The sequence below is a fragment of the Pleurodeles waltl genome, chromosome 2_1 (assembly GCF_031143425.1).
Source record: "Pleurodeles waltl isolate 20211129_DDA chromosome 2_1, aPleWal1.hap1.20221129, whole genome shotgun sequence".
Lineage (NCBI taxonomy): Eukaryota > Metazoa > Chordata > Amphibia > Caudata > Salamandridae > Pleurodeles > Pleurodeles waltl.
Window position 1 is genome coordinate 752,603,866 of NC_090438.1, and position 1,153,433 is coordinate 753,757,298.

Consider the following 1,153,433-nt stretch of genomic DNA (forward strand, 5'->3'; position numbering starts at 1 on the left):
GCAAGACTATAGCCGGAGGGAGAGCCTTCTCATACCTCGCTGAAACTCTCTTCCTCTTCATCTCAGGCAATCTCCCTCACTGCTTCAATTCAGAAAGGACCTCAAGACACAGCTCTTTGACTGAACTGGTCAGCCAGCTCATCGACTGAACTCTAGATCCCCCTCCCAGCACCTTGAGACTCTAATGGGTGATTAGCCGCGCTCTATAAGAACTCTGACTGATTGATTCTGACGTGTAACTAAGGAGTTACTACCTGGCCTTCCTGCTTATGAAGAGGTAATTGCAGCCTGTCTGGAACCTTTGTGGAGTCTACACCTCTATGACTCCTGGTAGAGCACTAATCGTCATTGTTGTCAGGGCAAAAATGACGGCTGCAAACTGCACACCCATTTGCTGTGACCTGTCATTTTGCAATGTGACGTATATACTAAAATGTTACATAGCAAAATTTCCATTACCAGAGGGTTGCAATGACATGCCTAATAAATATTAATTAGCCTGTTGATTATTTGTGACACCCTGTGAGTGTTGTGGTGATAACCTGCAAGGAACAGGAGACTGTTGACACTACATTTCCATGTCTCAACATTTTTTTTAATTTTTATAAATAGCAGCCCATGTCCATTAAAGGACACGGGCTACTTAAAAATGTTTTCCATTTGGGAAACCACTGGGCAGCAGATAGCAATCCAATGGATCTCTGCCTGCTTCTACCCGCTTAGGTAACACAAATTCCAAGTAGGGACATCTTCCCCTTTCCAAATATATTTTTGTCTTGAAACTTGGGAGCCTAACTTTTCAATGGCAGTTGCAAACCATTGACAGATTTCATTAGGAGTCCAATTTAGGAGGGGATGTCCCTTTCGTGTCTCGCCCTGAGATTCAGGATGAGTCACAGAACCCCTTTTGAATCCCTATTGTAATTCGGAACCTTTTCAATTGGCAAATGGGGATTTGTACATGATAAAAAAAGTATTTTCCTGCAGCGAACCATTTGGTTTTGTACACCACATGGTTTTCTAAATGTTTTATATATATCAGACCCTACGTTCTTACCCACAACCAGCTTTTCTTATTTTAAGGCACTTGTGCATGGCCATATCCCAATTTCCCCTGCAATCTTCAGTACTCCAAGGCCAGGTGTTCCTAATCAAGGACTTACTGAGTGAGGCTGAACCTTGTCCAAGAGACGTGATTGACCAATTTAAGCAAAAATAAAAGGCTTTCCTCCAATCCCTTACTCCACCCATACGGTTGGCTCATCCCTTTACTCCCATCATGAAAGGGGCTTAGTTCTTAGTTGGGAAAAATGCAATCATTGGGACAAAAAAAGAGCTGTATTTGGAGTAAGAAATATAACCGGTTATAGGAGAGGGGATGGGGAAATCGACAAGATGGCCTGTCTTAAAAACCCAGAGGGATGGTCGGCTAAAGCAGCACAGGAAGCAGACACGTCAATGGAGCACCATTCTGATCATCTTCAGTGGGTGGTTGGGGGGATGAATCCTTGCTCCTGAGACATATAAAATGCCAACCTACACCCTTTCTACAAAGAGATGGAGTGTCACTGAAGCCCAGACTGGAATCAGATCATCCACATAGACAATAGCTGCTTGTTAAGGAGACAACCAACCATGTTAATTCAAAAGTAATAACAGAAGTGAAGAAGCCTCAGCCATAGCCTGTGATGCACGGGGGAAAATACCTAGAGTACAGGAAGGAAAAGTGATCAGGACCACCACTGCCCTACTGGCTGTCTACAATAATAAGTGGACAGTTCAGATCCTGAACTAGAAAATGAAATGCTTGTGTCAGTGAGTTAACAGTTGTATGTTTCCTGCAGCCTCGGGAGTAACGGGCAATGCTTGTTAGTACTTGTTACAAGGGTTCCCTGTTGCAGCTAATTTCAGAACTGGCCTGACTCCTAGTCACCTACCATAGTTTAGCACTAAATGAATTAAATATGGTGACCTGGTTCCTATGGGAGTTGGTATTAACATGGTAAATTAATAATAAGGGGAAATTTTAAATCTCCCAGCTGGATTTAGCTTTTGGCTATGATAAGAGGGCTTACAAGCGGAAGATGCAAAATGTAACTAAATTACATTTATTAGTTGCTATAAAGGATAGGTAAATAACAGCTGCATCCAAAATAACTATGTTCCCAATTACACCTATAACCCAAGACATTACAAGAACATCTTAATTATTTACTGCATTCAAAGCTAGGTGTACAAATACATTGAGGAGCTAGTTTTTAACTTTAGAGTAACAAAGTATAAGGAGGACATGGGATAACTATTGAGTTATACAAACTATTGACTGATGAGATATTGCCTGCCATATTATTCAATTTGATACAGAGGATGTATGTAGGAGGCCAGGCTGCTCGGGGTGCAAATTATTCTGCCACTGTGTAAGGACAGATCCCGGTCAGGTAAATACTGTTTCTCTAAGACAGCCTCATCAACACCCTAGTAGCACAGTATTGAGACAGAAGGCTACTTCTGAGAAAGGTTTAAGGGATAGCAGTACCAACACAACATCAAACCAATGAAGTAAAATTAAGTATATTCAATGATTAAAATAATACCTATGACACAAATTAGAGCAGTCTCTCCAAAGTTGTAGCGTTTCAAAGTAACAATTAGATTCTACACGGTTTTTCCGTTCTATATAGACAGTCAATGAAAGTGTCTTTGCAGTCCAACTCCAGAAACACAGCGTGGCTCATAGCCCTATGCTGCCTCTTGACTTCAGTCAGGCCAGAGGGGATGGGTGAGAGTCAGTCACCTTGTTCAGGCAGGCACAGTTTACATTTTACACACTTCAGAGAATTACTATTTGGGTGTCTCCATCTTGGTTCTCCAGGCTGGTCCATTTGAGTCTCCTAAGCCAACAGGTGGTTTCTGCTTATTCCCAGTTGCAAGTTTAGTTTGTGTTGCTGATATTAATGTCTTCACCTTCCAGTGGGGAGGGTTCTTGTTCCAGAATACCACCTCACAGCAAGTTGGCTCCACCCCTCACTTCTCAGCTCCAACAAGTAATTTTCACCATGCCTAGGAACAACCCAGTTCCAACTGGTCTGCTTCCCAAGAAGAGTCTTCTTGGTTCGCTGTTATGTTCTTTGAGGGGGGGGGGGGTTGGGAATACTAAGAGCTCAGCTAACCCCGATCCGTTTGCACAATATGAAACGCAGTTCTTGGTCAGGACATTCAGTCTCACCCAGAGTTTGGCAGTCTCTCAACTGCTTTCAAGTTCTACGGCACATACAGGCACCTTGCATTACTTCCCATCCCTTCCTTCAAATCAACACTTTGATCTGAAACATCTAATATCACCCAGCGGAAGTGGGGGTAATGTCCTCTGATCTTACCTCTTCACCCTTAACCCCTCCTCCACCACTCCCTAGTTTACTACAGGTTTCTCAGTTTACAAGTGGGATGGGGTGCTGGACCCATTGCTACCGAGAAGTTTCAAAAGACAGATGGGGGCCCAGATATAAATATGGTTCAGACCTGGGAAAAAGGTTTAGAAACTAAAGTAATCAAACCAGTTTGAACGAAACCAGACTTGGCTTTGCATGGGAGGGAATGAATGTAAATGGCTTGTGTGGGGCAGCCCATTTTTTGTTTTTACTACTGTAGTGGACATCTTGAAAGCTTTGAACTGACCACCTACATTACAAAATTCTCACCATAAGTGAGAAACCTGTAGTAAACTAGGGAGTGGCCTGGGTGGAAGATAAGGGTACAGTGCTATGTGTGACGGTGTTTCGCATCTAACCACCAAGATTTTAGAAAAGCACACTTTTGCTACCCGTTGGCTGAAAGACCAGCGCACCTTCCCTCAACCAGAAGGAATAGGCTGGAGAGTCGTGTTTGGTTAGTTAGCCACCAGAACTCGGGATAACGAGAGAATTATATAAACTATTAGCTTCTGAGATATGGCCTCATATGGTTTTATTATTCAGTTCAAGTACATGCTCCAGAAGACATAGCTAGACCGTTCTTGAACACACTTATAGTGAATTCTCTTCAAACCAGAAAATGGCAAGATGCATGCAGGTATTACTGCCATGTAATACCATTAGACACTAATTATAGAATAATTGCTATGATTGTAGCTAATTGAATGACAAAGTGTCTGGAACCACAAATATGTTACCTGCATTTCTATAGCGCCACACAGACACTAGTAGGGCATAGTAGCACTCAAGCTGCCAGGAGCAGTTAAGATGTGCACCTGCATGTTATGTTTAGTTTGGTTGTGGTATGTCATATATGGGAAAGATTCGGTGCCATCTGTGAGGTCCTGATATGCAGCCTGGTCAAATCACTGCAAACGTGTTGCTGTTCATGGGATTGACAGTAATTATAGGGTGTGTAAGAAGTGACAGAGTGTGCTTCATGCAGCATTTATTCAACATATTTGATCTCGAAGCCACTGTATGATGGGCATAATACACATTTCCTTCAAGAGGTGTTGAAGTTATTTGGCTGCTTGAGTGGATCAAGCTGTGGCTGTGTGGGATGCTTTGTTATCTGTTAAGTTTGTGCATCCTCAGTAGTTTACAAGTATTGTCGAATGGAGGGATTAAGGATCACTCAAGTGTCTGAAGCATAAAGAGTCATATTCTTATGGCCTTCAAGAAGGTGCTATGGTTTAGTAATTTACTTATCCAGATGGGAGGTAGCTGGTATTTGACTATAAAATAATTGCCTCAGAGATTTATTTTGAAGTGAGACATTTAAACGTAAAAAGCATGAGGTTCCTTTGTTCCAGGCTCAAATTTACTGGATTTTCTTATAAACTTCAGGTTTAGGTTGTGTATAGGATGCAACTTCAACCCACAATATTGTATTTATTGCTATAACCGTCACCTGCTTCAGGTGTGGAGTGAAGTGACAGAGGAGTGAGAAACCTTTGTCAATCCGTATTTCTCAAATGTCCGTACAATAAAACCCATTATGAGTTTAGCGAAATGCTTCACACTCCAAGCAGATCAGGGATTGAAAAAACAGGGATTGTTTTGTTAACTATGTGCAGCAGTTGGTATGATCATTAAAGTGGTGGAAATACTTTTTTTTTTAAACAGCAGAGGCTCAGGTGGCTCTATGAACAGAAGCCTTTGACTTGGTGATCTGTCCACCCAAGGACTGCAGGGTCACAGTGGTGATCAAGGTTTTATTCTAGCCAGGTCCTCCCTGCCCCGCATGGTGGGCCTGGGCATGGAAATCAAACAATGGCTCAGTATGCACTAGAAAACTCACAATGCATAAGAGCCATTGCTATGTTGCACTCCATCAGGACCCACACCTGCTTGGCCCTCAACGGCGGTGAGTTAGTGGCCCTGATGGATGCACTATCATCGCAGATCCCCACCCAGTTCTAGGTATGAAAGCTGGCAGCTGTGCACCAAACAAAAAATGAGACACTAGGGGCCGATTTAGAACTCGGTTGTCAGGTTATTCCGTCACAACAGTGACAAATGTCCTGTCCGCTGAAATCTAATCCCGTAGGATAGAATGGGATTTAGATCAGGCCCTCAGTCTACTTTATGAATGTCATTTTTCTTTTTTTTCCAAGGCTATGAATGAATAAATACATAAAAACATAATAACTGTTTGTTTCCTCTCATATCTCTTGTTGGTAGCATCTGCTGAAAATGGCCTTTCTCCAGGATCCAAACCAATAGCAACACACCTTTGTCAATACCAAGGACAACTTTCTTCAGAGTCCCCAACCTCAAGCAGCAGGTCTGAAACCTTTCTTGTGGATGGTGGTATAGGCTATGACAATATAAAGCTCCTCCTGCTTCACCATTCCATCCTCTCACCTAAACCTTTCGTGAACTGGCTTTACTACTATCAGATTCAGCATTGGATTCCACAAGGGGAAATCAGGGAACAAGCCAGGAGATGTTTAACCCAATGTGGATGTTGGTTACTGGCTAAGAAAGGGGTTTGAAACGGTTGCTGTCCCAGTTTTATCAATACCGAAAGCTGGAGAAATCCCTAAACAGAATGAAAGGACAGAAATTATGGCATGCAGAGCTGGGCGGAAATTAACCAACAGGGAGTGGAAAGAGATATTTGACAGAGTGGGAACCAGTACATTCAGCGCGGCAGTAAAACAAACTTGTTAAAATTGCTGGATATTGGTGTTATACCCCGGTCTGGATACAGTATGTGGGCATCCAGATTTCCTCCTCCACTTGTGGAATTGCCCAAAGTTGAAAAGCTACTTGGTAGAAGTACTGGGTGAAATAGACCTCATGTGTAGGATCACTAGGTGTAGGATAACTAGGTTAAAGGCTTATGTTATTGTAGGGGTTACAGATAGACCAACATATATAGCAGGGTTTCGGTGGGGGGGGGGGGGGGAGGAAACTGATAAACTTGTTGCTATGTGCCTTTAAGCAAGTGGTGCTAAGCATATGGTGTAAAGCCGAAATACCCAGCTATAGTGCATAGCTACATAGAATTTGGGAACTCAGGGAGATGAAGGCTATGTCACTGGAAGGGAAGCAGGAGTCATTTCTGAAAATGTGGAAGCCATGTTTGAACATCTTCCCGTCCATATTCAAAGTGATTTAAACCGATCACTTGTCCTAGATAGGTGCTGCGACTTTTCAAATCAGTGCATCCAGACTCAATTTATCAGTGGAACACTGTGAATAACCTGAAACTACATAGACATAGTGAAACAAGATCCATTGGCTCTGGATGTCATAAAGCAATCTTGCATAGAAGTGCAGAATGCGATGGGTTTGGGGAGGTAGGATAACAGAGGTGGTGTTACTATATAGTTGGGTTCATGTTTTACTCAAGACTAGATACTTTGCAGTCAAGAATTGATATAATCTTTGACTTAATTGTTATATGCTGCAAGCATGGCCATAAAATGTTAATAAGATTTGAACAACGAATTTTTTTAGGGCATACAGGGGAAAGGCATGTTCTGAGCCTAACTCCCCAAACGTTTTGGGCACCTTCCTCAACAGGGAAGTGTTCAGCACGTTTCAAGCACTCTCACATTTATTAGATTAGTGAAATAGCTCATATGAAACTAAAGATATTTACTTAGGGTCACAAGCTAGTGAAATGAGTCCGCTATAACCACCAGCTTGCACTACTAGAACACAACTTCACTCCAAGGTAAAGAGCCTGTATATTGTCCGCAAAAATAAAGTATGTGAAGGTTAGAACATTCTAGATAGGACTGGGGGTACTGTCTGAAATTAATCCCAACCCCAGTACGGTTTGTCTACTGGGATCAGAAAAACAGCCCTACCTGTGTAAAAAGGAAGACCAGTGTTCTCATTGGTACATATATCCAAGTAAGTTGCAGGCCAAGTGCTCGAGTGAAGAAGTGATTTCTTCATACAGGGCTGGCATTTGGAACTGAACAGTCCACTAGAACAAGCCACAACTTTACTCTTGACGATGAAGCAGACCTCATTTAATATGTTCCCTGAGAGAACATTGCTAAAGGGCCTCACAAATTGTCCAGACAGACACTATATGTGAGATCTATCAAGTGATCTCACATGGCTCAGCACAACAGAGGCAGATTTCATGGCAATGAAGGTGCTCAGGTGCATACCACCTCCAGGCAAACTTAGAGGTGTTCCTGACTGTTTACAACCTTTTTAACAGGGGACGAAGCCATTCACCATTTCAGCACTTTAGGGAGTTTCTTTGGACAATCATGAATGATTTTACATACCCATAGGTATACACTCTTCTTCCTGGTTGTCACCGCGCCAACAAACCCTTGGGTGTACATGAGCTCTATAAGTTTCCATAAGACAACAGCTAATGGCACTAAAAAAGGGATTATTGGTTTTGTGCTTATAAGCCTGGTACACAGTGCCACGGATGAGGGAGCAGATAGGCGGAGGTTGAATGGTCCCTTGACTATCAGTAGCTCCCATTAAGTCTATCCCTTAGGTTTGTAGTTTAAGATTAATCACGGTTTGTCATGTTCTGTGCCTATAAATTGCACTGTACAACTAGAAACTGAGGTATCTAACCAGAGCGTGCCGCGCAGCCTGTGCATGCTGTGATGATAGTGGGCATTCTTGAATAGTAAGGTGAATGGAGAAAACGGCAGTTGGAGGAAGTGAGAAGGAGGTAGGAACTACCTGCTCTTCAATAAAGCATCTTTACAACTTACCTTGGATTACGAATCTTCTTTCCACAAATTGGCAATGAGTTTATCCACCCTGCTAGCTTCAAAACTGTCTACCGGTGGCTACTGGAGAGCAGGTTACGACGATTAGCTGTCGAACATCAACACATGACTTGCTAATTGCGGTCAACTTCCTGGCGGGGTTCCAGATGTGCCAGATGCTTCATCTCGGTTCGCTGGAGGATCGGAGGTGCTGCAGAACTGAGAAAGCGTTGCTGCGTTTTTCTGGAAAAGGGATTGGCTCCTGGAGCGCGCTCACAATGGGCGTGTGCATGCAGTCCTGCTTGACGGACATAAGGAGCGTGCAGTCATTTTAGTCAGGCATTGGCACGTCACTCCGTATCTGCACCTAGGAGGTCACCATTTTAAGGTCAGGCAAGTGCCTATTCTCTAGGAATTTATCATTGGTGATGTGCACACCATGCATGTATCACGGTGCACACCCGAGAAAATAGTTTTAAGAGGTTACCTCAGTGATGCGCACACCTTTTACAACACTGTTCAGCTTTTGTGGTCTAGGGAATCGTCTCATTAAAAAATATTCCAAAAAAACGTGTGCGCAAGCATTTTCTCTTACACCTCCTGTACCGTTTCTTCCCAGAGTAGGTGAACTTGGAATGAAATAGACTGATTGGAAAGATTATTTCCTAAACTATATTGCTGCCATTGAAGATGAGAGTGGGGAAGAATTTTCGAGTGTCTGAAGAAAACGTATACTTTTGCATAGTTTGGGACCGGAAGTTCAAACAGTTTTTACACAAATGGAAAAGAAAACAAGATCTAGAGATGTTCCTTATGTGTTCAAACACGCCTTGGAAGATGTGGATGCTCATTACCAACCTATTGTTTGTGCAGCTGTGGATAGATTCAATTTCTTTCAACGCAAACAAGGCAAGGATGAAACAGTTGATGAGTAAGTGTCTTCTCTTAAAAAGTTGGCGATCACTTGCAAGTATGGACAACTACACAATGAACTTATTCGCGATCAAATTATAATGCAGTCTAATAATGCAGGGGTGCAAGAAAAGCTATGGGTATGTGGGGATGCTCTCACGGACTAAATTATTGCCATAATATAGAAAGCAGAATTATCGAAGCATTGTGCCAAAGCTGCGTTGAGTAATGGGAAGGAAGTCAAATCGGTATGTAAAGTTATGAATGAGGAGAAGAACTTTGTTAATACAAGGAGTGCTATGCAAAAACCTGGACCGAGGAAATATTTGCAGGAGAAGAGTGCAGTGTGTTACAGATGTGGGAACAAAGGACATTTTGCAAAAGACAAGAGTTGCCCTGCAATTAAATGTGCCTATTGTGGCATTATGGGGCATTTCGTGAAAGTTTATAGGAAAAAGGTTAATAATTCAATGGTTAACTGTGTTGGGATGGTTAAGAATGTCCTGTTGAGGGTTATGAATCAGAGGATGAGGTTTGTATCTTTTTTGTTTTTATTTAAAACACTGTGTTAGCAATCAACAAGATGAAAAAGAAACCCCTGTGTGATATGATCACCTTATACTCTCATATGTAAAGACGTCTGGGAGGAAAATTTACAAAATTACTAGGAAGTGAATTATCACCTTCCAGTGTTCACCCAGTTACATTTATGGGTGAGAAGATTCCTATGGTGGGATGTAACAGTTTAACATTTGAATTTAAAGACAGGGAGGTACCGTGTGGCATAAAAAGGACCATCTGTCATAGAGTGGATAGCTCAGGGAACATTAGGAGTCATACTAAATCCTAGTAACACAAGTATTATCTCTAGAGGAACCTGGTAAACTATTAGAAGATGAGTTATTAAAGAAATTTCCCCAGATATTTTCAGGTAATGTGGGCAAACTATCCACATTCAAACATAAAATTGTAGTTAAGGAAGGAGCTACCCCAGTTTGCAACAAAGTAATGAACATTCCCATGAAAGTGAAGGAAGCTGTAATGCATGAACTAGACAGATTAGAAAGTAGTGGCATAATAGAACCCATTGAAAGTGCTGAATGATTAGCACCCTTGGTAGTAGCCACTAAATCTAATGGACAAATTAGGTTCTGTGTTAATTTAAGAGAGCTGGACAATAACATAGTAGTGGATACATTTCCACTTGCCAAGATTGAGGAGTAATTGACAAAAGCTAAAGGTAGTCAGTAGTTTTCTACAACTGATCTGAAGTCTGCATACCATCAGATTCCTTTACACCATTCAAGTAGGAAATGAACATCCTTATAACACCTTTTGAGTGTTACAGACTTGTTCGCATGCCGTTTGGACTTGCTCCGCTGCTTCCATTTTCCAGCGGTTAATGCACAAAATATTGTGTGACACTGAAGGGGTTACTTATTTCCAAGATGATATACTCATTACGGGGAAAGACAAGGAGGAACATGATGCAAGATTAGTGCTAGAAATGGAAAGGCTTGCTTATAATGGGTTGACTGCTGAACTCAAAAAATGCAAATTTGCAAGGAAGTCTGTTACGAATTTGGGGCATGAAGTTGGTAGGCATAGCATCCTTCCAAAAGAAAGTATTTTGTTTGCTATCAGGGATGCTCCAGCTCTTGTATCTAAGGGTGAAGTGAGGTCCTTTTTAGGGCTAGTAGAGTTTTATGCAAAATTTGTAAAACACTTTTCCACTAAAACTTATGAATTAAGACAACTGCTTAAGGACACACAGGAGTTTAAGTGGAACGCAGAATTGAATGAAGAATTTGAACAGATTAAATAAGAAATTTGCACTCTTATTCCTTTACAAGTATTGCATTTGTTAGGTGATTAAAAGTATGTAATAGTCCTGTTGGATCTTTATTGAAAGTGGTCTGAATATAAAGTGTGTGAGAAAACTGACACGTCTGTGATAATTTCATTTGTGTCTGGAGTGTTTTTAAGGGAAGGCATTCCAAGATCAATTCTGAGTTACAATGGACCTCAATTTGAATCGGATAAGTGGAAGAACTTCTTGTTGCTGAATGGCATAAAAGAAAAACATACACCAGTATGCCATCCTGCAGGTGGTAATGGTACTGTGGAACATTCAAACCGAGTCATTATGGGATCCATACAGGCAGCCATTAGTGCAGGTGTTGATTGGGAAAAGGAGTTAGCTAGTGTGGTGTGGGCCTACAGAATAACCCCTACTCTTACTGGTTATAGTCCTTTCAAAACACTCAGAGGAAGAGAACCGTTCTCCAAAGATAATAGAGCTTGGATGAATTTAAGGATTCCGAGTAAGTGGTCCCCTGCAATTGTCAAAAGCAATATTTGAAAGGTGCGGAGATGGCAGCAGGGTAGGAGCGCTGTGGTGGAGCTCCGCCGTCACAATCAGGCCATGAGCAGATGGTGCCACCTAGAGCATCCACTGCTCCACCGGACCATCGTCCAGGGCTCCGGGAGTGAATGAGAGTCCCTCAGGGGAGCCTGTGGAGTGACGGAGCACCGTGCTGAGGGAAGAGGCCCCAACCAGGATGGCAGCCGCGTGAGGCGAGGAGCAACAGAGTGGATGAGCCGGCTCCGGCAGGGGGTGAGTGAGCCCCACTGCCCCCCACCCCATCCTGCCGATGCCTGGTGCCTTGGGGCACCCCTGACCCCCCCCCCCCCCAGTGCTCTTGGAGGGAGAAAGGATGGCTCGTGATGGTTCTGCGTGATGGCCAGTCTGGACATGCTGGTAGGCCTAGCCGCTCGCGGGAGAGGGAGAGGGAGAGGGAGAGGGGGAGGGGGAGGGAGAGGCTGAAAGCGCACCTCGTGGGCCACGTTCGGGGCCCAGGAGGCCTGTGGAGGAGGGCAGCGGGGGTGGGGGGCAGCTAAAGGACGGACTGTCACCGCATGACAGTTGGTGACTAGTGCCTCCCTACGAGTCTGAAGCAAGCGCAGGTCCCGGGGGGGTGCAGAACTCGTATTGAGGCTGGGAGGCATGTGCATCGGGACGTGTTGCACCCCTCCACTCCCCACCCCAGTACCAGAGGTGCTGAGCGCTGCAGTAGCACATAGAGAATGAGCAAAGACAGAGGACATAACATGTAACACCTGCTGTTTTACAGCACTCACACAGCAGCTCAGCAGTATGTTGAGCAAGGACCTGCCTGGGAGGAACCGACCTGGATGCCTGTGAGAGGGACCAGACCCTGATGAGAACCAGACAATAGCTATAGGGTCGGAGGAGAGCCCACCGGAGAGGGGACAGATAAGAAAGTGCATGGGCCCTCTTAAAGAGCACATACAAACCAGCAGAGCCACACAGTAAAAGGCAGCCACAACTCCTGAGGCACTGAGGAGACACTCCTGGCGCTGGGTGGAACAGACTGACGGGCCACCATTCCCCCTGCATATTGAAGCCCATGCCCCCGATGGGGGGCCATAGGGCAGGGGGCGTGAGCATCCTGCACATAATCGTAAGTGAAGGGGCAAGCCTGGAGTAGAACAAAGGTTGGAAGCTGCGCAGACCACCTGTAAGTGGCTTCACCGGTATTCAAGGAACTATGGCGACACAACGACAAAGTAAGAAGGAGGGCAACCTGAAGGACCTCTTCGCTAAGACCCCAGCAAAGAGGCAGGAGCATAAGAGGCCGGGGCATCAGAAGATAAATGACCCAATGATGGCGAACAGGTGGAGGAAGACACTACCCTGGTAACTAAGTCGTTTCTGGAGCATTTTTTCGGGAGACTTCGTGGAGATATTGCTAATCCTAGAAAGGAGATTGCCACCATATCCAAAGAACTCAAAGGGGAAGTAGCTGAACTGGAACAGAGAGTGGACACAGTGGAATGCTCCCATGACGCACAGGCAGAAGAACTGGCCCACCACAGACAGGAACTCCTCATACTTCAAGAGAGTAATTGTGAACTGCAATACCCACTGGAAGATCTCGAGAACATGTTGCTGTGCTCCAACATACGTATAAGGGGGGGTCCCCATGCAGGCAACACTGGGGCCACTGGAAGACTTTGTGACACGCTTATTTCTGCACATTGCGCCGGCACTCAAAGACCAAGAGATAATACTGGACCACACGCATAGAGTGGGGCGACCGGCCCAGGCCCCTGTTCAAGCACAGGACATTCTCACATCTCTTCATTATTACAAACAAAGAGAACAAATCCTTGCAGCGGTCCGTGATTTGAGTACAATCAACTTTGAGGGCCACAAAATATACTTATATCAAGATCTCTCACCAGTAACGCTGCAACGCCGATGAACACTGCGACCCATCACAAGCCTGCTCCAGGAGAAGGGAATTCGTTATAAATGGGGTCACCCCGTCTGATTGCAATTCGTCTGGCAAAATGAAACGCGCCTTATAAGGACACTGGAAGAGGCAGAATCTCTCCCGGGCATGACTGAGGCCCTGAGCTGCCCCCACCCGATGATCCAAATAAAGCACCACAAGAGGAAGCGGAGGGGCCGGGACGCAAGATCCGACAACATAAAAGTAGAGTCCATAAACCAACCGACAAGGAAAGCAAGAGGGAGAGAGCGAACCTACTGCGCAACCTACGCCGTCAGGAATGTACCTTGGACAATAAAGTAAAACAGTGATGCCAAATAGAGAGGACATATATGGAGTGGGTGCGATACGGATGAGAAGCCGCCCCGTCCAGCCTCTTCGCCGTCTCTCCCCTTCTGCTTGGGCCCCAAACAAGGGAAGAATGGGCTCCATGGACAGACACATATATTGACACTCAGGAACAATGCAGGTGGGCAGACGAGATGACGGCGGAGTCTCCACAAGGTGGAGAAAGAGGAAACAGAGAATGACCTGGTGCATGAAGGTGTACCACCCCTCCCCCAATGGACAAGGTGTAGCTCCCAGGCTGTGAGCTAAGTTAATGTTTGTTTTTTGGTTTGTATTGTTTTCTGTTATGTTACTTAACCAAATTGTATCTTTTTGTTGTATTCTGGAAAGAACACCACTGAACACCACCATTAAGCGCGGGCCAGACACCTTAGGCACCCCCACCCTAAATATCTCCGCACACAATCATGTCCTTTGAAGTCTCAATGTTCGAGGCCTCAATGCTCAAGTGAAGAAGCGAGCCCTCCTCTCATATTTCAGGTAATCTAAACGTGACATATGCTTACTACAGGAGACATATTTGCTGCGGGCAGACTGGAAGAGGCTAAAGTCTTGCTGGTTTGACCGCCAGGTCGACTCCTCAGGACCGGGGAAGCAAGGAGGAGGTCATGATATTATTGGCCACACACTTCCCCGGGAAAGTGTTAGGCACCCAGGCGGAGATAAGTGGTAGGCTTATCTCCTTACACATAGACATCCATGGGTACAACATAATTGTGGTATGTATATACGGGCCTAATGAGTGACAGGAGGGGTTTCTCCAGAAGGCCATCGGCCAGGTACTTACAACAAAGACACTGACATCCTTATAGGGGGCGACTTTAATGTGGTTCCGGATACCCTCATGGACAGGTCAGCACAACGTTATGGGCAGACGGGAGCATACTTGGTGGGCTTTCGACACTGGTTGCAGGAAGGGGGGGGCTTAACAGACGTATGGCGCACTAACAACCCACAGAAGTACACATTTTTCTCTGCTGCACACCGGACATATGCAAGACTTGACCTGTTCCTGGCCACCCCCAGCCTTCAACAAGCAATCACACACACCAAGATTGGAGTGGCGGCCCTTTCCGATCACGCCCCAATTACACTGCAATTCACAGTACCGGCCTGAGACGGGGCATTAACTTGTGGAGACTCAACACAAAGCTCCTTAATCAGGAAGAGGTGTGCTCCGAAATAGGAGACATGGTTAAGTCTTACATAGCTCTTTATGACATACCAGAGACTTCAGTGGTTGGGGTATTGGAAGCACTGAATGCAATGGTGGGGGGCAATTTATAGCCCTCGCAGCATGTGCTAACGCTCTTCAAAAGGAGAAGCGCCATCAGTTAGAGGTAAGGGTAAAAGAACTGGAAGAAAGGCACAGAGGGGCGGGCGCCGGGGAGGCAAGACGTCAGCTAGGAGTGGCGGGTAAAGAATTAAGGGCCTTAGATATGGACGCAGTGGAGCATGCCATGTTACGCACCAAGAGGATGTACTATGTGGGCGGTGGGGATGACTACTGGCCCATAGAATACATGCTCAGGCAGTGCAACGTTTGGTAACTGAGATCCGAACCAAAATGGGTGAGGCCATCACAGCAGATGGGTTAATTCTGCAGGAATTTGAGAAATGTTATACCTCCATTTACACACAAGAGGGAGGGATAGGGAGGGAGCAATCATAGGCTATTTGGATGAGATCCCCCTAGGCTATTTGGATGAGATCCCCCTGCCCCGGCTCTCAAAAGCGCAGCAGACGCACTAGACACAGATATTACCCCTACTGAAGTTCATCAAGCCATACGCCGCCTCCCTGTGGGGGAAGGCTCCAGGACAGGATGGGTCTGGATCAGAATTCTATAAACTATTTGGGGACCTCCTAGCACCCATACTGGCCTGACTTTTTAATCATTTCGCAATACCAGAGCACTCACCCCCTCGATGCAAGCAGGAACGATCGCAGTCATTCCAAAGACTGGGGGGGGGGGAGGGACCCAGCCCTCTGTTCTTCATATGGGTCTAACATGTTATTAAATGTGGACGCAAAACTCTTTTACCAGTGTCCTGGCGCGCAGATTCAATCCCTACATGCAGGAGCTGATAGACCCTGACCAGCTGGGTTTATCCCAGAGAGGACTTGTGTCGATAACACTAAACGGCTGTGCCACCTTTTGCATAAAGTGCAGCGAGCCCACATACAGTTTCTATTGCTATCACTTGATGCAGAGAAGGCCTTTGACTAGTTCACTGGGATTTTCTGTTTGCGGTCTTACCCTGCTAGGGTCTAGGACCGAGACTCTGCAAAGGGGGGAGGTGTAATTACACCTCCCCCCAGGCTAGAGTGAGCATAAACGAGGGACTATCCACCATCTTCCCCATAGCCAGACGGACCAGCCAGGGCTGCCTGCTATCACCCTTGCTGTTTGCCCTCCATGTGGAGCCTTTTCGGGAACGCATACGGCTTAAACAGACAATTCATGGCATCACAATGGGGGGCCGAATGCACAAAATTGCACTATATGCGGACGATGCCCTGCTCTACCTGTCACAACCTGAAATGTTCCTCTGAGTGGTCCTAGGAGAACTGAGCGCCTTTAGGAATATGGCCAGCTTTAAGGCCAACTTGTCTAAATGCTCTATCCTCAACTTAACAGTATAGGAAACAAAAGTAGGGGTGCTGAGGCCCGCCCTGCCTTTTACGTGGGCTAAGCAAGCAGTGAACTATTTGGGCTTCCAGATCTGCACTACCCCGACCGACACAGCACAACGTAACTACACCACCCTGCCTACAGCAAAAGACTTACTGCCAGTACCTAGCAATACGATACTTGGTATCCTCGCCAGAGATCAGGCCACAAGCGAGCAGACCGCTCTTCCGCTTTGAGAAAATGGCTTTGAACACGCACCAATGATAAGAAACTCATATCTGATATATATGGCTTCTTGACCACTCCGTCAAATTTGCTGCAGTCACCCTGTAGGCGCAGATGGGAAGCAGAATATGAGCGCTCCTTTCACAGATAGGGAATGGCGGGATGTGTTACACCGAGCTCGTGCGACAGCCCGCAACATGAACACTAAAGAATTATTTTTGAAAAATGCACATTATTGGTATTTCACACCAGCTCGGGTAGCTGAGAGGCGGAGGAGCAGCACAGACCTATGATGGCAGAACTGTGGGCAGCCAGGCACGTTGACGCATCTACTGTGGCACTGCCCCCGAATAGCCTCCTTCTGGGATACCATATTAAAGGCTGTTGATGAGATTTATGACACTACCCTTCGACGATTCCCTAGCTATGTGCTGTTGGGGCTTCCCAATCCACAGACTTCCTCTCTTAGAACTCTGGCCGGCGGGCTATCACATTACTGCTCAGAGCAGCAAAACAGCTACTTATAGCTCACTGGAGTACCGAGGTGATCCCCACTCACACGGATTAGCTACATAAACTGTGGGACATAATGGGGATGGAGAGGCTCACAGCAGCGGCTACAGTCACCTTGCCCACTTTTGATAAAACATGGGGCCCCTGTGTTGCCTACCTCACCGACGAATTCAGACATGTTATCTGCGCATCCTTCGCCTGACTGCACCAGGCACACGCCTGACTATAGCAAAAACAAGTACGTAGAATGCATGGGTTTACTGAGGGTGATAATTATTATCTGATAATGCGGTCACCAAAACTAGGGATGCAGCTATGTTTGTCTGTTTGTACCTTCTCTATTCTACTGTAATATTTACCGCCACCGGTCAGTGGTTGTAAGTGGTGCTGTTGTACACTGCTGAAACCTTAATGATACTAATAAAAACATTCAACACCTAAAGAGGAAAACATTTTATAAAGAACATTATGACCAAAGCCACAATGTGAGAGATGTTAAGCTGTTGCCTGGTGATTGGGTGAAGGTAAAGTTGAAAAAAAAAAAAAAAGAAAAAAAAAGAAAAAGAGAACAGCAAGTATTCCGATCCTTTTCAAGTTGAAAAAGCTTTTACTTGCTTGGCCTTGTTGAGTGATGGGAAAACGTGGCGCGTGGGTACATTGACGAAATGCAATAAAGTTTTAAAGCGGAAATCTGAGAGGGAAGTGCATGGAGAGTCGAAAACTAACTATGATTGGTTATGGATGGAGGTTGTGGGTAATGAAGGGGTACGTGATGAAGGTGAAAATAACCAAGTTGTGTTAGAAGAGGTGAGTCGCTTTAATAAACAATATGAACCTCTTCGGTGGCTACCCGCATTGGCAAACAAAATGAACTTCCATCGGTGGCTACCCGTAGCGGTAGACTTATTGCACAACCAAAGAAATATCAAGATTTAGTATTGAGTAATTAGAGTCTATTTTGTACCTTCCTAATCACTTGTGTAGGCATTATGTATATTTTCTTTGATAGAAGTATTAATGTTAAGTAACCTGTAAACATGTTTAAGAGTGGGTGTATTCTTTAGCCGTTATTGGTATGTTGTAGTTGTAATATTGTTAAAGGGGCGGGATGTGTGGTATTTAACTAGAGCAAGCTGCACAGCCAGTGCGTGCTGTGATGACAGCAGGCATTCTGGAATGGTAAGGTGACTGGAGAAAACGGCTGTTGGAGGAAGTGAGAAGGAGCTAGGAACTACCTGCTCTCCAATAAACCATTGTAGTGTAGAGCTTGAATACACTATAAGAAAGAAACTACTGCTCACACTCCTGTGTAAGTTTTAGTAGTATCTTTATTCAGGATCCACGACAGCCATCAGCACCCTAACAGGTCCAGAGCCAGCCTCCAACTGCCGCCCACCAGACTCTAGAACCCCCAGTGCACTGAGGTCAAATGGAACATAGAACTCTTTAGGATACAGAGATCTAAAAGGCTAAAAGCCATAACACGTCATCATATGTCACATATTACATCATCTTCCCCCTTTAAAATAACAAACAAATCAAAACAAAGTTAAAGAATAGCACAAAGTTAGTTCAAAACAAAATCATCATACTTGGAAGGCAGTTTAACTACTCTATTGCTTCGAGTAAACATCAAACCGGATGTGCTAATATCATCTGCGTTACTTGTATCATTACTGGGTACATTTATCTTATCACGAGTGAGAAATGTTTCTGACTCTTTCTCACATGTGATATCCGTTGCATCACCCCTTTGTGGTCCTTCCTCATCATTTCCAACACGGATTGATTTACTCTCATGTGTAAGCGACGGCGAAGAAACATCATGAAATAAGAGATTACTAGACAAATCTTCCTCCCTATCAGCATAAACTTCCTTGAAAATGTGTGCCTGTCTGACAGAAATAGGAATAACACTGTTCCTGTTCCACCATCCTTTAACTTCTAATAAGACGGAAGCTTTGGTTACTCTCATCACTTTTACAGGTAGTTTATATTTTGATTCCCCTTTAGAAACTCTCTGAGGTTTTTTTAATCAACACCCAATTATGAACATTTATATCTGTTTCTTTTGCCTTATTCCTTCTATCGTAATTTCTTTTTTGAATTAGTTGTTTCTCTGAAACTTGTTGTCTCAAATCGCTCAACACTACATCTTTTTCCTTAATTTGTCCATACAAGAATTAGCCAGCCAGTCCGGTACAAGTTTGGACCTTGACTCCCTCCCTCTGAGTAGAGTAAATGACTCCTGTGGTGGAATACGGTGTGTTCGAGTAGGCCCAAATTTTCTCCTTGAGAAAGTCACGGATATCATAAATACTAGCTAGAGCAGTTTGGATTCCTTCTTTCAAAATTTTATTAGCTCTCTCTACTAATCCATTTGAAGAAGGACTATATAAGGCAATCTGCAGATGTTGAATATTGATCTTCTCCAAGAAGCTTCCCATTTTCTTTGAAGTGAAATGTACTCCATTATCGATGACAATGACTGATGGCGCACCCTCCAAAGCAAAAAGATTAGACAGGAACTGTATTGCAGTGTCAGTATTGGCATCTTCCACAAATGAAAAATAAATCCACTTGGAGAAGTAGTCAAGTGCAACAATCAGGTACCTCATATCTCTAGACAACATATGGAAAGGTCCAGAAAAATCCATAGCAATTGTTTCCCAGTGTTTACTTGGCAAGGGAACAGTGTGTAGAGGTTTAATACTGCCTTTCCAATGTTTATCTGACAACACACGATGGACACATGTCAATAAAATCTGCAACTTGTTTATCAATATTGGGCCACCAATATTTACCTTTTAGCATTTTACAAGTGGCAGAAACGCCTAGGTGACCTTCATGTGCTATTTTAAATCAACCTTAGTCTCAAATCACTGGGTGATACACATACAGAACCTCTCATGCAGAATCAATTCTCGCAAGACAATTCCATAGCTATCTGTTTGTAGGTATTCATCTCACCACAATATTTCCTTTTGTTAGGCCAACCCTGTTTGATGTAATGCAAAACTTGTGATAGTAAAACATCCTTGGACATGGCTAACTCCCATTCTTCTTGTGTGAACAACCCATCTGATGCAGAAACTAGATCTAAGACCCGCACTACACATTATGTGTCTTGGTCATCATCGCTCACATCAGGAGACTGTAGTAATGGAAGGCGAGATAGGCAGTCTGCCCTAACATTCTTCCCACCAGTTACATACTTCATCTCAAGATTATATTCTTGTAATTTAGATAAAAGTCTTACGAGTCGGGCAGATGCCTTACCCAGACCATTACCACTCATTAAATACACTAAAGGTTTGTGATCTGTGTAAATCTCAAAATGAGTTCCTCATATGTATGTCCTAAACTTCTGGACCCCCCAGACGCAAGCTAGAGCTTCCCTTTCAATTGTGCTGTAATTGCATTCAGCACTAGAGAGAGTTCTAGATGCGAATGAACTGTATGGTCTTGACAATACATCCATTGCCCAAACACGGCTCCTAGCCCCTTAAGACTAGCATCCACTGTTATGAATGATTTAGTAGATGGAATGAATGATTTCAAAGTGGGTGCAGACAATACTGCTTTTTTGATGTTCTCAAACGCATCATCAACTTGTTTGTCCCAGACATATTTACTGCCCTTTCTAAGTAGTGACCTGAGCGGTGGTACCAATAATGCAAAACCACTAACGAACCTCGAATAATACTCGTAAAGTCCAAGAAAAGAACGTAGCTCATCTTTGTGGGAGGGAGGAGGGGCTTTCTTTATAGCTTCCAGATTACACATTTTGGGCTTAATGCCTTCAGCTGATATAGAACGACCAAGGTAGTCCACACTTCCAACCAAAAACTCATTTCTCGGTTTTGATGGTCAAGCCACAACTTTGAATGATACTAAACACTTTGTCTAGTGTCTCTTCATGCTCTTCCGTGGTTTCAGTGTGCTCTAAAATGTCATCTTGAAAGGCACAAACTTCCTTCAGTTGACCAAGTAAATATCCATCATTTTTTTAAATACGCTCGCTGCTGAGGCCAGACCAAAAGGCAATCTGAGAAACTTAAAAGCTCCATAAGGGGTAATGAAAGTAGTCAAATCTTGAGATTCTTTACTAAGAGGAATCTGGTGATATGCCGGATGTAAATCTATTGTTGAGAAAAATTTGGAGTTACCCAAGGTGGTTATTAGCTCTTGCACATGTGGCAACGGGTGGCAATCTACTAGAATATTTTTATTTAGTGATCTCAAATCTACACATAGTCTAAGATCCCCATTTTTCTTTTTGGTGACCACGATCGGAGAAACCCACTCTGAAGCATTTGTTGGAGTAATAATGTTGTCTGAAACTAACTTATTAAGTAACACTTTAAGTTGGTCTCTGATAGACAAAGGAACTGGTCTGACTTTTTGCGAGACAGGAATAGCTCTTTCTTTGAGCCTAATGGTGTGTTCGAAACCCTTGACAGTCCCAACTCTGTCAGCAAAAATCTCTGGAAATTTCAGTGTAAAGCGTTCTGGAACTGTGTTGTTGGCCATTACTTGTAAGACAGAATTTGTTTCATCATTGTGTGGTCTTTCACCTAAGATAATGGGATTTTCTTGACCTGGGCATAACACAATGCCCAAGCGTGCTAAATCTTTCCATCCTATGTTCCTCCCTCTCAAGGCCACGTAAATGTTCGTAACAACCGACCTTCCCAAAATCTCTAAAGTGGCATAAAAGAAACCCAACAGATCAATATCTTGATCCCCAAAAGCCTTGGGTGCAATGTCAGCATCTTCCAGTATTTTTGTTTCTTGCCACAGGTTTTGTCTGCTAAAATGGTAACAGGAGCACCAGAATCAGCCATAACAAATATCTTCTTAGAGTCTACAAGTGCTTCACACATTGGACCCTTGAAGCTTTCAACATTCCCTATCTTATCTCTTGGAAGATCTACTGTGAGAACTATATTTGATAGTCTGTTTGAACAATTGGCAATTTCACTTGTGTTGTGTTGTCGCGTGGGCTCTCATTATCCTAAATGAGACTACTGGATTTCTAGGCAGCAGGATCGATAACGGTGTGGGGGACTGAGTGTGACCCACTTGTAAAGAACTCTGTCACCCTAAATCCGTTTTTTGCTCCGGCTAACTAGCAGTGCCTCATTTCTCCCACGGGGAAGAAATGATTGGGCAGCCGAGCGCATGACATCTTTAGAAATTCTCAGGGAAGTCGTGGTCACTCAGATCCAAACCAACTCTCTCATTTACAATATGATCTCATATACAAATGACAAAGACAGTATAAGTTTTATATAATGTTTTAATAAAACGACTGTATTTTAGATAATAAGGCATGAGCCGCAATAACCAGAACAATACAACATAGTAGGATTGAAATAGTCACCAGGAGAGAAAAACATAAGAACAAAGCTATCATAGTGCCTAACAGTTTCTACTCTCCCTCTGCTTGTTCTATTTAGAGCACAGCATGTTAAGCTTCTAGCTTGCCTTTCCGAATCACTGGGGAGACATCAGCCCTCATACCTGAACAAAGGCCTGTGATCTGGTTCAGCATCTGCAACGAGGCAGTCAGCGTCTAGTTGTGGTTCCCTGGTCGGAATCTCCCTCTTCCGTGTATTGGGACAAGGAAGTGATTTTATAACTAACATGTCATCGTGATCACAAAATGTCCCTACGCAGGAATGCCAAATCTAAACTCCTACCACGTCTATCGGCAATGTACCAGACTGTATCCTTGACTGAAGCACAGAGTGAGAACTCCAGTGCTGAAGTAGGCAAAACAGTGTGATATGAATAAAAAACAACACCGTAGAACTGGCTATTTGAAAAATAACAGTACGAAGCCTAATAAAAAGCATTTAGAGCAAAGTGCACAGAGGCTCTAAGCTGCCAGCAAATGAATAAAATACATCCAGGGCAAAGTGCACAAAGGCCTAAAGCCTGAAGCTAATGCGCAAAGGATACGTAAAACTAACCACACTACACCCTCCCCTTGTCGGTAGCAAGTGGTTCCAATAATATAAAAGTATGCCCCAAATATAAACAATACATAAAACTATATATTTCGACAAGGTCAGAAGACAACAAAGTCATAAATTTAGGAAACATGTGACGATAAAGCCAAATTCAATATAGTGTCAGTTTTGCAGGAGAGAAAAAATCCAATTGTCAGACAGAAGCAATAGAACGTAGGAGCTCCTCCACTTCGATATATGTTAATATCGGAAGATCCACGCCACAAAGTACCATGGAGCAGGTGTGTTCCAAAGCCCCAAAACCATCCAGGGCAGCACCCCGTGCAGGGCCTAGGAAAGAGACAACACCATCTTCCTCCAGGAAGGGAATCTCATAAACCGCCTCACGAAGCAAACGCAACCGTAGTGCACAAGTCTGGGAATGAGCCCTAATCGGGAACATCAACAGATCAGTTTCGACCACTGGAGGGCGCTGCAGTGAGAGACAGAAAGCCAGTGCATGTTCAAACGAGCACCAAAAGCACCGAAACACGGGTTGCACACAATCCAAAACTGGTCGGAATGACAGAGACCAGTCACACTCCAAATGTCCCAGGAGTGTTGCTCCAAAATGCTGCATCATGCGTTCACGACACAGCTGCGCTGACGGGAGCAGCAATATAGGAACTCGTCGTGGCGGGACAGCCATTGCGAAAAAATAGCAACAATAGCAAAACTCCAGCCAACAAAGCCAAAGTAATCGGGAAACCCCCAAAAATGCTTCCGAAAATAGAGTGTATAGCCGAAGGTATCAAACCGAATATGGAAGAGAAGGTGTGAGTAAAACCAACACCAACGGCTTTGAAAAAATGTGCAATACCAGCAGTGCTGGATGCATTAAATATACGTCCCACAAGTTCACAGAAGGGACTCGGAAAGTTAGTATTCAAAAGGGACTGTATCACCGCCGATGACCTTGCCACCTGAAGTGCGTAGGTCTTGCTAGCAGATGTAAGGGCCACATGCTTTTGAAACAATAAAGCTTTTAGCCGACTCAACTTGTCGAAATTAACCTTGGAAGTAGCAATATGAGGCCAGATGTCCGCTACCTCCCTAATTTGAATGGGGGGAAACAACACATTCCCGCAGCACGTAACGGCCTTGTTGACAACGACAACGTAAACTATTCCGGCACGCATGCCACAGCAGCGTTCGCTGTTAAGAACAATGTAACTGCCGTTAGAAAGCACCTGGAAAGTGTTTTTAATAACCGGGACTGGAACTCCCTTCAGATAACAAGCTAAGTTAGCAATCGAAGCGTTACACGCTCCGTGCAAGGACAGCTGTTTACAAACCATGGAATGGCTGACAGAAGCTTCGCATTCGCTACCGCTAAGAAAAACCTCCCTCAAACCATTAATACATCTGTATTGAAAGGGAAGCTCCCACACCTCGTGTATGTAACGGTCTCCCAATAGTACATATCTACCCACCGGAATGTGCTTCAAACAAGAAGTAAATTGCAGAGTGGAGATAGGCAGATTAATAACCCCATGAATCAACCACTCAGCTGACGGAATCTCAGCAACCGTGAAAGGCAGTTTCTCCAATTTCTCAATATTCAACATGACATCCGTCGCATCCTTTTTAGCCATCAGCTGTTGTTGATGAGTCAAATTAAAGGAGATAAAGATCTCTCTGGCACGAATGTGCTGCCATGGAACGCGACCCGCCTTCAAGGTCTGAAGAGTCCAACCCAGCTGCATGATGGACCGCGTCTGACTCTGCCCATGATATAAAGAAGACATGTCCGATTTAATAATGTCAATAGCAGAGGAAACAATGCTGTCAATCGTGTAAACACGGTCAGAAAGGGTATGCATGCCATTATCAACAACAGACAAAGTCTGCAGCAGATTTTCCTGATCAATCTGCCTTAACCGGGCTGCAGCCTCCTGTTGTGAAAGCTTCCAAATCTCATTATAAACTTCGTATAAAAATCTTTTCTTCCGTGGTACCTTGGGACCTGACAAAAAATCTTGTAAATCAGTATCATTAGACAGTAACGTGAGATGTGACTTAACTGCATCCAGCGTGGATGACTTCAACCATTGCTGACAAAGCTTCCCCACGCTGTATGTAGTTATGATATCAGCATGTTCTGGTGAAATGTAACGAGGGTCTGCCCTACTAGTCCTGAACCCCCCTGAAGAGGTGACAAAACGTTGATGACACTTATTAGTGTCTAGAGGCCATAATAACCACCCGCCCGGATGTAACGATGAAGTGTTAAGCGTACCATTCTGGACCCAATGTGTAAATTCACTAAAAGTAGCATTCACATAGTGCTGCCAGTTGTTTAATTTGGAAGGGACAGGTATACTAGGCAAATTCAACTCTCTAATTGTCGCCAAGCCCAAACAGCTAGTCTGTTGTACTGTTTCATTGAGGAAAATCATCTGCACAGGGATAATACATGCTCTAAATAATGTATCCCTGCCTTGAATCTGCCAATTTTTCGTACCCCAAACACTTTTCAAGTCAACAGTCTTAAACCAGTATTCATACCCTTCGACCGAAAGTTTAGATAGAAACAAATTTGAATACAGTAATTTAGTATCGGTCAATAAAATTTGCTTATTAGAATGCGGTGCAACTTTAAAATAGTAAGACTTAGCATTTCGCTGATCATGCCCAGAAAAATATGCAAATTTATCATAATATGTTTTCGAACTCCCTTGTGGAGGAGTCGAGCAATGTTCCCATTGCACATAATCAAATATGGACTTAGGGCTACTAGCTTTATGAATAAAGTGGTGTCCATAATAGTTGTAGCAAAACATGTCACCATGATTATCTCTAAATTGGTAAGCATCTTCATCATCATAGACAGAATAATATTGCAAATCTGTTAGCATAGAATCTACTGTCTTCACATCCCAATCATCAGAAACAATGCCTGGTATAACAATATCATTCATTGATAACTTGAGGACATACGGTATTTGAATCAATTCAGTGGGACCATATATATCAAACATTACTTTATCCCACACAATCCCATCCGGAATCGGTATTGCAGAAATGTTTACATTGGACAAGTCTCTTCGAACCATATGAGACGAAAAATGTGGCTTTAACACAGTCTCCACGTGCTCAATGTCAGATCGATCAGGAAGAAAATGACCATGTATTACCACAAAAAAAAAAAAGAGTCATTACAGCCATTAAAAGCCACAAATAGTTCCAAGGAAAAACAAAATACGTGCGTTTAAGCCAACACAGCAGCTTACGTGGACCTCGGACAGAAGATATCGAGGACGAGGAGTTGGACACTGCATCATTAGTGTCGTTGAAGCAGCCAGAGGCAGTTCTTGCAAAAGGTGCAACTGTGAACAAAGAAGCAGATGGAGGCTCTCGCCTTGGCACACTATAAACCACATGTTCAGAAACCTCAGTAGAACGTACAGCAACTTGATCAAAAGATTCCAAATTAATCGTCGTCTGTTGAACAATCGCAAGATCATCATCCACCCTCCCCAAGCTCGGAGAGGAAACAGCGTCGGTGTAAATCACCTGCAGCGGGACTTCTTCCCCAGTAGCGAGAGGGATTCCGGAACTACTGGGTGTCCCTCTTGGTCTGCTGTGCAGAATCGGCCACATGTTATAACTTGACATTATCAATGGAAACAAAGCGATTTCCTTTGGCCCCTTGCAGTGGCGGTAAAATCACAGTTCTCGTGCCGCTTACCCCTAACACAGGGACAGGTGCTCGATAAGAAGGACCAAATTCTTTCTTTACTGCGACCTTTTCACGCACTAGATCCCCAATCCTGGGTATCCAACCAGTAGGTGTTACTGGCTCATCCTTAATTCCTGAGGAGGCAGCACTTGCAGAAGAGTTATCCTCACGGAATTGTTGTAAATCCTGCAAAACAGTGACACGATCATTTATGTCAAAGGGCGTAACTGCCGCCTCCACACCAGGACCATCTAGATCAGGAACATACATTCGTGTTCCAAACAGGCACTCATATGAAGTACGACCCCCCAGTGACCTTCTAGGCAAGTTATTAAGTGCTCTATGTACTCCATACAGGTGGGCTAGCCAACTACGACCCGTACCTATAACTCTGGCCGGTAAGGATTGCTTTAAATCACGATTTAAACGATCCACGACAGAATTTCCCTCGGGATGAAATGGAGACGAGAATTGGAGTTGGACCCCCAACGAAGCCATGGTGTCCCTGAATGCCTTAGTGCAAAAGCAGGGCCCTGGTCCGAATGAAAAGCCGCAACTGCAAATGTATCAACAAAGATGTGCAAATCTTTAATAACAGTTCGAGCGTCAGCCGAGCGTTGTGGCCATACCCACACAAATCTGGAGCACGAATCTACAGCAACCAATATATATTTGTATGCACTATCTGGTGTCAGCGGACCACAATGATCCAAGTACACACACTGTAAAGGTTTATTTGAAATCCGAAGGGGCGTCTGCTGCGGGCGTCTAGCCGACGAAGCTTTAATCTGTTAACAAACGTCACAACAAAGGACATATTGCTTTGTCTCTTTATAGAGACCAGGCCACCAGTAACGAGCCTGTAAAAGTGAAATCGTGGCAGCCACACCAGCATGTGCAGACGCCACCCCCTCATGTGCTGCAGAAATTAATCGAGGTCTCTCAATTTTATTGGGTAGTTCACGCATACCAATGCCTGGAATATTAACAACAGCATTCAGCGCACTACTCAAGCAGTAACTATATTTAGAAGGAAATCCTTTAGGAAATGGCGTGCCATCAGCCGTAGCCTTTATGGCAGCCGAAATCTCTGTGTCTGGTTTGGAACTCGAACGAGTCACTGCGGCCACAGTGGCGACAGCCACTGCCGACTTTGCGGCTTCATCAGCCAAAGTATTCCCAGCAACATGTATTCCAATGCACTGGTGTCCAAGTGTATGCACAACATGGACCTTAGGAAGCGTTTCTTTCAGATCCGCAACCTTACCCCACAACAATTTATGTTTAATGGTGTTGCCTTTAGAATCTATGTACCCATTCAACTTCCAATAGTGCAGATATTCATTGAAAGACTGAACACAATAGTAGGAGTCACAGACCAGCAAGGTCAAAGTCGCCGGATCCGCGTGTTCCAACGCTAACAATAGAGCTTTGAGCTCAGCCAGGTGTGCCGTGCAATCTCCCAAGGTTTTAGTATAAGTATGTCGGGGGCAGAACACTTCCCCCTCCATAGTGCCGCTCACTACCGCACATGCAGCAGAATACAGTTGTTTAGTCCCAACCGCTGGTTGCGCAGAGCCATCGGTATACATGACCACCTGATATTGGTCCATAGGCAATGTGCCAGCAGGGACTGGGTACTCCATTTCATATTGAAGAAATTCTTGAGTCTGCAGTTTAGGGTCAAATATGTAATCTACATCAGTGGCTGTCAAAGACGTAGCCCATTGTATCCATCGCGGGTGTAAAGCTTTTGAATTAGAAACACTTGCTTTTGTAACAGCCTCTAAGGCGGGAATCGGGGAAACGACAATGATGCGTTGACCCTGGGAAAGCGGTCTTTCTTTAATCACAGCCATCTATACTGCAGTGAGTATTTTCTCAGTCTGTGCAAATCGTTGTTCTGCAGCAGAATACAAGTGGGACTTGTAAGCAATCGGGACTGTCTCACCCTCATTAAAGGTGACATACGTAAACCCAACAGCCCCAGGTATCACCCTGATGACTAAATGTGTCTTATTGTCCCGTGTGTGTAAGTGTTTAACTGCTAAGAGATCAGTCTGTGACTCTCGCAGTATGTGTGTATGATCAATCGTCCAAAATCTACTCGAAAAATTCGGGCGAATCAATTCGTATAAGGGTTTTATACGCGTAGCATAATCAGGAATGTAAGTTCTGCCAAAATTCAGAAACCCCAACAATGACTGGAGCTTCCGAACCGTATTAGGAGGCTGCAATAAAGCACATTTCTCCAAAAAATGTGGCGCTAAGCTCTTGCCCTCACTCGACAACTCATATCCCAGGAAAATGACGCTGAGGAAGGCAATTTTTGATTTCTTAAAATTAAACTTATAGCCAATATCAGCAAACCCCACAACAATGCGCGATACACGCCTTAGATGTTGCAGAATCTCATCGTCTGTCAGATATATGTCATCAACATATGAGAACGCTTCAGGGTCCAACTCGTGCAGCATTTCAGTCACACGAGCCGAAAACAGTCCTGGGCTATTCTTATACCCCTGAGGCAAACGACAAAACTTTTTCTGAGAGCCAAACGCACTGAAACTGGTATAGTCCCGACTTTCGGGCGCTATATTTTGGCAGAAAAATCCATCCGAGATATCTAACGTTGTTTTGTATTTCTTACGTACTATATTATTCATAAGCGCTACCCTATGTGAATTCTGTATTGCATATGTGCGTGTATGACTATTCAAATGTCTGCAATCCACCACTATCCTATATGAATGGTCCGGTTTAGCAACCGGAAACAAGGGATTATTCACCGGCGAGACACAGGGCTCAATTACCCCCTGGTACTCCAATTGTGTAATTGTGTAAGAATTTTCCTAACCGATGCCCTTGCCTCAAATTTGATAGGATACTGCGGCTGCGGCTGAGGTTCGCCCTTTATTGGAATTACATGATAAGGTGATTGTCTATCCCACCCCACGTTATTTCTATATAGGGCGGGAGCCTGTGCTAGAGCCCATGTTTTACTATAGGACTCCGCTAGTTCTCTCGGAACAAGTGGTGAGAAGGAAGGTGCAATAACCTCCTCCCCAACCGGACAGTCGCGAACAAAGTCAGGTGGCCAATCCTGTTCGGCCAGCAAAACATCATATGATTTTACCACATGGTCCCAAAAGATGGCGAGTACAATGCAGTCAATGTCCCCTTCTAATCGCAGAGTCACTTGATATACTCTATCAGGATCAGAGTCTCGCATATCCGCCGTTTCGACTTGTATGAAGTCATCAGTTGCTTTCACCTCCAGATGCTCTAGAAGACCCCGGCGAACTATTGTGACCTCTGCCGCGCTGTCTAACAGTGCTAACGCCCATGTCTTGTTCATCAAGAGAACTCTCTTCTTGAGCGGCATGTCGAACTGAGACTGCTGCCACTTTCTTCTTTTTAAATTGCTGTTTTTGTTGCAGCGGTTTCTCTTCTTGTTTAACAGAAACCTCCGCCGAGCGTTGTGAATCCTGTCTTGGTTTCACGTACTCCGTCCTCCGCTCTGACCGCCCACCTCTCTCACTTCTCTTCGGAGTCCTGAAAGGAATGAGATTGGCGTGTATCAGGATATTGATATCTATCAGGCGTCTTTAAATTATCCCTATTCCCTAGATTATACCTATTCTGCGGGGTCTCCGGTTGCAGAGACTGTCCTCCATCTTTTTTAGGTGTTTGCTGTTTCTTTTCCCAGCGCTTTTTTGTACCCTCAGGTTGCTGTTGCTTAGCATTATCTTTATTATTTTTACCCTGCAACTGGGGTTTTTGCGGTCTAGCCCCTAGGCTATCGCGACCAATACTGGAATAGGTCTCTGCTATTATCCTCGGAAGTTCCCGCTCCTGATCAATCTGCGGAACATCCCGAAGACGCATTCGCACTGCTAGTGCTACTGCCTCTCCCTTGAGATTACTCAAAATAATAGAAGAAACCGCAGCAAAATTGCCCATTAACTGCATGCCCAAATCTAAGGCAGGGGCAGCCCCATATTCATCTTGAAAGCACTTCCGGTAAATTAGCTAATGTCGGTGTACCGTGTGCTGTAGTGTAGAGCGCGGCAAACACCGTGCCCCAGGTATTACAAAGGTCCACCGGAGGAACCATCCCATACGGCAAACACATCGTCAATATTCTATGTTTATCCTGAGGTCCCGTATGGGGAAATACTGCTTCCAGCGTATTAATTTTCTGCGCCAGCCAAAATGGAGTCTCCTCACGTTTAGCCGGTACCTTACCCATAACTGAGTGTACAGTGGCCGGATTGATACCCGGAACCACTGCTTGTGGGTGAGCCGGAGCAGCACGCGCTGCATTAGTATTTAATGCCTGCATTACAAACTGAACCAGTCTTCTGTATGTAGTTGCTAAGTCTATATATAAACGACGCACGTCAGCCACTGCCAAATTTGCAACCGCAGGATATGGTGTATAAGTAGCCAATAAAGGCCAGGTCGGACCATCATTACTCAGTGGACCTAACCTTACTTGTGCTACTGTGTGTGGGAGGGCGCCATCAAGCCAATTATGGTGTTCTTGATAAGATAAAGGTATCTCTAAGTATGCGTAAGCCCTGTATTGTCCAGGGGCATTCGCAACAGTGTATTCGTGAAAAGTATTTGTTCCCCCATCAACTGCTGGAAATACGACCCAAGAATAAAAAAAGTTGTGTCCTATAGGCTGCATGGGCGTCCACCACAAAAGTGACCGGACCCCCCTGGACCGTCAGTCCATGTGCTATCAGATGTCCTGTGAGCTGGTGACGCATATTTATTGCTATATTCACTACATTAGGATTCGCCATTTGTTTAAAAAAAAAAAAAAAAAAAAAAAAAAATAGCTCTAGGTCAGAGAAGGCACACCAATATCGGGGTTTTTCCTTTCAAAGTTCAAGCTTGAACAACCAACCACTAAGCAATAGGATGTACCTATCCCGTGGTGGCGGAAACCCTCAGCCCCACGGACGTCTCCGCGTACGGAACCGAGGAGTTAAAATATATATGAGACCGAGAGAGTCAGTCGGACCTAAATATTAGAGCCAGACCAAACGTTGGCGGCGCCATGTCGCGTGGGCTCTCATTATCCTAAATGAGACTACTGGATTTCTAGGCAGCAGGATCGATAACGGTGTGGGGGACTGAGTCTGACCCACTTGTAAAGAACTCTGTCACCCTAAATCCGTTTTTTGCTCCGGCTAACTAGCAGTGCCTCATTTCTCCTACGGGGAAGAAATGATTGGGCAGCCGAGCGCATGACATCTTTGGAAATTCTCAGGGAAGTCGTGGTCACTCAGATCCAAACCAACTCTCTCATTTACAATATGATCTCATATACAAATGACAAAGACAGTATAAGTTTTATATAATGTTTTAATAAAACGACTGTATTTTAGATAATAAGGCGTGAGCCGCAATAACCAGAACAATACAACATAGTAGGATTGAAATAGTCACCAAGAGAGTAAAACATAAGAACAAAGCTATCATAGTGCCTAACAGTTTCTACTCTCCCTCTTCTTGTTCTATTTAGAGCACAGCATGTTAAGCTTCTAGCTTGCCTTTCCGAATCACTGGGGAGACATCAGCCCTCATACCTGAGCAAAGGCCTGTGATCTGGTTCAGCATCTGCAACGAGGCAGTCAGCGTCTAGTTGTGGTTCCCTGGTCGGAATCTCCCTCTTCCGTGTATTGGGACAAGGAAGTGATTTTATAACTAACATGTCATTGTGATCACAAAATGTCCCTACGCAGGAATGCCAAATCTAAACTCCTACCACGTCTATCGGCAATGTACCAGACTGTATCCTTGACTGAAGCAGAGAGTGAGAACTCCAGTGCTGAAGTAGGCAAAACAGTGTGATATGAATAAAAAACAACACCGTAGAACTGGCTATTTGAAAAATAACAGTACGAAGCCTAATAAAAAGCATTTAGAGCAAAGTGCACAGAGGGTCTAAGCTGCCAGCAAATGAATAAAACACATCCAGGGCAAAGTGCACAAAGGCCTAAAGCCTGAAGCTAATGCGCAAAGGATACGTAAAACTAACCACACTACAGTGTGTGTACACATTACTGATTCTCACCTTGGTCCCAGAATTAGAACTATATACCGACTGCTTGGAAATGACAAATTTTTTGGCACTTCAAACACTTTTTCCCCATTGCAGGACAAGTAGGATTGTTCCCCAAGTGATTGTGAGAGCCGCAACGGTAACAAGTTTTTGCGGATTGAGATTGAGCCTTCTTTTGTTTAAATGACCTCTCTTTGATATAGCATACTCCTGATTCATCAATTATCTGATTAATATTTGTTTGTTCATTACCACACACTACAGCCTGTCCACACACTACTCTAGACGTGACAATGGACCTCTCAATGGCCTTCGCTAAGTTGATGACCTCATTCAGGGAAGGACTGCGACACGCCAAGATACGCTCTTGAATTTTCTTGGAATGGCAGTGGAAAACAAATTGGTCTCTTATGTACATGTCTACAATATTGCCAAAGCCACATTTAGCTGCAAGCACACGTAAATTAGCTAAATATTCATCAACAGATTCATCCGCACACTGCCTGCACATTGCAAAGTTAAACCTCTCAAGCAGAACATTTGAGTCATCTGAATATTGTTTTTTGATCCTCTCTTTTCCTTCAGTGTAGACATCCCAAACTGTGTCTTCACCCACTGGTGGTGGAATAGTTGGTAAATTGTCAAATATGCGCTGACCAGCAATCCCAAGATCGTTAAAAAGAAGGGCCAGTTTCCTAGCTGGTGAATAACCAATAGTGTCTATTGCAGATAGATAGTTTTCAAATATTCTTAGCCATGGTGATAACAGCGAATTTGTACTGGATTCCTGATGGAGAATTGTGGACGATTAATATAGAGCAGGTACCACTGTGAGTAAGTATAGTCTCAATGATACTTGTATTCCTCCCAGAGTCTAAGCACAAACAGGTGCCTGAACAACAGAAAACAAACAACTTCCTGTCAAGATATCCACAATTAACTTATATCAGCAGCAACGCGCAAGACGTGCGCCGATATAAATATTATCGTGCATTAGAAACATTCTAAGAGACGCGCGGCAGGCAAAACGATCTCCGTGTAGCTGAAGCGTCCTTAGAGACGCGCGGCTGCCGGCAGAACGACGATCTCCGTCAGCGGCTGCTGTCCGGCAACGAAAGCACCCCTGGAGACTCGCAACTGCACGTCAATGACGTGATGTTATTAAGAAATCCCAAGCGTCGTGATGACGACGAAGTCCCAAATGTCGTGATAACATGTCTTTGAAACACACAGCCGCGCGCTGACGCCAGTTGGTTGCTATGGAACCCAAGCATCAGGATGACATAGGTATGCTCGGGTTCATACACGCCAGTAATTTCTTTTGAAGAGCGCTCGAGCACAAAAATCGCGTACAGCTTAGTACTAGAAAGCTCACCTCGAGTGGGATGAAAGAGCAGGAACAAAAGGCTAGCAGCACACGCACAAGTAAGAACTTCGATGCCGTCTGTGTCGGGTAGAGGCCAGTGGATCGGATATTTACCCCACTCCTGGTACCAAATGTAGTGTAGAGGTTGAATACACTATAAGAAAGAAACTACCGCTCACACTCCTGTGTAAGTTTTAGTAGTATCTTTATTCAGGATCCACGACAGCCATCAGCACCCTAACAGGTCCAGAGTCAGCCTCCAACTGCCGCCCACCAGCCTCTAGAACGCCCAGTGCACTGATGTCAAATGGAACATAGAACTCTTTAGGATACAGAAATCTAAAAGGCTAAAAACCATAACACATGTCAACATATGTCACATATTACAACCATCTTTACAACTTACTTTGGATTACAAATCTTTCCACAAAAACAAAAACTATAATTTAATACCAACCTATTTTTTGTGGGCCATCAACAGACTCCTCACATTTCCAACAGGGCTTTAGAAGTAGGACTGTGCGTCGATTACGAATTGTGAAAACTAAAAAGTTGTGTTCTATGAAATGCCAAAATATTAGTTATGAAAGCATTGAGTTTTAATTCACAAAGATGTTTTAACTCCATTAACTTTGGACCATATCTTAGTGGAAGGGAAGTAAATAGTGAAAAATGGGTCCGCTTCCAGAAATACAAGTGTTCAATAAAAGCGCTGCACAGCGAGCCTGTTGTTAAGGAGACAGTCCGTCACAATGGACAATATTCTAGGACAATAGTATGACTCCAATGTGTTTATGAAGCCACTACCTTTGGGAATATGCATGTTCAAGAAAATCCCTATTGATACAGCTGGCTGTATTTACAGGCCAGCAAAATCCACAGATATTCCTACTTAAGAAATAAGTGGCACAATCAGTAAAGAGGTTTATCTGTTTTAATTGTATTACTATAAGAAAAAGACTAATTACACTATTTCAAAACTTTTCAGGGAACGTCTCCATTTCTTGCTTGATTCGGTTTTCTACGAGCAGTGCCAAGTTGCCATCTGTATTTGGAAGATTGTAGCTGACAAAAACTTGTTTTTTGGTCTTCTTGGCTGAAAGAGAAAAAAAGAAAACATTTTGACTCTAGATCCGACTGCAGTCCAACTAATTGTAACTGTCTGAAGAACAGAGCCTACTTTGTGAGCTTTCCTAAGAACAGTTCAACATTAATTATTGCTTTTAATTTAGGTCTTGGTGCCCGATCAGCTTACTGTACCGTAAATGTGCTAACACATTTTTCTTCGAATTTTAAAATGTTTGGCAAGATACTGGTTAAACTACTGCCAGTGTATGATATGTGCTACTTTTACTTTTGCATATTTACATATGGAGACATTGCACTGCGGTAAGTACGTCATGAGTTACTATATTGCAGGTATAGTTTCCTACCTTTACACAGGAAGTCTTTTACATAGAAGGTTAATACATTGATTAGTATTAATTTAACATTAAAATAGATGAAATGAATGTATTAAAGTTAATTTTGAAGCTAATTAATTTATTAATGTAATATTAAATATTTGCACTTGTGTAATTATGAGAGCTAAAGTATTTTTTCGATCTAAAAGAAATGAAACAAATTAAATATTTAATATCAATATGCGTGGGGTACTATTGTAAATGTTAATATACATGTATCTATATAGATCTATGAAGCATTAGTGTGTGTGTGTTTGTTTAGGCATTATAAAATACCTTGTATTTATTTATATACATATGTTAAAACTTGTGTTTCGTCCTTCCTCCCCCCCCCCATGCAAAGCCAGATACTCAAAGTGTTTGGCTTTGTTTGTGATTTTTATTGTATTTACACTGTCTGCCTGACTCGTGAGTTTCAGTCTAATCCAGCCTCAAAAGCCCACTCAAGTCATATTTATCAGACTTTTTTCGCAGATGTGCTTTCTATTGTGTTTGGGTGCCCCAGACCACTGCCGTAGGGTCGGTCAACTTTGGGGTTTCCCTCTCCCACCCATGCTTTTTGAAAAGGCTTTTTCACAGCACACAACTTGGAGCAGAATCATTTTCAGCCTTAAACCAGCTAATCACATTTTGTAAAAACATTCAAAACTTGATTAGCAGGATTTAGGAGTCATGACTTGCTAAAATTAGGAAATTACTTATTTTTCACACACACACCCTCACAAAACTTGCTGAGGAAGGAGGTGTCACATTTGGTAGAAATCCGTCCACTGGGTCAAAAGGTATAAGTAGATCAAAAAATACATTTTTCAATGGAAACACCATCAGACCAGAACCACAACTACACAGTGACAATGGCAACTACATAATATATCTAAAAGGGGGATTAGTAGGGTTTACTGCCTCCTAAAACAAGATATTTAAACATTATGGAAATAGGAACAAAAAAATAACTGAACTGAAAGAAGGTTAAATCTCTACATTTTGAAAGAGATTGAGAATTGCTGTAAAGTGGTTGAGATAAAATATATTGTATGGAATCAATGTTACAGAATTATTTTTAAATATTTTTTTACGAATGCTTTATTTTACACCAACCAGGGCACTGGCAGAAACTGGTAATTGCTTTGTCTTTTAACTGCTACTCTTTGAATATTCTATGCAGATGGAACACCCATTCAATGTAATTACATGTTTTAGTTGCACCAAAGGTAAACTTCTTGAAATATTCAGAAAAGCTCGGTCCGCGACTTGATGTATGGCAACACGCAATACCCCATTTAACTCCAATCTTCTTTATTCTCTTTTCAAACTGCTGGAAAAGAAAGTTATACATAAACTTGCCACAAAAATCAAAACCTCCAAAGTCCTAGTAAAACATTGCCCAGTTGTGCTTATGAAGAAAGTTCTCCAATCCCTTACAGCTGACATTGCAAGCATAATTAAACTCTCCTCTGCTAAATGGAAAAGAGCCTGAGTCTTATAAACATGCAACCAAGATTGCCCTCTACAGAACATTTCAAGCCTCCCAAACACAAGCAGAACCCTGGAAATAGAAGTCACCAAACAACTGCAGGAGTACTTTGAGATCATCATCACTTAAACTACCCAAGACACAGAATCGGAATTTGCAAATGCTAGAGAAGCGGTACCCTGGTCACCCCAGATGAGTCAACAAGTGGCTTTGATCCTCCTTGACTTCTTAGCTGTCTAGGACATGATCGACCACACCACCCTGTTGGACAGACTGACTACAACATACAGGCCTTGAACTGAAGAAAAAAATAGATATAGTATTGTCTCATTGGCCTGTCAAATGCAAAACAGATGCTAGCTAGGGTCCTGCCTCTCTGGTCTATACAATTACATCTACATGCTTCTAAAGAAAATTGCTGATTGCAAGACAGTGCAAGTACGTCCCACGATTTATATCGTAATTCCAACAGACTTAAACGAAGTACTTCGTTCCAAAGTGAATTCATGCAGAGTTGTTTAAAAATCGCATAATCAATCATCATTCATTGCTTTTTGCATTTTCACATGATTAGCAATAATCCACTGCACTGATGTAGAAACAAAAACTTCACAGTGAAATGTCAACAATATATGGTATCACTATTATCTAACGACAAACTTAACAGATCCCAAGCCATTTTGGGTCAAAGACCCTTCATCACTGCCATCTAGTACGCCACCAGTTTAAAAAAAAAAAAAAAACATGAAAATGCCTACGTGTTATATTGTATATAGATAGAAGCAAAATGTACACCCACCAAGCAGGTTAAATCTGTTGCCTCCTCCTGCTGGCACACTCCGCAAACTTCAGAAGATTTTCAGATGGATCCCAGCAGACTGTCGCAGCACAGTCACCCACGCCTTAGTCACTAGCAAGCTTGACTATGGCAGCGCCCTCTACACCGTCACCTCAACCAACAACATAAAAAAACCTACAACTCATCCAGAACGCCGCCGCCGCCAGACTCATTCTGGACCTCCCTCGCCGAGAACACATCTTCCAACACCGGAGGACCCTCCACTGGTTACCAGTCGAGAAGCGAATCACCTTCAAGCTTCTCACCCACACATACAAGGCCATATACAATGCAGGACCAGCCTACCTGAACCACTGTGTCTCCTTCCACACCCCTGCCAGATCCCTCCGCTCTGCCCAGATGGCCCTGGCCACCATCCCTCGCATCAGTAAAACCACCGCTGGAGGACGCTCCTTCACCTACACTGCAGCAAAGCCCGTCGCTCACCATCTTATCAGGTCTCAAGATGTGGCTCTTCGGATGAGGCCCCTCCGTTCCCCTCAGCACCTTGAGACACTCACGGGTGAGTAGCCGCGCTTTACAAATACTGACTGATTGAACCATAAAATGTGAATACACTGTAAAATCATGCATGCGTCACCCCTAAAATTGATCTTGTGTACAAAGTAAAAGAAAACATGTGCTCAGGTGCTCAAAAACTAAAGTAACCAAGGTAAATTGCCACATTCCAATGTACAACAGCAGCACGCTCATAGATAGCTTCATACAACATCAGACAGTCAATTCATCATTACAAAATGATTATGCCAGCATCCTGAGCAGCGTACATATCGCACAATCATACTATTACCACTGCCTTGTGTACAAAAACATGACACGTGCAACACAAAAACAGTGCTCTAGTGTTCAAAACACCAAACAATACCTTCAGACAAGGGTGGAGTGCTCATAGATTCAAACCGGACTATGCAAATGCCATCAGAGTGAAGAGAAGGGAAGAGTGTCTTGCAATCAGCAATTTTCTGAGTGTGCATTGCATGGAAAACACACCAGGACAGCATGTTGAATAATAATAATTTAGTTCAGTGGTTCCCAACCTTTTGACTTCCATGGACCCCAACTTTACCACTACTGGAGCCCGGGCACAGCCACTGAATCATAATGGCAATCCGGGGACCCCCCCTCCTCTGAGTCATTAATGGAAGCCGGGGACCCAGCCCTAAACAATGTCAATAATTTGAACCGCAAAACAATACACAAAAAATACAGAAACAAGCATTCCATCAAACACATACAAAAATGGTAACATATTATTTAGTTTGCACACAAATAAAATAAAAAAAATAAAAATGAATAGGAAGGTTGGAACTTTTCTAAAATTGAAGCAACACATTGTCGGCACTATATTCTGTTTGATGCACCTGCACTGCTCCAATGAATCAATCAAAGGATACTAATTTATTTTTTAACCTGCAATTTCAAATTCCTTGACATTTACAGTAGTACAGTTCAAAAGTTTCAGTTGTACATTTAGACACTTTATTTAAATGCACTTTATTAATCTGTTAAAATTAGTTCATTTTCTAAGCAGTCATGGACCCCCTGAGGAGGCCTCTTGGACCACCACAGGGCCCCGGATGACAGGTTTGGAACCACTGATTTAGTGATTATTAACAGTTAAATTACTTTCAAGTGCACTTTTTGGACTTGACAGCATTAACATCTACATACTTCCCTTTCATCAGGGCCATTATCGGTAAAGTTTCAAAAGTACGCAGCTGATGCCCAAGCACACATCCATCTCTGAAACAACAAAGACAGTTGTGCCAGCATTACTGAGTGCCTAGAACATATCTAGTGTCAGAAGAAGGAAAGTTCTCTTTGTGTGAATGGATCAAAGATTTATGTTCTAATCATAAAAGGTGCATGGATTAGAGTAATTTCCTTTCAACTGGCCTTCTAACCAGGACACCCCTTTCACCTCTTCTCAACAGACCAGAAATCTGGGAATCAAATTAGCCCTTAACTTTGCTCTGCAGATCAACTTAGTGGTCAAGGGAACTAACTTTCAAACATCTTCTCTTGAAAATCTTTCCACTCCTCCAAACTAACCAGACTATAAATTACACATGTAACAGTCTTCCTTGCTGTGAGACAAAAAATAAATCCTTGCCATGCTGGAATGTATTCAAGATCAGGCAGCCAGAAAATTGGCTGTATTTACAAAAATTGGACCACCTTAAGCTAGCCCCAACTCCCACCTGGTTGAATTCACAATAAAGTGATTCAAAACTCTATGCATTATGCACAGATGTTAATGGGTGAGGATTTGACTAGCTTCATAACTGGCATGCTACTATGCTACATCCAGAAACCTTCACCCTTCATAAGCCAATCTGATTAATAAATAATGCCCATTTAAAAGACTTAAGTATGAGGGAAGGTTAAGGATGAGGGAAGGCCACTGCAGGTCCCATGTCTAAAATTGTGGAACGGTCTTAGCCCCACTCTGGGGGCCTGGTTCGCAAAGTTAAACTCACACTTTGGTGTTAGTTTATTGTTTATTTGTTGTTTACATACTCAGAGTTAAAAGTAAGTTTACGACTACGGAGACTCCGCAGCCGGGGTGTATAGGCCTGTCCTATCTTTGTATGTGTGGAGTTCTCAACCCCGACTGTGGAATCTCCACCATTGTAAACTTACTATTAACTCAGAGTTCATCAATAACACAACAAAAAATATTAAACTCACACAAAAGTGTAAGTTAATCTTTGTGAATCAGGTCCACTGAATTGAAGATTTGTTCAGGAAACTCCTGAAAATCAAACTTTCATCTACATTCAAGGCTCCTTTGGGAGCAGCTCACGAATATCACTTCTAAGTTAATCCTAGGCACTCACCTAGACTTCAACTCTTATGTTCTCACAAATTGTTATTGCTTTTTGTTCTTTCTACTCCAGTGGTCTTGGTGGAGTTTAGCACTCTATAAAACCCCAGAATGAATAATACATACATACATACATACATACATAGACAAGCAGTAAGCACTGAGTAAAATTATTAATCACAACAAAAGGAGTCATTGGAAAGGTTGTAGTCAACTAGCTATTACATAGCTTACTCTCATGAGGTGAGAAACCAAGAGAACCATCTAAAATACTATGTAAGCGGTAAAACTTTCAACAAGCAAAACTTTCGAATTATACGAGTCTATTTTGACCACTGTGATATTCAATGAAATCCCTCTTGAGTTTTTAACACTGCTTGCGGACAATTAGAACAGAAAACATTTTCTTATTTCCATCATCTGTTACAACTAAAGTCTTGCTGTGTGTTGGAATCCTCCTCATGGGGAGGCCATCTTTTAACTGAGTGACTAAACCCAGCTGTATCTCACTTGCATAGTGGACAAAGATGCTTTCTCTTTGCCTCCAACTGACCACCATTTTTCTTATAGTTTATTTCATAATGTTTCTGATAGTGTTTATGTAGATTTGCTTTTGCATGCAACTTTTCTTTTCTGATCTTTCTTATTCTGCTTTGCAAGTTGATATGTCCACAATTCCGTTTTGTCTTCTCTTGGAATACATAAATCTATATTTCTGTGTTTGCTTTTTCTGTACTTATTCATGGAACTCCTAAGCAGAGTGGAACTATAGCGACCGTCTCTCTAGGCTGGTGTTCAGCGATCATATCACCTGTGGAACCTTCAAGCATCAAACGGGGTGCACAGGTACAGAACTCCTACGCAAAGCTTGTTTGAGCCTGTTTAGCCATGGAACAGCATTTACGTCCCCATGTCCACAACGTCTCCTGCCTTATTGATCTCAGCTCTCAAATACTGTCAAGTGACCCTACAAGTAAGCACCCTAGAGGTTTATTTATTAAGGTTCCAAAATGTATAGAGCTCTGACCATTAAATGTGACCGTGAGGAGTTGACAAACACTTCAGTGTAACTGAAGGGTGCACTGTCTTCAAGCTGATTTATGATATTGCCAGTGAAGCTTTTGCTCCTATTATAACCACTTGTAAAACAATCTCACAAATTAACTGTGCACTTATTAAAACTTACTGTTCAAGTCACATTGGAAACTTAGCTAGGAATGTGCATCCTTAGTATCTATTTTTAATTAAAATCTTAGCAACCAGTGTCTTTTTTTCATCTTTCATTACCCTCCTTTGATTACTATTTGTAATAGGACCACAACAACAGGAGGAGGCCGCCCAATTAATCAAATGTATTAACTGGAAAAACTCACCGACAATTACAAACATGGTGAATTCCTGTCTTAGACAATTTGGTATAATGAGGTAATGGTAATCAATTTTCTGAACTTTTTTTTTTTTTATGTAAAGTGTTTGTGGCCCCTTTTCGGGCCCAAGAATCTAAGGCTGTGCCTTATTGGTGTCCCTCACTACCTTCAGGTCGAGGACTTTAATGTTTGGTGGGTCTGTCTCCATCCTCCTCAGCTAGTAGCGTTTCTTTGCTAGCCAATGTGTTCAATTTGACAGAAGTATTCAGCGACTCATACAACTTAGATCCGATTTTCTTTAGGGAAGTAGATGTCCATATGATTCAGACTTTTCTAATTCTCTGGTCAGATCATCTTTTAGCATGCACATATAAAATGGAGGCAATTCAATCACAAAGCCATCTTTTCTCAATTTTCCAATGGAAGAAAAAGCTGGTTTACTTCTGTTTTAGGTCAGCCTTAAAGGCTTTGACTCATATCATTTCTTCTCAGAATACACTGAACAAGCAAATCAATGTATAATATTTTCGGATTAACTTTGTAATTAATTAGCAGCTAATTAGCATTGTCTGAGTAAGTGTAAAAATAATCCCTGGTGTCAAGATGGTATAACTGCTCTCATGAAAGGATGTCCCCATCTGGAAAGCAGATGAGGAGTATCTTAAAATGGAACTAGTCTATCTTCATAGAAAATGGGCTCCAACACTTAAAAAAAAAAAGGGATGTTTGAGCTAAAAATTCCTACCCAAAAATAAAATCTTAACTCTCATGTACAAACCATAGGAAATCTTTCAGACTTTTCAGTTTTCTTTTGTCCTCTGCACTAGAAACAGAGATTAAAGGTTCCCAAGAACCGGCGTAAGCAATAAACACCTTCTTTATCAAGATGGTCCAAGCCTTCAGAACTCTTTGAGTATTGTGTGACTCAACTACAAGCCAATACTCAATCACCGATTCAGTATTATTTGCTGAAGCTTATGTAAGTGATTTCTAACTCATGCTGAGATTTTTGCAACTTTCATGACCAAACTAATTAATCTTTTTCGGCCAATGTTATGAGCCCAACTTTTTTTTTTTAGAAAAGCAATCAATATAGTGCTGCAGAAAAATGCAGACTTTAGAATGGAATGTTCCATGCATACAATTACAGAATTTTCCAGGAATGTTGTGGAAGAATAAGATCCTGGAAAATGTAGTATGTGTTCGCTTGCAGACTGTTTGGATTTCTGCTTATCTGCTTTTCACCAAAAACTTGGGACCATGACATCTTTAAAGGATATCTAGCAAAAGCAACGACCCGCTGAAGATCAGGAGGGACTTTCATTGACAGTCTTGCAGAACCATTCAGCCGATTTTGACACAATTAACCGCTTTCTCCTACTTGAGCATTTCTGGAGCCTATGATTTAACATTTCTGGATTCATGCACTCAATGTGCTAAGCTTGAAACCTTGATTTCATAGCTGTGTAACAATAAATGGAATGTCTCTCAATGATTATTATTCCCTATATTATTCAATATAACTGTTTGTGGCCCCAGTTCATTACATCTGTGTGACTTTAGTTCAGCTTGGCAAAACAATTATATTGATCCAACACCTCCAGTTGGAATTGGGTGTCATATGTATATGAATTAAACTCAGTTCCTGCGGAGTGCCCCTCGGGTGTTCACGAAAGTGATGGCGGTGGTTGCAGCTTATCTGCGCAGGTTGGGGGTCTCAGTCTTCCCCTACCTAGACGACTGGCTGTTGAAGGCGCCTTCGCCCCTGACAGTTGTCTCCCACCTTCAGACTACGGTGAACCTCCTGCACCAGCTGGGGTTCACTATAAACGTGCCAAAGTCACACCTGACTCCCTCTCAGATGCTCCCTTTCATCAGGGCTGTTCTGGACACAGTGCAGTTTTGGGCTTATCCTCCCGAAAAGCGAGTCCCAGACATTCAGGCTATGATTCCGATCTTTAAGCCTTGGTCTTGGGTTTCAGTGAGACTGACTCTGAGGCTGCTGGGCCTCATGGCCTCCTGCATCCTGCTAGTAACACATGCCAGGTGGCATATGCGGGCTCTGCAGTGTGACCTGAAGTTCCAGTGGGCGCAGCATCAGGGAAATCTCTCCGACATGGTCCAGATCTCGGAGGGGACTGCGAAAGACCTGCAGTGGTGACTTTCGAATCCCAATTGGGTCAACGGCGATCCCTCTCCCGTCCCCAACCAGATCTCTCTATAGTGACAGATGCGTCACTTCTGGGGTGGGGCGGCCAGATGGGAGAGGCGGGGATCAGAGGCCTCTGGTCTCCGGCAGAGTCGGGACTCCACATAAATATGCTGGAGCTCCAGGCGATCAGGCTTGCAGTGAAAGCATTCCTTCCCTCTCTCAAAGGGAAAGTGGTGCAGGTGTTCACGGACAACACTACCCCCATGTGGTACTCCAACAAACAAGGCGGGGTAGGGTCCTGGACCCTTTGTCAGGAGGCACTACGCCTCTGGACATGGCTGGAACATCAGGGCATTACCCTGATGGTTCAACATCTGGCAGGCTCTCTCAACGCCAGAGCAGACGAACTCAGCCGCAGACGCACTGTCGATCACAAATGACATCTCCATCTGGAGGTGGTTCAAGGTCTCTTTCTCAAGTGGGGAGAGCCTTGGTTAGATCTGTTCACCTCCGCAGAGAACGTGCAGTGTCAGCTGTTTTGCGCGTTGGAGTTTCCAAGGCGGCACTCGCTCAGAGATGCTTTTCGTCTCGAGTGGAGCTCCGGCCTCCTTTAAGCTTTCCCACCTATCCCTCTTCTGCCCAGAGTTCTCAGGAAAATCAAGTACGACCGGGCCCAAGTTATCTTGGTGGCTCCGGACTGGGTTCGAAGAGTGTGGTATCCAGAGCTATTGAGCATGTCCATCGATCCTCCACTCAGACTGCCGCTTCGGTGGATCTTCTGTCGCAGCAGCATGGGACGGTCATCCACCCAAACCTGTCCAACCTCCGCCTTCATGCGTGGAGATTGAGCGGCAACAGTTGACAGCATTTGCCCTTCCACCCGAAGTCTGTAATGTTATCTTGGCAGCCAGGCATCCATCGACTAAAACTGTATACGCCTGTCGGAATAAATTTGTGGCATGGTGTACCAACAAATATGTTGACCCCCCTCTTTCAGAGGTTCTTCTGTTCATTCTTTCTTTAGCCCTGCAGGGGTCTGCATTGGGCACCCTTAAAGGGTATTTGTCTACCATTTCCGCCTTTCTTAGGCTTCCTGATCAGCCCTCACTCTTTAAATGTCCTATTGTGAGTAGGTTCTTAAAAGGGCTCACCCACTTATTTCCTCCCACTCCCTTCATCATGCCTCAGTGGAATCTTAATCTTGTACTTACTTGATGTATACCCCCTTTGAGCCAATGCATAACTGTCCCTTGCAGCTCCTCACATTCAAAACTGTCTTTCTCATCGCTATCACCTCTGCTCGCAGGGTGAGTGAGCTTCAGGCCCTTTCTTCAAAGCCTCCATACTTGTCTGTACACCCTGACAAAGTGGTGTTACACACTAGACCTTCCTTCCTTCCTAAGGTGGTTACACCATTTCATGTAGGCCAGTCCATCACTTTGCCTACCTTCTACGCACCCCCACATCCTTCCTATGAGGAGGAGAGACTCCACCGTCTGGACCCAAAAAGAGTGTTTGCGTTCTACCTCAATCGTACTAAAGATTTCGGGGTGGACAATCAACTCTTTGTTGGCTATGTGGGTGCGAAGAAAGGGAAGGCGATGCAAAAGCGTACCATCTCTCGATGGGCGCTTCTTTGCATCAAAATGTGCTATGGTTTGGCTAAAAAGCAACCTCCTGAAGGCTTGCGGGCTCATTCTACCAGAGCAACTGCTGCATCCACTGCGTTAGCACACGGAGTTCCTGTCTTGGATATCTGTCAGGCAGCTACGTGGGCATCCCTGCACATGCTTGCTAAGCATTACTGCCTGGATAGTCAGGTCCGTCGAGACGGCTACTTTGGTCGTTCGGTCCTGCAGGACTTTCTAGTATGATATAGTCTCGCAGCCCACCACCGAGGATGGTATTGCGTGGGTATCTATTCCAAGGTAAGGAATCTGCAACTAGAAGTCTCTATCAGATGTATAAGTTACTTACCTTTGGTAACGAAATATCTGGTAGAGACATATTCTAGTTGCAGATTCCTTACCCCCCCACCCACCCTCCCTGCTTGTGAACTGATTTCTAGGGACAGGGATTCCCTCTTTCAGGTCCTTAGCTCTGGCGCACCAATCTCCGTGTTCTTAGCGGCTCTGGCGTGGAAAGTCGTTAAAAGAAACTGACGTCACTGCTCGAGGGCGGCGTCTATGTACTACTCCTGACGTCATCACGGCGACCGCGACGCCTGCGGAGTTGACCAACACCACCTACCGATGCGCAAGGGTATTGCTCGAAGAAAAATCGCCGGATCCAGTCTGACGCCGGGGGGAAAATTCTATGGTAAGGAATCTGCAACTAGAATATGTTTCTTCCAGATATTTTGTTACCGAAGGTAAGTAACTTATACATTCAGAATACACAAACACTCATTATTAATTTTTATTAATACACCTGCGCTAGCAAGGGCTAATTGCACTTTTGCCGATACGTTTGACTGCGAGTGAACTACTTTTTAGGGGCAAGCACAAAGCGCTCTGTCCCTCTTCTAATCCCTTTAGGGGGATTTTAACCACACCCATGTTACATCAGTCACTTTCATTGGTTCGTGGGCTTGCCTTTTAAAATCCGCTTGTTTTCATTCGTGAAAGGCATGCATACGTCATTCCTTTTCCAGTGTTTAGCCCTACTCGAGGGCACCGGTAAACTACAGGAAACCTACGAGGCTTTATGTTTTCCATATGGTTTCTGGACTACTTTTTCTCTTTACTCCGCAGCGCGATCGTGGTGTGTTATACACAGCGCTATCACTCTTGTTTTTTGTGTTTTAATTTAATGTGGCAAGAAAAGTCCGATTAGGCGTTTATAACGCTAATAGCTCTAACTCGATGTAATGCGAGACCCATTGCATTGCAAATGCTTGTTTTATTTTGTGTGCTGCTTCACGCTGATGCTTTCAATCAGCTCGCTTATGTGAAACTGTATCACTTTTCTTTTTCAATTTATGTGGCAAGACAAGTCCGGTTAGAAGTTTACAACACTAATAGCTCTAACTTGAGCAAATGCGATAACCATTGCGTTGCAAATGTCTTGTTCTCTTCATCCGTCTTTCCCATATGTGTATTTTGCTTGCAGTAAATGCTTGAGGCAGAAAAATAAGTACCGGACCTAAAAAATAAGTGCCTGTGCTCCGCAATGGAAGCAACAAACCCAAATTAAGCACTACCTTGAACATACCTCCTACCCCAACAAAGCCTTATCGTCAGCAAGTTCCTTTCTCTATAGAGTATTGAACACGGGGGTAGAAAATAGTCATTCCCATCATTAAAAAATAGATTTTTCCCCTGGCTGCGTTGTGGCAGGCAGTCAGGTTATCCAACGGAAGTAATGTTTTGCCCAGAGTGTCATAGTAGTAGATATAGAATGTTTCATTTTTTTTTCAGACATCATTTAGCAGTAAAATACTGGTCGCTTTTCAGTGAGATAATCTATGTTCATTCAACAGTTCATATAGTTCATGATGTTTTACTTCCATTAAAGCTAGAGTAATCTATTTCTGTTCTGTGGCTGACTCTTGAAAACTGAAGAACAATTCAAATTTTGAAAGCCACAAACCTAGGCTGTGTTACCATTCAAAGCAGCGCTGACCTTTTCACAGGTTTAAACCTCCAGGAAAGCCTTATCTCATTGTGATATCTGCGGACATTGCCTTTAATTTCGTGGCAGCTTGTGGTTATCCGTGGCATGATGCCCAATGCCCACGCCCTGCTCAAATGCTGACCCTCGCAAAATGGTAGTATTTTTTGTCAATATATGGGTAACCATGGCATAATTTCTTTGGTACAAAGCTGATCTTTGCACAGTGGTGGCCTTTCTTGGCCAGTTGTGGGCATATTGTTGGCCCTGGCATGTTGCCTGTAATTCCTGGCCCATTATGGGCATTCATTGCATGCTCCTCTCTCTTTGGCATAATGCTGGTGCTGAACCCAAAACGTTATGGATATTGCAAGTTTTGACAGGAGGTTGTCCTTTCAAATAGAAGCCTTTTATTTGTAGGCATACGTTTCAGCAGAGCTGTTTTCTTTCGGTGCAGTTTGCCAGCCAGACAGAATTAAGGAAGACAGCGGTATCACAAGAGAGAGGTTCCTGTGAAAAGCTGATTGCAGAACCAAAGCTAGCAGACCCATAACCTCATACTGGCCCACTACCTGCAACCACAAATGAAGCACAAGGCTGACTATTGAAAGTCCTTAGGAACACCCCGGCATAAAGAAGCTTCAGGAGGGTGGGAAACAGTGAGGAACATAAAGGAGCGGGCAAGAAGGACACACCAAGGGAGCGCCCTAAAATCGAGGAAATAAGGGAAAGCATAGAAGCATCATAACCCCTGTCTTTCTTCTCCACTCCCTTAAGACCATTTCCAAGAGTCTGTCAACTTCGTAAGTATATGGGCCCTAATTCGGAATTGTCACAAGAAAAACCACTTTTGTCTGTCCGTGCAAGCAATTGGAGCAAATCATTTATCTACACTGTAAAGGATTCACAAACGGCACAGCAGCTTTCAAATTCAGTTGGTGGTCGATGTTTTTTTCACATTTGATATTTTGTAAATGTCCTCGTAGTTGAGCGGGAATTCCTCTTAATATATTTTGAAAACCGCAAATTGTAACAATGAAAACTTAATAACCGAATTTAGGAGTTTGAGACTTTTCCTTTGACAAAGAGAATACCAGTCCAATTTTTTTTTTATTTTACCAATTTTTTTGAAATTGGTAAATAAGGCACATACTGCACAGCCATGCCAAAGTATCCAGGGCTGCTGTAAGAGGCAACACGCTGTTAAAAATACAGTATCCATAGCCTAGTGGGGGCAGTCCTTATAAAAACATTTAGCAAACAAATCCCTTATAGTTTTAAAAAGGAATACGCCACCTTCACTTAGTCGAGACAGACTGGTAGTTATTCTTTACATATTGTGCGCACCCGTGGTATAATGCAGTCCTTGCAGAATGGTGTTGTTAGTACATCGTGGGCGTCCTCTGCAACAAGGTGCCAAAACCTGGCATAAAGTTGATGCAGGCACATTGTTTGCAATTATTGGCATACTGTGGCCATCCTTGGTTCTAGCACTGTGGTGTTAAATCTTGATATAATGTCGGCGTCCATGTTAGTCTGGCAGTTAGGCCTACCATATTAGTGCCCCTGAAGTAGGATTATAAATCATGGCCTTTTATGGGCATCCATAGCATGATGGTGCCGACCCTGACATAATGCTGACCCTGGCCTAATGATGGTCCCACCTGACATACTGTGTGTAGCCTTGGTATGATGGTTCCAAGGCAGAAATGTAAATTACATGTAATATGTACATTTACTTGCAGACTTAGCCAGCTTTGTCTAAAAAAATCCAGGACTTCTTTTGCCAATGCCCAGGTTTTGGAGTGAGGTAAAATCTGTTGCATTTGCAAATGCTGGTTCAGCTTGCTATTTATGTTTCCTGTTCCTTGAGATGACGTAGTTTGTTTAACATTTGTTATGGTTTAAATATCATTTAGCCTTCACACCTTCAATTGTCTGTACAACTGTATGATACTTACATTATTTATTCTGTGATTTCCATCCACCATCCCTGAACCAAGAGACAGAGGATCAACAGGTGTATGCATCCTGTAGTGCTGGGTATATCATCTGCACAATGAGTTAATGCTGGGGTCACTTTGTACATTTTGTGAGGATTCTCATAAAACATTGATCAAAGGCAGTTGGATGTTTTTGCAGCTCATTATAATATTTACTGAGGACGTTTTACATTCAGTTCTATATCCACATCCCTCGCCCAATTTGGGAAAAATGTGTAACCCCGAGTCCATTTATTTATTATATGCACTAAGCTGATCAAATTATATCCAGGTGTGGTTGAAGTGACCAGGCAAGGGCAGACGAGAATCCGTAGGTAGCAGAAATCCCAGCATTTAATTTTTTTTTCTAAAACCACGGGAGACTGAGTTTCAAGCTTTCAGTCCCTGGGACAGAGAATCCCTGGGTCTCTTCCATTTGGGTCTGGTAATGATCAATAAAGACAAGTCACTGTAAATGAGGAAGTGATTAAGACATTGCTGCAAGATGTTCTGAGTCAGCTTTCCAGGCTCAGCCTTGAACAAACATTTATGGAATAAGAGCTGAATTTTAAACTCCATTTTGACATTTATTGGATCTCAGTGTAAGTCTGGAATCAAATGGGAAACATTGTTTCTATCTCAGATTTAAGATGCACCATGACATTTTGCACATGTTGAAGCTAGGTTATCTACAAATTGGGAAGTCTATTAAAAAGGATATTTCCATAACTGTTTAGAATTTATTAGGGTCCACCGGTGTGTGCATGTCTTCTGAATGGAAGTGGAGGATTCTGTGGAGTTGGCGGTCTCTGAACCACGAGCCTCTACTATCTTCATTGATATAAGAACCAAAAGTCATCTCAGAATACCAAAGGATCCCCAAGGTTTTCACTGTATTAGAATTTCCAGTGGCGACTGCTCATGAAGTTGGTGTAGAGCAACAAGGAGGAGAAGAAAACTGAAAGGCCAAAAGGGAGCACGGTAAACTGAAAGTGCTCGTGACCTACCACGAATCGTAGGTAATGTCTGTGGGCAGGCAGGATGGGGATGTGGAAATAAGCATCCTGCAAGTCCAACGCTACCATCCAGTCTCCTGGGTCCAATGCAGACAGAACCTGAGCCAAGGTGAGCATTTGGAACTTCTCCTTCTTGAGGAAGTAGTTCAGGTCCCGAAGATCTAGGATAGGACGTAAGCCCTTGTCCTTCTTTGGTATCAGAAAGTAGTGGGAATAACAACCAAGACCTACTTCTGGCACAGGGACCCTTTCTATAGCTCCCTTGGCCAAGAGAGCCACGACTTCCTGATGGAGAAGCACCAAATGATCCTACGGAAGATGATGGAAGGATGGTGGCATGTGTGGTGGTGCAGATTCGAGAGGGAGTAGCCCTTCCGAATGATCTGCAAAACCCACCCGTCCGTGGTGATATGTTCCCAGTGGGGCAGGTGATGGCAGATACTGCCACCAACTGGGTGGGTGTGAGGGGACGGACTAGTTGGGTTTGGAGGCTGCAGCGGGGGCAGAGGCAGACTGGGCAGACCTCTGGTTCCCTGTCCCACGGCCATGTGGGATTCCACGTCCACGGCCAAGCATAGGCTGTCCAGCATGCATGGCATAGTGGCTGGGTTGAGGACGCAACAGGGCGCCCCTTTCGTGTCCACGAAAGAGATGTAAAGCAGACTGTGGTGGGCGTGTGGCGTGGGAAAGACCAAGGGACAGAGCCGTAGCCCAGGAATCCTTGAATCTCTCAAAGGCCGAGTCCGCTTTGTCTCCAAAGAGACGAGTGCCATCCAAGGGCATGTCCATGAGTGACTGCTGGACATCCCCCAAGAAGCCAGAAGTACGTAACCAGGCGTGGCGCCATAAGGCCACAGTCATCGCAACCGATCTGCCCCGAGAGTCGGTCGTATCCAGCCCACAATGGAGAGTGAACTTTGCCGCGTCTCTCCCATCTTTCATTGCTTGGGAGACGATAGCACGGGCCTCCTCCAGTATCTGCGGCAGGACTTGCGCAACCATATCCCACAGTGAGTGGGAATAACGTCCCAAAAGACATGCAGTGTTCACAGACCGCAGTGCTAGGCTGGAGGAAGAAAACAACTTCTTACCAAATTGTTCCAGCCTTTTGGATTCCCTATCCGGGGGTGCGGAAGGGAACACGCCAGAAGAAGAGGTAGCCTGGATTACAAGACTCTCAGACGCAGGATGTTGGGACAGGAACTTTGGGTCATTTGGCGCGGGCCGATGGCAGCGAGTGATAGTCCTGTTCACAGGAGCCCCTGTGTTGGGTTTGGAGCATGTACCCAAAAGGACATCAGTGAGGGCCTCATTGAATGGGAGAAGGGGTTCCGAAGTAGAAGCCCCAGGCTGAAGCACCTACGTCAGGATATTAGACCGGACTTCCACAGTAGGTAGCTCAAGGACCTCAGCCGCCCTACTAACCACCATACTGTAAGTAGCTCCCTCCACCGTAGCCACAGTAGGAGGAGACAGCGTGCCAGCGTCAGGAGAAGTATCCAGACCACTGGCTTTGCCAAAGTCCTGTGCCCAGTCCATAGTAAGGTCATCCTGGTATTCATAAGGGTCCAGGGACCCCTCCAATTCCTCCCCGTATTCGTACCCATAGGAAAATGGGTCTGAATCCGGCCTCGGGTGAATAGGGCCCACCGAAGCCGATGGCAGTGTCGGCCGACGCTGCTCTGACTCCGAGTTGTGAGGGACGAGAATTGGGTCGACATCGATAGTGGGCACTACAGATGTCGGGAGCGTCGATAATCGACCCAGCGCTGGGGAAGGTCTCGATGGTGCGACCGGCGTCGGAGTGGATCCGTGCATGGATCCGTAGGTGACCTCGGTGGCCGGGGCCGAAGCCGTCGGCACGGAACCCGAAGGCCCCTCAGCCGAACCCCTTAGGCCCGAAGGCACCGTATCGGGGTCAGCCCACCCAAAGATGAGGCGCATGGCCTCGTAAGACTCTAAGTTGGGCGGGGGGTCGCTCCGGGAAACTCGGGGAAGCGCGGAGTCGACCCAAACGTTGGCTCGGAGGATGGAGGCCTAGTGGTTGGACGCTCGTCCCGCGTCCCATCGGCCGAGCGACGGGGTGAAGTCAGAGAGCGATGGGACTTCTTCGTCTTCTTCTTACCTTGACCCGAGGACTTCGAAGAAGACGAGTGGTGATGACTCTGCGACCGATCTCAAGACCTTCCTCTCGAGTGAGACCGGGACCTATGCAGAGTCGAGTGCCGGGCCGCCATTAGCTTTAGGGACCGCTCCCTTGAAGCTTTCGGGTGCATGGCCCGACACTTGGAGCACGACTTTGGGTCGTGGTCGCGCTCGAGGCACCACAGACAAACGCGATGAGGATCCGTCACCGACATCGTCCGATGGCAGTCCTCACAAGGCTTGAACCCGGTCTTCGGGGATATTCGACGCACCAAAGTCGTACCTAAAAAGCTTGACAAAAAGGTTGAATTCGGCCAAAAAATAGCCTAAGGTAGCTCTCTCCGGATCAGAGTGTGGCGTGGAAAGAAAAGAACTGAGGTCACTGCGCGAGGGCGGCGTCTATGTATTACTCCCGGCGTCATCACGGTGACCACGACGCCTGCGGAGTCGACCGATGCCACCTACTGACGCGCAAGGGTATTGCTCGAAGAAAACTCTCCGGATCCAGTTTGACGCCTGGAGGAAAATTCTAAGGTAAGGAATCTGCAACTAAAAGTCTCTATCAGATAGTAAGTTTCTGTAGCAAAAAAAATAACATAGAAAAATAATGCACACATTTGAAAATGAGATCACAAAGAATGGCCACCAATGTTAGCGAAATGTACTAATCAATGATCTAATAATATGAAATGTTGAGCATCTGTTAGATTAATGTAGTAATATGCCATATCAAGGGTTATGCAGTAAGCTTTAGCTTTATTAATTGTAGGCCTTAACTTAGCAAGTGTCATGGCCTACTTGCCACGCTTCATGTCAAAGCTGTATTTCTTAACGTTTAATAAGATGGCTGTCCTAGAAAGTTAAACTGTGATTTCTATTGTATTGTTTAAATGTGCTCATAACGGAAGCTTTCTCAAGAGAACCAACTGCTAGAAGATGATGTTCCTGTGGATGTAACATTTTGTATGTAATGTGTGTGAGACTGACTTTCTCAGGAGAAGAACAATGGAGATACTGACTGAAGTGGAAGCTGCAACAATATTGTTACCCGACAAGCCAGATGATGAGGACATTGCAAGACAAACCAATCAACGACATGTGAATGGAGTAATAGTAGAATTCATAGATTTCGGGTTTTAGTTTTATTGGACAAAGTGTGAACATGCGATTAACTGACCAATAGGGATTTGGGAAGTAGTTTTAGCAGTTTTGACTTAACGGGACTGCACTGAGAAGAGACAAACATTGTGCCTGTGCGTTTTGTCTTAACCACATTGCATTTTGCCATAGATTCGTTGCCCATTTTCTTGCTGGCTGAAAGGTCAATATTTCTTATGCGTCTGGACAAGAGGTGTCCTTGACTTTAATGCTTAAGAGACTTAGCGCTTTCTGAACTTTGATGCTGAATCCTGATGCCTTGCTGATCGACTCAGGTCCTGAGGATGAAGAATGACTCTGCTTGATGATCCACACTGAGGATAGGTATTATGACCCGGACTGTTGATTATTATGCATTTGCTTTTTCTTTCTAGGTACCGACTGCACTGTTTTGATAGAGCCATAGTTAGATGTTTTCCACATTTGTGTTACTAAATTGTTTTGCATGAAGCCCAACATGCTGATGCTAATCTGGTGTTAGTTAAAGATCCTCACTAATGAAATCATGCTAATAGGGATTAATGTTTGATGAATTTCTCTGCTAAACTTAATGTAAGTAATTACATTGACGCAGTTGACTTTGTTATTGATTTGCACCATAACCTTAGAATGTGTTGTAGTTCAAGCTTTGATTAGATTACGTTTCTTCCATTGCTTTGGACAGCCAGTATTGTTTCTGTGTGTGTTTCATTTGATTTTGAGATTAATCTACATGACCTTAGCATTGTTAATATAGGCAAATAAATATTTTAACTTTTACTAAACGGTACAGTTATTCATGACTGAAAGGTCATGATGCGTGACAATTACTGACTCCATTGATTATTGGTTGATGTTGATTATTGTGTATTGATTATGTACTGGAGCTGTAGTAAGAACCTCTTAATTGCGAGTTAAAGGCTCATCGACCTATTTGCGTTCCCTTGTAAGTTTACTTATTAAGGTCAGACACGCTAACACCCTTTAACAGGGGCGATGTCCAAAGCAGTAACAAAACAGCTTCAAGGGGTGACAAACATAAAGCATTTATCAACAAAAATAAAAGATTTTTGAAGGGCAAGCCCATGAATGAGTGATAATGATAGACATGCAGTGGGCGTGCTTAAAAGCCCAGATACATACCAACAAGTCGGAAAAGCTGCCATGCCAAACCTAAAAAAGAAAAAGTGCCACAGAGGGGAAAAGCAGAAAACTGGAAGAGTGAACTGAAGGGGCAGGGAGGGGCTGTAAAAGGATTGAAGAGGCCCATGATGGTTTCAGGATTACGCTGTCTCAGTATTCCATGTTCGCACATTTACTTGCAGCAGCCGCATGTTTAAGAGGAGGGCTTTGGGCACAGGCATGTTTTTATTTACAAATTAAGCACTGGTTCAAGGGGATGAGGTACATGGCCTGGGAAATGAGCTAATAGTAGGTGTACCTCTAGGGTGGGCCCAACTGGTGTGTCTCGGGAGGTCAGAGTGGATGGATGTGCATCATCAGCAGCTATAGGCAGGCAGCTTTGCCTCTCCACATGCCAGGCGAGGGAACTGATGTGCTGGCATGCAAAGGGGGTTCCTCTTTTCTATTCCTCCTCCCCCCACCAATGCTACAAATGGTACCAGAAGGACTTTTTATTACCATTGCAATGCACAGGAACGTATTTTTCCACTGCGTGACAATGATACCTTATTCTGTCAGTAATGGAAGCATGACTGGCTCAATTATATGATCCACGCTTTTTTGGGAGAGTGACATACGGACCAAAAGACAATGAGCCGACTATTGTTTTACATAAAAAAACTTTTCTGTAAGTGCTTCAATGCCTCATCAGGGGTAGTAAGAGCCATATACATGCAATTTCAATTACATTTTGTATCCACTTCCACCCTCATAGGGTTAAGCAGATTAAGAATGTTTTATACTGTGCTTTCCTTCTGCTTCCGAGTATATGCAAGTACATGCAAATATTTTATATTGTTCCTTTTGTTGCATTAATTGTAATAAACACTGTATAAAAACATTAAAGAATAATAAAAAGCTATAGTTAACAGCATGGTGCAATAACTGAGGACGCGTAGTAAACTCACCTAATCTTTGTGCAAAAGAAGAAGCTGTGGTATCAGAGGTATCTCCTAGAATACACGTAGCCACTGGAATCGAGTCCTGACAACAAAGCAAATTTAAGGATCATTTCTCTGCTGCAGCAGTAGGGACAACTGAAAATTCGGTCTACGTCTGATGTGATTATTTTTTTCTACAACAGGAGCTATCATTCTGCATTAGAAAGTAGACAAACATTTTTTTTAAAATTCTGGAAGGAAGTTGGCATGTGAATTTAGCACATATTTTCAATGGATTGTTTTCATGTCCCAGTTAATACAATGCTTCTATTATAACACTCCTATTAATTTCTCCTCAGTGGAATTAGGGTAGGTCGGGTCTCCTTTCGGTTTTAGAAGAGTAACCTGAAAAATAGCACTCTGTACCAAATTGGTAAAAGCACGTGTCCTCTATTCCAGCTCAGCCATGGGCTTACCAACAACTTCTAGCCTCAGAACATCAGCTTGAATCCTGTTCCAGAATCCCATGTCGATATGAAGTCACACATAAGGGACCAGTAGACACTGAAAAGAAGACTAGCAGGTAAAAGACTCCACACATCTTTCTTTTTTACACAAATACCCACCAAGACCCAACCTGGGACACAAAATAACAGGGTACAAGACACAGGAAAAACAAATCTCTACACATAGGCCCTAATTCAGAATTCGGCGGACAGAAAAGGCTGTCAGCCGAAGTCCCACGGTCAGGATACCACCAGTGCAGCCCCCTTCCTGCGGCCCCGATTCCGAGTTTCCTGCTGGGTCAGCAGGCAGAAACAAAGTTACCGCCCGCTGGCCCAGACTGACACAGCCCACAACATTGACACCGGCTCATAATTGAGCCGACAGCAATGTTGCAATACGGAGGGTGCACCAGCACCCGTTGTGCTCTTCACTGTCTGCAAAGTTATGTGCTTGGGCAGTGCAGGGGCCCCCATGGGGCCCCCCTGCACCCTGTCTCCACCAGCCTTTACAAGGCAGTGCTACTGCCATGTAAAAGCTAGCGGAGAGGGGGGGGGTCGTAATCCCCACGGCAGCGCTGCCCAGGTGGATTAAGACCGTCAGCACCACCAGCAACTCCAGTGGAGAAGAAGTGGCAGTGCTGGCGGTCCAACTGTGGCGCAACCACCACAGCCGTAAATGTGGATATCCGACCGCCAGGGTCGTAATGAGGCCCATGATCTCCAATAACCAGGTTTCTAGCAACCCCATTTTTCTCTTATGTGAATGTGCTTTCCAATGTCAACAGAACTTTCAGCTGCCCCACCATGAGACTGCTGTTTGATCACGTCTGAGATTGCTTGCTCTTACCTGAAATGGCAGCTTCTTTTCACACTACCACTTTTCTGAGATTCCAAGTTCCGCCATCAGCCACTTTGATCACATCACTAAAGAATCTGATGACTTTTCTGAGCTCACTAATTTTTGACCGTGGCTTGGCTTTGACCCAATCACCGCCTCAAACTTGAATTACCTAGTAGCATGCCTGTCATCAAATTCTTTCTTCCTCCACATTGTTTTCCAGCTCACATCTCTTCCAATCATCCTTCACTGAAACACTCATCCAACCCCTGCTCCACTCCATCGATGCTCAAGCCAGTTTAGTTTTGGATTTCTGTCCTCTAAATCACATTAAGGGCAAGCGCATGAGACCTGAGAAGCAAGGCAACAGGCAACCAATCACCGATGAACCTCTTTCTTCTGATCAAGACCACTGGAATGTGCCACTTGGAAACTCTCTTTGATGGTTTGGTTAAACCGGTCTACCATTCCATTGGTCTTAGGATGATAGAAAGAGGATTTCTTATGAGCAAGACCACACAATAGCAAACCCTCTTTCAGTTCACACAAACAAAATAGAACACCATTGTCCGTCAAAATGTAAAGAAGAACTTCCTTGCATCTTAATATGCCTTCAAGAAACCTTATCACTGCCCCAGAAGATATGTCATTGACACATGTAGTCTCTGGCCATCTAGATAACATATCCCTAGCTACAAATAAGTATGGAGTAGTATTTTTACAATTCAGAAGATGCAATGTCCAAGGTGACTTCTTGCCAGGGCTCACTGGGCAATGATCTACACACCATGGGTGGTGGTGTTCTCAATTTTAAGAATTTTATAACTCTCCATACATTCCCTCACTCTCCTTACTATCTCTAAGTCAAGGCCAGGGCACCAAAAACCAAAGCAGATTCTCTAATGAGATTTCACCATCCCTAGATGGCCCTTAAGAGCGATGTCAAAGATCTTATTATGCAATCCACAGGGAGCTACTGATCGACTGCATCTGAATACTGACTGACTGACCCATCATGCTCTAAAAACTCATCTCTGACTACCCAATATCATCTACAAACATCACAGACTCATCTCTGGCCATGCCTCCTTAAGACAAGCAGGAATAATGCCCAGCCCTGTGCAACCTCACTCTTCAAGAATTAGCGCCTCCTGTCCACCGCACAGACACTTTCTCCAATACACACTTCTTTCTCTACAAAAGCAGTCTCACTAACCTCCTCCTTCACCAACCTGAACAGTCAGTCAGGTGCACTATTTCTGACTCCTGGAAACTATCCCCACACTAAACGTATATTCTTGCAACATAACAGCCTATTTCTTTATCCTGAAGGAGACCATGTCTACAACTTTCTTACAGAAAATCTCCAGCAATAGTTTGTGGTCAGTTCAAACTGAATCTACTGTATACTGCCCTGTCATAACTACCTGAATATCTTTATGGCCCCACAGGCCGCCCACAGCTCCTTTTTGATGACTGAATAATTTACTTCAGCATTTATCAGTGCCGTATAGGCACATGCAATTGACCTTTCCTCACATTGACCCACCTGAAGCAAAACAGCTCATAACCTTATACTACTTGCAACCCTGACCACTCTAGTCCTATACCAGGAACAAAAGGCCTGTACATAAGGAGCTCTTTTGAACTCTGATGTAACTCATTCAAATTATTCCATGAATTCTTTATTCCAACAGGAATCCACACATTTCCACCACAAGTGCTGCAACTCGTTAGCATTGTCAGATAAGTTACACAAGAAATGACTATATAACTCCACCATACTAAGAAAGGAAGCTACCTCTTCCCTTTTGCTTAAAGTATTCAATCTACAAATGGTGCCCATCAACTCCTGCTTGCGTTTCACACAGGTCTTTCACACAGTATGGCCTGGATACAATATCTGTTCCAACCCAAAAAGATATTTCTACACTTGCAATGTGATGCCTGCTTCCTTGCCCCACCAGCCTTTCTGGCAGCGACTGCAGAAGCCAACCATTTAGTAGACTTAACAGATGATATCACCCAGCCAACTTTCCAGCTCCAGGTGCACAGCATGCTGAATTCTCAGAGGCATTCTAAAACCATAGATACACAAGGACCGCCCCTGCTTTAAGTCTGATGCTGTGAATGTCATGTAATTATTCATGCACCCTAGGTCTTTGGAGAACCAACGTGCACATGCCTCCATCACTTGGCACACAGCCTTGCGGTTGGCAATCGGGATCCAAGAAGAAACCTAGATTTTGGTGGTGCAAGCTTAATAGGTTATCCCCTTGATGGCTACATACATTTTCCCTGGTATTAGTCTGGCTTTATACTCAATCATACCCATAACATAGCCCTGCATCTTGATTTCCTTCCCTCAATGCCCTCAAGGCCTAATGTCGATGTGGTGAAGTGCCGTCTTTGAAAGACAAAAAAATATATAAAAACAATTCTTGTGCACCTCCTCAGAGTCAAAGTTCAACTGTGCACCATCTACTGACACATCACAATGTTTTATTTTGTGGTGGGACGGGCTGCTATGACCCTGTCCCACCAGAAAATAAAACATTAAGAGAGCCAAATAGCTCTTATACACGCAAGAACTATTTGGCTTTGTCAATGTTTTTTCCATCAATGTTGCGCAGCGGCTGCTGCGCAACATAGCTGAAAGTAAAGAAAAAGAAAGCACTATGACATGGCCAGCGTTGACCGCATAATATCGTTTTTACTTTCAGCCATGAGGCACAACAGCCGCGCTACTGTACAGCGCTCCTAAAGATAGATCTCACATAGGTGAGACCTATTTGCTTTGCCAATGCTTGATTCAGCTGTCATATATCGAAACAAGCTCTTTCTGCAGTGCTAGCCAGAGATGGAAAACAGAGTATTTGATGGAAAATGAAGAGCCCCGGAAGTTGGGCATCTCGAGACACCTCATAGGGATGCAACCATTTCATAAGATGACCCCAAGACTACAAGCACAACCCATTCCAGGAAAAAACTATCTACCCATGTGACTGACAGGCTCTGAACAATAGCGAAATGGGTAATCGAAAGAGCCAACTCTGGGACCTTGCACCGAACCCCACAAAGAAGCCATAAACAGTTGCCCCCACTGAAACTGACCAGACAAACTAAGAAAATGTCGGACAAGATAAGCCAAGTCTGCAAGTGAAACGCCGGTCCGACAGGGCCGAGACAATCACATATGAAACAAGTCTAATATATGACTGACGTTTAGGTTCTGCGGCATGCCACTGCACCTCTAAAAGCACACAGAGTGGTGTTGTGAACGACCCAACTATACTCAATTCAACGATCTCTAAAGGACAAAAGGCTGGGCCACCCAGTTGAGATTAAAACTTGAGAACTGCAGACTTGCTAGATCTAAGCAGCAAGACCCTAAATTGCTGAGCTATATCACCATCTTCTTTATCATGAGCTGGTAGAATCAAGCTGTGCACAGTGATGCTCCCAATATTCAACATTCAAGAAGGTTAATCCTCGTGGCCTGAGGTATGGCTGGACTGCTGCCCTGTCCAACAGTGAAGAAAGCAGCCCCTCGAGTGAATGGAACTTCACACAGCCCGGGCTTTGAGCTCCTTGTGTAAAGACTAACACGCAGACATCCCTGATGGGGCCCGATGAGCTCCCGTCTTTCTCAAGGCCAGGGCACTTCCTTAAAAAGTAGCTTTGCACTGCAGCACTCCTGTACAGCCTTGAAAAAGCCTCAGGCCTGCGTGCCGTAAGGGGCTAAACACGTGTTTGCTGATATCACAAAGTCTTGTGACACAGGATCAGCCATGTTAGAAGAACATGGAGGATTACAATAATAAAATATTGAAATAGAAAAACAAAGTTACTCTGTTATTCACCTTCATAAAGTAACCTCAATATTACTTCGAAAATAACTCATACACACTTTTCTTGACTAACCTATACCATTACTCATTGTCCAGAAACTGACAATGGGCCAGGACATGGAGTGGGAGAGTACAGCTGCTTGCGAGGAATGGAGGAGGTGGGGGGGGGGGAGATTTAAGGGTGTAATCAAGAATGACAGGAGGTCAAGCAACAGCGGGAGAGCAGTTCAACCATGCCTGCGGCCTTGCAGAGGTGAAGGAGCGCCATGTGGCCGGAATGTTCTGGGGCCAGCAGTGCGGCGCTATGTGCAGATAGTTTCCAGGAGGCAGACGCCCAATGGTACTGCAACTGCGGGGCTACCTGTGCGCGGGACGGGACCATGGCCGTGCTGCAAAAGAGTAGCGGTGGGTGTGCCACCCCTCAGGAACAGGGGAGAGCTGCAGCCACGTGGTAAGTAGGCTCACTGGGAGCAGCTTGGAGACCGCTGAGAGACAGGTAGGGAAAAGAGGTCCCCACTGAGGCCCCCACTGGCTAGAGGCAAGCCCCGGGGGATAGCAGGGCCCAGTCATCTGTGGGAGGTTCACTGATGCGGGCCACACAGGGGTGAGCCTGATCCTTAGAAAGTACAGTCCTGAGTGGGGCCCTGGTGATCGCTATATTCACTGGTGGACAGTTATTACATACTCCGTGAACGGCTGCGGCTCCTGTGGTGGCGTTGTGTTTGTGTCCCCTACAACCTAATCTGGCGTGGGGGCTAGTTGGGACTTTGACACACCCACAACATACAGGCAGCCTTGTACCTCATTGTAGCAGGTGGTCCCATCCAGCTTACTGCTCTCTATGCTCTACCTTTCAAGTACCATTCACACACACAGAGTCTCCCTGGCAATGCCCTGTAGCAGAGTAACCGTTACGCCTCAATGGGCAAATCAGATGTCCGCCAGTCAATACTCCAATTTGATTCTTGTCAAGCTCCATGAGGGATCAATGCTGTGCCTGAGGCAGTTGAGGTGACTGGACCAGCTCAGGTGAAATATATAGGGACAGGGGACATGAGAGCCTTTCTGACTGCAATGCAACAGAGCCTGACCTGACTGAACCAAAAATGGTCTCCTTGGGTACCAGTATGGACATCACTCAAAAACTGGAGTAACATGAATGTCAACTACAGGAGGCTGACCAGCATATCTAAAGGGTAGAAGACACTGTGTCTTTCTGGGGAGACACCCTCCTCAACATGAAGAAAGTTCCTAAGGAGATAGTAGCCAAGAATTAGGATTTAGATGCGCATTCCAGTCGCAATATATCTGTATTATAGGACTGCCTGAATCTGCCAACCCGGGCAAGTTAGAGGACTATGTTGAGAAATTATTGGTGACCCTCTTTGGAGCAGATGCTTTCTCTCACCTACTCATCATGGAACGTGCAAATTGAACGTTGGCTGCTCGACCCCCACCAGGGGCATCGGCCCGCCCAATCGTTGCCTGTCTCTTACATTTTTTAGTTTGGGACCCTGCCCTTTCAATGGCTCCTGAGAAATGGACCCTGAACTTCGATGGCAATGACATTTCACTCTTCCCTGACTTCACAGCGTCAGTTCATGAGGCGCGTCTTAAGTTCAGCAGACTGCTATCCCTTACGTTATGCTTTATCCGGCTGCACTTCAGATTACCATAAGAGTCAAGCAATATTTCTTCACTACTCCCCAGCAGGCATCAGAATTCTTGCACAGGTTCCCGACGATTAACCCAGAGAGGCACACTTGGCTGTTACGTCTCTTGCGGCTTCCCCCTTGGCTGGACTGGACTGGGAAGAGCCTGCCTAGACTTGGGCAAGTCCTGACATTCTTGCAGCCCTTCTGTGCATCAACCCCGTGCCCTTGTGATTCACTCATGCACTATTGTCATGTTTTACTGATACCACCTTATATATCATCCATGCTAAGAGGGGAGCTGGTTATTTCCTCCTAATGCCCTTGGCACATCAAGGAGGACTTCCATTGTCTCGCTGGTTGTTACCAACAGGTTACCCCTCAGTTTTGGCTTATTTTTTTGCATGAGATACCAGATGTGTTGCTCTACTTCTGATTGTCTTGGGCTGTGTTGGGTGGGAGGGTTTGCATTTTTGAAGGGATTGGGCAGTCAGCGTTGGAGGAGGGAGATGTGTTTGTTAGTCGGGTTTATTGTTGTAGCACAGCATTTGTCCCCTTTGTACTGCTCCAGCCTTCACGCTCGGAGTCCTACAACTCGTCTGCCACCACGTACACTACACACAACTCCCTTTCTGCACCAACCTGACCAGTAAATCAAACATTACTCTGTACGATTCAGAGACACCATACAAATGTATCACCTACAATGTTCGGGGTCTCATTTTCCCTTGCAAACGCAGACACATATTATACCACCCGGAGAGGCATGGGATCAGTATGGCACTTATACAGAAAACACACGACTACACACAACTCCCCACCATTTGCTGCGAAATGGGAATCCTATAGCGTATTTTCCTCCCATATTTAATGTGCAAGAGGCAAAGCACTTCTTGTAAGGGGAGGGGTACCATTTACACCACAGGGGTCACTGCAGAAAGATCAGGGTAGGTATGTGATCATGTGGGTGAAACTCCTTTTGCATACAATCAGCATAGTTTCACTGCGAAGGGCCAAATTTGGATAATCCAGATTTCTTTTATTATTTGTGGGGCTAGATTACCTCCACAGGACCTTCAGTACTACTGTGAGGTGGAGATTTTAATTGTGTTCTCAGTGAAAGCCTTGACCCCTCACATGCCCGCCTAGTTACCAAAGCACAGCATCATGCCACCTACACGACAATTTAAGGGACGCAACCTTCTGGACATATGGAGTGATCTCCATCCTCTCGAAAGAGAAGGCACCTTTTATTCAGGGGTGCATGGGAGCTGGTCTCAGTTGGATTAATGCATAGTCTTCAGGGGTGTGGGAACCTGGGTATGTGAGATCAAACACCTCGAGCAAACCTTTTCAGACCACTCCCCCATCCTGCTTACACTGACTATCCCCACACAATCCTGGGTTCTAACTGGCACCTCTCTCCACTCATATTGCTAGACCACCAGTTTGCTGAGAAGACAACTCTGAGAAACAAAGGAACTGTGCCGCTGGTCGGGACAGTCTTGGAGGCTTTCAAGGTCACGATTAGGTAACTTTGCTTTGACAAAAGTGGGGGAGTATTACGCTCCCTTTGGGATCACTCATGTAGGCTGGAAGGGGACCTTGAACACTTAGAAGCCCAGCAATCCATTGCTGATAACCCTCTGATGGCAGAGTAGTTCAAATCCACGTTCAAGAAATATCATGAGGCGGCCACCAGGAAAACCATCTTCTGCAGCAAATACTCTGCTGCACAAGCCTATGGAGAGGGTAAGTGGCTGTAAAAAAAAAAAAAACTAGGCCTATAATAAGGCATCAATGGGCTGCTAATGATGTGCTGGGTCTCGGAAGGACCAGGATCTGATGCATATCAACACTCCAAGCATACTGCGTACCTTCACTGCCTGCTACAGCTCCTTTTACGCCTCCCAACGGAGGAAGCATATGTGAAATAAATTTACGAGTCTCTTCTTGTAAGAGGCTGAATTTCTACAAGATAGAATACAAGGATTCAGATTATGCTTCAAGATAGCATTTTATTCACTGCAACAGGTCACCTCCAAAAAGTGTCAAAAAGGACACACTCTGGCCAAAGCAACTGACCTTTCCTTCAGCCGTTGATGTCTTTTATTGCAAAAAACAAAACAAAAAAACACTTTACCACACTATACATGCGTCATAATTTCCAAACACGTTCAAGCAAACATTTCCTGTAACACCTTTGAACCACAAGAACAGGATGTTCAAACACAGAGATAACATTTCTAAGAACATGGGGCAGTTAGCCCATCTGCAAAGTTTCGAAAGCAACTCTAAGAAACCAGCACATTTGCAAGGAAGAAAATTGAGCAGGCCTGAGACATACAATTTTGCTCATAGCACAGAGCAAATGGAACTGAAATGTTAGACAAAATGGAGCCCTCACGCCAAGTTAAGAAATCAATTTTTTACACTTATGAAAGTAGGCTCCTATCTGGAGGATGTAGCTCTGGGCTGGTTGAGCAATGCTCACCGTATCTTTCTAGAACAAGATTTTACCAAAGACGCGATTTATGAGGTGATACGATACAACAATTGCAGGCCGGTAAAGCTCCAAGGCCCGATGGGCTCCTAGCCTAATTCTATAAAACATACACTGACATACTGGCCCCAATTTTACTTGCCATCTTTAAAGAAGCGAGGCAGGTGGGACAGCTTCCCATGTCTATGCGTGAGGTATTAGTCATAAAGATGCTAAACCTAGAAAGCCTCTTGATCGGTGCAAGTCCTAACAATTGCTCCCCCTCATCAACTGCAATGTCAAAAAATTAGCTAAATTACTTGGCAAAAGGCTGACCCTCATTGGAACATACCTGGTACACCCCGACCAGTCCAGATTCATACTCGGGCCCTCCACTTCATATAACTTAAGAACCATATTCACAGTCTTGCAGGACATTGACCTAGACCTGCAACTGTTGGGGTCTTTTTAGAGGCCACCTAAGTCTTTGACTCCCTTGAATGGGACTATCTGCAGGCTATTCTCTGCAGGATGGGATTTCCCTGTACATTTATGTCCTGGGTCACACTCCTCTAGTCCAACCCCGTGGCTAGGGTGTGCATTGACAAAGCAGTCTACCCCTCCCGCAACCCCACCATATTTGCGATAACGAGGGGTACCAGGCAGGGCTACCCACTATCGCCAAGACTTTTTTCCCTGGTGGTTGAGCCCCTGGCCGTCAAGTGGCAGCTGCATCGCAATTTCACATTGAGATACCCCGGCTGGCATGTTCTAATTTCTCTATACCGATCCTACAATGTATCTTCGGGACCCTCACTTGAGCCTGAATGGTATATTGCGAGAGTTTGTCAAATCTGAGGGTTGTCGCAAATTCAAATTAATTGGGAGAAATCAGAGCTTTTTCTTCTTACGAAGGCCATAACACCCTTTATTCCTGACTTCCCATTACAGTGGTGCGCGGCAGAGCTTAAGTACCTGGGCATAATGGTATCCCAAGATAGAAAGAAGATAATCTGCTCCAATTTTGGAACTGCACTCAAAACAAGCACTGATCAAATGACACAATAGATCTCTCTCCCATTGTCACCTGCAGGGCTCATTCCATTAATGAAGATGGTGCTTCTTCCTAAATTATTGTACCTCTTTCTGAACATCGCCATTCCATTATCCCAATTTGTAATTTTTTTTTTTTTTTTAACACTGAAGACTCAGTTTAGGCTTTCCTGGGAAGGGGAAACAGCCCCGCATTCAACAGGATACTCTCACAGTACCTTTCCAGGAAGGAGGATTTGAAGCACTGGACATGGAGCTTTAATATCTATGAGACAAGCTCACCATGTTATTGATTTGTACTATCCCACCCCTTTTCTTCCCCATTTGGCTATTGAACAACGGTGTATGGCACAAATTCCCCTCTGCTTCATTTAGAGGCACCCCTTTGGGTAATCCATCAGCCATTTTGTCCACGGTTGCTTGCACTACTAAAGCATGGCAGAGACTATGCCATGAAGTGGGAAAGCATGTTATTTACTCTCCTCTGCTCCCTCTAGAATATCAACCTCTACTGCCAGTCACGCATGAATCCCTGTGTAAACCTCAACTCAAAAGAAGAGGCCTTACCTTCTGGGGCGATCTGTATCGCGATGGTCTATTTCATTACGCGAGCAGAATATATAGGAAATGAACCAGCCTTCCCCCTGAATGTCCTTACATACACCCTCCTGAAATGGAACTCCAAAGCAGCCCTCATAGATTTCCCAGCTGAACCTCCTACCTTTATCCCACTAGACAACATGCTACAGGCCACAAGCACCAAACACCAGGTCTCCTCTCTCTACCCCTCTGCACAGACTGAATCTCCAGGCCACCAGGGTAAGGCTTGAAAACACTGGGAAACAGAACTAGATATTGCAAGGAACATTGCAGATATCCTCCAGGAGTAGCTCAGAATTATCCAATACAAGTTCCTCCACAAGGCATACTATACCCCTATAAAACTTCATAAGTTTGGTCTTAAACCAGACGATCGATGAGCCAGATATGGGATGACTGGCGGAGATTTCCTTCACTTGACATGGTCATGTGAGCCCGTGCACTCCTACTGGCTGGAGGTTCAGGCTAATCTCTCCATCTTGATAGAAGAGGAGATACTGCTGAATCCTCTCATGGTTATCCTTGGGCATGTTAAAGAACCATCTGCAACTTACAGGAGATATGTTGATCTGTCCTTACTGCTCACTGAAAGGCACGTTGCCTGTTGCTGGGGACTAGTAGAGCCACTAAATTCCAAGGACTGGATTACGGATTTAATATACTGCAATGAACAAAGTTATATAGCTAGCTCCTGTCCATCCATTCGAGACCCAGAGATATCCAGCTCACCTTACACACCTATCTCCTGATGCAGTCCCCAGATCCTGCTCGTAATGCGTGACTGGACTGTGTGTAGCCTCTTGGCGTTGTATAGCGTCACATTTACATGGAAGCAGCCTTTGCTATCATGGATTACTGCCAGCAACCTAGACCTTTGCCTCCTCGTGATAGTTAACTCTTGCTTTATCTGTTGTTACTGTATGTATGGTGCTGGTTGAGGGAGGGAACAGGATTATATGGGACAAACCGTTGTACATAGGGATGAAAGAAGGCTACATTATGCACACAAAATGTCTATGTTGCAACTGTTGTTGTTTTTAAATCAAATAAAATCCCAAAAACTAAACAAAAAAAACAAAAAACTGGCATGGACGCTAGCGGTAGGGTAGGCCTCATGAAGATGGTGGTCTGCCCCAGACTACTGTACCGGTTCAAAAACAGTCCATTATCCCTATCCCGAGCATTCTTCATGTACCTCACTACAAACATGATATGACTGGCATGGGCTGGCTGCCTGCCTAGAATAGCTTGGATCAAGCTGCAAATTACATATCAGAAGGGAAGGTTTACCACCCCCAACACTGAATTGGACTATTTGGTGTCACTGGCACAATTTGCTCATTATTGGGCATGCAACACATGTTAAACTCAGTACCATAACCTAGAGGTGGGCCTGGCAACCCTGATACCACTGCGCTCTGCCATACTGACACAAAACCCACACTCCTGTGTCATAATACATACACTACAGATCACTACCTGGGTTTGGGCTAGCCTTGCAGCACTGACAGGCCCTGGTGGTATGTAATCCCCACACATCCCGCTCATGAATAACCTGCGCCTGGTGCTAAACTCTGAACTGGGTACAATACTTAACTTACAGGCTAGAGGCCTCCACACTAAGGGATCGTTGTTCACAAATTCTAGATTTCTCACCTATGATGAGTTCAGAGGATCTGATCAGCCCAGCTCTATGCATGTTCTACTGTACAATAGACTCCACAACTCTCTTAGAGCCATATATATCACATTCGAAGCTGAGCACTCGGAATAGGTGCTTTGACAATGATAATAACTAACCCCAGCCCCTCATCAGCTGATAACTACAATGAGCAATAGCTCCATCCAGGCACCCACTGCACCTCACACCAGAGGCAAGGAAGGTTAGGAATCAGCACTGGGCCACAAAATACCGGACACACTGGACATGGTGTTTTATCCAGACCAAGAAAGTATCCTTTTATGGGCAACATCATCCCCTCCAACTAAAGTTCCTCCACAGAGCTTATTATACTCCGTAGTCAATAGCTAAATTTGGCTTGGTGGTGGAATTCAGCTGCTGGAGATGGGGGTCCCCAGACGAAGAGTTTCTGCTCATGGCATGGGGGCTCTAGGCAGATTAAAGCATATTGGTCTAAACTAAATTTAGAACATAACAAGATAATACCTGATCCACTGGAACTGTTAGCGCTAACTGCCCTTTTAAGCTATGTCAAGGAGGTCTCCAGTATTCACAGACAATGTGTAGCAATTGCCCTCCTGGTGGGGAAATAGAGTGGCTATCAGCTGAAGGAAGAATACTGCTCCCAGATATGCACACTGGCAGCAAAACCTGACCACTTGCTCCACTAATCACGAGATCCATGGCACACTGTTCCCACAAGCATCACAACATAGAGGTATCTGGGAACCTTTTTGCTACTACCTACTAAGTCTACAAGACCCGTTCTGACGACATGTAGACACCACAACCACCACTACCTGGTATAAAACAGAGGGAAAAGTATGAACGTTAATGTTAGAACACCATCTTATTTTGAATGTCAGTTGAGCCTGCAATGCATTAGTAATGGTTATAAGATTGTTGTCTCTGATGCTGTGTATGATGAAAACTGTAAGTACGCTGAATAACTTCAGTTAGAGTTGACAATGAAAATAAAAGTAAAAATAAAACGCTAGCAGAAAAAAATTAAAAAAGGTAACCAGAGCCCTGATTTTTTTACATAAATCTATTTCTAGGTATTTTTGCTTCAGGGGGTACATCAGTAAGGTGAAACCACAACAATGACATACAAACTCACCCCTTCACTGTTATTACATCTGTTCAATAGTGGATTATTTACTCCTTTAGGTTTACTTTCTCCTCAAACGATTCCCACCCGATGCAACATACACACGATTGATTCATTTATTGCTCTACCACAAAGCCCTTCTGAGATTTGGACAGATTTAATTAATGTCCCTTCACTGTTGAGTTTGCAGCCCAACTTTCCCCATGTCTTCCAATATTTCTTGGGGATGCAGCAATGTCTATACACCTTTTCCCTTTCATAATGCTAGGGGGAGTCAACATTCTCCAGTTCTGGGTGATGTCTTGTTTACCCAGCACTAAACTTAATCTCAACAAAAACTTTTCAAATAAGAATCCTTCATCCTCCAGAGTATTTAACGGGGCCATCTGGTGGTTGACTTTAGTACTTTTACACCAACACAAATTAGGGTTTGGACTACGTTACATGCATCAGAGCTTTTCGAGGGTTAAACCTATCCTGTGTAAGTATTTAAACTGTGTAGGGCAAAATCTGCTTGAGGTCACCACCTCCCTTGGAAGCATTAGTGTAAAGGTCCATTTGTCTGCTTCTCATATCATATTTCCAAGCTTCTGCAGAACCCTTATTATTGATATATCATTTACACTATTCGAATGATATTCAGTTTCATTATCAGATTTCAACCATATTCTCGAAACAAAGGCAAAAGTGATATGTGTAATATTTAGAAAATGCAGCATAGTTGAAAACATTTATGGAGGGCCATATCTGTGCCCCAAACATTTTTTCATTTCCCAATTGGCTTACTTTGTGGACAATTTTAAATAAAATTAACACATCCCTGGTAGCTGGATCTCTGAACCAGTTTCAGCCAAATAATAGAAGCAGCCCACCCACAGGCAATACTGAACATATGTCGACTTTTTCCCTAATGAACTAGAAATCTGTGTCTTTAGGATAACTCTATTCCTTGAACTGCTTAGCTGTTCCTGCATCCAAGCACAGGATAAGGAACTCCACATTTTAAATCTGAGTCATACAAAATGTACTGTAATAAAACTCACATGTAATACTTTTTAAACAAATTAAGTTTGTGTACCACTCTTGCTCATTTAAAAGAACACAAATGAATAGAAGCTTCAAGGCTCTAGCCAAATGTGACATTAACTCATTGAGGATCAGGTTCCAGTACTACATTAGTAATGTCTCGGGCCCTAAGGCTACAGATGTTTTGCATATATGGAATAATTATGCTAAAGTGGGATATTCAACTTCCATGCCATCACCCCCAAACATTTCATGGGTAGTGGGTTTGGACTGTCTCCCCTGATGAGTGCCTAAACACCTAGTCCTCAACTTTCAGTTTCATAGAAGGAATGGTTGTTCTAAGTCTGTTTCATCGTCAAAAGTAATGGTTTATGTTTGAAGAGCAGTTGCCGAATCCTGCAAAGCGTGATGGGACCTGTCCATTTCAGCTATGCAGTTAAACTGCCTGCAACAATCATTGGGTATTGTGTTAGATCTAAGAGATCTACCTATATTTCTTTTAAGACTGCGGTCTGATCTGTGTTGTGGCATATAGGTTTATGAGAGGTATGGCTGACTCTGGACTGGTCGTATCCATATTACTGTAGTTGCCTCTTGGCATAAGCTGAGTAACAAGTGTAATACAGCTGGCCCCTCTGCACCTATGCAAAGCCAAGCCCTGTGCATGTGTTAGGTGGGTCTCTAAAAGAAAGAGGATGTGAGCTTCTCTCATTTTGATGTATGCTAGGGTCTTAGATCATTTCATGGCCTTATTGACCCTCTCATATTCCACATAAGGATTTTCAATTTTAGATGTTTGCTATCCATTGTGTAATAAGAGGCATGGCCAACTCAGCCTCCAATGCTCACAAATGTTTTCCATTGTGAGCCTTTCCCATTAAGATGGACTGCATCACTTCCCTGCTTACAGTTTCTCACTCAAGATCACATTTTCACTGGTTACATAAGCCATCAACTGATCAGGGGGTCACTTAAGCCATTTTTGGTCTATCCCAAAACTTTGGGACTGTTATGAGTCAACGTGTTTCTTCTTCTGCCATCCTCCTATTGTCACACTAGAGTTGCTCATCCTAAATGGAAGTTTCCACTGCCCTTGCTGCACTGGTTGTTGCAAATTGTTGTTCAGGTGTCTTCTTCTATCCCTTATGACTCTCCTTCGTTCTCTTCACTACCTACCTATTCCAGGGTATGAATACACTGTGGTGTATGGGCCTCTATCAAATCCCAGACTTTTTGGGGGTTGGTGAAGAATCAGTATGTCACAACTTTTAACTTGGCTGGGAACTTGATTCCATACCTCATCCCCATATCTCAAAGTCTTCACTTAACCTCGATACAAGAGACTCTTTGTTACTGGACAGTGGCTGTTAAGTCTGAGAAGATCATAACTTTACTACTGTCAACAATAAGGTTCTGGAACAGACAGTCCAGGTCCTAATAATGCTTTAGCCCTGCCAACACCAGCTTAGGAGGAGCTCCAGGCAGGGGCAGCAACACTCTTTGTAGTGAATAAAAAGTACAGTTTTCAGTTTTAAGCACTTTTTTGGTCAAAGACCATAAAAAACAATCTATTTACAGTTTCATACCTGCACGCGAGTATAATGCTACAAATATTGAAATTATAACCATACAACATATCAAGAACACAAAACATTTTTGCATTGATGGGATAAAATTCACAATAAAACAAAAAGGTCTTTGAATAGGTACAATTATGCAAACAATGATAGGCCCACGATTAAACATTACTTAGTATGCAAGTACTCTAGAATGCTTCAGTTTTAAGATATTGATCTAGCATGTCAGTGCAAAATTTAAGTCTCAAAACAGCCTTGATACGGTGAATTATACATAGGTTCAAGTCTTTCAAGCACAAAACAACAAGTGCATATCATAAGTCAAGTACATTGTTTAGTGTAGGCGTTATATCTCTCTCTGGCAATAGTTCCCTCTTCTATTATTGTTACTTCTTCCAGCCAGGTTGTCTTGGCAGGGATAATAATCCTAGAACAGGCCTAACTTGTTTGGGCCAAGTAGAGCAAGCACTTAAGTCAACGTGGGCTCAATGGAAGCTAGAAGGGACAGAATCTTGAACCGAATGGGCTAGATAGACTCAATTGCTATTGAAAATACGATGTAGGGGATGGTATCTGATCTACAAATTCTCAGTGCAACCCGGAGTTGGCGGATTTACAGAGTGTGATATAGGGGTGCAATCTAGTGTCTATGCTGCCTGGAATACTTTGGGCAGAAGAACAAAAGGTGTTCTTCAGTTTCCTCTCATCTTGAATATAGGAATTATCTCTGCTCCTTTACAGGCAGCAGGGATTTGGGTACCAGCCATAATGGCACTGGCAACTCGACTTAGGTAAAAGGCCCAAATAATGAGCTTTGACTTTGAAAGATCCACAGGGATCGTGTCCAGGCCAGGAGCCTTACCCGCTTTTGGCAAGCAGATGGCACATTAAGTTTCTGCTAGAGAAAAGAAGGAACCTATCTCACTGGATAATTCCTGCAGAAATGGAACACTTATTGCTAAAGGGTCATTGCTAAGTTCTTCGGGTTCAAAAACAGTAGAGTTCGAAGAACAAGTAGTATTAACACTGTAAAAACTTGGGAAGTGGCTAATCCTGCGGCAGGATATTACTCTGGCTTCAGTATGTTCGTTTTTGAACCGTGACTAATCATGCGCCAATGGCTGCATGATTTCCAGATCTAACAGCGAGCAGAATATCTTCCCATACACCAGTATCCCAAGCTACACTAGCCTTTTTCTGGGATGCTTTACAATTGGCTCTAGCAGGTTGAATTTTGTATAAGGAGCCACTTTTAATAGCTTCGATTAAAAGACACTTGGCTGCCCTGCACAACTAATTAATTGTACCACGTCCAATTGGTAAATGGAGGCCTGCTCCTATTAGAGGGAGGTTTGGTGAAAAAGAAGATTTTCAGAGCCTCAAAACATCTGTCATGAAATTCCATAATAGTGTGAAGTGAGCACTCAGGATCTGCAGTTACACACAGAATGGAATCCATGCAGGGATACAACTGAGCATTAATGACCTAGTTGTTTGTGACGCATTCCCATCTTACATTCCTCCAATTATTAGTAACAGATAGGTCCCCCCGCCCCCCAAGCGGCCATGGCTGTGAACCTAAATTATTTAAATTACCCCAGAGGATATGAAGCAAGGGGAAGTGGTTGCTCTAAAACTGCTGAATAATTTCCATGTTGATAAGATTATTCCAAGAGTGTGGCTCCAAAAAATATATAATGAGTAAGACTCTGGTAAGTGTTCTTTTTAAAAGCGCCTATCTAAATCAGAGGTGGTTAGGCCGGTACAGGCTTTTAAGTGACAGCATAAACACAGAGAGATCTATCATTTGTGGAGCTACCTTGGCCAAAGGTAGTAAACATGAGCCTAGTGGTTGCGGAATGTTCCACGACTGATCTTCCTTGCCAGCGATATCCCTTAAGAGAACTGAGGGCTCAAAGCTTACATTAAAATCACCACCCACTATGACAGCAACTTTATTGGCAATCTTTACAGTAAGATCTCTTAGTACTTGTAATACTGGGGACAGATGACTTCGGGGTACTGCTATAGACATTTTACAAGAACAGTTTTGCCCTCTACAGAATGAGACTTCTAGCCCGAGTATGTCGTAGCTGTTTCACATGGCAACCCAAGAAGATGCTAGACCGTATGGCAAGTGTGGGAATCTAGCGCCTTTCTGACATAGTTACCCCCACTTTTTGCCTGGTGTCAGCGTGTTTAGACTGCAGTACATTAGGATCCTGCTAATCAGGACCTCAGTGTCAACGTTCTCTCCCCAAATTTAGTTGGTAGGTAATTTATACACCACACATTTTGCCTACTGGTGCACCCATGTAAGTCCCTAGTATATGGTACTTAGGTACCCAGGGCACTGGTATACCAAGGGTCCCTTAGGGATTGCAGCATGCAATCTGTGATACAGGCCTGCCACTGCAGCGTGTAAAATGGTGCATGCACCTGTCACCCCAGATATAAGCTTTGCCTTATATTATGGTCACTGCACTCTGACCCTATAGGTTACCCCTAACGGAGGCCCTACAGACCAAGGGCAGAGTGCTTGATTCTCAGTGTGCAGGCATCCCTGCATGAGCAGAGGTGTCCCTTCAAATACCAGACTCCATTTTCAGAGCTTTGTAAGTGCGGAGAAGCAATCTTAATGAAATGTAGAGGACATTGGTCTATACAACATGTCCAACTACATAATGGTTTCACCGAACCAAGGCATGTTTGGTATCACACATGTTGGAACCATGCAACAACACCGATTCCAGTCCTAGTGGCATTATACCATGTACTCTGAGGGTTCCCTAGGTGATCCCTCATGTCTGCCTGTACAGCCTTGCAGGGTTTGCATGCAAGCCAGTGCTGCAAGCTGTGAGCTTAACTGAAGCAGGGGAAGGCAGAACAAAGGATTTCCTGTAGAGGAGAGATGTGACCATGTCTCCTTTAGAAATAGGTGTCTCTGGGATGGGGTAGGGGTGCCTCAGATTGCCACCAGACTGCTTTGAAGGGCACATTTGGTGCCCTCCTTGCATAAACCAGTTTACCCCAGGAGCCCCCGGCTCTACTGTGAAACCACATAAAGGACAGGAGAGTGACCACCCCCCTATCCAGCTTCTACTCTAGGGAGGTACCCAGAGTGCTACCAGGTGGCCACTTCATTCTGCCATCTTAGAAATAAGATGAGCAGACGCCCATGGGAGCATCTGACTGGGCAGTCGAGCTCAGTGACGTCCCTGACCCCCCCCCGCCCGCCCCGATAGGTGGGTCCCTGCAGGAAGTGCCTAAACCACTTCCTGGGTTTCTTAAGGACTACCCTGAGGGTGGAACCCTAGATTTGTATGCAAGAATTTGAGATCCATCTGCAAGTCTCGTCTGCAACCTGGACACCGGAACCACTGCTGTTCTTTGCTGGGACTAACAGCAAAACTGTAACCAGTAGGAGGGCTCCTACTGTGACTTTGTTTCCAAATTGTGCAAGACTTCTGCAACCTCAGTGGCCGTGTATCCTTCAGAGTCACAAGGACTCTGCCTACACTTAGGAAAACAAGCAGAAAACTCCCTTGGAGTGAAGGAGTCACTCCCCTGCATCTGCAGGCACCTCAACATCGACAACTGGTTTATGGATCCTGCTGTCCCACGGACTCCTCAAGGCTCTACAAGACAAATGGTGGTTCTGTGGCTCTCTGACCTGTCTTCTATGCATTTGAGATGTCTGTGGTCCCTTGCTGGAGCTGCTGGGCTGGAACCCCTGTGCATCATGTCTGTTTGTCCTTGCCAAGGCTTCTTGGCTCTTCAGTCTGAAGACCTCCTAGCCCCAAAAAGCCCCGGCCTCTAGCACTCTCCAGCTCTAAGAACAATGTCCTCTCTGCAACTCCTGCGAAGTGGGAATCCCTCTTTGCTGTGCTGCAGAGGCCTCCCTGGGCCTGCTGCTACAGGGTCCTGCTGGGGGCTCCAGTGATCCCTGCTGGCTCTCCTGCTTGCAGAGGGCTGGCTCTGACCTACCTGCATAGGTTGGGTCACCTGGATCTTGTGGTCTCTACAAATGCTGCAATCTCTGCGGAACACTGCACTGCCTTTGCCAAGGATTGTTTTTGGCCCCACAGACCACTGACCCCTCTGCAACCTGCCCACTGGCGTGGGACAGCTCGCAGAGGACTCCAGGGGTCTTCCTGAATCACTGGGACGCCACAGCCACACCTCCTCGTCCACCGTCTAACAGGAAAGCATCTTCCAGAAGGGTGTGCACGGCCCTCCTGCACTGCCTAGGCACCTCCAGGTGGTCTGGACTCGATCCCTTCTTTCCTTAGGTCCACTTCTTCAGAAATCCACTGACCTGATCACGAGGTCACATGAGCAGCTGGACAACCGAGGTCCCCACTGACTTCAACTGAAGTGTCAGACACAACTTCACCCCTATGCACCTGGGCTCCCTGGTGTATGTTCTCCACTGTTCTGGGTATCCACAGGAGAGGGCACTATCCAAACTGCCTTCTCCCAGTGGGCATACTTGGGATCCTCTGAGAAGGGTCCTAAATCCACAAAACTCCAACAGTGACTTCTCCACGTTATCCTAGGGACACCTAACCCAGGGTTACACCTTTGCACACACGCGCCTGGGGAATCCTACTTACTTACCTTGGGTGTTCCTGTGCTTCCCCAGTCCTAAGGGTCCTTGGGTGGTAGTGATTCTTGCATTCTATTTACTTAGTATATGGTCCCCTCTCCACCAAATAGGGGCAAGTGTTATTATATGCCTGTACACACCTTTTTCTAAGTACATTTTGTATGTTCATATCTATCATTAGGAGATATACCAAAGTTAGTTCTAGTGTGTGTGTTACAATAAATATTTTTCTAACACTGGCATGGTTCTTTCCTGTGTGTACATCACTGACTGGCCTGTGTGGTATTTGCAACTGCTTTACACCCTCCTGGATAAGCCTTAGCTGCTCTCCACATCTACCCCTCGAAGAGCTCTGGTTATCTAGAACCTCCTACGCTATCACTAAGAGTTGCCTGGACTCAATACAGGGTGCCTCACCTATAGCTGTACACCATATACCGAGTCAGCCTCCTACACCAAGATCACCTCATGGTCTACCATCCAAGGACCTTGGAGTACAAAAAGCGTTTTTAAACCTTGCACATGAGATGGCTCAAGTTCCCAAGTGTCTTGGAGCATAAGAGTGCCCAGATTATCAGTGAAACCCCCTCCAGTCTTCTTGCATCTTTTTGCTCCTAAGGCCTGCAATATTTTAGGAGATTAGCGATAAGTTACTTGTTTTATTCAATGGTATGGCCGAAGGTCTCTGAGGTGATGTTACAAACTCCCTGGGTGATGTACATGATGGGGTTTGGATGGGAGGTATTCCTGCAAGAGGACAAAAGCTTTGGACCTGGCCAGGGTGTGCCGATAGCGGGAATGTAACAGTAGTGCTGGAGCCCCTAACGGAACCCTGTATAAACGGTTTAGGGCTTACAAATCCAAATGAAGCAGGATTTTTTGATGCCTCCAGTCAATCAAAGTAGAGGAAAGGGACTGAGGTCGTACAACTCTCTGCGAGGGAGGCACATGGGTTTTAAACTGAATCTTTGAGTTACCCGGAAGAAATGTTCGAGCTTCTGATGATAACAATCCATTTACAATGGATGGATGTACAAGTTGCAGCTTAATGCAATCTGAGTTGCTGTACACAGATGGAAATCATGTTGCCCTAATTATATCTGAATGGATAACACTGTAACACTTCCAGATATCTCTGATACAGTGTACAGCTTTATTGGGCAGAATGGCCTCATCTTCCTTGGCATGTGCCTGGAGTTTGGGAACACCTATCATAAAAATGGTTCTGGTGTGAGTGGAAGCATCAATATTTGGGACTACTTCTGGATTATTTTGCAGGCGTAAAATGGACACATTCGAAGAAATGGGAATATGATCCTTTGCTGTAGGAAACCTCAGATGAGAACAGGAATTTTCCATACTAGACAATAAGTTTGTGTCTTTTGGAATTTTCCTTTGTGTGATGGCCAAGTGAGCATAATGCTGATCCACTCTGGATAATAGGGGTTTCTGTCGACTGTGACCAGGAAGGTACACTGGAAGTTCCCTTCTGTGACTCCTAGCTAAATGTAGGGGGCTCAGAAGTACTCCTCTCTGAGTGCGGGGAGGCAAAATATTTAGCAAGGTATCAGATTGAGAAATGCCTCCCCCCTGTGTGAGGGCGACTACGTCCTACCTTGTGTTCTAGAGTTTTATAAAGGCAGGTAGAAGAGACTCCATTAGTAGATGAACCTTGAATCTTAGGAACGTAATTTGTTCCCCTATAGTAGTAGATGATTTCCCCAAGGTCTTTTATCTGTATTTTCTGGTGTCATCTGGACCTACCTGCTGTGCATTAAGGACAGACCTCAAGCTAGGCTCAATAATGGATTGATCACATGAGTCCAAGGGTAAAAAGCAATTTGAACAGAAAATAGTAGGTTCAAGTGGGACTTCAGGATTAGTCTGGCAACAATCTTAGGTAGTTAAGCCAGTGATATCATCTGGAAAGGGTACTTGAACAGATGAAAGAACTAAGGGTTCGCTAGAAATCGGAGATTTATTTTAAAGTCATTTTTTGTTGCATAAATAGGCTACTTTAGTTTTTGCACCTAATGTTTTCAGGGCGTTGGATGTAAAATGTGTTTAACTTCTTTAAAAAGGTCATCAATCTCTTAAAGGTTCAATTTTTTAAAGAAGAATCAGGGGCTTTCGGGGTGGAACCAAGATGGCGCCAAGGACGGGCGCTCCTTGAGGAGCTCTATAGCGGCCGCCGCCAAAATTTCCTTTAAAAACATCCTAACCCCTCTGGGACACACCGGAACAGAAGAGGAGAGCACACCCCTACAGTTTTTTGGGGAGTCGCCGACAAAAGAAAGGCTGTAGAGTGACTCGGGGCTCTTGTGCGGCTGCTGAGGTGGCACGGCCGACCCGGGCCTGGAGGCTTTCCCGATGCAGGAGATTAGAGGGGGCGGGGTGCCTCGGAGGTGAGGAGCGGCAGAGACACGGGCCTTCAGATCGGGGGATCTGCTGCGGGGGTGCCCCTGGAGCGCTCGTAGCTGGAGGTCGGGCTGGTCCCCGGTGGTGCGCTGGAGAGAGGCGAGACGGTGCGGCGCATAACCCCCTGCCATCCCCGCCCTCGATTTTCACTGTATGGGATGCCAGAACCAGGGCTGAGGGGTATCGGAGATCCGCTGCCCACATGAAGATGAGAAGGGGCATGAACGACCGGACGCCCACATATCCAACCGACAGTAGCCAGCAGGTGGTGATCAATGGGCCTGGAAAGCGGTGAGGAAAGCGAAACTCCAAGTTGCCCCAGAGCCCACCAGAAAAAGGCGAAGGATTGCTGAGAAGGGACTCATCCCCCTCCTTGTTGAGGAGGAAGAAGGAAGGCTTGGCTGCAGGACTGTGCAGGTGGGCACCCGGGGCGGACGCCTGTCCCCGGGGGTCAGGAGGGGACTGGGGGTTCCCCCCCACCAGGTCCCTTCCGGCGGCTGGGCGCAGCGGCACCTTGCCTGACAGATGACTAGTGGGGAGTAGATGGTACGGAGGAGCCTGTCGAAGTCTTCCAATGGCAAGAGATAAGGAGCCTAAACCGCCTCAACAGGGCAAAATGGATCGGTACACCAAGGTGTTATCCACCCTCCCCCCCCCCCCCCCCCCGACGCCGGTGACGGACCCTGTGGTGGCCCTCTGACAATATTGCACTTCTCTCGGCGATCCAGGGAGGCACTGGAGGGGCGAATGGGTGAGATACGTTCGGAGGTCTCCCTGCTGCGCCAGGACCTCCGAAAGGTGGCAGAACGAGTTACGTCTGCGGAGTCGCGCATCTCGGAAATGGAAGACACCGTTAGGGACCTGCGAAAAGAAGTGTCAGAGATCAAAGTCCTTAATAAGGATATTACGTGGCGGCCGGAGGATGATGAAAACCAAGCACGGCGCAACAATCTCCACTTTGTGGGTTTTGCAGAGGGACTTGAGGGGACTGATATGAACAGATTTTTGGATCAATGGCTCCGGAGAGTCCTCCCGCCATAAACGTTTTCTACCTGCTTTGTGATTGAACGCGCACACAGATCGAGGGGGGGAGGCCCCCGCCTGGGGCACCCCCCAGGCCGGTGATCGCCCGTTTTCTGAACTATCAAGACCGGGTCATGATCCTGATGGAAGTACGTAGAATGGGTGAGGTCCGGTATGAAAACTCTAAGATCCTGGTGTTCCCTGACTACACTAGAGAAGTTCAGAAACAATGCCGTACCTTTGACTCGGTTAAAGCCAAGCTTCGTGGTCTCCAGCTCCAGTACATGCTCCTCTTTCCTGCCAAACTGAAGGTCCTGTTCCAGGGGAGAGCTTTCTTTTTCCAGTCTCCGGAGGAGGCCTGGGGGTGGCTCTAGGAGCGCCCCCAGCTCTTCAAGAAGAGGAATGGAGGGACTGACTATGTGCCCCGAGAGAGGGAAGGTGTGAGGCCCAAAGAGTGGTCCCTCGACAGGGAGTTGGTAGAGATACACTGTGGCGGCTCCCCTGATGGGCAGAGAAGGGAGCGGACACAACATACTCGGAAGGGAATCGCAGCACAAGCATTTGGAAGCGAAATAGAAGTGCAGATATGGATTCTTTAACGCCAGAGAGTCACCTTGAACTGGGAAGGAAGTCCCCTCATCCTCTGCTAGAGGCCACTGACAATATGGGGACTGAGAAAGAGGCCCCGGAGGCCCAGAAGTCCGGAGGAGTAGTCCTATGAAGGGAGGCCGGAGGAGCGAGGATGGATACTATCGCTCCCCCCCCCAAAAATTGACTGAGGCTTTACATAAGTCTGAGGGGTTTTTGAACGGGGTCAAGAAAGCCCTTATCTATTGAGTACCAAATAGCTGGGTCCCCACTCTGAACTGTGGCATAACCCCCTTAATTACGTTCTATAAGTTTGTATTGTTGGGAGGGCAGGGAGGGGAAGAGGGGCTACAGACCTCTTGAATCCTGTGGAGCAGGGGTGTTGAGATGAACACTCACAGGGGCCATGGGGAGGTGGGGAGGGGGGTGGGCCGGGGTTCTACTTTAGGAAGCCTTGTTCTTCTTCGGTTGTCACATTACACAGTTAACCCACATACACAAATAGTTGAGCACCTTATTCTTAGGGAGGTCGGTTCTCGATCTCCTCAGTTACACTCCTGGAGGCCTGGGCAGCCGCAGGGATTAAATAAATATGATCGGTTGTATTAGATGGCCCACATGAGTAAAGTTAAGGAGACGCCCTCCGAGGGTGAGTAGGGTTTTACTGTCCTCTCCTGGAATGGGAATGGCCTGGGAGACAAGGTTAAACGCAGACTAGTGTCCCAATATATAAAAAGACAAAGACCGGATATAGTACTCCTTCAGGAGACACATCTCCGGGGTACAAAGTGTACTTTCCTGAGTAGGGGCCCCTATGTTGTGTTGGCGCATGTAGGGTATACGTCTTGCTCCAGGGGAGTGGCGATCTTGATTAGTCGGTCCCCCCCATTTCGTGTCACCTGGGAGGAGATTTTAATGATGTGATGGAGACGGGTATGGACAGATCCGGAAAGAGGAAATCCTTGGGTCCCACTACCCACTGTGCGATTTTGCTGCAGCTTTGGGATTGTCGGACCTGTTGAGAAGGGCTCATCCCACGGACAGAAAATATTCTTATTTCTCAGGGGCCCACAGGGTTTTCTCCCGACTGGATTATATCTTTGCCCCGGCGGGAGAGGTGGGCACTATACAACAAGCTGAGTACCTGGCAAGAGGGCTGTCGGATCATTCTACTCTGGTGGTGCGTCTGGACGGAGGGGTGAAGGGGCATAGAGGGTGGGGGTTGGGTGCCTGGGATCTACAAGACTGTGAAGTGCTGCGAGGGCTTTGGGTAGACATACTTTCAAGAAAATACAGGGTCAGTCGGTTCGGCAGTTGTGTTATGGGAGGCTTATAAAACGGTACTTCGAGACAGTGCACAAAATCTAGTAGCCCAGAAAAGATGGAGAGACAATGAACAGCTGAGTAAAATGGAACACAACCTCCTAGAAATAGAGGGAACAGTGGTACAGACGCCGACACTTTTGACACTTCGTCAACTAGAGTTGGTGAGAGCTGAATATCGAGAGACAGCAGAAAAGGAGGATAGGAGTTGTTTGCAGGTGGTCCAACATAGGTTGTATGAGACTGGGGACAAAGCTGGGACACTCCTGGCCTGGCTCAGGAGAAAGGAGAAGAAAGCTAGGTGGATACAAGAGGTGGAGAATCAGGAAGGGATTAGGGTGTCCGCTGGCAATGAACTCGCAGAGACTTTTGCCTGCTACTATAGGGATTTCTATAGGGCAAGATTACTAGAAAATGCTGACCGCATCACCGAGTACCTAGACAGTATTGACGTTCCTGCCTTGGAAGCGGAGGGGCGGGAAGAGCTGGAGGGAGATATCACTCTAGACAATATCACAGCCACCCTGACAAGGCTCAGACTGGGCAAATTCCCAGGACCAAATGGGTTTCCGGTGGAGCTCTGCAAGAGCTTTCGTGCTATCCTGGCTCCCCATCTCTTAAATATGTTTCTGGAGGCCCGAAAACAGGGAGTTCTCCCCCCCGGACTTAAGGAGGGTTGAGATAGCAGTGATACATAAAGAGGGGAGGCCCAAATCACGGTGTGCATTATATAGACCGATATCCCTGCTGAATGTGGAAGTGAAAGTCTTGGCCACAGTGCTGGCAACTCGTATGCTAGGAGTTATTTCTCCGTTAGTCCACATTGACCAGATCGGCTTCATGCCTGGACGCTGCACGAGACATAATCTGCAGCGGGCGCATGTGTGGTTGACCACCATAATGGGCCGCTTGGATCCTCACCTATTTTTAGCCTTGGATGCGGAGAAAGCTTTTGATGCAGTGCATTGGCCTTTTATGGAAGCTACACTAACACGATTCGGATTTGGTCCGAGATATAGGGAGTGGGTGCGCCTGCTCTACTGAAACCCAGTGGCGGCAGTGAGGGTAAACGGGATCCTCTCCTCTGACTTCCCCATTGTGCGGGACACAAGGTAGGGATGCCCATTATCCCCCCTATTGTTTGCCCTTACCCTGGAATCCCTAGCGTGTAAGATCTGCACCTGTCTGAGCCTTCATGGTTTCAGACAGAGAGGAGGAAGAGGGGTGGAGCGTATTTCTCTATATGTGGATGACATCCTCCCATACAAAGCACGCCCAGAGATATCCCTTCCGACGCTCTTTCATCTGCTTGTGGAATACGGGAGGCACTAAGGATATTGTATTAACTGGGATAAAACAATTCTATATACCTCGCGGGTAGATGTCTCATTCCCTCCTCTGCCGGTATGTCTGCAGTGCACTAGCGAGGGTTTCATATACCTTGGCATCTAAGTGACACATAAGGCCGACAGCTGCCATGCTCATAACCTGGGGAGGGTGCTGTGGGAGTGCAGGACTGACTTGGAAAGATGCCTCTCACGCTGATGGGACCAGTGGCAATGATTAAAATGATACCTTTACCAAAGCTCCTCTATGTATTACACAACACATACTATCAGATCCCCCCTAGATGGTTCAGGGTCATAGACCACGATATGCGGCTCTTCCTGTGGGAAGGGAATCATCCACGAATAGCTCTTAAGACGCTACAATGCAATCATTATGCAGGGGGATTGTCTCTGCCGGATATAGAGGCATATTATTGGGCGGAGCACCTGGTCAATGTCAATGACTGGCTATTCGCATCGGGAGACCATCCCACCTTCCGCCTAGCAGCTACAATGGGATGGGAAATCATGTAGGCAGTACCTATATGAGGGAAGAGAGACCAGACATCTTTTGCCAGCCACCCAGGTGGCCTTGAAGGCTTGGATAAGAGCTACTAAGATGATGGGGTGGCACCGACGTCCCACTAAAAAGACCCCATTTTGGGAGGGAGGCTGGCCTTGGGAAATTAGGAAATTGAAAGGTTTCGAGTGCGGGGACCGAATTGGTATCTCAAAAGTTGGAAAAGTGATGGAGGAGGGGGATATTATGTCCTTTGCATCCCTCCGAGCTGAGTATGCGCTGAGCAAAACACTGTTCAATCATTACACATGCTTGAGACATGCATGGAATGTAGAGGTTCTCCTGGGAGAGGGAATACCTGATTGCGCCCCTCCAGAAGGCAGACTATTAATGGGCGGCCTAGACGCTAAAGCAGCATCCCTAGCATATAAGACTATTAACAACAATATGCCAAATACACTGATAAACTTGCGTAGTAGGTGGGAAGCAGAGCTATGGGTTTTCGAAGACATAGGCTGGGAGGCGGCACTGATGTTCCCTAGACGGGGGCTATTAGGTCAATACTTAGGCTGATCCAATTTAAAATTTGACATAGGGTATACTATGATAGACAACGATTACATGTGATGAGAAGAGCGAAGCATCCGAACTGCATTAGATGCTGAGGTAATATCGGATCCTTCTTCCACGTATTATGGGAATGCCCCAAGATCAAGGAATTTTGGAATGAGGTGGTAAGAGAGATGGGAGTACTGTTGGTGCAGATTCCCTTGGACCCCAAGTATACTTTATTGGGAATACCTAATGATACTGACCTGCCCCGACGAAAGCTCATGTTGTGTGGATTGGGACCAGTGGTAGCCAAAAGGGACATAGCCTGCCTTTGGGGCTCAGAGACATGCCCCTCTGTGGATGCGTGGAGGAGAGGGATGGACGGGTTCATGATGGGGGAAAAAGTGACCTACATAAATAGAGGATGCCTGTGGAAGTTTAAAAAGATATGGGGAGATTGGATGACGTATTATTCCTTGGAGATACAGCCGCTTGTCGAGTGTTGACTCCTGGGGTAATGAGAGGGACAGATTATATTACATTGAAAGAAGAGAGGCCTCTGGGCTGGACGAGAAGGCGGGAAAAACTGAAATCAGGGATTGCTCAATGTGCTGATGGGTTCTGTGTCGGGGAGTGGGTGGAGATGGAGGGAGGAGAGTGTTTGACATATTGACATATGTTTTTAGTTTAGGTGCTTTGCAAAGTGATTGCTGTGTAATGTCTATTTGGCTATGCTATGCTTTGGGTGAAACTCAAATAAAAAAAATAAAAAAATTAAAAAAAATGAATCCGGGGCGTTTTTTGACAGTGGGTTCACCTGAATGTTTTTTGTTTCATTTTTTCCCCCCATTACTGGTTCTTAACTTAATGAAAGCCCAAAGTAATTTAAGAGTATGGCCAATACAGTTACAATTTAATTAGGTTGAAATAAAAATATATGTCAATAATGCCACGGACTGGTCCTTAATATACCTAATGAAGTTCAATATAATGCTGTGTATGCCAAAAGTCATAAGCCCAAGCAAAAAATTATAAGGTGGAACATATAATCTTAAAAAAGGAGAGAGAAAAAAATCTGATAATTTGTTAAAAAAAAAATATAATAATTGAATTTATCAGACAATGCCCCCGGGTAAGCCAATCATCCAGAGGATATTTTTTCTGAAATAGCCTTCAGAATCCTCAGCTCTATACTCAAGAAATCAAACCGTCTTAGTCAGTCCTCTTAGGTATTTCTGTGGCTTCTTAGTGGCTGGTTTCAAATCTGTTATGTCCTCTGCCTTACTGATTCACTCTGCATCCTCCTGTGATCATCCCATAGTAAGCCCAAAAAGGCAGACAGAGTTTTATGTTCTAAAGTATCTGTGGTATTTCTAATAATCTTTGGGATGGCATGAAGTTTGTTTGCTTTCTCAGTTTCTATTGGCGAGAGGCCACCTCACAACACTTGAGTATCCCATGCACTCCTGAATTTGTTTAACACCATTGTTTCCTTCATCTTGGAATTCCTCAACATTATGGAGCACTTTGTTGTAGTTCTCTTTGCTTTGTGGCACCTGCCAGAGATTTTAGGATATGTCATTTCTTTACATCATTTCTCAGTTCGCTGGCGGGATCCAGGGAGAGGGTAATCATCTATGGGAGAGCAAGGTGGCTGTGTTAATGCCAGCTGGGACTGATCTCAATGATCCAGGCACCACTATGCATATTCAACATAGCCAGTTCTTCTTGATGCTTTGAAGTACTTGTCAGACTCAGCTATGCTACTAGTAGCAGTGTCTTCTCGTCAATGCTCACATATTTCATCAGTGCACTTAAGGGGCAAGTAGTTTAGTTGCTCTGGAGCACGTCACCATGTTTCCTAAGGTCTTACTGTGGTCTTGTTCTGTACTTTGTTTCCAGCTGGGCAGGGATCTCTCGCCTTATGAGCCTTATTTTGGCTGCCTTGGAGGGCGGTGTGAAAGGGAGGGAGTGGGCTCCCAGAAAAGTAGTGCCATGCTGAGCACCTCACTCCTCTTCCCTGATGTCTCACTAAGGATGTTGTCACATTCCTCATTTGTAATTTGGGTCCAGTTCTCCCTATTTGTCCTTTGATCCTCCCAGGATATTTTGGAAAGTCACCGCCAGTGTCATCTTGCTAACCAGGTGTCTGCTGCTTGAGGTGCTGTTTATGTGTCAGGATGGTTATTTACTCTTTCTTAGTTATAGGATTAGAACCCTGTGATTGCTCCATCTCTCTCCATTTGTGACAGAGCAACATTGGGTATTCCAATTGCCGGATGCCCTAGGACTACTGTAGTCAGCCAAGAATTCAGGTTATGCACATCTGTTGCGGTGGTGTTTATAATGTATTAATAGAGACCTTCTCATGTGTTGATGTGTTGTTGCACATGCATGTTGTTAAAAGTGGGGTCTCTAGTTGGCAGAGGTATACACTCTTGTCCAAGCAGGGATCGCAATCCTAGTCAAGGTAAGTCACACACAATCCAAATTACCCTGTGCCCACCCTCTGGTAGCTTTAGACAAGGAAAGGGGTCTATCCAATTCACCCCACTATACCTGTGTAGAGTAAAGCACAAAATCGTAAGTGGTAAAATAGTGGGGAAAAATACAATTCTTAATATCAAAAAAAGAAACTATTAAATCAATCATTGACACTGCAATTTAGTTACATATTCTTAATTCATTATATTTTGCTCAAACGGAAGAATAGCCTAAAGACTCTGGTAGCTTGGCACTGAGCAGTCAGGCTTAACTTAGAAGGCAATGTGTAAAGTATTTGTGTAATAAATCAAACAATAACACAGTGAAAACACCACAAAAATACACCACACAGGTTTAGAAAAATATAAGATGCAGGAAGTTGGCTCTGTATGCACTATTTCAAAGTAAGGAATAGTATGCACAGAGTCCAAGGGTTCCCCTTAGAGGTAACAGTGGCAAAAAGAGATAATACTAATGCTCTATTTTGTGGTAGTGTGGTCGAGCAGTAGGCTTATCAAAGGAGTAGTGTTAAGCATTTGTTGTACATACACAAGCAATAAATGAGGAACACACACTCAGACAATTCCAGGCCAATAGGTTTTTGTATAGAAAAATATATTTTCTTAGTTTATTTTAAGAACCACAGGTTCAAATTTTACATGTAATACTTCAAATGAAAGGTATTGCAGGTAGGTACTTTAGGAACTTTGAATAATCAAAATAGCATACACAGTTTTCATATAAAATCACATATAGCTATTTTAAAACTAGACAGTGCAATTTTCACAGTTCCTGGGGGAGTAAGAGTTTGTTAGTTTTTGCAGGTAAGTAAACCACCTACGGGGTTCAAGTTTGGGTCCAAGGTAGCCCACCGTTGGGGGTTCAGAGCAACTCCAAAGTTACCACACCAGCAGCTCAGGGCCGGTCAGGTGCAGAGGTCAAAGTGGTGCCCAAAACGCATAGGCTTCAATGGAGAAGGGGGTGCCCCGGTTCCAGTCTGCCAGCAGGTAAGTACCCGCGTCTTCGGAGGGCAGACCAGGGGGGTTTTGTAGGGCACCGGGGGACACACAAGTTAGCACAGAAAGTACACCCTCAGCAGCACGGGGCGGCCGGGTGCAGTGTGCAAACACGCGTCGGGTTTCCAATGGAAATCAATGAGAGACCAAGGGGTCTCTTCAGCGATGCAGGCAGGCAAGGGGGGGGGGGGGGGGGGGGCTCCTCGGGGTAGCCACCACCTGGGCAAGGGAGAGGGCCTCCTGGGGGTCACTCCTGCACTGGAGTTCCGATCTTTCAGGTCCTGGGGGCTGCGGGTGCAGAGTCTTTACCAGGCGTGGGGATCTGGGACACAGGCAGTCGCGGTCAGGGGGAGCCTCGGGATTCCCTCTGCAGGCGTCGCTGTGGGGGTTCAGGGGGGGTAACTCTGGCTACTCACGGTCTCGCAGTCGCCGGGGAGTCCTCCCTGAAGTGTTTGTTCTCCACAAGTCGAGCCGGGGGCGTCGGGTGCAGAGTAGCAAGTCTCACACTTTCGGCGGGAAACGCAGTTGTTTTAAAGTTGCTCCTTTTGAAACAAAGTTGCAGTCTTGGGTGAACAGAGCCGCTGTCCTCGGGAGTTTCTTGGTCCTTCTAGAGCAGGGCAGTCCTCTGAGGATTCAGAGGTCGCTGGTCGCTGGTCCCTGGGGAAAGCGGCGCTGGAGCAGTGTCTTCAGAAGGGGGGGCGACAGGCCGGTAGAGCTGGGGCCAAAGCAGTTGGTGTCTCCGTCTTCTCTGCAGGGTTTTTCAGCTTAGCAGTCCTCTTCTTCTTAGGTTTCAGGAATCTATCTTGCTGTGTTCTGGGAGCCCCTAAATACTCGATTTAGGGGTGTGTTTAGGTCTGGGGGGGTTAGTAGCCAATGGCTACAAGCCCTGAGGGTGGCTACACCCTCTTTGTGCCTCCTCCCTGAGGGGAGGGAGGCACATCCCTATTCCTATTGGGGGAATCCTCCAAAATCAAGATGGAGGATTTCTAAAAGTCTGAGTTACCTCAGCTCAGGACACCTTAGGGGCTGTCCTGACTGGCCAGTGACTCCTCCTTGTTTTTCTCATCATCTCTCCTGGACTTGCCGCCAAAAGTGGGGGCTGTGTCCAGGGGGCGGGCATCTCCACTAGCTGGAGTGCCCTGGGGCATTGTAACACGAAGCCTGAGCCTTTGAGGCTCACTGATAGGTGTTACAGTTCCTGCAGGGGGCAGGTGTTAAGCACCTCCACCCAGAGCAGGCTTTTGTTTCTGTCCTCAGAGAGCACAAAGGCCCTCACCACATGGGGTCAGAAACTCGTCTCTCAGCAGCAGGCTGGCACAGACCAGTCAGTCCTGCACTGAACAATTGGGTAAAATACAGGGGGTATCTCTAAGATGCCCTCTGTGTGCATTTTTTAATAAATCCAACACTGGCATCAGTGTGGGTTTATTATTCTGAGAGGTTTGGTACCAAACTTCCCAGTATTCAGTGTAGCCATTATGGAGCTGTGGAGTTCATTTCTGACAGACTCCCAGACCATATTCTCTTATGGCTACCCTGCACTTACAATGTCTAAGGTTTTGCTTAGACACTGTAGGGGCATAGTGCTCATGCACCTATGCCCTCACCTGTGGTATAGTGCCCCCTGTCTTAGGGCTGTAAGGCCTGCTAGAGGGGTGACTTACCTATGCCACAGGCAGTGTGAGGTTGGCATGGCACCCTGAGGGGAGTGCCATGTTGACGTAGTCATTTTCTCCCCACCAGCACACACAAGCTGGCAAGCAGTGTGTCTGTGCTGAGTGAGGGGTCCCTAGGGTGGCATAAGACATGCTGCAGCCCTTAGAGACCTTCCCTGGCATCAGGGCCCTTGGTACCAGGGGTACCAGTTACAAGGAACTTACCTGGGTGCCAGGGTTGTGCCAATTGTGGAGACAACAGTACATTTTAGGTGAAAAAACACTTGTACTGGGGCCTGGTTAGCAGGGTCCCAGCACACTTCTCAGTCAAGTCAGCATCAGTATCAGGCAAAAAGTGGGGGGTAACTGCAACAGGGAGCCATTTCTTTAAGCAAGCCCCCCCCAGCCCACAGGCCAGGAGACTCAGCCAAAGCTGGGAGAGTCTTCCTAGTCTGTCAGGCGAGGAAGAGTAGAGGAAATAGGCTGGTTTGTTGCAGGGCCTACTCTGCCTTACATCCTCCTGTTCAGGTCATTCCCTCTGGGGAAACTGACCCACTTCCACAGTGATAGGACCTAGTCTGAATTGCCTCTTGTCTGTGTCTTTAATGTCTCCATCCATTCTCTCTATTTTGGGGTTAGAGGTATCCACCTCTGCTAATCTTATTTTAGCCAGGGTCACCCCTAGCTTACCCAAAGAGGTTACCCAGAGCTGGAGTAACCCCACCATGACCAACAGGGTCAGGGGGGCTAACTTGCTATTTGGCATGGGGTCAGACCACCATGCCAAGGATAGTGCAGCCATAAAGGCTAACACACAGCAGAGGCCACTGACAGCTGTCGGTGCCCAGAACCACACCTTTAGCTCTTCACCTACAAGGGAAGGGGCTAAGTTACAGGCTTCTTTGGGTTCAGGGTGCCTGTCTGCTGTATTAGAGTGGGGGGTTACCACATCTTGTAGTAAACACCCTTCTTCCACTCTTTCTTCTGTTAGCTGAGGAGCCACCCACTCAGGCTTAACAGTTGCCTGACTAGCCAGGACTTCTTGTGGGTCAGGTTGGACGTTACCAGTGCCACTTGTGGAGTTCTCCCCTACTGGAGCAGAATCTCCTTGGCTTGCTGGAACCTTGGCTAAAGGTTGTCACCCTTCCTACACTGTTTTCTTTTCTTTTTCTTCTGGGGCCTATTTGCAGTTACTGCAGAGGTAGCACCTCCAGAGTCCTTGGGAGAGGACTGGCACTGGACCAGTTCCTCTCTTGGGCTCTGACTAACCTCAGGGTAATCATTTCTAAGGAGACAATCAAGGGGGAGGTCTGTACTGACTATCACCCTTCTCCAGCTAAAAGTCCCACCCACTTCTATAGGCACAAAAGCCACAGGCCTATCAGTGACCTTGTCTGGGCTAACTCTTACTCTGGCAGTCTCACCTGGGATGTACTGGTTTGAGAACACCAGCCTGTCATGCACAATAGTGTGACTGGCACAAGTGTCTCTCAGGGCAGTGGCTGGGATTCCATTCGCCAGTAGGTGGTGGAAGAGTCTACTTCCCCCTGGAATCTCCAACTCACCTGTTGGGCCCTTTTTCCAGTTGAAGGCTAGGTAGACCTCCTCATCTGAGGAGTCATCCCCAATTGCTACACTGGTCACCCCTGGGATTTTGCTAGGGGCTTTGTTTTTGGGACAAGAAGTGTCCTTGGTGTGGTGCCCTGTCTGTTTACAGTTATGGCACCATGCCTTAGTGGCATCCCAGTTCTTACCCTGGTACCCACCTTTGTTTTGGGTTGTGTCTCGGGGCCCACCCACCTGGTCTGGTTTTTGGGGGCCTACAGAGGACTATTTTTCTGTATTTCTAGTGTCACCCACTTTCTCCTGGGGAGGCTTTGTAACCCCTTTCTTTTGGTCTCCGCCAGTGGACGTTTTGGTTACCCTAGTCTTGACCCAGTGGTCTGCCTTCTTTCCCAATTCTTGGGGAGAAATTGGACCTAGGTCTACCAGATACTGATGCAACTTTTCATTGAAGCAGTTACTTAAAATGTGTTCTTTCATAAACAAATTATAAACCCCAACATAGTCATGCACTTCATTTCCAGTTACCCAACCATCCAGTGTTTTCACTGAGTAGTCTACAAAATCAACCCAGGTCTGGCTCGAGGATTTTTGAGCCCCCCTGAACCTCAGCCTGTACTCCTCAGTGGAGAATCCAAAGCCCTCAATCAGGGTAGCCTTCATGAGGTCATAAGATTCTGCATCTTTACCAGAGTGTGTGAGGAGTCTATCCCTACACTTTCCAGTGAACATTTCCCAAAGGGGAGCACCCCAGTGAGATCTGTTTACTTTTCTGGTTGCACAAGCCCTCTCAAAAGCTGTGAACCATTTGGTAATGTCATCACCATCTTCATATTTAGTTACAATCCCTTTAGGGATTTTCAACATGTCAGGAGAATCTCTGAACCCATTTATGTTGCTGCCACCATGGATGGGACCAAAACCCATCTCTTGTCTTTCCCTTTCTATGGCTAGGAGCTGTCTCTCTAAAGCCAATCTTTTGGCCATCCTGGCTAACAGGAGGTCATCTTCACTGAGGCTCTCCTCAGTGATTACAGAGGTGCTGGACCCTCCTGTGAGGGAAGCAGCATCTCTGACTATTATAGTTGGAGACAGGGCTTGAGGGGCCCTGATCTCCCTAATTAGGACTGGAGGGGGGGGGGGGGGGGAAAAGTCTCCTCCAAGTCACTAACTTCATCCTCTGGGAGATCATCCTCAGAGGGGTTGGCTTTCTCAAACTCTGCCAGCAGCTCCTGGAGCTGTAGTTTGGAAGGTCTTAGGCCAACTGGTATTTTCTTTATTTTGCAGAGAGACCTTAGCTCCCTCATCTTAAGATGGAGGTAAGGGGTGATGTCGAGTTCCATCACATTCTCTTCTGCACTAGACATTATGGCCCTCATTCCGACCCTGGCGGTTTGAAACCGCCAGGGTGGAGGGCAACGGAAGCACCAACAGGCTGGCGGTGCTTCCAGGGCTATTCTGACCGTGGCGGTAAAGCAGCGGTCAGATAAGGGGAACCAGCGGTTTCCCGCCGGTTTTCCCCTGGCCCAGGGAATCCTCCATGGCGGCGCTGCTTGCAGCGCTGCCATGGGGATTCTGACCCCCTTCCCGCCAGCCTGTTCCTGGCGGTAAAACCCGCCAGGAACAGGATGGCGGGAACGGGTGTCGTGGGGCCCCTGCACTGCCCATGCCACTGGCATGGGCAGTGCAGGGGCCCCCTAACAGGGCCCCACCATGATTTTCACTGTCTGCTATGCAGACAGTGAAAATCGCGACGGGTGCTACTGCACCCGTCGCACCCCTGCAACTCCGCCGGCTCCATTCGGAGCCGGCTTCCTTGTTGCAGGGGCTTTCCCGCTGGGCCGGTGGGCGATCTTCTGGAGGTCGCCCGCCGGCCCAGCGGGAAAGTCAAAATGACCCCCGCGGTCATTTGACCGCGGTGCGGTCTTTGGGCGGTTTCCGCCCGGCGGGCGGTGCCCACCGGACTCGGAATGAGCCCATATGTTTCTAAAAGTTGGAATACTTTTTAAGAATCTGAAACTATTTCTAGAACTTAATTCAAACTTTCACAAAACTTTTAAACTCTAAAGGAATGCTAACAGGGGCTAACACAAGGCCCTAGCAGGACTTTTAAAAATTTAGAAAAATAGCACAAATTGCAAAAATCAGTTTCTAATGACAATTTTTGGAATTTAGTCGTGTGATCAGGTATTGGCTGAGTAGTCCAGCAAATGCAAAGTCTTGTACCCCACCGCTGATCCACCAATGTAGGAAGTTGGCTCTGTATGCACTATTTCAAAGTAAGGAATAGTATGCACAGAGTCCAAGGGTTCCCCTTAGAGGTAAGATAGTGGCAAAAAGAGATAATACGAATGCTCTATTTTGTGGTAGTGTGGTCGAGCAGTAGGCTTATCAAAGGAGTAGTGTTAAGCATTTGTTGTACATACACAAGCAATAAATGAGGAACACACACTCAGAGACAATTCAAGGCCAATAGGTTTTTGTATAGAAAAATATATCTTTTCTTAGTTTATTTTAAGAACCACCGGTTCAAATTTTACATGTAATACTTCAAATGAAAGGTATTGCAGGTAGGTACTTTAGGGTACTTTTGAATAATCAAAATAGCATACACAGTTTTCATATAAATCACATATAGCTATTTTAAAACTAGACACAGTGCAATTTTCACAGTTCCTGGGGGAGTAAGAGTTTGTTAGTTTTTGCAGGTAAGTAAACCACCTACGGGGTTCAAGTTTGGGTCCAAGGTAGCCCACCGTTGGGGGTTCAGAGCAACTCCAAAGTTACCACACCAGCAGCTCAGGGCCGGTCAGGTGCAGAGGTCAAAGTGGTGCCCAAAACGCATAGGCTTCAATGGAGAAGGGGGTGCCCCGGTTCCAGTCTGCCAGCAGGTAAGTACCCGCGTCTTCGGAGGGCAGATTGGGGGGGTTTTGTAGGGCACCGGGGGGGACACAAGTTAGCACAGAAAGTACACCCTCAGCAGCACGGGGCGGCCGGGTGCAGTGTGCAAACACGCGTCGGGTTTCCAATGGAAATCAATGGGAGACCAAAGGGTCTCTTCAGCGATGCAGGCAGGCAAGGGGGGCTCCTCGGGGTAGCCACCACCTGGGCAAGGGAGAGGGCCTCCTGGGGGTCACTCCTGCACTTGAGTTCCGATCTTTCAGGTCCTGGGGGCTGCGGGTGCAGAGTCTTTACCAGGCGTCGGGATCTGGGAGACAGGCAGTCGCGGTCAGGGGGAGCCTCGGGATTCCCTCTGCAGGCGTCGCTGTGGGGGCTCAGGGGGGGTAACTCTGGCTACTCACGGTCTCGCAGTCGCCGGGGAGTCCTCCCTGAAGTGTTTGTTCTCCACAAGTCGAGCCGGGGGCGTCAGGTGCAGAGTAGCAAGTCTCACGCTTTCGGTGGGAAACGCAGTTGTTTTAAAGTTGCTCCTTTTGAAACAAAGTTGCAGTCTTGGGTGAACAGAGCCGCTGTCCTCAGGTGTTTCTTGGTCCTTCTAGAGCAGAGCAGTCCTCTGAGGATTCAGAGGTCGCTGGTCCCTGGGGAAAGCGTCGCTGGAGCAGTGTCTTCAGAAGGGGGGGGGCGACAGGCCGGTAGAGCTGGGGCCAAAGCAGTTGGTGTCTCCGTCTTCTCTGCAGGGTTTTTCAGCTTAGCAGTCCTTTTCTTCTTAGGTTGCAGGAATCTATCTTGGTGTGTTCTGGGAGCCCCTAAATACTCGATTTAGGGGTGTGTTTAGGTCTGGGGGGTTAGTAGCCAATGGCTACTAGCCCTGAGGGTGGCTACACCCTCTTTGTGCCTCCTCCCTGAGGGGAGGGGGGCACATCCCTATTCCTATTGGGGGAATCCTCCAAAATCAAGATGGAGGATTTCTAAAAGTCAGAGTTACCTCAGCTCAGGACACCTTAGGGGCTGTCCTGACTGGCCAGTGACTCCTCCTTGTTTTTCTCATCATCTCTCCTGGACTTGCCGCCAAAAGTGGGGGCTGTGTCCAGGGGGCGGGCATCTCCACTAGCTGGAGTGCCCTGGGGCATTGTAACACGAAGCCTGAGCCTTTGAGGCTCACTGATAGGTGTTACAGTTCCTGCAGGGGGGGGGTGTTAAGCACCTCCACCCAGAGCAGGCTTTTGTTTCTGTCCTCAGAGAGCACAAAGGCCCTCACCACATGGGGTCAGAAACTCGTCTCTCAGCCGCAGGCTGGCACAGACCAGTCAGTCCTGCACTGAACAATTGGGTAAAATACAGGGGGTATCTCTAAGATGCCCTCTGTGTGCATTTTTTAATAAATCCAACACTGGCATCAGTGTGGGTTTATTATTCTGAGAAGTTTGGTACCAAACTTCCCAGTATTCAGTGTAGCCATTATGGAGCTCGTTTTTGACAGACTCCCAGACCATATTCTCTTATGGCTACCCTGCACTTACAATGTCTAAGGTTTTGCTTAGACACTGTAGGGGCATAGTGCTCATGCACCTATGCCCTCACCTGTGGTATAGTGCACCCTGCCTTAGGGCTGTAAGGCCTGCTAGAGGGGTGACTTACCTATGCCACAGGCAGTGTGAGGTTGGCATGGCACCCTGAGGGGAGTGCCATGTCGATGTAGTCATTTTCTCCCCACCAGCACACACAAGCTGGCAAGCAGTGTGTCTGTGCTGAGTGAGGGGTCCCTAGGGTGGCATAAGACATGCTGCAGCCCTTAGAGACCTTCCCTGGCATCAGGGCCCTTGGTACCAGGGGTACCAGTTACAAGGGACTTACCTGGGTGCCAGGGTTGTGACAACGGTACATTTTAGGTGAAAAAACACTTGTGCTGGGGCCTGGTTAGCAGGGTCCCAGCACACTTCTCAGTCAAGTCAGTATCAGGCAAAAAGTGGGGGGTAACTGCAACAGGGAGCCATTTCTTTACATAAGATATTTATCTGAGTGAATTACGGTCAAAACGATCAAGATTTGATAAGTACAAGATGAAATATCACTTTTGTAATGATAAGAAGAGTCTTAAGTCTTTAAAAAGCAACAAGTGTCTCTTGCAAGAACAAAGTACCTGGTATGCGTCAAAATGAGACGCATGGAGACCGCAGAGGAAGGTATGCGAGGAAAATGAAGGATGTATGTCAGATTTCCAGGTGCACACAGACGATGCGTCGATTATTTTCCTTGTGGCAAGGAACTTGCGTCAAATTCTGGCGTGCCGGCTTGAATTCTCTTTGCGATCCAGAGTCTTTTGACACCCAGGGACGACACGTGGAAATCCCGGGCATGCAGGACAAAGTCATGGGTGCTGCGTCGATCCGGTGGGCGATGCATCAGAGTTTCTGTCGCACTGCAGGTGCTGCGTCGATTCCTCCTGCAGGAAGTCGGGCTGTGTCGTTCCGGCTCGGCAATACGATGATTCAGTGGGCTGTGTGTCGAAGTTCCAGTTGCAACGCTAGCGCTGCGTCGATCTCCACTCGGTGAGCCGGGCTGTGTCGTTCCGGTTTGGCGATGTGGTGATTCTTTCACCACAAGGCAGGCTGTGCATCAATTTTCGCTGCACAAGAAGTTCCTTTGCAAAGATTAAGTCTCTTTGTCCCAGAGACTTCAGGAAACAGGATACAAGCTCAATCCAAGCCCTTGGAGAGCACTTCTCAGCAGAGCTAGAAGCCAGCAAGGCAGCAGTCCTTTACAGCAAAGCGGTCCAGGTGAGTCCTTTGGGCAGTCAAGCAGCTCCTCTTGGCAGGTTGCAGGTTCTGGTTCAGAGTGTCTGTCCCAGGAAGTGTCTGAGTTGGGAGGGGCAGGGACCCAGTTTATATACCCAAAAGTGCCTTTGAAGTGGAGGAAAACTTCAAAGGGTGGTTTTGAAGTGCACAAGGTCCCCTTTCAGTACAACCCTGTCTGCCAGGGTCCCAGTAGGGGGTTTGGCAGTCCACTGTATGGGCAGGCCACTGTCCTTTGAAATGTAAGTGTCAGGCCCTCCACCCTTCCAACCCAGGAAGACCCATTCAGTATGCAGATGTGTGCAGGTGTGACCGAGCATCCTGTGTTTGTGGTAGTCTGGGTGAAATGCACAAGGGAGCTGTCAAGTAGCCCAGACGTGGATTGGAGACAGGCTATAAGGCACAGAAGGATTTTAAGTGCAGAGAAATGTTCACTTTCTAAAAGTGTTATTTTTAAAATAGTCATATAAAATTCAACCTCACCAGTCAGCAGGATTTTGTATTACCATTCTGGTCATACTAAAGATGACCTGTCTACAATTCTGATCAGAACTTACCACTCAAACAGCATATGAGGGTAGCCCTAATGTTAGCCTATGGAAGGAGCAGGCCTCACAGCAGTAGTAAACTAATTTAGGTGTTTTCCACTACCAGGACATATAAAACCCACAGGTACATGTCCTGCCTTTTACCTACATAGCACCCTGCCCTGTGGGTTAACCAGGGCCTACCTTAGGGGTGACATATGTAGAAAAGGGGGTGTTTCAGGTTTGGCAAGTACTTTTAAATGCCAATTCGAAGTGTCAGTGAAACTGCACACCCAGGCCTTGCAATGGCAGGCCTGAGACATGGTTAAGGAGCTACTTGTGTTGGTGGCACAATCAGTGCTGCAGGTACAATAGTAGCATTTAATTGACAGGCCCTGGGCCTATGCAGTACACTTTACTAGGGACTTACAAGTAAATTAAATATGCCAATTGGATATGAGCCAATGTCCCCATGTTTTAAGGGAGGGGGCATAGGCATTTCAGCACTGGTTAGCAGTGGTAAAGTGTGCAGAATCCTAAAACCAGCAAAAACAGTGTCAAAAAGTGGAGGGAGGCTGGCAAAAAGTTGGGGGTGACCACCTTAAAGCTGTCAGGTCTAACACATGTTATGTCATTAATGCACACATTCTAATTTTCTGTGTGATCGAGGGGAGTATTTATCTAAGCCATGTGCAGTGGCTGCAGCAGTTGAAAAGATGACCCCTTGGTGGCTGTTCCTCTCCCCAATAGCATAAACGTCAACTCTATACTTTCTCAGTCTCTTGAATCTTTGTTCTGCATCATAACAACATTCTACCCCCATAAGCTCCTGGCCAGGCTGAAACAACTGGTACAGTACTTGATAAACCTATGCCACATTGTGTGGCGTGTAAATCCTGCCACATTACAGCAGATCCAATGATCAGGGACTTTTGACCAATGATACATTTTTGGCTGGCAATACTGACATAGGACAACACCACCATCCCAATGTAAGGCACTTCTTGATTCATCCCATCACAGATCTTTTGGACCTTATTTCACACCCAGATTTTCAGTATTAGCATAATCAGGACATATATTGTTCTTTCGTTCTAACAGCTTCCTAATTTCAGTGGACATTTGATAACATTCAACTTAGGGTTCAGGGAGGGATAGCTACATAAGCTCAGGAGAAAAATGTTGTTAGACGCTACTCTTTTGCTGCAATATTGCCTTTGAATCTTAGTATATGAAATCTTACTACTGTAATTGGACAGTCACCGTTAAATTCCTCAGCAACAGATAAAAATCATAACTGAGCAAATGAAGATGAACTATGCACGTGATTACAAAGTCAACTAGTTGTTTCGAGTGGTACTCTGCTACAGCAGTTCATTCTGGAAAGTACCTCTAGCTTTCACAGATGAATGTAAATGTGTATCATTGTCACAAATAACAACTGTTTCAGTACAGCATGTAGGACTCTCATTACATGTGCTCAATTTAATGTCAAGATACTGCCTTGAAAAAGGAAAATGGAGTGATCCGATACTCACTCTCCAGAAGCTCACTCTCCTCCAGAACAGATGGGATACATAATGAGCACAATTTCTCAGCAATGTCACCACTACCGTTGGCCTGGACTGCAATTCAGTTTCAAGATAATGGTGCTTTTTCCAGTAGTGGACTGCTTTCAATGGCACATCGACTGAATACAGTTCTCGATAAATGCTTAACTTTCGTAAGCATAGTGAGTACTAACATCCAGCTTAGTGTCTGTTGATATTGTGTTTTTGAAGTGATGTGATACTGCAGCCTCCACCCAAAATTCTGACACGCAGCTGATTTTGGAGGCCTCTACTCATTCACATGTAAGGGCTTGGTGACGAGATTAAGTTAACATGCTTAAATAAATCAGTCGGGCTTTGCCTAAGCTGGAGTACTGAGGAAGCTAAAATGCACCTCTGTGTCTGCACTGTTGCTATCATAGTGTGTCATTATTCAAGCAGAAACGTCTCTAAACATGTTTCCTGAATGTGTGAACGTGGAGAACAGGATTTGGGAAAAAGGGAGTAGTAACGCTTTGGGCGTGAGAACTACTGCTCAGAAGCGTTCTATGTTGTTTATAATGAATGAACTTGTATTTATAGCCAATGATTTGCTATGCCTTGATGTACAGTCACCATACATTTTTAGGATGAAGCCTACCAGACACTGCAGCTGCCTTGTTTGCTAGAGGCATCTCAGGACATTCAGAAAGCTTCCCTGGGAATACAGTTCGCCCATTGCTTATCACTGGCTCTGTGGTTTGTAGCTTACATTTACTTGCTTTGTTTTATGCTGTCCAGCTCGAGTTCATCCCTTCCGTGGACCATACCTTATTTATTTATCCTTCCGAGTGCTACCTTTCAGTAAACAGGTCTGGAAATCTTATTTTTATGTTGTCACCTTTGCTGTGCATTCTAAGACACTGGTCAAAAGTAAGGCTCTGCCTTCTGAAGGAGCTGGGTGTTCACTTTTAATTTTCTGAGTTCAAAGTGAGAGGATTTATGTGACATTTGTGCTGCCTAAATGGGGTGTGGCTTGAGGAAGTCTGTACAATGTTATTTTTTTCCTAGCACACAACAGAATATAAATGTCTGTAAATTAACTATGCAGATATTTCAGAATATATCAGAATTGCGAAAGCACAAATTAAGAACATTTCACATGTTTTGGAAATTCTGAAGTGTGGTATAAACAAGTAAACAAATAATATGATCAAAACAAATAAATGCACTAGGTAATGACGTTTCCACACATCATTTGTGCGCTGTATACGTTTATAAGTAAAACTGTATGTCTGTACCAACGTAATGGTTATTTCAATGGACAATATGCTTGTCTGTAATGGCAGTGGGCTACCACAACATCCAGGGATGTGGAATTCCTATCGCCAGACGCCCGGGACATCTTGTTTGGGGTCAAGGGCAACAAGTTTTTATGTTTACTTTGTCCTTGGGACAAGTAGGCCCAGGCAGCACAAACCCTTTGGCTGCCTGTTTACAGAGAGTTGAACTCTCTGCAGTTGAGGTAATGTGTTTCCAAAGGATAATGCTGTTCGAACTTGTATTTATGGTTCATTATTTGAAAGCCTTCATTATTAGGGTGCGTGCTGTAAATAAATGTTTTAAGGTCACACTTCACTACTGACGTTGGTTCCAGTACCAAAAAAAAAACGTGTACACTCATGTTTGAAAAGTTTAGGCTAAGAGGCTAAGTATAATGCTCCCAGAATGCGCTCTGATTATATGCAAATGAAGTGTCATTTAGTAAAATGTGTTGATGCATGCTAGTATTTCCCAAAAATATTTCTAATGGAAAATCAGTGTAACCATTTTCAACACGATTATGGGAAGCATGAAAATAAACAAACACTGGCAAAGCCAACTGATCTGACATATTTTTATAAGTCTTTTAGTTTCATCAATGCGTGTCTTGTTTTGACATGGCTTTTGTAACACTTTATTGTTGTGGGAGCTACCAGGCCCTCAACATTGTAACAAACATTGGCAAAACCCCCCCAAAAAGTTTTTGAACTCTTAAAGCACACGTTGCCACCAGCGGCATAACAAAGGCCCCGCAGCCGCCCTCCAGGGGGCCCCGTCAGCACAGCACCTGCCCTGAGTGAGTCTGGAGAGGGGGCTCCTCCATGTTCTTTGCAAAGGGGCACCCTCCAGTTTCGTTACGTCACTGATTGCCACTGTAGTTCCTGACACTGAACAAAACTACTTTGTGTGGCAATATGCTCCTTGTGGAAGAGCAGAATGCGATCACTCACAGTAAAGCCAGCCGAAAGAGAGAGAAATAGAAGTTTAATAAAAACAAAATGTCTTTGTTAACACCAGACCTAATTAGGGACCAAGACCCACATGTAGGTAGCTTTTTGCATGTCGCAAACAGCGACTTTCGCTGTTTGCGACGTGCAAAAAGCACATTGCGATGCACAAACCCAGTTTTGCGATTCAGTAACCTTGTTACCGAATCACAAAACGGGTTTGCGACTCGCAATTAGTAAGGGGTGTTCCCTTCCTAATTACAACTCGCAGTGCAATGTAGGATTGTTTTGTGACCGCGGGCGCAAACCAATCGCAGTTTGCACCCATTTCAAATGGGTGCTAACACTTTCGCAAAAGGGAAGGGATCCCCATGGGACCCCTTTCCCATTGTGAATGTCACTGTAAAAAAAAATTCAGAGCAAGCAGTGGTCCTGTGGACCACTGCCTGCTCTGAAAAAATGAAACGAAAACGTTTCATTTTTCGTTTTTGTTATGCATCTCTTTTTCCTTTAAGGAAAACGGGCTGCATTACAAAAAAAACTGCTTTATTGAAAAGCAGTCACAGACGTGGTGGTCTGCTGTCTCCAGCAGGCCACCATTCGTGAGGGGGTCGCAAATTGCGACCCACCTCATGATTATTCATGATGTGGGCATTTGCGAAGCCCTTGCGAATCACAGATGGTGTCAAGGACACCATCCTACATTCGGATTTGCGACTCGCAATTTGCAGGTCACAAATCTGAACCTACCTACTTGTGGCCCCAAATTCTTAAAGAAAGTCACAAAAGTGCAACCATGGTATATGTCGTACCCCTATAAAATATTTGTGAACTGTATTTTAGCGTGGGTAAATACGATGTGTAGATTTGCTCATGTGAAAATCTATTGAGCATTTGCAAGTTCATTTTCCCTCCAGCCACTTTCTTCCCAACCCTGGAAGAAGTTCTAATTCTGCCATTGTCAGAAGTAAATGTCCAACCTTTCTTATTATGGGAAAATATTAGAGAAAAGCTGGTAAAAATCTTTAAAACATGCAGGTTAGTAGGTTTGCAGACTCAAAGGCATTCCAGCTCTAGAACTATTGCTTACTGCTTCCTCCAGCCCCAGTATGCATATCTGCAGAAAGGTGGCAAAATAAGGAAATTTCTACAGTAGGGATTGAAACTCCAAGTATTCAAGCCCTACTATGGTAGTAGCCCTGGCATAATCAGAGAGGCTATTAATTGCTGCCATAATTTGTCGCCACACTACATGGCACCAAAGGGACAAGTAGATCTTTTTACAGGACAAGTAGATTTGAGAAGCAACCTGTCCCCTGGACAAGTAGATATTTTAATAAATTCCACACCCCTGAACATCCATACCACACTTTACGCTACTCCCTTGTACTCTGCACCGTTCCATGCCCCTGCTCTGTACTCTACCACTCCACTCTATGCCAATGCACTGTACCATGCACCAATACACTGTTCGCCACTGCGTTCTAAACCACTCCAGCCTACATCACCCCACTCTACTATGCACCACTCCACAACATTGCACTCTACTCTGTACCAGTCTATGCCAGTGCACTCTATGGCTACTCTGCACCACAACACTCTACACCACTGCACTCTACCCTGCACCACTTCAATCTGCAACATTGCACTCTCTTCGGCACTGCACTCTACACCAATTTCTTCTACCCCACACTACTGCACTATATGTCACTACATTCTACCACAGTCTATGCCACTGCACTCTAAACCAATTTCTTCTACCCCACACCACTGCACTGTATGTCACTACACTCTACACCAGTCTTTGCCACTGCACTCTACACCAATTCACTCTAATCCACTCTGCATCACTGCACTCTACGACACTTCACTCAGCTCTGAAACAATCTACTCCATGCCAATCTATTCCGATTAAGCCACTCCTCTCTATGGCACTGCAATCTACCCAGCACCACACCACTCTCACCTTCACCACTCTACGACCCTGCACTTTACTCAAAACTAAAACACACTATGCCACAGCATTTTACGCCACTATACTCTAGGACACTGAACTCAACTTTGCACACTCTATTCTACGCCACTACATTAATTTCTATGCCACTGCACTCTACACCTCTCTTCTCTACTTTACAGTACTTTAATCTATGCCACTGCACTCTACACCTCTCTTCTCTACTTTACAGTACTTTAATCTATGCCAATGCACTCTTCTCAACTATACACCACTGGACTCTTTGCCACTGCACTCTGCACCTCTCCTATCTAGGCCGCTCTATTCTAATCTACACCACTCCACCCCAGTGCACGCTCCTCTGAAACAATCTACTTTACTGCACTCAATACCACTCTACTCCACTCGGCGACACTCCAATCTATTCTATGCCACTCTACACCACTTTACTAAAAAACAATACACTCTTCGCCAACTACTCTACACCACTGCACTCTATGCCACTATACTCTTATCTGCAACATTCTACTTTATGCCACTGTGGTCTACTCTGCCACTGAGCTCTACGCCATTCTATACTATTGCACTCTACGTTACTGCATCATACGCCATTCTATACCACTGTACTGTGCACCACAGCTCTCTAAAGCACTCTACTCTGCAACACTCTACACCTGCACTCTATGCCAATGCACTCTACACTTCTGCACTCTATGCCACTGCACTCTACTTTGCAAGACTGCACTCTCCACCACTGAACTCTACACCACTGCAATGTACTCTGCACCACTCAACTCTACAACTTTTTACTGTACTCTAGGTTAATGCACTTTACATCAATACACTCTGCGCCCCTCCACACCACTGCACTCTACTCTGCCACTGCACTCAACACCTCTGAACTTTATCCTGCCCCACTCCACGCTACTCTGAAACAATCTATTCTACACGACTGCAATCTATGCCACTCCTCTCTACACCATTGCAGTCTGTGCCACTACAATCAGCACTGTGCCACTCCACATCACTACATTTCACACCAATGCACTCTACAGCACTTTACTCAAAACCGACACTATGCCAATCTACTATGCACCACTGTACTTTACGCCACTTCACTCTAGGCTATTGGTCACTCTACGACACTACACGATACTCCACTCTACGATGTTCTACTCCATTACGCTCTACTCCACCCTGTCACTCTGCTCCAGCCTACAACACTACTCCATTCAACAATGCTCTACGCAACTCCCTCTACACAACTTCATGCCATTTTACTCCACTCTATTATATAACACTCTACTTTATGACACTCTACAACACTCTATGACATTCCACTCTACTGCACTGCTCCACTCTATGCCACTCCACAACAATCTACTCCACTCTACAAAACTCTACTCCACTCTACCGTCTAGGCCACTCTACTCTTCTTTACACCACTCCATGACACTCAATGCCACTCCAGTCTGACACTCTGCTCCACTCAACGAAACTCTACTCTACTCTACACTCTCCCACACTTCACAACACGCTACTCGCTGCACCCCATGCCACTCCAGTTCACTCCTCTCAACTCTACACCATTTTACGACTCTCTATGTCACTCCATAATATTCCATGGCACTCTACACCACTCTCCTTTACGCCACTAACTTTTAGCAAAGCTGAACAACAGCTTCGCTGGGGTACAACATGGCTAAAACATATTGGCAAAGCCAATCGCTCTTGCATAGGCGAGACCTATCTACTTTGCCACTGCTTGTTAGGTTTGATCAACTACCGGCAAAGAAGAGTGGACCAGGGAATGGATCTGGAGGTCGGACACAATGCTTCTCCTCAGACGCTTTCTTTCTGGTTTATAACACGCTTCACTTTATATCCGATGAGTTGCCATCTATTACTAACCACCCACACCCCATGCGTTCTCCCTTCATCTACAGAGACATGCATCTAGCCACTCACACATTTAGCCACCTGACGTGACCAAATACACATCCACGGCTATCCTTGCATCCACTCCAGACACACAATTGTGTATGTAGTCAGCTTTGTGTGCATTTTTAGGTGCTGAGACCTGATGCATCGGTGACGCAAGGAGAAATCAACTCTGTAGCATAAACTCGTGTTTAAGGACAAAAAAAAATACACAAAAAAGTGCCGAATCTGAGTCTAGAACTGCCCGCCCCGCCCTCACTGTAGACGAGCAAGAGCCGAACACTCACGTATCTGCTGCACATGGCCACTGCTAGACTAGACAGAGATGCTGAAGAGCCAACCCAAAGGAAGAATCCGCCGAACAGACGCATGACATGAAAGTGCACTCGTAAGTCGCCCAGCTTGTCGCTGAAGTCGTGCAGGGTGATGCCTTGAGTCCCAGTGGTCTCCCCCTCATCCATGATTCAGACTCTCGCCTCTCCTCTGAGCCAGCGCTAGCAGGTTAACGCTCAAGTGTCAGTTTCACTTTCATTTTGAAGCATCCGGTTAGAGCGGCTAGCATGGCGTATTGTTGTTTTCTGTCTTTTATATCTGGGATTGCACAGCATTGTGTTTACAAAGAAAGTATGTTTGGAATTACACACTAAACGGTGCCAAAAGAGCTCGTTTTCGAACCGTGTCCTTTAGCCGATCTCCCAACCTTGCAAACGAGCGAGATATATTTTTAAGAGATATAAAAACAATTAATGAATTAAAACAGGAGCCAACGGTTCTATCTTGTATATGAAGTAACTCACTCACCCCTTTCAATCGCGAGAAAAATATACTTCTGTGTAATAAAACTCGCAGGAACTCACGTAACCAAAAAGTAAATAAAGCACTGCAGTGATGGCCGACTTAGAGTATCAATAACGGAACCCGGTTTCCCTAGTCCCTTTTCTGTGTCAGTGACTCTCCTCTGTGGATTGACTCTGTTGAAGGGATGGGGAATGGCATTGCCCCCAGGAATGCTCTTGTCTGTTTTTAACACTCTCCCGTCCAGGGAGATGAGTAAAGAGACCTGAGATATTGGTGGCGCCCGACCCTGCGCGCTTGGAAGTAAAGGGGGCTGAACCGGATGCTTCTTTCCTGTCACCGGGCCAACATAGAAGGCTAATTTACCGAGAGTCTGGTGAGGTGCGCGGCACTTGAATCTTGGGAAATCATGTTGTTTAGTGTAGCAGTTTAGTCACGCTGCCACGCATTGTAGTCCATGCTACACTGACGAGGTCAAGGTACTATGAGTGGCGAAGTGCATAAAGTATGAAAACTGTGATCCTGACTGGGGTGGGCGGGCAGATTGCGTGACTGAAAATAAAAATACGTGTTGTTAGTATTTCACTTTCAGGCACTGCGTAAATAATGACGCGGACATCTTACACGAAAAATAAAAAATAAACATATTAAATGAGTACTTCCCAAGCGATTTTGAACCACAACCCACTTTGTAGCATGGCATACTTTCGCGACTTATCTTACCTTTGATGGACATGAAGTAGGTAATTCTTTTGTCATTCACATACATCACATTTTCCATTTAAATGTTAACTAAATGTGCACACAGTTTTAACAATAAAACTATATAGCACACCAACGATAGGTTACTTCCCAAGCGTTTTGAAACCACAAACCACTTTTTAGTGTGGCATACTTTCGCGACTTATACCTTTGATGGACATGAAGTAGGTAATTCTTTTGTAATATACAGACTTCACATTTTACATTTAAATGTTCACTAAATGTACACACACGGTTTTACTGATAAAACTATACTGCACCCAAACGATAACGTTTGGAAATCGGGGTTCTGTGATTTATTTTTTTTAACATTTGTGATTTACCTACAAAAAGTGTCTTGATTTGTTTTGATCCTATTAAAGTCTGCTTCCGTCACACTTGAGAATTACAACAAAATGTTCTTCATTTTTGCTTTCCGAACCACTGAAAGTTTACAGTTCATTTAGAATTATTTCAGTCATACCACCTTTTCCTTTTGTTAACGCGTCCTTCAATGTTAATTTATTACACATTAGGACTCGTTTTAGGCCAATGAATCTTGTGACCCAGTGGAGAGACACCGTAGGACGAGATAACTGATTAATATGTCAAGCAATATATCAATAATGTCATCAATATTTACCACCACAATGACTTTACTTTGGATAAAGACATTAATCAAATTTTCGGCGCAACCATGACCTTTCAGCCATGAATAACCACACCTTTGATAGAATTTTATGAATTTTATTCCCTATTGATTACAATCTACGAGCAAAAGAGTTAATCTTAATACCAGGAAACCTAAGAGCATAGTCATGATATGGCAACTGTGATAAGATTTCATTAATGCAAGAATCACAAACATCAGAACATAGCACAGCGTGAACATAGATCAGAATACAGCAAATGTCATATACGTCTCAGTTCAGCAGAGCGTAACGTCAGTCATTTGCCTATTTGCGTCAATCGAAGTGAACTCCTGTCCTAACCACTAATTAGCATCAGCATGTTGGGCTTCATGCAAAAACAATTTAGAACACCAATTTAGAAAACATAAAAACTATGGTCTCTATCAAAATAAGCAGTTGGTACCTAGAAAGGAAAAGCAAACAGACAAATTACAAATTGCATTGTCATAATTACCCTCCAAGGATTAGGTCAGCACACAGGATCAGTCTTCGTCTTCAGGACATCAATCAAAACGCCATCAGTCTAAACTTAGTCTAAAGGACAGGGGACACTTCCCTCATAAGGAGGAGAAGTGTATAGGGGCGGTCTATGGGTGAAGATGGTTTTAATAAGTCTCAAAGTCACCAAACAGAGTGAGAGTTTCTGGATACAATCAACAGCATTCCCTACCTAGTTCTCTCGACCTTTCTGTGACATGGGTTTTTATCCTTTTTTCGTAATACCTTCCCCCAAAATTCTATTGGACATTTACTATACCCCACTATCTTTAACCTATCAAATTATACATTAGGTAATTCCAATTGTCACCCCACATTTATTCATAACACTTTGATTGGTCTTCATAATTGACGTCTTCGGAGGTGGCACATCCGGGGGTTACTTCACATCTTGGCACGTTTTCTCGGGTCAGCAGTTCCTTTGTCCATGGTTTAAACGTCCTTGTACATTACATTAATCTACATTTGTTTCAATCTTGTGTATAAAACCTAAACTAAGGTAGCAAGTATGCAGATGAGAACAGAATTGTAATGATATATTCATCTTCCAAGTTGAAGAAAAGAACATTTGCAGGGTCATGGGCCTTTGCGAGTCAGCACACTGGAAAACAGAAAAATGCTTTTAATATGAGAGCCAGGCAGCTAAAACCCACAGCTCACGCTAACTTAAGGCCTATGAGATTTTTCAATATAAATGCAATATCGTAATCGTTAATATAACTTGATTAATCATGGCATTAATGATTTTATTTATGAGTTATTAGTTCGTGTATACATTGGTGGCCACACACATTATAGTCATAATTCAAATGCACGTTTCAGCAAAATCACTATTATTGTCGTTCTTCTATGCAACATCGTTAAGCATTGATATAAGCATTTCATTTTAATATGTATTATTTAAACTACGCTCTCTCAGTCCCTCCTCTGATGACGCTCGTCATCACACAAACCTTTCCCTTTGACCTTTCATTTAACATTTTTCACTTTGTGCATAATGCGCATTTCAACATCTTGCCCTTTATGTGAACTTTCCCAAATCTCATTGAACATTTTCTCTCTTTCACTTTCTTCATTTCTTCTGGTTCTTTTAGACCAATTTCTCTTGATTTTATCATTGATGTTGCATGCCCCCCCATAATCCTAATAGACAAGCCAGAACAATTAACAGACCCATTAATATTTTCGCAAGTACCCCATTCCAAATATTGGTAAACCAGCTCCCTACTCTGGCAATTCCTTTTCCAAATTTTTCCCAGACACCGAGTTCCTTCAAATCTGTACTATCTGTAGTTAGGTTAGTAAGCATACCCCTAATCTTTTTACTATTGTCCGGAATGAACGAGCAACAATGGCGCTCGTTGAGCATTTTGCAGACCCCTCCACTCTTTGCTAAAAGAATGTCTAAAGCAAGCCGATTTTGAAGAGTCATAGCTCTTTCTGCAGCAAGTTCAGTATCCATCAGGAGTATAGCCCCTGTGAAGTTTGTCAGCATTTTATCCACGATAGTGGACAACTTTTGAATCCTCATAGAATTCAAGATAACCCCCACTGAAGGGAATATAGCTCCAAATATGTCACCAATGACAGCAGCCACTGATTCTTGTTTTTGTCTAGCATGTTGTAATTCAGACGTTTTAGGTATTTGTTTTAAGTCATCAATCTGGTAAATCTTTGGGAAAACTATTCCCAAATAACATGTCCCATACCATCCCTTAGGGAGACGGTAATAAGCATTTAGCCCACAGATGTAGTAGATCCCAGGGATCGCTGGATCCTGTCCATTCAACATAAATGTCCATTTACTCTGAAACAAAAACACGTCTGCATTCACTCGTTCCCACAAACAAATTGTCCTGCTCGGATTTTGGCCTATATGTACAAAGCCTACCTACATGTAATTCATCTATAGCTAGCTTGCCTTGTGTTTTAATTGCAGTGTAAGCATAATCATTTGCATATGTGCGTTTTTCTAATCCTTTTTCTAATCTTTCTTTCAATGCTTTGCGTCTATCGTCACTATGATCTAAAAAGCTTTTCCCCACAGGTGATAGCAAGCAAGTCAAATTATTGCGATGTGCATAAGCGGTTCCAAATGTAAGCGTCGGCTCAAAGAATCCTCTAACTATTTTTATATCATGTTCCTTAGCTAACTTGTTCAGGAATTAAATCACAGGCCCAAAAGAAAACATAACATCCAGATTCGAATAAAAGTATTGCACATGCTCTTGATTATAGAACCTTGTTAGTAGCAAACTACAGCTAATCCCGTAGGTTAGAGGAAGGCTGTGGTAGGTAACTCCTTCCTGCACAGATGAAGGAATCTTAGTGCACACATAACAGTCTTTCGCATCCATGGTCTCCACATACTCATTAAGCAAGCAATAGAAAACATTAGTAGAAAGTTCCCCTTTTGAATTAGTTCCCTCATGCAAGTGTCTTGCATCCTGCTCAAACCTTTCCCACGGGGTTAGTGTAGTTTCAGGTTTTGAAGTAGCGTTAATAGTCTCTTTCTCTATCCATGGCATTCCCACAATCACTCCCACAATTATTATTGCACACACAATACCTAATATAAGACCTAGCCAACCACACACCTTACTTCCCTTGTTACTACCTATATTATAAGACATAGCTGTATAGAATCAGATAGTAGACTAACAATCAACTTGAGAATGATTTAGAATTTTCTCTTGCTCTCTGCGTGTATTTACAGCGTCTTCACTCACTCCAGGGCCCCTTTTGTCAAATCAGGTTAGCAGCTTGTCATAATCGGGTTTCTCAAAGTCAATCCGGTTTAATGTCACATCCGGTGATTATAAAGTCTCTCTTTCAGTTTTCATAATTTTATTTTAACCAAGTCTTTCCTTCGGATTATTTCAGGTACCGTAGTACTGGCCTGGTACTTCTCGGTCAAAACAAAATGCTAGGAATTCTTGTTGCCACTCAGATGTTGTAGCATACGCCCATTCAGGACCTGTATATCTTCTGTTTGCGACTCTCTTTCTTTTCAGCCTTCGTTCACCTTGCTGTTCTCCTTCACTTAGGTCTTCCACCCGGGATGTATCGTTCTCCTCCTGTTATTGTTTCATTTGGTGTGTCTCTTATCCTTAAGAGTGGTTTCCCTGGCCAGTTATCACCCTTATGCGTCTTCTTTCGATGTGTCTTTTCAGGACGCTGGATAGCACCCTCCTCTTGTGATATGGTGTTTTCACTTGATGGACCTTTAGCTGGCTCAGGAGATTCTGGCACACTCCGATCTCTTTCTACTATTTCTCCTTCTTCTTCTTCTGGGTCTGTACCGGGTTCGAGTTCTAACCCGTATCTGTCTACTTCTGGGAGAACCTCTCCTTGATTTAGTTCTCCTGTTGCCTCTACTGAGACAGGCACTCTGTCATCTCTCTCGAACTCATTTACTGTTTGAGGGACGAGGCTGTTCTCAAGTGGGCCCTCCGGCATTCTCAGTTCCTTCTTGACTGTTTTCTGGCCCTGAGACTTCTCTTCCTGGAGCTGTTGTACCGGAAACTTCAAGTTCCTCTTCAACAGGACACGTTACCTTTTTTGTGTGACTGGCATGTATACAGTTTGGAACTCCTGCACACTTCACAGCAGTAGTAGTTGTCAAGATTACTTGATACGGCCCTTTCCAGCGGGGCTCCAGACACATTTTTCTCACGTGCTTCTTGACAACTACCCAGTCACCGGCTTGTAGGGTGTGGCCTGGATCTCCAATCGGTGGCAATGTGTTAGCTTCTACCTGGTGAGAGAAAGAGCGAATCACATCAGCCAAACCTTTGCAGTAGTCCAACACCATATCATCTGTGATATTCACAAGAGCATTTGCAGGTACTGCTGGCAACCTCATACCTCTACCCATGAGGATCTCATGGGGGGATAGTCCTGTTTTCTTGTCAGGGGTGTTTCTCATTGACATCAGCACTAAGGGCAATGCATCTGGCCATTTCATATTGGTAGCTGCGCACATCTTTGCCATTCTCGATTTCAAAGTACCATTCATTTGCTCTACTAGTCCTGATGCTTCAGGGCGGTAGTTACAATGCAGCTTTTGTTCGATGTCTAGTGCGGCACACAGGAGTTTAATCACCTCAATGTCGAAGTGTCTGCCCCTATCTGACTCTATAGAGACCGGAAACCCGAACCTTGGTATTAGTTCCCTAAGTAGCAGCTTTGCAACTGTAAGACTGTCATTTCTACTTGTGGGGTAGGCCGCAATCCAGTGACTGAAAACACACACAATCACCAACACGTACTTCAAGCCTCCACAAACAGGCATTTCAATGAAGTCCATTTGCATTTTGCTGAATGGACCGCCAGCTCTCCCAATGTGGCTCAAAGTTACCACTGTCCCCTTTCCAGCATTCATCTGTTGACAGATGATGCACCTGTGACAAATAACCTCAGCAGCATGTCTGAATTTTGGGTTGAACCAGTCGATTTTAAATGACCTGATCATTGCATCCCTCCCAAGGTGAGCCTGTCCAGGATATAGTCTGGCAAACTGAGACAGAAGACTGTTTGGCAGGGCTAATTTTCCTTCCTCGGAGACCCACAAATTATCAGCCCTCTGTACACATTGCATTCTTTGCCAGGAACGTTTTTCCTCTTTGCTTGCACGTCCTTGTATTGTTTTTAACTCATCTAGAGTATCAACCACCTGTAATGCAAGATTCAAACATGTGTCATTTTCAGTTTGCGGTAACAATTCCCACTGCTCCTTGAACGATATGCAGTTCAATGCGCAAAACCTTGCGACTTGATCTGCATAACCGTTTCCCATGGACACAAAGTCTTGCGACTTAACATGAGCATTGCATTTCACCACGGCAATTTCAAGAGGTAACTGAATTGTATGTAACAAGTCCTTTATTTGTTCACCATTTTTCACGGGAGAACCAGAAGAGGTCATGAAACCTCTCTGTGACCAGAGTTGGCCAAAATCATGTACAATTCCCAATCCATATCTGCTGTCAGTATAGATAGTGACTCTCAAGCTCACAGCTGCGTGGCATGCCTTGGTAAGGGCAATTAATTCTGCCACTTGTGCGGAGAACACTCTCTCGAGCCAGGAGGCTTCAATGATACAGCTATGGTACATACGGCATATCCAGCTCTCAGTTTTCCAACAGAATCTCTTAAACAGGACCCTCGACAAACATGATACAGTCATTTTCTTTTAGCTGTGTGTCCTGAATATCTGGTCGAGGTTTGGTACATAATTCTGTTACCTCAAGACAGTCATGTTCGAATTCTTCCTCATTGTTGATTTCAGCATTCTCAACAGGAAGTAAAGTTGCCGGGTTCAATACAGTACATCGTTTTAGTGAGACATTTGGTGACCCCAGTATGATTGTCTCGTACTTAGTGAGACGAGCATTTGATATGTGCTGAGTTTTAGTTTGAGTCAACAAAATTTCAACTGAATGCGGAACCATTACTGTTAGGGGGTATCCCATGACTATGCCTTCACACTGCGTAAGGCTCTGACCAGCTGCTGCAACTGTGCGCAAAAAACCCGGTAAGGCTGCTGCAACGGGGTCCAAGGTAGCTGAAAAACAAGCTACCGGGCGATTTGCACCTCCATGGACCTGTGTCAAAACAGACAAAGAACAAGCATCACGTTCATGACAAAACAGTAGAAAAGGCTTCGTATAATCAGGCATGCCTAACGCTGGTGCCCTGCACATGCATTCTCTCAATTCCATAAATGACTCAAGCTCTTCTTTGGACAAGGCTATGGTATATGGCTCATCTTTGATCTCTTTGCCTGTCAGTCTTATTAAAGGTTTCGAGATGATTGAGAAGTTGGGTATCCACTGGCGACAGTAGCCCACCATTCCCAGAAACATCCTGACATCTCTTTTTGTCGTTGGAGGGTTCATTTGCAAAATGGCTGTTATCCTTTCTTTTGATATTCTCCTGGACCCTTTTTCGATTAGATGCCCTAGGTATTTCACCTCTTTCTGACAGTATTGCAGCGTCTTAGGTGACACCTTGTGTCCGTTCTTTCCCAAATGATTCAGTAAAGCAATGGTATCGTATTTACAGTTGTCCCTAGTTTTAGATGCAATCAGCAAATCATCAATGTACTGCACTAGGGTCGAATTGAAAGGCAGCACCAAGGACTCCAAATCCTTTTTCAATATCTGATTGAAGATGGACGGTGATTCAAAAAACCCTTGAGGAATTCTGCACCAACTGTACACCTTATCCAGGAATTTGAAACTGAACAAAAATTGGCTGTCCTCATGAAGAGGTATTGAAAAGAAGGCTTGTGACAAGTCTATAACAGTGAACCATTCAGCATCGCAGGGAACCTGCAACATGATCACTGCTGGATTGGGCACTATAGGGCAACATTTTACCACAATCTTGTTTATTATTCTCAAATCCTGCACAATTCGAACCTTTCCACAAGGCTTCTTTAAACCCATTATGGGAGAGTTACACGGACTGCTCAAGACCTCTCTCAGGACACCCTGTCTCTGAAAATCTGCAATTATCTGTGACACTTCAATAAGAACATCTTGTGCCATATGATATTGTGGCACCTGGGGAAACACTGCATTCGGCTTTACCTGTACTCTAACTGGTTCCACGCCTTTTATTAGTCCCACTTCCTTTCATGTCAAATCCCACACCTCTGTCACAGTTCCCTGCAACTCGACAGGTAGATCAATCATTGTAAGGATTGGGAACAAGGTAATTAAAGGGTAATCCTCATTAACCGTCCCTGTGTCTTCCTCCGAGAACTGACCTTCATCTCCCTCATCATCACTATTTGTCTGTACTTCGATTCCGTCATTGGAACAGGTAATCGAACATTTTGTCTTGCACAGTAAGTCCCTTCCCAGTAGGGATACTGGACTTGAATCACAGACTACAAACCGATGAAGCCCCTGGAAGTTGCCAATCTCAACCTGTACTCGATCTGTAATCGGGCTTGTTAGATATTGGTTTGCTACTCCGACTACCCTTATGGTACGCCCTGAAAGTGGTAATTTTGGAACCTCTGCACTCCTGACTGTAGAGCGTGTAGCTCCGGTATCGACCAGAAATGAGACCTTGTAACCCATCACCTTTCCTTCCACATATTTACCCCTCTGATCCACCTCTAAGGATGCTGCAAGCCTACATTCTTCACTGTCTGAGCTATCATCTGACCACTCTCCATTCATGCCTTTTTCACCTCGTAATGGAAACTGTTGTACTGTATTATTTTGACTCATTACCTGGCCTGTGACCTGTTGAGGAAGCATCACCTGTTGCTGTCCCATCGGAGCCATTGGTAATTGCATTTGCTGTCTAGTTACCATGGGAATCTGCTGTTGTGCTGGTTGCATTTGCGCTGGCTGAGAACGCAGCATTTGCATCTGCTGCATGGGCTGTACCCCTTGCATTTGTACAGGAGTGTTCTGAAAATTCGGGTTTTGATGTCTTATTTTTGGGCCTCTTACATTTTGCAATGTACCAACATTAGCACTTTGCTGAACAACACCAACCTGCACCATATTCGGGCACTCCCGTTTCCAGTGCCCCACGCCCCCGCACGTTTGACATGGTGACATCCTTTTTGCCCCTTGTACGTCATTTTGAACCACAACAGTATTCAAGTCCGGACCGCGATTCACAAACCCTCGGCCTCGACCTCTCGGTTGTGTCTGAAACGCACCATTCATTTGCGGTTGTTGCTGTATCATTTGTTGAACTCCATTTCCCTGTATTCCTGCCTGTGCAGCCCTTATCTGTATCACCATCACTTTCTCTGTATGACTCCAATCTATTTACTCCCATCGTGCCTTCCACTAATTCAGCAGCTTCTGCCCCTAACCTTACAACGTTTAGGTACTCATCTTGCCTTTCCTTTTCTGGTTCGACTGTATTCACTGCGGCCTTTTGTGAAGTGTAAGTCCTTTCTAGCCATTCTTTTAGCTGTTGCACTGTGAAACCCTGCAGTGAGATGTTCCCTGCATGTATCATTGGTGACTGTGAAGTGTTTGTACTCATTGTCTGCGGGGATAAAACCCCTAGCCCTGCTTGACGCATCGCTTCTATGGGTGCTCCCACTGGACTAAGGTCTATTAAAGACCTCGGCTTTTCAACTGCTTGTTCTCCTGGGGCCATTATCTGGGGAGTTCCCATAGACCCTCCTCTTATCATACCTTGAGTCATTACTCCCTGGTCACATACGCCAGTTTTGCCTTGCGCATACAATGGCACTGGTGGACCCACAGTAATTGGTAATGATATGGCAGCAGGTGTCTGACCTGGTCCCAGACTCCGTGTAGCAGTAACTCCATAGGTCTGTTCCAAAGTACCCGGGACAGGCACTAATGGCGGACCAGCTACTGGGTTGTACCCTGGTATCAGTTGTGGCTGTGGCTGGGACAGCAATTTCGGAGTTGACTCAATCTGCACTAACTTTGATTTCGTATATATCGGGTCTGGCGGCACTATCAGATTTGTAGTAGTCTCAAGTACTGGGACGTCTGGGTAGATTCTCTGTATCTGCGGTGGAGGCTGCAATTGTATCGGTATGTCTGGTGCAGTGGGTACACTGACACCATTCTGTATCGAAGCCGTATCACTAGTCTGTACCATATCAGCAACTCCCTTTTCCTGCGTCTGGTTCCCAGGATCCATGCTAGTGCTTGGAGCATTGTCGCTCACCGCATAAGGTGGTGGGCGATCATGTAATAATCTGTCCATGAATTCCTCATCATCTGAATCATCTTCCTCTTCCCAAGGTCTTTTATTTTCTTTAGAATTGTTCGAGTCTTTATCTGTCTTACAGGAGGCTTTCTTTCCCTGTGTTTCTTCTCCCTGTGCTATTGCTGGGAACAATTTTAGTCCGTCAACAATTCCCCTTCTCCACATTTTACTCTCGTTATCCCATCTAGCCTCGGCATAGGATTTTTCTGCCCTTCTCAGTCTTCTCTGAAACTTTTCTTGCCTTTGTTTAAGAGCCATTAGATCCCAAACCGCTAAAGCTTCATACTGAGCTGGCCTCGGAGGTGGTTTCTGTACTCTTAACATCCACCTCAAATTCTCTAGCACCCTCGTATTGAACGTCCCATGTTCTGGGAATGGTAAACATCCCTCTTTCTCTGTTAATTTGCGCCACTGTTTCATCCATAAGTAAGGCGCAACACCTTTCTCTTCCATGACTATATAAGCTGGAGTACCCTCGGGTGGTGTAGGCTCCCCATCAGTTGCTACAATATTTGCGTCTCCTTACAGAGCGCTCTTAAATGCCTTGACAAAATTCATTTTGCAATTTTCTCTTATTTGTATTTTAATCAGAAGTTACTTAGTTCCCACACACTCTTCACCCAACTTTCTCAACCTATTGCCTCTCACGGACGGCAGCCAATCCGTGCACGTCCCCTCTCAACAACTGACCTATCTCAGCGCAGCACCACTGACGTCACACTCATACACACTGCAGCTGACAAAGTCTTGCAGCTCGTCCGCTCTTCACTGAATCCACACAAACTAATGCAAATTATTGCGAGCACCTTAAATGACAACACAAATCTGCCGGTTTACTACAGGAAGGGTATCTCATTCGCTTCAGAACTTTACAGAGATTTCACTTGAAGCCTCAGCCGCTACTTTCTCCTTATCAGCTCCCACATTCGCAAGTAGAAGTCGACCCGCAATTTCTACTCTCGACTTGTCAATGGCTCATCCTAGTGCACTTTAGAATTTGCCAAATCTCCATCGAAGGTTTCACACATACATTTCAACTCAAAGTCGACTTGTCAACCACACCCGATTGACCTATTAAATCGCACAGATTACAACATAAATCCAAGTGTCTCATACACTTGTCAATATACTCTGGAGTCTTAGACCACGACGGGTCCGTACATAAACAACCAACCACGTGGATAATTTTGAGCATCAAGCGGCACACTCATGTGAAGTACGCCGACTTCCCTACTCTCATACTGCGGAGTACGCCCACTCCTACTAAAACAACATTTACTTGGCCTAGATACACACAAATTTCACGATCACCTGCAAAAAGGCATAAGCTAAGCAAGCGCAAGAACCCTAAACCACACACATTATGGCGCCGAGAACATCCCCAACTCACTTAGGCAGGCTCCGAGATCTCGGGAAAGTCATGGTGAACTTAGAAACCCATCATACCTCCAATTTGCATTATCACAAAAAAACAAATTAAACAATGATTCTCCGTCCTAGGGCCCCAAGGGCCCAAACCGTCGCTCTGCTACCAGAACTGTTAACACGTCCTTCTATGTTAATTTATCACACATTAGGACTCGTTTTAGGCCAATGAATCTTGTGACCCAGTGGAGAGACACCGTAGGACGAGATTACTGATTAATATGTCAAGCAATATATCAATAATGTCATCAATATTTACCACCACAATGCACTTTACTTTGGATAAAGACATTAATCAAATTGTCGGCCCAACCATGACCTTTCAGCCATGAATAACCACACCTTTGATAGAATTTTATGAATTGTATTCCCTATTGATTACAATCTACGAGCAAAAGAGTTAATCTTAATACCAGGAAACATAAGAGCATAGTCACGATATTGCAACTGAGGTAAGATTTCATTAATGCAAGAATCACAAACATAAGAACATAGCACGGCGTGAACATAGATCAGAAAACAGCAAATGTCATATACGTCTCAGTTCAGCATAGCATAACGTCAATCATTTGTCTATTTGCATCAATCGAAGTGAACTCCTGTCCTAACCACTAATTAGCATCAGCATGTTGGGCTTCATGCAAAAACAATTTAGAACACCAATTTAGAAAACATCTAAACTATGGTCTCTATCAAAATAAGCAGTTGGTACCTAGAAAGGAAAAGCAAACAGACAAATTACAAATTGCATTGTCATAATTACCCTCCAAGGATTAGGTCAGCACACAGGATCAGTCTTAGTCTTCAGGACATTAATCAAAACGCCATCAGTCTAAACTTAGTCTAAAGGACAGGGCACACTTCCCTGATAAGGAGGAGAAGTGTATAGGGGCGGTCTATGGGTGAAGATGGTTTTAATAAGTCTCAAAGTCACCAAACGGAGTGACAGAGTTTCTGGATACAATCAACAGCATTCCCTACCGAGTTCTCTCGACCTTTCTGTGACATGGGTTTTTATCCCTTTTTCGTAATACCTTTCCCCAAAATTCTATTGGACATTTACTATACCCCATTATCTTTAACCTATCAAATTATACATTAGGTAATTCCCATTGTCACTCCACATTTATTCATAACACTTTGATTGGTCTTCATAATTGACGTCTTCGGAGGTGGCACATCCGGAGATTACTTCACATCTTGGCACGTTTTCTCGGGTCAGCAGTTGCTTTGTCCATGGTTTAAACGTCCTTGTACATTACATTAATCTACATTTGTTTCAATCTTGTGTATAAAACTTAAACTAAGGTAGCAAGTATGCGGATGAGAACATAATTGTAATGATACATTCATCTTCCAAGTTGAAGAAAAGAACATTTGCAGGGTCATGGCCCTTTGCGAGTCAGCACACTGGAAAACAGAAAAATGCTTTTAATATGAGAGCCAGGCAGCTAAAACCCACAGCTCACGCTAACTTAAGGCCTATGAGAGGCCTATGAGATTTTCAATATAAATGCAATATCGTAATCGTTAATATAACTTGATTAATCATGGCATTAATTATTTTATTTATGAGTTATTAGTTCGCGTATACATTGGTGGCCACACACATTATAGTCATAATTCAAATGCACGTTAAAGCAAAATGACTATTATTGTCGTTCTTCTATGCAACATTGTTAAGCATTGATATAAGCATTTCATTTTAATATGTATTATTTAAACTACGCTCTCTCACTTTCTCAAACTCTGTACCCCAGCAAGATTGTCACATAATTCACTTTACTTTTCTCTCTCTGACTGTGAAGTGGGAGGAGTTTGGAAACCCTGAACTCCATGTTGAAAAAAATGTAAGCAGAATCTAGTCAAAAGACATAGCCTGTCATTTGACCTTTGTCATTGAAGCACAACAAATAGGACCAGATAAATACAGAATTTAAAGGCATCTATATTTATTGCTAGGTCTTTCACGGCCCACGTTTTGGAAACACTGCCTTAAACCAATACTGGGGATACCCTGTTTCACGTTATGAAATCTGTTGGTTAATGCAGTCACTGCAGGTTTCTGTTCATGTAACTAACTAGAGGTCGACAGAATTGAATCCTAGTTGGTGCAGTGGATAATAATGACTTGCATTTTCAGTCATACAAGGTTCCAAACTTTGACGGAAAATACAGTCAATATGTAAACATTTATTTTAAAAATGCATTACACACAGTACGTTAGGCTGCTGCAAAATGTGCCGAAAGGTTTTGGTTTAAGCTAAAGTGCTTTTAAAATATAGATTTCAGTGGGGCAAATATTTTTGTGTTCACTAAAAGGAAACACTCTAGTACTGAACTGGTAACACCCTTACATTACCTCTTTAAAATAATAAGTCTTTGTTATCATTAAGCTCCAAGTGACTTCATCAATTAAAGCCAATGCTACCTCTTAAGCAGCCTTTATACATTTACTGACTAACCAGTTGCTCTCATTTACATTACTTTCAGGTAGCAGACACCCTGATGACAATGCTCATTTTTTCTTTTAGTCTCTGACCCTCTGAAATCAACATCACAGGAGGACTATTCCTTTTCCCCCAAAGCATCTCAGCGGTCCGGATTAACCATTCCATTGCTGTGTTATTTGAAAAAAAATAGAGGAACAGTTTTTTGTGAAATTAAAAAGCATGGAGGCATTGTTCTCTACAGATTCCTCCCCATTCAGCCTCTGGGTACTTTATATGTTCAGTGGCAGGCGGATGATGGTGTCCATCGAAAAGTTGACTAAGACAGATCACCCATGTCACCTAGTAAAGTTGGATTGCAACTTAGTATTTTATCAGAGTACTTGTGTCATGGCCGGCATTTTATTACATGTATTTGACAGTGATTTATTATTTTAAAATGTTTTATTCTAACTGCGCTACCCTAATATAAGTAATAGACCCTAAGCCCCCCACCATCATTTTTGGGTCTGGCTAGAGAGAGTTTTAGTCATGTTGTACGATTAAGAGGCTTTTGGTCACCCTTCTTTAAATAATGGTTTGTTGGACGGTCAGTGAGGTCAGTGAAGTGTATTTTAGCCAACAGGGAACCATGGCTATTAGAGTGAATGTGACAGCCATATTTAGCTATTCGTCTGGTTGAGAGTGCCTGGCTTATCTTGGGTCATAAAACATGACACACTCACTTATTTATTTATTTAATACAGTGTGTTTTATAACATAACCCTGAAAGCTGAATCTATTCTTTAACAGTATGACATATTAACATAATACATCCAAATGTATTAGTTATAAAAATCAGCAATTGAACTACCTTCCTGATACATCAATGTTAATATTTCTGAAATATGTGATATAAGATTATCCAATGATTCTTCCACACTTATTTTCTAGTTTGGATCTCATGTAAACAAATCTGTGCTCTTCCTTTAGTTGATACTAAATACATCAAACGAGACAGTTTCCTATTGAAATTGTCCTTTTCATTTATACCAGATATACACAGTAGGAAGTTGGCTCTCTATATAGTGCACTAAAGTGAGGTGCACTGTGCAGAAAGTCAAGTTGATCTCCAAAGGCATGCAGAGGCAAAAATAGATAGGTCTAGTGCTCTTCTTGTGGTAGTGTGGGCGGGCAGTTCGGCTTATCAAGGAGGTGTGTTCCTCTTCACGGAGTTAGTGGAGGATGGTGGAGTCCCGGGGAGACAATTCCTCATGTATCGGACATTGATGCATGCTGTAAGGGAGCTATGGCTCACGGTGAACGCAGAACCAGAGACACATACAATACTACAACTTTTACTGACAATAAGGGAAGACGCTCACTTGATCGCTAGGCTTTATAGAGCTCACAATGAGGTTACCCTGGAATCTTTACAGACCCTACTGACGAATACCTCAAAGAAAAATACCAATAAACAAAGTTTTAAAAAAAAATCAATGAGTCGTGTTAAGCATTTGTTGTACTCACAGAGGCAATAAATGAGAAGCACTCAAAGAATAAATCTGAGACCAATTTAGAAAAATAACAGTTGCGTTTATATATGCTTTGAACCAAATAACTTCGTCATAAGGTAATCAGTTTTTAAATTGAAAATACTTTGCTGTTTCAAAAATCAACAGTGCAATTTTAAAAGTCTTCAATGTTAACCTATAAGAGGATGCACTTTCACAGGTAAGTACACAACTTACAGTCCCAGTCTTTAGTACTTTAGGCTGGCACCGGGCAAGGTTCAGGTTCGTACCAAGAGTGCACCCACAATGACACGCGCTGGCTGGGTGTAGAGTTCAAAGTCTGAGTAGGTGCCCAGTGTTAGTCAATGGATAGAGGTGGTGTGTGGAGAGTGAAGACACGCTGCTTCCAGGTAAGTACCAGCATTGACAAAGGTTGGTCTCCGGGGGTTGAGCACGGGGGGGGCACAAGGCAGCACCAAATTTCCAATGGAGACAAGGGGTATCTTCTGCAGTGCTGCTTAAAAGTGAGTAAAGCGGAGTCAGGGGTCGATCCCCAGTAGTTGAGGTAAGTAGAAGGGGGGCTACAAGGCAGCACCAAACTTAAGCCCTCAGTAGCACATGGACGGCTGGGTGCAAAGTGCCAAAACAGCATTGGGCTCCCAATGTTATTCAGTGGCGGAGATAACTTTCAGAAACGGGCTGCGTGCTCTGGCCACGAAATTTCAACCCATAGCTGCCCAGGTAAGTTGAGATGCCAGGGGTCATAGGGACACCAACGGTTCAGCTCCCCAAGGCCCAGGGGCTCCGAGTGCAGGGGTGTCTTTAGGCCTCAGAATGAGCTGACCAGACAGGTCGCAGTCAGGGAGAGACCTCATATTTAGGGTACAGGCGTCACTGGGGAGTCCGGTAGGGGTCAGCCCACGGTGGACTCTTGGTCAGAAGCACCAGGGAACCTTCACTGGATAGGTGAGCCACTTGGACTCAGGTCAGTGGTGTCAAGTGCTGTGGTCACTTATGTTGTCAGGTTTTGTGGTTCCTCAGGCAGGCCTCCTCTTCTATAAACATGGTTTCTTCTGGACAGGTCCGATGTCCATGAGAGTTCCTAGTCTTTATCAAAGGCAGGTAGTCCTCCCAAGGCTTTGATGGGTCGCTGGGCTGCAGGATAGTCATCTTCTGTGTGCAGGTTTCTTTGAAGGCTGCAGACAGGCTGGTAGGGCTGGGACCAAGCCAGTTGGTGTCGTCAGCCTTCTGTGCTAGCGATGTGTCCAGCTCTTCTTAGGTTGCAGGAATCTGATTCTGGGGTCAGGGGTGCCCACTAAATACTGAATTTAGGGTCGCTATGGGGAGTGCCACGTGGTAGCCAATGGGCTACTCACCTTTATGGTGACTACACCCTTTCTATGACCTCTTCCTTTGAGAAGTGCATAGCCCTTACCCTATTGACTTAATTACTTCTATGAAAGACGGAGGAATATCAAAAGTAGTTTCCACTTCAGCTCGTCCACCATAGGGGTGGGACTGGCATGAAGTGGGTACTCCTCCTAATTTACTTAGTTTTCCTGCCAGTCCTGCTGCCAAAAGTGGGTTCATGAACTGGGGGTCAGCCTTTTCCACCATTTGGAGAGGCCTGGGTCGCATTTCAAAAGCGGCAAGGCCTTTGAAGCTCCCCACCATGGAGTGTCCATCCTGCCTGGGAGAGGAGATCACCCCTATGCCCAGAGTAGGCCTTTGTTCTGAGCTCTTGAGAACATTGGCTCTCACCTAAGGGGGGCCAGAACTCTGTCTAAGGTGGCTGTACTGGTTTTGACCAGTCAGTGCCTATGCTAGGAGTTGTTAGATTTTTCAGGGAGCACCTCTAGGGTGCCCTCTGAGTAGATATATTAATAAATCCATCACTGGATTCAGTGAGGGCTTATTAATAAGAGATGTTTGATATCAAATATCCAAATGGTCAGTGAAGCCATCATGTAGTGGGGTAACACGGAATGACCAGTGTCCAGCACATGTACTTAAAATCGCTTCACTGTTCCCTTACTATGACTGAGAATTAACAAAGACACAGCAGGGGCATATCTGCCCATGGATGGAGGTACGCCCTCATACGTATCATAATGTACCCTGTCTTTAGGGCTGGAAGACCTGCCTGAGGGGTGACTTACATATATTGCATGCAGTGTAAAGAGACAGGGCACACAGGCTGTGTGTCATGTTGTGTTTTCATTTTAGGTCTGCACCAAGACACGCAGCCTGCGAAAGCAGCACTGTGTGCACTTAGTGAGGGGGTCCCTGAGGGTGAACAATTCATGTTGCAGCCCTCAGGGACCTTCCTTTAGTACCCCATGCTTTAGGTACAAGGGGTACTATTTACTAGGGACTTATAGTCGTAGCTAAAGGTCTGCCAGTTGGGAAAAACAACTGTATAGTTTTAGGGAAAGCCATATGGCACTGGGGGCCTGTTTAGCAGGGACCCAGTGCATTTTTAGTCGCAATTGCACCAGAAACCAGGCAAAAAGTGGGAGGGGGGTTGACCATGTCAAAGGATGAACTTTCCTATGTTAACTACAGTAGTTTTATCCTTTCCACAAGTGATTTGGTTCAGGTAGATGTGAGCTGAATCAGTGTTTCCTATTGCTCTTTGCAAAGACTATATGAGATTTTGTTTGTTAAGGGCACATTCCACCAGTCAGTAACACCTTGCACGGAGAGCTGGCTAAGTCTCATCAGTGTATTCACTTATTTTCAATAGATGACTTGCCTTTAATATATTTCACTGTTAAACCTTTTAAAAAATATCTTTCCATTACTTCATTGTGTGTTTTAAAAAGGCCACTTTCATGGTTTTCTTTTAGTGCGAATGATCTTGGAATAAAAATAACCGTACCTGAAAGAAAGACAAAAACAGGAAAGCAGAGAAAGGATTGGGAATTGAAAGCATGGCAGAAAATAGAAAGCAGCAAAGAAACCGAAAGAAGAGAAAAGGGAGAGAAGGAAAGGGGGAAGGACACAAATAGTGAAACGAAGACAGCAAGAAATTAAAATGAAAGACTAGAAGAATAAAAAAAGCAACAAAAGAGAAGTTGAGAAAGAAATTGAGAATGAAGAAAGAAAATGTGAAAAGAGAAAATGGGGACAAAATAGAGAGAAATGGAGAAAAGAGTGAAAGGAAGAAGAAAAAGAAAAGAACTAACAAAACAGAAAAGGAGAAAAAGAAACAAAGAAATAGGGAAAGAAATAAAAGAAACAATTAAAGAATGTTTGAGAAGAGAGTGGACTACATCTTCCTCCATTTTCAGATTCTTCAGCCTCACAGAAAGGGTTGCATTGTATGTTAAAGTACTGCCGCTGCACTGGTGCCGCTGTACATTGTCAGACAAGCTGACAGTTAAATATCATGTGCAAGCTGATCAAAGGCAGCCTGAGAGCTACTGGCAGATCGCAATCGACCTGTTGTAGACCCCTGGTCTAATTTGTGCTGGTGTTTGTTCTTTATTAAACACCATTTGCATCTACACTGTGCTGTCATTTAAAGGTGGCCGGAGGGTGTTCGGGAACTAGCTCTATCTTTGAGGCAATGGATTAGTGAATATGCAATTGCATTGTAAATCCTGGTTTACTGTTTAATTCATTGCATTATGTGATTTAAAAAAAAGCTATCAAATCAAATGATTTAAAAATAACATAGATTTGTTTGTTCACTGCTTTATCTATTTTGGAGATATTGACATCTGTGAGATAGTTCTATTCACAAAGGTACTGCAGAACCTGAAACACATTGAGTTGATGGAAGGTCACATTTTTTTTGGTTATATGCATTGAGCAATACATTTAATCATAGCATTTTGAATTTAGAGCGGAATATAGCACGTTGAATTAAACCCTATAATGTATTTCAAAGAATTTATTCTTGAATTGCAAATTATAATTTAGGGAAACGACCTTGTTGTAATCAGCCTTGAAGATAAAGTTGTGGAGGTTATTTTACCTTGTCTATAGGAAAATAATATTTTCAGATTACATGGGGCAGGTACTAGCCAAGTTCCTCAAGGGGTGTGGACTAGAATTCCTAAAAATAGTCAGATATGCACTTGTAATTCGAGGAGCGTTCTTTGCACAGCAGAGCACTGGATTGCCTATCCAAACCTTTTCGCCACAGGATATATATTGGAGCTGATGTGCCATTAACAGGGCTCACAAAAGTACGTTCACTGTAGCTTGTATAAGCTAGTTTGGAGTGGGTGCATGATTTTTGTGTGCTCCTGTTCATTGACTGGCATCGGTCCCATTAAGGCCCCTGCTGCCATCCAGCTGATCAGGCTGCATGTGTAGTCACTACAAACCTGTCGCAGTTACCCCACAGCGACTGTGCAGGTGCTGGCACGCGCCCCAACCTCTGCAAAGCTAGCGAGCTTTCTCTTCATTACTTACTGTGGGTTGTAGCTCCTTCTGCATGGAGGGAGAAGGCTGAACTCCAAAGGTTTTACATAAGGAGGGCTGCAAACTAAGTTTTACTGTCACTCATAGGTTCTGGTGTTTGCAAGTGTTGTCTTTCCCCCCCCCCCCCCCCTTCTCCGTATCTGAGGGCAGCACTTCGGCTGGAGAGTACGACAGAAGAGCAGTCTATAAATCTCTCGCTCTTACTCCTTGCTTCATTCTGCTTCTGTGGCGGACGCTGCATCAAGCAAGTGACGACCCCTTCCGAGTGCATCGTAAAGCTGCTAATGTCGGTGCCAGAGCAGTGGGAGCCGAACTGGCAAGTAAGTTCTCAGTTGCAGGTAGATGGGCTGTGAGTGCAATTAGGCAGCTTCCAGGTACAAATGCAAAGCGCAGCCTGTGCACACGGTTTGATTTCAGCAGATACGAAGGATCTCTTGTATACTTTATGCACACTTCCAATGTGACTTTTTTGTTTAATGAAGGTTAACATTCAATATTTAATTTTCCCTGTCTCAATTGATTATGTTATGGATGTCGGGCAGATTCAGCCAACAGTTACATATAAATGTTTTCATGCTTTTATTTTCCTTCTGATTCCAGTGTTTTGAATTCAGGAATACGCCCCTGGGAGTTAAATATTCTCTGCTGAAAACTGTGTGATCTACAGATCTCAAGGCTGGATCCTGGTATTTCGTGGGTAAGAAATTACACCTGGTTATTTATAGAGCTGTCAGAATTGCAGCACGAAGTGTTTAAAAAAACAAGCTGTTGTTTGAATCAGCTTCAGTCCGAAGCAAAGCATTTTAAAGGTATCTTAGAGCTACTGGTTTGAATTTGGAGGGAGGTAGGGGGCCCCTGGTTACATTACATAGCAATTCAGTCATTGAATTGAAAAAAAGAGTTGCACATCACACTAAAACTGTGTTTAGTTTTGGGGCGCATATTTTCATGAACAGTAATGGCTGTATATATTTATACTAGAAATCAGTAACCTCCTTTTATATGATCTTGGAGGAAAATTAATAAATACACCCTTTTATTATTACTAAATTTCTAAACTTATAGGTTCTAACTGGCACTAATGTGATTTAGCACCTTTGTTCATCACTATACGGCAGCATCTGTCCGGTCCTATTGGGGGGCTGCGGGGGCGGTTGGGGGGGGGGAGGATAAGAAAGGCAGGGTTTGCAGAGTCCCCAGGCTTCTCATGGAGTAAGTGTAGGATGCTTAAGCTCAACACTTCTCAGTGAACCAAGAAACACCGTATGTTAATTGACCAGCCCATTTGTTGACTTTTCAGAAAAATAAAGTACTTTACTCACACAGCAGTGTTAAATGCTGCACAATCCAATTCGTTATGCAAGACTGTATCCATGTTTGTGATGCTCCTTCATGGCACTTCATTCCATGATTCCTCTTACGAGTCCCTCCTCGGTGGCCCTTTTTCTGGTTGGCCCGCTCTTTTTGTGCAAGTCTAAAGTTAAAGCGTGGTTTAAGTTCAGGAGGAGTTTTCTTAGGTCTCTCAGTCAAATGTGCCCTCAGTTCAAGTCTGCTCATTGAGTCTTAGCCCTTATGGTGGATTGATGTAGGTAGCGGTTTATGTATTGCTCCTCTTGGGCAGTTTAGCCAGCTCCTCCGTTTGCCTGCGGCTAAGCTGTAAGGAGTGGAAAGCTCACAAGAGCGCCAGGTAAGTCACACACAAGCCGCATCAAAATACACGAGCGCTCAAATCAGTTTCCAACTCTGTAGCTCTGTCACAGGTGCGGTACCAACAGCATTATTGTCCTCAAATGGCAGTGGTGTGACCCCCGACTAGGCCAATGGCATTTAAAGCCTGATCGGGCCAGCGTTATCAGGCTAACACTGACCAAAATCTACTATACTCTTTCTAATGTTCTCACACAGGTAGAATTCGCCACCTCAGTTACCAACCACCGGATCCTGTTAGAAAATGTTGTTCTCGTTAACCTCCAAGCAAGTCTGGGCCTTGATGTTCACCAAAAGATTCTTCCCCTCCTCACATCACGGCGACCCTTGTCCCAGCTCTCCTCCCTGTGATTACCAATCTGTATCACCACTCTCTCAGCCTGAAACTCTTCCTACGAGATGGAAAGCAGCTCCGGTCAGACCGTCCTAAAGAGTTATCTAACTACAGGCTGATATCGCTGCTCCCTTTTCTCAGTAAAATATTGGAGACCCTGTTAAACAAACAGCTTGCATCTTTTCTGGAAAGCCACTCCCTGTTGGACCCCTCCCAGTCCCAGCTCTCGTTCCTGTTTATGCGGCATAGCGCTGAGAGACCATTTTGGGGGTGATTAATTCTCCCTATATATAAATATATAAATAACATGGCGAAAGCCGCTTCAACTGGTCTAGAGCTCGCACCACCCGACGGGTCCTGCGATGAAAATAACAGTAGCAGCCGCGGATCCAGCTTACAGTGATCACGGCATTTGCAGTCCCTGAACGGGCCTACCATGGTCATGGCTTGTAGTGATTCCTGCCAGAAACTGGGATGAAAGACCAGGAAGACCTTCTGTCATGCTGATCACTCTTAGCTCTCTTGGGCAGTCAGCTGACTATAACTGTCCAGGGTCATGCTGGGCCTCTCTCATTCTTGTTGGTCTGTCGCCCTACAGGGTTAGGCAGACCCTTTCCCTTTCTCAGCAGGCAGAGAGACTTCTAGCTACCTCTGCCCGGTAAAAGGTACCACCACTCCAAGGAGTCAAGAACCTTTTCAAGGTCCAAGATCAGACAGCCAGCACAAAGCCAGTTTTGAGGGACATAAGTCATAACTCTAAAGAATCGGCGTAGATTCAGGGAGGAGTTGTGGGCAGGTGCAAACCTGTTTTGATCTGTATGGAACAAACACAGGGCAAAAGGTGACAGTCGATGCACAAGTATTTTTTTCCAGGACCTTAAAGTCTGTGTTGAGTAAGGCTAATGGGCTATAGGAGCTGATGAGTTCAGGGTCTTTGTTGGCTTTGGGCAGAGATAACCGTTGCATCTCTGGGAGGCAGAGAGACTGCAAATGGAGAGTTCCTCCTTGTACACTGCCAACAAGTGTGGGGCCAAGTGTGACACATAAGTCTTGTATAGTTCTGCTGGTAGACCATCAGGTTTTGGGGACCTGCCATAAGGCGACGCTTTAATTACATCTTTAATTTCTACCAGTGTAATAGGGCCATCTAGCTTAATTCGTTGGTCTATGGCAATGCAGAGCAGTGTCAGGTTGCAAAAGAAGGAATTGTAGGCATCTGAACTTGCATCTGTGGTTGATTGGTACACCTGGGTATAGTGTTGTGTGAGCTTTTTGTGAATAGCGTGCTGTGTATAAAGGATAGAACCCGTGCAGAACATAGTGCCACTATAGGTCGTTGAGGCTGATCCTGACAAATAAGCCACGCCAAGAGCTGCCCCGCTGTGTTGTGGCAGGTGTGCGATCTAAAAGTGCAGCATAATTTAGATATCGCAGTCTTCCTAACAGTGTAATATGTTTGTTCCATGCTTTTGTTATCCCCCTTACGATACAGGGATCACTAACAGCCTGAGTTTCCAAGTCTAGAAGTGCATTTTCTAATTTAGAAATGTCCCTTTTCATTTGTTGCCTCATGTTTCGTTGTATGCCCAGACAGTGTCCCCACAGTGTCACCTCAAAGGCATCCCATTCTTTCAATTTAGAGGAAGCTCTACCAGCATTTTTATCGAAGTAGTCTGTAAACACGGACCCAAGGGAGGCTCTGAATGGGGGAGATGGGGGAAACGGGGTTGGGGGGGGGGGCTACCAACAATGTAGGCTGTAAACGGCATAACAAAATGGGTGGGCGGGTCGATTGCCCATTGTAGTTGTAAGAGTAGGAGATTATGATCGGAGTAGTTATGTCCCATATACTCCACAGATGTAATGGAGGGGAGCAACGACGGCACACCCACCCACCAACCTATCAATACAGACATGCAATTTGTGAGGTATGGAATAGTAGGAGTATACCCTTGTATCCTGATTCAGAAACACCACAAATCAATCAACTACCACTGTGGAAATGAATAACCTGTTTCCACCCAAACACTTTAAAAAAACAAACTCCACAAAATGTAACCAGTCATGTAACTCATAGGGGAAAAGCTAGGCAGCCAGTGAGGGAGCGCTCCATACTATTAATATTTCCATCCCAACAATATTGAAACTTTTCTCACTGCGATTATAGCCACTTTTGGGAGTGTCTGCGAAGTGTGGTTGCAAATATTTGATTGAATTCCTGGGAATAAGCATGATTTGTTGACTAACATGCTTTCCTCTAAAACTCTCAAAATATGCTGCTAGGGTTGGGCAACTCATTGTTTTAAATGCAGTGTTTGGAACCGTTGAAGTTGATCAAACTCGGTAACTGGGCCTGCATCTCGCCATTTAAAAATAAAGTATACTGAATACTTCCTAAGTAAAATGCTGACCACTGCAGGATATGTATTTAGCATTAACACCACTCAGACAAATATGCAAAACAAGAAAACGAGCAATGGCAATGCCAATAGTACTAGTTCATAACTAAAGTGGTTTTTCAGATACTGGTGTGATTAGGCACTCAGTAAGTCATCATATATGCACTCGTAATTCATCAATTCCACCGTCCTCTGATTTATTCTTGCATTCGTTAATTTACCATCGACAGTAAGAAACACACAGACTTAGCAAGAATAATGAAGATAAACCAAAAAGAATAAAAAGAGAGAAAAAAGCTTGCAGCTGAAAAAAAGTGGCATATGCTTGCTAAAAATAAATAGAATTAAATATGGGAGAGGGCGACTGTCTTGCTATGGAATTGTACTTGATGTACTGTTGTTTAAACTTGGCTTCCACCATTAAAACAATGTGTTGGCCTTATTCGAACAATAAAACAATGATAAACTATGGATAGCATCATCCCATGATGGCCACCTTATTTAAAAGCAGTGACCTTACAGTATACAGTGAACTACAGATGAAGTGATTGGCAAGCAAACATCGTGGCACTGATGCACACTTCTTTTCAAGTGGCTGTGCCTGTGTGATCAGACACAATGCTGCCACTCACAAGGCAATAGAACAAGTGGCTGAGAGGGGCTGACTCATTCTCCCATGCCATCATGCATAGAAGCTAAGTGCAAATATATATATATGTTCGATGGCATGTGTAGCTGCAGATACACATGCTGTGCATTATCCTGCCATCTAGTGTTGGGCTCGGAGTGTTACAAGTTGTTTTTCTTCGAAGAAGTCTTTTCGAGTCACGAGACCGAGGGACTCCTCTCTTTCGGCTCCATTGCGCATGGGCGTCGACTCCATCTTAGATTGTTTTCTTTCCGCCATTGGGTTCGGACGTGTTCCTCTACGCTCCGTGTTTCGGTTCGGAAAAGATAGTTAAACATCGGAAAATTTGACAGTATTGTTTGCGCTCGGTACCGGGTTAGTGCTAGCACATCGACACCGAGGAAAGAGAAATTCCGGCAGCCCTTCGGGGTTTCCACGCCTCGGCGGGGCCTAGTCGGCCCGACCGCGTCCATCTTCAACGCTCATGGACCGGACCCCCTTCCGCTTCTGCCCCAACTGCCACGCAAAGTATCCTTATACAGACCAACACTTGGTCTGTAATCTGTGTTTGTCCCCCGAACACAAAGAGGATACTTGCGAGGCCTGTCGGACATTTCGATCCAAGAAGACACTGCGGGATCGAAGAGCTCGAAGACTCCAGATGGCGTCGACAACGGCCGGACACACCGACGTCGAGGAAGAGGATACATTCTCCATTCCAGATTCGGACTCGGACGAGTCAGAGAGTGTGCAGCCGAAGACTCAGCAAACCGTGAGTAAACCAGCCCCGGCGAAAGCCCACTCAAAAATATTGAAGGCCCAGGGGACGCCACCGCCAACAGGCCATGGCTTTACCCGAAAACACGGTGACCAAACATCGGCACTGAAAAAGGCCTCCCAGCAGCCGAAGACATCCGACTCCGGTCAAGATACCGGCTCCGAAAAAACTCAGCAACGAGATTCCGGTTCCGAAAGGACTCGGCACCGAGAGCTCGGTACACCGCAAGTCAAAAAGGTTTCCTCGGAGCCGAAAAAGACTGTCGAGAAAATTTCGGTACCGAAACATTCTTCGTCGGAGCCGAAACAAAGCTCCTATACAGAGGAACAAGGCCTTTCCACACAATTACAAGGCCACCGATTCGAACAAGAGCTGGGCATTGGAGAACAGGACCATACCCAAAGAAGGCTCCATATCCAAAAGGACACGGGGAAAATCAGAACTCTTCCTCCAATCAAAATGAAGCGGAAGCTCGCATGCCAAGAGGTGGAAATGCAGCCTAAGGCAAAAGTGGCAAAAGACAAAACTCCACCACAGGTTTCGCCACAACAATCACCAAGACATTCACCACATCTGTCTCTGGTAGCAACACCCCCAATGATGCAGTCACCAACGCACACAGGATGAGTCAAGATGACCCGGATGCATTGGATTTGTATGATGCACCGGTCTCTGACAATAGTCCCGAATGCTACCCGGCAAGACCTTCACCACCTGAAGACAGTACTGCTTACATGCAAGTAGTTTCCAGGGCAGCTACATTTCATAATGTAGCATTGCATGCAGAGCCCATAGAAGATGACTTCTTGTTCAACACCTTGTCATCTACGCACAGCCAATACCAAAGCTTGCCAATGCTGCCAGGCATGTTAAAACACGCTAAACAGGTGTTTCAAGACCCAGTCAAAGGCAGAGCCATCACGCCTAGGGTGGAGAAGAAATATAAACCACCCCCTACTGACCCTGTGTACATCACACAACAGTTAACTCCAGACTCAGTGGTGGTAGGAGCAGCCCGAAAGAGGGCGAACTCACAAACTTCTGGAGACGCACCACAGCCCGACAAAGAAAGTCGGAAATTCGATGCAGCAGGCAAAAGGGTGGCAGCAGAGGCAGCCAATCAATGGCGAATTGACAATTCACAGGCACTTCTAGCAAGATACGACAGGACACATTGGGATGAAATGCAACTTCTCATCCAACACCTTCCCAAAGAGTTCCAGAAACGTGCCCAACAGGTTGTCGAGGAGGGCCAAAGTATCTCTAACAACCAAATAAGGTCGGCCATGGACTCAGCTGACACAGCGGCCAGAATAATAAACACAGTGGTAACCATTCGGAGACACGCATGGCTACGAACCTCCGGATTCAAGCCCGAAATTCAGCAAGCAGTGCTAAATATGCCATTCAATGAACAACAACTATTTGGGCCGGAGGTGGATACAGCAATAGACAGACTGAAAAAGGACACTGACACGGCCAAAGCCATGGGCGCGCTCTACTCCCCACAGAGCAGAGGCACTTTTAGGAAGCCGCACTTTAGAGGGAGGTTTCGGACCCAGACCACAGAGCCTTCCACCTCACAAGTCAGACCCACTTTTCAGGGCCAATATCAGGGAGGAGGTTTTCGAGGACAATATAGGGGTGGACAGTTCCCTAAAACAAGAGGGAAATTCCAGAGCCCAAAAACCCCACAAACGAAACAGTGACTTCAATGTCACAAACCCCCACCACACAACACCAGTGGACGGGAGACTCACAGATTATTACCACAATTGGGAACACATAACTACGGACGCGTGGGTTCTAGCCATTATCCAACATGGTTATTGCATAGAATTCCTACATTTGCCACCAGATGTGCCACCAAGAGCACACAATATGTCCAAACAACACTTAGATCTGTTACAACTAGAAGTCCAAGCATTGTTACAAAAAGAAGCAATAGAACTAGTACCCAACCATCAAAAAGGAACAGGTGTTTACTCCCTGTATTTCCTAATTCCAAAAAAGGACAAAACACTGAGACCCATATTAGACCTCAGAACACCGCTGCCCTGGGGATTATGAGTCCCCGACCGCCGACCTGCTCTATTATGAGCCGGCTGCAATGTTGATGTGACATTTCCGCTGGGCCAGCGGAAATGTCATAGTAGGGAGACAGGAATACCGCCGGCAATGGCGGTATTCTTTCTCCCGCGGCCTCAGCGGTCTTTTCAAAAGACCGCCGAGGTCGTAATGACCCCCTAAATCTTTACATCAATTCAGATCACTTTCACATGGTGAAACTTCAAGACGTGATTCCCTTACTCAAACAACAGGACTACATGTCAACATTAGATCTCAAGGATGCTTATTTCCACATACCCATACATCCTTCCCACAGGAAATACTTGAGGTTTGTAATCCAAGGCGTGCATTACCAATTCAAAGTCTTACTGTTCGGCATAACAACAGCCCCAAGAGTATTCACAAAATGCCTTGCAGTAGTAGCTGCTCACATCAGGAGGCAGCACATGCACGTATTCCCTTACTTAGACGATTGGTTAATAAAAACCAGCACTCAGCAACAGTGTCTTCTACACACAAAATACGTTATAGAAACCCTTCACAAACTAGGGTTCTCTATAAACTACCAAAAATGACATCTACAACCGTGTCAAATACAACAGTACTTAGGAGCAACAATCAACACAGAAAAAGGGATTGCCACTCCAAGTCCACAAAGGGTACAAGCCTTCCAAAATGTAATACTAAACATGCACCCAAACCAACAATATCAAGTGAGGTTTGTGATGAAACTCCTAGGCATGATGTCTTCATGCATAGCCATTGTCCCAAACGCAAGACTACACATGCGTCCCTTACTACAATGTCTAGCAACACAATGGACACAAGCACAGGGTCAACTTCAAGATCTAGTGTTGATAGACCGCCAAACACACTCCTCGCTTCAATGGTGGAATCCTATAAATTTAAACCAAGGGTGGCCATTCCAAGGCCCAGTGCCTCAATACGTGATCATAACAGATGCTTCTATGATAGGGTGGGGAGCACACCTCAACCAGCACAGTATACAGGGACAATGGGACATTCAACAAAGGCAACTGCATATAAATCATCTAGAGCTTTTAGCGGTGTTTCTAGCATTGAAAGCATTTCAACCGCTAATAGCCCACAAACACATTCTTGTCAAAACAGACAACATGACAACAATGTATTACCTAAACAAACAGGGAGGGACACACTCATCACAACTGTGTCTCTTAGCACAAAAGATTTGGCATTGGGCGATTCACAATCAGATTCGCAATAGCACAGTACATCCCAGGGATTCAAAACCAGTTAGCTGACAATCTCAGTTGAGATCACCAACAAACACACAAATGGGAAATTCATCCCCAGATACTACAAACTTACTTTCTACACTGGGGAATACCAGAAATAGACCTATTCATAACAAAAGAAAACGCAAAATGCCAAAACTTCGCGTCCAGGTATCCACACCCTCAGTCCAAGGGCAATGCGTTATGGATGAGTTGGTCAGGGATATTTGCTTACACTTTTCCCCCTCTCCCACTCCTTCCTTATCCTGTAAACAAATTGAGTCAAAACAGACTCAAACTAATACTGATAGCACCAACCTGGGCCCGCCAACCATGGTACACAACACTACTAGACCTGTCAGTAGTACCTCATATCAAACTACCAAACAGACCAGATCTGTTAACTCAACACAAGCAACAGATCAGACACCCGAATCCAGCATCGCTCAATCTAGCAATCTGGTTCCTGAAGTCCTAGAGTTTGGACATTTAGACCTTACACAAGAATGTATGGAGGTCATTAAGCAAGCTAGGAAACCTACTACAAGACATTGTTACGCAAACAAATGGAAAAGATTCGTTTATTATTGCCATAATAATCAAATTCAACCACTACATGCTTCTGCAAAAAACATTGTAAGCTATTTATTACACTTACAAAAATCAAATCTAGCATTTTCTTCTATCAAAATACATCTCACAGCAATATCTGCCTATCTGCAGATTACACATTCAACATCACTCTTTAGAATCCCAGTCATCAAAGCATTTAGGGAGGGTTTAAAAAGAATCATACCCCCAAGAACACCACCAGTTCCCTTGTGGAACCTCAATATTGTATTAATACGACTCATGGGTCCACCATTTGAACCCATGCACTCTTGTGACATGCAATACTTAACCTGGAAAGTAGCCTTCCTAATAGCTATCACATCTCTTAGAAGAGTAAACGAAATACAAGCATTCCCTATACAAGAACCCTTTATACAAATACATAAACATAAAGTGGTTCTCCGTACAAATCCAAAGTTCTTACCAAAAGTTATATCACCGTTTCAGCTAAACCAAACAGTGGAACTCCCGTTTTTTTTTCCACAACCAGACTCAGTAGCCGAAAGAGACTTACATACATTAGACATCAAAAGAGCACTAATGTATTACATTGATAGAACAAAACTATTTCGCAAGACAAAACAATTGTTTGTAGCCTTCCAAAAACATCATGCAGGAAATCCAATATCCAAACAAGGCATTGCCAGATGGATAGTGAAATGTATTCAGACCTGCTATATTAAAGCAAAAAGAGATTTGCCTATTACGCCAAAGGCGCCACAATGGCCTTTCTAGGAAATATACCTATGACAGAAATCTGTAAGGCAGCCACATGGTCTACACCTCATACATTCACAAAACATTACTGTGTAGATATGTTAACAACACAACAAGCCACAGTAGGACAGGCAGTATTACGAACATTATTTCAAACAACTTCAACTCCTTCAGGCTAAGCCACCGCTTTTGGGGAGATAACTGCTTACTAGTCTATGCACAGCATGTGTATCGGCAGCTACACATGCCATCGAACGGAAAATGTCACTTACCCAGTGTACATCTGTTCGTGGCATGAGATGCTGCATATTCACATGCGCCCTCCCGCCTCCCCGGGAGCCTGTAGCCATTATAAGTTGATGAAACTTGTACATTTGTAAATTTGTAAATATATACTTTTTTTATACACATTATGTACATACATACTCACTCCATTGCATGGGCACTTTTACTATATACACAACTCCTACCTCACCCTCTGCGGGGAAAACAATCTAAGATGGAGTCGACGCCCATGCGCAATGGAGCCGAAAGGGAGGAGTCCCTCGGTCTCGTGACTCGAAAAGACTTCTTCGAAGAAAAACAACTTGTAACACTCCGAGCCCAACACTAGATGGCAGGATAATGCACAGCATGTGAATCTGCAGCGTCTCATGCCACGAACAGATGTACACTGGGTAAGTGACATTTTCCATATATATGATATATATATATATATATATATATATATCTATATATATAGATATTATACTTTCACTAAAAAACAACCAAGGCTACAGGGACATTATATTTAGATGATAATGTCAGTTAAAATACACCACTTTAAGTGAACAGAGCCATTGAAATTCACCACTAATAGCTCAAGTAACTATAACTTGTGTCCAAAAGTCAGTGCAGTGCAGTGTTATCATCAGTTATGTCATTTCAGAAGTTGGACTGATTTTATCAATGATATCATGAGTGATGTTATCAGTGATGTCATGAGTGATGTAAATTGTGAGGTAATTAGCAGTGCGTTGCAAGGGCGCCAGTTATAGTTACTTCAGGGCATGAGTTGTGGCTACTTGAGATAACTATAACTGGTCAGTTTTAGGGGTTTTGCTCCTATTACAATTCATAACTATAACTTCACTTTAAACTTTGTTTTTTCAGTGAATTTCTATTGTTTTGTGATGTAAAGTAAGATTCCTGTCGCCTGTGCACAGTATGAGGTTGGGTGCCGGACCTGCTGCTTTAAATAAAATGTTGGAGTCTTTTTTAAAACATTTTTACATGCCACAAAATGCCACCATAGAACGAACCACAAGGAGTCCCTGCACACCAGCTGAAGAGCCAAATATTGTAAGCACTCCTGGGATTATGGATTCAAAGTCCCAGGAGGCTTAATGTGTTTTTTTCATGTTGCTGTTGTGTAGCACTTACTGCAACCCACCACAACATTAAAAAACATTAGTGGTGCTCCTGCCACTTTTAGGGGCACCACCGGCATAAAAAAGCCTTTGCATGACATTTTGGTTCGCTCCCTTTCTGGAGCAGTGATTGTGAAATGGGCAGCTACTCCCTTCATTTAACAGTCACTGTTTTACCGTTCTTTTTTAATATGTGGTGGGGTCATGCAGCCCTTACTGAGCCTTCTGAAGGCCATGAGGACCCCATCCCTGGACGAGATTCATTTTTTTAATTGGGATCCATGAAAGGGCCCTGGGGACTCCATCCCTGGGGCTGACGTTTATTGTTTAGCATGCATCCCAACTCCCTGAGCCACATAAGGTCCTCAGGGACCCATATTGCCCGGAGACGATCATTATTTTGGGGGAGGAGCATCCCCCTCCTTGAACCATCTAAAGATCCTGAAGACCCCTTGGAGCTGATATTATTTTTCTGTGGAGGGTCGAATAGGCCCGAGGAATCCATCACCCAGGGCACAGTGGTAGCAGTGTCCCAGGGACCCCATCACGAGGACACTGCAGATCCCTGCCTGCAAGAGCTGGGCAGGGAGACCCTCATCTCCCTGCTTGTGCTCTTGCTGGTAGGGAACACAAGTTTGCTCCCGCCGGCGGGAGTAGAGAGACAAGCTGCTCCCCACGAGGCAGTAGTAAACAGAAATAGCTGGCTCCCACTGCAACCAGGATGTATATATGTGGGGGGCACGGAGTCCCTGGGGCTCCCCCAGCTGCCCTGTATTTGCTATGGGTTTTCTGGGTGGAACTGAGGCACCCACAGCAAACATCTGTTGCTTTGGCCCCAGGGAATGGGGTCTCCAGGGCTGTGCTAGGGCTCAGGGAGGGAGGACCGCATGCCCCCTCCCCATAGAAAATATAGTGGACTGACGTAAGGGTCCCTTGAACCTCAGAAGGACTTGGGGTTGGGAGCCTCAAGCACCACTCCCCTAAAAATAATATTTGCCCCCGGGGTGAGGTCCCTGGGGCCTTTTAAAGGCTGAAGGTGGGGGTGCTGCACACCCTCTCCCCTTCAATTTACCTAGCAGCACCGTGGGATGGAGTCCCTGGAGACTTCCTATATAAAACCCTACCCTGGGGTGCTTTTTTTATTTAAAAAAGGGCAGGAGTCTGTACCCCTTTTAACCACCAAATCCCATGCCATACACAGCCTTTGGCTGTGTGCGGTTGTAACCACACCAACCCTGCGCTATGCATGGCCTGCGGCTGTGCACGGCAGGGGTTGGACACACAGCCAGCCTTCACAGGGCCTGCGCCTGACCCCCTATAACCACCCAACCCGGGGGCCACAGGGCCTGTGGCCAACCCCCTATAACCACACCAACCATACGCCACACACAGCCTGGCCTGCAGCCGGACCCTGCGATCAACCTCCTTTAAGCTCCAAACCCCATTTGTGTGTAGCGGGGTTGCAGCCTCCCCCATATAAGCAACCAAATTACACGAAGCACCTCCGAATGGCATGCATTGCTGGGAGCTTAAAGGGGTAGCATTAAATATATAGGACGCATTAGCCCCCCCAGGAATACAGGGACCACCGCCTCTCCGGGGCTACATAATAAAGAAAGTTGGTGGGTGGTGCATGGAGACCCCCCCTCCACCCGGCTACATTCAATAAATATATATTGGGTGGGTCACGGCCCCTTTCCCCCTCCCGCCCCCCAGGCTCAAGGGACCATCACTTCCCCGGGCTGCATAGATCCCCCTCACCCGGGGACCACCACCTCCTTGGGGCTACATTTATTGAATATGAGAGGGGGTTGCGCGGACCCAGCCAGGGACCACCAAATCCCAGGGCAATATAATTTAAAATGGGAGGGGATCACGCATGCCCCCTTTTGGTTTTGTGGGGTCTCTGTCCCCCGGGGCCCAGCCACATCCTCCTCAGTGCCTGCTTCCCACCCAGGGCACGCAGTAATCATAGATTTGAACCGCGGGGGACAGAGGTGAAATGCTTCAGCAAGCACGGAGCTGCTGTCAAAGCAGCTCCATGCTTGCTGAAGCAACGGCACTGCAGTGGAAGCGTTAAGGCTTGCCCTGCAGTGTCAGGTAGCCCGTAAAGGGCACTTTATTAAAAAATCGAATAAAAAAAATAAAAAAAAGTAGGAAACACAGGGGAGCCCTTGAGGGCTCCCTAAGGTCCTAGATAGTCCATAAAGTGCTTGTTTTTCAATAATGAATTTAAAAAACAATAAAAATACATATAGGGACCGTGGGTATATAATATTAACCAGTGGCAGTCGCCACTGGGTGGTTATAGATAGGAGCATGTTTTTAGAGAAAATGCCTTTTTTGTGTTGCTAATACCTTTGATGCCATTTGGCGAATCTACACAAAACTTTCCAAAAAGTGCTACTTTTTCACTAGTTGCTGCATGGAAACTTTTGGGGTGATCAAGCGGGGCTGAGAAAAAGGGGGTGGTCCAAAAATGCATATTCCCCTTTATTTTTTCCATAGGCACTTTAGCCGCCGATACAGCCCAAAATGCTGTGCAGAGTTACCCCAAAGTTGGCAAAAACCTTGATCTTGGCCCTGAAAGAGTACTTTTGGTGATTTGGTGTAGTTGTTTTGTAGTTTTTGAGTAAGAAGTGCACAGAAACCTTGTGTATATAATGCTGCAGAGGATCGGCTGAACCAGCATATCTCATGCTGAGATCTGTTTGGTTGCTACACATCAAGAAGGATGTGGTGGCAGGCATCTAAGGACTCTGCCCAAGTTCTAAAAAAAATTTAAACAAAGACATATAGGTGCAGAGAAAGGATATCCTGAGCCCTTAGTCCTGGTGGCAGGCTCCCAGGGGGACCCTGCCTGCGGCCAAGAGCATTAAAAACAATTCTGCATGTTTAAAAAAAAATACAACATCCTCGAGGGCTGACTTCCAAATTGAAAGAGGATGTGACTGCATGACCCCCTCCCTATGCCTTAAAAAAACCCGGGGACCCCATCACCAGGGCTGAACACAACTTTAAAGGGAAGGTGGCCATGCAGCCCTCCACCACCTCCCTGAGCCTCTTAAGGCCCGGGGAGGACATTCCCAGGGCACAGTAGTTTACCTGCCTGCAACAGTGTGGGCAGGTAAACATATGTTTGCTCCCACCTGTCAAGAGCATCCGACGGGTGGGAGCAAACTTCCCTTCCCTGCCTGCAGGAGCATGGGCAGAGAAGGCATGTCATGTCTGCTCTACCTCAGCCGGAGAATTACAAATGCTCTCACCAGGTGGGAGCAGACTTGTGTTTCGCAGGCTGCACTTCTGCAGGCCGGGAAACACATATTGCTTCTGCCCAGTGGGAGCAAGCATAAATAAGCTCCTGCTCCCACTGGGCGGGAGCAGTGCCGACTCCCGAAGTATGTAGGAAGCCAGCTGGGGCTGCCGGGACCCTGGGCTACCCCGCAACCCCCTGATTGCTTCTTTGTGGATGACAAGTTATGCCCCGGAGAATGCGGTCCCCAAAGCCACATTAGGATTGTGGAGGGAAGCTACAGCCCCCCTTTTATAATGGCAGTTAGCCCTGGGGGATTTGGTCAGTGGGGGCCTATTAAGGCTCATGGAGGGGCAGGGAGCAGCATGGCCCCCCTCCCCTTTTTTATGGCATTCGGCCCGGGGCCTATTAAGGCATAAGAGGGGGTGGGAGGGTGGTCAGCCCCCTTCCCTTTTTTATGGCATTCGGCTCCAGGACATTGGCTCCCTGGAGCCTATTGAGGCTTATGGAGACAGGCTGCGTTGCCCACCTCGAATTTACAAAGGGATTCTGCCCTGGACGATGGGGTCCTTGGGGCCTATTAAGGCTCTGGAAGGGGGGGGATCACATGCCCCCTACCCTAAAACGTATTAATTGTCTCATGGGGGATGGAGCACTATTTGCTCAAAATGAGGGAACAAGCACCCCATCCCCCTGACGGCCTTGGGATTTGGGAGCCCCATGTGGCTCATGAGAGAGTAACACACTCCATTGTAGAAATATATTTTGGCCCCAGGGGATGAGGACACTTGGCCTTAAAGTAGCTTGAGGAGGGAGTTTGCACTAATGGGTTTGACGACTGCAGCCAGTGTCATGCCGCACCCGGCATTTGGCTGGGTGCTGCATGGGGTTGGCTGCCTGCAGAGAGTTAGACGCAACGCCTGTCCAATCCCGGCTGCACAGGCCAAAGGCCGTGCTCAGTGGGGTGTTTCCTTTGCGTATGGTAATAAAATATTACGTTAGGTTAAAATAAAAATCCTAGAAATTCACTGGAAAAAAAGGTTATAGTAACATTATAGTTAGGTGAGAATTTCAGTGACATTGTAACATTTTAAATTGATTGAAATTCAAACCCTGGTACTGGATCGTCAGGGCCTATTAATGCTCAGCAGCGGGGCAGCGTGTCTCCTCTCCTTCGCTGAAGAGTTTGACTCTGGAAGATGAGGTCCTCCGGGTCTATTACGGCTTAGGGAGGGGCCGTATGCCCCACTCCCCTTTAATATATACGTTTTGGACCCGGAGAATGGGGGTCCCCAGGGCCACTATTGACTCAGGGATAGGCAATCTCCACCCCTCTCCACTTAATTAACCCCTTCGCTGCCAGGCCTTTTCCCCCTCCTGTGCCAGGCCTTTTTTTGGCTATTTGGGGCAGTTCGCGCTTAGGCCCTTATAACGTTTTGTCCACATAAGCTAGCCAAGCAAAATTTGCATCCTTTTTTTCCAACATCCTAGGCATTCTAGAGGTACCCAGACTTTGTGGGTTCCCCTGAAGGAGGCCAAGAAATTAGCCAAAATACAGTGAAAATTTCGTTTATTTAAACAAAAATGGGAAAAAGTGGCTGCAGAAGAAGGCTTGTGGTTTTTCCCCTGAAAATGGCATCAACAAAGGGTTTGCGGTGCTAAAATCACCAGCTTCCCAGCTTTCAGGAACAGGCAGACTTGAATCAGAAAACCCAATTTGTCAACACAAATTTGGCATTTTACTGGGACATACCCCATTTTTACAGTTTTTTGTGCTTTCAGCCTCCTTCCAGTCAGTGACAGAAATGGGCGTGAAACCAATGCTGGATCCCAGAAACCTAAACATTTCTGAAAAGTAGGGAAAGACAAGGGGCAATAACACTTGTTTTGCTATTCTATGTTCCCCCAAGTCTCCCAATAAAAATGATACCTCACTTGTGTGGGTAGGCCTAGCGCCCGTGACAGGAAATGCCCCAAAACACAACGTGTACATATCCCATTTTTTGACAGAAAGCAAAGGTGTTTTTTGCAAAGTGCCTACCTGTAGATTTTGGCCTCTAGCTCAGCCGGCACCTAGGGAAACCTAACAAACCTGTGCATTTTTTAAAACTAGAGACCTAGGGGAATCCAAGATGGGGTGACTTGTGGGGCTCTGACCAGGTTCTGTTACCCAGAATCCTTTGCAAACCTCAAACTTTGGCTAAAAAAACACGTTTTCCTGACATTTCGGTGACAGAAAGTTGTGGAGTCTGAGAGGAGCCACAAATTTCCTTCCACCCAGCGTTCCCCCAAGTCTCCCGATAAAAATGGTACCTCACTTGTGTGGGTAGGCCTAGCGCCCACGAAAGGAAATGGCCCAAAACGCAACGTGGACACATCACATTTTTTCACAGAAAACAGAGGTGTTTTTTTTGCAAAATGCCTACCTGTGGATTTTGGCCTCTAGCTCAGCCAAAATCCCCGGTGCCTAGTGGTTTAAAATCGGCCAATCTGCCCCCAAGGGGGGCAGAAATGGTCTAAATACAATTTGCTCCCCATCTCTAAAAAAACAAACAAACAAAAAAACCACACAAAAAAATTTGCCCTGGCGCCTAGAGGTTTCTGCCCCCAGGGGGGGCAGAAATGGCCTAAAATAAATTTGCCCCCGCAACCCCGCCCCGGGAGCGACCCTTGCCTATGAGGTCGCTCCCCCTGCGTGACATTGGCGCCAAAAAAAAAATCCCTGGTGCCTAGTGGTTTCTTCCCCCCTTGGGGGCAGATTGGCGTAGCAAAAATCGGCCGATCTGCCCAGGGGCAGAAATGGCCTAAATACAATTTTCACCTCCAGGGGAGCGACCCTTGTCCAAGGGGTCGCTCCCCATCTGTAAAACAAAAAAAATAAAAAATCCCCGGTGCATAGTGGTTTTAGATTGGCCTAATCAGAGTAGGCCGATCTACCCACCAGGGGGGCAGAAATGGCCTAAAATAATTCCCCCCCCCCCAGGGGATCGACCCTTGCCTAAGGGGTCACTCCCCTTGCGTGAAATTCACGTAAAAAAAAGAAACTCCCTGGTGTCTAGTGGTTTCTGCCCCCCTTGTGGGCAGATTGGCCTCATGAAAATATGCCAATCTGCCCCCAAGGAGGGCAGAAATGGCCTAAATATAATTTGCCCCCTAGGGGAGCGACCCTTGCCTAAGGGGTCGCTCCCCACCTCAAAAAAAAAAAAAAAATAGATCCCTGGTGCCTAGAGGTTTCTGCCCCCATGGGGGGGCAGAAAAGGCCTTCCAAAAAAATGCCCCCCATTGGGAGCGACCCTTGCCCAAGGGGTCGCTCCCTTATGCCAGTTTCAACAACAAAAAAATAATACTTAGTGTGTAGTGGGCGTTTCAAAAGCCGGATTGCGCTCAGAGAGACTTCAAAGGGAAGGAAATACATTTCCTTCCCTTTGAAGCCTCTCTGGGCCTCCCCCACGTGATCGAAAGAGAAATGCAAATCATTTCTCTTTTGATCAGCTTCCAGCGTGATGGGGAGGCCCTGTGACAAACCCCGGGGGGGTCGGGGGTGGAAGGGGAAGGGCTTCCCCTTCCATCCCTGCCTTGGGGGGGTGGGTGGGGAGCACAGGGGTGGAGCGCTAGCGCTCCCCCCAGTTCCCAGGTGTAGGACGAGGTGACCTCGTCCAAGGCACCCGAAAGGTTAAAAAAAGGTCTCCAAGATCCAAAATGGCTCAGGAAGCTGGGGTGCACCCTCCCCTTTAAAAAAGCCTTTGTGGGATGGAGTTGTGCCCTTGCCATGGTCCCCTAATAAGGCTCGGTGAGGAGGGCATGCTCCGCTCCCCCTTATAGTAATCCATTTTACCCCGGGGATTAGGTACCTGAGGAGGGCCATCAGAGCTCAGGAAGAGGGGGCTTCAGGGCTCCCCTCCCCTTTTCTAAAGAGTTCGGTCTCAGGGAATGTGTAATTTGCTCGAATCAAATAGGTCACTATATTTTATCGACATATTGTTTGTGTCTGTGTTGTATTTAGTTTGGCTTTTTGCTCATCAGACTAGCACCGTCATACACAGCCTTTAGAGTTAACCAGTTATATGGCAACAGTTTATGTCCCCCTAAGCAGGTAAATAATTACTGTGTTTCTAACACCCTTGTGTTATGTGATTTGCTGTTCAAAAGATAGTTATATTTAGAAGTATTAAAGAGGTAGTTTGTTTATTGCATATTGTTGTAATGAAGATCTTTAAAAAAAAAATTGTCTATCAGAGAATTAGTTCAGGCACCGTATTGTTTTACACACCATTGTGTTTCCTGATTTATTATTTTAGGCTTTCTCTGTTGAGAAGACACACGAAAGTGGAAGCATGCCCATGAGCCGGGGCTGTATTGCACACCCATGGATTTTAAAGCTGGTGGAAAATTATGGGCAGTCGGAAACTATGCCAGTTGCCGTTGCTGCAAAAGTGGTGAAGGTAAGTGTTAAAGCCAATCTGGGTCTGATTATGGAACATTTACTAACTCAAGACTACTCACCATCGGAGGTAATCATCGTCTTTGAAACTGTAAACAACTACATCAAATCCTTTCTCACAGCTACAGTCAAATGCATGTGTACTACAGGCTCATGCTGCTTCAACAAGAAGTGTAGAGTCACTAATCGAAAACTCAATTCAAGGCCTAGAGATCAGAATATCATATCCAAAGCGAGATACCATTATAAGCTTACCATCAAGAAATGTAAGATGGATCTCAAAGATTAGCCTTGGATTGGACTCGTTAGTTCTTTTAAAGAAAAGGACTCCGAAAAATTCTGGGCTATTGTAAACGATAAATATCACAATAAACATCAGTTTACATATCATTGTGATGGTTTGGGTGAGAATATCAGTACCCAGACCTGGGCTGATCACTTTCAGTGCATATATTAATTTGAGGAACAGTCCCACCCATTTTTCAATTAACTATTAGGCTTGATGTACCAATTTCTAAAAGGTACTTGGACAGGAGCCTTGTTTTTACAGGCCATTTTCACTCCTGGACTTCATGGATAAGGTGGCAGGTCGGGTGAATTTGGATAGGATCAAGGAGTGGGTCAAGCAGAAAGGGATTTTAAGTAGGGCCCAGTAGGGATTTCAGGAAGGCCTGGGACCCAGGAACAATGTCTGAACCTCAGTCTAATAGTGGGATACACAATTGCCAAGAAAGGCCCGCTATACCTCACTTTTATGGACCTCAGCAGTGCGTTTAATAGAGTCACCCGATCCAAATTATGGACTATTCTTTAGCAGATTGGCATGCCGCAGGATCTGGTTGGCTTTTTACGTACACTGCAAGGCTTCAGCAAATGTGAGGTTTGTCATAGACTGGGAATTCACCTCCCTCTTTCCTCTGAAGTGAGGTGTCCGTCAAAGTTGTGTCTTAGCACCAATTCTATTTCTCCTGTATATCAACGATTTAAACTCCTTACTTAGTAACTGTAACAATCTACACCTGATAAACTGCAACTCTGTGCCAGCCTTATTGAATGCCGATGACGCAGTTTTGTCTCCTGCACTCCTAGTGGGTTATGGGCTCCTGTTGACAATTTTGTATCCTTGACCTAGATACTTACGTTGGCAAGTCACATTTTATGGTGTGTGGGCCGCAGCATAGTAAGTTCAGACCCATTTCCGTCACGGGTAGTAGTATAACAAGGGTGAGAGAATTCTCCTATTTGGACGTAGCCTTTGATACTAACAACAGCTTTTTGCCTTGTCTTTAAGACCTCTACTCATGGTTCAGCTGGGCAGTTGGTACTCTGTTTAATATATTGCAGTAGCCTCTAGAGGGTAGACAATTGCTTCTGAAGACAGCTGCTTGGACTTCGCCCAGGAAGCTAACAGTACTTTATACATGAAGAATTGGGTTTGACCCATGTGAACAACGCAGTGGGGCTTGCCCCACTTCTACTCTGGGCCTCATCTGGAGCAAACCCGAGGTCTCTTTTAATCGTGAAATCATTGAGGACTGCCTGTCTTTGATTCTGGCATAAGAATCCCTTGGTTGAATCATATACAGAAAACCGCAAAATCCATTGGAGTACCAGAGCTATTTTCTAAACCGCATTACATCTCAAAGAGGAACATTGGTCATGTTAAAGTCGTGTTTCTGAGTAGGGCAGCGTTCGACAAGGAAGGTAGGGAGGCCATGAAGTCCAGTGTGCGAGAACTGATTGGCTTATTAATGGCCAAAAGTGTTGAGCCATATCTCCAGTATAAGGGAAAGGGCGCTGTTAACACTCTGAGGCATAATTAGATGCTATGTAAGTTTCCCTGTTGATCAATTCGACCCTAAGTCGATTTTCCTCTGTCCTTAAGACAAATCATCCCCTCTAACCAATTTATAGTTTTTATGTCAATTTTATAAAGAAGCCAGAAATACGTTTTTGTTTTTAATTTTTATTTTAAAGAACTGGGTTTTAAACAATATAGGCCCACCCTCTATCATCTCTTAATGCTTCCTAAACACGATGTCTGTTATTCTGTGGGAGCCTTCCTGAAAAACACAATTTGGCGCACGTCCATAGCCTCCTAATTACAATGCATTGATATTTTGCTGCTCCTTTGTGAGTCTTATTAGCTGCTCTTTGCTTGCCTTTGATTGTCGTGTGACTCCAATGAGGAGGGAATGCTTTTGTTGGGGAGTAGTTCTGTTGTATGATTTTTAAATATTGTGTATTATCTTCCATTCTTTCCTTTTTAAACGTCTGATGACATTGGTATTGCAAGCATTTTAAGTCCTTTTTAAATTTGTCTACCTGAAAAACGCACCTTATTGGCAAGGGCCCATCGTCCTCTAATTACAATGTTCTGATATTTCCCTTCGCTTTTCGGTATTTTAAGAATACTATTTGCTTGCATTTGATTGTCACATGACACCAATGACAAGGGAATGCTTTTGTTGGTCAGTAGTGTTGTTGGACACTATGATTCTTAAATAGTGTGTATTATTTTCCATTTTCTCTTTCTTTTTTAATGTATTTTACATGAAATTGCTGATGACATTGCAGTTGCAAGTGTTTTTAAGTACTTTTTAAATTTTTCGGTTCTTTTATGATTATATATTTATAACACTGAATAAAGATACTGCAACCACTAGATTGTGAAACCATAAACTCTGGGATCAATCCTGGACCCCAACTTTACCAAATTGTGTGATCCTAAGCAAACCTTTTTTTCAGTGAGCCTCCTTTTTCATCAGTATCGCACGACAGCATCTTAAGATACATGAGCTCAGAATGTATGCTGTACAGACAGGTCTTACGTTTGATTTAATAGACTATGGTCCTCATTACAACTTTGGTGGGCGGCAACTGCCGCCCGCCAAGTTGTAACCACCGCGCGGCCGCACTTCTGTGGTGGCCATTACAACATCCCTGCTGGGCCGGCGGGCGTAAACTGAGTTTCCGCCTGCCGGCCCAACGGGGATGTCGGCCGCAACACGTGAGCCGGCTCCAAATGGAGCCGGCGGTGTTGCGACGGTGCGACGGGTGCAGTTGCACCCGTCGCACTTTTCACTGTCTGCTATGCAGACAGTGAAAAGCTCCATGGGGCTGTGCCAGGGGGCCCAGCGACTCCCCTTTCCGCCAGCCTTTTCATGGCGGTTCCTACCATCATGAAAAGGCTGGCGGGAGGGGGACTTGTAATCCCCTGGGCAGCGCTCCCCTGGAGGATTAAATCCGCCTGGACCACTGTGGCGGAAAACCACCGGTCCCGGCAGTGCGACTGCAGCGCTTCCGCCGCGGCCGTACTACCCAAGATTGCACCGCCAGCCTGTTGGTGGTGCAATTGTCAAAACAGCCCTGGCAGTCTTTGACCGCCGGGGTTGTAATGAGGGCCTATATGTTGTCTCCTTGTATAATAAAAATATAGGCCATATTCAGGGTACACATGACAACTGACATGCTTCTCAGTTCACTGAAGGCATTGTAAACAGGGAGGGGCAACAGGAATACTTCTCAGCTAAAGTATAAATACTGTCACTTTTAATAAATGCCTATAAATGCAGTGGTATAATCTGACGTACTAAGACGAAACACTTCCCCGTGTTGAAGGAATACACTTTTTTGAATTTCCAAGTGGCTTTATTTTATTTTTATATTATGTTTCCTGCATGCTTTATATGCCAAACATTTTCATGGTTTGGCTTGTGCATGCGCTCTTAGAGCCACGTAAGACCCTTTTTTGGCTTTGGCTAGGCTCTCCCTCCCAGAAGGGCTCTCATATTTTTCACAGGCAGTGCCAATATTCCCAGCAGAGTGTTCATGCTTTTAGTAGATAACTTCAACATTCCTCTGCACTGCATCAGTATAGGTATCGGACAGAGCAAGCACTTATCTGTAGAAATTATGTGGTATTACTGGAATGTACCTATTTCTGTAAATGATGGCTCATTGAACTAATACATCCAATGCCGGGATCTGATTTGACCTTATGTACATATATTGGAAGCAAATAAGATCCACTCATCCTTTCATCCTCTGAAGTTGAATACAATGATTACTATTGCATTGAATAACAGTAAACATCTTTCAAAAGTGCAAGAGACCCCTTGAGGCGATGTGCGCTTTGGGTAAGAGGAGGCTGTAAACACATGACAGGAGAATGAGAAATTTGCATGCTGTTTTATCATCTACAATCGAGTTTTGGTTCCCACAAGGTGAAGTCTTGCATTAGTAAAAGTGCGATATTTGACATTAATGTTGGCATTGAGGTCTTTTGTAGAATTGTTATTTAGCTGGAGCCATAGCTTTACTTGTGATGATGTTCATGTTCACTTTGTGGTCTTGTAATGTATGTGACTCATTCTTGTAGTGTGGTCTCCTTGTCCCTATGCAATGTCTCTGTGTTTGCATTCCAATATCATTGCATGCTGGTTTTGGATTACCAGTGTCTTTGTCCTCATGCCTCAGTTCAGCGTCTTGATATCAGTGCCCCAATGCAATTATCTGTCACTGTGTCTTTTTTATGCTTGGGTCTCTCTGTGCTACGAAGCCTGCGACATGGGATGTCAGTGTTCCAATGTCTTAGTCCATCTTTCAGTGTCACAGTGGCAATGGCCACAATGCTTTTTGTTCATGTTTCCCATTCACAAAACATAGTGTCTCATCAGCTACATCACTGTTCCAGTGTTTTTGTTCCTGTTACAGAGCAAGTGATGCCCATAAATATGCCATCCAATACGTGGCCCTGGGCCACGTTCACATGCCAATGTCCCATGACAATTCATGTATCAGTGCAGTGTTAGTGTGTGATATTGGGTTTGAAATTGAGAGGGATGAAACCTTACTCAAACAATAGCCCCAGTCTTGTCAGAGTAAACACAAAAACTCACTAAATAAACTATACTGAAACCTGTGGTAGATTGACACAAAAGCATTCAGGCTTAACTTAGAGGCAATGTGTAAGGTATTTATGCGGCACTTAAACAGTAATGAAGTGAAAACACAAGAGAAGACAAATTTCACACTCATTAACAAAATAGAGTTTTTTAAATAAATTATTTAACACCAAATTTTCAAAAATCCAATCAGTAGAACAGGAGTTCTGATTTTTTTTAACTTTTAAAGTGTAAAATAGCACCTAAAAGATTAAGGCACCAACGTTGGACATTTAGTCACACTAGACCGGAGCAAAGTCTAAAGTTATGGCCGACCGCAATGGAACGTGGGTTGGATACATGAAGTGGATTGGGCCACTTCTTTGCTTACCTTCGGACTTAGAAGAAATTTTAAAGAAAAATGTCTGAGAAGGTAACGTTCAGCAGGGCAAGATAGCTGTGTCAGAGGATGACGGGTAGCTGCTGGACATTGTCTTGGTGAAGATTTCTACACCCAGACATAGTTTCTTTTATGGAAGTCGAAAATCTCCCGCTGGCTGAAGCTGCAGTCTTTAGCCGATAAAGGCTACATGAGGCCAAAAGTCCTTCTGTGAGGAGCCGCTGGGCAGGCTTTGCTGCTGTGGAGAAGAATGTAGCAGGAGCTGCTTGAAGTCATGCCAACCGTAGATGCACCTTTGGCGGATTGACGATCAGATAGGTCTCGGTCTCCTCTACGATCTTTTTTCTTTTTTTTTAAATTGTTTTTATTGGCATTTATGCAATATGCACCAAAGTTCAACCAAACAAAACAGTGCAACATATAAGAGGTATATTAAAGCAGCCACAGTAACAGTTATCCACTTGGCAGTTATTAAATTTACTATGACCAGTGCAGATAGTAGCATGCGTGCTCTCACTCGTAGGTGAGATATGGAAATGTCAACAACTTTTCAGTGAGGAGATCCCAAATGTCCTTGGGTCATGGTTGGCATCATCATGTTAGATCGCTAAAGGTGGTATGTGGTCATGATGGCAGTACCAGTAATGTGCAAAATGAGTCTTTGCACATGAGTAATAAAATTGCGCACCAAATCCACCCTGCATATATGGTAGAATAAGTGTTTCCCACCGAATTCTGGGTTGCTCCCCCCACCCCATGCTAGCGTTGCTAAGTATGTCCTAAGCGTTTTAACCTCTTAAGTGCGGGCGTCGGCCACTGGCCGACGCCCACACACCCTCCCTGGTGCGGGTCACGACCAGTGGCCGACACCAGGAAGGGCATTAATAAATCCTCGGGTGCGTCGCACCCGAGGATTTATTTTTTATTTTTTTTTTCCCCCGGGAGACACGGAAGCTACCGTGTCTCCCCCCGCCCCCCACCCGCCCCTTTGTGACGTCAGCGCGCCGCGAGGCACGCTGACGTTGCAAAGGTGTTTTCCCCATGAAAGCAGGAAGCAGCCTTGCGGGCGCTTCCTGCTTTCATGGGGAAAACGGCCTTTTTCACGTTCGGGAAGGCCTCGTAAGAAAGGGGAGAGTCTCCCCTTTCTTACGAGGCCTTCCTGAAAGTGTTTCCTGGCCCCCGGTCGCAGCTGTGCTGCGATCGGGGGCCAGGAAACACTTTCAGGTTTCCTGGCTCCCCCGATCGCAGCACAGCTGCGATCGGGGGGGTCAGGAAACATTTTGAAAAGGCCTCTTAAGAAAGGGGAGACTCTCCCCTTTCTTACGAGGCCTTCTGAAACTGTTTCTGGCCCCCGATCGCAGCTGTGCTGCGATCGGGGGCCAGAAACAGTTTCAGAAGGCCTCGTAAGAAAGGGGAGAGTCTCCCCTTTCTTATGAGGCCTTCTGAAACGGTTTCCTGGCCCCCGATCGCAGCACAGCTGCGATCGGGGGCCAGGAAACCCCACTAGACACCAGGGATTTCACTTTTGGGGGGTGGCCCCCCCGGAAAACGGGCCACCCCCCGCCATAATTTTCTTAAAAAAAAAAAAAGGTAGGTGCCCCCTGGGGATTTTTTTTTTTTTCAAAAAAAAAAATACAAAAAAAAATATGAAATGACAGGGGGTCGCCCGTGGGCAGGGTGACCCCCTGTGGGGGCAATTTTTTTTTTAGATGTTGTAGGGTTTCCCTGGGGGCCATTTTGGCCCCCAAGGAAACCATACAACAACTAAAAAAAAATATATGTATATATCTATATATATATATCTATGTAGATAGATATATCTAGGTACATGGATATATCTATAGATATATCTATGTAGATATATATTTATATATATATATATATATAGGTAGATCTGTATCAAAGAGATTTATAAAGCGCGCTACTCACCTGTGAGGGTCTCAAGGCGCTGGGGGGGGACGGGGGGGAGGGAAAGGGGCTAGGAGATTCACTGTTCAAAAAGCCAGGTTTTGAGGCCCTTCCTGAAAAGAAGTAGGTTTTGGGTCTTGCGAATGTGGGTTGTGAGTGCGTTCCATGTTTTGGGTGCAATGTAGGAGAAGGATCTGCCCCCGGTGGTGGTGTGTTTGATGCGGGGGTCAGAGGCAAGAGAGAGGTCAGCTGAACGGACGTTTCGTGTGAGGGTGTGGAAGGTGACTCTCGTTGAGGTAGGCAGGGCCTGTGTTGTGGAGTGATTTGTGTGTGAGGATGAGGATCTTGAAGGTGATCCTTTTGTCAATGGGGAGCCAGTGGAGGGATTTGAGGTGGGGAGAGATGTGTTCGTGTCGGTGGAGGTCGAGGATGAGTCGTGCTGCTGAGTTCTGGATGCGTGTAGTTTGCACTTGAGTTTTAGAGTGGTGCCGGCGTAGAGGGCGTTTCTGTAATCAAGCCTGCTGCTGATGAGTGCGTGAGTGACAGTTTTTCTGGTCTCTGTGGGGATCCATTTGAATGTTTTTCAGTATACGGAGTTTGTTGAAGCATGAGGAGGTAAGAGCGTTGATTTGTTGGGTCATAGAGAGGGAGGAGTCTAGGATGATGCTGAGGTTGCGTGCGTAGTTGGCGGGGGTGGGTGCAGGGCCTAGCGTGGTGGGCCACCATGGGGGGTCCCAGGTTTTTTTGGTGAGGGCCAAAGAGGATTATTTCAGTTTTGCTTGAGTTGAGTTTCAGGTGGTTGGCTGTCATATATACATCACTTTTGTCAATATGTGTGTGGTTTCCCTGGGGGGAAAAGGGTCCGACTTGTCTAGTGGCAGTTTTAGTGCCATAAAGAAGCGCAGAAGGTTTATATGCCTACTGCAAAGAGCACATCTGTATTTTATGTAAATAGCTGAGTACATTAGTAAAGTCTATGGAGAGATGAAGGGCACTTTTGCTGGGTGGTAATGAGGGAATCCGAGGAGGAGGGAGTGGGAGCACCAATAATGATTGTTGGACTGGGCGCAGGAGGTGCTAAAGACTGTGACGAATGGTATGTGACAAGGTGTTTTTTGAGTGTCTTGAAAGTACGTGCTGATTGAGGGAAGAAGCGCAGGTAAGGTGGCCTCTACTGTTGCACGTATCTCACACACACCATCGATTTTGTGACTGTCTACGTAGGCTAGTGTTTTAGAGCAACAGTTTAGCCAATAGCAGAGATGGCATCTTGATGGATGACTGCTGCCTGCACTTGGGTTATAGAGGACCGCTCTGACATAGGATCAGAGACTGAGACATCAGATACTGAGACAGCATCTGAGGGATAGGACAATGGCGCAGACTCTGGGAGTGATTTTTCAGTCAGAGGAGTCCCATTCGAAAACTCCTCTTCCAGTACATTATGAGGGAGGTGATGAGGACAGTCCTGCTGTCCCTTCGCAAGCTGTTCGTGCAACTGGGTAATAGTGGGTTAGGCCAACCCAGAGAGCAGGTGAATGCGGCGGCAAGCAGAGAGAGAGTGCTCTCTTGGGAGCTCACCAATTTAGTTCAGCCCCAAATTCCACCACCCAAATCATATTGTGGAGACATCAAAATTGTCTATGGCAAAACAAACTGGTTTTGTAAGGCAGGCACCTGTGTTTTTGGTCCTGGATTCGGCGGCCATATAGAGAAACACACTAAACCCAAACATTTCTGGAAACTAGACATTCGGGGGAGTCCACAGAGGTGTGACTTGTGTGGATTCCCCAAAGTTTTCTTACCCAGAATACCCTGCAAAGCTGAAATGTTGAAAAAAAACTCTATTTTTCTCGCATTTCTGTCACACAAACTACAGGAATATGCTGGGATCCACAACATTCCTACCACCCAGGGACTCCTCACCTGTCCTGATAAAAACACTACCCCACTTGAGTGCCTACACCTAGTGCCTGTGTCAGGAATGGATCACCCCAGGGTCAACAGCTGCCTCACGTAAGGACCAACATTGACCGTTGTGTGATCTATTCCTGTCGCAGGCACCAGGCCTAACCACACAAGTGAGGTATCATATTTATCGGGAGACTTGGGGGAACGCTGGGTGGAAGGAAATTTGTGGCTCCCCTCAGATTCCAGAACTTTCTGTCACCGAAATGTGTGGAAAACGTGGTATTTTAGCCACATTTTGAGGTTTGCAAAGGATTCTGGGTAACAGAACCTGGTCCGAGCCCCACAAGTCACCTCATCTTGGATTCCCCTGGGTTTCTAGTTTTCAAAAATGTGCTGGTTTGCTAGGTTTCCCCAGGTGCCGGCTGAGCTAGAGGCCAAAATCCACAGGTAGGCACTGTTTTCTCTGAAAAAATTTGATGTGTCCAGGTTCTGTTTTGGGGCATTTCCTGTCGCGGGCGCTAGGCCTACCCACACAAGTGAGGTATCATTTTTATCGGGAGACTTAGGGGAACGCCGGGTGGAAGGAAATTTGTGGCTCCTCTCAGATTCCAGAACTTTCTGTCACCGAAATGTGAGGAAAACTTGTTTTTTTGGCCACTTTTTGAGGTTTGCAAAGGATTCTGGGTAACAGAACCTGGTCCGAGCCCCGCAAGTCACCCCTCCTTGGATTCCCCTAGGTCTCTAGTTTTCAGAAATGCACAGGTTTGGTAGGTTTCCCTATGTGCCGGCTGAGCTAGAGGCCAAAATCTACAGGTAGGCACTTCTCAAAAAACACCTCTGTTTTCTTCCCAAAATTTTGATGTGTCCACGTTGCGCTTTGGGGCGTTTCCTGTCGCGGGCGCTAGGCCTACCCACACAAGTGAGGTATCATTTTTATCGGGAGACTTGGGGGAACGCCGGGTGGAAGGAAATTTGTGGCTCCTCTCAGATTCCAGAACTTTCTGTCACCGAAATGTGAGGAAAATTTGTTTTTTTAGCCACTTTTTGAGGTTTGCAAAGGATTCTGGGTAACAGAACCTGGTCCGAGCCCCGCGAGTCACCCCTCCTTGGATTGCCCTAGGTCTCTAGTTTTCAGAAATGCACAGGTTTGGTAGGTTTCCCTAGGTGCCAGCTGAGCTAGAGGCCAAAATCTACAGGTAGGCACTTCTCAAAAAACACCTCTGTTTTCTTCCAAAAATTTTGATGTGTCCACGTTGCGCTTTGGGGCGTTTCCTGTCGCGGGCGCTAGGCCTACCCACACAAGTGAGGTATCATTTTTATCGGGAGACTTGGGGGAACGCCGGGTGGAAGGAAATTTGTGGCTCCTCTCAGATTCCAGAACTTTCTGTCACCGAAATGTGAGGAAAACTTGTTTTTTTAGCCACTTTTTGAGGTTTGTAAAGGATTCTGGGTAACAGAACCTGGTCCGAGCCCCACGAGTCACCCCTCCTTGGATTGCCCTAGGTTTCTAGTTTTCAGAAATGCACAGGTTTGGTAGGTTTCCCTAGGTGCCGGCTGAGCTAGAGGCCAAAATCTACAGGTAGGCACTTCTCAAAAAACACCTCTGTTTTCTTCCAAAAATTTGGATGTGTCCACGTTGCGCTTTGGGGCGTTTCCTGTCGCGGGCGCTAGGCCTACCCACACAAGTGAGGTATCATTTTTATCGGGAGACTTGGGGGAACGCTGGGTGGAAGAAAATTTGTGGCTCCTCTCAGATTCCAGAACTTTCTGTCACCGAAACGTGAGGAAAACTTGTTTTTTTAGCCACTTTTTGAGGTTTGCAAAGGATTCTGGGTAACAGAACCTGGTCCGAGCCCCGCGAGTCACCCCTCCTTGGATTGCCCTAGGTCTCTAGTTTTCAGAAATGCACAGGTTTGGTAGGTTTCCCTAGGTGCCGGCTGAGCTAGAGGCCAAAATCTACAGGTAGGCACTTCTCAAAAAACACCTCTGTTTTCTTCCAAAAATGTTGATGTGTCCACGTTGCGCTTTGGGGCGTTTCCTGTCGTGGGCGCTAGGCCTACCCACACAAGTGAGGTATCATTTTTATCGGGAGACTTGGGGGAACGCCGGGTGGAAGGAAATTTGTGGCTCCTCTCAGATTCCAGAACTTTCTGTCACCGAAATGTGAGGAAAACTTGTTTTTTTAGCCACTTTTTGAGGTTTGCAAAGGATTCTGGGTAACAGAACCTGGTCCGAGCCCCACGAGTCACCCCTCCTTGGATTGCCCTAGGTTTCTAGTTTTCAGAAATGCACAGGTTTGGTAGGTTTCCCTAGGTGCCGGCTGAGCTAGAGGCCAAAATCTACAGGTAGGCACTTCTCAAAAAACACCTCTGTTTTCTTCCAAAAATTTTGATGTGTCCACGTTGCGCTTTGGGGCGTTTCCTGTCGCGGGCGCTAGGCCTACCCACACAAGTGAGGTATCATTTTTATCTGGAGACTTGGGGGAACGCCGGGTGGAAGGAAATTTGTGGCTCCTCTCAGATTCCAGAACTTTCTGTCACCGAAATGTGAGGAAAACTTGTTTTTTTAGCCACTTTTTGAGGTTTGCAAAGGATTCTGGGTAACAGAACCTGGTCCGAGCCCCGCGAGTCACCCCTCCTTGGATTGCCCTAGGTCTCTAGTTTTCAGAAATGCACAGGTTTGGTAGGTTTCCCTAGGTGCCGGCTGAGCTAGAGGCCAAAATCTACAGGTAGGCACTTCTCAAAAAACACCTCTGTTTTCTTCCAAAAATTTTTATGTGTCCACATTGCGCTTTGGGGCGTTTCCTGTCGCGGGCGCTAGGCCTACCCACACAAGTGAGGTATCATTTTTATCGGGAGACTTGGGGGAACGCCGGGTGGAAGGAAATTTGTGGCTCCTCTCAGATTCCAGAACTTTCTGTCACCGAAATGTGAGGAAAACTTGTTTTTTTAGCCACTTTTTGAGGTTTGCAAAGGATTCTGGGTAACAGAACCTGGTCCGAGCCCCGCAAGTCACCCCTCCTTGGATTCCCCTAGGTCTCTAGTTTTCAGAAATGCACAGGTTTGGTAGGTTTCCCTATGTACCGGCTGAGCTAGAGGCCAAAATCTACAGGTAGGCACTTTGGAAAAAACAGCTGTGTTTTCTATAAAAAAAATAGGATGTGTCCATGTTGTGTTTTGGGGCATTTCCTGTCGCGGGCAATAGGCCTACCCACACAAGTGAGGTATCATTTTTATCGGGAGACTTGGGGGAACACAGAATAGCAAAACAAGTGTTATTGCCCCTTATCTTTCTCTACATTTTTTCCTTCCAAATATAAGAGAGTGTGTAAAAAAGACGTCTATTTGAGAAATGCCCTGCAATTCACATGCTAGTATGGGCACCTCGGAATTCAGCGATGTGCAAATAACCACTGCTCCTCAAAACCTTATCTTGATCCCATTTTGGAAATGCAAAGGTTTTCTTGATACCTCTTTTTCACTCTTCATATTTCAGCAAATGAATTGCTGTATACCCAGTATAGAATGAAAACCAACTGCAGGGTGCAGCTCATTTATTGGCTCTGGGTACCTAGGGTTCTTGATGAACCTACAAGCCCTTTATATCCCCGCAACCAGAAGAGTCCAGCAGACAAAACGGTATATTGCTTTCAGAAATCTGACATCGCAGGAAAAAGTTACAGAGTAAAACATAAAGAAAAATGGCTGTTGTTTTCAGCTCAATTTCAATAATTTTTATTTCAGCTGTTATTTTCTGTAGGAAAACCTTGTAGGATCTACACAAATGACCCCTTGCTGAATTCAGAATTTTGTCTAGTTTTCAGAAATGTTTAGCATTCCGGGATCCAGCATTGGTTTCACACCCATTCCTGTCACTAACTGGAAGGAGGCTGAAAGCACCAAATATAGTAGAAATGGGGTATGTCCCAGTAAAATGCCAAATTTGTGTTGAAAAATTTGGTTTTCTGATTCAAGTCTGCCCGTTCCTGAAAGGTGGGAAGATAGTGATTTCAGCACCAGAAACCCTTTGTTGATGGCATTTTCAGGGAAAAAACCACAAGCCTTCTTCGGCAGCCCTTTTTTCCCATTGTTTTGGAAAAAACTAAATTTTCACTGTATTTTGGCTATTTTCTTGGTCTCCTCCAGGGGAAACCACCAACTCTGGGTACCATTAGAATCCCTAGGATGTTGGAAAAAAAGGACGCAAATTTGGCATGGTTAGCTTATGTAGGCCCAGCAGCTAAGGGGTTAAAGAAGTGTCATGTCAGCTCTATTGGTATATTTATATACAGATAGAGAAACTTAGGCAAGATCACCATTTTCATAATGGCCACCATGTTCAACAAGGAGAGATTTAATCTGGACCACCTGTTGACCTGATCTTCAAGTCCCAACACTGCCCTGCTGTAGTTGTATTGGATCACCAGATCCGGGTCTTTATTTTTTTTTTTTTTAATATATTTTTATTAACATTTTGCTGTTATACAGTTACATACTTGTTCATTTCACATGCATTTTTGTTCCTGATTCTATGTTGTACTTTTCGTTTATCGTTTAATCTTTTTATTAACGTTAGTCTTGTTTTTCTTTATTCAACAAACTGTGTTCTTTTACTTGTTCAAGCGCATTTCCTTTCTTCATGTCACTATTCTGCATAATCAACAATCGAACAACAAACTTAAACCCCTTCTTCCTTGTAACTTGGGAGGATGGTGTAAAGGGTTAGGTGCTAGCTAATTGGGGGTAGGGAAAAGGAGGAAGGGGTGAAAAAAGAAAGAACAGACCCCAGGAGGCCAACTATACGGCTTTGTGCGAATGGCTTTTGTAGTTGTTGACTTGAGGGTACTATGACATATCCATTTTTGAGTGGGGGGAAATGTCAGCCAGGGCGCGCTGGCGCATCGTGGGGATGGCGGGTCGCTCACACTGCTTGCCATGTGTGTCGGTGGGTTGGGGGTCTGAGGTCCATCTGTCTTCAAACCTTTACTCTCAATGAAAGCTATGTGTGGGCTGGGTCTGTTTTGGGTGCCTGCCTATGTGCTTCTATCGCTTGGTTCCATTCTCGGCGTGGATTGGGATTCACTGGTTTCTCTTACTGGGCTTGCTAGTCTCTTAGTTATACTCTCCCAGCTCGTCATTAAATTCTCCCACCCCGGAGCTATAAGTACCTGGCGGATATTCCTGGCTTCTTCTACTTTTAGGACCTGTAGTTCAGCTCTAGACCATGTTGATATATCATTTTTCCAGTCGGTCAGCAGAGGGCGATCTGCGGCTTTCCAGCCCCTCGAGATTAGTCTCTTATAAAGGACCAGAGTGAGGTCCAGGAAGCGCCCCTTCACTTTTCCGCAGAGTGCAGCTGGTCTAAGACCCAGCAGGCACACCTCGGGGGTGGGTCTCAACTCAAACAATTCAGTTAGGGTGGGCAATATTTCCCTCCAGCCAGTCTGGATCACCGGGCAAGTCCAAACCATGTGGTCAAAATTCGCCCCTCCTCCTCCGCATCTCGGGCAAGTCCCTGGGGTTCCTCCGTATATACGGAATAGCCTGTGGGGTGTGAGGTACGTTCTGTGCAAATAATTATATTGAAGGTACCTTAACCGTGTATTGCGTGATACCTTCCGGGGGTAAGCCAGTATTCTCTTCCACTCTGAGTCTGTGAGTTCCCGCCCAACTGTGCCCTCCCAACGTCCTCTCAGCGACCGTAGGGGGTCTAAAGCTGCCTCAACTTGGGCCCGATATACTTTGGTGATTAGATGTGTTTCCTCTCCTAATGTCAACAGCGAGTGCAGAACCCCATGTGTGTCAGGTTCCGCGTTCACCGTATCCCAGTGAGCTTTAAGAGTGTGTACTAGCCTCCCGTACAGCAGGAACTGTCCCCCGGGAACACCCTCCTCTGTCAAATCAATAAATCCCCTCAACACTCCCTCCTTGAAGAGTCCTCCCACTGCTTCTATTCCAGCTGACAACCAGGGGCCAAGTCCAGTGTTTCCCGGCCCCCTCCCCCTAGTTTCTATGGCAAGCACCGCCAGTGGCAGAGCTGGGGAATATGGATGACCAACTCCCACTCTTTTCGTACATCTTTTCCAACATGCCATTGCCACTTTTATCATTATGTTGTTCCCGGGGGGGTTATCTTTCTGTTTGCCATGCATGCCGCAATCCACGCCGTATCAATTACTCCTTGGGCTGTATATAAATCCAGTTGGCCCCGGCCCGTAAGCCACCCGGGTATCCACTGTAATTGGGATGCCAAGTAATATGCCTCAAAGTCAGGGGCCCCCAAGCCTCCCGCGTGGGGAGGTCTGCAGATAGTTGTAAGTGTAGTTCGTCTTCGCCCACTGTCCCATATTAGTTCTCTGAGTAATGTGTTCAGACCACGGAACCATGCCCGGGGTATTAACAGTGGTAAGTTGGTGAAGTAATAGAGGAGTCGGGGGAGCATGATCATCTTGGAAAGCGCCACTCTGGCCATCACTGACAGTTTCAGAGAGCGCCAAAATACTACTGATGATCTCAGGGATCGGAGCGCTCTGCCAAGATTGCCCTCTCTTAAGTCTACCATGTCATGGTAGATCTGGATCCCCAGGTATCTAAATGTCCGTGGAGCCCATTTCAGGTCTGCTAGGCATGTTGCAGGACATTTATATCCAGGTGTCAGGGGGAACACATATGTTTTATTACGGTTAAGTCTTAATCCTGATACCTCTCCAAACTCCTCCAGTACGTTCAGGGCCCAGGGGCGACCACTCGCCCCATCTCTAAGATAAATCAAGATGTCGTCTGCATATAGCGAGATAATGTGATCCGTTGGTCCCCACCGAATCCCTCTGTCCGCTCCTTCTCCGCGTACCCACGCCGCCAGGGGCTACATCGCCAGGGCGAACAACAAAGGAGATAGGGGGCATCCCTGTCTAGTTCCACGGTGCACTGGGTAAGCAGCAGAGATTGTCCTACCTGTCTTGACCCTTGCCAGTGGGGACGAATATAATAGGTCCACCCAATCAACCCAGCCCTCACCCAGGCCCATTTTTAACATTGTCGCCCTCAGGTAGTCCCATCTGATTGAATCGAAGGCCTTTTCAAAGTCCACTGCTAGCATGGTCCCGGCTGGCGGCTTCGATTCACCGGGCATATGTATTATAGAGAGAATACGCCTAAGATTCAGGGAGGTGCTGCGACCAGGTATGAAACCGTTCTGGTCAGGATGTATCAGGGTTGGCATAAGAGGTAATAAACGGTTGGCCAGGATCTTACTCAGGATCTTAAAGTCGCTATTTAGCATTGATAGTGGGCGAAAGTCTGTTACCGATGCCTCCCTACTATTTGTTTTTGGAAGTGGCACTACCAATGCCTCACGTAGAGTGCGTGGGAGTACTCCGTTCTTTGCAGATTCCATATACATTTCTATCAGTCTGGGGGCTAATAAGGATTTATACTTTTTATAAAAATCCATCGGAAGACCATCTGTTCCAGGGGTCTTCCCAGGGGCCAGCTGCGTAATTGCCTCAGTTGTCTCCTCCGCAGTCACTGTACCCCCTAGGCCGATCCTGTCTTCTGGGCTCAATACCGGTAGGGGTATAAGAGTTAGGAAATTATCAAGAATCCCCGACTCCAAGTCTGTGGGCTTCCTGTATAAGTACGTATAGTAATCTCTGAATGCGTCATTAATGGATTCTGGACTGAGTCTGCGTGTCCCCCCCCCTGTCTAGTACACTTGCAGTAGGGTCACTATCTCCGTTCGAGCGCACTAGCCATGCCAAGAGTCTACCGGATCTCCCCTCCTCTGATTGTATGGATGCCAAGTGTCTTTGCATACTGTGGCATCTGAGTCGCTCTTCTGCTTGGGAGTGCTCTCTGCGCGCACGCTCGTACTCTTCATCCGCCTGCCTTGCGGGGCCCTGCCCCAGTTCCCCCTCGTGGATGACCTTCTCCAGTGCGTTTAATTCTCTCTCAAGTGTACGTTTTATCCCCACCGACTGTCCAAGACAGTGACCCCGCGTCCCCACTTTGAGTGTCTCCCACTCTATGCCTCTGGAGGAAGTGGATCCCTGGTTATCTTCTATATGTTCTGTTAGGTAGCATCGTTATTCCTCCCTGTATGCCTGGTCTTCTAACGCCGACGGAAGCATTTTCCATGCCGGTATGGGGGGTCTGTCCTGTGATACCCTCATTGTCATTAATAGAGGGTTGTGATCTGATATTGTGCGGGCAAGGTACTCCGCATGGGTCCTACTTCGGGCCAGTCCCGCCGTGCAGACTATCCTATCGATTCTAGTGTGTACCTGGTGGAGGCCCGAGTAAAAGGAATAATCCCTGGCCACTGGGTGTTGAAGCCGCCAAGCATCTACCAGCCCCCAGGCGTCTAGCCACTCTACTAGTTTTTTTTGCTGTTTTAGTTGATGTTGCTCCCTGTAGTGGGGGGTTAGATGTATCTAAGTCGATGTCGAGCACTGTGTTAAAGTCTCCTCCTATTAATACTTCACCCATGTGTTGACGAGTGAGGTGCCCAGACAGGCCTGTCATAAATGATGTTTGGTCCTGGTTGGGGGCGTATATACAACTCAGGATCAACTGGAGCCCCTGTAATTTCCCTTCTAAAATGACAAACCTTCCCTCCCTGTCTATGTTGGAGGAATCGATCATAAATGGGACCCCGCTCTAATCCAAATCAGAGTTCCTCTTGCGTAAGCTGAATATTCTGTGGCAAACACCTGACCCCTCCATCTCCGTCTTAGTTTCTCTCCCTCTCCGGGTGCGAGATGAGTCTCTTGTAACATAGCTATCTGCACTCCTCTTCTTTTTAAAAAGGAAATAATTCTATGTCTCTTAGCAGGAGTACCCATCCCCCTAACATTCCAGGGTATGATATTGTAGTCCTCCATCTTATTCTTAGAGCCTGTTGTGTATAGGGTCGGCATGCCCTTGGTCCCGATCGACCCCCCCCAAAAGCTTGTACCTTCATTATATTCAGTCCATTTCACACATATAGCCGATGTAACTAGTAACAGTAAACCCCAACTCCCCTTCCCCAGGGCACCTTTGAAATTGTAGGCTGCCCAGTAAGTTGTGCAACACTACAAATCATACAAACACATCAATGCAATACTCGCCGGTCAGGGCTGACAGGCGAGAGACAGGTCTGGGGGAGCGGCCAGGTCCGGAGGGGCCATTTCACTTCTTATCTTGTCTCGCCTTTCAGCGCCGGTGCGGGTTCGATCTACACAAGTTCATCAGCTGTCTGCGGGGTCACCTCCGGCGCGCAAGCCGAGTCCCCAGAACCAGTAGGCGAGGACACCACCGTGTCGTCCGATTGTTCTTCAGAGACTTCCGGGGGCGATGACTCTCTGCCCATCTTGGCCGCCGCTTCTAGGGCCTCTCTTTTGCCAGTCTCACTCTGTGCCCGCGTGGGCGCCAGTCGCCGGCGGTCCCCGGGACTTTTCCCCCTCGGGGCCCGCCGGGACCCGCCCGCCCCGCGGTTCTCTGGTGCAGGCCGCGCCGGCCTTGACCCTAATCTCTCGAGCCACTCCCATGCCTCCTCCGGAGTTTGGAAGAAAGTGGTTTTCCCCTCCGCAATCACTCGTAGTCTTGCTGGGTAGAGCAGTGAGTACTGTATGCCCTCTTCTCGCAAAGTTCTTTTAACGGCTAAGAAGGAGGCGCGCTTGTTTTGGACCTCCAAGGTGAAGTCAGGGAATAGTGTCGCTTCGCCATTGGCTACTTTAAACGGGCCCGTTTCCCTGGCTTTCTGTAAGAGGATGTCTCTGTCTCTGTAGTGCAGGAGTTTAGCAATTACAGCCCGGGGTGGCCTGCCAGGAGCGAGTGGTCTAGCCGGCACCCGATGTGCTCGTTCCAATGAGTAAAAGGGGGTCAGACATCCTGGTGCCACAACTGTGCATAGCCATTTCTCCAGGAACTCCACCATATTCGTCCCCTCAGCCCCTTCGGGGAGGCCCACCACGCGAATATTGTTCCTCCTGTTTCTACCTTCTGCGTCCTCAGCTCGTTGTTCGAGCTTCGCCACTCTGCTAGCCAAGGAGGTCACTTCCGGTGATACTTCTACTTGTTTTGGGACGACTTCCGCTAGCGTTGCTTCCGCTTCTTTTCCTCTGTCGGCCAACTTGTGGTGATCAGCTCTCAGAAGGCCCACCTCTATCGCCACCTGATTGATGTCACGCTGTAATGTGGATTTGGTGTCTTCAATGGCACCCAGTATCTTGTCTAGGGTGTCTTGTACTTTGATTTGTGACTGGCTTTGCATGGTCGGCTCATTGTCCCCCATTGATGTCGGTGTCAGAGGGTCCATGGCTTTGTTCTTATGCCTGCCCTTGGGGGGCATTGGTCAGGCAGAGAGGGGCGTCTCAGTGAGTCTGGCGCGCTGTGCAAGTGCCTATGCTACTTGCTGTTGGTTTGTCCACCAGTCCAGGGCTCTGTTGCCACGGTCTCAGGTTCCGGTCGCTTGAGGGGGAGTCACAGGCACCCCGCCAGCCACCCCCAGCACGACGGACGGCGGTAAGCGGGCGCGTCGAGAATCTCCGCCATTGTTGCGCAGTCCATCCTCGCCGAGGGTCCCCACCGGCGCCGCCGTCGGGTCCCAGCGGCCGTCCCTTGCTAGGGAGTCATCTGGTCCAGTGTGCTCATTCCCAGGTCCGCCGGCAGTCCACCGCGGACCAACCGATCCTACGTGTGCTGTGCTCAGCCCCCCGGTCGCGTCCCAGCTACTCCATAGCTGAGAAAAAATTGTCTTAGGTTAAACCGGGGCTGATGTTTTTCTTTAGAATTGCGTCGTTGTATATGGAAAGGGTAGGTGCGACAGGCCCTCAGCTCGGCGTTGGTCGCGGCAGTGAGAGGGGGCCCCGCTCCCGGCAACAGGGGCACACGGCCTCCAACCCTGACAGACGATGGCGACCGGCACAGGGCGATTCCGCGTTGCCACGCCCCGTAGTGGACAATCAATGGTTATCCTGAGCTGCCTCGGACACAGAGAGTTTCATCATTGGCGTCTGGGGGCTCCCGGGCAGCAATCACTGACGCTTCGGTTGTGTGTTCCCCGGGGGGTGCATAAGAGGCAGGTTCCTCATCGGGCAGCGTCGTGTGGCCCCTCTTCTCCTCGTCCCTTCAGTGTCTGTAGTCCCGCGGTCGGGAGGCACCAGGCCCCGCCCCCCGGGTGGGAGGCCGACTCTTCGCCGGCAGGCGCCCACACCCGGCGCTCCGGTTTGCCCCCCTCCCTTCAGGGTGGGCCCGTGACTGGTTTCGGTGCCGGGCGCTGCGCGCCGCCCGATTCGGGGCCGCGGCCGCAGTCCACCGACGACCTCCCGGGCCTCGGTCCACGCCGGGGCACCCGAGTCCGCTGGGGGCCGCCCCTGGGGCAACGGCCTCGCGCTAGCGGCCCCGCCCGCGACAGCCGCTCACCTACCCCGCTGCTCTGGCTCGGGGAGCCTCCCGGTCCAGCGCGATCCGGCCCCGCCCATCGACAGGGCCGCAGCCTCCCCGCAGCCCCGAGCAGCTCCAGCCGCCCGTGTGTCCGCTCCGGGGGCGAGACCGCAACTCCGTTGTCTCCCCCCGTCCACAGCGGTCGTGTCACTCTTCTCTGAGTGCAATACCGCCCGCCTCAGCGCGTCCAGGCACAAGTTTGTAGTCGGCCCCTCCGGAGCCGAACGGTTAAGCGTGCGCCATGCTCGGCTCCATGGCCACGCCCCCCCAGATCCGGGTCTTTATGAATTCAGATTCCCATATATTTCGCAGGGTCTGCACTCAACTGTAATGGGAATTCCAATGTATGGGTCTTAGTGCTGGGGGTCAGAGGAAAGACAATAGAGTTTGACCAATTAACACCCACGCCAGAATAGCATCCAAACCTTATATGTTCAGGTATTATGGGCTCTAGATGCATTGCTGGGTCACAAGCATAGATCACCATATCATCTTCATATAAAGAGATGCCCAGGTGTTGCAATGTGAATTTTAGTGCTGAGGCTGCATGTCCTTTGTGAAGGATAAATGCGAGTGGCTCCAGTAGCACAAATAGTAACGGGAAGAAGGTGCAGGCCTGCTGGGTGCCTCTGTGGATAGGCAGCTCATCTGATATTTTCCCATTGATTTGCATCCAGGCCACTGTGTCTGTCTATAGCAATTTAATCCATTTCAGGAAGCCTGCTAAGATCCCCATTCATCGTAAAATAGTATGCATACATTCTCAATCAATAGAATCTAAAGCCTTAGCGGCATCCAGGAAGATCGCCGCTGCTTGTAGTGAAATGTTTTATTGATGCAGCAGCGCAAAGATCGTGTGCAGGTTGTGCAGGGTGGAGCAGGCCACAATACATCCCAATTAATTGGGCACCACTAGAGTAGGAAGGAGTGACTGTAAGCGGGTCACTAATATTTTGGCCAGGATTTTAACATCAGTATTGATTAGAGGCAACAGTCAATATGACTCAAGCTGTTAGGTTTTAGTAGTGCAATGATCAGTGCTTACATAAGGGATGGGGATAGGATATGCATAGTATTCACATTCTGCCACAGGGCATGCAGGTGCGGTGCAAGGATAGAGGCAAATTCTTTATAAAATTCAGCAAGTTAAGCCATCCAGGCCTGGTGCCTATCATTAGGTAGCTTACGCTTAGCATTAGGATGGCTTCCCTTATCTCTTCGGCTGAAATAGGTTGGGGTAGGTATTTCGTCTGGCCTGCCAACAGCCACGCCATTGAAGTGTCTTCTGGGTAGTCTGCTGTGTCATCTGCCGAGGCGGTCCTGTGCGTGTCATGGAGATGCACCTAAAAACAAGTAAAGCTGGCCAAGATAGCAGAGCTATCATAGTGTTCAATGCCCTCTGGGGATATAATCTTAACAATATGTGCCTGAGCCCTGGGTGTCTGCAGATTAGCAGCCAACTTGCACCCCGGGTGCCACCCCAGTCCCCATACGTTCCTGCCACATGACGCTTTGACAAGTTGCGGATATCCTTATTGGCAGCAGCATTAAAGGTAGAGATGTGTTTGTGTATGGCAGCAAGAGTGCAGGAACTCAGATTGGATTCATAGTCTCGTAGGAGAGGTAGTGATTGTTCAATGTTTTTTAGTTGTATGCTTAGTGACTTCAATATGCCAGCTTCTGTACTGACTGATGCAAGTTCCCCTGATAGTGACCTTGAAAGCCTCCCAAAGCGTGCTTGTAGCTTCAACTGAGCCAACATTATCTGTAAAGTAGGCGTTGACAGAAGTGCGCAGTTCTCCTCTGAACACCTGGTCCAAAAGGGCCATTGCTTGAAATCGCCCCAATGAACTGTGTGGGTGGCAGTGTGAGTGGGGATCGTCAACCCGAGGCAGACTGGTGCATGGACCAATAAAGTCTCTAGCATATGTGAAATGTTAGGTACCCAGATACACACATCCATGGTTGCTAGCCAGTAGTCCATGCGGGACCACGAGGAAGTGAAAGTAATCTCTGTGTGGGATGGCAGATTGGCCATAGGTCTACAATCCCATACGCCTCCATATCCTTCCTTAGAAGTTTTGTGGAGTGTTTACCATGCCAGTCTGTTGAGGATGATCATTTAAGTCTTGGGTCAGGTCCCCTCTCCTTATGACGGTAGTTGTGAGTATCTTAAGTAATTGATTTCAGAGCGCCACATAGAAATCAGGGCCATTCACGTTTGGTCTGTAGGTGTTAAACAGGGTGATGGGCGCCTCAGACTTGTACAGTTATGTATCATCTATGGTCATCCATTGGAGTGTGGGTGAGGTGAAATGAAACCCCTTTTTAACTAAGATCATTACGCCCCTCGAATAGGAGGAATATGAGGAGACGATCCTGTGCACAGCCCAGCAGGCGCCAACAATATGTTCAATATGCTGTGTCAAATGCATTTTTTGCAGAGATGCAATTTGAATGCTGTGGCAATCATAAGCCAACACCTGCTACTTTTTCTGTGAGTTGTTGATGCCCCGCACGTTCCAGGTTAGGAGTGAAACATGACCTTGGGATTGGCCCGTCATGTTCTCTTAATTGGGGGTCACAGGAATGGCCATATCAGTTGTGATGTATGGTTTGGGAGTGTGGCACAGGAGCCATCAGTATTACAATTGCATAACAGATAACAATCTATAGGTTCAGTAGATAATCACAGCAGTACTGTGGCATAAAAGACATCCAGCCTCCACCACCCACATTTAGCATCTCAAGCATGCCAACGACATTCCGAAGAACATCAAACAACAACTGAGAAGAGTACAATATACCAGTTATCCAACCAATTGCAATTGCAAAAGTAACACACATCAATAATCTTCTGGGTCCAATCGTAGCAGGCCGCCAGAGTCCCAGCCATAGCCTCCAGATACACTGAGACGGGCAGAGTGAGGCAGTTGCAATCCTTCCCTGCCAATGGAGTATGCAACATGAAGCAAAAAGATATGGAGCATAGAAAGGCAAAAGGGGGAGCCCCAAAAGTTCTCCTTCATAACAGGTAAGGCAGTCTGACAGGTACGTTCTGGGGAGTGTCGCAGGAGACGTATCCATTATTGTTCCTTGTTGTCCGTCGAATCTGCTCATCATATCTGAAGGATTTTCAGGAATCCTAGTGCGTCTGTGGTAGTCGACCCAAATGTGCGTCAGATAGAGCATGGCGTAGGTTATCCCCGCTTTGTGAAGTTGGTGCCTGACAGGCAGGAATTCTCTTCTAGCTACCTGAACTGCCACTGTGAAGTTTAGGCAGAAAGCAACTTTGTTGCCCTGGTCAGTAAGATCTGTGCATTCTTGAGCCAATCTGAGTACTACATCTCGATCTCTATTTCAGGAGGTGTGTAGAAAAAGGGCGTGCGGGATTTCTGAGGGGGCGGCCATGCCACAAGGGACCGGTGTGAATGCCCTACCACTAGCAGGTTAGAAAGGGTGTCTGAGCCAAATAAGGAGGTCAGCATTGTTTCAAAATATTGCTGTACCCTGCCATTGTTTATAGATTCAGGGATTCCTTTAATCCGCAGATTGTTATGGCAAAACTGCACCTCTAAATCTTAATTTTTTGTTTGAATCACTGCCAGAACCTTCCTCGTGTTGAAGCACTTGTCTGGCACATGTTTTAGGTCATCTTCAGCATTGGAGATGCTCTGCTTCATCGCCATGATGTGCACAGTTTGCTTATCAGGTTTAGCTGCCATGTGATCCATGTGCAGATTCGAGGTGCCTGTCTTTCCATCGATGAGTGCTAGGCTTTGCTGCATGGCGTGGTGTGTCTCAGCGAGGACTGTTTCCCCTAGAAGTGTGGATTCAGGTTCCCAGTCTGCGAGGTAGCCATCTAGGGCATTTGCATTGCGCCACGCCTCAATTGTAAGGCGAGTCTGAGTACAGTCCATTTTACCCATGTCTGTCTGTTTAGTGGGCCCAAAGCCTGAGCAAGCACTCAGTCAGTAAGCAACCCCCTGAGGGTCCAATAACTTCACCCCATTGTATTAGAAGTAGGAATTTGTGTTTCACAACAGGCACTGGCAGAGAGTTGAAGGTCCAAAAGAGGGTTCAGTGGTCCCACGCTAATCAACAGGTCCACACAGTGCCGAAATAAGCCAGTCACAGCTAGTCAGTGCCTGAGGAGTTCCCACCAGAGGAGCCTGACCGGGTTCAGTAGGCAGTTAGTCAAAAAAAAGGGTTGGTCACAGTGCTTTCCCACCTCCACCATGCAGGCATGCCGCCCGGCCATTCCACTCGCAGCGCAGCTTCCAGAGGCAGCAATCAGGTGCTCTCTCAGTGTGTCCAACTCCAAGCAAATAAAAGTGTACTGGTCAGGGTCTTTTCCTGGAGCAGCTCCCATGGCTTTAGTTTCCTAGTGTTCTGTGTCCTTAGTCACTGCTCCTGTGTAAATAACCCCTTACCAGTGTCCCAGGATCAGTTTGTCAATATCCAAGTTCTCCCAGTCACTGTCCATGTAACAGTGTTGCTGTATCCGCATCCTCATGAAAAAATCACAAGGTGCCCACGTCAGTCTCCCCATGTCCTTACCACTGCTCTAGCATCCCCATGTCAGGGGCCGTGTTCTAGTATGATTGCTGGTGCCTGTGTTTCAGTGCCCCTTTGACATTATTGAAGGAAATGGTTGACATCAGTGTCCATGCCTAAGTGCCATTGTCCCGGTTCCATCGTTAGTGCCCTCCTCTCAGTGCCCCTTGATGGCCATGGTTCTCAGGTCTTATCCTACCAAACACATCTTGAAGAAACTGGTAGTATTCTGAAGTGCAATTAGTTTATGTGTAATGGATTGAAGGGCCCCTTAGAATAAAAGCTGGGAAGTAACAGTTTTGTTTAAAGACCTGTCCCCAAATGTATTAAGATTTTGAGATAGGGTTGGGTCACTCTTTTTTGACGCAGCCCTGATGCAAAATTTGTTTTGATATTTACATAACTACGGAAATCAGGCTTTGTACGGGTAACTTAGTACAGCGCATAGCTCTGCCTTGTGTTACCTTGTGTTGGTGTGGCATTAAATGGGTGGAGCATGGGCAATTCTGAGCATCCACCTATGTATTTTGACCGAGATTCATATTGACTAAATTCAGTAAACGTGGATTAGCACCAAAACGGTTTGTGTCTACCTGAAGCAGGTGTAACCAGGAGAAATATAGTTATTTCTCCTTGCTATTTCTTCTTTTCATGTGTGCTGCATTCCGCAACAAGCATACAAAGGGGAATAAGCCTCTAAGTACAGTTTTTGTGCAGAAAGTACCCCTTCCTGAAGAGAACGCAGACATCCTTATGTCATGGTGCAAAAGTGCCTGTGTTGGTGCTAGGCACCCAGATGAGCACCAGTGCTATGAGAAAACAGAATTACGCTGTATTTTTGTTAATTTGGGCATTTCCACTGTCTCCCTTTAATTCAACACAGTAAGTACAGCAAATTTCCTTGTTGCTCTGCATTGTGTGACAGTTTAGTCAATTTGGGCCCTTGTTTCCACAAGACAGAACATATGGGGAAAGGGAACAGCTAGAAAAGCCCTTCCATGGAGTTAAAGGAAGCCTACATTACACTTTCCAGCATTATTATTTGTTTATCATGTTCAGCTCCTGTCTCAGCTCTGCTAGTTGGAAAGGATGTTTGCGAGTTAGAACTGTTTGCCTTATAGTACAGAATTCAGCCGGTCTTGTACTTGAACTTTCATCCTTCAATTTTAATCATGTTTGAATGTGCAAATAAGAAATGAGTTCACTTGACTGTTCATCCATGCCTATTATGAAGAGAGTGAGGGTGGGGCAAAAGTCAATATAGGCTAGCCTGACTTGGCCTTCAGGACCCCCCTTATCCCAGCTGTGACCCTGGTTAAGCTTATGTTTAGAAATCGAGATATTATTGTTGGTAGGTGTTAATGGTTTCTACTTTCCTAGTGTTTGTCTTTTTAGATGCCTGGATTTAGTGCTAACACATTAACCCCAATACATCCACCGATGTTTATTCCATTCGATACCCACTCCGGCATACATTTTCCACAACTTTAACTTATTTAGTCTACTGTCAGCTGCCTACACCTCTGGGTCGGGCATCAGATTCAATATTTTCCCTAACTGAACATTGAACCCAAAAGTAAACAGACAAGACTAGGGGCAGTACCATATTCTTACATTTTAGATGCCTGCTGGTATGTTCCCAGGCCCTATACTTTTGACTCACGCTACAGCTTAGAATTTACTGTCTGCTATTGAGGTCCCCCAGAGTTCTGCAAGGATTTATGCATTTGTCGAAGAACCCCTCTGTTTAATTGCTTTTGTCCTCAACTGCTTGCAGCTTGAGGTCTGGCAATCAAAGTCCTCCATTCTTTCATTGCTGTGGCCTGACAGCTTTACAATCTGACCAGCCTGTTACAATTACATAAACGAGTAATACATAAATTAATGATACACTGTATGTAGAAGGGCTTTGGGTCTCCTCTGTTCTTTTTGCTTTTGTTGCCCAAAGTGGGAAGGGTATGCTCGGGTGTGGGTGCCGTGCTCTCTGTGTCACTGCATTCAAGCTAGTCTGGCTGATGAGGGGTGATACTCCAAAACCAGTCCAAGAAGAACCTGGCCTGGCAGTTCAGGCTGGAATGATCAAGAATTATTTGCATATGGCTAGGTCCAAACTGGGTGTGATGGTGAGCAAAAGATCGATGGATTTAACAATATATATTACTGAGAGTGAGTGTTACAAAAGTTTCAGCACTCGTCCATCATCTGTTTGTTTGTTGCTATGTTTGCCCTAAATATGCCCAGATGTGGGTCCCTTGTTCACTGTGCACTGGATTCAAGCTAGCCTGACTGATGACGGGTGATACCCTGAAACCAGTCCCAGGATGCATGTTTCCGGCCCAGGGAGGACCTGGCCTGGCAGTTTGGGCTGGATTGTTCCTATGGGAAGCAGGATCAAGACTGATTTTCATATGCAAATGGAGACTGATTTGCATATGGCTGGGTCCAAACTTGGCTGGCATGGTGAGCAAAAGCACAATGGATTTAACCCTGATCTGTGACAGGGGGTGAGTGTTTGAAAAGTTTCAGCACTCCATCCATCATCTGTTTGTTTGTTGTTATTCTCCTACCAGACAGCTTTACCTAATAGTTTCCTACATCATTTCCGGACTGACAGTGGGACACATTGTGAGGCCTCGAATGAAAGAATCTCAAGCATGTAGGGGACTGATTAGGTTTGGGTGAATATTTTGAGTGCATGAGAAAGAAAGAGGGGAGCGGATTGAGTGGGCTTCCAGTGCCTTGAATCCGGTCTCAGAACTTCACACCACAGTGTGTCCAGCATACATTTTTAACAGAGTCTTGCATATTGTATATATGTCCCTGTTTATAGAAAGTGTTTTTGCCATTTCCTGTGTTTGAATAGGTCATATAAGTGTGTTAATGTGTGTTATCTAGATGTATATATTTAAGGTGTATCTGTATTGCCGCACAACTCAATTGTTTGTGTGTAATTACAAAAGCACAAAAATGTTATATCTATAAAGTTAAGTATGTTTGCTAATGTGTTGGAAGAGCTTGAGTATACTAAAACATGTCTGTGTATGTACATTACATCTTTGAATATATATATATGCTTCTGTTGACGTACATCTAGTGTGTGACATATGCCTGCTTTGATGCATGTATATATCTGTGTTTACTGTGTGATATAAGAGTTTACTGGGCCTGTTTTAATTCTGTATGTACGAGTATGTATGTTCATGGCTATGGATGCACTTGATGCATGTTTGTTTGAAAAATAACTTATACCTGTGCTTGTTGCCATGCCTCTGTTTATTGCTGTATACCTATAGACGAAAATGTTTGCCCCTGGGAGAGATTGCTGCAATAATGTTTGTAAAGGTTGCTGATTTCCGCTGGAGTTTATTGTGTCAAATTTCAGAGATCATCAGCCTTTCCGATAATGAGAGCTACGCCTGATCCTGCAAGAGAAAGAAAACGAGAGAGACCGATAATGTTAGGGGGGGAAAAAGAGTAAGAGAGGAAAGAACGATAGGGAGGAAGGAAGGAATTACAGAATAAGGGGAAAAATGGAAAGAAAAATATGGAAGAGAGAAGCAGAAAAGGATAAAGGAGAGAAAGGACAAAATAAAAGAGTCAAATAATGGGTAAAACATTAAAAAAAGAAAGGAGATGAATGGAAGAAAGAAATCAGGAGGAAAATGAAAGAGGTAGAATCAAAGAGACAGTGAAAGGATTTAATGAAATGAGAGGAAGAAAGAGAATTACAAATAAAGAAGTAGAAATAAAAAAGGAAGAGCATGACAGATGGGAAAGAAGGTTAAAAAAAAAGAAAGGAAAAGGATGCAAAATAAAGGAAAAATGAGAGAAAGGAAAGGAATAGAAGTAAAAAGAAAATAAGAAACAGAAAGACACAGAAAAGGAAAACAGTGGAGAAAGAAAGGAGGAAAAAGTTCAATAAGTAAATAAAACAAGAAAAAGAAATACAGGGAAAGAATTACAGTGGAGGAAAGATGAAGACAAAGAAGATAAGACTGAAACAAAGCAGGGAAAGAAGAAGGGAAGCAGAGAAATTGGGAAAGATTTAAGAAAGGAAAAATGAACAGAGAAAAGAGAAAGACCCAAAGGAAGGGAAAAAACAAAGAACTAAGGCACTAAATAAAATTATTCAGCGAAATAAGGACAGAAAGAAAGGCGAAGAAACAGTAACAGATAACAAAAAGAAAGAACAGGAAAAATAACGAGAATGAAAGAGGAGAAGAAAGAAAAAGTAAGAAAGGCACAAAGAAGAACAAACTGGAGGTAGTGAAGAAAAGGAGAAGTAAAAATGAGAAAAAGTGAACATAGAAAGAGTAGTATACAGGCAAAGGAAACTGTAAAAAAATGCACAACAAAGAAAGAGGTAAAGGAAGAAAGAAGTAGAGAACAAACATTTGCAATACAGTGGGTCTCGCATTTGCTCGAGTTAGGGCTATTAATGTTGTAAATTCCTAACTGGACTTTTCTTGCCACATAAATTGAAAATTAAAAGTAAAACAGTTGACATAAGCAAATCAATACAAAGCACCAGGCCGCCATGACCGTGCTGCAGAGCCACTGAATCCTAGCTATTATCTATACTGTATAGTGGATTCTGCGCTAGAGGTCAATGGATCGAAGCGACATAGGTTTGAGGGGATTTCATCAATGTGAAATGTAAGCATCAACAACAATCCAAGAAGAATTATACAATTTATTTCCCTAGATTAACAACGCTAATGTTATGAAAATAACTCTCAAACACAAATGGTAAGCATATAGAATTAATAGTGGTTGATTAGAACGCCTTATATATCTAAGTTTAATCAAAACAACCAGACAAATAATCTCCAAAAGAATGACACTTATTAATAATACCGGAACTGGTAATAATGGCAAAGTATACATTAGTACAACACTCAAAAGATGTCAATGTAAACCATGAGCATTCCAAATGAATACTAACCACAAATTAGCATTAAAATGTTGGGCTTCATGTAAAAAGAATTTAGAAACACAAATTTAGGAAAAACTCTTTAACTCAGGTTATTATTAATATGCAGCAGTCAAATTATAAGTTGCAGTTGGTACCTGGAAAGCAAAAGAGACACATATAACATTACAGTGACATACATTACCAAATTGATAGCAACAAGCAGCCTACTTCAGCAAGGGGACACCATCAGATATGTCTTCAGAAGAAACGGGCCTAACAACAGCTAAACCCACACTGTTAATATGTCTCGAACCACCAGCAGGAACACTGGAATCTAACGACTTCAGTCCCTCCCGCTTAAATCTGAATCCTACTCAAGTTGTTATACTAATCTTCAAAAAGCTTATGATTGGCCAATTCATGGGGTAGTTACGTTTCAGCCAATAGAAATTTTAATTCACAACCTAAAATACGACAACATTACATTAACTGAAATATTTTCTCAACAGTAAACTTCTCTTCTCAGGAAGAAACTTTTTCACTTGTAACATTCACTTCCATCCTCGAGGAAGAAACCACATATTACTAACATTCTCAAACAATAGAACATTCAACTTATGCATTGCTCAGTTAAACATGGCCTTGAAAGACATAATGCAGCAACCCATTAGGGGTAGCTGTGGACACATCTATTAGAGAAGCAAATACACTTTTATGTAAGCATTGAATTATGGAAAATAGCCACAATATTTAGTTAGAATTTTGCTCAGTTAGGAACAGAAATGAACGGTGGCAATCCTTTTTTCAAAAGTCACCCGTTTTACACGTTAACTCATTATGCATTTAGTATACCAAAATCATTCATAAACATGTTTGAAAATTCACACTCTCACAAGCGTGACCGTGGCTCCCTGCATGAATCTCTAGAAAGGATTGCAGCTGGGATGAAAAGTAGTTTAAAAAGATAGGACAAAAGAGAAAGATGATGAAAGAAAGGAAAAACAAGAAAGAAGAGCTAAAATAAATTGAGAAAGGAAAGACAGACATGAAAGCAAAGAAAAAAAGAAGGAAAGAGAGGCAAGAAAGGTAGGAGAAAAATAACTAAAATGATTTTACAGAAGAGGGTAGGGTGCATCATCGTGCACTGTCTGCTTTCAAGTCGTTTTGAATAGCTGCATTATCAGGTGGGCAGCTGTATATTCTAAATCCCACTGACAGGCAGTTATCATGTGCAAGCTACTGGTAGATCGTGACTGACCTGTTGGAGACCCCTGGTGTAAATACAGTTGCTTTTCCTATGTACACATTGCATATTGAGCTGGATACCAGCGGGCTACTCCTCTCCTTCCTCCAGTGAGATAGACGTTACTAATCCCCTACTTGATTAAATGCATGCATTTGTTGAGTGAGGCTGGGGTTGCTGAGCACTCACAGGAGTTTTTTTTTTTTTTTCATGCATTCAGTTGGCATTGATGCTGGATGGATGCGTTTTATGCAGGTGCGTTTGAGACTGTGCTCTCCGTAGCCTCTCAACTATAGCATCATGTATTTACGGTTGTGCACTGCAGGTTTGCACTCAACTATTCAGCCATTTATCAGGCACTCGCACATCCATTCATTATCCAGGGAGTCGGTCAGTCATTCATTCACTCATTTACCCAGCTTTTGAAACATTCTCACATTCATCCATTGATCAATCGACACAACAACAAATACAAACTTTCCAATCAATTAAAGCATTTTCACTAATAAAAATAGCAATTCATATTGACTTTTCAAGTGTTTGTTCTCAACACCTTTCAGAGTTTAAAATAAATTTGCCCTGTGTGCTGAAGTCATACTGTTGAAAAATATCCTTTCTGGGGGTTGGACTTGTTACCCTAAGGTAGAGGTAGCATTGTTGTATGTAATCACTCCTTTTCTTAAATTTTGCTTTTACGTCAGTGGCTCACATCTGCCTTCCATTTTGTTCAGTTTGTGGTGGACACATGCAAACGCCTCCCTATCAAAGTGCACTTATTGCAAGGCATCAGGAAATGATGGGAATGTTCACTGTTGTCTTGGGCTTGAGAGGAATACACAAATGAGAAAAGAATATGAGCTTAGGAGGAGTGCTTCTTGAATAAATCAAGGCTACCAGTGTTGAGAATATCACTTCTAGGGTCAAGGACATAGATGAGAAACATGATTATTATTGAAAATTGTAGGCAAATAAGTTTTCATTTTTTTTCCAAACTTTAAGTTTTGACAGGTACATCTTGCAGGCTCGATAGATTATTTTCCAGATACAACAGAAAACAATACATTCAAACAACAGTTATGACCAAAATCGTATATACAGTGGCAATTCTTTATAGGTGACCTATAATATCCTACTCTTTAATCTGACTGTTCTTTGGTGCACAGTCTGGTCTCCATTTCAGGTAACCACCCTTGATACTTTAATTGTCTACTTCTGGATTAGAGTTTACTGAACTTTAAGATGAGCGCGGTCCACTTGTGCCTGATCTGTCCAGTAACACAGACATCCAGTCCAGAGTTGCCGCAAGTCTGCTCTGTCTCTTTATCAACATATAAAATGGTGGCTACATGTTTTCAAATGTATTTATCCTATCATGACTAACCATAGTCAACTTTTCCACAGCACATATTGTCCATAACTTTGCCCACCACATGTGTCATCAGTGCAGAGAAAAGTATTTTCCAAGTATGTGCAATTGTTAGCCTTGCCGCTAGCAGCATATGGGTATGCAATTTGCCCATTGTGGTAGTGAGTGTATATTCTGATTCTCCTCCCTTATTCTGAACGAGCAATGTGGGTGGACTGCATTTTAATTCAATGTACTACTTGTTTTAATGTGAAAGAGAATCTCTGTCTAAAATATTTACAGTTTGGCAGAAAACTAGATTATGTGGGCTATGGTACCTCTTTCACAGAGAAGCACCATATATGTGAGAAAAATAAACATTCTGTTTAATTGTGCTGGAGTTAGTTCCATCTCATCAACATTTCATATTCATTTTCTTTGTACTGACTGCATATGGAAGCCAAGGATTCTCTGGACCATGCTCCTAACTATATTTATTCCTCTGTTTCAAAATTTAATTGTTTCCCATTTAGTTATCTATGGTTGTTTTGAGGATGGCTGAAGGTCAAACAAACTTTGGTATAGTAAAGTTATACTTTTGTTTATTGTATGTTTATATATTAGAGATCCTATGGGCATTAGTCCCTGGTCCCCGCACTCTTCCGATCTGTGTCCTGTTCAGCAGATCATTTGATTATATCTATACACATTTTATTCCCTGTATTTTCCACTTCTGAATACATAAATGTCTCCCAAATTGGCCTTCCTGTAAGGAAACCAACACTGAAATCCCTTGCCTAGACAACCAGGGGGAATTCCAGTTTACTTATTATAGTTATCAGAGATGAGGGATATCCTGATATTTATTCTCCATGCACCACTAAATTACAGTTATGCAGTATGATTTTGGAGGAACTTAAGAGTTTGTTTTCTCTTTTCATTTGTATGTGTAGCCAGGGCAGTACATGTTGCAGCTTTAGTGAATTACTGTTTTCCTCAGGTACTCCCAAGTTTGTCAATGCCAGGCTTCATAAGCTTTGTTAGTGGCCCCAACTGTGTAGCTTGTATATATCTCTCAAATAAAAAAAAAGGCAGGTCACCTTTATATTCTTTTTTCTAGAGTGTTGTTTTAGAAAGTCTAGATACCTTTCCTCATCAAGAGAGGTCTATGAGATTGAATTGAATACCTTGAATAGTTCCTTTCGGGAACATTAGAAGCAAGGTTTGTGAATAGCATAATAACCTTTTAATGAAATTCATCATCATCAGAAACATTATGTTCAATCACTAGGATCATAAGACGTACATCACAGACACACATGGACCATTTAAGATGGATAACAAGAGATATTACATAGATAAAATCCTGGATAAAAAGTTGAGATATAGTATCAACACGGCATGTTAAAAATAATAAAATTTATAATGAAATTCATTGTGATAGTGGTTATGCAGCCAAACTAAGACATTTCAACTTTGGCCCATCAATTAAAATCTTTATAGAGGTTGTCTGATAAGGGAGGAATATTAGTTTCATTTAACTTAGCAATTGTCATTAAGAGCTGAGTACCTAAATAATATATAAAATCTGTTGGAAGAATTGGGTTATGCAACTGCGGTATGTAAGCCAGTTTCTTTGTATTATTGGAGGTGTCTCGTCCCATAGACTTTGAATAATTTATTTTAAATCCTGACTCCTCAGCAAATCTTTCAAGCTCTTGAGTTTGTGCTGCAAGTGACGTTTCAGAATTAGTGAGAAAACATAAAATATTGTCTGCAAATAGGGCGACTTTGTATGCTGATATGTGAGCTTGTACAAAGTGATAGCAGGATAGGCAGTTATTTTCTGGAGCAAGGGGTCCTTTTTCAAGGCAAAAAAGTCGCGGAGACAAAGGACAGCATTGCTTTGTTCCTCTAGTAAGCTATAATTATGCGTTTTAGTGTCATAGTAGTGTGGACATAATTTGCCTTATGCACTTTTATGTTTGAGCCTAAATTTTCCTTTTCCCATTTTTTTCCCCCCAGATTCTTCCAATCTTTTCTGCCAAGTGGCTTCTCTGTATCTTATGAGAGAAGGCGCATTTGAGATTTGCAGTTTGCCAAAACCTCAGATTCATGGCTAATCGGATGTTTTGTACTGCCTGTCATTCTTTATGAAACCACATTAGTATGAGCACAAATTCTGGGGCCAAATGTTAGTGACACATTGCAACAATACTTTTGGATAGATTTTTACATTGATATTCAATAGAGCTGTTGGTCTCTAATGGGATCGTTCCCAGGTTTCAGGATTAAAATAGTTTCTGACTCTGCCTTCTACAGATTCTTACAGAAGTCACGAAAATTCTAGGACTATATCTACAATAGAGATTTTTGTTGTTTTATCTTTTCCATGTCAGAATCCTGCGATCCTGCCATCGGCTGGAGCTACATAAGGACCGTCTACTCACCTGCTGCCATCATTTATACTAGTTTGGAACCTGTGCTGAACTTCACTATTCAAATCTCACATACACCAGATCTACTCCAGAGTTTACTTATCAACCACTAATGCATTATGCGACTTGTATGCCTTATCCGATCATGAGAGCTGAAGAGGAGGCTTTGAGTGAATCTGATTATGTTTGGATCTCTAGCTTACTAATTCCAGCATGCCCATGTGCTCCCTTGCATGAATCCCTGTCGTATTACACAAGATCTGATCTATGTTCCACTCTAGATTTTCATTATGCCCACTGGTTGTTTCCTGGAACCTCTGTGCACTCCTTCAGGCAGCGAGCTAGAGGAGGGTCTTTGACTGCTCTCTCCTGCACTGTGCTGCAGCCTGCTCACACTCGTTCTGAATTCCAGTCACCCTATGTGGCTGTGAGCTGAGAGGAGGGATTTAAGCTGGATGCTCCTGGTTTTTTCTCCAGTTGCTTGCACCCCTGAATCCTTGAAACCTTGAGAGGCATTCCTGATTCCTGCTACGGCTTTTTGCAGTGTCTTGTTTTTGTTTTCCTGTGGCTGCCCAGAGCAGTGATGTGTTTGTGGCTTCCTTGTTTCTCATTCTCACCTTCCTTTACAGCCTGATATCTCAGTTTTCGCTGTTGGGCTTCTGAACTCCTATTATCTGAGTTGCCAGCAATTCCCTTTATTCCCTTGTTCTGAATCTCTGTTCTATCCTTTTTTTCTGAATTTCTGGGTTCATCTCAATGATCAGCAGAGCATTTATTGTTCCAGTGCCTTTTGGGTACATCCTCGAGTTCCTTGCTCTGGATCTCAGTTCCAGTTTCCCTGTATCAGTGGGTCATTAATTGTTCCAGTGCCTGTTGGGTACAGCCTTAAGTTCCTTACTCTGAATCTTAGTTCCAGTTTTCCTTTACCAATGGGGCATTTCTTTTTCCAGTGCCTTTGGGGCACAAACTCGAGTTCCTTGCTCTGAATCCTACTTCCAGTTCCCTGTACCAGCGGGGCATTACTGGTTCAAGTTTCTGTTGGGCACAGCTGGCCCTTTATTCCTGTATTCCTGTTCTTTATTTCTAAAGCCCTGTTTGTAACACGTTGACCTGCCTTTCTCCTTTTATGGTTTGTGTCCTGTCTTTCTACATTCTGGTTATTCTTCCACTCTGGTTTTCTGTTCCATTCCAATTTCTGTCCACTCTCTGTTGCAGTCCCTAACGTTTACAGTCTGGCCTCTGGCTTGGTCTGTTCCAATCAGGTAAGGGAAAGACTTCTGTTGCTCCCAGGTCCTTTGTAGTCTTTCCTGTTTCAGTGTTGGTGTTGGTCTCAGTCCACCTTGCACTGAGTACAACAGTCTTTGTATAGCAGGCCCCACTATGACTTTGCTGTATGACTTTTGTTAAGAGTAATCTGCTGGGGTCAGTCCAAAGGGCTTTCTCTCAGCTACCAAGAGACTTCTTGTTCATGTATCAGCACACCCCTTACTTTGATCATACTTTGTTCTTGCCTATCTCCTGTCCTCTGTTGTGTAGTAGCCCCAATTATACTTTAGGTAGCCTGGTATTACCTTGCTGCGTCTCCTTGCTAAGTGTAACTTCTGGAATCACTTGCCCCTGCCTTCGTTCCATGACAGATATGGTTTATGTCATTATAATTTTAGATTAATTTTACAGTGAATACCAATAATCTGTCAGCCTTTTTTCTCCTTCTTATAATGCAGCTGTTTGGTTCTTAGCATCTTTCTCGCTGTATCTTAGTAGAACCTGCCTGAGTTGCCCTCTGTGATTTCTGTGTTTCTTTTTATGGTTTATGTGAACAAGTCTGTTTGTGTTCAGCTTTATAGTAATTTGCTGTTGTAACACAATCTTTCTAGTTCTATTTCGTCTTAAAAATATTTGTATTGTAAAAAAATCAGTTCTCCCATAATGACCACTTTTACAGCATGCCATCTCGTAGAGAGCATTGTTTATTCCTCATTGTTTTCTTGAAGGTATATATCTAAGGCCTCAGTAATTGCCTGTTCAACACCTGGATCTCGGAATGCTATAGCTGGATCTCGGAATGCTATTTATTTTGTGCGCCAGTTCCAATCTAAGATTGTTTTCTTTACTCTTAAATCATATTGTATCATTAATGAGAAGTAATCTGAAAGTAAGGGATGACATTTCTAGATGATGTTGGATTCTTAATGGGGAGTGATCTAAAAGTAATGACAAGCCTTGATTACTTCCTGTAATCAAGTGGAAGTAAATTCTAAATTGCATTGGAGAGGACGGTATAGTCCCTATCCCAAAAATCCACCTCCACTCCCCTGTGATGGTGTCTGCATGTACCTACAGGATTAAAATCTTGAATTCTGTTCTTCAGGGATGGGGGCAGTGGCATCCTGCCATGATTAGTGGTCTAAAACTGTGTTGAAATCCCACCCAGTAATATCAGCTAAGGCAAGAAATAAACCCCTGAAAAAGCACTTCCCCTTTTCTGTGGGGGCATGTATGCATGCTAATATGTGTGTGTTTTAGTAAGCTTTTCATCAGTACCAGTTGCACTTCCATTGTCTATAAGTAGATTTCCTTTTGATTTTCAAAACCGGCCACTTCCTTGGTCTTTTCGGTTTCTGGCGAGTGAACCTGGAGTATATAGATCAGAGAGTACAATCTATGGACCTCTGTCAGCAAGTGGGTCTCTTGTATAAATGCTACAGCCATATCTTTAGAGTTTTACCATTTCAGGTGGTTTCATTTATTTATTGTATTGTTACTTAAACGCGTTAGAAATAGCTCAAAAGCACATTCAGGATAAAAAGATTCAATAGTGTCACAGCTTAAAAATAAAACAAAGAGTAACAAAACATTAGTGCTTATTGCAAAAGAATAACAACAATACACTGACGAGAGTTAAAATCCAAGATTCTTACACTACATCATATACAGCTGTATCAGTAGTAATGAAACAAAAGATCTAGTTAAAATGCTCTTGTTTAAAAACCCAAGAGCCTAATGGATGTAGGAAAGAACAGGGGCATACGGTAGTGTAAGCTGGTTTGGATTTTAATGTGCAAATTGCAAGGTCTCCAGACATGCAGGGCTATTTGCTAAAGTGTAATGTGCAAAAAGTTCGTACCAACAATATAGGGCATATTTGTTGTTACTGTGTGCAAAAATGCAGGGTCTCTAAATATAAAAACCAACCATCAAAGTGCAGCGTGCATGATCATAACAAGCATCATTGAGTTTGTATGTCCGAATCCAACAAAAGCTGTCAAACCTGGCGGAGCCATGCCTGAAGGGGAACCCAAAGGGGCCAGCCATTTGATTGTTTTTAAACTTTTTTCGGGCTGGGCATTGTTGCCGGAGACAAATAGATATCTTGCAGGCTTCGTCCGTCAATGGCCATGAATTTACCAATGTGGGCCATATCTTTTACAACCTTAGATGTGTAGATGTATGTCATGGCCGCTTTGCATTACCTTATGCCCTTTTGACGAAAGATAGGCCTTGAAAAAACCTGCAACTGAGCAAGCAGGGCTGGACAACAACATGGGGAGCCTGTGCACAGCCGTTATTCCCATTGCCCATAAGAGTATTCTTCCAATGTGTCCTGTATTCATTTATGGGCAAGATTAGTAACCGTGTCATTAGTATGTTCCTAAAAGCTTGTCTCTCCAAAGCTGCTTTAATATATGGCTGACGGGGGACGGTTTCATATGGTTTTTCTAGGCCCTCTGCCCCGTGGATACTTTTAATTTCATTAATGTCCTGTTCCCTGGATATGCACTTGATTTGGCCTTTTAATGTCCTCTTAGTTATATGAGGGTTGTTTGTGTTTTCTGGGAGCAAATTCAATGTGACTCTGGCAGACTCTAAATAACATGACCAACTGCTCTTTTCATCATGAAAAATTGTGCACAAGGTGCCCCATATCAATTCCGGGTCTGCTATAGACACCAGATGATAATATTTAATTATATCTTTTTTTACAATAGATGTCCATTTTTGTAAGCCCAGATTCTAGGCGAATCAATGTGTGCTGCGTGGCTTTAGGGATGCCAAATATTTTATTGTATGCAGCTGTGTTGCAGCGTTCTAGTGTCTCAGTAAGTAAGCTAGGGAGAGCAAGATGGCCATATGTCATGGTAGGTAAGATTTTTGCCCGTATCACTCTTAGGATCCCCTCTGCCGAGAGACTTTGTAAGCTATGATAACAGTTTACAAAGTACATACGTTGTTTTTGTGGCTTTTACTGCCAGTGCTTTGGCGTGCAGAATGGACTTCCCAGAGTCGGACATCCAAACACCAAGATAATTGTATTTGCAGATCGTATTTACTCTAAGGGGTCCTAACTGCCATTCCAACTGTCTTTTCTTCACTCTTTGGCTGAATACCAGGACTTTGGATTTTTTTACATTTGCCCGCAGTGCATTCCTAGTGTTACATAGATGAAGTATTCCCAAAGCTCTCGTCATGCCAATGTGGGTGTGGTTCAGTAACAGCAGATCGTCCACGTATTGAATTAGGGGAAGTTTGAGGTGGCCAAGTTTTGGTGGAAATTTATGGCCCGTCAACAACTCCGCCCCCAGGTCGGCAGTGCATAAATTGAAGAGAGTTGGGGCGATAACACAGCCCTGCTTGAGTCCCTAGTTGGTATACATTTTCCCAGTAGCATGGCTGTTTGTGTTCCTAATCCACACCCACGTGTCAGTGTACAAAGCTGTAATTGCCACCAGGAGCTGTTTCGGGAATGCCCCACTCTGCAAGTTTAGACCAAAGATGTGCTGATCAGTTCCATCGAATGTGTCACTGTAGTCAGTGATTCAGGCATAAAGATGGAGCACACTCAGTTCAGCGGCTTTTGCCCTAATTATGATAGGGTGATCACGTTATCTATTGTTGAAGAATTTGGCCTGAATCCTGTCTGATAGTACAGGATGATGTTACTCTTGTTGATCCAGGCCTCGAGCTCACACAATAGCACCTTTGCAAAGGGGAGTCCATCCACGTCTAATAAGGAAAATAGCCTGGAATTTTCAGGAGTGCTGCCATCTCCCTTTTTGTGAATAGCATACAGGATATAGCCTTTCCATGATCCTGGAATGGTCGATAATAGAATACATTCATTGATCAGTTTGTGCATGTAGGGTGCCTAAAATGCCCGATCATCCTTAAAAATGCCCCCTAGCATGCTATTAGGGCCGGGCGCTCTGTCTGCGTGGATAGTCTTCAGGATACTTACAGTCTCTTTTTCAGAAATAATTATTGTGCTCTCCTCCAAGTCATCTAGTGCGTTGGCGAGTGAGGTCTTGACGCCGTCCTTCATTATCTCTGCGTCAACATATAGACTTGTTACATGAGTACACCACCTGTCAGCTGAGACAGAATTTTCCTTGACTATTGGTTTACTTACTAAAATGTATATTGCGAGTCCAAAATTCCCTGGACTTGCTGGGTGGTAACAGGGTATATATGTAGCCATTCCATCTCTAGTTGTTTTTGTTTCGTCTGCCATACCAGTATTTTGTGAGCTGTCCTTTCTGCTTTTACTTTACTTTCCGTATAGGGAGTCTTCCATCTGTTATGATGGGCCTCTGCAAGACGACATTTTCCTTTGTTCTCCTTGAACTCTTTGTTTTGGCGAAATGAGGACCTCTGGCTTCCTATGTGTATAGTGTATTGATTTTTATGTTTATTTGACGTTGGGGCATCATGTAGCTTGCATATTATTACCTCCCATTGTTTCACAACAGAGTTTGGTTTGTATGTTAAATCAGAGAGGGTGGAGGCTGATTTCCACCATGCATACCAAGAAGCTTGGCCCCATTTGATTCTTCTGGCCATTGGGCCAATATTTGATTGAAGCGGTTGGCCAACCAATTTTTCCTTCCTATGTGTCGTTGCCCACACATTAACCCACAATGGATAGCAGATGGTGATCAATTTCTGTTCTGTGCAGAACTTGATAAGCTACAAACCTTCTTTGCAAGGTCTTACTTAAAAAAAATATAGTTCAAGGTAGGTAAGTCCTTAAAGGTTGGAATTAAAGTACCGTTTTGTTCAGCTGAACTTAGACCAAACTCATTCAAGCAAGCCTCTAGTATGTGCCAGGGAGGGCCACTCTTTTCTGTGGCGGGTTGACACAGCTCTCTGATATTAAAATCACTAGCACCTGTTTACTCATGGCCAGGGTATTCATAAATGACGGATCTTATCAATTTGATGATGTGCTTGGTATTTGCAACTTTGGTGTTGCCCTGAGTGTTGATGTACAGGTTTAGTGCTATGATAGGGGTAGGTATTCCACCTATTTCCAGTTCCTTGATTTCCAGGGCCTGCACATCATCGGAGGGAAGACTGTATTCCTTTATTTTCACTTGAAAATTCAATTTTACGTAGACTAAAAAGCCGACCATCAGCCTCCCAAAGAGATTTTTCTTTTGCACTGGTATGTGGATAGCATGAAACCCTTGAATGTCAATGTGCATCGTCCACCACATTTCTTGCAGAAAAAGAATGCTGCCAGATTGAAAACATTCCAGGCCATTTATGCTGCATAGTAATGTGTGTAGGCCCGCCATGTTCCAATTTATTACCTTAATTTTATCTCTGTGTGGCATCTTATTCCCCTCTTATACTGGGTGGAAGACTACATATGTGCAGTGAACGCTGCCGGTAGCCAAGGCCAGTCAGGATAATCTGTACTTTGACTGATTGACTGACCTAGTGGGCCTCTCGGGGATAATTGTTTCCTGTATTCCATGTCAATTGGATTGTAATTCGTTTTTCCTAGTTCTGCGGCCTTGCTTACTTTGTTTCTCTGAAAATTGTAAGGTCTGTGTTGTCTTGCAGCAATACTTTTCATTTGTCTGGAGAATTATGTGGTTTCCTCGTGCCAGCGCTTGTTGTCTCTCTGCTAAGATGTGTGGATATTTTTCCTGGGCCAGCGTACTTACGTTGATTTTCAATTCCTGTAGTTTCTCAGCTTCTGCTGTGATGTTTATGGCATCTGCAGTGTCGGACCATTCAGTTAAGGTAGAGTCTTTGTGGTTGGTCAAGACACAGTTCTTGAATTGCACACATAGCAGATTTGCCAATGTGAGGTATGTAAGCAATGGAATGTTGTTCCAAAGTTATGAAATGTTAGACCTGTTTAATATGTCCCAAGACCCTTTTGTCCTAAATTCTGGGGTGAAAATCAAGACAGGAATGTTAGGTGCCAGCAGCTGCTCAGATTTTTCTCTTTGAGTGTCAGCACTGAGGTGTGGGGGTGACTGATTGCCTTTTCTCACTGTATCAATGTAGGTCAGATGATGATGCAGGCCCTGTGCATTATGTGATGCTACTGCTGGGATTGTTACATATGGCAGATGTCCATCTTTTCGGGTTCCTGATGCTGAACCCCTGCCCTCTTCCTCCTTGTTGATTTGTGTGTGGGGATCATGTCGTTTAAGGTCCCAGTTGGGATTGTTCCACTGTCTCTTAAATTTTCCACTGCTCCAATTGGAGTGCGTCACAGGAGTCCTAAGAGATTGTTTGCAGTCATGTGCGACTTCAGGGGACTGAGTGCTTAGTTGTAGATTAGTACATCTACTGTTAGTTTCCACAGCCTCTGCAGAGGTTTTCCTTAAAATGTTCAAGACTTGCGTGGCATAGTCTGAGTTTGATTTTCCTTTTTCTGTTTTGTGCCCGCATGCAGACTTGAGTTCTGCTTCTTGATGAAATGAATGTGACTGGTTAGATGTTTTTTGCAAGGGTGGTTTCAGCTGAAAAATTGGATAGTTCTCCAGGCCCTTCTTAATACAGTCGGTGCCGTTACCTTGCCTCTCTGTGCATTGTAGTGCAGCGGAACGTTCTTTCTGACCATTATGGGCGGGCCGATTTAGTCTACTGCTGTTTTTCATCGATTTTCTTAATTTTTACTTTTGACGCAGTGAAAGCTGTGCCTTGCCATTCATGTTTTCTAGGGCCATCCCACTTGCCTGTCTGTGGGGCATTAGTAGGTTTCCCGGCTGTGCTCACATTAGCATTTGACTGATCCTTTTGTGCCCCAAGTTTATCCCCCTCCATAGTCAATGCTGTTAAGTCAACCTGGGTAGTCTTCTTACTGGCCTTGTTCTGCCCAACAGTGTTACTGTTGACCATTCTTAGTGCACCAAGTGATCTTGGTCTGCCGTGGACGAGGTTTTTTGTTATGCCTTTGTCCAGGGTTTTTGCATTCACTTTTCCCTCTTGCAGAAAGTTTGTGGAGAATGTATCCTTTTGCCTGGAGTCCAAACTTATAATTTTACACAATAGCTTTGGCAGCATGGTTAGCTTATCAATAATGGCTTTGTTTGCTATAGTCATTACCATTGTGTGTTGCCCAAAGCTCGATCTTCATACTTAAGATGTCCAGCTTTTTGTCCAATGATAAGACGCTCTGAGCCAGAATGTGTACGAACTCCACCTGGACTTCTAGCTTATGTGACTGTCAAGAGAGGTCCTTGACTACAGCTAATAAAGAAGAATTAATAGTAGTGATGATAGTCAGTGGCACCTTCCTAGTTGAGTTAGAATTTAGGATCTAATCCCCTGTGGGTTTACTGCTCTTAAAGCCCCACTGTTCTGCCTCCCTCCATGCTGGGAGCATGCTCCCTGGTGTCGGTTAATAGTTGGGCAAGTTTGTGTTTTGCCTGATGTTCATGTTCAAACGTTGGCTGTACCAGTGAGTGTTGAAAGAGCACAAGAAAGGTTTGGCCACATCCCAAGGGGCACTCCCAAGACTGAACTGTTCCCTGCAGTACCATAAACATTAATCTCTGGCACATCAAATGATCTGTGCTCTTCACTCCCCTATGTTATGTACCTACCCTCGTGAGAAAGAACACAAAGAGTGAAAGCATGAGTGAAAAACATGTTGCATAAGTTGTGCGTGTAAAAATACTTGCACCACCAATGTGATGGTGTTTAGAGCTAAGTTAAGCACAAAATGAAGTCAATGGTCAAGATGGAGCAGTGGTTAAATACAGATATCATTTCAGGTACCTTGCTGTTTGTGCTGCATCTGCAGCATCTCGCTACATGCTTTTTTCCCTTTGCTATATTTTTATCGCCTTAGGGCCTGATCATGATTTTTGGAGCTGTGACTCTCACTGTGCTTGATGCTTGAGGTGCTCCTTGCGCCCTTCGTAGCCTGACCATTTCAGATGGGTTTTCCTCTTCATTGGCGAATTCAGGTCCTAAATGTCTAGTGACAATATCTTAGTCAGAGCCATTTCTTTGACATTGAAGGAATGCATCTCTGAGCGCCTCACGATAACCTCATTAGGCAGTATTACACATTTTGTATTTGTACGTTTCTCTGTGTGAAAAAAACTGTCAGGAATATAAACTTGTACCTGTTGCATAAGAAAACAAAACAATAGGAAAGAAAACATGAAACAGGAAAAGGAAAAGGAAGGATTTAGGGATAACAGTACACAACTATACCTGACCTGACCGTTGATGGTGTTGACAACAACACCATCAACGACCACACCAAGGATGTCTCCTGCTGACTTCAGTCCCATCTAAGATGACCCAGTCTTGAAGACCGCATTGATGGCAACCCTTCTTTCACCATCAATATAGAACCAAGCAATAATACCCATCACAAAACCTACACTGTTGACGTCGACCTCACTGACAACACCATCATCAACACTCTTTTCTACATTAGTCACTTTTTCACCTGTAAAGGTGGCAGCAAACCTTCCCCCAGACTCTGTTCTCTGAAATAGAAGTGGATTTCAGCAACCAGGGCACTTTTTATACAGCCTGTAGTCCTGAACATTTGGGTGTGGATTATGTCCCTGAGTTTTAGGGAGAACCCTTACCATGCCAGGATCAGCCACAACCCTCCTGAAACCTACTGACCGTGTTGTTGCCATAAAGACTCTTAGGTAATGCAGGTGTCTGTTGCATTTTTGTCAAACTTATAACAGGTGATGGATACCTTTCAAATACTGCTCCTCAGCATCCTGCTGGACAACATGTCCACCATCATCCACCACTACCTCCATTACCACCACCGCTTCCTAGAACTGTCACACCACCACTAGTCATGCCAACTTTTTTCCCTTTGCTATATTTTTATCGCCTTGGGCCTGACCATGATTTTTGGAGCTGTGACTCTCACTGTGCTTGATGCTTGAGGTTCCCCTTGCGCTCTTCGTTGCCTGACCATTTCAGATGGGTTTTCCTCTTCATTGGTGAATTCAGGTCCTAAATGTTTAGTGACAATATCTTAGTCAGAGCCATTTCTTTGACATTGAAGGAATACATCTCCGAGCGCCTCACGATAACCTCATTAGGCAGTATTACACATTTTGTATTTGTACGTTTCTCTGTGTGAAAAACAACTGTCAGGAATATAAACATGTACCTGTTGCATAAGAAAACAAAACAATAGGAAAGAAAACATGAAACAGAAAAAGGAAAAGGAAGGATTTAGGGAAAACAGTACACAACTATACCTGACCATGGCTAAAAACACTCACTACGGAATAAACTGCATCTCCAAGGTAACAATGCAGAAATCCGCAAAGTATATTCTGACGAACAAAGAAAGAGGAAACTCAAGCCAGATGTCCTGACTAAAATACATTTTTTTTTTTTTGCTGCAGCAAGGAAGAATGAGAAAATGGTCTTTGAGGGAGACAATATCACAGTTTTTTAAGATGTCATATCCTCAAGAGCCAAATGAAAGTCAAAGACAATACAACTTATTTGTAGAATCACAAAATTCATCATAGATAAGTCTTAACCTTCTATCTCTTGTTCTCCTTAAATAATAAGAGACATACAGTTCATAAGAAAGAAGAAGCATTGTTGATCCTGAAAGTAACTCCCTAGAATAGAAGTCAGGAGAAGTTGCAGAAGGAGGAGAAAGGAATGAACAAACCATGGCCCAAGAATGGCAATAGCAGCATAGTATGAAAAATAAATCGAAAAAACAAAGACCAACAGGAAGCCACATCAAAAGACTACTAAGCAAGACGTTGATTATATCCTTTGTTGATTCCCTTTGGTTACGTAAGTATTTTGTTTCTTTTGCTGGCTGGCTATCACAGGCCCATTAGAAAATCCCATTAGAAACGAACTAATAAAATGCTAGCTAGCAATGTAGAACATGTAATCTATTTTAAGTCCAAGTTAAGTGCAATATAAAATTAAGTATGTTTTTCCCTTGTGGGACCAGACAAGAAACCAGAACCTGTCACTAAGTTATATACAACTCACATTGTTTGTTGTACCTTTTCCTGTATAGCTTCACAATCAGACAGTGTCATGTTAATGGGTATATTCTGCTGTAAACGTTTCCACTTGGTCAACTCTATTATCCATTTTCCAAAAGTGATGATCTAAGTCAAAAAGAGATTTTCAATATCCTGGCACACCGTGGAAATTTATTTTCTGATTTTTTTGTATTTTTTTTTTGTGCAAAAGTCTTCCTTGGTTTCCTGAGATGACATATCTCCTTGACTAAGAAAGGTGCTTCAGGCTTCTACTACCAGTTCAGAATTGGCAATTGGTTTCACCAATATGTTATTGCTTGATACTGTTTTCCCTTTGGTTTAGGAGGCTGCTGGCGCCTCGCCAAGCACCTACACCCCGCACTCCAAAGGAACATGAGTAATCTACACCATGACCTACTCACCAGATGCTGACAAAGGTATCCATCGCAGGTTTTAGTGTCAGATTGAACTAACAAGGCCTCACAGAAATCTCTGACCATCCTACAGAGCCACCAGTTTATATACATAATAATCCATATTTATTTGGATCTCTCCCTCCCTATATGTATGTGTGCTCAGTTCTTGATGCGACCCTCAATGGAATAAGAAAAATCTCTGGTGCCCTCCCTACTTCTGAGAAAGGTCGCACCAGACTTCACCATGTCTATGTTCACCATCTGTCACTCACCCAAGATGGGGATCCCACCCAACTCCAATTTGGCTAGGGGCCACTCATTTTTGATTTACCAGGTTTATAGGGGATCTTTGCTCACCTCTCGAGGAGCCTCTCACTCCCAGTACCTTTCTTGGCCAACAAGTCCAGTGGCCAAGCCACTGGGAATATCCAGCCAGGCGACACCTCCACTGCTCTCTCTGCAGGCCACAGGTTGAAGCGTTTGTTCCTTTCCTCTACTCCTGTGACAGGAATGTACAGTGACTCCCAGCATGCCACAGAGGTGGAATCAGTCAATCCCTCCCTGGACCAGGCTTTGCGAATCCACACTGAAGTTGCTGCCTGGCCATGGAGTCAGCAATGACTTCCAAAGACAGTTCCCCACATGCTCACCTCTGCAGTTCGAGTGCTATTCTGATGCAGCGGCCATCTTGATCTCGTAGGCACCAGCAAGCCTTAGGCAGGGAGTTTCTTTTTAAAAATGACAGCCCAGCGTCACCGCTTCATATAGGGTCAGTCTATTCCCGGAACTAAGAAATGGCCTGTTTCCATGATTAGATGCCAGTGATCAGCTGGGACACTTCCATCTGGGACCCTGCCCTGGTCACATGCCCCTGCAGGCAAATGCCAAGCTGAAGAAAAATGCTAGCGAGTGGATGTGGAAGTATTGAGAGAATGTGAATGGATCACATACAAATTATCCAAGCAGTGATTTTGAGCAGGGCTAATCTCTGGGTAACCAGGAGCCTTCTAATTATTTTATTAATAGAGACTAAACGTGAATTGAGCAAGAAGCTGTACTGTGAAGTAGAGCGAAAACCTCAATATAGTTTGGATTGCTCATGTGATTTAGCAGATGCTGCCTTTAGATGATGTTCTGCAGTATGTAAGGTACATTTCCTGATTGAGGCAAGGCAATTGGTCACCATAAAGGTTCACCCTGCTCCAATATGTCCAGCTGATGTGTAGTCTGTGCATAGTAATAGTACTTTAGTGGGAAAGGACACCAAGAGAAATTTCAGCAAGTCGTTGGTACATGATAAATAGAAGTGCTAGCCTTTGCAACCAAGTTACAGCCTAACCAAATGGTGCAGCAGTAATCACTGCACTATAATAGAAGTATCCAGAGGCCTACACTGTGGTTGCTTCCTGCTTTTGTGAATGCAGCAAATTGCTATTACACATTGACTTTAAATTAGTGCATTAGAAAAATGTGAACACTAATAATATTATTGAAAACTTGGAATTTTATCACTATATTTGTACTGTTACAACTGCTTCAAATGGTCAGACAAAATGCTAACTTGAGCCTTTACAACCAATCCATGACTTCAAGTGATGCAAGAGGGGGAAGAAGCAGAGTAAAATAAAGGGAAATTAGCACTCCAAAACATGAAAGTATTTAAAACTGTAGCTAGCAAACATATGAAAATACCACTGTTAGTTTAAATAAAATCAACACAGAGCCATTTCTATTCCTACCTGCCTGAGGTTGGTGATAATTGAAAAGCCTCAATTTTGTACACATGTAGAAGACTCCACAAGCTGAAATTCCTGCACAATACTATCCTTATCCCTGAGTTTGGCCCTAACTCAAAGTACATGTTTTTGCCTCAGTCTGTAACCATCAGCTTTTCCAGTATTGGATCTTTCATGTATTTACATTCTTGAACCCTTCTCGTGCTGGGAATCCCCGATAACTTTAATCAGCAGTAAATAGTGTTAAAACCATGCACTGTATTTGTTTAGTACCGCATACACCTCATTTGAAACAACCCAGACGTCCGCCAGTGAGGTGGAAGTGCAAACTCTCAAACTACTCAACAGAAAACAGTGTAGCTCAGATTTGTACTGCTTTTTCTGTGTGAGGGAGTTCATCAGATGGGCTCTGCGCTAACCTTTCACTGACATTGTCCTGATACTTTCTGGTGCGCCCTGGAACTCAGCCGTATCTTCAGCTTTTAGGGTACTGTAAGTTGTTGTTTGGGTAATGTTCTAGAAAATATCAGTTTTCAGCTCACCAGAGACTTTACTTTCACCAGTTGTCAAAAATCTCTTTTCGAATCCTTATCTAGCTTTGGACAGAAAAAGATCTACATTGATGACCCACATGCATTCATTGTCACGATCCAGCACACAAGTTTTCACTCTGCAACATTTATGAAACCTTTCCTCCAAAGGTTCTGAGGATTCGGAGAGAAAGTTTATAGACTGTGAACTAGAAATGAAGAATTACAATGTGTGTAAGGGAGCCCTCTGATCTGGGGATCAGTGAAAAGTGCTCCATCAGATACTTCCTCATAGACAGTGCAAAAGCGTAAACATGTAGGGTTTCCAGAACTGGATTTACATCTCAAAGCGACTTCACCTACTCCCACATAGAGAAAGACGGGAGTTGCCTCAAAAAAACAATCTAGACAGGATGAGCACCAGCCTGCACAAAACCTGCACAGAACTCCAGTTCCCTTGACATCTTAACTAAACTCCGGTCTTTGCTGATGACTTCTATCTCCTCAGCATCAATGTCGAAGAAAAAAACAATATAGTCAACAACAATCCCATTGTAACCTATGGAACAGGCCTCATTGACCACTGTGTAGAGATCATCATCGACAATAATTCGTCGACAACCAGACCCTCGTCTAAAGTGACAGCAATTTTGACAGCAAGACCCTTGTTGACAACAACACCATCAACTACCACACCAAGGATGTCTCCTGCTGACTTCAGTCCCATCTAAGATGACCCAGTCTTGAAGACCGCATTGATGGCAACCCTTCTTTCACCATCAATATAGAACCAAGCAATAATACCCATCACAAAACCTACACTGTTGACGTCGACCTCACTGACAACACCATCATCAACACTCTTTGCTACATTAGTCACTTTTTCACCTGTAAAGGTGGCAGCAAACCTTCCCCCAGACTCTGTTCTCTGAAATGGAAGTGGATTTCAGCAACCAGGGCACTTTTTATACAGCCTGTAGTCCTGAACATTTGGGTGTGGATTATGTCCCTGAGTTTTATGGAGAACCCTTACCATGCCAGGATCAGCCACAACCCTCCTGAAACCTACTGACCGTGTTGTTGCCATAAAGACTCTTAGGTATTGCGGGTGTCTGTTGCATTTTTGTCAAACTTATAACAGGTGATGGATACCTTTCAAATACTTCTCCTCAGCAGCTTGCTGGACAACGTGTCCACCATCATCCACGACTACCTCCATTACCACCACCGCTTCCTAGAACTGTCACACCACCACTAGTCATGCCAACTTGTGAAATTATGGCAGAATAGGGGGCACACCGGTTTCAATTACTTTTGATTTGGATGAAGAAGGCAAATTACCATACTATGCAGATAATTAGAACTGGGATGATCATCATACCAAAAAAGTGGCAGCCAACCAAATTCCTCCTCAGATATCATATCCCATTTTAATGCTGTACTGTAGACAGCAGCTAGGAAGATTAATGACCAGTGATCTTGATGTTGCAGCTATGCTTCCTGAATGACTGGACTTTGTTTGGCCTAAAATTGCCAGCCACAATTTTGGCTGTGGTACCCCATTAGAGAAGTAGTACAGGGACCCAGACTCTGCCTGCCTTGCAGGTCATCCGAAACCAGACTCTTTTATTGTGTCTGTGGCCAATTGCAGATCAAAGAACCCTGTCACACCATTGTCTACATTCGCTTATATAGACGGCAGGCTTATAGGTAATATGGGCTGTAGCGTTTCTGATAGTTCCTTCTAACTACTGCTTCTTCACCTTGTGAGAAATTCCCAGGCATCAGACTGGATCTAGAAATCTCTAAAGCAGTATTCACGCATCCAGACATGACCAACAGATGCACATTTAAATGGCACCAATGCACACTGATGTCAGTTCCTATATTTCTGCGCCATTGGACGTGGTTCCAGAGCTCTATTTCTTTTATCTATGATGAGAAATTTATTAAACATTTTCTCTAAACTAAAAATGATTTCAGTGTGCAAGTGAAATGTCCCCCTGCTCCCCTCTCCCCGCATTTCCTCCCTCCCCCCCAACACACACACAGACAACAAATGTAAGGTTTAAACCTTATAGGGGTCTGTTCCTAACAGTTTCCCAAGAGCATAGCACCACCACACACACACACACATTGGACAAGAAGCGGAGAAGAAAGGCAGGCAGCTGAAAGCCACTCTTCCTTTGAACTTATAAGAACATTAGAGAATACTACAGTGAACAGTAATCGCTTTACATTCTCATTCACAAGTCTCGCATACTAGTGTTTTTATAATGACAGAAGCACTTTGAGAGAGTAAAATGTTGCATAGCCAAATCTAAAATGAAGTCCTAGTGTGTGACTTCCTCAGCAACTCATGTAGTCTACAACATTCGTTTGGGGCATTGGGTTGGGACTTCCATAACCAGTACATAAACAATAATGAAAAATTTAGAAATGTAACCGAGATTTGACAATGCCAACTGTGAACATTTATCCTAATGGCAAGATGTTTAAGACCTTCTCTTTGGGTGTCTGAATGTAGAGGACAAGTAATTAAAATATAGATACATTACAGGGCCGTCTCCATGCTGCAAGGAATTGGGGGGAGGTTTGGGTGGGGTGAATCTTCACACAAAATGTCATAGTTATAAATTGACTATTTTGTTTTATGAATTCTTCCATAGTTTGTGAAAATGCCACAAAATCAGTTCGACAACCTCACCGGTCCAGCTGCTGTTGTGCATATTTCTGACAGGGAATCCTACATACAAGCTGTTATTACCAATGGCGCCAAGAGGAAAATGGAAGAGTAAGTGGGGTTCTTGGAGATCATGACAAAAGGGCTGCCCAATTGATAATTTCAGAAATGTTGCTATGTTAGTTTTGTTCTTAGCGCTGTTTTTCAGTTTTGTGTTTGTTGTTGCCTTATAGCATGTATCACATTGTTATAATATTCTGAAGCTCTTCTACTACAGCCATTTGTGCTAGTTTTTTTTTCCCCAAAAGTTCCATATTATCTGTCTTTCGCTCCCATACAGCTTGTGCCCACTCCAACCCACCAGCTTTCACCCACTCCAAGCCATTGTTCTGCTTTGAAAGGCTCCAATAAGTACTTAATTTAAAAACTAGATCAGTGTTGGTTAGTGATTGATGACTTAAACATAAATCATAATTTCAGATTTTGTTGTTGTTGTTGTTTGCTCCATTTTCGTACACATTAGAAACTTACACATGGAAATATATTAGGAGTGGGCGCAACTCGTGGAGTTTCACTCTGCGGAATTCTGTGGTGTTACATGAAAACTCTGGAAAATTCTGCAGAGTTTCACGAACTCCCTGCCTTGCACTAATTTTTAGTGTCCGGAGCTCGTTCTGTGCTGAAAAATCAGTGCCAACGGCACCACAGAGTATGCAAGAGACCGCTACTTCTCGAGTTGCTTTTGCTGCCTTTAAAGTAGATTTTCTGTTCAAGTAGCAGCTTTCTCAATGCAAATGATCACAGCCACCTGGGTTGGGTTAATCTTGCTGGATGCCCTCCCAGTGCCTGAAAATCACGCTAGGGTACGCCAGATCTCATTCACACTTGCTAACTTACTGTTGGTGAACCACACACAAGAGAATCCTGCCACGCGGTTGAATTACACCAAATTTCTCAGAAACCTAGATCTTGGTCCAGAAAGACCCTTTTTAAGTCAACCCTAGATAACGCTTGCGATGTCGCTTAGCAGCTTGTTGTATATACTTTGTGGACTTACAGCCTGCCCACTGCCTTTTATTTGTAATGTCAGTGTCCTTTAAAAATCCTTGCTTGCAAGTAGTTAATGTTTGCTATTTGTCCCACCTGTTGGTCAAGTGTTTACTCCAATGGCCGCCCTGAAGTACTTCTACCCTTCCACTTGTCCCATTAGTATCTGTAATGGGACTACTTTTTTCTTTGGCCAAGAGCACTATACACGAGCGCTCGATCTTTCCAGTCACTCCAACCTCTGATTCAGTAAACAGCACCACACCCGCTTCACAGCCACTGTGCTTCATATTTCAGCATGGCGGCCACGTGCCTAACTTTTATCTATATGGGGTGCACTTACGCATAATTCACAGTCGGTATCTTTCATGTTTTTTTTGTTTTTTTTTGTTAGTACCCCTCACGGAGGAGAGAAACACACAACTGTGCGTCCGTCTTTGAGCATCTGCAAGGCTTCTGCCAGACATGTGACATTTTAACATCAGGCAAACGTCATGCTAGTAACGCCCTTCCTGGGTCTTCTTTATCCCAGTCTCCATTTAGCGTTCACCTGCATCGTCAGATAAGTACGCAGTTGCTTTGGTCCGTTGGCGTCCTCCTTTGTTCGGTGCTCTGCTGCTTCTGCCTGTTTTTGCTGACTCTGGAGAGGCTCGGCTCTATATCAAGAGGCAGTGTTGAGGAAGGTGCAGTAAATCTCTCATGGCTAAGGTTCCGTTTACTGGCTAGCTTCTCCTTGCATTTGAAATACTAAGCCTTAAGTTCTGAATTCGCTCTACTTCAACTGTCAAAAGAAGCTTACCACTGAAGTTTGAAGTATTTGGTTAGAGCTATCTAAGTACAATAAACTGTGGCAATATTGTAAAATACAAGAGCAAAGCAGCGAATATTTGTTCTATTAATCAGAACCGTGTCACTGTTAAGCCACTCGGTGTACATAAGGGGTTTGTTAATCACAGCACCGTGGCTACCAGAAAAGGTCGCCCCTATTTGGGCCAAGGCAGAACCTACAAGAACAAGAACCTCGCCACACTTCCCGTGGGCCACAGACACAGACTACGAGTAGGTCGTGACATTACGCCAGCACCAAACTGCTAGTGTCTGACTTGTATTGTATTTTACTGGTGGGCTGTTTGAATAATTCTTATGGAACAGGCTTCTGTTGTATTTTCACACTGTTCAGATGCTTGGCTGCACATGTTGCTTGAAATCCCCAAAATTGGGTCATTTTACACCACACAGCTCACAGTCTCTTTTAGACTGACATTATCTGTTGCTCCATAAAATATATCTCACACATGCCGATATATATATATATATGTTCGATGGCATGTGTAGCTGCAGATACACATGCTGTGCACATCCCGCCATCTGGTGTTGGGCTCGGAGTGTTACAAGTTGTTTTTCTTCGAAGAAGTCTTTTTTCGAGTCACGAGACCGAGGGACTCCTCCCATTTCGACTCCATTGCGTATGGGCGCCGACTCCATCTTAGATTGTTTTTTTTCCGCCATCGGGTTCGGACGTGTTCCTTTTCGCTCCGTGTTTCGGGTCGGAAAGTTAGTTAGAATCTCGGAAAAATCGTCGGTATTGTTTGCGTTCGGTATCGGGTTAGTTACAACAGATCGACACCGAATTAAGAAGAGCTCCGGTGGCCCTTCGGGGTTTTCTTCCATCCCCGTCGGGGCCTGGTCGGCCCGGCCACGTGTCTCTTCAAGGCTGATGGAACAGACCCCATTCCGCTTCTGTCCAAAATGCCATAACAAGTATCCATATACAGATCAACATCTGGTCTGTAACTTGTGTTTGTCACCAGAACACAAGGAGGATACTTGTGAGGCCTGTCGAGCATTTCGGTCCAGGAAGACACTCAGGGACCGAAGAGCAAGAAGACTGCAAATGGCGTCGGCGCCGACAGGACAAGAGCGTTTCGAGGAGGAGGAAGAAACATTCTCCACCCAGGAGTCGGACTCTGAGGAGATCGATCCCGAGGAAACGCCGAAAACCGTAAGACGTCGAAACCAAGAACTCACGAGAAAAGCGCTAAAGCCCAGGGGACGCCACCGCCAACAGGCCATGGCTTAACCCGAAAAGTAGGTGACCGTTCATCGGCACCGAAAAAGGGCGAGCTGGTGTCGAAGTCATCCGACTCCGGTCGAGATACCGGCACACAGCAATCTCGGGCCCGAGATAGTGGCTCAGAGAAGATTCGGCACCGAGACAGCAGCACCGAAACGGGTCAGCACCGAGAGAGCACGACGCCGAAAGTTAAAAAGATTTTGTCGGAGCCGAAAAAAGCAGCCGAAAAGGTTTTGGTACCGAAATATCCGGCCTCGGAACCGAAAACAAGTTCCTACACTGAGGAACAAGGACTGTCCACACAAATAAAGACACATAGATTTGGACAGGAATTACAGGCAATAGAGCCAGATCACACACAAAGACGGCTCTTTATTCAAAAAGATACAGGGAAGATCAGCACTCTTCCTCCAGTCAAAATGACACGCAAGCTTGCCTTCCAAGACAAAGACAAACAGCCACACGCAAAGGTGGCTAAACAAGTAACACCGCCACCATCCCCACATCACTCTCCGCAACCATCAGCGGTAGCCACTCCACCAATGATGCAATCCCCAACTCATACAGGAATGAGTCAAGATGACCCTGACGCATGGGACCTTTATGACGCACCAGTGTCAGATAATAGTCCAGAATGCTATCCAGCTAAACCATTGCCACCAGAGGATAGTACAGGCTACGCACAGGTGGTGTCAAGAGCAGCTGCATTTCATAATGTCAGCCTTCATTCAGAGCCCTTTGAAGACGACTTTCTTTTTAATACACTGTCGTCCACACACAGCCAATATCAGAGTCTTCCTATGCTACCCGGAATGCTAAAACACTCCAAACAAGTGTTTGAGGAGCCTGTTAAAGGGAGAGCCATTACTCCAAGAGTAGATAAAAAATATAAACCGCCACCAACAGACCCAGTGTACATTACACAACAGCTAACACCAGACTCTGTTGTAGTGGGAGCAGCGCGCAAAAGAGCCAACTCTCATACTTCAGGAGATGCACCACCTCCAGATAAAGAAAGTCGAAAATTCGATGCTGCAGGCAAAAGGGTGGCGGCACAGGCAGCAAACCAGTGGCGTATTGCAAATTCGCAAGCTTTGCTAGCCAGATATGATAGGGCCCATTGGGATGAGATGCAACACCTTATTGAACATTTACCCAAGGAGTTCCAAAAAAGAGCGCAGCAAGTAGTAGAAGAAGGACAGGGTATCTCCAATAATCAGATACGGTCAGCAATGGATGCTGCAGGCACAGGTGCTAGAACTGTCAACACAGCTGTAACAATAAGGAGACATGCATGGCTGCGTACATCAGGATTTAAACCAGAGATACAGCAAGCTGTGCTGAATATGCCATTCAACGGACAGCAGTTGTTTGGGCCGGAGGTGGACACTGCGATCGAAAAACTTAAAAAAGACACTGATACGGCCAAAGCCATGGGCGCACTCTACTCCCCACAGAGCAGAGGCACATTTCGAAAGACACAATTTCGAGGGGGGTTTTGAGGGCAAACCACAGAAGCCACAACCTCACAAACAAAGCCCACTTACCAGAGCCAGTATCAGCGGGGCGGTTTTCGGGGACAATATAGAGGGGGACAATTTCAAAGGAATAGAGGAAAGTTCCAAAGTCCCAAAACTCCTCCAAACAAGCAGTGACTTCAAGGTCACAAATCCCCAACACATAACACCTGTGGGGGGGAGACTAACCAAGTTTTACAAACATTGGGAGGAAATAACAACAGACACTTGGGTCTTAGCAATTATCCAGCATGGTTATTGCATAGAATTTCTCAAATTCCCTCCAAACATCCCACCGAAAACACGCAATATGTCAAAACAACATATAGATCTTTTAGGACTAGAAGTTCAGGCATTGCTACAAAAAGAAGCAATAGAGTTAGTACCAAAACAACAAATAAACACAGGAGTTTACTCCCTGTACTTTCTGATACCCAAAAAAGACAAGAGTCTGAGACCTATACTAGATCTCAGAACATTAAATACCTACATCAAATCAGATCACTTTCACATGGTTACATTACAAGACGTAATCCCACTGCTCAAACAACAAGACTACATGACAACACTAGACCTAAAGGATGCATATTTCCATATACCAATACATCCTTCACACAGAAAGTACCTAAGGTTTGTATTCCAAGGGATACATTACCAATTCAAAGTGTTGCCATTCGGAATAACAACTGCACCAAGAGTTTTTACAAAATGCCTAGCAGTAGTAGCTGCACATATCAGAAGGCAGCAAATACATGTGTTCCCGTACCTAGACGATTGGTTAATCAAAACCAACACGCTAAGACGGTGTTCACAACACACAAAATATGTCATAGAAATCCTCCACAAACTAGGTTTCTCAATCAATTACACAAAGTCACACCTTCTGCCGTGTCAAACACAGTAATACTTAGGAGCAACAATCAACACTGCAAAAGGGATTGCCACTCCAAGTCCACAAAGAGTTCACACATTTGACAATGTGATACAGACCATGTATCCAAATCAAAAGATACAAGTCAAACTGGTGATGAAACTACTAGGCATGATGTCTTCATGCATAGCCATTGTCCCAAACGCAAGGTTGCACATGCGGCCCTTACAACAGTGCCTAGCATCACAATGGTCACAAGCACAGGGTCAGCTTCTAGATCTGGTGTTGATAGACCGCCAAACATACATCTCGCTTCAATGGTGGAACAGTATAAATTTAAACCAAGGGCGGCCTTTCCAAGACCCAGTGCCACAATACGTAATAACAACAGATGCTTCCATGATAGGGTGGGGAGCACACCTCAATCAACACAGCATCCAAGGACAATGGGACATACAGCAAAAACAGTTTCACATAAATCACTTAGAACTGTTAGCGGTATTTCTAGCGCTCAAAGCATTTCAACCCATAATAAGACACAAACACATTCTTGTCAAAACAGACAACATGACAACAATGTATTACCTAAACAAACAGGGAGGCACACACTCGACACAGTTGTGTCTCCTAACACAGAAAATATGGCATTGGGCGATTCACAACCACATTCGCCTAATAGCACAATTTATTCCAGGAATTCAGAACCAGTTAGCAGACAATCTTTCTCGGGATCACCAACAGATCCACGAATGGGAGATTCACCCCCAAATACTAAACACTTACTTCCAAATGTGGGGAACACCACAAATAGATCTATTTGCAACAAAAGAAAACTCAAAATGCCAAAACTTCGCATCCAGGTACCCACAAGATCAGTCTCAGGGCAATGCGTTATGGATGAGCTGGTCAGGGATATTTGCTTACGCTTTTCCCCCTCTCCCACTCCTTCCATATCTAGTAAACAAATTGAGTCAAAACAAACTCAAACTCATACTAATAGCACCGACATGGGCAAGACAACCTTGGTACACAACACTACTAGACCTCTCAGTAGTACCTCATGTCAAACTACCAAACAGACCAGATCTGTTAACACAACACAAACAACAGATCAGACATCCAAATCCAGCATCGCTGAATCTAGCAATTTGGCTCCTGAAATCCTAGAATTCGGACACTTAGACCTCACACAAGAATGTATGGGGGTCATAAGACAAGCTAGGAAACCTACCACTAGACACTGCTATGCAAATAAGTGGAAAAGATTTGTTTATTACTGCCATAATAATCAAATTCAACCCTTACACTCATCTGCCAAAGATATAGTAGGATACTTACTACAATTGCAAAAGTCAAAGCTAGCTTTCTCTTCAATAAAGATACATCTAACCGCAATTTCAGCCTACCTGCAAATTACGCACTCAACTTCATTATTTAGGATACCAGTCATAAAAGCATTTATGGAAGGCCTAAAAAGAATTATACCACCACGAACACCACCAGTTCCTTCATGGAACCTCAACATTGTCTTAACACGACTCATGGGTCCACCTTTTGAGCCCATGCACTCTTGTGAAATGCAATACTTAACATGGAAAGTTGCATTTTTAATTGCCATCACATCTCTAAGAAGAGTGAGTGAAATTCAAGCATTTACCATACAAGAACCATTTATTCAAATACACAAGCATAAAGTAGTTCTACGGACAAATCCAACATTTTTACCAAAAGTGATCTGACCGTTCCACTTGAATCAAACGGTAGAATTACCAGTGTTCTTCCCACAGCCAGATTCTGTAGCTGAAAGAGCACTGCATACATTAGACATCAAAAGAGCACTAATGTACTACATTGACAGAACAAAACTAATTTGAAAAACAAAACAACTATTTATTGCTTTCCAAAAACCTCATACAGGGAATCCAATTTCTAAACAAGGCATTGCTAGATGGATAGTTAAGTGTATTCAAACCTGCTATCTTAAAGCAAAGAGAGAGCTGCCTATTACACCAAAGGCACACTCAACCAGAAAAAAGGGGCTACCATGGCCTTTCTAGGAAATATTCCAATGAACGAAATATGTAAGGCAGCAACATGGTCTACGCCTCATACATTTACCAAACACTACTGTTTAGATGTGTTAACGGCACAACAAGCCACAGTAGGTCAAGCTGTACTACGAACATTATTTTAAACAACTTCAACTCCTACAGGCTGAACCACCGCTTTTGGGGAGATAACTGCTTACTAGTCTATGCACAGCATGTGTATCTGCAGCTACACATGCCATCGAACGGAAAATGTCACTTACCCAGTGTACATCTGTTCGTGGCATTAGTCGCTGCAGATTCACATGCGCCCACCCGCCTCCCCGGGAGCCTGTAGCCGTTTAGAAGTTGGTCTTGAACATTTGTAAATTTGTAAATATATTACTTTAAACTTCATTATGTACATACGTATTCACTCCATTGCATGGGCACTATTACTAGCATACACAACTCCTACCTCACCCTCTGCGGGGAAAACAATCTAAGATGGAGTCGACGCCCATGCGCAATGGAGTCGAAATGGGAGGAGTCCCTCGGTCTCGTGACTCGAAAAAAGACTTCTTTGAAGAAAAACAACTTGTAACACTCCGAGCCCAACACCAGATGGCGGGATGTGCACAGCATGTGAATCTGCAGCGACTAATGCCACGAACAGATGTACACTGGGTAAGTGACATTTTCCAAATGAACATCTGCATAGAAAGTGAACTCTTTTTATTGGTGAAATATTATTGTGCACTGTGGTTTATGCAGTTTAGCACAGTGGTAGGTGTTACAGTAAGGCACACAAGAATCTGCTTGGAAAGTTGTTCTTGCAGTGGTCTTGGGAGATATTAGTGATAGTGAAGACGTGGTTCCCTGGAGCCCAGCCAGGGCACTATCTTCATCTTTTTTGGGGCAGCGAGTGGAGATCCAATTCCCCTGTGGCCCCAGGCAGCTCTTTGCCTCCATTGGGAGCAGGCATTGCTCCCTCCTGCAGGGAGCAACAAAGCCCACCCCCTACATCACTCCCCCCACTCCCCTGGGTCAGGAGCAATTTTATCATCTGTTTCTTGCCCACCCCAATGTGGGCAGGGAAACAGATGAAAGTACACTCCCAACGGGTGGGAGCATTTTTCATGCTCCCGTCTGCTGGAAGGGGACGCATTGTTTGCTGTCGCTAGGCGGATGCTTTGTAATTGCTCACACCATGCAAGAGTAAACACAGTGTGCGGGCAGGGAAACTGGTATGTCCCGTGGGTGACAGCTTTGGGAACAGGGGTGCACAGGATCATTAATGGTTCCAGGAAGGGGGGTGCCCTCCATTTCATTGCATGCCTGGGCGTCCCTTGGGCCGAAAACAGCCTGGGGAGGGGGACTGCATCCCCCATATTTTTTTTTCATGGCTTGTCCCCGGGAGGGGAACTTCATGCCACCCTCCCCTTAATTGTTAAAGCCAGGGCCGAAATCGGCCCTGGAGGGGGACCGCATGCCCCCTTCGCGGTATGAAAAAAGACTGGGCCCGTGGGATTGTAGTCACTGGGACTTGAAGTAACCTGGGGGGCGGAACCGCATGTGCCCCTCTTCCCATTTTGGCTCAGCTAAAAACGAGTAGGCAAAAGTGCTTGTTTAAAAAAAAAAATGTATTCATCTGGGGAGAGACAGGGATGTTTTGGCTGTCGGTTGGGAACCCACCACTAGATATTCCTACCCTGCATCCCTTATGTTTTTTTGTGTTATGTTTCCTTGGGATTTTGCAGAGTCCGAGTCCCCAGATGGCTGCTGCCACATTCTGGTTGAAGTGGTGGCATTCGGATCCCAATTTGAGATCTGTGTGATTAGAAGAACCTCGGCGTCCCTTGATACACACAAATCTTTTTTCTTTAATAACTCCAAAACTACAGAAAGGATTTACACCAAATCACAAAAAAACATCATGTGGAGCAAGATTTGGCTTTCTGACAAATTTGGTATAATTCCGTTCAGCGGTTCGGGCTATAGTCGTGTCTAAAATCGCATGGGAACATTGTCTCTGGGACCCCGCTTTCTCCTTTGCCCCAGCTTGAAGAATCACCCGAAACTTTCAGGACAGCAGCTGAAGTGAGTGGCAAACTAAATTTGAAAATGTTATGAAGATTCGTCTTATGGCGCCAAAGTTATTAGCAAAATAAAAAAACGCTTTTCCTATGGAACATAGGTCCTAACTATAACTACCTACTGGGGACCGCCAGTAGGTAAAATATATGTATATATATCTCCTAAGGAAATGTAACTTGCACCCTCGCCAAGCACTGCTAATAACCCCACATATTATATTACTCATAACATCTCCTATGACATCATTAATAATATCACTGAAACATTTGCAATGAAATTATTGATGAGAAAGCACCAACACGTGGGCACGAGTAATAGTTACCTTAGGGCACAAGTCAGTGGGCCAGAAGTACTAAAATGCAATTTTGCATTTCCTAGATAGCAACTTCATAGAAATAGCTGTTTAGGAAATTAAACATTTTATGTACAAAGGCACTGATTTCCTAATAGTGATTCCTACAAAGTAGGAATTGCTGTTAGGAAATCGTAAATAAGAAATCCCCTGCCATTTGAGACAATGGACCGGTTTTGTATTTCCTAAATAGCGATTTCCTACTTGGAAATCATTGTTTGGGAAATGCAAACCCAAGGATGGCGATGGGGATAAGGCTCCCCTTGGTGCACCCCCAAATAGTGATGCACTTGTAGAGCACACATATGCCCAACGGACATTTGTGTGCCCTATTTCACTTAAAAAAAATATCTTTGGGTGCTTCTTTTAAATTGCACATGGTTACCAACGACTTGAAGTCGATAGTAATTGTATTTCATAAATGCCCAATTCGCATGTAAGAAATGCTTTGTACGTCTGAATAGAAATCGCAAAAAGGTAATGCCCATATTTGCGATTTCCTATCAGGGGATTGCAAATTACAATTTCTACAGAGTAGAAATTGTAATTTGTTATTCCTTAAAGGGCCTTGTACATGAGAAAAGCCCATTTTGCATTTCTTAATGGCCTGAAATAGCAATTCAGACCATTAAGAAATGCTAAATGGCTTTGTACAAAGGGCCTTTAATTACTTGAGATAACTATAACTGCAGCTGGTGAACTTCTGTGGTTTTTACAGTTTAAAACGTTACAATGTTACTAAACATTTCACCTAACTATAAAATTCCTTTAAACGTTGTTCTTTTTCAGTGTGTGAGTGTTTATAAATAGGGTGTATTGTATTGTGCGGCCTCACTATGTAATACACGTACCAAGCCCTGTAGGACCAGTAGGTTTCATTTGTGGGACCTTTAGCTGCACCCTGGGTATCTGTGGCTCTGAGCAGTCAGTCTTACATAAAGGAAAACGTGTTAAACATTTAAACACTACCAAAACAATTGAGAAAGATACACACAAGACACTGAAGAAATGCATCACCAATTTACAAAAGTAGACTGTATTTTTATGTATTTTTAGACACCACAACGAAAAAGATCCCCCTGAGTTTTCCAGAGACACAGCAGTTACAAAGTTTAGTAAATATGCCCCTTTTCACTTAACCTGAACAAGCTATGCCAAATTCAACCATTTTGACACATAGAAACGTTTTCAAGAAAAACTTAAGTACAGTTGCGTTGTAGTTACTTTCGGTTACTTTATGTGACCAAGTCCGGCAGGGATCCAGTCAAGGGGACCAGCAAGGTCCTCAGAAACAGTTAACTCTGAAGAAGAAGCAGTTTACCGTAAGTTCCAGTGGTTTTTATCTGTTTGCTATAGATTCCTATGGAAGTGGTCCTGATGGATGGGCTACAGGTTGCTAAAGATGTTCAAGGATCCTGTGGATGCGATTTGGTCGACGGGGATCTTTCAGGGCTACTCCTTGATCCATGGACGGGTTGAGGCAGTCCTAGCCACAGGGGTCAACGTCCTTTGAAGTCCTATTGGCCCTGGTAGAAGCCCTGTCACCGCTGGGCTACAGGTCACCTGGTATCACAGTTACAGCCAAATCATTTTCTGGGCAATAACTTGCACTCTGGCGACTGGTGAAACTTAGAGTGTTGGGTTCTGGTCTCTGGTGCTATACGGCAGCGATACGAAGATCTGGGCTACCAACTTGCCCCAGTAGACTGCTTCAGCTGTTGTGGCCCTGTGCAGCCAACTGACCCTTGGAGTCTCATTGCTTCGGCTGGGCTCTGGAGACAACTTCTCCACGAGCAGGATACAGCAGGCACTGTCCCTTCTGCTTTACTAGCCAGCAGGTGCAGTTCTTGCCGGTGCAGCCTTTCGTTGCCGATTCCTTGCTGCAGCAGCGCAGTTTTACTTTGGTTCGCCAGTCCATTAAGATTTGAGTTCTGGGTGCCATGGGAACCCTATTTATGCTCAGGAAATGCCCTCAGGGTGTAAGATGTGCTTGGTGGCCAGTAGGATACCAGGTTAATTCCTTCCTGATGACTACTGCTTGTGAAGAATACACCACTCTGCTCACTTCCAACCCAGAGGTATAGCTACCAAAGGGAGCTACATACCCTGGAAAACCAGTTTGGCAACTGGATTCCCTTTGCTTCCGAAACATGCCATGAGGATCGAGGAATAAATACTGTTTGCACTGGTTTCGTTGCCTGAGTGGGCCTGGTTACTAAACCTTGTGTTTGGACTTCAAACTACCTGTCTGTCTATCTTTCTGTCTCTGCATATATGTGTGTGTGTGTATATATATATATATATATATATATATATATATATATATATATATATATATATATATATAGCGGCTGTATTCTGTACGGGAGCTTTTGTCTTACTATAGATTGGCCTCTTCAGTGCTAAGGATTAAGGATGAGATGGTATCGTGCTCTGTATTCTCCTGCAGTATGTCAAGTTACTCTTCGTCACATGTCCCTCCTACTACAGTGTGCAAGTAGCCTACTGCTTCACTCTAGTGCCTGGTTATTTGACCCAACAACATTTTATTTAAATTTCAATACATAAATTGTTCATTCATTAACACGTTTCATCAGGTTCACATGTAAATGTAGTATGCCACATGATGTGACTTATAATAGTAAAAACATTTGTCATGCTCTAAAGAAATAGATGGTGACTCATTCAGGCCCTTATCGAGCTTGGTATAAATCACAATGAATATGACATTTTGTCCATATTCCAACTGAAGTTTTCCGTCCCTATCTCCAGATATCTGCTCCATTTGTGCCATTATAACTAGGGACCTTGTGGATTTTCACTACATATTCTCCCAGCTTCCCTGTAAACACATCTCATTTGTCTGCAGGTCATCAAGTTGCATATTTGTCTCTCTTCTGTTCAGGTAGTTCCTAAGGACCCCATATATCTTTGGACTTAGAGGCTAGTGGTTGCATGAGAACTTATGTTTCAATAAAGTCAATTCTTTGAGTCATTCTTCCATAGTGAGTCCGGTTCACCTGCCCCAAATTCAGCGGCCAGTCGCCTGACTTCTAGCGGGGACCTCTCAATAAATTCCAGAAGGTGCTCCGTCATGTTATCTACTGCATAATTAACATATATATATGTCTCAATACCAAATGAAAGAATCTTGCATATTTCTCTCCACAATATTAATAATTATGTGATGGGGCCAGGTCGACTCCATGTTGCTTTGGTGGAGTGAAATACACCTGGTGCAGCAGTTTAAGCCGGAAGTGCATTGATTTGAATCTGGTCTGCATACAGCAATAAACCTACTGTGCATCCAGCTGCTTCCTATGCCTTACGAGGGCAGTCTGTTCACCCAGTTCTATACTGTGAAGTCAATTGTACATCCTCAACACCAATCTTGTATAATCCATGGATGGGACCAATATCTGAACTAAAGGTAGTGCACCACAAAATAACAGAGTTTAATTTATGGAACCTCAAATACTCTGCGCTCAAATGGAATTTTCATTGTTTCCCAGCTTATCCTTGCCTGTTGTTTGCCCAAATCAGGCTGGTTAGCAGGGTCTTTAAAGTGTAAAAAAAAAAAGCCTTTATTCAAAGGTAAGGGAATATTCATGAATAAATATAAACATTACGTGAAGGCTATTATTTTAATTAAAACTACTTGGCTGCCAGTGAAATTGGAAAATGAAGCCAGATATCAATCAGCTTTGTCAAACTGTCTATTGCTTGGCCATAATTTTGTCACATTAGTGACTCCGCATTCCCATGCATTGCAATCTTTCGAACTTAACTGAATCTACAACTCATCTAATATGGAATTCTAGTTCACATTGTGTAGTGTTAGTGGTGAGCTGGAAGAGATCAATATTTCCCAAATAACAAGTATCCGTGAGAAACAGTCAAACCTGATCACTTTGCTTAATAATAGGATAGATTCTCCTCCTAATCTCTGATAAAAAGCAGGGTGTCATTTTTGTACATCAAAAGTAAGAGATGACCATTGTGGAAACACAACCCCCTTTGCTTATGTTTCTCCTGGAGTAGTTGGTCCAATGGGTCCATCGCCAGGGTAAATAAATGAGGCAACAGGGGGTATCCCTGTCTCATGCCCCAGGCAATCTGAGAAGCACCTGAGATGAGTCCATTCACACAAACTCGAGCCACTGGTTGCAGACAACATAGCATTGCCATCGGAAAAGGACATTCCAAAGAATCAAATGCCTGTTCATCGTCAAGAAGAGCTCCAACCACATGCATGTCTGGCATCAACTGGTATAGACTTGTGTGGGACGAATCACAACTGTACAAGGGTATTATGTTCTGAAGCAGTAGGGACAGTCGGGTGACAGTCACCTTGGCCAGAATTTTGTTGTCACAATTGAGCAATGATAGATGGCAATATGAGGTACATTTGTTCATGTCCTTCACAAGTTTTGGGAGCACCAAAATAATTGCCTCCCATATAGACGGTGGAAGGACACCGTCCTGAAATGCTTCAGCATATACCAATAAAAGATGGGGGGGAGGGGGGAACTTGACATTCTTATATTTTTTACGAGGCCGAAACGCGCTGACACATCTTTTGCGAGATTGAGGTCTTTAAGTCAATTAACTCAGACAAGAAATCTAATATGCACTACATAATACCTTTTTAATAAATATATAGGTATTTGTCAGCTGGTTGCATTTAAACCTTCAATCATCGCATTTCAGTGGATTACAATTACAAACTTGTAACAGTGACCACAATGTAAAGAAATGGTGCTGGGCATTACCCTCCTCTGGCATATTGCCAACATTGAGATTCGTTTTTGTTATAAATGTTTGTGATGTGATGTATACATCTATGTTATGTATATATCTATGTTGTAGAGTATTCACTGACGAGCCACTGCTGACCTTGTATTAAAATGATTTAAATAAATAAGGGAAAGTAATTGACCCATGAGGACAGGATTTAGCACTGGTCTCTTAAAATAATGTTTGAATTTTTCCCTACCGCCTGGTGATAAGTAGCCACATGTGTAGCAAACTAAACAATTCTGTGATCTCTCCCAGTGCTCCGTGAACTGTGTGCCATGTGAAAGACACACATCAGAACAATCCTCGACGGGGTTTAACACTAGATTAAAGTCCCCTCCCTATTTCATGGTTTCCACCCTTGCATTTCGCAATATGGTAAAAAGATCTTTAAAAAAAAAGTGTGGAATGTCAGTGTTTGATGCATAGATGTTGATCAGAGCCATTCATACATTCTCAAATGTGGGTTTCCTGAAGGAAGTGCATGTCTGTCCAAGTATGCTAGTACTTGTCTCACCTTAGTAGGTTTATTAAGCCCCCTGACGTTCCATGTGATTCATGTTATCGTTCTCTTTTTAAATGCCATGTAGTAAAACCATGTTTATTACCAGACACATTTTCAGTATTGTCCAATTATCCATTGTGGAGGTACGTGTGTATTCATACAATAACACAATGGCCCTTATTACAACCCTGGCGGTCGGTGATAAAGTGGCAGTAATACCGCCAACAGGCTGGTGGTAACTACCGCCAAATTATGAGGCGGTGAGAACTCCGATAGACAGCCACTTTACCATACCAGGCACCACAGCAGTAGCCGCCTACAGCCAGGCGGAAGTCAATGATCCGCCCACCATATTATGAACCCTGAAACAACCACCTTTTCCGGGGTGGTGCCAACGACATCAAAAGCCTGGCGGAAACAGACCTGAGAAGGGAAAGGACTCACCTTTGGAGATACAGGGAAGAACCAGGACGCCATGGAGCCCGAGCTGCAAATATTTCCCATGATATTTTACGTCCTGCTCCACCACGAACACCAACAACAGCGAAGATGACCACGGTGAGTATAGCTGCCTAGCACAGGGGAGGGGGGAGGAAAAATAGAGTGACACACACACCCCCACCCACATACACGCAATCAGATGCAGTAAGACAACATATTTACCCCGTACCCCCCAGGAATAATGCAAGGACAACACAAATAGATGAAAGTGAGTGTAATAATATAAATTCAGTAAAAATACGAACATTCAATCCAAAAGTATATACATATTACATTACAAGGGACACTGCCCAGTCCTCAATGTGCGTGGGCCACAGGGCCCCATGACAAAGTCCAAGGCCCTTCCTGTCTCCTGCACCAACACGGAGAGAACACTGCAGGGGCAACATTTGGAAAATAGGCAGGCACCTCATGGAGACGGAGAACGGGGGCACCTCAGCCGGCTGATGGAACAAATTCACTGGTTCTGGAGTGGGCAACATGCCCTGTGCTTGATTCTGGGGAGTGCAAAGCCACAATCTCTCAAGTGGATGACTTGCTCATGTGCTCTGGATGGGGCAACATGTCCTGTGCTTGGTCCTGAGGAGTGCAAGGCCACAGTCTCTCAAGTGGGTGACTTGCCCACATGCTCTGGAGGGGGCAACATGCCCTGTGCTTGGTCCTGGGGAGGATGGGGTGAGTGGGTGGCATACCCACTGGTTCTTGACGGGGCATCGTGCCCTGTGCTTCTGATCCTGGGGAGGATGGGGTGACTGGGTGGCATACCCACTGGTTCTGGAGGGGGCATCGTGCCCTCTGTTTCTGATCCTGGGGAGGATGGGGTGAGGGGTGGCATACCTACTGGTTCTAGAGGGGGCATCATGCCCTGTGCTTCTGCTCCTGGGGAGTTCAAGGTCACAGTCTCTCAGCTGGGTGTCATACCCACAGGATTTGCAGGGGGCAGGCCGCACAACAGCCCATGGAGGCAGGACTACAGAGTGTCCGCCGGCAGGGATGGCTCCTCAGTGGTGGTAATGGTGCTGCTCCAGCCGCTGGTGGGGGGAAGCTCCTCCCCATCCCCTGCAGCTTCGGATGGCTGCCCACTGGTGTTGGTGCAGCTGTTGTTGGTGTGGGGAGGCTCCAGCCCATCCCCTGCAGCCTCAGATGGCTGCCCACTGGTGCTGGTGGTGCTGCTGCTGGTGGTGGCCGTTGTGGGGGGAAGCTCCAGCCCATCCCCTCCAGCCTCGGACGGCTGCACAACCATGGTTGCTGGTGGGGACTCCGACTGAGTCCCAGCTCCATGCCCCTTGTCGTCCCTGCCTGCTGTGTGCAGGCCCCTCGCCCTTCCTCGCAGCAGCTGGGGATTGCTCCTTGCCCTTCTTGTCAGCAGCTGGGGATGGTACCTTGCCCTTCCTGGCAGCAGCTGGGGATGGGACCTTGGTCTTCCTGTCAGCAGCTGGGGATGGCACCTTGCCCTTCTTTGCAGCACTTGGGGCAGGCTCCTTGCCCTGCCGGGCAGCACTTGGGGATGGCACCCCTTCCTTGAGGCTGCCAGGTGCCCTGGATCCTTTACCACCACAAGTGGGTGTGTACACTACTGTGCCCGTGGACTGGGTGGCTGAGGTGCTTGCTTGGGTTTTTGCCACCCTGGCCAGATGTGAAGGATGGGGGAGGGGGCAGAGCGGTAGGGAAGAGGTCAGTGGTGGAGAGGAAAAGGTTCTTAGGGACACTGGAGCGGGAAGAGGGAGAAGGTTTGGAAGTAGAGGAAGAGGGAGTGATTGTAGGAGGTGTCTACTGTGTTTGGGTGCAGGTGCATGGGCTAGATGCTGTTGTGAGGTGGATGGCTGTTGGGTGTCTGAGTGCTTGTGTTTGTGTACCTTGGTGGGGGGCGGACACAGTGGGAGAGGACACAGGAGACGTGTGCATGGCTGTTGTAGTGGTGTCTGCAAGTGAGGTGTGTGTTCTGCTAGGTGTGGTGGTGATGCTGGTAGTGGATGATGGTGCAGTGCATGCAGTTGTGATTGTAGACAGAACAGGGAGAGAGGTGGAGGAGGAGAAGGGGGCCACAGTGGAGGCAGTGGATGTTGGTATGTCTGAATCTGGATGGTGTTTGTGTGAGTACCTGTGGGATGATGTGTTGTGCTTGTGTTTGCCATGTCCGTTCTTGTGTGTTGTCCTGTGTGCATGCTCGTCTGCCTGTATGCTTGGGATAGGACAGGATTGAAGGGAATGGGATTGGGAAGAGGAAGTTGTAGGGGGGAGGGTGGAAACAGGGACAATGGCTGCCATCAGAGAGAAGGCAAGAGCCTGGATTGATCTCTGTTGGGCCACCAAACCAGTGTGAATGCCCTCCAGAAATGCATTTGTCTGTTGCATTTGGGCTGCCAGCCCCTGGATGGCATTCACAATTGTTGAATGCCCTACAGAGATGGATCACAGGAGGTCAATAGCCTCCTCACTCAGGGCAGCAGGGCTAACTGGGGCAGGGCCTGAGGTGCCTGGGGCGAAGGTGATGCCCACCCTCCTGGGTGAGCGGGCACAGGCAACTCGCTGAGGAGCTGCTGGGAGGGCGGTGCTGGTACGGGGGTGGCGGATGAACATGTTGCTGGGGTGGTCACAGAAGTGTCTGCCACCACCAGGGAGCTTCAACCGGAGGAGGTATCTGTGTCCGAACTGTCCCCTCCTGTCTCTGCCGTGGTGCTCCCCTCGCCCTCCGTCCTACTTGTGCCATCACTATCTATGGACTCTGCCTCCTGGGTCCTGTGGGATGCAGCTCCCTCTGTCACCGGTGCCTCTGCTCCTCCGCCAAATGATGCTAATGCACATAAGGACAGGATGACAAAAAAAAAAGGGGGGGAGACAAAGGATATACATGGTCAGTGGCTGCACCAACACCACCGTTGGCATACATACCACACTCACACACAGGGAACAGGCCTAAGCACTGTGCAATTCACTAACAATACCTATGCTAGCCTCCACGGCATGGGAAGGAACACATCCTGACAATTTCAGCATACCTGGGACCCACACAGCCCTGCCTAGTAGAGGATACCTACAAGCTTGGTAGGAGGAATATCACTTCAGAACTCTGTCCAACATGGGACCTACTCTATATTGTCAGGCCTGGCCTAGGGGCACCCACTGACACACATCCCCCACCCGGATACCACCCTACCAGGCGTAAGTTGTAATTACGGGCACTGTACTCACCCCCTTGTGGCTGCTGTGATGTCCTCAAGCGCCCATCCAGCTCAGGATAGGCTACTGCCAGTATGTGGGCCACCAGGGAGGTCAGGGTTCGACGGGCACCCCTTCCTCGTTGGGAGACCATCCCCAGCTGGGCCTCCGCCGTCTTCCGTGCCCAGTGTCTCAAGTCCTCCCACCGTTTCTGGCAGTGGGTGCTCTGCCTGCCGTAGACCCCAGGGTCCGCATGTCTTGGCGATGGCACACCATATACCCTTCTTTTGATGGGCGCTGACCTGCAGAGAAATACACACAAGGAAAACCATTAGTCAGACCGTCCTGGCTGTTACACTTTTGACCCACCATACCCTTTCACATCGCCATTTGCACACCAAGCGCCCAGCCCACAAGCTGTACACCGCCCAGGGAACATCCACCAACCCCCCCACACGAGCCCTTCACACACACCACTCCAGTGCATTCATGCCCCTTGCATCGTACTCAGCAGTGTACTCACCTGTTGGTCTGGAGGCCCATACAGCAGTCCGTACTGGGGTAGGACCCCATCCAGCAATCGCTCCAACTCCTCCGAGGTGAAGGCAGGGGCCCTTTCCCCTGTCACATGCACCATGGTAGGTCCCCGACACAGGTCACAGCAGCACATGCAGTGTAGGTCTTCTCCTGCTGAAGGTCAGGTAGCAAGTGCGAGAACAGATAGAAAATGGCAGCGACGTCCGCGGCGGTGCATACCGTCACTGCCGGCGTACATCACCATTGGCCACTGTACTCAATAGGGCCCAATGTTATCCAATGAGGAGTTGCACGGCGGTCATCGACCGCCTCCCGCAACAGCGCACAACGTCAGCAGAATTACCTCACTTCCACCTGTCCCTCCACACAGGACAGGCGGACGCCATTTCAGAGGTGGGGTGCAGGCCCTGGATTATAACTGCGTCACAGTTCACAATTGGACATAGAAGACAAATGCCACTTTTACATTTTAATTGAAATCATGCATTGTACTGTTGTGGCTCCAATGTTCAGTTTGTGACTGGCTCCACACTCCTTTGTCCCTTAGACTACAACTGCTGCAGATGAATAGGAGACGGAGACATACCAGTGTGTACAGACCCCTTGTGGACTTGGCAACAATCGAGGACAGGCACATTATCCTCACCTACAGACTTGACAGGGACACCATAACGTATCTGTGTGCCCAACTTTAGCCTGACCTGATATCTGATATCCGTCACCCCACTGGGATTCCCCCTCTTGTGCAAGTTTTATCTGTGCTCCTTTTTTTGGCAACTGGTTCTTTCCAAGTGACAGTGGGCTTGGCAGCAGGAATGTCACAGCCAATGTTCTCAATAATGCTCTACCAGAGTGTTGTCTGCCCTGATTAAACACATGTGCAGCTATATTGTTTTCTCACAAGTGAAGGATTTGGCCACAGTGAAGGCTGACATCTATGCAATGGGACACATCCCCAACATAATTGGGGCAGTTGATGGAACACATATTGCATTTGTCCTACCTCCGGCAAAACGAACATGTATTCCGAAATCGAAAAAGCTATAATTCCATGAATGTCCAGATGGTGTGCCTGGTGGACCAGTACATCTCCCATGTCAATGCTAAGTAGCCTGGGTCGGTGCATGATGCCACTGTCCTGAGGAATAGCAGCATCCCTAATGTGATGGCCCAACTACAGAGGCACAGGGTGTGGCTAATAGGCGAGCCCTGATTCCAATCCAGTTAATGTTGGTGTATGGGTATGGTGTAGGCCATATGGGATGGTGTGTGGCTAAATGTTGTCCCTCCATATTTGCATGTGACTCAGGTTACCCCAACCTATCAGAGCTACTGACCCCTGTTAGGAATCCCAGGACAAGGGCAGAAGAACGTTACAATGAGACACATGGGCATACAAGAAGGATTATAGAATGTACCTTTGGCCTCCTGAAGGCTAGGTTTTGGTGCCTCCATCTAACAGGTGGATCCCTGTGCTACTCAACCAAGAAAGTCTGCCAGATCATCGTGGCATGCTGCATATTGTACAAGCTCGCCTTGAGATGCCATGTGCTTTTTCTGCAGGAGGAGGAGGCTAGAGATGGCCGTGTGGCAGCAGGGGACCCTTTGGACAGTGAGGATGAGGAGGCAGAGGATGAAATGAGGACAACAGAACTGCATTGATCAGACAATACTTCCAAAGACACACAGGTAGGACAGTGCTGCTTCACATTTCACTGTCATTATTTTGATTATCGTTGACACTGTCATGCTGTTATTTCCCACTTCAATGCCCACTCACTGTACCCTTTGGTAACTCATTTTGCAGATGTTGGTGCCCCACTATCGCTCCTGGTGTGATCACTGGAGGCAACTACAGGTCTTTACAATGTGAACATTACTGTACATTTGTAATGCAATGTTTGAATCTGGTTACACAAATGCATACTGAAATCATTTGACATACTCCATAATTGTATTTTTTCAAAGGTTGTTTATTTTAGTGCTAAGGAGCAGGGGGCAAGTGCATTGGGCTGGGGTGATGATGGAGGAAAGTCCAAGGTATAGTTCAAGTCTATTTGTAGCACAGGTGCATTGTCCAAGGGGACATAAGAAGGGGAGCGATGGCAGTTCAAGATGGACAGGGTGACAGAGTGGGACACAAGGGTGACATTCAGGAGAGTCTCATTTCTTGGGGGGGGGGGGGGTCTTGGCAAAAGTCTCTGGCTTCTGCCTGGATCGCAGGGAACATTTGCAGGTGGTTCTCCTTCTGCAGGGGGAGGGGTGCTGGTGGCCTGTTGTTCCTGTGGCAGGGCTTCCTGTCCACTAGCGGCAGCGGAGGTAGAAGGCAGTTCAGATGTCTGGCTAGTGCCAGGGGCCCGCTGTTGTGAGGCTGCATCTCTCATAATGTTGGCTATGTCTACCAGCACCCCTGCAATGGAGACCAGGGTGGTGTTAATGGCCTGCAAGTCCTCCCCGATCCTCTGGTACTGTCCCTCCTGCAGTCGCCTGTTCTCCTGCACGTTGGCCAGGATCTGTCCCAGCCTATCCTTGGAATGTTGGTATGCTCCCAGGATCTCGGTGATTGCCTCCTGGAGAGTCTGTTCCCTGGGCCTGTCCTCGCCCTGGCGCACAGCACTCCTCCCAGTTTTCCTGTTGTCCTGTGCCTCTGTCTCCTGAACCGTGTGCCCACTGCCACTGACCCCAGGTCCCTGATTGTCTTGGGGACAAGGTGTGCCCTGGAGTTCCTGTAGTGGTGGACATACTGCTGATTGACGTGTCCTGGGGACAGAGGTGTGGGTACGCTGGGTGGGTGCTTTGGTGGTGTTTCCTGATGGGGGAGGCTCTGTGGTGGTGTGTGACTGTGGCTGGTTTACCGACTGTCCAGAGGTCCCTGATGGGCCAGGTTGGTCATCCAGATCCAGGTGTCCAGAGTCATTGTCATCACTGTGGGCCTCGTCTGTGGGAGGATTGGATATTGCTGGCACCTCTTCTCCGGTGACATTGGCTGGGGTACCTGTGGGGATGGGAATGCAGTGTTATTGTTTCTGTGTGTGACATATTGTGCATCAGTGGGTTGCCCATTATGGTTGTATTTGCCCTGGCAGCATTTACTTGTGTAATTTGGTATGTGGTGGGCTATCTGATTCTCTCTAGTGTGCATGTTTAGTGATAGGTCCCCATGCAGGTCTGTGAGGGGTGTCCATGCATTGGTATGGCATGCAGAGGTATGGCATGCAGAGCTTGGCATTGGGATGAGTGAGATGTGATGGTGGGGGTGTAGGAAGTGGTGGAGTGATAGGAGTGAGGGTGAGGGTGGGGGTATGTGATGGCATGCAGGTAGGGTGGTGATAGTAGTATAAGAGTTGACTTACCAGAGTCCAGGCCTCCTGCCAGGCCCTCAGGATGCATGATTGCCAAGACTTGCTCCTCCCATGTTGTTAGTTGTGGGGGTTGAGGTGGGGGTCCGCTGCCATGCCTCTATACAGCCAGTTGGTGTCTTGCTCCAATGTAACATACCTTCCCCCGTAGGTCGTTCCACCTTTTCCTGATGTTGTCCCTGGTTCTGGGGTGCTGTCCCACGGCATTGACCCTGTCCACGATCCTCCGCCATAGCTCCTTCTTCCTAGCAATAAATATCTGCTGGACCTGTGCTCCAAATAGCTGTGGTTCTACCCGGATGATTACCTCCACCATGACCCTTAGCTCCTCCTCTGAGAATCGGGGGTGTCTTTGTGGTGCTATGGGTGTTGTGTGAGTGGTGTGGGTGAGGGTGTGTAGGGTGATCTGTTGGGGTGTGTGATGTAAGGTGCGTGGTTGGTATGTAGGTAATGGTGGTGTGTGGGTGTGGTCTTGTCTGTAGTCGTGATGTCAGTATGTTGGCAATGGTTTGTATTCGTAAAGGGTTGTGGGAAATGTGGGTGTTTGTTTTATAGTGGTGTGGGTGTGGTGTGTGTATGGGTGTCAGGTATGTGTAGTTCGAATTGTCCAGTGTGGTTTTGTTTTGTATGTGTGTGTGTATTTTGAGCGCAGCGGTGTGTATCGCCAATGGTTTACCACGACAGAATGTCCGCCGTGGTGATTCGTGGGTCGTAATGTGATGGGTGTTGTTCTGTTGGCGTAGCGGTGTGGGTTTTGGTACCGCCAGTTTATTACTGACCTTTGGTGTGGCAGACTTGTGTCTGTGGCTGAATAGTGACGGATTGGTGTGTGTCATAATATGGTGAACGGATATCCGCCTCCGTGGTGGTATGTTGGCGGCAATCAGCATGCCGGTAAGTGGGATTTACCGCCAATGTCATAATGAGGGCCAATGTGTCTTTTGACCATCATTTGCAACCAAACCCCACCCACACACTTATTTCCCCAACTGTCAGTTTCTTTGATACAAACCATTCCGCAAACCAGCTGCTTCTGAACTATATGGTCAACTATCATATACATGAGGGCAGCCCAACCACTCTATAGCCACTTACTGTCTCCTCTGTGTTTCACCACCCTTGCTCTCATTGACACCTAGATCAAGTCTTCCACAGCTTACAGGATAACTGTTCACATTCAAAGAAACCAAAAGATATCTGGCTTCAGTACATAGTATCGATCTTCTCCGCTGGAGTTGTATGTTAAGTCTTGTGACTCTCGCATGGATTGTGTTGTCTGTTCATTGTGGTGATGTCCTCAGTACGCCTTACAGAATTTGGTCACTTAAGTTTCTATGAGAAAAAAATTAGTTTTCACTTCAAAGTCCACTCTTAGCAAAGTTTGATGTAGCATTGGATATTTTACATTATTTCTTTGGACTGCATGGTTCAAGACAGTGAATTTATGTCTTGCTTCTTGCACCTTCATGATGAGGAAACATTGATATAGCCGAGCCTTAGTGTTGCAGTGGGCCTTCGTCACACGCCAGATGAAGAATAGTATCTGTGAGCAAGCCATCCACAAATATGTCCATTCGGCCAATAATGGTGGACCCAGTTAGGCCTAGAAGCATAATATTATTGCAACGTGACCTCACTTTGAGGTCCTCGTTTTTGGCTGCTATAGCGTGGACCATCTTTTCTGTTTTAGCTAGTCTAGATCTGTTCTTGGTGTATTGTCTTTCAGATCCAATATTCTCTGTTCAGCCCATCTAGCCTTACCATCTGCCTATCAGTCTGTCCCGTTAGTCAATCCCAACGGGTTGTAACTGAGTCTATCTTTGTAAGAAGAGTGGCCAGGGCACACCAATAGCATGAATCCTGATAATGTTCAAGAATAAATAGAAAGTTCGTTCTTGGAAGATGATGTGTAGATATTTATTGTAAGTGCAGGTAGAAAGTAGAAATCTCAATCAAAAGACTGCGTTGTACAAAATGACCATGTGTCGAGAGCAGCCAGATGGTGATAAATGGTCAAAGTTACAATAGGATGTTCGAATGTAACAATAAGTCCATACAGCAAAACAGCCAACACGTGTTTCGTCTTCAAGACTTTGTCAAGGCTTCAGATGTATATAAAACATTATATGTAAACACGAAAGGTACATAGATCAAGCTGCTGGTAGTCATGAGCCCTTGGGAGACATCAAATAGTATAGACAAATGATGGCCATGATAAGCCTCAAGTATTTGTGGAGCGAATCCCGTGCCGTGCGCGTCAGGGTTTTGGCAGAGTGTATCTTTGTGTCTAAGGACTGAAGGCCGGCCTTTTGATCGAGCAGGATAGACACCATATATGTTCTAGATCCTTCACCCACCATCTCAGTTGTTCCTTCCCTACCTATTTCAGTTGGCCTGCGCAGAGGGGTGGTGTTCTCTTTTCAAATGCCAATTTGGCTTGTTTTGAGTCTCTCTTGCCCATTGTCTCTTGTCTTCAGATGTACATATAAGGCCTATAGGTGGCCTTCAGCCAGATTCTCAGTCACAATAAGGTGGAAAGAGAGAAGTGTCTGGTCAGTATCTCCAGCACTTATTTTGCTCATGACTTGTCTCTGCAGACCGGATCGATTTGCACCTCCTGTAGGACTTGTATGCTACTCTCGGACCTCCAGTAGTGCACAATTTCTTGCCTAGCTGCAATTGTATCCAGTAATTTTCTCATGCGTAACGGTCTGGGGGATAGATACCATATAACCCCCAAGTCGTCGCAGTCACCAGCTTGCCTATAGAAGTGAGCCACATGACTATGCTATTTATTAATTGAAACGAAGAGTGGTAATGTTGGAACGTTGCCTTCAGTTATTTTCCAATTATAAATTGCAGTAAGGCACAGGGGGTGCTAACGTTTTAAGAGTGCCCATCCTTATCCTGGCCCCTGTAGGCTCTGAGCCTGGGATGCTTGCGCCCTGTAAAAAAGGGGTTTAGGGACTTTAGCACAGAGAAAATCTAAGAGTTTATTCAAGAGAAGGAGAAGAGTATAGTATCCCTTCTTTTTAAATTGTCAGTTAGAATGTTCTTGGGGTAACCCTGGTTTGTTATCTCTCATTTTTTCCCTTCTAAATTGGCTCTCACTGGTCCTCTATGGAGTTCTTCCCGTTACACTTTCTAGAAGTTTCTCTGCCATTCAAACCATGATCATGAGCATGGGAGAACGGATAGGTTCACATGCCCATTTCCTACTCTCTTGTGCACTGGAGTATCAGATCATCCCGCTGCCTGACATGTGATCTGTTCTACGCTGTCAGACAGGATGTCATTCTCTCCATTGTACTGCTTGAAGATCATATTACTCTTCGAAGGCAGTTCTTTCAATTTTCAATGTAACATTCTCTGATGAAAGACCATCCTTTCTTCTCTTACAGTCATATGGCTTTTCAAATCAAATGTTGTCCAATCTGGTCACTATTAAATTGGCATTATATTCTCCAATACCCTTTTGTGCTGATCTTCTTCACAGGGCTGTCCGTTCCGCTTTGTGTTGCTCGCTGGTTCCTTTCTCCATTGCCTGACTCTTTTGCTGAACAGTAGTTGATCTAATTATCCTCTGATGTACTGCTATCCATCTCTCATGTCCCATAGTAGGCTGACCTTTCTACTCTCCACATATTGCATTCATAGTGTGACTACTCTCAATTGATTGACATTATTCAACCACCAGTGCATTGTGTAGGCTTTTTAATAATGATATAAGCCTAGGCTTTCCTGTTTGCTACTGTATCGTTTTTTTTTGGTCAAAAAGGCACTTTATGGCTTTAAGTCACGGATGTGCCCCTGTTTCTCTCCATGAGTCTAGTTCATTTATTCCATTTCATATGTATCTTGTAAATATGACCGTGTTTATTGGTTGTGTTTCTCACCTTCACGCCTATTACTCCTTTGTTCCTCCTTCAGCTCCTTCTCTTTCCTTCTTGCAGGAGCTCCCTGGTATTAGATGTTTTCTTTATTAATTTATAGTTGTCACTTACAGTTGCTTGTATGTATTCCTTTTCCAGAGTCCTTTATTATGTACCTGCCGACACGTTTTTTCTTTGCTACAGAGGTTCTCTTACATGCTTCCTGAACATGTAAGCTGTTTTCTGCCTTTGGAATTCAGTTTGATGTTCGATCACTGAATTCTTCAGAATTACCAATAAACGGACCTACTCTCTGAAGCAGACTGTCAAAGACTTTTATTGTGCTCTTGGTGTAATCTATATCATTTTGTTATGTGAGTTCTTCCACGTACACTCCACATTATTTTGGTACCATAGTGTCCGTCACCTTTTGAGCTTAATTTACTCTGTACTGCTTCGAAGTACCCTGTTCTGTTGGAGGTGAAAAATATCACTTATACCACTGCAACCAGAATTCTTGTTTCTCCTTAAATAAACACCTAAGGCTCTTAATTTCGAACTGAATGTTAGGCACCAATGTCTTTTCCTGCACAAGTAGGCATTAGCAGCCACACTCATGATGTCATAAATGGTCAGAGAAGGGTTTTTTCCCTTAAAATTATCTTCTTGTAAATGTTCCTGACAGCTACAATTGAGTTATTTTTCACATTATTAATTTGTTTGTAAGACCCATTTTTCCAGTGTTTACTTCTTTTACATGCTTGCATTTACTGGATGAATATGGGTAAAAGAAGTTATACCAAAAAAGGTATACATTTAGAATTTTTTTTTTTTAAAAACATCTAATTTTGTGTGTATGGGCAAAAATACTCAAATCAGACTTTCTCATAAAATTCCCAAATATTGGAAACTCTGTTCATACTTGTAGCTATATGCTATCACTGTAGTTTCACAACACCATATATTGTTTATATTTGTAGCTATATGCAATCACTGTAGATCGGTGACAGCATATATTGCTCCATTCCTTCAACTTCGCAAGTAGCAGAGACATATATAATTAATAATTTTCCTGCTCTGTCGAAATACTCGGGGCTACTGCTCAGCCATGGCTCACAACATTTCATTAATCTGCACCATCCATCAATTCTTCACTTGGTGTTGACTTTTTGAAGGCATCAATATAAACTACCATTTTGAAAAATATGCAAGACTTTTACTTAAATCGTAGATGATGAATTGCCTACTTAGGAATCATTTAGAATACTCATAATGCTTTGCAATTGTGGGGCACTTTTAGAGAGAGAATTTATTTTGACATTCTTCATCATTACTATTGCCAAACTTGTATGGCTGTCACCGTTATCTCAGTACACCATCCTGCATTCTCGCATTCCTCTTGATAAAAAATATACTGCACATGTGTTTGTTGGGATATTACTATCTAGAAGAGTCATAGCAGCCATATCAAATGCATTTTAGGCTCATGGTTGTCTCTCAGACCTGACAAACAGCGTTTTTGCATCTTTTGTCCAAGGGTTCCCTAGGTAAATCTAGACAAGCTGGCCTTTTTTGAAAAGCACACACCTGGAAATCCAACAATGTGTGAATTCATTGATTGCGCATGGATTCCTTAACTTTAATGCTATACAAATCCTAATGTTGCTGATAACTCTAAAACCATGTATTTACAAGTTCTTTATCAACTTTTTGACCACTAAGATCCACTGACAGCTTTGTCATGATCATACAAGCCACATTGATTGCCTTGAAATCCGTTTTAGCGTTATTACCAAGTGCAGAGAAATCATATTGTTTCTGCTGACACTGCCAAATTGACCTTATTTTCATTGAGATCTGGGGTGGGGGTCTGAAAGGATATAAAATTGTTATGTTGAAAACTATGCTTATAGTTGAATGGTGGTTTTTTGTTTTACAGAGAAGAAGAACATTTTAGTTTTGAAGACATCCACAACAAAATCATTATTTTGAAAGAATTTGAAATTGTCTTCAGGCAGGAAGAGGAACTGGTAAGTCTGTGTGTAACGTTTGTAGAGCATATCATTCCCAAGACAATATAAGAATGCTGGTTGGCATGCCCCATCCTGTGGTTGACACTAGTTAGGGCTTAAATTAAGATATGAAAGTCCAATGATATTATGAAAATCCCTGGAATAAGTGCAGGAGATTCATTAATATAAATAGGACAACACTTGCCATGTGGTAGCAATTACCAAGAGTATTTAACTAGGATGAAACTCTTTTCTTTGTACATCCTCCAAGTCTACATAGCTTTGAAAAAGATAGAGAAATAAGAAAACACGCTTTAAAAATTGTAAGGGTACTTTATTTGAGCACCCAAGAGGAATAAGGGGTGAAGCTGAATAGTTGTTATAGCCAGTGGGACTTCTCATCATTGATCTTTATAACTTTTTCTTTACTGATGTACAGGAGGGGTGTCATTGCGAAAACGGTCCTACCACTGACACACTATCAAAGATGATTATTGAAATGAAAGCCTCTGACATTCTGGGTCAAGGACCTGTCCTATGACCTGGAGCAGCGCATGAAACATAACCTCATAGTAGATAGTTAACTACTGTCCCTGCCTTGGGTACATCATGTAAAGCTGTGGTGGTAGTATACTGGGTTTTGTTACTCTTACATGTGACCAGATCACTTTCTCTGTATCATTTTGCTGTAATGTGAAACCCAGAACCATACCCAGGCGTTTGGTGTACATATTGTGTGCATGCATATGCAGTACGTGTGTAGCACTTGTAAGGTAGTGGGACTCTGTGTCATGTGTGTCTGAGTACTGGGACCAGTGGAATCCATTTTGGATGGCCTTTATTTGGCATGACACAAAAAGGATGATAAGGAAAACTTCCAGTATTGGATCATTCGTAGATTCACATGCTTGAAACATTCCCCATTGTCGAAGTGGGAGTCCTATGGTACTTTAACAAAGCAGTACATATGTCATCATCATAGGCTATAATGGCAATGAAGTCAGTTTAATAGCCTATGTCCTTTTATTTTTATTTTTATTTTTTTGTTTTTTAAAGGACCAAACTCGAACTATAACCAATCGGGTGACAGCACTGTCTAGAATACTCCCAACAGAGGTGGAATCCCTCAGTTTTTCTACCACATGTCATGTGAAAGGAGCCTTCCTGAGCTCTGCTCAGTTCTTCAGCAATTACTTCTGTTTGGATCATCCAAGATTATATTTCATGTTGCGTTTCTTTAACCCTGGCACTAATATGTCAGAGTAGCAGAATACAAGGTAAAAGACTACAAAATATGTCTAATCTTTTCCTCAGAGACTCTCACATTCTGGGAGATGAGGCTATTTTTGCAACTACAGAATCTTAAATCTGTCACCCATTACGAGGAGAGTGCGAATTCCTTCACCTCACTGGAGAGGTCAAAGGGAGAGGTCGGGCCAAGGGTCCCCAGAAGGCGCAAAAAAAAGCCATAAAAAGACATATCATGAGTCATCATAAGGCACTTCTCACAGGGAGAGAAAATTGTAAAAAACAGACCCTCAACTACCTCTTCAACACTGACGCTACATTGGCCTCATCTATGATGGCCTAGTCTCCGACATCCCTTATCTACTGATGGCCTCATCTATGATGGCCTTGCCTATGAGGGCCTCGTCTACAATGGCCTTGTCTACGATGGCATCATCTATGACGGTCGTCTACGGTGGTCACCGTCGACGATCTAATATACGATGGTCGTCATCAACGATCTAATCTACAATGGTTGTCGACGATGACCTCATCTGTGATGGTTGTCGACGATTACCTCATCTATGATGGTTGTCGACGATGACCTCATCTATGATGGTTGTCGACGATGACCTCATCTATGATGGTCGTCAACAATGACCTTATCTATGATAGTCATCAATGACGGCCTCATCTACAATGGTCGTCCACAACAGCCTTATCTACGATGGTCGTCTACGTAAGACTCATCTACGATGTTCGGTGTACGACAGCCTCATCTATGATGGCCGCCTATGACAGCCTCATCTAAGATGTTCGCCTGCAACAGCCTTGTTTATGATGGTTGTCTACGACAATGGCCTTGTCGACAATGACCTAGTCTACGTAACCACGTCGACAACAGCCTAGTCCACATCTGCATTGTTTACAACAGCCTCATCTATGATGACGACCTCGTCTGAGTGTATCCTCTACGACAGCCTTGTCTATGATGATGGCCTCGTCTGTGACTGAATCCCCTACGAAGGCCTTGTCTACGACAAAGGCCTCATCGATAACAAACATTGTTGACATCAACCTAGTCGTTTACGCCCGCCTCGTCAACGTCGATCTCGACAATATATGCAAAGACGAAACCACGTAATCGTCAATAAGAACAAAAAAAAACATAATCCAGGATAATTTAATGTCCGGAATTAAGGGGACTAATTTGAGCACGTCTACAATAGTCAGCAATATATGGAGAGGCAATATCTTCAGGTCCATGTAACTCTAGTAGTAGACCTACATGACATGTTACACCCACAACTGGTGGATCCCCCCACCAGATAAATTTTGTTGGTTTCCATACCCTTTGGGAGCGAGTGACCAAACACTTCCAGCTTCCGATAGCAAACAAGCAATCAGGTTTTTTTTCTTTATGCTTTTAAATAGAAAAATTGTAAGACCTGTGCCAATTGTTGATATAGTCAGGAGTAATTACAATCCTGGAAAACCCTGTAACTCATAATCCCGCCTAACTAGCAAGGACATGTTCCCATTTGTGTCTAGTGCTACTGTACGGGCTGCCAATTCACTGGCAATACGGGGCAGGTATAACCACCAAATGTGGTCAGACATGTCCACAAACATAAGGTGTCTGCCGGAAGACAGAAATGACAGAAACAAAAGAAAAAAAAGATGCTGCGGGGAACGAAATATCCTCATCAGACATCTTAGATTGCGCTATAGATATAGCTTCAGTAGGATTCCCACAACTGGCAGGGTCAGTGGTCCTTAGACGCCAAGGTTGGTTCAAGGCCACAACATTTATTATCTGAGGTAAAAATATATCTAATATTTTACTTTACCATGCCGACTCTCTATTTGGCATGCACGTCAAACATGCCTTTCAAGCAGTCAAAGCTGACTCTAACATCCTAAGATTTTTTGACACATTACAATTTCAAAAGAAACACTCTTGTAGAGGGACCCGCGAAAGACACGTATCCATGTCAAGGAGGATATCAAAGGTTTCTGATTTATCAATCCTCTCAGTAACCCTTAGGCTAGCTTACCTACAGTGACAATGTTCTGATGCTGTTTATGCCATCATGTGGCTGAAACAATTCTGAAGAATTTTGTCCTTGATGGTGGAAAATAGCATTGGACAAATAAGTCTTGGATCTCATCGCTTATAGACAGATGTTGGTTCACCCATATTCCGCCACTACTCCATCAAAACGAGGGCTCCCACCTCATCTCCATCTCCTTCGGAAGGGAGTGCTAGCTATGCAAATCAAAGGTTTCATAGAGAAAGGCCCACATTCTCAGCAAGGAACTGACTTCTATCCTCGTTTTTTCCTCGTAAACAAGAAGATAAAGGAGTAGCAATCCATCATAGACCTCCTGAAAATTAAACAAGTATATCCGGAAAACAATCCTTTTACATTATCACCCTCACCCACAGCACAACAGCTCTGAATTTACAGGATTCATACTAATGCATTCACACACTCTCATCAGAGTTCTTCCATTTGGCTGCAAATCAGCTTTGTTTCAGGAAGGACTGTCATCAGGTATTCCCTTATTTCGACAACTGAATGATAAAAGCACCAACTGCATTTCAAGCGTCCAAGGCCACAGAGGCTTGCCTAAAGTTGTTTTCACAAACTAAGGTGGTCATTCTGACCTCGGCGGTAAAAGGCGCCTACCGCCGGTCAGAAATCCTCCATAATTCCGCCGCGGTCGCGGTAACCCGCCACGGTCATTCTGACCCGCAGCAGCCAAACCTCCGAAAATCCGACAGCCACAACAGACCGCCAGACCAGCGGTCGGCGGAAAAGTGGAGGTGACCAAACCTCCACCGTCACGCCAACAGAAATACGCCCATGCCATTACGACCCACGAATCCACGCGGCGGTCTTTCAAACGCGGTTTTCCATTGGCGGTACACACCGCCGCGGTCAGAATACACACAAACGAACAAAACTCAGCCACATTGGACGATTTGAATTCCACACACCTGATACACATACACACACCACTCCCACACACACAATACAATATAAAACACACACCCACATCACCCACAAACCCCTACGACCAAAAATTCAGAAAGAAGCACTGAGAGACACATCAGCGATCACAGAATACCATCACACAGAGGCACACTACACCATCACCCACACAATATCCACACACAAAACAACACACACCACCACACTCAACACACTTAACTACACATACTCCACCCCACACATCATACACACCACTCCATGGCACCCCAAAGACACCCCCGCTTCTCAGACGAAGAACTCAGGGTCATGGTGGAGGAAATCGTTCGGGTAGAGCCCCAGCTCTTCGGCACACAGGTCCAATACACCAGCATTGCCCGGAGGACGGAGCTATGGCAGAGGATTGTCGACAGGGTCAATGCTGTGGGACAGCACCCCAGAAATCGGGAAGACATCAGGAAGCGATGGAACGACCTACGGGGGAAGGTGCGTTCCATGGTATCCAGGCACAACATCGCCGTGGAGAAGACTGGCGGAGGACCCCCACCTCAACCCCCACAATTTACAACATGGGAGGAGGAAGTCTTGAACATCCTGCATCCTGACGGCCTCGCAGGAGTCGCCGGAGGAATGGATTCTGGTAAGTTGAAGCTTCAATACTGCTCCCCCCCCACCTGCATGCCAAATCATACCCCAACCCTCACCCCCATCCTCGAACCCCACCCTCACCCCCACCCCCATCCTCACCCCCACCCTCACCCCCACCACCATCCTCACCCCCACCACCATCCTCACCCCCACCCCCAGCACACCTATTCCCTGCCAATGTCTCACCATCACAACCCACACATCCCAAAACCTAGGCCTGCATGCGTCCACTAAGCATGGACACCCATCACCAAAGCATGCCCAATGCATATACACATCCCCCCCACAAGCCACCCTCACCAAAGCACCCACACACGAATGCCAGCACTTGGGGACACGGAAACCCACAGATACACCCATATGCCACACATTGAAACTATAATCATACCTCTATACCCCTGCAGGACCCGACCGTCAACACACCGCCACGGAGGGCCCAGAATTCTCCACACCCCCCACCCAAGAGGCCGTCAGCGATGACAGCAGCTCTATCGACCTGGACACTGATGACCAGCCCGGACCATCGGGGACCTCTGGACAGTCGGTTTCCCTCACACAGGCACAGGCCACTACAGACCCAAACCCCTCTGGGAACACCAGCACAGCTCCCACCCAGCGGGCCCATGCCTCTGTCTCCAGGGCGCGTCAATCTGCGGTGTGTCTACCACTGCAGGGCACCCAGGATAACCCACCACCCCAACAACAACAGGGACCTGGGGGCAGTGGTAGTGGGCACACCGGCCAGGGGGCAGAGGCCCAGGGAAACAGGGCAACTCGGGCCCAGGGAACCCACTCTCCACGAGGCCCTCACCACCATCATGGGAGCATACAACCGCTCCCAGGAGACGATGGCGACGGTACTGGCCCGGTTCCAGGAGATCCAGGTACTGGAGGAGGAACACTATCGGGGGTACAGGGAGGACATCAGAGCCCTCACCTCCACCCTGATTACCATGGTAGGGCTGCTGCAGGACCTCATCAACACCAGGACGGACACTCAACAACAACAAAGGGCCCCTGCCACTAGCCTGGACCAAGAACAGCCAACCACCTCCGCCGGCGCTAGTGGACAGGAGGCCCCCGCACAACAGCAGCCCACCAGACCCCCACCTCCTGCAGGAGAAGAACCACCCTGCAAGAGGGCCCTAAGATCTCGCAAGAAGACAGAGTAGGATGTCAAGACCCCCGCCAGCAAAGGATACCACCTGATGTCATCCCACTGTCCCACATTGTCACCCTGTCCATCCTTGAACTGCCCATGCTCCATCTCTCCACAGGCCTATGGACAATGCACCTGTGTGACTGTTACTCTGGACTCTGCCATGGACATTCCTTCACCATAGCCCCCACCCACTTGAAACCACCCATCCCATTTTGAGCACTGAAATAAACACCTATTTTGCACAAAACTATCTGGAGTCTGGCTGTGATTTCAAAATAATGTAATTGACATGACAGTGCAAATATGTCCTTGTACATAGTGAAGTCAACAAACAGCTGCCACAAAGCTGTAGTCCATGGGGAAACGAAGCACAGGACTCGTAGTGGGGACCCCAGATCTGAAATAGGGAGGGAAAAGCCACAACTCAGTCATCATACACTGGGGCAAATAGACAGGCAGCAGAGATGCAGGAGAGTAGTTCACATTTACTAAATTATGTTTGAATTGTTACCTGTGTCCTATTGGAAGTACTGTTCAATGATTCTGTCCCTGTTGTCTGTTTCAGCCCCGTCGTCTTCCTCCTCGTCACTCTCCACAGGTTCCACAGCTGCCACAACACCACCGTCTCGACCATCCTCCTGCAGGAAAGGCACCTGGCGGCGCAAAGCCAGGTTGTGAAGCATGCAGCAGGCCACGATGATGTGACACACCTTCTTAGGTGAGTACATTAGGAATCCACCTGTCATATGCAGGCACCGAAACCTGGCCTTTAGGAGGCCGAAGGTGCGTTCGATCACCCTCCTAGTACGCCCATGGGCCTCATTGTACCGTTCCTCTGCCCTGGTCCGGGGATTCCTTACTGGGGTCAGTAGCCACGACAGGTTGGGGTACCCAGAGTCCCCCAATAGCCATACACGGTGTCTCTCTAGCTGTTCCATCACGTAAGGGATGCTGCTATTCCTTAGGATGTAGGCGTCATGCACTGACCCTGGGAATTTGGCATTTACATGCGAGATGTACTGGTCAGCCAAACACACCACCTGGATGTTCATGGAATGGTAACTTTTTCTGTTCCTGTACACCTGCTCCCTGTCTCTTGGGGGAACCAAAGCCACATGGGTCCCATCAATGGCACCAATGACGTTGGGAATATGTCCAAGGGCGTAGAAATCACCCTTCACTGTAGCCAATTCGCCCACCTCAGGGAAAATGATGTAGCTCCTCACGTATTTCATCAGGGCAGACAACACTCTGGATAACACCTTCGAAAACATGGGCTGAGACATCCCAGAAGCAATTCCCACTGTTGTCTGAAATGACCCACTTGCCAAGAAATGGAGTACTGACAGGACCTGCACCAGAGGGGGAATCCCTGTGGGTTGGCGGATGGGGGACATCAGGTCGGGCTCCAGCTGGGCACACAGTTCTTGTATAGTGGCACGGTCAAGCCGGTAGGTCAGGATAATGTGGCGTGCTTCCATTGTCGACAGGTCCACCAGCGGCCTGTACACGGGAAGATTCATCCGTCTCCTCGCCAAACCCAGCGGACGGTGCCTAGGAAGGACAACATGGAGCACACAGTCAAGCAACCCACAGGTACGTACTCACAGCTTGCACAGTAAACGATTCTCTATGCAGTGAATGGCGTGTCTGAGTGGCTATGCAAGGCCTAGGCCTGTGTGACGCAGTTGAAATTGAGCCATGTGGACCCTCGAAATGGCGGCTGCCTGACCTGTGAAGTGTGACAATGGGATGTGAGGTCAATGCGCTGGCGTGGCACACCGCGGCGGTCGGCGGTCGAAGACCGCGGCGCGAAGCCGCATTGGTTAACATTGAAGCCTATGGGTTTCAGGAGCCAATGGCGAAGGGCGCTGGCGGTGGCGGTACGCACCGCCGCGGTACGCACCGCCGCGGACGTGACCGCCATTTTCTATCTACTTATTCACTTGCGACTTGAACTTTCACAGGAGAGGACCTATACTGCAAGTGTTGCTGTGACCTCGGTCTGGAAGGGACAATGGCTGCTGCGCCTGGGGAAAGGGCCCCTGCCTTCACTGGAGAAGAGTTGGAGAAACTTGTGGATGGGGTCCTCCCCCAGTATGCGCTACTCTACGGTCCTCCAGACCAACAAGTGAGTTTAATTCAATATGGATTTTGGGCCACTGGCTGGCTTGGGGGCCTGGCGGGGATGGGGGGCATGTTGGGCCTGGCGGGGGGCCTGGCGGGGGGCCTGGCGGGGATGGGGGGCATGTTGGGCCTGGCGGGGGCCTGGCGGGGGGCCTGGCGGGGATGGGGGGCATGTTGGGCCTGGCGGGGGGCCTGGCGGGGATGGGGGGCGTTGGGCCACTGGCAACGAAAATGCAGACAAACTTGAACGTGGTATTTCTCCCTCCCTGTACGTGTCACATAGGTCCGCGCCCATGAGAAGATCGGGATTTGGCGTGCCATCGCCAAGGAAGTCCGGACCCTGGGGGTCCACCATCGACGGGGCACCCACTGCCGCAAGAGGTGGGAGGACATCCGCCGCGGGACCAAGAAGACCGCCGAGTCTCTGCTGGGGATGGCCTCCCAACGTAGGCGGGGTGCCTGCCGTCAACTGACCCCCCTGATGTTCCGGATCCTGGCGGTGGCCTACCCTGATTTGGATGGGCGCGTGAGGGCAGCACAGCAGACACAAGGGGGTGAGTACAAGCATTATCTACTCTGTTGTTGCGCAGTGGAGGTGTCTGGGTGGGGGAGGAGGGCTGGGGGTCCCCCTAGGCCAGGGCGATATCTGTAGGCTGGGCACCCCCGTAAGCCCCTGTGTCCCCAGCCACCACCCTCAGTAGTGTGTCAGTACAGCCATCCCTGGGCCGTGTCATCCATGGGTGCAGTTGTCAACTCTAGGCGTGTAGGGCATGTTCCACGGAATGCGTAGCGGACCCCAAGTGCGCAACTTAGTGCAGGGGGCATCTGTGTCTGTCATGTCCGCTAACTGTACCGGTGATCCATGTACTCAAAATCTCTTTATTTCTCTCTCCCCCCCCTTTTTGTTTCTCTTTCTGTGCTTGTGTGCATCAGCATCATCAGGCGGAGGAGAAGTGGCATCGGGGCAGGAGGGAGCTGCATCTCACATGGCCCAGGAGGGCCATGCCACAGAGTCTGACTGGACCAGTGAGACGGAGGGCGAGGGGAGCTCCACAACGGGGACGACTGGACCCTGCAGCGACACGGACACGTCCTCGGAAGGGAGCTCCCTTGCGGGGGTGGCACCATCCGTGCCCCCCGCCATTACAGGTACAGCCGCCACCCAGCGCACCATCTCCGCCCTCCCAGCAGCCCCTCAGCGTTCGCCCCGTGCCCGCTCTGCCAGGAAGCCGGGCATCTCCTTCGCCCCAGGCACCTCAGGCCCTGCCCCTGTTACCCCCGCTGCCCTCAGTGAGGAGGTCATTGACCTCCTCCGAACGCTCATTGTTGGGCAGACTACCCTTTTGAATGCCATCCAGGGGGTGGAGAGGGAGGTTCATCGCAGCAATGCGTACCTGGAGGGCATTCATTCGGGTCAGGCTGCCCATCAGCGATCGTTCCAGGCTCTGGCCTCAGCACTGACGGCAGCCATTGTCCCTGTCTCCTGCCTCCCTCTACTAACTCCCTCCTCCCAGTCTCCTGTTCCTCTGCCTGTCCCACCCACACCATCAGACCAGCCTGCACACACCTCAACACCCAAGAGCAGCTCATCCAAACATAAGCACCACAGATCACGCAGACATTCACACAAGCAACATTCCGATGCAGACATGCCAACAGTCACTACCACCTCTGTGACCCCTACCTCCTCGTCTCCCTCCTCCCTCCCTGTGACGTCTACACTCACACCTTCATTCACCTCACCATCAGCCAGTGTTTCCATCACCAGCACACCCTCCAGTACAGTCCGCACACGTGCAGTCACCACCCCCACTGCCATTTACACGTCCCCTGTGTCCTCTCCCTCTGTGTCTGTCACCCCCTCTTCCACACCACACAAACGCAGCCACCCACCCACCCAACAGCCATCCACCTCACGACAGCCTCCCGCTCCTGCACCTGCACCCAAAGACAGCAAACTTGTCTCGCCTACAACCACATCCTCTCCCTCCACTCCCATACCCACTGTACCTACCACTATCCATTGTCCCAAGAAAATCTATCTCTCTACTGCTACCTTCTTTCCTGACCCTGAGCCCCCCCCTCCTTCTCGTCGGGGTAAGAAGAGCACCTCAGCCACCACCAGCCCTGCAGCCCCCTTGACAAGGGTGCAGGGGTTTTGGAGCCCACCAGCCCGCAGGTCTGGATCTTCGCCCAGCAGCAAGGGGACAGCCAGCCCACCCCCTGGGAAGAGGAGCAGAAGGCGGAAGGGCCGCCGCCGGAGCCCGGATTCTATATCCCCCCAGGACACTAGCCAGCCACCGTCAACAGCCACAGCTCCAAAGGGAGGAAAGGGCCACAGACTCCCGACTAAGGAGGGCAAGGGCAGCAAGGCGGAGAAGTCAGGCAGCAGGCCTGCTGCCCATGGAGGACCCGTCACAGCTGCCCAGGAGGAGCCCGCAACCCCCATAGCCGCTGCCCCGGGAGGAACCGGCACAGCTGCCCCGGGAGAGCCCACCACCCCCATAGCCGCTGCCCAGGGAGGACCCAGCCCAGCTGGCCAGGAGGGCCCCACCACCCACAGCCCAGGTGGGCATTGAAGGAGCACCATCCCCGCTGCCCAGGAGGGCACCACCAGGCAATGAGCAGTTGGCCATTGAATGTCCGCCGTCTCCAGCACCGCTCCGCTGGGGACCGCCGTCTCAAGAACCGCTGAACTGGGCCCTTCAAGGCAAGGACCGCTGAACTGGGCCCTTCAAGGCAAGAACCGCTGAACTGGGCCCCGCCGTCTCCAGCACCGCTCCGCTGGGGACCGCCGTCTCAAGAACCGCTGAACTGGGCCCTTCAAGGCAAGGACCGCTGAACTGGGCCCTTCAAGGCAAGGACCGCTGAACTGGGCCCTTCAAGGCAAGGACCGCTGAACTGGGCCCTTCAAGGCAAGGACCGCTGAACTGGGCCCTTCAAGGCAAGAACCGCTGAACTGGGCCCTTCAAGGCAAGAACCGCTGAACTGGGCCCTTCAAGGCAAGAACCGCTGAACTGGGCCCTTCAAGGCAAGAACCGCTGAACTGGGCCCCGCCGTCTCCAGCACCGCTCCGCTGGGGACCGCCGTCTCAAGAACCGCTGAACTGGGCCCTTCAAGGCAAGAACCGCTGAACTGGGCTCTTCAAGGCAAGAACCGCTGAACTGGTCCCTTCCAGGCAGGAACCGCTGGCCCTTTGGCAGACGTGGCAGGACAGGATCTGTCTCGGGCAGGGCTGCAGGATGTCCTCTGGCCAACATGCCTCCTCCAGTGGCAGTGGAGTCTGTTATGGACTGTTTTGACTGTGGCTTTGCTCTCCCCAGGATGGCCCAGTGGGCAGGCCACCCACTGTATGGACTGTATGGACTGTGGCTTTGCTCTCTCCAGGATGGCCCAGTGGGCAGGCCACCCACTGTATGGACTGTATGGACTGTGGCTTTGCTCTCCCCAGGATGGCCCAGTGGGCAGGCCACCCACTGTATGGACTGTGGCTTTGCTCTCCCCAGGATGGACCAGTGGGCAGGCCACCCACTGTATGGACTGTGGCTTTGCTCTCCCCAGGATGGCCCAGTGGGCAGGCCACCCACTGTATGGACTGTATGGACTGTGGCTTTGCTCTCCCCAGGATGGCCCAATGGGCAGGCCACCCACTGTATGGACTGTTTGGACTGTGGCTTTGCTCTCCCCAGGATGGGCCAGTGGTCATGGAGTCCCCTCGTGGATCTGGCGTCGTGTACTCAAGTGGCTGAGGTGCCCCCCCTTCCCTTCCCCCTGAGGTGCCTGCCCTTTTTTCTTTCTGATGCCCCTGCAGTGTTCTCTCCGTGGAGTTCTTGTCGTGGGACTGGGCCTTGCCCCTTTGCTCAGGACCCCTGTGGTCCACGGACAGTGGTTGGACTACATTTAGTAGATGTATATATTTTGTACATAGTTTATTTATTTATTGGGATTACTGCTGTCCATTTTTCAATATATCTGCCCGTTTAAGATCTCTTCTTTTGGTCTTTGCATTATTTAGGAGGGGGGGTTTGTGGGTTGTGACAGTGATCTGTGGGAATGCATTGATGTGTGTGTTGTAGTGGGTGTGGGTGGGTGGGTGTGTGCCGGTAATCTTTTCCCTCCCCTGTGTCGTAGGTGCAGTACTCACCGATGTCTTCCGCGCCGCCGGGCGTGCTCCTGGTACAGGAGCAGGTATAGGAGTGCGGGGATGACCTGCAACTCGGGTTCCATACTGCCGGAATCTCGCGTGGAGTATGTGGAGGTGAGCGTTTTCCCGTTCGTAGTCTGTTTCCGCCGTGTTTTTATCGGCGGTGCTCCCGCCCCGGAAAAGGTGGCGGATTGGTGGGTCGTGATAGGGTGAGCGGTACATTGTCTGCCGCCTGGCTGTTGGCGGGGACCGCCGCGCTGTTTGTTTGTTCCGCCGTGGCGGTCGGAGTGTTAATGCGGCGGGCTGTGTTGGCGGTTCCCGCCAGGGTCAGAATTGCATATTTTGGACCGCCGGCCTGTTGGCGGTTTGGCCGCCGCTTTATCACCGACCGCCAGGGTCAGAATGAGGGCCTAAGTCTTCTTGTGAATTATCAAAGATCATCAACTCCGCCATTCAATAAGATACTGTTTCAGGGCCTCAACACTAGATGCTGTCCAAAACAAAGACTTTCTTTTTAAAGACAAGCAATTAAGGCTCTAGGAACTGTTTTAAAAAAATAAATAAATCAGTGCGTCTGTTCAGTTAGCTTTTGTGGATCATGCCCTCAGCGATCAATATGATCCCTGTTGCACACCTGAAAATGAAAGCCGTACAGGAGCAACTGCAAAAACAATAGATTCAATCAAACAAATCGTTTGAGGGCCTGGTGAAATTCACACGGGTATGATGGAAACTATAGCCTGGTGGTCCCTGACTATAGATGCTTCCCTGGAAAGCTGGAACAGTCAGCTACGGAACCTGCAAATTCAAGGAAAGTTATCTCTGCTCCAGAAGTGCATGCATATCAGTCCCCTAGAGCTCAAAGACATCTACTCAATCTCCAAACTTTCCTGCCAATGATAGCAGAGTCTTTGGTGTTAGTTTGCACGGACAATACCACCATCCTGCAATATGTGAATAAACAAAGTGACACTAGATTACTGGTGCTGTCCAAGGAAGATCAGGAAATCTGGAGCCGGCTAACAACACACAGATTAACTCTTCAGGCCTGACATGTTCCCTGGACTAGAAATCTCATAGCAGACATGCTAAGCAAAACTTGAAACAGCCTACACGAATGGGAGTTTCATCAGTCGACACTAAGTATGATCTTCTCATTCTGGGGCAACCGGCTCTGCATTCCTTTGCAACAAACGAAAACCGCGAATGCGAGTTCTGTGCAAGTTGGCTTCCACATCCAGGATTGTGAGGGAATGCCTTTTGACAGATGGTCCGGGATCTATGCCTGCCTTTTTCCCCGATACCTTTAATACCAAAGGTTCTCGCCAAGAGGACAACTGAGCGGTGTTGCCTCACCCTTATAGACCCCAGGTGGCCCACACAGCATTGGTTCACGGAGCTTCTCCTGCTATCGAAATACACCCACAGTCACCTACCAACATTCTGTAAACGTTTGACGATGAACTCATGCCAGGTCCTTCATCCTGACCCGACCGGTCTCCTCTAATGTGCACAGCTCCTAAATTCCATGAATTTAAAGATCTCAGTATTCCTCAGGACTGCAGATGTATTCTCTCCAAGTCAAGGCGGAAACCATGATAAAGAAATGTAAACTTTATCTGAAACATTTCTGCCTAGGGTGCAAGGAATCAAACCAACATCCTCTACTAGCATACTCTGGCAAATAACTTTGCTGTCTCCTCTCACTAGCTCTGTCACAGTTGGTACATACATCCGTTAGGGTACAGCTTGCAGCAATGTCAAGATATAGATGCCCATCACATTTTCTCTCTTTCTACTCTTGCAAAATCATCAAACTGTTCATAAGATAATTACTCAGAGTTATTTCCTCCAGTCAAGGCTTCTTTCCCAGGCTGGCACCTGAACATAGTTCTATTTCAACTCATGGAGAGTTTGTTCAAACCCATTCACATAGCACACCTTATATTTCTCACATGAATGGTCGCCTTGTTACTAGTGCTCACTCTGACAAGTAGGGTAGAGGAGATACAGGCTTTTTCAACTCAAAAACCTACTTGCGCCTCACAGGCAATTTAGTACTTCTCTGAACCAATCCAAAGATTTATTCACAAGTTTCCTTCAGATTTTGCCTCAATAAACCTATAATATTTCAGACTTTATTTCCGAATTCAGCATCACCAGCTGAGAGATCTAATCATACGCTAGGTATCAAGTGATATCTAAAATTCTGCTTACATTGCACTGAACAACTCATGAGAACAGACAGACTGTTGAACTCAGATAGATTCACTCTTAAGGGTGCTCCAGTCAGAGTGGCAACCATCGCTCAATGGATTTTAGCGCAGTCCTGTTCTGGTACTCAAAGACAGCAAGCTCCTCACAGAGAAAACTAGGGTGCACTCAACTAGGGCACTGCCTACCTCAACTACTTTGTTTGCGGAAGTGCCTCTGGAGAAGAAATGTCACACTGCGACTTGGAAAGGTGTGCATATAATTCATGCAGCGTTATTACCTGGAATTGGCACAACGCCGTGATGCAGAGGTTGGACATGTTTTACTACACCACTTATTTCAATAAGGGGAGCCTCTTTTGGTTCCATGTGTTTACGTATTCATGCAAAATTTTAATGTATGGTGTGTTTGTGTATAAATATGTGTATATATATATATATATATATGTGTGTGTCTGTGTTTCTTGTCATGTTTGGGTTTATGTGAGCATGTGCTGCTTGTGTGTGTTTGAGTGAGTGGGTCCATGTAAAGGTGTGCATGTGCTCTGGATAGGACTGGGGAGAGGGATTTAGGATGAGGAAGGAGTGGGAGGTTGGGCACAAGGTAGGGGGGTGATAGGAGGCTGCGTTCAGTGAGGAGGCCAGACACTGGAATGACCGCTGGAGGCAAGACATGGCACCGTGAATGCCATCCAGGTAACCTAGCATCTGGGTCATCTGACCACTAAGACCGTGGATGGCATTCAGTAGTGCGGTCTGGCCTACAGCAGTAGTCTGCAGTAGATCAATAGCCTCCTCATCGAGCGTAACTTGGGAGACGTGCAGGGGAGAGTGCCTGTAGAAAAGGTGAAACCACCCTCTTTTGCAGAGCGGCTATGGCCAGCTGGGAGTGGGGGCAAGAGGGAGTGTGGAGATGGAAACGTGGGTGACAGATGATGATTGAGGTAGAGTAGTCGCACTAGGGTACGCCACCACTAGCGACTGGTTGTCTGTGGAGGCCTGCGAAGATGATGAGGATTCGTTCATGGCCTCTGCGCCAGTACCCTCATCCTCCATGGCACTGGGTCCCTCTGTCAGTGGTGTCTGTACCAGGGACACAGTGTCCAGCTTCATCTCTTCTGACGTAACCGTTGTCACCTTTGCCTTGCTCAGGTGATGCTGTAAAGACAGATAGAGCAGTTTGAGGGTATCGGGATAAATAGATTTCAACATGAATTTTGCTCACAGAACATTTGCGAAGTATACATATTAAACTAGCTTCAGGGTGCTGAAACCTGGCTTTTTAGGCATCAGTATCTCATGCCTATAGGGAAAAATACCACAAACCATTTGGTCATGTGAAATTCCTCATGCTAGCTCCCATATCATGTATGTCTTTTGACTCTTAACCACTTTAATTTCTCTGCATAACAAATGGCTTTGACAGCATTAGTACGTACATAGGTCTAGATCCATTCCTAAACCACTTCAGTACAGAGCAAAACATTTCCACACATCCAAAGGAGACCTGTTTTGGGCCTGATATTGACTCATCAAAATGAGATACTCCAAAATCTATGTAATGGAACCTTCTATCTGCAATTGTTCTTTTAAGTATCTTTTTTGTCACCATTATTGCTTTCTTATCTGAAACACTTAAACGACACTTAAAGACACAACTAAGGACACTTAAATCTCATTTGGGGTATGTGTAACGCTGTCACCAATGTAGACACATTCCTGTCGTCTGTTTCAGTCAATACATTCTGGCATTAAAATTCATGTTGGTTGGCACAGACTGGCTTACATGCATATTTGGGAAGGACTGAGGCTTCATGACAACCTGCTACTGTCTACATGAAATGAGTTGAATTTGTCTATTGAAACATTTTTCTAGCATATTTCGGGTATGGAATGATGCTGAAGTAGATGTTTCCAGTCCTTTTGGTGCAGATGCTCATGATCATATTTTTATTGAACCAACTTACCAATGTAAAGTCTGAAACATGAACTGGCTTGTTGGAAATGGCCCTTTTTGCAGGGATATCCCCAAACGTTTTTCCTTTCTCCTCCTATTTTTCTGACCTTTTTGTTGACTGTAGGACTCTGGGCACTTTACCACTGCCAATCAGTGCTAATGTGCATGTTCTCTTACCCTTAAAACTTGATACAATTGGCTTATTTAATTTACCCATAGGTCCCCTTGTAAAATGGTGTAACATATACCCTGGGCATGTAAATTAAATACTACTAATGGGTCTGCAGTGCAGATTGCACTACACACATGTCTCAGGCCTGCCACTTTAGGACCTGCATACGCAGTTTACTGCCACGCTGACTTGGAAAGTCAAACCACTTGCCAAAGCATAAACTCCCTTTTTACTACACCCAAGTCACCCCTAAAGTAGGCCCTAGATATCCCTATGGGCAGGGTGCTGTGTATTTAAAAGGTAAGATATATATTTTTATGTACTACATGTCCTAGTAGTAACAAACAGCTTATTTTGTTTTTCAATGCTGTGAGTGCTGCTCCTCTCATAGGTTTGCATTGGGAATTCCCTTATATATGTCTAAGTACTAATTTCTGATCTATAAGGAGTAGCATGGAGATGTTTAGAATGGTAGTGAGAAATCCTGCTTACTGGTTAGGTGGATTTTTTTATTACTATTTTAGAAATGCTACTTTTAGTAAGTGAACACGTCTCTGTGCCTATAACTCTAGTGCTTTGCAGCCTGATTCCAATCCACGTCTGGGGCAAAGTGACGGCTCCATTTGGTGCATACTTTCCAGACAGCCATAACACAGGAAGGGCTGAGTGTGACAGAATAGATATCTGCATACTCATAGTCATCCTGGGCTGGGGAGAAGGAGTGTCGTTCACATCTTACATGTCAGTAGACTCAATCAATCAATCATGGATTTGTAAAGAGGTGGTTGAGGTATGCTGGTCCTATGTTGTACAGTGCCTTGTAGGTGTGCCCTGCCCTCACACAATGGAGTGATTATCCCTTACTGATGTCTGGAGACAGGGCTGGGTTGAAAGGGTGTGGTGCTTGACTTGAAAGGGTCCCTTTAAAGTTACCCTCTGAATAAAGGCATTTTGAGTATAAGTAGAGGGCTTCTGCTCCCCGATTTTAGAACCCCTTGGAATTGGGACCGAACTGCTGCCAGAAGGACCACTGGACTGCACAAAGGACTCATCCAGACCTCTCTTCTTTTGCTGCCCTGCTGCCTGCTGGGTGACCCAAAGGACTCAACTGGATTACTTTTCTGTATGTTTCCTTGCTGCCAGCGGCCCTCCTGACTTTTGCTGCATTAGGCCCTATGGGACTGCCAGGAGGAACTGCGAACTAGCTATGTGCTACAGTGCAACCCTTTCTGTTGCTGCAGCCTGCCTGGGATATTCACCTCCAGTGTTCTCCAGGGACTGTATAAACTCCCACACGCCCACCCCCATTTTGCATTTAAAGTCTACATTGAGTGTAAGTTGAGCGATGTACCCAAATCTGCTGGGAGTGCGCTCCTGTTCACCATGGGATTGTGCTCCTTGATTAGCGCTGCAAGAGCGCTACTTAATTTCCCTCTTGACAGCCCTTAGTGCGTGGTGAGTGCTCTGACCTAAGGGATTTGTGTGGTCTGAGCAGGCCTTACAGACTGAGCTGATCGAGGGCCCTCTGCAAGTACAGCGAAGGGAGCACTGCCCTCTGTGTTTGCCTGGAGCGCATGGAGAGCACTTCCTGGCTCCCATTCTAGGACGGTCCCCCCAGCCAATGAGGACTACAACCAACGACCTCCCGAAACCCAAAGAGGTCTCCAACGCGACCAGCACCTTCCTGTTCTTCCCCACCATGCATGGTCGACCCAGGGGTACTCAAATCTCACATGGCCAGCTGTCATTGGTTCCCTGCATCCCTTATACATGTGCGCACTGAGGCCAGAGGGACGCAGCCTGGTCATTACTTAGGGAGCTGCGCCACAGGCTCGAGCAGCTGCCTTTGCCGATGCCTGTGTTGCTATTTGTGGGTTATGAAGTGAATGGATTTACAAAGTTTCACATGTGGGTACATATAACATACCTACTCTTGTATGACTAGGACACAGAGTACCACGGCAATGATTATCTCTGGTGGACAGTACTTATAATTGGTAGTGCTGTGGGACATATGATATCTGCTTACCCTAAAGTGTCTAATAGGAGGACAGGTACACTGTCCCCTAGGCCCTTAGGATAGATTTAATGTTATTCCTGTTTGGCTAGTGCTATTTGGTGACTTTTGTGTCTCTTTCCAGTACAGTACGCCGATACATGGACCCTCTTTAATAACATGTTGTAGTTTATGTTGCCTTATATTGTGATAGCCATGTATCTGATCTTTTCTTTTGGTGCTCGCACAGTCAGGGTAGGTAGTGACCGTGCATTACTCGCCTAATCTGTAGTAATGGCGCTTTTCATGACTGTACAATCTAGAAACCATTTACTCTTATTGTCCCCACTGTACTGTTTGACAATTCCCTAATATGCACAGTAATTCTGAGTTGTAATGTTCTGGTCCAATCATGTGTTTATACTATAAAATGTGTGTGTGTGTGTGTGTGTAAATGTGTATATATATATATATATATGTTCGATGGCATGTGTAGCTGCAGATACACATGCTGTGCACATCCCGCCATCTGGTGTTGGGCTCGGAGTGTTACAAGTTGTTTTTCTTCGAAGAAGTCTTTTCGAGTCAGGAGACCGAGGGACTCCTCCCATTTCGACTCCATTGCGCATGGGCGTCGACTCCATCTTAGATTGTTTTTTTTCCGCCATCGGGTTCGGACGTGTTCCTTTTCGCTCTGTGTTTCGGGTCGGAAAGTTAGTTAGAATCTCGGAAAAATCGTCGGTATTGTTTGCGTTCGGTATCGGGTTAGTTACAGCAGATCGACACCGAATTAAGAAGAGCTCCGGTGGCCCTTCGGGGTTTTCTTCCATCCCCGTCGGGGCCTGGTCGGCCCGGCCACGTGTCTCTTCAAGGCTGATGGAACGGACCCCATTCCGCTTCTGTCCAGAATGCCATAACAAGTATCCATATACAGATCAACATCTGGTCTGTAACTTGTGTTTGTCACCAGAACACAAGGAGGATACTTGTGAGGCCTGTCGAGCGTTTCGGTCCAGGAAGACACTCAGGGACCGAAGAGCAAGAAGACTGCAAATGGCGTCGGCGCCGACAGGACAAGAGCGTTTCGAGGAGGAGGAAGAAACATTCTCCACCCAGGAGTCGGACTCTGAGGAGATCGATCCCGAGGAAACGCCGAAAACCGTGAGTAAGACGTCGAAAACAAAAACTCACGAGAAAAGTGCTAAAGCCCAGGGGACGCCACCGCCAACAGGCCATGGCTTAACCCAAAAAAGCGGTGACCGAGCCAAGGCACCGAAAAAGGGCACGCTGATGTCGAAGTCATCCGACTCCGGTCGAGATACCGCCACACAGCAATCTCGGACCCGAGACATCGGCTCTGAGAAATCTCGCCACCGTGACAGCAGCACCGAACAAATTCGGCACCGAGACACCACCACGCCGAAAATTACAAAGGTTTCTTCGGAGCCTAAAAAGACCTCAGAAAAAGTTCAGTTCCGAAACATCCAGCCTCGGAGCCGAGAACAGGTTCCTATACAGAGGAACAAGGATTAGCCTCACAAATGAAAAAACATAGATTTGGAGAGGAACTTCAAGCTGTAAAGCCAGACTATACTCAAAGAAGGCTCCACATTCATCAAGACACAGGGAAGATAACCACTCTTCCTCCAATTAAAACAAAAATAAAACTTGCCTTTCACGAAAAGGACAAGGAGCCACAGGCAAAGGTGGCAAAGAAAACAACTCCACCACCTTCTCCACCACCATCAGTGCACACATCACCAGTAGCAACTCCTCCACTGATGCACTCACCGACTCATACTGCCATGAGTCAAGATGATCCCGATGCATGGGACCTTTACGATGCTCCAGTATCGGACAACAGCCCAGACTCGTACCCTACCAGGCCGTCCCCTCCTGAGGACAGTACATCTTACACACAGGTGATCGCAAGGGCAGCTGCTTTCCATAACGTCACCTTGCATTCAGAACCAATTGAGGATGACTTCTTGTTTAACACGCTAACCTCCACTCATAGCCAGTACCAAAGACTACCTATGCTCCCAGGAATGCTAAAACATTCAAAACAAATCTTTCAGGATCCTGTTAAAGGCCGAGCCATAACGCCAAGGGTGGAGAAAAAGTACAAGCCACCGCCAACAGATCCTGTTTATATTACAACGCAGTTAACTCCAGACTCAGTAGTTGTCGGGGCAGCTTGTAAGAGAGCAAACTCTCATACCTGAGGAGACGCACCACCTCCAGACACAGAGAGTCGCAAATTTGATGCTGCGGGCAAAAGGGTTGCAGCACAAGCAACAAACCAATGGCGCATTGGCAAGATATGACAGAGCTCACTGGGATGAGATGCAACATTTGATAGAACACTTACCCAAGGAGTTCCAAAAAAGAGCACAACAAGTGGTGGAAGAAGGACAAAGTATCTCTAATAATCAGATACGGTCTTCAATGGATGCAGCAGATACGGCTGCAAGGACAGTAAATACTGCAATAACAATAAGAAGGCACACATGGCTCCGCACGTCAGGTTTCAAGCCGGAAATTCAACAAGCCGTGCTAAATATGCCATTTAATGAACAGCAGTTGTTTGGGCCGGAAGTCGACACTGCTATTGAGAAACTCAAAAAAGACACTGATACGGCAAAAGCCATGGGCGCACTCTACTCCCCGCAGAGCAGAGGCACCTTTCGCAAAACACCTTTTAGGGGAGGGTTTCGAGGACAACCTACAGAAACCACAACATCACAAACAAGGCCCACTTACCAAAGCCAATATCAGAGGGGGACAATTCCAAAGAAGTAGAGGAAAATTCCAAAGCCCTAAAAGTCCTCAAAATAAGCAGTGACTCACAAGTCACACATCCCCATCACATAACACCTGTGGGGGGAAGATTAAGCCAATTTTTCAAACATTGGGAGGAGATAACAACAGATACTTGGGTACTAGCAATTATCCAGCATGGTTATTGCATAGAATTTCGCGAATTCCCTCCAACAGTCCCACCAAAAACACACAGTATGTCGAAACAACATATAAATCTTCTAGGATTAGAAGTTCAAGCATTGCTCCAAAAAGAAGCAATAGAATTAGTACCAAAACAAGAACTAAACACAGGAGTTTACTCACCGTACTTTCTGATACCCAAAAAAGACAAAACACTAAGACCTATACTAGATCTCAGAATATTAAATACATACATCAAATCAGACCATTTTCACATGGTTACATTACAAGAAGTAATCCCACTGCTCAAACAACAAGACTACACGACAACACTGGATCTAAAGGATGCATATTTCCATATACCAATACATCCTTCACACAGGAAGTACCTAAGGTTTGTATTCCAAGGGATACATTACCAATTCAAAGTGTTGCCATTCGGAATAACAACTGCGCCAAGAGTTTTTACAAAATGTCTAGCAGTAGTAGCTGCACATATCAGAAGGCAGCAAATACATGTGTTCCCGTACCTAGACGATTGGTTAATCAAAACCAACACGCAAAAACAGTGTTCACAACACACAAATTACTTCATAGAAACCCTACACAAACTAGGTTTCTCAATCAATTACTCAAGTCACACCTTCTGCCGTGTCAAACACAGCAATACCTAGGAGCAACAATCAACACAGTAAAAGGAATTGCCACTCCAAGTCCACAAAGAGTCCAAACATTCCAAAATGTCATACAAGCCATGTATACAAACCAAAAGATACAGGTCATATTAGTAATGAAACTCCTAGGCATGATGTCCTCATGCATAGCCATTGTCCCAAACGCAAGGTTGCACATGCGGCCCTTACAACAGTGCCTAGCATCACAGTGGTCACAGGCACAGGGTCAACTTCTAGATCTGGTGTTGATAGACCGCCAAACATACATCTCGCTTCAATGGTGGAACAGTATAAATTTAAACCAAGGGCGGCCTTTTCAAGACCCAGTGCCACAATACGTAATAACGACAGATGCATACATGACAGGGTGGGGAGCACACCTCAATCAGCACAGCATCCAAGGACAATGGGACATTCAGCAAAAACAGTTTCATATAAACCACTTAGAACTGTTAGCGGTATTTCTAGCTCTGAAAGCATTTCAACCCATAATAACCCACAAATACACTCTTGTCAAAACAGACAACATGACAACAATGTATTACCTAAACAAACAGGGAGGAACACACTCGACACAGTTGTGTCTCCTAACACAAAAAATATGGCATTGGGCGATTCACAACCACATTCGCCTAATAGCACAATTTATTCCAGGGATTCAGAATCAGTTAGCAGACAATCTCTCTCGGGATCACCAACAGATCCACGAATGGGAAATTCACCCCCAAATACTGAACACTTACTTCAGAATGTGGGGAACGCCACAAATAGATCTATTTGCAACAAAAGAAAACTCAAAATGCCAAAACTTCGCATCCAGGTACCCACAACATCAGTCTCAGGGCAATGCACTATGGATGAACTGGTCAGGGATATTTGCGTACGCTTTTCCCCCTCTCCCACTTCTTCCATATCTAGTAAACAAGTTGAGTCAAAACAAACTCAAACTCATACTAATAGCACCAACATGGGCAAGGCAACCTTGGTACACAACACTACTAGACCTTTCAGTAGTACCTCATATCAAACTGCCAAACAGACCAGATCTGTTAACACAACACAAACAACAGATCAGACATCCAAATCCAGCATCGCTGAATCTAGCAATTTGGCTCCTGAAATCCTAGAATTCGGGCACTTAGACCTCACACAGGAATGTATGGAGGTCATAAAACAGGCTAGAAAACCTACCACTAGACACTGTTATGCAAATAAGTGGAAAAGATTTGTTTATTACTGCCATAATAATCAAATTCAACCTTTACACGCATCTGCAAAAGAGATAGTAGGATACTTACTACATTTGCAGAACTCTAAACTAGCTTTCTCTTCCATTAAAATACATCTTACGGCAATTTCAGCTTACCTGCAAATTACGCACTCAACTTTATTATTTAGGATACCAGTCATAAAAGCGTTTATGGAAGGCCTAAAGAGAATTATACCACCAAGAACACCACCGGTTCCTTCATGGAACCTCAACATTGTCTTAACACGACTCATGGGTCCACCTTTTGAGCCCATGCACTCTTGTGAAATGCAATACTTAACGTGGAAAGCTGCATTTTTAATTGCCACCACATCTCTAAGAAGAGTGAGTGAAATTCAAGCATTTACCATTCAAGAACCATTTATTCAAATACACAAAAATAAAGTTGTTCTACGGACCAATCCTAAATTTTTACCAAATGTAATCTCACCGTTCCACTTGAATCAAACAGTAGAATTACCAGTGTTCTTCCCACAGCCAGATTCTGTAGCTGAAAGAGCACTACATACATTAGACATCAAAAGAGCACTAATGTACTACATTGACAGAACAAAACTAATTCGAAAGACAAAACAACTATTTATCGCCTTTCAAAAACCTCATACAGGAAATCCAATTTCAAAACAAGGCATTGCTAGATGGATAGTTAAGTGCATTCAAACATGCTATCTTAAAGCTAAAAGAGAACTGCCTATTACACCAAAGGCACACTCAACCAGAAAGAAAGGTGCTACCATGGCCTTTCTAGGAAATATTCCAATGAACGAAATATGTAAGGCAGCAACATGGTCTACGCCTCATACATTTACCAAGCACTACTGTGTAGATGTGTTAACTGCACAACAAGCAACAGTAGGTCAAGCTGTACTAAGAACATTATTTCAAACTACTTCAACTCCTACAGGCTGAACCACCGCTTTTGGGGAGATAACTGCTTATTAGTCTATGCACAGCATGTGTATCTGCAGCTACACATGCCATCAAACGTAAATTGTCACTTACCCAGTGTACATCTGTTCGTGGCATTAGTCGCTGCAGATTCACATGCGCCCACCCGCCTCCCCGGGAGCCTGTAGCCGTTCAGAAGTAGATCTTAAACATTTGTACATTTGTAAATATATTACTTTAAACTTCATTATGTACATACGCATTCACTCCATTGCATGGGCACTATTACTAGCATACACAACTCCTACCTCACCCTCTGCGGGGAAAACAATCTAAGATGGAGTCGACGCCCATGCGCAATGGAGTCGAAATGGGAGGAGTCCCTCGGTCTCGTGACTCGAAAAGACTTCTTCGAAGAAAAACAACTTGTAACACTCCGAGCCCAACACCAGATGGCGGGATGTGCACAGCATGTGAATCTGCAGCGACTAATGCCACGAACAGATGTACACTGGGTAAGTGACATTTTCCATATATATATATAATTTTTTTTTTTTTTAAATACTGTGTGGATTCTCTTTTGTGGTGTATTTATTGTGTGACTGATGTGAGTGTATTGCGCAAACGCTTTACACATGACCTGTGAGGGTAAGCCTGAATGATATGCGCCACACTACCAGTGGGTGAGCACAGGTTATCTTTGGTGTGTAACTTACTTGCCCTGATTAGAGTGGTGGGTTCTGCCTGGCTTAGGTGCATACCCTAGCCAACTAGAAACCCCATTTCTAACAGAGCGCATAAGTGCTTAATATGCCTTGTCAGTAGGAATAGGGCCTACATTACCTTCTCACATTTGTGATAGAGCATCACACCTGACCCACTCCTCAAATGTCCCTCATAAATGGTACTAATGCCCCTCGTATCATGGAGAAAATGCTGGTACAATTTTTTGGAATGCAGCCATGTGTCTGCTTAAAACATTACTTTGCTTGTGATGAGGAATCTAGTGACAACCTTTAACACCAAACACAACATCAGACACCGTCTGAAAGACTTACACCTGCAGAAATCCTCATCTGCGTTGGATGTGTGTCAACTGTCATGTTGATGACAAACAACATTGCTGTAAATAGAAAAAGGTTAAACAGCAAGATTAGCTACATGTGACTCACCTCCTTGATGCTGCAATTGGGCCCTTAACTTCCCATCAAGCTGCGGGCACTCCACTGCAAGGATGCGGGTCACTGAGGGGGTGGCCCAGGTGCAGCGCACACGCTTACCTCGTTGGGAGCACTGGCCGAGCTGGACTTCTGCTGACTTCCTGGTCCAGCATCGGAGGTCCTCCCACCTCTTCCTGCAATGCAGGCTGTGCCACTTAAAGACCCTCGGGGTCTGCACCTTCTTTGCAATGGCCTTCCACAATTCCTGCTTCTGGTAGGCATTGACCTGTATGTATGAGAACAAAATGCAACACAAGATGTTTTCAGTGATCTTGGCGGTCAGTAATGCAGTGACACAATTTCTTTGCATCTCTCACATGCATTCCGTGAACAGTCGGTATAGATTATTTTCAAACATTTCAAAGTTCCTAAGACATATTGGTTTGCAGTGATCTGGTGAGTTGCCTCGACACTTTATTTCTCCTCATGTTACCAATCCAAGACAAAAACATTCTCTAAGCCAGGGATGGGAAATGTTTTATGTAGTGAGACCCACTCCAGATTAGTCCAACTCGTTGTGAGCTACTAAAGGCTAAACAATCTATACATTATTTTCATATAACCACACACACAGCTGGATTTTCTTCATGCCTAACCTTCTAAGAGTCAGATACTATGGTTTGTCCCATATATATTGACAAATGGTGGTATGTGAGGGCTGTCATGTGTCAGTGAGAGTATGGGTGTGGGTGATGTATGAACAAATGTGTGTTGTAATGGGGCATACTTGTATGGCTGATTGAGAGCTTGGGTCATTTAGACTGGCAGCACAGGAAATACCTTTCCCCATATGTGGCACCATGAAATGTTTAAAATATGAAGATACTCCTATTTCAAAATTTGGGTTGCACATTCACCTGATTGAACAGCATCAAACAACTCCATAACTTTAAGGATTCTACTTGGACTTTGCATTTCTCTCTTTTCAAAGTGGGCTGCATGTTTCCACTTAAGCTAGTGGCACAGTGCCTGCTAGTCACTGGAAGTAAGGTGCCTGCAGTTTGTCTAATTAAATCTGGAATTGGAGTTCACTGAAAACTCAGCTAATTCTTTCAGGTGACTTTTTATTTCAATTTACAGGCTTTTCTAATACCCTCAAACAACACTGTGTACCCAGCTAATCAATTCAGTTCACTACACTCCAATCACAACACTTCACTCATGAACAAAAAGGGACCAAATAGCCTGTCGATACATAGGGAACAACTTACTTTGGCAAACATTTCCCATTCAAACATGTACTTGCTCATCTGGGGTCCAATACAGCTGGAACAGGACCTCCCAGTGATGAGCTCCAACCCCACAGGGGAGAAGGCACGGGCCATATCACCTGCTTTGCCCAACATCCTGGCTGCCAGGGGTTGGTAACGGCAGCAAAAAAACAAGGACGTCTTTTTTAGTGTAGTGCTAGGAGACAAGTGAGCTTTTTTATCAATACTCCGTGTTCAAGTACAGGGCATACACACGCTCTCTAATGGAGACGGACACAGCCATTGGCTTTTGTCCGTAGCCATCACACACGTTAGCCTATGGCAGTGTCTTACGTGGAGTGTTCCACTTCTGCCAACTGCCATCACATAGCCAATATCCTGACTGCAGGGTCAGGCAGCCACAATTTTAGGATGTGCAACTGTGTATTTGTGAATCGTTTGTGCATTACCAGTACTCAAAACAGTGGCTACTTTCTATACATATCTCAGATATGTACTACACTGTTTTTCATAGAATATGACAAATAAAACAGTGAACCATTACTGTGTTTAACATTGATAGTGCCACGGTGTTTGCAATACTTTCTTAACTGTAATTTGAAAAAAAACAACTATTCACACATTATTTGTGAAAAAAATAAAATAAATGCCAGGCATGTTAAAAAATATTGATTTGCAGTAGCAAAAATGTTTGAAAATGGTATCATTCATGACACTGTAAGATCACTAAACCAACCTAGACATGAGATGTGTTCATTGTGAAAGTCTTGTGTGACAATTTTTATTGATAGTTTGTTTTCCTTACATGCAGACATATGAACCCAGGGATGGGTAGAAGAAGGTGTCTTCAAGTCTTCAGACCGTTTCTAGACCTTGCCACCTTGGAGGAAAGGGACATGATCAAAAAGTTTAGATTGAAAAGGGAAACTATACTTGGTTTGTGTCAGCAGCTGGAGCCTGATCTTATGCCTCACAATAGGAACACAACAGCAATAACATCAATAGTGAAACCCATGGCAGTACTTCATTTTGTGGCCACTGGCTCCTTTCAGTACACTGTGGCTGTATCTGGAAGCATGTCACTGCCACCTTTCAGTGGTGTGGTACAAGAAGCCCTCGCTTTAATGATGAGACACATCAACAGCTTCAACCAGTTGCAAAGAGCTCAGGATTTGGCCAATGTGAAGGGAGAATTTTATGATTTGGGTGGCCTACCATGTGTGGTTGGAGCAATTAATGGCACAAATATTGCCTTGGTGCCGCCACACGCAAACAAATAGGTCTACCACAATCAAAAGAACTTCCATTTTATCAGTGTGCAAGTTGCATACTTAAAGAATGTATACATCTCAAGTGTGTGTTTGCCCGCTTTCCTGGATCAACATAAAATTCCTTTGTACTATGGAACAGCACCATATCCCTGCAGATGTCACAACTTGGACCTGAGATGGCCTGGCTTGTTGGTAAGTACAATATGACTTGAGGATAATTTGCTTTAATCCTAGTTTGGGATTGTACAGTGGCCTAATATGATTTTAATTTGTCAGTTTATTGCTTCCATGCAGGAGACTCTGTGTATCCTAACCGACCATGGTTGTTGGCACCGCTGAGGAATCCAACAATGCCTGGGGAAGTCCGTTTCAATGAGGCCCATGGAAGAACACGGAGTCCAGTGGAGTAGGATTTTGGCCTCCTGAAGGCCAGATTCAGGTGTCTCGACAAGACTAGTGGAGTCCTCCTCTACTCACCCGATAAGGTGTGCCAAATTACAGATGTTTGCTGCATGCTATATAGCATTGCCGTGCGACAGAACATCCCAGTCATCGCAGAGGGTGGAGACCATGAAGAGCCACTGAGTGAGGATGTCAAAATGCCCAATGAAGAAGACATTGCTGAAGAGGAAGGAATTGACCTACGTCAAGATGTCATTGACCACTTCTTCACCTAAGTGTACCGTACATAATGTGACATTCAATGTCCGAACAACGTGTGACATCTGGGGAATATCAATCTGCAATGATAATGTGGTTAGAATGATCATTTGAGGAACGTCCAAGGCAAAGATGTTTGTGGATCAGATTTTCCCTAGATGGACTAATGTGTTTACTGACCCAAATTAACTTTGCTTCTGCTAAGTACATGTGTTCTCCTAACATCATTTGAATCAAACCGTATGTGTGAAATCATTAATTTTGTTTGAGCCCATCACCATGTCCTCTTCATGTGGACATTTCAAAGTTGTGACATTTGCGGTGATAAGTTGCTTTTGGAACTACAAAGGGAGCATGGGTTGATTCTGGGACAGACACCCTCTTGGGGCGGACAGGTCTTGTACAGAGACAATTTGCACTGTGATTCAATAGACGTTCTTGAGAGTGTATCCGACATGTTTACTGTGGGATGTTACTATCAAGGCAATATGTGCCACTTAACTTGCTCTAACCACATGTGTATGTCAAGCCACACCATACTGGTCTTCGTTCACATTGGCTATATCTTCAATTTGTGCTCAGTGTAGGAAGTGGTTGATGTGTTTCCTCCTAGTTGAAATGACTTTTGTTTAGCAAGCCATTGAATGGTGATTGTGACATTGAACCAGATAACTGCCACAGCGTCCTGCAATGGTCATGTGGCCTCAAATTTTGTTACTGCCAAGATGTAGACTATTGCTGTTATTGATGCAGGATTCCTATTGGGAGAGCAGCATGTCTGGCTCCAGCTGAAGTCATGCATCAATAATAGTTTGCTTATTTAATTTGATTTCATGTAATATTCCCTTTCTTCTATGGTGTCAAGGTCCTTGAATGGCAACTTCTAATTTATAGAAGGTTTGACTTCTAAATGGTTTGTAACCTGCATATTTGATTGTGTCACATACCTGTTACCTAGAAATATATGACACCATAACTTTCGGATTTCATTGTTTCTTTTTTGATCTTTTTTAGCATGGGAAACACTTTACCTAGTTGGTATTTCTTATATGTTTTAGTATCATATTGTTTGACAATTTTGTTTAAAAATGATGGTGTACAGAAGACATAGAAAGGGAAGTAGCACAATAAATACAACACCAGACTTTCACTTTATTTTATGTGCATTTGTTTTGAACAAAAAGATGAGTACAATAGATGACCAACCGAAAATGAAAAAATACTGGAAAAAAATCCATCATGGTGAATGAAACTATATTTGTTTAGCACAAATTGTTTGGAGTCCAGTGTACAAAATATAACCCTCCTCAGAAAAGGTAAATGTGTCCATGTAATAGTCCACAGAGTGAATGGCAGACACACGCTTGACAAAATTAGGTCAATTGTCTCTTGGAGGTGGTGATGGAGGTCTTGCCATCCTTTCCTTTTGGTCCGGATGAGCGTTCCCTCTTCGGAGGTGGGGTGGGGGACGACAAGTGCAAGGACTGGGATAGGTGGATCAGTTTTCTCCTGTGGTAGGGCCTCCCTGTCTATGACTGCAGAAGGTGTGTTTTGTCCTGATGTAGAAGGACCAGAGAGAGGGGTAGGTGGTACAGGAAACGTTCTGCACATGTGATTGTAGATGTCAAATATCACCCCTGTCAAGGAGCGTACATTTGAGCTGTGATTCTGGAGCTCTTGAATGTGTTCCCTCTACACCTGCTTAAGGTCCAGAATCTCTGTTAGGAGTGTGGTGTTGGAGATTGGGGTGATGTTCTTTTTGACACAGGAAGTGGAGGTATCCATTGGCTATGGTGTTGTTGCAGCTGAGGTGGGAGCTGTAGGTGTGGGATGAGTGACACTCATTGCTGCTGTGTGCCCAGATGGACCAGGGATCCCCCTCCTCATCTGTACTTGCAGGAGTGGTGTCCTCACTGAAGGCTTGATCCTGGCTTGGATTAGAGGCGTCTTCAGTTGCAGATGGTGGTCCACTGGCCCTGGGTGTTGGTCCTAATATTAATTACAAAATAGAAAGACATTAATGGTCTGTATTGTACCCCAGTTCTGTCTTCAGCTCCAGATGATGCAATCTATAGAAAAGAAAAATAATGATTAATGGGATGTTGAGGCCTTTGTGTGATTTTTCGCTTTTTACTCATACTGGTTAATGTGCACAGAGGCACACTTTAGTAACAATGATGGACAGATTTCCTGAAATGTAAAATAGACAGTGAACATTCCATGTACCAGACATGCTACTCAACACAGTAGAGAGGAGATTTGAGAATTGAGCCATTTCACGGCATAGTATCCTCAAAAATAAACTATGGTACAACTTATTGTATTTACTGGCATTGGTAATCATATGAACACTGCAAAGTAATTTGTGCATCAATACTACTTATAATCAACATGTCACAGAACATGGTTGGAAACCTTTGAATCCACAAACTATTATTTATGCAAGCAAGTAGATCAATTCGATGAATTGGCAAGAAGATGACAACATGCTGGATCAACACAGCAGATGCAGTTTTAATACATTTTATGAAATGGTGCATGTCAACTGCCTTTTGGCGATACGTGGAAAGAAAGGAAGGTTGAGCCATCACATTGCACTGTTATTTTACAGAGACAAAAGCAGGGCATCATGCTAGTTGCAGTCATTTGTAAACACTACTGCAAATGCTTGTGAGAAAGCGGGTAACACATACCTATATAAATTTATACAGTGAAAATTAAACACACATTTTCAATATGTACACATGTATAAAGTGATTAGGTTAAGGTACCACTTACAATCACTATACCTTCATGTACAGATGGATGGAGTTTGGAACCTGCCTTTTTTAAGTAAAACAACCTAAATTAAGAAACAGCAAAAGACAAGGCAAATGCAAGCGGTGATCCATGAAGGACAACACACAATCTGACAATACATATTGATCATTCTTAAATAGTTTGTAACAATAATTTGAATAACACAAGATATTTTCAAAACTGAAGTTTAAATATATCTATTTTGATTATTGTCTATAAGCATTCTAAACAGCTGCGTTAAGGGCAAGGAGTCCATTTGTGATTAGTAAGACATACATAGGTGTAGCTTACCAGTCTCCACTCCACCAGAGATTCCTGTCAAGCCTTCAGGATGTAGTATCTGCTCTTTCTTCCTGGGAAAGAGATGTAATAGAGGGCTGGGAGAACCACCACAGTCCTCTGGGCCTCGAGGAAGCGCTTGGAGGTCAGGGAGCGCACTCTCACCCTGCAAGTCATTCCACCTCTTACTAATTTCCTCCTGTGTGTGCAGATTGTTCGCTACAGCATTCACTCTGGTGACTAGTCTGTCCCACATTTGCCTATTCTGAAAAACTGTAGCATTTGGTTCTTGTACTCTTAACAGTTGGGGCTGTAGTCTAATAATTTCAGCCACCATGATTTACAATTCTCTCTCTGTCAAATGTGGATTTCTCTTCCCTTCCATAGTAAATAAGTGAGAAAAAAATATACTTTCCCTAAAGTTTTAGAAAGAACAAAAAAGTAATAGTAGCAAAAAGCACAGAAGGCGATGAAAACAGAAAAAAACAGGCTCCTATGTGCAATTTCTGCTGAAAAGTGGTCTGCTGCATTGGAATTCCAAAGGATCCTAGTCTGAAATGAGGTGCGCTCTGCAGGTGTCACAGTTGTCCAGTATACATCAGATGTGGGCTGCCACAGCAATGATACAATTCTTAACGGGTTCTGCGACAGACTCTCGCCATCATGGCCCTCCCCACCAGCACAACTGTTTTCTAAATTTGGTTGGTGGGTTCCTGCAGTCATGACGGTGACGGAGTGCTAATCGGCAGCATTGGAGTTCACTGCATCGGCTGCAGGATACAGCTGGCACAATGGAGTGCACTCTGATGTAGTCAGTGGCTGCAAAGCCATAGATCTAAATACGGCAGGCGAAACCCAGTCAGCTTGATGGAGTACGTGGGACTGCCACCGCAGAGGATTAGCAGTAATGTGGTCAAGATCTATGTCGGGCCCTATGTTTGATATCAGAGGGACTGAAAAGTGATCAAAGCTGTTTAACCATATCAGAGATTCCATTAAGTGCAGTTAGTCAAAAAATATTGTATCTGTTTGTAATGCATTCATTTAACAAGTTAAGATTTGAACAAGTGCTAACGTTGGCAGAAATTACAACGCACTTGGTAACATGTCTAATATTTGAAAATATCCAGAAAACGGAACGTAAAGACCATAGTAATGGCTTTTACTGTCAAAGTGCTACTTACTTAAACTTAAAGTAATCTCAGCCGTCTGCAAAATACACCAGAGCTGTTTGAAAATGATCTAATATTTTATTAATAGAAGTATGTGCTTACCTAGTTTCAGCTTTATTTCGGTAAAACAATACCATAAAAGCATACTGACAAAAGTCTTACATTTCTAAAAGGAACAAAGACACTTTTTAAGAGAAAAAAAGACAAAAAAAACACTAAAAACAGATCGAGACCAGAGCTCCCTCAGGGCCATACAATACAAATAGGCAAGTTATGGGTATAAATGTTATTAAAAATCAACAATTAATCAATAAAACACTATAAAATATACAGTACACATCATCATGCAAATCACCATATAAATATTATACAATTTTATAAAATACCCCTAAAATATAAACCTTTATACAAAAAACAGTTAAAATTGCTATTTCACTAGTAGTAGCATTAACTATGGACTAGCTCAAAAAGTGACCATTATGAAAATAGGATATATGCTTTTGAATGATTATTTGCCTCCAGTAGGCTCAAGCTGCCTCTACAATCTTAGCAATATAGATACCATCATCACGTGAGGGGTTATTTGACTAATTTTTAAGAGATGATTAACAGTCCCTGTATGTGCTTACAGTTTTTTAAGATTCTTCACTGATTCCCTATGAATTACTCTTTACTCTGCAGTTCCTTTTCTTACTACTGGCCAGCTCCCTTCAGCTGTCACTATTAATGTTCTACTTTACGTCGATCCTGGTACATTTTTCGATGTTGTATAGACATGTATAAAGTGAACACAGAGCTTTTGCAACAGTTGTACTTTCCTTTGCAGATTGACTGTGGATTTTATATCCGCATTGAGTGTTTCAGTATTCTACCAATGGAACCAGACAGAGAGGACGGTGGCGTAAACTGGTGAGATACAATCTCCCTGTCTGCAGATGTCATTTGTAAACTACTTTAAATGTGTTGTATCTGCAAGTAATTTTGTTGCCTGTTTTTTTAGCATCCAGCTCAATTTAAAATGTTTCTTTTCTTGAGTATAGTAATATCCCCAGTCTCACAGACAGGTCTCTTTTGATGTGCGTTGCATTTGAAAGGTATTCCAGACTGGGTTTCTGATAGTTTAACAGCTAGCCATGTAGTTTGTTATCTTAACCCTTGGGGTGGTATAGATGCTATCTGCACACATATCATACTGTAATAAATTGTATTTTTATTTGGGTGGGTTGCCTTCCAGAATAAGCACAAACCTTGTCAGAGTGTATCCTCAAAGTTACTAAACCAACCTGAGCTCATCCCCCAGTAGCTATGCCACAGACCAGATAGATTTAAGGCAATGTGTGAATTATATACGCAGTACAAAACCAGTAGTATTGTCCAAACTGATTTAGAACAAGGATTGACAAAGCCAATAGGTCTCGTCTGTGCAAGAGCAATTGGCTTTGCCAATGTGTTTTAGCGATGTTGTACACCAGTGTGGTTGCTGTTCAACATGACTAAAAGTTAGTGGCATAGAGGACCGTGGCATGGAGTGTCATAGAGTTGAATGGCGAAGAGTGGAGTAGAATATTGTAGAGTGGAGTGGCAGAGAACGTTGTGGATTGGAGTGGCTAGTGTGGAGTCAATTAATGTGATATACACTGGAGTGACATAGAGTAGAGTAGACTGGTGTAGAGGGTATTGGCATGGGATGTTGCAGAATATAGTGGAGTAGAGTGCAGTGGCATTGAATTCAGTGGCATTCAATACAGCGCCGTAGAATACAGTGGATTAGAGAGGCACAGAGTGGAGTGATACACAGGGCAGCGGTACAGAGTAGAGTAACATAGAGTGTAATTATGTAGAGTGCAGAGAAAAGTGGCGTAGTTCAGAGGAGAGTGGTGTAGAGCTCAGTGTTGGAGAGTTCAGTGTTGCAGAGTAGAATGTCAGTGCAGTGGTAGAATGGTATAGAGAGCAGTGGCATACTGTACAGTGATCCAGAGTAGAGTGCAGTTGTGTAGAGTGCATTGGCTGAGTAGAGAGGTGTAGAGGGCAATGGCATACAGTGGAGTGGCGAGTAGAATGTCAGTGCAGTGGTGGAATGGCGTAGAGAGCAGTGGCATACTGTACAGTGATCTAGAGTAGAGTGCGGTCGGTTGTGTAGAGTGCATTGGCTGAGTAGAGAGGTGTAGAGTGCAATGGCATACAGCAGAGTGGCGTAGAGTAGATTGTTTAAGAGTAGAGTGAAGTGGCATAGATTAGAGTGGTGCAGGGTAGGATGCAGCTGGTGGCAATTGCTTAATTTTTTTTTTTTTTACAGCTCCTGCTGACAGGACGCTGAAGCATTGAGGTTGGACTTTTATAGTTTTTTTTTCTCAAAAACATTTTTATCAAATTTGTGACAGAACCTTTATTTAGCGTCTTGTTGCTTTTCCATCTATTTTCTGACAGAAAACGAAGGCATTGTATGGACTAAAATACTTTCACTTTTTGACAAGTGTCCTCGTTGTGGCAAAAAAAAGGCCGAAACAGACCCACATGTGGTCTGTATCTTCTGCCGTCCTTACTCTCATCTTCTTGATTCCTGTGACATCTGCAGGAAGTTTTCCAGACGCACACTGCAAGACAGAGAGAAGATTTCTCTGCAAGCAAGAGAAGAGAGAAAACGACAAAAGCAGCCTGCCAGTGGGACCTCTGAGCTAGGGGAAGGTCAGTCTTCCACCAGGGCTCTTCCTTCAATCTCCAGTGGACGTGGAAGATCAGAAAAGCATGTTTCTGGCCAGAAATGGCATTGGTCCCGATCGACGTCGAGGACATCAATGTCTCTGACAAGGGCTGGTTCGACGTTGGAGAAATGCAGTTGCTCCCCATCGACACAACACCCATCAAGGGATTATACGCAGTTGTCTCATCGCAAGCGTACAATGTGGAGAAGTGCTTTGTGCAAGTTCGCCATCGACATGGCTTGGATGATAGACATCGAGAGCTAAACATCGACATAAGAGGTCACCGTCAAGGAGGGAGAGGAGAAGAATGTATTCTTAATATGATTCTTCACCTTCTCTTGTGATGTCCCCTCCCTCTCCATCACTTCCATTGTCACCACCTCCTCCATCAGCTTCACCTCCACCACCAGTGCTTCGTTCACGAACAGTGTCTCCTGCTTCACCATCTCCTCTGGTACCTAGAAGTACGCTAGCTCCCAGGACCACAGCAGCTCCCAGGACCCCAACGCGCTCATGATCCTGCCACACACCAGTCACACACCAGAGCGATCTGCTACCACGTCAAGGCATTACCATCACCATCATGGATCTTCTGCTAGATTAAGGTCACATTCTGATCGACGGCATACTGATCATTCCTCTTCTTCAATGAGAGACTATTTGCCACCTTTATCAGACACTCCTCAACCTTGTATCTCCTCAATAGAAGATGTAACCACTTTTCAAGAGGTGTTAGTCTGAGAGGCTGCCAAACTAAATATACCGATGTTAGTCCCAACACCGTCCACATCTTCGAAACGTTGTATTAGCGTTCATCCGCAAGGTTGTTGCTTTCCCTGGTTTCAGGTCTCCTCAAGCAGGCCTTCAACTTCTTTTTAACTCCAGCTGTTGCTAAGCCTACCACATCCAGGCTTCAAAAGAACTACCAGCCTTCGGATGAAGATCCCGTATTTTTACACGTGGATCCTCCACCCAACTTTGTTGTGATCTTGGCTGTGAAAAAGGTCCATTCCACCTCGCCATCATGCTCTTCATCTCCAGATAAGGAGTGTAGAAAATTGGATTCAGCAGGCCACAAAGTCTGCACCACAGCTGCCACTTTAGTGAAAGCAGCCAGTGCTACCGCCCTCGTGTGAAGATATGACATAGCCTGGGGTGAGCACGCCTTCCACACACACAGTCGACGAGATAGGGGGAAGACTGAAACCCCTGAACTGTGTAGATGAGCTGTGACCACTGACAACACCCAAGGGGCAACAGGTAAGGCCAAAGGGAAGCACAGTGAACTGAAAGTGCTTGTGGCCCACTGTGAACCGCAAGTAAAGTCTGTGGATTGGCAGGACGGGGATATGAAAATAAGCGTCCTGCAAGTCCAACGCTACCATCCAGTTTCCATCGGTCCAGGGCAGTTAAAACCGGATCCAGCGTGAGCATTTTCAACTTCTCCTTCCTGAGAAAAAGATTGGGGGACCGAAGGACTAGGATAGAGTGGAGGCCCTTGTCCTTTTTGGATACCACAAAGTAGCAGGAATAACAATCACAACCTACTTCTGGCACAGGGACCCTCACCAAGTCTCCCTTGGCCAAGAAGGCTTTAACCTCTTTGCATAGAAGTGCCAAATGATCCTTTATCATGCAATCATAGGATGGTGGCATGGATGGACGGGTAGTCTCGAAGGGGAGGGAGTAGCCCCTTCTGATGGGATGGTGTGCCAGTGGGACAGGTGATGCAAATTCCGTCTCCGACTGGCCCCTGGTGAGGAAGCGTCAGCCTAGGAAGGTTTGAAGGCTGCATCTGAGTGGAGTCGGGGGTGGGGGATGGGGGAAATAGCGTGGACTGGCTTGAGCGCCTGCTCCCTGATCCACACGGATGCTGGATCCCATGTCCCTGGCCACGAAGAGGCTAGGCAGCATGCGCAGCATGGAAGCTGGAGGGGAATGGACGTGGCTAGGTGCCTCTTCTATAGCCACAAAACGGATCAAAAGCAGACTGAGGGGGCAAAGTTCTCAGGGGTAGGGTGTTGAGTCAGGTGCGCCGGGTCAGTAGGCACAGGCCTAAGGCAGCAGGCTATTGTCCTGTTCACATGAGCCCCTATGCTGGTTTTAGACCAGGTGCAGCAGGACATCAGTGAGGGCTTCACCGAAGGGCAAAAGGGATCGGACCTGGAGGCCACTGGAAGCCACAGGTTGAAGCGCCTCAGTCAGAAGGTTAGTCCTGACAGCCAACCAAGGCAGCTCGAGGTCCAAGACCTCAGCCGCTCTCCATACCACCATACCTCCTCCGTAGCCACAGTAGGGAGAGAAAGCATGCCAGCATTAGGGGAGGTGCCAAACCACTGACTTCACCCAGTTCCCAAGCCCCGTTCATAGGGTCTTCAAGCTGGTGCTTTAAAGGGTCCAGTGACCCCCTCCATACTCTCACCGAACTCATACCCAAAAGAATAAGGGTCAGGATCCAACCTAGGGAGCAAGGTCCCTGCCGAAGTCTGAATCGACGTCGAGCGACTCCGGTCTGGCTCCGTGTCAAAGTTGGCAATAAGTATGAGATTGATGCCCAATGTGGGCCCAGGCGGCATCACTAGCATCAATGTAGGAACCGTCGTTGGGGAAGGTTGCAAAGGTACAATCGATGCCAGTTCGGAAACGGATCCCTGGTTTCCCTCTGTAGCGGGGATTGAAGCAATCGGCACGGAACCAGAGGGAGCCCCTACTCATCCTGCAGGGCCAGAAGGTGCTCTGACAGGGGCAGACTGTCCAAAGATGAGGCGCATGGACTCATAAAATTATTTCAATTGGGCAGGGGTGGCTCTGCCTCCCGGAAACTCGGTGAGGCATAGAGCAGACCCCATATTAGGCTCTGAGGACAGAGGCCTAGAGCACTGATGCTACTCTTTCCACATCATACGACTGACGGGGTGAAATCGAAAAATGCTTGTGCTTCTTCATCTTCTTTTATTCTTACCCGAGTGACCCATAGATTTTGAATGGGACGAAGACAAATGGTCAGGTCTCTACGAGCAGTCTGGGGACCTTCCTCTCGATCGAGACCGGGAGCGATGCAGAGCTGAGCGCTGGGCTGAGAGTAACTTTATGGACTGCTCCCTCAAAGGCTTCGGGTTCATGGCCCGGCAGTCAGCACGACTTTGGGTTCTGGTCGCACTCCAAACACCTCAGACACACGAGGTGCAGATCAGTCACTCGATGCACCAAGAAGTAAAAAAACGTCAATAAAAGTCGAAACGTGACTGTCGGGCAGCTCTCTTGGGATCTGCACATAAGCTGGTGCAGAAAGAAAAGAACTGATGCCAGCAAGTTGGGGGATGCCTATATACGACCCGTGACGTCACATTCAGCAACCACAATGCCAACGACGGACACATAGGGGGTCATTCTGAGAGACCGCCGGGGCCAGGGTCGGCGGGAGTACCGCCGACAGACCGGCGGTGCCCCGCAGGGCATTCTGACCGCGGCGGTTCGGCCGCGGTCAGATGCGGGAAACCGGCGGTCTCCCGCCGGTTTCCCGCTGCCCTGCAGAATCCTCCATGGCGGCGGAGCGCGCTCCGCCGCCATGGGGATTCTGACACCCCCTCCCGCCATGCTGTTCCTGGCGGGTCTCCCGCCAGGAACAGGATGGCGGTAGGGGGTGCCGCGGGGCCCCCGTAAGAGGGCCCCACAAAGTATTTCAGTGTCTGCTATGCAGACACTGAAATACGCGACGGGTGCCACTGCACCCGTCGCACCTTCCCACTACGCCGGCTCAATTCTGAGCCGGCGTCCTCGTGGGAAGGTTGATTTGCCCTGGGCTGGCGGGCGGCCTTTTGGCGGCCGCCCGCCAGCCCAGGGCAAATCCCAAAATACCCTCAGCGGTCTTTAGACCACGGAGCGGTATTTTGGTGGGGGAACTTCGGCGGGCGGCCTCCGCCGCCCGCCGAAGTTAGAATCACCCCCATAGTGTCACCTGATGGCGTGCAGGGGATACTGCTCGAAGAAAAATCTCCAGACCCACACTGACGCCTGGGGGAAATTTTATGGTAAGTAATCTGCAACTAGAAGTCTCTATTTAGATATTCGTCTTCATAGTATTCCTCATAATCTTTCTCCCGATATTTAACATTTAATTCAGAAAGGCTATGTGCTGTTCCAAAAGGCCCTTCGTCCTCAAACTCTTCCTCATCCTGTAAGTGTGCTGGTGGAAGAGGCCTAATTTTATTGGCAATTAGGAATTTGCAAATACAACCATAGCAGGATTAAGGGGCACAGAGATTTAAAGCCAGCAGAAATATGAGGTCCAGCAAAAGATGAAAGGCCCGGGGTGACCACCCAGAAAAGGTGGATTTCCTACAATTGCTTAGTATCAGGTGATATAAATGTGGAGTTCATGTTCCAACATATGGTGGCGGGAACAATCAATGCTCACACTGGATGGCTTTTGCCATGATTACTTCACCCAGTGAGGAACGGAATTGCAGTCACTCCCCCCACCCATTCAGGGATGTGTTCCCCAAGCAGGAATCCTCCACAGGATAGTTTGGGATGTTTCCTTTTTCGTACAGATAGCACAAATGTTTTGAGTCTGTTTTGTATTTTGTATTTCTGGATAAGTTGTGTGCACATTTCGGCTTTTGTTAATTATTTTGGTTGTAGGTGTAGCAGTTAGTATGCATGGTACGGGTGCTTAAATCTTGTGCTTTTGCATGAGAAAAATTCTCTGAGTGTCAAAATGTATGTGGTCTGTGAATTGGTGATAGACTTATCAGATGGTCCCCATTCTTTATCTGATTTGGTGATGAAAGTGTTACAGTGCAGACAAAAGACAAGCTGGATGTCAGCAGAAGAAGTGTTATCCAGCAGAGTTGATACAAATAGGAGTGCCTGGCCTGGTTGATTTAGAAAGAGCACTGTCACTGAGAGCCAGGGGGAGGAAAACAGAAAAATGGGGGGCAAGGGGACATCCTTGTGAGCACTAAAGAATTTACTAAAGCACAAAAAGCAAATGTGCCCAGTCTCAGTGAACCTAGGCAGAGAGTCGCTCACAGGGAATTACCTATTTTCTGGAAACCCTCATGTCCATGTTGTGTGTCGAGGATGGATAGAGCCAAAGGAATTCACAAAAAAATGAAAGTCACGGCCTCACACCCCCCTGGATGTCATGCGTCATTATTGGCCAACTACGTTCACCGAAGAACATTTTAGTGGTGAATGAGTTATTGCTCTCAAAAAGATTTTAGACATGAAAGCGGTTCAGAGAAGTCCGCCAATGTAAGCAGAGACAGAGTGCTCATGTGGGTCTCTGCTATACAAAGTTAGATAGGGCCCAACATTATTGATTCATGTGTATGGATTACTGGTAAATATTACCACTGGGTGAGTTTGTATTTGTGAGTATTAACATTTATCTGGGTGTGGGGGGTTCTGGATCTGTCTGTGTAATCCGACCAAGCACACACACAAATCTTGTGAAGGAAACTGAAAAATTACCCAAAAAATAGCTAAATGTTGTGCTTTTTTGGGGGAAAATATGAAAAAGTGCTGCAGGTGAAAGAGTCAGATTTTTTTTCCTGCAAATGGCATCAATGTAAGGTTTTCGGTGCTAAAATCACAATCTTCCCAGCTTTCAGGAAGAGGCAGTCTTAATTCCGAAAAACACATTTCTCTCCACAGTGTTGGCATTTTACTGGGAGATAGCCCGTTTTTCCTACTTTTTGAGCTTTGAACCTCCTTCCAGTTTGTGGTGGAGATGGGTGCGAAACCTAAGGTGGACCCCAGAAGGCTGTAAATTACTGAAAACTAGACAAAATTCAGAATTTAGCAGGGGATCAGTTGCGCAGATCCTTCAAGGCATTCCCAAATAAACTAAGGGCCTGTTTTAGATTTCGGCAGACGGGTTACTGTGTCACAATGGTGCCAGATAGCACATCCCACGGAATATAAACCCCATTATATTCTGTGGGATTTATATTTTTACATACAGGCTGCCCCAGGGAGTAACCTGTCCGCCGAAATCTAAATCAGGCCCTAAGGGTTCAAATAAAAAATTTAAAAATAAAAATTAATGGGAAAAACATCAATTTGTGACAATGTTTCATTTGTAACTTCTCATCACGTTGGCCAATTTTCAAAAGCCATATAGCACTGCATCTGCTAGACCCTTGTGGTTGCTGAGATGTATATGGTTTTTGGGTGTTCCAAGAACTCGCAGTGCCCAGAGCCAATAACTGAGCTGCACCTTGCAATGGTTTTTCATTGTGTCATATGGGAAAAACAAAAGAGTGAAAATTAGGTTTCAAGAAATCTGTTTCCAAAATGGGCACAAAATATGGAGTTTGGAAGAAGTGATTCTTTCCACATCTCTGAATTTGTGGGTACCTATACTGGCATGTGAATTAGAGTCCATTTCTTAAAATGCCTTTCTTACACAGTGGCTTACATTTGTAAGGCACACATGCACAGAAAAATTAAAGACAATAACACGTATTCTACTATTCTGTGTTCCCCTAAATCTCCTGATAAAAATGGTACCTCACTTGTGTGGGTAGGGCTAGTGCCCGCGACAGGAAAGGCCCAAAAACACAACATGGACACACCACTTTTTTCCATTGAAAACTGACCTTTCTTTTGCAGTGTGTCTAGCTGTGGATAGGCCAGTACCTAGGGAAACATAGCAAACCTGTACATTTTTTAAACTAGATTCCTAAGAGAAACCAGGGCGTGTGTCTTGTGTGGCTCCCGCCAGTGCTTCCTACCCAGAAGCCCTTGCAAAGGTCACACTTTGTTTGAAAAAAAAAAACATATTCTTCACATTTCTGTGATGGAAAGTTCTAGAATCTGCTAGGAGTAACTACTTTCCTACCACATACCATTCTCTCACGTTTCCCAAAAAATGGTACCTCACTTGTGTGGGTAGGGTTTGTACCCACGACTGGAACAGCACCAAGACGCAACATGGACATTTTTCCACTGAAAACTGACCAATTATTTGCAATATGCGTAGGTGTGGGTTTTGGGCCCTTAGCTCTGCCAACACCCAGAGAAACCTAGCAAACGATGTACATTTTTGAAAACTAGATACCCAGGGGAATCCGGGGTGGGTTGGCTTATGTGGCTCCCACCAGGTTTTCCCATCCAGAAGCCTTGCAAATCTCAAACATTGCCTTATAATGTGCACTTCCCATGCATTCTATACTTTAGAATTCTGGAATCAGCAGAAATCTACAAAATACCTTCCACCTAGCATTCTCCCACTTATCCCAATAAAAATACGCCCTACTTATGTGGCTGAGGCTAGTGCCCGCAACAGGAACAGATCAAACCAGGGTCAATGAGTGTCCCTTTGTGAGGGCTCCCATTGATGGAAGCAAACCTTACCCCAGAAGTAGATTCCCCACCATATACATAACCTTGTTCCCAGGTGAGTCTAGTGTTACCACCCAGCCTGAGTCACAGTCCACTCAAAAAGGACCAAAAATATCTGCCCTCAAGGGGGAGGATGGAATACAAAAACAATATGGCTCCAAAGGATAGCAACCTTTGCTCAAGGGATTGCAGCCATCACCCCCCGGAGGGTAGAGCAGCCTAAAAATGCCCAATCTGCCTTTTGTGGGGCGTGGAGGGGGGGGACTAAAAAAAAATATGGACCCTAAGGGGTCACTCCCCTTCAAAAACAAAATCTCTGGTGTCTAGAGAGCTTATCTCAAGATGTCTAATCTCCTTAAAAATGTCCGAGCTGCCTTCCGGGGAGTAGAGATGCATAATACAAAAAATATATATAAAGCCCCTAAGGGGAGCGACCCTTGCCCAAGGGGTCAATTCCCATAATCATCACAAATAAAGTCACTGGCGTCTATTGGGTTTCAACCCAGCCCCTCCGCGCATGGGGGCCAGACTAGTCGGAAAAAACGGCCTAGCTAGCCCCCAAGAGGGGCCAAAACAAAGATAAAGTATTATCCCCCATGGGGAGCGACCCGTGAGTAAGGGGCCCCACCCACAATTGTGGAGGAGGAATCCATTACAGACAGAGGAAAAGGAAAAACGATTTCCTTCCCACGTGTCTGTATGGCCATTAAATCCCTTTCTTTCTCCTTTTACTTCTTTCTTTTTGCCTGCTTTCTCTCCTAGATCTGGGATTTTGAAGCCTTTCTGTGTCTCTCACCTATTCACCTTAGTGATACGATGTGTCTCCCTCACCATTTGATCTCACATACCTCTCTTTCAGATCTCTGCCTGTGAATTCGTTTTATTTCTGATCTCTTACACTTGTGCCTCTGAAGTCTCTCTCCCTCTTCTGCGTATTTGAACTCTCCCCCTTTGACCCTGTTGTGTCTAAATTTTGTTTCCATTATGTGTTACTTGAGAATCTGCCTCACTCCTGTGACTTAGCTCCCTCTCCCTTCTCTATCTGATCTCTGTACCACACCTAGATTCCTCTGTTTGTCCTGCTCTGTACTTCCTTTTTTATCTCCCTACCAGCTGGATAATAAATAATTTCCCTGGCAGTAAAGGAGTTTCAAAAAAGCTGGAGCAGAGACAAGTGGTGACTTTTTCTAACCTTCCTCATTTCCTCCTTCACCCCGATCTTCTGCCTTCTTTCTAGTGAATTTGGGGAATAGGAGTTACTAGGCAACCTTATGCTTTACTCTGCCCTATCTCTGCCATTTTTTATTTTTTTACTTCCTCTCAGTCCCCCTGTTTTCTTTGTGCATGTGCGGGGTGAAGAAGCCTTGGCACACTTCTGTATCTCTATACCTATGTATCTTCTGTATCTATATATATCATCCACATTGGACAAACCAAAACAACCGAGTTGTTGGGACACTAACCAATCATAATGAAAGCATGTCTGATTAGGAGCTAAAATAACAGCATTGCGCTATTTAAACAATAGGATGTTTTTCAGTGTAGTTCACTTTTTAGACTCGCTGCATAATTCTGATTAATATAGGACTGTGTTATCTTGGAAACCATGAAAAAGTGGGCATGTGCATGTAATGCAGTGAATCGAGCTTAGAGAGTTAAACTTGAGTAAAGCAAGAGCATGCACTGATGCAACAGCACATTGGCATAATACACTGTTTAATGGCATCCCAAGGTGAAATATTTGAACCCTCATGGGTTCTTTATTCACATAATGACACGTAAAATTCATAATGTGTTTATATCTGAGTGCTCTGAAACACAGTGCCTAAAACGTAAATCCACTTGGTCTCAAAATATTGCTTTGTGGTAAATCTATTGGAATTCAAAGTGGCTAGTATTGAATAATACATGGAATGGTTTCTGCTAGAGAACCTCTTTGATTCATTAAACTGGCAGCTGTTCATTTTTATGTCATGCCAACTAGACATCGTGTGCACTGTCTGTTGTGAGGCATGTTGTGGCTTACTAAGTACATCGAGACCCTTCAAGCCCTCCCATTGGTTACCATTGGTTGGTTTTCCTGTTACTCTCATTTGCCTGCTTCTTATTTCTGCTAATCTTAAACATCTTGTGGGTGTAGCTACAATGGAGCATTCCCTCTCTACCATTGCTTTTGTTGGCTGGTACCTCTGCTTCCACTGTTTACTTTACAGGCATGACTTTTTTCTTTTCTGTTCAGCACTCCATGAGCGTGCATACGTTTGTGAAGTGTCGAGCTTGAATGCGTCTCTCACTCTGCACTCCGTGTTGCTGTCTGTCGCCCGGGTGCTGCTTTCCACCCCCTCTCTGTTACATTCCAGGCCCAGCCCGTCCTTCAGGGCGGAGGGGCCACACCCCCCGTCCCCCACCTTTTGCCCCTCATGAAGAGTGCCGGTCAGGCTGAACAAAGGTCAGCCTGACAGACACTCTTCATGTTCAGGTCAGGCAGCCAGAAGCAGACATGCGTGATTTGTGCAGACTCCTTTGCTGGGCTGAAGAGGTCACAGTGCCTGTGGGCGTGACCTCCTCGGCTCAGCAAAGGTGCCTTGAGGCCTCCCCGGGTGACGAGGGAAGCACCACCCATTGACTTCGATCTGGGCGCTTCAGGATTAAGCCCTAAAGCACCCAGGGCGAGTGTCAATCAGTGACACCCCGTCATAGAGTGGGGTGAGGTCAGCAGTCTCACTGACCCCATCCCACTCTGACGAAGTTGGGACTGCTGCCTTCCAGGGAAGGCAGCAGTCCCAACCCTCCTGGGACCTCCGAGGCTGAATGTGTGTGTGTGTGTGATCTTTTTAAATGAATGTTTGGTGCATGCGTGCATGTTTGAATGTTGATGAGTGTTGTTAATGGATGTGCGTGCGAGTGTGTGAAAGAATTCCCGCCCGCCCCCCTCCCTCCTAAAACTGACGGCCGCCACTATTACACTCAATGGTGTACTTCTTCTGGTTGCCCTCGCACTCTCTGTGTTGCTCCACTCTACTCACGCTCTCTGTGTTGCTTTCCCGTACCTCCTGTCCTCCCCGTGTTGATCTGGCTTCCTCCTGCCATCCCTAAGTTGCTTTACTTTCCCCACGCACTCCCTCATGTTGCTTTGGCTTTCCACACTCCCTGTGTTGCTTTCACCCCCACCGTGCTTCCGTTCCCAACCTACCCGGTTTGAATTAAAAAAAAGACGCTTTACGCATTTTATTTTCTGTTTAGTTACCAACCCAACTCCAATCAGCAACTACAAAGTAAAACAGGGCGTGTGTAGTTTAGGAGGCGTGCACGCGCAAGGGTCTTGTGCTTACAAAATCACACAATGGTCATGTCAAAGTATTTTTTTTTATTTTTAACCATTAGCCATGCTGTCCAGCATCAGAGGTTCTGTGCAGAATGGCTCAAAACCATTGACAAAACTGGTTTATTTTAAATCCAACGAAACAGTGATTTCTCTGAAATACCTAGGTAGCACTTCAAACTTTGATCCAATATTTTTTTATGCAAATTGTTTTGAATGCTTTTTTGCTGCTTAAAACGTGTTTGGGTCAGCCGTCCAATACCTTGTACTGCTTTACTTTTAGCAATGAAGTCCCTGTGGTGAAGTGGAAGATAAAGGAGCATTGGCAGTAAGTACTGGGCGGATTTTAAGCTAAATACTTAGTTTCTCATTGCATAGTCTGCCTTTCACTTTAAATTTACGTTTACGTTTATTGCATTATTTGCACAGTTTACTGTTTGGTTGTACTATATGACATTTTTGAAAGTGAATACTGCAATGATGGTAAAGTGTGGAAATAATTTGTTTCTTTCTGTAACTTTTTCTAAGAATGCAATTGAGTATTCTTCTCAGGTATACATTTTTGTGCTCATAAAAGCTCTTCTTTGAGGCTACACCTAATACATATATTATTAGTTCTTTTAGGTCATTCTTGTTTTATTATCCATTTAATAGGCATCCATGTCAGCAGAGTGCAGATGTTCTTGTGTAGATTTGCTTTCTGAGTGCAAAATATACACAATCTCCACTTCCAAAAGGGGTCATGCATACTTCGAAAATGGCGATTTTATATTAAAGTCTATGCATGTTTTCTATGCTTCCAACATTTGCATCCAGGGTACGCTGATATTTCTCAGATTTTTCAGCTATTTTTTCAGTTTTTGTCCCTTCTGAAGGTTTCAGGATTCAAACTCTGCTGCACTCGCTGTAGCAGACTGTCTGTAACTTACTTGCAGTCACTTTGCTCAGAGGCAATGATATTGAGCCCTTAGGCACCGTAGGTATATTAGAGGGAAGGAGGGCATGCATGTTGTTGTCAATCTAGAAGTTGCACTGGAAGTTCAAATCCAAATCCAAATTGCATTTGCTTCCCATGTGCTGTTCCCCCTTGATTAAGGAGTCACCAAGCCAAAGGTGGAGCTTGAAATCTGATCCCTGTTTTGCAGAAAATGAAGCCAGTCACAACTATTTTTCCTCTATAACCCTCTTAGGAACAAGTGTGGGACTTCCTGGAAGCCACAATGGATAGTTTCAATCTTGGCTGAAATCATCTGTAAACCCTCCGTAGTCATTACTGTTCTTTTAGTGCCACCACTGCTGGTCAGACTTGTGGCATTGCTGCTGTCTGTCACCTGAGTCCATTCTTTTCTTCACTTTACACCAGTGTCTACATCCTCAGTGCCCCCTTCTACTCAGAGGCCACCAAAATCACTTTGGCGTCCTGCAAGGCTCCTCTCGGAGCCCCACTCTCTTCAACCTCTACATGGCCACACTAGCAACCATCACCAGACACCACAAACTCAACATCAGCTCATACGCCGAAGACACACAGCTAATCATCTCCCTCACCAATGACCCGCACACAGCCAAAGCCAACCTCCACAACGGAATGAAGGCAGTCACCCCCTGGTTGAAGGATAGCTGCCTCAAGCTAAATCCCGACAAAACAGAAGTCCTTGCCATCGGCAACAACCCCTCCGCCTGGGAAGATTCGTGGTAGCCCACTGCCCTCGGAAGCACTCCGCCCCTTACCGACCACGCCCGCAACCTCGGCTTCATCCTGGACCCAGCTCTATCAATGAACCATCAAGTCAGAGCAGTCTCCTCCGCCTGCTTCCACACCATGCGTATGCTCCGGAAGATCTTCAAATGAATCCCAACCGAATCCAGAAGAACAGTCACCCAGCCCTCGTCAGCAGCTGCCTAGACCACGGCAACACACTGTACGCCGGAACCACCACCAAGGTATGGAAAAGACTGCAATGCATCCAGAACGCCTCCGCCCGACTCATCAAGAACGCCCCCAGACACAGCCACACCTGCGCCCTACTGAGAGACCCACACTGGCTTCCAATAGACAAGAGAATAACATTCAAGCTTCTCACGCACGCCTACAAAGCCCTTCACAACACCGGACCAGAAAACCTTAACTGCAGACTCCACTTCTACATGCCCACCAGACAGCTCTGCTCTGCCGACCTCGCCTTCGCTGCCATCCCATGCATCTGGAAGACCACAGCCGGAGGAAGATCCTTCTTAAACCACGCCACCAAGACCTGGAACTCCCTCCCCATACACCTCGGAAGATCTCCCACTCTATCGCAATTCAGAAAAGACCTCAAAACCTGGCTCTTCGACTGACCCCCAACTGATCATCAATGACTGTTCCCTTGCTGCCCCACCCCCCAGCGCCTTGAGACCCTAGAGGGTGACTATTTGCGCTCTATAAATCCACTGATTGATTGATTGAGCTTATGAGCTGAAAACGTTTAGGTCCCTCACTTAAAATCTGGTTGTTATATGAGTGCCTAGAATAATGGAAAGCGCAGATATGATTTACTGTGCTTCCGTCATTAGCCGTTAAAGGAACACAAACTTTCACCTAACTTTTCAAATTCAGAATGCTGTTACTTAGTTGTTTTATTTAGCCAGTCTAGCTTACCAGTGGACTCATCGTCTGTCTTCTTGTTTAGCATTTGGCAGCTTAAAAAAGGCATTTCTAGAGAGAAATCTTTTTCTTTAAAGATCAAAGCAACTTGGATACACTTGAAAACTATTTTGCTAATTTTTCCACCTACCCATCATGGGTCCTAGCAGGTTTGGTGTTTATGCCACAAGACTTTGAATCATTTGTCTCCAGTAATGCTAAACTGACAACTGTGAAAACATCCATCTTAGTAGCTATCATGATTGTTTATTGAGTTAGTGAGATTCAGACAGTTTTGTAGGCAGCGCCATTTACAGTTTGCAGTAAGAAGAAAGAAGGGGTTTTAAATACTTATTTTCTGTTCTACATTTTTTTTAATGTTCACATATACCATAAAATTGGTCTTCCAACTTTCTTTTATAGTCCTCTGGGGGAGGAGGTCGGGGGGGGGGCGGATATACCATTATGGATAACTCTGAGCTAGGACTTTTGTGACTTTCAAGACCGTTCAGGTGTTCAAACCCTAATTAAAAATGGTTATTAATGTTTAAATTGGCTAAATATATTTAAAATGAGCTATGCTGATCCTTTGCTGTCCTTTCCGAATGGGGGAGGCTCCAGTGAAGCACTGAGGCTATACCTATGTGACAATCGGTGACCCCAAACCATGATGCACTTTATACTCCTCTAGAGGTTTTATAACCCAGCAGGCAGTAAGTGCTTGGGTCTGATGTGTAGATCTATTTTGCTTAAAACCTTGCAATTCACAAAATCATAGGGTTTGAAACAGCAAATGTTGCCATATACTAAACCAGTTGTGCAAATCTGAAAGCATTTCTGATTTGGAATATGGGGTTTGGACCCATACCGAATCGAAATTAGGAGTGTGCTTGAAAGTGGAGTCCCCTACTAAATATGATTCTGAGTGGTATTGCAAACACAGTTGTGGTCTGTTAAAGTAGCACACATTGATTTAAGGAACAGTCATATTTTTTTTTAAATAACGTTTCCTATTTGGGAATGCACAGGAACTTGGATGGTGGTAAAAAGGTTGTAAAAAGTCATGTACAGTTTGTGACCACGTTTTGCAATGTGGCTCACTACATCATGCATTTAGTTCTTCTGCAACGTTGTGAGAAATTTGGAAATGGCAGAGCTCCTTTTTAATTTTGCAGATGGTTTTGTCTCCTTAGACTTGCTCTGCATGGGTGTTTTAATTCTGAGCATCAAATTGATTATTGATGTTATTAAATATTAATTTATATTTCAGTAACTTGTATATTGCTTTTCTTTTAATTTGTGGAATTATTTAATTTAATCTACGTTTTTATGATTTTTTTTAACAAGATAAATATATTATTGATTGATTGTCTAGTGCGTTTTAGTCTTCTCTTTTGAAATGTATTGCTGTACTTTGCTGTATTTTGTTTTTTCAGCCCCTTGAGATATTTCTTTAGCCTGCACTTCTGATCCTCTGAACATCCAATGATGCCTACTTTTGCTAAACTATACTGAGAAACATATAAGCTAGGATACCTCTTTTAATGTATCTGTGCCCCATCCTCTCGCTCATAGGTCCTTCATGTTTGAATATTTGAAGGAAATATGTTTTGACATAAGAGTAAGAAGAATTTAGCAATCGTGGAAACCATAGCAATTTTACTTCTAAGATCCTCCCCCTTCACTGAAATTCTGCATGCTCAACTCTTGATTGATATCAAAGTATGTATCCCATTGTGTCAAGCAAAGCAAAAAGGAGTGGAGAGCCTGAGTTTTGGGATGTTTGAGGAGCACCTGTACATTGGGTTGATCATGATTTTGACAAATTGTTGGAGCTGTTGTATTAGCTTGTGTTCAGGGACAGGCATCCTTTGTGACAGGCTAATGTCTAAGGGACATGCATCCTTTGTCACAAGCGAATGTTTAAGGGACAGGCATCCTTTGTGACAGGCTAAGGTTTAAGGGGCAGGCATTCTTTGTGATAGACAAAATGAGGCCCAGGACAAAGATTGTTGAATTTGCTCATTTTAGAATACAAGGTAACAAAAGTGTACAAAAATGTATGGATGGTGCAAGTTGTGAGTCGTATTAATCCTTAGGCAATTGCGAGCTTGGTGTTAGTCATGAGATACAGAGGTGAAGCGATGTAGTAAAATAATCTTTCATATCAATGGCCCAGTACAGAGTTTGAGAGGAAGGACCTACAGCTTTTATGTTTTCTCTTATGGATAACTTTATTTCAGATCTGCTTAATATCGCTCTTGGTATTCTTAAGATGCTTACGTGTTTTGTCATTAACTCACATAATTAACCATTTGTCACCTGTGTTTCCCTGTTTCTGGTTGCTACAGGAAATACAGAAAAGAAACTGAAATGCAAGACACCCCAGGTAGAGTGACATTTGGGACACCAACAACTGTTATGGTTCTATATTTTAGCATTAAGTATTGCTGGATTTATCTTAATCATTAGTTGTTTGTCCATTTCATCGTATCCCACTTGATCCCTGTGTGTTTTTTCTTCTGCCTTCTATTCTTTATTTCTCCTTTTCCTCTTTTTATTACCTGCTCCAGTCTTGATGAATATGCTTTGACCTGCAAGACACTGAGTTTGTAAGTGACATCATCCCATTGATGATACCTTTTTAGCTTTGATATTCCGCAGAGGAACATCTCATTGGATCCCCTCCCACCTGCTCTGAACGGGTATAGTTGAACTTTCTCCATAGTATAATTTTCAGCAGATGCAAAAATTGAGGTATAATCACTTGAAGGTAATGCTGTTTTTCCTTGCCGTCAGAAGATGAGCTCTACCTATACTGATCATTGCACTCAATATTTTAAAGTGTAGTGTGTCTAGTAATCAGAGTCACTCCAATTCCTATATATGCGTCCAGCCATTCAGGGCACAATCTGGTCTTTGAGTGGTGGTCACATATTTTGTGATGCAAAATCAGGCTATGGCTTCACAGGTATGGTCCTAATCTTGGAATTTGGAGCATAATTTGGGGGTGATCTTGCCCTCCTAATGAATTTGATGTATCAGATGTTTGCCGTTGGCCAAAACATCGACCCACCATTATATCTCAGCATCTCTAGCTTCTTTGGACTTGATTCTCAAATATTGTCAGTGATACACTCTGGGTGCCCCAGAAGCTCAGATCGGATATTAGAACACTGAGGCACATAGCCAGGCACTAATCACCCAGCTATCAAATAGTGTGTGAAGCAATTGGGTGATTCAACTCAGGGATCATCTTGTGGGGTGTTAGAAATTAGGTTTCTGGTTGGCAGAGGTGTGCACCTTGTCCAAACAAAAACCACAATCCTAGTAAGGGTAATTCGGATACACACTAAAAGCTAACCTGAGCTCACCCTATGGTAGCTTGGCACAGAGCAGTCGGGCTTAACTTAAGAGGTGATGCGTAAAGTATTTGTGCAACATTGCAAACAGTAAAATAGTGAAAAATATCACTCAAAAATGATCCACTAGGTTAGGGAAATAAAGGTTAATTTAATAAATTAATACAACAAGACCAAACTGACAACATTCCAATAAGTAGATCATGAGATATGCAGTTTTGAAGATTTAGGTGAAAATAGTGCATAGAAGCACAGAGTGCCACATGTTGTTCTCTTTTAGCGCTGGACTGGGGCAAAGTCACAAGTTCAGGCCGACCGTGATGGAGCACAGACTGGGTACAGGGACCTGCCTGGGCCCCCGAACACAGTAGCTTAAATCTCGGTGCATGGGATGCGCAGAATTGCTTTGTGAGGCTTGGAGTCTTCCAGCGTCGTCCGAGAAGCTGTGCAGTGAGACTTTGCGGAGCTTGGCATCGCTTCGCCATGGTTCTGATGAGGACCACAGAGGACAAAGCATCTTAGGCCTACTCCCAAGCATCCAGGACTGGGGGGGCACCACATGTCATGGCAGAGTCCAGGAGCTGTTGCAAGTGAGTTGGAAGTCTTTTGTGTTCCTTAGACTTCAGAAAACGGGAAGCATGCCAGCAACCCTTGGAATCACTTTGCTTCTGGGAAGGACAAATACAGGCCGAGTCCTTCTCACTCCCAGGTAAGAGAGCAGCGTGACAGCTCAGCAAAGCAGGAGTCCAGCAGAGTAGCAGCTCAGCAGAGTGGCAGTCCATGTAGCCACATAGCAGTCCTCCCTGGAAGAGTATCCACAGGTCCAGAGGTGTGGTGGTGTCAGGGGTCCAGTATTTATACCCAGTTGTTCCTTTGAAGTGGAGGAGACTTTAAAGAAGGGGTTTTGAAGTGTACCAAGATCCTCCCTTTCTGCATAAGTTCCAGAGTCACTACAGGGGGTATGCAGCTCTTTGTGTGTGGCAGGACACTGCGGTTTCAGGTCTGTCAGTCCCTCCCATCCATCCTGCCCAGAATGGCCCATCAGGATGCTCACGGCTTATCAGTTACAGCTATGCTCCCTTTATGTGTGGCTGTCTAGAGGGAATGCACAAGCCCAGCTGTCACCCTACCCCAGACTCATATTGGAGACAAGCAGGAGGCACCAAATGGCTAAAGTAAGAAAATGCCAACTTCCTATAAGTGGCATTTTCAGAACTGCAATTTAAAATCCGACTTCACCACAAGTTGTGATTTTACATTGTGAGTTCAGAGACATCGAAATTAACAAACCTATCTTATCCAGATTGGGTATTACACTCATAATATGTAATTAGGTAATTCCAATGGCAGAAATAGACCTTGTGGTAGTGAAAACAAATTTGGAAGTCCCACTAGTAGCATTTAATTTACAGGCCCTGGGTATTTGTGTTGCACATTACTAGGGACTTATAAGTAAGTTAAATATGCCAATTGGGCATGAGCCAATTTTATCATGATTTGGGTACTTCAGCACTGATTAGCAGTAATAAAGTGCCCAGTCCTAAAACCAGCAAAAACAAGGTCAGAAAATGGAGGGAGGCAGGTAAAAAGTTGGGTGGAAGACCACCCTAAGGCTGTGAAGTCTAGCATGGGGTTCATGACGGTCATAGCTCTGCAAGTAGGAAGGGCAAGTATATTCAGTGATCCATTGATATGAACCAGTACATGGAGTAATAGCCAGAACAGCCAAGTAGGATAGTCTCAGATCAGGGAAGCTGATGCCCCTGCTTAAGCAAGGTCTAGTCAGGTGAGTCACAACTCACTAAACTATTTCCCCACCCCACAGAAGTTAGCCAAACTCTCTGTGCAGGCTATTGAAAATAAAGCAATGGCATGGCCAAGCAGTGGATGGAGTGAGATGTGTTCTGTGTCTGCTCAGGACCCTCACCGGCCTTCTAGACTCTAGAATATTCACCAAATTGCCAGTGACTAGGTTGGAGCAATACCTTCTGGGCCTCATAGCCCCGGACCGATTGGGTTTCATACACCAAAGTCGGGGAGCAGACAACATCTGTTGCGTTGCCCATCTAGTCGAGAAATCCCACTGTCGCACCATCCCCTTCTACGTTCTGTTGCTTGAAGCAGAGAAGGCATTTATTAGGGTCGACTGGTCTTTTCTCTGGGCAGTCCTTGAAAAGATTGGCCTTGTCTGGGCATGATTGCACACATCATGGCCTCTTATGTCTTCCCTACGGCCAAAAGTTGGGTAAATAGCCTGCGAACTGACCCAGTTCGGCTGGTGAGAGGCACTCAACAAGGGTGCCCACTTTCACCCCTGTTGTTTGCATTGGCGGTGAAACCCCTGGCCATTACTATACGACAGACTAAGTCCATTGATGGCATCCCATTTGACGGATGCTCACATAAGCTTTGTCATTTTGCGGACAACCTCCTCCTCACCCTTACTCAACCCGCTACTTCACTTCCTGCGGTGGTTCAAGCCCTAACAATCTTTAAGTGTGTCTCTGGCTTTAAACTTTAAATATCCAAGTCATATGCTCTGAACCTCACAATACCCAAGACAGACTTTCCAGCTGTTCAGTCCCTAGCCCCTTTTCAGTGGGCCTCAAAGACCATCCACTGTCTCAGCCTCAGTCTTATTCCACCCCTTACCTCTTGGACACAGGCTAACTGGTCTGCGCTTCACAAATCCATTCTTGATAATTTTCGCTAGTGGAAACCACTACATGTGTCCTGACTAGGCTGTCTAAATGCCTTCAAAATGACCATCCTCCCGAAAATTCTTTATCTCTTCCAGTCCTTGCCCACCTCCACGTCTCAGGAAGGCATCATGTTTCTTCAGCACAACATACGCACATTCATATGTGAGGGGAAGCATCCCCAGTTTTCCAACACTGTGCTTATGCTTCTCAGAGACCAAGGGGGCTTGCCTTGTCCTAACCTCCTTGACTACTATCGAGTGGCACATCTCCGCTACCTCTCCAAATGGACAACTCGCAAGAGTGAAAAGCACGGGTTCATCGTGGACAGACTGTGGCTTGCTGCCCTCTGTGGGATATTGCCAGGCTCGCTAAACATGCTAGATAGCGATCAACAAGGGTCTACCGTCTTTCCTTCTCCAAACACCCCAATCTCTTGCAATCCAGGCTGTATGCCTGCCCTTGAATCACAATTATTTGCCAGCTGGCGAGAGGGTGAATGCCGCACCTAGCATGACCTGTTTGAGGGTGGCTCCATCAAGATGTTTGAGCATTCTAAATCAGAGTTCCATATCTCTGAAGCGGCCTGGTTACAATAATGCCAGTTACGCCACTGGGCGTGCCACCCATCCAACGCTCAGGGAACCGTTAGATCCTTCACCCCTTTGAATCACTGGTCTGGACTTACAGTGGCACCAAGGACTGGTCTCCTGCACTTACCAGGTACTGCAACACTCTGCACCGATTAAAACTGACCCCTATAAATCCTAGTATCAAAAAGACAGATGCTGAGGGCATCTCACAGAAACAATGGGAAACACTACAGAGGGGCAGCCCTAAAACTAATAAAGGTATACCACAGCATGAGATGGCATACAAATTGATGGCCACACACCAACTCGTCTTAGTGCAATCTATCCCGCCACCTCAGACCTCTGTTGGCAGTGCAGTATAGCCCCTGGAGATCTCCCTCATATATGGTGGTCGTGCTCCCTTATCACAACCTACTGGAAGTAGATTCTTGGCCATATTAAGGGCACACTAGGCTTTCTCCTCCCATCCTCATATGACAGTTATACTAGTCATACCTCCATTAGAGTTAGAAGCAGTGACCCATACATGCTCGGTGGCTAAACAGTTGGTAGAACCCCACTGGAAAAAACCCTCTGCTCCTCCTACGGCCCAGTGGTTTCAGCGGTTGTGGCATGTTATGGCCATGGAGCTCTTGTCCCACAAGATAGCACACACTGATGCAAAATTTGCCTGCACTTGGCAGCCATTGTTAGACTGTGTCACCCCTTAGTGCACTCCAGCTTCACACATCCTAGGCCTAAAGCTCTCCAACCTTTTACTTAAGCGGTCACCTGTAGGATACCCTAGATCACATGGCACGGGCCCCTTTCTATCTTGTGCCCTACACACTCCTCCTTCCTTTCCCTCCCCCTGATCACTGTACTCCTGGACTCTCCCACAATACTTTGCCCAGGGGCACCCTCGTGCTTGTGGGACCCTGCACAGTGATAATACGACCCTTATTACTTTTCCTGGTTTGTAATTATTTGCACTTATGAATACTAGTTCCAGAGGGCAACTAAATGATTGCTGTGCATGACGCACCCGCTTGTTCTTTCTGTTATGCTTTGCTATCATTAGAAGTACTATATTATTGGTGTACCATTGCTTTCCTCTTTACACTAACAACCATGAGGATGACACATTGCCATGCTTTGACTGTCATGTATTGTACTGTAATCTGTTTTAAAAATTTGTATTAAAAATAATCTTAGTAAGAGTATACAGTAGGGAAGGCACTGGGGAGTGTCATAAAGAGCATAGCACCCTAACCAAGCCAATCATTTCACAGTTGACACTTGGCTAACTTGTGATTGATTAAGCTTTTTTCCAACTCTCACTTTTTTCTCTACATCAGTGGTTACTCTACAAGGTTGTCCTTGGAGAGCATGTGCAATTCACACCTCACCCCAACACCAAATTTTACATGTCTCCTGAGCATCATCTGGAGTACAAGCGAGGCCCTTTGCTACAATTTACAGTCAAGCCTGAGAGGTCTGAAAAGCTGGCTGTTTCCTGGCTGTTCAATAGAATGTTGACATCTGAGTTCTTGATGTACAGGAAGCAGCAGGTCATTGGCATACAATGAAACAAGTCCTCCTTCCACCCGGACAGCACACCTCTGTCTGTTAACACCACATCCCAGGGGTAGGGATCATTGGGGTGCACACATGTGTTCTGCAACATGACAATGTAGACCCTGTGGTTGTTGGCATTGCACAGAATGTTTTGAGGCCTCAGACATCACAGGAGCAATGCAGTGGGTCCTAGTTTTATGCCATTACCACCCTAAAGCTCAACCTTGACTGAAGGCTAATATACCAAATCCTTTTAAAGGTTACCTCTCATGAACTACTTCTCTAAACACTCCTGCCCCAGTCGAACCTCCACACTCAAAACAATAACCATCAGTGGAAACCCTAGCCCCGAAAAAAATAAGTAAACAAAAAAGCAAAAAGAAAATAAATACAAGACACAGATAATAAAATATATGTATACTGTCTTATATCCCTTCCCTATAGAACGGGGCACCACACAGGACTGCCCGTTGAGCCCTCTCCTGTTCACCTTGGCAATTGAACCTTTGGCACAATGGGTCAGGAGAGATGCATCATTTGGAAGGGACAGCCAGAAGACTGCATCTCCAGGCATGCATGCAAGTAATGTGCTTCTCTACTTCTGCTGCATCTAGAAACAAAAGTACATATTTTTCTGCAAGCCCTGTGAAAGCCCTATATTTAGGAGTGACATGGACACAGTCTTGTTAACACCAGTGCGGAACAGGGACTGTCTGACATTTAATATCCACCTGCACATTACATACACCCGGGCCACTAAAGCAGTCCATGATAGTTAAAAAATGTTGCTGGGGCCCTTGTCTTTCACTTTTAATGGTAACCTAGAGTATGACAATCAGACCACAAGGGGCTCCTAAACTGCATCCTTCGTGCAGATTGTGACTACTGTCCTTTTGCTAGGATTTGTAGGAATGATTTGTGCTGGTGTATACTGGTGCTCGGCACTGGAACATATTTCCAAACATTGATACTTATATGAGAACCCACCATATGGTCTGTCTGGTGTGCATAGAGCCCATCAGTACTTAAAATGATATAACTAGCTCTTCCAGGCCACTCCTACAGTTTGAGATGACATGGATTAGCCCAAAATGTCAGATTCGTATGAGTGTGATGATTAGTAGGAAATGCAACCATTGGCCTTCTCCAGCATTGGAACTTTTATATATTCACATGTTTGAATCATTTCCTGGCGTCTCCTTTTTTGCTCTACCTTCGTGGAAGTGCACGGAGTTGTACTTTTCATGCAATCTTCCCCTGAAGAGGGGCCCTCTCCTTTAGTAGGAGGAAAATGTTACTTAGGAATCGGATATAATGCCAACTTCCTATCTCTGTCCTTGAGAGTCATAGTTGAAAGGAAATCCTACGAATGTCACAACTAGACGGCTTGTGATTGGATGAAGGTAATTAATACACAGAAAATTAGGATCATCAATGTAACTCTTCTTAAGACCACAGGATGAAAACACTTTGAAAAGAGATTTCTTCTCTCTGTCAGCCATGGTGACAGCTGGCTGTCATGTACAAAGGTCTCCCTGGCCCAGAATTTGATAGTTTCCCCAAAAACAACACACAGTGCTTCAGTGTTGAAGATAGGGCTGATTCAAATCCAGGCAGATCAAGGAAGTAACAGATATAAGGTTCAGTGAAAAGTCAGAGTAGAACTTTTAGAAAGTGGGCATTTCCTTGCTTAACCCTTCTTTGCCTCTGTCTGGCTGTGGAATACACATCTGGTTCAGGATGACAGTTCAGCTGTTTGGTAATTCCCTCTAGACCAGTGGTCTCCAAACCTTTTAATGCAGCACCCCCCACCCCCCCAGTTGAAAAATAAAAATCATTGGGGCCCCCCTTCAGAATTTTTGGCAATGTTTAAATATGTCTAGATGTATTTACACATTACAGTTAAGTACTGTTACCTTTTAAAAAATGCAATAACATGTTTTTGCTTAAAACAAAACACTGTTATTTGTGTAATGACTGTTTTGACCAGAGCTTTGTGCCCCCCTGGGGTCACTTGAGGCCCCCATAGGGGGGCCCACCCCCCCAGTTTGAAGACCCATGCCCTAGACATTCACACAAAGGGAGCTGAGGTGTGCCCTGCATATCCTGATGGGTCTTCCTGAGCTAGAGTGGTGAGAGGAGCTGCCACTTGCACCTGAGTAGGGCTGTGCTTTTCCTTACACAAAGCAGTCGCCAACGCCCTGGAGTGTGTCTGGGGCCAGGGCAGGAAAGGCAGGGTCTTGTGCACTGCAAAGACTTCTCTTTGAAGTTTCCCTACTTCAAAAACAGAAATGGGTATAAGTACTGGACCTTTGACACCACATAGTTAGATCACATCTGGCCTGAGGACATTCTGCCAGGACAAAGGGCTGGATGCTCTAGGAGGGAGCGCCATTCTGCCTCTTGCTGTGTTGTGCTGGCCTGCTGCTTGCTGCTTCTGTCCTGGGAGTGAAAGGACTTGACATTGCTTTCTAGATCCTGCTTTCCAAGGTTCTCAGACGGCTTGAGTTGAGCTTGCCTCCTGTTAAGAAGTTTCAGGGACATCGAAGAGTTAATCTGGCAGCACCTGGGCTCCTCTGCTGAGAGCCCTGTATTGCTAAGTGGTGCCAAATCCAGTCTGGGCCATTGAAAGAGGTTTCTGGGGCTACCAGGAGAAAATCCATGCATTGACTCACTACGTCATTCCGAACTGATGCATCATGGCAAGTATACGACGCACCCCCACTGCTGGACTAGAGCGTAGTCCCTGCTTTATGCAACAACCAGGGTTTTCCACGCAGGCCCCAGCTTTCTGTTTTGGCATGTCAGGCTAACCACCGCTGCATGTGTTTTGAGCACTGATTCACTGAAGTCCGTGCCACACTGCCCTGACTCCGATACAACGCCTGCTTCATCGCTGTGAGATCGGCGCATCACACCTTGATGCATCGTCCCTGGGTGCCATTTTGTTCAGCACCGCACCACTACGCTGTAAGGAACTGCCGCTTCATGCCGCAAACCAAGCATCACCTCCCCTGTGGCAGTAAGGAACCGACGCATCACCTTTCCTGTGAAAGTAAAGAACCAATGCATCTCTAGCTCTTTCAACGCAGCCTGCATCGTCTTTGTTTTTGACGAATCTCAGGTACTTTGCCTCAGTCAAGCGCTTCATTAATTTCAAGGAACTTCAATTACATTTGATCTTCGAAAAGTGATGTCTTTGCTTGTGTATGTGGGATGTTTATTGTGTTGGTCTTGTTTTACTCATATAAATATTGACTATTTTTCTAAACTAGTGTGTAGTCCTTTTGTAATGTTTTCATTGTGTTACTGTATGTATGTACAAATACTTTACACATTGCCTCTGAGATAATCCTGACTGCTTGTGCTAAGCAACCAAGGGGGTCATCAGCGGTTATCTTAGCTGTGTTGCTCCCTCACCCTGACTAGAGTGAGGGTCCCTACTTGTATAGGTTGCAAACCGCTGCCACCTAGAGACCCCAGGTCTAACAGTAAGGTTGCTTGATTGAGAACATTGCATCTATGTATATGCACATGTGGATTAAATAGACAGACCTCATAATGTATCAATCTAGCGTTTGTGAGATGTTGTGTGTGTGTTTTATTCAGTGTTAAATTTATTGAGTGCAGGACATATAAATAAACAGCGTGCCCCATTATCAAACTTTCTGCTTGTGGCTATGTTATCAAAAGTGACAGAGAAGTAAGTGCATCGTCGTTTGTAATCGCCTTACTGCTGGCCCAGAACCACAAGGGCACACCCTTCAGATTCATGAACTAAAAGATGAAAGTCTTTAGAATAGTCAGGCAGTGCCAAAGCAAGAGATTTGCAGAGAGCTTGCCGAATAGCAAGAAAGCTGTGTTCGTGTTCTGATGTCCACGCCAGTGGCTCAACTGTGTCCTTGTGGGCTAGAGCTAATTATGGCTTTGCCAATAATGAAAAATTAGGAATCCAGTGGCTGCAGTAGCCAGCCATTCCTAGAAATGTACGCATCTGTTTTTGTGTTCTTTGAGGTGGTACAGTCGGAATTAATTTTATGTGCTCTGTACCCAGTTGTCTCCGCCCTTTCGACAAGAGATGTCTTAGCTAGGAAAACTCTTGTTGAACAAATTGTATCTTATCAGGAAACACTTTGGGGGTCATTCTGACTCCCGCCGGGCGCGGTCACCGCGCGCCCGGCGGGAGCCGCCAAAATACCGTACCGCGGTCGGAAGACCGCAGCGGGTATTTTGAGTTTTCCCCTGGGCTGGCGGGCGGCCTCCAAAAGGCCGCCCGCCAGCCCAGGGGAAAACGACCTTCGCACCATGAAGCCGGCTCGTAATCGAGCCGGCGGAGTGGGAAGGTGCGACGGGTGCTACTGCACCCGTCGCGTATTTCACTGTCTGCTATGCAGACAGTGAAATACAAGCGGGGCCCTCTTACGGGGGCCCCTGCAGTGCCCATGCCATTGGCATGGGCACTGCAGGGGCCCCCAGGGGCCCCCGCGACACCCCCTACCGCCATCCTGTTCCTGGCGGGCGAACCGCCAGGAACAGGATGGCGGTAGGGGGTGTCAGAATCCCCAAGGCGGCGCAGCATGCTGCGCCGCCTTGGAGGATTCTGACGGGCAGCGGAAAACCGGCAGGAGACCGCCGGTTTTCCTGCACTGACCGCGGCCAAAGCGCCGCGGTCAGAATGCCCTGCGGGGCACCGCCGGTCTGTCGGCGGTGCTCCCGCCGACCCTGGCCCCGGCGGTCTCAGACCGCCGGGGTCAGAATGACCCCCTTTGTGTCCCCTGGCAGCCCAAACATTCAATAGAGTGACAGTATCTGTTGTGCACTGTTCTTCAATAGTGCTTACCAATAATAAATCATCAATATATTGAATTAATGTTATTGTTTGGCATTGGAAGGCATCCAATTCCTTTTTTAACAACTAATTGTAAATCAACGCCCTTTTGGAGTCCTTTGAAAACAATAACTATGCCCAGCGACTGTAAAACTAGAAAGACATGCTGTCTTTATGCACAGTGATAGAAAAGAAAGTGTTCTTCAGGTCAATCACAGAAAAATATGCCATATCAGGTGCCAAAGTAGATAGGATATTCACTATGTTGGGGGCTAAAGGAAATTGTGGTGCCACTATTTTTTGATAACTAACTTTTATTGATTTATATATGTAACAACATTTCACATGCAGGAAGACACATTTCATTATCTCAGTATCACATTTTGATACAGATTCATAGGTTAACAGGTCCATTTGATACATGGGTCGAATAGAATGTTCATGTTCAGGTAGGGCCCAGCCATGCATCACAGATCTTAAGATACTTGCCATCACATCCCTTTTCCTGGTAGACGGGTTGCTCCATTTGAGCGCACCAATCCATCCCCCTCCTCCATTGCGGTAGCGAGAGGGGGGCCTTGGACGCCCAGTGCTCAGCAGTGTGCCTTTTTGCAATAAGTTGAGCTGTACCCACATGTGTTGGGTTGCTTGTGAGCTCCCAATGTCCTCCATCACCTCCAGAATGGCCTCTTTGGGGAAGGGCTCCATGGTGAGATTCAACAGTGTGGAGAGCTCATTTAGGATGTGTGTCCAGTATCGTTGAATCTTGGGGCAGGACCATGCTACATGGAAGAAGTCTGCCGGTGAGTAAGAGCATCTGTTACATTGAGAGCTCAGTGTGAGCCAGGCGCGGAAGAGTAAGGCCAGAGTCAGATAGGCATATTGTAGGTACTACATTTGCACCATATGGAGTCTGGCTGGGATTGCAAGGACACGCAGCGCTACCAGTGCGTCACACCATTCTTCCTCGTCTAATGGGCTAATCCAAGTTTCCAGCGGGCCCATAGAGGCTGGAGAGGTGGTGAAGCATTCAGTGCAAAGGAGCGACAAATCTGCAAGATTTCTCCCCCCCGTACCCAGAGCCTCCATCATTACCTTTGCCTCCTTAGGGTTGGATCTGGGCATATGAGCATCATTCTTAACATGGGCACACAATATCCTGTGAGTTGTTGTAGCTTGTGCGTGTGGGTTAGGAGGTAGGACACCTTGGTCTTGAGATCGCGGACCTCGTCCTGCACTGTCGACACACGTGTTTCTGTCTCAGTGAGTCATGTAAAGACATCTTTGAGGTCCTGTTGCAGCAACGCCATATCTACTCTTACCTCCCCAATTTTGTTCTAAACCACTGCCTGGGAGGACTGTTTTGCATGTAGGATATTGTCCTCCTCGGCCAGGGCAGGGGCCCCCGTGACGCCACCTGTGGGGGCTGCAGCTGGAGTTGTATATTTGTCTATACGAGTTTGGGAAGAGGGTGTTTTTGCCTGTTTGTCCTTCCCCATGATGCCAGGGGCCAGTGTGCCACAAGTGTGGCTAGATCTGCAGCGCACCGGTAGGGTCCAGTCTTCTCTCGCCAGGCCTCAATGGAGCTTGAGTTTGTAAGGCCCAGCCTCTCGGGGCCATGTGTCCAGCCTGCCTGACGAAACAGGCCCCAGGCAGTCGAGGGCCAGCAGGTGAGCCGGACAGTCACCAAGCAATTCTTGTTGTGCCCTGCAGGTCCTGGAGTGTTGCGCCGAGCGCAGGTTCTGTGCACCCTCAACAGCGCGGGCTCAGTCGTGTGCTGTTGGTCCACCTTGCGGCCCAAGGCCCGTCAGCTGCGTGACTCGCTCATGGTGCCACCTCGCCTCAGGAAGCACCAGGGGGAGCGGCGGCAGCCCCTCCCCCCAAGCTGACTGGGGAGGCCACCATTCACCCCCTCCACCGCTGGCCCTCAGGGCACGAGTCGAGACTGGGTGGTGGAGCAGTCCCTTCTGCGGACGGACAGCCGCAGGAGCCCCCCAGGCCAAGCCCAACACGCCTCAGACGGTGCACTCCCCGCTCTGTCGCCTTCAGGCACAGGCCGGCACACAGGCCGGTATCTTTCAGGCCTCCGCTGTCCAAGTCCCTCCGGACGTTTGGGCACTCCAGTCGACGGAGGACCCACAGCGCATCTCCACTCATTCTGGGGCTCCCCCACAGCAAGATAGGGGTCCCGGCACGGGTCTGATGAGTCTCCATGTGGCAAGGATAGCGGTGGATGACGGATGGGTCCGGAGCACTCTGAGTGCAACCGCCATCTTCACGCCCTAAGCCACGCCCCCATGTGGTGCCACTACTTTATTTATCTCACAAAGGTCAACTATGAATCTCCCTGATGGGGGACCCTTCTCTATCACTTAACTTCTTTAAAACATGGAGTATAGGGCTATTACATGAGCTCCTGTTTATTTCTTTTACTTCAGTCTACATCAGTCGTTTTGCTGATATTTTGTACTGGGGTATGCGTGGCAATGGAGCATTTTGGCACACAACTGTCTGTAGTGGGTCAATGCTCATTTTGCCTACATCATTTTCATGTGTTTCCCATATCCTACTGTCTATTAACTGCTAAATATGTAGAGGAATTGTGTCTTTTCATGCCCTGACAATGTACATAGTAGCAGCTTCAATGCAGTTTCCATCTATCCCAAGATAACACCCCATCCAGTGTGCACTAAATTGTGGCTTTTAACTTTTTTAATAGGTCCACTCCTAGTAAATTCTAAGCCATGAAACAGAGATTAGAAAAGAATGTTTGTCTGTAAAGGGCTCAATCGTATATTTTGGTTGGGCTGACATTGGGTTTGTTACTAACACATTGGTGAATCCCACAGATGTATTCTTTTGGCCAGTGAGAGGAGTCTGCGAGTGCGTTTTTAGTTAAGGATGAGCTGGATGCACCAATATCTAAAAGGATCTTGACCGGTTCGCCTTCTACCTTGGCTTGTACATACTGACCCTTATCATCCACTGGAATCACAGCCCGCTGTACAATTTCTCTTAGGCACCTCTGTTGTCCCACATAGGGATCCAGATCTATAAGGAGATGTTCTGTGTCATCCTTATAGTCTGCCAACATCATCTGTTTCTGCTCTGCCTTTCTGTTAGAATAGTTATTAGCCTGTTTTGTAGTCTGGCTATGTTGTGTATACTGACACTGCTGATCTGCTCTATTTGTTGATCCTCTTCCTCTTTGTCTGGGTGGGTGATGGCAGTCTTGGGCCCAGTGGCCCTGGCTTCAACAGTTATAGCAATTCTTTTGTTGTGCAGGTGTCATATTAAATGTATTCTGTTATGCATTTAATTGTGCAGGGGAAGGTCTGGGTGGTCCTCCTCTACCTCACCCCTCCTGCCTCACTCTCCTGTAGGTGCTCTGAATGCCTAAGCTTGCTGCATGAGCACCATAGTTTCTAAGTCTTTGTGTTTTTATCTTTAAAACTCCCCTCTTTCAATTGTAATTCTTCGTAATATTGGACCATCTCCAATATCACAGGTATCTGTTTAAGACCATGTAGAATTGTACTGATTAATGGCATCTTTAATGTTTTTCTGCAGGTTATTTACAAAGTAGGACCTTAATGTGTGTTGAGTACTATCACTGGGAGGCTCTAAACCGCTAGATTCAGAGAATTCCTTTTGTATCCTGGAGAATAACGCAGTGATCTTTTCTCACTGTTCTTGTTTGCAGTTATTAATTTTGCTATAATTAATCTGCCTTCCCTGTAATATTTCATCTATTTTCTTTAGTAACTTATCTGGTAATTGCTGTATTTCATTTGTTATGCCCTTCTGGGGTGTTCTTTTTATTTTCTGCTTCTTATTTGCCCAAATAATTGTCAGTTTCACATCATCCTCCCCCCTTACTTTCTTCATCTGGCAGAATAATGCAAAACATTTGGTCTAAATCTTCTATAGTAAGGTGACCTATTTTTGGTGTCATGTTAATTTGGCTGTACCATAGTTCCGTATCCTGTCTATTGTCAGGGTATTGAACAGCAAACCTACGTAGTTCTGCATGCGTACAAGGCACTCTTTATCATAACCTGGCGCTTCTCTCAAAATACCCTGTTAAACATATCTTTTTCTGAGGCATTCTCTGTTTCTGCCTGGTGCAACTCCTTTTGCCTTCGCTTTTCTTCTTTAATGTCCCTGCTCTTCCGTAGGGTGTGGTTAGCCTTGGTGAACTATTCTGCATATCTAATGGCAACCTTCAATCTGTCCCTACTGTCTAAGTGGACAGTATCTATTTTATTCCATACTGTTCTTTCTGTGGATAGTTTTCCCAATACGAGTTAATTAACTGGACCGCCTTTTTCCTTGTATAAATTGTAATGCATTATAATTAATTTTTTTGTAAGAAAGGAAAGTGTGGCTCATCATCCCATATGGCCATGCCTTCTTTAGAGAGTTTCTCAACCCACTCCTCTACTATCTCTTCTTCACTACAGTTCAGCTGCTTTTGGTGTCTAATTGCTCTCTTTGCGTTGTCATTGCCATCAGCTCCTGATCCTCTTCACCTTGTTCTCTTACATGTGAAGTTTTAACTACCCTTGGGTCACTTGTTTCTTTATGTAGTGTCAGTCCCTGTTTATGGTGAAGGTTTTAGATGATTTAGGAGTATTTGTTCCTTAAATTGGTCCTCCTTCTGTTCAGCAGGAGATGGAGGGGATGGATAAATTTGGTTTAGTCTATTTTACCTTTTGAACAAAACATTTCTCTATTGCCATTTCATTCTCTCTACATGCTGCATCATATATTTCATTCTGTTTCTGTTTCTCATATGTTATCAACTTCCCATGATTACTTCTCGGCTCCATCCATTGTCTATCTTGCGCATAGCTTCTCCACGCATGATAGGTGTCCCATTCTGACAACCTCACATTCTTTCCTTTCTTCTCACTTGCTCTCAGACATTCTTCTAAATAATTTAACCTGCTTCTGTGAAACGTGCCTCCTTTAGGCCATTTCCTGAATGGGTCATGACGAGTCAGATGCTGCCATTTATCTACAAACATTGCCATATGATAACCCTTTTTCTTCACCACAAACCAAGCTGGTGTCCCGGGTACCCGCACGGATTGAGTTTCATCTAGACTCCTAGATTTTTCACATTTGGATCCACAACAAAAGAGTTTACTCAATAATTTCAAAAACTGGTTGTCAAACACAAAATATCAACCATTTACCGAAACCCAGTGACTCCCAGCTCTCTGCACCGAAGTCCACAACGAAGCCACACTGTTTGAACTCAATCACCGCCTCATCTTTGGCATTGAAACCACCCTCAGATCCAACCTTGGAGTTGATACATTCTGAGTCAAAAACCAACTTGGTGCCAGCGGTCCCTCATCCCTCCTGAGAATGGACAATTCGTCGCTCAGCCTCCTCTCAAGGCAAAGAACTATGTTCCTCCCAAGAGGAAATTGACTTTTGAGGAGCCCTTAATCACCAGAGACTGCACCCAAGAAGTCTCAACACCATGATAAAGGCACCTCTCCACCTCCTCTTCTGCCTTGTTTCTCTCCAAATCATCTTTCTCCTCCTCCTTATCATCTTTCTCCTCCTCCTTATCATCTTTCTCCTCCTCCTTTGCCTTCCTGTCCACCTCACCTTTGCCCGCCAATTCCCCCGCTCCCCTACCAGCATCACCACTAATACCACCAGGCACTCATTCTTCTCAGGGATCCCCACATTTTGGTTTTGGGGGAGACAGTGCTAGTTCTCCATGTGACTTGTGGACCCACAAACCCATAAGAACCCGTGGGAAGGCTATGACTACTATCCTCCTGGGGATACCGACCCTAACTTCTACCCTGCCAAGCCATCCCCCTCTAGATGACACTGCCTCATATCATGAGGTCTTACACAGAGCAGCTACCTTCCACAAGGTGGAAGTGTGTAATCAACAGGAGGATGACAGCTTGCTGATGGAAACTCTCTCCTCCACTCAAAGGTCCATGCAGTATTTGCCCATTTTAAAGGAGAGGCTTTAACCTGCTCCTGATATCTTTGAAGTTCCTGTAAGGGCTTGAGGGATCACTCTTAGGGTCGACAGAAAATACAAAGCATCCCCTTCATCCCCTTCTGGCCCAGGAGTCGACTTCCATATGACTTACCCGTGGTACACACTACCCGAAAGCGTGCCAACTCCCAGGGCCCGGGTGATGCACTCCCTCCAGATAGAGAGAGTAAAAAATAAGATGGAGCAGGGAAACTAATCACTGCCCAGTCTGCTACGCATTGGCATACCACTAATTCAGTAGGTTTGCTCTCCCAGTGGGAAAGGGCATGGTTGGATGAAATTGAGGAGTTACTTCAACAGCTCAAGGACCAGTATAAAAAAGGGGGCAAGAGCTTGTGGCAGAGGGTAAATTTGATCCTGTACAGATATCTGCTGTGCCCTTGATGTTGCAGACACAGCTTCTCAGGGCATTAATACTACTCTCCTCCTTCACCGACACATTTGGCAGTGTGTTTCTGGCTTTAAGCTGTAGGTGCAGCAGCATCTGATGAATTTGCCCTTTTATGGGTGGCACCTATTCAGCCTGCAAGTTGACCAGTTGGTGGAAAAGATAAATAAGGGCCCAGAGACTGCAAAGGCCATAGGGGCAATACAGATGACATCCACCCATGGCTCCTTTTGCAGTTCACCATACCGTCAAGGAGACTACAAACACCACCCGAGACAGTCACTTTATTCCCTAGGCAACAAAAGCAGCAGACACCTTCTTGGGCTATTACAGGGGAGAGTACAAAAACAATAATGGTGGGGTCAAGGGAGGAGGAGCAGCTTCCAAAGGGGCTGCACCTACAGAACATTGACACTCTTACCCTCCTCCACCTTCCCTAAAACCTCTCAACCTCTTAACATCTCTTGGGGGAAGATTCCAAGGGTTTCTCTCCCACTGGACCCAGATCACCTCAGACCAGTGGGTTCTAGACATCCCAGTAGACGGGTACTGCCTAGAACTTATACAAACACCATCAAATACTCCCCTCCTCCTCAGACACAAACTATCCCCAAAACATTGGCATTTGCTTCAAGAGGAGATTCATGTACTATTCAGAAATGGGGCCACAGGACGTGTGCTGCCGCAACACTGCTGCAAAGGGGTATATTCTCTATACCTAATCATTTTCAAGAAGGATGTATCTGTAAGACCATTCCTGGCCTCAGGCCCCTCAACAAATACATACTGTCAGAACACTACCACATGGTGACACTCCAATATGTCATTCCACTACTTCTTGACCTCTCTCGACCTCAAGGACACCTACAACCACATTCCCATCCACCCTGCACATTGCCGGTTCCTCCAGTATGTGGCAAGTGGTCAGCATTATCAACCCTTCGGCTAATCACTTCCCCCATGGTGTTCACGAAGTGTCTTGTCTTAGTAGCTGCTTACCTCAGAAGGAACAGTGTCCACGTCTTCCCTTACTTAGACAATTGGCTGATCAAGAGTGTAGCAAAATAGCAGTGCTCTGCACACATCAACATGCATCTTTTACACAGCCCAGGCTTTAGCATCAATACCACAAAGTCTCACCTCCTTCCCCTTCAGCTCTAGCCCTTCCTAGGGACCATACACAACTCTACCACAGGGAAAGCATATCCCAGCCCTGAAAGGGTTAAAGCTTTCCAAGCACTGTTCCCTATTTTTCAGTCCAGTCGTCAGGTGAGGGTCAGAAAGGTCATGCGCCTCCTCTGCATGATGGCCTCCTGCATTGCTTTAGTCCCACATGCCAGGTTACACATGCGCCCATTGCAGGTGTGCCTGGCAGCACAGTGGTCACGAGAAGAAGGGAGCATTTAGTGTTGATCTGGCGCCGTACTCATTTCTCTCTGCTGTTGTGGATGCCAACAATATGTTGCAAGGCATGCCCTTTTTGGCTCTATTACTGCAGATGACCATCACAACTCACTGCTCCCTCACTGGTTGGTGGCAGTGGGTGGTCAATCAAAGTTCACCTACTGATAAAATACATATCAGAAGTGGACAGCGACTTTGCAGACCTCCTCAGCAAGATGCAGCAACAAGTCCACAAGTGGGAACTCTACCCCAAGACTTGCTCCCATATTTGTGCAGTAGAGGGTTTCCTCACATAAACCTCGTTGCCACCGCCAACAACGCAAAATGGTAAAGCTTTGTCTCCAGGTTCTCAGACCCACAATCCATGGGCACTGCACTATGGATGAACTGGTCAGGAATATTTGCTTATGCTTTTCCACCCTCCCACTTCTTCTATTCGTGGTTTAGAGGCTTCTCCAAACATCCCTCACTCTCATCTTAGTATCCCTCACCTTGGCCAGGCAGCCCTTGTTCACCACTCTCCTCGACGTATCTCAAGTGCTCGGTGAAAAGCTGCCCAACCGACCGGAACTTCTCTTACAAAATGAGGGCACACACAGGCGTCCCAACCCCAAACAGCTCAATTTTGTGATTTGGTTCCTGAAGTCCTAGACTGTCGTAGACTTCCGAGACTGCTGGATTTTGCACTGCAGCACCATCGAATATGGGGAACTGAGTCTGATCCCACACTGTGTGACAGCTGCCGGCCTAACCCTTCCGGCTAGCTAGCAGCACCTCACCAATACCAAAGGTAGAAGTTATTTGTGGCTGCCTATTTCATGACACTCGGACTCCTCAGGGAAGTTGTGGTAGAATAGATCGTGCCCCATTCTCTAGATTTACGAGTCTCATTCATGCAAAGACAAACAGAAACAGGATCTTGGTTCAATAGGTTTTATTGAAGCAACTGCTTTCTACGTAGAGGCATGAATTGCGATTATGAGGATAATGAAACACAACACTGTTACAGCGATGACCAGGAAAGTGAAACACAAGAAGAGTCCCACCATATTGTCACAATAGTGTCCCTAATATCCCTACCTACATTACAAATTTTCTACATGAGAGCAATAGAAGTGGTAGCCCTAATCCACTCATCTAGTCCGGGGAAGCAAGCCCGATCCCCATACCTGTGTTAGAGGTAATGAAGAGGGTCTGTCAGTCTGCTGGAAGTCCTCCCACATAGACAAAGAGGAGGCGTGAGGTTTCAGCAGAAACTTCAACCACGTGCAGCATGAGATGGCATTCTGAGAACTGCCCAGACGTGATAATGCGTCTTGTCTGTGTAAGGAAGGCATTGCACTCTCTGAACTGGAAATACCCGGGAAACTATTCTGTAAAGCCTTTGAGTAAGCACAGGATGAAATGTTGTGCAGAGAAATGAATAACAATTCTGCATGGAAGGGCAACAATGGGCCTCAGATCCAAGCTAAAATAAATGTGCCTACAGACAAATGATAAAATTACCTCACATCACCCTCTCCATTGTTGGGTCAAGAGTGCCAAGGTCCATTAAAATATAACCTATAGCTAAAGTCACTACATCTGTAACAAATCTTATTAAAAGCAAGCTGAAATGTACATAAAAGGAAATCAAATGTCCATGTTGACAAGCAGGACTGACAACCAAGAGCATTCCAAATTTAAATGGACAATTTAGAAATTTGATAAAAAATATCTACCAAATTAAAGCCAAATGTCAGAAATAATCATGATCTTTCAAAAAACACCAGTGTCATCAATTGAAATTGAATTCACGAGAGACTCTACTTCGGCAGGTGACAAACTAATCACGTCGTTGACATGGAAAGTGAGACATCACTCATGTTCCATTGCCACAGCTCCAGCACCAGGAGCCACTTGATCCACTAAGTCTCAGTGTGTAAGTCTGGTAATGAGCCCTCATCAAGAACATTAACTGATCCATGTCCAAAGAAGGTACGCACTGCATAGCAAGACACACTTCCGGTGCATGTTCGAATAGACACCACAAACATTGAAGACGGGCTGCACAGGATTCAGAACCGATCTGAATGACAGAGACCAGTTAGACTCCAGTTCTTCCAGGAGTGGTGCTCCAAAATACTGCATCATGAATTCATGACATTTGGGCTGGTAGAAGTGTCATCAGTCCTCCTTGTTGAGACAGGACAGTCATTTCGAAAAAAAAAAATAGCAATAGCAAAATACCACCAATTAGTGTCAACGTTATGGGCAATCCCCCAAAGACATTTGAAAATATTGTGTATGTTTGAAGGTGTTATGCCAAATACATATTGGAAGGTGCTGATAAAACCGAAACGTATAGCCTTAAAAAATGTACAATCCCAGCAGTGGTAGACTCAGTGAAAATGCCACATATCAGTTCACCAGTTGGTATTTAAAAGGGACTGTAGCTCTGCGGGTGACTTCCCCACTTGGAGAGCATAGGTCTAGCACCACGTGTTTTTGAAACAAAAGAGCTTTCCATCTGCTCAGTTTGTCAAACTTTCATTTGAAGTAGCACTATGAGGCCATATTTCTGCTACTTTCATCTCTCGCATGGGGGGAAAGGCACGTTTCCGCAGCATGTTACTGCTTGGGAGACCGAAATTACGTAGGCAATTCTTGCTTGCACTCCACAACAGCAAGTAACCCCAATCGAGAGCACCTGGAACGCTGGATGGTCGCCATCAACAGCCAGACGGGAGACAAAGTACCGCCCACCATAGTTCACTGACACGATTTCCAGGTCGGAACCAACTCCATCAAAAGCCTGGCAGAAACAGAACACAGAAGACGAAAGACTCACCTACAGAGACACCGAGAAGCCCAACGCCACCATGGAACCAGAAATGCAAGTCTTCCCAATGCTCTTCTACGCCATGCTCCACCTGGAACACCAATGCCGATGAGTACAGTCGCCTAGCACATAAGGGAGGGAGGGAGGAAAAGGAGAATGACACACACGCACGACACACACCATTCACACACACACACACCATACACACAACCAGCTGCAGACCAAAAAAACCATGGTACACGGCATAATAATGCAAAGACAACAAGAAGGCAGTAATGAGAATGTATTGAATTGGAAGAGCCACCAAATGAACCTATTGGATAACAAAGAGATATCTACAAATGTCCACAAAGGGCCAATGCCCAGTCCAAAGTACAAAGGGCCCACATGGCCAGAGGGCACAGTCTACAAGGCCCAACTTGTTTCCTCACATCATCCGCACAGAACTCTGCAGGGGCATAATTTTGCAATTGGGCAGGCACCTCAGGGGGATGTGGGGTGGGGGCACCTCAGCCAAAGTGGGGAACTTGACCACTGGTTCCGGAGGGGGCTCCATGCCCATTTCTCTGTGCTGCGGAATGCAAGGTCACATTCTCTCAGGTCGGGGACTTGCCCACTGGTTCTGGAGGGGGCTCCATGTCCATTTCTCTGTGCTGGGAAGTGCAAGGTCCCAGTCTCTCAGTTGGGTGATTTGCCCACTGGTTCTGGAGTGGGCTCCTTGTACAGCAGTCCCAGGAGGGTGGTCTATATGCCCTCTGCTGGAGGTGAGGGCTGCACTGTCTCAGCAGGTGAAGGTGAGTCCTGGGCAGCCTCTGCTGGAGGTGAGGGCTGCACTGCGTCAGCAGGTGAAAGTGCCTTCTGGGCAGCCTCTGCTAGAGGTGAGGGCTGCACTGTCTCAGCAGGTGAAAGTGCAACCTCTGCAGGAGGAGTGGGCTGCACTGCCTCTGCTGGAGGTGAGGGCTCCGTAACCACTGGTGGTGGTGTCCCCCTGCCAGCCTCTGCTGGATTCGAGGGCTTCTTCCCCTTCATGGCAGGAGTAGAGGGATTCTTCCCCTTCATGGCAGGAGGTGCGGCTTCCTTCCCCTTCATGGCAGGAGTCAAGGGCCTCTTCCCTTTCATAGCATGAGTTGAGGGCTTCTTCCCCTTCATGGCAGGGGGTGTGGGATCCTTACCCTTCCTGGCTGGTGGTGTGGGATCCATCACTGTCTTGCCTCCACGACTAGGAGGTGCCTCCACTGTCCACGTGGACTGTTTGGCTGAGGGGCTGGGTCGTTCGGACCCTGCTCTTAGGGGCAGGACAGAGGGAGGAGGGAAGAGGTCAAGTTGGGCAAGGAAAAGCTTCTTAGGGACATTGGGGCGGGAAGAGGGAAGAGGGATGAGAGTGGAGGTTGAGAGGGTGGTTGTTGGAGGTGTATGTCTGCTGGACTTGGGTGCAGGTGCATGGGCAGTGTGCGTGTGTTGGGTGGATGGCTGTTGGGTGTCTGGTGTCTTTGGGGGGTACAGACAGGGTGGGATAGCACAGGGGACGCGTGCATGGATGTTGTGGAGGTTTCTGCTAGTGAGGTGTGTGTGCTGCTTGGTGTGGTGATGCTGGTGGTGGATGTTGATGCATGGCTGTTGATGCAGTGCTTGCAGGTGTGAGTGTGGACATGACTGTGAGGGAGGTGGAGGAGGGGGAGACAGTGGAGGTAGTGGATGTTGTTGTGTGTGCTACTGTCTGGTGTTTGTGTTAGTGCTTGTGGGCTGAAGTGTGGTGCCTGTGTTTGACTGTGCTACTCTTGTGTGATGTCCTGTGTACATGCTTGTCTGTATGTGTGCATGGGATGGGTTTGGGTTGAGGAGACTGGGACTGGCAAGTGGTAGTTGGAGGGGGGGACGGTAGGAACAGGGACAATGGCTGCCATCAGAGAGGAGGCCAGAGCCTGAATCGATCTCTGTTGGGCCGCCAATCCACCGTAGATGCCCTCTAGGATTGCATTGCATTGCTGCATCTGGGATGCCAGCCCCTGGATGGCATTCACAATGGTTGACTGCCCTACAGAGATGGATCTCAGGAGGTCAATAGCCTCCTCACTCAGGGCAGCAAGGATCACTGGGGCAGGGCCTGAGGTGCGTGGGGCGAAGGAGATGCCCACCCTCCTGGGTGAGCGGGCACGGACAACTCACTGAGGGGCTACTAGGAGGGTGGTGCTGGTACGGGGTGGTGGCTGTACCTGCAGCTGGTATGGTCACAGAGGTGTCCGCCACCACCAGGGATCTTCCATCGGAGGAGGTATCTGAGTCTGTGTTGTAACCTCCTGCCTCCGCCGTGGTGCTCCCCTCGCCCTCCGTCCCACTGGTTCCCTCGGCATCGGTGGACTCTGCCTCCTGGGTCCTGTGGGATAAAGCTCCCTCTGTTGCCGGTGCACCTACTCCTCCATCAGATGATGCTAATGCACACATGGGCAGGATGACAGAAGAAAAAAAGGGGAGAAAGAGAAAGGGAGCACTAGGTCAAATACTGCGCCAACACCACAAAAGGCATACACAGTATCATCACACACAGGGATCAGGATTTAGCACTATGCATTGCACTGCCAAACAATTGGCTATATGCCACAGCAAGATGAGGGCCAACCACCGCCAACTGCACCCCTCCTGGGACCCACTAAGCCCTGTCTGACATGGAATACAACCTAGCTAGGTTACCTTGTTTTCTCTTTCAACCATTACCCTGGAGCTGGATCACGCTGCAATGTCTGGCCTGGCATTAAGTGGCACCCACTAACTGACACCCGCCACCCGGATTCCATGCCACCTACAAATTATTGTTGTAACGGCCACTGTACTCATCCCCTTGTGGCTGCTGTGATGCCCTCAAGCGCCCATCCAGCTCTGGGTAGGCCACCGCCAGTATGCGGGCCATCGGGGGGGGTCAGGTTCCGATGGGCACCCCTTCCTTGTTGGGAGGCCACCCCCAGCTGGGCCTCCGCCGTCTTCCGTGCCCAGCATCTCAGGTCCTCCCACCGTTTCTGACACTGAGTGCTCTGCCTGCTATAGACCCCCAGCGTCCACACGTCATTGGCGATGGCACGCCATAATCCCTTCATTTGATGGGCGCTGACCTGCAGAGGTGATACAGACTGGAGGACACCATTACGCATACAATCCAGCCTGTCACACAAATGGCCACCAATCCCGTTTCCATCACCATTGGCACACACATCGCCCGGCGCACACCATGTACACCACCACATGACATCCCCCCCGATGACACAATGCTTCCACACACATCTCCATTCATCCTTTCCACATGCGTCGTGCCCAAGGTGTACTCACCTGTTGGTCTGGAGGCCCATACAGCAGTCCGTACTGGGGTAGGACTCCATCCACCAATCACTCTAGCTCCTCCGCAGTGAAGGCAGGGGCCCTTTCCCCGGTCACACGGGCCATGGTAGGTTCCAGACACAGGTCACAGCAGCACACGCAATGTAGGTGTTCTCCTGTTGAAGGTCAGGAAACAAGAGCGGAATCAGATAGAAAATGGCGGTCACGTCCGCTGCGGTGTTCACCGTCACTCCCGGCGCAGATCCTCATTGGCCACTGTACTCCATAGAGCCCCATATTATCCAATGAGTAATTGGAGGGAGGTGCAAGACCGCTCTCCGCCACGATGCCCAACGTCGGCGGAGTTACCTCACTTCCACCTGTCCCTACATACAGGGCAGGTGGTCGCCATTTCATGGTGTTGCACAATGATCAGATTAACCTTGACTGCGTCACTGCCTAGATTTGCACATACCTTGCCATTCCCACTGTCACATCACATAAATGCAGTATGTACACTGAGGTGGTGGTTCCATTGTTCAAATTGTGACAGCCTACTTACTCTTGTGTCCCTTAGATACCTACCGCTGTGGATGAATGGAAGGAGAAGACTTACCTCCGTGTACAGACCCCTTGTGGACCTGGCTACACTGGAGGACAGGCACATTATACTGACTTATAGACTAGACAGGGCCACAATCACAGAGCTGTGTGCCCATTTGGAGCCTGACCTGATATCAGCAATCCGTCATCCCACTGGGATCCCCCGTCTTGTGCAAGTGCTATCAGTGCTCCATTTCCTGGCAACTGGTTCCTTCCAAGTGACAGTGGGCTTGGCAGCAGGAATGTCACAGCCAATGTTTTCAATAGTGCTGGCAAGGGTTTTGTCTGCCCTGGTGAAACATGTCCAGCTACATTGCTTTCCCCCATGTGGAACATTTGGCCATTGTGAAGACAGGATTCTATGCAATGGGGTATATCCCCAATATTATTGGGGCGATTGACGGTACACATGTTGCGTCCCCCCCCCTCTACCCCCTGCCAGAATGAACAGGTGTTCAGGAATTGAAAGAGTTTCCACTCACTGAATGTGAAACTGGTGTTCCTGGCGGACCAGTACTTCTCCCTTGTCACTGGCACGTTTCATGGGTCGGTGCATGGCGCCTTCATCCTGAGGAATAGCAGTTTCCCAAATGTGATGGCCCAACTACAGAGGCACAGGGTGTGTCTAATAGGTGGGCCAGAGCCCCCACCCACTGTATGTCAGTGTATGCCTTCAGGTGTTATCCCCATAGGATTGGGTAAGGCTAAATGTTGTCCCTCAATACTTGCAAGTGACTCTGGCTACTCAAACCTATTGTGGCTCCTGACCCCTGTGAGGAATGCCAGGACAGGGGCTGAGGACCGTTATAATGAGGCACATGGGCGAACCAGAAGAATAGTCAAGCGGACCTAAGGCCTCCTGAAGGCCAGGTTCAGGTGCCTCCATCCGATAGGTGGATCCCTGTGCAACTCACCCGAGAAGGTCTGCCAGAACGTAGTGGCATGCTGCATGTTGCACAACCTGGCCCTCAGACGACATTTGCCTTTTCTGCAGGAGGAGGGGACTGGTTCTGTGACTGTTCCCACAAATGCACATTTTCAAAACATAAAACAGTGACACTCAAATTGTGTTCAAGAGTGTTTGTTGTAGTGCAAATATGCGACTGAAAAGTGGAATGAAATGGGGTGATGGTGGAGGAAAGTCCAGGGTATTGTTCCAGTTTGTTTGTAGCACAGGTCCAGTGTCCAAGGGGCCATAGGTAGGGGAGCAAAGGCAGTTCAAAGTGGACAAGGTGACTGGGTGGAACACAAGGGGGACAATAAGGAGAGTCTCATTTCCCGGCGGTGGTCTTGGTCTTGGCAAGTGTCTCTGGCTTCTGTCTGGTTCGCAGGGAATGTTTGCGGGGTGGTTCACCTTCTGAAGGGGGGGGTGGAGGTGATGGTGGCCTGTGGGTCCTGTGTCGGGGCCTCCTGTCCACTAGCTGTAGCGGATGTGGTGGGCTGGTCAATAGACTTGCTAGTGGTAGGGGCCCGCTGCTGTGCAGTCCATTCCCTCATGATGTTGGCCATGTCTGCCAGCACCCCTGCTATGGAGATCATGGTGGTGTTGAGGGCCTGCAAGTCCTCTCTGATCGCCTGATTGTGTTTCTCCTGCAGCCGCCTGTTCTCCTGCATGCTGTTCAGGATCTGGCCCATCGTGTCCTGGGATTGTTGGTAGGCCCTCAGGACATTAGTGAGTGCCTCCTGGAGATTCGTTTCCCTAGGCCTGTCCTCCCCGGGTGCATGGCGGTCCTCCCAGTGTCCCTGTTGCCCTGTGCCCCTGTCCCCTGAACGGTGTGCCCACTGACACTGACCCCAGGTCCCTGATTGTCTTGTGGGCGAGGTGTGGACTGGGGTCCTTGTAGAGGTGGGCACCTTGCTAATTGACATGTCCTGGGGACAGAGGTGTGGGGATGATGGGTGGGTGCTGTGGTGTTGGATACTTATGGGGGAGGCTCTCTAGTTGACTGTGTGTGGGCTGGGGTGACCGACTGACCAGTGATCCCTGATGGGCCAGGTTGTTGATCCAGGTCCTGAAGTTCATAGTTACTGTCATCACTGGGGGCATCTTCTGTTGGGGGACTGGATAGTCGTGGCACCTCCTCTCCGCTGACATTGGCTGGGGCACCTGTGGGGATGTAAGTGATGTATTATGCGTCATGCCTGTGACATATTGTACATCCCTATCTCCCCCTCTATCGTTGCCCTGCCACCTTTGAATGTGTATGTTGATGTATTGTGGGATTGTTAGTACCTCTATGCTGTGCATGCTTTGGTGATGGGTGTCCATGCAGGGCTGGGAGGGCTGTACATGCATTGGTATGGCACGCAGGGCTTGACATTGGGGTTAGTTATCTGCATTGGTGCAGTGTGTGGGATGGGATGGAGTGGAGTGAAGGGAGTGAGGGTGAGGGTGAGGGTATGAGATGGCATGCAGGAATGGGGGGTGATAAGTGGTAAATGTTGACTTACCAGTGTCCAGTCCTCCGTCTACTCCAGTGAGTCCCTCTGGATGCAGTAATGCCAAGACTTGCTCCTCCCATGCTGTGAGCTGAGGGGGAGGAGGTGGAGATCCACCGCCAGTCCTTTGTATGGCGAGCTGGTGCCTTGCTAGCACAGAACGCATCTTCCCCCGTAGGTTGTTCCGCCTCTTCCTGTTGTCGTCCCTTGTTCTTAGATGCTGTCCCACGGTGTTCACCCTGTCCACGATTCTCCGCCGTAGCTCCATCTTCCTTACAATGGATATCTGTCTGGTGGCAATTATTTGTATTCGTAAGGGGTTGTGGGTAATGTGTGTGTGTGTTTTGTTGTGGTGTGAGTGGGTGTGTGTGGTGTGTGTATGGGTGTCAGGTGTGTGTTGTTTGAATATTGGCCAATTTTGTGTAGATTAGTATTTGGGTGTCCATTCTGAGCGCGGCGGTGTGTACACCCTATGGTTTACCGCCATTGAATGTCCGCCGTGGTGATCCGTGCGTTATGATGTGGTGGGCGTTGTTTTGTTGGCTTAACGATATGGGTGTTGGTACTGCCACTTTAGCACTGACCTTTGGGCTGGGGGATTTGTGTATGTGGCTGTATTCTGTCAGTTTGATGTGTGTGTCACAATATGGCGAACGGATATATGCCACTGCGGTGGTATGTTGATGGCCGTCAGTGTGACGGTAAGCGGGATTTACCGCCAATGTCATAATGAGGGCCTAAGTTTGCAGCTGAAGAATTGCATGGTCCGTGCGGGGACAACTGTTTACAAATCATTGAATGGCTCAGAGTTGTCTTGCATTCGCTCCCGCTAAGACTTCTTTCATGCCATCGAAACATTTGTACATAAACGGTAACTCCCACACCTCATGGATGTAACTGTCTCCTAGGTTTTCAAATCTGCCAACAGGAATGTGCTTTAAACACCAAGTGAACTGAAGTGCTTAAATGGGTGATTAATAACCCTGGGTGTTAACCAAACCACAGATGGTATTTTCGCTACAATGAAAGGAAGCTTTTCTAACTTTTTGATGTTTAACATAATATATGTTGCTTTTTTCTGAAACATTATTTGTAGCTTCTGCGTCATATTAAAAGCAGAAAATAAGTTCCTGGAGCTGACGTGTTGCCAGGGTCTTCGACCACTTTTCAGTATCTGTAACGTCCAACCTAACTGCACAATGGACCTAAGCTGACTCTGTCCATGGTGTGAAAATGGGATATAATTTTGTATGATGCCAATTGCAGATGAAATTATATTGTTTACGGTGTAAATGCAGTTGGACAAAGTGTTCATACAATCATCTAAAAGTTATGTAGAGCTTTCTGGAGGTTTCCCTGATCTGTTTCCCTCAACCGGGTGGCGACTTCTTTTTGTGAAAGTTTCCAAATGTTGTTATCTATTGCATATAAGAAGTGCTTTGTACATGGTTTTCTAGGACCTAACAAGAAATCTTGTAAGTCTGTGTCTTCTGACAGTAGACAAAGCTGTTCTTTAACATCTGCTAGTTTGGAAGATTTCAACCATGGTTGACATAGTTTGCCCATGCTGTATGTGGTAATGATGTTGGAGTGTTGTTTTGAGATATAATGAGTGTCAGGTTTATTCATTCTAAAACCCCCTGTGGAGATTACAAAACGTGAATGACAACCATTTGTGTTCACTGGCCACAATAACCACCCGTTTGTACCTGAAAGTGTCAGGTTAAACTTCCATTTTGCACCCAGCTGTTGAGCTCTTCTTCAATGACATTTACATTTTTTTGCCATTTGTCAAATTTAGCAGGTGACGGTATACTTGGCGCATTCAACTCCTTAATCTTTGCCAAGCCTAAACACCTTGTTTATTGTACTGAATCATTTATATATATAATAATTTGCAACGGAATAAGACCTGCCCTAAACAAAGTTTCTCGTCCCTGTATTTGCCAATTTCGGGTTCCTCACAAACTCACAACCAAAATTAATTGCCTTCAGTAGCCAACTGGGAAACACAAGAATCAGAATGAATTAATTTAGTGTCAGTTAACAAGACATTTGCCGATTTCATAGGCGGCAGTTTAAAATAATAAGACTCAGCATTTCTGACATCATGCCCAGTAAAATATGCAAACCTTTCAACATATGTTTCAGAACTCACAACTGGTGAAGCTGGACAGTGTTCCAGCAGAACATTTCCCCATAGTTTGCTGTTTAGAAAACATCTTCACTTTCAAATACAGTATAGTATTCAAGCTCAGAAAGCATAGAATCAACTGTTTTCACATCCCAATCATCAGAAACAATCCCAGGTGTTAATACATCATTCATTAAAACTTTTAATATATATGGAATTTGAACCACTTACACCAGCCTGAATATATCAAATGGAACTTTGTCCCAAACAATCCTAACAGGAATTGGAATAGTTGAAATGTTTACTAGGGACAAGTCCCTTTGGAGCTTATGTGAGGATAGGTAAAGTTTCAAAACCTCATCCACTAGTTCGACAGCAGAGCGTTCAGGAAGATAGTGACCATGTATCAGCAGAAAGAAAACAATGACAAAACCAATCCAAAGAAGGAAGGCAAGCACAATTAACGGGACCCATAGATAGTTCCATGGATGAATCAGATAGTTATTTTTAAGTCAGTTGCTTTTCATACAGTGAAGTTGAAGATGCTGAAAAATGTTAAAAAGAGTTGTTGATGTCAGCCCAATATCCAGAAGCCGTTCATGCAAAGACTGGAACCAACATCGGAGGAGAACTGGCAGATGTATTGTGTGGTGGTTCGTAGTAAGCCATTTTATCCGTTTGTGTAGAACTAGAGAAAAAAACTCAGAACTTTTTACATCTCTTGTGGATGATGTTGAGATAGGTACTAAGAAAAGTTCATTTTCCACCCCACCAACTCCAAACTCAGGGAAGTCTCACCACTGTTGGTTACATTTTAAAGAGACACATCCTGACTGGTGGTGAAAGGGGTTCGGTAAGTGCCTAAGAGTCCTTGTGGTCTACTGTGCAGGACTGGCCACATGGTGTCAATGGACACAAAACTGTTTTCTATAGAACCAGGCAGCGGTGGTAGAATGACAGTTCTGTAACCGTGTATTCCCAGGACTGGAACCGGTGCTTGTTATGCAGGACCATATTTCTTTTTTACAGCAATCTTTTCATGCACTAGCTCTCCAACTTTTGGAATCCAGCCAGTTGATTTTGGTGGTAAATCCCTCATTCCCAAGGTGGTGGCACATGCAGATAAGTTTTCATCACTGAACTGTTGTAATTCCTGCAAGACAGTGACACGTTTATTTATGTCAAAAGGTGTGTCTGCCAGCACTGCGCCAGGGCCAGCAAGATCTGGGACATACATAGGTATGCCAAACAGGACCTCATATGAGGTGTGCCCTCCCAAAGATCATCTGGGCAGATTATTGAGTTCTGTCTGGGCTCCATACAGGTGGCTAAGCCAACTACAACCTGTTTCTAGTACCTATGCTGTTAAGAATTGCTCTAAGTCTCATTTTTTCCGCTCCACCACCACGTTTCCCTCAGGATGATACAGAGATTAGAAATGGAGATGGACACCCATTGTGGCCATGATGTCCCTGACTACCCCGGAGGCAAAGGCAGGTCCCTGGTCCAAATGGAATGCTGCAACTGCATATGTCCCAATAAAGACTCACAAATCTTTAATAATAGTTCAGTTGTCAGCTGATTTTTGTGGCCGTACCCATAGAAATCTGGTGCTAGAATCAACAGTGACTAAGTTGTATTTGTACGTACCATCAGGTGCGAGGGGACCACAGCAGTCCAGGTACACATATTTTAGTGGTTTGTTGGAAATTAGGAGGGGTGTCCGCGGTGGCATTTCGTGGTGGACTCTCTTATTTGTTGCCAGATATCACAACAACAGACATACTGTCTGGCCAGTTTGTCAAGACCTGACCAATAGCATTTCTGAAATAATGAAATTGTAGCTGCCACACCTGCATGGGCGGAAGCAACTCCTTCATGCGCTGCTTTTCCTAGAGCTAATCTCTGGTCTTGGTTGGGGATCACACAATCACCCATCCCTGGTATTGTCACAAATGCAATATTTTGGTCACTTAGCTGGTAGGAATATTTGGCGGGGTACACTTCAGGAAGGGCTTGTTGTCAGCCGAAACTTTCCCAGCAGCCAGTGTTTCATTATCCAACCTCGCCCTAGAATAAGTAACTTCAGCAACAGAAGCTGAGGCGACTGCTGACTTGGATGCCTCATCAGCCAGTGTGTTCCTGGTAACGTGCATTCCTACACGTTGATGGCCCATTGTATGTACTACATGGGTATTTGGTAGCGTCTCCTTTAGATCTGCTATCTTCCCTCACAGGAGTCCGTGTTTCATGGTGTTCCCTTTTAAACCTATGAACCCATTCTAGTGCCAGTAATGCAGGTATTCATTGAAGGACTGGATACAGTAATACAAATCACACGCAGTGAGTGTTAAAAGTTCAGGATCTGCATGTTCCAGTGCCAATATTAGAGCCTTAAGCTCTGCCAATTGTGCCGTGCAGTCCTCTGGGGTCTGCGTGTATGTGTTCTGAGGGTAGAATTTGCCATCCCTCATGCATCCGCTCAGAGCTGCACAAGCAGCGGAATATTGTTGTTTGGTGCCTGCTGCTGGTTGCACTGAACCATCAGTGTAGATGATCATTTAGAATTGATCAGTAGGCAAAATGTTTGTCGGTGTTGAGTATTCAAGTTCATATTGAAGGAATTCTTCGGTCTGTAGTTTTGGATCAAAAACATAATCGACATCAGTGGCTGTCAGAGATGTTGCCCATTGAATCCATTGAGAATGTAATGTTTTTACATTTGGAACGCTGGCTTTTGTGACAGCCTCTGAGGCTGGGATTGGGGTCACAAAAACAATCTGTTTCCCCTGGGCCAGAGGTCTCTTTTATGACAACCGTCTGAACAGCAGTCAGAATTTTTTCAGTGGGAGGTAAGCGTTGTTCAGCCATGGAATATAAATGTGATTTATGTACTATGGGAACGGTATCACCTTCATTGGATGTTGCATAGGGGAATCAGATGGCACCATCTGTTACTCTGATGACAAAGTTTGTTTTGTTATCATATGTGTGTAAATGTTTTGCTTCAAGCATGTCCTTCAGTAATTCTCTGAGAATCCGTGTGTGTTCAACTGCCCAATATTTACCTGAAAAGTCTGGACGTATCAAATCATAAAGGCGGTCATTCTGACCGCGGCGGTCGGCGGTCGCCGCCTGCCAAGCGGTTCCCGCCGAAAGACCGCTCCGCGGTCAAAAGACCGCAGCGGCCATTCCGGCTTTCCCGCTGGGCCGGCGGGCGACCGCCAGAAGACCGCCAGCCGGCCCAGCGGGAAAGCCCCTTCAACAATGAAGCCGGCTCGGAATGGAGCCGGCGGAGTTGAAGGGGTGCGACGGGTGCAGTGGCACCCGTCGCGATTTTCACTGTCTGCACAGCAGACAGTGAAAATCTTTGTGGGGCCCTGTTGTGGGGCACTGGCATGGGCAGTGCAGGGGCCCCATGGCACCCGTTCCCGCCATCCTGGTTCTGGCTGTGGACACCGCCAGAAACAGGCTGGCGGGAAGGCGCTCGGAATCCCCATGGCGGTGCTGCAAGCAGCGCCGCCATGGCGGATTCCCTGGGCCAGCGGGAAACCGCCGGCTCCCCTTTTCTGACCGCGGCTTTACCGCCGCGGTCAGAATCACCCAGGAAGCACCGCCAGCCTGTTGGCGGTGCTTCCGCCGCACTCCGCCATGGCGGTCATGGACCGCCAAGGTCAGAATGACCCCCAAAGTGTTTTTATGCGTTGTGCATAATCTGGAATGTAAGCTCTGCCAAAAAAAAAGTCCAATAATGATTGTAGCTTTTTGATGGCTGTAATTGCAGACACTTTTCTAGCAAGTGAGGCACCAGGCTCTTTCTTTCATCTGATAACTCGTATCCTCAAAAAAACAGGGCACTGAGAAAGGAAATTTTTGTTTTCTTGAAATTGAACTTGTAGCCTATTTTAGCAATACCCACCATAATGCGGTCCACCCATCTTAGGTGTATGACCAGGTTGTCATCTGTCAGGTAAATCTACATAGGACAACGCCTCAAGGTCAATGTCATGCCATATGGATGTTACAGATGCTGAGAACAGTTCAGGGCTGTTATTATGCCCTTGTGGAAGTCAACAAAATTTCCTTTGCAAGTCTAATGCGCTGAAGGCGATCAAATCCCTGCTTTCAGGCGCTATATTTTGGCAGAAAACAAGTTCTGAATATCCAAGGTTGTTTTGTATTTTTTGCGCACTAAATTGTTGTTAAGTGCTGTGCTCTGTGCATTTTGTATAGCAAATGTGCATCTGTGACTATTTGAGTATTTGTAATCTAAGACTATTCTATATAAATGGTCCAGCTTAGCTATGGGGAACAAAGGGTTGTTTATTGGTGATGGGCAGAGTTCTGTTATACCCTGGTAGTTGTATGAGTATTTCTCTCACTGGTGCTTTAGCTTCATGTTTAATAAGGTATTGTGGTGGTGGTGGTAATGGTGTCGATCTTAACAGTATTATGTGATAGGAGGAGTCTTTATCCCACTCTACATGGTTGCGATTCAGCACCGGGGCTTGTGCCAATGCCCATCTACTGCATAAACCTGTCTTAATTCTTCAGGAACAAGGACCGAGAAAGAGGGCTCAATGGCATCTTCTCTTAGTGGGAGATTACGAACAAATTCTAGGGGCCAGTTGTTTTCTGCCAATAGGATGTCATAACACAATGATAATGTTTCCCAGAATATAACCTTAATTTTGTGCTCTATGTTTTCCTCAAGTAGTATATTGCCTTTGTAGACCCTATCTGGGGGGGAGACGCGCATGTCTTCAGTTTCGACTTATAAAAAGTCATTAGTTACTGTCATATTCAGAAGCCCTTGAAGATTCTGGCAAACTATTGTGACCACTGCCGCGCTGTCTGGTAGAGTCAGTGCCCATGACCTGTTCTTTAGTAGGGCTCTCATTATGTGAGGCATTTCTGGTAGGAATTCCTGCTACCTTTTTTTTTATTTAAACTGTGCTTTTTCTTGGGGATATTTTTCTTCCTCTTTTATGGAAGGTTAAGATGTTTGTAATGAATCTTTTCTTGGTTTCACATACTCGCTTTGTTTGGAACGCCCTCCTCTCTCACTCTGTTTGTCTGTTGAGCCCTGAAAGGAATGAGATTGGCGTGTATCAATATATTGATATCTATGAAGAGTTTTTAAACTATCTCTATTTCTTAAGTTGTATCGTTTCTCTGAGGTCTCCAATAACGAAGATTCTCCTCTTTGTTTTACATTATCCCAAATTTTTTTTTCATCCTACTGTTTTAGAACCCTCGGCTGCTTGCTTTGTAGAGTGTTTGTTTGATTTACCTTGTAATTGTGGCTTACCTGTTGAAGTACTTCTGCTACAGGCATTGCACCTGCATTATGGTGTAGTGTATGGGTGGCTGATTCTGGCCATGTAGGTCTATCATTGCTTAAAGAACCTAATCTAACATTCTGTAGAACCTGGGGTAGTGCACCATCATGCCAGTTTTGGTGTTCTTGATAAGATAGATGTAGTTCTAAATAAACATATGGTCTATGTTGTGCGGGTGCATTTGCTGGAGTATAGTGATGAAATATGTGTGTGTTCCCATCTGCTGCTGGAAAAGTGACCCAAGAGTAAAAAATCTCTGTTTTGTATGCGTTGTGAGCCTCAACAAGAAATGTAACCGCTCCTCCCACATCTGTGAGACCATTATTGAAAAAAAGTGTTGTGAAAGGGAGTTTTATGTTCGCTGCAATTACTACCCTATTTTGTTTTGCCATTTAAAAAAAAATGTAATTCAACAGTTCAGAGATAGACACACCAATTGGGGATTTCCTTTTAAAGATTCAAGCTTGAACAACCTAGAGAGTCAAATAGGTACTACCTATCTAGCTGAGGAGGATATTCCCTAATACTATGGACATCTCTGTATAAGGTCATTAAGGTGCCTTTTGCATGAAATGAGAGAGAGATACTTGGGAGGTTTGTGAAGGCAGTGCCTAACCAATGTTGGCAGTGCCATGTGATAAACTCCCGTTGTGGTAACAAAACTGCTGGATTTGGGGCAGCAGCACCCCTGAATATGGGGGACTGAGTCTGACCCCACACTGCGTGACAACTGTCGGCCTAACCCTTCAATCTAGCTAGCAGCACTTCACCAATACCAAAGGTTGAAGTGATTTGTGGCAGCCTATCGCATGACACTCAGATTCTTCAGGGAAGTTGTGGTAGAACATATTGTACCCCTTTGTCTCAGATATACAAGTCTCATACATGCAGAGACAAACAGAAGCAGGATGTTAGTTCAGTAGGTTTTAGTGAAGCAACTGTGTTTTACGTAAAAAGGCATCAATTGCGATTATGAGGATAATGAAACACAACACTTACAGCGGTGACCAGGAAAGTGAAACACAGGAAGACTACCACCATATTGTTCCAGTAGTGTCCCTAATATCCCTTTCTACACTACTGAGTTTCTACATGAGAGCAATAGCAGTGGTAGCCTTAATCCACCCATCTAGTCCCGGGAAGGAAGACCAATCAATGTACCTGTGTTAGTCTGCTGTCAGTCAGTCCAATGTAGACAAAGCATGAGGTTTCAGCAGAAACTGCAACGACGTGCAGCATGAAATGGCTAGCTGGCTGGAATATCCCCTCTGCCTTATTTTCGGGCAGTTTCTTATTTTATTTTTGTTGTTCCGAGAACTGCCCAGACATGATAATGCGTCTTGTTTGTGTATGGTAGACATTGCACTCTCTGGACTGGCAATACTTAATAAACTATTGTGTATAACCTTGGAATGAGCGCAGGGTGAAATGTTATGCAGAGAAATTAGTAACAATTCTGCATGGAAAGGCAACTGATTAAGCCTTGCTAAAAAATGAGTGAATAGAATGGCAAGTGACTTGGTGAGAGGGCACAAGCCTCAGACTCAAGCTAAAATACATTTGCCTGCATAAAAACTAAAATAACCTCACAAAAAGACTTTGGGTAACTTAATCTGCCTTCAGAGTGTATGTCCATCCTTAAACAGGAGTGCAGGCCTGCAACCAGAGCATGTTATGCAGCCAAATGGAAAAGGTTTGTGACTACTGTCTTCCTGGACAAAGCAGAGGTCCAACACATTGCCTATTATCTGCTTCACTTGCAGAAGTCAGGCCTTGCTTACACTTCCTACAGTCTTCACTTTAATGCTGTTTCACTACTCAGAGATGTTGTTTGAAGGTGCTACACAGTGTACCTCTGCCACAAATGCAGTATGTCAATTTTGCATTGTTAACATGGACACACACATTTCTTAAACATGTCTGTAGTTCAGAAGGGGCTACTGAAGTCTGGTTTTAATTATGTACATTTGTGATCTTATGTTTAGTATTCAGCCGTATGTGAATTAAAATACTTTTTCAATGTAAAGACACTGACTGAATTGGTAGACTTATTGAGTATTATTATGTTCACTGTTGAGTTCATGGTTTTTTGATGACACCACTTTCCTGAGGGAAGCCTTGGACTGATCTGTTGTGCTATTCTGACAAAAAAGTAGATGGGTGCCCTTTTTGCTCGGTTTTGGTCCAGTGGTTAGGTGGCTCCAAGGCACAAGAGGTAAAAGAATCAGATTATCACAGTTGGAGTATGTGTAGCCCCTTTATGCCCTGTGACTATTGGAAAAAGAAATGAAATTATAGTGGGGTAAGCAGAGCTGTAGCACCCTGATGTTCACAGCTAATGAAGGTGGCTTTAACAAATTGCTTTCCCGTATTTTGGAAAATGTGTGGCTTGATAGGAGTGGACCCTGAACCCATATTGGCTGGAAGACCCTGAGCTCTCTCCTCCAAATGTTTTTGTGTTCCTACTAGTGAACACATCCAGGGGATCTCAGGAGTGGCCTCTGTGTTTCTGTGGGTTATGTCACTCAACGAAGGTGCAGAAATAGTGGACACCAGGATCCCCAGAGAAGCTGCTGCTGTGTTTGGAAGACAGTGCAGCTCCCTGTGGTGTGAAGTGAAAAGCAAGTGTGGGGAGAGAAGTGGAACTGTCCCTGACCCTCAGTTTTCTACCCTCAATTATTTTCTTGCTCAGTCCCACACATTTGCTAATTTGGCCTCTCCTGTGGCTCTTGGACTACTCTGCCCCCACAATTGTATGACTGCTACGTATGGCACTTCCTGTGACTCCATTCTCTCACCATTGCCATGGGATCTGCCTCGGACATCTCTCCACTAAAGGCACTTTAAGCACACAATCTTCCCTCTCCCAATACTCTGTATGCTATCTGCTTTGGGCTGTGTTTTTATGTGTTCTCACACTTTTGTGATGTGTTTCCTAATTATAATACTTTAATTTTGCTAGGTGATTGTCTTACTCAACTGCTGAATGTTGCAAATGAAGAAAAACTCAGTGATTTGAAGAACACTGCTTACAGCTGTCTAAATTTAAGAGGATCGAGTCCTTCCATACATCCGGCAACTACTGAATGGCAAAATAGGAAAAGAAGTAAGGTGAGTTGAAGAAAGCAATTTTGACATCATAAGATGTTCATTGACTATTGTAGTCATACATTAAGGATCATCACAGGTAAAAATTCAATTAGTGATTTCCCATTAGGAATGTATCAAATGAGACGATTACTTGAGGAACATTTTCCTAGGAATACCTAAATACAAAAATAACGTTTTCTATTTTCAGATTGTGTACACCTTCCTCTTGTTAATACTTTTAAGATGGTAGTGCTGTAGCCACACCACCGAAGTACTACAGACACATAGTTCTGCCTTCCACCCACTTTAGCACATTTCTTTGGGGGCACTGCAAGGTAAGTTAGCTGTTGATCCAAAAAATACAGTTGACATAAAGTGGGTGGAGTTCCTTAGTGAACCTTTACTAGCATTACATGCTAAGCTTTATGAAAAGACTCTTGATCCACTGACTGAGATCAAAGCATTCCTGTTCTTTAGGTGCATATGATCTTGTTATGACAGTTCCAGTTACAGAAGCACTTTGGATGATCTGAGTCAGTGAAGTGCAATATCATCATCACTACCCTGGTTATTCCACATTAGGAACTTCCTTACCCGAGAGTACATCACTTTTGGGATTCCTTCTGGGACTCTAACTAGACATCATTGTCTTGCTCTTTAACTTGTTTGAGAGTAGATCTGAGAATTTTGAGCTCGCATTATGATCAGAACTATTACAAAATGTTGTGCAATTTGTTTAGATACTATTTCCTTGAATCCTTCCTATTTTCTCTCAACCTTGCATGCTCACCTATTCTCTGGTGCAAATTTGAGTTTGAATTTTTTGCATTGGTTTATTGCTCAGTATTTTGGAATTCAATTAAGGCCCTCATTGCAAGTTATTTTGTTACCATGTGGTGAATTTGCACATGTTAATATGAATACTGTAGCTTAAATCCAGGCCTGGGAGATGCAATTGCACACTTGTTCCGGGTCCTTGTTATTGATTTTACTAGGTGCAGAATCTCACCCAGTAAAATCACAAGCAAATTTTCAACTCCCACATTTACCATGCGTGTTAAAATGGCATACAGATTTACCCCGTATTCCAAGTATGGAAAATCACATTTTAGACAGGAACTGCATCGTTTATGTGAGGCTAGCACGTGAAATGTTGGTGATTTGAAAGGGTAAAACACACTTTCTGCATCATAGAGTGGTTAAAACAATTGGCAGCCGTTCTCTCTTCGTTCTTCCAGGGAAAGTGTAAACTTCTAATTAATAGCCATGGTCTTACCTGACATTTTGTTCAAAATATTTACAGAAACCTTGCACCATGGCTTTAGAAATAAATAATGTAGAAAAGTGTCACTATGGGCATAGTTACCCCCCACTTAATGCCTGATATTGATGCCAGCTCTGATTGATGGTGTGCTGGGATCCTTCTAACCAGGACCCAGCCCCAGTGTTCTTTCCCAAAATCTGTACCTTTGTTTCCATTATTGATATACCCATGGCACACAGATAAGTCCCTTCGAAAAGGTGCCAATGGTGCCAAGGGCCCCTTGTCAAGGGAAGGTCCCCAGGGTCTGCAGCATGTATTATACCACCCTGGGGGACCCCTTGCCAAGCCCTTGCACACTGCCATTGCATCTTGTGTGTGCTAGTGGGGAGAAAAAGACAACATCGACATTCCATGCCCACAATCCACTGCCTGTGGAATAGGTAAGTCACCCCTGTAACAGGCCTTACAACCCTAAGGCAGGGTGCACTGTACCACAGGTGAGGGCATAGCTGCATGAGCAATATGCCCCTTCAGTGTCTAAGTCCATTCTTAGACATTGTAAGTGCAGTTTAGCCATATTGAGTATATGGTCTGGGAGTTTGGTATCAAACTTCTCAGCACAAAAAACCCACACTGATGCCTGTGTAGGATTTATTGAAAAATGCACCCAGATGGCATCTTAGAGATGTCCCCTGTATGTTAGCCAAACTAGTAATGCAGGACTGATCGGTCTGTGCCAGCGTGCCACTTTGAGACAAGTGTCTGACCCTATGGGGTGAGAGACTTTGTGCTCTCTGTGGCCAGAAACAAAGCCTGTCCTGGGTGAAGGTGCTTCACACCTCCCCCTGCAGGAACTGCAACCTGGCGGTGAGCCTCAAAGGGTCAAGCCTCGGGTTTCAGTGCCCCAGGGCACTCCAGCTAGTGGAGTTGCTCTCTGACCCCTGAAACACCCCTAAATCTGGGATTTAAGGGCTTCCCTGAACCCAGCTCGTCATTTTCCTGGCAAGAAAGGAGGAGGAGGACTGCTAAGCTGAACCCCCAGCAGAGAAGAAGGAAGACGACAGCTGGTTTGGCCGCAGCCCTACTTGCCTGTCTCCTGCTCCAAAGAACCTGCACAAGACCAGCGACACATCCAGTGGGACCAACGACCTCTGCCAAGCTCCAGAGGACTGCCCTGAACCCAAAAACACCAAGGACTCCTGTGGACAGCAGCCCTGTCCAAGAAGAAGCAACAACCAAGGACTCCAGCCTCACTCCGAATGCGTGAGTCCTGACCACTCTGCACCCCAACGCCCACAGCCCGTGTCCAGGTGGCCCAACCAACTAGACAGGATCCCCAGGTGATTCTGAACAAGTGCCCCCCGGGTTGACCTTTCCACCCCTCAATCCACGACGCCTACAGAGGGAATCCTGAGGATCCCCCTGACAGAGAAAGCTCCGGACGAAGATATCTGATACCTAAAGACACACTGCATCAGCAGCACCCAGGCCATGGAGAACCCGATCTCCAGTGCAGCTACATCATCAGACAACCCTCCTCCCTGGCTAGCCTGTGGTTTGCTCCAGTCGACCGACTTGATTTCGTCTACAGCGTCTGAGTGACCCCCGAGGCCCCCTGATAGAAAAGGATTGGGTGCCCAACGCTCTGTTTACAACCGGCTGCCCCGTGCCACTGAGGGCGTGTGTTTGGTGGCTACTTGGGTCGTCCCCCCCACCCCACCCCCAGTGGCCCTCTTAACCCCCCAGGTCTGCCCTCCGAGGATGTGGGTACTTACCTACCAGCAGATCTGAAACCGAGTGCCCCCATCCTCCATAGGATCCAATGTTAAGCTTGCCTTTGACCTCTGTATCCAGGCGGCCCCGTGTTGCTGGTGGTGTGTGTTTGGGGTTAACTTGAACCCCAACCTGTGGACATCCTAACCTCTGGAGACTGGAACTGTAAGTCGAGTACTTACCTGTAACTCATATTAACTTTTCTTCCCTCCAGGAACTATTTCTGAAAATTGCACTGTCAACCTTTAAAACAGATAATTGCCAATATTCCAAAAACTATATAACTAATTGATTTCAAACAAAGTACTATTGATATGTGTGTGAAATATGAATCTATTGAAGTACTTACCTGCAACTTGAATCTTGTGGTTCTAGAAATAAACTAAGAAAATATATTTTGCTATATAAAAACCATTGGTCTGGAGTTGTCATTGAGTGTGTTCTTCTTCTATTGTCTGTGTGTGTACAACAAATGCTTTGCACTACCCTCTGATAAGCCTAACTGCTAGACCACCCTACCACAAAAGAGAGCATTAATATTATCTACTTTAGCCTCTGTTAAGCCTCTGGGGAACCCCTGGACTCTGTGCACACTATGGCCCTCATTACAACCCTAGGGGTCGGTGTTAAAGCAGCGGTAATACCGCCAACAGGCCGGCGGAAAAAAAAATGGGATGACGACCATGGCGGAAACTGCCAACATAGACAGCCACTTTAACACTCCCACCGCCACGGCGGTAGAAATAAACACCGCAGTGGTAACCGCCAACAGACTGGCGGAAGACAAAGTACCGCCCACTGTATTTCAAGACGCCTATCCATCACCTTTTCCGGGGCGGAACCAACGCGATCAAAAGCACGGCGGAAACAGTACACAGAAGGGAAAACACTCATCTCTCGACACCCAACGAGGAACCAGGACGCCATGGAGCCCGAGTTACAGGTCCTGCCCATGTTGGTGTATCTTCTCATCTAACAGGAGTATGAACGGCGGCGGCGGTGACGATCACGGTGAGTACTGCACCTACAACACAGGGGAGGGGGGTAAAAGAGAGTGACACACACACGCAATACCCCCACCCTCACCCACAACAAAATACACACAAATACATGCAGCAACATTACATATACACCCCCCCCCCACCCCCCCCACCCCCTGGAAGAACGCAAGGACAAAAGGAAATTATTGTAAACAGTGTAATCATGAAAAATCAGATAGTCAAAATTCAGTATATACAAATATGTACACCAACTAAACAAGTCCGGATAATGTACCAATCATTGTCCATGGACCACTGGGCCCAAAATGCATGGGCGAAGCCCACACTAGATACCTGACTCGAAACCGAGAGAACACTGCTGGGGCATCAGATCGAAAATATACAATCACCTCAGTGCGAGTGGGAGGGGGCCTTGTGTCCAGAGTGCTTCATCCTGCCAAGGACTGAGGTAGTGGATGTCGTTCTCCACTGATTCTGGAGGGGGCCCTGTGCCCAGAGTGCTTCATCCTGCCAAGGACTGAGGTAGTGGATGTATCTCTCCACTGGTTCTGGAGGGCGCCTTGTGCCCAGACTGCTTCATCCTGCCAAGGACTGAGGTAGTGGATGTCATTCTCCACTGGTTCTGGAGGGGGCCTTGTGCCCAGAGTGCTTCATCCTGCCAAGGACTGAGGTAGTGGATGTATCTCTCCACTGGTTCTGGAGGCCTTGTGCCCAGAGTGCTTCATTGTGCCACGGACTGAGGTAGTGGATGTCATTCTCCACTGGTTCTGGAGGGACCCTTGTGCCCAGAGTGCTTCATCCTGCCAAGGACAGAGGTAGTGGATGTCATTCTCCACTGGTTCTGGAGGGGGACTTGTGCCCAGAGTGCTTCCTCCTGCCAAGGACTGAGGTAGTGGATGTATCTCTCCACTGGTTCTGGAGGGGGCATGGTGCCCAGAGTGTTCCACGTGCATTGTGGCTGGTACAATTCCCTCACCTGGGTGTGCGTGCCACGAGATGGGCGAGGTACAGGTAGCATGATACGCCATGGAGGCAGCGACATACCCCACACTGCTGCGGCTTCGCCTTCCACCAGCAGGTGCAAACAGTGATGGAAGTCATGCCTCATGGAAGCTGCCCAGGGTCCAGGAACTCTCCTCCAGCCTCGGACGACTGACCACTGGGGACGGTAGCCATGTCAGCGGTGGTGCCACTGTCCAAGTACGTTGCAGGGCCGGTGGCGGTGTGCAGCGGTGTGTGCGGCGGTGTCTGTGGCGGCGGTGCTTGCGGCGGTGTCTGTGGCGGCGGTGATGCCCTCTCCTGACCTGCTCTTCTGCTTTTGGCCCTTCCCCACCTTTGATGGTGCCGCAGTTGTCTTGCTACTATCCCCTTTGGTTTTTGTTGAGCCCTTGGTGGCTGGTAGTTTCGGCTTCTCTCTCTGGGATGTGGGCACCTTTTTCACCTTGGCAGGTGGCGGAATGTCCTTGCCCTCGCTACGTGGCACACTGGCAGCCCTGATGGCTGGCGCACTTGATGACCCCGCAGTTGCTGGCACCACTGTGCCTGGGGATTTGGTGGCTGAGGTGCTGGGCTGGGACCTGGAAAGCTTGGCCCTAGGGGAAGGACGGGGGGAGGTGTAGGGAAGAGGTCAATGTTAGCCAGGAAGAGTTTTTTAGACACAATGGGATGGGAAGATGGAGGGGGTTTTGGAGTGGAGGAAGAGGTAGTGGTTGTAGGAGGTGTACGTCTGCTGAATTTGGGTGAAGGTGCATGGGCCAGAGGCTGTTGTGAGGTGGATGGCTGTTGGGTGGGTGTGTGCCTGCCTTTGTGTACTTTGGGTGGAGGGCTCACAGACACACTGGGAGAGGACACAGGGGATGTGTGAATGGTAGTGGGGGTGGTGATTGCACGTGTGTGGTGATGGGCGTGCTGGTAACGGAGGTAGTGGTTGAGGATGTAGTGCATGCAGGTGTGAGTGGAGACGAGATAGGGAGGGAGGAGGAGGGGGACACAGTGGAGGCAGTGGATGTTGGTGTGTCTGCATGGGGATGGTGCTTGTGTGAGTGCCTGTGGGATGTGTGGTGCTTATGTTTGCCTGAGCCACTCTTGTGTGTTGATGTGTGTGCATGCTGGTCTGATGGTGTGCTTGGGATAGGCTGAGGTACAGGGGATTGGGTCTGGGTGGAGGAAGTTGGAGGGGGGAGGCTGGACACAGGGACAATGGCTGCCATCAGTGCTGAGGCCAGAGCCTGAAATGCTCTCTGTTGGGCCGCCTGCCCAGAATGAATGCCCTCCAGGTATGCATTTGTTTGTTGCAAATGCCTCTCAACACCCTGGATGGCATTGAAAATGGTAGATTGCCCAACAGTGAGGGATCTCAGGAGGTCAATAGCCTCCTCACTGAGGGCAGCAGGGCTGACTGGGGCAGGGCCTGAGGTGCCTTTGGCAAAGGAGGTGGCCACCCTCCTGGGTGAGCGGGCACGGGACACATGCTGAGTGGCCGCTGGGAGGATGGTGCTGGTAGGGGGGGTGGCGGCTGTACCTGTTGTTGCAGTGGGCACAGAGGTGCCCGCCACCACAAGGGAGCTCCCATCAGAGAAGGAGTCGCTGTCACTGGTGTATGCTCCTGTCCCCGTCGTGGAGCTCCCCTCGCCCTCCGTCCCACTGGTGGCTTCAGACTCCGTTGCTTCACCCTCCATGGCCAAGTGCGTTGCAGCTCCCTCCTGTTCCGGTGCCAATGCTCCTCTGTCTGATGATGCTATTGCACACAAGAACAGGGAGACCACAAAAAGGGGGGGGGGGGGGTCAAGACAGAAGAAAAACATGTTCAGTGCATGCAACACCACTACCGTTGGCGGACACAACACACATGGAGCAGCCGTCTGCACTACGCCATGCACTAACAGTTCCTAGAACTTTCACCTGACCATGGGGTACGAGGCCTAAGCCCAATTGCTGCACACCTGGAAGTCATAGGAGCCTGACTAGGTGTAGATGGCTCTTACCACTAGTGGGGTTGGGGTGCCACATAGCCTGCCTCACAAGGGACCTTGCCTACCAAGTTTGCCCTGGCCTAGGGGAACCCACTGCCCACCTCCCCCACCAGACACCTCGTTATACGCGCAGAGTCAGCTGAATGAGAGTGTACTCACCCCCTTGTGGCTGCTGTGATGCCCTCAAGCGCCCAACAAACTCCGGATACGCCACCGCCAGGATCCGGGACATCAGGGGGGTCATGGTGCGACGGGCACCCCTTCCACGTTGGGAGGCCATCCCCAGCTGGGCCTCCGCCGTCTTCTTGCTCCAGCGGCGCAGGTCCTCCCATCTTTTACGGCAGTGGGTGCTCCGTCTGTGGTTGACCCCGAGGGTACGGACGTCCTTGTTGATGGCACGCCAAATACCCTTCTTCTGGTGGGCGCTGACCTAGAGGAATGGTACGGGGGAAAGGAAATTACTCACCCGTCCGTACCGTCATACTCATTGCCCACCAGTTCTCCCCCCATGCCCTGACAGACATACACTCACCATCTGCACATGAAGGCCTCAGCTCCCCCCATGTATCTTCCATCCACACCACTTAAAGCAGGCATTGCCCATGCAGCATGCTCACAGTGTACTCACCTGTTTGTCTGGAGGACCGTACAGTTGCGTGTACTGGGGGAGGACCCCATCCACTAGTTTCTCCAACTCCTCCGAAGTGAAGGCAGGGGCCCTTTCCCCAGACACTGTAGCCATCGTCGCTTCCAGACACAGGTCACAGCAGCACTTGCAGTGTAGGTCCTCTCCTGTTGAAGGTCAGGTATCAAGTGAGTGAACAGACAGAAAATAGCGGTCACGTCCGCGCCGGTGCGTACCGTCACCGCCGACGTACATCATCATATCCCCTTGTCCCACCTTACAGGTCAGGCAGCCGCCATTTCAGGGGGCCACATGGGATGGATAATAACTGCGTCACACCTATCTAGGCCGGGAATACAGACAGATACCGGCACATTGCGGATTAATAACGTTTCTGCAAATAACACATTGTGATACCTCAGTGTTGGATGACTCTCTGCTCGCTGTTCTCCTCCATAGGGCACGTCTGCTGGGGCAGGTGATGAGATGTCGACAGTGAAAGAGAGACACATCATAATCACATACAGACTTGATCGTGCAACAATCCTGGAACTGTGTGCCCAGTTGGAGCCAGACCTGATGTCAGCTATCTGCCATCCCACAGGGATACCCCCTCTAGTGCAGGTCCTGTCTGTACTCCATTTCCAGGCCAGTGGGTCTTTTCAAACAACAGTGGCCATGGCATAAGGGATGTCCCAGCCAATGTTCTCTAACGTGTTGTCCAGAGTGTTGTCTGCCCTGCTGAAACACATGCGCAGCTACATCGTTTTCCCTCAGGTGGAGGATTTGCCCACGGTGAAAGGTGACGTCTGTGCCCTGGGACATATCCCCAACATCATTGGTGCCATTGATGGGACACATGTGGCATTTATCCCTCCCGCAGGAATAAACCGGTGTACAGAGACCGGAAGAGCTACCATTCAATGAATGTGCAGATGGTGTGTTTGGCAGACCAGTACATCTCCCATGTCAATGCCAAGTATCCTGGCTCTGTCCATGATGCTTACATTTTGAGAAATAGCAGCATCCCTTATGTGATGGGGCAACTCCTGAGGCACCGTGTGTGGCTAATAGGTGAGGCCAAGATCCCAATACAGTTGACATAGGAGTCTGGGTATGGGGTTGTCATTAACGGTTAGTGTCTGTCTAACAGTTGTCCCTCGACATTTGCAGCTGACTCAGGTTACCCCAACCTGTCATGGCTACTGACCCCAGTGAGGAATCCCAGGACAGGGGCAGAGGAACGATACAATGAGGCACATGGGCGAACTAGGAGGATAATCGAACGCACCTTCGGCCTCCTGAAGGCCAGATTCCGGTGCCTCCATATGACAGGTGGTTCCCTCTACTACTCACCGAAGAAGGTGTGCCAGATAATCGTAGCCTGCTGTGTGCTGCACAACCTGGCTTTGCGACGCCAGGTGCCTTTTCTGCAGGAGGATGGGCCAGATGGTGGTCTTGTGGCAGCTGTGGAGCCTGTGGACAGTGAAGAAGAGGAGGCAGAAGAAGAGGATATTGACAACCGAAACAACATCATCATGCAATACTTCCAGTGAGACACAGGTAAGAAGATGTCACTGCTTCCCACATCTCATACTATTGTCGGAGCTAGCATAAGTATGTCGTTTTCACTCAGTGTATGGACACTGACTTTTCACTTTGACCTTCCATTTCACAGATCTGGGTCCCACTTTGTGCCCACTGCTATGTTTACTCCTGGCCTACAGCTGTGTAACATTGGTATGTGCACAAGTACATTGACATTGCTATATTTCAGAGATGTTGCAATTACACATTAGTGAAAGCACAGACTGACTCCAGATTGTTTTGTGATTCAAGTGTGTTTATTCCTGTGCAAATAAGTGGAGGGGGTTGTAAAATGGGCTGGGGTGATGGCAAAGGTATGTCCATGACAGAGTCCAGTCCAATTGTTTCACAGGTGGATTGTCCAAAGGGGCATAGGAAGTGGAGCAATGGCAGTTTAAGGATGGACAGGATGACATAGTGGGACAGAAGGGTGACATTCAGGGGGGTCTTATTTCCTGGCGGGGGTCTTGGCAATGTTCTCTGTCTTGTTCCTGGATCTCAGGGACTGTTTGCAGGTGGTTCTCCATCTGCAGGGGGTGGGGTGCTGGTGTCCTGTTGTTCCTGTGGCAGTGCCTCCTGTTCACTAGCGCCGGCGGAGGTGGAGGGCTGTTCATCGTCCACGCTAGTGTCAGGGGCCCATTGGTGTGCCACTGCGTCCCTCCTGGTGTTGAGAAGGTCTGTCAGCACCCCTGCAATGGTGACCAGGGTGTTGTTGATGGACTTCAAGTCCTCCCTGATCCCCAGGTAGTGTTCCTCCTGCAGCTGCTGGGTCTCCTGAGACTTGGCCAATACCTTGCCCATGGTCTCCTGAGAATGGTGGCAAGCTCCCATGATGTTGGAGAGTGCCTCGTGGAGAGTGGGTTCCTGGGCCTGTCCTCCCCCTGTCACACAGCAGTCCTCCCAGCTTCCCTGTTATCCTGTGCCTCTGTCTCCTGAACTGTGTGCCCACTGCCACTGCCCCCAGGTCCCTGATCGTCCTGTGTTAGTGGGGTTGCCTGGGTTCCCTGTAGTGGTGGACACACTGCTGATTGACATGTCCTAGGGACAGAGGCATGGGCCCGCTGGGTGGGTGCTGTGCTGGTGTTTCCTGAGGGAGAAGGCTTTGTGGTGGTTTGTGACTGTGTCAGGGGAACCGACTGTCCCGAGGTCCCTGATGGGCTGGGCTGGTCATCTTGATCCAGGCGTGCAGAGCTGCTGGCATCACTGTGGGCCTCTTCTGTGGGGGGACTGGATATGTCTGGCACCTCCTGTCCGGTGATGTTGGGTATGGGTCCTGTTGGGTTGTAAATACATAGTTATTGTATCTGTGTGTGTCATCTTGTGCAATGGGTGAGTGACCCTCTACTCCTGTGCTCGCATTATTGGCTTGGTCCTTGTGTGATTGGTGATTTTGGGGCATGAGTGAGTCTCTGTACTGGACATGCTTTGGTAATGGGTGTCCATGCATTGGTGTTACATGCAGGGCTTGGTTTTGGGATGTGTGGGTTGTGTTAGTGGGGTATCTGTGTGTTGTTGGGGTGATGGGTGTGAGGGTAAGGGTGGGGGTATGTGATGGCATGCAGGTGGGGTATGGGGGATAGAGTAGTAAAGATATGTCTTACCAGAGTCCAGTACTCCTGCTACTCGTGCGAGGCCCTCAGGATGCATAATTGCCAAGACTTGCTCCTCCCATGTTGTTAGTTGTGGGGGAGGAGGTGGGGGTCCACCGCCAGTCCTCTGTACAGCAATCTGGTGTCTGGATACCACGGAACGTACCTTCACCCGTAGGTTGTTCCACCTCTTCCTGATGTCATCCCGTGTTCTTGGATGCTGTCCCACTGCGTTAACCCTGTCGACAATTCTGCGCCATAGCTCCATCTTCCTTGCAATGGACGTCTGCTGCAACTGTGATCCGAATAGCTGTGGCTGTACCCGGACGCTTTCCTCCACCATGACCCTGAGCTCCTCCTCAGAGAACCTGGGGTGTCTTTGAGGTGCTATGATGTGGTGTGGGTGATGTGTGAGGTGGTGTCTGTTGTGATGTAGGAGGGGATGTATTTTTGTGTGTTGTTTGAGATGCGTGGATGTTGTGTAAGTGATGGTGTTGTGTGTCTGTGGATGCTGGTGTTGTTTTAGGTAGTCTCTCTCTCTGGCCTTCTTTCTAAATTTTGTTTGTAAGCGTTTGTGGGTGTGTGCTTTATATTGGATTGGGTGTGTGGGTGTGGTGTGTGTATGTGTATCAGGTGTGTGTATTTCGAATTGTCCAATGTGGGTGTGTTTTGTAAATGTGTGTGCATTTTGAGCGCAGCAGTGTGTAACGCCAATGGAATACCACGGTTGAAAGACCGCCACGTTGATTCGTGGGTCGTGATACTGTGGGCGTATTCCTGTTGGCATGACGGTGTCGGTTTTGGTATCGCCAGTTTATCACTGACCTTTGGTGGGGCAGACTTGTGTGGGTGTCTGTATTGTGGCAGATTCCGAGCTGTGGGTCGTAATACCTGGAGCGGAATTCTGCGGCCGCAGTGGTATGTTGGCGGTCTTCTGCACGGCGGAAAGCGGGATTTACCGCCAGGGTTGTAATGAGGGCCTTTATGTCATTTTGATATCGTTTATACAGAGCCAGCATCCTACAAATAACAAGCACACTTTTCAGAGTTGGAGCTTTGGTTTTGGCTAAAGATAGCCTTATAGTCAAAACAGAAGTAATTACAGGACTGTGGCCGAATATTACCAACAAGATGGATGCTGTGTCCATGCAGCCAAGATCAGTGTAGGATAGCAAGAACATGTATTGACCTAAAAAGAAGTGTGAGAGACCTCCTTGCAAAACGTAGAAAAGAAAATCTTGTCACAGTAGGAGTGTCACCCCCAGTCCTGAACATGGAGCCCACGGAAGAGGCAGTATGTGTTATTATCAATCTCTTCCACATTAAGGGCACTGTTGGAACTTCAGAGGTTGGTGGAGAAGAGGAGACAAGTAAGGCACAATAACTTTACAAGGATTCTGAGAAAATGCAACAATATTTGGTATTTTCACAAAATACCTACACATAAATGTAAGGGATGTGTATATATACAGTACTTATAATGAGATGTTAGATTTTGACAGATTTTGTTTTTCAATTACCCTAATTGTACATTGTTACATTTTTATATGTATAGTTGGAAAATGATTGGTAATCCCACATATGGGTATATTTCTGGGATACTTTTAAATACTTTATTCTGAGCACATATACTATGTTCAGTTAATTTTCTCCTTCAGGAAAATCTCCATTGAAATCATAAGCACTGAATAGTCTGTCCCACGTGCACGGATACGGGAGCAATTTTCCAAATTCACATTGTGTGTAGCATCACCTTCGGAAAGGCCAGGAAGTACATGTGACACAGAATTATAATTGAGTAACTAAAAACCGGCTATTTTTCCAATTTCATTAATTTACTTTAAGTGGTTGGAAAATGCTCCAAGCCTTAAAAAGGTCACCAAATGAAAGGAAAGTGAGTGCATTGAAAATATTCTTCTTCAAGTCTACTTGTAAATTTATGTTAAGCTGCATCTTCCTATTCATTTAAGTGCTCTGGGTAGTATAAGTGGCACGTGAGTGCCTGCCTTTGCACCATTTACTATTGGAGAGTCAGTAGGAAAACAGTGCATTGTTATACAAGTTGGAGCATGGCTCCCATTCCCTGCTGTGCCATGACATGAAGACTTCCCACTGGAGCTTGCAGTGACTCTGTAAGCAAAACATGCACTAGCGACAACAATTCTTTGAAGCATGGAATGGTAGTTCTTGTTCCAGTAATGGATGGTGAAGCATTCCCTGTTGCATCCCATAAGCTGAGGATAGTGTCCATGTCAAGGCGATAGGTAGTAAAAACATATTTCTTGGATGTATTTAAAGGATTCAGACACCTCCTCATCATTCTAGACCTTCTTGTCTGTCTATTGGGTTTTGCCTTTTGGGTTCCTGTGCTCCTTTTTTTATTTGTCCTGTTGCTTTAGTTGTAACTGCAATGAGAGCTGCAGACCATTAAATTAATCACCTGGAGATGGAAGTGATGCAGAGTGAAAGAGACTGTATAGTGTACACATAAATGCCTGAAAGTCATGAATTGCTTTCAATTGTAACTATTAAGTTCATGGTGTGGTTTCTTGAATAAATGTGTTTGGGGGTTAAAGTGAACATATTTTTTTTCATGAAACCATTTTTACCAATCAACTCAAAACATTAATTTAAGACATCTTCAAAATCAATACTCACTATTGTTATAATTATTATTACGTTTATACAAAAAAATCCACCACCTGATCTGAGGAGGTTATATTCATTACTGCTAATTAACCACCTCACCACCTCATCAAGGCTTGACTGCTACAGTAATAGCAATTTTATTTCCATGCCCGGTAAAATCGGACCCAGATGTACTAGGTGTGGTAAAATCACACTTGGAAAATCTGTGTTTGAATGTTGTGCTACCTTAAAATTGTAGAGAGCAGATTTAATGATAAAATATGCAGTAAATCCGCTCCTCAACTCATAATGAGGGCCTACATTTTTGTATTTGGGGTCAATACTCTGAAACTCTAATCCAATTCTTTTATGTCCTGTGCATGAGGTGGAAAAAGACTTGAAAAAGTCCTAAAATAAAAATTCACACATTTCACACAGTCAGAAAGCCCATTTATCCTGTATCAGTATCTTTCGTAGGTTCACATGCTTGAATCTTCCCCGTTGTCGAAGTGGGAGTCCCACGGTATCCTATAAAGCAGTATGCAACAACCACAGAGGCTACAATAAAAGTAGGCCTTAAATCTGCTAGTGTATCCATGTCCTTTTTTAATAAAAAGGACCAAACCTACAGCATGACTAGTTAGGCGAAAGCACCCTCTAAAACACTCCCAAGAGAGGCTCTATTCCTCAGATTTTCAGCACTACAGTGAATTATACATCCTTAGTTAATGAAGGGAGCCTCTAAGGGGAGGGAGGTGAGTCACATGTGAATCTATGAAGGATACCAATACTGGATAACTGCAGGTAACTAATTTTCTTATCCAGTATTGGATCTTTCGTAGATTCACATGCTTGAATCAGAATAACAAGCAGTATTAGCGATGTAGAATAAGAAAATCGTAGCGGATGGTAGGTATGAGAGACTTTTCTACATCGTATATCATAATTCTATTGTGTAGTTACAGAAACACGGAAGTGTATCTAGAGATGTTCGGCTGGATAATAATAATAATAATAATATTAATGATTAGAATCACCAGTATTAGAAATAAGATTCTCGATTACCATAGAGACTCCCCTTACTGGAACAGATGGCGTAGGACTGCTTGACACACGGCCGCATCACTTCTATGTGTGTACTGAAGGCAGTAATGCTTTGTGAGCAAGTGGGTACTCTTCCAGGTTGCAGCATGGCATATTTGTTCTAACGGAACTCCAGCAAACAGAGCAGCAGAGGTAGATGTTGCCCTTGTTGAATGTGCTCCAGGCCACTTTGCCAGAGGTTTTCCTGCTGCGGATTTACAGAACTGGATGGTTGCTGTTAGCCATCTTGCTATTGTTGTCTTTGTTACTGCAGTGCCCTGTTGCCAAGTTCCATAGGACAGTAATAATTGATCAGACTTGCGAAAAGTTTTAGTGCGTTGGAGATAGAACGTAAGAGATCTCTTTACATCCAACGTGTGGAGGGGTTTTTCTGCTGGTGATGTTGGATTGGGAAAATATGTCAGGAGAATAACTGGTTGATTGAGATGAAATTGAGAAGGAACTTGAGGAATGAATTTTGGATTTGTTTTGAGAATTACGAAATCCTCAGTGAAGTGTAGAAAAGGTTTTTATGCAGTGAAAGCTTGGATTTCACTGACTCTCATGGTAGAAGTGATCGCAAGTAGGAAAGCTATCTTCCACATAAGAAACTTGAGGTCTGACTTGTGGATAGGTTCAAACGGGGATTTCATTAATTGTGAGAGAACAACATTAAGGTGCCATTCTGGAGGGGGCAACATTACTGGAGGAAAAGCCCTGAATAAACCTTTCATGAATTGTTTAATTAGTCGTGATGAACAAAGGGAAGCCGCGTCTGAAGAACGTCTACATGTCAAAATTGCTGCTAAATGCACTTTTACTGAGGAATGCACGAGGCCGGATTTTGCTAGCATAAGCAGATAAGGCAATATTTGTTCTGGAGAGACCTCATAAAGGATGCAAGTTATTTTGTTAACACCAACAACAGAACCGCTTCCATTTAAGTCGATATGTTTTGTTTGTGCTGTCCTCTCTCAATTTAGAAAGAATGTCTCTACATACTGGAGTGATCTTCAGATACTAGAACTCATGGAGTTCAGGAGCTGTGCATGCAAGTGTAGTGACGTCGGATCTGGATGCAATATCTCCCCCTGGTGCATTGATAGTAGCATTGGAGTTGGTGGGAGGCGTAAATCAAAAAGGCTCCAAAGCTAAGCTGATATTTGTCTCTCCAAGCTTATCATATTCACAGCATCGCTCTGAAGAATCAGGATTAGCATGTGATTCCTATCTAGCTGTGCTTATTCAAGGCAAATAGTTGCTCTAGAACCTTTTACAGGATTTGAAGTTTTCAGAGATGGAAACAAAGATGGAGATGGAGACTGTATAGAGAAACAGTCCCTGGAGTTAGACCAGAAGATGTTTGATGTGGAGTAACAGATTGGGCTGTATTGGGAGACGGAACGTGATTTTGAGTCTTTAGAAAACTGGGCAATAAAATCTGTAGTGAGGTTGGAAAAATAAGTGGAGAGACTGTTCAGTGTTACTAGTGGATCAAAGGATAGAACTTTAAGGGAGTAGACAACATGCCAAAGGTCTATGAAATTTCTAATCTGAGCTTATTAGTAGAGCTCAAGTAAATGCTTGAGAAAGGGAGGGGAAACTTTGTAAACATCCTTAAAGTCCAAATGCACCATCCAATCACTTTCCTTTAGTAGGTCTCTAACCAAAAGAGTGCCCTATATTTCGAAATGCCTTTAGAGGAGCTTTATCTATTACCTGCTGCTGTTCTAAAGGGGAAGAGGTTTGCCCGGGAGGTTGAGGAATACGTAGGAAGTCTATATGGAAACATTGGACCATCTGAAAAACCCAGGCATATTCAGAGATTTTTCAATTGTCATGGAATTCCATGGGCCTCTGTCACAATCTTAGTGGGGGAAAAGAGATGAGCCTAACCAAAGAAATGTAAGGAGAAAGAATCATTAGCTAAACAACAAAATCCTCTGCAGAATCCATTTTGCCCCCCTTTGGCTCTTGATGGGGAAGAAAGATACCGAAGCTCCTCTGGTCCAAGCTACTTCCACCAGTCCTAGCCCAGTAGAGTCTTTGGGTGCTTTATTGGATAGTGTGGCCAGCCTTACATCTCCTGCCATACTGTTGCAGGCAAACAGGTTATTATTAAAGACATTTCTGATGGCTACTTCACCATGGCTTTCTTGCAGAAAGCCAGGTACGGGTGGGCATAACTGATGTCATTCTCTCCAGCATAATTACAGAAAATATACCCATAATTTTGCATAATTATGTTAAAGATGCAATCCAGCATTTAGCACTATTTATTTGTTTACTACAAAATGCACCCTCACATCTAGAATGGTTCAGAGGATGCATTTCGTGGTACGAAAATAGCACTAAATGCTACTGAACCCTAACAACAGTAGCCAGCAACCTCTCGCTCTCTCTTAGATCATTGTTCTTGTGCACCTGCAGTAGCCTGTTTGCTCCAAATTACTCAGGCTGGCATAATCATGTAATTTCAGTAATTGTGCATCACAGGGATAATGCGTAATTACCTAAATTACTCTGATTATTCCAGCATAACTAAAACTTTGCCCAGGCCTAGAACTAGGCTGTATTTGGACACTTTCCTTGCCAGTGCCCCTGCATGCTGCTAGGTGTTGCTTTATCGCTCCTCAGTGCCCCCGTACTGCCCCAGAAGTGACGGAGTGTAGCTGCATATAAACCTCCCCCGTGCACTGGTTAGTTGCTTTTTTTCTGCGTCTTCCCACACAGATCCAAAGCTCTGCTCCCAGTTTGGTCAGTCTTCTGATGACTTCTAAAAATGAATTCCAGTGTGATTGCAAATGGTTGATGTTGCACTCTGATATTTAAAAAGCACAAACTCTCACCATACACTAAGACTCCAGATCAAAGTGGAACCCAGGATGCAGATGATGATGGTGAAGACTTTCTCCCTTCTCACTACACAGATGATGCTTTTTACATGGATTTGCAAGAGGCCGTGACATCTGTCCTGAGACAGGGCTTGACCCGCCACTTGGGCCACTGATGAAAGAAAATCCCTCCTTTGCAGTGGTGGTCTGGACAGTATCTGAAGTTCTGCATTTGCAGCTGCCCTCGGTTGAGACCAAAACGAAGTTCCGCACAGAAACTTTGAAACCTGGGAGGGCTACTTCTGAGCCTTTGCTCCCTTTCTGCAGGGTCCTCACCGATACTCTGATGGCCACTTGTTCAAAACCCTGTTATCCATTGGTAAATAGGCAGGTGGCCAGGAATCTCAGGCTGGCTTTAGGTGATCCTGATTTTCCTACCAAGCATCCTACTCCAGAAATCTTTGTGGTTCAAGCCTCATCTAGTAAAGTTGAATCCAATTCATCCCGCACAATTAGGATTTCCTTCTCTAGTCTGGCATTACAGGTGGTTAATCCTGTTTGTTTAGAGGCTTGATATACATGTCTTGCGGGATATGGGCAGCCGGGTCTTGCTGCGGTCCCTCATGGCCTCTTTGGCTCAGATGATTCATGATGAACAAGACTTTGCCAAATATGTTATCCCTGCTGGTCTAGATATTAATGAATGCCTGGCGAGGACAGTTCACACTAGTGTTGAACTTCTTTACATACATAGTTGCACTCGGATTTTCCAGCGATGTACATGTTCTTTTTTCGGTGACAAGGCAGACTCTGTGCTGGAGCGTTTAACAAATCTAGGGCCACCATGTCACCTTGGGTTTGTTAACTCCTGCCGAGCAGTTTCCACACCCATGCATAAAGTTGAGAGGTTATTCTGGAAAAAGTTTGAAAATAGGGAACTTTCTTCAAGAAATTTGGGTGACTAGTAAGAGGTGGAGCTTCCTAGTGTTCCCACTGTTTGTAACTGTATTTTTCCATAGGATAACTAGTTCTAGGTATGTATTAATGTGGATAATGATGAAAACAAAACACTTATTTATAATTCAATGTATTCAAATAAGGACCTTTATTATTCAAGTTGGAATATGTCTGCAAATCAGACATCATATGCTTTACAGTCTCTGTATTCCAGTCATCTGAATAAGAACTAGGAATAATAACATAATTTATGAAAACCTTCAACGCATATGGTAATTGCAATCTCTCAGTAGACTCCATAATTTGATGAGGAACCTTTTCCAAAGCTACCCCCACAGGTACAGGATAAGCTGTGGTGTTTGTGCGTAGAAATTTATTTGAGCTGTGTGGGATTGTACATGTGGTTCTTTCAGCAGATCCATTTAGTAGTAGCAGAACGATGATCATCATCATGGTCAGCCACATGATGAAAAGAACACTCCTCTAATGATCCACACATACGACTAAGGTGTTATCAAGTACCTGCCATGAAAATAATGATAAGCCAGAAGAAATCTGTGGCGGAAAGTTGCTGTGAAGTGTGATGAAAAGTCCTCTGTGTAGAATTCAGATTTGTTCTCGTAGATCATGGTTCCTTGAAAAGGAATCATCTTGATTGATGTTTACTGAGGGGGTGATTCTTATTATTATTTTTTTTTTAAAGGAATAACCAAATTTCGTTAATTTTAGCAGTTAATAGCATCATCCACCAACATTCAGCAACTAGCATCACAACTTGTGTCGAATCATGGAACAGAGTATCAACAGCAGCAAACAGCAGCATTACATCTGCAGTTCATGGTAATCCACCCACCCACCCCATATCTTTCGTATCTTGAAGGGCAGCCCCTCACTTCGTAGATTGGCTTCTCCTGGCGAGCACACCAGTCTACTCCCTTTCTTTAGACTGCCAACAAAGGAGGTTCTGGCAGTCTTCAAGGGGGTGGTGGGTGATATCCTATTTGGCCACCAAGGAGGCCACACCTAAGAAGGGCCTTTCGCCCTTGGTCCCCCAGCTTCATCCAGGAGACCAGGTTAGGTCATTTGAGGAGCCAGAGCAATATGGCGGCTCAGCACCCCCAAAATCTCCCATTTCACCCCTCCCCAAAAGTTGGAGACAGCTGGGTGTAGGAAAGTAGCCTTGTTGGCATGGTTTCCCCTTCCCCCCACACTTTTTGCCTGATACAGACGCTAACTTTGATTGATAGTGTGTTGGGAGCCTGCTAACTAGGCCCCAGCACCAGTGTTCTTTCCCAAAATATGTACCTTTGTTCACACAATTGGCACACCCCTGGCACCCAGCTAAGTCCCTTGTAAAAGGGCACTGTAGCCAGTGAAGGTCCCCAAGGGCTGCAGCATGTATTATACCACCCTGGGGAACCCCTCCCCAAACACATATACACTGCCTTTGCAGCTTGTGTGTGCTGATGAGGAGAAAAAGGCAAAGTAGACATGGCATCCCTCCCAGGGTGCCATGCCCACAAAACCACTCCCTGTTGCTTAGGTAAGTCACCCCTCAAGCAGGCCTTACTGCCCTAAGGCACGGTGCACTATACTACAGGTGATGGCCTAGCTGCATGAGTAATATGCCCCTACAGTGTCTAAGTCCATTCTTAGACATTGTAAGTGCAGTGTAGCCATATTGAGTATATGGTCTGGGAGTTTGTCATTACGAACTCCACAGCTCCATAATGGCTTCACTGAGTACTGGGAAGTTTGGTATCAAACTTTTCAGCACAATACACCCACACTGATGCCGGTGTTGGATTTATTGAACCATGCACCCAGAGGGCATCTTCGAGATGGCCCCTGTATTTTACCCAATCCTTTAGTGCAGGACTTACTGGTCTGTGCAGCCTGCCACTGAGATACGAGTTTCGGGCCACATGGGTTGAGAGCCTTTGTGCTCTCAGTGGCCAGAAACAAAGCCTGCACTGGGTGGATGTGCGTCACAACTCCCCCCTGCAGGAACTGTAACACCTGGAGGTGATCCTCAAAGGCTCAGGCCTCTTGTTTCAGTGCCCCAGGGCTCACCAGCTAGTGGAGGTGGAAGACAAAGCCCCACTTTTGGCGGCAAGACAAGCAGGAAAATTAGGGAAAGCAGGGAGGAATCACCACCCCAGATAGGACCACCCCTAAGGTGCCCAGAGCTGAGGTGACTCCCTCCCTGCAGAATCTTCCACCTTAGTCTGGAGGACAGGGACCAATAGGGTTAGGTTTGTGTCCCCCTCTCCAAAGGGAGTGGACACAAGAAGGGTGTAGCCACCCTCAGGGTCAGTAGCCATTGGCTGACCCCTGTGATGCTCCTAAATCCAGGATTTAAGGGCTCCCCCCTAACCCAAGTCATCAAATTCCTGACGACCTCACAAGAAAGAAGAAGGACTGCTAAGCTGAAACCCCAGCAGAGAAGAAGGAAGATGCAAACTGACTTGGCCCCAGCCCTATCGGTCTGTCTCCTGCTTCAGAGAACCTGCATCAAGACGCATCCTGCAGGACCACTGACCTCTGCCAAGCTCCAGGGGACTGCCCTTCATCACAGAGGACCAAGAACTCCTGTGGACAGTGGCCATGTCCAAGAAGAAACTACATCTAAGGACTCCAGAGCTTCCCCGGATCCCCCAGTGCTGACCAATCTGCACCGGACGCCTACTGCCCCCTGTCCAGGTGGCCCAAATGGCTAGAGAGGACCCCCAGGTGCTGACACCTGCAGTGTGAATCCGGAGGACCCCCCTGACCACGAAAGTTCAGGAAGAAGATACACAGCGCCTAAAGGTACACTTAACCTGCAGCCCCCAGGCCTTGGGGAACCCAACCACCTGTGCAGCAACGTTCAGCAGACGGCCTTCCTACTTGTCCAGCTTGTGGTTCTCCCGAACTGACCGCCTGGACCCAGCTTGCAGCATCTAATTGACCCCTGGGGTCCCCTCATAAGAAAGCATTGGGAGCCCGACATACTGTTTGCACCCTGCACCCAGCCACCCCTATGATGCTGAGGGTGTGAGTTTGGTGTCTACTTGTGGTCCCCCCAGTGCTCCTCTAAACCTCCCAGGTCTGCCCTCTGAAGACACGGGTACTTACCTGCAAGCAGATCTGAAACAGAGTGCCCCCAGTCTTCATAGGAGCCCATATTAAACTTGTCTCAACTTTGACCTCCGCACCCAGCCAGCCCCATGTTGCTGGTGATGGGTGTTTGGGGTTAACCTGAACCCCAACCTGTGGACTTCCTAACCCATGGCGACTGGAACTGTAAGTGTTGTACTTACCTGCAAAACTTACTAACTTTTCTTGCCCCCCCCAGGGACTGTTCTGAAAATTGCACTGCCAACTTTTAAAACAGATTATTGCCATTTATTCAAAAACTGTACAATTTACAAATTCCAATTAAAGTGGTATTGATACATATGTGAAATACTTATTAATTTATGTACTTGCTTGCAATTTGAATCTTGTGGTTCTAAAAATAAATTAACCAAAGATATGTTTTCTATATAAAAGACATTGGTCTGGAGTTAAGTCATTGAGTGTGTGCTTCTTCTATTGTCTGTGTGTGTACAACAAATGCTTTGCACTACCCTCTGATAAGCCCAACTGCTCGAACACACTACCACAAAAGAGAGCATTAGTATTATCTACTTTAGCCTCTGTTAAGCCTCTGGGGAAACCCCTTGGCTCACTGCACACTACATCTCACTTTGATATAGTATATTCAGAGCCAGCTTCCTACACTGGCAAGACCAGACCCTGGAAAAAGTCAGCGGCAGGGAGGGCACTTCTCACACAGGTGGCCTAGGCATCAAGGCCCATCCTTTGCAGCCAATTGGAGGAGTGGGGGTGAGATGTGGGGGGAGGGGGGGCGGGAATGTGTCACATGAAGATAGTTGATCTGAACCGTCCTAAATTGTGATGAAATCACCAGTTCCCTTGGGGCCAAGCATGTCTCCCTCCAGTCATCATTATCCAGCTCACCCACCCAGAGTTCCCACTTGTGACTCAGAATGAAGAAATAATCTGGTGCATTAATCAGAAGGTTGCATGCATGGACATTGCTCCCCTGCCCAGCCTCCCCATAAGCAGTTAAGCCTCTAGAGAGTTATTTTTGGGGATCTGGAGATCCACTGAGATGTAGACAAGCAGGGCATGAAAGAGCTGAAGGTAGCAAAGAAATAGCGTATTGGAGAGGCAATACTGGTGTGAGAAGGTAGCCTCTTTCTAGCCTTGTTACCCCCACTTTTGGCCTTTTTGTGAGTGTATGTCAGGGTGTTTGTCACTGTTTTCACTGTCTCACTGGGATCCTGATAGCCAGGCCTCAGTGCTCATAGTGAAAACACTATGTTTTCAGTATGTTTGTTATGTGTCACTGGGATCCTGCTGGTCAGGACCCCAGTGCTCATAGGTTTGTGGCCTATATGTATGTGTCACTGGGACCCTGTCACACAGGGCCCCAGTGCTCATAGGTGTGCATGTATATGTTCCCTGTGTGGTGCCTAACTGTCTCACTGAGGCTCTGCTAACCAGAACCTCAGTGGTTATGCTCTCTCATTACTTTCAAATTGTCACTAACAGGCTAGTGACCAATTTTACCAATTTACATTGGCTTACTGGAACACCCTTATAATTCCCTAGTATATGGTACTGAGGTACCCAGGGTATTGGGGTTCCAGGAGATCCCTATGGGCTGCAGCATTTCTTTTGCCACCCATAGGGAGCTCTGACAATTCTTACACAGGCCTGCCACTGCAGCCTGAGTGAAATAACGTCCACGTTATTTCACAGCCATTTTTACACTGCACTTAAGTAACTTATAAGTCACCTATATGTCTAACCTTTACCTGGTAAAGGTTAGGTGCAAAGTTACTTAGTGTGAGGGCACCCTGGCACTAGCCAAGGTGCCCCCACATTTTTCAGAGCCAATTCCCTGAACTTTGTGAGTGCGGGGACACCATTACACGCGTGCACTACATATAGGTCACTACCTATATGTAGCTTCACAATGGTAACTCCGAATATGGCCATGTAACATGTCTATGATCATGGAATTGCCCCCTCTATGCCATCCTGGCGTAGTTGGCACAATCCCATGATCCCAGTGGTCTGTAGCACAGACCCTGGTACTGCCAAACTGCCCTTCCTGGGGTTTCACTGCAGCTGCTGCTGCTGCCAACCCCTCAGACAGGCAGCTGCCCTCCTGGGGTCCAGCAAGGCCTGGCCCAGGATGGCAGAACAAAGAACTTCCTCTGAGAGAGGGTGTGACACCCTCTCCCTTTGAAAAATGGTGTGAAGGCAGGGGAGGAGTAGCCTCCCCCAGCCTCTGGAAATGCTTTGTTGGGCACAGAGGTGCCCAATTCTGCATAAGCCAGTCTACACCGGTTCAGGGACCCCTTAGCCCCTGCTCTGGCGCGAAACTGGACAAAGGAAAGGGGAGTGACCACTCCCCTGACCTGCACCTCCCCTGGGAGGTGTCCAGAGCTCCTCCAGTGTGCTCCAGACCTCTGCCATCTTGGAAACAGAGGTGCTGCTGGCACACTGGACTGCTCTGAGTGGCCAGTGCCACCAGGTGACGTCAGAGACTCCTGCTGATAGGCTCCTTCAGGTGTTAGTAGCCTATCCTCTCTCCTAGGTAGCCAAACCCTCTTTTCTGGCTATTTAGGGCCTCTGTCTCTGGGGAAACTTTAGATAACGAATGCAAGAGCTCATCCGAGTTCCTCTGCATCTCTCTCTTCACCTTCTGATAAGGAAACGACCGCTGACCACGCTGGAAGCCTGCAAACCTGCAACATAGTAGCAAAGACGACTACTGCAACTCTGTAACGCTGATCCTGCCGCCTTCTCGACTGTTTTCCTGCTTGTGCATGCTGTGGGGGTAGCCTGCCTCCTCTCTGCACCAGAAGCTCCGAAGAAATCTCCCGTGGGTCGACGGAATCTTCCCCCTGCAACCGCAGGCACCAAAAAGCTGCATTACCGGTCCCTTGGGTCTCCTCTCAGCACGACGAGCGAGGTCCCTCGAATCCAGCGACTCTGTCCAAGTGACCCCCACAGTCCAGTGACTCTTCAGCCCAAGTTTGGTGGAGGTAAGTCCTTGCCTCACCTCGCTGGGCTGCATTGCTGGGAACCGCGACTTTGCAGCTACTCCGGCCCCTGTGCACTTCCGGCGGAAATCCTTTGTGCACAGCCAAGCCTGGGTCCACGGCACTCTAACCTGCATTGCACGACTTTCTAAGTTGGTCTCCGGCGACGTGGGACTCCTTTGTGCAACTTCGGCGAGCACCGTTTCACGCATCCTCGTAGTGCCTGTTTCTGGCACTTCTCCGGGTGCTACCTGCTTCGGTGAGGGCTCTTTGTCTTGCTCGACGTCCCCTCTCTCTTCAGGTCCAATTTGCGACCTCCTGGTCCCTCCTGGGCCCCAGCAGCATCCAAAAACGCTAACCGCACGATTTGCAGCTAGCAAGGCTTGTTAGCGTCCTTTCGGCGGGAAAACACTTCTGCACGACTCTCCACGGCGAGAGGGATCCGTCCACCAAAGGGGAAGTCTCTAGCCCTTTGCGTTCCTGCAGAAACCTCAGCTTCTTCTGTCCAGTCGAAGCTTCTTTGCACCCGCAGCTGGCATTTCCTGGGCATCTGCCCATCTCCGACTTGCTTGTGACTTTTGGACTTGGTCCCCTTGTTCCACAGGTACCCTAGATTGGAAATCCACAGTTGTTGCATTGCTTGTTTGTGTCTTTCCTGCATTATTCCTCTAACACGACTTCTTTGTCCTTAGGGGAACTTTAGTGCACTTTGCACTCACTTTTCAGGGTCTTGGGGAGGGTTATTTTTCTAACTCTCACTATTTTCTAATAGTCCCAGCGACCCTCTACAAGGTCACATAGGTTTGGGGTCCATTCGTGGTTCGCATTCCACTTTTGGAGTATATGGTTTGTGTTGCCCCTATACCTATGTTTCCCCATTGCATCCTATGGTAACTATACATTGTTTGCACTGTTTTCTAAGACTATACTGCATATTTTTGCTATTGTGTATATATATCTTGTGTATATTTCCTATCCTCTCACTGAGGGTACACTCTAAGATACTTTGGCATATTGTCATAAAAATAAAGTACCTTTATTTTTAGTATAACTGTGTATTGTGTTTTCTTATGATATTGTGCAGTAGGTGGTACTGTAGTAGCTTCACACGTCTCCTAGTTCAGCCTAAGCTGCTCTGCTAAGCTACCATTATCTATCAGCCTAAGCTGCTAGACACCCTATACACTAATAAGGGATAACTGGGCCTGGTGCAAGGTGCAAGTACCCCTTGGTACTCACTACAAACCAGTCCAGCCTCCTACAACTGGTCCTGCAGTTCCTGAAGTGACATCAGTGTCTTCTGTCGGCAAACATATTCCAGGTAAGTGATCCTTATCCTGTCCCACTGGTTGAAACCCTTAAAGACTCCATACCTGTTGGAGCCACGTATCCTGCCACAGTATCGTCATCCCCATAAGGCAACAAACCCCAGCGAATATACTGCAGGACTGCTCTCCAACAAGGCAACATCACCCGGGTACAGGAGGAAATAGGAGGAGATATTTAGCCTCCATAGAGCAGACCAATTATACCATCAAGACCCATAAGATGTTGTTCAAGACGATACGCGGGCTCTTCCCAACCCACTGTAAAGCATTCATTAATGCGGGCCAGATGGGCAGCAAGGTAATGCCCATAAATATCAGTCATCCAAAGGCCCCCATCATACAGGGACTTCCTTGTGGAGGTGAAGGCCACTTGGTGTCATCCGCTACCCAAAATAAGGTGTCATCCTCGAGGTAAGGGATTGAAACCACGTCTGAGGGATCAGATGTGGAAAATTCACCAGAACGTAAAGATAGCACAGGGGGGAGGCCTGGACAGCAAGATGCCCGAACACAAGCTCTGAAACTGAGCTCCTGGCCCACCTCAGATATCCTTTGCCATCCTGCTGAAGTGTGGCTGATCCCCTAACCAAGGCGAGCTGTGCCGGCTCCGGGACACATAGGGGCGACTTAGAAGGAGGTCCAAGACCTCTCCGGCACTGAGTTGTGGCACTGTGCTGGGCTCGCTGAGGAATGGGCTTGTTGCCCCAGAACGAGTGCCTGAAGTAAATGCCCGATTGTGCCTTGCCCTGGGTGGCCATCTCGCATGCCGCAGGACAAGGGGTGACATACTGGCCTGTGGTCTGCACTGGGGAAGCCGGGGAGACCATGATGCCAGGACGTTGGCAACTAGTGAGCATTTCCCACCCACCCTGTCAGATACCCCCTAGTGGACACTGCACCTGCAGGACTGAACCTGGCAGACTGTTGTTGTGCTTTCCTCTCCTCTCATGCTGCCTCTGCTGCATGTTGCAGAGAGACCTTGTGCTCCATGAAGGTAGTGAACTCCCCTGCATTTAATGTTGGAGATTGCGATTGCGGCCTTGTGCAGATGCTGTGTGGGAAGGGCTCTTGGAGCTTCCACAGCACGGTCCTGGGGCAAGGTAATAGCTCCTGCTGGTGGGAAGAGTGAACTGCCTTCTTCTTTGTAATTTGGGCATTGGAGTGCCTGGGGGGAAACAGCAGTGTCTCTGTCTGGTGGTCATATTGTTCTGGGCCCCTGAGCCAGCACAGACTGAGCCTTCCAGCAGCACTAACTGGTGGCTACCTGCACGCCACCCCCTTCCAGATAGGCAAGGACAGGGCCACCCACGGCGACCAGACTAAGATAGACCAATTTATGGCTGCGGGGGGGGGGAGACCTGCGCCCGGACCACAGAACTGGCCTGAATGAACCGCAGAGCCCCACATGGGTGCAGATTCCTGCCGCAATCTAGGCCACTGGTGCATATCTCCAGGTACAGATAGACACTGTGTCGACAGAGGTGAACCTATTGCAGGTTGACTTTAGTGAGGTGGCGGAGCGCTCACTGGAGATAGAAGTAGCAGGTTCACAAGCTGCAAGAGGAGGTCGCTGGTATTCGCTCTCTGGTTGCTGCCCTGACTGCATAGACAAACAAGCTAGAGATGAGGGTGGAAGATGCAGTGGGTTGCTCCCTCCACAGTAACCTGCACTTTGTGGGATTCCTGGAGGGTGCAGAGGGAAATACCCCCAAGTCCTTCCTGGAACAGTGGATCCGCTGTGTGCTTCCGGCAACTGTATGCTTGCCAGTGTTTGTGGTGGAACGGGCTCACAAAGCCCTAGTGCCCCCAAAAACGATGATTGAAAAGATCCTCAGCCATCGGGACTGAAATGCTGTCCTGCAGGCCATGCCACAGGGAATGAGATCCCATCTTCGAGAACTCTATAATTCATATTTTCCACGATTACACACATGGTGCAGCATCTGCGCCAGTCCTTCGGGCAGTCAAGCAAAAACGTAAGGTGGTGGGTCTAACATATATGCTCATCTACCCTGCAAAGTTTAAGGTACTCCATGAGGGGTGCTCCTACTTCTTCACAGCCACACAGGAGGTGTGGAATTGGCTGAAGATTTGGGGGTTGAGGGAGGGGATCGAGTACCAGCTCCGATGCTTAGCAGTTCGAGAGTGGGGACACAGAGGAGGATCAGTGAAGCAACAGCACAACATGAGTCGGAAGCACTCGAGGTCCCCGGCAAGGGTTGTGTTTCGCCACAATGGAACACTGGATATGGAGAGTTAGAGATCGGAGCAAGCAGAGAAGTGGACAGTGGTGGAGCGGGTGATATCATCTCCTTCAAGTGAAGGTGGATCAGGAACAAATGATGGCGCCTCCGAGATTGTGGAGACATAACGCCGGAAAAGGGTGCGTACTGGTGTCTTGGGCTTAGGACGCTCCTGAAGCAGTGACCTGGCCTGTTGGCTGCCCTGGTCTGCCCTCCGGCCTGTTGGAGGGAGAGTCTTGTCCTAAGGAAGTCACCTCAGCGATCTGGGATAGCGATGAGCGGGAAGTGCCCAGGCCCTGGTGGACTCCCGGTGGAGTTCTACTGGACCTTTGTGGTGCTGTTGGAACCACGATTGCTTGAAGTACAGCGTGAGACCCGGGAACAGGGGACCTTGCCGCTAGCCATGCAAGATGCCTTCATTGTTATGATCCCCAAACCAGACAAGGAACTGGAAATCCCTGGGTCATATCGCCCCCTAACAATGCTGGGCGTACTCATGAAAGTACTCTGTAAAATACTGGCTTCTCGGTTGCGGACGGTAGTCACCATTTTGGTGGTGGAGGAACAGTGCGGGTTCATACTGGGCCGGGGTTCACATATGAACCTGAGACACCTTTCCCATGTTATGCACAAAGTCTATGGGACTGACGAGGTGGCCACCCTGGTGACATTGGATTTTGAGAAGGTGTTCAACACCCTGAGCTGGGAGTATCTGGGAAGTGCTCCATTGAATGGGTGTTGGGGATGAGTCCCTCTCCTGGGTGTGTTTGCTTCACAAAGGAGCCCACTGCAAGAGTCAGAACCGGATCCACTGTCAAGACAAATACAGGTGCAGCGGGGCACGCGGCAGGGGTGCCAGCTCTCCTCTTCATGTTAGCGATGGATCCTTTGGCGGAGAAGTTACGTCATGACCTGGTAGAATGGGGTGTTCGGATGGGGACCACAGTTTATGTAGTTTCAGTGTATGCTGGTGATACACTTATGTACCTCAGCCGCCCGGACCACTTGGCAACACTGCTCATGGAAATTATGTCAGACTTCAGAAGGGCTTCCAGTCTTCCTGTCAGTGCATGGAAGACAATCCTTTTTCTGCTTGGGAACCTGGTGGGCTGACCGATACCAGATCTCCCGGGGACGGGGTTTACCTGGGAGACTGGAAGCTTCCAATATCTGGGAATCAGGATTGTGCCTGATGTGAGGGATCAGTATGAGCTTAATATGGGCTGGATGCTTACGGGTCTTTGTGCCTCAGTGGGCTTTTGGAATACGCTGCCACTGTCCATTATGGGCAGAGTGGCACTGAGTGAGATGGTCCTTCTTCCCCACTGCCTATATAATCTCTAAAATTCACTCTGTGACATCCCTGTGTCCACTTTGTGGACCCTGGATAAGCTCCTGGTCCACCTAGTTTGGGTGGGACGCAGTAGTAGGGTCTGCCCGGAGGTCCTGAAACCGGATACGAGCAAGGGTGGATATGGCCTCCTGGATTTCAGCCTTTATTATTTGGCCCAGCAACTACAGCATGCAGCGCTGTGGTGTGCAGCAGAGTTTAGTAGGGAGAAGCATCTGCTGGTGGGGTTATTGGAGGAGGGAGACCTGCCTAAATTACTGATGAGCAGCACGCTGGTTCCGGCGCATCTAACATATATAGTAAAGAGGGGGGTGGCCAGAGCCTGGGAAATGACAGAAAAGGGCATACTTAGAAGGCCACCTTATGCTAAATTATTGCCTCTTTGGTGGCTAGGGCTGTTCTGCGCTGTTGGAGATCTGATGGACATGTCACAGTAGACTGCAGGGGGCTGTCAATTTGTGGGCGACTTGTACCGGAATGCGATGTTCCTCATTAATGCAAAGGCCACTTCTTTCAGCTATGTTCCAGGCAGTTCCTACAGTATGCAAACTATCTAATACAGTGTGGGAGATCTGGGCAAATTTTCCGGCTAAGCCAGTGGTGTCTCAGGTGTTTATTTTGATGCTGGATGTGGGATCGAGTAGGGGTATGGTTTCCCAACTCTATGCAGCACGTAATGGAGACAGGTGCTTAGATCTGGAGGGAGTCTGTCTTGGGTGAACGAGTTACTGGGGAATCCGTTGGCAGATAGGGAATGGAAACATTTAAGATCTAACCACCCGAAGGCATGCTCCCAACGAACCCCCGCCATCACAGGAGCTCTGCAACTCACTCGCATCCCACTTCCGTCGAAAGATAGAAGAAATCCACAACAGCTTCAACTCCAAATCCTACCATCTACCTACGAGCACCCTCAAACCCCACGCTACTAGAAACACCCACCTCCTCCACACCTGCACCCCGGTCAACACAGAAGACACTGCGAACACCATGGCCACCATCCACTCTGGTTCTCCATCGGACCCCTGTCCACACCACATCTTCAACAAAGCCAACACCATCATCGCCCCCCATCTCTGCCACACCATCAACAGCTCCTTCAAATCAGCCACCTTCCCAGAGAGATGGAAGCACGCAGAAATCAACGCCCCGCAAAAAAAAAGCTAAGGCAGACCCTGACGACCCCAAGAACTACCGACCGATCTCCCTCCTCCCCTACCCAGCCAAGGTCAACGAAAAAATCGTGAATCAACTATCCCGGTTCCTGGAAGACAACAAGGCACTTGACACCTCCCAAATCCGGATTCCGAAAAAACCACAGCATCGAGACCGCACTCATTGCTGCAACAGACGACATCAGGACCATGCTAGACAAAGGAGAAACAGCAGCACTCATTCTCCTGGACCTCACCGCAGCTTTTGACACAGTATGCCATCACACTCTCCGCACACGCCTCCACAACGCTGGAATCCGCGACAAAGCCCTGGACTGGATCTCGTCATTTCTTAAGGACAGGACCCAAAGAGTTCACCTCCCGCCGTTCCTATCAGAAGCCTCCAATATCACCTGTGGCGTCCCTCAAGGATCTTCACTCAGCCCCACACTTTTCAACGTATACATGGCCCCCCTCGGCAACATCGCACGAACACACCACATCAACATAGTCTCCTACGCCGACGACACTCAGCTCATCATCTCCCTCACGAATGATCCCACCACTGCAAAGGACAACCTCCACAACGGACTCCACACCATAGCCAGCTGGATGGAAGCTAGCCACCTAAAGCTAAACACAGACAAAACAGAATTACTCATCTTCGGCACCAACACCTCAGCCTGGAACGACTCCTGGGGGCCCACCTCCCTAGGATCCGCACCCACCACCCACGCACGCAACCTGGGCGTCATCCTGGATTCCACACTCAGCATGACTCAGCAGGTCAATGCCATCTCCTCTTCCTGCTACTACACCCTCCGCCTGCTCCGCGGAATCTTCAAGTGGATTCCCATCGAAACCAGGAAGACCGTCACCCACACCTTGGTCAGTAGTCGATTGGATTACGTAAATGCCCTATATGCAGGAATCACAAATAAACTCCAGACAAAACTGCAAAGACTCCAGAACGCATCTGCACGTCTCATTCTGGACATTCCACGCTGCAACCACATCTCCCCCCATCTCAGACACCTACATTGGCTACCAGTATCGAAGAGGATCACCTTCAAGATCCGCATCCACGCACACAAGGCCCTCCACAACACGGGCCCGACATACCTCAACAACAGACTCTCCTTTCACACCCCGACCCGCAACCTTCGCTCTACCAACCACGCCCTCGCCTACGTTCCTCGCATCCGCCACACGCCCACCGGAGGAAGATCATTCTCCTACCTCGCCGCAAAGACCTGGAACTCCCTTCCACTCCACCTCTGCCTTACCGATGACCTTCTGTCATTCAGGAAACACCTTAAGACCTGGCTGTTTGACCAGTAGCACTCCCCCCCCCCCCCCCATCCCCCCTCAGCGCCTTGAGACCTCCTGGGTGAGTAGTGCGCTTTACAAATCCTTGATTGATTGATTGAAAAAGGGATTTCGGTGCTCTGCAAGAAATTGGTCAGCAATGTACCCAACCTACTGGGGGGTTTAGGGAGGCATGGTCTGCAGACCTGGGTGCTCTAGAAGATGAGGAGTGGGATGAGGTATTATGGGAGCCCTGGGAGAGTGCAATAAGAGAGTGCTTTCGACTGGTGCAGCTTTGAATTCTCCATAGATCATACTATGCTCTGACCCGTCTACATAAAGTAGAGAGATCAGAATCGCCACTGTGCCTAACGGGCTGTTCTGAAGAGGGCACATTTTTTCATATAGTATGGGGATGCCCCCTAATACTGGAATACTGTTCCAAACTAACTTGGCTGATGTCCCAGGTCGTGGCTTTGGAGATCCCCATGGAGGCAAAGGTATTACTGTTGGGGGTTCAGGGGATGTCCCGTGGTCAAGGTATCTGAGGATCTGGTTGAAACTAGCCATGGGAATCGCATAGCGTAGTATAGCGAAAGCCAGAGGGAAGGAGGAGGGCACAGTGTGCGATTTACAAGGGTAGGGGCTGCCCTGGTTACTGGGAGAAAGTCTGGGGGGCGTGGATGGCCTACAGAGGCTCGGACCTGATGGACACATAAAAGATGCACGGGAGGGGATGGGAAAGGTACAGGCCTTAGGGGGTTTATATGTATAGTATCTTGGCCGTAGAAGCTCCACTGTGACCAGCTGGCAGGTGAATATATCTCCTATCCATGTTACTGAGTGGTGAAAACTTAGTATATGTAAAAAATTGTACCGCCATAATTTTGTACTCTCTTTTGTACATGCTTTGGTATAGAGGGGTGAACAGATGGGTGATTATATGAGTACGAAGCGCTTGAAGAACTCAATGGCTAAGCATCAGGGCCAGTGATCTTGGACAACTGAAGGCCAAAGAGAGCCAGGCCGATCTCTTCCACCGTTAAAGGCTGTTTAGGTTACCAAGCAAAAGAATTGGGAATGGAAGGCAATGGTATAGCCCAAATTATTGGGGTCTCTACCTCTAGCGGGGTCATCGCATAGAGATTTTGGTAGATGGTGACGAAGACATGTGCAGTTGCAGACAGTCACAGAGGGCACCAGTGGTGCCTCGAATGGCCAGCACTATCGTGTTGGAAAGACCATGGTTCGCCAGCCAATAGAGTAGTTTGCTGGACTTATCCCCACATTTGTAATATCTCTCTCTCCAGCACTGTTTACCCTCTTCCAGAGAGACTTGACACAGTTTGGATCTTGCCAGCATCAGTTGGCACTCAGCGTTTCCTGTCTCCCAACCATGAGCACTCCGCTCCAAGGCAAGGACCTGAGCCTCCAACTCTGACACCTGTTGCCAGTTGGCTCAACTCCTTTCTCTGCACATAACCCATAAGCAGGCCCCTCAAGGATGGCTTGCTCGCCGCCCACAGGATCCCAGCAGAGGACACTGCATTGCAGTTGCAACTTCTATTTGATGGTCTACCTTTTCAGTACAATAGCAGATACAGCCTGGAGACGTTCAAGAAAAGCAAAGCTACCTCGAAATCACTGGAATTACAAATTTGGCAGTGGGACTACAGTCAGTTCTGAAGGTTTTGGGGTTTTATCGGAGGTTTTTCTTTTTGCAGAAGACAACAATGCCAACAGTTTCAACAGCAGCAGCAAAACCCATTGTACAAGCAATATCGTGGCTGTCGTAAAGGTAGAGGTTAGACTTTACCTCCTCCTCCACCCTCTTGTTCATCCTTCTCATGCCTGGCCACTGCAGGGAAGCAAACCTTGTTCCCTCATGTTGGAGTACAGAGTGCCTGTTGGAGGACAGGTATCCTCCTTTCCATAAGCCTGGAAGGCCTTAACTTCAGTTCAATAGGTATTGCCTATCATGGAAAGATGGTTGCCACTACCTTTTCAAAAAGTCTCTCCAGCCATACCTCCCTCTTTTTTCCTCATTCCAGGAGACCACTTTCACAAACTTCAATGGGAATGGTGGAACTGGTGCCAGAGCAGGAAGGGAGTCAGGGGTGCTACTCCCGTTACTTCCTGGTCCGTAAAAAGAATGATGGCCTTCGTTCAACCCTAGATCTGAGGGTCTTGACCTTGCTTCTGAGCAATGTAATTTTCAAGATGGTGTCTGGTGCCATTGTTACTTGCACTGCAAATGGAAGACTGGATTGTGTCTGTCGGTCTGCAGGATGCATATTTTCACATTCCAATCCTGCGATTGCACAGTAAGGACCTACTCTTAGTGCATTACCAATTTGCTATCCTGTTTTTTTGTTTGATATCAGACCCACAAGTCTTCACAAAAGTGATGGTCCTGTTTGCCTCCCATCTCAGGCTTCTTCAAAAGCCGAGTTTTTCCATACATGGATGGCTGGCCCCACCAGTCAAGTCTCCAGAAATGATATTGGAGCAGCGTCTTTGCTGTTCAATTTGGATTTTTTTCATCAAGAGGTCCAAATCTCACCTTGAGCCCTCATTGCATCCCCTTCATATGGGCAGTACTGAACACTATTGAATCAAGCCTTTCCTCCTCCTCAGAGGATAGAGGTGTATTAAGGCTGTGATTCCGATGTTTCAGAATGGAGCACGCATTCCAGTCTGATGGTCTTAGGCTTGCTAGGTCTTCTAGCTTCCTGCATTCTGCTATTCACTCATGCACGAAGGCACATGAAGGCCTTCCAGTGGTGCTGTGGCAGGCAGTGGTTCCAGTATGGTGGAGATCTCACACTCTTCATAGTGTCCTTGAAGTTCAGAAGACAACCTTGTTCGACAGATGTCCTTCCAGGCTCTACCAGCAGTGACCATGGTGGTAATGGGTGTTTCCTCTCTAGGTTGGGGAGTGCATCTGGAGGAACTGGGGATCAGAGGCTTTTTATCCAGTGGAGCAGATATTGCATATCAATCTGCTGGAGCTGCAGGAGATTTGGCTGTTGCTCAAGGTCTTCTAGTCATGCGTTTGTGGTCGACCTGTCCAAATTTTCACAGACATGACTGCCATATGGTGCATTAGTAAGCAGAAGGGAGTGAGGTCACACCTTCTCTGTCTAGAAGTAATACGACTCTGGCCCTTTTTCGTGGGTAGAGATATACCAGATCTGGCTGGTTGCCAACCATCTCACTGGTACTTTAAATGTCCGAGCAGATAGCCTGCGTTGGCATCACCTTGCCGCCCACAAGTGAAAGCTTTCCTCAGAGGTGGTCTGATATGCCTTTGAGGCACTCCTCATATGAACCTATTTGCCATTTGCAACAAAGCCCATTGCTTTCACTTCTCTGCCTTCCAGTAGCCATTGCAGGCAGTCTTGGGGAACGCTTTTCGGGGGAGGTGGAGCTTTCCACTTAACTACATCCTTCTTCCCATATTCTTGATTCATAGATTACTGAAATAAAATGACCTAGACAGGGCCCAAGTTATCTTAATAGCCCACGTTCTGTCTGAGAAGAGTGTGGTATACATACCTGATGCACTTTTCCTTTTGCCTCCTGCCCTGTGTCCTTCACAGGACAGACCTGTTCTTGCAATCAAGTGGGGCAGGTGATACATCCCAACGTCCTGAGCCTTCACTTTTATGCCTGGCAATTAAGAAAGGAAATTTGAAGGCTTTTTTATTTCCCTCCTGAAGTGGTTGCTATTGTCTTAAGTGCCTAAAGTGGTTCCTCATGTGGTGTTCAGTGTGAGGATTGTGGTGTATTACATTGTGTGGTTGTAAGACCTCACCTTGTAATACACTCACAAAACTGTCTTGGGTTCACTCAGGCCTGTTTGTAAAAGCAGGGCTTAAATAAAGGAACTGGTGTGAAGCATTTAGAAGCACCAAACAACAAACTAAGAAAATCACACAACTCGAAAGACATCAGACATCAATGTATAAAAAAAGATGACATTCTTATACATTTTTAGACGCCAAAATGAACAGAATCCACCAGAGTGTTCGTGAGATTTATGGATACCTCCCAGTCTGGCTTCCGCAGCAACAACAGCAAGCAGTACAGCTCTTCTTGCAGCCACTGATGAGATCTGCAGACTCCTGGACTGAGGCCACACTGCGGCACTCATAGTCCTCAACCTTTCAGCAGCCTTAGACACCGTCTCCCACAGCACCTTATGCCCCAAACTCCACAAGGTAGGAATCAGCAGAAAGCCCTTGCATTGGATTCACTCCTTCCTCACTGGAAGAACAGAGTCAGGCTCCCATGCTTCATATCCAAACCAACGGAATTCAGCTGCGGAGTCCCTCAGGGATCCTCCCTGAGTCCAGTGCTCTTCAACATCTACATGGCCCCGCTAGCAGCCATCGTCAGAGGCCACGGAATGAGCATTGTGTCATATGCCAATGACACACAATTCATATCCCTCACTGAAGACCCGGAAAAGCCAAGAGGAACTTTCACACTGGAATGAAAGCTGTCGCCGCTTGGATGAGGGAGAGCTGCCCCAAGCTTATCTCAGACAAGACCTAGCTCATCATCTTCGGAGACTCCACTTCAGCCTGGAATGACTCCTGGTGGCCCAGCTCATTGTCCCACCTACTCCGACTGACCACGCCTGCAACCTGGGAATCATCCTCGACTCCTCCCTAACAATGATCCGACAGGTAAATGCAGTCACCTCTTCCTGCTGGCACACCCTCTGCCAATTCCGCAAAATCTTCAAATGGATCCCGGACGACTGCCGCAAGATAGTCACCCACGCCTTAGTCACAAGCAAGCTCGACTACTACGGCAACGCACTCTACGCAGGCACCACGACAGAGAACATCAGGAAACTACAACTCATCCAAAACGCCACCGCTGGACTCTTCCTGAACCTCCCCCACCAGGAATGCATCTCCCAACACCTGAGACTCCTCCATTGGCTCCCGGTGGAGAAGCAAATCAACTTCAAACTACTCACCCACACCTACAAGGCCCTTCACAAGATCGGACCAGCCTACCTAAATCATCGCATCTCTTACCATAACCCCGCCAGACCCCTCTGATCTGCCCAGCAGGCACTAGCCACTGTTCCACACATCCGGAAAAACACAGTCGGAGGAAGATCTTTCACCTACGACGCAGCCAATAGCTGGAACAATCTACCCATTCACCTCAGACAAAGCAACATCACTCACCATCTTCAGGAAGAACCTCAAGACATGGCTCTTCGAATGAGGCCCTCTGACCCAGACTAGGTGACTAATTCTGACAGGGAGAAGGTCAGGGGGCAGTAAGGAGTATTTGGACAGTTACCTGGTCACCAGCAGCCTCAAGTCAAGTACCACACTTTGCACAAGGACCACCCTAGATTTCAATGAAGGGGTCATGTCGCTGAAGATACAGGATGCTGATGATGCTGAAAGATGCTCTGTGTGGTCAGCGGGGGGTTTCCTGGGGTTACTTCTCGGTCCATGGATGAGATGAGGGTGACTTGCCCACAGAGGTCAATGTCTCTCAAAGCCCTCTTTAAGCAAGCAGAAGTCCAGTACAGTGGTAGGCCAAGGAGCCGCAGGTGCAGTCCCGCAGCTCATGCAGCCTCTCTTGCCAGATCCAGGGGTCAGCAGGGCAGCCCTTCTTTGGTTTTCGCAACAGTCCAGATATGATCTGAGATTCAGGGTGCTAGTGGTACCATGTTTATGCCCATAAAGTGCCCTTGGAGGATTATGTGGGCATTAGTCAATTGGGTATGATGATCACTCCCACCTTATGACGGCTTCCAGCTATGTGTGGCATCTTAGCAATCCCAGAGTGCACTTTTCTGCTCACTCTCAAGATCTCTGAATCCCTCTCTCAGTGTGGGTAGCTTGGTAGCCCACCCTAAAATTGTGGCTACCTATGTCTACATGCCCACGGAAAAACAGTTTGGCAACTGGTTTCTCCTCTCTGTGCCCACTGCCAACCTGTCTACTTAAAAGGGGCAGCCCCTCTTAAGTGTGGTTGCAATTTATCCATCAAATGCAGCTTCTCCTTTGAAGCTGGACTTATGATCCACCACCCTGTGTGGCTTTCTGCGAGTGGGGGGAACCTCCCTCTGTGGCCAGCCTCTATCGTTCCTGTATTTGGGAGTCCCTTACACTCCTCCTCAGGAGGGCAGAAGTCTGTCTGGTGGTCAGCAGCTGTGAATGCTCACTGGACAAAATTGGGCAAAAGCCTGGCCACGTTCTGGCCAAGTTACATTTTCTTAAAGGTGACATTGAATTTGACTTGGGCATCAAGTCATGTTTAATGCCACGATTCATACCTTGAAGTACTAATTTTAAAATTCCCAATCAGATGCTTCTAAGGCTGAGATGTCAGCCTGTAACTCTGTACTGGCCAGTCTGACTACTAGCCTTTCCACAATAAAAACAACAGTTTAGAGTTTTTACTATTAGGACATAAGAAAATATAAGTTCCACTTAATAATATAAAGCTTCCTGCCTTAGTGCTCGATAGGCCTGCCTTAGGGCTCGATAGGCCTTCATTAGGGGAGACGTGTATGTATGGTTAAGGGAAGTGTGGGCTTTGCCATTGATTTAAATGGCAAGTCAAACTAGCAGTTTACAACTGTTCTTCCAAGCTGCAGTTCATGGTGTACCTTGTCACACTCAGGGAGTCACAATCAGTGCAGTAGCCCTGAGTTGACACTTTAGTTACAGGCCCTGTGTGTCCTTGGTACTATATAGTAGTGGCTTATAAGTAAGTTAGCTCATGCCAATTGGGAGTAGCCAATTCAACATACATTTTGTAAAAGGTTAGACCACTGGAACTGAGGTCTGGTTAACGGGCCTCAATGCACTCTGACTTGAAAACCCAGAAGCATCAATCCAAAACGTTTGGGGTTAATTACGCAAAAAGATGCATTTCCTTACATTCAGGCAATTCAGTTGAGCCTCTTAAGACCCAAATGTCAGACATCTTGTGCTTTGCCCTGTTGCCAAATCAACAAGGTTACACAATAGGTACAGTGAAGTGCTACTTATCTGCTTTATCAGCCTTTGTCCTTCCTACAGACCAGCAGTCTCTGATCAACTCAGCCATAGTTTTGAGGTTTCTGAAAGGCCTCACCAGCATGTTACCCCCGTCTCATTTTGTAAGGCCTCAGTGAAATCTTTATCTCGTTCTCACATTTAAAAAAAAACCTTTTTTTGTAGTTTCTGCTACTTATTATAAGACTTTTTCTAATAGCCATTATGTTGGTGAGATGTGTCAGTGAGTTATTAAGCACTGAGCATCAAGCCTCTCTAACTTCCTTCTTTTCTGACAAGCTGAGTCTTAAAACCAGGGCTGAATTCCTGCTTAATGTGGTCACACCCTTCCATTTATTGCAGTCTATCTCTCTGCCTACCCTTTTGACCCTTCTCCACAACCCACTGAAGAGGGATAAAGTCTTAACAGGCTGGTTACCAGTAGAACGGTCAGCTTTTATGTTGACTGTACCAAGGTCTTCCAGTTTGACAGCCATCATTTCATAGGCGATACTGGCAAATCAAGGGCAAAGCCATCCAGAAAAAAACTTTGTCAGGGTGGATCATCTTGTGTCACGATTTAGCTCAGAAGAAACATCCAGAGGGCATTAGCGAACTCTTTCCACCAGGGTGAAGACATCTACTTTAGCTCTAGCAAGAGATGTAGCAAGATGTGCAAAGCAACAACCTTGGGCTTCCCTTCACATCTTCACAAAACATTTCTGTTTGGATTCGGAGGTTTGAAGAGAAGCCACTGAGCACACTCAGTCCTTCATGATTTTTTAACCAACCCTTCAAACGCACCCCATCTTAGGGTACTTTAATGGCAAACTATTAAAAAAAGGTGAGGAATCTGCAGATAGAAGTAATTAACGGAAAAAATGTTGCTAACTGATATGAATGTTTTTGGTGGATACTATAGCTGCCTGTGCATCCTCAACAACCCTACCCTTATCCCTGTAATAAGGGCCTGTATTCTGTTATAGTTATCATAATAAGGTCCCATGTCTAGGTTTTGCACTGTACCTTCTCAATTTGATGTCATTCTCATTGTGTGTGCTTCAAAGGCATGTAAAAAATGTATGGCAGTGTGTCTGCAGGGGCGCTTAATGGCTCCAGTGACATCATAGTGGCATTGTTTATGGTGCCAAGATTGAGTCAATGTCCCATACCAGTATGCAGAGCTATTGAAAAGCTTTCATATCCATTCTGATGCCTAGGGTATTCAAAAAGTTAGGAATCTGTAGATAGATGGAGTATCCACCAGAAAGATTGTTACTGAAGCTAAGTAACTTTTTGGTCATGCAGACATGTTTTTGTGAACCATTTTTATTGAAGTACAGTTCCATACAAAAAAGCAAACTGGTGACAGAATCTATGGGAGCATTAACACACCATTCTCAGGCATGTCATATGAAACACCAGATACATTACAGGGGCAACAGTTCATGCTTTAACATACATTTATAATGTAACTGAAAATAAAACCTGCTTAGGGTTGATCTTTAGGGTAATTTTATGAGTAGTATGATAGATCCATCCAGAATGACGCACAGTTCAAGAATGTTTGTTCTGACTGTGGTGTGAAGTGTAAGATGTAAGGAGGGGGCAGGGGTGTAAGATGGGTCTCATGTATCCTCCTGTGAATTGTTAATAGGTACCTCTGGGTGGGAGTGCAAATCACTGAGAAGTGCTTCCCAGGCCGTGGCAATGGGATATTTCTGTAAACCCCTTTTCTCTTCTTGCATCAGGGCCACTGCCTCTGTTTCACCCCCAACCCCACCACCACCACTTAAGTGTTGCTGCCCGTCAGTGTGCCGTGCTGTGGAATGTCTGTGATTTCCAGTGTATTGTAATTATCCTGCAGGCCAGAAGCAGCGCCAGGTCTATAAACCTGTTGCTGGCTATAGCAGCTAGTGACCTGTGGAAAAGGCTCAACATTGCCCCCTCCATCAAATGCAGGGCTGTGCGATCCGATAAACACACTATTTCAACTAATATCCAAGACCAGTACTCCACCACAACCGGGCAGACACAAAACATGTTTGATATCCACTCCTGCTTGTTGTCACCATGGGCATGTAGACGGAAACCGAACATTCGGGAAAGAGAAGCAGGTGTAAGATACGCTCTGTGCGATATATTATGTTGAATATATTGAAACTTTGCATTTCGAGACACCTGTCTTGGGTACTCAATGATTTTTGCCCAATCCTTCATAGCAATTTCCCTACCCAGATCACCCTCCCATTCTCTACGGGTGCGACAAGCGGATCATGCACAGCTTGTGCAAATGCCTGGGCAAACCATGTTAACAATTTGCACCCCTCACCCATGGTGTACAGTAAGTGGATTCATGGGTGAGAGTCCGGCTCTGTGTCTCACTGCTTTCACCAAAAGATGTGCATGCTCCAGGATATGCCCCTCAGGCAGATGCTATTCATCTCGGAGCTGTTCGTGTGTCAGCAGCAAGCCCTTGTGAAATAGTAAACCCAGAATGTCCACTCCAGCCTCTGCTTATGTATTCATTCCTGCCTCTCCCAGTATCCTAAGGAAACTGGATATCGACCCCAATGGGATAGCCGGTGAGTAAAGTGGCATACATGGCACTTACTTCAGCCTAAATTGAAAGCTGTTGCATGCAATCCTTAGTAGACTATTCGCCCCAGTGGGGGGGGGGGTGGCACGAGGTCGGAATCCACTCCTGAGGTCCACCTGCACCCCTGCCAGGTCCAGAGAGGACAACTCCTCAAGGTAGTGACCAGCCAACCAATATGTGGGCCACTGCATTTGTGAGGCTAGGTAATAATGCTCGAGATTGGGAGCGCCCAAACCCCCTTTTGTGATGGGAAGTTGTAACTTCCAAAGCTCTACCCTACAGCGACCCTTATTCCAAATGAAGGACCCCATAGTAGAGTTCCGAGCGCGAAAGGTGGACCTGGGAATGTTGACGGAAGATTTTGGAAGAAATATAACTGGCGAGGGAGTATCACCATTCTCGCAAGTGACACTAACCTAGACTGTGAGTGGGAGTATGCTCCAAAAGGCCATCTGAGGCTTCACTGATGTTACAGCCTTCGTAAAATTACTGTTTAGGAGATCTTGTCTGTTGTGATATACGTTAATGCCCAAGTATCTGAATGGCCGAGACTCCTAACTCAACCGATGACCCTCTATGATGAAGTCCTGTGGGGGGCAATGTGGGTGTAACTGGAATAAGCAGTGTTTAGCCCAGTGTACCCAGAGCACTGATACTGCTTAACAGTCCTGCAGGAGCATCTGTATGTGCTCGATGCCTACCCTAAATCTCAGATGTAAATCAGGACATCACCCTCTTACAGAGAGACAATGTGCATCTCCTGGAATAGCAGATTGCCCCATCCATTCCCCAAGTGACACAGCTTTTGTACGAAAGCCTGCATGGCAGGAGCGAATAGCAGCGGAGAGAGCAGGCACCCTTGCTGGGTCCCACGTTTGATCTGGAACGGAGTAGACACACATGTACCAATTTTGACCCACGCCATCGGATCCACATAGGGTAACCAGATCATTGCTTGAAGCCTCCCTTCTAGCCCAATTTCATCAATGTTGAAAAGAGAGAGTCCCATTTCACCATATCAAATGCCTTCTCTAGATCTAATTCCATGCATGCTGCGAATTGCCATTGGGGTGGAGCCAGCTCCATCACTCTGTGCAACTGACAAATGTTTAGTGTGGTGAATCTTCCGGGTATAAACCCATTTTGATTTGGGTGCACCAACCGTCTCATGTCCATACTGACGGCCCGCTAAGACCTTGCTTACGATCTTGTAATCTGATCCCAACATGGACAGCGGACAGTAGGAGGCAAGTCCCTCCAGATCTTTACCTGGCTTCGGGAGGGACTCCTGCATGCTCTGTGGTAAACGGCCCTCATCTATCACCGTTTCATACAGTTTGAGTAATTTAAGGGCAAGGTGATATTTGTATGCCTGATAAAATTCGATACGAAGCCTGTCCAGATCCAGCCTTTTGTGAGTGGCAGGACCCCAGATTGATCCCTTAACCTCACCTAATGTGAGGTGGGTATTGAGGTCGTCTTTCTCTGCGGGTGTTAACGTAGGGAGTACCACCTCAGCTAAGAACCCTCGTATGTTTTTGTGTTGGTCAATTGCAAGGGATTATAAAGTGTGCTGTAATGTGATGTAAATTCAACATGTATCTGGGATTGCTGCAAAGCGAACTCTGTCGGCTGTATGCGAATCCTCACAATAGGAGAGGGGGAATCAGCGATACACAGTAACCAACCCAACAGGCGACTGGCCCTGTCATCGTCAGCATAGATTTTAGCCTGGTACGACCTAAAGTCGACGCAACGCAGTTGCTCCACCAGGTTTGTGTGTGTAGCTACTGCCTTGTTCTGTTCTGCCTATGCAGTGGGGTTGTCCCTGACAGCGGCTTCCAGAGGTTTCAGAGAAGCCTCTGCTTGCTATAAGTCCCTGTGTTTTGCCCCCCTTGCTCCCATGTGCGGATAAAGTGACCCCATAGCACTACCTTCATCACCTCCCAGTCAATGAGCTTAAAAGTAGATGTGCCCCAATTTTCAGTGAAGTACTCTATCAGTGTTTCGTCTATCTTGGCTCGCAGTGCCTGGTCCTCAAGTAAGGCCGGTTACAGTCACCAGGAAGGGACCGGCAGTCTAGCAGCCCCCACTCTAGTTGTAGCTGTAGCGGATTGTGACCTGAGAATGTCTTTATTCTGCCGCTGTCACTCGGAGTTGGGTCATCCCACGGGATCCAGTCCTCGTCATGCAGTCATCTTTGTGAAGAAGCAGTGAAACTGTTGTTACAGGCGACCTGCGGATTTCAGTAGAAGCAGTTTGATGATGGTGGAGGAGTTCTGTTATCTAAGTGCATGCCTTCATGCTTCCAAACTACAAACCACAGTATTCTAGGAGCAGTTATATCCCAGTGGATTTAGTCCCCACAAGCTCAGAGAACGTTCTGACAAATACTCTGCAGACGAAGAAAGTCCTGGTTTGGTGGTGAGTGAAGTGAGATGCTTCGTGGAGCAGGATGATATTTGGAGAACAAGATTTCAAAGCATTAGGCACTTCCCTAGAAGCACACATGCAAATCAAATATATTCCTAGTAGACACAAGCACACTTGCAAGTTGAATATTCGCTAGAGCAACGCAGATTTCACAGGAAAAACCCTTGACTGCTGGTGTGCGTGAACTGAAAGCAGTATGGTTTGTCCTGAATGCTTTTATGCCCAAATATAAAAGATGTTACAAATTATAGTATATTTTACCAATTAATGTGCCACACAAAGAAATAAGGGAGCACAAGGTCGGCAGTGTTGTCTGAAATCAGTGTTTTGTTTTCATAGTGTGTAATGTGCGAGTTTGAGTTCATAACATCTGCCAGGTATAAAGATAGTAAAATCAGTCATCCTTAGTCTTTTTTGAGGAAACTACCAAGAATGGGAACTTCATCAAGACAATACAGAGGAAATATTTTGTCACAATAGCACTTTAAAGCTCGACTGTTCACAAGAACAGAAAACACTATAGACCTGATCACAAATTGCATGGTAATGGTACAATTGCATGCTGTTTTACATTTACTGTACAGTAAATCTGCACCAGTACTGTTCAGCTATGATTAAGTCTCCATGAAATGAGGAATTACCATGGAGGACAGATTTTTCCAGCTGTCATGCCATACTGAATTTCTAAATCCAAAGATTTTAACACTATACATTTGCCACATGCTCTCGTAAATGTATATAGGGACCTGTATGGGAGTAGAGAGGGAGGGCGGGGAGAGAAAAGTAAGATTTTTTTCTGTAATAAAAAATGGGGACGGAGGCTTGGCTGCTGCTGTAGCTAAAGCCTCATGTCATTGTTCTGGCTTGAATTATCAGTTGCAAGAATTGGATATAGCTCTCCAAAACCCAGAAAAATCAGGTGAATGAGGTGCTGGAAATTCCATGTTGCAATTTCGCTCCACCTGACTCAGCATCAGAATCTGAGTGCTAAGACTTTACATTTGGATTGCAAAAGAGGTATGCATGGATGAAACGTTTGCTCATGTTTGAGAATACATTTTTATATGCCTTTCATTTTCTTCCTTTTTTCACATGCATGATAGGCAAGTTCAGGAGGCCATGATGGACCATGTCCCCGGGACCCCCATCATGACGAGACAGGCATGATATACCAATCCTGGGACATCCACTAAGAACTCTCTGTGCTTACTTTCAAAAGATCATTATGATTCAACCTTAACTCTTCCAGTAAAAATTCCTACGTAACTTTCCTTTGGAATGGTAAATTAGGACAGGAAAAGGCATATTAATCATCTTAGATCAACACATAAAATAAAAGCCAGCATGTAATTTTCAAGCAAGTAATGGCCATCTTTCCAAGTGTCAACAAAACCAAGGTTGTATTGTATTTAACAACTGATTGGAGAAGTCTGTAATGCAGCTTTGTGGAAGTCCTAGAAAAAATGATACCTATTTCATTGAATTTGCTAAAGTAGGGATCTAAGTGAGAGAGGTGGTGCTGAAAAACAATCTTGTTAAATAACTGAATGAACCTTGGATGTGCTTAAAAGTTAGTAATCTAAGCGAACGACCATGCAAATCTGTAAAAGATTAAATGCTTTCAAATAAATGTAGATTTAAGGGTCCTTTGTTGTTGAATTGTAGCATAGCCCATTACATTCACTTTAGTAGCATATTGTTCTTATTTTCTCAAGTTAGTCATCTTGCATATTGGAACCTCTGGGGTGTCATTTATTTAGGTATTCGTGCATTGCAAATAGTTGAATGGAAGTTGCTATATGAAGTAATGTGTTCCAAACAGATCTTTCCTAACAATGTCTTATAATGATCCCATTATAGAGTTCACACTGGTTTAAACTCTTGGGACGTTCAGAAGTCGAGCAGTCCAGATGTAAAGTGCAGACCAGTTTAGGCATCTGACCAGTAGGGCGAGGATGACCCTGCAGTTTACTGCTCCTGGGGCAAAAGGATTATCAAAATGATATCCGAATGATATAGTGATCAAGGATTTCCTGAATTTTAGGTAGCTCATCTCAAGTTGGTGGTTAGTGAATTCCTCATGCAGACACCCTTGTAAAGCACAATACGTTTTATACTTCGCTACATTGTTTATTCTGTACATTGCTACATGGATTTGCAGGCCATCTTGCAAAGGAGACCTAACTGTCAAGTTCCTGTTCACACGCATGACAAAAGATGTATTGACCTTGGGACAGCCCTATAATAATATCTGGTCTCAGCATAGCGCAGAGTTAAACAGTGGCATCTCAGTTTTCAGTGTGGCTTTCCCAGTTTGTTGGCTTTTTTTTGTGGGAAGAGTGACGAATTACATGACACACTGACTAACTTAATTTACTTGCTTGTGTATTTATTAAAAATTCATTTGTTTCCAAAATTCTTTTTCAGACTGATAAAGATGTATTTTCTGTTCCCATCAACTGGTTGATCATTTCTCCAGAAGAAGAGGAGATTCTTAATAACCTGGAAGGTAATTTACGTCTGGTGTGCTGTTGGAAACAATTTAGATGAATTAACATCCATAAATATGTAATATTATGTGATTAATTGAAGGGGAAATAGATATATGAAGAATTTTAATAAGCGTTAAATATTTCAATATGTTCAAGACGAGCGCTGTACCTTGCCAGTTGGCGTCTCTTTACCATTCACAGCTACAATACCGTTTATTTACAGACAAGATGTTTTCCCCACCATCCTCTCAGCACTCTTTGCTAAGGGCAATTTGTAGTTGTGCCTGCCTATGTGATTTCAACATTTCTTCTTTTGTGTTCTTATTTATTTAGTCTCCTAATTTTTCATGGCTCCCCCTTATTGAAATGTGAGATTTGCACAGTACACTATGGGGGTTATTCTAACTTTGGAGGAGTGTTAATCCGTCCCAAAAGTGACGGATATACCACCAGCCGTATTACGAGTTCCATAGGATATAATGGACTCGTAATACGGCTGGTGGTAAATCCGTCACTTTTCCGTCACTTTTGGGACGGATTAACACCTCCTCCAAAGTTAGAATAACCCCCTATATGCCCCTTCGAAGTCCAGCAAAATTGACTCATGCAATGCAGTTACTTGAATGATTAAACTCTGTCCCCTCCAGTAAACAAGCCAATCTTGTTGTTAGTACTCCAAAAACATTACTTACTGTCTGTCGTATTTATTTTCGAGTGACTTCTAGCCAGCCTGATAACTTTAACATTTGTGTACCATGCATGCATCTTTCTGACACTACTCCAAAACAAAGATATTCCAAAGTATTGTATCGAAATGCATCAGTCCTCCCAGATTCATGTATAAACTTTCAATTCGTTTTTGCAAATGTGTTAGCAAATTATTTAGTATTACTTTTAGCTTAAAGCACCTGCGTTGGGATTTGTTGATGAGGATTGAATCTGCTCTGTTAGAGTGGGCCTTTGCTTTGTGTATATATCTGCCAACCAACTATGAAGGAGTTGACGGAGGCTTTTTTTAAAAATCACCTGGGCCACATTGACACAAGTAGATATTAGTTATTGTTCTCCACAAAAGTACTTAGGAGTGTGCTTTTTAAATGGGAGTTGAGAGACCATGCAGCACAGAAGCATGGCCTCTCCATGAGCAGTGTAGCATGCTGGCACATTTATAGACTAAACCAGAGCCATCCTTTGTACAACACTTTAGCAACCTGTATACTTCATTCCCAATATAATATATATATATATACTATTTATTGATAGTATCATCATCTGAGTTAAAAGCAAGGTCTATGTTTACTGGAGGTTGTGCACAATAACTAGAGTGGGTGGTCTTCTTGCTAAAAACATTACAATGCAGTGTTTCCTCTTGCAATCCTCTCTTAATATATTTCCATGTCATGCTAAGGTGGTGAAAAATCTAGGAACTTTAATCCATGCAGATCTCACCTGTAATCAATATATATCTTCGTTTTCATAATTCTGCTTTTACCACCTTTTAATTCTCAGGATAGTACAAAAGCTCTAGTTTTTTAGCTCCCACACGGCAACCATAATAGAAGTTTTCACTCGGTCTCTTACACTGTGAATTGTCATGTTTATGAACTACTTGTACTTTGATTGAATGGTTATGTCTCCAAGCTGAAACCATTATATATATGATACATAAATAAGATATTGATACAGAATGTACTCATGAGTAAATTCAGGCAATCATTGCAAATAATGGAAGTAAAACAATCGTCTTCAAAACCACCCCCTATTTGCATGTTGGTGATATTCGGTCTTGAATCATGACATTCACATGGGCAGGCCTGGTAGAGAGCCTAGTAATGACTCCTGCTGAGGTGAGGATTTCAGATTGCTGATAGTGTCCTGGAACCTGCATGGTTACAGATCTTGGCAATATTGAATTGGCTCCAACATAATATTTAAGTGCTTATGCAGCAATTCGTGTGCACAAGACCTGGCCCTTTGAAGCCCTTTTGCAAATAGATTTGCTGTTTATACAAAGAGATCATGCCAAAGAGTTGGTGGCTGCCCCTCAAGCAGGTTGCCACCTTCTTTGGGTGGCACGTAATTGCTAACATCTTCCAGTAAATCTAAAGAATAAGAATGCTCTGGGACTTTACATCAACAAAATACAAAATATTAACCTCTTTACTTAAAAGCTGATGATTACATTTGGTTAACGTATGCATTCCCTCAAACAGGAGTAAGCAATTGGAAATAATTTTGTTGTGACTGTGACTATTTTGTCCTTAGATGAAAAGGCATCCAGATTGATTAAAATCATTAAAAGTCCAAGTCTGACTTTTAGATGCCAAGGTATCATGGATTGCCAAGTACAAGAGTATGTTCAGTGACGGAGTTGGCACTATGAAAGCTTACAAACATATCACCAAAGTAAAAAAACGACCTTGCTCCCTTTAAACAAAAACTACTCAATATACCTATTAGTGTTTGTGACTAGTTAGTTTTATTATTTCAAGATTTGGAACTCTGTTGAGTTCCACAAGATCAATGAAAAAAAGAAGAAAGGCATTTTTACAACAATAAATACAATTATAAGTAAAATCTAAAAAATTGTGCTGTTGAAAAACATTAATAGCTGAAACATCATATTCAATACAAATGGAAGAGACATTTAAAAAAACTTTCATGCAAAACATGTAATTTGGGGGAGAAAACAATAACTTTAAGACTTCATTAATTGTTCGGACCTTGTATTTCAAAAGCAAAAGCATTGATAAATAACTGACATCATATTAAATACAGGTGTAAGAAGCATTTAAAAATGTAAAAACTTGCATACAAAACATTTCATTAGAAGAAGAGAATAATAAGATTAAAGCTTCATCTGTTTTTCAGACCTCATATTTCAAAGAAGGGGTCTAAATAATTTATGGCGATAGAGAAGCAGTGCAGGGCAAATAAATAGCACATTTTAAATTTTGAACATTATAGTTACCAAAATGACATACTCTATCCTTGCTGTTCAAACCCGACCAACTAGCAGTTAGAACTTTTAGCCGTAAAATATCAAAGCACAACAGGGACCAAGATAGTCTAACACCATGGTTAATGCTCCATGTCAAATATTGCTGTGGCTTTCACAGAAAGGCAGAACACACTATCACCTTAAATTTACATTGCTTCTCATAATATTCAGAATCTACGCAAAAGCTTATGTTAGGAGAGGTATTCTCAATAAAAGCTTTTAACTGCTGTTGAGACCCAGGAGTATAAGAGCTCCTGGTTTAAAACACTTAAAGCATAAGAGACTTTTGTTTTCTTATTTCAAAAATGTCTGTGCGCATAAGGTTTCTTAATTACATCACTTCATTTCTCAGCAGTCTATGACCCCAAAGAATAACTGCCAAGAGGCCTTCCACAAATGCATTCTCCCAAACTCTGATCTGATTGCAGAAATAGTTGCACGCGTGTTAAAACCACATAATTTCTTCAGAATTAGCCCTTCTGTCCTGGCTAAAAAAAGGCCATTGCCTCACTTCAATAAATGTGATTGCATACAGTAGGGTTGAAGGGATTTTTGCCCTATACAATGAAAGTAGGTGCACAAAGCGCTGTTTCCCTACCGCATTGTAAAAGGCCTTTAGTCCATTGGCCTGTACTTTGGCCTTACTAATGTTATGGGAAATGTGATCAGAAGCAGTCCAGTTACTCAACATCATTTTCCCCCAAAAAAGATACGACTTCACAACCTCTAACTTCACTGAGGTGCCAATTACAGTTTGGATATTTTCGAAGCTTTGTATCATTGAATATCAAAATCTTACTTTTAGAAACATTAATTCGCAAAAAGTGTGGAGTCACAAAATTTTGAAGAGACAATAGTTGGCTGTTCAAGCACGTTGACATTAAGTCCAGGACCACAATATCATTTGCATATAGCAAGCAAAACACTGACCGCTCTCCAATTTTTGGCAGATCACCAGAGCTATTACCTAGATAAAGGAGTAAGCCAGAAATGTAAAGAGAGAACAACATCGGAGCCAACCCTGTTTCAGGCCATCTTTGTGGGAATTATGGATGAAAAACCATTGTTACTCCCCATCAACACTTGACACCAGGTAGCAGAATGTAATGAAATAATTCAATATAAGAAGTCTCCGGCATACCAAGATCATGTGACTTTCTCCACAACGTGGGACGATCAACTTTTTTGAATGCTGTGGAAATATCAATAAAAGCTGGATAATGTCAGGCACTTCTGACTTTAACATGTTTGTCAGTCAACAGTTGAAGAACAGAAATATTATCTAATGTGGAGTGATGTTCCCTAAAGCGAGACCGCTGTAGTGGAATAACCCTTTCGGCTTCCAGCCAGGAGTGTAGAAATTCCAGAATACTTTTTGCAGAAATGTTGCCTACCACGTTTAAGTGGACAATCTGTTTATAGTTATTTAGTAAGTTACAACTCCCCTTTTATGTAATGGAACATTTACACTCCCCAACCATAATGGGGTACCTGCAGCAAGAGAGTAGCAGTGCTCAAAAATAGGAGCCAAATAGTTTGCCCAAAGTTTCATCTCTCTTTTTATAGCAGATATTGGGACTTCATCTGGGCCTACCGGGCCCAAGTTTCTCATAGATCAAATTAGTTCCTTGATCTGCACAGCTGAGGGAGGACTATAAACTGCTAGCTCCAAATTTGAGCAAGAAAGGACCTCCTGAGTATGTGGAGCCTCCACATCATTTGCGATATATAACCCCGAGATAAATCTATTCCATTGTCCTTCTTTTATAGGAATGGGGCGGGCCTCACTCTCGTCCTACATCAGTTTAAAGTAATTTCCCAGAATTTCCTTGTGTCTTTAAAGAAGGCTACTTCCTCTCTGAGTTCTATCCACTTAGATCAAACTCATCTTTTTTCACCCTCTCCTTTAGGCGTTGTCATCCTTTTTTTAGGATAGTTATTAATTTTCCTTCGAGAAAGAGGTGAATTGCATTCTAACTAGTCTATTTCTTTTAAATTTAAGGCAGAGAGTGGCTGCTGCATGACTTTAAAATGAACAGGCTTCTCTCTTTGAACATCCTGACTTACAAGTCACCTGGTCTGAGTGTATAAAAGAAGTGCATCAGCATTCCAGGAATCGTTGTTACTCATAACTACTTCTAACAGTCTTTTTAATCTGTTAATCAGAACTGCTCTCCAGTGAGTTCTGCCTATTTCCCAAAGCTTTATGATAACAGAGATAATCATATCATTAATTAATAATGGTAATTTATTTCCAAGATCGACTTAAATACTGTGTAGGATGCTATAAGATAGTCAAATATAGTCCGCTCAGATGCCAACTTATGAGTAAAAATAGCCGGGGAGTCAAACTCATTTCTGCCATTTACTATCCTGCACTCATTTTTCCTACGTAGGTCCAGGAGTAAAAACTTCTTTCATCAGTTGTTGTACATGCAGGAAAGCACGCTGGTGCAATGTTTAAAGCTTATTTTTCGAAATCCGTAACTAGGATAATTGCGTAATTAGATACTCAAAATTTAAATCCCCAACTAATAGAATCTGTTTCCCATCTACCTAGTCTGCAACCTTATTTATGAACAAGAACAGGGCAGAAAGAAGGGTATTATACATGGGGTCAGGAGGAATATATTCATTTACCAATAAAATTGACACTTCCGCAGGCATGTTCTGCCCCACAAAAAAATGTACAGCCTGGAACAGATTTGAGGATCTGTGAAACTACAATAGTTCCAACTAAGAATACTTCTCAGAAGAATAGCTACCCCACATCTGGCATGATTCTTACTGAAAAGGACAACCTTCCAGCAACTGAGCACAAAGAATCCACCCAGCACAAAATCATTCACAAACCAAGTTTCTTGGATGCAGATCACATCCGCTTTAAATTATTTAGAAATTCCTTTTTTAAGGATAGTTCAACAAACCTGCAGCATTCCTGGAAACTACTATTAAGCTCTTATTATCTGTACCCATTAATCATGTATCCCAGCGCATGAGTACTATTAAGGATTCCAGGCAACCAACTTCATCTTTTCATCTTCAATTTTTGTGGGTGAGCATTCCATCTCTATCTCTACTGACTCCAGCAAGAAAAGTAGTCTCCCGCCTTCCCTCTAGGATACTAATAGGTGATCACATTTTTCCAGACACTACTCTTTCCCCTCTGTAGGGACCCCCACCCCCATGCTAGATTGTAATTTCCCTTTTTGGGTGGCCTCTACTTTTACCACTCTTAAGAAACACTGGAATTACATCTCTCTCTACACTAAAAATAATCACTGTTTTGCAAAATTAGATTTCACACTACCCTGGATTGAAATGTCACTCTTGATTTATTAACCACATGGGAGTGTATAGTATTTACTAACGAGATATCACTACATGGCTCGATCATCATAAAACAGGGTAATAGAAACAACTTAGTCAAAATGATACCTTGCATTATAATATATAGCAATGAAATCTAAAGTGGGTGTTACATTTAGCACAAACTGTGATAAACTAAGTTTTAAAGCCTTTTCCATTAGCGATTTTTTCCTTGGCTGTATTCAGTTCAGAGTAAGCAAGCGTAAGCCTTTGAGGCATTCAGCATTTCAACATAGTTCTCCAGTCTGATTTTGTCCTCGTTAAAGGCCCCGTGGCTCTGTGTTCTCAAAATTCTCTGAGGGCGTTTTATTGATATTTTTATAGAGGTTCTTCCTTTTTCTTTTTTTTTTTTTTGTTTTCTTTTTTTTTTTGCACCCACCATTTTTTCTGTTTATTTTCCTTTTTAAACCGCAGTTAGAAATAGAATGGGATGCACACCCCGATGGAATATCTTTACCTTTAAAACTTGGAAATACATCATTTTTGTGCACAAGGCCACTCCTGATGTGGTTGAATCTGAGGTATCCACAGAGGAAAATTCAAAAAGATTTTTCAGAGAATGTATCTGACCACGTTTTTAGCATGCTTATTGGTGTTAATGTTCTTTTCAAATTTCTCAAGTTGAGGTTTTCCCACTTGGAAGTCAAGGTGTCTTAGCAGGGTCTTAGTCTGCAAGTTTTTTACCAAGAAAATTCCAATCCACCATCACAAGCTATCTAAACCCCTGTTTCCGGTATTAGGGTGCACAGCTGTGTTTTTCGTGATTTCAACTTCTTTTTTTTATCCAGCAATGTAAGAATAAACAACAAACTCCTCCACACACATTTAAGTGACTCAAGAGCATTGGACATAGGTTCCTGGCAGATTACATGAAGAGTTCTAAGTCTGTAGTAGCAGAATTTTCTATGACCATAGATGACTTCACACTAGGCGTGTTGCTAAAAAGCTTCAGCATATATATTTGAGTATTACAAGGGGGACTTGCACATTTTGTTCCATGCCATTTGGTATGGCTTTGACTGCTTGTGCCTTTCTGAGAGTGATGTCTCAGATCCTTAAAAAGGTTTCAAACATTGTAGCCCTTCTGAATGACATTTATATTTTTGCTTATAAATTGCACCAGCATGATAAAACTATCAAAATAATCTTGAAAGTCCTACAAAACAAAAGGGTATCTTTATGAAAACAGAAATCTATTTTTAGGATGAATGATGTAGGATATTTCAGCCACATGTTAACCAGTAAAAGAGTCAAACCAAACCCAGGGTCCGTTTACTTCATTGTGTATATTGTCCCACTGAAAGACAAATAGTTAATATAGTCCTTTAAGCAAAAGAGTGAGCCTTATGAGGGTTTTCACGACTTAACGTAATGTGCTGCTCGAAATAACCTTTACTGAATTGTGAATAGAGTTTCAGGAAAAGCTGATAACGGTGTCACTATGATTGTTATTGCTCAAAGAACTGACTGCTGCAATTCAGTAATGGGGCATCAGACCATTTTCTGCTAATTGTTTTTTTCTGAAAGCAGCTTTTAAATAATGTTGTAAAAGCTAGACACAGGATGTGAAGGGGCAGAGAAGGACATTGTGCCATGCGACAACAAGAGAAGCCAGGTTATGTAGAAATGCATAACCAACTTTAGTGGCAAACATAAAAGGAGGTATTCGGCTTTCACTGGCTGCGCTTATCACCCAAGCTGTGAGCACAAATTTGCTAGTGTAGTGAACATAAAACCCTGTTCAAACGTATGCAAAACAAAGGAAAATTAGGCTTTTCTTTTTTCATGCTAAGTGTAACAATACTTAATAGAAGTAGAATAACAAGAGCAGGATTAATATATAATTTGTATAGCAAATGTGTTGGAATTTTCCTTGTTATTTATGCTTTTGGTAAATGTTGCCACTGTCGTTCTGTTTACCTTTATTGTAGTAACAATTCATATTGTGTGCATTAGGATAGAATTTTGATTTTAAAAAATAATCTTTCAAATGTATCATAGTGTTATTCAGTATACTCTTACTTAATGAAAGAGGGTGTCAGGTTCCACTTACAATACTATCCTTGTTATTCCTCATAGGATTGATTGTTACCTGAAACATATCTCACTCAGTGAGTTTTGGGGTGGTTGCAGTCCAACTGGTATTCTTTCTCATGTTGATATATTGGCTCTGTCGATAGTACAGGGGTCTAGAAAAGCAAATTTCTAGCTGTGTTCTACAAATGAAGTCTAGAAAGCATATGAAACCCTTCACAGAAGCACATATTAGTCACATCACTGTTGATGCAAGTGCTTAAACTAGGTCCAGTTTTATCCCAGGTACCGTCAAAGAGAATAAAAAATGTCCTACTCGTCGTAACGGAAAGTTTCAATTCTATAAAGGACTCTGAGGCAAGGGTTATGCCTTACTTTCTCCACTTTATTAAATAGCAGCCATTTCACAACTTTTTCATAAAAACTACAATTCCCATGGAACATAGGGAATTGGAAGTCAAAAAACATAAACATCCTAAAGGAAAGGACAGACTAAGGTATAAGCCTGCAATAGTCCCTAACATAGTCCTTCATCTGTGCCCCTTAATCCTCTTTTGAAGCATGTCTTTGGTTTAAGTCTACCTATCTTGTTTAACAGGCTGTGCTCCTACGAAAAAGAAGAATTAGAGGCAAAACGAGAAGAGATCAGGAAAAAAAATCCTGTAGATTAAGTGTCATTATACATTGCACATCAGGAAATGAGACATTCTTAAAGGATAAACAGGGCACATTCTTAAGTTCAATACTTACTAGTAACAGGAGGGAATCCGATCATATTGATGGGGTGGGATGATCCTCGCCTCCGAGTCCTTTTTAGAATTGAAACTTTCTATTACGATAGCTAGGAAATTTTTCATTCAATGTCAGGACCAGAGGTGAGGATTATGCTAGTTAAAAGCTTGCTTACCACCAAAGGAGCCATACTTAAAACTGGTTTAGAATAAAACCTTTTAAAGATAGAGTCCGAAGACCAGTCAGCAGCATTCATGATGTCCTCCAAGCGTGCACCTAAGATGAACGCTTTGGAATCCATGGCTCCTTGCGTGGAATGCGCACCAAAAGGAGACATGTTTATGCAAGCTTCATGCATGACCCAACGAGTAATTGTAGGAGAAGATACTGCTTTAAGTGGTTAAGTAGAGAAACAAGAAGCTGATTTTCACGTGGAGGGCAAATTTCAGAAGATATTTTGTCGTATGTTTTGAGACATTGGACAACACATTAGTTTTGGTAAATCTGGAAAGGCTGGATTAGAGATTATCCTAATATTGACTTAGTTCTTCTACTCACTATGAAAGAAACCCTAGAAGGGGAAAAGGTCCTTCCTGAAATATCCAAAGCCCGGATATCTGATACTCTTCTACAAGGAATCAAGCAAAGAAGCATAGCCTGTATGTCCGAAAGCTTTCTGGACAAAAAGTGGTTTGGTTTCCAGGATAAAAAGAAGTTAAGCACTTGGTTGACATCCCAGAGAGCTGAGTAACAAGGCTCTGGTGGAAAAGAAAGTCTGATTCCCCAAAGGAGAAGGCAAACCAACAGATGTTCCCCCAAAGGAGATCCATCAACCGAAGAATGACCAGCAGAAATTGCTGATCTAAAAGTATTGATAGAATGATATGCAAGACCTTCAGTTGCTAATTTAACCAAGAAGTTGAGGACATGCACTACATCAGCGTCCATGGGATCGCGATCCTGTTGCAAACACCAATGACTCCATCTTTTCCAGGATAATCTGTATTGTTTGGTTGTATTGGCTGCCCAGGCTTTAGGTAAGAGGTCCTGAGCTTGGTGCAATTATCCCTGGAAAGCCTATTGTTTCCTGTAATCCACTACGCCATCAGTGGGAACGAGCCTTCTAGGATCATCTGATGAGGTTTGTGATCTGGATTGAGGAGAAGCGAGTGAAACAGGGAGTCAGATTGGAGAATTCCAAGAAAGTTCCAGAAGAACTGGGAACCCAACTGGAGATTTCCAAATCAGGGTTATCACCACCAGAATGGTGCGTTCGCGACAGACTTGAGCAGATGCTCGAGTGATTATCGCAAACGGGGGGAAAGCGTAGGCTGGTTCTAGACTCTAATCTTGTAGAAAAGCGTTTGTGGCTGCTGCAAGGTGATCTGGTTTCCAACTGAAACATCTGGGCAGTTGGTGATTCAGTCTGGACACAAAGAGATCCACTGGAAAGGGACCCCAAATATTTAGAAGGGTGGAAGAAACTTTCGGGTGTAGCTTCCATATGCTGGAATCTCTGAAATGTCTGGATTGTAAATCTGCTGCTTGGTACTCCTGTCCAGGTATTCCACTGTGATCGCTATCTGGAGGTCCAGGCAGAATTGCCAGAAACTGGTTGCTAGATCAGATAGAACCTTGGATCTGGTGCCCTCTAAATGACTGATATAATGAACCACGGAAATGTTGTCCATCTTCAGTAGAACACATGACTGAATGGATTCTTTGGTCCAACATTGGACCGCAGAAGAAGCAGCTAAAAGTTCAAACAATTGATATGTAATTTTTGTTTGTTTGGGGACCATAAGCCACCTGTGGAGAAAATCTCCACTCCGCTCGCGCCAGCCTTGTCTGCTGGTGTCTGATTTGATAACAAGATCTGAAGCATACCCAAAAATTACTCTCCAGTTCCATGCGTCCACCATGTGAGTTAGCCACCAAAGTACTTCTTCCTTTGCTTCTTCTGAGAGGGAAACCATTTGTAAGTACGTAAGACCTCTGCAAAGGTGAGCTGTTTTTAAGCGTTGTAACCATCAATAATGCAGAGGGCCTGGAAAAATGGCCTGGATGAATGAAGACAAGAGACCTAATAAGCGAGCTATCTGTCGAAGGGACACCCGTTGCCTGGCCAAGGTCCATCTCAACTTGTGATGAATCTTTGACATCTTCGAGATGGAAGACTTAGTAGATGGAGTAGAAAAACGCTCTCTGAGAAGGAACTAACAGAGACTTGTTTTCGTTTATGACAAAACCTAGTTGTTGCAGAAGATTGACGATGCATTGCAATAATGTTTTAGGGCACTCGGCCATGAGAAAGATGTTGTCGATGAATACGTGTCGCCTCCCCTTTGACCTGAGATGTTCCACAACTGGTTTGAGAACCTTTGTGAAGCACCATGGTGCGGAGGATAGGCCAAAAGGAACAGTGATGAATTTGAAGGTCTGATAGTGCCAGATGAATTGGAGAAACTTCCTCTGTGGAGGGAATGGTCAAATAATCATCTTTCAGGGTTAGACGTACTAGGCAAGCGAGAGGACATAAGACATCTTGCAGGAGGTGAATTCCCTCCATTTTGAAATGTCTGTATACTAGCCATTCGTTGAATTTACATACGTTGATGACTAGTCAGTGTCCTCCGTCGGCTTTGTCAACAAGGAAAAGATTGCTGATGAATTGTAGGGCAAATAGCGCCCTTGGATAGAAGTGCAGCTATCTTTGCGTCTACTAGATTGGTCTAGTGAGCTGAAAACTGAATAGGATTGGGAAGAGATTGCTGTCTTGGGGATCTGTAAAATTCTATCTGAAAACCTTTTATTGTTTGTAGAACCCATGTGTTCATTGGTACTGATTCCCAAGCCTGGGTAAAATTTGCCAGTCTGACCCCTGCTTTTAGATGGGAAGAAAGGAGAACACTTACCGGAATAGATGTTAGTGGATGAGGTTCTCCCTCCACGACCCCTGGATCGCCTGCCTCTTGTTAGATAGAAGTCTGCGAAGCAAGATTGATCTTGGAACTGTCCTGCCTGTAGCCTTGCCCTCTAGAAGGGTACTGGTAGTGAAAACGGCCAGCCGAGCGGCCACTGCCTCAACCAGCCCCTTGAAAAACCCACGAGGGAAAAATCTTATTAATGGAAGTCTGAGCCTTGTCCAAAGAAGTGTTAAGTGTTAACAAACTTTCCAAAATCTTTAATGAAAGGTTCACCAAAGAGTCCTCCTTGAGCCCTTGCTCCTTCTTCCCAGTCTGCCAAATCACCTAGTTTCTGGTCCACCTTTATTACTAAAGAGCGACGGTGCTCAGTAGATAACGCACAATTGGCCTTTCCCAGAAAGATAATAGCACGTTGTGCCCAGCTTGAAAGGATTTCTGTGGAAATTGAGGTACCTGAAGATTTTGCATTCTCCGCCATGTCTAGAATTTTAGTTAATGAACCCAGGCAATTCAAAAGTTTGTCTTGGCACGCCTGCCAAGATCTATCAATACTCTTCTTTGGGTCCTTGATAAACTTCTGAAGGAAAGTGGACAATTTGGGATCCAGTTCAGGAGTGAGAGCTACCTTATCCGGAAGAGAAGGGCGCGGGGACATTCAGCTCTTAAACAATTACAGGACTCTTTTCCCATTGGCTTCTGAATACACCCCGCTACATTATTTGTCACCTTGTCGGATGGGGCCCATTCTGAAGACCTAGGATGAAAAATATTTTCTGAGTCAAGCATGTCGAACTCTTCAATGACAATATCAGAAGGAGGATGAGATGAAGGAAGCCACGGTCTTGAGGGGCCAGTATCATCATCAGGGTCATTAAGGGAATCAAAAGTTTGAAGATCAGACTGGTCTGATAACATCCTTGAGGGGTCCCAGAGGGAAAAAGGTCTTCATGGGATTGGAAAGACCGTCTCACAAGAGCAAAAGCTCCAAGATCAACTCCATTTCTATTCTGTTGGAACTATTAACCTTGCTTAATGCAATTACCTCTGTGATTGCTATATATACACCTGATAATAGATTGGTGCACTTATCTAATATTGTTTTCATACTTTCTCATATACATCCTAAATTTACCTCACTTTCTCCTTGATATTTATCTATAAATGTCCTCTATCCACACATCCACAGGCAATCTTATCTAATAATTATTAGCAAGAGCATTATATATCCTCAACCTACAGATGATAATGCAATTCTTTATCCCCATTCAGACCCCTCGGGCTTTTGGTTTTGAGCTGTATTATGAAGCGTGACTCCAAACGTCTCAGTTGTAACTCTCTATCTCCTCCCCTTTACAATGAAAGTAGGTGCACAAAGCGCTGTTTCCCTACCGCATTGTAAAAGGCCTTTAGTCCATTGGCCTGTACTTTGGCCTTACTAATGTTATGGGAAATGTGATCAGAAGCAGTCCAGTTACTCAACATCATTTTCCCCCAAAAAAGATACGACTTCACAACCTCTAACTTCACTGAGGTGCCAATTACAGTTTGGATATTTTCGAAGCTTTGTATCATTGAATATCAAAATCTTACTTTTAGAAACATTAATTCGCAAAAAGTGTGGAGTCACAAAATTTTGAAGAGACAATAGTTGGCTGTTCAAGCACGTTGACATTAAGTCCAGGACCACAATATCATTTGCATATAGCAAGCAAAACACTGACCGCTCTCCAATTTTTGGCAGATCACCAGAGCTATTACCTAGATAAAGGAGTAAGCCAGAAATGTAAAGAGAGAACAACATCGGAGCCAACCCTGTTTCAGGCCATCTTTGTGGGAATTATGGATGAAAAACCATTGTTACTCCCCATCAACACTTGACACCAGGTAGCAGAATGTAATGAAATAATTCAATATAAGAAGTCTCCGGCATACCAAGATCATGTGACTTTCTCCACAACGTGGGACGATCAACTTTGTTGAATGCTGTGGAAATATCAATAAAAGCTGGATAATGTCAGGCACTTCTGACTTTAACATGTTTGTCAGTCAACAGTTGAAGAACAGAAATATTATCTAATGTGGAGTGATGTTCCCTAAAGCGAGACCGCTGTAGTGGAATAACCCTTTCGGCTTCCAGCCAGGAGTGTAGAAATTCCAGAATACTTTTTGCAGAAATGTTGCCTACCACGTTTAAGTGGACAATCTGTTTATAGTTATTTAGTAAGTTACAACTCCCCTTTTATGTAATGGAACATTTACACTCCCCAACCATAATGGGGTACCTGCAGCAAGAGAGTAGCAGTGCTCAAAAATAGGAGCCAAATAGTTTTCCCAAAGTTTCATCTCTCTTTTTATAGCAGATATTGGGACTTCATCTGGGCCTACCGGGCCCAAGTTTCTCATAGATCAAATTAGTTCCTTGATCTGCACAGCTGAGGGAGGACTATAAACTGCTAGCTCCAAATTTGAGCAAGAAAGGACCTCCTGAGTATGTGGAGCCTCCACATCATTTGCGATATATAACCCCGAGATAAATCTATTCCATTGTCCTTCTTTTATAGGAATGGGGCGGGCCTCACTCTCGTCCTACATCAGTTTAAAGTAATTTCCCAGAATTTCCTTGTGTCTTTAAAGAAGGCTACTTCCTCTCTGAGTTCTATCCACTTAGATCAAACTCATCTTTTTTCACCCTCTCCTTTAGGCGTTGTCATCCTTTTTTTAGGATAGTTATTAATTTTCCTTCGAGAAAGAGGTGAATTGCATTCTAACTAGTCTATTTCTTTTAAATTTAAGGCAGAGAGTGGCTGCTGCATGACTTTAAAATGAACAGGCTTCTCTCTTTGAACATCCTGACTTACAAGTCACCTGGTCTGAGTGTATAAAAGAAGTGCATCAGCATTCCAGGAATCGTTGTTACTCATAACTACTTCTAACAGTCTTTTTAATCTGTTAATCAGAACTGCTCTCCAGTGAGTTCTGCCTATTTCCCAAAGCTTTATGATAACAGAGATAATCATATCATTAATTAATAATGGTAATTTATTTCCAAGATCGACTTAAATACTGTGTAGGATGCTATAAGATAGTCAAATATAGTCCGCTCAGATGCCAACTTATGAGTAAAAATAGCCGGGGAGTCAAACTCATTTCTGCCATTTACTATCCTGCACTCATTTTTCCTACGTAGGTCCAGGAGTAAAAACTTCTTTCATCAGTTGTTGTACATGCAGGAAAGCACGCTGGTGCAATGTTTAAAGCTTATTTTTCGAAATCCGTAACTAGGATAATTGCGTAATTAGATACTCAAAATTTAAATCCCCAACTAATAGAATCTGTTTCCCATCTACCTAGTCTGCAACCTTATTTATGAACAAGAACAGGGCAGAAAGCAGGGTATTATACATGGGGTCAGGAGGAATATATTCATTTACCAATAAAATTGACACTTCCGCAGGCATGTTCTGCCCCACAAAAAAATGTACAGCCTGGAACAGATTTGAGGATCTGTGAAACTACAATAGTTCCAACTAAGAATACTTCTCAGAAGAATAGCTACCCCACATCTGGCATGATTCTTACTGAAAAGGACAACCTTCCAGCAACTGAGCACAAAGAATCCACCCAGCACAAAATCATTCACAAACCAAGTTTCTTGGATGCAGATCACATCCGCTTTAAATTATTTAGAAATTCCTTTTTTAAGGATAGTTCAACAAACCTGCAGCATTCCTGGAAACTACTATTAAGCTCTTATTATCTGTACCCATTAATCATGTATCCCAGCGCATGAGTACTATTAAGGATTCCAGGCAACCAACTTCATCTTTTCATCTTCAATTTTTGTGGGTGAGCATTCCATCTCTATCTCTACTGACTCCAGCAAGAAAAGTAGTCTCCCGCCTTCCCTCTAGGATACTAATAGGTGATCACATTTTTCCAGACACTACTCTTTCCCCTCTGTAGGGACCCCCACCCCCATGCTAGATTGTAATTTCCCTTTTTGGGTGGCCTCCACTTTTACCACTCTTAAGAAACACTGGAATTACATCTCTCTCTACACTAAAAATAATCACTGTTTTGCAAAATTAGATTTCACACTACCCTGGATTGAAATGTCACTCTTGATTTATTAACCACATGGGAGTGTATAGTATTTACTAACGAGATATCACTACATGGCTCGATCATCATAAAACAGGGTAATAGAAACAACTTAGTCAAAATGATACCTTGCATTATAATATATAGCAATGAAATCTAAAGTGGGTGTTACATTTAGCACAAACTGTGATAAACTAAGTTTTAAAGCCTTTTCCATTAGCGATTTTTTCCTTGGCTGTATTCAGTTCAGAGTAAGCAAGCGTAAGCCTTTGAGGCATTCAGCATTTCAACATAGTTCTCCAGTCTGATTTTGTCCTCGTTATAGGCCCCGTGGCTCTGTGTTCTCAAAATTTTCTGAGGGCGTTTTATTGATATTTTTATAGAGGTTCTTCCTTTTTCTTTTTTTTTTTTTTGTTTTCTTTTTTTTTTTGCACCCACCATTTTTTCTGTTTATTTTCCTTTTTAAACCGCAGTTAGAAATAGAATGGGATGCACACCCCGATGGAATATCTTTACCTTTAAAACTTGGAAATACATCATTTTTGTGCACAAGGCCACTCCTGATGTGGTTGAATCTGAGGTATCCACAGAGGAAAATTCAAAAAGATTTTTCAGAGAATGTATCTGACCACGTTTTTAGCATGCTTATTGGTGTTAATGTTCTTTTCAAATTTCTCAAGTTGAGGTTTTCCCACTTGGAAGTCAAGGTGTCTTAGCAGGGTCTTAGTCTGCAAGTTTTTTACCAAGAAAATTCCAATCCACCATCACAAGCTATCTAAACCCCTGTTTCCGGTATTAGGGTGCACAGCTGTGTTTTTCGTGATTTCAACTTCTTTTTTTTATCCAGCAATGTAAGAATAAACAACAAACTCCTCCACACACATTTAAGTGACTCAAGAGCATTGGACATAGGTTCCTGGCAGATTACATGAAGAGTTCTAAGTCTGTAGTAGCAGAATTTTCTATGACCATAGATGACTTCACACTAGGCGTGTTGCTAAAAAGCTTCAGCATATATATTTGAGTATTACAAGGGGGACTTGCACATTTTGTTCCATGCCATTTGGTATGGCTTTGACTGCTTGTGCCTTTCTGAGAGTGATGTCTCAGATCCTTAAAAAGGTTTCAAACATTGTAGCCCTTCTGAATGACATTTATATTTTTGCTTATAAATTGCACCAGCATGATAAAACTATCAAAATAATCTTGAAAGTCCTACAAAACAAAAGGGTATCTTTATGAAAACAGAAATCTATTTTTAGGATGAATGATGTAGGATATTTCAGCCACATGTTAACCAGTAAAAGAGTCAAACCAAACCCAGGGTCCGTTTACTTCATTGTGTATATTGTCCCACTGAAAGACAAATAGTTAATATAGTCCTTTAAGCAAAAGAGTGAGCCTTATGAGGGTTTTCACGACTTAACGTAATGTGCTGCTCGAAATAACCTTTACTGAATTGTGAATAGAGTTTCAGGAAAAGCTGATAACGGTGTCACTATGATTGTTATTGCTCAAAGAACTGACTGCTGCAATTCAGTAATGGGGCATCAGACCATTTTCTGCTAATTGTTTTTTTCTGAAAGCAGCTTTTAAATAATGTTGTAAAAGCTAGACACAGGATGTGAAGGGGCAGAGAAGGACATTGTGCCATGCGACAACAAGAGAAGCCAGGTTATGTAGAAATGCATAACCAACTTTAGTGGCAAACATAAAAGGAGGTATTCGGCTTTCACTGGCTGCGCTTATCACCCAAGCTGTGAGCACAAATTTGCTAGTGTAGTGAACATAAAACCCTGTTCAAACGTATGCAAAACAAAGGAAAATTAGGCTTTTCTTTTTTCATGCTAAGTGTAACAATACTTAATAGAAGTAGAATAACAAGAGCAGGATTAATATATAATTTGTATAGCAAATGTGTTGGAATTTTCCTTGTTATTTATGCTTTTGGTAAATGTTGCCACTGTCGTTCTGTTAACCTTTATTGTAGTAACAATTCATATTGTGTGCATTAGGATAGAATTTTGATTTTAAAAAATAATCTTTCAAATGTATCATAGTGTTATTCAGTATACTCTTACTTAATGAAAGAGGGTGTCAGGTTCCACTTACAATACTATCCTTGTTATTCCTCATAGGATTGATTGTTACCTGAAACATATCTCACTCAGTGAGTTTTGGGGTGGTTGCAGTCCAACTGGTATTCTTTCTCATGTTGATATATTGGCTCTGTCGATAGAACAGGGGTCTAGAAAAGCAAATTTCTAGCTGTGTTCTACAAATGAAGTCTAGAAAGCATATGAAACCCTTCACAGAAGCACATATTAGTCACATCACTGTTGATGCAAGTGCTTAAACTAGGTCCAGTTTTATCCCAGGTACCGTCAAAGAGAATAAAAAATGTCCTACTCGTCGTAACGGAAAGTTTCAATTCTATAAAGGACTCTGAGGCAAGGGTTATGCCTTACTTTCTCCACTTTATTAAATAGCAGCCATTTCACAACTTTTTCATAAAAACTACAATTCCCATGTAACATAGGGAATTGGAAGTCAAAAAACATAAACATCCTAAAGGAAAGGACAGACTAAGGTATAAGCCTGCAATAGTCCCTAACATAGTCCTTCATCTGTGCCCCTTAATCCTCTTTTGAAGCATGTCTTTGGTTTAAGTCTACCTATCTTGTTTAACAGGCTGTGCTCCTACGAAAAAGAAGAATTAGAGGCAAAACGAGAAGAGATCAGGAAAAAAAATCCTGTAGATTAAGTGTCATTATACATTGCACATCAGGAAATGAGACATTCTTAAAGGATAAACAGGGCACATTCTTAAGTTCAATACTTACTAGTAACAGGAGGGAATCCGATCATATTGATGGGGTGGGATGATCCTCGCCTCCGAGTCCTTTTTAGAATTGAAACTTTCTATTACGATAGCTAGGAAATTTTTCATTCAATGTCAGGACCAGAGGTGAGGATTATGCTAGTTAAAAGCTTGCTTACCACCAAAGGAGCCATATTTAAAACTGGTTTAGAATAAAACCTTTTAAAGATAGAGTCCGAAGACCAGTCAGCAGCATTCATGATGTCCTCCAAGCGTGCACCTAAGATGAACGCTTTGGAATCCATGGCTCCTTGCGTGGAATGCGCACCAAAAGGAGACATGTTTATGCAAGCTTCATGCATGACCCAACGAGTAATTGTAGGAGAAGATACTGCTTTAAGTGGTTAAGTAGAGAAACAAGAAGCTGATTTTCACGTGGAGGGCAAATTTCAGAAGATATTTTGTCGTATGTTTTGAGACATTGGACAACACATTAGTTTTGGTAAATCTGGAAAGGCTGGATTAGAGATTATCCTAATATTGACTTAGTTCTTCTACTCACTATGAAAGAAACCCTAGAAGGGGAAAAGGTCCTTCCTGAAATATCCAAAGCCCGGATATCTGATACTCTTCTACAAGGAATCAAGCAAAGAAGCATAGCCTGTATGTCCGAAAGCTTTCTGGACAAAAAGTGGTTTGGTTTCCAGGATAAAAAGAAGTTAAGCACTTGGTTGACATCCCAGAGAGCTGAGTAACAAGGCTCTGGTGGAAAAGAAAGTCTGATTCCCCAAAGGAGAAGGCAAACCAACAGATGTTCCCCCAAAGGAGATCCATCAACCGAAGAATGACCAGCAGAAATTGCTGATCTAAAAGTATTGATAGAATGATATGCAAGACCTTCAGTTGCTAATTTAACCAAGAAGTTGAGGACATGCACTACATCAGCGTCCATGGGATCGCGATCCTGTTGCAAACACCAATGACTCCATCTTTTCCAGGATAATCTGTATTGTTTGGTTGTATTGGCTGCCCAGGCTTTAGGTAAGAGGTCCTGAGCTTGGTGCAATTATCCCTGGAAAGCCTATTGTTTCCTGTAATCCACTACGCCATCAGTGGGAACGAGCCTTCTAGGATCATCTGATGAGGTTTGTGATCTGGATTGAGGAGAAGCGAGTGAAACAGGGAGTCAGATTGGAGAATTCCAAGAAAGTTCCAGAAGAACTGGGAACCCAACTGGAGATTTCCAAATCAGGGTTATCACCACCAGAATGGTGCGTTCGCGACAGACTTGAGCAGATGCTCGAGTGATTATCGCAAACGGGGGGAAAGCGTAGGCTGGTTCTAGACTCTAATCTTGTAGAAAAGCGTTTGTGGCTGCTGCAAGGTGATCTGGTTTCCAACTGAAACATCTGGGCAGTTGGTGATTCAGTCTGGACACAAAGAGATCCACTGGAAAGGGACCCCAAATATTTAGAAGGGTGGAAGAAACTTTCGGGTGTAGCTTCCATATGCTGGAATCTCTGAAATGTCTGGATTGTAAATCTGCTGCTTGGTACTCCTGTCCAGGTATTCCACTGTGATCGCTATCTGGAGGTCCAGGCAGAATTGCCAGAAACTGGTTGCTAGATCAGATAGAACCTTGGATCTGGTGCCCTCTAAATGACTGATATAATGAACCACGGAAATGTTGTCCATCTTCAGTAGAACACATGACTGAATGGATTCTTTGGTCCAACATTGGACCGCAGAAGAAGCAGCTAAAAGTTCAAACAATTGATATGTAATTTTTGTTTGTTTGGGGACCATAAGCCACCTGTGGAGAAAATCTCCACTCCGCTCGCGCCAGCCTTGTCTGCTGGTGTCTGATTTGATAACAAGATCTGAAGCATACCCAAAAATTACTCTCCAGTTCCATGCGTCCATGTGAGTTAGCCACCAAAGTACTTCTTCCTTTGCTTCTTCTGAGAGGGAAACCATTTGTAAGTACGTAAGACCTCTGCAAAGGTGAGCTGTTTTTAAGCGTTGTAACCATCAATAATGCAGAGGGCCTGGAAAAATGGCCTGGATGAATGAAGACAAGAGACCTAATAAGCGAGCTATCTGTCGAAGGGACACCCGTTGCCTGGCCAAGGTCCATCTCAACTTGTGATGAATCTTTGACATCTTCGAGATGGAAGACTTAGTAGATGGAGTAGAAAAACGCTCTCTGAGAAGGAACTAACAGAGACTTGTTTTCGTTTATGACAAAACCTAGTTGTTGCAGAAGATTGACGATGCATTGCAATAATGTTTTAGGGCACTCGGCCATGAGAAAGATGTTGTCGATGAATACGTGTCGCCTCCCCTTTGACCTGAGATGTTCCACAACTGGTTTGAGAACCTTTGTGAAGCACCATGGTGCGGAGGATAGGCCAAAAGGAACAGTGATGAATTTGAAGGTCTGATAGTGCCAGATGAATTGGAGAAACTTCCTCTGTGGAGGGAATGGTCAAATAATCATCTTTCAGGGTTAGACGTACTAGGCAAGCGAGAGGACATAAGACATCTTGCAGGAGGTGAATTCCCTCCATTTTGAAATGTCTGTATACTAGCCATTCGTTGAATTTACATACGTTGATGACTAGTCAGTGTCCTCCGTCGGCTTTGTCAACAAGGAAAAGATTGCTGATGAATTGTAGGGCAAATAGCGCCCTTGGATAGAAGTGCAGCTATCTTTGCGTCTACTAGATTGGTCTAGTGAGCTGAAAACTGAATAGGATTGGGAAGAGATTGCTGTCTTGGGGATCTGTAAAATTCTATCTGAAAACCTTTTATTGTTTGTAGAACCCATGTGTTCATTGGTACTGATTCCCAAGCCTGGGTAAAATTTGCCAGTCTGACCCCTGCTTTTAGATGGGAAGAAAGGAGAACACTTACCGGAATAGATGTTAGTGGATGAGGTTCTCCCTCCACGACCACTGGATCGCCTGCCTCTTGTTAGATAGAAGTCTGCGAAGCAAGATTGATCTTGGAACTGTCCTGCCTGTAGCCTTGCCCTCTAGAAGGGTACTGGTAGTGAAAACGGCCAGCCGAGCAGCCACTGCCTCAACCAGCCCCTTGAAAAACCCACGAGGGAAAAATCTTATTAATGGAAGTCTGAGCCTTGTCCAAAGAAGTGTTAAGTGTTAACAAACTTTCCAAAATCTTTAATGAAAGGTTCACCAAAGAGTCCTCCTTGAGCCCTTGCTCCTTCTTCCCAGTCTGCCAAATCACCTAGTTTCTGGTCCACCTTTATTACTAAAGAGCGACGGTGCTCAGTAGATAACGCACAATTGGCCTTTCCCAGAAAGATAATAGCACGTTGTGCCCAGCTTGAAAGGATTTCTGTGGAAATTGAGGTACCTGAAGATTTTGCATTCTCCGCCATGTCTAGAATTTTAGTTAATGAACCCAGGCAATTCAAAAGTTTGTCTTGGCACGCCTGCCAAGATCTATCAATACTCTTCTTTGGGTCCTTGATAAACTTCTGAAGGAAAGTGGACAATTTGGGATCCAGTTCAGGAGTGAGAGCTACCTTATCCGGAAGAGAAGGGCGCGGGGACATTCAGCTCTTAAACAATTACAGGACTCTTTTCCCATTGGCTTCTGAATACACCCCGCTACATTATTTGTCACCTTGTCGGATGGGGCCCATTCTGAAGACCTAGGATGAAAAATATTTTCTGAGTCAAGCATGTCGAACTCTTCAATGACAATATCAGAAGGAGGATGAGATGAAGGAAGCCACGGTCTTGAGGGGCCAGTATCATCATCAGGGTCATTAAGGGAATCAAAAGTTTGAAGATCAGACTGGTCTGATAACATCCTTGAGGGGTCCCAGAGGGAAAAAGGTCTTCATGGGATTGGAAAGACCGTCTCACAAGAGCAAAAGCTCCAAGATCAACTCCATTTCTATTCTGTTGGAACTATTAACCTTGCTTAATGCAATTACCTCTGTGATTGCTATATATACACCTGATAATAGATTGGTGCACTTATCTAATATTGTTTTCATACTTTCTCATATACATCCTAAATTTACCTCACTTTCTCCTTGATATTTATCTATAAATGTCCTCTATCCACACATCCACAGGCAATCTTATCTAATAATTATTAGCAAGAGCATTATATATCCTCAACCTACAGATGATAATGCAATTCTTTATCCCCATTCAGGCCCCTCGGGCTTTTGGTTTTGAGCTGTATTATGAAGCGTGACTCCAAACGTCTCAGTTGTAACTCTCTATCTCCTCCCCTTTACAATGAAAGTAGGTGCACAAAGCGCTGTTTCCCTACCGCATTGTAAAAGGCCTTTAGTCCATTGGCCTGTACTTTGGCCTTACTAATGTTATGGGAAATGTGATCAGAAGCAGTGCAGTTACTCAACATCATTTTCCCCCAAAAAAGATACGACTTCACAACCTCTAACTTCACTGAGGTGCCAATTACAGTTTGGATATTTTCGAAGCTTTGTATCATTGAATATCAAAATCTTACTTTTAGAAACATTAATTCGCAAAAAGTGTGGAGTCACAAAATTTTGAAGAGACAATAGTTGGCTGTTCAAGCACGTTGACATTAAGTCCAGGACCACAATATCATTTGCATATAGCAAGCAAAACACTGACCGCTCTCCAATTTTTGGCAGATCACCAGAGCTATTACCTAGATAAAGGAGTAAGCCAGAAATGTAAAGAGAGAACAACATCGGAGCCAACCCTGTTTCAGGCCATCTTTGTGGGAATTATGGATGAAAAACCATTGTTACTCCCCATCAACACTTGACACCAGGTAGCAGAATGTAATGAAATAATTCAATATAAGAAGTCTCCGGCATACCAAGATCATGTGACTTTCTCCACAACGTGGGACGATCAACTTTGTTGAATGCTGTGGAAATATCAATAAAAGCTGGATAATGTCAGGCACTTCTGACTTTAACATGTTTGTCAGTCAACAGTTGAAGAACAGAAATATTATCTAATGTGGAGTGATGTTCCCTAAAGCGAGACCGCTGTAGTGGAATAACCCTTTCGGCTTCCAGCCAGGAGTGTAGAAATTCCAGAATACTTTTTGCAGAAATGTTGCCTACCACGTTTAAGTGGACAATCTGTTTATAGTTATTTAGTAAGTTACAACTCCCCTTTTATGTAATGGAACATTTACACTCCCCAACCATAATGGGGTACCTGCAGCAAGAGAGTAGCAGTGCTCAAAAATAGGAGCCAAATAGTTTTCCCAAAGTTTCATCTCTCTTTTTATAGCAGATATTGGGACTTCATCTGGGCCTACCGGGCCCAAGTTTCTCATAGATCAAATTAGTTCCTTGATCTGCACAGCTGAGGGAGGACTATAAACTGCTAGCTCCAAATTTGAGCAAGAAAGGACCTCCTGAGTATGTGGAGCCTCCACATCATTTGCGATATATAACCCCGAGATAAATCTATTCCATTGTCCTTCTTTTATAGGAATGGGGCGGGCCTCACTCTCGTCCTACATCAGTTTAAAGTAATTTCCCAGAATTTCCTTGTGTCTTTAAAGAAGGCTACTTCCTCTCTGAGTTCTATCCACTTAGATCAAACTCATCTTTTTTCACCCTCTCCTTTAGGCGTTGTCATCCTTTTTTTAGGATAGTTATTAATTTTCCTTCGAGAAAGAGGTGAATTGCATTCTAACTAGTCTATTTCTTTTAAATTTAAGGCAGAGAGTGGCTGCTGCATGACTTTAAAATGAACAGGCTTCTCTCTTTGAACATCCTGACTTACAAGTCACCTGGTCTGAGTGTATAAAAGAAGTGCATCAGCATTCCAGGAATCGTTGTTACTCATAACTACTTCTAACAGTCTTTTTAATCTGTTAATCAGAACTGCTCTCCAGTGAGTTCTGCCTATTTCCCAAAGCTTTATGATAACAGAGATAATCATATCATTAATTAATAATGGTAATTTATTTCCAAGATCGACTTAAATACTGTGTAGGATGCTATAAGATAGTCAAATATAGTCCGCTCAGATGCCAACTTATGAGTAAAAATAGCCGGGGAGTCAAACTCATTTCTGCCATTTACTATCCTGCACTCATTTTTCCTACGTAGGTCCAGGAGTAAAAACTTCTTTCATCAGTTGTTGTACATGCAGGAAAGCACGCTGGTGCAATGTTTAAAGCTTATTTTTCGAAATCCGTAACTAGGATAATTGCGTAATTAGATACTCAAAATTTAAATCCCCAACTAATAGAATCTGTTTCCCATCTACCTAGTCTGCAACCTTATTTATGAACAAGAACAGGGCAGAAAGAAGGGTATTATACATGGGGTCAGGAGGAATATATTCATTTACCAATAAAATTGACACTTCCGCAGGCATGTTCTGCCCCACAAAAAAATGTACAGCCTGGAACAGATTTGAGGATCTGTGAAACTACAATAGTTCCAACTAAGAATACTTCTCAGAAGAATAGCTACCCCACATCTGGCATGATTCTTACTGAAAAGGACAACCTTCCAGCAACTGAGCACAAAGAATCCACCCAGCACAAAATCATTCACAAACCAAGTTTCTTGGATGCAGATCACATCCGCTTTAAATTATTTAGAAATTCCTTTTTTAAGGATAGTTCAACAAACCTGCAGCATTCCTGGAAACTACTATTAAGCTCTTATTATCTGTACCCATTAATCATGTATCCCAGCGCATGAGTACTATTAAGGATTCCAGGCAACCAACTTCATCTTTTCATCTTCAATTTTTGTGGGTGAGCATTCCATCTCTATCTCTACTGACTCCAGCAAGAAAAGTAGTCTCCCGCCTTCCCTCTAGGATACTAATAGGTGATCACATTTTTCCAGACACTACTCTTTCCCCTCTGTAGGGACCCCCACCCCCATGCTAGATTGTAATTTCCCTTTTTGGGTGGCCTCTACTTTTACCACTCTTAAGAAACACTGGAATTACATCTCTCTCTACACTAAAAATAATCACTGTTTTGCAAAATTAGATTTCACACTACCCTGGATTGAAATGTCACTCTTGATTTATTAACCACATGGGAGTGTATAGTATTTACTAACGAGATATCACTACATGGCTCGATCATCATAAAACAGGGTAATAGAAACAACTTAGTCAAAATGATACCTTGCATTATAATATATAGCAATGAAATCTAAAGTGGGTGTTACATTTAGCACAAACTGTGATAAACTAAGTTTTAAAGCCTTTTCCATTAGCGATTTTTTCCTTGGCTGTATTCAGTTCAGAGTAAGCAAGCGTAAGCCTTTGAGGCATTCAGCATTTCAACATAGTTCTCCAGTCTGATTTTGTCCTCGTTATAGGCCCCGTGGCTCTGTGTTCTCAAAATTTTCTGAGGGCGTTTTATTGATATTTTTATAGAGGTTCTTCCTTTTTCTTTTTTTTTTTTTTGTTTTCTTTTTTTTTTTGCACCCACCATTTTTTCTGTTTATTTTCCTTTTTAAACCGCAGTTAGAAATAGAATGGGATGCACACCCCGATGGAATATCTTTACCTTTAAAACTTGGAAATACATCATTTTTGTGCACAAGGCCACTCCTGATGTGGTTGAATCTGAGGTATCCACAGAGGAAAATTCAAAAAGATTTTTCAGAGAATGTATCTGACCACGTTTTTAGCATGCTTATTGGTGTTAATGTTCTTTTCAAATTTCTCAAGTTGAGGTTTTCCCACTTGGAAGTCAAGGTGTCTTAGCAGGGTCTTAGTCTGCAAGTTTTTTACCAAGAAAATTCCAATCCACCATCACAAGCTATCTAAACCCCTGTTTCCGGTATTAGGGTGCACAGCTGTGTTTTTCGTGATTTCAACTTCTTTTTTTTATCCAGCAATGTAAGAATAAACAACAAACTCCTCCACACACATTTAAGTGACTCAAGAGCATTGGACATAGGTTCCTGGCAGATTACATGAAGAGTTCTAAGTCTGTAGTAGCAGAATTTTCTATGACCATAGATGACTTCACACTAGGCGTGTTGCTAAAAAGCTTCAGCATATATATTTGAGTATTACAAGGGGGACTTGCACATTTTGTTCCATGCCATTTGGTATGGCTTTGACTGCTTGTGCCTTTCTGAGAGTGATGTCTCAGATCCTTAAAAAGGTTTCAAACATTGTAGCCCTTCTGAATGACATTTATATTTTTGCTTATAAATTGCACCAGCATGATAAAACTATCAAAATAATCTTGAAAGTCCTACAAAACAAAAGGGTATCTTTATGAAAACAGAAATCTATTTTTAGGATGAATGATGTAGGATATTTCAGCCACATGTTAACCAGTAAAAGAGTCAAACCAAACCCAGGGTCCGTTTACTTCATTGTGTATATTGTCCCACTGAAAGACAAATAGTTAATATAGTCCTTTAAGCAAAAGAGTGAGCCTTATGAGGGTTTTCACGACTTAACGTAATGTGCTGCTCGAAATAACCTTTACTGAATTGTGAATAGAGTTTCAGGAAAAGCTGATAACGGTGTCACTATGATTGTTATTGCTCAAAGAACTGACTGCTGCAATTCAGTAATGGGGCATCAGACCATTTTCTGCTAATTGTTTTTTTCTGAAAGCAGCTTTTAAATAATGTTGTAAAAGCTAGACACAGGATGTGAAGGGGCAGAGAAGGACATTGTGCCATGCGACAACAAGAGAAGCCAGGTTATGTAGAAATGCATAACCAACTTTAGTGGCAAACATAAAAGGAGGTATTCGGCTTTCACTGGCTGCGCTTATCACCCAAGCTGTGAGCACAAATTTGCTAGTGTAGTGAACATAAAACCCTGTTCAAACGTATGCAAAACAAAGGAAAATTAGGCTTTTCTTTTTTCATGCTAAGTGTAACAATACTTAATAGAAGTAGAATAACAAGAGCAGGATTAATATATAATTTGTATAGCAAATGTGTTGGAATTTTCCTTGTTATTTATGCTTTTGGTAAATGTTGCCACTGTCGTTCTGTTTACCTTTATTGTAGTAACAATTCATATTGTGTGCATTAGGATAGAATTTTGATTTAAAAAAATAATCTTTCAAATGTATCATAGTGTTATTCAGTATACTCTTACTTAATGAAAGAGGGTGTCAGGTTCCACTTACAATACTATCCTTGTTATTCCTCATAGGATTGATTGTTACCTGAAACATATCTCACTCAGTGAGTTTTGGGGTGGTTGCAGTCCAACTGGTATTCTTTCTCATGTTGATATATTGGCTCTGTCGATAGAACAGGGGTCTAGAAAAGCAAATTTCTAGCTGTGTTCTACAAATGAAGTCTAGAAAGCATATGAAACCCTTCACAGAAGCACATATTAGTCACATCACTGTTGATGCAAGTGCTTAAACTAGGTCCAGTTTTATCCCAGGTACCGTCAAAGAGAATAAAAAATGTCCTACTCGTCGTAACGGAAAGTTTCAATTCTATAAAGGACTCTGAGGCAAGGGTTATGCCTTACTTTCTCCACTTTATTAAATAGCAGCCATTTCACAACTTTTTCATAAAAACTACAATTCCCATGTAACATAGGGAATTGGAAGTCAAAAAACATAAACATCCTAAAGGAAAGGACAGACTAAGGTATAAGCCTGCAATAGTCCCTAACATAGTCCTTCATCTGTGCCCCTTAATCCTCTTTTGAAGCATGTCTTTGGTTTAAGTCTACCTATCTTGTTTAACAGGCTGTGCTCCTACGAAAAAGAAGAATTAGAGGCAAAACGAGAAGAGATCAGGAAAAAAAATCCTGTAGATTAAGTGTCATTATACATTGCACATCAGGAAATGAGACATTCTTAAAGGATAAACAGGGCACATTCTTAAGTTCAATACTTACTAGTAACAGGAGGGAATCCGATCATATTGATGGGGTGGGATGATCCTCGCCTCCGAGTCCTTTTTAGAATTGAAACTTTCTATTACGATAGCTAGGAAATTTTTCATTCAATGTCAGGACCAGAGGTGAGGATTATGCTAGTTAAAAGCTTGCTTACCACCAAAGGAGCCATATTTAAAACTGGTTTAGAATAAAACCTTTTAAAGATAGAGTCCGAAGACCAGTCAGCAGCATTCATGATGTCCTCCAAGCGTGCACCTAAGATGAACGCTTTGGAATCCATGGCTCCTTGCGTGGAATGCGCACCAAAAGGAGACATGTTTATGCAAGCTTCATGCATGACCCAACGAGTAATTGTAGGAGAAGATACTGCTTTAAGTGGTTAAGTAGAGAAACAAGAAGCTGATTTTCACGTGGAGGGCAAATTTCAGAAGATATTTTGTCGTATGTTTTGAGACATTGGACAACACATTAGTTTTGGTAAATCTGGAAAGGCTGGATTAGAGATTATCCTAATATTGACTTAGTTCTTCTACTCACTATGAAAGAAACCCTAGAAGGGGAAAAGGTCCTTCCTGAAATATCCAAAGCCCGGATATCTGATACTCTTCTACAAGGAATCAAGCAAAGAAGCATAGCCTGTATGTCCGAAAGCTTTCTGGACAAAAAGTGGTTTGGTTTCCAGGATAAAAAGAAGTTAAGCACTTGGTTGACATCCCAGAGAGCTGAGTAACAAGGCTCTGGTGGAAAAGAAAGTCTGATTCCCCAAAGGAGAAGGCAAACCAACAGATGTTCCCCCAAAGGAGATCCATCAACCGAAGAATGACCAGCAGAAATTGCTGATCTAAAAGTATTGATAGAATGATATGCAAGACCTTCAGTTGCTAATTTAACCAAGAAGTTGAGGACATGCACTACATCAGCGTCCATGGGATCGCGATCCTGTTGCAAACACCAATGACTCCATCTTTTCCAGGATAATCTGTATTGTTTGGTTGTATTGGCTGCCCAGGCTTTAGGTAAGAGGTCCTGAGCTTGGTGCAATTATCCCTGGAAAGCCTATTGTTTCCTGTAATCCACTACGCCATCAGTGGGAACGAGCCTTCTAGGATCATCTGATGAGGTTTGTGATCTGGATTGAGGAGAAGCGAGTGAAACAGGGAGTCAGATTGGAGAATTCCAAGAAAGTTCCAGAAGAACTGGGAACCCAACTGGAGATTTCCAAATCAGGGTTATCACCACCAGAATGGTGCGTTCGCGACAGACTTGAGCAGATGCTCGAGTGATTATCGCAAACGGGGGGAAAGCGTAGGCTGGTTCTAGACTCTAATCTTGTAGAAAAGCGTTTGTGGCTGCTGCAAGGTGATCTGGTTTCCAACTGAAACATCTGGGCAGTTGGTGATTCAGTCTGGACACAAAGAGATCCACTGGAAAGGGACCCCAAATATTTAGAAGGGTGGAAGAAACTTTCGGGTGTAGCTTCCATATGCTGGAATCTCTGAAATGTCTGGATTGTAAATCTGCTGCTTGGTACTCCTGTCCAGGTATTCCACTGTGATCGCTATCTGGAGGTCCAGGCAGAATTGCCAGAAACTGGTTGCTAGATCAGATAGAACCTTGGATCTGGTGCCCTCTAAATGACTGATATAATGAACCACGGAAATGTTGTCCATCTTCAGTAGAACACATGACTGAATGGATTCTTTGGTCCAACATTGGACCGCAGAAGAAGCAGCTAAAAGTTCAAACAATTGATATGTAATTTTTGTTTGTTTGGGGACCATAAGCCACCTGTGGAGAAAATCTCCACTCCGCTCGCGCCAGCCTTGTCTGCTGGTGTCTGATTTGATAACAAGATCTGAAGCATACCCAAAAATTACTCTCCAGTTCCATGCGTCCATGTGAGTTAGCCACCAAAGTACTTCTTCCTTTGCTTCTTCTGAGAGGGAAACCATTTGTAAGTACGTAAGACCTCTGCAAAGGTGAGCTGTTTTTAAGCGTTGTAACCATCAATAATGCAGAGGGCCTGGAAAAATGGCCTGGATGAATGAAGACAAGAGACCTAATAAGCGAGCTATCTGTCGAAGGGACACCCGTTGCCTGGCCAAGGTCCATCTCAACTTGTGATGAATCTTTGACATCTTCGAGATGGAAGACTTAGTAGATGGAGTAGAAAAACGCTCTCTGAGAAGGAACTAACAGAGACTTGTTTTCGTTTATGACAAAACCTAGTTGTTGCAGAAGATTGACGATGCATTGCAATAATGTTTTAGGGCACTCGGCCATGAGAAAGATGTTGTCGATGAATACGTGTCGCCTCCCCTTTGACCTGAGATGTTCCACAACTGGTTTGAGAACCTTTGTGAAGCACCATGGTGCGGAGGATAGGCCAAAAGGAACAGTGATGAATTTGAAGGTCTGATAGTGCCAGATGAATTGGAGAAACTTCCTCTGTGGAGGGAATGGTCAAATAATCATCTTTCAGGGTTAGACGTACTAGGCAAGCGAGAGGACATAAGACATCTTGCAGGAGGTGAATTCCCTCCATTTTGAAATGTCTGTATACTAGCCATTCGTTGAATTTACATACGTTGATGACTAGTCAGTGTCCTCCGTCGGCTTTGTCAACAAGGAAAAGATTGCTGATGAATTGTAGGGCAAATAGCGCCCTTGGATAGAAGTGCAGCTATCTTTGCGTCTACTAGATTGGTCTAGTGAGCTGAAAACTGAATAGGATTGGGAAGAGATTGCTGTCTTGGGGATCTGTAAAATTCTATCTGAAAACCTTTTATTGTTTGTAGAACCCATGTGTTCATTGGTACTGATTCCCAAGCCTGGGTAAAATTTGCCAGTCTGACCCCTGCTTTTAGATGGGAAGAAAGGAGAACACTTACCGGAATAGATGTTAGTGGATGAGGTTCTCCCTCCACGACCCCTGGATCGCCTGCCTCTTGTTAGATAGAAGTCTGCGAAGCAAGATTGATCTTGGAACTGTCCTGCCTGTAGCCTTGCCCTCTAGAAGGGTACTGGTAGTGAAAACGGCCAGCCGAGCAGCCACTGCCTCAACCAGCCCCTTGAAAAACCCACGAGGGAAAAATCTTATTAATGGAAGTCTGAGCCTTGTCCAAAGAAGTGTTAAGTGTTAACAAACTTTCCAAAATCTTTAATGAAAGGTTCACCAAAGAGTCCTCCTTGAGCCCTTGCTCCTTCTTCCCAGTCTGCCAAATCACCTAGTTTCTGGTCCACCTTTATTACTAAAGAGCGACGGTGCTCAGTAGATAACGCACAATTGGCCTTTCCCAGAAAGATAATAGCACGTTGTGCCCAGCTTGAAAGGATTTCTGTGGAAATTGAGGTACCTGAAGATTTTGCATTCTCCGCCATGTCTAGAATTTTAGTTAATGAACCCAGGCAATTCAAAAGTTTGTCTTGGCACGCCTGCCAAGATCTATCAATACTCTTCTTTGGGTCCTTGATAAACTTCTGAAGGAAAGTGGACAATTTGGGATCCAGTTCAGGAGTGAGAGCTACCTTATCCGGAAGAGAAGGGCGCGGGGACATTCAGCTCTTAAACAATTACAGGACTCTTTTCCCATTGGCTTCTGAATACACCCCGCTACATTATTTGTCACCTTGTCGGATGGGGCCCATTCTGAAGACCTAGGATGAAAAATATTTTCTGAGTCAAGCATGTCGAACTCTTCAATGACAATATCAGAAGGAGGATGAGATGAAGGAAGCCACGGTCTTGAGGGGCCAGTATCATCATCAGGGTCATTAAGGGAATCAAAAGTTTGAAGATCAGACTGGTCTGATAACATCCTTGAGGGGTCCCAGAGGGAAAAAGGTCTTCATGGGATTGGAAAGACCGTCTCACAAGAGCAAAAGCTCCAAGATCAACTCCATTTCTATTCTGTTGGAACTATTAACCTTGCTTAATGCAATTACCTCTGTGATTGCTATATATACACCTGATAATAGATTGGTGCACTTATCTAATATTGTTTTCATACTTTCTCATATACATCCTAAATTTACCTCACTTTCTCCTTGATATTTATCTATAAATGTCCTCTATCCACACATCCACAGGCAATCTTATCTAATAATTATTAGCAAGAGCATTATATATCCTCAACCTACAGATGATAATGCAATTCTTTATCCCCATTCAGGCCCCTCGGGCTTTTGGTTTTGAGCTGTATTATGAAGCGTGACTCCAAACGTCTCAGTTGTAACTCTCTATCTCCTCCCCTTTACAATGAAAGTAGGTGCACAAAGCGCTGTTTCCCTACCGCATTGTAAAAGGCCTTTAGTCCATTGGCCTGTACTTTGGCCTTACTAATGTTATGGGAAATGTGATCAGAAGCAGTGCAGTTACTCAACATCATTTTCCCCCAAAAAAGATACGACTTCACAACCTCTAACTTCACTGAGGTGCCAATTACAGTTTGGATATTTTCGAAGCTTTGTATCATTGAATATCAAAATCTTACTTTTAGAAACATTAATTCGCAAAAAGTGTGGAGTCACAAAATTTTGAAGAGACAATAGTTGGCTGTTCAAGCACGTTGACATTAAGTCCAGGACCACAATATCATTTGCATATAGCAAGCAAAACACTGACCGCTCTCCAATTTTTGGCAGATCACCAGAGCTATTACCTAGATAAAGGAGTAAGCCAGAAATGTAAAGAGAGAACAACATCGGAGCCAACCCTGTTTCAGGCCATCTTTGTGGGAATTATGGATGAAAAACCATTGTTACTCCCCATCAACACTTGACACCAGGTAGCAGAATGTAATGAAATAATTCAATATAAGAAGTCTCCGGCATACCAAGATCATGTGACTTTCTCCACAACGTGGGACGATCAACTTTGTTGAATGCTGTGGAAATATCAATAAAAGCTGGATAATGTCAGGCACTTCTGACTTTAACATGTTTGTCAGTCAACAGTTGAAGAACAGAAATATTATCTAATGTGGAGTGATGTTCCCTAAAGCGAGACCGCTGTAGTGGAATAACCCTTTCGGCTTCCAGCCAGGAGTGTAGAAATTCCAGAATACTTTTTGCAGAAATGTTGCCTACCACGTTTAAGTGGACAATCTGTTTATAGTTATTTAGTAAGTTACAACTCCCCTTTTATGTAATGGAACATTTACACTCCCCAACCATAATGGGGTACCTGCAGCAAGAGAGTAGCAGTGCTCAAAAATAGGAGCCAAATAGTTTTCCCAAAGTTTCATCTCTCTTTTTATAGCAGATATTGGGACTTCATCTGGGCCTACCGGGCCCAAGTTTCTCATAGATCAAATTAGTTCCTTGATCTGCACAGCTGAGGGAGGACTATAAACTGCTAGCTCCAAATTTGAGCAAGAAAGGACCTCCTGAGTATGTGGAGCCTCCACATCATTTGCGATATATAACCCCGAGATAAATCTATTCCATTGTCCTTCTTTTATAGGAATGGGGCGGGCCTCACTCTCGTCCTACATCAGTTTAAAGTAATTTCCCAGAATTTCCTTGTGTCTTTAAAGAAGGCTACTTCCTCTCTGAGTTCTATCCACTTAGATCAAACTCATCTTTTTTCACCCTCTCCTTTAGGCGTTGTCATCCTTTTTTTAGGATAGTTATTAATTTTCCTTCGAGAAAGAGGTGAATTGCATTCTAACTAGTCTATTTCTTTTAAATTTAAGGCAGAGAGTGGCTGCTGCATGACTTTAAAATGAACAGGCTTCTCTCTTTGAACATCCTGACTTACAAGTCACCTGGTCTGAGTGTATAAAAGAAGTGCATCAGCATTCCAGGAATCGTTGTTACTCATAACTACTTCTAACAGTCTTTTTAATCTGTTAATCAGAACTGCTCTCCAGTGAGTTCTGCCTATTTCCCAAAGCTTTATGATAACAGAGATAATCATATCATTAATTAATAATGGTAATTTATTTCCAAGATCGACTTAAATACTGTGTAGGATGCTATAAGATAGTCAAATATAGTCCGCTCAGATGCCAACTTATGAGTAAAAATAGCCGGGGAGTCAAACTCATTTCTGCCATTTACTATCCTGCACTCATTTTTCCTACGTAGGTCCAGGAGTAAAAACTTCTTTCATCAGTTGTTGTACATGCAGGAAAGCACGCTGGTGCAATGTTTAAAGCTTATTTTTCGAAATCCGTAACTAGGATAATTGCGTAATTAGATACTCAAAATTTAAATCCCCAACTAATAGAATCTGTTTCCCATCTACCTAGTCTGCAACCTTATTTATGAACAAGAACAGGGCAGAAAGAAGGGTATTATACATGGGGTCAGGAGGAATATATTCATTTACCAATAAAATTGACACTTCCGCAGGCATGTTCTGCCCCACAAAAAAATGTACAGCCTGGAACAGATTTGAGGATCTGTGAAACTACAATAGTTCCAACTAAGAATACTTCTCAGAAGAATAGCTACCCCACATCTGGCATGATTCTTACTGAAAAGGACAACCTTCCAGCAACTGAGCACAAAGAATCCACCCAGCACAAAATCATTCACAAACCAAGTTTCTTGGATGCAGATCACATCCGCTTTAAATTATTTAGAAATTCCTTTTTTAAGGATAGTTCAACAAACCTGCAGCATTCCTGGAAACTACTATTAAGCTCTTATTATCTGTACCCATTAATCATGTATCCCAGCGCATGAGTACTATTAAGGATTCCAGGCAACCAACTTCATCTTTTCATCTTCAATTTTTGTGGGTGAGCATTCCATCTCTATCTCTACTGACTCCAGCAAGAAAAGTAGTCTCCCGCCTTCCCTCTAGGATACTAATAGGTGATCACATTTTTCCAGACACTACTCTTTCCCCTCTGTAGGGACCCCCACCCCCATGCTAGATTGTAATTTCCCTTTTTGGGTGGCCTCTACTTTTACCACTCTTAAGAAACACTGGAATTACATCTCTCTCTACACTAAAAATAATCACTGTTTTGCAAAATTAGATTTCACACTACCCTGGATTGAAATGTCACTCTTGATTTATTAACCACATGGGAGTGTATAGTATTTACTAACGAGATATCACTACATGGCTCGATCATCATAAAACAGGGTAATAGAAACAACTTAGTCAAAATGATACCTTGCATTATAATATATAGCAATGAAATCTAAAGTGGGTGTTACATTTAGCACAAACTGTGATAAACTAAGTTTTAAAGCCTTTTCCATTAGCGATTTTTTCCTTGGCTGTATTCAGTTCAGAGTAAGCAAGCGTAAGCCTTTGAGGCATTCAGCATTTCAACATAGTTCTCCAGTCTGATTTTGTCCTCGTTATAGGCCCCGTGGCTCTGTGTTCTCAAAATTTTCTGAGGGCGTTTTATTGATATTTTTATAGAGGTTCTTCCTTTTTCTTTTTTTTTTTTTTGTTTTCTTTTTTTTTTTTGCACCCACCATTTTTTCTGTTTATTTTCCTTTTTAAACCGCAGTTAGAAATAGAATGGGATGCACACCCCGATGGAATATCTTTACCTTTAAAACTTGGAAATACATCATTTTTGTGCACAAGGCCACTCCTGATGTGGTTGAATCTGAGGTATCCACAGAGGAAAATTCAAAAAGATTTTTCAGAGAATGTATCTGACCACGTTTTTAGCATGCTTATTGGTGTTAATGTTCTTTTCAAATTTCTCAAGTTGAGGTTTTCCCACTTGGAAGTCAAGGTGTCTTAGCAGGGTCTTAGTCTGCAAGTTTTTTACCAAGAAAATTCCAATCCACCATCACAAGCTATCTAAACCCCTGTTTCCGGTATTAGGGTGCACAGCTGTGTTTTTCGTGATTTCAACTTCTTTTTTTTATCCAGCAATGTAAGAATAAACAACAAACTCCTCCACACACATTTAAGTGACTCAAGAGCATTGGACATAGGTTCCTGGCAGATTACATGAAGAGTTCTAAGTCTGTAGTAGCAGAATTTTCTATGACCATAGATGACTTCACACTAGGCGTGTTGCTAAAAAGCTTCAGCATATATATTTGAGTATTACAAGGGGGACTTGCACATTTTGTTCCATGCCATTTGGTATGGCTTTGACTGCTTGTGCCTTTCTGAGAGTGATGTCTCAGATCCTTAAAAAGGTTTCAAACATTGTAGCCCTTCTGAATGACATTTATATTTTTGCTTATAAATTGCACCAGCATGATAAAACTATCAAAATAATCTTGAAAGTCCTACAAAACAAAAGGGTATCTTTATGAAAACAGAAATCTATTTTTAGGATGAATGATGTAGGATATTTCAGCCACATGTTAACCAGTAAAAGAGTCAAACCAAACCCAGGGTCCGTTTACTTCATTGTGTATATTGTCCCACTGAAAGACAAATAGTTAATATAGTCCTTTAAGCAAAAGAGTGAGCCTTATGAGGGTTTTCACGACTTAACGTAATGTGCTGCTCGAAATAACCTTTACTGAATTGTGAATAGAGTTTCAGGAAAAGCTGATAACGGTGTCACTATGATTGTTATTGCTCAAAGAACTGACTGCTGCAATTCAGTAATGGGGCATCAGACCATTTTCTGCTAATTGTTTTTTTCTGAAAGCAGCTTTTAAATAATGTTGTAAAAGCTAGACACAGGATGTGAAGGGGCAGAGAAGGACATTGTGCCATGCGACAACAAGAGAAGCCAGGTTATGTAGAAATGCATAACCAACTTTAGTGGCAAACATAAAAGGAGGTATTCGGCTTTCACTGGCTGCGCTTATCACCCAAGCTGTGAGCACAAATTTGCTAGTGTAGTGAACATAAAACCCTGTTCAAACGTATGCAAAACAAAGGAAAATTAGGCTTTTCTTTTTTCATGCTAAGTGTAACAATACTTAATAGAAGTAGAATAACAAGAGCAGGATTATATATAATTTGTATAGCAAATGTGTTGGGAATTTTCCTTGTTATTTATGCTTTTGGTAAATGTTGCCACTGTCGTTCTGTTTACCTTTATTGTAGTAACAATTCATATTGTGTGCATTAGGATAGAATTTTGATTTTAAAAAATAATCTTTCAAATGTATCATAGTGTTATTCAGTATACTCTTACTTAATGAAAGAGGGTGTCAGGTTCCACTTACAATACTATCCTTGTTATTCCTCATAGGATTGATTGTTACCTGAAACATATCTCACTCAGTGAGTTTTGGGGTGGTTGCAGTCCAACTGGTATTCTTTCTCATGTTGATATATTGGCTCTGTCGATAGTACAGGGGTCTAGAAAAGCAAATTTCTAGCTGTGTTCTACAAATGAAGTCTAGAAAGCATATGAAACCCTTCACAGAAGCACATATTAGTCACATCACTGTTGATGCAAGTGCTTAAACTAGGTCCAGTTTTATCCCAGGTACCGTCAAAGAGAATAAAAAATGTCCTACTCGTCGTAACGGAAAGTTTCAATTCTATAAAGGACTCTGAGGCAAGGGTTATGCCTTACTTTCTCCACTTTATTAAATAGCAGCCATTTCACAACTTTTTCATAAAAACTACAATTCCCATGGAACATAGGGAATTGGAAGTCAAAAAACATAAACATCCTAAAGGAAAGGACAGACTAAGGTATAAGCCTGCAATAGTCCCTAACATAGTCCTTCATCTGTGCCCCTTAATCCTCTTTTGAAGCATGTCTTTGGTTTAAGTCTACCTATCTTGTTTAACAGGCTGTGCTCCTACGAAAAAGAAGAATTAGAGGCAAAACGAGAAGAGATCAGGAAAAAAAATCCTGTAGATTAAGTGTCATTATACATTGCACATCAGGAAATGAGACATTCTTAAAGGATAAACAGGGCACATTCTTAAGTTCAATACTTACTAGTAACAGGAGGGAATCCGATCATATTGATGGGGTGGGATGATCCTCGCCTCCGAGTCCTTTTTAGAATTGAAACTTTCTATTACGATAGCTAGGAAATTTTTCATTCAATGTCAGGACCAGAGGTGAGGATTATGCTAGTTAAAAGCTTGCTTACCACCAAAGGAGCCATATTTAAAACTGGTTTAGAATAAAACCTTTTAAAGATAGAGTCCGAAGACCAGTCAGCAGCATTCATGATGTCCTCCAAGCGTGCACCTAAGATGAACGCTTTGGAATCCATGGCTCCTTGCGTGGAATGCGCACCAAAAGGAGACATGTTTATGCAAGCTTCATGCATGACCCAACGAGTAATTGTAGGAGAAGATACTGCTTTAAGTGGTTAAGTAGAGAAACAAGAAGCTGATTTTCACGTGGAGGGCAAATTTCAGAAGATATTTTGTCGTATGTTTTGAGACATTGGACAACACATTAGTTTTGGTAAATCTGGAAAGGCTGGATTAGAGATTATCCTAATATTGACTTAGTTCTTCTACTCACTATGAAAGAAACCCTAGAAGGGGAAAAGGTCCTTCCTGAAATATCCAAAGCCCGGATATCTGATACTCTTCTACAAGGAATCAAGCAAAGAAGCATAGCCTGTATGTCCGAAAGCTTTCTGGACAAAAAGTGGTTTGGTTTCCAGGATAAAAAGAAGTTAAGCACTTGGTTGACATCCCAGAGAGCTGAGTAACAAGGCTCTGGTGGAAAAGAAAGTCTGATTCCCCAAAGGAGAAGGCAAACCAACAGATGTTCCCCCAAAGGAGATCCATCAACCGAAGAATGACCAGCAGAAATTGCTGATCTAAAAGTATTGATAGAATGATATGCAAGACCTTCAGTTGCTAATTTAACCAAGAAGTTGAGGACATGCACTACATCAGCGTCCATGGGATCGCGATCCTGTTGCAAACACCAATGACTCCATCTTTTCCAGGATAATCTGTATTGTTTGGTTGTATTGGCTGCCCAGGCTTTAGGTAAGAGGTCCTGAGCTTGGTGCAATTATCCCTGGAAAGCCTATTGTTTCCTGTAATCCACTACGCCATCAGTGGGAACGAGCCTTCTAGGATCATCTGATGAGGTTTGTGATCTGGATTGAGGAGAAGCGAGTGAAACAGGGAGTCAGATTGGAGAATTCCAAGAAAGTTCCAGAAGAACTGGGAACCCAACTGGAGATTTCCAAATCAGGGTTATCACCACCAGAATGGTGCGTTCGCGACAGACTTGAGCAGATGCTCGAGTGATTATCGCAAACGGGGGGAAAGCGTAGGCTGGTTCTAGACTCTAATCTTGTAGAAAAGCGTTTGTGGCTGCTGCAAGGTGATCTGGTTTCCAACTGAAACATCTGGGCAGTTGGTGATTCAGTCTGGACACAAAGAGATCCACTGGAAAGGGACCCCAAATATTTAGAAGGGTGGAAGAAACTTTCGGGTGTAGCTTCCATATGCTGGAATCTCTGAAATGTCTGGATTGTAAATCTGCTGCTTGGTACTCCTGTCCAGGTATTCCACTGTGATCGCTATCTGGAGGTCCAGGCAGAATTGCCAGAAACTGGTTGCTAGATCAGATAGAACCTTGGATCTGGTGCCCTCTAAATGACTGATATAATGAACCACGGAAATGTTGTCCATCTTCAGTAGAACACATGACTGAATGGATTCTTTGGTCCAACATTGGACCGCAGAAGAAGCAGCTAAAAGTTCAAACAATTGATATGTAATTTTTGTTTGTTTGGGGACCATAAGCCACCTGTGGAGAAAATCTCCACTCCGCTCGCGCCAGCCTTGTCTGCTGGTGTCTGATTTGATAACAAGATCTGAAGCATACCCAAAAATTACTCTCCAGTTCCATGCGTCCATGTGAGTTAGCCACCAAAGTACTTCTTCCTTTGCTTCTTCTGAGAGGGAAACCATTTGTAAGTACGTAAGACCTCTGCAAAGGTGAGCTGTTTTTAAGCGTTGTAACCATCAATAATGCAGAGGGCCTGGAAAAATGGCCTGGATGAATGAAGACAAGAGACCTAATAAGCGAGCTATCTGTCGAAGGGACACCCGTTGCCTGGCCAAGGTCCATCTCAACTTGTGATGAATCTTTGACATCTTCGAGATGGAAGACTTAGTAGATGGAGTAGAAAAACGCTCTCTGAGAAGGAACTAACAGAGACTTGTTTTCGTTTATGACAAAACCTAGTTGTTGCAGAAGATTGACGATGCATTGCAATAATGTTTTAGGGCACTCGGCCATGAGAAAGATGTTGTCGATGAATACGTGTCGCCTCCCCTTTGACCTGAGATGTTCCAGAACTGGTTTGAGAACCTTTGTGAAGCACCATGGTGCGGAGGATAGGCCAAAAGGAACAGTGATGAATTTGAAGGTCTGATAGTGCCAGATGAATTGGAGAAACTTCCTCTGTGGAGGGAATGGTCAAATAATCATCTTTCAGGGTTAGACGTACTAGGCAAGCGAGAGGACATAAGACATCTTGCAGGAGGTGAATTCCCTCCATTTTGAAATGTCTGTATACTAGCCATTCGTTGAATTTACATACGTTGATGACTAGTCAGTGTCCTCCGTCGGCTTTGTCAACAAGGAAAAGATTGCTGATGAATTGTAGGGCAAATAGCGCCCTTGGATAGAAGTGCAGCTATCTTTGCGTCTACTAGATTGGTCTAGTGAGCTGAAAACTGAATAGGATTGGGAAGAGATTGCTGTCTTGGGGATCTGTAAAATTCTATCTGAAAACCTTTTATTGTTTGTAGAACCCATGTGTTCATTGGTACTGATTCCCAAGCCTGGGTAAAATTTGCCAGTCTGACCCCTGCTTTTAGATGGGAAGAAAGGAGAACACTTACTGGAATAGATGTTAGTGGATGAGGTTCTCCCTCCACGACCCCTGGATCGCCTGCCTCTTGTTAGATAGAAGTCTGCGAAGCAAGATTGATCTTGGAACTGTCCTGCCTGTAGCCTTGCCCTCTAGAAGGGTACTGGTAGTGAAAACGGCCAGCCGAGCGGCCACTGCCTCAACCAGCCCCTTGAAAAACCCACGAGGGAAAAATCTTATTAATGGAAGTCTGAGCCTTGTCCAAAGAAGTGTTAAGTGTTAACAAACTTTCCAAAATCTTTAATGAAAGGTTCACCAAAGAGTCCTCCTTGAGCCCTTGCTCCTTCTTCCCAGTCTGCCAAATCACCTAGTTTCTGGTCCACCTTTATTACTAAAGAGCGACGGTGCTCAGTAGATAACGCACAATTGGCCTTTCCCAGAAAGATAATAGCACGTTGTGCCCAGCTTGAAAGGATTTCTGTGGAAATTGAGGTACCTGAAGATTTTGCATTCTCCGCCATGTCTAGAATTTTAGTTAATGAACCCAGGCAATTCAAAAGTTTGTCTTGGCACGCCTGCCAAGATCTATCAATACTCTTCTTTGGGTCCTTGATAAACTTCTGAAGGAAAGTGGACAATTTGGGATCCAGTTCAGGAGTGAGAGCTACCTTATCCGGAAGAGAAGGGCGCGGGGACATTCAGCTCTTAAACAATTACAGGACTCTTTTCCCATTGGCTTCTGAATACACCCCGCTACATTATTTGTCACCTTGTCGGATGGGGCCCATTCTGAAGACCTAGGATGAAAAATATTTTCTGAGTCAAGCATGTCGAACTCTTCAATGACAATATCAGAAGGAGGATGAGATGAAGGAAGCCACGGTCTTGAGGGGCCAGTATCATCATCAGGGTCATTAAGGGAATCAAAAGTTTGAAGATCAGACTGGTCTGATAACATCCTTGAGGGGTCCCAGAGGGAAAAAGGTCTTCATGGGATTGGAAAGACCGTCTCACAAGAGCAAAAGCTCCAAGATCAACTCCATTTCTATTCTGTTGGAACTATTAACCTTGCTTAATGCAATTACCTCTGTGATTGCTATATATACACCTGATAATAGATTGGTACACTTATCTAATATTGTTTTCATACTTTCTCATATACATCCTAAATTTACCTCACTTTCTCCTTGATATTTATCTATAAATGTCCTCTATCCACACATCCACAGGCAATCTTATCTAATAATTATTAGCAAGAGCATTATATATCCTCAACCTACAGATGATAATGCAATTCTTTATCCCCATTCAGACCCCTCGGGCTTTTGGTTTTGAGCTGTATTATGAAGCGTGACTCCAAACGTCTCAGTTGTAACTCTCTATCTCCTCCCCTTTACAATGAAAGTAGGTGCACAAAGCGCTGTTTCCCTACCGCATTGTAAAAGGCCTTTAGTCCATTGGCCTGTACTTTGGCCTTACTAATGTTATGGGAAATGTGATCAGAAGCAGTCCAGTTACTCAACATCATTTTCCCCCAAAAAAGATACGACTTCACAACCTCTAACTTCACTGAGGTGCCAATTACAGTTTGGATATTTTCGAAGCTTTGTATCATTGAATATCAAAATCTTACTTTTAGAAACATTAATTCGCAAAAAGTGTGGAGTCACAAAATTTTGAAGAGACAATAGTTGGCTGTTCAAGCACGTTGACATTAAGTCCAGGACCACAATATCATTTGCATATAGCAAGCAAAACACTGACCGCTCTCCAATTTTTGGCAGATCACCAGAGCTATTACCTAGATAAAGGAGTAAGCCAGAAATGTAAAGAGAGAACAACATCGGAGCCAACCCTGTTTCAGGCCATCTTTGTGGGAATTATGGATGAAAAACCATTGTTACTCCCCATCAACACTTGACACCAGGTAGCAGAATGTAATGAAATAATTCAATATAAGAAGTCTCCGGCATACCAAGATCATGTGACTTTCTCCACAACGTGGGACGATCAACTTTGTTGAATGCTGTGGAAATATCAATAAAAGCTGGATAATGTCAGGCACTTCTGACTTTAACATGTTTGTCAGTCAACAGTTGAAGAACAGAAATATTATCTAATGTGGAGTGATGTTCCCTAAAGCGAGACCGCTGTAGTGGAATAACCCTTTCGGCTTCCAGCCAGGAGTGTAGAAATTCCAGAATACTTTTTGCAGAAATGTTGCCTACCACGTTTAAGTGGACAATCTGTTTATAGTTATTTAGTAAGTTACAACTCCCCTTTTATGTAATGGAACATTTACACTCCCCAACCATAATGGGGTACCTGCAGCAAGAGAGTAGCAGTGCTCAAAAATAGGAGCCAAATAGTTTTCCCAAAGTTTCATCTCTCTTTTTATAGCAGATATTGGGACTTCATCTGGGCCTACCGGGCCCAAGTTTCTCATAGATCAAATTAGTTCCTTGATCTGCACAGCTGAGGGAGGACTATAAACTGCTAGCTCCAAATTTGAGCAAGAAAGGACCTCCTGAGTATGTGGAGCCTCCACATCATTTGCGATATATAACCCCGAGATAAATCTATTCCATTGTCCTTCTTTTATAGGAATGGGGCGGGCCTCACTCTCGTCCTACATCAGTTTAAAGTAATTTCCCAGAATTTCCTTGTGTCTTTAAAGAAGGCTACTTCCTCTCTGAGTTCTATCCACTTAGATCAAACTCATCTTTTTTCACCCTCTCCTTTAGGCGTTGTCATCCTTTTTTTAGGATAGTTATTAATTTTCCTTCGAGAAAGAGGTGAATTGCATTCTAACTAGTCTATTTCTTTTAAATTTAAGGCAGAGAGTGGCTGCTGCATGACTTTAAAATGAACAGGCTTCTCTCTTTGAACATCCTGACTTACAAGTCACCTGGTCTGAGTGTATAAAAGAAGTGCATCAGCATTCCAGGAATCGTTGTTACTCATAACTACTTCTAACAGTCTTTTTAATCTGTTAATCAGAACTGCTCTCCAGTGAGTTCTGCCTATTTCCCAAAGCTTTATGATAACAGAGATAATCATATCATTAATTAATAATGGTAATTTATTTCCAAGATCGACTTAAATACTGTGTAGGATGCTATAAGATAGTCAAATATAGTCCGCTCAGATGCCAACTTATGAGTAAAAATAGCCGGGGAGTCAAACTCATTTCTGCCATTTACTATCCTGCACTCATTTTTCCTACGTAGGTCCAGGAGTAAAAACTTCTTTCATCAGTTGTTGTACATGCAGGAAAGCACGCTGGTGCAATGTTTAAAGCTTATTTTTCGAAATCCGTAACTAGGATAATTGCGTAATTAGATACTCAAAATTTAAATCCCCAACTAATAGAATCTGTTTCCCATCTACCTAGTCTGCAACCTTATTTATGAACAAGAACAGGGCAGAAAGCAGGGTATTATACATGGGGTCAGGAGGAATATATTCATTTACCAATAAAATTGACACTTCCGCAGGCATGTTCTGCCCCACAAAAAAATGTACAGCCTGGAACAGATTTGAGGATCTGTGAAACTACAATAGTTCCAACTAAGAATACTTCTCAGAAGAATAGCTACCCCACATCTGGCATGATTCTTACTGAAAAGGACAACCTTCCAGCAACTGAGCACAAAGAATCCACCCAGCACAAAATCATTCACAAACCAAGTTTCTTGGATGCAGATCACATCCGCTTTAAATTATTTAGAAATTCCTTTTTTAAGGATAGTTCAACAAACCTGCAGCATTCCTGGAAACTACTATTAAGCTCTTATTATCTGTACCCATTAATCATGTATCCCAGCGCATGAGTACTATTAAGGATTCCAGGCAACCAACTTCATCTTTTCATCTTCAATTTTTGTGGGTGAGCATTCCATCTCTATCTCTACTGACTCCAGCAAGAAAAGTAGTCTCCCGCCTTCCCTCTAGGATACTAATAGGTGATCACATTTTTCCAGACACTACTCTTTCCCCTCTGTAGGGACCCCCACCCCCATGCTAGATTGTAATTTCCCTTTTTGGGTGGCCTCTACTTTTACCACTCTTAAGAAACACTGGAATTACATCTCTCTCTACACTAAAAATAATCACTGTTTTGCAAAATTAGATTTCACACTACCCTGGATTGAAATGTCACTCTTGATTTATTAACCACATGGGAGTGTATAGTATTTACTAACGAGATATCACTACATGGCTCGATCATCATAAAACAGGGTAATAGAAACAACTTAGTCAAAATGATACCTTGCATTATAATATATAGCAATGAAATCTAAAGTGGGTGTTACATTTAGCACAAACTGTGATAAACTAAGTTTTAAAGCCTTTTCCATTAGCGATTTTTTCCTTGGCTGTATTCAGTTCAGAGTAAGCAAGCGTAAGCCTTTGAGGCATTCAGCATTTCAACATAGTTCTCCAGTCTGATTTTGTCCTCGTTATAGGCCCCGTGGCTCTGTGTTCTCAAAATTTTCTGAGGGCGTTTTATTGATATTTTTATAGAGGTTCTTCCTTTTTCTTTTTTTTTTTTTTGTTTTCTTTTTTTTTTTGCACCCACCATTTTTTCTGTTTATTTTCCTTTTTAAACCGCAGTTAGAAATAGAATGGGATGCACACCCCGATGGAATATCTTTACCTTTAAAACTTGGAAATACATCATTTTTGTGCACAAGGCCACTCCTGATGTGGTTGAATCTGAGGTATCCACAGAGGAAAATTCAAAAAGATTTTTCAGAGAATGTATCTGACCACGTTTTTAGCATGCTTATTGGTGTTAATGTTCTTTTCAAATTTCTCAAGTTGAGGTTTTCCCACTTGGAAGTCAAGGTGTCTTAGCAGGGTCTTAGTCTGCAAGTTTTTTACCAAGAAAATTCCAATCCACCATCACAAGCTATCTAAACCCCTGTTTCCGGTATTAGGGTGCACAGCTGTGTTTTTCGTGATTTCAACTTCTTTTTTTTATCCAGCAATGTAAGAATAAACAACAAACTCCTCCACACACATTTAAGTGACTCAAGAGCATTGGACATAGGTTCCTGGCAGATTACATGAAGAGTTCTAAGTCTGTAGTAGCAGAATTTTCTATGACCATAGATGACTTCACACTAGGCGTGTTGCTAAAAAGCTTCAGCATATATATTTGAGTATTACAAGGGGGACTTGCACATTTTGTTCCATGCCATTTGGTATGGCTTTGACTGCTTGTGCCTTTCTGAGAGTGATGTCTCAGATCCTTAAAAAGGTTTCAAACATTGTAGCCCTTCTGAATGACATTTATATTTTTGCTTATAAATTGCACCAGCATGATAAAACTATCAAAATAATCTTGAAAGTCCTACAAAACAAAAGGGTATCTTTATGAAAACAGAAATCTATTTTTAGGATGAATGATGTAGGATATTTCAGCCACATGTTAACCAGTAAAAGAGTCAAACCAAACCCAGGGTCCGTTTACTTCATTGTGTATATTGTCCCACTGAAAGACAAATAGTTAATATAGTCCTTTAAGCAAAAGAGTGAGCCTTATGAGGGTTTTCACGACTTAACGTAATGTGCTGCTCGAAATAACCTTTACTGAATTGTGAATAGAGTTTCAGGAAAAGCTGATAACGGTGTCACTATGATTGTTATTGCTCAAAGAACTGACTGCTGCAATTCAGTAATGGGGCATCAGACCATTTTCTGCTAATTGTTTTTTTCTGAAAGCAGCTTTTAAATAATGTTGTAAAAGCTAGACACAGGATGTGAAGGGGCAGAGAAGGACATTGTGCCATGCGACAACAAGAGAAGCCAGGTTATGTAGAAATGCATAACCAACTTTAGTGGCAAACATAAAAGGAGGTATTCGGCTTTCACTGGCTGCGCTTATCACCCAAGCTGTGAGCACAAATTTGCTAGTGTAGTGAACATAAAACCCTGTTCAAACGTATGCAAAACAAAGGAAAATTAGGCTTTTCTTTTTTCATGCTAAGTGTAACAATACTTAATAGAAGTAGAATAACAAGAGCAGGATTAATATATAATTTGTATAGCAAATGTGTTGGAATTTTCCTTGTTATTTATGCTTTTGGTAAATGTTGCCACTGTCGTTCTGTTTACCTTTATTGTAGTAACAATTCATATTGTGTGCATTAGGATAGAATTTTGATTTTAAAAAATAATCTTTCAAATGTATCATAGTGTTATTCAGTATACTCTTACTTAATGAAAGAGGGTGTCAGGTTCCACTTACAATACTATCCTTGTTATTCCTCATAGGATTGATTGTTACCTGAAACATATCTCACTCAGTGAGTTTTGGGGTGGTTGCAGTCCAACTGGTATTCTTTCTCATGTTGATATATTGGCTCTGTCGATAGTACAGGGGTCTAGAAAAGCAAATTTCTAGCTGTGTTCTACAAATGAAGTCTAGAAAGCATATGAAACCCTTCACAGAAGCACATATTAGTCACATCACTGTTGATGCAAGTGCTTAAACTAGGTCCAGTTTTATCCCAGGTACCGTCAAAGAGAATAAAAAATGTCCTACTCGTCGTAACGGAAAGTTTCAATTCTATAAAGGACTCTGAGGCAAGGGTTATGCCTTACTTTCTCCACTTTATTAAATAGCAGCCATTTCACAACTTTTTCATAAAAACTACAATTCCCATGGAACATAGGGAATTGGAAGTCAAAAAACATAAACATCCTAAAGGAAAGGACAGACTAAGGTATAAGCCTGCAATAGTCCCTAACATAGTCCTTCATCTGTGCCCCTTAATCCTCTTTTGAAGCATGTCTTTGGTTTAAGTCTACCTATCTTGTTTAACAGGCTGTGCTCCTACGAAAAAGAAGAATTAGAGGCAAAACGAGAAGAGATCAGGAAAAAAAATCCTGTAGATTAAGTGTCATTATACATTGCACATCAGGAAATGAGACATTCTTAAAGGATAAACAGGGCACATTCTTAAGTTCAATACTTACTAGTAACAGGAGGGAATCCGATCATATTGATGGGGTGGGATGATCCTCGCCTCCGAGTCCTTTTTAGAATTGAAACTTTCTATTACGATAGCTAGGAAATTTTTCATTCAATGTCAGGACCAGAGGTGAGGATTATGCTAGTTAAAAGCTTGCTTACCACCAAAGGAGCCATATTTAAAACTGGTTTAGAATAAAACCTTTTAAAGATAGAGTCCGAAGACCAGTCAGCAGCATTCATGATGTCCTCCAAGCGTGCACCTAAGATGAACGCTTTGGAATCCATGGCTCCTTGCGTGGAATGCGCACCAAAAGGAGACATGTTTATGCAAGCTTCATGCATGACCCAACGAGTAATTGTAGGAGAAGATACTGCTTTAAGTGGTTAAGTAGAGAAACAAGAAGCTGATTTTCACGTGGAGGGCAAATTTCAGAAGATATTTTGTCGTATGTTTTGAGACATTGGACAACACATTAGTTTTGGTAAATCTGGAAAGGCTGGATTAGAGATTATCCTAATATTGACTTAGTTCTTCTACTCACTATGAAAGAAACCCTAGAAGGGGAAAAGGTCCTTCCTGAAATATCCAAAGCCCGGATATCTGATACTCTTCTACAAGGAATCAAGCAAAGAAGCATAGCCTGTATGTCCGAAAGCTTTCTGGACAAAAAGTGGTTTGGTTTCCAGGATAAAAAGAAGTTAAGCACTTGGTTGACATCCCAGAGAGCTGAGTAACAAGGCTCTGGTGGAAAAGAAAGTCTGATTCCCCAAAGGAGAAGGCAAACCAACAGATGTTCCCCCAAAGGAGATCCATCAACCGAAGAATGACCAGCAGAAATTGCTGATCTAAAAGTATTGATAGAATGATATGCAAGACCTTCAGTTGCTAATTTAACCAAGAAGTTGAGGACATGCACTACATCAGCGTCCATGGGATCGCGATCCTGTTGCAAACACCAATGACTCCATCTTTTCCAGGATAATCTGTATTGTTTGGTTGTATTGGCTGCCCAGGCTTTAGGTAAGAGGTCCTGAGCTTGGTGCAATTATCCCTGGAAAGCCTATTGTTTCCTGTAATCCACTACGCCATCAGTGGGAACGAGCCTTCTAGGATCATCTGATGAGGTTTGTGATCTGGATTGAGGAGAAGCGAGTGAAACAGGGAGTCAGATTGGAGAATTCCAAGAAAGTTCCAGAAGAACTGGGAACCCAACTGGAGATTTCCAAATCAGGGTTATCACCACCAGAATGGTGCGTTCGCGACAGACTTGAGCAGATGCTCGAGTGATTATCGCAAACGGGGGGAAAGCGTAGGCTGGTTCTAGACTCTAATCTTGTAGAAAAGCGTTTGTGGCTGCTGCAAGGTGATCTGGTTTCCAACTGAAACATCTGGGCAGTTGGTGATTCAGTCTGGACACAAAGAGATCCACTGGAAAGGGACCCCAAATATTTAGAAGGGTGGAAGAAACTTTCGGGTGTAGCTTCCATATGCTGGAATCTCTGAAATGTCTGGATTGTAAATCTGCTGCTTGGTACTCCTGTCCAGGTATTCCACTGTGATCGCTATCTGGAGGTCCAGGCAGAATTGCCAGAAACTGGTTGCTAGATCAGATAGAACCTTGGATCTGGTGCCCTCTAAATGACTGATATAATGAACCACGGAAATGTTGTCCATCTTCAGTAGAACACATGACTGAATGGATTCTTTGGTCCAACATTGGACCGCAGAAGAAGCAGCTAAAAGTTCAAACAATTGATATGTAATTTTTGTTTGTTTGGGGACCATAAGCCACCTGTGGAGAAAATCTCCACTCCGCTCGCGCCAGCCTTGTCTGCTGGTGTCTGATTTGATAACAAGATCTGAAGCATACCCAAAAATTACTCTCCAGTTCCATGCGTCCATGTGAGTTAGCCACCAAAGTACTTCTTCCTTTGCTTCTTCTGAGAGGGAAACCATTTGTAAGTACGTAAGACCTCTGCAAAGGTGAGCTGTTTTTAAGCGTTGTAACCATCAATAATGCAGAGGGCCTGGAAAAATGGCCTGGATGAATGAAGACAAGAGACCTAATAAGCGAGCTATCTGTCGAAGGGACACCCGTTGCCTGGCCAAGGTCCATCTCAACTTGTGATGAATCTTTGACATCTTCGAGATGGAAGACTTAGTAGATGGAGTAGAAAAACGCTCTCTGAGAAGGAACTAACAGAGACTTGTTTTCGTTTATGACAAAACCTAGTTGTTGCAGAAGATTGACGATGCATTGCAATAATGTTTTAGGGCACTCGGCCATGAGAAAGATGTTGTCGATGAATACGTGTCGCCTCCCCTTTGACCTGAGATGTTCCACAACTGGTTTGAGAACCTTTGTGAAGCACCATGGTGCGGAGGATAGGCCAAAAGGAACAGTGATGAATTTGAAGGTCTGATAGTGCCAGATGAATTGGAGAAACTTCCTCTGTGGAGGGAATGGTCAAATAATCATCTTTCAGGGTTAGACGTACTAGGCAAGCGAGAGGACATAAGACATCTTGCAGGAGGTGAATTCCCTCCATTTTGAAATGTCTGTATACTAGCCATTCGTTGAATTTACATACGTTGATGACTAGTCAGTGTCCTCCGTCGGCTTTGTCAACAAGGAAAAGATTGCTGATGAATTGTAGGGCAAATAGCGCCCTTGGATAGAAGTGCAGCTATCTTTGCGTCTACTAGATTGGTCTAGTGAGCTGAAAACTGAATAGGATTGGGAAGAGATTGCTGTCTTGGGGATCTGTAAAATTCTATCTGAAAACCTTTTATTGTTTGTAGAACCCATGTGTTCATTGGTACTGATTCCCAAGCCTGGGTAAAATTTGCCAGTCTGACCCCTGCTTTTAGATGGGAAGAAAGGAGAACACTTACCGGAATAGATGTTAGTGGATGAGGTTCTCCCTCCACGACCCCTGGATCGCCTGCCTCTTGTTAGATAGAAGTCTGCGAAGCAAGATTGATCTTGGAACTGTCCTGCCTGTAGCCTTGCCCTCTAGAAGGGTACTGGTAGTGAAAACGGCCAGCCGAGCGGCCACTGCCTCAACCAGCCCCTTGAAAAACCCACGAGGGAAAAATCTTATTAATGGAAGTCTGAGCCTTGTCCAAAGAAGTGTTAAGTGTTAACAAACTTTCCAAAATCTTTAATGAAAGGTTCACCAAAGAGTCCTCCTTGAGCCCTTGCTCCTTCTTCCCAGTCTGCCAAATCACCTAGTTTCTGGTCCACCTTTATTACTAAAGAGCGACGGTGCTCAGTAGATAACGCACAATTGGCCTTTCCCAGAAAGATAATAGCACGTTGTGCCCAGCTTGAAAGGATTTCTGTGGAAATTGAGGTACCTGAAGATTTTGCATTCTCCGCCATGTCTAGAATTTTAGTTAATGAACCCAGGCAATTCAAAAGTTTGTCTTGGCACGCCTGCCAAGATCTATCAATACTCTTCTTTGGGTCCTTGATAAACTTCTGAAGGAAAGTGGACAATTTGGGATCCAGTTCAGGAGTGAGAGCTACCTTATCCGGAAGAGAAGGGCGCGGGGACATTCAGCTCTTAAACAATTACAGGACTCTTTTCCCATTGGCTTCTGAATACACCCCGCTACATTATTTGTCACCTTGTCGGATGGGGCCCATTCTGAAGACCTAGGATGAAAAATATTTTCTGAGTCAAGCATGTCGAACTCTTCAATGACAATATCAGAAGGAGGATGAGATGAAGGAAGCCACGGTCTTGAGGGGCCAGTATCATCATCAGGGTCATTAAGGGAATCAAAAGTTTGAAGATCAGACTGGTCTGATAACATCCTTGAGGGGTCCCAGAGGGAAAAAGGTCTTCATGGGATTGGAAAGACCGTCTCACAAGAGCAAAAGCTCCAAGATCAACTCCATTTCTATTCTGTTGGAACTATTAACCTTGCTTAATGCAATTACCTCTGTGATTGCTATATATACACCTGATAATAGATTGGTGCACTTATCTAATATTGTTTTCATACTTTCTCATATACATCCTAAATTTACCTCACTTTCTCCTTGATATTTATCTATAAATGTCCTCTATCCACACATCCACAGGCAATCTTATCTAATAATTATTAGCAAGAGCATTATATATCCTCAACCTACAGATGATAATGCAATTCTTTATCCCCATTCAGACCCCTCGGGCTTTTGGTTTTGAGCTGTATTATGAAGCGTGACTCCAAACGTCTCAGTTGTAACTCTCTATCTCCTCCCCTTTACAATGAAAGTAGGTGCACAAAGCGCTGTTTCCCTACCGCATTGTAAAAGGCCTTTAGTCCATTGGCCTGTACTTTGGCCTTACTAATGTTATGGGAAATGTGATCAGAAGCAGTCCAGTTACTCAACATCATTTTCCCCCAAAAAAGATACGACTTCACAACCTCTAACTTCACTGAGGTGCCAATTACAGTTTGGATATTTTCGAAGCTTTGTATCATTGAATATCAAAATCTTACTTTTAGAAACATTAATTCGCAAAAAGTGTGGAGTCACAAAATTTTGAAGAGACAATAGTTGGCTGTTCAAGCACGTTGACATTAAGTCCAGGACCACAATATCATTTGCATATAGCAAGCAAAACACTGACCGCTCTCCAATTTTTGGCAGATCACCAGAGCTATTACCTAGATAAAGGAGTAAGCCAGAAATGTAAAGAGAGAACAACATCGGAGCCAACCCTGTTTCAGGCCATCTTTGTGGGAATTATGGATGAAAAACCATTGTTACTCCCCATCAACACTTGACACCAGGTAGCAGAATGTAATGAAATAATTCAATATAAGAAGTCTCCGGCATACCAAGATCATGTGACTTTCTCCACAACGTGGGACGATCAACTTTGTTGAATGCTGTGGAAATATCAATAAAAGCTGGATAATGTCAGGCACTTCTGACTTTAACATGTTTGTCAGTCAACAGTTGAAGAACAGAAATATTATCTAATGTGGAGTGATGTTCCCTAAAGCGAGACCGCTGTAGTGGAATAACCCTTTCGGCTTCCAGCCAGGAGTGTAGAAATTCCAGAATACTTTTTGCAGAAATGTTGCCTACCACGTTTAAGTGGACAATCTGTTTATAGTTATTTAGTAAGTTACAACTCCCCTTTTATGTAATGGAACATTTACACTCCCCAACCATAATGGGGTACCTGCAGCAAGAGAGTAGCAGTGCTCAAAAATAGGAGCCAAATAGTTTTCCCAAAGTTTCATCTCTCTTTTTATAGCAGATATTGGGACTTCATCTGGGCCTACCGGGCCCAAGTTTCTCATAGATCAAATTAGTTCCTTGATCTGCACAGCTGAGGGAGGACTATAAACTGCTAGCTCCAAATTTGAGCAAGAAAGGACCTCCTGAGTATGTGGAGCCTCCACATCATTTGCGATATATAACCCCGAGATAAATCTATTCCATTGTCCTTCTTTTATAGGAATGGGGCGGGCCTCACTCTCGTCCTACATCAGTTTAAAGTAATTTCCCAGAATTTCCTTGTGTCTTTAAAGAAGGCTACTTCCTCTCTGAGTTCTATCCACTTAGATCAAACTCATCTTTTTTCACCCTCTCCTTTAGGCGTTGTCATCCTTTTTTTAGGATAGTTATTAATTTTCCTTCGAGAAAGAGGTGAATTGCATTCTAACTAGTCTATTTCTTTTAAATTTAAGGCAGAGAGTGGCTGCTGCATGACTTTAAAATGAACAGGCTTCTCTCTTTGAACATCCTGACTTACAAGTCACCTGGTCTGAGTGTATAAAAGAAGTGCATCAGCATTCCAGGAATCGTTGTTACTCATAACTACTTCTAACAGTCTTTTTAATCTGTTAATCAGAACTGCTCTCCAGTGAGTTCTGCCTATTTCCCAAAGCTTTATGATAACAGAGATAATCATATCATTAATTAATAATGGTAATTTATTTCCAAGATCGACTTAAATACTGTGTAGGATGCTATAAGATAGTCAAATATAGTCCGCTCAGATGCCAACTTATGAGTAAAAATAGCCGGGGAGTCAAACTCATTTCTGCCATTTACTATCCTGCACTCATTTTTCCTACGTAGGTCCAGGAGTAAAAACTTCTTTCATCAGTTGTTGTACATGCAGGAAAGCACGCTGGTGCAATGTTTAAAGCTTATTTTTCGAAATCCGTAACTAGGATAATTGCGTAATTAGATACTCAAAATTTAAATCCCCAACTAATAGAATCTGTTTCCCATCTACCTAGTCTGCAACCTTATTTATGAACAAGAACAGGGCAGAAAGCAGGGTATTATACATGGGGTCAGGAGGAATATATTCATTTACCAATAAAATTGACACTTCCGCAGGCATGTTCTGCCCCACAAAAAAATGTACAGCCTGGAACAGATTTGAGGATCTGTGAAACTACAATAGTTCCAACTAAGAATACTTCTCAGAAGAATAGCTACCCCACATCTGGCATGATTCTTACTGAAAAGGACAACCTTCCAGCAACTGAGCACAAAGAATCCACCCAGCACAAAATCATTCACAAACCAAGTTTCTTGGATGCAGATCACATCCGCTTTAAATTATTTAGAAATTCCTTTTTTAAGGATAGTTCAACAAACCTGCAGCATTCCTGGAAACTACTATTAAGCTCTTATTATCTGTACCCATTAATCATGTATCCCAGCGCATGAGTACTATTAAGGATTCCAGGCAACCAACTTCATCTTTTCATCTTCAATTTTTGTGGGTGAGCATTCCATCTCTATCTCTACTGACTCCAGCAAGAAAAGTAGTCTCCCGCCTTCCCTCTAGGATACTAATAGGTGATCACATTTTTCCAGACACTACTCTTTCCCCTCTGTAGGGACCCCCACCCCCATGCTAGATTGTAATTTCCCTTTTTGGGTGGCCTCTACTTTTACCACTCTTAAGAAACACTGGAATTACATCTCTCTCTACACTAAAAATAATCACTGTTTTGCAAAATTAGATTTCACACTACCCTGGATTGAAATGTCACTCTTGATTTATTAACCACATGGGAGTGTATAGTATTTACTAACGAGATATCACTACATGGCTCGATCATCATAAAACAGGGTAATAGAAACAACTTAGTCAAAATGATACCTTGCATTATAATATATAGCAATGAAATCTAAAGTGGGTGTTACATTTAGCACAAACTGTGATAAACTAAGTTTTAAAGCCTTTTCCATTAGCGATTTTTTCCTTGGCTGTATTCAGTTCAGAGTAAGCAAGCGTAAGCCTTTGAGGCATTCAGCATTTCAACATAGTTCTCCAGTCTGATTTTGTCCTCGTTATAGGCCCCGTGGCTCTGTGTTCTCAAAATTTTCTGAGGGCGTTTTATTGATATTTTTATAGAGGTTCTTCCTTTTTCTTTTTTTTTTTTTTGTTTTCTTTTTTTTTTTGCACCCACCATTTTTTCTGTTTATTTTCCTTTTTAAACCGCAGTTAGAAATAGAATGGGATGCACACCCCGATGGAATATCTTTACCTTTAAAACTTGGAAATACATCATTTTTGTGCACAAGGCCACTCCTGATGTGGTTGAATCTGAGGTATCCACAGAGGAAAATTCAAAAAGATTTTTCAGAGAATGTATCTGACCACGTTTTTAGCATGCTTATTGGTGTTAATGTTCTTTTCAAATTTCTCAAGTTGAGGTTTTCCCACTTGGAAGTCAAGGTGTCTTAGCAGGGTCTTAGTCTGCAAGTTTTTTACCAAGAAAATTCCAATCCACCATCACAAGCTATCTAAACCCCTGTTTCCGGTATTAGGGTGCACAGCTGTGTTTTTCGTGATTTCAACTTCTTTTTTTTATCCAGCAATGTAAGAATAAACAACAAACTCCTCCACACACATTTAAGTGACTCAAGAGCATTGGACATAGGTTCCTGGCAGATTACATGAAGAGTTCTAAGTCTGTAGTAGCAGAATTTTCTATGACCATAGATGACTTCACACTAGGCGTGTTGCTAAAAAGCTTCAGCATATATATTTGAGTATTACAAGGGGGACTTGCACATTTTGTTCCATGCCATTTGGTATGGCTTTGACTGCTTGTGCCTTTCTGAGAGTGATGTCTCAGATCCTTAAAAAGGTTTCAAACATTGTAGCCCTTCTGAATGACATTTATATTTTTGCTTATAAATTGCACCAGCATGATAAAACTATCAAAATAATCTTGAAAGTCCTACAAAACAAAAGGGTATCTTTATGAAAACAGAAATCTATTTTTAGGATGAATGATGTAGGATATTTCAGCCACATGTTAACCAGTAAAAGAGTCAAACCAAACCCAGGGTCCGTTTACTTCATTGTGTATATTGTCCCACTGAAAGACAAATAGTTAATATAGTCCTTTAAGCAAAAGAGTGAGCCTTATGAGGGTTTTCACGACTTAACGTAATGTGCTGCTCGAAATAACCTTTACTGAATTGTGAATAGAGTTTCAGGAAAAGCTGATAACGGTGTCACTATGATTGTTATTGCTCAAAGAACTGACTGCTGCAATTCAGTAATGGGGCATCAGACCATTTTCTGCTAATTGTTTTTTTCTGAAAGCAGCTTTTAAATAATGTTGTAAAAGCTAGACACAGGATGTGAAGGGGCAGAGAAGGACATTGTGCCATGCGACAACAAGAGAAGCCAGGTTATGTAGAAATGCATAACCAACTTTAGTGGCAAACATAAAAGGAGGTATTCGGCTTTCACTGGCTGCGCTTATCACCCAAGCTGTGAGCACAAATTTGCTAGTGTAGTGAACATAAAACCCTGTTCAAACGTATGCAAAACAAAGGAAAATTAGGCTTTTCTTTTTTCATGCTAAGTGTAACAATACTTAATAGAAGTAGAATAACAAGAGCAGGATTAATATATAATTTGTATAGCAAATGTGTTGGAATTTTCCTTGTTATTTATGCTTTTGGTAAATGTTGCCACTGTCGTTCTGTTTACCTTTATTGTAGTAACAATTCATATTGTGTGCATTAGGATAGAATTTTGATTTTAAAAAATAATCTTTCAAATGTATCATAGTGTTATTCAGTATACTCTTACTTAATGAAAGAGGGTGTCAGGTTCCACTTACAATACTATCCTTGTTATTCCTCATAGGATTGATTGTTACCTGAAACATATCTCACTCAGTGAGTTTTGGGGTGGTTGCAGTCCAACTGGTATTCTTTCTCATGTTGATATATTGGCTCTGTCGATAGTACAGGGGTCTAGAAAAGCACATTTCTAGCTGTGTTCTACAAATGAAGTCTAGAAAGCATATGAAACCCTTCACAGAAGCACATATTAGTCACATCACTGTTGATGCAAGTGCTTAAACTAGGTCCAGTTTTATCCCAGGTACCGTCAAAGAGAATAAAAAATGTCCTACTCGTCGTAACGGAAAGTTTCAATTCTATAAAGGACTCTGAGGCAAGGGTTATGCCTTACTTTCTCCACTTTATTAAATAGCAGCCATTTCACAACTTTTTCATAAAAACTACAATTCCCATGGAACATAGGGAATTGGAAGTCAAAAAACATAAACATCCTAAAGGAAAGGACAGACTAAGGTATAAGCCTGCAATAGTCCCTAACATAGTCCTTCATCTGTGCCCCTTAATCCTCTTTTGAAGCATGTCTTTGGTTTAAGTCTACCTATCTTGTTTAACAGGCTGTGCTCCTACGAAAAAGAAGAATTAGAGGCAAAACGAGAAGAGATCAGGAAAAAAAATCCTGTAGATTAAGTGTCATTATACATTGCACATCAGGAAATGAGACATTCTTAAAGGATAAACAGGGCACATTCTTAAGTTCAATACTTACTAGTAACAGGAGGGAATCCGATCATATTGATGGGGTGGGATGATCCTCGCCTCCGAGTCCTTTTTAGAATTGAAACTTTCTATTACGATAGCTAGGAAATTTTTCATTCAATGTCAGGACCAGAGGTGAGGATTATGCTAGTTAAAAGCTTGCTTACCACCAAAGGAGCCATATTTAAAACTGGTTTAGAATAAAACCTTTTAAAGATAGAGTCCGAAGACCAGTCAGCAGCATTCATGATGTCCTCCAAGCGTGCACCTAAGATGAACGCTTTGGAATCCATGGCTCCTTGCGTGGAATGCGCACCAAAAGGAGACATGTTTATGCAAGCTTCATGCATGACCCAACGAGTAATTGTAGGAGAAGATACTGCTTTAAGTGGTTAAGTAGAGAAACAAGAAGCTGATTTTCACGTGGAGGGCAAATTTCAGAAGATATTTTGTCGTATGTTTTGAGACATTGGACAACACATTAGTTTTGGTAAATCTGGAAAGGCTGGATTAGAGATTATCCTAATATTGACTTAGTTCTTCTACTCACTATGAAAGAAACCCTAGAAGGGGAAAAGGTCCTTCCTGAAATATCCAAAGCCCGGATATCTGATACTCTTCTACAAGGAATCAAGCAAAGAAGCATAGCCTGTATGTCCGAAAGCTTTCTGGACAAAAAGTGGTTTGGTTTCCAGGATAAAAAGAAGTTAAGCACTTGGTTGACATCCCAGAGAGCTGAGTAACAAGGCTCTGGTGGAAAAGAAAGTCTGATTCCCCAAAGGAGAAGGCAAACCAACAGATGTTCCCCCAAAGGAGATCCATCAACCGAAGAATGACCAGCAGAAATTGCTGATCTAAAAGTATTGATAGAATGATATGCAAGACCTTCAGTTGCTAATTTAACCAAGAAGTTGAGGACATGCACTACATCAGCGTCCATGGGATCGCGATCCTGTTGCAAACACCAATGACTCCATCTTTTCCAGGATAATCTGTATTGTTTGGTTGTATTGGCTGCCCAGGCTTTAGGTAAGAGGTCCTGAGCTTGGTGCAATTATCCCTGGAAAGCCTATTGTTTCCTGTAATCCACTACGCCATCAGTGGGAACGAGCCTTCTAGGATCATCTGATGAGGTTTGTGATCTGGATTGAGGAGAAGCGAGTGAAACAGGGAGTCAGATTGGAGAATTCCAAGAAAGTTCCAGAAGAACTGGGAACCCAACTGGAGATTTCCAAATCAGGGTTATCACCACCAGAATGGTGCGTTCGCGACAGACTTGAGCAGATGCTCGAGTGATTATCGCAAACGGGGGGAAAGCGTAGGCTGGTTCTAGACTCTAATCTTGTAGAAAAGCGTTTGTGGCTGCTGCAAGGTGATCTGGTTTCCAACTGAAACATCTGGGCAGTTGGTGATTCAGTCTGGACACAAAGAGATCCACTGGAAAGGGACCCCAAATATTTAGAAGGGTGGAAGAAACTTTCGGGTGTAGCTTCCATATGCTGGAATCTCTGAAATGTCTGGATTGTAAATCTGCTGCTTGGTACTCCTGTCCAGGTATTCCACTGTGATCGCTATCTGGAGGTCCAGGCAGAATTGCCAGAAACTGGTTGCTAGATCAGATAGAACCTTGGATCTGGTGCCCTCTAAATGACTGATATAATGAACCACGGAAATGTTGTCCATCTTCAGTAGAACACATGACTGAATGGATTCTTTGGTCCAACATTGGACCGCAGAAGAAGCAGCTAAAAGTTCAAACAATTGATATGTAATTTTTGTTTGTTTGGGGACCATAAGCCACCTGTGGAGAAAATCTCCACTCCGCTCGCGCCAGCCTTGTCTGCTGGTGTCTGATTTGATAACAAGATCTGAAGCATACCCAAAAATTACTCTCCAGTTCCATGCGTCCATGTGAGTTAGCCACCAAAGTACTTCTTCCTTTGCTTCTTCTGAGAGGGAAACCATTTGTAAGTACGTAAGACCTCTGCAAAGGTGAGCTGTTTTTAAGCGTTGTAACCATCAATAATGCAGAGGGCCTGGAAAAATGGCCTGGATGAATGAAGACAAGAGACCTAATAAGCGAGCTATCTGTCGAAGGGACACCCGTTGCCTGGCCAAGGTCCATCTCAACTTGTGATGAATCTTTGACATCTTCGAGATGGAAGACTTAGTAGATGGAGTAGAAAAACGCTCTCTGAGAAGGAACTAACAGAGACTTGTTTTCGTTTATGACAAAACCTAGTTGTTGCAGAAGATTGACGATGCATTGCAATAATGTTTTAGGGCACTCGGCCATGAGAAAGATGTTGTCGATGAATACGTGTCGCCTCCCCTTTGACCTGAGATGTTCCACAACTGGTTTGAGAACCTTTGTGAAGCACCATGGTGCGGAGGATAGGCCAAAAGGAACAGTGATGAATTTGAAGGTCTGATAGTGCCAGATGAATTGGAGAAACTTCCTCTGTGGAGGGAATGGTCAAATAATCATCTTTCAGGGTTAGACGTACTAGGCAAGCGAGAGGACATAAGACATCTTGCAGGAGGTGAATTCCCTCCATTTTGAAATGTCTGTATACTAGCCATTCGTTGAATTTACATACGTTGATGACTAGTCAGTGTCCTCCGTCGGCTTTGTCAACAAGGAAAAGATTGCTGATGAATTGTAGGGCAAATAGCGCCCTTGGATAGAAGTGCAGCTATCTTTGCGTCTACTAGATTGGTCTAGTGAGCTGAAAACTGAATAGGATTGGGAAGAGATTGCTGTCTTGGGGATCTGTAAAATTCTATCTGAAAACCTTTTATTGTTTGTAGAACCCATGTGTTCATTGGTACTGATTCCCAAGCCTGGGTAAAATTTGCCAGTCTGACCCCTGCTTTTAGATGGGAAGAAAGGAGAACACTTACCGGAATAGATGTTAGTGGATGAGGTTCTCCCTCCACGACCCCTGGATCGCCTGCCTCTTGTTAGATAGAAGTCTGCGAAGCAAGATTGATCTTGGAACTGTCCTGCCTGTAGCCTTGCCCTCTAGAAGGGTACTGGTAGTGAAAACGGCCAGCCGAGCGGCCACTGCCTCAACCAGCCCCTTGAAAAACCCACGGGGGAAAAATCTTATTAATGGAAGTCTGAGCCTTGTCCAAAGAAGTGTTAAGTGTTAACAAACTTTCCAAAATCTTTAATGAAAGGTTCACCAAAGAGTCCTCCTTGAGCCCTTGCTCCTTCTTCCCAGTCTGCCAAATCACCTAGTTTCTGGTCCACCTTTATTACTAAAGAGCGACGGTGCTCAGTAGATAACGCACAATTGGCCTTTCCCAGAAAGATAATAGCACGTTGTGCCCAGCTTGAAAGGATTTCTGTGGAAATTGAGGTACCTGAAGATTTTGCATTCTCCGCCATGTCTAGAATTTTAGTTAATGAACCCAGGCAATTCAAAAGTTTGTCTTGGCACGCCTGCCAAGATCTATCAATACTCTTCTTTGGGTCCTTGATAAACTTCTGAAGGAAAGTGGACAATTTGGGATCCAGTTCAGGAGTGAGAGCTACCTTATCCGGAAGAGAAGGGCGCGGGGACATTCAGCTCTTAAACAATTACAGGACTCTTTTCCCATTGGCTTCTGAATACACCCCGCTACATTATTTGTCACCTTGTCGGATGGGGCCCATTCTGAAGACCTAGGATGAAAAATATTTTCTGAGTCAAGCATGTCGAACTCTTCAATGACAATATCAGAAGGAGGATGAGATGAAGGAAGCCACGGTCTTGAGGGGCCAGTATCATCATCAGGGTCATTAAGGGAATCAAAAGTTTGAAGATCAGACTGGTCTGATAACATCCTTGAGGGGTCCCAGAGGGAAAAAGGTCTTCATGGGATTGGAAAGACCGTCTCACAAGAGCAAAAGCTCCAAGATCAACTCCATTTCTATTCTGTTGGAACTATTAACCTTGCTTAATGCAATTACCTCTGTGATTGCTATATATACACCTGATAATAGATTGGTGCACTTATCTAATATTGTTTTCATACTTTCTCATATACATCCTAAATTTACCTCACTTTCTCCTTGATATTTATCTATAAATGTCCTCTATCCACACATCCACAGGCAATCTTATCTAATAATTATTAGCAAGAGCATTATATATCCTCAACCTACAGATGATAATGCAATTCTTTATCCCCATTCAGACCCCTCGGGCTTTTGGTTTTGAGCTGTATTATGAAGCGTGACTCCAAACGTCTCAGTTGTAACTCTCTATCTCCTCCCCTTTCCTTGCTATCTACACTCGCAATACCAAAAAATCTCATGTCTGTCCATTTAGCTCCATCATGAGTCATAAGGTGTTTTGCAATAGCATAGGTTGTATCCTTATTTTGCACGGCTCTAATGTGTTCCAAAATGCGTTTTTTTAAAGGACAAATTGTACTGCCCACATACCGCAGACCACATGTGCATTGAATCACATATACCACATAATTGGAATTACATGTGATCTTTTTCTTGATAGTCATCTTGTTACCACCAGAGTCCTCAAATTCCTTCATGTTAATCCCAATGCGGCATGCTTTGCACTTCTTACAGCAAACAAAACCATTTGTTTGGCTCGAGAGCCAGTTTGACTGTTCTTTGATCTGAAAGTGACTATTAACCAAAAGGTCCTGTAGAGATGGTACTTTTTTATAGGTAACCATAGGTTTTTCCCCAACCAACTTTCCCACCTCTGCGTCCTTCCTTATAATGTACCAATATTTCCTCAGAATTTTCGAGATTGTATGGATCTCCTTGGTGTATGTCATTACAAATCTGATAGTTGTATCTTCCTGAGGTTTTTTCATCATTGTTTTGTTCAATATATTATCTCTGGTTCGAGCTCTTGCTTTTAGTTCCCCAGCTCTAATATCTTTGTATTTGTATTTTCTTTGAAGAAATCTCTGTCTCGTTTCAGTGAATTTTTGTTCCATCTCACTTTCCGTGGAACAGTTACGTTTTATTCTGACAAATTCTCCATAAGGTATACTCTTTTTCAATGACATTGGATGGAAGCTCTCTCCATGCAAGATGCTGTTAGTCGACGTTTCCTTCCGAAATAGAATTGTCTGAATCCGACTATTCTCTACATATACCATCACATCCAAAAACTGAACCCGTTCTTTACTTATATTATATGTGAATTGGAGGCCCATATCATTTTGATTTAGTTTTACAAAGTATTGCAGGAATTTATTTTCTGTCCCATTCCAAATGATGAAAAGATCATCTATAAATCTTAACCAGATCACAGCTTTCTCCGCTAGTTTCTCATTCTCACCTCCCCAGGCTATCTGTTTCTCCCACCAGCCCATGGTCAAGTTGGCGTAACTCGGTGAGAAGGAAACGCCCATTGCTGTCCCCAAATTTGGGCAAAGATTCATCAGGGTCATTAAGGGAATCAGAAGTTTGAAGATCAGACTGGTCTGATAACATCCTTGAGGGGTCCCAGAGGGAAAAAGGTCTTCATGGGATTGGAAAGCCCGTCTCACACAAGCAAAAGCTCCAAGATCAACTCTAGTTTCACAGTGGCGTTTAGCCGGGGTGGCGTCAACTGTGGCCTGACAGTTATCAGGAATTAGAGTGGGAGCAGGATTGGATAATGTAGTTCATTCATGTTCAATTTGCTGGGAAAATCTTTTTTCAAGTGGGCCCATGGCCTCTGCTACAGCTCTACATACAGATGCATCAACAGCGTAAAAAAATGCATCCCCCTCAGCAATTTCCATATTAACGACTACAAAATTAGTCTTATCAAAGGAAAGCAAAAAAAAAGGGTATGGGGGGGTGTGTGTGTGTATATATATATATATATATATATATGTGTGTGTGTGTGTGTGTACATATATATGTGTACATATGTAGATATATATATATATACATATATATATATATATTTATATCTCCAACACCAACAATTACAAAACAATTGATTTGTATGCACTCCAGGAGAGTTTTATTGCTTCTATTCAAGAAAAGTGTAAGAAGGAATGGAGGAATGGTCCTTTCCTCATGTTTGCACCCGTGAAATCTGCGCGCCACAAGGTGGACCTGTGGATGGTGTATATATATTTATATGTGTGTGTGTGTGTGTGTGTGTGTATATACATATATACACACAAATATTTTAGCAAGGACCAAGCCTTTATGTGGGAAGCTGGTTGTCATCTTAAATATTTAATGGTTAAAAACCACACAGGGATAGGGTTAAACCCCTGGACACGTCACCCCCGGTGCAAGTGAAATAAGAAATTTCTATGCGGTTCCTGCCTGGGAAGTGTCCTTAGTATTTTTAAAATATATTTCAGAATAAAGACCCCAATTGAATGAGGGATTACAGACCTCGCGTTGCTTAACGAAGCATCAAAATATTGAAAATCGGCTTAAAAACTGTACATACCCCAGCTGAGGGATCAGTCTCCAGGGGGGTCAGCTCAGTCAGCTGATGGCACACAGTTTTGCTCTCCCTGTGAGAGAACAGACAAAGCCATGTGCCTCAGCTATTCAACTGACAGACACACCACCAGGTGGCGAAAGGTCACTATGCTGCAGGAGCCGCACTCTTTAAGTAAACAGCCACTAAGGAGTGGAAAATGTAAATAATCACTGTAACAACAATACCTGTAACAAATAGGAAACAATACACAGAAATATAGCAAATCAGGTTAATAATATAAGGAAATAACGAGTTCTGACTTCTCTCAGCTACGAAGAGCAAAGAAAGAGGATTAAGGGACCCACATGAAGGACTACATTATGACCTATTGTAGACTGATTGGTTATTTCTTGCAATGTCCTTTTATATTGAATGTTTATGATTTTTTGACTTCCAATTCCCTATGTTCATTGGGAATTGTAGCTTTTATTAATAAGTTGTGAAATGGCTGCTGTTTAATAAAGTGGAGAATGTAAGGCGTAATCCTCACCTCTGGCCCTGACATAGAATTTACTAGAATTTACAGTGGGTTTTCCAGGAAAAACTCTCTGGCCTATAGAACATGGCTATTCAGTGATCGAAAAGGACATGCTACTTGTGTTTGGAGAGTTGAGAAGTTCAGAGTTTATACATGTAGAAGGCTGTTTTTTTATCTAATCTGATGAAAGGCCTCTTATTGACATTTTGTCCAGAATTAAGATTTAAAAATAGTTAGTTTGGACACCTAGCCGCAAAGTTGTTGAATACAACTTCAAGATGAAATATATTCTAGTCTGGGATGATTGTCTGTCAAGGTTGCTTATTGCTGACGGTTATGCTGAACCAATGGAAGGTATTGGGAAATGCATTACTCCTGGTTGCGAGGACATTGGGCTGCATCGTGAAGGTGAAAACAAGCTAAAAGTGGAAATTTCTCAGCATAATTGTCATGCAAGAACTCGTAAAGCCCAGGTACACTGGGAGAAGCTTTGTCAATCCCTTGGTCAGAATTCTATGCATACACTTTTTCTCTAATCTCAGATATCCGAGAGTACTCTGAAAACGTACATACAAGCTGATCCTGCTAGCCCAACACTTCAAAGATGTATGGGTTCTGCCAGTGGACTGTCACTGTTCCGGGCGGTTCTGTCAGGACTCCGGGCGCTGCACCCCTTGAGGTCACAGAATATCTCCCTACGGATGTAGCATACCAAAGCAGAATAGCAGCTAAAGGCATACACTGGGAATGAAAAGCTATAGTAAAGCACACAAACAGGATAGTGAAGGCACAGCAACCTTAGTGTGAACAAAAAGGGAACATATCAGTAATGGACAACCACACTGGGGATACCACTAAGGTTGTACACAGGTAAGGCTCAGAACCTCCCACAGCAACAGGGAACATCAGTGCCTCTGTGCAGATTACTCATACAAATATTCATCTCGCAAGCCCCATAGAAAGGAGGCAGCAGAAGTGATTCTGTCTCTTGACCCTTCGGGCACAAACAAAGATTGTGCTTACATACATAAGACAAGCCCTTGTGGGTCTAGCTGGAGACACAATGGCAATTCCTGGAAAACAGCAATGGCACACTGTCACAGTTAGGCACTTAAGACTACATACAACACTAGACCAAGGATGGGGCAGGAATTGCCTTCTGGAAACCAGGAGCCAGCCCCAGTACAAACAAAATACTTATACACAGGTGAGGACTGATAGTACACTTACCATACACAAGATCATAAAAGGAAATTACAGAGAAAGAACTAGAAAGGAACCTAAGAACTGAAGCTCAAAATATACAGAGGGATTCTAGGAAATTGTAACAAGCAAGAGACTAACAACAAGAAAACTAGAGGCTGCAGGAATCACAGAGAAAGAGGACAGAAACTAGGGGGCAAGTCTTAGACACAGAAGAGAGGTTACAGGCGCTAAGGAAGAAGTGAAGGAATAAGCAAAGGGAAAATAATACCAGGAACAGAAGGAACAAACAAGGAAGCAAAGCAGGAACACAACTGGAAAACAGGGAGCAGGCACAGGCTGAAGCAAAGCAGGAACAGGACTGGAAAACAGGGAGCAGATCCAGGCCGAAGCAAGCAGGAACAGAACTGGGAAACAGGGTGCAGGCTATGGCTGAAGCAAGAAGGAACAGGACTGAGAACCAGGGAGTAGGTTCAGGCTGACGCAAACAGGAACAGGACTGGAACACAAGCCAACAAGAGGTCCGGTACACAAAGGAAACAAACACCAATGCACGACGAGGAGCTTCAGGAAATGGCAGCTTATAAGCAGTTCCAGGCAGCAGCAAGCCCAGGGCGGAGTCACATGGCTCGGCTGCACTAGAGTGATCATAGTTCTGTGCAGTTCCAGTCTCTCACAAGTCCTGGAGGAGAGAATCCAGTACAAAGGGACAGCAGGACTATTCCCATAGGAAGCAATGGACAGCAGATTCCAGGTCTTACTGACTACCAGGCAGTGCATTATGGGACATGAAGTGCATGGAAGCAAATGTATGTCTTCCATATTGAAAAGGGTAGCAAACAGGAGTCAGAAAGGGACTCTGGATGAGTATTAATGGTGATTCCCAGGCAGCAGATAGCCTTTTTACAGCACCCCCCAGAGATGGGACGACAGAGTGGTAAGTGGACAATGCTGTTTGGTTCAAGTTGGATCCTTTTTTCCTGACCAAACATCATGGTCAGATTCTGCCGCACAGCCACTTCACCAGACTGCTTGACTGCTACATGGTTAGAATTAGGCTGTCTCAAAATCCACCTGAATGTCAACCATAGTATCCATCAGCGAGGTCAACTTCTATGACCAAGATGCATTCCTTGCAGTGGTAAAGATTTTGTATTTAGACAGCAGCTCATAATCTAGATCCTTTCACCAGCCACTCTCATGGTGTTAGACTTATCTACTACTTTTGGCAGAGTCTTGATTGAAATACATTTATAACCGTGTTCTCTTAACCATAATCTAAAGGTTTCTTATAAATCTGGCATATTATCTCTTCTCCACCAGAGTGGTTAAAGAATTTATGAGAGTCTTATTTTGACCCTTTACACCTATTTCAAACAGTCTGTGGTCTGGGTACTCAATACACTTTTATGGGTGCTCATCAAGTGTCACTATAAACCTATTAATAGATCTAGTCTGAAAATATCGTCTTGGAAAATGGACACTCTAGTTGCAACTACATTAGCCTGGTTTATCCATTCATCCTCATATCTGAAGTATGGAAAGTTTTGAGTGACACCCACAACAAGTCCATATTTTATGCCAAAGTTACTGTCATCCTTCCATTTGAATCAAAGGGTGATCCTTCCAATGTACTTACCTCAGCCAATAACTCCATATGAGAGCACCCTGCATTCACTAGATTTGAAACACTGCTTAAAATTCTATGTTGAAAGGGCAAGGACTTTCAAAAAGTCGCATCAGCTCATTTTGTCATTCATCAATGCTAACCTTATGGTGAAGGGCATTGCCAATTGGATGTAAATTTGCTTTCTGCATTACGTTGTTCGTCAGACATCACCATAGGAACTTGCATACTCCGCCAGAGGCATGGCAATCTTATCTGCACTTTTTGCATGGGATGCTGATATTTGCAAAACAGCTACATGGTCTTCATGGCACACTTTTACAGTGCATAGCCACCTTGACACCAAGGACACAGCTGAGATGACAATGGAACAATCTGTACTGCACAACTTAATCAAGATAAGCCTCAGTATCACTCCTTTATTTTATATCTTTTACTTTTACGGCTAGTGCAATTGTTATTCAGTTGAGAATCTATGAAAGATCAGTATTGGAGAAGAAAACATTACTTACCTGTAACAACAGTTATCCAGTATTGGATCTTTCATAGATACACATGCTTGAATCGTTCCCAGTCGTCTAAGTGGGAGTCCCATGGTACCATAGTAAAGCAGTATGTCAAACTACTATAAGCTATAATGGCACTAGGCCATCAATTTAACAGCCTTTCTATGTCCTTTTAAAAAAAAGGAAAAAACTTGAACTGTGATCAATCAGGTGGTAGTGCCCTCTAGAACACTCCCAACAGAGTCTGATTCCCTCAGATTTTCTACCGCACATCATGGGAAGGCAGTCTCCTTGAGCTCTGCTCAGTTTTTTCCTATATTTCCTAACATTTCTATTTTAACAATATCTGAATCTTCATGTGGGAAGAAAAGACTGCATGTGGATGACCCATATAGAGACTGTCTCTATTGCCTCTACCCTCAGCATCAGGTAAAGGAGTGCAAGATGTGCCATACTTTTTCTTCAAAAACTTTGAGGGACAGAGAGGGAAGGCTACTTCTGTGGCTACCGAAGTTGAAATCACAAAACTCCGGTTCTTCTGAGAAGGACCTTTAAAAAGGTCAAAATCCTCTAACCAAGGGGCTTCTGAAGAGAGCAAAAAGGCCTTACAATTATATCATAAGGACCCTCTAAAAGGAGAAACTTAAACTCATCTCCACAGGGTTGGCCTCTTCCCAACCATCTACTCCATCAGTAAAAAAAAAAAAGGGGGGGGTGAACTGAAAGCCTTCTCCTTCTTCAGATCCGGTCATATGGAATGCGAAACCTCCCTTTAAAACACCTTCAACAAAGGCATCACTGTTGACGTTGGTGTCTTACAGCAACTGTTTCCACTGTCTCATCCGTGAGGCCATCGTCATCAAGAACTTCCACAACAGCAGCCATTATCGCTTCTGTTTTGTCGACCAAGGTGATTATCTCCTCTAAGTCGTTGTCAAGAGTAGATTTGACTGTGTCTACAACATGTACAAAGATGACGTTGCCAAAAACACCATCGACTAGAACACAGTTGACAGCGTCATCATCTACACTACCACCACCAACTGCAGCAACAACACCATCTACAACACCATCACCATTGTCGACAAGGGCACCATCGTCGAGAGAAGTATTACTTTTGACCTCCTCAGTTCACATTTACGTAGTTGACGGGACTTTCGAAAAAAATAAAAATTACAAACGCTGTATTTGGGCCTGAAGTGACCACTCCAACTCAGCTTTACTACCCAGTCATTTATTGGGCTAGGAAGAGTCAGGCAGCAAGGGACCTTTTTGGTTTGCACACAGCCCGTCAGATGTACAGGTCAAATACCAGGAGGAAGATGATGATGAGAATGAGCAGCAGTGTTATGAGCCATACTATGCCTCTCCTAGACATCATTATAAACAATACTATCATCATCCCTGTCCTCAACCTAGGTAAGATGTTGTGCAGATACCTTCTTTGTTAGTCCAGGATCTAGAGGCAATGCTACAAGATTATGTGAACTTCCACAGAAGCTGCAACCTACACCACCCCAGCCTGTTTCTCTTGCAACACCACAGAGCATCCCTCCTCCAGCTATACCCAGAATGACACTAGTTTCAACTATTGGAGCACCTCCAAGAGAAGATCATTCTTCCTAAGAAGATGAGGGAAAGGAAGGCATGATTCCTCAACATCCAGGGGACGAATGGGATGACTACCTTGTTCCTACTCCATGTCCTCTGCCTCCTCATTCTTCAGATTCTCGCTCAGAAGACATTGGGGATTTTCACACCCTAATGGACTGTGCAGCCAGAAGATTCCATCTACCAACTTCTGTCAGGCAGTCTGGCTGTTTTCTTCTTGATTTTAAAGAGCAGACCAGGAAGTCTGTGAGAGGCATCCTTATTAATGGCTATATTTGGAATGAGGGAACAAAGATCATGAAGAATCCGGCTACAGTAACACCTCGCTTGAACAAGAAGTATAAAGCCACAGATGATTCTCCTGCCTGCCTCATCAGTCACCCAAAACCTGATTCATTTGTTTCACAGGCAGCACAGACGTTCAAAGAACCCTTCTGCCCCCATCGCCGCGCAGACCAGACAAGAAAAGCAAACTCTTGGACAGCATTGGAAAAAGATTTTCTCTGATCTCTGCTATAACTTTCCACGCAGCCACTTCACTTGCGATTCTAGAGCGCTATGATTACCAGATGTGGTCCGATATCGGTAGTCTGCTCGAACTGATTCATGAAGACAAGAAGGCGGAAGCAAAAAAGATTTTACAAGAAGGCGAATGTGCTTCCTCTGAGATTATGAATTCTACTCTCTACATCCCCTCCATGGGTTTCTGCCAGTTAGCTGGAGCAGCAGTCTTGAGGCACCAAGGATGGCTAAAGGCTTTTAGACCAGAGGTCCAATCAAAAATCCTAAACGTGGCCTACGATGGGCAAACTCTTTTTGGCAAACAAACTGATGACGCATTATTGGCTATCAGATCTGACATGGACACCGCTAGGCCTCTCTGCACTCCCCAGTTTAAAAAGTTTACCTTTCGAGGCGCCAGAGGGAGAAGATTCTCCACTTATAGTGGAGGCTATCAACAACCTATGCAATATCAGCCGCAATCTCAGTATAGGCCCTCCTACCATCAGACCTACCGCCAACCACCCTCAGCAGTCTCCAGCAAACAGGGCGTGTGCGGGAAGCAAACCCCCAAAGCTGCGACACTGGCCGCAAACAGTGACCTGGACCAGGTACCGGCTACATCCGTCCCTTTACCACAGGTGTGAGCAAACATCTCCAACTACCTCTCCCAATGAAATGAGTTTACATTGGACAGATGGGTGTTGGACTTAGTGGACTAATACCATAGTCTGGAGTTTGTGCAAAAACCACCAAACAATCCTCCGAAAGGAGCACACCCACCTCATCTTCACTTATTGAGGAAAAAAGCCCTAATAATGCTGACCAAGAGTGCAATGGTAAAGTTTCCTTCTCATCAAAAAGGCATGGGATTCTACTCCTGTTTTTTCCATGTTTAAGAAACAAGACAAGGTAATGGAGATCCATCTCGGACCTCAGAAAACTGAACAAGTTTCTGCGCAAACAATATTTCTGTATGATAACTCTATCAGACATCTTCCACCTGTTTCACAGCAGAGATTACATGAAGTCCCTAGACTTACCAGATGCTTGCTTTCACATTCCCATACATCCCAAGAATCGCAAGTATCTCCATTTCATAGTAGCTGGTACCCATTACCAATTCAAGGTCCCTCCCTTTGGCCTAAAATCTACTGCTCGAATTTTCACCAAATGTCCCACCACGGAAGCAGCAACACTCCGCAAGCAAGGTCATCAGGTTTTCCTGTACCTGGAATACTGGCTGCTAAAATCCTCAACAGCAAAGCAAGCTTTCAAAGCCACAGAAGCCTGCCTTGCGCTGTTTCACTGGCTAGGCCTCACTGTGAGCTCCCCAAAATTTTCCACCATTCCAAAACAAACCATAACATTTTTGGGTGCCAACCTTGATACAATTAGAAACAAGGCCTAGCCATCGCAAGACAGGCAACAGAGGTTGTCCAGCCTGGCTCTGTAAATCTCCAAAAGAAAGCCTGTTTCTCTAAGATAGTACAAGTCGCTCCTGGGCATGATCTCCTCTGGAGTAAACCTAGTTGCGCTGGCACGGCTAAAAATTAGGCTATTACTGGAGGATCTCCAGATACAATGGATCAAATCACAAGACTCCTTCGAAGACTTGATCAACATTACCCCTAGGATGAGGGACACCCTAGCATGGTGGTCTCACATAGAGCACATCTCTCAAGGCTTTACATTCCTGACTCCAGTTCCAGAATTCGTCATCACGACCAATGCTCCCATGGAGGCCTGGGGCGGCTATCTGCAAGACCTACATATCCAGGGAAAATAGTCCACACAGCAAAAACGAATGCACATCAATTGCCTGGAATTCAAAGTAATATTTCTTACTCTACAAGCTTTTCTACCAGAAATAGCTGGAACCTCCCTGCTGGTCTGTACAGACAACACTCACAGCATGTATTATATCAACAAACAAGGGGGGACCAGGTCTCTATATCTCGCTCAAGAAGCTCAAAATCTTTGTAATTGGCTCACAGTCCACAAGATGTCTCTAAAAGCCGAAAATGTGTCAGGCGTGAACAATACCTTAGCCAACACTTTCAGCAGATCCACAGACAGTTGTCACGAGTGGGAACTGGATCAACAGGTATTGTACATGTTAGTCTCCTATTGGGGCAAACCAGCATTGAACCTTTTTTGCAACAGATGATACCCACTCCCAGGGTCGTGGAGAAATGCCTTTTCAATGAGATGGTCCGGAATTTATGCATTGGTTTACGGAGCTCCGGTTACTCTCTGAATCCAGTCCCATCCTTCTACCCAAAATCCTAACCCTATGACGAGGAATGATGGCCAGATTTTGCACCCGGAACCCGCATCTCTCCAATTACACACATGGCTCCGGAATTCAACGAATTCCAAGATGTAATTATCTCTCAAGACTGTAAGGCGTTCTGGCCAAAGCAAGAGCCGAATCAGCAAATAGGACTTACAGGTTGAAATGGAAAAGGTTCTGTTTATGATGTCAGCAATCTAACCTGCATTCCTTGTAAGCATCATCAGAGCAACTTTTACCATATCTACTTCACCAACTAAATCAGGCTTAGTTCACGCATCTGTTAAAGTTCACCTAGCTGAAATTTTAAGATACATTCTCCCACTCTTCCTTCAACTAGGATAGTCAAACAAGTCATGAAAGGATTGTTCAGAGTCTTTCTTCCAATACTGGCTTCTCCCCCAGTATGGCATCTCAACGTGGTTCTCTTGCAGGTCATGAAACCTCCATTCAAGCCCAATCACAAGGCAGATCTAAAATTCCTTACATGGAAGGTTGCTCTATTGTTGGTCCTCACATTTACTAGAAGGGGCAGTGAGATCCAAACACTTACAATTCAGGAACCGTTCTTGCATTTCACTGACGATTATGTACTTCTCAGAACAAACCCAAGGCTCATTCCCAGGGTTCCATCACAATTTCACCTCAATTAACCTATCATACTTCTCACTTTCTTCCGGAATCTCCAGCCGAATGGTCTCTTCATACCTTGGACATTAAGTACTGTGTTAAATTTTATCTTTACTGTACAAAGTAATTTTGAAAATCTGATCAGCTGTTTGTCTCCTATGGACTTTGTCATTAAGGTACGGCTGTCACTAAAGCAACCATTGCAAGATGGATTTCTGCCACCATGTAGTTTTGCCATACCAAAGCTTGCAAACCACTCTCAACAAAGCCAAAGACACACTCGACAAGGGCAGTAGAGAAGAAATGTGCTGCGTCGTAAAAAGAGCACCCACACAACGCGATTGCCTGGAATCAGCACAGAAAAGCAATACAGCTGTAGGACAGTCAGTTTGACATCATCTATTCCAATAAAGTGAAAGCTCAATTTTTTTTCAGTTGATTGTATATTGCCACTCTTTATTTATCTAAATGTGTGCATGTGAATGCCTGCGATTTCAAATGTATATGAGTATATATTATTATTATTATATATATATATTACATATATATATATATACACATTACATATAAATATATTGTGTGGACTGCTATAGTGTATTGTTTTTACCCACCGTCCTCTAAGGGTTCTTAAATTACCTACAATACTGCTTGCAATTTTGATTCAAGCATGTGAATCTATGAAAGATCCAATACTAGATAAGAAAATTACGTTACTTTAGGCCTTGAAAAAACTCACATTAGTGACGAAATACGTGTTGGCTGTTAATAAGCTAATTGATAAATGATAGACTGGGTTGACCTGATTGAAATTGTTGGCACAGTGATCTTGTAAGAAGAATTAGGGGGTCATTCTGACCTCGGCGGTAAAAGGCCCTTACCGCCGGTCAGAAGACCGCCATTCTACCGCCGCAGCCGCGGTAAACCGCCACGGTCATTCTGACCACCAACTGTGAAACCGCCAACAATCCGACATCCAAGGAAGGCCGCCTCATCAGCGGGCCGCGGAAAACTGGAGATGACCAAACCTCCACCGTCACGCCAACACAAACACGCCCATGCCATTCTGACCCACGAATCCACGCGGCGGTCTTTCAACCGCGGTATTCCATTGGCGGTACACACCGCCGTGCTCAAAATACACACACAGCTCCAAAACACAGCCACATTGGACAATTTGAAATACGCACACCTGACACACATACAAACAACACTCCCACACATCCAATCAACTATAAAACACACACCCACATCACCCACAAACCCCCACTAGTTGGAAATCGGAGAGAAGGCGAGAGAGACAGAGATAGAGAGAGCGAGCACAGCAAAAGAAAACCCCAACACACACAGGAACCCAACTTCATCACCCACACCACATCTACGCACACATCACCACATATCACCACGCACATCACCACAAACACCACCCCACACCTCATCCACACCACCCCAAAGACACCCCAGGTTCTCGGACCAAGAACTCAGGGTCATGGTGGAGGAAATTATAAGGGTTGAGCCCCAGCACACCACTATAGCAAGGAAGGCTGAGCTATGGCAAAGGATCGTAGACAGGGTCAACGCTGTGGGACAGCATCCCAGAAATCGGGAAGATATCAGAAAGCGATGGAACGACCTACGGGGGAAGGTGCGCTCGATGATCTCCAGGTATAACATCGCTGTGCAGAAGACTGGCGGCGGACCCCCACCCACTCCACCCCAATTCACAGCATGGGAGCAAGAGGTGGTAAACATCATGCATCCTGATGGCCTCGCTGGAGTAGGCGGAGGAATGGACTCTGGTAAGTCGAATCTCAACTACTTCACCCCCCCCCCCCAACCACCAGCATGCCAACCCCTCCCTCACCCCCAATCTCAACCCCCCAGCACACAACCTCCCTGCCAATGTCTCACCAGCACAACCCACCCTAAACAACACCAACCCCTGAATGCCAACACAAACCATGGACACCCATCACCTATGCATGACCACTGCACATACCCATCCCCCCCACAAACCACCCTCACAACTCCTGCCACAAGGGGATGCCAGCACTGGGGGACAAGGGCACCCACAAATCGCACACCATGGAACACACAGAAGCAATAACCATACTCTTTCACCCCTGCAGGGCCCGAACGCCAACACACCGGCCAGGAGGGTCCAGATATGTCCATCCCACCCCCAGAACAGGCCCCCAGCGAGGACAGCAGCTCTGTCGACCTAGAACCTGATGACCAGCCCGGACCATCGGGGACCTCTGGACAGTCGGTTCCCCACACACAGACACAGGCCCCAGCAGACCCAACCCCCTCTGGGAACACCAGCACAGCTCCCACCCAGCGGGCCCATGCCTCTGTCTCGCGGACGCGTCAATCAGCGGTGTGTCCGCCACTACAGGGCACCCAGGCTGACCCAACACCCCAACAACAACAGGGACCTGGGGGCAGTGGTAGTGGGCACACCGTCAGGGGACAGAGGCCCGGGTAAACAGGGCAACTGGGAGGGCTGCTGTGCGACAGGGGGGGGAGGACAGGCCCAGGGAACCGACTCTCCAAGAGGCCCTCACCACCATCATGGGAGCATACCATCACTCCCAGGAGACGATGGCGACGGTACTGGCCAGGTTCACCGAGATCCAGGCACAGCAGGAGGAACGGTACATGGGGTTCAGCAATGAACTCAGGAACATCGCTACCGCTATGGGGACCATAGTCCAGGCCCTCAACCGGATAGAAACCACATTGCGGGACCATGTGGCACCACAAAGGGCCCCTGTCACTAGCCAGGAACAGCCTACCACCTCTGCCGGCGCTAGTGGTCAGGAGGCCCCCACAGAACGACGGGCCACCAGAACCCCACCTCCTGCTGAAGAACAACCCCCCGCAAGAGGAACCTGAGATCTCAAAGGAAGACAGAGTAGGATGCCAAGACCCCCGCCAGCCTAATATACCCCCGGATGTAATTCCACTGTCCCACAGTGTCACCCTGTCCAACCTTGAACTGCCCCTGCTCCATCCTTCCACAGGCATATGGACAATGCACCTGTGCGACCGAGAACTGGACTCTGCCATGGACATAACTCCACCCTCACCCATCACCGTTTTAATATCATGTACCAATATCTAGCACTAAAAATAAATCACTCATTGCACTGAAATCATTCAGGAGTCAGCCTGTATTATTTACAAATGTATAACACATTACTGATCAATAATGTTATGTTATTTTTGTGATGACAACATACCGATGTCAATAAGCATTAGTCCATGGGCTAACCAAGCAGAAGTCACGCAGTGGGTCATACAGCACTGAAAAGGGAAGGGAAAATCAAACATCAGTTTAAAAGAACTGGGGGGAAATACACAAAGTAAAGATGCAGGGGGCTTTCAGTAAATGTTAAATGGCGTGGGTGATTCTTACCTGTGTGCTACTGAAAATACTGTTGGATAACTCTGTCCCTGTTGTCTGGGTCTTCCTCTTCGTCTTCCTCCTCTTCACTCTCCGCAGGCTCCACAGCTGCTTCAACACCACCATCTGGACCATCCTCCTGCAGGAAAGGCACCTGACGTCGCAATGCCAGATTGTGAAGCATACAGCAGGCCACGATGATCTGGCACACCTTCTTTGGTGAGTACATCAGGGATCCCCCTGTCATATTCAGGCACCTAAACCTGGCCTTCAGGAGGCCAAAGGTTCTTTCTAAGATCCTCCTAGTTCGCCCATGGGCCTCATTGTACCGTTCCTCTTCCCTGGTCCGGGGATTCCTCACTGGGGTCAATAGCCAAGGCAGGTTGGGTTAACCAGAGTCACCAATTAGCCACACACGGTGTCTCTGTAGCTGTTCCATCACATAAGGGATGCTGCTATTTCGCATCACATACGCGTCATGCACTGACCCAGGGAACTTGGCATTCACATGGGAGATGTACTGGTCAGCCAAACAGACCACCTGGACGTTCATAGAATGGTAACTTTTCCTGTTTCTGTACACCTGCTCATCGTCTTTTGGGGGTACTAAAGCCACATAGGTCCCATCAATGGCACCAATTATGTTGGGGATATGTCCAAGGGCATAAAAATCACCCTTCACAGTGGCCAAATCAACCTCCTCAGGGAATACAATGTAGCTCCGCATGTGTTTCGTCAGGGCAGACAACACCCTAGACAAGATTTTTGAAAACATAGGCTGAGACATTCCAGATGACATGGCCACTGTTGTCTGGAATGAGCCACTTGCCAAAAAATGGAGGACTGACAGAACCTGCACTAGAGGGGGAATTCCTGTGGGTTGGCGGATGGGGGACATCAGGGCTGGCTCCAGCTGGGCACACAGTTCATGTATAGTGGCTCGGTCAAGTCGGTATCGTAGTATGATATGGCGTTCTTCCATTGTCGACAGGTCCACCAGCGGTCGGTACACGCGAGGATTCATCCTTCTCCTCGCAAGTCCCAGCGGACGGTGCCTAGGAAGGACAACATGGAGCACAGAGTCAAGCAAATCACAGGTACGTTCACCACAGCATGCATAGCACACGATTATCTATGTATTGAAAGGCGTGTATGAGTGGCAATGCAAGGCCTAGGCCTGTGTGACGCAGTACAAATTATGCCATGTGGGCCCTTGAAATGGCGGCTGCCTGACCTGTGAAGTGGGACAATGGGATGTGAGGTCAATGCGCTGGCCTGGCACACCGTGGCGGTAGGCGGTCGAAGACCGCTATACGAATCCGCATTGGCTAACATTGAAGCCTATGGGTTTCAGGAGCCAATGACGAGGTGCGCCGGCGGTCGCGGTACGCACCGCTGCGGGCGTGACCGCCATTTTCTATCTGCTTAATCACTCGAGACCTGATCATCCACAGGAGAGGACCTATACTGCAAGTGCTGCTGTGACCTCGGTCTGGAAGTGACAATGGCTGCTGCGACTGGGGAAAGGGCCCCTGCCTTCACGTCTGAGGAGTTGGAGAAACTTGTGGATGGGGTCCTCCCCCAGTATGCCTTACTCTACGGTCCTCCAGACCAACAGGTAAGTACACTGGGTGCACATTGAATGGGTTATGCCTGTGTGGAGTGGGGTGGATGTAAGTTGGTGGGGTGGGGGGCGAATGAGGAGTGCAACGCACGACAGATGAGAGCATGTGCCATATGGCAAGGTTGGGGAGGGGGGGCCAATCGCATCTAACATGCAGAAAATTTATGATTTTTTCCTTCCCACCCTGTACATGTCAAATAGGTCAGCGCCCATCAGAAAGTGGACATTTGGCGTGCCATCGCCAAGGAAGTCCGGGCCCTGGGGGTCCACGTCAGACGGGGCACCCACTGCCGCAAGAGGTGGGAGGACATCCGCCGCGGGACCAGGAAGACCGCCGAGTCACTGCTGGGGATGGCCTCCCAACCTAGGAGGGGTGCCAGTCGTACCCTGACCCCCCTGATGTCCCGGATCCTGGCGGTGGCCTACCCTGATTTGGATGGGCGCTTGAGGACATCACAGCAGACACAAGGGGGTGAGTATCAGCACATTCTGCTATCTCTCTGCGCAGTGGAGGCGTCTGGGTGGGGGAGGAGGGTTGTGGGTGACATTAGGCCAGGGCGCTTTCTGTAGTGTAGTCCTCTCCTTTAGGCATGGCCCTGTGCTCCCGGCCCCCAACTCTGTAGGGTGACAAGTACAGCTATCGATGGTCCAGGATCACACATGTGCGCGTTTGTCGTCTCTAGACCTGTTGTCCTAGTCAGAAGTACTGAGTAGTGTACCCCGAATGCGCGGCTTAGTGCAAGAGGCTCCTGTGTCTGTCCTCTCCGCCAACGGTGTTGACATTGCATGCACTCAACCTGGTCTTCGTTTTTCTCCCCCCACCCTTCTTGTTCATCTTCTTGTGCATGTGTGCATCAGCATCATCAGGCGGAGGAGAATTGGCATCGGAGCACGAGGGAGCTGCAAGTCACAAGGCCCCGGTGGGACCAGGAACAGACACCGAGGGCACCAGTGATCCGGAGGGCGAGGGGAGCACCACAACGGGGACCGGTGGTGACACCAGCGACAGCGACACGTCCTCGGATGGGAGCTCCCTAGCGGTGGCGGCAACATCCGGGCCCCCCGCCTCTACAGGTACAGCCGCCACCCAGCGCACCAGACCCGCCCTCCCAGCAGCCCCTCAGCCTACGCTCCGTGCCCGCTCGCCCAGGAAGGCGGGCGTCTCCTTCGCCCCAGGCACCTCAGCCCCTGCCCCTGTTACCCCTGCTGCCCTCAGTGAGGAGGTCATTGGCCTCCTTCAGACCATCATTATTGGGCAGACTACCCTTTTGAATGCCATCCAGGGGGTAGAAAGGGAGGTGCATCGGAGCAATGCCTACCTGGAGGGCATTCATTCGGGTCAGGCTGCCCATCAACGATCGTTCAATGCTCTGGCCTCAGCACTGACGGCAGCCATTGTCCCTGTTTCCAGCCTCCCTCTTCTGACTGCCTCCACCCTGTCTCTGTCTCCTGTTCCTCAGCCTATCCCATCCACACCATCAGACCAGCCTGCACACACCTCAACACCCAAGGGCAGCTCATCCAGACACAAGCACCACAGAACCCACAAGCATTCACGCAAGCAACACCCAGATGCAGACATTCCAACAGTCACTACCACCTCTGTGTCCCCCTCCTCCTCATCTCCCTCCTCCCTCCCTGTGACGTCTACACTCACACCTGCATGCACACCACCATCAGCCAGTGCTTCCATCACCAGCACACCCTCCAGTACAGTCCGCACACGTGCAGTCACCACATCCCACTACCATTTACACTTCCCCTGTGTCCTCTCCCACTGTGTCTGTCACCCCCTCTTCCAAGACACACAAACGCAGGCAGACACCCACCCAACAGCCATCCACCTCACGACAGCCTCCAGCACAAGCACCTGCACCCAAAGACAGCACACCTGACTCTCCTACAACCACATCCTCTTCCTCCACTCCCATCACCACTTCTCCTACCTTTTACCTTGGTCCTAAGAAAGTTTTCCTCGCTAATCTTGACCTCTTTCCCTCCACTGACCCACCCCCTCCATCTGCAAAGAGTCCCAAGAGCACCTCAGCCACCACCAGCCCAGCTTCGAGTGTCACTGTGGTGCATGGGTTCTGGAGTCCACCCTTTGCCAGCAGTGACACTTCAATCAGCAGCAAGGGGACAGCCAGCCCCCCACCAGGCAAGAGGACCAGGAAACTAAAGGGCCGCCGTGAGAGGACTGACACGGCTGCCCCCAAGGAGCAAAGTTCGCCCACTTCACCAGCCACAACATCTAGGGGAGGCAAGGGCCCGAGAGCCCCATCTAAGGAGCGAAAGGGCAGCAGGGCGGAAAAGTCAGCCAGCAGGAGCGCAGAGCAGGAGGGGCCCACAAGCCCCATCCCGGGTGTTAGGGAGAACACCAAAGGGCCCAGGACTCCGTCACCGAAGGGTCCAGCAACAGCACGGTCGGAGGGCGACTGAGCAGGGAGTCCTGGCCAGGTCTGGCTCCCTTGACTTACTGGACGAGCACCGCTGAAGAGGGCCCCGCCGTACAGAAGAGCACCGCTGAACAGGGCCCCGCCGTGCAGAAGAGCACCGCTGAACAGGGCCCCGCCGTGCAGAAGAGCACCGCTGAACAGGGCCCCGCCGTGCAGAAGAGCACCGCTGAACAGGGCCCCGCCGTGCAGAAGAGCACCGCTGAACAGGGCCCCGCCGTGCAGAGGAGCACCGCTCCGCTGGGCCCCGCCGTCTCAAGCACCGCTCCGCTGGGCCCCGCCGTCTCAAGCACCGCTCCGCTGGGCCCTTCCTGTCAAGCACTGCTCCGCTGGGCCCCGCCGTCTCAAGCACCGCTCTGCTGGGCCCTTCCTGTCAAGCACCGCTCCGCTGGGCCCCGCCGTCTCAAGCACCGCTCCGCTGGGCCCCGCCGTCTCAAGCACCGCTCCGCTAGGCCCCGCCGTCTCAAGCACCGCTCCGCTGGGCCCTTCCTGTCAAGCACCGCTCCGCTGGGCCCTTCCTGTCAAGCACCGCTCCGCTGGGCCCCGCCGTCTCAAGCACCGCTCCGCTGGGCCCTTCCTGTCAAGCACCGCTCCGCTGGGCCCCGCCGTCTCAAGCACCGCTCCGCTGGGCCCCACCGTCTCAAGCACCGCTCCGCTGGGCCCTTCCTGTCAAGCACCGCTCCGCTGGGCCCCGCCGTCTCAAGCACCGCTCTGCTGGGCCCCGCCGTCTCAAGCACCGCTCCGCTGGGCCCCGCCGTCTCAAGCACCGCTCCGCTGGGCCGTTCCTGTCAAGCACCGCTCCGCTGGGCCCCGCCGTCTCATGCACCACTGGCACAATGACAGGGCCGGATCTGTCTCGAGCTACTGTTCACGGTTCACTGTGCCCACCATGCCTCCTCCTTGACCGGTGGAGACTGTTATCCACCTGATGGACTGTGGCTTTGCACTCCCCAGGATGGCACAGTGGGCAAGCCACCCACTGTAGAGACTTGAGAGACTGTGGCTTTGCACTCCCCAGGATGGCACAGTGGGCAAGCCACCCACTGTAGGGACATGAGAGGCTGTGGCTTTGCACTCCCCAGGATGGCACAGTGGGCAAGCCACCCACTGTAGGGACTTGAGAGACTGTGGCTTTGCACTCCCCAGGATGGCACAGTGGGCATGGTGGCCCCTTCGTGGATCTGGCGTCGTGGACTCATGTGGCTGTGGTGCCCCCCCCCCTTCCCTTCCCCCTGAGGTGCCTGTAGTTTTGTCATCAGATGCCCCTGCAGTGTTCTCTCCAAAGGACTCAGGTCTCCTGTGTGGGCTTTGCCCTTGTGTTGATACACTTTGGCCCACGGACACTTGGAATTTCGTTAGATGTGCAGGACTTATTGCCTCGGTTTATCGTATGCACTGAATATTGAATTGATTTTTTTGAATTGTTATTGCTATTTGACCGTGACTTATCAGTGGTTTTTATTTCCCATAAATTTCGAATCACAATTTAATTATGTCCTTGCTTTTTTCACGGGGGTTTGGGTGGTGTCACTGTGACTTGTTGCTCTGCATTGGTGTGTACATGGTTTGGGGGGGTGGGTGTATCGCGTATGTGTGTGCACGTAACCTTTCGTCCTCCCCCCTCCCCTGTGTCGTAGGTGCAGTACTCACCGTTGTCGTCTGCGCCGGCGTTCGTACTCGTGGTAGATGAGCAGGTAGACGAGAGCAGGTAGGATGTTTAATTCGGGTTCCATGCTGTCCTCCTTCCTCGTGGAGTGCGTAGAGGTGCGCGTTTTCCCGTTCGTAGTCTGTTTCCGCCGTGTTTTTATCGGCGGTGCTCCCGCCCCGGAAGAGGTGGCGGATTGGCCGGTCATAATAGTGTGGGCGGTACATTGTCTGCCGCCTGTCTGTTGGCGGTGACCGCCGCGCTGTTTGTTTGTACCGCCGTGGCGGTCGGAGTGTTAATGTGGCGGGCTGTGTTGGCGGTTCCCGCCAGGGTCAGAATTCCATTTTTTGGACCGCCGGCCTGTTGGCGGGTTGGCCGCCGCTTTATCACCGACCGCCAGGGTTAGAATCACCCCCTTAGTCTTTTAAAAAAGAGTGGCTCGGAACCTTTGTGACTCCAGTTGTGTACAAACAATACTTGATTGGACTAATACTGGGTGCTGTGGTTCTACCTTGATGTATTGCCTGTCATGTGTTCTGTTGAGTACAGATCCATGCCTTAGAGTAGTAGGGCATTGGTAACCATTCAGCACCATCGATTAATCTTAATTTAATTGAACACACAAAATCCTGTTGTTACTGTTGGACACATATAGGAATGTGCATTTAATCTCTGTATATATTCGAACCGCCTACTAGTAACAATACCTCCTGTGTTGCATGAGTCATGCATCACACAGCGAGTGAAAACACCCCACGTGTGGGCGTAAACCACGCTGGGTCAATAACACATACAATCTCAACTTGATTCAGTGTGCAGCAAAATTCACCGTAACTATAATTCAACTAAACTCTGTATATTTTCAGGTCTGTCAAATTATAAAAAAGAATGTTAACACAACCCTGTGCCACAAATACAAAATCACAACGATGTGCCTACATGCATCGCTATGCAGTATCTTATACATATAGGGCCTCATTCTGACCCTGGCGGACGGCGGAGGCCGTCCGCCAGGGTACCGCCGCTGAATGACCGCACTGCGGTCAAAAGACCGCGGCGGCCATTCAGACATTTCCTCTGGGCCGGCGGGCGCTCTCCAAAAGAGCGCCCGCCGGCCCAGAGTAAATGCCCCTGCAACGAGGACGCCGGCTCAGAATTGAGCCGGCGTAGTTGCAGGGGTGCGACGGGTGCAGTTGCACCCATCGCGTATTTCAGTGTCTGCTTAGCAGACACTGAAATACTTTTCGGGGCCCTCTTACGGGGGCCCCTGCCGTGCCCATGCCATTGGCATGGGCACGGCAGGAGCCCCCAGGGGCCCCGCGGCACCCCCTACCGCCATCCTGTTCCTGCCGGGCGAACCGCCAGGAACAGGATGGCGGTAGGGGGTGTCAGAATCCCCCATGGCGTCGCAGCAAGCTGCGCCGCCATGGGGGATTCTAAGGGCAGCGGTAAACCGGCGGGAGACCGCCGGTTTGCCTCTTCTGACCGCGGCCAAACCGCCGCGGTCAGAATGCCCTGCGGGGCACCGCCGGCCTGTCGGCGGTGCTCCCGCCGACCCTGGCCCCGGCGGTCTTAGACCGCCGGGGTCAGAATGACCCCCATAGTGTTGAAAATTGCTCCTGGTAACAAATCCGCTACGGCAGGGTGCCACCTAGCAGGGTTGTTTAATGTTGTGTGGATGGACAGTTGGCACCTTTTGGCATGTTATACCCACATGATACCCATCTAGTGACTTTTGGTGGTGAGTTATGATACAATAGCCTGTGGAACATGTGATCAGTGAATTACACTAAAACGTGTTTTCTTAGTACTGACAAACATCCTGGGTTTCTTTCTTCCTATATCTACAGTTACTGAGCCAGACACCTTGGTCCTGAAGAGACCTTTTCACTAACATAGGGTTGAAACGTCGACTACTGTCTCTCTTCGTTCTCAGATCATTTATGACCCACATTGTGCAATGATGAATGCACTTGTTTGTTATAGAACAACATTGAATAGAACCAGGAGCTTTCATGGAGTCTTTTTATATATATTGTTTGTATTATGCATTCACTAGAGCACTGCGTCGTCTGCACTTTTTTGATATTAGTTTGTAATGTCATTTGCATATATAGTGGGGAATATACAACAGAAATGATATATATTCCAAAAAACAGGAACCATGTGTACGCAGGCCAGTCATAGTGACGTGTTTTATTTGACACCGGATTAACACCAATAGGAAAACAAGTATATTTGAGACAGGTGTGTCAGAAGAATTGTATAGAGAGAAGTAGCATCTTGCAGTGGCTGAGATTTGTTTTGTCCATGGCAATTAAGCATAAGCGAAAGATGGTCCGTTGTCTCTTTAGAGTCGTAGTTCCATCACCAGACACCAGATTGTGCAGAGGGCTTGGCCAGCTCCACCTGGCTTCCCCTGTCAAGCCCCAAACTCAGGTTCTAGTGTAAGAGTTTCCCCTTCAGTCCGAGGCATGATCTTTTGAGACATCGACGATCAGCATGTGTGACGTGCCGACGTTATTAAAACCAAAACTGAAAGCTGCAGGAGCCTTTCACTTTCCTCAGCTTTCAGGTAAGGCAGTAGTTGGGCCATAGCTTGACCCGGGGTGTACTGTTGAGAGAAAGAGACGCTCTCCTTTCCACTGGTACCTCTTCCAGATGTATTCCTGGTTTAGGTTCACTATCGGAGCAAAATCCCCAATCAGGAATCCCCTACTAGCCCACCGGGGATTATTTTCTCAGCAGTAGTGGCCCACAGCACAAGGCATGGCTCCCCTCCATGCTATGTCAGTCTTTCAGGTTGGGAGATTGCCCCAAAGTCTCCACAAGGTACAGAAAGCACCACACGACACCATGGGTAACAAGGAAGAGAAAATAAAGAAGGAGGTTTGACCGACAGGCTCTAGAGGCTTGGGATTGTATCCTCAACCCACCCTTCTGTACTAAGTCTTTCTGCCCTGTGGGGGCAGATTGGGAAGACTTTATGCCAAATGTTCCCCCACTTGGGACAGAAAGCACAACTTGACACCAGGGGTAAAGGAGAATCATATTTAGGGAATCAAACTGGCTGGGTCACACCACAACCTCCTCTCCAGAACTAAGTCTTTCAACCCACATATTAGAGGGGGCTTGCCACCTGTCTAATCCCCCTGGGTAGAAAGCACCACTAAGCACCAGGAATTAAATGAAACACGCACACAAATGAAGAATGGAGATTTGGGGCTGACCAGTCAAGAGATATGGTAGCACCCCCATCCAGCTCCCTAAACCTGATAATCCTACTTGCAACCCACTTGCACCCTGTCTGCTCTCTGTGGGAATGGAAAGCACCACTAGACACTTGACAACTGTGAAAAAACAAATGAAAATGGTGTTTTGCCATTGGGATTTGTGGACATTTCACAATGGGACACAGACACACTCTGTAAATGGCCCTTTGTACTACAGTGATATCTCTGTGATGTTTTCCATCCACCTCCATTACCTCAAGCATCTTTTTTGTTCTAGTTTACTGGTTGCCCTTGTTGTTTTGGAAGGGTGGCCTCATGTAGTTATGGACAGACAGGAACCCAGTTATGAATCAGAACTTTTGCAGTCCGCCTAAACTGGCCCCTGTAGTGGGCATAAAGCATACTAGACATCAGGTGTGCTAATAAAACGAAAACGTGTAATGGGGGTTGGTGGCCCAGGGCCATGTCCTCAAATTCTTTCACACCAGTACTTTGTGCCTCCTAGAGGGGATGTTTCTGAGTATGCTGTCATCTGTCCTTCCAAGGGGTGGAGAAACAATGGATAAAAAAAACCTAATGTATTGGGTAAGTGGTCCAGCCCCTCATGTCATGGGGTTGGGCTCCTCATGGGATGGGGCCACAACCCTCCCCCACACAGTCATTAACAAGTTTTCTGCCCACCCCACCACATGCAGGGGGCATATTGCATTTTATTCTCCCGGTGTCCCTCAACAAAAGGCCTAAAGCACCAGTAGCTACCAGGGTTATAAAACATGTAGCTGAAGATTGCAGTGTTCAGTTTTCACAGGTCTGGGTTTACCATGGGTGTTGGCTGGGCCCAGGTCCAAATACCTCAGCGTCTTACATCTGGGAGTGATTGAAATTCAGTTGTCGATCCCTGCAGATTCAGGAACAGTACCTCACAGAAATGTGAGGCAAATTCTGTTATTTTTAGCCAGTGTTATATGACATTCTGGTTAAGAAAACGTTCTAGGATCAACACAAGCCATACGATTCTGGACTCCTTTGGGTGTCTAGTTTTCACAACAGCCTAGGGTTGGCAGGTTGCCCTGGGTTCCAGCTGACCCTGTGCTTAAATACCACAGCCACTCACAATCTGGGGAAGATTGACATTCGGTGGACAACCTTGATTTTTTCCAATTTTGGGACGTTTCCTGTTGCGCATGAAAGACCCACCGACACACGCGCTGTACCGATTTCATTGTAATAAGGATGTGAACGTTGGGTGGTAGGGCATTAGTCAGTCATCGCAAATGTACATTCTTTAACTTTCCCTCACAGGAATGTGAGGAAATTCTGTGATTGTAACCAAAGTTTTAAGTTTGCAGCGCATTTTGGTTTAGAAATGTTAGAGGGATTCACCTAAGACATACCAGCATGTAGTTCCCGGGTGTCTAGCTTAACAAAATGTCTGAAATTGGTAGTTGTCCTTGGTTGCTATTAAACCACAGGCCCAAATGCTTCAGTTTGCAGCTACAAAAAACAATGAAATTCAAATCACAACTCCTAACTGTGTCATTGTGTGGTTCGGGGCCTTTCCTGCCCGGTGTAGTGGGCCCACTCACAAGTAAGATAAGGTTTTCATCAATATAAATGTGGAAACGAATAGAAGTACAAGTTATGTGAATAACTACGTCTCTTGAACCCGAATTCTTTGGCACATTTCAGAATATATTGCTTTGCTTCGTGCCCATGTTTTTTGTTCATTAGAATTTACCGTATTAATTGATGCACAAAACAAAATGAAAAATTATTATAAGCCACAGCTTTGTTTATGGCTCTGGGTATTGCATTGCCATGTATTTTTATTTTTCCAGCTTTACTTTCACCATCTATTTCAGTGATTAGTTTCTTAAAGAAAACCATAAGAACCCCTTTCTGAATTGAGAATTTTGTATACCTTTCCAGGTTCTCACATAAGTTGCACACCTTTTCTCCTGCAAACTGCAAGTATACAGAAACCACAAGAATAGAGAATGCTAAATACCACTTAGAAAAATGCAAACATTATAGCAAAACCAGTTATTTGTGTTTTACAACTCTTCCTGTTTTTGAAAGCTGGAAAGAGGGTCGTCTTAGCTAAACAAACTTTCTGTTAATCCCATTAAAAAACATGCTACAGCACTTTTTTTCTGTTTAAAAATTGACACTTTTTAGCTATTTTCTCGGCTTCTTCCAGGGAAAACCACGAATCCCACGTACCTTTAAAATCCCCAACATATGATAAAAAGAAAGCAAGTTTGGCCAGCATATCTTTTGTGGAAGAAACATTTAGAAGGAATAAACCTCAAATACAGGGACACCTCCGCTCCCCGCCATCACCAGGAGCTGCAAAACTTTAATAGAAACAACATAATAAACCCAGTGTATTATGTTGTTTCTATAAAAGTGGGTGGGGCCACGGGCGTGACGTGGACAGAGAGGGATTGCACAGCACTCCCCTCACTGCACATGTATGTTTGGCCGGCCATCTTCGGCTGGCCAAACAAACATGCGCAGTAGGCTCTCTGCAGCCTAGCAACACAGTTGCCGGGCTGGAGAGAGCCTGCACAGGCTCCCAGTCTGCCTGGGAGCGCCCTGGCTGGGCACTCCCAGAGAATCCTGACATTGCTTTGAGCATTTAATTTTTGTGGTTAGTGTGTATTTTCGTGGAACCTCATATTTAGGCATCACCAGAAGGAGGATGTGGGCATGCAGAGAAAGGTATCGTGCACAGAGGGCCTCAGCTATATCACACCCTGAAGGGGGCTTCCCTTTCACCTTCTACCATAGTTCTCCGCAAGGTAGGCAAGTTGACTTGGACTCCATAATCATGGCACCCACTAACTCACCAGTATAGTCGACCTGCAGCCAGCCATCTCCTTTTTCTCAGTAGTCAGCACAGATCGATCATTGGCACACAATATGTTTGCTGCCTGCTACAGGAGGGAAACTGGAGATGCCAGGGATCACCACAATTCTCCATGTTAGTTTCATTGCCTAGTGACACAAGCTGCTGCCTTCAGCTTTCATTAGGGTGAGGGGTTCAGCCCACGCAATGGAGCCTTTAGTTCAAATGTGGCTTTTTTTTTCAATCTGCTCAGTCACTGCCTACGCGCAGGCCCTCATGCCAGCACTTACGAATCAGGCATAGCTCACCACTCTCTTCCTGTACTTCAGGATCCTCCACTGCGCGTCATCTGCTATCCCAAGCAAAAGCTCAGGATGGGGGACAATGGGTTGCTAGAGACACGGAGCCCTGCATTATGTGGCCAACATAGGTTGAATCTGGTCACAAACCCCATTCTTTGTGATACTGACATAGAATCCAGTTATCATGTTTGTTTCCCTGACCATTAGAGGGAAGACAATGGGGGTCATTACAACCTCGGCGGTCTTTTTTAAAGACCGCTGAGGGACCGCCGTGCGGAAGACCGCCAGTAGTGGCAGTTTGGCGCTCGGCGTATTATGACTGTTGGCTGCTCTCCGTCCTTTTTCGGATGGAGAGCCGCCAACAGCCACACTGGCGGGCGGCGGGGAAGTGGAGGTTGCTCCACCGCCACGCCAACAGAACACCGCCCAGCGAATCTTGTCCTGTGATTCGGCACGGCGGTGTTCTGTTGGCATTGTGGTGTCGGCGGAGCAGCCCCCATGGCTCCCGTCCCCTCCCGGAGGATCGACGGACCAGGTAAGTCCATCGTCAGTTAGGGGAGGAGGTTTGGGGGGTGTTGTGTGTTGTGTGCGTGCATGGGGGGCTGTGTCTGAGTATGTAGAGGGGGTGTGTGAGTGCGTGTATGCTTGTGGGGGTGATGCGTGTTTGGGAATGAGTGCGTGTATGTCTGTGGGTATGTCTATGGATGTGTGCGTGTATGTTTGAATGTGGGTGTCTGACTGTGTGTGTGGATGTTGGCATGTATGTCGGTGTGTGTGCGTGTGTGTGTGGTGGTGCGTGTCGGGTGTGTGCGAGTTATGTGATGTTGGGGGTCGGGGTGGGGAGGGGGGCCCTGCCACCTTTGGGGGGTGGCAGGGGTGGTGGGGGGGTAGGGGAGGGAGTCAGGGTGGAGGTGGGGGTGGGGGAGACCCCTATCAGTGCCAGGGAAAGAATTCCCTGGCACTGATAGTGCTTACCGCCATGGATTTCATGGCGGTTCAAACCGCTGGAAATCCACAGCGGTAAGCCGGGTCAAAATACCGCCAGCGGTATAGTGACGGCCGCTGGGTTGGAGACCCAGGTCTCCAGCCCAGCGGTCGTCTCCGCCCCGGCGGGTTGAACCGAGAACCAGCGGATGACCATGGCGGTAACCGCCATAGTCATAATTCCACAAGGTAAGACCTCCAGCCTGTTGGCGGTCTTACCACGGGTTCTCCGCCTTCCGCCAGGGTCGTAATGACCCCCAATATGTCTCAAAATTAACTGATAGGAGTCTAAAGAAATCCGTGAATTACAAGTGGGACAATATTCTCTTTTCTCCGTTTGTCACAGATGGCTAACCTTTTTCACTACTGATGCGACACAAAATACTCTCCTTAGTGTAATTTTCCTTCAACATTTTAGACCTCTTCCATCCTGGAAATCTGTGTGGAGTGCATTCTATTTTAAGTCTGTATTTATGAGATATTGGTTGAAAGTATTACAAGAGACTGTATTTTTTGTATTTTTCTGATTTTTCTGTCCCATTTCATACACAGATCAGCTGAGAGAGACAAATTGTCATTTTTGAAAGGCCTCCACAACAGTTGTACAAAGGGAATCAGTATTTATCCTTGTTAGAGAGCTCTGTGGGTATTCATCAACTTTTCTACCAAGAAACACTAATAGGCATTGGTTTTCTCAAAATGACTGGATGACTGTGCTTCCTCTTGTTGATTTCTCCTTTTGGTGTGCAATATATGTTTGTCATCTAGACCATTGCTGTTGGTGTGAGGCTTCTCTGATGAAGATTGTGTAGGAAAGTAGCACCATTCTGGCATAGTTACCCCACGTTTTGCCTGGTGTCAGTGTGTTTAGACTGTAGTACACTGGGATCTTACTAACCAGGACCCCATTGTCAGCGTTTCCTCCCCAAAATTTAGTTGGTAGGTAACGTTACACCCCACAATTGGCATACTGGTTCACCCATGTAAGCCTCTAGCATATGGTACTTGGGTACCCAGGATATTGGTACACCATGGGTCCCCATGGGCCGCAGCATGTATTGTGCCACCCATGAGGGCCCATGCAAACTTTGACTACCTGCCTGCCATTGAGACCTGTGTGAAATGGTGCATGAACCTTTCACTCTAGATATAAGTTTTGCCTTATATCATGGTCACTGCACTCCGACTCTGTAAGTCACACCTAAGGTAGTCCCTTTAGCCCAAAGGTAGCGTGCATGGTTCTAAGTGTGAGGGAACCCCTGCCTGAGCAGAGGTGCCCCTACAAACCCCAGACTCCATTCCCTGAGCTTTGTAAGTGCAGGGAAGCCATCTTAAGGTATGTAGTGGACACTGGTCAGCAAGTTCGGTCCAACTACATAATGACTTCCCCGAACATAGGCATGTTTGGTATCAGACATGTTGGAATCATGCATGTACACCGATTCCAGTGCTATTCGCATGATACCATGTACTCTGGGGGTTCCTTAGGGGAGCCCCTATGTCTGCCGGTACAGCTGTTGCTGCCAACCCCAGACACTGTTCTGACCTCCTGCTGAGCCTAACTCTGGAAGGGGAAGGCAGAACAAAGGACAGAGGTGTGACCACCTCTTCTTTAGAAAAAGGTGTCATGGGCCTGGAGTAGGGGTGCCTCTGAGCGCCACCCGACTGCTTTGAATGACACATTTGGTGCCCTCCTTGCATAAACCAGTTTGTACCTGTGCAGGAACCTCCTACTCCCGCTCTGATGCAAAACTACACAAAGGACAGGGGAGTAGCCACCCCCTAACCCCCGTACAGCTCCTCCCCTAGGGAGGTGCACAGAGCTCTGCCAGGTGGCCACTTGACTCTGTAATTTTGGAAATAAGATGAGCAGAGGCCCCTGGGAGCATGTGACTAGTTAGTCAAGCTGGGTGACGTCCCTGACCCCCCTGCTAGGTGGGTTACTTAAGGGCTCCCCTAAGGGTGGGACCTTAGATTTGCCTGCAAGACTTCAGGAACCATCTGCAAGTCTCCTCTGCAAGACATTTCTGCAACCTGGACCCCGCAACCACTGCTGTTCTTCGCAGAAACCTGAAGCAAGACTGTAACCAGTAGGCAGGCTGCCTACTGCAACTTTGTTTCCAAGTTCTGAAAAGACTTCTGCAACCTCTTGGCCAGGCATCCTCCAGAGTCACTGGGACTCTGCCTGCACTTGGAAAAACAAGAAGGAATTGCCCTTGAAGTGAAGGAGTCACTCCCTTCATCCACAGGCACCTCAACAACGACAACTGGCTTGTGAACCCTGCTGTCCCACGGACTCTCCAAGGCTCTGTAACACAGGTAGTGGTTCAGTGGCTCTCAGAGGTCTGACCTATCTTCCTTGCATCTGGGAAGTTTGTGGTCCCTTGCTGGAGGTGCTTGGCTGGAACACCTTTTTCCATCTGATTGTCGTTGCCCAGGCTTGTTGGCTCTCGAGTCCAAAGACCTCCTAGCTCCAAGAAGCCCAGGCCTCCAGCACTATCCAGCTCCAAGAACGCGTCCTCTCTGTAACTCCTGTGACGTGGGCATTCCTCTTTGCTGTGCTGCTGAGGCCTCCCTCTGATTCCCTGTGCCTGCAGCCAGAGGGTCCTGCTGGAGGCTCCAACGATTCCTGCTGGCTCTACTGCTTGCTGAGGGCTGGCCCTGGCCTACCTGTCAAGGTTGGGTCACCTGGACCTTGCTGGTCCCCACAAATCCTGCAAACTCTGTGCAACCCTTTTCTGCATTTGCCAAAGCTTGTTGGTGGTTCTGCTAACCATTGACCACTCTACAATTTGACGACCGGTGTAGGACAGCTGGTGGATGACTCCTGTGATCCTCCTGCATCACCTGGACTCCACAGCTGCACTTCTTCGTACTTCAGGATGCGTCACAGAGAAGAGTGGCCATTGCCCTGCTGCACAGCCTGGGCACACTGCGTGGTCTGGACTCTGACCCCCTCTCTCCTTAGGTCTTCTTCAGGATCCACACCTGGGTTCCGCTGAACTGTCCCACAGGTCACACCAGCAACTGAACAATCGAGATTCCCATTGACATCAGTGGGAGGTTCCGACATGACTTCACCCCTAGGCACCTAGGCTTCTTGGTGCAGGTTTTCCACTGTTCTGGGTATCCACGGGTGGGGACACTACCCAAACTCCCTTGTCCTACTGGGTTTCCTCAGGGTCCTCTGGGATGGGCCCTAAAATGTGAAAACTCCAACCACGACTTCCCCATGGTAACCTATGGACATTGACCCGAGATTTCTACTCCGCACACAGGCGACTGGGGAATCCTATCTAATTACCTTTGGGGTTTTAGTACTTCCCCAGTCTTGATGGTCCTTGGGTGGTAGTGTGAGTTTGGAGTGATTTTCGCATCCCATTTTTTGGGGTGTATGGTTTGCCTGCCTCCCTCCCCCGCCCCCGCTACTTAAGTGGCCCATGTTATTTTATGCCTTTACTTACCTTTTGTGAAGTGTATTTTTGTATGTCCATATCTCCAGCTAGGAGATATATCAAGTGTTAGTTCTAGAGTGTGTGTTATAATAAATATAACAGATGTTTATAGCACTGGTGTACTTCTTTCCTGTGTGTACTTCACTGACGGACCTGTGAGGTATTCGCAACCTCTTTACACCCTCCTGGAAAAGCCTTAGCTGCTCTCAACAGCTATCCCTCTGAGAGGTCTGGTTATCTAAAGCCGCCTACACTATCAGTAAGGGTTGGCTGGTCTCAGTACAGGGTGCTTCAATTATAGGTGTATACCATATACTGAGCAAGCCTCCCACAGATCGCATCTAGACTGTACAGGAATATGGTGCATCAATAGCATACATGGCAACATGCATGTAATGCATTTATTGAACGAATGGCTGATGAATAGGATGTTAATAAGATTTCTAGAGCTGGAGATGCTGGTGTTTTGCACGTGGTTGGTGTAGTTTTGTGTGAAGGTGGGAATTGTGTGCAGGGGTCTTGAGTGCCAGCTCATGATAATAACTAACCTGAAGTGTGAGGGGATGATGGCAAAACATGAGTCACTGTTTGCACTTTCACCCTTCCCTTTGTACCATTTGACGAGAATGCCAGAGCAGAATGGCAACAGTGAAATTGTCTAACAGCCAGTTAAATAGTAGCAGATAGCTATGAATTGGCAAAACACGGATGATCTTTTTTAGGTGAATGCCTGGAAAAGGCTGGCAAGACACATAAGACTGGCATGCTTCTTTCATTCTTTGCTTTCAGCACTTAGGCCCTCATTACAACCATCGCAGTAAATGCCACCTACCACCGTGCTGGCGGCCACTACCATACCGTGACTGCGGTGGAAATCTGCTATAGGTATTATTACCCACACAGAAAAATCCGCCACTATACAGACACCCACACAAGTCCGCTCTACCAAAGGTCAATGATAAACTGGCGGTACCAAAACCCACACCGTTACGCCAACAGGATCACGGCCACAGTATCACGACCCACGAATCACTGCGGCGGTCTTTCAAGCGCGGTAAACCATTGGCGGTACACACCGCTGAGCTCAAAATACACACACTTACAAAACTACACCACATTGGACAATTCATAATACACACACCTGACACACATATACACACACCACTCCCACACACTGAGAGAGACAAGGCAAGAGCACCCACTCAGTCAGAGGCACAGAACACCATCCACGCACCTCACACCACACACAGCACCCAACACATCACCCCACACATCCTCACACCTACCATTCACACCACATCCATGGCACCCCAGAGACACCCCAGGTTTTCTGAGGAAGAGCTAAGGGTCATGGTGGAGGAAATCATCCGGGTAGAGCCACAGCTATTCGGATCACAGGTGCAGCAGACGTCCATTGCAAGGAAGATGGAGCTATGGTGGAGAATCGTGGACAGGGTCAATGCCGTGGGACAGCACCCAAGAACAAGGGATGCAATCAGGAAGAGGTGGAACGACCTACGGGGGAAGGAGCTTTCCGTGGTTGCAAGACACCAAGTAGCTGTACAGAGGACTGGCAGTGGACCCCCACCTCCTCTCCCACAATTAACAAAATGGGAGGAGCTAGTCTTGGCAATCATGCATCCTGAGGGCCTCGCAGGAGTAGCAGGAGGACTGGACTCTGGTAAGTCAAAACTTTACTACTTCATCCCCCACCCTACCTGCATGCCATCACAAACTCCTACCCCTACCCTCACCCCCATCACTCCACCACCTCATATATACCCCACCATCACAACCCACCCATCCCAATACCAAGCCCTGCATGCAACACCTATGCATGGACCCCCATCACAGACCTGCATGGACCCCCATCACCACAGCATGCCCTTCACAGAGATTCACCCAGCCCACAAAACCACCACGAACACAAGGCCAAGCTGACAGGGAAATCACGATCATACAGGGAAACACACCCGTGCACAGGATGGCACACGCAGATACATTAACACTGCATTTGCATCCCCACTGGACCCCTACTCAACGTCATGGGAGAGGAGGTGCCAGCTACAACCAGTCTATCCCCTGAAGAGGCCCACAGTGATGACAGCAGCGCTGCACGCCTGGATCAGGCTGACCAACCTGGCCCATCAGGTACCTCTGGACAGTTGGTTCCCCTGCCACAGTCCCAGCCCACCAAATAGCCTCCCCCCTCAGGAAACACCACCACAGCACCCACCCAGTGGGCCCATACCTCTATCCCCAGGACACGTCAATCAGCAGTGTGTCCACCACTACAGGGACCCCAGTCAACCCCACAAACACAGGGCGATCAGGGACCTGGGGTCAGTGGCAATAGGTCCACGGTTCAGGGGACAGAGGCACAGGACAACAGGGAAGCTGGGAGAACTGCTGTGCTACAGGGGGAGGAAAGGCCCAGGGAACCCACTCTCCATGAGGCTCTCTCCAACATCCTGGGAGCATACCACCATTCCCAGGAGACCATAGGCCAGATACTGGCCAAGCTGCAGGAGACCCAGCGGCTGCAAGAGGGGCAGTACCTAGGGATCAGGGATGACCTAACAAACACCTACACCATCCTGGTCACCATTGCAGGGGTGTTGGGTGACATTGCCAAGACCATGAGGGAGGCAGTGCCACAACAACGTGACCCTGACACTAGCCACACAGATGAACAGCCCTCCGCCAGCGCTAGTGGACAGGAGGCCCTGCCACAGAAACAACAGGCCACCAGCACCCCACCCCCTGCAGAAGGAGAACCACCCCGCAAACGGCCCCTGTGATCCAGGCAGAAGACAGAGAACATTGGCAAGACCCCCACCAGGAAATATGATTCTCCTGATTGTCACCCTTCTGTCCCACTATGTCATCCTGTCCACCTTGACCTGCCATTACTCCCCTTCCTATGTCCCCTTGGACAATGCACCTGTGATACCAAGAGACTGGACTCTCACTGGACCTTCCTCCACCATCAACCCTGCCCATTGCACATACCCCTCTACTTATGAGCAATGAAATAAACACCCTTGGATCAAATACAATTACAGAGTCTGTCAATTGATTGCAATATGTTTTAGGTTAATAAGCTGTAAACATTTCAATCTATATGTACAGTTATATATACATTGGTATGGCCTGTAGTGGGCAGCAGTACACATAGCAGGAACCAGAGTGGGGCACAGGGATCATAAAATAGACATGGCAAAGGGTAAAGTCAGTGGGCGGAAACATAGGGTAAGAGGCTGTCTTGTACAATGCCCAACAGTTAACTGAAATGTAATAAGAACGTACAATGTCTTACCTGTGTGTCACTGGAGGTATTACAAAATAATGCTGCTCCTGTTGTCAACATCTTCTTCCTCTGCCTCCTCTTCCTCACTGTCCACAGGCTCCACCGCTGCACAAGACCATCTCCAGGCTTATCCTCCTGCAGAAAAGGCACCTGGCGTCTCAAGGCCAGGATGTGCAACATGCAACAGACAACGATGATCTGGCACACCTTCTTGGGTGAGTAGTACAGGGAGCCACCAGTCAGATGGAGACAGCGGAATCTGGCCTTCAGGAAGCCGAAGGTCCATTCGATAATCCTCCTTGTACGCCCATGTGCCTCATTGTAGCATTACGCTGCCCTTGTCCTGGCATTCCTCACTGGGGTCAGTAGCCATGAGAGGTTGGGGTAACCAGAGTCACCTGCAAATATCGAGGGATACCTGTTAGACACACACTAACCCCTAGGGACAACCCCATACACAGACACCTACTCATACTGTGTGGGGACCTTGGGCTCACCTATTAGCCACACCTGGTGCCTCTGGAGTTGGCCCATCACATATGGGATGCTGCTATTCCTCAAGATAAAGGCGTCATGCACAGAGCCAGGATACTTGCCATTCACATGGGAGATGTACTGGTCCGCCAAACACACCACCTGCACATTCATCAAGTGATAGCTTTTTCTGTTCCTGAAAACTTGCTCATTTCTCCAGGGGTGGGGGTTGGGGGGGGGGGAGACAAATGCCACATGTGTACCATCAATGGCACCTATGATGTTGGGGAAATGTCCCAGGGCATAAAAGTCAACTTTCACTGTGGCAAAATCCTCCACCTGGGGGAACACGATGTGTAACGCCGCACCTTGACGCGGCATCTCTCTCTGCCTCCGCGGCAGGAACGCGCTGCCGATATTCGGCGCGCCGTTCTCCGTGTTTCTTGTTTCTGCAGTAGCGCGTCCTGGGATGCGTGTATTACGCTCCCGGTCACGTTACCCTTATCTGTAAGACATTTTTTTCGTTCCTGTCGGTGGTGGTTTTTCTCTGTCCTTTTTCCTTCTTGCCTTTGCCTTCTACCTTTTTTCATGTCCATGTTGTGTCCATCTCGTCTTCTTCCTGTTTGCATGTCCCAGCATGCTCTCTTTTCTTATATACTGCTTTCTTTTTCCTATTCTTGTCTATGGGCTTTTCGCAATTCAAAATGGTGTCCTTTTCCTTTCCTGTGATGTCACTTCCCCTTTTTTTAGTATATAAGCCATTCAGTCTTGCTCTACCTTGCGTTGCAAACACTTCCTTTTGGTCGTGCTCTTCGCTCCTGTTCTTCATTCCTGCTTTTTTGCTTTGGAGTATTTTTGCCTAGTTTTGTTCCTGTTGTCAAGTCCTGTTTTTTCTTCTTCTTTTTAGGAATTCCTGTTTGAGGTTTTTCCACAGTTCTTGTTTTTTTTTCCTCTGGGACTCCTTCTGGAGGGTATGGTCTGCTTTGGCGTTTCCTGTCAAGCGGCACCGTGGCTACTAGAAAGGATCGCCCAGGATTATCCAGAACCTGTAGAAGACCGGGTGTGGTCTCCAACCCTGTATCCAGAGGTGAGAAGTCAAGTGCAGTTTGTGACACGATGTAGCTGCGCATGTGTTTCAGCATGGCTGACAACACTGGTCAACACGTTAGAGAACATTGGCTAAGATATGCCTAATGCCACGGCCACTGCTGTTTGGAAGGAACCACTTGCCAGGCAATGGAGCACTGACAGGACTTGAACTAGAGGGGATACCAGTGGGCTGACGGATAGCTGACATCAGTTCTGGCTCCAATTGGGCACACAGTTCCTGGATTGTGGCACGATCAAGTCTGTAGGTAATGATAATGTTTCTTTCCTCCATTGTTGCAAGGTCCACCAGGTATCTGTACACCGGAGGATGCTGCCATCTCATGTGCAGCCTCAGCGGTTGGAGCCTATGGAAGAGAACGGTGAGCAGAGGGTCACATTCCCACATCTATTAGACGAATGCAGTTTTTTTTTTTTTTTTTAACTTTACAGAAACAAAATGTGAATCCTAGAATCAGTTGCCGTGCCAGTGTCTGCTGTGACGCAGTTAGGTGCCATGCCCTGTGGCCCCCTGAAATGGCAGATGCATGACCTGTGAGGAGGGACAAGTGGAAATAATTGCGCTGGCGTTGTGCACCGTCGCGGTTGACGACCGCTGCGCAACTTCGCATTGGTTATCATTGGGCCCTATGGGTTCCAGGAGCTAATGGCGATGTACGCCGGCAGTGACGGTACGCACCCCCGCGGACATGACCGCCATTTTCTATCTCATTCCTCACTTGCTACCTGACCTTCAACAGGAGAGGACCTACACTGCAAGTGCTGCTGTATCCTGTGTCGGGAAGCAACAGTGGCTCATGTGTCTGGGGAAAGGGCCCCTGCCTTCACTGCAGAGGAGTTGGAGAAACTGGTGGATGGGGTCCTACCTCAGAACACGTTACTCTGCTGTCCTCCAGACAAACAGGTGAGTACACTGTGAGCATGATGCGTGGGCCGTGAATGTATGGAGTGCTGTGGATGTAAGCCACATGTTGGGGGGTGCTGAGGCGTCCTGGCCAGAGTGCAGCATGTAAGGTGGTAATTGTATGTGCGTCAGGGGATGGGTGAGAACTGGTGGCCAATGAGTCTGACGGTCCGGACGGGTGATTAATTCCCTTTTCTGCTGTCTTTTCCATCCAGGTCAGTGCCCACCAGAAAAAGGGTATTTGGCGTTTCATCACCAAGGAGGTGCGGACCCTGGGAGTCTTTCACAGGCGGAGCACCCACTGCCGCAAGAGATGGGAGGTCCTGCACCGCTGGTCAAAGAAGACGGCGGAGGCCCAGCTGGGGCTGGCCTCCCAACAAGGAAGGGGTTCCCTTCGCACCATGACCCCCCTGATGTTGCGCATCCTGGCGGTGGCCTATCCGGAGTTGGATCGGCGCTTGAGGGCATCACAGCAGACACAAGGGGGTGAGTACAGATTCTGAAAGCCGACTTTGCGCACGTTAGGAGGTACCTGGGTGGGGGATGTGGGCTGTGGGTGCTCCTAGGCCAGGGCGATCATGGCAGGGTAGGTCCCTTGTTGGCCAGGCTCTGGTGCACTCCTACCCCAATAGTGTAAGTGTCCATCTACTACTGGTCAGGGTCCTGTGGGTTTCTGGTGTGCAGATGCTGATGTTAGGCATTGTACCCCATGGGCTGGTGACTGTCTTAGGAAATGGGTGGGCATAGCCGAGTGCATAGGGCTGCTCCCTGTGTGTTGTGTACGCTAACGTTAGTGGTGTTGCTGGCATTGACCAAATGTATCCTCTGTCTCTTCCCCCCCTTTTTGTTATGTCACCCTGTCCTTGTGTGCATTAGCTTCATCTGGCTGAGGAGCAGAGGCACCGGCGACGGAGGGAGCTGCATCCCACATGGGCCTGGAGGCCGAATCCACCGAGGGTGAGGGCACCAGTGGCAGTTAGCATGGTATACTATGGGTGGCATAAAACATAGTGCAACCCATATGGGACCACTGGTGCACCAATTCCCTGGGTACCTAAGTACCATATACGAGGGACCTACATTAATGCACCACTATGCCAGTTGTGGGTGTGAAAGACAGTACGGCTCAAGGCGCGGGGCAGGGCAGCACGGGGAGGGGCAAACAAATTAATCATTTTAAAAAAAACATACCTGAATGCGCCTCCGCCACGACCATCGCACAGCTCTCCTTTCATTTGCCGCAGGCACAGGCTCCCAGCCTGCCCTACGGCCAGTCGGAACGCTGTTGTCATGCTGCTTGCAGATTGGTCGGAGCGCCCACCCAGGGCGCTCCTAGCCAGACTCGGAGAGTCTGCCTGTTCTCTCCAACCCGGCACTGCATTGCTGGTTTTGGACAGAACTTAGTGCGCATGTATGTTTGGATGGCCTGAGACGGGCGCCCAAACAAACATGCGTACTGAGGGGGAGTGATGAGCATTCCCCCATGTGCTCGTCATGGACTGTGGCCCCGCCTCTTCTACAATACAATGATAATAAACCATAGTTTATTGTTGTTGTATTGTAGAAGTTTGGCAGCTGCTGCTGCTGGCGGGGGGGGGTATGGGCAATGCTCCTCTGCCCAAAGCCCAAATGGAGGAGCCGCCCCTGGTGAAAGTTTACCAAAGGTTTTAGGGAAGAGAGCACAGTCACTGGGGTCCTTGTTAGCAGGATCCCAGTGTACTACAGTCCAAATACACTGACAGGCAAAAAGTGGAGGTAACTATGCCAGAAAGATGGCACCTTCATACACTCGGAGCCTACTTCTGGGTCGACTCCAAGCCCTCTTGAGTTTCAGGGAGCCACAGCCACCCATACCCAATTCAGTGAGTTCTACGAGGCCATGAGCCTCATCTTTAGGCAGTCTGCCCCCTCTAGAGCGCCTTTGGGCCCCACGGGGTCAGCAGGGCCCCCTTGGGTTCCACGCTTGCGGTTTCGGCCTCCGCTCTGGAGGATACCCAGGGATCCATTCCTGGATCTGAACCAGCTTCGGCCGTGCCACCTAAACCTTCATCCTGGTGCTTCCACCTCTGAACCCCTTCTGCCCTTCATTGAAGCCCTCACTGATGTCCTGCTGGGGACCTGGTCCATACCCAGCAGAGGGGCTTCTGTAACCAGGACAATAGTTCGCCGCCATAGTCCTGCACCTTACGACCCAGTGTTACTGGCGCAACACCACACTCCTGAGAGCTTGGTTATCCAAGCCTCCACGTCTCATTGATACTTTCCCTTCCGCACCCCCGGATAGGGAATCCAAGAGGCTGGATCACCTCTAGTCTGGCAATGTGGTCTGTAAATGCAGCATGCCTTTTTGGCTGTTACACCCATACTTTCTGGGAAATGATTGCTCAAGTGCTGCTACAGGTCCCTTTTGTGGCTATGGAAGGGACACCCAATCACGTCCGTTCCCCTCCAGTCACCATACCGTGCATGCAGTCCAGTCTCTGCGTGGTCGAGGACATGGGAGCTAGCGTCCGCATGGATCAGAGAGCCAGCAATCTAGGCAGTCCACCCACCCCCGCTGCAACCTCTAATCCTGTGACGCTTTCCCATCAGGGACAAGTCGAGGCAGGATTCCCCACCACCTGCCCCTCTGGCATCCATCAGGTCACACACATGGGTTTTGCAAATAGTCCAAAGTGACTACTCCTTCCCTTTCAAGACTTCCTCTCCATCCATGCCACTATCCTACGATCGCATGATGAAGGATCACTTGGCACATCTCCGTAAGGAGGTTACGGCTCTCTTGTCCAAGGGAGCCGTAGAGAGGGTCCCTGTGTGGTAAGTAGGTCGCAGTTGTTATTTCCGCTACTTTCGGATACCCCAAAAGGCCACAGCCTGCGCCCTATCCTAGACCTTTGGTCCCTCAATCTCTTCCTCAGGAAGGAGAAATTGGAAATGCTCACCCTGTCTCAGGTTATTTTTCCCCCGAACCCAGGAGACTGGATGGTAGCACTGGAGTTGCAGGATGCTTATTTTTATATCCCCGTCCTGCCTGCCCACAGGCGCTACTTGCGGTTCACGATGGGCCAGAAGAACTTTCAGTTCACTGTGCTCCCTTTTGGCTTTACCAGTGCCCCTAGGGTTTTCACTAAGGTGATGGCAGTGGTTGCAGCTCATCTGCGCAGGTCAGGGATTTCAGTCTTCCCCTACCTCGACAACTGGCTGTCTTTTCCCACCTCCATACTACAGCAGACCTCATGCATTCACTAAGGTTCACTATAAATGTGCTGAAGTCACACCTGACTCCCTCTAAGGAGCTTCCTTTCATCAGAGCAGTTCTGTCCACAATCCAATTTCAGGCTTATCCTCCAGAGCGGCGAGTCCAGGATTTTCAAGCTATGATACCGATGTTTCAGCCTCTATCCTGGATTCTGGTGAGAATGACTCTGAGGCTGCTCGGCCCCGTGGCCTCCCGCATCCTGCTGGTAAATCATGCCAGATGGCATAGAAGGCTCTGCAGTGGGACCTGAAGTTCCACTGGGTGCAGCATCAGGGAAATCTCTCTGACATGGTCCAGATCGCGGAGGGGACTGTGCGAAGTCTGCAGTGGTGGCTTTTGAACTGCAATTAGGTCAGAGGCAGATCCCTCTCCCTTCCCCAAAAGGATCGCACAGTAGCGACAGATGCGTCCTCCTGGGATGGGGCCGGCAACATGGGAGAAGCGGGGATCAGAGGCGTCTGGTGTTCGTTGGAGTCTGGGTTCCACATCAGTCTTTTGGAGCTCAAGGTTTTCAGGCTGGCATTGAAAGCATCCCTTCCCTCTCTCAAAGGGAAAGTGGTGCAGGTGTTCACGGACAACATCACTGCCAAGTGGTACTGCAACAAGCAGGGCGGGGTGCCCCTTGTCAAGAGGCTCTGCACCTCTGGACATGGATGAAACAGCAAGGCATTTCCCTGGTGGCTCAATACGTGGCACACTTTCTGAACGCTAGAATGAACAAACTCACCCGACAATTCCTGGTCGATCACAAGTGGTTTCTCCATCTGAAGGTGGCGTAAGATCTATTTCAGCAGTGGGTGAAGCCTTGGTTAGATCGGTTCGCCTCCGCAGAGAACATGCACTGTCAGCAGTTCTGCACATTAGAGTTTCCAAGGTGGCACTCGCTGAGCGACGCTTTTCGTCTACAGTGGAGCTCAGGCCTCCTATACACCTTTCCATCCATACCACTTCTGCCCAGAGTTCTCAAGAAGATCAAGAACGACTGGGCCCAATTGATCCTTGTGGCTCCGAAGTCGGCACAAAGAGTCTGTAATCCTGAGCTATTGAACATGCCCATAGATCTTTCGATCAGATCTTCTGTCGCAGCAGCACGGGAAGGTTCTCCACCCAAACCTGTCCATTCTCCGCCTTCTTGCATGGAGATTGAGCAGCGACAGTTGACAGCTTTTGACCTTCCCCCTGAAGTCTGTAGCGTCATCTTGGCAGCCAGGCATCCCTCCAGCAAAACAGTATAGGCCTGTCAATAGAACAAATTTGTGGCATGGTGCACAGACAAGTCTATAGACCCTGTTTCTGCCTCTTTTTCTTAGGTTCTCCTGTTCATACTTTCTTTTGCCCAGCAGGGTTCTGCTTTGGGCACCCTCAAAGGTTATTTGTCTGCTATCTCTGCCTTCTCGAGACTATCAGATCAACCCTTCTTGTTTAAATCTCCAATCGTTAGTAGTGTCCCTAAGGGTTTTACCCACATGTTTCCTCCTTCACCAGTGGGTCTTGAATTTCGTTCTAACATTCCTCATGTGTGCTCCTTTTGAACCACTTCATGATTGTCCTCTCAGGCTTTCGACACTCAAGACAGCCTTCCTTGTAGCCATTACTTCTGCCGGAAGTGTGAGCGAACTACAGGCTTTTTCATCTTAGCCACCCTACCTTCCCATCTATCCTGACAAAGTGGTGCTTCGGACACACTCCTCCCTTCTTGCGAAAGTGGTTATGCCCTTCCATATAGGCCAATCCATCCTCTTGCCTGCTTTTTATGCACCCTCTCATCTTTCTAAAAAAGAGGGGAGACTCCTCTGTCTGGACCCAAAAAGAGCATTGGCGTTCTATCTTGCTCGCACCAAAAAGTTCCAGGTGGATGGTCAACACTTTGTTGGGTATGTGGGCGCGAAGAAAGTGCGGGCAGTGCAGAGGAGCACCATCCCTAGATGGGTTGTTCTCTGCATTAAAATGTGCTATGCATTGGCTAAAAAGCAACCCCCAGAGGGCTTGCACGCTCATTCTACCAGAGCAACAGCTGCTATCACTGCATTAGCACTTGGAGTTCCAGCCCTGGACATCTGTCAGGCAGTAATATGGACATCACTGCACAAGTTCACCAAACCCTACTGCTTGGCCATTCTGGTCTGGAGGGACGGGTACTGTGCCTGTTCGGTCCTGCAGGACTTCCTAATTTGACCTTGGTTCACAGACCCTCCTCCGGGGTGATATTGCTTGGGTATTTATTCTAAGGTAAGGAATCTGCAACTAGAAGTCTCTATCAGATGAACAACTTACTTACCTTTAGTAACGCATTATCTGGTAGAGACATTCTAATTGCAGATTCCTTACCCACCCACCCATCCTCCTGACTCTGCAAACTGATTTCTAGGGACAGAGACTTCCCTTTCAGGGCCCTAGTTCTGATGCACCAGTGGTCAGTGATCTTTATGGCTCCGTGCTTCTGGTGTGAAAATTCGTAAAAAGTAACTGACGCCAGCACTCCCAGGTGGCGCCTGTATAGATCCTGCAACGTCATATCTGACGCACACGATGCCAACGACGGAAACAGAGCAGGGTGACGACACCTGACAGTGTGCAGGGGTACTGCTCAAGAAAAATCTCCGGATCCAGACTGATGCCTGGGGAAAATTCTAAGGTAGGGAATCTGCAACTAGATTATGTCTCTACCAGATAATGCGTTACAGAAGTAAGTTCTTCTTTTCGACTCCATGAGTTCCGTTATTTCAGACAAGGTAAAATGTATCTAATAAAACCAGCTCATAATCCCTAATAATCACTTCCAAAATGTAATGTTTGATCTTCAAGCGGCAATGAGATTTCAAAGTTCAATTCCACCGTTCTTTCAGTCTCAAGAATATTGAACTGGATTTGAATTGTTAAAGCAAAAGGTTGTAAACTCCTTCTCCCAGTCATTAACAGCTAAATATGTCCATTCAGGTGCAGAGTATTTTCGGCTTCATACTCTCTTTCTCTTTGACCTCCTGTTTAATTGACCTTCAGCATCACTGCCACTTTGACTTGACTCTTCAGTCTCTTTAGCAATAGTCGGAGACACTTGTACAGCAAGCGCTGAGTGCTCTTTGAGCCAGTTGTCTCCTTGCATAGCTCTTTTGTCTACAGCAACTGGTTCTTCGTCAGCATCCAGGCTCGCATGAGTCAACTGATTCTATCTCGCTGCTTCTGTGCCAAGCACTGATGTTGACTCGCTCAGACCTCCCTCAGACTGTACTTGCACTGTAACAACCGCTTGTTCAGCCCCAACAGTTTGACTAACCTGATCCCTCTCACTCACTGTAACAGACTCTTCTGGAACAGCTGCTGTATCATTTAGGGGACCTGGAACTTTGCGAGTGTGGCTTGTGTGTACCCAGTTAGGGACGCCAGCACATTTCACAGTGTTAGTAGTTACCAAAACTACTTGATGAGGGCCTCTTCAACACGGTTCTAAAGATGTTTTCCTTCATTGCTTATTCCCCACAACCTAGTTGCTTGTGCTATAGCTTCTCCAACCTGATGAGATAAAGAACGAACCTCGTCAGCCAGTCCTTTGCAATACTCCAGCACCAAGTAATCTGTAATGTTCGAAGTGCTTTTGCAGGCACTGCTGGCAATCTCATGGACCTCTCCATGATAATTTCATGAGTGGACAACCCAGTCTTTCTGTTAAGCATACTGTGCATACCCATCAAGACAATAGGCAATGCGTCTGCCCATTTCAGAATGGTGGAAGCACATACTTTTGCCAGTCTAGACTTCAGGGTTCCAAATTATTTATTCAACACATCCAGAAGCCTCTGGACCGTAGCTGCAGTGTAATCCTTGCTCAACTTGTAATGCTGCACTCAATAATTTCAGAACCTCACTGTTGAAGTGGGTTTCTCGGTCTGACTTTAGAGAAATTGAGATTCCGAACCATGTTATCAGATCCCCAAGTATCAATCCAATGGGAGAAAATGCACTCAATCACTAAGTCATATCTCAGTCCATTACACACAGGTAGCTCTATGAAATCCAGCTGCATCCTGTCGAACGGTCCTCCTGATCTACATATGTGATTCCGTGTTAAAACTGTGCTTTTTCCTACATTCATCTACTGGCATGTGACACACCTGTGGCACACAGCTTCTGCAATCACTCTGAATCTGGGGTTAAGCCATGTCTGTCCAAAGGTTCTGATCATTGCATCTCTACCTATGTGTGTCAGTCAATGATAGCGTCTAGTCATGGGGGCAGTAAGCTATTTAGCAACACTGCTATTCCGTCACTTGAAACCCAAATATTATCCTCATCTCTCTTGACACATCCTGCTCTAACCCATCTTTGCTGTTCCTCTTCTGTCACTTCTTCCTGTAGTCGCTTAACTTCTTCCTGTGTAGCAACAGCAGTTAACAGGAAACTCAGTCTTGTCTCATCATTTGTATCATTATTCCATTCTCCATTAAAGGAAGTACAGCTTTAATACAATAACTTTCAACTTCATCAGCATAAGTATTACCTAAAGTTACATAGTCAGTAGATTTCATATGGGCTGCACACTTAACAACAGCAATTTTTGCAGGCAGCTGTAATGCATTCAACAGATTGTACATTTTTTCCCCGTTATGGATAGGAGATCCAGAAGAGGAAACCCTCTCTGCGACCACAACTGTCCGAAATAATGAACAACACCAAAACAAAGCTGACTATCAGTGAAGTTTGCCACTTTCAGCTTTTCAGAAACACGGCATGCTCTGGTAAAAGCACCCAATTCGGCCACTTCGGCAGAGAAGACTACTCGAAGCCAGGAGGCTTCAGACACACCTGCGACTACAAACTGCATAGCCCGCTCTCAGGGAACCATGTTTATCTCTTAAACAGGAGCCATCAACGAACATGACATAGTCATTTTCAGTTAGAGGAATGTCTTGTATGTCAGGTCTTGGTGTGGTGCAAAATTTAGTAACACCGAGACAGTCATGCTCAACCTCATCCCCCATTTCACTTGCATTTTCAATAGCTTTTGATAATAATGTATCCAGATTCAAAACTGTACATCTTTTTAAGTTAACATTTGCGGCAGTGAGGATAACCTTGTCATAGTGGGTCAGATGTGCACTGGTCAAATACTGTGTCCTGGTACGGGTAACAGTATCTCGACAGAGTGAGAAATAAAAACATTCAGAGGGCAACCCATATGCACTGTTCAGTGCTGATGCTCAGGGCTGCCACTGCCTTCAAACAACCAGGCATCGCAAAAGCCACAGGATCAAGTATGGCAGAAAAATAAGCCACTGACTTGTTTGCATTTCCATGCAGCTGTGTCAACACTGAGAGAGAGCACATCCATCCCTCACACAGAAAAACAGAGAAAACCATTTGTTATAATCAGGCATTCCCAGACCTGGGTTGCGACATAGACTTTCTCTCAGCTCTGTGAAGGCACATATGCAGTTGTCATCCAGTGGTTCCAGACCCGGCACATTTTAGTGTGTCAGCCTCTGTAAAGACCTGGCCAAAAGGAAAGAGTTTGGAATCCACTGGCGACAGTCACCGACCATTCCCAGGAACATCCTGACTTCCTTCTGAGTGGCAGGGGGATTCATTTTCATTATTGCTGCGATTCTTTCTTGTGACACTTTCCTCACACCTTTCTCAACGTGATGACCTAAGTAAATGACTTCTTTCTTGCAATACTCTAGTTTGGCTGGGAAACTGTATGTGCATTCTCTCCTAAATGATTCAAGAGAGCAATTTTATCTCCTACCTGCTTCTCGAGTGTTTGGTGCAACAAGTAGGTACTCTATGTACTGCACTAAGACTGAGTGAATTTGTGGGATTTCAGATTCCTTTTCAAGATTTGGTTTAAAATCGAAGGACTTGAACGTGAAAAGGAATTGGCTTTCCTTGTACAACAGGATGGAAAAGAAGGCTTGTCAATTGTCAATTACAGTAAACTGTTGGTTGATCCTGCCAGTAGCATATGCTTGTCTCAAAGATTAAGCCATGCACGTGTAAGTACACACTGCCGGTACAGTGAAACTGTGAATGGCTCATTAAATCAGTTATGGTTCCTTTGATCGCTCCGGCTGCTACAACTGCACTATATTCATCGGCTACTGCAACTGTCCTATACACATTTAAATCCTGGATATACCCATGTATTAATGACTGTTTTTTCTTGGTTTAACCTCTACTTACCGCACTAAGAGTGGATCTAGGAACTTCTAAATAAAGACTTTTTGCATATAAAAAAATCTATTAATGTGGGTTCTCATCTCTTCATAAGTCTTGGATAGTAAACTATTCGTTCACATGGAATTTGGAATAAAATCACTGCTGGATTCCGTACCACTGGTCAACATGGAACAACAATTTCATTGACTTTTTTCAGGTCTTGCACTATGCTGTGCTTTCTGTTGGACTTTCGCAGTCCTAGAATGGGAGAATTACATGGACTTCCCATTATGTCTTTCAGGATACCTTGTTCAATTAAGCAGTTGATTAGGGGAGTAATTCCAGCAATTGTCTATGATGTCATGCTATACAGGGGTGCTTTTGGATACACTGCATTTGGCTTTACTGTTATTTTCACAGGCTGAACTCCTTTGAGGAGTCCTATTTCTTTTCCTGAAAAATTCCATACTTCGGGTATCACTTCTATTTATAAAATCTTCGGGCAAATCATTAAATGTCAGCACTGGGCATAATGTGACCCTGGTACTGTTTCACAATTTTATAGGACACATCTTCTTTTGATTGGATCGCAATTCCTTGGTTTGTGCAGCTAATGGAAGAATTTAGCTTACACAGTAGGCTACATCCAAACAAACTTACTGGACTTGAATCACAGAACACAAATCGATCATCATCATCATCAAATGAGCCTTTATTTACGGGGACATATTCTGTTACAGTACTGGTTAATTGTTTATTTGCGACTCCTACAACCTGGATTCTTTTTCCTGAAAGGGGCAAAATTAAAACTTCTGCTGCTCTCATAGTGGAACATGTAGCTCCAGTGTCAATCAGGAATGACACATTGTGGCCCATGATGTTTCCGTTTACATAGGGACCATGTTGATCTAATTCTTAGGATGCACCTAGAATGCAATTCTCGTCGTCTGAGCTATCTGCTTGAAGAAGGTCTGAAAATTCCTCATCACTCAAATCCGGTATAGGAAACTGTGATGCGATCTGATTCACACTGGCATATGCAATTTGATTTTGATTCTTTGGGAAAACAATACTTTTCTGCTGAATCATTGGGGCTTGTGGTACCTGCATTTGTTGTCCTTGGGAAACATTTGCATTTTGCACGTGGGGACTTTGAAGACTTTGAATGTTAACCTGATCATTGCCTTGTACAGTAACTCCAGTATTTTGTGTTTGATTATTCACTTGATTCAGGGAACACTCCCTTTGCTAATCACCCAAATTACTGCACGCATGACACAGATTAGTTCTCTTCAATGCCTGAACATCAATTACACCTCTACTTTGATCTTCCTGAACACCACGCCCACTGTCTCCAGGGTGGATAAGATTCAATACCTGCTGTGACACACCTTGCATGTCACCAATGTTCCCCATCATCTAGGGGCAATGACCAACTTTCTTTGCAGCCAACCTTTTCTGCTTCAACTCACCTTCATTGCTGCAGTATTTTGCATACCGCAGGATTTCATCAATCAACTTGTTCTGCCAACAAATTAAGTGCTGTTGAATCATTTCACTTATGTCTAGCTAATTCCTGTACAAATCTTAACACAAAATGACCCATATCTTTAGCTTTTATTGTCTCTGTACCACTGTAATATTTGAAAGCCTGCAAAAACCTTTCATAATCATCATGAACCGACTCCTTTGATACCTGTGTCGTCCTTTCTATCCTCTGCCAATCAATGTGTTTTTGCGACTCCTTGTTTTTTCAGTATCTCGATCACCTTGTAATACTTTTTCATCTCCTCTTCTGATGGTGCATCTGTTACTGGAACTCTTCAGGGTTCACAATCTGGCCAATCAACATTAACTTTTCATTCAGCCCACAAATCACTTGGAATTACAATGTCAAACAGTGTGTTCAAATCTTACCACAGGCATTTTGAAAGTTTCACAAATCTTTCTGTCTGTCCCATTCCACTGGCTTCTCTCTCAATCTCAGGTGATCATTTGTGAATGACAGAATATCACCATCTCCAGGATACATGAACATAACCTCCACCTGGTGTCTCTCGCATGGGCAGCAGCTTTACATTGTCCTCGGCTTGGTTTGGTCCTGCAGAAGACATATTTGGCACCAAATACCTTCCCACTTACCTATAGCTCTCCATTTCTGAACGTATGTAATCAATTCTTTAATATGCGTTTTCCTTCTGGGGGACGTCATGTTAACTATGTCCTTTGTGCCAAACTCCAGTATGTAACTTCTTTTTAAGGGCCTTGATTTTTCCAAATCCACCTCATATTTCACAGTTACTTCAACTAATCTTTGATAAGCCTTTCCTGTACGTTGCGTAATGTCTTTGTACATGAATTGCAGTTCATCTTCTATGTAAATTTCCATTTGCGCTTTGTAAAGTTCCTGATATCATTTCATTTAATTCCAGTTTTGGTCTAGGCACGTTCATTGATCTATCTCTCTCCGTGGTTTATTCTGTTCTCGCATTGAAGTTTGTTATACCTGTTGCACCTTCATGACTCAAATTATTTAACCATTCATTTAGCTGCTGTGCAGTGAAACCTCTCAAACATATGGGATTATTCTGCTCTTAACGGTCCTGCAGTCTGCTGATTCATGGTATTAAAGATAGACATATTCTCTGGGGTGTTAAAGGGTACCCCTCCTTGTGGAGTACTGCAATCTACGTTCGGGATCTGATCAGGTCTGTGCACAAAATAAGGGAAGGTTCCCTGAGGAAACCTTGCATCTGGGGGACGTCCAGTCAGACTTGGCATTGGGTTTGGATCTGCAATTCATGTAGGGGTTAACAGTCTAACAAGAGAGCCTGTTCGCTCCATTGCTGAGTTGTTAGAATACACTGATCTCTGCATACCATTTGGTGATATCCAAGCAGATGTAACTGGTGTATTGGGAATCGTTGGAATGAATAACTAATGTGCATTGTTTCCAGACGTACGTGGAGCATACAAAAAACAATGGGGACATACACTCATTGGAACTGTTAATACATGTGGACGAATATGATTTGTCTGACTGAGGAATTGTCCTCCTACACTCTGTCCTGTAAAGACTACTGAAACTCTGTCCTGTTTGACTCGGGGAAACATTTGGCATTCCTTTACTAGACATTTGCACATGTTGATTCAGAATAAAATTTTGCACAGGTGGATTCACATAAGGTGACAGCACCATCTGGTTCACATTAGAATCTTCACAATAGGACTTGGAACAGGTTGAACTGTGTTAAAGCTCTGAACTGGTTACGCCACTTCATGAATTAGTGTCACTGAATTTGCTGGTGTACCTGGTACTATCTGATTTGGGTTTTTGCAACAGGAGCATTAGGCACATTCAGAGTTACATTTGAGGTAGCTTCACTTCTTGCTCCTACCTCAACTGAGTGGTATGGAGACAGAAGATTTAACAAGATCTCATTTATAACCTCATCATTTGACTCACTCTTATATGCGACTGTCTTTTCATCCTCAGTTGTCTGCTCTGCTTTTCCTGTCTGTTTCTTTGTTTTGTGTTAAACTCCTTCCCCATCTTCACTAGAAATAGCTGGATACATCCTAACTCCCTCAATTTTGTCTCCTCTCCACATTTTCTGTTCTGCATCCCACCTAGCCTCAGCAAGTGTCTTGATTGCTTTCTGCATTCTCTTCTCATAATTAGTCATTTCTGGCCTGCTGTGAGTTCCCAAATACGAAGGGCTTCAAATTGTGCGGGTCTTGGAGGCATTTTCATCTCATAAACCACTCACCTCAGATTCTCTAGAATTCTCAGGTTAAAAGTTCCATAGCGGGGAAATGCTAAAGCACCTTCTTTATCAGTATTCTTACACCATTGTTCAAGCCACAAACATGCATGAAATCCTTTCACAGATGATACATAATGACCTGGAGTACCTTCAGGTTGGGTCGCTATACCCCCTCTTACTGGATTAAACAAATTTCTTCTTAATGCACTCTTTAACGTTTTAAAGAATTTCATTTTTAATCAAATTCAGTAAGTCACAATAACTTTTTGTTTGAATCAGTAAGTGACTTCAATCCCACAATCTTTTTCTCGCAATGTTCCCAACCAATAGCAACACAGAACTATCCAACAATACCAGTGCGGCTACACACCACCCACTCTATACCAGTGTGGCACACAATGACGTCACACTCACTTCTTTCAGCAATGCAGTCGCTTCGCAATTGTCTCTCATACAATCGCTCACTGACACACCTAATGCAAAATATTGCGAGCAAAAACCCACAACCTGTCTGCAAATACAGGATAGGGACTCAAAACACTTCAAAGTTGTACGGAGATACACTTTCCGGCTTTAGCCTTCACAAATATACAACGAATGGAACTTCACCAGCAATTCTCACTCTAGTTGTTACAGATCTTCAATGTGCTCTCAGGATTCACCTAGTACCAACCAAAACTCACACTCATTCAAGGAAAACTTGACACTACCAATGACGTCTCTTGACAAGTATCTCACTGCAGACAATAAATTAACCAAGTGTCTTCTACACTTGTGCGTTATCCCAGGATCTTAGGCCACGTTGAACCCATCAACAACAACAGCAACCGTACATTTTTTTTAGCAAAAAGAGCCACAATCAAACAAGTACAAAAACTCTGCAAAAGATTTCACAACATCATACTTTACCACAACCTTTAGGCCAAAAGCAATGCAAGCTCAAAACCCCATTAATACACATCTGTCTCTCGCAGGAACGGCGCTTGAACTTCATTAGTCTTCTGAACGGACCATGAGACAGAATTCGGGGTGGATTAAATTTGGAATGGGCAATCACCTGGGACCAATCCTATCTCCCTAACACTACACTTAAATGGTTCTTTATCCTGTGGTACAAACATCATCTGCTACCAGATCTGCTAAAGCATTTTCATCCTTCACAGGAATCAATGCTCAACAAGGTCAGCGTATCTTTGGACCATGCATATGGTGTGATAGAATTAAACAACAACATTTCAGTGTAAACCAATTACATTACACAGTATGACCACTGTGGCCATACAAGGGAAAACTCCAGCCAGGAATAAAGTTAAAGGGTTTTATTACAGACTTAAGCTCAGAGTCATGTAGACAATTGTCAAAACTAAATTATAAAGATACAGTATCACCAAGGGTTGACCAAGGTGACAAATTAAGGTCAGGCGAACTAAGATAAGGAGAACAAGGAATTCAACAAAGACTATACAAAACATCAGTAAGATAACATGATGTATGGAAAACAAGCGTTGCTCAGTTTTACATTAAGGCAGTTCAAATCATCACAGTTCAATTTAATTGGGTGAAACGCATGCTGGCAAAAAGACGACAAGGGCAAAAGGAATGTAGAAAACGGTAATCTTGGGCATTAGGTTACTAACTAAAGTGGGTAAAAAGTCAAAATTAAGATGATACAGTATCACCCAGGGTTGACCAAGGCAGCGCAGTAAGTTCAGGAGAACTAACATTAAGAGAAATAGGCAATCAACAAAGACAATACAGAACATCAGTAAGATAACCTGATGTGTGGAAATCAAGTGTTGCTCAGATTCAATAAGCATTAAGGCAGTTCAAATCATCACAGTTCAATTTAGTTGGGATTCTTCTGGGATCTGACCAAAGTGCAGCTAGGTATTGACATATTAAAGTTCATACGGCAATATGATTCATCAGTGCACTAGTCCATTTGAAGTTTAGGGGACAACATCCAATCAAAATCAACCATACAACTCCATCTTGAAACATCTTCAGGTTTTGCCCAGGTGGGGAGTAGTGTCCATCCATGTAGCCCCACGCAAGATTGAAACAAATGTTTAATGTGCTAGTCCAGCGACAAGGATGTTCTCCATCGAAGGTCAGTTTCTCACACCTCTCTATGTGTAAAACAATAGGCTTCTATTACCAAACTAGTCTTCCCATGGGAACGGAGTCTGAAAGGAAGGTACACGTTAACAAAATGACTTGACATTCTCTGCAATCACAAGTACAATCAATCAATCAATCAATCAGTGGATTTGTTGGGCTCCGTTATCACCGGTAAGGGTATCCAGGCGCTGTGTCAGCTGCATGGGATTCAGCCGGAGGACTCCGTTGAATAGCTAGGTATTGAGCTGTCTTCTGAGCTCCAGGATAATGGGGGAGGACCTCAGTTGAAGGGGGAGATTGTTCCAAGCTTTTGTTGCCAGGTAGGAGAAGGCGCCTCTACCATAGTTGCTCCTGCGGAAGCGTGGAGTGTGGGCGAGGTAGAGGGTGGCAGATTGAATGTGTCTGGTGGGGTGGTGAAAGTTTAGGCAGTGGTTGAAGCAAGCAGGTCCGAGGTTGTATAGGGTCTTGTAGGTGAGAATCAGCAGATTGAATTGGCATTGTTTGTGTATGGGGAGTCAGTGGAGTTGTGGGGGTATGTTCTTAGGTTGTGGAGTATGAGCCATGCTGCTGTGTTTTGAATGATTTGGCGTTTCTTCATGAGGTGTGTTGAGTCTGACGTAAAGAGTGTTACCATAGTCCAGACGGCTGATCGGTGACGGTGCGCCTGGTGATGCTAGGTAGCCACTTGAAGATCTTGCATAGGATGCGGAGGGTGTGGAAACAGGTGGAGGAAACTGGGTTGACCTGTTTTTCATGCTTAATTTTTTGTGGGCATGTTCTGTCAGTGTGGGATGGGGGTCCTAAGTCTGAAGGCCACCAGGAGCTGTCCCAAGGTGAGGTGGAATTTCTGAGTATCAGGACTTCGGTTTTATTGGTGTTAAGTTTGAGGCAGTTCTCCCTCGTCCAGTCAGGTATAATGCTCATGCAGAGTTGAAAGTTGGTCTTAGACTTGGAGTGGTCTTCTGATAGCAAGAAGATGAGCTGCATGTCCTCTGCACAGGAGAGTGTGTTCGGTCTGTGGTTTCTTACAAAGTTGGCCTGGGCAGGTTATGTAGGTGTTGAATAGGGTGGTGCTGAGGTAAGATCTACCCCTTGAGGGTCAGGGCAGCCCAGTGTCCTTGGTCTAAGAGGGTTCTGATATTGTCCATCATTGCTGTGATTGGAGCGGAATCCAGCAGTTTGTTGTCTTCTAAGTAAGACGCGAGTTATTAATTGATGGCTTTCTCTAAAACATGTGCTTGAAAAGGGAGCAAGGAAATTGGTCAGTAGTTTTTGAGGTCGTTGGGGATGGTAGAGGGCTTCTATAGGAGGTGTTTGATTCTCGTGGATTTCCAGTCGTTCGAGTAGGTGACTAAGTTAAGGGATGAGTTGAGGATGTCTGTGAGTCTGTTGCCAATGCTTTTGATGCCGAGATTGAACAAATGATGTGGGCATGGGTCTTTGGGTGATATTAAGTGGATGGTTTTCATGATGTCAGTGGTAGTTTGGGTGGTGAGCTGATTCCACTTGTAGATTCTGTGTTTAGAAGGAGCATCCAAGAGGGTGAGGAGGCTGAGTCTTCTGCAGTGAGCTGGGGTACAAAGTTCCTGTATATAGTAGTGATTTTGTCGTGAAAGTAGGCGGCGAGGGAGTCGCACAGTTCCTAAGTCAGGTATATGGTGTTCTTTAGTGCTGAAGGGTTGGCGAACTCTTTAAGAATATTGAAGCGTCTTTGCTGCAGTTGCAGCTGGCTTGAATGCGAGTGGACAAGGCTTGCTTTCTGACATTTTTTGGAGAGTTTGTAGTAGTGGTTGAGAGTGTACTTGAATGTTGATCGTTCATTGTAGAGTGTGGATTTGTGCCATTTCCTTTCTAGTTGTTTGCTGGTGCGTTTTGCGGTGCAGAGATCTGGCGTGTACCAACTTGATTGTTTGGAGGTTTTGTAGGGTTTGGTGGTTTTGGTGGGTTGACAATGTCTGTGCAGTGTGATATCTTGGAGGTGAAGTATTTGACATCTCTTTGGATGTCTGTGGTTGTGAGTGGTGTCCAGCGTGTAGGAGTTGAGTGCGTCGGGCCACTGATTTCCAGTTATCTTGTTCCAACTTTGATGTGAGGTGGGAGGAGGTCTGGGTATTCTGTTCTGTGTGAAGAGGTATTTGAAATGAACTATGGCTTGGTCGGTCTAGGTAAGCTTGGTGGTGTGACTGTATTCAATCTGTTGCTAGAGGTGAATATGGGGTCAAGGGTGTGTCCAGTGATGTGTCTGTGACTCCCTGTCAGAGGCCGATGAGTCCCATACTGCCATGGAGGTTGGTGGTGTGGGAGTCATTGGTGCCCGAGCAAGACGTAGTGTTCGGTTTTGATGGCTTGTGGGGTGATTTCCGGATTGGTGTCACAGGACCCAGGGCGGGGTCTGAGGGGGTTCTATAGGCGAGTGTGCCTTTGATGGTGGTGGTGTTGTCGATGTTGATCTGAAAGTTGATGTGCTCCATGATTGGTGCGCTTGTCTCTTCTGTGGTTGTGCAGTGGATTGATTATTTGTGGATTTTGGCGGAGCCTCCTCCAAGCTTGTTGGTGAGGTCATGGTTTACGGTCTTGTAGCCATCAGGTAAGGCTGCAGCAGAGGCGGTGTTGAGCCAGGCTCCTGTGAGGAAAACTAGGTCAGGTGCAAGGATGGTGATGGTGTCCAATATCTTGTATAGTACAGGGCCTCACTTGGGCTAATGTGAGTGAATTATAACAGCGCATTAATACAGTCAAATAAAACACATTTTTATATGCAAACTGTAAGTTCAACATTAATACTTCTTCATTAATATTCATGTTACAGTAACTTTAACCAAAATAACTGTTAACACATTTCAATCATTATAATGCAGAACTACATTTCTCTATTTTTGCACACATATTTTAAACACTAATTAATAGAAATTCAATATTGTTTCAATATAGACTATTAGTTTAGACTCTAGATTATATCATAATGACAGATTAATCCTTCAATTGTAAATTGAAAAATAAATCTTGATACCACCAATGTATCAGCCATTAGTCTAAACGAATGCACACTAAAATAGCTCCTCAGTGCATCACTCTGCAACCAAAACCATTAGTACCTTGCTTAACATAATGCATAACTGTCACGTATAGATGATCACTGTGATATGAGGGACAGCGCTACAATTTCTGCTACATCAGTTTTCTTTCTGACTTGGTCTTCATTTAGCTTCTCATGTTAATATGTTGTAATGGAGTTCTTCATATTTCCTTGTCAAGAAGAATTGTTGATTCCTCCAATGCAGGCTCAGTAGAAAATTATTGTCTATACCTGATTTTTGCCCTTAGATGACATCACATTTACTCCGTCAGTCTTCAGTTCAGTCCCTCTGGTTTTCTAGTCCTACTCTCCCAAATGTCTAGATGTCTTCTAAGGCTAGTATCTACCATGCCTGTTCACAAAAAGACAGTACATTCAGTAAAAGAAACAAAAAACACCTGCCTTTACAAAGTTACTGTACAGTATGAACACGGAAGGTGAGGTACAATATTACTTGTCAAAAAATTGTGTTGATATGGATATTGTAACTGCTGAACTTTGAATTAGTTGTTTGCCCATGAAGATAAAAACAGAACTGTGATAGATTTGTATTTCAATAATGATGACAGGTAAGCATTAAATCAAGGTCAAAGGGAGTCTCGTGGAGTAAACTGTCATTGACCCTGGTTTGATTTGTGTCTGTTGGGGGGCACTATGCAAAGTCACACAAGTGGGGGAGCATTTTTATTGGGACAAGTGGGGGAACGCTGTGTGAAAGGAATTTTGTGGATTCCTGTTGATCCCAGAGGTTTACATCACAGAAATACAAGCAAAACAACAAAGTCTGTTGCGGGTCATTTTAGAGGCTGGGGTTACGCCCAATGCCAAGGCAGGCCGCCCCCACCTGTTTCTCTACAAAAATGTTATCCCAAGGGTCAGACGGGCTTTCTGCCCTCAGGGGTGTAGAAAGAAATTTGGGACTAGTTGTACTGGAGAGCATTATCCATTGCCAAGGGTAGCCACTCCCCCCTCTAAATATAATCCCTGGTGGCCTAGTGGGCTTTCTGTCTATCGCCCCTCACCCTCAACCCCCAGCCAGATGCTGATTGGAGTAAAATGCCTCCATTCTGCCCCGGACTGGGGGCAGAAAGACTGCTGGGTGTTATATGGATGGGTTGGGCTAGGCCCAATCACTGAGTGGTCTTCCCCCACCTAGTTATGGCCCTATTTAAAAAAATCCCATGTGTCTAGTGGGCTTTCTGGAAAGAGGGGTCAAAAAGACTTCTGGTCTCAGTGGGTGCAATAGTCCATTGTTGGGAAGACGGACCCCACCCCCCCACCAAATATAGTCCCTGGTGGTGGTGTGGGCTTTCTGCCCCCACTAGCAGCAGACTGGAGGAATACATCTCCAATCTAGGGTTATATGGGTGGAGGGCCGGGTGGGCTGCCTTGAGCCATTTATCACTTGTCTGTAATCTTCTTCTGTACTCTTCTTTCCCCCGTCTTCACTCTTCTTCTCTTCTTTCTCATCTTCTTCTGTGGTCTTCTGCCCTCTGTTCTTCGTTTTCTGTATCTTCTTCTGTGTTCTTTTGTGTTCTTCTGTGTTCTTCCGGTCTTCCTTTCTTCTCTCCTTCCGGTCTTCTGATCTTCCTTTCTTCTCTCCTTCCGGTCTTCTGTTCTTCTGTTCTTCTGTTCTTCTTGTCTTCTGCCTTCGGCTCTTCTGCCTCCTCCGTCCTCTTCTCCCCGCGCCTGCCCTCCTGCTCCTGCCTCATCCCCCTCCCCCATTCGCATCCCCCTCTCTATCTCCCCTATCTAACCCGTTCACTATCTACCTCCCTCACTCCTCCTATCTACCTATCTCTCTATCCCACTATCTAACTCCCTCACTCTCCACCTCCTCCTATCTTCCTATCTCTCTATCTATTTCCCTATCTATCTATTTCCCTATCTACCCATTTTCTCTATCTATTTCTCTATCTCTCCCCCCTCCCTCACCCCCTCTATTACCTATCTTCCTATCCTCTCACTCTACCTCTCACCCTCACCCACCTCTACAACCCCCCCTCCCCTATCTTCTCAACCCTACTCCTATCTTTCTCCCTTATCTCCTAAACCTCCTAACACTCACCCCCCTCCACCCTTAAACCCTCCTCCCCCAGCTCTTCTCACTCTACCTGTCCCCCCCTTCCTCGCGCTTTCCCGCCGCGACCTCCTGCACGCCCCCGTCCCCCAGCTCCCATTCGCCCCCACCTGACCCCTCCCCCCCTCCTACCTCATATGGCGCCCGCTGCGCGACAGTGGTAGCGACCCTTGACCCAAGGGTAGGTCGCTCCCCCTGCCGCTGCAGCTCCTCCAGGTTCCTGAGTTCCTGAGACCCACCTCACAGTAAGTACCCCCCCTCCCAGCCCCTCGCTCTGCCCCGCGCTACTCACCCTCTCTCCTGCTCCTGCTTCTTTTCTTCTTTTCTTCTTCTCTGTTCTTCTGTTCTTCCTCCTCGCTCCTCGTCTGTAATCTTCTTCTGTACTCTTCTTTCCCCCGTCTTCACTCTTCTTCTCTTCTTCCTCATTTTCTTCTGTGGTCTTCTGCCCTCTGTTCTTCGTTTTCTGTATCTTCTTCTGTGTTCTTTTGTGTTCTTCTGTGTTCTTCTGTGTTCTTCCGGTCTTCCTTTCTTCTCTCCTTCCGGTCTTCTGATCTTCCTTTCTTCTCTCCTTCCGTTCTTCTGTTCTTCTGTTCTTCTTGTCTTCTGTTCTTCTTGTCTTCTGCCTTCGGCTCTTCTGCCTCCTCCGTCCTCTTCTCCCCGCGCCTGCCCTCCTGCTCCTGCCTCATCCCCCTCCCCCACTCGCATCCCCCTCTCTATCTCCCCTATCTAACCCGTTCACTATCTACCTCCCTCACTCCTCCTATCTACCTATCTCTCTATCTCTCTATCCCACTATCTAACTCCCTCAGTCTCCACCTCCTCCTATCTTCCTATCTATCTATCGATTTCCCTATCTACCCATTTTCTCTATCTATTTCTCTATCTCTCCCCCCCTCCCTCACCCCCTCTATTACCTATCTTCCTATCCTCTCACTCTACCTCTCACCCTCACCCACCTCTACAACCCCCCCTCCCCTATCTTCTCAACCCTACTCCTATCTTTCTCCCTTATCTCCTAAACCTCCTAACACTCACCCCCTTCCACCCTTAAACCCTCCTCCCCCAGCTCTTCTCACTCTACCTGTCCCCCCCCTTCCTCGCGCTTTCCCGCCGTGACCTCCTGCACGCCCCCGCCCCCCAGCTCCCATTCGCCCCCACCTGACCCCTCCCCCCCTCCTACCTCATATGGCGCCCGCTGCACGACAGTGGTAGCGACCCTTGACCCAAGGGTAGGTCGCTCCCCCTGCCGCTGCAGCTCCTCCAGGTTCCTGAGTTCCTGAGACCCACCTCACAGTAAGTACCCCCCCCCCTCCCAGCCCCTCGCTCTGCCCCGCGCTACTCACCCTCTCTCCTGCTCCTGCTTCTTTTCTTCTTTTCTTCTTCTCTGTTCTTCTGTTCTTCCTCCTCGCTCCTCGTCTGTAATCTTCTTCTGTACTCTTCTTTCCCCCGTCTTCACTCTTCTTCTCTTCTTCCTCATTTTCTTCTGTGGTCTTCTGCCCTCTGTTCTTCGTTTTCTGTATCTTCTTCTGTGTTCTTTTGTGTTCTTCTGTGTTCTTCTGTGTTCTTCCGGTCTTCCTTTCTTCTCTCCTTCTCTCCTTCCGGTCTTCTGATCTTCCTTTCTTCTCTCCTTCCGTTCTTCTGTTCTTCTTGTCTTCTGTTCTTCTTGTCTTCTGCCTTCGGCTCTTCTGCCTCCTCCGTCCTCTTCTCCCCGCGCCTGCCCTCCTGCTCCTGCCTCATCCCCCTCCCCCACTCGCATCCCCCTCTCTATCTCCCCTATCTAACCTGTTCACTATCTACCTCCCTCACTCCTCCTATCTACCTATCTCTCTATCTCTCTATCCCACTATCAAACTCCCTCAGTCTCCACCTCCTCCTATCTTCCTATCTCTCTATCTATTTCCCTATCTATCGATTTCCCTATCTACCCATTTTCTCTATCTATTTCTCTATCTCTCCCCCCCTCCCTCACCCCCTCTATTACCTATCTTCCTATCCTCTCACTCTACCTCTCACCCTCACCCACCTCTACAACCCCCCCTCCCCTATCTTCTCAACCCTACTCCTATCTTTCTCCCTTATCTCCTAAACCTCCTAACACTCACCCCCCTCCACCCTTAAACCCTCCTCCCCCAGCTCTTCTCACTCTACCTGTCCCCCCCCTTCCTCGCACTTTCCCGCCGCGACCTCCTGCACGCCCCCGCCCCCAAGCTCCCATTCGCCCCCACCTGACCCCTCCCCCCCTCCTACCTCATATGGCGCCCGCTGCGCGACAGTGGTAGCGACCCTTGACCCAAGGGTAGGTCGCTCCCCCTGCCGCTGCAGCTCCTCCAGGTTCCTGAGTTCCTGAGACCCACCTCACAGTAAGTACCCCCCCCTCCCAGCCCCTCGCTCTGCCCCGCGCTACTCACCCTCTCTCCTGCTCCTGCTTCTTTTCTTCTTTTCTTCTTCTCTGTTCTTCTGTTCTTCCTCCTCGCTCCTCGTCTGTAATCTTCTTCTGTACTCTTCTTTCCCCCGTCTTCACTCTTCTTCTCTTCTTCCTCATTTTCTTCTGTGGTCTTCTGCCCTCTGTTCTTCGTTTTCTGTATCTTCTTCTGTGTTCTTTTGTGTTCTTCTGTGTTCTTCTGTGTTCTTCCGGTCTTCCTTTCTTCTCTCCTTCCGGTCTTCTGATCTTCCTTTCTTCTCTCCTTCCGTTCTTCTGTTCTTCTGTTCTTCTGTTCTTCTTGTCTTCTGTTCTTCTTGTCTTCTGCCTTCGGCTCTTCTGCCTCCTCCGTCCTCTTCTCCCCGCGCCTGCCCTCCTGCTCCTGCCTCATCCCCCTCCCCCACTCGCATCCCCCTCTCTATCTCCCCTATCTAACCCGTTCACTATCTACCTCCCTCACTCCTCCTATCTTCCTATCTCTCTATCTATTTCCCTATCTATCGATTTCCCTATCTACCCATTTTCTCTATCTATTTCTCTATCTCTCCCCCCTCTCTCACCCCCTCTATTACCTATCTTCCTATCCTCTCACTCTACCTCTCACCCACCTCTACAACCCCCCCTCCCCTATCTTCTCCACCCTACTCCTATCTTTCTCCCTTATCTCCTAAACCTCCTAACACTCACCCCCTCCACCCTTAAAACCCCCTCCCTCAGCTCTTCTCACTCTACCTGTCCCCCCCTCCCTCGCGCTTTCCCGACGCGACCTCCTGCACGCCCCCGCCCCCCAGCTCCCATTCGCCCCCACCTGACCCCTCCCCCCCCTCCTACCTCATATGGCAGCCGCTGCGCGACCGCGCCGCTGGCGCGCCGGAGGCGTGCCAGAGGCAAGCCCGTCTGCGCCCGTCCGCGCCTGTCCCGCGCCCAGCGCCACGACCCCTGGTCCCCAGCTCTCCCAAGCCCCGCTGACCCGCTACGACCCCACCACCCTCCACGCCCTCAACCCAGGACGCTCCAACACCTGCTTCCAAGCTCACCCCAAACGCACCCATGGACCCTTCGCCTGCAACTCCTGCAAACGCACCTTCCACCACGCAACAACCACAACCACAAGCCCACGCGCCATCAACCACCTCAAGTGCATCCTAGTCAACGCTCGCTCCGTCCACAAACACGCCGTTGAACTCTGGGACCTCCTGGACTCCATAGCACCGGACGTCGCCTTCATCACGGAGACCTGGATGAACGCCTGCTCGGCCCCTGACATCGCCACTGCCATCCCCGAAGGCTACAAGATCTCCAGAAAAGACCGCACCAACCAGGTAGGAGGAGGTATCGCCATCGTCTTCAAAGACTCCATCAGCGTCACCACCTCCACCGAAGACACCCCTCTCGCCGCTGAACACCTGCATTTTCAGATTCGCACCGATCCGAGGACCACCCTCAGAGGATCCCTCATCTACCGTCCTCCCGGGCCACGTGCCCCTTTCAGCGACGCCATCGCCGACTTCATCTCCCCGCACGCCCTCGCCTCGCCGGACTACATCCTCCTAGGTGACCTCAACTTCCATCTGGAACAAAACAACGACCCCAACACCACCACCCTGCTCGACAACCTCGCCAACCTCGGCCTCAAACAACTGGTGAACACCGCCACCCACATCGCCGGACACACGCTTGACCCCATCTTCTCCGCCAGCAAACACGTCTTCTTCAGCCACGCCTCCGCCCTACACTGGACCGACCACAGCTGCGTCCACTTCACATTCCGACGCGAGACCCGCCACCTCCGCACCCAACCCATCCCTCGTCGACAGTGGAACAAGATCCCCGAAGAGCAACTCTTCTCCGCACTCGCCGCCAACCAACCCACCCTCACCACCGACCCCAACGATGCAGCCCTCAGCCTCACAAACTGGATCTCCAACTGCGCAGACATCCTTGCTCCCCTCAAACGCACGCATCGACAGACCAACACCAAAAAACCTCTCTGGTTCTCTGACACCCTCAAAGAATCTAAGAAAACTTGTCGCGCCCTTGAGAAAGCCTGGCGCAAGGACCGCACCGCTGACAACATGACCGCCCTCAAGAACGCTACCCGCGAACACCACCACCTGATCCGCGCTGCCAAAAGGAACTTCTTCACCGACAGACTGGACAAAAACAGACACAACAGCAGAGAACTCTTCAACATCGTCAAGGAGTTCTCCAACGCCAACGCCGTCACGCCCTCACAGGATCTGTGCGAATCCCTCGCCACTTTCTTCCATCGCAAGATTAGCGACCTCCACGACAGCTTCGGACACCAGACCCAACCAAACACCACCGAACCGGCATCCACGGCCATCACCCTCAACAACTGGTCCCACATCAACACGGAAGAAACCAAATCCATCATGAACTCTATCCACTCCGGCGCCCCTTCGGACCCCTGCCCGCACTTCATCTTTAACAAAGCCGACGACATCATCGCCCCGCACCTCCAGACCGTCATCAACTCTTCTTTTTCTTCTGCTACCTTCCCCGAATGCTGGAAACACGCTGAAGTCAACGCCCTACTAAAGAAACCTACGTCTGACCCGAGCGACCTGAAAAACTTCCGCCCCATCTCTCTTCTGCCTTTCCCAGCCAAAGTAATAGAGAAGACCGTCAACAAACAGCTGACCACCTTCCTGGAAGACAACAACCTGCTCGACCCCTCACAAACCGGATTCCGAACCAACCACAGCACTGAAACCGCCCTCATCTCAGTCACTGACGACATCAGAACCCTGATGGACAACGGTGAAACAGTTGCCCTCATTCTGCTCGACCTCTCGGCTGCCTTTGACACCGTCTGTCACCGCACCCTAATCACCCGCCTCCGCTCCACCGGAATCCAAGGCCAGGCCCTGGACTGGATCGCCTCCTTCCTCTCAAACCGTTCCCAAAGAGTTTACCTCCCTCCGTTTCGCTCAGAACCCACCGAGATCATCTGCGGCGTACCCCAAGGCTCATCACTCAGCCCGACACTCTTCAATGTCTACATGAGCCCCCTCGCCAACATCGTACGCAAGCACGACATCATCATCACCTCCTACGCCGACGACACCCAACTTATACTCTCCCTCACCAAGGACCCCGCCAGCGCCAAGACCAACCTACAAGAGGGTATGAAGGACGTCACAGATTGGATGAGGCTCAGCCGCCTAAAGCTGAACTCTGAAAAAACGGAAGTCCTTATCCTCGGCAACACCCCGTCCGCCTGGGACGACTCCTGGTGGCCCACGGCCCTCGGCACCGCGCCGACCCCCACAGACCACACCCGCAACCTCGGCTTCATCTTGGATCCTCTTCTCACCATGACCAAGCAAGTCAACGCCGTGTCCTCCGCCTGCTTCCTCACCCTCCGCATGCTCCGCAAGATCTTCCGCTGGATCCCCGCCGACACCAGAAAAACCATGACCCACGCCCTCGTCATGAGCCGCCTGGACTACGGCAACACCCTCTACGCCGGGACGACAGCCAAACTCCAAAATCGCCTGCAACGCATTCAAAACGCCTCGGCCCGCCTCATCCTCGACATACCCCGCAGCAGCCACATCTCCGCACACCTGAGACACCTACATTGGCTCCCAGTCAGCAAAAGGATCACCTTCCGACTTCTCACCCACGCACACAACGCCCTCCACGACAAGGGACCGGAATACCTCAACAGACGCCTCAGCTTCTACGTCCCCACCCGCCTCCTCCGCTCCTCTGGCCTCGCACTCGCTGCTGTCCCTCGCATCCGCCGCTCCACGGCGGGTGGGAGATCTTTCTCCTTCCTGGTGGCCAAGACCTGGAACTCCCTCCCCACCAGCCTCAGGACCACCCAGGACCACTCCGCTTTCCGGAGCCTCCTAAAGACCTGGCTGTTCGAGCAGCGATAACCCCCCTTTTTCCCCTAGCGCCTTGAGACCCGCACGGGTGAGTAGCGCGCTTTATAAATGTTAATGATTTGATTTGATTTGATAGGTCATTGCGAGGGGGCAGCTCCCCTTCTCAAAAAAGAGTCCCTGATGTCTAGTGGATTGGGTCCCTGCTTGGAGATCGCCCTCCTGCTGCGATTCCCAAGCAGGGATCCACAAGAAACCATTGGAAAAAGTAGATTCTCCCCTTTCCTTTAATACCTCTCCCGTCTGAATCAGTGCTCCGGGTCTGAGATATCCCCGAGGACCAATGCATTGAGATGAGCCGAACGCCTCATTTCCATTTTGTTTTCATTGTAAAGATGTTAGCCTGACGTGCAGGCTGATCATCATTTCAATGAAAAACATTTAGCCTCAGGTGCTGAGGAATCTCTTCTCCAGCTCCCGAGGCTGATTTTAGTCAAAAGAATCCCTCTAGTGCCCGCACCAGAGGGGTTTCCTGCCTCCGGTGCGAGGACGTCAAAAGCTCCTGCTCTAAACTGCACAGTAGGGTATGAAAAAAGGAACTTTTGTTCTGTGGTAAAATATAGTCCATGTTTGATTATAACTTTCAACTGGACAATGCAAATGTTTGCTTTCCGAGCTACCTCCTATGGATACATCATCCTACAAAATACAAATTTAAGTAGTCTTGTTATCTTCCGCTGAAACCCCTAAATTTAACTGTCATTTAATTTGTGTGATTTATGCAAAGATGAACTCATTCTGACTTAACGTATGGATATGCCACATGCTCCTTTGAAACATTAGTTGCAGTCATTTGATACTCTTCTGATATCAGAGATGATTAACCTTAAATTATTTCTTCTCGAGTATTACTGTTTGGCATGCAGCTGCAGTACTGATAAACGCGTACCACTCCATCCTATTAAAACATTGAATTATCTGCCATGTTTTCCTTGCAGAATGGAGCGATGACTACTCTGTGGCTAATAACAGTGATGAGAGGGAATTTTGCCAGGAGGACATAGTTGGTACGCATTCGAGTAAGTATTGTTTCTGCACTGAATCATCAATTATTGCTACATAGGGCAATAAACAAAGTTATGCCATAAACAAACTTGGTACAAAAAGCTAATGTTTACATGGAAAGTTAACTTGGTATCTTTTTTAATAGAGAACCGGAAAAAAGCAGTGAGCCTTAATAACTGTGTTGACAAAAAAGTATTTTCTTAGCCAGGACTGTACAGCTGGTACAACGGACTAAGCAAAAGCGTAGTTAGTTATTTTTAGAATTTTCACTGAGGTTGTAACAACTACTATGACGTTGCTCATTTGCCCCATGCACGCACAACCAGGGCATTCATCATTGAATAGAGTTGGCTATATTTTAAGAAAACCGTTCAAAGATGGCTGCTGTTGGTCTACTGTGATCTGCGGCGTTCATCTTTGATTCTATTTTTATTTATTTTTGGGAAACCCAATTCAAAGATGGTTACCACGGATGTGCTCAAATTGGTGCCCATCCACGGATCTGTTTTGTCACATTCAGAGATGGTTATCCCAGACGTGTAAGCATAAACAGCAGCCACCTTTGAAAGGTTTTCTTGTAGAATAACAAAATAGATTAAAAAAATATCCGATGCATTTGCGTGCAATCTTGAAATGGTGTAAAACAACATTTTAAGATGACCACTGACTGAGGACGGCGCTGAAGTGTCAGGGATCTCACGGTCAGTCATATTTAGGTTGAGGTTAGAAAGACATAGTGGAGGAAGAAGGAGGGGAGAGGAAAGTGGCAAGATGGGTTAGAACATCATCTATGTAATTGTACTTTGAATTCAATCGAGTCAGAATACATTGAGGCCTAAAATTTCCTGAAGGTATGCTGTTGAATCAGGAACTGGGAAGTGTGTGACAAGAAAGAAATCCAGCCATGGGCAAGGGGCTGATAAAAACCCACTCAATTTTAAACAGGATGAATGGTTTGATGCTGAATTAATTTGAGTAATTACACTTGGAACACGGTGATATTCTGCTTTGTTCCATAAAAACATAACATAGCTTTTTTTTTTTACAGGCAGGCCTACAAACCGGAAAGATTAATGAAGTTGAGGCATTATGTTTGTGTGTTATGGAAATTCTACCCTTATTGTGGCAATGCCTTTGATGCTTGAAGAGTAGGGTTATTGGGATTGCATTTCTAAAAGCTGCCCCATATGTAATATGTTTCTTGTTTTCATAATATTTACATACTATGCTTACGCAATTGCTTTGAGTTGAATGATTTCTGCAGTTCTTTTGTTTCATTTCCTCTACATTAAACAATTGAACATGATTTGAATGAACTCATATAAAAGAAATACATAGATATGCTTGATGGTCTTTGTTACTTGTCCAGTATGCATTATCTCGAGGTAAGTTAAGAGAGGTGCATGGGTCATATCTTGTCTATTTCTCATGCTCAAGTTTGACAAATTGGTCCTGCGCTTGGCAAAGAGCTAAGCCTACTGGGTCTTGTTTACCTAACACTTGTAAATAGTTAACACCTTTATGGTTTTGTGTGTCAGTAGTGTCTTGTACTGCATGCTATCTTTTTCTTTTTGAGAAGACTTTAGCTTACCTTATAAATCTAACATATTAAGGGCCTATTCTGGTGGATACTTCTATCTGCAGATGCCTCGTATGTAGAATAATCCTAGGCATCAGTTTGGATTCAGAACCTTAAAAACTTTTAAAGCAGTGGTTGGCCTAAATATTATTCCCTATTCCCTTAGAGCATGGATTGGACTATGGCTACAGGTCCTGCGACTTCTCCCTCAGCACGCATCTCAAGGTCACCAAGGAGCAGGAGGTCACGTTGTTCGTGACCCAGGCCCACTATGACAAACGGAGCCATTGCGTTTTGACGCTGTGTTCCGGGTCATCGTCTTCACATTCCTCAGACAAAAAGAGAAAGCATAAAAAAGTAAGAAACATGGAAAAAAATGTCACCTTTGCCCTTCGTCTCTCTCATACCAGAGCTGGTAGTTGTTAAGCCAGCAAATCGACCACCAAGCACCTTGGTGCCAATACAGCTGACTGGATCCAATGGTACTCGCACCAACATTGGCGAAATTCCTGGTGCCAGTTCCCTCATGACCCTCAGGATCAGTGCTGGTTATCACCTTTACTCCAATGCTCAGATACACTGCACTGCCTCCATCTATGCCGTGGTGTCCTGCCTCAGAAGCCACCTATGCTGCCACCTCCCCTGGAGCACGAAGCTGTTAGTGCCACTGCCAACGTTCACAGAGTCTTTACCTCAAAACAAGCTGAGGAAGGAAGCTCAAAGGCTCCTAGAATTGGAGGATAACAGACTTAGGATCCATGACAAATTTGGATCAGTTGCAGACCCCTTAAATCTCCAAGCTTATGGTCATGACGAGGGAGAAGAGCAGCTACACAAATTGACAGGCATATCCTTGTCCAGTAGGCTTGACACTTCTTCTGAAATTAAAATGGAATTTCTCTCTGGGCACCCTATACTAGAAGTTGCGTCTTTTCATTCAGTGGTCAAGAAAGCAGCTGAAGTACTAGATCCTTATGTATGAAGCATTTTTGCTGTTGCAATTGTCCCGATTTCCAAATAGGGGTAATTTGCAACTGCAAAAATGCTTTTTCAATGTGCCCAAACTGCAATTCTTCAGGATCGAAGTTTTAAAAATACATATAAATATGGATAAATACACATATGATAAAAAAATGTATAAATACAAATGGAAGTGGCAAAAACATAAATACCATAAAACCAAGAGCCCTAGATATTGGCCAACCGGCTACTCCACATGTCCAGGAGAAAATGAGGCAGCATTTTCAGGAAGTCATTGGAGATGGGCAGAACGCCTTCTGAAATATCATCAAATCTGGATTGGATACTGCGCATTGTGTTGCACACGCTACGGGAACTGCCACATCTGCGCTGCCTCTCCTGTCTTCAGTCTTCAAGTATCTCTTCCGATGTACAAGCCAACCTCTTGGACCTCCCATTTGATGAAGCACACCTTTTTCAAAACAAAGCTAAGGCTGCCTTGAAGCAATTTAAGGTGAGAAAGACACAACATAGTCTTTGATACAGTCTTAGCATCTCAGGGACTCTCCACAGTTTTTGATCCTTTTGGGGAGTCTCCAAACGGTTCTTCTCTGGACAGTCCCTCTAGTCTGCGTCTCAACAACCCCAGACTCCCCTGATCAAACAATTCAAGGGGAGAGGCATCACATCACAAGATAAGCAGGTCTAGTTTGCTCCTCCAAACCCAGACTGAGACTGAGACTGTTGTCCACCTTTCTACCAGCCTGTAACGCCATTACTTCAAACTAGTGGGTCCTTCAGATCATCAGGCCACCCTTCCTTCATGCTCTGCAAACCAAACACCTGCCTTGTTCCCTTCCTCCAGACTATCTTTCTATCCTGTTAATTTAATTTTAGCCAGACACTCATCCAACTAGTCACCAACACTTAGTACTTTACACAGTATATGAACAATATTAGATCACTTGATAATGTGTTTATTACACTAGTTTTCCAGTACAGATATGTGCTCAATTGGCATCAACCGTGTTTCTATGTTTCTTTGTGTCCAGAAAAAGTCCAGCAAATTCCATTAGTTACTTGTACATGTCCAGCTCCTATTAGCTCCACATTCAAATTCCATCAGAGTAACAGTTTGATGTTCCTTAATCCAGCCAACATGTGTTTCTTCAGGGATATCCACTAGACTTCATCAGGGCTGTGCTAATGTATAACAAATAATGATTTAGTATAGAGTAAACCACAAAACCTGTAGATGGTATCACTAACCATGCTGTGTTGAGTGGGTATTAATACAACATAATTGGATAAACAAAATATTCCATTCATACGAGTTTCAAAGTAATGTTGTATTCATCTAAATGAATTCATTACAGTGATTATGTGCCCAATAACTCAATACATCGATTGTGAATAGTGCTGATAGTCATGCTAATGTTTCTTCTCTTATACCAAATAGTGCACATCCTTAATACACACAGAAAAACCCCATGTGACCAGTTCCAATGATTCACAAACACTAACCTGCATATCTTCAATAGTTATTAATTCCCAAGTAAAGCTCCTCTGATTGTCATAAGTTTCTAGTTCATAAATAATTCGCCTAAAGGGTATGTCTTTATTTGTAGTCCATCTATCTGAAGTGTCAAAGAACTTGATTTGTTTAATCATGAAAGATGACTGCCATTAACTCACCGATCTTACTAACTCAAAATTAGCCAAGGTAGATATTTCCAAAAAGTTATGCCCTTCTCAGTAATCAAATAAATCACAACACCATAGCTGTGTATGCCAAGATCGCTATTAAATAAATCGCTACAAAAATCGGTATACAAATCTCAAGGTCGGGGGGCATAATCATAACGTACTCATCACTACTGATTTGTTACTTCTTAACTAAACCAATTTTAATATTTTAACTGACATGGAGCTTAAAGCCGCTTTGCGTATTAGCTAACAGTCAAGCGGTCATCAAATTGCTCAGTGTAGTCATGAGCCCATTTTCGTCAAAATTTAGTGTTACAATCAAATCATTCCCCTTTACCTTTATGTGACCGCTACCGTGTCTCTCTAATGAGTAATGTTCGATGTGTTATCTGTTGGTTTACAGGTTTTTTTGGAGATATTCACCCTGACCAGTGCACCTCTGAGCTAGTTACAATCTGAATCGAGGGTAGGAGGCGCCAAATACTCACTGGATACCTACCCAATCGTCCTAATCTCTTTCTATCCTGCAACAAACAGACAGCACTCCTCATGAAAGAGCATTGGAGTTAGTGCCACAGCAAGATATTTAACAAGGTTGTTACTCCTGATACTTCCTTGTTCCGAAGAAGGACAGCTGTCTGTGTCTCATCCTAGACCTCAGTAAGGAGAAATTCAAGATGCTGACCCTAGCTCACGTTTTGTTGGCATTGGAAGTCAGAGACTGGGTGATGTCTCTCGACCTGCAAAACACCTATTTCCACATTCCTGTCCTACGGTCCCTTTGGAAATAGTTATCCTTTGTAGTGGGTTCTACGCATTACCAGTTTGTGATACTACCATTTGGGCTGATATCTGAACCTCAGGTCTTCAGCAAGGTGATTTTGGTGGTTGCAGCCCATCTTAAAAGGTCAGAAATTACCACCTATCTGTACCTGGATGACTTACTGATCAAAGCTGACTAATCAGAGATGGTTACTCATCATCTGCAGTCAACATTCTCATTATTGTGTGACTTGGGATTTTCAATCAAGATGCCCAGATTTCATCTGGAGCCCTACTATCGCTTACTATTTAAGTTGATTCTGGATGACCTCTACCCTTCTCCATACCTTTCCTCTCCCTCAGATAATTCTCAATATCTAGGAGATGGTTCCATCTTTCCTGAAAGGCATGCAAGTTCTAGTCTTGAAGGTCCTGTGCCTGCTAAAACTACTGGCTTCCTGTATGCTAAGTTTTAGACCTGACATCCTTAGGGTGGTCTCCCCCACAATTTTTTTTTTGCCTCCCTCCATCCATTTTTTGACCATTTTGCTGGCTTTAGGACTCTGTGCTCTTTACCACTGCTAATTAGTGATAAAGTGATTGCGCTGTCTTCCCTAAACATGGTAGCATTGGCTCAAACCCAGTAGGCATATTTAATTTACTTATAAGTCCATAGTAATGTGCACTACATGTGCCATGGCCGGTAAATTAAATGCTACTAGTGGACCTGCAGCATCTGATTGTGCCACCCACTTACATAGCCCCTTAACTATATCCCAGGCCTGACATTGCAGAGCTCTTTCTGAATACACGTCTGAGTGGGTGACAGCTGGGTCCTTGTGCATTCCCTCCAAACAGCCACACACAAAGGGAGCTTCGGTGTGCCTGATAGGCCATCCTGGGCAGGATGGGAGGGAGGAGCTGACACACCTGAATGGGCTGTGTCCTGGTGCTACACAAAGGGCTGCATGCCCACCTTGAGTGAATCTGGAGCCAGGGTGGGAAAGGAGGACCTCTGTGCACTTCAAAGTCCTTTCTTTGAAGTCCCCCCCCCCTTCAAAGGCACAATGGGGTATAAGTACCAAGCCTATGACACCACCAGCTCAGTACCTGTGGATACTCTGGCAGGAATTATGACTGCTGTGCTGCTGTAACATGGACTGCCACTGCTGAGTTCTGCTGGACACCTGCTTTGCAGAGCTGACCTGCTGCCTACTGCCCTCCTGCTTGGGAGTGAGAAGGACTGGACCTGTTTCTCTACAACCCAAACCCCAGAGTGGCTCCAAGGGCCATCTGACTGGTCTCCTGTTTTCTGAAGTCTCAGGGACACAAAAGGCTTCAACTCATCTTGCTAAAGCACCTGGACTTCGCTTGCTGCAGGTCTTGTCCTGCCAAGTGGTGCCACCCCAGTCCTGGGCCATTGGAAGTGGGTAGAAAGTGCTGCTTTAACCATGCCCAAGCATCCTCATCGGAACCTGCGCATTGTCTCTTTTGCATGAGTCAGAACCAGAGCATCCTCGGCGTTGTATGGAATGGACCTGGTGCATCGCCCTCGGAACCAGCGCTTCGCCTTCGTAATTGATGCATTGCCTACTGTGGGAGCAGCAATTGCACATCCCATTCGGAACCAGCACATCACACGCGTAACCACCACATCGCTGCAGTTGCATGGAGAAAATCAACACATCTCGTCCCCTGCATGGCTCACCCCAGCGCATCACTTTGGCTGCACCTCACTCCGTCGACGACGCATCGCGAATCAAGCTACTTTGATTCAGCAGGCCCAAGTGGGTCCCTGTATCCGGCCCGCGCATCAATGCTGTTGGCCCGAACTATTGACTTTGCCCGGGTCCAGCATGACCAGATATCCTGTTTAAGTGCCTAATACTTCTAAGCTATATTTTACATTTATTCTTTAAAAATTCTTATCTCAACTTCCGCGGACTGGATTTTTGTCATTGTCGTCTTGTTTTGTTTATAACAGTATCCTCTGTTGTTCTAATCTGGTGTGGGGTCTTTGTGTTTTTGTGGTGTTTACACTGTGTTACTGTTTGAAGTGTTACACAAATACTTTAGACAGTGCCTCTTAAAGTCTGCCTGTTCTGTGCCAAGCTACCAGAGGGTGAGCACAGGATTATTTAGGGTGTGTTGTGACATATCCTGACTAGGATTGTGGTTCCTGCTTGGACAGGGCTCATACCTCTGCTAACCAGAAAACCAATTTTTAACACTACTGGTTGCTCATAAACTTATGAGAGCTCGGCAGTGGAGCCGCCCCACAAAGTGGTACTTGCATGAGGAAGAATGTTGAGACTCCCTTGAAGTTTCCCTGACCACTGCACTGGATGTGGCTTGGCGGGTAAACAAATTAAATCAGCATTATGGGATGGCCTTCAGTTTCTCCCCGTGGCCACTCTTTTCTCCATAGTAGTAGGTGCTAGACATCATCCTGCTGGAGTTGTGGGCAATTCAATTGACGCTCAAGGCCTTCCCTCTGTCCAAGCGTCATCTATCCAGATCTTGACAGACAGTACGAAAATGATGTGGTATGTGAACAAGCCAAAGGAAGTAGCACCATGCATCGAGGCTGTGCTTTTTATGTGCACTACAAAGGGATCTGTTCAACAGATAGTCACCTGGCAGGGTCTCCGAATGTCCGAGACTACAGTCTGAGCCCGCTTCGTCCTGGCAATCACAAGTGGCGCCTTCTGCCAGAAATAGTTCAGGACATCTGCACCCAGTAGAACAATCCTGAGATGGATTTGTTTGTCTCCCCAGAAATTGCAGTTTTGCTTCTTCCATTATTCAGGGAGGACTTGGCCTCGCAGTTCGGGCTGGACTGTTCCCATGAGGAGCAGGGTCAAGGCTGATTTGCATATGTTTAGGTTCAAACTGAGGTGGCATAATGGGCGAAAAACTATGGATTGGATGGCGGCCCCAGGTGATCTCCTGTGGCTGAGTTAAATTCAAATGTTCCATTTATCACTTTATATTTTGATGTTGATGCAAAGCCAGTATCCCCCTACTGGTGTCTTCAGAGCTTTGTCGTTTCCAGATCAAGTATGATGCCTGTAATTTTTCTACAGATGAGGGATCTGCAGGTAAATATAGTGTCCACCAGAAAGATTGTTTCAACTAGTAAGTAACTTTTTAATTTAGAGTTTGTCAGACAGGGTACTTCTTCACCAATGCCACAGAGTATCCCATCGCTAAACCCTCGGTCCGCCTGCCTTATGGAGAGACAGGCAGGCCTTAAGCTTTCCATTGTCAGTCAACAGAAAGCTTCCTCCAAAGCAGTAGGGGCATAAGAGGAAGGATATTACACTGCCTGCTCTATATAGGGTCGACAAGGCCAGGAAAAACTTGGCAATGAGGAACAGAAAAGCAAATATTGGCCCCAACACCCTGAGAGAATACTCCCGGTGTGGGGTCATATGTTTGTTTTATCTGATAGAGACTTCTAGCTGCAGATATCTCTAGGAGTCAGACTGGATCCAGAAAAGTTTCACAAGCAGAATCCCTGTGCGCTTATAGGTGGTGTTGTTTAGCTCTACTTGGTGTCAGCATCTGCTGCGCAGGAAGTGATATGTGCGGTGCCTATATAGGCACCACCCCAGCACACTGACATAATTTATTTTATTTTCGCACCAGTCAGTGCAGATCTGAAGAGAGCTACCCCTTAGTTACTTTTTGACTAGGTTTTTTAAAACCTTTTTTGTCAAGGATTTTTGGAGATCCTCACCTGGTGTGGCAGGGATGTCATCTCCGAAGGCTGGCTTCAAGCCCTGCAGCTTGGTGACGGACCTGCATCTTGTTTGCCTCTGGTGCCTCAAGTTCAACCAAGATCCAAAGGCCTGCTCCAATTGCCTTGCCGTGAACTTGAAAGCCTTGAGGGAGTGATCCGTCAAGCTCCTGACAGCTCAACCTGCAATACCGTGACAGTCTTGATCCCAGTCGAGAGGAAGGTCCCAGGATCCATCATGGAGTCCAAGCTTCTCTTCGCACTTGAAGTGGCTGGGTCAGTCGAGGAAGTCACATTGCAAAAAAAGAAGAGCAAAAAGTCTTAGAGGTCTTCGACTTCACCCTGTTTATCGGCCAACAAGAAGAGGGAGCATCGCCATTTAAGGACTGACCCTGCGGTTGAGCCAGTGCCTTGGGCCGGCTCTCCACTTCCTCAAGTTTCTGGGAGATGGACCGATACTCACTCAACTTTAAGAATTTTAAGAGGCCTTCCACCTCCTATTTAAGTGGCCTGCTCCTGCCGGTGATCCTTCAGGCCCGTGAGTTTGGGAAGGGACCCTACTGGATCAGCCCTGGTGCAAGTCGGGTCTCTTTGATACACAGATAGATCCAGACCGGTGCCGGTTATGCCACCTCAACCTTTGCCAGTGCCAATACTGACACACCAACACGGCCGGCGACCCTATCCTCAATCTGATCCCTGACTCTGACACAGAGCCAGAGGGGCATCTTCAGGCTCCGGCGCCGACTGGAGCCATGCCTTGCAGAGCATGAGCCCTATTCTTATGGGCTGGGACTCTGGGAGGATTGGGAAGGATAGCTAGACCCTGAAGAATACCATCCTGTTGACACCAACATGGACTGGCGTGAGGATTTTGCAGAAGCCAGCGGACTTGACACCTTTCCAGATAATGATATACTTTCTCTAACTACCGTGGCTCTGGAGGACGAAGTGTAATTTGCAGTGGTGGTGAGGAGGGCGGCCATGGTCCGTGACCTTTTGACAATCAAGACAAACATCTTGACGGAGGTGCTTCAGGCAGGAGTGACCCCTTCAGAACCGGTCCTCCCATATAACGAGGCCCTTACTGACGTCCTGTTTGGGAACTGGTCCAAGGCCAGACAGGGGCTCCTGTGAAAAGGATGATTGCCTGCTACCACCACCCCACCCCACCCCACCCCACCCTAGGGGACCCCAACTGCCTAACACAGCACCCTACCCCAGAGAGCTTGGTGGTTCAAGCCTCTACTGCCCACGGAAATTATGGCGCTGCACTGCACCACCAGATCTGGACTCTTAGAGGCTGGATACCTTAGAGAAGAAGATGTTTTATTCAACTAGCGTGACACTACAATCTGTGAACACTGCATTCCTATTTGGGCCTCTACTCTAATGCTCCAATGGTTGCGTAGGTGCTGCCAGCGGTTCCAGAGGAGGGCAGGCTGTAATCTCCCAGGCTGTTGCAGACAGAAGAGAAGCACCTAAGTTCACGATCAGATGTGGACTGGATACCACCGACTCACTGGGCAGAGCAGTTTTGTCGATAGCGGCTTTATGGTGCCATGCCTTGTTGAGGACAACTGGCTTTTCTGGGGATGTCCAAGCACGCTCTTTGATGGCTCTCGTCTCTTTAGAGGCAAGGCGGATCCAGCACCACGGCCAGTTTTGTGTGCCCTTTCCATGTCCACTGGTCAACCCCCAATCAGACTTTCGCTCCTTTTGTCACCACAGAAGGGGCTTCCAGATGGATCTATACCCTCCCAGCCACTGCAGCATGCAAGTGTCTCAGCCTTTGTGTGGCCAAAAACGCAGAACCCACAGACCCCTTGGGTCAGGCATCCAGCTGTCAGGCCAGACCACCACAGTCCAGCAGCCACAGCCTCCAAACCCTTATAGTCTGCCCTCTTGCCATCATGGGCACTTAGTGGAAGACAGGGTCTGCCATCACCTACCCCGTTGGCCTACCCTATTGGCAGTCTGTAACACTATACCAGTGGGTTTTGGAGATTGTCCAAAGAGGGTACTCCTTCTACCTACTTACGATAGGCTGATGGAGGACCACTTACCCTTCTCTGCCAGGAAGTGATGGCTCTTGTGTCCAAGAGAGCCATCGAGAGGGTGCTGACGGCAGAAGATGCTCGTGGTTGCAATTCCCACCAATTCCTGGTGTCCAAAAGGATGGAGGCCCTCATCTTATACTAGACTTGTGCACTCTCGAATTTATTCCTCAAGAAGGAGAAATTCAGAATGCTCACACTCACTCAGGTACTGTTTGCCCTGGACCCAGGAGACTGGATGGTAGCGTTGGACTTGCAGGGCGCATACTTTCATATCCTTGTCCTGCCTGCGCCCAGTTGTTACCTGTGGGTCACAGTAGTTCACGAGCACTTTCAATTCACTGTGCTCCCCTTTGGCCTTACCAGCACCCTCAGGTGTTCCTCAGGATGATGGGAGTGGTTGCAGCTCATCTGCAGAGAGTAGGCATGCCAGTCTTCCCCTATCTCGATGACTGGCTTCAAAGGCAGGCTCGCCGTAGGTTGCTGTCTCCCACCTCCAGACTATGGTGGACCTCCTGCACTCACTGGGGTTACCTAGCAACATGCAAAAGTAACATCTGACTCCCTCTCCGGTGCTCACTTTCATTGGACTACAGTATCAGGCTTATCCTCCTGAACAGCAATTCCAGAATATTCAGAGTATGGTACCGATGTTTCAACTTCTATCGTGGATTTTCATGAGACTGACTCTGAGGCTGCTGGGAGGCATGACCTTGCATCCTGCTGGTGACGCATGCCCGCTGTCATATGAAGGCTCTGCAGTGGGACCTGAAGTTGCAGTGGGCGCAGCATCATGGTCCAGATCTCGGAGGAAGCTGCAAAGGACCTGCAGTGGTGGCTAACAAACCACGATTGGATCAGCGGCAGACTCCTCTCCCTTCCCCAACCAGATCGGACAGTGGTGACAGATGCATCACTCCTGGGACAGAGCAGCCAACTAGGAGAGGTGGAGGTCAGAGTCAATGGTCTCCATCAGAATGCAGATTTCACATTAACCTGTTAGAGCTCCGTGCAAACTGGCTGGCATTAAAAGCCTTTCTACCCTCCATTAAGGGAAGGCTAGTGCAGATGTCCACTGACACAACACTGCCATGTGGCACTGCAGTAATTAGGGTGGAGTAGCGTTGTGAACCCTTTGTCATGAGTCCCTGCATCTCTGGACATGTCTTGAATGTCGGGGCATATCCCTGGTGGTTCCAAACCTGGCCGGTTCTCTGAACACCAGGTCGAACAAGCTCAGCTGAAAATGCCTAGCGGATCACAAACTTCATCTTCATCTGCGGGTGGCGCAAGGTCTCATTCAGCAGTGGGGAGGGCCTTGGTTAAATCTGTTTGCCACTGACAAGAACGTGCAATGTCAGAACTGGTGCACACTGGAGTTTCCAAGGCATCTCTCTCTCGGAGAAGCTTTTCGTCTCGATTGGAGCTCAGGCCTCCTGTACACCTTTCCACTCATACCATTCTGCCCAGAGCTATGATCGGTCCCTAGTCATATTTGTGGCTACGGACTGAGCATGGAGAGTTTGGTACCCAGAGCTGGTGATCATGGGCATCGGCCTTCTGATCAGGCTGCCCCTTTAGGAGGATCTTTTGTCACAGCAGCAGGGGAGTATTCTCCACCTGAATCTGTGAACTCTTTACCTTCTTGAGTGGAGATTGAAAGGCGACAGTTGACAGCTTTCGACCTTCCTCCCAAAGTCTGCAGCATTATCTTGGAAGACAGCCGTTTCTCCACCAAGTTGATATACATCTGCCATTGGAGAACATTTAGTGCATGGAATACAGAAAGACAGATTGGTCCCGTTTCTACTCCCCTTTCTCAGATTCTTCTCTTCATTCTTTTTCTTGCCCAGCAGGGCTCTGTTCTAGACACTCTCAAGGGGCATCTTTCTGCTATTTCAGCTTTTCTGTGATTGCCTGATCAGCCATTCCTCTTCAAATCCTCTATTGTAAATAGATTATTAAAAGGTTTGCAACATCTGTTCCCGCATTCTCCTTTTTTCCTTGTGTGCTTCTTTTGGGTCATTGCACAATTGGCCTCTCAAGCTCCTTAACACCAAGGCGGTCTTTCTCGTGACAATAACATCTGCACGAAGGGTAAGCTAGCTTCAGACTTTGTTATCCAAGCTTCCATTCTTGAACGTCGAACAGTACGAACTATGCTTCATACTATAGCTTCCATTCTACCAAAAGTGGTCACTCCCTTTCATTCAGGCCAATCCATCACCGTGTCTACTTTTTACACTCTGCCACATTCCTCCAAGGAGGAGGAGCGACTTCACCGTGTGGACTCAGAAAGAACGTTGTTGTTCTACTTTGACTGCATGCAAAAGTTCCGGGTGGATGTCTAATTCTTCAAGGAGTGCGTCAGAGGGGTATGTCGGCTGTGCAGAAACGGACCATCTCCTGATGGATTTTGCTCTGTATAAATATCTGGTACGCATTTGCCAAGAAGAAACCATCTGAGGACTTACTTGCTCATTCCACCAGAGCCAAGGCTGCAACCACGTCATTAGCACACAGAGTTTCGGTCCTGGATATCTGCCAGGCAGCATCAAGAGCTTTCTTGCTCACATTCACAAAACATTTCTGCCTGGACAGTCAAGTCAAGTCGTTCAGGTCCTGCTGAACTTTCCTGTATTAAATTGGTCCGGAGACCTATATCTGGGAGGTATTGCTTGGGTATCTGTTCAAAAGATAAGGAATCTGTGGCTAAAAGTCTCTACCAGTTGTACAGGTTACCTACCTTCTGTAATGCCTTGTCTGATAGAGACTCTGTCTCACTGCAGATTCCTTACCAACCCACCCATCCTCCCCGCTCTCTGAACAGATTTCTAGGGACAGAGCTGCTCTTTCAAGGCCCTAGTTTTCCGCACTAGAGGTCAGTGTTCTTCATGGCTCGTGGACCTGTTGTGGAAAGTTGTGAAAAGAAACTGATGTCAGCATGCAGGGGTGGCACTTATATAGGCATCATGCATGTCACTTCTGGCACGGGTGACGCCACATGAAGCCAAACAACACCACCTACCTGGTACAGGGATACTGCTGGAGAAAAATTTCCAGACCCAATGTGATGCCTGGAGGTAATTTAAAAGGTAAGGGGTCTGAGGCTAGATAGAGTGTCTACCAGATAATGCGTAATAAACTTGTTCTGCAGAAACAAACTCCTGCTGTGGGGTTTTGTTTCTTAAAAAAAACAAAAATTGGAAAAGATTGGTGAACAGCTATCAAAACGGATGGGGCCATCCACCAAACATTTTGTACAGCAGTTCATTTCAATGTCAGAGATGACAGCCGGGCCAGCGGTCATCTCTAAATTTGGCAGATGGGACCCCTTCAGGGTGGCAGAGGTAATGTTTTCCACCACCCTAATCAACAGCTCCCTGTCCATCAAACCCTAAATTTGCCCTAATTCCTCAAAGCATAGCCAAAATTCAGTGTTAGAAATATACATATGAAAATAATCACCACATTAATGCAGTTAAAAACATAAATTGAATGTATATTGTATGAACATTAGACTAAACCTATAGTAATGAGGATAACCCGGTTACATATACAATCAATGTCAGTTTAATATTATATGTAGGACAGTGGGAAAAGGAAAAAAGGGAAAATATCAGTGTCATTATTACAGTCACAAAAGTTAAAATATGGCACATCTGTGGCTTTGAATGGGGGAGACGGAATCTGACAGAGCGGATCTATATGCGGATGATTTCCTGATTTTCTTAACTGATCCTGAAAATACAGGTCTGTGTGCCCTACAAATCCTTGAGATATTTGGCAAAACATCTATGTAGATGTGGCCAATTCCTCCATGTTCCTGGCCAACTCCTACCCACAGAACCTTGGTTGGGGTGATAACCTACTGATGGTACAACAGGGATTTAAATACTAAGGGGTGTTTGTTACACAAGACCCAAGCTGACTTGGGATTTCAACATCTAGCCTTTAACAGAGCAATTGGCCTTTGACACTAGAGTGTGATCAAGGCCCCAACCCCCCGCGTCTCTCCTATCCACTCCCCCCTTCTTTTTTCTTTGATAGGCAGGTCAGCTATCTTTAAAATGGTACCCTAGCCTTGGTTCTTCTGCTGACTACAGAAATACCCATACTAGATTCCCCAATTGATGTTCTGCAAGATAAACTCCATGCTGAGGAGCATTCTATAGAATCACGGACCCCGCGCATATTACTGACTACATGCTACAAATCCATAGAGGAAGTGGGTGACAGCAAGGTGGCTAGGTTATATTAATCCCTGATTAATAGCCAACCGGGTTTCTTCCAGGCACTCCGGTTGGCCTGGAAGACATACCTGGGAGATCGTACTGATGAGGAGTGGGCCGAGGCTACAGCATTCCCTAGAGTTTCTGCTATGGCCACCAGTCTTCAACTAATCCAACTAAATTACCTCTTCAGAAGTATACCTTTTCATGAAGCAAATTGTGGCGAATAGACGTAATCGTCTCCCCCTTGTGTCTCCAATATCGAGAAGAAGAGGAAGGCCTTTTACACACAGTGTGGGGCTGTAGCAACCTTCCACCATTTTAGTAGGGCACAACCCACTCAATCCTAAATTGGCCTCCCTACACATCAGCGAGAATCTCTACATGGATAGATATAAAAGGGCACTTCTCCCCTAGGTTTGCGAATAGCCAAATAATATGTGGGCTGCAGTGGGAGTGTCTCTGCCCCCCAGCGGTTGAAGAATAGAAACGTGCCCTAGATTACTGCGTGGGCTTGGATGGGCCAGTGCATGCGGCCTGCTGCTGCCTCTAGAAATATGATGCTATGTGACAGCCATTGGCAGAGTATCGGAGGAATCAATTTGAAGCAGATACGTCCCTCTATCAGTCACCTGGACAATGAAATTCGAAATTTTGAGGGCTGGGTCATAACCCCGCCTGGTCACTTGTGATGCAAACCGAGTTGGTCGAATTACGAGTCCAAGAAATAATGGACTGGATGAATGGAAGGGTGAGGTGGAGAAGGGGATGGACAGTACTACAAAGTTTAAATGTTCTTCCACATGAGGTTCACACATATTAAACAGTAGATATTCACTTAATGTCTTCTGTTTGGCGGATGTCAGTGATGCAGCTAAAAACAATAAAATGTGTCATAAGAAAAGTTGAAATATGTACCTAATACAATATCACATATATAGAAAACCATGTCAGTGAAATAATGCTGCCCATTAAGTACAGCAAGTAAAATAAATAAGAAAAATAAAAATCCAACTACATTTTATATTACAATAAACTTTTAGAAACTCTTCAACAGTTAATTCAGAACCCTTCCTAGTCTATTCAGTTTTAATGTCCCTTCCAATATGTTGTAATCTATTGGAATGCAGTCACTAAGAGTAAACGTACTGCTCTACTGTTCATTGGAAATATTTTCTAATTTGAAACCAAGATACCCAATAAAATATTTTGGAATGTAAGGGAAACACCAGTTTCCATAACATAATTAAATTAGTTCCAAACTTGCCATCAAAATCAATCCACTAATGGACACTTACAACACTTGTAAGTAATTTGCTTTAAAACCAAAACACTGCATACAATGTTCGCTAATAACCTTGTAATAGACATGGTGCCACAGAAAGTCTTCTGGTAAGAAAAAATAATGCTTGTTTTGTATTGACTATACTAGATGCAGAATGATTCCTTGACCATACAGAATCCCATGTTTGAAGTAACAACGTGTTCAAATCGTTTTCCTATTTAGATTGAACATTTGTTTTATTGCTCATAATTTTTGTAGTGATTAATAAATATAAATTGAAGTCTTTGTAAGCTACAGCCCACAAACACTGTGTTTTGAAACAACAATATCACTCAAGTCCTATTTTTTTGTTACCTCAACAGCTGCTGTTAACTTAACATACCCACCCGTATAGCTTTGGGTGGCTTGGCTTGGAATACTCTGAAATGTCACTCTTGTCGGAGTGCGATGGTTAGTAGTTGCGTTGGTACTTCTATTGGCAGTGGATGGTGCACACTGCATTGGTTCCTGAGAAGGGCCCTGGCACTTCCTTTTTCCAAATTAGGCACTACTTTAATGTTTATATTGTTGATAATAGCCTACCCATGCTATTAATGGTAGGAGTAGAGTTTGATTTACGTTTAGGCATATACCGAACTTCCTTAAATTAAAAAAGAACCATTATACATTTTTCCAAAGCATCCGAGCTAAGCATAAATAATCATGTGTACTAAATACCCAAAACCTATATCAAGCAGCCCCCCACCAAGACAGACATAAGGAGCACCCCTTCAATGTCAAGTCATCCATCTTTGATTAAATATCCTTCAGGCTCAATGTAATTGTGTTTTGTTTTATTTGATTTGGAACCAAATACCCAAGTACTTCATTTTCTGAGTATTCCAATCCAAATCATAGACTCCAGACATAGATCAAGGGCAAACATAATTCAAGGGTAAGCATTCTGATTTAGCAACGTTTCGTTTATACCCAGAATCACTGGAAAATTAATCCAGTTCACTAGTGAAGGCTGAAATTTATAATAAAATATCGTCAGCATGAGGAATTAAGTATAAGTCACTGTCTTGAAAACAAAATCCTTTTATATTCTTATTTTATTATTTTGTCTAACCTTATATAGAAAAGTGTCTAAAGCTATGAGGGGCATCGCTTCTTTGTACCACTTCTGAGAGTAAAGTGTGGAAAATGTAATCCATCAACAAAACCTCGAGCCTTAGCAGAGTAATTTGAGCGAATTATGCTATGAATATTTAGGTCCAGAAAGATGCCATTTTAGAGCTTTAGACATGTATTCCCAAAGTGCATGGTCAATTTTATGACTTTTTATGCCTGGAGTGTAGTAGGAGTTATTGAGAAGGACATACTGTAGGAAAGTACCCTCTTTCTTGGCATGGTTACCACCATTTTCTGTTGTCAGTGTGTTTGACTGTGTTCACTGGGATTCTGCTAACCAGCACCCCAGTGATTATGCTCTCTCCCTTCTAACTTGGTTACTTACACCCCACATTTGGCATACTGGTGGCCCATCTAAGTTCCTAGTATATGGTACCCAGGGCATTGGGCACCAGGGGATCTCCATGGGCTGCAGTATGTATTATGCCACCCATAGGGAGCCCATGCAAAGTATATCTGCAGGCCTGCAATTGCAGCCTGTGTGAAAGGATGCATGCACCCCTTTTCACTACAGGTCACTGTAAGTCACCCCTATGGCAGCCCCTCCTAGCCCAGAGGGCAGGGTGCAAGTACCTTTGTGTGAAGACCCCCCTGCACTAGCAGAGGTGCCCCCACAAACTCTAGTTCAATTTTCCTGGGCTTCATGAGTGCGGGGACGCCATTTTGTGTGTACTGGACATAGGTTACTGCCTATGTCCAGCTACATAATGGTAACTCTGAACGTAGGCATGTTTGGTATCAAACATGTTAGGATCATACCTCAATACTGTTGCCACTATTGGAAGTATGATTCCATGCACTCTGGGGTCTCCTTAGAGGACCCCCATCATTGCTCCTACCAGCCTTCTGGGGTTTTCTGGGCAGCCCAAGCTGCTGCCACCCCTCAGACAGGTTTCTGCCCTCCTGCTGCTTGAACAGCTCAAGCCCAGGAAGGCAGAACAAGGGATTTCCTTTAGGAGACGGGGGTAACTCCCGCTCCCTTTAGAAAATGGTGTTACATGGCTTGGGAGGGGTAGCCATCCCAAGCTACTGGTATGCTTTGAAGGTCACATTTGGAGCCTTCCATGCATAAACCAGTCTACACCAGTTCAGGGACCTCCAGTCCCTGCTCCGGCACGAAACTGGACAATGGTAAGGGGAGTGACCACTCCCCTGTCCTTCCCCACCTCATGGGTGGTGCCCAGAGCTCCTCCAGAGGGTCCCTGAGTTCTGCCATCTTGAATACAACCCTGACAGGGACCTCTGGGAGCATCTGAGTGGCCATGTCAAGCAGGTGATGTCAAAGCCCCCTCCTGATAGGTGGTCACCTGGATAGGTTACCAATCCCCCTTTCAGGGCTATTTAGGGTCTCTCTCTTGGGTGGGTCCTCAGATTTGCCTTGTAATATTCCAGCAGGACTCCTCTGCAATCTCTACTTCGACTAGCCAAAGGAACCACGACTGGACCATGCAGGAACCTACAATCTGCATCCAGGACGAAGACTCTGCTTGCAACATGGTTTCCATGGCTCCTTCTAGCTTCTGCAACATTTCCCCGGCTGTGCATCCTCTGAGGGCAGCAAGTCTTCAGTCTGCACAAGAAGGAAGAAGGAATCTCTCTCGGATTGAAGGAGTCACTTCCCTGCATCCGCAAGCAACAACTGCAATGACGACCGGCTGTGTGGATCTCCTCTCATCCTGAAATGCGTGGACCCTGCATCACAGGAGATAGTCCGGAGTATTCCTCTTGGTCCTCTCTGCCAGCTGTCCAACTTCGGTGGAGGTTAGCCCTTGCCTTCCCACGTAGGACAGTACCCCTATGCACTGCTTCCCTTACAGCTACCAGGGCTTGTTGGCATCTCCAAGGGATCTTCAGGCTCCTTGGAGCCCCAGCCCCCAGCACTCCTTCCTGCGACTCACAGCCCTCTGCGTGCTCCTCCTGCGGCATGGGACCCTTCTCCAGTTGTGCTACATGGGCTCCTCTGCGACTCCTGGTTCCTCATCCAGTGGCTGTTCTGTAGGGGCTGCCGCTTCTTCTTTGGACTCTCTGCCTTGCTGAAGGTCCCCTAGGATTCCTCCCCCCCCCCCCACCCCATGGGTTGAGTCCTCCTGGACCTTCCTGGTCCCCGGGCAGCTCCACCTTTTGCTTCACCGCGACTTCTGTCTTTGCCAAGGCTTGTTGGTGGCTTTTCCCCAGCACTGACTGACTGCAATCATCCATCCGGCGTGGGACATCGAATGCATCCTCCAGGAACTCTTCACCTGCTCCAGGGCTGCATTCCTGACCGTCCTCGTCCTACTGTCGACCATCTCCTGCAACCACAGCTGGGTGGGTAGTAGCTCCTGCTCCCGCTGGACACTTCTGGACTTGGTCCAATTCTTCCACATGTCTTCCTCCTCAGGAATCCACAGCTGCTCTCTTGCAGTCTTGTCTGGTTGTAACATTTTCTTCTTTTCCTTCCTTTTGGGTGGTTTGGGTAAAATCCAGTAACTTACTCCTTTCTTCCTGGTCGCTAGGGGGAACTGTGATACTTACCTTTGGGTTTTCCTAGTAACCTCAGCTCCTCTCTCCACATTCCCCTTAGCTAGGAGTGGGTCCTGTGTTTGCATTCCATTTTTAAGTTATATGGTTTGGGCTCCCTAGAGGGTCACTAACACTTTCTGTCTATTGCTGATTACTAGTGTACATATCTTGTGTTTTACTGACCTCGTATTGGAGGGTTGACTCTCTAGTAGTTTTTGGTAATTGTGTCACTAAAACAAAGTACCTTTATTTTTGTAACACTGAGTGTTTTCTTTCATGTGTGTAAGTGCTGTGTGACTGCAGTGGTATTACATGAGCTTTGCATGTCTCCTAGATAAGCCTTGGCTGCTCATTCACAGCTACCTCTAGAGAGCCTGGCTTCTAGACACTGCCAACACTACACCAATAGGGGATACCTGGTATACAGTGTAGGTACCTCAGGTACCCACCACACACCAGGCCAGCTTCCTACACATACTTAAGGATTTCATTATTATACTAAATAATGATCTAGCATTATTTCAAGACAGTCTGCACTTAATGAATTCTGATTGCTCACATCTTGAGTCTGAAAGCTAGCAACCTATAACTTGCAATCCAAGCCAGTCACTGAAACTGGTCTGCAGTTCTGACATAACGTCACATCTTTAACTTCTTCAGGAATAGCACGTAATCACCCCAACAAATGAATCCTCTGTCTTATTGACCCTAATAAATATATTACACAACTCAAACTGCATGAGTGTGAATATATTAAAAAATGTGCAGAACCCTCTCTCAGGAAACCATTGGAACCTGGTGATCCCTTTGATAGACTCATTGCTTTTGTAATGTCTCCAGTAGTAAAATCCTGATAAATAAAGAATACATCTTTAATTCTCAAACATACTTCTAAGGGTGAAGTCCTCACCTTTTGAATATTCTCCAGGATTCACAGTGGATCTCGAAACTTTTCTAAAGCAGAACCCCTGCACCAGTCTGCGTTGCTGTGCAGCTCCTCGCCAAGGCCGCTCCACTCCATAAGTGCTGTATGGAACCACATGTCAGTGCCAGTTGCATGAACTGACATCAGATCCTTTCCTTTCTTACCACCAAACGTGAACCTGGAGCCACCCCTCGACTTTTTACAAGGCCTTTATCTTAAAAGTATTTTAAAAAGCCAGTGGAAAATGTAACCTCCCAAAACCACATGGTTCAAACTTTAAATTGAGATGAAGGACAGAGCTGATGCCAATATGTGATAAATTCTTTATCTCAGTAGATAACTAATGTAAAAAGTTGCAAGTCTTTTCAAGATATAGCCACTTCATTTGATTTTCTTATTGTTAATAAAAATGCTCCAGTGATCCAAAGTGAAAAACAAACAAAAGTGCAGCCAATACGTGTTTCGCGCCCTGACGGTGTGCAGGCCTGGGGCTTTTTCAAGGTTCGATATAGTGCATAAATAAAGAGACAGGATCAAATGTTGTCCCCTGTGAACAAAAGGAAAATCTGTGAAAATAAAGAAAAAATCCCATTGCATATCCCATAAGCCAGACGCCAACAACAACCCCTTCATGTGATATTCGGGGAATGAAGAATGACATATGTGGGGCAGAATAGACTGCATAATCAGAAGCCCCAAAGAGTTATTCACAGCTACATAATTTAACAATACCGAGCCATAGCAACATTGACATTAAGAAACATCAAGCAAGGAATTAAGCAAAATCGGCAGCAATACATTTTATAAAGCCATTATAGTTCCCACAATGCAGAAAAGAGCATAGAAATTGATCATTTGTCAAAAGCAACATGAAGAATCAAGCATGGGGTTCAGGAAAGTCAGTACAAATATTAATGTCAAAATCATTTTAGTTCCTATTGTGTAGAGAAAGATATATACAAAAAAAAAAACATTTTATACATACAGGTTAAAGGTCATGTAAGTGGGTCTTACAGATTGTCAAGTGTGGTTATGTCCCCTCATTCCTTTTCATATCACTGCACCTTCCACCATCCTCAGAACGACTGATAGAGGATTACCTGTCCCTCTTGCAGCAGGAAGTGCAGGCTTTTCTGGTGAAAGGAACCATAGAGGGTGCAAGCATTAGAAGTAGGCTGTGGCTATTACTCCTGCTACTTTCTGGTGCTGAAGAACGAGGGGTGCGTTGTTCTGTTTAAGACCTTCACCCCTTCAATGCCTTCTTGGGAAAGACAAATTCAAGATGCTCACTGTAGCCCAGGTCTTGTCTGCCCCCGACCCTGGAGACTGGATGGTAACAATGGACCTGCACGACCTGCACATCCTTGTCCTGCAGGCCCACAGGTGCTAGCTGCGGTTTAAAGCAAAGAAGGTGAATATTCAGTATGCTGTGCTCCTTTCTGGCCTCACCAGTGCCCCTTGGGTGTTCATGAAACCGCTGGCGGTGATTGCTGCGCATGTCTCCCAAGTACAGACTACAATGAACCTCCTAACATTGTTGGAGTACACTATAAATGTGCCAAAGTCACTCCTGGCTCCTCAGAGTCACTCCCCTTCATGTGTACCATTTTGGACATGATACAATTTCATGCCTGCCTCCTGAGTTGGAGAGTTCAGGACATTTGGGGTGTGATCCTGATGTTTCAGCCTCTGCCCTGGATTTCAGTGAGGGTGATTTCGAGGCTGCTGAGATTAATGGCCTTTTACTTCATGGTGGTCAAGCAAACCAGGTGGCATTTGCAGACTCTGCAGTGAGCTCTGAAGCCCCAGTGTCCACAGTATCAGGGGGACCTATCCGATATTGCAAAGATTACAGAGTAGACTGAAAAAGGCCCTCAGTGGTGGTTGCTTGACCGCAATTAGATCAGCAGCCGAAAAATGGCTCTTTACCCCATCCAGAGTTAGCAGTGGTGACCTATTCATTGCTTCTGGATTGGGGTGGCCACTTGGGAGAGATATTCGAGATCAGAGCTTATCTGGTCTCTGCTGGAGTCCCAGCTCACATCAACCTTCTGGAGCTGCGGGCCATCCACTTGGCAAAGAAATCTTACCTACCATCCATCAAAGGGAGCCTGATGGAGTTGCTCAAGAACACTGCCATGTGTGATTGCAACAAAAAGGGCGGGGTGGGTTGATGGCCCCTTTGTCAGGAGGCACTACACCTCTGAAAATGGCTGAATCACCAAGTGATTTTTCTGGTGATACACCCTCTAGCCAGGGCGGATTAACTCAGCCTTGATGCCTAATGGATCACAAATGGTGGTTACATCTGGAAGTGGTGCATGGTCACTTACCCAAGTGGAAACAACCTTGATTCAATCACTTTTCTCCATGCCAAAAATACACAATGTCAGGACTTCTGTTCATTGGAGTTTACAACTACTGTCTTTCTCTGACGCTCTTTCTCTGTCTCTCTGTTGCTCTGTCTCTCTCACCCCCTCCACTTCCTGATGTGTACTCCATTTGAACCACTGCAGCTGTCCACTAGGGCTTCTCGCCCTCAAAACAGTGTTCCTCATTGTCGTAACATTGGTGAATTGGGTGAGTGAGCTGCTTTATTTAGATGTGCACCAGGCTAATTAAACCATCCAAAATACAGATCAGTATTAAAGACATATAAAGTCAGTAACAGTTTCATAAAGGTATATAAGTACTAGACCTATTCAGTTATTGATAGTTGTAATAAATGGCAGTTTTCAGTAGTTATTGAGTGATAGAATAAGGTAGGGGTACAGATCAAGGGAGCTAAGTCAGCGATAGCTTTTATAGCAATTTGAACAGAAGTTGGTTAATTGTTATTGTATTTGTCTTCTGAATTACCTTATTTATTATGCTGGCTCTCCCAAAGAAAGATCATTATTTAGTTCTTTATTACTGAATTTAGGGGTCTCCAAATAATGAAAGCATCCCCCCCCTTATTTTGTCCCCATACACCCCCCAACTCCCTGTTCATTACAAAATGTCTTAGTAATTTCTGAAGGGAGCAAAGGGTAGCTTGTAAGAATCACATTTTCCATGCTACATCCAGCCTATTTTTCTACAATACCTTGTCTGAAGAACTTGCCTGGTTGCAGCAGGTGAAATCTCTGGGTGGAATGATACTCACCAATGGTGTTTCTGCTAGACTTAGAATTCCAGTGGGCCTGGTAAGTCCTCTTGCCTGTATGTTAGGAATTTGCAAGCCACTGGTAATAAGGGGCACACAGGGAGCTTGTGCAGCGAGTCAAGCATGACCTGTGATGGGTATTGGATTGGATTGTGTGTGAGATCAGCTGAGCATAACATTCAGCACAGTTAGGTAGGCGTTATTGGAAATCATCAGTACAATTCAAACAGTTCATTTTTAATTCCAGGTACTCCGGAAACTCCATCAGCTTCCAACACTTCACAAGAGTCACGCATGGTTTTAAGTATTAAAGATGATGGCATAACACTACCAGATAGCAGCACGCCAGACATGCTAGAACATATGGAAGAGACCTTTCTAAACAAAATGGATAGTTCCCCACCTTTGCTTTTTTCTGACACCAGTACGCACAGCCAAGAAACATGTGCAGAAACAGATAGTGCAATGTATGAAACTATAATCAGCGTTGACAATACACCTTCCACTGACGTTGGTGTGGACTGTCGTCAGATGTTCAGCTGTAAAGAAAATATTGGTATCCAGCAATGCCCGGTACGTGACTCTCCACAGTCCCAAATCTCGAATCGCTCGGACATAAATTTGTTAAACAAGGAATCTGACAATAATTTGCTTGTAAATGAGGAAGAGACTGGAGCCTCTGAGGCACGGAGTTCTAACACAGTTTTATTCAGATTGGAGGGCTCTCACAGTGATATTATACAACATGAGGACAAAGAACGACCAAGTGAAAAAAGCCCCGGACAATATTTAAAACAACAAGCAGCCAAGAGGACACACCCAGTAGAACTGATCACCAATCCTGGCAAGGAGCAACTGTCAGAGTTACACAGTTGCTCTGGGAAGATACCTAAATTGAAGGGCTCCCCTCTAAGTAATCAGGAAATTATGAAAGATGGACCAGTGCCCTGTAAATCACCATTCTTGAATGACCAGCAGAGCCCAGCAGCACAAGAAGCTAGTGAAACAGCAAAAAGTGTTCTAATAAAAGCTTCACCATGCAAGACATCAGAGAACTTCCAAGAGAGTCAAAACAGCACATTAAATGAAAAAGAACAATTTGATTCACACCTACCTGCTCTGCAGCCAGCCACTACCATGGTAAGTGGGAATTGACATTTAAACGCATGTGAAATTTAGAGGTGGCTTAAAACGTGCTAATAGTATGGTCTGTTGCCTAGTTGTAGCTCCAGTACAGACAGTTTGATGTTGTGAACTGGTGCATTGTTCATGCGTACAATCACCTAATTAATCTGCCATATGTAACCTAAGTAACTTTCATCACCAGTTAAATGTTACTAACTCAGAGTTCTCATGAAGATTATTTCTCAAAAATATTACATGGGAAATAGCCTTGATTCTACGACAGTATTCGGCACACAGAGGAATGGGTACAGCAGTCAGTTGTGTGACTTTTCCATTAATTATATTGGGGGTCATTACTAACATGGCGGTCTGGACCGCCATGCCGGCGGGACGGTAACTTCCACCAATGGCATGGCGGTCCAGACCGCCAAATAATGAATGTGGCAGAACCGCCACGGATGAAACACCGCCACCGCCAGGCTCCTGCCACCAGGCTGCCTGGCGGTGGCGGTGTTTCTGATCCCACCGGGCAGCGCTTCAAGCAGCTCTGCCCACCGGATAATGAGTCCGATTCCACCAGCCTTTCCCTGGCAGCTTACGGGCAGTGCAATGCGCGATGGGTACTGCTGCACCCACCACACTACTACTTTGCTGCCGGCTCCGTTCAGACCCTGATTCCAGCTGGGCTGTCTGGCAGAAACACTGTTTCCGCCTGCTGGCTCAGTTGGATGTTCATTATGTGGCCAGCGGGGGGTTCTAACGCTGGCGGTCTTCTTTTGACCATCAACACCGATCTCGGCAGGTTTCCCCACCAACATCGTAATGAGGGCCACAGTTTGCTTTAGGTGATATAACATTTATTTATTTATTTATTTCCCATAAGCATCAGGTCATATTTCGATTGGAAATGTACATTAGGCCAGGTATGAATGACAGACATAGAACAATAGATAGAATGAGTGGAATTACAGAAACCAGTGAGGTTCTGACGGGAAAGTGTAGGAAAGCTGTTGTTTGGACAGTAAGAACATCAAGGACAAACAGGCGTCTAAAAAACTGTACAGCACTGTATCTAGAAGATATGGGTGTAGGGGGATCTGCCACTTATCGGGAGACACATTTATAAAAATGAGATGTATTGGGACAGAGCATACAAAAGGTAGCCTTGGAATGGTCTATGGATGGTCTGAAGCCCAGTCGTTTCAGTTCTTGGAGGGTCTTATTCTTAGCAGGTTGCCACCTAGCTTCATGTTGAAAGGCTGAATTAGGGATGCTTTTGGGGCGAATGTATTTTGAGTCAGAGTTTAATAATTTTTTGAGGAGAGCAAAGGCTTGAAGAGCAAGAGCTCACGGGAGATCATTGTAATAGTCTTATTTTTTTAATAACTAGTGAGTTAATGATTCTGTTGTGCGAATGGAGGGTGGATTCTGTATAAGTGTAGGATTTAATATCTTGTAGTGTAATAAAATATTCTGTCCACTTGGTAGTTTGAAGATTACGCCTAGGTTTATGGTCAGTGTGGCAGACTTGAGCTTGTCCAGCAGGTAGTAGAAAGAGCTAAGGAGTAAGGTGCTTCTAGAGGAGGAGGGAAAGCATGAGACTTTTGTTGTTCAGAGTTCCAGGTAACCTGATACGGTGTCTAATGGGAGCAAAGCAAGCTCATACCTGAGGTTGGGACTAGGAATAATATATACGTGTTGTCCACAAGAACCCAGTCAAACAGATATCACTAATGATATATAGTAGTGATGTATCATGGCAAACCTAGCCGCACCAAAACAGAGTCTTGGGGGACACTGGATGGAAGTGGGCTGGGAGGCGATCTGAAGGATTGCTACTCTACAGAGAAGGGCCAATTAGCGAGGTGAGAAAAGAACTGTTTGAGTGCAGTCTGCCAATGGTCATTCAGGGTGTATATTAAGTTATGATGGCTAGCCTTATAAAAAGTTGCAGAGATATCTACCAGTATGTGGATGGAGGAGAGATGGCTGTGGTGAGTGGATGTGATGAAGCTAGTACCTGGTGTGAAGGCTATTTGAGTGGAGTGGAGGGTGCAGAAGAAAGACTGGAATGTGTTGAGTAGATTGTTAACAGTGAGGTAATGTGTTCTGTTGTCAGTTTCCATAACATTAGAACTGCTGTAATCTAAACCATGAAAGACAGATACCAGAAATGAGTGGGTGGCTAAATTGGGATGTCAAACAGAATAATATATCAGATGTTGGAACAGGCAATTTTATGGTTTGAGTGCTGTGACAGTTAGATGTAGAGCATGAAGGGTTAGCAGATTTTAGTATTCAGATACACTCTGCTTGGAATGCCAATACAAAGTTGGCAAGAGTAGCCACATACAGTTGGTAAGTGGTAGAGATGGATGAGGAGGGTTAGAGATGTAAGTAAGTAGTGAGGTAAGGACTTGTCTATTTCTGGTGATTTATGAAGGGAAGGAGGTTGCAAAGTCTAAAGTGGAGAAAGTTCTTACAGGATTAACAAGAAGATTGTTGATTGTGGTTGTGAGTTGTGGATGTTGTTGAAGTAAAGGGATGAGGTTTTGCAGTTGGGCAGAGTTAGTTTGTACAGTGCTTTGGAAAGTGTGTTTGTATGCTGGTAGGTTTTCTGTGGACGTAAGTGATGTAGTATTGGCGTATCTTTCATAGATTCACATGCTTGAATCATTCCCCGTTGTTGAAGTGGGAGTTTCATGGTACATAGAAAGCAGTAAAATTAAATTTACCTTGAAGTTAATGCAAAAGACATTCACTTGAATAGCTTATCACTGTTATTAGAAATGACCCAAAGTCCAGCCAATCAGACGACAGCTCCCATTAGAACCCTCACCAGATAGGCTCCAGTCTCTCAGATTTTCTACCGCACGTCGTGTGAAGGGAGACTCCCGGAGCTCTGCTCAGTTTAGATTCTGACAGGAATTATTCTGAATACTGTTGTTTACCTCTAGGACAACAACTTATACATCAAGTCTACAGCTAAGAAAGGTTTATTTCAACGTTACAGCACCTGTGGAAAACTAAGGCACCACTGTGAGGATCCTCACAAGGACTACATATGTTGTCTTAACCTAGACCACAAGGTGAAAGATTGTAAGATTTGTCAAACCTTTCCTCACAAGACCTTGAGAGACAGAGAGGCTAGGCTCCTACTTTGGCTACAAAAACTTAAATCTTAAGAGTACCCCCTCTCTGATGATAACAGCGATCTGTGCCATTGAAGAAGAGAAAAAGATCTGTGGAAAGTTTCTCTCCAAAAAGAAGTAAGGCAGCCAAGGAAGCCTATTCTGTGGGAGACAAAGCAGAGGAAAGTCCATCCACCTCAAAGAAAGAAAGTTCAAAAAGGAAAGTTCCTTCTGAACCTTCCACACCAGCTGCCAGCACTATTAAGATCTCTGCCACCATCGACGACTTACAAAATGTCAGTCTCACCGACGAGGCCATGGACGAGTACATCGTCGACAACAGCCTTGGTCACAACTGCTACCAAAGTGATGGCAACATTTACGGCACCACCTTCACCTTTAATAATAAAATCGTCACCGTTATCATAGACGAAAATAACATCAGTGACCATAAGTCATAAACCTGCTTTACCGTCATCAATGTCAGAGGTGAAGAAAGCATCGACAAAGTCATCTGACTCATCAACAAAAAGGTCGTCATCAGGCCCGTCGACGTCAGTAAAAAAAGTGATGACATCAGAGAAATTTAAACCATCAATGCTGATACCCTCAACGGCTCCGTTGACGAAGGCCGCACCAACAACTTACATACTGTCGACAGCAGCACCACCGATGACTCTCTTAAATCCTGCAGGCACACCTTCAACGACAATGCAAACAATACTTTCAGCAAGACCTGATTTGGACTCACACCAACAGTCTTTTCTACCCCTAACATTAATAACTGTAAGGCACAAATCCACACTACAGACATTGCTACCGTCACATATGCCACCTGGTAAAGTATCGCCTGCACCTCCTGAAAATCTTCTCGATGATGAGGGAGAATATGAAGGAGAATATTCGGATGATGAACTGTTTGGAGTAGCTCGTAGTCCTTCGGATTTACGAATTAAATCCCAGGAGGACCATGAGGTCATATGATCATTCATATGTTCATGAACCGTTTGTTTACCAGCATGACACATATTCACAACAACAACAGAAACCAAGAGTGCAGATGCCAATGTCACTGGTCACCAATTTACAACATATGGTGCCAGATTACTATAATAGATTCCCACCACCAAGGTAAGCAACTCCAATATCACAGACACCACTACAACATCCACTGCCGCTAGGTCCTTTTGCCAGGGATCAGTCTTCTGAGATCCAAGTACCCGCAACACTGTTGCCACCTCCCTCTTCACCTTCCAAAAATGATTCACCTTCCTCAGACGAGGACCAAGAAGAGGGTAAGATCCAGGACACTGCCTCACTTCCCAATGAGTGGGACGACTACCAAACACAAACACTATCCCCCTCTACTCCAGCACCAGTAGATTCTCCACCACAGGACATGGGAGGGTTTCATAGTGTTATGGAACGAGCTACCAAAAGGTTCCAGCTTCCTTTTGTCACAAAACAATCTGATTGCTTTCTTTACGACTTTAAAGAGGACACCAGAAAGTCGGTTTGTGCGTTCCTGATTGTGGATTTTATTAGGGAGGAGGGCCTTAAGGTTATGCAAACCCTATCCTCAATACCAGCAGTACTTCCCAGATTGGATAAGAAGAACAAGGCGCCACCAGCTTGCCTCATTGTTCAGCTCAAACCTGACTGTGTGATAACTCAGGCAGCACAACGCAGGTCCAGAAACCTATCCTTTCCGCGCCTCCGGATAAGGAAGGAAGGTGCCTGAATACCATAGGAAAGAAATTCTCCACGATTGCAGCTGCAACAGTCAGCGCAGCAAATACATTGGCGATCCTAGGGTGATATGACCGCCAGATGTGGTCGGACATTTCCCAATATATCAATCTCCTTCCCAAGGATGCTCGATCTGGCCGCAGAAGATTCTACAAGAGGGAGGAAAGATTTCCGCAGCGATCATAGACTGTGCCATAGAGGCCTCATCTACAGGCTTTCGGCAGCTAGCTGGAGCAGAGGTACTAAGGTGCCAGGGATGGCTGGAAGCCACTTCATTCTGCCCAGAAGTTCAGATTAGGGTACTAGATATGCAATAAAATGGAGAACTTCTGTTCGAAAAGCATGTTGATGAGGGATTACAATCTGTAAAGACAGACTCAGATACAGCCATATCTTTAGGACCCTACAATTCAGAAGACAGCTCTTTTGAGGAGCCAGGGGCTGGGGAGTTTACTCCTACAGAGGCGATTTCAACCAATATAGGCAATACTAGCCTTATCAAAGCCAATTTTATACAGCCACCACACAACAACAACAACTCTAAAGGCAACCACCATCAGCAGCCTACAGACACCTCACCAGAGGAAAGTCTTCCTATAGAGGCAAGGACACTTCCAGAAAGCACTGACCTCCATCAGGTGCCGGCCACCACCGCCTTCTACAAGGCTCAGATGGGGGGCAGAATTTCCAGCTTCTCCCACCAGTGGTCCCAGATCACATCAGACCAGTGGGTCCTCGATATTATCACCAGAGGACATGCCCTGGAATTCTAACAAACACCTCCAAATGTACCACCACCTGTCCACTTAAAGAAGCTCCTTTTACAGGTTACCACAATGGTAGACAAGTGAGCAATAGAAATTCTACCAAAGTCTCAGAGGGGAACCGGCTTCTGTCCTCGCTTCTTCCTCATTCGGAAAAAGACAGGAGACTGGCGCCCCATCTTAGATCTTCACCAACTGAACAAGTTCCTGAATCATTCCGTACGATTACTGTTCAGGATGTATTACACTTGCTCAATCAAGGGGAATCATATGATGGCCTTAGATCTCCAAAATGCCTATTTTCATATCCTAATTCACCTCAACCAGAAGAAATTCTTATGCTTCAAGGTAGCCAGCACTCACTACCAATTCAAAGTGTTACATTCGGTCTGTAATCAGGACCTTGGATGTTCACCAAACTCTTGGCTCCTGTAGCAGCATATCTCAGACAGAGAGGAATTCAAGTTTTTCCGTACTTGGACGACTGGCTCATAAAGGCAAACACAGCATGTCAAGCCTATCTCTTTTGCAAACCTTAGGCCTCTCAGTCAGCTACCAAAAGCCACACCTAACTCCTACAGCCAGCATCACCTTTCTAGGAGCGATACTAGATACAGAACAAGCAAAAGCCTTCGCTTCCCAATAGAGGCAGAGAAAGATTCAAAATCTAGTACTTCGCCTCGCCAAATGAAATTCCCCTTCTGTCTGAATCTACAAATCCTTCCTGGGGATGCTCTCCTCTTGCATTCCCCTAATATCAAACTGCTGTCTCCACATGAGATAATTTCAAGAACAGTTGGACAACCAATGTGTCCAAATCAGCAAATCTTTTGACCATATTGTTCAGATAACCCCCTCAATGAAGCAGGCCATGTAATGGTGGTCAAAGACATCCCACATCTCTGAAGGTCTCTCCTTCCTGATACAACTCCCAGAATATGTCGTGACCACAGACGCGTCCCTGGAGGGATGGAGCGCTCATCTTTAAGACCTGACAGTGAGAGGAAAAAGGACCACCCAAGAAGCAACGCTTCACATCAATTTGCTAGAATTCAAAGCCATCCTCCTAGCACGCAAATCTTTCCTAACCAAGTTCAGAGACTCATCGGCTCTGATCTGAACTGGCAACACCACAAGCATGCACTACCTCAACAAGCAAGGAGGTACACGCTCATCAGCGATATCTCTCCAGGCGCAAGAGTTAAGGAGTTGTTCCCTTCGACGCCACGTAACTCTCAGGGTGGAGCACATATGAGGAGTGTCCAACACCCTTGCAGATTCACTAAGCAGGACCACAACAACCTGTGGGAGCTCAACCAAATGACCCTCAGTCATCTTTTCCATCGCAGGTGCAAGCCCAGCTTAGACCTCTGCGGCAAGAGAGAACATCAAATGCCCATACTAAGGTAGTTGGCAATCGCAGGGAGTATCGTAAAGGAATGCATTTTTGATCAGATGGTCAGGAATTTATGCTAGCGGTTTTCCCCCCAATTCCACTGATTCCAAGAGTTCTAAAGAAAATGAAGTGGGAACCTTGGCAGCTGGGCCTCATAGCTCCCAAGTGGCCACACCAGTTTTGGTTTATGGAGCTCCTACTCCCCTCAGAGCAGCCTCACATTCCGTTGGAACCAATACCGAACCCATTATTGATGAACCAAGACCAGGCCCATCATCCCAACCCGACTTCTGTTCGGTTGCAGCCTGGCTCCTGAATTCAATGAATTTGTTGAGCTAAATATTCCAACCAGTTGTCAAGAAGTGCTTGCTAATGCTAGAGCCCAGACCACAAATAAAACATATAAACTCAAATGGAAAAGATTCTTGATGTGGTATAAGGATTCCGATGTCTACCCTTTCACATTTGCTCCGGAACAGATACTTCCATGTCTACTTTATTTAGCAAAATCGGTTCTATTGAACTCATCCATCAAACTACATCTGGCAGCCATTTCTAGGTTTCGTCATACTGCAAATTCTCCATCTTTATGGTCCTCCAGAATAGTAAAACAATTCCTCAAGGGACTATTCAGATTGTTTCCTCCAGTTAAAATTCCTCCTCCTCCCTGGCACCTCAACGTTGTACTATCGCAAATGATGAAGCACCCATTTGAGTCAATAAACAAGGGGGATTTGAAATACATTTCCTGGAAGACAGCGCTTCTCCTAGCACTTACTTCAGCAACATCCAGGCATTTACAATCACTCAGCCTTTTCTCCAGTTTAAGTCTGACACTGTATTCCTCAAAACTAATCCTACATTTATCCCTAAGGTCCCATCGGATGTTCATCTAAATGAACCAGTAATATTTAAATCTTTTTTCTCAAATCCTCAAACTCCAGCAGAAAAAGCATTACATTCCCTAGATATCAAATGATGTCTCAAATTCTACATACAAAGAACTGGCAGCTTTCGCAAAGCAAATTAATAGTTTTCCGGCTAGGGACACCTAAAAAAGGGATATCCTGTTACTAAACATACAATAGCATAGTGGATTGCTTCCGCCATACAGTTTTGTCATCCGCAAGCAGGAAAACCATTGACAAAAAAAGTCACGGCCCACTCCACCAGAGCTGTCTCCACCTCCGCAGCTCTTTTCGCAAGTGTACCTATAAAACAGATAAGTAGAGCCGCAACTTGGTCTAGTTAGGCACACCTTCAATCAGCACTACTGCCGCAATGCCACCAACAGGATGGATGCAGCATTAGGATAAGCGGTTCTATGTAATTTGTTTCAATAAGGTGAGCCACTTATTCTTTTTTCCCACCTTCCACTATTTAATCTGCATGGCATTTTATATGTGGCATGTGTAGCTGCAGATACACATGCTATGCACTGTTCCTGCCATTTAGTGTTGGGCTCGGAGTGTTACAATTTGTTTTTCTTTGAAGAAGTCTTTTTGAGTCACGGGACCGAGTGACTCCTCCCTTTCGGCTCCATTGCGCATGGGCATCAACTCCATCTTAGATTGTTTTCTTTCTGCCATCGGGTTCGGACGTGTTCCTCTTCGCTCCGGTTATTTGATTTGGAAAAATTCATTAATCACCGAAAAAGCATTGGTATTGTTTCGATCGCGAACTAGCTTCCATCGACACCTCAGCACCGGCGAAACACACTTTCGGTTGCCCTTCGGGGACCCGCACCCATCAGGGGCCTGGTCGGCCCGACTGCAAGAAGCGTCGAAGCCTCATGGACCGCACCCCGTTCCGATTCTGCCCTCGGTGCCACGCCAAGTATCCCTACACAGATCAACACTGGGTCTGTAATCTGTGTTTGTCACCGGACCACCGAGAGGATACTTGTGAGGCCTGCAGGTCCTTCCGTTCGAAGAAGACCTTGAGGGATCGAAGGGTGAGACGACTGCAAATGGCGTCGAAGAGCACCAAGCACGTCGAGGAAGAGGAGATGGCCATCTCCATCCAAGGTTCCGATTCGGCCGACCACCCACAGCAGGCCAGCATGTGAGTACTCCTGCCCCAACCCAAGCGCAGAGTCAGTCCAAGACAAAACAAAAGGCCTCGGGGACGCCACTGCCGGAAGGCCATGGCTCAACCCACAAGAAATCAAGCGGTGACCAAGCAACACCTTCGGCACCGAAAAAGGCCACATCCGTGCCTAAGTCTTCAGACTCGAGCCGAGACACCGTGTCCGAGAAACCTCGAGAGACTCTTTCGGAACCGAGGCCTACTATCAGCATGGGCATTTCGGTGCGGAAAAAAACGGCTTCGGAGCCTAAAAAAGCCTCATATACTGAGGAACATGGACTTTCAAAACAAATGAAATAATTAGAGGAGGAACTTCAGCAAATGGAGGAGTTTGATGAGACACAAGCAAGGATACAGATCCACAAGGATACTGGAAAAATCCAAACAGCACCTCCTCTCAAATTTAAAAGGAAACTGGCTTTCCAAGGACGTTCAGACACTGAGCAGCCAAAGGCTAAAGTGCCCTGAGAACAATCTCTGCCATACCAGTTTTCCCCAGCACATTCTCCTCCGCATTCTCCTCAAAGAACTGTTTCTCCTCTTACCACACCCACTGCACAGTCACCCACACACACTGTGCATTCGCAACAAGATACAGACCCATGGGACCTTTATGATGACCCTGTGTCGGACAATAGCCCGGAGTGCTATCCTTCTAAACCCTCTCTACCCGAAGATAGCACCTCCTACACACAGGTCTTGGCTAGGGCTGCTGCTTTCCACAATGTGAGCATGCACAACGAACCATTAGAGGACGACTTTCTCTTTAATACCTTGTCCTCAACGCATGCTTCTTACCAAAGTCTGCCCATGCTCCCAGGCATGCTTAAACATGCTGTAGGGAGTTGGCTCTGTATATACTATTTCAAAGTAAGAAATAGTGTGTACAGAGTCCAAGGGTTCCCCTTAGAGGTAAGATAGTGGCAAAAAGAGATAATTCGAATGCTCTATTTTGTGGTAGTGTGGTCGAGCAGTAGGCTTATCAGAGGGTAGTGTTAAGCATTTGTCGTACACACATAGGCAATAAATGAGGAACACACACTAAAAGACAAATTCCAGGCCAATAGGTTTTTATATAGAAAAATATATTTTCTTAGTTTATTTTAAGAACCACAGGTTCAAGATTTACAAGTAATACTTCAAATGAAAGGTATTTCACTCAGGTATTCTAGGAACTTTGAATTATCATAATAGCATGTACAGTTTTGACAAAAATGGCAATAAGCTATTTTAAAAGTGGACACTGTGCAAAAATCAACAGTTCCTGGGGGAGGTAAGTAAATGTTAAGTTCACAGGTAAGTAAAACATTTACAGGGTCAAAGTTGGGTCCAAGGTAGCCCACCGTTGGGGGTTCAAGGCAACCCCAAAGTTACCACACCAGCAGCTCAGGGCCGGTCAGGTGCAGAGGTCAGAGAGGTGCCCAAAACACATAGGCTTCAATGGAAACAGGGGTGCCCCGGTTCCAGTCTGGCAGCAGGTAAGTACAGCGTCTTCGGAGGGCAGACCAGGGGGGTTTTGTAGGGCACCGGGGGGGACACAAGCAGGCACAGAAAGTACACCCTCTGCGGCACAGGGGCGGCCGGGTGCAGAGTGCAAACAGGCGTTGGGTTTCAGATAGGAATCAATGGGGAGACCCGGGGGTCTCTTCAACGATGCAGGCAGGCACAGGGGGGGGCTCCTCGGGGTAGCCACCACCTGGGCTAGGCAGAGGGTCGCCTGGGGGTCGCTCCTGCACTGGAGTTCGGTTCCCTCAGGTCCTGGGGGCTGCGGGTGCAGTGCTGGTTCCAGGCGTCAGGTTCCTTGTAGCAGGCAGTCGCGGTCAGGGGGAGCCTCTGGATTTCCTCAGCAGGTGTCGCTGTGGGGGATCAGGGAGGTCAACTCTGGCTACTCATGGGCTCGCAGTCGCTGGGGAGTCCTCCCTGTAGTGTTAGTTTTCCGCAGGTCAAGCCGGGGGCGTCGGGGGCAGAGCGGAAAGTCTCACGCTTCCGGCGGGAAACGTGTGGTCTTGAAAAGTTGCTTCTTTGTTGCAGAAAGTTGCAGTTTCTTAAACAGGGCCGCTGTTCTCTGGAGCTTCTTGGTCCTTTAGATGCAGGGTAGTCCTCTGAGGCTTCAGAGGTCACTGGACCCTGTTCGATGCATCGCTGTTTCAGTTTTCTTCGCAGTAGGGAGACAGGCCGGTGGGGCTGGGGCCAAATCAGTTGTCGTCTCCGTCTTCACTGCAGGGCTTCAGGTCAGCAGTCCTTCTTCTTTAGGTTGCAGGAATCTCTCTTCCTCGGTTCTGGGAGTCCCTAAATACTGAATTTAGGGGTGTGTTTAGGTCTGGGAGGGCAGTAGCCAATGGCTACTGGCCCCGAGGGTGGCTACACCCTCTTTGTGCCTCCTCCCTGTGGGGAGGGGGCACATCCCTAATCCTATTGGGGGAATCCTCCATCTGCAAGATGGAGGATTTCTAAAAGTAAGAGTCATCTCAGCGCAGGACACCTTAGGGGCTGTCCAGACTGGGGAGTGACTCCTCCTTGTTTTCCTCATTATCTCCTCTAGCCTTGCCGCCAAAAGTGTGGGCAGTGGCCGGAGGGGCGGGCATCTCCACTAACTGGGATGCCTTGTGGCGCTGTAACAAAGGGGGTGAGCCTTTAAGGCTCACCGCCAGGTGTTACAGTTCCTGCAGGGGGAGGTGAGAAGCACCTCTACCCAGTACAGGCTTTGTTCCTGGCCACAGAGTGACAAAGGCACTCTCCCCATGTGGCCAGCAACATGTCTGGTGTGTGGCAGGCTGGCAAAAACTAGTCAGCCCACACTGGAAGTCGGGTATGTTTTCAGGGGGCATCTCTAAGATGCCCTCTGGGTGTATTTTACAATAAAGTGCACACTGGCATCAGTGTGCATTTATTGTGCTGAGAAGTTTGATACCAAACTTCCCAGTTTTCAGTGTAGCCATTATGGTGCTGTGGAGTTCGTGTTTGACAGACTCCCAGACCATATACTCTTATCGCTACCCTGCACTTACAATATCTAAGGTTTTGCTTAGATACTATAGGGGCATAGTGCTCATGCACATATGCCCTCACCTGTGGTATAGTGCACTCTGCCTTAGGGCTGTAAGGCCTTCTAGAGGGGTGACTTACCTATGCCACAGGCAGTGTGAGGTTGGCATGGCACTCTGAGGGGAGTGCCATGTCGACTTATTCATTTTCTCCCCACCAGTGCACACAAGCTGGCAAGCAGTGTGTATGTGCTGAGTGAGGGGTCCCTAGGGTGGCATAAGACATGCTGCAGCCCTTAGAAACCTTCCCTGGGATCAGGGCCCTTAGTACCAGGGGTACCAGTTACAAGGGACTTACCTGGGTGCCAGGGTTGTGCCAATTGTGGAGACAAAGGTACAGTTTAGGGAAAGAACAATGGTGCTGGGGCCTGGTTAGCAGGGTCCCAGCACACTTTCAAATCATAACTTGGCATCAGCAGAGGCAAAAAGTCAGGGAGTAACCATGCCAAGGAGGCATTTCCTTACACATGCCCAACAGATTTTTCAGGAGCCCGTGAAGGGAAGACCCATAACACCAAGAGTGGAAAAGAAATACAAACCACCACCGTCAGACCCAATATTCATCACCCAGCAGCTGCCCCCAGACTCGGTAATGGTCAGCGCAGCGAGGAAGAGAGCCAACTCGAAGTCATCTGGAGATGCACCACCTCCAGATAAGGAGAGTAACTTGTTTGACGCGGCAGGAAAGAGGGTAGCGTCACAAGCTGCCAATCAGTGGCGCATAGCGAACTCTCAGGCCCTCCTCGCAAGATATGATCGAGCTCATTGGGATGAGATGAGCGACATTATCCAACATCTCCCCAAAGAATACCAGAAAAGAGCTCAGCAAGTTGTAGAGGAGGGACAGGCGATAACTAATAATCAAATAAGATCTGCATTAGATTCAGCCGATACTGCCGCAAGAACAGTGAACACTGCAGTGACAATTAGACGCCATGCATGGCTTAGATCCTCAGGTTTCAGTCCAGAGATTCAACAGGCTGTCCTCAACATGCCATTCAACCAGCAACAGCTAATTGGCACTCAAGTGGACAGAGCCATTGAAAAGATGAAAAATCACACCGATACAACCAAAGCGATTGGACCGCTTTACTCATCCCAATAGAGAGGGACATTCAGGAAACCGCAGTTTAGGGAAGGTTTTAGACCACACACAGTCATCAGAACCATCCACCTCACAAACAAAACCCTCATACCAATCACAGTATCAGAGAGGGGAGTTTCGCAGGTCCTTTAGAGGACAATTCCCAAGGTCCAGGGGAAAATTCCAAACCACAAAGCAGGCCACGAACACCAAGCAGTGACTTTGCCATCACCTTCCCCCAACACATATCCCCTGTGGGAGGAAGACTGGAAATGTTCCACAATCAATTGTCAAACATAACTACGGACACATGGGTACTATCAATTATCCAACATGGTTACTGCATAGAATTCACACATTTTCCTCCAGATATTCCCCCAAAAGCGCACAAATTATTGTTGCAACATCTAACTTTGTTACAAACAGAAGTGCAGGCACTTTTAACAAATCTGGCCATAGAACTAGTACCTCATCTACAAAAAGGAACAGGGGCCTATTTCCTGTACTTCCTTATTCCCAAAAAGGACAAAACACTAAGACCAATATTAGATCTCAGGACCCTCAACCTATACATCAAATCAGAGCACCTTCACATGGTGACACTACAAGATGTAGTCCCATTACTAAAACAGGGAGAATACATGTCAACACTGGACTTAAAAGATGCGTATTTTCATATACCCATCCATCCATCTCACAGAAAATATCTCAGGTTTGTTATACAAGGAAAACATTACCAATTCAAGGTATTACCCTTCGGGATAACAACAGCCACCCAGAGTATTTACAAAATGCCTTGCTGTGGTAGCGCCATACATAAGGGGAGACAACACATGCATGTATTCCCATATCTAGACGATTGGCTAATAAAGGCCAACACTCAACAGCAGTGTCAAAATCACACATGTTACGTAATAGATACCCTACACACACTAGGGTTTTCTATACATTACCAAAAATCACACTTGCAACCATCCCAAACTCAGGAATACTTGGGAGCTACACTCAAAATGCGATTGCCAGTCCAAGCCCACAAAGGGTACAATCCTTCCACACCATGGTACCAAAAATACAACTAAATCAGCATTACACAGTCATATTTGTGATGAAACTCTTAGGCATGATGGCATCATGCATCGCAATTGTCCCAAACGCACGGTTACACATGCGGCCCTTACAACAGTGCCTTGCAAAACAATGGTCGCAGGCACAGGGTCGCCTCCAAGATCTAGTGTTCATAGACCGCCAAACACACTAGTCGCTTCAGAGGTGGAACCCCATAAATTTAAACAAAGGGTGGCCTTTTCAAGACCCTGTGCCTCACGCCATTCTCACAACAGATGCATCAATGATTGGGTGGGGAGCTCAACAATCACAGTATACAAGGACAGTGGGACAACCAGCAAAAACAGCTACACATAAATCACTTAGAGCTACCAGCAGTCTTTCTAGCACTAAAAGCTTTTCAACCTCTTCTAGCTCACAAACACATTCTTGCCAAAACAGACAATATGACAACAATGTACTAGGGAGGAACGCACTCATCACAACTTTGCCTCCTAGCACCAAAAATTTGGCATTGGGCAATTCACAACAATATTCGCCTAATAGCGCAATACATCCCAGCCATTCACAATCAATTAGCGGACAATCTCAGTTGAGATCACCAGCAAACTCACGGATGGGAAATACATCCCCAGGTACTACAAAAATACTTTAGCTAGTGAGGGACACCAGACATACATCTGTTCGCCACAAACCAAAACGCAAAATGCCAAAACTTCGCGTCCAGGCACCCACACCCTCAGTCCAAGGGCAATGCTCTATGGATCAATTGGTCAGGCATATTTGCTTACGCTTTCCCCCCTCTCCCACTCATTCCTTTTCTAGTCAACAAACTGCGTCAAAACAAACTCAAACTAATACTTATAGCACCAATGTGGGCATGCCAACCGTGGTACACCACACTGTTGGACCTCTCAGCAGTACCTCACATCAACCTTCCAAACAGACCAGACCTGTTAACGCAACACAAACAACAGATCAGACACCCCAACCCAGCAATGCTCAATCTAGCAATCTGGCTCCTGAAGTCTTAGAGTTTGGCTATCTAAATCTTCCAAACGAGTGTATGGAAGTCATTAAACAGGCAAGAAAACCTACCACCAGGCATTGCTATTCTAATAAATGGAAAAGATTTGTCTTCTACTGCCAAGAAAAACACATCACACCGTTGGATGCGTCCATACAGGACATTGTAGGCTATTTATTGCACCTACAAAAAGCAAATCTTGCCTTTTTATCCATCAAAATACACCTCACGGCAATTTCAGCTTATTTTAAATTAAACACACAAAATCCCTATTTAGAATACCAGTCATTAAAGCCTTCATGGAAGGACTAAAGTGGATCATACCTCCAAGAACTCCACCAGTACCCTCGTGGAATCTTAATATTGTACTTACACGACTCATGGGTCCACCTTTTGAACCCATGCTTTCTTGTCAGATCCAGTTCTTAACTTGGAAAGCGGCATTTCTAGTAGCTATCACTTCATTACGAAGAGTTGGTGAAATACAGGCTTTCACTATTGAGGAACCCTTTATACAAGTACACAAACATAAAGTTGTTCTTCGCACAAATCCAAAATTTCTACCAAAAGTCATTTCACCGTTTCATTTAAACCAAACAGTGGAGCTCCCAGTCTTCTTCCCACAGCCAGACTCAGTGGCAAAAAAAGCACTGCATACATTAGATAGAAAAATAGCAGTAATGTACTATATAGACAAAACCAAACCATTTCGTAAAACAATTGTTAGTCGCATTCCAGAAACCCCATGCTGGTAACCCTATATCCAAACAAGGCATAGCCAGATGGATAGTTAAGTGCATACAAACTTGTTACCTAAAAGCTAAAAGAGAACTACTCATTACACCAAAGGCACACTCCACTAGAAAGAAAGGAGCAACAATGGCCTTTCTAGGTAACATACCAATGACAGAGATTTGTAAGGCAGCCACTTGGTCCACACCTCATACTTTTACCAAACACTACTGTGTATATGTGTTAGCAATACAACAAGCCACAGTAGGACAGGCTGAACTAAGAACATTATTTCAAACAACTTCAACTCCTACAGGCTGACCACCGCTTTGGGGAGGATTACTGCTTTGTAGTCTATGCACAGCATGTGTATCTGCAGCTACACATGCCACCGAACGGAAAATGTCACTTACCCAGTGTACATCTGTTCGTGGCATGTGTAGCTGCAGATTCACATGCGACCTCCCCGGGAGCCTGTAGCCGTTTAAGTTGCAATTAGAAATTGTATATATGTAAATAAACATTCCTTTACCTCAAAACTTTGTACATACATATCTATTCCATTGCATGAACATCTTTACTATTCTCACTCTACCACTCCTACCTCACCCTCTGCGGGAAAACAATCTAAGATGGAGTCGATGCCCATGCGCAATGGAGCTGAAAGGGAGGAGTCACTCGGTCCCGTGACTCAAAAAGACTTCTTCGAAGAAAAACAACTTGTAACACTCCGAGCCCAACACTAGATGGCAGGAACAGTGCACAGCATGTGAATCTGCAGCGGAACATGCCACAAACAGATGTACACTGGCTAAGTGACATTTTCCATATATATATATATATAACATATATAATGTTTACTGCTAGCTGTTCTGATTCAAGCATGTGAATCTATGAAAGCTACCACAATACTGGAGAAGAAAAAAAGTTACTTACCTGTGGTTTTTTCAGTATGTTTAGTTTTCATAGATTCACATGCGACCCACCCTCCTCCCCATAGAGGCACACCTTGTCTTGGTGTTCTCTACATCACTTGTGCTACAAAATCTGAGAGACTGGAGCCTCTGTTGTGAGGGTCGCCTGATTGGCTTGACTATGGGTAATTTCTTATAACACTGATAAGCTATTCAAGTGAATGTCTTTTGGATTAACTTCAATGCAATTTTAATTTTACTGCTCTCTATGTACTGTGGGACTTCCACTTCGACGGCGGGGAATGATTCGTGCATGTGAATCTATGAAAGTTACTAATACTGGGGAACCACAGTTACAGGTAAGTAACTTTTTTTCTTTTTGCTCCATCATCTAGGTCATCATTGGTGCTATATGTGGTGCTGTTTGTGAGGTCATGAGCTGTTACTGCAGGTGGCTACATTTGGATATCTCATTATAACTGATGAATTCCAATAGTTTTAAGTCAGAAACATAACATCACTTCACCTGAAATATCAAGATATTTGGATGCTTTCCTTTTAACAAGGTTTTTGTGACTAGATATAAAATGCTTTTGATTAAAAGTCTCCAAATCAAATATTTTATTTTGCAATAATAATGTATATGCTTTTCTTTTTATGGGGTCAGGGACAAGCATGACAGCTGACTTTAGTGACTCAGCGCAAAACATATGCTTCCTCATATACCCAAAAGCTAAAGGCAGCTCAAATCCAAACTCTATGTTGCAGAACATAAAAAGAGAGGCGGGTCTCTTTCAAAGTACAAGTGCTACTTCCTCTTCCAGTCCTGATATTATATGCTGTTTTCAAGTAAGTTTAAGTCTGAGTTGAGGGACGGGTTTGGCAGAAACATAAGTCCAAGCAGGGTTTGACCACTTAAAGCAGTTGCAGCTCTAAAGAGGTGTGATGTAGTTGGTACATCAAAGCCTGACCCCAGCCTTGTCTTTACTTTCCAATCCATTTCTGATCCCAGAGCCTTTGCAACCTGATTTTTCCTTGACACTGTTGACGCCGCAGCAAATTGATGCCTTTAAGGAGGCCATGCTTGTTTTTATTTTAGATCGGTTCCTGTTCCTTTTGGTATGCTTTGGGTCGAATGGAGCCAATGGGTGATCCAACCAAGGTTCCACAGGGTAATTCTTCCATGGAGGTGTCTGATCCCATCTAGCCCTCAACCGCTGACCACCGCCACCCCCAGCGCGCAACTCTATTGTTTTGGCACAGTAATTCCAGTTCTGGTACCAGCCTCGAGTGCAAGGGTGCAAGCTCCTGGCTTCTCACTCGTTCCAGTGTCAGACCTAGAACAGACTTTGGCCCTGTCTTGTCTTGTGTCCAGATACAGATCATAAAGGCTCAGCCTGTGGTACTGGTACTTGAGGACTCACATCCAGCACCCTTATCACACAGCTGATACTATAAAAGACTGTAGACAATTTTTGGCTCAGACTTCTTCCAGGCCCTGATCAGGCTCCTTGGGAAAGGACCAGGACAACAATGGGAGGCCTCTATTTTTTATTTACAAAATTCTAGTTGCCTGAAAAATTATCAGAACTCTCCCTTGGGTGCACCCGCAGAGCAAAGTGGTTAACAGAACGGAATAGGTCTTGGACTTGAACATGCCTACTATTGACAATAAACCAATTTAATACATTTTTAGAGAGTAGACATTTTATTTCTGAACTCTTGCTTCCGTCCAGTGTTACACTGATAGCCCTACTGCAGCTTGGTCTAATCCTACTGGTCCTCCTCTGAGCTGTCCAGTTTCTCACTTTCACAGGCCGGATCCTTTTTGACACAACATCGTACACCGGAAAGCTTAGTGGTACAGGTTTCTGCTAGCAAGTTCAAACCGAATGCTCCCTTGATAGGGAGTCCAAGTGAATTGATGGGTTGGGCAAGCATGTGTTCACTTTTGCTTTGCAGTCTAATTGCTAATTGAATGTGGTGTACATTTACGGTCACTGTACCCATGCTCTGTGAGATATGATGAGTAACATTTTGCCTGCTTTCCCTGAAAACTTCAGCAATTCTTAAGCAGAAAAAGTGAATGAAAGGCAAGAAGCTTCATAGTATGTTTAGATAGTTGGTCTGGATACAATGCATGGCTTACATATGGCATGGGAACCAGCGTAGTTATGTAGCGGCATACCTGAATGCTTACAAAACAGACTTTCTGTTGATGTCCAGGACGCTCTTGTGGACATATTTTTCAAGCTAGCCGAGCTCTTGGGAATAGGCAGATTCTGCATTAGCAAGGTTTTAGGAGACTCAAAAGGTAGAGGTTGTAGCAGGCATTGTGACCTACAACAACGGTAGCACTCTTCTATATACTTACTTACTCAAGTGCTGTGGAACAACTTTAGCTACCGCTATTTCAATAGTTGAAGGGTGGGCCAGAGCTTTTCTTTGTTTGCATGCCCATTGCAACACTGGTTTGGGCTATTTGTTCAATTTCGATTCACTCTCTCTTTTTTGTCCACTCCCCATCAATCCTCCTAGTTGTGAATCACTTGTCAGCAGATCATGTTGCTAGCCTCTATGCAGTTATTCAGTCTTTACATGCCAGGAGCAGAATACACATAGGCCCTCATTACAACATTGGCGTTAAAAGCCGCTTACCGCCGTGCAGAAGACCGCCAGCAAACCGCTGCGGAAATCCGCCACAGCTATTATGACCCACAGCACGGAATCCGCCAAAATTCAGACACCCACACAAGTCCGCCACACCAAAGGTCAGTGATAAACGGGCGAAAACAAAACCTCCACCGTCACGCCAACAGAAATACGCCCACACTATCACAGCACACAAATCCACGTGGCGGTCTTTCAACCGCGGTATTCCATTGGCGGAACACACCACCGCGCCCAAAATACACACACTTTTACAAAACACAGCCACATATGACAATTCAAAATACACACACCTGATACACAAACCACTCCCAAACACCCAATACAATATAAAACACACACCCACATCACCCACAAACCCCTACGACAACAATTGAGAAAGAAGCACAGAGAGAGACACCACCATCAACAATACTAGCATCCACAGGCACACCAGACCATCACCCACATAACTTCCACGCACCTCACACAACACACCACTTCATATCAGCACACTTATCACCACACACACCACCCCACACATCACCCACACCACCCCATGGCACAGCAAAGACACCCCAGGTTTGCGGAGGAGGAGCTCAGGGTCATGGTGGAGGAAATTGTCTGGGTAGAGCCACAGCTATTCGGATCACAGGTGCAGCACACCTCCATTGCAAGGAAGATGGAGCTATGGCGAAGAATAGTGGACAGGGTCAACGCAGTGGGACAGCACCCAAGAAATCGGGATGACATCAGGAAGAGGTGGAACTACCTACGGGGGAAGGTGCGTTACGTGGTCTCAAGACACCACCTTGCGGTTCAGCAGACTGGCGGCGGACCCCCACCTCCTCCCTCACAACTAACAACATGGGAGGAGCAGGTCTTGGCGATTCTGCATCCTGAGGGCCACGCAGGAGTAGATGGCGGAATGGACTCTGGTAAGTCAAATCTTTACTATTACATCCCACACCCTACCTGCATGCCATCAAATATCCCCACCTTCACCCTCACCCCCATCACTCTAACTCCTCACAAATGTCTCAACATCACAAACCACACATCCCAACACCAAGCCCTGCATGCAACACCAAAGCATGGACACCCATCACCAAAGCATGCCCACTGCACATACCCATACACCCCCCAAAACCATCATCACACAAGGTCCCACACAGGAATGCAAGCACTGGGGTACACGGTCACCCACCCATTGCACACCATGGCACACACAGATGTAATAAACATCCTTTTATACCCCTGCAAGACCCCTACCCAACGTCACCGTACAGGAGGGTCCACACGTGTCCACACCACCAACAGAAGAGGCCCACAGTGATGACAGCAGCTCTCTCCAACTGGATCTAGATGACCAGCCCGGCCCATCGGGGACCTCGGGACAGTCGGTTCCCATCACACAGTCACAGGCCACTACAGAGCTTCCACTCTCTGGAAACACAAGCACAGCACCCACCCAGCGGGCCCATACCTCTGTCCCCAGGACACGTCAATCAGCAGTGTGTCCACCACTACAGGGAACCCAGGCTAACCCACCTCCCCAACAACAACAGGGACCTAGGGGCAGTGGTAGTGGGCACACGGTCCAGGGGACAGAGGCCCATGAACACAGGGGAACTGGGAGGGCTGCTGTGCGACAGGGGGAAGACAGGCCCAGGAACCCACTCTCCACGAGGCCCTCTCCTCCATCATGGGAGCCTACCACCACTCCCAGGAGACGATGGCAGTGGTACTGGCCAAGTTTCAGGAGACCCAGCGTCTGTAGGAGGAACAGTATTTGGGCTTCAGGGAACTCAGAACCATCAATTCCACCCTGGGCACCATCGCAGGGGTGCTGAAGGAAGTACTCTGCACCAGGAGGGACACTGTGGCACAACAAGGGGCCCCTGACACTAGCCTGGACGATGAACTGCCCACCACCTCCGCCGGCGCAAGTGGACAGGAGCCACCGCCACAGGACCACCACACCAGCACCCCACCCCCTGCAGAGGGAGAACCACCCCACAAACGGTCCCTGAGATCCAGGACAAAGACAGAGAACGATGCCCAGACCCCCACCAAGAAATGAGACCACCGTGAATGTCATCCTTCCGTCCCACTTTGTCACCCTGTCCATCCTTAAACTGCCCCAGCTCCACTTCCTATGCCCATTTGGGCAATGCACCTGTGAGACTAATAGACTGGACTCTGCCATGGACATTCCTCCACCATCACCCCTCACCATTTTGCAACCCTCTCCAATATTGAGCACTAAAATAAAGACCCTTAAAGCACAAAACAATCTGGAGTCAGTCTGTGATTTCGGAATAGTGTATTAGCAATTACTGTGGCAAAAAGCTCTTTCAATTGTAATGTCAACATACCTATGTCACACAGCTCTAGACCATGAGGAATCAAAGCAGATGTCACACAGTGGGACCCACATCTGTGAAATCGTAAGGGAAAGTGACAACTCAGTGACCATACACTGGGTGAAAACGACAGACAGTAGAGAGGTAGTAGTATTAAAGTACATGTAGTAGGCAGGTTACTATTCTCACTGGAAATATTGCAGGATCACCGAGTCCCTGTTGTCCATGTCCTCTTCTTCTGCTGTTAGACACACACTAACCTGTAGGGATAACCCCAGACCCAGACAACCATTCCCACTGTCTTGCTTCCAGGTGCTCACCTAATAGCCACACACAGTGCCTCTGGAGTTGACCCATCACATAAGGGATGCTGCTATTCCGCAGGATGTAGGCATCCTGCACTGAGCCAGGGAACTTGGCATTCACATGGGAGATGTACTGGTCTGCCAAATACACCATCTGCACATTCATGGAATGATAACTCTTTCGGTTTCTGTACACCTGTTCACTTCTGCGGGGGGACCAAAGCCACATGGGTCCCATCAATGGCACCTATGATGTTGGGTATATGTCCCAGGGCATAGAAATCACCTTTCACTGTAGGCAAATCCTCCACCTGAGGGAAAACGATGTAGCTCCGCATGTGTTTCAGCAGGGCAGACAACACTCTGGACAACACGTTTGAAAACATAGGCTGGGACATCCCTGATGCTATGGCCACTGTTGTTTGAAATGACCCACTTGCAAGGAAATGGAGCACTGATAGCACCTGCACTTGAGGGGGTATTCCTGTGGGATGGCGGATAGCTAACATCAGGTCTGGCTCCAGCTAGGTACACAGTTCCTGGATTGTGGCACGGTCAAGCCTGTATGTGATGATCACATGTCTTTCCCCCATTGTCGACAGGTCCACCAGCGGTCTGTACACCGGAGGATGCCGCCATCTCCTCACATGTCCCAGCGGACGGTGCCTATGAAGGACAAAAGCGAGGACAGAGTCAACCAACTCAGAGGTACGTACCCACAGCTTACACAGAACACGAATCCTAATCCGAAAAGTGGCCTGCATGTGTGTTGAGTCTAGGCCCAGGTATGTGTGACGTACTTAAAAATTATGCCATGTGGGTCCCTGAAATGGCGGCTGCCTGACCTCTAAAGTGGGACAATGGGATGTGAGGTAACTGCCCTGGCGTTGTACACCGTCACGGTAGGCGGTCGAAGACCGCGGCGCAATGCTGCATTGGTTAACATTGGACCCTATGGGTCCCAGGAGCCAATGACGATGTACGCCGGTGGTGACGGTACGCACCGCCGCGGACGTGACCGCCATTTTCTATCTGTTCAATCACTCAATACCTTATCTTCGACAGGAGAGCACCTACACTGCAAGTGCTGCTGTGACCTCGGTCTGGAAGAGACAATGGCTCGAGTGTCTGGGGAAAGGGCCCCTGCCTTCACATCGGAGGAGTTGGAGAAACTTGTGGACGGGTCCTACCCCAGTACACGCTACTCTACGGTCCTCCAGACAAACAGGTAGGCACACTGGGAGCATGCTGTATGGGCTATGCTTGTGTGGAGTGGGGTGGTTGTAAGATTGGAGGGGGAGATTGCGGCGTGCATGAAACGACGGTGAGTGCATGTGCCACATGGCAAGGGTAGGCATGGGGGCCAATAACTGTGACGGTGCAGTTGGTAATTAGTTTCTCTTCCCCCTGTACATTTCATGTAGGTCAGCGCCCACCAGAAAAAATATATTTGGCTCGCCATCGCCAAGGACGTCCAGACCCTGGGAGTCTACCACAGACGGAGCACCCACTGTCGGAAAAGATGGGAGGACATTCGCCGCTGGAGCAAGAAGATGGCTGAGGCTCAGCTGGGGATGGCCTCCCAACGTGGGAGGGGTGCCCGTTGCACCATGACCCCCCTGATGTTCAGGATCCTGGCGGTGGCGTACCCGGAGTTGGATGGGCGCTTGAGGGCATCACAGCAGCCACAAGGGGGTGAGTACACTCTCATCCTGCTGATTTTGCGTGCAGTGGAGGTGTCTGGGTGGGGGAGGTGGGCTGTGGGTTTCCCTAGGCCAGGGCGAGTTTAGTAGGCAAGGTCCCTCCGTAAGGCAGGCCATGTGCACCCCACCCCACCCTGTACACCTAGTCATGCCCCTGTGTCATCCATGAGTGCAGATGTCGTCCATAGCCTTGTAGGACATTTCCCAGGGATTGAACAGTGGAGCCCAAGAGCGCAGCATAGTGCAGGGGGCTTCTGTGTCTGTCGTGTCCGCCAACGGTAGCGGTAATGCTTGCACTGAACATGTCTTTCTTCTGTCCCCTGTCCCCCCCCCCTTTTTGTGGTCTGTCTGTTCTTGTGTGCATTAGCATCATCAGGCGGAGGAGCAGTGGCACCGGAGCACGAGGGAGCTGCATCCCACATGGCCCTGGAGGGCGAGACAACGGACTCGGAATTCACCAGTGGGATGGAGGGCGAGGACAGCTCCACGGCGGGGACAGGAGCTGACGCCAGCGACACGGAGTCGTCCTCTGATGGGAGCTCCCTTGTGGTGGCAGCAACATCTGTGCCCCACGCATCTACAGGTACAGCCGCCAGCCCCCCTACCAGCACTGCCCTCCCAGCAGCCCCTCAGCCTTTGCCACGTGCCCGCTCACCCAGGAGGGTGGGCATCACCTTCGCCCCAGGCACCTCAGGCACTGCCCAAGTCACCCCTGCTGCCCTCAGTGAGGAGGCTATTGACCTCCTCAGGTCCCTCACTGTTGGGCAGTCTACCATTTTGAATGCCATCCAGGGTGTCGAAAGGCAGTTGCAACAAACAAATGCATTCCTGGAGGGCATTCATTCTGGTCAGGCGACCCTTCAGCAAGCTTTTCAGACTCTGACCTCAGCACTGACGGCAGCCATTGTCCTTGTCTCTAGCCTCCACCCTCCAACTTCCTCCACCCAGACCCAATCCCCTGTACCCCAGCCTATCCCCAGCACACCTTCAGACCAGCATGCACACATGTCAACACACGATGGAAGCTCAGGCAAACATAAGCACCGCACATCCCACAGGCACTCACACAAGCATCACACACATGCAGACACACCAACATCCACTGCCTCCACTGTGTCCCCCTCCTCCTCGTCTCCCTCCTCCTTCCCAGTCTCGTCTACACTCACACTTGCATGCACTACATATACAGCCACTACTGCCATCACCAGCACACCCACCACCACACCCCGCTCACGTGCTGTAACCACCCCCACTACCATTCACACGTCCCCTGTGTCCTCTCCCAGTGTGTCTGTGACGCCACCTCCCAAGATACACAAAGGCAGGCACACACCCACCCAACAGCCATCCACCTAACGACAGCCTCCAGCACATGCACCTTCACCCAAAGTCACCAAACGAACACCTCCTACAACCACAACCTCTTCCTCCACACCCAAAACCCCTCCAGCTACCCGTCCCAGTGTCTCCCAAAAACTTTTCCTTCCAAACCTTGACCTCTTTCCCACACCTCCCCCACCCCGTCCGTCTCCTAGGGCGCGACTCTCCAGGTCCCAACCTAGCACCTTAGCCACAACATTTCCGAGACCAGTGGTGCCTGTAGTCACCGGAATCTGGAGTGCACCGGCCACCAGGGCAGCCACTGTGGCACAGAGCCACAGCACAGACAGTCCCCCACCTGTCAAGCATCAAAAGTTGGCCAGTGCCCTGCGGGAGAGGGGGAAGACTCCTGCCACCAAAGTCGCTCCCAGGGGTCCCGGTGGGAGTGTGGAGTCAGCAGCGACACCTTCCAAGGTGGGGAAGGGCCACAAGAAACCTGGCAAGTCTGGGAAGAGCAGCACGCGGAGGAGACCACCATCATCCCTGCTGCCCAGGAGGCCACCGCCATCATCCCCGCTGCCCAAGAGGCCACCGCCATCATCCCCGCTGCCCAGGAGGCCACCGCCAGCACCTGCCCTGCTGCCCAGGAGGCCACCGCCAGCACAAGCCTCGCTGGGCTAGAGAGGACCACCAGCACAAGCCCCGCTGGGCTAGAGAGGACCGCCAGCACAAGCCCCGCTGGGCTAGAGAGGACCGCCAGCACAAGCCCCGATGGGACAGAGAGGACCGCCAGCACAAGCCCCGCTGGGACAGAGAGGACCACCAGCACAAGCCCCGCTGGGATATAGAGAACCGCCAGCAGCTGAGTCACTACAAAGGAGCCCGCCGCCTCAAGCACCGCTGAACAGGGCACCGCCGCTACAAGCACCGCTGAACAGGGCACCGCCGCTACAAGCAACGCAGAACAGGGCACCGCCGCCTCAAGCACCGCTGAACAGGGCACCGCCGCTACAAGCACCTCAGAACCGCTGGCCCATGAGCGGCAAGGGGACTGACGCTACTGAGTCCGTCACAAGCAGGATGAAGCACTCTGGGCACAGAGCCCCCTCCAGAACCAGTGAAGAGATACATCCACTACCTCTGTCCTTAGCAGGATGAAGCACTCTAGGCACCATGCCCCCTCCAGAACCATTAGAGACAGTCATCCACTTGAGAGACTGTGGCTTTGTACTCCCCAGGATGGAACAGTGGGAAACCCACCCACTGTATAGACTTGAGAGACTGTGGCTTTGCACTCCCCAGGATTGAACAGTGGGCAAACCACCCACTGGATAGACTTGAGAGACTGTGGCTTTGCACTCCCCAGGATTGAACAGTGGGCAAACCACCCACTGTATAGACTTGAGAGACTGTGGCTTTGCACTCCACTGGATTGAACAGTGGGCAAACCACCCACTGTATAGACTTGAGAGACTGTGGCTTTGCACTCCCCAGCTTGGTCTATATTTTGTTTATGGTGTATATATATATATTTTTGCATACTTGATTTTAATATATTACAATGGTTACACTCATTTCCTTTTGTCTTTGCATTCTTCCGGGGGTGGGTTTGGGGGGTGTAACTATAATGTATAAATATGTATTAGTGTGTGTGTTGTGGTGGGTGGGGGTGTTGCGTGTGTGTGTCCCTGTTTTTTCCCTCCCCCTCCCCTGTGTCGTAGGTGCAGTACTCACCGTTGTCTTCGCCGCTGGCGTTCGTGCTCCTGGTAGAGGAGCAAGAAGATGAGGGCTGGGAGGATGTGCAGCTCAAGTTCCATGGTGTCCGGATTCCTCGTGGGGTGTGTAGAGGGGAGCGTTTTCCCTTCGAAGTCCTGTTTCGGCCGTGTTTTTGTCCGCAGTGAATCTGTCCCAGAAAAGGTGGCAGATTGGTAGGTTGTGATACTGTGGGCGGTACTTTGTCTTCCGCCTGTCTGTGGCGGTCGGAGTGTTAAAGTGGTTGTCTTTGTTGGCAGTTTCATCCACAGTCGTAATTCCAGTTTTTTTACCGCCGGCCAGTTGGTGGTCTTACCGCCGCTTTAACACCATCCGCCAGGGTTGTAATGACCACCATAGTATCTGAGGCTGAGAGGGGTTCAGGTTTCTATTTGCAATATTTATGGTTCCAAAGGAGGACAGACGGTTAAGACCTAGCTTCGACCTGAGGATTCTCCACACCTTCCTAAGGTAGAACATGTTCAAAATGCTGATGCTGGCCCAGGTTCTGTCATCCTTCGATCCCTTAGATTGGATGTGTCCGTGCTCTTGCAAGAGAGATACTTTCATGTGTTAATCTTGCAATCCCAAACTTGATGGTAAGGTCACAGTATTACCAGTTCACCATCCTACCTTTCAGCTTTACCTCAGGCCCCCCAGTGTTCATGAAGGTGATGGTGGTTGCAGCCCATCTACGCAGGTTGGGAAAACATGTATTCCTGTACCTTGATGACTGGCTCCTGCAAGTGTTGCCTGCGCTGCTGATCTCCGACCACGTGCAGGGAACAGTTTCTTTGATGTCCACCCTAACACTAGGCTTCTCAATCAATGAATGAGAGTCTTATTAGTCAGCACATGCAGCACATTCTCTTTATCAAGGCCATCCTGGACAAGGTGGTGCAGATGGCATTCCCACTCCTGCAGTGAGTCTGGGACACTCAGGCGATGAGCCAGTGTTTAAAGCAAGAGCTCTGGTTCTGTTTCGGGTGCTAGAGCCTCATGCTCATTAGCACATGCAATCTCTGCAGGAATACTTCCAAATGCAATGGCCCAGCACTGGCCTGTTGGAAAACATCTGTGTCTCTGAAAAGACAGCCTGAGACCTTCAGTTCAAATTGCAGATGGCAACCTTAGCTGTGGCAAACTGTTTTTCTTGTCCGTTTTGAGAGCTTGCAGTGGTGACAGATGTGTTGTTTAAGGGCTGTGGATATGACCAGGATAAAATTAGAGGCCTCTGGTCTCTTATGGGATAGCCACACCACATCAATCTTTCCAAATTACATGCTGTTCGCTAGCCCTTAAGGCTATTGTGCTTTTCATCAAGGGCAGTTCAGTCCAGGTCCTGACAGGCAACAGGACCACTATGTGAACTGCAACAAACAATTCAGTGTGAAGTTGCATGAGATCTGCCTGGACATTTTTAATCTGTGAAGGTAACTGGTACCTCAGGGTTTCCTTGATGGTCAGCTACCTGGTTGTTCGTTCAACATCAATACTGACAAACTCAGCAAGATCTCAAGTGGTGCAAGTTATTTTTGTCATGTGGCTGACACCCATGAGGAACCCAACAAAACTTAACAAGTGGTTCATGTGAAACTTAGCAAGTGGTTCACAGATATCTTTTGTTATTTAAAATACTGTCAGATCGCAGAAAAGACTCTGAATCAACATCAAACTACCTTCGGCTCACACTGCAAGAGGCTATAAACTAGCCTATACTAGATAATAGAAGCACTTGCACACACCCATCTCTGAGGCTCGAAACTCAACCAAAGAGTTATGCCATATCTACAAAGAGACAGTGACTCTCAATCAGCGGTCAAGCTTCTAGGTGTCTTGTATTGATGTCTGTGACAACTCTTTATTATATTTCAGAAATAACATTGCAGCTGTAGGAGATGGTATCACCACCACTGCCCTGCATATTAGGGAAACCCCTCCTTGAGCCTTGAGCACCTCCCTGTACTTCCTATTTTCAGAATGTATTCAAGCTACTAAAAGGCAATTTAGGAAAACTGCGTTCTTTTAAGAAGAAAACGTCCCATTCTTCTGACATACTCAGTGCCAAATTTGTCAACCATGATTTTCTGCACTGCTGCCCCTCATCACCAGGCTAATCAATTTTCCTCACCTGTGGTCTATCCCTCAATCTCAGGCACACACTAATCATGACCACCCTTAAATCTTCAGCAGTACCTGACAATCCTGCCAACTAGAAATGTCTCTGATGTGTTGCCAAGGTGGTGGAAAACAACTTTCCAGCCAACTCTTCTCTGACCTGCTAGTGTTTTGCCTCCTAAGCAACTTTTAGTCAGGGTTGAGATCCCAAAGGAGAGCACATTCTATAATAGTAAACATATGGGAAGTTATTTATCTTAAGGAAATCCCTGTATCTTGATTCTCCTTGACCTCTCTAAAACCCTCAGTACCATTTAAACCTGAGTACTTGTCAACTTTCTGGGACATTCAGCAAGCCTCAGTGAATTGGATTTGGATTACATGATCCCTCTTGAAAAAAGCCTCAACTTCTATGATATAGATTACCTTAAGGTGCGAGTGACACTCAATTCCAGCTCAAGCTAGATGACAGATCCAACAACATAGCAAGGTGCATTACAACACTTCTCACAAGTCCTCTGATTGAATGCAGAAAAAATGTATTTTCTTGAATGGTGATTGTAGGAAAGTACCCTGTTTTTGCCATGGTTACTCCCACTTTTTGCCTGCTGTCAGTGTGTTTTGACTGTGTTCACTGAGATCCTGCTAATCGGGACCCCAGTGACTGTGTTCTCTACCTCTAAATTTTGGTTGCTTCGGACTTTGCACACCTCATAAAATTGGCATACTGGTGCCCCCATCTAAGTTCCTAGTATATGGTACTTAGGTACCCAGTGCATTGGGGCAGCAGGGGACCCCATTCAAAATGTGACTGCAGCCTACCATTGAAGCCTGTGTGAAAAGGTGATGGCACCCTTTGACTACTGGTCACTGCACCAAGTCATTGTAGGTCACCCCTAGGGTAGTCCCTCCTAGCCCAGAGGGCAGGGTGCAGGTACCTGTGTGTGAGGGCACCCCTGCATGAGCAGAGGTGCCCCTACAAACTCCAGCTCAATTGCACTGGACCTCTTAAGTGCAGGGAAGCCATTTTATCCGTGTACTGGACACATATCCAGTGTCCAGCTACAGAACAGTAACTCTGAACCTTGGTATCAAACATGTTGAAGTCATACCCAATACTGTTGCGTGATTCCATACAATCTGGGTGCTTCTTAGAGGACCCCAGCTTTGCTCCTTCTAGTCTTCTGGGGTTTTCCGGGCAGCCTGTGCTGCTGCCACCCCTCATATAGGTTTCTGCCCTCCTGCTGCTTGCCCAGCTCAGCCAGAGGAAGGCAAAACAAAGGGTTTCCTCTGGGAGAGGTGGGTAACACCTTCTCCCTTGGAAATAGGTGTTACATGGCTTGAGAGGGGTAGCCTCCCCAAGCCACCGGTATGCTTTGAAGGGCACATTTGATGTCCTTCTTGCATAAACCGGTTTGCACCAGTCCAAGGACTTCCTGGTCTCTTCTCTGGTGCAAAACTGAACAATGGAAAGGGGAGTGACCACTCCCCTGTCCATCACCACCCCAGGGGTGGTGCCTAGAGCTTCTCCAGGTGGCCAATTGATTCTGCCATGGTGAGCAGTGGCCCCTTGGAGCATTTGAGTGGCCAGGTCAGGCAGGTGATGTCACAGCCCCCTCCTGATAGGTGGTCACCCTGCTAGGTGACCAACCGCCCTTCCTGGGCTATTTAGGGTCTCCCTCTAAGATTCGATGTGCAAGATTCCAGCAGGACCCCTCTGCATCGTTTACTTCATGTTCTGGCCACTAGGAATGCAACTGGACCATCCAGGAATCAACAATCTGCAACTTCATCGAGGACTCTGCTCTGCAACATTGTTTCCCCGGCTCCTTCCAGCAACTGCAAAATTTCCACTGCTGCGCATCCTCTGAGGGCGACAAGTCTTCAGCCTGCACAAGAAGTAAGAAGGACCCTCCCTTGGGGTGAAGGAGTCGCTCCCCTGTATCCGCAGGCACCAACTGCTACGATGACCGGCTGTGTTGATCTTCTCTCCTCAAGAGCTGCATGGATCCTGCATCACAGGTGGTGGTTTGGAGTGGTACCCTTGGTCCTCTCTACCAGCTGACCAACTTGGGAGATGGTAAGTCCTGCCTCTCCTTGACAGTACCCCTGTGACTGCGACTCTTGCAGCTACCAAGGCTTGTTTGTTCCTCCTCCAAGGGATCTTCAGGCAGCTTGTAGCCCCCGGCATTCAGGACTGCCTCCTGGAAAGCACAGACTCCTGCCTGCTGCTCCAGAGACTCCTCTTCAGATGTGCTGAGTGGGCTTCACCGCGACTCCTGTGCCTGCTGCCAGTGGGTTGCCTGTGGGGGCTGCCTCCTCTTCTTGTGACTTTCCCAGCTGCTGAGGGTCACCCTGGACTCCCTTCTTGGATTGATTCCCCTGGACCTTGCTGGTTGTCTTTAGCCTTGCAAAACCTTCTTCTCCGACTCTTGCATTTGCCAAGACTTGTTGGGGGTTTTCTAGCACCATTGACCGACTGCATCATGGCCGCCTACGTGGGACACCACTTGAATCACTTCCTCTTCTTCTCATGTGCTGCACTGCTGACTTTCGTCTTCCACCGTCGACCTGGTCCTGCATCCACAGAAGGGTGGGTAATGGCTCCTGCCACAATTGGACACTCTAACTCGAACTGGACTAGGTACCTTTCCTTTGTCGGTCCTCTTCTGTCAGGATCCACCTTTGTGTTCTTCCAGTCTTGGTTGGGTCTTGCACAATCCTCTTCTAAAGTCCTCCTGTTGATTTTGGGGAAAACCAGGTACTTACCTCTGCTCTCCTGGTCACTGGGGGTAACTCTGGTACACACCTCTTGGAGTTCCTAGTTCCTCCAGCTCCCCACTACTGAGTCTGCTCCCTTCAGTGGGGGGCTGCCTTTCACATTCCACTTTTTTAGTATATGGTTTGGCACTGGGGCCGTCACTGTTTGCTATTGCTTTTACCAGTGCCTATTGCTTTCTCTGTTATTCACTGACTGCTAATGTGTATATAATAGTGTGTTTACTTACCTCCAGTTAGTGTATTGCCTATATATTATTTTAGCATTTGTGTTACTATACTAAAGTACCTTTATTTTTGTAACACTGTGTGGTTCTTTCATGTGTGTAAGTGCTGTGTGACTGTAGTGGTATTGCATAAGCTTTGCATGTCGCCTAGATAAGTCTTGGCTGCTCATCCACAGCTACCTCTAGAGAGGCCTGGCTTCCTAGACACTGCCTACCCTTCACTAACAGGGGATACCTGGGCCTGGTATAAGGTGATAACACCATAGGTGCTCACCACACATCAGGCCAGCTTCCTACAGTTAATAAATGGAGATCCTTCTCTTGCATATGGCCAATGTCTACTATATGCTTTCTTCCTAGCTTGAGTCCTTTGGCTCCTCGTCTAACCAGTGGCTAAAGCTGGTGTTATATTCGACAGCAAGCTTTTCTTCCTACCTTAAATAAGTGCTGTTTCCAAATTAGCTTTCTGTCTTTTATGTCTCTTTAACAGGTATCCTTCCACTTCTTCGTTTCTCTCAGAAGATCACCATAATCCTGGCCATTGTGATTTCCCACATTGAATGTTGTAATAGCCTACACATTAGCCACCCCATCAAATTAATTTCCTACCTCAAAGGGGACCTTCAGATCCCTCTATCTGGTTATGTTCTTTTAGTGTAGCTCACCAAACTTCATGGCCAATTTGTTTGCCCCCTATCTTCCACACAGACGACTAAGATCCATGAACCAGAAAATGTTGTTGAGCCAGCTGTCGCACTTTAAGAAATTTTGTGGAAAGATTACAAAATGACTCTAAGATTGAGAGGGCAGCCGAAACCCCTCATATTAAGTGGGGTCTATGGCCAGACTGCCAGTCAGTTGGCCCCTTGGTCTACTTCGAATTCTTGAGTCAGCTTGTAAGACGCCTCAAACCAGCACCACTGTGCAAGGTGTACTGTAGGTTCATTAACTTCCATCTAAGTTTTATTATGAAACAGTTCTGCATTAGGGTAAACTTACAACGAGGACAGACTGAATAGAGAGGGGTTGTTTGCCCTAGAAAATTGTATAACGTGTGCTGATCTGTCAAAAACCAAAGAAAGCGGTAACAAGTTTATTTGTCTGACCCTGGTATTCACTGCAAGCCATAGCAATGCACCTGGGGCGACAGAGCTCCCCTTACAGTACATTGAAAATAGCAGTGGTAACTATGGGCTTGGAGTGAGAGCTTGTAGATGAAAAAAGGAGGTTTTGAAGAAAGCCAACGCACAATTATGGGATGAGTTCCTGGCCCCATTAGAAGTTTAGTGGGTAACAAGATGAAACTGACCCTCCACAACCCAACCACCCGCATAACACACATTTGTAAGTCCTAACTTAGTTCCAACCTTGTGTATAGAATCGGACCTTGAATACCCATGCAAAACTTCTGATATATTGTAAAGATCACTCAGTTACACTCACCAGCAAGATAGATACCCCAGTAGCATGTAGTATAAATCTATTATAATTGCAGAGCACCTGACCCTCTAATATCATTGGTTTCACTTTGGTTCCGTATGTTATGGTTAATTTAATTGGACTTGGTTTTGAAGCATAAATTACTTTAGTATATTATTATGATGTATAGTTTGGCCACCCCCAGGCCACTGATGCACCATTAACTTGATTTGAAATTATTGCTAATTGTCTATTGTAAAATCAATACACTTTCTCTATAAAAAAGTTTTTTCGTCTTCTTTTCAGCATACTCTGTTATATTTGGCTCTTGTCAGTTTGTTTTTACTTTAACTGGTCCCCTTACTGATGTGTCTGACACAGCACTCTGAGACTACTGCCAGTGGTATCCATCACTGCAGAAAACATCCAAATAAATTGTTTTACACGTGTGCTTTTGAAAACAGCTAGATTTTGTCAGCTACTCCAATAGAGATTTAGTAAATTAGTGTTTGAGGAAGTAACTTGGTGCTTGAGTGACATATTGAATCAGTGAGTCAGTTTTCAACTACATGAAGCACTGAAATGCTACGTTTCCTCCAGAATGTGTAAACAAAATACTTAGGGGGTCATTATACGACCTCGGCGGTCTGCGTTAATATGGCAGTAAGTACTGCCAATAGGCTGACGGTACTTACCACCATATTATGACATTGGCGGGTTAGCTGTACCTACCACTCCGACCCCCAAAGTGGTCACAGCCGCCGGGCTGGAGGTATCCATCTCCAGCTCAGCAGCCGTGATTGTTCCACCTGCGGGATTATGACCCCGCTTATCGCCATGGTTTTCGTGGCTTTCCCTAATGCCACGAAAACCATGGCGGTAGGCACTATCAGTGACAGGGTCTCCCCCCTCCCTTTCCATTTAGCCTCCCCCACCCCCCCTACCTCTCCAAAGCATCCCCCACCCCCATACAGTCATGCATCATTCACACACACACACCCGCATACACAAACCCATTCCCACATGCATCCATGCATGCATACATCCGTTCACACACACATCCGCACACACTTTCATACATACACGCAGACACACATTCACATAACACAACATACACGCACTCACACCTCCATACATGCACACCCGCATTCAACACACACCTGCATCCACACACACACATTCTTACACCCCCGCACACACACAGCACCCCCCATCCCCCTCCCCTGTCGGAGACCCGACTTACCTGTGTGCAGGGGATCCTTTGGCTGGGGACGGGACAGGGTGCTGCTGCCACCAGCAGTGCCCGCCAGCAGAACACCGCCAGGCCATATTATTGGTCATAATACGGCTGGTGGCGGTCTACTGCTGGTGGCAGCAACGCCACCTTACCGCCATCCGCCGGTATGGCAACAGCCGGATTTCTGCCATTCTTGTGGCGAAAATCCAGCTGTGGTCATAATACGTAGCGTACGACTGATAGCTGCAGCGATGTTCTTTTGGCGGCTGTCATCGCAGCGGTAGTCGGTTTTTATTGCCAATCTCGAAATGAGGGCCTTAGTGCCATGGTGTACTCAGTCTTCTCTATTTAACCCTTTCACTGTTAGGCCTTTTCCCCCATGCTAAGCTTTTTTTCTATTTGGTCTAGTTTGCACGTAGGGCTCCATAACATTTTGGACACATAAGCTATCCATGGCAAATATGTGCTCTTTTGAACAAACACCCAGGGGATTTTAAATGTGCCTAGGGTTTGTGGATTCCCCTGGGTAGATCAAGAAAATAGGCATTATATAGTAAACGGTTTTTAAAAACAAAATTGGGAAAAAGTGCACCAGATAAGTGTAAATTTTTCCCTAAAAATGGCATCCATAAACAGTGTACTGTACTAAAGTCACCATCTTCTCAGCTTTCAGGAACATTTAGAGCTGAATCTTGGGATTTTTCTAAAAGGTAGCATATTTTCCCCATTTTTTGTGCTCTCAAACTGCTTCCAGTTTGTGGTAGAAACCAGTATAAAACCCATGGGTGATCCAGAAAAGCTATACATTTCTGAAAGCTAGACACAATTCTGAATTCAGGAACGGGTCCTATGTGTAAATCGCTTAACACTTTCCCAAGGAAAATAGCTGTTAAAATAAAATAATATTGAAAATGAGTAGGAATAAAACGGGCATTTGTGTCAACATTTTCATCTGTGACCTTTTGTCAGAATGCCCGATTGAGAAAAGCAACATACCATTACGTCCGCTAGACCCTACTGGTTGTGGGGATATGTAGGGTTTGTAGGCTGACCCAGAATCCAAAGTACCCAGAGCAAACAACGGAGCTGCACCATACAATGGTTTTCGATTGAGTACCGAGTATAGACCAATTATTTTTGCAAAATAAGCAGAGTGAAAAATGGGTATCAAGGAAACTTATGTATATATGTAATGGGCACAAGAAATAGAGTTTAGGAGCAGTGGTTATTTTTGCATCTCTAATTTTGTGGATACCCATACTAGCCTATGATTTGAAGGGTATTTTTCAAAATGTCATCTTTCTTAAATGCTGGCTTAGATTTGAAAGGCACAAATTCATCAAAATCCAATTGGTAATAACAAATGTTTTACTATTCTACGTCCCTACAACTCTCTTGATAAAGATGGCACCTCACTATTGTGGGTAGACCTAGTGCCCCCAAACAGGAAACGGCCCAAAACACAACATGGATGCAGCACATTTTCCCACCGAAAACTGACCCTCTTTTTCCGATTTCGGACCCTAGCTCAGATGACAACTGACGTTTTTAAAAACTAGACATCTAAGGGAATCCAGGATGTTGTCACTTGCATGGATCCCATTAAGTTTTTCTTACACAGAATGCCCAGCAAACCTCCAACTTGGCTGAAATCATGCATTTTCCTTACATTTCTTTGATAGAAGCTTCTAGAATCTGCACAAATCCACAAAAGAAAATCCACGGTGGGCTGACTCGTGTGGCTCTCACCACCTTTTCTTTCCCCAGAATCCCTTGCAAACCTCAAACCTTGTCTGAAAAAACACATTTTCCTTACATTCCTGTGATGGAAAATTCTGGAATCTATGGGAAGCCACAGACTTCCTTCCACCCAGCATTCCCCCAAGTCTCCCGATAAATACGGTACCTCACTTTGTGTGTAGACCTAGTCCCCGCAGCAGGAAATGGTCCAAAACGCAACATGGACGCAGCACATTTTTCCACCCAAAACGGACCTTTTTTCTTCCAATGTGGGTAGCTCTAGATTTTGGACCCTAGTTCAGCTGGCAGCTTCCGGAATCTGCACAAAATTCCTGCCACCCAGCATTGCCCACTCGGTGCCACTGAAAATGCTGCCACTCTTGTGTGGCTGGGCCTAGTGCAGCGACAGGAGCTAATCAAACCAAGGAAAATGGGGCAATTGAAAGGAGATTCAGTTGACCACATTTGGATCCATTCCTGTTGCTGGTACTTGGCGGAAAGACTGTTGAACCCTTGAGTTTGGTGGGGGCATAACCATGGGCAGCCCCCACCCCTCTATATTATTTTTTTTTATTCCCTGGCATCTAGTGGGCTGTCTGCCCCAGGGGGTTAATTACCTGAATCTACCCCACGGCAGGGGTTGATTAGAAAGACTTAGGTCCCCGTTTATGTGGGGTGGCTTTTTTAAAAAAATCCTTGGTGTCTAGTGGGCTTTCTGCCCCCAGGAGGGCAGATTGGGGGTAATAATCTGCCCCTGCCCCCCAGGGGGGACAGAAGTGCTGAGCCTATTTTTTTTTGGGGGGGGGGGGGCATTCCCATGCCCATTCTGGGCAGCCTCCACTTTTTCCTAAATTAAAAAAAAGAGTTGCTGGTGCCTAGTGGGCAGAAATGGGGGGGGGGGGATTCTCCCTTTCCAATGACACCTCTCCCATTAAAATCAGTGCTCGGGTGGGCTGAGATATGCCCCTGAGCATTGAAGGAAATGAAAGCAAATGAACCAGTCAGCTCCCTTTACTTTCATTTTTCCTGTAATGATGTTGGCGTGCACGGCACACCGATCGTCATACCAGGGAGAGTTTATTTTGAACCTTTGTTGCAGGGAAGCTCTTCCTCAGCAACCAAGGCTGAAAATATCAAAAGGAAATCTGTGGTGCCCCCACCAGAGGGACTTGCTGTCCATGTGCCGAGGATGAAACCGTTCGATCCTCAGCACATGACCACTGTGGCTGCGGGCGGAACCGTCAGCATGGAAGGAGTTAAGAAGGTTTTGTTTCCCAAACTCCTCTATTATGTAAAACTGAAGTAACTGGACAAAATACAGGAGAGAGTAAAACCCTATGGCACTCTGCAAGGGGTCACCCTGCCAGCAGAGCAAACAGGGGAAGAGAGTGATTGGGACCAGTTTGACAGGAAAGAAGCAGACCATAAAAATCACCCACACTTCCATCCCAGCAGCTTTGAGACTTGATTGACTGTTTCAAATGCTGATGGGACAATAACTTTTCATATCAGATACATCAGCTGAGGTGTTTGAAGCAGAAGTAATAATACCTTTGTTGAATACTTCAGTGACCTATCTTAACTGCAGGAATGTGTGATGGATTGTTTTGAGCAAGATGCCTGTAGAAGAGAGAAAGCTTTTAAGGATGGTCACTCCAAAAATATCGACTTGAAAGCAAGCAGTATAGAATTAATCTCATTTCGAATTAAGAGAGACACTGGCCGAAGAGAGGGATGCTAGAATTACATTAGTGGGAAAGGAGATATTTTCATTCTTACTCTTGATATCTTCATATAAAGTATCAGTCTGAGACCTTAACCTAGCTATCACAAATTGACTGAAGTGGGGATTAGACTCTCTGGTGGTAGGGTAATGAAAAGATTAACAGTTTGAAAAGTAAAGGACCAAAGCTGTAATTGATTGATTAGAAAGTTAGGCTTAGTTGCATGTAGGTGAGATTTGTAATTCTTCAAGGCGTCATTAAAAGTCAGCTCACATCAACTCTTTGCACCATTGTTTAATTTGTTGACTTTAAATGTCTTGGCTCACGATTCGCCTGAGTATCACCTCTTCTGTTTTTTTTTCTTTCACTCAAGGGGTAGCATACTGGAAAAGTGACCCTATAGGCAAGCTTATGAATAGTGCTAAAAAGAGCCTGTATATTTAATGAGGGGCAGCAACAATATGTTTGCTCCACTTAGAAGTCCAAGAAAAGATTGACCTCCATATCGACCTTAAGCCAGCTCCTGCTTCTTACTGTAATAGAGGCACGGGTGGTTCCTTTACTTTCAGTTGGAACTGTCAGTGAAAAGTCAATAATAAAATGATCAAACCAAGGCACCAGTGTAATCCTAAACTCAAAGATGATGGAAGAGCAATTACAGAATATGAAATCAAATGTGTGCACCATTTCGTAAGGTGCCTCTTTTACTAATTGGAGACATGCCAGCCCTATTAGATCTTCAGAGAGGTGGTGATAGTTAGGATTGGCATTATTATCACTATCATAGTACAAATCCTGTAGTATAGTAAGATTGGGCTCTCTAACTACACACCTCTCCCCAGTTGTCCAACCCTGTCTAATTGTAAGATGTTAAAGCCAGTAGGAATTGCAATATCCTGGTCAAGATTTGATGAGTCACATATGCCAAGCTTCTTAAAGGAACAGAATGTCTAACATGGGCATCATTTAGTAAATAGGAAATCTTACACCTGTGCCTAGGCGTATAACCTGTGTTGGGACGGACAGCTTAAAAGGAGGGGCGAAGTGTGTTAGGGGGGACACGGCTAATGGAACAGCAGAAATTTTTCATCAAAATTCTCACCTGTAATAAATGCTCTGTAGTTGATTTCAGAGAGGATTTTTGTTCCAGATTTAATATAAGCAATTCATCTGTTGGGTAGCAAATATGGACATAATTTGCTGTTGCCTTGCAAAAGCAGCAAGGACGAGCACAGACAGATTTGTGTTGCTTATGTCAATAGAACACCCATCAGCCATTCTTGAATAATGGTCTGTTGGTCAGCACTTGTCCGTGCCTCAGACCCCAATGTCTAGTCCGTTGAAGGACTAAAGTGGCTGCCCTGAGTAGTGTCTGTGGGCCAGGAGACCACTCAAGATGATGTTGATGGGGCTCTTGCCTGCGATAAAAATAGAGTAATGGACAAAAAAAAAACCCCTCTCTCTCCACATACCATGTGGGTGGAATTGGACTGGGCAGCATGACTTCCATCAATGAGAGCCCAGGAGCACCCCATTCCTTTCATCCTTGAAATCTGGCTACAATAAAAGGAGGTAAGTGCAGTTTTGTTCACTCAGACTTCAGCCCTATCTTCGACGTCAGAGTGGTCAAGTTCATCAAGCAACAAAGCTTTAGGATGGTGGCCACTCCTAGACGTGCTTTAGTCCAACAGTCATGGAATTATCCGGTATCAGACAACTTTTAATGTGCTTACTTCCACTTTGCGATTCATTTGCTTGATGGTCCAAAATACCAAGTCTTGGAGTTTCTTTTTGGCCTCAGATCCGCACTTCTAGTATTCACCTAGTGTTTGGACTGAGTGACAGCACTCCTGTTACAGCTGAGAGTGAGTCTCCTTCCTTCCCTGGACAAATGGTTACTAGGTAATATGCTCCACCCTGCTACATTTTAGTTAGTTGAATCTTACTCTCAGTAAGAAGACGTTGGTCTTGTCCTTTTCAGCAAGATCTTTTTTCTAGGAACCTTCCTATGCACAGACACTGTGAAAGCTCATCTTCCAAAAAGAGGAGAAAGATGTCCGGCACTAATGCAAGACAACTGTGCAACAACATATCACATTATACATCAGTAAGCATGGAGTCAGTGAGATGAGCTCATCCTGATTACTCCTGGAGCTAAACAATCTTTTACTTGGTAAGAACTGAAGCGAAGTGTTTACATACGACAAGGCACATATGCAGTGGAGTCACAGTTCTGTCTTATGACAGACACCTCACTAGAGCGACGAGGTTCTCAATGAGGTGGCTCTCGAAGCCTCAGGCGGAAGTCCTACTTATCAACTTACTGAAACTCGCAGCCATCAAATTTGCTCTGAAAGCCTTTTTGCCATGCATCTCTCAACAAAGGGTATTAATCAGGACGGACGATATGAGTACGCTTCATTATTTCAGAAAGCAAGGTGGCACTAAGTCTAGAATGGTGTGTAAGAAAGAGCAATGTCTATGGCACTGGTTCTTACAACACAGAATCTCTGGTACTCTACCTTGTTATGGCTGACACCTTAAACAGACACAATTCTGATAGACTTCTAACTGCAGACTCCTCAGCTATTAAATTTCCCTATGTGCCAGGGACCTGTAATCTTTTATAGCAATTCCATTGCACGTCAACAGGTGGCGTCGTGCACCTTCACATCAGGTCTGTCCTGCCCAGACATGACGTTGGGGCTACTTTGTGTGTACCATCTCCATGCACTGCTGTCAGTTCCTTTCTTTCCACACTGCTGACGCAGATCCAGAGCTTCTTGAATCCGGTCACATTGTGATAGACATTTTCCCTCAAAATTTTATTAGGAGTGCAGACAATCTCACCACCCAAAACTACAGATTTTAAGCAATGTTGTGATGAAATCCAGCAGATGTCAGTAAGGGACACCCATGTCTGTCTGTCTATGGTGCCAGGGATCCAAACGCGATTCAGCGTTGTATATGTGCTGTTCTAAGATGAACAAAAAGACCACCTGCAACTGCATAGCCAAACTCCCTCTTGCAAACTGTCATTTCAAAAAGTGCTCATGATTGAAGTCATGGCAGTCCAGGTCAAAGACAAGAGCATAGATACGGTCCTGCGAATGTTTGGTATTGAGACGACGAGGCTCAGGTAAGTTCAAGAAATCACACAAAAAAACTAAAAATCCAAGTATGGGTCTACCTCATTTTGCCACTCCCACCACTAGGAGGCGCGTGACGGTCCAAGCACCTCTAGATTGCAGAGTTGGTCCAGCCATGCAGAGCTGATTCTGACACTAGACCTGCCTCAGCCTTTCCCGAAACGGACAGCAAAGCCACACAGCTTCATCAATTTAAGGTACCCATGGAGGAGATTTTTGGTGTTGCACCGGGTCCCTCTGAAGCACTTCGAGGCCCACGGAGCTCAGGGGGCCTCCAGTCGGTTACCTTTGGTGGATCTGTACTTAATGCAGACTGTGCTCCTCAACCTCACATGGAGTTGGACCCGTTCCCCCAAGGTTTGCGTTGCTGGCCCGGCGCCAACTACAATTCCACCCTTGATACCATGCCAGAAACTGCCTTCTACGTGATGACCAATGCCACCAGCTTGGGCTTTGATGGTGATACAAGCGTCCAACACCAGATACAGTATCACTAGGTCTATCAGCATTCTACTCCAGAGAGCCTAGTGGTTCAGGCATCTACAAGCCACCAGAACCCCAGTTCCTTTCCAACCACTCCACCAAACAAGGAATTCAAATGGATGGAGTAGTTTGCAATGTTCTTCTCCACCAGCCTTGCTCTAAACTCTGTCAATACAACATGCCTCCTGGGCAGGTATTTTTGTGCATTATGGGGCAGGGTTGTGGACATCTTGCCAACTGTCCCAGAGGGCTTCCTTTCAATCTTACAGAGATTTATTTAGGAAGAAGAGGTAGCAGTGAAATACTTAATCAGATCTGGTCTCGACATTCCTGATGCCTGGGTAGGGCAGTTGGCACAAGCATGGTGCTTAGGCACCACACCTGGATTCGTTCCATGGGCTTCTCACTGATGTGTAGCAGTCTCCATGGACATTCCCTTCAAAGTCTCTCGGGGGCTCAGAGCAATGGCAGACTCAGCCCTTGAAAGACTTAAAGTGATGCCACTGCCCGCACTCAGACAAGTTCCCACAGCAGCAGCACCCTGTTCGAGGTTTCGGTAGGGGCTGATGCAGAGACAATATACGCCCCAACAACAACAGGCCTACCGGTCCCTTCAGAGTTGAGACTACAGATCAAGACGAACGTGACCAGGCCCCCAGAGGCAACAAGCTACCCATACCCCAGCTCCTCCTCCCCTAACTGGGGCAGGTTGCTTCAATTTATCCTTGGCAGTGCACTGCTGGCCGGTGACGGGGGGTCACATCTCCTTTAATTTCCCTGGCTGGAGGAGCATCACATCCGACCAGTGGATGCTCCAGATCATCTAAAACAAATGCTCCCTTCTCTTTCCTTATTATTCCCCCTCTAGACCCCAGGCATTCCACCACCAGCACAACACCTTCCGGATGACCACTTGTTCAGGCTCTGTGGAGAAGTTCAAGCTCTCTTGGGCAAGGAAGCAATACAGAGGTGCTGAGATCAGAAACTGGGCCTGGTTGCTACTCCTACTTTTTGGTGGTGAAGGACTGAGGCCTGTGACTAATTCAAAATGCTTACCTTTACCTACATTCTGTCTTCCATGGACACAGGAGACTAAATGGTAACACTGAGCTTGCAGGACTCATTTTTTCACATGTATGTTCTGCAGTCTCACAGATGTTATTTGTGGAGGTTGGGAATACCAGTTTTCCTATATCTCTACAACTAGCTGCTGAACACAGGTTTGTCTCAAACAGTCGTAAACCACCTCCAGACAACAAACATGTTTATGGAACAATGTTCCATAAACATGCCGAAGTCACATCTGACTTCCTCACAACAGCCCCCTCTTCATCACAGCCATGCTTCCACCTGAAATATTCCAGGATCCCTCTATTTCAACCTGTAGTCTAGGTCTCTATGAGGTTGGCTCTTCGGCATCTTGGCCTCCTGTATCCTGCTTGTGGAACACACTAGGTCACAAATGTGAGCTCCGTAGTGGGATCTGAAGTCTTAGTGTGCTCAGCACCAAGCCAGTCTGTCAGATTCTATCCAGGTGTAGAAGCAGTCTACAAAAGACCTGCAGTGGTGACCACTGAACCGAAATTCGACCGATGGCTGACCCCTCTCCCTATCCTACCCATAACTAACAGTCGTGACAGATGCATTGTTAGTGGATTGGAGGTTCTTCTGAGAGAGCTGAAGATCAGTATACTGTCTCTGGTGGAAGCTTGCCTCCACATCAGCTTGTTATATTTGCAAGCAATTCGCTTGGCATTGAAGGCATTTCTCACGACCATCAAAGGGAACAGGTACAGGTGCTCAAAGACAACACGACTGCCATGTGCTACCCCATCAAATAAGGTAGTGTGGGGTCGTGGGCTTTGTGCCAGAAGTCTACGTCTGTAGAAGTGGCTCTGGGAAAATCTCTGATCACACAACACCTGACAGGATCTTTGACCACCAGGGAAGATGAACTCAGCTGCTGTTGTCTAGCGCATCACAAATGGTAGTTACACTGTAAGGTGGCACAGAGTGCCTTCCACCAATGCAGATAACTGGCTTGAGCTATTTGCTGTCGCAAAGAACATGCAGTATCAAAGCTTTTGTACGTTGGAGTTCTGAACGCAGTCCTCTGCAGGAGAGGTCTTCTTTCTATACAGGGTTGGGATTCCTGTATGCCTTTCTGTGCTTCTCTCCTGCCAAGACTACTGAAAAACATCAGGAGAGACCAGAGCCAAGTCATCTTAGTGGTTCAGGACTGGGTGAGAATAGTGTGGCATCCATGAGCATTTGTCCATGGATTTGGCTGCCCCTTCAGGAGAACCTTTGGTCGGAGCCTCTATTCATGAAGTTTGAGCGTCAGAAGTTGATGCAGTTCGATTTTCCTCTTGATGTGGTTGGGGTCACCTTTGCAGCTAGTTGTCATTCAACCAAATTGATTTATGCAGGACACTGCGAGAATGCTGGGAGAAAGTTGTTGTCTGGTGCTCTTCCCAAGACATACAACCCCTGAAAGCGAAGTTATGGTATGTTCTCCTGTTCTATTTGTCATTGGCAAATCAGTCTTACTGTGGCAAAAGTTTCAAGTTAATTTTTGGCCTTCATGTATTAACCTCACCAGCCGTGCCTCTTAAAGTGCACTTCTTTTAGGAGCTGGTCGATATGTTCCGGACAACTCCATTTGTCATGCCAGAGTGGAACCTTAACTTGATACTCAGTTTTGGCACTTGTTGTGCACTCCCTTCAAAACCCCTTCAGACCCATGCACAGTTGCTCTGTTCATCTTCTTACCATTAAGACAGCATATTGTGAACTCACTGCATTTGTCTCAAAGGTATTTTTTCTGGAGCACGGCCAGAGGTTCTGGAGCATGGCCTGCCCATCTGAGGAGCACTGCCATTGAGAAGCGGTAGGCGTGTCTCGGAGCTCAGGCTCCAGACATCACATGTGATTTCCACAAGTGATAGGCGCATACAAAGAATTACAGACTTTCATTCATAGTGGAGCTGGAGCCCGGCTGCCTCAATCACTGCTTCCTGATTGGCAACATGCACCTAGGGAGCGCCATGCAGACTCTTTGGGACACAAAGACTTAAAAATGCAGTAAAAAAACCAAAACACAAAGACCACAGCAACTGAGGAGAGGGCAGGGGTTAAAGTAGGTGGTAGGAGCAACAGAGGAGCTTGAGGCAGGGGAAATAAAAAAATAAATTAAAACAAAAATCAGGTAGGGGGTGAGAAACAATGGAGCTGAGGAGCAGGGGTTGGAATAACAGAGTGCATGCTTTAATATGGCTTCGGCCTACCACCCATGCTCTATCATAATGCACAAAGAATTAAAGAACAAACAGGAACATTTGCTGTAAAAGAGGAGAGGGGACTAGATACCCATCTAGTGGCTGAAGGGCAGAATGTGAAATCAAAAGAATCCGGAATTTTGCTGGCTTCACTGCTTGACTAAACTTTGTGCTCCTGGCCAAATAGTTATTTCACTGTGCTTCCGTTTTAGGTCCCACCTGCTGACAGCGCTTGTATGTACTGTTGCTGCGAGATGTTTTGTTCACTGTAAGAAGCTTGGAGCTCACCCATTGCTTACTGTTTGTTGGCAAAATGTGTCACTCTTAGTTGCTGCCTTCCTTAGTGTCCTTCCGCTGTCCATCCACTGCTCTCTGTGCTTCAGGTTATTTATTCTTCCCATGTGTGTTGCTTCTTCCCCCCCCCCCCCCCCACACATTTGTCTGTGTGTCTTCTTCTGTCACTCACCATTGGATAGGTTGCTCCCCCGCCAAAAGAAACAAAAAAAGCGCTATGACGCAACCATCTGGCCGCGTCAGAGTGTTGTTTTTTTAAATATTTCATTCTGTTTACCAATACTTGATGTGTTGCCCATCCGCACTCGCCAGGAAAATCACTATGACACAGCCAACGCTGGCTGCGTCTTTCTACTTCTTTCTAACTTTACTTTTAGCCATGTTGCATAGCCACGCAGCTGTACAGCATAGCTAAACACACTGGCAAAGCCATTAGCTTTTGCATAGGCGAAATACTGAGTTCAGGGTGTGTACTATATAAGCACGTACACTGTGTCTGATTTAAATGACAACTAACGTGCCTCTAAAATAAGACTTAAAAACTCACTTTTGACAAATACCTCTAAAAGCAGTGATATAACCTATGTACTCAGTTGAACCGCTTCTGCATATTTAAGAAATGCACTTTCTTGAATTTTGTTTAGTTCTCAGCAGATTTTTATATGGTATTTGGTGTACAGTTTACATGCCAAACATTTTCAAGGCTTGGCTCGTGCATGGGCTTTTAAAGCCCAGCCATACCTTTAGCTCGCCCTGTACATTTTTCGCTCACCCAACTAGTATATAGTGGAGCTCTGCAACTCGCGCAGGAGATGGCGAGAATCACAGCTACTAAGAAATAAATCATATCAAAACAATTGTGTTAAATAAATCCGCACAAATCTTTACCAACTACAACAATGAGGCACCTGAACTATAACAATGAAGTAAAGTGAACTAAAACAATGAAAAAAGGCATTGAGCCTAGTTCCCTAAGATACAAGCAAATAAAACAACATAGTCATTGAAGTAAAAAACGACAAGCAATGTAGAGTCCATTGCGGCTTTTCAGCTAATCAGTTTCAAGACCACAGGCATCAATGTGAACAGAGCAGAATGCAGGGCATTCCTGGTGCTCCTGCCTACAGGAAATGAAACCAGAAAAGCTGGACAAATAATACGCAATGTGAAGCATCGGCTCTGATGGGGGGGGGGTGCACCATCTTACAGCAAATGAGAAAGCAAATCAAACTAAACCAGTTGTGTAACCTAAATCAAAGCAAATTAAACCAACTAACATAATAAAGCACCCATGCGCTTGACCAGAAACGATGAAAGATGCAGTGGGGCCAGGTTCGGAAAGCATGAGGATGAACACTGGACAGAAAATAGACTTAAAAAATGTTTCACTCTGCAGTTGAAGGCTGGTTTACCAGATAAGGGCCTAATTTAGATTTCAGCTGATGGGTTACTCCATCATAACGGTGACGGATATTCCGTCAGCCAAAATATAAATCCCATTATTTTCTATCGGATTTAGATATTGGAGGTCGGGATAACTGTCACCATTGTGACGGACGAACCCGTCCACCAAAAACTAAATCAGTCCCTAAATGTTTTACATTGCAAAGTATATTGTGTTTCGAGGCTCCACAGAACTCTTGTGAACTTAAAGCTGTTTATGTGTTACTTTTGGAATTTGATTAAATACATTGTGTTCTTATAAAAGCCTGAAATGATTACTATTCTGGAATTTTCATGTCTCATAATTGAAGTTAACCCACATGCGCGGTATATGTATCTTTTTGTGCCACTTGGATCTTGGAACAGATTACTGACACAATATTGTGTTAAAAAATATGCTTGTCAAAAATATTGCATAACATAATATGATCCTATACTTATAATGGTAAGTACAAAAATATCTGAAAAAAGTATTGTTGAACATATCTGAACAAAAATAGATTTTTTAAATATAAACATAGTTAACAGTAGTAAATGTTAAATATTTTAATATATAATTTTAATATAATTAAATACATTCCACTAATATTTAATCATATAAATGTATACGTATATAAACATCTATATATATATATGTGTGTGTGTTTTATAAAAATATGTATATACAGATAGTGTAACAATCAAAAAAAATATTTTGAAATATTTTTAATATTTTTAATTTACGAATATGAAATTATATATAGATTTATATATTATATATATATTCATAATAAATGTAAAATATGAAAGTTAATATATTGTAAAAGAAATATTTTTCTTAATTGTTAGACTATATATGTATGTATACATATAGGACATAACAAATTAATAAGATAAAATGCAATAATGTATGCTAATAAAATAATTGTAAAATCAAAAGCAAATTGCAAAAAATATTATAAACATTAAAATACATTTGAAAATAATAACAAATAAAACAAATGTTGTAACCTATACTTAACCAACATTATTATAACTATTTGAGTCTAAGAATATTAAAGATACTGTTCCTACCCTAGTTTATGCAGTGGTAGAGAAAGTGTTGGACTTCGGAGGGGTAAAATTTACTATTCCCACTCCAGTCAGTGCAACAGTAGGGAAAGTGTTGGATTTCAGAGGGGTGAAAAATTTTGTTCCCACTCCAAAGAGCACAGCAGTAGGGAAAACGTTGGGCTTTGGACAGGTAACATTTACTATTCCCACTCCAGTCTGTGTAGGGAAAGCAATGGAATTTGGAGGGATGAGATTTACTATTTCCACTCCAAACATCGCAGCAGTAGGGGGAAGTGTAAAATTGCACAGAGGTAATTTTACTATTCCTACTGTAGTCTAAACAAAAATAGGTAAAGCACTTCACTTCAAACACATTACATATACCACGAATGTAAAAAGATATTAAACTCTTAATATAGAAGTAATTAACATAAAAATAGATGTGTATATATACATATATCTATATGTATGTGTATATATATATATATATATATATCAATCTACACAACAAGACATAATCCACAACGCTCACTCGAGTTGGTGAAAACACAGCATATTTTTACTGCTTACATGACACGTTTTGCCCGTTTGTCGGGCGAAACGTGTCATGTAAGCAGTAAAAATACCGTGTGTTTTTACCAACTCGAGTGAGTGTTGTGGATTATTTCTCGTTCTGTGGACTGATTGATAGCCAGGCTGCTCCACTGGCAAAGACGCTCCATCCCACATGGGTACAGCCTCCAGGAGGAGCATCTGTGTGTTTGGATATGAATATATATATATATATATATATTTGTAATAAAACATGAAAAAATAATTAAGTTAAATAATTACAATTCATTAAAATAATCAATGATCAAATAATAAATAATTGTTATTCAATTATCAGTTACGTTCCCATACCCTTACATACCTAGCAGCCCACACCAAAAATATAACTTAGAGTAGCGACTCCATAATTTACACATTTAAATTCAATTAAATAATTAGTTAGCAATTATTAATTGTTAATTATAACTTGACTCCTCAGCCAAGACCCATACAAACCTAGCATCCCACAACAAAAATATATATTCCAAATAATGAAGTATTCCATTATTTTTTAAATTAAATTAAAGAATTTACAAATAATAAATATTAACACATTATTGATTAAATAACTTCCCACCCTATACCGCTACAAACCTAGTATCCTGCAACTAACATATTAGTACAAATAATCAATATTACATATTTTACATAATTAAAAATTAATTAAATAAATCATTTAAAAATTATGATATTAGTAATTATTACTTAACTTCCCTTCCTAAACCTCTACAAACCTAGCAGCATGCAACTAAAATATAAATACCATAAATAAGTACTCCATAAATTACATGATTGAGATCAATTAAATAATTATTTGTTAATCATTACTTAGGTTACTTCCCACCCTACACACCTACAAACCAAACATCCTGTCCACTTATAACTCAGCAACCAACTACAACACTCTGCATTATTATAAACAAATATATATATTCTACATCATAAAAAATTACAAGCTATATTAAAAAAAAAAAAATCTATAAACAACAGTAACACATCAAATTAATCTATTAATTAAAACACATACAAATGATTGAAAACAATATTTTAGCACCATTTATTGAAAACAAAATGAAAAATATCAATATTATTATATTTTGTTTCTGCCTCCCCATATTTTTAATCTGAAATTTTATCCAAAAACCTCCTGGTACATCAGACGGTGTGACATTCATTGTTGTCGTTAGATGTAAACAAGATAAAAGGTGAGTTTACCTTGCCGTGCTTCAGGTCCTAGGGGATTTTGATTTGCAAAAAAACCTTGAAGGATAAGTGAGCCCTCATGACTGCCTTTATAGCCTGTCTCTATTCCATTTCTTTTATTAGCGATGCTTTTGAGAAAAGCGCTCTTCTTAAAAGTAAAGGATGAAGTCCTGTACTTACTCTTACCCACACTTGCTCACGTTCAGATACACTTCCATCGCAAGATCAGCGACCTCCACGACAGCTTCGGACACCAGACCCAACCAAACACCACCGAACCCGCACCCCCGGCCATCACCCTCAACAACTGGACCCACATCACCACGGAAGAAACCAAATCCATCATGAACTCTATCCACTCCAGCGCCCCTTCGGACCCTTGCCCGCACTTCATCTTTAACAAAGCCGACGACATCATCGCCCCGCACCTCCAGACCGTCATCAACTCTTCTTTTTCTTCTGCTACCTTCCCCGAATGCTGGAAACACGCCGAAGTCAACGCCCTACTAAAGAAACCTACGGCTGACCCGAGCAACCTGAAAAACTTCCGCCCCATCTCTCTTCTGCCTTTCCCAGCCAAAGTAATAGAGAAGACCGTCAACAAACAGCTGACCACCTTCCTGGAAGACAACAACCTGCTCGACCCCTCACAAACCGGATTCCGAACCAACCACAGCACTGAAACCGCCCTCATCTCAGTCACAGACGACATCAGAACCCTGATGGACAACGGTGAAACAGTCGCCCTCATTCTCCTCGACCTCTCGGCTGCCTTTGACACCGTCTGTCACCGCACCCTAATCACCCGCCTCCGCTCCACCGGGATCCAAGGCCAGGCCCTGGACTGGATCGCCTCCTTCCTCGCAAACCGTTCACAAAGAGTTTACCTCCCTCCGTTTCGCTCAGAACCCACCGAGGTCATCTGCGGCGTACCTCAAGGCTCATCACTCAGCCCGACACTCTTCAATGTCTACATGAGCCCCCTCGCCAACATCGTACGCAAGCACATCATCATCACCTCCTACGCCGACGACACCCAACTTATACTCTCCCTCACCAAGGACCCCGCCAGCGCCAAGACCAACCTACAAGAGGGTATGAAGGACGTCGCAGATTGGATGAGGCTCAGCCGCCTAAAGCTGAACTCTGAAAAAACGGAAGTCCTCATCCTCGGCAACACCCCGTCCGCCTGGGACGACTCCTGGTGGCCCTCGGCACCGCACCGACCCCCACAGACCACGCCCGCAACCTCGGCTTCATCTTGGACCCTCTTCTCACCATGACTAAGAAGTCAACGCCGTGTCCTCCGCCTGCTTCCTCACCCTCCGCATGCTCCGTAAGATCTTCCGCTGGATCCCCGCCGACACCAGAAAAACCGTGACTCACGCCCTCGTCACGAGCCGCCTGGACTACGGCAACACTCTCTACGCCGGGACCACAGCCAAACTCCAAAATCGCCTGCAACGCATTCAAAACGCCTCGGCCCGCCTCATCCTAGACGTACCCCGCAACAGCCACATCTCCGCACACCTGAGACACCTGCATTGGCTCCCAGTCAGCAAAAGGATCACCTTCCGACTTCTCACCCACGCACACAAAGCCCTCCACGACAAGGGACCGGAATACCTCAACAGACGCCTCAGTCTCTACGTCCCCACCCGCCACCTGCGCTCCTCTGGCCATCGCACTCGCTGCTGTCCCTCGCATCCGCCGCTCCACGGCGGGTGGGAGATCTTTCTCCTTCCTGGCGGCCAAGACCTGGAACTCCCTCCCCACCAGCCTCAGGACCACCCAGGACCACTCCGCTTTCCGGAGACTCCTAAAGACCTGGCTGTTCGAGCAGCGTTAACCCCCCCTTTCTTTTCCCCTAGCGCCTTGAGACCCGCACGGGTGAGTAGCGCGCTTTATAAATGTTAATGATTTGATTTGACTATGTACTCATTCAACCACATTTGAAATGTGTGGAATCCACGTCATGTAAATGCTCAACCAGCATTTACTCACACAAGTACTTGCCATTTGCTCACTCTGTACACACTGTCTTGTCCCCTCACATCCTTAGCTAAGGCACAAAAGATAATTTGACCTTGAACTGTGGAGCCCCCTTCTCAAGCACTGCTACTTGATTAAAACTTCTGAAAGGGGTCATGAGCCCTCAATTGGGGTGGAATGGTGTGTAAAATAACAGTGAATTGGGATGCGGCCCGAGTGACTGCCAGTGGCTGAGATTAATTCAAGCATTCCATCTATCACTCTTTTGTATACTAGCTGTGAAGCCCTAAGTGGAACAGGTATGCCCAGACGTGAGTCCTGTGTGCACAGTGTCACTGGAACCAAGCTGTACGCGGCTAATGAACCCATAACTGGGGCAAAACCCGTCTTGTGTTGCTTATGTTCTGTTTCAGGGAGGACCTGGCTTGGCAGATTAGGCTGGACTGTTCAGATTAAAGCAGGGTCAAGACTGATTTGCATATAGCTGGGTCCTAACTGAGGAGGCATGCTGTGCAAAATAACCATGGACTGGGATGCGGCCCGTATGATTACATGTGGCTGCGATTAATTCAAGCATTCCATCCATCACTGTTTTGTATACTATTTTTCTAAAAGTGGCATTTTAAGAATTGGGACCTTAAATCCTACTTTACCATTGAAGAAGACTTTAAGTTATAATTCTGTAGACACCAATCTTGACATTCCATCCTGCTCCCAATTGAAAGTTATCACCTATGAAATGCAATAAAGTAACCCAATATTATCCTATGGGAAAGGTAGGCCTTGTAGTAGTGAAACACTAATTTAGGAGTTTTTTACTACCAACATGTGTAAAAGTTAAAAGAACATATTCTTTTTTTTTTTTTTAATACACTGCAACCTGCCCTTTGGGCTATGTAAGACCTACCTTAGGTTTGACATATGTATTAAAAAGGAATGTTTAGCCCTAACAAAAGGTATATTTTGCCAAGTCAAAATGGCAGTTTAAAACTGCACACATAGGCTACAATTGCAGGTCCGAGACATGTTTAAAGGTCTACTTAAGTGGGTGGCACAATGAGTACTGCAGGGCCACTAGTAACATCTAATTTACAGGCACTGTGTACAAGTAGTACCACTTTAATAGGGACTACCAAGTCAATTTAGTGTGCATCTTTAATTGAGAGGGCACACACGCTTTAGTACTGGTTAGCATTGGTAAAGTGGACAAAGTCTTAAGGCCAGTAAAAACGAGATCAGCGAAAACAGAGGAGCAAGGCAAAAATGTTTGGGGGAAGATCATCCTATGGCTGATAGGTCTAACCGCCGCAAAGTGGGAAAACATCATAACCCCATTTCTCTTTTTATCAGGGGTTGCAAAATATTGTGATGGATATATCTTGTGCTTTAAAAGAATTATGGGCCTAATTACGACATTGGCGGATGGGATACTCCGCCACAAACGTGACTGACATCCCGCCCGCCACTTTACAAGTTCCATAGGATATATTGGAACTTGTAATACGGCAGGCTGGATATCCGTCATGTTTGTGACAGAGTATCCCTCCCTTCACGATCGTAATGAGGTCGTATGTCTTTTTTTTTTATTAAGGTGAGTCTCCCGTTTACAGATTTGGTCTCGGTACTCCTACTTTTACCGAGCTCCAAATCGTTTTTTTGATCAAGCATTTTATAAGTGCCTCAAACTGTATAACACAGTGTATCTGATAGAGACTTCTAGTTGCAGATTTCTTACCTTAGAATTTTCCCTCAAGCGTCAGAATGGATCCGGAGATTTTTCTTAGAGCAATACCCTTGCGCGTCCGCGGGCGTCATAGGCGTCGTGGTCACCGTGATGACGTCGGGAGTAGTATATAGACGCTGCCCTCGGGCAGTGACATCAGTTCTTTTCTTTCTGCGCCATGCGCTGATCCGGAGAAGAGCTACCCTGGCTATTTTTTGGGCCGAATTCGATATTTTTTTCTGTGCGACTTTGTTGCGTCGAGGATGTCCTCGAAGACTGGGATCAAGCCATGCGAGGACTGTCATCGGATGTTGTCGGTGACGGATCCTCAACGGGTTTCACTGTGGTGTCTCGAGCGCGACCACAACCCGAAGTCGTGCTCCGAGTGCCGGGCCATGCACTCAAAGACTTTGAGGGAGCGGTCCCTAAAGCTAATGGCGGCCTGGCACTCAACTCTGCGTAGGTCCCCGTCTCGTTTGAGAGGAAGGTCTCGAGATCGGTCGCAAAGTCATCACCACTCATCTTCTTCTAAATCCTCAGGTCAAGGTAAGAAGAAGAAGTTGAAGTCCCATTGCTCTCCAACCTCGCCCCGTCGCTCGGCCGACGCGGGAAGAGCGTCCATGCACTAGGCCTCCATCCTCAGAGCCTACGTCTGGGTCGGCTCCGCCCTTCCCCGAGTTTCCCGGAGCCAGAGTGACCCCGCCAGCGTAAAGAGTTTTATGAGGCCACGCACCTCATATTTGGGTGGCCCGACCCCGATACTGCACCTTCGGGCCCACATGGGTTCGGCTGAGGGGCCTTTGGGTTCCGCGCCGGTTGCTTTGGCTCTGGCCACCAAGGTCACCTCTGGATACGTGCGTGGATCCGCACTGGTGCCGGTCACACCCTTGAGACCTTCCCTGGGTCGATTATCGACTCTCCCGACGTCGGTGGTGCCCACTATTGACGTTGACCGATTCTTGTCCCCGACGACTCGGAGTCGGAACAGCGTCGGCTGACGCCACCTTCGGCGGGGCTTATTCGCCCCAGGTCAGATTTGGACCCTTTTTCTTATGGGTATGAATATGGGGAGGAATTGCAGGGGTCCCTGGAACCTTATGAATACCAGGATGACCCTGCTATGGACTAGGCTCAGGAATTGGGTGAAGCCAGTGGTCTGGATACTTCTCCTGACGCTGGCATGCCGTCTCCTCCTACCGTGGCTACGGCAGAGGGAGCAACTTATGGTATGGTGGTCAGTAGGGCAGCTAAGGTCCTTGGACTCGAGCTTCCCACTGTTGAGGTCAGGTCTAATCTCCTGACGGAGGTGCTTCAGCCTGGGGCTTCTACTTCAGAACCCCTTTTGCCTTTTAATGAAGCCCTCACTGCTGTAGTTTTGGTTACATGGTCCAAACCCGACACAGCTGCTCCTGTGAATAGGACTATCGCAAATGCCATTGGTCCTCTCTGAACGACCCTAAATTCCTGTCCCAACACCCCATGCCTGAGAGTCTTGTTATCAAGGCTTCCTCTTCTTCAGGTGCATTTCCTTCCACACCCCTGGATAGGGAATCCAAAAGGCTGGAACAGTTTGGCAAGAAGTTGTTTTCTTCCTCCAGTCTCGCTCTGGGGTCTGTGAACACCGCATGCCTTTTGGGCCGCTATACCCACTCTTTGTGGGATACGGTTGTGCAAGTCCTGCCGCAGATACCGGAGGAGGCCCGTGCTATCGCCTCCCAAGCTGTGAACGATGGGAGAGATGCGGCAAAGTTCATAATCCGTTGTGGGCTGGACACGACCGACTCTCTGGCAGATCGGTTGCTACGACGGTGTCCTTACGAGCCATGCCTGGTTACGTACTTCTGTTTTTTCAGGGGATGTCCATCAGTCACTCACGGACATGCCCTTTGATGGCTCCTGTCTCTTCGGAGACAAAGTGGACTTCGCCTTGGAGAGATTCAAGGATTCCCAGGCTACGGCTCGGTCCCTTGGAATTTCCTCGGCCCCTCGCCCACCACAGTCCGCTTTTTGCCCCTTTCGTGGCCACAGAAGGGGCTCCCTGTCACGTTCTCCACACAGCCACTGTGCCTCCCACGCTGGTCAGCCTATGCGTGGCAGAGGACGCTGAATCCCACCTGGCCATGGGACAGGGAACCAGAGGTCTGTCCAGTCCACCTCTGTCCCAGCTGCAGCCTCCAAACCCTTCTAGTCCGTCCTCTCACTCCCGTCCACTTGGTGGCAGGATTCGCCATCACCTGCCCCACTGGGAACATATCACCACGGACAGGTGGGTTTTGCAGATCTATTGAAAGGGCTACTCCCTGCCTTTCGAATCTGCTTCACCTCCCATGCCACCATCCTTCGATCACCTTCCGGAGGATCATTTGGCTCTTCTCTGCCAGGAAGTCACAGCTCTCTTGGCTAAAGGAACTACAGAGAAGGTCCCTGTGCCAGAAGTAGGTTGTGGTTGTTATTCCCGCTACTTTCTGATACCAAAGAAGGACAAGGGCTTACGTCCTATCTTAGACCTTCGGGACCTAAACTACTTCCTCAAGAAGGAGAAATTCTAAATGCTCAGCCTGGCTCAGGTTCTGTCTGCCTTGGACCCAGGAGACTGGATGGTAGAGTTGGACTTGTAGGATGCTTGTTTCCACATCCCCATCCTGCCTGCCCACAGACGTTACCTACGGTTCGTGGTAGGTCACGAGCACTTTCAGTTTACCGTGCTCCCCTCTCGCCTTACAGGTGCGCCTTGGGTGTTCACAAAAGTGATGGTGGTGGTTGCAGCTCATCTGCGCAGGTTAGGGGTTTCAGTCTTCCCCTACCTCGACGACTGGCTGTTGAAGGACTCACCCCACAAAGTTGTCTCCCACCTTCAGACTACGGCAAACCTCCTGCACACGCTGGGGTTCACTATAAACTTGCAGAAGTCACACCTGACCCCCTCTCAGTCGCTCCCTTTCTTTGGAGCGGTTCTGGACACAGTGCAGTTTGGGGCTTATCCTCCCGATAAACGAGTCCAAGACATTCAGGCTAAGATTCCGATCTTTCGGCCTTGGTCTTGGATTTAGGTGAGACTGACTCTGAGGCTGATGGGCCTCATGGCCTCCTGTATCCTGCTAGTAACACATGCCAGATGGCATATGCGGGCTCTGCAGTGGGACCTGAAGTTCCAGTGGGCGCAGCATCAGGGGAATCTCTCCAACCTTGTACATTACCACATTATGCAAACACTAAATATGCTCATATGTTGTCTTAGTTGTGTCTAATCGCGTGCACTATCCACTTTCAGACCTGCTAACCCACTACCCCCAACATAGCTCTGAAAGCTATCTTCCGGGACCTCCTTCCTGACAAGCCATTGGCAATTGGCCTTCCAATAGTGTATCTAAGGGGACCAAATTCTCTGGTATTTCTTCAAGCGTCCTCTGGCCTTGTAGACTGCCCCCCGTGTGCTTTGCTTTCCAGGTCTTGTGTTCTTTAATAGGGAAATTCAACTCCAACTTTAAATACTAAACTTATGGGTTCTAACTTGGATTCTCCTCTTGTAGAAAGGTGCAAAGTGATAAGATATAGCCCTAGCATTATTATGAAATGTGCTGTGGCCAGCTACTCCCCCAGTCCTCCTCTTCCCACTACCCTGGTCCTCCTCTGTTCCCTGCTACAGGCATGGTGCTTAAACCTTCACTTACTGAATTGAGAATTTTTGTCAAGATGTGGGTAGTAGTTGTCATGTATGTCTTTCAACGTGGCAGATTGTTCAGTTAAATACCTTGACCAAGTTTACTTGTGTTGCCCTTTGTTTCAGGATTTGCCCAATGTAGTCTGCCCTCTGTTTTCCACCTTGCGTTATGCAATTCCTTGCTTGTGGGTAGTTGGACTTCCCCCATCATTCCTAGCAGCTCTTGTCCCATTTCCACAGTGCATGTCATAAATGTTTTGATGCCTATTTGAAACCATAAAGTGAACAGGAAGGTCCACATGTATCTGATTTTCAGAAGCTCCATCCTGATGGGATTCAGTATTTAGTCTCCCAAACAGTCGTAGATCTATTGGGAGAGTTCCATTTCATGGCTAAAAGATGTAATGTCTTCTTAATTTGTGACTACCATTTCTCCTGTAGTCTGTACTTCATTGTTTACGTCTGATAAGAATGCTATAATTTCTGCCTTTAGGCTTTGCAGCTAGGAGTTTAATGTTTCAGAGATTTTCTGATGTAGGTCCGATAAGCTAGCTTGGAGATTTTTCTTGGCCATGGGGGAAGCGATGTCTTTTTTTCATTGCCATTGCAGCCTGTGCCCTCTGTCCCTTCTTTAAATGTGTTCTTCATCTAACTGTTGTGCATATTTCCTCATCACTCTTAAAGATTGGTTTATGGGGTGATAGATTTTGCCCTAGGCATTTAGCTCAATCTCGTTAACAAAATATGGTAGAATAGGAAGTGCTTTCTATATTAGTCTTTTTTTTTTTGCTATTAGAAACAGCTCTCATATATGTGCCCTTTCTCACGTTCCAAAATCCTTGAGGGCTCCTTTGATCACAATAATGCTATTCACCTGTGACTACTTGCAATGCTCTGTATAGCACGTCCCGCCCCGTGGGGAGCAGCAACACTGGTCAATATTCGGGCTACATTACCCAGCAGGCTGAGAGGTGGCCCTCTCACATCGCTTACACCCGTGACTGCTTGTAAAACATTATAGAGTGCATCTTGGCATCCCGCTGCGTGAGGAGCGGCAACACTGTTCGTGGTACAGTCTACATTTCCCAGTGGGCTGAAAGGCAGCCCTCTGACATCTCCTACACCTGTGACTGCTTGTAAAGTGCTATATAGTCCGTCTGGGCGTCCCGTGGTGCCTGGGCACTGCCCGGACCAAGAGCGGGCCCGTCAGAGCCCAGAGGAGGTTGGGCTTGGCCAACTCTTAGTCATGCTATCTGGGACATTTTAATCATCTGTGTTTTATCATGGGGAAGACAAATTCTTCAATTTTAATTTATATAACTGCTGCCATGGGAGCTTTAAACAAGGAGATGTCTACTGTGGAATTAAAAATCAACTCCTACCAGCTTGATCTGACCGCTGTGCATGGTGTTTCTTGCAGGATTCCTCCAATACTTGTGTTATCGTGACTCCTGTTCCCAGACCTGGCCAGGATGTTTCACATTCCAGGGCTGCAAGTGGTTTAGCTGATATTGGTGTGGCTTCTTCCCCTGATTTGGTACCACATCCTCCTTTGAAGCGTATGAAGCCCCTGGGGCACAGTCCAAACTATCAGAAACATCATTGGAGGGACACCAAAACTTCAGCGGCACTGACTCTTGAACCAAAATCTAATTCCACAGGTGTAAAGACGAAATTAAAGTCTGACAGCGTGACGCAGGAAGATGTTAAGATGCCACTCAATGCCGTACATGCCTTAGAAGTTGGTGGAAGTCTGCTCTTGCTTCATTGGTGAAAAGGGTGACAAACAGTTTGAAACAGTATCCATTAGTTGTTTAGACTTGTTGAAATCTAACGTTAATACGTTCTTCAATGTCACTTCTAATTTAAATGGCAGCCCCCATTTGTCATTAGGAAATGCCATGCCTCTTCCACCTACTATTTCGACTCACTGCAGTGTAGCACAGATATCAACTAATGGTACGGGTCATATGTCTGCCTCAGGAGGCATGTCTTCTACCCTGTTACCTATTCCACGCAGTAATTCGGAGGTAGCCATACATAGATCCATTGATGTCCCAGGTTTTCTTGACCTTACCCCCTGACCGTACTTCATGATATTAGCTAATGTACCCCTGTCACTTTTACATCTGTAAAGTCTTGGGAGTCTCTAAGAACAAAGCTTGGAATTGGGTGGGCACTAGAACAGGGCTAAGTGGGTAGCTTTTTGATAATATCAAAATGGGGACAAGAGTGGACTGGGTTGGCAGGAGCGTAAAAAGTTCCCAGGAGATTGTGTTTTAGGTCACCGTGCCTATTGGAGACACTTTTACAGTAAATGGGTGATCCTCTAGTCTCATCTCACCATTTCTTTGTATTACAACTTGGCTATTTTTCACCACCCTGCGCCCTACATTACTCACTCTGGTGTTTCACTAAAACCATCTGTTGCTCAATTCCAGGATGCTTATCACCCTATAGTAGTCCAGAATCGTTTCTCCCCATGAGAGAACCTTGAGGGGGTTGAGTGACTCACTTTAAATTTTGATCACGTATCCTTGGCGGGAGGTGCTGTGTGCTGTCCAGCTCTTTGGAAGGTTCGTATCCTATTGATCACTCAGATCTAGCATACCCTTCTGGAATGTCGCAGGTCCACGTGGTAAAGTCGTGAACCTAGATTGGATTACTTCTGTATCCAACTTTCATATTTTCAGGAGACTTAGGCAGTCAACCCTTTTCATGTAAATGGATATAGAACCTTCACCAACCTGCAGTGGCACCCAGTGCTGGTTGAGCAAAAGGTGGCCTGTGTATTTATATTTCCAATCACCTGTCGCATCCCAGTATTATTACCTGGTCCGCTACCATTTTCTATCAAATAATTGTGTTGGATTTAGAACACAAAATTAACTTGGTCCTGATTAATTTTAATATTAATGCATCTAACCAGGGAAATCCTATTTCTTCTAGGCCAGATGGACCATGATCTCACTGTGATAAAAGGAAGATCACATTTGGCACTAACTGTGGGCTGGATCAAATATCATTGCATGCCATTTACAGTCAGCTGTGCCCCTGTAACATTTCATTATTTTATTGATGAATTGTTGTGAGGATTTCTCAGTGTTTTGTATTATTTACTTGGATGATATTTTGATTTATTTGGACTGCATAGAGAAACAATACAATATGTTTAGCTTATCTTACAGTGATTACAAGACCATAGTTCTCTTTTTGCCAAAATGAAAAAAAAAACTTCTGCACTTCTACAATAGAATTTGTGGGGTACATAATCACACCAGAGTGTATTCAGATGGATGAAAAGAAGGTTTCAGCAATTGTTCAATGCCCCAGTCCTGCTGCAGTCAAGACAACTGAAAGCTTTTTGGCTTTGGCAATTTCTCTAAGAGGTTCAATATTCAGTTTTCTGAAAGCATAGGACGCACTACTAAGTTACTATGTAAAGGAGCATGCTTAGTGGAGATGGTTACTTCCTGTCATTCTATGCGAAGTGTCTTGTGTCACAGAAATCTGAATACTGGGTAGATTCACCCGGTATCTTATGTCTCTTAAAAAGGGGGGGGGACAGCAGAGCTAGACTACAGTATCGCTGATAAAAAGCGTTTGACACTTAGGATGTCTTTTGAACAGTGGAAATGCCATTTGTTGGGAGCAAGAATTTGCAGATCCTACGGTCAGATAGAGCACTGACTCCTTGATGGTTCAGAAGGACCTCGTTCATTTCTGGGTATGATATTTAATAAACTGTAGGATTATCTCAATGGAATGTACTAGAAAATAAGAGATGTTTGTATGAGGACACGCCATGAAGCTTGTCCTATAAAATTTGGTATGATCACTCTATCACCGTGATTAATGTGGAATCATTATTGACATAAGTACATAGAGAATCTCAGTCTATTGGTGAAGGCTTTTGGGTGAAGAAAAAATAAGGGAAGGCAGAGAGGAAAAGGATAGTTAGTTGAACCAAGGAAAAGCTGTATTTGCTGTCAGTTCAGTGAAGATAGTAGGTTGTGAACTGGCTTCAAGACTTCAAACGGCTGAATATCCCCGATTACTTTAGACTATCGGTTGTCAGATGGTTTTTCTGGGGGGGGTCACATATATTGACATACATTAAAAATTGTGTACAAACATGATCAACTGTGCGAAGATTATAAGTAACCCTATTAACCTGTGGGGATATTGAGACCCTTGCGTATTTCACCTATAACTTGGCATGCAGGCTCCACTTATTTTATTGTGGAATCACCTGAAGGTAAAAGTTGTACTGTAATTCTAGTATTTGTCAATCATTTGACTACAATTGCAATTTTATACCTTTTTCAGGGCTCCCTCCCTCCAAGAGTTACCATAGATGGTTGCACAAAAGATTGTATGAGTACATGGTATTTCACAGGTTTTGATCACACTGGTAGATGGTCTCAGTTTACTTAAAGATTTTGCTTTACCTTATGTAAGGAGTTACATATGGAAGTCCCTCTATCCACCTGTTATGACCTTCGGACAGACAGCCACACTGAACCGTTAAGGCAGTGTATTGAACAGAAATATGCTCAATGCCACAATAAAATGTTGCTGAGATTAGACAAACCTGTCTTCATTCTGTTTTAGATGTAACGTGGTCCAAATAAATGCTATTCATGAAAACTTTTCTATCACCAAAAATTGCTTTTTTATTGTTTTAATTTTGTTTTCAATTGCACCCAGGACTTTAAACAGAAATTAAATCATATACAAAAAAGATAGGAGTAGACAAAATAATAGCAGCTTGTCCGCAGTTTATGTTGTAATACATATCTGCCAGCGAGTTGGGAGTGACCCCTTGGAACAACAGCTTCTAAGACCCATACATTCCAATTATTCTTTACAGGACAATTGACCAGATACATGCTTGCAGTGAGATTGATTCTAATAGAGCAACAATAGGTAGACTGATGTCTATGGGTGAAATGCATAATCAGCCACCAGTCAAGATGCAACTTCCTGGAAGTGATCCCACCAACGCCACTATATTTTGCCCTGCTCCTTGGCACACCCTGCAGTTCTAAAAACTGCTTCTTTCAAGTGATGCTAGCGTTCCATACTACACACTTGGGTGCCCTATCTGACCTCTGGTGTCATGCAGCTGATCTTTAGTTGAGAAGAAAACCCACCCCTACCAGTGTGCAGGAACCCCAAGAACCTCACACTTCCTCCATGAACCCCAGGATTGATAGCTTCAGAGTGAGGTCTGCTAGCCACCCTACCACAGCAATCAGCGTGCACTTTGTGTACAGCTGAAGTCTGGCAGTCCCATACGACGTCTAAAGCTGCCAATCAAGACCTGTCATCTAGAACAGTTTATGGGGAGGTGCTTCAGCCTATTTTCCACGTCCTCTCTGGGAAATTTGTTCTGTGGAAGTAACTACATTGTACAAGATACAGACATGCTGATATGGCCAGCTTTCTGGGAGCCATCTTTGCTTCACTCCATTTGTCATCTTCTTTGAGTCCTACATTTGGTACCCAATGGAAACAAAGTTCCCTATGGAGATCCTGGCTGTTTATCACTGGAGAGGTATATGCATGCGTAATGTGTCTCTTCCCCAGTGGTTCGGGTGTCAGCTTAGCCTCTAGAGCGCCGAATTTAGGAGGTTCTGGGAGGTTCAACAGCTGTGACTGATGAGGCTCCAAGGTATGCCTTAGTTGTAAATGTCTTTAAAAATGGGACTTATAGATGGTGACTTCCTCCTTCGAGCTTTCAAAGATCCAAGTATAGTCCTATGCCGTGAAGCCTGCCAGCTGTACAGAATGGGCAAGACACATAGCCTACCAAAGTGTTTTGTTAACCTGATCTTTCCACCCCAGCCCATCCATTCTATGCTCCTAGAGTTTAAAGTGACTTAGTAGCTAGGGCGAATGTATCGGGATTGCAGTAGCATAGACAAGGTTTAGTATACACTGGAGTCTTTAAACAGGTCAGGCTTTAGACTGTGAGGTCTTTCCTCCTTACTGCTGAAATGTTAGTCACTGATGGTAATTAGTTGGGGGATCCAGTAGCAGAGTTGCTTGTCAGACACCTCTTTCCCATCTCTGTTTACCTCATTGGCACATTAGTCAGATGACACCCTCTGTTGTTCGCCAGCTCATTGGAAGTTATAGATATAGGCATGGATCATCATGAAGAAACCCATTGGAATCTCTTAGGGATAATTTTGAAGTACATAGAGCATTTGTGGGAGTGTGATCTCTGTAAATAATGCCATTCAGCCAAGCAGTAGGGAGGTTGAGCGTATCCCAGCCTAGTAGGTTCCTTCTCATCTTCTCTATCAGGGGAGCTACGTTATGTCCCCAGCATCCTTGGAAGTTCATTGAGATACGAATACAGAAGTACTTGAAATGCCCTGTTCGGACTTGTCATTTAACTGCCAGCCAGTAGGCAAGGCACTGCCTTGTACTAGTACGAGAATGTATTATTTTGCAGTTACTGCAAGGCTGTATCCCTCATCATACAGATCAAAAATTTCCATACGTTGTTGACCATTTCACTTGGCACACAGGCATGTTATGTGCATAGATAGAGAAATGCTGTTTAATACCTTCACCTGATTAAAGCATTGAACTATCTCATCAACTTGGTCAGAGGTCCCATCGCTACTGTGAATAATAGGGTTCGAAGGACACATCTTTGTTGGATGCCCCTTTTGATAGGGCAGGATGCTGCTATACTGCCATTCATCCTAACATGTACCCAAAGCCATACATAAGGGCGTGACATATGAGATGAACAGAGGACCGAAATTCATTTTACATAGGACTTGAAAAACGAAATCCCAGTTGAGAGAGTCACATTCCTTTCCAAAGTTCACCAAGTTCAGTGTGTTTGGGACCGTAGAATATGTGAGCGTAAGAGGGTCATTGATCAGAGCACCAGTGTGATTTTAATGATAGTGAGATTCTTGCACGGCAGAGGTTGACTGGGTGGTGGGTAGGACTGGGAGATGTCACTAAACAAAGCCGTGAGCTTGGGAGTTAGGGGTGGGGAGAACCTTTTAAAGAATTTAAGGGGGTAGACACTTGGAGCAGCGATTTTCAGCAAGTGCTTCTTTCTTCAAAAACCTTTTGGACTTCAGGTGTTGGAAAATTTTGCAAAGAGTTTTCAGTAAGAATTTTCAAAGGCAGTTGCAAGCCATTGCCGCACGAGGTGTTATCACCTTCGCATTAGGTTCATGAATGAGATGACCAACCTTCGTTATTGATCAGTAAGGATGAGGAGGAAGAAACAAATCTCAAATTGTCTCAAGCAGATGAAACAAGGGTCTCTCTACAACACTCTGACTTGCTATCATGCTCTCACACTATCGAGTTATAGGCATTTAACAGTCAAACCCCTTGACCTTTCTTTTTCTACTTGAGGCCCAGCCACACATGTATCCCAGGTTGAAACCCTCCCTTTGATGAATGTGTTTCCCTGACAGCCTGCTCTTGACATCAGTTTTGATTTGCTGTGACTTCTCCTTCGGGACACACGCTTTTTGATTCAGTCCAGTTTGAACTAGTGCACTTGTTCAATTACAGTTGTAAAGGCCTCACCCACAAACTCAATCAGAGATAGCAGACAGGTGAACTGATTTAATTAGCCCCTACATTTGTGGAGGTTGCTGTAGAGCCCCGACAACCAATGGGTCAAGTGACGACAGGACTGTACACTGTCCTTCTGTTATAATGGGTATTCCATTTTACAGTGTACTTCTGGGATAGCATTGTGAGGTTAGAGAGCTAAGGGGATTGGTCTTCTTTGGTTTCTATTTTTCTCTGTTAAGTTTCAGCAGACATTGTATCACAGGGTAAACTCTTGTAACGTCACCAAATGGCCAGCATAAAATCTGTAAACTAGATAGATTATCAGGTCACATGGAATCTTAACGCCTCAGTGATGAACAGGGGCAGTCTGCGTTTCCCTGGCATGCTGCTTCTGGAAGAAACACATCCAGAACACTCAAACTCTGGTTCCCTGGGATGAAATGGTGTGATCTGGGTGTTTCTGTCTTGCTTTACCAAACTTTCCAGAAGGGGTGACATGGGTACTACGTAGCTCATTCCCACTTGTGATGACAGAGATACAGATAGATAAACTGTGACATTATGTCCTTGTGATCAGATCGCTAGAGGGTTGCACTTGACCCTCAGGCAGCTGGAGTCAGCTAAGTCACAACTTAAGCAACCTGAATCACCCAGACGTGTCTGTACGGCCTTGCATAGTAGAGTATATGAAGTGGATGATAAGGCACGTAAACTGTTGTACTGGGTAAATAATGAAGGAGCCTCTAGAATTGTTGCAGCTTTTTACCACATAGCAAAATGATGAATGACTGCCTTGGTAAGGCATATTAATCATTTTGTTCATCTAGCCTTGTCCCTCAGTGTGAAGACGACAGCTCCTCCTCATCTCACAAATGCCTTTGGTGTTTATTATCATATATTTAATGTGGCATGTTCCCACACCTGTGGTTGAGGCTGCCACACCTTTACTCCAGGATCTTTCCCTTTCGGCTCTCTGTGAGTGAGGCTGAAGGGTACTTGACCTTCTCTTCTTGCTTAAAGTTTTAGAGATGATAAGCAGAGAGTGCAATTGAGGTCCAACCACTGAAGGAGCAACTTTTGTCTGAGTAATGTTCTTGCAGTCCTGGAGGGGCTGCAGAGATCCTTTCTCTCCTCAACCTCAGGAATATCAAAGAATTGGACCGTTCCTTCGAAGAGCCTCTTTAATTTGGTTGGATACAAAAGCATATATTCATTGGTCTAGGTTTCTGTTTATCTTCTGTAAAAGACTTCCATTGATGTTGGACCTTATTTGTATGATCAGAAAAGATCATAACTGTGAAAGTCACAAAAATGTTCCTCTGTGCATCAGACAGCCCATATTATCATATTCTAATCTGTGTAAACGGGGAGTCATGCAAAAAGTGGCCTTAGGGGATCTCCAGAGGGAGGCTTTGGAGTTAGAGCCCGATGCTGTCTCTAGGTATCAAAGCAAGTAGTCAAGTATTTTTGTTAGGACCCTGAATTTGAGCCCAGAGTGCAGGAATTGTTCAGGGTAATGGCCCACCATTACCTCCGGCGAACTACAACATGTGTTTATTGTATTGTGTCTTGACTTGCCTTCCACATCCTCTGAACTTTCATGAAGGTGCCTGGTCATCTTCAGGAGGTGGACCACGGTGCCCTGGTGAGAATTAATTCTGTCCTCTGCTTCTATTATCCTTCCTTCATTCTCTGTTGCTGGCTTCACCCCCTTTCTTAATTCTTGCCGGAGGAAGGACACATTAAGGTCCATATCCCTGATGTCCCCTTCCAGTAATTGACTGGTATCCTGGATTACCTGTACAGTTGCTGCTATCCTCCTCCACTGTTGCAGCCTCAGACTGAACTATTTTCCTCTGTCCGTGGCTGGCCATAGATTTAGTAAACGTATCAATCTTGCCCTTTATGGAATGCGAGTTACCTTTGTCCTTTGCCGTGGTGCATCTTCCCAGGAACCTGACCACGAGCTGGTTGATGACAGAATTTACAGCAACTATCCTCTCCCGTTGTAACTGATTTTGGAAAGGTCTGGTATGCTGCTTTAATTCAAGTTCACTACACCACCTCCTCAAGAGGTTGGTCTTGGTCCCTTCAGAGTGCCTTCACAATCAGCCAGGAATCATGCAGCTCCAGCATGTCCCAATGAACCAGCTCCTCAAGTGGCTGTGACCAAGGGTATGGCAGAGCAGCAGGAACCGACAGCTTCCAGCTCATGTGGATGATTCACACCACGTCTACTTTGGGTTACCCAGTGTTAGACCTGACAGCCTTAGGGTGGTCATGCCCCAACTTTTTGACTGCCTCACTCCACTTTTCTGACACTGTTTTTGCAGGTTATTGGACTCTGCGCACTTTACCACTGCTAGCCAGTGCTAAAGTGCATAAGCTCTCTCCCTTAGAGCAGGGTGTTATGTAGGTGAATGGCAGGAGATATACAGGTGTGTTTTATATGTCCTGATAGTGGAAAACTCCTAAATTCGTGTTCCACTACTGTGAGGCCTGCTCCTGTCATAGGCTAGAATTTTGTCTGCCCTCATATACTGTTTGAGTGGTAGATTCTGATGAGAAAGGGTTAAGCAGGTCATGTTTAGTATGGCCAGAAGGGTAATGGAAAATCCTGCTTATTGGTGAGGTTGGATTTTATATTACTATTTTAGAAATGCCACTTTTAGAAAGTGAGCATTTCTCTGCACTTAAAATCCATCAATGCCTTACAGCCTGTCACCAATCAACGTCTGGTCTGGGCCGGTTGGCGGCTTCCTTGTGCATTTCATCCAGGCAACCACAGACAAGATACACAGTCACACCTGCACTCACCTGCATACTGAATAGGTCTTCCTGGGCTGGAAGGGTGGGGGGCCTGACACTTACATTTCAACGGCTAGTGGTCTGCCCTCACACAATGGACTGCCAACCCCCTACTGGGACCCTGGCAGACAGACCTGTACTGAAAGGGGACATTGTGCACTTTAGAACCATTCTTTGAAGTCTCCCCCATTTCAAAGGCATTTTGGGGTATATAAACTGGGGGTCTGACCCCACCAAATCAGATACTTCTGGATCTGAACCTGCAACTTGCCAAGAGGAACTGCCTGGCTGCCCAAAGAATTCACCTGGACTGCTTTGCTGTGAAGGACTGCTGCCTTGCTGTTGCTCGGCTGCCTTGCCGGCCTCTGACTTTACTGACAGGTGCTCTCCAAGGGCTTGGATTGAACTTGCCTCCTGTTTAGAAAGTGAGCATTTCTCTGCACTTAAAATCCATCAATAGCTTACAGCCTGTCACCAATCAACGTCTGGTCTGGGCTGGTTGGCGGCTTCCTTTGACCCAAGGGTAGGTCGCTCCCCCTGCAGCTCCTCCAGCTCCTCCAGGTTCCTGAGACCTACCTCGCAGTAAGTACCCCCCACCTCCCAGCCCCTCGCCCTGCCCCACGCTACTCACCCTCTCTCCTGCTTCTTTTCTTCCTCTCTGTTCTTCCTCCTCGCTCCTCTTCTGTAATCTTCTTCTGTACTCTTCTTTTCCCCGACTTCTCTCTTCATCTGTGTGCTTCTCAGCCTCTCCTGTCGCCTCTCTTCTTCTTCATCTTCTTCTGTGGTCTTCTGCCTCCTGTTCTTCGTCTTCTGTATCTTCTTCTGTGATCTTCTGTCTTCTGCTTCTTCGTCCTCTGTCTTCTGTTCTTCATCTTCTGTTCTTCTGTCTTCTGTTCTTCTGCTTTCTTCGACCTCCGTCTTCTGTTCTTCCCGCACCTGCCCTCCTGCTCCTGTCTCATCTCCCTCCCTCACTCGCCTCCCCCTCTCTATCACCCCTATCTACCCCGTTCGCTATCTGCCTCCCTCACTCCTCCTATCTACCTATCTCACTATCTATCTCCCTCACTCACCACCTCCTCCTATCTACCTATTTCTCTATCTCTCCACCTATTTCTCTATCTCTCCCCCCCTTCCCGCCACCCCCTCTGTTACCTATCTTCCTATCCTCTCACTCTACCTCTCACCCACCTCTACAACCCCCCCTCCCCTATCTTCCCAACCCTACTCCTATCTCTCTCCCTAATCTCCTAAACTTCCTAACACTCACCCCCCTACACCCTTAAACACCCCTCCCCCAGCTCTTCTCACTCTACCTGTCCCCCCCTCCCTCCCGCTTTCCCCGCTGCGACCTCCTGCACGCCCCCGCCCCCCAGCTCCCATTCGCCCCCAGCTGACCCCTCCCCCCCCCTCCTCCCTCTTATGGCGGCAGCTGCGCGACAGTGGTAGCGACCCTTGACCCAAGGGTAGGTCGCTCCCCCTGCCGCTGCAGCTCCTCCAGGTTCCTGAGACCTACCTTGCAGTAAGTACCCCCCACCTCCCAGCCCCTCGCCCTGCCCCGCGCTACTCACCCTCTCTCCTGCTCCTGCTTCTTTTCTTCCTCTCTGTGCTTCCTCCTCGTTCCTCTTCTGTAATCTTCTTCTGTACTCTTCTTTTCCCCGTCTTCTCTCTTCATCTGTGTGCTTCTCAGCCTCTCCTGTCGCCTCTCTTCTTCTTCATCTTCTTCTGTGGTCTTCTGCCTTCTGTTCTTCGTCTTCTGTATCTTCTTCTGTGATCTTCTGTCTTCTGCTTCTTCGTCCTCTGTCTTCTGTCTTCTGTTCTTCATCTTCTGTTCTTCTGTCTTCTGTTCTTCTGCTTTCTTCGTCCTCCGTCTTCTGTTCTTCCCGCGCCTGCCTCATCTCCCTCCCTCATTCGCCTCCCCCTCTCTATCACCCCTATCTACCCCGTTCGCTATCTGCCTCTCTCACTCCTCCTATCTACCTATCTCTCTATCTCACTATCTATCTCCCTCACTCACTACCTCCTCCTATCTACCTATTTCTCTATCTCTCCACCTATTTCTCTATCTCTCCCCCCCTTCCCGCCACCCCCTCTGTTACCTATCTTCCTAGCCTCTCACTCTACCTCTCACCCTCACCCACCTCTACAACCCCCCCTCCCCTATCTTCCCAACCCTACTCCTATCTCTCTCCCTAATCTCCTAAACTTCCTAACACTCACCCCCCACCCCCCTCCACCCTTAAACCCCCTTCCCCTAGCTCTTCTCACTCTACCTGCCCCCCCCTCCCGCTTTCCCGCCGCGACCTCCTGCACGCCCCCAGCTCCCATTCGCCCCCAGCTGACCCCTCCTCCCTTTTATGGAGGCCGCTGCGCGACAGTGGTAGCGACCCTTGACCCAAGGGTAGGTCGCTCCCCCTGCCGCTGCAGCTCCTCCAGCTCCACCAGGTTCCTGAGACCTACCTCGCAGTAAGTACCCCCCACCTCCCAGCCCCTCGCCCTGCCCCGCGCTACTCACCCTCTCTCCTGCTCCTTTTCTTCCTCTCTGTTCTTCCTCCTCGCTCCTCTTCTGTAATCTTCTTCTCTACTCTTCTTTTCCCCGTCTTCTCTCTTCATCCGTGTGCTTCTCAGCCTCTCCTGTCGCCTCTCTTCTTCTTCATCTTCTTCTGTGGTCTTCTGCCTTCTGTTCTTCGTGTTCTGTATCTTCTTCTGTGATCTTCTGTCTTCTGCTTCTTCGTCCTCTGTCTTCTGTCTTCTGTTCTTCATCTTCTGTTCTTCTGTTCTTCTGTCTTCTGTTCTTCTGCTTTCTTCGTCCTCCGTCTCCTGTTCTTCCCGCGCCTGCCCTCCTGCTCCTGTCTCATCTCCCTCCCTCACTCGCCTCCCCCTCTCTATCACCCCTATCTACCCCGTTCGCTATCTGCCTCCCTCACTCCTCCTATCTACCTATCTCTCTATCTCATTATCTATCTCACTCACTCACCACCTCCTCCTATCTACCTATTTCTCTATCTCTCCACCTATTTCTCTATCTCTCCCCCGCTTCCCGCCACCCCCTCTGTTACCTATCTTACTATCCTCTCACTCTACCTCTCACCCTCACCCACCTCTACAACCCCCCCTCCCCTATCTTCCCAAACCTACTCCTATCTCTCTCCCTAATCTCCTAAACTTCCTAACACTCACCCCTCTCCACCCTTAAAACCCCCTCCCCCAGCTCTTCTCACTCTACCTGTCCCCCCCTCCCTCCCGCTTTCCCGCCGCGACCTCCTGCACGCCCCCAGCTCCCATTCGCCCCCAGCTGACCGCTCCCCCCCCCCCCTCCCTCTTATGGCGGCCGCAGCGCGACAGTGGTAGCGACCCTTGACCCAAGCTTAGGTCGCTCCCCCTGCAGCTCCTCCAGCTCCTCCAGGTTCCTGAGACCTACCTCGCAGTAAGTACCCCCCACCTCCCAGCCCCTCGCCCTGCCCCGCGCTACTCATCCTCTCTCCTGCTCCTGCTTCTTTTCTTCCTCTCTGTTCTTCCTCCTCGCTCCTCTTCTGTAATCTTCTTCTGTACTCTTCTTTTCCCCGTCTTCTCTCTTCATCTGTGTGCTTCTCAGCCTCTCCTGTCGCCTCTCTTCTTCTTCATCTTCTTCTGTGGTCTTCTGCCTTCTGTTCTTCGTCTTCTGTATCTTCTTCTGTGATCTTCTGTCTTCTGCTTCTTCGTCCTCTGTCTTCTGTCTTCTGTTCTTCATCTTCTGTTCTTCTGTCTTCTGTTCTTCTGCTTTCTTCGACCTCCGTCTTCTGTTCTTCCCGCACCTGCCCTCCTGCTCCTGTCTCATCTCCCTCCCTCACTCGCCTCCCCCTCTCTATCACCCCTATCTACCCCGTTCGCTATCTGCCTCCCTCACTCCTCCTATCTACCTATCTCACTATCTATCTCCCTCACTCACCACCTCCTCCTATCTACCTATTTCTCTATCTCTCCACCTATTTCTCTATCTCTCCCCCCCTTCCCGCCACCCCCTCTGTTACCTATCTTCCTATCCTCTCACTCTACCTCTCACCCACCTCTACAACCCCCCCTCCCCTATCTTCCCAACCCTACTCCTATCTCTCTCCCTAATCTCCTAAACTTCCTAACACTCACCCCCCTACACCCTTAAACACCCCTCCCCCAGCTCTTCTCACTCTACCTGTCCCCCCCCTCCCTCCCGCTTTCCCGCTGCGACCTCCTGCACGCCCCCGCCCCCCAGCTCCCATTCGCCCCCAGCTGACCCCTCCCCCCCCTCCTCCCTCTTATGGCGCCAGCTGCGCGACAGTGGTAGCGACCCTTGACCCAAGGGTAGGTCGCTCCCCCTGCCGCTGCAGCTCCTCCAGGTTCCTGAGACCTACCTTGCAGTAAGTACCCCCCACCTCCCAGCCCCTCGCCCTGCCCCGCGCTACTCACCCTCTCTCCTGCTCCTGCTTCTTTTCTTCCTCTCTGTGCTTCCTCCTCGCTCCTCTTCTGTAATCTTCTTCTGTACTCTTCTTTTCCCCGTCTTCTCTCTTCATCTGTGTGCTTCTCAGCCTCTCCTGTCGCCTCTCTTCTTCTTCATCTTCTTCTGTGGTCTTCTGCCTTCTGTTCTTCGTCTTCTGTATCTTCTTCTGTGATCTTCTGTCTTCTGCTTCTTCGTCCTCTGTCTTCTGTCTTCTGTTCTTCATCTTCTGTTCTTCTGTCTTCTGTTCTTCTGCTTTCTTCGTCCTCCGTCTTCTGTTCTTCCCGCGCCTGCCTCATCTCCCTCCCTCATTCGCCTCCCCCTCTCTATCACCCCTATCTACCCCGTTCGCTATCTGCCTCTCTCACTCCTCCTATCTACCTATCTCTCTATCTCACTATCTATCTCCCTCACTCACTACCTCCTCCTATCTACCTATTTCTCTATCTCTCCACCTATTTCTCTATCTCTCCCCCCCTTCCCGCCACCCCCTCTGTTACCTATCTTCCTAGCCTCTCACTCTACCTCTCACCCTCACCCACCTCTACAACCCCCCCTCCCCTATCTTCCCAACCCTACTCCTATCTCTCTCCCTAATCTCCTAAACTTCCTAACACTCACCCCCCACCCCCCTCCACCCTTAAACCCCCTTCCCCTAGCTCTTCTCACTCTACCTGCCCCCCCCTCCCGCTTTCCCGCCGCGACCTCCTGCACGCCCCCAGCTCCCATTCGCCCCCAGCTGACCCCTCCTCCCTTTTATGGAGGCCGCTGCGCGACAGTGGTAGCGACCCTTGACCCAAGGGTAGGTCGCTCCCCCTGCCGCTGCAGCTCCTCCAGCTCCACCAGGTTCCTGAGACCTACCTCGCAGTAAGTACTCCCAGCCCCTCGCCCTGCCCCGCGCTACTCACCCTCTCTCCTGCTCCTTTTCTTCCTCTCTGTTCTTCCTCCTCGCTCCTCTTCTGTAATCTTCTTCTCTACTCTTCTTTTCCCCGTCTTCTCTCTTCATCCGTGTGCTTCTCAGCCTCTCCTGTCGCCTCTCTTCTTCTTCATCTTCTTCTGTGGTCTTCTGCCTTCTGTTCTTCGTGTTCTGTATCTTCTTCTGTGATCTTCTGTCTTCTGCTTCTTCGTCCTCTGTCTTCTGTCTTCTGTTCTTCATCTTCTGTTCTTCTGTTCTTCTGTCTTCTGTTCTTCTGCTTTCTTCGTCCTCCGTCTCCTGTGCTTCCCGCGCCTGCCCTCCTGCTCCTGTCTCATCTCCCTCCCTCACTCGCCTCCCCCTCTCTATCACCCCTATCTACCCCGTTCGCTATCTGCCTCCCTCACTCCTCCTATCTACCTATCTCTCTATCTCATTATCTATCTCACTCACTCACCACCTCCTCCTATCTACCTATTTCTCTATCTCTCCACCTATTTCTCTATCTCTCCCCCGCTTCCCGCCACCCCCTCTGTTACCTATCTTCCTATCCTCTCACTCTACCTCTCACCCTCACCCACCTCTACAACCCCCCCTCCCCTATCTTCCCAAACCTACTCCTATCTCTCTCCCTAATCTCCTAAACTTCCTAACACTCACCCCTCTCCACCCTTAAAACCCCCTCCCCCAGCTCTTCTCACTCTACCTGTCCCCCCCTCCCTCCCGCTTTCCCGCCGCGACCTCCTGCACGCCCCCAGCTCCCATTCGCCCCCAGCTGACCGCTCCCCCCCCCCCCCTCCCTCTTATGGCGGCCGCAGCGCGACAGTGGTAGCGACCCTTGACCCAAGCTTAGGTCGCTCCCCCTGCAGCTCCTCCAGCTCCTCCAGGTTCCTGAGACCTACCTCGCAGTAAGTACCCCCCACCTCCCAGCCCCTCGCCCTGCCCCGCGCTACTCACCCTCTCTCCTGCTCCTGCTTCTTTTCTTCCTCTCTGTTCTTCCTCCTCGCTCCTCTTCTGTAATCTTCTTCTGTACTCTTCTTTTCCCCGTCTTCTCTCTTCATCTGTGTGCTTCTCAGCCTCTCCTGTCGCCTCTCTTCTTCTTCATCTTCTTCTGTGGTCTTCTGCCTTCTGTTCTTCGTCTTCTGTATCTTCTTCTGTGATCTTCTGTCTTCTGCTTCTTCGTCCTCTGTCTTCTGTCCTTCATCTTCTGTTCTTCTGTCTTCTGTTCTTCTGCGTTCTTCGTCCTCCGTCTTCTGTTCTTCCCGCGCCTGCCCTCCTGCTCCTGTCTCATCTCCCTCCCTCACTCGCCTCCCCCTCTCTATCACCCCTATCTACCCCGTTCGCTATCTGCCTCCCTCACTCCTCCTATCTACCTATCTCTCTATCTCACTATCTATCTCCCTCACTCACCACCTCCTCCTATCTACCTATTTCTCTATCTCTCCACCTATTTCTCTATCTCTCCCCCCCTTCCCGCCACCCCCTCTGTTACCTATCTTCCTATCCTCTCACTCTACCTCTCACCCTCACCCACCTCTACAACCCCTCTCCCCTATCTTCCCAACCCTACTCCTATCTCTCTCCCTAATCTCCTAAACTTCCTAACACTCACCCCCCTCCACCCTTAAACCCCCCTCTCCCAGCTCTTCTCACTCTACCTGTCCTCCCCTCCCTCCCGCTTTCCCGCCGCGACCTCCTGCACGCCCCCGCCCCCAGCTGACCCCTCCCCCCCCTCCCTCTTATGGCGGCCGCTGCGCGACAGTGGTAGTGACCCTTGACCCAAGGGGAGGTCGCTCCCCCTGCCGCTGCAGCTCCTCCAGCTCCTCCAGGTTCCTGAGACCTACCTCGCAGTAAGTACCCCCCACCTCCCAGCCCCTCGCCCTGCCCCGCGCTACTCACCCTCTCTCCTGCTCCTGCTTCTTTTCTTCCTCTCTGTTCTTCCTCCTCGCTCCTCTTCTGTAATCTTCTTCTGTACTCTTCTTTTCTCCGTCTTCTCTCTTCATCTGTGTGCTTCTCAGCCTCTACTGTCGCCTCTCTTCTTCTTCATCTTCTTCTGTGGTCTTCTGTATCTTCTTCTGTGATCTTCTGTCTTCTGCTTCTTCGTCCTCTGTCTTCTGTCTTCTGTTCTTCATCTTCTGTTCTTCTGTTCTTCTGTCTTCTGTTCTTCTGCTTTCTTCGTCCTCCGTCTTCTGTTCTTCCCGCGCCTGCCCTCCTGCTCCTGTCTCATCTCCCTCCCTCACTCGCCTCCCCCTCTCTATCACCCCTATCTACCCCGTTCGCTATCTGCCTCCCTCACTCCTCCTATCTACCTATCTCTCTATCTCACTATCTATCTCCCTCACTCACCACCTCCTCCTATCTACCTATTTCTCTATCTCTCCACCTATTTCTCTATCTCTCCCCCCCTTCCCGCCTCCCCCTCTGTTACCTATCTTCCTATCCTCTCACTCTACCTCTCACCCTCACCCACCTCTACAACCCCCCCTCCCCTATCTTCCCAACCCTACTCCTATCTCTCTCCCTAATCTCCTAAACTTCCTAACACTCACCCCCCTCCACCCTTAAACCCCCCTCCCCCAGCTCTTCTCACTCTACCTGTCCCCCCTTCCCTCCCGCTTTCCCGCCGCGACCTCCTGCACGCCCCCGCCCCCCAGCTCCCATTCGCCCCCAGCTGACCCTCCCCCCCTCCTCCCGCTTATGGTGGCCGCTGCGCGACTGCGTGCAGTGGGCGCGCCAGAGGCAAGCCCGTCTGCGCCCGTCCGCGCCTGGCCCGCGCCCAGCGCCACGACCCCTGGTCCCCAGCTCTCCCAAACCCCGCTGCTCCGCTACGACCCCATCGCTCTCCACGCCCTCAACCCAGGGCGCTCCAACACCTGCTTCCAAGCTCACCCCAAACGCACCCATGGACCCTTCGCCTGCAACTCCTGCAAACGCATCTTCCACCACGCAACTACCACGACCACCAGCCCACGCGCCATCAACCACCTCAAGTGCATCCTGGTCAACGCTCGATCTGTCCACAAGCACGCAGTTGAACTCTGGGACCTCCTGGACTCCACAGCACCGGACGTCACCTTCATCACGGAGACCTGGATGAACGCCTCTTTGGCCCCAGACATCGCCACTGGCATCCCCGAAGGCTACAAGATTTCCAGAAAAGACCGCACCAACCAAGTAGGAGGAGGTATCGCCATTGTCTTCAAAGACTCCATCAGTGTCACCACCTCCACCGAAGACACCCCCCTCGCCGCTGAACACCTGCATTTCCAGATTCGCACCGACCCCAGGACCACCCTCAGAGGATCCCTCGTATACCGTCGCCCCGGACCGCGCGCCCCTTTCAGCGACTCCATCGCCGACTTCGTCTCCCCGCACGCCCTCGCCTCACCGGACTACATCTTCCTAGGCGACCTCAACTTCCATCTGGAACAAAACAACGACCCCAACACCACCGCCCTGCTCGACAACCTCGCCAACCTCGGCCTCAAGCAACTGGTGAACGCCGCCACCCACATCGCCGGACACACGCTTGACCCTATCTTCTCCGCCAGCAAACACGTCTTCTTCAGCCACACCTCCGCTCTACACTGGACCGACCACAGGTGTGTACATTTCACATTCCGACGCGAGACCCGCCATCTCCGCACTCAACCCATCCCTCGTCGACAGTGGAACAAAATCCCCGAAGAGCAACTCTTCTCTGCACTCGCCGTCAACCAACCTACCCTCACCACCGACCCCAACGTCGCAGCCCTCAGCCTCTCGAACTGGATCTCCAACTGCGCAGACAACCTTGCTCCCCTCAGACGCACGCATCAACATGCCACCATCAAAAAACCTCTCTGGTTCTCTGACACCCTCAAAGAATCGAAGAAAACATGTCGCGCCCTCGAGAAGGCCTGGCGCAAGGACCACACCGCCGACAACATGACCGCCCTCAAAAACGCAACCGGCGAACACCACCACCTGATCCGCGCAGCCAAAAGGAACTTTTTCACCGACAGACTGGACAAAAACAGCCACAACAGCAGAGAACTTTTCAGCATCATCAAAGAGTTCTCCAACCCCAACGCCGTCACGCCCTCCCAAGACTTGTGCAACTCCCTTGCCACCTTCTTCCATCGCAAGATCAGCGACCTCCATGACAGCTTCGGACACCAGACCCAACCAAGCATCACCGAACCCACACCCCCGGCCATCACCCTCAACGACTGAACCCACATCAACACTGAAGAAACCAAAACCACCATGAACTCTATCCACTCCGGCGCCCCATCGGACCCCTGCCCTCACTTCATCTTCAATAAAGCCGACGACATCATCGCCCCGCACCTCCAGGCCGTCATCAACTCTTCTTTTTCTTCTGCTACCTTCCCCGAAAGCTGGAAACATGCCGAAGTCAACGCCCTACTAAAGAAACCTACGGCTGACCCTAGCGACCTGAAAAACTTCTGCCCCATCTCGCTCCTCCCCTTCCTTGCCAAGGTAATAGAGAAGACCGTCAACAAACAGCTTACCACCTTCCTGGAAGACAACAACCTGCTCGACCCTTCACAAACCGGATTCCGAACCAACCACAGCACTGAAACCGCCCTCATCTCAGTCACAGACGACATCAGAACCCTGATGGACAACAGTGAAACAGTCGCCCTCATCCTCCTCGACCTCCCGGCTGCCTTCGACACAGTCTGTCACCGCACCCTAATAACCCGCCTCCGCTCCACCGGGATCCAAGGCCAGGCCCTGGACTGGATTGCCTCCTTCCTCTCAAACCGATCTCAAAGAGTTTACCTCCCACCGTTTCGCTCAGACCCCACCGAGATCATCTGCGGCATACCTCAAGGCTCATCGCTCAGCCCGACACTCTTCAATGTCTACATGAGCCCCCTCGCCGACATCGTACGCAAGCACAACATCATCATCACCTCCTACGCCGACGACACCCAACTTATACTCTCCCTCACCAAGGACCCCGCCAGCGCCAAGACCAACCTACAAGAGGGTATGAAGGACGTCGCAGATTGGATGAGGCTCAGCCGCCTAAAGCTGAACTCGGGCAAAATGGAAGTCCTTATCCTCGGCAACACCCCGTCCGCTTGGGACAACTCCTGGTGACCCACGGCCCTCGGCACTGCACAGACCCCCTCAGACCACGCCCGCAACCTCGGCTTCATATTGGACCCTCTTCTCACCATGACCAAGCAAGTCAACGCCGTGTCCTCCGCCTGCTTCCGCATGCTCCGCAAGATCTTCCACTGGATCCCCGCCGACACTAGAAAAACCGTGACCCACGCCCTCGTCACGAGCCGCCTGGACTACGGCAACACCCTCTATGCTGGGACCACCGCTAAACTCCAAAAACGCCTGCAACGTATTCAAAACGCCTCGGCCCGCCTCATCCTCGACGTACCCCGCAACAGCCACATCTCCACACACCTGAGACACCTGCATTGGCTCCCAGTCAGCAAAAGGATCACCTTCCGACTTCTCACCCACGCACACAAAGCCCTCCACAACAAGGGACCGGAATACCTCAACCGTCGCCTCAGCTTCTACGCCCCCACCCGTCTCCTCTGTTCCTCTGGCCTCGCGCTCGCTGCCGTCCCTCGCATCCGCCGCTCCACGGCGGGTGGGAGGTCCTTCTCCTTCCTGGCAGCCAAGACCTGGAACACCCTCCCCACCAGCCTCAGGACCACCCAGGACCACTCCGCATTCCGGAGACTCCTCAAAACCTGGCTTTTCGAGCAGCAGTAACGCCCCCTTCCCCCTAGCGCCTTGAAACCTGCACGGGTGAGTAGCGCGCTTTATAAATGTTAATGATTTGATTTGATTTGATTTTCTGAAGTCTCAGGGACAAAAAGACTTCGGGCCTCATTCTGACTTTGGCGGGCGGCGGAGGCCGCCCGCCAAAGTACCGCCATCAGAATACCGCTGCGCGGCCAAAAGACCGCCGCGGTAATTCTGAGTTTCCCGCTGGGCTGGCGGGCGACCGCCAGAAGGCCGTCCGCCAGCCCAGCGGGAAACCCCCTTCCATGAGGATGCCGGCTCCGAATGGAGCCAGCGGAGTGGAAGGGGTGCGACGGGTGCAGTTGCACCCTTCGTGATTTTCAGTGTCTGCTTGCCAGACACTGAAAATCTTGGTGGGGCCCTGTTACACCCGTTACCGCCAGCCAGGTTCTGGCGGTCACAACCGCCAGAGCCAGGCTGGCGGTCGGAATCCCCATTGCGGCGCTGCCTGCAGCGCTGCCTGCAGCGCCGCCATGGAGGATTCCCCAGGGCAGCGGGAAACCGGCGGGACACCGCCGGTTTTCCGTTTCTGACCGCGGCGGTACCGCCGCGGTCAGAATGCCCATGGATGCACCGCCAGCCTGTTGGCGGTGCATCCGCGGTCGTTGGCCTGGCGGTAGTCTACCGCCAGGGTCAGAATGACCCCCTTCATGTCTTCAAGGAAATTCCTTGTGCACCGAAAACGCCTACCGGATCGATGCAACGCTTGTGACTTTGTCCCGCACGCCCAGGGTTTCCACACATCTTCCCTGGGCGTCAAAAGAACCCCTGATCGCAGTGAGGACCCAAGACTGAGCACTGGAAATCAAAGCAAAGCCCCTTCCAGCATGAAAATAAACAACACATCGTCTGTGCCACGTTGGAAAATCCGATGCGCACCCTATTTGTCCACACATCTCCTCCTCTGCGGTCCGTGCGTGTAATTTTGACGCAAACCAGGTACTTTGTGCACACAAGAGACAATTGTGATTTTTAAGATTTAAAACTCTTCATAACATTGCAAAAGTGATATCTCAACTTATTTATCGTTTTTACCTTAATTTAACTAGATAAATATCATATATTTTTCTAAACCTGTGTGGTGTATTTTTGTGGTGTTTTCACTGTGTTATTGCATGATTTATTGCACAAATACTTTATACATTGCCTTCTAAGTTAAGCCTGACTGCTCAGTGCCAAGCTACCAGAGGATGGGCACAGGATAATATGGATTGTGTGTGACTTACCCTGAGCAGGATTGTGGTTGCTATTTGGACAAAGGTGACACCTCTGCCAACCAGAGACCCCATTTCTAACACCCAGGCATATGTTTATTAACAACTATGCAGCAACCCTATCCCCAGCCTCCCTAGACTGATGTGGCTCAGTCTGCTACGTGACTGATTAGTATTTGCCAATCTGATGGGGAAAAAAGGGGAGCCCTAGTTCGTGGTCAATCCAGGATGGGGGTGCCCACAGTTCGACAGGCTGAAGCTTAAGGAATCCCCATGGTAAGGCTTAGCCAACACAGCCAAGGAGCTGCATCCTCCACCCCCACAGTATTTCCTTCCAGTGGGAATCGTGGGTTGCCCATGACCTTGTGCCTGTGAAGAAATCTGCAGCCCGAGATGAGGACATCAGGCTGTCTGAGGCGCCTACTTGTCCTCCTCTGCGGCAAAACTGTGTATTGGGGTGGGTCGGTGAGCGCCATCCATGAAAACCACACGGACTGTCAGGATAGTGGGTATGATTTCCACCCACGTCTGAATAGTGGGGGCGTATGAACACATTTTAATAGATCCTGCGGAAAAAATATAATTGTGTTTGTGTGTCAACAGATTCAATAAAGTAGGCAGTTGAAGACTTTGCCAATGTATATCAAAACTGGTTTCAACTAGGCACAGAGCCCCTTCCAGGTATTAAAAAGTTACGTTTTTAACAGTTGAAAGAAGCCCTCGCTGTTTATTTTTGGACTGAGTAATTTATAGTTTGACAATGACTAGTGCAGACCTCAAAGAATACAATGCGATCGGTTTTGTCAACGAATGACAGTTTCTCCAATTTTGATTTTATGTTACTGTGCATTTAAAAATAGCACCAAGGAGACTTTATTTCAGGATATAATGCTGCATGTTAACTGGAGTGTTACTAGGGAATTTGTTCAAGGTCCGAGTTGCAAAGTTGTAAGTGACTTCGATGACTTGCAGAATTTTGCCTGTCATTAGTTAACCTCCTCTGTCCACTTCTGAGTATTGTGCATTTTGCCGGCATTCTTATGTGGATTTTTGAGTCGTTCCGCTCGCACGTGTTCGTTTGATATCGCTGACACTGGAGTTGTTTAAAGCACCCTTCCTAATCATTGGTAGGGGTTTCCCAAAAGTTATTTGATGGCAGACAGGCCAGAGTTTCAGATCATTTGAAAACGAGCTACAGAATCTATAGAAATCATCTGTGCCGCATGTGCTAATCTAGGCGAGACAGGCTGTTTAATTCTTCTTTGCTCGCTGGAGTCACTATAAATTGTGTTTGGTCGTAATTGATCAGAGAATGTAGAGTACAAATCGTTTTTTGTGAAAAAGAGCTGAAACAAGCTAAATCAAAACTTTAATTTTAAAATAGGAAACGGTAATCACACCCTGTTTTTTCATTTAATTACAGAGGCATTTTGATGGCAGTCGTTTGCAGTACAAGTACAATGCGGCAGGGACAGATCTCTGCACAAGAGTGAGATCTACAAGGTTAGTATCGCCCTCTATACAGGAAATGCCAAACCTACCAGTATTTCGTCGAGAGCATTACAACATCAAGGAAGTGGGTGGGGGTAGCAGAGCTCAGCAAACAAGATGATAACATCTTGAAAACTCTCATTTCTGGCAAAAGACTAGTCTGTGATGCTAAACCGATGGTGTAATTTGTCCGTGATGGACACCCACTGGATCGCAAAGAGCTGGGGTTAAGTCACTTTTCCGCTACCAGTCAAGCACATACGTTGATAAAGCTCTTTTTGAACAGTTGAGAAATTATGAGCTGTGGGAAGTCACAATAGCTAAGCAAAGAGGGATAATTTATCAGCCAGGATCTCAAACATTTCTGTATAATCTGCCGTTGCTCTTGTGGAAAGTGGTTCACGGGGGTGTCAATGAGACAGTAACACTGTTCTCACCATGTGTTCGATGCACTAAATTAAGAGGTGAAGAGCATCATGACCCACTTGAGGCTACATATGTATTACATGATTGGGTGGTTTTATTCCCTAGCAACTAAAGGTGAAAGGGAGTTGATGGCAACTATGCTTTTAGTGACTTCGTCATAACAGACTTGGGGCAATGGGCCGTCCGGTCAGGATAAAATTTAGCAATATCAGACAGCGAAAGATAACAGCGGTGAAGAAATTTTAAATGTAATAGTTTGTGTCAATAGTTTACCAAGATGCGTGGAATATGGGTGCAGCATAAGCACACATCTTGTCAGTGAGGGGAACGCCCAGGTTTCCCACCCAGACCTCTCAAACTAGAGTTGTCGTGTCCGGCTTCATGGCAAGGCTCAGTTGATACAGCCTAGATATTAATCAGGCAATCACCTCCCGTATCTGTCACTACGTGTGTTAGTGGAGGAAAATCCTCAGGAACTGGTGGGTAAGATTGGAGAAGGGATCTTAGAGTATTATGCAATCTCCGAAAAACAAAGAGGTCCATGGGGGAGACCGGCTGTTGGTGCTGGCCAGTCACAAGCTGCAGAACATGCACTAGAGTTTCCCGGGTGAAGTGGAGCCACGAGTTGTTATGCAGTGGAAGGGCAGTGGAGTAGAGGGTTTCACCACCCAGCGTAATCTGTGACATGCCCAGTAGGTCGTGGACACGGTTTGGATGTCATGGAGGTCCAATGGGACACCCTTTGGTAATTGTTGTGTATGGAGGAGGCCTCCTAGTTGGTCACACTCTGGCCTCCGGTACAGAACATGGGCATCCGGGTGGTACCACCAATGTGCATATTGACATTGGGCAGCAAGATAATAAAGGTAAAAGTCAGGGACTCCAAATCCCCCACCTTCAGTATGAAAAGTTAAGGTGTCCCAGAAGTCCTGGGGGGCGATCCTCCTGCACACATCAAGCGTAAAAGATGGCCTCGAATGGTACAAAAAAACTCCTTTGTCGGTGGTATTGGGACAGTCAAAAAAAGGTATAAAAGGAACAAAAGAATCACCATTTCGATTATGGCCGCCCATTCCGCCATGGATAGTGGGAGTCTTGCCCACCAGGTCACCTGGGCATCGAGGTTTGCTTTTGTCGGGCCATAATTGAGTTGTATTATTTGGTTCTTATCTCTGTGTAGTTGGATACCTAGATACTTAGGGGGTTATTACAACTTTGGGGGAGGTGTTAATCCGTCCCAAAAGTGACGGTAAAGTGACGGATATACCACCAGCCGTATTACGAGTTCCATAGGATATAATGGACTCGTAATACGGCTGGTGGTATATCCGTCACTTTACCGTCACTTTTGGGACGGATTAACACCTCCTCCAAAGTTGTAATAACCCCCTTAGTGTCCTCCACGGACCATCGGAAAGGATATTCCTCAGATATGGGTTGGGCAGCGTCAGTTAAGGGAAAGAGTTTCCATTTGGCCCAATTATTCTGCAGGCCCAAAAGATTACCATAGCGAGATATTTCTTGCATAATAGGAGCAAGATTGTCAGCAGGGTGCCGAACAAAGAGCAGAATGTCGCCTGCATAAAGAGAGAGCAACAGGGGCCATGGGTAAGTTGAAGACCTCTATAAGCGTGGTGGGATTTCAAGTAATGGACCAGCCGGTCCATTGCAAGGATAACGAGGAGAGGGGATGGGGGCACTCCTGTCGGGTACCTCGTGTGATGTGGAATGTATTGGTAATCGAGCCATTTACTCAAATTCAGGTGATCTGATCAGTATATAACAGCATGATTATGGATAGGAAAGGGGGGGGGAATATCCAGCCTACTCAAGACAGCTGTCTGAAAAGGCCATTCTAAAAAATCAAAAGCTTTCTCGGCGTCCAATAGGGCCATGACTGCAGGGATGACTGGTGCTATCCTAAGTAAAACTGCAAATATGGTTCGAAAATGAATGAAACAAATTAAAAATAAATAATCCTAATTTAAGGTGCGATCTTCACCTCGTGCCTCAACCATACCATGCTAAGGCGACCTTAAATTACGCACCCACCTCTTCGCACTGAAAAGAACACAATTGAGAATATAAAACAATAAGTACATCATACACAGATACCCTCCCCATCATATATTCTTTCTTTCAACCCATTTCATGTCAAGACCGGAGGCTAGCATTATACATTAATCTTTTATTGTACTCCATGCAGCACTTTAAAGCAAACTTTTAACCATACTTAAAATTCTAGAATTAGAACCACCACTACAATTTATATAAAAAGTCCAGCAGCCATCTTCCTCTTTTTTGCTTGCTGCTCCTTGCCACTTGTTTCTGTTTGCATTGTTTAGAGATGTGTTAACTTGTGTTTAATTTGTGATACAGTGTATTATTTTGACATGTTAATACATTGTGGTAAGTTATATATTTGTTATTTTAGCTGTTTAGCAGTTCTTGTAGTGAATTTCCCAATTTACCAGATACTTTAGACGTACATTAGAACAGTAAATGTAAGTTTTTTTTTTTTTGAAAAAAACATTTGTAGAGTGTTTTTGAAGGTATTTTTAAAGATTTCTTGCCTGTGGTAGCCCTAGCGCACCGCTCGCTTGGCGTTGTGAACAAGGGTGAGGAAATCAGACTCAGCGCAAGTCATTTTCACCTCGTGCTGAAGTGAGGGCCATGCATTCAGCTTATTCTTTATGTGCACAGAAAGCGAGTGTGCCCTGAGGGAACGTGTGGTCTCGGAGGTTCCTGATTACAGTGACATCATACGTTGTGCGCATGTGACAGCGTCACCTGATCAGGCAGTCATTTTGGTTGGTATACGGTTGTCAAGGGAATTGATGTCTCCAGCAGCCATATTTGTAAAGCAGAAACACGAGGCGGGTTTGTGCTTTCGTTACCTCTCATTTCCAAACAGAATTTTGAGATGGACGTTGCGAGAGTGTGAAGAAGAGGTTTTGCTATCAAATTACATAAAAAAAGAAATATATATTTTACAGGCTTTGTGTTTAGCTGAATGAGGATTTGTTTTTTACTTCATAAAGATGAGTGAGGAAAGAGGTCCTTCAGAAGTTGATAGTAATGATAATGCTTTTAAAAAGATGGCTTTAGATGAGGTGAGGACCTCAGTAAAAGATATTATGGAATCTGTTATGAAGAGTAAAAGGAAGGGTAAGGATTTTTCAGATAAAGATCTTGGTCTCTGAAGGAGGAGGATGCAAATAAAAATACGGGGTCAGGAAAGAAAAAGATAAAGAGGAAAACTATTGAAATTGAGAAAAATTATATTTTTTTTATCTTGGCAGAAGTGTGGTCTAGGCACTGTGGCACAGGAGTGTCCAGCGCGGCACACATGAGATTCAGTGAAAACATGATGATATAAACTCCTATAACCAGGAGGGAGACAGTTGTGATGAGTTCGTTTTGGACAACTACGAGGATGATGTTTGGGATCTAGACTACGATAAGGAAGGAGATAGGAATTGTGAAGGATCCTCAAGCTGTAGATATGTTCAGTCTTGATATGATAAGGCACCCTAGAAGTGCCGATTGGTGGCCTTTGACACATGTATCTGATTTTATAAAATTATGGATAAGACGGCCATTGGAGAAAGAGGCAAGAGCTATGAAGAAAGCAGAATGTTCTTGTCCAGTAATTGAGAATAAGGCCTATATGACCTGAGATTTAGACCCAAATCTGAATAGTTTTCTTATTACATTGGGTCATGACCCCAGAAAGGGTCTAGAAAGAGAACTCAAACAGTGTCAAGATAGACTGCTGGACGCAATTGGTCCACTACTGGATATGGCTGAGGAAGCTAAGTCTAAGTTAGTCTCTGTAGATACAGAGTTGTTTAGAGGTTGGTCAAAGAGAGCAGTTTGTTTCATTTGATGGCAGAAAGGGGGAAAGCAATCATCATGGGCATTAGTCCTAAGCAAGGGGACTGTGCTAAGAAAGGAGCAGAGTGAAGACCTAAAAGAGTGTTTTTTTGGGTATGCCTTTGTGAAAGGTATGGAGAAGTATATTTTCACTTTCACAACTTGATAAGACTCTGAGTTCTTTGAGTAGACTTTTTGAGTGACGTGTTTATGTGAGGGCAGGAGCAGTAGAGTTGTCAACAGTTCCTATATTATATCAGGAGAATACCCCTTCATAGCATCCCAATTCAGGCACCTACAACAACTGCCTTTGCATAGTTCAGACCTACCCAGAACCCCATGATGTCACATAAGCTGCATTTTGCCAGCATCCCGTAGCCAAAGATGAGCTTCACAGAGCTCAGAAGATTGCACAAGTACGCACTATAACTCACCTTTAAAGAACAACCTTTAAAACACAACCCTTAAAAAACATAACCCATATCCCCTTTTTTCACAACAGTATGCCTCAGTACCCTCCCCAACACTTCACACCATACACACAACAACACAACAGAGACTACACACAACACTACATAAACGCAAGACAAAAAGATAAAGTACTAACTCAACTACCTTACTGGCAATGAAGATCATCCACAAGAGTAATCCCCCAAATAGCCAGACAGCCTCCTTGACTGTACCTTCCTGACACCAGACAATCCAGCATCACTAACACCTGCACCCACTCAAATTTGATCACTGTTGGCCTCACTACCCTGAAAATCACCATAATTTATGAGCAACCACCCAGAGAAATTCTGTTACCCTCCTAGGGATACATTCAAGGTACCACCCTTCTGATACAACACAACCCTTCCTAAGTTCCATGTTTGACCGTTCTCCAAACTGACCCAATTACTTCCCACTTCCATCACCTTGAACAGGCCAAGAAAAAAGGACAAACCTCTATCCACACCTCCAGGTTTAACTTTCACCTAATCAGCCTGTGGGATTCACCTTGTGACACTCCTACAGTTCTCTGGTTACCACCAACCATCCACATTCAAGAGGGAGCCAACATAGAACAAAGGTGTCTCCCCTGCATCATTTCAAATGGCTTTTTACTCAAGCTAGTATTTACTGTGGTGGGATGAGCCCAGAGCATATCTTTGATGGAATCCTGAATTGACAATCCTACAGTATACCCCATTTCCATAGTTCTTTTGATCAACCTGTTGACCCTATCAACCTAACCGTTACTTTGGGGATTGTACAACGATGTACACACATGCTTTACCCCCAAATCCTCTAAGAGCTTAATCTCCAAAGAGATGAGTTGGGTGCCATTGTCCGCAAGCAAGATCGAAGGAATCCTTTCCCTTCAGAACACCTCGCCTAGGACGGCTATAGTAGATCTGGTACTGATAGACCTTATAAAAACTACTTCAGCCCACCTGGTTTTGGCATCCAGTATGACTACAGCAAACATTTCCTGATCAGGTAAGAAAACAAAAGGACCTATGCAATCCAAACAGATCTTTCTACAAACGTCCTTACCTTCCTCCATCTGCCGATCCTGGGCAGAGATTCCTAAGTAAACTCACAAATGTTTTTTAGATGAATTGCATAAACCACATCTCTGCACCCATGTTTTCACCTGGCCATCCAAGAGCGGTCACCAGAATTTTTTCCCTCAACCTCTTCAGTGTGAATGTCTGACCCAGATGACCTTCTCCTCATGTGCCAAATGTACTAGCTTGGGTCGCCCTCAAATCAGTGCCATCACCTTGTAAGGATAACTCCTCCAGAACCTTATGAAAGGTCCGAGTGCCTCCGGCACAGAGCTTTCCCTCCACATATTTCTCTGACCAGTTCAACTACCGCTTTGAACATGCTGTCACTCGCCATCACCCTCATCCACTCCGCCTGGAGATGCAACCCCCTAGCCCATCAATGACATCTGTCACATTAGCCACCACCTCCTCTGTATAAAAATCTCTCATCTTCAGCAGCTTTATCGGGCAGCCTTGACAAACAATTCGCTACTTTGTTTAGAACATACCCTAATCTTACATTCAAAATCCTGCAGTTTCACCACCAACCTGGCAAATCAGCCTGAGCAGTTTTTTGTTCCCTCCAGCCCCAAAACCTTGTGTAAGGGGTTGCGATTTGTTCTCAAGAGTGTCTGACTTCCCCAAAAAGCCCAAGCCGCCACCAGTGCCTCCCGCTCTATAACGGAGTAGTTTCTCTCGGCCTCCGACAAGGGGTGCGAGGCAAATGCTACATTCTTCTCCACATGCCCATGCACTTGTGACATTACTGCCCCAATCCCAACCGCACTGGCATCGACCGTCATCAGTTTTCAAACTGCTCGGGAACGGCATTAGAACTTCTTCAATGGCAGTATCAATCTTGATAAACATGGAAGGAGCTTGCTGTTCCTGTCCCAATGAAAATGTTCTCCCTTTCCTCAACAGGAGTCTCAACATTCTGTCTTATGGGCAAAGTCATGGAAAATTTGGAGTAATACTTAACCAAGTCCATAAATGATCATAGTTTGTCTTTGTCATTGGGTGCCTCAGCATTCACTACAGGCCTCACTTCTAGTTATCAAGTACCCTAGGTACTCCACTTCCTGCTGCAAAGATTTGCACTTTTCCCTTCGTAATGTTAACCCTGCTTTACCAACCTGAGACAACACTTCACCCAAGGCCCCATAATGTACTTCAGCGCATTCCACAAAAAACAAAATGTTGTCTAGGAAAAACACAATAGTAGAGACACCAGACATCAAGTTGATGATCAGTCGGTGGAAAACACTTGTCACAGAGCACAAGCCAAACGGCACAAGCCAAACGTCAGTCTCTTAAATTGAAATATGCCTTCTGATGATATAAAGGCGTTAAAGTGCCTGGAGTCTGGATGAAGTTGCACTTGGTGGTAGTCCATCACCACATTTTCATTAGGACTACATAAGTCCACACAGAATCTCAAAGAATCATCTGATGACTTTGTGATGGCAGCTGGTGAAAGCCATTCAGTAGCCTCCACATGCTGTATCACGTCATCCTCAATCATCTGCTCCAGAATTCCCTTCACGTTATGTCTTAAAGCAAAGGGTACCTTCCTTACTGCGTGTTTTTCACCACTGCATTCTTCCTTATCTTAATCTCATGCATATACTGCTTATTGGCCCGTAAACCTGTTCTCAAATACTCCATCATGTTGTTTCAAACTTTCATGCAAATCTTCATCTCCCACCACCATCACCTGGTTGACTGCTCTCCGATTAACCGCTATATGCAAGTCATACTGGTGTATCCATGCAAGGACGGTTGGTCCCTCATCTGTCACATACACCTTCCCATTTGTCATCCTGCCCCCAATCTTGATACCTACTCTCCTGTATCCAACCACCCCAATGTTTTCTCCGTGATAGCCTTTCAAAACCACACTAGTGGGTTGTAAGGAACCATTCGGCTACACCAAGTCACACAGATGTTTATGTATAATTGTGTGTAATAACCCAGAATCCCCAATCAAGGATACCACTTCACTGTTTGTTAAAATCAGCCTTGGTGCGCGTTGTCCACTTCCAATCTTTACTCTTTTCTTTGCGTTCATTGTCTTTGACCCGTGTTCTCCCTCATCATCCTCCACCACAGCAACCTTTTTGCTAAGTGCTTAACACATTCATGCAAAGTCTCCTTTTTTTCTGCACTTATGACTGTCCTTGTCTACTGCAAAGCAATTTTTTAAATCCCTGATATGGTATGTGCTTCCACATCTGTAGCATGCAAGAGGCAAACCTTTTACAGGATAGGTAGTTGTGCCTGATGTTATCGCACCACCTGCTGCTAATAAGATTGGTGGTATGTAACTCCTTCCTAACTGCATTGACCATGGTCTAATCATCTTCCCCTATCTCAACAGAAAATTTGTTACAACCTTCATTCCTATGCATTTCTCTCATACATCTTTCAGATTCTTCCACCACATTAGCTATAGTAATCGATTCTTTTGAAGATGGATTGCTGGCCCCCCACAAACGTTCTTGCATTTTTTTTGCTGCTACGTTGAACAATTATCTGATCTCATGTTAATTCTTCAGTCATTTGACCAAATTGATTCGTAGCAGCTAATTTGCGTAACCTGGCCACACAATCATCAACTGATCCTGTTGGATGTTGAGGTTGGATATAAAACTTGCGCCAAATGTTTACAGTCTTGGCAAATCTCTTTAGGTGTTGTATTTTGGCTTCCTTGTAAACATCTTAAAATTTAATTCCTTGGTTATCACGAGCTGGTGGGAGATATTTAAAATCATGTTGGCCCTCCTTTCCTCAAAGGACCCAATGACAGTGTTTTTTTCATATTGAAGTAAAACTGGTTCCTTCCAAAGCAAATAAATAATTTTCAACAACGTCTATCCAATCCTCCAATTCAATAGGCAGAGCGCCAGGAAGCATTGAAAGTGTTGGCGGCGTGACTATGGACTGACTTAAATTTATTTTGGCACTGCACAGATGTAACTTAAACCTTATGTAAATTGGTCTTAGAGGTTTGAAGCAATTTAATTACTGACCACAATACCCCTGAACATCACTGAGTGGCAGGCTGTGAACATGCAAATAGAACTAGTTGATGTTTTAATGAACCCGGAAAAGACGCTGAAGAGAGGAATAAAGCTGAGAGACGGAGATCCCTGGCTACTGAGTGAAGACTTAAAAAGGTGAGCAGATCACTGGTCCTAGTGGAAATGTGCTGATTTTCGATGTTTGCGCTTATGCAAATCTCTGTAACAAGTGAAGCCTTTTAAAGGTGAGAGGATCCCCGCTCTTCATGGCTAACGCACTGATTCTAACTAAACTTGCAGCGTTTGGTTGTCAACACTGTTGTGTGCCTTCCTTTCACACGATTGCTCCCATTATTTGAAGCACGTAGGCTGGCTTGATGTGCATTGCGCGCCACTCATGGCTGCTCTTCTCTGCTTCTTGCTTTGCGTGCTTCATGTGCTTGAAGAGCCGCTCTTTGCCACGTGCAGGGTCTCGCCTGAGTGTCACACCTACTTGCCATAGTTTATAGAGGCATACGGGTGCTTCCCTTCTCTGTGCCAGCGCTCAGTAGAATAAACAGCCAGTTGTAATATAGCGGGTGATGTTGGCAGTTTTAAGAGCTTTTCCTGTACCTTTTAGGCACCTTTCAAAATACACCCAGGGCTTGGAACAACAGAGCTCTGCTCTGCGCAGGGTAGACTAACAAGTATCACATCATGGCCTACTGTGATGTACATGTTAACTGCCAAGAGCTGATCCTCAGCTTGGTACGAAGCACAGTACATGAGGCCGTCACAGCTGAGTTGTTCTGCCTTACTTCTCAAAGGAGTTCTCCTGAGAGTCGGCAGATACTTGACCAAAGCAATGTAGTAAACTCACTGGACACAGTAAAGTTGCCAACAGGTTCTTTTATTCTGGTTGGAGAAAACCTCTTCACAGCATCTCAAGCCAGGCACATACAACAACTGCCTTGATGTCATAGGAGCTCATATAACCAGCATTCCATTTGACAGAGCTTCGCTTCGCAGAGCTCAGAAAATTATACAAGTACACATTATAACAGTCCCATTATGTTTTTTTGTAAAAAAGAATATTAAAGTTACAGTTTACATTCAATTTGATGTTTTTTTTTCTCCAGAGAATCAATAAGGTTGGAAATCTGCAAGATAGGAGAGAAGAGTGGAGATATGGAACACTTTGTTATTTTTTGTTTTTCCAGTTCAAAAAATGTTAGCCTTGGAGCAGCTGTAAAGAGGCGAATAGCACCTGCTTTTGGGTTTCTATAGACAGTATCGGTGGTTATAATTCTAGAATTTTAAGTATGGTTAAAAGTTTATTTTAAAGGGCTGAATTGAATAGCAATAAAAATGAATGCATAATGCTAGTCCCTGTGTCCTTAATGAAATCCAGATTCTCTGATCATAAAACTAGGATAATCTACATTCTTCATCACACACTGGTTTATTATAGGAAAGCCAATAAAAATATATTTATCAACCTTAACTCCAATTCAGCTTTATTTTGCATTTAAGGAAAAAATTGAAAGGGACAAGGGAAAGCATAATGATCACTGTTTAAGTACAGAGGAGGAGGGCGGATGCCACAGCTATGGAAAATTTATTTTAAGAAGAAAGATGTTTTTTGACTAATTTGCAAGTTTACAAAAAAGTTTAACAGAATCTTGAATATGCAATGAATGGTTAAGTTACAGTTTCCATTGAAAAGGTTTTTTTTTTATTTCCTTATTAGTAGAGCACTGTTTGACTCGTTCAGACAAAATGTGGCAGACATTTCACATGTTTAGCTAATTTATAGTATATCAGTGTTTGTGCTGATGCAGATGGTGCACAAAAAAAGTTATAATTTTCTAAAAAAAAGTTGGCCATATTGGACACATCTGCATTTGGTAGACTTTTAGCAAGTAAATCTCAGTCCAGGAATTTCAAAATTGGTAAAGGTACATTTTCTAAACAAAGTTATATTTTATGATCATGAACAGTTCTCGGTCCATTCCAAAATGTTTAAAAAATATTCTTAAATTGTCATATTGCTAGTCATAGTGCTCTTGTCAGAATAACAGATTCCCCTTGTGTCTGTGTTGGGATTTTCTATCCGGTCTAACTGGATTTGTATCTCATAAGATGATATTAGCTACAAGATAACAGAAGCTAGCGGAATTTCATTTATTTAAGGTAAGTAAAAATAAATAACTGACCTTTCTAGGAAATGTTGGGTCCAGAATTTTGGAGAACTAGATCGGTCTACCCTGAAATCTTACATTCATCTTTTCTTTTATTAATTCCTATCCATGTGACCATAACGATTCATTCTAATTTTTGTGGGTGTCTGATTTTTTTTTTTCAGGATACCTGGAGAACTCTTGGAATGGGCTGTCAAGATTGTTTGTAATTCCAAAGAGCAAGGACTGTGATTCATTTTTTTTTTTAAATAAAAGATGATTTATTTATTTTAAAGCAAAGTTAGTTATGTATTTTTATGCAAAAGACGTTGCTGCTGTTTCATTAAAAACTGCTGTTAAGATGTTATATGTGCTTATGTAACACCTCTAAAACTTTATAAGTATAAATAAACATTTCTAAAAGCACTAAACTGTTTCTCAATCTTTGTTTCCTGTATGATCACATGATATGTTTTCCCATGGCCAAGAGCAACTATTAGGGATGCAGAGATGAAGTAGCACCAAGTGTACGTATTTCCCCTTCAAGGTTAGGATCAGGCCTAACAGACTTTTATGCTGTAAACCTTTAGAATCCTTGAATCAGGTGGATCTCAGGTGCATAATAAACAACTCGGCACTAAATATGTCTAAGTTTTTAATGAGCAATGGAAACAACACACACCTCAATATAAGACATATTCATAACAGGAAATGAACACACCAAGCATAGGGCACACCGACCAAGAGAGAACTACACACAATCTTTACTCCATTCAGGGGCATGGCAGTTGCAAATCCTCCTGCCAGTGTGCACAAAGCTTGTTGAAAAAACTGTCACTTGAACCAATATTTTCACAATGTTTCTGTCCTGTAATGTCTTATGTCACTACTGAAGCACCAAACTTGGGAAAGCTTTTCTACCAAGGCTGGCCATATCGAACATTACTTGCAACTTGCACTTTTCTCAATTGTTCCTGACCTCCACATGAGCTTTATTCACATACAAACACCTGTCACCATTTCTAGGGATCAGTGGCAGATATCAAAATAATGGCTTCACTCTTCTACCAAAGGTCTTCCATTGTAGAAGGAAGCATGTTAAAATATAGCCAAAGAATGGAAATCCACCAGCAACTTTCCAACGCAGATAATTCTGTTGACATGTCTAATCTGTTCTCTTTCAGATGAAGAAGAAGAGTCCAAATTGTACACCATTGCCTGACACCTTATCATAGTCACAAAAAATCAGTGTTGAACAAAATACAATTTCACCCACTTTGTCTGATAATCGAATGAGGCTCTAATAAACGTGTGCCAACTCAACAAAAATTTAAAATAACCCAAAAATAATCAATCACCAGCTTACCGCATGATTTTTTAGAAAAATCCCTCCAGTTACTTCGACCCTTTCCTATGTTCCAGGTACTTGTTATTGGCCTTACCCCTTTCTTCTGAATATCTAAACATTGGCCACCACTGATGTGCCATTTAACATCTTAAACATCAAACAGATATATTCATCATGCATATAGTCTAACAATCTGAAGCGTACTTGTGAAGGCGGTACAAGTTCTTCGCTGATAATTTGGGCATCATCTTAAAAAATGTTCTGCAATTAACAATAACAATAAATAAAACTGGCATATCCATATGGTCATAAGTTCTAGGAATTACAGGATGTTCTTGGGGTACTTTGATCTCATTTGTATGATGTTGTCTTCTTCCTGGAAGAAAGCGCTGAAAGCTTGCCACTACTTATTCACCTTAGTTCTTACGATGCTCTGCTATTGGGACTCTCAGTCATATTTTGTTAATTGTCGACAACTAAATGAATGTTAGTCCATGGTGCTAAATGAGAAATAGGAGATCGTGCAGACCCTAATTGCTCCTGGTACTTTACTGACTTTTATTTCTACTGGCACAAAACTGGAAAACCAAAGAAATTCATAAGACATGAATGGACTTGAAAACTGGTGGCTATAATGCTTATAAAAAGAGCAGTGTATTCACAATGGGCTCAAGCAAAATGGATGGATAGGGAGAAATATGACATTCTCTGGAAGAATAAATGCAATTTCTTTGATTTAATAGCAATGAAATCACATTTTGCAACCTAATAAATGACATGTTCAGGTTTGTTTATTTATTTGTTAATCTGTGTTCACATTAATATATATGTAGTATGTGTATTATTATGCTTTATTTTTCCAGTTTTTGTTTTAGCAACATCGTGTAAATTATTGCCCAATTAACAGGTGCTAAGCTTATATTGTAATTTTTTTGTGGAAATAAAATTTTAAAAAACATGTATGTTAAGTTGCTAACAATGAACATGTTGCTTTGTGCGTCGAATTAAACTTATCCATAGCTGATGTATACATATCTGTTCTAATAAAAGATAATACTTCTAGACCAGGCATTCAGGTGAATCTCTCATGATTATATCTATGGAAAAAAAGAAACTTGCATAGACACAGAAAATTATTTTTATCATGATGAAAGTCAAGAAATAAGTTACGAATTGAAATTGTGCACTGTGCCATTATTACCTGAGGTTCTGTTTAATTCATGCTGTGTAATCCATATTCGTCAGGCAAACTGTGCGTTGACATTTTAATTTTTTAATGTATGTTGGATGACAAAGAAGGAAATATGAAAATCACTGTGACACTTATAATGTTATACAATTTACTATTTTAAGTCTTGTGACCCTTTATTCATTTTCTCCCTTTGTATTTTTGTGCAATATGGACAAGAAGAAGCAACAAGTATGTTAACAGATTTGATTAGTAAGGCAGCTGAAGTTCTAAGACATTGAACGTCTTTAACTATAAACCGGATTCTAGTGTGGGTGAACACAGAAAGGGATAAAATGAAAAATGTTAAAGGGACTAGTTTTTAGTTATGTAGTGCGATTTGTTAATCTGTCATCTTTATAAAATAAATTTAAATAGTAGGGGTATACATTGATCAAATAGTTTGCCTTTCTATGTCTATCACTGTGAATACCTTCTCTGTAAATGTGTAGCTTTCTTACAAAATCCACAGTAACAGCTTCTTAAGTCCAGTGTTATAGTTCGTGTTAACATTTAAAATAGATGAATTGTATGTGTTATAACTTCGGGATATTCTTATAATCTATTTAAGACTCAAACTTCTATTAATTTAATTTCCTTGTGTATAAAGTGACTTTTTATACTGCAGTGGAACCAAGAAGAAGAGAACCCTGGAACCAAAACTTCTCTTGTGACTCTGACCCACATGACGGAGTTGCTCTGAGGAATGGCAGAGATGCACTGCTTCACCCAAAAGTAATACAGTTGGTTAAAAAAAAAGCTTAAGACAGAGTCTGTAGGAACAGTATGGTACGCAATATATTATCTGCTCTGTAAACCCTGAAATTATTTCATAATTCAGCCAAAGCAAGTTATGTATCACATTGAAAATGAATGGTTTTCAAAACATGGCTGTCTTTTCCGAAAAGGGGAAATGTGGCCACTTTCCACTTGCAGGCCTCCATCCCTGTCATTGTGGGCAATTGAGTTGACTTACCATTTATGACCTACCTAATGAATATTAATTAGGTAGGCCAGATTGTGGCTCAGCCAGTTTGTTTTTGTGAACTGACCTAATGGTACACAAGTTGATTCAGAGAAATACTTACTGCCTGCAAAAATACCTATTACAAATTGTAACCAGTATTTTGCAAGCAGAATTATAATGCCTGGCCTTAAGTTCTATTTTTGCTCCAAATGTGGTAATTATAAAAAATAAATAGATAAAAAAGAATATTGTGTGGCTTCTCATTGGAGCTGGGACTGGCATGGATGACAACGACTGAACGAGCCAAATTGGTGAAGTTCCCGCTGTCTACAGTAATTTAATATGTGCTTTAGAACTACATCTTAACAAGAGCCACATATTTTGATAGTGGTTAATTATCCTGCATAACCTAGTTGAATTAATGAAAGTTTTGGCACGTATTTTAAACATAAGATTACATGAAGTGTACACTCTTAAAAGGGTGATGTTCCATTTATTGGCTAAGGTAGTTCACTCAAACTGCCAATTACATTTTTCTTGCTTTTGCTCTTTCAACTACTTATGTTGTTGAGCCACACCATGCTTCCACTTGACTCATATCATCATCTGGACTATAATATAAATGCCACTAATAACTTGGGAACGGTAAACAGTTAGATTTCTGAACGTAGCACACATTTCAGCCAAAAGGGCAATCCGTGCTTAATTAGAGCTGGTGTTTTCTGGTGGGGTGCACCAGCACTTATTTTCCTGTGTCAGGCTGTTACTGCGCACCAAAGACACATGGGAAAGACTAAGGAAGAGAAAAACGAGAAAGCGTCACAAAGGAAGAATGCAGAAAGTTGCAAGAGTGAGCTGAAGGTGCAGGGAGTGGCTGTAAGTAGATTAAAGAGGTCCGAGATGGCTTTAGCATTACTCTGCCTCAGTATTAAGTGCTCGCACATTTAAATGCAGCAGCCGCAGGAGTGAGCTGACTTATTGTTTAAATTGGTAGAAAGGTCTGCTATGTACAGATTAAAAAGAATTGGTGCCAAAACACAGCTTTGTTTTAATCCAACTGTCGATTTAACTGCCCTAGATTGATATTAACCTCCCCTGAGTTTAACCTTCACCCACGTATCAGAGTAAATCAATTGAATGGCATTTAAAATGGGTGCTGGCAGCCTCCATTGCTGTAGTTTTGCCCACAGTTTTCAGCGTGGGAAGCAAAGGCAGCTTTAAAATCAACAAAACACAGGTATGCGGGGTACCAAATGCCTCGGCTCTGCTTCTATAACATAAAACAACAATAGTTTTTTAACACAATGGAAAGATTTGCAGTAAGCATATAGTAATGTACTCTTTTGAGTGTTTTAGTAGGTGGGTCATAGGAGTGCAACTGATGGACCTAATTTAACACTCTGTGAGATAAAGAATTGCAAATGTTTCAGCCATTTGCTGCAACAGCTCCATTACCATCCCCTGGACTCTACAGTGACACGTTGCACGGAAATGGATCCGTGGTCTGCACTGCTGTTTCAGAGATAACCTTTTATCTTTGACCCACCCCACCCCAAGTGTAGTGATATATGTGTTTTGACCACTGACTTCGTGTTGCGCCACTTTGCACCTAGCTTAGCTGTCCACCGTCACATTAGTGGTCACCAGTTATAGACTCCATTTTTTATTCAGCTTAACCTTAGCTTCATTGTCACGTTAAAAGCTGCCAGTGATTTTCCACGTTGTACGGTGTGCATTCTGTCTTGTTTTCGTACTTTTTCCCACCAAGGGCTTTGGTTGATAAGAATGTACTCAGACAGCAGGGAACGGCCTTATTTTGGGTTGGCACCTTGTGATTGTGGCCACATCCCGATGTGTTATTTTCAAAGCTAGCCGAAAGCAATCAGCATTTTCTGAATAACTAAACTTCTGCAGGGAGAGGGAAGTATGGAATTTTCCTCTCTTGTTTGTTTAAAGTATAAGAAGCCGAGACCAGACGTACTGGGGACAGCACAGATCTCAGACGCATCCAGGACACTGGAGTGTCATCCTTCCTGTGAGGATAATTGATCTCCCTCTCCTCAATCAATTCTGGGTTTTGGCGATTTGATGCTGATAGGAGAGAGATGAAGGAGTTTTGCCCTTGCCTCATGCTGATGCATACTTTTTAATTCATTATTTGCTTTGCATTATAATATAGATACATATATTTGCTGTGTATATTGCAGTGGAGAATCATTCATGTATGGTTTTATTTCATTGCTGTGACCATTTTTAAATGTGTGCTTCCTACATGCTAATTTCCGTTTAGTACTTGCGTAGTGAAATAATAAATGTCTTCTTTGGACTAAGAAGTGCATTCCGGAGCATTTTGTCAGTGCATGGGTGTTTCTGCTCGGTCATTAGTGAGAAGCAAAACATTTTGGCGTAGAACGGACAGTCTAAAAGAGAGGTTGGAGGTTGAAAGTGAATGATTTAAAAGTGAAAATATGTTTTTATTCAGAGAGTTAAAGGAAGCATCGCAAACCATGTCTGAAAATGCATGTGAAATTAAAATGCCTTATGATGTCTTCACAAATGTGGTTTCTTGTTTATCAGGACTTTCTAAATTTTAGGATGGGTGCTTGGATAAAACAAAATTATTGAATGTTTTCACATGTTTAGAAAAGGTGCTTTTTGAATGGAATGGTGTCCCCTTTGTTCTTGACAGGAGGGGTTGGATACCTTTGTCTGCTGATAAAAATATGCATGAAAGATGTAAACAGATTATGAAAATCAGAAATTACAGTAACAGTTAAAACAGAAAATACTGTAATTATGCACAAGTTATTCCAAGGTAAGGCTGAAATCTACCAGGCCGTCACAAGGCCAGCTGATTTTTCACATTCCAGTAATGAGGAGGTTAAAAAAGGTGGGGGCCAATGTGAGCTAGATGAGCAGAACGTAGTTCGGGCACAGCCAATATTTAGATGAAAAATAAAGAGTAGCCCACAGTTTTTGGCAGGAGTTGAAATGCATTCTTTAAAAGGTTACACCCAGCAAGAAGTTAAGGATGTTAACCATATATTCAGAGAGCTTTTGCAGAGTAAAATGTGGATAATCAATTCAGAGAAGACATAGGGACTATAGCAAAATGTGAAGTTCCTAGGAATTTAGTGGAATCCAGGACATGGAGAGATGTTGTTACAGGTAAAACAAACGATTTTGGAGTTTGCTACTTCTCGCACTAAGCAAGAGACACAGCGTTTCATGAGATTGTTTGATTTTTGGAGACAGCATGACCCTTACCTGAGTGAAATCTTAACCCTTTGGTACAGAGTGACAAGAAAAAAACGTGTTTTTTATGGGGTGAAGAGCAGCAGTATGCTTTTGATTTGGAAAATGAAATAATTCAATAGGCTTTAGACTTGCAGGAAGGAGACATTGTGTTGCATGTAACTATCATGGACAATATGTAGATAGGAGCAGGTGGCAGAAGCGGAGAACAGGAGTGCCCCAGGGGTTTTGGACTAAAAAATTATCTGATGGGACTTTGAAAAAACTGGAGTGAGCCTTTAACTAAAGCCCTCCAGATTCTGAATAACAGACCATTACAAAATGTTGAAACTCTCCTGATACAACCACATGTCGCCACCAATACCATTGTGTACTGGGAAATAAAACCTGGAACTTCAGCTCCTTACAGAGTTACACCAGAATCTGCAAGTCTTGACCTACATGATTACAAAATTGCCCAATTTGTCGTAAGTCCAGTGTATGGAGGATTGGTGAGGAAGGGGACTGCCTCAAACCTTTTGACAGTGCAAGGAAAAGGAGGTTTTGGTTCAACTGACAAAAACCCTGGTGCTAAGGTGTGGATGGAATCACCAAATGGCCGTCTAGAAGCTGCAGAAATTATAGCCAAGGGCCCTAATAATGTTCTGCTGCTCATAAAACAAGGAAAGGAAAAATAGCCCATTTCAGATGACAAATGTTATTTGCAAGAAAAATCATACTTGTTTCTTTTACAGATCATACTATGACTTGCCTCTTACCATGAGTGTGCTGTGTGGTCTCCCTTTGGGCGTGTGGGGTCGGGGGAGGGACAGCACCCCCAACCTGAACCTGATTGATCAACCACGTTGTGCAACACCCCTGCTGCTTTTGAAGTGCAAAAACATGGATCCATTTGGCGCTAAATGTGCTTCGCAGGTCAAAGTTCTGCATGGGAACAATGCAGAGTACCATGGATGTCCTGTCAGCCTGTTTGATTGCAATTCTAATGGAACTAACCACATGGCTTATTATCACCTGATGACTGCTACCAGTCACATTAAGAATGTTTAAGTTACCAGTTGGCTGACTATTCTCGTATGGGAAACTCACTTTTACTTACATTCCAGCAAACATTACAGGTGGACTGTGTACTTTTACATGATTAGGGCTCATGATGTTTCCATCTAACACTATACCAACTTGTTATCCTAGAGGCACTATTCAATCAATTATTATCCCAATTAGAATATATAAGCTTCAGTCTTTTTATTGTAGTTGTGCCTGGTTTAACTGTTTATAAGATCAATACGTTAATCCCACTTCCATTGCTTTATAGTGATTGCTTTTGTCATTTCATTATGTTGCTGTGTACAATGTACACCTGATTTGCTTGTAATTGTTTTATTTATTTTTTATTTTAAAAGAGAGAAGTTGATTTTAAACCTGCAGGCTACACAAGTCATTGGTCAAAGGGGGGAATGTAGTGATATGTGTGTTTTGACCACTGACTTTGTGTTGCACCACTTTGCACATGGCTTAGCTGTCCACTTTTACATTAGTGGTCACCAGTTACAGACTCCGTTTTGTATTCAGCAATCAGCATTTTTTGAATAACTAAACTTCTGCAGGGAGAGGGAGGTCTGGAATTTTCCTCTCTTGTTTGTTTAAAGTAGCCAGGCATAGACCAGATGGACCGGGGACAGAGCAGATCTCAGGCGCATCCAGGACGCTGAAGTGTGCCATCCTTCCTGTGAGGATAATTGATCTCTCTCTACTCAATCGATTCTGGGATCTGGTGATTTGATGCTAATAGGAGAGAGATGAAGGAGTTTTGCCCTTGCCTCATGGTGATGCATTCTTTTTAATTCATTATTTGCTTTGCGTTATAATATGGATACGTATATTTGCTGTTTATATTGCAGTGGAGAATCATTTGTGTATGTTTTCATTTCATTGCTGTGACCATTTTTAACACACTGCTCTATCTGTTATAATTTGATTGTCCTAGACTGTGCCAAAAGGGTACCCTAAATGTTAGCTATGTGTAAACAAAAATAGGCACTCTAACTACCTTTTATACTTTGCCAGTGCCATTTAAGAATATTAAACAAAAAGCACTGCATAAAACCAGTGCTTCTTCCTGTAAACAATTGCAGTGTACATTTGGTGTAAGAACTTGCCACCCAGGCTTCAAAATGCCAGTGGTTCACTGCCACTTCCTCATTTTGGTACAAGCTGACTGATTTGGAAATGCTGGTGGAGCTGTGGCATATTCTCTGACATAGTAAACTAGCACTTGTGACAGCTTTGTCCACGGCCCAACTGGCCTCTGAGGCATTGCAACATTTCTGAGAAATCTAATGTTTTTCATGAAGACCATCAATCGTCTACTTGGGAGGAGATGTAGTCTACTGTAAAGAAAGTCTAAGATGTAGTCTTAGTAACTGTCGACTTGGGTATCCTGGGTTATAACGCTGCCCTCACCCCATTTCCACATATTGTGTGATTTTGACAATATCCCTCATGTTCCTTGTGCCTCGGTCCCTCTGCTACTATGTGCTGCAAAATGAGTTTAATGTCAGTATTAGGTACTTATACAAACTGGCAATTCATTTTTAGATCTCACCTACAGACCAATTTTAGCTGCCTGTTGTCCACACCTATTGTTTTCAATTTAAGTATAAAAGGCTTTGGCTCAGCTCCTTACTGATGAGTGAATGGCTTTATTAACTATAAGCTTTTCCTGCTCCTCAGTCAGTGGGTTTCCTCTCTATTCAGATGTATGTTTTGCAAAGAAACATTTCAGTCTTAACGGTGTTTTAATTGGTTGAGTGTTATCATTCCTCTACTAACCTTGCTTGCATTCAGGTAACTACTTTTTACTTTTTCTGCAAACACTCCAGCAGAGTGCATGTGTTTTCTTCCTCTCTCGCTCTTGAGCTTCTTTTCTCTTCAAATTTCTTCCACACACTTTCGCTGTCCGTGTTGCTTCCCTCCATCTCAACTCTCCCCGATTATACTAGTTTTTGTTCTCTCTTTTCATCCCCTCCATGCTATACACTAGGGGCAGCTCTCCGCAATGGCAGAGGAGCGTCGCCTCACTGGCTAGGAGCCAGGAGCAGAAAAATGAAACAATACTTGAATTAGATTTTTCTGCTGCTGGCTCAGCCAGCATGTGATGGGGGGGCTCGGGAGGTTGGACAGGGGATGAGGAATTATATGCACTAAGACAGCCGTTCAAACACACATGTGCACTTAGGTTTCTTCTAAAAAAAACTGCACTGACCCTAGGGTTGTGTCTGAGCAGCAGTCACTGCAACTCATTCCAATCATGATGCTGCTTTCATGCTAGCTTTAGGATGAAAGCAGCACCAGGATTGCTCGGGACCCTGATCTGGTGTCTCAGTGAATGCTCAAGAAGGAGGATGAGTGAGGCGGCAGGAGAGGACGGCGGTGACAGAGAATGGTAAGTCTTTTTTTAAAAAATTTATTTATTCCTCCCCGGCCCCTTGATATTTGCAGAAGCGTCCGCTGTCATACACCTATCCTGCATCCCACCCGCTCACCGGGTACAGTTTCATTTAAATAGGTATATTCTAACATGGATGCACACTGTGTTATATTAACATTATTCACCTATGTAACGACGCATGAAAACACACACTTCACGACACATGACCATCTTATTTTTTTTAAAACATTTTTATAAACATTTTCAAGAGAAAAAATTATATCACTATAAAATTGCATATTGTTTTTCACCAAAGACTAATAATAGATTGCCTTCCTAAATGTAACCATCTTGGAATGTTTTTAATTTATTAGAAAACCGTTTCCAAGATTGGCATCACATTTGCATATGCACATGATTACAAAAAAAACATTGATAAGGCCAGTAGCTGCAGTTTAGAGATGAAACATATATTTATAGGCTGTTCATCACTGTTCAGTGCTTGCATCTAAAATCAAGAGGTGCTGATTACTGGCCACAGAAACATTTGATTAGTGAAATATCAAATATCTTGCAGTGTCCTTTTCAGGAGCGAGTCATCAGTAAGGATAACCTTGATTAAACACATTACTTTTAGATGAGTTGAATGGATAGTGATACACAGGCAGACAAGTGCAGATGAGTGCTTTGAGTAGAAAAGAGCCAGGGGTGTTTTGCACCTGTAATACACATGCAGCTTTAAAGAATCAATTAATTGTTTCACAGCAATGACCTACATTCTAAGTCAGCATTTGTTTTACACCAGCCTAAGCCCGGTTACAAGTGTCTTATCATATTATTTTTTACAATGATGTAGCTCGCTCGACATTTATATTCTCTAGAACTATATGACTATTATATATGACTATTTGAATATATGAAGCGTATACGAGTCAGCATAAAATGAGGTAGCTAAAATTTGGTATGGACTTGAATTTTTCTAATGGACACTTCCAGGGGTTTCCTCAACTTCTGATGATCCTCCAGGCTCCCGGCTGGATATGAAAAACTTCTCTCCAGCAACAACTCTTCAGCCTCACCAGGTGGCGCCATGCAGGTTCAAGTTACAGTTTCATCCACCCCAGATATGTTGACATTATGGTATATATGGCACCAACTGATTCACAGGTCCAGTTCCTGTTCTTCCACACCGCATCAACACAGGTCTAGAGCTCCCTTGATGTTTTACCAACGAAACATCTTGCCAACAGTGACTAGGTCAAACGTATCCATCTAAGGTCTTGGGGGTTCAAACCTTGTTGAAGATACTGTAAAAAGATGTCCTTGTTGGGTCAACATCACATAAGCATATGTTATCTTGTATCCCCTTACGAACCCTGTGTCTGTGATTCTTGTTTTCTGATAATCCCAGGGCCATCGGGGAGTTGTAGAACAAGCTATTTTTGGCTAACGTGTACAAGGACTCTCTTGTTTGGTCCTGCTCCCTTCTTTAAGGTAAGTCGTCAATCCAAAAGGATCTTCCGACAAGAAAACATAAAAAACATGATGTGCATGAGGTGTCCTCTTCCTAGAGGAACCAGTCCCTCTCCTAGGACCATTTGGAGACTAGATGCCATTCCTCAATGCCAGTCTCTTTATCATCTTCTGGGCAGATTTTAATTAAAAATAAAAATGAACCTGTCATTCCTGACTCCATATATGGACCCAACGCAGATCTTGGTCATTTGGCAGGCCATATTGGTCATTGTCATGATGGTCACTGTACACTCCAGGCCACTTCCAAAAGGTGACTCATGACTATGAGTTTGCAGACTCCAACAACTTGAATGCCACCTGAGTTTGTACCGCCACAGGTCCCAGCCTTAGCACTGCTCCTGTGGAAGCTTCTCTGTACTACAATGCAAACCCTCATGTCTTTAACGCCACTTGTGCCATTGTCCTTGGTGCTGCGTTTGAGGCGATGCAGCACTGCTTCATCCTAGGACCCAGAAATTCACACAGATAGAGGAGCTTTTCAAATCACATTCTGATGACCTGGAAAAATACACTATAGAGAAAATGGGTGCACAGAGGAGGTGTCGGAGCGAATGCAGAGCTGAGTGATTCCAGAAGAAACACTTAGCAAGGAGACAAGGCAAGCTAATACCAGGCTACTCAAGGTATCACTGAGGCCACTAAATAACACAGGAAAGGAGATAAACAAGAACAAGATATGATCAAAGTAAGGGGTGTACTGTTATGTCGACAAGAGGTCCTTTGGTAGTTTAGAGAAAGCCATTTGAACTGACACCAGCGGATTGCGCTTAACAACAGTCATACAGCAAAGTCATAGTGGGGCCTTTTGTGTAGAGATTGTTGTACTCTGTGCACGGTGGACCGAGGTTGACAACAACACTGAAACAGGTAAGACTCCAAAGGACCTTGGCACAACAACATAAGTTTTTCCCTTAACTGATCAGATCAGAGACCAAGCCAGAGATCACACTTTAAACAGATATGGACTGCAACAGACCAGAATACAGGACAGACAAGGAAAAAAACAAAACAAGGAATTATGAACAGGGCTTCAGAAATCATTTACAGGAATACAGGGATCAAGAGCAGGCTGTACCCAACAGGCTTGGGAGTGATGCCCCATTGGTACAGGGAAACTGGAACTAAGATTCAGAGCAAGGAACTCGAGACTGTACCCAACAGGCACTGGAACTAGTAATGCTGTGCTGGTATTTAGAAACTGGAACTAGGATTCAGAGCAAGAAACTTGAGGATGAACCTAACAGGCACTGGAACAAGTAATGCCCTACAGGAACATGGAAACTGCAACTAGGACTGAGAACAAGGAATTCAAGGATGTATCCAACAGGCACTGGAACAAGTTATACCCTGCTGGTATATGGGATAAACACAAAAATTCAGAGCAAGGACAGAACAGAAATTCAGAACAAGGAAATAAAGGGAACTGCTGCCAACTCAGCAAACATGCAGTCAGAAGCCCAACGGGGAAAACACAGAAAGGATATCTGGCTAGAAACAAAAGGCAGAAAGAAAGATAACACTGAGGAACAAAGAAAACACATAAGCACATTGCTGCTCAGGACAGTCAAGGGAAAGCAGGAGACTGCAAAAACCATTTACAGGAGATGGGAATCTCCCTCAATATTTCAAGGAGTGAACAGTGCAGTCTACTGAAGAAGAAAGTGTGAGTTCCCAGCAGCAGCAGTTGAAGCACAAGTTTTAAATGCAGAAGGTAAGCTTAAATTCCTTCTCCCAGCTCACAGTCACACAGGGTGATGGGAATTCAGAACAGGTGTGAGCAGGCTGCCGCACAGTGCAGGTGAGAGCAGGCAAAGCCCCTCCTCCAGCTCTCTGCATGAAAGAGTGCACAGAGGTTCCAGGAAGCAATCAGTAGGCAGAACGAAAATCCAGAGTGGAACATGAATCGGGTCTAGTTTTGTAATGACTGGAATTTGAGCAAGGGAGCTCATATGTATAAGGGGAGAAATAAGACAATGTGGCAAGTACAATATGATTCACCAAAAGTCTCTTTTCCAGCTCTCATGGTAAGGTAAAGCATACAAGTACCATAATACATTAGAAGATGGTAAGTAAACCCTGGAATGGAGTATGAAGTGGAGCTGATTTCCAAAAGGATTTGAACACTGAAGTTCAGCACAGTTTCCATATTAGTATTCATGATGACAGCAGGCTTACAGAAGGTATTCAGGTAGTTCCACCCGATGGCAAGATAGCAGGATCCTGACAGGAAGATTATTTGGATACTGACCACATCGTCTTTGCATTTAATATAGATGTTGGCTTCTACTTAGACATAAAAAAGCTTTTTCCCTTGAAAAACCTTTAGCAACAGACTTTCTTTATCCTTCAGAAGAACTCTGCTCTTCCATCTCTGAGGTATAGAAAGCAGCGGAAGGATTGGAATTGCCTTTTCCCCCTTCCAAGACAGATCTTGGAGGCATTTTTGGCTGCCTGGGAGAACCTCTTTCAGGTCATCAATCCATAAGCAAGTTGTGTGACGCAAAACTTTCTGTCTTCTCATCAGAGAGTTGGGTGGTGCAAGCTTATTCTGCAAAAATTAAACCTGAAAGCTTTCCCCATGGATCCTCCAGGCCATGAGTCATAAAAACATGCATCTGTGGGTAGAATTTTTTTGCCTACTTAGCCTGGCTCTACATGGCAATGCCACATGTTCTTGGCTGATATTGCCATGCCTTGTGGATTTTTACAAACAAATTGGCCATACTGAGGCTTCCTTAGCATATGAAGGAACAGTTCTCAAATCTGGTCAGTGACTGTTTGAATACCTTCAAGCAGATTTAGAAGCATAGCCTGGGTGGTGGAGGGGACAGTGGTGGTTAAAGTAGGGTGATGTTGATGGGTAGAGTGGTAATGGTTGGGGTGGTGAATAGGGTGGGGATAGTGGTGTGGTGGTGGTAAGGTGGTGTGGTGTTGGGAGGGTGGTGGTAGGTTAGTTAGGATGGTGGTGGCACTGTGTTGGTAGCTTGGTGGTATGATGGCTGTGGTAGGTTAGTGGTGGTGGTTGTAGATGGTGTTTACATTGGGTGTGCCTGCATTTATCTGAGCTGGGTGTGTGAGAGAGATTGTTTAGTCGTTTATGATCCCCTATAGCCCCCAACAAATATAACCCCAGCAATATTTTACCAAATGCCTACACTAAATATCGATTTAAACAGGCAATAGGAAATAATGAAAAAGGCAGCATAAGGGACTGGATAATTCGCAGATGACATAATTCCCTTGTACCGAACGATGAGACATGAAGCACTATGAGGCCCTATTAATGATACATTTGCCATGCAGAAGAATAAATAATATAAACATTACTTATACTGAGATAGATATGTGTAACTGCTCTTCCTCCTAAACATATTGTGCCACCAGAAACAGGATTCTGCTCTTTATCCAGCTCAATGACACCAGGGAGCTTTTATGTCATACCATATTTTCCTCACCAACCCAACCCCCAGCATGCATCAGCCTCCATACAGGGTTCATCAGCAGCATCTTGCATTGCAGGGCTTCCAATCTCACTTGTATCATGTCAATGGTTAACACCACATTTGCAGAGACAAAGTGCTGCTTGATAAAAAGGCGGTTCTGTCTCAAAGGTTCACACATTTTATGTCTCCAGTTGGCAGCTACGGGCGGGGTTGCATGAATGTCTTGGAGGTTGTGAGGTTGAACCTACTAGTTAGAAGATGGTGAGGCATTTGGATACATTTGAGTTATCACAGGTGCCTTGGGGCTCATAGTCACTGTAAATATTTCTCTTCTCTCTGGCACTAAAATTGACAAAGTTAAATTATGTGCAAGCTTGGCTGCCATAAACCACACATTACATGCTTTTTTTGGGTATTCAGATGAAATGGATTTGGTCGGGTCATCTCCATGACTTTTCCCTCTGCCCCTTTTCATACCACACAAAGAGAGACGCTAGGCTGGAAGGGTGCAAGCAACAGTGAGGAGTACAATGGGATATGGGTGGGGGAGGGACTACTTGCTAATACTTATTTCTGCTGCAACTAAAAAATGTAAAAAGTACCTCTGAAACCCCTTCAGCACTGAAAAGACACTGGGTGCCGCAAGGAAGCAGTACTTGGCCCATATTCCAGGGGAGGGACAAACACACAAAGAGGTATTGAAGGAAGAATGCGCTGACCCAAGAGAAGCAAGGAAATAAGAGTGACAAAGAAGCCAACCAATGGTAAGCACCTTCTAAGTAAACAAAGTGTCTTGCAACAGCACATGAAGTGTCTGACAAGACATACAAAGGGACCTGGCAATGTTTGAAGATCGGGAACAGTGAGCAGTTTGCCGCTCATGCCGGATTGGATAAAGGGCCAGGCCAAAATCCATTCTCTGTTGCCAGCACTAACTGCACTCAGCCTTTTGCCATGTGCAGCACTGTTTGGTTGCAACCAGTGAGCTGGATGCAGAGCCTTGCCAAAGGCCCATGGGGCCAACTCCTGCTGTGCACATTCTTTGGCTATGTGAAGTCGGGGTAGGTCCCAAAGGCCACGGCCAGTGAGTGTTGGCCTCTAACAGACAGTAGGGCACAGGATCTAGTTGCCAGGCCTTCAGGCTACCCTCGGCTGCGCATGAGGTTGGCCTCCCACAAAGGGTTGGGAACAAGGCCTGGCAAAAGTCAAGGCCCAGCATCCAACTCACACTGCAAGGCCAAAGTCCTTGCACATCAAAGGTTGTCCATCCATGGAGTGGTAAAGTATACTTTCATAGAAGTTGGATGTAGCATATCATCAATAAGCAGCAGAAATCCACTCAAAAGAAACTACTGTGAAAGTGGAATCGTGGTTGGGATTAGTTATAGAACCTTAAAAAAAAATTTTTTTAACTCATAAATTCATTTAAGCACCATAGTTAAAGTCAAGTTATGGTTACAAAACAAAACGTAAAAACCAGTGAAATATGCCAATTATTGTTAGCTCCGCAATCCATAACCTGCACAGCAAATACAGTTCTTATGACCTTACAATATATATGCCACTAACTAACAATACATAACACAACACTGTCAATAAATAACACATACTAAACCAATAAATATTACTTTTGCCTGATTTGGAGTTTAGTGGACAGGTTACTCCAGCGCAAATGTGACAGATATCTCATCCACATTTTTACAAGTACATTATATCATGACACTTAAAATAAAGCAGACAGGATATCTGTCACATTTGTGACTGGAGTAAACTCTAAATCATGCCCTTTATTCGTAATTGTCATATTAATAATGGTATTGTGCTGTTTAATCTTGCCTATAAAACATGTTTGACATGAAAATCAATGGTGAGGTCATGAGCATAAATTTTGGTGTGCTAGTTATGGTTGGTGGAGCTGACAGAACTGGCTAATTTCAGTGTTTTTTAGGTTTTGTTACCATGATCTCACTTTAAATGTTTTTTTAAACTAATATATGTATATGTGTACATATATTACATGTTTAGGTCCTTTTCTTGCACAAAAGCAGTGGTATAAAGACCCATATTGCACAGAGAACATTAAATTTAGAAGATTGTTGAACGTTCATTGTAGAATACACTTTCGTCATAATAATGGCAGTTCCCAAACCACTCTGCATAACTTTACCATTATTGGGGCTGCTAGGATTATACGGCATCTAGGACCAAAGACATAGATTACGCTCATCCATTTGATAAAGAAACACCATTGTTGGGAAATCTGCAAACTATGATGGCAAAGATGATCAATCCATAATTATGTGGTAAATGCTGCACCCACAGACTCGCTTAATTCACTGGCCCTCACTGTTACCAATTTGTATCTAAAATCTATTTATGAAAATTAACAAAACCTAAAGATTTTAATTCCAATAAATGTCCATATTAGCTGTCCATGGAAGAAAACAGTTCTACCCCCAAAAAAACATGAAATATAAAATATACATAAGAGGTAAAGTGTAATATGTTCCTTCACTGCCATCTCTGTGTTCTAGTGACTTTTATAAACCACGCAACCTTCGGCCTCGATTCTATTGATGTCACCAGAACGGCTTGATAGCAATATTAATTGGACCATGTTACAAAGTTAGTTGTTAAGTTTACCAATATCTATATATAAATATGTACATACCTTGTGTGTCTTTGGTGTTTGGAGAGCGACCACGACCCAGAGTCGTGTTCTGAGTGGCGGACCATGAAACTGAAGGCTTTGAGGGAGCGGTCCCTACAACTATTTGCGGCCCGGTGCATGGCTCCGCGTCGCTACCGGACTCGGTCAAGAGGAAGGTCCCAAGACTGCTCGGGGATCCCACACTGTTTGTCGTCCTACTCTGAGTCATCGGGATATTCGGGTAAGCACAAGAAGAAGTCGAAGAAGAGCAAGCATACTTCGACTCTACCCCATTGGTTGGATGATGCGATGCGTGAAAAGGAGCGTCGTCGCTCTAGGCCTCCATCCTCGGAACCTTCTCCTTGGTCGGTTCTGTGCCTCCCTGGGTTTCTGGGAGCTAGAGCCACCCCTGCCCAATGTGTGAGTTTTACAAGGCCATGCGCCTCATCTTTGCGCAGTCCGACCCTGCCAGAGTGCCATTGGACCCTGACGGATTGGCAGGGCCCCCCTTGGGTTCCACGCCGGCAGCTATGGCTTTGGAGGGCCACAGGGATCTGTTTCCAGATCCAAACCAGCGTTGGTCGTGCCACTGTGACCTTCCCCGAAACGGTTCAGATGTCAATGCTCCTGATGCGGCCCTGGACCGCTGTCAGTGTCAATCCCATATATTCCTGATGCAACACCCCACCCCTCAGAGCTTGGCTATCCAGGCCTCTACATCCCCAGGCGCATTCCCTTCTGCACCCCCAGATAGGGAATCCAAAAGACTGGATCAGCTTGGGAAGAAGATGTTTCTCCAGTCTGGCATTGCGGTCAGGGGACACCACACTCACTAGGTAGATCGGTTGCATCAACAGTGGCCTTGAGGCGTCACGCTTGGTTGATGACGTCTGGCTTTTTGGGGGATGTCAAAGCCACACTTATGGACATTTCCTTCGAAGGCACCCGTCTCTTCGGAGACAAAGCAGATTCGGCGCGTAAGTGCTTCAAGGAGTCCAGAGCTACTACTTGGTCCTTGGGCCTCGCAGCTGCCCCTTGCCCACCTCAGTCTGCTTTTCTCCCCCTTTTATGGCTTTGCAAGGAGTGCCCTACCAAGTCCCTTTCCCTCCAGCCACTGTACTGTGCATGCTACTCAGCCTCTGCCTCTGCATGGTTGGGGACATAGGATCCAATGTCCTCATGCATCCGGGGGCCAGCGGTCTGCCCAGTCCACCACCCCTCCCGCTGCAGCCTCCAAACCTTCCAAGTCTGGTGCTTCCTCATCAGGGAACAGTGGAGGCAGGATTCGCCATCACCTGCCCTACTGGCAATCCATCATGTCAGACAGGTGGATCAGACAGGTGGATCTTGCAAATAGTCTGAAGGGACTACTCCCTCCTCTTCGAGACTTCCCTTCCATCCATCCAACCATCCTATGATTGAATGATGGAAGATCAACTGGAAACTCTCCGCAAGGAAGTTACAGCTCTCTTGGCCAACAGTCATAGAAAGGGACCCTGTGCCAGAAGTAGGTCGTGGCTGTTATTCCCGCTACTTTCTGGTGCCCAAAAAGGAAACGTGCCTCCGCTCTATCCTAGATCTCTGGTGCCTCAATCCGTTCCTCAGGAAGTTCAAAATGCTCACTCTGGCTCAGGTCCTATCTGCCCTGGACCCAGGAGAATGGATGGTAGCATTGGACTTGCAGGACGCATATTTCCATATTCTAGTCCTGCCTTCTCACAGACACAGACGTTATTTGAATTTCAGGGTAGGCCATGAGCATCTTCAGTTTACTGTGCTCCCCTTTGGCCTTACCAGCTCCCCTCCGGTGTTCACCAACGTGATGGTGGTGGTTGCAGCTCATCTGCACAGGTCAGGGGTTTCAGTCTTCCCCTACCTCAACGACTGGCTGTTGAAAGCGGGCTCAACCCCGGCTGTCGTCTCCCACCTTCAGACTCCGGTGGACCTCCTGCATTTACTCGGGTTCACTACAAACGTGCCAGAGTCACACTTGACTCCCTCTCAGATGCTGCCTTTCATCAGAGCTGTTCTGGACACAGTGCAGTTTCAGGCCTATTCTCCAGAGCGGGGAGTCCAGGATATTCAAGCTATGATACTGATGTATCTGATAGAGACTACTAATAAACAGAGGGATAGGGAGGAATATTGGTCCAGTGCACAGCCTCCCTAGAGGTATGCAAAACAAGAAAAGTACACTGTTCCAGTTAGGAAAAAAGACGGCAACTAAGGGAGGGTCCTATTTCAGGAGCAAAAACCTCACACACCCAAATAGGTGTCATGCTTCATCATCGGAGTTGCTCCTCGTCAGACTGGCGCTGCAATGTCTGACGGGCACCACCCCAGATGGGGGGGCTCTTTGCCGGAGTTCTTGTCTGAGATGATGCCAAGACCCTAAGTGTGTGCATAAAGTAAGGAGATCAAGAAAAAGAAATATAAAATTGACTCACTGAACCTCAAAGAAGAGTCTATTTAATGAGAGTGTGTGGGTCAGAGGCCAAGATTAAAACAAATCATAAGAGTGAAACAGAGTTAATGGTCAATCACTCTTGGGCTGGGGTGGGGAATTTCCACGCCATCCCCCATAAAAGTCAACATGTTTCGCGTCTCTCAGAGGCCCAAACGGGTCCAGTGACGCTTCTTCAGGACCAAAAAATAGACTAGATGTATCTCCTATTTATGTAAAGTACAAAGAAACTAATAACTGTAATTGTCAGGACAAATTGTATCCAGTCACTCACACTTATATGGGATTACTAATCCTGTCAGTCGCCCTCTGAAACGAGATAAACATAGTTGAGCATTGGTATGTTATATTGACATAAATCCCCATAATGACACATTCTTCACCATGGGAGAGGGAAAATAGTAGTGTCAAACAAAGTGGTCAGGCTCAGTGAGAGTGTCAAACAAGTGACCCCAGAAACAAAGGTGAAAAGACATCAAAAAAGGAGCTTACCGTCCCCATTAAGGAGCGTACTACATGGGACAAAGCGGACCAATGGTCAGGTATATACCTCCTCTAGAGTGGGAGAGTAATGGTACATGAAATAGTTAATGTGACAAATGAGGTTGCGCTTATATTGAGCGAAGAGAGTTTGTAAAATATTCAAAAAGACACAATACTGTAAAAAAATTTATATGAAACAAGAGGACATCCAAAGAAAAACAAAATTTATCGAAGCAGAATCATCCAAAATTATTGGTATTCAAATCGTCATTATAAAAAATGCAGTGTTTATTAATACAATGCAACTTCTGAAAGAGACCATCTAGTAGTGAGGGTCAGTATACAGAGAAATGAAAAAAGAAATCTGTGAGAGATCCAATCTTATCTCTCTGCCTGTCATGTCATAAAAAGAAAATAGAAAATAGAAATAGATCGCCATAGTGGTTGCCAATGTACACCATAGCGAGCCGTACTAGACCCTGCTGCGGTCTCAGGCGTAAAGTTAACAAAAAGGGATCCTCGTAGATAAAGGTCCCATAAGTATCTTAAAAGTAGTGCTGATAATATTAATGTGCCCACGGAGCCCCGTAAGGTGCCGGACAGATGCTTCATCCGAAGTATCTAGCGTTCAAATAGATCAGCGTCGGGAAGAAACTTACTGAATTAAGAGCCTCCTGCCGGCGGGCAACCTACCCGGGTCCGCGTCTCCCGAATGAATGGAGGAGCACGGAGGGACCCGGTAAAAGAGTAGTCCGATGCGGAAGTCGCCGCCATATCAAACCGGAACTACTCTGGCTACGACGTCTGATCAGGGCGGTCATGAAAAGAGACGAAGGACTTCCAAAATGCGGGCCCCACTCAGTAAACACAAAAAAAAAAAAAAGGACTTATACTCGTGGAAGTACTTCAAAAAGTAAAATATATAAGTGTCTATATTTTAAACAAGCTTTTGTAATGAGAAGGGACTGGAACTCAGTACAAAAGACATATTCAAAGTACCACAAGAATATTGGGTTATGGCAAAGCTTTTATAAAATAAAAGATGGTCAGTCTAATACTCTGATATGAAAAGGAAGTACAACAAGCTGACGGTCAAGGTTAGTTATACCGGACTAAGGTGGACCAAGGTATATCATCGTTGAGTCCAGTTAAATGAGTGCGAGGTTTGTACACCCACTGTTGTTCTAATTCAAAAAGGGCACTTGTATTATTAGATGTGTTAGTCTGGAGTACGACCCACCACATGTCATCTGGGCTATGTTTTGCCTCAGTGAAGTGAATACTTAATTTAGTAGTGGCCTTCCCGCATCTAATATTGCTGCGATGCTCATTGATACGGAGTTTGACCGTACGTGATAGAGACTTCTAGTTGTAGATTCCTTACCTTAGAATTTTCCCCCAGGCCTCAGACTGGATCCGGAGATTTTTCTTCGAGCAATACCCTTGCGCGTCGGCAGGTGATGTTGGTCGACTCCACGGGTGTTGTTGGCGTTGTGGTTGCCATGATGACGTTGGGAGTAGTATATAGACACCGCCTTCGCACAGTGACGTCAGTTCTTTTCTTTCCGTGCCACTCGCTTATCCGGAGAAGAGCTACCCTGGCTATTTTATGACCAAATGCGACCGTTTTGTCAAGTCTTTTCTGTGCGACTTTGGTGCGTCGAGGATGTCCCTGAAGACCGGGTTCAAGCCATGCGAGGACTGTCATCGGACGATGTAGGTAACGGATCCTCATCAGGTTTGTCTGTGGTGTCTCGAGCGGGATCACGACCCGAAGTCATGCTCCGAGTGCCAGGCCATGCACCCGAAGGCTTTGAGGGAGCAGTCCCTAAAGTTAATGGCGACCCAGCACTATACTCTGCGTAGGTCCCGGTTTCGTTCGAGAGGAAGGTCTTGAGATGGGTTGCGAAGTCCTCACCACTCGTCTTCTTCTAAATCCTCGGGTAAAGGTAAGAAGAAGAAGTCAAAGAAGTCCCATCGCTCTCCGACTTCGCCCCGTCGCTCGGCCAAAGCGACGCGGAAAGAGCATCCACGCACTAGACCTCTGTTCTCGGAACCTGCGTCTGGGTCGGATCAGCACTTCCCAGAGTTTCCCGGAACCGGGGCGACACCGCCTAACTTAAAGACACCCTCTCAGTTGCTCCCCTTCATCGGAGCAGTTCAGGACACAGTCCAGTTTCGGGCTTATCCTCCCAACAAACGAGTCCAAGACATTCAGGCTATGATTCCAGTCTTTCGGCCTTGGTCTTGGGTTTCAGTGAGACTGACTCTGAAGCTGCTGGGCCTCATGGCCTCCTGCATCCTGCTAGTAATACATGCCAGATGGCATATGCAGGCTCTGCAGTGGGACCTGAAGTTCCATTGGACGCAGCATCAGGGGAATCTCCCCGACCTGGTCCAGATCTCGGATGGAACTGTGAAAGACCTGCAGTGGAAGCTTTCGAATCAAAATTGGGTCCACGGCAGATCCCTCTCCCTTCCCCAACAAGATCTCTCTATAGTGACAGATGTGTCACTTCTGGCTTGGGGTGGCCACATGGGAGAGGCAGAGATCAGAGGCCTCTTGTCTCCGGCGGAATCGGGGCTCCATATAAATCTGCTGGAGCTCCGGGCGATCAGGCTTGCGTTGAAAGCATTCATTCCCTCTCTCAAAGGGAAAGTAGTGCAGGTGCTCACGGACAATACTACCGCCATGTGGATCTCCAACAAACAGGGCGGAGTAGGGTCCTGGACCCTTTGTCAGGAGGCACTACTCCTTTGGACATGGCTGGAACATCAGGGCATTTCCCTGATGGTCCAACATCTGGCGGCTCCCTCAAAGCCAGAGCGGACAATCTCAGCCATCGATGCACAGCCAATCACGAATGGCGTCTCCATCCGGAGGTGGCGCAAGGTCTCTTTCAGCAGTGGGGAGGGCCTTGGTTAGATCTGTTCGCCTCTGCAGAGAACGCTCAATGTCAGCTGTTTTGCACCTTGGAGTTTCCAAGACGGCACTCGCTCAGAGATGCTTTTCATCTCGAATGGAACTCCAGCCTCCTTTACACCTTTACGCCTAACCCTCTTTGCCCAGAGTTCTCAAGAAAATCAGGAACGACCATGCCCAAGTCATCTTGGTGGCTCCGGGCTGGGCACAGAGAGTATGGTATCCAGAGCTATTGAGCATGTCCATCGATCCTCCACTCAGACTGCCTCTTCGGGCAGATCTTCTGTCGCAGCAACAGGGGACAGTTCTTCACCCGAACCTGTCCAACCTCCGCCTTCATGCGTGGAGATTGAGCGGTGCCAGTTGACGGCTTTTGCCCTTCCACCCGAGGTCTGCAATGTTATCTTGGCCGCCATGCATCCATCCACCAAAACGGTATATGCCTGTCAGAATACATTTGTGGCATAGTGTACCAGCAAATCTGTTGATCCCCTTTCTGCCCCTCTATCTGAGGTCCTTCTGTTCATTCCTTCTTTGGCCCAGCAGGGCTCTGCTTTGGGCATCCTTAAAGGGTATTTATCTGCCATTTCAGCCTTTCTTAGGCTACCTGATCAGCCCTCACTCTTTAAATCTCCTATTGTGAGTAGATTCCTCAAAGGGCTCACCCATTTATTTCCTCCCACTCCATTTATCATGCCTCAGTGGGACTTAATCTTGTACTTACTTACTTGATGTGTACCCACTTTGAGCCAATGCATAATTGTCCCTTGCAGCTCCTCACCTTCAAAACTGTCTTTCTAGTCGCTATCACCTCTGCTCGCAGGGTGAGTGAGCTTCAGGCCCTTTCCTCAAAATATCCATACTTGTCTGTGCACCCTGACAAAGTTGTGTTGCGCACTAGGGCTTCCTTCCGTCCTTCCTAAGATGGTTACACCCTTTCATGTAGGCCAGTCCATCACTCTGCCTACTTTCTACGCATCCCCACATCCTTCTCATGAGGAGGAGAGACTCCACCGTCTGGACCCAAAAAAAGCGTTGGCGTTCTACCTCAATCGTACTAAAGATTTCCGGGTGGATGATCAACTCTTCGTTGGGTATGTGCGTGCGAAAAAAGTAAAGGTGGTGCAAAAGCGTACCATCTCTCGATGGGTGCTTTGCATCAAAATGTGCTACGCTTTGGCCAAGAAGCAACCTCCTGAAAGCTTGCGTGCTCATTCTACCAGAGCAACTGCTGCTTCCACTGCGTTGGCACGCAGAGTTCCTGTCCTGGATATCTGCCAGGCAGCTACGTGGGCGTCCCTGCACACATTTCCTAAGCACTACTGCCTGGACAGTCAGGTCCATCGGGACGGCTATTTTGGTCATTCGGTCCGGCGGGACTTCCTAGAATGATCTTGGTTCGTAGCCCACCACCGAGGATGGCATTGCTTGGGTTTCTATTCTAAGGTAAGGAATCTGCAACTAGAAGTCTCTATCAGATGTACAAGTTACTCACCTTCGGTAAAAAAATATCTCGTAGAGACATGTTCTACTTGCAGATTCCTTACCGCTCACCCATCCTCCCCGCTTGCGAACTGATTTCTAGGGACAGGGATTCCCCCTTTCAGGTCCTTAGCTCTGGCACACCAATCTCAGTGTTCTTAGCTGTTCTGTGCTTTGGCGTGGAAAGTCGTTAAAAGAAACTGACGTCACTGCACGAGGGCGGCATCTATATACAATTCCCGATGTCATCACGGTGACCACGACGCCCGCGGAGTTGACTGACGCCACCTGCCGACGCGCAAGGGTATTGCTTGAAGAAAAATCTCCGGATCCAGTATGACGCCAGGGGGTAAATTCTAAGGTAAGGAATCTGCAACTAGAACATGTCTCTACCAGATACTTTGTTACTGAAGGTAAGTAACTTGTACTTCACCCCCTATCCTGGATTTCAGTGAGAATGACTCTGAGGCTGCTGGAACTCATGGCCTCCTGCAACATGCTGGTGACACATGCTAGATGGCATATGTGGGCTCTGCATTGGGACCTGAAGTTCCAATGGGCACAGCATGAGGGGAATCTCTCCGACATGGTCCAGATCTCGGAGGGAACTGCGCAAGATCTGCAGTGGTGGCTTTTGAAGTGTAACTGGGTCAGAGCCAGATCACTCTCCCTTCACCAACCAGATCTGACAGCAGTGACAGATGCATCACTCCTGGGATGGGGCAGCCACATGTGAGAGGTTGAGCTCAGAGGCATCTGGTTTCTGGCAAAGCCCGGGCTCAATATCAATCTTTTGGAGTGCAGGGCAATCAGGCTAGCATTGAAAGCATTCCTTCCTCTCTTAAAGGTAAAGTGGTGCAGGTGTTCATGCACAGGGCTAGAACATCAGGGTATATTTCTAATGGTTCAACATCTGGCGGGCTCCCTGAATACCAGAGCAGACAAACTCAGCCGTCAATGCCTGGTCGATCATGAATGGTGTCTTCATCCAGAGGTCGCACAAGGTCTCTTTCAGCTGTGCGGAGAGCCCTGGTTAGAACTGTTCGCAGAGAACTCAGTGTCCCAGTGTCAGCTGTTTTGCGTGTTGGCGTTTCTAAGGCAGCACTCGCTCGGTGACGCTTTTCGTCTTGAGTGGAACTCAGGCCTCCTTTACGCCTGTCCACCAATACAACTTCTGCCCAGAATTCTCAAGAACATCAAGAACAACTGGATAATTATTGTGGCTCTGGACTGGGCATGAAGAGACTGGTATTCTGATCTCTCAGGCATGGCCATTGATCCTCTGATCAGACTGCCCCTTCGGGAGGATCTTCTGTTGCAGCAGCAGTGGATGGTTCTCTACCCGAACCTGTACAGTCCCCTTCTTCTTGCGTGGAGATTGAGCAGTGACAGTTGACAGCTTTTGACCTTCCTCCCGAAGTCTGTGACATTATCTTAGCAGCCAGGCGTCCCTCCACCAAAACAGTATACGCGTGTTGTTGGAACATATTTGTGGCATGGTGCACAGACAAGTCTGTTGACCCTCTCTCTATATGTTTCCTCCTTTACCGTTCATAATGCCCAAATGGGATTTGAACTTAGTTCTTACTTTTCTGATGTGTGCTCCTTTTGAGCCACTAAATAACTGTCCCTTAGGTTTCTTACTCTAATAACAGCCTTTCTTGAAGCCATCACTTCTGTCCGCAGGGTCAGTGAGCATCCCCTGGAGTGTTTGCGAGCTCATGCCACCAGAGCAATGTTTGCAACCACTGCATGAGCATGTGGTGTTCCAGTCCTGGGCATCATTGTACACTACTGCCTGGACAATCAGGTCCGAAAGGACGGGTACTTTGCCCATTCGGTCCTGCAGGACTTCTTAGTATGATCTTGGTTCACAGACCCGATTCCGGGGATAGTATTGCTTGGGAATCTGTTCTAAGGTAAGGAATCTGCAACCAGAATCCTCTAGAAGATGAACAAGTGACTTACCTTCAGTAATGGATTATCTGGTAGACATATATTCTAGTTGCAGATTCCTTACCAACCGACCCATTCTCGGCACTCTCTGAACTGATTTCTAGGGACTTCCCTTTCAGGGCCCTAGTTCTGACGCACCAGGGTCAGTGTTCTTCATGGCTCTGTGCTTCAGGCGTGGAAAGTTGTTGAAAGGTCTCCCTGGGGTCTGCCATAGCTCGGGTGAGGATCCACTCGGCCCCATCCCCATTTTTAGTACTTTCAGCCCAGGAGATAGGCTCCATGGGGCCTCTCATGTCTCAGGGAGAGGAGCCACATGAACCCTCATCTCTTCATTATTGAAGTCAACTGCAGGGGATTGGGTTCCCGGGGCCTCTGAAGGCTCGGGGAAAGTATCAGACAGCTCCCCCTCCTTACTGAACACAGCCCTGGGGCCTAAACTTAGTCCAATGGAATTGCAGCAAATGTTGCTTTTTTTTTGGGGTCCCATGGGGAGGGTCACCTCTGGGTCTTCCTCCACCGCCAATTCCAAAACAAATGCCCAACTACAGACAGCTTTTATCTTTATCAAACCCCTGACACACTCCATACCTACATTACAAAATTAAGTTCACATCAGTAGAGAACTGAGTACTGTAAAGAGTGTTTAGTCTATGGAGATAGTTCATTCTATACCACACTGTTTGCAAACTGTATAGCTCTCATGAGAAATACACCACAGAATATTCAAAAGAATCTACTAAGAACATTGTACATTCTATGCTACAGTTGTCAAAAAGACACTTTCCTAAAAATAACCAAAATCTGAAGGTGCTAAAGATCATGCTACCTACACTCTTCCTACTGTGATGAAAACTTTACAGACAGCCCTCTTTCTGAAGCAAAACAAGCACACGTATATAGGTAAGTACCTGTTGTACACACTCTCCCATGCTAACTATGAATTATCATGCTGACACGATTCTCTCTAATAACTCAAGGCTTCTTACAAATGTTAGTACCTACTATGTAGAATATTTCTCCTGTTGAAAATGTTTTCTGCAGAACCAAAATGTTGTGCTGAGCATTATGAATACAAGTCAATTGTCACTTGCACAGAGTTACTCTTAAATGCAAACATGTATAAAGTGTTCAAAACCTCTACATAGCTGTGGTGCATCAGGGGCTCATGCGTTTTGTAAACACTTACACCCATTAGCTGACTCAAGCTGTACAAAATTATGTAGAAAAGTAATATGGTAGTTAACCCCCACTATGTAAACTGTAAAACAAACTTGTAGACTCATTGGATGATGTCATCAGTGGTCATCAATGATGTCATCAGTGATGTCATAAATGATGTCATAGACCATATCATAATTGATGTCATGTGAGGTTATAAGCAGTGCATGGCAGAGCACAAGTAACATTTAGCACTACTAATTCTAACTAATGGATTTCTGTGTTTTTTTACTTCAAAACAGTAATGTTGACACTAACAAATTCACCTAACTGTAACATTACGTTAACCTTTGATTTTTTCAGTGAATAAAAAAAAAAAAAAGATCTTTTTATCACATCTAACTATAACATTACTTTAACCTTTGTTTTTTTTAACATAAAATAACAATTAATTACCATGCGCAAATGCAACCTCTCTGCCGCGCATATCTTTTGGCAGTGTTTGGCACGGGGCCCACCACCATACACCCAACCCCAAACTGCGCACGCCTATGGGTGTGCACACTGGGGGTTTGCCATAGGTCCTAGCCCTGGGGATCCTGTCCCCTCTGGGCCTATTTTGTCCCCTGACCTTATCCCCAAGGTTAGGTGTGCTTGTTTGGTGAGGGGGAAACAGCTCCCCGGACTAATTTTGGCCCTGGGGAACCAGGGAGCCTAACTACATTTTGAACAGGGACGGTGGCATGCAGCCCACCCTCCCCGGGCCAAATTCAGCCCCAGGGACACCATCCCCAGGGTCTGGCGGGGGGCATGTGTCCCACCTCCCTGGGCTGATTTTAACCCCAGTGACCTCATCCCCGGGACTCGGTTCCATATTCAATGGGGGGAGGGGCACACAGCCTCCCTCCCTGCGTCGATATTGGCCCATGGGACCCCAATCCCCCCCGGGCCTGTTACTAAATTGAAGATGGAGGGAGGCAAGTGCCCCCCCCCCCCATGGGCCCTAAGGTAACTGTCACTCGTGCCCTGCCATGCTCAGTTGTTTATTTAATATTTTTACAGCAAATATTACAGTAATATTATAAGATGTCATGAGTGCTGTAATATCTGGGTTAATTAGCAGTGCATAGCGAGGGCAGGAGTTATAGTTACTTGAAATAACTATAACTATAACAGGTGAACTTCTATGGTTTTGTACATTTAAATTGTGAGCCTAACTATAACGTCCCTGTAACCTTTGTTTTTTTTCAGTGAATTTCTATGGTTTTTTTTTTTAACATAAAGGGGGTCATTACAACATTGGCGGTAAAAGCCGCTTACCGCCGTGCAGAAGACCGCCAATACACCGCCGCGGAAATCCACCACAGCTATTATGACCCACATCTCGGAATCCGCCGAAATTCAGACACCCACACAAGTCCACCACACCAAAGGTCAGTGATAAACGGGCGAAAACAAATCCTCCACCATCACGCCAACAGAAACACGCCCAAGCTATCACAACCCACAAATCCACGCGGCGGTCTTTCAACCGCGGTATTCCATTGGCGGTACACACCGCCGCGCTCAAAATACACACACATCTCCAAAACACCGCCACATTGGACAAATCGAAATACACACACCTGATACACATACAAACACCACTCCCACACACCCAACACAATATAAAACACACACCCACATCACCCACAAACCCCTACTACCAAAACTTTTGACGAAGGCTAGAGAGACAGCACAGCATAGACAACCCCACCACACAGAGGCACACAACACCATCGCCCACACAACATCCACGCACAAAACACCACACACCACTACACATCACCACACTCATCACCACATACACCACCCCACACATCACCTACACCACCCCATGGCACGGCAAAGGCACCCCAGGTTCTCCGAGGAGGAGCTCAGGGTCATGGTGGAGGAAATCGTACGGGTAGAGCCACAGCTATTTGGATCACAGGTGCAGCACACCTCCATAGCTAGGACGATGGAGCTATGGCGAAGAATAGTCGACAGGGTCAACGCAGTGGGACAGCACCCAAGAAATCGGGACGACATCAGGAAGAGGTGGAACGAACTACGGGGGAAGGTGCGTTCCGTGGTCTCCAGGCACAACATCGCGGTACAGCGGACTGGCGGCGGACCCCCACCTCCTCCCCCCACAACTAACAACATGGGAGGAGCAGGTCTTGACCATTATGCATCCTGAGGGCCTCGGAGGAGTCGGTGGAGGAATGCACTCTGGTAAGTCAAATCTTACCTATCATATCCCCCATCCTACCTGCATGCTATCACAGACCACCACCCTCACCCCCTCCCCTATCACTCCAACTCCTCACTAATGTCCTAATAACACAAACCACCCATCCCAACACCAAGCCCTGCATGACACAACTAAGCATGGATACCCCTCACTAAAGCATGCCCACTGCACATACCCAGAACACCCCCCCAACCATCATCACACAAGCCCCCACACAGGAATGCTAGCACTGGGGTACACGCTCACTCACCCATTGCACACCATGACACACACAGATGCAATAATCATGCTTTTACACCCCTGCAGGACCACTACCCAACGTCACCAGACAGGAGGGTCCAGACATCTCTATCCCACCCACAGAAGAGGCCCACAGTGATGACAGCAGCTCTGGCCAGCTGGATCCAGATGACCAGCCAGGACCATCGTGGGCCTCGGGACAGTCGGTTCCCCTCGCACAGGCACAGCCCAACACAGACCTTCCACCCTCTGGAAACACCAGCACAGCACCCACCCAGCGGGCCCATACCTCCATCCCCAGGACACGTCAATCAGCTGTGTGTCCACCACTACAGGGAACCCAGGATAACCCACCACCCCAACAACAACAGGGACCTGGGGGCAGTGGTAGTGGGCACACGGTCCAGGGGACGGAGGCACAGGAACACAGGGGAACTGGGAGGGCTGCTGTGCGACAGGGGGCGGACAGGCCAAGGGAACCCACTCTCCACGAGGCCCTCTCCTCCATCATGGGAGCATACCACCACTCCCAGGAGACGACGGCTACGGTCCTGGCCAAGTTTCAGGAGACCCAGCGCCTGCAGGAGGAACAGTATTTGGGGTTCAGGGAGGAACTCGGAACCATCAGCTCCGCCTTGGGCACCATCGTAGGGGTGCTGAAGGACATACAGAACACCATGAGGGACACCGTGGCACTCAAAGGGGCCCCTGACACTAGCATGGACGATGAACTGCCCACCACCTCCGCCGGCGCTAGTGGACAGGACGCCCCGCTACAGGACCAGCACACACTCCGCCCCTGCAGACAGAGAACCACCCCGCAAGCGGTCCCTGAGATCCAGGAACAGGACAGAGCACGATGGCAAGACCCCCGCCAAGAAATGAGACCACCCTGATTGTCATCCCACTGTCCCACTTTGTAACCCTGTTCATATTGGAACTGCCCCAGCTCCACTTCCTATGCCCATATGGGCAGTGCACCTGTGAGACTAACAGACTGGACTCTGCCATGGATATTCCTCCACCATCACCCCTCACCAATTTACCACCCCCTCCAATAATTAGCACTTCAATAAACACCCTTGAAGCACAAAACAATCTGGAGTCAGTCTGTGATTTAGAAAATGTGTATTAGCTATGACAGTGACAAAATCCGTTCTCAAATGTAATGTCAACATACCTATGTCACACATCACAAGTCCATGAAGGATGCAAGCAGATGACACACGTTGGTAACCACACCTGTGAAACCGTAATGGAAATGTACAACTCAGTTACCAAATACTGCTTGAAATTGACAGACAGGATAGAGGTAGAAGTGTGAAAGTACTTGTAGTAGGCAAGAAAGTGTTCTCACCTGTGTGTCACTGGAAATATTGCTGGATTACTGAGTCCCTGTTGTCAATGTCTTCTTCCTCTGCTTCCTCCTCATCACTGTCCACAGGCTCCACAGCTGCCACAACACCGTCATCTGGACCATCCTCCTGCAGAAAAGGCACCTGGCGTCGCAAAGCAAGATTGTGAAGCATACAGCAGGCGATGATGATCTGGCACACCGTCCTTGGTGAGTAGAATAGGGAACCACCTGTCATATGGAGGCACCTGAACCTGGCCTTCAGGAGGCCGAAGGTGCGTTCGATCACCCTCCTAGTCCGCCCATGGGCCTCATTGTAGCGTTCCTCTGCCCTGGTCCTGGGATTCCTCACTGGGGTCAGTAGCCATGACAGGTTGGGGTAACCAGAGTCACCTAATAGCCACACACGGTGCCTCTAGAGTTGACCCATCACATAAGGGATGCTGCTATTCCGCAGGATGTAGGCGTCATGCACTGAGCCAGGTAACATAACATTTACCTGGGGGATGTACTGGTCTGCCAAACATACCATCTGTACATTCATCGAATGATAACTCTTCCGGTTCCTGTACACCTGTTCACTCCTGTGGGGGGGACCAAAGCCACATGGGTCCCATCAATGGCACCTATGATGTTAGGGATATGTCCAAGGGCATAGAAGTCACCTTTAACAGTAGCCAAATCCTCCACCTGAGGGAAAACGATGTAGCTCCTCATGTGTTTCAGCAGGGCAGACAACACTCTGGACAACACGTTGGAAAACATAGGCTGGGACATCCCTGATGCCATGGCCACTGTTGTTTGAAAAGACCCACTTGCAAGGAAATGGAGCACTGATAGCACCTGCACTTGAGAGAGGATTCCTGTGGGATGGCAGATTGCTGACATCAGGTCAGGCTCCAACTGGGTACACAGTTCCTGGATTGTGGCACGGTCAAACCTGTAGGTGATGAGTAAATGTCACTCCTCCATTGTCAACAGGTCCACCAGCGGTCGGGACACCGGAGGATTCTGCCATCTCCTCAAATGTCCCAGCTGATGGTGCCTAGGAAGGACAACAGCGACCACAGAGTCAAGCAACTCAGAGGTATGTACCCACAGCTACACAGAACACGAAACATAATCCAAAAAGTTGTCTGTATGTGTGTTGAGTCCAGGCCTAGGTATGTGTGACGCAGTTGAAAATGAAGCCATGTGGGCCCCTGAAATGGCGGCTGCCTGACCTCTAAAGTGGGACAATGGGATGTGAGGTAACTGCGCTGGCGTTGTACACCGTCGCGGTAGGCGGCCGAAGACCGCTGCGCAATGCTGCATTGGTTAACATTGGACCCTATCGGTCCCAGGAGCCAATGACGAAGTGCGCCGGCGGTGATGATACGCACCGCCGCGGACGTCACCGCCATTTTCTATCTGTTGAATCACTCGATATCTGATCTTCGACAGGAGAGGACCTATACTGCAAGTGCTGCTGTGACCTCGGTCTGGAAGAGACAATGGCTCGTGCATCTGGGGAAAGGGCCCCTGCCTTCACTGCACAGGAGTTGGAGAAGCTCGTCGACGGGGTCCTCCCCCAGTACACGCTACTCTACGGTCCTCCAGACCAACAGGTGAGTACATAGGGTGCAAGTTGTATGGGCTACGCCTGGGTGGAGAGGGCTGGTTGTAAGAAGGAAGGGGGCAGAGTTCTGCGTGCATGAAGGACTGTGAATGCATGTGCCACATGGCAAGGGCAGGGATGTGAGCCACTCACTTCGACGGTGCAGTTGGTAATGACTTCTCTTCTTCCCCTGTACATGTCATGTAGGTCAGCGCCCACCAGAAGAAGGATATTTGGCGTGCCATCGACAAGGACGTCCGGACCCTGGGGGTCCACCAGAGACGGAGCACCCACTGCCGGAAAAGATGGGAGGACATTCGCTGCTGGAGCAAGAAGACAGCGGAGGCTCAGCTGGGGATGGCCTCCCAACGTGGGAGGGGTGCCCGTTGCACCATGACCCCCCTGATGTTCCGGATCCTGGCTATGGCCTACCCTGAGTTAGATGGGCGCTTGAGGGCATCACAGCAGACACAAGGGGGTGAGTATACTCTCATTCAGCGGACTTTGCGCGCAGTGAAGGTGTCTGGGTGGGGGAGGAGGGCTTTGGGTTTCCCTAGGCCAGGGCGAGTTCCGTAGGCTATGCCCCTCTGTAATGCAGGCCATGTGGCACTCCACCCCACCTCTGTAGAGTGCCAAGTACAGGTATACATGCCCCTGTGTCATCTATGTGTGCTGATGTCCACCATAGCCATGTAGGCCATATCCCAGGAACTGCATCAGTAGAGCCCAACAGCGCGGCGTAGTGCTGTGGGCTGCTGTGTCTGTATTGTCCGCCAACGGTAGCGGTAAGCCATGCACTCAACCTGTCTTTCTTCTGTCGTCCCCCCCCCCCTTTTGTGCTCTCCCTGTTCTTTTGTGCATCAGCATCATCAGGTGGAGGTACAGTGGCACCGGAGCACGAGGGAGCTGCATTCCACATGGCCATGGAGGGCCACACCACGGACTCTGAATACACCAGTGGGACGGAGGGCGAGGGGAGCTTCACGGCGGTCACCGGATCAGCAACCAGCGACACGGACTCGTCTTCCGATGGGAGCTCCCTTGTGGTGGCGGCAAAATCTCTGCCCCCCACTTCTACAGGTACAGCCGCCACCCCCCCTACCAGCACTGCCCTCCCAGCAGCCCCTCAGCCTTCGCCCCGTGCCCGCTCACCCAGGAGGGTGGGCATCACCTTTGCCCCAGGCACCTCAGCCCCTGCCACCTCTGCTGCCCTCAGTGAGGAGGCCATTGACCTCCTCAGGTCACTCACTGTTGGGCAGTCTACCATTGTGAATGCCATCCAGGGTGTAGAAAGGGAGTTGCAACACACTAATGCATTCCTGGAGGGCATTCATTCTGGTCAGGCTGCCCATCATCGAACCCTGCAATCTCTGGCCTCAGCACTGATGGCAGCCATTGTCCCTGTCTCTAGCCTCCCCCCTCCAAATTCCTCCACCCAGACCTAATCCCATGTACCTCTGCCTATCCCAAGCACACCATCAGACCAGCCTGCACACACCTCAACACACAAGGGAAGCTCAGGCAAACATAAGCACCACACATCCCATAGGCACTCACACAAGCATCACAAACATACAGACACAGCAACATCCACTGCCTCCACTGTGTCCCCCTCCTCGTCGTCTCCCTCCTCCCTCCCAGTGTTGTCTACACTCTCACCTGCATGCACTACCACTACAGCAACTAGGTCCCGCACCAGCACACCCACCACCACACCCCTCTCACCTGCACTCACCACCCCAACTACCATTTACACGTCCCCTGTGTCCTCTCCCAGTGTGTCTGTGACACCCCTTCCCAAAGTACACAAGCGCGGGCACACACACAAACAACATCCATCCACCTCTCGACAGCCTCCAGCGCATGCACCTGCACCCAAATCATCAAAAGTTACACCTCCTACAACCACCTCCTCTTCCTCCACTCCCAGACCCCCTCCAGCTACCCGTCCCAGTGTTCGTAAGAAACTTTTCCTGAGCAACCTTGATCTCTTTCCCACCACCCTCCCCCTCCAATTCATAGGTCCTGTACTAGCACCTCAGCCAAAAAATCTCCGGTACCAGTGGTGCCTGTTAGAGGTATGTGGAGTGCACCAGGCACCAGGGCAGCCAGTGTGACACGGAGCCACGGCACAGCCAGTCCCACCACTGTGAAGCACCAGAAGTTGGACAGTGCCCGACAGGATAGGGGGAAGACTCCAGCCGGCAAAGCCGCTCACAAGGGCCCCGGGGGGACTGTCCACTCAGCCGTGACTCCTCCCAAGGTGGGGAAGGGGCAGAAGAAAGCGCCAAAGTCTGGGAAGAGCAGCACGGCGGAGAAGCTCGCCATCATCCCCGCTGCCCAGGAGGCCACCGCCAGCCCGATTGTCACTGGTCAGGAGGCCACCACCAGAGTCAGTGCCCAGGAGGGCAGTCCCATCGTCACTGGCCAGGAGGCCACCGCCAGAGTCAGTGCCCAGGAGGGCAGTCCCATCGTCACTGGCCAGGAGACCACCGCCAGAGTCAGTGCCCAGGAGGGCCCCGGCAGCCACAGCCCCGCTGGGCAATGAGGGACCACCATGGCAAACACCGCTGCACAGGTCAGAGACAGCACAGTCAAGCACCGCTGAACAGGGCAAGCACCACTGAACAGGGCAAGCACCGCTGAACAGGGCAAAGACCACCATGGCATGCACCGCTGAACAGGTCAGAGACAGCAAAGTCAAGCACCGCTGAACAGGGCAAAGACCGCCATGGCAAGCACCGCTGAACAGGGCAAGCACCGCTGAACAGGGCAAAGACCGCCATCGCATGCACCGCTGAACAGGTCAGAGACAGCAAAGTCAAGCACCGCTGAACAGGGCAAAGACCGCCATGGCATGCACCGCTGAACAGGTCAGAGACAGCAAAGTCAAGCACCGCTGAACAGGGCAAAGACCGCCATGGCAAGCACTGCTGAACAGGGCAAGCACCGCCAACTCAAGCACCGCTAGCCCATGTGCGGCAGGGGCACTGACGTAACTAGGACCGTCATGGGGACAGTGATGCACTCTGGGCACCAGTCCCCCTCCAGAACCAGTGGAGAACAGCATCCACTCCGTCTGTCCTTAAAAGGATGAAGCACTCTGGGCACCAGTCCCCCTCCAGAACCAGTGGAGAACAGCATCCACTCCGTCTATCCTTAACAGGATGAAGCACTCTGGGCACCAGTCCCCCTCCAGAACCAGTGGAGACTGTTATCGACTTGAGAGACTGTGGCTTTGCACTCCCCAGGATATGGCAGTGGGCAACCCACCCACTGTAGAGACTTGAGAGACTGTGGCTTTGCACTCCCCAGGATATGGCAGTAGGCAACCCACCCACTGTAGAGACTTGAGAGACTGTGGCTTTGCACTCCCCAGGATTGAACAGTGGGCAAGCCACCCACTGTAGAGACTTGAGAGACTGTGGCTCTGCACTCCCCAGGATATGGCAGTGGGCAACCCACCCACTGTAGAGACTTGAGAGACTGTGGCTTTGCACTCCCTAGGATATGGCAGTGGGCAACCCACCCACTGTAGAGACTTGAGAGACTGTGGCTTAGCACTCCCAGGATTGAACAGTGGGCAAGCCACCCACTGTAGAGACTTGAGAGACTGTGGCTTTGCACTCCCCAGGATACATCAATGGGCATGGAGCCCCCTTGTGGATCTGGTGTGGTGCTGTCGTCCGGCTGAGGTGCCCCCCCTTACCTTCCCCCGGAGGTGCCTGTTGTATTTTTATCTGATGGCCCAGCAGTGTTCTCTCCGTTTTGCTCAGGTATCGTGTGTGGGCCTCGCCCATGCATTTTGGGCCCAGTGGTCCACGGACATTGAATGGTGCATTACCTGCACTACTACTCGTGATGTATATTTTGTTGAATGTGAAATTATATCTGTATATATTTGGTTACTGTATTTTGATATATTACAATGGTTGCACTCATTTCCTTTTGTCTGTGCATTCTTCCGGGGGGTTTTGGGGTTGTTACTGTTATGTTTGGTTATGCATTGGTGTGTGTGTTGTAGTGGGTGAGGGTCGGGGTGGGGGTGGGGGTGTTGCGTGTGTGTGGCCCTGACTTTTGCCTCCCCTATGTCGTAGGTGCAGTACTCACCGTTGTCTTCGGCGCCGGCATTGATGATGATCGTACAGGAGCAGGAAGACTATTGCAGGGAGTATTTGGGAGTATTCGGGTAGGTCGTGTCCCCGCCGCTGCAGCTCCACCAGCCCAGGCCCCTGCCTCCTCTGGTAAGTCGTAGGTGCTCCTTTGCGCTTCTCCTGTCCTTCCCCTCTCTCTTTCCTCGCCACTTGGCTCCCCTCCTGTGACTTTCTGTGACTTTCTCCCTCTACACTCTGCCTCGCGCTCTCTCCTCCTGTGTATTTCGTCCTTTTCCCCCTTCCAGTGAGCTTCTTAGCTCTTGTGTATCTCGTCCTTTTCTCTCCTCCACTGTGTATCTCGTCCTTTTCTCTCCGCCATTGTGTATCTCATCCTTTTCTCTCCACCATTGAGCCTTCTCCTCCTCTTGTGTATCTTGTCCTTTTCTCTCCTCCACTGTGTATCTCGTCCTTTTCTCTCCTCCACTGTGTATCTCGTCCTTTTCTCTCCTCCATTGAGCCTTCTCCTCCTCTTGTGTATCTCGTCCTTTTCTCTCTTCCAGTGAGCTTCCTCCTCCTCTGATTTCTCTATCTGTCGTGTCATCCTCGCCTTTTCTCCTGTGTTTTTGCTCTGTTCCTCCCTCTTTCACTTTTTCTCTTTTTCACCTTTCACTTCCACTTTTCACTTTTCCCGCCTCCCCGCTTCCTGATTTCATCTCCCCGCACGCCCTAGCCTCACCGGACTACATCCTCCTCGGAGACCTGAACTTCCACCTGGAGAAAAACAACGACCCCAACACCACCACCCAACTCGACAACCTCAGCAACCTCGGACTCAAGCAACTGGTGAACACCCCCACCCAAATCGCCGGACACATGCTCGACCCCATCTTCTCCGCCAGCAACCACGTATCCTTCAGCCACTCCTCCGAGATTCACTGGACCGACCACAGATGTGTCCACTTCACCTTCAGACGCAAGACCCAACACCTTCGCACACAACCTATCCCCGCAGACCCTGGAACAAAATCTCCACAGAACAGCTACTCTCCACTCGTAACCATAACCAACCTGCCATCACCTCCGACGCCAACAACGCAGCACTCAAACTCACACAATGGATCACCAACTGCGCTGACAACCTCGCCCCCCCCCCAGACGTCTCCCAAGACAAACCAACATCAGGAAACCTCCTTGGTTCACAGACGCCCTCAAAGAATCCAAGAAAACCTGCGCAAAGAACACACCGCAGAAAATATGTCTGCCCTCAAAGCCGCCACCCGCGAACACCACCAGCTGATCCGCTCCACCAAAAGAGCATCCTTCAAAGAAAGACTGGACAAGAACACTCGCAACAGCAAAGAACTCTTCAACATCGTCAAAGAGCTCTCCAATCCCAACGCCAGCTCCAACTCCATCACGCCCTCTCAAGAACTCTGCAACTCCCTCGCTACCTTCTTCCATAGAAAGATCACCGACCTGCACAACAGCTTCAGACCACAGATCCTACCGACCACCACAGAACTCGTAGCTCCATCCATCACCCTCAACACCTGGACACCCGTCAGCGCCGAAGAGACTCGAACAACCATGAACACCATCCACTCCGGCACCCCTAGGACCTGTGCCCTCATTACATCTTCAACAAAGCCGACGCCAGCATCGCCCCCTATCTCTAGAGCATCATCAACAGCTCGTTTGCATCTGCCACCTTCCCCGAGAGCTGGAAACACGCTGAAGTCAACGCTCTCCAAAAGAAACCTACGGCGGACCCCAACGACCTGAAGAACTTCCGCCCCATCTCACTCCTCCCCTTCCCGGCCAAGGTCATCGAGAAGGCCGTCAACAAGCAACTGACCAACTTCCTCGAAGTCAACAACCTGCTCAACCCCTCCCAGTTCGGCTTCAGGGCCAACCACAGCATGGAAACCGCCCTCATCGCAGTCACCGACGACATCCGAACACTACTAGACAACGGAGAAACAACAGCCCTCATCCTCCTCGACCTCTCGGCTGCCTTCGACACCGTCTGCCACCGCACTTAATAACCCGCCTCCACTCCACCGGCATCCAAGGACAGGCCCTGGACTGGATCATCTCGTTTCTCTCGGACCGCTCCCAAAGAGTCTACCTCCCGCCCTTCCGCTCGGAACCCACCGAGATCATCTGCGGCGTCCCACAAGGCTCCTCGCTCAGCCCTACTCTCTTCAATGTCTACATGAGCCCCCTCGCCGACATCGCTCGCAAACACAACATCAACATCATCTCCTACGCCGACGACACCCAGCTGATAATCTCCCTCACCAAAGACCCAGCCACCGCCAAAGCCAACCTGCATGATGGAATGAAAGACATCGCAGAATGGATGAAGCTCAGCCGCCTGAAACTGAACTCAGACAAGACAGAAGTCCTCATCCTTGGAAACTCCCCGTCCGCCTGGGACGACTCCTGGTGGCCCACGGCCCTGGGCACCGCACCAACCCCTTCAGACCACGCATGCAACCTCGGATTCATCCTGGACCCCCTTCTCACCATGACCAAGCAAGTGAACGCTGTCTCGTCCTCCTGCTTCCACACACTTCGCATGCTCCGTAAGATATTCTGCTGGATCCCCACCGACACCAGAAAAACTGTAACCCACGCCCTCGTCACAAGTCGCCTGGACTACGGAAACACCCTATACGCAGGAACCACTGCAAAACTTCAGAAACGTCTTCAGCGCAAACAAAACACCTCTGCACGCCTCATCCTCAATGTACCCCACCACAGCCACATCTCCTCCCACCTGAAGCACCTGCACTGGCTACCCGTCAACAAAAGGATCACCTTCAGGCTCCTCACCCACGCTCACAAAGCCCTACACAACAAGGGCCCCGAATACCTCAACAGTCGCCACACCTTCTACACACCCACCCGTCATCTTCGTTCTACCAGCCTCGCCCTTGCCACCGTCCCGCGCTTCCGCCGAACCAACGCTGGAGGAAAATCCTTCTCCTACCTGGCAGCCAAGACGTGGAATTCCCTCCCTACCCACCTCAGGACTACCCAGGATCACCTCGCCTTCCCGGAAGCATCTCAAGACCTGGCTCTTCGAGCAGCAGTGACCCCCCACCCTAGCGCCTTGAGACCCTCACGGGTGAGTAGCGCGCTCTATAAATATCATGATTGATTGATTGATTTGGAGTTCCGGCTCCATGGTGTCCTCCTTCCTCGTAGAGCGTTTTCCCATTGAAATGGCTGTTTCCGCCGTGTTTTTATCCACGGTGAATCCGCCCCGGAAAAGGTGGCGGATTGGTAGGTTGTGATACTGTGGGCGGTACTTTGTCTTCCGCCTGTCTGTTGGTGGTGACCGCCAAGCTGTTTGTCTGTACCGCTGTGGTGGTCGGAGTGTTAAAGTACCTGTCTTTGTTGGCGGTTTCCGCCACAGTCATAATTCCCTTTTTTTTTTCGCCGGCCTGTTTGCGGTCTTACCGCCGCTTTAACTCCGTCCTCCAGGGTTGTAATGACCCCCAAAGTGATTTAAATACTTGAAGTATTGGGGGCCCTGTGGAGGATTAGTGGGCCAAATGCGCCACAGAGGCTACAGGGGGAGGAGGGGTGTTACATTCCTGTTTATACAGCGAACAAAAAAATACACAGAGGGCGTCTGGGTCAGCCCCTTTTCAGCCATTGGTTTGAGTAATCCCTCCCCATCCACTTTCTTAAATAAATTGCTGCTTGGATTAATTCACAGATGTATATCCTCTTCAGCATAATTCTGCTATTTTGGGGATTTGGTGTGGGAGTCCACCTAAGGGGTGCTTGGGATTGCACTGCATGAATGGTAAAATGACTATACACTGCAATGGAACCCATTGTTATCAACATTCATGCTCATGGCAGAGCATGTGAGCAGCTCCACCTGCCTCAAATCTGTGCAATCCCACTTCCTTCATTACAAGAGTACTTGTACTGTTGCCTGGCCTCTAACTTTCCAAGGAGCAAAATGCAGTTGTTTGTTTGTTTAGCATTTTGACGGTTATCATTTATGCTCATGGAAATGCATTTAAGCAGTGTCACCTGCTGCACACATGGGCTAACTAATTCTCCCATTTGTGCCCCACAGGAGCTTTGATATTTCTGGACGGCTGCAATATTTGTGAGGGGCAAAATACATCTTGAAACTGTGATGGGCTATGCGTAAGCTCCACCTTGTAAGCAATATCTATGCAGGTGCAGTATGCTTTCATTGTGTGCCAGTACACAAGCATATAAAATTACTGAAGACTAGAACTGGCTGTGGGAGTAGAGTCTGCTTGGGTTGGCCCCTCTCGCTTTCTACTTTCAGAGGTTCTGAAGTTCGCACAGTGAACAAACATGGGAGGCTGGAGCTTGTTAAATCATCCCTCTTGAAGTCCAACCCTTTCGGCTATTGTGGAGCGATGACCTACAATTTCCTGATGCTCAGTCATGCCACCTTAACACTACTATATGAGAGACCCCAAAATATTGAGAAGGTAGCAGCTTCACATATTGGAGGCTACTCCTGATACTACTGAAAGCTTACTGACCCACATCAGGTCAAGCAGAGTACCACTGCATGTGTCTGATGCTCATGTGTGAGGTGAGGGGATTTTCTTTATTGGGCTTGCTTTACCCCTGCAAATGTAGACAGCAAGTTCAGCCATGAGACCATGTCTTTGGCTAACAGAGACACAAATTTCAAATAAAGCACTGTCACTTTCTTTGCAGCTGTTCAGACTCCTCATCCATGTAGTTTTGGTTATATCCTTTTCAGCTTTTCTTTTTATTATGGATCTACATTGGAGGTGCCCCTGTGAACACTTTATTTGAAGTTGATTTTGTGTGTGGTTCCACAGGCGGTACAACTGTGAACCCTGTCTTCTTTGAACCACCCACCTTTGTCATTTTTCTCTCAGCTGGTATTGTGCTAAGGCCTACTCCTTACCTTATGCGCCTTTAACCCCTGGTGCTCCTGTTCTCTCCTCTTCAGTGGAAAATATGCCTTCTCCTGATTTCACTTCCCCTGCAAACTGGATGGTATGTCTTCTATTCCCCCTAAACCTTCTGCATCCCTGACCCTGATCAGTGTTATTTTCCAATCACTCTCTCTTTTTTCTGTTTTATATATTGAGTTACGTAGGAATAACTTCAATGCTGCTGATTTCTGTCTAATGGTAAAGCAGGTTCGCTCCCTATTCCCCCTGTAGGACATTAAGATCCTCCAACACTGGTCTGCTGAAGGTTCTCCGCATGCAAAAGGCCAGATGGGGAGGAAGATCTTTCTCCTACATATCCCCCAAACTGTGGAACTCCATGCTGGTTGGACTGAGAATGGAACCCAATGAAATTAAATTAATGAAACTTCTCAAAACCTGGCTTTGGCCGACTTTCTGAAGTATATGGTAATAGGCCTGTCTAGTGTTTACTCTCATAGTGCGGGTAAGCCTCACAGTAGCCATGCGCTTTATAAATCCAAATAAGATAAGGTTCAGACAGATCATAGGTGCTGAGCCAAAATGTGGAGACCCAAAAATGTGCCATATCCGTGGGTGCAAAAAGCAAAAATGAGGCATGTGAAACAAGCACTGGCAAAGCCAATATGTCTGGCATTTTATTAGTTATAATGGTAATTGATGAGAAAGTTTAGTGTGGTTATGTAAGGTTGTATGGATGGACGAGTAACTGACTTCTGCAGTTGTCCTATTCCCATGGTACAGACAGACAACAACAGTATTAATTTTCCATTCTTTTTCTCTCTTTGTCCCAGCTTTTCTGCTCACCCTTGTTACTTTCTCTATAGCCTGGGCTAAAGCCATCACTTCCACATTATGTCTGGCGTTGGCTACTTCTGTACCAACTCTCAGTTTTGGGGAAGGCAGGCTCCCAGTTCATCCCAAGCAGAGGCAGCAGCCAGAGGAGCTGCACTGGGGATGGTCACAAACGCTGACCAGGAAATCCGAGGAGTCGCCCTCTCACAGCGCTGCGGCCCCATTGAAAAGGGGAGGGATTCAGGGGTCTGGTCAGCTGGGAGGCTAGAGGGCGGGAAAAAGCACTTTCTTTTGAGGGTGCAGGGGCAGCAGCGGTGCAGGGAAAACGCAAGAGTGGGAAAAAAAGAGGAACAGAAAAGAAATGAGTCAAATAAAATAGAAGTAAAGGCAGAAGTAAAAAGGGTAAAGAGAGGACATACTTACTTTCAGACGGCCACCAGGGATGAGGCGCAGGCAGGAACCTGCGGGTGGAGGTGGGCCTCGAACTGAGAGTCAGGCAGGCTCTCAGTTCATACCAAACAGAGGCAGCAAAAGGAGGAGCTGTACTGGGAGAGTAACAATTGCTGACTAGGAGGTCAGAGGTGTCGCCCTTTCACAATGCTTCGGCCGCCATTAAGAAGGGGAGGGAGGCGGGCGTCTGGTCAGCTGGGAGGTGGGAAAGAGGGAAAAAGTGCATCCTGTGGGGGGGATGGGAGGCTGCTGCGAGGGCAGCAGCGGCACGGGAAAATGCAAGAAGGAGAAAAAAGAGAAAGGGACAGAAAAGAAATAAGTGAAATAAAATAGAAGTAACAGCAGAAGTAAAAAGGCATGGGTAAAGAGAGGAAGATACGTACTTTCAGGTGGCCACCAGGGATGAGGCACAGGCTGGAGCCTGCGGGTGGGGGTGGGCCTCGAACTGAGAGTCAGGCAGGCTCTCAGTTCGTCCCAAGCAGAGGCAGCAGCAGCTGGAGGAGCTGCCCTGAGGAGGGCAACAGACGCTGACTAGGTCAGAGGAGTCGCCCTCTCACAGCACTGCGGCTGCCATTAGGAAGGGGAGGGAGATGGGGGTCCAGTCAGGTGGGAGGGTGGGGAAAAGCACTTCGCCGTGGAGCGGAGGTGCAGGGACAGCAGCAGCGCGGGGAAAACGTAAGAGGGAGGAAAAAAAGGGAAATGGACAGAAAAGAAATAAGTGAAATAAAATAGAAGTAAAGGCAGGAGTAAAGAGAGGCAAAAAGTGAAGAGAAGAAGATACTTACTTTCAGATGGCCCCTAGGTCGCCAGGGATGAGGACCAGGCAGGAGGGTGGAGGTGGGCCTCGAACTGAGAGTCAGGCAGGCTCTCAGTTCGTCCCAAGCAGAGGCAGCAGCAGCCGGAGGCGCTGCCGTAGGGAGGGCAATAGAACGCTTACCAGGAGGTCAGGGGAGTGCTCACCCTAATAATAAAGGTTTTGCATAAATGAACCTTAAATGCAAGTCCAAACAGCATTAACCTATGGACACAAATATTACCTTAACTGCAGACAATGCCCCTTCCCTGATGCATAATGTGGTATTGTAAACTTGCAGCCAAAGAGTTGGTGCTGCAGGGGGTTGGACCTCCTTGTCCCAAGGCAACAGGATTGGACCTCCTTGTCCCAAGGCCAAAATAAACATGAAAACTCGCTGTCCTTGACCCCAAGCAATATGTCTTGGGTGTCAGGCTATAGGAGTTCCACACCCCTGTACTGTGTCCCATGCCATCATTTTTAGTTGCATCTTGGGTCCGTTTTTGAGTGCCAGGTCTCAAGGAGTTCATCTGCCTCCTCGTTGTTCCCCCTTCAAATCTTTTCTCTGTGTTATATCACCTTAACTCTGATGCTTTTCAAATATGTCACCCACCTGCTCACCTCATTTCAGCTCGCAGGCTCATACACGTGACTTATGAAGATGACACACAGATCTCCATCAGCATTGGTGATGATCTAGACAAGACTCAATCGAGTTTTTGTAGCTGCCTATCTAAAGTTGTCTCCTGGATTAAACTAACTCCTTAAAATTAAACTAAGATAAAAACAAATCTGCTGGGGGTCCTGCCTCCATTTTGTCGTTTCTTTGACTTCAACTCCATCCTTACATCTACCAGTCATGCATATATCTGGATGTATGTTTTGATCAGTCCTGTTACCCTTCATCGTGAAATGTAGTATCCATTACCCGTTGCTAAGCGTGCCATGTTTAACAGCATCAGTTGCTGCCATTGTGCCTTCTACAGGATGGATCCTGCCTCTCAACAGTTGCTTTGTTCCCTGCCTTTCATCTTAGGTCCTGTGTTCTTCTGCAGATATCTTCCTGATTGTCATTTATGGCAAAAAAAACTATTTTTGGCAACCAGTCTTTTTCCTATCTGGCTGCCAACCACTGCAGCACTCTGCCTTCTTGCATAGTCATTTTTTCAATACTCCTGGGGAACAAAACTCTTTCCATTTTCTAAAAACAAATGACTTTCAGACACTATTCTGCAGTACCAAGACACCTCAGAGGATAAAAGTGTACTTTAAAAATGCTATTCATCATGAAAGGGTGAGTGACTCGAAGAATGGGTGAATTAATAGATGTTCTGCTGTGGATGGGGTGGGAATGGGGGCTTTTGGGGATGGCATCTATTGGATGCCCACCCCCAGAAGGCTTCAGGGGAATGGAGAAATCCTGGTCCTTGGGCACTTCTTATTGGGCAGTTTTGCGCTGGGAGCGGGGCTCCTCCAGACGTTAGTCCACCTTGAGGTTTGGTGCCTTATTCCGACGCCGTGGTCCTACAGATTAGGGGTGAATAATTATTTCTGGTCCTTTGTTGGTCGGGCCTATAGTGAGGTAAGGGATAATGGCCAATAAAGCAGAGGCGGGCAGCAAGGCGCTTAGGGTTCTATGTGAAGCAGGCAGGGAAGATCCTATTCAGCCTATTGTTCTTTCTCAGGCCAGGGTGGTTATGGAGTGGCTGAAACGTGCCACAGCCAGTGGTGTGGCTGCGATATTAGCACCCTCGATCCCACAACAAAAAATTAAAGTTCAAGGTGCTCGTTGCCTAGGGGAGAGTAGTGCACATATTTCAGTGAGTGTGGCTGAGGCGCAAGTAAGCTTTTTTCAAGGCATTTCTCGCTCGCATGAGTGTTTACCTCCAGGAGTCCCTCCTTCATTTTATTTAAGCGCGAGAACGCTATTTATTACTATTCCTTATTTTCACCGGCTCAGCTCCCCACCTACACCCCAGTGCCTGGACACTGGGGTTGAAATAAATTATTATTCAGGCTGGGCCTGCTTATAAGGGTGTAATTAACTCTTTACAGGGCAGCTCCCTCCACGTCCTATTTGTTTTGTGTTTTTCTGCCCTGTTTTTTGCCTCACCTGTCTATACTGCTCCTTTGGAGCCCTTTCTGCTGTTCAACAGTATGGCTGGCTATAATGACCAAGCCGAAGAATTGTATTATCGTGAGGACAATTCTGGTCCTTTTGACCAGGATTTAGTGTATGCTCTTGACGCAGGAGTGCGCCATTCAGTCAATCAGGCTCTAGCTCAAGCCATTCAACCCAACAAGCACCATCTTTTGGGGTTGGTAGAGCAACAAGGCTGGGTTGCCCCGCCGGGCCCCCAATCCATAGGGGAATCTTCCCTTCCAACTAACACCCAGGCTGCTAAGCAGGTTTCTAACCCGCATGCTGCGGACTTTGAATCCCTTCTAAGAAATATGGCAAGGGAGCATGACTATAATGCGGGATCGCATAAGAAAGCAGTTAGTGACCCAGTTTCCTCTTCTTCTGAGCATTCGTTCGAGCAGGGTGATGACCCCCCTCGTAAGCGCAAAAAGAAAGTTCATCACCAAGAGGCACCTGCTCCTATCATCATCATTATTAGCTTTATTTCGGTAAATATAAATACCATAAAAGCACATCACACAAAAAAGGAACGGCAAGCTACATGATAAACAATTTAAGTCATAAAAGATTGAAAAGGAGAGAAAAAAGAAAAGAGAAATATTTACACATAAGCAGTTCCCTCATGGAAAATCGCACCTTATAGTTATGTAAAAACACATTATAGGTAAAAGAATAAAATACAAGCCTGGCAAACCATATCAGATAAAAAGGACATTTCTATTTAAAAAATATCTAAGAAAAATAAAAACAGCAGGTAGGGAATGCATCTGAACCAATAAAAGTGATATGTGCATACAATGATAAATCCATCAATTGTTGTTTACCACATTCATTGTTAAATTTCCCTCTGCTTTTTTAAGCGTGTTCAGTCTGATACGCCAGATTGAGTCTAAATATTTTGACAAACAACAAACCACTAAAACCGATTAATCAGATTTAAAAATTCTCAAAGCTAGCAAGCAGTTTTTAAAACCCTTACTTCTGCACAGAGGAATAATCCAACGGGCTCTTTGTTTGGAGTATGCGGGGCATTGGAAGAGAATATGAGTTACTGATTCTTCTCTGGCACAGCCCATCGGACACATCTTAGAAGAACAACTAAAATTAGACCATTTATAAGTGAGGGAACGCAAAGGAAGAGAGCCCACCCTGAATCTAATGTATAATGAACGAGCAAACGGAGAAGATACTATATCCATATATTGTGCAAATTCATAATGGCATTTAAAATATAAAAAGTTTCCCGTCATGGATGATGACGAGACAGCGGACAATTGGGAAAGTTGAACGTGGAGCCAGAAAGCATCCTTTAGTGTCTGGGTTGCGTTCTTAGGGATAGATAATGGTTCCTTCCAATAGGACCCCAAACCAAGAAGCGAGAGGGTCCTTTCTACATATGCACACCACTTGATTTTGGAGCTAGTGTTGTTGGCCATCAAGTTAGCTAGCGCACATCTATAATGGACAAGAGAATCTGATGACCATAAGCGAATCCAGTACAACAGGGGCTTGAGTGCAACGATCTGGCTGATAGAAGGGAGATTTAGGTCCATGCGTATTGGGAGCAGTGGGGTACTGGAAGGAACTCTTAGCAATGACCTTATGAAAGAGTTCTCCACTTTTATCAAATCATCCAGGCAACAGTGGCCCCACAGTTCAGCTCCATAGATTGCTCCCCCTCTTGCTTGTAGTTTATAAATTTCTACTGCGGGCGTCATGGCAAAGCTAGGAGATCTAGCTGCAAATCTTGCAATGCCACTCGCTCGCTGTTGCAATCGTAAAGTTGCCTTCTGGATGTGGCGCTGCCACTTGTGCGAGTCTTCTAGTTTCAGGCCTAAATAATCAAAATCGCTGACTCTTTCCAGCGCGGCACCCTCTAAATAGATAGGTCGTCTCATTCTGCCTTTCCTATCGCCAAACACCATGCACTTGGTTTTTAATCGGTTGATTTCGAGCCCATAATCATTGCAATAGTCAATGAATCTTGAAAGCAGGGTTGAAAGGCCTGTGGCTGTTTGAGAAACCAGCAGGGTGTCATCGGCAAAAAGAAGGCAGGGGATCTTCTGCCCTCCTATTTTAGGCGAGTCGTTAGAGCACTCCATAAGATAAGGGATGCATGCGTTTATGAAGAGAAGGAATAAGGTAGGGGCAAGAACACAACCTTGTCTTACACCTCGGGCAGTAAGGAATTTTTCTGTTAATTCACCTTGTGGGCCCCATCTAATTCTACCATAGTTGCCAGTGTAAAGATCCCTGATAATATTTAAAATAGAGCACGGGACTCCTATTTTAGACAGAACTTCCCACAGTTTGTGGCGGGGTACTAGATCAAAGGCCGATTTTAGATCTACAAATGCTACATATAGGTGGCCTAAGTCAACATCGACAACTTTCCATTTAATAGAAGTAAAACGAAATATCTGATCTAATGTGCTAATTTTTTCTCTGAAGCCCGCTTGTAGATGATTTAAGATTTGATTTTCAACTAGCCACTTGTTCAGCCTGCTCAACAACTGATAACAGAAAAAAATTTTAAGGTTGTCGAGGAGGCTGATGGGTCTATAATTACCCGGGTTGTTCCTCTCTCCTTTCTTATGGATGGGCACTATAATCGCCTCTTTCCATGAGTCAGGATAAATTCTGCTAGTCAAGATGGCATTAGAAAGTCTGTTAATATATGGGCCCCAGGTGTTCTGGTCCACTTTAAACATATCAGAGGGGATCCCGTCCATCCCAGGGGCTTTTGCTGCTTTCTGAGCTGCAATGGCCGACACAGTTTCGTTCAGTGTAAAAGGGGGCAAGAAAGCCATAGACTCGTCAAAAGTTGTTGGCTCCTCCGAAATTATGTCAGAAATATGACTTGCCAACAATGGTCCATACAATTCCTTAAAGTAGGAGAGCCAGATGTCAGGAGAAATATAAGACTCCAGGTGAGATGCGCGGTTCTGATCACCACAGGAAACTAGGAGCCAGAACCGTTTTGAATCATGGACGGTAGCTGCCTCAAGTAAATTGCTCCATAGCCCCTCTTCGTACTCGAATTTACTTTTGTTGCAAGTAGAAGCATAATGACGTCTAGCAATGATGATGCCTGATCTGTCATTGGTCTTTAGCGCGATGGCCAAAGTATTTTTGGCCTCCCTACACCTCTTGTTGAACCATTTAGTATGTGGTCGAATACAGGAAATAGTCAGTGGCCTTGGACGTTTAGTAAACAGCTCTTTCAAAGTAGAAAAAAGGTCCAAATGAAGAGGCAATATTTCTAATGGAGCCAGAATAAGGTTGGTATCAAATAACTGGTGAGAAGAGGTTAGGGCACGCAATTTTCCTTGAAGCTTGTTTGATTGCACAAAGGAGTCCCACCTGACTGTACGCCTATTACTGGACAGCTCCATAGCAGTAGAGGAGACAGGGGGAAGTGCGACCCCTACTAGGAGAGAACTCTTGTATGTGATCTGGAGGGGAGCATGATCACTAGTATGGGGAAGACCCACCTCTAAGTCTAGAATATGGTGCCATAGTCTTAAGTCAAAGAGGATATAATCCAATTTGTTACTATATGAGCCCCTGAAGAAGGTTGATCTGGCCGGAATGTCCGCTGGAAAGCGGCCATTACCCAAACGAAGGCCATGGGATATCATGAGGTCCACTATCTGTGAGGCCCTAACGCTTGGTTTATATGAATTTTGCTGGGTAGAATGAAAAGTCACAGGAGGAGGGATATTCCATACACTATCTTCAGACTGCATGACCTCTATGTGATCTGCATTAAGTTCAAGTAGAACGTTAAAGTCACCAGCTATTATGATATGATATTTGAGGCGAAGGTCTGAGATTAAGATATTCAGTAGCTCGACAATGGGAGATCGGTGATTTGAGGGTCCCGGTCTGCTATAAATATTTAGACAAAGGACAGGAGTGCCTGAGGCTGGGTAGATAGCAACGGCCAAAATATCATGGGAATCCACATATATCTCCTTTGTACCACTCCCCTCTATAGATTTTACCCATGTGATTAAACCCCCTGCCGCCCTGCCAGCTAAAGATGGCTTAGCAGGCTTGAAAAAGGAACTATACCCTTGTTTGTATGTACAATGCGTTGCCCATGTTTCCTGGAACATGCAAACGTTAAAATTTCCAACGAGTGCCCCCCACTCAGTGTCAACAAGTTTGCTGTTAATGCCAGCCACATTCCAGGATAAAAGTTTTGCTGTGTGCTGGACACAAGAAATGTTTGAGTTCGTGGTAGTATCAACTTGGACGTAACTGGCAACGGGGTTCGCCTTGAATAAACTTGTGGTATTATTAATAGTTCCAGGTTGTGAGTCCGATAAAAGAAGAGAGGCTGGGCAGGGTGAATTAGATGGAAAGTTCATGGCTGCTGTGGCTGTGCAAAGGTTGGTGAAACATAGTCAGTCAATATCCGAGGTAGCCCCAGGATCATGGGTTAGTTGGGCCCTTGAAGCAGGGCCAAAACAGAACTTAGGGGCCAAATCAGGGAGTGGATCTCTCTGGACCTGATGGCCTGTTGGTCTTATGTCTTGAGTAGTTGTAAAATGGTTCGGGCCAAATTGGCTGATCTAGTGGAAGGATTCGCACGCATATAGCTAGCAATAGGACAGCTAGCTGAAAGAGTAATTGCTGAGGACTTCCTGCGTATAGACCGTGCTTCCATTTCCATGAGGCCTGCTGCCAAATGTGGGCTTTTAAGACTAAGTGTTATAAAGTCACTAGGACCAGAGAGACCAGGGGAACCATTAGATCGCTCGACAGATACAATGTCATCATGGATGATTGAGCCACAACCCCTGGTATGTCTCACCCAGTGCAAGACCTTGTTTGTTAGTGAGGCTTTGTCTTCTCTCACGTTTGGGGGCAAAGGTGGAACATTGCACATGTATATGTAGTTATTGCTAATTAATTTATGATTGTGGTATAAAGCTTTGGTAGTATCCCATTTGAAGGGAACATTAGGAAGGAGAGGGGTAGTTCTTCCAAAAGAGGACGTAAGCTGTTTTGCAGGACACTGATCGTCTATGGGACCTGCAGCACAAGCTAGTGGCAGAAGAGGCCCGTTTGGAAAAACGCCTTTTGCAGGTGGATGCTTGGTAGGCAAAAGGTTTGAGTTAGGCTCGCTAATAGGGGAAGGATATTTGCTTTTAAGAAGGGTGGTGATCTCAAGCAATAATGCTCTCAACTCGCTAACTTCAGTCTTAAGGCTACACACCAATGTGAACAAATCATTTTGTAGAGGAGGACTCACTATACATGGCAGAGCTGAGACGGCTGGTTGCTGATTGTCCGAGTCAATGGATGCCAGCGGAGAAAAACGATTAGAGCATAAAATTGAAGGGTGAGGTGTGCAGGCTCTAAGAGCATCTACATCGGAATAGAGTGTAGGGAGGGCAATAGGATCTTGGCAAGGCAACGACTGTTGGAGTGGTTGGTGAGATGAGGCGACAGAATGAGAGTTAACAACAGTATGTGAACTAGATGTTAGAAATGGAATAAGCGTGCCAGATTTTGAGCCCTTTCGACTAGGCTTCTCCTTGTTGTTTAGAATCTGTTCTACCTCTTCTATTAAATCATCTATTTCCTTGGCAACATGGCTAGTGTGGGGTAACATAGTCTTATTGATTTTGAGTATTTTGGATTTGCCAGAGCCTAAAGTCGGGCTGTCTTTGGCCTTACGCTTCCCCATTGGCGAATGGTACTATGTCACAATGTAGAGGAGAGATTGGAGTACTTCCCTATGCAGGAGGGACAATTGCTGTGCCTTAGGACCAAGAGAGGTGGCCCAGCCCGGCCTCCTTCGGCCTCTGACGGGCACGGACGGGCCCGCCCTTGGCCCGGGCTTCGCCCGGGCACGCCCGCGCGCGTCCCGCGAGCGGGAGCGCAAAGGAAGAATTTAAAGGGCTCCTGCCCTTGAGCTCTGGTGCTCCGATGTCAGCCCCCAGGTGAGGAGAGTCAAACCAATAGCGCAACCCGCGTCCCCGCGAGCGGGAGCGCAAAGGAAGAATTTAAAGGGCTCCTGCCCTTGAGCTCTGGTGCTCCGATGTCAGCCCCCAGGTGAGGAGAGTCAAACCAATAGCGCAACCCGCGTCCCCGCGAGCGGGAGCGCAAAGGAAGAATTTAAAGGGCTCCTGCCCTTGAGCTCTGGTGCTCCGATGTCAGCCCCCAGGTGAGGAGAGTCAAACCAATAGCGCAACCCGCGTCCCCGCGAGCGGGAGCGCAAAGGAAGAATTTAAAGGGCTCCTGCCCTTGAGCTCTGGTGCTCCGATGTCAGCCCCCAGGTGAGGAGAGTCAAACCAATAGCGCAACCCGCGTCCCCGCGAGCGGGAGCGCAAAGGAAGAATTTAAAGGGCTCCTGCCCTTGAGCTCTGGTGCTCCGATATCAGCCCCCAGGTGAGGAGAGTCAAACCAATAGCGCAACCCGCGTCCCCGCGAGCGGGAGCGCAAAGGAAGAATTTAAAGGGCTCCTGCCCTTGAGCTCTGGTGCTCCGATGTCAGCCCCCAGGTGAGGAGAGTCAAACCAATAGCGCAACCCGCGTCCCCGCGAGCGGGAGCGCAAAGGAAGAATTTAAAGGGCTCCTGCCCTTGAGCTCTGGTGCTCCGATGTCAGCCCCCAGGTGAGGAGAGTCAAACCAATAGCGCAACCCGCGTCCCCGCGAGCGGGAGCGCAAAGGAAGAATTTAAAGGGCTCCCGCCCTTGAGCTCTGGTGCTCCGATATCAGCCCCCAGGTGAGGAGAGTCAAACCAATAGCGCAACCCGCGTCCACCTGCTCCTATGGTTCTGACGTTCGAACCGGAGGATATTATCCACCCCACATCTTCGCTTTGGCTACCACCCCCGAAGGTGGTGGATTTTGTGGAAGCCCACATTAGACACAGCTTCGATAAGGATATTCGCTCTAGGCTAAGGTCTGAGTGCCCCAGGCCAGATTTTCCCTCCAAGGTTACCGAAACCCCCGAATTAGATCCTACTCTGGTGACTTTCCTCAAGAAATCTGCAAAGGACCCAAAGAAGGGTATTGATCGTGCCTGGCGCGGATGCCAGGATAAACTGTTGGACATTTCCGGTCCCTTAACAAAAATTTTGGAGTTAGCCTTTCAGGCCAAGGAGTCGGGTGAACCGATCAACCCGGACATTTTAGTGGGTTGGGCTCAGAGAGCTCTTTGCTTCTTGGGCAATGCCAATTGCGCCATATCTTCAGAACGTCGCAGGTCGGTACTGATGAAGCTAGACCCCAAGTTGGCGGACATCGCTGCATCTGAATCTGGTCCTGTGGCTCAGGGTTTACTGTTTGGATCCCCCTTTATGAAGGAACTGTCCAAGTTCGTTTCCACATACGCCAGTTTGGACAAGGCACAAGGATCCATCAGGAGAGTGCTACGTCCACTTTTTTGAGGGGCCAGAAGCTACAGAGGGCGTGCCTTCGGCCGCTTCAACCAACAAGGCCCTCAACGTGGCTTCTACCAGCAAGGAAGAGGAGGTTATCAGGAGTACGATTCCTCCTCCTCTACCTTCTACCCGTCGAGACCAAGATCTGGTCGAGGCAGATTCCGCAGGGGGAGTTCCAAAGGTCATCAATCCTTCTCCCAAGAGTCGGGAGGCACAGGTGAGCTTGATTGTAAGTTCAGAGGTAATGTTGGGGGGCAGAACTCAGTGTTTTTTGAAGGCTTGGCGCCTTATTTCTTCAGATGTTTGGGTCTTAGAGACCGTGCAGGGGTTCAAGCTAGAATTTTACGAGTCCCCTCATCAACACTACCTTCCCAGGCAAATATATTTTCCCTTCAAGAGCACAGTCACATTTCTGCAGAAATTTCAGCTCTAGTAAAGAAGGGCGCCGTTGTCAAAGTTCCTCGTCACCCTTCAGGTTTTGTCAGCCCAGTATTCCTAGTGGACAAGAAAGGTGGCGTTTCTCGCCTGGTTCTAAACTTAAAAGACTTCAACGGTTTTTTGCTATATCGCCATTTCAAGATGGAGGGTATCCATTTGCTGAGGGACGTTCTCCAAGAGGGAGACTGGCTGGTCCGCTTAGATCTAAAGGACGCTTACCTGACCATTCCTATTTTTCCTCCACACCGGAGATTTCTCCAGTTCTATTGGGAGACCGAATACTACGAGTACAAAGTTCTCCCCTTTGGTCTGTCTTCTGCCCCTTGGTGTTTCACGAAGGTAATGCGCCCAGTCGTAGAATTCCTTCGCTCTCAAGGTGTCCGGTTAATAATTTATCAAGACGACATTCTGATCATGGCTCAAGACCGAGACCTTCTGTTGTCCCATCTGGAATGTTCAGTGTCTCTACTTCAGAGTCTGGGTTTCATTATCAATGCCCAGAAATCCATTCTGGTTCCCTCTCAACGGATAGACTTTCTGGGTTTCCAGATAGACTTGATACAATCTCTATTGATTTCCCCCCCCCCGGGAAGATTCATTCAATCAAGAGAGAGTTGAGGTCTCTATTATCCAAACAGACTGTATCATTGAGGGCGATTGCCCGCATGATGAGCCTGCTTTCTTCTTCGATTCAGGCGATTTTCCCGGGTCCCTTGCATTACCGAGCCCTTCAACGTTTGAAGATATCTCATCTTCAGAAAGGTCTCAGCTATGCAGATCAGGTTCCCCTATCCGAGGAGTCTCGTTCAGAGATGAATTGGTGGTTGGATCATATGGAAGCCTGGAACGGCAGGGCCATCTTCAGCTCTTTTCCAGACGTAGTGATAGAGTCCGACGCCAGTCGTTGGGGCTGGGGAGCCCGGTGCGGATCAGGGTCCACAGGAGGCAGATGGTCCAGCACGGAGTTGGATCTACACATCAATTGTTTGGAACTCCTAGCCGGCTCATTTGCAATCAAGAGTCTTTCTCCCATCAGCGCGAACTGCTGTATTCTCCTTCGCATGGACAATATCTCGGCGGTGAGATATGTCAACAAGTTGGGGGGAACTCGTTCCCGCATTTTAGCGGAGATAGCCAAGGAGTTTTGGCACTTTTGCCTTCAGCACAAGATTTCAGTTGTGGCAGAGTACCTTCCAGGGGCCAACAATTTGGTGGCGGACTGGAACTCTCGTCACCTGAGAGACTTCAGCGATTGGAGGTTGCATCCCAGAGTTTTCAGAGCTCTTTCTGCACGGTGGGGCCCTTTCTCAATAGACCTGTTTGCGTCTCGCCTCAACCGACAGATAAAACGCTTTTTCAGTTGGAGACCAGATCCAGAAGCATTAAAGATGGATGCCTTTCTTCAGGACTGGTCTCAGGAGCAGAGTTATGCTTTTCCTCCATTCTTAATGATTCCCAGGGTCTTGGCTCAAATCAGACGTCAGCAAGCGGAGTTGGTCCTGGTGACTCCTCTTTGGAGATCCCAAGCTTGGCTCCCGTTGGCAATGGAGTTGAGTTGCGATCATCCGATCCTTCTTCCCTTCCAGGAGAATCTTCTCCAGGACCCTCAGGGTCTGTGGCATCCATTAATCCTGTCGGGCCAGCTATCCCTCGTGGCTTGACGTCTTTCAGGGAAAGATGGAGCATCCCAGGGCTTTCGCAAGAGTCTTCCGAGTTCATTGCAGGTTCCTGGTCCTCCAGTACTCACAAGAGATACGCTTCGGCTTGGCAGCGATGGAGCTCTTGGTGTAGTTCTCGGAGTGCGGATCCTTCTTCAGCAGGTTGCTGTCTGGTCTTAAATTTCCTTTCTTCTCTAGCGGCATCAGGTCTGGCTTATCGCTCTATCAATAACTATTGGTCTGCTATTTCAGCAGGCCACTCTCCTGTTGAGGGTAAACCCCCAATTGTGTGCAAATTAATGAGGGGTATCAGATTGGCCAACCCCCCCTCGCCCTCGTTATTCTTCCCTTTGGGATGTTAATGTTGTACTTCGGTATTTAGATTCTTGGCCATCTAATAGATTTTTGTCTAGAAAACAGTTATCTGCTAAACTCACTATGTTATTATGTTTAATCTCCTGTAAGAGAATCTCAGATGTCAAGGCTCTGGATTTGGATGGGAGAGTTTTTTCCCCAGATGGGGTCTCCTTTTCTATTTCGCGTAGAACTAAATTCAATCTGAAGACTGTTTCTTATCCCTGTTTTGTGGACAACCCCAACCTTTGTGTGGTACAGTGCCTCAAGGCTTACGAGGTGAGTACAGAAGAGTTTTGTTCTGATATGAGAGGACAATTGCTTATTTCTTTAGTTAAACCTTATCATCCTGTTTCGTCAGCCACCCTCGCTGGGTGGGGTACGTTGGGTGCTGAGTGAAGCAGGCATTGATATTTCTAGATTTGGTGCTCACTCTGCCAGAGGAGCTATGGCTTCAAAGTCTTTGGCTTTGGGTTCTCGTTTAGAGGACATTTTAAAGGCAGCAGACTGGTCTTCCCCTTCGACTTTTAAAACGTTTTATTATAAACCTATTGTTGACATTGCATCTGTGGTGGTGAATCAGCTTTGAACAAGCATAATCTGAGCTTCCGGTCCTGACATAGAATAAAACATTTTCTAGCATTCGCGCTAAGAATTTTTCAATTCTATTAAGGACACGGAGGCGAGGGTTATCCCACCGCACTGTTATATATGTTTTTGTGGTACATATTATTTTTCATTAAGTTCATGTACAAGTTACTGTATTTCAATGCTATCCCACCCTGTTTAGTAATTGTTATAAGTATCTAGTATGATATTCAGTTTTTATGGCCTGAATTTTTTCCTTTTTCCTAGGAAATGATGACAAATAGTTTGACCATTCCGATATCGATCTACTTCCAGTCAAGTGGGATTCCAGTTCTTCTGTTTTCAGGATTTTCGTTTTCAAGTTCATGTTAAGACTTTGGTTTTTTTCTGTTGCGAATTTTGGACAAAGAAAGAGGAGTGGCTGGGTGTGATGCAACACTTTATAGGCTTCCTCCTCTATGGTTCATCACGTGATATTACTAATGTTGGGAAATGTAGTTTTTTACTTTCCATGGTTTTCATTGGCTGCTGTTAAAAATAAAGCATGGAAAGAGAAGCATAATCCTCGCCTCCGTGTCCTTAATAGAATTGAAAAATTCTTAGCTCAAATGCTAGATTTTTTTTTATTCCAGTCAAGAATACAAACGTGCCCATATACAAGCGCTCTTTGCAGCGTGGTCCTATTGAATTAAAAGTTGCCACTAAGTTTAAACTGCACTTCTGCCTGTAAAATGCTTGTTAAGGGAAGGTGTTAATTTATTTGCAAATTTCAGAGAGGGCTGTAAAAGCCAAGAAGTCAAAGAAAAGGTTATGGCTGATCACCGTACCAAGATCAACACATGACAGAAAGAATAAGAAAGTTATAAAAGTAAGAGCAGTACCCAAAAAAATTCATACGTGGGTAAATGTGTGCGGGTGCCTGGGGAGGCTGTTTTAACGCACTGTAGATCAGGTCAGGCTGATTATAGGACCACAGACCCTGCAGGCTGTGGTGGCGTGCAGGGCATCAGAGGGAGAATACTACAATATTCCAACAGATGCAGTGAGGTCCAGCCAGCTGTGTTTACAGCGACCTGGGATGTACAGCCCGAAGAGAGGGAGAGGTTTGACACTGCCATCCCGACTGTGGGAGAAGAAGACGTATCTACATCATTGACAGGCGCCAAAAAAAGTAGATTGAAAGCGTTTTGATGGGGGTGTGGGTGATGGTAAGTTCTGCGAATTTGGAGGAACTTATGGAGTGTGAGCTGGACTATGACGAGGATGATGACGATTTGGAAGATTGGGAAATAACGTATTAGTAAGAGCATAAGGAAAGCAAAAAAGCAGAGGGGCAAAAAAGGAGGGGATGCAAAAAAAAATCCCAATGGTCATATTTTCAGGTCAATTATGCCAATTTGGAGTCAACAGATGGAAGACGGGGTGTTAAGAAACCATAAGAAAAAGATGAAGGACAGCATCCGCAGAATTGACTAACAGATTGAGAACATATGAGACTCAATGGTGGTGTAGCTGGAGGGGGGTGGTAATATGCAATAGCAACTCAAAAACGTACACAAGGGAATGAGTATGATGGCTGTGAATAAAGGTGTGGGTACAGATTCTAATGCTGAGGAAGAAATTGCAGGAAAAAAGGACACAGAGATGGGTACTGCTGAGGAAACCACAGCTAAAGGTAACAGTGCAGACACATCTATGCTGGTTATAGAGTACAGAGGAACAACCAAAGGAGGATGGGGTAAAGAGGAAAACAGAAGGTTCGAAAAGACTTCCCTACATGGGGCTATCCATGCCTTTGGGGCGCATTTAAGCACTAAGACGAAAGAGAATATTTGGAATGGTGAATTTGTGGATATTTACAAATTATTGCATAGAGAAATACAATCCAAAGAAGGTTCTAGAGAAGAGGCTTGGGAGCTTGCTAAAAGACCTAGAGTGCCCACTATAATCGACACCTGGATGTCGGCATTTTTAATATTTGCCAGCGTGTAGTGCGGTAAATTTCCAGAGAGAGCAATGTCCATATTTAAATATATAGATACAATTTGTTAGGCCCAAATGGAGTTTTGAGGCTTTGCATGGTTACACTACGACGAGGAGTTCAGAGCACGGATGGTGCTTGTACCTGAAAAGCCATGGGGAGAAGTAGACATTTAACTATGGGTGCAATGGATGTACCCACGGAGATGTCCTCCTACAACGCACACTGCAAATGGACTGCCACTCTCACACCAGCCTTTTCTTGGAAAACCCACCCTGGGAGTGTGTGGGGGGAACATGGGGAAGAGGTTAAAGTCTCAATTCAGGTGTTTGCTTGAGCTTCAACAGGAGTGATTGCCCAAGAAACTCCTGTACATCTGAGCACCAGTGCTCAAACTTGGGGGGCACACGGTCCTCCAGTGTTTTGGGGACCAAGAAGGTTTTGGAGGCAGTGGACAAGGCAGAGGTAGAAGAGGAACATTCTAGTCTGGTTACAAAGGCTTTTACGTCAATTAGGTTTGAGAGTTTGAGCTATTGGTTAACATTTTACCCCAACAGAGATGAAGTATCAAGGTTGGAATGGGGTATCAAGGAAGGATTCAAACTCGGTTATCAGGGTTCTAGTGTGCACAGGTGTGCGAACAACTTAAAAATCAACAAAAGAGAATCATATAATACGACAAAAACTGAACAAAGAAGTTGCAAAAGGACAAATGGCAGATCCCTTTACATACTGGCCTTTACCTGATTTGATGATTTCTCCTGTGGGGGTAGTGCCTAAGACAACTATGGGTAAATTTTGAATGATTCACCATCTCTCTTGGCCCCAGGGGTTGTCTGTTAATGATTAAATAGCTGCAGTGCAGTTTGCTTCAGTGGATGTAGCCAGTGCTTAATTTGTGCTTGTTGTTTCCGGTGCTGAGCACCAGCACTTATTTTTGAGTACAAGTGCGTATCCTTCTGCCTCAAACATTTGCTGCGAGCAAAAGACACATATGGGAAAGACAGAGGAAGAGAAAACGAAAAAGCATCACAAAGGGAGAAAGCAAAAAGCTGCAAGAGTGAGCTGAAGGGGCAGGGAGTGGCTTTAAATGGATTGAAGAGGATCGAGATGGCTTCAGGATTACGCTGCCTCAGTATTCCGTGCTGGCACATTTAAATGTAGCAGCCACGTGTTTAGTAGGAGGGCACTGGCACATTTTTATTTACAAATTAAGCACTGGATATAGCTATCTAGTCCGAGCAGTGGGCCCAACAGTAGATTTAGCCAGCCTTTTGTCTGCTCCCAGTTCATCCCTTTGACTTTTTCTTGTTAGGCATTCAATTTGACAATCAGTTATATGTTGACAAACTGTGACCAATGTGATGTGCCATCTCTTGCAGTTTGTTTGAGTCATTTAATACCTTTTTACAACGGTGCTTTTCTTACAGAACAGGTTATGAATTGACTACGCATTACATGATTGATTTTTTGTTTGTAGGTACAGGAGGCACTCAGCATTGTAAAATAGCTCTGACACATTTTCAGAATATGGCAGATGAATTGGGAGTACCTCTGGTAACAGAGAAAACAGAGGGTCCTAGGACTTGTCTTTTTTTCTTAGAATTGATTTAGACGCAGTAAAAATAGAGGTGAGGTTACCTCAAATGAAAGGCAAGGAAATCACTGAATTACTCAAAGAAGCAATACAAGGACCTAAACTACAACTGACCCAAGTTCAACGATTGTTAGGGCATTTCAATTGTGCTTGCTGTGTTGTAAGAGCAGGAAGAATGTCTTTTAGGTTGCTAGGTTTTGCTATGTCAGTAGTGAGGTTACAACACCACACTCAAGAATACAGTGGCGCTGAGGGTGGATTTTGGAGTTTGGTAATGTTTCTGTCTGGATGACTGAGATTTCCTCAGATGGGGCTGGCTCCATCAGTTTTAGTTTGTTCTGGAAAGGCAGACGGTGTGAGGAGAAATGGCCAGTGAAGTGGGTGGAAGAAAAAAGGAGCATTGCCTTTATTATTTACTTTATTGGTAGCTCTGGCAGTATAAGGAAAGAAACTGGAGAGAAAAACAGTCACTTTCACTGTTGTAGATTTGGTCAGTGATCAGAATGTCAAGGACAAGCATCTCTTAAGGCTACTGCAAAGATTCATGCTAGGTTGTTTGATGTTTAATATGGTATTTAGAGCTAAGCATGTGCCAGGTGTGGACAATAATATTGCAGATGCATTGTCTCATTCACAGTGCCAGAGACTCCATGGTTTTGCACCCGGAGCAAATTTGCAGAAAACACGGGTACTGCAGGAGGTATGGGAGCTAGTGGATTGTTAATGCTTGAACTGGTTGAGAAATCTATGGCAGTGAGTATGATAACCTCTTAAAGAAGAGCATGGGACGGATTCTTGAGGATGGGGGAGTCTGGTAGGAGTCAAGATGAACAAGGCTGTTTATTAAGGAGAGATGATGTACTAGGTTTTCTTTTGAGTAATACTGACAGGAAGATTTCAGCTACCACTATTTCTGGTAAACGAGCTGGTTTGAGTTTTTATGGCAAGTTTTTCTGGGGCTACGAGCCTTCAGCTGGTGAGGCTGGCTAAAAAAAAATCAGAAAGGTTGTCTTATCAGGGATTCTATCCCCATGAAATAGTTGGTGCGTCTAGTAAAAGGCCTTGCTGACGTATGTTTTTTGCCTTTGAACAGTCTTTATTCAAGTTATGCATGTCTTGGTTGTTATTTGGTGCATTTAGGATTTCTGAGCTCCTGGGGAGAGGCCATTTGGGGGTTTGAGTGTAGGAAATATAACAGAGATGGGCAAAACGATTCAGATTTTCCTAGAGCATTCTAAAACGGACCAGAGAGGAAAGGGGGCTAAGGTATTGCTACAAAGAATAGGTGAGTTGGTGTGTCCAGTGTTTACTTGGCTCGAATTTAAAACAGCAGGGGGGGCTGAATCAAGTCTGGTCTTTACTCACCAAGATGGCTCAATGCTCCTGGCATCACAGGTTTTGGGCGTACTGAGAAAGACTTTGGTGGTCATTTTGACCCTGGCTGTCTTTTGACCGCCAGGGTAAATGTGGTGGTCCCACCCCCAACAGGCTTGTGGTGCAGACCGCCACATTATGAGTGTGGCGGGTTGGCCTCTGCCAAACCGCTACATCTCCATTCATACCGCCAATTGCGGTCGGAAACGCCGTGCCGGAGATGATCATCTCTGACCCGGCGGTCCTCAGAAGACCGCCGGCCGTATTAGAAGCCAGCCTTCCGACATGGTTTAGTTGCTGTAGCACCGGTCACCAGTAGACTCCTCCCCCAGCCCCCTCCATCCCCCGGCAAGCACTAGACCCCCCACCTCTTCAGCCACAGCACCCCCCTACTCCTTCCCACCGCCTCCCCTTCCCACATACATGCACACAGACACCCACCACGCATTCACCCATTTACCTACACACATGCATCCACTCACATGCATCCATACATGCATTCACAACATCCATACATGCATTCACAACATTCATACACGCATTCAGGCATGCATCCATACACACTTACATGCAGACACGCACTCACTTCAACATTCATACAGACACACATACAGCCACACATTCATGCACACCTGCAGACACCACACACTCATACACGTGCACACAACACCCCCACCTTCCCACCACCCCTCCCCTGTCGGGCGATCACCTTACCTGTTCCTGGGAGGTCATCCAGCAGGGAAGGGGCGCTTCTACTCCTGGCAGTGCCCCACCAGCAGGACACCACCGGGCCGTATTATAGCCCATAATATGGAAGGCGGTGCCCTACTGGTGGGGCGGTGCAGGTGGTGGAACTGCCAGAGCGCCTCCGCCCGCCAGCACGACAACGGACGGATTTCAGCCCAAAGTGTGGCGGAAATCTGGCAGTACCCATGATATGGTGGGCAGAAGACCACCAGCACTGGCGGTCTTCTGGTGCCTGCGGCTTTGGCGGTCTTGTAAAAAGACTCCCAAAGTTGTAATGAGGGACTTTATGTCATACTGGGGAGGATCCTTTCTGTTTTGGCACTCATTCTTTTCGAATTGGTGCAGCTTATGCAGCAGCAAGAATGGTTTTCTTTCTCAATGAGGTGAAAAGATTGGGTCGTTGGTCATCTGATTGTCTTCGCTACATTAGAAAGATTGAGGATGCTTAGCTTTTCAGGTGTTATTAACTTTTTTTTTCCTATTGCAGGTGGCGTAGCAGGACCGGCGTGACTTTTCTTTCCATTTGGATAGTCAGACACACTTTCATTAAGTGGGCTGTGAAACAAGCCGAGCTCTGGCCTTTTGGAAGGAATTTGGGCTTTTGCAGTGACAAAATAAAAACTGATTGGTAGGGGAGGCATGAAATGAGGTCAATTTTTACCTTGTGCATCTAATCTGGTGACAGATTATGCCCTGATGTGTTACTTTTACATTTTAGGTGAAAATTATCTGGTGCAATTGTCAGGTTTGGGTGTGATAAAAGAAAAGAAGAAAGATCTTCATACCATTGGGAGGTTTTGGTCAGGGACAAAAATTGTGTTAACAGTTTTGGTGCCCAGAATTATTTGAGAGGTGCTGCTATGTTTACTGTAGTTGAAAGAGTGAGATGCAAGGTTAACCGACAAATGGCACATTTTGATAGAAGTAGAGGCATAGGTTGGTTGGAACACCATGACATCAAAAAACATATGATTTCCAGATTTTTAGGCAGAATGGAGTTCATCTCTACTTTGCGGGCAACGAATTATACCTACTTGAAATAAGGGAAAAGCCAGCATTGACTTTGGCCATTCAAAAGCGGTGCTAATAAGCATTTGGGCTGTTAAGGCGACAGCCAGATTTTTTTCTAGCTCAAAAGGAGTTTTGGCAAAACACACTGCTTTTGCGGCAGAATAATATGTTTTCCTCGAAAGAAACGAATGACAATCTTTTCATTTAAACAAAGCGAGGGGTGGACAGAAAATAACATCTTGGCAGGGTTTTTCCTGGTGGTGCAGCAATCCGGGAAGGTTGGGGGCATTGCAGACTAGGCTTTGGCAGAGGGAACACCGGGGAGCAATGGTTGAGTCATGTTTGAAAGTCAGTAGATGAAAGTAAAGGGGTTGGTGAAGATTGAAGCTTGTAAGAATGCTCTGGGATTTTGTTGGGGGAGCGGTTTAAGGGTGGGGTGTTAGGAGTTGTTTTGTATTAGTGAGGTGATGAAATATAAATTGTAAAAATGCTTAATTAATTTCAGAACTGCATACCTGTCCTAATAAAAGCAGCCTTTCACTCTCACTCGGCCTGGTTTATTTCTTCGCTTCGCCCAGTAGCCGGGTGCCCCCAACAAGCCTGTGGTCACCCATGCACTCATTGAGTTATCTACTCATCGGCTATTTCCCCATTCACCCATTCGTTCTTGCCTCCCTTGTTCATCCCTCCGCCCTTGGACTCATATTCGCATTCACTCTCTCAACGATCAACAAAGACGCACTTTCATCTTATTTTTTTTAAAAAGACTAGACCTATTAGCGTTTCCAAAGGTGGTTTTTAGCACAACAGCCTTGCAATAGTGTGTTTATAGCGATTTAGGAATAGAGTAGCGCCAGAGCTCTAAACTGAAGTATAGAAGTGTGGGTACCTCTTATCCCAGTTTATTCTCCCATTAAATGTTTTGCAAAGTGCTGGTACTCTTTCTTTCAAATTACAAGCACATGGTACCTGATAGTACCTGCCCATTGCACGCACCGGATAGCGCTAAAAAGTAATTTCTTGCTGTTTTCAGTTTATAATTCAAAAGCGGGGGAATACCGGGTTTTGGCGATGTTGGCATTTCTGTTATCGACATTGTCCATGACATTTTGGCGACGTGCCAACCCCATGTTTCCCTCGCTCGTTCCAACAGCAACCCTCCTTCCAGCAGTCCCCAGTCACGACATTCCGCTAATCACGACCAGTCGTGCGCGGTGGGCGTGGGTGCATACAGCCCCTCCCCCGCACGCAGGGCCGCGCCCAGCTGCTTCCCTCTTTTGCTTTTTCTCCAGCTGCCGAGCTCCGCAGAGCACAGCTGACATCCGGACCGGCCAGAAGCTTTCCCCAACCATCAGAGCAGCCATGCGGGAAATAGTGCACCTCCAGGCCGGCCAGTGCGGCAACCAGATTGGAGCCAAGGTAATGTCATGGGGAAAGAAGGCTACAGAGACCGGGTTACCAAAATAAATTAGTTTGCTTTATTTCAACTATTAGAGGCAGCTGTGTATTGTGTCTGAGGGTAGCCTGGAGAGTCCACTGCAACCATCCGCTAGTACAGGGCGTAACCTAAGCTGTTGGGGCGCAGCGGTCCCCGCCCCAAATGCCGGCTTTTCACGGAGATCCAATATAGGCGAGAGTGGATGAATGTGTGAGATATATGGGAGAGTTGGGGCCCTCGTTACCTTCTGCACGCCCCTTCCCCCGTTTTACGCCAAGCCACTGCTAGAACTGGTGTTAGACGCCCTCTCACACCGGATACCTCCAACCCACTTGGTCGTGTGTATTTTTTCCAGAACGCGGGGTTCATAGGTAGATGTTAGACCACGCCTTAGGCTTACTTTATACACTAGTGGGTCTCAACCTGTTGTCCAGGGACCCCTGGGGGTCTACAAAGCCTCCTTAGGGGACCTGCGAATGCATAGAAAATTCAATAATATGAAGAGCCTAGGTCCCCAGCTTTCAGTAACGACTCACTGAAGGGTCCACGGACTCCAGTAATGATTCAGTGGCGGGACACATAAGTCAAAAGGTTGGGAACCACTGCTCTACACCATATGAGATCGGGACACAACTTCTCTTATGCCTGTCTCTTTTGTTGTTGTATTAATTTATCTATGAACCGGATGTCGATCCGCTCAGTCTTTTGGGGGTATGCCCCTCTCTGCAAACGACACCCGCCTGCCCCTCGCAGACTCCGAATCCGAAAGGTTCACAAAAGTACAATCAAGAAACGGGGCAGTTAAATGGCCGGATTTAAATGCCGTATAAATACCAAAACAGCAGAGAAGTGACTGACAACGGCGGTGTGATGGGTGTGGTCCTTTGTGGCGCCCACCCTCCATCTGCTGTGGGTGACCTCCCCTGTCTTAAACGATAAGTTCCACCCAATGATAGAACAGGATTCAGTGATTCCTTTGGGTGGAAATGGGGAGTCGGACACACAACCCGAATTCGGCGCAAGTAGCTGCCAGAGCTCGCCCGGGTGTAGCGTTCCACAACTGAGGGGGCAGAGGGTCTGTAAGGAAGGTCGACTGGCTGAGCCCAGAATTAAATTCTCTCTCGTGCACAGGCGTTTGAATGAAATGTGTGTGTTTTTTTTTTTTTTTTTTTTTTTTTTTTTTTTTTTATTTATTTATTTATTTATTTTTATTATTTTTTTATTATCCTTTATCCTCCTATGGTAATTGGAGTACTTACTAGTCTTCTGCGTATTATGGAAGGAGGCAGGCTCCAAAGTCACAGCTCGTGGCTATTATCCTACTGCAGAAGAATATTGAATATCTTCTTTCAAACACCGCTGCCCCCCCCCCCCAAAAAAAAAATTCAGCCAGACCAATGAGTGAGTACGAACGTGCGCCCGTTCAAAGCGCTTCGTTTTCGACAACGAAAGCGCTACATAAACGACCATACAATGCAAGTTTTGTTTTACTCATACTTTTCGTCCACGTGTAACTCGCTCCTTTGTGTGAAGAGCTAATGATTCGTGCAAGGTGTGTGAGAAGCGCTGAAAGCCCCAATTCTAAATTGATGATTGTGGAAATTGCAATGAGGAAGTGACATAATTATATTTTTCTTTTTATACCCATAAGTGTTCTTGCCACAAAGTATTTAATGCTGCTCCCGTGCCATCCAGCCCCGCAGTTGTCTATCCTGTTAGCAGGTGTCTCAATGTTGCTAACGAACAGATACCCCAGTCCGAGACTTAAAAGATTCTGGGAGTGATCGTAAAAGTTTGTTTTAACTTTACACACCACGCACCAATTTCTAAAAGCGAAGACCAATACTGTGAGTGGATAGAGTGCCAACCATAAATGACATCCATCAAAGAGTAACACTGGGTGGGGTCCATTACGTAACTGCTCGAAATGCCCGTGCTTTGTTTTCAGTCTGCGGCCTCCGGGCAGCATCAATCCTACGTGGTCGCTTTCTTATAAACTCCACCCGAGCCCCTCAATAGCAGTGCGGTGTTTGACGTATCGGGCGTGCATATTCAATAATGTATTCTTAATGATGTCTTACGTACAGATGGCTGCGTTGGGCAGCCCTCAGATCCAACCTATTACCCATGGACCGGCTATCAAATAGCCTCTACTGCCGATGCGCGTTAGTCGTGCATGTGTAGTTAGAAAACAAGAGAAGTGGTGTGTGTGTGTGTGTGTGTGTGTGTGTTAGCGGTCCCTAAAGCCCTAGACACTTCTTAATTTTGTATTTTTGTGTTACGTTCCTACAATTTATGTAATGGATTCTCCTTATAGCTTTTACTAGTTAAACCGTTAGGAATATTTCCCTGAGTTACTTTTGCTGCAAATGTAACAGACAGAAGTGTGGTTAATGTTTGACGATGTTTATTACTTTGTAATCAAATAATAAAAATTCAGGACATCGTCCGTGGAATTTAAACTCATTTTTTGGGGGGGGTGAGATAGATATAGATAGATATATATATATATATATATATATATATATATATAATATTTTTATTTATGTTTTTGCTCAAAACTGTTCTGCTTCACTCGGGGGTGATGGCGTGACTCCATCGTAATATTTCCAGGCTCAGTACTGCGTGGCCTCGCCCAAATTTTGGTGGTGGGGGAGTGGATGCATGGGTGATGGCATAGCAATAATTCCAAGATCACTACTGCGTGGCCCCGCCCCGCCCCGGTCTGAGGGGAGGTGTCACTGCGCAGCCCTGGGGCGATGAGTCATCTGGTGGGGCGCTGGCTGACACTCGTCCCTTGGGGTGGGGGTGGGGGTGACACATGCTGGCCTTGGGGCTGTCTAATTGCCTTCTGTCTCTCTTCTAGTTCTGGGAAGTGATCAGTGATGAACACGGTATCGATCCGACCGGCAGCTATCACGGAGACAGCGACCTGCAGCTCGAGAGAATCAATGTCTATTACAACGAGGCCTCTGGTAACAGCACTGATTGCATTTCGGATGAGTAATTGCTGGGTCACTGATACGTCTGCTCAAATGCCCCACGCGCATGTTTTATTTAAAGTGCATATTTGCCTGTGGGTTTTGTTAAGACCTGTTAAGAGGTTCAGCTGTTGTTCCTCAGTGCAGCAAGGTCAACACAATGAGGGCAGCTGTTTCTCCACTTCTTAGTTTTGTAGCATTTTTCCCCTCTTTTCTCTTTTTTTTTTTTTTTTTTTTTAACGTTTTTGCAAAATTTATTGCATGCTCTCATGGCTTGAAATCAAGCAGCCACTGATCGCTTAACATGGTTGCACAGCAAGTCCCACCTTGTAAAATGTATTTTTTTTTTTTTTTTTTTTTTTTGTGTTTTGCCCTTGCTTGCTTGTTTTGCCCCTGCGGAAGGTATATTGTGGTAGTATATTCACTGGCTCAGTTCTGCCCCTCTGGTACTTATTGGGGGCTGCCTGCTAGAGCCGTAACTCCTCGCCCTGCTTTATCAAAGGTCGGTTTATTCTGTGTATGCAAGCTCTTGCGTCGTCTTCATCAAATACAATCATAGATATCAGCATAGACCTTCGGTATTACATGAAACATCAGGGAAAATTACGGGTTCATTCTGGTAAATTTTGCCACAGGGGTGAAATAAGGCTGCATGGACCTGGAAACTCTGGCACCATTTGTAGCCGCTCCTCCCTCCTCCCCCCCCCTCCCCCCATCAAAAAACATTGGAGTAGTCATTGTCTAGATTCTTGGCTCCATTTACACACACACACAATCATTCGTCACTCATCTAACCATACCCTCCACTTCTCCTTACTTGACAATAATTTATCTTGAGTTCATTTTGTAACTTGAGAGCTTAAGGTACACGATTTTTACTCACGTAACTTTTTTTGAAGTGCCTTGCTGCCCAACAACAAATCTGGCGCTCGATCCCTAAAGTGCCCAAACTCCTGACAGTTCAATCCAGGATTTGTAAAGCGCAGCTAATCTCTCATAGGGTATCAATGTGCTGAATGTAGGTGTGCTCTTGGTCAGAGCCAGGTCCTGAGGTCCTTCCTGAACTGCTTCAGTGATGCGGCCTGAGCTTGAGGGGGAAGTGTTCCATCTCCAGGCTGCTACGTAGGGGAAGGATCTTCCTCCTGTACTTTTCCGGATCTTGGGTACAGCTGCAAGAGTGAGCTGGAAGGAACAGAGATGTCTGTTGGGTACGTAGAAGGTGATGCTGGCCCTATGATGTGCAGTGCATTGAAGGTGTGGATTAGAAGTTTGTATGTGATACGCTTGCTGACTGGGAGCCAGTGTAGGTCTCTGAGGTGGAAGGAGATACGGCTGTGTCTGGGGGATGTCCAGGGAAAGTCTGGCTGCTGAATTGTGGACTCATTGTAGTCTTGATTGAAGTTTATTGGTATTGCTGGGTGTCCGCATAGGAGACTGTTTAGCTGGTTTTGTTTGGTGATCTTAGTGAGAGGGGCCATGTAGATGTTGAAAAGTGTTGTGCTGAGTGAGGATCCTTGGGACATTCCGCAACAAGTATCTTTAGGTTCTAATGTGAACTGTGGTAGTCCGACGTGGTGTTCCAGTTCAGGGCTTTGTCTCTGATGCTGGCGTTGTGCTGTCTGTTGCAGAGGGTGGAGTGGGAGACTGTCAAATGCAGCGAAGAGATTGAGGAGGATGAGTGTGGCAGTGCCTCTGTGGTCCAGTATGATGAGTATGTCATCGGTGGCTGCTAACAGTGCCACTTCAGTGCTGTTTGCTTCTGAAACCGAACTGGGAAGGGTCCAGCATATACAGTGTGTCTTGAGGAACTTGGTGAGTTGCTGGCTTTCTCTATTACCTTGGCTGGGAAAGAGAGCAGAAAGATGCGTCTAGTTCTTCAGCTCCCTAGGGTCGGCAGTGGGTTTCTTGAGTAGCGGACAGATTTTAGTGTTTACAGTCTGAGGGGAATGTGGCTGCCTTGAAGGATAGGTTGATGGTTTGGCAGAGCTCCGGTGCTATGAAGGTTCTGGCCAAGTTGAGAATGTGATGAGGGCATGGATCTGAGGGTGCTCCTGAGTGGATGGAGTTAATCAGTTTTTGGGTGTTCCCTGGAAGGGGGAGATTGCAGGAGTTCGGAATCCGGTGGGGCGCAATGTTCGTGGTGGTGTGCAGTGCTGGTGTTGAACTGGCAGATGGGGCGAGAACTGGGGGCGGTGACACTGGCCGTGGATGAGCTTGCCTTTGGTGCACACGCTGCGTGTGGCCACCATGAACAAGGGGAGGGAGGCAGGGTGTCTGGACAGCTGGGGAGTGGAAAAAGCACTTTGTGGGCAGGAGCAGCAGTGGTGCAAGGAGAACGAGGGAGAGGAAGCAAGAGGTTAAGTGAATAAAAAGAGAAAAATAAAACTAAGTAGAGGCAGAAGTAAAATGCAGGAGTAAAGAGACAGAAGATATTTACTTGCAGATGGCCACAAGGCCACCAGGGATGAGGCACAGGCAGGAGCTTGTGGGTGGAGGAGGGCTTCTAACTGCGAGACAGGCAGGCTGTCAGTTTGAGGCAGCAGCAGGAGGAGCTGAGGAAGGCAACAGACGCTGACCAGGGGGGTCGGGTTCATTTAGCTGTTCTTTCAGTAGCGTTTGATGTTTAATACCTTCCACTGGGGCGCTGACCACCTTCTGCCTTGACAGTCCTGTCCCACTTCCCTGGTCTATTGATGCACGCATTCACTCCACCCTAATCGTATGCATTTTTTTTTATATATATATATATATATATATATATATATATATATATATATATATTTTTTTTTTTTTTTAAATACTAGAACGTTCCCCCTTTTTTCAGTCAACAACTTTGTTTCCTACTGCCTGACTTTATACTTTTTCTTTACCCTCGAAGACATCCTAAAATCTCCTCCCTGAACCACATCTGTCACACTAAACACTGGACAGGCCAGCTCTTTCTTTCAAGCTCTCCTCCTCCTATTCTGTAGCTGATCTGTTTCCCAGTGTAACTACTCATTGTAGTCCAATTTCAGTTGGTGTTCAAAACGTTCTCGTTCTTTCACCAATGCTACTTTTCATAGTGGAGCTGTTAAATGCAACATATCTTTGCAGCTCTTTCAGGGGGTCTAGAGGAACCTGGGCCTCATACCTATGTATTTTTCTCTGATCCTAGTGAGGTGTGCCTTAAACCTCCAGTTTATCCTGTTGTGGGCCCCGCGCTTGCCAGCTCTCCCTACCTGTTTGTTCATTGTCTGGGGTCTGTACTTCCTAACTTACCTGGTTGGTCTACAGGGATGGGACATCCTAGTATAGATTTGATGCTTTCATCACTTCTCATGGTCTGGGTCTGTCAGAACCATGTTCAGATTGCCATGGAGCAAGCAGGCGTTGCTGGACTCCACCATCTGGGTTGATGCCTTTTACTCCTGATGTCCTGGGGCGTGACGTACTATGGATCCTGAGCAACTGGGCCAAGTAGTTGACTGTCAGTAGTAATGTGGCTGAGCAGTCCAAGGCCCCCCTCATAGGTGGTAGGGGGAGTGAACACAGGCTGTCAACTTACAGGGCAGCAGCAAGAAATGATTATCCAGCCAGATACTCTGTGATAAAGGAAGTATTTCATTTTACCACTATTTACACAAGGGGGGAATACAACATTCACAAACAATTACACAGTCCCCTAGAGGTCAGGGCTCTAGTGTTTCGTTAAGTGGGTCCCTGGGTGTCACTCTGTCCTTGCAACAGTGGTTATTCCCAAATCTTAGTAGGCGACACCCAAGGTAAGCCCCACTAGTAGTCCGTCTTAAGAGTTATCGCTGACTTTAAAATAAAGACATAAGTTCTCAGCTGCTCTTTCTAGGAAGCAAGTCTGCCCCCGCCAACTGGCACTAAATCGGTCTTACCCCCTCCCTGCAGGGTCGGCGAGTCAAGAGTTCCTGAGTATGCGCCTCATGTTTCATCCTGCTGGCCTGGGTCTGCCAAAATGGAACCCAGTGTCCTTGTGTATTATACTATTGACTGGCACGCATACACCCAGCACTGGTACAACAATCGTGCTGCATAGTACTACACACCTCACCAATATAGGCTAAGGGTGAGTGAAGCACACAGCAGCAGAACATTAACAGAGTGAGTCTGTAGGCCTCACTCCAATGATAAGTTAAAAGGGGTCTGTTCTCTCCTACTGACCACTTCACAGTATGCTGCCACCACCATTGTTGTGCTGCCCATCTCCCGGTGGAGGTAGAAGCCTTTCATCGCTATGAGGGTATCATTTTGATCATACTTAATACCGCAATCTGTGACCCAGGTCTGTCATGGCACACGCATGATCTATTTGCCTGTGACAAAACAAAAATCAGCATTAGGGATACTGACATGAGTATAGTTAGGGTGCATGTCGACTAAAATGTGAAGGACTTTTCTTTCCCAATAGTGTAATTATTTGACCCACCCCTTCCTTATCTGGGTGGGTTGGGTGCGCTGACAAACACTGCTATGCCAGTTTGTACTGTCTTAGTTTCTCTGCTGCCAGTCAGTGGCTGACTTGTACAGTTTGCATTATCTAACTTGGTGGCCAACTGTCTGTGCACCCTTATCACCCTGAGATACTTTGGTACAAGGTCAAAGGGCAACAGATGAACCATCCTGCTACCTAGTAAAACAGTAGTGAAAAATCTGCATTGTATTGAGTGTTTCCCATAATGATTCATATAATAATGTAATCCTGGCTGGGTACTCGTAATCCAGTGCAGCGCTTTCTACAAACTACTCATATGCTCCTTATCAAGTGATGAAGTTGTTTGGAGTCTTCTACTAAAGGAAGCACAGTGTTGTGTGAGGGATGTCCTTTGGCATTTGCCAAGATTCTTGTAGAAATGCTCATGGTAGAGCGGTCACCAACCCTAGAACTGTTTCTAGCTCTTTTAATTTCTGCCATGCCCATATTGCTCCTCTGACCTTGCCATATACTTCTACTTTGTTGCTATGCAGAACCTAATACACTGTGTTTAGCTCCCTATGTTCCTGCTTAATGGTGCTCCATGTATTGATATTGGACGTATGATTTGGTTTTGTTGGTACGTAAACTTGGACAGAAGCAAGTGCCTAATTCTGAGCTCCATCTTAAATGAGGGGGTACCATTTTAGAGCAAACCGGGAAGAGAAATTCATAGAATTTCGTTGCGGCAGGCCCTGCATACATCAGGTTGTCATGCGTGTTGGCACTTCTTACTTGAATGAAGAAGGCCTCTCCTTTTCTGGCAGCTTCTTTTGTGTTGTGTGTGTGTGTTTTTTTTTTTTTTTTTCTTTTTTTTTTTTTTCTCCTGCTTTCCTGTTTTTTTTTTCCCTTGAAAAAATGCGAGCTGCCAGCCAGTTCCCCCACTGATCAACTTCAAGGTAAACAAATATGAACCTTCTCAATGTAGCTATTCTGACAATTTCTCTGACCTCTTCCCTAATTAGGTGGATCATGAAGCAAGTTTGACTCATCTGTCATTGCAAATGCTATAGACTTCATTTCACCTTACAACTCGCCACCCCACCCCCCTCCCCCATCAGGGCTGCGCATGTCCAGCTACATATATTGGTTCACCTGCCACAAGATTGCTCTCCTTGGAGGCTAAAATAGGGAGAGGTTTTGCAACAAGCTCGTTTTTGGCCACTTCTGCCCTGAACACTCCAACCTCTAAGGTACTCTTTATTTTTTATTTATTTATTTTTTTCCACTTCTCTCCATATGAGAGCTGCTTTGACTGCTCCCTGAGCTGTGCTGCGATGGGAATCTCACCTTGTTTCTAATGCTTCTTTCATGCCACTATGAGGAGAAGTTGCAAGGTGGCCACCATGACTAGCATCTCCCTACCTCTGTCCTTGTAGACACATGACTCGCTCCAGAAATCTACCACCTCTTAAGCACTCTTGACGCTCGGCCATCTGGGCCCAATGGAGTATTGAATATTTGTGAAGAATTCATTTCCACAGCCAGACGTGCCTCTTATCTGTATTCTGGTAACAACGTGACCCGTTGCAGCTCTATCCCGGGGCAGTGAGAAACCATCCTTCCCTCAGCTCGGTGCCACGTATGTGCTGTGTGACATCCTCAAGTCAGACCTGGCTTTAGTCGTCAGCGTATTGCTTTATTGAAATTTGGCCTACATATGCAATGGATTTTTTTTTTTTTTTTTTTTTTTTTTTGTGGTAATACGTACCCGATCCATGTAGGTTGGGTTTTTCTTATAAATCGGAGCGTTCGTGCCCAGCCCGGGCTGGCTGAAAGTGTCGCTCGGAAGCTAGTTAGCAGGTGTGAATGCGTTGTGACAGTCCTAAGGCTTATTTTAACGGGCCAACAGGCAGTGTGTTTTTTTTTTTTTTTTTTTTTTTTTTTTTTTTTCCGGGGGTTTTCTGCACATTCACCCCGGCTCAGTTTTTAATCCTTCAAGGCTCTCCATGTGGCATCAGCGTCTATGGTCTCTTTCTGTTCAATTGGCTGCTTTGTTACTTCTGTAAATCTCTTTATTCTGCTGCTTGGAAACTACATTTCCACTATGGCTTGTAACTATGTCACTTTGTGCTAAATCGGAACGACCTTCAAGAACAATAACTTGTCACGGAAAACATGTAAAACTGCCAGGCGATCTGGTTGGCACATTCACAGAGTTCTGAAAGAAGGTGCCGGTTGTGCTTGTCCTGGCCCAGTCACTTTTCAACCAGCCTTTTGTTCCTCTCGCAGGTAACAAGTACGTCCCGCGCGCAGTCCTGGTCGATCTCGAGCCTGGAACAATGGATTCTGTCAGATCGGGACCGTTTGGCCAGATCTTCAGACCGGACAACTTTGTCTTTGGTATGGGTTGCCTTTACTCTTCAGCTGGTTTCTGGTGTTTGTATTTTGCTGTAACTTGCTTGCATGTCCCCCTAGTGGGAATTCCTTTCAAAGAAGAGATGCGTCATGATTATTGAATCATTCTAAATGTTAAAGCTGTCTTTTTAATTTTTTTTATCATCACGTGGGTACTGAGGAAAACACAATATATGTAGATTGCTGAAGTGGGTTTGCCACACTTTCTGGGAAAGTGTTTCCGTTGCTGATGAGTGGACATAGCGGTTTGAAAGGTACGGACTGATGGCAGTTGGATGGGTGTGGATTTAAAGGGATGGGGTTGTTAGTTTCACTTTGAGATGTTGAGTATGGGATAAGCTTATCTCATCCAACAGGGTTCATTATCAAAAGAAAAAGAAATCCCGCAAAACAAAGCTTGTTTTCACTGCAGAATTCCACGCAGCAAAACAATTGGTGTACACAGATCACATGACTTGCATTTGAAGGAAGCCGCTGAGTGACGGTTGCTCCTGTGCACATTTGTATTAAATTATATTATTGTGTAAGCAACGTCCATCCACAAACCTGCATGGCATGGATTTCATAGTACTTAGTTGGTACATGCATCTGGGATGGTATTCCACTTTCCTGCCATGACATCGCTTTAAACCGGTAATGTCCCCCCCGACTCAGTCTCTCAGGTGCAGCTCTGAAGTAGGAAGCTGATGGTCAGCACGGTCCACCTCTTCCCACCGTGCCTTCTGTTCCCCAGAGCAGTCCAACAAATAACTGCGGATAGCTTCAGTCTTTGCACCATTGTTATCCAGGAGCTACATGTACTTCCTTTTAAAAAGAAGCAAGTTCCATTTGATCTAGAACCAGTGGCGTCGTTAACCCCCTGCTACAGCGGGTGGGGTTCTTGATGGACCTCGGCTGTCTGCAGTTCAGTAAATTGACAGGAGGTTGTGAGTGGATGGATGGGGTGGGTAAAAGGGTGGATGGACATGCATGAATGAGTGAAAGGATGGTGACAAAGGCAGGATGGATGGCTACGTGAGTGAATGGGTGGGTGAGTAAAAGTGGTGTTGGATGGATGAAAGGTTGGATGTAATGATGGGTTAAAGGAAGGATGAATGAGCGAAAGGTAAAGTAGCTGGATGAAAGGATGGATAGGCATATGAGTGAATGTTGATTGAAAGGGTAAATGCTGAATGATTGGATTTATCAAAGGCGGATGACAGTGAAATGGTGAATGGATATGTTTGAAGATGGATGAACCGACGAATGAAATGGTGACAAACTGAAGGATGGATGATAAAACTTCTAGGTGAAATGGCGCATCTAGGCGGGTGGATGAGAGGATGCATGGATAGATGCTGAGATGGAAGAGACCAGCTTTTTGGGGAGGGCCTCTGACTTCCTTTGCTTGCTTGGTGCGCTTTGTTTCAAAGTGTTGGGGGGTATTTACATTTTCTGGCTACTCCCATGTCTGGAACCTTCTAACAAGACTCCACTTGATGACTTTGAGGAAAAAGCCGATTTTACCTCTATTTGTTAACTGTATTTTCTGTGACACCATTTGACTTTATGCATAGCCATAATCAAGTCGGTGTGTAGAAGAATATGCAGGAAGCCTTTCGATAATTAGGAAGGTCCTGCTGGTCAGATTTTGAATTCAATGCAGATTAGAATTCAGATTAGCTGCTGCTGTGGTCACCTTTCCATCAAGAGTTGTTAAAATTGTCCACTCAAAAATTGTTACACAATAAAACCCGTGAAGTGTGTATACTGTTTCTAAAGTAGAGGTTACCATGAGAGTATCTTAACACATATACTTATGTTTATGCATAACATTTAAGTTAAAAATTTCCATTCAAACTCTTAAGTGATGAGTTTGTTCAGATGAGAATTCTAAAGGTATTATCTCACACCTAGAATCATCTTCACAAATCATTTTGCCAAGGATCACATCGCCAACCAATAAACGTTGCCCACGGTGAATGATAAACATTAACGAGTTTCCAACACACAATAATTGCTTAATAGTAAACTTTAAATGTTATATACGGACTCCCACAAGTAAGTCTTAAAGATAAAATTAAGGTACACTTTGCTGAAGTTTTCTTGTGTCAAGATTAAGCTTGTCAATGTGTAGGAAGTTGGCTCCGTATATACTATTTCAAAGTAAGACCTAGGGTGCACAGAGTCCAGGGGTCCCCTTTGAGGTAAGATAGTGGCAAAATTAGATCATTCTAATGCTCTATTTTGTGGTAGTGTGGTCGAGCATTAGGCTTATCAGCGGGTAGTGTTAAGCATTTGTTGTACACACACAGGTAATAAATGAGGAACGCACACTCAAAGACTTGCTCCAGGCCAATAGATTTTTATATTGAAAAATCTTTTCTTAGTTTATTTTAAGAACCACAGTTTCAAGATTTACATCAAGCACTTTAAATGTAAGGTACTTTACTTAGATACTTTAGGAACTTTGAATGAAAACAATGTCATGTACAGTCTTTGTGAAAATGGCAATAAGCTATTTTCAAAGTGGACACAGTGCAAAAATCAATAGTCGCTGGGGGAGGTAAGTAAAGGTTCGATTAGGAGGTAAGTAAAGCACTTACAAGTCTCAGTTCTGGGGCACAGGCAGCCCACTGTTGGAGGTTCAAGGCAACCCCAAAGTTACCACACCAGAAGCTCAGGGCCAGTCAGGTGCAGTGGTCAAAGAAGTGGCCAAAACACATAGGCTCCTATGGAGAACAGGGGTGCTCCGGTTCCAGTCTGCCAGCAGTTACGTACCTGCATCCTCAGGGGGGGTTTTGTAGAGCACTGGGGGGTGGGGGGGGGGGACACAAGTAGGCACACAACACACCCTCAGCGGCACAGGGGTGGCCGGGTGCAGTGTGCAAAGCAGGCATCTGGTTTCAGGTAGGAAACAATGGAGGGACCCGGGGGTCACTCTAGCGGTGCAGGCAGGCACAGGAGGGGCTTCTCGGGACCGCCACCACCTGGGCTAGGCAGAGGGTTGCCTGGGGGGGGGTCAGTCCTGCGTCTAAGTTCGGTTCCTTCAGGTCCTGGGGGCTGCGGGTGCAGTGTTGGTTCCAGGCGCCTGGTCCCTTTTTACAGGCAGTCGCGGTAAGGGGGAGCCTCTGGATTCTCTCTGCAGGTGTCGCTGTGGGGGCTCAGGGGGGGTAGTCTCTGGTTACTCACAGGCTTGCAGTTGCCGGGGAGTCCTCCCTGAGGTGTTGGTTCTCTGGATCTCGAGCCGGGAGCGTCGGGTGGAGAGTGGGAAGTCTCACACTTCCGGTGGGAAACGTGAAGCCTTTGGAAGTTGCTTCTTTGTTGCAAAGATGTAGCTGGTTTTGAACAGGGCCGCTTTTCACGGGAGTTTCTTGGTCTTTTAATCCAGGGCAGTCCTCTGAGGCTTCAGAGGTTGCTGGTCCCTGTCGGATGCGTCGCTGGAGCAGGTTTTCGAAGTTGGAGACATGCCGGTAGGGCTGAGGCCAAAGCAGTTGTCGTCTTCCTCCTTCTCTGCAGGCTTGTAGGTCAGCAGTCCTTCTTTCTTCAGGTTGCAGGAATCTGATTTCCTGGGATCTGGGGAGCCCCTAAATACTGAATTTAAGGGTTTGTTTAGGTCTGGGAGGGCAGTAGCCAATGGCTACTATCCTTGAGGGTGGCTACACCCTCTTTGTGCCTCCTCCCTGTGGGTAGGGGGAGACATCCCTAATCCTATTGGGGGAATCCTCCAGACTCAAGATGGAGGATTTCTCAAGGCAGGGGTCTCCTCAGCTCAGGACACCTTAGGGGCTGTCCTGGCTGGTGGGTGACTCCTCCTTGTTTTCCTCATTATCACCTCCAGCCTTGCTGCCAAAAGTGGGGGCAGTGGCCGGAGGGGTGGGCATCTCCACTAGCTGGGATGCCCTGGGGCGCTGTAACAAAAGGGGTGAGCCATTGAGTCTCACTGCCGGGTGTTACAGTTCCTGCAGGGGGAGGTGAGAAGCACCTCCACCCAGTACAGGCTTTGTTCCTGGCCACAGAGTGACAAAGGCCCTCTCCCCATGTGGCCAGCAACATGTCTGGTGTGTGGCAGGCTGGCAGAAACTGGTCAGCCTACACTAGACGTCGGGTAGGTATTCAGGTGGCATCTCTAAGATGCCCTCTGGGTGTATGTTACAATAAATTGCACACTGGCATCAGTGTGCATTTATTGTGCTGAGAAGTTTGATACCAAACTTCCCAGTTTTCAGTGTAGCCATTATGGCACTGTGGAGCTTGTGTTTGACAAACTCCCAGACCATATACTCTTATGGCTAACCTGCACTTACAGTGTCTAAGGTTTTGCTTAAACACTGTAGGGGCATAGTGCTCATGCACATATGCCCTCACCTGTGGTATAGTGCACCCTGCCTTAGGGCTGTAAGGCCTGCTAGAGGGGTGACTTATCTATACCTATAGGCAGTGTGAGGTTGGCATGGCACTCTGAGGGTAGTGCCATGTCGACTTAGTCATTTTCTCCCCACCAGCACACACCAGCTGTGAGGCTGTGTGCATGCGCTGAGTGATGGGTCCCCAGGGTGGCATAAGACTTACTGCAGCCCTTAGAGACCTTCCCTGCCATCAGGGCCCTTGGTACCAGTTACAAGGGACTTGCCCGAGTGCCAGGGTTGTGCCAATTGTGGAGACAAAGGTACAGTTTACAGAAAGCACACTGGTGCTGGGGCCTGGTTAGCAGGGTCCCAGAACACTTTCAAATCATAACTTCGAACCAGCAAAGGCAAAAAGTTAGGGGGTAACCATGCCAAGAAGGCATTTCCTTACACAATGTCTTCTAATGTAGACACATGAAGTCTTTGACCATTGGACAGCACAGAATATTACATTCATTCTTAAACCGAGCACATGGTCTATGTTGGTGGTGGTTTTTAGTGGATAAACCCTCCCGTGAACTGCAGTCTAAACTTCATTCAGTGTTGTATACCCAACAGATCCTGTAGGCGACCTCCTAAATGTAATTCAGGGAAAATGTTATCCAGTATTGTATTTTTCAGCAAAGTTGATGCATAAATATCATATTTGAAAAGGCTTTTTTGACTGACAGTGCTTTGCAATTTAATATATATATATTTTTTTCCTTGCAGGTCAGAGTGGTGCTGGAAATAATTGGGCCAAAGGTCACTACACAGAAGGGGCTGAGCTAGTAGACTCTGTGTTGGACGTGGTAAGAAAAGAATCTGAAAGCTGTGACTGCCTGCAGGGTTTCCAGTTGACCCATTCTCTCGGTGGTGGCACTGGCTCTGGCATGGGAACCCTTCTGATCAGCAAAATCAGGGAGGAATACCCAGATCGTATCATGAACACTTTTAGCGTGATGCCTTCTCCTAAAGTATCTGATACTGTGGTGGAACCATACAATGCCACACTGTCTGTCCACCAGTTGGTTGAGAACACTGATGAGACCTATTGCATCGACAATGAGGCCTTATATGACATATGCTTTCGCACACTGAAGCTCACAACACCTACCTATGGGGACCTCAATCATTTGGTCTCAGCCACTATGAGTGGAGTCACAACTTGCCTTCGCTTCCCAGGCCAGCTTAACGCTGATCTGAGAAAGTTGGCGGTTAACATGGTGCCTTTCCCTCGTCTGCACTTTTTTATGCCAGGGTTTGCCCCGCTAACCAGTCGCGGCAGCCAACAGTACCGTGCCCTTACTGTGCCTGAACTGACCCAGCAAATGTTTGATGCCAAAAACATGATGGCTGCCTGTGATCCACGCCATGGCCGCTACCTGACAGTGGCAGCCATATTCCGTGGGAGGATGTCTATGAAGGAGGTTGATGAGCAAATGCTTAATGTGCAAAACAAAAATAGTAGCTACTTTGTTGAGTGGATCCCAAATAATGTGAAAACAGCAGTCTGTGATATTCCGCCACGAGGCCTCAAAATGGCTGCCACCTTTATTGGCAACAGCACAGCTATCCAAGAGATCTTCAAAAGAATTTCTGAGCAGTTCACTGCCATGTTCAGACGAAAGGCTTTCTTGCACTGGTACACCGGTGAAGGGATGGATGAAATGGAGTTTACCGAAGCGGAGAGCAACATGAACGACCTGGTTTCAGAATACCAGCAGTATCAAGATGCCACTGCTGACGAGCAAGGCGAGTTTGAAGAAGAAGAAGATGACGATGCTTAATGTCCATGACCAAAAAAATTAATGTGCGGTTACAGGCACATTTTCTTTTACTCAGGATAACGTTTAGACAGTCTGCTCTATCCTGTTTTCACTGCACAGTGAACGTATGACCGTGGTCCTATACTGCCTTTTAACATTTATATTAATAATGCAGTTGTGGTCCTGACTTAACTTAAATTGCGAAGACGAAAAACATGCATATGTTAATATTTTTTGTTTTTCAGCATTAAAATTATTTAAGAGTTTTCACTCTTAAAATATTTTGTCATTTTTTTCCCGCCTTCTTTTACTTAACTTTTGCGATGGGTGGGAGGGACGGTGGGAAACAACTACTTGTTAAGGGAGTGCTTCAACAATGGATTTTTATTTTCATTCCCTGCAGTCCTTAAATTATGTACATATAAACGCGATTATCTAAAACAAATGCGTCATGGGTATAGCAGATCATTATAATTATACAGAAAAATGTATTCCACACGAGATTATTTCTAACCTTTACTTTAATACTCTTAATTGCACACTTTACCCTAAAGTAGGCAACACACTTTTCTCCTGGCGGCACACTACTGCAGGCGGGTTCTATTGGCTGAAATAGTCAGCATCTTGAGGGAGGAAAGTTGTTAGAAAATACACAAACGAAGTGCATACATGCCAACATGGAAACAAACCGATCTAGATACATTCTATCACTATAACAGGAGTAGGGAAAAGGGACACAAAGGAGGAAATTGGGTTTATAGAGGACAGAGCTTGGTTGTAGCAGGCAATGGAAAGGAGACCAATATAAATGTGCTGTACAGGCAAAGTGTGTTTTTTTTTTTTATTTTTTTTTTCTCTTTTTAAATCATTAAGTAAAAATCATAATATATGGAAAAGCTGATGCCCATTCATCGTTATTACATCACTACTGAAATAGTTATGTCCTAGTGGATTACATTTTCCAGATATCCTGATGTTTTATATTTCAAATTATAGTGGGACAGACGAGGCCATAACTGTAGCCTAATGTGTCTGAAAGTCTGGCTTACACATACTGAGGCCATTTATAAGCGCAGATTTGAAGGTTCCGGGCTAGAGCTAACCAAGTCTGTGAAGACTTGCTTCGGAGTTGATGGGATGTTAGTTTGGCTCAAAGAATTAAGACAGTGTGGAGATGGTCTGATGCATACAGCTGGATATTTTTTATTGTTGAGTAAAGCAGTTTATGCTTCTTATTACGTAGGCACAAAGCCCTTCAAATCAGTCATTGGCATTCTGCTCAGACTGTCTACAGGTATCCCAATATGGGCCAGTGGTGGTGATGGGTTTGCTGTAAAGTTCAGGTCTACCACTGGGAATATTCGCTAGAACAGCTTAATTAAAATAATTTTCAGAGTCTAGCCTGTTTTTGTAATTAAACCGAAAGCATAACTCTGTGAATGTCTAAACAAGTGAGGTCTCTGGTTGAGTCGCTACATATCATTTCCCTCCCAAACGAAATTAAGGACCACCTTTTTTATTTTCCAGGCCTTGCGACTGTGGCCTTAAAGGGTGTACATAATTATTTTGCAAACCATTTCTTTGAACTTTGTTGGCAGCATTTTGTCAAAGGGATATCATATACTGGTTTTGTAGTATTACCAAGCACATATTTAAAAAAAAAAAAAAAAAAAAAAAAATCCTACATTTGGGTACAGGCAGTGAAATGGTTGTTCAGTCGGGAATAAGTAGAGCGCACTACTCACCCATGAGGGTATCTAGGCACTGTGGTGGTCGGTCCTCTGTGCTACAGTCAAAGAGCCAGGTCTTAAGGTCCTTCCTGAATTGAGGTAGTGATGATGGCTGCCTGAGGTGAAGAGGCAAGGTGTCCTAGCTCTTTGCTGTGGGATAGGTGAAGGATCTTCCTCCAGCCGAGGTCTTCTGTATGTGGGGTACTGTGGCAAGTGCCTGTTAAGCGGAGAGGTCTAGCGGGGGAGTAGGAGAGGCAGTTGGCAGCAAAGAAGATGGTGATGCTGTTATGGAAGAGCCAACCCTGGTATCCTGTGCTGTTGGAAATGGCGTGTCCAATTCAACTGCCAGTTTTTCTATAGATGCTAGGGAGCCCCTGATAGATGGTGCATCCAATGGTGGAACAGAACAATCTGGCGGCTTGGCATCTTTAAGGTTGTTTGGGAGGTACCACTTCAAAGGAGGCTTCAGGATACACTGAGGCCACCTGAGCCTCATTGGTTCTAACAGTGCAATGGCCTCCATGCATCGCATTTTGTTGAAAAATGGCTGCAGAATCCACTTATGAGGCCCAGGACTGGATTGGCACCTCAGGCAAGAGAGGACTCGCAGTTGACAGTCCATCAGCTGAAGCAAAGTTGCAGGAAGTCTTTGAAGGCCCTAATACTTTAAGATCAGGGGTAAGCCAACAAACCCTTGGACCACTTCAGTTCAAGGATGTAGAGAGCAGGTTCAGTCCTCACTCCCAGGCAAGAAGCAGTAGGCCAGTACAGCAAAGCAGGCAGCGAAGTGGCAGTCTGTCCTTCAACACTGCAATCAAGCAGGGCAACACATCAATGCAGCTTGCAAAGTGGCAATCCCTCCTGGTAGCAAAGCAGCTCTTCTTCCTGGCAGAATGTCCTGGGTTGCTGTAGAGTTCTGATTTGGTGGGGTTTGGGGTCAGTACTTAGACCAGTCAAGCCTTTGAAGTGGGAGCGACTTCAAAGAGATGGTTTTGAAGTGCACAAGGTCCCTGGCTCTAGATACTTTACAGGGGATTATGCTGCCCTTTGTGTTGGTAGAGGCACAAGTATATTCAGGTGTATTTGCAAACTCTACCCTCCCATCTAGCCCAGGAAGGCCCATCAGCCTGGTGACAGGCCATCATGATGCAAATGTCACACCACAGCTCCCTTAATGTGACTGCCTAGAGGGAATGCACAAAGCCCAGCTGTCTCACACCCTAGATGTGTATTTATAGATGGGCAGAGGCACAGAATGCTTAAAGTAAGAAAAGTACAACTTTCTAAAAGTGACTTTTGCAGACTTCTAATTAAAAAACGAGCTTAACCGTAAGTTGTGATTTTTAAATTGAGCCCACAGACAACAAAATCTTTCTTTTCCCAATTGTAACTTACACTTAAAAGTGCTTCAGTATAAGCCCAATGTTAACCTATGGGAGAGAGAGACCTTGCAGCAGTGAAAAACGAATTTACGTTTTTCACTACTGGGACATGTTGAACTCAAAAGTTCATGTCCTGCTTTTTAAATACACTGCACCCTGCTCTTTTGGCTACCCAGGGCCTACCTTTAGGGGTAACTTGCATGTAATAAAAAGGAAGGTTTGGGCTTGGCAAGTGGGTACACTTGCCAGGTCGAGATAGCAGCTTAAAACTGGGCACACAGGCTCTGCAGTGGCAGTCCTGAGACCTGTTAAACTACAGTAGTGGGTGGTACAGTCAGTGCTGCCGGCCCACTAGTAGCATTTAGTCCTGGACACATAGAGTGAACTTTACTAGCGACTTAAAGGTAAATTAAATTGGCCAATTGTGGATAAGCCAATATTACTAGGTTAACTGTACAGAGCACCTGCACTTTAGTACTGGTCAGCAGTGGTAAAGTGCTCAGAAGTCTAAAGCCAGCAAATATGATGTTAGAAGGCAAAGTCGGGGGAAACCACACCAAGGATTCTAGGTCTAACAGATAATGTATATTAACCCCCCCTGCCCTCCACAACCAAGGTATAATACCATGTGGGATTTCATTATTGCATTGACTCATCGAGCGCTGGAAGGATAAAGACCATTTGTCAATTAAACCTCAGTCTGCTAAACTGGTAATCATGTTATGTCTGATTCCATTCAGAAGTGTTTCAGATATGGAGGCTCTGGATATTACTGCTAGGCAATTCACACCGGTTTATTTGCATAGCACAAGAAGTACCGAGACTGCCTCTTTTGTGGAATTCCCAAGTTTTGCTGCATGCTCAAAAATAATCCTCGTAGGCATATTTCTTTTTCTGTGTGTGCTGCAGAATTCAGTACATATGGAGAGAGGACGTAACAAAGAGAAATGAGAATATTTCTTTGTTTTGCCTCTTTGGTAGGTGCACCATATTGGTGCACACCCAGGGTTTCTGCCTTTAGTACATCTGAGTTTGCATCAAAATACATGAGCTGAAGCATGGGCCCTGTGTTAAGTTCTTTTTTTTGTTTTGTTAATGCCACACAAGGTCATGCAAATCTGCCCTTGTAACTCTTGACTAGCATTTTGCATCATGGCTGCACCAAAACAAGCGGCATAACCAAGATGCAAAATGTTAGTAAATTTGGGCCTTGGTGGTGTTTGAAGAGGTATAGCTGGAAATGCTTCCTGAAAGTAATCATTGGCCTTAGTATCCTAAGGTTGAGTGATAGGGAGATGCAAGATTATTTGGCTGCACCTATGAAGAATTGCTTGCTGTTTTCAGTCTTATTGAGATGCTTTGTAAGGTCAGAGGTTTTGTAAGGTAGGGAAGGTTAATATTGTACATAGCCTTGTAGATAGGCAGCATATTTCCAATTGAACTCTGGTTACTGTCGGAAGCCAATATAGATCACGCAGAGTATGTGGGGATGGCAAACTTGCTAGTGGAATGCATGAGCTGACAAGCAGAGGCCAGCTTTGAGTGGGGCTACAGGGGGAAGTGATAAGCTGGCAAGTATGCCAAAATCCAATCTAAATACGATTAGTGAGTGCACTAATGTTGAGCAATGTGCAGGTGGGATGACCTGGCTGATTTTCTTCAGATTTTGTAGATGAAAGTTGTCTGCTTTTGCTACTTTGTTGATGCGTGAAGGCTGAATAACTTGTGAATCCGAGAGGTGTGGGAGTGAGGGGAGAAGCCTCTTAAGTTCCATGTCAATACATTCATTATAGAGCAGCATTTCCCAAACTGTGGGTCACTAGCCGAATTTGTGTGCATGGGAAAGTCTGAACAGTAAATGTGCCTCCAAATTCGGCGCATATTTACAAAAACTGAAGCATCGCTGTGGCAAGGCAGCGATGTGTCAAACGTTGCACTGTGCTAAGACACTTCTTAATGCAATGGATGTGCTATATTTGAAGTACGGTGCACCATATCGTAAGGTCTGAAGATACATCAAAACTGATGCATCTGTGGGTTGGATGTTGGCTCAAAAACTGACGTGCTGGAAAAGTGATGCAAGGCTTCTTGGGTTTGTGAAGCCAACGCTTAAATTCCAAAAATCACCTTTGCGTCACAATGGAGTGTATGCATCAAAAATGCCTAAAAAGTGACCCATTGGTTAAAAAAAGAAAAAAATCTTACCTACACCTAAAAGGGAGAGATGGAGCAGGCAGCAGCAGTCAGGGAAACAATCCTTTACTTGCAATGTCCTTTCACAGACAGCCATGCATTAGAGAGAATACCAGTGCTGCACTGTGCGGCTATGCACCTCTGTTTTCTATCACAGGATGTTGGTGAGACTTCAATATGATGCACATGTCTGATGTTAACTAACATCATGATGTACAGCACACAGTCAGTTCATAATGTTTGGATCTATAGTCCCTTGGAGCTGTGCTTCTGTCAGAAGGGGAACACACACTTGGAGCACGCAAACCTTCAGAATGTGCACAGTGTTCCAAATTGCTACATTTCAGTTGTATATGCCTTACCCAGGCACATGCATTGCCACATGGTGTTGATATGCACACATATTTTGGTGTACATGATGTTGTGCTGGAGTAAGTGCAACAACCCGTTACTGACCTTTGGGATAGGCCTAAATCAAGTTGAAGAGATGTGAATGTTTTGATGTTTACTGTGGCACTGACCTGACATGGGGAATACAAGGATAGTGTATAAACATTTATTTCCATTTTGCAGACCTGAGTCAAAATTTCAGATTCTAGTCCATCCTGACAGAACATTTAAGAAAAAATGTCTAGACAATGTGGTTGAGTCACCATCTACATGCAATTGTTTGTATGATTTCTCCTCTGTCCTCATCCATTGCTTCCTGCTTCTGAGGTGGCACTATCTCATGGAACATTTGTTCTTATGTGTTATGCAGTAAGGAACATAGAAGTATTATTTTGCACACTGTAGGAGTCGAGTACGGCAATTTCCACCTGACATGTCCAAGCAGCAAAAGCAAAACTTCAGCACACCAAACATTGTCTCAGCGATACATCTTGCCCAATGCCTGGTTGTATTGTCATTCAGCTTTTGTCTGGGGATATCCAAATAGGGCCATGACTCATGGCTGCTGCCCATATCCTTTGTCCTCTAAAACACAAAAATAAATCTGTCATTGATTATGGTGATTGATACACCCACAATGCTTCACTTCTGTTGTGTACTGAATGACTCATACACATTTTTAGCCAATATTTGACAATAATTGATACATAAACATTTGTCCATTTTATTCCACGACCCCTCAAGTTCTCTGTTTCATATAAAAAGTTGTGGATACCCTGATACTGTCACAATCCAGCAATAATATTTGGGCATTAGCTTACTGTGATGGGTATTTTGAGAAGTTAATTGCCACATAGGTTATGTGCACTCACTGTATGTATAATATGATAGTATGTTGCACTTAAGTTAGCCCTTTTGGTCATCCCTAGGTACGCTGTGCCAGTGCCACCCTGTTTTACAGTTACACATGTGTCCCTGTGGAACCACTGATGTTGCTGCACTACCTGACAATGCCAGCCTTTGATTTGTTCACATCTTTGGCAAATGATTTTTGAGTATGTTAAATCAAATCATTTTTCCTGAATAGTTGTAGGATTTCTTGTCAGCCTTCAGCAGCTGATGATTATCAGACACTGTCATGTTGAACTGGGATTGACACAAACATATATGATGTGAGACATCTTTGTGTAGGACACACTGTTACAAATCTCTGTGATCCACATACGTGAACACAATTCATTGGTCTTCACGTGTTTTATTGTACCTTGTAAGGGGTGTTGTGTACCTGTATGCAATGATTCTATCATCATTGCTGAGGCAAATTAATGTTGAGATTGGTATCCTGAGGACACTGTGGTGCCTTGGTGCATTAAATTCTTTGTTGATGATTTACGTATGCCATATTTGCAAGCATGGTTAGTCTTTGTGATTATCACATAGCAGATTTCATATGCTTCTCATTTGAGTAACTTACTACACAGAACAGGCGAGCCCTCACATTAGTTGCATCTATCAATGTGATTGTAAACCTAAGTGTATGTCTGTATGTGAATTGTCTGTATGGCTGAGACATATGTGTGTTTTGTACTGTTGATGCCACATTGTGATCAGTATTGCCATTTACCCGTGTCTGGGGCCTACACTGCCATTGCATGACACACATGGCATTTCAAAAGTCTTATTCCTGGTCCAGACACTTTAATCAGCAAACCAGTATACTGGCATGTGTGACACACAGAGGGCCAGATTTATGCAAAGTGGCGCTGCACCCAGTGCACCCTAACGCCACCATGTGTGTAGAGTATCTAAGATAGAGCCCCATGGTGGTTGTTAGGGAACTAGTGTCAATTTATTTTATGCTAGTTTGGAGCTTTGCAGGATTAGCGTAAACAATTTTGATGCTAATCCTGCAGAGCCCATAGAGGCCCATTGTAAACAATGGTGTGCCTCCTTTTAATGCCTGCTCTGAGCAGGTATTAAAAGTGCTGAAACAAATTATGCAAAGAAATCTCTGCAATTGCTTTGTGACAATTTTGTGGCTCAGGCATAATGTAGCCCAAAGGGGCGCAATGCATGCATTGGTTCACTTTGTAAATATGGTGCTGTGATTTTGGCCTCATTTGGCCACAGCGTTAAAAAAAAGGTGCTAATATGGCGCAAGGAGCTCTTAAATCTGGCCCTTACTCTTTTACAAAATACGTGTTTTCACTCAGATGAAAACGATAACCCTTGACTGATACGGAGAGTAAGCACGCCATTGAGGGGGACACTTAACTCGCACTTCTCTATTGTGTTGGCTTGGTACTCCTATTGGATTTTCAGGACTACCACATTTTAATTGCAATGTGTTACCTGATGCAGATGATGTGGTTCCAATCATTCACACAGAGTGAAATGACCCATTACTAATGACTGCTGTTCTGTAGCTTCTGCCATTGATTAGTGAGTGCATGTCAATGTAGGACATCATTGTCTACACATTGCAGTGCGATGAGCCCACTATGTGGACATAAGGCAAGGGCCTAGATATTTGGGAATGTGGCACCGTATAGTGCAGCCAGTCGTGTATCTGCACTATGTCACAGAGAAAGGGCTTATTTGGACATATTTCAGACCATACAACACAGTCCAGACTTTTCAAGTTGCATTAACACACTGGGCTGCGTAGCACAGACAGCCCCACTTGCAACATGGTGCTTGTTTGCTGTATTTTATATCGGATTGACTTTGTGAAGTAAGCACCAACTTCCTGTACAGCATGAACCCTTGGAGACCTGATTCTCTAGGTACGTGTGCCATGGCATGCAGTACACATAGGTTGCAAGAGTGTCTTGGGTAACTTAAGTTATTTTTCCTTGGTACACGTGACCTGGCAAGACCAACTGAATTTCCACATTTCACAGCTTAGCTGGTGTGGGGGGGATACATGACGTGCCTCAAGAAACATAGAAGTTGCATGAGGACACACACAACAGCCATGTAACCCCTCCCTTGCACACAATGATGCAACACTGGCTTTTACATTGCATTGCTCTGGATCTTTACATCATTCAAGGGCACACAGTGGCTTTGCCTGTCTTAAAATGTGTGACTTGGGAGTTTGCATTGCACATGTGGCATGATGTATTGTGCAAGTATGAGGCAAAAGTCTTTATATACATACACACACAGCCCTCTCTCAGTTGGCAGGTACAGAGATGGCTATTTTGTCATGCATTATTTACTGTTAGTATGTCCGTTAAATGTTTCAGATGTACTTACCAACAAGTAGGAAATTCCCACATTGCCCATTCTGGAAGTGCTCATTGATGATGGCGTGCCTGAAGATGTAGGCATCATGAGCACTACCAGGGTACTTGGCTTGCACATTTGTAAACATCCCCAGATGGTCCACAATTGCCTGGAAGTTGATGGAGTATGTGTGCATTCTAATGCGAGACAGGTGTGATGTTGCTGCAGGAAGAACAAGTTGCACATGTGTGCAGTTCATAGCCCCCAAGACGTGGAAAACCAGCAATGGCATAGAAGCCTTGATTGGTGTCCAGTTGTGTTTTGGGGAAAAGGAGGTACTAGGGTGTGAGGCTGATGATTGCATCCAGGAGAAAGGGTGGAAATTCACAGAAAGATGGCTGTGATATTCCTGCCAGTCAATCTGTTGTGGTCTGGGATGAGCCAGATGCCAGCATGTGGAGGACTTCCATCAGCTTGACCTGCAGAGGGATGTTGGTGGGCCTGTGAGTTGGTGGCTGCAGCCTTAGCACATTCTGGTTGAGCAAGGGTATGAGGGCCTCACTTCTGAATCTGTAATATGTGATGACCTCATCCTCCCTGAGGTCAATGAGGAAAATCCGCTGGTGATAGACATGCTCCCTTCTCCTATGTGGTGGTGGTCTCCTTGCAACTCCCAGCTGAAGAATGGGCACCTCCATGGGGAAGTTGAGCTTGTCAAACTTTTTTTGTGTGTGTTCTCTTCATGTACAAGAGCCACTGCACCATTACTTACGCCTGGGTTGCAGATGGGCAGGAATCCTGACACATTTCAGGCTCTGCTTGCCAACGATGCTTCACTCTATCAGAAACCCATAAATAACACTCCGTTTTAAGTTAGGTAGAAGGGAGCGCCTTTCTTGCATATTCTAAGATCTGCGTGACACAGTTGGTTCTGGCACAGGTAATTTCCAATGCAGGCCTACAAAAACTGACTCATTGGTCCAAATGCATTGTCTTGTAAATATGGAGTACTGACACTGAAGTGTATAAAATAAAAAGTAAAGCAATGGTGGCGCAAGCCACTTGTAGGTATGTCCCTCTGTGAAGCACCAGCATATGTGGCAAGATAAACAAAGACAGGAGTCAAATGCCAGGCTATGTCTTCTAACAAATCACTGCTAATTATTTTACCATGGGGAGTGCCTTTCCTTTGACTGACTGCAAAATGAGATTAGTTTTTTAAAAGTGAATTGTGTGCCAATCTTTCTGGAGTATGGGAAATGTGAAAGGAAAGGCTGCTGGATGTTGTTTTTTTTTTTTTTTTTTTGCAACACCCACCAATGATCTGTATGCATTCAGCAGTTAAGAAAGCAAAAATAAAGAACATTTTATTATAATTCGGAAGTAAGCTGAAAACAGATTTTAATACGATCAAAAGAAATCAAGATACTTTACTTGGAAATGCACAAGTGATAAATATTGGTAAAAACCCATTTCCTGACACAATATCATTTGAATGGTATATAGTTTAGCAGTAAAACTGTACATCTGTTCAAATTTAGAATACATTTCGATGGAAAAATGTGCTGTCTGTAAATGACAATGTGATACCACATGATACTTTTGTAACATTAAAAAAAAAAATCACCCTGGCTCATGTCCATAAAGGTAGGTGGGTCACAAAGGTTTGCATTTCTAAAAATTGGTTTGTGGTTCCAAAAGGTTTGGGAAGCACTGATAAAGAGCCATGAAGTTATCTGTCGATAGAGGTTGCAAGGATGAGGAATTTAAGAGCACTTTTTCTAAACTTTCACAACACATCAAGCAAAGTTGCTGCACTGCATAAAAGGCAGAGAGAAGAAATACTCCATATGGAGCATTTGTGCTCACTCCTTGCACTGGCATACTGTACTGCAAAGGTGTCTGCGTTACAGGCAGGATTGTTTTTGTGCAGGGGGTGGAGGGTATCTTCCAGGACAAAAACAATCATTTGAGGCATTGTCCTACACTTTCTATGTGTGCTGCTTAACGCAGCACAGGTAGAAAGATGAAATAATGAGGAGAAATAATGATATTTCTACTTGTTATGCCTCACTTAGAAATGTGTTGCATTTTGACACATTCCAGGGTTTAAAAGTCTTTGTAAATCTAGGAATGTGCCAGAAATCCAGGGGTGGATGCATGGGGACAACCATGATCCACCCATGTGAAAATGTAACAGATTGCATAGCAAGAAGCTGCCTTGCATTACAGTTCCTTACAAAGCTGCCCAAATCAGGCCATGTGGGGCTTTGTAAATAATGCTGAAGCATTCATAAATATGGGCCGTAGTGTCCTGTGGATGAAATAGAATGAAGTTGTCCAACATCCAAGATTGTAGTTGGGAAAGGCAGCTTCAGAGGGTTGACTTGTCTTTCAGTGTTGAAACTTTAGGATACAATTGTGACTTGTTGATGAATTGCTGCAGTGCAACACCAGAGTCGTTCATCATCAGTCCTAGGGGTGCCCTGTAAATGTTAAATAATGTTAGAGAGATGATTGATCCTTGATTTACAACGCACACCATTTGAGTTCTGGTCAATGTGTGGTCTTCAACATTCACCAATATGTGTCTGTCGGTGATGAAGCATGTAAACCCTCTTAAGATCTCATCTCGGAAACCTAATTGATGCTTCAGTGTTGTGATTACTCTGTCATAATGAACAGTGTGAAAAGAAAAGGAGCCAAAATAACAATATTGGGTATGTAGATCAAACACATGGAGGTCATTTTCAATATGGACCTTTACTTCACGCCCCCTGCGCCCCCCAACCCCCAATAAACATGTTAGTTAAGCGAATGAATGTCCAAATCAAGCCTCTTGTTGAACGATGCTGCCACTTGCCTGCTGAAGAAAGAGAGCAGCAAGGGAGAAGCCAGGGGGAGACGAGAAAGGGAAGGCAAAACCTACGCTGGTTGGAACTGCTCGTGCTGGTGATGGGTACGTATGGGAGGCAAAGCCTGTTGAGTCCTTGTCATCCCTGACTGCATCTGATTATTAAACAAAAAACAAGATATCATTCGTTTTGGTCCCCCAAAACTACCATCTAGTTACTTCTTTTGTGTACCAACTACTGCTTCCTCCCTTTTCTACTTGAGCTAAGTAGTGAAGGCAAGTTAAGGTAGATGTGTTAGTGGTTCACAATTGAAATCTCCAGTGGAAGACTGGGCCAGGAATTAGGGGATTTATTAAATCTGTTTCCACAGATTATCTTTTATTCCCAAATGGACCGTCCGGATACAGATTGTAAGGTGCATTTGACCTGCTGGCAGTACCAGCATTTCGAGGTCTGGAATTACCAGCACCATTGCCAGGCTCCTCGTATTATAGGCCCTATTTCCTTATTTACTTCTGAAAAGGTTTTGTGGGAAGATCTTTAATTTATTCTCTACAACCACTATTATGAGCTCATTTTATCAGTGGTGTCTCCTCTGCTATGGCGGAAGAGTGCCACACCCCGCCAGCAGCGGCATCTGCAAACTTGAAACATAAAATGATAATAAACTATGGCCCATATTTATACTTTTTTAGTGCCGCATTTGTATAAGTATAAAAGTATAAATATGGGCCTATGTTTATTATTGTTTAATTTTTCAGGGGCGGGACCATGGGGTAGTAGTAGGTGCACTCCCCTCAGTGCGCATGTGCGTGTGTGGTCAGCCGTCTCAGGACAGCTAAACACACATGCGCACTGAGCTGTCTCCAACCCAGCACTGTGTTGCCAGGTTGGGGAGCGAAGGCACAGGCTCACAGTCTCTCTGGAAGTGCAATTTTTGAGCGCTCAGACCAATCCTGATGCTGCTCTCATGCTGCCAGCAGAATGAGCCCATCGTTAGGATTGGCTGTAGGGCAGGTTGGAAGCCTATGCCTTCAGCAAGGGACTGGCCATCAATGCGGCAGGTAAGTATTTTTTTTTTTGTGTCTTTTTTGTTTTGTACCCTCCACCACTCACACACACTTTGTCCCGACTCTAGCCGCCACTGCATTTTATATTCATTAAACCTCATCCCAGTCTAAACTATTCCACATTGTTTACCCTCACTCCCACCCTACCTCCTTTAATTGGGCCATTGCTTGTCATCCCCATCAACTTTCAGTCAAGCTTATATGGCAGCTATATTGCTGTACAACAGGACAATAAAAAAAAAAACATTGACAAAGCAAATAGCTCTCTGCTTGTCACTGACACCTATTGGCTTTGTCACTGCTTGTTATGTTTCCCAAATGCTCAGCAACACCAACAATATACACAGGAGTTTGGATCAGCCCTTAGTTTGTTTGGGTTGTCTTCTTTCATTGTTTAATTTGTATCATCATTTGTCTTCTTGCTTGATGACAGTGTAATTCACGTTTTTCAATCAGGCTAGAGTAGTTACCATCTCACTTTTAGCAGGTGTGTTTGTGAATCTGCTTAAAGGGTGACTTTAGGGGCATATTTATACTCCGTTTGCGCCGAATTTGCGTCGTTTTTTTCGACGCAAATTCGACGCAAAACTAACTCCATATTTATACTTTGGCGTTAGACGCGTCTAGCGCCAAAGTTCATGGAGTTAGCGTCATTTTTTTGCGTGAACACCTTCCTTGCGTTAATTATATGCAAGGTAGGCGTTCCCGCCTTAAAAAATGACTCCGATGCATATGCGTCGTATTTATACTCCCGGGCAAAAATGACGCCCGGGAGTGGGCGGGTCTAAAAAACCCGCATTTGCGCCGGATTTTAGCGCCTGGGTCAGGGCAGGCGTTAAGGGACCTGTGGGCTCAGAATGAGCCCAGAGGTGCCCTCCCCTGCCCCCAGGGACACCCCCTGCCACCCTTGCCCACCCCAGGAGGACACCCAAGGATGGAGGGACCCACCCCAGGGACATTAAGGTAAGTTCAGGTAAGTATTTTTTTTGTAATTCTTTTTGTGGCATAGGGGGGCCTGATTTGTGCCCCCCTACATGCCACTATGCCCAATGACCATGCCCAGGGGACAGAAGTCCCCTGGGCATGGCCATTGGGCAAGGGGGCATGACTCCTGTCTTTGCTAAGACAGGAGTCATTTCAATGGGGGATGGGCGTCGTAAAAAAATGGCGCAAATCGGGTTAAGGCGATTTTTTTGCCTCAGCCTGACTTGCACCATTTGTGGACGCCCATACGCCATTTTCCCCCTACGCCGGCGCTGCCTGGTGTACGTCGTTTTTTTTAACGCACACCAGACAGCGCCGGCGGCTAACGTCATTCAATAAATACGGCGCCCGCATGGCGCTTCTGAATGGCGTTAGCCGGCGCTAATTTTTTGGGCGCAAAACTGCGTTAGCGCAGTTTTGCGTCAAAAAGTATAAATATGGGCCTTAATGTCCATGGACTGCAGTGGGAAGCAGACATCCAAACACTGCAGTGGATGAGGATTTGCACTCCTAAAAGTGATTCCAAAGTCCTGTTGATGCAGCACCAACAATAATCTTACACTTGAATGTCACTTTGCATCTAAATGTGGTTTATACTCCTATATGTGTTCCCTACTCCTCCCTATATTGCACAAAGTGTGATTTTGAAGCTAAATCCCATTTTGCTTCTAAATGTGAACCACAATGCTGCTTAATTTGCAACAATTGTGATTTTGCATCTAAAAGTGATTTTTCAATTAAAGTTTTCTACACTAATGTGTGATTTGTGCCCCTAAACGGTGTCCACACTCACGCTGATATTGCACCAAGGGGGCAGTGAACCAAGGCCCATATTTATACTTTTCTAGCGCTGCATTTGTGCCGCTTTTTGATGCAAAAACGGAACAAACTTACAAAATACAATTGTATTTTGCAAGTTTGCGCTGTTTCTGCATCAACAATTGACACAAATGCAGCACTAAAAAAGTATAAATATGGGCCCAAATGTGATGACATATTGATGCACATATTTTACACCCAATGTGCCATCCTGCTACCACACTTCATGATTGTAAGGAATTATTTTTTTACCTAATTTGATACCCACTAGGGTGATTTTGCACCTGAACATTTGTGTACCTAAAATTGTCTCCACAATTGTGCTGGTGTTCCACTAAAGGCGATTTTTCACATCGATGTGAAGTGATACAACTGCTAATGCATTGATCCTTAATAAGTAAACTTACAAGGGGACGCGTATAGGTCGATGAACCTTTTGACTCAATTAAACTGATCTTGCCATAGCTCCAGCATAGGAAACAACAATCAATACACAACAATCAATAAACATTAGTCAGATCAATAGTCAGTAATGTCACACACCATGACTTCTCAGCCATGACTAACCACACCTTTAGTAAAAGTTTAGTATTTTTATCTCCCTTATATTAACAATACTAAGTCATGTGGATTAAACTCAAACGAAAACACATGTAAAAACAATATTAATTCCCCAAAAACACAATCTAATTAAGGCTTGTATCACTATACATTCTAGAGCATTAGTGCAGATCAATAATAAAGTCAGCTTCAATAACACTGTCCATAAAGTTCAGCAAAACAGTCCATCAATCATTTTCTCTGCAAATTGTCAAGTAGAAAAACGTCAAATAACCCACATTAGCATTGGCATGTGGGGCTTCATGCAAAACAATTTAAAACGTGAATTTGGAAAACATCTAGCTAAGAAAAACTATCTAAGACAGCACAGTTGGTACCTAGAAAGAAAAGGCACAATTATACATTTCAGTCATATTGTCATATCTACCTGTCCACGGTATGGGTCAGCAAACAGAATCAGTCTTCGTCCTCAGGTCATCAGTCGATCAGCATCACATCAGGCTCTCAGTCAGAGAGTAATGAGCCCAATGACAGAATCTCAAATCTCTTCTTCTCAATATCGCATCACAAAATCGGAATAAGATCTGCTCTCTAGTCTGGTCTGAAGTCTTTTCCCTCTCACGTTGTTATATCAAAGTCACCCAAACTATCCCCTAATTTCCAAATAGTCAATTAATCATACGTTATTACTCTATCCACTGAATTAACTGTCCCAAATCTATGAGTTCTAATATTTCTTCTTTCTCATGTCGTTGATTGGTTCGCCTTACGATGTTTTCATCTTCCTCTCCAGTCAGTGTCTTCATTGTTCGCGTCCTGGGAAAGTACAGCTAGCACATATTACAAACAGTATGTTCCATTTCTAGAAACATCCTCTCCTGTCAGTCGGTCGGTTCCCATAGAAAGCTTTGGTTAAGCATTTTATTAAAATAAAGAGCATTTCATAGCTAGTACACTCTGTCAGCATTTTCTATTAAACGTTAAGCAATACAGCTTTTGCATGATGCCCGCCAACTAGGCCAAGACACTCGCTAAGTAAAGGCCTACAATTAATGAGCAGGAATATAGTGTATAACTCTCAATATGACATATTACTATATTAATCTAATACATTTTCAATATTTCTTACATTTTAGTCATTTATTTAGTACATTTTGTGAACACTGGTGGCCATTCTCCGAGGTTACAATTTCAAACGTGCACATTATTTTTCTCTACGTTCATTATTTTCTACATAAGGCATTATTCAAAATACATAAACACTCATTAATAATTTTTAATTAAGACATTTGCGTTAGCATTCCCTCCTCTGATGACAAAATGTCATCACACCAAATTCACCACCCACTACCTTACAGCTCAATTTCTTCAACATTTTGTCTTCTTGAATTTTCCCTATCGATTCTTTCCCTATTTCTTTCTTCCCTCCTCTGATTATTTTTAGACCTTTTCAATTTAATTCTTTTACCTAATTTGCATAACCCCTATATTCCTAATAGACAACCCACGACAATTAATATTCCCTGTATAATTTTCAACAGCACCCCATTCCAAATACTACTAAGCCAATTTCCCACTGAAGCAAACCCTTTACCAACCTTTTCCCAAACACCTGGTTCTTTCAACTCCTTCAAATCACTACTTGTGTTAGTCATATTAATAAAAAAGTCTCTTATCTCTTTACTATTGTTAGGAATGTAAGAGCAACAATGCCTAGAGTTAATCATTTTACAGACTCTGCCATCCTTTGCTACAAGAATGTCTAAAGCAAGACGATTTTGAAGAGTCATAGCTCTTTCCGCAGCCAATTCAGTATCTATCAGGAGTATTGCCCCTGTAAAATTTGTCAGCATGTTATCCACAATAGTAGACAACTTTCGAATCTTGACTAAGTTCAGGATGACTCCCACTGAAGGAATCACAACACCAAATATATCTCCCACTACAGCAGAAGAGGACTCCCTCCTTTGTCTTTTATGATGTAATTCAGTCACTTTCGGAAACTTTTTCAAATCCTCTATCTGATAAATCTTTGGGAAAACTATCCCCAAATAACATGTCCCATACCATTAAGTCCACAAATGTAATAAATCCCTGGAATCGCAGGGTCCTGTCCATTCAACATAAAAGTCCATTTACTCTGAAACAAAAACACATGCCTACATTCACTCGTACCCACAAATAAAATGTCAGTGCGCGACTTTGGCCTATATATATACAAAGCTTCCCTACATGTAAAGCATCTAAAGCTAATTTCCCTTGCGTTTTAATTGCACTATAAGCATAATCATTCTTGTAAGTCCTTTTCTCTAAGCCTTTTTCTAATTTCCCCTTCAGCTCCTTTCTCCTGTCATCAGTATGATCGAAGAAGCTAAGCAAGCATATTCTTGTGAGCATAAGGTGTTCCAAACGTTAGTGTAGTCTCAAAGAATCCTCTAACCAATACTATGTCCTTATCCTTAGCTATTCTACTCAGATACCTAATAATAGGAACAAACGAGAACACGTCATGATTGGAATAAAAATACTGAATGTACCCCTGGTTATAGAACCTTGTTAGTAACAGACTACAACTTATCCCATATGTTAATGGAAGGCTATGATAATTGACTCCTTCCTCAACTGATGAAGAAATCTGCATACACACAAGACAATCCCTTGCATCCATCGTCTCAACATACTCAGGCAACAAGCGATAGAAAACATTAGAGGAAAGTTCTCCTTGAGCATTAGTATAATCATGCAAATACTTCTCATCTAGCTTAAACCTCTCTAAAGCCATTAGTGTAGTAGTCTCAAAAGCAGAAATATGGTTGGCTCCTCTCGCGCCAAGAACAGACATTCTCACAATCAGCACTATAAACAAAATCCCACACAATCGCCAAACCAATGCTCATATATTTACAGCGCTTAGCATCTCTAACATGCTTATCAAAATCAGCCATGATCTGTAAAGAATCAGAAAGCAGCAGTAACTTAGAAAACGTGCAGCAAAAATAGACAACTCTTCTTTCAGCAGTTCAGTTTCTCTTCCAGGAACCCTTCTCCTTGTCAAAAATCGGTTAGCAGCTTGTCAAAATCAGGTTTCAAAAGTCAAATCAGGTTATCAATGTCTTTTCCGGTTACTTTCAGCATTCTCTTTCTCGAAAATATTTCTCAGATTATTTCAACAGTTCAGCTCCTTGATCTTCTTCAGGTCACCTTCAAATATTGGCTCGAACTTCCCTATCAAAACAAAAAGACAAACTCTTGTTTCCATTAGTTTGTAGTTGCATACGCCCATTTAGGACCTACATATCTTCAACTTGCTATTCTTTTTCTTTTCAACTTTCGATCACCATTCAGCTCTCCTTCACTTAGCTCTTCTTTTCTCATAGTATCCACCTCTTCCTCTATTGTTTGATCGACAATCACCTCTTTCCTTTTCTCTACTTGCGATTCAGGCCACTTGTCTCCTTTTCTTGAACCTTCTGTCAATATTCTGAACTCTAGTCTTTTTCTTTCTCTATGGTGTTTTCTCTTGACGGACCTGTAACAGGCTCAGGAGGAGTCGAATCACCTTGACTTTGATCCAGCTCAACTCCTTCCCCTTCTTGGTCTGGCACTTGCTCTGTTTACCTCTCAGAATTGTCTGCTTCTGGGAGAACGCGCTCTGTACATGGCTCTCCTGCTGTGTCGGTTGAGATAGGTTCCCCAGCACCCTCCTGGAGGTCTCCACCCTCGTCTCTCACAGGAGTGATGGAACCGTCCTCAACAAGTTCAGTTTCAGCCTCAGTTCCTCCTTGTTCTTTTTCTGGTTCAGTGATGTAATTTGTCTCACAGTCGTTGGTACTCTCAACAACGCTTCTTCATGATCCAGTGGACATGCCACTTTCTTCGTGTGACTCAGATGAATCCAGTTCAGGATCCCTGCACACTTCGCAGCTGTCGTAGTCGTTAAAATCACTTGATATGGTCCCCACCAATGAGGCTCCAAACACATCTTGCGCTCATGCTTCAGGACAAAAACCCAGTCACCGGCTCTCAGGTTGTGCCCTGGATCGTGGATTGGTGGCAGTGTGGTGGCCTCCACATGCTGAGAGAAAGAGCGGACTACATCAGCCAGACCCTTGCAGTAATCCAACACTATATCATCTGTAATGTTGACAAGTGCATTGGCTGGAACTGCTGGCAACCTCATTGCTCTGCCCATGAGGATCTCATGGGGCGACAATCCTGTCTTCCTATCAGGTGTATTTCTCATTGACATCAACACCAAGAGCAATGCATCAGGCCATTTCAGATTCATAGCTGCACACATCTTTGCAATCCTTGACTTCAGAGCACCATTCATCCGCTCCACTAGTCCTGATGCTTCAGGGCGGTAACTACAATGCAACTTCTGCTCAATGTTCAATGCTGCATACAATAGCTTTATCACCTCATTATTGAAGTGCATTCCCCTATCGGATTATAAAGAGATTGGAAATCCGAAAAGAGGTATCAATCTCCCTAAGCAACAGTTTCGCTACTGTGAGGCTATCATTTCTCCTTGTAGGGTAAGCTTCAATCCAGTGACTAAAGATACACACAATCACCAATACATATCTCAAACCTCCACACGCAGGCATCTCAATGAAATCCAATTGCATTCTTCTGAATGGACCTTCTGCTCTTCCAATGTGGCTCAAATTAACCACAGTCCCTTTTCCCGCATTTAATGGCTGACATATGACACAGCGATGGCAAACTGCTTCAGCTGCTTGTCTAAACTTGGGATTAAACCAATGAATTTTAAACAATCAAACCATGGCATCCCTCCCAATGTGTGCCTGACCATGATAGTATCTTGCCATCTGAGACAACACACTATTTGGCAGAACCATCTGACCCTCCTCAGATACCCACAACTCACACTGACTTTGAACACATTTCATTTTGCTCCATTAGTGTTCCTGTTCTTTGTCGACATTACTCTGTAGAGTTTTTAACTCTTCTAATGTGTCGATCACTTATAATGCAAAATTTATACATGTAGTGTCTTCTTCAGATAACAATTCACACTAGTCTTTGAACGATATACAGTTCAATGCGCAAAACCTTGCGACTTGATCCGCATATCCATTCCCCAGTGACACGTAGTCCTGTGACTTTAGATGTGCACTGCATTTCACCACGGCAATTTCTTCAGGCAATTGTATTGCACACAACAACTCCTTTATTTTCTCACCATTTCTCACTTGAGAACCCGTAGAGAACAGAAAACCTCTCTGTGACCACAATTGACCAAAATCATGAACAATTCCAAATCCGTACTGACTATCTCTAGAGATAGTGACTCTCAATCGAGCAGAAACACGGCACACCCTAGTAAGAGCTACCAATTCCGCTACTTGAGCAGAATACACTCCTCGAAGCCAGGACGCTTCTAAGGTACCTGTAATTGTGCACACAGCATATCCTGCTCTCAGTGTCCCTGTGTTGTCTCTCAGACAAGAACCATCAACAAAAGCAATTTGGTCATTTTCTTCCAATCGGTATCTCTAATGTCAGGTCTTGGTTTTGTGAACAACTCAGTTACTTCAAGACAATCATGCTCAACATCTTCCTCTTTTTCACTTTCAGTAGTATCACTTGGAAGTAATGTTGCTGGGTTCAACACTGTACATCTTTTCAATGTCACATTAGGTGCTCTGAGAATGCTAGTCTCGTACCTTGTCAACCTAGCACCAGTCAAGTATTGGGTTTTCGTCCTTGTCAGTAAAATCTCAATCGAGTGAGGGAGCAATTACAGTCAGGGGATATCCCATTACTACTCATTCACACTGTAAAAGAATCTGACCAACTGCCGCAACTTCACACAAACAACCTGGTAAGGCTGCTGCAACTGGGTCCAAGGTAGCTAAAAAATATGCTACTGGGCAATGAGCACCTCCATAGACCTGTGTCAAGACAGACAATGAACATGCATTACGCTCATGACAAAACAACGTGAAGGGTTTCGCATAGTCAGGCATACCCAACCCTGGAGCCCTGCACAAACTCTCTCTCATTTCAGTGAACACTTTCATCTGCTCCTGGTCTAGCACTATGGGATCGGTGACATTCTTATGAGAGCTTCTGCAAGGGTTTTGAAATCTCAGCAAAATTTTGGATCCACTGACAATAGCCCACCATACCCAGAAACATCCTGACATCTCTTTGTGAAGTCGGGAGACTTATCTGCAGTATCATTGTAATCCTCTCTCTGGATATTTTCATCGACCCTTTCTCAATCTGGTGATCCAAGTACTTCACTACCTTCTGAGAGCACTGCAACTTCAGTGGTGACACTTTATGACCAAACTTTCCCAAATGATTCAACAGGGCAATCGAGTCGTACTAACACTCATCCCTTGTCTTGGATGCAATCAATAAATCATCAATGTATTGTACCAGAGTTGATTGAAAAGGCAACTCCGACGACTCCAAATTCTTTTTCAAGATCTGGTTAAACAAGGAAGGTGTCTCAGTGTACCCTTGAGGAAGTCTACACCAGCAGTAGACTCGATCTAAGAATTTGAAACTGAAGAGAATTGGACTATCCTCATGAAGAGGCACAGAAAAGAACGCTTGGGGCAAATCAACCACTGTGAACCACTCTGCATCACATGGAATCTGGAACATTATTACAGCTGGATTAGGCACTACGGGACAACACTTGGCCACAATGTCATTTATTTTTCTCAAATCCTGAACAATTCGGACTTTCCCACGAGGTTTCTTCAAACCCATTATCATTGAATTACATGGGCTGCTCAACACCTCTTTTAAAACTCCTTGCTTCACAAAATCTGCAATTATCAGAGCCACTTTCATCAGGACATCCTGTGTCATGTTATACTGTGGAAGCTGCGGGAACACTGCATTAGGCTTCAAGGTAACCTTAATCCGCTCCACTCCCTTTATCAAACCAACTTCCTCCCCTGTCAAATCCCACACATTCTCTTGTACTGTTCCCTGCCAGTCAGAATGAAACTGTGAGCATCAGGAAAAACTCAAGTAAAGGATACTACTCATTTGTGGTTACACACTCGATCTCTGGAGATGGGTCTTCCTCATCATCACTATTTGTCTGGATCTCAATTCCGTCATTCGAACAAGTAATCAGACACCTGGGCCCATATTTATACTTTAGCACCGCATTTACGCTGCTTGTTGACGCAAAAGCGGCGTAAACTTACAAAATACAATTGTATTTTGTAAGTTAGCGCCACTTTTGCATCAAAAAATGACACAACGGCGGCGCTAAAAAAGTATAAATATGGCCCCTGGTTTTACACAAGTCCCATCCCATTAGGGATACTGGACTCGAATCACAGACTACAAACGTATGCAGTCCCTGAAAATTGCCAATCTCCACTTGCACTGGATCTGTAATCAGATTTGTCAAATACTGATTCACAACCTGAACTGTCCTTCCTGAAAGGGGCAAACTCTGGACTTCTGCACTTCTTACTGTAGAGCGTGTAGCTCCTCTATCTATCAAAAATCTGATTCTGTGACCCATAACCTTTCCCCTAACATAGGGTCCTCTCTGATCTACTTCTAAGGAAGTCGCAAGCACACATGGCTCCTCATCTGAACTATCACTTATCCATTCACCATTTATTTCATTCTCACTGTGTAACGGGAAGTGGTGCACTGTGTTACTACTTCGTCTTGTCTCTGACCTGTGACCTGTTGAGTAAGCATCATGTGTTGCTGCTCCATCTGGGCTTGAGGTATCTGCATTTGCTGTCTAGGTACCATAGGAACCTGCTGCTGCATTGGTTGCAAGTGCAACACTTGTGCACAGGGCATTTGCACCTGCTGCATGGGTTGAAAATGTTGCATCTGATTCACATTATTCTGAAAATTTGGATTAGGATGCCTTAGTTTTAGCCCTCTCACATTTTTAAATGTATTGACATCGTTATTTTGCTGAACAACACACTCCTGCACCATCATCGGACACTCCACACGGCAACATCTTCATTCCCTGCACATCATTCTGAACCACAACAGTATTCAAATCTGGACCGCGATTCAGATTGATTCCATGACCCCTACCTCTCATCTGAGGCTGGGACATGACATTTCCCTGTTGCTGCGGTATCTGTTGCACAAAGGTTCCTTGCACTCCTGTTTGAGCTGCCTTAATCTGCATCACCATCGCCTTCTCTTTCAACTTTTTCTGCTTCAATTCAATCTCATCACTACAGTATTTCGCTTACTGCAACACCTCATCGATCGGCTTTGCTTGCCAGCAAATCAAATGACTTAATCATCTGACCTATCTCAGGTCTCAGCCCCTCCACGAACCTGAACACAAAATGCAACATGTCTTTCGGTTTAATCGCTTCCTTGCCACTGTACTCCTTGAGCGCCTTCAACAATCTCTCATAGTATGCATGTATTGACTCCCTTACCTCCTGCACTGTCCTGTCAATTCTCTGCCAATCAATATTCTTGGGTGAAATCCTCGTCTTCAAGAACTCAATCACCTTATAGTAATGTTTCATTACTTCAGGAGAGTGTGTACCTGTACTCTTATCTCTCTCAGGTTCACTTGACGGCCAATCTACAGCTCTCTTACATTCAACCCATAAATCAGCTGGAGCCACTATTTCCAGTAAGGTATTGAAGTCTTCCCACAGAAATTTAGAGAGCTTCACAAATCTGTCTGCTGATACCACTCGACTGGCTTCTCCCTCAATTTTGGATAATCAGTCATGAATGACAGAATATCACTCCTACTGCAAGGGACATGAACAAAATTTCCCCCTGAGATTTCCCTCATTGGTAAAATCTTTACCAGATCCTTTTCCTGTTGTACATTTTCAATCACTTCTAGTGAATCTCGTTTCTTTTTGTCTCTCTTCCTTACATCTCAAAATCTGGTCTGTAACTTTTCTTCAAATGCTTTGTTTTCTCAATTTTAATGCCATGCTCCTCTGCCAACTCTGCTAATCTCTGATGTATCTTGCCCACCTTTCTTGTGATTCTCGGGCATAAGTAACTTAACTCTGTTTCTGTATAGGACTCTAATCTATTCACCGCCATTGTTCCTTCAACTAGTTCACCCACTTCCATGCTCAGTCCAACACAATTGATAAGCTCCTCACCCTTTGAACCATTCTGTGGGGTATTCAATTTATCTAACCATTCAGTCAACTGCTGAGCTGTCAATCCGTGTAACGAAATGTTACTCGCGTTCATCGGTGGCACCTGCTGTACCACTGCACCTGATGTCTGCGGTGTCATTAGCTTCAGACTCTGACCTGCAATTGGTCCATTCACAGCATCAGGAAGTGCAACAAGTGGACTGAGATCTAACAATGACCTCGATCCATCAAAGGTCTGATCCACGGAAGAGACTACTTGGACCTGTTCATTTATTCCCCTCCTCACTAGGCTCTGAGGCATTGCTCCTTGCTCATTCACAATTGGCTTCTTCTCTGCAAATAATGGTACCTCTGGACCAACAGTAATTGGCAGCGATATTGCATCTGGGTCTGCTCTGGAACCTGCATTCTGTGGGGGAGTAACTCCCATACTCTGATTCATTATCGGAGTCAAGTCTGACTGTGTCCCTGTCATTGTCGTAAATCTCGGCATCCCCTGTGGCTGTGCCAACTAAATCGGAGTTGGCTCAGTCTGAACCAACAATGGTCTTGGAACCATTTGTTCCGTAGGCACCACTAAGTTCGAAGTAGTCTCAAGAATCGGCACATCAGGATAAATTCTCTGTACCTGTGGCGGATGCATCTGTGCCTGAACTACTGGAGTAGTCAACACATTGGGACTACCCTACATCACACCCTGTATCTGGGCCTCATTAACCTGTACTGGACTCACTGTTCCCATTGCCTGTGCCGGAGCTGTCGGATCGGCACTAGCACTCGGACCACCCTCATGCACTGCATACGGTGGTGGTCGGTCCCTCATTATCTGTGTAACAAGATCCTCAGCATCTGATTCCTCCTCCACTCTGGAAGACCTCTTTGCTTCCTTACTCCCAGATGTACTCTTATTCACTTTCCTAGATGCTTTCTTTACTCCTGTGTAATGACAGGAAACAATTTAACATCCTGTATGTCACTAATCTCCACTTCTTCTGTTCCCAATCCCATCTCCCTTCTGCCAAAGATTTTTCTACCTTTCTTACTCTCCTCTCAACTTTCATTTGCTGGTGCTGCCTAGCTACCAGCTCCCAAACTGCTAATGCCTCAAACTGTGCTGGTCTCGGAAGGGGCTTTGATTCATATAGCGCCATCCACAATTGCTCCAAAATTCTCAAATTAATCGTCAGATTCTCAGGAAACGCTGCGCTGCCATTTTTCTTTGTCAACTTGCACCACTGCTTTAACCAAAGACATGGCGCAACACCTCTCTCCTCCATTACAATGTAAGCCGGTTGACCTTCCGGCAGTGTAGGCTTCCCTACATTCACTTTAATGTATGTATCTCCCTTTAAAAGCCTTGAAAAGCTTCATATTTTCTACTTCTTGTGTATTCAAAATCAAATCAGGAAATTACTTTTACTCCCAAGATTCCTTTCACCCACGTACTCAACCAATTGCCTCTCACGGACGGCTGCCAATCCATGCGCGCCCTTTCTCACTAACCAACCTATCCTAGCGCAGCTCCAATGACGTCACACTCACGCGTACTGCGGTTGACAAAGTCTTGCAGCTCATCCCCCTAAACTCCAAATCACACACAAAACTAAATGCAAAATATTGCGAGCACTAATCAAAAACCAAAAACAAAAACAAACCTGCTGGTTTACTACAGGAAAGGTAACAATTGCTTCAGAAACCCTACGGATTTTCACTGATGGCCATTTCGCTCATGCAGCTATTCCTCGATCTCGGTCTCCCAGATTCGCAAGCAAAATTCGACCCGCAAATTTTACTCTCAACTGATCTATGGGTCTGTCCTGGTGCACAGAGGACTCACCACATCTCAGTCGAAATTTTCTCTCGGCCACTTTAACTCACACACTGACTTGATGACCACGCCCGATCAACCTACTAAACCAGACAGTTTGCAACATATAACCAAGTGTCTAATACACTTTTCAATATACTCCGTAGTCTTACACCACGCAGGATCCGTACATAAACAACCATGTGGACAATTTTTTTAGCACAAAGCGCCACACACATGTGAAGTTCAACGACTTCCCTACTCTCATACTGCGGAGTACGCACACTCCTACTAAAACTTAACCTGGCATACGCAGACTCCCTACATTCCCTCACATACGTCACAATTCACCTGCGATTTGTATAAGCTGTGCAAGCGCAACCTATCTCTCTCACTATCACTAGAACGCCAAGAACATACCTAACACCACTAGCAGGATCCAGGAAAGTAATTTCTGGGTTTAAGGGGACATCATTTTCTCTACAAATGCCATCTTGAAAAACAAAATCCAAATCTCACTAATAAGGAATTCTTAATGGATCAATCTTAAACCATCACCATAACTAAGAACACCTATCCATTAGTCTCTTACCACAACTCATCACCCTATGGCAAGCTTTGAAAGAGACAAACCATCAGTCTGCTACCAAAACTGCTAATGCGCCAGTCCTTAATAAGTAAACTTACAAGGGGACACGTATAGGTCGATGAACCTTTTGACTCGTTTAAAAAGATCTTGGAATAGCTCCAGCATAGGAAACAACAATCAATACACAAACATTAGTCAGATCAATAATCAATAGAATCAGTTATTATCACACACCATGACTTCTCACCCATGAATAACCACACCTTTAGTTAAAGTTTTGTATTTTTATTTCCCGTTTATTAACAATACTAAGTCATGTGGATGAAACTCAAACTCAATTTAAAACGCATGTAAGAACAGTATCAATTTGCCATCAGACACCAAAAACACAATCTAATTAAGGCTTGTATCACTATACCTTCTAGAGCATTAGTGCAGATCAATAATAAAGTCAGCTTCAATATTTTAACGCTGTCCATAAAGTTCAGCAAAACAGTCCATCAATCATTTTCTCTGCAAATTGTCAATTGTCAAGTTGAAAAACCTCAACTAACCCAGATTAGCATTGGCATGTGGGGTTTCATGCAAAACAATTTAGAACATGAATTTAGAAAACATCTAGCCAAGAAAAACTATCTAAGACAGCGCAGGTGGTACCTAGAAAGAAAAGGCACAATTATACATTTCAGTCATATTGTCATATCTACCTACCCACGGTATGGGTCAGCAAACAGAATCAGTCTTCGTCCTAAGGTTATCAGTCGATCAGCATCACATCAGGCTCTCAGTCAGAGAGTAATGAGCCCAATGACTGAATCTCGAATCTCCTCTTCTTCTCAATATCGCATCACAAAATCTGAATAACGTCTGCTCTCTAGTCTGGTCGGAAGTCTTTTCCCTCGGTCACGTTGTTATATCAAAGTCACCCAAACTATCCCCTAATTTCCAATTGGTCAATTAATCATACGTTATCACTCTATCCAATAAATTAACTGTCCCAAATCTATGAGTTCTAATATTTCTTCTTTCTCATGTCGTTGATTGGTTCGCCTTACGATGTTCTCATCATCCGGCTCTTCAGGTATCAACTTTGTAGCATCTTCCTCTCCAGTCAGTGTCTTCATTGTTCGCGTCCTGCAAAAGTACAGCTAGCACATATTACATACAGGATGATGCATTTCTAGAAACATCATCCCCTGTCTGTCAGTTCCCATAGAAAGCTTTGGTTAAGCATTTTAGTAACATAATGAGCATTTTATAGCTAGTTCACTCTGTCAGCATTTTCTATTAAACGTTAAGAAATACAGCTTTTGCATGAGACCTGGCAACTAGGCCAAGATACTCGCTAAGTTAAGGCCTAAAATAATAAGCAAGAACATAGTTTATAACTCTCAATATGACATATTACTACATTCATCTAATACATTTCCAATATTTCATACGTTTTAGTCATTTATTTAGTACATTTTGTGAACACTGGTGGCCATTCTCCGAGGTCACAGTTTCAAACGTGCACATTATATTTCTCTATGTTAATTATTTTCTAAATAAGGCATTATTCAAAATACATAAACACTCATTAATAATTTATAATAAAGACATTTGTGTTAGCACAAAAATGTTCCATGCTTTGCACTAAGGTTCATTTTGCACCTAAATACAATTTTACAAATAAATGTGACTTTACTGCTAAGGCAATTTGAGCTTAACAAATGTGTTATTCCACCCAAACAGTATCTCCGCATATCTGTTGATGGTATCCCACAGGTAAATTTGCAACTACATTTGATTTTGTACCTAAAAGTCTTTAAACCCAAAAGAGTTTCATCGCTCAGGCTGGTGTTGCACCAAGGATGATTTCACATCTAAATCATGTCTACCATAGAAGGTGATGCCATGCATAATTGTTTTTCATCCTAAATGTGATTAGAACATTAACGGATTGTTGCGTGCTCCTGTCCTTCTCTCCCACTCCAGCTTCCTTCCTTTTGCAAACAAAAAAAACAAACACAAAAAACGGTGAAACAGGATACCATTGGCTCTTCTCCACCTCTCTGCCTTCCAGTCATAACAAAGATAGATAGATGGACTTGCCTGTGAGCCTCCCTCCATGTTTGTGACTGAAAAATAAACAAGTGAAAATAACTTCTCACCTTTACAAAAATGGCAACTAGCCCAATTTGTAAATGGGAAAGATTTATTAGCATTAGCTGGTTAAACTGCCATCATATCCCAATGCACAGTAACACCTCCTTTTACTATCCTGCAGGTATGTGTGGGAGACGTTGTTTTAAACAGACACTAGAAAAATCCATAGAGACATGTTTGTTATGCGAGTCGACTTCGGATCCCTCACGTTTTCCAGTTCCATGTTCAAGTAGCTCATATAGTCCAGTTTTTTTCTTTGCATTATGAGACTTGTCGAAGTGGGTCAATATGTCTACAAATCACAGAATGCAAATATAAAAAACCTGGACTATCTGATCTACTCGCACATGGAACTGGGAAACCTGAGAGCTTTGCTACTGATTTGTGTCCAAATCAACACAGACACTGCACAACTGAAGGGAAGGCCCGAGATCCAACTAGCACATACAAATAGCATTGAGTGATACTCCTACTCCCCCTTCAAATATACTCCCATGCCCTTTAAAGGTGTTGGCAATACATGTGTACAGACAGGGAGTACCCCCATCCTTTTAGAGGAGGAACTCAATGATCCACGGCGAGTATACGTAGATGATCCATAAGCAACTACTGCCTATTACAGGAACATTTTTGTGAGCTAGCAAAGCCCCTCATTATTAAATAACTAAATGTGAGGGGTGTTCTCAATCCCTAAAAAGTGTCTATAGCTAATTAGCTATACTTATTTGCAGTGGCAGGTAGTGACCCTCAACAGCAGAAGGTTGTCGAGCCTATTGCCAAACCCAGTGGCAGGCACTGAAATAAATCACAATGCCTTTAGGCTCACATTCCAAAGCTCTCAACCATGGCTCGTTAACAAATTTTATAACAGGCCGTGACTGAGAGCTCTGGAATTAAGGCTGAAGGCAACGCAAGTGTCTCACAGTGCCTGTCAGTGGGCCAAAAATGTAAAAATTCTAACGTACTTTCCCACGGTTTCCTCGAAATGACCTTGAATCCTCAGCCAACCCTCTCCAAATCCTGATGCTGCTCTCATGCTGCAGATGAGCAGCATTAAAGCAGTGCCAGGATTGGCTGAAGCGGACTGCCTCAACACTCCAGCAGGCACAGGGGGCCTGAGCCTACTCCCCACCCAGCAAGGTGGAGAGGTTTACACTTTGCATGTCAGGCTGGCCCTCGCATGACAGCTGGCCAAACTGACATGTACTGTGTAAACTGGTGGCGTGAGCACCACTCCTCTGCTGCCAGTCAGCAGCAATGCCCCACCCTCAAACACTGCTTGGGCAGGGAGCAGTGAAAAATAAAATGGTAATTCCTTTTATTACCATTTTATTTTTCACTTTTGCTGCACTAGCAGCTCCTAATTCACCAGAAACTCTGATACCCATATTGTACAGATTCTTAAATTACACATTATGGTTCATAAAGTTCACCCTTTCAAGGTACAATGAAGAGTACAAACATTGATCTAATTAGAAGCCATAAGACCAACATAGACAAGAGACTTACATTGTGTCAATAATAAGGCACACTTCCCATAAAGAACAATTGATTGGATGTATGGCTTCTAATTAGTTCAATGTTTGTACTCTTCATTGTACCTTGAAAGGGTGAAATTTATGTACCATAATGTGTAATTTAAGAATCTGTATAATATGGGTATCAGAGTTTCTGGTGAATTAGGAGGAACCCCCAGAAGGATCTTGTTCTAGGTCCGTATAAGGATTTTTATTTCATGACTTATTAGAGTCTGCTAGCGCAACTGGTCCTTAGTAAGTAAACTTACAAGGGGACGCGTATAGGTCGATTAATCTTTTGAATCACATGGAGTATCCTAGTGATGCAGTGATTATTGAATCAATAACTAACATCAATAATCAAGGAAAACACTCTAGAAAACCACAATCTTAAACCATACTAATAAAAAATAACCACTACTCAGGAAAGGGGTTAACACGTTTTATTCCCTATTGCTTACAATTCTAAGTCATCTGTTAGTTCAACCTTTATTCAAATCAACTCTTTATTAATTCATTAGTTTAGACATTATCTCTTCAAGGAAACATATGTGACAAAGCAACACCATAAGCTATGAATAGCAGCATTAATAATGTAATCCAGCAATTAAGTTTGTCAGTCATTTGTCACCGTCAACGTCACCCCTAACAGCCTACCTAACCAAGATTAGCATTAGCATGGGGGTCTTCATGCAAAAAACTATTTAGAGAAAATATTAATTTGGAAAAATCTACCTAAGTATGAATCTCTAGAATAGCACAGTTGGTACCCAGAAGAAAAGGCACAAAATCATCAGTCACATTATTATAGCTACCTATCCAGGATGGATCACCAACAAGTTAGTCTTTGTCTTCAGGTCATCGGATAGTCAGCTACAGATCAGGCTCACAGAGTATGAGCCCAATATCAGCACCTCAGACAGCGTCTCCTGACGTTATCAATTTTCTCCCCGCAGTTCGAATTCCTCACCCCTTGTCACAACTTTTTATTAGGGTCTCCCAGTCCATCCCTCTAATTCCTAATTGGTCCGTCAGTCAATAGATATGACTTTAACCTATAGGTTTTGTTTACTGAATCTACTAATTTTAATATCTTAAATTTACACGAAACGGATTGGTTCTTCTTTCGATGCTCTCATCATCCGGCCCGTCAGGTATCAAAATTGTTGCATATGGCTCTCCAGTCAGTGCCTCTATTGTTGAAGTCCTGGGAAAGTACATTTAGCCTGCTCTATACGTAATTGTATCAAATTGCATTCATCATCTCCTTTCCATCGGTGCATTGCAGAATGTTCTAGCTAAATAACTTGAACTTCGAGCAGTTCAAGGCTGCAGTTCACGATTTCCAGTACTTTGCAAGGTGTCCGGTTTCTCCATGTTCAGAGTGTGCAAGGCCCAGTGGAAGTAGGCTTCCAGTTTAGCTAACTTAATAATACATAACAGAGGTTATAAGTCTCATTATGACATATTACTACATTTTTCTCATACATTTTCATTATTTCATATAGCTTTAGTCATTTTTAGTACACATGGTGATCGCTCCCTGAGGGCACATTTTCAAACGAGCACATTATTTTTCTATGATAAATTTCTCTATGCGTTTTCACATTAGTAACAACATATAAATCATTAATAATTTTCTTAATTAGCATATCTGCTTCAACAGTCCCTCCTCTGATAACTAAATCACACCTTTCTTTACCATCAATTTACAGTTCTGTTTCAGATGTACTTTGCTTTCTCTTTGAGATTTCTCTATAAATTCTTCTCCTAGGAGGTTCTTCCCTCCTCTGATCATTCTTGGATTTCCTAATTTTATTTTTTGCCATAATTTGCACGTACCCCATAATCCCAATATAGAAACAATCACAATCAATATTCCCTGTACAATTTTCCATAATACCCCATTCCAAATTTGACTAAACCAGTTGCCCACGGAAGCAAAACCACTTCCAACCTTTTCCCAAACTCCTGGTTCTTTCAATTCTTTCAAATCCTTGCTTGAATTAATTAAATTAGTAAGTAAGTCTCTTATCTCCTAATCACTATTAGGAATGTAAGAACAACAATGCCTGGCATTAATCATTTTACAGACTCCGCCGTCTTTCGCTAAAATTATGTCTAAAGCAAGCCTATTTTGAAGCATTGCAGCTCTATCTGCAGCCAATTCAGTATCTAACAGGAGTATTGCCCCTGTTAAGTTCGTCAGTATGTTATCCACAATAGTAGACAACTTTCGTATCTTAATTACATTCAAAATAACTCCTACAGAAGGAATTACTGCACCAAAAATATCTCCCACAATTGCAGAAGAGGTTTCCCTCCTCTGTCGCTGAGGATGTAATTCTGTTACTTTAGGACATTTCTTTTAATCATCTATCTGATAAATTTTAGGGAAAACTATCCCCAAATAACATGTTCCATACCATCCTCTAGGAAGAGCGTATAAGCATTAAGGCCACAAATATAGTAAAATTCTGGGAATCGCAGGGTCCTGACCATTCAGCATAAAAGTCAATTTACTCTGAAACAAAACACATGCCTACATTCACTCGTTCCCACAAATAAAGTGCCAGTGCATGATTTCGGCCTATATATACAAAGCTTTGCTACATGTAGTGCATCTAGAGCTAATTTCCCTTGCGTTTTAATAGCAGTAAAAGCATGATCATTCTTATAAGTCCTTTTCTCCAATCCCTTCTATAACTTCTCCTTCAATGCCTTTCTTCTATCTTCAGTTTGCCCTATGAAGCTCTTTTCTAACGGAGTTAATAAGCAAGTTAGGTTATTTCTATGGGCATAAGCCGTTTCAAATGTTAGTGTTGGCTCAAAGAATCCCCTAACTAATACTATATCATGCTCTCTAGCTATTTTACTTAAATATCTAATAATAGGAACAAAAGAAAACACGACATCATGATTAAAGTAAAAATAATGAATATACTCTTGGTTATAGAATCTGGTTAATAGCAAACTACAAGTTATGCCATAAGTTAAAGGCAAGCTATGGTACGTAACCACTTCTTCCACAGAGGAAGGAATTTGCGTACGCACAAGACAATTCTTTGCATCCATTGTTTCAACATACTCACTCAACAACCGATCGAACACATTAGAAGAAAGCTCTCCTTGAGCATTAGTATAATCATGCTGTTAGTGTTGTAGTCTCAGGAACAGAAGCAATAGTAGCCTCTTTCATTTCATGAACAGACATACCCACAATCATTATTATGAACATTATTCCACACATAATTGCCACTCCCACACTCAAATACCTATCACTACTAATATTTCTAGTGCGATTATTTAATTCAGCCATGATCTGTAAAGAATCAGGAAGTAGAAATAACTCTTAGATAAAGTGCAACAGAAAAAAATCAAAAATGAAGGAAAAGAAAAATATTTATTTCTCACAGTTCAGTTTCACACATCGTAACCCTTTTTCTCCTTTCTCGAAATCAGTCAGCAGCTTGTCACCTCTGGGTTTTCAAAATGTCATATCAGGTTATCAGTGTCTTCTCCGGGTTTATTTCAACAGACTCCTTTCAGATTTTCTTCAGATTAGCTCAACAACTCAATTGATCCCTTTCAGGTTGCATCAAAGTACTGATTCGGAACTTCTCTGTCAAAACAAAAGGATATGAACTTGTTTTGCCATTCACTTGTTGTAGCATATGCCCACTCAGGACCTGTGCATCTTCGACTTGCTACCCTCTTTCTTTTCAACCTTCGTTCTCCACTTGATTCTCCTTCACTTAATTCTTCTTTTCTCGTAGTATCCTCTTCTTCCTGTATTCTCCTGTAGTTTTTTTTAATTCTTACAATGTGTCAATTACTTTTAAGGCTAAACTTGCACAATTATTTTCTTCTTCAGGCATTAGTTCCCACTTGTCTTTAAACGATGTACAGTTCAATGCGCAAAACCTTGCGACTTGATCTGCATATCCATTTCCCAGTGAAATGTAATCCTGTGTCTTTTGGTGTGCACTGCATTTTACTACAGCAATTTCTTCAGGTAACTGTATTGCGTACAACAACTCTTTTATTCGGTCGCCATTTCTCACTGGTGTTCCAGTAGAGGTCATAAACCCTTGTTGCACTACTGGCCAAAATCATGAACAATTCCAAATCTATATTGACTATCAGTATAGATTGTGACTCTTAATCTTCCAGAAACATAGCAGGCTCTAGTAAGAGCTACCAGTTCTGCCACGTGCTGAGTATACACCTGGAAGCCATGAAGCTTCTAACGTGCCTGTAATTGTGCACACGGCATATCCTGCTCTCAGTGTGCCTGTTGTATCTCTGAGTTACGAACCATCAACAAAGACAATTTGGTCATTTTCTTCTAAATGCGTGTGTCTAATATCAGCCCTCAGCTTCGTACACAACTCAGTTACCTCAAGACAATCATGTTCAACATCTTCTTTTTCAATTTCAACAGTATCACTTGGAAGCAATGTTGCTGGATTCAGCACTGTACATCTCTTTAATTTGACATCTGGAGCACCCAATATGCTCGTCTCATACCTCGTCAGTCTTGCACCCATCAAGTACTGCGTTTTCGTCCTTGTCAGTAAAATCTCAACAGAGTGTGGTACCATTACCGTCAAAGGGTACCCCATAAATACTCCCTCACATTGGGAAAGACTTTGACCAACTGCAGCTACTGCGTGCAGGCAACCTGGTAAAGCTGCTGCGACTGGGTCCAGGGTAGCTGAAAAATAAGCTACTGGGCGATAAGCACCTCCATGGACCTGTGTCAAAACAGACAAAGAACAAGCATCACTTTCATGACAAAACAAAGTGAAAAGCTTTGTGTAATCAGGCATTCCCAACGCTGGAGCTCTGCACAAACTCTCTCTCTCAATTCAGTGAATACTTTCATCTGGTCTTCATCTAGAGTAATGGGATCTGTAACTTCCTTATGTGTCAACTGCTGCAAAGGTTTAGTAGCAATCTCAGCAAAATTCAGAATCCACTGTCTGCAGTACCCCACCATTCCCCGAAACATCCTGACATCTCTCTGTGAAGTCAGGGGACGTCTCTGCAGAATCATTCTTTCCCTCAATCCCTTTTCAATCTGGTGTCCCAGGTATTTTACTGATTTTTTACAATACATCAATTTCACAGGTGAAACCTTATGTCCACATTCTCCCAAATGATTCAAGTCATGTTTAGACTCGTCCCTTGTTCTTGATGCAATCAATAAATCATCAATGTACTGTACTAAAGACGATTGGTATGGAAATTCCAATGATTCTAAGTTCTTTTTCAAGATCTGATTAAACAGAGATGGTGACTCTGTATACCCTTGTGGAAGCCTGCACCAGCTATAGACTGTCTAGGAATTTGAAACTAAAATGAAATTGACTATCCTCATGAAGAGGCACAGAAAAGAAAGCTTGTGACAGATCTACCACTGTGAACTACTCTGCATCGCACGGGATCTGAAACAGTATCACTGCTGGATTTGGCACCACTGGACAACATTTAACCACCAGATCATTCACTTTTCACAAGTCCAGCACTATACGCACTTTCCCACATGGCTTCTTGAAACCCATTATTGGTGAATTACACGGGCTGATCAACACTTCTTTCAAAACTCCTTGTTTTAGAAAGTCTCCAATTATTTGTGCCACTTTCATTAGAACATCTTGTGGCATGTTATACTGTGGAAGCTGCGGGAATACTGCATTGGGCTTAAGAGTAATCTTAATTAGCTCTGCTCCCTTGATCAGACCTTCTTCTTTTCCAGTCAGGGCCCAGACCTCTTCTTTCACTGTTCCCTGCAAATCTGCATGCAATTCTCTCACAGTAAACATCGGGAAAAATTCAATCAATGGGTATTCTCCATAGGCATTGTTAACCATCATTTCAGTCACCTGTTCTTCTTCATCATCACTATTGGTTTGAACTTTTATTCCAGTGTCCGAACAATTAATGCAACACCTGGTCTTGCACAGTAAGTATCTTCCCAGTAAAGATACAGGACTTTAATCGCACACCACAAATCTATGCAGTCCCTGGTAATTTCTGATTTCGACCTGCACTGGTTCTTTGATTGAGTTTGTTAACTATCTATTCTCCACTCCCACAACTTGAACTGTTCTGCCTGAACAAGGAAAATTCGGGACCTATATACTTCTCACTGTAGAGCATGTAGCTCCTGTATCCACTAAGAATGATACCTTGTAGCCCATCACTTTTCCCTTCACAAAAGGTCCTCTCTGATCTACTTCTGGGGAAGCAGCAAGCATTCAAGCTCCTTCATCCGAACTGTCACTCATCCATTCTTCTTTTATTTCATCCTCACTGTAAAATGAAAACTGATGCACTGTTATTACTACTGTCTTGTCTCTGACCTGTGACCTGCTGAGAAAGCATCACCTGTTGCTGCTCCATCGGGGCTTGAGGTATCTGCATTTGCTGTCTAGGTACCATGGGGACCTGCTGCTGTACTGGTTGCAACTGTGTTAATTGTGTGCGTGGCACCTGCATTTGCTTCACCGGTAAGAAATTCTGTCCTCGATTCTGAACGTTAGGAATAAATCCTTTCATTCTTGGGACGTTCACAGTTTGAAATGTACTGACATCACCTTGCTGAACAACACCATCCTGCGCCATCAATGGACACTTCCGCTTCCAGTGTCCCAACGTTTCCGCACAAATGACACGGCAACATCTTTTTCATCCCCTGCATGTCATTCTGAACAACACACAGTCCCTAAATCTGGACTACGCATCATGTCAATTCCACGTCCTCTACCCCTCACTTGAGGCTGAAACATAACAGCTCTCTGCTGCGGCGGCATAGGCGGTACTATAGCTCCTTGCACTCCTAAGCTGCCTTTGTTTGCATCACCATCGCTTTCTCCTTCAACTTTTTCTGTTTTAATTAAATCTCGTCATTACAATATTTTGCATATTGCAATACCTCATCGATCGGTTTCGTCTGCCAGCAAATAAAATGACTCTTAATCATCTGCCCTACTTCTGGTCTCAACCCTTCGACAAATCTGAACACAAAATACATGTCCTTCGGCTCAATTGCTTCCTTGCCACTGTACTCCTTGAATGCTTTTAACAATCTTTCATAATAAGTATTTATTGACTCTTTAGACTCTTGAACCGTTCTGTCAATCCTTTGCCAATCAATGTTTTTTGGAGAAATTCTTGTCTTCAGGAATTCGATCACCTTATAATAATTGCTCATTACCTCAGGTGAAGGTGCACCCGTGACCTTATCCCTTTCTGGTTTACTTTTTGGCCAGACCACTGCTCTCTTACATTCAACTCACAAGTCAGCTGGTACACCTATCTCCAAAAGTGTGTTCAAGTCTTCCCACAGACATTTAGAAAGTTTCAAGAATCTCTCTGTTTGGTGATACCACTCTACCGGCTTCTCCCTCAATTTTGGGTAATCATTTGTAAATGACATTATATCACTCCTGTGCCATGGGACATGAACGAACTGCCCTCCTGGAATCTCTCTCATCAGAAGCATCTTTACTGATTCCCTTTCTCTCTGAACCTCCTCAGACCCTTCTTGTGAATCACGCTTCCGTTTATCTTTTTTCTTTGTCCATCTACCTTCCCACTTCTCTAATGCTCCCCAAATCTGAGCGCTCTGCAGCAATTCCTTCAGATGTGCCGTCATTCCTGCTGATCTCATGTGCTCAAAATCTTTTGCCTCGAAATCTAATCTGTAACTGCGTTTCAAATGCTTTGTTTTCTCAATCTCGATGCCATGTTTTTCTGCTATCTCTGCCAATTTCTGATGTATTTTACTCACTTCTCTTGTAATCTTTGGGCACAAATATTGCCGCTCTTCTTGAGTGAAAGATTCCAATCTGTTCACACCCATTGTTCCCTAAACTAGTTTGGTTGCTTCTATATTTAACCTTACACGATTTATTTGATCTTCACCCTTGGATGCATTTTGAGGAGTGTTTAGAGTGTCTAACCATTCACTCAACTGCTGAGCTGACAATCCCTGTAATGAAATGTTACTCGCATTTGGAACTGGTAACTGTTGCACCACTGCACCTAAAGCTTGCAGTGTCAAAAGTTTCAAACTCTGACTCGCATTCAGGCCAGTCACTGCATCTGGAAGCAGTGCTACAAGTGGACTAAGATCCATTAAAGGTCTAGATCCACTGAAAGTCTGTCCTGCAGACTACATCATTTGCACAGGATCACTCACTTCCCTCCTCACAAGACTCTGTGACATTTCATTCTGTTCTTCTGTGTCCGATTTCTTCTGCGCAAATAAGGGTACCGATATTGCATCTGGAGCTGCCCTAACACCTGCACTTTGCGGGAATGTCACCCCCATTGCCTGATTCATGACTGGTGTAATATCTGACTGTGTTCCCTTTAGTGGTGTGAACTTCGGCAAACCCTGCGCTGAAGGCAATAACTTTGGGGTTGGTTCTGTCTGAACTAAAGTTGGCTTTGGAAGCACTTGCTCCCTCGGCACCATTATGTTCAAGACTGTCTCAAGAACTGGTACATCTGGATAAATTCTCTTTACCGTAGGTGGATGCATCAGCACTTGAACCATAGTAGTAGTTCCTGCATTAGGTGTACTCTGTACTACCAATGGTATTTGTCCGACTTCTGCCTGTACAGTTCCCTCAACTCCCTGGGCTTGTGCTGGAGCAGCTGTAGTGGCAGTGGCACTAGTGCCTGGACCCCCTGAATAGGTCGTTAAAGGTGGAGGTCGATCTCTTAACAGCTGCGTAATGAGATCCTCAACATCAGAATCTTCATCAACATGACTTTCTCTTTTTCTCTGCACTTTCATCCTCCTTAGCACTATTCTCCTTCTCTGCCTCATCCTCCTCCGTAATTGCAGGAAACAATTGAACATCCTGTAGTGTCACTGCTCTCCATTTCTTCTGCTCCCAATCCCATCTAGCTTCAGCTACAGATTTCTCTACTCGCTTCATTCTCCTTTTGAACTTCATCTCTTGTTGCTGTCTGGCCACTAATTCCCAAACCGCTAAAGCCTCAAACTGTGCTGGTCTCGGTAATGGCTTCATATCATATAATGAAATTTGTAATTGGTCCAAAATTCTCAAATTAAACGTTCCATGCTCCAGAAACGCTAAAGACCCTTGCTTTTTAGTTAGCTCACACCATTGCTTCAACCACAAACACGGTGCTACACCTCGCTCCTCCATCACAATGTAAGCCGGAGAATTTTCCGGTGGGGTCAGCTCCCCCACTGATGCTTTAATATAAGTATCACCCTTCATCGCACTTCTGAATGCCTGGAAAAACTCCATTTTGTCTATTTTTGTTTACTTCGATTCAATAATGAAATTACTTTTACTCCAAAGATTCCCTTCACCCGCTTACTCAACCAATTGCCTCTTACAGACGGCTGCCAATCTGTTGGCGATTCTTCTCACTAATCGACCTATCACAACCTGACGTCACACACAGCGGCTGACAAAGTTTCGCGGCTTTTCCTCCTCAACTCAACTCACACGATTAATGCAAATTATTTGCGAGCACTTACCAAAAACCTATAAGTAAAACAAACCTGCTGGGTTACTACAGTAAGGGTCACTATCGCTTCAGACACCTTACTGATTTTCACTAATGGCTCTCTTGGCTCATAAAGCTATTCCTCTTTCTCAGTCTCCCACATTTGCAAGCAAAATTCAACCCGCAAATTCTACTCCCAACTGATCAATGGGTCTGTCCTGGTGCACATAGAACTCACCAAATCTCAGTCTAAATTTGTTTTACTCAATTACCATTTGACTTGTTGACCATGCCCTATCAACCTACTAACCCAAACAGATAACATATACCCAAGTGTCTCCTACACTTGTCAATATACTCCGGAGTCTTAGACCACGCAGGGTCCGTACATCACCAACAACCACGTGGATAACCAATTTATAATATAAAGAAGGAATAATAGCTACAACTTATTTTCATATGAGATTTTTCCCTGGAAGAGCTACTATATTCTGACAGGAGCCCTCTGTTTTTTCAAAGCCAGTAAGTCTCACCTTTGATGACGATGGACAGAGCAATTGTCTTTACTAATGCTAGTTTGTATTGTATAAAGTAAATTTGAAACAAAAGAATGGTGTGCAAGCATGCATGGCATAGTTGATGGTACAAATTATGATTATTTATGATTACAAAAAAAAAAAAAAAAAAAAAAAAAAAAGATGGCGATCTTGCTCTTTTTTTTTTTTTTTTTTTTAATCAGAAAGAAAAAGCATTCCAAAATAGCCACCTGTGCATTTGCTAGTGTGCTTAAAATACTGGCCACCACTATCCATTTTGGAATGTATTCTTATTACTAGTATAAAATGGCTGATGACCATTTTGGAATAATAAAATAAAAAAATGAGTTGCACAGGATACTGCACAAACTAAAAAAAACAAGGACCCAGTAGCATTATGTAGCTGCATACCAATTTACAAAAAATCCAAATAACAAAACAACAACAAAAAAACCAGACATTTGCATAGGCAGGCAGAATATTAGTATAGAGATTGCAGACTGACTGGGGAGTGGGAGTCCATGTAATTAAAGAAAGGTGTGATTTATAGTACAATATACAGAGCTATTGCTATCACAAATTAGTACCCTAAGGGATTTTGCCAAATTAAATGATTATCACCCTCAGAAGAATGGAAGACTGAGTTGGCCCTAACAGATTTAAACAGGTAACCTGCAGGCTGCACAAGTCTGATCTACAAGTGCTTATCCCCTGGATGTAACTTAAACTATATATTAAGATGGTGGAGTGTCCTGGATCCTGGCCAAGATTGAAGCTCTTCTTGAACTCCAGCGAGCCCTTAGTGCAATGCCAACACCATAGAAAATCTGAGACATCCCATAAAGGGCAAGTGAAGTAGAGGGAGTCTGATACAAGCGGTCGCCTTCTGACAGCAATAAAGAGCATCTTGTACTGAGGATACTGTGGCAGCTTTGGGCAGCTCTGAGGCAGAATGTGAATTAACAATGCACCGTCCGCTTCAGGTGCGCAGTACGCAGACCCAAAGCAGTGAGCTGACCCTCTCTATTGTTGCAAGAAAGCTCCTTTTGCTGCCCATAGCACACCATATCACACCAATATTTGTGACCAATCCTTAAAAAACCTGACACAGTCCATGATGTAGTTCTAAGCACCAAAACAAATACCATCCTACTCCAAATTAAAGTTACAGGCATCCATAAAGACCTAAAAGATCTAACTATATGGATATCAAATGCCGAATCAAGAATTAGTTCAGTTGTGGACTACAAAAAAGCACATTCCAAACTACTTCGTGGCCTGCAGAGATCTCTGGTCAATTTTAAACGTGAGATGACTGAACTCGAAGATCATACTAGGAAAGGTAAGCTACAAATCTTTATCCTACCAGAAGGAGCAGCACTGATTGACTTTTTTGGCATTGTGGATTCCCAACACTGAGCAAATTAAATTTACCAAAGACTTTCAAATCAAGAGAGCCCACAGAGGTACTATGTACAAACTGAAGAATGTTAAGGCCCCATGACCAATGATCTTTAAGCCTTTACACCATCAGCACTCTGAATTAATTCTTGCTCACATGAGGAGAGTCAAGGCGCTGGTCTGGCAAGGCTATAAAATCTCAATCTCCCAAGATTACGCCAGGGATTTCTGCAGTTCAGAGGAAAGGCTTCCTAGCTTTACGACACAGACTTACTGAAATGGATATTCAATACTCCTTTGCGAGCCCTCTCAAATTTAAAATTACGTTTAAAGGCCACACCAGTACTTTTTCGGACCCTGCTGAACTCTCTTCTTTTCTAGACAATAAATAGGAATCCAAGATGGAGGCGGGCTCTTCTTCAAACAAGTCGAATAGATGGGGTTTGATATATAGAGCTAATGTTTAGTTTAAATATGATAGAGCGTTGTGCCTCTATTGGGACTCAAGGTCCTTAAAACGTGTGTTTATGTGCTAATCTCCACTACTATTGTTCCACAAATTGTATATGTTGGGCATGTAATGCCCTTTTGTTGTTGCTCAATTTAGCTCACAGCTTTTTGTACTACTGCCTCAACTCATGTTATAGGACAAGCTTTTTCAATTTTATGTATTTCTATACTATACTGTGTTATCCAATATCGCATTTTGTGCCACTAGTGGTTAAATCATACTACTTGGCTACACATGGGATTTTTGAATTTACAGACTAGTCCTCAGGTGTTGGTCGCTTCCCTCATCTCTTAGAGACTTCCCTGGTGGGACTGAGAGCAGAGCCCACTTCGTGGGTTCCCCTGGCTTCCCACTGCTATATATGTATCTTTTTTCTCTTGTCTTGTTATTATGTTCTCCTTCTTCAGATCTGGTGGAATGTTTGACAAGGGTATGCCTACTCACAACCTGTTACTGCCCATTTATAGCCACTTCCTGACCAAGTTCATATTCCGGTTTCATAAATGGTACCAATGTCATCAAATAAGATAATAAACTTTAAATATTCAAAGTCGTCCCATAAGACAATAACCCTTAAATTGTAATACCTTGAAAGGTGATGTGATCTACAAGAAACCAAAATTGGATTTAGAGAAGCATTATCCTCTATGAAAAGATGGGTGGTAGACATCACCTGCTTTTCGGCTTGTTATAAAAAAAAATATGAGATACTCACTTTAATTTCTAGAAGTTCTGCTCTATCTGTGATCTCTGCAGAACATGATATTGAAGATAGGTGGCTACTCACCAGACTTAAAAATGGGGGAAATGATCTGTACACAATGAATAGATATGCCCCTAGTGGGGGTGACCCCCAATTTTGGCACTCTTTAAACAAAAAGTTAATGACTATTCAAATAGACTCAAAAATAACTTTGGGGGGTGGGGGACTCCAATCTCCTGATGGATTTTATACTAGACCGTCATTCCGCTTTTAAATATTGACCCCCCAAAGCACAAACAATTGGTAAATTTATGCACAACTCATGGTCTCTCTGATGTTTGGAGAATACATGTGCTTAAAGTTATTGATTTCACATTCCTCTCCCCTCCCCAATCAACCTACTCCCACACTGACTATATAAGGGTAGACATTGCCCTACTATAGGCCACTACGGAAACTAGAATCCACCCTACAGTTGTTTCAGATGATGCAGCTATATCCATTACGATCATTAACACTCTCAATACAGTGAAAAAATCCATATGGTGGATGACCTCCGAAATTCTAGATAAAGAATCAGATGTGCAAGAATTGCAGAAATAAATAAACATATTTTTTTCAGAAAATAAAAATACAGTCTCCTCCACAATCATCCTTACGGGTGCATTTAAATGCTATACTAGAGGTCAAATGATGAAACAAATGGCCATGAAAAACAAAGGCATAAAAGAGCCTACAACAATTGGCTACCTCTATCATGTGAAAAGAAGTTGTTTTTAGGACTTCTATGGACACTCACATTTTAACTGAAATTAAACAACTAAAATACAACTATAATTCAATAATCAGTAAACAAGCATATATGTGGGTACATGCACAGAAATCCAAAAAAATGGTTTACCTCAATAAAGTGGGGAAAACGTTAGAGGCAATTCTCAAATTAGTTTAAAAAAAAAAAAAGGCAACAACCTAATCTCACATATCAGAGCCCTAGATGGTTCACAAAAAAACGAAAACGGAAGAGATTCTGGAGATATTTAAATATTTCTATGCCTCTTTATCGAACACAGACAAAAATCACCAAAAAACTGTTTAACATTCAAAACAAGCTATTGCCAAAAACGATTTCGGATTAAGAAAAGGTTAGATTAAATAGACCTGTAGAGGTAGGAGAAATTGTTGAGGCAATAAAGTCCATTCCGTCTGGTAAAGCACCAGGATCTGATTGTTTCCCCATAATATTCTATAAAACGTTTATCAATCCCATCATTAACCCCTTAGGAGACTCTCTTAACCATTTTATTCAAACAGGTGAGGTCTCAGGAACCTCAGCAGAAGCCACAATTGTGGTAATTCCCAAAGATGATAAAGTTCACGCCAATCACAAAAAATACTCACTGATCTCTCTTTTGAATATGGGGGCCAAAATATATGCGAAGATTCTGGCTCTGGCTAAGAGATTGGAACTAATCACCTCTAAACTCACACACAACTCCCAAATGGAATTTGTCAAAGTTAGACTTGTAGCAACAACATACAAACTCTTTGCCATGCTATAGAGAAGGCCCACCTATTCTCACATCCGGTGGTGGCAACAGGCCCTGATGCAAAAAAGGCCTTTGATAAGGTCTTATGACCCTTTCTAGGATCCATATTCCCAACACATAAGATGGATGCCGTATTCCTTAAAATGACTATGGCATTATATGCCAATCCTATAATGAGAATCAGAATTAATGGAGTTTTATACACACCCCTTTCATCTGTACCAAGGTACACAACAAGGTTACCCCATCACCATTATTTTTTTCTTATCCATTGCACACTAATTCAACTCCTAAACAGCGCATCCGAAACAATAGCTTTTGTTTTTGCACTACAACAGATAAAACTACAGCAAATGCAGATGATATTCTTATATTCTCAGATGAAACAGAGGTAGCCATACGAGCAATCAATTACAAAAAACATCAGTTTTCATAGGTATCTGACTATACCTTAAACAAAGGCAAAACAGAGGTTTTGCCTCTTAACCTGCATTGTTTACCACCTCACTTTGGTGATGCTGGGCTTAAATGGTAACCCAAATTCATCAGATATTTAGGCATATGGTTTACCAACAATTTATCAGAATCTCAAACACAAATCCCAAACTATAGGTAAAATTAAAGACCTTTTCTCCTCCTGGACTTCGAAGCACATATCTTGGTGGGGAAGGAGAGAAACTCTAAAAAAATAATGATTACACCCGTAATAAACTTTGTCACATCCATGCTTCCTATGCGTCTCACACCTGCTTTTTGAACACCATGGACAAACTGACATCTGCCTTTTTAATGGGACAGAAAAAGGGATAGGATTAGCTCAAAAACCTTTTGACTAGATTATGCACAAGGGGGTTGTAAATTACCAAACTGGAACCATTCCCAAACTGCCTTTCTGGCAGCTAAAGGTGCCCATTGGCTATTGGGGGGCTCAATTATTCATCCCAATGGCTCAATTTGGAGCATGAGCAGCATGAGCTGTGCACACCGTATCATATCTCCTCCATTCTCACCATGTCTTGCTTCCCAATATCCATTCCAGACAATTATTTATGGATACTATCAAAGCGCTGAAAATTATGGTAAGCCACATGCCAGATCCGATTACTAGGTTAAATTCATCTCACTATGGAACAACCCTAAAATTAAAACAGAATGGGGTCACTAAACTTGGCCCTTCTTGGGCCAGCAAAGATATATGTCTACTCTGAGATCTGTTTAAAACTGATTATCCTCCTTGCTCTTCTGTAGAACTTCAAATAAAATTCCAATTGGACAATATCGACGTTTATGAGTTCCCGAAGTCAAATATAGACTATATAAATCTCCCTCTCAGTATCTCCCTCACAGTATCTCCTGCCAGACATTATGGTACTCAACTGGGTATGCTGCATTGGTGATATATAAATTAATAAGCAACTCTATGACAAAAACCTTAACAACCAGCCAGCTAAAATGGGTCACACAGTTTAAGACTCTACACATGGATTCACCTCCATTAGGAGCCCGGAATATCTCCAATAAAGCAAACACAATTCCCTCACTTGCTCAATCTATGTTTCTTACTATGCATCTACTACATTACACACTGGACAAACAGCACAAACTAAAGTCACGTGATAATATCTTCTGGAACTGCAATTCATCCTCTGGTACAGCAAAATATGTTCTTTAGCTGCCCCAAACTTAGGTTATGTTCGTAAATGATTGCAAACCAATCATCAAAAGTATTCAGGACAACAATCTCCCTAAACTTTCCGATGTTCATCTTGGGACCATGGTGCTCACTGCTGTCACAGACCCTTATGACATACGATCTTGCACTGCTTTACCTTTTCTTGGTCACTGCTACAACAGCTAATCTGGAGTGGAAATATTAAAGACACATTTCATATCACACGTGGTGGGCATGGATCATATATAAAAGAAGTGCATTTATCTCCCAGATGCCCTACCAGGAAATCACAGGATTTCACAAAAGATATGGCAGACCCTGGATGACTTTACAAAACACAATATCGCTGACCACAATATTGCTGTTCCAACACCTCCAACTCTCGCTGAGACGCAATAACTGAGTAAATATACAATTAACTATTTGTATGTTACCCCCAATGCTTCAATTATTATAATATCTTTTGTTAATTCCATTGGACATACACGAATGTTAAGGATAAGGTCTGTATACTTGTGTCATTGAAGATAACTTGGAGGTTCTCTGGGGTGCCACTGTTACCCAAATGTTTTATCCATTGGCTAGTTCATTTTTGTCCAATTTCAATGCAAGATTTGTCTTTCATTTGATCGGTTTGTATAGCTTATAAGAATGTTCCCCCATTTAGTTGCTAACATAGCCATACAGTATATGTACGAATCTTCTGATTTTAAATATGATTTGCTACTTGTTTGTCACAATAACATTTTAATAAAGATTTCTTGGAACAAAAAAATACATACTAAGCAATGGTCAAAGGTTCTTTATCCATTAGTGTGTAGTAGTTTAATGCCCGAGTTCCAGAAATGTGTACACCAGCTAGTGGCAGATTTACAAGAAGCTGGAGAATGAACACTGGAGGTCACTTGATTCAGTGTCCTTCAAGTGACTATTAAAAATACCCATAAATCCATTGTCATGAAGTATCAAGATTGAGATATTGAGCACTGCATGTACAGCATACTATCCACACGTTTTACATTGAATTGGTAAGCGTTTTTCATGAACCACTTTTTTCAGTTTTTTACCACATTCTCTATATGTACTCTTGTTCATTTTTTTATTAATTATTGATCTGAAGGGTCTACTTCGCCCTAATTAGTGGCTGCTTTTTAAAACCAAAACTGGATAGGTGGGCACAATTTCCCTACTGGCTTTAGAGCCCCGGGTGGCCTTCCAATGCCACTGGTACTATAGCCTGGTTACAAGGTGAGCATTCCCGTTCAGACCAGCTGAGTAATACTAACAATTTTATACCATGTAACACAAATACAAGAGGAGGGGAAGCCATCTAATCAGGAGCAAGGAACTGCGAAGATAGATAAGAAATAATCCAGTCATGAACAAGCAGCTGGTCCCAAGCACAACCTAGTAATGTTTTATAGACATTAGGCTGCCATCAAAAAGCTGCTAAAGCTGTCTGCGACAACACCTAACAAGGGAAAGCCAGCATCAGTGCTCAACAACTTTAGCACACAACAGGACAAACATGGAAAAAATAAAAACAGCTCTCTTGTCCCAGCAAACAAGAATCTAGGTAAAATGACACTAACAAAACGGTCATATGTGTAGACACTAAACACATCAACCAGAAGTCACGTCCCTTCAGTCACCCTCAGATCTATAAGCCATTCGGGGAAAAGAGAAAGTCCCATTCACCTCGAGCCACACTGCATGAACGACAGGCTCAGGTGAGAGGGGTAAGATTTTATTCTGCATAATCAATATTTCCTGTTGGATCGCCCTAGTTATAAATAAAGTTGGGACTGCTGACCTGGCAGTTACGGAATAAACTTGACTAATGTGTGTGTCTTTGCGCAGCGCGGACAGTGGACCCTGCACCTCATCACACTTGCAACGAGGCCGGGAACCCCAGAGTGCTTCACCTCGCCGGCGCATGCTGAGTAAGGATTCGTCAGCGGCCCAACAGTGCTCAAACAGTGCCACCACCCACTGGTTCACTGCCTTCCCTCTCCCCGAGAGCTGGCACGCCGAAGCGCAGGCGGCACTGTAGGCGAACGATTGCAGGTGGCTACCTGTTTACTTCTCCGTCCTCCGCTCAAAGAAAGTTGCACTCGCTGTATCTGGCGAAGCGCGTGTGCGGAGCAGGTGCTGGGTGTGGTCTGGCAGGCATCGGCTGTGACGAGCAACTGTGCTACACGAGGAGCGGTGCTGGGCCGCATAGTAGCAAGGACCCAAGAGAGTGTCCACACCGGTGCCTGCCCTGAACACCATGGAGGGGAGTGGCTGCCCTCTGTGTTCTCCTGAGTTGTCACCTACAGGACCGGGTGCACGTGACCCACGACAGCAACACTGGCTGTATCCCGAGTAAGGAGGGGAGGGGAAAACAAAATAATAAAGCACAACTCAAGTTTAAACACCTGCAGCACGTATAAGTGGATTGAAATACTACACACCTAAGTGAAAAAAGATATATGATAAAGAGAGACAATAAAAGACTCTCACCTCCCAAAACACGAGAAATAAAAGAGTGTCATAGAGAGCTGGTCACCTGAGCCACAAAAGAAAAAACAAAAAGAATGAGCACACTGCAGCCAGGGCACGTTCATCAGTGGCTACGCTGCCCTCGTTTAGTCAGCTAGCGCACCCTGCTACAGCGGCGCCATGATGGCGCCTCTGGCTTGGCCACCAGGATAACAATTTCTGTGCAACCAGGGAAACGGATGGCCTGGTACGCAGGTCGCTGATGCTACACATGGGAGGCGATGAACTTCATGAGTTTTCGACTCACTCCCCAATACAGGTGATGCAGGGGATTTTGACGCTACAGTGGCGGCGCTAAATAGATATTTCAATCCCCAGCTTAACCCTAAATTGCGCCAAGCCCAGCAGACGGATGTAGAATCCGTAGACAAGTTTTATGCCAGGCTGAGGAAGCTCGCCAGCACATGATTAGGCCTCAAGCAACACAAAGAAATCTGTGCACAAATCATGCAGGGATGCAGTTCGAACATGCTATGAAAACTTATCATGCTCCAGCCAGGCATCTCCCTGGACGAAATATTCATCCTGGCTCGATCCAGCAAGCTCTCAGCTGTTCGTGCTGATGCTATGGCCGCCGTGAGGGAGCAATCAATGTCGGCAGCCACTGTCCCTCGACAACGAACCGTGAAAGAGGAACAGGTCGACACCATTCAACCTCGCCAGACCCCCTGGCGGCAGCCCAACACCTTGAAAGAAGGGGAAGGTATGTGCAGCAGCTGCTGGTACGAACACAAGACACCAGGTGGATGCCCGGCGAGGGGGACAGTCTGTAACAAATGTGGAAAAGGAAACCACTTTGCCAAGATGTGCCGGATGGGAAGAGTCAGGCAGAGCGAGTCCAAAGGAAAGGCGGCCACCGTAAAGAACATAAGTCCTGAGGACAGTATGCCTGGAGGGTGCATGGACACGAAGATGCCGATGTACGTGGAGGACGACGAAGAGGACATCTTCGTCATCTAATTCACTGGATGGCGACAACATAAATGGTGACCGTTCCCCATGGGCACAGTCATGATAAATAACACCCCTGCAACGGTGCTGATCGACACAGGCACCCTGGTCAATGTCATGGACAATACAATGTACCAACGACTTTCGCTAAAACCGAGTTTGTTGCCAAGCAACACGAAAATCTACACCTATGGAGGGCGTGACCCACTTCCTCTGCAAGGCACCATAGAAGTGTCCATCACCAACCAAGATCACACAACCACAGCCAAATGCTACGTTGTCAAAGGAAACCAAGGCACTCTGTTGGGGTGTCATACTACAGAAGATCTTGAAATTGTTTTCTTTGCACGCCAGGTATATGAATCACACACAGAGTCCCTCCTCAACGATTTCCCACAACTGTTCGCGGGACTGGGAAAGCTCAACTGCATTTTGACCCGAATGTAACACCAGTGTCGCTGCGGCACCGGAGGGTGCCTTTTCATCTTCGACCAGCGGTTGAGAAAGAACTGCAGATGCTGGAGGACCAAGGGGTGATCGAAAAGGCTGAGGGACCTAACCCCTGGGTTTCGCCATTGGTAATCGCACCCAAGCAGAAACAGCCATGGGCCATCCACCTGTGTGGACATGCGGTTACCAAATCGTGCCATAAAGAGAGAGCGTCACATTACACTACGAAGGCCCGCCTCATAGCCAAGGTTTGGTTTTCTGGCATGGACGCCAAGGTAGACACCCTGGTAGGAACCTGTCACTCCTGTGTAATCACCTCTATTTAACAGCCCACCAATCCAGTAGTCACTGAACCTCCCAGTCGGAAGCCGTGGTAAAAACTGAGCATGGACTTTCGAAGTTTTCCCGATGGGAGGCTAACGGCGGTTCTGATTGACTCTTACACGAAGTTTCCCATGGTGGAAGAAGTGACTTCCACTGCCTTTGAGAATATGAGACCGGTGCTAGAGAAAGTATTTGCGTTGTTTGGTCGGCCCGATGAAGTCCAAACATACAATGGTCCATTTCCGGGGCAAGAATTTAAGAACTACCTAGAAGGGTTTGCCATACATCACCGCAAGATCATGCCAAACTGGCCGCAGGCAAAACGGTGATGTTGAAAGATTCATGCGAACCCTTAACAGAGCCAAGAGGATCGGTGTCGAAAGAGGCAAAGATGTAGAAAGGTGTCTACATCAGTTCCTAAGAGCATATCAACAGACACCCCACAGCACCACTGGTTGTGAGCCAGCTGCTCTGATGTTAAAGGTAGCGTCACCGGATTGCATCCCGGCTGGCTCTCACTGGGAGCCCTTTGAGTTGGATGTGGAAGCTACAGAATACTGACGAACGCAGGCCAACCAGAAAGCGACTGCTAGAAGAAGAACCAGATGCCCTGATATCTGAGTGGGAGACCAAGTGGTCGTGAAAAACCGGCGTCCTGGAGGAAAGTTTCAAACTACATTCGAACCTGAGGTGTGGAAGGTCGTGGTGGTCAGAGGGACCAAGGAGACAGCCTGTAGACAGGAGAGACAAGTGATGAGAAACATGTCATGTTTCAAACGAGCGGGTGTATCTGAGGAGACTGGAGAAGACGATGGAGAAGACGAGGGTGTAGTTGGAGGAGGAGAACACAGGACTGAGGAGAGATCCGGTGGCCAAGAGGTGCCATGTCCTGCATCGGCGCAGCTAGCAGATGAAGCTGGCGGTTTGGTGTCAGGTGGTCAGAGTGAGAGATATCATCTCCTTCCCAACCCTGCGCCTAGCCAGAGACTCCGAGACTTTGCCACCTAATAGAGATCGTATGACATGAGGTGTGACAGGCTCTGGGTAACTGGATAGTGGCTTGGTATTTTTCCCCTTTCGTGAATGCTACCCTGGAGGATCCTTCTGTTAGATGTTCACCTTGGGTGGGGTTCCCCCATTGTTTTCTGTTCTTCTTTCTTTTCTTCTTTTCGATTAAAGCCTTGGAGGGATGTAGAGAGCCACTCGGGCTCTACTATACATTGTTGCCAATCAAGGACGCGAGGGCAGGCCGCCGCCCAATGTTATAAATAAAGTTGGGGCTGCTGACCCAGCAGTTCCGGAATAAACTTGACTAGTGTATGTGCCTTTGCACAGCGAGGATAGCAGGCCCTGCACCTCATCACAATTCTCAATTCACGCTTCAAATTAACTAGTCTCTCATACATATAAATACCTCTCTCAACCAGAGATATAATCTAACGTTACTTACTGGAACTATCTTTTCTGCCTAAAAAGTGTAGACCATTTCCTCAGACACAGGCTTCACGAGCACAAACATTCACACACTGGCTCACAAACACAAACATTCCAAGCATTATAACAATGGGGCAAATTAAGCAATCAGGAAATACTTAAATTTACACCAATGAGGATCTACGCTGTTTATTGAACATATTCACATTGATTCGCTGCTCAATTAACGTGGAAAATATTGATAAAAACACCAATGCTGTAGAGAAACTGCGAAATTCATTACATTTTCACTTCATCTAGACACTAATTAAGTAACAATAGAACAATGCCGGTGTCTGCGAAATATCATTTGTTATATTGCGTGGCGAACTGTCTATGAGGAGCAATTGGTGTGTGAATAAAAATGAATATAAAAAGTCACTGCTTGTATATACCAACAACAAAGTTAAGCACTTCTTTGGAGGATCAAACTGTACAAGACACGCTACTGCGTAAGCCCTACATGGGTTTACATACCCGTAATTGTATGTATGCATAAGTTAAGCCTATGTACAGCACTAATAAAACAAAAGAGTTGACCATGCCCTATAAACGGCAGGGGCTTAAAAACACAGGAGATTACACCAGCATTTGATTTACGACGAGGAAGCTTCTACGGAAGACGCCCTGCTCTTCACAAGGACGAACAAAGCCCACTTGTTTCTTTACTGTTCACTCCCTTTAAACATTTGTTTACAATACTTTCCGACAGATTTCATCAACAGGAACGCAGTGCAATGGTGCCAATAGGACCTCCATAGGGAGCTGGCATCAATTACAGGGTGCTTGTACTTCTTGCGTTTAAGGCAAGACTCGTCTCTCAACTTCGTCTTACCCGAGGGTGGCGACAGTGATCGGTTTGTTGTGTGTGGTGACAACCAAATTTGCCTCCCACTCTGACTATAATATCCATTTTGTGAATGAAGTTGACTCACTAGGCTTGGGTAAGAAAAGCACAGTGAAAAAAAGGCTCCCAATCACACAGACGTGGCTACTGATATAGCTAATATACATTTATGAATTGCCACGTTGTCACATCAGTTTCACACTAAACAATACGGTGGTGTTTACTCATTGGGAACAAATGTGAAAATCCTAGAAATGACACTGGCAAAGCCATGCTACTCCACAGTTCATGTGTCCGTCCCAAAATATATTGAGAAAAAAATTGAATACAACATGAATTTACAAAGCAAACACAGCAGCCTGCTGAGACCATATGCGGTGCAGTTCATTCAGGAGCAGGCTCGAATTAACAAGGTTATTCTTGAATGCTGGGAGTGCACGAATGAGGTGAAGACATTTTGCACAGATGACTGGAATAATTGCCATATAATATCCCGTTCATGCGAATCTGCAAACATCAGTTCTCCCACTCAAAATACTTTAGACACCTAAAACAGTGTTAGACTTTTAGCAGATCCTAAAGTAGCAGGCATTCAGTCACCCACCCACCCACACCAGCGGATGAAAATAGGAGTTCACACCGTTGTGTGACAGTAGTTGATGCTTGAACCAGGAGGCATGGATGACAGATTTCATTTAATGCACGCTGAGCCTGGGTGACAGCTTTAAAAGCAGGCTTCGGGGTTCACTGTGTGTTGGTAATACACCCAGTGACTAGCTGGGGTGCAACTGTTTAGGGTTAGTTGAGTAGCAGCGATTGGAGGGTGATACATTAATGTACTATACAAGCAACACGAGCTCGGGGTAGTGCACAAGTGATTTATCAAGAGCATGCTCATGGTGTTTATGAAGCGGGGGTGTTGAAAACTGACTGAATCAATGACGTCAGTGATAAAACTATAGGCTTTTAGCGATTCTTAGTCCAAGACCTTTAATGTGTGTAAAGGATGTGCTGTAACACGGCCAGGTCAAGGGAGGCGGAGGAGGATGGAGAGATTTTAAACACCTAATTCCAGTCACCCGGGAAGCCCATATTTTAGCTGGCAGATAGCATATGTTGTGTCAACAGTGCACGATACTGCTAAAGGCATTTGCAAACCTGTTAATGAATTACAGTGTTAATTCCCTTCTTTACATTCACCAGGCGACCAATGATCTTTGTACACATTGTGCTGTATTGAATATCGGGATCTAAATGATAACAGCCTTCCTGAATTAACTGTTTTTTTTGGGGGGAAGGGAGGTCCCCAAAAGCCTTTATTGTCCATGGTTTAATGGTAACTGTTTTATTCGTACAAGCCACACACCCGAGGCATTTTGAGGCCCATTCCAATGACTCGATTCTTTAAAAGAAGGTCTTCAGAAATGAGCAAACTTGCCCACTTCTACCCGGCATGGTCCAGATTCTCTTTTAGCAGACAACTGCAGACAAATACAACTTCTAAAGAGTTTCCAGTGAGCTCAGCTGTTGATGAGGCTTATCAACTCAAGCAAGAGATCTGTTCGGTGGCAGTCATAGAGAGCCTTAGCCAGCTTCCCCACAGTGGTACCTTTGGTGCCTTCCCTCATCTGCCATTTTTGCAGCATCTGGTAAACCTTTTCTTTTAGTCCATCTCGTTCGTAGTCATGGTCTATCTCATCAATTTCTGGGTCTCGCATGCCCAGTTTGCGAGCACAGGTTTTCCACTGTCTCCCCAAGTTGTCTCTGACCTTATCAAGATGCTCCTCCACAACTAGCTCCGTACACTCTGAAAGAAAACAAAAACATATCAGGGTAGCGCGTGGCAGAAAGTAAATCGATGATCAAACCAATACACACATTTGTTTCTGCCTAAGCTTAATTATCTGAAAATTTAGAACTCCCAACTAAAGAAAGCAGACAATTTTTTTTATTAAAAGCATAAACAGGAATTTCGATTAACCCTGTTAGCGGGTGTAAAAGCCAGCACACCCTCATCAGGCAGGGATTTAAATAATTGAACCAGAGGATTTATTTTTTTAACCACTGGGAAAGATGCAAAATCGCTTCCCCATCTCTCCCTGCCCCCCATCCCCCACCCATCTGTGACTTCAGTGAGTCACAAGGCATGCTGGCGTCACAATTTCTCACAACTGGAGCAGAGAAGAGAGCAGGTAAGGCAACTTTCTACTATGGTGGGTAAAAAAAGGCCAAAACGGCCTCCTCAGCTTTCAGGGAGGCCTCATTTCAAAGGGGAGAGTACCTCTTTCAAACAAGGCCTTCCTGAAAGGGTTTCCTGGCCATGGATTGCAGCAGCACTGAGATCCATGGCCAGGAAACCCCACTCAAAGCCAGGGATTTGAAAATTAAATTGGGCAGGTTAGCTTTCATGGGAGTAGACCCCCCCCCCCACCCTCCTTGCTGGAGCATTTATTGTAGTACTAATATGTTGGTTTTCCCCTGGGAGGGGGAGCGATCGCACCTCCAGGGGTTATATGCACAAGCAATGTTTTTTTTTTAAATCAGTAATATTGAAAGGAGGTCGGCTTTCTTGCTCACGGCCGACCTCCTGTGGGAATAGATGTGTGGTTTATAAGATAGAGCAATCACTTTTTTTTAATTTTTAATACGCACTCGGTCCCCAGGGAAACCACACACATAAAAAAAAAGTGATATTTCTCATATATATATATATATATATATATATATGAGAGAAAGTGAGATATTTCTCTGTGTGTATGTATGTATGTGTTTGGATATATATATATATATATATATATATATATATATATATATATATATATATATAAATCAGCAAAAGTAAACGTTGCACTCTCGTGAACTTCAATGTCTAATTAGTTTTAATTGAAGATAATCCTCCACCAACGCGTTTCACGAGAGTGCAACGTTTACTTTTGCTGATTTATATTTAAAGGATATCGGTCATATCCTCCGTTGGCACCAGCAGTCAGAGCGCGCTGCTTTTGACCGTTTTGTTTCAGATATATATATATATATATATAATAATAATCCTCAACAGATGGAACAATATCCACCCGACGGCTGCACCTATCCCTTAGTCAAATCCCGATCGTAGGGACGAAGTAAAGTTCAACAGTTCAGAGTTGAATTGTATCGAATTTATTCCATATAATGGTTTCACAGTATCCTGCAACGAGTGTCAATGCGTTTCGGCAAACGCCTTCTGCTGGACAAACTCGGCAATAAAACCGGCAACATATATATGAGTTAAACTCCATCATTTGTTTTCATTACATTCTAGTGTGACCTAATGCAGGGGCCATCTTTAAACATGCAAAAAACTTAAGTAGATCAGCACATAAATGCACAGTTTTAACTCAATAATATTGACATGAACTGCTTTCGGTAATCTGGACATCATGTATCCCGCACGTTTCATTAATTCATAATAAATGCCAGTAATGTGATAGAAAATTAACTAATAGTTCTAAGTCTCATTAATATATTTACCTTATGTGCAACAAAGTCCTTGCATGTGAATCTATCATCATTATCTCAATGTCATATGAAAATTAACATTTTAGAAGGCTTATATTATTGCACTTTTTAGACCACTGTCATCAATTTCTCTTAATCAACGATTTTCAATCTGTTTTAACAAATATTTATAAGAATTATTCTTCAATATTAGTTTTTGTATGAATATTTTAAATGTTTTAAATAGTTTAAATATTTTAAATACTGTAAAGTGTTATAAATTGTTGATAAATACAATCCTAGCAGCAGAATAGCTGAAATCCTATAGTTAAATGCTAAAATGACATCCATTATTGTTACAATTTTACAGTAAGTAAAATCATAATCGTTGTTTAATTCATGATCTAAAACCAATCATAAAGTGTCAAGTGCAATAAATATATACAGATAATCACGATATGTCGCTAAACCGTGCTGGGAATTCTTTCTTCTATATGGCATTTATTTTTGATAACATCATGTATTTTGGCCCACATATGTGGTCATTTTGTTCTTTAAGTCCTAGATTTGCCTTTACCCTTCAAAATGTCTAAAATTACTGACCTAAGAAAGATAAATTTGTTTTGTAAGACTGATCTACTCTATTTCGATCTTTATTGCAGGATTATAATTTATGCACGTATTAACGATAAGAAGGCCACTGGATAAAGTGCAAAGTGCTAATCGGACAAAACCACTTCTATATTAAATTATGTGTCTATCACAGGTGAAAAACAGTGATGGAAACTTATATCTATGCATCTACTCTCCTATAGATTTAAAGGGAAGAAAAAATCAAAATAAAAAAATCAAACAATCAAAAGGTCAAAAGACCGAAAGACCAATCGAGGACAAACATATTCTCATAAATTCTTCAAAACCACATAAAACATTAAAATCACTCCTTATAAATGGCGATTATGGAAATTATATTGTGTACAGAGTCCAATAGAGGCAAACGTTTATACCACTTTAGACCCATCTCCAAATATTTCATGAATGGAATACATGTCCTATACTTTATCATAAATGGACATGTAATTTCGCATCAAGATTGTGCCCCCAGGGAGATTCTGAACCAAGTAGTAAAATCATCTTAGATTCCATTTGTCTAAGCTCGGATGTTCTATCGCCGGCCCTAGGGTTGTTTTTAATGGATTTGATACCATAGAATATTAGTGTACTGGAATCCCCTTTATGTATATCCCAAAAATGTTTGGCCAAGGGATATGTTCTGTCTTGATTTTTAATGGCTCTAAAATGTTGTAAGAATCTGACTTTTAGCTTGTGGATGGTACTACCAATGTATTTTTTATGACATCCACATTCAACAACATAAACCACAAATTCAGTATCACACATGATACGATCCTTGATGTCACAATGGCGACCATCAAAAGTTTGGTATCTCTGCATGTTTTGTGCATATTTACACGCCTTACACTGGCCACATTTCCAAAACCCCAAACTTTTTTTGCTCAACCAGGATGTATTTTCTTTTGTAGAGAAGAAACTTCTAGTCAAATGATCCCCTAGTGAGCGAGCCTTACGAAAAGTTATGGATGGATGTGGGTCAATGATATCCCTAATATTGGGATCATTCTGTAAGATATGCCAGTTCTTTTGTAGTATGGTTTTCAAAGAGCCATGTTGTTGATTATATTCCAAAAATATTCTAGGGGACGATTGTTTTATCTCACTATTTGTAGGTGTGTTGTTAAAAAGTAACTCATCTCTGCTTTTATATTTAACGCTGTTCTGTGCATCCACCAAGATTTTGAGAGGATATCCTCTGTTTAAAAATCTTTCTGTCATTGTCCTAATTTCTAAATCATATCTGCTCTCATCGGAGCATATTCTGCGAGCCCGCAGAAGAAAACAAGTTACTTACCTGTAACTACAGTTATCCAGTATTGGTATCTTTCATAAATTCACATGCTTGAATCATCCCCGTCGTCGAAGTGGGAGTCCCACGGTACATAAAATAGCAATAATTAACACATTTTTTTTTTTGCCACAGGCTATAATGGAGCCAGCAATTGCTCACATAGCCTATCCATGTCCTTTTGTGAAAGGACCCAAACCTGCCTGCTGTCCAATCAGGCACCAGCACCCTCTAGATCCTTCTCCAGAGAAGCTCCCTTCCTCAGATTTTCCAGCACGAGAGTGAAAAATTATAACCTGAGAGGAAATGCGAGCATCAAAGGGGAGGAGGGTGGGTCGCATGTGAATTTATGAAAAGATACCAATACTGGATAACTGTAGTTACAGGTAAGTAACTTGTTTTCTTATCCAGTATTGGATCTTTCCTAAATTCATATGCTTGAATCTGAATAGACAGCAGTATGGTTGATAAACATTGTATCCAACGTGGATGGAGAGTGCGAGCATGAAGACCCTCTAACTCCAATATAAATAGTTAACTCATACATTTCTCATCGTGAGCTTCGAAGAAGCATAGATACTTTTAAGTACATGTACACATATACTGAACTTCATGCTGTAAATGCCGATATATATATATATATGTATATCTCGGGCGCCTATTCAACGGTCTTCCTGCCTTGGTGTGACAAAACTGGATTGTCGAAGAAATCCATTGGGCTATAGTGGCCTTGGTTACTCCTGTTCCCTATCATCCAAGAGAATAAGATACTAGGAGTTGGTCTGATTTTCTGATGTGTTTGGTACTTTGAAGATAAAATTTTAGGCATTGTTTGATGTCCAAAGAGTGTAGAGTTTTCTCTGCAATCGTAGTAGGGTTTGGAAAAAAGGTTTGTAGAATAACGGGTTCATTGAGGTGGAACGAAGATGGAACCTTGGGAATGTATTTGGGATTGGTTCGGAGCATAACGAAGTCTTCAGAGAAAACTAAAAAGGGTTCTTTAGTAGTGAACGCCTGTATATCACTGACTCTCCTGGTAGAGGTGAGAGCGAGCAAGGTTGCCACTTTCCAAGTGATGTACTTGAGCTCTGCCCTATGAATGGGCTCAAAAGGAGCTTTCATGAGCTGGGAAAGGACAATATTAAGATGCCACTCTGGCGGAGATAACCGCACCGGGGGAAAAGTGCGGAAAAGCCCTTTCATAAACTGTTTGATGATTCTGGATGAGCCGATAGATGGCATGTCAGCCGATCGCCTGTAAGAGGCTATAGCTGCTAGGTGAATCTTGACTGATGCACGGGAAAGACCAGCTTTGGAGAGAGAGAGAAGGTAAGAAAGAATTTGCTCAGGGTTAATTTGAAATGGGTGAAAATTGTTCTGAGAGCACCAAACACAGAATCTCTTCCACTTGAGTTTGTACGTTTTGTTCGTGCTCTCTGCTCGTGCCTTAGATAATATAAGTCTACATTCTTGATCAATGTTCATATCGTGAAACTCTAGCCAAGCATGCAATTGTAGTGAAGTTGGGTCAGGTTGTAGGATGAGACCCTGATTCTTCGTTAGAAGATTGTGGTTGCAAGGCAGGCGGACTGGATTGGCTACTGACCGGAGTAGGAGCTCCGTGTACCAGTACTGCCTGGGCCACTTGGGGGCTATAAGAATGATCCTGCAGCATTCGGCCTTCATTTTCCTGAGGAGCCTGGGAATCAGTGGAATGGGGGGGAAAAGCGTATGCAGAGATCCCGGACCATCGACTGGGTATCGACTGGTGTAAAACTGGCATTTGGCGTTCAGATTGGTGGCAAACAAGTCTAGGATCGGCCGAACCCCATCGTTGGAAGATGCCCTCGAGTATGTTCTGGTTGAGTTCCCACTCGTGGCAGCTGTCGTCCGTCCCGCTGAGAGAGTCCGCTAGAGCGTTGTTGACCCCAGCCAGGTGCTCCGCCCTGAGGCGGACGTTGTTCAGTGTGAGCCAGTTCCAAAGAGACTGAGCTTCTCTTGAGAGGGAGAGGGATCTTGTTCCTCCCTGCTTGTTGATGTAAAACATACTTGTTGTGTTGTCCGTTCTGACTAACACTGATGATCCTGCGATGCGTGGCAGAAAAGCTTTGCGCGTGAGATGAATCGCCTTCAGCTCTAACAGGTTTATGTGCATCTCTTTTTAGAGCCTGGACCATCTGCCTTGAATGCGCAAGTCCTGTAAGTGGCCTCCCCATCCTTCCAAGGAGGCGTCCGTGGTGATGACAAAGTCGGTTATTGGTGCTAGAAAAGTAAGACCTTGGGAGAGGTGGTTGGTGTGAGACCACCATTCTAACGCCTGCCGAATTTTTGGTGTGATAGTTATTAAGTCGTCGAAGGACCCTTGCGACTGGGTCCATTGAAGTTGCAGTTCTTCTTGCAGCGGCCTCATCTTGAGTCTTGCTAGCCGTACTAGGACTATGGCTGAGGAAATCATGCCCAGGAGCGATTTGAACAGTCGTACTGAAACTAACTCTTTTGCGGAGATTCTGACAGCTAAGTGGGTCAGCTTCTGCTGCCTTGCTAGAGTGAGATATGCCTTGTTTTGGATAGTGTCTAATTCTGCTCCCAGGACAACTCTCCTGCATGAGGGAAGCACGACTGACTTCTGTAGGTTCACTGTTAGACCCAAACTGTGGAATAGTTTTAGGCAGGCGTTTGTCGCTTTGGAAGCTAGTAGAGATGACTGAGCTTTTATGAGCCAGTCGTCCAGGTATGGGAACACCTGGAAACCCTTGCTTCTGAGGAAGGCTGCGACCGGGGCAAGGCATTTCGTGAAGATTCTTGGAGCTGATCTGAGACCAAATGGTAGGACTTTGAACTGATAATGGGCACCGGCTACTGTAAAGCGGAGATATTTGCGATGTGTTCGGTGTATTGGTATGTGGAAGTAGGCGTCCTGGAGATCTAGAGTCGTCATAAAATCTCCAGGATTGAGCAGGTGCAAGATATCTGACAGTGTGATCATCCGGAAAGATTGCTTCCGAAGGAACTTGTTGAGCTTCCTGAGGTCTAGTATAGGACGCCACTCCCCTGACTTCTTCCTTATGAGGAAAAACCGGGAGTAGAATCCGAGACCCCGTTGTTGCACAGGAACTGCCTCTATAGCTTCTTTGGCAAGAAGGCTGAATACTTCCCCTTGAAGCAGACGAAGATGGAGAGATCTGCCTGATGTTGGTGGATGATGCGGTGGCTTTTGTGTGAATTCCAGGGTACGGCCTCTTGTCACCATATCCAGCACCCAACTGTCTGATATTATTTTCTTCCACTCTTGGATGAAGTTGGAAATATTTGCTCCTATTTGCTGATGTTGCGGGCATTGGGGGAGCATAGCCGGTGGCTGTAGAAGATCATTGTTTTCTGGGTTGATCCCTAGAGTGCGAACCCTGTCTTCGTTTACCTCCTTGTCTGGTATAGGAAGCAGTCGATGATTGCCTGTACTGTTGGTGGTAGGAAGGCCTGTACTGGGATTGCTGGTATTGCCTGTGGAAGGAACCTCGAAATGAGGTGAAACCTCTTCCTCTAGCCCCCCGAAAGGGCTGTTTCCGATAGTGCAGGGTACCCATGGACTTGGCAGTGTCAGTCTTGATGGCTTGGAGCGCGTCATCTACATGTTTGCCAAATAGAGATTCGCCATCGTAGGGCATGTCTAGGATTCGGGACTGCACTTCTGGCCTAAAAGATGTGGCTTTGAGCCAACCTTGCCGGCGTAAGACCGCGGCACCCGCTAGTTGACGAAAACCAGTAGAGGCTATGTCAAGAGCGCAGTCGATAATTTCTTCCGACGTACGCCCACCCTCTTGAAGGATCTTCCGTGCCTCTGCTTGCTTACTTTCAGGGATGAGGTCCAAGAAAGGTTGCATGTCGGACCACATTTGGCGGTCATATCGACCTAGAATTGCCAAAGAATTTGCTGCTCTGACAGTGATTGCTGACATGGAGGAGAATCTTTTGCCTATATTGTTCAATCTCCGTCCTTCCTTGTCTGGAGGAGTAGAGATAGGAGTCAATGGGTTTTTGGAGCGCCTTTGAGCAGCCTGTGAGATCACTGAATCAGGCTTTGGATGGCCAGTAAGGCATGCCGGAGAATCTTGGGTTGCCTTGTATTTCTTGTCCAGTTTTTGCGGAACTGGAGGAACCGTAGCCGTGTTTCGCATAATCTTTGTACCTTCGCTCCATATGAAATCAATAATCAGAATGGACCATACAGACTTCTGTGATTGCTCCTTAAAATCATGTAGGAAACATTCCGACTGGGAGACAGATGTTGGAAGGTGGAAGCGTACCGCGGCTCTGTCCATAAGATTATGGAAACCACCTATGTCCTCGGGTGGAGAATCAGAGGGGCGAGGAGGTGGTGGAGAAGAAGGAGTGGGAGCTAAGTAATCATCCCATTCCTCTGTAGGATGTTGTGGAGTGGAAATTTCTCCTTCCTCTTCTTCCTCTTCCCCTGAAGTGGAACCTTCGTCTCTAGGGGATGCAGCTAACACCGAGTGGGATGTCCATCTTGGAGTAGCTGAAGGAGGAGGGACATTGACTGGTGTCACCGGAGAAACTGGTGCTGGTGGCTGATCTTCTGCTGCCAGTGGGAACCTTCTCCTATAATCCTGTAGCATAGATTGTAAATCCTGGATTAAAGAGGAAGGCATCTGTACAGAATCTCTATGCTGAGGCTCTCTTGGTTGGTAATATTGTTCCTGATGAGAGTAGTATGGTTGCTATTGGTCATACTCATCCTCGTCATCCTCATCTTGGTACTTGACATGGAGCTGCGAGGGGCTGTGTGCATCTCCGAATGGACCTTCGTCAGATTCCTCCCAGTCAAGAAGATGACTGGGTACTAAAGTCGACACTTTGTTTGGAGATGTGTCTATTGGATAAATGTCCGGTGTGGGTAGAGATGTGATCCTGACCATGGCTCGGAGATCCGGAGACCTGGAAGAGGCAGGAGTGGCCTCTATCTGTCTAATAGGCACCAGTGCTGTCGATGGCGTGAAAGTTGATGTAGCCGTGGACGGTCCAGATTTTTCCATCAATGATGGTCTCGTCGACGGTGGTGGTCTCGTTGACGATGGTCTCGTCGACGGTAGTGTCGTCGACGGTAGTGTCTTCGTTGACTATGACTTCTTTGACGGTGTCTCCGTCAACAGCGAAACCGCCGATGACATTGGCGTCGCTGACGTTATAGTCGACGGGGCAGTCGTCGACGGTGTTATAAACGACGATGTTATTGTCGTCGATGGTGTACTCGTCGACGGGGGCTTGAGTGAGGGGATAGGATCCCTTACCGTCGATGTTAAAGTAGTCGACGCTGACGACGGTCTCGTCGACGATGTAGTGGAGATGGTAGTTGTTGGTACCGTCGTCGTCACGGTCGTCGACGGTGTTGTCGTCGATCTGATTTTTAGAGTCACTTTTCCAGAAGTAGAAGGCTCTCAAGAAGGAGAGAGACGGTAGGACTCCTTCTTCTGAAGAGGAGAGGAAGGCTCAGAGGAGACTGAAGTCTGTAAGCCCTTCCCATGATGTGATTTCTGCCTCTTCCTGGATTTTTCTGTGTGGCCCAGGTCCTCAGATTTAGACCTTTTGTGTGGCCTCTCTGACCCACTCTCCTCACCTGAAGTACAGGATTTAGCCTGTAACCATGTCAGGAGCCTGCCCTCAGGGTCTCTGAGGGTCTTTGTGGAGAAGGTGCGACATATCTTGCAGTCCTTAACCTGGTGTTGTGGGTAGAGACAATACAAGCAGTCTTTATGTGGGTCATCCACATGGAGCCTTTTCTTTCCACAGGTCTTGCAAGGGCGGAAAAGGCCTTTTCTAGAAGAATCCGACATATTTTCAACTCTTTTGAGAAAGAGTTCTGAAGTAGAATAAAAACTGAGCAGAGCTCAGGGAGACTCTCTTCACATGACGTGCAGTAGAAAATCTGAGGAAGGGAGCTTCTCTGGAGAAGGTTCTAGAGGGTGCTGGTGCCTGATTGGACAGCAGGCAGGTTTGGGTCCTTTCACAAAAGGACATGGATAGGCTATGTGAGCAATTGCTGGCTCCATTATAGCCTATGGCAAACAAATTTTATTTGTTAATTATTGCTATTTTATGTACCGTGGGACTCCCACTTCGACGACGGGGATGATTCAAGCATGTGAATTTATGAAAGATCCAATACTGGATAAACTGGCTATATGATATACTCCATTTTAATGTCGTGGGATGTCCACTATTGGCATGCAGGATGGAATTGCATGCCGTGGGTTTGCGATAGATGGTAGTCTCTAATTGATCATTTTTCACTTTTAGTAAAACATCTAAAAATGTAATTGTCTCTCTGCTGAAGGTGGTTTCCAAGTGAATATTAAATTGTCATTCAGCATATTTATATATTCCAGAAGTAGTTGATCAGAGCCATCCCAGATAATAAAAAGATCATCAATATATCGCACCCACAACACGACCCTATCCATGTAGATGTTATTGTTCTCAGACCATGCCACCTCTTTCTCCCACCAGCCCATATATAAATTGGCATATGTGGGAGCAAAAGAGGCCCCCATAGCCGTCCCTTGTTTTTGCAAAAAACAGTCATTATCAAATAGGAACAGGTTATGGGTCAAACAAAATTGCAGCATAGATAAAAGCATGTCTGTGTGTATAAGGAATTCAATGGGTCGTGTTTGTAAATAATATCTACATGCTTGTATCCCATATTGATGTTTAATGGAGGTGTACAGGGAGGCCACATCCATGGTGACCATTAGATAATCTCTGTGCCACGGATTATTGTGTATCTTAGCCAGGAAATCGTTGGTGTCACGTAGATAAGATGGTATTTCACTGACAAAAGGTGCACAGGAACAGGTCTAAATATCGCGAAGTATTTTCCAGCAAAGACTGGTTCATACTAACTATAGGTCTGTCTGGGGGATGTGATTTGTTCTTATGGATTTTGGGCAAAAAGTAAATACATGGAATTTTAGGATAATCAATTTTCAAATATATAAACTCATCATAATCAATAAATTGTTTGATGTGCCATTCTTTAAGCTTCTCATGATAAGTCAATTGATATTGAGTTATAGGATTAATAGAATTATATATGAGAGAAAGTGAGATATTTCTCTGTGTGTATGTATTTGTGTGGATATATATATATATATATATATATATATATATATATATATATATATATATATATATATATATATATAAATAACATTTTTCTCTCCTCCGCTCATTTCAGCGTTTGCCAGTTAGCTGCCAAAACGCCAGTGGTGCCTCCTGTGGCACCACGCTGCGGCACCTATTCAAACCTCGAATCTCCTCCTTACGTAAAAGACCACAGGCACTCCATGAACCTGAACTGGACTATTTATTGAAAGATGGTAAAACAAATGACTGTGCTGTAGCTGGCTGCTACATATTCTACAAGCTCAAAGTAGTTCTCCATAAGGAATGCTCTCCTTCAAAGATACTGGGTGAAAACTCTGTATGCATAATGCTATTGCCTACATTTCGTTTCCTGAATAATGTAGTTTCCAATGTATTATTCTCTACTCTGATTTTCACATCCAAAAATTCTATTTCATGGGTGCAAAGGTTGAAGATGGGATTTGAGAAAGTTGATCGTGAATCCCAGAGTGTGAAGGAGATACACTGTGATCTGAGTGCGACACTGACAGTGTTGTAAAATACTGGCTTTGGTGAGTCCAAGTAAGGGAAGACATGAATGTGTTGACATCTGAGATATGCAGCAACTACTGCTAGACATAGTGAAGACCCTGGAAGCAGTTGTAACCCAGGAAGGTAAAACCTTGAACTGATAATGTTTTCCTGCAATAATGAATCTGAGATATTTGCGGTGTGCTGGGTATGGGAAAATGAAAGTAAGGGTCCTTTATGTATAAAGCTGTCAAAGTTTCCATACTGTAACAGTGGAATGATGTCTTGGAGAGTGATCATATGAAAATCCTCTGAGAGAATGTAGAGATTTAGTGATCTGAGATCTAGAATTGGCCTGAGTGACCCATCCTTCTTTGGTATAAGGAAGTATACTCCTAACCCTTGCTGTGAGAAGGGGACTAGTTCTATTGCCCCTTTGAGAAGAAGGGATTGTACCTCTTCTTTGAGAAGAGTAAGATGTACCTGTAAGAATTTGTGAGTGCGAGGGGAATGCTTGGGGGAGTGGAAGTGTGCTCCAGACAATAACCATGTTGGATAATTCAGAGAACCCAATGGTCTGTGGTGGTATCGGACAATTGTGGGTACACGTTTTTGAGTCTTCCCACTACTGGAGAGGTGTGAGGTGGTCGAAGGTGTAGGTAGTCACTGGTGTGCAGTGAAGGCCTCTGCCTCTGCTGTTTGAGTCTCTGTAGAATCCTCTAAAGGAACCTCTGTTGTAGAAATGGAAGCCTATTCTGCTCTGAGAGGTGGAAGACTCGGCACAGGATGGTATGAAGCCTCCCCTGAATTGTGGGGGGATAAAACTTACTATGTTGTGTGGTGGTGAGTAATGCCCACATTGCTTTTGCTGTTTCTGAGTCTTTTTTAAAGTTTTTCTATTGTGGTATACACTTGTTGGCCAAATAAGTGTTCTCTATCAAATGGCATGTTGAGGACTGCCTGCTGTATTTCTGGCTTTATCCCAGAACATCTAAGCCAAGGATGCCTGCGTATAATAATACTTGCAGTAATTCTGCATGCTGCGGTATCTGCAGCATCAGTTGCACACCAAATGGAATTATTGGAGAAAGTTTGACCCTCTGCTACTATTTCTTGCATCCTTTTGCCATGCTCCTCTTGGAGGCATTGAAGGAGATCCTCCATTTTGTCCCAGTGGGCCCTGTCGTACCGTGCCAAAAGTGCCTGAGAATTGGCAATACGCCAAGGATTGGAAGCTTGTGCAGCTACTCTTTTTCCCACTGCAACACATTTTTATGCTTTCCTTGTAGGGAGGGGACGAATTTCCTGTGGATTCACTAGTAGCATGTTTTCGTGCTGTACGGACCACTACTGAGTCTGGAGGGATTTGAGACCGTATAAATAGAGGGTCTGTAGGTGTCTCCTTGTATGTTTTTTCCACCCTACGGGTTATCACTCGAGGCCTTACGGGTACTTTAAATATATAATTAGCAAGTCTAAGCATGCCGGGTAGCATGGGGAGGAATTGACTCTGTGTGTTGTAGTAAAGGGGTCAAAGAGAAAATCCTCTTCAATAGGGTCCATGTGCAGCTGGCCATTGTGGTATGCGGCTGCCCTTGCTATCACCTGCTGATAAGATGTTGTCTCTTCAGGTGGTGATGGCCGTGCAGGATATAAATCTGGGACATTTGGCAGGATCGGATATGGATCTTATGAATCTATGGATCTACCTCATATGGTTTGTCACCAAATCATCTTCCTGTGGTGCTGGTGAACCCTGTGGTGAAAACTGTGGTTCAATAAGTGGTGAAGGAGATTGAGGAGGTGGTGGAGGGGTGGGAGGAAGCATTGGAGAGTGTGGTAAAAAAGGCTGAGGTCTAACTGGAGCCTTATCCTTGGAGGCCTTCTTAGGGGGAGGAGCTGTGTCCAAACCCTCTTCTAAGGTTAGCTTCCTTTTAATTGGAACAGGAGGGAGGCAATGATTCTCCTGTTCCTTTTTTAATATGGAGTTGGCACTGATGAGCATCCATAATCTCTAAAATGGGCTCAACTAGTGAAGCTGTTTCGGAAGAATGACTGGAGTCTTTAAATTTTGGGTACCAAAGTCTTTGATCGGGTCGAAGCGGTCGGCTCCAAAAAGGCTATAGAGGTCTTTTTGCTTAATGGCGGAGTGCTCAGTTTGGTGGATCTGCTTGATCCCGAAGGTGCCTGTGATGTTGCCGAGCCAAAGGTCGATGCCGAAGATGTCCTGGTCTTGGCTGTTTTCGGTGCCGAGCCGGAAGGCGGGGCATCCAAAGTATATACCGTCGCTGAAAAAAAGGCAGAAGAGAACAGTTCGGAACAGACTGAGCCGAGGAAATACTAGAGCGAGAGGAACACACTTCGAAACCCGACGGCGGAGACAAAACAATCTGACAAAGGACTCAATGCCCATGCCGAGTATCAGCGAGAGGAGTCACTTGATCCTGTGACTTGAAAAGATTCTTCTAACAAAAACAACTTACAATACTCAGGACCCAACATTAGATGGTAGACCTATGCAAAGCATGTGTATCTACAGCCACGCATGCCATCGAGAACACACACACACCCACATATATGGAAAATGTCACTTACCCAGTGTACATCTGTTCGTGGCATTAGTCGCTGCAGATTCACATGCTGTGCACATCCCGCCATCTGGTGTTGGGCTCGGAGTGTTACAAGTTGTTTTTCTTCGAAGAAGTCTTTTCGAGTCACGAGACCGAGGGACTCCTCCCATTTCGACTCCATTGCGCATGGGCGTCGACTCCATCTTAGATTGTTTTGCCCGCAGAGGGTGAGGTAGGAGTTGTGTATGCTAGTAATAGTGCCCATGCAATGGAGTGAATGCTTATGTACATAATAAAATTTCAAGTAATATATTTACAAATGTACAAATGTTTAAGATCTACTTCTAAACGGCTACAGGCTCCCGGGGAGGCGGGTGGGCGCATGTGAATCTGCAGCGACTAATGCCACGAACAGATGTACACTGGGTAAGTGACATTTTCCGTTCGATGGCATGTGTAGCTGCAGATACACATGCTGTGCATAGACTAGTAAGCAGTTATCTCCCCAAAAGCGGTGGTTCAGCCTGTAGGAGTTGAAGTAGTTTGAAATAATGTTCTTAGTACAGCTTGACCTACTGTTGCTTGTTGTGCAGTTAGCACATCTACACAGTAGTGCTTGGTAAATGTATGAGGCGTAGACCATGTTGCTGCCTTACATATTTCGTTCATTGGAATATTTCCTAGAAAGGCCATGGTAGCACCTTTCTTTCTGGTTGAGTGTGCCTTATGTGTAATAGGCAGTTCTCTTTTAGCTTTAAGATAGCAGGTTTGAATGCACTTAACTATCCATCTAGCAATGCCTTGTTTTGAAATTGGATTTCCTGTATGAGGTTTTTGAAAGGCGATAAATAGTTGTTTTGTCTTTCGAATTAGTTTTGTTCTGTCAATGTAGTACATTAGTGCTCTTTTGATGTCTAATGTATGTAGTGCTCTTTCAGCTACAGAATCTGGCTGTGGGAAGAACACTGGTAATTCTACCGTTTGATTCAAGTGGAACGGTGAGATTACTTTTGGTAAAAATTTAGGATTGGTCCGTAGAACAACTTTATTTTTGTGTATTTGAATAAATGGTTCTTGAATGGTAAATGCTTGAATTTCACTCACTCTTCTTAGAGATGTGATGGCAATTAAAAATGCAACTTTCCACGTTAAGTATTGCATTTTACAAGAGTGCATGGGCTCAAAAGGTGGACCCATGAGTCGTGTTAGGACGATGTTGAGGTTCCATGAAGGAACTGGTGGTGTTCTTGGTGGTATAATTCTCTTTAGGCCTTCCATAAACGCTTTTATGACTGGTATCCTAAACAATGAAATTGAGTGGGTAATTTGTAGGTAAGCTGAAATTGCCGTAAGATGTATTTTAATGGAAGAGAAAGCTAGGTTAGATTTTTGCAAATGTAGTAAGTATCCTACTATCTCTTTTGCAGATGCGTGTAAAGGTTGAATTTGATTATTATGTCAGTAATAAACAAATCTTTTCCACTTATTTGCATAGCAGTGTCTAGTGGTAGGTTTTCTAGCTTGTTTTATGACCTCCATACATTCCTGTGTGAGGTCTAAGTGCCCGAATTCTAGGATTTCAGGAGCCAAATTGCTAGATTCAACGATGCTGGATTTGGATGTCTGATCTGTTGTTTGTGTTGTGTTAACAGATCTGGCCTGTTTGGCAGTTTGACATGAGGTACTACTGAAAGGTCTAGTAGTGTTGTGTACCAAGGTTGCCTTGCCCATGTTGGTGCTATTAGTATGAGTTTGTTTTGACTCAACTTGTTTACTAGATATGGAAGAAGTGGGAGATGGGGAAAAGCGTACGCAAATATCCCTGACCAGTTCATCCATAGTGCATTGCCCTGAGACGGATGTTGTGGGTACCTGGATGCGAAGTTTTGGCATTTTGAGTTTTCTTTTGTTGCAAATAGATCTATTTGTGGCGTTCCCCACATTCTGAAGTAAGTGTTCAGTATTTGGGGGTGAATTTCCCATTCGTGGATCTGTTGGTGATCCCGAGAGAGATTGTCTGCTAACTGATTCTGAATCCCTGGAATAAATTGTGCTATTAGGCGAATGTGGTTGTGAATCGCCCAATGCCATATTTTTTGTGTTAGGAGACACAACTGTGTCGAGTGTGTTCCTCCCTGTTTGTTTAGGTAATACATTGTTGTCATGTTGTCTGTTTTGACAAGAGTGTATTTGTGGGTTATTATGGGTTGAAATGCTTTCAGCGCTAGAAACACAGCTAACAGTTCTAAGTGGTTTATATGAAACTGTCTTTGCTGAATGTTCCATTGTCCTTGGATGCTGTGCTGATTGAGGTGTGCTCCCCACCCTGTCATGGATGCATCTGTTGTTATTACGTATTGTGGCACTGGGTCTTGAAAAGGCCGCCCTTGGTTTAAATTTATACTGTTCCACCATTGAAGCGAGATGTATGTTTGGCGGTCTATCAACACCAGATATAGAAGTTGACCCTGTGCCTGAGACCACTGTGATGCTAGGCACTGTTGTAAGGGCCGCATGTGCAACCTTGTGTTTGGGACAATGGCTATGCATGAGGACATCATGCCTAGGAGTTTCATTACTAATTTGACCTGTATCTTTTGGTTTGGATACATGGCTTGTATTACATTGTGGAATGTTTGGACTCTTTGTGGACTTGGAGTGGCAATTCCTTTTACTGTGTTGATTGTTGCTCCTAGGTATTGCTGTGTTTGACACGGCAGAAGGTGTGACTTTGAGTAATTGATTGAGAAACCTAGTTTGTGTAGGGTTTCTATGACATAATTTGTGTGTTGTGAACACTGTATTTGCGTGTTGGTTTTGATTAACCAATCGTCTAGGTACGGGAACACATGTATTTGCTGCCTTCTGATATGTGCAGCTACTACTGCAAGACATTTTGTAAAAACTCTTGGCGCAGTTGTTATTCCGAATGGCAACACTTTGAATTGGTAATGTATCCCTTGGAATACAAACCTTAGATACTTTCTGTGTGAAGGATGTATTGGTATATGGAAATATGCATCCTTTAGAACCAGTGTTGTCATGTAGTCTTGTTGTTTGAGCAGTGGGGTTACTTCTTGTAATGTAACCATGTGAAAGTGGTCTGATTTGATGTATGTATTTAATATTCTGAGATCTAGTATAGGTCTTAAGAGTTTTGTCCTTTTTGGGTATCAGAAAGTACAGTGAGTAAACTCCTGTGTTTAGTTCTTGTTTTGGTACTAATTCTATTGCTTCTTTTTGGAGCAATGCTTGAACTTCTAATCCTAGAAGATTTATATGTTTTTTTGACATACTGTGTGTTTTCGGTGGGACTGTTGGAGGGAATTCGCGAAATTCTATGCAATAACCATGCTAGATAATTGCTAGTACCCAAGTATCTGTTGTTATCTCCTCCCAATGTTTGTAAAATTGGCTTAGTCTTCCCCCCACAGGTGTTATGTGATGGGGATGTGTGACTTGTAAGTCACTGCTTATTTTGAGGACTTTTGGGGCTTTGGAATTTTCCTCTATTTTTTTGGAATTGTCCCCCTCTATATTGCCCCCGAAAATTTCCCCGCTGATATTGGCTTTGGTAAGTGGGCCTTGTTTGAGATGTTGTGGTTTCTGTAGGTGGTCCTCGAAACCCTCCCCTAAAAGGTGTTTTGCGAAATGTGCCTCTGCTCTGCGGGGAGTAGAGTGCGCCCATGGCTTTTGCCGTATCAGTGTCTTTCTTGAGTTTATCAATAGCAGTGTCGACTTCCGGCCCAAACAACTGCTGTTCATTAAATGGCATATTTAGCATGGCTTGTTGAATTTCCGGCTTGAAACCTGACGTGCGCAGCCATGCGTGCCTTCTTATTGTTATTGCAGTATTTACTGTCCTTGCAGCCGTATCTGCTGCATCCATTGAAGACCGTATCTGATTATTAGAGATACTTTGTCCTTCTTCCACCACTTGTTGTGCTCTTTTTTGGAACTCCTTGGTTAAGTGTTCTATCAAATGTTGCATCTCATCCCAGTGAGCTCTATCATATCTTGCCAAAAGTGCTTGTGAATTGGCAATGCGCCATTGGTTTGCTGCTTGTGCTGCAACCCTTTTGCCCGCAGCATCAAATTTGCGACTCTCTTTGTCTGGAGGTGGTGCGTCCCCCGAGGTATGAGAGTTTGCTCTCTTACGAGCTGCCCGACAACTACTGAGTCCGGTGTTAACTGGGTTGTAACATAAACAGGATCTGTTGGCGGTGGCTTGTACTTTTTCTCCACCCTTGGAGTTATGGCTCGGCCTTTAACAGGATCCTGAAAGATTTGTTTTGAATGTTTTAGCATTCCTGGGAGCATAGGTAGTCTTTGGTATTGGCTATGAGTGGAGGATAGCGTGTTAAACAAAAAGTAATCCTCAATTGGTTCGAAATGCAAGGTGACGTTATGGAAAGCAGCTGCCCTTGCGATCACCTGTGTGTAAGATGTACTGTCCTCAGGAGGGAACGGCCTGGCAGGGTACGAGTCTGGGCTGTTGTCCGATACTGGAGCATCGTAAAGGTCCCATGCATCGGGATCATCTTGACTCATGGCAGTATGAGTCGGGGAGTGCATCAGTGGTGGAGTTGCTACTGGTGATGTGTGCACTGATGGTGGTGGAGTTGTTTTCTTTGCCACCTTTGCCTGTGGCTCCTTGTCCTTTTTTTGAAAGGCAAGTTTTCTTTTTATTTTAATTGGGGGAAGAATGGTTCTCTTCCCTGTGTCTTGATGAATGTGGAGCCTTCTTTGAGTATAGTCTGGCTCTACAGCTTGAAGTTCCTCTCCAAATCTATGTTTTTGCATTTGGGAGGACAATCCTTGTTCCTCTGTATAGGAACCTGTTTTCGGCTCCGAGGCTGGATGTTTCGGAACCGAAATTTTTTCGGATGTCTTTTTAGGCTCCGAAGAAACCTTTGTAATTTTCGGCGTGGAGGTTTCTCGGTGCCGAATTTGTTCGGTGCCGCTGTCACGGTGCCGAAATTTCTCTGAGCCGATGTCTCGGGTCCGAGATTGCTGTGTGGCGGTATCTCGACCGGAGTCGGATGACTTCGACACCAGCGCGCCCTTTTTCGGTGCCTTGGCTCGGTCACCTATTTTTTGGGTTAAGCCATGGCCTGTTGGCGGTGGCGTCCCCTGGGCTTTTGTTGACTTCTCGTGAGTCTTATGTTTCGACGTCTTACTCACGGTTTTCGGCATTTCTTCGGCCTCGAGCTCTTCCGAGTCCGACTCGTGGATAGAGAAAGCTTCCTCTTCCTCTTCGAAAACCTCTTGTCCTGTTGGCGTCGACACCATCTGCAGTCTTCTGGCTCTTCGGTCTCCTAACGTCTTTCTGGACCGAAACGCTCGACAGGCCTCACAAGTATCTTCCTTGTGCTCTGGGGACAAGCACAAGTTACAGACCAGATGCTGATCCGTATACAGATACTTGTTATGGCATTTTGGACAGAAGCGGAATGGGGTCCGTTCCATCAGCCTTGAAGTCGCACGTGGCCGGGCCGACCAGGCCCCGACGGGGGATCGAAAAAACCCCGAAGGGCCACCGGAGCTCTTCAAAATTCGGTGTCGATCTGTTGTAGCTAACCCGATACCGAACGCAAACAATACCGACGTTTTTTCCGAGATTCTAACTAACTTTCCGACCCGAAACACGGAGCGAAAAGGAACACGTCCGAACCCGATGGCGGAAAAAAAACAATCTAAGATGGAGTCGACGCCCATGCGCAATGAAGTCGAAATGGGAGGAGTCCCTCGGTCTCGAAAAGACTTCTTCGAAGAAAAACAACTTGTAACACTCCGAGCCCAACACCAGATCGCGGGATGTGCACAGCATGTGTATCTGCAGCTACACATGCCATCGAACATATATATATATACAAATGTCAATATAACTTATGATTATGTTCCTGCTAGAAAGAGAGGTCAGCGCTTTGTCTAGTGGCAGTTTTGCCAAAAAGTTGCGCACAGGGTTATAATGTGGCTGCTGTAAAGAACAGACCAGTATTTTTTATGGCAAACATCCCATTGCGTTAGAACACATGAAATGTATGTGAAAGAGGGGCTATGGAGAGATGAGGGGCACTTTTGCTGGATCATGGGGGGGCAAAAATGATTGTTGCAATGAGCGTCACCAGTGCTAAAGGCTGTGCTGATGGGTATGTGGCAAGGTAAAGTAATATTGTTTCTTTTTTAGATTAATTTGAGAACCTGCAGATATAGGGGAGAAGATAGGGTAAGGTGACCGGCGCTATTTACTGTTGCACACATCACTCACGTACACACCTACTAACTGTTACAGAACAACATATCTGCCTTCTATGTAGAATAGTGTTTTAGAAGGACGGTTTTAGCCAGTAGCAGAGATGGCGTCTACTGGATGACTGATGGAGGCTCTCTAGGGACTTGTTCCAGGGCACACCAGTGGACTCCCACGTCGCCGGAAGAGCTGAAGATATTGTTGGGCCCTTCGCTCAAAATGGTTTAGTGCAGAAACCAACCTTGCAGTCCCCACTGTCTACTCACACGGTTTCTTTAAGCCCCATCTTTTTACTGTACATAAGCAGAGATCGCCAGACCATGACACGTTGCTTAAACTTCAGACCGCTGTGGAACATTTTCAGATTTCCAGAGATTTATACTTCTGGTAAGAACATAGCTGTCGATGAGTCTGTGATCCTGTACAAAGGACGGCTGTTCAGGCAGTACATTGTGAGCAAAACAGCTCACTATGGCATCAAGCTGTACATGTTGTGTGAGAACTCTAGTGGCTAGCTGGTAGCTTGAGAGTGTATACCGGTAAAGTCTCCACTCTAAACCCTGTAGGTTGCCCTCCCACACTAGGGGTCATGTCCTGACACTCTTTCACAAAGAGTGTAACCTTTATGTGGACAATTTCTATACAGAAGTAGACCTGTTCAGTGAGATCTACAAAGCTGGCACTGTGGCCTCCGGTACAGTTTGCTGTCGCCGCAAAGGATTCCCACAGGAGTTTGCTTGCAAGAAGCTCCAGAAATCCCAGAGCACGGCATTGTGTTCCAACAAAGTGCTGGCAGTCAAGTTCTCAGACAGGCATAATTTGTATGTGCTCACTACAAATCATGATGAGTACTTCCTCCGTCACTGTTTGAGATCATGATGGCAGAAGATCACAAGCCCACCTTTATACATGATTACATGTACATGGGCGGAGTGGACAAAAACAACCAGGTTCTTCAGCCATACAATGCAAGACATAAAACTCGCACTTGGTACAAGAAAGTGTTTACCCACCTGATGGCAACACAGAATGTATATGTTGTTTATCGTCAGATAACCAGAGGAAGACTCATGTCTTTCCTTGACATTTCAGTTGTCTGCTGCTTCTGTAGCAGTGAGACTTTCAATGGCAGTCTCCACTTCATATGTTCTGGAGGACATGGCAAGGCTGCAGGAGGGACACTTTGCTGATCGCATTCCTAGAACACCTAAAAATGACTGACCATGTCATCGTTTTTAGGCAGGTAAAGAGGCAGGAGTGTTGTGTTTACTGTCCCCAGTGCCCATTACCGTTAGGCCTGTATTCCTACTTGCTTTATCTTGTATTACACTAAAGCGAACTACTGGGAAATTGATTGAGGTGGAGCTGCCATTAAGTATACCTACCAATGTGTGTATGGATACTTACCATCTATGGGCCACTACTTCGCAAGGCAAGCAGCCACAGAATGTTAGTTCCTCTACTTCAGGAAGAGTTCTTAGTAAGGGCCATCTTACTGTCATTATGGCTGGCTGTGGATTTTAGGCCCTAGCTCAGCTGGCACCTAGGCAAACCTGCAGATTTTTGAAAACTAGACAACCAGGGGGGGTCCAGGGTCCATGACCTGTGTGACTCTGACCATGCTGTTTTACCCAGAATGCCCTGCAAAGCGCAAACTTTGCTTAAAAACACATTTCCATGAAGAAAAGTCTTGGAATCTGCAGGCAACCACAAAATTTCCTACCAGCCTGGGTTCCCCAAAGTCTCATGCAAGGACTACCATTGACCTATGTGTGAGCCATTCCTATCACATCACTAGGCCAAGGCACACAAGTGGGGTGGGTTTTCTTTGGGGGAAAAGTGGGGGGTGAACGCTGGGTGGCATGAAGGTTGTGGATCCAGGCATACTCATGTAGTTTACATAACACAAATGCCAGGAAAAATAGAGTTTTTATTCAATGTTACACATTTGCAGGGTATTCTGGATAAAAAAAAAATAATAATAATAATAATAATAATTTTAAAAAAACTTTTGGGGATCCACAAAACCGTTGCCTCCCTGGACTCCCCTTGATATTTACTTTCCAGAAATTTTTGGGTTTGATAGGTTTCCCTACATGGTTGAAGATCCAAGGACTAATTATTACATCTACCATAGTTATCATTATCGCCACAATAAATTTTGGGCCCTTCTCTGTCGCAGTCACTTGGCCCACCCACGCAAGTGAGGCAGCACTATTATCAGGAGACCTGGAGGAACAATTCATCCATAGAGACCTGCCTGTTGACTTAGGGTGTGGGTATCTGGATGCAAAGTTTTGGCATTTTATATTTTCTGCGGTGGCAAAGAGGTCTATTTGGTGTGTTCCCTACTTTAGAAAGTACTGTTGCAGGACTTGTGGTGGAGTTCCCATTCGTGGACTTGTTGCTGCATCCTGCTGAGGAGGTCTGCAAATTGGATGTCCATGCCTGGAAGATACTCTGCCACTAAGTGAATGTGGTGGTGAATTGCCCATTTCCATATTGTCTGAGCAAGATGGGACAACTGAGAAGAACGTGTCTCCCCCCCCCCACCCCCACCCCCTTTTTTTGCAGATAATGCATGGTTGTCATGTTGCCTACAGAACCACTTTGTGGGAGAGTTGTGGAAGAAAAGCCTCCATTGCTAGGAAAACTGCTTGAAGCTCTAGGTAATTGATATGTGAAGCTTGTTGAATGGGATCCCACAGACCATGTATTGTGAAGTTGTTGAGGTGAGCTCCCTAAACTGTCTGTGATGCATCTGTAGTCAGAGTGATCTGACACACAGGGTCCCGAAAGGGCCGCCCCTTAGAGAGGTTGGTGGGGTTCCACCATTGCAGAGAGCAGCAAGTCTGGTGGTCTAACACTAGATCTTCCAGGTGACCCTTTGACTGAGACCACTGATGAGACCGACACTGCTGTAGGGGACGCATGTGCAGTCTTGGCATGGGGAACGATGGCAATGCAGGACTCCATCATTCCTAACAGGCTCATAATAGTCCTGACTGTTTATGAGCAAGTCTACTGAAACTGGGGGAGAAGAGACTGAAAATTCTTAACGCAGGCCGGGTTAAGGTATGCTATCCCCAACTCTGCATTGAGAATAGCTCTTAGATAAGGCTGTATCTGAAGGGGCTGGATTGGATTTGGAAACGTTGAGTATGAAACCTAGAGTGTTAAGGAGATCAACTGTCAACTGTGCGTGATATTGGCACTGTCGTAAGGTACTGGTTTTGATGAGACAGTCATTTCGGTAATGGAACAGGTGGATGTTTTGTCTCCTGAGGTGTGCGGCAACTACTGCTAAACACTTTGTGAAGACTCTGGGAGTGGTAGTGACCCCAAAAGGCAGGACTTTAAACTGGTAATGTTTGCCTGCAATAACAAACCGTAGGTATTTTCAGTGTGCAGGGTGGATAGGAATATCAAAGTAGGTGTCCTTTAGATTTAGAGTTGTCATAAAGTTGCCTTGTAACAGAAGTGGAATAAAATCTTGAAGAGCAACCACATGAAAGTGTTCTGACAGATGCATTAATGTAGTGGTCGGAGCCCAAGAATAGGCCTAAGAGCAATCCTTTAGAGGAATAGGAAGTATAGGGAATATACCCCGATTCCTTGCGTTGTAAGGGAACAGGCTTGATGGCCCCTTTGAGAAGAAAGAATTGAACCTCTTGTTTGATAAGGGTGAGATGCTCATGGGATAGCCTGTGAGTGCAAGGGGGAATATTTGGAGAACTGGTAATGTGCTCCAGACAATAACTATGTTGGATAATGGAAAGGATCCATTGGTCCGTGGTGAGGCCGACCCATTATGAATGAAAGTTTTGGAGTCGTCCCCCAACAGGTGTGGAGTGAGCGAGGGGAAGGCAGAGGCATTCACTGCTTTGCAGTTGAGGAAAAGTCTCAGGAGGCAGTGCTCTTACCTTACCCCTTATTGCTGTTGTCTCTGAAGGAACCCCTGTAGAAACCCTAGAATAGGAGGCTTAAGGCTGTCTTAATTGTGAAATGGACGCCTCAGAGAATGTGGATTTATATGAGCCCCTGAAACTGGGGCGACCAAAAGTGCCTCTCTGTGTGGGGGTTTGGAGGGCACCCATGGTCTTTGCTGTATCTGTGTCCTCTAGCTTCTCAAGGGTAGTATCCACTTGAGGGCCAAAAAAGATGCTTCTTGTCAAAGGGTATGTTAAGGACCCCTTGCTAAACTTCTGGTTTGATACAAGAGCACTGGAGCCAAACGTGCCTTTAGAAGACACTTGTATTAATGCCACATGCAGATGTATCTGCGGCATCCAGGGCACAGCGGATGGAATTATTAGAGATTGTTTTCCCCTCTGCAACTATTTGTTGCCCTCTCTTCCTGTGCACATCTGGTAGAAATGGAGGAGCGCCTCCATTTCATCCCAGTGAGCCCTGTCATATCTGGCTAGCAATGCCTGGTGTAGGGGGCTGACTCAGTTTATGGTATACACCTATGGTGTGGCACCCTATACTGAGTCCAGGCAACCCTTTGTGATAGTGAATAGGTGTCTGGATAGCAGAAGCTCTCTACAGGTAGCTGAGGCGAGAAGCTAAAGCTTATCCAGGAGGTATGTAAAGCACTTGCAATACAACAGTAGTCAGACAGTAACTCACTCACAAGAAAGAACCACACAAGTGTTGCAAAAATAAAGGATACTTTATTACAGCACCACTACAAAACTGAAATTGGTATATCTCCCTTTGGAGATATTACACACAATATATACACACAAAATAACCATTAGAAATAGCAGATACACATACAGGGCAATAGGGGAGGGCCAAACCATATACTAAAATAAAATGTGGAATGTGAAATGGTGACTCCAGTCAAGGTAAGTGTGGTAGTGAGTTAGGGGCTGAGGGACACCAGAGGTAAGTACAGTAAGTGTCCCCAGCAACCAGAATTAATGTAATTACCCACCCAGTTGTCCCATAGACTAACACAGAGAGCAGTGGTTGGAGTTTGTGGAATTCAGGACCCTTCCCAGTGGACCCCGAGGAAACCAGAAGGCAAGAGGATCCTGCCCCAGGATACCGAGAAGACAGGAGTACTTACACCAGGGACTCAGATGCAGAGGGGAGAAGGGACTTTCTCCGAAGACTGGATGCCTTGGATTGTCCAGCTGCTGTCATGACCCATGAACTAGGCCGGTGGAACTCAGGGACGGATTACAGACATGGAGGACCTGCAAAGGAAGGGGTCAGAGTCTAACACCTTTGGAAGTGCCCAGGTGGTGCAGGTGGCAATGCCCACCCTCCTGAAGGTGAAGTTCCTGCATCTCGGTGGAAGAAGTCCAGATGTGGGGTCCCGGAGATGCAGAAGATCCCAGGAGTCACCTGTGAGCTGTACCTCTACGGTCGCCGGATTGCAGGAGGGTTATTGACCGGCCAGGTCACCAACAAGCACTGGCAAATGCAAACAGGAGCTGAAGAGGAGTTTGCAACGTTTTGTGGACCAGCAAGGTCCAAGAGATTCTATCCAGGAGGTGTGAGTCAGAGCTGGCCCTCGGCACGCCAGAATGCCAAAGGAAGTCAATGGAGCATCCATGAATGACCCACAGGTGCCGGACACAGGGAGTCACAAGGAGACCTTTCCAGCCCAGCAAAACAGAAGTCTCACGTCATAGGAGTTGCAGGACAGGAGCTGACCTTCAGTTTGCAGAGTGCTGGAGGCCAGAGCTTTTTGGAGCCTGAATATTTCCCAGAGGAAGAGTCAACAATCCTTGGCAAGTGCAACAGTCATGGTGCACAGGGGTGCCAGTCCTGTGGCAGGAGCAGGGGCCCACAGTCACAGACCCAGAGGAGGCCACAGACTCACCACCTGTTTTGTCAAATATCTGTGGATAGCAGACCCCACCAGCCAGTTGAGTCTTGAGGTGCCTGTGGTTGCAGGTGAGTGACTCCTTCACTCCAAGGGAGATTCCTTTGTGCTTACTGGTGCAAACAGAGCCCTTGTGACCCTGGAGGATGCACAGCCTTGGAGTTTGCAGAATTCTTGCAGGATCCAGAGAAATAATGTTGCAATGGGAGCCTTCCCACGAGAAGCAGACTTGTTCAGTTCCAGTGAAGACCAGCAGTGGTTCCAGTGGCCAAGAGCAGAAGATGTCTTGCAGGGAGTTCTTTGGAGAATCTTGATCGAAGAATCTGAGGACCAACCACAAGGGAGCTCTTAAGTAACCCTAAAAGGGGATTGGTCACTCTTTACAGTGATCCACCTATCAGAGGGGGTCAGGGATGTCATATACCTGACCTAACCAGTCAGATACTCCCAGGGGCCTCTGCACATCCTATTTTCAAGATGGCAGAATCAAGTGGCCACCTAGCAGAGCTCTGTGCACCTCCATAGGAAAGGACCTAGACAGGGGGGTTGTCTCTCTCCTGTCCTTTGTGTAAATTCACGCCAGAGCGTGAACTGGGAGTTCCTGAACTGGTGCAAACTGGATTGTGCAAGGAGGGTACAAAGCAGTCTTGTGGGACTCAGGAGCCACCCCACTCCAGCCCTTAGACACCGAATACACAGGAAGAGCTGGTCACACCTTTCCCTTGCAGGAAATCCCTTGTCCTGCTCCTCCGGCCTGAACCTGGCTCACCAGCAGGAGGGCAGAACAGTGGGGTCAGTAGCAGCGTGGGCTGGCCGCTTGGCCCTGCAAGGCTGCACAGGCAGAACTGGGGGATCCCCTAGGGAACACTCAGAGTACATGGTATCATGCAACAAACACTGGAATCAGTGTAGTTGCATGATTCCAATATATTTGATACCACACTTGCCTAGTTTCGGGGAAGCCAATATGTAGTTGTACCAATCGTGTTGACCAGTGTCCACTACATACCTTCAGATGGCTTCCTCGCACTTACAGAGTCCAGGAATTGGTCTGGGGTCTGCAGGGGCACCCGGCTCAGGCAGGTGTACCCTCACACTTAAGAGACATGCACACTGTCCTTGGGCTGAAGGGCATACCTGAGAGGTGACTTATAACGTCTGAGTGCAGTGGTCAGGTTTGGCAGTGAAAGGGTGCATGCACCCTTTCACGCAGGCTGCAATAGCAGGCCTGCAGTCACACAAACTCAAACAAAACATAAATCCTTATCTTCGGCCCCAACAAGACGGCATGGAATGACTCCTGGTAGCCCAACACCCTCAGACCACCCCCAACACCCACTGCCCACGCACGCAACCTTGGCATCGTTCTAGACTCATCTCTCTCCATGACCCAGCAAATCAAAGCCATACCATCCTCCTGCTTCAACACCCTTCACGTGCTACGCAAGACATTCAAATGGATTCCTTTAGAAACAAGAAGAACGGTCACCCACGCCCTCATCAGCAGCAGACTGGACTACGGCAACGCTCTCTACGCAGAGACCACAGCTAAACTTCAAAGAAAACTCCAGCGAATTCAAAACGCAGCAGCACGTCTCATCCTCAACCTCCCTCGCCTCGAACACATATCCACCCACCTCAGATCCCTACACTGGCTGCCCATCAACAAAAGGATCATCTTCAAAGTCCTCGTCCACGCTCACAAAGCCCTCCACGACACTGGACCGGCCTACCTCAACAAACGAGTAAACTGATCCTTCTCCCACCTCACCGCCAAGACCTGGAACTCCCTCCCTACCAACCTACGCAAGACCCAGGCCCTCCTAACCTTCAGGAAGCAGTAACCGGCACCCCCTGCCCCTCAGCGCCTTGAGACCCTAACGGTGAATAGTGCGCTTAAGAAATTATTTGATTGATTGATTGATTGACAGTTTGTATGGGCTCCCATGGGTGGCATAATAGATACTAGGGACTTACATGGGTGCACCAGTATGCCAATTGTGGATGTGAAAGATTACCAAGAAACATTATGGTAAAGAGCACAGTCACTGTGGTCCCAGTTAGCAGGATCCCAGTGAGCTACAGTCCAAACACACTGACATCAGGCAAAAAGTGGGGGGAACTATGCCAGAAAGATGGCATTTTCCTACACATGTGAGTTGGTGATACGCAAATGGTTGGCAGCTTGCACAGCAACTCTTTTGCTGGCAGCATCAATTTTCTTGCTCTCCTTCTCAGCAGGAGGTGACTCTCCATTTGCCTGGCTATGGGCACGTTTTCGTGCTGTGGTGAAGACAACTGAGGAGGGTCTTGAGATCTAATATATTTTGAGTCGTAGGGAGCCAGCTTATATTTTTTGTCGACTCTATGGGTGATAGCCTTAGAGTGGACCGGCTCCTTAAATATTTTATCACCATGAAGAAGCATGGCGGGAGCATTGGGAGAAATTGAATATCCCTGCGTGTGGATGTCAGTGTGTCAAACAGAAGTCCTGTTCAATGGGGTCCCTGTGTAGCTCTACATTGTGAAATGCAGCTGCTCTTGTTCTACCTGTTGGTAGGAAGTAGTGTCCTCTGGTGATGAGGAGTGTGCTGGGGACAGGTCAGGATCATTAGAAAAGATGAGGCCAGGATCATAAGTGTCCCAGGGATCTGGGGTGTAATCTCCTGGTGTAGGTGAGACAGAAACCCTGGGTAACTTTACAACCCCCAGGATGCTGGGGAAAAAAAGGATTCAAATTTGGCATGGATACCTTACGTGGAACAAAGTTACGGAGCCGTAAGCTTGGACTACCCCAAATAGCCAGAAAAGGGCTCTGCACTTGGGGGTGGGAGTTATCAGCTAAGGGGTTAAACACATATCAGAACTTTAAAAAGTCCCAAATTTGTACTGCTAGATTATCCATGCATCCAATTCTTATTTTACACAATTAAATGTGTATAACTTGATCATTTCGTTGGTTGTGGTATTAACACATTCTCATTTTTTCTTCAGATGCCACTTTCTTGTTTTAAAACAGACTTCTTATAAGATCTTGTTTTGGGAGCGGGGAGTCTGGGGAAATAGGTAGGCCATGTACCTCCCTGCCCCTGAGTTGGCAGCATGGTTTCCTAGGCAGGTAGTCACCTAAGCTTACAATGCTTGCACAGATGGGCTACCAGTGTTTCCTGATATGCTGATTGGGCTTGTTGCTGAGGCATTATGAACAGGAAGGGTTTCATATAGAGGGCATGATTCCCCACACAAAAGATACACTCCTGTACACGAAAAAAGGCTTGCATTTTTTCTCCTTGACAGAAGATATGGTCCAGGTTTACAAAGCTGGACAAAATGATTTGAGACTAAAACTTTATGATATGAACGCAAAAACATGTCACTGCAGCTGACATGCTTTCTATGAGGAATAACACCATCTTAATCTGCATTAATGTCTGTCCCTAACTATGCACAGAGAACACACCAGAGGGTCGTCTCATAAATCACGAGAACCTAGGTTTTAATTTGCCTTCATTACAGCATTATTAATATTAATAAGCACAATTTGTAAAGTGCATAGCTGCCTAAAAAAGGTTTACCAGTGTTAGGCTCATCTACTGAAAGATTGCAAACCTACCAGTCTTCAGAAAGACTTATATTTAAAGGGGTTCTGAATGCTGAAACAGCCATATTTTCAAAGATTTGGGAAACGGAGAGAGTGACTGGCACACCCTTAATCTAGGAGGGAAGCGCAATCCAGCATTTCAGACCAAATGAAAAAACAAAAGGCGCAGCCCCCTTGGCGAGATTTCCTAATTCTAGGGATTACACCCAACTTGGAATCACTTGATTGCAAACAGAAAGTGGGAGTGTACGGGGAAACCAATGTTCTAAGATAGGCAGGTCCTGAGTTTCTTTTTCCTTCTATTCACAAAAAAGGGAAAGTACAAATTCCAGGACATAGATTTGCAGGGAGGAAATCCTAAACAGAAAGACCATAGGATTATATAAAGCTGCCCTCACCCACTAAACAGTGGCATGCTTCATCATAGGGCGGCTAACACATCCTGGTGCAGACCAACACTCAGGGTGGAGAGCTGTATTTTTTTAATTAGAAGAGAAATCCACACTGCAGAAAAATGTTTAATATGTCTAAGAAGGTGCCCTCCCAATTTTATTATGGGCCCCTCTTGGCAGGGTTAAAATGATTGCAACAGGGTGAACCCGGGAACCTAGATCTCCACCACCCTCTCTGCTGGTATCGCCAAGTTCCAATCATTTTTATTGGCCTTCTGGGCCCTGGACTTCCTCGGGATACAGATCCCTTAAAATGAGCCTCCTTGTCTATAACTCGATGAAGGCTATCATTAAATATTGGGCAATACTTGCCATTCATAACAACACTCCACAAAGTTGCACACAAAAACAATATCACATTTTTAGCAATATAGAAAAACTTCCCTGAGTCCATCATTTTCTTCACTTTATATAGTACTGTCAAAACCTGTGTCAATACACACACCCAATGTGCCACCTACAACCATTGTAGAAGAGTGCACGACTCACCCTTAATACCAAAGAAATGTATTATAATTAGCGTTCCTTACCAGAGTTTTATTTTCACCTTTCCAAACCCAGGTTAAGAGTGGGAACGTTGCCCTTTAGTCACACACTGCACAAACATGTGAAGAATTAACCACTATACCTTGCTCTTGGGCTTATACTCAAAATCTTATCTCCTCTCTCTCTCATTCACCTCAAATAGTGTCTATAGATCTCCACTCTATAGCTTACTGAACCCTGTACTCAGGATGTCTTAACGGTGTGTCCGTCATTATAAATCCTGTCAATGCCCAGAGATACCTCTTGTTGTGTTCCCTACAGATTCCCCCTTACAGGTGGCCAGAGGCTGGGGAAGGGAGGCCCGGGTTTCGGCGGGGGAGAGAGCCGGGCGGGGGGGGGGGGGGGGGGGGGGGAACCACTTCCTTTATCAAGATCCAACATTGCCGTCAGAACCACTCGTTACCCTCCGAAGATGACAGAGGTGATGACGCGAAGGCATTTTACTGTCAAGATGGCCGCTGCTAAACGTCATGTGGTACTGTGGATTATGTGATTCTACTCAACAGGTACCAGTCAGTGCGCGTCTCTTCAGCCTTCTATTATTGGTTCCACACACCATCTTAGTCAGATCTGGTAGTGCTACACATAACGCTCCTCGAATCCATAAATAAAGAAGCAATTATTCCGTTCATTCTAATATTATTATATTTTCGCCTATCACTGGAGGAAACTATTCTTTAATTATGCTTGCATGTGTGTGTTCATCATGCTGTTGTTCAGACACTCCCGCCCCCCAAAGGAGCCTTTACATAAGCTAGACTTTCAAACGAGTTCATATCCTGTCTCATTTGGCTATCCATTTTTAGTTTGTCACATTATTTTTCTTGTAGCTCGCATCTATCTGTCCTCTCAATTCATCTATATGGACCTAATCTCTGTTTTGTTAGCATTCCCAAGTCCTCCCAAATGGGGCAATTCTGGAAGCCCTTCACATTTTTTTTTATAGCGCACTGAAACAATTCCTTCTGAATATTCTCTCATATTTCAAGGGCTATTCAGTCCTGACTAACAACGCAGATTATCTTTGCAGACCTACATGACTATAGGATGCAATTGTGATAATGCCAGGGGATCGCATCATCGAAGCCCCTGTCACTATTATTTAATCTAAACACCCATCTTTGTTCTTGCCTGAACAAAAAGGTCTTCATGTCCTTGACTGTTTTCAGAATAAATGGTTTGCCTATTACCACCCATTTAAGATCTCATTCTGAATGTTCTATCTCTAAAAAGAGAAAGGTTATTTTTGTTATCGTCTTTTTGCATCTCACGTTGCTCACATGCTCTAATATTCTGATTTCCACTTGCCTTGTAGTCATGCCCACATATAGGAAATTACAGGGGCACCTGATCAAGTATATTACATTTTCCGAGTTGCAAGAAGTATTGCTAGTCGACTGCCACAAACATTTCAGTCCCAGGCTCATAGATTTCGTATTACTGGTCTGGGTCAAGCCTTACACCGCCCCCAGACATAGTGGCCAGACACTGGGTAAATCCCAAAGATTCGGTTCTATTGTTTGTTTGGTCATTCGTGGTCTTGTGTGTACCAGGAGATTTCTAATACTCGCGCATGTCTTGAAAGAGAACAGCTTATCTTCTTTACACAATTTGAGGCGTTCTGAATGTTGTCACAGATGTTTCTGTCTATTTTCAGTCCCTCATGGCTCTCTGGGGGGGGACTCCCTATTGGTATTTCTCACTCTTTTCCACGTTTCCTGATAACCTGTTCAGGGTACATCTGTTCTTGTAGTTTCTCACTCCATTTCTTGCTGCCTTTGCAAAATTACTAACCTCTGAACAATTTCTGCACAATTTCTATTTAAGCAGAGAAACTGTCCATAAGGCAGATTCCCCTTCAAGGACCTATTATGGAAACTCTGAAAAGACAGCAAATTATTTCTGTCCGTTGGTTTTTGATATAGTTCACTGACCAGCTCCACTTCTGTTCTGGTTTAATGATCAGGTCCAAAAAAGGTAGAGCCATGGAAGTAACCGTGGAAGTGAAAAACAGATAAGGATTTCTACCATTGAGTCACCTGAGAAATTCATCCTCAGATTCACTATCACCATGCCAAAACATTAGCACCTTGTATATGTAGCGATGCCACATTCTCATAGATTCCAAGAAGGGATTTCAGGCATAGTAAATGTGTTCTTTCTAAAAATCTGAGACATACAAGCATGCCATGCGAAGGAACTTACCAATGAAGGTGCCATGTATTTGAAGATATAACAGGTCTTTAAACTGAAAAAAATTCTTAGTGAGTGCTAATTCTGACATGCTCAAAATAAAAGATATCGGTGTTTGAAAATCCCATGTTTCAGAGTACAAAACATGTTCTATGACTCTCAAAGTATCCTCTTAGGGAATGTTGGTATATAAGGATTCAATGTCAAGCGCTTTCAAAAATTTCATTTGGGGATTGATTGTCACATCAGTACTTCCCTGGTATCTTAAGTAGGAAGGCAATTTTCTCTATAAGAGGCTGCAAGAAGAAATCACAGAACTGTGATAGCGTCTCCAATATCGAACCTATACCCGATACTACGGGTCTACCCTGTGGCGGTCTTCTGAGCTTGTGTGCTTTCGGCAATGTGTAGAAATACAGGACCATCAGTTTGTCTCTGCAGAGGAAGACTGCTTCCTTTTGGCAGATCCACCCATTTGTTGGTGCTTCCTCTACAAGGGATTGTGAGAAAGTAGCCTCTTTCTAGCCTTGTTACCCCCATTTTTGGCCTGTTTGTGAGTGTATGTCAGGGTGTTTTCACTGTCTCACTGGGATCCTGCTAGCCAGGGCCCAGTGCTCATAGTGAAAACCCTATGTTTTCAGTATGTTTGTTATGTGTCACTGGGACCCTGCTAGCCAGGACCCCAGTGCTCATAGGTTTGTGGCCTATATGTATGTGTTCCCTGTGTGATGCCTAACTGTCTCACTGAGGCTCTGCTAACCAGAACCTCAGTGGTTATGCTCTCTCTTTACAAATTGTCACTAACAGGCTAGTGACCAATTTCACCAATTTACATTGGCATACTGGAACACCCTTATAATTCCCTAGTATATGGTACTGAGGTACCCAGGGTATTGGGGTTCCAGGAGATCCCTATGGGCTGCAGCATTTCTTTTGCGACCCATAGGGAGCTCTGACAATTCTTACACAGGCCTGCCACTGCAGCCTGAGTGAAATAACGTCCACGTTATTTCACAGCCATTTTACACTGCACTTAAGTAACTTATAAGTCACCTATATGTCTAACCTTTACCTGGTAAAGGTTGGGTGCTAAGTTACTTAGTGTGTGGGCACCCTGGCACTAGCCAAGGTGCCCCCACATTGTTCAGGGCCAATTCCCCGGACTTTGTGAGTGCGGGGACACCATTACACGCGTGCACTACACATAGGTCACTACCTATGTGTAGCTTCACAATGGTAACTCCGAATATGGCCATGTAACATGTTTAAGATCATGGAATTGCCCCCCCAATGCCATCCTGGTATTGGGGAGACAATCCCATGATTCCCCGGGTCTCTAGAACATACCCGGGTACTGCCAAACTGCCTTTTCAGGGGTTTCACTGCAGCTGCTGCTGCTGCCAACCCCTCAGACAGGTTTCTACCCTCCTGGGGTCCAGCCAGGCTTGGCCCAGGAAGGCAGAACAAAGGACTTCCTCAGAGAGAGGGTGTTACACCCTCTCCCTTTGGAATAAGGTGTCAGGGCTGGGGAGGAGTAGCCTCCCCCAGCCTCTGGAAATGCTTTGATGGGCACAGATGGTGCCCATCTCTGCATAAGCCAGTCTAACCGGTTCAGGGATCCCTCAGCCCTGCTCTGGCGCGAAACTGGACAAAGGAAAGGGGAGTGACCACTCCCCTGACCTGCACCTCCCCTGGGAGGTGCCCAGAGCTCCTCCAGTGTGCTCCAGACCTCTGCCATCTTGGAAACAGAGGTGCTGCTGGCACACTGGACTGCTCTGAGTGGCCAGGGCCAGCAGGTGACGTCAGAGACTCCTTCTGATAGGCTCCTTCAGGTGTTGCTAGCCTATCCTCTCTCCTAGGTAGCCAAACCTCCTTTTCTGGCTATTTAGGGTCTCTGCTTTGGGGAATTCCTTAGATAACGAATGCAAGAGCTCATCAGAGTTCCTCTGCATCTCTCTCTTCACCTTCTGCCAAGGAATCGACTGCTGACCGTGCTGGAAGCCTGCAAAACTGCAACAAAGTAGCAAAGACGACTACTGCGACCTTGTAACGCTGATCCTGCCGCCTTCTCGACTGTTTTCCTGGTGGTGCATGCTGTGGGGGTAGTCTGCCTCCTCTCTGCACTAGAAGCTCCGAAGAAATCGCCCGTGGGTCGACGGAATCTTCCCCCTGCAACCGCAGGCACCAAAGAACTGCATCACCGGTCCTCTGGGTCTCCTCTCTGCACGACGAGCGAGGTCCCTTGAACTCAGCAACTCTGTCCAAGTGACTCCCACAGTCCAGTGACTCTTCAGTCCAAGTTTGGTGGCGGTAAGTCCTTGCCTCCCCCACGCTAGACTGCATTGCTGGGAACCGCGTGTTTTGCAGCTACTCCGGCTCCTGTGCACTCTTCGAGGATTCCCTTTGTGCACAGCCAAGCCTGGGTCCCCGGCACTCTAACCTGCATTGCATGACCTCCTGAGTTGTCCTCCGGCTTCGTGGGACCCTCTTGTGCAACTTCGGGTGAGCTCCGGTTCACTCCACTTCGTAGTGCCTGTTCCGGCACTTCTGCGGGTGCTGCTTGCTTCTGAGTGGGCTCTTTGTCTTGCTGGGCGCCCCCTCTGTCTCCTCAAGCAATTGGCGACATCCTGGTCCCTCCTGGGCCACAGCAGCATCCAAAAACCCTAACCGCGACCCTTGCAGCTAGCAAGGCTTGTTTGCGGTCTTTCTGCACGGAAACACTTCTGCACGACTCTTCACGACGTGGGACATCCATCCTCCAAATGGGAAGTTTCTAGCCCTTGTCATTCTTGCAGAATCCACAGCTTCTACCATCCGGTGGCAGCTTCTTTGCACCCACAGCTGGCATTTCCTGGGCATCTGCCCACTCCCGACTTGATCGTGACTCTTGGACTTGGTCCCCTTGTTCCACAGGTACTCTCGTCAGGAAATCCATCGTTGTTGCATTGCTGGTGTTGTTGTTTCTGGCAGAAATCCCCTATCACTACTTCTGTGCTCTTTGGGGAACTTAGGTGCACTTTGCACCCACTTTTCAGGGTCTTGGGGTGGGCTATTTTTCTAACCCTCACTGTTTTCTTATAGTCCCAGCGACCCTCTACGAGCTCACATAGGTTTGGGGTCCATTCGTGGTTCGCATTCCACTTCTAGAGTATATGGTTTGTGTTGCCCCTATCCCTATGTTCTCCCATTGCATTCTATTGTGACTATACATTGTTTGCACTGTTTTCTATTGCTATTACTGTATATTTTGGTATTGTGTACATATATCTTGTGTATATTTGCTATCCTCATACTGAGGGTACTCACTGAGATACTTTTGGCATATTGTTCTAAAAATAAAGTACCTTTATTTTTAGTATATCTGTGTATTGTGTTTTCTTATGATAATGTGCATATGACACTAGTGGTACTGTAGGAGCTTCACTCGTCTCCTAGTTCAGCCTAAGCTGCTCTGCTAAGCTACCTTTTCTATCAGCCTAAGCTGCTAGACACCCCTCTACACTAATAAGTGATAACTGGACCTGGTGCAAGGTGTAAGTACCCCTTGGTACCCACTACAAGCCAGGCCAGCCTCCTACAGGGATCCAATCTCTCTCTGCAAATCTGCGGTAGGGTCAGTTTCTAGTATTTTGTAGTTACATCTGTCTGATGAACGGCAGAGACATTCTGTCTCGTACGCCTCTATAGTCTGATTCACAGTCACTCCCCTCTTGTCTGCTGGCTTGATTATTATTCTGGGGTCCTCTCTCAATTCCTGTATGGCCTCCAGTTCCAGCTTCATCAGATTAAAGAATGTGTGTCTAGGTGCATTGTTAGTTTGCTCAATCTCCCATAGTACTACCTGTTCACAAACCCCAATCTCTGGAGGTAGCGGTGAAAGAGATGGTGTAAAGGCCGATTTTGGATGTAGACTCATGTCTCCTTGTTGCCTCTGCTCTTCATATTCTTTATGAAAGAAGACATTTAGGCATACCTTTCTAAAGAACTCATTGCGTTTGCATTTTAATTTGAAAGGATCCATTGTTAGTAGGGACAAATCCCAAGCTCTTATTTAGAACATTCTCCTGTTCCTGCATGAGCACAATATTAGTCAGATCGATAACCAAACAGTGACCTTGCTGATGCCTGGTAGAACATCTCTTGTCATGATCATGGTAATCCTCTGATTCAAGTCCTCCCATTGTACTCTTTGTCGCTTTGATTTTGCCCTTCTTCTCCCTGAAAAGGGGTTGGGGTTTTGGTAGTAATGGAAGAGTTGCATTTGTGGGAACGTTGGGGGCCATCCAAACCCTGGGCCTGGGGGTGGGAACATATGTGCTTGGCCCTGTTGGAATCCTCTTCCTCTTGTCCTAGATCAGAACTCTTAGTCACTATTTTCATTGCCGGAGCCGGAAGTATCTGCGTGTCTCCTGCCTGAGGCATTTTTTGTGTGTGTTCTGTGCTTCCTTCTGTTTAGCATATTCAGCATTTATACAGGGACAGACCCTTTCCCTTAAGAATTTTTTCTCAAGGGGGTTTGCCAGCATGTATGCACATAACATAATGCCTTAAAATATACCAAACGCTCAACGGGTAACCAATGAAGCATACGAAGCATAGTGGCTTTCAGGGGTCAGTTTCGGTGGACGAAGCACAAGCCAGGCAGCAGCATTTTGAACAATCTGGAGGTGTTTAAAAAAAGTATTTCCTGCCCCCAGATACAAACCATTTCCATAGTCCAGTCTGGAAATCACCAAGGCCTGGACTACCGTTCTCTGAGCAGCAATGGGGAGACAATAAGAAATCTTTCTAAGACATTTTAAAATGCTAAAACAGCTAGCAGCAACCATAAAGATTTGGTGGCTCATGGTGAGTTTATTGTCAAGCCACATTCCAAAGCTTTTTACGACTGGCACTGGACTAGGAGGACTGCCCATTGTTCAAAGCCACAGCTGGGAGACCAAAGGAATGGAATAATTTCCCAGCAAGAAGAATTCAGATTACTGCATTTGTCACTATGGGGCTGCTCCTCTCACAGCTTAGCTTTGAAAATTCCCTTAAATATGTCTAAGTGCTAATTTCTAAACTGTGAGGAGTAGTGTGGGCATGTTTGGAATGGTAGTGAGAAATCCTGCTTACTGGAGTATTTGGATTTTACATTACTATTTTAGAAATGCCACTTTCAGAAAGTGGGCATTTCTCTGTGCTTATAACTCTAGGTGATTTGCAGCCTGATTACTATCTACACCTAGGACAAAGTGACAGCTAAACTTGGGGCAGGCTTTCCAGACAGCCACAATACAGGAATGGCTGGGTGTGACAGAAGAGTCATCTGCATTCATCTGCATGATGACAGTCATTCTGGGCTGGGGAGCGGAAAGGTAGTTCACCCCGCACATGTCAATAGGCTGTATCCTGCCCTCACACAAAGGAGCAAGGGCTGGGTTGAAAGGGGTTGTTTTAAACCTAGAAGGGTTCCTTTAAAGTCAACCTTTGAACAAAGGCATTTTGGAGTACAGGTACAGAGGCTCTGACCCCATGATGAGAGAGCACTTTTGGAACTGGGACTGAACCTCCTTCAGTAGAACTGCTGCGCTGCCCCAAAGGACTAACCTGGACCGCTCCTCTGCTGTTGCCTTGCTGCCTGATTTTTGCTGGGTGGCATAAAGGACTCACTAGATTGCTTTTCTGCTTATTGCCCAGCTGTTCCCTGAACCTGTTCTACCAGAGGAGTGCTGTTGTGCCAAGTGGAACCACCATTTGGACTCCCTACCTTATGTGCTTGTTTCTCCCACTGGGCCCCGCACCAAGAGCCTCCAGGGGCTTGCCGTCCGACCCTTGCGCCCTCAGGGTCTCCGTGCCAGTGGGGTCATGAGGCAGACAGATGTATTCTCTTTACACAAGTGCTGGGTGAGCACTGGCATCTGCCCTAGTCACTAGGATCAGTGCGTGCTGGACGTTCTCCGTTTTACCAGGAGCAAGCACATGTTAGGCGCTTCTGGGCAAGCCCTCTGGAGCATGTTGACCAACTAGTGCCGCTTTAGCAGGGAGAACGCGAGCCGCTGAGCTGCCTTGGTTAACCAACTGATCAGTGCAGCCCCTCTCCCCACCTTTGGAGCGAGCACCTGACAGGACAACTGACACACTCACCACTGGCTGTTTCTTGACCGCCGCTCTTTGAGGACCCTCACTCGTGGGACCCCTTCTGCCGCGAGAGACACAGAGAGACACAGAGAGCAGGGCCCAAACGTCACAGCGCTGTGAGAAGGACACTGCACCAGAGGCTCTCCCTGTGCACTGCTCCTGGAAGTCATCGGCTTGATATTGCTGCACCCACCTGGGAGTTAAATAGGTGGGGCCCGTCCCCAGGGCACACCGGTATCTCCACCGGTATCTCTACCGGAGCCTCCCCATCCACCAGCAGGCTGGTGAAACGAGTGCTTCGGGGAAGAAGAGCCCCTTCTGTTTGGAGGGATTCCGCTCGGCTGAAAGTACACCGCACGCTTGCGGCGGTTCCCACAGTCCTTAGCAGCCATTCCCCACTTTTGGGGTCGTCTGCTCTCTCCCAAGATCTCACCGCAAGGGATCCAGGATTCTCTTAGAAAGCCAATGACCCTTTTGGGCAAGAGTGGGCTGAAACATGTCGACATGATGTGTGAAGTACATGTAATTAGTTCCTATCACATTATATCTGTTTTTAGACACACCCTATCCCAGCCAGAGTAAAGTTGGATTGTATCTGAGTGATAGAGGCATTTTAGATCACTTTCTCTGCACTTTTTAGTATTTTTGTTCACGGATTCCTGATAGTTTCCTGGACTTATGTGGAAACTGTCCCCTTGGTTAGGGGAAGAAGGAGACCTCATGATGCTGCTATTAGCTATGAGTACACCAGAGTAATAATATACTTGTGGCAGAAAATGGCTGGTGAGGGTCTCCCAAAAGAAAGTAGAGGGACTCCATGGTGAATACTGGGATAAGTGGTTACACTCCTGTTGATATTAAAAGACGGGTAGATGGGAAGCTGAGTGGTAACCTGATATTTCTACCTCTCCTGATTCTCTGTGCTATCCTACAGAGCCTAGTAAAGAAACTGGATTAGTTAATAATCTCATTGATGTGAGGTGGAGGGGTCAGTAGAATTAAAGTGGCAATGCTGAAGCTGTTGTATGAAAAGAGTGGAACTGTGCTGCTGGATATGTACACAGATGCAACAAGTAGTACAATGACTTAAAGACAAACAAAACTGGGAAAAAAGTATTTTGCTGGGGGGGGGGGGGTGGGGGGGGGGGGGAACATGACCAAGCAAAATGGTTGAGTAGACGTTCCTTTCAGTGCTCCCACAGGAGCCAGTCAATCCTGCCGTGGATTCTGGGTGATCCTGGTCTATTTCCTCTCTCTAGCTGCTCCTTACCTTCTCCTGCACCCATCTTTGGTGATCCACAGGACCGTTGCAGACTCCTAGTCTATCCTGCGCGACAACATGGTGTGCAGGCCTGATGACCTGGACGGGCGCCATTTTGGCTTCAGGTAACGACCCAATGCGGAGTGAGGTGGGGAGGCCTACCAGGCTGGTGAGGGGCTCTGGACAGCGGGCCCTGCGTTGTGGTGGCGTTTCCTGGACCTGGGGAGTGGTGGTGGCTTCTCCCACTGAGTGTGGCTTGGGCTCAGGACTGACAGGATGGGTTCGGTACACTGCGATGATGGTCGCAGTGCCCTTGTGCTGCAACAACTCTCCAGGGCCCATTAAAGGTGAGATCCCCCGCGGGGCTGCTGTGGGGGACTGAAGAAGATGAGTCAGCTGCCCCAGACGGAGAGAGATATAGCCTGCCTGAGCCTGTGAGACACAAGGGGCTGCCCTGGCGGCAGTCGGGCCAGAAGCGAGGCGAGACGCGTTGGCCCTGCCACTGACTTAGGGATTCCAGATGGGGCCTGGCTGCACCTCACCTGCTCCTGCAGATTGCCTGACCTTGACGGGGCTGCGCTACATGGCAGACCCCGGGACTGATGCCTCCATTTCAGGCTGGCTGGGCCGTGTGGGAGAAGACATGCCAACAACAAACAAACAAACAAATAAAAGTGGATGAGACATTGACCAAAAGGCCCTGGCACATAGTAGTAGTAGGACTTGTACTTGGACTCCAGCCGGAGGCAGGGCCTGGGTCCTCAACTCTTGAAAGTCCTGTACTGTGCGAGGTAAAGAACATTAATCCCATTAAGTGGCTGACTCTCAGACTGGCGTCTTGCCTACTTTAAAGGGGGGAGGCGTGATTCCGCTCCCAGTGAATTTGAGACAGCGAGTGTGGGCTTGGAGGCTCCCATGGACCCCCGCTGGCCCTGAGTTTGGACAATCAGATAGGGAGGGGACTGGGGTCCCAGGGTGAGAGAAAGACAAAACACTTGCAGACGGGCCCTGCTGTGGTGCTGTGAGGCAGTCAGGAGCTTGCTTGGGCCTGATTACCTGTGGCTGTTCAGGATTGGCCTCACACCACAAAGACTGGGTGGCGCAGCTTGTAGTGGACAGAAAATGACCCGTGCCGGACCGGCCTCCCTGCATGCTGGAGACTTCTCAGCAGATAACCAATGGAGCAGCGACCAGGTGAGTGCACATTGATGGCTATATGTGCTCCCTGGGCAGATGAACGGTTGGTGCCCAGTAACTTAGAGAGAGACCTACTGGTATGGGGACCACAAGGCTCTATCCTTTTGAACCTCTAGCTGGACCGGCCTAGGGGCCCTCATATAATCATCTCCTGTGATCAAGGCACTGAGGGAGGGGTAGGAAGGCAGCAGTGCCTCCTCAGTGGGTCCCTAGGAGACACCCTTAATCATGACCCCCACAAGGGAGCCCCCATCGGACACTGGAGAATACAGTGAGGTCGCACTCACACTACCCAGTGACAAACCACCGCTAAAGCTGCACTGTTTGCCCCACCTGCGGATGGGCTTGACGGACATCATTGGTCAAAGAGCCCCTGACTCGGGGGGAAGGGTAGGCTGAAGATGTCTACAATATAGCTTCTGAACGGGACAATGTTGAGCCTGGGAGGAGAGGGGTAAGTGGCTGGCCTCTCCTGTGGCAGACTCTCGACATCTTTGGCCCCAAAGAATGACCATGGGCGTAGTGCCTTTTGAAGGGACACATCTAGGATTCTGAGAGGCTTGGAACCCCTTCTATCATAATTTTGCCTCAAACTCCTGAACAGAGGCGCCTCTACACACTGTGGACATGGTGAGACAACAGCACCATATCGTCCCAAGCAAACAAAATCCGCAATTACATGCAACCAACCCCTCATGGGGGAACATCTCAAAAAGATGCGTTGCTGACCGGCATGGAAGCGCAGCAGGGGGACACGCTCTCCCTGGCAGACCTATGGGCGGCGATACAAACGTCAAATTCTGAACTTGCTAAAAAACATCTATTCCGTTGCTATAGACATTAATCTGGTAGGAACTGATTTCTGTGCAAAGTGACGGAGAGTGTCACGACCACGGAACGGATGATGACTACTCTACAATAGGAGGTCCAAACTCTCTGCAACACGGTCATTCATCTGTAAATGCACACCAATCACCTAGATGACCGCATGGAAGACTTTGGAATAATTTATGCTTTGTGGGGCTCCCTAACAGAGCAGAGGGTCAATCGGTCAATCCACCATACTCTTCTTGAAGGACTGGATCACAACAGCCTTGCTCCCTAACAAACTCTCAAAATTCTTTGCCATTGATGGCATACACAGTGCCCTTGCCCCGCTGCTAAGAATGGGTGCCCCACCTAGGGTGATCATTGCTCGGTTGTTTAACTTCTGAGACAGGGATGCACTGCTACAGACTGCTTGGGCACGTGGCCCCTTGATGTTTGAGGGTCATCCAATATCCACTCATCCTGATCGTACCCAAAGGGTGCAAGACCAAAGAAAGACCTTCCAAGCTGTCAAGAGGTGCCTTCAAGATCTGAACTTGAAATTTAGTCTTATATTCCCAGCGATGCTGAGAGTACAACACGACGGCAAGGCCTCGATCTTTTTCTCCGCCGAAGATGCTAATGAATGGCTGGACTCCAGGGTGACTAGGTCAAACCAGGAATTGACACAGGCAGAATGACCAAGTAGAGCCAACCAGTCAGTCAAAGCACCCTGGAAGACGACGGGGACGATGGCAGAGCCAGAAAACTGACAGACTAAAGGGAAAAATCCTGGTGTGCCCCCAAATGGCACTCTGTGGGCTTTGGAGGGGACCTTTGACTTGGTGGGGACATCACAGGAGGACAATTTGTTACAGGAGGCAAGCCTTGGGAAGGACACTCCTAAGAGATAGGAGTAGGGGCCTTTCAGACCAAAAACAATCAAACTTTCGGCCAGAGGTGGCCACCGGTTTCCAATGGCCCGGCTCTTATTACAGATCCAGGAGTGATGAGAGTAGCAGATATGCTTAATTGGATCCTACAATATACTGTGTGATAAATGTGTGTTTTTTCTTTTTCAGGATGCACAGTGGGCGAGGGACCTTGATCCCCGCTCCCTGGCTTATTCTCAGTTGTCGGCAGAAGTGCTTTCACCCGGAGGCAGAGGCCACCTACAAGGGATTTGAGTTCATTGGCCCCGCACCCTCCCTGGCCACCCTGCCTATCGTGTAGCACATGTTCACGGGGTTGAGGGGAGAAAGGGAACATTGTATTAATTTGTTATCTTAGTTTAAGTTTCTTGGAAGTGGTATAGGGCCGGACTCGTTGATTTGTTCCTGGTCTCTCTTTGGATAGGGTGGATTGGCGCTACTGCCCAAGGGGAGGGGGTGTTAAGGAACAGTTCTGAGTTTGATGTTGTGGTAGAGTTGGAGAAGCTGACTCTGCTTTTGTGTGGAGAGCGCCTGACGTCTGGATGGGTAATGGAGGGGAGGGGGGAGTTGTGTTGCTGGATGACTCTGGCCATTTTGGATGCAGGGTGAAATTAAACTAATGCTATAGATGCCGGCAGGACAAAACTGATCAGGTGGAATGTCAGGGGATAGCTCACCCTGATAAACAGACAAATGTTTGCCTAACTAAAATGCTATAAAGTTGCCATAGCATTCCTCCAGGAGACACAAATATGGGGGGGGACTGTATTCCATGACTGCACAAGCGCTGGAGGGGACAAGTATATGCCACATCATATTCTGGTTATGCGCGAGGTGTGCTTATATAGATAGCTCCAGGGACCCAGTTCAAATACAAAAACTATATAGTGGAATTGGAGGGACGATATGTCATCCTACATGGGACACTAGATGGTAGGGAAATATGTTTCATCAATGTGTATGCCACTAATATTGACTGGCCAGATTTTTTTCAAAGGGTTCTGGCCACAGCATTCCCATATGCGGGAGCCTCGGTAATACTTGCAGGGGATTGTAATTGTGTCTTAGACGGGAGGCTGGATCGGGAGCCGCCCAGACCTAACACCGAGCCCCGACTCACTGCGTTGCTGGGCGATATGAAGGAGAGTCTAAGCCTCTGTGATGTGTAGCGCATTCAACACCCCAAAACTAGGTTGTTCTCCTGTTATACCCGGGCAATGGGTACATTCTGCTGGTTAGACTACTGCCTAGTCTCCTCCAAGCTGGCACCCAAGGTTGCAGATGTAACCTATTTAACTAGATATCTAGCTGACCATTCCCCAATTCTGTTGAGCTTTAAAAGTGGACCCAGTAGACCAGCGATACCTCTCTGGCATTTTCATGCGAAAGTCCTTGTGGAACGCCCATTTGCAATGCTGGTGGAGGATGCACCAACGCATTATTTTGTGGAAAACTGGGGATTAAAGAGTAGCAGAGCCTTTGACTGGGAAGCTATGAAAGTCGTTCTTAGAGGGGTCTATGTTGCTGCCTATTACAGATTCCAACACAAAATGGAAGGGATATCCTTAAGTGGGAAGAGGCGCCAGGGGAATTGGAGGTCGAGCTCCTGTCTGACCCATGTGACCTGACTGCTTGGCGCACAACCCGCACTGAACTACTGGAGGACTGGCGTAGACTCAAAACACAAGATTATATGGCTTACAGACAATGGCTACAAGCAGAGGGACATAAGACAAGGGCGTTGGTGGCATGTTTGGTGCAGCGCGAATCCTCGGATATCTCAATAATATTTATGTCAACTCCTGTTGGATCCACAGTTTATACCCAAGAGACGTTAAATAATCTGCTCTATACCCATCTTTGTGAAGTCTATACCGAAAGATCCTGCCCGCCGCCAGGGACCATTCAGGATTATTTTTAAGAAAGGTATGGCTCCCATGCCTTGATTTAGACTCCAGGGAGTCATCAGTCACCCCACTCTCTAGGGAAGAACTCCTAGGCACATTTGAGCACCTCAAACCTTCAAATACCACCAGTTGTGACGGACTGCCTGTCAAATTCTATTACAAATATGCTAAGTCCCTAGTTGACAAGCTGCTGGAGATGTACGATGAGGTGTTGGGCATTGGCTCACTGCCAGATTCCCTGCGGGAGACACTAGTGGTGATGATACCCAAATCAGACAGTGATTTGATGACAGCCTTGGCTTACAAACGAATATCACTCCTAAACTTAGAGACGAAAATTCTCAGTGGGGTCCTGGTGGCACGGGTACTCACCCAGATGCCTAATCTTATACATCCTGATCAATCAGGATTTATTCCAAGGCGTAACACACTACACAATATAAGACGCCTTGCCCATGTGTAGCAAGCTCCTCGGCTCCAGCTTGATGATTTTGCCTTGGCAGTTCTTGACATCAAGCAGGCATTTGACTTTTTGAATTGGGTGTATCTTTAAAGCGTGCTCCAACAGATGGGTTTCTGCCCAGGGTACATCTGATTGATTCGCCTTCTTTACACTGATCTGTTTGCTCGGGTGCGCTCGGGAGGGGTGGTGTTGGCACCCTCTCAGTTAAGTGGAGGCACCAGACAGGGCTGTCCTCTCTCACCATTTTTACTCGCTATTGCCATGGAACCATTGGAGGAAACCCTGCGACGGGTGATGGGCCCATGAGGAGGAGTCTTGGAGTCCACACAAGTGGTCTTGCTTTATGCAGACAATGCCCTGGTATATTTGAGGCAGCCGGCCTACTCTGCACCCATCCTACTAAATGAAAGGTCTCCAGCTTATGGGTGAACCCTGATATATCCAAATTATTCCTGCTGGGACAATTAGCGGGGGACGGCTGACGGTCTGCCTCGGATGAGCTTCGCATGGGGGGACCTCTGACACACGAGGCCCGACATATCTCAAGACCTCAAGCGTAATATCAGCAGAGTGGTGGAAGGGGTCCACGCTTCGATTTGGTTTTGGTGGGAACTGCCGTTGTCTCTCAGGGGCAGGATTGCCTTAGTAAAAAATGATATACTGCCTCAATGTCTCTATGCTGTACAGAGTGCGATATACCCAGTTCCTTGCCACTACTTCCGAACCCTCGAAAGCCTAATAGGTGATCTACTGTGCGGGTCCAAGCATAAGAGACTTAGCCTGGCCACATTGAAGAGACCATGGGATCAGGGAGGGCTTGAGGTTCCAGATCTGGCACTTCATTACATGGAGTCCCAGCTACAACACGCCATTCATTGGCTAGATACAGAGGAGAATTAGGAAAATAAGTTACTATGGGGCACATGTGGGAGGCGACCTCTGCCGACTCTCTTGATGATGGGAACACAGATTCCATCCTCCCTCCCTTATATTATCCGCTTTGTGGCGGATGCCTGGGAGGGAGCGGTTCGTAGGGTCATGCACTGGGCTCCCTACACCCCTGATATGCCTTTATGGGTAGTACAGCCCTTTATGAAAATTGCGAACCCTATGTTGGTAAAGAAGTGGAGGGTGGTGGATGTAAAATCATGGGTTATCTCTACTTAGAAAAACATTTCATCACAGGGGAGGAGGCCATAGACTTTCTTCCCTGGGGTAGGAGCAATACCTCCAATATAAAAAAATCTTGAGCATGGCTCGGGGGGTATGGCCTTCCTTTTCGGCACAGCCATCAGAGTTGAATGTGCTCACTACTATGCTAGACAAGGCCCAGGGACGGCGACTTATCTTGTATCTCTATTGGGCCCTTTGTGATGACCTGCCAAAGGTTGAGCTCTCAATCCAGGCCAAATGGGAGTCATTACTGGGAGAACATATATCGTCCAGCGACTTGATAAAGATACATGAGGGGGTATGGAGAGTTAGCTCTAATGCTCGCTTTAAACTCCTACAATACAACATTGTACACCAAACAGACCTTACTCCCAAGACGCTACATTTGATTTATGAAACTCGTTCGACAGGATGCCACTGCTGTGCCCCCCTGCCAGCAGATTTTTTTTTTTTTAACATAGGACATGGTCATGTACAGTCTTATCGTCCTACTGGGTGCAGTAGTCCAACACCTTAATAGGGCCTCGGGATGGGAGGTGCAAATGGAGGTCCGATCCGTGCTGGTGGGCTTGCTCTCCTCCCCTAAGAAGACAAACGTAAGCCGGAAATTTGTCCTTCCCTGATCTGTGTTGGAGAAAAGGCAGATAGCTATAACATGGCTGCACCCAGCCCCCCATCTGCTTGGCATGGCAGAAAGATGTTCTTGAATGTGCAACTGCGGAGGAGGTACAAATGCATCATGTCCAAAGGAATGACAGACTGGACGATGATCTGCATGCATGGGGGGGCTATGGTGTCAAGAGCTACAGGAGGGGTGGGATCCACCCGCCCGAAGGTGAGGAAGTGTGAGGAGTTGTTATCCGCGAAGGGTGCGAGAGAACACAGGGTTATCCAGCTTCCTGAGTAGAGTCTCTGGGGTAACCCGGTCTTGCCTCATAATAACTGATACCAGGCTAGTATTCCTCATCCAACGCAGAGCAGGTGGGAGGGAGTGGGTAGTGTAGTTTTTGTTCAAGCTGGGAAACAAAATAAAACAAGAGGGTTTTTTCTTTTTTTGGGAACGAATGAAGTGCAGAAAAGATGAGGTATCTAAACTTGAGACTGCTAGATCCTATACCTCCTCACAGATACTGGTTGAAGAGTTTGAGCAGAACTAATGTGACAAAACGTACCATGTAGTCTCTGTGCCACGAATGTATATCCTACATGTTTATGTCCCATGAAGGAGGGGATCTTTTTACGGGGTAACTACCTTAAGTCTCAACTGTTTAGATACTTAAGAGTGGACCAATGTTTCCAATACACATGATTATATCATATGTTGTTCTGTAATAAGAGTTGCATTGTATATTGGCTTTACCCTGGGAAAAAAAAAGTTCAAAAAAAAAAAACAAAAAAAAAGAAATAGAGCCTCTTGCAAGGCACTTGTAACACTTCCCCATTTGTTTATGATGGTAAGGTAGCTCTCCATATAGTCTGAACAGCTAACCCTATACTGGTAGCTAGGTGTATGTGTAACAAAGTGTAGGCAGTTGTCAACACGAATATGCCTAAAGTTAGAAGGATAGAAGGTGGGTGTGAGATGGTTGGCGATATTTACCCAACCAGTAGATGATCTCCTGCAAAGATACATAGGCTTCAAGTTGGCAATGGGCTAAATTATACAAAACACAAAGATAGCTCAGATAGCGACCGAAGGGTAGGGAACTTTCCCAGAAGCTCCCAAACCTATGCAGACTATGAGAATGATGCCGATTTTACAGGGAGTGCAGAATTATTAGGCAAGTTGTATTTTTGAGGATTAATTTTATTATTGAACAACAACCATGTTCTCAATGAACCCAAAAAACTCATTAATATCAAAGCTGAATATTTTTGGAAGTAGTTTTTAGTTTGTTTTTAGTTTTAGCTATGTTAGGGGGATATCTGTGTGTGCAGGTGACTATTACTGTGCATAATTATTAGGCAACTTAACAAAAAAAAATATATACCCATTTCAATTATTTATTATTACCAGTGAAACCAATATAACATCTCAACATTCACAAATATACATTTCTGACATTCAAAAACAAAACAAAAACAAATCAGTGACCAATATAGCCACCTTTCTTTGCAAGGACACTCAAAAGCCTGCCATCCATGGATTCTGTCAGTGTTTTGATCTGTTCACCATCAACATTGCATGCAGCAGCAACCATAGCCTCCCAGACACTGTTCAGAGAGGTGTACTGTTTTCCCTCCTTGTAAATCTCACATTTGATGATGGACCACAGGTTCTCAATGGGGTTCAGATCAGGTGAACAAGGAGGCCATGTCATTAGATTTCCTTCTTTTATACCCTTTCTTGCCAGCCACGCTGTGGAGTACTTGGACGCGTGTGATGGAGCATTGTCCTGCATGAAAACCATGTTTTTCTTGAAGGATGCAGACTTCTTCCTGTACCACTGCTTGAAGAAGGTGTCTTCCAGGAACTGGCAGTAGGACTGGGAATTGAGCTTGACTCCATCCTCAACCCGAAAAGGCCCCACAAGCTCATCTTTGATGATACCAGCCCAAACCAGTACTCCACCTCCACCTTGCTGGCGTCTGAGTCGGACTGGAGCTCTCTTCCCTTTACCAATCCAGCCACGGGCCCATCCATCTGGCCCATCAAGACTCACTCTCATTTCATCAGTCCATAAAACCTTAGAAAAATCAGTCTTGAGATATTTCTTGGCCCAGTCTTGACGTTTCAGCTTGTGTGTCTTGTTCAGTGGTGGTCGTCTTTCAGCCTTTCTTACCTTGGCCATGTCTCTGAGTATTGCACACCTTGTGCTTTTGGGCACTCCAGTGATGTTGCAGCTCTGAAATATGGCCAAACTGGTGGCAAGTGGCATCGTGGCAGCTGCACGCTTGACTTTTCTCAGTTCATGGGCAGTTATTTTGCGCCTTGGTTTTTCCACACGCTTCTTGCGACCCTGTTGACTATTTTGAATGAAACGCTTGATTGTTCGATGATCACGCTTCAGAAGTTTTGCAATTTTAAGAGTGCTGCATCCCTCTGCAAGATATCTCACTATTTTTGACTTTTCTGAGCCTGTCAAGTCCTTCTTTTGACCCATTTTGCCAAAGGAAAGGAAGTTGCCTAATAATTATGCACACCTGATATAGGGTGTTGATGTCATTAGACCACACCCCTTCTCATTACAGAGATGCACATCACCTAATATGCTTAATTGGTAGTAGGCTTTCGAGCCTATACAGCTTGGAGTAAGACAACATGCATAAAGAGGATGATGTGGTCAAAATACTCATTTGCCTAATAATTCTGCACTCCCTGTAGTGTGAGGTAGTAGATGGGTGGTTAACGACTATCAGGCTCTGAAAAGTGATAAGGGAGGTGGGCATACCATAGCTATAGTTAAAAAGAAAGAGAATAACCCAGAGGCTATCACAGACAATGAATGGGGCAGAGTATGCGTACAAGCTAAGAAAGTACCTAGCAATGATCAACTTAAATTAGTCCAGTTCAATTATTTGCACAGTACCTATTTTATGCCAAAGTACCTAAAGCATATATACTCTAAGCATTCAACTGACTGTCCAAAATGAGGAACTACACAGGCAAACCTCTTACATATGATGTGTTAATACCCTCATGCAATAAAGTATGAACAAAAGTAATGGCAAAGATGGATCCCATCGCCTGAGGATTACGGACACCAACACTGAAACAAAGATTGTTTGGAATATTCCTGGAGTATAAAAAAGTGAAAACGAAAAGGACATTTGCAGCCCTGAAATCATTGATGGTAACAGATATATATATAGCCATCCATGGGTTGAAACTACGAGCCCCGCCTCTATACAAGTGAATGGGGGACTTTGCGGAATGCCCCATTGGAGAGGGGATACATATGAAAAACACTGGAACTGAGGAAAAGCTAGTGCAGGAAAAGGATGCTTGGACAACGATGATGGGAGATGTGATGAATTCCCCTTATAGTAGGCATCATCGAAAAGCATTGAGGTACCACCAAACAAAAGAGTATATACCGACATTTGATTATATCCTGTATAAGAGGAACTACTATACTGTTGAATGTTAATAGTGTGTGAAGTCTGAGTGTTTAATTTGGGTGGTGGATGATACACCATGGGTACATAGGTTGCACAATGAATTCAAATAGTGCCAAACAAATTGAGAGGAATATGTACAAGATTATGATGAAATTGCACCTCTTCAAGGAAGCTGGACGGCAGGATTAAAAAATACTGTGGGTCTCTAGGGCTACTCCAGTAGCTGTATCATTACCAAACAGATTGCTGAATATTGATGATGTCTGCTCTATAAGCATTACCACTGTTGCTCTGGGGTTATGACATTTAAAAAAAATCATAAAAAAAAAAAATCAAAAGATTACAAAAAGAAGGCAAATGCGTTGTAAATTCAGGCCTAGAAATAACTGCTGCCAGTTTACTGCAATGGAAATGGTAGAAACCTATTTTACGGAACCAGCCCAGCTCAAACCAAGCATTCAGCAAACAAGCATAAACAACACCCAGAGGGAATACTTACATGATCAGTCTATATACCTGCCAAGTCCAACACTTAGTACTATAAAAATGATTCTTCCCTGATAGATATTTGCCCTCATGCAGGATATGAAGGCACCTCTCTCCTTAATTATGACTGATATAGAGGTAGAAAATGACACAAGGAGACATTACACATGGGCTAACTAAGGCATAATTGGGGATTCCTGACTACTGAGAAAGATGGCCCTCATCCAAAAGGAAGGCTTGCTTGGAAGCAGTTACTCCGCATGCCCAAAGGCAATTAGAACAGAAATCACAGGAACTTCTGATCTGCAACTTGTTATTGGTGTCCACCTCGAAGGAGGTTGAATGCCCAAGGCTTTAGGCCGTTATTGAGACTGGGTTCTCAGAGATCAGAGATGCAGAAGCCACACAAAACTCACTCAAAAACAGAAATCAGAATCTATGTCATGAACTCCCTGTTGAGCTACTTTACACCATAGAGATGTACAGTGGATCACACCCTAGTAAGAGAAGCAATACCATCAAGAATAATAATTCCAAAAACGGAGATTATTTGGGTAACTCACTACAGCCAGGTCTCAAAATGAATACCTTCAAGAGATCTATGAAAGCAAACAACCAATGTGGCACTACTATGGGAGACTCATCTTGGCAAGAATGAAACCTGAAAAAGTGGTTTATGTTGGGAAAGTAAAGGTGATGGAAACTGATACATTAAGCATGTTCCTTTTATGTATGCAGAAAGGTGTTAGACAAGGAAGGCAAATGCGTTACTGCAATTAGTAAGATCTGTGACAAAGTTACAATATTTATGTTCACATATGACAGAAATCAAAATGATCCTACCATCTTTAAGCTTCAGCCCAGTCAAGTAAATCTGATTATGAACTGGTCGTAGGGGGAGAGTGGAACAAACTACTACATCCAACTATTTATTATTTCAGCAAATCTAGATCCCAGATGCACCAGTAAAATGGGACTTTCTGTTCTTCCTCCTGTTAAGTGCTCCATCCTGAGGATCGTGGCTTTGTTAATTCCTATTGTGATCTTCAACAAAAGTGAACAGCTGTGCGAAGAATCAAAGCTAATGATTAGGTGAAGTCATAAAACGCTTTATTATTCCTACCTATTAATGAGGATCATGGCCTCCCTTGCCATGTTTACAGTAGCACCAGCTGCACTGACTCAACAAAACGGTTTCTAGACTTCATGGAGATGCATTTGAGGGTCCTGAATTTCTCTGGGGAAGAGTATAGGTCAGGTTGGAATAGGACAAAGAGATCTTTCAACAAAATTGTTTTGAGAAATCATATGTCTTTTGTGAGTATCAGGATATAAACTATTGATAAATCGCCCCTTCATCCTAGGGTTTCTTGGCAGCAATAGATATTTAAAGTTACCCTATGCTATAGTAACTCATTTTATTGGATTCAGGAGGATGCAAGGTTTTTTGGACCTGCCACAATTCAAACCTATGACCCTGCTGAGAAACAGATTCCTGTGTATTGGATGAACAAGTCCACTGAGACACCAGGTCCGGATTACATCAATTGATGGTTGACAGATACTATCAAGCTCACTGGAGTGGACTAATAATGTTGTTTGTTGTGAGTCAGGTAAATTTGTGCATTCACGTGTGGTTTTAGCATTCTGGCCCATAAGGCAGACGAGTGACAACAAGATGATTTCGCACTTGAACAGTGCACACTCCATGTAACAGAGGAAAGGCTCGAGATGAGTTGGTGGTGGTGACAATAACAGGTAGAGTAAGTGGTGGGCACAGCTCGGTGGAGAATTGAGCAGACCACAGAAGTCCAACAAGTTGCCTCCTGCCTATAACAGCTTATTTACTGTAGACATCACGCCACTTCGTCAGAGTGGTGCGTCTCTGCTCTCCTTCACACTAGATGTTGATGTGGCAGAAGCTGGAGACTAGAGTTGGAGTATCAAAGGGTGACTGCTGGCCAGACCACAGTGCATCTCTCGCAGTCCATGGAGATCGGTTGTGACTCGACTGTGGAATGAGAACATCTAGTAGCATCAAGAAGAGAGAGAGTGTAACCACAGGAGCAGTTGACTCCAGTCAAAAGTTGAGTGTTTGACAGTACAAGGAAATAATCCATGAGGCCCATTCAGCGAGTCAGAGGGAAATCAAAATTAGGAAAACATTCAGTAGGGGAAATACAACAATAATGCAAGGGTCTCCCACTCCTCCCACTTTTTCTGTAATAAGAGCTACTTATGTGCAGTGAAAGTCCTCCAGAGCTACTAATATTATTAGAGATGTAATAGTAATCACATAAAACAAGAGAATATTAGTGGTCACCATATGCAAGATTACCTGCATTGATCACCTCACATCATCAGGCATGGCTGTCAGCAGTAATGTAAAAAAATGTTTTGAGTGTGAAATACCTCTATATGGGTAATACATTAACAACCTCTGCATTAATCCAAGCATCAAGTTAAAACATTAGTAATACATTTCCCCAACCTAGTTAGATTTTTCTATCACTCAAATAGAAGCTTTAAATATATATATGGGAGATTCAACCATTTTCTTCAAACATCAACTTATGAGTACCGAAAATAAGGAAAATGTCACTTACCCAGTGTACATCTGTTCGTGGCATTAGTCGCTGCAGATTCACATGCTGTGCATAGTCCGCCGTCTGGTGTTGGGTCGGAGTGTTACAAGTTGTTTTTCTTCGAAGAAGTCTTTTCGAGTCACGAGACCGAGGGACTCCTCCTACTTTGGTTCCATTGCGCATGGGCGTCGACTCCATGTTAGATTGTTTTCCCCGCAGAGGGTGAGGTAGGAGTTGTGTATGTTAGTAATAGTGCCCATGCAATGGAATGAATAAGTATGTACAAAATGAAGGTTAAAGTAATATATTTACAAATGTACAAATGTTGAAGATTACTTCCAAACGGCTACAGGCTCCCGGGGAGGCGGGTGGGCGCATGTGAATCTGCAGCGACTAATGCCACGAACAGATGTACACTGGGTAAGTGACATTTTCCGTTCGGTGGCATGTGTAGCTGCAGATACACATGCTGTGCATAGACTAGTAAGCAGTTATCTCCCCAAAAGCGGCGGACTATGCACAGCATGTGTATCTGCAGCTACACATGCCACCGAACACACATTTACACTTCAAATACATAATTTTCAGTTTTGGCATACATATCTTAATTCAACCTAGCAAAAAACTTCTAATTTATTTTACAGGGCTGGGCACAGGAGACCTACTTATTGGTAGCTGGAGAACTCTTGGCAGCTCAGGAGCTACTCGTTGGAGAAGCCTTCAATATCGTAATATACAATGGTTATCTCTATATAATGTTTTCACGTATATACAAGGTCATATAGATATTTGTTTCCTGAAGTTAGACGGCTGCTTGAGAATGAAGAGGCTGGTGAAAAGTAGTGGCCATAGGAGGAAAGGAGTGAACTGGTAGAAGTGAGAACAATAGAGGTAATAAAGAAGAAATGTGTCGAGGCAGAAAATAAGAGGGTACAGAACAAGGATTCTACAGACAAACACATTGTTTTTGGAGGGTTGTTTTGTGATATAAAGGAAACAACATGGGTTAGTATCCACACACTCATTAATATATTTAATCTATTCATGGAATCACTCATTCAAGCCGCCATTCGTTCATACATATCTTTAGTCACGCTCACAAATACACACACCCAGCCATACACTATTCAAAAGCACATGTACAAAAAAAGATAGGCCTACTTGATGAGTCAATGCTTGCTTTTTCGCCTTATCTTATAGGCAAGCTTTTTTTTCCCCCTCAAGCAGCATTTGTCTTTTGTAGTGGCATATGGTGAAATTAATATATTAGTAACTAAATTGCATATTTTAGTTTAAATATATTGTGCACGGTTTAATAATGTATGGCATATTTTGAACAATACATATTTGAAGACACAAGCTGGTATGTTCACTTTTACAATGTGGCACCAAAAAAGTGTAAAAAAGGCAAATTACAGCAACGGGCAGTGATGTAACGTAAAATGGTGAGGCCCACCTGCAGAGTTTGTAGAAAAGCCCCAGAACCTCTCTTATCTCACAAATATTCATCAATCATGAGATGAATAAGGGTCCCATGACGAGTTACAGGGGTCTGTGTTACGCCCCTGGCAACGGGCAGGTGAGAGCGGAAGGGGCAGCAACAGGAGTGGGAGGGAGAGGAGCAAGCAGGTGGGGAGGGTAAGCAGCACTAGTGGGAGAAGCACATGAGCTAGAAAGCAACATCGATTGTGCGTGGGAGAAGAACGCGGGCAGCAACAGAGCGGGGAGGAGAAGTACATGCGGGAGAGAGCTGGAAAACACACACACGTACTCATATTGGGAGTACCCAAGCATACTGTGAGCTGACATTAGGCCTTTTTTCGCAATCAGGTGTTGTCTGGTATGCGAGACCTAAAAATGATTCATAAGGAGTGAAAGGGTGAGGAGGTGTGCAAGATGTGTACTGATACACAGTGCCAGCACTGATAGTGGGAAGGGATCACACTGTCACAAGGGTGGGCTCAGATGATGGGACATTGCCAATACTATCAACAAACAAATATCACTGATCCTATCGAAGACAATATTTAAAGAAGAAAAATGTTACCAAATATTCCCATGTTTTCAAATGATTCATAGCTGTCCGGCATAGGAGATCGACTTGTCGGCTTTCCAATGTGAATGACGTTGTTGTTTCCAATCTGAACACCAGCAACATGTGATAATGAAACTGACTTTGGAGGCTCATCTGCGGAAAAAAAAAAAAGGAGGAACCGAAAGCAGCATGAGATCTCAATACAAACTTTTTTGAACATATGCCATTTTTTGTACTTGAAGGTATTCTGTTGAATGTGTGTGTTAGTGCCTTATTTACACCTGGGTGGAAATGGAAAGTCCTATGATATCTGAAAGAATTTCTGACGCAGAGGATAATCCTCTGGAAGAATATTCTCCACTGCATGCTTGGTTTTAAGCCTATTTGATCATACAATTAACTGCTCCACAGATTAAACATGATTAGAATTTCACTATCCTGAGCTTTTAGGCTATTCAAAGAACCACAGAATAAGTAAGAGGAGACAGATAGGTATGTGTGTGTCGAGCATCTAAAGCTTTTTTTTCCTAAATAAGTTTAGCAAAGTTCATGGAATTGAGAGGTTTTTTTTTATTACGAGATAATTTTCAAATCATAGGAACCTGATTTTCCAAAGATAGGAAAACTGTAGAATTCTGCAGAGCCCTAGCCGTGGACCCTTGGAGAAACACATATTTGACACTTCTGAGACTCGCTTCCTAGATGTAGCTAGTATATTAGCCTTTATTGAAAATCGTGATGACGTTCAGAATTCACAATACATTTTCTGGACTCAAACCACATTGGTGCCTTTTGCAGCGCTGCTTTTAAGCCAAACTATAGCCCAGAGTCAGTGTTGCTGGCCCATACATAACAAGAATTGGAAATGCCAATAGTTCTGAAACTGGTCAACAATCTTTTACCTATGCTTATTTTGTTTGTGAATGGTGTTTATATAAAACACCCAAGTAGTCCATTAGCAGTGCTGACGGACTTGCCGGCACCTCATCTAAGTAAAATAAAGAGAGGGAGAGGAAAAGCAGGAGCGGGGAGAAACAGATCTGGTTTGTTTGGTAGTTTGACATGAGGCACTACTGAGAGGTCTAGTAGTGTTGTGTACCAAGGTTGTCTTGCCCAAGTTGGTGCTATTAGTATGAGTTTGAGTTTGTTTTGACTCAATTTGTTTACCAGATATGGAAGGAGTGGGAGAGGGGGAAAAGCGTATGCAAATATCCCTGACCAACTCATCCATAACGCATTGCCCTGAGACTGGTCCTGTGGGTATCTGGATGCGAAGTTTTGGCATTTTGCGTTTTCTTTTGTTGCAAATAGGTCTTTTTGTGGTGTTCCCCATCTTTGGAAGTAAGTGTTTAGTATTTGGGGGTGAATCTCCGATTCGTGGATCTGTTGGTGATCCCGAGAGAGGTTGTCTGCTAACTGATTCTGAATCCCTGGAATAAACTGTGCTATTAGACAAATGTGGTTGTGAATCACCCAATGCCATATTCTCTGTGCCAGGAGAAACAACTGTGTTCCTCCCTGTTTGTTGAGATAATACATAGTTGTCATGTTGTCTGTTTTGACAAGGATGTGTTTGTGGCTTATTATGGGTTGAAATGCTTTCAACACTAGAAATACTGCCAGTAGTTCTAAGTGATTTATGTGAAACTGTCTTTGCTGAGTGTCCCATTGTCCCTGGATGCTGTGTTGATTGAGGTGTGCTCCCCACCCTATCATGGAGGCATCTGTTGTTATTACGTATGGAGGCACTGGGTCTTGGAAAGGCCGCCCTTGGTTTAAATTTATCTTGTTCCACCATAGAAGCGAGGTGTATGTTTGGCGGTCTATCAACACTAGATCTAGAATTTGACCCTGTGCCTGTGACCATTGTGATGCTAGGCACTGTTGTAAGGGCCGCATGTGCAATCTGGCGTTTGGGACAATGGCTATGCATGAGGACATCATGCCTAGTAGTTTCATCACCATCTTGACCTGTATTTTTTGTTTTGGATACATGATCTGTATTACATTGTGAAATGCTTGTATCCTTTGTGGACTTGGAGTGGCAACCCATTTTGTTGTGTTGATTGTTGCCCCTAAGTATTGCTGTGTTTGACACGACTGAAGGTGTGACTTTGTGTAGTTGAGTGAGAAACCTAGTTTGTGGAGGGTTTCTATGACATACTTTGTGTGTTGTGAACACCGTTTTTGCGTGTTGGTTTTGATTAACCAATCGTCTAGGTACGGGAACACGTGTATCTGCTGTCTTCTGATATGCGCAGCTACTACTGCCAGGCATTTTGTAAAAACTCTTGGCGCAGATGTTATCCCGAATGGCAACACTTTGAATTGGTAATGTTTCCCTTGGAATACAAACCTTAGGTACTTCCTGTGCGAAGGGTGTATTGGTATATGGAAGTATGCATCCTTTAGGTCTAGTGTTGTCATGTAGTCTTGTTGTTTGAGCAATGGGATTACGTCTTGTAATGTCACCATGTGAAAGTGATCTGATTTGATGTAGGTATTTAACGTTCTGAGATCTAATATAGGTCTCAGTGTTTTGTCCTTTTTGGGTATGAGAAAGTACAGAGAGTAAACTCCTGTTCCTTTCTGTTGAATTGGTACTAATTTTATTGCTCCTTTTTGTAGCAATTCCTGGACCTCTAGTCCTAGAAGATCCATGTGTTGTTTTGACATATTGTGTGTTTTTGGTGGGAAGTTTGGAGGGAATCTGAGAAATTCTATGCAATAACCATGTTGGATAATTGCAAGTACCCAAGTGTCTGTTGTTATCTCCTCCCAATGTTTGTAAAAATTGCTTAGTCTCCCCCCCCACTGGTGTTATGTGTTGGGGATTTGTGACTTGGAAGTCACTGTTTGTTTTGAGGAGTTTTGGGACTTTGGAACTTCCCTCTATTCTTTTGGAATTGTCCCCCTCTATATTGCCCCCGAAAACTTCCCCGCTGATATTGGCTTTGATAAGTGGGCCTTGTTTGAGAGGTTGTGGGTTCTGTAGCTTGTACTCGAACCCCCCCTCTAAACTGTGTTTTGTGAAATGTGCCTCTGCTCTGTGGTGAGTAGAGTGCGCCCATGGCTTTGGCCGTATCAGTGTCTTTTTTCAGTTTTTCAATAGCAGTGTCCACCTCCGGCCCAAACAACTGCTGTCCATTAAAAGGCATATTCAGCACGGCTTGTTGTATTTCCGGCTTGAATCCGGACGTACGCAACCATGCGTGTCTCCTTATTGTTACAGCAGTATTTACTGTCCTTGCAGCTGTATCTGCTGCATCCATTGCTGACCGTATCTGATTGTTTGAGATACTTTGTCCTTCCTCCACCACTTGTTGTGCCCTTTTCTGGAACTCTTTGGGTAAGTGTTCTATGAGATGTTGCATTTCGTCCCAATGAGCCCTATCATATCTTGCCAGAAGTGCTTGTGAATTGGCAATGCGCCATTGGTTTGCTGCTTGTGCTGCAACCCTTTTCCCCGCAGCGTCGAATTTGCGGCTCTCCTTGTCTGGAGGTGGTGCGTCTCCAGAGGTGTGAGAGTTTGCTCTCTTGCGAGCTGCCCCTACTACTACAGAGTCTGGTGTTAATTGCTGCGTGATATACACAGGGTCTGTAGGCGGTGGCTTGTACTTTTTATCCACCCATGGAGTTATGGCCCTGCCCTTCACTGGTTCCTGAAACACCTGTTTGGAGTGTTTTAGCATTCCAGGTAGCATAGGTAAGCTCTGGTATTGGCTATGAGTGGAGGATAGTGTATTAAACAAAAAGTCATCCTCTATTGGTTCTGAATGCAAGGTGACATTATGAAAAACTGCTGCTCTTGAGACCACCTGCGTGTAGGATGTACTGTCCTCAGGTGGCGACGGTCTCGCTGGGTAACAGTCCGGGCTGTTATCCGATACCGGCGCATCGTAAAGGTCCCATGCGTCGGGATCATCCTGACTCATTGCAGTATGAGTTGGGGATTGCATCAGTGGTGGAGTGACTACCGGTGATGTGTGCATTGATGGTGGTGGAGATGGTGGCGGAGTTGTTTGTCTTGCCACCTTTGTCTGTGGCTGCTTGTCCTTTTCCTGAAAGGCAAGTCTTCTTTTCATTTTAATTGGAGGAAGAGTGCTTATCTTCCCTGTATCCTTTTGAATGTGGAGCCTCCTTTGTGTGTAATCTGGCTCCATTGATTCTAGTTCTTGTCCGAACTTATGTCCTTGCATTTGGGAGGACAATCCCTGTTCCTCTGTGTAGGAACTTGATTTCGTTTCCGAGGCTGGATGTTTCGGAATGGAAACCTTTTCGGTAGCCTTTTTCGGCTCCGACGACACTTTCTTTATTTTCGGCGTCGTGATCTCTCAGTGCCGACCCATTTCGGTGCCACTGTCTCGGTGCCGAACTTGCTCGGAGCCGCTGTCTCGGGCTCGAGATTGCTTTGTGCCAGTATCTCGACCGGAGTCGGATAACTTCGACACCAGCGTGCCCTTTTTCGGTGCCGATGATCGGTCACCTATTTTCCGGGTTAAGCCATGGCCTGTTGGCGGTGGCGTCCCCTGGGCTTTTGTGGTCTTCTTGTGAGTTTTATGTTTCGACGTCTTACTCACGGTTTTAGTCGTTTCTTCGGGATCAAGCTCATCCGAGTCCGACTCCTGGATGGAGAAGGTTTCTTCTTCCTCCTCCAAATGCCTTTGTCCTGTCGGCGCCGACGCCATTTGCAGTCTTCTCGCTCTTCGGTCTCTTAATGTCTTCCTCGACCGAAACGCCCGACAGGCTTCACAAGTATCTTCTCTGTGTTCTGGAGACAAACACAGGTTACAGACCAGATGCTGATCTGTATACGGATACTTGTTGTGACATTTTGGGCAGAAGCGGAATGGGGTCCGTTCCATCAGCCTTGAAGAGACACGTGGCCGGGCCGACCAGGCCCCGACGGGGGATCGAAAAACCCCAAAGGGCCACCGGAGCTCTTCAAAAGTCGTTGTCGATCTGTAATAACTAACCCGATGCCGAACGCAAACAATACCGTCGATTTTTCCGAGATTCTAACTAACTTTCCGAACCGAAAGACGGAGTGAAAAGGAACACGTCCGAACCCGATGGCGGAAAAAAACCAATCTAAGATGGAGTCGACGCCCATGCGCAATGGAGCCGAAATGGGAGGAGTCCCTCGATCTCGTGACTTGAAAAGACTTCTTCGAAGAAAAACAACTTGTAACACTCCGAGCCCAACACTAGATGGCGGGATGTGCAAAGCATGTGTATCTGCAGCTACACATACCATCAAACATATATATAATTTTTTTTTAATCAACCCTAGGTGTAATTACTCTTGATTTTACGGTTTCTTTAAAAATATCTTTGACATGTTTAAGCATGCCTGGAAGCATAGGTAGATACTGGTACTCTTTATGAGTAGACATTAAGGTGTTAAATAAAATATCATCCTCAATGGGATCTATATGTAATTGCAAATTATGATATGCAGCTGCCCTGGCTATAACCAGATTGTAAGCAGTGTTATCTTCAGGGGGAGATGGCCTTCCTGGGTATAAATCAGGATCATTGGGAACAATGAGATCTGTCATATATAGCCCATGGATCTACATCCTCTTGAGGATCGGATAAATCATCCCCATGTGGTGAAACGGGATTCTTGTAGAGAGAATTGTATAGGTAAAGGTGGTGGTAGAGTAGCAGGTGGTGGAGTAGCAGGAAGGGAAGGAGAATGTGGCGGTGAAGGCTGCTGGTGTGCCTTTTGTTTCTCCTTTTGTTTAAAGATTTTGGTAGGTGGAGGCTCAGCATCTAAAGTTTCTTGAAAAGTTAATTTTCTTTTGATTGTTGGAGGAGGAGTGGCTTCCTCTTTCCTTATGTATATGGATTTTTTGCTGCTTAGCGTCTATAACCTCCAATATGGGCTGTATCTCTGATGACTCCTCAGTAGCTGGAGCATATCTACCACCAACAGGTTTCAGCTCTGAAAGCTTGGGTATCGAATGCTTGAGTCAAGCCTGATTTTTGGCTCAGTACCGAAACAGATGTGGCAAGCTTTTTGCTCGGTGCCGAATGCACTTTGGTCTTTTGTTTCAATGCCGAACCTGAGGGTTGGTCATCCAAATGTATTTTTTGAGTCCGACGGTGGCTGGAAGGCAGTGGAGGACCGAAGACCAAAGCAGAAGTCTTTTTAATTGTCTTTGGGTGGTGGGACCGAGCTGGTGTACACATGTACTGCGCCGGTGGGATGGATTGGCTGTCGAAATCGGAATCTTGATCCTAATTGGAGTCTGCTGTGCTACTTCTTCCTGCGCATGTTCGTCCCCGAAGATGTACGGTGTGTGCTCTGATGACTTGGACGCCATCTCCATTCGACGCGCTCTTCGATCCCTAATAGTTATCTTGGATCGAAATGACCAACAAGCGTCACAGTTTTCTTCTTTGTGATCTGGAGACAGGCAGAGATTACACACTAAATGTTGATCGGTGTGACACCAAGGGCAAAATTGAACCGGGGGCCATTCCACCAGCCTAACATTGTTCGATTACCACATGCCCGTGCTCGTCGATCCCTCAGTGTTATCTTGGATCGAAACAACCAACAAGCGCCACAGTTTTCTTCTTTGTGATCTGGAGACAGGCAGAGATTACACACTAAGGCGGTCATTATGAACATGGCGGGAAAGACCGTTGAGGCGGCGATGAACAGAATACCGCCGGCGAATGGTAACCCGCCACATAATGAACTAAAAACACAACCCCGCCAAACATTCCCACACCACCACTCCCCGCCAGGACCCTGTCGGCAGGAATCCCGGCCCACCCCACCCCGCCACCGCCAAGCACACCCACACCCCGCCCTCCAAATAATGATGCACAAATCACCTCAGCGGACAGTGGAGGCCGGACGACCATTGGCGGCTGCGACCGCCATGGGCAGTAAGTGGGCCCAACAGCAACCAATGCACAAATTGGCTAGGCTTAGCATCCACACACCTGACACACATCCAGAACACCATAAAACACCCCCAGACACACCCCACAATCCCTTGCAAGGAAACCAGGACCAGAAGACTGAGAGCACCAGAGCCAGACAGAGAACGCCAGCAGACAGGACACGCATAGCGACCCACACAGGAGCACCCAAACACCGTCCCCAGTCCCGACGCCATCCACCACCTTCACCATGCTCCCCCCCAAAAAATCCACGCTTCACCGAAAGGGAGCTAAGGACCATGGAGGACGAGATCCTAAAAGTGGAGCCACAAGTATTCGGGTCTGAGGTACAGCACACACCCATCGCCCGGAAAATGGAGCTGTGGCAGACCGTTGTCAACAGGGTGAATGTAGTGGGACACCATCCATGCACCAGGGACGACATCCGCAAGAGATGGAACGACCTGCGGGGGAAGGTCCGGACCATGGCATCGCAGTGCAGAAGACTGGGGGAGGACCGCCACCCACACCACCCGACTACACCGACTGGGAGGAGAAGGTACTCGCCATCCTGCACCCAGAGGGACTCACTGGACTTCCTGGAGGAATGGACTCGGGTAAGTCATCTACATTTACCCCATATACACCATACCTGTAATGCATGCACCACGCCACCCCACCCACACCCACCTAGACCCACACCCCTCCCAGCCATTACCCTTCACATCCACCACCCTACATCACCCACAACTCACCACCCACAACTCACTACCAGGCCCACATCACTCCCGCTGTGCACAGCCACCCACCCCTGCACGTACCCACAATGGAATAATAACCTCCACCACAATGTAACGCCACCACTGCCACTAAATGCAATGTCCACCTCACAAAGGCACACCTGAAGGCCACTGAAAGGCACACCAGCACTAAATTGCACAGTACAGTCCACCTCAAACCCTCAAGCATATGTAACAAACATTTCTATGTCCCCCAACAAGCACCACCACCCATGCAACCCTAATGGAGGGGACAAGGAGTGCCACAGCATTCCAGGGATACAGAGGCACATCACAGGACACTGGTGAAGGATCCCTGGACACTGATGAGCAGGCAGGCCCCTCACACAGCCCTAGATGCTCACCATGCAGCAGCCCCACCCAGGAAAACACTGTCACCCCTAACACCCAGTCAAGACCAGCAGGCCAGGGGAGGCGTGCCCACACCAGTGGACCCAGGGCACAAACAGGTGGAACACAGCAACAGAGGCCACAGTCTCCCACCCCCAACATGCAGGAAGATGAGGGCCCCAGTACTAGTGGCACATCAAGACCTGCGCAGGGGACACGGGCACAGGGGGCCAGGGCAGGGTCAAGTGCCCCAGGGGGTAGGGCACCGGATAGATGCAGCAGCCCAGGACATCATTGCTGAGGTATTGGGGGCATACCAACATACCCGGGACAGGTTGGCACAGACTGTAACCACCCTGGAGCAAAGTCAGAGGATGCAGCTGGAACACCACCAACAGGCCATGGAGCAGTGGAAAGAACACTATGCCACAATGGCCACCATTGCTGGAGCACTGCTGCAGTTGGTCAACAAACCCTCAGACACCCACACCGGGCAAGAGGCCCCCACAACAGCCCTGGGCAACCAGCAACAGTTGCCCCAAGCAGCTGAAACAGCACAGGAAATACCCTCCCAGGAATCACAAGGGCCAACCACGTCACCCCAAGTAGCTCCCCAGCAGGCGCCCAACGTAGTCTCAGGCCAAGATATGGCACGGGAAACCCAGCTAAGAACAAGCCTCCTTCCAACAATTGACACTGCTACTACTGCCAAGCAACCATCCCTCCCATTCACCAACTGCACTTAGCTGAGGGCTAAATAAAGAACTAAACTACAAATAGGACCCACCTATGACATCAAACAGGCCTGCCACCAAGTCGGTTTTGAGGACACCCAACCATTACGAATTTCATCACTGTACATAGCACATTTCAATGTATTCCACCAATAAACAACATATCTCACCTGCAACACTGTCCCCTGTCTTCAATGTTGAACAAAGTGGAGTAATGATGCAACAGGCAGGGGTAAACTTTATTGTCAAATTGCGCATGGTGGTGGTACAGTCTGTTTCAAAATAGTCAAGAAGGGAATGCATATATTGTCTGTCTGTACCATGCTGAAGAGGACCATGACTCGCATATCTTGACCAATTCCCCCTAGTTGACATGGCACACTTACAGTATCAGTCACTAACCACACAAGCCCCAGACAGTTATTGGAAGTAGAGTTGTATCAGTTGGTTTCTGGAATTGACATCTTCCCCTTCCTCATCCTCACCATCACTCTCCTCACCTCTCTGAGGTAACAGATCAGGACCTATAGCACCTTCCACCTCCAAAAGGGGGATTGAATGTCTGCCACGTTGTGCAGCATGCAGCATGCCACGACTATCCTACACACCTTATCAGGCCCATAGGCCAGGGAACCCCCAGAGATATGTAGGCACCGGAATCTAGCCTTCAGGAGACCTATAGTACCCTCCTAGTACGTCCATGGGCCTCATTGTATTTCCTCTCTGCATCCGTCCTGGGATTCCTCACTGGTGTCAGGAGCCAACGCAAGTTTGGATAGCAAGAATCACCTAGGGAAATGGTCAATACAGAGTCGTCATTGGAATGTCCCTTAGTCTGACAGGCTGTTTTTCTGCAATGTGTCAGTTAGTGACAGGCACAATTACCTATGATCCACCCTCTGTCCTCTTGGAGTTGTTCCATCTTTTGTGGCACACCACTGTTCCTCAAAACAAATGAATCATGGACTGAACCCGGAAACATGGCATTCACATGGGATATGTACTGGTCTGCAGTACATACCAACTGGATGTTCATGGAGTGAAAGTTCTTCCCGTTTATGTACACCTGTTCACTCACTCTTAGGGGGATGATCGGTATGTGGGTTCCATCGATGGCACCAAAATCATGGGGAATATTTGCAAAGGCACAGAAGTCTGACTTGATGGCAGGGAGATCAGCACTTTGTGGGAATCGCACATAGGATTGCAGATGTTGTACAAATGCATTCATAAATCTTGTCAGTACCTGGCTGAACATTGGCTGTGAGAAACCAGCACCCATGCCCACTGTCACTTGAAAAGAGCCTGTGGCCAGGAAATGGAGTGCGGAGAGCACCTGCACCTCAGTTGGAATGGCATGCTGATTACGATTTCCGGGAGTCAGTGCAGGATCCAGTAATGCACATAGATCCTGAAAAGTTGCACGTGTGAGTCTGTAAGTGATAATGATCTGACGCTCCACCATGGTCCCCATATCCACAAGTGGTCTGTACAAAGATGGTGCCCTTCCTCGCCACAAGGGTCGGTAACTGTGAGGGTTAAGAACAATGAGTCAAGTGCACACATACACTGGCATATTTGCTAAACACATTCACTGCATTGTTCATAGTAGTGTCTGTACAATAACTGCAACCTGACAGATGTACATTGACATAACTAAGAGGGAATGGAGTAAATCATGTGTGATTATATACTCTATGGATAGAGGCCTAGGTGCTTCATATGGCTAGCAGGTCCAGCATTGTGAGTAATTTGAATTTCAAGATGCGTAGGTGATGGCAAAATGTCTGCCCAATGTAGTTCTGCCCCTTCGTTGTGGAAGTGACCTAAGACCGCTAGCGGTTGATGTCACAGCGTACAGTGGTGTTGACCGCTGTTCGCAACCCTCATTGGCTAACATGGATGCCAATGGGGAATCCTGGCGTATCATGATCGCCTCCGGCGGTGACGGTGCATACCGCCACGGAACGTACGTGCGTTCGTCATCGTGTGATCACTTGACTCCCTGATCCTGTGCGGACAAGTACTCCACTCTGTCTATTGCTGTGGCCTGCCTCTGGCTATGGATGTTCCACGTGGTGCAGGGGAAAGGGCCCCGGCCTTCACCCTGGAAGAACTGGAGAAACTGGTGGAAGGGGTCCTGCCCCTGTACGGCAGACCCTACAGCCGGCCAGAGGTACAGGTGAGTCCGGTTTGGGGGGCACTGTGTGTGTAATGGATGGAGTGGATTGCTCAGATGTGCACTCATGTGAGCCCAGGAAGGGGCTTGGTGCATGGAATGCTGCGTGCCACTGCCCTGCATGTATGGGAGTACTGTCTGTCCCATGTCTAACAGTCAGCCAGCTATTGCCATCGTGCAGGTGCCTGACCCCTATGTTTCTTCTCTGTGTCTCCCTACTAGGTCAGCGCCCACCAGAAGAGGGCACATTGTCATGCCATCGCCAATGAGGTACAGACCCTGGGGGTCTACAACCGGCAAAGCACCACTGTCGTAAGAGGTGGGAGGACCTGCGGCGCTGGGCGCGGAAGATCAGTGAGGCCCAGCTGGGGAAGTCCTCCCAACATGGTAGGGGTGCCCGTCGGGCACTGACCCCCCTCATGTGAAGGATCCTGGCGGAGGCGTACCCAGACCTGTATGGGCGCTTGACGGCTGCACAGCAGTCACAAGGAGGTGAGTACTCACAGCCCATACTTCAGCCTAGAAGGATGAGCGTGTGTGCGATAGGGCTCATGATGCTTAGAGCAGAGTTTTTGACTGTTGTGCAGCTACTGTCTGCCCCCCAAAGGGTTTGGGGTGTCCCTGTCAGGTTTCACCTACCTCTGCTTCAATGCAATGGCAGGATATGGGTGTAGGTCAGTATACTGCTCAGTAGTCAGGACCATGGTCATGGGCCTAGTGCACGGTGCTGCCTGTTGGGTGTGTCTGCTGGGTAGGTGTATGTCTGGCCATTGTGTATCAGCATTCAGCTATTTACAAGTGTCTCTCCTGTTTTGTCTCCCCATTCCTGTTCTCTTTTGTGTGTCTGGTACAGCATCAACATCAGGTGAGGGAGCTGAGGCACCGGCTAGTGGGGAGACAGTGGCCCACGGATCCTCCGAGGCAGAGACAACGGACGCCCAGGGGACCAGTGGGTGGGGGGGCGAGCGGACTTCCAAGGGGGAGGCTACTACCACAGGGGGTAGTGACTCTCAAACCTCCTCTGATGGAGGTCCTCCAGCGGTGACGGACACTTGTGGACAAATCACGACCGTGAGATCTTCCGCCACCATCCATACCATCAGCGCCCTCCCTTCTGCTCCCCACCGAGTTGGCCGTGCCCACCCACCCAGAAAGGTGGGCATCTCCTTCGCCCCAGGCACCTCCTCCCCTGCCCCAGTCAGCCTTGCTGCCCTCACAGAGGAGACTATTGACCTCCTGAGAACCATCTCTGTAGGGCAGACAACCATCGTCAATGCCATCCAGGGGCTAGCATCAGAGGTGCAGCAGACTAATGCCTATCTGGATGGCATTCATGGTGCCGTGTCTGCCCTACAGAGATCTTTTCAGGCTCTGGCCTCCTCTTGGACGGCAGCCAGTTTCCCTGGCCATTCCGTCCCCCCTCCAACCTCCTCTACCCCTTCCAGCACTCCACCCCCTTCACCCGTCCAAGGCACACATTCAGACATGCAGTCAAGCACATCAACACACAAGAAACACACTTCCAAACACAAGCACCACACATCCCACCACAAGCATTCACACAGCCAACAGACACCAGCACACACAACAACATCCACTTCCCCCAGTGTGTCCGCCTCTTCCGCCTCCCTGTCTGTCCCCCCTACATGCACACCCTCATGCACTGCACCTTCACTCACTGTTACTGCTCCTCTTCCTGCACTCACAACAATAGCAGACAGCCATACATGCACCCCATACACCACACCTGCACTCACCACCTCCACTGTAGTTGACACATGCAGCACACTGACCCGACTTGCAGACACCCACCCAACATACATCCACACTAGCTGTCTGTCTTCTCCCACTGTGTCCACCCCCCTACCTCCCAAAACACTCATACGCACAAAGACATACACCACAGCATACTGAGCAGTCACCGGCACCCACTACACGCACACCTAGACCCCATACATCAACTCCCTCTGCCTCCACTCCCACGCCCTCATCCACGCCCACCCCAATTGCTCCCAAAAAACTTTTCCTCTCCCGTGTAGACCTGTTCGAACCCACTGGCCCACCCTGTCTTGTCCCTAAACGTGCCCACCTCCTTGCCCTTTCCGCTCCTTCCACACCGCAGCCCACCCCGGTCCAGCCTTCCCATTCCCCTGCCCCTTCTCCAGTTAAGAAGAAGGCCCGCTCAGAGCCGAAGGCATCCTGCTCCGCCCGAGCCAAACAGCCCCCAACCCCTTCAAAGGAGAAGCCCACCCCCCCCCTCCAACCTCCTCACGCAAGTCTAAGTCCCACCCCCATCGTAAATCTCCAACCCCACCCACCTGCCCCCATTCCGTGAGGTGCCTGGATCCCCCTTTAGTGCCCTGTTGAGTGGAGTACACAGCACTTGTGGAAGTCAGGTGTGGCCAGTTGTGGCTAAGGACAATTGACTATTTATGGACTGGCCATTGGCCCTGTTATCATCATTTAGCTCAGTGAGCTACTGAATAAAGTTTCTGTGTGGCCTGTGTTTGGGCTGCACGCAGTTCCACCCTGGTGTTTGTTTAAATAATTTTTGGCTGTGGTGATATTGTATGTCCTATGGCCAAGTTGCAGTGGCCTTCGGTCGGGTACGTCCCTCTTGGTATGGGGTGTCTGAAAATTGCTGCTGGGAAGGGTTGGGGGGACTTCGCGGGTGTGTGGAGTGGGTGGGTATGTAACTTTGCCCTTTCCTCCCTTGTTTTGTAGGATGCAGTACTTACCATCGTTGCCTTCGTCGGCGGTCTCGGTCGTGTAGATATATGGTAAGGAGCAAGGCTGGTAGAATCTGCAGCTCTCTGTCCATGGCTGCCGCTGCACGTTTTGTTGAGCTACGGTGAGTGTTTCCTTCAATTTGTTTCTTTTCCGCCTGGCTTTGTGTGGCAGTGGTTCCCGCCCCGGAACTGGCGGCAGAATGGTGGTTCATAATTTGATGGCGGGTTGGGCCTTTGCGACACCCTGTGGGCGGTCTCTGCCGTTGTCAGCGGGACTCCTTTCCTGGCGGTGGGTGGTGCGCGGGATGCGTGAGTTTCGTTTGGTTCATTATTTGGCGGTCCGGACCGCTCCTCTGTTGGCGGTTTCTACCGCCACTGCCGGTGGTGCGGAACGGACCGCCATGTTCATAATGAGGGCCTGAATGTTGATTGGTGTAGAGAAATTTGGCGTGACACCGAAGGCAGAATTGAAGCGGGTCTGTTTCATCAGCCTAACATTGTTCGATTCCCACATGTCGAAGTAGGCCCATAAAGGGCGAGATCGCCCTGAAGGGCGTTTAATCGACCCAAACTATCGCAAACGGATTAACTATAAGAGCAGAAATTGCGATCAAAACTATACCGACGGCCACAGAAAGTTAGAAAAGAGTTCAGAAGATACCGAACCAAGATGTACTGGAGTGAGAGGAAACACTTTCTAACCAGACAGCAGAAAGAAAACAATGCGACAAAGGACTTGATGCCCACGCGCAGAATCACCGAGAGGAGGAGCCACTCAATCCTGTGATTCGAAAATATTCTTTGAAGAAAAACAATTTGTAACACTCAGAGTCCAACACTAGATCACTGACTACAGCTACACATGCCATCAAATTTATATATATATCAAAACGAATCCCTTTTAGGGTTACAGTGACGCATATATTATGCAAAAAAGAAAAGAGAACTCTGGGTAGTTCCCAAGTTTAGGTGGAGAGCAGCTCCAGTGAGGAGCACCCTGAAACACCAGTGCCACTCTAGATCTGCTCACCTCAAATGTCTGTTTATCTAGCAACGTTTTTGAGCATAGCATCAGTATATATATATATATATATGGTGGTTGTCTATTTAGGAAGAATGGTCTGCCATGCAGTAGAGGTTTTCTGAAAATCAACTGTTTGATTTTCACCGATTTGGAGCAGTTTACGTCAATGGGAATCTCTTCTGTCACTTACAAGAAGAAAGTGAGCCGTATTGGATAGGTTTTAGGCGACTAAGAAGTGGGCTGATGAAGTTTGAGTTACCATTTCCAGAACGGCAGCTTTATTGCTGTGGGTGAAGATCTAGTCTAGCATGGATCCAGTATGGGAGTACAGGCACTTGATTACCTGGTTAACAGAGCATTTTCAAACTGTTCATGGCTTCTGATGACTGTTATCTTATGTATTGACATCAAGAGCAAAGCAGCTCACCAGATTATGAAAGGCTGTTGGGAGGCAGGGTATGGATCTTTTTCAAGAAGGAACCTTTGTAATCAGTTTTCTGACATATTGCGAGGATGGGCAACTCATTTGGATTGTATGCTATTCCATATCTGAATGATATGCAAGTCTATATGACTTTTCCAGACATTCTGTGACATCTGTGGCGATCAATATAATTCCATCTCATATCTTAGAGTAGGCAATGACAAGACTTGAGGGGAAACATTGTTGGTTCCTATAGCTTTCGAATTGGAACTGTTTGTGATATTTAGGAGAAAATATCCTCAGATAGCATTTAGTTATTTTCAAAGCTAACATCCTCCGGTTGTGTCACATGGGTCAATCAGTTGACATTATTCCAAATTCATGACTGACGAGGCGCTATATGTAAGAATTAGTGGTTAAGAGGGAGAATGAGTGGGGGAGGGAAGGTGTACTATATTGCACTTAATTATGGATTTGTGACTATTAAGGATCCTCATTAGTGCTTCAAAATAATAAAACGGAAAAGATACGAAATGTGCAGACAAGTTTAACGTGAATAGAATAACTGGTGTATAAACACTGTCAATTCAATAATTATGATTATATAAAAGTGATTCAATTGAAGAAATATAACAGCAGAAACAAGAAGGTAAAGGCAAATAATAAAATAAAGATTCTTACCAAGCGGGTTAAGGCTTTGTTCAGCTGGGTTAAAACCATATGCAAAATGTCCTTTCTGAAAAGGATTAGGGGGAGTTGTGCCTAAAAATTACAAGAAGCGCAAACATTTGAGCTTATTCTCTGTCGTAAAAGCATGTAAGTTCTCGTTCAAACAACAAAGCTAGGTATGAATAGCTTAAAACATAGTTATATAGTGATTACATAGACAAATGGTCAAATCGAATCAATCTTTATTCGGATATCAATCCATAAAAGATATACAAATTAATAACAAAGTAGCATACAATTAAAAGATCCATTATTCAGGTAACTTTTGCTACATTTTCTTATGCCATAGCTTATCCAGAATGCATTCAATATCCAATATACACAAAGGTTAATAGAAGGAATCTACATTAAAAGAAAAAAAAACTGCACACTAAAAGTGAGCAGGAGTCCCCAATTTGTGCACATTAGCCATTATTCATTCTCATGGCAGAGATTTTCTTAGTGCATATACATTTTCAATATCCAATATACACACTGATTAAAAAAGAAATCTGCATTGGAAAAAGTACTGTATACTAATAATGCTCCCCACAGGGCAGAGGCATACGTAACACTATTAACAGTTTTACTTCTGTAGATCTGTAAAATGTCCTTAAGGGGCTTATTGCCAATTTTCTTTGTGAACCTAAAAACGGCCTCTGTTGCTCTTGTTATTTCTAGGTGTCCATTCCAATGACCCAGATTAGAAAACTGTACACCCAAATATGTAAAGCTATTTACCTCCTTGCATTTTTGACCGTTAATGAAATAGGTTTTCTTGCAAGCTTTTCCTAGACCACAGGTAAATACTACTGTATTACTCAGATTTAGGCGCATAATTTGCGGTCTGTGATAACAGGACCACGACATCTGCGTATAGGAAGACTGGAAATCCATGGTTTCCTATTTGTGGTACATCGCCTACCAGTTGTTTTAGGTAGGCATCTACCCCATTTATTTATATAGAGAGAAAATAGCAAATGAGCTAATACACACCCATGTTGTATGCCTCTCCCGATCCTAAAACCTGAAGTACATTCTCAATTTTTCCCATACCGTACTTGCGCTGTTAGATAGCTATACAATTGTGCCAGGAAGCTAATTATATCTGTGTGTGTGTGTTGGGGGGGGGGGGCACCCAAATCCGTTAGAACTTTCCACAACTTTGCATGCTTGACTAGATCAAAAGCGCTACTAAAATCTGCAAAGCAGAGAAGTACATGACCCTTTTTCACTGTTGTATCTTTACTTACTATTTAATCTAGGTTAATGCATTGTTCTAGAGTGCCAACCTCAGGTCTGAATCCCAATTGTGCCTCTGTAAGTATCTGACTGTCGGTTACCCACATCTCTAGTCTTTCTAGAAGTATTCTCCCTAGTAATTTAATCGAAGAGTCTAGAAGAAAGATGGGTAGATAACATTTAGTCTCGCCCCTATTTCCCTTTTTAAAAATGGGGACAATTATACTTTCCGTCCATTAAATTAGCATATATTCTTTTGTCACTACCAAAAATACTTGGGTCAGGATAGAGCACCATAGATCGGTATATATGTTATATAGGCATCTACTGGGACCCCGTCAGGGCTGGGTGCTTTCCTTTTTAAACATTTTTTAGAAGCAGATCTCACTTCCTCTAAGGTGATCGCATTTAGAAAGGGTGGCTTAATCTCAATGATTTCAGTATTCAAAGGATGCATATCCAAATTATGTGGATTGAAAATCGTGCCGAAATGAATGAGCCAATCCGATGACTGTACATATGTAACAATTTTAAAGGTATCTGTGTCTTTCAAAAATGACAGTTTTCCAAAATAAGGTGTTATCCATCAAAACTGCTGCTTGCTCAAGATTTTCCCATGCTCTTGTTCTTAATCAGGACTTTCTAGCCTCTAATGCAAGTTTATAGTTAGAACACTTGATGATAACTTCCTCCCTATTTCTGGGCTGAGTCTGCAAAGCTCTTAAGTTCTTGGCTTGCTTGTGAGCTATTACGGTCAAACCAGCCCTGCTTTTTTCTCTCTTTGTTTTCAGGCCTCAATTTTAGACTCCCTGAGATGGCCTTACTAAGCTTACTGAAGGACACTAGCATCTATAGTGCACTATGGTTGAATTCAATGCATGCTAAGATTTCTTTTTTATGCCCAGTTATAATTTTCTGCATCAAATCTTTTTCATTTATACCAGTCCATCTTACAGTAATTCAATTTTTCCTTTTTACTTCTAGGTTTGTTGCTATTCATTCCCCTGGTTTGTATGGTTCAGGATGGTGCTTGCTGAAAAGAGTGGGCATAATCCTGAGTGGGTCAGTCATGGTGACACTGCTCCTAGAAATTTGTACATGGTTGATAATTGAGAAGTGCCCCCGCCCTCAAAATGTTGAAATCTTCTCTCCCTTTAGAGACCCCTCTTGTTCTATCAATTCCAAATCATATCTGAATATCATCTCATTCAAATTGCTAGCTGATTCCCTTATGCCATCCGGCTGCCTCGCGCTGGGATTATTCAATGGTCTATAAAAAAAAAACCTTAAGGGGACAGCCGTTATCTTTCTTTTCATATCTATGCAAATTTGTTGCCTTTTATGTAGGTCTGACAGTAGATTTTTCACAAGACGGGGATCGCGAAAGTTAACCACAATGCAATCTCCCTCTTTTTCTTTCAAATGTCCCACCCACCGAACTTGTCTCACAAATATGATCTCCTGGTATAGAACATTAGGTGCGCATGTGTTCATTGACATCCAGTGTACAACTTTGTTATGCAGGTCTAACCAGGTCTCTACGATATTTGGTCCTAGTTTGGGTACGTTTTGAGTACAATTATATATGGAGTTGTGTCTAGGGGAAGATGCAGGACATCTTTCGTAGATCTCCCTCTATTCACACACTCTCATCTATGGTTTACATTAGGTTGTATCTCTAGAAAAGGGGTGGGGGAGTCATCTCCCCTAATCAGTAATCCTATTCTCTCTATTGATGCCGGTAAGTGTGTAGATGGTATAGAGTCTACACCAGAGATATCATCCTTTGGTGGTTCTGACTCAGTAATCAAACTGACAGCTTCTGCATTAGTTTCTATAATGGCCTCTCGCAAAACACTTAGTGGCCAATAATCTCGCTTCAGCATTAATAATCTCTTCATTTCATTTTCCCATTGCATCAGTAAGGTAGTTAGTGATCATATTAGCAGTACTGGGGGGTTTCACATTAATGCACATCCCCCATGATAGAAAGTAATCTGCAGAAATTCTATATAGAGAGGTCTTACCAGTCAAACAAAAGTATCCAAGTCCTCGAACCAAGAGACTAAGAAACTATGCCCTACCCAGTCTCGTAAGGCTGCGGTCGGGCACAGACGAGCCTGCTTCTCTTCGCCCAGGCGCAGCAGGAGTGCAGCGTTAAGTAGTGCCTCCGGGTGCGGAAATGGCAGTGGGTGGCTCCCTTGCCTCTCGGTGTTCTGGGTGTGGTAGTGCAGCCCCCCCAAGGGCTGTTTAGCAGGTGTCCAGCGCAACAGGAGTGCAGCGTTCTTTAAGTAGTGCCTCCGAGCGCAGAAATGGCAGTGGGCAGCTCTTTTGCCACTCAGTGTTCTGGGTGTGGTAGTGCAAACCTCTCAGGGCTGTTTAGAAGGCGTACCCAGTCATCTCTACCATGTGCTATTGACTGGAGAGACACTATAGAGAACCTATACAAAGGATATGAGTGGGCTTGATGTGGTGAGGTATTTAGCACACCTATTAAACACGATACCAAGAAGCCCAATCAGAAGTGGGATGTAAAACTCTTGTTTGCACAAGGATAAAAGTTCCAAGTAATGAGGAATCAAACCTGCTGAAATCGACCAGGGAATAAATGCCCAGTAATTGCAGAGGCATGCAAAATTCTGTGCAAACTCTTCATGTTATAAGTCATTTTCTTGGGTGAAACTTGAATACGAGGTATCTATAGGAGGTATTTACCGGACTGTGTAAATACCTTACTCTCGGTGTTGGTCTCTGAGCCTGGTGAATACCTAAAGTCCCTTTACCCTACTTTTGATCTGGGCCAGAGCGCATTTACCATGAGTGGTAAATAGGTCACGTTCTGTGCTCTATTCATGACAATAAGCAATTAAATGCAGTTTGTTTTGCTACCCACAATACATTTTGGAAGTCTCACTATTTACTGAGCATTTTTCCCCAGTAAATTTCTAGGGAAAACAGTGCTGGTGCTGTAAACCAAGTCTCGGAAATCCAATCAGTGTGTTAAGATGTGTGGAATTTAATGGCCAATATCAGAGCTCTGGCTTCCATTTTCGGCTAGATGAGCTCACACTGCTCGTAGATCAGGGAAGCTGTGTTGCCCTGTTCTTACTCAATCCCCCCATGCAGCCACTGATAAGGACCATTGTGAGCTTTTAGCCCATCATCTTGCTCTGGACAGAGACGGGGGAAAGGTTCTGAACTGGATCGCCTTATGGTTGAAAAACCAAACCAAGGCTGTCCATCTCCCTTCCTTTAAGATCTGGGTTCAAAACCCTGATCCATAGAGTACCTCAGGTTGCCTCCACTCTTGTCACCAAAATTTTGATAACACTCTCCTACAGCTCATGCAAATTTTCAATAAAATTTGCTAGCAGTGGTTTCCTAGATGAATCATTATTTCCTTTAACATGATACTGATAAAACTAAAATACTGCCAGTCAAATGGAATAATAATCCAACCATCCGGCCTACTAACTAGGAGCTTTGTCATTTTGGTTCTGCCATCACTCCAAGATTATGTCATTAGTACATAATAAGGGCTTTCACTTTACATTGCTACTGTGATAAAAAAATATCTTCTGTCTGCTTTCTGTAATTTCAGCTGCTCTGTAAAATTATCCCATTCATCTCTAGTCAACGTATAGTTGTAGAGGCTGTCACTCTTAGCCACCAGGACAACTGCAACTTTTTATAGGTCGCCCTTCTTATTTGTTAACTCACCTTCTGTATATTCAACATACCAGAATGCAGTTAATTATCAGTTTTTCGCCAAGGTCTCACAATTCTCATACGCATTCCCTTTACTGGCTCTCCATAACCGCAGGAGTGATCTATAAATCCTTGTGTTCTATGGATTGGGTTTACTACAAGCCCAGTACCATTAACCTTTAATCTAAATTCAGGTACTACAGCCCTTAGGGGTGTGGAATTTAATAAAATGTCTACTTGTTGATGGGACAGTTTGCTTCATAAATCTACTTGTGCTGTAACAAAATCTACTTGTCCTTTGGTGCCATGTAGTGTGGTGACAAATTATGGTAGCAATCTCATTATATAAAAGCTCTTATAACACTCTTTCTAATTATGTCAGGGCTAACACTATAGTAGGTTTTGAATACTAGCAATTTTCTTATTTTGCCATCTATCTGCAGATTTACATACAGGGGCTGAAGGTAGCGGTGAGCAATAATTCCAGGGTTGGAATGCCCTTTTGAGTCTGTGCCAACCAACTAACTTGAGTGTTTTAAAGGTTTTCACCAGCTCTTCTCTATTTTTTTCAAGAAAGGTTGGAAATTTACTTCTGACAAGGTTCAGAAGTAAAACTTCTCTCTGGGTTTAGAAAAAAGTAGTTGGAGGGAAAGTGAACCCTCAACATATTTTCGCATGAGCAAATCTACACATGCATATCTGCATGTGCCTATATATACTTTTCTGTCTGTCTTTAAACATTGAGTAGTTGTGCTCAGTACCATGAACTACTATCGCAATGTGTGCTTTTTGAGACCAAAACATATTTTTGTGTTTTGCCAATGTTTGTTACACTAGTGAGTGCCCAGCAGCTTTCACAACAATAAAGCTTTACAAAAGCCATGGCAAAAGAAGACACACATTGACAAAATCAAAGGACTGACCACCAATGCCAAAGCTATTGGTTTTGCCAAAGCTTTTTTTTATTTTCAAATTTCCCATAATCTTGTTGAAACAGGTTACAGTGACTTTCCATTATGAATATATTTTTTTAATGCTACCATACATCAACACGTTTTACTAAATGATGCGTAAAAAGAAATGGTACATTCTACTCAGTTTAGCAAAACGTTTTGTGAATATTTTATTTACAAAGCAAAGAGTCAACAAACTTGCTCTCAACCTTCTGCAAATATTTGCATTTAATCCAACAGCATCCTGGGAGCGTTTTATGTAGTGTCATATTGTTACACTTTTGCAAATGGTGTACACATTTCTTTACTTGAACAACTCAGTAGTGCAGTCCGAGCTTACACCATTTATTTAGAACGCTCACCCTAAAAATAAAGGCTTTGTATTAATGAACCATAAATACAAGTTCGATTAACATTAACATATGGACACAAATATGACCTCAACTGAAGACAATTCCTTTCCCTTTCTATAATGTAGTACTGTAATTTGGCAGACAAAGAGTTTGTGCTGCTGGTGGTTGGGCCTACTTGTCCCTAGGACAAATTCAAACTGGAAACTTGCTGTCCTTGACTCCAAACAATATGTTCCGGGCGTCGAGCTATAGGAATTCCACACCCCTGGTCCTATGCACCCACTTCACTCATACTCCCCTAGGCTAACAATCCCTTCAGTTCACTTCACCTGCACGGGTTGCTAATCTTTCTTCTACCTGCAAATCAGTCACAGAAACATACGCCTCAAAGATCTTTGCAATCTAGATGACATTCTCTTTTCAAAAGGCTTTAAAATGTGCCATTTCACATCTTGTCTCTCATCCTACCTGGCATCGCTCTAGCTGTCCGAGTCACCCCACCCACATCAAATATCCTAACGGCCGACACCCTCATGGGTGTTTGTGCATTCCAATCATCATCATAATCTTTGATATTACATTATATTTACATCTGTGTATATTTTTTCTTTCTGAATTTTTGCCCTACACCAGGACACCAAAGTGAAAGGATGCACTTGTGGCTTAGTGAAAAGAAGAAAATAAGTTACTTAACTGTAACTGTAGTTCTCCAGTATTGGAATCTTTCATAGATTCACATGCTTGAATCATTCCCCGTCGTCGAGATGGGAGTCCCGGTATAAATTTTCATAAGTAATGTTAAAACATATTGAAGAGAAAAAGGTCCTAGGCCTCTTCAATTTGATAGTCTATCAGAGTCATTTTGTGAAAAGGACCAAACTTGATCCTCCACCAATCAGGCGACAGCACCCGTCAGAACCTCCTGAGAGAAGCTCTAGCACCTCAGATTTTCCACGCACAAGTGCGTATATTACAATGAGTATATGTATTACTAGAAAGAAAGAGGTGAAGTGAGCTTCTCCGGGGAGGTGGGTGGGTCGCATGTGAATCTATGAAAGATTCCAATACTGGAGAACTACAGTTACAGGTAAGTAACTTATTTTCTTACTCCAGAATTGGAACTTTCATAGATTCACATGCTTGAATCAGAGTAGAAAGCAATAAGTATGCACATTGTAAAATGACAACCCTATTAATAAACAGGTTATCTTAGACCACAAAACCTTATCATCATCATGTATAAAGTGATGAAGTATATAAGTGTACTGACATATGTCCCTACATATATATCTATATATAGATATACATATATACACATCTATCTATACACACGTATATATACATAAATAACAGTATGTTTTTATCTCTTAATATAAATAGGTATATTCCTGTGAAGATACATGCTGAAATTTAAATAACAAACCAGTATTAAAACATAAGACAGTAATGTAAGCTGATCAATATCTGATAACCCGCTTACTATGGGATTATGAGTGTGTTCTATTATCTTTAGATACATTCTTTTTTTCTTTTTTTTTTTTCATATGTTCATACCTTTTCTAGGATGGAGGGATGGAGGAGAAATGGCTCACCTTCACCTGAAGAGATTCCTGAGAACCGCTTGGCCCACTGCTACCTCTCCGTGCGAGAGGGACTCCAAGCAATAGTGCTTAGTAAAGGTATGACAGCTCTTCCATGTTGCTGCCCTACATATGTCCTGTAGTGGCACTCCGGCAAACAGTGCCGCTGACGATGAGACTTTTCTCGTCGAGTGAGCATGCACAGATGACTGCAAAGGTTTGCCCGCTGCCTGATGGCAGGAGCGAATAGCAGAGGCGATCCATCTTGAAATACTCTGCTTGGATAGCGGGTACCCCTTCCTAGGGGCACTGTACGCCACAAATAGCTGATTAGAGCGTCGAAAAGCTTTTGTCCTGTCCAAATAAAATTGAACGCATCTTTTCACGTCTAGAGAGTGTAATGCCCTCTCTGCTGGAGTAGATGGATGAGGGAAAAAAGACTTGAAGACCAAAGGTTCGTTAATGTGAAAGTCTGACGGAACCTTCGGAATAATATGCGGGTTAGTGCGCATTAGTAGTCTATCTTGTTTAAACTGTAGGAATGGCTCTTGGATGGAGAGAGCTTGTACCTCACTGACCCGCCTAGCTGATGTAAGAGCTATCAATAAGGCAACCTTCCACGATAAATGTTTGAGGGAAGCACGGTGGATCGGTTCAAAAGGATGCTTCATTAATTGTGCCAAAACAATGTTCAGGTTCCACGAAGGACGTGGAGGTCTGAAAGGAGGGTAAACCCTGAACAGCCCCTTTAGAAATCTCTTAATCAGCCGAGAAGAGAAGAGCGAGGGTGTGTCCTCTGAACGTCTGTATGCAGCTATGGCTGCTACATGAACTTTAATGGACGAGTGTGCTAGGCCAGATCGAGCTAACTCTAAGAGATACGGCAAAATCTCTTCTGGTAGTGAAAGAAAAGGGTCAATTTGACGTTGATGACACCAGGCACAGAATCTCCTCCATTTACACTGATACGCCTTGTTAGTGCTATCCGCTCTGGCCTGTGACAAAATATCTCTGCAGTCCTGCAGGATATTTAAATGCGCAAATTCTCTGTGGTGAGGAGCAATGCCGCTAACCGCATTGAGTGTGGATCGGGGTGTTGAACTTGGCCGTTGTTCATTGTTAGTAAATGAGGTAACGGCTCCAGCGGAATATGAGGTTTGACTGAGAGAATGAGGAGCTCTGTGAACCAATGTTGGCGCGGCCAATACGGGGCTATCAGTATGAGAGTGCACGGTTCTGTTTTCATCTTCGTGAGGACCCTTGGGATTAACGGAATGGGAGGAAAGGCGTAAGCAAAGATGTCTGACCAGACTATCGAAAACGCATTCCCCCAAGATCCCTTTTGGTGATGCCAACTTGCGAAGAACTGGCATTTGGCGTTGTCCTTCTTCGCAAACAGATCCACTGTTGGTGTTCCCCACTGGGAAAAAATCTGGGTGAGTACCGTCTGGTCTAATTCCCACTCGTGGCATTCCGATTTCTGTCTGCTGAGTGCATCTGCTGCTTTGTTGTTTATTCCCGGCAAGTGCACCGCCGACAGTGTGACTCCTTGCTGCGAGGCCCAGTTCCAGATCGCTTGGGCTTCCCTGGATAGGGTGAGAGATCTTGTACCTCCTTGTTTGTTGAGATAGTGCATCGTAGTGGTGTTGTCCGTTCTTCTCACCACTCGCGATCCATGGATTCTTGGGAGAAACGCTTGTAAAGCAAGGTGCACTGCCCTGAGTTCTAGCCAATTGATATGCCTTGATGCCAGATGAGTTGACCATCTGCCACTTATTTTCAGGTCCTGTAATACTGCGCCCCAGCCTTCCAGTGAGGCATCTGTTGTTATGGTCCACGGGGCTGGCTGTTGAAGAAACGAGAGACCGATTGAGAGATGATGCTTTTGAGACCACCACTTGAGAGTTTTGATCATGATCGGAGTAATTTGTATCTGGTCTTCGAAAGTCCCTGATACTTGAAGCCATTGACGGTTTAGCTGCTCCTGCAAGGGGCGCATCTTAGGCCGACACAGAGGGATCAGAGGTATGCATGAAGACATCATGCCCAATAGGGATTTGAAGAGACGGACTGTAACCTTTCGTCTTCTTTGTATGAAACTCCCTAGGGTTAGTAACCTTTGTTGTCTCTCTAACGTGGGACATGCGATGCCGGATTCCGTGTTCAGTTTTGCTCCCAGAAAAGTAATACTGCGGCCTGGTAGAGGGTTGGACTTCTCCCAGTTGATCGTGAATCCGAGATTGGTCAGCAAGGAAACGCACTTTCTTGTTGACTTGTGTGCTCCTGTGTAAGTCTTTGCCTTTATTAACCAGTCGTCTAAGTATGGAAAGACCTGGTGCTTTCTTCTCCTGAGAAAGGCTGCCACTGGTGCTAGGCATTTGGTAAATATTCTTGGGGCTGATTTGAGCCCGAAGGGAAGGACGCGATATTGATAATGGCTCCCGGCTACGGTAAATCTCAGATACTTTCTGTGGGCAGGGTGGATTGGTATGGGGAAGTATGCGTCCTTGAGGACTAGCGATGACATAAAATCTCTTTGATTGAGACGCAGAAGGACGTCTTGCAGGCTGATCATTCGAAACGATTGCTTCTTTAGGTATACATTTAGTTGCCTTAAATCGAGGATCGGTCTCCAATCCTTCCACTTTTTTCGAATTATGAAGAACCTGGAATAAAATCCTGTTCCTCTTTGAACCCGCGGCACCTTCTCTATAGCTCCCTTGAGAAGGAGCTTGTAGACCTCTTTTTTGAGTTGTTGAGGGTATCTTGAAGGAGTCCTGCGGGGAGGGTTGGGGGGAGGTTTCTGGCCAAATTCTAAAGTATGGCCCCGTTCCACTAATTGTAGGACCCACTTGTCTGACGTAATGGTTTGCCATTGACTGAGAAATAAGGAAATTCTTCCGCCCAGGGTGACAGGAGGAAGACTGGGCGTAGCCGGCGCCTCGAAGACATCAGGTTCGACGAGCTGCATCCTTAGCAGGGCGGGTTGAGCGTCCACGACCTGCTGGTCTATTATAGGCTGGTTGAGTCGGTTGTCTTTGGGAATAGTATGGCCGAAATTGTTGTGAAGATGACGGACAGGAAGAGTATCTCTGTTGTTGATACCCTCCTCTGTAAGAGGGCTGGCCGCGCCCCCTGGGGCGAAAGGACGATTTCCGAAATTGCAGGGTCCCTAGTGACCTTGCAGTGTCCGTGTCCGTTTTAATTGACTGTAGGGCTTCGTCCACATGTTTCCCAAATAACGCTTGGCCATCAAAGGGTAAGTCTAGGATCTTATTCTGGACTTCTGGACGAAATGAGGTGGCTTTGAGCCAGCCCTGTCTTCTCAATACAGCAGCGCCTGCAAGCTGTCTGAAAGCAGTGGTCGCTATGTCCATTGCGCAGTCTATAAGCTCTGCAGACGCGCGTTGACCCTCTTGCACAGTCTTATTTGCCTCTGATTTTACGTCTTCCGGCAGTTGACTAATGAAAGGTGCAATATCTGCCCAAAGCTGTCTGTCATATCGAGACAAAATAGCCAAGGAGTTGGCAGCTCTAAGCACTAAGCTGGCCATAGAAGAAAATCTTTTTCCTATATTGTCTAGCCTTCTACCCTCCTTATCTGGGGGCGCAGAAATTGGAGCAGAAGGATTCTTTGATCTTCTTTGAGCCGCTTGAGCTACTACGGAATCTGGAGGAGGATGGCCTGTCAAGCATGTTGGGGCATCATCAGGAGCTTTGTATTTCTTATCCAGACGTGGTAAAACTGCTGTGACTGTTGCTGGATTAGTCATGACTTTAAGGCCTTCTTCCCACAAGTAGTTCACCATTGGGATGGAACGCACAGACTTCTGGAAGGGCTCTTTAAAATCATAAAGGAAACAATCTGTTTGCTTCGTAGGTAGCGGTAATGCAAAGCGCTTGGCTGCCCTCTCTAAGAGATTGTGAAAACCTCCAATGTCTTCAGGTGGGGACTCCACCTTCGAATGAGAAGGAGAAGATGGAGCAGGAATAACATACTCATCCCACTCTGAGTGAGCATCTATGAGCTCTCCTTCTTCTTGATCTCCATCTGAAATGTCAGTGTCCTGGGGAATTGTCATGTCTGGGGTAGCCACATCTGTGAGATGCAAAGTCGTCGGTCTTTGATGTGGAGTAGAAGGACCAGAAATGGGCGATGGATGAGGCTGTTCTCCTTGTGGAGGAAACCTTCTATTATAATCCACCAACATGGCTCTAAGGCCAGTAAGCAGGTCGGAAGGGATATACGTTCCCTGTTGATACTGCTGATGCTCGAAGGAAGCCTGGGGATCATAAGCTTCCTCATATTCCTCCTCTTCCTGATATTTTACATTCAATTCAGAGGGGCTGTGGGCCGTACCAAAAGGCCCATCTTCGTCTGAATCATCATCTCCCTCCAAAAGATGTACTGGTACCAGGGAGGATACCTTACTAGGTGAAGTGTGGGTTGGAGTTAATGTTTCTGTTCTTTTTTGGTATTTTTCCCTCGTCGACTGTGTCGTCGACGATCTCGTCGACGACGTGTAAACTGACTTTGTCGTAGACGGTGCCGTCGATGCTGGACGCACTGTTATTTTAATAGCCGCAAGCTTCGCCGACGAGTCTACCGTCGACGGTAAAGCTGATACTGACATCAGCGCCGTCGACGAGGTGTAGACGGTCGTCGACGCTGAAGTCATCGTTGTAGTACTCGTCGACGGTGGTGTACTCATCGACGATGTCGCCGACGGAGCCGTAGACGACGGAACACTTAAAGTAGTTGGAGTCGTCGGCAATGCGCCCACCGACGGTGCCGTTGACGGGGAATCCGTCGACTAAGCCTTTTTTCCAGTCACAGAAGATGGCCTTTTGAAAGGCACAGATGGTGGAACAGATGAGGATTTTCTGTGCCTCTCAGAACTGGAAGAATGTTTTTTCCCCTCTTTACTTGAGAGTCTAGTTGGGGAAGAAGATGGGCTGCGACCCTTATAAGACCCTGAAGCAGTCTTTTTGAGGGCTTTCCTTGAGGTTTGTGAGGGAGATCTAGAGCGAGATCTTGCTCTTTTAGTTGATCTCTTGGAAGTGGATGATTCCTCACTCTCAGAATCAGAAACTGGATCCTTCCTATGCTTCAGTTTCTGCAGCCATATTAGTAATCTGCCTTCTCTATCCTTTAAGGTTTTAGAAGAAAAAGTACGGCAAATCTTACAGTCCTTGGCTGAATGATCTGGATAGAGGCAGTAAATGCAGTCTTGATGAGGATCTTCAGAATGAAGTCTTTTCTTCCCACAAGTCTTGCAGTCTCTAAAGAGACTTTTCTTTTCCTTGTCAGACATAGTTGAAAAATAGCTGACAGATCAAATAATTGAGTTTCTCTGAGAGAAAAAGAGCTGAATAAAGGTGTGAAAACAGAGCAGAGCTCTGAGGAGACTCCCTAGCACGACGTGCGGTAGAAAATCTGAGGTGCTAGAGCTTCTCTCAGGAGGTTCTGAAGGGTGCTGTCGCCTGATTGGTGGAGGATCAAGTTTGGTCCTTTTCACAAAATGACTCTGATAGACTATCAAATTGAAGAGGCCTAGGACCTTTTTCTCTTCAATATGTTTTAACATTACTTATGAAAATTTATACCGGGACTCCCATCTCGACGACGGGGAATGATTCAAGCATGTGAATCTATGAAAGTTCCAATACTGGAGTAAGCTTCATTAATCTACCTGCTAGCTGCACCTGCAATCTTTTATAGTTGGACCATCTGATCTGCTGCAAAACCTTCATAAGTATCTATTTCACACTGGAAAGTATAGTATATGAGAGAATAAGAATTGCTAAAAAATGAGCACATTAACTTGCTAAGTTAATGTGTCTAAAGAAAGTTTGTTTGCACCCTCTCCTGATACCAAACGTGCTAAAATCCAGGCTATAGTCTATGATGCATTTACTCCAGTCTTTACAGGTTTAGAAATTATTCAAACAATCACAATTGGACAAAATGACTTTAATTATTAAGTTCCATAAGTAATATTCTTACTAGATGTTTTAAGTGCGACTTCACTCTTACATCAGTCAGTGCTGATCTCCTTGAGGGAGCAAAGATCACGCACTAGGTTAATCCACAACAGCAAGCAACCTTTTTGTGCAGGTTAGAAAGATTCATAGCCAAGACATGAATAGAATCAGAAGTACCTGTGGCCCAATTTTAAAGAATTTTTAAATATTTTCACTCTTGAGAAAATTGGCCACGTGAAAGCAGAATATACTCTTGGTGGGAAAAAGAACTAACTCTGAAAAACAACACATGGGCCACCTGGAAATAGTTTTCGTGGTCATTACTAGAGAATCCTACTTAAATATTAGTACAGCCCTAGTCTGGTCAGGTGTGATGTTCTGAAATGCCAGCCCATTCCTTTTTTAAATTAAGTAACCTTTGAAGCATTACAGTGTCTTTGAACTTTTTCTTTATTCAGTTATAGCGGGTTCCCTCTGCATATAGGCAGGAAAACCAGTGGAGAGGTAAGCCTACAACAGATTCCAAATAGGGTTGACCCAGAATAGTAACCATAATATCACTATAAAAATCTCCTGAGGAAAACAGAATTGGAAACTTAAATAGGCTGTCCATATACCACAAAGAAGGGTTAGAACTGAAATTAAAAATTTCAAGGATTTTTGAAAATTACTATGTCAATGTCTAGAGATCTCAAAGACACTCAGATGTTCAAGTACGTGAAAGGTGATCACCTTCAAAAATCTACATCACATCTTCAACGTTTAAGTGTTCTGGACCTTTAATTCATATCTATTTTGTTTTAATCCTGCAACAACATTCATAAAAATCCCACACCAATGCTTCACTATTGTGTCTATTGACAAATTCAGTGGAAATTAGAATCTGACTTTATAGATTTTTAGAGCTATTTTTAATTGTGAAAATGGCAGTAATAGAATGGAAGATATCTGCTTGGGGTCTTTAGCCTTGGTGGAGTGAAGTGTGTATTCCTTGAGCTATACAATGCAAGGGCTATCTATGAAAGTTGCACGATATAATTTAACATTTAGCAGAAATACCTCTTATTTGTATGAGCAATATAAGTTTTACACATCTGATTATCTGTCATTTAGGCATCCATAAGACAGGCTGAGCATTTTTCAATGCAAGTATGGATATGCTTAAGGTATGTTAGTTGTATCATATTTAATTTCTACAGAATTTAAGTGGAGAGTATCATTTTAATTACTTTTCCCATTTCACCAATGGAAAAATAGGGAATGGCAATTTCTCTCTTAACAGGGCTATCTTTTTACTTAATACAGATAAACAGATTGAGGATTCTCTTGAAGTCAGACTTGACTGTATCCAACTGGAGGTCACACTAGCATATCAAATATTTCTTAGCTGAGAGACATGAGCACATCTTTTCTAACTGATCAGGTATCACATTAAGATGGAGTAATGCGTACCTATTATTTCTATCTCAGAACGGGAGGCAAGGATTAGGCTTTTCTCTCTTCACTTTTATTCACCAGCTGCCATCAAAACAGCTTGTAAAAACATCTTAACATTACATTTCATTTCCCATGAGGCACTGGGAAAGAGTATCAAAAGAAACAACAGTTTATCCAATCCACGATCAGCGCGTCTTTCAAGTCCCTCTGTGGACGTTCCTTCTTCCTCTTTCTTTGCTGCTCCAGCAGTCTCAGTTAAGTGCTTGTGCTCAGTGTCTTGTACTCTGTGTTTGATGGCTTCTTATATGTTTATTACGGCCTATTGTGCTTTCTGACATATCGTTTTACTGTTTGTTGCCTCTGGGTTAACTGCTGCTTCCTTTGCAATGCGGCCGCAGGAATTCCCAGATCCCCCAGGGAAGCCCTCATCACCTGGTCCTGGAAGGCTCTCTGCATCTCATGGCATAGACAATTACTAGGAACGCTGAAAAGATATAGGCATTTCACGAGAATCAGCTTCTCTGCCCACCAAGGCTTGGTCGGATAGCACCAATAAATGATACTGCTCGGCCTGGTCTCGATCAATGGGTTGGTGTCATCAACGACAAGTGGATCCCATAGGGGCAAACAGTGTCCATATCTTGAATTTCCATGCCTGTCTGGCCTCAGAGGGCTTGGCGTACAGATCCATCAACTCTTTTAGATCTGCCATCTCGTCAGGCCACACTAAAGGGGATGACCATCCGGTAGGGAACATCCTTTGGAATGTAAACTCCTTAGAGGCATAAGATTGTCCCTTCCTCCCAAACCTAGATACACTACACGCTGGGATGTCAATAAAGTTTTAAATCTTGGCCTTTGAATAAATATCTGTCAAGGAAACCGATGTCAGTGAAACTAGCTACCCTGTTGTGTCTCGTATCTTGCAGAGTCTAAGCTTTGAGAGCCTTGTTCGAAGGGAGTGACTTTTCACACTTCTAGAAGAAGGGAATGCAATTTGAAAATTGTTTCTTATACTATGTTTTCAGATGTTCTGAAGTTGTGTGTTGTCAGGGTAAGAAAGGCCTAGGCTAATAGCTCCCATGAAACACCATGAAGCAGTTTCCTCTCCTACTATTGCCAGGTGGGTTCGCTGGGCCATAGAAGAAGCTGGCATTGATATTTCGGCATTCGGAGCATATTCTGTCAGGCGGGCCATGGCCTCTAAAGCTCTTTCCTAGGGAGCCCGTTTAGAAGATATTCTAAATGAGGTGAAGTGGCTCTCGGATTCTACATTGAAGAGGTTCTATTTTAAACCAGTCCAGCACCTAACATCACTTGGAGTGAAAAGCTTTAGAGTAGCCTAATCTTCGCCTCAAGTCCTGACATAAAATGAAACATTTCTTAGCTATCGTAACAGGAAATTTTCAATTCTTTTATGGACATGGAAGTGAGGATTCGCACTCCCCTTCAGAGTATTGCTTTTGCCCACCCAATATAGAGGGATTATGCAATGTTATGTTACTTGAGAGCCATTCTATGAATTGCATAGCTATCCGATTATCAGTTAGCTGATTATTCCTTTATTAGCCTGACAACTGAATTTCTTCTCTTTAGTATGAAATGTAATATATGCAATGTTTACATACCCCTTTAAGGGATTAAGACGCTTACTGTGTTGTGTTTCTCAGGGACAGATTCTACTAAACTAAACTGCATCGGCTACAGTCGCAGGAAGAAAGAGGGAGAAGGAGCATCCACAGAGGGTCTTGAAGAGCGCGCTGATCGTGGATGAGATGAACTGTTGGTCCTTTTTATACTCTTCCCAGTGCCTCATGGGAAATAAAGTTTAATGTTAAGATGTGTTTACATGCTGTTTTAATGGCTACTGGTGACTAAAAATGAAGAGAGTAAAGTCTACTCGTCGCTTCCTTGTCAGAATTGAAATTTTCTGGTATGATAGTAAATTTTTAATTGTACAATATTAGAGGCAGAATCAAAAACCATGACTGAGCCACAGGAACGGTCTTCTCATGTTACTGAACAGGTTTAGGGTCACGAGGAACTCTAAATTCCAACATCGCTGTGGTGAGAACGTTCCTGCCCTAGGTGAGGTGGCACAAAGATTAAAAAAAAACTGAAGTGGGCCAAAAGTAGATTTTCCAGGTCAGTGATAAGAGTTACAACTGACTGGGAATGCTTACTCTAACAAATGCAGGAACATAATCAGTATTATCAGCCGTATTCATACAGAGATGGGCGAAAGCCCCAAAGGTGTGGCTCAGGCAGATATTTATGATCAAGGTGTTTATGGGTGGTAATAGACAATCCCTGGCCATATTGTTCAGTGTGGGATTCTGAGCAAAAAGTCTAAAACCAATATGATAATTTTGGTGTATATTGTATATCCTTTTTAAGAAGGAGTAGAGGAGGCATGTTTGAGCAGCTCTATTGCCAAGCCTCACACATAAGGCGGTCAGGAGGGAAAGGATATTGTTAGAAAACAGCTCTGGTAGCTTTCCTGGTACGGGGCTATAAAGACACTCAGTAACTTTTTCTTACAGGAGTAGAAGGTGTACTACTTACTTAGAAACTGGGAAAAATGTAAGATGCTGCCTGACGTTATTGCAATTATCAGAATCCGCAAAAACACTCCTTCAGGGTAGGAGTTCGTTTTATAACACAACTATTTATTTACTGCTGTATTGTTTACCATTTAGCCTCTATCTTGCCACATTATTTCACTAATTGTACAACAGTAGTTTTATTGGCACAGCTGTGAAGTTTTTTACATTTCAACATGTTCAGGAGGTTTGGGCCTCATTGAGATAGGTGGAAGAAAAAAAGCTGCATGAAATAAATTGGTGTGATGATCAGATCAGGAAGCTGACAGGTGCACTAGTGTTCTTAAAATTTATTTTGGACACTACATCAAGCACGCACCTTTTGTTATGGGTAGGTTGAGTGATATTTAATCTACGCAGGAAATGCACTGTATATACAAATGTAAGTCCTTAACCAATAGCAGTGTTTCTAAGCTTCCAACTGTGATAATATTTACTCCAGAAACTGCTATGCAAAGACAGCTGCGGCTAGCAGGGTAGTAGCACAACTACTTTCAGGTAGTTTGTTTCTTTATCTGTGCCTGTCTGATGTCACTGATCAGTATAAACTTTATCAGGGAAGTTGAAGGCAAAGATAGCACAATAGGTTTGATTATTACTGGGCCCCTACTCCTCCACGTAGTTCATGATCAAAATGTTTTCTTATAATGTTAGATGAACTAAAATGGTGTAATTACATAGATAGATCCACAAAGGGCAAAGCCAACAGCAGAGGATGAGAATACTACAGAAAACGAGTGATGGGATACAAAAGGGGGGAGGCATGTACAATTCACAGGTACTGGTTATACTTCACAGAGGATCCACAATGTGGGTGGCACAGGAGTTTTAGTTATTTGTGCATGTGTTGTCCCTTGCAGAGGTGTGTCTTCAGTTTCTTTTGGAACTGGGAAGACTGGTATTGACCAATCAGTGTTGGATTGGGATGCAAGCCCCTGACAGCAGAAGAAGCCTTGTATTCTAGTGTTCTCCTTATTGTACTTCATGGTTTCTAGCCTGATGATGTCACTGCTGCACGTGTTAAATTGGCCTCTGGGGAGCAAGATTCTGAGGTGTGTTGGAATAGAGTGCTATGAAAGGGATGCAGTAGGTTTTACATGTGATGGGGCAGGAGAGGGAGGTGGAATTTCTTAAGTGCCAGGTGAGTGGAAGGCAGGGGGTGTGCTTGAATATCCCTAGCAAGTTTAACCAAAAAAAGTGTTATGACATAGCCAGCACTGACCACATGATAGAGCATTTTTTCTTGTTAAACTTGCTAAATCATCACAGGGGACGGATGGGACAAAAAAAAAAAAAAAAAAAAAAAAAGGACAGCAGGGGACGCCAGGGATGTGAATAACTCAAGGGAGGTGAGGGCAAGGCACAAAGTAAAAATAAAAAGGAAAATACCTGGAGCAGCAAGCCGCCAGTGGAAAACTCCACAGTAGGGACAGAAGCCCCAGAAAGAATGTAAGAGGAGGTGATCAGCATGCAGGAAGCAGGAGGTGTGACCATTAAAAAGCAAGGAAACAAGAGTGATATGGAAGACAACCAACTGTAAGTATTGGCAAGCTCTAAATCAGTTTTTAAGCTATTTTTTCCCCAAAACCAATAGCTTTCACTGCAGGCGAAACCTAGTGCACAAACGTGAAATTGATCACACAATGCTCATAATAAAAGGGTAGAGCTCAGAGAAAATGATCAAAGAAATATAACGGGAACAGAAAATATATACAAATAATGGACGAAATTGTCAGAGCATGGTATAAGAATAAGTTCACATAAGAGTCCATAATTTCTTTAAAGAGACACGTTAGGAATGTCTTCACTTGTAAATGCGGATGGCCAAATTAAATTGTTTGAGCATCATCATGATGCTAGCAGTTATAGAGCACGGGGTCGGTTCTATGTCACATTTGGCAGGGTGAAACTAGCATATAAGGACCAGTGGCGGCCCGTTCTTTACTCCAATTGGTCTTCATTAACCCCCTGCTAACCCTTGCCAAGCCTTCTGAGCCCTACATAAGATCATTACAAAAGTACATACGGATGTGCAGAGCCCTCGTATACCAGGCTATTAGGCTGATAGGGCAGTTAAAGGGCATCCACAAACTCAAGTGTGTACATCCTGTAAAACTGGTCTTTTGTTTAAATCACAAAGAATTACATTTTGTAACGTGCAAGTTACTCAAAGACTCCCACTGCACTTTGTTATCAACCCCCTTCTTAAACCAAGTGACTGATATACAACCCACTTCATGGTCACAACGTAACAAAATATTTACAAATCCTCAATCTAACTCCCATACTCTATATTTTCTTATTTCAGCACAAAGCAGTCTGACTCCTGACCTCCTTTTTTACTTCTAAGAAGTTCACGCTTAGGACAGGTTACCATCATCATCTGCCAACTAGGATATTTGGAGGGCCACTTACTAATTCACCTCAGTCTTACAGAGAATGCTTTTCGATTTCAAAGAACCCCTGATGGAGAAATCCTAATTTCCTCTTCATAATTGCCAACCCCCTTTTTTCCCAAGGTTTCACACCACTTCCCGTACCATCTGACTGCATTCCAATCTTGAAGCTAAAAACACATTGAGCTGCCTCTATTCTGGTCTCTGTCACAGATTGTAGACCACCCTGTACACAATTAAGAAATTTCTGTCAATCAAGGGAAAAGGTGACTTTAGAGCAATACTCCAAATAGAGTAATGGGAGCTTTTAGCATCCAAACCCATAATATTTTCATCATCCTTGTGCCCTGTAGCCTCAGACCCATGCATGGATAGTTCAGTTTTTGACCCACATAGTTCCTGTAGCGTTTCCTAAAACAAAATTGCTTCAACATTGTAACAGATTACAGCACCTCTCAGGGTACACCATTCCCTGCCCCTCACTAACATTTGCCATCTTCTGACATCACCTAGGATGGGTTTTCACCTCTGTCTAGAAGACCACCAGAATTATGCGCTGCCCACGCTGAATCAGAGATCACCTTTAATACTGCATGCATACCAATAAACACAAAGCAGAAAGTTGAACACGAGGATGTTTGACTTTCTAAGTAAATTTGTACGTATGAGCACATGCCTTGCAGCTGAGCATGACAATCATGCCAGTTTCAATTTCCAGATTAACTCTATCCTTTCTTTGGGTTTAATATCATTCCATTACTTAAAAGGATTGCTGTCCCACTTGAATATTTCCTTATATGTTTACTGACCTTGGTTTACCTGCAGACTACTGAAAACGTGTGAGTCACACAATGAACAAACGTAAAATATTACAAACCACAGCCTGCCTTATTTTGGAGCTTCTGCATTGGCCTCAGAGAGCTTGATCTACATGCAGTGGCTACAAGTCACAGTCAAACACTGCTATTTCTCCATCACACACTTATGCCCCAGCAACAAATAACAGACATCAAGCGTCAAGCTGTGTATCTTGTAAAGAAAACACACATTGTCTCTCAGAAATCTCTAGCTCTGTACTAACCTTCATAAGAGAACCTAATCTATATCCACCCTGTTCTTAAGTACTGCTTTGAAAATTAGGTTGTTTCTGTGTCCGATGTCAATAAATAATAATACATAGTCCTATAGTGAACAGTACTGCGCTTGAAACCTCCAGCAATTTGAGACACACTGTCTGAAAAACAAAACTTTATGACATTATAATGACCTATCTCATAATATGACTGCAGAACCTTCACAATCGCTGAATATCTTTCAGGGTACTGCACACTCTGCATCAGTAAAAATCGATGGAAAAATGACAAAACATTAGGGAGGGCCAACTTACCCATTTCTGGCACTGTGCTATTTGGAAATAAATGTTCATGCTTCATGGGCAACGACCCTGGAAATGTAGATTCTGGCACAGGAGCTCTTTGGCTGCTAGATTCAGAAATAGGGTGTGTTGAGAAGGAAATAGGTCTATAGAGGTCGCCTGCCCCTCCTGAGGGGCCAAACCCATTAGTCATCATTGGAAATTCATTTGCAGTATATTGTACACCTGGGAATTTGAAATTATTTAACAAAGGCCGTGAGAAAAATCCCTTTGCTACTTCATCCTCACTGTGCTCAGGAGAAGTATGTAGATTTTGACTGTGGTTCAAAGGATTTTGTGGACATGTCAGCAGAGTTTCCTGAAGAGCAGGATTTGTATGTGATGCTTCTTGGAACACCCTTCTGCTCCTTTCATCAGTCTTGGCAGCAAAAACCTCAGGTGGCTGGCTTTCTAGCTGGTCCAAGCGGCTGCCTCTTTGATGGTAACTAAGTTCATCTTGAAGTTTTCTTTGCAGTTGGTAGTTGTCCTCTTCACTCTCCACAGGCACATTCGAATTCCATGCAGAAAACTGTGATTCATCCACTTGGTTCGACACGAGAAGCCCTTGAGAGCTATGCAAAGACTGGGGAGGATCTAGAACATGGATCAAAATAGTGAAAGAACATGGTTAGCAATGCTAAGAAGATGAAAGACAACAAATCTTTCTTATTGTTAGAAGCAGGTCAGTTCCTCACAGATTCTGGCAAAAGAATCAAAACATAAGAGCAGGAGCGAAGCCAAAACACAATACAGAAATATAGGATTATCAACCAGGTAAACATTTTAAAGAACCACATTAATCTTATTGATTCACTGGTGTTGACGGTATACTGCAAAAAAAGAATTTGCCTAGCTTTGCCTACTAGAGGGCAAGATACAATTTGCAGGATCTTTCATCTTGTGGATCTCAACATTGCAAAACCACTTTTCCGACAATATCTGGTGAAAACTCTATTTTGATTTATTCCTATAATCACAGATGTGCCAGAACATGTCGGAGTGCGAAGTGATAAGTCAGTGTCAAGTACATGAGTAGGCGGCTGGTCCTGGAACAGCAGCGAGATACTGGCAAGACAGACTTCAGTCTATCAACAAACAGAATTGGTGGTGTGTCAAAAGCTATAATTGGCACAGTCCCGGAGGAGAAAACTTAAGATTAAGTAACTTAAACAAAATAAAGACAACACCTTAGGAGAACTTTCTTTTGAGAGATAAGAGGCTTTTTCTGTGATTTTTACAGTAACAGGACAAGCCATCTATATCAGAGGGGAGTTTGCAGGTGTTCCTTAGCCATCAGAGCTCTGTCCTCAGTCTGCGACAGGAGTGTGTGGTCCTGTGCTTCTTTAATTCATTCTGTAGTTTGGTCAGATAGTCAAAACTAGATCAAAGAAGTTTGAATGAAGGTTGAGTCGAGGTACTATACAAAACAATTACTAAGGTTTCAAAAAAGGTGAGACTGTTGTACAAGAGCTATTTTACGTAAATGAACAACACTTTCATAATACTTCAAAGTATGTAAAATAATAAGCAACAAAAACAGAATCTAAGAATAAAAATTACAATAATCAAATAAGTTACAAAAATAACACAATGAAATATAGTAATAGGCACTCAAGTTACAAACAATATTTAATGTTCACTATCACTCACTCAATGCAAACAGTGTGCTGTTCAGAACAAAAACAACATGATGATGACTGGCACATGGAGGGAGTGTATTTACGAGGCAAAATCATCTCAATGGCCACCTCACTTGTAGATGGTCACTTCTTAGGCATTATAATCCTGTCTCAGTAGTGGGAGACATCTTGGAACCCAATATTCACATCTCTGTAATCCTTGGGATGACTCTAGCTTCTATGCAGACCAGGGGTGACCCTAAGGTGCACCACAGCTCCAGGTTACGGGTCCTTTAGGATTTAGAAGACCACAACCTGTGTTAAAAAGAGGGAGCAACACAAGGGAACTTCCTTTCTAGGACAAAAAATGATAGTGTGGTAGGGCAGCTGCCCATGGGGCTGGCATCTTTCAACCTTGTAGGGACATTAAAGGTTGAGAGACGGGGAGAGAGATCAGAAATACAAAGCTGAGAGAGATCTCAACAGCACACAGATGTCAAAGACAGATCAAACCCTCATGGGTGAAAGTAGTTCACAGAAAGGGAAGAGAAAAAGAAGAAAGAAACACCAGGAGCACAGTAGTGAGTGAGAGAAAAAATAAAATCAGGGAAGGAGCAGGAAACATGTGCATGCAGTACAGATTTGCACCCCAGCCAACATTTCTCTGTTTGCTAAGAATTATGATCAGTACTGGAGGAGCTGACCATTACAGCCCCAGCAGGACATGAGAGGCTGAGGACTCAGAAAATGAGTTGGTTACCTAATTTTAAGTGGTAACTGCTGACTCAATCCTTCATTGTATATGAATTCGAACAGAATGTGAATCTTTTTTTCAAACTGGAAAGTAAAGCATTGTAAGAGAATAATTCACTCCTTGCTAGTCCCAATGAGAGTTCTACAGCAGCTGCAAAGAGCTTTAAAAGAACTGGCCACTGGATTGGAAGCCAGTATAATGATTTTAATGCTCAGAAAGAAGTGCACTATGAAGCAAATGCAGGACCAGCCAGGCAGCCAGGTTCTGAATAACATTTTCCACGTATCATGTATTAAACTGCATGCCCATAATCCAATCAAGAGAATATCAGTGCTCAGGTAACAATTTTCCTACAAATGCCTGGTAAGAGAGGAAATATATTACTGAGTGCCTGGAAGCTCAAACAACATGAGTTAACAAATATTTTTTAACAACATGCTGTAGCTTTTTGGACATGTGGGAAATCCTTCCATGAAGAAAAAGGTCACCAAACTCCGTTTACTCAATAGTTAATTGCCTCAAAGGATCTGGTTATTAAAATTTTGAGAGCAAAAAGGATTTTAGAATAAAATCAAATTGGTGGGCAAGATATCTGCAGGAATGGTGAATTCGAGGTCTGTAGACAAACATTTTAATCCCATGACATAGGCTACTTTTTGTTCAATCATTAAGAAGGATGTGCATCGAAATAGCAGTTTGTCCTTTTGGTGCATGTCATCTTGCTGTTAAATAAATGATTGGTTACCAGGTGTTTGGCTGCTTGGAGGTTCTGCAACACAGTCTAGTTGTAGTGATTCCATCCTTCTAACAAACTCCTTTGGGATAGGGTATTCTCTCTGTATATAGAGACAAAACAATTATTGAAATTTACCAAGTAAGACTGAAAGGAAGAGACAACACAACAGTTTGTACATGTACATATAAAACATTAAAATGTACTAGTTATGGGTAGGTAGGCAACCATAACTCTAACTCCTGAGCCTTTCCTTGTGCATTACCCTTTACAATATAAATGGTAAACCGCACATATGGGATCTCCTGTGACAACGACTTATACGTAGTAGAAACATGGCACTGCCTATATGCATGTCTGGCACCAATTCTATACAAAGGAACAGGGTACACAAGGCGTTGCCTACAAATAGACCATGCATGTTGTACAATGGGGAATGGTCGATTGACATGCCATGTGCCCATTACTACATCTGTTCTTTACTACATAAAGGGGCACACAGTACATAAGTATGTAGCTAGCAGGGGCATTGCCTCAGTCCATGCACTGTGTGTCTGCTTTTTTACGTAGAGGGTTAACGTCAAGCCATTTGAATTTGGAAGTGGGAAGCCCTTTGGAAATTACAGTTTGTCACATAAAGCAAACATAACACTGCACTGATGGGGCACCTGGCCTGGCACCAGATCATGGCCAAGCATCATATTATTTAGCTGTTGGTCATATTATCACAATTCTCCATTTTTACAAGTAAAGGCTTAGTGCAATAATTTACAACTGACATACATGAAGATTGGCTCTGTATCTGTAATAAGGCCATATACATATTCAACTTCAGTGTATCAGTGTTTGGCTTTTGCAGTCCAAAACAAGTTTGCAACAACTGTACATATCTTCAGAATAATATTCCAACCATATGAGGCTCTAACCAAAGGGTATGTACAGAAATACTCTTCCTAGCAATTAAATGTGATTTCCAGAATTTCCTCACAACCTATTTCAATAACTGATACTCTATAATAGCATTCTATCCCATATACCATTAAAGCAGGTACATTCTTAGCATATACCTATGCCAAAATGTCAACTGTTTGCCTGCTTGTTGCACAAACAACACACAATATGAGCTGGATTAAAGCTAGGGTGGCTGATGAGGGGTGATACCCTGAAACCGGTCCCAGGATTCTTGTTTCCGGTCCAAGGAGGACCTGGGTTGGGAGTTCAGATTGAACTGTTGCCATGGGGAGCAGGGTAAAGAATGATTTGCATATGGCTGGGTCCAAACTGGGGTGGCATGGTGGGCAAAAAAAAAATTGATTAAACCCAGCTCTTTGTGACTAGGGGTGAATGTATGCATTGTTCATCATCTGTTCTTTTTGCTTTTGTCATCCAAAGCTGGAAGGGTATGCCCAGACGTATGTCCCATGCTCACTGCGCCACTGGATTCATGGCAGCCTGGCTGATGAAGGGTGATACCGCAAAACTGGCCCCAGCATGCTTGTTTCTGGTCCAGGGAGGACCTAGTCTGTCAGTTTGGGCTCGATAGTTCCCATGGGGAGCAGTGTCAAGATATGGCTGGGTGTAAACTGGGGTGGCGTGGTGGACAAAACTATAATGAATTAAACCCAGATCTTTGTGACTGGGGGTGAATGTTTGCATTGTTCAGCATTCCGTAAAACATCTGTTCTTTTCACTTTCTAAAAGTGGCATATGTAAAACAGTAATAATAAATCAGACTTCACCAGTAAAGAAGGTTTATCATTACCATTCCAACTGTATGAAACATGATGCAGCTACTCCTTTCTGATCAGGAATTACAGCTTAAAGACATTATGGAATTCCCAATGCTGGCCTGAGAGAAGCAGGCCTTACAATTGGGAGTTTTTCACTACCAGGACATGTAAGACATCTCCTACCTTTTACTTACATAGCACCCTGTCCTATGGGCTAACCAGGGACTGCATTAGAGGTGACCTACATGTAATAAAAGGGGAGTTTAAGGCTTTGCAAGACGTTTTAAATGCCAAGTTGAAGTGGCAGTGGATCTGCACACAAAGGCTCTGCAGTGCCAGGCCTGAGAAATGTGTACAGGGCTACGCAAGTGGGTGGCACAATCCGTGCTGCAGGCCCACAGGTAGCATTTAATTTACAGGCCCGAGTATAAGGTATACCACATTACAAGGGACTTACAAGTAAATTAAGAATGCCAATTGTGGATTCATCAATGTTACCATGTTTAGGGGAGGAGCACATGCACTGTAGCACTGGTTAGCAGTGGTAAAGTGCTCAGAGTCCTAAGGCCAACAAAAGATACCACAATAAAACAGAAGTTGAAAGGCAAACAGTCTGGGGTATGATCATCCTAAGTATGCCAGGTCTAACACATGCCAACTATATCACATTCTGCCTGCAGTGCTCCCAAAAACCTTAATTCTTATCTAGTTAACATGAATTATGTCCTTCTGAAATTAGGTCAATTTATGTTGACTTCCGGATGGACTCAGGCCAACAAATCGGGTTCAGGGCCTTTAACAACCAGTATAGCCCTTGGCAGTGGGCTACACTGCTAAATGAGAAAGCAGGATTAGCAATAAGCACCTGTAGGAAAGTACCATCTTGCCTGGCATGTTACCCCCATATTTCACTGTATATATGTTGTTTTAGTCTATGTGTCACTGGGACCCTGCCAGGCAGGGCCCCAGTGCTCACAAGTATGTGCCCTGTATGTGTTCCCTGTGTGATGCCTAACTGTCTCACTGAGGCTCTGCTAACCAGAACCTCAGTGGTTATGCTCGCTCTGCTTTCCAAATTTGTCACTAACAGGCTAGTGACTAAATTTACCAATTCACATTGGCATACTGGTACACCCATATAATTCCCTTGTATATGGTAATGAGGTACCCAGGGTATTGGGGTTCCAGGAGATACCTATGGGCTGCACCATTTATTGTGCCACCCACAGGGAGCTCTAACAATTCTTACACAGGCCTGCCACTGCAGCCTGCATGAAAAAAACGTCCCCGTTATTTCACAGCCATTTACCACTGCACTTAAGTAACTTATAAGTCACCTATATGTCTAACCTTCACCTGGTGAAGGTTGGGTGCAAATTTACTTAGTGTGTGGGCACCCTGGCACTAGCCAAAGTGCCCCCACATCGTTCAGGGCAAATTCCCCAGACTTTGCGAGTGCGGGGAAATCATTACACGTGTGCACTATACATAGGTATAGAGTCACAGTGGTAACTCCGAACATGGCCATGTAACATGTCTAAGATCATGGAATTGTCACCCCAATACCATTCTGGTATTGGGATGACAATTCCATGATCCCTCGGGTCTCTAGCACAGAACCTGGGTACTGCCAAACTGCCTTTCCGGGGTCTCCACTGCAGCTGCTGCCAACCCCTCAGACAGGTTTCTGCCCACCTGGGGTCCAGGCAGCCCTGGCCCAGGAAGGCAGAACAAAGGATTTCCTCTGAGAGAGGGTGTTACACCCTCTCCCTTTGGAAATAGGTGTGAAGGGCTGGGGAGGAGTAGCCTCCCCCAGCCTCTGGAAATGCTTTGATGGGCACAGATGGTGCCCATCTCTGCATAAGCCAGTCTACACCGGTTAAGGATCCCCCAGCCCTGCTCTGGCGCGAAACTGGACAAAGGAAAGGGGAGTGACCACTCCCCTGACTTATCTCCCAGGGGAGGTGCCCAGAGCTCCCCCCGTGTGTCCCAGACCTCTGCCATCTTGGAAACAGAGGTGTTGGGGTCACACTGGACTGCTCTGAGTGGCCAGTGCCAGCAGGTGACGTCAGAAGGCTCCTTCTGATAGGCTCTTACCTCTCTTGGTAGCCAATCCTCCTACCTTTGTAGCCAATCCTCCTTTCTTGGTAGCCAAACCTCCTTTTCTGGTTATTTAGGGTCTCTGCTTTGGGTAATTCTTCAGATAACAAATGCAAGAGCTCACCAGAGTTCCTCTGCATCTCCCTCTTCACCTTCTACCAAAGGATCGACCGCTGACTGCTCCAGGACGCCTGCAAAACCACAAAAAGTAGCAAGATGACTACCAGCAACATTGTAGCGCCTAATCCTGCCGGCTTTCTCGACTGTTTCCAGGTGGTGCATGCTCTGGGGGTTGCCTGCCTTCACCCTGCACCAGAAGCTCTGAATAAATCTCCCGTGGGTCGACGGAATCTTCCTCCTGCTAACGCAGGCACCAAAAGACTGCAACATGTGTCCTCTGGGTCCTCTCTCATCCTGACGAGCGTGGTCCCTGAAACACAGCAACTCTGTCCAAGTGACTCCCACAGTACAGTGACTCTTCAGTCCAAGGTTGGTGGAGGTAAGTCCTTGCCTCCCCATGCTAGACTGCAAAGCTGTGTACCTCGTGATTTTCAGCTGCTCTGGCTCCTGTGCACTCTTCCAGGATTTCCTTTGTGCACAGCCAAGCCTGGGTCCCCAGCACTCTGTCCTGCAGTGCACAACCTTCTGAGTTGTCCTCCGGCGTCGTGGGACTCCCTTTTGTGACTTTGCGTGGACTCCGGTTCACTTTTCTTCTAAGTGCCTGTTGGGGTACTTCTGCTGGTGCTGCCTGCTTCTTTGAGGGTTCTCTGAGTTGCTGAGCGCCCCCTCTGTCTCCTCCTCCAAGTGGCGACATCCTGGTCCCTCCTGGGCCCCTGCAGCACCCAAAAACCTCTACTGCGACCCTTGCAGCTAGCAAGGCTTGTTTGCCGTCTTTCTGCATGGGAACACCTCTGCAAGCTTCATCACGACGTGGGGACATCCGTCTTCCAAAGGAGAAGTTCCTAGTCCTCTTCTTTCTTGCAGAACTCCAAGCTTCTTCCAACCGGTGGCAGCTTCCTTCAGCTGTCATTTCCTGGGCTCCTGCCCCCTCTCGACACTGTTGCGACTATTGGACTTGGTCCCCTTGTCTTACAGGTACTCAGGTCCGGAAATCCATTGTCAGTGCACTGCTGGTGTGTGTTCTTCCTGCAGAATCCCCCTATCACGGCTTCTGTGCTCTCTGGGGGTAGTAGGTGCACTTTACTCCTACTTTTCAGGGTCTTGGGGTGGGGTATTTTTCTAACCCTCACTGTTTTCTTACAATCCTAGCGACCCTCTACAAGCTCAGATAGGTCTGGGGTCCATTCGTGGTTCGCATTCCACTTTTGGAGTTTATGGTTTGTGTTGCCCCTATACCTATGTGCTCCTATTGCAACCTATTGTGATTCTACACTGTTTGCATTACTTTTCTTGCTATTACTTAACTAATTTTGGTTTGTGTACATATAACTTGTGTATATATATATATATATATATATATATATATATATATATATATATATATATATATATATTACCTTCTTACTGAGGGTACTCACTGAGATACTTTTGGCATATTGTCATAAAAATAAAGTACCTTTATTTTGAGTAACTCTGTGTATTGTGTTTTCTTATGATATTTTGCATATGCTATAAGTGGTATAGTAGGAACTTTACATGTCTCCTAGTTCAACCTAAGCTGCTTTGCCATAGCTACCTTCTATCAGCCTAAGCTGCTAGAAACACCTCTTCTACACTAATAAGGGATAACTGGACCTGGCACAAGGTGTAAGTACCTCAGGTACCCACTACAAGCCAGGCCAGCCTCCTACAGCACCCATACTTTAAATCATTTTCCCTCAGGTATCAACTCTTTAAATTAATTTATAGTACCCTGATCCAATAATCAGAGTGCAGGACTTTCACAACAGTTATCAACACAGGTAGGGTGTCCCGGTTAATTAATTCGGACTAAAATATTGGACAGCCCCCAGGAACATTATAGACTGGTAGATAAATTACAGTTCCTCTTCCTACAGTCACAATATTGTTCCCTAATGGTATGTAATACTATTATATTCTAAAGGATGGACCTGTTGGCTAGAAACAAACTGCATGTGTGCAATTACTCCCTTTTTCTTGACCCAAGTTGCTAGAGCTGCAAGAATTACCTGGCACATAGCTTTCCAGCTGCATCCAACTAAGTGACCAATGTATCATTCTTCGGCATCTAATCAGGTCCATTTTCGGTCTCGTCTTCAGATTGCTTTAACCATCTATTACTGAGAGGCCTAATGGGACAAAACTTGCAGAGGGCTTTGGATCAGCCCATTGCTTACCTTTGCTTTCTTGTCAGTTTCATTGGCTTGCTTCAATTTCCTTTCTTTTCTTGTGTTTGTTCCTCCTGTCCATAAGCACAACAGGGATTTGGCCCGAGCATGGTGTACCAGTAGAGGCTGGGGCCAAGTTGTATGAACACAGGGGCAGAACCACAAGCAGTGGATGGAAGAGTGGCAGGTAGACCTGGGCTGCAGCATTCTTGGGAGGATAAGGGGGTGGTGGCCAGGGTCTTGAAGGCAGCTTTAAGGGGCAGGAGGCTCACCAATGATCTGTGCTGTAGCTGGTGTTCCTCTTACAGGTCCCAACTCCCTTGTTTTGCCCAGCTCTCTTCACTCCCTCCCATTCATGCCAGACTGGCACTGCTGGAGTTAATTTGCTGACCACTGTATATCAGAGAATACAGGATCAGTTTCTGCAGAGAGGTCCAGGATGAAAATACACCAGGTTGGGTTCATGGGCATAAGGAGCAATTCCAGCTCCTGTAAGATTTTCACTGGGAGATCTAATTGGAGGGGGTCCGCACTCTACTACCCACTGCCAAAGAGACCAATGACACCATGGCACATCTCTGATGACTGCCTGGAGCATTCTGGGAGTATTACAGCGGCAGGGAGGGAAAAGTGCTGAACCCTCCTTATTGAAGCCAATACTGTCAAGGACCTGGTAGGTGCCAAATATTTGTTTCAAGAGTTCTACAATTCAAAGGGAGTGGGCTGACAACTAACTGGGGAGCTTCAACATACTAGTGAGTTGGGATGATGCAAAATGTAGGTGACAGATGCTTCTGTAGAGAAAACCTGGAAGGGGAGTGTGGCCATGGGCATTTAGTTGGTTATGTAGTTTGGTCACACCACCCCAGAAGTGTCTGAGGTACGTTATTCCCCTGACCAATGGTACCCTTCAGAGAGGTTTGAGACAAAACTAAGCACTACGTCCTATCCTGAAAAATAAATTACCATACCTACTAGATTAAGAGGGGACACTTATGCAATTCCTTAGGTGCTATTATCTAAACATAATACTGCTTCAAGGAACATATCTATTAGGGTCCAACTGCAAGTTCCTATCGAGACATGGGTTCACTCAAGTGTATCACTCTGGGCTCAAAAGGGGATACTGAGGGGAAGCTATTCTCCTCCACAGGTACCTTCACCTTGTGGTCTCTGCAGTGCATACAGATGGGCTGGAGAGATCTGTGTTCGTCACAGGCACATAGAGTGGAAGCCATGAATGCTACTTAGCGTGTACACTCATGCCACCCCATTGCAGGTTCACGCTGACCTTCGAACATACACCTCTCAGGGACCGATCATCTTTTGGGGGATGTGGGGAAGCTTTCAACATCATTATGGATAGGATGCTTTACATTGGAGGTTCCCAATCATTGGGTCCCACAGAAGGGATATCCTTTTCAAACTAGGCTTCTGTAACAGAAATATGTGATGTGTGGTAGGTCTGACATGCCACAAACGAGGCTTACATGCTTTACTTAGGATCCCATTACACTTTATTACACTTGAACTATTTCATTCTCCAAGCAACAGAACTAAACATGCATTTACAATGCAACGGGTCTTGCATTATGTTGAGTTAGAATTATTAGCGTTGTAAACTCCTAACCAGACTTTTCTTGCCACATTAAATGAAGGGGAAAAAAACAAGCTCGATCGTGCTACGAAATAAAGACAAAAAGTACCATATGGAAAACATGGAGCCATGTAGTTTATCGGTGCTCTCGAGGAGGGCTAAACACCGGAAAAGGCAAGACATAGGCATGCCTTTCAAGTATGAAAGCAAGCGGATTTTAAAAGGCAAGCCCACGAACCTATGAAAGTGACTGGCATAACATAGGTGTGGTTAAAATCCCCCTAAAGAGAGATTAGAAGAGGGACGGAACGCTTTGTGCTCGCCCCTAAAAAAGGTAGTGGGCCCTGCATTTGGACCATTCCCCAGTAGTATTGCAATTAGATCCTAAGCAGCTGGAGTAATTCTGCATCTGTCAGAAGAATGCTAAATAATACATAGATAAAGCCTTCTCTTTTTGTGCGAGGAATTAAATTCTTATTTCACACATGTTGCAGACACTATCAAGTTTGCTGGGACGCTTTGGGAAGCCCACTAACCTGTAACAACAGGCCTTCACAGCCTGTCTCAACAAAGTCCTCTTCCTCAAATAGCCTCAATTGAAAGTACAGAAATTGGTGGACATTTCAGATAAATATGGAACAGCTGTGGATCTAACAGCCATTTGGGACAATTCAATCCTAATGTTGTCCCAGTGGAACACATGGCCAAACACTGGCAGTTGAAATTGCGGAGTAAGTCGGATAGCTTTAGATATTTGGGACTAGACATAATCCTAGACCAAAAACAACCTTGGGATCTCAAATTAATTCCCTTCCTAGACAGCATGTGATATGACTGAAAAGGCTGGGATAAACTCGCCTTTAGTTAAACCTCACAGAGTTCAACCTCTTAGAAGTAAAATGTACAACGGACGCGAAGGGCAGGAAAGGCAACTCCCCAGTTTATAGATCCTTAATGATAAACATGACTAACCCACCTCCCCCTTCAGCAGCTCCACTCACAGTTGTAAAGTGCTTTATGACCCTTGGTCTACCCACCGCCATCTGATCTAGTTTACAATTATTCATAGTCTATTACATGCTTGAAAACCTATGGAACATGAGCAGAAGGCATACCAGGGCTTGCATGTGATGTTGAGTTGTGATATGCAGGTCCATCTATATAGTTTAGGGTTGCACAGTAATCTGTTCCTATTAGAGTATCGCTCAGGAAACAATGAACACGGTGCAGTGTTGGCCAGGGCAACTTGAACCAAAGTGTGGGAGGAGAATGTCCAGGTAACTTTACTGAAAGGGACCCCAACTTACTACAGACACAGTTGTACAGTACTTGAGACATGAGCCTTGCACACAACTTAAGAACCACTTAAAGGGTAAATATTGATAACATGTAAGCAAGTTACTGCTAAATGTCCTGACTAGTACTGTTAACATTGCAAACAAATGGAAAATATAATAAAAAGAAACATCTGTATGATACTTTAGGCACCCTGTCCCTTGACAACATCGGGCATTGGGTGCATGCTACAACCGGCACCCAATACATATGTCACCACTATCAACTGCTCACGGCCCTTAACATTCCACAGTAGGCTCACCCCATCTTAAAATCGAGATTTTTTAAATCAAAAAATTCTGATATTTCAAAGACTACCCAACGTGTTCCCTTTTGCCCCAAATACTTTTTGCCACACTATGAAATGACTATGTCGCCTGAAAATCGAGTTCTGAATGTACAACAAAATACATATATATTTTTTTAAAACAATCATTAAAAAAAAAATCTAATTCAGACTGACAGAAATTGGGTGTCAGAACACGATTTTAACCATACAAAAATTCTATATCTTTTTCGCTGTATTCTAGACCAAGCTGTGTCTGTGTTTTTGTATTAAGAAATAATAGTGGAAGAATGTTCCACCAATCTTAAATAGGATTGTGAGCTGGGCTGCTTTAGTTCATCCCTCCAAATGTATTGGAAGAAAGGGTTTTTGTGCATTACGGGAGGGGTGTCAGCAAAATATTTTTAAAGATCAAGTTAAATGGAGTGGGTGAAACTTTTGGAAAGTCTCAGACAGTTTTGTTACACATCATCAAAAACTGTTTTTGATACATGGAGACAATTTTAGTCGTAAGTATAAGTTAGGTATCGCTTACTGTGTAATATGTACACACTTACATTATAAAGTCAGAAGAAGTGATGATGTATGTTATGATTGTGTTGAGATTTCATAGGACATAGAATTTGTTCTATTTGCTAATAACTACGATGATGTATGACAAATCTGCCTGACATCTGGTAGACCCATAGCAAGCACATCCTGCTCAGGCTTTTTATTTCAAATTCCCTGCAGACTGGTCAAGTGGGAAATGTTAATTATGGCGATCTAGAATAGTGTTTTCATTAGAAGTCCTTCAGAAATTGCGTAAATGTCTGCAACTGTACTGTGTGAAAAAAGGATGTATAACTGAGAGAGCAAGAGAGAGCATAAAATAGGAGTGAAAGCAAACACACTAATAAAGTTTATTCACATGCTATCCAAATGTTAATTCTTTACAATTTAACTGCGTGCTATATTGATTTTTTCCACTTATTTTTCTAAAAGGCCTTGTGACAGAAAGCACTGTATCATGAATAAGGTCAAACGGATCGATTTCCGAAAGGAGATGCCCATATGTACTTCGAAAAAGTGGGAGATTATTCTGTGCCCAACTCGCTGCCCCTGGGGCAAAACTCACAAAATACCTAAAATATAAAGAGTACAAAACTGGAGCAAAATTAAGAAGTGTAAAACTAAAAGAGGCATTGAATTCACAGTTTTGTTGTACTATTTTATTGCCCATAAGCATAAAATGAGCACACTGATGACGGAGCATTGAATAGATTTCCATTATTCCCAGGACAGAAGACCTAATTCCATATTATACCAATGCTGCAATTGATTATTTGTTCTTGCTCTGCTTCTTTCTCGTTACATTCTTATTGTCCTTTATTTTAATACTAACTTCAGTCCTATTATTTGGTCCTTTATTGGTCATCAAATTGGTCTGCGGCTGTCAGTTGGGTCTATCGCAACAATTTTTTAGCGCTTCAGCTTGACATAAGTAGTATCAGACTGAAAGCCTACTAAGCTATTTTTATTTTTAAAGCACTTCATGGCACACACCAATTCTGAAGAGACTCTTATCTGTCTTCAATTTTGGGTGACATATTTTGAATTCACTTCCATAGAGTGCATAAGAGTAGTGTGCCTAGAGTGTGCCTAGAATGCTATATGACAATACTTTCCTTCTCCTCAATGGAGTACAAATTTAACATTAGAAACATGCATCAGTCATAATCATTAAAATTCAAAAAAAATATCAGAAACAAGTAGAGCGTTCATAATTAGAACTTTAGATTTATATTGACATTTGGAATAGGGACGAGCGCCTGCAACATTAGTAAAATGGTACAAAAATGAGGAAATGCTTAGTGAAAAGGAAAAAAAGATAGCAGGGTGCTGTTGAAGCACATAAGTTAAAACTCCAAGTTTTGGCTCAGTGTCTGCATCGCTCACGCCGAAAGAGACATTGCAGTTCCCATATAAGAATCACCCCTGCACTGACATCACTTTCTTTTGTGACTATTTCTGCACCAAAAATGTGCAGCTGCATCTAATGGAATCTTTAGGGTGAAAAGCTCAATTTGCAGAGTAGAGAGGATGGAAGGGTTGGAATCTGTGGCTAGATACAGTCTCTACCAGAAATTATTGAAGGCAAGAAACTTGATCTTCTGACAGAACCTTCCAGGCCCAGATTTCTCACCTTTGAATAGGTTCGAAAACCGCACTTATTAGGAGGTAGGTCTGTGAATGGATTCAAACAAGAAATTCCTCCAGGACTTAGGCAAAATACCCTCCTCAGCGAACCTGACTGTCCAGACAATAGTGCTTCATGGACATATAGACTACCACATAATCGCTCGGCAGATGTCTAGGACATGGACACTGTGTGCTGATGCAGTGGTAACAGGTTTGACCCTGGTAGAATGAGCACACAGCCCCTTCCAGAGGTTGCTTTTGAGCTTAATGCAGAGCTTGATCCAGCGAGAGATAAGTCTCTTCTGCAAAGCCATGTCTTTTTTCGCTCAAGCGAATCCCACAAAGCACTGACTGTCCACCCAGTGTTCTTTCGTATAATCTATGTAAAAGCTCATTGCTCTCTTGAGGTCAAAGCAATGGAGTCTCTTCTCCTCCTTAGAGAAATGAGGCTGATCATAGCAAGTCAGCAAGAAGATTTTTGACGCACAAAGAACGGTGTCACAACCTTCAACAACAACAAAAAAGAAGCCTGCATCAGCAAAACCAGTTTTTTGGGGAAGGAAGTTTTCCTGGGAATGGTGGGTGAACACAGAGCCTGAAGCTCACTCACAGGCCACGTCAATGTTATGGCATTGAAGAACACTTTAAGTGTGAAGAACAGCTGTGAAGAGGCTTAAATGGAGTGCACAACAGAAAACTGAGGACCAAGTTAAGGTCTCACTACAACACCACAAAGGGGGGGAGGCAGAGAAAACAAATGTAACCCTTTAAAAAAAAAAAAAAAATCACATAACAACTAGAGACTTAAACAAAGAGGGCTAATACGGCAATCTCAAAAAAGCAGAAAGAGACAAAAGTCCCCTTTAACTCTGCCCAGAGCAAGGCATTGCCTTGCTAAAGACAAAGCAAACAACAAAACTTTGGACAGCTTCACCTGCAGCTGTAGAGTACCGCATCAAGCCACAAATTTGTCTCGACGACAGGCGTTTACAGTTTTTGGTGGAGGGAAGTCGGACAACCAAAATAATATCAACAATCTCCGGAGGAAGGTCTAAGGTGTTCAGCTGTCACCGCTCAATCCCCATGCATGAAGGTGCAGACTGCGAAGGACTGGGTGCAGAATCCTGCCATGCTGCTGCAACAGCAGATCTTCCTGGAGGAGCAGCCTGAGCGGAGGAAAAACACTCACACCCAGGAGTTTCCGATGCCATACTCTCCCTGCCCACTCTGGGCCACTAGGATGACCTGGGCCTGGTCAGCCCTGATCTTCTTCATAACTCTGGGCAGGAGTGGTATCTGCATGAAGGCATAAAGGAGTCCCGAGTTCTACTCAAGGCAAAATGTGTCTTTGAGTGAGAGACGCCTCGGAAATTTCACACGCAGAAGTGCTGACATAACAAGTTTTCGGCAGTGAACAGATCGAGTAAAGGTTCTCCCCATTTGTGGAAGAGAGACCTCGCAGCACTGCTGGGTATAATCCGCATTAGTGATCCACTAGGTGCTGAAGCCTGAGCTAGTCTGCCCCAGCATTTAGCGATCCTGCCAGGTGGTTCACTAATAAGAACATTACTTGATGTACAGCCACTTCCAGAAGCACAAGGGTTGGGGTTGTCAGGAACATATGTACCAGCCTCCCCTTGATTGATGGAAGGGAGGTAGGAAGGGATGGATGGTCCTTTGCTCCAGAAGGGTGATATGGAGCCAGGGCTTTGCCAAACACCAGAGGCCTCTGATCTCCACTTCTCCCAGATAGACATCCCATCCCAGCAGCAATGCATCAGTCACCACTTTCAGCTCTGGGGAAGGGAGACTGGTCTGCCTCTGATCCAACTGTAGTTCAATAATCATCAATGCAGGTCTTTTGCAGTCTCCTCTGGATGTGGTCAGAAAGGTCCCCTCAATCTTAGCTCCATCGATACTTCAGGTACCAAAGCAGAGCCCTCAGGTACCAAAGCAGAGCCCCCATGCACCACCAGACATGCTCAACCAGTAGGCTGCAGGAGGCAATCAGTCTCAACAGAGTGAACTTCAATGAAAAACAGGACAAAAGCTTAAAGACTGAGATCAGAGCCTGAATGTTTTGGATTCTTTTTCCCCAGGAGAAGGCACAAAATGAAACCGTGTCCCCAATGGCTCCAATGAAGAAGGCTTCTGAGAAGAAGTCAGGTGTAAACCCCAAAGATGACAGGAGGTGCAGCGTAGTCTGGAGGTGGCTGACAACTGCCTGGGGAGAGCCTGCCACCAACATCTAGTTGCCAAGAGTAGCACCCCTAATCTCCTTAGGGGGTTCTTCCACCACCGCCATCATTTCTGTGAACACTCAAGAAGCACTGGTGAGATCAAAGGGGAGTACAGCAAACTTGTAATGCTGCCCTACCACAAACCACAGGTAGCGCCTATAGGTCTGCAGGACAGGTGTGTGGAAACAGCCATGCTTCAGGTTCAACAGTACCATCTAGCCTCCAGGGTCTAAGGCAGAACCTGGGCGAGTGTGAGCATTTTGAATTATTCCTTCCAGAGGAAGGTGTTGAGAGGGGGGAAGGTCTAATAAGACAAAGGCCTTTGTCCTTCCTGGGTACCTGAAAATAGCGGGAAAGAGGCACTCTTTCAACACCCATTTGGCCAAAAAGGCCTGCACTCCCTGCCTCAAAACAGAACGAAGACCCTTTGTCTGTCATTGGGAAGATGGTGGAAGATGCGGCAGTACAGAAAGAAAGGGCAGCGTTTGGCATTACCGCATTATTTGCAGGACCCACCTGTCTGATGTAAGCCATGCCAACTGGGCAAGAATTGTCAGATTCTACCTCCCACTGGGTGGCTATGGTCCACTAAGGACACCATAAAGAGGTATGGCAGGTGGGGCTGCAGGGACTGGGTGGCTCATTGCCCTTGACAACAGAGGTGGTGGGAACCATGGTCCAAAAATGCTGGGTGTCGTGCTGGGGTTGGATTGCTGGTGGCATGGGGAACCTCTGCCAAAGCAGCTAAAGGAGTGGTAGGTCTGGTTCTGTTAGTGAGGTGGAGCAAAAAGACGTAGGGAGCAGCCTTGGAGACTGCATTATCTATAATCAGGAGGGTCCCATCGAATAGCATGTCCATGAGGGTCGACTGGACGCCACCTGCACACACAAAGGATTGTGAATGTGGTTGCATTTTGCGACCTCCTGAATGGCCTGGGCAAGTTCAGGTTGGAGATCTTCAGTAACACCTGGGAGGACTTGAGCCAGAGAGTCCCAAAGGATGTGGGAATAGCGTCCCAGGAGACAGCTGGCGTTTACAGAACGAAAAGCCCGGCTGGTGGAAGAAAAGATTTGCTTCCAAAACATCTTGTCTCACTTGGATTCTCTATCAGAGGGAGTAGCAGTAATGTGTTTGGGTTAATTCTGCTGGTGGATGGCTGTACCATTAAAAGTTCAGGGGAAGGGTTCTGCTACACTTCAATACAGGATCGCCCAGGAAATGGAGATGACTTTTCACTATTTATCTTCTGACTGGGTAACAGAGCAAGGTTTGGCCCAGGAGCCTAACAAGGTATCTGTCAGTGCCTCATTAAGTGGTAGAAGGGGCTCAGAAGTTGTCCGAGTCAGTGAGGAAAATGGAGTTTAAAGTGTGTGTTCGCCAATGTAGCAGGGCAAATCAAGTGGTGGAAATGATGCCTCGGCACCAGGCAGACATGACTTCGGTCCAGGTCAGACTGGCAGCGACTCAGAGTCAGTGTATAATCAGTATCGTCTTGATTCGATGGATTTGGAATTGGCCTCAAAGTCCTGGGAACTGATGTGGACTGCAGCAGGGTTGGAATTGGAGCCATAAATACTTTGTGATTGGTTCAGAGGTTCCCACTGGTGCAGAGGGCAAACCTTCTAGTGGTACTCCAGCGAGAGGACCGCTCGGATCCTCGGGGCCCGAACCCCCACACCAAAGGGAGTTGGCAAAGACCCACAGAGTCAGAACATGGCCTACAGAACTCTTCGATCTGTTTGACAGTGGTGGGCAACCGCAGCAATTCAAGTTGCGCCAGAAACAGTTTTGGGATCGGCTTCGAAGATGGCGAATTCCAGAAGCGAGATAAAAAGCCATGGTGCCGCAGCTGCACCTTTTGAGGCCAATGCAAATGGCAAGGAGTCAAGTACTGCTTTGAATTTTTTATGCTTCATTTTGGACTTTCCGGATGATTTAGATCTCAATGAAGACCAGCCTCTGGGACGACTCAGTCGGCTTCTAGAGTGAATACGGGACTGGGGCTGCACCTGTGCTCTTAGACTGGTCTCCTCACAGAAGTCTATGTTTGGCAGTACAGACTTGTGCCTCATGGTCCCGGACTGCCTTCCGGATCATCAATGAGCAACTGGAGAAGGCTTTAGAGTTGTGCCTCGACCCCAGGCACACATGATGGGGACCTGTCACAGAGATTTGATTGAGACAATCCTTACAGGAACTGAAGCCTTCATTTGGGGATGCTATGCCCAAATGGCATTTTATAGTCCAACCAATTTTTTGAGGTAAATGTCTCAGAGACAAAGGGGAGAACTCTGGATCCATGTCTGGTGTCATGGGAAGAAAGGAAATTCCGTCCAGTGCAGGAGTGGCACCTTTAAAGGCCTTGCACGTCATTTTCAAAGTGGAACAGCACAAGTGCAGAACTACACAGCGCCACCTACTGATGCAAAGAGATACTGCTGACAAGTTTCCAGATCCAGTCTGATGCCTTAAAAATATTAAAAAGCTGAAGAATCTGTGGAGAGAACTCTCTATCAGAAAATGATGTTACTCTTTTTCTTGGGCCCCTTAGTCCTCATCCAGTGTGCATCTGTAAAATCCAGAATAGCTTCTTCTTTTAGAGAGCTTTACAGAAACTGGTTGGTTACGTCCCGAGCTCTTGCATGATTCAGCAATCAACACTAAATTTACAACAATGAGGAGCCTTTCATTCTCAAACATATCACCCCTATTCTCTTTTACCTGTGCTGGCTCCCTGTTGATGGCTGGGCATAATACTAACTTTCATGCTTGGTTCATAAACTTCTTCATTTTGACCTTTCTCACTACTTATGCTCTGGATCTGAAAATACCTGGTGCCATTCATCACCTCTGCAGCCTAGAGCTTCCCTTGCTGGAAACCCCATCTCCATATGCCACTGGGAGTGGTACTGCATCATCTCTCAGTGCTTCTCAAATTTGTCAGTTTACCTCAACTAGGTTAAGGCTCAATTTCCTTTTATTTTCTTGTTTATATGTCTGTCTCTTTGAGGAAGAAATAAAATGTACAAGGCCAGGAAAAGGAACAATGTCTATCTACTTGTATCAGAAAAAGACTCAAACTGGGTTACTCCTATGGACCGGAAAGAGGTGATTTATTTAAAATAATGCAAACTAGTGGCTCGAGTGGCAAATCCTAATTGGTTGCAAGTAAACATGAGCAGCACGGCAATTTTTTTTTTTTTTAATTGTTTCATGATCATTCAGGGTTTGTGCAAGTAGCAGATTAGCCAATAGCTTATGGTATGCATGCTTACGCTCTGCACTCTGCTTGCACACCATGTTTACCTTGACTCACAAATATTATCAATTTCTAATTCTACAATCCTTCCCTTTAGCAAAGAATCTCCATGTCAATCCCCCCTGACCTGCAGTTCCATCCTCGAACTAAGACGTATAATTCCAGAATAGTATAGATAAAGTGCCATCATTTCTATTCAGTATCATTTCATTTACTTTTATTATAAATGTGTGAACCCTATCAACCACCTCAGTTTAAGCAATTAACCACTTAGAAGAGGACAAGATGTTCACACCCTTCACACTACCTCTGGAATCCAGAAGACACGAAAGCCTTGCCCATCACATTCAGCAAGGAAATCTTTCTGGTTCACACATCAAAAAGGAGAGGTGGAGAGGAATGCCCAGACATAGCAGTGCCCCCAACCTATAATGGCCCCAGCAGTCTTAAGACTTGAAGGGGTTATCCCCACATCTGCCCCACCACCAGATGGCAGCAATCCAATCAAACAACAGGGACATATAAGAACGAAAAGAAAGTGGCGGGGGGACTACTCCTTCCATCCCCCCCGCCTTTGACTGTTGTCCAACCCCCACGGGCGGTGCCTAATGTTGACTAGCCATGTTGATGGTAATTGTAAAAAGCAACTATCATACCCACATGGCATTCTTTTAAAATTAAATTGCCTACCTGTCTGCCTGATGTTACTCTCGGAGCTCATTGTCATGGACGTCAGGCAGACAGATTTCCTGAGGCACACGCGTTAGTGTGCATGTGGCAGTAAAATATATTTGATTGTGTTGCGATTTTTTTAAGCAGCATATGGTCTGAGAAGATGATGGAAACCCTGGCCTGCACTACTTGGGGATTCTCAGTGACTGACCACTAATGATGCAAAGTAGTGTCAAATCTTGAAGGTGCCGCAGGCTTGTCAAGCGTCCACCCTGGCTGTTTGTGCACTGACTGTAGAATACCCGAGCTTGTCTCCTCTCATTTTCCTTGTGTTGGTTCCACCTCTCTCGTCAATCACTCACACGTCATGCAGGAAGTGAAAGAGAAAATAAGCTTCCAGTGCAGAGGAAGTGAACTGAGGAGACTGCAAGGTACTTTTAAACCAAGGAGACGGCAGTGTACCCGCAAAGCAGAGGAGACTGTGCCACCACCAGCTCTGGACTGTGCCTTCCGAGCACAGTGACTGCCTGCACCAGCACATGAGCACCACCCAGCTCTTAACTACCCCATGGACCTCAGGCACCAGAGCTGCAGGAACACAAGGTGAGGAGAGAGCAGGCCACAGAGGCTCAGGCTGATAAGTAACATGATGTTGCTACTGTCATCAGCCTCAACAAGTTCTCTGTGACTTTGTATTATTAAAGTAAAGAGTGCACTACAGTTCGCGGTGTCATGTCTGTGGTTGACTTGAGTGCTGTCTGCTGGTGGTGCGGTCTCCGTCTCTTCCTCCAGGCCTGGCAGTCTTGTGCTTCCGTCATCAACATTGTGCAGTTGCAGCATCTATTGGTATTTTCAAAATTGTTTGGAATCGTGGAGGAGTTCAGAATGGCAGTATGCCTGGAAGCAACACAGGAATTGTGGAGGATCCCGACGCAAACAGCAGGGTAAGGAACGGAGCTCGGATTTCGTCTCGCATGTGCGGGAGGAGCTGCACTCATTTAAGTGATGAGTTTCTCTTTGGAACACGGCAGTAACTGTACCAATCACAGGACGGAAAGGGGGTGTGCTGATCCCACACAAGAGCACTCACTGTGTACCAGCAGACCTCCCCCTCTAGACCCAGAGACACTTAGCTGTAGAGGGGGCTAGGTGGCTCTGTGTGCCTATTAATCTTTGCAGGGATCTATGTCTGAGCCTCATGGTCACACGCTGAATACCAGCACTTAGCCATTCCTTCTTCTGCAGGCAATAGAATGAGTAAGTTCAGTAACAATGAAGATCAGAAATAGCATGTAAAGAAAACCCTACAAGTGAATTTTGGCCTTACGTGACACGTGTTATGCTGAAGGAGCCCCCATAGACCTCCTCTGTGCAGTGCACGTCTCTGCCCTTTGGACAGACTGACTACAGTACAGTAGCAAGCTGATGCGCGTTTGTGAAATAGTATGTCTGGCTCCGTATGTACATGTGCGAGGTGCTGTTTTATGTGGGGAGAGTGCCTCTGGTAAAAAGGCTCTGAAAGCATATTTCCAAAATGACTACAGCAAAAGTACACCAAGAGAGCTGAACAATAGGCTACTGTGATTAAGGATCAATAATTCAAATAAAAACAAACACCAGTAAATCTTTAAATAGTGGTTTATTCTTTTGGACACAGTGAAGTATAGGGTGAATCTCCCAACCCCTATATCTTTTTCCATAACTCACTTTAGAACAGGTTGCAAACCACAGACCACACTATCGAGGTGCCAAACTACAACAACGCACAGATAGAAGATGGGCCGATACTCCCCTAGTTATCACCAGGAGGACATTTGGAGCCAGTGAAACACACATAACAATGTGTGTTTGCTATAGGGTTCATAGTTTGCTTAGGGCACGAGTTATAGTTTCTTGAGATAAGTATAACTACAACTGTTGAATTTCTATGACTTTGTATGTGTAAAATCTGAACTTAAGTATAAGGTCACTATGACGTTTTGCTTTTTTAGTGAATTTCCAAGATTTTTAAAATTCTATTTCCTACCTATAAAATCCTTGTAACCTTTGTTTTTTTCCAATGAATTTCTAGGGTTTTTTAAAGTAACGTAATAATTACCATACGTAAATCCAACTGCCACTGTGTTCAGAGTGGGTTGGCCGCAGGACCTGGCCTGTGGCCAGGCACTGCAGGCATCACCATGCTTTGATTCTGTGAGTGGTTTATAGGTGTGTGTAAGTAGGTGTGTGTCTATGAGTTGGTGTGTGTCAGAGGCTCTGTGAGTGGATATGCAAGTGTTTTTATGGGTCTATGAGTGTGTGTGTGAGTGGCTGTATGGGCGTGTGAGTAGTTGAATGGGTGTGGTAGTGGTTCTATGGGTCTGTGAGTGGGTGTGTGAGCGAGTGTGAGAATGGGTCTATGGGTGTGGATGTGTCGTGGATTTACATGGGGGGCCGCGCTGAGCACCGCGGAAAATCCACAGAACCTCATGTGTCCTAAAAATATATATTTTGGGCAATTTCTTACCCTTTCAGAGGTCCCTCACAGACGTACTGCTGTTGGCGCGTGGATCCCCGTCTCAATCATTTTACTTTAATAACCCCAAAACTACACAACGGATTGACACCAAATTACAAAAAACACAATTTTTGAAGCAAGATCTAGCTTTCAGCCAGATCTGGTGTAATTCCATTCAGAGGTTCAGGCTGTAGTTGTGTCTAAGATCCCTATGGGAAACTGCAAGAGGAAAATGCGTTTTGAGACCCCCCTTTTACTCAGCCTCCAATTGACGGATCCCCAGAAACTTTCCAGACAGCAGCTGAATTGACCGGCAAACTAGTTTTGTAAATTTCGGGAAGATTTGTTAAACAGCGTCAAATTTATAAGCAAATAAAAAAAAACTCTTCCTATGGAGACTGGGTCCTAACTATTACTTCCTACTGACAACCACCATGTATATATACACAACCCAATTTAACTTATCGCAATATAATCCCCAATATAACATATGACAATATAACAGTAAAATATTCAAAACAGTCGCTGTCAGCACTGCCATCTTTATGACAAGCAGGTCCTGCTCCTGGTCCAGGATGTCAGTCCAGTGGTGCATGGTCTGTGGCTGGATGTGGGAGAACCCAGAGTGGTGGTGCACACAGGGCTGTGCTTGCCATAGCCCTGGCTCCACTCTGCAGGGCAGTAGCCCACGCTGGTCCTGCCTCCAACATGAAGGGGAGTTGAAGCTCAAAAAAAAAAAAAAAAAAAACACAGCTTCCTCCTCCATCAAAAAGATATTATGCAGGTTTATGCCTGCACCCTTGGGAACTGATGTCCCTGGCCACTGCCTGCTTATGTCATGGTTGGATGGAGAGGTTAGAAGATTGGGAGGGGGGTAAGGGGGGGTTGAAATTTAAAAAAAATAAAAACAGGGAGAAAATAAATGAAATATAAAATTGCAGGTGCAAAAAGTTAAAGTATGAAAGGTGAGTAGGAAAAGGGTCAATCTTGACTGTGATGGGCAGGGAAACATTAGGGAACAGGCAGGGAGGAGCAGGCTAGAGTCAGGAGTGTCAACCCTTATCAAAATGACCTCTATCATGTGCCACTTCACACCACTTTCATGCTTATTGTAAGCAGAAAATGTATCCTTGTGTCAATTTTGTGTGTGAGGTGTGGAACTGTGTTTCACATAATAAGTAATGTCTCATTTTTGGGGTGTTCACATAATTTCTGATAAGTAAATTAGATGAGTTACACCCAAGCCTAAATATAATGCCTTTATTAGGCTAAGGCATATTTCTGGTTTTCTGACTTTCAAGACGACAAGAAATACAAGTTAAAACAAGCATTTGCAATGTAATGGGTCTTGCATTTGTTCGAGTTAAAGCTATTACCATTGTAAACTCCTAACCAGACTTTTCCTGCCACATAAACTGATAAGTAAAAGTAAAACAGTTTCACATAACTAACTGGACTTTTCTTGCCACATAAACTGAAAATGAAAAGTAAAACAGTTTCCCATAAGCGATGAGTGAAACGTATCGTCAAAAGTGCAATTATCCATGTAACCATCAAAATTGCAAATATCCATGTAACAGGGTCAATGTCACGCGAAGCGCTCAACTACTGCCCAGCGAGATCGCACTGCCTACGAATTAAAGAGAAAAAGTAGTCCAGAAACCATACTGAAAACATGGAGCCTCGTATGTTTGCAGTAGTAGGCCGGTGTGCTCGAGGCGGGTTAACACCGGAAAATGCATATGTATACATGCCTTTTGCTAATTAAATCAAGTGAGTTTTAAAAGGAAATCCCACGAACCAACCAAACTGATGGGCATGATCTGGGTGTGGTTAAAAGCCCACAGAAAGGGACAGAGAACTTTGCGCTCGACCATAAAAAGGAAGGAGAGTACATGTTACTTTCCCAATCAGTTTATGGAAGCAATAATCTAAAAATGACTACTCCTGATTATAAAGTTCAAAATGAAAATGTCACTTACCCAGTGTACATCTGTTCGTGGCATCAGTCGCAGTAGATTCGCATGTTCTGCAATAGCTCGCCATCTGGTGTTGGGCCGGAGTGTTACAAGTTGTTTTTCTTCGAAGAAGTCTTTCGAGTCACGGGACCGAGTGACTCCTCCTTTTGTCTCCATTGCGCATGGGCGTCGACTCCATCTTCGATTGTTTTTCCCCGCAGAGGGTGAGGTAGGAGTTGAATTGTAGTAATAGTGCCCATGCAATGGAGTGACTAAGTATGCACTTATTTAAGGTTGAGATGATACATATATAAATAATTGAAGGTAACTTCCAAACTGCTACAGGCTCCCGGGGAGGCGGGTGGGCACATGCGAATCTACTGCGACTGATGCCACGAACAGATGTACACTGGGTAAGTGACATTTTCAGTTCGATGGCATCTGTCGCTGTAGATACGCATGTTCTGCAATAGACTAGTAAGCAGTTATTTCCCCAAAAGCGGTGGATCAGCCTGTAGGAGTGGAAGTAGTCTGAAATAATGTCCTTAATACAGCTTGACCTACTGTGGCTTGTTGTGCGGATAACACGTCTACACAGTAGTGCTTGGTGAATGTGTGAGGCGTAGACCATGTGGCTGCCTTACATATTTCTTGCATTGGGATGTTTCCTAGAAAGGCCATGGTAGCACCTTTCTTTCTGGTTGAGTGTGCCCTTGGTGTAATGGGCAGCTGTCGTTTAGCTTTAAGGTAGCAGATTTGGATGCATTTAACTATCCATCTGGCTATACCTTGTTTTGAAATTGGGTTTCCTGCATGAGGTTTTTGAAATGCAATAAAGAGTTGTTTAGTCTTTCTGATGTTCTTTGTTCTGTCAATGTAATACATTAATGCTCTTTTGACATCTAATGTATGTAGTGCCCTTTCAGCTACGGTATCTGGCTGTGGAAAGAACACCGGAAGTTCCACTGTTTGATTTAGATGGAACGGTGAAATAACCTTTGGCAAAAATTTAGGATTGGTCCTTAGGACGACTTTATTTTTGTGTAGTTGTATAAAAGGTTCCTGTATAGTAAACGCCTGAATCTCGCTTACTCTTCTCAGGGAAGTAATGGCGATGAGAAATGCCACCTTCCAGGTTAGGAACTGTATGTCGCAGGAGTGCATGGGTTCAAAAGGTGGACCCATAAGTCTAGTTAGGACAACATTTAGGTTCCATGAAGGAACAGGTAGTGTTCTTGGTGGTATAATTCTCCTAAGGCCCTCCATGAATGCTTTAATGACTGGTATTTTATATAGGGAAGTTGAATAGGTAGTCTGCAGGTATGCAGATATTGCTGCAAGGTGAATCTTAATGGAAGAGAAAGCTAGGTTAGATTTTTGTAAGTGAAGCAAGTAACCCACTACATGTTCTGGAGTTGTGTGTAATGGTTGTATTTGATTAATATGGCAGTAGCAAACAAACCTCTTCCATTTACTTGCATAGCAGTGCCTGGTGGATGGCCTTCTTGCTTGTTTTATGACTTCCATACATTCTTGGGTAAGTTGTAAGTGCCCGAATTCTAGGATTTCAGGAGCCAGATTGCTAGATTCAGCGATGCTGGATCTGGGTGTCTGATGTTTTGGTTGTGCTGTGTCAACAGATCTGGCCTGTTGGGCAATTTGATGCAGGGTACCACTGATAGGTCTAGCAGCGTTGTGTACCAGGGTTGCCTTGCCCAAGTTGGTGCTATCAATATGAGTTTGAGTTTGCTTTGACTGAGTTTGTTTACCAGGTAAGGAAGGAGAGGGAGAGGAGGAAAAGCGTAAGCAAATATCCCTGACCAGTTCATCCATAGGGCATTGCCTTGGGATTGTTTGTGTGGGTATCTGGATGCGAAGTTTTGGCATTTTGCGTTCTCCCTTGTCGCAAACAAGTCTATCTGAGGTGTTCCCCAGAGTTTGAAATAAGTGTTCAGTATTTGGGGGTGAATTTCCCATTCGTGGACCTGTTGGTGATCTCGAGAGAGATTGTCTGCGAGTTGATTTTGTATCCCTGGTATAAACTGTGCAATTAGGCGAATTTGGTTGTGAATTGCCCAATGCCAAATTTTTTGTGCTAACAGGCTTAACTGCGTGGAGTGCGTCCCTCCCTGCTTGTTTAGATAATACATTGTTGTCATGTTGTCTGTTTTGACGAGAATGTATTTGTGAACTATTATTGGTTGGAAAGCTTTTAGTGCTTGAAAAACTGCAAGAAGTTCTAGGTGATTGATATGCAGTTTTGTTTGATGTACGTTCCATTGTCCTTGTATGCTGTGTTGATCGAGGTGTGCTCCCCACCCTGTCATGGAAGCATCTGTTGTTATTACGTATTGTGGCACTGGGTCTTGGAAAGGCCGCCCCTTGTTTAAATTTATGTTGTTCCACCACAGAAGCGAGAGGTAAGTTTGGCGGTCTATTAACACCAGATCTAGAAGGTGACCCTGTGCTTGAGACCACTGTGATGCTAGGCATTGTTGTAAGGGCCTCATGTGCAGTCTTGCGTTTGGGACAATGGCTATGCATGATGACATCATGCCTAGGAGTTGTAATACCATCTTTGCTTGTATCTTTTGTGTTGGATACATGCGTTGTATGATGGTGTTGAAATTTTGAATTCTTTGTGGACTTGGAGTGGCTACTCCTTTTGATGTGTCTATTATGGCTCCCAGGTATTGTTGTACCTTGCGTGGCAGAATTTTGGATTTTGTGAAATTGACGGTGAACCCTAGTTTGAAGAGGGTTTGTATGATATGATTTGTGTGATTTGAGCACTCTATTAACGAATGGGCCTTGATTAGCCAGTCGTCTAGATATGGGAACACATGTATTTGCTGCCTTCTGATGTGTGCAGCGACTACCGCTAGACATTTGGTAAAGACTCTTGGTGCGGTTGTTAATCCGAAAGGCAGTACCTTGAATTGGTAATGTATTCCTTTGAATACAAACCTTAGGTATTTCCTGTGCGATGGGTGTATTGGTATATGGAAATAAGCATCCTTGAGGTCTAAAGTTGCCATGTAGTCGTGCAGCTTTAGCAATGGCAATACTTCTTGTAGTGTGACCATGTGGAAGTGGTCTGATTTGATGAAAGTGTTGACTACTCTGAGGTCTAGGATTGGTCTCAGTGTTTTGTCCTTCTTTGGTATCAGAAAGTACAGTGAGTAAACTCCTGTGTTTATTTGTGTGTTTGGCACTAATTCGATTGCATTCTTTTGCAATAGTGCCTGCACTTCTATCTCTAGGAGATTGGAATGGTGTGTTGTTAAATTTTGTGCTTTTGGTGGTATGTTTGGAGGGAACTGTAGAAATTCTATGCAGTAACCATGTTGGATAATTGCTAGAACCCAAGTGTCTGTAGTGATTTTCTCCCATGCTCTGTAATAATGACCTATTCGTCCCCCCACTGGTGTTGTGTGGAGGGGGTGAGTGACATGTGAGTCACTGTTTAGTAGTAGGGGATTTGGGGCTTTGGAATCTTCCTCTATTTCTAGGGAATTGCCCTCCTCTATATTGTCCCCGAAAACCTCCTCTATACTGTCCTTGGTAACTGGACGGTGTGGCTTGTGAGGTGCTGGCTTGTGTGCTTTGACCCCGAAACCCCCCTCGAAAGGGCGTTTTACGGAATGAGCTGTAATTCCCTCTGCTCTGCGGGGAGTAGAGTGCGCCCATGGCTTTGGCAGTGTCCGTATCTTTTTTGAGTTTCTCAATCGCTGTGTCCACTTCTGGACCGAACAGTTCTTTTTCATTAAAAGGCATATTGAGAACTGCTTGTTGAATCTCTGGTTTAAATCCAGACGTTCGGAGCCATGCATGCCTTCTGATAGTTACAGATGTATTAATTGTCCGTGCAGCTGTATCTGCAGAGTCCATGGAGGAGCGGATCTGGTTGTTGGAGATGGCCTGTCCCTCCTCAACCACTTGTTTTGCCCTATTTTGGAAGTCTTTGGGCAGATGTTCAATGAGATGTTGCATCTCGTCCCAGTGGGCTCTGTCATAGCGCGCAAGTAGTGCCTGGGAGTTCGCGATGCGCCACTGGTTTGCAGCTTGTGCTGCGACTCTCTTACCAGCTGCATCAAACTTGCGGCTTTCTTTATCTGGGGGTGGTGCATCTCCAGATGTGTGAGAGTTGGCCCTTTTCCTAGCTGCTCCTACAACAACAGAGTCTGGTGGCAGCTGTGTTGTGATGAAAGCCGGGTCCGTAGGAGGCGGCTTATACTTTTTTTCCACCCTTGGTGTGATTGCCCTACTTTTGACCGGGTCCTTAAATATGTCTTTTGCGTGCCGGAGCATACCAGGGAGCATAGGCAGGCTTTGGTAGGAGCTGTGGGTGGAGGAGAGTGTGTTGAACAAGAAATCATCCTCGACCTGTTCTGAGTGGAGGCTTACGTTGTGAAATTGTGCTGCTCTAGCCACCACCTGAGAGTACGCGGTGCTGTCTTCTGGTGGAGATGGTTTTGTAGGGTATGCCTCTGGGCTGTTATCTGACACTGGGGCGTCGTATAGGTCCCATGCGTCCTGGTCTTGGTCACCCTGGCTCATGGTGGTGTGAGCTGGGGAGTGTGATGGCGTTTGTGCTGGTGAAACGTTAATCACGGGCGGAGGAGAGGGTGGTGGTGTAACTCTTTTCACCACTTTTGGTTGTGGTGCTTGTTCCGTCTGGAACTCCAACCTTCTCTTTCTCCTAATGGGGGGAAGGGTGCTTATTTTTCCTGTCCCCTGCTGAATGAAGATACGCTTTTGCGTATGGTCCGCATCAGTTGCTTGTAGCTCTTCCTCAAACCTATGCTTCTGCATTTGGGAGGTTAGCGAGTGCTCTTCTGTATAAGAGCCTGAAGCTGGGTCGCTTGCAGTTTGTTTCGGCATCGAAACTTTGTCTGCGTGTTTTTTCGGCTCCGAGGTGACTTTTTTCCTTTTCGGGGCCGAAACCTCTCGGCGTCGATCTGTTTCGGTGCCGCTGTCTCGGCGTCGAGCCGTGTCCACACCGGCATCTCGGTGTCGAGGCTTGTCTCCAGCACTTTCTCGGTCCCGAGAAGGCTGCGTGCCGGTGTCTCGACCGGAGTCGGACGATCTCGGCACTGTTTGGGCCTTTTTCGGTGCCGACGGTCGGTCACCGATTTTATGGGTTGAGCCATGGCCTGGTGGCAGTGGCGTCCCCTGGGCCTTGTAAATGTTTCTTTGTGTGGTTTTCGACGTCTTACTCACGGTTTGTGTATCGTCGAATCCTTCGGAGTCTGAGTCTTGGATCGAGAAGGTACCTTCCTCTTCCTGTTCCTCGAACTCCCGTCGGGCTGTCGGTGCGGACGCCATTTGAAGTCTTCTGGCTCGACGGTCTCGGAGTGTTTTTCGGGACCGGAACGCACGACAGGCCTCGCAGGTGTCTTCGCTGTGCTCAGGTGACAGGCACAGGTTGCAGACCAAGTGTTGGTCTGTGTAGGGGTATTTATTGTGGCATTTGGGGCAGAAACGGAACGGGGTCCGTTCCATCGGCGTTCCTCAGCACGCGGTCGGGCCGACCAGGCCCCGACGGAGGATCGAAAAACTACCCCGAAGGGCACCGGAGCTCTTCGATCTTCGATGCGGTGTTGAATCTAAGTACGCCGATCCCGAACGCAACAATACCGACGAAAATCTTCCGAAATTAACTATTTTTTCTGTTCCGAAACTCGGAGCGACAGGAACACGTCCGAACCCGATGGCGGAAAAAAAACAATCGAAGATGGAGTCGACGCCCATGCGCAATGGAGACAAAAGGAGGAGTCACTCGGTCCCGTGACTCGAAAGACTTCTTCGAAGAAAAACAACTTGTAACACTCCGGCCCAACACCAGATGGCGAGCTATTGCAGAACATGCGTATCTACAGCGACAGATGCCATCGAACATATAGATTTGATACATTTTCATGAGCGTAAATATTCATCTATGAGAATGTTTCTCGGAGTCTACGACTAATGAAGCTTCCCGGAGGTACTCCTGGAGTTCAGAATTTCTTAAAGAATTTCAGAAATATATGCAAACCTTACGTGTGAATCTTTGTGAGGCAGGCCCAAGGAAAAACAAAAGGAGTAGAAGAGACCATCATAACAAAGCTGTAGAGCAAAGCAATGACAGTAAGTAAAGGGCTCAACCTAAAGGCAAATTATTATTGGATTGACCCCACCCTAGAGCAATGACTAATCAAAATATACGGCTAGTCATAGCAAAGATAAGAAGTTGTTCCCATATCAAAGCTCCACCAATGGGTTCAGGAAAACATTAATTATTTCAGGAAATGTTATCTCTCTATCACAAAAAATAAAAACTTCTGCAAGTTTACGGAAATTAATTTTAATTTCAAGAAATTGAAATACTCCTTCGTACTCACTTTCAATTTTTCCACATCCTTCTCCACATCCATTTCTAGGCGCGAAGAATAAAATGGCCGAAAGATCTGATCACATTCTGCGAAGAAGGATAATTACTAAGCATTACAAAAAAACTAAATTCAAACACATACATAACTGTTAGACTCTTCCATAGCATAGTACTTTACACTGACAGAGAATATCACACCTCACTAAAACAAATTCAAAGCTGCATAAAACATGTCTATTCATTAAAGGAATGGACTCCAGTAACTGCCTTTAATATTCCTCCATAGGAAGATCTACTTAGCTTTACATGTAGCACTATTTGACATATTTTTTCTAAACTTAGAGAAAATACCATATTTCAGTACCAAACAACCAAGTGAGGACTGCTACACTGAAGTTTATATCAAACAAAAAGTCTAGACATGATCCTGGACTCCAGCCTTGGCATGATCATGGACTACAGCCTATACCCCTTCGCCCCAACCCTACATCTCGCCAAGGAAAAAAGCATCTTCCGACATCAAGGTATTCCACAGAAGCTACAGACTACTATCACCCAAGTTCTGTTTTGTTTAAACCACGCTGACTTCACATTAGGTCCCTTTTTTCCCTACTCTAGAGTGACCACCTCCCTCTGTGCCATTACGGACATTTCCAGTCCAAGGATTTTTGTCAGCCTAATGCATTTAGGGTGTTATTCTAGTCATGGTTTACTTCCATGTAACTAATCAGATTTACACACCTGATAATGATTTGTAAGTGAAAACTTTGAGGTTTGCAACAGTTTTCAGTGACAGCATGCCATGAGACTGTCACTTGCAAGTCTACAAAGAATCCAAAATGCAGCAGCAAGTCAAACACCACATGTAGACCTTTGTAACTACATCAACCCTTTGAGAGCACCAACATTTACCCATACCAAATGGCTCCTCCATTAATGCACTCTGTTGCCAAAGGGTCACCTGTGGTACAGGGCCATCCTTTGCACAAGTAAAACTTAAAAGTCAAGAAATATCAAAGAACACCTGAAATTCAGGAAAGCAAAAAAGACCTGGATCATCTCCAACAGATGAAATGGGATTGCACATGTAAAGAGCCAGAACCAGTCTGCCCCACAAGGTTGAGATCCCCAGCAGATGGTTCAAGAGTCCAAGAACAAGCAACAAATATTGCATACAAGGGTTGGAGGCATAATCACAAGAGTAGCTGTGTCTCACTCCCTTTTACAACATATCATATTTGCGGCTGTATTTTCGCAGACACTGTCATAGCAAGCCACTACTAAGGACACACTACACCAAAACGCTTCCCACGCTGGTCATACTTACAACCCATATCTTTCCAAGTAGAAAAACAATGCCACATAAGCTTGAGAATTTTATTAATCATCGCCTTTGCTCCACTACAGACATTTACCCCACAGTGTTACATGCTTCAGCCATATTACAGACACATACTTTTAACCTATTAAGATCTACAGAGTAGCTTGCTACAGTCAACAAAAGCCTTTTTGGCATCTCAGACACACAAAGCACTATCCAATTGCAACTACAATACATGCGTGCTTACCGGCAAAAGTAGGCCTTTTGTCTGGATTTCCATCCCAGCATCGCTGCATCAATCCAACAACTTCGAGTGGCCATGTTTCATCAATTTCTGGCCGGTCTCCATTCAAGACGCAAAAGCAAACCTGCCTTTCAGTAAGAGCATCTGGCGAATAGAACAAACAAAATAAAAGACCTGTCAACAAAGATGACCTGCAACAAATCCCAAAAAGAGGTCAATCGGATCACTTCACAAAATTCCACATAATTCGACACAATGTTAACTGGATTTATCCTGTGCCTAGAACTGCCAAATCTTTGTCATGTGCTAAGGAAATCACTCACTTGGTCAGTAAACAAAGCTATGCCAAAACTGACTTCTTGGTGCAAGTGAAACTTGAGGTTAGCTAAAGGGGTACTTTGAAGAAAGTAGTAGGAGAAAAGCCACATTATAAATTTTGAAGAATGTAAATAATTGATTGCTCTGCACTGTATGGATGAAGGTGGCTAAGCTCAAAGCTCCTTTTTGTAGTATTTTCTTTATTCCTTGTACATAAATGTTCCACAGAAGTTAAATTAATGATTTGTCAAAGTTCATATATCCAGACAAACCCCATTAATTCAAATTGTTTAATCTTTATTCTTCTTTGTAAGAGTAACTAATTTAATCCATAAATTCTCAACAGGTACAGCCAGCCAGCACGTTTTGGGGACCACTCCTTTATTAAGGCCAAATGGTAGCTCGGGAACTACTGGTAGCTCACCAGTACCCTGGAAGTAGCTTTCTGAAGTGCAGCCCAGCACTGTATGTATTTCAGAGGGTCCAGACACACTGAAGAAGGCAGCACAATACATCTCCAGATTGCACACAGTGACAACCTTCAGGACTTGAAATATAACCAACTGTCCCCTCTCCCTATTTACAGATTTGTGATTTTGAAGCAACACTCTAATCAGTGAAACAGTATGTGAAAAAGACAAGATGTTTGTGGAATATGCTCATAAAAACGAAAAGGGTATATTTAAAGTAAATATTTGTAATTTGAGAGCGTGACATGCAAATGACTGAAAACAAAATCAATGAAAATCCCAAAAATATTTACATTTAAAACTTCTTTCAATGATAATTCATGTGTTTTTGGAAGATTTATAGCTGTCAGTATTTCCTTTCGTGCCAGTGGGCACCTGTTGCTGTGGCTGTTTCATTAGTCATGTGGAAAAAACATATTAATAAAGTTTTTTCCCATATTGCTTTTAGTATCCCTGGCTTATGCATTAGAGTGGTCGGTGTTCCATCATATTATTGAGTATTTAAACTTTGTATCCAGAATAATAACAACCACAACATCATGAAGTAAAATATTTATAGGTAAGTTTAGGTTTATTTGTGACATATTTTTGATTGGGTACTTCTATAATCCTGCAGGGTATGGTCACTTTTGTGGTTGTATCTGATTTGGTCACTACTGCAACAATGATCAAAGTCATTAGTAGCTCAGGACTAGTTTCACTGATCACAAGCAGCTCTCATTATAGAAAAGGTTGGGGACTCCTGCTCTAGAGTATGTGGATATTTGTTCTATCAAAGTTCGGTAAGTGCTCCCTTTCTTAATTATTTAAGTACCAGCATTTCCATAGTCCAGATGGCAAACATTTTACTTGTAATTAATTATTCTAGCCATTTTCATTCTTCAAAAGAAAACTCTCAGTCCAATGAAATTAAAGCCCCCCCACTGTTAGTGGTATTAGAATCAAAGGTTTTACCCTTCACCTCTCAGAGCAGGTGCTTGCAAGGAAGAAAAATCCCTTTGAGCCTATGAAGAATTTAAATATGAAATTAATTACACTTGTGAAAAAGAATAAATGATACATCTGGATGTATGAACTTTGAAAAATCATTATTTTATCTCCTGTGGAACAGTTATGTACAAGAGCCACCAGTCGAGTTCGGTGCTAGAGGTTAAGGCGCTGAGCAACTAATTCCCATTTGACCTCAGAATTTTTATTTGTAATTTTTTGTTCCTTAACTCAACTCTGGCAGACAGCTAACACTGTAGTTTATCATATCAATAAAGAACAATTGTTGGAAATGGGCCTTCTTTCAGGGTTATCTTCAAACCTTTTGCCTTCTTCCTCCTATCTTTTCTGATCTGTTTTTGCTGGTTTTAGGACACTGGGCACTTTACCACTGCGGACCAGTGCTAAAATACAAGTGCTCTCTGTCTAAATTGGATTGGTGATTGGTTTATCCATGATTCGAATATATGATTTACTGATTTATTGGTAAGTAAAGTGCACTATGTGTGCCAAGGGCCTGTACATCAAGTGCTACTAGTTGGCCTGCAGCACTAATTGTGCCACCCACATGAGTAGCCCTGCAAACCTGTCTCAGTCTTGCCATTGCAGGGTTTGTGTGTGCAGTTTTGTACTGCCAGTTCGACCTGGCAAGTGTACCCACTTGCCAGGCTCAAATCTTAACTTTTACTACATATAAGTTATGCATAAGGCAGACACTAAGCAGCCCCATGGGCAGGGTGCAGTGAATTTAAAAAGTAGGACACGTACTGGTGTGTTTTACATGTCCTTGTAGTGACATACAGCTAAATTAGTTTTTCACTATTGTAAGGCCTATTTCACCCATAGGGTAACAAGAGGATTGCCTTGAAATATCTTTTAAGTGCAGTTCCCCATTGGGAGCAGATAGAGATCTGGAGTTTGGGGTCTCTGAACTAACAATTTAAAAATACATCTTTTGGTGAAGTCGTTTTTTAGACTGTAAGTTTGAAAATGTCATAACTACAAAGTGGGCATTTTCTTGCTTAACCATTCTGTGCCTCTGCGCTGAATGCACGTCTGGGTCAGACTGATAGTTGGGCTGTAGGTGAATTCACTTTAGACAGTCACACAAAGGGAGCAAAGGTGTGTCCTGCATATCCTGACTGGTCTTCCTGACTACGGTGGAGGAAGGAGATGATACTTGCACCTAAATAGGGCTGTGTCTGGGGCCAAGCCAGGGAGAGGCAGGGTCTTGTGCACTACAAAGACTTTCCTTTGAAGTTTGTCTACTTTAAAGGCAACAATGAGTGTAAGTATTGGACTGCTGACCCCACAACTTCAGAACACTTCTGGACATTCTGCCAGGAAGAAGAGCTGGATGCTGTAGGAGGAACTGCCACTCTGCCTGTTGCTTTGCTGTGCTGGCTTGCTGCTTGTTGCTTCTGTCCTGAGATTAAAAGGACTGGACTTTACTCTCTACATTTTGCTTTCCAAGGGTCTCCAAGGGCTTGAACTGAGCTTGCCTCCTGTTTTGAAGTCTCAGGGACATCAAATACTTCATCTGCCAGTGCCTGAGCTCTTCTACTGAGTCCTGACTGAATAAATGGTGCCAAACCCAGTCCCTGTGCCCTTGGAAGTGGAAGTTGGTAATCTGAGTGAAAATCCACAGTCCAGAGCCGCTGCAGTGGGCGGGGGGAGGAGAGGAGGAGTTTTTTTTTTTTTTAAACTGATGAAGCTCCTTTCTCGTGGCAGTGAAATCGACACATCGACTGCTTCAGCGCGGATCCATCATTACTGTGCCTATGGATTTTCCACACATCATCCCTGGGTGTCATTTTCTTCATCTACATTGCTCCGCAACTAGGAATCAATGCATCGCTAGTCTGGTGGAAAAAGACTCCACGCTTCACTAGGCAGGAGGGAAAAGAATCCACACATCACCTGTCCACAGTGAAAATAATCGAAACATCGCTTGCTCTTGTAGTGCATCACCTGCTTTGCGGCAAGCATCAGCTTTGCTTTTGACGCATCCAAGGTACTGTGTGTCATCAGGATACAACCACTGATTTTTCAGGATTAAGACTCTTAACTTTAAAAAAGTGGTATATTTGCTTGTATATGTTGGATTTTTGTTGTTTAGAAATATTGGGGGGGGTGTGTGTGTGTTTTACACATTGCCTCTGAGATAAGCCGGACTGCTTGTGCCAAGCTACCGAGGGGGTGAGCAGGGGTTATCTTAGGTGTGTGACTCCCTTATCCTGACTAGAGTGAGGGTCCCTACTTGGACAGCCAACTAAAGACCTCATTTCTAACAACATCAACCCCAGGGGCTTCTTAGAAATGAGGTAAAATTATCAACAGGATTTTGTCAGACTCACAAGGGAATACACTGCCAGAGCTTGGGAAACAAATAAGGAGGGTGAAAAAGTGTTATATGCTTAAGCACAGTGCTTCGAAGATAGTCCAGTGATTGGAGTACAGGAGCCAATGCTGAAAGGCCAGAGCAGGCAAGATACAAGCCTACCTGTATAAAAGTAACAGGAGTTAAGTTGAACATTCTGGAATGTGAGAATTTAAGGAATGCCAAGCTGAAGAGTATTGGTATAGTCAACTGCAACACATGTAACTCTTAAAGGAAAGGCAAAATTATTGATATCCATTTTACATGAACAAATATGCCTTGATGATAGCATGTTGCTGTTCCAACTGGAGTACTGTGATACTGATTACGCTTGCAATGTTCACCAAAGAAAGTGATTGTTTTGGTTATAGCCAAAGTTATTAATGTCACAGACCACCCCAAATAAGTAGCACAGAAGGTGAAAAATTCCTTGGGTTGCAGAAGCAAATGCCTTCATTTTGAAAATAATAACGCATTTAAGTAGAAAATATAAAAGTTTATGTAAAAATACTACATGTATGGTAAATGGAAATTTGTAGTGAGTAGTCGTACTTAGGAGTTGCAAGCATCTAAACTTACGTTAGCCTAACTACTGATGCCATATTAACAGCAGAATTATATATTAGCACTGATTTGCAGTGAACTGTTTTGCATGAGATGTTTGTCCTTCTTGCTCCAGACTGTGTAACTTTCCGCCATCTTTCTGGTAATTAGTGGATAGGCATTTGTTTTGTATTAGACAACTGACATTGAGATTCTCACTAGGAGGAAAGGAAACTGGAGAAAGTATGACCTATATGAAGATCTGTCTGAACCACAAGATGTGCACGAAGTCCAAAGATGTATTACTGTGCTCCACTGAGAAGACGTGAAAAAAGTGGAGAGTATACCTGCTCTCGGGGTTTGCTGAGATCCTACTGGACCCCAGGAAAGCATAATGTACCAGGTGTTTCACAATTAGTTAATTTGACTTTATATCAGCATATGTTCCTAGAGTAGGTAGAGGTGTTCTCTCTAGGCCTGACCCTCTAGCTTTTAAATGCCAGAGCACTTTGGACTTTTTTCGGAGGTCTGTCAAGTTATTTCTCTTTAGGAGAGATTTCCATTTTATCTTTTTCATTTATAGAAGATGTCTGATGATTTATAGCTCAGAATATGTTCCTGCTTGAAACTCTCTTTACTTAAATACAAAAGCTTTATGCTTATGCATTTACTCTCTCATCAGAACTAGTTATTGGGTTTTTGAACGGACACCTTTAATCTGATTTATTTTGTCACCTAATCCTTTAATTTAGCTTATTGAAATTCAGTGATGGAATATGCTTGCTGAATTATTTTTAGATTATTTGCAATTCACACCAATCTGGAAATATACCTGATTTTTTAAATACTTACCAATGGATTACTTGAATTTACAGTGATGACTAAAGACTAATAACTCATGAATACAATTATGTGAATTTACTAACTGTTAATAAAAGCCCTTTAACTCATTTAAAGTCTCTTACCCGAGTATCATAATAGTCTAATTAGTGTGCTGACAAAAAAGTATTGGTGTAAATGATTGCTCCTTTTAAACTTTTTTCATTGATGAACCATATAACCAGTGGCGGGGATTAATAATGATTCAATCTGAAGATTAAGATAGAATTTTTTTTTAAAAACACGCGGTCAAGGGGTAGTAAAAGATGGTTTATCCCACAAGAGCAAAAGGAGCTAAAATAAACTGCCCAACTTTAGAATCGCCCAATTCCCTTAAGTTCAAAGCCCGAATTAAAGACTGAAAGAGTTCACAGTCCGAAAGGTGGTTGCAGTGATGGAGGTCAATAGGGCTATGTGTCGCCATTGTCTTTGTTGAGTTTTTGTTATTGTGTTGAGGTTATGTGTTTTGGTAAAGCTGATAATTTAGATGTTCTAATTTGCTTGGTTTGGAGCGGTTGAAGATGTTATCGGACTTGAAATACTCCAAGATCCAGGGACAGAAGAGACATACTATGGTAGTACTAATTACTAAGGTTTTGTGGTGTTGGTAAAAAGGTACCATTGACCCCGCTACAGAGATGGGGACTATAACAAATTGGTGTGATTGTACTAACAGAGATGGGAGATAGTGGAACCTAATGCACAAAGTGGAAACTATATCCATCAGGTTAATTTCCCAATGGTCAAGATCTCATATGTGAATGCAAGGGAGTCGGGAGGTGTTATTTCTGATTGTTCTTGCATGAATGAACTACTCTGACTTCTTTAGTGAAGTAGACCAGAGTTATTTGTTTACTATACAGGATACTACACCTCCTTTAAAAAACTTGCACCATTTTTTTTGTCTTTTTCAGGATATCCTCAAAGAATTGGTAAATCTATTCCTCCTTCAAGCTCACATTTTTCTAGAGAGAATTAAAAAGCCTCTTGTTGAGACGATGCCATCAACTGTCCTACTGAATGCTTTGTCATCCACCCTGTGGACTTTCTGCCCTCTTCGCTGAGGCACATCCCTCTTATGACCACTTGAGGTTATCTTCTCTACTTTTAATGCCCTCTTCCACTGACGTACCGAACTGCTACTTGTAATGTCGAGTTTGCACACCTAGGATTTAAGTGGACATTGGATAAGGATTCATGAGACAAAGGCTGCCCAAAGAACACAAAAATTCAGGGTCGAAATAACTAAATAGGGAACTGGGTTCAACAATAAGATCTGATGGCCAAGGATGAAACCCACTTTAAAAAAGCACTCTAGAAAAGAGTTTAATGAATTCCAAAAAGAATAGAGAGTCAACAGTCTCAGAGGCTACTGAAAGATATAAATACAATTCAAGACACCGACTCCATAACCTCCACCATATGGAATTGGGACACAAACACAGCAACTAAGATAACAGCACAATTGTTCTGTCAAGAAACTGCACATACTGGTCCAGCAAATCAATGCTGGTTTTTAAAGTATGATGGTACACTTATCAGAGCTAATTCAAGCAATTTGCAACTGTAGTACAAAAGTTTATTTGGCCTATAATTAGCAGAATATAACAAACCCCTTGAAAGTTTCCTCCACTGTTGGCTTGACATATCCGTGGGATGTCTGTGAGGGAGAGGGAAGCTGATCAAAGGTGCAGGTCTATTGTTGTAAGGTCAGGCATTTGTTGATGTATGTTGGTCCTTTGTGGTGCAGGGCCTCGTAGGCGTGGATCAGCATCTTGAACTAGCATCTCTTCTGAATCAGGAGCCAGTGTCATTTTTTGAGATGGGGTGTGATGTGGGTCCTTCTGGGGAGGTAGAGTATGGGTTTTGCCGCTGATTTCTGTATTGCATGGACTCTTTTCAGGAGGCGTGCTGTGATTCCTGCACAGAGTGTGTTTCTGTAGTACAGTCTGCTGGTGATGAGGGCCTGCATGACGGTCTTTCTGGGAGCCAGCTGAAGATCTTGCGGAGCATGCAAAGGATATGGAAGCAGGTGGATGATACTGCGCCGACTTGTTTCTTCATGGATAGCTGGCTATCCACGATGATATTGTGGTTATGGGCATGGTCTGTTGGGGCAAGGGGTGTGCCGAGCTCTGCGGGCCACCATGTGTCCATGTGGCGAGGTGTTGTTCCCAAAGATGAGGACTTCCATCTTTTCGGTGTTGAGGTCGAGACAGCTGCCCTTCATTCAGTCCACTACGTTCATCATGCATCTGTGGAAATTAGCTTTCGTGGTGGATGGATCATTGGACAGTGAGAGGATGAGCTGTGTTTCATCGGCGTAACAGATGACGTTGTGGCAGTGAGAGCTGAAGTTGATGGCCGGGGGGGGGGGGGTCATGTAGGTGTTGAAGAGGGTCAGGCAAAGGAAGGATCCATTGGGGACTCCACAGATTATCCTCTTGGGCTCTGAGGTGAACGGCGGGAGACTCATCGTTTGGGTTCTGCCGGCGAGGCGATCCGTTTGAGGGCATTTCCTTGAATCCAGATGTGGTGGAGGCTGTTGATTAGGATGTGGGTGGAGACTTTTTGTAACTAAACACTAGGATGTGGCCTCAAGGCACCTTTTGGTACTGTTATATATAGTAAGAAGTTGTATTATCGTATATTGCTAGAACCAGTGATGGTGAACCAGTCAATCATTCAGCATCAATAAAAAGTTCTTAGAAGTAACCACGGTCAAATATGTATTAAGCAAGAAAAAGTCTTGAAAGAGCAAGAGTCTTGAGAGCCTGGATGAAGAAGCAAAGCCAGTCTTAGATGTGTGAGTGGACAGGACATAGAATGAATCCAGAGAACTATTGTAACTTATATTAAAAGTAGATGTTTTCCATGCTCAATTGAGGAGGAAGGGGATTCTATAGAGAGATTAACCACCTTAAGTCCTGGATGGACTTGTGAAAAGGTCTATAGCCTGACAACCAGGAAAGAATCGGAGATGAAGCACAAAGGGCACAGTGATGGTGGTGGTGACCACGTTGGAATGGAGAGAACGGATGGTCCATGAGGTAATCCGGAAAAGGGCTGTGATGTAGGAGTGCAACCATTTGGTATTGTTTACGGACTTGGATCCGACAACATTAGCCTGTCAAAATGGCTGGATAATAATATTGGAATGGTGGTGGAAGAACTCAAGGCTTTCATGTGCTTCTTTCAAGTTGAGGGTTGAACAAGATGGAGAAACAAATTCTTTGAAGGGCAAACCCACAAGGGTCTTTTTAAATGTTTTGAGTTCTGATTTGGGTGTTTTCGATGAAGCAGTGTCTGGGCTGCAGTTGATATTATGGATGCAGTGTGTGGTCCATGGGCTCAGTATGGGCCGTGAAGTAGACACTGAGGAAAGGGTGAATGCTAGCTAAGTTTCAGGTTGATCCATAGGATCTTTTGTCTCTTTGCTATCTCTTCCCTACATTTTGCTTGTGAGCAGCAGAGATACACGTGGGGCTTTTTATAATGGGATTCTTTATTTGATACAGGATACCCCATGTTTTGATACTTAATTGTCGTACGGATTGTCGATGGCTTTTGAGCACCCAATAAACACATACAGGGGAAACACTCACTAAACTAACTGAGTTAGAACTGAAAGTCCTTTAACAGCTTCATCTGAGATGGGAGAGACTCTGAAACCTATGTATGGCAGGTCGGTCCAAAGTACATAAAATTATACTTGAAATGAGATATGTTTTTAGGTCTCTTTCCAACAAATTTGTGGCATACTTTCAAAAGATAAGAATATGCTCTTACTTTCATATGGCTCTTTACAGGCCAAAATTACCCAGAGCACTATGCCAAAGCTGTAAACATCTGACTTTTCGGTTGGCCTTGCATTGACTGACTTGAGATGCTCTGGAGCCATGAAGAAAAGAGTCCCAGCATTCGTTTTCGGGCCTGTGCTACTCTTCAATTTTCTCTGTCGATTGGTTTCTTCTTTAGTTAACTTGCTCCAAGCTTTAAATGAAGCTACACCTAGATCTGCAATCTGAAAACGAAAAAGCAAGTTTGTTATAGTGTTTTTTTTCATGGAAGTGAAAAAACAGTACATAAATAAAAATATTTGTTGTGCAGCTTGTAGGTCATTCTTTTTATCCATAGGTCACACAACCCCAGTTGTAGGACTATTACCTTGGGGGTAAAACTGCTTGGTGTTGGACGGCAGCACCACCGTGTGTAGATGGCAGACAGTCCAACACCAAGTGGAAGCTGTCAGTCTGACCTCTTCGGCTAGCTAGCAGCACCTCACCCGAACATAGAGAGTAAAGGTGATTTGTGGCAACGCAGAAACATGACACACTGACTCCTCAGGGAAGTTGTGGTCAAAGGATCAGACCCTTTTCTCTCAGTTACACAAAGTCACACATGCGAAGGCAGACAAAAAAATTGCAGGATCAGTTTCAATGTATTTATTGAAGCGACTGCATTCTATGATAAAAAACATGAGCTGTGATTATTAGGAGGATGAAACTCAATACATTGATGATTGTGACTATTATAGCAAACAGTCCCAGTGTCGCTGAATGCCCTGAAGGAAAAAGCAGGCTCCTGGTCCAAGCGGAATGCTGCAACTGCATAAGACTAGCAAATCTTTAATAACAGTTCGAGCATCAGCCGATCGTTGTGGCCACACCGATAGAAACCAGCACCATTATTCAACAGCAACAAGAATTGTATGCACCATATGGTTGTAAGGGACCACAATGGTCCAGGTACACACATTGTAATGGTTTGTTGAAAATTAAGAGGGGTGTCTACGGTGGCGTTTCACTGTCGACCCATTTATTTGTTGCCAACTATCACAACTAAGGATATACTGTTTGGTCTGTTGTAAAGACCAGGCCACCAATAGCGTTTCTGCAGAAGTGAGATGGTAGCCGCCACACCAGCATGGGTTGATGCAACCCCTTCATGTGCTTCTTTGATGAGCTCTAATCTCTGGTCTTGGTTGGGGATAACACAATCTGCCACTCCTGGTATTGTTGTAAAGGCAATGTTTTTGGCACTTAAGTGGTAGGAATATTTTGCAGGATATGCTCTTGGTAAGGGCTTGCCATCAGCCAAAGCTTTCACAGCAGCCAATGTTTCACCATCCAAACTCGTTTGGGAATAAGTAATCGCAGCAGCAGAAGCTACTGCAGATTTGGCAGCTTCATCAACCCAATGAGTTTACAACAACATGTATTCCAACTAATTGGTGACCCAGCATATATACTACACAAGACGTGGCAGCTTTTCTTTGAGATCTGCTACCTTCCCCCACAATAATTTGTGTTCTATGGTGTTACCCTTGGAGTCTCTGAACACACTTAGTCACCAGTAATGTATTCATTAAAGGTCTGGACAAAGTAATATGAATCACACACTATCAAAGCAGAAATTTCAGGATCTGTGTATTCCAGGGCCCAAATTAGAGCCTTTAGCTCTGCAAGGTGTGTTGTAAGGTCCCCCAGGGTCTGCGTGTAAGTCTGTCGAGGGTAGAAATCAACATCCCTCATTACTCCACAGACGGCTGTGCAGGCCACAAAGTATTGGCGATTGGTACCTACAGCTGGTTGCGCTGAACCATCAGTGTAAATGATGATTCTGTATTAGTCAAGAGGCAGAATGTTAGTGGACATGGGATACTCTAGTTCATACTGGAAAAATTCTTAGGTCTGAAGTTTTGGACCAAAAACGTAATTGAGATCAGTGGCAGTCAAGGAGGTAGCCCATTGAATCCAACGTGGCTGTAATGCCTTTGCATTTGAGACGCTCTCTTTTGAAACAGCCTCAAGGGCTGTTATTGGGGTAACAACAACAATGTGTTTTCCTTGGGCTACTGGTCTCTCCTTGATGACCACCGTCTGAACAGCAGTCATTATTTTTTCTGCTGTGCAAAACACTGTTCCGCGTGAGAGTACAAGTGAGATTTGAATATTATGGTTTTAGTGTCCCCTTAATTGAATGTGACGTAGGTGAACCCATTGGCATCAGGAATTACCCGGATTGCCAAATTTATTTTGTTGTCACATGTGCGCAAAAGTTTTGCTTCAAGCATGTCGATCTGTAATGCTCTAAGAATCTATGTGTTGTGCGATGTCCAATGTTTAACTGAGAAGTCTGGAAGGATTAAATCAAAGTGGTTTTAAGCTTTTTACATATTCTGGAATGTAAGTTCTGCCAAAATTAAAGAAACCCAGCAATGACTGCAAGTTCTTGATGGTATTTAGCGGTTGTAATTGCTCACATTTCTGTAGAAGTTCTTGATGGTATTTGGCGGTTGTAATTGTTCACATTTCTCTACAAATTCTTGACGGTATTGTGCGGTTGTAATTGCAAACATTTCTTTAGACATCGAGGAGCCAAGCTCTTACCCTCATCTGATGATTTGTATCCTAAGAATAGGACACTAAGAAAAGCAATCTTTGTTTTCTTGAAATTGCATTTGTAGCCCTGTGCAGTGAATCCCAAAATTATGCGATCCACCCCAGCTAAATGTGTGTTGAGGTTGTCAACTGTGAGATAGATGTCATCGGTTGTAGACAATGCCTCAGGATCAATATCATGCGATATTGATGTCACACAGGCAGAGAACAATTCTGGACTGTTCTTATACCCTGGGGGGAGTTGATAAAATCTTCTCTGAGAGCCTAGCGCAGAGAAGGCGCTTAAGTCCCGGCTTTCAGGAGCTAGATTTTCGCAGGAAAAAAACACTGGAAATATTTAAGGTTGTTTTGTATTTTTTGCGCACGATGTTCGTTAATGCTGGTCTAAGGGAATTTTGTATAGCAAACGTACATGCATGACTGTTTAAGTATCTGTAATCTAAGACTATTCTATATGAATAGTCTGTCTTAGGTATGGGAAACAAAGGGTTATCATAGCAGAGACGCAGAGATGAATTACTCCCTGGCACTCAAGTTGTGAGAGAATTTCCTTCACTGGTGGGTTGGAAGCTCAGTATCCCATTAAACATGAGGCTATCTGGGGAGTAGATCTTATCATAATAATGTGGTAAGGAGAAACTCCATGCCACCCCACACGGTTGCAGTACAGCACTGGTGCCTATGACAAAGCCCAATCTGAGGCATAAGCTTTGTTTACTGAGTCAGGAACAAGAACTGAGAAAAAAGGCAAAATAACATCTTCCCCCTGTGGGAGCATGAAGACTAAGTCAGGTGGCCAAGTTTTTTCTGCCAATAATGTGTCATGATTTAGTGTTAATCTTCCCCAGAAGATTACTTTAATGGTGTGCTCCATGTCTCCCTCAATTTGAATCCTTTATCTATAGACTTCATCAGGAGGGGAGACATGACTGCTGTTTCAACTTCAAGGAAGTTGTTAATTGCTGCTGAATCTAGAAGATCGCGAGGATTATGACGAACGAACGTGACCTCTTCCGCTCTATATAGGGGAGTAACTGCCCACGTCCTGTTCTTCAGTAATGTTCTCTATATGTGTGGCATGTTTAGCCGAAATTGCTGCAACCTTTCTCTTTTTGAATTGGGGTTTTTCTTTTCATTTTTGATCGAAATCTCCGATGAGCGCTTTGCCCCCAGCTATGCAAATCTGCTGGGGGGAAGGGGCAGGAGAAAGTGTCCACCGCACCAATAGATGACCGGTTTCTTATTTGGCAGGGCAGTGAGAAGGAGGCAGAAGACTTTGTGGAACACTTGAATGATAACAGTCTTATGGGCTCATTACAAGTTTGGCTGTCTTTCCGTGAGCTGACCAGCGGGAACAGTGTTAAGGGAGCCGAGGCCAGTATCCTAACACTCCAGCACCCTCAGAATATGCATTGTCGGCAAAGCAAACAGTGTGCATTTGACGTGCTGGGCAGGGGTGCCCCTGCACTGCCCACAGCATGATCGTGGGCAGTGCAGGGGCCCCCTGAGGCCCCAAGAACTTCCTTTCCACCAGCCTTTTCATGGCAGGCTCACTTCATGAAAGGGCTGGTGGAAAGAGGGGTTGTAATCAGCCAAGCAGCGCTGAACCATGTCTGACAGCGAGTCCGACCACCATCATGCCGTCGGTAACCTTGATCCCGGAGGGGATGGCGATGCGACCGCGAGAGTGGTGGTCTCATGACCTCGTGATGAGTCCTTAATCAGGAATTGGTGTGCAATATGAGTAAGGACCACATCAATTTTTTTAAACATTTTTTTAGACATCATTACACCGCAAACCGACAACAGGGAACGGCCTGCTTCACACTCTGACCATTCACCCTAATAATATGAAGTGGCCGACACGTTCAGGCCAGTCTTACAACAGATATCCATCCAGTCCACTTTCGAGCACTATTTTGTTTCCATAGCAATATCACAATTGGTTTGGAGTCAAGAGCATTTAAATGTTTGTATCACTAAGTTTCCCTATGCATGATCAAGGCCTTTGACTGAAACGTGCTGCAGGTGCTGGGAGCAGCAAAATACATTCTTCCTACCTACTCCTCATGAGTGCATGTGACTATTTCGTTTTTTACAAATTTCACACCGGGTGGCACCCTTGGTACCACGTGACACCCCTAAGTGGCTGCACAGCAAAAATGGAACTTGGCAGATTTGAATAATATATATACGAATAGACAGATATGGAAAATGTCACTTACCCAGTGTAAATCTGTTCGTGGCATGAGACGCTGCAGATTCACATGCTTTGCACATCCCGCCATCTAGTGTTGGGCTCGGAGTGTTACAAGTTGTTTTTCTTCAAAGAAGTCTTTTCAAGTCACAAGATCGAGGGACTCCTCCCCTTTCGGCTCCATTGCGCATGGGCGTCGACTCCATCTTAGATTGTTTTCCCCGCAGAGGGTGAGGTAGGAATTGTGTATTATAGTAATAGTGCCCATGCAATGGAGTAAATCCATAAGTACATAATGTAGTTTAAGGTGATATATTTACAAATTTACAAAAGTTCAAGATCAACTTCGAAACGGCTACAGGCTCCCGGGGAGGCGGGTGGGCGCATGTGAATCTGCAGCGTCTCATGCCACGAACATATGTACACTGGGTAAGTGACATTTTCCGTTCAATGGCATGTGTAGCTTCAGATACACATGCTTTGCATAGACTAGTAAGAAGTTATCTCCCCAAAAGCGGTGGTTCAGCCTGTAGGAGTTGAAGTTGTTTGAAACAAAGTTCGTAGTACTGCTTGGCCTACTGTGGCTTGTTGTGGTGTTAACACATCCACGCAGTAGTGCTTGGTAAACGTATGAGGCGTAGACCATGTGGCTGCCTTACATATTTCAGTCATTGGAATATTTCCTAGAAAGGCCATAGTAGCACCTTTATTTCTAGTTGAGTGTGCCTTTGGTGTAATAGGCAGTTGTCTTTTTGCTTTGAGATAACAGGTTTGAATGCATTTAACTATCCATCTAGCAATGCCTTGTTTGGAAATTGGATTTCCTGTATGAGGTTTTTGGAAAGCAACAAATAATTGTTTTGTTTTCCGAATTTGTTTTGTTCTGTCATTGTAGTACATTAACGCTCTTTTGATGTCTAATGAATGTAGTGCTCTTTCAGCTACAGAATCTGGCTCTGGGAAGAACACTGGTAGTTCTACTGTTTGATTCAAGTGGAACGGTGATATGACTTTCGGTAAGAATTTAGGATTTGTTCGTAAAACTACTTTATGCTTGTGTATCTGAATAAATGGTTCTTGCATGGTAAATGCTTGTATCTCACTTACTCTTCTTAGAGATGTGATGGCAATTAGAAATGCAACTTTCCATGTTAAGTATTGCATTTCACATGAGTGCATGGGTTCAAAAGGTGGACCCATGAGTCGTGTTAAGACAATGTTGAGGTTCCACGAAGGAACTGGTGGTGTTCTTGGTGGTATAATTCTCTTTAGGCCTTCCATAAACGCTTTTATGACTGGTATCCTAAATAGTGAAGTTGAGTGCGTAATTTGCAGATAAGCTGAAATTGCGGTAAGATGTATCTTAATGGATGAAAAAGCTAGCTTTGACTTTTGCAAATGTAGTAAGTAGCTTACCATGTCTTTGGCAGATGCGTGTAAGGGTTGAATTTGATTATTATGGCAATAATAAACAAATCTTTTCCACTTATTTGCATAGCAATGTCTAGTGGTTGGTTTCCTAGCTTGTTTTATGACTTCCATACATTCCTCTGTAAGGTCTAAGTGTCCGAATTCTAAGACTTCAGGAGCCAAATTGCTAGATTCAGCGATGCTGGATTTGGGTGTCTGATCTGTTGTTTGTGTTGAGTTAACAGATCTGGTCTGTTTGGTAATTTGACATGAGGCACTACTGAGAGGTCTAGTAGTGTTGTGTACCAAGGTTGTCTTGTCCAAGTTGGTGCTATTAGTATGAGTTTGAGTTTGTTTTGACTCAATTTGTTTACCAGATATGGAAGGAGTGGGAGAGGGGGAAAAGCGTATGCAAATATCCCTGACCAACTCATCCATAACGCATTGCCCTGAGACCGATCTTGTGGGTACCTGGATGCGAAGTTTTGGCATTTTGCGTTTTCTTTTGTTGCAAATAGGTCTATTTGTGGTGTTCCCCAACTTTGGAAGTAAGTGTTTAGTATTTGGGGGTGAATCTCCCATTCGTGGATTTGTTGGTGATCCCGAGAGAGATTGTCTGCTAACTGATTCTGAATCCCTGGAATAAACTGTTCTATTAGGCGAATGTGGTTGTGAATCACCCAATGCCATATTCTCTGTGCCAGGAGACACAACTGTGTTGAGTGTGTTCCTCCCTGTTTGTTTAGGTAATACATTGTTGTCATGTTGTCTGTTTTGACAAGAATGTGTTTGTGGCTTATTATGGGTTGAAAAGCCTTTAACGCTAGAAATACTGCCAGTAGCTCTAAGTGATTTATGTGAAACTGTCTTTGCTGAGTGTCCCATTGTCCCTGGATGCTGTGTTGATTGAGGTGCACTCCCCACCCTATCATGGAGGCATCCGTCGTTATTACGTATTGAGGCACTGGGTCTTGGAAAGGCCGCCCTTGGTTTAAATTTATATTGTTCCACCATTGAAGCGAGGTGTATGTTTGGCGGTCTATCAACACTAGATCTATAAGTTGACCCTGTCCCTGTGACCATTGTGATGCTAGGCACTGTTGTAAGGGCCGCATGTGCAACCTTGCGTTTGGGACAATGGCTATGCATGAGGACATCATGCCTAGGAGTTTCATCACCATTTTGACTTGTATCTTTTGTTTTGGATACATGGCCTGTATTAAATTGTGAAATGCCTGTACCCTTTGTTGACTTCGAGTGGCAATCCCTTTTGCTGTGTTGATTGTCGCCCCTAAGTATTGCTGTGTTTGACACGGCTGAAGGTGTGACTTTGTGTATTTGATTGAGAAACCTAGTTTGTGGAGGGTTTCTATGACGTACTTTGTGTGTTGTGAACACCGTTCTAGCGTGTTGGTTTTGATTAACCAATCGTCTAGGTACGGGAACACATGTATTTGTTGTCTTCTGATATGTGCGGCCACTACTGCCAGGCATTTTGTAAAAACTCTTGGTGCAGTTGTTATACTGAATGGCAACACCTTGAATTGGTAATGTATCCCTTGGAATACAAACCTTAAGTACTTTCTGTGTGAAGGATGTATCGGTATATGGAAATACGCATCCTTTAGGTCTAGTGTTGTCATGTAGTCTTGTTGTTTGAGCAGTGGGATTATGTCCTGTAATGTCACCATGTGAAAGTGATCTGATTTGATGTAGGTATTTAACGTTCTGAGATCTAATATAGGTCTTAGAGTTTTGTCCTTTTTGGGTATGAGAAAGTACAGAGAGTAAACTCCTGTTCCTTTTTGATGAATTGGTACTAATTCTAATGCTTCTTTTTGTAGCAACGCTTGGACCTCTAGTCCTAGAAGGTCCATGTGTTGTTTTGACATATTGTGTGTTTTCGGTGGGACGTTTGGAGGGAATTTGAGAAATTCTATGCAATAACCATGCTGGATAATTGCTAGGACCCAAGTGTCTGTTGTTATTTCCTCCCAATGTTTGTAAAACTTGGTTAGTCTCCCCCCCACAGGTGTTATGTGTTGGGGATTTGTGACGTGGAAGTCACTGCTTGTTTTGAGGAGTTTTGGGACTTTGGAACTTTCCTCTATACTTTTGGAATTGTCCGCCTCTATATTGTCCCCGAAAACTTCCCTGCTGATATTGGCTCTGATAAGTGGGCCTTGTTTGTGAGGTTGTGGGTTCTGTAGTTTGTCCTCGAAACCCCCCTCTAAACTGCATTTTGCGAAATGTGCCTCTGCTCTGTGGGTAGTAGAGTGCGCCCATGGCTTTGGCCATATCAGTGTCCTTAAGTTTTTCGATAGCAGTGTCCACCTCCGGCCCAAACAACTGCTGTCCGTTAAAAGGCATATTCAGCACGGCTTGTTGTATTTCCGGCTTGAATCCTGACGTACGCAGCCATGCGTGTCTCCTTATGGTTACTGCTGTATTTACTGTCCTAGCAGCCGTATCTGCTGCATCCATTGCTGACCGTATCTGATTGTTCGAGATACTCTGTCCTTCCTCCACCACCTGTTGTGCCCTTTTCTGGAACTCTTAGGGCTCATTGGGACGAAATGTAACATTTCATTGAACACTTACCCAATCATATCGTGCCAGCAGTGCCTGTGAGTTGGCAATGCGCCATTGGTTGGCCACTTGTGCTGCAACCCTTTTCCCCGCAGTGTCGAACTTGCGACTCTCCTTGTCTGGAGGTGGTGCGTCTCCCGAGGTGTGAGAGTTTGCTCTCTTGCGAGCTGCCCCTACCACCACAGAGTCTGGTGTTAATTGCTGCGTGATATATACCGGGTCTGTTGGTGGTGGCTTGTATTTTTTCTCCACCCTTGGAATTATGGCCCTGCCCTTCACAGGCTCCTGAAACACCTGTTTGGAGTGTTTTAGCATTCTAGGTAGCATAGGGAGGCTTTCGTATTGGCTATGAGTGGAGGATAGTGTGTTAAACAAAAAGTCATCCTCAATAGGCTCTGCATGCAGGGTGACATTATGAAATGCTGCTGCTCTTGACACCACCTGTGTGTAGGCTGTACTGTCCTCAGGTGGGGACGGTCTCGCTGGGTAACAGTCTGGGCTGTTATCTGACACTGGCGCATCATAAAGATCCCATGCGTCGGGATCATCCTGACTCATTCCAGTATGAGTTGGGGACTGCATCAGTGGTGGAGTGGCTACCGGTGATGTGTGCGTTGAGCGTGGTGGGGATGGTGGCGGTGTTATTTGTCTTGCCACCTTTGCCTGTAGCTGCTTGTCTTTTTCTTGAAAGGCAAGTCTTCTTTTCATCCTAATTGGGGAAAGAGTACTTATCTTCCCTGTGTCCTTTTGGATGTGGAGCCTTCTCTGAGTGTAGTCTGGCTCCATTGACTCTAGTTCTTGTCCGAACTTATGTCCTTGCATTTGTGAGGACAGTCCCTGTTCCTCTGTGTAGGAACCTTATTTCGGTTCCGAGGCCGGATGTTTCGGAATGGAAACTTTTTCGGCAGTCTTTTTCGGCTCCGACGACACTTTATTTTCGGCGTCCCAGTCTCTCGGTGCCGAACTTGCTCGGACCCGCTGTCTCAGGGTCGACTCTGCTGTGTGCCGGTATCTCGACCAGAGTCGGATGTCTTCGACACATGCGTGCCCTTTTTCAGTGCCGATGATCGGTCACCTGTTTTTCGGGTTAAGCCATGGCCTGCTGGCGGTGGCGTCCCCTGGGCTCTTGCGGTCTTCTCGTGAGTTTTGTGTGTCGATGTCTTACTCATGGTTTTAGGCATCTGTTCGGGATCGACCTCGTCCGAGTCCGACTCCTCGATGGAGAAGGTTTCTTCTTCCTCCTCCAAGTGTCTTTGTCCTGTCGGCGCCGACGCCATCTGCACTCTTCTCGCTCTTCGGTCTCTTAATGTCTTCCTCGCCCGAAACGCTCGACAGGCTTCAAAAGTATCTTCTTTGTGTTCTGGAGACAAACACAAGTTACAGACCAGGTGCTGATCTGTATAAGGATACTTGTTGTGACATTTGGGGCAGAAGCGGAGTGGGGTCCGTTCCATTAGCCTTGAAGAGACACGTGGTCGGGCCGACCAGGCCCCGACGGGGGATAGAAAAACCCCAAAGGGCCACCGGAGCTCTTCAAAATTCGGTGTTGATCTGTTGTAACTAACCGGATACCGAACGCAAACAATACCTTCAAATTTTCTGAGATTTTAACTATCTTTCCGAACCAAAACGCAGAGAGAAAAAGGAACACGTCCGAACCCGATGGCGGAAAGAAAGCAATCTAAGATGGAGTCGACGCCCATGCGCAATGGAGCCGAAAGGGGAGGAGTACCTCGATCTTGTGACTCGAAAAGACTTCCTTCAAAGAAAAACAACTTGTAGCACTCCGAGCCCAACACTAGATGGCGGGATGTGCAAAGCATGTGTATCTGCAGCTACACATGCCATCGAACATATATATATATATATGAAAATGGCACTTACCCAGTGTACATCTGTTCGTGGCATTAGTCGCTGCAGATTCATATGCTGTGCACAGTCCGCCATCTGGTGTTGGGCTCGGAGTGTTACAAGTTGTTTTTCTTCGAAGAAGTCTTTTCGAGTCACGAGACCGAGGGACTCCTCCCCTTTCGAGTCCATTGCGCATGGGCGTCGACTCCATCTTAGATTGTTTTGCCCGCAGAGGGTGAGGTAGGAGTTGTGTATGCTAGTAATAGTGCCCATGCAATGGAGTGAATGCGTATGTACATAATAAAGTTTTAAGTAATATATTTACAAATGTACAAATGTTTAAGATCTACTTCTAAACGGCTACAGGCTCCCGGGGAGGCGGGTGGGCGCATGTGAATCTGCAGCGACTAATGCCACGAACAGATGTACACTGGGTAAGTGACATTTTCCGTTCGATGGCATGTGTAGCTGCAGATACACATGCTGTGCATAGACTAGTAAGCAGTTATCTCCCCAAAAGCGGTGGTTCAGCCTCTAGGAGTTGAAGTAGTTTGAAATAATGTTCTTAATACAGCTTGACCTACTGTTGCTTGTTGTGCAGTTAGCACATCTACACAGTAGTGCTTGGTAAATGTATGAGGCGTAGACCATGTTGCTGCCTTACATATTTCGTTCATTGGAATATTTCCTAGAAAGGCCATGGTAGCACCTTTCTTTCTGGTTGAGTGCGCCTTTGGTGTAATAGGCAGTTCTCTTTTAGCTTTAAGATAGCAGGTTTGAATGCACCTAACTATCCATCTAGCAATGCCTTGTTTTGAAATTGGATTTCCTGTATGAGGTTTTTGAAAGGCGACAAATAATTGTTTTGTCTTTCGAATTAGTTTTGTTCTGTCAATGTAGTACATTAGTGCTCTTTTGATGTCTAATGTATGTAGTGCTCTTTCGGCTACGGAATCTGGTTGTGGGAAGAACACTGGTAATTCTACCGTTTGATTTAGGTGGAACGGTGAGATTACTTTTGGTAAAAATTTAGGATTGGTCCGTAGAACAACTCTATTTTTGTGTATTTGAATAAATGGTTCTTGAATGGTAAATGCCTGAATCTCACTCACTCGTCTTAGAGATGTGATGGCAATTAAAAATGCAACTTTCCACGTTAAGTATTGCATTTCACAAGAGTGCATGGGCTCAAAAGGTGGACCCATGAGTCGTGTTAGGACAATGTTGAGGTTCCATGAAGGAACTGGTGGTGTTCTTGGTGGTATAATTCTTTTTAGGCCTTCCATAAACGCTTTTATGACTGGTATCCTAAACAATGAAATTGAGTGCGTAATTTGTAGGTAAGCAGAAATTGCCGTAAGATGTATTTTAATGGAAGAGAAAGCTAGGTTAGATTTTTGCAAATGTAGTAAGAATCCTACTATTTCTTTTGCAGATGCGTGTAAAGGTTGAATTTGATTATTATGGCAGTAATAAACAAATCTTTTCCACTTATTTGCAAAACAGTGTCTAGTGGTAGGTTTTCTAGCTTGTTTTATGACCTCCATACATTCCTGTGTGAGGTCTAAGTGCCCGAATTCTAGGATTTCAGGAGCCAAATTGCTAGATTCAATGATGCTGGATTTGGATGTCGGATCTGTTGTCTGTGTTGTGTTAACAGATCTGGTCTGTTTCGTAGTTTGACATGAGGTACTACTGAAAGGTCTAGTAGTGTTGTGTACCAAGGTTGCCTTGCCCATGTTGGTGCTATTAGTATGAGTTTGAGTTTGTTTTGACTCAACCTGTTTACTAGATATGGAAGGAGAGGGAGAGGGGGAAAAGCGTACGCAAATATCCCTGACCAGTTCATCCATAGAGCATTGCCTTGGGATTGATCTTGTGGGTACCTGGATGCGAAGTTTTGGCATTTTGAGTTTTCTTTTGTTGCAAATAGATCTATTTGAGGTGTTCCCCAAATTTGAAAGTAATTGTTTAGTATTTGGGGGTGAATTTCCCATTCGTGGGTTTGTTGGTGATCGAGAGAGATTGTCTGCCAACTGGTTCTGAATCCCTGGAATAAATTGTGCTATTAGGCGAATGTGGTTGTGAATCGCCCAATGCCATATTTTTTGTGTTAGGAGGCACAACTGTGTCGAGTGTGTCCCTCCTTGTTTGTTTAGATAATACATTGTTGTCATGTTGTCTGTTTTGACAAGAATGTATTTTTGGGTTATTATGGGTTGAAATGCTTTCAGCGCTAGAAATACTGCCAACAGTTCTAAGTGATTTATGTGAAACTGTCTCTGATGTATGTCCCATTGTCCTTGGATGCTGTGTTGATTGAGGTGTGCTCCCCACCCTGTCATGGAAGCATCCGTCGTTATGACGTATTGTGGCACTGGGTCTTGGAAAGGCCGCCCTCTGTTTAAATTTGTACTGTTCCACCATAGAAGCGAGATGTATGTTTGGCGGTCTATCAACACCAGATCTAGAAGTTGACCCTGTGCTTGTGACCATTGTGATGCTAGGCACTGTTGTAAGGGCCGCATGTGCAATCTTGCGTTTGGGACAATGGCTATGCATGAAGACATCATGCCTAGGAGTTTCATTACCATTTTGACTTGTATCTTTTGTGTTGGATACATGGCCTGTATTACCTTGTGAAATGTTTGAACCCTTTGTGGACTTGGAGTGGCAATCCCTTTTGCTGTGTTGATTGTCGCTCCTATGTATTGCTGTGTTTGACACGGCAAGAGGTGTGACTTCGCGTAGTTGATCGAGAAACCTAGCCTGTGAAGGGTCTGTATGACGTAGTTTGTGTGCAGTGAACATTGTCTTAGCGTGTTGGTTTTGATTAACCAGTCGTCTAAGTACGGGAACACATGTATTTGCTGCCTTCTGATATGTGCAGCTACTACTGCCAGGCATTTTGTAAAAACTCTTGGCGCAGTTGTTATTCCAAATGGCAACACTTTGAATTGGTAATGTATTCCTTGGAATACGAACCTTAGGTATTTCCTGTGTGAAGGATGTATTGGTATATGGAAATACGCATCTTTTAGATCTAATGTTGTCATGTAGTCTTGCTGTTTGAGCAGTGGGATTACATCTTGTAACGTGACCATGTGAAAGTGGTCTGATTTGATGTAGGTATTTAGTGTTCTGAGATCTAGTATTGGTCTCAGAGTTTTGTCATTTTTGGGTATTAGAAAGTACAGTGAGTAAACTCCTGTGTTTTTCTGTTGAATTGGAACTAATTCTATTGCGTCCTTTTGTAGCAATGCTTGAACTTCTAGTCCTAGAAGATCTATATGTTGTTTTGACATATTGTGTGTTTTCGGTGGGACGTTTGGAGGGAATTGGCGAAATTCTATGCAATAACCATGCTGGATAATTGCTAAGACCCAAGTGTCTGTTGTTATTTCCTCCCAAACTTTGTAAAATTGGCTTAGTCTTCCCCCCACAGGTGTTATGTGATGGAGGTGTGTGACTTGTGAGTCACTGCTTAGTTTGAGGGGTTTTGGGGCCTTGGAATTTTCCTCTATTTCTTGGGAATTGGCCCCCTCTAAATTGTCCCCGAAAACCTCCCCTTTGATATTGACCCTGGTAGGTAGGCCTTGTTTGTGAGGTTGTGGTTTCTGTGGGTTGACCTCGAAACCCTCCCCTAAAAGGTGTTTTACGAAATGTGCCTCTGCTCTGCGGGGAGTAGAGTGCGCCCATGGCTTTGGCTGTATCAGTGTCCTTTTTGAGTTTTTCGATGGCAGTGTCTACCTCCGGCCCAAACAATTGCTGTTCATTAAACGGCATATTGAGCACAGCCTGCTGGATTTCCGGTTTGAACCCAGAAGTGCGCAGCCATGCGTGCCTTCGTATTGCGACTGCAGTGTTTATTGTCCTTGCAGCTGTATCTACTGCATCCATGGAAGACCGTATCTGATTATTTGAGATACTTTGTCCCTCTTCCACCACCTGTTGCGCTCTTTTTTGGAACTCCTTGGGTAAGTGTTCGATGAAATGTTGCATTTCATCCCAATGAGCCCTGTCGTATCTTGCCAAAAGTGCTTGTGAATTGGCAATACGCCACTGATTTGCTGCTTGTGCTGCAACTCTTTTTCCCGCAGCATCAAATTTGCGGCTCTCCTTGTCTGGAGGTGGTGCGTCGCCTGAGGTATGAGAGTTGGCTCTCTTACGAGCTGCCCCCACAACTACTGAGTCTGGTGTTAGTTGTGTTGTAATGTATATTGGATCTGTGGGCGGTGGCTTATATTTTTTCTCCACCCTCTGAGTTATGGCTCTGCCTTTAACCGGATCCTGAAAAATTTGTTTTGAATGTCTTAGCATTCCTGGGAGCATGGGAAGGCATTGATACTGGCTATGGGTGGAGGATAGGGTGTTAAATAGAAAGTCATCCTCAATTGGTTCCGAATGTAAGGAGACATTGTGAAACTCGGCTGCCCTTGCGACCACCTGTGTATAGGATGTACTGTCCTCAGGTGGTGATGGTTTTGTAGGATAAGAGTCTGGGCTATTGTCAGACACTGGAGCATCGTAGAGGTCCCATGCATCGGGATCATCCTGACTCATTGTGGTATGAGCTGGTGAATGCATCAGTGGTGGAGTTGTTGCTGGTGATGCATGTATTGATGGTGGTGGAGACGGTGGTGGGGTTGTTTTCCTTGCCACCTTTGCCTGTGGTTGCTTGTCCTTTAGTTGAAAGGCAAGTTTCCTCTTTATTTTGATTGGGGGAAGAGTGGTTATCTTCCCTGTGTCCTCATGAATATGAAGCCTTCTTTGTGTGTAGTCAGGCTCTGCAGATTGAAGCTCCTCTCCAAATCGATGTAATTGGGAGGTTAGTCCTTGTTCCTCTGTATAGGAGCTAGTTTTCGGCTCCGAGGCTGGCTGTTTCGGAACCGAAACCTTTCCGGAAGTGTTTTTAGGCTCCGAAGAAACCTTCTTTGATTTCTGCGTGTCTCGGTGCCGAAATTCTTCGGTGCCGCTGTTTCTGTGCCGAAGTTTCTCGGAGCCGCCGTCTCGGCTCCGAGGTTGCTGTGTGGCGGTATCTCGACCGGAGTCGGATGACTTCGACACCAGCATGCCCTTTTTCTGTGCCTTGGATGGGTCACCTATTTTTTGGGTTAAGCCATGGCCTGTTGGCGGTGGCGTCCCCTGGGCTTTTGTAGACTTCTCGTGAGTCTTGATTTTCGACGTCTTACTCACGGTTTTGGTTGTTTCTTCGGCGTCGAGTTCTTCCGAATCCGACTCGCGGACGGAGAAAGCTTCTTCCTCCTCGAAACGATCTTGACCTGTCGGCGTGGATGCCATTTGTAGTCTCCTGGCTCTTCGGTCTCTCAGCGTCTTCCTCGACCGAAACGCTCGACAGGCTTCACAAGTATCCTCCTTGTGCTCGGGGGACAAGCACAAGTTACAGACCAGATGGTGATCCGTATACGGATACTTGTGATGGCATTTTGGGCAGAAACGGAATGGGGTCCGTTCCATGAGCCTTGAAGTCGCACGTGGCCGGGCCGACCAGGCCCCGACGGGGGAATCAAAAAAACCTCGAAGGGCCACCGGAGCTCTTCAAAATTCGGTGTCGATTTGTTCTAACTAACCCGATACCGAACGCAAACAATACCGACGTTTTTTTCCGAGATTCTAACTAACTTTCCGACCCGAAACACAGAGCGAAAAGGAACACGTCCGAACCCGATGGCGGAAAAAAAACAATCTAAGATGGAGTCGACGCCCATGCGCAATGGACTCGAAAGGGGAGGAGTCCCTCGGTCTCGTGACTCGAAAAGACTTCTTCGAAGAAAAACAACTTGTAACACTCCGAGCCCAACACCAGATGGCGGACTGTGCACAGCATGTGTATCTGCAGCTACACATGCCATCGAACATATATATATATATGGAAAATTTCACTTACCCAGTGTACATCTGTTCGTGGCTTGAGACGCTGCAGAATCACATGCTGTGCATATCCCGCCATCTAGTGTTTGGGTTGGAGTGTTACAAGTTGTTTTTCTTCGAAGCAGTCTTTGAGTCACGAGGTCGAGGGACTCCTCCCATTTAGGCTCCATTGCGCATGGGCGTATACTCCATCTTAGATTGTTTTCCCCGCAGAGGGTGAGGTAGGAGTTGTATATATAGTAATAATGCCCATGCAATCGAGTAAGTATGTATGTACATAATGTGACTAAAAGTATTATATTTACAAATGTACAAGTCTAATTTTAATAAACTTATAACAGCTACAGGCTCCCGGGGAGGTGGGAGGGCGCATGTGAATCTGCAGCGTCTCATGCCACGAACAGATGTACACTGGGTAAGTGACATTTTCCGTTCGATGGCATGTGTAGCTGCAGATACACATGCTGTGCATAGACTAGTAAGCAGTTATCTCCCCAAAAGCGGTGGTTTAGCCTGTAGGAGTTAAAGTTCTGAAATAATGTTCTTAGTACTGCTTGTCCTACTGTGGCTTGTTGTGTTGTTAACACATCCACACAGTAATGTTTAGTGAATGTATGAGGCGTAGACCATGTGGCTGCCTTACAGATTTCTGTCATTGGTATATTTCCTAGAAAGGCCATTGTGGCGCCTTTCTTTCTAGTGGAGTGTGCCTTCGGTGTAATAGGCTACTCTCTTTTAGCTTTAACATAACAGGTTTGAATACATTTAACTATCCATCTGGCAATGCCTTGTTTGGATATTGGATTTCCTGTATAAGGTTTTTGGTAAGCTACAAACAATTGTTTTGTCTTGTGAAACTGTTTGGTTCTATCAATGTAGTACATTAGAGCTCTCTTTATGTCTAATGTATGTAATGCTCTTTCAGCTACAGAGTCTGGTTGTGGAAAAAACACTGGGAGTTCCACAGTTTGGTTTAAGTGGAACAGTGATATAACTTTTGGCAAAAATCTGGGATTTGTGCGTAGAACCAATTTATGTTTGTGTATTTGTATAAAGGGTTCTTGTATGGTAAAGGCTTGTATTTCACTCACTCTTCTGAGGGATGTGATAGCTATTAGAAAGGCTACTTTCCAAGTTAAGAATTGCATTTCACAAGAGTGCATGGGTTCAAATGGTGGACCCATGAGTCGCGTTAATACAATATTGAGGTTCCACGAAGGAACTGGTGGTGTCCTTGGAGGTATGATTCTTTTTAGTCCCTCCATAAATGCTTTAATGACTGGGATTCTAAAAAGTGATGTATGTGTAATCTGCATATAGGCAGATATTGCAGTGAGATGGATCTTAATGGAAGAAAATGCTAGATTAGACTTTTGTAAGTGTAATAAATAGCTTACAATGTCCTTTGTGGAGGCATGTTGTGGTTGAATTTGATTAGTGTGGCAGTAGCAAACTAATCTCTTCCATTTGTTTGCGTAACAATGTCTTGTTGTAGGTTTTCTGGCTTGTTTAATAACCTCCATACACTCTTGTGTAAGATTTAAATGTCCAAATTCTAAGACTTCAGGAGCCAGATCGCTAGATTGAGCGATGCTGGATTCGGGTGTCTGATCTGCTGTTTGTGTTGAGTTAACAGATCTGGTCTGTTTGGTAGTTTGATATGAGGCACTACTGACAGGTCTTGTAATGTTGTGTACCAAGGTTGTCGTGCCCAAGTTGGTGCTATTAGTATTAGTTTGAGTTTGCTTTGACTCAATTTGTTTACATGATACGGAAGGAGTGGGAGAGGGGGAAAAGCGTAAGCAAATATCCCTGACCAACTCATCCATAACTCATTGCCTTTGGAGTGAGGCTGTGGGTACCTGGATGCAAAGTTTTGGCATTTTGCGTTTTTCTTTTGTTGAGAATAGGTCTATTTGCGGTATTCCCCACTTTTGGAAGTAGGTTTGCAGTATCTGTGGATGAATCTCCCATTCGTGGATCTGTTGGTGATCTCGACTGAGATTGTCGGCCAATTGGTTATGAATTCCTGGGATGTATTGCGCTATTAGGCGAATGTGAATCGCCCAATGCCAAATCTTCTGTGCTAAGAGACACAGTTGTGATGATTGTGTGCCTCCCTGTTTGTTTAAGTAATACATTGTTGTCATGTTGTCCGTTTTGACAAGAATGTGTTTGTGGGTTATTAGCGGTTGAAATGCATCTGTTGTGATTACGTATTGAGGCACTGGGTCTTAGAAAGTCCGCCCTTGGTTTAAATTTACAGGATTCCACCATTGAAGCGAGGTGTGTGTTTGGCGGTCTATCAACACTAGATCTTGAAGTTGACCCTGTGCTTGTGTCCATTGTGTTGCTAGGCACTGTTGTAAGGGCTGCATGTGTAATCTTGCATTTGGGACAATGGCTATGCATGAGGACATCATGCCTAGTAGTTTAATTACTAGTTTTACCTGATACTTTTGGTTTGGGTGCATGCTTTGTATTACGTTTTGGAATGCTTGTACCCTTTGTGGACTTGGAGTGGCAATCCCTTTTTTTGTGTTGATTGTTGCTCCTAAGTATTGTTGTATTTGACACAGCTGTAATTGTGATTTTTGGTAGTTTAGTGAGAACCCTAGCTTGTAAAGGGTTTCTATGACGTTTTGTGTGTGTTGAAGACACTGTTTTTGGGTGTTGGTTTTGATTAACCAATCGTCTAGATACGGGAATACGTGTATGTGCTGTCTTCTGATATGTGCCGCTACTACTGCAAGGCATTTTGTAAATACCCTTGGTGCTGTTGTTATTCCGAATGGTAACACTTTGAACTGGTAATGTACTCCTTGGATTACAAACCTTAAGTATTTCCTGTGTGAAGGATGTATGGGTATATGGAAGTACACATCTTTGAGATCTAATGTTGTCATGTAGTCTTGTTGTTTGAGCAAGGGGATTACGTCTTGAAGTGTCACCATGTGAAAGTGATCTGATTTGATGTAAAGATTTAGTGTTCTGAGATCTAATATAGGTCTTAGAGTTTTGTCCTTTTTGGGTATGAGAAAGTACAGGGAGTAAACCCCTGTCCCTTTTTGCTGATTGGGTACTAGTTCTATTGCATCTTTTTGTAACAACGCTTGTACTTCTACTTGTAATAGATCCATGTGTTGTTTGGACATGTTGTGTGTTCTTGGCGGCACATTTGGTGGTAATTGTAGGAATTCTATGCAATAGCCATGTTGGATGATGGCTAGGACCCACGAGTCTGTTGTTATTTCTTCCCAATTTTGATAAAAATCTGTTAGTCTCCCCCCCCCACTGGTGTTATGTGTTGGGGATTTGTGACACTGAAGTCACTGTTTGTTTTGAGGGGTCTTGGGACTTTGGAACTTCCCTCTAGTCTTAGGGAACTGTCCCCCTCTGTATTGTCTCAGAAAGCCTCCTCTCTGATACTGGCTTTGGTATGTGGGTCTGGTTTGTGAAGTTGAGGGTTTTGTGGTTTGAGCCCGAAACCCCCCTCTAAATTGTGTCTTCCTAAAAGTGCCTCTGCTCTGTGGGGAGTAGAGCACGCCCATGGCCTTGGCTGTATCTGTATCTTTTTTCAACTTCTCGATAGCAGTGTCCACTTCCGGCCCAAACAACTGCTGTTCATTAAAAGGCATATTAAGCACCGCCTGTTGGATTTCAGGCTTGAATCCTGAGGTGCGTAGCCATGCATGTCTCCGAATTGTCACCGCTGTATTTACAGTTCTTGCAGCTGTGTCTGCTGCGTCCATTGCTGAACATATCTGGTTATTTGAGATACTTTGGCCCTCTTCTACCACCTGTTGTGCACGTTTTTGGAATTCTTTGGGCAGATGTTGAATAAAGTGTTGCATCTCATCCCAGTGGGCTCTGTCATATCTTGACAGCAAAGCCTGTGAATTCGCAATGCGCCATTGATTGGCTGCTTGTGCTGTCACACTTTTTGCCGCAGCGTCGAACTTGCGACTTTCTTTGTCAGGTGGTGGTGCATCTCCGGAGGTGTGTGAATTCGCCCTTTTGCGTGCTGCGCCAACTACTACTGAGTCCGGTGTCAGTTGCTGCGTAATGTACATAGGGTCTGTTGGTGGAGGCTTGTACTTTTTCTCCACCCTAGGAGTAATGGCCCTGCTTTTAACGGGTTCTTGAAATATTTGCTTTGCATGTTTCAACATTCCCTGTAGCATTGGAAGACTCTGGTACTGACTATGTGTGGACGACAGAGTATTAAATAAAAAGTCATCTTCGATAGGTTCAGCGTGCATTGTCACGTTGTGAAAAGCAGCTGCTCTGGACACCACCTGCGTGTAAGCCGTACTGTCTTCAGGTGGTGATGGTCTTGCTGGGTAACAGTCAGGACTGTTATCTGACACAGGCGCATCATAAAGATCCCATGCATCTGGGTCATCTTGGCTCATGCTTGTGTGTGTTGGAGACTGCCCCATAGGTGGGCTAGCGATTGGTGAGGATTGCGGTGAGCGCTGAGGTGATGGTGGCGGAGTTACTTGTTTTGCCACCTTTGCTTGTGGTGGTTTACCCTTCTCTTGGAAAGCCAGTTTCCTTTTCATCCTTATAGTAGGGAGAGTTCTTATTTTCCCTGTCCCCTTTTGGATATGGAGCCTTCTCTGTGTATAATCTGGCTCCCCTGCCTCTAGCTCCTGTCCGAATTTATGGCTTTGCATTTGTGTGGAAAGCCCTTGCTCCTCGGTGTAGGAACTTGTTTTCGGCTCCGAAGCCGGATGTTTCGGGATCAAAACCTTTTCCACCGTCTTTATCGGCTCCGAAGCCACTTTTTTGTGTTTCGGTGTTCCGATTTCTCGGTGCCGACTCATCTCGGCGCCGGTATCTTGATGTCGAGATTGTTCTGACCCGGTGTCTTGGGCCGAGTCTGTGACAGTATCCAGACTGGAGTCGGATGACTTCGACACATGTGTGCCCTTTTTTTCGGTGCCGATGGATGGTCACCGATTTTTTGGGTTAAGCCATGGCCTGCCGGCGGTGGCGTCCCCTGGGCTCTGATGATTTTCACGTGAGTTTTGGCCGGGCTGTTTTACTCACGGTTTTCGGCGTCTCTTCTTTTTCGGCCTCGTCCGAGTCAGAGTCTGCAATGGAGAAGGTTTCTTCTTCCTCCAAGTCGTGGTGTCCTGACGGCGCGAACGCCATTTGAAGTCTTCTCGCTCTCCAGTCCCTCAGCGTTTTTCTTGATCGAAATGCTCGACAGGCCTCACAGGTATCCTCTTTGTGTTCGGGAGACAAACACAAATTACAGACCAAATGTTGATCTGTATAAGGATACTTGCTGTGGCATTCAGGGCAGAAGCGGAATGGGGTCCGTTCCATTAGTCTTGTAGATGCACGTGGTCGGGCCGACCAGGCCCCGCCGGGGAATCGAAACCCCGAAAGGTCACTGGGGATCTTCAAAATTCGGTGTCGATCTGTGATAACTAACCCGATGCCAAACGCAAACAATACCGTAGAATTTTTCCGATATCTAACTAACTTTCTGAACTGAAACACGGAGTGAAGAGGAACGCGTCCGAACCCGATGGCGGAAAGAAAACAATCTAAGATGGAGTCGACACCCATGCGCAATGGAGCCTAAATGGGAGGAGTCCCTCGACCTCTTCGAAGAAAAACAACTTGTAACACTCCGTGCCCAACACTAGATGGCGGGATATGCACAGCATGTGTATCTGCAGCTACACATGCCATCGAACATATATATACACCCAAACAAAAACACAAAATTATATACATGTTTTATGTACGGACCGCAATAGTTTTATGGTTAGTAAATAATCTGGAAAAAAGTTGCATTCAATCTGAAAAATCAGGTGGAGCAAACATGCCTCACTGCACAGAGATAGAAAAAACATGAATACTAAGCTGATGACCAGTAACACTAGCTAACAGTCTCAAACGACAATTCAGTTAACAAATTGCATTACATAAACGGTCTATATAATTAGGACACATTTCAAAGAACTAAAGACTTGCTGTCAGATTCACATAGATAATTCACATAGATAGTGACATAAGTATGTTTTAGGGACGCTAGGAGTACTCACTGAATTAAACGGTGGGCCAGAACGTCTCCAAGAGAAAGTGACATCAAATTCTTGGACCCAAAGTAATCAGAGAACTTTATTGCTTATAATGCTTTACACAAATGCCACCACCCCACCGAAAGCCTCAAAAGCAATTGAGAAGGAAAGATCCATATAGCTCTTACTTTAATGTGAAAGTCGTCATCAACGAGGATATTATCAGGCTTGAGGTCTTTATGTATCACATGTTGTTCATTTAAGTAACACATTCCTTCGATAATCTCCATAATAAAACATGCTTTCACAGATAATGGCACTGTAACCTTAAAAAAAAAAAAACACAACAAAAAAAACCACAGCAGTTATTCTCCTCAAGCAATAAAATTAACAAGCATAAACAAAGTAAATAGGTTTAACTTCTGAGAGCTATTTGCTTTGGTAATGTCTTGCAGCCATGCTGCAAAGCAGCTTCAATGCTTTACAGTGTGGCTAAAAGTCATTTTAAAAAGCACTATCACGCACTCAAATCTAATGAGCTTCTGTTTTTAAGTCAATTAGTGCTGGAAGACCATAGTCCTTTTTTAATTATTTTGTGCTATGCTGCTATACAGCATGGATATAAATCATTGCCAAAGTCAGCAATGTTCCTGCTGCACAGCATGAATAAAGGCAATGGCAGAGCCAATAGTCTCATAGACGAGATATATTGGCTTTGCCAATGCTTGTTAAGTCTCAGCACAACACCATTGTGATTCTGAGCAAATCAGTTAATCTCCCCAGGTATTAAATAATGCATCCATGCCCATGTGTTAGGGAAAACAGATTTGGATGCAGGTAACATCTGTTGTCACAATAAATTCGATTTCAAAGGAGAAAAAGGTTTATTTGAAGTGCATGTGGCATAATAAAGCAAAGTCTCAAATCGCAAGAGGTTCTATAAGTATGACAGGGAAGAGGAAACAAACACTGGCAAAGCCAATAGGTTTCAACTATGAAAAATCTATTGGCGTTATTAATGTTTTTTTTACATCTTGCACATCAATTGAGCTTCTGTGCAACATGGCTTAAAGTAAAAATAAAAAAGCGATATGATGCCATGATGCACAGAATCTCAACTGCTGTGCAGCATAAACAGAAACATTGACATAGGCAAAATCTATTGACTTTGCCAATGATGGTTTATTTTAGTATTTTCTCTCTTCTGCACTCTGTAATTTTAGCTTCATCCCTGCCTCTCCCGAGTCCACCTCTCCTTTAGCTGCAAAATGAAAGAAAACAAACAAAAAAACACATTACAATGATGAAAAATAAGGCCTTAAGAAGAACTGCTGACAATACGGAGGGCGTGAGTGGGACGGGCTCCCAAACATCATAGGCTGGTGGGGCTATATATGCCCCAGCCCCACTAGCCTGTTGGAGGGCAACAGTCAATATGGACATCTGCTCTATCCCATGCATGGGGCTGAAATGGGGACATGCTCTGTAAAACCTATCGCTGAACTAAGCCCTGCAGAGCCCATATGTCTGTCACATGATCGCTGCCCTCCTGCAGTCTGCTACATACATTAGGATTTCTAAGTGAGCCGGAGATGCCCTCACTTCATTGTGCTACAATGTGTATAATTGTACAGTGCCAAAAGTATTGCTCAAGATATTAGGCGCTATACAGTTAGGCATGACAGATCCTGTAATGGACAAAGTGAAAAGACAGAGAACTTGTGAAGGAGAGATGGACAGGATAAGGAGATGAAAGACCGAGCCAGCTATGGACGGAGAGATGAGGAGAAGAGCATGTGATGAAAGGAGGAATAGGAAAACAAGAGATAGCCTGCTAGGAACAGAGGAAGAGTATGAGAACACAGCATTTGATGATAGGAGGAGACAGGAAGAAAAACGACGGAACCCACCAGGGACAGAGAAAGAGTATGATAAGACTGAGCATGTGATAAAAGAAGCACAGAAAGAAGAGAGACCAAGCCCGAAGAATATGAGGAGACAGAGCATGTGATGAAAGGAGAAACAGCTGCCCTAAATGCCAGCAGACAGCCATCACTTTAGCAGTGCGAACCCCATTTTAGGAATGTTCAGCAGCTTTTGGGCCCCTCACTGTCTTCCTGGAAGAGGTTGTGTAGGAAGCATTTTACAAACCAAGGGGATGGATCCAGCACAGGAGGTCTCTGAACCTATATGAGGGTTGTAGATGTGCAGCATTCTAGGGGAATGCCGATTTGAAAAGCCTTTAGCAAAAGCCAAGACACTGAGGCGTGGCTCAAAACTACGCAGAAACGGGAGGAGTGCTGGGCAGAAGGAGAGCGACTGCAAACACACGCACGAGAGTCCATAATAAAATAACATTTTAAAAAAAGGAGTACCTGCCGGCCAGTGAAAGAACACTGCCCATATGAAGCAGTACTTGGTCCAGGCTCTTCAGATTGAACGAAGTCGAAGACTCCAAAGGGTAGGAGAAAGTCAGAGGTCAGGAGGAGATGCTGACCAATAGTAAGCAAGGAAACAAGACCCACGTGGAAGACAGCCAATGGGAAGTAAAAAGGTGCCGGCCAATAGACTCATGTGGGAGCCAGCCAATGGTAAGTAAAGTGATGTGGGAGCCATGTAGATGCCAGCCAATGGTAAGTAGAGGTAAGTAATTGGCGTGTTCCAAGCCCCTTTTAATAATTCGTTTTTTATAAATAAAATAGATTTTGCAAGCGCTGAGCAGGAGAAACTTAAAAATAAGAGTATTGCCTCAATGACAGAGGGATCAGTGGAACAAAAGCAATCAAGCAGAAGCAATCAGTACTTGGTCCATGCTCCAGCCGAACAAAGAGGTAGTGAAACTGGCCTGCACTGGCCAATTATAAGGCAGCAAACAGGAGTGACAGTAAAGCCAATTAATGTTAGGCAATGGGTGGTCTGCAAGCTTCTTGGATACAATATCTGTTGCATGCGCTGTCTCAGGCAAATCCTAAAAAACAACCTAATATACAGCAAATAATCCAACCTTTTGGTGATGAATAACTTCATGAAATATTCACATTCTGTAGGAGCCAACACCTAGAAATGTCATCAAGCAGAGATGCTACATGCAGGGACCACCTGCAGTTCAACCAATGGTTGGTGCTTTTGTGAGTGCTGAAATAATCTATGTGCAACATGCAGGCAAATGTTCCAATCCTAGTATGTCTGACTCAGCCTTTCATTTCCTCGATTGTACTGGTTAATATCAACACCAACAATAGTGTGGTATAACAATATCAAGGACAGAATATCTACTTACAAAATATTGAAAGGTAAGTGCGTATAAGGAAGTGTAGATTTACTCTTCCTAACTCCACATCTACCTAGTTTGAAAATATATGTACCGAGCAGGTACATTTATGTAGAGTTAGATAGAGAAAATCTAGACGTACTTGACGTCGATTTTTTATTTTGATATTTTGTCCTCGATAGTCTATCCCACTGATACTGTGGATTTAATATTCAGAAGGCACACTATCTCGTCCAGGTCAACAAAACGAGCACTGAAGTGCTACATAATAGTATGTTATTAATGTGTAGAGTGCACATATACCATTTGTATGGCACCTCAGATCTCTATAAATCTGGACTCCCTTTTCATAGTGGTCTCAGATGTATATCAGCTGGTTTGTTTAGTTGTGTCTGTGTGGTACTCTTTGACGTGAACACTGGAATGCTCGCAGAGACTACTATGATGCAAATAGAATGTGACAAGCAGCATCATATGAAGAGAGGCGGTAGAGAGCTGATCTAGCAACAGAAAGGCAGTGCACAGTGGCTGTGCCATTCGGCTGAGACAAATCATTTGTTTATATCACCCTAGGCTGGTGTCGTTCCTGAGAAGATTTGATCCACCATTTAACAATATAATTTATTTTACCTTGATCCTGCAGCAGTCTCACAGTTAAGCTACTTTGTTTACCCACCAGCTTTACCTAAACTGGGCATGACTACTGTTAAATACATATCACCGGTAGGTGTAATTCTTAAGAGAGAGATCCATTTCATTTGGTGGCTGACTAAATGTACGTTTTGCCTGTGACATGTTTAGATTTAAATGCTCCTGCTATTGTGAGCTTATCTACAAGAAACCCTGGTTGAATGCTCTCGAGACCGAACAGGGTGTTCGATGAGACACCGGTGCTCTATCAACATGCTAGCAAGACTCCAGTCATCCTTTCCTTTTGGAACTCGTATGTGAGAGCAATAACTGGAGAGATCGCTTTACATAAACACGTGTATCTAAGACAACAAAACAAACAGAAAAAATAGGATGTATCAGAGTCCAAAGATGTGCTGGGCAGTGGCATCCGTAAGCAGCTGGGTGATCAAGTCAATTATGGTCAGAATGGCTGCTGGTGAGACTGTGTGCTTTGTAAGACTGAAGACGTCAGGGGACAACACAGTTTTACCACATTGTAACACTGTTGAACAGATTAATGGTAAACACTGAAAGACTAAGGGCCTGATTTAGAGTTTGGCAGAGGGCTTACTCCATCACAAAAGTGACGGATACCCTGTTCACCAAAATCTAAATTCCATAGGATATAATGGGATTTAGATTTCGGCAGACGGGATATCCGTCACCACTGTGATGGAGTAAACCCTCTGCCAATCTCTAAATCAGGCCCTACGATGCCTGACTGTTCTATTCCTACTGCAGCCCCCCACTTACATGTACATTTGTGTACAGAATGGTGTGCAGGTGTTTTGTTTTGCAAGTGTCTATTGTAACAAATTCCAAATATGTTATCGTCAAGTTGGGTATTTTCTTTTTTTTGGCACTTGTGCAGCACATTGCATTGAAAGTGCAGGGAAAAAAAAGGTTGGTTACTATGTTTATTGTGAGTCCACTGCACAAGATGCAGAACATTACAGCTCCTGCACTTCATCATACTATGCCAAATGATCCTTTTTAGATCGAGTGCACCTGTTAGTATTTTGGGCTTTTTACCATGCCCACTTCACGCCCATCAGTTAACTCGTTCTTGGGCTTGCCTTTCAAAAATCCTTTGATATCATTGGTAAATGCTTTACGTTTGTCCCGCCTTGGGGGAGGTTTTGTTATCGTCTTGCAGACTGACCCTGTTAAATGGATAACTGCACGACTGCCAATATGTTTGAATGTGAGCGAACTTCTTTTGCCTTTTGTGTCTCTTTCAAGCTCATGGTGGCCATGGTGCTTTGAATATGCTCACTTATGTCAACTGTTTTACTTTTCATTTTCTGTTTGAGAAAGCCGTGCAAGCATTATTACCACTTTATGTCTCACCAGTGTGGTACTTGGCGGCAAGCACACTTGCCGTGTCTTCTACTGATTCTTACTGCAAAAAAAGCCCACGCTGCTATGTTTAAGTGTGTTGCTTATTGGTAACATTCCCTCCTATCTTAGGTGTTTTTCATCTAGCTAGACACTGCAGAGTCCAATTTATGTGGCAAGAAAAGTCCACTTAGGAATTTACAATGCCAATAGCTCTAACTCGAGCAAATGTGAGAACCATTGCATTGTAAATGCTTCTTTAGACTGGCATAATGCGTCTAACCCTTTTTCTACTTTGCCCAAGTTTGTGGCAGGTCCTTGAGCACTGAAAGGAAGACACCCCTTTTATAACACTGTTTAGGGGCAAATGTGTCAATAGGTGTTTCACGGTCTTCCCATATTTACAAATGAATAAGCCACACAACTCAAATATGAAGCATGCATTAAAAAGCTAAACCCACAATATCTTCCTAAGGGGAGTGTCAACTTACAAAGATATTGTATATGCAGATGTTAATAATTTGTGAAAAGAAGGCAGAGGAGTGGCGAGTCATAAAAGAGTTGTGTGTCAGACCTAAATAAACTGGCATTGTCTTATAAATTTGGATCACCACTGGAAGAGAGTATCAGGGATCAATTCTTGTTCGACTGCAACAGTGTGAGAGTGAAAGACTAACTGTGTTAAAAATGATCCTAATCTAAATTAAGTTCTGATAACAGCTAAGAAAATAGAACAGCCCATTCTATTGCAAGCGTGAAAGAGATTAAAAAAAAGGCAACAGACGTTTGGTAGCACAAGGAATCGAGCATAATATAACAGAAATTAGTAAAAACAAGGATTCCAAGAGAAATGTTCTAGATGTGCCAACATAAGTCATATGGCCAACAAAGACTGCCCCGAATGTAAACTTCTGTGTAAAGTTATCAGGCAAAGGGACATTATGCAGGGGCAAAAGCAACAATGGGAAGATCGGAGAAACAAGCTGCCAAAATCTATACAAGTGAAAGAAACACGAAAGGATGGTCCCACAGACCATGTGAAAGTCCATGGAGTGAACGTGCAAATTATATTTGATTCTGAAGCCCAAGGATTCTTACAGAAACAGCCTAAGAGGAAAGGTGAAATTGCTCAAGCCAGATCAGGGTTTGGAATACAACAGGAAATATTAATATTCAAGATTTATATATCAACTAAAGAAAACACTTAGAAAAACCTAGTGATGGGAGACTGAAAGGAAAATAGTGGCTCTGTCCTGAGAGAAGACTCCCAGCGTTTGAAGGCCATTAGCTTTTTTTTTGTTCTTCTCGAGAACACTCCATTAGAGGTGTTTTGTTTCTGAGAGACAAAAAAAAAATGTTAAAAGTTTGGTGAATTGTCACCAAAATTGACTGCAGTCTTCCACCATATTTTAATGATGATGAGGGGGTGCTGCCATTGCGGTGATAAACTAGACAATAAAGGAAACAGCATTGTAAGCTGGTTCCACCACAGAGAGTTTCAAATTTAGATACAAACGGCAAACGTCCATGCTAAGAGATGTGGAAGTGAACAGCGTGATTGGTGCATGTAAGTCAGCCCAAAAATTAGAGAGAGATTTTTCAGAGGATTTTCAAGACCAGTGAAGAAGCTTTCATGTATAAATCAAAACTGTGCATTAAAGTAGTGTGCAGAATAATAATCCACACTTGACTTCACAATAACACTGACACGATAGTACTGCTTTCTAAACAATTTTGCTATCACCTGCCAAAGTGCATTTTTCTGGCTTATGCTAACCATGCCTTAACTAGGCTTGAATGCCACCCCATTCAAAACGGATGTGTTGTCATGTTCATTTATTTATGTATTTTTTTTGCTGCACAAAGTCAAGCAAATATATTTGTTTATTTAAATTGACACGGTTCTCGACGGCTGCTCTTTGGCATGTGTTCAGTGTTGGAACATTTCTCCAAGGACCTTCCACTTGCACGTGGTATTGCATTCATTCACATTGGGTCACTGTTGTTTATGTTACTTCTTTATTCTGACACCTCCGGATTATAATAGGTCAGCAGGGACTGAACCAACATTCGTGTAGCGGTATAGTGCTTAGGTGGTAACGATTTCAAAGTATACATTCTGATTTGCTGAAAATGTATTTATTTGCTAACACCACAATGAATCTGCAGTTTTAACATTCTGTTTTATAGTGCAAGATTTCCTATATAAACCATTACATTTGGGGGAGAGTCAGATAAATTTTCTGTGCTACCAGGCTTGCTGTCCAATTTCTTATGGATTCTGCTGAACGTTTGGGTCTTACCTCTTTCTCAAATTTTTGGCACTTTTCTGTACTGATGGCCTCTATGGCAATTGATTTCTATGTATCCCAGCAGCTTCTGAATGTAATTATTCTATATTGTACCTTTTCATTTTTTTGTAATAAATCTTCAGGAATTTCTAATTCCACCCTTGAACTCACTTATTGAATCGGCCTTTTCTTATTTGACTGTATTTGTGATATACATATTTGTACCTTATCTTGAGACACATTACCAAAAGAAATTTAGGTTAACACCATCCCCAATCAACTCAACCTATAGGGGTGTTTTTGAGAAGTAAGATTTTAGGGGTACAACATGCAAACAACAGTTAGTAAGTCTGAAGCTGTGCATGCACAGGTTTTTGCTAGGAAAGGATGTGAAACCTAAAATAATTTAAGTAAGGGGTGCCCATCATGGTTAAGCAAGCCATGTATGATGAATTAAGGAGGTGCAAGAATGGTGGCATTATTGAAGAAGTTGAGGCAACAGAGTACCCAGCACTAGTTGTAATAGTGTGTAACGTGGGTGGAGATGTCATATTGTGTGATGATTAGAGGAACTCAACAAATGTGGAGCCTTGGATAAGTATATCCTCCCAAAGATTTCTGAAAAGTTTTCTTTGTTTAGGGGTTGCAAATAATCACCACTTTGGATTTAGTATTTGCTTACCATCGGATAAAGTTCCATGACCAGTCGAAAGATTTGACAGTTTCGGCATGCCTTTTAATATATTTAGATACGTTAGAATGCAGTTTGGGTAGTTCTCAGCAGCATCACTTTTTCAGAGGGTTATGAAGAGGGTATTATGGGTTTAAGGTTTCAGAAAACAGCCTAGTTTTTGGTTCAAGTGATCGGAAACACTAAGAAACAGGCAGATACTGTGCAGACTCTGGGAAAATGTTCTGACTCATAAGGCTGGGAAATGTGAATTAAACATTAAAGAAATTGTGTATCTGGGACCTAAAATATTTAGGCATGGTATTAGGCCCAAGTAAGAACTGGTAACAATCATTTGAAATATGGCCATCTTGGAAAACATAGATGAGTTGATGAAATTCTTAGAGATGACAGAATACTAATTTGTACCATGTTTTGAAGATGGAACTAGGAATTTGAGGAAAGGGGTTTGAGATTAGTGGACCTCAGGGTGTGAGGAACAGTTATTAGATATTCCGTTTAGCTTATCTAATACCCTCAGGGTTCAATAAAGTGTAATAATAGATGCTAGCTTTGAGATTAGGCAATTTGTTTAGAAGGTGAAATGAGTCAGAAAGAACTATGATGTATGGTTTACAATGTTTGAAAGGACCAGAATTCAGAAAAAGCCACTAAAAAGAAAGTTTTCACAATTTACTGGGCAGTATTTGGTTAGTGTTCTGAGTACATTTGAAATGAAGACAGACCATAAGCCTATCAAAGAGTTGTTCACAAAGAAAGGGATTGATGCTGTGCCCAACAGGATAGGTCAACAGATGATTCCACTGTAGGAGTTTGATTATGCTGCAGTATACAATTTAGGAACAAAATATTGTGTGGCAGGCTGTCTCTCTAGGTTGATTTTAAAAGACAATGTAAATGTGGGAGAATGGGAAGGAGATGTTCTGGATGATGTTATAGGCTGAGAAGTAGCAGAGGAAAGAGTGGGTGAAACTGAATGAAGGGAAATGGTCACAAGTTATGAGGTGTTCTATGGGGTGGCAATGAAAATAAAGTAAGGTTGGAAAAGGAAGGTATGCTGTAGACAAGCGTGCACAACATACAGGATTGTCAGAGTCTCAGGAAATGAGGGCTTTACCTTCAGAAGTAATAGGATGTTTTCAACTAGTGAGATGAGAGATCTTATGAGGGACCTAGCTTGTCAAGGGCATTTAGGCATCTGCAAAACAAACGAAAGGCTGAGCTATTGTTGGCTGAATCTGGATGCAGGAACTGAGGCAGCTGTAAGAGATTGTGAGGATGATGATAAAAAAAACATAAACCCAGGGTATAAGCAATGGTTGTCAGGAGGTTACAAGGGAAACCATGAAAAGACATAACTTTAGAGATATGGGGGCCACTGCATGGAAAAATAAGTCAGCAGTGTGTTGATGTATTAACTGGCTTGTCCTCAAGTTGAACTGAGAGAAGGAATGTTATGAAGTTTTTGTTTGATGTATTTAGTAAAAGGGTCGGCTTAATAACATCTTAACAAAAAAATTGTGTTCAACTAGTGTCAAGTTAGATTAAGGAGATCTTAAGGAAGAGGGGCTACAAGTACGAGAAAAGCGTCCTTTATCTTGTTGACGCTAATGGAATGGTAGAGAGACTTATCAGGGTAATTAATAGGGCTATGCAAATTGTGAATGATAATGGGAAGGATTGGAGGGAACTGTTCACTAGGGTTGGTATGTATAGGTTAAATACACCAATCCACCACAGGCAAGTTCCATTCAAATTATTCAGAGAGCCAAAACACATTGATTTATCCCATATGGATGAATATTAGAGGTTAGGAGTCTGTTAGTGAGTATTTTTCTGATCTGTATAAATGCTATTTTCCAAGAAAGATATTCTATTTGTATCTTGTGTTTCTGTTCAAAGGGAGGCACCATGAGCCTTGTCAATGTAGTGTTAAGTTTCCATGCAAGAACTGTGGCTAAGACTAAGGGAATGTCATCAACAAACCCTTAATGATTTTGTGATCACTCAATAGAATAGAGAAGATCAACTGAATATTTGTCATCTAAATTGAGATAGGTCTGCTAGGTGGCCTCTGATAAAGGACTGTTTTAAGCCTAACCTTGCTCGGTGCACAAGGTAAGAAAAAATTTAATGAGCTTTTACAGACAGGGATAGGAGGAAGACTTAAGGCCTTGATAACGACCTTGGCAGATGGTACACTCCATCACCAATGTGACTAATATCCTGCCTGCCGTTTTACAAGTTCCGTAAGATATAATGGAACTTGTAATATGATGGACAGGATATCTGTCACGTTTGTGATGGTTTTTCCCCATCCGCCAAGGTTGTAATCAGGCCATTAGTTGCTGTGCAGAATATTTTACACTTTAGGGTGAATGTCTTATATGTGAACTGCAACCTGACAGCTTTTCAGACGGGCCTTTAATCATGTCAAGGAGCTAAACTCTACATCCTGAGGAGCCAATCCATTAGGTAAAAGGGGGGGTGGACTGTGGTGGAGCACCAGTCCATTGTCATTGATCAGGACATGAAGGTGTGCCTTAAAGGGGAATGCTAACCGGTCTATCAATATCACCTGGCATAGCTAGTGAAATGAACTATAGTAGTAGGAGTAGAGGAGTCATGAGAATAGGAAACAAAGAAATAAACTAATATGAACACTACTATTGACAATAATAATGATAACTTTTAAAATATTGTTTTTTAAAATTTTTTAATTTTTTAAAAAGGTACTCAATTTAAGCCTCTGAATGATGGGAAACTAGAAGGGCTGGCTGGGATACCAATGAGGGACTTGCAGACGTCATCCCTGTTAACAACTGTGCCATGTGCATAGGAAAGCATCCCACACCATTGCTTTGAAAACACATCCACCTCAGTGCCTGAATGCCACCTCCTATTGCCAAAGAACAGGTTTTTGAGTTGAATGGTTTTGCATGCAGGAATAGTGCAGGGGTACCCCAGTCTCTGAATTTCAGTGAAATTATATGCTGCTCTCAATCATGGCAAGACACGTTGTGCTCAGGGAGTCTGCTTGCTTGTTGTCTAAGATGTGGAAGAGCTTGATGGTTAAGAGAATGCTGGAACTCAGAGTTGAGTGCTTTGTGTTCCACTGACAAAAACTGGAAACTGTAGTGCACCTTGCTTGTGTATGTAAAAAAAAATGTAAGTCACATTATCTATGTGAAGGAGAACTTCTGAGTTTCTGATGCAGGGCAGGAAGACATTTATGCATGGAAAACAATCATGAGCTCCGGTACATTGATGTCAATGACATCAAACTTGTATACTCTGTTGTTCAGTGACCACTGGCAGTTAGCTCCTGTAAGTGGGCGTCACAACCTTTGAGCAATGAATCCAAGATTAAGTAGAAACAGGATGTATTCAATTGAAATGATTTACTTCTGGGTTACTCCTGAGATCGATAACACTACTGTAATGATTTTCTCAGCTATGGAGCAGTCACCCAAACAAAGGCATCTGAACCACCCAAACTATCAAAACTGAGCATCTACTTCACTAGATATGAAGTTGGATAGGTTACTCTGGAGAAGAAGAGTATCATGGAACCCAGGTGTGCCTCGTACTGCTTTACTGTACATTCAGTCTTCGTCTATAACCTAAAAGCAAAGAAGTTTCAATTTTGCTTTTCCTCTTTAAAAGTGTAAACATTCACCTCCTACATGACGGTTCTTGAACAGGAAAATGCCATTACATGGTATTGTGTAAGAGAAGGCTTGTCTGCATTGAGGAACAAGCCTCATTGGTCTTCGAATGTAGACGTCATGGCTATGACTTAACTTGTGACTTAAATTAACATCACTTTCATTATTCAGTTGTCCATGTCGTCACAGATGGGCCACAATCAGAAACAATGGACTTGTTTCAGGCCAGAAGGCAAGAACTTCAACTGAAAATGTTTGACAGTTATCACTTGGTGCAAGATTGTTTTTTTTTGTTTTTTTTAACGTATTTTATTAGTTTTAAAATACAAACATTAAAACCCTTCTTAGGGGTTCTTCTTTTCATTAGTGGCACGACATGGTAAATTGTTTCAATGCTTCATACATGAGGATACATACATACTGTGTTGTTACATTCAACATTTAGCATAATTGTTTGCCATCCCATGTATAATTATCAAATGGAAACTACTGTTGTTAAAGTCTTTCGTGTTTTATCGTGGGATCCGGTAGATTTTTTGCTATAGGAGAGCACCCCTTTGAGGGATTGAATTCCCCCCTCCCTCTTGTGTGCCTAGATAATTCCATGTGTCACTGCTGTCAGGCCTCCATTGCTGCTTTGTGGGGCGGGAACTGCTAGAGCAGGTGTTTTAACTAGAAATTATTAACGAAGGTTTATGTATTTTGAATTATGAAGTATGTATAAGAGAGAATAACATAGAAAAATAATGCACGCATTTTGAAAATGTGACCTCGAAGAATGCCCACTGGTGTTCACGAAATGTACAAACACAAAATGTACAAATTAATGATTAATACTTGAAAATGTATTACATGAATGTAGTAATGTGTCATATTAAGGGTTATGAAGTGTGCTCTAGTTTTATTAACTGTAGGCCTTAACTTAGCCAGTGTCTTGGCCTAGTCTTTGCCAGGCCTCATGCAGAAGCTGTATTTCTTAGCGGTTAATAAAATTGCTGACAGAGTGAACAAAACTGTGAAATGTCCATTAAAGTGCACAACAGAAGCTTTTCGTGAGAACCGACTAACAGGAGATGATGTTCCCGCTAGATTAACAACTTTTGTGTAATGTGTGTGAGGTGTACTTTCCCAGGACGAGAACAATGAAGACACTGACTGAAGCTGAAGATACAACAATATTGTTACCTGATAAGTCGGATGATGAGAACATCGTAAAGTGAACCAATCAACTTCATGAGAAGAACGAAATATTAGAAGTTCATAGATTTGGTATAGAAATATTATTGGGTAGAGTATAACCGTACGATTAACTGACCAATAGAGAATTAGGGAATAGTTTAGGTGATTTTGATATAACAACGCACCAGAGGAGAATTATTCAGAATTACTGTGATAGTGAGAGAAGAAGAGACACTTTAGGAGAGATTAGAGATTCATTCTGTCATTGGGCTCATACTCTCTGACTGAGAGCCTGATGCTTTGCTGAACGATTGATGACCTGAGGACGAAGAGTGATTCTGGCTCCCCATATCGTGTATAGGTACATATGACGAAATGTGACTGTTATGCATTTTATGCCTTTTCTTTCTAGGTACCAACTGCACTGTTACGATAGATCCATGGCTACATGTTTCTTCTAACTTTGTGTTCTAAATTGTTTTGCATGAAGCCCAACATGCTGATGCTAATTTGACGTTAGTTAAGGTTACTCAAATTGACTGACGAATCAAAGAGACTAACGATTGATGAGTTATCTCTATTGCAGCCGACTCTGCTTTTGATTTGAACTGTAGCTCTAGAATGTGTCGTGATTTAAGCTTTGATTAGATTGCGTTTCTTCTGCCCCTTTGGACAACCACTGCTGTTTTTGTATGGGTTTCATTTGATTTTGAGATTAATCTACATGACTTTAGCATTATTAATATAGGGAAATAAACTTACAAACTTTATTGAAGGTGTGGTTATTCATAGCTGAAAGGTCATGGTGCAAGACAATTACTGACTCCATTGATTATTGATTGCTAATGATTATTGTGCATGGATTATTGGTTCATGTACTGGAGCTGTGGTAAGAACTCCTTAAATGAGTGAAAAGGTTCACCCATTCGCGTCCCATTGTAAGTTTACTTATTAAGGTCCGACGCACTGACAGAACCTATGTCTGCTTTCAGCCCGCTCCTATTCCCACAGGGGTTGCTGTGTGTCCTTAGTCTGTAGTGGGTTTAGTCATTGGGTCTCTGCAATGGGTGTTGGCTCAGGTTGTTCAGGGGTGCATCATTTCCTCTTGTGGTCCCTCTACCAGTCTCAAACCAGGGTGCTCCACGCCCACGCCCTCTCCAATAACCCCTGGCCTGTCCGTGCTTCCCGGTGCCTGACTGCTTCTTCTGCCTTTGCCCATTTCAGTACTTCTCCTTTCCATGTACTTTCTTGGGGGCTCAGTGTCGCCTTCCAAGTCATTGCTATTTCTCTAAAACCAGGGCTAAGTCTTGGAACTGGTCAATGACTTTGTGCCTGGTCGGTGATACTTCTCGTTCAATTGTGATTGTTAAGTGTTGTGTAATCGATCTCCAAAACTCTAGTATTTTTGGGCAAGACCAAAATATGTGGATACATTCTGCCTCTTCCTCTCCGCATCTAGGAGATCTGACCTTTGTAATACCGAAATGCCTCCTAAATCTGCTTGGCGTCAAGTATGCTCTATATAGAACATATATATTGATAAGTTTGAATCGGGCATTCCTAGAGGCCTGTGGAGTCTGAGTCTGAGCTAATATTCCCTCCCAGTCGGTGTTTGTAATAGGGGCTCCTAGATCTGTTTCCCATTTCTGCTTAAGTGTTTAGTGGCTTGCATAGTGTGGATCTAGTTTTTCTATAAAGGCAGGTCACTGCCTTATGTGTACCCATGGCACTCACTAGATAGTGAACCGCTGCCGATATCTGTGGCTCTGCTCGTCCCACTTGCCAGTGTCTGACGATCACCTCAGTGACTGCTCTGTAGAGCAGAAAGTGCCCTGGGGGGGATATGATATCACCTGCAGAAGTCACCACAGTGCAATAGAAAATCTGCTTCATAGAGCCCATAATGGTTGCTCCTGCCGCCTACAATTGTGAGATTCTCCTCCAGTCCCCTCCATGTGGTAAGTAGACATTTCAGGTGCAGAGGGTGTGGTATTTTGCGATCTGCAGAAGTGTCGCAGCCAGCATTTGTGTATGACTTTCCGCTCGTTGGAGCTGGAAGCAGGTGGGGGGCCCAGGCAGAGGACAACCCTAGTTAGCGACTGCAGGACTGGGATAAATGGGGTAATGTCCCTATCAGGCATAGTTTGCCTTGCTATCCATCTGGTCAGCCATTGTAATTGGCCTGCTAAATAGTATGCTTCGAAGTCAGGGATGGCCATTCCTCCCTCTTCGGGGTGGTCGCTGTAGTACCCTAAGTGCCAATCACCGCCTGCCCGTCCCCTACAGAAAGCCTCTGACCATGGAGTTCAGTTCTTTAAAGAAGGTTCTCAGGATCCATAGCGGGCTAGTGGTGAAAAAGTACAACAGACGAGGTAAAGCTATCATTTTCAAACGTGCCGCTCGTCCCGCCATGGATAGTGGTAGGGTGTCCCAGAAAGTAATATTACTATGAAGTCCTCGCAGAGTCTGTGCCACGTTGCCCTCAAGCAGGTCCAGGCTATTATGGTAGACCCAAACTCCTAAGTAAGGCAGGCATCTTGACTCCCATTGTAAGTCCCTAAGGTCTGGGGAAGCAGCACTGTCTTCCAATGCAGGGAATAAATTGGATTTTTGCCAATTCACTCTGAGCCCAGATATATTCCCAAATCGTTCTAACAGGTTACGAGCTCCATGCAAAGTGTCTCCTGCATCTCTCAAGCAAAGAAGGAGGCCATTGGCATATTGAGCAAAGTCACTGAGTCACTGTTATGCCCTCGTAGGCATGTCCCGTCCTGGAAATACAAGCCAGCGGTTCTATAGCCAATATGAAAAGCAATAGGGAGAGGGGACAGGCTTGTCTGTTCCCCCTCGCCACCAGGTAGTTCTCTGATATTGTAGCACCTGTGCGAACCCTGGCCATTCGGGTCAGAAGAGAGCAGTCTTGTCATGTGATGAACTGGTCCCTTAGCCCAAATCTGCGGAGCACCTCATGAAGGTATTGCCATTCCAGGCTATCGAAAGCCTTTTCAATTGTAAAAATCATTTGCCCTTTGCTTTTCATAAGCATCACTATGAAGCAGGGAAAAAAGGTGCCATATGTTCATCGTTGTTTGGGGCCCTGGGATAAACCCAGCCCGGTCCATGTGAACCAGGTGTGGCATATGTCGCAAGAGGTGCGTCGCTAGAATTTTGCTCAATATCTTATAGTCCACGGATAGCATCAATAAGGGCCAGTATGAGGCTACATTTGTGGGCGGTTTCTTCGGTTTCAATAAAGGAATAATTAGGGCTTCTCAAACTGATGTAGGAAGAATAAGACATTCTTTAGCCTCTTCATATACGGCCACCAGTCTTGGGCCTAGGTTAGATATGCATCTCGAATAAAATTCTATCAGGAGTCCATCTGGACCCGTTTTTTTTTTTGCACGCTATGCTTGCTATGGCAGCTTTCACTTGTACAATAGTAATTGCTGCCCCCAGCTCCGTCGCCTCTTGCTCAGAGACTGTTGGGAGTGTGAGATGTGATATAAAATTGTGGATCTCTGCCTCAGTTGGTTGGACTTTGCTTGTGTAGAGATCAGCATAATATTTATGAAATTCACAATTGATTGCAGTCTGTGAGTATATACTGTGCCCCATAGGATGTGTTAATTCAACTATAACGGAACCCCTGAGTGCTGGATTCGCTAACCATGCCAGTAACGAACTTGCACGATCCCCCTCCTAGTGTGCATGTGCTATATAGGCTTTATAGTCTTAACAGCGCAGCCTGTCGACTGCCACCGCTGTTGCTTCTCGTGCTGTTAGTAGTGCCGTCTGGAGCGCCTCTGCTCAAGTGTGCGCTTCTATATCACAGAGCAGCGTCCGGCGGTGGCCGGTGGCTGCCAAGATGCAGTTCCCTCTAATGACTACCTTAAACACATCCCACGCTATCAATTTTGAAGTTGTCAAGCCTTCATTGGCCTCAAAGTAAGCATCTATTGTTGCGACAATAGTGTACTTAAAAGCCTCGTCCTCTAGTAAAGCTGTCTGGAGTTGCCATATGGGCGGGAAATCGGTGCACGGGTCCGAGACCACCCAAGCTTAATTAGCTATGGGTTATGATCTGAAAGCGTCCCGGTTAGATATTCAGTCAGGTGTGTCAGTTTGTGTATATCTAGTGAACACTGGAATGTATCCAATCTTACATGTAGATCATGAATTGGTGAGTAAAAGGAGTAGTCCCTATGGTCTGGGTGATGAGTGCGCCAGAAGTCGACCAGGCCACAGTCCTGCTGCCAAGTGCGGTACCGTGGACTGTCCTAGTAGTCAGCGAAGAGGGTGGGGGGGGGAGGATGACCCATCTAATGTTGTGTCTACTATTCAATTGAAGTCTCCCCCAAGCAATACAGGTCCCGATAAGTGCGCAGCCAGATGTTCAGAGATGGATGCTAGAAATCCCACCTGGTCAGTACTGGGGCCATAGATGCTGCCCAGAACTATCACTCTCCCGTCTAGCTTTCCAATAATTATAGTACACATCTCAATGGGTCTATGAAAGTCACAGTGTGCTGGAAAGTACCCCAAGTTTAATCCATATCAAAGTCCCTCTGGCCTAGGCAGAATAAGTGGTATAGTATACCTGGCCTCTCCACCGCCTTTCAAGAGCACGGCCCTCAACGGCATCTAGATGGGTCTCTTGCAGCATCGCTTTTTGGACACCACACCTATTGAGGTATGAAAATATCTTATGTCGTTTAGCCATGGATTGTATCCCTCTAACATTCCAAGTGAGGAACTTGAGATTAAGGGTAGTATCCATTTAGTGGTGTAGTGGAGAGCACATTGGATGATTTTGAGGCCCCGTTCCCACCCCAAGAGAGCCCTACTCACATCCATGCACTTATAAGACATATCTAGGCAACGCAAAGTAAATTGTTCTGTAACCAAACAATATTTTCCCCAACTCCCCTACCTTAGGGCAAAAGCATATTGCTCTCGCCCAAACAGTCAAAAAAACAAAAGTCAATAATGCTCATGGCCTCTGACTTTCAGGCTACGTTTTGGGCGGGGGTAGTGGTTCAGTTGTCATGTGGCAGGGTGCTCCGGAACCCCCCCGCCCCCCCAGCTCCCATCTCGCCCCTCATCTTGTTATCTGCAATGTGGGAATATTACAAGATTGTGTGGTGAGAGCATCATTGCTGATAGTACTGGGGTAGGCTGTATCAATCTTCATATTGCCCGGCAAAGGCCAGCCAGTGGGTTGGCAGCTGAAGATCATAAATGAGCGCTACGGCAGTGTTCTGCTACCCTTCTATAGGAGTTCATCTGCGGTGCATGGGGTGACCACTGACAGAACCACATTCAAACAGGTCAAAGCCATGGTCTCACTGTCTGAGTCTGTCTGTTCTTCACACACCCGTCAGCTCGGGACATCGTGCTCTGTGATGTCCCGCCCAGCGACACAACCACTGCCACCAACTTCTGTCGGTCATCTTGCGCTTCCTCAGGTGTGGGTGGGTCAATCCTGGATGACAGCTGTCTCCGACAGGACCTAGGGCAGCGTTTCCTCTTTCGGCATTAAGAGGCACCTGAGCCCGGGTTTGGCCCCAGTTCTAGCCAGGCCCACGCTTTCACCAGTGTGTTGAAGAATTCCACCCGTTTGGGTGACCACTCGGAGCCTAGCCGGAAGCTGCATGGAGTATGGGATCTCTAGTTCCCTGAGTTTTTGTTTCACAGAAATGAATGCTGCTCTCTGGCACTGGACTTCAAGAGAAGTCAGGGAATACTGATATTTTGCGTTTTTCAATCTTCAAGATCTTCGCGAAGTCGTGCCTGGCGTAGAATGTAGTCTCAAGCTCTGAAATGAAGTAGTTGCACTATCACTGGACTTGGGGGGAGCTCCCAGAGGAGGTGCTTTAGTAGGTACTCTGTGAGCTCTTTCCAGCATTAAAAAGGGTGAGAGGCCCTTTGGGCACCTACTACTTTTAGCCATTCTTCCAGATAGCCTACCATGTCTGGACCTTCAACTTTCTCAGGAAGTACTATTACCCTAATGTTGCTGCGTCTTGCCCTGTTTTCAGCATCTTCCACTCTATTTTCTAGAGTTCTTAAACGGGCTTCAATGGCAGTCAAATGGCCATCCGCTAGAGAAGGGACTGACGCACATATTTTCCGTTCCGTCGTGGTAACTCTCTCCGCTAAGTGCCGGTGGGCATCTCGAAGGAGGCCTAAGTCTATACTCAGGGTGTCTATTTTGACCTTCAGCGCTGTTCGTGAGACTTCTACGGCCTAAAGTACGTCCTGTAATGTTGGTACGGTGGTCGTCATCGCCGCTGTGGGGGTGTTCGTGTTTCTGCCGCTTCCTTGGTTGGCTTTGCCCGCAAAGGGCCTCCCGCGTCGCAATCTCTCTTCTTGAGGGCTTTCCCCATTTGGTACTATATTGAAGGTAGGCCCCTGTTACTAGGTGTTCCCCGTGACCAGGTTCGGTTCCTCTGTGCTGTGCTTGTGCCCTGCAGGAGGCCTCTGTGCAGTGATTTACTGTTACATTCTGGTTGATCTGGAAAGCCAGCGCTTCTTGGGTCTCCTAGGTTGGTTGTGTGAGGGCTTCAGCCATATTGACGTGGCCTAACCGCGTTCTGCATGGTTCACCGTTTAGGTCTGCTAAATCACCAATTTCACTCTTTTCCCTCCTCTCTATGGCTCATTTGGGATTTGTGGGGGGTGGCTCATCTCGCATGGAGCCGGCAGGGGCACAGGCCCTCGTCTCCCTGCCGCTTCACCCCTCTCCTCACTGCAGGGTACTTTTTCCCACCAGGCTTCTGGTGTCACCGCGTCTTTCCTCAGCTGCGTAGTTCTTTATGATAGGGTTTCTTAGTCTCAGCCCATATTCAGGGGTGTCACTGTAGCGCCCTGTGTCCCTTCAAGGTGGCCCTGCCCCTCCAGGTGGTCCAGTCTTCTCAGTGGGCCTCCTGGGGCCCCACGACGTCAAGGCCTGCAGCCCTAGCTCTCATCGTTGTAGCCAGTGCCATCCATGGGTAATCTCCTCTCCCACCACTATGTTATTGTGAGGGGCTTCTCCCAGTGGCCTTGTCTCTGTGCAACGCATGACCTGATCATCCTCTGCTCCAGGCCTTCCATCAACCCCTGCAAGGTGCTGCTGCATACAGTACCGGCCCGCACTAACGGAAGTGTGTGGTACGCTTTCAGCGTCAGTGCTCTGCTCTCCTCTCCTTATCGACATCTTTCAAGCCCTGGGGTACTGCTGCCTAGGCCACGCGTGCCCGCAACCCTCCCACAGCTCCTGTCTGCCCTTTACTTGCTCGCTCTAACCCTGCCGGGCCCTCTTGCTGCCGCCTGGACCAGGCTCGCTTCCCTCACCTCCTGGCTGCTAGGCGTGAAGGACGCTATCATCGGAGCGTTTCCTCAGAGGGTCCCGCAGCCCACACGGGGCCCAGCGATGCAGCAACACTGGATGGTCCACCAGGAAACTCGGGGCCTCAAGCCTTCAGGCTCCCACCGTCGCTGCTCCTCACTGGCAGAAGGGGCTACGAGCCGGCGTGTCAACTGGCTCACAGCAAGCCTCTGGCACAGGCCCTGGCGCTCACCTTAACTTCAGCAGCCGCTGCCGTGAGGGACGGCTGCCATCTTGGGTGGGCCGTGTTTCGTTGCCGCAGATCTTGGGTTCAAGGAGTTGCCGCTCTCAATATGGTCACTCGTTGAGCCCCTGGGTGCCTCGGGGCCTGGGAGAAGACCCCCAAGTGGTGCCCCCTTTCAGGATGGACAGTTACAATGTGGCCGCGGGTCCCGGAGCTCTGGAGCCCTGCTGCCTATTCCATGTAGTGCTTGGCCCCGCCCCCTCGGTGCAGGAATTCTTGTTATTTCTGGTACACAAAGACAAAAAAACATGCTTCCTGGAGGCTGATAGGTGATATAGTCATCTCATTCCACAAATTGAATTATATCTTGTAGGAACACCATCTTGAGCTTTGTTTCTTTACATATTTATACAGAGGTCCAAGATGGGACATCAACCACAAGAGATCTTTTGTGTAATATAACACCATAATTAAAACTGCTCTCCCCCTGGAAGTAGGGAATGTTCTCTAGTGCCCCTTAAGTACCTTGGCAAAAATTACCCTCTTGCAGACTCAGATGTTAGTTATCCCTACTTCATTGAGGTTTGTGACAAATTCTACCAAAAAGCCAGAGTGAATAATGGCCAGCACCCATGCATCCAGAGGTTTGCCCTCTTATGCAACCAGATAAATGTTTATCCTGCCCTAGTGTAGCCAATGTAGGAGATATTCTTACGTGGTCCTGTAGCATTGCTTTGTATCACACTTAATCACATTGTGGTAGATCTGGATATTTACAACCTTGATTGAAACTTTAGGTAGTCAGCTTTCAAAACAGTATTTTGGGGTCAAGTCATGTCATTCGTGTCATATGAAAAGTATCTATTCTGGCTATCTGGGAAATTTATGGTGCACTAATCCCTGCTGAAAGGGCCCACTGAGAAGCACCTAATCCTAATAATAAAGGAATAGTACACTATTCAAAGGACAAATATTCAAAACTTGCTGCCAATACAGGTAACTTGCACAACAGACAAAAAAGGAGCATCTATGAGTTAGAACAGAAGGTGAGGAAGGTGTCAACTTGGCTCAATCAGAGAGGTAAAGCCCTAAGGTAGTGTGTTTAATACGGATGTACAAAAATGACCACTAGCTGCTGATAAACAAAAGGCCAAGATATTTCCAAAGTACTAATATACTCTCAATAACTCACCTGTTCAGGCTTAAGATGAGGATATAGATTGGTTTGGAGGCACTATATATGCAGAAATAAAACAGAGGATGAAAAATCTAATATTTTGATTGTCCCTGCAGCCATCCCTCAAACACCTATCTCAATCAAATGTTATGCTGCATTGGTCCTTTTTGCTCAAACCTACGGCATCTGCACAAAGGCACGGAGAGTGCTAAATCTCTAATTGGTTTCAATAAACTAATACATGGGATTAAGAAGGATGGTACTCACTGGTGCACACTGATGATCTTCCAGCTGGGAAGCACCGCCTTGTTCAAGCTGATCTCTATTGTATGCTATACAGAGTACACCTTTGTATATCCCTGAACAATACAGTTTGATGAAATTCTCAGAAAATTGCTATGTGGTTACATCACACCTCGTATTGCACCGTGTAAATTACAATGTTTTACAATATATCATGTTTGAGTAGGAATAGTGTTACCTCAGAGACCATTATTAGGCAACTGGTCTTTTGCTTCAGAGACTTATCAGACAGGGAGAAGATAATGTAAATTGCGGATTATGCTTTAAAAATGGTGTTAAAAGCTATAACGTGGGCAAGGATAATTACCAAACGAACACTCCTGTGGTATGGCCCTTAAGATAGTGACAATTGCTGAAGACTTCATCACAGAGGATCTCATTGGGAATAAAAAGTAAGGAGACATATGTGGCTGTACACATAATTTTCCAAAACTGCATTCATAATTTGAGTTATCTACATCTGCATTCTTACAATACTCTCAGATGAAGTAAAAGCTTTTGGATCAATGGATTTATTGGGACACCTCACCAAACCACTCTCTACCAGTGGCCAAAACATTAACGTATGAACTTGAGAAAAGGGCTGCTCCCGGAACATATAAATCTGACATTCATACTTAACCAGACATGCCTGTGGTAATGAGTGATAGATGATCTGTGGCAGTTTGAAGATAGAGATTTGGATGAAACTATACAATACACCTGAACAGTAGCAATACATCCACATTTCAGGCTAATTCAGCTTACAATTGTTCACAGAGCTTACTACAGTAGATCACAATAATACCAAATTCGGCTGGTTACTTGACGTCACTGAGATACCATAGACAACCTGTCAATTGTTTTATTCACTGTTGAAATGCCCTTGAATAAATTAATTCTGGTCATGCATACATACTGAATTTGTAAGGATTGTCGGAGTAAAATTTAACTTATGCACTACGACGGCAGTTCTGAGAATGAAGGGTGATCTGTTACTTAACAGATACAAAAAATTGACTTAAGGATTGCCACAGAGATATAGCTGAGCAAGCTGATAAACACATGTGGCAGAGAGGGATGGTTTAGTGTATGGTGACTAAAAAAATCAATCTGAACAGGGCTTGGCTGCCCAAAGAAATGGGATAAGATTTAGAAAGCATGAGAACAAAATTTAAGCAGACAGTAAAGCAGTGGCCATTGACTCCCTGGGACACACCATCAAGGGAAAAGGGATACTGTGATGAACTCATGGAAACTATTGCTAAAGACCATTGCGGCAATATGATATAGGCATATCATTTTCATTTCTAGAACAAAATGTATGCGGTTTTCAGTTTACCAACCGAGATAGTGCTGCTGATTTATTTACACTGGGGGAAGCTTTGATTAACATGCTTGTTCTTGAGGTTGAACATGAAGCAATTCTTTTTTGTTGAAGATCTGGGTAAATCACATTTCACTATGAGACTGTGTAACCCTCTATAGCAATTGGAGAGAGCTTAGAATGACATGTGCCAATCACTACCCAAGAAGGTAAGGAGGTACCCACTCACCCTGCACCCTTAAGTTTGCTATGCCTCTGGTTTGAGTGTGGGGCTACCATTCGTGTGGTGACGAGAGGGATCCTCTTTTTCTTCATCCTCTCCTAAGACCTTGGGTGTTGGTGGAACACAGGACTGTATGGCAGAGACAATGTCAGTACAAAAGGTGCATGCACTTGAGGGCTTACAGCTATACTGGACTTCCATCTGGTATTGGCCCATATGGCAGACAACTAGCATACAGCAAAATATTGCACCATCCCACTCAAGAACTCCTGGGAATTCAGCATTAGGTGGACTATAAGGGAACAGTTTATGCACTCTGGGTCTTTGTATTAATAATGCAGATTGAAGAGAAAGTAACAATGTTAAAAGACCCTTACTTCTTTGCCACAACAACAGCCCTGCCAGTCTTCCACAACAAACTGAATATTCAGATCCTCCGGTTTCATGGCTCCTTCACCTTCAAGATCTTCATAGTTTTCAACATTAAGGAAGCTCTTCTCTCTTGAAATGTCTTAAGCCTCCTCCTCCTCCTTCTCCTTCTCTACCACCTTCTCGTCCACTTAATAAACAAGGCGTGATCTAGAGACTGAGGGGGTCATCCTGATTGAAAGTATTGTGTTGCTGAAAGAAGACACAAGTCTAGCTTGTACAACTTGTCACACTGTTGTTTGTACTGCTCTTGGCATGAGTGCACTTTTTGGTGACAATCATATTGTCACTCCAATGAACTGGTAGTTGGTAACCTGGTAAACAACATAGCCCTCACCAATGAGGTTATTGATGACCTTTTGGCTTATTAAGAGAAGAGGCCCTTATTCATGAAGAAGGGAGATTTGACAAGCCAGTCTTCAATGAGGTAGGTTGCCCAAAATGCCAAATCACTAACAGGATGCCCATTCACTAACTAACCAGATACAGGGACAAAAAAGCTGGATGTCAACAACCAACTTGAAGCAACAAGAAAAAATAACAAAATGTATAAAAAAGTCCTTATTAGTTGTGCTGGCTACAGAAACTACCCATATCATCAACTGAAGTCGATTTTGGGCTGACTCTAGATATTTTTCCAAAAGAGCAAAACTCCAGAGAATTGTACTTAAAGTGTGGTAGAAAATTAGAGTTTTAGTAGGATCTTTTGGGAGTAGAGCTCAATACCTGCCCCCTTTGTTGGCTGCTTTGTTATTGTAGGTACTAGGTGGAAAGGTTGTGTAAAGTACTATGTTAATACCTCTATTGTATCACTTGTGATTTAACACTTCTATAGAGGACTCCCATTTTACCAATGGGGATAGTTAAAGCATGTAACTAAATGAAAGAATGAGTGTTGCAGAAATTAGTTTAACTATGGAAATGGTAAATGGTGCCCTTTTTCTGCTATCACTTTCCCTGATTTTTTTTAATTTTTTTTATTATAATAATTTATTTATTGGCATTTAGGTATAAACAATGGTACAACAACATCCGCAAATTAGGGAAATGAACACAACAAAGGGGAGTGAGGAGGGGAGGTGGGGGCAGAAATGGAAAGGTGGGGGAAGCATGGTACAAAGCAATGGTAGGTACAGCGATAGTGTTATTCATACCCATCCACATATGACCTTGGGTATCACAAATTTAGCAAAGCCTCCCCCATATGGAGTATGCCCTTTAGGCAGACAGAGGTGATTAAACAGATGGTGACAGGACACTAAGCTGCTATGTCGGGATCAGACGTAGCTCAGAGTACGGTTGTACACATGATCCAGGAGATGTGGGCAGTACCCAGAGTTCGCCTCCTATTTAGGTGGTGGGGAACAGTCCCTATGTCGCAGAAAGGTTAGAAAGGGTTCTCAAATGTCTTTGGGGCGGCAGAAGCATAGTGGAATAAGTTCCCAAAAGTAGTATAGTTGTTCTTGACAATATGCATCCTGCGAGCAAGCCTCTATAGTAGGGGCAGGCATTGTCCCCAATGTTTTGCAACTCTGAGCTTGGCCAGGGGAAGGAGCATGGCAGTGAGTCAGCGGTCCCCAGCAGGTAAATCCCTTACATAGCCCAAGAGGCCAACTAGTGGGTTCTGCACCAGGGAATGGCCTAGGATGGTACGTACAGTAGAAAACACCTCAGCCCAGAAAGCTGCCACCCGTGGACACTCCCAAGTGAGGTGTAAGAAGGAGGCTTGCGGCGCTGCGCATCTAAGACAGTGCACGTCTGCGATCAGCTCTATTCGGTGAAGCTGTAAAGGGGTGCGGTATAATCTTTGTAAGAATTTGAGATGAATTAGCAGTAGTCTGTAACTGGGAGAGAGGGTTGCTGTCTGGCTGCAAAAGTAGGACCGAACTGTGTTAAATTTGAAGCACTTTAGTAGACTACAAAATGCAACGCCATAAATGACCGCTCCTCATAGATCCTTTGGTGCAAAATATCTACATTAGTCACTGAAAATGTCTGAATCTTCTAAATTTGGCAATATCTTTTAGCATTTGTATTACCTTGGAGTGCCTCACTGTGCCATGGGGAAAGGCAAAAGGTGGATGCTAGGGCTTCATACCTTATTGTAATTTACCTGCCCTTCTGCTCTCGAAAATCAACAAATGAGTTGCTCTCTGCTGCCATACCCATGGTGTTGAAATAATCTATCAAACAACAGCAAAGGAGGGGCAATGTGGGAGATTCGGAGAAAACAACTCCTGGTCCAGTGTGTAAGTTTCCCAATAGTAGATCCAAAAAATATATACACACAGTTCCAACACAGCAAAAACAGGGGGGTTCTCTAGACCAAAGGTTTCCCAAAGAAGGGCAAGCAATATGCTTGAAGCAAGAGCCCTCACTCACCTTCCGGTGACATGCTTCATCATAGGGCCATGCTCCTCGTCAGGCCGGCACTGCAATGCCTGATGGGCCCCACAAGGGGGCTCTTTGCTGGAGATCTTTTGAAAAAATGATGTGAAACCGGTCAAGACGTGAAAAAAGGATTGGTGTAGAAAAAAGTTAAAAATGACTAGAGGTAAAAATTAATTATTTATTCTGATATTGATACCCCTGACATGATTAAAAACAAAGCATAGGGATGTGGTAAAATAATGTCTACACTCGCTAAACAAAAAATACATACAATTTACTAAATCTCGTCGTGAGAAAGGTACAAAGGGAGAGAACACAGATTTCTTGTGTCACTCAATCAAAGGGTCAACATGTTTCTCGCTATTTTAAGTCAAAAATTATCTCATGCGATTCTTCAGGACCTTAGTACGTACCTAATCCTTATGAAAAATTGCTTGTGGAAAAATTAATTCGAGTTCCCTACTAGGGAAGTCAGAAACCTAAAAGGTAAAAAGGAAACCAATATCAAGGAATTACTTAATCATCAACAGTTGTATTTATTACTATCCCAAACAGTTGTCCTATACCCTCGTGGAGAATCCCAAAAAGGTGCCAGGTGACCAAGGTGTCATGGTGACAGACTAATAAGTAACAACTGGTGAAGTTAAATCAATGCTTACCCTCCAAACATTGCTGGTGGGCCCCATCAGGGAAGCATCAGGCTCAGAAATCCACTATGATCTAAACATATACACATATAAACACAAAAAAACTCTAAGTGACACATAGAATGCAAGGATTATTATATTATCAAAAACCATGCCAGAAATGGTGTAGAACGAGCGACTAACTTCCTAAAAAAGATGGTACAGGGTAGGACTCCTAAGATGATGAGGAAGAAGGAATATGACCAATTGTCAAGGCTCTCAAACGAAGAACAAAGACCAAGCTGTGGGACAGTATCACGCTCAAGTACACTAGATATTAGTAATGCAGGGACAGTCACACGTTGTATCTAGTTTACAGAAGAATACGTCAGTACAAAGATAAAATGTAAATTTAAAGACGGCATGCGGAGCAAGTCACCCAGACCCTTCTGGCGGAAGAGAATATAAAAAATATAAACGTGCGGAAAATCTAGCGCGTTTACCACACAGTTGACACTGCAAAATACCATGGTGTACATCTAAAGGTGAGTAAGGGAGGATAAGGGCAGTCTGTATATAACGGGCTGAAAAACACACATACATGCTGAATTTAGACAATGGGCGGGGAAGGTGAGAGCGTGCATAATCAGCAGCGTATCTCACCTGACCGCAAGCCCGATACATAATGCCCGCCTTACACTACCCGGCCATGGGAATACATGAAAACTGGCCGGTAACCGGTACGGGACGCTTGCGAGATAAAACGGCTTAATTAGAGGTTCAGAGAACCGCGAAGGAAAGACGGCATGCTAGCTTCGTCGAAGGAGGGTTCCAGTGGAAACACTTACTTGGTGTAAGACCGCGAGTGTTGGTTTACCTATGAGCCCTGTCGGTCCCCGGAACACTGAATAATGACCACAGAGGGTCCGTTTAAATGGCTACAAAAGGAGAAAAAGGACTCATGGGTTTAGTAATGTGTGGAAAATAGAAAAGGGACAAAAATTATGTCGGCCATTTATAAAGAGGTAATTTACCAAAGTAGCCATGTAGTAGTGAAAGGGATGCACACCTAGTATTATTAATGGAAAGTAGTGAGGGCCTGGATTAAGAGACCTAGTTATCAAAGGGTGGCAAAATCCATTGTAAGAAGACCAATATAAAAAACAGAGTGAAAAATACAACGACCAGAAGGGACTGGATTATCTATGGATGAAAGTAGTCCACGGAATCTCATCGTTCAGTCCAGACATATGGGTCCTTAACCTAAAAACCCAACGTTGTTCCTTTTCAAAAAGTCTGTTCGTACATTCTTTGTTGCCTCTCATAGTTTCTAGTATGACCCATCTGATGCTATCTGGAGTGTGTTGTTTTTCAATGAAGTGGTTAGTCAGTTTTGTGGCGGACCTCTTGCATCTGATGGTACTGCGATGTTCGTTAATTCGTATCTTCAGCATTCTCGTCGTCATACCTATGTACTTCAGATCGCATGGACAAGTAATCATGTAAAAACAGTTCTTTGTACGACAATTGGTATGGTATCTCAATTGCCATTTCTTAGATTCGCCAAGGTCCACTTCATGGGTGCTATTAGTCATAGGGCAGACGTTACACCCACCGCATGGGTGGTGGCCTATAACCTTCAGCCACTGACTACGGATAGGGTCGTCAGTAGGTTGATGATGTATGGGTCTAGTATGAACTACCAGATCTTTAATTTTGTGGGTTCTTTTAAAGGTGAATAAAGGGCATTCTAATGTCTCGCCTGCACTATTGAGAATAGGCCACAATCTCCGGACAATGGTCTTAATCCGGTTGCTCAAAGAGGTGTACGTAGTTACGCATGTAAGTCTGGATTGTTATGTGCGGGTATTGTTAGCCAATAAAGTTTCCCTAGGGATGTTACTGGCTCTTTTCTTCGCTCGCCTCACATTCCTTAACGGGTAATTGCGTTCGCCAAGTTTCTGACACTGTGTATTGGCTTGAAGATGAAAGTCATTGGTATCCGAACAGTTCCGTCTTATTCTGAGGAACTGCCCGAACGGAAGGTAATCTCGCAATGCCTTATGGTGGTGGCTACTGTAGAGTAAAAGGCTATTTCTATCAGTCGGTTTATGGTACACTGAGGAATGGAGGTACCCGTCTCTAAGGGTGATTCGTAGATCAAGAAAGGACACCTCTTGGTCAGAAATATTAGCACTGAAACGAAGGTGGGTATCCAAAGTATTTATCCATTGTGTGAAGGCTACTGCTAGTTCACTACTGCCCTTCCAAATCACTAATATGTTGTCGATATAACGTCGCCATAGTCTAATGTTGGAGAAGAACAGTTGCCCAGGAGTAAGTATGTGGCACTGCTCGAAGGCAAACATATATAGACAGTCCAGGCTGGGCGCAAAGGTACTCCCAATGGAAGTGCCCTGTATCTGGTGGAAAAGACGTGTTTCGAACTGAAAGAAATTCTCTCCTAGTGCCACACTTGCACATTGCATAATGAAACTCACTGGGGTGTTGTAGGTCCAAGTCTCAGCCAGAAGTAGTTCCTCTACTGCAGCTAGTCGCTTCCTGTGGGATATTTGTATACAAGGCTTCCACATCCAGACATATCAAAATATCTGTGGGACCTGCATCGTTGATATTATTGAGTAAAACCAAAGTATCTTTAATATCTTTGAGAAAAGTGGAGGTTCTATGGACAATAGGTTGCAGGAAGAAGTCACAGAATTTGGACAGAGGTTCCAGAAGGGAGCCAATCCCGGATACTATCGGGCGGCCAGGGGGCGGGATGTTCTTATGAATTTTTGGGAGACAGTAGAAGTACGGAATTCTGGGACTCTAGTGTCCAGGAACTTGGCTTCCTGTTGGGTGATCCACCCTGCTGATTCTGCTTCAAATATCATACCACGGATCTCCCGCTGTAGACGTGGAGTTGGATCTGTCGGGATATGTCGGTAATAAGTTTCATCACTAAGTAGTCTCAGGCATTCCGGTCTATAGTAAGTTGTGTCCATAACCACGATTGCACCCCCTTTATCTGCAGGTTTTAAAGTGATATCAGAGTTGTGTGATAAAGAATGTATGGCTGCACGTTCCAGACTGGACACATTTTGAAACACTCGAGGGGATTCCAGTTGCTGAAGCTCATGACGGACCGCCTTTTCAAAAGTAAGTACCTCTGTCGGAATCGAGGTCGCGGGAGGCATGAAAGTGGAAGGGGTCCTAAGGTTAGTGTCACCCCTAGTGTCCTTCGGTGGCTGGTCTTTGAAGAAGAAGTGTAATCTAATTTTGCGAAATAGAGCTGCCATCTCGTAATTCAATCTAAACTGGTCTTCCTTTGGAGTAGGCACAAAACCCAGGCCTTTCTCTAAGACCGCCATCTCTGGAGGGGTGAGAGTGGAGCTGGAAAGATTGACGACTAGGTTTTCTTTTGTGCCATCACACTGCGGCTCCTGGTCACCATCTGTGGTTCTTCCTGTGCCCAGTGGACATTTCTTCCTCTCCTTCTGTTTCTGCCTCTGCCTCTGCCCCGGCCTCTTCCTAAAAAAGGATTGAAATTGTATTGGGGCTGGGGCTGAAAAAAAGGCATAGGCATCGGTTGCCATGGTGGAATCTGCTGGTACGGAAAGGGGGAGTTGTAGTGAGGAGGTGGGATATAACGATTCCGGTTTGTTCTCTGTCCCTCATCGCTACTCCAATCATCTGAGCTCGAACCATAATGTGGTACATGAGTCTTGCGTTGTGGAACATCAGAATCCTCTGAAGTTTCTGAAGTTCCCTCACAATGATAATTGTCTTTTGTGTAGGGGTACATTTTCTCCCTACTGAAACGTTTGATATCTTTCTGCAGTTTATTGATCTTTTGTCTTGTAAGGTATTCCTTAGTCTCATCAAGTTCCAGGTTAATTTCTGCCAAACGAGACTTAAACTGAGAAAGTTGGACTGAGGTTTTTATGGCCGCCTCAGTGATGGAAATCTGAATAGTGATAGAGTCTGCCAAACATTTCGATGTATTAATGATCAAGATCAGCCAGTCACGAGTGCACTTCCATGAAATCTGTGACCAATCAATTCGAAATTGTAAGTCTTGTAGGAAAATCCTTGGAACGTTCGTAACAATTAGACCATTCGGTGAAATATTGGCCCTCAGATATTCTGTCATAATTGTGCCATGTAGGACGGTCTTAATAAGTTCCTTCTTCAAGGTCGATAACTTCATTCAGTCTTCTTTTGTACCGCTAGAGGGACCGCTGTTCTCGTCCCCCAGTATTGAAGGAGTTTGCAGGATCGCCTGTACCATACTGTCATCAAAACTAAGATCCTTGTAGGTCAGACATGTTTACCACCAGATATAGTCTATCGGGGTGTACTGGAAAAAAGCCCCGTAGCCAGAAGGCTACTCTAAATCATCAAACAACAGCAAAGGAGGGGCAATGTGGGAGATTCGGAGAAAACAACTCCTGGTCCAGTGTGTAAGTCTCCCAATAGTAGATAATGGTTTTTAATAATATAATAATCCTTGCATTCTATGTGTCACTTAGAGTTTTTTTGTGTTTATATGTGTATATGTTTAGATCATAGTGGATTTCTGAGCCTGATGCTTCCCTGATGGGGCCCACCAGCAATGTTTGGAGGGTAAGCATTGATTTACCTTCACCAGTTGTTACTTATTAGTCTGTCACCATGGCACCTTGGTCACCTGGCACCTTTTTGGGATTCTCCATGAGGGTATAGGACAACTGTTTGGGTAGAAATAAATACAACTGTTGATGATTAAGTAATTCCTTGATATTGGTTTCCTTTTTACCTTTTAGGTTTCTGACTTCCCTAGTAGGGAACTCAAATTTATTTTTTCCACAAGCATTTTTTCATAAGGATTAGGTACGTTCTAAGGTCCTGAAGAATCGCATGAGATCATTTTTTACTTAAAATAGCGAGAAACATGTTGACCCTTTGATTGAGTGACACAAGAAATCTGTGTTCTCTCCCTTTGTGCCTTTCTCACAACGAGATTTAGTAAATTGTATGTATTTTTTGTTTAGGGAGCGTAGACATTATTTTACCACATCCCTGTGCTTTGTTTTTAATCATGTCAGGGGTATCAATATCAGAATAAAGAATGAATTTTTACCTCTAGTCATTTTTAACTTTTTTCTACACCAAACCTTTTTTCACGTCTTGACCGGTTTCACATCATTTTTTCAAAAGATCTCTGGCAAAGACCCCCCCCCTTGTGGGGCCCGTCAGGCATTGCAGTGCCGGCCTGACGAGGAGCATGGCCCTATGATGAAGCATGTCACCAGAAGGTGAGTGAGGGCTCTTGCTTCAAGCATATTGCTTGCCCTTCTTTGGGAAACCTTTGGTCTAGAGAACCCCCCACGTTTTTGCTGTGTTGGATCTGTGTGTATATATTTTTTGGTTGAACTAATCTAACCATTTGCTCTTAAAAAAGTGTTGTCTCTGTAACTTCCCAGGAACTAAAATTTCACAATAATTTGATCCATTTTGTCTCCATCTAGGAAAATCGAGCCCGGTTTTAAGTTTCATGTTTATTCTATGTAAATAGATTAAATAAAGTTGAAATTAAATCCATTGCCTGGATAGCAATTGCTTACAACCATAATTTATTTAAAGTACCCACAAAGGATACAGGCTTGATCAATACTGGGGGACAGCGGCTAGACCAATCCTAGATGTTCAGCATATCCACACAAAATCATTCACAAATGGGACATTCTGGAATTCCTATCCTGACTTTACGCACTAATGCGTGTAATCTTGTATATACACAAAGAGCCATCAATTATGTCTTTTGCTCTCATTTAAGTGAGGTGTATGCTAGCCGCAATCAGCCACACCTCAACAACATACCAGGATATCTCCTTCTCACTCCGATTCCCAATCTTCCCTTGGAGGATATTAAGGCCCTGGATAGCCCAATCACGCGGGAGGAGCTCCTTGCGGTCCTTCGTAGGATGAAACCCTGCCAAAACTCCGGGGAATGATGGTTTCACAATGAAGTTCTATATCAAAGACTCAGATATCCTAATAGATAGGTTACTGGAGGTCTTTGAGGATGCTCTCTCCCACACTCCGAGAAGCCATGGTGGTGATGATCCAAAAACCAGGCAAAGACCCCCCCGCCCTCAGAATATAGACCCATCTCCCTCCTAAATCTTGATGTGAAGATATTTATTAGTGTCCTGGCCAGCCGTCTCCACCGGCAAGTCCCGTCTATGAGACACTCGGACCAGTCCAGGTTTATTCCAGGGAGAAGTATGTTACACAATTAAAGACAACTATCTCACATTTATCATGCCTCACAACAACTAGATGGTGTGCATGCACTGGCTTTACTAGATATTTAAACAAGCCTTTGATTCGTTAAACTGGATGTATTTATGGCAGGTCCTGCAAAAAGTTGGATTGGGTCCCAGGTTTAATCGATGGGTCCACTTATTATATGTGGACCCATGTGACTGTGTTTGAAGTGGAAGATTGGTCTCTGATTTTATGCCCAGTCACCAATTCTTTTTGCTATTGCAATGAAACCCCTAGAGATGCGACTACGCCAAAAGCTCCACCCAAGGGGGATTGCAGTAGGAGGGACTACCCAGGTGGTGTCTCTTTATGCAGATGATGCCTTGGTCTATCTCCAGCACCTGTCCCATTCTGCCCTAGTGCCCATACGGGAGATGCAGGAGTTTGGCAATATCTCTGGGTTACAAGTTAGCCCTTCTAAGTCTACCTTATACCCTTTGAGTGCATTATTGGGAAGGGATGTGATTAATCTGACCCAGTGGGAATGCCTGGGATGTCCGATTCATCTTGCCCCCACAGAGTCAGAGTTCCAAGGACTAAATATTGGCAGAGTAAACAAAGGGCTTAAGACATCAGTCCATTTCTGGAGAGACTTACCTCTCTCACTTATGGGAAAAATGGCAATACCTAAAATGATCCTACTCTGATGTCTGTAAACTCTCCCAGGTACTTTGTTTAAGATTCCCCGCCATTACTTCCGACAACTTGACAGTATATTGGCATATTTACTATGGGCCAATAAATGAAAACGTGTCAGCCTTTCTATGTTTAAAAGACCTTGGTGTCATGGTGGAATTGAGATCCCACACCTAGAATTGTACTACATTGCTGCACATCTACAGCATGCCATCCACTGGTTGGCTGACGAAAGCTCATGGTAGACACTGCTATTGGAGGATACATACAGAGAAACAACACTACCCACATTGTTGATGACCGGTTCAAAGACCCCCCGACATACCCTACATAATGCACCAAGTAGCTGAGATGTGGGAGGGGGTGGTCAAGAGGGTTATCGAAAAGGCCGCATTCGCCCCAGACCTCTTCATTTGGCTACTACAACCCTTTAACAAAATAGATGAATCCATGTCGCTACAGAGCTGGAAGGCTGGAGGCTGTCTGACACTGGTAGATCTATACCCCACAGAGCACTTCATAACATGCTGATGCAGTAAATGTATTCGCTTTAGAACATGGCCAATTCTTACAAGATCAGAAACTTTCAGCCATAGCCCATGAGCTATGGCCTGCATTTCCCAATGCCCCACCTAGCTCCAACACTCTTACCACACTACTTGGTATGGCTGGGAGCCGATGCTTAATCACACATCTATATTGGGCATTACGAGAAGATCTCCTGTTACACCTTCCCCAAATTCATACCAAATGGAAGGAAATGCTGACAGATCCATTGACAGATAAAGAGTGGGAGCAAATATATGAGGGGGTCCGCTTTGCCAGTACTAATGCAAAATTTAAACTTATACAATATAAAACTTTATTCACCAATCCTACCTTTCTCCCACCACACTAAATATAATTTATCCCACCTGTTCTGATAGGTGTCCCTGCTGCCAACCCTGGTTCGGACTTTATACACATGGCCTGGGTTTGTGCTGGCCTCTACTCATACTGGCCTCAAGTGGTAGATAATATTAACAGAGTCTCAATATGGACTATAGCAATGGAAACAAGACAATTACAACTGGGCCTTATCCTGTCCCCTTCTGGCAGGAAACTTAGCAGAAAGGTCCTTGTGTTGGATTTGACCTTGGCAAAATGTCGAATTGCTAGAAAATGGTTAAGTCCTTCGCCCCTAGGGAGCTTACTGAATGAACTACAGCAGAAGAAATCTGCAAGAAACATTTACGAACTGATGATAAACTAGCAGAGGATTCAACAGCATTGGCAGCAATGCTGACTGCTCTGAAAGACCCCGCCTCTGAGGACATCACAGATTGTTCATACAATGGGACACCTACCAATGATGCTACATAAGTGTATACTGCCCTCCAGGATGTATACCTCATCCATATCCATGGAATGCTTCACACAAGAGTATGGGGGGTGGCCTTTACTATGTGGCCGTAACCACACAGGCCATAACCACACATATGTTATCACGCTTGCATGAGCCACGCATGTGCCTGAACCACGCATGTGTGTGGTTAAGGCACCAATTCTATGCGTGGTTCAGGCACACAGTCGCAACAGATGGGAGAGGAATGGTGGAGCCAGGCTGCGGGGGGGGGGGGGGGGGTTTAGGACAAGGTGGGTAGTTTTTAGGGTTCAGGGCGGGGGGAGGTCAGGAGGGTCGGGTAGTTTTTTAGATCAGGGCGGGGTAGGTTTTAGGGCTCAGGGTAGTTTTAAGGACTGTGCAGGGTAGGTTTTAGGACAGGGCTGGGTAGGTTTTAGGGTTGAGGGTGGTGGGGTAGTTTTAAGACAGGGTGTGGTAGGTTTTAGGCTTTAGGGTGGGGTAGTTTTTAGGACAGAGCACAGTAGGTTTTAGGGCTTGTGGGGGGGTAGTTTTAAGGACAGGGTGGGGTAGGTTGTAGGGTATCAGGCGGGGGGGTCAGGATAGATTTTAGGACAAGGTGTGGTAGGTTTTAGGGTTCAGGGTGGGGTGGGTCGGGGTAGTTCTTGGGACAGGGCAGGGTAGGATTTAGGGCTCAGGGCAGAGGGGGTCAGGGTAGGTTTTTAGGACAGAGCGGGGAGGGCTTTAGGGCAGGGCAGGTTTTAGGGTTCAGGTAGTTTTAAGACAGGGCGGGGTATGTTTTAGGGTTCAGGGCAGGGGGGTTGGGGTAGTTTTTAGGATGGGGTAGGATTTAGGGTTCAGGGTGGGGTAGTTTTTAGGACAGGGTGGGGTAGGTTTCAGGGATTAGGGAGGGCAGTTTTTAGAATTCGGGGTTCAGGGTAGTTTTTTAGGACAGGGCGGGGTAGGTTTTAGGGTTCAGGGCGGGAGGTTGGGGTAGTTTTTCTTAGGACAGGGCAGGGCAGGTTTTAGGGTACAGGGCGGGGGATCAGGGTAGTTTTTAGGACAGGTAAGGGTAGGTTTTAGGGTTCAAAGCATGGGTTCGGGGTAGTTTTTAGGACAAGGTGGGGTAGGTTTTATGGTTCAGGGCGTGGGGGGCTCAGGGCAGGGGTTGAAGGGGCAGTTTTAAGGCCTGCGGTGTGGTGGATTGCAGAGTATGGTATCAGGTTTAAGGAGGCGGGGACAATTTACCATGCATGTTCCTTTACCAAGCATGCTCTTACAAGGAAATTAGATGCAAAGGCCTGCGTGGTAAAAGCATGTGTGGTAAATACGCGGTCGTTGTCGTGACCGCGTTCTTAAGGCTCGTGTGGTTCAGGCATGTTTGAATCCATCATACAACCATACGGGGGGGGGATGGGGGGAAGTGGGATGGGAATTCAGGCTGCTGTTACGATCTTGTTGATGAACCATAAGACCGGATACTAACTGACATTAGATATATTCTGCTTGCTGTATAACTTTGAAACATAAATACTGTTTAATTTTTAAAAAATCATTCAGATATTCGGTAATTATTCAATCCTGGCGAAAATTTGCTGGCACCACTGGAATAGAGAGTAAGTCTGGAGTTGAACATGGAACTATTGTGTCACAGGAAATCTCATCTCCCTAAACAACAAATCCATCTTTATCAGGGAAACTACTGGCAAACACGCTGCATGACATTTATGAATATAACTTATATGTTTGAATTGTAAGACACTAACTTCAAAACGTACCGTTTTCAGTACATCCATCAAGTTTCCCTTTTTCATATACTCCATCACCAGAGAATAGTTTCCATCTTCTAAGATGAGACCCAGCAACTTCAATACCCGATCATGGTTGAGTCTGTGCATGATCTTGCCTTCTGCTAGAAGTGCATCATTATACCTTAATAAATAAATAAATAAAAAAGAGCACCAAGAAATAAGTTCTAGGACAATCTGATAGAAAAGCAAGCAGGTGTATTAAGCATTAGGAGATTGATTTTGGTGTCTAAATCAAACTTTTAGTGTGAGAATCGGTTCCCATACAATAAAATACATCAATAAACGGAAATAATAAATCACAAGGTTAATAATTCAATCACAATAGTAGCAAAACCTAGCACACAAAACTCTAGAGTGGTGAACAGCATTTGTCAACCGATCAAACAGACCCCATGAAAAGGCTCATATCAATGTATATTTTTTTTTTACCATGCTACATTGTAATATAACGTAATTTGCTTAGTCACACTGGCATCAAAATGAGCATTGTAATTTCATTCAATCTGAGCATTTTGGCCCAGAAGCTTAATAATAGGTCAGACCAGAGGGTGAGGATTATGCTTTATTTTTACTTTATTAACAGCAGCCACTACATATTTCCTACAAGTCACAAAGAAAATACGTATTTCCTAACAGCCAGTGGCAGTCCAAATTCTTATACACCTTCGCAGAGAGACACAGGTCCCTTCTAATCAAGATCAACCCAAAAGCTGAAAATGTCAGAGACAGGTCCAATATCTGAAGGTGGTCCATTTGGCAACCCATTACCGATGAACTTCAGTTCCCGTGTCAAGACCCATAACTCCATAAAGACATTTTTGGCCTAAGGTTGTCAGATGGGCTACTCGAAGATGAGGGTATTCTGCTGGCCGTCTCCCACATCAAGGCTCTCAAAGGGGTCAGACACACCACTGTGGACAATGGCAGATCACTCCCGCTTTGGAGGTCTCCATCACAAATAGAGGATGAAGTTCCAGCGCCTCCTTCAGAAGTGCCAATACTGCAGGGAACCGATATTCTGCCAAGTTGCTTGTCTTCTTCCCTTGTAAGCGTATGGGTTATTTTAGCACTATTTTTTCACAAGTGGCAGGAGCTAACTAACAATGCATTGGTTCCTTCAGTTCATCAGGAGTTTCCAATTGTAGTTTGACTGCATGACAAGGCAATGGCGAAGGTCCAAATCTATCATTTTTACAGGGGAAAAGTCCAAAATTAGAGATCAGGAGGTAGCAGGTCTGGAACTGAAGAGCGCTGATGTACAGGCAGTATCTCACTCCAGAGGATTCATCAGCAACATCTTCTTAGTTCAGAAGAAGGGCAAGGATTTCCGTCTCATAAGCAACCTCAGAGAAATAAACAAATCGGTGGTCATCTGACATTTTAAAATTGAGGCGATTCCCCTGCTCAGGCAAGAAGACTGGACGGTGTAGTTGGATTTGAAGGACGCATACCTGGCATTACCAATGTTACAAACTCATTGTAAATTCCTGCAGTTCCAGTGTGGACACAAGACCTCAGAGTTCAAAGACTAAACTTCGGCCTTCCATTTGCACCGTGGTGCTTTACAAAGGTCCTATGACCAGTAATGGAATTTCTGTTTACGTGAGATAGGTGCATAATTTATCTCAACAACATTCGGATTATTCATCAATGTCTGCACAGACTATCAGAACATTGATGGTCGCGGTGTTACAAGACCTGGGTTTGGTGATCAAACAAGAGAAATTGGGGGTCACTCCAACGCAACTGACTGAGTTTCTGGGTACTGTGGTGTACTCAATACAAGCAATACTCAAATTATGGACTACAAAAATGATATACATGAAGTAAGAACTGAGACAAGCCCTGACCAGACCCAAAATATTGTTTTGACAGCTATCAAGCTACCAATGATAGCAGGGTTCTTGGCTTCGCAGATCCAGCCTACATTTCCAGGACCACTACATTATTGAGCAATGTAATGACTGAAAGCCATCCACCTCACAAGAGGGCTAAAATACACTGGATCTGTGGACCTCACAGAGGGCACCAGAGAAGAAATTCACAGCTGGCTTCACCATATGTAAGCATGAATCTGGAAGGGCATTGGATCAATGTCCGACCTGATTATAGATTCGGATACCAGCAGGTGAGGTTAGGCAAAGGGTTAAGTGAAATGAGTGTCCTTCTCTAGATGGACAACATCTCAGTGATAAACTACATAAACCACTGGGCATAAATCACTTGGGAGGTTTAGTGGGTGGGGTGGTGGGGGGGGGGGGGGGGTTGGGGAAGAAACCCATTCACAACTGCTTGCCAAAATGGCCAAGAGTTCTGACATTTGTGCCTGGGCACCAGCTGAAGGTTACAGCAGAATTTGTGCTGAGACATCGGAACGACAGCAGATTGCCAATCACAGCACTTGGAGGATGCCAGAGCCTGTAAATTACACACAGGTGGATTTCGGGCCCTCGTGGTGTTACTGTATCCATGTCACATTGACCTTTTTGCCTCCAGACCAGGCCATCAGTTTCCAAATTATTACAGTTGGAAACTGGATCCTATAAGCAGCAGCAATGGATGATTTCCTTCAGTTGCGGTTCCCGTAAATCAAGTATGGCTTTCCCCCTTTTGCTATGACTGCGAGGGTGGCAGGTAAAGTGACGAAGCAAAAGGCAAACTTGCTACTGATCATCCACATTTGGAAGCCTTAAGTGTGGTTCCCAGTTCTGGTGCAATGTTCCTGTGATTCACTGATCCATCTCACCCAACTTCAGAGCATTTTGTTGGGTCTGCAGGGGGAATACATCCCCTGGTACCACACGGTTCGCTTCGGCTTATGGGTAGGAAGATTACAGGAAGTGTTAGACGGTCCCTAAGCCTCTCTAAACAAGCTCGGAGTCTCATTAGGAAGGCTTGGTGTGAGGCATGGTCAAGTGATATAAATTGCCTTGGAGTGGATGGGCATTTTAGAGTCTGGAATGGGAAATGGATTTTGTCACGGAATGTCACAGGTTAGAAAACACTTTTAGAACGGCCTCTCAGCATCCCATATGTGCATAAATGGTGGGAACATTAGCAAACATTAGTTAGTGAACAGACTGCTGAGGAGTGTGCTATTGTTGGGATCCCCGGTGCTTAAGTATTCTCATCCTTGGGATGTCAATAAAGTCTCTCAGAGAAACATAATGAGTGAGCATTCAGAAAGGTGTTATCGTGTGATTTGTGATGCCTCTTAGTTTAATATCATGCAAAAACCTTCTGGTGCCTAATCCTCCCATGAAGGAGGTTCAATTTGCATAGAATCACAATCTCAATTTCATATTCTCAATTTCCAGAAAAACCATATCAAATGCTAGAGTGATTTCATACCCAGAATTTAATGACTCTCCAAACTTTGTGTAGTCAGATGCATTAATGTTTGTGAAACAATGATGGAGGAATTTAGGTGTCAGAAAGTTAATCAATTCCCCATCAAAATTAAATTGCCTTTCAAAACTGTATCCTCTCTAATCGTAGCCAGATGGGTTAAATGGATAAAGCAAGATGCAGGTGTAGACACTTGCAGTTTTGGTGCATGATCAGCAAGGGGGTCCCTTAACATTCAAGGCATTCTCTATGTGGGGTCTCGAAGGGAGGATGTTATGAAGATGGCCGACCGGTAATATGCTTGCATTTTCAAACATTTCTACTTCAAGCCAGTGGCAGAACTGGCTTTGTTCTTCATATACAAGCTTCAAACTACCATATTTCTCACCTCCGGTCATGACAAAGATTATAAAATGTCCTAGCTAACATAAAGGAAGGTTTTCAATTATATTCAGGACATGGAGGTGAGGACTAGCCCACTTTGCACATATAGTAAGAGGCATATCTGTTTTTATGACCCAAGCCGATAAAGTTTAAGGAGTACGTATGAGGTTAATGCCTAATAACAGAGAACAATATATTGTTATTGTATGAATTGCTATTGTATGATAAACACAGGTTTGATAACGTATAATATAATTTAACTATGACGTAATCTTGATAATTTATGTTAAAATGGAACGTTGTTCTTGTAGGCACAAATCAAAAACATTGAAGTACAAAGAAAGCATAAAACTTCAGCTCGCAAAAATAAACACAATTGGATGCTAGCCAGAATGGAATACATATAAGGATACGGACGGTTACTGGCGATTAGGAAATTAATTTTTCCCTGTTCCTCATGGGAAATATAGAGTGTTGTGTTACTGTGAGTTAAAGAAGCGAAGAGAAAGAAAGCATAAACCTCAACTTCAAAAGATTCCATTAGCTTGGAAATTTTATATTCTTGACTAGACAATTATTACCAGTTGACTATTTATCGGAAGAATAGTTTGTGAATCCAGTCGTTCCTCTTCACAGCTTTACGAGTCACTTTACTTGCAATGGAAGGCTTCTAGTTTCCTAATTGCCCCTGTATACAGTAAACCAATTTAAAAAGCAAACAGTTTGTGGAGAAGAAAACCCAAGAGGCCTGTAGCAATCAGGAGATGCAGTTTACTCAGGTAAAAGGGAGGGAACATGTTAGCCACTTGCTAGTTCATAACTCAGTTCTCCACGTAAGCCATTTCCAAAATACAACCTTTCATTCACTTTTATCCAGTACCAGATTCCATCCTTCTCCCTCCTCAAAATAACAAAAAGTAAAAATGATACATATTAGATTTACAAATCACCCACTCTCATAAAATTAACCTAACAGACTTACAGGGAAGAGAGAAAACAAGGAAATATATTTCGGTCAGTCTCCTGGGATGAAATTCCATTGAGATAATGCTAAGGCGGGAAATCTTCCATAAAGCACCCAGAAATCTATCATGCTCCCAGAAAATGGGGGATTTTCTTTTGGAAAGATGATGGAACATGACAATCTGACAAAGTTTTTCCAAGGTTAGTGTGCATAAAGCATTGGGGTGCTAAAACGACCAGATCTGTCACAACTCACTCTGAACAGTCACCAGTACACAAAAATAGAATGAATGCTAGCCACAATATTATAAAAGGATATAAGCCAACTCTTACTTAAAAGTAATATGTACAATAGACTGAAATGCCTTATGTCTAAGACCGTTCAAAATCTTCTTTTTGTGTATGAACTGTGAGATTATTTGGAACATGCACATGCTAGATATTATGCCTCTTTCGCAAACAAATTTGTAGTACCTTCTTTTACTATTTCTGGTCAGTGCATTAAGGCTACAAATGTTCCAATAAACCATTGAAAAGAGGCGCATTCATGGTTCTACCGAACGAACACCTATATATTTACAGATGTGTGCTCTAGGCAACACAAAATCTAATTTTTCATTCAAGGGTGGAGAGTAATTCTAATTCATCACAGAAATGGTGCAATTGTAGGTACATTGACATTTCATTTGTCTTTCTTAACTGTGCGTTGTACAAACTTAAAATGTTATCCAACAACTGGAAATTCTGAAATAAGTGGGCCTCTTCATTAGAAATTATTGGATAGGTCTCCAGTGGCATTGAACTATAAATAAGCCATCCGGTAACTAGGCTACAGAACGTAATGTACACTCTTTCACCCCATGTTATTGGTCAATGTTTCTTCTGAACCACTGAGGCAGCACATGATTTGCAGACACTGAAAGAAAGACTGAAATCAACTTGGATGCCATTCACATAGAACCGAAGTGGCAAAAGCACTTGAGCTAGACTAAAACTTTGTTATTTTAAAGGAAAAGCCTTTGGAGCTCAACTCACCCATCAACAGATCCACACATTCACTGGCTGCTGCCATTCAAGTGAAACGAAATGTGCCCCCTCTGTGCGGAACTGTTGTTTGGAAGGTTACTAAACTGTGATTTGAGAATTCATGTCACAAAGAACATTCCTCAGAGTTTTATGTTTTTGCTTCCCAAAATGGTTTTATGCTACATCTCAAGAAAAGAATGGGAACAGAGAGATTACAAATGTGACAGTCTATTCTCATGCCATTTCTCTTTCTGTGTGTTTGGGGATTTCAAGAGTCCCTAGAATGGTTCTTATTTTTTGCCTTCAACTTCACAGAGTGTTTCTATGTCGTATGTGATATGCGTGGCCCTTTGTATAACAAAGAACTAGCTGGTGAAGCAATGGATGGATCGACTCTCGAAGTATTGCTCCCGAAAGACTGCGGAGGATGCTGGAATTGTGGGTAGAGAAGGCAAGCTTACTGATTTCCCCCTTTTTACAGCCCTTTATTTTCAATCTGCTATTGGCCTGGCTTCAAGTGATAATTTATTACTCTAGGGTTTATCAGGCCATATGAGCAGTAGCTAGGTGTTCAAAGAACAAGCCACTCCTTTCAATGGCGTTTGCATTTCATTTGAGTGACAGCTAAACAAGGATGTTGAGTTCAACTATCACTGCAGGACTTAACATGATCTTAAGAAGCCAAGAGCAAATAAACTGAAACGAAATGATAAAACCGCAATGGATAAGCACAAACCTCTCCACGTTGGACACATAGAATTGTGATAGATCATAAGTGACATATTATGCCAACACAACCTCCAGTCAGTCTGTAATTTCATCTTTCCATCTGTTGTGAAAAGCTGCATCCCTCTCCCACTTACTCTGTGCGCTGAGGACCAGTGTACACAGTTTTCAGAACAACTAGTCCATGCCTTCTGTGGAAACAGAGCGAAACCATCCCAAAACCACCAGCGTCTAGATCCTGTTTCTCCAGCAGATCGTCACTGTTCATGCGGATTTCCTCCAAAGAGACGTTTCTGCTTGTGGGGCACATCGCCATTTTAGGGACAACTGGAAGACCCTGGAATCTGAAAACGAACAGATGTTAGTCACACGTTATTTCGCTCTCAGCTGCAGAAAAGCTTAGGCACCTGAAATGGCCGCGCTCATCAAAACCGGCATTGTCACGATTCTATTAGGTCATTTAGATTGTGAGAGTAACTATCAATTTTACTCTCCAATGCCCTTCCCAAGACGGTCAAACAAAAAAGTACTCATGCAAACCTAAAAGGAAAACAGTGGGTTAGAAATGTGGAAAGGGTGGTGCAGACATCAACAATGCGCTACAAATAACGCTACGCAACTGTATGGCATACAATAATCTAAGAAGTGGGCGATACACTACCACCTCTTTATAATGAACTTTTTATCAACATTAAACACACCTTAAAGAAGGTGTCTTCCCCTCTCTCCCATATGAATCGACTCATTTATTTACGAGCTTTACAGAAGGCAGTACGCAAAGTATGACTTCTTGGGAGTACTTGAATGAATGTGACATTCTTCACTCTCTGCCTTGGGAAGGACGTCCACTGAGTGTCCTGTGAATAGTTCTGTTTTGATAAGGGTCTCGAAATGTAGGTGGTTTGGTTGTAGGTTCATGGACAGGTACAGAAAGTTTCACAGTTTGGGGCTCTGTAATACCCATGATAAACTACCAGGTTAAACCAACTGAAATGTAAAGCGACAAAGAAGATTGAAAAATAATTAAGTGTGAAATAGTGTGAATGGTTTCAAGAGTGGGCCAGATGGAGAAAATACGTTTTGCCTTCTAGGGGGGACGGGGGGGGGGCAAAGTTGCGTAAATTGAGCCAGAAATGATGTTTTCTTGCAAAGGCATACATAATACAGGTGAAAACATATCCCAAAATAGCAGTGGTATAAACTTATACAGTGCACGGTGAAGTGATATGTACACATCACACAAATAACAGAACACAACCAGCAGTGGCATCTCAAGCTAAGCACTGAGTCTCCTAGCACCTCTTACCAACACGCAGGTCAATTCACATAAAACGTTGCTTTAGGTCCAGTTGGAAGTTTTTGGTTATATGATCAGTGTCTATGGTTGCTGAATGTAGTGGGAGCAATTCATAACCAACTGAATGGAGAGGCTTGGCCATTTAAGGGCAAACAGGCCCTTGCATACGTACAAGTGAGGATGGCTGGCAACAGACATGGGCATGAGGCAAGGAAACTAAGTCTACACCAATCGTGCACACCCACCTGTGGGATTCAATAAATACTGAACTGCCAAATGCTATACAGCAGATCTTTCTCCCGAACTGTAGGCTGCAGAAAAATAAAAATTTCTTGAACCCATCGGTCTTACAAGTAAACACTAGCTGAAGGATAAACAGCTTCAGGGGTCTGAAGGGCCAGAATATATTGTGCCCACCGTCCCTCCTCAGCAACCAAAATCACTTTCAATGCACATATGTTTATTAGCCTTAAGCTAATAAGGACTGTGTGCAATCTCCTACATTTTTGCCAAAGGAAGATTATGAATTGTTTAGGGAATTATGGAATGCAGAATGCCTATAAAGTGCAATTATCTTAGGGTGAATTCACAATGGAGTTTCTTAAAAGATTAGAAAACAACTTGGGAATTATAGGGGCCAAATTCCTGGAGGACAAACATGAGTTTATGACCCGTGGGATAGCAAGAACAGAAAGAGGGCAAGATATAGAGAGCGGCTCTATGTGCTTTAAAGTGGATAAAAATTGAGCCTAGCCCTCGATCATCTAGTTGGATTGAGTGGTTGAGCGGCTTGACAATAATACAAGGGCACCCATCTTAAAAATAGTTGGTATCCCAGAGCCAGAAGAAAATAAAGCTTTGAGTTTTAGTGCAAACACTGCTGACGAAACTCATGTCAGCAACTGCATGCAGAATTGAGGAGCTCAAGTGCTTTCCATCTGACGCCCTGGAGGTTAAAAAATAAAATACAGGGAAAGGTGTACAAACATTGCTGATGAGAAGCCAGAGACAATGGAATCTGATAATTCACAAGATGGCTAAGATACACGCTCTTATGTCAGCAAGAAATTAAAGTGATGGATTTCTCAGACTGTCCAGAGAAACACATGTGAAGCCAGGAGCTACTAAACATACATGAAGTACTGGTTACGATATGCTTGAAGGCCCTTCCTTTGGCATGTAGCTAGACTGCAGTAATGCATACAGACGACCATATTCTGACCCAGACAGATGCTTCATGAGTGCTTCTAGTAAAGATAAAAAAAGAAGTAGAACAACCAAGGAATAGTAAACCAAGTTAAGTGTCTGCATATCAACTGACAAGCAAGTAAGGGTTCACATCAGCGTCAATGTTATAAGAAAGCAAAGAAGGCAGAATGGCTGCCGTATTAGGCAAAGTTTGCATTGTGAGAGTGACCTCTCTTACCTCCTTCCATCCAATTTCTCTCCATCCCTCTCAAAGCGGTCCAACTACTTTGTAGTTTATCCTCATAAAGAATGTTATTAAAACCTTATTAGTAATTAGATGACACAAAGAAGAGCTCTCACTGATCTATGTATTCGTGGACATTCATGTTTAACTTATATTAGTGTTTAATTATGTTTAATCATATAATTTAAATTAAAAAAAATAATTTGAGAACTAGGTGGAAAGAATCATGTGTAGCAATTTGTAGAATACAAATGAAGGTGGTGCTGGTCATTGATCCTCAAAGAAAAGTGAAGGGGGACTGGGAGATTATAGATGGTCCAGTGTACAGTCTCCCACACATCAGCAAATGATAAACAACAGAGTATAAAGTATGTTAAGGTTAAAAAATACAGGCAGGATTTGCCCGAGATGATGGTCTGGTATTGCCTGGTGTAGTGTAGGTAATCTAACACAGATTTATATAACCACAATTCTGTAGTGTAGGGTACTCCCCATACAGATTCACACTCCGGGAACACCAAACCATCATTTCGGGCAAATCGCACTTACATTTTTTTAACCTTGCCAAAGGTCCTATCACCCATAGTAAAAATACAGCACGAGCATCTATAGTCAATTTTAACTCATAGTCCTTACAGTCCTTCACCAAACATATACCGGGATACACTTGGCATCCCAGTACTTTCCTGGCACCTATCAAAAAGATCTTTGGCAAAGAGCGCTCCAGAGGGGCCGATCTGGCACTGCAGTGCCGGCCCTACGAGGATTAAACCGGATGATGAAGCATGCCACCTAAGGGTGGGTGCGGGCACATGCTCTAATAAGCAAATGCTTTAGGTGACCTCTTCTCCCCCAAATTGGTAGTGAGAAGTTGCCATTCCGGAACATTAAGGATCTGCCATTCCAGATCTCGGTTGGTTTTCACTGATCTTTAGACAGGCAGACCCCAAAACCAATAGTTGAAAATATAAACACCTAGGTCAATGTTAGGTGTACGTAGACAGATATTTTGAGGTGGTTTTTGTCTGTTCGGAAAAATCTTTGTTCCTCATTGTAAGAAACTGGCATACTGGTTGAGGAGCGTGAAACCCTACGGACGCAGCAACCGCAATCCTCGTCAGGGTGAAGCCACAAGCATCCTCCAAATTAACCTATGCTCAACCCAGTGGTAGCTTGGCATAGAGCTGTTAGGCTTAACTTAAAGACAATGTGTAAAGTATTTATGAAGCACTTCAAACAGTAACAAAGCAAAAACACAACACAAGAAAAATCCCATACCAATTAGAAAAATAGACAAAATCCAATCATTAGAATCGAGATATGCAATTTAAAAAATGTAAGTGAAAATAGCACCAAAAAGCATGAAGTGCCAACTGTGGTTATATGGTCACGCAAGACTGGAACTAAGTCACAAGTTCAGGCCGACCGCAATAGAGTGCAGGTCTGCTAGGGGGAGCCACAGAGGTCAGCTGAACACAGTACCTTAATATTGGTTGCTAAGAGATGTGGAGCCCTGCACTGAGGATGCTTTGCATAGCAGAGGCGCTGTGAGGTCTGGGTGAGGAGATGCATCCCGCTGGCTCTGGGAAGCTGCAAATTGCGATGCAATGTCCTTGTGTGAAGATGTGTTATACAGCGGCATTTCCAATGTATGATGCAAAGTCCTTGCATCAAGAAGTCAGCACAGCAGAGGCAATGCATCAGTTCTGAGGGCAACGCATCGAGGAGCAAAGGTGATGCTGCACAGTAAAGGAGATGAGTCAGTTCTGCTGAATCCACAGATGGGCTGGCAGAGCACCTTTTGGTCCACTTCCAAAGGTACAGGACATGGAGGGCAACACTTGACAGGGTAGGGCTCACAGATGGTAGAATCCAGATTCTGGGTTCAAGGTTGTTGGAAGCCTGTTTTGTCCCTAAAACAGACCAACTAGCTTTTCAAGACACTCTGTGGTCCTGGGTGTAGAATTGCAGATCCAGTCTTCTTACCCAGGCAAGAGGGCAGCAGAGGGCAGAAGGTCAGCACAGCAGAGCAGAAGTCCTTTAAAACAGCTGTCCAGTAGAGTGGCAGTCCTTTCAGCAGTACAGCAGTACTTCTTCCTGGCAGAGTCAGCAAAGTCCACAGGCCCAGGCATGGACTAAAGAGTTGGACCTAAAGGTCCAATATTTATACCTGGTGCCCACTTTGAATTAGAGGAAGCATCCAGAGGTTTCCACCTACCTGAGGTGTCAGGCTTCCTCTTCCTCCCTGTCCTGGTGTCAGCTTGTCTGGGGTCACAGAAGTCCAGAGTTAAGCCCTTTGTGAGGATGCTCAGGGAGAGCCTTTGTGATGTGCAAGTGTGGTACGTAACAGCTCCACCCCCTTGTTAACTCAGTGTGGCCCTTCCTGGCAACATCTATCTTCCCTTTGTCTCACTATCTAGGAGCAATACACAAGGTCCAGCTGCCAGCTACACCTACTCATGTGACCTAGAATCAGGCTGAAAGCACCAAATGGCTAGGACAAGAAAATACAAACTTTCTAAGAGTGGCAATTTCAGAACTGTGACTAAGAATCCAACTTTACAATTAAGGACGGCTTTTAATTACAATTCTTTAGACATCCACCTTGAAATGTCCAATTGCTTCCTAAATTACTTATTAAATATGATAAGGTAACCTAATGTTATCCTATGGGGGGGGGGATGGCCTCACGTTAGTGAAAAACAAATTGAAGAGTTTTGTTTACTACCAGGTCATGTTAAACTTTAAAGCACATGTCCAACTTTTTACATACGCTGCACACTGTCCTCTAGGCTGTGCAGAGCCTACAACAGAGGTGACATAAGTATTACAAAGGGAGGTTTGGGCCTGGCAAGAAGCTTACCTTGCCAAGTAGGACTTGCAGTTTACAACTGCAAACAAAGAATGCAACAGTAGGACTGAGACATGTTTAAAGGGATACATAAGTGGGTGGTACAGTCAGTGCTGCAGGCCCACTAGTAGCATTTAATTTCTAGGCCCTGGGCACATGTACTACCACATTACTAGGGACTTACAAGTAAATTAAACAGGCCAATTAGGTGTAAGCCACGCATGTTTCATAGCTATTGTACAGGCACTTCAGAAAATATGCTTAAAACCAGTACATAAAGGCAGCAAAACACAAGGATTGAAGGCAAAAAATTAGAGGAGAACCACGTTAAGGATGCCCGTTCTAACACTCCTCTTAAGACAGCTTTAAATCCCCTCGCTGTCCCTCCAAAGCAGAGTCTGGAACTCCAAGATTACGCAGAGTTCCACAAACACCAATATAAGTACTGCTCCTTTGTCTGCTCGTTGCTTAGCTGCTTGTGCACTAGCCTGTTCCAGGCATTGTCAGTATATTGTGCCATCTAGTGGCCGCTGGCGGTACAAGCCTCATCAGGAATATCAATATATCACAGATCAGGCCTCCTTTAGTGATACAAGTTTAGCAGCGGCAGACAGGGTAAGGCGCTACAAAGAGCAGGACTTGGGACAAATAGCCTTGGTTGCTCCCGCCTTGTGACGACCATGCTCCCATCTTCATTCTCAAGAAATGCTATAGCCCACTGAAAGAAATTCTTTAGGACTTATGAAGCGTATGGCTTCAGAAGCCATATTCCTGCAACAACAAGTCCCTAACTGAAAGCTCACTGCATATTCATAGATGCTCTAAGGGGGCAAAAATATGCCTTGAGCTCCCATATCACCCCCAAAGTAACCTACCAAATGAACACTCATTTTCTAAACCTGTCCATATGTGATCCGGGGGTAAATGGGGGTATGTGGCTGTCAATTTCAGAAATTTTAAAAAAATAGCAATTTCAAAATGTACATTTTTTGATTGATTTATTTTTATTTTAAAATGTAAAATATTGGAAATATACTCCATAAGTGTCATCAAGGATGACAAAGGAGTTGTTCACACTAACCTCAATAAAACTGAAGAGGTTTCTAAAGACTTAACTTTCATAAAAACAATAGCTCCCTGGATCACAAGAAATTGAAATATATGTAGATTAAGACAAATTACTAAATTGATTACTGGTCCAGTAATAAAAGAAGAAATAGCCTGTGCTATCAAAAAAAACAAAACAGGCAAAGCCCCCGGCCCGGGTGGGTATAATGCACAATTTTCAAATTCTTTCCCACAAGAATTATTCCACCTCTATTAAGACTCTGTCACTTGGACAAATCTGGTAAAGCCACGGGCATTCCTGGGGAGGCTAGAATAACCGTGATTCCCAAGAAGGGCAAAGACACCTTGCTTTTAAAAAAACCTACAGACGAATCTCACTAATTAATTTGCAATGCAAAATATATGCCATGATACTCTCCTGCAGGCTCCAAAAATACATATTTAAACTCATTCACCCCTCACAGGTTGGATTTCTGAAGAACAGATTATCCAGTTACAACCCACGAATACTCTGTCACGTCCTAGAAAAAGCTAAACTTGCGAAGACCCCCACAGTAGCAATCATGCTTGATGCCGAAAAAGTGCTTGACAAAGTTGATTGGCACTATTTAAACTTAGCCCTTGAGAAGTTTAATTTTGGAGAGTCCCTGATATGTAGGATTGTGTCACTTCATCACAACCCAATTGCTAGAGTTAGAACGGGGGACACTATAGCTAGTACATTCTCCTTGAAACAAGGAACCAGACACAGCTGTCCCCTCTCTATCTATTAGCATTAAAACATTTCTTATATCATTTGGAGGGAAACTAAAGGTATATCAGGGGTATCCTTTGGCAATAACTCTATAACGATAGCTGCGTATGCAGATGATATTTTAATTACCACCGAGAATGCCCCCTCCTCCACTGCCTCCTTAACATCGATTCAAGAATTTGCAGATGCATCAGGCTATAAACTCAATAAGGACAAATCTGAGGTTAAACTTATCAATAATATTGGAAATAAACATATCTCAGGCGATTTGGGTCTCACCTGGTAACCAGGCTGCATTAAATATTCAGGGATAGAGGGGGCGTGGCTTCGGGCGTCAAGATGGCGGTCGCACTCAGAGTGCTCTGGACCCCTCCGTCATCCGCCCGTAGTTAGAGTGGCCTGACCAAGCTGAAGACGTCGTCTTGACGATCCTTGCGACCCCTGGACCCCTGGGAATCTCCAGCGGCGAGCACCTTCATGAAAGCGGCCCGTTCCCGAGCCGCGCCCGATCCGTCCCTGAAAACAAAATGGCGGGCGGGGCTGACTCCCGCGGCTGAGTCGGGGCCGGACCGACGATCCCTCCCGGTGCGGCCGAACTGGAACGGAGGTGTGACGGGGTAAGGAAAGAACCCTGGACGGAGCTGAGGCTGCGCTCCAAACGTGGTCCTCGCGGCATGCAGGAGCAGTGCTGCTGCATCCAGGGGGAGAGAGCGCTGTGTGGGTGACGCTGCGGGCGTGCGCCGGCTCGAGGACATCGGCGAGGGGAGCTGAGAGGCTGCGCTGCACCCGGGGGAGACCCCGCTGGCCGGGGCTGGAGCGGGGGAGAGGCGGTTGCGGAGAGCGACTCCCTGGTGTCATGAGTGACGACAAAGGTATGCTGGGGGTCCTTGGAGTGCGGCAGAGACACCGGGACGGGACGAGGCCGTTCTGAAGATACCGACATGACTGAATAACCAGCAATTGAACGGAGAGACTTGGGGCCACCCTCTCCGAGTCCCCGATCTGAACAGGCCCACCGCGGACCGCTGCCGCACCGGGAAACACACCGCGATCTGGCCTAACGGAGGGCGATGGCCTTGAGTGACCTTGTGGTGTCGCTGATGCAGCGTAATCAACACTAAAGCCGGTCGAGGCCCCACTGAAGGTAACGGCACAAAGTGACAACAGGGTGGGGGGAGGGGAGAGGAGTTAGGGAAAGAAGATGCCCTACCCCCCCCCTTAACACTTAATACCTAATGGCAGTTAGCAGCTGGGCCGGGACGGAGGTGGACCCATCGTGGAGTCACCGGATACCAAAGGTGGAGAAGACCACAACCTGGGCCTGAACGCCTCTCCCCACGCCCTCTTTATAACTGTGTTAACTACAAACGTGCAGGGGACCTAGGTTTGACTTGAAAGACTGCAAGAAGTGAGCTACCTGACTCCTGTTTCCGATATTGTGATGGGGAGAGACAAGGCGAACAAACAACCCCCACCCTCCCAGCAAAAGATTGACCAGTTCACGACGCCGGCGGGCCAGCGAGGAGAGGGAGACACAGCTAGCAGAGGCCCCGCACCAGACGGAGTGAGTGCCATCCTTCAAGCCATTCAATCATCACAGTCTGCGGTAGAGACTAAGATCGGGGAAGTACGAGAAGACGTGGGTCTTGTTCGACAGGACCTCAGAAACGCAGTGAACCGGATCACCGAGGTTGAAACTAGAGTCTCCCAGACTGAAAACGGCCTAGCCGACCTCAGAAGTAAAGTGGCCCAGCTGCAGACCCGAACCGGCGAGCTGCACCGTCGTGCGGAAGATGCAGAAAACCGGTCAAGACGCAATAACCTGCGTTTCATCGGATTTCCGGAGGGCATAGAAGATGGCGGGGCCTCTGAGTTCCTAGAGAAGTGGATTAAAACCTGGATGCCGGAGCAGTCCCTTTCGCCCTGGTTTGCGATCGAAAGAGCCCACAGGGCACTGGCTCCTCGCCCCCCACCAGGCGGCCCAAAACCCCCAATGATTGCGCGCTTCTTTAACTTCAAAGATAGAGACAATATCCTTAAAGAGGCTAGGAGGTTGGAAGATCTTCAATGGGAGAACCATAAAATCCTAATTTTCCCAGACTACACCCGTGAGGTCCAGACCAGTCGCTGGTCGTACGAACACGTTAAACAGAAACTTAGAGCGATGCAACTTTCATACATGCTCCTCTTCCCCGCGAGGCTCAAGGTCCTCCTGGCCGGGCGAGCGCACTTTTTTGAAACACCTGAAGAGGCTTGGGACTGGCTGATGGAGGAGGGCATCGGAGCCCGAGGGGGGCCTTCGGGGCGCTCGGAGAGGGCCCCTCGGGTTGGTCCCCTCACCCCGGGAGGCCCCCGGAGGAGCCGGAGGCGCACCAGATCCCAGAGAGGGAGACCGAAAGACACAAACACCTTGGCAAATAATGAGGAAATCCGAGACTCTGGCTCACAAACAGAGAGGAAACCCGCAGACCCCTCGGGCCTCAGACCTCAAGCCAAACAATAGATGACAACAACTTGAGCCAATCCCCGGCCCTCGGTTAATATGACGCATTTGACACCCGCTGATGGGAGTCCAAAAGACTTGGGATGTCAGACTTACCTATGCAGACCTTACAAGGGTCACTACAGAAGGCGTCAAGCCTCTCTACTATATGACACCCGAGACTTGTCAGGTTATCACTAATTGTAATTGATCCGACTATATGGAGGGGTCCACCACTCCACCCCAAGGACAGTCCTGCTGGCTGTCTGGTTTTGGTTGGGTATTTGGGCGACAGATGCTTCCGGGGTGGGAGTATGGGGAGGGGGATGGTTGGGGGGTTGGGTTTTTGAAGTTAGTTTAGACAGGAATAGGAATAAGTTGGTTAGGTTTCTTATTATTTCATTGTTATGTTTGGAATGGTCGCCCCTGGGTCCACAGCCTTACACTCAGCCCTATGTAACACCTACGCAACTCATGCCTGGCACTCATTAACTCAGGTCCTTTCCTGGAACGTAAATGGCCTGTTGGACAAGATTAAGAGGTCAGCAGTATTTAACACTCTCCGCAGGTACTCCCCCTCAGTGGTCCTCTTGCAGGAAACTCACCTCCTTGGGACTAAGTGCCCCATGCTCATGCGGGGAGGATATGACAGAGTATACCACGCGGGCTTCTCCAGGGGCTCTAGAGGGGTAGCCATTTTACTTCACCGCTCTCTGCCTGTGGTGATCACAGCCACGCAGGTCGACCCACAGGGCAGATTTGTAGTGGCCACTGGGACTCTTCATGGAACACCGATAAACTTTATATCTGCGTATGCCCCCCCGACGAGACTTGATGCCTTCTTGCACTCGCTCCGCCGAGTGGTTGTGGGACTGCCCCAGGGGACCACCCTGCTGGGAGGGGACTTCAACGCGGTTCTCGATCCCGATTTGGATGTATCCGGCGAGATCACGGCCAGTAGATTAGCCAGGGCTTCGGCTCTGACTGGTTGGACCGAGAGCCTTGGCCTTTGCGAGGTATGGAGAACCTGGCACCCTAGGGATCGTCGGTACACCCACACGTCGGCCGCCCACCGGACGCAATCCAGAATAGATCTGGTATTCATGTCCGCTCTGGACCTCTCGAGCGTCACAGGGACAGAGATACTTCCCCGGGGAGTTTCGGACCACGCACCAGTGCGGGTCCGCCTGGGTGGAGCAGATCCCTCCAGACGCCCGGTATGGCGCCTAAACGCATGGTACTTACAAGACAAAGACTACACCCAGGAGATCAGAAATCAACGAACCCAATATTTTGATCTGAATCTTGGGTCGGTCCGATCCCCGGGAACATTATGGGCCGCCTGTAAGGCTACCCTCAGAGGGCATGCCAAGCACCTTCTCCGCTCCCGCGAGCGAGACAGGAACTCCCAGATCTCTGACCTGGAGGCTAGGGCCCTGAGACTGGAACGTCAACAAACGACCTCTTCGTCTGCCACTGCCCTGAGGCAGCTGACTATGGTTAGAGAAGAAATTAAACACATAATGCTAGACTCGGCTAGGTGCATTTGGAGAGCTTCGGTAGCCCGTATATATGGCTGGGGGGACAAAAATGGGAAGCTCCTGCACTGGCTGGCCGCTCGCCCTCTGGCCGGCAGGGTTATACCTGAGATTTTAGAACCCTCGGGCTCCCTCTCCAGGACACCTGCTGAAATTGCACAAAGCTTTGCCTCCTACTATGCCCGCCTCTATGCAATGCATCCCCGCCCTGCCATTGAGAAAGAGACTCCCCTCTTGAATGATGTCACTCTCCCAAGGATCTCCCTGGAGGCAAGAGATAGACTGGATGAAACTATTAGCCTTGCAGAGATCACCAGTGCAATTTCCGGCCTGGCATCAGGCAAGACCCCAGGCCCTGACGGACTCCCGGCAGAGCTATATAGCAAATGCAGTGATATATTGGGTCCCCACTTACTCAATATGTATGGAGAAGCCGAGAAACTAGGCCGATTTCCCACGAGATTGACCAAGCTACGATAGTTGTGATACCAAAAACCCAACCCCCATCGCGGCATTGTTCGGCATACCGACCCATCTCACTTCTGAATATTGAGATCAAAGTGCTTTCCTCGACCCTGGCCTCTAGATTGAAAGAGATAATGCCCACACTAGTGCACCCTGATCAATGTGGCTTTATGCCCACTCGTAGCACCAGGCACTGCATTAGGCGGTTGCATCTGGCTCTGGCACATCGCAAGACTCTGTCACACACACCCTTGGCATTACTCTTACTGGACTTTGAAAAAGCCTTTGACACAGTGGATTGGTCCTACCTTGAACTGGTCCTGCAGAAAAATGGGCTCGGCCCCAAATTCCGAGGCCTAGTGAGACTCCTGTATTCCAAACCGACAGCTCGAGTCCGGGTGAATGGAGTGGTCTCCGACCCGTTCCCTATTGGCCGCGGAACCCGGCAGGGTTGCCCGCTATCCCCATTGCTCTTCGCATTAATGATAGAGCCTCTTGCGATACTGCTGCGAGGAGATCCCCTGATCGAAGGCTGGTCCTGGCCCGCTTGCGCAGAGGACCGTGTGGCGCTATACGCAGATGATGTCCTCCTATATATCTCCAACCCGGCTAAAAGTGGCCCCCGCGTGCTAGAGATCCTGGGCCTTTTCGCAGAAGCCTCGGGGCTGATCCTGAATCCAGCCAAGTCCCTGTTGGTCCCCCTACACCGCTCCGGAGATTGTGTGGACTGGCAGCGGAATATTGCAGTACGAAGAAATAGCTTTAAATACCTGGGAATATTTATTTCACTTCTCCCCGAGTTGACATGGGAACTTAATGTTACACCGTTAACCAGGAAAATCAGAAGTGATCTCCTACACTGGAGGACACTCCCTCTTAACCTGCTTGGTAGAATAGCGTTCTACAAGATGATGATCCTTCCTAGGCTCCTCTATCTCCTGCACAATTTTCCCCATCCCATTCCTAGGAAATGGTTTGGGGAAATGGACTCATTGGCACGCCAATTTATATGGAGCGGAGCCCGCTCACGGTTAGCACTCAAAACTTGCCAGAGGGATGTGTATGATGGAGGTTTGGGCATGTTCAATATCCATTACTACCACCTCGCGTCACAAGCACTTGTAATTAATGACTGGATGGGGGGTGGGTGGACAGATCCGGCATACCGACTGGAGCTCCAAACGATGGGGTACCCACGGATTTGGGACACCCTCTATGGAGGTCCGATCTCTCGAGACATCCCGGACGTGACCAAGGTGGTTCTGCAGGGATGGCGGACGGCTCAAAAATCGACGGGGTGGTGGGGACGACTTACCCAACAGACCCCACTGTGGCAGGGGAGGCAATTGGTGGAGGTGGCGGGCCTGGGGGGGTTTCAGAATTGGGATAACATTGGCATCTCCACACTAGGCGATGTCTGGAACGGGTCACACATACAATCCTTCGAAGATCTCCAGAAAAACTTTTCATTAAATAAGACACAGTTCCACAGATACCTCCAGCTCCGACATGCCTTATCAGTACATATCCGAGTGGGAGAAACCATACCCGAGTGCAGCCCCATGGAGGCCAAGGCATTGATGGGGAGCCTGGGCAAGGGAGGTGTTTCCCAGATATATCGCACCCTGGTCTCCGGCACCTCGGGTTCCCTGGGGGTGCTTCGCCAGAGATGGGAGGGGTGGGTGGGCCCCATGGAAGAGATGGAATGGGGTGAGGCGCTAATGGCCCCGCGTGCCCTGGCGATCGCTACCCGCCTTAGACTGATACAAACTTATTTTTTGCACACAGCATACCTCACACCCGACAAACTACACAGAGCGGGCCTCCGCCCCACTGCGGAGTGCCCCCACTGCAGAAATCCTACAGCCGACTTCTTCCACATGGTATGGACCTGCCCGGCCATGGTAGCCTGTTGGGGAGCTGTCTTGGGGGAGGTTTCTGAGGTGTTGCAGGAGAATATAGAGAGAGAGCCTCTGCCCCTCCTTCTTGGGATCATGGGTGACACCGAGCTAAGGAGACCAGATCGAATCTTCCTCGGGGTGGTGTGCTTAGTGGCTAAGAGGGATATAGTGGCTAACTGGAAGGCCAAGAGTGCCCCATCATTGGCTAAATGGAGACGGGGAGTGGATTGGTGCGCACAGAGTGAAAAACTTGTATATGAGGCTAGAGGATGTCCGAATAAATACAATAGGATATGGGGGAAATGGGAGGCCGCAATAGGCACCTGAATAACATGTCATCTCCAATATTAGGGCTGTCTGGGATCACAGGTTCGACCAATGTTGGGTGCCCGTTGGCATCGTGTTTTGACGTTTGTATTATGGTTTTTCTTTCTTTAGCAAAAATCAATAAAAAATTATTTCTAAAAAAAAAATATATTCAGAGATAGAATTTACCAGTGACCTCATCACTACTTTAAAATATACACTCCTTACTTAAGAAGATTAATAATGATATCATAATATCCTAGATGGCTGGTCACCCAATTTCTTTGATGGTGGGGTAGAGCAGGTCCCTTAAAAATTATGATACCCCTCACCCCCTGTTAATTATCTCATTAGTATGTGCCCTATGTCTCTTTCAAATGACTTCCCAACATAAATCAACAATACTTTTAATACATTTTTATAGCAAGGTAAGAAACCTAGAATTTCACTAAAAAAAACATAGGCTCTCTAAGGACAGCAGTGACATACGTCTAGCTAACTTGAGGAACTACCAAACAAGTTACTAACTGGTTCATTGAGGAGGAGGACTATTTACCAGTCCGGGCAAACCTAGAGAAATCACTTTTAAATGACACACCAATAAGTGCTTTCCTGAAAATGCACATTTTCCACCTCCCACACTCCAAGTATGTCATGAATAACACTAAAAAGGATATTTTAAGATTCGACTATCACTCGAAAGTAAAATTCTGCAACTTTAAACTGTCACCCATATGGCTCAAACTCAAAATTAAAAAGGATGGTCATCCAGTACTCTGGCCCGATTGATCAAAGAAAGGAATTCATTTGTTCAAACACATTTTTGACAGCAGCCTACTGCTCCAATTCCCCACCTTACAGTCATGTTTCAGACTTGATAACCTGGACCTTTGAGACCACAAGTCCAGATATGGAAACATCCATTATTAAAGAATAGTGCCCCGCTACCTACACTAATTGGTAACTTGCGCAAAATCAGACATGTATTATCCAAAGTATATAAATCACTTCTACCCAAATCACACAGAGCCCACACTCAAAATAAACAAAGATGGTAGGCACTTCCAAAAGCAAAGCAAAATTTGACTGGAAGTGTATCAATAGATCCACTTTTACAAACAAGATATCACCGACACTATCCCAAACAAACTACATGATTATTAACAGATGCTACTGGTCCCCCAAAAAACTTCACAAACTTAATCTTATACAAGACCCCAAATGTTGTGACTGTGGTGTACATAATGGCGATATGGCTCATATGTTCTTTCATTGTCCCATCCTCTAGAATTATTGGGATAACATTTTTAAATTTATAAAAAAACAGTTTGGGTATTGATCTCACTGGTGAATTCTCACACATACTACTTTGTCAGCTAGACCCTCAAATAAAAAACGAAGCAGGTGAATCTCTGTTAGATCTAATGCGGATCCTTGCCTGCAAACGGATTCTCAATAACTGGAAGAATTACACTATAATTTTCATTCCATATGTGGTGTGAATGGCTCACATTTCTTAGAGGGGCGAATAATACCTAATTACAACTTTTGCCTTGGAGACCGAAGAACACAGACCTACGTGGGGCTCACATGAAGCCACTTCACTTCATTTTGAACCACCATAGTCACAGTCACATTTCACTTGCCCCTACTTCAGGCGCCCGAAAGCGCACTGCTCCAGATTGTCTTTCAATCATACTTCCCATCATCTAAACCCAAGTGAATTATATACAAACTTTGGTATTCACTCGATCATTGTTTTGACTTAAATGAATCTATTCAAGTGCTGACTGTTCCACTGTGCATATAAGATTACATTAATATGGTATATTGTACAATATAAAAGATGTCACAACGTTTCTTTATTCACTTGCATACAATATTGATTTATTGCACTAATTCACATGCTGGATATTTAACCTCTATGAATATATGACATGACTGATGTGTAATTCGGTGCATAGTCTTTACCCCTCTCCTCTTACATTCTGTATTCCCTCACTTGTGCTTAATGATCTCAGTGACACCAATGCAATATGTTTAGCAATGATGAACACACTCTCTCTTACTCATCTGAGTTCCCGCACTGTCCTATGTTTGAGGTTTGTGTATGAAAAATCAGTAAAGATTATTTGAATTTAAAAAAAGGCTCTGAGAGCATAGTGAAGAACTCTTTAATTAAAAACCCATATTCCCGTCCTCAGAGAGAGAGTAACACAGTCTGAGTTCTAAGCCATGCGCTGACCCTTCTCTTAAATTAAATACACTGCTTTTTACTGCTTAAGTGCAATGTGACAATCACAGGAGCTTCAATTTTGCTTGTACAAAAGTGTTTAACATAGTCCACATATAGAAAATGCCTAATCACATATTGGTGTGGAGATACTGCATCCTTTTCACAGTGGGAAATCATGCACAGTAGCAGAGTTTACTGAAGCTGGGCTAAAACATTAATGTGAAAAATCCAGGGATGGACTGCATCGCAAAGAGAAAGGGAAGGAAAGCTGGACCTGCTATGAGGCGGTTATCACATTCTCCAACAGAGGGAATTCGATATGGATAATTCTTATATATGTTACACTTAAAACAGTTCTAATGATATCAATGAATAGTATAATATGTTCCAAAACTGAATCATTCAGACTCAAATGCGTGCCTATAGTTAATAATGCAGACCCCATTGGTACGGCATGGCAGCTGCAGATTACACACAACTGATGTCATCATACTGATCTCTTGCCACTTATCATAGCCCCCCAACGAGTCTGGGGTACGGTGCCACTACACATGCTGCAACATTGATAGCTACACCACTTGGTACCAGTCCCAAGCTCAGTGTTGTCTGCGGCAAGGGAAACAAAAAGAGAGGAAGTTGATGCAATCCACAGTGATGTGCGCTGCGCACCAGCCGGGGTGAACTAGACTGCTGCGTGCCTCAGGGGATCTCCTCACCTGTAGTCTGGGTGTCCGGAGTGTCGCTGCCATGGCGGCGAGCAGTGCAGGTGACTGTCCCAGGCCGAGAGTCGCCAGCAGCAGCAGTGCTTGGCTGTGCAGTGCCAGGAGTGCAGTAGCAGGCCAAGCCTGGCTCCCTCTGCCTCTCATGTGGGCCACTGCCAGCAGTACCAGCCGTGCAACCTGAAATCACCCCAAGCCCAGGGTTTCTCCTCCTCCTGCAGACTGCAGGTAACAATGGAGAGCAGAGAAGAAGCCAGCACTTGAGACAGCCCCAGGTCTCTGAACAGCTGCGTCCTTCAGCAGGGCTCAGACAAGAGGGGCAAACCTGCCGGCCGTGGGAGGGAACAGCAGTCCAGTGCTCATAGAAGTCTCAGATGCTTCTTACACTAGCTATTGGCAGCTTGGGTGTGACAAGGGAGGGGTCATGGTTCAGTGCTTCTAACCCCGGTTCACACAAGCCCCAGCGCTGGTGGTGGGTCTTGAGTCGCAGACAGCAGGCTTGGCCTCACACAGCAGGCACATGTATTCCGGGGTAACAAGATCTCTTCCAGTGAAGCAGCAGAGTAAGCCTCTCCTTTGCGCAGGAATGTTCTTTGGAAGGGGATAGGCCATCATTGTTGGGCAGGTCATATTTCTTATCAACAGAATGGATTTCTGAGAGATACAGACACAAAACTACACCAGTGCTGATTAATTCCGCAAGTAGAGCGGAGCAGCAGAATTTATTAGTAATTCTGTGTTACAAGAGTAACACGGAATTACTACATTCCTCCAATTTGCCAGCGGAATTAAAATTCAGCACGCCCCTATTTATCTCACAAAATAATGAAGCGCATTAATCTTTAAGAGAACACTGGGATGTTCTAAAACTTGATAATGTCATCAGGACACTTATCTGACAAACCACGGATGAGTATGAAAAAGTTTAAATCCTTTTGCCCGTCTTTGCGTAACTATAACCTGCTTCAGCCAAGTTTTTTTCTTCAAGCCGCCACTGCCCACAGAAAGTGCACATCTCGGACACTGAGGCACCTTGATCTATGGGTCTTGAAACATTCAATAATTTACTAACTTGCTCAGCTCAGCCCAAAACAGATTACATTTTTGCTACTGCTTAAAGTTATCCTCCTCTGGTCATCAGATGAACTAGACACTTACTCATAGTCCTCCTGTGAAACTTATAAGACAAATATTATAAACTTGTGTGCAGTAGGGTCTTGCTTGTACTCAACTCACTTGCCTTCACCAACTATTTCAGGCAGACCCCCTGGCTAACTGTCTGAATGATACACCTACTATTCATTTTTCTATTGTCAACAAACCCATTCAGGCTCTCACGGAGTGTGACAGTATTTCTTTGAAATTAAGTATTGCAGAGTTACAACTTTACAACTAAAAGATTTAATATCCAAGTGACACAGTAGAAAACAATGGCAGAAATATAAGCAATCATTGTTTACCCAAAAGGTAACAAATGCAGTTGTTGTAAATTTATAATTCATAAATGCAAGGAGAATTGTAGTTCTTGTTTAGTTCTTGACTGCTGCTATTCAAATAATGCAAATACAGAGAAGCATAATACTCGCCTGAGTCTTTAATAAAATTAAGACTTCCTTTCATATATTAATAGGAAAATCTACATTTAATCATCAAGGATGGTCAAGTGGGTATAAAAAGGGGGTTTAAAAAAGTTGGAACTGATAAAACACTGGCTTCTTAAAAATAACATGGCAGAACTGAAGACGCATGTTCATCCTTTTAGTATTTTGTCTTGTTTTTTTAAACAAGTTACTGCCTCGGGAGGAATGTGAGAGAAAAGAAAATACAATAAACATTTTGCAGGCCAAAAAGATTAGGTCTTATTAACGATTGAGGAGGTATCATAACTAGTCCCTGAGATCCCTTCTGCCATTTTTCATTATAGAAAAGCTATAAAACAATCAATGAAACTGATGAAAATATATTTTTTCCAAACCTCTTTCTTCAGTAGCATTAAAATGTTATCATTCATTAAATCATAAACTATTCAATCTTTTTAGATCACTGGGAAGATCCACTAATATACATGATCACCTCATTGTGTGGACAAGTTAACATAAATATTGCTTGACATCACAAATAATATATTCAAATGAGTAATCCAAATCTCTTTAATGATTTGTATGTACCCAGACTTTTGCACAAAATCAGTGAGACTTCATATTTTATCACTGTAAATAATACATTGCCAATCAGGCACACTCATTATGAAAAAACAAACCCATGATCAACCCCTCAATGTATTTTTAATACATATCGAATGTGTATGGTATACATCATTTATGTACAAAGTATGAATGAGGTTAGTAAGCTGCCATACAGCAACCTGGGTCAACACTGAAGGCTATAAAACATTTTTAGAATATACAGTCTAAAATGAAAATAAATTGTGACAATAGGCATTAATAATTATTTAACATTAAATAGATATTTTGTATTAGGAAATGATGAAAAAACTGAATATTATGAAGAGTTCTAACATTTGTTTTAAGGAATGCAAAATTAATCTATTAATTGTTATGTATACCCTTATAGAAAGAGTTTATTGTTTTGTCTTTCATGTTTATTCAGCCTTAAAAAGATAGACCCTTACAAAATGTGTGTCAGCTGTTGGATTGTAATGAATTCAACTGAAGAAAAAACGGATGTAAAGAAATAAATACAACAGATCCAGAAATAGTTTAAAGTGACAATTAATATTTATTCTGATCTCAAGTGCCTTCCCAAATAATAATAATAATAAAAAATTAAAAAAACACTAAACACAAGTGCCTGAGGTTTTCTTTTTTTATACTGTGTGCAATTTAAATAATTGCAAGAGAACGCTCTGGCCTGTTCTAAATCCAAAACTGTTTTTCTCCCATTCCATCGTTTTCAGCTCTGCTCTGTCTGTGTAAGGACCCCAAGTCATACATAAATGCAAATTAAAATCAACTTTTTTTTAAAGGGATGAGCCTCTACTTGAGTGCCAAGTAACTGAGCCATAAAGTTACATTACTTTTTTAGACGTGGAGCCAAGACGGGGTTTCAATTCTGATCCCCATGCACAAAAAGGTTGTGCAGGGTTCGCAGTTCTGACTTTTTCCCCCACTGCCTTCCCCTGAAAGATTTTCGGTAAGTAAGGTCTGTCAAAATCCATCAGGGGAAAAAGGCGCTGAAAAAAAGGCAAAAACATGCAGAATTCAGTAGTTTACACTCTGATTTTGCATGACATGCCTCATTTCTTAATTAAAACTTACAACTTCGAATAGGAGGTATTTGCTATGTCCAATAAATACCTCATCCTGTGTAATAATATTTACCCAATGTGGTAAATACCTGAACCCGTCCAGCCCACTCATAATCAAAACCTAAGGCTTTCACTGCAATTTCACTGACAGTGCAAAATCTGTAAATTACTTCGAAAAAACCTGATAAACGATCATCACGTTTAAAAACATGAAGGTAACATCATCTCACAAGAGTAGAGTTGGTGCAGAGGTAGATTTATTAATACAACTCTTAATTAATTTTGTGTTTTTAGAAAGATAAACTCCTAAAAACATGTTTGGTGAAGTTATGACTTGTTACCCCCTCCTCCAGCCCAACAGTAAGATTTTGTGGAACAGAAATATCTACAAAACTTGCGGCATGTAACTAGATAGATACTCCGTGATTTCGCAAAAATAAAAAGTCTCTTTAAATTATTGTAAACATAAAAATTACGTGCCTGAATTAGAAAGTAGTTACTCCGTCGGGGCTTGTTCTTGATCCTCTCTCTTTTTTCTAAAAAGCAAGTCTTTTACAGTCATTTAGCCCTTTCACAAGAGGCGTTTTCTCTGTTGCCATGATGAAGTAAGTACACTGGTTCCTGTCAACAGGACACTCTTAATTTCTTTTTTAGTTTTCCAACAAACTGTGTTTACTTTCACTTACCGTCAGGTTTTGGATGTGGGTAAGCAAAAGTAAAAACGTGCTATTCGTTCATCCACTCTAAATAAGGTGGACGGACAAAGACAAAAGCTCCGACGTCCCCCACTCTGTCCCGAAATCTGAGGTATGTCAGCAGCAGAGACCGACTAGTCTCTGCCGCGAACATACGGAAGGACAGCCCAATTCTATATGAGGAAAGTAGAACTTCAGTACAGTGGATAGGGTACCCAGTCCCTGTTGTGACAGAGTACCCTTTCCACCACACTCTACATCAGGCACTGTATCTCTAGGTAAACTATAACTTGTCTCCCATTCTTCTTTCCTCTTTTCCTTCCCTCCTTCCTGTTTCATTCCCTCTTTTCCATTTATTTTGCTCTCACTTTCTTTTCCCAAAAGGAAAAAAAAAATGACAGTCAATGCCTAGCTGATTGGATATTTTAAGTGTGCGTCGGCCAAGATCTTTTGATTTTAATAAAATTATGTGTGTAACATAGTTACCTTCGGGGGATTTTAGCCAGACTTTATCCATCTATCTGTGGCTTTGTCATTTACATTTTTCTTACTGCAGCCATTGATTGACCTCCCTATGAGTTACGGCTTGCTGCCCTTTCATAAGGAGCACATCAACAGGCAAACTAGTTCCGTTCGGTGCCAAGGAGTAATACTGTAATGTATGCCTTTTTGGGATCAAAACAACATTTTTGCCTTTAGCCAATATTATTTTTAGGTTGATAAGGGTCTGTTAGCTCCACAAACAATAACGATTTGCAAAAAGCCAAGACAAAACAAGAATCATCAAAAGGCTGCAGGCCAACGCAACACCTATTGGGTTTGCCAATGCTTGTTCAAATAGTGATTGCAGGTTCTTCATTTTTATTTCTTCTACAGTACATTAGCTTCAATAGGCTCCCTCTTACTGATCACTGGTTGCATTTAATGACCACTCACTAACTTAAGCTCAATACATGTTCTACCGTCTATCATCCTTTGACTTGTCACTCTCCTGTTCTACTCTCCCCACCATGCTTCCTTCTCCTTGTTTATTGGCCTGTAACATAGGCACTGGTTTTCTAACTCTTTTTCTCCCTTAATTGATCCACATCTAGTTACTTTTTCATGTATGCCGGTACCAACCTTGCAACATGATCTTATCCCACATTCCATATTATCATTTGCTTTGGTAGCTATTTTCTTTCATTATTTTAACTATTGTTTGTTTAGACTTCTTAGTGTTCCTGCGTGTACCCTAGCCACCCACCAATCTATGACTTAACTCTTCTTTCTCCTTATTCATCTTTTTATTATTGTTATTACCCTTTTCTTCACTAGGTACCTTTATTCTACAATCTCCAGTTTTGATTTCTTTTTATCACTTTTGAATGCATTTGTGTACTTGCTCCTGACATCTCTTGCATCACTCTTTATTTCCCTACCGGACTTCTTGGTATTAAAATCTGAATACGATTACAGAATTATCTTTGTGCCTAATTTTAGTTTCTCTTTTTTCTCTTTCCAACACCACTATATTTTGGAATATCAGATCTCCATGCACATCATACACAAATGTCTACTTCTTTTGCAAACCACCACTTACTCTCTGTTGCTTAATCTACTCATTTCACCAAACTAATGTGTGTGCAGCCCCGATTATTGATTATTATCTTGGCTTGTGTGACATTTTTCATGACGTCAGGTTGAGCGTAATTCAGCTACACAGGGTACAATTAACAGCTCTCTTGCTGACTTCTGATCTCTCAGTTGGAAGTCCTAGCCAAGCGTGGGGTTTAACCCTGAAAAAAGTGCTTGCAAAAACAAACAAGCATTTACAATGCAACGGGTCTCGCGTTTGCTCATGTTAGAGCTGATCGCGTTGTAAACTCCTAACCCGACTTTTCACCTATCGGGCAAAAGTGCATTTATGTGCATCACCCGAAAAAGTGAAATTAACTATGTAAAGCACCCGACTTCTGCCAAGCGAGATCGCGCTCGTAAATTAGAGATAAAGAAGTCCACGAGCCCGATGGAAAACAGCGAGCCTCGCATGTTTTCTGTACTTGGTCGCTGCGCTCGAGGAGGGCTAGCCACCGGAAAAGGCATGACGTATGCGTGCCTTCGACTAAGGAAAGCAAGCAGATTTTATTAGGCAAGCCCACGAACCAATAAAAAACACTGACGTGAAGTTGACAGGGCTCCGAGCCCTTTTCTAAATACTAAAGCGTCTCGCTGCGATACGCATGCGCGAGCGCAGGCAACGCAGGCTCGACCTAAAAAACACAGTATGTGCAGCAGAGTGGTAGTGCACTGCAAACCTGCAGCATAAGGGCTTGAGCTGCAGAGGATTCAGCCTACTTATTTTGGAGTCACAACAAACATTCAGAATGGTTACGCTTGACCCCAAACAAGACGAATGAGGTATTAAGGTTCACTAATCTTCCAAGGCAACACAATTTTCCTTTGCAAAAACTGATAATCTTGACAACAGTACTATATATTGTTTTGAATTCATGGAACAGTTTACAGGATCAGCAAGAGAACTGAAAATTGGCATTCGTCCAAGTCGACTTTCTATTGCAAAACAACTGGTGTACAAGAGGTGTAGATATATGTCAGAAGCTGTTGAAACTAAAATGTGAAAAGGCAAAAAGGCAAAATGCCGGAGGTCTACGGAAGAACTTTCAGATAAGAGTCATAAGAAAACAAAATACCAGGAACCGAAACCACTCTTGAGAAATTGATGACTTTGTCTTTTTGTTAAGCATACGTTCACAGGCTAGCTTTCAGGAGGCTAGTCTGTTTTGTGGGCCTTTCTTGGGTTCTGGTCAGAGGTGCCCAATAATCGCTTACTTACAGAGGCTGTTGAGAAATCTACCTCTAGAGGTCCCACTAAGCTAAACCTCATGTGACTTCCCCTTATAACAAGACACAACAACAGACTGATAACCTTTGTATTGTTGTTCAGATTGTTCTGCGTCTTAGCCTATTTCACTGTTAGACCTATCAGACTTAGGGCAGTCTTCCCCCAAACATTTTGCCTTTTCCACCACTTTTGCTGATCTTGTTTTTGCTGGCCTTAGGGCTCTGCACACTTTACCACTGTACCCAGTGCTAAAGTGCATGTGCTCCTGTCTTAAAACATGATAACATTGGCTTATACCCAAATGACATTTATTTTACTTGTAAATCTCTAGTAAAGTGGCACTACTTGAGCCCAGGGCCTATAAATTAAATACTATTATTAGGCCTGCAGCACTGATTGTGCCACCCACTTAAGTAGTCATTTAAACATGTCTCAGGCCTGCCACTGCAGCCTGTGTGTGCAGTAAACTGACATTTCGACCTTGTAAAATAAACGTTTTACCAGGCCCCAATCTTCCTTTTAATACATATAAGTCACCCCTAAGGTAGGCCCTAAACAGCCCAGGGGGCAGTGTATTTAAAAAGTAGGACATGTACTGTTGAACTTTATATGTGCTGGTAGTGAAAACACCTTAAATTAGTTTTTCACTACTGCAAGACCTCCCTCTCTCATACACTAACTCTGAAGTTACCTTTTTACGTTTAATAAGCTGCAATTTCTGAACGAGAGCACGTAACCTCTCCCTGTTTGGTGTCTTTGGAATCATAGTGATAAATCTTAACTTATGGTGAAGTTGGAATTTTGAATTACAATTTAGAAAATGCCACTTTTGGAAAGTTGGCATTTTCCTGTCTTAGACATTTAGTGCCCGTAGCCTTTCTCTGGTCACCTGACTGGGTGTAGCAGACAGTTGGGCTTTGTGTATTCCCCTAGACAGCTTAAGTGTGCCTGGATGGGCCCCCACTGGCAGGATGGGAGGGAGGAGCTGGGCACAGCCCTACTTATACTTGAATAGGCTGTGTCCTGCCTCCACACAAAGAGCTGCATACCACCTGCAGTTACTCTAGAGCCAGGCCAGGGAAAGCAGGATGCATGGGGACTTCAAAGAGAATTTCTAGAAGCTTCTCCGATCTTCCTGAGTAACGGTACCAGATATAAATATTGAACCTCAAACACCACCTGGTCAGTTCACTTCTGGACCTGTGGACACACTTCCAGGAATGATTGTGAGCTGCTGAAAGACTAACAATCTACCTGACTGCTGCCCTGCTGAACTCTGCCATCTGGGAGTCTACCCTGCCAAGTGGTGCCACCCCAGTCCTGGACCCTTGGAAGTGGGCCTAAGGTGCTCTGCCAGCCACCTTGGATCCAGCTGAACAGATGCATCTCTTCTGCTGCATGGCACAGCCCTGAGCAGAATCTACGCATCACCGCTGCTCCATGGATCAGAACCGCTGCAAAGTCCCATCGCAATCCGTCGTCCACTGAAACTGCCACAGCATAATGCATCCTCAGCGCTGGCCTTTGCATCTCTTGTGAACAGCAGCCTCCTTGATGACACCAGACTACACATTGCAGCTCCTCAGAACTGACACATCGCTCCAACTGCACAACACATCTTTGACTCCAGAGTTCCAAACGCAAGTCCTAATCAACAGGATCTTTGACAATGCAGAAAGATCTCACACCACCGCTTCATAGCATCCCGGAACCGATGTTTCATTTCAGCTGTGTGACGCATCTTAAACAAGATCCTCAAAACAGTTCAACTAGCCAAACTGGGTCCCTGTAGCTGGCCGTGCTTACAGTCACTATTTATATATATATATATATATATATATATATATATACACAAAGAAAGAGGTGGATGGCAGATAATGGCTAATACATCAACCTAACATCCATTTTCGAAAACACCATAGGTTCTTTTAATACACATCTGATCATGATTATTTAAAAAACAAATTTGTCACGAGAAACAATAGTATGGAGGTTTCGCTTTGGAAGTTACTAGAAGCTCTGATATTTAAGACAAAGCAATCCTCTTTTCTTTCCGTTTTAAAAATGCATTAAGTTTTTGCATAAGGATCAAACAACAGATACTATCAGTTCAAATAGATACATTATAAAACATCTAAATAGATTTCAAATACCTCTCACAACAGACTTGACATAACTGACCTGACCCAAATGTAATAAAAAACTGAGATTTTGTATTCTGAAAATTGTACAAATCTTTGAAGGGTGAAGCAACAAGCACGTTTCAAAGACTCATTCCAAAGAAAACTGTTTCCAAAATACAGGGTTCCTGTGATATTACAAAGTGGTCTCAGTGTACGTAAGATCCCATTTCGAATTTGGCAGAGTGAGAGCCCATTGTGAAAGGGAGGGGCTCATGCACCACCAAAACAATGGTCCCCTCGCCTCATTTAGGGATAGAAGAATCACTAGTTGTTTGATGGCAGAGTCTAAGATGGCTCCATCATTGGAAAAGCATGACACCAGTGGCGGATCCAACACACGGCTAGGGGTCAATGCGTTGGTACGCCCACCCTAAAGATGTCACATTTTTTCTGTGATTGCTAGGTATGGCACACCCAGGCAGAAAAAATTATCAACAACCCACAAGTGCAGAGACTACTTTTTCTGTGCCAGGTCCATGTATTCTTTTGAATTTCCGGACCATACACCTGCTTAGAAGCGTTGTTTCTGAAATACATCATATGAAGGCCGAGTAGCTTTCTATCACCAGTGCACAAATTAGGGGGGAAATGTCATTTTCGGGAGTCTTGTTGGGCTTTCAGGAAATGGGGGCAGGGGAAGTGCAATTATGGTAATATCGGAGCACATGCATGCAATACATTCAAAAGCACACCAGAGGCTGTGGGCCATTAGCAGATGGGAAGCTTCAGACTGAACACTGGCATTCCATCTCCCACTGTATTCAAAGACTGTAGACAAAATGTTCTCTGGCAAGCCTGTAAGGATTTTTTGATGATGCAGGCAGTCAGTGCTCTGTTGTAAGACAGGAGGCAGGCAGATTGGTGAGCAGCCCATCAATCTAGAAACTTAGCTACATGGTCTTTTAAGGTGATCAAATGTTCAGCAATGAATTATAATAAACTTTCATTATCAAGGTCATTTTCTGGAAGTTTACGTTTTTCCAGAACTTATCCCACCAAGCATTAAATCAATAGTGCAGTTCTAGACCTTCCTTGTTGTGCTGAATGAATGAATACGTTACTTTTACAGCCCACAATCACTCAAACAAGGGCACCCTGGCGCCTGCTCAAACACTGTTCCTCAAAACGGAATCAACAAGTAAAGACAAGAGAGAAGAGGAGGCAGTACAGAAGGTACCAGAAGAAGGAAAAAGCTATCCAATTATATTAATGAGTAGCACAGGGCGTCTGGAGAAGAGAGCAGCCAAGTCTTCAGATTCTTCTTGAAATTGGATAAGCAATGAAACAAAGAGGTCCTGGAAGTTGGTTCCAGCCTGCTGATCCTAGGACCATAAATGATTTGCCTCCTATGGATTTAAGCCTAAGAGAAGTAAGTCTTAGCAAATTGGCATTGGAAGATCTGAGAGTCCTCAGAGTACTGTAAATGCAAAAGCTGTCAGATCAATATTTAAGGTGTGTAGCATTAAAAGATCAAGAACTTTGAATAGGACCCTCATATGAATAGGTAGCCAGTGCAACTCTCTGAGTGCTTTGGATACAGAACTAGATCTAGGGAGTTTAAGCACCAGTCTGGCAGCCAGACTTTCAAACATCTGGAGTCTATGAGGCAATTGCTTTGAACTCCCTGCATATGAGCTGTTGCAGCAATCCAACTTCGAAGTTATGAGAACAAAGGCCATTCAATGTTTTCCCTGTAGCTAGAGGGAGGAAGAAGTTTTAAAAATATATATTTATATATCAATAATGTTAATCACATACCAGCTACAGAATGTACTTGTGGCCGAAAAAGACAGTGTATTTGCAAATGTGACACCCAATTTGTTTGCCACTTCTACTGTGAATGGAGGGAGCATAGAATCTGGCCACCACATAGTGGGAGAGAAAGAAATTGGTCTAGTAGTTACGTAGCTTGAACTTTACTGCATTTATTCGCCAAGATGATTTCAGCCATTTGCCCATTCGATTCCAGTGAAAAATTCAAAGAAACATTGAAACATTGGATACACTTGTAGTGTGCTCTATAAAATTCCACATTAATGGATCAACTGTTAAGTGATGTAGGGTAGAAAATTAGATTCAATAGGAATACAGTACAAGAAACCTTGAAAAAGGCCTGACATTTGTATGAATTCCTCTTTACGAGATAAAGAAGTGATGTGAACTACAAAAATGTAGACAATCTAATAGCACTACACTGATAGTCGAAAACAGTAGGAAATCATTTAGGGCAATTAGAGTAAACAAGCACTGGCAAAGCCAAATGGTGTCGTAATGCTAGAGTTATTGGCTTTGTCCATGTCAATGTCTTTTGACAATGTAGTAAAGCAGCATCATAGTACTTTTTCCCCGACAGCCATGTTGAACAGCAGCCATGCTGCTATACAACATGGTTAAAAGACACTGATAAAGAAAATAGCTCTTCCATTGCCTATACCTTTATGCTTTGGCAATGCTTATTTCCACACCCCTGCTTACTACAGTAGAGCCCAAATCAATGAGGTTACACAGCCCTCCACCACCCAACATCTTGCTTTTCATAACCGATACAAGACTGTTTATAACGCACTCTTCCTTCCACCTAGATAAGTGCCCACGTCAGTTAACAAAACTGAAAATAAAAAAGCATTGGAAAAGTCAATAATTGTGAAGTTTGCCAAAGCTCATTTTATTTGTGAATGTTTTTTTGCATGAAGGCATTAAAACAAGCATTGTCAAGAAGCCAACACTTATTTTCCTTATGCTAAAGTACACTTTCCTTATGTTAAGCACCCATTATTGTATAGATGTGCATATTTTGAAAGAGCAGAATACCGAACTCTCATTCAGGTAAGCCTTTGGGCTGACGCTGTGCCCTGTCTACTGAGAGCTGTGGTGCAGAGACCAATGGAGGAGGGCTCACTGAAAGTCCCTCAAAGTATGTATAATATATTTGTTTTAATTAAAAGCTAGGGGCTAAGAGCATTTTGCATGATTCAAAACTAAACATGTGGAAACATAAGTGCTTTAAAAATACTGACATTCGTTCATGCAGATTTCCCTGTTTACTAAATCTGTAGCTTCATTAAAAGTACAACTGGAAAAAAACCTCATGCATTCTCTTTTGAAACTCGCTTGACTGTTTGCGCATGAAAAAGAACAAAGATCATCCGAAACGCTGAGCTACAAACATTTTGCATGTGAAAATACAATGTGTGAGGAGGTTTGGTTTGCACGTGGCTCTGCACTTTTCGTTCTTCAGTCCGCAACAAAAATAATTAACAGCTGGGAGACATTCCAAGCTGATGCAGACACGACTCAAAAGTGTGGAGCCCAGAAGGAGGGAATCTATGAGCAGTCACAAACAGATGATTTAACGCACCAGCATGTTACTTTCGATGAGTGTGGTTCATACTCTCGATAAGTGTGGTTCATAAGAAATCGAAGCATGGGCCGCGAGCCACATGAAAAAAATGCCAGCTGGCTTGCAAGCTTTTGTTCGCATTGTGTCTCGGTGCAGGAATGCAACACGATCAGCCGATTTGCAGGAGGAATCCTAAAAGGACTCTGGGCGGGGTTATAGGACTTAAGTGAACTCCGTGTAAAAACAAGAGGAACATGTGGAGGATACAGAGGCACATGGGCCAGCGAGAGTAACGGGTGTGGTTGGAGGTCAACAAGCACACGGGTAACAGCGACGCAGAGTGAGGGAGGCAAGCTCATGTACAAAAGTTAGGAGGGGAGACAAAATCACATTCGTAAGTGTGAGCGAAATAGGGAGGGGGCTTGTACCCATGGTGTTGGAGAAGCCGATATGGGAGACGAAGTGAAAACACCAGCATTAACATGGAGTGGTTGAACACAAAGAAAAAAGTAGCTCTACAAATTGTGAGCAGCGGATGGACACAAGTACAAGGTCCATGCTCCAGGAAAGGGCCAAACACGAGGAGGACATGACGTAGCCAAGCATTCACAAATCGGAACGAAGGAAATGGGAGCGACGCTGAAGCAAACCAATGATAAAGCTTTGGACTTGCTGTAAGCCCACTGTGTTTAAACAAAAGTCACAAAGAGAGACAGCGCACGCGTTGTCTAGCCGAGACCTAAAACCGAAACAGCCACACTATAGACTGCATAAATAAAGCTTTGCAGAGACGAACAACACATGTCCCATTACTCTCTGTATGCTTTTTCGAGTGATTGCCTGTCACATAGCCACTGGATATTGGAACCAGACTGCTTATGTACTGGGCACATTTTTATGTGTATGAGTTTGTTACAACATGCACCTTAGAAAATGTCAATGTTCCTTGCACACTTTTACACTTTCAGCACCAACTCCAAGCAGGCCATCCAGCCCAATTGTAAAACAGCTTGGACGTTTGAGAACTGCACAGCTAATGTATGTGAAAAACCAACAAACCTCTGTAGTTGTAAGACAGGTTTACCTTCATTTAGTTCCATGTCCTGTCCCACACTTGCAGCACGACCTATGTCCATTGTGGGAGCCTTTCTCCATCATTTACCTACTCACTCTGACAGATATCGGAAATCTCAAGATGTGCAGCTGGAGTTGAATGTGTGCTGGAGATCCTCCATTGTGTTTTTTTCCCACTGCCCCAGCACATCGTGGAATTTTTCACTTGGGAAAATTAAGGGATCTATCCAACCTAAGAAATGTGGATTTGCCCTCTTGGCATTTATTTTAAAAATCGCCAAGTCACTAATTTGCTTTCTTATTTAGTCCATGTTTCCTTTAATCGGCAATGCATGTTATATAACAACAAAAAAAGTTACCATGCAAATAAAGTGCTTATTTTAAAAGCACAGAATCAACCTGGAAACCACCCCAATAGCAGAGCTTTCTAAACATTTTAAAACACTTGACACCAGGGGTACCAGTAGCAAAATTACATCTGTTACTTTTCTTAGAACACAAAGTAGTAGATGGATACAGTTATTCTGACTAACTGAGGGGCCATATTACTTGAAACTTACTACTATAGACTCGTTGGGTTTTCAGCAGATCCAGCTGAAGGACACTGCCAACTGCTCATCTCCAGCTTCTCATATCACAGACTTCTACCCTAGAAATGGTAAATGTTTCATGAGTATGTGTCATTCTGTCTGCCAGGCTTATAACAGCTGATGACATGCCTTCATCCAAGAAACCTATGTTCGATTGGAATGACTATCCAGAAGTAAACAATGTTAAATGAAAACTGGGATGAACATATTGTAGCAATGTACACGGTTATTGTAGGAGAATAGGCACTTAGCAAACCACCAACAGGTTTTTGCTTGCTTGAAGCAACCAAATTCAGTCATGGAGAAAAAACGGTGAACCCCTTATTTGGAGGATGCCCTGAAGATCTGGTGCTACTGTTTCACCCAGACAACAGCCTAAAGAGGAAGATTGATTTGACATGCTAGCACAGTAGTGCAGTAAATGCTTTCTTATTGCTTGCTGAATGTGAGTGGGAGAACGCTAGCAGAAACTGATCACAGAGTTCCCCAGGGATCTAGCAACATATTTGCATGCAGCAGCCTTCAGTGTCACATGCCCTTAACTACGTGCCTAGAAATAGAAGTAACGACCTGACAGCTCCAGCATATTTGACAAAACACACATAGGCCCTCATTACAACCCTGGCGGTAAATCCTGCTTTCCGCCGTGCAGAAGACCGCCAACATACCGCTGCGGCCTCGGAATACCGCTACAGGTATTACGACCCACAGCTCGGAATCCGCCACAATACAGACCCCACACAAGTCGGCCACACCAAAGGTCAGTGATAAACTGGCAATGCCAAAACCGACACCGTCATGCCATCAGGAATACGCCCACACTATCACGACCCACAAATCAATGCAGCGGTCTTTCACCTGCGTTATTCCATTGGTGGTACACACCGCTGCGCTCAAAATACATACACATTTACAAAACACAACCACATTGGACAATTCGAAATAGAAACACCTGATACACACACACACACACACACACCACTCCCAAACACCCAATCCAATATAAAGCACACACCCACATCACCCACAAACCCTTACAACCCAAACTTAGAAAGAAGGCCAGAGAGAAAGACTACCTAAAACAACGCCAGCATCCACAGACACACATCATCCACGCACCTCAAACACCACACACCAACACATCCCCTCATACATCACAACAGACACCACCTCACACATCACCCACACCACATCACGGCACCTCAAAGACACCCCAGGTTCTCTGAGGAGGAGCTCAGGGTCATGGTGGAGGAAATCGTCCGGGTAGAGCCACAGCTATTCGGGTCACAGGTGCAGCAGACATCCATTGCAAGGAAGGTGGAGCTATGGCGCAGAATTGTCGACAGGGTTAACGCAGTGGGACAGCATCCAAGAATACGGGATGACATCAGGAAGAGGTGGAACGACCTACGGGGGAAGGTGCGTTCCGTGGTATCCAGACACCAGATTGCTGTACAGAGGATTGGCGGTGGACCCCCACAACTAACAACATGCGAGGAGCAAGTCTTGGCAATTATGTATCCTGAGGGCCTCGCAGAAGTACTGGACTCTGGTAAGTCAAATCTTTACTACCTAATCCCCGACACCCCACCTGCATGCCATCAGATCCCGCCACCCTTACCCTCACACCCATCACCCCAACAACCCACAGATACCCCACTAACACAACCCACACATCCCAAAATCAAGCGCTGCATGCATGGACACCCATCACCAAAGCATGTCCAGTACAGAGACTCACTCATGCCTCAAAATCACCAAGCCAATAATGCAAGCACAGGAGTAGAGGGCCACACACCCTTTGCACAAGATGGAACACACAGATACAATAACTATGCATTTACACCCCAACAGGACCCATACCCAACGTCACCGGACAGGAGGTGCCAGACATATCCAGTCCCCCCACAGAAGAGGCCCACAGTGATGACAGCAGCTCTGCACGCCTGGGTCAAGATGACCAGCCCGGCCCATCAGGGACCTCGGGACAGTCGGTTCCCCTGACACAGTCACAAACCACCACTGAACCTCCCCCCTCAGGAAACACCACCACAGCACCCACCCAGCGGGCCCATCCCTCTGTCCCCAGGACACGTTAATCAGCAGTGTGTCCACCACTACAGGGAACCCAGGCAACCCCACTAACACAGGACGATCAGGGACCTGGAGGCAGTGGCAGTGGGCACACGGTTCAGGGGACAGAGGCACAGGATAACAGGAAAGCTGGGAGGTCTGCTTTGCGACAGGGGGAGGACAAAGACCTCCTCAACACCAGAAGGGACACAGTGGCACACCAACGGGCCCCTGACACTAGCCTAGATGATGAACAGCCCTCCACCTCCGCCAGCGCTAGTGGACAGGAGGCACCGCCACAGGAACAACAGGACACCAGCACCCCACCCCCTGCAGATGGAGAACCACCCCGCAAACGGTCCCTGAGATCCAGGAACAAGACAAAGAACATTACAAAGACCCCCACCAGGAAATAAGAACCCCCTGAATGTCACCCTTCAGTCCCACTATGTCACCCTGTCCATCCTTAAACTGCCATTGCTTCACTTCCTATGCCCCTTTGGACAATGCACCTGTGAAACAAATAGACTGGACATACCTCCACCATCACACCAGCCCATTTTACAACCCCCTCCATTTATTTGCACAGGAATAAACAAACTTCAATCACAAAATAATCTGGAGTCAGTTTGCGCTTTCACAAATGTGTAATTGAAATATCTATGGAATATAGCAATGTCAATGTACTTGTTCACATACCAATGTGACACAGCTGTAGGCCAGGAGTAAACATAGCAGAGGGCCCAAAGTGGGATCCAGATTTGTAAAATGGAAAGCCAAAGTGTCAAGTCAGTGTCCATACACTGAGTGAAAAAATAAAGACTTATGCTAGCTTCAACAATAGTATGAGATGTGGGAAGCAGTTACATCTTCTTACCTGTGTCTCACTGGAAATATTGCATGATGATGTTGTTTCGGTTGTCGATATTCTCTTCTTCTGCCTCCTCTTTTTCACTGTCCACAGGCTCCACAGCTGCCACAAGACCAACATCTGGCCCATCCTCCTTCAGAAAAGGCACCTGGTGTCGCAAAGCCAGGTTGTGCAGCATACAGCAGGCCACGATCATCTGGCACACCTTCTTCGGTGAGTAGTATAGGGAACCACCTGTCATATGGAGGCACCGGAATCTGGCCTTCAGGAGGCCGAAGGTGAGTTCGATTTTCCTCCTAGCTCGCCTGTGTGCCTCATTGTAGCGTTCCTCTGCCCTTGTCCTGGGATTCCTCACTGGGGTCAGTAGCCATGACAGGCTGGGGTAACCAGAGTCCCCTGCAAATGTTGAGGGACAACTGTTAGACACACACTCACCCTTAGGGACAACCCCATACCCTGACATCTATGTCAACTGTATTGGGACCTTGGCCTAACCTAATAGCCACACACGGTGCCTCAGGAGTTGCCCCATCACATAAGGGATGCTGCTATTTCTCAAAATGTAAACGTCATGCACAGAGCCAGGATACTTGGCATTGACATGGGAGATGTACTGGTCTGCCAAACACACCATCTGCACATTCATCGAATGGTAGCTCTTCCGGTTCCTGTACACCTGTTCATTCCTGCGGGGGGTAAAAATGCCACATGTGTACCATCAATGGCACCAATGATGTTGGGGATATGTCCTAGGGCATAAAAGTCACCTTTCACTGTGGGAAAATCATCCACTTGAGGGAAAACGATGTAGCTGTGTATGTGTTTCAGCAGGGCAGACAACACTCTGGACAACACGTTAGAGAACATTGGCTGGGACATCCCTGATGCCATGGCCACTATTGTTTGAAAGGGCCCACTGGCCAGGAAATGGAGTACAGACAGGACCTGCACTAGAGGGGGGATCCCTGTGGGATGGCGGATAGCTGACATCAGGTCAACTGGGCACACAGTTCCAGGATTGTTGCACGATCAAGTCTGTATGTGATTATGATATGTCTCTCTTCCACTGTTGATAGGTCCCCCAGGGGTCTGTACACCAGAGGATGCCGCCATCTTATCACCTGCCCCAGCAGACGTGCCCTATGGAGGAAAACAGCAAACAGAGAGTCATCCAACAATGAGGTATCACAATGCGTTATATGCAGAAACGTTATTAATCCACAATGTGCCGGTATCCGTCTGTTTTCCCGGCCTAGATAGGTGTGACGCAGTTTTTATCCATCCCATGTGGCTCCCTGAAATGGCGGCTGCCTGTAAGGTGGGACAAGGGGATATGAGGTAACTGCGCTGGCGTTATACACCGTCGTGGTGGGCGGTCGAAGACCGCAGCGCAATTCGGCATTGGTTAACATTAGGCCCTATAGGTCCCAGGAGCCAATAACGATGTATGCCGGCGGTGACCGTACGCACCCCAGCGAACATGACCGCCATTTTCTGTCTGTTCACTCACTTGATACCTGACCTTCAACAGGAGAAGACCTACACTGCAAGTGCTGCTGTGACCTGGCTACAGTGTCTGGGGAAAGGGCCCCTGCCTCCACTTCGGAGGAATTTGAGAACCTAGTGGATGGGGTCCTCCCCCAGTACACCCAACTGTACGGTCCTCCAGACAAACAGGTGAGTACACTGTGAGCATGCTGCATGGGCAATGCCTGCTTTGAGTGGTGTGAATGGAAGATACATGGGGGGGGGGCGGCAAAGGCCTGCATGTGCGGATGGTGAGTGTATGTGCGTCAGGGCATGGGTGGGAACTGGTGGGCAATGACTATGACGTTGCGGACGGGTAATTTCCTTTCCCCCTGTACCAATTCCTCTAGGTCAGCGCCCACCAGAAGAAGGGTATTTGGCGTGCCATTGCCAAGGATGTCCAGACCCTCGGGGTATACCACAGATGGAGCACCCACTGCCGTAAAAGATGGGAGGATCTTCACTGCTGGAGCAAGAAGACAGCGGAGGCCCAGCTGGGTATGGCCTCCCAACGTGGAAGGGGTGCCCGTCGCACCATGACCCCACTGATGTCCCAGATCCTGGCGGTGGCCTATCCGGAGTTGGATGGGCGCTTGAGGGCATCACAACAGCCACAAGGGGGTGAGTACACTCTCATTCAGCTGACTCTGCGCGCCTAACGAGGTGTCTGGGTGGGGGAGGTGGGCAGTGGGTTCCCCTAAGCCAGGGTGAAGTTGGTAGGCAAGGTCCCTTGTGAGGCAGGCTATGTGGCACCCCAACCCCACTAGCGGTAATAGCCATCTACACCTAGTCAGGATCCTGTGACTTCCAGGTGTGCAGCAATTGGGCTTAGGCCTCGTACCCCATGGTCAGGTGAAATTTCTAGGAACTGTTAGTGTATGGCGCAGTGCAGAGGGCTGCTCCATGTGTGTTGTGTCCGCTAATGGTAGTGGTGTTGCATGCACTGAACATGTTTTTCTTCTCTCTACCCCCCCCTTTTGTAGTCTCCCTGTTCTTGTGTGCAATAGCATCATCAGGCGGAGGAGCATTGGTACCGGAGCAGGAGGGAGCTGCAACCCACTTTGCCCTGGAGGGTGAAACAACAGAGTCTGAAGCCACCAGTGGGACGGAGGGCGAGGGGAGCTCCACGACGGGGACAGGAGCATAAACCAGTGACAGCGACTCCTCCTCTGATGGGAGCTCCCTTGTGGTGATGGGCACCTCTGTGTCCACCGCATCAACAGGTACAACCGCCACCCCCTCTACCAGCACCGCCCTCCCAGCAGCCCCTTAGCATGTGTCCTGTGCCCGCTCACCCAGGAGGGTGGGCATCTCCTTCGCCCCAGGCACGTCAGGCCCTGCCCCAGTCAGCCCTGCTGCCCTCAGTGAGGAGGCTATTGACCTCCTGAGATCCCTCACTGTTGAGCAATCTACCATTGTGAATGCCATCCAGGGTGTTGAGAGGCATTTGCAACAAACAAATGCATACCTGGAGGGCATTCATTCTAAGCAGGCGGCCCAACAGAGAGCATTTCAGGCTCTGGCCTCAGCACTGATGGCAGCCATTGTCCCGGTGTCCAGCCTCCCCCCTCCAACTTCCTCCACCCAGACCCAATCCCCTATACCTCAGCCTATCCCAAGCACACCATCAGACCAGCATGCACACACATCAACACACTAGAGTGGCTCAGGCAAACATAAGCACCACACATCCCACAGGCACTTACACAAGCACCATCCCCATGCAGACACACCAACATACACTGCCTCCACTGTGTCCCCCTCCTCCACGTCCTCCTCCCTCCCTGTCTCGTATCCACTCACACCTGCATGCACTACATCCTCAGCCAATACCTCCATCACCAGCACGCCCATCACCACACACCGCTCACATGCACTCACCACCCCCATTACCATTCACACATCCAGTGTCCTCTCCCAGTGTGTCTGTGAACCCTCCTCCCAAACTACACAAACGCAGGCACACAGCCACCCAACAGCCATCCACTTCACAACAGCCTCCGGCACATGCACCTTCACCCAAATTCAGTAGATGTACACCTCCTACAACCACTACCTCTTCCTCCACTCCCAAACCCCCTCCTTCTTCCCGTCCCAGGGTATCTAAAAAACATTTCCTGGCAAACCTTGACCTCTTCCCTTCCACCTCCCCCTCCTCTCCCCCCTTCCCCTAGGGCCAGGCTTTCCAGGTCCCAGCCCAGCACCTCAGCCACCAAATCCCCAGGCACAGTGGTGCCAGCAACTGCAGGGTCATCGAGTGCGCCACCCATCAGGGCTGCCAGTTTGCCACGTAGTGAGGTCAAGGGCATTCCGCCACCTGCCAAGGTGAAAAAGGTGCCCACATCCCTGAGGGAGAAGCCAAAACTACCAGCCTCCAAGGGCTCAGCAAAAATAAAAGGGGATAGTGGCAAGACAACTGCGGCACCATCAAAGGTGGGGAAGGGCCAAAAGCAGAAGAGCAGGTCAGGAGAGGGCATGGTGGCACCAACTGAGGAACCAGTGTCACAACTTCTGTCCACGACCACACCAACCTGTATGGCGGCGAACACCGCTAGCTGCCCTGCCACCACAACCACCACCTGCACTGCCACTGGCACGTCTACAGCCTCAGTGACAGTCCCCAGCCTCTTCCCCAGTGAGCAGCCGTCCGAGGCTGAAGGAGATGTCCCTCAGCAGGTGCTGACCCATGCACCGCCGCCAGCACCGCCGCCACAGACACCGCCGCAAGCACTGCCGCCACAGACACCGCCACTGACCCCGCGACGTACTCTCGGACAGTGGCACCAGTGCTGACATGTCTACCATCCCCAGTGGTCAGTTGTCAGAGGCTGGAGGAGAGTTCCTGGACCCTGGGCAGCTTCCATGAGGCATGACTTCCATCACCGTTTGCACCTGCAGGTGGAAGGCGAAGCCGCAGCAGTGAGGGGTATGTCTCTGCCTCCATGGCGTATCATGCTACCTGTACCTCGCCAATCTCGTGGCACACAAACCCAGGTGAGGGAATTGTACCCGCCACACTGCACGTGGAGCACTTTGGGCACAAAGCCCCCTCCAGAACCAGTGGAGAGATACATCCACTACCTCAGTGCTTGGCAGTATGAAGCACTCTGGGCACAAAGCCCCCTCCAGAACCACTGGAGAAAGGCATCCACTTGAGAGACTGTGGCTGTGCACTCCCCGGGATAGAGCAGTGGGCAAACCACCCACTGGAAAGACTTGAGAGACTGTGGCTTTGCACTCCCCAGGATAGAGCAGTGGGCAAAGCACCCACTGTAAAGACTTGAGAGACTGTGGCTTTGCACTCTCCAGGATACAGCAATGGGCATGGAGCCCCCTCGTGCAGCAGTGGTGTTGTGCGTTCATCTGGCTGAGGGAATTGTACCCGCCACACTGCACGTGGAGCACTCTGGGCACAAAGCCCCCTCCAGAACCAGTGGAGAGATACATCCACTACCTCAGTCCTTGGCAGTATGAAGCACTCTGGGCACAAAGCCCCCTCCAGAACCACTGGAGAAAGGCATCCACTTGTGAGACTGTGGCTGTGCACTCCCCAGGATAGAGCAGTGGGCAAACCAACCACTGGAAAGACTTGAGAGACTGTGGCTTTGCACTCCCCAGGATAGAGCAGTGGGCAAAGCACCCACTGTAAAGACTTGAGAGACTGTGGCTTTGCACTCCCCAGGATACAGCAATGGGCATGGAGCCCCCTCGTGCAGCAGTGGTGTTGTGCGTTCATCTGGCTGAGGTGCCCCCCCCCCCCAGGTGCCTGGCAGTGTTCTCACAGTTTCGAATCAGGTATCTAGTGTGGGCTTCGCCCATGCATTTTGGGCCCAGTGGTCCACAGACAATGATTGGTACACTATCCGGACTTGTGTAGTTGGTGTAAATATTTGTATATACTGATTTTTGATGATTACACTGGTTACAATAATTTCCTTTTGTCCTTGCGTTGTTCCAGGGGGGTATATGTAATGTTGCTGCATGTATTTGTGTGTATGTTGCTGAGGGTGGGGATGTTGCATGTGTGTGTCACTCTCATCCCCCCTCTCCTGTGTTGTAGGTGCAGTACTCACCATGGTCGTCGTCGCCGTCGCCGCCGCCGCCGTTCGTACTCCTGGTAGATGAGAAGATACACCAGCATGGGCAGGACGTGTAGTTCGTGCTCCATGGCGTCCTGGTTCCTCGTTGGGTGTCGAGAGGTGAGTGTTTTCCCTTCTGTTTACTGTTTCCGCCGTGCTTTTGATTGCGTTGATTCCGCCCCGGAAAAGGTGGCGGATAGGCGTCTTGAAATACAGTGGGCGGTACTTTGTCTTCCGCCTGTCTGTTGGCGGTGACCGCCGCAGTATTTGTTTCTACCGCCGTGGCGCCCGGAGTGTTTATGTGGCTGTCTATGTTGCCGGTTTCCGCCATGGTCGTGATTCCAATTTTTTTTCCACTGGCCTGTTGGCGCTATTACCGCCACTTTAACACTGACCGCCAGGGTTGTAATGAGGGACATATTTCTGAATGAATGGATGCAAGATAACCGTTTGTGCCCCAATATCACTACATTGTATTGTACTATAGTCATAATTATTGATTCTTCCTGTAATATTTAAATATATTTGTATAAAAGTATTACACTGTTGAAAGAGGATACCAACACATGCTTTGCTGCACCTTCAATGCATTGTTAATTATTGCCCCTTTTGTAATTTTTTATTCTATCTTCAGTTTGTAAAGGGTTCTGACACACCTTCCATGTGAGTTCAGTTTGCACAATACCAAGAAGTAATATTTAAATGTAAAATGTAGGTAGAATTTAAAAAAGTATGAACAATTATGCTTCAGCACCTTCTGGGCCGTATATATGGAGTCACCAGGAGCTCAATGGAGGAGGTTGAGAAATGACAGCACAAACATGCCTTTGGAGGAAGAGGAGGAAAGGGTATTGCGACTAGGGGTGGGTGGAACTCGCAGATCAGAATAAGGCAACCTGAGTTCATTATTAGCCTGTGACTCAAAGGTTAACATATGGCTCCACCATAAAGGACGCCCAACTCTGCAGATGACTATCAGGCTGACAGAGCAAGTCAGGCCATTTAAAAGAGCCCATCATACTTATGTTACTGGAGTTCTCTGGTTGCCCGGGCCATCGGCACTCCAGGCACAATGTGCGCCTCACTCTGGAGAAATATTGGTGCAAATTCAGGCAATCCTGGACCTAGACCATTCTTTTCTCTGGTTAGATAAGCATGAAATTCTAAACTGACAAACCCAATATTTTTAGTTCCTATATAGTGAAATGTTAGTGGAGCTCAAGTGACTATTTAATTTGAGCCCATACAATATTCGTAAAACACTGGAGAAGCTCCTCAACGGGGCTCAAGTCTCAGGTTCAAAAGGCAATATAGGCCTTTGTACCCCTTATTCCTGCTCAAACCAAAAGTTCCAACTTCATTTAAATGCTGAAAAAGTCACATTGGTGTTCCTATACATGTGCTGCCTTCTCTAGCCATGGTTTCCACAGAACGTGGAAGCTGGCTCTTATAGAACTGAGCCCCTCTTCAGCCTTTTGTGTCCCTAAAGAAGTGAGAAGGAGGCCAAAAAGCCGATCCTTTGAAAGTATTTCTAACATTGGGTGCAAGTAGAGATTAGGACTCCTTCAAGCTACCATCCTCCACAGGTCAATCAGGATTCATGTTCCTTCTGGTGTATTCTTCTATGTGAAGTAATGTTCTGAGGTGGTGGTGATGCCACTTCTATCCCATGCACAAGCCAATGATTTCAGGATGTCCTATGCCCAATCTTGCAAGAGTGGTCAGTAAAATGCATCCCTCTTTTTAATCTTACAGCAAACCTTTCCAGATGCCTGCTTTCAAAATGACAGAAGTAATGCTTTCCCCTCAGTATCTGAGTGCCCCCCTAGATGCAGCTTGGCTTTCAGGGTTAAGCTAGACACCTGGCTCTGCTCTCACTATTAATTTGCTGACTTGCCCACTTCCTGGTGTTTGTGAGTGGCCCCCATCTGGCATCTCACAACACATTCACTGCCACCTTCTTAACTGGACCTTATGCACGCAGGGCTCTCAAGTAAAGCCTAAATAGTTCTTCATTCGAAACAACATGGCCTTCAACTCTTATGCAAGATGATTCTTCTCAAGTGCTAAGACTACCCCCTTAAGCAATCAACTTTCTTTTTAATGGAGCAAGACCTTTTACTCCTATGCAGCAAGCTTATTCTGTGACAGGACCGAGATAGACAGTTTGTATTTTAAAATACCTCTCAACCTTTTGTCCTCATTCTCCAGCTACCATGCCTCCTGCTCTGATTGGACGGAGGGTGAAAGGACACCCTGCTCCTAACCGGGGAGGGTACAATGAAAAGGCTCTCTGCATAAACCTTCCACTGCTTCTTCTTTCGCTAGTAATTATTGCACTTCATCTGCATCATCCTCTTTGATAGTCTGTGCTTACTAGACTTCTTGCCTGATAATCAGAGATTTCTACAAATTCAACTTTTTGGACGCATTTCATCTTAAGCTCCTTCTCCTTTCACATACCCTACTCTTAAGCTGTAGGGATGTTTTATACAGAATAAACTGCGTGTTCCCAAAACTCAAATTAATTTGATCAAACATGACCTGGATCAAAAATTATCAAATCAAATCAAACCAGAACATAAATGAATCTGCTAATTAAAAAAATGCTTGGCCCGAAATCTTTACAGGGTTTATAATTCACCATTGTTGAAGCTGAAAGGTTACTGCAGAACACAATACAATCCTTCTCCACTGACAGCAATATCAGGTATTAGAGTTTAATTTGGGAAGGACATCCTTCACCGCTGACAACAATATCAGACATGTGATTTTTTATTTTGGTCGGTGATGTCTCTTCCTACATAATAAAAAAAACACTTGGGTTAAACTAGAGCCCAGTTTAATAAGAATCTCATTTTATCCCTGGTACCTTTGACATAAAGCTGAAGGAAAGGCCTCAGACAAATGTGTGTCATGTTCAACCAGTACCAAACACTGAAGTTTAAAATATAATGTGAATCCAAAACCAATCGAAAAAAAGAAAATTATAACAGATAAAATGTTTTAAAATATATTAAGAGAACTAGAGATAAGTTTTAAAGCAAAACTGTCAAGAAATGCCTTATAAGAACGAACATTGGGGTTACAAATGTCACTGTTAGCCGATGTGCAATAACAAAAAATAAAGGGCCACCAGAGCCAGCTATTACAAAATACAAAAAAAAGTTACCAACAAGAAGCCAGGAGATAAGGAAGAGAGTCAGTAATCTTCTATGCTGGCAGACTCCAAGGCGTTCATTCTTCCTGGTGCTCTTACAGGGGACTCCAGTCACAGATCCAAGGTTAAGATAGGCTCTTATAAGGCAATTCCCTTTTGAACTTGACTTGTCCGCCACAGAAGTATTACCAAAGTCAAATTGGGCGCTGCACCGATGCACGTCTTTTCGCCCTATTATCTCTCATCAATTACGAAATCAAACTATATGCCAAAATACTAGCCAACTGCCTACTTGCAATCCTCCGATACCTGATTCACCTAGACCAATATGAGTTCATGCCCAAAAGGAGCACTGGACACTGTCCCGTACAGCAGACAGGGCCCTGACCCTCCTCTCAACGATAGGGAAGCAGACCACTTTCCTCTTCCTTCTTCTCCTTTTGAGAAAGCGTTTGACTCTGTCAACTGGGCTTTTCTTACAAAGTAATGGTACAGGTAGAACTAGGCTCCAAATTTCAGTTGTTTGTCCAAGTGCTGTACCCTAGCCCCTAGACCCATGTCCGCATTAATGGCACTCTTTCTGCCCTCTTTGCAATAGCCCGTGGCAAATGCCAAGGACGCCCCATCACCACTTCTCTGCACCTTAGCCACAGATCCTCTGGAGGCATTGATCCGATGAAACAAGAAACATGGAGTTTTGACTGGGAGTAGCAACAGAAGATTATATCGTCTTATTCTTGGACAATGTCCATCTTCACATCCACCAAGCCATCCCACATGATTCCACGACTGCTACAGATGCTCGCCCTGTACGGCGACATATCAGGACTAAAAATCATCTGGCCTAAATCAACCCTGGTCCCGCTGAGAGGAGACGAAAGCAGATCAGACTGGCAAACACAAATCACAATAGGGAGACTCCGTTTCTGCTACATGGGTAAACACATAGCATTTGAACAAGGTCTAGCCTGGAGTTTCAACATAAAGCTTCTAGTATTCCAACTCCCAACAGATCTTAGCAACTGGGCAAAACCACCCCTTTAAATCCTGGGCGATATAGTCATGTTTAAAATGATGTCATTGACCGGTTTGCTATACACAGTACAAAATTGCCCTCTGCTCATACCACACACCTGAGTTTCACAAGCTCCTAACTAAAATATGTGCACTCTTATGGCTTAACCCCCACCCCCCCCAACATCACCTTTGGCAAGTGTACCCAATCATTTTGCAATGGAGGGATCTGCATGGCAGATGTCCGTCTGTACTATTGGACAGCCCACTTACTAGTGGTCAATGACTGGTTGAATGGAGGACGGGAAGAGACAGAGTTTCGATTGGAGGTGACTATACTGGGAGAAGACAACATTAGAAGTATCCTCCATGGGAAACCCATCCCCTCGCACCTCCCTGAATCCAGTGGGTGGTCCTTTTGACATGGTGATTGGCACTGAAACTAATAGGCTGAGACAAGAGGATCACATTTGAGACCCCGCTGTGGTCAAGATCGTGGCTATGACACACATTTTCCCTGTCTGGTTTTGGGGGATGGGGTAAAATTGGGATCTCCACAGTGAGAGACATATGGCAGGGATCATACATCAAAACATTCCAATCCGTGCAAGAAGAATATGACCTGCATAGATCACATTTCTTTTAGATACACATAGCTACGCCCATCCTCAAACAACACTGTGAATCCCTCAAGGGTGTCCCCGAATACAGCCGTCTTGAATCTCAAATCCTAATGGGCCCTATTGAAGGGAAGGGCATCTATCGGATCGACAGATCTCTTAAACTTAATTTCCCAGACCTGTTCACACCACTATGCTCCTGGTGGGAGGAATGGCTAACTTAACTAGATGACTTAGACGGGAGCGAAGCCTGCATGTGGCCCAGAGTATTGGTCACATCATCAAGGCTCAGACATATTCAACACAATTTCTTATGTACGACTTACCAAACAACACTGAGGCTATGGCATGGAGGTACATTAGTGGCACTGACATGCTGGTGCTGTCCAGAACCACAAGTACACTTTTACCACCTGGTATGGGAATGACGTCAGATCGCCCAATACTGTCACACAATCCTGGACCAAACTATCTAAAGTGATTGGGAAGCCGATAGAGTCCCCCCCCCTCATAATGGCACTTTTAGGAGTCACAGATGCGATCAGCGACACAGCTAGCAATAAAACCCTGGTGGGGATTAGTATTGTCCTAACCAAGCAAGACATTGCCAAATTTTGGAGGCCAACATCTCCTCTTCCCTTCGGTCTCTGGGAACGATCGTTGGACTGGTGCGTGAAACAGGAAGAAATCAACTACATATCATGGGGTTGCACTAGGAAACATGGGGGAAATGGCCGACATACAATGGGATGTTCTAAACCGTAATCATTTTGCATTGTACCATACTATGATTCTTCATGGTCATCATCATTATGCTTTTGTGCATGGCTGTGTAACACTATGGCTATTATTTCAAAACAATAACATTCAGTTCCTAACAAAAAGGCTTTTCTGCCTTTGCTTCCTACTACATTCAATAGTCCAGATATCTTGAACACGCTTGAAAAGTCAATTCTGGTCTCTCCAGTAGCTCTCAGGTGCCCAGGTCAGACTTCTACATTCCAATTATTTCTCCAGACAAGGTTCCCACACCAAGGTACAGGCAGTAGGTTAGCAAATGAGTGAGCAGGCACAGCTAGTTAGCAGAGCAATGCACTGGCAGCAGATAGCAAATCGGGGATAAGGCAGAAGTCATCAAAACAAGAAGCGAGCACTGGTGAGAAGTGAGAGCGTTTGACTCTATTGAACAATGTAAAAAACAGGCAATGGTGAGTGCTTTCAGGCGCAAGAGTAGACAATAGCATGACATGACAAGAATCTGTTTAGAATTGAATAGTTTTTTACCTTCTTGAACTAGAAATGATGTGTTCTCTCCCTCCAGCTTTCAATCATCTTTTTCCCTTTACAAGTATCACTGAATAACAACAGCAGAACCACTCATGATCTAATGTGCATGTTTTACATTTTTATATTCACAAAATCAATTGCTTGTATATATCTATATCAGTGAAGAATGCAGTTATCCTTTTACTGAAAGAGTATTTAAGCTACAAGAATGCAAGGGCAAAGATGTTCATTGATTTACAAGACACGCATTACGAATTACTATGCCACGCAAACTTCCATATGCACTGACATGCTGTACACAAAAAAAAAAAAAGAAAAAAAAAAAAAAAGTGATTTCGCAGAGCAAGGATCTGTAAAGCCTTCCCTAATTTCCAGTTGTACATATATTACGGGGCACAGCCAATGGGATACACACAAAGACATCCCAATTTTCCCGTATAAAAGAGAGCCTAAAAAGAGTTTTATTGTGACTCAGTGGCGGTGAGCAGTCAGAGATCCACACTCTAAATACTCTCCTTCGTAATAACAAATGTGTGCCTCAATATGTGATAGGACATATAAGAACTTCCTACTAAAATACCTGTGAAGAATAGTGTTGGTGCTGTCTCTTCACCTCATTGTCACAGTGCCCTTTGTACTGTTACTTAAGAAGGTTAGGAAAACGCCCTCATTTTCTTGGATTCATCTCCAGCAACAGCTTTTCCTCGACATTCAAAACATCTTACATACAGTAGAAGAATAAAACAAAATAAACAATAGCGAAATTGAAATGTCTAATACTTACAGTGGTACTAATACGTGCATTGGCACCAAAACAACACTATATTAACTTATACGGTGAAACACAAGGCAATGCGGTTATAAGGGGCCAATTATGAGCACTTCTAAGAGATCTGGTATTCTCTGTGTTTACTTAAAACAATCAATAAAGGCTAGAGAGCAGAGTTCCCTGACAACTCTAGTGGAAGCTGGAGAACACCGACTATGCAATGTCTAGGATGTGAACATCACAACAACATAAAAAAACAGAAACAAGTATACAGCAAAAAAAAAAATACACAAAGTTTAAAATGTTTCCTAATTAAAAATAAAATATGAAAAATTGTAATGCAAAGTTTAGAGCTTCACAAAATTTGCTTTTGGCGTTATTTCTAAAAGGCCAAGCAACTTGCTAAATTCTAAAATATAAGTTTGCCTTCTTTGCTCATAATACATGCCAGATTATCATTGGTAGAGCATACCAGTGCTTCAATTGATGACACCAATCATTAATACTAAATTCTGTTGGCTGTACACATGCTCCTCCCACGAACCAAGTTAAGGATACCAACTTAATTTTTATCCTCCAATTGCAGGTTCCTTCACATGTTATAGGGTTTCAAATGTATTTATCTCCCAATATTATTTAATTTCCTAAACAGTCACTGATATCAGCTGCAAGATGCCTGATGAACCCACCTCTGAACAGAAAAAAAGGCATGGGGGTAGAACCTTACTAGTTTTTACCTGCATACTCTCCCCTCATGGAATTACAACTCCTTTATCACCTCACTCCTATTCTGATGGACCTACTTTTTTAAACAAGCTTGTTTGTGTGCTCCACTTCGCTTAGTTAACTATTTTGGTCCATTGTGCATTATTAGAAGGGTGATGATGACAGACGAGAACCCCAGTAAGAACCGCTAGTACTGAGTATTCTTAGATTCCAAAACAGTCTTGCACAACAGTCAGATCCGATTTTATGGAACCTCAATGGGTTTACTTATTGCTGTGGATTTTTGGGCCAAATGTTTGGCAAGAGTTCTCCAAACTGGGATGGGACAAACTTCGGATGGCTGTTTTTTTTCTACATTGTCCCACTCAATATTTGTCAAGCTCTATCAGAGGCCCAGAGTCTTCTTTGGGTCACAGTTGGTGCCTAGATTTTAGGACCAGAGGTTCACAACTGGGCTGGTGGCTGACTTTTCAGAGTGTACTTTATGGGACACTTCAAGATACACACGAATATATCTCAAACCGGACTACCCAATTTAAGTCTTTTCAGTGCCCTGGGGTTCTTGGGCCTCCGAGAGCCCAGGAAATTAAGATGAGGACTTTAGGAATACAGGATGAGTCAGTGGTCAACAAAATGCTTTCATCAGTGGATTTCTGCAGGCCTAGGGCACTCTTTCAGATTGGGAGTAGCAGGGGCAAAAAAGCAAGGAAATCTAGGGCAATCACTGATGTTGGACCTTTCATGGGTCATCAGCAGAGGTCATTAGGGTGCCCCAGATGTCATCACAAACCCACCAAAACTAATAGAGAAAGTTCAGTCCTAAGATGTTTTTATAGGATGGAGCAAGTAAGAAATGTGCTTCCAGCCCTCCATATATCTGTTATTATTTCCAGTTTTTGGCAATACAGTCCTTAATTTCAAACCAATATTTTAACAGTTGTGTAAGCATTATATTTTTTTTGCTTCTTAAAAATCCATTGTGCCGATTGTCAAGCGCCACCTTTTTACGTCTGGTGTTAGCAAAGACCTTTTCATTTGACTAAAATTTTATTTAATTTATATTCCCTCTTCCATTTGGTCTGTAGACATATTCACATTTTCCTTCTGCCCACTGCAGCATGGGCAATGGGTCAGCCCACCTTAGCCATTAGCTAACTTCACTGTGAATTCTGTTCTTTCACAATGAACCCATCCATACACAAAGCAACTCACTTCAGTGCACAGCTCTAGCTACTACAGCAATATGTGCTATTTCAGACCAAAATATAGTTTCGCTTTTTATCCATTTTGTATTATTATTATTGTCAGAGGCCTCGCATTTCCTACAACATTAACCCCTTCGCTGCCAGGCCTTTTCCCCCTCCTGTACCAGGCCTTTTTTTGGCTATTTGGGGTAGTTCGCGCTTAGGCCCTCATAACGTTTTGTCCACATAAGCTAGCCAAGCCAAATTTGTGTCCTTTTTTTCCAACATCCTAGGGATTCTAGAGGTACCCAGACTTTGTGGGTTCCCCAGAAGGAGGCCAAGAAATTAGCCAAAATACAGTGAAAATTGTGTTTGTTTTTTTTTTAATGGGAAAAAGGGGCTGCAGAAGGCTTGTGGTTTTTTCCCCTGAAAACGACATCAACAAAGGGTTTGCGGTGCTAAAATCACCAGCTTCCCAGCTTTCAGGAACAGGCAGACTTGAATCAGAAAACCCAATTTTTCAACACAAATTTGGCATTTTACTGGGACATAACCCATTTTTACGATTTTCTGTGCTTTCAGCCTCCTTCCAGTCAGTGACAGAAATGGGCGTGAAACCAATGCTGGATCCCAGAAACCTAAACATTTCTGGAAAGTAGACAAAATTCTGAATTCAGCAAGGGGTCATTTGTGTAGATCCTACAAGGCTTTCCTACAGAAAATAACAACTGAAAAAAAATAATATTGAAATCGAGGTGAAAAAAACAGCAATTTTTCTCTACGTTTTACTCTGTAACTTTTTCCTGCAATGTTAGATTTTTTAAAGCAATATACTGTTACGTCTGCTGGACTCTTCTGGTTGCGGGGATATATAGGGCTTGTAGGTTCATAAAGAACCCTAGGTACGCAGAGCCAATAAATGAGCTGCACCCTGCAGTGGGTTTTCATTCTATACCGGGTATACAGCAATTCATTTGCTGAAATATAAAGAGTGAAAAATAGCTATCAAGAAACCCTTTGTAATTCCAAAATGGGCACAAGATAAGGTGTTGAGGAGCAGTGGTCTTTGCACATCTCCGAATTCCGGGGTGCCCATACTAGCATGTGAATTACAGGGCATTTCTCAAATACCCGTCTTTTTTTTAGACACTCTCTTATATTTGGAAGGAAAAAATGTAAAGAAAGACAAGGGGCAATAACACATGTTTTGCTATTCTATGTTCCGCCCAAGTCTCCCGATAAAAATGATACCTCACTTGTGTGGGGAGGCCTAGCGCCCGCGACAGGAAATGCCCCAAAACACAACGTGAACACATCAATTTTTTTTTACAGAAAACAGAGGTGTTTTTTGCAAAGTGCCTACCTGTAGATTTTGGCCTCTAGCTCAGCCGGCACCTGGGGAAACCTAGCAAACCAGCGCATTTTTGAAAACTAGAAACCTAGGGGAATCCAAGATGGGGTGACTTGTGGGGCTCTGACCAGGTTTTGTTACCCAGAATCCTTTGCAAATCTCAAAATTTGGCTAAAAAAAAACAACAACAAAAAAACATTTTCCTCATATTTCGGGGACAGAAAGTTCTGGAATCTGAGAGGAGCCACACATTTCCTTCCACCCAGCGTTCCCCCAAGTCTCCCAATAAAAATTATACCTCATTTGTGTGGGTAGGCATAGCGCCCGCGACAGGAAATGCCCTAAAACACAACGTGGACACATCACATTTTGTTTACAGAAAACAGAGGTGTTTTTTGCAAAGTGCCTACCTGTAGATTTTGGCCTCTAGCTCAGCCGGCACCTGGGGAAACCTAGCAAACCCGCGCATTTTTTAAAACTAGAAACCTAGGGGAATCCAAGATGGGGTGACTTGTGGGGCTCTGACCAGGTTTTGTTACCCAGAATCCTTTGCAAACCTCAAAATTTGGCTAAAAAAAAAAAAACACATTTTCCTCACATTTCGGTGACAGAAAGTTCTGGAATCTGAGAGGAGCCACACATTTCCTTCCACCCAGCGTTCCCCCAAGTCTCCCGATAAAAATTATACCTCATTTGTGTGGGTAGGCCTAGCGCCCGCGACAGGAAATGCCCTAAAACACAACGTGGACACATCACATTTTGTTTACAGAAAACAGAGGTGTTTTTTGCAAAGTGCCTACCTGTAGATTTTGGCCTCTAGCTCAGCCGGCACCTGGGGAAACCTAGCAAACCCGTGCATTTTTGAAAACTAGAAACCTAGGGGAATCCAAGATGGGGTGACTTGTGGGGCTCTGACCTGGTTCTGTTACCCAGAATCCTTTGCAAACCTCAAAATGTGGCCAAAAAAAACACTTTTTCCTCTCATTTCGGTGACAGAAAGTTCTGGAATCTGAGAGGAGCCACAAATTTCCTTCCACCCAGCGTTCACCCAAGTCTGCCGATAAAAATGGTACCTCAATTGTGTGAGTAGGCCTAGCGCCCACTAAATGAAATGGCCCAAAACACAACGTGGACACATCACATTTTTTCACAGAAAACAGAGGTGTTTTTTACAAAGTGCCTACCTGTGGATTTTGGCCTCTAGCTCAGCTGGCCCCATGGGGGCAGAAATGGCCTAAAATAAATATGCCACCCCAGCGCCCCCCCCCCCCCCCTGTCCCCCCTAGGGAGCGACCCTTGCCTACGGGGTTGCTCCCCTTGCGCGACATTGGTAAAAAAAAAATAATAATAAATATCCCCGGTGCCTAGTGGTTTCTGCCCCCCTTGGAGGCAGATTGACCTAAAATTGGCCGATCTGCCCCCAAGGGGGGCAGAAATGGCCTAAATACAATTTGCCCCCCAGGGGAGCGACCCTTGCCTAATGGGTCGCTCCCCATCTCTAAAAAAAAAAAAAAAAACACCCACATTTTTTTTGCCTTGGCGCCTAGAGGTTTCTGCCCCCCAATGGCCTAAATACAATTTGCCCCCCAGAGGAGCGACCCTTGCCTAATGGGTCGACCCCATCTCTAAAAAAAATAAACAAACAAAAAAAATAAATAAGAAAAAGACAAACAAATTGCCCTGGCGCCTAGAGGTTCAGATCGGCCTAATAACAATAGGGGTAGAAATGGCCTAAAATAAATTTCCCCCCGCCCCCCCAACCCCCCCGGGGAGCGACCCTTGCCTACGGGGTCGCTCCCTTGCATGACATTGGCGCAAAAAAAAAAAAAAAAAAAAAAAGGATCCCCAGTGCCTAGTGGTTTCTGCCCCCCTTGGGGGCAGATTGACCTAAAATCGGCCGATCTGCCACCAAAGGGGGCAGAAATGGCCTAAATACAATTTTCCCCTCCAGGGGAGCGACCCTTGCCCAAGGGGTCGCTCCCCATCTGTAAAACAAAAAAAATAAAAAATCCACGGTGCCTAGTGGTTTCGGCCTAATTCAAATAGGCTGATCTGCCCCCCAGGGGAGCAGAAATGGCCTAAAATAAATTTGCCCCTCAGGGGAGCGACCCTTGCCTAAGGGGTCGCTCCCCTTGCATGAAATTCACATTAAAAAAAAAAAAACTCCCTGGTGTCTAGTGGTTTCTGTCCCCCTTGGGGGCAGATTGGCCTCATAAAAATAGGCCAAAATGGCCTAAATGTAATTTGCCCCCTAGGGGAGCGACCCTTGCCTAAGGGGTCGCTCCCCACCTCAAAAAAAAAAAAAAAAAAGAAAGAAAAAAATCCCCGGTGCCTAGTGGTTTCTGCCCCCCTTGGGGGCAGATTGACCTAATAATAGGCCGATCTGCCTCCAGGGGGGTCAGAAAAGGCCTTCAAAAAAAAAAAAAAAAATACCCCCCTGGGAGCGACCCTTGCCCAAGGGGTCGCTCCCTCATGCCAGTTTCCAAATAAAAATAAAATCCTTGGTGTCTAGTGGGCGTTTCAAAAGCCGGATTGCAAAGCAATCCGGCTTTTGAAATGCTGAGAGAGACTTCAAAGGGAAGGAAATTCATTTCCTTCCCTTTGAAGCCTCTCTCGGCCTCCTCCACGTGATCGGAAGAGAAATGCTTTGCATTTTTCTTCCGAGCGTGCTGGAAGCTGAGCTTCCAGCGCGAAGGAGGAGGCCTCTGTGATTGTCAGCGCGCAATGCGCGCTGACGTCACAGGTGGGGTGGGGGGGGTCATGGGTGGAAGGGGAAGGGATCTGGTGGAACTGGTGCCTTGGACGAGATCACCTCGTCCAAGGCACCGTAGGGGTTAAAGTTTTATTAAAACCCATGACAAAATAAAGCAAGCATTTAAAAATGCAAAATGACTTGCAGCCAATGCCGGTTTGTACTGTGGGGAGAGTGGAGGAGTGGGGCAAGCAATTGGAGTAACACCTCCGAATTAAAGAGACAGCTTCCAATGCCACATTTAAATCTACTCGTTTTGACCTTTGGACCACAGACCATACTTCTTATCTGTGAGACAGGAACATAAACGAGAGTCCCGGCAGAAAAGCTGTGGTGGCATCATTCGGTTAAGTGTCCTTTATTTTATTAAGCCAGAGGGAGAACTGGGGTTGTGTTATATAAAATTTCTATTTGTATAGCGCTTACTCCCACTGATGAGGCATCAAAGCACTTTGCGGCGAGTAACACGCTACTCGGGAGGCAAATTAGTGGTCAGTCAACCGGTTATTGGGGTTAGGGTTAGTTTTGCATGCTTACTCCACGCATTCAGTGGTAATTGTCGACATAGATATGTGATCGTTAGAGAGGGGGTTAGGTGAGTTAATTCTTAGCTGGAATTAATAGATATTGTTATGGTTTCCAAAGAGCTTTAAGGCAGATAGGCAGGAGCTTTTTAGAGTGAAGAGGGAGACAGAAAGAAGGTAGAAAAAAACATAAGTGATGGAAGGCCAATTTTTCATGCAGTATTTTAAGGGTTATAACAGATTGAGAATGTATGCATATACAAAGCAAGCCGGGTAGTAGTGGAAAGTAAGATGCACTTCCCAAATGTGGTGACAGTATGAATGTGACATTTTAGATAGAAAACTGTAGGTGCAATGCGGTTAAGTACACTCCACTACCCTAGAGCGTATTTTGGTGTTCAAACAAACACTTGAACAAAGTTAATAACAGACACCGCCGCACTCAGAAAGTCCATATATAAATCAGTCTTTCAGTTGAAAATAGTTGCGAAATGATCCTTTATTAAAAGGCATCGTACTAAGTTGGATGAACATCTTTGCAAATGATGTTCATCCAAATGAGTACGATGGCTGTGGTTAAGGAACGTTGATCACTCAATGGACCTATGCTGATACCTTCTAATAAAGGATCATTTTGCAACTGTTTTCAACTGAAAGACTGATTTATATATGGACTTTCTGAGTGCGGAGGTGTATGTTATTAACTTTGTTGAAGTGTTTGTTCAGAGAATTTCTGCATGCAAATTATGGATGTAAACCTTTTCAAAGAAACAGTTTCAAAGATACTTCTCACAGTAAAAAAAGAAACACACAAGACCATATTTAATACTATGCTATATATTTAGTTCATGCAAATTAAATACACCATAAACAATATTTATTATACAAAATGTTATGTAAACACCCCACCAACTTAAAAATATAACAAGGCAATTAATATAGACACATTTCAGTAACCATTAGCATATTCAGTGCCATGTTTCTCACCCATTTAATGTCTGGTTTGGAAGGTGCTGTCCGCCTCATCTGCCCCATGAGCACCCCCAAATAACAGACACCAGGTCAAGCAGAATGGATGTGTCTGGGGTCGCCTTCTCCTTCCACCACCAACCTCGCCTCGAAGTAACAACTGACGTGTCAAATGGCGCAACAAAATACACTCGGCCTTGTATAATACAGTATGTTGAAGACACGTTGGTACGCCATAACAGTTTTAACAACATAATTTTCTTTCTCAAGTTCTTTAGAGCAGAAACACACAAATACTACCAGACTACAGACAGACACCAACCACTTACACCCCCTCATCCAATCTGGGCATTTCCCCAAGTATAGTTTTTTATTTCCAGGACTGGAAGACGGCAATAACCAGATTAGCAAGCAGAGGGGAGAGAGAGAGAGAAAAAAGGGTGGGGCGATTCACGCGAGTAAAGGACTGCTTCAAGTTCCTGGAAATGGAATGAAACTTGTGCAATCCAAAAGAAGAATTTAGGTACACGGTCTGCCCAGCATGCTGTAATTCCTTACAGATGTTGTTGCCTTTTGTGGTGTGTGGGGTACGTTTACACCTGTCTGGGTGTTCAACTGCACCTTTTACTTTTCGAGGTGTCTACCCCTCGCAGAATATTTTTCTTTTACATCACCGAACACAAAACTCTCAAAATAATATTTTTGCCAAGGCTTGCTTTTGGGGCCAGTGGCTGGATACACTCTCCCTTCATACTGTATGTGTAGAATGGGATCGTAACAAGACGGCACACAGCACAAAGTATAAGTGTGAAATCGCACTAGCAACAAGGAAACGACAGACCCTGGGAGACTAGCAAACTCCATTTCAGCGCTGCCCTAAAAATGTCAAATCGCACCAAAATTTGGAACCCAAAAGTGTTTTACGAAAGCGGAAATTAGATAATACAAACGGCACGCTGGACATCAACGATAACCATAGGGTACACCATTTCCAGTACGTGCTGCGAAGACGCTGCTTATGTACTTACACGCTGTACTGGGCGCCCTCTACTTCCACAGACTCTGGCCTTCACGCCCTCCTTCTGTCAAAACCGTACGATCCGAAACCGAGAAAATTAATGTCGCCTTTGCTTTTCCTGCTCTGCACCCACTGTGTGAACATCTGCTGGAAGTTCCGCGCCTGTTCCTACGTCACGTACAGAAGTGAAACCACCTTAGGACAGCCCGTTTTTTTGCCTGCGCAAACTTCCTTCACGACTCTGAACCTCTGCTAGAGCAAAATATCACACAGATAAAGAAAGGTATGGTTTGGCTTGATAATTCGGCGGCCATGTTGGAAAAGCAGTATATTTAGTAACGTTTCGCAGACTGGAAAAGGCAGCTTTTGAGGTAGTTTTAGAAGGTAGCTGCTTATAAACTCGCACGCATCGTAATCACTCTAAATAGTTGCGATAAATCTAAACTTTTAAGTGAATTGTCCTACACTCGAATTGTTTCAAAAGTTGTTCGGTCTGAGCCCAACAGGTAGCTTTTGATAAATTGTTCTTTTGTTCCGATATATATGATTTGTTCTGAAAACTGGAGTTGATCTTTTTGCTGTCGCATTTACATTGATACATTATACCATTCACACACGGCGGACATCAATGGAGACGTCCTTTGGTTTCAGTTTAACTTTTTCTGCCTAATAGCCAAAAGTTTGTATAGTGTCACAGCACATGAGTGACGTTTTGTTATTCAGGAAGGTGTGGCCGATCTAGGAATGTACTTTATACACCCGTAACTTCTGTGAACTGCATTTCACGTGTGCAAAAAAAGAATACTCCGTTTTTGCTGCAGGTGCTTGCAAAGTTACAAATGTTGCATACACCACTAACTTGCAGCATTTGCAAACTGCAGTATACCAGAGTAAAAATGCGTTTATATTTGTAATTTTTTTCCTTCCTGTGTTTGTGAACAAGCTTGCATTTCAGAATTAGCAATATAAATGTATCATTTTACAGCAAAAGTACGCATTTCAGTTTACATGTTAATTTCTTTGAGTCTGCCGAAGTCACTCTGGCTAAACGATCTCACCTGCAGATTTCACGGTGGAGACTTGCCCATTCTAACTTTCGAGCAATCATTTGCGAATGTAATAATCAAAAAGTACTTCTCCGGTGATTTGTGAGTTTTTGTGTGTTGATGAGAGGCTGAACGCATGAAGGAACATGACTAAATGACTGGAGGAGTGAGTGAGTGTTCAATGACTGTATGAATTGGTGAATGCTGACCTGGAAAATGTGCTAGGGAGGACATTTTCTTCGACTGTCCAGAATTAACAAACAAATGGTCTGACTTTCTGACTCAGCCAGACCTGTCGAGATAAATTCTAACATCCAGAGTGTTGGTATTTCTGGATATGTGAAGTTAAAGCGCTATTTGATGGGCCCGTAGCACTATTAACCCCTAAGGATTTTGTTGCTCCTCAATTTGACCTGTTGAAAATTTGATTTAGCATTTATTAGCAATTCAACAATGAATGCAAAGTACATTAGGCTTTACAATGAACACTGGACAAATAATATAGTGAGAACCATGTAGGTTCATGAAAGATTTAAGGCATTACAGAAGACAAAATAAATGGTTAGAGTAAGTTAATTAGTCAATATCATGATGCTCAGAACAAAATTCAGGCAATACATAAGCATTGCCAAATACAGCTCAGCTAATAGAAATAAATCACCGTTATAAATCAGAGGTCAGAGAGTTGTATAGTGGACTCTTGAAAGTCAGGGGAGAGAGCACCCACAGCGCTCAGGAATGAGCTTCTTTTATAATGAAATCCATAGATGAATACAATTTTATAGCAAGACTGGAGGGTCCTATTATGCTTATCTTTTCTTGTTTAATTCAATAGCAGCAGTCAAGACAGAAAAAATTACACCTCCCAAAAGGCAAACGAACGTGGCCAGATGGAAGAAACATGTAGTCCATATGACCGGCACCAATCACGGGCCAGAATACACCTATATACTCATCTTGACTGTGAACAGCTCCCTTTTCTTGCTGCTTGCAGTCAAGATAAGTATATTTGAGGAATTTGTTTCATTATTTTTTATGTTTGTGTATTCTACTGTGTATTCGTATGCGCGCTGCCCTTCTAGTGCTTATTCTTGACGTACTTGCTCCCAGAACGGCTTGTAGCCGCACTCCTTATTGCGCTTCCCTCTTGCACGCACCTCACCACCTAGAACCTTCGACGTTTCTCTCACCGCAGTTGCCATTTCCAGATGACAGTTGGGTGAAACGCCAAGTTCCTTTGCCGGCTCCTTTGCGGTTACCTTTCCGCTTAGTTTCTTCAACGTTTTATTACCTGCAGGCCCCACTTGTCAACAGAAGGTTTCCTTTTGCTTGTTTGCCTTTCCTCTTGCTGGGCCCTCCCCTTTTATCCACCCACAGGTGGAGCTAGGCTAGTTTTTCCTCCAGCTGAGGAAAATGTTTAACCCTTTCCCAGCCAGATATTTTTGATTATACAGTTTGCCTTCTGTTTTTCATGGAAATGGATAGTTCTCCTACTTCTAGGGCCATAAATGAGGGGAGGAGGTTATGGAGGAACATTTAAGTAATTTTACTCAAAGTTCGGTGGAACAGGCTGTTTCTGCCTCAATAAATAAACTTTCAAAAAATTTGGAAAATTCAGTTTTAAGCTTGTTATCTAAGACGATTTTGGCCCCGTCTGCAGGGGATGGCAGAAAAAGCCCATTATCTAAAAACCTTCCCAAAGTGGCGTTATTGGTTGGTGAGGGTTCCTCACAAAAGGCAGAGGACACGGCTCCTCATGGGCCTCCCTTACTGGAGGGGTCTTTAAAAGACAACAAATCGTCTCTCAAATGTACAAAGAAATCCAAGCACATTTCTTCTCCTATTGTTATATCAAATATTATGGATACGGATGATGACATCCAAGATGCTGACTCAGATGCAGACAAATCTGATAACGATAATGGTGACATTTGTCTTCCCCCTTCTCCTAAAAAAGTGAAACTTTCTGCACAAGAGGCTTTAAAACCTCTAACAATTACTGACACTAAAGGGGCCCCTATGTTTGACCCAAATGATATATACCATCCACATTCTACGGAATTGTTCCCTGCAGAACATGTTGGGGATTATGGCACTTGTAGACTACGCACTCCCCTGGATAAATAAACAAGGGTGAAACTACGCTCCGAGTGCCCTCGTCCTTACCTGCATTCAAAGATTACTGGTACTCCCTCCATTGATCCTTCCCTTCTTAACCTTTTTACCAAGTTTGGTAAGGATCCCCGCAAGGGTGTGGATTAGACGTGGTCCACCTGCCAGGATAAACTTTTGTACATTGTGGGTCTGTTGACTCGCATTTTTGATTTGGCAGAAGCAGCTCATTTGAAAGATCCTTCCATTAACCCAGTGGATTTGTCTCTATGGGTTCAACATGCCATATGTCTTTTGGGGAATGCCAATGCTGCAATCACGCATGAGCGCAGGAAAAGCCTTCTTCTCAAGCTTGACCCCAAACTTGTAAATCTGGCTGTTTTGGATCCTGGCATCAAGGCAGAAGGTCTCCTTTTTGGGGATTCCTTTATAAAGGAACTCAGCAAATATGTAGCAACTCTCGCTTCATTGGACAAAGCCCAACAATCCCTTAAAAAGATATTTGCCAGTTGGCTTTTTGCCAGGGCCAGCAGAGGCAGGAACCGCTTTGCTGACCACTCATACAACAACCAGGGTTCCCGTAGTGCATGCAACTCCACAGTTCTACCCACAGAGAGGCAGTGGTTTCCTCAGTAAGGGCAACAGAGGTTCCAGATAGTCGTCCCAACCCGGTAAGTCACCCCTCTGGCCTTCCTTCTGTAGGAGTTAATCTTTTATTATTTCTACTAAAATGGCAGTTGATCACTGTGGATCCATGGGTTCTAAACACGGTACAAGGTTATGCTATCCAACTGTACTCAAAGCCTGTTCAGTTGGTACTTCCTCACCCTCCCCAGTTCTCTGTGGATATAACAAACCTAATTTCGACGGAAATCCAGTCTCTTCCTCAAAAACAAGCAATTGTCTGTTGTCCTCTCGCCCCTTCGGGTTTCATCAGTTCGGTTTTTCTAGTTCAAAAGAAAAACAAGAAGATGCGCCCAGTTATCAACTTGAAATATTTCAATAATTTTGTCGTTTATCATCCATTTAAAAATGGAGACCATATGGCATCTCTGGGATTCTCTCCTTCAGTGTGACTGGATGGTTCGTTTGGACCGTCAGGATGCATATCTTACTGTTCCTATGCATCCAGACTCCAGGAAATATTTGCAACTCCAATGGCTAAACCAGACTTTTCATTTCTCCTCTTTTCCTTTCAGTCTTTCTTCCGCACCATGGTGTTTCACAAAGCTCATGAACCCGGTTGTAGCCTTTCTCAGAGCTCACGGGGTCAGGTTAATAATTTACCTGGACGATATCCTCATCATGAGCCAAAACCTTTCTTCTCTTAAATTGCATGTCCGGGTAGCTTGTTCTCTTCTCTTCTATCAGTTTCCTCATCAACTACGAAAACGTCTTCTCTAGTTCCAGTTCAACAAATAGAGTTTCTAGGTTTTCTAGTAGACTCCGTCCCTGCTACTCTTCATCTTCCTTAAGCAAAAATAAAACCCACAAAATCCGAGATTCTTCAAACTTTGCGCACATCGATTATATCCATAAGAACCTTAGCAAGGATAGTAGGCCTCCTTTCTTCTTCAATTCAGGCCATTTTCCATGCCCTCTTCATTACAGAGACTTCCAAAGACTCAAAATGCGTAATCTCTAAAGGGCTTTGCTTACTCAGACAACATCACTCTGGATCAGGAATCTCGAGCAGCACTATAATGGTGGATAAACCATTTAGACGCTTGGAATGGCAGGACTATCTTTGCATCAGCCCCAGATTTTGTGTTAGAATCAGATGCAAGCGGTTCCGGCTGGGTAGCCCGTTGTAGTCCAATTTCGACTGGGGGTATATGGTCTCTAGAGGAGTCGAAATTGCACATCAATTGTTTAGAGATGCTTGCCGGCTCCTTTGCAATAAAAAGCCTAGCAGAATACAGAGTTTGTTGTTCACTTCTTCTCAGGATGGACAACATATCAGCGGTCCATCATATCAATCATTTGGGAGGCACTAAATCCAAACCTTTAGCAGAATTAGCAAAAAAGTTTGGGAATTTTGCCTCCTAGAAAGGATTTCGGTTCATGCAGTGTACCTGCCGAGCAATCTAAATACAGTAGCAGATTGGCATTCTCGATATCTTCAGGATTCAAGCGATTGGAGACTTCATCCCAAGAATTTCAATGCTATTTTTCAGAAATGGGGTCCTTTCCAGATAGATCTATTTGCATCTCGTCTCAACGCTCAACTGCCCCAATTCTTCAGTTGGCGTCCAGATCCCTTAGCGTTAGCCTTTGATGCCTTCTTTCAGGATTGGCCAATCTCTCTCAACTAAGTTTTCCCACCATTTATCATGATAAGCAGACTTTTGGCTCAGGTAAGACGTCAACGAGCAGTGGTGGTTCTCATAGCCCTCTTTTGGCAATCCCAAGTGTGGTTCTCTTCCCTTCTGGAGTTGTCAATAGACTTCCCTTTTCTGCTCCTGACCTTCTCTCCAATCCCCTCGGCCTTTCTCACAACTTGATTCTAGAGAATCTTCTTACCCTCAAAGCGTGGAAAATTTCAGGGATTCCCAATCAATCTCTTCTATTTCGGCAGAAGCTTCAAACTTCATTGAATACTCTTGGGCTCCAGGTACAAAGAAAGCGTACAGAGGGGCATGGTCTTTATGGCATGGGAAAACATATTGATTCCCTTTCAGCGGATGTAAATGTTATCGTTAATTTCCTTGCAGCAGAAGCTAGCAAAGGTAAGACTTCACGTACTATCAATTTGTACAGGTCGGCCATTTCTACTTCTCACCTTTACATTAATGGAAAACTGGTGGACGAACATCCTCTGGTCTGTCGTCTTTTAAAGGAAGTAACATTTTCTAATCCTCCTCTACCGAAATACAGTTCTTTGTAGGATGTCAATGTTGTTTTCAATCTGTTTTATCTTGGCCAGATAATACAATGCTTACTTAAAAAAAATTATCTACTAAGCTTGCCATGTAACTTTGCCTTGTTTAACTTAAATGTCTTTCAGATGTTACAGCCCTTGATATTACTGCTCGCCATTGTACACCATAAGGGGTCTTATTTAATGTTCATAGACGTGCTAAGACTAATCTGTCATCAGTTTTTTTATCCCTATTTTTCTGACCACCCCAAACTATGTGCAGGTCAATGTCTAAAGACATACAAACAACAGACGGCAGATTTGAGATCTTCATCAGCTTCCCAACTCCTTATTTCTTTTAATAAACCATTTAAGCCTGTTTCCTCCCCTACCCTTGCTCGTTGGGTTAAGTTGGCTATGTCCTTGGCGGGTGTCGACATCTCCTCCTTTGGGGCCCATTCTTCCAGGGGTGCTATGGCTTCGAAAGCCTTTTGGGCTGGTTCCCGACTCAAGGGCATTCTCAAATCGGCTGGCTGGTCTAATCATAATGTGTTCAAAGTGTTTTATTGTAAACCAGTACAACATGCCTCTTTAACTGTGATTAATTTGGTTTAAACAAGCATAATAGGAGCCTCTGGTCTTGCCATAAATTGTAGATTTTCCTAGTAAGTTATGAAGGAAAGTCTTAATTTTATTAAAAACATGGAGGTGAGTATTATCCCCCCTCAACATTTATTGATCTTTTGTTTCGTTTCCCTCCCTAAAAGCATCATCAACTCCTTCACAAGCTTCCTCCTAAGCACCTCCTTCCGATTCGTCACCAATTCAGCTGTCCTGCAGCTCCAGCTCTTCAGTGCTACCATCTGCAGCCAGACGCCCTCGTTTTCTCCAAATCCAAGTCTCTGTTTGTGAACTCTGTACAAGACCTGTTAGCTGTATTTATGGCAATTTGCATTTTTTGCTCTATTTTACCTTTGTTTATGATTTTCTAACCCTCGCACAAGAAAAGAGGGCTGTTCACAATCAAGATGAGTATTTAGGGGTATTCTGGCCTGTGATTGGTGCAGGTCATATGGACTACATGTTTCTTCCCACTGGCCACGTTCGTTTGCCGTTTGGTAGTTGTACTTTTTCCTGTCTTGACTGCGGCTATTGAATTAAACAAGAAAAGATAAGCATAATACTCGCCTCCGTGTCTTTAATAAAAGTAAGACTTTCCTTCATACATTACTAGGAAAATCATCTACATTATATTAGAATCACAGGAACTGGACCAGTCATGTTAAAGAAAGAGCAATACATTTCAAAAGTCACATCATTCAGCACTACCCCACAGATTAACATAATGCAGTCCCATCCCCGGTGCCCGTCAGACACCTACATTCTTAATACAATGTTGCCACATAGCATACAAGGACAAGTTCTCATTAGAAACCATTGTGCTCTCAATAGGTGAGGTCTTGAATCAATTTATTTTTAGTGAACCAGAGTGCAAAAGTGTCCCAAGAAAAAAAACAATAGTTTGTACCTGAGAGAGAGACATTACGTCTCTAACAATGTATATACGGTTACTGGTTCATGACTCGTCTGTGTGCAGAGACAGAAATGAAAGGATAATGATGTACTGACAGATGGCTGCAAGCAAAGGTTCTTATTTTGAATTTGAGACCTCTACTGACATAAGCATAAATTGCTCAACCACATTACTTTGTTTCAATTACATATTAATATTATTTTTATTGTGTTAAAGTTACGCATAGAATCATAATAATCAAGATTGTTTAAAAATTGTTCTTCCACAGGAGAAGGCATGGAAGTTGAAAGAACCACCTTGTGAGATACATGAAAAGAGAAATGAATCTCAGGAATAAAGGATAGTTCAAGTGTTAGAATTACCTCGCCCTCATAAAATCTCATGAAAGGAGGTCCACATAAAAGGCTGAACGCTCTCCAATGCTAGGATCAAATGTGAAAGCTGCAAGAAAAGAAAAGTTGAAATGCAACTATTTTAATTCCACAGTTTCTAATGGAATTGTTCAAAGGGAAAGTCCCAAGAATGGAGACACAATGGGAAAATTGTTTTGAGATCAAAAAATTCTTAAAACGTATAGAGACCAAAAGAACTGTCTGAACAAGAAGCAGCCAATAGATAATGATTAGAGCACCATTTATTAAAGGAATCCTAGTGCTTAGAACAAGTTTCTCCAACCAGTCGATCCCAAGCTACCAGTAGCTCCCAGACCACGTCAAAGTAGCTCACAGCCTGGTGTTCATTTTTAAACACAAGGTCAGGTTTGTTTTTCAAATTTAAGGGAAGACTGTGTTTATTTTACATTAATATCACCAGGCTGCAGATAGCACGGCCTAACAAGGAGCAGAGCTGGAGTCAGATTTATGACCCAGGTCACGGGGAAAGAATTGATGCAATAAGGTATTTAACTCTGAAATAAAAGTCCCTGTCAACTCAGTATTGGAAGTGAGAGCAAAACATGTTTCTCAATGCTTTTAAATTGGAGGAAATGAAAAGTTACCTTATAATGAAGTTAACTTTTCATTTTAATTTTCTCAATTTATTTTTCAAGGTTTTGCATTTACAAACAGCCTGCTTCTTGCTCCAAGTGGTTATTAGAACACTGTGGATTATTTATAACTGAAAAATATAATACCTTTTTAAATGGGAGAATTTAAAGTACAGAAAAATGTTCCACTTTATGGACATTTTTGCACTTTAACTCTCCCTCATTTAAACACATGGTTGTACGTTTGTGTTATACTTATAATAGTGCCACATATGGCAAAAGGTATGCCCTGTGCCACTAGTACATTCATCACCAGCTCACAGTTACCCATACATAAATATCCCATTTGTATGCACACATGTTCATACATCCCCAAAGACCACACTCTCATTGTCATAGTGCCCCAGTCAAAGTATTTTGTTCAAAGCATAGCACCTGGCTCAATCAACATTAGGCTTAAAGTCAAGGAAGTTTGCCACGGGGTGTCTGGTAATAATGTGCAAGTTGTTTAGCCTTCAGTAGCTCACAGTGATTTTCACTGATCAGAAGTAGCTCTAGCTACAGAGAAGGTTGGAGACCTCTAGCTTAGAATATGATTTATTTGGAGACAGCCTTTCTGATTTCTGAATGGTCTCAGCCAAATGACGGGGAAGATTCCCTGAAGATTTAGTGTCTCATCTTCCAAATTGACAGGGTTAATTTAAGGTGTAGATGGAGAGAGGTTGAGTTGAGAGGATATGGGCACTGAAACATAATCCCAGGAGGAAGAGCAGGTTGTAATTTTAGAAGACGAAGCCAGGCATTTAGTGGCCAATACGTAACTGCTATTATCATCTCTGCCCCTTCCTCCCTAATCTTGCGAAGAACCTTAAGATTTAAAGGGAATGGAGGGAAACCATATAGCAATTTCAAAAGTCCCATTTTACCAAAAATGCATGCATTCATTATTCTCCCTCTTCTGGTACCTGGATCAAAACATGGGCAGAAGAGCATTCCTTGCTGCAGACAGGTCCAAAACACCTGCATACCTTCTGAGAATTCACATGTGACAATGACTAATCGGGGATGTAGGAAATATTCTTAGAGGATCTGCCTGAACATTGTCCATTGCTTTGATGTGAATTGCTGACAATTCCATCAAGTCAATCTCTGTCCATGCTCCTAATGGAGTTGCCACCAAAGCTCCCAGTTGAGTTTCCCATATGTTTAGAAATCTGGAATGAGTGTTCTCTTGATGGTAGATATGAACCACTGTGACCATATTGTTGGTTCTCTCCAGGATATTTTGCCGATTAACTGTTCACTGGAAATGCTGCAAAGTTCTCCAAATGTCATTAGCTTCCTCTAGCTGGAAGAATGGCAACTCCAATGTTGACCACTTGAACTGACAAGGGTGAGATCCTAATGTTGCACCCTATCCTAGAATGATTGAATATGTGGTCAGAATTAAGGATGTTTCTAGTTGCAGGATCAGTCCCTGGGAAAGGTTATTCCCCTCTAGCCACCATTTCAGATCTTCTCTGATCTCCTGGGTACCAGGAGTCAGAGTCTGCAATGGCTGGGTAGCTGTAGAAAGGAACCACTGCATATGCCACAGAGTCATAGAGGAAGTTTCACCCACTGGACTGGAAAGAAGCAGGTCTTAATGTGGCCCTGTACCTTCATTCACATCCTAGTTGGAACAACCTCACACCCAATCAGTTGACCAGCGAACACTGAAGATGAACTACCCTCACCCTAAGTCTGTTATGAATCTTGCTTCTATGAACTTCAAGTCTCTTGAGGGTTGAAGTTTACACTTTGGAACATTCAGATTGAACCGTAGACAATTTAGCACTGTCCAAGGCTTGAATTGTCACACTTTCTGTTGAGACATCAATTAACTATTCGTCTAAGTACAGAAATACTGGAATGTTCTGTACTGGTAAATGGGCAACAACTGGAGGAACCATTTTTGTGAACAATCTGAAAGCTGATTTCAGTTCAAAAGGAAGCACGCAATACAGCCAATGATGATCTTGAACACAGCAGTATAGGTATTTGTGGTGGCAGTTTACAATAAGTATACAAAGTATACAGATATAGACATCCACTATTGTGATATTATGTAAGAGATGATTTGATGGGTTCAACAGAATGTTTCTCTGTAGATGCTCCACTTTGTATAGAATGTCCTGTACAAACCTGTTTCCTCTTTTGAGATCTGTGATCCCTCGATAGCCACCTGTTGTGTTTGGAACCAGGAAAATGACGCAATCTGCTCCCATTCCTTGCTCTGAACTCAGAACTCCCATAATTTACTCTCCCCTCACAAGAGCTTTGATTAATTTCAACACTACCACCTTCTTCAATCAATCAATCAAAACATTTGTAGAGTGCAACAGCTACTCTGAAGAGTGTCCCGGCACTACGAAAACTGCTTCCCTCCTAACTACTGAATAAGAACCCTGTCAAAAAGACAGATCAAATAGCAAGGTTTTCATTTTTTTCTAAAATATGTTTCTAACCTAATCTTATGATGGTGAAGCGGGAGCTGATTCCAGACATGCGTCGCCTGATTAGGTGAATGATGAGCCACCGCATTTATTATGTCTGATCCTAGGGACCTGCAGTAGACTGGCATCAGCTTAACGAACAGATCTACTTGGAAAATAATGCTTCATTCTCACCGAGGGATAGTGAAAACCTAATTCGTATAAACCTCAATTAGTTGTGATCACGGCCTTGATTGAACCCTCTCATTGACTACTAGCCAGTGGAGTTTTTTCAGGTGAGGTAAGATAGACACATGTCAGGGAACCTTTAAGAATAACCTAACGGCCACATTTTGAACTATTTGCAATCTCTCCAATGGGTATTTAGGCACCCCGAGATACAGGCTGTTAATATAATTGATGTGTGATGTGATTACTACATGAATCACAGTCCTCTGAACTTGAAAAGGAAGTAGTCACATAATTTTTGTAGTGATCATAGAAACAGAAAACATGAATCCACTACAGCAGAAATCTGAGACAGCATAGACAAGTTTAAGTCAATCTTAGCTCCATGATTTTCGTGCGAGGTAGTGATGTTGGGGGGGGATGAGGCTTCATCTCACTCTGGCTAACAGTGCGGACCCCTTGTGGGCAGTGTAAATCCAAATAGCAGAATTTCAGTTTTCCCAAAATTGCACTGCAAAGTACTGTCATGCATCCACTTAAAGACTACAGACAAGCAGCTCTTAAAAGTTGGGGATTCGGGGGTATTCTTCTCCATGAAAAGGGAAGACAGAGTATCATCAGCATACAATATAAACCTAACTCCAAAGGATTCCCCCAGAGGGACCAAAGGTGCCATATAGATGCTGAAAAGAGTTGGGCTAAATGCTGAGCCCTGTGGCACACCAAACATAAATGCTTTAAAATTAGAGGAGTATGGTGATAACTAGCCTGCTTGACAGCAATTCTCGAAGAAGGAACAGAACTAATCCAGAGCAGAATAACTAATGCCTATTTCCTTTAAGCGCTGTATCAAAATTGGATGGGAGACAGTGTTGAAAGCTGCAGACAAGTTGTCGTCAGGTATTCAGTTCACGTGGGATAACAGGTTGTAAGTTTATTGGAAAGGTTACAAGGATACAAGTTACTTAATAGGGAACCCCGCTGGGAGCAGCATCCTCTCTGCTCAGCCCACTCTCTCTAACTGTCCACTTCTTCAGTCACTCACCAACATTCCATGACATCAAACACTGGCTGAGCGGAGTAGGGAAACTGGGAAGCTATGCAGAGAACGCATTACAATGAACAGCAGGGTATAACACATCCCCTTCCCTTAGAAAATAAAAAAATACAAATAGAACTAATAAAATACCAACAGAACCATAAGAGTCTCCAGCTTCGATAATAAAAATATAAACAGAACCATAAGAGACTCTAGCTTTGGAAGCCCTATAAATTATTTACACAGTGGTCGCATATGACTCCATCCATACAAAACCAGGCACAACCATATACAGGTCACACAGAACTCATCCAAACGAAACCACTAGCATGTGCAATACCAGGGTAACAATATTTATGATATTTTCAATATTTATGGCACACTCGTGAAGTAAGGACACAGGTAACCGTGCACTCTTCTGTGCACTCATGCAAGACCAAGGACACACAGTAAACACATATTCTGTGTACTCTTGCATGACCAGGGACCAATACTACACGTTCACCCTCTACTACGTACTCTTTCAGGACCAGGGTGAATACTACATGTCCCCCTTCTCCTGCATACTCTTGCAGGACCAGGGATAAATACTACACGTTCACCCTCTTATGCATACTCTTGCAGGACCAAGGACAAATACTACAAATACTACACCTTCACAGTCTACTGCATACATTTGCAGGACCAGGAGCGAATTCTACGTGTTCGCCCTCTACTGCATACTCTTACAGGACCGCTGTACGCTCAGCCTCTACTGCATACTCGTACAGCACTAGGGACATATCATTAACATATCATCTACTGCGCCGTCTTGCCGGACCAAGAATACCTGTGGCATGCACCCTCTATTGCCCATTCTCACAGGACCAGGGACTCAAATGGCCTAATACTTCTATTGTACATTATGCAAAACATGGACTTAACCAAAACCACTAACTTCTTTCAAGACTCTTGCATGCAGTTGTTATAAAAACATTTTTCCTGACCACTTCACTCGGGATAGGAAAAGAATGCACAAAAATGTACAATACAACCGAGATCATATGTAAAAATTCAGCGTAGCATAAAAAAATATTCTCTGTCAGAAAATCCAAAGTCCTCCTCTCTGGTGAGCTATATCTCACCCGACATCACATAGTACACAAACTGCAGATACAAATCCACATATTACCAGCATGAAACTTGTGTGGTAGTCTTTTCTCTATGTTTGCTTGACTAGTCACTGGCACTGCCAAAGCCCAATCTGCTTCAGTAAAGAATTACCGCTGCATGAGGAAAATTCACTAATCACATTAGACAGCAAGAATGTATTCTTATGTGCATAGCGTTATGTGGCTTACTGTTCGTTCGCTCTATTCAGTTTTAAGTCAATGAGAACTGCTTGGTTTTCCAAAACTGCTTCACTGCTCTAATGCCTCAGGATGCACCACTCTCATTCGTTTATCTTTGTGCTAATTCCCCCTTTTACGTGCACACCAAAAATGCTGAAACATTTCAGTTTTCTGACGTCGTGCAACACTTCCCGATTTGTCGATACTCTTCTGCTTCAACAATGCTGCCTATGTGCTACATGAGGTATACATGGATATTTTCCTTTATGCTGCTCACGTTCTAGTCTTTTTTGTGACTTCGAATAGCATGCAGGTGATAATCGCACACAGCACACGTTACGCTTATGGATCACTTCAAACTTAAATACTTGGGCCCTCATTACAACCCTGGCGGTCAACGATAAAGTGGCGGTAATACTGCCAACAGCCCGGCAGTAACAAAAATGGAATTGAGCACAAGCACCGCATCGGTAACCGCCAACAGCCAGGCAGAAGACAATGTACCGCCCAAAGTATTACAACAGGCCTATCCGCCACCTTTTCCGGGGCGGTACCAGCAACATTAAAAGCACAGCAGAAACAGTACACAGAAGGCAAAGGACTCACCCCTGGAGACACAAGGAAGAACCACGCCACCATGGAGCCCGAGTTGTGGTGTTCCCCATGCTCGTCTATCTTCTTCTTCGCTATGAACACCAATGCCGGCGAAGATGACCACGGTGAGTACTGCCGCCTAGCACACAAGGGAGGGGAAGGCAAAAGAGAGTGACACACACACGTAACACGCAACACCCCCAACACCATACACACAAACAGATGCAGCAATAAAACATTTTTACCCTGTACCTCTCAGGAATAGTGCAAGGATAAAAGGAATTGATTAAAGTGAGTGCAATGAGATAAAATTGTAGAAATTTGTGCTTCATATTCAAAACAGTATATACATATATACAAATGGAGGGACACAGCCCAGTCTACAATGTCCGTGGGCCACAGGGCCACATCACATAGGCCAAGGCCCCACTTGGCTCCTGCAACAACACGGAGCGAACACTGCAGGGGCATCAGGTCAAAAATACACAGGCACCTCAGGGGGACGGGGAACTGGGGGGGCACCTCAGCCGGAAGATGGTACAACACCACTGGTCCTGGAGGGGGCAACATGGCCATCACTCTGTCCTGGGAAGTGCAAAGCCACAGTCTCTCAAGTGGGTGGTTTGCCCACTGCTTGGTCCTGGGGAGTGCAAAGCCACAGTCTCTCTAGTGGGTGGTCTGCCCACTGCTTGGTCCTGGGGAGTGCAAAGCCACAGTCTCTCAAGTGGGTGGTCTGCCCACTGCTTGGTCCTGGTGAGTGCAAAGCCACAGTCTCTCTAGTGGATGGCTTCTCCACTGATTCTGGAGGGGGCCTTGTGTCCAGTGTGCTTCATCCTGGCAAGGAGGGGGTGAGTGGATGGCTTCTCCACTGGTTCTGGAGGCGGCCTTGTGCCCTGTGATGCAGCACTTGGGGAGTGCAAGGTCACAGTTTCTCACCTGGGTGTCACACCTTCAGGATTTGCAGGGGCCAGGACGCACTACAGCCCATGGAGGCAGAACTACACACTGCCCGCCGGTGGTGACGGCTGCTCAGTGGAGGCGGTGGAGGGGCTGGTGCGGTGCAGGCAATGGTGTGGGTAGGCTCCAGCCCTTCCCCTGCAGCCTCGAAGGCTGCCCACTGGGGCTGCTGCTGGTGGCAGTGGTGCTGGTGGCGGTGCATGCAGTGGTGGGGGTAGGCTCCAGCCCTTCCCCTGCAGCCTCGGACGGCTGCCCACTGGGGCTGCTGCTGCTGATAGTGGTGCAGGCGGTGGTGCTGGTGGCGGTGCTGGTGTTGTAGTGTGGTCAGTTTTATGTATCCTTTGAGCGTTAGCTTCAGGCTTTAGGCCTTTGTGCACTTTGCTCGCAGCTTAGAGCCTCTGTGCACTTTGCTCTAAATGCTTTTTATTTGGCTTCGTACTGTTGTTTTTCAAATAACCAGTTCCACGGACTTGTTTTATTTTTTATATCACACTGTTTAGCCTACTTCAGCACTGGAGTTCTCAATAACACATTCTTGTTCACTCTGTGCTTCAGTCAAGGATACAGTCTGGTACATTGCCGATAGACGTGGTAGGAGTTTAGTCTTTGGCATTCTTGTGTAGGGACATTTTGTGATCACACTGACATGTTAGTTATAAAAAGACTTCCTTGTCCCAATACACGCAAGAGGGAGATTCCGACCAGGGAACCACAACTAGACGCTGACTGCCTCGTTGCAGATGCTGAACCAGATCACAGGCCTTTGCTCAGGTATGGGGGTTGATGTCTTCCCAGGGAATCTGAAAGGCAAGTTAGAAGCTTAACATGCTGTGCTCGAAATAGAACTAGCTGAGAGAGAGTAGAAATTGTTAACACCATGATAGCGTTATTCTTATGTTTCACTCTCCTCGTGACAATTTCAATCCTACTGTGTTGTATGGTTCTGGTTATTGCGCCTCACGCCTTAATATCTAAAATGCAGTCGTTTTATTAAAACAACATATAAAACTTAAACTGCCTTTGTCATTTGTATATGAGATCATACTGTAAGTGAGAGAGCTGGTTTGGATCTGAGTGACCACGACTTCCCTGAGAAGTTCCAAAGATGTCATGCGCTCGGCTGCCCAATCATCCCTTCCCTGTGGGAGAGATGAGGCACTGCTAGTTAGCCGGAGCAAAACTGGATTTAGGGTGACAGAGGTCCTTCCAAGTGGGTCAGACTTAGTCCCCCACACCGTGAACGATCCTGCTACCTAGAAATCCAGTAGTCTCATTTAGGATAATGAGAGCCCACGCAACAGTGTCGGGGATGCCAGTGGTAGCCTCGGACGGCTGAACTGCCATAGTTGTTGGTGAGGGCTCAGAACCAGTCCTAGCACCAGGCCTCCTGTCCTTCCTGCCTGCAGGGGCAGGCCCCTTGCCCTTCCCTTTCGCAGCTGGTACTGCCTCCTTGCCCTTCCCATTGCAGCTGGTGGTGTCTCCTTGCCCTTCCCCTTGGCAGCTGGTGGTGCCTCCTTGCCCTTCCCCTTGGTAGCTGGTGGTGCCTCCTTGCCCTTCCCCTTGGCATCTGGTAGTGTCTCCTTGCCCTTCCCTTTGGCAGCTGGTGCAGGCACACAGTCAGTGCTGATGGCTGGTTCCATGGAGCCTCTCCCACCTGCAGTAGCTGCCGACCCTACTGTTGCCGTGTACTGGGTGGCTGAGGTGCTTGCCTGGGTTCTGACCACCCTGGCCCGATGTAAAGGACAGGGGGGTAGGGGTAGGGAAGAGGTCAACGGCAGAGAGGAAAAGCTTCTTAGGGACAATGGGGTGGGAAGAGGGTGAAGGTTTGGGAGTGGAGGAAGAGGGAGTGGTTGTAGGAGGTGTCTGTCTGCTTTGTTTGGGTGCAGGTGCATGGGATGGATGCTGTTGTGAGGTGGATGGATGTTGGGTGTCTGAGTGTTTGCGTTTGTGTACTTTGGGAGGAGGGGGCACAGACACAGTGGGAGAGGACACAGGGGACGTGTGAATGGTGTAAGAGAGACCAGATCCTCGGGGCCTGCGCATGTTCCCAACATGTCCACCACTAGACAGCTCCAAAGCTCTGATAGAAATATCACAGAGTCTGAGAGAGTCCAAGTGGGGGAAAAGGGGATTAGGTAGGGAACAGCTGGGAAGGACACCTGTAGGAAGCAAAAGGTTAAACAACACAATATCAAGATATAATCACATTGCCTTTCAATAGACTATGGTTCTAAGAGTTCTCATACTGTAACCATGGATAACCCAAGAAGTGACTATAACTAGACCTCAAGAAATCTAGGTACCTGGAAAAAAATCAGGAATGTGTTAATACAATGTTTCATATGAGCTTTTCATGAAATATCATATACTGTCTAGAATACAAGAACCTTCTAGAATAATGTTTCAGAACAAACATTACATTTTAACATGAGGACAAAAGGCTATCTGAAACCTTCCCTGGAAAACAATAGGAATTGTACTAGGGACTTAATATGCACAAAGGATGTCACATTTTGAATTAAGCATCTTCACAGGAAATCCAAAAACTCAGGATAAATGTATGCACTTCAACAAACACAACACACCAAAGTTTTAAATGCCAGGAAAAGATTGCGCACACTGTTGCCGATCTGAGCATCATGTTTTACATGCTGGAAATGAATCGTGCACACTGCCGATTCGAACAAGAATATGCAAATGCCATGAAATGATCGCGCACACTGTTACCGATCTGAACATCAAGTTTTACATGCTGGAAATGAATCGCGCACTCTGCCGATTCGAACAAGAATATGCAAATGCCATGAAATGATCGCGCACACTGTTGCCGATCTGAACATCAAGTTTTACATGCTGGAAATGAATTGCGTACACTGCTGATTCGAACAAGAATATGCAAATGCCATGAAATGATCGCGCAAGCTGTTGCCAATCTGAACATCAAGTTTTACATGCGGGAAATGAATCATGCACACTGCCGATTCGAACAAGAATGTGCAAATGCCATGAAATGATCACGCAAGCTGTTGCCGATCTGAATGCCAAGGTTTACATGAGAGCAATGAATCGCGCACTCTGAAAGTTTCACAAGTAGGCCCAAAACTCGAGAGTCTTTGTGAATGGGGTCGGGGGCCCAGCCCGACCTCCGCCTTACCGCCCTGCTCAAGGATCACCAATATAATGCAGGGCAGGCCTGGAACATCAAGGTAGGCCTGCGGAACAGGAGTTTAGGAAGTTGCTGCTGCTCTGCACCGGGACATCTGAATAGTGAGCACGTGGAGCTGGGCTGGCTCCCTTATATAGAGTCTGGCCCAGCCCACAAACCACACCCAGTCATGCTGCAGGGAAAGCTTCTAGAAGGTCCTAGAAAGGGACCACACCCTAACACACTCAGTAAGCCTGCAGCAATACCTTGCAAATGAACAGTTACTGCAAACATCATTGATAGTGTTTTTCAAGGTTAAACTCTGCAATGCAAAAGGTTATCATACTGCATATGAACACCATGCATGAATTATGCTCTTGCATAAAGACTGGGTTTTTGCATTTTTGTCGCCCGTAGAGCGCGCACTGTCCTGATGTTGACACATGGATGTGGGGGTGGTGACTGCCAGTGAGGGGTGTGTAGTGATAGGCGTGATGGTGATGGGGTAGTGGATGTAGTGCATGCAGGTGTGAGTGAGGATGCTACTGGGAGGGTGGTGGAGGAGGAGGGGGACACAGTGGAGGCAGTGGATGTTGGTGTGTCTGCATCTGGATGGTGTTTGTGTGAGTGCCTGTGGGATGATGTGTGATGCTTCTGTTTGCCTGAGCCACTCCTGTGTGCTGTCTTGGGTGCATGCTGGTCTGAATGTGTGCTTGGGATAGTTGGGGTTGAGGGGAATGGGAGTGGGTAGAGGAAGTTGGGGGGGGGAGGCTACTGACAGGGACAATGGCTGCCATCAGGAAGGAGGCCAGAGCCTGGATTGATCTCTGTTGGGCCGCCATGCCAGAGTGAATGCCCTCCATGGAATGCATTTGTTTGTTGCAAATGGGCTGCCATCCCCTGGATGGCATTCACAATGGCTGACTGCCCAACAGAGATGGATCGCAGGAGGTCAATAGCCTCCTCACTCAGGGCAGCAGGGCTAACCGGGGCTGGGCCTGAGGTGCCTGGGGCGAAGGAGATGCCCACCGTCCTGGGTGAGGGGGGACCGGGAAACTCACTGAAGGGCTGCTGGGAGGGCAGTTCTGGTACAGGGTGGCAGCTGTACCTGTAGTTGGGGTGGCCACAGAGGTGTCTGCCATCACCAGGGAGCTTCCATCGGAGGAGGTATCACTGTCCGAACTGTCCTCTCCTGTCTCCGCCGTGGTGCTCCCCTCATCCTTTGTCCCACTGGTGCCCTCACCGTCAGTGGATTCGGCCTCCTGGGCCATTAGGGATGCAGCTACCTCCGTCGCCAGTGCCTCTGCTCCTCCGCCAGATGATGCTAATGCACATAAGGACAGGGTGACAAAACAAAAAGGGGGGGGAGAGACAAACTATACACTTGCTCAATGGCTGCACCAACACCACCGTTGGCGTACACAACACCTACGCACTATGCAATGCACTACCAGTCACGATGCTAGTCACCAGCACAAGGACAGGAATACCTAACGCCAATAGCAGCATACCTGACACCCACAGACCCCTGCCCAGTAGTGGCTGCCTACTAGCTTGGTAGGAGGTGGTGTTCATCAGCCCCTGCCCAACACGGGACCTACCCTGCAATGTCTGGCCTGGCCTAAGGGCACCCATAGGCCCACATCCCCCACCCGGAGACCACGCCACCATGCGCAAATAGTATATTGGGAAACTGTACTCACCCCCTTGTGGCTGCTGTGATGCCCTCAAGCGCCCATCCAGCTCCGGATAGGCCACTGCCAGTATGCGGGCCATCGGGGGGGGGTCAGGATTCGATGGGCACCCCTTCCTCGTTGGGAGGCCATCCCCAGCTGGGCCTCTGCTGTTTTCCGTGCCCAGCGTGTCAGGTCTTCCCACTGTTTGCGACAGTGGGTGCTCTGCCTGTGGTAGACCCCTAGGGTCCGCACGTCCTTGGCGATGATACCATATACCCTTTTTCTGATGGGTGCTGACCTGCAGATAAATAAACATAGAAAAAGGTATCAGCGATACCGTCTGGCCTGTTACACTCATGTCCCACCATAGCCCTCACATCCCCTTACGCACAGATATTGCCCACCATACATGCAGCACACTGCCCAGAACCCTTCCACCAACACCCCTACACGAGGCCCTCACACACAGCACTGCATGCATCCATGCCCCTTGCATTGTGCTCACAGTGTACTCACCTGTTGGTCTGGAGGCCCATATAGCGTTCGGTACTGGGGTAGGACCCCATCCACCAGTCTCTCCAACTCCGCAGCAGTGAAGGCAGGGGCCCTTTCCCCAGTGAGACGAGCCATGGTTGGTTCAAGACACAGATCACAGCAGCACTTGCAGTGTAGGTCCTCTCCTGTTGAAGGTCAGGTAGCAAGTGAGAGAACAGATAGAAAATGGTGGTCACGTCCGCGGCGGTGCATACCGTCACCACCGGCGCACATCACCATTGGCCACTGTAACCCATAGGGCCCAATAACAACTAATGAGGAGTTGCACTGCGGTACTCGACCACCTCCCGCAATGGCGCACAACGTCAGCAGCATTACCTCATTTCCATATGTTCATCCACACAGGACAGGTGGACGCCATTTCGGGGGGGGGGGGCAGGCCATGGTACCTAACTGCGTCACAGTACACATATGCACCATTTGGGCTTATCCAACAACATACTGTTTCAGTCACAACATGCAATGCAGTGTAGTGTTTGGAAATGTGGAATACTGACCAGCTGCTCCCCTTTTTGCCCCCTAGATTACAACCGCTGCGGATGAATTGGAGATGGAGACATCACCCTGTGTACAGTCCCCTGGTGGACTTAGCAACAATGGAGGACAGGCACATTATCCTCACCTACAAACTTGACAGGGCCACAATCACAGAGCTGTGTGCCCAGTTGGAGCCTGACCTGATATCTGCTATCCATCAGCTCACTGGGATCCCCTCTCTTATGCAAGTCCTATCTGTGCTCCATTTCTTGGCAACTGGCTCCTTCCAAGTGACAGTGGGCTTGGCAGCAGGAATGTCTCAGCCAATGTTCTCAATAGTGCTGACCAGAGTGTTGTCTGCCCTGATTAAACACATGCGCAGCTATATTGTTTTCCCCCAGGTTGAGGATTTGGCCACGGTGAAAGCTGACTTCTATGTAATGGGACATATCCCCAACATTATTGGGGCTATTGATGTTACACATATTCCATTTGTCCCCTCCCCCCCGGAGAAATTAACAGGTGTTCAGAAATCGAAAGAGCTTTCAATCAATGAATGTGCAGATAGCGTGCCTGGTAGACCAGTACATCTCCCATGTCAATGCAAAGTATCCTGGGTCTGTGCCTTATGCTTTTATTCTGAGGAATAGCAGCATCCCATATGTGATGGCTCAACACCAGAGGCACTGGGTGTGGCTAATAGGTGAGTCCGTGGTCCCCACCCAGTATATGTTGGTGTATGGGTATGGTGTTGGCCCTAAGGGTTAGTGTTTAGCTAACAGGTATCCCTCGATATTTGCAGGTGACTCTGGTTACCCCAACCTCTCATGGCTACTGACCCCTGTGAGGAATACCAGGACAAGGGCAGAGGAATGTTACAATGAGGCACATGGGCGAACAAGAAGAATAATCGAAAGGACATTCGGCCTCCTGAAGGCTAGGTTTCGTTGCCTCCATCTAACAGGTGGTTCCCTGTGCTACTCACCCAAGAAGGTCTGCCAGATCATTGTGGCATGTTGCATGTTGCATGTTGCATAACCTTGCCCTGAGACGCCAGGTGCCTTTTCTGCAGGAGGATGAGGCTGGAGATGGGCGTGTTGGAGCAGTGGACCCTGTGGACAGTGACGAAGAGGAGGCAGAGGACAACAGAACAGCAATCATACAACAGTACTTCCTGTGACACACAGGTAAGACACTGGAATTTCACCTTTCATTGACAGTTTTGTGTTGGACATTGTTCATTGCAGGCTGATTTTCCCACTACTATGGCCACTTACTGTACCCTTTGGCATCTCTATTTTCAGATATCTGTGCCCCACTCTGGCTCCTGGTGTGTTGACATGCAGCCAACTACAGGTCATACCTATGTGTACATTACGGTACAGTTGAACTGCAATGTTTACAGCTTGTTAAATGAATACATAGTTCAATCAATTGACAGACTCCATACTTGTATTTTTTCCAAGGGTGTTTATTTAAGTGCTAATAAGTGGAGGGGGTATTGAAATGGGCTGGGTTGATGATGGAGGAAAGTCCAGGGTAGAGTCCAGTCTATTTGTATCACAGGTGCATTGTCCAAAGGGGCATAGGAAGGAGAGCAATGTCAGTTCACGGTGGACATGGTGACAGATTGGGACACAAGGGTGACGTTCAGGAGAATCTTATTTCCTGGCGGGAGTCTTGGCAGTGATCTCTGGCTTCTGCCTGGATCGTAGGGACCGTTTGCGTGGTAATTCTCCTTCTGCAGGGGGAGGGGTGCTGGTGGCCTGTTGTTCCTGTGGTGGGGCCTCCTGTCCACTAGCGTCAGTGGAGGTGGAGGGCTGTTCATCGGTGTGGCTAGTGTCAGGGGCCTGTTGGTGTGCCACTGCCTCCCTCATGGTGTAGGCCATGTCTGCCAGCACCCCTGCAATGGTGACCAGGGTAGTGTGGATGTCCCTCAGGTCCTCCTTGATCCCCAGGTACTGTCCCTCCTGCAGCCGCTGGGTCTCCTGCAACTTGTACAGTATCTGGCCCATCTTCTCCTAGGAATGGTGGTATGCTCCCAGGATGTTGGTGAGTGCCTCTTGGAGAGTCGGTTCCATGGGCCTGTCCTCCCCCTGTCGCACAGGAGTCCTCCCAGCTCCCCTGTTGTCCTGTGCCTCTGTCCCCTGAACCGTGTGCCCACTGCCACTGGCCCCAGGTCCTTGATCGTCCTGTGTTTGTGGGGTTGCCTTGGGTCCGTGTAGTGGTGGGCACACTGCTGATTGACGTGTCCTGGGGACAGTGGTATGGACCCGCTGGGTGGGTACTGTGCTGGTGTTTCCTGAGGGGGTAGGCTCTGTGGTGGTATGGGACTGTGGCTGAGTAACCGACTGTCCGGAGATCCCTGATGGGCCAGGTTGGTCATCGAGATCAAGGCATCCAGAGTTGCTGTCATTACTGTGGGCCTCTTTCGGGGGGTGGACTTGATGTTGCTGGCGCCTTCTCTCCGGTGACGCTGGGTGGGGGACCTGTAGGGATGTAAATGCAGTGCTATTGTTTCTGCGTGTGACATCTTGTGCAGGGGTGTGTTGCCTTGTATGGTTGTGATTGCCCTGTCAGCTTTGGCTTGTGTGAGTAGTGATTTTGTGGCCAAGGTCATTGTCATCACATGTGCATGCTTTAGTGATGGGCGTCCATGAAGGGCTGTGAGTGATGTCCATGCATTGGTGGTGCATGCAGGGCTTGGTTTGGGGATGAGTGGGTTGTGATGGTGGGGTGTGTGGGAGGTGGTGGAGTGATGGGGTGAGGGTAGGGGTTGTGGCATGGGATGTCATGCAGATGGGGGGGATGAAAGTAGTAAAGAGTTGACGTACCAGAGTCCAGTCCTCCTGCCAGGCCCTCCCATGTTGTTAGTTGTGGGGGAGAAGGTAGGGGTCCATTGCCAGTCCTCTGTACAGCTATCTGGTGTCTTGCAACCACGGAACGCACCTTCCCCCGTAGGTCGTTCCACCTCTTCCTGATGTCATCCCTTGTTCTGAGGTGCTCTCCCACGGCGTTGACACTGTCCACGATTCTATGCCATAGCTCCATCTTCCTAGCGATGGATGTCTGCTGCACCTGTGATCCGAATAGCTGTGGCTCTACCAAGATGATTTCCTCCACCATGACCCTTAGCTCCTCCTCTGAGAACCTGGGGTGTCTTTGTGGTGCCATGGATGTAGTGTGTGTGGTGTGTGTGAGGGTGTGTGGGGTGATGTGTTGGGGTGTGTGCTGTAAGGTGCGTGGATGGTGTATGGGTCATGGTGTTATGTGGCTCTGATTCTGTGGGTGCTCTTGGTGTCTCTCGCTCTCTCAGTTGTCAATCGTCAGGGGTAGTAAGCCGTATATAAATACTATTACAATACAATACAATACAATACAATTGTTTGTATTGGTAAAGTGTTGTGGGTAATATGGGTGTGGTGTGTGTATGTGTGTCAGGTGTGTGTAGTTTGAATTGTCCAGTTTGGTGGTGTTTTGTTTGAATGTGTGTATTTTGAGCGCAGCGGTATGTACCGCCAATGGTTTACCGCGGTTGAATGTCTGCCGTGGTGATTCGTGGGTCATAATGCTGTGGGCATAGTTCTGTTGGCGTAACGGTGTGAGGTTTGGTACTGCCAGTTTATCACTGACCTTTGGGCTGGCGGACTTGTGTGTGTGTCTGTATAGTGACAGATTGCTATGTGTGGGTCATAATATAGGTGGCGGTAATCCGCGGCAGCGGCGGTATGTTGGCGGCAGTCAGCATGGCGGTAAGCGGGACTCACCACCAATGTCATAATGAGGGCCTTGGTCTTTAAATGCTCACGCCTCTAGCTGTTCAGCATGGGGTAAGGGCTAACCATAGTCATTTTAATGCTAATCACAGTGGCAGCAGGTATACAATTAAGCTCCACTTTGGCCCTTCGAGTGGCTCAGTTCACTTCCAGACAGTTCATTAACTGCCAGTATGTTTTCCAATAGGGACGAATGCTGTATCTAAGTCAACTCCACACAATATTGACACTGGTTAGCCGATGGTTCTACTTTGGACATATAGAGTTCAGCAGGCCACCTCCTTAGGCTTTCCAGTGTTTGGTATCGTCCAAAGGCTGTCTGATGGAAAAGACACTGGTGGGATTCAGGTTGTCTTTTTTTCTCCTCTTTCCTCTCTTTTTCTTTTCTTTCGTATCCAATGTACCTTCACTTCTTTGCTTCCATGAGTTCCCTTCACGTGTAAGTTCACTTTCTCGTCGTCCCCAGTGTTGTAATTAAGAAGTTCTCTCTTTATAAGTATAAACTAGGTAGCCAGTTCATGCAGGAGACCAGGTTGCAGGTTTATTAGAAAGGTTACAAGGATACAAGTTACTTAATAGGGAACCCCTCCAGGAGCATCCTCTCTGCTCAGCCCACTCTCTCTAACTGTCCACTCCTTCAGTTACTCACCAACATTCCATGACATCATACACTGGCTGAGCACAGCAGGAAAACAGAAAAGCTGTGCAGAGAATGCTTTATAACAAACTGCAGATAATAATACAAGTCCATCAGGATCATGGCTGCCTGTTTGCCTGGATCCAATGCCAGTTTTATTAAGTCGACCACTTGAACCTGTGCTGTCTCCGTGCTATGTTGAGAAAGCCCAATTGCGAAGAATGTAATAAATTCCACTGTTCTAAACAGCCAGAAAGCTTGGAATTTATTAACTTCTACAGCATCTTTGACGCCCCAAGGAGCAATGAAATGGGCCTGAAATGCAAAACCTTTGTGTGATGGCTAAAGGTTTTGTTACCAGAGGGATCACCCTAGCCTTTTTTCAATGTGACGGGACACCGGTAGAATCAATTGAAAGATTAAATAGATGATTAAAGATGGATTATTCACCTTTACTAGCGACGTTAAAATGTGTGGTGGATAGGAGTCATTCGGTGATCCCGATTTGCACATCAGAATGCCTTGTTTAGAATCTGCCATAGAATTATGTGCAAATTGAGATGATTTGGCTGTGGATGACTCTTCTTGATAAGACTATTGGTAATGGTGTAGGTATGCCCCCTAAGCTTGGAGGCTGGGAAGATAATTTTGTTCTGTAATTATTCCTGATTATATCTCATTTGCTTGAGTTTAATCTTTGCCACACCAGAAAGAAATGATGAATGCAACAGCCACATTGCAACCATGAACCATTGTTTTTCTGGCAGGCATGTAGCTGCCAATGGTGTAGCCGGTGCAATGTACTGGGGCCCAGAGGTGGGTGGGGGCAAAATATAACAGCCCTTTGAGCCCTAAGAGGGAACTCACTAGAATGGAAACTGGAACTGACAGTGTGGGGGTTGTGGCAGCATCCCCAAAATAACCATGCTGGAGTTTCAAAGGTGAATGAGCATTAAAGATGACTCTGAATTTAGCATTTATCTTGTCACATTTGCTATGCATTCAAAGACAGATGTCAAATACCAGTGTAGTCTTTTGACAAATAGCTGACTATTCTTTTCACATGGGGACAGATGTTTACTTTTCTTTCTCTTAATGCAGAATGTGAGGATTTCCTCATGTGAACTGTGACAATCTTGCTGGTGTGAAAGAAAAGGCTGTTGTTTTCTTCTAACATGCAACAAAATGTAAGCACAATAAATTAACTGTACCGATATTTCAAAATAAATAAACAGGTAGGAAAGAACAAATTAAGCACTTTGGCCCTCATTATGTCCCTGGCGGACAGCGGTATTTTGGAGAAAGGTACTGCCAACAGGCTGGCGGTGTACCTTTACCCAAAATATGACATTGGCGGTTTGGCCCAAGCCAAACCACAAATGTACCACTCCGTATGCCATGGCGGTAACAGCCGCTGGGCTGGAGACTTCAGTCTCCAGCCAGGCGGCCGTCACTGTCCCACCCGTGGGCTAATGACCCCGCCTACCGCCATGGTTTTCGTGGCAATCTTACCACCACGAAAACCATGGCAGTAGGCACTATCAGTGCCAGGGAATTCCTTCCCTGACACTGAAAGGGGTCTCCCCTGCCCCTTTCCCCCTCCCCAGAGCTCTCCCCACCCTCCCCTTCCAGACCCCCCGACATACACGCACATTATGCACCAACATACACACCATACACACACTCATACCCACATTCACCCATGCATGCATACATCCATTCACACACACATCCACACACACTTACATGCATACAAGCACACAAGCATTCACACCACACAACGTACACGCACACTCACATCCATTCATGCACAAACGTATTCCACATGCCACACACCTGCATGCACGCACACAATCACATACATACACACCCCCACACACTCACACAACACCCCCGTCCCCTGTTGTAGCACCTGACTTACCTGCTTGCAGGGGGTCCTCCGGCAGGAGACGGGACGCGGCGCTGCTGCCAGCAGCAGCATCAGCCAGGAGAACACCACCAAGCCGTATCATGGGTCATGATACAGTGTGCGAGGGTCTACTGGCGTGGCGCTGCTGCTGGCAGCAGCCCCACCTAACTGCTGTTTGCCTCCATGACCGTAGCTGGAATTCCGGCTATGGTCATAATATGGCAGATGGCAGGTAGCCGCGGTGACAGTGTTTTGGCGGTCGTCACCGCGGCGGTAGGCGGTCATTACCGCCAATGTCTTAATGAGGGCCTTTATTTCCAATTCTGAAGTGTGATAAAAGAACAATTTTAATAGAGTCAAAATAAATCAAGACACTTGGTGATGCTCAAATCACAAATACTTCCTTAAACTAAATGTCTACATATTATCATTTGTGCGCTATATAGTTTTATCAGTAAAACTGTATTTCTGTGCAAATTTAGTGGTCATTTCAATGGAAAATATGCTGTCTGTAAATGACACCATGCTTTAGTAATATGTTTGTGACTGTGTCCTCCTGAATTCAACACCCATACTATGCTCCTGCTGAATGGATCTGGCTTGTTTGCGACAATTGTTCTTTGTGTGGCTTGGATTTTTTAAGAATCCCTATGATTTCAATGATGTAACTTTGATAGCAGCACCCCCAGTCTGAAAATTGTTCCAGCACCACTGCCTACTGGGCCATATGTGCTCTTATAGCAGTGTGGGTTTGTTGTTATTGCCCCTCCAATTCTCTCAGCCACAAGAGTCAGACTCCAAACAGCAGAATCCAATGAAGCACTTGCAGGGGTACTGCAAAGGCCTCATTGTGTGAAATGAATGGCTGAGCAGTGCTCATGCTCACATTTGCAAGTGGAGGTCACAGAAGAAGTTATGTCCATGCTGCTGTGTGTCTTATGAAGACAGACTAGTCAAAGTAATCACTGTGTTTATCCTAATTGGTGGAGGGCAGATGATTGTGGTTAGTAAAAGAACATAGACTTAGCACACAGTGCTAGAACTGCTAAAATGAAATGAGTGTTTGTCTGGTTCACTTTATACTAAAAAATGAACAGGTAACTTTAAAACAACTTCCTGGGGTTGCTAATGCACAATACTTCCTTATTAAATTCAGAAGTTGGAATAGTTATCCTTCTGAGACCCTTTGAATGCGGCCGTAATCTCAGAAAACATGTTTTTCCCCAGAGCAAGATACTGAGAGATGGGAATTCGAGTAACTGTCACACACAGTACTGTATTAGAGGGGGTGGGTCAATACATTAAGAGGGAGAGCCAAAACAAGAGTCTGTCTTGGCTCTAAGAGACCAGGCACAAGCAGAGCCAGAGGAACATTTGGCATGGAAAACGTGTAACAGATGTTATTTTAAAAATATGATAAAGTGTCTTCAAATGTCAAAAAACATATATTTCTTCAACAAAGTTTTCTCCTTAGTACATCCGATTATATCACTGCATAGAGAGCCATTTATTAAAAAAGATAATTTGAACTAAGGCAGGCTAATTTTCATGTGCACCCTAAATGTGGGCTATGTTCTTATTTTAAACTTAGCAACAGTACAGCCTATTAAGTCAAGCACAAGAGATATTTTATACAGCACACATCCTCGCATATTTCAAGATTTTTTCATATGCAGTAATGAAAAAAATAAAATTGAAGGTGCAATAAAATAATTTTCTTCGATCACAGTTTGGTTAGTAGCCAAGCTGTTATATTTCCAAGGTTTGCTGGTTTCACATTGTGTAATTCAGCTACTAGATGGATATCCCTTGTTTGCTCCTGTTTGACATCAAGGTTTAATGCTTTGTCTTTCATTCTTGGTGCATGAGGTTAGAGCATGGCTGACATGCAGAAGCCACATGAAAGCTCAGCTCATTTTGGGCTTGAGGGCTCAAGAGGACCACGACCTGAACTAGCGCTTAGCACTTGGCTTGACCCTTCAGTATCTCACCCACCTCTATACTTTACTCTGGATATTCTGTGCTAGAAATAAGCTTGGATGCAGCTGACAGTGTTGTATCTTTTTTGTATGTGAGGAGATCCAAGCTTGCACTGTTGCTGACCATCTTGAACCTGTGCTGTGTGTGATGGAAACATACACTGCTGCAAATGATGCACAATGTGTATATGCATTTACACACAGGTTTGGACTAACATTGCAGATGCTGTCCATGTTCTGTGCCAGTGAGGGCAGTGTGTATTGTTTCTAGCTAGATTGGTATGTGCTGTACCTGTTTTATGTGTGGAAATCTTGCTATTCGTGGAGTCAAGCTTGCACTCAAACACCCTTGTGCTATTTCTTACACTTCCAAATATGAAATGCTGCTTATTTGTTGTATCTAAGGGATGTATTACATGGTGTTCCCCAGTGCCACATTTTTCCCATGTTTTGAAGGGAGCTTAAACTTGCTAGCCTTGCTGTAGCACACTTGTTCCTTGCATTTGAAGGGAGCTTGCATTTGCTGGCTCTGTAGTACCACACTTGTTTCATGCCCTTGAAGGAGACTTCCACTGGTCCTGCAGTACCACAGTGTGATGCTCTTGACCAGTGCTATATGTGCTATGCGTTTGAGCCAAAGACCCATTGCACTCCTGCTCCCTGTGCTCTATCTATTTCTGTATATTTAAGGTCTGACGAAAAGACTGTGTTTAGTTATCTCACCAGTCTAATTTGTTTAAAAAATAATACATAATCTTGCCAAGAGAAAATGAGAAAATTTGGGTAAGCCTCTTTCAGTTATTCTTAAGAGTGTCATTCACATATTGATTCAGGGGTTGATTACGAGTATGGCGGGGCATAGGACTAGCTGTACCTGCTGTGGCGGTCTGACTGCCGCATCCCTGGTGATCTAACTGCCAGATTATGTTCCTGGTGGTTGGACTGCCAGGAGACCGATGCCACCGCCAGGATCAAAGATTGTGAAAGTTGTGGTCATCAACGGCGGTGCCGAGTTCGACACCACCATGCTGATCTTGGACAAAATGGCCACAGCACACAGAAAGTATAGTCCAATAGTAAGGCAGGGATAAGTATCCCTGGTAGTATGTTGCTGAGGTACAGAGTTGAATGGAGTCTCAAGTCCTGTTTAGAGCTGGTGTCTTTTATTTGTAGATACTAAACAACATTATGACATCAACGAGATACAGCCAACACGTGTTTCGTCACACCAGTGACTTTATCAAGGCTTCTAAAAGTAGACCTAACAATAGTGTGGCTGAGTAAGAAAATATGCAAGTGTGGAAAGGCAGGTAAGCAGACCCTGATAAGCCTGTGGTCGGAACCTGAGAAGGCGAGGGGGTGTGTAGCACCAAGTAGTCACGATGAGTATTCAACTGATCATGACTTCCTTTCCACAAACATTTTCATGGCGGAGTTCAATAATACATCATAAATAATCTGAAATATATAGTCATATTTAATAAAACTGTGATCTAGAGTATGACAATTGATAGTGAGCACCTTATTCATCAAAATGACCCTCTGGTACTGATACTTTACCAGAAACAACTGCTGAAAATTTCCTACATAGATCGATATGCCATATTGCTTTGTACAACATATGATGGTATATGTTAAAGGAAGATATGATAAGGACCTCAGGAAATCATTTAATACTCACAATTTTCACCACTAGCCCAAACACGTTCACTTAAAAACCTTTGATTCTCCAATCAGAAATATTTTATCCAGCAGGATTACTAGTTATACTGCAGGAAATGACTCTTGTGACAGCCAATATTGTTTCTATTTAACAACACTGAGGCACGGCAGAAATAACATTCATCACAAATATGTCAGGAGAAATAATTGCTCTGTAAATATAGAGCTATGGATAAAAATAATTACAAATAAATTGTTATTATAATCGTATTTATATAGCCCTAACTACCCCTCATGAAGTGTCAAAGGGCAAATCAAAAAGAAATATAGCATCAGGTATAATTCAGACATTATAAATATTGTGCTGCCAGTAGAAATAATGGGACCTATGTACAAAATTTCAGATTTGCAATTTCTAAATAGCAAATCCGTAGAAATCGCTATTAGGGAATTGCAAAACGATATGCATATTAGATTCCACTAATAATGAGTCCCGACGATTCACATTCACTATAGGAAATCACAATTTTGGAAATCGCTAAATTGTGATTTCCTGTCAGGAAATGACAAATTAGGAAAAGTTGCATTCTGGATGCAGAATGATGAAGTCAGATCAGGAAGTTTACAAATACACAGCTGTGAGCTGACTGTTCAAACATGGTGAACACCTGCTGATTAGTTCAAGAGTGGCGGGGACAGATTGTGAGTGTTGCAAGTGCTGTGACCTGGTTGGGAGTCTCTTTTAGGGAGCATGGTACCGCTACATTGCAACTCTAAGCAGTCACTACATCTAGGTGCAATGCAAGCCCTACAATTTTGACGGTGCTATTCAGAAAGCGGGTGACTGGTGGGATTTGGCTGCCCAAATTTGATCTAGATTGTTCCCTAGTACTTTTGTGGGACAACATGTGATGTACCTAGAATCTGCTTGTGTCCTCTCTAACCACACCGATGAGGTTGTGGAGTGACGCAGCTCCCACCAATAATGCTGCACTTCAAGTAGTGATTCTGAGGTGCTATTCTGTGACTACGTTGAAATTGTAAAGAGCTGCTACGCCTGTGATGCCCCTCCTGCCACCTATCTGCAGTTTCTATAGACCCTTTCTGGTGCAACCAACTATTGAGATTCGACATTGAGGCTACCACTCCTCCTGCCTGATAGGGAAACTTCTCATTGGTAAGGTTTTCCTTGTACCCATGCCTTTCCCCATGATGCATGACCAGGGATCGAATACTCACACCATCAGCTTAGACTTATCCACTGGACCTCCATTAACACCTCTCCTCTGACTAAAAAGCTAGACATCACGTAAACCAGATCCGTGCTACAGAATAAAGTCAACACTGTTACCAAAAATGTCTGTACGACAATCAATGCAAACTAATGGGACAAGTGAAAAACACTGAAATCTCATTACAAGGACTACAACCTCAAACTGATGGCATTCAACAGCAAATATCCAACCTCCTGGAGTGATCCGTTTTGTGGAAAAAAGGGCAGAGGATGCAGAGTGTTGCTCTCACCACATGTCAGAGTCACCAGATCCTCGGGGTCTGCGCACGTTCCCAACACGTCCACCACTGAACAGCTCCAAGACTCTGATAGATAAATCACAGAGGCTAAGAGAGTTCAAGAGGGGAAGAGGGGATTAGGAAGGGGACAGCTGGGAAGGAGACCTGTGGGAAGCAAAAGATTAAACAACACAACATCAGATTCAAAACCACATTTAGATTCATTAAAACTCTCTGTTGGATCTATGGTTCAATGATACTTGGAACATGAAATAATACTCTATTGAGTCCAGAATTCTATGACACCCGGAACATGAAATAACACTCTGTTGAACCTAAAGTTCAGTGATACTTGAAACATGAAATAAACACACTGTTGAGCCTAGAGTTCAGTGATACTCGGAACATGAAATAACTCTCTGTTGAGTCTAGCGTTCAGTGATACTTGAAACATGAAATAACACTCTGTTGAGTCTGGAGTTCAGTGATACTTGAAACATGAAATAACACCTAAAACTAAGGAAACATGAATGGTCTAGAACTAGACTCTAATTAGACCTAACTAAATCTAGGTACCTGGAAAAGAATAAAAAATGGTTAGTACAATGTTTCATATGGAATTTTCATGAATTGATAACATACTGTTCTAGGAATACTAGAACCTTCCTGAATAATGTCCCAAAAACAAACACAACCTCATTACATGAGGATAAGGCTCTCTAAACATTCCCTGGAAAATAATAGGAATTGTACTAGAGACCCTACATGCACATAGAATATAACATCCAGAATTCTAGCACATTAGATATTTAGAATGCCAGAACATAAATTGCGCAGATCGCGGATTTCCACAAGAGTTTTGTAAATGTCATGAAATAGTTGCACACAATGAATAACATGAATTAAGCACAGGAAACTAATCGCGCGTCTTGCCGATTTGAAGGCAACTTTGTAAATGCCAGGAAATGGTTGCTCGCAATGAATATCTTGATTTGTACACGAGTAAAGAATTGCGCGTCTTGATGATTCGAATGCAACCTTGTAAATGTCAGAAAATGGTTGTGCACAATGAATATCTTGATTTGTGCACAAGTAAAGAATCGCGCGTCTTGCCGATTCGAATGCAACCTTGTAAATGTCAGAAAATGGTTGCGCACAATGAATATCTTGATTTGTACACAAGTAAAGAATCGCGCGTCTTGCCGATTCGAATGCAACCTTGTAAATGTCAGAAAATGGTTGCGCACAATGAATATCTTGATTTGTACACAAGTAAAGAATCGCGCGTCTTGCCGATTCAAATGCAACCTTGTAAATGTCAGAAAATGGTTGCGCACAATGAATATCTTGATTTGTACACAAGTAAAGAATTGCGCGTCTTGCCGATTCAAACTTACCCTGGTAAATGTCAGAAAATGGTTGCGCAAAATGAATATCTTGATTTGTACATAAGTAAAGAATCGCGCATCTTGCCGATTCGAATGTTACCATGTAACTGCCAAGAAATGGTTGTGCACAATGAATATCAAGGGTTAAAGCACGAAAAGCGAATCGCGCGTCTTGCGGATTCGAATGCCACCATGTAACTGCCAAGAAATGGTAGCACACAATGAATATCAAGGGTTAAAGCACGAAAGGCGAATTGTGCGTCTTGCCGATTCGAATGCCACCATGTAACTGCCAAGAAATGGTAGCGCACAATGATTATCAAGGGTTAAAGCACGAAAGGCGAATTGCGCGTCTTGCCGATTCAAATGCCTCCATGTAACTGCCAAGAAATGGTAGCGCACAATGAATAACATGTATTAGGCACGAGAAAAGAATCGCGCGTCTTGCCGATTCGAATATCCACATGTAAATGCCATGAAACGCCCAAGCGCACATACACACGCACAAGAGCCCATTCACTGATCATGCAAAGATTAGGCCCAAGAACTCAAGCGTCTTTGATAACGGAGTCGGAGGCCCAGCCCGACCTCCGTCTTACCGCCCTGATCAAGAATCACCCAGCCAAGTGAAAGGGCGAGGCCTGGAAGATCAAAGTAGGCCACCGGAACAGGAGCTCAGGAAGTTGCTGCTGCTCTGCACAGGAACCTCTGAATAGTGAGCACGTGGAGCTGGGCTGGCTCCCTTTTATAGAGTCTTAGCCCAACCCACAAACCATACCCAAACATGCTGCAGAGGAAGTTTCTAGAAGGCCCTGGACACCCTGACACACTCAGAAAGCCTGCAGAAATACATTGCAAATGAACAGTATTTCCAAGCACCTTAAATATAAGTCTTCAGAATTAAACTCTGCAATGCAAAAGGTTAAACAACAGCATATCTACATAATGCATGAATTACGTCATCTGATACGTGCTGGTTTTTTGCATTCCACTCGTCCGTAGAGCGTGCACTGCCCAGATGTCGACACCACAACAATATCTGTATTGTTGGCCTCCTGAAGAGCTCAGAGGGCACAAACCCTTCCTCATGTATCAAGCACACCAGAGGCCTGCGACTGGGCTGAACAGAAAGGAGATGGCTTTTGATCCTTGGGCAGCCTGCTGAACTGTCACACTGACATGTCCCTGCAGGAAATCATGCCCTGGCCAGCCTGGGCAAAGACCCCCACTTTCACAATGCAGCACTTGCAGTTCACCAAGCCCCCTCCTCTGTGATTTCCATGGCTTCCCAGCTCCCAGCTCCCAGCTCCAGGACTCACTTCATGATGCCTCATCCAGAGATTCTGACTCTACATTGCGAGGCAAGGACCTACACCACTGCTTTTTGAGCACATCATCTATGACCTTGCCAGTTATCACACCACAAACAGCAGATGATATAGTATGATTGTATTCTAGCATCCTGGGTTTAGTTATCCAGCATGCTTCTCACAATTCATACAATTTGTGCCTTTTGCTCAAATGATAGCTCAGTGTCATGTATTTCATTGTGTATTTCTGTCATTCCCTGCCACAAAATAGCCCATTGCTGGTGATCTCACAGGTTACTCCACACGTCATGGAATTCCATCTCTTCCACAAAAGCTCATACTCCTTCACATTTGCGTGGTTTAGCAGGTCTCCAAATGCAGTTTGATACTCCATTACTATTTTCCCCTACTGGGTCTACTTATCCCTACAGGGCTCTCAGTTGAATAAAATGATTCAGAGGAGGTAGACTACAGAAGAGGTGGAGAGGCAACTGTTATTGCACAGATCACTCACGCTTTACTAGAGATACACTGATTTGGATGAAATCCGTGGTCTTCTTCAAACCTACTGAAACACTAATTAATAAAGAGGGATGATATTTTTGGTTGACGGATTACATGACAGCAGACCTGTACTCTTGGGTAGTGTCTACTAACCAAATGTGGGCCAATCTGACTTTCTGGCACATCTTGCATCCCTTCTCTTGTGCTGTTCTCACCTACAATGGATCATTGTTGGTGATTTTAATAGTGTCTTAGATATCAACTTAGATCTTACCCTGCTACTACATATGCCTACCCTACTCAGCACTGAGCAGTTAGCACAGTGGACTACAAACTGGTCATTGATAGATATCTGGAGGCCCGTACACCCTGCTACATGTGGCTACCTCTTCTATTCCCCACCCTATGATCTCCACGTGCTCCTTGGCTGCGCCCTGTGCCCTCTAACTCCTGACACAACATGGAATACATCTGAAAAAAACTTCTCTGACCATAATCCTTTATTACTGCAGATATATTAGGGTATGCAGAGACCCCAGTAACCGACTGGAAGCTCCAAACCTCATCACATCACATTTCCCAAACAGCTCAAAGACACTTTAACACATTATTTCCCTAAAAATAGGGACACAGCTTCCATGTGACATGCTGAATGGGATGCCTTCACGGTGGTAATAAGAGGCCACTGTATACAGTCCCTCATTGGAGCACACCAGGCTTTGAGGAGGGACTTAAACAATGTTGAAAACTCATCACAAGACCTGGAACCCACTGCTAGATCTTACGCTGCTACCAAATCTGAGCTTTAATCAGCCTAAGATCAACATGCAGAACTCATGGAATTGCTTTGTTGCATAGACTATAAAAAACACATTGCAAGAACCCATGCAGAAGCAGACATGTCTTGCAGTATGTTGGCGTGCCTAATCATACATTATACCACGAGTTCCCCGATAACTGCCTTTAGAACCTAAGCTATCTATAAGGATTTGTATACTTGTTGCACTCCACTGTATAGCTGAACACCCAATCCTAATCAGACTTGTGTTTCAGACATTTCTTAGAAAGGCTGACTCTAGAGCATATACCCGCTGACAATCTTGAACTCCTGGAGATCCTGTTCACTGTGCAAGAGATCCGAGGCACCGTAGTACCTTTGTGACATTGAAAACCCCAAGACTTGATGGACTCCAAGTAGAATTTTTAGGTCTTACTCTGACCTTCTAGTACCCAGATTGGCAGAATTATACAATCCTGTACTTGCCAATGGCATTCAATTCCTAATATGCAAGAGGTTGTCTTGGTCTGCAGTCCGAAACTGGGTTGTGACCTGCAGTGGGTCACTCCATATAGACCGTGTTGGACTTTTTCTGCTTATGCAGGGTCATCCCCAATCTTTTTGTCTCCTGCCTCCTATTTTTTCCAACCTGTTGCTGTTGGCTTTTGAACTCTGAGCACTTTACCACTGCTAACCAGTGTTAACGTGTATATGCTCTCTGTGTAAAATTGTATGGTTAATTGGTTTATCCATGATTGGCATATTTGACTTACTAGTAAGTCCCTAGTAAAGTGCAATAGAGGTGCCCAGGGCCTGTAAATCAAATGCTACTAGTGGGCCTACAGCACTGGCTGTGCCACCCACCTACGTAGCTCTGTAATCATGTCTCAGACCTGCCACTGCAGTGTCGGTGTGTGCAGTTTTAAACTGTCAATTCGACTTGGCAAGTGTGCCCACTTGCATGCTTAAACTTCCCTTTTCTTACATGTAAGACACCTCTAAGGTAGGCCATAAGTATCCCCAAGGGTAGGGTGTGGTGTATTGTTAAGGCAGGGCATATAGTAATGTGTTTATATGTCCTGACAGTGAAATATTGCTAAATTCATTTTTCACTGTTGCAAGGCCTGTCCCTCTCATAGGTTAACATGGGGGCTACCTTTAAATCTGATTAAAGTGTAGATTCCATTTGGCAGCGGATAGACATGTGGAGTTTGGGGTCTCTGAGCTCACAATTTAAAATACATCTTTTAGTAAAGTTGATTTAAGATTGTGTGTTTGAAAATGCCACTTTTAGAAAGTGAGTATTTTCTTGCTTATACCATTTCTGAGACTCTGCCTGTTTGTGGATTCAATGTCTGGGTCAGTTTGACAGTTGGGCTGGTTGCACCTCTCACTAGACAGTAACACAAAGGGAGCTGGGGTGTAGTCTGCATTTCCTGATTAGCCATCTGTGCTAGGAGGAAGGGGAGGAGTGGTCACTTCCACCTGAAAGGGCTGTGCCTGCCCTCACACAATGCAGTCTCCAACCCCCTGGTGTGTATCTGGGGCCTGGCCTGGGCAAGGCAGGATTTCACATTCAAGAGAGACTTTGCTTTGAAGTAGGCCAACTTCAAGGGCAAAATGGGATAAGAAGGGCCCCCAAAACCACAGACTTTAGTGCTGACCAGATCGATGCATCGATCTCCTGCGGAGAGAAGAAACAACGCCCGCCGACCCGACGTAAGGAGAAACGGCACAAGGTCTCGCTTGTGAGTGGTATCAACGCATCACAAGCCCTTTTTGATGCACACTCGCCCGTGTGGGGTTATTTTTGACACGCCTAAGGTACATTTTCACGCTAACTTCGTTACTGTGTGTTTAAAATTACATGAAGACTCGTTTTTTGCATTTTTAATGATGACTTGCGTATTGTGGATGTTTGTTGTTTTGGTCTTGTTTTGTTTAGATAAATATTTTCTATTTTTCTAAACCTGTGTTGTGTCATTTTGTAGTGTTTTCATTAAGTTACTGTGTGTGTTTGTACAAATACTTTACACCTAGCACTCTGAAGTTTAGCCTACTGCTCGTGCCAAGCTACCAGGGGGGTAAGCAGGGGTTAGCTGAAGGTGATTCTCTTTTACCCTGACTAGAGTGAGGGTCCTTGCTTGGACAGGGGGTAACCTGACTGCCAACCAAAGACCCCATTTCTAACAGATCCCTAGCTATTTTGAACAATCACTACAAAACATTCAACAAGATTTTGGCTTCCTGCTTCTTAGCTCTTCTCCCTACTCTGGTCCATTCGGGCCAGACAGGATTCTTCCCTGGCCGCTCCACAACGATCAACATAAGTCACCAAAATCATCTCCTAGATTCTACCCCACCACTTTGGCTGCATGTCGCATATCTGGTCCTTGATTTGGAGAAGCCCATTGACATGCTAGACTGGGAATGCATGTTGATTGTACTGCACAAAATGGGTCTAAGTCCGAAACTGACCCGGATGATTTGACTACTGTATACTGACCCAATGGCCAGAGTTAAAGTAGGCCAGCTCATATCCCACCCTATCTTTGCTCACAGAGTCACCCAACAGAGCTGTCCACTCTTCCCCCTCCTCTTCACTCTAGTGATGGAACTTTTAGCAATACAATTCACCAGTTAGGAAAGGAATGGGGCATTACACTAGAAAGAGAAACACATGTTGTGTCTCTCTATGACGACGATGTATAGCAGATATCCATAACGGTATGACAACAGTGACACAACATCTGAGCCTATTTAAAAATGCCTCTGGGCTTGGTGTTAACTGGACAAAGTCTAGCCTCGTGCCACTAAGCCCGGACTGCTCTGCACAAACTATCACCATCGATAACCAAAACGTCAAGTGAGAATCCACCATTTCCTGTTATCTGGGAGTTAATATCTACCACTCTAAAAAATAGTTGATCAATGGCAACTTAATGAGAGCAGTGTCCTCTCTCAGGTCTCAAATCACATATTGGAGGACACACCCTCTGTTCATTCTGAGTGGAGTGGCCCTTGCAAAGATGATAATGGTCCACAGATTGCGCTACTATTTCTCTAACCTGCCTGCTTATCACCAGTCAAGCCTCTTAGATGGTATGTTGGGAGACTTGATATGGGCCAATTGTAGACGTCCAATCTCCTAAGCAAAATTGAAACTCCCTACTGAACATGGTTGATTAGGAGTACCAGATTTCTAACACAACTATCTGGTGTCACAGCTCCAATGACCTACTGTTGGTTAGCAGGCCTCCATCTCTCCAATGTATCTGCAGCAGGAGCACGTGGGGTTCAAAACAAAGTATGTGAGCTATTTATCCCTTGCTCCACCTTGTCTACACCATCTAATTGGATGGTGCAAATGGCTCACGTTAGCTACTGCTGGGCTCTGAACTTCTCCCCACAATTAATCCCATATGCTCCTGTAATACCTCTAGTAAGTATCCAATCATTTTACTAAAAGCTCTCTGTGCCAGCAGCTGAGACCTGGGAACATTCAGGGATCATCTGCCTGAGAGACCTCTTTTAGGATGAGGCTTTCATCCCTTTTGAGACCCTTTCAGTGAAATACTGCCAAATTTGTTTTTCACTGTTGCAAGACAAATTTGGCCTTCATCAGGTACAATTCCTAAAGCACCAATGTCTTACCTTAACACTATCCTCCACCTATACCATAACACCCACAGAAACCCCCTCACACCCACTGGTACAAACAGTATTCAGTACTGGTTGAGGATGGAAACGCATCTCTTGAATTGCTAGAGCTATACCAGTAGGGACCAATGACCTACTGCTGTTACCCCCACCTCCCCCATTTGTTAGATGTTCCATCACCATGAAATGGAAGGCCGCATTCCTACTGCCTATATCCTACTGTGAAGTCATTGTTATATGTTTGGCGACAGTAGACTTAACTGCATTGGGGCACTTAGGGGCTAGAGGCATATGGAAACACTCCATAGCAAGTTGATGGGATGACTTACTCTACTCCTTCACAGAAAATCACAAGGATGACACCAGACACCTTTCAATGATCAGTTAGCTGTCATATTTCCACTTGACTACGTTACCCTTATCTCACATCACATACTTGATACATACATATATTTTGCCCCCACCAGAATTAATTTGCTGTTTCCTATATGAGCTCCAACCCCCCATCATAGTAAGCTCCCATTTTCCACAATGTTAGCCCCAAACCTGTTCTTTATTGTTACTTAGTTCTGTTTCCCTCTTACTGCATGATTTATGCCTTAGCATAACCTGCTTTGTTACACAAATGTATCTGCTGTAGCAAACCTCCTATACCATTGGAAAGCAAACTTGTTTTATGCTCTTTGAAAATAAAAAAAGAATAATTTGAAAGTATGAGAGAATACCAAAGATGCATTTAAGTTTGGGAAAATATTTATTACTTAAGCACACGTGGAAATATACTAAATGTAACTTCTATTCTGAAAAATCAAAAATAAATATGAATAACGATAGATAGGGTATATAAAAGGAGAAAAGGGATACCTTGATTCAGAAATATTAAAAGAATATTTTCCATAAAGCCAAGAAGTATAGTTGTAATTTCTATAAATAGTTTGGAGTGAGGTACTGTTAGACCTGACATCCTTGGCATGGTCTCCCCTGTCTTTTTTGTTGTTTTTGGTATTCTGTGCACCTTACCACTGCTGACCAGTGCTAAAGTGCAAGTGCTCTCTGTGTAAATTGTATATGTAATTGGCTTTTCCATGATTGGCAAATTTGATTTACCAGTCAGTCCATAGTAAAGTGCACTAGGGGTGCCCAGGGGCTGTAAATCAAATGCTAGTAGTGGGCCTGCAGCACTGGTTGTGTCACCCACATGAGTAGCCCTGTAAACATGGCTCAAACCTGTCACAGCAGTGTCTGTGTGTGCAGTTTTAAACTGCCAATTCGACTTGGCAAGTGTTCCCACTTCCTAGGCCCAAGCGTTCCATTTTTATTCATGTAAGGCACCCCTAAGGTAGGCCCTAGGTAGCCACATGGGCAGGGTGCTCTGTATATTAAAGGTGGGATACGTTCTGATGTGTTTTACATGTCATAACAGTGAAATCCTGCCAAATTAATTTTTCACTGTTGCAAGGCCTATCTCTCTAATAGGTTAACATGGGGGCTGCTTTTAAATATCTTTAAAGTGCAGTTTCCCTTTGAGAGCAGATAGAAATCTGGAGTTTGGGGTCTCTGAACTCACAATTTAATAATACATCTTTTAGTGAAGGTGTTTTTTTAGATTGTTAGTTTAAAAATGCCACTTTTTGAAATTGGCATTTTCTAGCTTAAACCATTCTGTTACTCTGCCTGTTTGTGGATTCTTTGTCTGAGTGAGAATGACAGTTGTATTGTTTGTGCATCTCCACTAGGCAGTGACACAAAGGGAGCTGGGGTGTAGCCTGCATATCCTGATAGGCCATCTGGGCTCGAGTGGAGTGAGGAGTGGTCACTTACACCTGAAAAGGCTGTGCCTGCCCTCACACAAAGCAGTCTCCAACCCCTGTGTGTGTCTGGAGAGAGGCCTGAGCAAGGCAGGATCCTGTAAACAACAGAGACTTTTCCGTGAAGTTGGGCACCTTCAAAGGCAGAAACGGGGATAAGTATTGGACTCAAAACCCCAGACTTTATATTACTTCAAGGATTCAACAGGAACATCTACCAGGAGAAGAGCTGAAGAGCTGAGAAGTGCTGCCTGTGACTGGGGACAAAGACTGGACTTTGTTGTGCATTCCTGCTTGAGACGTATCACCAAGGGCTTGGACTGAGCTTGCCTCCTGTTTTTGAAGCCTCAGGGACAGTAAAGGCTTCACAAACCAGTCTCTGAGTCTGCATGCTGTGGACTCTAGCTTGCCAGAGGATGCCATTCCAGTTCCTGGGCCCCTGGAAGTGCATTTCTGGTCAAATACTGTCAACACCAGGACAGTGCGCGCTCTACGGGCAACATAATGCAAAATGCCAAACCTTATGCAATGTAATAATTCATGCATTGAGTGCTGATATTGCATATTAACTTTTTGCATTGCAGGTATTTATCTTGAAAGGTCATTAATGCTGTTTGTGATGTATTGTTCATTTTCAAGCCATTCCTGCAGCTTGGTTGGGTGTGGCATATGGGCGGGGCTTGGGTCTATTTAAGGAACCCAGCCCAGCTCCACGTGCTCACTATTCAGAGGTCCCGGTGCAGAGCAGCAGCATTTTCCTGGGCTCCTGTTCCGGAGGCCTACTTGGACATTTCCTGGCCCTGTCCTCCTTATCTTGCTGATCTTCAAGCAGGGCGTTAAGATGGAGGTCGAGGTAGTCCCCCAACTCCGTTTCTAAAAACATTTGAGTTTTTGGCTTTGTGATTTACAGTGTGCATGATTTATTCTTGGCACTTAACCCTTGCAATTCGGATCGGCATGGTGCCCGATCATTATGAGGAATTTTAACCTTGATGGTTGAATCACCAACAGTGTGCGCGATTTATTCTTGGAACTTAACCCTTGCAGTTCAGATTGGCAGAGTACGCGATCATTTTGAGGCATTTAACTGGTTCTGTGCGGCGGACGTAATGGTTACATCCTGCGGCACAGTGCTCATGTGCCCAGGATGTCACCATTATGTCCTGGGCACTGAGCTCAGAGGGAGCGCTAGGCACCAGGGGTAATTTTTTGTTGTTTTGTTTTTTAGAGGTGGGGAGCGACCCCTCAGCCAAAGGTCACTCACCTGGGGGGCACATTGTATTTAGACTATTTCTGTCCCCATAGGGCGCAGATCGGCCAATTTTTGTTAGGTCAATCTGCCCCCAAGAGGGGCAGAAAGCACTAGGCACTGGGGATTTTTTTTTTTGCGCCAATGTCATGCAAGGGGAGCAACCCCTTAGGCAAGGGTCACTCCCTGGGGTGGGTGAGGGGGGTGTCGGGGGCAAATTTATTTTAGGCCATTTCTGCCCCCCCGGGGGGCAGATCGGCCTATTGTTACTAAGCCGATCTGCTCCCAGAGGGGGCAGAAGCCTCTAGGCGCCAGGGATAATTTTTTTGTTTGTTTTGTTTTTTAGAGGTGGGGAGTGACCCCTTAGCCAAGGGTCGCTCCCCTGGGGGGCACATTGTAGTTAGACTATTTCTGCCCTCTTGGGGGCAGATCAGCTGATATTTGTTAGGTCAGTCTGCCCCCAAGAGGGGCAGAAACCACTAGGCACCGGGGATCTTTTTTTGTGCCAATGTCACGCAAGGGGAGCGACCACTTAGGCAAGGGTCGCTCCTGTGGGGACGTGGGGGGGCAACTTTATTTTAGGCCATATCTGCCCCCGAGGGCAGATCGGCCTATTGTTATTAGGCCAATCTGCCCCAAGGGGGGGCAGAAGCCTCTAGACGCCAGGGATAATTTTTTGTTTTTTTATTGTTTTTTAGAGGTGGGGACCGACCCCTTAGCCAAGGGTCGCTCCCCTGGGGGGGCACATTGTATTTAGACTATTTCTTCCCCCCTTGGGGGTACATCAGCTGATTTTTGTTACGTCAATCTGCCCCCAAAAGGGGCATAAACCACTAGGCACCGGGGATCTTTTTTTTTTGTGCCAATGTCATGCAAGGGGAATGACCCCTTAGGCAAGGGTCGCTCCCTGGGGGGTGTGAGGGGGTGGGGGCAAATTTATTTTAGGCCGTTTCTGCCTCCCCTGGGGGCAGATCGGCCTATTGTTACTAGGTCGATTTTTCCCCAGGAGGGGCAGAAGTCTCTAGGCACCAGGGACACATTTTTTTTTGTTTTGTTTTTTAGAAGTGGGGAGCGACCCGGGGGGGCGGGGAGGGGGCAAATTTATTTTAGGCCATTTCTGCCCCCCCGGGGGCAGATTGGCCTATTGTTATTAGGCAGATCTGCCCCCAGAAACCACTTAGGCACCAGGGATTGGTGTGTGTGTATGCATGTGTTTTCTTTAGGGGGCAGCCCCTTGGGTAAGGGTCGCTCCCCATAGGAGCACATTACTGTTGGCCATATCTGCCCCCCATTGGGGGCAGATGGGCCTATTTTTGGAAGGCCCATCTGTCCCCAAGGGGGGGGGGGGGCAGAAAGCCCACTAGAGGCCAGAGAAGTTTTTTTTCAAAAATAAGAGGGTGGAGGTATGGCCATACCGTCACCCCAAATAAATGGTGCCAAAGTTGTTCTGCACACCAGTGGGTAGATGGGGCAATTACCCCTGATCCACACCACGGGGGGCAGGAAGTTTACTAGACGCCAGGGAATTAAAGAAAATATATATATATTGGGGTGGTAGCTACCAACCAGTATGGGCCTGGTTACGCCCCCATCTCAACTGAAGGGGGTAACAGTCTTTCAGCTCTCATCCACACTCTAAAACATATTATCCCACAGCAAGCAAGAAGACATTTGATTATTATGGGTTTTAGTTTTACATTTGGCCCATGAGAGCTTGGCTTACTCTCAAAATCGTCCCACTTGGAATGGGAAGGGCTGCACTTTATGGGCTTTGGGACGCTGCCATGTAGAAAAATCCACAAGACCTAGACACATCTGAAAACTAAACATCTGTGTGATTCCAGGGTAGTGTGTTTCACATGCACCCCACACCATTTTTGTACCCACAATCCCCTGCAACCCTCCAACTTTGCTGGAAATCACACATTTTTCCCACGTTTTTGTGATGGAACCTTCTGGAATCTGCAGGAATCCACAAAAATTCCTACCTGTAGGAGGCTGGACTGGCTTGTAGTGAGTACCAAGGGGTACTTACACCTTGCACCAGGCCCAGGGATCCCTTATTAGTGTAGAGGCGTGTCTAGCAGCTTAGGCTGATAGAAAAGGTAGCTTAGCAGAGCAGCTTAGGCTGAACTAGGAGACGAGTGAAGCTCCTACAGTATCACCAGTGTCACTTGCACAATATCATAAGAAAACACAATACACAGATATACTAAAAATAAAGGTACTTTATTTTTATGACAATATGCCAAAAGTATCTCAGTGAGTACCCTCAGTATGAGGATAGCAAATATACACAAGATATATGTACACAATACCAAAATATGCAGTAATTGCAATAGAAAACAGTGCAAACAATGTATAGTCACAATAGAATGCAATGGGGGCACATAGGGATAGGGGCAACACAAACCATATACTCTAGAAGTGGAATGCGAACCACGAATGGACCCCAAACCTATGTGACCTTGTAGAGGGTCGCTGGGAATGTAAGAAAACAGTGAGGGTTAGAAAAATAGCCCACCCCAAGACCCTGAAAAGTGGGTGCAAAGTGCACCTAAGTTCCCCAAAGAGCACAGAAGTCGTGATAGGGGAATTCTGCAGAAAAGACCAACACCAGCAATGCAACAACGATGGACTTCCAGACGAGAGTACCTGTGGAACAAGGGGACCAAGTCCAAAAGTCACGATCAAGTCAGGAGTGGGCAGATGCCCAGGAAATGCCAGCTGTGGGTGCAAAGAAGCTGCCACCAGATGGTAGAAGCTGAGGATTCTGCAAGAACGACAAGGGCTAGAAACTTCCCCTTTGGAGGATGGATGTCCCACGTTGTGAAGAGTCGTGCAGAAGTGTTTTCCAGCAGAAAGACCACAAATAAGCCTTGCTAGCTGCAAAGCTTGCGATTAGGGTTTTTGGAGGTTGCTGTGGCCCAGGAGGGACCAGGATGTCACCAAATGCGTGAGGGGACAGAGGGGGCGTCCAGAAAGACAAAGAGTCCTCTCAGAAGCAAGCAGCACCCACAGAAGTGCCGGAACAGGCACTACAAAGTGGAGTGAAACGGTGCTCACCCGAAGTTGCACAAGAGAGTCCCACGCCGCCAGAGGACAACTCAGGAAGTCGTGCAATGCAGGTTAGAGTGCCGTGGACCCAAGCTTGGCTGTGCACAAAGGAAATCCTGGAAAAGTGCACAGGAGCCGGAGTAGCTGCAAAACACGCGGTTCCCAGCAATGCAGTCTGGCGTGGGGAGGCAAGGACTTACCTCCACCAAACTTGGACTGAAGAGTCACTGGACTGTGGGAGTCACTTGGACAGAGTTGCTGAGTTCAAGGGACCTCGCTCGTCGTGCTGAGAGGAGACCCAGAGGCCCGGTGATGCAGTTCTTTGGTGCCTGTGGTTGCAGGGGGAAGATTCCGTCGACCCACAGATTTCTTCGGAGCTTCTAGTGCAGAGAGGAGGCAGACTACCCCCACAGCATGCTCCACCAGGAAAACAGTCGAGAAGGCGGCAGGATCAGCGTTACAATGTCGCAGTAGTCGTCTTTGCTACTTTGTTGCAGTTTTGCAGGCTTCCAGCACGGTCAGCAGTCGATTCCTTGGCAGAAGGTGAAGAGAGAGATGCAGAGGTACTCTGATGAGCTCTTGCATTCGTTATCTAAGGAATTCCCCAAAGCAGAGACCCTTAATAGCCAGAAAAGGAGGTTTGGCTACTTAGGAGAGAGGATAGGCTAGCAACACCTGAAGGAGCCTATCAGAAGGAGTCTCTGACGTCACCTGCTGGCACTGGCCACTCAGAGCAGTCCAGTGTGCCAGCAGCACCTCTGTTTCCAAGATGACAGAGGTCTGGAGCACACTGGAGCAGCTCTGGGCACCTCCCAGGGGAGGTGCAGGTCAGGGGAGTGGTCACTCCCCTTTCCTTTGTCCAGTTTCACGCCAGAGCAGGGCTGAGGGGTCCCTGAACAGTGTAGACAGGCTTATGCAGAAATGGGCACCATCTGTGCCCATGAAAGCATTTCCAGAGGCTGGGGGAGGCTACTCCTCCCCTGCCTTAACACCTTTTTCCAAAGGGAGAGGGTGTAACACCCTCTCTCTGAGGAAGTCCTTTGTTCTGCCTTCCTGGGCCAAGCCTGGCTGGACCCCAAGAGGGCAGAAGCCTGTCTGAGGGGTTGGCAGCAGCAGCAGCTGCAGTGAAACCCCTGAAAAGGCAGTTTGGCACTACCCGGGTCTGTGCTAGAGACCCGGGGAATCATGGGATTGTCTCCCCAATACCAGGATGGCATTGGGGGGGCAATTCCATGATCTTAGACATGTTACATGGCCATGTTCGGAGTTACCATTGTGAAGCTACACATAGGTAGTGACCTATGTGTAGTGCACGCGTGTAATGGTGTCCCTGCACTCACAAAGTCAGAGGAATTTGCCCTGAACAATGTGGGAGCACCTTGGCTAGTGCCAGGGTTCAAGGGACCTCGCTCGTCGTGCTGAGAGGAGACCCAGAGGACCGGTGATGCAGTTCTTTGGTGCCTGTGGTTGCAGGGGGAAGATTCCGTCGACCCACAGATTTCTTCGGAGCTTCTAGTGCAGAGAGGAGGCAGACTACCCCCACAGCATGCTCCACCAGGAAAACAGTCGAGAAGGCGGCAGGATCAGCGTTACAATGTCGCAGTAGTCGTCTTTGCTACTTTGTTGCAGTTTTGCAGGCTTCCAGCACGGTCAGCAGTCGATTCCTTGGCAGAAGGTGAAGAGAGAGATGCAGAGGTACTCTGATGAGCTCTTGCATTCGTTATCTAAGGAATTCCCCAAAGCAGAGACCCTTAATAGCCAGAAAAGGAGGTTTGGCTACTTAGGAGAGAGGATAGGCTAGCAACACCTGAAGGAGCCTATCAGAAGGAGTCTCTGACGTCACCTGCTGGCACTGGCCACTCAGAGCAGTCCAGTGTGCCAGCAGCACCTCTGTTTCCAAGATGACAGAGGTCTGGAGCACACTGGAGGAGCTCTGGGCACCTCCCAGGGGAGGTGCAGGTCAGGGGAGTGGTCACTCCCCTTTCCTTTGTCCAGTTTCACTCCAGAGCAGGGCTGAGGGGTCCCCGAACAGTGTAGACAGGCTTATGCAGAAATGGGCACCATCTGTGCCCATGAAAGCATTTCCAGAGGCTGGGGGAGGCTACTCCTCCCCTGCCTTAACACCTTTTTCCAAAGGGAGAGGGTGTAACACCCTCTCTCTGAGGAAGTCCTTTGTTCTGCCTTCCTGGGCCAAGCCTGGCTGGACCCCAAGAGGGCAGAAGCCTGTCTGAGGGGTTGGCAGCAGCAGCAGCTGCAGTGAAACCCCTGAAAAGGCAGTTTGGCACTACCCGGGTCTGTGCTAGAGACCCGGGGAATCATGGGATTGTCTCCCCAATACCAGGATGGCATTGGGGGGGCAATTCCATGATCTTAGACATGTTACATGGCCATGTTCGGAGTTACCATTGTGAAGCTACACATAGGTAGTGACCTATGTGTAGTGCACGCGTGTAATGGTGTCCCTGCACTCACAAAGTCCGAGGAATTTGCCCTGAACAATGTGGGAGCACCTTGGCTAGTGCCAGGGTGCCCACACACTAAGTAACGTAGTACCCAACCTTTACCAGGTAAAGGTTAGACATATAGGTGACTTATAAGTTACTTAAGTGCAGTGGTAAATGGCTGTGAAATAACGTGGACGTTATTTCACTCAGGCTGCAGTGGCAGGCCTGTGTAAGAATTGTCAGAGCTCCCTATGGGTGGCAAAAGAAATGCTGCAGCCCATAGGGATCTCCTGGAACCCCAATACCCTGGGTACCTCAGTACCATATACTAGGGAATTATAAGGGTGTTCCAGTATGCCAATGTAAATTGGTGACAATTTTTAAAGAGAGAGCATAACCACTGAGGTTCTGGTTAGCAGAACCTCAGTGAGACAGTTAGGCATAACACAGGGAACACATACATATAGGTCACAAACTTATGAGCACTGGGGTCCTGGCTAGCAGGGTCCCAGTGACACATAACAAACATACTGAAAACATAGGGTTTTCACTATGAGCACTCTGCCCTGGCTGGCAGGATCCCAGTGAGACAGTGAAAACACCCTGACATACACTCACAAACAGGCCAAAAGTGGGGGTAACAAGGCTAGAAAGAGGCTACTTTCTCACACTACCACCCAGCATTGTCTCATCTATACCGATAAAAATTCTGCTGCACTTGTCAGCCTAAAAATGTTTTTTTGCAAACTGCCCTTTTGGACCCCGTTGGGTTCCCCCTCAATATCGACATGTTTTTGGCTTTTCCCTTTCACAAGCACTTGGCCCACCTACACAAATAAGGTATCTTTTTTACTGTGAGACTGAGGGGAACATTGGATGGTATGAAATGTGTCCCAGTGCTGTGATGCCACACAGAAATGTGGGAAAAATGTGATTTGTTTAGCTAAATTTGAGGTTTGCTGAGGATTCTGGGTAAGAAAACATTGGGGGATCCACACAAGTCACACCTCACTGAACTCCATCGGGTGTCTAGTTTTCAGAAATGTCTGGGTTTGGTAGGTTTCCCTAGAAGGCTGCTGAGCCCAGGACCAAAAACGCAGGTGCCCCAGCAAAAACAGGTAGTTTTGTATTTGATCATTTTGATGTGTCCAGATAGTGTTTTGAGGCATTTCCTTTCGCGGGCAGTGGGCCCACCCACAAAAGTAAGGTACCATTTTTATCGGGAGACTTGGGGGAACGCTGGGTGGAAGGAAATTTGTGGCTGCTCTCTGATTCCAGAACTTTCTGTCACCAAAATGAGAGGAAAAGGGTTTTTTTTCGGCCACATTTTGAGGTTTGCAAAGTATTCTGGGTAACAGAACCGGGTCAGAGCCCCACAAGTCACCCCATTTTAGATTCCCCTAGGTGTCTAGTTTTCAAAACCTAGGTGCCGGCTGAACTAGAGGCCAAAATCCACAGCTAGGTGCTTTGCAAAAAACAGCTCTGTTTTCTTTGTGAAAATTTCATATGTCCACGTTGTGTTTTGGGGCTTTTCCTGTCGCGGGTGCTAGGCCTACCCCCACAAGTGAGGTACCATTTTTATCGGGAGACATGGGGGAACGCTGGGTGGAAGGAAATTTGTGGCTCTTCTGATTCCAGAACTTTCTGACACCTAAATGATAGGAAAAAGTGTTTTTTTGGCCTAATTGTGAGGTTTGCAAAGGATTCTGGGTAACAGAACCTGGTCAGAACCCCACAAGTCACCCCATCTTGGATTCCCCTAGGTGTCTAGTTTTCATAAATGCACTGGTTTGATATTTTTCCCCAGGTGCCGGCTGAGCTAGAGGCCAAAATCCACAGGTAGGCACTTTGTAAAAAAACACCTCTGTTTTCTGTGAAAAAATGTAATGTGTCCACGTTGTGTTTTGGGCCATTTCCTTTCGTGGGCGCTAGGCCTACCGTAACAAGTGAGGTACCATTTTTATGGGCAGACTTGGGGGAGCGCTGGGTGGAAGGAAATTTGTGGCTCCTCTCAGATTCCAGAACTTTCTGTCACCGAAATGATAGGAAAAAGTGTTTTTTTGCCACATTTTTGAGGTTTGCAGAGGATTCTGGGTAAGAGAACCTGGTCAGAGCCCCACAAGTCACCCCATCTTGGATTTCCCTAGGTGGCTAGTTTTCAAAACTGCTCAGGTTTGCTAGGTTTCCCTAGGTGCCGGCTGAGCTAGAGGCCAAAATCCACAGCTAGGCACTTTGCAAAAAACAGCTCTGTTTTCTTTGTGAAAATGTGATGTGTCCACGTTGTGTTTTGGGGCATTTCCTGTCACGGGTGCTAGGCCTCTCCACGCAAGTGAGGTACCATTTTTATCGGGAGACGTGGGGAATACAGAATAGCAAAACAAGTGTTATTGCTCCTTGTCTTTCTCCACATTTTATCCTTCCAAATGTAAGACAGTGTGTGAAAAAGACGTCTATTTGAGAAATGCCCTGTAATTCACATGCTAGTATGGGCACCCTGGAATTCAGAGATGTACAACTAACCACTGCTTCTCAACACCTTATCTTGTGGCCAGTTTGGAAATACAAAGGTTTTCTTGATACCTATTTTTCACTTTTTATATTTCAGCAAATGAATTGCTGCATACCGGTATAGAATAAAAACCCATTGCAAGGTGCAGCTCATTTATTGCCTCTGGGTACCAAGGGTTCTTGATGAACCTCCAAGCCCTATATATCCCCGCAACCAGAAGAGTCCAGCTGACGTAATGGTATATTGCTTGAAAAAGTTACAGAGTAAAACGTGGAATAAAATGGCTGTTTTTTTTACCTCAATTTCAATATTTTTTTTATTTCAGCTGGTATTTTCTGTAGGAAACACTTGTAGGATCTACACAAATGACCCCTTGCTGAATTCAGAATTTTGTCTTCTTTTCGGAAATGTTTAGCTTTCTGGGATCCAGCATTGGTTTCTCACCCATTTTGGTCACTAACTGGAAGTAGGCTGAAAGCAAAAAAAGTAGTAAAAATGGGGTATGTCCCAGTAAAATGTCAAAATTGTATTGAAAAATTGGGTTTTCTAATTCAAGTCTGCCTGTTCCTGAAAGCTGGGAAGATGGTGATCTTGCCACCGCAAACCCTTTGTTGATGCCATTTTCAGGGGAAAAAAACACAAGCTGCCTTCTGCAGCCCTTTTTTCCCTTTCTTTAAAAAAAAAAAAAAACTACATTTTCACTGTATTTTGGCTAATTTCTTGGTCTCCTTCAGGGAAACCCACAAAGTCTGGGTACCTCAAAAATTCGCGAGGATGTTGGAAAAAAAGGACGCAAATTTGGCATGGGTAGCTTATGTGAACAAAAAGTTATGAGGGCTTAAGCGCAAACTGCCCCAAATAGCCAAAAAAAGGCTTGGCACAGAAGGGGAAAAGGCCTGGCAACGAAGGGGTTTAATCTTGATGGTTGAACCGGCAACAGTGTGTGCGATTCATTCTTGGCAATTAACCCTTGCAGTTCGGATCGGCAGAGTGCGCGATCATTTCGAGGCATTTGAATCTTGATGGTTGAATCGGCAACAGTGTGCACGATTCATTCTTGGCAATTAACCCTTGCAGTTCAGATCGGCACAGTGCACGATCATTTCGAGGCATTTGAATCCTGATGGTTGAATCAGCAACAGTGTGCGCAATTCATTCTTGGCAATTAACCCTTGCAGTTCAGATCGGCAGAGTGCGTGATCATTCCAGGTACTTGAGTCTTGATGCACAGTCTGGCAATAAGGTGCACAATAATTTCTGGGCAATTGAATCTTGAAACTTAGATCAAACAGAGTGTGATCTTTCTAGACAAAACAAGCTTAGTCAGTTTGCCTATTCTACAGTATCATTCATGAATCCTATAGCAGTTAATTCTTTGGGAACGAATGTACTCATTGACTCTTGTTGTGATGTAATTGCTATTCTAAGGATTAACTTGAGAGAGTTCAATGTTCAGAGCATATGAGTATAAAAAGGTCACGTTATTGAAAAGTTCTTGATCTCTCATGTTATTAGAGCATAAAGAATTAAAACAAAGTTCATGAAGATTAATGTGAATGACCTTGCTATTGTGTTTTTAACTCTTGCTTCCACAGGTCTCCTTCCCTGCTGTTCCCAACCTAAACCCCATCCCCCGCTTGGCCATTCTTTAACTCTGTGCTATAAAAGCTAGTAGAGTTTGGAGCTGCCAAGAGGTGGACATATTGGGAACAGGCGCAAACCCCGAGGATCCGGTCTCGCTGACAAATCCTGTGAAAGGACGCTGGACAACTCCGTGCTACTTCGCTAAGGACGCTGCTGCGTGACACCACCTACACCTGGATCCGCGGACCTCACCGAGGTGCGACAACCCCATCCTCAACGTAGGCCCAATGTCGCTGCAGCCTCTGACATTCGCACAGACTTGTGGGTTGGAGTGTTGTACACCCGACGGTCATGACACCCAACTCCGTTGCAGCGCCTGTGACCCTGTGACAGGATTGCGACCCCGTGAGGTCACCCAGCAGGATCGTGACTTCACCGGACTTTGACTTTACCGGCGGTGCCAAGGGACTGACTCCTCGCAACCAACACTGCCTCACCTCCACCGGTCCACAGGAAGGACCTGACGCCTCTTCCCGAAGCCTCCACTCCCTTGCCCCACAGCACCGGAGCCAACGCCGCCTCAGCTCCAGCAACGCCTCACTCCCTGACTCCGTGCACCGGCCTGGTCTACCACACTTTTACTAAGGTACTGTACCAGGGGGTCCGTGTGACTCCGTAGCTGGCACCAGTGGCGTCGCATTTTGGGAAACAACTCCGTCACGATGTCGCCTTAACATCAGATTACAGCATTTGTGTCTTTAGGCATTATTTTTGTGTTTTTAATTGCTCAAGTCATATTTTTAATTGTATATTGTGGATTTGTATCGTATTTGGTCTTGTTTTATTTAGATAAATATTTACTATTTTTCTAAACCACTGTGGGGCCCATTTTGTAGCGTGTCACTGTATTACTGTGTGTTGGTACAAATACTTTACACATTGCCTCTGGGTTAAGCCTTTATGCTTGTGCCAAGCTACCCAAGGGGTGAGCGGGGTTTAACTGGGTGTGTTTCTCCTTTACCCTGACTAGAGTGAGGGTTCTTGCTTGGACAGGGGGCAACCTGACTGCCATCCAAATACCCCATTTTTAACAGGTACCTACTCCTAATCTTGTACTATGCAATATTTATTTTAAATAAAACTGGTAATCTATGGTCTTGTTGATGAATACCCTTTTCAAAATAGTTTCTCTAATTTCCCTTGTGCAATTGCAAAGCTGTTCTTATTTGTTTTTTTCCTTGTAGCTCCCATAAGTGTGTTGAGTACGGAAAAACTATATTCCTAACATTGTATTAACTCAGCCCCCCTGAACATGGAGTCAGAGCCTGCATGATAGCGTGGTACACAAGTTCAACTGGACTCTCACTCATTGTGGGAGAATCAAAAGTAAGCTCTTAACTACCCTCTTTTTTAAAAACTGATTATATTGAGTTTTGCAAGAAACAAAAAGCAGCCAGCTACGACATTGAGTACAAACTGAGCAGGTATTCAATCTACATTGCTGTTTAACGTGCCATTACAATAAGTCAATCCCAGTTAAAATTTCACTCCGGCCCCTCCCCGTTGTGTCCCCCTCCTTCCTTCCAGTCTGAAAACAGAAGGTACAAAACAATGTGTTATGGAGCATATTCTCTCAATCTGAGATGATTGATCACTGACTTGGGGCTCGGTTTGGTGTTCCCGACGGGGAGGTATCTGGGAGTATTTCCATTGATGCTTAATACGCTCTGGCCACTTCCATAGATCCCATAGACCACTTCCCACACTCTAGCTATTTTCATAGATCCATGTACCACTTTTAGCTTCACGCAGCAAAACCGCTTCCTCATAACCTGCCCATCTCATAAGTTCTTTTCTCCACACCCCTATTCTAGGGCCTAGCTGATTCTTCCAATTGCACGTTATTTCCCGCTTCGTGCACAGGTAAACAAAATCTTGAAACATGCTTGTAGCTTTCTATTTTTGCTGTGTGTGTGGGACCCAGTTTAGCAGGCAGTGTTGCGGCGTGCATGGTACCTCCCTGTTAATGATGTCGGTCAGGGTGTCTGTAATGGGCTCCCAATATGATTTAAGCTGTGGGCAGCACCAACGCATGTGCACCAGTACAGCTCCCTCCCCTCCACATCTTGGGCATTTGGCACCTGTTATGTGAAAGTATCGGTTAATTCGTCCTGGTGTAAGGAATGCTCTGTGAATCACATAAAAGTTGATTAACTTAAAGTGGGTGTTCCTCAATACTTTGGGCACCCCTTCTAATATAACAGCCCAGTCCTTTTCAGGTACAGAGATTCGTAGGCCAGCTTCCCACTTGGATTGAAGATAAATTCAAGGGCACAAGTACATCCTCCCCAATCAATCTATACGAGCATGTAACAGCCTTGACCGCCCTAGAGGAAGTGATAACATACTGGCAGGTTTTGTGGTGCTGTGGCTCCATAAGCCCCATTCCCCAGTGTTTCTGTATTGTGGAGGTCACAGCACCGTGAACCAGAAATTAGCCTCCAGTTAGGCCATAGTCTGGACCAAATTCATCAAATGGGAGGAGAGCGTCCTCCTTACATAGGTCACCCAGCAGTGCTCCGCCTGTCTACCCATGCCTCCAGTCCTTACAGGCCGCGCCCCCCCCAAATGTGGAAGTGTATCCAGATATCGCACAGGGATGTCTTGTGAGTATGGGATGTTTGTGTGAGTTTTCTGCAGACAGCGCACTTAACAGCACCTCAGCATCCAAAATCCTGTTAAACTGCGCTCATCGGGGGTCTCCAGTCACCTTCCCTATGTTTCCTTCCAAAAAGGCGGCAGGGTTGTGATAAATTTGTACACCCAGATATTGGAAGCAGTTGGGTTCCCATTGAAATCCTAGTGGGTAGGTGACATAATCATGGAGGGTCGGGAATACCTGTGATTTTTGCCTACTGACCATTAGGCTTGAGTGTCAGCCGAAGCATTCCAATGGACCCTGAGCACTCACAAGCTCAGCTGAGGTGTCTCTAAGAAAAATCAAAAGGATTACCAGTGCAAATAGTAACGGTGACAGAGGACAGCCCTGCCTGCCTCCCCTGCTCACTGGATAACACTCTGACACACACTCCCCTGTGAGCACCCTGGCCGTGGGGCCATATATAAAAGTCTAGTCCAGGTAATGAAGTCCGCTCCCAACCTAAAACAATCCAGGGGCTCAAGGTTATCAAATGCCTTCTCATTGTCTATGGTAAACACTGCTGCTTCTGTGCGGTCATAGGTATCCACTTCCAATATAGTGAGCAATCTTCTAATGTTAATAGCTGTGTTGTGGCCAGGGATGAATCTGTTTGATCTGGGTGGATAAGGGTGGGCATATGGGGAAGGAGCCTGATGGCAAGAATCCCACTGAGTATCTTGTAATCAGTGTTCAACATTGATAAAGGATGATACGCCCTCTTATCATGGGCCGGTTTCCCAGGTTTTAACTGGGGTACCACCAAAGCCTCAAGGGTGGAGACTGGCTGCATGCCTGTAGGTTTAATTGTGTTATAAAGCTCTACCAGGTTTGGGGCCAGGTCCTCCACATAGTTGGCATAAAAATCTACTCGGAGGCTATCAGTGCCTGGTGTTTTGCTACTAGCCATGGCTTTAATTGCAGCTCGGATCTCCGCAGTGTTATGCTCCCTCCCAATACCTCTGTCTCTTCCATTTCCAGATAGGCTAGGGGCGTTCAGAACTCCTCTATGTCCATAGACGAGCAAGTGAGTGAGCTAGTGGAGTAATAGTTCAGAAATTAATGTCTGCTTGAAGGTATAGCTTTTGCCCTGCTTGCGTGTCAATTTCTAGGATCACCAATCCTCTCTTTGCCAGATTCACCAGCCTTGCTAACAGTATGGCATGTGCCTTGATCAGATAGTTCTTGTAGTCAAAGCTCTGAAGGCGCTCTACCAGTTCTACTACTCTTTCTTTTGCATCCAGGAGCTCAGTCTATTTATTTCGGTGGCCCATTCTTTGCAACTCAATCCTGTGCAGCGCCTCCTCAGCTGTTGAGACCACTGCTGATATAGTTTGTCTCACCACCACGAAGTGCATTCCATTCAACTTGAGGAGAAGAGGCAGTACCCTCATTATCAGTAATGTATTAGCGTATGGCAGTCCCTGTGGTCTCTCAGAAAGCAGAGTCTTCTAGGGTCTCTGGCTTCAATCTCAAAGTTGGTATACGTGTCCACTCCCTCACCCATGCTAAAGATAGTGAGATTGGTTTGTTGTCCAAGAGGAATGTATCTAATTGTACATGGAGGTCATATAAGGTTGAGAATAAAGAGTAGTCCTTCTCCCTCAGGTGTCACACTCGCCAAGAGTCAACCAAGTCCCATTCTGCCTGCCATCAGTAAATGTAAGGGCCACTCTGACAATGGGGGAATCATGCAATGGGGAATGTGAGTGGTCTAGGTCGGGGTCGGCAACACAGTTATAGTCTCCACCCATTATCACTATTTCCACCAGGAGGGGGGCTAACACACAGAATAATTCAGCAGAGAATGCCCTCTGATCTACATTTTGTGAGTATACTGTACATTCAAGCATCCCGTAACCACTGTATAGCTACCTTTAGGGTTGATCAGGTACCCAGTGTGTTAAAATGGAGTTCCGGGTCTGCCCAGATTAATGTGCCCCTGGTGTAAGTTGAACATGTAGTATAGTACACCTGTCCCCTTCATCGCCTTTGCAGGGGAGCCCCCTCCTTCGCTGTCAGATGCGTCTCTTTGAGGAATGCTATCTGGACTCCCCTTCTGTTGAGATATGAGAAGACCTTGTACCTCTTTGCCATAGTGTGCATACCCGTTATGTTCCAGGACATGAGTATGTAGGTGAGAGGCATCATCATCTCAATCAAGTTCAGTCCCAATCAGCCATCAGTCTAGTCTCCCACAGCACCACTTCAAATAGCACCCAGCAGTTTTCCAGAACAGGAGGCACAAACTGAGCACAACTGCTACAATGCATCCCCATAAACAAACAGTCAACACCCCAACACCCACACCCCAGGACAAATAGGCGAAATCCCCCCCATCCAGTCAAAATGTCACTGCACACAGAAGTGCCCATTCGAACAAACTGAAAGCAAGTGGGGCTGTGGGCTGCAAGTTTGTCTCACCTCAACCTCCCCGATTGTACAAATATCTAACAATAACAGCCTAGAGTGCTCCATTATCAGATTTGTGATTAAAAGATGTGGGTCCCGGGTATTGTCCTTTGACATGAATATCTCTTATACATCACTATGTCCGCCTCATATTAGTTCATCAGCCGTGCCGGGTGTACCGCAGGCATTGGAGCATTGGAGTCCATAGGGGCATCAGTACTTTGCTCAGAATCCGATTTATAGTCCATGTTGGCCACTCCGTCAGAGGTCAGACTCTCACCTCTGCTGTTCAGCGCCACAGCCACTTCTATCACCCTCTGCTGGTCCCTAATGGCTTCTTCATTCAAGGGAGCCCCTCCACGGGGACTACAATTCCCGATTCACAACCTGATTTGCTGGTGGGGCCCCTGACAAGGGCCTGCCTGAAGTTGCAAGTCAATCCAATCCAATACTGCTTGTGGAGTTCCAAACAAATGCACTCCAGCTGGTGTTTCAACAAAAGTCACCTGCTGCTTTTGGGCCTCTCTTGTGAAGTCCAGGAAGATCATTATCTTGTTACACCTTCTTTCTGGCTTACGCTAAGACATGATTTCAGTCCCTGTAATGTAAAAATTTGGTGATTACTGACCTCAGGGTCATCCCAGGTAGCAGCGGTCACTCTGGGATTGTATGGGCACGCTCCAGGGCACAGAAGAGCAGAGGCCCACAGGTGCCACCTTAACTTTCAGCCACTTATCCAGGAAGAATAGCATATTATTCCCTTAAATCCGTTCTGGCATGCCCAGTACTCTGATAATATTTCTCCTGGATCTATTTTCAGCATCTCCTGCTCTTGATTCTAAGGCTTGAAACTTTCCCATCCATAGCCGTGAGTCATTCGTGAAGTGTTGCCATGTCCGCAGGAAGCTCTGTGATTGTTCTCTAGGTTGTCATAGCTCTCTTTCTGCTAAGGCAGTGACTATATATATATATATATATATATATACATATATATATATATATATATATATATAGAGAGAGAGAGAGAGAGAGAGAGGTTTCATTAAGAACTTATCACTGCCTTAACTAGGTATAACAGGATATTTATGATATTGGTTATTTTTCTAGTCTAGAGAATTCAAATAGATGCTATATTCTTCATCACTAGAGTAAGTGTAGGGAAGACACTTGGGTTAGTTATAAAAATCATAGCGAGACCAATGACTATATATATTTGTAACTTTGTTAATACTTACTGTGTGTATGATAATTTCAAAGTAATTTCCAAATTCATGTTGAACTACAAAGAGCTGATTACACAGAAATAGAATTCAGGTATTTGTATTCACAATTGTAATTAGGCTTACCTCTTTGTGACGTAGAACACTTAAGATAGTTATTTGTTTTTTAGGAACTCACAACATTGCACAGGCCTCACTGACCATCTGCGGGATGAGGCAAAAGTAGTGTCTCTGCTTTCTCTTTTATTCTGTTTCCCTTTCCATAATTCTACTGGGATTCATGTGTTCATATATGTGAACAGTGCTAAAATGGTGAGAGGGTGAACTAAAGTTCGCTCACTTTGGATCCTGTGCGTAAGGTTGGTGCCAGTCTCATAGAGCTGTGGCTAAGCTCCCACAAATCCAAAGTAATTAGATTCCTTTTAAATAAAATGATTTCTGTGAGGAATCAATAACTTACCCTTGGCAGCGTGCCACAATCAAAAGGGATTTCCTTGGAAAAAATGCATGTGGTACATGTGCACCACCAACATAAAGTATGCTAGAGTTAAGAAATAAATTATTGCATATCCAATTGAATACAAGCATGTAATGAAAGAGAAGGAAGAATGTAGGGATCAGGATTTGTTGCAAACAAAAAGCCCATGCCATGAAGAAAATGTGAAAGTCAAATGTATGTATTTTTTTAAATGTCTGTTAACATAGCGGTACAATATACCAGGACCAAACATAAGTAATGCATATCAGGTAAAACATATTAGTTCACCTGTTGAAGAAATATATTTGCACTTAGAAAAGTTATGAAATTTTAAAAATTAATGTTGGAACTCAATCTGAAAACCACTCCAGAAGCAAATGTTTCTTTTTCATGAGCAGTCAAAGGTTCTGAGCAGTCAGTCATGGCTCACACTTAACAGAAAGGGAGGGGCCTGGCGGCACGGGCACGGAGGGAGGGGAAATAATTAACTGAAAAAAAATAATAAAAAACAAAACCCAAACACTTACCTTCTCCGCCACGCACCGCTCCGTCTGCTCTGCTCCATCTCCTCATGGCTGCAGGCACAGGCTCCCAGACTGCCCTGGGGCCAATCCTGACTCTGCTTAAAGCAGTGTCAGGTTTGGCTGGGAGGGCCCAGCCAGGGCGCTCCCAGGCAGACTCGGAGCCTGCGCAGGCTCTCTCCAGCCTAGCAACTGTGTTTCTGGGCTAGAGAGAGCCCTGTGTGCATAGGTGTTTGGCCGTCCGGAGACGGCCGGCCAAACACACATGCGATCCGAGAGGGAGTGCTTTCTCAAAACACAATCATAAACACAGTTTATGATCGTGTTTTGGGAAAAGGTTTGCAGCTGCCTCTACTGGTGAGGGGGCGACGCTCCTCCACCCTTATGGAGGAGCCGCCCCTGTGAGCAGTACAAGCCACTAAATTGTAGCTTGTATCTTTTTTTGGGAAGGCTACGCACTTTGCTTTTGTCTTCAAGAAAATGAATTGTATTAAGTCAAAACATTAAAGAGTTAATTCCTAATCTTACAAAAGCTAAACTGTCAATAAAGGGTTCTTGGACAGCAGACCACAGTTAAAGCAGCAGAAAAGTTCCACAAAGCTCCAGTTTAGGTCCATGGCATAATGTCTAGTTACAATTGGTTAAAATGATTCCTCAGAAACAACTCCACCTCTGTGCGCTCAGATGGCCCTTTTCACTTCCTCTAAAAAGTGGGGACGTTTCACATGGGGAGGCTGAAAAAGTGTTCAGTTGCAGCTAGTCTCCAAGTTTTTTTCCAGATGGAGGCAGATTCCACTATTCTCTAGGATATTCTGTGCTCTCTAGCTCCAGAAGCTAAGTTCAACAGGGCAGCAGACTTTTTGGTTAAATGGGCCAAACCCCAATAATCAAGTAAATTCCAATATTTTCACACAACCCACGATCTTATCTTATCTTGGGGATTTGGAGCTGTGTTTCTGGTTGATCTAGCTGGTAGAGACACTACCCTCTTTCCCAAACTCATCAAAGTAGCAGAGTACAGAACAACATAATCATTACAGTGACTGGGACCACTCAATAACTGAGTTCTAGATCAATAGGACATTTTTCAAGGATTTATTACAAAAACATCTTAGAGGCATTACAGAACATGTAGTAAAATGTCATTAATACACATATACATAGTACAAAATCAGAATTAGAATATTAATTCCTAGTTAAGCAGTTAAAAACCCTAGGTGAATGTCAACCCATACTGACAGCATACTAAGTAAGGAACTTCTCAATCTAATCGGACAGAGTCTTGGGAAGAAAATGAGAAGTCGTCCCCGATCCTTCGAAACCAAGGAGTTTTATACACAGTTTATGCATCTGCAATAAGCAAAACTCCAAATTCAGCATAGCATGATCATGGTTAGCTAACCTCGGGCAAATCATAAGAAACAGTGCCACAAAATATAATTTTAACATTAACCCATTTCTGAAGGTAAGGTAAATCTTCACCTTGGTCCCTCAACAACATTTGTGCAGAGATGTGGAAATACAATGTGTACCATTTTCTAGACAAACACCTTTAAAAATAATGTCTTCTGTGGCTCACATTGAAACTTCCAGGGGGATTCCTTCAAAATGATAGATAGGGAACATAAAGAAAGTTATTTCACAATACATCTTTTGTAAACAGTAACACCAGACCTCACACCTGCTGTGGTCCATAGCACCTTAGAAGAGAGTGGATTTCAGTGTGTCTTTCCTAGAGAGGGCAAAGGAGCAGGGTAAACACAACGCCAGATCACTTTTTCAATTTCTAACAAAAATGGTGTCTCACTTGAGAATGTGACAGTACTAAAATATGTTATAAACATACTTCAGAACTATATTTTTGTTTTGTTTAAAATGCTAAAGTGTAATAACACCAGTTCATCAGTTATGACTATGTACAACTTAAAAAGCATACATTCACACAAATAATGAGTCATGCAAAATTGCACATCAGAAAAATCTTTGACAGCTACACTTGGAAACCAATGTCCTTGGGGTCTAGTGCCACTAGAGATGAAGCAACATTCTGGTTTAAAAGATTTAAAGCTGAAATTGGAAACACACCCCTTCAATATTCAAGCAGGAATCTGTCACAGCAGAATTTCTCATCTTCATCAGTATCAGGGAGTCTCTTCTGAGAGTTAATCATGCTTGGAGTTTTAAAAAGGAAAAACAGTGTCTGATTGGCAAACACTCCTGAGCAAATTAAGCTAAAGTTCTCACACTTTCTGTGCCCAATATTTTTGACAAAGTGACTCAGTTCCATTTGAACTTGGGGAGGGGGGGACATGGCGGCTGGCTAAGGAGCTGGCTGTGGGAGGGCTCGGACGGACTTGCGGTGAGAGGATAGTGTAGCGACTCACCGAAGGCTGACGGCAGGAGATCCAAGGATCCGATTGAGAGGAGGCGGTGGGGGGCAGTGAGCCATAGCGGAGACACGCTGGAGGGGATGCGCCATCTCTGTGGAGCAGGGCGAGCCACGCTGTGGACTAGGGCTGCTGCTGACCTCCAATATGAAAGGGAAGCAGCAGCACGGATTTTGTTCCGGGGGAGGAGTGTCAGAGCAGGAAGAGTCAGCACAAGAGGCGGCTGGCTGGGAGGTGGTATGGGCATTCATCGTTCAACTGAAACAGAAAGAAATCAAAGACAAGGGAAGGAGCAAGAGCTCCAAAGTGAGTTTGGAGGTGTGTATTGTTTGCCTAATATTGTGGTGCTCCCCAGCTTTTATAGTGTTGTGGAGGAGAGCGTGGATAAGCTGGAAGGAGGAGGAAAGGTGGCGCTCAGGGGATGTAGTAATGTTAATAAAGCCCCTGCCTACTCACTAAGAAATGGTAGAAGGGCAGCGATAGTGGCAGCAGCTAAAGAGAACACAGTAGAGAGGTGCGAGTCCCCTCCAAAGCAAAAGGCAGCTAGGAATAAAAGTGGGTGGAATACAAATAAACCTAAAGGGAAGATTACTTTGGATAAGTTGGGTTCTGCAAGTAATACGAAAGTGAAGATTACTCCGTCGCTGAGAACGTATTTTAGAATCCTTCCCGGAGTATCTGAAGTGCCAGCTTATCAGGAGACAGCGCAAAGGGTGGGGCAAGAAATGTCTCAGGGTGGTAACCAGGACAGTGCTCCGGAGGGAGCTATAGTGAGAGAAAATTTGCTGAACCAACCAGTTCATCTGGTTCAACCTGGACAAGAAAACTGTAGTTTATAAGATGTTGAACCTGGACCTACCCCGGTCTTTTCTGAACTGGTAGACAAATTACCAGACAATAATACAGATATCTCTGCAAAGGTACAAAATAGCTCTTTAGAGCCAGGACCAGAGAAGCAGGGGTTGCAGGATGGTCGGTATGGGGACACTGAAAAGAGAATGAAACCAGCAAGAGAGGAAGAGCCCCGGAGAAGAAAGAACTCTGAAGTCTGTGCCAGCCACTCTATTACCGAGATGCTGAGAGCATTATAAATGGAACTGAAGGGAGGATTTGAGACTTCAAATGCCAGCCATCTAGAAATTAGAAATCTCTGCGAAGATCTCGGCAAGAAAATTGATGAGTTAGCAGGGTGGACGCCCGTTTTAGAGGTGGGAGTAGGAGATCTGAAGATCTCAGTGGAGGAAAATAAGGAAAGGATTCAAAGCCTGAAAGTAAGAGAGGAAGAGGCTATGGCTAAGTTGGAATCCCTGGAAAATACCCAAAGGAGGAACAATCTGAGATTTCTGAGAGTTCGTGAGGGGCTGGAAGGGTACGACCTGAAAGATTTATGGTTCGAGTACACAGGGTCCTGGCAAAAATGCCCCCTAACAGGGATAAACCCAGGAAGATTTTGGTCTGTTTCCATACCTACGTAATTAAAGACTGCATTTTAGCAGCAGCATTAAAGAAGAAACCGGTCTTGGTGGGCGGGATTCCTTTTGAGATTAAATCGAATCTTGCAAGTGTAACATTAAACAAACAATGGGGGATGGGGAAAAGAATTGATTCATTAAAGAAGTTGGAGGCAACGGCCCAACTAAGGTTCCTGGCATCCCTAAGAGTGATGGCAAACATCAAAATGTATAACTTTAGGGATTGCAGCTAGATGGATGACCTAATTGGGAGTTTAGGGAATGCTGCTGGTCCCGTACATGTCCCTTCCTTTTAGCCAACGGTTAGCTCGCAAGGTGATAATCAATGATTGAGTCAGAATCCAGAGGGGACCCCTCTCCCAGGTGGCGACGCTTGGTCTGTAGAGTCATGATGGGTAATCAGGGGTGGGGTGGACAGGGGAGAGGGTGTGAAAGGTGGGTGTGGGGAGCACAGGGTGGCGAGCATAAGGGGAAAAGGAAAAAAAAAAAATGGTCCTCAGAGGTGTGGAGTACGAGGAAGGGGAGAGATGGAATAAGCACAGGCATAGATGTAACTCAGGATGATGAGATTTAAGGCCCTGAGCTTCCTGTCTTAGAATGTCAATAGTTTACGTGTAAAGAGTAGGCAAAGGAGGCTTGTGCAGTATATAAAAGATACCCCTGCGGATGTTTTGGTTTTACAGGAAATGCATTTATCTCAGCAGGAATGTCTGGATGTATATAAGCCATATAAATGGGTGCAACAGGTAGTAAGCTCTAATAATGCTGAAGGCAGCAAGGGGGTGGCTATCTTAATCAAGAATCGCCCCAATATTTCTTTTGTGGAGGGTGCGGTTGATAAATCAGGGAAGTAGGTAGGTTACGGGTATATGATTCTGCATTTATACTGGTGGGTTACTACGGGCCTAATAGAGATGTTGTGGCTCCATTGATAGAGTTGTTTCAAATTCTGTTACAATATATGGACTCTATGATTTGGATGGGGGACTTTAATATAGCACTGAATTATGAGCTTGATAGGTCCTCATGTAATATATCATGTATTAATGAGGAGATGCAGGCTCAGGTACGCTCGATGATGACTCAATTTGGCTTATTTGATGTTTGGAGAGAGAAGATGGGGCTTAAGAGCGGCTATACCTACAATAATAAAAATTACAGACACCAGTCGAGGATTGATTATATATTAATTGATGAAGGCTTAAGAGAAAGTGTGGAGGAAGTAATGCATGTAGGGGGTCATTTATCAGACCGTTCTGCGATCAGTTTGAAGATTAGGCTTCTAATAAATGGGAAAGACAGTAGATGGACGTTAGACAGAACAATATTGTAGGAAGCTGGCTCTGTATATACTATATCAAAATGAGATGTAGGCCCTCATTAGCCAACGGGCTGGCGGTAATTACCGCCAAATTATGACCATGGTGGTGATAACTCCCATGTACAGCCAATGTACCACACCAACCACCAGGGCGGAACACTCACCATGTCGGTAGCCATCAACAGCCAGGCGGAAGACAAAGTACCGCCCAACATATTGTGACACATCAATCCACCACGTTTTCTGAGGTGGTACCAATGCCATCAAAAGCCTGGCGGAAACGCATCACAGAACAGAAAGGACTCACCATCGGAGACACAGGGAAGAACAACGCCGCCATGGAACAGGAACTGCAAGTCTTCCCTATGCTCATCTACGTCATGCTCCACCTGGAACACCAATGTCGACGACGACGGTGAGTACAGCCGCCTAGCACACAAGGGAGGGAGGGAGGAAAACGAGAATGACACACGCACGACACACACCCGACACACACACACACCATACACACAACCAGCTGCACATGAAAAACAATGGCACACAATACACTGCAAAATAATGCAAGGGCAATAAGAATGAACTAATGAGAATGTATTGATATAAACAGCTACTAAATAATCCAATTGTACGTGAAACAGATATGTACAAATTTACACAAAGGGCCACTGCCAAGGCCAATGTACTAAGGGCCCACATGGCCACAGGGCACGGTCCAAGGCCCAACTTGAATCCTGACTTCATCCGGATAGAACTCTGCAGGGGCATCAGTTTGCAAGTGGGCAGGCACCTCAGGGGAATGGAGGGTGGGAGACACCTCAGCCGAATACGAAAACAAGCCCACTCGTTCTGGAGGGGGCTCCATGCCCCCATCTCTGTGCTGGGCAGTGCAAGGCCACAGTCTCTCAGGTGGGTGACTTTCTCACTGGTTCTGGAAGGGGCTCCATGCCCATTTGTCAGTGCTGAGGAGTGCAAGGCCACAGTCTCTGGAGTGGGTGTCTTTTCCACTGGTTCTGAAGGGGGCTCCATGCCCATTTGTCAGTGCTGGGGAGTGCAAGGCCACAGTCTCTGGAGTGGGTGTCTTTCCCACTGGTTCTGGAGGGGGCTTCATGCCCATTTTCCAAGTCCTGGGGAGTGCAAGGCCACAGTCTCTCATGTGGGGAACATGCCCACTGTTCCTGGAGGTGGCCCCTTGTACAGCAGCCCCTTGAGGGTGGCCTACATGCCCTCCGCTGGTGGTGATGGCTGCACTGTGTCCTCTGGAGGTGAGGGCTGAGCTGTGGTAGCAGGTGAAGGTGCCTCCTGGACAGCCTCTGCTGGTGGTGAGGGCTGAACTGTGGTGGCAGGTGAAGGTGCCTCCTGGGCAGCCTTTGCTGGTGGTGAGGGCTGAACTGTGGTGGCAGGTGATGTGCCTCCTGGGCAGCCTCTGCTGGTGGTGAGGGATGCACTTCCTCAGCTGGCGGTGGGGGCCCGTGACCACTGGTGGTGGTGGAGGTGTCACCCTGACAGCCTCCGCTGGAGTCGAGGGCTTCTTCCCCTTCATGGCATGAGGCGTGGGATCCTTACCCTTCCTGGCAGGGGTTGAGGGCTTCTTCCCCTTCATGGCAGGTTGTGCGTGTTCCTTAGCGTTCCGGGCAGGAGTTGAGGGCTTCATCCACTTCATGGCAGGAGGTGTGAGATCCTTCACCTTCTTGGCTGGTGGAGTGACATCCTTCACTGACTTGTCACCACGACTAGGTGTCGTGGACTGTTTGGCTGAGGTGCTGGTGTGGGTCGTTGGGACCCTGCTCTTATGGGCCGGACAGGGGGCGGGGGAAGGAAGAGGTCAAGTTGGGCAAGGAAAAGCTTCTTAGGGACGGTGGGATGGAGGAGGGAGGGTTGGGAGTGGAGGTTGAGGGAGTAGTTGTAGGAGGTGTATGTCTGCTGGGTTTGAGTGCAGGTGCATGGGCAGTGTGCTGATGTGAGGTGGATGGCTGTTGGGTGTATGAGTGCTTGCGTTTGTGCCCTTTGGGAGGGGGGACAGACAGGGTGGGAGAGGACACAGGGGACGCGTGCATGGATGTTGTGGCGTTGTCTGCTAGTGTGGTGTGTGTGCTTCTTGGTGTGGTGATGTTGGTGGTAGATGTTGATGCAGTGCATGCAGGTGTGAGTGTGGACGTGACTGTGAAGGAGGTGGAGGAGGAGGAGTAGGGGGAGACAGTGGAGGCAGTGGATGTGTTGTGTGTGCAACTGTCTGGTGTTTGCGTGAATGCTTGTGGGTTGAAGTGTGGTGCCTGTGTTTGACTGTGCCACTCTTGGGTGTTGTCTTGTGTGCATGCTTGTCTGTATGTGTGCATGGGATGGGCTGGGGTTGAGGAGACTGGGACTGGGAAGTGGAAGTGGGAGGCGGGACCGTAGAAACAATGGCTGCCATCAGAGAGGAGGCTAGAGCCTGAATCGATCTCTGTTGGGCCACCAATCCACTGTGGATGCCCTCCAGGAATGCATTGCATTGCTGCATCTGGGATGCCAGACCCTGGATGGTATTCACAATGGTTGACTGCCCTACAGAGATGGATCTCAGGAGGTCAATAGCCTCCTCACTCAGGGCAGCAGGGCTCACTGGGGCAGGGCCTTAGGTGCCTGGGGTGAAGGAGATGCCCACCCTCCTGGTTGAGCGAGCACGGGTAACTCGCTGAGGGGCTATTGGGAGGGCGGTGCTGGTGGCTGTACCTGCAGCTGGGGTGGTCACAGAGGTGTCCGCCACCACTAGGGAGCTTCCATCGGAGGAGGTATCTGAGTCTGTGTTGTCACCTCCTGCCTCCGCCGTGGTGCTCCCCTTGCCCTCCATCCCATTGGTTCCCTCGGCGTTGCTGAACTCTGCCTCTTGGGTCCTGTAGGATGCAGCTCCCACTGTCGCCCCTCCCCCTGCTCCTCTGCCAGATGATGCTAATGCACACATGGACAGGGTGACAGAAGAAAAAAGGGGGGGGAGAAAAAGGAAACACTGGGTCAATTACTGCACCAACACCACAGTTGGCTTCAGACATTGCACTGCCAGTGATTTGTGTAGATGCCACGGCAAGATGAGGGCCACACACCGCCAACTACACCCCTCCTGGGACCCACAAAGCCCTCACTGACATGGAATGGTAACAAGCTAGGTTACCTGTATTTGCCATACACCCAATACCCTAGAGTTGACTCATTCTGCAATGTCTGGCCTGGCCTTGGGGGCACCCACTAACTCACATCCACCACCCGGATCCCATGCCACCTGGCAAATTTTTTAATAATGCCCAGTGTACTCACCCCATGTTGCTGCTGTGATTCCCTCAAGTGCCCATCCTGCTCTGGTTAGGTCACGACCAGTATGCAGGCCAGGAGGGGGGTCAGGGTCCGACTGGCACCCCTTCCTCGTTGGGAGGCCATCCCCATCTGTGCCTCCGTGGTCTTCCGTGCCCAGCGTCTCAGGTCTTCCCACCGTTTCTGACAGTGGGTGCTCCGCCTGCCATAGACCCCCGGGGTCCGCACGTCCTCGGCGATGGCACGTCATAATCCCTTCTTTTGATGGGCACTGACCTGCAGAGGTAATACAGACAGGAGAACACCATTACACATACAATCCAGCCTGTAACAAATATGGCCCACCAATCCCGTTTCCATCACCACTGGCACACACATCGGCTGGCGCACACCATGTACACCACCACAAGACATTCCACCCCCGATGACACGATGCTTGCACACACATTTCCATGCATCCTTCCCACATGCATCGTGCCCAAAGTGTACTCACCAGTTGGTCTGGAGGCCCATACAGGAGTCTGTACTGGAGTAGGTCCCCATCCACCAATTGCTCCAACTCCTCTGAAGTGAAGGCAGGGGCCCTTTCCCCAGTCACACGGGCCATGGTAGGTTCCAGACACAGGTCACAGCAGCACATGCAGTGTAGGTGTTCTCCTGTTGAGGATCAGGAAACAAGTGAGGAATCAGATGGTGGTCACGTCCGCGGCAGTGTACACCGTCACCGCAGGCCACTGTACTCCATAGAGCCCCATATTCTCCAATGAGGAATTGCACAGCGGTGCAAGACCGCCTTTTGCCACGACGCCCAACGTTGGCGGAGTTACCTCACTTCCACCTGTCCCTACAAACAGGACAGGCGATCGCCATTTTATGGGGGAGGACAACGGTCATATCAACCTTAACTGTGTCACAGCCTAGATTAGCACACACCTCGCCATTCCTACTGTCCCATCACATAAATGCACTATGTGCACTGAAGGTGTGGTTCCATTGTTCAAATTGTGACAGCCTACTCACTTTTGTGTCCCTTAGATACCTACCACTGCGGATGAATAGGAGGGGACATACCCCCGGGTACAGACCCCTTGTGGACTTGGCTACACTGGAGGACAGGCACATTATACTCACTTATAGACTAGACAGGGCCACAATAACTGAGCTGTGTGCCCAATTGGAGCAAGACCTGATATCTGCTATCCATTATCCCACTGGAATCTCCCCTCTTGTGCAAGTGCTATCAGTGTTCAATTTCCTGGCAACAGATTATTTGCAAGTGACAGTGGGCTTGGCAGCAGGAATGTCGCAGCCAATGTTCTCAATCATGATGGCAAGAGTTTTGTTTGCCCTGGTAAGACACATGTACAGCTACATTTCTTTCTCCCAGGTGGAAGATTTTGCCACAGTGAAGACCGGATTCTATGCAATGGGACATATCCCCAATATTATTGGGGCAATTGACGGAACACAAATTGCGTTTGTCCCCCCCACGCCAGAATGAACAAGTGTTCAGGAATCATAAGAGTTTCTACTCACTGAATGTGCAAATGGTGTGCCTGGTGGACCAGTACATCTCCCACGTCAATGCTAAGTATCCTGGGTTGGTGCATGACCCCTTTGTTCTGAGGAATAGCAGCATCCCAAATGTGATGGCCCAACTGTAGAGGCATTGGGTGTGGCTAATAGGGGAGCCATGGTCCCCACCCAGTGTATGTTAGTGTATGCCCTCAGGTGTAATCCCTATAGCATTGTGTGAGGGTAAATGTTGTCCCTCAATACTTGCAGGTGACTCTGGCTACCCAAACCTATCGTGGCTGATGACCCCTGTGAGGAATGCCAGGACAGGGACAGAGAAATGTTATGATGAGGCACATGGGCGAACCAGAAGGATTATCGAGAGGACCTTCGGTCTCCTGGAGGCCAGGTTCAGGTGCCTCCATCTTTCAGGTGCTACTCACACGGGAAAGACTGCTAGATAGTAGTGGCATGCTGCATGTTGCACAACCTGGCCCTCAGGTGGCATGTACCCTTTCTGCAGGAGGAAGAGACTGGAGATGCCCATGTGGCAGTAGTAGACTCTGAGGACAGTGAGGATGAAGAGGCTGAGGATGAGGACAACAGAACATCAGTTATCCATCAATACTTCCAATGACACACAGGTGAGACAGTGCAACTGACCATTCCTCTGACTATTGATGTATTCCGTGTGGCTGTAGCATGATGGCATTAACTTCCTTTGCATCTCAACTTACTGCCACCTATGGCTTGTCATTTTACAGATGTTACAACCGTGTACTGATGTGCTGACTACAGACAGCTACAGATCATTATGTTTATGCTCTCACAGTGTTCAGATCACTTGCACTAGATGTGATTGTTGCCATAAATGCACATTTTCAAAACATAAAATACTAGTAGTCAAGTTGTGTTCATGTGTGTTTATCGTAGTGCTATGAAATTGAGGGAAAAGTGTGATGGAATGAGGTGATGATGGAGGAAGGTCCAGGGTATTGTTCCAGTCTATTTGTATCACAGGCCCAGTGTCCAAGGGGCCATAGGAAGGGGAGTAAAGGCATTTCAAAGTGGACAAGGTGACAGGGTGGTACCCAAGGGGGAACAATCAGGAGAGTCTCATTTCCTGGTGGTGGTCTTCGAAAGTGTATCTGGCTTCTGTCTGGTTCGCAGGGAACGTTTGCGGGGTGGTTCATCTTCTGCAGGGGAGGGGTGCTGGTGGCCTATGGATCCTGTGGTGGGGCCTCCTGCCCACTAGCTGCAGCGGAGGTGGAGGGCTGGTCAATGGACTGGCTAGTGGTAGGGGCCAGCTGCTATGCTGTTGCCTCCCTCATGATGTTTTCCATGTCTGCCAGCACCCCTGCAATGGAGATCAAGGTGGTGTTAATGGCCTGTAAGTCCTCCCTGACCCCCTGATACTGTCCTTCCTGTAGCCTCTTGTTCTTCTGCACATTGTCAAGGATCTGGCCCATCATGTCCTGGGAATGTTGGTAGGCTCCCAGGATCTCGGAGAGTGCCTCCTGGAGAGTCAGTTCCCTGTGCCTGTCCTCCCTGTGGTGCACAGCGGTCCTCAGAGTGTCTCTGTTGCCCTGTGCCTCTGTCCCCTGAACGGTGTGCCCACTCCCACTGACCCCAGGTCCCTGATTGTCTTGGGTATGAGGTATGGCCTGGGGTCCCTGTACAGGTGGGCACACTAATGATTGATGTGTCCTGGGGACAGAAGTGTGGGTACACTGGGTGGGTGCTGTGGTGTTGGACACTGATGGGGAGGCTCTGTGGTGGACTGTGAGTGGGATTGGGTGACTGACTGTCCAGTGGTCCCTGATGAGCCAGGTTGTTAGTCTAGATCCTGAAGTCCAGAGTTACTGTCATCACTAGGGGCATCTTCTGTTGGGGGACTGGGTTATCGTGGTACCTCCTCTTCGCTGACATTGGCTGAAGCACCTGTGGGGATGTAAATGATGCATTATGCTTCGTGTCTGTGACATATTGTACATCCCCGGCTCCCCCTCTATCATTGGTGTTGCCCTGACACCTTTTGCTTTTGTATGGTGATGTATTGTGTGATTGTTAGTTTCCCTATGCTGTGCATGCTTTGGTGATGGGTGTCCATGGAGGGCTGGGCGGGGTGTCCATGCATTGGAATGGCTTGCAGGGCCTGGCATTGGGGTTAGTCATATGTGTAGGTGCAGTGTGTGGGATGGAGTGGAGTGATGGGAGTGAGAGTGAGGGTGGGAGATAGCATGCAGGTATGGGGAGTGATAAGTGGTAAATGTTGACTTACCAGTGTACAGTCCTCCGGCTACTCCAGCGAGTCCCTCAGGATGCAGTAGTGTCAAGACTTTCTCCTCCCATGCGGTGAGCTGTGGGGGAGGAGGTGGGGGTCCACTGCCACCTCTTCCTGATGTCATCCCTTGTTCTTGGGTGCTGTCCCACGGTGTTCACCCTGGCCACGATTCTCCGCCATAGCTCCATCTTCCCTGCAATGGATATTTGCTGTACCTGTGCTCCAAACAGCTGTGGCTCTACCCTGACAGTTTCCTCCACCATGAACCTTAACTTCTCATCAGTTAAACAGGGGTTCTTTTGTGGGGATATGGGTGTTGTGTGGTGTTTATTGGTGAGAGTGTGCTGAGTAATGTGGTGGGGTGTGTGATGTGGGGTGCGTGAGGGATGTGTGGGTGTATGTGGTGTGTGTGTCTAGTTGTCTCTGTGCTGTTTGTGTCAATCTCCTGGCAGTAATTGTTGTTCATAAGGGGTTGTGGGTACTGTGGGTGTGTGTTTTATAGATCTGTGGGTGGGTGGGTGTCGTGTGTGTATGAAGGTCAGGTGCGTGTTTTTTGTATTGGCTAACGTAGTGTTGTTTTGTATGTGGGTGTCCATTCTGAGTACGGCGGTGTGTACTGCCAATGGTTTATCGCTGTTGAACGTGCGCCATGGTGATTTGTGGGTCATGATGTGATGGGCGTTGTTCTGTTGGCATAACAGTATGGGTGTTGGGACCATAACTTTATCACTGACCTTTGGGCTGGCGGACTTGTGTGTGGCAGTATTCTGTCGGATTGGTGTGTGTGTCATAATATGGGGAACGGATATTCGCCACTGCAGCGGTATGCTGGCGGGCGTCACCACGGCGGTAAGTGGGATTTACCGCTAATCTCATAATGAGGGCCATAGTGTGCACAGAGTTCAGGGGTTCCCCAAAAGGCTTGACAGAGGCAATAATAGATAATACTAATGCTCTATTTGTGGTAGTGTGGTCGAGCAGTTAGGCTTATCAGAGGGTAGTGTTAAGCATTTGTTGTACACACACAAGCAATAAGTGAAAACACACACTCAATTACTTAACTCCAGGAGAATAGGTTTTTATATTGAAAAATATTATTTTCTTCATTTATTTCTAGAACCACAAGATTCATTTAGTTGGGAAGTACATTAAATGAAAGGTACTTTGCATAGTAATACTTAGAACTTTTAATGGAATCAACAATGTACACAGTTTTATTTAAAATGGCAAAAACTATTTTAAAAGTGGACACAGTGCAATTTTCAACAGTTCCTGGGGGAGGTAAGTAAAGTACAGTTTTTGAGGTAAGAAACAAACTTACGGGTTCAATCTCGGGGGCATAGGTAGCCCACCGTCGGGGGTTCAAGTTAACCCCAAACACCCAGCACCAGCAACACAGGGCCGGTTAGGTGCAGAGGTCAAACAGGAGCCAAAATAACGTGGGCCCCTGTGGAGACAGGGGGTACTCCGTTTCCGGTCTGCTTGCAGGTAAGTACCCGTGTCATCGGAAGGCAGACCAGGGGGGTTTGAGGGAGCACTGGAGGGGCCCCCAAGTAGGCACAAAAACCACATCCTCAGTGGCACAGAGGCGGCCTGGTGCGGTGTGCAAACAGGGCTTCGGGTTTTCAATAGAACTCTAAGTAGGGACCCAGGGGTCACTTAGGTAGGGCACAGGGTGGCTTCTCGGGCAAGCCACTGACTGGGCATGGGTGAGGGCCGCCTGCTGGTCATTGCTGCACCGCTGGTCTGTTTCTCTCGGGCCTGGGGGCTACGGGTGCATTGTTTCTCCAGGCGAAGGAAATCTTCGTCCCGTGCAGTCGCGGTCAGGGGGTCCAAGGGTTTTCCTCTGCAGGCGTCATCGTGGGGGTCTGGAGAGGTCAGCCCAGGGTAGACACATAGTTAAAATCGCCTGGGGATCCTCGCTGGCTAGTTAGTTTCTCTGGACACGGGCCGGGGTCGTCAGATGCAGAGTAGTTTTGGACTCATGCTACTGGAGTGAGGCGAGAGTCCCTTTAAAGATGGTTTCTTTGTCTTATAGTTGGACAGGTCCACTGTCTGTGGGAGTTTCCTGGTCCTCAGTGATGCAGGCAGTTCCCTGGAGGCTTTCCAGGGGTCGTGGTCCTGCAGAACGTGTTGCTTCTTCTTTTGCAGCTGTTTGAAGCAGGTTGTCTCCTTCTCTTCTCTGCGGGGGTTTCAGCTCAGCAGTCCTACTTCTTTCTTGAGGTCATCAGGCATCTTGAGAGCTGGGTTCAGGGTCCCCCTTAAATACTCAATTTGGGGGTGTGTTAGGGTTAGGGGGCAGTAGCCAATGGCTACTGTCCCTCAGGGTAGCTACACCCTCCTTGTGCCCACTCCCTCTGGGGAGCTTTTAGAACTGGTGCTGAGCACATAGCTTCTTTCAGGGTGTCAAAGGCCTTTTGACAGTCTAGGGTCCAGTTTACCTTCTGAGGCATTTTCATACAGGTCAATTCTGTGAGAGGGGTCACAATGGACCCATATCCCTTCACAAACCTCCTGTAATACCCAGTCAAGCCAAGGAATGCCCTGACTTGAGTCTGGGTTTTTGGAGCTTCCCAGTCCAGAATTGTCTGGATCTTGGGTTGTAAAGGTTGCACTTGGCCCCCACCTACCAGGTGGTCCAAGAATACAACTGTTCCCTACCCTATCTGGCATTTGGATGCCTTGATAGAGAGGCCTGCTGCTTGCAGGGCCTGCAAAACCTTCCCCAGGTGGACCAGGTGATCCTGCCAGTTGGAACTAAAGAAAGTGATATGCTGCACTAAAGGACTCCAAACCAGCAAGGACTTGATTCACCAACCTTTGGAAGGTGGCAGGGGCATTATTTAAGCCAGAGGACATAACAGTAAACTGATAATGCCCATCAGGTGTTAAGAATGCTGTTTCTTTCTCTTTTGCTCCAGGTGCCATCCTAATTTGCCATTACCCTGCAGTTAAGTCAAAGGTACTCAGAAATTTGGCTGCACCTAACTTGTCAATCAGTTCATCTGCTCTGGGTATGGGGTGAGCATCTGTCTTAGTGACAAAATTGAGTCCTCTGTAGTCCACACAAAACCTAGCCCAAAGACTGTCAGAGTGCTCTTTTACCCCTAACTCCAGCATCTTGTGGACTTCCACTTTGATGCTCTCTTTGACTTGGTCAGACTGTCTCAATATTTTGTTTTGACAGGTAAACTGTCTCCTGTGTCCACATCATGGGTACACAGATGTGTCTGACCAGGGGTCAAAGAGAGGAACTCAGCATACTGCTGCAGGACTTGCCTACAGTCAGCCTGCTATTGGGCAGAGAGGGTGTCTGTATAGACCACTCCATCTACTGTCCAATCTTTAGGGTCAGTTGAGAGGAGGTCAGGGAGAGGTTCACTTTCTGCTTCCTGATCCTCATCAGTAACCATCAGCATGGTTATATCTGCCCTATCACTATAGAGTTTTAGGCGGTTAACATGGATCACCCTCTTGGGTGTCCTGCTAGTGCCCAGGCCCATCAAGTAAGTGGCCTGACTCTTTTTCTCTAGCACTGGGTAAGGGCCACTCCATCTGTCCTGAAGTGCCCTGGGAGCACAGGTTCCAGAACCCAGACTTTCTGCCCTGGAAGGAATTAAACCATTGCAGCCTTTTGGTCATACCACAACTTCTGGAGTTGTTGGCTGGCCTCAAGGTTTTTGGATACCTTTTCCATGTACTCAGCCATCCTTGAGCGGAGGCCAAGCACATAGTCCATCACATCTTGTTTAGGCTCATGGAGAGGTCTCTCCCAGCCTTCTCTAACAAGTGCTAGTGGTCCCCTTACAGGATGGCCAAACAGAAGTCCAAAGGGGGAAAACCCTACTCCCTTCTGTGACACCTCTCTGTAGGCGAAAAGCAGGGATGGCTGGAGAACATCCCATCTCCTTTTGAGTTTTTCAGGGAGCCCCATGATCATACCCTTCAATGTCTTGTTACAAATTTCAACAAGGCCATTGGTTAGTGGATAATAGGTTGTGGTAAACATATAAGTCACCACACACTCATTCCACATGTGTTTGAGGTAAGCTGACATGAGGTTTGTACCTCTGTCAGATACCATCTCCTTAGGGAAGTCCACTCTGGTAAAAATACCTATTAGGGCTTTGGCTACTGCAGGGGCAGTAGTCGACCTAAGGGGAATTGCTTCTGGGTATCTGGTAGCATGTTCCACTATTACCAGTTTGTATTGGTTCCCTGAGGCTGTGGGAGGTTCGAGTGGACCCACAATGTCCACACCAAGCCTTTCAAAGGGGACCCCCACCACTGGAAGTGGAATGAGGGGGGCCTTTGGATGGCCACCTGTCTTGCCACTTGCTTGACAGGTGACACAGGAGCCACAAAACTCCCTTACTTTCAGGGACATATTGGGCCAATGGAAATGGTTCACTAATCTGCCCCATGTCTTGGTTTGTCCCAAATGCCCGGCTAGGGGGATGTCATGGGCCAATGTGAGGATAAACTCTCTAAACTCCTGAAGCACTACGACTCTCCAGGTGGCACCAGGTTTGGGATCTCTTTCCTCCGTGTAAAGGAGTCCATCCTCCCAATAGACCCTGTGGGAGCCACTGACATCTCCCTTCTCCTGTTCAGCAGCTTGCTGTCTCGGGCCTTCAAGAGTGGGACAAGTCATTTTCCCTGGCACAGCTGTTCCCTTGAGGGCCCCCCTGAGCCCAAGAGATCTACCTGGTAAGGTTCCAGCTCCAGGGACTCAGTTCCCTCAGGGGATAGGACATCTCTTGGAAGGTTCGGCCATTATTCCAGGCTTCAACACTTCTTTTTCACCCTGTGCTCTGTTCTGTGCTCTTGTTTTTACACGCACCAGTTCAGGGATACCAAGCATAGCTGCATGGGTTTTGAGTTCTACCTCAGCCCATGCTGAGGACTCCAAATCATTCCCTAGCAAACATTGTACTGGGAATGCAGAAGAGACTATCACCTGTTTCATGCCATGTGACCGTAAGGTAGTGGATGAAACACTCTGGACAGAGTTATTGTTGTGAAAACAAAGAAGTTTTATTTGAGGTAATTTATGTGGAATTGAGCAGGTACGTAGTTGTTAGTCTTCGGATGCTGGGAATAGGTTGGTGGGGTGTTCTTTGCAGTTTGTTCTTCACTCTCCTCCTTCTGTTCCCTTATTTCGTAGGGTGTTCCCCGGGAGGCGCATGTGGAGAGAAGAGAATAATATGGGTAAGTGGACCAGGTAATCGTATCAATTTGTTTATTACTTAAGTCTTTCTTATGTTTCTTTCTTGTCTCGCTGTTCTTCTCAGAGGTACATTTCTCAGCCTGGTTCTTGTCGTGATCTAACTTATGTGCTTTCTGCCTTGTTATTCCTCTTCAGTGCTCATTATCCTGTTCACGGTGCCTTAGGTGGTCTATTCGGGATATTGTGCTCTACGGTGGCCAGTGGTAAGTTTTATGTCTCTCCCGGTTTGTTTTTCTCCCCCCCCCTTTTTGTGCCCGTGCCCCTTTTTGTCTTCCCTTTTACCCTTTTCTGTAACTCTCTCTCTTTTCTCCCCCCCCTCACTCACTCTCTGACTCTGGTTCAGGGACGTGGTCCCACGCACCTGAACTGCCACGCTTCTCCAGAAGCGTGGCGGGATGCAGCGGCTCGTCCTCCCGGTCGTCTGGTATAGGGGCTTCCGTCAAGCGTCTCCAACCGTCTCCTCCAGTGTACGAATGGTCCCGCTGTCTCCGGCTCCTGCTTGGGCTCCGCTCTCCGTTTTCGTCGCTCGCCTCTCTTCCTCCGGATTCCTCTTTTGAGGAATGGTTCACGGCTGCTCTCTCGCCTCCAACTCCTTCCTCACAACCTCCGAACGCCGTATGTTCAGACAGCGGCGGTTTTGACTTCTCGACGTCCCGCCACTCCCGATCTCCCAGCCAGTCACGGGATGGGAAGCCAGGCCGCCTGTGACCACCAGTGGCAGCGTCAGCACAAGCGAGGGCCAGGTGCGGGCGAACTGGTTCCAGCCCGTCACATACACTCCCCCTAGAGAGCGGCCTGTCGAGACGCTCAGAGACCGGATAACGGGAAAGAAAATCCGCAGCCACCATTTGTTTTCCCGGGAGATGTTGAATCCGAAAGGAAAAAGGCTGTAAGGAAAGAAACCATCGTAGAATGCGGGTATTAGTGTCCTTATTATGGGCGAGCCAGGTAAGGGGAGCGTGATCAGTAATTAGCGTAAAGGTCCTGCCGGACAGATAGTATCTGAGAGATTCAATAGCCCATTTAATCGCCAGGCACTCCTTCTCTATAACCGGATAATGCGATTCACGTGGCAGAAGTTTCCTGCTGATATATAAGATTGGATGGAGGGTACCGTCATCCTGTGGTTGGGATAACACAGCCCCAAGACCCACGTTGGAGGCATCAGTTAGTAACACAAAAGGCTTATGGAAATCAGGGCAACACAACACAGGTTCAGAAGTAAGAGCGGTTTTGAGACAGTCAAAGCTGCGTAACACAGTCACCGAAGGGGAACCAAGGGTGTTGGGATAGGTTTTTTTGAGCATATTAGTAAGGGGTTCGGCCACCGTGGAGAAATGGGGAATAAAGCGCCCTTAGTAGCCAATCAATCCCAGGAAAGCCCTAATATCTTTCTTCTTTTTAGGGAACGTCATGTGTGAGATGGCTTCAACTTTTTCGACTTGGGGGCTAATCCGACCACCCCCCACAATGTAGCCCAGGTATTTGATGCTAGTCTGTCCTAGCCAACATTTCTCAGGATTTGCGGTTAACTGGGCTTTTCTTAGAGCTTGTAATATTGTATCTAGGTGTGACATGTGATCCTCCCAGGTATTGCTATAGATAACAATGTCGTCCAGATAGGCAGCAGCATACTGCCTAAAGGGTCGTAAGATTTCGTCCATGAGTCTTTGGAAGGTGGCGGGGGCCCCGTGAAGCCCAAAAGGGAGGACAGTAAAATGATATAATCCCGAAGGGGTAGCAAACGCTGTTTTTTCTTTGTCTTTCCTTCGTAAGGGTATTTGCCAATAACCCTTTGTGAGATCTAGGGTGGATAAATACTTGGCTTGGCCCAGTCTCTCAATAAGCTTGTCAATTCTAGGCATGGGATAGGCATCAAAATAGGTTAATTTGTTGACCCCCCTATAGTCTACACAAAATCTGGTACTGCCGTCTGGCTTGGGTACCAACACGACTGGCGAGCACCAAGGACTGGCTGAAGGTTCTATAATATCGGCTGCTAACATCTTCTTCTTCAATAATCTTCTGTTTGGCTTCTGGGATGCGGTATGGCCTCTGTCGGTAGACAGTATTCATTTTAAGGCGAATGGGATGTTGGACTAGTGGGGTTCTTCCTGGATATTTAGAGAAGACATTGTGATTGTGATATAGTAGACGGGTTAGTTGGTTGTGATATGATCCAGTAAGATCGGAATTGATCCACGGTTGTGACCGGTTGGTCAGTTCATGGTTAGGTAGCATGGGATACGGGATGTCTTCAGTAACATCGGAATTAATGTACTGAATAGAATGGCCCCCTCTGGGATCTAACCATTTTTTAAGCAGATTGATGTGATAAATCTGTTCCCTGCCACTTCCTTGGGGTATGGCCAGCCTATAGGTGGTGGGGTTAATCTATGCTGTCACTTCAAATGGTCCTTGCCATCGGGCCAACAACTTATTTTCAGTACTAGGGAGTAAAACCAGCGCTTTATCTCCTACTGTTAAGGTCCGAACTGTGCTTCGGGTATCATATAGTCGCTTCTGCTTATTCTGGGCGTCACGTAAAGCAGTATGGGCTTCTTCCCATACTGTATGAAGATTCTCTCTCAAATCTCGGGTATATGTTAACAAATCTTTTACTTCTTCCTCCGTGTCCTCCCACTGTTCGGCTAACCTATCCAACAGTGTACGTGGTTTTCTGCCGAACAGCATCTCAAAGGGGCTATGTCCTGAGGAAGCCTGTACGTGGGTACAGATAGCATATAAAACTAACGGTAGCTTCTTCTCCCAATCCTTGCTGGCGTCAGATATGCTCTTTCTTAGTAGGGATTTAATGGTTTTGTTGTATCTTTCCACCAGCCCATCTGTTTGTGGATGATACACTGAGGTACGGATTTGTTTTACTCCTAGTAACCGGCATACTTCAGCTACCAATCTATACATGAAAGGGGTCCCTTGGTCAGTCAATATTTATTTCGGGAAGCCCACCCTCGAAAAAAACTCTATCATTGCCTGGGAAATAGCTTTAGTGTGTATACTAGGAAGGGGTATGGCCTCCGGATACCGTGTGGCATAGTCCACCAAGACTAAGACATATTGGCCCTCATTCTGACTTTGGCGGGCGGCGGTTGCTGCCCGCCAAAATCTGGCCGCCGAAAGACCGCTCCGCGGTCAAAAGACCGCGGCGGCCATTCTGGCTTTCCCGCTGGGCCGGCGGGCGACCGCCAAAGGACCGCCCGCCGGCCCAGCGGGAAAGGCCCTGCAACAATGAAGCCGGCTCCGAATGGAGCCGGCGGAGTTGCAGGGGTGCGACGGGTGCAGTTGCACCCGTCACGATTTTCACTGTCTGCAATGCAGACAGTGAAAATCTTTATGGGGCCCTGTTAGGGGGCCCCTGCACTGCCCATGCCAGTGGCATGGGCAGTGCAGGGGCCCCCAGGGGCCCCACGACACCCATTCCCACCATCCTGTTCCTGGCGGTAAAAACCGCCAGAAACAGGATGGCGGGAAGGGGGTCGGAATCTCCATGGCGGCGCTGCTTGCAGCGCCAAGCAGCGCCGCCATGGAGATTCAGCCCATGCAGGGGAAATCCGGCGGGAAACCGCCGGATTCCCTTTTCTGACCGCGGCTTTACCGCCGCGGTCAGAATGGGCTTGGAAGCACCGCCAGCCTGTTGGCGGTGCTTCCGTGGTCCCCGGCCCTGGCGGTCTTGGACCGCCAGGGTCGGAATGACCCCCATTGTCTACCACGAGTGGAAGGGGTGATGGGACCGATGAGATCCATCCCAACCCTGGTAAAGGGAATATCAATAATCGGAAGAGGTTGAAGGGGAACAGGTTTTTGTGGAGAAGGGTTGTACAATCGGCATTTGGGACATTCTGAACAATGTTTGGGTATTTCTCCATAAACCCCCGGCCAATAAAACCGTGTAATCACTGCTTCCTCAGTTTTCTCCCTTCCCAAGTGCCCTTCCCCTTTATCCCCATGTGCTAGTTGCAACACTTGTTGGCGGTGACTTCTGGGTACCACTAACTGAAGGTAATTTCCCCTTGTGGGTGTGGGATTTCGGTACAATAGATTATTACGAATTAGGAACCTGGGACCTACCCCTTGTGCTGCCCCGGACTCTGCCTGCTGCCATGCGTGTTTTAAAGAGGGGTCCTCATTCTGATTCTGCCGGAAATCCCCAGTAATCGTGTAAACCTTCCCAGTTACAAGAGGACCATCTTGGGGTGGGTAGTTCTGCGTATAAGAACGTCGTTGCTCTCTTTTTTGTCTCTTACTGAGTGTAACTCATACCCGTTTTGTTTCCTCCATAACTATTCCACTAGGTGCCTCCGTCCACCAATCTCTCAAAACATGTCCTTGCCCGGCTCTCTCTAATAAGGAGGGAAAATCCTCATAATCCGTACCGAGGATTATGTCCTCATCTAGTATGGAGAGTACCCCAACCCGGAGGCTCTCGTTACGGTCTCTCCACTTCAACCTTATAGTGGCAATGGGATAGTACCATTGATCGCCATGTACACAGGTGATTAGGACCTGTGTTTCTGTATCCACTTGTCCTGGCAATACTAAATCTCCCCTGATCACGCTCTGGCTACAACCGGAATCAATGAGGGCTATTCTTTCCACATCATTGACGACAATGGGGAGGATATATTTAGGTTTCTCTCCTCCAGTCCAGAACACTCTTCCCTTTGTCAGACCTATCTCCATGGGTTCCTCTGCATCTTTTTTATGAGGGCAATACCGGGCAATATGCCCCCACTCTGAGCAGTTGTAGCACTGGGGACCAGGACCCGAGTATCCGGAGGGTGCTGGGCCCACTGGTTGATATCGATCAGGACCGTGATTCAACACCGGTCGATGTGGAATATTTCTAGGTATGGCCGGTCTGATAGGAGGTGGAGGAGCCAGACTAATGGTAGCACGGAAGTCCGAACCTCTATGATAAGCACAGGCAAGATCTACAGCCGTTTCATTAGTGAGTCCGGGATGTTGTCGTACCCAATTCCGGGTGGTAGGTGGTAAGGCATCCAAATACTGTTCTAAGACTATGACATCAAACATGTCTTCCCTTGTGTTTTCTGTGGGATGTAACCACCTCCCGGCAGCATGTTGGACTCTGTAATATAAGGTACCTGGGTTCTCCTGATGCTGCCATTTCATTTGTCTGAACCTGGTGCGGTAACTTTCACTGTCTAAGCCCACTCGTTCTAAAATGGTCTTCTTAATATCCTTATACGGAAGGGTACCACTTGGATTAATGGCTTGGTATGTCGTTTGTAGGTGACCGGTGAGAAGGGGGGCGATATACTGACCCCATTTGTCCTCAGGCCAATTAGCTGTGCTGGCCACTCTTTCAAAGTTTGTGAAGAAAGAGTCTGGACCTTCCTGTTCCTGATAACGTTGCAACACACTACTTGGTACAGTGGGATGTACTTTGGTATGGGCAATGGTATCGGTAAGCTTGCCTAGTGCTGTTTCATGTACCAGCTGGGTATTGGCCATAATTGTTGCCTGGCTTTTGAGTGCAGTCTGCAACGCCTCCTGTTCTTCTTTGGCTTCTTTCATTTGTTGTTCCCATATCAACTGGAGATGCCGTTGCCCCTCAGCCAACTGGGCGATTACGTCTGCCATTGTTGCCTTCTCTTCCATGGTGGCGGTTTCTCCTTAGATACCACTTCTGACACCACTTGTGACCGTTAGGTAGTGGATGAAACACTCTGGACAGAGTTCTAGTTGTGAAAACAAAGAAGTTTTATTTGAGGTAATTTATGTGGAATTGAGCAGGTACGTAGTCGTTAGTCTTTGGATGCTGAGAATAGGGTGGTGGGGTGTTCTTTGCGGTTTGTTCTTCACTTTCCTCTTTCTGTTCCCTTATTTCGCAGGGTGTTCCCCGGGAGGCGCATGTGGAGAGAAGAGAATAATATGGGTAAGTGGACCAGGTAATCGTATCGATTTGTTTATTACCTTAAGTCTTTCTTATGTTTCTTTCTTGTCTCACTGTTCTTCTCAGAGGTACATTTCTCAGCCTGGTTCTTGTCGTGATCTAACTTATGTGCTTTCTGCCTTGTTATTCCTCTTCAGTGCTTATTATCCTGTGAGGGGTGCCTTAGGTGGTCTATTCTGGATATTGTGCTCTACGGTGGCCAGTGGTCAGTTTTATGTCTCTCCCGGTTTCCCCCCCCCCCTTTTTGTGCCCGTGCCCCTTTTTGTCTTCCCTTTTCTGTAACTCTCTCTCTTTTCTCCCCCCCCCTCACTCACTCTCTCACTCTGGTTCAGGGACGTGGTCCCACGCACCTGAACTGCCACGCTTCTCCAGAAGCGTGGCAGGATGCAGCGGCTCGTCCTCCCGGTCGCCTGGTATAGGGGCTTCCGTCAAGCGTCTCCAACCGTCTCCTCCAGTGTACGAATGGTCCCGCTGTCTCCGGCTCCTGCTTGGGCTCCGCTCTCCGTTTTCGTCGCTCGCCTCTCTTCCTCCGGATTCCTCTTTTGAGGAATGGTTCACGGCTGCTCTCTCGCCTCCAACTCCTTCCTCTCAACCTCCGAACACCGTTTGTTCAGACAGTGGCGGTTTTGACTTCTCGACGTCCCGCCACTCCCGATCTCCCAGCCAATCACGGGATGGGAAGCCAGGCCGCCTGTGACCACCAGTGGCAGCATCAGCACAAGCGAGGGCCAGGTGCGGGCGAACTGGTTCCAGCCCGTCACAGGCCAGTAACCTCTCCCCATTCTAAAGTCACCATAGCCATGGGATGGACTTTAGTTTAATTGTCAGCACTGGTAATTGGATATGTTTGTCCAGCCAAATACTGTCCTAGGGAAACCAGCTTTTCTGTCACCATGGTGACACTGGCACCTGTATCCCTCAGGGTTTCTACTTTTGTCCCATTTATCAAGAGCAGCTGTCTGTATTTTTGCATGTTAGGCGACCAGGCAGCTAGTGTGGCTATATCCACCCCACCCTCAGAGACTAAAGTAGCCTCAGTGTGAACCCTGATTTGCTCTGGGCTCACTGTTGATCCCACCTGCAGACAGACTATTCCACTGCTGCCTGGAGTAGAATTTGTGGGTCTTTTCTTGGGACAGGCCTTGTCTCCAGTTTGGTGTCCATGCTGTTTACAATTGTGACACCAGGCCTTCTTGGGATCAACATTTTTACCCTTATGCCAATGTGTGGACTGTGAAGAGGCTCGGGGGCCACCCTCCTGAGCAGGTTTTTGGGGCCCTTGAGAAGACTCTTTAGTTTTGCCCTTGGATGTCTCACCACTCTTCCCCTGGGGAGGCTTCATGACCCCTTCCTTTTGGTCACCCCCTGTGGAAGTCTTGGTCACCCTTGTCACCCTTGTCTTGACCCAATGGTGTACCTTCTTTCCCAATTCTTGGGGAGAAATTGGGCCTACGTCTAACAGATGTTGATGCAACTTGTCATTGAAGCTGTTACTTAACAGATGTTCTTTCATAAAAAATTATACAGCACATCATAGTCATGCACTCCACTGCCTGTTATCCAACCATCTAGTGTTTTGACCAAGGACTGGCTTGAGGTTTTGTGAGCCCCCCTGAACCTAATTCTTTACTCCTCAGTTGAGAATCCAAATCCCTCAATCAGAGTAGCCTTCATGAGGTCATAGGATTCTGCATCCTTACCAGAGAGTGTAAGAAGTTTATCCCTACACTTAACATTGAACAGTTCCCAAAGTAGAGCTCCCCAGTGAGATCTGTTTAACTTTCCGGTTGTGCAAACCCTCTCAAAAGCTGTGAATCATTTGGTGATATCATCACCTTCTTCATATTTTTAAACAATCCCTTTGGGAATTTTTAGGATGTCAGTATTCTCTTTGACCCAATTTATGTTGCTGCCAACATGTATGGGTGCTAAGCCCATTTCTGCTCTCTCCCTTTCTATAGCTAGGAGCTGTTTCTCCAAAGCTTATCTTTTGGCCATCCTTGCTAAAAGGATGTCCTCCTAATTGAGGCTGCCCTCAATTTTCACAGAGGAACTGGATTCCCTTGTGGAAGAACCAGAGTCTGTGAGTCTTATCTGTGGAGACAGGGGTCTTGGAACCCTGGTCTCCCTAGTTAGGTTAGGAAGGGGGAGTTCTACCTCCTGATCCCTAAATTCCTCCCCATCTGAAGGGAGGTCTTCCTCCTTAGTAGGGTGGTCCCTGATGGACTGTGCCAAGAGCTCCTGGAGCTTGACCTTGATAGGGTTGGAACCAGTTTTAATCTTTCTTAGCTTACAGAGGGAATTAAGCTCTGCCATCCCTAGATGGAGGTAAGGAGTGAGGTTGAGTTCCATCACTATATCCTCTGAGCCATTCATTATGTCTCTAAAGTTGGGATTACTTTTTTAGAAACTAATCTATCTCTAGTAACTAAATCCTAACATTTACAAAACTTTTAAACTTAAAAAAGATGCTAAAAGGGACTTACAGAAGGCCCTAACAGTACTTTTAAAAATTTAGAAAAATAGTCATAATTCAAAAATCAGTTTTCTAAAGGCAATTTTGGAATTTAGTTGTGTGATCAGTTATTGGCTGAGTAGTCCAGCAAATGCAAAGACTTAGACCCCACCGCTGATCCTCCAATGTAAGAAGCTGGCTCTGTATATACTATATTTAAATGAGCTATAGTGTGCACAGAGTCCAGGGGTCCCCCAAGAGGCTTGACAGAGGTAATAATAGATAATACTAATGCTCTATTTTTGGTAGTGAGGTCGAGCAGTTAGACCTATCAGAGGGTAGTGTGAAGCATTTGTTGTACACATACAAGCAATAAGTGAAAACACACTCTCAATGACTTAAATCCAGACCAATAGGTTTTTATATAGAAAAATATTCTTTTGTTAATTTATTTCTAGAACCCTAGATTCATTTGGCAGGTAAGTACATTAAATTAAAGGTACTTTGCATAGTAAAACATAGAACTTTGAATGGAATCAACAATGTACACAGTTTTATTTAAAATGACAAAAAGCTATTTTAAAAGTGGACACTGCAATTTTCAACAGTTCCTGGGGGAGGTAAGTAAAGTATAGTTTTTGAGGTAAGTAACAAACGTACGGGTTCAATCTCCGGAACATAGGTAACCCACAGTTGGGGGTTGAAGTTAACCCAAGACAACCAGCAACATAGGGCCAGTTAGGTGCAAAGGTCAAACAGGAGGCAAAATAACGTGGGCCCATATGGAGACGGGGGTACTCCGGTTCCAGTTTACTTGCAGGTAAGTACCTGTGTCGTTGGAGGGCAGACCAGGGGGGTTTGAGGGAGCACTGAAGGGGCCCCAAGTAGGCACAAAAACCACACCCTCAGTGGCACAGGGGCAGCTGGGTACAGTGTGCAAACAGGGAGTCGGGTTCTCAATAGAACTTTAAGGAGGGACCCGGGGGTCACTTAGGTGCTGCAGGCCGGGCACAGGGTGGCTTCTCGGGCAAGCCACCAACTGGGCATGGGTGAGGGCTGCCTGCTGGTCATTGCTGCACAGGTGGTCAGTTTCTCTCGGGCCTGGGGACTGCGGGTGCAGTGCTTTTCCAGGCGACAGATATCTTCGTCCCGGGCAGTCGCGGTCAGGGGGGTCCTTGGGATTCCCTCTGGAGACATCGTCGTGTCTGTCTGGAAAGGTCAGCCCAGGGTGGACACATAGTCGTAATCGCCTGGGGATCCTCGCTGGCTAGTTGGTTTCTCTGGACACGGGCCGGGTGCCTCAGGATCAGAGTAGTTTTGGACTCACTGGAATGAGCTGAGAGTCCCTTTAAAGATGGTTTCTTTGTCTTCTTGTTGAACAGGTCAGCTGTCCATGAGAGTTTTTTGGTTCCTCAGTGATGCAGGCAGTCCCCTGGAGGCTTTTCAGTGGTCGCTGGTCCTGCAGAACACGTTGCTTCTTTTTTTGGAGCTTTTTGAAGCAGGAGACGGGCCAGTAGGGCTGGGGCCGAGTCAGTTGTTGTCTCTTCTTCTCTGTGGGGTTTTCAGTTCCGCAGCCCTTTCTTGAGGTTCTCAGGAATCTCAAGAGCTGGGTTCAGGGTCACCCCTAAATACTAAATTTAGGGGTATGTTAGGGTTAATGGCCACTGTCCCTGTAGGTGGCTACTGTCTTTGAGGGTGGCTACACCCTCCTTGTGCCCACTCCCTCTGGGGAGGGTGGCACATCCCTATCCCTATTAGTCCTAATCCTCCAACGCAAGAGGGAGGATTTCTCAAGGAGGGGGTCACTACAACTCTGGACATTTTAGGGGTGGTCCTGGCTGAGGGGGTGACTCCTCCTTGTTTTTCGCATTATCCCTCTGGACTTGCCGCCAAAAGTGGGGGCTTGTCCGGGGGTGGGCATTTCCACTGACTGGAGTGCCCTGGGGCACTGTAACACCAGGCTTGAGCCTTTGAGGCTCACCACTAGGTGTTACAGTTCCCGCAGGGGGAGGTGTGAAACACCTCCACCCAGGACAGGCTTTGTTTCTGACCACAGAGTGCACAAAGGCACTCACCCCATGTGGTCAAAAACTTGTCTGGAAGTGGCAGGCTGGCACAGACTGGTCAGTCTTACACTATCAGTTAGGCTAACATACAGGGGGCATCTCTAAGATGCCCTCGGTGTGCATTTCTCAATAAATCCCACACTGGCATCAGTGTGGGTTTATTGTGCTGAGAAATTTGATACCAAACTTCCCAGTATTCAGTGTAGCCATTATGGTGCTGTGGAGTTCGTAATGACAAGCTCCCAGATCCTATACTCAGTATGGCTACCCTGCACTTACAATGTCTAAGAATTGACTTAGGCACTGTAGGGGCATAGTGCTCATGCAGCGATGCCCTCACCTGTGGTATAGTGCACTCTGCCTTAAGGCTGTAAGGCCTGCTGGAGGGGTTCCTTACCTATGCCACAGGCAGTGGTTGATGGGCATGGCACTCTGAGGAGAGTGCCATGTCGACTTTGTCTATTCTCCCCACTAGCACAAACAAGCTGCAAGTCAGTGTGCATGTACTGAGTGAGGGGTCCTTTAGGGTGGCATAATACATGCTGCAACCCTTAGGGACCTTCCCTGGCCACAGGGCCCTTGGTACCAGGGGGACCTGTTACAAGGGACTTAACTGTGTGCCAGGGCTGTGCCAATTGTGGAAACAAAGGTACAGTTTTAGGGAAAGATCACTGGTGCTGGTTAGCAGGGTCCCAGCACACTTCCAATCAAAGCTGGCATCAACACTAGGCAAAAAATGGGGGGTAACGATGCCAACAGTGGGCATTTTCCTACAGATATTATTAGACAGGGATGTGGTAACCGAGATATGAGTAGAAACAGAAGAAATTTTTAGTCTCAATAGGGGGTCAACCTCATTAGCATTGACGTGGGAGGATTTTAAAGCTTTCTTGAGGGGAAGATTGATAAGGGCTGCTTCATTTAAGAGGAAAGCTTCTAAGGATGAGGTTAGTACTTTAGAAAATCGTATATGCCAAATTGATCAGAGGCTGTTATGTTCAGGCCTGGAGGAAGATGAAGTGGAGCAGTTACGTATAGAAGATCAGGCGGCTCAACAGGACTTGGTTGCAGTAATAAACAGAAGGACTAGGCTGAGATATGAGGTTAATAGGGTAGCACATTTTGAGTATGGCGAGAACTGTAGCAAGACGCTGGCCTGGAAAACAAAAACAGATTTAGTTAGAAATAGGGTGACAGAAATTCAGGGTAAGGATTCAGAAGAGGTGAAGAGAAGTTGGAAGGAGGTAGGAGAAAGTTTTTTTCGTTTTTTAAAGAAATTATATACAGAAGATTTGGTGGTGCCTCTAGAGTCAGTGAAGGCGTGGGTAGGTAAGCTAGGTTTAGCTTCGCTAAATGAGGAAGAAAAAATAATAAATGAGTTGATTGAGATGATGGAAGTGGAGCATGTTATAAAAGTAGGTAAATTGGGTAAAGCACCAGGCCTGGATGGGCTACCCATGGAAGTGTACAGAGCCCTGGCGAGTAGCATAGAGAAACATTTTGCGGAGCTGTGTAATGATATCTTAGATGGTGGTATGTTCTCTCCGTCGTGGAAGGAAGCCATTATCACAATAATTTTAAAGCCAGGTAAAGAGCCAAAAAAAAAATGTGTTTCTTATCGTCTGATATCATTGCTCAATTGTGACTCTAAAGTCTTTGCAAAAATCCTGGCAGACAGATTACAGGGAGTTGTGGGAAAGCTCATACACACAGACCAGAAAGGTTTTTTAAAAGGAAGGCATGAATGAGCTGACAAAGGGCTTGGTAGGGATAATTGATCTTGCCTGCACATGCAAAGCCCCTTTGGCGGCGGTAATGGTTGACGCCTCAAAGGCTTTTGATAGGGTTAATTGGGGCTACTAAATTACTCTATGTGAGAGTTATAACCTGGGTGGAAAGTTTACTAAGGTGTTACAAAATTTTTATCAGGACCCAGGTGCAAGAATTCTGGTTAATGGTTCCTTAACCCCCTTGTTTAAGACTCTTTGATCTGTATATTGAGCCTCTGACATGCCGAATCAGAAGTGATCAGAGAATAACCCCATTTACGTGCAGAAATCTCTCTAGAAAGGTTGCTTTATATGCGGATGATTTGCTGGTCTATACGGGTTATTTAATTCAAGCTAAACCAGCCTTGGAAGAAGTGATAGTGGAATTTGGGAACATTTCTGGATATGAGGTCAATAACTAATGAAACGGAGGCTATGACTTGAAATATGGATGTTGGTAGGTTGACTACTAAAAAGGAGGTAAAATATTTGGGGATCACTATTACACATGATATGAATAAGTTGGCAGAAACAAATTTTATGGGACTATTAAGGGATACTGACCAGTTAAAGAAGAGATAGATGAAACTCCCTCTTACTATTGTGGGGCGGGTGAACCTAAACAAGATGGCAATCTTACCCAAATTTACATTTATTTTTAACTCATTCCCATTAATGTACAATAAGGAATGGTTAAAGTAGCTTCAGGGGGAAATTAGAAGTTTTATCTGGGCCGCAAAGGGTGTTCATATTGCCTCAAAAAAGAGAAGGAGAAAAGGGAGTTGGCTTTACCAGATGTGCGAAGTTAGGCACGGGCCTTCTTTTCTAAAAATGCAAAGGAGTTGCTGAATGAAACTGGATGTTTTGAGTTAGGGAAGATATTTAAAGTATGATAGAGATAAATGGTGGAGGGCAGTCAGGTTATCTATATAAATTTAGAGATCCAAAATTTCTCAACACCGGCGAGTTAGAGCGATGATGCAAAATTTCTTTTTTATATGTTCTTACTGGCCGGAGAGAGATCTGTAAAAGGAAGATCAGTTCCTCCCCCTCTCTTTTTATGGAGTGGAAGGACTCACTAGTGTATACTTTAAAATTGGACTCCAAAGAGAACAAGAAAAATAGTTTTGGGAAACCATTCGAAAAATGGCTGACTCAATAGTGAAACAGGTTTAAACTTCTACACCTTGATTGGTCCAATGGTTACACACCCTGCCGGAAGTAATGGCATGCTCTTGCAGTATGCTATAGAATTGGCTGAAGGTGGGAACAGAGGCAAGGCAGGTGGTCCTAGGCATTCCGTCAAACCTGTGAGTATAACCTCTTTGAAGTGACCCCCTTCACAGTTTGTGAATGAGGACCAAAAAAAAAAGTGCCTCAGTTCCTATTTCAAAGTTATTTTCGAGAGTAGGTGTTCTGATTCATTCTCATGGATGCCTACTCGTATGTAGATAAGGCATGCTAATGCTAATTTCCACATCTGCGTTAAGAATTAATACTGAAAGGAGGGTGGAAAAGGTGGCACACTATAAGATAACTTCAGCGCTTAGAGAAAAATAAGCTGAGAGCAAAGGAGCTAAAAAATAGGCAGATGAAGAGCAGCAGCTGGGATCCTTGTAGCTGAATCAAGAAGAAAACTGGAAACGTTCTGGAATAAGCAAGAAACTGAGAATCAAGGTAGTATGCAACAAACAAACTGACCAATCTCCTCATATATGTCCAGGAAGATATAACCTAGAACAGGAAAAGAACTGAAAGTAATTTTCCTCCATGGTGGATTGGGAATTTCCTTTTAGTAATATACAACATGATAAGTTTTCTCCTAGGTAATATCTGGCATGGACAATGGGAAGATCTGGATTTACTATTGCCAGTTCTGATATGCCCAAACTACAACAAAGTGGGTAAATAATGTCAGCTTGATCCCAACCTAATACTCTGGATCCAGCTATGACCACAATGAAATAGCGTAGCTGACAACAGTGAAATAGTGTAGTTGACCACCCCGGCTGAATTTGCAATGCATGGAGCAGTTTATTGTGTCATACTGACATTGCTAAAGCGAGCTGCCCGGTCCCAAACCAAGTTTGAGAGCAGGAAACCTTCCTAGATGGTAAGAGGCCGCGTCAAAGAATGCAACCCTTAGAAACAAGACTAACCAGAGATAACCTTCTGTAACCTCCATCTTGGCCTATTCTTTTAACCTACATCTGTATTCTTAACAGATGCTTAGTGACAAAAACTATCCAAGTGTAGTGGATCCTAATTTAGTTTTAATGGGAATCAGGAGTTTAGCTTAGCCTTTTGTCTTGCAGGGATGTGTCCCTGTCAACTATTGACTTTTAACCTACTTAGCGTGCTCTGTTTTAGCACATTTATTTAATTATTTCTTCCAAAATGGCTGCTATGTTTATAGTTAGGAAGATGTTTTAGTTTCACGTTATCAGTGCCACTCTAAAGACGTCACTATCAGCGTCAAAGATAAGTGATATACGCAATAATTCTCATCATGTTCTTTCCCACTTACGTGAGACAGTAACATAAGATACCTTTTCAGGGAATTGTTTATATAATTGCTGCCCCAAGCATGACTTTTTATCTATTGTTTGGGAACATACCTGCGTCAGTAGTCCTACAAGATCTGTATAAATGCATCTCACACAGACAAGATTATCAGAGGGATTCCTATCAGATGCCATCATCGCTCTCTATGCTACACATTGCCTTGATGCAGACCCAGCCTTTGTGTCCCCACTGAGTCTGATCTAGAGATCTCATTCCATTTATTATTTCACTACGCAAGGTTCCTAAAAGGAGATTATCTTGCTGAAAGCACACGTTTAGAAATGGTCACAGTAATGAAATGAAATCATGTACAAATGAGAGTTGTGGGGGTGGGGTCTTTTCATTGACATGGTACTGGAAGATTAGGTTTATCACACCTAGCTCTCTTTAGGTTAGAGATTAGGTTCATCACGTTGGGCATTAGGGCCTATTTCACATCTATTTCATATTTCATGCCTTTTGCAAGGCGGTGGGGGTCTTTGTATTCATGAGTCGTTTTTACAATTCTGTTTCTTGCATTGTTCATTATCCTAATCATTGCAGCTCATGCTATTTACAGTAGATTGCAGTCTTGTTAATAAAACCTATTGAAAACTTTACTGCATTTCCCTCCTTGTCTGTGTGTGACTGAGACATGTTGCTCATGTGAGAAAAGGGTAATCTCTGTTTAACCACAACTCCCCTGAGATGTTGCACTCCTGAGTCCATGCATAAGGGCTGCCACAAATCACCTTTTGCTGTTTGGGTTTTTGGTGAGGTACTGCTTGTGAGCCGGGAGGGTTGGGCCGACAGTTGCGACTTGTTGTATGATTGGTCTAATCGCCTACATACAAAAGTGCTGTCATCCTTAAACCAGCAGTCTTCCCTAGAGCAAGAGTCCAACTATGACACCAGAATCTATTACCCTACTTACAGAAATGTGGCAGTTGCAAACTTTGTTTCTGCTCCTTTCTCCCTCTCTCCCAATCGTCCCATGGCCAGCACAGTTCTTCCCCCAAGGATCAAAGAAAATGTTTTCCTGTCTAGATCATAGTTTTTCTCTATTTCATACAGTGAGCAGGCCAACGTCTCTGATGATGGTCTCTCTATAAGAAAAATGTTTAGTGTTATGCCTTCCTTTTCAAATGTAAATATAACCTGGGTGTGTTTGTGGAGCGGGAATTGATGTCTCGGTCCCAGGAAAGATTTGGCATGAAAAAGGACAGTGAGATAATAACCACAGGTCCTCAGCCAGAAAAATGTGACTAGTCTTTGCTAAACACTACAGCTACGTCTGTGGCAGTCAACATGACAAAGCAAATTCTCCATCTCTCCCGGTCGTATCTGTTCTCCATGTGTTTGTGGATAGAATTGATATATAAATGTTTATTGTAGTGTCTTCTTTTAAACATGGAAATAGAGTCTGCGTGTCTTTCAAACCAGGCAACTGGCTACCTGAGCCCAGTGTAGAATAAGCGTGAAAAAGGACCATGAATCCTGAATAACAGAAGATCAGCCAGGGGACCATGAGTAGCTCTTTGTTTTTTTGTTTTTTTGTAATTATTTAATTATTGATAATGTGGAATGATACAGAACAGAGAAGGGAAGCGGAGCCCCCACATCATTTTGGAGAACATATAGACTGTAACTTATGGATAATGAGATGGGCTGAACACAGTCATTCGCAGATCTAAGCATTGTAAAAAGACAATGACAACTAATGTATGGAAAAGTGGGGAAGGGATAGTAGCAGGAAAGAGGTGGAGAAAGGGAGGGGGGAGAGTGAGAGCTGAGGTACGTGTTGCTGAGTCGTGACATATGGTGATGAGTAATGTGGTAGTGTATTGTTGCAACTGTACGGTGGTACCTGGGGGGTGGGTATTAAAGGTTTTCACAGCTAAATAGCAGATCGTCCCTTCATGATGGGAGAAAGATGATGGAGAAGGATAGATATGGGGGAGGAAAGGTGAGGTTGGAGAGGGTAGAAGGTAGAAGCTGGTGTCTAGGAAACAGAGGCAAGGTGGAGTAAGGTGGAGGGAGGGAGGGGGGATGGGACAAGGGAGGGGTGTGGGAGATATGGGGTGGTGGTGAGCAGATATGTGAAGGATACATGGCAGTGGGGAGTTTAGAGGCGGTCAGGGTACCACTATGGTGTGTCTAGGACAAGGACAGGAGAGGGTTGGTAGCAGAGGAGGCTAGCGGTGAGCCAAAGGTGGTGGAGGGTCTTCAAGGAAAGGAGCCCACACTGGTGAAACAGGGCGGCCTGATCCTGTAGGTTATAGATGACTCTCTCATGGGCGGCTATGCAAGTCATTGTCACTATCCATTCATTAGGGGTGGGAGGGTCGACCGACCTCCAATGACGGAGGATACAGATTTATGCGGTGGCTAAGGCCGTGTTCCGCAATCTTTGGTGTGGTCGTGACAGGGTCGGGAGGACATCCATATCATGCAATATGACAAGAGAGGGGGGCAGCGGTGCTGGAAGCGACACTGAGGTAGTCGAAGTGTGTCCCACAGCTTCCCACAAGGGCTGGACTAGTGGGCATCCAATGAGGATGTGGAGAAAATCGCAATGCGTCTCTGGGCAGCGCCAGAACTTCGAGTGTGGAAGGAGCCCTGCCCTGTGTAACTTCACCGGAGTCCAGTACTAGTCATGGATGATCTTAAAGAGACAGAATTTTAAGCGAGCTTCACGGGTACCCCTATCGAGAGCATCCAGTATGTCTGTCCAGTCTTCTGCATCAAAGGTCTGCTGTAGACGAGCTTGGCATTGCAGGTGTAGTTTTTCCAAGAGAGGCTGCAGGTATTGGTGATGTGTGATGACCTCATAGAAGCCTGACATAACACCTTTGTGCTTCCCCTATGTTTGAAGATAGGACACCACAGGTGCGGTATGAAGCCCCCAACGGATAATGTCTGTGTTTTGCTGTAGACAATGTTTGAGTTGCAGGTAGAGCCATTCCTGTTGTGGATGGAGATTGAAGTCCTCCTGTAGTGTGGCGAAGGGTTTGATTGCTCCATCCTTTAGGATCTGGGCCAGATGGACAATGCCAACTCCACTCCAGTGCGGCCAATTAAAAACATATCTCCCTATTCGCAAGCTATTGTTGTTCCATAAAGGGGCCTGGGTGTGTAAGAAGGGGTGATCTCCAAGTAGACGGTGAGCCCTCCTCCACGCCGCGCATGCTGCCATCAAGATCGGATTCGTTATGCTAGGGGGTGAGGAGGTAGCGCAGTAGAGCCCACCGAGGCCTCCCCCATGGGAAAGCATCGTTCTCTCCACTGATACCCACTGCGGTGACTCCGTCAGTCTATGCAGAAAATTGGCCAATTGTGACAGTTGTAGAGCCAGGGCATAATGCTCCACCAAGGGGAGTCCCATTCCCCCGTGAGAGCGGCGCGCCATTAGTTCAGCTAGTGCAAGTCGTGAGTGCGTGGAGCCCCAAACAAAAGTTCTGATTGCTGCATCAATTGATCGTAGTGTGGAAAGAGGCACTTGTAGGGGTAGGAGACTTAAAACGTAGGTGAAGCATGGCACCGTGACCATTCTCACCGCCTGTACCTTGCCCCACGTGGAAAGGCCCAGGTGGGTCCATTTGTCAAGGTCCAGCCTCATTCGCATAATGTGGGGGGTAAGATTGTCTGCCGCCATGCAATCCAGACCTCGGTTGACCAATACTCATAGGTATTTGAGGAGTTTCAGAGTCCATTGAAATGGGAAACCGTGGAGAGCAGCCTTTGTTGTCACCTGCGAGAGGGGAAGGGCCTTGCTTTTGTCCCAGTTTACTCGGTAGCCGGATAGGGGTGCGAAGTCGCCAATGATTTCCAGTAGAGCTGGTAGGGAACTTTCTAGGTCAGTTACGGTGATAAGAACATCGTCGGCATATAAATAGATTATGCAGGTCCCACCCGGCAGGGGTAGACCCACTATCGAGGCAGAGGCACAGATAGCGGCTGCAAGTGGCTCCATCGCCAGTAAGAGCAAAAGGGGCCTGGGCAGTGGGCAGTGCAGGGGCATGGCATGGGCAGTGCAGGGGCCCCCTAACAGGGCCCCATGAAGCTTTTCACTGTCTGCTTAGCAGACAGTGAAAAGCGCGACGGGTGCAACTGCACCCGTCGCACGCCCGCAACACTGCCGGCTCCATTTGGAGCCGGCTTCTGTGTTGCAGGCCTCCTTCCCGCTGGGCCGGCGGGCGCTAACATGGTTAGCGCCCGCCGGCCCAGCGGGAAGGTTAGAATGGGGGCAGCGCTATTTTGGCCGCCATGGCGGTTCCCGCCAGTCTGGCGGCAACCGCCTCCCGCCTGAGTCGGAATGACCCCCTCAATCTGGTCGGGTGTGGATGTCAATTTGGTGGTATATAGTTGTTGGTAGTAGGATACAAATTAATTGACTATTTCCTCAGGGTATGTGAGTGTCTCTCCTATGCTGATGTTAAGTGCCGGTATGGCTAGGGCTGCAGTTCTCTGGCAGAGTTGTGCCGACCAACAATCGGCCAGCCTTCTCCCCTTGCTCGTAATGTCTTCCTTGTATGCGTTGTAATGCGTATTTGGCCTGGGAGGTATATAGCTCGTTTAAGGCCAAGCGGGCGCCTTCCAAGCGCCTACGCATGGGGAGGGACGGATGGTCCATGCATTGCCGCGTCAATTGCCTTATATCAGTTTCCAGAGTCGCTTGTTGTGCTTTCCTTTCTTTGTTTGCCAATGCCGCGTCTCTCATCATTTGTCCACGTGAGTTAAATACTGCAGCTAAATTTAAGGTGGGCAATATGACATAGCTTTAAAAAAGGCTAATAGGCTAGATAATAAAAATCTAATGTTTCCATTGAGTCTGTATATCAATTTCCCTACATGAGGGAATGAAGGCAGGGGTTTGTGTCAGTGTTTTACTTCACTAATGACTGAGCTGAAACACTCATGCACTGCCAAAAAATCTCTGGAATGCACTTCTTAGTCCAAAGAAGACATTTATTATTTCACTACACAAGGTTCCTAAAAGGAGATTAGCTTGCTGAAAGCACCTGTTTGAAAAGGGTCACAGCAATGAAATGAAATAATGTACAAATGATTCTCCTCTGCAATATACACAGCAAATATATGTATCTATATTGTAATGAAAACAAATAATGAATTAAAACATATTCATCACCATGAGAAAAGGGCATCACTGCTTCATCTCCCTCCTACTCAGCATCAGATCACAAGATCTCAGATTCGATCGAGGGGAGGGAGATCAATTATCCTCACGGGAAGGATGGCACACTCCAGCGTCCTAGATGGGACTGAGATCTGCAAACACTCTCTGTCCCCGGTCCATCTGGTCTTGGCATCTTATACTTTGAACAAACAAGAAAGCAAAAGTCCAGAACTTTCCCTCTCCCTGCAGAAGTTTATTTATTCAAAAAATGCTGATTCCTTTAGGCCTGCTTTGAAAATAACACGTCGGGACGTGGCCACAATCCATGGTGATAACCCAAAACAAGTCCGTTCCCTGCTGTCTTGGTACATTCTTATCAGCCTATGCCCTTGGTGGGGAAAACACAAAGAATAAAAACATGTGCACATTGTACAATGTGGAAAACTACTGGCAGCTTTTAATGTAGCAGTGTCTAATGCTAAGATAAAGTCAATAGGCAGAATGAAGCTGGTGGTCACTAAAGTGACAGTGTAGTGCTAGGCTAATTGCAACATGGAGTCAATGGTCAAAACTTGCATATCATTACAGTCAGTCAGTTGGGGGATGTTTCTGGAGATATCGATATCCATCGGGGCATTCAACAGGGTTGTGTATTGGCCCCTCTTTTATTTATACTATATAATATATACAGTATTATATAAATGATTTACATTAATCACTTATTAGCACCACCTGAGATGTTCCAATAATTGGGGGTAAGCCCGTGCTTGCACTTTTGTACGCAGATGATGCAGTGCTCATGGCGGACTCCAAAGACATTGCATTCTCTTGTTTTTGCTTTTGTTGATTTCATGTCCTCACTTGATCTTAGAACCAATTTTACAAAATCGCACAACATGTCTTGTGGTACGAAGTACAAAACTTTGTCTACACTGACGGTTGGGTCCGATTTTTTTGACCAGCAAAAGCACCTTTCCATATTTAGGTGTTATTTTTTCAGCTCAAGGCTCTTGGTCATCCAATATCGTGCATCATACAAGCAAATCTTCAAAAGTTACAAGGTTGTGTGTAACCTTCCCCAGACGATGGGAGACAGCTCCTTATTGTCACTGCTTCACATTTATAATTCCCAGAGTGTTCCAATTGCAATGTATGGTGCTGAAGGTTGGGGCATCTCGAATTGTTTTGCAATTCAAAGAGACAAAAATAGACTTCTTTGTAGGTTATTATCCCTCCCTGTATCTACTGCTACTTATGTTTGTCATAAAGTGCTTGAGTTGCCATACTTTGAGGACTTGATCTGGTTTCGCCCAGTCGCACTTTGGCTTTGAATTTGGAAAAACCCTGAGGTATTTGTGACCAAGGAGATAATGGACTGTCTTTCTATGGACAAGGGCTTGCACATTCCTCGGAATCTGAACTAATCAGAAGTCTAGCATGGAGGTAGCCAAATACTTGGACTTAAGGGAGTTCTATTACTCCAGTAATTATATTTGGTGTGTCCACAATAGGTGGGGACGTTTCCCGCTTTTCCGCTTTATATCTGACACTCTGAAGTATTTGCGCTGTTTACCTTTGGGGTATTTAAATAATTTTGAGCTTATACTATGCCCATGTGACAACATCTCTAGACAAATAAAGCTCCATTTTACTTTTTTCTGTAAATTTTTTATGCGGCTTACTAAAATGTTTTTAATACCGCTTTTAAGAAAGTACCATACTGATCTTAGATCATGCAGGATCATGTTTAGGTTTTTATTGCTTTTAGAAAATGGGGAGATAATTTGTAAAGTTGGCTCATCTTTTAAAGCTGCTGTAAGCTGGTGGAGAACAATGTTTTGATATTTTCATTGATATTTGTTTTTCCGTGTTTGTGCCCAGGAAATATGTATTATGGTTTTTTAGATGAGTTATTCATTTTGCTGCTGTTCGTATTGCACTGTGTATTATTACTAATGCATTTTCTTATTTTATCAAGATTCCATATATAATTATAATAATTTGTTATCTTGTTTTAAGTGTGTATAACTTTCATTGTTGCAAATAAGCTACCGAATACAGTTTTAAAATGAATAAATGAATGTATTATTTACTCATTGTGAATTTAAAGTTCGCAGCATTATCCCAAAGGTAGTGTTTTTTTTTATCCAGGTGACACCTGCAGACACATTTGCCGGTATATGAGCCTCATAAAATAGGACAAAACCACACAAATACAGTTGAAATATCAAATTGTCAATTATGGCAATTCAACAAAAACAATGTATTGTTTAGCGCAGAGCTCTTGTTAGGTCTGATTAACAGGCCCTAATTACAGGAGAGGTCAAACACCAGACGCCCAGAGTATAAAGATGAAAAAGAAAATTAGGTAAACAGCACAAAGATGTAGTTTTGCGAAGACATTGTTTAGCCACTTCTATTCTTTCAAATACGTAGACACACTGAAAGTTTATGATCTAAGTTCACCCAGGCAGTGTCTTTATTGTGCATGCCCATTAACAATTTTTCCTGATGCTATTCTAGGTAAGGAGGCAAGGTGAGAGAGTGTTAATCTGTCCTCCACTATTCCCTTTGACACCTAGTGACAGCCAGTACACAGTACCTAAGACTCAGTTTCCCTTTCTGTAGCAGCACAAATGCATGGAACTTGGTGTGCCTCTCAAGTCCCAGGAAAGCTCTAGAACCCAGAATGGGTAAAATCAGAGCACAGCTTTGTTTCAAAAGCAAGGCTACAAACTTACTCCAAGTGAATTTTCCAGCTTGCTTAGGAAGTAAGAAAACCATGTGTGAATGCCGATTCGCTGCGTCAATTGACAGTTTTGTTAATTAGGTCTCAAATTCCCTTTTATGGATATTAGAAATATTTGAAAGGAGCACCAGAAATGTTTTATAGTGTAATGCTTTGATCATGCAGACAGCCCAATATTTCCTGACCTTGTGACAGTTTCTCTGCATGGGCGACCAGAGTGCCAGGATTGCTCAGTGAGTTAAGTGTCTGTGTCTGAGTCAATTGTGCAAGTTGAAATTCTTGTGTTTAAATACCAGTGGGTCACTTGACTTCACATATTTTACCTGTTGCAAGGTGACCTAATAAATCATACCGGGTCAACAAAATACTTAGAAAATATTGAAGACTGGTGAATGCTTACATTATCGAAGTGTGGACTACAGCTTAATGTGCGGTAACATCCTTTTATTACGTCTGCACCCTTTGTCCTGCCTTCGCGTGAGTAGCATGCAGTATGATACATTCATGGCATCTCTAAATGGGTCCACAAATAGCTATGTACTCTAAATGTATCTCTAATAAACCAAACAAACAGTGGACAACGGGTCCAAAAATAAAATAAACCAGTCAAATTCCAGTGAATCCCACCCAGGTGGTGAAGAACTCTAATCCTGTACTCTGGCTCTAAGGGGGGCAAAACACTTTTCAGTGTCTAACCGTTTCCTCCAATGACCACTTACACAAGAATATGCGGGTCAATGGTGCCAAAGGAGAATGAGAATTTTTATTTATTTAAATAATTTTTTTATTATGAATTTCTGTTTTACAAAAACTTTATAGCTACATCAATTACTGCATGGCATCAAGGTAAAAGGGGAGGAACAAATCCCCACCGATTATCAGCAGGTCAGGTTACAAAATATTGTGCTCATTAATAGGAACCGAAATATATAACAGGGCAGAGTATTTTGTGGTCACATTCACAGATCGTTTGGTGAGTAAAAGAGTATACATCTCCATTGAGATGAACAAGAACAGTTACAACAATGATAAATGTGGTGGGTCTGGTCCCAATAAGTAGTGGATGTGTGTAGGAGCATCCCATAGCATGTGGATGTAGTGGTTGTGCTTTTGGTGGTAAATTGCCACATCAATTGGTGGAGAGGGGAATAAAGAGGGGGAAGGGGAAGATGAAGGTGTAAGCGTCAGCTAGGAGGGGTCCTAAGTGTAAGCGCATCCGTGATCTTACATTGATAAAGAAGTATAGATTCGTATAAGGTGATCTAGTGTCATCGTTTATACAGTCCCTGACGGAGAGGACAACCTCATGCCATAATGATGCAATGGGATGCTTTCGGAGCCCTTTGGCTTTCTCATGCCATAAAGCTGTAGATTCTGCATCAGCATGCCATTGCACTTGTCATTGGTTTGGGGGCCTTTTCGGTGATAAGGAAGGCCAGGTTGAGGAATCTAGTCATGGTTCGACCCTTCTTAGGTCAGCAAAAGAGCCCCAGTAGCTAACACTCCAGTTTGTTCAAGACTGGGCAACTCATGGTTGCTGAGAGGGTAAAGCAAAGAGAGTCTCAGATGGAAATCCCAAAATATATGTTTGATGTCTGTGTGCATGGCAGAACAGAATGGACAAGGTGAAGTAGCCGTTGCATAGATCATACTAAGCCGCTCTGGGTTGAGGTAGGCATGGTGGCTTATGTTATGTTAGATGTCTTGAAATCTGGTGGTGTGAGAGACTTTATGAGAGAGGGACATTTTGCGTGAAGTGGGGTCTCTGGTAAATCTCCCACTGTGCTCACAGACAGGCTGTGAGGGTGGTGTCTGGTCTGGAATGTCTCAGACTAGCCAAGTGATGAGTTGCTTTCCAGAGTCAATTGAGTATAGTACTCGAGTAAGGGGGGGTGTGGGCCCACACACATCATCCTTGCATTTTGTCATATTCTCCCTACCTTCCCCAGTGTAGACTGACTGAAACTGTGTGTGCTCTGCAAGGGACTCTCAACTGGATAGGGTGTTATGGAGGGAGTTCTTTTTAGAATCCTACATAGCTGTCATGTACAATGCACACCAACTGACTGGAGGCACGGGCTGGCTGACTTTAGGGATGAAAAGCTGAGATAGCAGCTGGAAAGCCAGCGGGCTGGCAATTGAAGTCGCACCAATAAGTAATAGTGCTCAAAGTTTAGTGGTCCAAGGCCTCTCAGTTCCGTCTGAAGTTTGAGCTTGGCTGGAGAAACCCTGCGCCTTTCATTACTCCACATATAGTTGCCCAGTATGGTATTCAGAGTACAGATGTCAGTGAGGGCCCAATGTTTGAGCCACTGTTAGAAATAGTTAGCAGTGCTAGTCGTGGATGTGTGTGTTCGAGTGGAGGGTGGAATAAATCGGGCAGGACATCCAGCACACAATTAAACCTCTCTTTCCCATAACACAAGGAAAGTGAGCCCATCGTGTGAACTGCAGCGAGAGGTCTGAGAGAAATTGAGATTGCCCTGTGTTTAGGGAGTACAGACTCCTGTGAGAGTGTGAATTTTCTAATATGTTTATTAATGATTTTCATACTAAAAATGTGTAATGAATTAACGTGCAAAACGAGAGACTTTGGAAATGTACGTTTTTCTGTTCTTGGTTGAGCAAAATAATATTCAGACGCTGTGGTTATTTTCTGTGATTCAAAACTTTCATAAAAGTGTCTTCGAAGTTTCTGTAGATGTGCCCGCAGCTACCCCGAGTGGGTTGCAGCATTATGTCTCACAAGGTCATGTCTTAACCAAGCACTGCATAAGCTGAAATGTTCTGTTGTTTGAGAATGTTACTAATATCTGGTCTTTCCTCGAGGATGGAAGTGGATTGAAACAGTAAAAGGTTCTTCCTGAGGCAAGATATTCGAGAGGCGGTGAAACAGTGCAGCTACAGATGAGACGGAAGATTTATTCTTGAAGAAAATGTTATAGTTAGCGTAGATTTGTTGTGTTTTAGGTCATCAATTTAGTTGTTGATTGGCTGAAATGAAACCACCCCATAGACTGACCAATCAGGTGCTTATTAGAGTTTAGTATAACAACCCGGGTAGAAATCTCTGAGGGGGATTGGAGTATTAACTGATTGATTATAGCAGATGAGGTTTGAGTTTGATGGTTCGAGACCTGTTAGCTGTAGCTGTCGTTAGGCCCAAATCTTCTGATGACATAACTGATGGTGTCCTCAGGCTGAAGCAAGCCATTTGCTGTTTCTGCTTTTATCTTTGGTAACGTATGTCACTGGAATGTGAATTGTGTCTCTTTTGCTTTCTAGGTACCAGCTGCAACTTATGGTTTTATTGCTGCACATTAATAACATTTTTCTATAATTAATTGTGTTACTAAATTCTTTTCACATGAAGCCCAACATGTTGATGCTAATCTGTGGTTAGTGAGGGAACTAATTTGAAATGATCATGACATATTTTGAAATCATTTGATGCTGAACTAATGTATACTTTACCACTATTACCAGTTTTTGTAATATTAATAAGTGTGATACTTTTAGAGATAATTTGTTTGATTGTCTTAATCAAATTGAGAAATATACGACGCTTCAATCAACCGCTATTGATCCTATATGCTTATCATTTGTGTTTGAGTGTTATTTTCGTGACATTAGCATTGTTAATAGGGAAATAAATCTATGAATTCTTCTTAATAAACTGGTATGGTTATTGATTGAAGTTTGATATATTGATTGTCATTAGCTTTTGTGGATACTCACAACGTTCATTGATGACATCCCCTCAAACCTATGTCGCTTCTCTCCATCATCCTCTAGGGCATAATCCACTATTCACTGTAGATAATAGGTAGGATTCGAGGCGCGTTTGCACTCCCTAGTAGGATTGCAGTGCTGTCTAGAGTGCCATCCACTAAGACATAGTGCTTCTCAGTGTTTGTTTCTGTAGATATGCATTTAAAGGGGACAGCAAGCCTAATCCATAGGAGCACCCCCCTTGTGTAGCTGGAGTAGTCAATGCAGTAATACAGGCCTCTCCAAAGCTTTTGAAGCTTGGGTTCCTTGTTCCCGGTGAGGTGTGTCTCCTGTAAGAACGTGATATGTGTGCCTCTGCATTTGATGAAGGCATGAATATCACACAGTTTCTTGGCAGAGCATCAACTGTGCCATAATTCTCGGTGGGGTGCAAGGATGGAGGCAGACCGCAGTGCACAACAAGGGGGACTGCCGCGATCCTTGGCAGATTGCAGCGCAAGACTTGTACGTGTTGTGTAGATGTGCATAGGGACCAGACCTGACAATACAGACTTCCCAAATCCCCACACCAGGGCGCGGGTCAAAGTCTGGCCGCCCATAAAAAATACTGTCACAACACAATAACAATTGAAATGAAAGAACCACTAAAAACTAAGGGATAGGGCATCAATGGATGTAATTGTTCAACAGGGAGTCTTTAAAGGCCCCTCAACGGGATATATTTGAAAGGAAAAGAGGGCTGATTGTCATTAGTGCCTGCTCAGTCAGAGGAGTCTCAGGGAGTGATCAGGTCGATGTCGAGATGACAGTTCTGTGGGGAAGGGGGAAGGTGAGTAAGGTCCCACTTGGAGACAGGGAAGCCAGTTGTCATGCATCATGGCTCATAACAGTGACAGCGGACAATAGAAACACAGCAGGAGGAGTTCCAAGGGAGCATTATATACCAAGGCAAATATGGGCTATGGCAAAGTAAGTCATAATTATTCATATGGAGGGGTAGAGCAGCCTCAGTCAGAGAAAGGGGACCACTGTCTCAGCAAGGGAAGAAGAGTGCAATTATGCATGCCACATTTATCCGCAGCAGGCTCGAAGGCAACTCATATTCATTTAATTTTTTGTTGTCAGCAGTTTGTGGTGTGATCGTAGGTATTATAAAAAAGGGAGGTCATCTACAAGCTGAGGGAGTCCTTGTCTGAGGCAGAGTCAACAGATTCATCTGGTGTCAGGATGAGCTCTGGATCGGGCAGGTGAGACACAGTAGATAAATCTGCTACCCTGTCCAACTACAAATGATGTGGCGTGGGAGCGTTAAGAACAGATTTGTCAGGGAGGCCTGAACTGGTCCCTATTCCCCCCCACTGTGTGAACTGTGTCAAGCACTCTCTGCAGTCGTGTGTCGGTTTTGGTGCTGTTCCACCCATTCCCAAGCGCCTCCTGGGTCCATAAAGAAGTATGTGCGGATCAGCTATGATTTTCAATTTAGCAGGAAACAGCAGGGAGTATTTGTAGCCAGTTTCTCTCAGTTTCCCTCCGCTTGCACTTGATGCCCAAGAAAGAAGAGCAGTGGCATTGGTCTGCGATCTGTAGACCGGAAAAATCATGATATGGGTGTTGTTGTAGGACAGTCAGCCTCCCAGTCTATCCACATGTAGGATCATGTTTTTGTCCTTGAAGTTCAGGATCTTGGCAACCATAGGTTAGGGGTGCTCCCAGTGGGGGCCGCCGGGCAGGCACTTGTCGGGCACAGTACCCAGCAAAAAAGGAAGAAAGGCCATAGGTAGGATCCAGGTAGAGAGAGACAGTTCTCCATGAATGACAAGGGGTTTGTGCCCTTTGGGAGGCCAACAATACAGATGTAATTCCCTCAGGGTCATCCCTCTGTGACTTCCACCCATCTCTCCAAGAAACATATGTTATCTACAAGGTCTTGCATTGGTTTTGTGGGTTTCTGGGACTTCAGCTTTAGACCTGGGAGGCTAAGTTTCATTTTTCCACACCCATTCAATGATTGATAACATCACCAATATTACAGCCTTCAACTAAATACCTTTTTAAGCTACTGTCTAAACTTAACCTCTTAATAATGCCAGAAAAACACAAAACCGGGAACCATCAATAGGTGTGAAGAATTCCAAGTAAACAGTCCAGTCAAGCGTCAGACTTCTTGGGTTAGATCAATGTATTTAATGGTATCTTACTACTTTAAAACACTAGGGTGCAATACAAATTCAGCTGAGCCACATGTATGGCTCCCATGCTTTGCTGCCCAGGCTGGTCCATTTCTCTCAACTGGAACCTACACAACCTCGATAGATAAAAGGGACTAAGGATAGCTGCAGCCAATGAGGTTTACGTATAGATCTGTTATGCCTTCTGATGGGTTAAAATTCACATGCTGCACAAGGCCTGCACACTGAGCAGTGTGACTTACCCACCACCAAATAATCTGCTCTCCGTCGTATAAAAGGTGCTGGAAATGCAAAGAAAATACACCAGAATCTCGTAAATAAGAGGTTAATGGGTGGCAGCAGAAAGAGGTGGAATCATGAGGAGCAGAGTCTCACAGTCAATTTATATTATTCATTTTTTGAAAACTCTGTCCCAAAGAATTGGTAGCAAGGGCATATGTGATATTATATCAGTTCTGGCTTACCTAATTGGTCACAAAGTGACTGCATTTAAAAGTTGGTTACTGATTTTGTTGCAGAGATCCTTGTGTTACTTGCTGGTTACAAGTTAGAATCCTTATAATATGGCGTAGTGTGTTATTAACTGGCATCAAAGAGCTGCATGTAAAATGTAAGACATCATTTTACACCCTTACTGTTTTTTCTTAATCTTTCGTTATTCTAAGGTCACTAAAATGGTTCAGTGAGGCAGTAGTTAACAAATATTAGAAAATGCTATTTAAATGTTTAAATACTTGTTTAATGTTTAAATAAACGTTTAATTACTCAGATAGACAGATACATCTCATTCTCTTGCAGTGCATAAGTTCCATAGAGATCTTCAAAAACACCTGCCTCTAAATCATAGATTATCTCCTAATTAGTCGTGAAGGGACGAGACAAGTGACTATCTCAATGGCATTGGAATAAAAAGCAGCAAAAGGAGCGACTCCTGATGACCTTCAGAACTAGGACCCGCACCCACTCCCTCCGAAGGTGCCAGAAACCTCGGAATCATCATTGAGAACAGGCTCATCTTGGAATCACAGATTAACACTGTTTCCTCCACCTGCTTCTTCAGTCAGCGCATGATATGTAAGATCTTCAAGTGGATACCCCCAAACAGGAGACACCCCCTGACTCAGGTCCTCATCACCAGTCTACTAGTCTACAGCAACCTCCTCTACGTAGAAATTGCCTCGCAACTCCTACAAAGACTTCAGACCATACAGAACGCTGCTGCCATATTCATCCTCGACCTTTCCAGACAATCCCATATCACACCACACCTCAGACAATTTCACTGGCTCCCGTACAGAAGAGGTGCGTATTCAAGCTTCTGACCATGCACACAAAGCTCTACAAAACCAAGGACCTGTCTACATTAACCACTTTCTGAGTTTCCACCAACCATCAAGAAGACTATGCTCCGCCTCCCTATTGCTTGCCAACACTCCACACATTCACCAAAGCAGAAATGGAGGATATGCATTTTCCCACATAGCAGCAAAAAATCAAGCAGCCTTCCCACGCATCTCTACACCATCACCTGTCATCCTGAATGCCCTAGAACTCTCAGGACCTGGCTATTCAAATGAGCCACTGAGACCTGCTAGCGTCTGGATACCCTGAAAGGATGATTAGTCAAACTTGACAAATTCTGTTTGAATGATTGATTGATTGATGGATTGATTGTTCCACTTACCTCCCGGCCATGAAGATACTCTAATTAAAAGGAGTGCTAATGGCTCTTTAAGTGAGAAATTTGTGTTGAGCCCAACTGAAAGTGAAAAAAGAGGACTCCATCATCCTCTTCAGGCTTCTGCTGTGAACGCAAGCATAGGCGCTGCTGAGTGTGTTCCGGAGGCAAACTGCTAATTGTACAGACACTTTTAGTACATTTCACTGGCCTGATCCAGCTCATAATAGCTGCTGGATCAACGGTGTGAATAATTAGCCCTCCTCTCTGTGCAAGTGTTTCTTGTCTTCTGGAAAGCAAATTGAGGATCCTAGAGGGTTCCCCATGTATTCTGACAGATACTTGGGACAAGCTAACTGCAGCCAATGAAGTGATGGTTTTTGGGGTTTAACCCTCTTGAATTGTATTGCCCCCTCATTTGTTAAAATGCACTACTCACACAAGGTTTACACACTGAGCAGTGTGGTTTATCCCCACCAAAGGATCTGCTGTTCATGGTGTAAGTGTTTCTAGTCTACAGGCAAACAACTAGCCGATCCTTAGGGATGTGGTGGGCGCTAGTCTCTATGTGTATCCAGAGCATTTGTTCTGAGCAGTGATAACCATTCTGCATAATCAAGAACCGACCATATGGTAAGATGGGTTACATGTCTGAAGTACAGCACAGTGAGCATCTGCAGTCGTGGGATGTAGATTAACAAGTAGTTGCACTGAGATCGGGAACAAGACTAGAGAAGGCAGCACTCACTCTTGGGACATTTAGAGAGAAGGCAGAACTGACTCTTGTCCCACCATCTGAGCAGAGCAGTGAATCCTTTGGCAGTATCCTGACTGGTCATGGTCCCACAGTGCACTCCAATACCTAACCGCTGACCTGGGCCAAAGGGTGTTCTGTGTAGGGGTGGGCATTACTCATGTAATTCAACGTAGTATAATCATGTGGAATTACTAGAGAATTCAGTGAGATTACGCTTAATTACGTGAGAAGAGTAATTCCGCATATAGTTCTATTTCTTAGCTCAAAATGCCTCCTTGTGTCTAAAATGAGTGTGAGTATGCATTTTGCAGCAAGAAATACTGCGAATCACAACAAAACACGAATAGCGGGTGCAAGGAGCTGCTTGGGCTCGCTGAATGTGCTCTTGGGGTAGGATATTTCCTGTAACCTACTCCTAGCATTTAACACTATTTTCTTAGAACAAAATGTCCCCTGGGACCCAAAATGGGTGCAAGAATGCATTTCACTCTAAGAAATAGCGCTAGGTGTGCTCTTGGAGTAGACGTTTTCCCCAACTTACTCATTTAGCAATATTTGCTTAGTGAAAAATGCACCCTCACTTCCAAAATGGACACGAGGATGCATTTACCAGAAATAAATAGAACTAAATGCAGTAGAACACAAATAGCAGGCAAGAGTACCCTCTCGCACTCCCTAATGTGCTCTAGCTGTAGGATATTTTCCTCCCTAATTACTCATAACTACACAAGCAGGAGTAATCGCATAATAATTAGTAATTCCACGTCAAAGAGTAACACAGAATTACCAAAATTACTCTGATTACTCCAGCATATTTGAAATTACACCAGGCCTAACTTTGTTTACTGTAGTGACAAGCAGCTCTTGGATAAAATACACAAGGGAACATTTGGTATTCTGGGGCTTCAATGATGATGCTAACCTGAGATACCCTTTGATTTCCAGGCAGGGACGAGGAGTTATGAGTTGACCTATATCTACACTTCTCCCCCAAGGGAGACTTTGACTGCTCGCCCGCAGCTTCCATTGGCAGTCATGTGCAGAACAGGTACTTGTTCCAGTTGCTCAGGATCCATACTAGATCAAACCCAAGGGATATCAGGAGTAAAAGGCCCATCATTGCCTCATGGCCTTCTGAAATGGGTTCTGACAATATTCTACTCACCACCAAAGCAATATGCCCATGCAACATTATCTTTCAAGACTGTTGAAGCACACCACTTGATCATTGCCTTGGCATGTACTTTACAGCCCTGAAAAATTCATGCACCAAACATGTGTCGGCTGCTGATGTCATAACAGATGCTCTGTGAAGAATGGATGCCTCTACATGTCAATAAAAGAATTGAATTTTGACCTGCTTCCTACTTACCTTTAGTTCTAAGGACTTGTAACAATTTTGGACTTACTCTTGTGTGCTTTGGCATCCTACTATTTTCAGAGTCTTAGAGATAAACAGCACAAATGGGATGCAAGCATTTGGCAGGAATCTTCTTGATGCTGCTCTGGGCAAGAATGAGGCTATGTTGTGGCAGATTCTATCACATGGTCCAGTACTCCGACCAACCATTTCATACCATCATTTGTTTGAGAAAAACAGTTCTCGGAGCTCTCTGTTGACATCCAACAAGAGCAGTTCAACTCCGTCCGTTCTCCTTCTATCACTTTTTGCTATAATGAACTGCTGTTTTCACTAACAGCCGCAAGACTGGCTATTGATTCCTTACACTCAGAAAAGGCTCCTGGACCTGATGCCATTCCTGGAGATCTCTATAAATCAGAGATAGATATTTGGGCCCCTTACATTAATAGCCTTTCTAATGAAATCTTAAAGGGCGTTGATCTACCTCCTACCTGAGCATGGGCCCATAATATTCCTATATTTAAAAAAGGCGATAGGAATGGGCTGAAAAACTATAGACCTGTAAGTCTTCTAGACAACTTACAAAAAATATTTTGCCCCCAGCTCCTAACCAAACTTCAGGATTGGTTAGATGAAGCTAAAATTCTCTCTTCCTTCGAGGCAGGCCTTCGCCATAAGATTAGTACCCTAGATGAAGTGCTACTATTCTTTCTTATCATCTGGAAATATGTTTCCCTTTTGAAAGATTACCTTTACGTGGTCTTTGTTGATCTTCAGGTTGTTTTCAACCTGGTCCCTACACACACTTTTTGGGAATTCCTCAACGACTTGGGTGTTCCCTCTCATATTCTACATACCCTCATTAGGCTCCATTAGTCAAAACTGACAGAACATATACCCGTTATAGAGGAGTTCACCAGTGGTGCATACTAGCTCTTACATTATTCTCCCTTTTCATTAATGGGGTTGTTGATCATCTCAATACTGGGAGAGGTGACGCTCAAGTTGAGCGGAATTAAGATCCCCGCATGGACGACACTGTTCTCCTTTCCAGGACCCCGTCCAGCCTACAAATCCTTCTTCTCAAATTTGAGGAATTTTGTTTACTCAGGGGGCTCGAAATTAACACATATAAGAAAAGACTAATGGCTTTTAGGCCTCATAAAAAAACAGTTTTAGCCGAGGCAACACTGCCTTACTCTCAGTTAAAACCCTCAACTATCTTGGGATAAGGATCTCCAACTCCTTCTCCTGGTTCCCCCAGGTTCTTAAAAGGAGTCTGATTATCCCTCACACCTCGGGTGGTATTCTAAAAATGCACAGATATTCTAAACTGTAAGCAATTTCCTCAGCCTTGAAGGTCTACAGGGCCAAAACCCAGTCAGCAGCACTCCACTCTGCAAAGATATAGAGAATAACCAACCTTAGCCCATTAAGGGCTAAGGGGCTCAAGTTCATTAAATTATTACTCAAACTGCCTGAGACTCCTCCGTCTATACCCATACTCATTGACACTGCCCAAAAGGGAAATTAACATCTTGCTGCCCTCTAACACCTCTTATATTGGGTTAAACTTTGGTCCCACTGTGAACTGGACCTGTACAGAAGGGATCCTCTGGAAGTTATGAATCCCAACACAGGTAATAAAATTAAGTGGTTTTTGCATCTAAATGAATAGTTTGTAAAATTAGGACTCCAGACAAAATATACCTCTCCTGAGACCATCAGTTCCAACTCTAAAGCACTCTTAACTAAAACTTATTAGGATATCCTAGTGGTCCATCACTATGCACTTTACTTGATTGCTAACTGATTTTGATTTTTCCTAATGCCTTTTATTTTCACTTTCTGGGTTTTTATCCTTTGCTATTGCGCTTTGTGATCACATGGACTGTTTGTATCTGTTTTAGAGACTATGGTTTAGGTTTTTTCTCATTTTTTTTAATGGCCTTTTGGCTGAAATGAAGTTTATTACTACTAAAGAGGGCATAGTGGGAGTAACCTTCTGCCAGATCAGTTGGGATAGTCTAACCCCCATACCTTAGTCTTTGGTGTCAGGAAGCCAGTACAGGTCATCTCCCTTAGCAGGATGGAGATCGGAGTCAGCAGGGCTGCATCTCAGTCACAGTTCACAGCGGTTCAGTGATAATCCCAGCGTGAAAGTGCTCCTCTCACTGAGCTTTAGCACAGAAGCTGTTATATGTTAAAGTACCATTCTTACTGCACTGTAGTGGAAGCGCAGAGCAGCTCCTTTGGTTTCGTCTAGCTAAAACATTGTGTCTCCTAATCAGCACAGAAAGAAAGGAAAACAAATGGCATTGCATTCTAAGTGTATAACCCTCAAACTAACTGTACAGACTACAGGCTGTCAGTGCCTATCAGAGATGCACATTCAGCACATTCACTCGTTAGCAGGAAAGTGTAGTAAAAGTCACCACGAGAATGAGATGTCAACCTAAAGAGCTGAATCTAAAATGGAGACTAAATGCAGGCCAAGCAACACAGCATAGCCTTCAAGCTATAGACACCAAACTTGTCATACACAAAACTAGATCACATGAAGGAGAGACTGGACGAGCATGGCAGACTCATTGATCGGAGGTGGAAGACACTCACACCGCCTCTAACATGCACCTACTGAGGATGGATAAAGTACCAGAAGCAATGAAAAAGTAAAAATGAAAATTTGGAGGTATGGTCCCAACTAAACAATTTGCTTATCATCGGAATACTGGAATCCACACCTGTGGAGAGAATAGACACACTTGTTGAGAATATGTTCCAATCTCTGTTTGGCAATGCTCTGTTTCTGATGTTTGCAATCAAGCATGCCCACTGCTTCCTGGGCCCTCACCTTTCTCTGGGGCCCCAAAGTGCCCGGTTAGCTTCGCCTACAAAACTACACAGACAGACACTATCCTGAAGATGCCAGGAAGCTTCGGAGTGTTCAATATCAGGGAAATTCGATCTCACTTCGCCCTGATTTCACACTTGTGGTGCTGGCTACCTTCCGTGAGTTCCTTCTGGCAAAACTTCTCCTCCAGAAAGCTAATCTGGCATACCCATTGCTATACCCTGCCAAGCTCTGCATTCTCCACCAAGGTAGGATCTGCTTTTTCACAGGCCCCAAGGTGGACCAGAATTTTGCATGTAAACTCCTGCCTCCAAAAAGAGCCTCACCTTGGCTCATCTGAGACTGCGGGCAATGGCAGTCTCAGTGACAATGACTTGTTGGGTCCCCGCTTGTCCTTGCCAGTTCCACTTCACTGTGCTGTAATGCAGAACTGGTACTCTGGCTGCAATTGGTGAGGTCCGGCCTAGCTACAGTCACCCTGTATCCCTGCCAATCACTATGCCCACTGTATACATTTCCTCTACCTCTCGGCCGCCCAGCTATTCACCGCAGGGGGGTTTCCAAGGCCTCCTTGCGCCTTGAGGGATGTATTCCTTGGTTTGGTTAAGAAGAATCTGTGTGGGGTAGAGTAGGGGGAGGAAGTGGATAGTTCAATCACTTAGGGGAGTTGAAGTAGGTTTCAAATGTTGTTCTTATTATCCTTTTGTGGTGCAAGCATTTCCACACACTCTAGCTGTTACTGCCCCCCTGCTATGCCTAGGATATCTGACACCATACAACAGCAAACCTTACAATCTCCCACTTAGAAATTACCACTCTTAAATGTCTTACTTCGATTATCCGTGAGCTAAACGACCAGCTCAAAGCTCGAATAGTATTTGCCTACCTCCGCACCGCATTGGCATTTGCTATTTGCAGTAACTTCACTTGACTAGTGCCTCACATCCTGGGCTGCATGCTGGCTCGCAGAATCATACACATATTTTAACTGTGTACAAGGGTTAGCCATTCTCATTGGCAAAGACATGGTTCTCAATGGCACGCACGTGGGCCATTCATTTACACTGGCCTCTTTATAGAGACCCAATGTAGACTGTCCCAGCCTTTTCATAGAACTCTGGCAACGGACCCAAAATGTCGGATCAATGACTATCTTGTGGGTGGGTAATTTTAGTGTAGTGCTTGACCATACCCTTGATAGGTCCAGTGATACCAGAAGACCACACTAGCATGCAGCGGCTAAATTACACCTTATAATGAATGACAATGGGCTTGTTGATCTGTGGAGACATTGGCACCATCAGGTCAGAGGGGGAACCTGCAGAGAAGCCACACATAACACATGGCCCAGAATAGACTATTGGCTGGCAACAAAAGATGTGGACCCTGGTCTGATGTCAATTGAGCACCTCCCTGGGACACTCTTGGACCATCTCCTGGTCATGCTTGAGTTGGCTGTCCCTGGCACACACTTGGCACTTTCTCCCAATGCTCTCTAGGACCCTATATTTTGTGATGAGGTTCCCAACAACATTTTGGAATGTTTTTCCCACAATTCTTAATCAGGGACACCACTTCCAAACCATGGGAGGCATTCAAGGTGATTATTCGGGCGTATGATGATGTTATCTGAAACAGTTGGCTGGATGATGGCATCCACTAAAAATCTTTTTGGCACTACCCCTTCACCAGACAGTGTATGATCTAAATATTCCACAGAATTGCACAATAACTTACATTTGTTCTCTCCCAATGTTAATCTCCTTTTCTCTAATGCACCATACACTTCCTTTATGTGTCTCATAGGCTTCTCTTCATTCTTTGAATACATAAGAATATCATCTTGAGAATACTTCACAAAGTTGTCAATCTCTTTGAATAAATGGAACATTGCTCTTTGGAAAACAGGCACTTCAGTGTCTAATCCAAATGGCTTTTTCAGCTCATTCAACTTCAACACATCCTCAAATTGCTCTAAGAAATACTCTTGAGTGATTATAGTCCATGGTGATTCCGAATCTGCTATAAATTCCAAATATTTTCCATGTATTCTAATATTGTGAGAAGCTCTCACCTCACGATTCTCATCTTCCTTCCCAATAACTTATATTGACAAAACAACTCCTTTGTCAACCTCATTCTTTCCACCATGCTCATACTCGCACTTACCACACCTTAAATATCTTCCTTTATTCACATAAACCATTTTTTCTTTGTGTCTAGGAACATTTTTCTTTAAGTCTTTACACTTACTGGCAAAGTGTCACACACAATTACATTTCTTACACTCCATACCTATTGTAGGGCTTTGCAGAAAATGAGCAAAGTGACTAAATTTTCCACCTCGAACACATACTAATGGCTTTTCTGATTTCTTTCCTTGTTGGTGATTACGAGAACTAATACTGCTTACAGTGCGCAAGTCTTCACTCCAGCTTCCACATATTGCCATCATGTACAGAAATAATCCACCTCTCAGTTTGTTGTATGGCTTTGACAGTAGTTACAACATCTTGTAACTTTGGATCACCCATCACTCAGAAATACGCCTGGATTTTCCTACTTTTATCATGAACAATACCCTGATCTCTAATCATCTCATCAGACATGGTTCCAAAATTACAATTCAAATCATTCAATCAAAATTTTTTATAGAGCGCGCTACTCACCCGTGAGGGTCTCAAAGCGCTGGGAGGGGGGAAGGGGAAGCAAGGAGGGTCACTGTTCGAACAACCATGTCTTGAGGTTCTTTCTGAAGAGCAGGAGGTCTTTGGTTTTGCGGAGGTTGGTGGGGAGGGAGTTCCAGGTTTTGGGGGCGAGGTAGGAGAAGGACCTGCCTCCTGTGGTGGTGCGTTGGATGCGGGGGACTGTGGCTAGGGCGAGGTCGGCTGACCGGAGGTTGCGGGTGGGAGTGTGGAAGTTCACTCTGTCGTTGAGGTAGGTTGGACAGGTGTTGTGGAGGGATTTGTGTGCGTAGATGAGGATCTTGAATGTGATTCTCTTGTCTATGGGGAGCCAGTGAAGGGATTTGAGGTGTGGTGAGATTCATTTGTGGTGGGGGAAGGCCAAGGACGAGGCATGCGGCTATGTTCTGGATTCTCTGGAGTTTGCTTTTGAGTTTGAGTGTGGTGCCAGCGTAGAGGGCGTTACCGTAGTCTAGTCTGCTGCTGATGAGTGCATGGGTGACTGTCTTTCTGGTCTCTGGGGGAATCCATTTGAAGGAATTTTTTAGAGTGTGGAATGTGTGGAATTCATAGATATACCTCTCACAGTTGTGAGTAATTCAGCAAAAGTATCCCCATCCTTCTGAGCTTGCGTGTAAAATTTAAACCTAATCATTGCTATACTCGAAATAGGTTTGAATCTATTCTCCACTCTTAACAAAGCTTCTTCAAATATGTCAGTGTCTCTTTGACCTTCCTGATGCATTTCTGAAGACCAGTTGTCCTTCTGAACCTAAACAGTGTAACAGTTTCTGAAGAAATCCTGTCACCTTTGATGGCTTTCATATAGGTAAGAAATTCCATCTCCCATTTTATCCATGGAGTTGGTAGATCACCATTGTGGTGTAAAGGTTTTGCTGGAGGTTCAAATTTACTTATGTTTTTCTTGCATTCACAGAAATAAATGCTCCAGAAACAGTACAAGTTTACCATGAGAAGTGACTTCTGTACAGTAGCATATCCTTTGGAAGTACTCGATAAGAGAAGCAAAGCAGTTCCGTGAGGTGCTCTATTGTCTTGTGCGCCATAAAACTTCATTTGGCTGGCTATCTGTTGGCATACGCCCAGGCACAATCCAAGATGGCACTAATGCATGCAGTGTATGACATAGGGCTTGATGTGCACTACATCACACCCAATCCCTATGCAGCAAAGTATCACTGAGTTGTCACAAGGTTCACTGCTGAGCTGCAACACTTGAAAAATGTGGCAAGAGCCATTGGCAGTTACTTAATAGATGCTTTCAAAGTAAGGTAAAGACAACCACGTCCTTGGGAGAATGCACAATTCCACTGATGACACTGTAGCAGGCAGTGTCAATATCTTCAGACATACGCAGCTAGATTTTCCTAATCGGTGTACACCACACAGCTAGAAAACTAGCCCACAATGAGAAAACCCAGGGAGTTCCAAGGAGATAGTGCTGTGCTGGGACACCCTTCATTAATTAATTCATTCATTCCCTGTACCAGTGCAGCAAAGTGTAACAGGTACTTCCCCACTTGTTGCTACTTGTTAAGAACAGAACTCCATGCAAGTTCAACTGCAGAGTTTTCTCAAGATTCCACATTCTAAATCTAACAGAAATGCTACATGTATGGAATACGGTTTAAAACACAAAAGACATAAACTAAAATAAAATGACACAAAGTATAACAATCAATTGTCTCCACCTGTGTGTTTGAGACAGAGATCTGTCTAAACTCAAGGATAGCCATGCTGGCGAGTGTGAGAGCAGTATAACTTTTCATTTACCTGCCCTGTCCCCTTAGAGTTACTTTACAGTCATGAAATATGAGTGCAAATCTGGAGGCAGGATGTGAATAGGAAAAGCGATTGTAGGTAAAACTAAAGAACAATGATATATATTATGAAAAAAACAGACCATATCAAGCCGCATGCCCAGATGCTAACTGCTTCAAAACAGAGAGTAGTGCTGTGCAGAGGAGACCAGGAACGGCGAGGTGAGCGAACCAAAGAGCATCGGACTCTCGTTTGCCGATATCGAGAGAGAGAGGTCATGACGACGGAGATAGCTTTTGCGCTCAGGAGCCAGACTTTGGATGGCGGCACATAGGGTATATAAGAGCATTCAAAAACATAATTTTGAAATCACGCTTCAATATTGAGTTGAGAAGGATGCGCTTGAACTTGGACCGAGGGAAGTCTGAAACTCCAATCTCCAGTTTGCAACGCGGCAAAGGAGGGCCGCAGCGTAATCGCTTGCGCCCTGAGGCACTTAACCTCTTCGCTGCCAGGCCTTTTCCCCCTCCTGTGCCGAGCCTTGCTATTTGGGGCAGTTCGCGCTTAGGCTCTCATCATTTTATGTCAAGAACGGAGGCTCATATTATGCTTCTCTTACTTGCTTTAATTTTAATAGCAGCAGTCAAGAACTACAACTCCCAAAAGGCTTAGAATAAAGAAGCCAATGGGAGCGAAAAACGTAAGTAAACTGCACCAATCAGAACAATGGAAGCTACGTATCCACTAAGCTTGACTGCGACCAGCCCTCTTTCTTGCTGCTCGCAGTCAAGATAAGTCACACACTTTTTCTTTCCTACGTTTATTCTTATAATTTATGTATTGTATTTACTTTTTATGGTATTTAAGTCTGCGCGTTCGTTTTAATGTAATTACTGATACTCTGGTTTCTTTCTGCTTATACGGCTCGGATTTCGACCCGTTTAAGCTGTAGAGCGCTCACGCGTTGCTGCCTCGAACGTTCTAACGGTCGCGTTCGTCTTGAACGCGTCCGTTCTCCCTCACCTGCTTTCTCCACGGCTTCCCTCTACCTCAGGCGGCCTCGTACTGCCGTCTTTCGACGCCTGAGTGTGCTGGGCCATCACGCTCAGCTCCACACCTCGCCTGCGAGGTCTACAACTCTCCGGTCTCCTTTCCCTCGGTGCTAGGGGTCCAGCCACGCCTCTTAGGGCGTGTTTATTGATTTTTTCAGTATCCCTACAGCATTAACTGTTTCCTCTCAGGTTTTTTCCTTGCCTATATATATTTTGTCCTACACTTTCGTCCCCTGGTGGTTATTAGCTAGTATGGAAGGTCAAAATCCCTTTTCTGAAATTTCAGGCAAAAAGATTTTGGAGCCTTTATTAATGAGGCTATGACAAAGGCTATGGCAGCCACTATGACTAAGATGTCAAAGAACATTGAGAGTTCTGTTCAGAACATGTTCTTCAAATCCTTCATGGCCCATTCTGCGGGGGATAGCAGAAAGAGAAAAAACAAGGATTTGTCACGACAAAATGATGGCGCTTTGCTGACTGGTGAAGTCTCTTCACCCATGACTGAGGATGAAATGCCTCCCGGGCCTCCTTCACAGGAGGGGAATTCTGATCAAGTATCTGGTAAACGTAAGTCTAAAACAAAAAATACTTTGACAGCGCCAAAACAAGTTGTAATTTCACATATTTCTGATACCGACAATGATGTCGGCGATATGGATGATTCGGATGATGATTCCGATGTGTGGGGTTCGCTCTCTCAGGCTTCCCCTCCTAAAAAGCCTAAATTGGAAGTTTCTACCCCCTTTTCGGAAAAAAATTGTCCTAGACTCAGAAGGTAACCCCATGTTTGATCCTTCCTAGCTCCACCATCCTAACTCCACGGAGTGGACTCCCGCGGCCATGTGGGTCAATACATAGCGTCCAGGTTAAGGCTTCCCCTTGATAAGCAAACGAGAGCTAAAATGAGATCAGAATGTCCCAGACCTTCCCTCTCTTCTAATTTTACCACAACCCCTGTGATTGACGAATCTCTCTTGACTTTTTTCTCTAAATTTGGCAAGGACCCCCGCAAAGGGGTAGACAAGGCCTAGTCAAATTGGCAGGATAAGCTACTAGATTTAGTGGGTCCGTTAGCTCGAATTTTGGACTTGGCAGAAGCAGCCAAAACAGACGATACCGACATCGACCCTTCCGAACTTTCCCTCTGGACCCAAAGGGCATTTTGCTTGTTAGGCAACGCCAATGCGGCCATCACTCATGAGAGAAGGAAGGGGCTGCTACTCAAATTGGATCCCAAACTATCCAATCTAGCTTCCATGGATCCTGGAGTGAAAGCCGGAGGTCATCTCTTCGGGGACTCATTTGTTAAAGACCTTGGAAAGTTCGTAGCTACTTTTTCCTCAATTGACAAGGCACAGCAGAATATTAAAAAGGTGTTTAACCAACGGGTTTTCGCCAGGGCCGGTACAGGCAGGAGCCGCTCTACCGGCCGTTTCACTCATCCTCAAGGAATCAGAGGCTCCTCATACGCATACTCAAATTACGGATATCAAGCCTACAAGCCCCAGTTTTACCCTCAGAGAGGCAGGGGCTACAGGGGCCGTGGACAACGCGGATTCAGAGCCAACAAAACTCAAGGTAAGCCTTACCTCTGGCCTTCCTCCAGTGGGGGGAAGGCTAAGTTACTTCATTCAAAAATGGCGCTCTTTAACTTCCGATGCATGGATTCTGAATACCGTTCAGGGATACCAAATAGAATTCTATTCCCAACCTCGCCAAGTTTATCTTCCCCCGCCGCTGATCTTTTCGAAAGAAATGTCTCTTCTCATCTCAGAAGAAGTGAATTCTCTCCTTTCCAAAAACGCTATTCAAATTTCGACGCCGGATCCCTCCGGGTTCCTCAGTTCACTATTCTTGGTTCAAAAGAAGAACAAAAAGTTCAGGCCAGTCATAAACTTAAAGTTTTTCAACCAGTTTGTCATATATCGACATTTCAAGATGGAAACAATTCTCCATTTACGGGATATACTCCTCCCTCTATACTTCATGGTACGTCTAGACCTTCAGGATGCATACCTTTCAGTTCCCATTCATCGGGACCACCGAAAGTATCTTCAGTTTCATTGGCTCGGACAAACTTACCAGTTTTCTTCCCTTCCGTTCGGTCTGTTGTCAGCAACATGGTGCTTCACAAAGCTGATGAAGCCAATAGCGGCGCATCTCAGAGTTTTGGGCATCAGACTGCTGATTTATCTCGACGATATCCTTATCTTGCGTCAGAATTGCGAGACCCTTCTTTCCCATCTACAATTAACTTGTTCTCTTCTCTCCCAATTGGGTTTCCTTGTCAACAAAGAAAAATCAAGCATGGTCCCTTCTCAAAGAATTCAGTTTCTGGGATTCGAAATAGACTCCTCTTCTTCCTCTCTTCACCTTCCCTTACAAAAAGTAAATTCCATCAAATCGGAAATCCTAAGAACACTTCGAAAAACCCACATCTCTCTGAGATCTCTGGCCAGGATTGTGGGCCTCTTGTCCTCTTCGATTCAGGCCATATTCCCCGGCCCTTTGCACTATCGAGCCCTTCAAAGATTAAAAATCCGTCACCTCAGAAAAGGTCTAGCCTATTCGGACCTGATTGTTCTAGATCAAGAATCGCCTAGAGCTCCAGTGGTGGATAGACCATTTAGACGCCTGGAATGGCAGAACCATCTTTCCGTCAGCCCCAGATCTTGTGTTAGAGTCCGATGCAAGCCTGACGGGTTGGGGCGCCCGTTGTGGACCAATCTCGACTGGCGGTACATGGTCACTAACGGAGTCCAGATTGCACATCAACTATTTAGAGATGCTTGCAGGTTCCTTTGCATTAAAGAGTCTGGCAAAAGGCAGGGTTCAGTGTACCATCCTCCTCCGTATGGACAATGTTTCGGCTGTCCGATACATAAACCATCTAGGAGGAACCAGATCGAAGCCGTTAGCAGACCTGGCAAAAAGCCTCTGGGAATATTGTTTAGACAACGGGATTTCCCTCACGGCATAATATCTCCCCGGCTCCCTCAACCAAACAGCGGACTGGCATTCCTGTTTCCTCAGAGATTACAGCGATTGGAGACTTCACCCCTCAGTCTTCCAGTCTATCCTCCACAAATGGGGCCCCTTCAGTATCGACCTTTTCGCCTCTCGCCTCAACGCCCAACTTCCCCACATTTTCAGTTGGCGTCCGGATCCTTCGGCATTGGCCTCCGATGCGTTTCTGCAGGATTGGTCACAAACAGTCAACTATGCTTTCCCTCCTTTTATTATGATCTCCAGAGTTCTGGCCCAGGTCAGACGTCAGAAGGCAACCCTGGTCTTGGTGGTACCATTTTGCCAATCTCAAATTTGGTTTCCTCCTCTCTTGAAATTGGCAATCGATTTTCCCTTTCTGCTCCCCTCCTTTCCCTCCTTTCTCCTAGACCCATTAGGGAATCCTCATCCCTTGGTTCTCAACAAAACTCTCATCCTTTCAGGCTGGAAGGTATCGGGCCTTCCCCATCTACCATCCCAATTTCGGACGAAGCTACTGACTTCATCAATAAAGCCTGGGCTCCCGGCACCAGGAAGGCATATTCTTCCGCCTGGTCTCTTTGGTCTAGCTGGTGCATGGCAAGGGACCTCGATCCCGTTTCAACAGATATAAATTATGTAATTAACTTTCTGGCTGCACAAGCTAGTGAAGGTAAGTCTTATAGGACAATTAATTTATATAGGTCTGCTATTTCCATGCATCACACCTATGTCAACGGAAAACCGGTGGGTGAACACCCTCTTCTTTGCCGGCTGTTAAAGGGAGTAAAATTTTCAATTCCTCCTCTACCTAAATATTCAAAGTTATGGGACGTAAATGTTGTTTTGAATTTGTTCCTCTCTTGGCAGGATAATTCTGACCTATCTTTAAAAATGCTTTCAGCAAAACTTACTATGCTGCTTTGTTTAGTATCCATTAAGCGTTTATCAGATGTTAGAGCACTTGACATTACTTCCCGACAGTTCGCCCCTACGGGGGTACTATTTTCCATTACGAAACGTACTAAAACTAATTTACGCACAGTTTTTTACCCATATTTTCCTGAACAACCCAAGCTATGTGTAGGACAATGTCTCAAGTGTTACGAAGAACGTACAGCTAATCTCAGAAAGTCCTCTGTTTCCCAGTTGTTAATTTCTTTCCGAAAACCACACAATCCCGTGTCTGCTGCGACTCTAGCCAGATGGGTTCGTTGGGTAATGTCCCTGGCGGGTATTGATACCTCCATTTTTGGAGCTCAGTCAGCTAGAGGGGCCATGGCTTCCAAGGCCTTTTGGGTTGGATCCAGGTTAGAGGACATTCTGAGATCTGCTGATTGGTCCAATGATAATGTTTTCAGGACGTTTTACTGTAAGCCAGTTCATACTGCTACATCAATTGTGATTAATATCCTTTAAAATAGCATAATATGAGCCTCCGTTCTTGACATAAAATGTAGATTTTCCTAGTAATTTATGACGGAAAGTCTTAATTTTATTAAAGACATGGAGGCGAGTATTATCCCGCCTCAACAAGGAGATGCTTCTGATCTTTCTCTTGTTTTTTCCCTCCCTGCAGCAATCTCCGCTCCAACTCCAACCTCTACCTGATCAGAAGGTGGTTTTGTCAAGCAGCAACATATCGTCTGGACGGCCGGATCCTCTCCGATGCAGTTCCGCTACTCCCTACCGGATATCCTCCTCTCTTCGTTTATGTTTGGATCTGATCCAGGACTTTTGTTCTTTGTCTCTAGCAGTTGCCATAGTCTTGGCCATTTTACCGTTGTTTTCTCCTAATTACTAGCCTTCTCGCATCAAGAAAGAGGGCTGGTCGCAGTCAAGCTTAGTGGATACGTAGCTTCCATTGTTCTGATTGGTGCAGTTTACTTACGTTTTTCGCTCCCATTGGCTTCTTTATTCTAAGCCTTTTGGGAGTTGTAGTTCTTGACTGCTGCTATTAAACTTAAAGCAAGTAAGAGAAGCATAATATGAGCCTCCGTGTCTTTAATAAAATTAAGACTTTCCGTCATAAATTACTAGGAAAATCTACACTTTTTGTTCACATAAGCTACCCACGCAAAAAAAATGGGAAAAAAGGCCTGCAGAACGCAGCTCGTGTTTTTTCCCCTGAAAATGGCATTAACAAAGGGTTTGCAGTGCTAAAATCACCAGCTTCCCATCTTTCAGGAACAGGCAGACTTGAATCAGAAAACCCAATTTTTCAACACAATTTTGCATTTTACTGGGACATACCCCATTTTTTTGATTTTTTGTGCTTTCAGCCTCCTTCCAGTCAGTGACAGAAATGGGCATGAAACCAATGCTGGATCCCAGAAACCGAAACATTTCTGAAAAGTAGACAAAATTCTGAATTCAGCAAGGGGTAATTTGTGTAGATCCTACAAGGGTTTCCTACAGAAAATAACAACTGAAAAATAAAATATTGAAATTGAGGTGAAAAAAACTGCAATTTTTCTCTACGTTTTACTCTGTAACTTTTTCCTGCAATGTCAGAGGTTTGAAAGCAATATACCGTTATGTCTGCTGGACTCTTCTGTTGCGGGGATATATAGGGCTTGTAGGTTCATCAAGAACTCTAGGTACCCAGAGCCAATAAATGACCTGCACCTTGCAGTGGGTTTTCATTCTATACTGGGTATACAGCAATTCATTTGCTGAAATATAAAGAGTAAAAAATAGCTATCAAGAAAACCTTTGTATTTCCAAAATGGGCACAAGATAAGGTGTTGAGGAGCAGTGGTTATTTGTACATCTCTGAATTCCGGGGTGCCCATACTAGCATGTGAATTACAGGGCATTTCTCAAATAGACGTCTTTTTTACACACTCTCTTATATTTGGAAGAAACAAATGTAGAGAAAGACAAGGGGCAATAACAGTTGTTTTGCTGTTCTATGTTCCCCCAAGTCTCCTGGTAAAAATAGTACCTCACTTGTGTGGGTAGGCCTATCGCCCGTGACAGGAAATGCCCCAAAACACAACGTGGACACATCCCATTTTTTGACAGAAAACAGAGGTGTTTTTTGCACAGTGCCTACCTGTAGATTTTGGCCTCTAGCTCAGCCGGCACCTAGGGAAATTTACCAAACCTGTGCATTTTTGAAAACTAGAGACCTAGGGGAATCCAAGATGGGGTGACTTGTGGGGCTCTGACCAGGTTCTGTTACCCAGAATCCTTTGCAAACCTCAAAATTTGGCTAAAAAAACACATTTTCCTCACATTTCGGTGACAGAAAGTTCTGGAATCTGAGAGGAGCCACAAATTTCCTTCCACCCAGCATCCCCCCAAGTCACCCGATAAAAATGGTACCTCACTTGTGTGGGTAGGCCTAGCGCCCACAAAAGGAAATGGCCCAAAACACAACGTGGACACATCATATTTTTTCACAGAAAACAGTGCCCACCTGTGGGTTTTGGCCTCTAGCTCAACCGGCACCTGGGGAAACCTAGCAAACCAGCACATTTTTGAAAACTAGACACCTAGGGGAATCCAAGATGGGGTGACTTGTGGGGCTCTGACCAGGTTCTGTTACCCAGAATCCTTTGCAAACCTCAACATTTGGCCAAAAAAACACTTTTTCCTCTCATTTCGGTGACAGAAAGTTCTGGAATCTGAGAGGAGCCACAAATGTCCTTCCACCCAGCGTTCTCCCAAGTCTCCCGATAAAAATGGTACCTCACTTGTGTGGGTAGGCCTAGCGCCCACTAAAGGAAATGGCCCAAAACACAACGTGGACACATCACATTTTTTCACCGAAAACAGAGGGGTTTTTTGCAAAGTGCCTACCTGTGGATTTTGGCCTCTAGCTCAGCCGGCCCCAGGGAGGCAGAAATGTCCTAAACTAAATTTGCCCCCTAACCCCCCCGGGGAGCGACCCTTGCCTACGGGGTTGCCCCTGCGTGACACTGGCACAAAAAAAAGATCCCCGGTGCCTAATTGTTTCTGCCCCCCTTGGGGGCAGATTGACCTAAAATGGGCCGATTTGCCCCCAAGGGGGGCAGAAATGGTCTAAATACAATTTCCCCCCCCCCCAGGGAGCAACCCTTGCCTAATGGGTCCCTCCCCATCTCTAAAAAAACAAACAAACAAAAAACCAAAACATAACAAAAAAAAATTGCCCTGGCGCCTAGAGGTTTCTGCCCCCCCTGGGGGTAGATCAGCCTAATAACAATAGGCCGATCTGCCCCCAGGGGGGGCAGAAATGGCCTAAAATAAATTTTCCCCCCGACCCCCCTGGGGAGCGACCCTTGCCTATGGGGTCGCTCTCCTTGCGTGACGGCTCAAAAAAAAAGATCCCTGGTGCCTAGTGGTTTCTGCCCCCCCCCCGGGGGCAGATTGACCTAAAATCGGCCGATCTGCCCCCAAAGCGGGCAGAAATGGCCTAAATACAATTTGCCCCTCCAGGGGAGCGACCCTTGCCTAAGGGGTCGCTCCCCATCTCTAAAAAAACAAACAAACAAAAAAAAAACAAAAAAAAGAAAATTGCCCTGGCGCCTAGAAGTTTCTGCTTCCCCGGGGAGCAGATCGGCCTAATAACAATAGGCCGATCTGCCCCCAGAGGGGCAGAAATGGCCTAAAATAAATTTGTCCACCCACTCCCCCCGGGGAGCGACCCTTGCCTACGGGGTCGCTCCCCTTGCGTGACGGCGCAAAAAAAAAGATCCCTGGTGCCTAGTGGTTTCTGCCCCCCTTGGGGCAGATTGACCTAAAATCGGCCGATCTGCCCCCAAAGCGGGCAGAAATGGCCTAAATACAATTTGCCCCTCCAGGGGAGCGACCCTTGCCTAAGGGGTCGCTCCCCATCTGTAAAACAACAACAACAAAAATCCCCGGTGCCTAGTGGTTTCTGGCCCCCTTGGGGGCAGATCGGTCTAATTAAAATAGGCTGATCTGCCCCCCTGGGGGGCATAAATGGCCTAAAATACATTTGCCCCCAGGGGAACTACCCTTGCCTAAGGGGTCGCTCCCCTTACGTGAAATTCACAAACAAAACAAAAAACAAAAACAAAAAACTCCCTGGTGTCTAGTGGTTTCTGTCCCCCTTGGGGTCAGATTGGCTTCATAAAAATAGGCCAATCTGCCCCCAATGGGGGCAGATATGGCCTAAATATAATTTGCCCCCTATGGGAGCGACCTATGCCTCAGGGGTCACTCCCCACCTCTAAAAGAAAAAAGAAAACAAAAACAAAAAATGTATCCCTGGTGCCTAGAGGTTTCTGCCCCCCCCCCCTGGGGGCAGAAAAGGCCTTTAAAAAAAATGCCCTCCCTGGGAGCGACCCTTGCCCAAGGGGTCGCTCCCTCATGCCAGTTTCATTTTTAAAATTAAATCCCTGGTGTCTATTTGGCGTTTCAAAAGCCGGATTGCAAAGCAATCCGGCTTTTGAAAAGCAGAGAGAGACTTCAAAGGGAAGGAAATAACTTTCCTTCCCTTTGAAGCCTCTCTCGGCCTCCCCCACGTGATCGGAAGAGAAATGCTTCGCGATGGGAGGAGGCCCTGTGACAATCAGCGCACGATCACGCGCTGATGTCACGGGGTGGGGGGGGTCAGGGTGGAAGGGGAAGGGCTTCCCCGTCCATCCCTGCCTTAGGGGGGTGGGGGAGAACCCCACAGAGGGAACGCTAGCGCCGCCTCTGGGCTCTGTGCCCAGGACGTCATGGTTACGTCCTGGGCACAGCAGCACTGTGCCTCAGGACGTAACCATTACGTCCTGGGCACAGAAGGGGATAAGGGCAGAAAGGAGGTCCCGCTGTGCGGGATGTGCACGGGCAAAGAGCAGGCCCATCTGCGCCCGTCTGCGGCCGGGCGATGCTGGGCTGGGCCCAGTTTCTTGCTCTCCGAGTCCGGACCTGGGTGCGTGTGCTTTTAAGGATTTGTTACTTGCCAGAGGTTCTATGACACTGTTAAGACTTGAGATTTTGATCGATTGTGTTCACTTGCTAAGATGGTAAAGTGCAAAACTGGAAGCAGTAAACCAGCCCCAGAGGATACACTTACCACAATAAACTCATTCCTTGCACGTGCCATGGGGCTCGTTGCAAAATAAATTGGTGCTTATCTTTGGGGGCAGCAGGACTTGGGGAAGTTGTAGCAAAGCCATTAGATCCTGAGGACCTGATCACTGACCTGGGCCGCATCTGTAATAAAGAATTAGAATGAGCAGGGAGGGCTGAACCTAACCCCAGGGAGCTAATGGGCCCAATGGAGAGTTTTAAATGCCTGGTTAATTTGGCTGCCCCTTTCTCCTGCACCCAGTTAATAGGAGAGTAGCCGGAAGTCACCAATAGGAAAATTGGGTTTACTTGACCGATGCCACCATGGGACTGATCCCTCTCCCCAACAACTGGACAGCATTTTAATAGCCTTCAATGATCTGCTGACCCACTTAAGGACAAACTGAGCAAATTGAGGGAGAAGTGCGGAAAGTGATAGACCTTTGAAGGACATTGTTGATTCAGCTTGCAAGTAGTGTAAGTATAGAGGGGGCTCCTCAACAAGAAAGGCATGATAACACGATCACCCCACCACAGGAAATTAATGTGGGGTAAGGTGTTCTGACCTGTGCCTCATCAAGGCTGCAAGCTGAATGTGCTAGAGAAGACCAAGCTCAAGGGATGAGGTTGAGACAAAGGCAACAGGGAACATCGTTAACCTCAGTCAACTTAGAGTCAAGGCAGATATTAGATATGGGATCCGCTCATCAGTTCAAACAATGGAACATCACTGAGCCAAGTGACTCATTAGCACAGGGTGAACTTATTGTAGTTAAGTTATCACCAGGTTGCTGTCCTTATGGAGCAGTCATGGTGAATGTTCCCCATTTGAGGCGAAGGTCAGCAGAAGACCTCAGAAACTTTGAAGAATAAAGTAGTCCATTGGCTGTTCGCCATACACTGTTTTCTTCTGGAAAGTGCCTAGCAAATACTATTTACCAGGAGAGGGAGGTAGATCGGTCCAGCAAGAAAAATTATTGATGGTGACTGTGTTATTATTAACACAAGTCCTAGGAGACCTTTTAGCTAGGTCAGCTCTTCAGCCTCCTGAGGGGAATGCAGTGAAGCTCCTTCCCTTGGGGGTTGTCTATCGTCACCTGCAACCCCTGGGCAAACCACAATATGCTCCACCTGTAGAACAAAGTCTGCCAAATCATCAAAGTCACATACATCCCTCCATGCCACTTAGTAACAGATTCCTGGCCTTGAGTTCACTGTTAGACAATGGCTGACTGCCCAAGAAGGATTATAGCTTATCCAGAGGAGACGTAATGGGCTCTTATTTAAACTGTGCAGTTGAAAGGAATGGGCAGAAAAGGTGGCCCCGAGAGTAGCTTCCAGCCAGAGTAGCCAAGCTTGTGAAACTCTGGCTGTTGTCTCATTGTTGAGGGAAGTCCTCCTGCTCTGTATGTTCAACTACCCCGGACACATCTCATCCATCATCACTGCGATTCCTTTCATGGAATGTCACAGGGCACAAGTCTAAATTGAATTACCAGGAATGGTTGAATTTTATAGGGGCTTATTATATCTTGTGCTGTCAAGAGAAATTGCTATTTGATTGCCCCTTTATTGATGGGTATAGGTATTTTTTCTCCCCTGCTGTTCCCTCTAGGGTGGGTAGGGGGAAAGGGGGACTTGTAACTTGTATTTCAACCACAATAGGAAATCTCAAAATTAAAGAAGTATTTTCTAATTCACATTGTCAACTTTTAAAGTTATTAAGATTGTTGTCCCCCGGTTCTTAACACGTTGCTTATTAATTTTTATTATAATTTGTTTATTATGCCAGCCAGTAGAAATCGTGGAACAGTTAGAAACACTGATTGGACAAATCATAGAGAAAGATTCAAGTGCTTCTCCTATTTGGGTAGGAGATTTTAAAATAACTAAATGTCGCTATAATGGGAGGGTACTATGTGGGATTGTAAATAGGCAGGGAGGTCATGTAAGTCATTTCCAGCACACGGCCTATAGGGAAGCAGTAACCAGGATAATGTTGGTCAACAACATGCTTTTTGCTTCTGAGCAAAGAAAGGGCAATGTGTCATTTCACCCGACTTTACTAGGGAGAAGAAAGGGGAGTGAAATTGATCATATTCTTTTGTCAGATTTTTTTGCCCCATACCAGATATTGTTTGCTCTAATTTTGCCAAAATATGTGTTTTTGTATCTGATTCGCTGTTGATAAAGAATTCAGGAGGGGAGACCCCTCATGCTTGGTTTGATACTGAATGCACAAAAACATTGAAGGTTATAAAACAGGTCACAAAAGCATTGCCTCAAGATATAACAGCAGTGTGAACACCTAGAAGAAATTATAAAACAGCTATCGAGAACAGGAAAAGGGAGATCAGAGCCACCACATGGGAAGAATTGGAACGAACCGCCACCCTAAAAGATAATAGATTCTTTTTGAAAGTCAGAAATAAACCTTTCTTTTTGGAAAGACGTTCCTTGGGGATAGATTGCCACATATCAGATCAGGAATGGGTAGACCATTTCTTCAACATTTTCTATGAAGAATGGTCAGAGGAGGGACAGCCCTGTATTGACCCTGCTATCCTTTTGGGGGACCTTAAAGAATTTAGCAACTCCATCATAGTGAAGGAAGTTCAAAAAGCGATCATATGCTCTGTGAAGGAGAAAGCAGCAGGTCCAGACTGGGTCCCATGTGACCTTTTTAAACACAACTTTGAGTTATGGGCCCCCATGTTAGTTAATATATTCAGGTCCTTGATAATGAGGGGGAGCTTGGAATCTTGGAAACAGTCAATCATAGTCCCAATCTACAAAAAAGGGGACAAAATGCCCCTTCAAATTATCTGCCCCATTTCCCTTTTAGATTCTTCCATGAAGATATTTGGGAGGATTATTTTAGGGAAATTAGAAAGCTGGGCAGAAACCAGTGCCTTTTTTACTGATGTTCTATATGGGTTTCGCCCAGGAAAGGACACGACAAAACAAGTCCTAAACCTCTTCCTGATAATAGGCAAATATGTACACGCATGGGGAGGTGCCATTTATATTGCTTTCATGGACCTTTCCTCTGCCTTCAATATAGTGAACAGGGAGAAACTTTGGGAGCTTATTTCCTTAGCAGGTGTTGATCCTCCTCTTCTGGCAGTCTTACAAATCCTGCAACCTGAAAACTACATGAGAGTGCGGTATTCCTAGGAAGGTGACTTGATGGCCCCTATTCCAGTAACTCAGGGGTAAGGCAAGGATGCATTATGGGCCCGTTCTTATTCTTGTTTTATATTAACGCGCTGGATTCTTTTTTAAGCACTTGCACTTTGGATCTCCCTAAAATCAGTTTGTGATTGGTACCCACCCTGCTCTATGCAGACGACGAGGGGCTTTTAGCCCGTACAACATATGGTCTGCAGGCATTGCTAGATGGGTTCCAGGGTTTTATGCAGGGCTTGAATCTTAAAGTAAATAACGATAAATCTTATATCATAACCTGTGGGCCAAAAAATACCCGTTCTAAAATATTTTATCTGGGTGGTGAACCAATACGAAAAACAAAGTGCTTTAGTTAACTGGGAATTCTATTTGACGAAAAGCTATTGTGGGAACATTTGCTCTCTCAGAGGTCACAAGCTATGGCAGTAGGCTGCGAGCAGTTGATAAGGTTCGCCAAGAAACTAGGTCATAAACCCATTAATTAATTGATCCAATTATATAAAGGCAAATATTTTCCTATAGGTACCTAAGGAGCAGGAGTATGGCGGTATAAACCAACCAGCCCTCTACAGATTACAGAAAATAGATTTCCGAGTAGAGTTTTGTGCCTCCCCAGATTAACTTCAAGTTTCATGTTCCATTTGGAAGCTGGTTTGGGTTATTTGGAAGAATGGGTTGGGATGGCACCACTCATGTTATGGCTTAAGGTTTGGCTACGTCCTGAGCTGATTTTCTCACTGAAGATCCTTGAGGATTGCCTTAGACAAAGCAAATATCAGTCCATCACCTGGATCTCATAAATTAGGAGCACACTACGGGAAATAGGCCTGAGTCACTTTTTTTAAACGCCTGTGAATATATATGCCTAAAGGCTGAGGTTCTAACGAAGGATCTTTTTTTGGCCCATGTAGATAGGATAAGATGGGGAGAGGTGGCGGAAATGTCGACAGTAAAATTGTATATACCCATATCGACATGTCATGGAATGGAGTCATACTTGACATGTGTCAACAATCCAGATCACAGATTCTATCTCATGCGATTTAGAACTAATACAATGCATTTTGTGGGGGGCATTCCCAGTGGCAAGTTCATGGTTCAGGTCATTGCCTTGTTGTCCATGTGACTGGGTCTCCAAGCAGTCTACAATGCACTTTATGCTATTTTGCACACTGTATTATGTTTTTAGAAAACATTTCTTTGTCCCATTTTTAGAGAAAACGCCCAATTACATACCTTGAGGGCTTCACGATGTTACATCGACTAGAATATCCAACCATATGCTTTGCTATTCTGAATTTTATCATACAGGCATTGAATTTATGGAGAAAGTATGCACAGTGACCTATGAAGGAGAACTGAGGAGCTTACTGTTTTATGGACTTTTAAATACTTGAAGTGCTTTTTTAATGTAATCGTATTTATTTACTTATTTGTGTTGTGTGCTTTTATGGCTTCTATGTGGCTTAATAAAGTTGAGCCAACCGACCGAACTGCTTGATTTGGCTTTGTCGAAATTTTTAAGGAAATTGGACTGGAAAACAGTCAATTCTGCTGCCGTTTTTACCATGTTTTCTCGGAGATTAAAAGGGCAAGCCCCGTACTCCAAAACAACTTAAAGGAGCAAAATTGTTTAGCACATCTTAAAAGTGTAAATTTCATACATTTTTCTTCAGTGCTGGCTGTGAAACCTATAGGTTCTTGGTCAATTTATTCGAAAACTGTGCTGTAAAATCAACAGCTGGTCCTGTTTATTCGTAGTTTTCTTGGGATATGACCTCCGATCACCCCCAGGAAGGAAAATGCAACTTCACTAGGCAGATTTGATTTTTGGAATTATATCATGACTTCTTGGAAAATGTGTACCCATTTGACCAAAATATTGTACTATTGTGCTGTCAATGCACCAGGTGGCACTATTTATCTGAAATACTCGAGTGGGTACACAAACGCTTGAACTCACATATTTATTTTCTTCTTCACTTTTACTGGAACCGTCCGTTTTGTTAAAACACTCACCGAAAAAAGTATGCGACAGTTAATGTGACAGTAAAGTTCAACTGGGCTCTAGATGTCGCTAGCGGTCCACTTACAATGAGTTTTGATTTGTTTTGTATGTGGTTATTAGTCATCAGGTACAAAAAGCTCAAGTGTATGGGTGGATATACTTAACCCCTTCGCTGCCAGGCTTATCCCCTCAGGTGCCAGACCTTTTTTTGGCTATTTGGGGCAGTTCCCGCTTAGGCCCTCATAACTTTTTGTCCACATAAGCTACCCACGCCAAATTTGCATCCTTTATTTCCAACAGGGATTCTAGCGGTCCCCAGAGTTTGTGGGTTCCCCTGAAGGAGACCAAGAAATTAGTCAAAATACAGCGACAATTTCGTTTTTTTTTTTTAAACGGGGAAAAAGGGCTGCAGAAGGTGGCTTGTATTTTTTTCTCTGAAAATGGCACCAACAAAGGGTTTACAGTGCTAAAAGCACCATCTTCCCAGCTTTCGGGAACTGGCAGACCTAAATCAAAAAACCCAATTTTTCAACACAATTTTGGCATTTTACTGGGACATACCCCATTTTTACTATTTTTTGTGCTTTCATCCTCTTTCCAGTTGGTGACAGAAATGGGTGTGAAACCAATGCTGGATCCCAGAAAGCTAAACAGTTCTGAAAAGTAGACAACATTCTGAAGTCAGAGAGAGGTAATTTGTGTAGATCCTACAAGGGTTTCCTACAAAAAATAACAGCTGAAATTAAATAATATTGAAATTGAGATGAAAAAAAACAGCCATTTTTCTCCATGTTTTACTCTGTAACTTTTTCCTGCGATGTCAGATTTTTGAAAGCAATATACCGTTACGTCTGCTGGACCCTTCTGGTTGTGAGGATACATAGGGCTTGTAGGTTCATCAAGAACCCTAGGTACCCAGAGCCAATAAAAGAGCTGCACCTTGCAATGGGTTTTCATTCTGTCCCGGGTATAGAGCAATTCATTTGGTGAAATATAAAGAGTGAAAAATAGGCATCAAGAAACCCTTTGTATTTCCAAAATGGACACAAGATAAGGTGTTGAGAAGCAGTAGTTATTTGCACATCTCTGAATTCTGAGTTGCCCATACTATCATGTGAATTACTGGGCATTTCTCAAATAAACCTCTTTTTTATATACTGTCTTACATTTATAAGGAACAAATGTAGAGAAAAACAAGGGGCAATAACACTTGTTTTGCTATTCTGTGTTCCCCCAAGTCTCGTGATAAAAATGGTACCTCACTTGCGTGGGTAGGCCTCATGCTTGCGACAGGAAACGCAACATGGACGCATCACATTTTTACATTGAAATCTGACGTGTTTTTTGCAAAGTGCCTAGCTGTAGATTTTGGCCTCTAGCTCAGCCGGCACCTAGGGAAACCTACCAAACCTGTGCATTTTTTAAAACTAGACACCTAGGTGAATCCAAGTTGAGGTGACTTGTGGGGCTCTCACTAGGTTCTGTTACCCAGAATCTTTTGCAATCTCAAATTATCAAATACAAAACTACCCACAGCAGACCCCAGTGACCTGAAGAACTTCCGCCTCATCTCGCTCCTCCCCTTTCCGGCCAAAGTCATCGAGAAGACCGTCAACAAGCAACTGAACAAATTCCTCGAAGACAACAACCTGCTCGACCCCTCCCAGTCCGGATTCCGGGCCAACCACAGCACGGAAACCGCCCTCATCGCAGTCACCGATGACATCAGAACTCTGCTGGACAACGGAGAAACAGCCCCCTCATCCTCCTCGAACTCTCGGCTGCCTTCGACACTGTCTGCCACCGCACCCTAATATCCTGCCTCCGCTCCACCGGTATCCAAGGACAGGCCCTGGACTCGATCGCCTCTTTTCTCTCCAACCGCTCCCAAAGAGTCTACCTCCCGCCGTTCCGCTTGGATCCCAACAAGATCATCTGCGGCGTCCCACAGGGCTCCTCGCTCAGCCCGACTCTCTTCAATGTCTACATGAGCCCCCTCGCCGACATCGCACGCAAACACAACATCAACATCATCTCCTACGCCGACGACACCCAGCTGATACTTTCCCTCACCAAGGACCCTACCACCGCCAAGACCAACCTGCAGGATGGAATGAACGACGTCGCAGAATGGATGAAACTCAGCCGCCTGAAGCTGAACTCAGACAAAACGGAAGTCCTCATCCTCGGAAACACCCCGTCCGCCTGCGACAATTCTTGGTGGCCCACGGCCCTGGGCACCGCACCAACCCCCTCAGACCACACACGCAACCTCAGATTCATCCTGGACCCGCTTTTCACCATGACCAAACAAGTCAACGCAGTCTCGTCTTCCTGCTTCCTCACTTTCCGCATGCTCTGAAAGATCTTCCGCTGGATCCCCGCCGACACCAGAAAAACTGTGACCCACGCCCTCGTCACAAGCCGCCTGGACTACGGAAACACCCTATACGCAGGAACCACCGCAAAACTCCAGAAATGTCTTCAGCGAATACAAAACGCCTCCACACGCCTCATCCTCGACATACCCCGCCACAGCCACATCTCCGTCCACCTGAGACACCTGCACTGGCTACCCATCAACAAAAGGATCACCTTCAGGCTCCTCACCCACGCACACAAAGCCCTCCACAACAAGGGACCCGAATACCTCAACCGTCGCCTCAGTTTCTACACGCCCACCCGTCAACTTCGCTCCACCAGCCTCGCACTCGCCGCCATCCCTCGCATCCGCCGTACCACTGCAGGTGGGAAATCCTTCTCCTACCTGGCGGCCAAGACATGGAACTCCCTCCCCGCCAACCTCAGGACCACCCAAGACCACCTCGCCTTCCGGAGGCAGCTCAAGACCTGGCTCTTCAAGCAGCAGTAACCCATCCCCTAGCGCCTTGAGACCCTCACGGGTGAGTAGCGCGCTTTATAAATATTATTGATTGATTGACTGATACCTTTTTTTTGCGGGGGCACCTGCGTTTTTGGGCCTGGGCTCAGTAGCCATCTAGTGAAACCTACCAAACCCAGACATTTCTGAAAACTAGACACCCAAGGGAGTCCAGGGAGGTGTAACTTGCGTGGATCCCCCAATGTTTTCTTACCAAGAATCCTCAGCAAACCTCAAATTTAGCTAAAAAAATTCACATTTTCCCACATTTCTTTGTGGGATCACTGCACCAGGACAAATTTCCTACCACCCAATGTTCCCCTCAGTCTCCCAGTAAAAACGATACCTCACTTGTATAGGTGGGCCAAGTGCCTGTGACAGGGAAGAGCCGAAAACATGATGAAATTGAGGGGAAACCAAAGCCGGTCCAAAAGGGCAGTTTGAAAAAAATCATTTTTAGGCTGACAAATGCAGCAGAATTTTTATCGGTATAGATGAGACGATGCTGGGTGGTAGGAATTTTGTGAATTCCTGCAGATTCCGGAAGGTTCATTCACAAAAATGTGAGAAAAATGTGTGATTTTCAGCAAAGTTGGATGTTTGCAGGGCAGTGTGGGTAAGAAAATGGTGCAAGGTGCATGTGACGCACACCACCCTGGACTCACCCATATGTTTAGTATTCAGATGTGTCTAGGTTTTGTTGATTTTTCTACATTGCAGCGTCCCAAAGTCCAAAAAGTGCAACCCTCGGCATTCCAAGTGGGACGATTTTGAGAGTTAGCCAAGCTCTCATGGCCCAAATGTAAAACCAAAACCCAAAATAATCAAATGTCCTCTTGTTTGCCGTGGGATAAGATGTTTTAGTGTGCTGGGGGAGAGCTGAAAGACTGTTACCCCCTTCAGTTGGGGGCATAACCAGGCCCATACTGGTTGGTAGCCACCACCCCACTATTTTTTTATTTTTTTTTAATTCCCTGGCATCTAGTAGGCTTTCTGCCCCCCCAGGGTGTGGATCGGGGGTAATTGTCCCATCTGCCCATTGGTGGGCAGAACAACTTTGGCCCCATTTATTTGGGGTTGGGGTATGGCCATACCCCCACCCTCTTATTTTGAAAAACAAATCTTCCCAAGTCTCTGGTGGGCTTACTGCCCCCATTGGGGGCAGACGGGCCTTTCAAAAATAGGCCGAACTGCCCCCAATGGGGGCAGATGTGGCCAACAGTAATGTGCCCCCATGGGGAGTGACCCTTGCCCAAGGGGCTGGCCCGCTTAACAAAACACACATACACACACACCAATCCCTGGTGCCTAAGTGATTTCTGCTATCCTTGGGGGCTGGTTGGCCTATAAAAAATAGGCCGATCTGACCCCAATGGGGGCAGAAATGGCCTAAAATAAATTTGCCCCCCAGGAGAATGACCCTTGCCTAAGGGGTCGCTCCCCTTGCATGAAATTGATGCAAAAAAATAAAAATCCTTGGTGTCTAGTGGTTTCTGTCCCCCTTGGGGGCAGATTGGCCTAATAAAAATAGGCTGGGGCAGAAGTGCCCTAAAGACAATTTGCCCCCAGGGGAGCGACCCTTGCCTAAGGGGTCGTTCCCCATATATAAAAAAATAAAATAAACAAAAAATATATATATCCCTAGTTTCTAGGGGTTTCTGCCCCCCCCGGGCAGATCGGCCTAATTATAATAGGCCGATCTGCCCCCCTGGGGGCAGAAAAGGCCTACAAATATTTTGCCCCCCTGGGGAGCGGCCCTTGCCCAAGGGGCCGCTCCCCTTATGTATAAATATAAGTTAAAAAAAATCCCTGGTGTCTAGTGGTTTCTGTCTCCCTAGCTTTCGGTACACAGATTACTCTTTCACTTATTTGGTGTAAATCCAATCAGTAGTTTTGGAGATATAAAATACAAATGAATGTGTATATAGAGGGCTACGGATCCTCCACGATGATTTGCAAAAAAAGACAAGCTCGTATAGGGAAATGCACAGGTCTCATTGGCTGTCAACAGTTTGAACCAGGAAGTGTTGGCAGCTATCTTGGGACTCCAGGCGAGTCCCAGTAAAAAAGTGTAAAAAAAAAAGGGGCCCGGTAGAGACACCGGACCCCTTAGCTCTAGAAAAGTATCCATTACAGATAAGTGTCCTAAAAAATAAGCCCCTCTCAGAATGCCTCACAGGCCAGGAAATGATTGGTACTCAGCACACCTGGCACACCTTCCAAAACACTCTCTACTAATAACCCTGAACAAGGGTTTTGCTACATTACACTGCCCGCTTTTAAAAGCGTTTATACATCACAAACAATTACGGTGATGTATCTGCTTAGAGCAGTTGCCCCCAAATGCAATCAAAACACAAATCACAGAATCAATTGCTATTTAGTGGACTTGTAGACAGGGGCGTAGCTTGGTCAGTATGATTGGGGGGATCGGGATGAGCTTTAGATTTCCCAACAATCCCACTGGGACATCTTGTAAAAACATTATATGAGAAGCAGGACATTAGGGTGTTGTGAAGGGTAGTGAGCAGAGAGAAGGGTGCAGTTTGTTAGGGGTACTTAAAACGGAATATTTTTCAAACTATTCAATATTTTTTAAGGCCTTCAGAACATAGGCGAGAGTCAGTATGTTTTTATCAGTGTGGGCTGTAAAAATCCCAGGTATCACGTCTGACACCTCACATTACCTGAATAAAAGCACTTTTACCCAACTATTTACCACAGAATACATTTTTAGGTGGGTGTAACACCGCATACACCCCCAGGGTCTTGTAAATCAGGGGATATGTCACAATGCATGGGTGTTGCGTGGGAACACCCACCACAACTTCCTTGGAATGTTTTCCTTGCGCACAGTAAGGCAATGCAGCGATTTGCGCTGCCTTGCCTCAGCCCATATCTGAAGCCATTAAGAGCCACACAAAGTGGCTTTGCATGGCCTCATATATATAAGTTCAAGGTTTGTGCCGTTGTCGCATCACAAAAAATGTCACAAGGCACTCATAAATATGCCTCTGCATGTCTGTGGTTTGGGTAATCCCAGTCCAAGCATGTTGATGGTTTGCAGTAAACTACTCTTTTTATGAGTAGGCCTCAAACTTTGAAGTCTCAGGGAGTTCGTTTTTAGGGTCGAGCCAAAGTGCTCTGTCCCTGGTGTAATCTCTCTGTGGGCTTTAACCACGCCCATGTCACACCCATCAGTTTGGTTGGTTTTAGGCTTGCCTTTTAAAATACACTTGATTTAATTAGTGAAAGGCATGCCCACGTCATGCCTTTTCTGGTGTTTAGCCTGCCTTGAGCGCACTGGCCAACTACTGAACACATATGAGGCTCCATGTTTTCAGTATGGTTTCTGGACTTTTTCTCTTTATTTCGTAGGCAGCGCGATCTCGCTGGGCAGTAGTCCAGCGCTTTGCATGACATCAACCCTGTTACATGGATATTTGCACTTTTGCCGGTTACATGGATAATGACTGAGTTGTGTGCGTAGGACGAAGGGATGATTAGGGGAAGGTCAGATGAGTAAAAGGGTTAATATGTGACTTAAGTGAATAGAGAAGAAGCATTTTTTAGAGTGGAGATGGTGAAGTAATGGAAGTCTATAGAGGCGTGCTGTTTTTTAGGAAGGCATATGTGAAAGAAAAGTGCGTAACACCCGCCACGTGAGGGTGCATTGACCTCCATGCAATAGATCTTCTAAACCTTCCTCCTTTGCGGAGTCATGCAAGTGAACTTCGGAATATTATGTAAGAGAAAGAGCTGGATGACGTGTGTGTGTAAGTGTGTGAGGTACGGAAATATGAAAGATGTGGTGCTAAACTATTTTCCTTCACGCTTACCTGTTAAAAGTCTAAACCACCCAATGGTAAACTGGGACGCACTCTTGCATCGACTTTTCGAGAACCATTTGAATGGCTTATCAGCCACGGGATCAAAACCTTTGTCAGTACAAATTGCTCTTTCCTCTTCATAATTTGCTGATATATTGCCCGTCCCTCTGGCCCTGGCCTGCTTCCCCATTTATTTCATATGGAAAATATTCACTTGTAAAGTGCAACTGAATTATTTTATCATATTGTTTGATCATGAAACACTCATCGGATAACAGGTGTTTTTAAACCATACACTGATAATGACGCAGATGAAGTGACGAAAAAAAAATTATGGAACATTTATCAACATGTAGAATGCAGGTGGTTGTTAAGAAACCCATCTGTAAGGGGCGACGTACTTTGGATTTAATATTTTGCCCTGCCAGTCCCACAGTCCCTCATAAAATAACAGCATTGATAGAAGTGCATGGAGGTGTAAAGCACAGTCTTTGAGGTAGAGGATTCTACTGCCCTCAGCAGCCACCGGAATCCGATTATATACAGAAGGGTGTGAGAAATCCACCTTCAGTGAGAGAAAATGTTAAGGTCTTCAGCGTGAGCTATGTACTGTCAGAATAACTGTACTTATTCGGGTAGTATATACTATGCCTTGAATAAGTCGCAGGCATCCGCTAGCCACCAATCTCTGGATTGACTGACCATTAACATTTTCTTCTTTCGTGTAAATTTGACCTTGAGAATGTGGTAGCCCACAGTGAATTCGATCCAGCCAAAAATTCCATTAGTTCTGGCCTAGTATTAGACGTGGACATTCACACAATTTGCCCCTAGTCACCACATTCAAAACAGTAAGGTGAGGTATGATTTCCTGACCCATTCCCCATTCTGGAGGTATGTCTCATAGACAGGAGTTTGTTTTGTTTTCGATTCTCATCAGAATTTGCGATAGTAGTTCCAAGGCTACGTCTAGCAAAGGTCAAAGTAGATCCTTACAATGTAGGTGGAACAGGGTTTTGATAAACTGAGTCTAGATTTATAGTGTCATCAAGAGGGTGATTATGAGGTTGCAGTATCCACTGTTTCATGGAGTTAGGAAGAGTCTCAAACTACTCCTTTTGTAGTTTGTTCCTCATGTCTTCCTTTGTAGCCATTGGAGTGCCCAACTGTTTATCAGCCAAGCCTTTGGCCCTACAATACAAATGTTGTGGCCTTTTGGCGGATTTACGTTAGAGATTAAGGAAAGTTTGCCAATACACTGCCTTATTGTCAGTGTTTCATTTGAGATGGTGGTTGCAGGTGGGCCCACAGCACTTTTTTTGGTGATCGTGACTTATTGTTAATCATCAGACTTTGACCCAGAATACGATTACATGAATACACTGACAGGACCCATTTTAACTTCTTCCATTTTATCGCATTCTTACTTGCAAACTCGTTTATCTTTTTCTGTTAGAGAGTGTGAAGCCTTAGACACGTTCAGAAGCCTTAGCATCATGTCTGCCTTCTATCTAGGCTGACATATTTTTGTTGTTTATAATATGGTTGCTGCCATGTTAAAATGGATGCTTACAACAAAGGCTAAAATATCAATCTGTGAATAGAAATGATGCATTGCCATACTTATTTTGTCTTATTGGGACTTTAGTGACACCAGACTTCTAATCACAAGATAAAAAACACTGATCAGGTGCGATAGAAACCCCTGCATTTGGCTCATAGTTTGGAGAGGTTTTGCAAATGAACAACTGGACCAGAGCTCCATTCTGGCTGCTGAAAAACAGCCCTATTCGGGGTTGCTCTGGGGCTCTGAAAGTGGCCCACAGAAGTGATCTTCAGCCTGAAATTGCTTATCATTCCTGGGAAAGGGGTGTGATAGAGAACAATTAACTGACTATTTCTCGCTAAGAAAGGTATGCTGTGAGATCCGTCTGAAGAAATTTGATTTACAGGCTCACTGTTCTGCTTCTGCTAAATGTTAACAGAGCGTCGAGAAGTAGCGAGAGGGCATTAGGATGCTGGGAACATAATAACAATGGTAGCACTTTTAATCCTGTATTCACTAGCCATGCATACATTATTGCATTTATTTTCGCATTCTGTTTGGTTACTGTTCATATTTTATGCACTAGACTTGAGTTTTAGAAAATACATTTTTAAATGTTTTACCTAGTGTGTCTTAGTGATATTTTGTGTGTGTAATTCGTTGATGAAAGATGGCTTGGAGATCCTCTGTGTCCCAGAACTCATCTAGAGGAGCTGATCATGACCTGAAAACACCACTTGGATAGGATTGTTCGGTGGCTGTGTATGCGTTGTAATCCGACTAGATTTCTAATCTGTGTTGGTGCATTGAATTAGATTTTGCACCAGGGATTTAAAAATATGACTGTTTAGGCTCGGTTGATGCCCACAAGATTGTGACAAAGAGAGAGGTAAGCAGCAAAGGGGGAAAGAAAAAGGAAGAGAAAGACAGAAAAACAGTGGCTAATGGAGAAAGCAGGGAAAAAGAGGAACCTACATTTGTGCGATATATATGGGAAGGCATAGTATATTGGTGAATGAAAGAGGGATGAGGTAAAATCAAAACTAGACAGTATTGGCCTTTTTGCAACCGCAGTGGTGCCAGTAGGCTCTTTTAAGAAAAATGTGGGCCAGACACTTATTCTTATAAAATTAGTCAAATTTCATTGTATCCCAGTCTCATTAAGATAATCTTGATATACTGGTAAGGTGTGACAGAAGTATACAACACTTCCAATCCTATTTCTGTGATGCATCATTTAATAATATGTGTTTGATTTGTGGCAGTACTAAAACAGATTATTAATGGGGAATCAGTGTAAACCCACCATGAGCAACATGAAAATCAAATAAGGCCCTGGTTTCTACAGAATGTCACATAAGTGCACCCCCTAGGCATATTTCCTTGTATTGCTCCAGATTTATTACTTTCAGGAATTCACAAGAGGTACAGCTAAAGGCTTATGAATTCAATGTTTGCAAGAACATGTGCACACATATGTTTACTGAGGAGTTGCAAATTCACTTTCCATACACCCCCTTTTCACATCCTTGAAAGGTTTTACTCCTTCCCTTGTCAGGAATAAATATCAAACCTTTTCCAGTAGAAAGAAATTAGAGATCAGTTGCTAAATACCCTTCAACGTGTATATTTGGGTGTGTGCACAGACTCACAGGACATTGAAATCCTCAAATTACTTCTTTTGGCCTACTTTCAACACAGGTATGTAGATTTGAGGAAACGTGGTAGAATCAGAGCATTGCTAGAATACAAGTCATATGAGCCCTGGCTAAATCTGGGAACCAATTATCAGAGCTCTGATATAATAAGAATGCTGCCATAATTTGTCATTTCACTACATGGCACCAAACCAAATTGATTTTTTAAAAGGACAATTAGATTTCTGAAGCATCCATCCACTTGGACAACTAGATATTTTATCAAATTTCTAAACCCTACTCACAGGAAGGGGCTTCCCTGAGGCGGCGGTGAAGTAATTTTTTATCATAAGTGAACATGCTGCATACCCAATTGAACTGTTTTACTCACAAAGGTATTTAATCCTGTAAATCCAAACATTAAACAATTTCATACATATAAAGATGTCCCTACACCTGCTGAATATGAACCTTATACCAGCTTAGAAATCCCAATAGGATATCAGGATCATCAAACCTAGTTGGGCAGTTATCATATCTAGCAGAGGATGCCAGAATGGCCCTTCAGGTAATCTGGTTACTGTCTGGCTGGTGTTGGCTGCTTCTATTCTGCATCCAGGCATGGCTAACCAAACCTTTTTGGAACTAACATAAATCAATCAGTGACCACAAATAGGCAACTTCCACTTTAGGTCGCACACACTGCACTGTTGATTTTGTTTCTGCTGCGCCATAACATCTGCATGCTCCAGTGCTGGAAATTAGTCCAAATACTATGAATGCGATCATTGGCAAAGTGCCCACAGAAGGAGACTATATTCACTTTTAGATTTCTCGCAACTCCACTCAATTGGAAATGGTCCTTCCTCACACTTCACCCCAAGACAAATATCGAATATGAACTATGTGTGTTCTACCCAGGAGTGTACTAAATGGAGAACAACATTTGCTGGTATTTAAACTACACACCCTCATTGGCAGTGTTACTAAAGATAATACATCAAATACAGAATGAGCATGGAGCCGCTCCAGATACTAATTCAGGGTTGAAACTTTAAACGGTCTCTTCAATAGTTCTTAGTAACACTTGAGGAAGAGACAGTGTGACAGCATTCGGCTACTGTTCCCGTTCAATATTATAAATGAGAGCTTCCTAAAATTATTTCTGAAGTATATACTGCCATAGGTTGAGATACCTTAGGTTCTACCTCTAAACTGCAAATCAAAACCATAAATGAATTTGAGGGCTCAGGTAAAGAAAAAGCATCAGTAGCTAAGAAAATGCAGAATAAATGGAAATTGGGGACTGTATCTCCTCCACTTAGGAGTCTCTTAGCGTTGTTTACAATTTGAGGGACCAGAAAAAATCAGAAAGACAGAATTTTGATAGCCGTTCTTCCTGTTTTTTTCTTGACTCTGGGGGGAGGAAAGGGACAGAAATGAGGTGGAAGACTGAGAATCAGCAAAAAGATGAGTACGTCAGACATTAAAGTGAAAAATGAGCCAGCAGGCAGTGTTGAGGTTAGCGTGAAAAAAGAAATTTCTCCTGACATGATTTCTAATGTAAAAATACTAATTGAAGGGGACTTTTGCACAAAATTAAGACTGTAGTCTGATTACAATTATATGAGGCTTATGACATAATTCTTACAGAGGTTGATTGGCATCCTTCATACATAAAGTAAATACTCCGAGGGGAGTAAGTAATAATGCAAGCATTTGCCTCCTAGTACCTGCCTCCTAGTAATTGAAGAACTCAAGGAAAAATATGTATGTGAGTGGCTTGAAAACAGGCTCCGGTGTTGTATAGAAAGGATGTCATTAAGAATTTGTCCAACATGTGATTCCGTTATGGAGTGAGTTCCAAGTTCAGACTCAATATTCATTAAGCCAGATGCTAAGTGTGATGTAAGGGCATTTCTAGATTAACTACAGTTCAGCGTGTAATAGTGCTTGTCTTTTAACCACCATTTAACTTTTTCTGATGCTGGAACCAGACACCTCATATGGAATAGTTTTAGATTATAAAAATGTTAATGCATAAACATGCACTGAAGTACAAATGTAGTCAGGAAAAATGCAAACATTAGAGATTCCAAATGGATTCTTTAGTCAAAATATAACAACAGAATTGCAATATCTAACCACTTTCTCATTTAGCAGATTTCATTACTCCCAGATTGCCTCAGGGATGTATGAGAAAGTCCTGGGCTTTTTGCTGCAGGATGTATGGAGTCCTTACTAGAAGAATCTGAGGTGTTATCATACATTGATGATATCTACATAACAGACGTTGATTTACAAGAGCACTTAGATAGGGTGGACAGAACAGTGACCTTTCTAACTCAGTACAGGTATAAAATAAATTAAAATCTTACAGTGTTTATCTTAATGTGGAATGAACTTTCCAGTGAGTGTAAAGCTCTGAAACTGGACTTACTGCAGAAATGTGCTACTTTACAATCTCCAAATAAATTGAGAAAGAGTTTCTTTGCCATATTGTGCCGAGTGGGTTAAGGCTTTATATGAATTCATTACTCCAACATTTTATGGGAAGAAGAGGATGAAATCACACAATATTATCATATGTAGACTGCAAGCAGACATGTTAGAGGCTAGGGGCCTCATCACAAGACCACCAGCTTCGGGGTGGCAGTCAGGACTGCCGCTGCTATGGAGGTCCGACCGCCACATTAAGACCCTGGCGCTCAGACCACCAGTGTACCGCCATCTGCGCCAGAATCAGTGATCCAGGCTGGCTGACAGTGGCGGTATTATTGCCATGAAAAGGCTGGTGGAGAACAGGTGCAGGGGGCAAAGAGGGTCCCAGGTTTTTGGCATGTACAGTGCAGGGGTCCCCCTGCCAAGCACCCTGGCAATGTTTACTGTTTGCAGCACAGACATTGAACACTGGGATGGTGTTGGGGCACCCTGTAGGCAACAGTATTGCCGCCTGCATGATTACGAGTCGGAGACAATGCTGCCACCACTTTCCTGCTAGGCTGACTTGTGGAAACCTTGGTCCCCTTGCCAAGCACCCTAGCAATGTTTGCTGTCTGCTATGCAGACAGTGAATACTGAGAGGCTGCTGGGGTACCCTGCAGGAGACAGTATTGCCACCGGCACGATAACGAGTCGGAAACAATGCTGCCACCTTGGTTTCTGCCTGTCAGCCTAGCGGGAAAGTCCTAATGGGTCCAGCGGGGAGGTTGTCAGTATGGCAGCAACCTCTCTGTCAGAAGTTCGGCGGACGGGTTATCCTGTCCGTCACACTCTTAATCAGGCTCTAAATACTTACAAACCTGAAACAGCAAGACATACCTAGTAATCATGGCAGTTTCTAGTGCACCAGACTGAACATACATAACTTACAATGAGTGGCAGATCACACATACTGTATATTACACTGCAGACAAATGATTTACTCCTAGTGAGAAAATTCTCACAGCATTACAGACAGCCATTATGAAGAAGTATCCACTGTGACAGGGAAATGTAGTTTCTTGTATATCTGCTCTTAAGGTGGCTCCTTAAGTTAGTATCCCCAAAGTGCATGCTTTACACTTTCTTGCAGCTCTTAGTAAGGTAATAAGGTTGCATTTGAGGGTGACAGCTCCACCGAGTGAGGGACACTGAGTCAAGCCTTCACCTTTTGGAAGCTGTCGGCCTAACTCGTGGCTAGCCCACAGTGCATCACCTACCATACTCTGGGTAGTAGTGATTTGTGGCAACCTAAACCTGACACTCTGCTCCTCAGGAAAGTCATGGAAACAGATCATGCACCTTTCACTCAGTTACACAGTGACTCACACATGCCTAGGCAGGGCACAAGATGCACACTGGATTTCAATGCATTTATTGAAGCAATTGCATCCTAGTGTAAAAAGCAATGGCTGTGATTATGAGGCAGATGACACATAATACAGTAATCATCCTTACAACTAGTGTAAAGAGGATGAACAACCCCACCATTTTGTATGTTTCTAGAAAGTCAAGTGATTCCTGCCTAAGCCTTATGTCTGCATCTGAGAGCATAGTGGTGTAACCCATCAGCCTGTCCCAACCCCATATCTGAATAGGATGGCAAAGGTCTGCCTGCTGTCAAGATGGCAACATTTCTGTGGAAGCTGAAGAGTTAGTGCCAGGAGCCGTGCCTCAGTTTAACACCCAAACACAGCAATAAGCAAGAGAAAGATGACAAGTCAACCTTTGCAAAGGACCTTCCACTGCGTGGCAACACGTCGCTATGATTTTACTAACTTTTGAACTGTTTGAGCTAGAAACAACATTTTTCTTGTTAAAATCTGCATATTATGGATTACATAGCAAATGCAGAAGCTCTGAAATTATGCAAAAAACACTGCACAATCACATAAAGTCAGTGGCCCTGATCTGAGACAAAGACCAATGCAGACTTAATGATGACAATACATACATCCAACAATGAAAGGCAAAAAGCCTCCTGGTTCTTTCCCTTCCAAATAATTTCATAGCCTCACCAAAGAAAATGTTCCTGTGATTTTCATACTTATGCTAAGGAGCAGGCACATATCTAATGGGTTAGCTACATCAGATTTTTATTAGGGCAGCTCGTGGAGGAATTGCTTGGGTTCATGTGGCGTCAGTGCTAATGTATGAATGCTACAGCAACGATATTGGTTGTCGTATTGACCAAAAAGAAGTATGCACTGCAACATAATGTTTGCCCACAAATAATGCATTCAACTGCAGTGAGATCAGCAGCTAATCTCCTGATATTCGATAAACCCTAAGGTGTTTTTGGATTCTGTCTCAGCTCTGGGGTATGGCTGCTGCACTCGCACACTTTCTGCAGTGGCAGCTAGTGAAATTTGAAAATGGTGGGACATAAACAACCGAGATGAAATGCACTGAGAGAGCAAGCAGAACACAGGACTCAAAGGTTTAATAAAAGGATCAGCATGTGGACTGCAATGGTTTCTCTCATGAACAGTACTATTGTGATACCAAGTATCTGGAGGGAGTCTATTCTCTTTCCAGGATAGGAAATCAGGAAGACCACACCCACTGCACAGAACTGCTTATGCTTGTGTTTGCCCATCTAGCTCTGTAAATACAATGCGAACATTGCACTTTAGTTCATGACATAAGAAGTCCAAGGAGAGCCGACTAGCATGCATTAATTTCATTATGTTTAGAAATATCCGGTGCAACCTTCCAGAAGGTGGCACTGTTTGATTACTTCAGAACAAATGCTTTTGCTGAAAATTGTGGAGGTATATGGTCATATAGAATACAATACTATAAATAATTCGATACTTTTTACGACTTCCACTGGCTAACTGAACTGTACTTATTGAAAGTGCTATCTATATTACTTAACTGAGAAAAAAGGACTCACTGATGTATTTCCCAGAGAAGTATGAACACCAGTTATAGATCTTTGTTAATTGTTAAAATGTATGATACCTCAGCATTTAGTGTAGGTTTCAGATTGCCTTAAGGTAACAACACAATCAAAGCAGGAGTGTGTCACCTCTTAAATCCTGATGAGGTATTTCTGCAAAGCAGATTTTTGTTAACAAACGAGTGATGTAGGGTTTGGCAGCATTCCATTTGCTCCAGCGTACAACAACACATGAGCCTGCATTCATTGGCGTGATGGATTCCCTGGTGCGGCATCTTTATCATAACAACCTGGGGCTACAAAAAGGTAAACTCTAAGGAAGAGATTCCCACACATGCGTTGTCGTCGTCCCATTGTGGTCTGACTACCTGATGATTATCAGAGATAACGTGAGGCAGCCAGGCAGTCACGAGGGTAAGATTGATGAAAGAAGTGTCACATGCCTGAGAATCAGTGGGCCATTTTCCCACTGCCCTAATGAACAAAACACCATTGTCTTTCCGTCTGGAATCGAACCGTGAGGTCGAGCAAGCCTTGAGTGCCAGGTATTGGACTCAGGATTATCATTGTGTCACTACCCGTATAGGGCCGAGAGGGCACAAAATATCCTAAATAACCAGTCTAGAAGTGCATTGGGTGGATGAGCCTCATACCAGATACATCTTAGCGTGCCGCTGTATTTATCTGATATTGATCTCCCTGGAAAGATGCAAGAGTCAAAAACAGATTTACCTGACCCAGTTTCACAGTTGCATTTGTTACAGAATATTCAAGAAATTAGAGAGACTCTAACAAGAGACTCCGTCAATGAAAAGAAAACTGCTGACGGGTGTCTCCCCAAAATGGGATAGCCAGTTTAGGAACTCATCCCTGACAAGTCTTTGTGAGATCTCACCGGCCAGAACCAGCTCTTGCTGTAGAAGGCAATCATACTGCAATCCTGTCACCACTTCCCAGTGCACAGAAAAACTGAAAGGTTTAGATGGATAACAATAAAAAGTCCCTGTGGCCCATTCTGTTCAGCGGACCCTGCTGCTGCCAAAGTGCCTCCATATTAGTTCAGAAACTCTTCTCCCTACTCTAGAGTCACATCAACACGAATACAACTGTGCTAAAATCATTGGCTCTATTCTGAAGACTAGTGAGACATCTGTGTCTCCAGCTCTACACCCATCCCCAAGTACACCAAGTACTGATCCCATTGTCGTGCAAGCATCATCTTCAAAAAGAGAACCCGCTAAAACCGTATCAAGGCATGCCATTTCAGCCATCTTATGTATACTATCGGAAGAATCTACATTGCTTGAAATTATTCCAAACCATCCTTTCCGGAAATGCAGACCTGCCAACCTTAGAAACAAAACTCATTGTTTCAGAGGAGGGTACCATGAGGGGGCTAGGCCCGGTAGTCACACGTGCTTCTGAGGGGCCTGGTCATTGAGGGAGGCAATGCTTTGTGCATGCCACTGCCCATGAGTGACACTAACCCCTTGAAAAAACAAAATCTAGGCTGTCAGATATCAGCTGTGCTCAGCGTCTACACAATGTCAGTTAGAAAATTTATCTTCAGGAGTCTTTAGCTCACATTGTCTACTACCATGTGATATTAGCTCCTCACCTTGTGACTGTGTGAAAGGAGCAGATATCTTGTGACACATGGTTGTGCCGTGTGAATTGCCAGATCTGCAAATGAGCCCGATCTGGATCCTGGAACAGGAGCCACCCATCTCTCCAAGAAACATGAGAAACATTAACTTCTCCAATTACCTATGCTACAGATGTATTCTTATCTGTTGCTGGTCCAACCATGGTCGTCTATTTGAATCTTTGCTGCAATATCAGCATTCCCTTTGTAGATTACAATGCTAATTATACCTTTGCAGTAACCACAAGTGAGGCCTTGTGGTTTTTGGTGCTATTTTCTTGCAAAACTTTCTACTTTTTACATTTTGGTGTCATTGTATTTATTAAAGTTTACTCTGTTTTTCAAATTTTTGTTGTATTGTGTTTTAACTTGTGAGTGCTGCATAAATACTTACACATTTTCTTTAAGTTAAGTCTGACTACTTTTGTGCCAAGGTACCAGAGGGTTACACTCAGGTTTATTTAGTGATTTTTGTGGTTCACCTTGACAATGATTATGTTTGTTATTGGAGTGGGGCGTCCACGCCTCTAAACTAATAACTCAATTTCTTAGAGTGTTTATTTTTGGAAAAGGTGGCTTTATCAAATTATGGGCCCTATGGAAATTATTCAAATCATCATTTCAAGTCCTTTTGCAAAGTCAAATAAACATGCTTTTGTGGAACTGATGACTGACTTGTATTTGTATGCTTTATTTTGGAATGAAGATCCATATCTTTAAGCAGAGAATCATCAGGAACTGTTCTTTTCCGTCATTGTGGATATCACTAATTTTATCGATCTAATAGCTTCAGGAGCATATATGATTTTACACAGTGGCAGCATTGTGGGACACCTCTAAGTAAACAGTTCTAAAAGTTTTCAGAAAAGATTTTCAGATTTTAACTGTGATGACAGATCTGATCACTCTGCATTTTAAAATAACCGAAAACGTAAAATGATTTTTTAATACTCATCATAGATTTGTCCAAATTCGTCTTTAGAACATAACTGTACACATAACAAAGTTAATACAAATGGAAAAAGTATTGAGGAACTACATCTTGGCACCTTCAGGGCACAGATCCTTCTTCAGTTGATTGCTAAGGAATTTATGTTTTTAAATAAGACCATGCAGCAGACAACTTGCATGAGTTTTGCTTCCATTTCAAATTTACCAACACAATCATTTACAAGAATTAATTTCATACATTTTACTGATTCGAAGTGGAAAGAAAAATAATACTGATAATGAATAATATAATGGAATATATAGTTTGACTTTGATTGGCTCCGATTGTGTATATTTATGGCTAACAAATACTGATATGTGCAAATACTGGTTTCTGTTTAAAACTACAGGTCTGGGTGTGCGTGGCCAAGATGGCGACAAGATCGGACGCTCCGTGAAGAGCTCCGAAATAGGCCCCACTTGAATCCTGTCTAAATCCTGCAGACAGATGGCGTGTGGAACTCCCCCCTTCGGTGGGACCCCGAAGGGATCAGCGGGAGCACACCTGGGTCCCATGAATATGCCGCACTAGGTGAGGAGAAGTGGCTGCCCTAACGGCACGCAGGGAAGACGGGCTGTGGGAGACGGTGGTCTTTGGGCCCAAATCGTGGCCATAGGAGGTGCTCTGTTGAGGTGTACAGGGAGTGCAGAATTATTAGGCAAGTTGTATTTTTGAGGATTAATTTTATTATTGAACAACAACCATGTTCTCAATGAACCCAAAAAACTCAATAATATCAAAGCTGAATATTTTTGGAAGTAGTTTTTAGTTTGTTTTTAGTTTTAGCTATGTTAGGGGGATATCTGTGTGTGCAGGTGACTATTACTGTGCATAATTATTAGGCAACTTAACAAAAAACAAATATATACCCATTTCAATTATTTATTATTACCACTGAAACCAATATAACATCTCAACATTCACAAATATACATTTCTGACATTCATAAACAAAACAAAAACAAATCAGTGACCAATATAGCCACCTTTCTTTGCAAGGACACTCAAAAGCCTGCCATCCATGGATTCTGTCAGCGTTTTGATCTGTTCACCATCAACATTGCGTGCAGCAGCAACCACAGCCTCCCAGACACTGTTCAGAGAGGTGTACTGTTTTCCCTCCTTGTAAATCTCACGATTGATGATGGACCACAGGTTCTCAATGGGGTTCAGATCAGGTGAACAAGGAGGCCATGTCATTAGATTTCCTCTTTTATACCCTTTCTTGCCAGCCACGCTGTGGAGTACTTGGACGCGTGTGATGGAGTATTGTCCTGCATGATAATCAGGTTTTTCTTGAAGGATGCAGACTTCTTCCTGTACCACTGCTTGAAGAAGGTGTCTTCCAGGAACTGGCAGTAGGACTGGGAGTTGAGCTTGACTCCATCCTCAATCCGAAAAGGCCCCACAAGCTCATCTTTGATGATACCAGCCCAAACCAGTACTCCACCTCCACCTTGCTGGCGTCTGAGTCGGACTGGAGCTCTCTGCCCTTTACCAATCCAGCCACGGGCCCATCCATCTGGCCCATCAAGACTCACTCTCATTTCATCAGTCCATAAAACCTTAGAAAAATCAGTCTTGAGATATTTCTTGGCCCAGTCTTGACGTTTCAGCTTGTGTGTCTTGTTCAGTGGTGGTCGTCTTTCAGCCTTTCTTACCTTGGCCATGTCTCTGAGTATTGCACACCTTGTGCTTTTGGGCACTCCAGTGATGTTGCAGCTCTGAAATATGGCCAAACTGGTGGCAAGTGGCATCGTGGCAGCTGCACGCTTGACTTTTCTCAGTTCATGGGCAGTTATTTTGCACCTTGGTTTTTCCACACGCTTCTTGCGACCCTGTTGACTATTTTGTATGAAACGCT

General features: G+C 45.2%; 4 protein-coding genes across 7 annotated transcripts; 2 read left to right on the forward strand and 2 right to left on the reverse strand.

Moving 5' to 3' along the window:
* Nucleotides 1-35,195: 35,195 nt before the first annotated feature.
* On the reverse strand, nucleotides 35,196-106,300 carry PSMG4 (proteasome assembly chaperone 4). The gene is made up of 3 exons (XM_069217719.1): nucleotides 106,027-106,300; nucleotides 56,400-56,475; nucleotides 35,196-35,371 (listed from the first exon to the last, which is right to left on the reverse strand). Exons 1-3 carry the CDS (start codon nucleotides 106,198-106,200, stop codon nucleotides 35,250-35,252), a joined length of 372 nt encoding a protein of 123 aa, XP_069073820.1. The 5' UTR covers nucleotides 106,201-106,300; the 3' UTR covers nucleotides 35,196-35,249.
* Nucleotides 106,301-106,658: 358 nt separating this feature from the next.
* On the forward strand, nucleotides 106,659-608,260 carry ACD (ACD shelterin complex subunit and telomerase recruitment factor). Of its 4 annotated transcripts, none has more exons than XM_069217682.1 (14): nucleotides 106,659-106,915; nucleotides 127,598-127,694; nucleotides 146,459-146,602; nucleotides 198,234-198,358; nucleotides 226,902-226,992; nucleotides 260,830-260,912; nucleotides 273,664-273,708; nucleotides 278,358-278,395; nucleotides 316,482-316,630; nucleotides 362,892-362,973; nucleotides 490,146-490,226; nucleotides 514,529-515,421; nucleotides 596,749-596,828; nucleotides 608,021-608,260. In XM_069217682.1, exons 3-14 carry the CDS (start codon nucleotides 146,495-146,497, stop codon nucleotides 608,085-608,087), a joined length of 1,842 nt encoding a protein of 613 aa, XP_069073783.1. In that variant the 5' UTR covers nucleotides 106,659-106,915; nucleotides 127,598-127,694; nucleotides 146,459-146,494; the 3' UTR covers nucleotides 608,088-608,260. The 4 variants fall into 4 exon arrangements, with proteins under 4 accessions (XP_069073783.1, XP_069073791.1, XP_069073799.1 ...); XM_069217690.1 differs by having other exon boundaries at nucleotides 106,659-106,910; XM_069217698.1 differs by having other exon boundaries at nucleotides 106,659-106,837.
* Nucleotides 608,261-673,210: 64,950 nt separating this feature from the next.
* Nucleotides 673,211-689,697, forward strand: LOC138268249 (tubulin beta-2 chain). Its single transcript, XM_069217732.1, has 4 exons — nucleotides 673,211-673,441; nucleotides 676,327-676,435; nucleotides 683,157-683,267; nucleotides 688,382-689,697. The coding sequence occupies exons 1-4, from the start codon at nucleotides 673,385-673,387 to the stop codon at nucleotides 689,437-689,439; spliced, it is 1,335 nt and encodes a 444-aa protein (XP_069073833.1). The 5' UTR covers nucleotides 673,211-673,384; the 3' UTR covers nucleotides 689,440-689,697.
* A 51,869-nt stretch (nucleotides 689,698-741,566) lies between these two features.
* RIPK1 (receptor interacting serine/threonine kinase 1) lies at nucleotides 741,567-1,001,355 on the reverse strand. Its single transcript, XM_069217742.1, has 12 exons — nucleotides 1,001,159-1,001,355; nucleotides 946,318-946,524; nucleotides 939,701-939,854; nucleotides 902,700-902,837; nucleotides 879,917-880,151; nucleotides 870,554-870,694; nucleotides 868,996-869,072; nucleotides 840,460-840,550; nucleotides 837,315-837,935; nucleotides 815,644-815,724; nucleotides 799,852-799,992; nucleotides 741,567-744,086 (listed from the first exon to the last, which is right to left on the reverse strand). Exons 2-12 carry the CDS (start codon nucleotides 946,494-946,496, stop codon nucleotides 743,800-743,802), a joined length of 2,145 nt encoding a protein of 714 aa, XP_069073843.1. The 5' UTR covers nucleotides 946,497-946,524; nucleotides 1,001,159-1,001,355; the 3' UTR covers nucleotides 741,567-743,799.
* Nucleotides 1,001,356-1,153,433: the final 152,078 nt, after the last annotated feature.

Bases quoted from the DNA above. Each gene is read 5' to 3' on its own strand.
- PSMG4 (XM_069217719.1), bottom strand. From the start codon at position 106,200: ATGGATGAGGGGGAGACCACTGGGACTCAAGGCATCACCCTGCACGAC. The intron at 56,476-106,026 runs GTGAGTGTTCGG...CTTTGTTGTCAG, and splicing joins TGGCCATGTGCAGCAGATAC to GACTCGATTCCAGTGGCTAC. The intron at 35,372-56,399 runs GTGAGTTTACTA...TTTCTCTTTCAG, and splicing joins TTCTTTTGCACAAAGATTAG to CCAAGAAGACCAAAAAACAA.
- ACD (XM_069217682.1), top strand. From the start codon at position 146,495: ATGCCCATGAGCCGGGGCTGTATTGCACACCCATGGATTTTAAAGCTG. The intron at 198,359-226,901 runs GTAAGTGGGGTT...TTTGTTTTACAG, and splicing joins GCCAAGAGGAAAATGGAAGA to AGAAGAAGAACATTTTAGTT. The intron at 278,396-316,481 runs GTAGAGTGACAT...TAATTTTGCTAG, and splicing joins TGAAATGCAAGACACCCCAG to GTGATTGTCTTACTCAACTG.
- LOC138268249 (XM_069217732.1), top strand. From the start codon at position 673,385: ATGCGGGAAATAGTGCACCTCCAGGCCGGCCAGTGCGGCAACCAGATT. The intron at 673,442-676,326 runs GTAATGTCATGG...TCTCTCTTCTAG, and splicing joins GCAACCAGATTGGAGCCAAG to TTCTGGGAAGTGATCAGTGA. The intron at 676,436-683,156 runs GTAACAGCACTG...TTCCTCTCGCAG, and splicing joins CTATTACAACGAGGCCTCTG to GTAACAAGTACGTCCCGCGC.
- RIPK1 (XM_069217742.1), bottom strand. From the start codon at position 946,496: ATGGCGATGTGCCCCACAAGCAGAAACGTCTCTTTGGAGGAAATCCGC. The intron at 870,695-879,916 runs GTAAGAGCATAT...TCTATTCGCCAG, and splicing joins CTGTAAAGAGCCATATGAAA to ATGCTCTTACTGAAAGGCAG. The intron at 815,725-837,314 runs GTAAGTTGGCCC...TGTAATTTTTAG, and splicing joins TAGCACAGTGCCAGAAATGG to GCACAACTCCCCCTAATCCT.